The sequence below is a fragment of the Pleurodeles waltl genome, chromosome 7 (genome assembly GCF_031143425.1).
Source record: "Pleurodeles waltl isolate 20211129_DDA chromosome 7, aPleWal1.hap1.20221129, whole genome shotgun sequence".
Classification (NCBI taxonomy): domain Eukaryota; kingdom Metazoa; phylum Chordata; class Amphibia; order Caudata; family Salamandridae; genus Pleurodeles; species Pleurodeles waltl.
This window is the reverse complement of record NC_090446.1, coordinates 1,497,467,850-1,498,616,158: the sequence shown is the minus strand read 5'-3', so window position 1 is coordinate 1,498,616,158 and position 1,148,309 is coordinate 1,497,467,850. Positions and strand designations below refer to the sequence as shown.

The 1,148,309-nt window shown below is 46.0% G+C and overlaps 2 protein-coding genes across 3 annotated transcripts; one reads left to right on the top strand and one right to left on the bottom strand.

Annotated features, from left to right (window-relative positions):
- Positions 1 to 49,457: 49,457 nt before the first annotated feature.
- Positions 49,458 to 86,254, top strand: LOC138246575 (uncharacterized). Its single transcript, XM_069201259.1, has 3 exons — positions 49,458 to 49,585; positions 68,467 to 68,658; positions 81,437 to 86,254. Exons 2-3 carry the CDS (start codon positions 68,473 to 68,475, stop codon positions 84,398 to 84,400), a joined length of 3,150 nt encoding a protein of 1,049 aa, XP_069057360.1. The 5' UTR covers positions 49,458 to 49,585; positions 68,467 to 68,472; the 3' UTR covers positions 84,401 to 86,254.
- Positions 86,255 to 182,930: 96,676 nt separating this feature from the next.
- Positions 182,931 to 747,415, bottom strand: KCNN4 (potassium calcium-activated channel subfamily N member 4). 2 transcript variants are annotated; one of them, XM_069201258.1, is made up of 9 exons: positions 747,023 to 747,415; positions 536,308 to 536,403; positions 505,220 to 505,626; positions 422,848 to 422,983; positions 387,068 to 387,178; positions 329,007 to 329,125; positions 296,019 to 296,088; positions 258,460 to 258,627; positions 182,931 to 185,404 (listed from the first exon to the last, which is right to left on the bottom strand). In XM_069201258.1, the coding sequence occupies exons 1-8, from the start codon at positions 747,311 to 747,313 to the stop codon at positions 258,466 to 258,468; spliced, it is 1,392 nt and encodes a 463-aa protein (XP_069057359.1). In that variant the 5' UTR covers positions 747,314 to 747,415; the 3' UTR covers positions 182,931 to 185,404; positions 258,460 to 258,465. The 2 variants fall into 2 exon arrangements, with proteins under 2 accessions (XP_069057359.1, XP_069057358.1); XM_069201257.1 differs by having other exon boundaries at positions 258,464 to 258,627.
- Between the last annotated feature and the right edge of the window lie 400,894 nt (positions 747,416 to 1,148,309).

Genomic DNA, 1,148,309 nt, shown 5'->3' with positions numbered 1-1,148,309 from the left:
CCACATCCTTGGATCATCACCATCTGCCTGGGACGACTCCTGGTGGCCCCCTGCCCTGGGCAGCGCACCCAAACCAACGGACCACGCACGCAACCTGGGCTTCATCCTGGACTCCTCCCTCTCGATGACCAGACAAGTCAACGCCGTCTCTTCATCATGCTTCAACATCTTACGCGTGCTCCGAAAGATCTTCCGATGGATCCCCACCGAAACCAGGAAGACGGTCACCCAGGCACTATTCACCAGCCGACTGGACTACGGTAACACCCTCTACACCGGAACCACGATCAAACTACAAAAAAGACTCCAACGCATCCAGAACGCCTCCGCACGCCTCATCCTTGACATCCCCCGACACAGCCACATCTCCGGACACCTGAGAGACTTGCACTGGCTCCCCATCAGCAAGAGAATCACGTTCCGCCTCCTCACCCACGCACACAAGGCCCTCCACGACCTGGGCCCCAGGTACCTCAACAACCGCCTGACCTTCTACACTCCCACCCGCCAGCTACGATCGACCAGCCACGCCCTCGCCGCCGTGCCACGCATTAGAAAAGCCACCATGGGAGGAAGATCCTTCTCCTACCTGGCAGCCAAGACTTGGAACTCCCTCCCCATCCACCTCCGTCTGACCCACGACCACCTCTCCTTCAGGAAGCAACTCAAGACCTGGCTGTTTGAGCAGTAGCGGTCCCCCCTCCCCCCCAGCGCCTTGAGACCCTCCGGGTGAGTAGCGCGCTATACAAATTTTGTGATTGATTGATTGATTGATTGACAACTAACCCCTTCACTGCCAGGCCTTTTTCCCCTCCTGTGCCAAGCCTTTTTTTTGGCTATTTGGGGCAGTTCGCGCTTAGACCCTCATAACATTTTGTCCACATAAGCTACCCACGCTAAATTTGTGTCCTTTTTTTCCCAACATCCTAGGGATTCTAGAGGTACCCAGAGTTTGTGCGTTCCCCTGGCAGAGACCAAGAAATTAGCCAAAATACAGCATTTTTTTTTTTTTTAAATGGGAAAAAGGGCTACAGAAGAAAGCTTGTGGTTTTTTTCCCCCCTGAAAATGGCATCAACAAAGGGTTTGTGGTACTAAAATCACAATCTTTACAGCTTTCAGGAACAGACAGCCTTGAATCAGAAAACCACATTTTTCAACACAATTTTGGCATTTTCCTGAAACATACACAATTTTCACTATTTTTGTGCTTTCAGCCTCCTTCCAGTTAGTGCCAGAAATGGGTGTGAAACCAGTGCTGGATCCCAGACAGCTAAACATTTCTGAAACATAGGCAAAATTCTGAATTCAGTATGGGGTCATTTGTGTAGATTCTTCAAGGTTTTCCTACAGAAAGTAACAACTAAAAAAACAAATATTGAAATTGAGGTGAAAAAAAGAGCAATTTTTGTCCACGTTTTCTTCTATAACTTTTTCTAGCTATGGCAGATTTTTTAAAGCAATATACCGTTACGTCTTCTGGACTCTTCTGGTTGCAGAGATATATAGGGCTTGCAGGTTCATCAAGAACCTTAGGTAACTAGAGCCAATAAAGGAGCTGCACCTTGTAATGGGTTTTCATTGTATACCGGGTATACAGCAATTCATTTGGTGAATTATAAAGAGCGAAAAATAGGTAATAAGGAAACCTTTGTATTTTCAAAACGGGCAGAAGATAAGGTGTTGAGAAGCAGTGGTTATTTGCATATCTCTAAATTCCAGGTTCCCCATACTAGTATGTGAATTACAGGGCATTTTTCAAATAGGTGTCTTTATTACACACTGTATTATATTTGGAAGGAAAAAATGTAGAGAAAGACAAAGGGCAATAACACTTGTTCTTCTATTCTGTGTTCCTCCAAGTTTCCTCCTGATAAAAATGGTACCTCACTTCTGTGGGTAGGCCTAATGTCCGTGAGAAGAATCACAACATGGACACATACTTTTTTACATTGAAATCTGACCTGTTTTTTGGAAGTTGCAGAGCTGTGGATTTTGGCCTCTAGCTCAGCCGACACCAGGGAAACCTACCAAACCTGTGCATTTTTAAAAACTAGACACCTAGGGGAATCCAGGATGGAGTGACTTGTGGGGCTCTCACCAGGTTCTGTTACCCAGAATCTTCACAAACCTCAAAATTTGACAAAACAAAACACTTTTTCTCAGATTTCAGTGATAGAAAGTTCTGGAATCTGAGAAAAGTGATAAACTTCCTTCCACCCAGCATTCCCCAAGTTTCCCGATAAAAATGGTACCTCACTTGTGTTGGTAGGCCTAGTGTCCGCAACAGGAAACACCAAAAAATGCAACATGAGCACATCACATTTTTACATTGACAACTGACGTGTTTTTTGGAAAGTGCCTAACTGTGGATTTTGGTCTCTAGCTCAGCCGGCACCTAGGAAAATGTTGTAATCTGTCTCGAGGATCCTACGTGATGCAGGCCTCGAGACAACAGAATAGCTCAGATCTTTTTTAGGCTTAGTGGAATACTATTCTAAATTTGTGAAAAATTTTGCAAGCAAAACTGAAAATCTGAAGACTTTACTACGCAAAGGAGTGAGTTTTGTGTGGGACAAGGCGCAACAACAATCTTTTCTTTCTATAAAACAAGCTGTGTGTGGTGCTGGTATTTTTACGCCGTTCGATACTAAGAAAGATACCATCATTACTGTTGATGCCAGTGCCACGGGAATAGGCACCGTCATGTCACAAATGCATGAGTCAATTGAAAAGACAATTGCTTTTGCTTCACGGACTTTGACGACCACAGAAAGACATTATGCGGTTATTGAACGTGAGGCATTGGCTGCAGCGTGGGGTGTGGAGTACTTTCGCACATACATTTGGGGTAGTAGGATCACTCTACGCACAGATCATAAACCTTTGCTGAAGATTTTGTTGCCTGGTGGTACTGGCAAAGGTTCAGCGAGATTAGCAGACTGGCTTCACGTCTGCAGGAATATAATTATAATATTGAGTATGTTCCTGGTTGGAAGAATGCTCAGGCTGATTGCTTGTCACGTCTGGCACTTGATTGGCATATAGTTGATGAGCATGAGGTTTTGAAGAGTGAGCGCAAAGGTGCTGTTGCTTCTGTATGTGAAGTTACTCATTGGAGTGGATTTCAGCAATGGACCAGGACAATGTGCTGATGTGTGTAATTGACCTTATTAGAAAAGGTGGTAGAATAGAAAGTACTCTTCCTCCTTTGGTGCGACCATATGGCAAAGTGCTAGATGAACTTTCAGAGGTGAATGGTAAAATGGTTCTACGTGGAGACAAGATAGTTCCACCCATGGGTGTCAGATTTTTTTTTTTATATAGCTCATGAAGCGCATCTGGGGCAGACTTTTACAAAAAAAAAAGGCTCAGGATGGAGTTTTGGTGGCCAGGTATGGACAGTGATGTGGTAAGCTGGGTAGAAAGGTGTAGCGAGTGTATTCAGAGTGAAAAACGCCTTAAGGTTGGGGCACAGTTGCAGGGCGGTAGTATAAGAGATCCTGGAAGGCCACGGCACACTGTGTGTTTGGACTTTATTGGACCTTTGTCAGGGGTCGGTAGGAGCAAAAGTTTTGCGCTTGTGTTGGTTAATGTTTATTCGAAATGGTTGGTTGTCAAATTCATGGCTGAAGTTACCACCTTAGCTACCATTAGTGCATTGCGTGACATTTTCACAGAGGAAGGGTTTCCGGAGGTGTTAATCACAGACAATGGTACTCAGTTGACCTCCAGGGAAATGAGAGAATACTTGGAATCATGTGGGATCAGACATGCGCGCACTGCTTTGTATAATCCTCGTGCTAATGGTATTGTGGAGCGCGCCAATCGTATGATTAAAGGAGGGATACAATTAGCTAAAGTTAACAATTTGGATGTAGGGAGTGCCATTTCTGAACTGATCTGGGCATATCGCACCACTGAACATGTGAGTACTGGAAGGATTCCTTTCGAGGTCATGAGGGGCAGGAAACCTGTGGGTAGAATTAAGCCATCGTGGATGCAAGAGTTCATTTCTGGGTGTCAATGTCATCATCGCAAGCTTAATAACACGTTTGATTGTAAAGACAATTCTGAGCGAGTTGATGTCAGAATCAAACCAGGTGATTGGGTAAAGGTTAAATCAGGAAGAGTAAGGGGAGGTATGTCCAAATTTTTAGGGCCATTCAAGGCTCTTGAAGTGCATAAATGGCATGTTGTTCTCTCTAATGGCCAACAATGGAATAAGAGGAGGGTGGCTAAGTTTGCATCGAATTGGAGCGATGGTGAGTATGGAGAAAGTTGTACAGGTTACATGTTGATGGGGGATGGTGAGGTTGTGAAAGATCAGTTTGAAGGTCAAGTCTTGGATGCTGGTGGTGGTGATGGTTTTTCTGTGCTTGATAGTGGTGTTACGAACGAGGATACTAGGAATGCACACTCCTGGGGTGTGAGTACAAGGCCGGTCAGTCTTAGGCCTACGCGGTCTAGGAGACCACCTGTTTTTCTTAATGATTTTGTGTCTTGAGTTTCTTTTTCCTTTGTTCATTACAATTATAACTGTAATTGGTTTGTTGGTTTAATTTCTTTTATGTTTATGTTTTTACATGTTTTATTTCTCTTTGTAATATTAACGGGAAGAGATGTGTTGTAATCTGTCTTGAGGATCCTACGTGATGCAGGCTTCGAGACAACAGAATAGAATGTTAAATATGTGTGGCTTTGCGGTGTTCTCTCCGAGGCAGTTACTTGCTGACTTTGGGAGAGAGAGCACCGCGTCGGAGTTGTTCTTCAATAAAGCTTCCTTTCCATCTGTGTGGCCGTACAGAGCGTTATTGCATCATTTTGGCGACGAGTTGGCCAGCAAGATCACTCACCTGATTACAACACGTCGTGGTTGCTCAGGACTCACGCATCACGGAGTCGCGACTTCCAAGTCCTGATCGGAGGTGTGTCCGACTTCATTTCGACGATCCTGGTGTCAAGAAAGCATTTCCTTGTACTCTCCGGTATTGATATTCTATATTTCATATCTGCTTCGATTTTTTTAGAGGCTGTTTGCTAGCTGTGTTACCTAGCAACGTGGGAATGCTGTGAACGTTGTTTTCTCAAACGCTGCACGTGCTCTTTTCCTTACAACACACGTAGTTTATTTACACGCTGGTTACGTTGCAACCTCTGTATTCTGCACGTATTTCATCAACGTCCCTGCGTGGCGGCCATCTTAGGTGATGCAAGGCCAGTGAAATTAAAACCAGCTTTACTACATTTTACCCCTGTTGGTCATACTGGGTATATATCGTATACCAAGTCGGATTTGTTCTTCAATAAAGCTTCCTTTCCGTCTTTGTGGTCGTACAGAGCGTTATTACATCAGAAAACCTACCAAACCTGTGCATTTTCGAAAACTAGACACCTAGAGGAACCTAGTATGGGGTAACTTGTGGTGCTCTCACCAGGTTCTGTTACCAGAATCCTTTGCAAACCTCAAAATTTGGCCAAAAAACACTTTTTCCTCACATTTCAGTGATAGAAAGTTCTGGAATCTGAGAGGAGCCACATATTTCCTTCCATCCAGCATTCCCCCAAGTCTCCTGATAAAAATGGCACCGCACTTGTGTGGGTAGGCCTAGTAACCGTGACAGGAAATGCCCCAAAACACAACATGGGCAAATCACATTTTCCCAAAGAAAACTGACTTGTTTTTTGCAAAGTGCCTAGCTGTGGATTTTGGCCTCTAGCTCATCCAGCACATAGGAAAACCTAGCAACCTGGACATTTCTGAAAACTAGACACCTAGGGAAACCAGGATGGGGTAACCTGTGGTGCCTTCACCAGGTTCTGCTATCCAGAATCCTTAGCAAACCTCAAAATTTGGCAAAAAACACTTTTTCCTCACATTTCAGTGCTGCAAAGTTCTGGAATCTGAGGGGAGCCACAAAATTCCTTCTACCCAACATTCCCCCACATCTCATTATATAAATGATACCTCACTTGTGTGGGTAGGCCTAGTGCCCGCGACAGGAATTGCCCCAAAACACTACGTGGACACATCAAAATTATCAAATACAAAACTACCTGTATTTGCGATGGTGGGGGGGCACCTGTGTTTTTGGTCCTGGGCTCAGCAGCCATCTAGGGAAACCTACCACCCCAGACATTTCTGAAAACTAGACACCAAGTGAGTCCAGGGAGGTGTGACTTGCATGGATCCCCCAGTGTTTTCTTTCCCAGAATCCTCAGCAAACCTCAAATTTAGTTAAAAAATCACAATTTGCCCACATTTCTGTGTGGGATCACCGCACCAGTAAAAATTTCCTACCACCCAACGTTCCCCTCAGGCTCCCGATAAAAATGCTACCTCACTTGTATAGGTGGGCTAAGTGCCTGTGACAAAGAAGAGCCAAAAACATGTTGAAATTGATGGGGAAGCAAAGGGGGTCCAAAAGGGCAGTTTGAAAAAAACGTTTTTAGATTGACAAGATGGGCAGAGTTTTTATTAGTATACAGGCGAAAATGCAAGGTGGTAGGAATTTTGTGGATCCCTGCAGATTCTGGAAGGTATAATCACAAAAATGTGGGAAAAATGTGTGATTTCAAGCAAAGTTGGAGGTTTGCAGGGCATTGTGGGTAAGAAAATGGTGCGGGGTGCATGCGAAGCACCACCCTGGACTCACCCAGATGGTTAGTTTTCAGATGTGTCTAGGTCTCATAGATTTTTCTACATGACATTGTCTCAAAGTCTAAAAGGAGCCTCAACGTTCCAAGTGGGACGATTTTGAGAGTTAGACAAGCTCTCATGGCCCAAATGTAAAACTAAAGCCCAAAATAATCAAATGTCCTCTTGCTTGCCATTGGGATAAGATCTTCTAGTGTGCAGGGAGAGAGCTGAAAGAATGTTACCCCCTTCAGCTGGGGTGGGGGCATAACCATACCCATACTGGTTGGTAGCCACAACCCCACTATTTTTTTTTTATTCCCTGGCATCCCTGGTGTCTGTTGGAGTGTGACCTTTAAAATCAATATTAACATGGAATCTTGCAATATATTCTGTAATGAAGCTGCATAGAAAATGTGTTAACGTAGAAAATAATGCACACGTTTGAAATGTGCCCACGGGGAGTGGCTACCAATGTATACGAAGACTAATAAAACTTATTAATGATGAATTAATAATGCACTAATGTATGGATTTGTATTAGCATATTAAGATTAATGCATGTATTGGGGTTTTGCTAAATGATTCGCTAGGCCTTAGTTAGCGAGGGTCTGGGCCTAGCTGCCTGGTCTCATATTAAACTGTGTTTTCTAACGTGCAATGTGCTGCTTTCCTGAAGGACACAAAGTTGTACTTTTCCAGAAGCTAGATATGTGTGTGTGTAGCCGTAGTAAATTCTTTCTCATGGGACCCAACTTGCTCAAGGAGACATTCTTGTCGAATGCAACAGTGTAATTCGTAACAGGTGCAAGGCTGCCTAGACTAGGAGACGACAATGGGACTAATGACTGGAGCGTAAAGTGTAACTTTCTTACCTGACATTCCAACCAATGAAGATGTCAATTACAAGAGCCAATCAACTGCATGAGAACTGTGTTTTGTGGAAAATTCTAGTAAGGTGCGTGGAGAATTATTGGACAGAGATAATGATGCACCAAAAATGATCCAATAAGGCTAGTTCGACTGTTTTGATATAACTGCATGACCCAAAGAGAAATCAGCCGTTACTGGACATTCCACTTGAAGCTATACTTTGCCATTTTGAGACTTTGTCGTTTATTCTTCTAATACTTTGAACAATCCTCTATTCGACCTTACTTGATACTTACTTCTACTCTTTATGAGGGAAGTACCTTATTCTTAGCTATGCAATATTGAGACTTGCCCTGTCCTATCCTTGCTGATGGTGAATCGACTGATGTCCTGAGGACGAAGACTGACGCTGATTGCTGATTCGTTGGAGGGGTAACTATCCGATGAAAATTGTAATTGTCTGCTTGCCTTTTCTTTCTAGGTACCAACTGCTCTTTTGATAGAGCCCATAGTTAGATGTTTTTCAAATTTGTGTTTGCTGAATTGTTTTGCATGAAGCCCAACATGCCAATGCTAATTCGAGGTTAGTTAAGGTGTTCACTAATATCTGACGCAAATAGACAAATGACTGAATTCCTGCTTTGTTGAATCTTGTATTCTGAGACCTTGTTAAACTGCTTCTTATTAGTGATGTTTTAATGCTTGATGAATATTCTCTTGATGAATATTCTCTATGCATTGATTAATTGTGTTTTAATGATAGATCTGAAGCGCTACTAATGAGATTGATCGCTAATGAGATTAACTGAAATTACTTTAGATTGTAACCAATAAGGGAATAAATATCGTAATTAGAGTTGTGTGGTTATTCATGGCTGAAAGGTCATGGTGTGTTCGCGTTATTGATCTGTATTGAATGTTATCGACTAACTTGTTGAGTAGGTAATGCATATATTGATTGGGATATTGAAATATTGATTTGTGATGCCAGAAAGATATCTCGTTCTGGGAAGTCCCCAAACATGGTCAAAAGATTCATTGGCCTAGGCGTGTCTCTTTGTAAGTTTACTTATCAAGGTTCTGACGCGCTATCAGTTTTGGTAGCAGAGGTGATGGTTTGGCCCTTTGGGGCCCCAGGACAAAGGATTACTGTTTGATAAGATTGTTGGTTGAAAGGGTCCAAACGTCTGGTAGAAATTGATGAGCATAGTTTGGAAGTAAGTGAGGTGTATCAGGAAAACTGGGTTTTGGAAAAAATTATTCTTTTAAAACGATGCAAATTGGAGAGATGATTTGCCCCTAAGTCCCGAATGACTTTCCTGGAATCTCGGAGCTGCCGAAGTGAGTTGGGTATATTCTCGGCATTCTAGTGATAGTGTGAATGAAGTAGCGTTTGCGCTTGCACAGCTTATGCATATCTTAGGTGAATTGTGAGGTTTGTGAGAATTTTAGGCCAGGTAATGTTTTAGTAGGAGTGTGCATACTCCGCAGTATGAGAGTAGGGAAGTCGGCGAACTTCATGTGAGTGTGGCACTTTGTGCTCAAAAATTGTCCACGTGGTTGTTGGTGATGTACGGACCCTGCGTGGTCTAAGACTCCGGAGTATATTCATAAGTGTATGAGACTCTTGGTTTATGTTGTAATTTGCGTGGTTTAATAGGTTAATCGGGCGTGGTTGACGAGTCGAGTTTGAGTCAATGTGAGTGAATGAAAACTTCGATGGAGATTTGGTGAGTCCTAAAGTGCACTAGGACAACCCATTGACAAGTCGAGAGTAGAATTTGCGGGTCAAATTTTGCTTGCAAGTGCGGGATCTCAGAAGGAGAGAGTAGCGGCCGAGGCTAAGCAAAATCTCTGTAAAGTTCTGAAGCGATTGTGTTACCCATTCCTGTAGTAAACCGGCAAATTTGAGTTTTGTTAGTGCTCGCAATATATTGCATTCGTTTTGTGTGAATCAAGAGAGTGAGGAAGACAAGCCGCAAGACTTTGTCGGCCACAGTGTGTGTGAGCGTGATGTCATTGGAGCCGCGCTGGGATAGGTCGGTTAGTAAGAAGGGTTGCGCGGGGATTGGCAGCCGTCCGTGAGAGGCAATTGGTTGAGAAGGTAGGCGAAGAGAGTTCTGGGAATTTAAGTCACTTGATTCGATTGTAAACAAAATAAAAGACGCAAAATTGAAGTTTTTCAAGGCTTTAAAGAGCGGTTTGAGGGGAGATACATATATTACTGCGAGTGTAGGGGAGGTTACACCGCCAGAAGATACCCCAGCTTATGCCGTAATGGAGGAGAGGGGTGTCGCGCCATGTCTTTGGCTAAAACAATGGTGCAAAGCGACAGAGAAAGAAGGGTGCTTGGCGTTTCCGGAGCACGGAACGTTCAACATAAGGATTCTGGAAAATTTGCAGAGGGTGTTAAATGAGCTAAAGCCACCTCCGAGGCCAGTACAGTTTGAGGCGCTAGCAATTTGGGAACTGATGGCAATACGACAGCAGCAACAGAAATTTGAGAGGAGGATGAGGAATGCAGAAAGGACACTAGCGGAAGCTAGGTGGGATAGTGCACAGAGAGTTTGGAGGAGAGAAACAATAGATGGAATTAGGATGTTTCCAGCAATAGCTCAAGAAGGTGAAGACAAAGGAGGGAAAGCTACTTGTAAGACTGGCAAATGTTCTTCTAAAGACAAAGAGGCTAAGAAGCCTTGGTCAGAGATGGATGACTCAGATGATGATGAGTTCCTTAATCAGTTATTGAATGATCGACCACCGCCATATGCAATAGATGACAACAGAGCGAGTACTAGTACAGGCCCTGTAAGTTCAACTCAGAACAAGGTGAAAGCGAATCCAATACAGGTTAGCCCTACATCGACACCGGTTCCGGTGCAGAGTAGTATTAGTATGTCCACTGCTCCAGAGATGCAACCTCAGTTACAGCCACCACAGGGTCAAAGACTTTACCCCGATGTCCCAATACTAGAGACTACCACGAATTTGATGGTGCCGTCAGATCCGACGTATACGAGACCAAAGCTGATTCAGACTGATCCAACTCCACCTTTACTGCCCCAGGCACAGCAACAGATGATTCCGAATTACACTTCGGTCACAGGACCGCAGTCCGCCATGGCACCAGTAATGAACCAGAATATGGGAGTTAATGCTCCACAGGTTTTGGGAAACAGGCATCCGCCAGCCGCCATATCTTTGCCCATTACAGTTGGTCCACCAGTACCATTGTATGCACAGGCGAAGCCTAGTGTATGTGATCAGGGGATAATGACTCAAGAAATGTCAAGAGGAGGGTTCGTAGGGAGCTCTCAAGGGATGACTCCAGTGGAGCCGACATTCGAAAGGTCCAGGTCCCTGTTAGACTTCAGTCCGATTGGGGCTCCTCCAGATGCCATGAGACAATCAGGTTTGGGACTGCTGACCCCGCAGATCTCAAGTGAGAATATGCCGCAAACACCAATGGTGCAGGCTGGGAATATCTCCTTGCAAGGTTTAACTGTGCAACGACTGGTTAGACAAGTTAAAGTCGCCACAGACTACTCCTGCAGTAGCAGGGAGGTCAGAAGGAGAGGAATACCTGAATTTTGTGAGGTTGGGCACAGAGGCGAATTAACTAGTTGAAGGAAGCATGGGAGTGAACAGACTAGAAACATACATGGAAGCAGAATTGAGATATTTGTGTCCAAAAATAACCAAGGAAGTGAGCAGAGTGCACCAGAGGTTGGCAAATGTGGCAGTTAAATATGGAATAGACTTAGAAAGTACTAAACATCTGAAGAGAAGTTACAGGTTAGACTTTGAGCCTAAGGATTTTTAACACATGAGATCTACTGAAATGAAGGCACACCTTAAAGAAATACTGCAGAATGCACAAGTTTGGGGAGCCTTAGAGAAGTGGGAAGGCAGATGGGCAAAGAAAAGAGATAAGAGGAAAAGTGATTGCACAGAACAGCCAGCAAAGGCCTCACAGGATGTGGATGCGGTGAAAATGTTACCGATGAGAGAGACAGCTGGAGGGGTTCTTGTCCATGTACCGTGGACCAGAGGTGATATCCTGTCATTTACAAATGACTTTCCCAGGCTAAGGGAGAAACCAATGGAGTGGTATCAGCAGACGGACAGGTTTGTGAAGCTTGCAAAATGTCTTTGGGAAGACCTGAATACTCTCTTTGAGATCATAGTTCCAGCTGATGTGTGGCTTGAGTGCAAGAGAAGTGTGGATTGGCCGGCTGCGGAACCGGCAAGGGATAGAGTCACAGGAGCACCGTCTCCTGAGGTGATGAGATACTATTATAAGGTGATTAAGTTCTTGAAACAGAGGGTTTCGCCGCAGAATGTTGATTGGCAAAAGATTGATCGGACAGCTCAGGAACCCAAGGAGTCGATACATGCCTATTATGAGAGGTTGTTGAAAGCGTTCAAGAACTACAGCGGTACAGAGGTCGTTCAGACGAATGACATGAATCACCTTGTGTTTAGATTCGTTGAAGGGTTGAGACCTGAAATTTGTCAGATGATTAAGAATCACTTGATTTGTTGGCAAGCAAAGCCGATTGATGAGGTGTTGCAGTATGCGAAATACTGTAGTGATGAGACTGAGTTAAAGCAGAGAAAGTTGAAGGAGAAAGCGATGGTGATGCAAATTAAGGCAGCACAGTCAGGGATGCAGGGAGTTTGTCTACAACAGATGGTGCAACAGCCACAAGGAAACAGGATGTTTCAGGCGCAAGTGAGAGGCAGAGGTCGAGGAGGTTTTGTGAACAGAAGCGCAGACTTGAATACTATTGTGGTTCAAAACGATGTGCAGGGGAGGAAGAAGATGTTACCTTGTCATGCTTGCGGGGGCGTTGGACATTTGAAGCGGGAGTGCCCGATGATGGTGCAGGAGGGTGTTGTTCAACAAAGCAATGATGTCAGTGCATTTCAAAACGGGAAGGGACCAAGGTTGAGAGGTTCTAATCCGAACTTTCAGAATAACATGATTCAGATGCAGGGTCTTCAACCCATGCAGCAGGTGCAGATGCCATGTGTACAGCCGATGCAGATGCAGCAAATGCAGCAGCAGGTTCCTATGGTACTTAGACAGCAAATGCAATTGCCCTTAGCGCCAATGGAACAGCAACAGGTGATGCTTCCTCAACAGGTCACAGGTCAAAGAATTAGTCAAAGTAACGCAGTACAACAGTTTCCATTTCGTGGTGAGAATGGAATAAACTATGAATGGTCGGATGAGAGTTCAGATAGTGAGGAGTGCTGGCTTGCAGCGTCCCTAGAAGTGGATCAGAAAGGGCCCTATGTTCAGGGGAAGGTAATGGGTCACAAGGTTTCATTCTTGGTTGACACAGGAGCTACACGCTCTACAGTCAGAAGCTCGGAAGTTCCGAAATTGCCCCTTTCGGGATGTACAGTCAAGGTGGTAGGAGTGGCAAATCAACTCCTGACAAACCCGATCACAGATCCAGTCCAAGTTGCGCTTGGCACCTTTCAGGGATTGCACAGGTTTGTGGTTTGCGATTCAAGTCCTGTGTCCCTACTGGGAAGAGACTTACTATGCAAAACAAGGTGTTCAATCACCTGTTCCAATGAGGGAATTGAGGTTCAGACAAGCAGTGACGATGAAGGAGATGCGGAGCAGGTTTCAGAGCCTGAAACGGAGACCACAGATGAGGAGTATCCTCTGATTAACTTCTTCCCAATGTTTACAGTGATTGATCTGCCAGCAGATTTGCAGGGGACAGTCCAAGAGAAGGTGTGGTACTTGACAGGAAAAGAAGTAGGACTGATAAAAGGAGTAGAACCAGTCAAATTTAGTGTGAAGCCAAATGCTGTGTTTCCCCAGGTACCGCAGTACCACATGGTGCAAGATGTCCTTATAAAGGTGGCGCAGCTAATTGCAGACTTTGTGAAATGCTGCCCAGTGGTGCTGAATCCAGCTGTGATTATGTTCCAGGTTCCATGTGATGCAGAGTGGTTCACAGTGGTTGATTTGTCTCAAGCATTCTTTTCTGTGCCTCTTCACAAGGACAGCCAATTTCATTTCAGTTTCAAATTCCTGGATAAGGTTTACAATTGGTGTCGAATTCCTCAAGGGTTTTCAGAATCACCTTCCATCTTCAATCAGATACTGCAGAAAGATTTGGAGTCATTGGAATTGCCTTTTCAATCGACTCTAGTGCAGTACATTGATGATCCGTTGATCGTATCCAAAACGAGGGATGAGTGCAAGTATGATTCGATTGCCTTACTGAACCACTTGGGAAAGAGCAGGCACAAGGTGTCCCCAAAGAAATTGCAATATTGTAAGAAAGAGGTGAAATACTTGGGTCATCAAATTGAGAAAGCGTCGAGGAAGTTATCCAGGGAGAGGGTGACTTCCCTGTTATAGATTAATCCCCCAACGACACAGAGAGATGTTAGGATGTTTCTGGGAATGGTGGGCTACTGTCGTCAGTGGATCCCGAATTTCTCAGTGATCTCCAAGCCACTGGTGATGACTGATGGTTAAGGATGGGCCAGATGTCATAACTTTGTCAGAAAAGGAAATTAAGGCGTTTACTGAGCTGAGGGAGTGTATGTGCAGGGCTCCAGCTTTAGGTATGCCTGATTACACAAAGCCTTTTGTTCTGTTTTGTCATGAACGTGATGCATGTTCTTTGTCTGTCCTGACACAGGTCCATGGAGGTGTAATCCGACCAGTAGCATATTTTTTAGCTACTTTGGACCCAGTTGCAGCAGCCTTACCGGGTTGTCTGCGTGCAGTAGCAGCAGTTGGTCAAAGCCTTACACAGTGTGAAGGCATAGTGATGGGACATGCTTTAACAGTCATGGTCCCTCACTCAGTTGAGATCCTGTTAACCCGAACCAAAACGCAACACATGACAGATGCAAGACTGACGAAATATGAAACGATTATATTGGGGTCACCAAATGTAACGTTGAAAAGATGTACAGCGCTGAACCCGGCAACTTTGCTTCCTAATGAAAACACAGAAGTTGAAGATGTTGAAGATGTAGAACATAATTGTCTTGAGGTAACAGAAATGTGCACTAAACCTAGGCCTGATATTAAAGATACCCAATTTGAAGAAAATGACCAAATTATCTTTGTCGATGGCTCCTGTTTAAGAGACTCAGTAGGAGTGCTGAGAGCTGGATACGCTGTATGTACGATCTCTGGTATCCTGGAAGCGTCTTGGCTTGAAAGAGTGTATTCTGCTCAAGTGGCTGAATTGGTTGCTCTTACTACAGCTTGCCATGTTTCTGCCCAGCTGAGAGTGACTATCTATACTGACAGCAGGTACAGATTCGGAATTGTTCATGATTTTGGCAAACTATGGTCACAGAGGGGTTTCCTGACCTCTTCTGGTTCTCCAGTGAAAAATGGTGAAAGAATAAAGGAGTTGTTGCACGCGATTCAGTTACCTCATGAAATTGCCGTGGTGAAATGCAGTGCTCATTTGAAATCACAAGACTTTGTTTCAATGGGAAATGGATATGCAGATCAAGTCACAAGGTTTTGCGCATTGAACTGTATATCGTTTAAGGATCAGTGGGAATTGTTACCTGAAACAGAAAATGAGACATGTACAGGCTACGCATTAAGGGTGATTGACACGTTAGACAAATTGAGATTGTTGCAGGGACGTGCCAGCAAAGATGAGAAGCGTTCTTGGGTTAGGATGCAATGTGTACAAAGACCAGATGATTTGTGGGTCTCAGATGAAGGGAAAATGGTTTTGCCAAACAGTCTCCTGTCACAGTTTGCAAGGTTTTACCATGGGCAAGCACATATTGGGAGAGATGGCATGATCAGGTTGTTCAAAATTCACTGGTTTAACCCGAAGTTCAGACAAGCTGCAGAAGCGATTTGTCACAGGTGCATCATCTGTCAGCAGGCGAATGCGGGGAAAGGGACAGTGGTGAATTTGAGCCACATCGGGAGAGCAGGAGGTCCATTTAGCAGAATGCAATTGGATTTTATTGAGATGCCCGTGTGTGGAGGATTGAGATATGTGTTGGTGAATGTGTGTATCTTTAGTCACTGGATTGAAGCATACCCTACACGTAGGAATGACAGCCTCACAGTAGCGAAGCTGCTGCTTAGGGAATTGATACCACGTTTTGGGTTTCCGATCTCTTTAGAATCAGATAGGGGAAGTCACTTCAACAACGAGGTGGTTAAGCTATTATGTGCAGCATTGAACATTGAACAGAAGTTGCATTGTAGTTACCGCCCTGAAGCATCAGGACTAGTGGAGCAGATGAATGGTACCCTGAAGTCGAGAATGGCAAAAATGTGTGCAGCCACGAATTTGAAATGGTCCGATGCGTTGCCTTTGGTGCTAATGTCAAGGAGAAATACACCTAACAAGAAAACAGGACTATCTCCTCATGAAATTCTCATGGGCCGAGCTATGAGGCTGCCCGCAGTGCCTGCGAATGCTTTTGTGAATATCACGGATTATATGGTGTTGGACTACTGCAGGGGGCTGGCTGACGTGGTCCGCTCTTTTTCTCACCAGGTGGAAGCTACCACCCTGCCACCGATAAATGATCCAGGACACAATCTGAAAGCTGGTGACTGGGTTGTCATCAAGAAACACGTAAGGAAGTCGTGTTTGGAGCCAAGTTGGAAGGGGCCATATCAAGTAATACTAAAGACTACTACTGCTGCGAAGTGTGCGGGAATTCCAAACTGGATCCATGCCAAATCACACGAAAAGGGTGACGTGCCCAACTGATGAGGAAGTTGAGTTGCTGAAAGTACCAACAACAGAGAAGGAAGTCTCAGGGCCGGAGAGTGATCGAAGGGGAACTGAGACAGAAGGAGAGCCCGTTGAGGGCGGCTTAGTCACTCCAGTAAGAGACAAAGGAGAAGAGACCCAGAGGGGTGACTGTGAGCCTATCTCAACTGAGGCATCTGCAGAGCCAAGTCAGAAGGAGGTTCTCCCAGAAGCAGACGAATATGGAAATGAGCTAGAGCCCTTGATAGACCCAGAAGGCGAAGGAGTTGAGGCGGAAGAGAGTCACAGTGTACAGACTCCTACTGAGCAAATTGCAGGTTAATCAAGAGAAAACACCATGTGAAAGCTGTAAATAGTTGCTGAAGAAAGACTTTCGCTTGCTTTAACTTTGCTGAAAAAATAAGAGTTTTAACCATCCTCTGTTGGTTGTTGTTTGAACTAATAATCTTTCACCTTCTGATTCTTTACAGATCATGGCTAACACTAGGGGTGATAATAGGGGAAGTAGGCATTGTAAATGTTTGGGTGTTGGTTTGGGTGTCTGATATTCATCATAGTTGTGGTTGTGGGAATGCCATTAGTGGCTAAGAGTGGAACTAACAATGCTACAATTCCTGAGATCGCCACTGCACTAACAGCTTGGGAGAGATTTGAGCAGGATAAGAAATATTTGCATGAGGGGACTAACGCAAAAGGGGATTTATCAACTAATGTTTTCTATCGCTTGCTGAGTGAGTATGTTGACACAATGGATGCGAAAGATTGTTATTTGTGTACACAGATTCCTGTTTCGGTACAAGAGGGGGTTACCTATCATAGTCTGCCATTAACATATGGGATAAGCTGTAGTCTGTTACTAACAAGATTCTATAACCAGGAAGAGATTCAGTATTTTTATTCCAACTACGACCTTGTGTTTTCTTATGTGCCTATCATAGAGGATTTGAGTAGTGTAGCTAAGTAATATAGCATAAAGTTAGTTAAGGGATTCTTTGAGGCGACAATAACAATTAGTACATCCTATGCACACCGCAATAATTTGACATGTTTGCTTATACCTGTAGAGAAAAGCTTTTTAGACCACACAGAAGATAGAAGAGGGGCATTGAAGGGTAAATTAGAGAAAGGATTGCAGCAGCGAGCTTTTGCTAGTAGTGAGGGTTATAGTGCAATCAAGGAACAAGGGAAGTTAGCTTTAGATGCACTACACGTAGGTAAGCTTTGCATATCTAGGCCGAAGTCATATTATGATAATGTGTTTGTGGGAATGAGTGAATGTAAGCATGTGTTTTTGTTTCAGAGTAAGTGGACGTTCATGTTAAATGGACAGGATCCAGCGATCCCTGGGATCTATTTATATATGTGGACTTAATGGTTATTACCGTCTTCTAAAAGGATGGTATGGGACATGTTATTTGGGGATAGTTTTCCCAAAGATATATCAACTTGAGGATTTGAGAAGGTTTCCGAAATTGTCTGAATTACCTTGTACTAGACAAAAGAGAGAGACTGCTGCTGGTGTAGTAGGAGACATATTTGGGGTGATAATTCCTTCAGTGGGAGTTATCCTAAACTCCATAAAGATTTGAAAGTTGTCTACTATTGTGGATAACATGTTGACAAATTTCACAGGGGCTATACTCCTGATGGATAATGAACGTGATGAGGAGAGGGCTATGACTCTTCAAAGCAGGCTTGCTTTAGACATTCTTTTAGCGAAAAATGGTGGAGTTTGTAAGATGCTTAATGAGTGTCACTGCTCTGCATATATACCAGACAATATTAATGAGCTTAGAAGTATGCTTACTAACTTAACTAGAGATAGTACAGACTTGAAGGAACTGAAAGAGCCAGGTGTTTGGGAAAAGGTTGGAAAAGGACTTGCTTCGGTGGGGAGTTGGTTTAGCAGTATTTGGCCTGGGATATTGGCGAAAATAATACAGGGAATATTGATTGTTATAGCTTGCTTATTTGGTTTATGGCTGTCATGTAAAATTAGTAAAATAATAAAATTGAAAATGGCGAAAAATAATAAGAGGAAGGAAGAAAAACAAAGGGAAAAATTGTTTAGGGCAAAATCACAGGGGGAACGATTGAGAGAATAAATTGAAATGAAGGAATTCTAGAATGTAAACTGTAGGGGAAAAGTCTGTGTGATGACAAGAGTCATCAGAGGAGGGATTGTTGGAGTGTGACCTTTAAAATCAATATTAACATGGAAGCTTGCAATATATTCTGTAATGAAGCTGCATAGAAAATGTGTTAACGTAGAAAATAATGCACGCGTTTGAAATGTGCCCACGGGGAGTGGCCACCAATGTATACAAAGACTAATAAAACTTATTAATGATGAATTAATAATGCACTAATGTATGGATTTGTATTAGCATATTAAGATTAATGCATGTACTGGGGTTTTGCTAAATTAATCACTAGGCCTTAGTTAGCGAGGGTCTGGACCTAGCTGCCTGGTCTCATATTAAACTGTGTTTTGTGACGTGCAATGTGCTGCTTTCCTGAAGGACACAAAGTTGTACTTTTCCAGAAGCTAGATATGTGTGTGTGTAGCCATAGTAAATTCTTTCTCATGGGACCCAACTTGCTCAAGGAGACATTCTTTTTGAATGCAACAGTGTAATTCGTAACAGGTGCAAGGCTGCCTAGACTAGGAGAAGACAATGGGACTACTGACTGGAGCGTAAAGTGTAACTTTCTTACCTGACATTCCAACCGATGAAGACGTCAATTACAAGAGCCAATCAACTGCATAAGAACTGTGTTTTTGTGGAAAATTCTAGTACGGTGCGTGGAGAATTATTGGACAGAGATAATGATGCACCAAAAATGATCCAATAGGGAATTAAGGGCTAGTTCGACTGTTTTGATATAACTGCATGACCCGAGGAGAAATCAGACGTTACTGGACATTCCACTTGAAGCTATACTTTGCCATTTTGAGACTTTGTTGTTTATTCTTCTAATACTTTAAACAATCCTCTATTCGTCCTTACTAGATACTTACTTCTCCTCCTTATGAGGGAAGTGCCTTATTCTTAGCTATGCAATATTGAGACTTGCCCTGTCCTATCCTTGCTGATGGTGAATCGACTGATGTCCTGAGGACGATGACTGACGCTGATAGCTGATTCGTTGGAGGGGTGACTATCCGATGAAAACTGTAATTGTCTGTTTGCCTTTTCTTTCTAGGTACCAACTGCTCTTTTGATAGAGGCCATAGCTATATGTTTTTCAAATTTGTGTTTGCTGAATTGTTGTGCATGAAGCCCAACATGCTAATGCTAATTTTAGGTTAGTTAAGGTGTTCACTAATATTGACGCAAATAGACAAATTACTGAATTCCTGCTTTGTTGAATCTTGTATTCTGAGACCTTGTTAAACTGCTTCTAATTAGTGATGTTTTAATGCCTGATGACTATTCTCTATGCATTGATTAATTGTGTTTTAATGATAGATCTGAAGCGCTACTAATGAGATTGATCGCTTTGAGATTAACTGAAATGACTTTAAATTGTAACCAATAAGGAAATAAATATCCTAACACGTAATTAGAGTTGTTTGGTTAATCATGGCTGAAAGGTCATGGTGTGTTCGCATTATTGATCTTTAATGGTTGTTATCGTCTAACTTGTTGAGTAGGTAATGCATATATTGATTGGGATATTGAAATATTGATTTGTGATGCTAGAAAGATATCTTGTTCTGGGAAGTCCCCAAACGTGGTCAAAAGGTTCATCGGCCTAGGCGTGTCTCCTTGTAAGTTTACTTATCAAGGTACTGACGCGCTATCATGTCTAGTGGTTTCTGCCCCCCTGGGGGCAAATCGGCCTAATTAAAATAGGCTGATCTGCCCCCAAGGGGGCAGAAATGGCCTAAAGTAAATTTTGCCCAAGGGGCCGCTCCCTTCATGTGTTTACAAAAGTGAACCCTGGTGTCTAGTGGGCATTTCTGAAGCCCAATTGCTATGTGATCGGGCTGCAGAAATGCTCAGAAAGACATCAAAGGAAAGGAAAAGCCTTTCCTTTGATGCCTCTCCTCCATCCCCCACCCCATGATCAGAAGAGAAATGCAAGCATTTCTCTTCTGATCACACTGGAAGCAATCGCGCGCTGACGTCATCAAACAACCCTGGGGAGAGGGAGGTGGAAGCGATTCCACAGCCATTCCTGCCCATGGGAGTGGGTTGGGATGCCCACGGGGGGTGGGGAAGGAAGTGCTAGCGGTCCCCCCGTGGGCCGGGAACAGGATCGGTGCAGCCGAGGACGTAACCTTTACTTTCTACCTTTACCTACTTCATTATATCTTGCCATGCAACTCATATGCCACACCCGATTATCACTTAAACTTGCAGAATTTTTTTAACATTCCACTACTCTCAATCATTTGGAATACATGCTTTGTCCTTTTGGCACCTTCCCTACTTTCCTTACTTTCACCAAATCACCCACTTCCAACTTCTCCTCCTTAGTCCCTTTCCTTCTGTCATAGTACGTTTTTGTAGATACTCTGTGCTCTCACTATATTTTTTGTTACGGTATCTTCCGACCACTCTACCTTCCTCTCATCATCCATCCATCCTACATTGTCTTTTGTAAATGGTTCTCTACTACGCATTATTACAAAAGGACTATAACCAGTTAAAGACGGTGTCAACTAATATGCCCACCAAATTTTGTTAACTCAACTTCCCATTTTATTCCATTCTTACTTGCTATCGGAATAATTCCTTTAATAACTCGATTAAATCTTTCTACTTCTCCATTACCTGCAGGATGGTATACAGATGTATTCACATGCTTCACCCCATTCCACTTCAAATACTCTTCCACTACAGAAGCTGTAAACTGAGGGCCATTATCACTCAACAGTGTCTTGGGCAATCCTTCTCTCAAAAATGTTGCATCCAGGAACTTGACAACAGCCCCTGCATCAGCTTTTTTCTCTATATCAACTTACACCCATTTGCTAAAATAATCAATTAATACAATATTGTGTTTAGTTTCACCTGTCAAAGTTTGTACTGGACCTACAAAATCAACAACTATCAACTTCCAAACCATCTTGGGACATTCCACTAGTATCAACGCTAGTCTCAAAGTTTGAAAACTCTTGTCAGAATTTGCACAATGTTCACAATTTCTCACTCTTCTTTCTATTTCTAAATCCATTCCTGGTCACCAATATAACGCTTTCACTCTCCTCCTCTGTGTTCTCACTATTCCAAAATGTCTTTCATGACAAATACTCAACACTTTACTTCTCGTAATCTGAGGTGGCACAAAGTACGCAATACAGCACACGAGCAGCATCTTCCTTCTCTACCCTTCCTTCTCCAACTGACCCCTCTCAAACTTTCATCCCCACTTACATCACACTACCTACCTTATATATTTCATTGCTACCTCATACCTTTTATTGTTGCCAAGCAGCAACACTACAAGTTTGCAGAAAGTGCGCGCTCAGCTGTGAAACGGACTAGACACATAGCTGACAGGTTTTCAGACAGTTTATGTATCATTTCCAACGTTACTTATGAGAGACATTCAAAGATTAAATGTGTCACTTTTGCAAGTTAAACCAAGTAATAAAGTCCATGAAAAAAGATATCACAAATTACACCATTAAAAGTTAGGCGAGAGTGTTACAAATGACATGAGGCAACTAGCTGTGGGTGATGGATCACACATATTCCTTTGGTGCCATGATCTTCCCAGTTTGAACCTCTGTCACAAATCACCCCAGAACACTGGCGGCTTCCTCTCCACTGTAGAAGTGAGATGATTGGGTCAGGTTTGTGAAAAACAAGTAATCATGCTTTATTGAATTAAGAAGCCCACAACCAGGAGAAGTCCATTCAAGAACAGGATTAGGGCTAACTGACCTGTCAGAATCAACGTCTGTCTGGAAGCAGAACTAAACGCCTTTGTAAAGAATACATAAGTGGAACATGAAGAATGCAAGACACAAGCGCATCCATGATAATGAACACAAGCGTATGATCTAGAAGCTCCACGCTGGAGTCTAGATGACACTACACCCACCACTGGCCAGACTGGGCTAGTAGCCAAGTGCTGCAGGAGACCTCCTACCACAACTTCATCACCAGTAACCAGCACCACAACAGCCCGAGAAGCATCTTACTACGCGAGTGAATGATGGCTCCCACATTACATAATGATAAATGCCAATAGACCGGATTCAGGCAGGAGAATGTTGATTTTTCAAGTCCAAAACAGCTTTATTTTAGCTATCTCCCGTCTGAAATTGCAATTTCTTCATTAGAATATATTTTGTTTCAAAATCTCCCACTTCCCTGTCCTAAAATGTTGGCATGCATGAATAATATAACCCGTGGTACCATGTTCTGACACTGAAAGCCCTGCCCCTCCCTTTGCCACAATCACCTAATAACACTGGTGGCTTCCGACCTTCTCACCACTGTCCACAACTGACAAGGCTAGCAGCCAAATGCTGCAGTAGAGCTCTCATCATGACCATTACCCATCTCCCTCCCTCAGCAACCTGAGAAGCTCTTTACCACATGGGAAGCATTTCAAATGCAGTAGGCATGTGCCACCTCTGTACTTCAGTGAAGCTATCGGCAATCTATGAGGTGACTTGGAGGGCTCAGTGCCTCCTTCCCTCGCAGGCGGCCAATGAATTCAAGCACTGTAACATAGCATCGGAGGTAATCTGAGATTTTAGTGATGTGCATGATGTAAGGAGTACTAAGCAAGATGTCCAGTGCAAATTACACAACTGGCCCAAGTTATGTGAGGTGTGGAAGGTGTAGGTGGTGTAAAGGGTACGGCTGATTTGACTTATCTGAGAAGTGTGAGTGGTGCGAGTTATGTAAGTGGTGTGGATGATGCCAGCATTGAAAATCACGTAAATGATATGGTTGGTGTGAGGTAGGTGGGCATGTGGATGATGTGAGTGGTGGTGTGATGTAAACGATATTGATGGTGTGAGGTAGGTAAGTGGTGTGGATGGTGTGAGTGGTGGTGTGATGTAAATGATATGGCTGGTGTGAGGTAGGTAAGCAGTTTGGATTATGTGAGTGGTGGTGTGATGTAAATGATATGGCTGGCGTGAGGTGGGTAAGCGTGTGGATGATGGGAGTGGTGGTGTGATGTAAATTATATGGCTGGTGTGAGGTAGGTAAGCGTGTGGATGATGGGAGTGGTGGTGTGATGTAAATTATATGGCTGGTGTGAGGTAGGTAAGCGGTGTGGATGATGGGAGTGGTGGTGTGATGTAAATGATATGGCTTGTGTGAGGTCGGTAAGCGTGTGGATGATGGGAGTGGTGGTGTGATGTAAATGATATGGCTGGCGTGAGGTAGGTAAGCGTGTGGATGATGTGAGAGGTGGTGTGATGTAAATTATATGGCTGGTGTGAGGTAGGTAAGCGTGTGGATGATGTGATCGGTGGTGTGATGTAAATGATATGGCTGGTGTGAGGTAGGTAAGTGTGTGGATGATGTGAGTGGTGGTGTGATGTAAATGATATGGCTGGTGTGAGGTAGGTAAGCGGTGTGGATTATGTGAGTGGTGGTGTTATGTAAATGATATGACTGGTGTGAGGTAGGTAAGCGTGTGGATGATGTGAGTGGTGGTGTGATGTAAACGATATGGCTGGTATGAGGTAGGTAGGCGTGCGGATGAAGTTAGTGGTGGTGTGTGAGGCAGGTAAGCGGTGTGGATTATGTGAGTGGTGGTGTGATATAAATGATATAGCTGGTGTGAGGTAGGTAAACAGTGTGGATGATGTGAGTGGTGGTGTGATGTAAATGATATGGCTGGTGTGAGGTAGGTAAGCGTGTGGATGATGTGAGTGGTGGTGTGATGTAAATGATATGGCTGGTGTGAGGTAGGTAAGCGTGTGGATGATGTGAGTGTGTTGTGATGTAAATGATATGGCTGGTGTGAGGTAGGTAGGCGGTGTGGATTATGTGAGTGGTGGTGTGATGTAAATGATATGGCTGGTGTGAGGTAGGTAAGCAGTGTGGATTATGTGAGTGGTGGTGTGATGTAAATGATATGGCTGGCGTGAGGTGGGTAAGCGTGTGGATGATGGGAGTGGTGGTGTGATATAAATTATATGGCTGGTGTGAGGTAGGTAAGCGTGTGGATGATGGGAGTGGTGGTGTGATGTAAATTATATGGCTGGTGTGAGGTAGGTAAGCGGTGTGGATGATGGGAGTGGTGGTGTGATGGAAATGATATGGCTGGTGTGAGGTCGGTAAGCGTGTGGATGATGGGAGTGGTGGTGTGATGTAAATGATATGGCTGGCGTGAGGTAGATAAGCGTGTGGATGATGTGAGTGGTGGTGTGATGTAAATTATATGGCTGGTGTGAGGTAGGTAAGCGTGTGGATGATGTGATCGGTGGTGTGATGTAAATGATATGGCTGGTGTGAGGTAGGTAAGTGTGTGGATGATGTGAGTGGTGGTGTGATGTAAATGATATGGCTGGTGTGAGGTAGGTAAGCGGTGTGGATTATGTGAGTGGTGGTGTTATGTAAATGATGACTGGTGTGAGGTAGGTAAGCGTGTGGATGATGTGAGTGGTGGTGTGATGTAAACGATATGGCTGGTATGAGGTAGGTAGGCGTGCGGATGAAGTTAGTGGTGGTGTGTGAGGCAGGTAAGCGGTGTGGATTATGTGAGTGGTGGTGTGATATAAATGATATGGGTGGTGTGAGGTAGGTAAGCAGTGTGGATGATGTGAGTGGTGGTGTGATGTAAATGATATGGCTGGTGTGAGGTAGGTAAGCGTGTGGATGATGTGAGTGGTGGTGTGATGTCAACGATATGGCTGGTGTGAGGTAGGTAAGCATGTGGATGATATGAGTGGTGGTGTGATGTAAACGATATGGCTGGTGTGAGGTAGGTAAGCATGTGGATGATATGAGTGGTGGTGTGATGTAAATGATATGGGTGGTGTGAGGTAGGTAAGCGGTGTGGATGATGTGAGTGGTGGTGTGATATAAATGATATGGCTGGTGTGAGGTAGGTATGCGTGTGGATGATGTGAGTGGTGGTGTGATGTAAATGATATGGCTGGTGTGAGGTAGGTAAGCGTGTGGATGATGTGAGTGTGTTGTGATGTAAATGATATGGCTGGTGTGAGGTATGTAAATGATATGGCTGGTGTGAGGTAGGTAAGCGTGTGGATGATGTGACTGTGTTGTGATGTAAATGATATGGCTGGTGTGAGGTATGTAAATGATATGGCTGGTATGAGGTAGGTAGGCGTGCGTATGATGTTAGTGGTGGTGTGTGAGGTAGGTAAGCAGTGTGGATTATGTGAGTGGTGGTGTGATGTAAATGATATGACTGGTGTGAGGTAGGTAAGCGGTGTGGATGATGTGAGTGCTGGTGTGATGTGAATGATATGGCTGATGTGAGGTAGGTAAGCGGTGTGGATTATGTGAGTGGTGGTGTGATGTAAATGATATGACTGGTGTGAGGTAGGTAAGCGGTGTGGATAATGTGAGTGGTGGTGTGATGTAAACGATATGGCTGGTATGAGGTAGGTAGGCGTGCGGATCATGTTAGTGGTGGTGTGTGAGGTAGGTAGGCAGTGTGGATTATGTGAGTGGTGGTGTGATGTAAATGATATGGCTGGTGTGAGGTAGGTGAGCGTGTGGATGGTGTGAGTGTGGTGTGATGTAAATGATATGGCTGGTGTGAGGTAGGTAGGCAGTGTGGATTATGTGAGTGGTGGTGTGATGTAAATGATATGGCTGGTGTGAGGTAGGTAAGCGTGTGGATGGTGTGAGTGTGGTGTGATGTAAATGATATGGCTGGTGTGAGGTAGGTAAGCGGTGTGGATAATGTGAGTGGTGGTGTGATGTAAACGATATGGCTGGTATGAGGTAGGTAGGCGTGCGGATTATGTTAGTGGTGGTGTGTGAGGTAGGTAAGCAGTGTGGATTTTATGAGTGGTGGTGTGATGTAAATGATATGGCTGGTGTGAGGTAGGTAAGCGGTGTGGATTATGTGAGTGGTGGTGTGATGTAAATGATATGGCTGGTGTGAGGTAGGTGAGCGTGTGGATGGTGTGAGTGTGGTGTGATGTAAATGATATGGCTGGTGTGAGGTAGGTGAGCGTGTGGATGGTGTGAGTGTGGTGTGATGTAAATGATATGGCTGGTGTGAGGTAGGTAAGCAGTGTGGATTTTATGAGTGGTGGTGTGATGTAAATGATATGGCTGGTGTGAGGTGGGTAAGCGGTGTGGATGATGTGAGTGTGTTGTGATGTAAATGATATGGCTGGTGTGAGGTGGGTAAGCGGTGTGGATTATGTGAGTGGTGGTGTGATGTAAATGATATGGCTGGTGTGAGGTAGGTAAGCGGTGTGGATTATGTGAGTGGTGGTGTGATGTAAATGATATGGCTGGTGTGAGGTAGGTAAGCGGTGTGGATTATGTGAGTGGTGGTGTGATGTAAATGATATGGCTGGTGTGAGGTAGGTAAGCGGTGTGGATTATGTGAGTGGTGGTGTGATGTAAATGATATGGCTGGTGTGAGGTAGGTAAGCGGTGTGGATTATGTGAGTGGTGGTGTGATGTAAATGATATGGCTGGTGTGAGGTAGGTGAGCGTGTGGATGGTGTGAGTGTGGTGTGATGTAAATGATATGGCTGGTGTGAGGTAGGTGAGCGTGTGGATGGTGTGAGTGTGGTGTGATGTAAATGATATGGCTGGTGTGAGGTAGGTAAGCAGTGTGGATTTTATGAGTGGTGGTGTGATGTAAATGATATGGCTGGTGTGAGGTAGGTAAGCGGTGTGGATGATGTGAGTGTGTTGTGATGTAAATGATATGGCTGGTGTGAGGTGGGTAAGCGGTGTGGATTATGTGAGTGGTGGTGTGATGTAAATGATATGGCTGGTGTGAGGTAGGTAAGCGGTGTGGATTATGTGAGTGGTGGTGTGATGTAAATGATATGGCTGGTGTGAGGTAGGTAAGCGGTGTGGATTATGTGAGTGGTGGTGTGATGTAAATGATATGGCTGGTGTGAGGTAGGTAAGCGGTGTGGATTATGTGAGTGGTGGTGTGATGTAAATGATATGGCTGGTGTGAGGTAGGTAAGCGGTGTGGATTATGTGAGTGGTGGTGTGATGTAAATGATGTGGCTGGTGTGAGGTAGGTAGGTGGTGTGGATGGTGTGAGTGGTGGTGTGATGTCAATTATATGGCTGGTGTGAGGTAGGTAAGCGGTGTGGATTATGTGAGTGGTGGTGTGATATAAATGATATGGCTGGTGTGAGGTAGGTAAGCGTGTGGATGATGTGAGTGGTGGTGTGATGTAAATGATGTGGCTGGTGTGAGGTAGGTAAGCGTTGTGGATAATGTGAGTGGTGGTGTGATGTAAACGATATGGCTGGTATGAGGTAGGTAGGCGTGCGGATCATGTTAGTGGTGGTGTGTGAGGTAGGTGAGCGTGTGGATGATGGGAGTGGTGGTGTTATGTAAATGATATGGCTGGTGTGAGGTAGGTGAGCGTGTGGATGGTGTGAGTGGTGGTGTGATGTAAACGATATGGCTGGTGTGAGGTAGGTAAGCGGTGTGGATTATGTGAGTGTGGTGTGATGTAAATGATATGGCTGGTGTGAGGTATGTAAATGATATGGCTGGTGTGAGGTAGGTAGGCGTGCGTATGATGTTAGTGGTGGTGTGTGAGGTAGGTAAGCAGTGTGGATTATGTGAGTGGTGGTGTGATGTAAATGATGTGGCTGGTGTGAGGTAGGTGAGCGTGTGGATGGTGTGAGTGTGTTGTGATGTAAACGATATGGCTGGTGTGAGGTAGGTGAGCGTGTGGATGGTGTGAGTGGTGGTGTGATGTAAACGATATGGCTGGTGTGAGGTAGGTAAGCGGTGTGGATTATGTGAGTGTGGTGTGATGTAAATGATGTGGCTGGTGTGAGGTAGGTGAGCGTGTGGATGGTGTGAGTGTGGTGTGATGTAAATGATATGGCTGGTGTGAGGTATGTAAATGATATGGCTGGTGTGAGGTAGGTAGGCGTGCGTATGATGTTAGTGGTGGTGTGTGAGGTAGGTAAGCAGTGTGGATTATGTGAGTGGTGGTGTGATGTAAATGATGTGGCTGGTGTGAGGTAGGTGAGCGTGTGGATGGTGTGAGTGTGTTGTGATGTAAACGATATGGCTGGTGTGAGGTAGGTGAGCGTGTGGATGGTGTGAGTGGTGGTGTGATGTAAACGATATGGCTGGTGTGAGGTAGGTAAGCGGTGTGGATTATGTGAGTGGTGGTGTGATGTAAACGATATGGCTGGTGTGAGGTAGGTAAGCGTGTGGATGGTGTGGGTGTGGTGTGATGTAAACAATATGGCTGGTATGAGGTAGGTAGGCGTGCGGATTATGTTAGTGGTGGTGTGTGAGGTAGGTAAGCGGTGTGGATTATGTGAGTGGTGGTGTGATATAAATGATGTGGCTGGTGTGAGGTAGGTAGGCGGTGTGGATTATGTGAGTGGTGGTGTGATGTAAATGATGTGGCTGGTGTGAGGTAGGTAGGCGGTGTGGATTATGTGAGTGGTGGTGTGATGTAAATGATATGGCTGGTGTGAGGTAGGTAAGCGTGTGGATGATGTGAGTGTGTTGTGATGTAAATGATATGGCTGGTGTGAGGTAGGTAAGCGGTGTGGATTATGTGAGTGGTGGTGTGTGAGGTAGGTAGGCAGTGTGGATTATGTGAGTGGTGGTGTGATGTAAATGATATGGCTGGTGTGAGGTAGGTAAGCGTGTGGATGATGTGAGTGTGTTGTGATGTAAATGATGTGGCTGGTGTGAGGTAGGTAAGCGGTGTGGATTATGTGAGTGGTGGTGTGATGTAAATGATGTGGCTGGTGTGAGGTAGGAGAGCGTGTGGATGGTGTGAGTGTGGTGTGAGGTAAATGATATGGCTGGTGTGAGGTATGTAAATGATATGGCTGCACCGGGTCTCTTCATTTAAAAAGTAGTTTATTTCGTTTTTCCATATCTTTAAACATCAAGATGGGACAACGATGCTGGTCAGCTGCAGGAATTTTGTCTATAGCTAATACTTCAGTCCCAAAGTTTGAAGCACAAAAGGAAAAAAAACACATACTTTCATTTTCCGATGTTCTAAGGATTCGTTTTTTGTGATTTAAGAAATACAAGTCCTGTCATGACATTCTACTTGTAAAATGCAAATAGGCATCTGAGGCTGCTTCTAAGAAATGACAATCAATGCCAACTTTTTAGTGTTTAATCGAACTTGGAGGCATACAAGGCGGAAGTGTCCCTGATGTATTCCTGACAGTAAAAGTGAGTGACATTAAACATACAACTGGTTGTGGATGCCTCACTCCACAGGACTACCACAGCTGCATTGTCAGGATGCAAGAGACTGGTACCTCGTCTTTTCCTTCTCCAACCTCCAGTCATTGAATTAACAGTTTTTAAAATCCAAATGTGTAGTTCACAAAGACCATCTTTAAATAACTCTAGTCATGTAACCACGCCCTCCAACTAGACACACGGTTTTATTAATTTTTTATATAATGTCAATGAGGATGGGATAATGGATCACAATTCTTCACCTGCTTAAACAGAGTGTCCCAGTTGTAGATTGTTACAGTCAGGGGTGGCAGCTTGGTCCAGTGTCGACCGCTCGCCGCCTCGTTGCTGCCACCTGCCGGTCTGAACAACTCACTGTGCTGGTTCTGTCCATCAATCTGTTCATCGATCACAGGGAGTCAGACCTCGGGCTGCTCTCTTACAACTGGTGGCAGATCTGAGGCTGGGATGAGAGGGCTTGCAGCAGGCAGTGTTGTGCTTGTCAGGCCTGGTTGCGTTTTTAGTTTTTCTTTTTAGTTAAATAACTTTATTCGGTTGCATAACCATAAAAGTAAACACAATAAATACAAGTTTAAATTATAACAGTAATAAAAATTCACGACATTTCAAATCATACATCCACTTGTCAAAAGTTCATTTTGAAAGGTATTAGTCACATCTTAGGCGGCTTGGGTAAAAATTTCAGTAAACATATTGTACAAACTGTGATAAAACTCAATGCATAGATGAAAATATAGACAGGAGAAAGAGAGGCACATATCAAGCGGAAATCACTAGGTATTAGTCACTTCTTAGGCGGCTTGGGTAAAAATTTCAGTAAACATATTGTACAAACTGTGATAAAACTCAATGCATAGATCAAAATATAGACAGGAGAAAGAGAGGCACATATCAAGCGGAAATCACTAGGTCAGGCCAAGGTAAGTGGTGACAGGGGAGGACTACGTAATACCAGGGTAGCCATACCGCGTAAGCAAGTTTAAAACAATAAAGTGCATATGTGAGACTTAACGAGAAGATTGCCTGTCGCCCACTAAAAATCACACAAGAATTTTGTGTGTAGCAAATTTAAACTTAGAGCAATGCTATCAACAAAATATAAAAATACAAATAAAGACAACAACATTATAATGGTTGCGCTTTTAAATACGGTTGTGGGTGCCAGTACTGGGCACAGTGTGTCTCCAAGCCCCCGCCCCACAACAAACACATGTCTCCAGAATCCTGTGAAACAACATTCAGTTTGAGTTGGCCTGTACCCTCCATCTGTATCTCTGGTGGCTATTATTGGGCTTGATATACAAAGGTAAACTTAGACCAAAAGTCTACGTTTCAACCAAAATTCTAACTTTACTCTTAGCAAAGTTAGACTTTTGGTCTAAGGTTAGACTTTAGGTCTAAACTTAGACCAAAAGTCTAACCTTAGACCAAAAGTCTAACTTTACCAGGAGTAAAGTTAGACTTTTGGTCTAAGCTTAGACTTTGGGTCTAAGTTTACCTTTGTGAATTGGGGCCTTTATGTTTAGTAGCCAGACCACATGGTTCTGATACAGGGGCCTGGCTCAGTGCAGTGATTAAAAACACAGAGACGGCCAGCATTAGGATTGCAGAAAGAATATAACAGAAGTACAGCTATCCTTTTTTTATAAAATTGTTCATGATATCAGGGAGAGCAAGATAATTTGCACTGCCTGGAACGCTGCTTGGTTCAGTTTGCATGTCCGACTGACAGACTGGCATTAGCGAGCGAAATTGTGATTAGTGGTCAGTGTGTCACAAATATAGTACCAACAAACGTATTTAATGTTTAGAAGCATTACTTCTTTTCCAACATGCATATTCACTTTGTTCGTTTTACAAATGCAATCTTTACTACAATATTGCTGGTCTATTCTCCAGGGCAACACTGGCCACAGACTTGTTTAACGTCTAAAAACATTTTCTTTCTTTTCAACATGTAAGTTAAGCTTTTTATTAAAACAGTTAATGTGCTTGCATAACTCTGCAGTGCCTCTTCTCAGAGCTAACGCTGTAGCCAGAGAAAGCAGTTTGTGTCATACCACAGAATACAATAACAGGCCATATCATATCATAACATACTGCATAATGACAAGCAATACCATACTAGACAATGGCAGGCCATACCATATCAAATTGTACAATAATATACTATAAAATGACAGCCCATATCATATCTGTCCATACCATACAATAACAGACCATACTATATAATAACAGGCCCTACTATACTGTACAATGACAGGACATATCATATCATAACATACTGAATAATGACAAGCCATACCATACTAGACAATGGCAAGCCATACCATATCAAGTTGTACAAGAATATACTATAAAATGACAGTCCATACCATATCTGTCCATACCATACAATAACAAACCATACTATACAATAACAGGCCATACGATACTGTACAATGACAGACTACAACATACCATACCATAACAGGTTACATCATGAATATGGAGTTCCCTATAATATTGGGATTTGGAGAGTGTTTTGCAAAATATGATTTACATCTGAAATGCGAAGTGTGAGAAATGCATGAGATAATAACAAATGTTCTACTATTCTGTTTTTCTACACTTCTTTTGTTAAAAATGATGTCACAATTGTTTGAGCAAAGCCTATCACTGCCAACAAGAAAGGCCCTAATATACAACGTGGAGACATCCAGATTTTTCACTGGAATTTCAATCATTCTGGAGGTGGGTATTTGAGACCAGGGTTGGCTGCCCCCCCAGGGAAACCTACCAGACCCAGATATTTCTGAAAACTAGACACCCGGGGAGTCTGGGGTGGTTTGGCTTACTTGGATTCCACCACATTTTCTTAACCTGAATGCCCTACAAATATTAAACCAGAGGAAAAATAATAGGTTTCTGAGGGAAGGATCTGGAATTTTCCGGGATTTTAAAAAGGCATACCACCCATCTTTCCATACTTGCAACTCACTAAAGGAAATGCTCCAAAATATGACATGGAAACACCAAGATTTTTCCTAGAATTTAAATCTTTCTGGCACGTGGGCAGTAGTGGTTTGGGGGCCTACGTTCGGGTCTCACTCAACTAGACATCCATATCAACGCATTCATGATCTTAGAAAGGGTTGATCCGCAGGAAAGGTCAAAGAAAAACAATTCAAAAGCGTGCTAAAACTAATAATTTACCAAAAAGGCTCTTATTTATCTTTTTTATCATTAGATTCATTCAGGGAATGCAGTTAAAGTTATATCTGCAAAGTAGCCAGCACAAATAATACAATGCCGAATATCAATTGTATGCTTTTGGCAAAGTACGCAATCCAGCTTGTAAAGAATTCAAACAAATAACTGGGTCATCAAGAATAAGTAGCAATTGCACTGCATGAGAAAACACATATGGGCTAATTACGACGTTGGCAGTCGGAATAACCCGACTGCCAAACTCCCGATGAGGAGACTGCCACGGTGCTGGTGGGCTCCTCACCAGCCCCATTACGAGATTTCCACTGGGCTGACCGGCGGAAACCAAGCCCAGTGGAAAACGTGTGCCGGCATTGGACTTGGCTCCACGTGGAGCCGAGTACAATGCCATTTCACAGGGGCTCCCCTAGCACCCTCGGAATGCTACGCAGAAAGTGCGCATTCCGACGGTGCTGGGGAGGGGGGCCCCTGCACTGCCCACGACATTGTTGTGGGCTGTGCAGGGTCCCCATGTGACCCCCCCAGCACTTGTTCTCCACCAGCCTTTTCATGGCGGTTGAACCACAATGAAAAGGCTGGCGGAGAACATGGTTGTATTTAGAAAGATGGTGCTAACTTCAGCTCCGCCCTGGCTGATTACAATCACGACCACCGTCATCCCGTCAGGATCAGAGATCCTGGTGGAGATGGCAGAAACTGGCAGTCCCACCACCTGGGTCGTAATGTGGCGGTCAGACTGCCGCAGCGGTCCGACTGCCACCATAAGTCTGGTGGTCTTTAGACCGCCACACTCGTAATCAGACCCATAATGTGCTCAGAGAAAAAAAACACATAAATGGTAATCTTGTTGAGAAGTTCAATATCAACTTAAATAAACCAACATGGCAGTAATAATGCCAAGTAAGTTCAAGTTAAATACGCTTGCAAGCAACAGAACGCACAACCAAAAATAAGCAGATGTGCAAATATACGAGGAGATGCACCAATAATAAATGCTCTAGCAAAACTATCTGCAAATAAAAAATGCAGCAGAGTCTAACAGGGATCCGAACAAAAAGAACAAAGAGAAACATCAAATAAAACTCAACCCCTGATAATAATTTGAGCAAAACATCTTATTCAGAACGTATTGAGACAATTTAAAATGCGTCACATGCGTCAGCAAAAGAGTTAGGGAATTCAAATGTTACATTAAATTAAACCCATTGCTCCTGCTTTCCTTCTGAACGCGTGTGTTGGACCTGGCTTTTTGACAGGGTCATCCCCAAACTTTTTGCCTCCTTCCTCCTATTTTTTCTGACCTGTTGTTGTTGGCTTTTGACCTCTGGGCACTTTACCACTGCTAACCCGTGCTAAAGTGCATATGCTGACTGTGTAAACTGTACTATTGATTGGTTTATCCATGATTGGCTATTTAATTTACTTATATGTCCCTAGTAGAGTGCACTATATGTGCCTAGGGCCTGTAGATTAAATGCTACTAGTGGGCCAGCAGCACTGGTTGTGCCACCCACTTCAGTAGCCCCTTAACCTTGTCTCAGGCCTGCCATTGCAAGGCCTGTGTGTGCAGTTTCACTGCCACTTCGACTTGGCATTTAAAAGTACTTGCCAAGCCTAGAACTCCCCTTTTCTACATATAAGTCACCCCTAATGTGTGCCCTAGGTAACCCCTAGAGCAGGGTGCTGTGTGGGTATAAGGCAGGACATGTACCTGTGTAGTTATATGTCCTGGTAGTGTAAAACTCCGAAATTTGTTTTTACACTACTGTGAGGCCTGCTCCTTTCATAGGCTAACATTGGGGCTGCCCTCATACATTGTTGAAGTGGCAGCTGCTGATCTGAAAGGAGCAGGAAGATCATATTTAGTATGGCCAGAATGGTAATACAAAATCCTGCTGACTGGTGAAGTTGGATTTAATATTACTATTCTAGAAATGCCACTTTTAGAAAATGAGCATTTCTTTGCACTTTAAATCTTTCTGTGCCTTTCAATCCACGTCTGGCTATGTTTAGTTGACAGCTCCTTGTGCATTCACTCAGACACACCCCAAACACAGGGTACTCAGCCTCACTTGCATACATCTGCATTTTGAATGGGTCTTCCTGGGCTGGGACGGTGGAGGGCCTGCCCTCACACAAAGGACTGCCACACCCCTTACTGGGACCCTGGCAGACAGGATTGAACTGAAAGGGAACCTGGTGCATTTCTTAGACACTCTTTGAAGTCTCCCCCACTTCAAAGGCACAATTTAGTATAAAACAGGGCCTCTGCCCTACCTCATCAGACACTTGCTGGAGAAGAAACCTGAACCAGAACCTGCATCCTGCCAAGAAGAACTGCCTGGCTGCCTAAAGGACTCACCTGACTGCTTTCTACAAAGGACTGCTGCCTTGCTGTTGCCCTGCTGCCTTGCTTAACTCTTGTCTGGCTGTAAAAGTGCTCTCCAAGGGCTTGGATAGAGCTTGCCTCCTGTTCCCTGAACTCTCAGGACCAAAAAGACTTCTCTTTTTCATTTGGACTCTTCGTACGCCGAAAATTTCGACGCACAGCTTGCTCCGCAGCGAGAAAAACGCTGCACACCGACGCTGATCAACGCAACGCCTTCGGGGCGACCGGAACTTCGATGCGCGGCCTCGCAAGGACAACGCCTCCCGACTTCCAGAAGGGAAATCGACGCGACGCCTGCCGTGAGAGCGAAACTTTGACGCACAGCCCCGTGGAACGACGCGCAGCTGGAAAACAAGCCGGAGAATCCAGGCACAGACCCCGGGACATCTGGTAATCCCGTGACCCACAGAAAGAGACTGTCCACGCGCCGGAAAACAACGCACGACTTCCCCGCGTGAAAAATAACGACGCAAGTCCGTGTGTGCTGGGGATAAATCGTCGCACACACCATTTTTCCACGTATCTCTTCTTCTGCGGCCCTTTGCGGAGATTTTCCACTCCAAACCAGGTACTTTGTGCTTGAAAGAGACTTTGTTTCCTTTTTAAAGACATAAGACACTTTATATCACTTTTCAGTGATATCTTTACAAATTCATATTGCATCTTTGATCGTTTTGACCTGCAAATACCCAGATAAATATTATATATTTTTCTAAACACTGTGTGGTGTATTTTTGTGGTGCTATATTATGGTATTGTATGATTTATTGCACAAATGCTTTACACATTGCCTTCTAAGTTAAGCCTGACTGCTCGTGCCAAGCTACCAGAGGGTGGGCACAGGCTGATTTTGGATTGTGTGTGACTTACCCTGACTAGAGTGAGGGTTCTTGCTTGGACACAGGTTAACCTGACTGCCAAACAAAAACCCCATTTCTAACATTAGTGATCAGCGGTGAGGATAGGACTTGTGTTTGTGCAGTGACATGCAGTAGCTAAGTATTTCACTACCTACCCACAGTTGAAGGTCAACTTGATTTTTCATCTTTTTTGCTTTTGGTTCTCTGATGTCCTCCTGGATATATTATTGATATTTTGGACTTTGGATTTTGGTTTTTGCCTGTGATACCATATCAGATTGAGAATGGGTATCTACTGTGTGTCATTCTTTGTGCCTACTGAATCCCTCACTAAGGCTGACCTAAGGAGGCTTTGCAGAAAATAGGGCCTTCCTATATCAAGGAGATCTACTAAGATGGAACTGCTAGATACCTACATAACCTGGGGGGAAGAAAGATGGGCAGAGGAAGAGGCAGCAAAAAAACAAATGACTAAGTACTCCTCAAACGAGGAGGAGGACTGCTCAGATGAGGAGGAAGACTACTCAGATGAGGAAAGAGAACCAGTGAAAGATGAATGGCTCCTAGCTCAAGAGCGGCAGGTGCAACAGCTAGACGAGTTTCTTGAAAGAGCTGAGGCAGCAAGCGCCTTAGCCCTGGAAAAAGAAAGGATTGCAGCTCAAGAGCTGAGCTGTGAAGAGCTGAAACTGGAGGCCGGAAGGGCTGAGTCCAGTTCAGATGGTGGCAGCAAAATTCTTGCATCCAGTACTGCTGAAGAAGGGCACAAGCCCAGAGATGTGGTGCCCAACTTGAAGAAGGGAGTTGACACACCCCAGGCGGTTCCAGAGTATGAGGTAGTTCCTGTTATGCACAGGGTCCCTGAGAAGGATTGGGGAACTGGCACAGGGAGTCATATTCCTACTGGGGGGAGGGACACTTTACTGGCTCTAGAAGAGAGTGACAGGGAAAAGGGTTCCCCCCTGGTGAACGTCCTGGATATAGAGTGTGGAGACATCCCAGAAGAGTATGGGTTGAGTGTCAGGGACAGTCAGATACTGTCACAGCAGTCTCAGGAGGGTGATGTAGAGAGCTTTTTCAAAGCTGAGTCACTGGATGGTTGGGTGAAGGGTACTGTGGTTAATACATGTGAAGGGCAGAGTGATGTAATTGCTGGAGAGCATATGTCTGGTCCTTATTTTCCAGAGCTACGCCAACACCAGGTGGAGTGTGAGTTCTCTGACCCCAGGGAGCTTACAATGGAGGCAGACTTCTGGGTGAATACCAGAAAGTCTGAAGAGGCATTTGGGGGTGCTCCTGAAGGGAGTGGTCTAGGTGTTTCCCAACCAAGTGAGGTGGGAGAGGATTTTAGTGTCCCAGGTAGGTCCCAGGTCCTAGAGGGTTCCATGAGGGAACGTCAGGAGGGAAGCCTAGCCTGTACCGTAGGGCCACCTGTTGAGGGAAGCCCCGCAGTGTCAGAAGAACTTGGGGGGGTGACTGTAGCCAGCATCCCAACAGTTCTGGTGTCTGGCAGTACCACTCCTAGTGAGGGGGTGCAGAAGTCCAGGCAGAGGGTTGAGAGGGGGTTGCGGACCCCAGTGGAGGACCTGGAGAGTCAGGGGTCAGCTCTGAGAGCAGAGCCCCCCAGGAATGACCCAGGTGAAACCGTTTCTGGTTTGGGGGAGATCCAGACTCTGCCGGATGGGCAGAGGTCAGGGGACCTGCGCCAACCAGACTCTTGTGTGGCCCTTGGGGACGGTGTGCCCCTTGTGGGGGGTGAGTGTGCCCCCCAGAAAGTCCTGGCATGCCAGGCAATGGTTCAACCTCAGGGTGGTGACTCTGGGTTGGATAACCGGGTTCAGAGGTTAAACTCTGACCTGGTGGGGGGAAGGTGTGCCCCCCAGAAAGTCCTGGTATGCCAGGCAATGGTTCAACCTCAGGGTGGTGACTCTGGGTTGGATAACCAGGCTCAGAGGTTAAACTCAGACCTAGTGGGGGGTAGGTGTGCCCCCCAGAAAGTCCTGGTGTGCCAGGCAATTGTTCAACCTCAGGGTGATGACTCTGGGTTGGATGACCAGGTTCAGGGGTTAAACTCTGACCTGGTAGGGGGTAGGCGTGCCCCCCAAGAAGTCCTGGTGTGCCAGGCAATTGTTCAACCTCAGGGTGGTGACTCTGGGTTGGATGGCCAGGTTCAGAGGTTAAACTCTGACCTGGTGGGGGGGTCAGTGTGCCCCCCAGGAAGTCCTGGCATGCCAGGCAATTGTTCAACCTCAGGGTAGTGACTCTGAGTTGGATGGCCAGGTTCAGAGGTTAAACTCTGACATGGTGGGGGGTAGGCGTGCTCCCCAGAAAGTCCTGGTTTGCCAGGCAGTGATCCAGTCTGAGGGTACAGACCCTGGGCTGGAAGGCCAGGTTCAGGGTGTCCCCCCGGACCTGGAGGGAGGGACTACTGATAACAGTGCCCCTACCATGTTGTCTTCTGAGAAGGCCACTCCTAGTTGGAGGGTGCTGGACCCCAGAAGGGAGGGCAGGGGGAGGGAAGCCTCACCCCGGGCCCTAGTCCAACCTGAAGGTACAGACCCCAGGTGGAGGGCCAGTTGCAGGTTAACAGCCCTGCACTGGTGGAGGAATGGTGCAGGGCGGCTTCTATAAGCACCCTGACCATGTTGGACTCTGGGGGTACCGCTCCAGGAGGGAGGGTACAGAGCCCCAGAGGGGAGGACCAGGTTCAGGCTGTCATCCTTGACCTGATGGAAGGGAGAGTGGTTAAAGGGTGCCCAGCACCTGGGGCTACCGCCCCCCACTCTCCACAGCCACAGTGGTGGGAGAGCTCTGAGAGGCCTGGGCCCTGGCTCTCATCCCTGACAGCTGTCAGTAACAACTGTGGCTTGCTGTCCGGTGGACAGAGTTATCCCTGGGGAGGGGACAAGAGTCACACCCCGGGGGTAGAGTGGACAACACCACTGTGTTGGTCCTGGTGGTACTCTCCTGCTCCTGGGATACATCTGTGGGCTACGTAAGGTTAGGTGCTGCACAGATGGTACCCGCAGGTAAGGAGAAAGGTTCCCCATGGGTTGGCTTAGTGGACCCTGATAGTATGGACAGAGGGACCCAATTGGAGTCAGGAAGGCGAAGAACTGGAGCATGCCCCTGCTGTTGTGGGCCTGGGTCCTTGTTCTGTCGCCTCAAACAGGGAAGTACATCAGGATAGTGATTGTTCTCCCCTGGCTTAAGGCTGTTAGGGAGTCATGTTGGACCTGGCTTTTTGACAGGGTCATCCCCAAACTTTTTGCCTCCTTCCTCCTATTTTTTCTGACCTGTTGTTGTTGGCTTTTGACCTCTGGGCACTTTACCACTGCTAACCCGTGCTAAAGTGCATATGCTCTCTGTGTAAACTGTACTATTGATTGGTTTATCCATGATTGGCTATTTAATTTACTTATATGTCCCTAGTAGAGTGCACTATATGTGCATAGGGCCTGTAGATTAAATGCTACTAGTGGGCCTGCAGCACTGGTTGTGCCACCCACTTCAGTAGCCCCTTAACCTTGTCTCAGGCCTGCCATTGCAAGGCTTGTGTGTGCAGTTTCACTGCCACTTCGACTTGGCATTTAAAAGTACCTGCCAAGCCTAGAACTCCCCTTTTCTACATATAAGTCACCCCTAATGTGTGCTCTAGGTAACCCCTAGAGCAGGGTGCTGTGTGGGTAAAAGGCAGGACATGTACCTATGTAGTTATATGTCCTGGTAGTGTAAAACTCCTCAATTCGTTTTTATACTACTGTGAGGCCTGCTCCCTTCATAGGCTAACATTGGGGCTGCCCTCATACATTGTTGAAGTGGCAGCTGCTGATCTGAAAGGAGCAGGAAGGTCATATTTAGTATGGCCAGAATGGTAATACAAAATCCTGCTGACTGGTGAAGTCGGATTTAATATTACTATTCTAGAAATGCCACTTTTAGAAAGTGAGCATTTCTTTGCACTTAAATCTTTCTGTGCCTTTCAATCCACGTCTGGCTAGGTTTAGTTGACAGCTCCTTGTGCATTCACTCAGACACACCTCAAACACAGGGTACTCAGCCTCACTTGTATACATCTGCATTTTGAATTGGTCTTCCTGGGCTGGGAGGGTGGAGGGCCTGCCGTCACACAAAGGACTGCCACACCCCCTACTGGGATCCTGGCAGACAGGATTGAACTGAAAGGGAACCTGGTGCATTTCTTAGACACTCTTTGAAGTCACCCCCACTTCAAAGGCCAATTTAGTATAAAACAGGGCCTCTGCCCTACCTCATCAGACACTTGCTGGAGATGAAACCTGAACCAGAACCTGCATCCTGCCAGGAAGAACTGCCTGGCTGCCTAAAGGACTCACCTGACTGCTTTCTACAAAGGACTGCTGCCTTGCTGTTGCCCTGCTGCCTTGCTGAACTCTTGTCAGGCTGTAAAAGTGCTCTCCATGGGCTTTGATAGAGCTTGCCTCCTGTTCCCTGAAGTCTCACGACCAAAAAGACTTCTCTTTTTCATTTGGACTCTTCGTGCGCTGAAAATTTTGACACACAGCTTGCTCCGCGGCGAGAAAAATGCTGCACACCGCCGCTGATCGACGCAACGCCTTCGGGGCGACCAGAACTTCGACGCACGGCCTCGCAAGGACAACGCCGCCCGACTTCCAGAAGGGAAATCGACGCGACGTCTGCTGTGAGAGCGAAACTTTGACGCACAGCCCCGCGGAACGACGCGCAGCTGGAAAACAAGCCAGAGAATCCACGCACAGACCCCGGGACATCTGGTAATCCCGCGACCCACAGAAAGAGACTGTCCGCGCGCCGGAAAACGACGCACGACTTCCCCGCGTGAAAAGTAACGACGCAAGTCCGTGTGTGCTGGGGAGAAATCAACGCACACACCATTTTATCTCTTCTTCTGCGGCCCTTTGCGGAGATTTTCCACTCCAAACCAGGTACTTTGTGCTTGAAAGAGACTTTGTTTGCTTTTTAAAGATTTAAGACACTTTATATCACTTTTTAGTGATATCTTTACAAATTCATATTGCATCTTTGATCGTTTTGACCTGCAAATAACCAGATAAATATTATATATTTTTCTAAACACTGTGTGGTGTATTTTTGTGGTGCTATATTATGGTATTGTATGATTTATTGCACAAATGCTTTACACATTGCCTTCTAAGTTAAGCCTGACTGCTCGTGCCAAGCTACCAGAGGGTGGGCACAGGCTGATTTTGGATTGTGTGTGACTTACCCTGACTAGAGTGAGGGTTCTTGCTTGGACAGAGGGTAACCTGACTGCCAACCAAAAACCCCATTTCTAACAGCGTTTATTTGTTGAATACACAAACATTTATCACTAATGTCATTTTTTTCCCAGAAGAATATTGACTTTAAAATATTTTGAATTAATTCATTCCCCTGCACATCGTCACATTATTCTCCCTGCAGCGTAACATGTCAGAGGTACATAATATAAACAGGCAATGAAGACTCTCACTCCTGCCAACCCGCTGCCGAGCCCCAGCCTTGAAAAGATACATTGTGTCAGCTACGAAAAAGAAACAGAGACAAGCAGCAGCATGATTTGAATACTAGCTAATTTTATTTTTATGTCTTGCAGAGAGAGAAACTCCTGCACATTGATTTGTCTTGCCTGCCTACAGTTGCCCACTAAAAAACAAGCATTGGCAAACCCAATATGTCTGGCTTTGGCAAGAGTGCAGTGTTTTTATTTATTTTGTTTTTGCAAATACATGCACTATGCAGAAAGAAAAATGTGCAAACATATTTTAAATATATGATACGTTTAAAGGAGTGGTCAGGCAGTCCAGGGACTGCAGCGGCGGCATTTAAGTGCACTCCTTCTCAGGGGGCTGCACATGGTATCCGGTCAAACGGCTTTGCTCATTCACAGCCAGGCAGCGGATGAAGTAGACTGGCCAACTGCCCGATACAGTATACTGTGGAGAGTGGAAGGAAAACGTGACTGATTGTTTAACAGCTGGGGACCTCATCTGCCAATAATATTTAATTTTCTAAGCAGTCACGGACCCCCTGAGGAGGCTTCATGGACCCCCAGGGGTCCCCGGACACAGGTTGGGAACTACTGTGTTAGAGTGTCTATACTTGTTGCCATTCAAACCAGCTTCTTTTGTGCCTACTGATTCTGGGCAGCGGCACTGTAGTGCCCTCAGGTACCATCTGCCACTGGTATGGGGATTGGAGAGAGTGGGAAGGTAGAAGGGAGAGGGGGATGTAAAGGAGGAGAACAGGCAAAACAAGAGAAGAGGCTGGGAAGAAGAGGGGTGAAGATGAGCACATGGAGGGCTGGAGGAGAGAGGCAGAGGAGGAGTAGCTGTTAGAGTGGCAGAAACAGTGAGAGAAGATTCGAGGCTGGGAAGAGGTGAGCGCTGAAGTGTGCAGCAGGGAGGAGAGAGATGGATGTATGAGGAGCAGAATCACTGAGAAAACTAAGAGGCAGGGGCAGGGATGAGGTGAAGTGTAGAGCATGGGATGGAAAGATGGATGTAAGAGAGGCAGAAACAGGGAGAACAAATAAAAGACTAGAGATGAAAGGGTGGAGTTGGATTTAAAGGGGACAGGGCAACAACAGAAATGTTACAAAGCTGGAGAGAGAGATGAGAGGCGAAGGGTACCACATGAATGGGAGGCAGTAAAAGAGGCAGAACCAGTAGACAATTTAAGTGAAGGGGGTAGAGAGGGGGAAGAGTGGGAGGCCATAAGAAGGGCAGAATCAGTGGGGACTATAAGAGAGAGACAGAGAGATGAACTGAAGTGTAGCCCCTGAAAGAGAGAGATTGATATAGGACAGACAGAACCAGTAAGAGAAGGGACAAAGATGGGGTGTGGGAGAGATGGATGTAAATGGGGAAGAATACACAAGGTGAGGTAAGAGTCTGGGGGACATGAAAAGAAGAATAGACCATGAAGGGGCAAGGTGGATTTAAGAGGGGCAGGACCAACAAGAAAAGATAAGATGCTTCGGGGGGATGGAAGGGGAGAGATGGATGCAAATGGAGTAAAACCAAGAAAGATGTTATGAAGCTGGGGAGAGATGAGAGGCGAAGGGGGCCATACGGACAAGAGGAGTGGATATGAGGCAGAACCAGCAAGAAAACATAAGCAGAGTCGAGAGAGAAGCAATGGTGGGAGGTGAGAGCAGAACCACCAAAAGATGGTAAGAGGTTGAGGGGGGAGATGCAAGGGGAGAAGCAAATGTTCGATGGGCAGAACCAGCAAGAGAAAGTTAAAGGCCTGGCGAGAGCTAAAGAATAGATAAGAGAGATAGAGGTTAATGCAACACGGTCAGATCCAGCAAGAGAAGATACAAGTAAAGGGGAACAGGAAAAGGCATGGGTGGATTGAGGGATCAGAGCTAGCAGGAAAGATAAAAGGCTCAGTGGAGAGTTGAGAGATGAGTAGCCTGGCAGGGAAGGGAGGTGTTGATGTAAGAGGGGCAGGACTATCAAGAGAAGGCGAGAGGCTGAGTGGAAGGAAGAGATGTAAAGAGTAGAGAAAAGAGGGGAAGGATGGACCGAAGAGTGGCAGAACCAGATAGAGAAGGTAAACGGCTTGAGAAGAGTTGAGAGGTGAAGAGGAGCACATGCATGGGTGAGGTGGATGTAAGGAGGAGAAGGTAATATGCTGGGCAAGAGGTGAGGTGAAAAGTAGAGCATGGAGGTAAGAGGTGGATGTAAGTGGGCAGAATCAGCAAAATGTAAAAGGTTAAAGGAGAGGCAAAAAAACGTTTAAATCAGTGTGCGCTGCTAAGTCCACTGAGCCTTCTGCCGAAGGTTGCAATCCTCTATCTCCTTGTTTTCCATGTAAAAGAAGTGGCTTAGTTTTGAAATACGTGCGCCTTCCTTCGCAGAGGTTTGTGATCTTGAGCCATCCTCAATGTCTCTGTGGAATTTTAACCTCTATCTGTATACTCTGTTTCTCCTCTTGACTTTTTCTTTTAAATCTCTCTTCCAGCGGGACGCTTTCCTACCCTTAGCCTGATCACAGATCTCAACATCATAGCTCCTGTGCTGGCCTCCATTTGGAATATCACCTGTGTCTCATCATTGGTGACTACCAATGAAAAACACTGAAAAGCTGCGGCTGTCCCCATGCTCAAAATTAGTCTTCAGCAGGCTCAGAACATATCCAACCCCTGTCTTGAAAATCCTTCAAAAAGCAGTCAACCGCCAGCTCTCCTTCACCAAAAGAAATGTGCTCACTGACCGCGTGCTGATTGGCTTCTGATCACTCCATGAGTTAGAAGTAGCATTCCTAGCTGCGTCAGATGATTTGTGCCTGATTCTTGCTCAAGGAGGTAGAGCAACCTTAATATTACTAAACCTTAGAGCCACCGTTGACATTAGTTTGTAGACAGTTTATGGATCAACAGGTACATCCTGTAATTTAAAGTGCTTCCCTAGTGACTTACCTCTATTCTAATTGGGAAATCTGAAACAGTTCACCTACCACTTATTTCGGTTATGTACTAAACCTCTGTCTTTTGGAATTTATTGAGCCTCCACTGTTTAATTCTTATCTTTCCAAGTTAGCCTCACTCATGCAGTCCATTGTTATGCATATTGATATCCCACTCATCATTTCTCTCAGTGACTATCTGGTCTCTGCCCAAGAAAATGTTTGAACCTGCATGTTAGCAGCCTTTTCTGGGTGAAGACAAATTCATTAAACCATTGGAGACAAGTCAGGGGTTCTCATCTTATAAGGACCTTATACCATATAGTGTTCTCTTTAGTGACTGGTGGAACTGGGTCAATCGCCTACCATGGTGGAGGAAGCAAAAAAACTCTTAGATTCATTTTCCTGCATCTTCTCTCCTTTTCAGAATAAATTAGCTATGTTTCATCCGCCTGCTTTTACTACATCCATAAGCAACAAAAAGTCATCCCTTTTGTCCCCCTCAGTACCTTAAGGCTCTTGTAAGTCAATTATCTTCTCACAACTGGATTATGCAAATGCTGTCTATCTTGGGGTTCCCAGCTTTTTGCATTCAATACCCTTCAAATCATTCAGACCAGTGCTAAGCTCCTGACCTGAGATGCCACGCCATGTCTTATTATCTTTCCTGTTTCAAAAGCATTGTCCATTTGTCATTATGCACTGCATAGAAAAGTCTTGTCTTTTTTCAGCACTCCTTACATTTATCCCAGAATCCTATATATAATTATGAGGGCACATACTGAAGGCAGATCATTCTCGCTTTTCATTGTGCAAGACTGGAACTCGCTCCCTCTTGAGCTGCGGTGTAACTCCATCCTTCAGGAAAAACACTTAAAATTGGCCTTTCTCCAGGACAGTGAGGTCTACACCTCTCCTTTGGAAGTCCCTTAGTGTCAGGGTGCCCTGTTTTTTTCATCCCATTCAACAGAACAATAACTAAAGATAATGTGATTAAACTGCAGCATTTGCTGCAATGTCCCATAAAGTCCCGTGGAAAGCGGGAGGTGAGGATGCCCAAACATCTTCTAAACATACTTTGAAGTCCTAGTAGGTTGAGGCCAATGCATCTGCCACAGGATCTTTCAAAGAGCATCATTTGTCACTAACTGTCCAAGGAACTAGAACCATGCATGCCACACTACTAGTTATACTATCACACATGCCACACTTCTAGTTATACTATCATATCACGCATGCCACACTACTAGTTATACTATCACGCATGCCACACTACTAGTTATACTATCACACATGCCACACTTCTAGTTATACTATCACACATGCCACACTTCTAGTTATACTATCACACATGCCACACTACTAGTTATACTATCATATCACGCATGCCACACTACTAGTTATACTATCACGCATGCCACACTTCTAGTTATACTATCACACATGCCACACTTCTAGTTATACTATCACACATGCCACACTCCTAGTTATACTATCACACATGCCACACTTCTAGTTATACTATCACGCATGCCACACTTCTAGTTATACTATCATATCACGCATGCCACACTACTAGTTATACTATCACGCATGCCACACTACTAGTTATACTATCACGCATGCCACACTACTAGTTATACTATCACACATGCCACACTTCTAGTTATACTATCACACATGCCACACTTCTAGTTATACTATCACACATGCCACACTTCTAGTTATACTATCACACATGCCACACTACTAGTTATACTATCATATCACGCATGCCACACTACTAGTTATACTATCACGCATGCCACACTTCTAGTTATACTATCACACATGCCACACTTCTAGTTATACTATCACACATGCCACACTTCTAGTTATACTATCACACATGCCACACTTCTAGTTATACTATCACACATGCCACACTACTAGTTATACTATCACACATGCCACACTTCTAGTTATACTATCACGCATGCCACACTTCTAGTTATACTATCACACATCAAGCACTTCTAGTTAAACTATCACATGCCACACTTCTAGTTATACTATCACACATGCCACACTTCTAGTTATACTATCACACATGCCACACTTCTAGTTATACTATCACACATCAAGCACTTCTAGTTATACTATCACACATCAAGCACTTCTAGTTATACTATCACATGCCACACTTCTAGTTATACTATCACACATGCCACACTTCTAGTTATACTATCACACATGCCACACTCCTAGTTATACTATCACACATGCCACACTTCTAGTTATACTATCACGCATGCCACACTTCTAGTTATACTATCACACATGCCACACTTCTAGTTATACTATCACACATCAAGCACTTCTAGTTATACTATCACACATCATGCACTAATCTGGAAACAACTAGTGGACATCGGAGTAATTATATCAGCTTGGAGAAACATAGCTCTAGCGTTCCACCTAGTTTGGTTAATGTAATGTATTTACACTGAATAGAGATTTAAAATATATGTACCTGTTTTATCAGGATTATAAATTATATTTTATCATTTACACTGATATCCAAATTAGGAGGCAAAGTGGCTTCGAGGATGCCAGATATTTAATGGTTTATTCGTGTCACTTTGAGGTTATGTATTATGCACATTATAGGGGCTGTGCATGCTCCTATTCTGCCCAGGGCCCCACACATCCTAGAAGGGCCCTGGTACGAGGAAGTTCGGAGACTAAGCTGTGCAGTGATACCTCATACATGCGGAAGGTTACGCCTCTAGGCGCTATCCTGCTCGAGAGAGACCTCCTGCCCTGCGGAGCAGCAGCTGTTCAGCGCATCCTTAATAAATATTATTACTATCTACTGTTGGAATACTTTTCAGCAGTGCTTGGAACGGAGTAATGGAAGAGCGGGTGTTGGTTGTTGTTAGGGTGACCAGTCCTCCCGGATTTCCCCGGACAGTCCCGGTTTTTAGAGGACTGTCCGGTGTCCCGACCCCTCTCTTAATTTTAAACAAATGTCCCGATTTTCGGGACAAAGGTCATATTATTAAATAAATGTCCCGGTTTTTGGGACAAAGGTCAGATCATCTAGGGAAGTATAAGTTAAAGAGGCCTACAAAGTATGAAATAATTAAAGTATTTGATCTGTCACTGTCAGGTGACACAGTCCCCTGTCTGCTCCAAGCAGAGACAGGAGTGGGGAGCAGAGAGAGGTGGGTGGGGGCGGGTTGGGGTGAAGGGTGGGAGGTCAAGCCATAGCTAATTTTATATAGTAGTCTTGTACATGTGTGTGTATATAGGGGGGGGTGGGGTGGGTGGGTGGGTGTGTGTGTGTTAAAGTATGTAGTCCTTCTTTTATGTCTGACCTGTCCCGGTTTTTGCTCCTCAAAATCTGGTCACCCTACCCTTAATGCCTCTGTAACTGAGAAGTTCGGGTACTCTCATTACAAACGTCACAGCACTACTGATGCGTTCCGGTACGCTCCCTTTCACGTGTAAGATGGGCAGGTACTCGGTACCGGACAGTACCTGCTTGCTTATAGCACTTCTCGTCAATGAGACTGGTGGACCTTTCTAATATCACAACGGAGCCATGAGATGACTTGTTAATAGACGAGTGTTTCAGCGCGTGAGAGAGGTAGGCGACAACGCTACCTCTCATAACCAGCAACCAAAGACCTTGTTCAAATTTAATTTGAAGGAAAAGAAGACAGATATTTTGTGATAAAAACAACATGAACGCTCCAACTGAATATTTTTTGGCTTCGTTTTGCCATTTGGACCAGGGGCCCCTCAGGTTTCCGGGCCTACTATTGGTGCGGCTGGTGTAGTGGCACCGGGAATCAGAAACCCGAGGGGCCCATGGACCCCTTAGAACTGCTGCATTTTAGTACCCTACAGTCAAGTGGGCAATCGCCCGTGTTTGCACCAGGGCCCGTGTCCTTCCTGCTGCGCTGCTAACTCCCCCCCCCTCGTCCCATCGTTAGATACAGGGCGGGCTTTCAAAATCATTTCTTGCGGTGTTTGCGCCCTCTTGTATGGCAGCAGCCACGGTGACTTTAATACTGCGCCCCCAGTCTACAGCATGCTTCTCTGTTGTACCCGAGGGACGAGGGCCGTCCTACGATATATACCAGGTGTGTCTCTATGTCAGCGGCGGGATGTCTCAAGTGGGGCAGACGTCTCACTGCTATTCCAAGAATCACATATAGTTGCACATTTTTATGCTTTTAATGCGAACTTTTTTCTCTTAATGGTTTTGTTGCTGGTAATTTTGGTCATTTTGTTAAAGGTGAGATGGGGTTAGTATGTTGTATTGGACTCACGATGTACATAAGTATGACATTAAAATAGTTTTATATTCTAACACCGCCCTCACTTCCCACGTGTATTTGTCACCCAAAGACGTCTCGGAGACTTTAAATAACAATCTATTTTGCGCCTTGTGGAAGAATGGTGTGTTAATCGGTGCTGTATAGCGCCTATATGCCGTTGGTGCGGCTGCTAGGCGCTGTGGGTGGTGCACTTCGTGCTGTGCCGCTGCGGACTGCACAAGTATACATGATCTAATTCTAAGCCGCCAGATGATAAATGCCCCCTCCCTCAATGTGTGAGATTTGTCGGTCGCTGCAAATGATTCATGTGGCATGCGACCCGCTGCACGTTGCATCTGCACTGAGACAGTTCTGAAGGTAAACGGACCTGAGCGCAGCCTTTCATCTTTCCGAGGTCGATACGATAGTGGAGCCACGAAATATGACACTGACTAGAGGCCGCGCTCAAAATCCAATGCACAGCGCTGGTATTTCGGAATGGCTGCAATGCGAGGGTGGAAGTCCTGCTCCCCCAAAGGACTACACCTCCCAGAACGCTCTGCGGCGGGCTGGAGCGAGCCTATGGCAGGTGACCCTGAGGCACGCAACCTTCCCATTGGGCGCTGCCTCCGACAGGAAATCCCTGCCTTAAAGTCGGCTGCGTTGAACTACAACTCCCAGAATGCACTGGCGCCGTACGATGGCTGGCCCCTGGCGCCGCGGCTGAAGGAGGGGTCGCGTCTCTGCCTCGGGAGGGCCCTCCGCAGGTAAGGGCGAGCGCCCCAGTACCCGGGCCGGAGGTGCTGCCGGGGTGCCTGGAGACCCGAGGGGGCTGGGGGGGCTGTGCCCGCCGGTGGCCTGACCCTTGGGGTGCAGCGCACCTGTGGGAGGTAGCCCGGGGGGCACCCAAGAGGATCACTCGCCTGGACCCCCTGGCACGGACTTTGTCAGACTCCCCCTCGCACTCCTAGGTCCCGCTCACCGGACACCCCGGGGCGCCTTGTACTTACAGAGTCCCCCCACCACACACACAGACACACACCTCCTCACGCCACACTCTTTCTAACCCGCACCCCAAGACTGGATGCCACGCAGTGCTGTTGTTTGTCTCTGTGAGCTGTCACACTCCAGTGGCCTGACACATCCACACTCGCTTGAGCTTGCAGTGCGCATTCCCACTTTGAGTTCACACACACACACTTCTAACATACATTTTTTGAGCTCTGACATATATATATATATATATATATATATACACACACACACACTTCTAACATACATTTTTTGAGCTCTGACATATATATATATATATATATATATACACACACACACTTCTAACATACATTTTTTGAGCTCTGACTTACATATATATATATATACACACACACACACTTCTAACATACATTTTTTGAGCTCTGACTGACATATAGATATATATACACACACACACACACACTTTGTGACAGTCTTGCATACTTGTTGAGTTTTCTGAGTTCTGATACACACACACACACCGATTTCAATGAGTCCATATTCTCTCTCGCAAACACACAACAACCTCTTCCACACGCAGTTCCAATATTATAGCATTTGTACAGTGTTTCGTAGCGCTATGTGGCGCTCCAAAATCCATTTTCGCACTATTGCCACCTCCACGTTGGGGTGGTAGTTGGCAGAGTGGCATCTTTAAAAGGCCCCGTTTCCTCACACATCCGAGGCCTGAGGAAGGTACATTAGTTTGAGCTGGGCCGTGCAGTAAGCCCACTTCATGCCCTTCACGGACGTGCCCTAGTTGGTGCTCGTCTCGGGCCATAGTCAGACTGGCACTCTTCTCGACAGGGTGAGAAACAAAGTACTTGCTAGATTGCTACCTTGACCACGCAAGAGTGACAGTGCCCCGTGTTACCCATCTGCCCTTAACGCGCCAGGTCAGCCCAGTACTTTTCTTAAATCCCAGCAACCCATGCTCTTGGGGTCCTAGCTTCCATCTTGCTCGCTACCCATCACCTGGAGTGCGAGTGGTTCTGATGGTGCGACTCGGGGACTACTCTCACCAAAGATATGGCACTGTGGCGTGGAACATGTCCAGACTTTAACTGCAGATTTTGCAACCACAGTGCTTAATTTGTGCTTGTTATTTCCAGTGAGGAGCACCAGCACTTATTTCTGAGGGCCGGCGCTTAGTTTTCTGTCTCAAGCATTTGCTGCGAGCAAAAGACACGTGGGAAAGACGAAGGAAGAGAAAAACGAAAAAGCATCAGAAAGGGGAAAAACAGGAAGCTGCAAGAGTGAGCTGAAGGGGCAGAGAGTGGCTGTAAATGCATTAAAGAGTCCTGAGATGGCTTTTGGATTACGCTGCCTCAGTATAATGTGCTTGCACCTTTAATTGCAGCAGCCGCGTGTTTAAGAGGAGAGCTTTAGGCACCGGCAACTTTTTATTCACAAATTAAGCACTGCGCAACCACCATATTTTTATAAAGTGGTAAAGCCAGTGCCTAAAACCTTCCCATTGTCCCATGTCTAGCAGTTAAGATTGGGTGTTTTTGTCTGCCCACCTTAGTGAATTGCAAATTTTTTAGTCAGGAAGGATTCTTTGTCATGGATATTTTATAGCACTTGCTACCATAATACTGCATGTTTCTAAGCACTATCAATGTTAACAGATACAAGAAAAAGGTATAAGAAGCATATTAGGCCTAAGATTCAATTTTATTCCCATTCAGCAATCAAGTTACTTCATCTGTGTGCTTTACTCGCCAAAGGTAGCGACGGCAATCAGCGAAGGCATAACCAGGGTTGCGGTAGAGTGATAGCAACTCAGATACAGCATAACAGAGTGTGAGAAACTGGGTTCTTGGTTGTGGGGGGTGAAGCCCTACTCAAATAGCAGCCACAATCCCTGTCAAGGTGAACCACAGAAAGTCACAAAATTAACCTGTGCTTAACCCTCTGGTAGCCCTAACGCAAAATTAGTCAGGCATAACCTACAGGCAATGTGTGAAGTATTTATGCAGCACTTAAAGAGTAATAAAGTGAAAACACAACTCCAAAAAATCACATACTAAATTAGTAAAATAATTTTTAATAAATGATTGGACACCAAAATTACAAAAATCCAATCAGTAGAGCCGGAGTTATGATTTTTGTAAATTTTAGAGTGAAAAATAGCATCTAAAAGATAAAAGCGATACCGCTGACTTCTAGTCACACGAGACCGGGGCAAAGTCGAAAGTTATGGCTGACCATGATGAAGCACGGTTTGGATACACATTGTGGATTGAACCCGGTCGCCACTTACCTTCAGACGTAGAAGAAATTTTGAAGAAAAATGTCCTAGAATGTAAAGTTCAGAAGGGTAAGACAGCTGGCTGCGTTCAAGGAGGAGGCATCGTTGTCGGGGAGCCGCTGAACAAAGTCGAGGTGAACATTTCTACATTCGGACCCTCTTTTTATGGAAGTCTGAAATATCCAGCAGGATGAAGCTGTAGCTAATGAGGGGTCCACAAGGCTGGATAACCCACTTTGTGACAAGCCACTGAACAAGATTTGCTGCTGCAAAGAAGAACGTAGCGGGAGCTGCAGCAAAGTGAGGCCAACCAGCGATGTACCTCAGGAGGCTCGGCGAGTAGGTAGGTCCCGGTCTCCTCTTAGTTCTCAGAGCACTTTTTGGCTGCAAAGTTTCCAAGACACAGGGTTTGCATTTGGGTATCTGGGCACCTTTAACACCACTTCCAAGGGTCCGGGCCTGGAGGGGCACTACTCAGAGGGTCAGGACTCACTCAGACTGGGTCCAGGTACGGGTCCAAGATGGTTGGAGACTTCTTTGTCCCTGAGGCTCTTATAAGGAAGCTAGCCACCTAGCCATTGGAGTCACTGTGGAAGGATTGGGTTCAAACAGATAAGCAAGTCTCAAGCAGAAGGGCAGTAGGCACAGGGCAGGCCACAGGCAGTAGGACAGTCCTCCGAGTCCTCCCACAGGTTCAGAAGTGAACTGAAGAGTGAGTATGAGGGTCCTAGTTTTATACTTGTTGGCTGCTGGGAAGTATAAGAAACGTCTAGAGGTTTTCACCACCATAGAAGCGTTTTGAATTTCCTTCACCCCTGCCCTGGTCCCTGGATGTCTGGTGGCACAAACGGCTAGTGTAAAGTTCTTTGTGTGTGAGCTGAGGCAGTGTCTTTGAAATACAAGTGGGGATGTAGACAGCTCTGCCCCCACCATCCTGCCAGGAGGGCCCGTTCTTCCAACACCCAGAGGCTGCATGCACCAAATGGGTAGAATAAGAAAATGCCAACTTTCTAAAAGTGGCATTTTCAGAATTGACTTAAAATCTGATTTCATCATTAAAGAGGATTATAAATTAAAATTCATCAGATACCAAACATGAAGTTGCTACCTGCTCCCAATCAAACGTTAGCACTGAAGTGTAATTAGGTGACCCAATGTTATTCTATGGCGGAGGTAGGCCTTACAATTGTGAAAAACAAATTTGACAGTTTCCCACTACATGTCCAACCTTTTAAATACAACACATTCTGTCCTATGCACTGTCTGTGGCCAACTGTGGGGTGACTTACATGTATTTAAAAGGGAGGGCTTAGGCTTGGAAAAAGGTTTTTTTTTTGCCAGTTCTAAATGACAATTTAAAACCGCACACTCAGGCTGCAATGGCAGGCCTGGGACATGTATTAAAGGGCTATTTAAGTTGTTGGTACATTCAGTGCTGCAGGCCCACTAGTAGCATTTAATTTACAGGCCTTGGGTATCTATAGTACCAGTTTACTAGGGACTTACAAGTAAATTAAATGTGCCAATTGGGTGTAAGCTGATTTTTACCATGTTTGAAGGAGAGAGCACAAGCACCGGGTAGCAGTGGTAAAGTGTGCAGATTCTTAAGAGTCAACACAAAAATGGTTTCTGAAAAAAGAAGGATGAAGGTAAAAGGTTTGGGGATGACCCTGCAGAAAAGGCCAATTGTCCAACAAGGGCTGTAAACCAACAATTGTTTTATTTTATCCGAGGGGGGAGAGATCACCTAGTCTCGTAGTCCACTCACTAAAATATGGTGTTGTGGAAAAGTTATGAGTCTTGAACCAAGGAGTCATGCACTGTGGTGTTGGTACTCCTGCTTTACCAAATTTTTGTTGATAATCATATCCTGCTCATGCCTTTGCCACCTTAATTGCCATTATGTGACGGCGGTGGGCGAGCCACTGAAGGCTCGAGCTAAGCTGAAGCCAGATGCCTGGCTTTAGCTCAGGTTCTCTTAGACCCCACTATTCTCGGGCCCAAAACAAGCGGAGCATCCTTTGTGCCACCCACTAACCTCATCCCTCAAGCGTTAAACACAAAGTATAACTATTGATGTAAAACGAGCGAGGGAAAGAGCTACTCGTGTATAAGCTGAACTGCACAGTCTGACATTAGACAACTTGGGATCACTCTCTGCTTCCCCGCTCCACCAAAGTTTGTGATACTAGTGAATTGTTTTATTTCACCCTACCTCCCTTTTCTTCATTATCACACAGGAAAGCTCATTAAAATACACAAGTTCTGGATGTACACTGTACAAAACCTGTTGTGTCTGGGTTAATAAACTATAAAGTTGTTTCAAGTGTAATAATAATCCAGGCCACATGGAGGGTGCACATGACCACTGACTTTCCTCTTGGTTCACTAATGGCATTGTTGCCAGGAGGGGTAAGGAATGTTTCTAAGTTCATGTTTGAGAACAATCACCGATGATAAGTACTTCTCGGAGCAGTGATTTAATCTGATGCACTAAGATAAAATGCTTCTGCAAATTATTGAGACACTTTCCTGAATTTTGAAGAGACCATCATGTGTTTTACTTGTTTGTTGTACAGTCTTTTTTTAAATGAAGTGTTCTGAAGCATAAGTGACGCAGGACACCAGGTCGTCCTTTGACTAGAACTGCTTTAGCAGATCATTTTTACAACAAATATCTGAGATCTACTTTTCTGTTAACACGTCATAAAAAAAGCTTCGATCTACGACCTACATTTTTCCAGTAAAACAATCACACATATTGTCTTTATCACTGGCTTGTCAGCGTAACCTGCCCATTTACTGTGACCAAAAAGAGGTTGGGGTATTCACTTTACACCACCACTAATTTGCATAATGATGAGGTCACGTAATGCCTGACCCTACAGAGAAATGACAGTGAAAGCTCACCAAAGCGGCACAGGGTCCAGATCAGGGGAAGTCACCCAAAGAACACCATGAGTGACTTCTGCGCCCATCTCCCACTTCGATAAAACAGACTTTTTCATCATCTAATAAATGTGTGCGGTGTTGTCTTTTTTGCACCCCTGGCAGCAGCCGAGAGGCGCAAGTTTCAGGCCAGCTAGCATCTTTAAGAGGATTTGTGCGAACTTCCTACCCGAGGAACTGGTTTGTTCAGTTCCCAGTAAACCTGTGAGTTGTAGTGTTGCAGATGAAACTGTAGTCCAGAGCCTAGACCATCAAGGTTGGCTATGGAGATGATAACCTCGGACCGCCCAGGGACCCAGGCTTCACCCCAGGGCAGGCATGTGTGGGAACGATGTGCCACGTATGTAGCCACCAGCAGCAGCTCACCCCTCTATGGTCTCCACCAGCAGCAGCTCACCCATCTATGGTCTCCACCAGGAGCGGCTCACCCCTCTATGGTCTCCACCAGGAGCAGCTCACCCCTCTATGGTCTCCACCAGCAGCAGCTCACCCCTCTATGGTCTCCACCAGGAGCGGCTCACCCCTCTATGGTCTCCACCAGGAGCGGCTCACCCCTCTATGGTCTCCACCAGCAGCGGCTCACCCCTCTATGGTCTCCACCAGCAGCAGCTCACCCCTCTATGGTCTCCACCAGGAGCGGCTCACCCCTCTATGGTCTCCACCAGGAGCGGCTCACCCCTCTATGGTCTCCACCAGGAGCGGCTCACCCCTCTATGGTCTCCACCAGGAGCGGCTCACCCCTCTATGGTCTCCACCAGGAGCGGCTCACCCCTCTATGGTCTCCACCAGCAGCAGCTCACCCCTCTATGGTCTCCACCAGCAGCGGCTCACCCCTCTATGGTCTCCACCAGGAGCGGCTCACCCCTCTATGGTCTCCACCAGGAGCGGCTCACCCCTCTATGGTCTCCACCAGGAGCGGCTCACCCCTCTATGGTCTCCACCAGGAGCGGCTCACCCCTCTATGGTCTCCACCAGGAGCGGCTCACCCCTCTATCGTCTCCACCAGGAGCGGCTCACCCCTCTATGGTCTCCACCAGGAGCGGCTCACCCCTCTATGGTCTCCACCAGGAGCGGCTCACCCCTCTATGGTCTCCACCAGGAGCGGCTCACCCCTCTATGGTCTCCACCAGGAGCGGCTCACCCCTCTATGGTCTCCACCAGGAGCAGCTCACCCCTCTATAGTCTCCACCAGCAGCAGCTCACCCCTCTATGGTGTCCGCCAGGAGCGGCTCACCCCTCTATGGTCTCCACCAGGAGCGGCTCACCCCTCTATGGTCTCCACCAGCAGCGGCTCACCCCTCTATGGTCTCCACCAGGAGCAGCTCACCCCTCTATGGTCTCCACCAGGAGCAGCTCACCCCTCTATGGTCTCCACCAGGAGCAGCTCACCCCTCTATGGTCTCCACCAGGAGCAGCTCACCCCTCTATGGTCTCCACCAGGAGCAGCTCACCCCTCTATGGTCTCCACCAGGAGCAGCTCACCCCTCTATGGTCTCCACCAGCAGCAGCTCACCCCTCTATGGTCTCCACCAGCAGCAGCTCACTCCTCTATGGTGTCCACCAGCAGCAGCTCACCCCTCTATGGTCTCCACCAGGAGCGGCTCACCCCTCTATGGTCTCCACCAGGAGCGGCTCACCCCTCTATGGTCTCCACCAGGAGCGGCTCACCCCTCTATGGTCTCCACCAGGAGCGGCTCACCCCTCTATGGTCTCCACCAGGAGCGGCTGGCAGAGATGAAGGCCCCTGGGCTAGCAGAAATGATGTCCTGCAGACACAAGTCACGCTGGCTCCTAGTGCACCACAATGAGTCACGTGCACTGAACTCCACATACATGCAGTCAGCAGCCCCAGACATTCACTCCCTCTTGCTGAACTCTGGCCAGACCATGCATCAACCATTTGCAGGCCTTTCCTGAAGGTTCTCTGCCCGCTGTCCAGTATGGCCGACACAAGCAAGGAAGCTCTCTCACAGCTGTCTGCGATTTTGATAAGGCCAGTAAAAATAAAAAAAACAATTACAGCAAGGCTACAAATTCAGGCAGAATTGATGACCTTTCACGTGCCTTCTCGGTTAAGTTCTCCCCTCTCTCTCTCTCCTCAGCTTTCCCTTTTTCAACCTACCTTCCCTTTCTGGCCAATGGCATTGCCCCCTTCCTCTCAGCATCCTGCTCTCCCTAGAGCCACTCCCTCTTCAAGACCCCATTTCCGTTTCCTCATCACTTCGGTCTCTTTCGGTCCCCCCCCCCGGCGTGATGTACTGCTCCAGGCTAGGTTTAATTATGGGAGTTGTAGTCCTTTTGTAATAAACAAATAACACAGTAAACAATACTAAAAGTCCCAGAATTCAAAGAAAAAATCTGCACTGGACGAGCACATCACACTTTCTCACACTGCCTCTCTGCTCAGCGTGTTCTCTAACCCACCAGCCCCTTCCCTCTCCGCACACTACCTCTTTTTTCAGCCCCTCCTAGTCCCCCAGTCCATGTTTGTCATCTATTGTAGTGGTTCCCAACCTTTTGATTTCTGTGGACCCCCACTTTAACATTAATGGAACCCAGGGACCCCCACTGAATCATCATTGGAATCCGGGGACCCCCGCCTGAGTCATTACTGGAAGCTGGAGACCTAATTTGTCAATATTTGTTGATATTTTTTAATTTTCTAGGCTCTCGCGGACCCCCTGAGAAGGCTTCGCGGACCCCCAGGGGTCCCCGGACCACAGGTTGGGAACCACTCGTCTATTGGACTAAAACTAAAACAGACTTCTCAAAACGTGGGACTTGTAACACTTTCACCCGCAGTTAAATTCCTCCAGGCTCAACCTTGAGTTCAGCTCCATGGACATCCATGCTGTTTACACCACGTAATCCGAGGGCCCTAGAATCCAGACAGGATTTACAAAAAGACGAGGCACTTTCAATAATTTGAGCAATGCCAAGAAATATGTAAATTAGTGCTAGTGCATGGCGATTCTGGGAAGATATGTGCCCCACACTCAGCCCAGTTACCCCTGTGGGGCATGTATGTATGTGATATTTCTATAGCCTGAATCTAGCCACAAGGCAGGGGAGCACTCTTTCAACATGCTGGCAAACCCTAACCTCCGCCCACAGTAACCCTTCTTCAAACATTTGTCTTTTTATGACAACTTAAAGTCCGGTGACAACTGCTTTGCCAAGCCAGACCTAAAACATTGAATGACAGAGCAGTTGAAGGGGAATCTTCCCTGCATGCGTGGCTTCTCTCACACCTAGTTAGATGTTTAGGTTTCGCCTTCAGACAGCTTTTAGCTGCGAGTTTGTGAAATATCTCGTGTGGACTACACTAAAAACCTACAGTGGTCTTGGGGTGTATCTGTCCTTATTGTTGGTTGGCTTTACTATTATTCCTATTTGCTTTCTTCTTGTTTGCTGGTTTGCCTTCCTCTTCTTGTGTTTGTCCCTCCCTTGGAGCATTGCCTTGTTACCATCCTCTTGCTTGGCTGTATTGTATCCTTCCACTTCTCCCATTTGGGGAACCACTTTTTTCTCTTTCACTAAGCAGTCCATGAGAATGCATGTGTTTTCTTGCTCTCTCTCGTGTGCTGCGTCACCCCTCCCTCAGGAACCTTGCATTGCTTCTCCTTCTCCCACTGCTACCTGCTCTCCTGTCCTCTCTTTACCCCTTACAGTCCTTCAAGTAAAATGTTTTGTCTTAATTTGTTTTGGAAGGCCTCGCAGATGCCATTTGCTGCCTGGCCGCATTAAAAAATAAATAAAATAATAAATAAAATAAAAAGTGCCTTCACACGCCTCTGTCGCTCTCTCACCCTCTGTCTACTCCCTGTTGCTTGATTCCCCCCCCCCCCCACTCCATCCTGATTTCATCACTAGTCCCTATAGCAGCAGTCACGTCATCACACTTTTCTTTTTGTTTGCCCATGCTGCACAGTTTAGCAAAAAGCATTGGCAAAACCAGTAGGTCAACAAGGTGCGACATATTGGGTTTGTCAATGCTTGTTTCTTCACCAAGACACAAGGATTTACGCCTCTAGTCTACTCCATTTTTGCGCAGTACTCTTTTGTTCTTTCTTTTTCCTTTTGCATTAATTACCTTGAATAATTAGTCTCCCTCCACAGTGCGTGTTGGACATTATGGTCTACAAGCAGTACATCATGCGAAAGCCTGTGTTACATCCTTGCAGTGAGAAATAACATACAGAAATGAAATGAAAGGTAGATTTCTATAGCGCGGCTTATCACCCGTGAGGGTCTCAAGGCACTGTCCATGGGCACAGGGAGATTAAGTGATTTTCCCAGAATCACAGGACTTTGTGCCGAGGCTCAAACCCAGATCTCCATCTCCCGAGGCGGTGGCTCCGACCCCTGCGCTACATCAGCTCTCTGTGTGAGAATGAACGCCATGCAGTCATATTCCCCTTGATTTATCCCCTGTGCTGTGCATCTCACCTCTGTGTCTGGTAAAGACTACTGGCACCACGGTGTCCTCTCTTTACTCCTGAATGGGAACTGCTCCTAGGTCACTGGACTCACACTGACCTCTAGTTCTGCCTTCTCTTGTGGGTTAAAGTATTCATTGCAGTGTCCTTACGTAGTGTGTCTCTGATTCTATGAAACATCCCTTGATGTTCATTCAGTCAGTCTCATGGAAAACTTGGTTTGTTGAGCTTGCAAATTGACTCAGTGTTGCCAGGTTCAGAATAAAACTTCTCCAGTAGTTTGTCATGCTAAGGAGGCTGCAAACTTTAAAGGCTTTTTTTGGAGCATTTGACATGGTGTAGCTTGAGGCCACATTATGAGTCATTAGTGGGTGGTTCAAAGTCTGCTGTGGTGATTGGTGATGTTCTTCATAAGTATGAGGATGTAATCACTAATATCCACGTCACCCTTTAAATCTGAGGGTGCAACATTTGGAGAACTGCCTTGGACCATTGAGGTCTACCAGTCATCAGTGTCAGGTGACGTTCCCTCTTTATCACTTTGTTAGGGAGCCTCCTATCGATGCAGATCCCAGCAGTTCTTGGTTGCTTCATTTTGCACTTGACAACCCTGGTAGATACCAGTGGTGCAATCTCTGACACTTTTTGTTGACGTCCAGAGCTTTTAGTTTTGCCAGCTCTTGTTCTAGTGGCCTTACACGGAAGGGTATCTGCTACAGGGGTCTTGGCTTGATGGTCGGGTACATATGCAGTTATATTGACCTGGTCTGAAGCCACAAAGTCCTTAAAATAGGTGACCAAGCTGAGTCCTTAAGTGTTCGATTAAGCTGCTGTATGAAGGATCTGGCAGGAGAACCCCCACTGCCCGTATGAGTTGTTGATTCAGGCAAAGGATGTCAGCCTCAGATCTTCAGCAGTGGCATTGTTAAGCAGGATGCCAGATCTATTTCCAGTGATGAAGATTTTGGCTTCTCTGTTGGTGTTCTGATGGTGGCCGTGAATGTCCCTGTGGCTCTGTGCTCAGACATCCATGGACTTAGATACAGGTCTTACTGTGTATTAGTTTCAACTTGCGTTTGTTTTGTCAGAATTGAGTTTTGGCCAAGATGTTGAAAGACTCATCATTGTCAGTGAGGAGCATGTCAGATAGGCACTGGATCTGAACTGTTAATTTGGGTTGTGCTCTCCTCCCACTTACCATCTTGCCTAAGAGCTAAACACATTTGCATCCCTCTCATCTAGGCTTCCACGGACATTGATGTAGTATCCACACTGACCTTTTTGATGTTTGTTTCTTTCTCTGGTCTTCTTCTCACCGTAAAGTGTTACTTGCTTCTGATGGTGACAATGGTTTGCTTATTTATTAGACATTGTACTTCCGGTTCAGTTTTGCTGTCAGTTTGGCCAGCACCATTTTCGTTTGTTCTAACATTCTATTGGAACATTCATGCAATTTCCCTAGCACACGCATGGTATCTGTGTTCCTGTCTGGTTTGCAAAGTATCAGGTTCTACAGAATTGATGATCCGCAGCCTTGGAGAATCTGTGCTTGTACTCTTAGCAGGATCATCATCTGTGTACATGCTGGCCATTTCATGGAGCATGCGTAGAAGCAGTTACTTGTCTTGCCATCTGTTTTTTTTTTTTTTTGGCTTGGCTTAACTTGAGGCGCCCAGTCAGGGTTGAGCTGCCGGTTGAAGTGTACATCTAGGATGGGTTTTGAAATCACTTAAATACTTCTTCACCTGCGAAGTACAGGAGTATTGATTGCCTAGCTTTACCTTCTGTTTCTCCAGTCGCAGAGAAATAGGGGAACGTCCTTTGCAACGTGTCCTTAAGGACGCGGATGTTTCCCCTGCAAGCTTGCCTAAACAACACATGGCTTTTTCTGTGCCTTAACCACGCATGTGCTGAACTACGCATATGCGTGTTTCAAGCACAGAAAAAGCCATGTGATTTTCGAGAGAGGACGCAGAGGATGGGGTGAGGTAAGTGAGCCTGGGTCAGGTGTGGGGGTTGGAATAAGGGATTGTGGTGGGTGGGGGGGGGGGTGGGCAGGGTATATATATATATATATATATATATATATATATATATATTTTTTTTAGGTGCAGGGGTGAGGGTTTGGGTATTTTTTTAAATTATTTTTTAATCTTAAAAGGGATTTGGGTTGGAGTATTTTTTATTTATATTTTTTTGGGGGGCTTGGATATATTTTTTATTTAAAGCTTAGTGTGGGGGCGGGGTAGTTTATTTTTAAAGGGGCGGGGGAAGGTTTAAATAAGGGGGGAGGGAGGAGAGAAGAGGAGGAAGGATCAGGAGAGTACACGGTGAGGTAAGCGGGGTTGGGGCAGGGTTGGTGGGTAGTTTTTGCAGTGGGGGTGGATTTAGAGCTCAGGGTGAGTGGGGGTAACTTAGGTTTTAGGAGTGGGGGGGTCGGCTAGGTTTTTAGTTTTTTTTTGGCTGTGGGTGGGGGCTTGGGGTAGTTTACTATTAGGGTGGAAGGGTTTAGACCTTAGGGCAGGTGGGGGGTGTCGGGGTAGTTTAGTTTTTAATTTAGGGGCAGGGCAGTTTTGTTAAATTAATTTTTTACGGTTCAGGCTGGATGGTGGCTCGGGGTACTTTAGATTATAGGGGCTGGGGTGGGGGGTTAGGATAGTATTTTTTTTTTTTAGGGCTCAGTGCAGGTGGTAGGGTCGGGGTAGGACCTCGGCGGGTGTGTTGGGGGGGTTGCATGACAAAACCACGCATGCCGTTTTGCATGCGTTTCCCCACAATCCTTTACTAGGTTTGCTTTTCCAGTGAAATTTGTTGTAAAAGCATGCTTGATAAAGGCATGCATGGAAACAACACAGTCGTGGTTCTGACCGCTTTAAGGCATGCATTGTCCCGGCATGCATGGGTTACTCATACAACTGAGAAATAGTTATTTCACCCAAGTTCTCCAACTTGAGGCAGCAGGCACACGGTTTGCGAGTTTGCTGGATGGTGGCAGTAGGAAAGTCATTGCCACACTGCACTGCAGAGTGCTACCTGGTGCTGCCTGACCCCTTGCAGCGCTTCAGGCGCACAGGTGGGCACACCTGCCACGTTTTGTGCATCCTCTGGTCTGTTGAATAGACTGGACTGTGAGTGGGCAACCAGCGTTTCTCTGATTTACCTCCTGATCGCTGGACTGTAGCAGTCAATGGCCTCTGTTAGGAAGTAGTTTATTTTCCTCTCTGGTGCAGCTGCTCATGTGTGTTGCTAGGCCACTACGACAGGGCGTGTCTCTGCTGCTTCTTCCTCTAGCTCCTCGCCTTGATACTTTTTTGATGGCCTAACGTCATTTTTTTTTTCACAGTTTTCTTTTTCTTCTCAAGATGTTCCCCTATGAGATAATCCAAACTCCTCTACACCCATCGGCGCTACCCACATACTGCATACAACTTGACTGGTTCTCATGGTCTTACTATGACCCTCGAACTCCACACAAAGAAATCCTATTCCATAGTCCCGGATGAGCTTAATGGAGGAAACAAAAATATAGTTTGCAGGCCATTTCAAAGACTCCACCATCTTGTCTCACAATTACACCCGCTCTTTGTTATCATCTGATAATTGACATCTGCATTACCCTACTCCCTATACCTCTCGTATCTACTATTTCTTGTCTACCCCATTTCCAAACTAGCAGATGCTCAGCTCCAACTTCATTAGTCCCTCAACCCAGAATATGCACCATTCATCCTACCGTCCGAGGCGCTAACCGTGTCCTCCGTGAATGTAAGAGGTCTATCACATTTCATCAAGTGTCCGAAAATACTGCACTATGTACATATGAAGACCACAGACATTGCTTTGCTACAGGAAACCCACTTATCCAAAGCTGAAAAGAGAAGCGTAAACAGCTGGAAGCTGGCAAGACAACTACTTGCTTTAGAGTTGCAGAGGGCAAAAGGCACTCCTCATCCACGACCAAGTCAGAGGCTCCAGGCATCACGCTTGACACCCTGATGATAGAGCTCATGAATATTAAGTTATCTATTGGGAAGATGGAAACAAAAGTTGCAGAAATATTGCAGGAGGTGAATTCTATATGCTCTGACCTTGGCTTCTTTCACTCATGCTTGGATGCTCCAGAACAGAGACTGTCCGAGACAGAGAGGATGACACTGCCCCAGTGAGTGAAGATGTAACAGAATTGTAAGACTTCTTCAGGCAGAAAAATGTCAGATTCTGTGGTATTCCTTAGAAGATGGATAAGGATGATATAGTGGTCTTCATGATGACTTTCATACCTCGACCCTTAGGTGTTACATTTTCAAAACCACTGGAAATCCAAAGAACTCATTGAACCCACACCAGATTCTCAACCAAGCGAGTCTACTTTGCCACCACATGCCAGAACCGTACTGCACGCTGCTCGAAAGAATGAGGGACATTTGCTTCTCAATGACGCAGCAATACACATATCAGTAGATTTCTCCCAAGACACCAATGCAAAGAGGTGGTATTTCTTTGGTACCCACGCCTGAAGTGCTGAGACATCAAACATGGCCTTATTGATCCAGCCACAAATATCATCACCCTAGACGGCAGAACTACTGAATACAGTGACTGTGAAGAACTTGAAAAGTTCCAGGAAGCAAATGAGGACAGTCATATGGAGTTGCTCTAACTTACCCCAAACAGGAGTACCGACACAACTGCCCATAAACCTATCGCAGTCTGGCGAGTGCTCTGGTGTGCCTTCCAAGCAAGGGAACTTGTTCAGGGCAGTTGAATAACGCTCATCCAAAGGAAAAACTCCCTCCCTCTCCTCCTGGTCTCTACATCCAACAAAGATGATCAGATCCCAGAAGAGCAACCATACCTCAACGTCCCCCAGAGCAAAGGGATTCAGTGACTTTAAGATGGAACAAACACATACATACAGCAATGTCCGATCACCCAGTCAGCACATTATAGGCGGTGGTGGGAGAAAGATTCTCCAAAAGCACCTATGGACGGATCACTATACGGGCCATGAGCCACTGCAGGGCACCTGGTTGACCCGTCTGGGACTAACAACTTAAGTGGGTGGCACAGTCAGTGCTGCAGGCCCACTAGCATTTAATTTACAACCCTGTGCACAGGTAGTGCCACCTTACATGGGACTTAAAAGTAAATAAAAATGTCAATTGGGTGTAAGCCAATTCTACCATGTTTTAAGACGAGAGCACAAGCACTTTAGGGCTGCTCAGCAGTGGCAAAGTGCGCTGAGTCCTAAAATCGGCAAAAAAAAGTCAGCAAACCGGTGGGTTGAAGGCAAAAAGTTTGGGGGAAAACATGCCAAGGATGCCCGGTCTAACAGTCCCCCTCCAGTCAGTGCATGTGTGGCCAGCAGTGTGCTGTGCCACTTCATGACACCAGTCCTGTCATGCAGCAACCTTGCAGCAAGCCTAGGGGCCTTCTGGTTAGAGGTTGAGGCTGCTTTGCGTGTCCTTGATCCTCACTCTGCTAAGCAGCTAATACAATTGCTAAACCTGTCTCAGGGAAGTGTTACTGAAAGCAAGTGATCTGCCGCAGCCAAGCCCATTTTAGGATCCCATCAGCAGTGATAGGTCCCTTCTCGTGAAAGCACTCAGCTCAGGCAGGCTTGGAGCTTTGGTGCTGTAGGAAGTCTGGTCAGGAAGGGTGTGTATGGGTCATGGCCCTTGGACCCTGCATGGTGAATGTAGATGAAATGATGTCATTGGTGGATCTAAGGCAGCTGTGATTAGGGTAGTCTCTGGGCTCTATTGGATGCCTGTATGATTGCTTCATTTGAGAAGCTGTGGTGGCACTCAGTCAGCTTGATGTAGAGAAGGGTTTGCAAATGTGCAGTCTTGCAACAGTCCTGAGTGGTCAGCGGCTACAGGAGTGACACAGATGCGCATCCTTTGGCCACGCATGCCCGTCTCGGCGTACCAGGGATCACGGTTAATTGCAGAGTAGCCCGGGTTGCACCACAATACCCCAGGAGCTTTAGCAGAGAGCCACCAGTATCTGACATGCCCAAGACCTGGCTTCCCAAAGGCGTTTACTGTTATCAATGCCCACTCTCATCCCCGAGCCATAAACCAATCAGTCCACAACTAATTGCTCTCATTTTATAATGAAGGGAACTGGCAAAGGTATGAATTCTCTCGTAGGTACAGGCAAGCTAAATTAGATGCAGGAGTATGTGGTACCAGCATACAAAGCTCTTTACTAACATCTGGAGAAGCAGTTCACAGCCATGCCACCAATTGGGAGGCAGATCTACAATTATATAAACTGGAGAAGGTCTATGGACTAAGAATTATGGAGGCATCATAAAAGCAGGTTTAGCCTTTCTCACTATCAATATTCTAGACAGCTTAGTATTCACACTTCCAGAAATGTGAAGTGACATCTAAAGTTTTAGGCATGGGCTTTTAATAACCTAATTACACAAAAAGGTAACTAAATCTTTGTGTTAGCATTGCCCATTCTGCCTTTGTTTATGGTCAGCAAGATGATGAATGGAGAAAACGTCCCACAACAGTGGTCTCTTAAATATTTCTGCACTATTCTATATAGAATTATGGTAGATTTGTATGTCAATTCAAAGTGTCTCTGATGCACCAGGAACCAAGTTAATTCCCCTAGGGAATTAGTTGCCCCCCCTCCACCCCACACCCGTATCTGCTCGTTCAAAGCAATTCAATATTAAGTAACCGTTCAGAATGAAATATAAAGCACATTAGGTGTCACAATAAAAGCTGATAAGTATTATAATCAAACCATAAAGTTTTATTAGATCATTTAAAGGAATTACAGAAAGCAAAATGTAGCTAAGAATCAGTCCATTCATCAATAAAAATGCAAGAAATGAATAGGCAGAATCAAATACAATTCAGCCCGAAATGAAAGTTATGAATCGGTGGTCAGACCAACAGTGTTGCCTTCTAAAGGTCCGGGGAGAGTGAGCTGACACCCCTCTGGATGTGGCCTCTTAGGGAAATTACACAAAGAGAACCGTATATTTGCTGTGAATGTGCAAGGCTCCACGAGCCCATACCATAATATTAAAGAAAGAATGATGAGGTTTGAAGTCGTATAGATTAGCGCTTCTCAGCTGATTCACATAAGAGTTCTTGCCCTTGGCGCCCTTCAGACATCCAGTGACTTGCACACGATTCGCTACCGGAGTTGCAGAGACAGGGTCACACAATAGTCACACCGTGGCCCCATTGGAGGAGGCCTGAGACAATTATTTTGAATAATGCAGCCTGCTATGAAGCTTGGGAACAAAGCATGTTGTATATGAGAAAGAAACATCATGTTTCAAAACAGTATTTACAAAATAGGTATTGTGATCTGAGTGCACGGTGAGGAAAAGGACAGAGAGATGACTGAGGGCATAACGTGGCTTTCAAGTTTGCCATTTTGAATTTGAGGCCTAAAATTAACATATCTTAAAGTGCACAGGTCTCAACAAAATGTTTAATTTCAACTATATGTCAATCACATTATGTTAATACAGTTCTACTTTTTGTTATGAAAACCTGTTATCAAGGCTATCCTCTGGTAACTATCTGATACTCGTCGGAGAAGCTGTGCTGCATACAACTTGATGTAGAGGAGGGCTTGGAAACGTGTGGCCACCCAACAGTCCGGAGCGGTCAGCGGTTACTGGAGTGACACAAACAGCCGCTCCATCCTTTGTCTGGACATATACACTCACCTAGGCCTTTTTAAGGGACCCCCTGATTTATTTATTTTTGTAACAAACTTTTTTGCCACTTTGTATTTCATACTGTATTGGTATTGCATACTTTTGAGGATATTCCCAGTGTTCCTTTAAGCATGTGTTGTGTGTGAGTGTTTTTTTTTTGTCCAGCAAGATATGCATTGCAAGAGTATTTTTCCGAGGTCTCAATACTACACTGTCATGGTACACAGATATTCATAAAAGAGCAATATCCTTTTAAAAACAAATCAAGAAGAATTTGCTTTCTAACAACTTACCTAAAACTAGGGATGGGGAATATACACTACAAGGTAAGGGTGGGTAAGGGATCGGGTGTGGTCGTGCTCTTCTAGATAGCGATTGTAAGTCTGTAATCGCCCAGAGGGTGAAGAGAGCTGGGGATGACGCAAGGGCTTCTGATCTTTGCAGAATTGCCCGGGTTGCACTAATATCTCAGGAGATTCAGCACAGAGCTGCCATTTTCCTCACATGGCCCCCTGTAGGCTCTTTCTATTATCAATGCCCTTCCACGGATCCATCAGCCATCGGTCACTTCTCAACCAATTGCTCTCTTGTTATAATGAAGGCAACTTGTAAATGTATGAATTCTCTTAGGGGTACGGGCAAGCAGCATTAGATGCATGACTGTGTGGTACCAGCACTCAAAGCTCTTTACTTACCTTCATAGTAGCAGTTCACAGCCATGCCACTGATTGGGAGATAGATCCACAGGTGGAGAAGGGCGGAGAAGAACAATAGATACAAAGTAAAAGCAACTTTATCCCTGCTCCGTATCAGAATTGTAGGCAGCGTAGCATTCACACTTCCAGAAATGCGAACTGACTTCTGTTTTGCGCATGGCTTTTTCTATCTAACAAAAGGTAACTAAATCTTTGTGTTGCCATTGTCAGTTCTCTGAAAAGACTGGTTTAGGAGGGACTACCTTTGTTTGTGGTCATGGATCTGGGGAAGGCTTTCCAAATAGTGGTGCCTTCAATATTTCTGCTCTTTTCTATAAACAAACTATATAGAGAGCTGTGAAAGTATCCATTCCTAACAGTGCTGCAGCAGGAAAACAACAGTGTCCAACCCTCTGGATTCGTCTTTTTTTAAATTATCAGCGAATTCTGAAAATAAACATGGGTGACCCTTACGTTTTTAGTCCAGTTTTGATGCAAGTGTAAGACAGTAGTTTGGGGGCGCGTTTTGTACATTTGCTTACACTGAATTGTTGTGTTTTTTTGTTTTCTTTTCCAGGTCATCATGGAGTTCAGCGGGAACATGGAGTTTGACTGCAAGGTGGAGTTCACTGGGGAGGTGGACCTAGGTGAGGAGGTGGAACTCGGCACTGACATAGAGTCTGCCAGCGAGGTGGTGTTCCAGGAAGTTGGAGCTGAGATCGAGCTGCAGGAGAATGATGGTTGTCCAGAGGAAACTTGTGTTGTGCTGGTAGGTGTCAGTGTGCGAAAGGCTTGTAGCTACTTCTTCCTATTTTGTACACACCTTTCTGGTTGAGAGCATGCGGTCAGGTTTGCTAGACTGCTGGCACACAGTGAGTTTAAAAGATTGTCCACTACTTGAAAACTCTGATAGGGCTGGAGATGTCTTACTCTGTGCCTGGAATTTGTCAGAGGTGATTAGGTGTTGTTGTGGGCTCTTGTTCCCTCCTATTTTTGCTGCATGTCTCCACTGCCTCCCCCACAGTCGACCATCCCACCCTCATAAGAACCCTGGAGTTTCAAATGAGATTTGCCTGCAGTGTCCTTCCCTGGTTCTCTTGCCTTCCCGACCATCACTAGTTTGTTCACCTGTGGAGACCCCAAGGATTCATACGGTCTCCTGACATCTTCAACCTCTTCATGGAGGTGCTTGACAACAGACAGACAACAGCATCAAGATTCACCGATATGTGGATGGTACACAACTTTACCTGAGCCTCTTCTTCTTCTGACATCCAACTCCTCCAACACTGCCTACATTATCCAGACCTGGATGTCCAGCGCCTACCAGAAGCTCAACTCAACAAACACTGAATTCCTGTGATTTGTTGAGAAACACAAACAACAAAACAGTACAAACCTGGCTCAATGACATGAACCTTGACAGTGTCGAACCCCCACTTTCCAGGAATGCAAAGTCACTTGGATTCACGCAGGACTCCAACCTCACCCTCAAGGAGCACATTGGCAAAAAACAATAAGGGCAGTCTGGTATCCACTTTCTCTTTTAAAGATAGTGAAATAATTAGATTCCTGAAAGCAACTTCAGAACTGCTGTACTAGCACTCCTATTCTCACATCTGAATAGTGTTAATGCCCTGCTTTATGGCTTTCCAGACTCCTACACGGTCATCCCTCTTAATGACATCCTACCCGCCTCCACATGCCTCATCCAGGGTCAGACAAAATATGATCACATTACCCCCATTCTGATGGAAATTCATTGGCTCCTTTTGCTGGCCAGCACCATCTTCAAAACCAGGCTACATCATTTACAAAGCTATGATGACCAACACCCCGTTTATCTTGCGGACAGGCTCACCATCTCTGGTGGTTATTGTCACTCATGCAGCCAGGACACTACAGTAGGGTAAAAAATAAAAAAACAAATAAGCAGGCCATTTCCATTTGGGCACCCAGGGTCTGAAACAACACACCCATGTCCATCAGTACCACCCCAACTCAGCTCCAATACAGAAAAGAGTTGAATACTTACCTCATATAAGAACACTAAATCACAACATGTTAGCAGCCAACAAACCAGCTATCCCCCCTATTGCTCACTGACTTTACGGTTGTCTTTAACCCTGTCCTGCACTCCACTGCCTTTTGGCTACGTTGGAGCTGCAGGAATACCATATAGATATATACATACTACATAGTGACTCAGGTCTATATTGCTAGGTCCATGAGTATTTGACTCTAGTTTTCACAATACAAGGTCCATCAGTTTTTAACTCTAGTTTTTACAATACGTGGTACTAATATATGAAATAATTGTACAGTTGATTGGCATAACTTCACTTTCATTTGATGCTGACAGCAGTAAAAATGATAAGGGGACTCTCACCTGTGATTGTGAGGTCAGCGTAAGTTTCATCACTGAGTCTTTGGTCCGTCATGTTCCACAAGTGAGCGCCTAGTAGTCTATTGATTTGAAGTCGATTGTCTAGAGCCTTAATGCCACAACAGTAGGAATCTCCCCATCTTTACACTGATGGGCCATCTACAACATAGCACACATCTGTAGCTGACTCTTGGGGCATGCTATCACGAGTGCAGTCCGATTCAATACAATTATGCATTGCTTTTGTATCCTTTGTTTATTGTACATGCCAATAACAAACATAAAGCATATTAATGTTCATAAGGGTAACTCATTTTACTAGCTTGGACCATTTGTCCTTAGTTAGGCAAATAGTCAATATGTTTCAGCGTCAGTAGGCCCTCAGGGTCCCACACATTTGACAAGGCTACATTCATCCTACCGTATGTGAAAAATGTGTTCAGTGCACCTGTCAGTGTAAGTGTTTCCATCTGATTCTCACTACTCCAGGCGTAAGGTTGAAATCTGTGGTCTAGGTAGGTGTAGGCAACCTAACGTGTTTAGCCTTCTATTTGGGAAGTGCTAACTTAGTCATGGATTTTGTACATATACGAAAAAAAAGTAAGCCCTTGTTTGGAGCAAAGTCAGAATATATCTTGATATACATCAGTTCTGTGAAACAGTTATCAACTCAATTGGATCTTTGATACTGTTTCTTCTGAATGTGTGGACATTTTGTATAATTGTAGGAAGTTATGAAATTTGCATGGTCTCATTGAAACCTTTAGCCACACAGTTTATTTTTTCTTCTCCCCTAGCAGGTTGCATTTAGTTAAAAAGATATCTGTCTCAGAATTAAAGAAGGGGACACATTCATTGCTGAAACCAGCGGAGCCCATAACTTGTTCAAAACAATAGTTATAAAGACAGACTCCCAATCCTTCCTTACTTGAGCAAGGTGATGATGAAACATTAGTTCAAGGGTATACACTTCTAGGCACTAGGATCACTGCCTGCCAGATAACTTAGCCTAAAATAACATATCTTGGACAATTATGTAGATCTGCTGACCAAAATGCTAAGTAAAACAACTGTTATTCCAACATGGCCCATGTCTAAGCAAAAGCGCCAATCCATGCAGGGGCAAAGAGCTCCGAAGTGACCTATCTGAGCCTGATATGGATACAGTCAGTAAGTTTGTGAAGGCAGTGGTACCTCAAAGAACCGGTGGACTCCCTAGTCGTTTTTCTTATATTTGAATGAGTATTAAACATAGCAAAGATGAGAAACCTGTAGGAAGAAAAATGATCTTTCGTCATGGAAAATCGGTAATCATCAGTCAGCTCAGGCCAAAAAAAGACAAGAGCTGCAGACCGTATTGTGAAAGAAGCATCACCAAGCCTCATTCTAGCTATACTAAAATATCATACAATAAGGTAGACCATCAAAGAAAGAACTCACAGACATTTTCGTTAATGGTTTTTGACCTTGTTTATATTTTAACACCAGCACAGCCCTTGGCCTTTGAGCAGACATTCTGTATTTTCCATCTGATATGATGTTGGCCCACTAAAGTCACCATGCCACAGAAGTCTCTTCACGTGTGGATTTCTTGTGTGCAGAAACATTTCTAATATGGTTGTTATATTTACTTGAGAAACATCTACAGCTTTATCTACCCGCCCTATTCAAACCTACTGTTTTAACAGACTAATGCATCCTCTTATGGGAAAATGTGCATCCTTTTGAGTACCATATTTACAAAGTAGAAACATTGCAGTTCGTAACACATAAAGCAGATAATCTACATCATTGGATACAGGGTGCTCGCTTTGCTAATAGATGTAATTAAAAAACCATTAGGTCAGTAATTCCTTTTAATCCCTGGCATCTGTCCAGCATCCTTCAACAACTGTAGGTCTTTAGAAGTGCACCAGTGGGAGATCAGAGACCTGACTGCTGAGATTACCAGTGTAAAAACATGGATTATTAAGCGGTGTGGGTGGCTACCCCCTTCGAGGAATACTCCGAACCCTCACATCTGTTGTTCAGCTGGTATTATTCTACAGGAAAGAGCCTTACCAAGCAAAAAGAAACCGATTGCGAAAGACTGAAAATATGCAAAACTAATGCATATGTTTTTGTGTAGATTCTGCCAAATATTGCTCACACTGAACACCTGGCTTTACAACGCCATTCCCTCACTATGAGTAAGAGTTTGGTACCGGCTTTCTGGATTTATCCTGCTGTGGGTCTAAGACACAGTTAAAATCTCTGCGTGTTACAGGGTCCATGTTCTGGACCATGAGCTCCAAGAGTTTCTGCGAAAAGGAAGAATCATCCCAGTTAAGACCATAGTAATTAGTACCTTCTGACCTGCCAATATCATGCAGGGACCCTGATACATTGCAAATGTGCTCAGGGGGAAGAGTCTATAATAGTCTCAAGCCAAGATGTCATGTGAAAGATCTTCTAATCTTTGTGTGGCACATCCTGTCCCCGCTCCCTCTCCCCTTCCCCACCATCCTGCACTGATAACCTGCAGGTTCTGGAGCCAGGCTAATTATGTGATCCTCCTTGGTGTCAGCTTTTTTGAACATATTTGACTTCTTATAGTTGAATTTATCTATCTTTTTTTATAAAGCACATCACTCGTCCCCTAAGGGACATCATAGTACTCAAAATGGAGTCCATCATTATGTTCTGCATGCACCAGCACATAGATAATGTCCTTAACTCCTAAACAAAAAGAAGTGTCAAGACTGATTTGCATATGGCTGGGTCCAAACTGGAATGGCATGGGTAGCAAAAAAACGATGGATTTAGGCCCAGATCTCTTTACTGGGGGTGAATGTTTGACATTGTTCAGCATTCCGTCCATCACTTGTTCTTTTTGCACTTAACTCGTAAACAGCCAAGTCTTTAATTTCTTCTTGAACCCCAGGTGATCTTCAGTAAGACGGATATTCTCTGGTAGAATATTCCACTGAGCCGCCACCAGATAAGAAAATTAATGGCCGCCTGATCTAATTTTTTTTATTCGTTTTGTTTTGGCTAGTGCCAAATTGCGAGATCTCAGGTCAGGTATCCGAGGATAACATTCTACTCTCGCTTGTAGAATTACTTTTCCTGTAATATAAAGAGTTTTGTGTGCATGGCAAATAATTTTAAACTTTGCTCTTTGAAGCATGGGCAACCAGTGCAAAGTGGCCAGACACGAAGAGGCAGAGCAGCATTTCTTTGTTACAAATCATTTTGGCTACTGCATTCTGTATCATTTGAAGTCATGAGAACAGGTAATGTGCCATGCCTTCATACAATGAGTTGCCATAGTCCAGACTACTTGTAATGCAAGGTTGGACTATGGCTTTCCTCCAATTGACTGCTATCCAGTTGAACAATCTTCTTAAAAGTTTGAGAATGCAAAAACACTTACCACAAGGGTATTCACTTGATCTTGCATAGACAAACAATTGTTTATAAGGACTCCAAGATTATTTGCAAACCTCTTAGGCCCAGGAGCAGAGCCCAGTAGGGTTGGCCACAGTGAGGAGTCCAAATCAAATGTGCTCCATCAAAAAGTAAGATCTGCAACTTGTTGCCGGTTAATTTAAGACAATGATCTGTCATCCAATTGGCTGCCTCCAGGAGACAAATTATCAGTTTATCTCTAGTTTCAGTGTAATTTCTATGAATATCACCAACTGTGTATTATCTGCATGAGAGCAGATGTCAAATGCCCATCTTTTGACAATCTTTGCAAGGGAGGTAATGTATACATTAAAAAGTGTTGGGCTCAAAGATGAGCCTTGTGGGACTCCGCAGTTGGCTATCTGGTGATGTGACTTATAAAGGCCAAGCTGAACTGTTTGCATTCTGTTTTTTAGGAAGGAACAAAACCACTGTAAAGTTTAGAGTGGAGTCCAGTTTTGTGCAGTTTTTTGATCAGTAATCTGTGTGACACAGTATCAATAGCTGCTGAAAGATCTAGCAGTATCAGGGCCGCAGCTTTGCCCTGAACTACTACCAATCTAATGTTGTCCACCATGGGCAAAAGAGTGACTTCTGTACTGTTTTTAGCTCTGAAACCTGTTTGGGAGGAATCCAATACCTTGTTCTTCTCCAAATACATGGTCAGCTGTCCATTGGCAAATTTCTCTAAAATCTTTGACATGTAAGGAAGCGGAGAAATTCATTGATAATTAATTAGAAAGAATGGAGGCATCAATGCCAAAGGGATATCTAATGCTTGTTTGCCGGAGTCTGGATATACAGCCTCTGATAATGAGCGATTATATACCTGGGCCAGGTGTGGACTCAGTATGGGAGCTAACCGCGAATAGATAAAATGTGGACCTGGGTCCATAGGAGACCCAGATCTTACCTCTCCCATCAGATTCTCTACCTGCTCTTCTAGCATCAGGAAGGGACCCTAATTGTTCGCAGTTGATCTTGTCTATTGCAGGTTATGTTTTAAATGTAGAACATAATTTTATTTTATCACTGAAGAAATTATTAGTCTCTTCATAACTGAGAAAGACATGTTGGGTTAGCAAGCTCTTTCACTTTTCTGAAGAACTCCTTAGATGAGCCACTATTGTCCTTAATTTGTTTCACAAAATACTCTCTTCGCTTGCTTAAATACTTATTTAATTCCTTCTTATATATTTCTCTATCCGTTATGTCTTCAGATTATCCCCAACTATGCTCAAGGAATTTACACTTTCTCTTGATTATTCTTAGTTGTGGCAAATACCATTTTTCATAAGGCGATCTTCTGGTTTGAATGAGTTGTGTTCTGAGGCGCACAGAGATCCAGGGAATTTATAATGGCTAAAGATAATCTTTCTACCTGATTGGTAAATGACATCTCCTCAATGTCAATAGGAGGTCCAAAATGGTTTGTAAATGAATCTAGGTTTATGAGACTCCCAGCTCCACCTTGTCCCTTTCAGAAGGTTCAAGGAAAAATAAATCAAGGAATGGTCTGTCCAAGTTAAAGGATTGACTTTTAAGATTTTAGTAGATTTGATATTGGAGGAAAGGAGATCCACTGTATTTCCTGCTACATGTATGGGTCCAGTGACCCATTGTTTGAGTTGAAGGATATGCATATCATTCACTAATTGTCTACAGAGAGGGTCTCCTGTCTGTTCAAAATAGAAATTAAAATCTCCGATAACCAAATATTGGTCATGTTTTAGACAGAGAGAGGAAAGCTGAGCAGTTAAATTGGCGGTAAATTGCAGATTATAGACTGGTGTTCTATAAATACCCCTTCCCTCCAGAATATTAAATTTTTCCCATGTTTATAGGGATGTGGGCTGTAATTCCTGATGGGTGAAGTGGGAGGTCATAATTTGCGATGACCAAATAATGCTTAAGGACATTCTTTTAAGTGAAGACGTTGGAGCTGTGCTCAGCAGTTATGTGTTTCCCCATGGAAGAGCCTAGTATTCCGATCCCTCATCCATCTCACTTGGTTAAGTAGCCTCAGCTTCTTTTTGAGATCCATGCAGTGGGTACCCCTAAGAGGATTGGGTCATTGGCCTCCCTAGACGCCTGTGTAAGTGTGTCAGTAAGGTCACAGGCCCAGAGTTCATGGAGTGTTTGTAGAACCATAAACACTGGCTAGAATTTTACAGCCTTCCACAACTGGTTCTGTTTCCCATGCTTGATTGAACTAAGGGCCAGATGTATCAAAAGACTGGCTGCAAAAAGTGGACAGTAACATCCTACCAAATTTTTGTGACCAGTCTTCAATTTTGCAATGCAACCTATGTACCAACAGGTTATGTCGCAAAATGTCCACTTCAAAGGGGCTGCAGAACAACCAACCTAATGAGTATTTATTAGACAGGTTGCTAATTCTAACCCCCTGCTTAACTGCGGACACAGGGATGGTGGCCTCCAAAGAACAGCCGACCACCATCTCTGTGTTTGCATTCCCAAGCGGAAAATGTTTTTAAAAATGTGTGTTACTTAAAAGACCCAGTACTACTTTAAAAAATAAATAAATTAAGGTTTCCCATTTGGGAAAGCTGTGGGGAGAGAAGGGACTGGTCCCTTGTACCCCTGACTGCTCCCCCAACATTACCCAGCACTATTCACAAAGGGGAAGGTGGCCCAAGTGGTCTTTTTAAAATGTGGAGTTTGTAATCGTGAGGACGCAATTAGTTTATGCCAGCTTGAGTTTTTAGATGTTGTTTGTGGCTTGGGGAAATATCTGTGCAATATAGGAGAATTTCGTTGACTGCATGTAGTGTTATTCTTTTAATTGTGAATGACTATAAAGTATAAGGCAATTGGACAAATACATTTAAGTTTTAAAACTACTGCGAAGTTTAATTCACTCCTACATTCCAGGTGCACGAAGGCCACTCTGCCATCTTGGAATTGGTTACCATGCCACTGCTTGCATCATTCTTTCTTTCCAAAGCACAATGCCTCCCCCAAGGCTTTTCTTGCGCCCCGCTGAACGCTGCACCTGCTCGACAGGTGCCGGCATGCACGCCCTCATATACCTGTGCTGAAGGTGCCTTTCATCTGTATCTCAATAAGGATACAATGAGAATCCTCCACAGTCTGTCTAAAGGGGGCAGGTTATCTTTGGGTTGTATGACTGAACATTAAGTCACCTGTGGAGGACTGTCCTGCAGTAAATGTTCTTCCAACACCATAAGTATTGTAAAATAGAGAGGTGCTGCTTTTCAAATATTTCCCACTAAGCCCTTTTATGCACTTATTTTGATACATGTATATGGGTGGTTTACCTTCACTTTCTATTCATGACCTAGTAATGAAGGCCCAAGTGGCTTAAGGGGGTTACTTACCTCAGGGTATAACAATGTCAGTTTAACAAGTTTAAAAACAAAAAAAAATATATAAATGTTTGGGACAAGCACAAGTAAAAAAAAATAAAAAAAAAAATATATATATATATATATATATATATATATATATATATATATATATATATATATATATATAAAATATGCATAGGGCCAAGGGTAACACTAAAGGTAAAATAATGCTGCCAAGCATTGATCGACTTTAAAACATTGTTAATGAAATGGGGGTAAAGGGTTAAATTAAAAAAGTTGGGAGGGCTACTGTAATTATTAAGTTAAGATAAAATCTGGTAAAGTTAAATGACGAGACTGGATACCATGGGCCTCTCATACATTATTTTGAAGAAAATGGAAATTCTGAGATTACCATCTGAATTCGAAAATACTGCCAGTGGTTATTTGAAAAATAACTATAAAACTATATTCTGTATACTATATTCACTTTGAGAATAATAGCGCATAGTTGATAGACCTCTCCCCCCAACCCACTGGGAGTATAATAATCCCCACAAGGAGAATAATAATCCTTCACTGGGAGAATAATAATCCTCCACTCAGAGATTAGCGGCCCTCCACTCTTTAATAATCTCTGACTCAAAATAATATTCCCCAGAATACTTATCATATAATAGCAATTAGGTGATTAATCAATCAGAGAATAATAGTGTCCTGACAGAGGATAATGCTCCAACTCAGAGAATAATAATATCCGTTTGCGGAATAATCACTCAGAGAATCGTATTCACTGCACAGCCACTCGGAGAATGATCATTCGGAGACTAAAGGTCCCCACTCGCAGCCTAATGATCTCCACTGTGTGAACAATAATCTCCTTTCTGCCAATAACGCTCACCGCTGGATGAATGGTCCCTTGTATACTGATCTCCTGAAGAATAATAGTCTCCATCAGAAGAATGATAGTCCCTTTTGGATAATGATAGTCTCCGCTCTGAGAATGATAGTCTCCGCTCTGAGAATGATAGTCTCCGCTCTGAGAATGATAGTCTCCGCTCTGAGAATGATAGTCTCCGCTCTGAGAATGATAGTCCCCGCTCTGAGAATGATAGTCCCCGCTCTGAGAATGATAGTCCCCGCTCTGAGAATGCTAGTCCCCGCTCTGAGAATGCTAGTCCCCGCTCTGAGAATGCTAGTCCCCGCTCTGAGAATGCTAGTCCCCGCTCTGAGAATGCTAGTCCCCGCTCTGAGAATGCTAGTCCCCGCTCTGAGAATGCTAGTCCCCACTCTAAGAAGAATAGTCCCCACTCTAAGAAGAATAGTCCCCACTCTAAGAAGAATAGTCCCCACTCTAAGAAGAATAGTCCCCACTCTAAGAAGAATAGTCCCCACTCTAAGAAAAAAATAGTCCCCACTCTAAGAAAAGAATAGTCCCCACTCTAAGAAGAATAGTCCCCATTCTAAGAAAAAAATAGTCCCCATTCTAAGAAAAATAGTCCCCACTCTAAGAAGAATAGTCCCCACTCTAAGAAGAATAGTCCCCACTCTAAGAAGAATAGTCCCCACTCTAAGAAGAATAGTCCCCACTCTAAGAAGAATAGTCCCCACTCTAAGAAGAATAGTCCCCACTCTAAGAAGAATAGTCCCCACTCTAAGAAAAATAGTCCCCACTCTAAGAAGAATAGTCCCCACTCTAAGAAAAATAGTCCCCACTCTAAGAAGAATAGTACCCACTCCCCACTCTAAGAAGAATAGTACCCACTCTAAGAAAAGAATAGTCCCCACTCTAAGAAGAATAGTCCCCACTCTAAGAAAAAAATAGTCCCCACTCTAAGAAAAGAATAGTCCCCACTCTAAGAAGAATAGTCCCCATTCTAAGAAAAAAATAGTCCCCATTCTAAGAAAAAAATAGTCCCCACTCTAAGAAGAATAGTCCCCACTCTAAGAAGAATAGTCCCCACTCTAAGAAAAATAGTCCCCACTCTAAGAAGAATAGTCCCCACTCTAAGAAGAATAGTCCCCACTCTAAGAAAAATAGTCCCCACTCTAAGAAGAATAGTACCCACTCCCCACTCTAAGAAGAATAGTACCCACTCTAAGAAAAGAATAGTACCCACTCTAAGAAAAGAATAGTCCCCACTCTAAGAAGAATAGTACCTACTCTAAGAAGAATAGTACCTACTCTAAGAAGAATAGTCCCCACTCTAAGAAAAGAATAGTCCCCACTCTAAGAAAAGAATAGTCCCCACTCTAAGAAAAGAATAGTCCCCACTCTAAGAAAAATAGTCCCCACTCTAAGAAGAATAGTCCCCACTCTAAGAAGAATAGTCCCCACTCTAAGAAAAATAGTCCCCACTCTAAGAAGAATAGTACCCACTCTAAGAAGAATAGTACCCACTCCCCACTCTAAGAAAAGAATAGTACCCACTCTAAGAAAAGAATAGTCCCCACTCTAAGAAGAATAGTACCTACTCTAAGAAGAATAGTCCCCACTCTAAGAAAAGAATAGTCCCCACTCTAAGAAGAATAGTACCCACTCTAAGAAGAATAGTCCCCACTCTAAGAAGAATAGTGTTCCCCACTCTAAGAAAAATAGTCCCCACTCTAAGAAGAATAGTACCCACTCCCCACTCTAAGAAGAATAGTACCCACTCTAAGAAAAGAATAGTCCCCACTCTAAGAAAAGAATAGTCCCCACTCTAAGAAGAATAGTACCTACTCTAAGAAGAATAGTACCTACTCTAAGAAGAATAGTACCTACTCTAAGAAGAATAGTCCCCACTCTAAGAAAAATAGTCCCCACTCTAAGAAGAATAGTACCCACTCTAAGAAGAATAGTACCCACTCCCCACTCTAAGAAAAGAATAGTACCCACTCTAAGAAAAGAATAGTCCCCACTCTAAGAAGAATAGTACCTACTCTAAGAAGAATAGTCCCCACTCTAAGAAAAGAATAGTCCCCACTCTAAGAAGAATAGTACCCACTCTAAGAAGAATAGTCCCCACTCTAAGAAGAATAGTGTTCCCCACTCTAAGAAAAATAGTCCCCACTCTAAGAAGAATAGTACCCACTCCCCACTCTAAGAAGAATAGTACCCACTCTAAGAAAAGAATAGTCCCCACTCTAAGAAAAGAATAGTCCCCACTCTAAGAAGAATAGTACCTACTCTAAGAAGAATAGTACCTACTCTAAGAAGAATAGTACCTACTCTAAGAAGAATAGTACCTACTCTAAGAAAAAAAAGTCCCCACTCTAAGAAAAAAAAGTCCCCACTCTAAGAAAAAAAGTCCCCACTCTAAGAAGAATAGTACCCACTCCCCACTCTAAGAAGAATAGTACCCACTCTAAGAAGAATAGTACCCACTCTAAGAAGAATAGTACCCACTCTAAGAAAAGAATAGTCCCCACTCTAAGAAAAAAAAGTCCCCACTCTAAGAAAAAAAAGTCCCCACTCTAAGAAAAAAAAGTCCCCACTCTAAGAAACAAAGTCCCCACTCTAAGAATAAGAGTCCCCACACCAAGAATACTAGTGTGGAGAATAATAGTCACCGATCAGAGAATAATAGTCCACGCTCAGAGAATAATAGTCTCCACTTGGAGAACAATAGTCTCAACTTCGGAAATAATCAAAAGAATAATCACTCAGAGAATATTTACTCAGAATAATCAATCTTAATCTTGAAGTGATCGTTGGCCCTGAAAAGCTATGAGGTAGACAATTGGGGTAATCTGCATGTTTTGTTCTCCCTTTTTTAACCACTGCACAAAGGAAGTTAACTCCAGGTTGGATGGCTGCCACCTTTAGCCAGTCTGCTCAATTCTTACTCTCTGCCTTATTCCCGGTGGCCATGGGGTGATGTGACCTTCTCATGACTCTGAAAGGAGGAGGACTGGAGCTGGGAGTGTGCTCTCAGTTCTGTCTCTTAGTAGTACCACTCATGACCCATCTTAGAAACCATTGAGAAAAAGCATGAATAGTAGTTATTCTTTAACTCAGAATTCAAGTAAGTCCTATTAGCCATGGGTGGAAACATGTCCTGGTTCAAGACTTGCTACATGGATTTACTTCTACTTCCTTGTACCTGCGCTCCTTTTTTGCCTGTGTGTATGGCCCTTTTACCACTAGCATTTCTCCTAGTGGATACTTACCTCTTTACAACACACTTCTGCCTTAATGGCTTCCTTAAACACACTCTCGTGCTTGCTTTCTCAGTCATGTGCATGAGCAGTCTGCCATTCCCCCATTCACTATCTCTTGCACACGTCGTCATTAGTTACTTGATTACTCGGGCTGAGTTGCCGAGTCAAGCAGTGGTCTGCTTCCTCTTGCAGCTGCAGAGTACCTAATTAAGCTTTCTTTCTTGTTCTTTCTGTAGGAAAACAAGGAGGGCTGCCCTTCCTGGGACCTAATGCATAGCTCTGACTCCAGCTGCGATGAATCTGTGGAGACCCACGTTGTGGAGCCTGCGGTGGTGCTGAACGACGCCGAGATTCTGAAGAGGGAAGAAGTGATGAACCCTCACCTCGGGGCTCTACCTCAGAGGAAGAAGCTTGACGTGGGGCAGCAGGTCGCAAAGTTTTCCATCTCTAAGGGGCTGCGCAAGCGTCTCTGCACCTATGGAGTAGTTCTCGGTGGCAAGCCTGACCTGTGGAACAATGCCTACAAAGCTGCACTAATGGCCCTGCAGAAGAAGGGCAAGGGGAATAGAGGACGTGGCCGAGGCAGTGCAGGATCTCACTTAGCAACAGGGCCTCGAGCTTCCCGAGGTAGAAGGCCCCGCCAGCAGGACCGTGGCACCACAGCTTTCCGGACCACTAGAGGAATTGGAATGGAATGTCTTGAAGATTCAGTCTTACAAGACAGTGAGAACAATTCTAGGGAGCAGGAAAATTCATACAATGAATGGCTGTCTTCAAATCCTGGCTACCCATTGTCACATGAACAGGTAGGCCAACACAAAGAAATGGAGAATATCTCCAGCACACAGCCATTGATCTCTGACGACCCCTCATTGGAAAGGCATATGTGTCAGAAATGTGGGCAGAGTTTTCGCCGTATGTGCAATCTAGAAAAGCATGTCTGTTTGAGGGTGGCTTGGAAGAAAGCCTCACTCAGAGGTGGGCGTGGAAGACCACGGAAGGCTTTTAATATGGGTCCAGCCATCACTTCCACTAGTGGTGATAAACGTGCATCAGAAACTGGTGAAAAGCGAAGCTCTGGGACAGCGAGGAAGCGAGGTGCCTTCACTGGAGTAAGGTCGAAACTCACTCAAGCCCCTGAGCTTGAAAACAGCTGCCCATCCTCCACTAACACCCCATTGGGTGAGAGCATAGAAAGTTCAGTACCAGACACAGTTGATATGATTACCCTGGATAAAATGTGTATCCGAGCCCAGAATGAGCTCAGGCAGCTGCAGAAACACTTGCAGGTTAGAGGGATGGATCCACCCCCTTTGGCGAAAGGTTTAAATTTCACCATGCCCGTTCAGGTGGGCCGGAGAGTTCAAAATCCTCTACAAACAGCAAAAGTTAAAGATTCTCACCAACCATCACAAGGAAAGAAAAAAGTCTTAGTGGTTGAAGTGTTGGCCCCAGAAGATGCAGAGGTTGGTTCATCTCCCTCAGGTTCTGTTCAGGTGTCCCCAACTAATCGATCAAACCTCAAAGACAAAAATGTGTACAGTGTTGTCAGCCACCTGAATGGCTATGTCAGACCATGGAGTACCACTCCAGCAACTTTCATGTGTGACCACTGTGGGCGCCAGTTTATGCGTAAGTGCAACTTGGATAAGCATGTATGCTGGGATATGGATCCCAAATTCTCGGGCCTCAAAGGTGTGCTCCGGCGAGTTGCTCCAGAAACGCCCCCTGACCAGTCAATGGGGCAGACACCTAGTCCACCGTCCATCCAGGTTGATAACTCTGGAGAGGCAGATGCTGTCGGCCCAAGTGACCGAGGACACCTTGTACAGAAAATCCAACAGAACAAAATCACAGCTCCTCTGGACAAATCCAAAAGTGGTGAGAATCAAAGCCTTGCTACCGCACAAGTCCGGAGTGCTGTGAAGAGTAAATTTAAGTGTCAGCAGTGCTTCCGTACTTTTCTACGCAACTGTGACTTTGCCACACACTTAAGGTGGCATGCGAAGGAAGCAGAGCTTCTGCAACTAACAAATCAAATCCGCAAACTGCAGGAGACGATCGGGGAACCCCCACCAGGCCCCAAACCATCAGTGGACTGGCAAACTTTACAAGGTAATCCAAGCAGAGTCAGCACTAGTGGGTCAACATCAACATCCCCCTGGCTGGGGCAATCGGGAGCTATCACAGAGCATAAACGTTTCTCATGTGATGAGTGCGGGCGTGAGTTTGTGCACAAGTGCAACCTTGCCCGCCATCTCCACATGCATATGGAGACCAACTTCTTGATTACTAAAGAAGATGATGAAGGCGAAAGCTCTGATCTCTCTCTTGGTGTGTCCTCTCTTTCGGGTACTGAAATGGCTGGCCTCTTGAGCCCAGATTCCGACTTTGGAAGTGCTGACATTGCAACATACCAACAAACATGCTTCCAGGAGGAGATGGAGCCCATGCAAGAGGAAGGACAGGACGAGGAGGATGAGACAACTGCTAATTCGCAGAGCGATTTTGAAGTAGTGGTGAAGACTGAAGAGGATTATGACTTTTTTGAAGATAACCCTTACCGCCATGCTCAAGCTCAAGAGAAGGATGAAGGTTTCATGGTTGTCAAGGTACCCCGGGAAGATGGCCAGGGTAGCAAAACCGTAATGATGGACATGAAGGACTATGAAAAGTTCCATACTCCACAGACAAACCCGAGCAACGACTGGTCCTTTTCAGAGGACACAGACAGTTTGGACATGAACATAAAGATGGAGCATCCTGGGAGTGTTAGGGTGCTGTCCTACCACACAAATCCTTGGTACAGATTGATCCAAAAGTCAGCAACTGATATAACATGGCGCCTGAAGACTAAGAGGCGCTTTGGATGCAGAGACTGTGGTGCTCTTTATGGCTTAGCCTCTCAACTAAAGAGGCACCGCAGCAGGAAAAAGAGGCAGTACCGAATTCATCGCTGTGACTGTAGGAAGGTGTTCCGGGGGCAGCTGCACTTCCTGCGGCACCAGCTTCAGCATCTGGAGGCCACAGTCTTCATCTGTGCCACCTGCGGGCGGTCCCTAATGGGTCATCAGCAACTCCTCAGCCACGGATGGGTACACCCAAATGTTTCGCGATTCCAGTGCTCCTGCGGAGTCGAGTTCAGGCGCCTTCCCAGCTACCTCTGGCACACTCTGCCGAGTATACAGCGCCGCAGATGAAGAGCCCTGAGCTTTTCCGTAAGGTTGTGGAATTGAAACATATGGAATTTGCCCTTCTGTTGCACTCCATGCAGCACTTTTCCTGCCAGTGATAAAAGATGTCTGGCTTTAAACAGCTGATCTTAGTGAAGAAATAGGCAGAGATCTAATCTCATCACTTAGTTGACTGTGAAAACCAGGAGATCCGCTCTACATCTGGATCCTCACTTGACAAGCACATGTTTGTTCCTAATACCATTCCTCGGTTCGTCTAGCTGTTCACCCGGTAGCACTTGCAGACTAACTAATCCCATTGCTACAAAACTCTACAAACCAGATGTAATTTGGCTTGATTTGAAGTTGAATGCGATAAGTCCTTGAAAGTTAAATAAATTCTATGAAGTGGAAGATTTAGGCATCCCTGATCTTGCTTGGTAACGCCTCAAAGCTGAGAAGCTACGTAAATGCTCCAAGTTATGTCTCAATTCTAGTCGGTAGGGAAATCTGTATTTTTCTGCTGCCAGACATAAATGTCATGAGCATTTGAAATATTCACCCACAGTATCAGCACATGCTTCCTAAATTATCTGTTGAGACTGTGGATCACGCTACCACAAAAAAGGAGGAAATCTGGACATGTACATAGTATGAATTTTTTGTATTTGTGTTTGCATTTGGGTGCACCGCTCTTTTGGTGCCAAGTTAGGTTTGTGTTGTTGCCTTTATGCGCCATCTAAAGGACAGCGAGACATAGTACAGTGCCAAACCTATTGCGACCCCCACCCTAGAAAAGGACATCAACTAAGGAGTGTTTAAGTATAGCTGGAAATCCATTGCCACAAGGATATAACTTGCTTTGCCTGTATGTCCTGCAAATATCACCCCACTCCCTGTTTGAAAAGAAGGGTGGTTTAGGACTGGAAGGTGGCCATGGGTAACAAGAACCAGGAATGAGTGACATTAATAGCTTCACCTCATGTGAGCTTTTGAACTTATGCTTGAAAGGTGTACAGTCTGCTTGCTGTTGCACTAGGTTTATTTTTCCAATGACTAATTCTTGTGCCTTCTTATTCTCAAAAGGAGCACCAAATGTGAACTTGTGAGATTTGCCATGTAGAGCACCTCATTGGTGCATTGTGGGCAACCTGTGACTTAGTCTACCAAAGGGGCACGTTACAGATCCCCGCGAGACCACTTTATAGCGAAGCGTCCTGCAGGCGACAGAGATCCATATAGGATCTCAATTACCCTGTTTTCAGGCAAATACAGAAAAGAGCGCACCTCGGTGGAGGTGCTTGTGGATCGAGTTTAAAATTGAGATTGAGGTTCCAGGGACGGGCCTGTAACAGCAAGAGAGTTGCTAGTGAATTACATAACATCAGAAATGTTAAAAATATTGCTCTAAAGTGTCCCATATTCTAAAGTAGCAACCGTGTTATTTTGTACTTGTATGCACTGTCCTAATTGTGCTACTATATCAATTCAGGCACATCATTCTGTTAAAATATTAACTATTAATGGACCTACAAATTGATTTTGCACCTTTTTGGATAAATATTGTGGGATAGTGTACTCCCAAATTCAGCTTTACACCTAATTTGTGTTTTCTTGGGTGAGGATGGAAACGAAGAATTTGACGGCAGTCAGGGGCAGCCGTACATTTCAGTGAGGGGGTGTTGAAAGCTGTGTTTAAGTTTGGCACTTTTTTGGTTCTGTTTAAAATATTGGTTAGAAAAGACTTACAAACACTGCAGAAATCTGTTTTCACAGTGACATTTCTTGACAAATATTGAGTTAAAAAAGTTGTATTCTTATCGCAATTTTTTATTATTTGAATTTCCTTTCTTTTGTTTTGCCAAAATAAAAGGATGGGATGAGAAATGATGGCCTTAGTGTATCTATTCATAAATTAGGATTAAGTCAACTAGGTAGTTTATCAGTTTAATGCATCTGTTATATATGCAACATTACTAGCTAGCAATGACTTGGCTGTAAGCTTTGTGTACGAAGTAACTTAATTTTTTGTTGAAACTATAATTTTGGTTTCAAAGCAAAGAACAAATAGTAGATCATAAGCAGTATTAAACTATGACCCAGCAGTCATTTATGACACATAATAAAGCTATAATAAAAATGTTCACATTATATTTGGTGTATTGTAACTAGGTCTCCTAGGTTAACGCTTATTAAACAGTGTATTAGGTGTAGGCAATTTCTTTACAATGACAGGTATTAATAGTGTCATTTTAATCTACATTTGCTTTCAGGCTCATGCAAACTCTTAGTGACAGATGGTTTTCAGGCCTCCACGCCCTCGTATGCTGCATTCTCTTCCCGTTTTTACAAAGAGTTGCATAGAGGACAACACACATCTTGAGTTTGGGAATTATGAAGAAGGAACAGCACATCACTGCACTATATTAACCCATTTTGTAACCATTGAGGTCAACCATGACCCCAGGGTATCACCGCTTTGCGTTTTGCCAGCAATAACCCCATTGCCACATATCGGTGGGTTGAAGCGGATAGGTCTTTAACATAGTGCAAGGATGCCCCAACAAGAAACCTCTAATGCTTCCTCAATGTTGCCTGCGAGGGTAGCAAAGATATCCCACCAGAATGATGCAATTTCTGTAGGAAGTCTGCATCTGGATAATTTTATACATGTATCTAGTAATTTCCTAACCAGATGATTTAAGCTGGTGCATACTAGAGTCCGTGTAGAAGCTAGTAGTGAGGAAGCTTATGTCTGATATTGGTTTGTGTGTAACAGAAGCACCATGTCTCATTTTTGCTGGAGACTTGAAATCCGCGTCCCACACAGTGTAATCCTGGGGTTCTGCAGGGTGTGTTGTGAAGCTACTCTGAAGTGTGTTTCACATTCAAAAGAGTTAAGAGTTTGTGTGATCTACTGCACCTAAAATCCCACCATGTGAGAAGGTAATGAAAAAATATACCCTATCACTACCCCTTAATCACCGCCAATCTGTAAAGAGGCCATGGACAAAGGTTGGGGTTAAGGATAAAAAGCTATAGGAATAATTGTTTGATTTGGAGTTAACCACAACTTTGTTTTTTTAATTAAAACCATATATGTTCAATACTTAAAGGGGCTTTTAGCCAGCTCTTTTCATCCATTGGTCTGTTTCCATATCATGCCTCCACCCACTACAGTATACAGCAAGTGGCAGTGAGTTAGCCTACTTCAGCCACTGGCTAAGTTTACTCTGCATGACTAAATTTTGCTCTTTCATAATTCCCACATCTGCACACAAGCTAGTTCCCTTCAGTCATATGTTTTTGTTTTTACTTTGTTACTTTAGTGTCACATTTTTATTTAAAGCCTGATATGATAGCGTGATGTTTTGTACATTGAAGTTTTATCAAATCCTGCCTCCTCCTACTACTGCTGTTTTCGGGTGGACTCTGTTTATCAGACTGTTGCTATTTCACAGCATACCAGACTTTGTACATTTGGCACTTTATAAAAATGATCTTCTATGTAGAATGCACGCAATGAAGCACATTTATAACTGTACTCCTGTTGTCATGCTGGTATGTATTTTCATTGAGAAGTACAGTTATACTTGCAACCAATTTAGTTTGTACCTCCTTATTTAGATTTCTAATTTGCTTTCAGGGCTCTTGTATATCATGCTTATATAGACATTATTACTATTTGAAGCTCTGCTGTTTAATCTATCCTATCTATCTATCTATCTATCTATCTATCTATCTATCTATCTATCTATCTATCTATCTATCTATCTATCTATCTATCTATGCAACTAAATCTGCTAAATAGCTATGCAACACTATCTGTACAACCCTTTCTACCGATCTGTCTTTGTAAGCCTCTCTGTTTATCTATCTTTTCAACCCTCTCTATCTGTAATACATATTTACACAAAAACATTACAAAAAAGCATTATCAAAGGCAAGACACTGGCTGCCTACACCTAACTGAGTGTTAACCAAGACCTTTTGACTTTACTACAGTTATGTGACTATCCTTGCTACTTATAGGGGCTTTCAGCCAGGCTTCATCTATTATTCTGTTGGTGTGTCATTCACATTTTTCTTGTACCCACTCCATCATGCATCATGGGGCATTGAGTCCATTGGCTGACTTCCCTGTGAGATATGATGTGCTTCCTTTTCACAAGGAGTACATCCACATACGAAACCTTAGAAGCTTGTTTATCCACTTGGCCACTATTGTCTTTACCTACATATGGGGTTACACCCCCACATATTTCTCAGATGCAAAGAAAGTTCATTATCGCATGAACTACTTCCAGGTGTCAAGAGAGCACATCAGATTTCAGGCAGTATCATGGGGAGATTCTGGTGTGGCTCCTTAACCTATGGCAGAATATCATCAGGGATGATGAGATTCTCTGCATATCAAATTGGAGACCTCTATGTTAGCGACACTGTCTGAGGATAGAGGCCAAGGGTTCCAGTACTATAGCGGGGGCAGTGGATACTCTGAGAAGTCCCCCCCTCATGACAAAAATAGATGGCAACATAAGAGTAATGACCCTTATGCTCGCCTGTGGCTCCCAATGAAGTAACAATATCTTTGATGCCCACTTCAGTGTGAGTGAGATCGTGTGATGTCTCGTGGGTGTACAATATGTGGATTGTGGAGTGAACAATGGCAAGAGGATGTTGTGGGGATTTGTGAAAGAGGGGCAGTTGCAGTACTGGGCTGATGGATGTGAGATGCATTGCATCCTGAAGCGAGGCCCCATTCTTGTTGCTCAATTTCCTGTAAAACATTACTTGTGGAATAAATGATCCTAAGATCTTCACGTGGTTAGACCACCTGTTTGTGTTGCGTCACTGGCATGAGGAAGTCTGAAACAGGGTAGCAACAAGGCTGCTTTTATTGGTGGCACCCTTCAGCCCCTAAGTTCTAGGAACAATGCAAGACCTAAGGAAGTAAAACGAAGAATCGTGGAATAAGTAAATCATAAGAGGCACCGAGAATCCATCCTCTTTATGAAGGCTGTCAGAGCATCCATTCATAACTTTCACTTGTTTCCCAGTGTGCGCTAGCCAGTGTTTAATTTGTGCCAGTGGTTGCTAGCGCTCAGCAGCAAGACCTATTTCTGACACTCCACCTGTGTCACTATCTGACAATTTGTAAGCAGAGAACACAATACAATACAATACAATTTATAAAAATGACAATAACATTATCTTGTCCAGACCATTATTATGACTTAGGTGACATGTTAGTAGACAATAGTGGCCCTGGCATTAAGTTGCACTAGCAGGGACATCAGGTTGCACAAACTACAGTAGCCTCCTGTGAAATACATTGGACCCTGGCACTTATTATTATTTTAGTTTTTTCAAATTAAGCACTGGTGCTATCATCACAGGTTTTCCCTCTGTGAATCCATCCCATCACACATATACACAATTTTGTCTCAGATGCTCACTCATGCACACTGTTCCTGCCCCCCACACCATTGCTGACAGCCTTACTTGTGAGTCCAGAGCTCAAGACGCAATTGCACTGGTGGTCTCAGCAATTTCTTAGTCTCTTTTTGACAGCGCTTGCGCTGTCTCTTCAAGACATGTATGTACTTTGTGGGCTTACAGCCTGCCCAGAGGCTTCCAATTTGCTGGATCCATCATAGATCTCCTCTTCTTTCTCTGCATTTGTCCATGGCATGCATTTGTCATGCCTCTTGCTGTGTTTAGCCCTCCCAGAGAGCAGGGACCAAGTACGATTTAAATACACTGGTCACCATTTCAACATCTGTTCAGGAACTACTTTTTTCTTACTTGAAGAGCAATTGCCAGGATCAGTTCTGTTCTCACTTGCTCAGAGCTGCTGAATTTCTGTAAACAGACCCGTAAATCTTGTTTTGATCATTTTTCCTGTCACCGGTCTCCTGTGCTCCTGGAACTGCTGCTGAGCCAGGCTGCATTGTGTGGCTGGTTTCGTTTGTGTGTTTGTGGGTCAGTTTTATGGCCTGATGGGCCGGTTTTTACTGTTGACTCATCTGATAATAACATAAACATTGCCTGGTGCAAGTACAACTTCATAAGTCTCCCATATCTTACACAACAACTATACTGTTTGTCTCTGCAAGTTTAACATTGCCCTGACTTGCAATACGTGTCACCTTCTTTTAGCTCAAACAAAGTGATGGGAGGATGCTTGCAATAAGTCTAACCACTGGCAAATGCTAGGGGTAGCACTGTTCCTTATTTAGCTATCAGCTTTGCTATCCACTTTTAATTTGGTACTTGGTCTGTTCATCCACTCGCATTGGTGGGGCTGAGCAAGGAAACATATCATGGCAACCAGAATTCCACTCACGCCCATACTGCTGAATCAAAACAAGGCTATGCTCGATCCACTCAGTGTTAATTGATACCCTGTTCTCACATTTTGTTGCTATTCATGACACCTCAGAAAACATTTCAGAGTTGTGCCGTAAATTAGGAAACATCCATCAAAAACCAGAGTAGGGGGAGTAGTTCACTGTTCTTACTTGTAATATTTACAGAAACCAAAGGAGGGGGAACACAGCACAGCCAGTAACACAGTGCATCTGCATGTTAAACATATAATGGAGTATTTTGGCCAAGACCTGCTAGCGATGGGTACACCGACTCGTTCTTTTCATTGGCACACAGAGTTCCCCTGAAATGTTGCAGTGTTCACGTTACCGGAGCAGTGCTCTGTTGACAGCAAGCCCGGTTCTAGCAGGGGGACAGGTGGGCCAGGCCCACCCAATCATGACATTTGGCCCACCCAGTCACAGCAGAAGAGGTCACCTGTTAAGTGCTTCATCCTTGTCAACATCAGAACGTTTTGGTGTCTTTTCACTCACTTTAATTATCAGTCAGGGGTCATTGAGGAACTTCTGTAACACATGTTAAAGTGCATTGCTTGAATGATTAGTATTTTAAGTATAAACTGATAAGGGGAGAGAATACAGACTTTAGTTGATGTTTCCCTATTTTTGAACTATCTGGTCATGTTGGTAAAAAAAAAAAAAAATGCCAGGTGGGAATCTTAGCTCCTCTCTGAAGCAAACTACGTCTGTGCAGTGTGTGTTGGGGTAGAGGTGGGTGAGCCAATAAATTAACAGGGAGAGCCGAGCCAAAGGTGAGCTAAGGGTCTGGCTTGGTTCTTAAACCAAGAATCTGGCTTGGCTCTTAGAGCACCTGCATGTGCCAAGCCCCCAAAATGTTTGCTATTTAAATCATACAACAAACATCACATAAAATATGACAGTCTTTTCAAAATCCAAAGAAGTGTATTTCTTGAATACATGGAAGCTTTAATATTGATACGTCACATTATAGTGCTGCACTGAGAAGTACTTATTAAAATTGATAGTTTAAAAAAAATAAACTTAGTCATTTGCTACCCCTGTATCACACTGGGGACAGTGCCATTAGTGAACCAAGAGGCAAAACAGTTGTTACATGGAGCCTGTAAGTGGCCTAGATTATTATAGCGCTTTCATGTACAAATGTGAAGAAAAATGAGTTTTGGTGAAATAAAATATTTACCTTAGATCACACGTTTTAAGTGGGGAAGCTGCAATTTATCTAGGTTTTATGGTTTCACTTTGTACAGGCCTGCCACTAAATGGTTATCTATTAGTCACTCCCTTTTATGTTAATACATTTTTTTTTTACCTCTTTTGCGGGTTTTCGGCAGTTTTTATGTAGTGCAAACTCGACCTGGAAGTAGTGGAGTACTTTACATGAATGCTAGTTCCTTTAGACAAGGCCACATTAATTTCTTTTAGGCACTGGAAACTTGCCCAGAATTACAGGGTGTTGAGCCAACGCTGAGACTCAAACCTGGCGTGTTGAGTTCCAGAGTGGGAAGCTGCCTAAACCACCACATCCCGGGTAGATCGAGGGCGTCAGGCAGAAGATACATTAAAGCTCGGGTTGTGCTGAACAAGAGCCAGGCTTCAGGCTCAATCCTGGCTCGAGCTTTCTGGGGTCTCATTTGTAGTTGGGAGAGTGGGGACAGAGATCTACCGGTCAGTGGTGTAGCAGGCAGAGACACCAGGGTCCAGGCCTTTAAATGGCCTTCTCCACCTCAATTATGGTTTGTGTGAGGGTTCTGAGAGTATTTACGTTTTTCAATCACATACTTTAGGATGGCGCATGCATAATACTATCCAGATGGTACCACTGCATGCCTCGTTGGATGAGCAGCCACGAGGAAGAGGGAATCCTAAATGTCGCACCATTACTTTAGAATTAATGTGGAAATACAATGCCTGATAGAGTAAAGGCCTGATTCACAACGGTAAGCTTACACTTGTGTAAGTTTACTTTTTTTTGTATTTACAAACTGAAAGTTGTATTTTTACTAACAGTAATGTTATGACTCCAAAGATGCGGCAGTCGGAGTGGACAGCTATGTACATAAAAAGGTAGGACAGCTCTATCTTTTTATGTTTTGAGTCTCCACAGTCATAAGATGTCTGTTAGTAAAATTAAACTAATAGTATCTAAATACCATAAAAAGTATATTTACACAAAAGAGTAAGTTTTCCTTTGTGAATCAGGCGCTGTGTGTCTGTTTTCTGCCAGAAGCTGTTGTAAAGTAAATAGCCGTGTTATCTCAAGTAAGATATTGAGTTGGGCAGAATTTATTCTCACCATTATGCCAGAGTTACAAACGTAAGCGTTTCATATTCCGATATGTTGTTACAGTACATTGCACATTCCCAGGTTATAATCGGGGCCACTGGAATGATGTAATTGTATGACTCTGGCGTTTTCTGCAAAAAACATGTATTTGCTGTATTTGCCACATAGTCTATCATTGGCTGCATAATCTGCAGATTTAAAAAAGTGTTTCTTGCTCAAGAAAAAATGTTACTAAAAACGCTGCAACACATGTTGCAGCAAAGTTGAAGACCATCTGCAAAGGAAGACTTGTCACCTTTCAGTTGCTTATTGCTATACTTGTGTTTTAAACTTGTGCTAATGAGGTACAACAAAGGCAGAGACCGCGTTAACAAGTGTAAAAAAAAAAAAACCCAACTAATTAAAGTAGTAATTCTAGCACAAAATGTTGCCACAATATACCACCTAATTTGCCTTTTCTTGCTGCATAATTTAGCCAATCCTTCCACAGAATTTGGTCCTCCCCTTCCGCATAAATTCAGCGGCCCTGGATATAGTGATACTCTTTGTCTAACCACATCTACTTGAAATGGGACTGATGATAATTCAGTTCAATAAAGGGCCACCATGGGTTATGCAATGTTGGATGTGAGATAACTAAATAACCCATGCCAAGAACTATCAGATCGTCATCAACTGCAAACCCGATATCACAGTTTAACTCAATGCTATCGTTACCTGACGATGCTGAGGAAGATTTTCAAATGGCTCCCAGTCAACACCCAGAAAATAATCACCCACATCCATGCCATTAGCAAGCTAGACTACAAGAACACCCTCTATGCAGGGATCAACAACATCTTATCAGGATGCTGTAGGACACCCAGAATTCGGCAGCCAAATCACTCTCAATGTCCCATGACACTTATACATCTCACCTCACCGCAAGGAGCTACACTCGCTGCCCATACACAAATCAGCACATTTCAAACTCCTTACCCAAACTTTTAAGGCAATCAGATCCAGCATACCTCAACAATACTGTCTGCTTTCACAAACCTTCACATCACCTCAGCAGGACTCCTATCTGCACATATCCCATGCAAACAGAATACCAGCTCTTGTGGTTGAGCCTTCTCCTACCTCACGCCTAAAAAGTGAAATGATGTGCTGTTACACATCCAAGCCTCCTCACTTCTTGAATTCCACAAAAAGCTGAATACTTGGCTTTTTGAGTAACCATGCTAGGCCCTAGGCTTGGCTAATCTCTCACCTGCACAGTGCCAGGGTATCCTCCTTGATGAGGGTGTGCTTTACACATTAACATTACGTGACATAACCAGAGAGAAGCAAATGTATGCTATGGAGGATTCAGTTCAGATTGTTACAAAACCAAACCATGGCTGGAGTATTCGTGTAGTCTGGATAATTGCCTTTGTTTCCCATGTTGTGTGTCTGTTTGCTTTTGCACCCACATTCAAATGGGGTGGGCGAAGAGTCAAAGTGATAGCCTCATTTATGTGGGGTAACTCCCCATGCAAATGAGGGAACACCCTCTGAATATAGCGCTGACTATACATGTGTGCCAGAACTATCATTATTACAGGCGGACGCACAAGCATCCGCTTGTGTTAGGTCCCTGATGACAGGGATCTAATTCAATCTGCTTGGAATGCAGCTGCTTGTGTTGAAGCTTGGCCTGCTGGAAATTAAAGGTAAAACAACAGATGATGGACGGAATGCAGAGTACTGCTGGAAATTAAAACAGTTGGGGCTGATGAGTATAGACATCCGCTCTTACTGTCAAATAACTTTTTACATTCACGGTATGCCTGTTTGGAAGTTGATGCGATGTGAATCTAGGGCCTGTAGGCTACCTCCAGAATTGATCAAAATTGGGCCCGCATTGGCCCACTTGAATGTACCTTTGGCCCATCCCAATGAAAATTCCTGGAACCGGGCCTGGTTGACAGTGGTGTGCTGATGCTGCTTGGCTTGGTTTAATGCAGATTAACATGCGGGGCTGGGTGGTGGGTGGAGAGAGGGTGGTCGTGTTTGCAGGAATATATAGTGATGAAAATCTGTTTCAATTTGTAGATACCATGAATTGTAAGTCCAGAAAATCATCTCTGGGTGATTGCTTGGTGTGAATTCTGCTAGTAAAAGGACTCAGCAAATGTACATATATATTTTCATTTTCTATAGTGGAGCTTTACCTAAATGGCGTTAGTGCGCTTTACACATAGAAATTAAAGATTACAAAAGTAATATACTGTTGAGTTTCTAAAGTGAAAAGAGTTTAAAAAATGTGAAACCAATTGGTAGGGTTGACCTTGGGCATGGGTGACTTGGGCTGAGGTCGCCTAGATTTAGAGGGGCATATATTGAGCAGACCTAGGAAACTTTTTTTTTTTTTTTAAGTCAAAGTAGACTTCTTGTGAGCATACTAAAGGTTTTTCTAGGAAAGCACTATGCCCATTCATTACCATTAAATTTGTGGTTTGTAACTCCCATTTTCTGGCTTTTAGTTTTCTGCCTCTATTTGTTTTAGGCTACCCAGCATATCTTTGTCACTTACGTGGAGCAAACCTTGTTCATTATTGCTCCTTGTATTTTTCTCCAGTTCTGTCTTTATGTAAACTTGCCTTTAAATTGTGTTCTTCTCTTGTCAATTTGTTGTGCGTTCAAAGTCAGAGGTCAAATGGCAGACTCTGTCTTCTGAAGGAGGCTGGTGTTTACTTTTCTTTCTTTGACTACAAAGTGAAAGGATTTATGTGACACTCTTGCCTTGTACTGGGAAATATATTTTTTTCTAGCACATAACAAAATGTAAATGTCTGTAAATGGAATGTGCAGATATTTCAGAATACATCAGAATTAGGAAAACACAAATTAAGCACATTTTTTTTGTAATTTAGAAGTGTGGTATTAACAAATATTTGAATATGATCAAAACAAATGGGTACACTAGGTGATGCCATTTCCACACACTATTGTTTGTGTCCTGTATAATTTTATCAAAGTTAACAGTTGCTGAACAATGTAAACATTCACACAGATCTGTGTTTAATTCATTGGTATGGACCCAGCCATATCCACATCAGTCTCAACCCTGCTTCCCATGGGGACAGTTCAGCCTGAACTGCCAGACCAATGCCTCCCTGGACTGGAAACAAGCATCCTGAGACTGGTTTTGTGGTATCACCCCTCATCAGCTAGGCTATCTTGAATCTAGTGGTGCAGTAAGCATGGCACCCACGTCTGGGCATACCTTTCTCACCTAGGTTGACAAAGGCAATAGAACAGGTTATGGATGGAATGCTGAACAAAGCAAACATTCACTCCCAGTCTCAAAGATTTTGGTTTAATCCATTGTTTATTTTTTTTCCCCACCACGCCACCCCAGTTTGGATCCATCCATATACAAATCATTCTCAACCCTGCTTCCCATGGGCACAGTCCAGCCTGAACTGCCAGGCCAGGTCCTCCCTGGATCTGAGACCGTTTTTGGGGTATCACCTCTCATCATCCAGGCTAGCTTGAATCCAGTTGCGCAGTGAGCACAGGACCCACGTCTGGGCATACCTTTCTCACTTAGGGTAACAAAGGCAAAAAGAACATATGATGGACGGAATGCTTAAAAAAAAAAAAAAAGCAAACATTCACCCCCAGTCACAAAGATCTGGGTTTATTCCATCGTTTTTTTGCCCACCACACCACCCCAGTTTGGACCCAGCCATATGCAAATTAGTCTTGACCCTGCTCCCCATGGTTACAGTCCAGCCCGAACTGCCATGCCAGGTCCTCCCCCTTTTTTCTCGTATAATTTTATCAGTCGATTGTGTGTGCAAACGTAATGCTCATTTCCATTGAAAATGTGTTGTCTATAATGGCAGCATGGTACCACGCCATGCATACTCCACACTACTCCACTCCACAACATACTCCACTCCACAACACTGTGCTCCACCCCCACAACACTGTGCTTCATCCCCACACTCTAAGACACTCCACTCTGACATTCCACTCTACAAAATCCTACTCTACTCTACTCTGACCCTCTAATCCATGACACAACACTCCAGTCGACCCCAATCCAGTCCACTCTATTCCACTTCACACTAGGTCAGTAGGGACCAGCTTGTATTTACAATGGGGGGATGGGACGGGGGATACAATTAAAAAAAAAATAAAATAAAAAAAAAAGGCACCAATCTGTTGAAGATCTTCTCTCCTCGCGTCGTCTCTCCCAGCTCCGACGCGCGATGTCACGGAAAGCATGAAACCAGCAACAGGATTGGTCGGAGTGGGCTCCCTCAGTGCTCACTAGTGCTCTGGAGGCCTGTGTGTTCTCTAACTCAGCTGTCGCAAGACAGCTGGGTTAGAGATGTTTAAAGTGTGCATGTCAAGCTGGCTGTCGCAAAACGGCCTGCTAAAGGGACATGGGCACTTCAAACAAGTGCACAGCTCGCTGTTGCCACTCAGCAGCATTTGCCACGCCCCATCCTGACACTCGGTTTTTCTGTTATGGGGGACATTGTTTTGGCAGGGTGGCGCTCCTCCGCCCACTTGGAAGGGCCGCCCCTGCACTAGGCCACTCTGCGGCACTCTAGTCCACTCCTCTCTACTACACTCCATGTCATTCTACTCCACTCTGACACTTTACTCTGCTTTACTCTACCACGCTCCACTCTTCGGCATTCCTCTCTGTGCCACTCCACTCTACGCCATGCTCCTCTGTGCCACTAACTTTTAGCCATGCTGAACAGCAGCCTCACCGGTTTACACAAACCCAATAGCTCTTGCATAGGCAAGACATATTGGCTTTGCTAATGCTTGTTTCTACTTGTGCACCTACGTCTTCACTAGGTGGCATCTTCAGCTGCTGCAGGCCATCAATGTCAAGCATACTAAATGTATTACCAGTAACCTGAACTCAAGAAAATTCCCAAACACTTGACTTGTAGATTTTATGTTTTTAAGCTGAAATCAAAGTGAAATATCTTTCCATTAAAGCTGGATACACTCTGCTTCTTCACATCAGTGTAAAACGATGCCTTGATGAAGGATACGTATATCCGGAATGTATTGGGATTTAGCGCCACAGGAGGATTTAGCTTTAGAATTAGTCTAACCAGTAACATCCTGCAGCATTTCTTCTACTCCAGTGGGGAATTAGTTGTTACTTATATGTTGTGGTAACTAGTCATAGTTTGAGTATGGTGCTCTTAAGGTTCGCCTCAGGTGCCAGCAATGTTATTACATCTGTAACGACCAGAACAATTCTGAACTTTGCAAGAAGATGTAACTTTTGAGCAAGCACCCACAGAAGCAGTAACTACCTTTATTCCTTTAACTTGTTGTGTTAAGACTCTTAAGGCAACGGCAATTACCTTTAAAGCTTTTACCTTCTGTAACTCCAAAGGACAGTGGTTTCTACTTTCTCTATTTCTGTTTAATATTTTGAGTTGTAGAAACATATAAAGCATCCTTATACCTCCAGGAAAATAACCCACTGTAGGGAACATGTGGTATGAAATGTTTTGGACTATGAGATTCGGAGGGTGAGAAATGTACAAGCTGAAGATGACTTTACTGGAAATCCTACTTGGGCAGTGAGAGATTAAGACAGTTCAAATTATAACCTGATTTGCAAAAATGTATATAACTTGAATGCTGTTAATAAGCTTGAGTCCAAGTATGGTAAAAAAATAAATAGTCATGGAATACTTTAATCCAGAAAGCAGACGATTGGAGAAGCATTGAAGAAACTGTGTGTGGCCTTGCTTAGAACTCTTGCTGCAAACTGAGTCTGATAACATTGATTGTGACTAAGTCTAAGGGATCTAATCTTTGAGAATAAACTGTGGGGCCACTTCTGAATTGACCCTCAGTGCTGAGATTAGGGGCCTAATTTAGAAGTAGGCACACAGAGTTCACTCTGCCAGGAGGGCAGAGGACAATATCTCCACCATCCTGAGGGACCTCTGACCACCAAATTTAGAGTTGTCTGGGGGCTCTGTGGACAACTCTCTACATTGACACGAACACCTGTCATGTTAATTCCTGTAATAATAGGAAATGTTTAATCAATGGTACCATCAACCATGTCAGTCAGCCGGCTGTCAAACGTTTCAATACATTTTATTTTTAAAACAAATTTCACAAAGTGGAAGTTTGATTCTGAAAAATGAAAAAAACACTAAAGGCCTTGGGGTGTCAGATCATTTTGTGTTTTTTTTTTTTTGTTTCTGTTCCAGACAGTCAAGTTTATCCTAGCGGCGAGGGACAGGAAAGAAAGCAGACATTACACCATCCCCCCTAAACAGGGCTGTGGAATGTTCTTCCTCCCACTGCCCCTTCTCCGTCTGCCAGAAAGTATTCTGTTGATAGAGCCAATGGGGGCTTCATCAATGAAATATGCAAGGAACACCTGACTCTGACTGAGGATGGTGGATGGAGGATTTGGCGGGCAGGGTCTGCATCACATTGGCCACGCAGTAGCCTGTCCTCCAACGTCTAATTCAGGCTATAGGTCTCTACAGCGTACTGATGCCATCAGTAAAAAGGTTAGTACTGATAAAAGTAAAAGATAGCATGAATACAGTTACAGTTTTTAGAAAAAGTATCCAACGTCATGCTATAGCTGCATCAATAATAGCCACATTGGCAATTCAAAAAAATTGCTCAGCCATTGAAAAATACAGCACTGTGTTGTATGTCATAGGAAGGAACTTTAATAGGATTTTAGAATAAATATGTGACTATACCGTGGGTTTAAATCTCAAATCAGTTCTAAGCATAGAGGCAGAGGGAAAAATACTTATCGTTGATAATCTCAGAATACTCATCATATGAATATCCCCAGTGCCCCCATGGGTCCCTGCTGACTCCCCAGCTAGCACCCATTGTGGAGCTGGCGGGAGCTGGCCATTGCACTTTGTCGTGGGTGCCCCAGCACCACCTGGGCCATCCACATACACCTTTTTTTTTTTTTTTTTTTTCAGTTGGGGGCTGCAGAGGGAGCCCGAGGCCTTTGCAGCCCCAGTTGACCCCCCAGCCAGCGCCTATTCTGGAGCTGACGGTAGCATATTTGTGTTCCCTGCTCGGGAGAGTGGGGGTAGCTAATGAAGTTTACATTACACTCTCCCGGGCAGGTAACACAGCAGTGTCCTTGGGGGATGGGGTCCCCGGGACACTGCTTTGATCGGACCCCGGGGAATCCAGTCCTGTTGGTCGATCTACCACTTGAGGAGGGCGTACACCCCTCTCCCCAAGATATTATATGTGCCCCAGGGCCTGTCTAATGATCTGGTCCAGGAGTTGGGGTCCCTGGCCCTCCAGAAGGCTGTGGGTGGAGAGCCGCATGCCCCTCTCCCTAGACACCAACACAGTTCACACTCCTGACCAACCCCAAGACCCCTCCCCAACACCACCTGGCACTGTACAACCCAGAAGCAAATATTGAAAAAGAATGAGAGCCTCTGTTTTTTGTTATTTATTAAAGAAACCCCAGATTCATGATCCCATTAAAACAAAAAAAAAACATTTCTGACCCCATGGGGAGGTCCCTCAGAGACCTCGTCTCCCTCCAAACTGCCCTCCCCCACCCCCTGCAGGCCTGGGAGGGACAGGGCATCCCTACTATGTTTTCCTGTTATTTTCTTTTAGCTTTTTCTAGGACAGGGGACTGATTCACAGAGTCCTAAAATGGCTGCTGACACATCTTTGTTGATGTGGTGGTAACTAATCAGATCTTATTTTTAGATCTGGTTGCTCCACGGATCCTCCGTACATACATTTTGAACCTTAATTTCACAAAAAACTACTGAGTGCTTTTACACCAAATCACAAAAAGCACACTTTCTGGACCAAGATCTAGCTTTCTGCCAAAGTTGGTGTTATTCCATTCTGGCGTTTTGGCTGTAGCTGTGTCCAGTTTTCCTAATGAATATTGCATGGGCAAAACACAATTTAGGACCCCCCACTCCTTTTCTCGGTCCCACTTGTTAGATCACTGCAAAAAAATCCCAGGGTGGGGCTAAGGTGGATGAGACTTGTATATATATTTTTATAGGGGAAACACTGCCAAACTCTCCTTTTGTAAAATTTACTCCTAACCGTCTGTTAGCACTACCCAACCTTAAACCCTAAAATTATCCATACATCCCTTTACCACTACCCACCCCTAAACCCTAAAAATTACCGTTAACTTCCTTACTTCCTTCTACCACTACTGATCCCCAAACTCTAAAATGCTATATATTTACGTGGTGAAGGCATGTGTGAGAACGGCATGCATGGAAAAGACTGTGAGGCAAAGGATGTTGACATGTCTGCAGTTCACTCCCATGATGCATGGTTACCAGTTGGCAAGACTGCCTGAGCATCAGTTGTCGCAGGGAAAAGTTGTGCATTGGCTCAGAAAGTGTGCTAATAAAAAAAAGATCATTTGCAAATTCCAGTTCCATTGTGGCATTGCAAATGGCTATAGCTGAAACATTTGACAAAATGCACCAAAACAGGTTATTTAAATAGATATAATTAATTAGGCCTACATAGAAAGGCCAACATGTAACCGTTAACTGGGCCAACGAGAAAACAGCACATCTGAAGTTCACCCTGCAGGGGTTTGGTATGTAGAGCACCTCATCATTCATTAATCATCAACCAGCATAGATGGACTTTGTCAAAGGGCATCAGACTGCCAGGATAAAAGGCTATTGTGACCAGCAAATCAAGTGCATTTAACAGTGGCCCTCAGTCTCCACGCGTGAAGTGTAGCTTGCAGTGACTCTCCTCTTTTGCTGTGACCGGAGGACCTCCCAAAGCTGTAGACAGATCAGAGGGCAAATGCTCCTACTCAGAATCTCTGGGTGCCATACACTCTGGGCCCAGTCTGGAGTTATGAAGAGGACTTGAGCCCAGTCTATCCTGACTTCTTCAGAATCTACGGCAGGAAAGGCAGTGGTGGGAATGCATCCTGGAGGCCAGTGTAACATTGCAGTTGGAATGCATCTCCCAGTGACTTTTCACGAGGAAACTCCAGTGTGCAGCAAAGCTGACACTGCACCTTTTCACAGATGACAAACTGTTCTAATCAGGGCGTACTCTACTGGTCAAAGGTGCCCCTTGCCACTTAGGGATAGAGACTGGGCCGCCTTTAGGGCGGTGTGAGCGGTGCAGCTGCACCGGATTGGGGGTTCTGACCTCAGGGGGGCGCTGTGTTTAGCAATGACTTACGAAACTTGCGATTTAAAAGCACCTCCTGAAATGTTCCTTGTGCGTCCAGCCTCCAGGAAACAATTAAAATGTCAAGATAGCTCTTGCAATTAATGTTCCTGCTAGGGAGAGAGATGGGCGTTTTGTCTAGCAACAGCTTTAACTCGCCATAAAGTAGCGTGGAGGGTGAGTCGATTAGTAAAGCCAGCCTTTACAAGCGCTTTAAAACAAATGAATGTATGTTAAAGGGGGGCTTTGGTGAGATGAGGGGCACATTTGCTGGGTGGTAGTGAGAGAATCCGAGGAGGTGGTCATGGGCGCCAAAAAAGACTGTCGTACAGGGCGTCAGCAGCGCTTAGGCTGGCCCTGGATAGAGATGCCACTTGTGATCTGTAAGCCACTGTCTGCTGTGGCTCTCTGACAGATTGTTGACTAGCCAAAAACTGTTCTGCTGGTCCAGCCACTTCCACAAGGAAGGGACTCCTGCACAGCTCCCAGGACCCCACTTCACTTGCTGCAGCACCACATGGTGGATGTGTTGTCCTTGAGGTCTTGGACCAGCCTCCCTTTGAATGATAGTATGTAGTCTTTTAGGGCCTGATGGATCACCTGAAGCTCCAAAAGGTTGGCACCCACTGGGCACTGCCTGTTTGGGCATATTACAGCCAAGAAGGGCCTTTCAGTAGAACTCCTGTTCCACCGACACCTACTAGGTAAGATATAGTAATGTGCCTCACCCAGTACCCCATATTGCTAATCCCCATAATTAAATCCAGACCAGGATACCACAAACATTCACATAGTATCCTCACATCACACAGACCGAGCCTCATTCATATCTAACTATGCTCATTGATGCTTGCTCTACAGTACTCCAGGCACCAGATATCGCAGACCTATCATCTACCATTAGCTTGATGCTCTGTCATCACTGAAACATGGTTTACACCCATATCCTTACACATCCTACATCCCACAGGCTATATCATCCACTGTGTGGACTGTGCACATAAGAAGGAAGGGAGCCTTGTTGTGATCCCTAAGTCTTCCTGGCTCTGCACCCTAAGCAAGCAAGTGATGCTCAATTCAGTGAGCCAACCACTGATGTCACTTACCATTTTCTGCAACTCTTAATCACCACCTTCCATCTCATCTGCAGGCATCCTTGGCATAACATGAATTTCACTGATTAATTTTGGAATCTCTTCACCTCATCTATCCAACACACCCACACTACTGTCTTGGGTGACTTTAACTCCCAAAACAATATTTGCTTAAAACACGAGGTATGCTCCTAAATCTCATCAGTACACTCAACATGATACACCATGTCACCCAGCCAACACATTCGAGAGGCAACATCATGGACCTCGTCTTTTCAATATCACCAGCCACCTAACGAAAACTACACATACTCCTGAACTGGAACAAAAACCTCACCATCCAGATCTCCCTGCTTAGCATACTACCAACAAACCAAGGTCAACCAAACTTTCACATTCTTCAGACTTATCTGTCAACAACCTAACACATTAACTCATCTCACACTCTGCCAACTCCATGTCTGATATCAACACTCTTCTAAATGACTTCAGTGCTTTTTTTAAACTGTAAACAGCCAGGCTCCAACAAAAATAAACAAGTGCTGAACAAAACCTTCAGCATCCTAGAACTCTAAATACCTTGCGGACAATAATTGCTCCTTCCATAGACAAGCAAGAACATGGAAGGAAAACAAAACCACATGATACTGAATTCCCTCCACACTCATCAGCTAAAGTACTGTACCAATACCGTCAATGAAGCCACCAAGAGAAGAAAAATACTTTTCAGTGCAATCAAGCTGTGCATCAACCCCTCCCAGGCTTATCTATTCTACATTCCACAGACAAGTGCAATGCCATCAACCACTTCATCGCTGGAAAATAAGATCCAACAGCTCAACAACATCAAGGGTACTTCAAAGCTCTGTTTCTCAAATATCTTTCTGATATACTTAACTCCCTTAAATCCACTTCCTATAACTGCCTCAAAGCCACTTCCTAAGAAGATGGTCACTTTTTTAAATATGTTTTATAAATTTTTTTATATAGTAGTTGCCTTTACTTTCAATAAAATAGCTATGTATTATTACATTGTATAAGTGAGTCGAAGATATTATCTACCCATACATAGGTCAACAATATTTCTGTTCATGTAGCATGTATACATATATCAGGTAGTAAAGGCAGCAAAAGTGAGAAAAAAGAAAGGAAAAAAGTGAAAGTAACCGTGTTCTTCTATGTTACATACACTAAACCAGTATATTGAATATTAGCATGGCAATTAGTTGACAACTTGTCTAATAACAAAACATTAGTCTCCATCTAAATTATATGTTCATTAATACCAGTGGATGATTCAATCACTCAGCCACAGCTCATAATTTGTCCCATACTAGGACGGCAACTGTTGCTGTACTGTAATGGATTTACTGTGCAAAAATGTAAAATGTTCAAACATCTATCTGCATCTCCCTTAAATCTGTTCTCAGGGAGGCCCTCATCATTTTTTAGCTTCTAATTTTACAACACAAGCATCCCAACTTTGCCCTCCTTGTGTTGGTATCCCCTTCAATTTCATAATGAAGTAGTAGGCAGCCTCAGCACCTGTACATGCCAGAAGTGTTTTGAACCACTCCAGCACCTCATGAGCAGTTGATGCTTTCCAGTGCATAGCTATTTGACATTTAAATAGAATTAAAGCTAAATCAATAAATCTGTGGGTTTGTGTTCCCTTCGGATTGCGTGCTCGGATTCCCAAAATGCAGGACCCAGGTGATGAACATTGAGGACCTATCGGGTTCACCGCTGGGAATATGCATACTATTCTGTGTGGGGACAAATACGTTTGATGTAAGTAATTGAATTGTGTATATCAAAAGTGTGCATTGCGAGAGACACTCTATCTGTTGCAGCGCTTGTATCCACTGGATGTCAGTTAATAGGGAAGCCAGTACTGTATCCCATCTCGCCCGCGCCTGTGTAGCCCCGTTATTTGCTGTGCGCTGCAACGCCAGGTAAATGGTAGTGATTGCATGCCCATTGCCCCCACTTGTAAACAGAGTGTGTAGTGTTTGGGAACAAGGAAAAGCTCCCTACCCCTTTCCCCCCCTTGGAGTAATAACCATCTTCGCAGTGCATAGTATATCAAAAGATGACTGATCTTAAATTTGTCTCAGAGTTCTTAAAATGATAAAAGGACACCATCCATATATAGATCCCCTAATGTTGAGAGACCCTTTATTTTCCATAGTTCCACCACAGTTTGACAGGGCATAGCAATCAAACCTGGTGCCTGCCACAGGGGAGTTTGGGGGGAGTATAGTGGGGATGTATTGCGTCCCACGACATATTTCGGTCTACACATGCATGCTACTTCTGTCTGCACTCCACAATCTACTGTGGTTTCGGGGACACCAACAAGAAATACATCGAGGTGCCGTTGGGGAGGCTCTGGATCTGGGGTCTCTCCGAACAGTCTCTCGGAGCCCAGCCACTGCATTGGACATTGCAATTGGTCCGTTGCTTAGTATCATTAATAATTGGGTGCTCCCAATTCCCCTCCTAGCTGTGGTGTCTGTAGCACTGAGAAAGCTACTCGTCGCCGACCATCACCCCAGATCAATTCAGTTAGTATGCTAGGCACTTCTTTAAAGAAGTCCCAAGACAAGTAAAGAGGGAGAGCTGCAAAATAAGATAGGAGACGGGGTAAAACTAGCATCTTAGCTATTGCAATTCGTCTTACTGGGGACAATGGCAAGGAGGTCCAAAAGGGCAAGGATTTACGCATTCCTGTCCAGGCTTTTTTCTAATTACCCTCCCTGAGGCCATCTGGGTTATGATAGATCTGTATTTCCAGGTATTTAAAAGTGCTGTGGCACCATCTTAGGTGATAATTAGGTCACTTATCATCATCCCACATCAAAACTCTCTCCACACAAGCTTTTTTCATTCCTACTCACCAATGTGAATGTTTCCCTTACTAAAGTCATCTTTTCAGCACCTCTCAAGAGAGGCCAGATTCTCCCACTCTTAAAGATACATACATTAGACCCCTAAAGATCTTGCAAAATACTGGGCTATCATTCACCTACTGTTCATCGCCAAGATCATTGAAAAAAGTATACGCTGAACTACAAGATTACATCAGTGCTAACCATCTTCTGAATGACTATCAATACTGCTTCATATCATGTTCTATAGACAAGGCTTTCCTGACTCCATATGATGGCCTCTGCCTCTTGATGTTGCTGGACCTCTCAGCTGCCTTTGACACAGCCCTAAATGTGACTCTGTCAGTGTCCTTCAACTGCTCTTACCTTTCCAATTGCCACCAGTTTTTTCACATGGGCACCTCTATGTCTCAAAAGATTCCTAGTCCCACAGGGTTCCATATTGTCTTCTGTCATCTTCAACCTCTACATGGAGCCCCTTAGGGCTCTACTCACAGATAATTGCATCAGGATTCACCAATCTGCAGATGATTTACAACTCTACCTGAAACTCTCCTCTATTCCAAGCATCCAACGCCTCAAGCAATGCCTGTGACTCATTCACACCTGGATGTCTGGTGCCTACCTGAAGCTCAACCAAAGCTCAGTGACATGAACCTCAACAGCTTTGAACCCCGACTTTCACCAAATATCAAGTCACTTGGATTCACCTTGGCCCCAACCTCACCTGCAAGGATTACACTGCCAAAAAACAAAGGTATACCAGCCCTCTCTTCTAAAGAAAGTGAAGTTTTTCTTCCAGAAAGCGATTTCAGAATTGCTGTACAAGGCAACTAGTTGCATCAGTTACAAAGGTATCATGACCAGCATCCAGTTTATCTTACGGACAAGCTGACCATCTCTGGTTGCTCTCTGCACATCTGCAGCCAGGCCAGCATCAGGCTGGAAACTAAGAAATTTAAAAAAAGTAAAAACAAGGTAGCAGACCTCTTCTATGTACGTATCCAGGAGTACATCCACATATTCATAAGGGCAGCCCATGCTGTTCCAATTCAGTAAAACGTTGAAGACACACCTGCATAAAGAATACTACATACAGCAACAATCAAATAACTAGCTAGCTCTCATCACTCATGAACGGTATGCTTCTCCCTGGCCCTGTATATCACTCTGTTGACTTTTTGAGTAGGTATATGTGTAGGAAGTTGGCTCTGTATATACTATCTCAAAGTAAGAGATAGTGTGCACAAAGTCCAAGGGTTCCCCTTAGAGGTAAGATAGTGGTAAAATTAGATAATTCTAATGCTCTATTTTGTGGTAGTGTGGTCGAGCAGTAGGCTCATCAGAGGGTAGTGTTAAGCATTTGTTGTACACACACAGGCAATAAATGAGGAACACACACTCAAAGACTTAACTCCAGGCCAATAGTTTTTATATAGAAAAATATCTTTTCTTAATTTATTTTAGAACCACAAGATTCAGGATTTGAAGTAAATACATAAAATGCAAGGTACTTCACACAGGTAAGTTAGGAACTTTGAATTAGAGCAGTAAAATACACAGTTTTAGTTAAAATGGCAATAAGCTATTTTAAAAGTGGACACTGCAAAAATCAACAGTTCCTGGGGGAGGTAAGTAATGGTTAGTTTTTCAGGTAAGTAAGGCACCTACAAGTCCAAGTTCCTGTGCATAGGCGGCCCACCACTGGGGGTTCAAGGCAAACCCAAAGTCACTGCACCAGCAACACAAGGCTGGTCAGGTGCAGAGTTCAAAGGAGGGCCCAAAACACATAGGTGCCCATGAAGAACAGGGGTGCTCCGGTTCCAGTCTGCCAACAGGTAAGTACCTGCATCTTCGGAGGGCAGACCAGGGGGTTTTTGTAGAGCACTGGAGGGGACACAGGTAGGCACACAAGACACACCCTCAGCGGCACAGGGGCAGCCGGGTGCAGTGTGCAAAGCAGGCGTCGGGTTTTGTATAGGAATCAATGGAGGGACCCGGGGGTCACTCTAGCGGTGCAGGCAGGGCACAGGGGGGCTTCTCGGGCCAGCCACCGACTGGGCTAGGCAGAGGGTCGCCTGATGGTCACTCCTGCACTGGAGTTCGGTTCCTTCTGGTTCTGGGGACTGCGGGTGCAGTGTTTGGTCAAGGCGTCAGGTTCCTTGTTACAGGCAGTCAGGGTCAGGGAGAGCCTCTGGATTCTCTCTGCATGCGTCGCTGTGGGGGTTCAGGGGGGTCGTCTCGGGTTACTCACGAGGTCGCAGTTGCCTGGGAGTCCTCCCTGTAGTGTTGGTTCTCTGGAGCTCGAGCGGGGGGCGTGGGGTGCAGAGGGTGAAGTCTCACGCTTCCTGCGGGAAGAGTGAGTTCTTTGAAAGTTGATAGAAAGTTGCAAAAATGTTGCTGTAGGTGGACAGTGCCACTGTTCTCGTGAATTTCTTGGTCCTTCGGATTTCAGGGCAGTCCTCTGAGGCTTCAGAGGTCGCTGGTTCCTGTCGGATGGGTCACTGTGCAGTTTTCTTTGAGTCTGGAGATAGGCCGGTAGGGCTGGGGCCAAAGCAGTTGCGTCTCCGTCGTCTCTTTAGGGCTTTCAGGTCAGCAGTCCTTCTTGTTTCAGGTTGCAGGAATCTGATTTCCTGGGTTCAGGGTCACCCCTAAATACGAAATTTAGTGGTGTGTTTAGGTCAGGAGGGCAGTAGCCAATGGCTACTGTCCTGGAGGGTGGCTACACCCTCATTGTGCCTCCTCCATGAGGGGAGGGGGGCACATCCCTAATCCTATTGGGGGAATCCTCCAATCTCAAGGTGGAGTATTTCTAAAGGCAGGGGTCACCTCAGCTCAGGACACCTTAGGGGCTCTCCTGACTGGTGGGTGACTCCTCCTTGTTTTTCTCATTATCCTCTCCTGCCTTGCCGCCAAAAGTGGGGGCGGTGGCCGGAGGGGCAGGCATCTCCACTAGCTGGGATGGCCTGGGGTACTGTAACAAAAGGCATGAGCCTTTAAGGCTCACCGCCAGGTGTTACAGTTCCTGCAGGGGGAGGTGAGAAGCACCTCCACCTAGTGCAGGCTTTGTGTCTGTCCTCAGAGAGCACAAAGGCTCTCACCCAAGGGGGGCAGAAACTTGTCTTAGTGGCAGGCTGGCACTGACCAGTCAGTCCTGCACTGAAGGATTGGGTAAATTACAGGGGCCATCTTCTAAAATGCCCTCTGTGTGCATTTTGTAATAAATCTAACACTGTCATCAGTGTGGGTTTATTATTCTGAGACGTTTGATACCAAACTTCCCATTATTCAGTGTAGCCATTATGGAGCTGTGGAGTTGGTTTTGACAAACTCCCAGACCATATACTTAATATGGCCACACTGTACTTACAATGTCTAAGAATAGACTTAGACACTGTAGGGGCATATTGCTCATGCAGCTATGCCCTCACCTGTGGTATATTGCACCATGCCTTAGGGCTGTAAGGCCTGCTAGAGGGCTGACTTACCTATGCCACAGGCAGTATTTTGTGTGCATGGCATCCTGAGGGGGATGCCATGTCGACTTTGCCTTTTTCTCCCCACCAACACACACAATCTGCAATAGCAGCTTGCATGTGTTGGGTGAGGGGTCCCTTAGGGTGGCACAACACATGCTGCAGCCCTTAGGACCTTCCCTGGTCACGGGGAAGTTGGTACCACTGGTACCTTTTACAAGGGACTTATCTGTGTGCCATGGGTGTGCCAATTGTGGAAACAATGGTACATTTTTAGTGAAAGAACACTGGTGCTGGGGCCTGGTTAGCAGGGTCCCAGCACACTTCTCAGTCAAGTCAGCATCAATATCAGGCAAAAGGTGCGGGGTAACTGCCACAGGGAGCCATTTTCCTACAATATGGTATACAAATAGCACATACATATATATCAGGAATGCTTTAGGATTTTCAATAACTAATTCCTTTTCTTTGCATCCAGGAGCCACACCCTCATGCCTTGGAAGACCCCAGGAGGTGAGAATATCTTATAATGGCATTTTGCTTAAACATGCCCTTAATTACTGACTTAAATAAGGTGCTTATATTGCCAGATTCTCTTTGGGATAATGTCACAGTGACAATTACATAAATGTTCATGGTTCTATTTCCTCTATAGCTCCAATATTCACATCCTTATTCCAATGTATATGATAGTGAATGTCCAGTTGCAGTTTTTTTGCTGTGTAATATGGGAGGTAATGGGGAAGCTGCATGGAATAAATAGTGTGCCATGTTTACTAACATAAAGGACTAAACATGTCTGCACCAGCCGGATCCAATTAATAGAATATATATGATAAGGTAAACCTCTCCTTACTCTAGTGCCAGGGGTGCTGATGTGGCGGCTGTGCTCTGCTTCTATGAGCTGCAAACTGCACCACTGCCACCTTCTGTCCCTGCTGCTCAACTGGCAATAGAGCTTGTTGGGATTGAAAGGTCCCTCACCTGGTGATGGATGTCCACCAATGCCCTGACAGCCCCACCTGAAGTGACATCTGGATCCTTGTAATGCTTTTTGGCCATGCGCAAACACGGATCATGCGTGTGTGTATGACTTAGGCCTGTCTCATAGTCTGTGATCTGCTTAGACTGTGAAGGGCACCCAAAGCGTTATCCTCGGAAGGGGTAAGGGTACTGCCTTCACCCGGACTTAAGTAACACAACACAACTTTGTTGTTAATGATCAGTAGAATAAACAAGTCCGTTTTACGTGTGTCGGTAGAGTGATGCCTCCTAGCCTACAGGAGAAGTACAGTTGTATGTGTGCCTGAGAGATGATAGAGTGCAGGAAAAATAGCACATGCAGTTGCGTGTGAGTATGTGTGTGTGCCTGCGAGATGATAGAGTGCAGGAGAAATAGCACATGCAGTTGCGTGTGAGCATGTATGTGTGCCTGAGAGATGATAGGGTGCAAGAGAAATAGCACATGCAGTTGCGTGTGAGTATGTATGTGTGCCTGAGACATGATAGAGTGCAAGAGAAATAGCACATGCAGTTGCGTGTGAGTATGTGTGTGTGCCTGAGAGATGATAGAGTGCAGGAAAAATAGCACATGCAGTTGCGTGTGAGTATGTATGTGTGCCTGAGAGATGATAGGGTGCAAGAGAAATAGCACATGCAGTTGCGTGTGAGTATGTATGTGTGCCTGAGAGATGATACAGTGCAGGAAAAATAGCACATGCAGTTGCGTGTGAGTATGTATGTGTGCCTGAGAGATGACAGAGTGCAGGATAAATAGCACATGCAGTTGCGTGTGAGTATGTATGTGTGCCTGAGAGATGACAGAGTGCAGGAAAAATAGCACATGCAGTTGCGTGTGAGTATGTATGTGTGCCTGAGAGATGACAGAGTGCAGGAAAAATAGCACATGCAGTTGCGTGTGAGTATGTATGTGTGCCTGAGAGATGATATAGTGCAGGAAAAATAGCACATGAGGTTGTGTGTGTGTACATGTGCCTGAGAAATGGTGCGGTGCAGGAGAAATTCTGCGAGTGGCTGCATGTGCATGCATGGATGTACATGTGCCTGAGAAATGGTACGGTGCAGGAGACATTGTGCGAGTGGCTGCATGTGCAAGCATAGATGGACATGTGCCTGAGACATGGTACGGTGCAGGAGGAAGAGTCCAAGCAGTTGGGTGTGTGAGCGAGGATGTACGCGTGCCTGAAAGATGGTACAGTGCAGAGGAAATAGCACAAGCAATTGTGTGTGCGCTAGCATGCACATGCCATGCGGGAAGGTAAATCACATAGGAGATAGTGCATGAGCATGCTGGTATGTGTGCCCGAGAAAAGGTGTGGTACATTTTAAGGCATGCTGGAGGAGCAGGGAGAGGTGGAGTTTTCCCCCAGGCACATTTGTGGATTGCTGAGTGGGGCACATTGGAGGAAGAGCTGGAAACGTCCAAGTGGAAGCTGGACACAGGACTAGGGATTTATGGTCTGCCATTCTCCAGTGTTTGGGGTGGAGGGTAGGTGCGTGGAGAAGGGGTATCACTCTGGAGAATTAAGAACACTCGCCTGGAGCACTAGCTTCTGTCTGACCCAAGATCAGGGTGCCTTGTGAAGTGAAGAGGAGTGCTTAGAGGGAGAGAGGTCCGGTGGGGATCCTGTTGTGTGGATCCTGGGAGAGGAGTGTGAGAGCCAGGTCCAAAGGAATCTCCGCAACAATTGGCTGCCAGCCTAGTGCCAAAGGCTGTGAGCCCTTTGCCAGTTTGGGGCTGCGGTGAAAAATAAAGGTTACCGTTCTTGGTTCTATGGTGTGAGAGGTAAAGGGCTGTTGCCCTATACAGCGCTGAGACCAGAAGAGGGCCATCACCATATTCCTGCTACCCGAGACCCCATATGCCAGGTGGCTGCCACAGTGAAGAGAGAGAGGGCTGTCTCCCCTTTTGGGCTGCTGCGACCCTACCTGCGTGCCAGGAGGAAGGGGCCATACAGAAGGAAAAGGGCCTAGACCTGACCCCGTAAGCAACTAAGAAGACTCCGGGGGCTGTGACCCATGGAGAGTGAGAGTGGCAACTTCATCCCCTGCCTCTGGATCCCAGGAGAGAATTACCACATCGGAGGGGCATCAAGGATGGCGGCTGCCATGACCATAGCTTTCCACCATCTGGGCCATCTGGGCGCAGCAGAGCTGCTGAGGAGCTCTCAGGGGCTCCATGAGAGCAGGTAAGATTGACAAACGGGCTGCCGGGCCCTGGGAAACGTGCCCTGACAGGCTGACATGCTGACATGCTGTAGCACGGGGACTTGGGGATCTTACTAAGGAGCACCCATAGAACTTCTGAGACTAGATAAATACTCCTTTTCCTTCAATAAAAACCCAATGAACCAAATTGGCACATTTTTGCATTGTTTTCTTCAATGAAAACCAAATAAGCTTCTCTCCTGACCCGGTTGACACATTACCTACACCCATGTTTATTAATTGACTTGTACAATTGTGTTTCTTTTATCTGTCGGTTTAGTGTTATTACTTCATGTATCTTGTACCATTCACAATTACTTTGTTGTTTACTCTACATGCTTCTCCTGACCTTGTGCAAGAGTCAGCTTTGTTCACAGTTTTGTTTTCAAATTTTAAATGTATGTTTTAATTGTATTCCATAACATCTGCAAAGCATACAGATATTCAACTGGATTACAATTTGGAGAAAGTATCCATAATGGCGATGACAAATCTTATTCTTACCTTTAAAATCAACTCTTTTTCATTACTAGCTTCATTAAATTCATAAACATCAGACCATTTCCGAACACGTTTGGGATGCAGGAATACTTCAAAAAAGAGTAATACTAAAACAATGCCTTCTCTCCTCCACCTGGTGTCTCCTGCGAGGAAGAATCCTTTAGACTTTGGTGGATTCCTGTTCCATGGTTTATCTGACCCTGTCTCATTCATCCGATATATGTTTGGCTCAATATGGATTTGTTCCAGTGTTTACTTGATTAGTTGCAACTTCTAAACGTAAGTATTTATTTAAAAAACATCTCTACGGTGCCTCTAAACACAATGCAATCTGCATACCAGGCGTGGCCCGTCCTTTAGGGTGGAGGGGCCACGCCCCCCACCTTTTGCCCCTCATGAAGAGTGCCTGTCAGGCTGAACAAAGGTCAGCCTTACAGACACACTTCATGTTCAGGTGAGGCAGCCAGGGGCAGACATGCACGATTTGCGTAGACTCCTGGTTGCCTAAGCTGAACTTTGCTGGGCTGAGGAGGTCACAGCTCCTATGGGCGTGACCTCCGCGGCTCAGCAAAGGTGCCTTGAGGCCCTCCCCTGGGTGATTAAAAAAAGTGCCACCCATTGACTTCGACCTGGGCACTTCAGGTTTAAGCCCTGAAGCACCCAGGGTGAGTGTCAATTAGTGACACTTTGTCACAGACTGGGGTGGGGTCAGCAGTCTCACTGACCCCATCCCACTCTGTGACGAGGCTAGGACTGCTGCCTTGCCTCATTGGGTGACCCAAAGTCAGCCAAAGAGGGAAGGCAGCAGTCCCAACCCTCCTGGGACCTCTAAGGCTGAAGGTAAGTGTGTGATGTTTTAAAATGAATGTTTGGTGTGTGCCTGCATGTTTGAATTTTATGAGTGTTGTTAATGGATGTGTGTGCGTGCATGTGTGAAAGAATGAGTGTTTGTGTATGTGCTTCCCGCCCGCGCCCCTCCCTCCTAAAGCTGCGGCCCGCCACTGCTGCATACTACCCTAACAATGGACACAGTTCCATCAAAAATGTAGAAATGTATTCATGAAGACTTTTGCCTGTGTTTGATGAAAAGTACTGCTTTTTTTGACATTGGGAAGGAATTCTAGGAACACTCCTAAGAACTAGATTCCGAGGAACACACTCTTGTCTAAATATTTACCGATATGGGATGTTGCACAAATACGTTGTTTTTGATTCTGCACAAGGAAAATATATTTTGTATGGTGAATCAATTTCCTTTTGCCCTCATCAATTCTATTGAGGCAAAGGTAATTTAACAGCTAAAATAAAACCATTTTTGGCTTAAGAAATCTGGAGTCACTCACCCCGTATTCCCCCCGGATCAGCTGTGTTGGTATGTATGTCCAAACTGACTTTAGATTTGCAATTTACCCAATTGCACACATTTACTGAGGCAAGAAGGTTTGTGTCTTTTAAAGCTCCCTGTCCATCCTTCGGCTCCACAGCACTGGCAACTCCTTATTTGCTTTCACCCACAGGCACCTCAAGGTCTACAGCAGACTTCTCCAACAAGTAGCTCATGAGCTACTGATAGCTTTCAAGCCACCTGAAAGTAGTTCTTCATTGTGCATCCCACCATACGAAATTAGAAGCTTTTGCTTGGTTGAATTAATAGAGGTATCCCAAAATTGAAAATGTGCATATTTGACACAAAAATGTGTGTTATTTCAGAATTCATAAGCTGATATTTGAAGTAAATGGATTTCTAAAATGTATTTAAAGCTGATATTTGAGTGATAAATCATGCAGTGTTACTCCTACTGTTGCACTGTTGGCAGGGACTTGTGAGTATGACAGTTATGTATTACCAATTCAGAGGCATGGCAAAGTGAAAAGGCTGTTTTACATTACTACTGGCAACCCTACCTGAGTAACCAAGGTGGCAACTGCTGGTAATCTTGCACAGGGTGGTGGACACAAATGTAATCTTGTCACTATTACAACACAACATGTGTACTTGTAAAGCACACATAACCCGTAGGAATCTTGGCGCTGAATAACAGATGTTTATTGTTACCCAACTCAATGGTACTCATTTTATCGACCTCAGAATTTTGGCGGAAAGGCTGAGTGGACCCGCTGGAATTTGAACCTGTGACCATGAGGTCGTACACATGTTTCGAAAGTGGATGCCTTATTCCACAAATCCACCAGACCCAGCTAATAACATTAGTAGCTCTGGATACAATTTTATTTAAGTGCCATTCATTACAGAAAGAGTTGGAGACTCCTTGTCTACGTTAACTGTTCAGGGCCGACTTTTTTTTTTGGGGGGGGGTTTGATAAAAAGTATGGGAACACTTTTGGAAAGCTTGAAAAAGCAAGGGCGTGTCATTTCCCAAACATCCCACTCACTAAGGCCTAGGGATACTTCTTTGTGGAATAGGTAAGAGGATTCCAGACATTCCTCGAACTCTGAGAAAGAGAGCTCGTGAGGTAACACCTTGGAAAGAACGCGCAATGTGCCCTGCGCGCGCACAGTACGTTGATTATCGCCTGCGCAGTGACAAGTAGAAGCGGCACATGTGAGGCTAGCGGGCATGAGGCGCAAAGAATGGCACTTCTGTGAGGGGCTGTGTCACAGCCATGATGGAGCTTTCGCCGTCCAGTGAGCAGCAAAGGGAAGTGATGCACTGAAACTCCACGAAGTCAGGAGGTATTCTGCCTTGTCAGCACACGGACGGAACTTTGTATATTTTGGTAATGGCAGAGTGAAAATGTTAAATCTCTTTTAACCCCTTCGCAGCCAAGGACGTAACGGTTACATCTTTTGCTACGGTGCTGAGGCGCCAAGGTTGTAACTGCTAAGTCCTTGGACCGGCTCATGGGGGCAGCGCTAGCACTCCACCCATGAGCCTCGCCCCCAGGGCAGGGAAGAAAGGGGACTTGCTTCGCCTTACGCCTCTGGCCCCCGTCCCCTCTCAGTGACGTCTAATGACATCAGCATGCGATTGTGTGCTGACCTCATCAGAGGTCGCCTCCCATCGCATTGGAAGCACAGTTTCCAGTGCGATTGGAAGAGAAATGCTTTGCATTTCTCTTCTGACCGGGAGGTGGGGGCAGGCAGAGGCATGAAATGAAAGGAAAGGTCTTTCCTTTCATGTCTCTGTAAGCATTTCTATAGCCCGATCGTGAAGCGACCGGGCCGCAGAAATGGCCACTAGACACCAGGGAGTTTTATTTATTTATGCATAAGGGGAGCGACCTCTTAGGCAAGGGTTCCTCCCCAAGGGGCAATTTACAATTAGGCCTTTTCTGCCCCCCACCCCCAGGGGCAGATTGGACTATTTTAATTAGGCCCATCTGCCCCCATGGGTGGCAGAAACCGGTAGACACCAGGGATATTTTTTTTGTTAGTCAGTTTCATGCAAGGGTCGCTCCCCTTGGGGGAGCAAATTTATTTTAGGCCATTTCTGCCCCCCTTGTTGCCCCCCTGCAAAAACATGGAGTTTTCTATTTGATAATTTTGATGTGTCCACATAGTGTTTTGGGGCATTTCCTGTCCCGGGCACTAGGCCTACTGAAACAAGTGAGGTACCATTTTTATAAGGAGACTTGGGGCATTGCTGGGTGGAAAGAAATTTGTGGCTCCCCTCAGATTCCAGAACTTTGCAGCACTGAAATTTGAGGAAAAGGTGTTATTTTCTGCCAAGTTCTGTGCTTTGCAAAGAATTCTGGGTAACAGAACCTGGCGAGAGCGCCACAAATCACCTCATCCTGGGTTCCCCTAGGTGTCTAGTTATCAAAAATGTATAGGTTTGCTAGGTTTCCCTAGGTGCCAGCTGAGCTAGAAGCCAAAATGCACAGCTAGGCACTTTGCAAAAAACAGGTATTTTTTCTTTGGGAAAATGTGATGTGTCCACGTTGTGTTTTGGGGCATTTTCTGTCGCGGGCACTAAGCCTACCCATGCAAGTGAGGTACCATTTTTATCGGGAGACTTGTGGGAATGCAGAATAGAAGAACAAGTGCTATTGGCCCTTGCCTTTTTCTACATTTTTGCCTTCCAAATGCAAGACAGTGTGTAAAAAAGACATCCATCTGAGAAATGCCCTGTAATTCACATGCTAGTATGGGGACCCCGGATTTCAGTGATATGCAAATAACCATTGCTTCTCAACACCTTATCTTATGCCTATTTTGTAAATATAGAGGGTTTCTTTGATACCTGTTTTTCACTCTTTATATTTCACCAAATGAATTGCTGTATACCTGGTATACAACAAAAACCCATTGCAAGCTGCAGCTCCTTTATTGGCTCTAGGTACCTAGGACTCTTGATGAATCCACAAACACTATATATCCCAGCAACCAGAAGAGTCTAGCAGATGTAACGGTATATTGCTTTTGAAAATCTGACATGGCAGGAAAAAGTTACAGAGTAAAATGTGGAGAGAAATCGCTGTTTTTTCACCTCAATTTCAATATTTTGTATTTTAGCTGTTATTTTCTGTAGGAAAACCTTGTAGGATCTACACAAATGACCCCTTGCTGAATTCAGAATTGTGTCTACTTTTCAGAAATGTTTAGCTGTCCAGGACCAAGCATTGGTTTCACACCCATTTCTGTCACTAACTGGAAGGAGGCTAAAAGCACAAAAAATAGTAAAAATGGGGTATGTCCCAGTAAAATGCCAAAATTGTGTTGAAAAATGTGGTTTTCTGATTCAAGTCTGCCTGTTCCGGAAAGCTGAGAAGATGGATATTTTAGCACTGCATACCCTTTGTTGATGCCATTTTCAGGGAAAAAGCCACAAGCTTTCTTCTGCAGCCCTTTGTCCCATGTTTATTTTAAAAAATGAAAATGTTGCTGTATTTTGGCTAATTTCTTGGTCTCCTCCAAGGGAACCCACAAACTCTTGGTACCTATAGAATTCCTAGGATGTTGGGGAAAAAAGGATGCAAATTTGGCGTTGGTAGCTTATGTGGACAAAAAGATATGAGGGCCTAAGTGTGTACTGCTCCAAATAGCCAAAAAAAGGCCTGGCTCCTGATGGGGAAAAGGCCTGGCAGCAAAGGGGTTAAAGTAGCAGCTAGTTAAGAAACGAAAAATGTGCATTCTTCTCAGGATCGGCAAAAATATCACATATAAAACAACAGCCCTTCAAATAGACTTGTTGACATTGTGGTGCCTTTGTCGCAGTAGCGAAAGATTGTGCATGAGTGTGAGCTAAGGGCATTTAATGAAAAGGCCTGGTTCAAAGAGACAAAACATAATCAAAGGCGGCAAAAGATAATCATGTAAATACTTTGTCACTGTCCCTCCATCTTTCTTTGCCCCGTCTTTCTCTTTGTCCATTTCTCTGTCTCTGCCTATCGGTCTCTCTGTTTCTTTCTCCCTGTCTCTTTAACTGTCTCTTCTCGTTCTCTCGCTGGCTCTGCTTTTACTCTTCACTTTTTCCATTTTCAGTCTGTTGCTTTATATCTTTCTCCTAAACCAGCGCTCACATTCTTTTTCTCTCAATCCCTTTGCCACTGCCTCTCTCTTATCCTATGCCTTTATCTCTCGTCCCTCTTTTTATTACTCTTTCTGTCTTTCATGCTCTCACTTTGTTTCTCCCTTCTACAAACTCTGTCATTAGCCTTTTGAGACAGTGATGTATTAGTTGGGGTGGATTGTAGTCCACCACAAGTAATAACAGCATTATCTTTGTTAGGTCCATTAAATGATTCAGTAATTTAAACCTGAGCTCATCCCTGGTAGCTATGTCACAGATCAGTCAGGCTTAACTTAAGAAATGCATAAAGCATTTGCAAGTACCAAAACACTTAGAAAGTTAAAAACACAACACAATAAAAATCCCAATCCAATTTGTAAAGACAGAGAATATTCTTTTAACAAAATCACATCAAAATGAGAAAAAAATCCATAAGGGGAACCGGGGATTTGAATTTTTAAAACGTTGGATAAAATTAGAGCAAAAAGGGGAAAGCACCAACTGTGAGTAACTGGTTGCCCTAGAAAGGAAAGGGTAAGTTTTAAGGCTAACCACAATGGATCATGTGTCAGATCCAGAGACCAGGTTTGTCCTAGTGGGAAGCTTTACCTTCTGACTTAGTTTTAGAAGTGGAAGTCCTCAGCGGAACAAGGCAGCAGGCTGTGGGTGAGACATGTTCCTCAATGTTGGATTGTCGTTGGATGAAGTCCCAGTGAAGCTATTGACTTTTTGGTGTGAAAGCTCCAAGCTGGAGAAGTTCAAAATTGGTGCCCCTCTGAGTAATTTTAGGAGCCTGGTATGTAGTTTCTTGAGTAACTCGAGAAGTGAGGAGGAGGCTTTAATTTGCTCTGGGAGGCCATTCCATTTTTTTGGTGTGATGTATGAGAACAAAGAGCCTCCTCTGCTGCTCTTGTGATTGCGGGGGATGCGCGCGAGTGAGACTGAGCGTAGGTGTCTGCTAGGCTGGTGAAACTTTATGTGGTTGTTGAGATATACTGGGCCAGTATTGTGTAAGACATTGTATGTGTGCATGAGGAGTTTGAATTGTCTGTGTTTGTAAAAGGGGAGCAAGTGGGGTGAGATGTGGGTTCGATGTGGTAGGTCGAGTATGAGTCTTGCGGCTGTGTTGTGGATGGTCTGGGGTCTGTTTAGGGGCTGCTTAAAGATTATGGCATAGAGTGCCTTGCCATAGTTGAGCCTGCTAGTGATGAGTGCTTGTGTGATGGTACGTCTGGTGTTCTGTGGCAGCCACTTGAACATTTTTCGTGTAGGATGTGGAAGCAGGCGGCACTCACTACCTTGACTTGTGCTGTCATATTGAGCTTGTCCTCGAGGATGCTCCACGGATTTCTGGAGTGGTTTTGTCGGCCACCATGTTGCATCCCATGGGAGGTTTTGTTTCCAAACACCAGTACCTCCGTCTTGTTGGAGTTGAGCTTTAAGCAGTTGGTACTCATCCATTCTGCTACCTCTGTAATGCAGTTGGTAAAGTTGGTTCTGATGTTGGTTGTCTTGCCCTTCAGGACAAGACCAATGAGTTGTGTGTCGTTGGCATGGGAGATGATGTTGATGCCCTCGGATCACATAATGTTGGAGAGCGATGTCATGTAGACGTTGACCAGGGTGGGACTGAGGGAGGATCGCTATGCGACTACGCAGATCAGGTTCTTGGTCTCTGATGTGAAGGATGGTAGTCTGACTATTTGGTCTCTCCTTGTGAAGAAGGAATAGATCCATTTGAGTGCGGGTCCTTCGATGCCAGTCTTATGGAGTATTCTGACGAGTACATTGTGGGAGACAATGTCGAGGGCTGAGGTCAAGGAGGATGAGGGCTGCATTTTCTCCTTGGTCCAGCTGGTGTGGATGTCATTGGTGGCTGTGGTGAGTGCTGTTTTGGTGCTGTGGCTCTTTCTGAATCCTAATTGAGTGCTGTTCAATCGGCCGTGTAGTTTGAGGTGTGTTGTGAGTTACTTTTTGATGGCCTTCTCCTTTGCTTTAACTGGATACGGGAGCATGGAGGTTAGTTGGAAGTTGCCAAGTTGGTTTGGGTTGGTCGATGGCTTTTTGAGGAGGGCACTGAACGCTGCATTCTTCCAGTCTTCTGTGGCAGTTTTGATGGAGTTGCTGATGATGCAAGTCAGGGCAGTGCTGATGGTGAAGTTCCCAGGTAGGGGCATGGATCTGATGGAGCCTCTGGGTGAATGGTACGTGTGATCATTGCTGTGTCATCTCTGGTGAGGGTTGTCCATTTGGTCAGGTGGATGTCTTGGTTTGTTATGGCTATGGTGCTGTAGATGCTTGCAATTTTTATAGGAAAGAAGTTTTACAGGTCGTTGCAGAATTCTTGGGAGGGGGTGATGTTGACAGAAGCCAAAGTGCTGAAGTCTTTGACAATAAGAGAAGATCTCCTTGCAGCTGCTGGAACTCCGTTCGATGGGCTCAGCTATCGCTCTTTTATTAGTATCTCTCCATTTTGGTGGCTCTCCATTTTATTTCCAGCTGTTTGCAGTGTCATTTGGCATCTCAATGGTCCTCTCTGTACCAGCTGTCCTGCTTGTTGAATCTTCTTTGCTTGTTGGCTTTGATCGGGGAAGTCTGCACAGCTCTTGATCCGCTTGTTTAAGGTGGTGATATCTTCATTGAGGTTGTCCGTGGGTGTCAGAGTCACCAGATCCTCGGGGTCTGTGCACGTTCCCAACACGTCCACCACAAGACAGCTCCAATACTCTGATTAGAATGTCACAGAGTCTAAGAGAGTCCAAGTGGGGAAAAGGGGATTAGGTAGAGAACAGCTGGGAAGGAGACCTGTAGGAAGCAAAAAGGTTAGAACACACAATATCAAGATTATATCATACTAATCATTACTAGGCTATGACTCTAAGCATTGTCATACTAGAAATATGAATAACTTAAGCATGAACTTAAAATAACAAGGCCTCAAAAATGTTTGAATACCTGTGAGGGAATCAAGAAAGATTAATACAACATTCTAATGAACTACTCAATAAAATGTTCCACATGAATTAGAAACATCAGAATTTTCTAGAATTACGCTTTCAAATTCAAGCATAGACTTTGGCATGAGGACAAGGAAATAATCTGAATGATTTCTATAACACCATATGAATTGTACTTGAGAGACTTGTTATGCACATACAATATAAAATCTAGAATTTTAAAACACTTTAGTTTTCTTAAAATGCAGGAACATGAATTGCGCACAATACAGATTTCCACAAAGGTCTGTAACTGCCATGAAATTATTGTGCACAAGGAGTAACATGAATTAGACATGAGAAATGAATTGCGCGTCTTGCTGATTCAAAGACCACCAAGTAAATGCCATGAAATGGTAGCACACAATGAACTTCATGATTTTAACACAAGAAATGAATCGCGCATTCTGCCGATTCGAATGTCACCACGGAAATGCCATGAAATGGTAACACACACTGAATATTATGAATTAAACACAAGAAATGATTCACGCGGCTTGCTGATTCGAAGGCGACCATGTAAATGCCAAGAAATGGTAGCGCACACCGAATATCATGAACTAAGCACAAGAAATGAATCGCACGTCTTGCCGATTCGAAGGACAACATGTGAATGCCAAGAAATGGTAGCGCACACTGAATATCATGAACTAAGAACAAGAAATTAATTGCACGTCTTGCCGATTCGAAGGCCACCATGTGAATGCCAAGAAATGGTAGCGTACACTGAATATCATGAATTTAGTACATAAATGAATTGCGCGTCTCGCCGATTCGAAGGCCACCATGTGAATGCCAAGAAATGGTAGCGCACACTGAATATCATGAATTTAGTACAAGAAATGAATCGCGCATCTTGCGATTCGAAGGCCACCATGTGAATGCCAAGAAATGTAAAATACCATTAAACATCAAGCGCACATTCACACGCACAAGAGCAAAATAGTTTTTATCATGCTAATTAGGCCCAAGAACTCGAAATCCTTCGAGAACGGAATCTGGGGCCCAGCCCGACCTCTGTCTTACCACCCTGATCAAGAATCACCAAGCAAAGTGAAAGGGCGAGGCCTGGAAGATCAAAGTAGGCCCCGGAACAGGAGATCAGGAAGTTGCTGCTGCTCTGCAACGGGACCTCTGAATAGTGAGCACGTGGAGCTGGGCTGGCTCCCTTATATAGAGTCTTGGCCCAGCCCACAAACCACACCCAGGCATGCTGCAGGGAAAGCTTCTAGAAGGCCCTGGAAAGGGACCACACCCTGACACACTCTGAAAGCCTGCAGCAATACATTGCAAATGAACAGTATTTATAAGCACCTTGAACATAAGTCTTCAGGATTAAACTCTGCAATGCAAAAGGTTAAACAACAGCATATCAGCACAATGCATGAATTACGTTATCTTGAGAGTGCTGGGTTTTTGCATTCTAGTCGCCCGTAGAGCGCGCACTGCCCTGATGTTGACAGTGGGGTTGGGTTGATCAGTGCTGAGGGGGGGTTGATCCAGTCAGCTTTCTAGTTTTTGCTCCAGCTGCAGGTTGGCAGGCTGATGCTGCTGGGTGTGTTGACTTGCAGTGTGTTGATTTGGAAGTGGATGATGCTGGGTCTGTCCATGCGAGCAGTGAAGTGGCGTTGTATTTAATGCTGTTGCTAGTGGTGAAGATGGGATCCAGGATCCTGTGATGTGTGTTGGACCTGCAATGAGCTGGGTAAGTCCACTGTTGTTCATGGTTTTGAGGAATGTTGTTGAGCAGGGGTTAGTTTGAGGTCACTGAGGAGTATGTATGCTCTGGAGTCCATGTTGAAAGGGGCGATGAAGTTGGTGATGAGGCTGATGAAGGTGGCTCCCAGTCGGGGTGATTGTTAGGCGAGGGTTGCGTTCAGGGTGAGGTTCTCTGAGATTTGCAGGTTGACATGCAGATATTCCATAAATGGAGTGACGGTCTCTGTGAATGTTGAGCGCATGATAGATTCCTTGTCAATGTCTGTGAGTCTCCTGGTTTGTTAGGCTTGTCCTGTTGTGCAGTCTTGTAGCCTGCTGGGATTTCTCAACAACAGTAGGTGGCAATGTGGAATTAAGTCAGGTTTCCTTGAGGAAGAGGAGGTTGGTACATCGCTACTCAGCAGGTCCCAGATTTCTGTTGCGTGTTTGCTGAGAGATTGTGTGTTTAGTAGCAAGCATGCAAGTGAATGTTGGAGTGTGGGTTTGCTGTGGCATGTGGAGTTGATTGTGGATTTTGCTGGTGCTTGTGTGGGATGCATGGGGATGACTGTAGCAGAGCTGTCAGTAGATGCAGGTGAAGGCTCCTTCCATGGTGTGTGTTGTGGAGTGGCAGCAGCGGGTGGAGTGGCGTGCAGATCGAGTGACTGGAGGAACGCAGTGGAATATTGCTGGGGTGTGAATGGACCAGAGTTTCTGGCGCTGAGCATGTTCCAGACGCAAACAGGCCTGCCTTTGGTGCACGAGCGGCGTGTCTGTTGCATGTCTATGTTGCAGCTGCAATTAAATATGTCCTGGGAGGGGATAGGAGCACAGTGATGTTACTTCCTGTGCAAGTGGATGATGAGAGATCCAGTGATGTGACTTCCTGTGCTGATGGGTGATGGGAAAAACACACCTGAAAAAAAAGCACGATTTCCCAAAGAAACATTACTCCTCATTTTCACTGTAATCTTGATTAATCCAACCCTTGCCCCCACCCCTCAATGGCCACTGTACTCCAGCTTACTTGGTTGTGTGTCTCCGTTCTGTACCAAAACCACCTTTCCAAGGGCACAGAAGTGAAACAAAAACATTTTAATTTACTGCAGACAAAGCACCAATACCAAACGAACATCTGTAACTGTTATTGTTATTTCATATTAGAGAAGATGGGGAATATAGCAAGCAGCTGTTGGTGTCTGCTTTTTCTCTTTCTGCCAGCACTCTGCGGGTCCTCGTGCCCTCTGGGCAGCACACACACACTCAACTCAAGCTTTGGGAGCCACTTCACACCTAATCAAGGAGCCTTTCAGCTACTTGGTGACAGTGAAGGCAGAAATAAACATTTAGTTCAGGCAGACAAATCCAACTTGACTGTAAAGTTGGATTTTAAAATGCTGTTAAAATGAGTCCTTGAATGATTTCTAGCTTCTGTCAAACTGAAGTTAAAAATTATAATGTTTTGTAGTGTAACCCAGTGCTTTCCTATGGGAAGGCCAGCCTTGCCACATTGAAAAACAACTTTGGAGGTTTTTCATTGCCGGGTCATTTATAACATAAAATATCCCCTTCCTACTTTTTACATACCGTGCACTGTGACCTATGAGCATTAGGGCCTACTTTAGGGGTGACTTACAAGCATAAAAAGGAAACTTGAGGCCTAGAAAAAGATTTACTTTGCCAGGTCCTGTTGTCTGTTTTAAAACTGCGTACTCAGGCTGCAGGGTGTCGCAGAGGCCATTAAGTAGGTCCTGGGAGGGGATAGGAGTGCAGTGATGTCACTTCCTGTGCAGGTGGATGATGGGAGATCCAGTGATGTGACATCCTGTGCTGATGGAGGATGAGAAAAACACACCCTAAAACATCATCAATATCATTTTAGTGGTGGAATAATATGTGCTGTAGTCTACTTGTGACATTTAACTTAAGGCTTTGGGCACAATTTGGTACCATATACTAGGTACCTATAGTTAAGTTAAATGTGCCAATTAGGTCTATACCAATTTGACATGTTTTTAGGGGTCAGAGCACACAAGCTAGGCACTGGACAGCAGTGTCCCAGTATGCAGAGTCACAAAAGAAGTCAAAATCTAGCAAAACAATAGGGATGACGATGCAAAAAGTGTCATGTTTCTACAGGACCCCTTGCACCAAGTCTTTCCTTTCTGCTCCCATCCCTCTTCCCACTATCAAGTCAATCTTGAAGCCCTCAGACGAGTGGATGGTCAGTGGCACAGGCTTTTTGCATTTTAAAGTAGCCAGCAACGCAGACTTGGCCCCTCCTCTTTTGCAGCGAGGGGTTTTTCTAGAATGAAATGGATGTAGGAGAGACTTTGGGTGCTTTTGGCTCGAGGCAGCCTGAGGGTTTTGAGCCGCGCGATGGTCAGATATCTAGCCATGGAGTGTCCCAGGCAGGCTAGCACAATCCATGGTTCCATCCATTTCAGATAGAATGACGTACTATCTTTTAGAACTCCTACTTCGTTGTCAAGTAGTTTACTCCAATTATGACATCCTCCATAATACTGCTTATTTTATTAGCCTATATTCTGTTTAGAATATTTCCCTGTTCCTTTATTTTCATAGATGACAGATTGTCTTCTTAACTAAAAAACAATGTTTATTTACTTGTGTTCAAGTTGCATTCATTTACTGGGGTTTTGCCTGTTTGCATTGACACCCATTTCAAAGATGCTGAAAGAAACAAAACATGCGTTGTAAAATTGGCCAAACATGTTTTCAGTGTGCATGTTTTTTCTTTTTTGTGTTTTTCCTTTTCATCAAGTAGTTCAAATGGGATTGATTTCATGATGTTGGTTTCTTGCACTGTATCTATCTGTGTGCCTTAGGAGGAATCCAGCTTGAGATGCTCTCATACGTTGCAATAATCAAGGCAGTTACTGCATGCTGTGACAATTGTATTTCTATTACATTTGTACAATGGATTATTATTTAGTTTCTTTTAATAGTGAAACATAATTTCCCTTGTTTGTAGGATAAAGAGGTTTATTATTTATTAGTAATTTAGGCAGTCTCTAACATATCTTGTTTTATGTAGCACAATTTCTACCATGCTGATTGGTTTACGTCATGTATCTTTCTAGTACAGCCCACTTCATGCTGTTTTGTGAGTGGAGTTTTCCACCTCCCTGACTCTATAAAATGTGCCTTTTCAGGGATGTGGGCCAGACCTTTTCTTTGTTTCTGTGAAAGCAGATTCTGATCGTCTGTTTGATTTCGTTTATGCTTAAAGGCCTTTTGCCTTTCTTTTATTTCAGTTATCAAAGACAACAGTGCCCTTCTAGGAGGACAAAAAATAATTCACACACATCATAAGTATATCATAAAAATAACATAGGTGAACATACAAAAAACTATTTTATTCAATTACATATAAATATTAAAAGCATGTCTCAGTTTCTTTACCATAGAGAACAACCCATCTCATAATCAAAAAACCAAAGGACAAACCAAATAGTAAGAAAAAAGTGCTCGTGATGGATAGTAACCAAAGAAAGAATAACCAATATCCTAATCCTCCACAATCGCATAAAAATAATAAGAGCCGTCGGTTGGTTATCCTTTTACTGCATTGAATCAATTCCAAATCATCAAGGGATATATATCTCCGTCTTGTGTCCTTCTGTAGTACTCTATGCAGAAACCAATCCCGACTGAAATATATACGTCGACGTTTCGACCCTTCTCTATCCTGGGCCAAATCACTGCTCCATAATGGGTCTTCTTCAGGACTAACTGATGGGAGTCCCCTATAATCTCTTTTAACCCCTTCACTGATTAGGTATTCCTACTTGTCGGGCAGATGAATCTTCAATCAAAAGGAACCTCGCCTATTTATATTTGTTTAAAAAAATTTCCATAGGTACCACTCCAGAGCATTCCTTCAAATCAATCTCTACATCAATATGCGTTTCTCCTTCGGAAGCGTATCCGATTGCTATACAAACTAACCTTTGAAAGACTTTTCTTTTAACTCAACATTCTCCAGGTTAAACTGCTGATTTCTCTCTCTTGTCTGTGGGGCTGCTCCAGAGGGTGGTTCTGGCCTCTCGACCGGAGATGTTTGCACCCCAGGCCACTCAACAGATGGTGGTCTGCAATGCAAGCGGAGTCAGTAAAGTAGTTGGTGGTGAAGAAAATAACCAGCAGCCGTAGCTGCTGAACAAATTCAGAATGCACACAAGAAGCTCCCTCCTCTTAAAAGTGCGTGCTTCCAGGCCCTCGAAGAAATCTCAGAGGAAGTTACCCCCTTTCAAACACGACAAACTGAGCAATCACACGGTGCTGGAGCGACCAACTAACAAGAACGTCACCGGTAACAAGGGGATAATGATGCTTTACAAACTGAAAAAGGAGTTTCTTCCTTGCAATGAGGACACCGATGTTCAATCTAATCAATTAGATCGACTCCTGTCGTTACCTAGAGCTGGTTTACAGGACACCAACATGCAGGAGGCAGTGCCCTTGTGGGTGCCAAGGGGCACACAACAGAGGACAAAGCGCAGGGACAAGTGTCCTGCATTGAGAGCTGCTGGAATCAAGCCATTGAATGTGCAGACCAAAGGTCACCCATTATACAGGAAGTTCCCCAGGAAAAGAAACCCCCAGTAGTGGCCGATAGTGATGGCCAGGTTTACGGGGACAGAACCTGGGGAACAAGCTGGGAGAGCGCTACATTGGAACAGCAGATGACAAAGCCCCCATGGCCATTATCCCCAGAAATGTTGGTGGTGGCGGCTGATTTGTTTTAGCAGCAACCTTAATAACTCCTCTTTATGTTCAGCTCTAAACGGGAGATGTCCTGGGCAAACTTCAAAGACGGAAGCTACTGTTATTGAAGATGTGATTCACCCCTCAACGCCCACGGGCCGCAATATCAGGACGACCAGTCTTGAGAGCAGATTGCCCTCGTATTTGGGCCTCACAAAAAATTAGTTGGCAGTGAACCCTTGTAACATGCTATTATCGGATAGGCACCAGGAAATTCCAGAAGACCATTATACTGAGGAGGAAGAAATTCTAAGCATCATGGATTAGGATAATAACCAGATGTTAAACTGTAGCTTGGTATCGCCATCAATCAATCTACAGGCGGAAGAAGATTGTGGTCATGATGTAACGAGCCCTGTTTTACCAAATCCATTGGAGAGAGTGTTCAACTCCAAATCAATCTTCATTGAGCACGAGACATGTCTTGAAAAGGTCCAGACCAACAATGGTCTATTGTTTTGGGATGCCATGGATGAAGCTCCCACCACACTTAGCAAGGCATCAATAATGCACGCAGGTAAGCTGGATATACAAATAAACATCCTCCAGTCACTTGTGGAGCATATTAAGGACATTGCCAGGCGAATTGATACATTTAATGATTTAATCATTAGGACTCAACAGACTACGGACAAACCTACGGTGCCTTGCTATTGCTCTAATTTAGATAACATTCCCACCCTCTCTGTAATAATGACTGAGCCGGTTCATGAACGTAAGGTATCAACCAAGGCTAAGCCCCCTTCACCAGCACCGTTAATTGATCCATCTACTTGCTTGGTTAACTATTCAGGGTACTCTCAAAATCCAGAAAGGCAAACAGCGCAAAATGTTCTCCCGGTTCAAGTGCCTTTCTCTAGCTCCCAGTCCATGGGCCCCCGGCATTAAAAGCCGTGGGGGCACTGAAAGGACATCCTCTACTTTGTCAAGGAAAAACAAAAAGTGCCTATGGAAACTTAACAAGACTCAGAAAGGGCAGTAGAACACCTCCGAAAATGTATTAAATCTTTTCTGAGCCTCAATCAAATACTAATGATCCTTTGGGAAGGGATGGTAGTCACATCCCACAAGGCAGAAAGGATGCTAGCCTCATCCATGGGCTGAATAAAGATGTGGAAGACTGCCTGGGTCAAAGAGTTGCCGGCAATGGGCTTTCTAGGTCCTCTGACAATGTAATGGTGAACTCTCCGTCGACAGTGGAGCCGGATGCTATAGAATAATTGGGGTCTCCACTTAAAGAACCTATGCATCTTGCGATGGCATCCGAGTTATTAAACCCGATCCAATAAGGAAAAGCAAGATCTAGTGCAACACAGAAAAAACTTTAAGATCATCTAAAGAGTGCCAGACCTCGTGACATGCATACCAGGAAGAAACCTTTTTTGCTGGGCAAGGGATATAAGTAAGTCCTTTTTACCTGAACTCGCTAGATCAAGAAGCCCCAAGTTATCATTAGCTGTACCTCACAGCATTCAAGAATTCCTAAAGGATCCCAAACGAAGTCCCAAAAGTAATGGGAAGTGATTTCAAATGCCAGACCCCCAGCATCTCGTGCAATTGAGAACTTGACAGACACAAGACAGATGAGAGGTGGGCAAGCTGGTGGGGAGGGAGCTGAAAAAGAGGTCTCAGCAAGCACTCTTGGAGGGGGAAGACTCAACCCTAGTGTCACAATTGTGATAGGGAATCCTCCTGGGTGGTCGAACTTGTCTCCTTCCGTGAGTGAGATTGGCCCCGTGAGAACAAAGCGCAAGAGGGCGCCACATTAATATTACATCCAGAATATGTCGCTCAAGGCTGTGAAGATATTCTCAACCATGGACATATTTGAAAACTATTTTCTGCCTTGTCTGGTATGGACCAGATTAAATCAAAAGAGATTGAGTATATAGCTTTTGTCCCTGGAACCCACAATAATCCAAGAGAGGCTACTAAAGATCAGTTTTGCTCTTAAGAAATTCTAAGACAAATTGAGGCATACTCAAGTGTTTTGTCACAATGGGGTATTTCACTTAGTAAACCATCTCCCCCCAAATACACCTGGATTCTGGCTAAAACTTATGCTAACCCTCCATAAGAAGTCTGTCCTTCATAGCTCAAAAGGTGCTGAAGATAGAAGGTTAGAGGTCGAGCTAGTATGGGTTTTAAAGGATCTCTCCAGCAATAGAAGGTAATGTTGGATGATAAGTAATTTGCACTGAATTTCCGTCGAGTGCCAACGGACTCGCGGTTCTCCAAATTAGTCGGCCACTCAATTGCCAATATAGCAGTTTTCCTCGAGGAACATACGGGGTTTAAGGTCACTGTTGGCCAATGATGACGCACTTGAGACTATCAGTAAGAAGGAAAAAAATCTGCCTACAGGAAATTTGGCAGATATGTCCAATTGTGTGGCTAGACCATCTTGAATTCCTTGCTCCTGCTGAGGCATCTTTCACGGATGGCCATCCTTCTGGTGAGTTCTCTTTTAATTCATAAATCTTTATCAGTAAGTGGGGCTGTTTTGGCTAGTGGCCAGGGAGCCAGTATCATATTAAAATTAGTACCCATCTTTAACTATAACTCTAGGGGCTGGCTGCAGATTAACATAGGGTCAATCTACATTGAACCAAAGAAACCAAAGAAAAAATAGCTTTGACTGAAGTGGCAAATACATAAGAAGGTTAAGAGAGTCACACTTGGAGGCCATGTGTTTACTGGCTGGTGATTTTAATATGTTTCTTCTCGATACAGTCTCACCATCGATTTGGGTCAAAGAGGATGATATTGCCTGGTCAATTCCTTAAATTAAACCCAGCTCAATTAGGAAGGACGGACCGGAAAGAGATTTGCCACACTCCTTAACCAACTTGGTCTGAGAGTACTGAATAGTAGAAGCATTTTGGGCATTCCTCCTGCCCGTACTTTCAGCTCACAAACAAATTCATCTTTAATAGATTAAATTTGGGTGTCAGTCCAGCATTTTAACCATGCAAGTGGTCTCAAGGTGATTCCATAGTTTTTGAGCGACCTCGCTGTGTCAGTTTGTTCTATATCGCTAAGTATGCTAAGATGGCCTTTGGTTAAGGTAATTGGTACTCAAGATGGGGTGAGTGCCCTGCGTAGAGTTAAGTGGAGTCCCAACACTTTGGCTGAAAAGACGGAAACACTGGAGACATTTCTTACAGCCTCCCAGGTGGACTTGGTAGCTTCTCCTTTGCAGAGGCTTTTCAGCTGCCCACATAAGGTACCTCCACATAAGCGCTCATGTAGTGAACTAAGGCAGTTGATTAACCGCTTGAGACCGAGTCAGACCTTTAGCAATTCAAGCGCCTTTACGGAGGAGACAAATAAGATCTACAAAGTAAAAGCATGGACCCTGATGCAGCAGAGAAATGAAACATAGTGGGTAGAATTGCATGAGGCATAAAAGCAAAAGAACCCTAGTTAACTTTGGAGATTAGTACAGCAGAGTTTGAATGGAGCAAGTCCGAAAGTCCAGCCCTCTAAATCAGCGGTTAATTGAATGCAATATGTTTTGAATCTCTACGCCGTCAGTGGAAAGAGCTTTGGCCGCAGGGTTTGGGGTTGCGCCTTGACGTATGGTGAAAGGGGGAAAGCAAATGGATTAAAAATAATGTTTTGTGATCAGCAATGGCCTCCCTATGTCCTGCAGACACCCCTGGTCCTAATGGGTTCCCAGCTAAGCTATTCAAAGTGGCACAGGAAGCGTGGACACACCTTTTATGCCCATTATTCAATCAATGTTTTATTACAAATGACATTCCAGATAGCTGGAGAGGATCAATATTATCTTCAATACATAAAAAGGGCTCTCCTGACCAGCCAGCTAATTTTTGATTAATAGCCCTTTTTGATGTAGACAGGAAATGTTATGCAAAAGTACTCAAGTTCAGTCTTGAAGACTGGGCCACTGCTAATGCACTCATCCCCAAAACACAGTGTTAGAAATGGGGTCTTTATTTGGCATAGGTGTACACCCTTGTCCAAGTAAGGATCACAATCTTAGTCAGGGTAAGTCATACACAATCCAAATTATCCTGTGCTCACCCTCTGGTAGCTTGACACTGAGCAGTCAGGCTTAACTTAGAAGGCAATGTGTAAAGTATCTGTGCAATAAATTATAGAGTAACACAGTGAAAACACCACAAAAATATACCACACAGGTTTAGGAAAATATAGGATATTTATCTGGTTAAATTAAGGTAAAAATGATAAAGATTCAGTAAGCACAAGTTGAAATATCACTTTTGCAGGTTTAAAAAGAGTCTTAAATCTTAGAAATCAACAGTTGTCTCTTGATTACACAAAGTACATGGTTTGTGTCAAAAATAACATGCATGCAGACCGCAGAGGAGATGCGTGGAAAAATAGGGTGTGTGTCGGATTTTCCGACGCGCCACAGGCGATGCGCCATTTCTTTCCACGCTGCAAGGGGCTTTGTTTCATTTTTCGGCACGCAGTCTTGGTTCCTCACCGTGATGCGGGGATCTTTTTGGCACCGAGGGATGATGGGGGGAAATCCTGGGCGTGCCGAAAGAAGTCACAGGCATTGCGTTGATCCAGTATGACAGTGCATCAAATTTTCTGTTCCACGGCAGGTGCTGTGTGATTTTACACTCAGGGAATCAGCTGCGTTGTTCGTGTTTGGCTGTGCGTCGATCCGGTAGGGCTGTGCATCAAATTTCCAGTCACAAGGCAGGCGCTGGGTCGAATCTTTACTCAGAAAGTCAGGCTTCGTTGTTCCGGCTCGATTGTGCATCGATTTCTCGGTCGCAAAACATCTGTTCATCATTTCTGGCAGGCTGTGCGTCAATTTTCGGCGCACCAGGAGTTTCCTGAAGAGATGAAGATGTTTTGGCCCTGAGACTTCAGACAACAGGAGGCAAGCTCAATCCAAGCCCTTGGAGAGCACTTCTCAGCAAAGTCAGAGGGCAGCAGGGCAGCGGTATGTAGAGCTGTGCTTCAGAATAGACAACAGTGTTAGCATTCTTGATGATGCTAATTGGAATGTGCGGGGATGGAGCTTCTGAAGAGAGCGGTTATGCATCGCAGGAGAAGCTGTAAACTGGGGGTTACCACCTTGTATCCAACTTCCTATAAATAAAGAATATAGTAAGAATCTACAATATTCGCATAATTACTACAAATTGTGGCGACGAGGGACTCTGCGCAGAGGGCAGACTCACATGGAGTAACCCCTAACCCCTGGAAGATATGTTATTTCAAGAATCTAAAGAAACAGTCAGTTGCCAGTTGATTGTCACAGGAAGAAAAGGGGAAAAAACTGTGAGTTGTTAATCGTACTGGAATTGTGCCGTGTAACTTGTGCTTGCAACGCGGATCACTGTATTAATTTAAAAAAAAGAGAAAAGAAATGTATTGCGTGCGAACCTTGCACGCACTTGCAATTACCTGGTGCATCTATTGTCGGCAGCACGTGTGAAGTCGTGTCCTTCTATTCATTATCAGCATCGCGTGTGAATCCTTATGTGCTTCCCCATCAGCTTTACTGGACTTGTCAGCTGTGCACTTGCAGAGAACAGAGGAGCGCGTTTGTATAATTGAGGAATACTGCAGAGTATGGCCGTGTGGTGTGATCATGCTGATTGTATTACCTTGGTAACTGGAGGTAGAAAAGGGACTGAACTGGCAAAACAGCAGTAACTGGAGATAGAGAAAGGACTAAACAGGCAAAACACTAGACCAGCGGAAAAATATACTTAAAGAAAGAAAGAAGAAAGACTATGAAAATCGATGGGATTTAAAAAAGAAAACCTAAGATTATTATTTATTTTAGATAATTATTTTAGCTTACTATTTCAATTTCTTATTTTAGCATTTTATGGTAGTTTATTATATTTGATATCTTTGCAGGTACGGTGGAACAAGCCTTGATAGCACCACCTACTTTTCTACCTTTACCTGGAGAACCAGTTATTGCTTGGAAGAGATGGAAAACATTTTTTTCACATATATATTAGCTATTGGTGGAGATTAATATTGCCCTGTAAGGAAACAAGCTATTTTATTACACCATTTAGGAACGGAAGGTAGAAGAATTTATGATGATCTTCCCAAGATCTCATTAGGGATGGGAAATGGATTACCCACGAATGTGTATGAGATGTCATTGCAAATGTTAGAAAAACATTTCACACCTAAAGTAAGTACAGTGTTTGAAAGGCACAAATTATTTTCTTGTGCACAGGGACATTATGAAGATATAATGACTTATGTTGCAGCATTAAGAGGACTGGCAGTGACTTGTGATTTCCGAGAATTGAATAATTCTTAAAAAAGTGATCAGATAGTCCGATGCACGAACAATAGGAAAATAAAGGATACATTGTTATCTATTGATCCCTCGCTAGAGGAATCCATACAAATATCAAGGATTATGGAGCAAACTGAGGAGTGGAGAAAAGTGATGGACAAAGAAAAAAACTATATAAAAAATCCAGAGAAAGAAACTACAGTAGAGGTAAAAGAAATTAAGTCCGAGAAACAGATTAGGGGTGTAGGAAATGAGGGTGAAAAATGTGATGAGAGGAGAAGCATTACATGTTATAGGTGTGGGTGTCTAGGACACATTGCGTCAAGTCCGATGTGTGGGGCACGAACCATGACATGCAGATCTTGTGGAAGAAAAGGTTATATGACAAAGGTTTGCAGATGCAAAGGGAAAATGCAAAACAATAGTGTCAAAATGGTAGAGGATACGAGTGAAGATCAATGGGAAGAAATAATACTAACTGTAAATGAAATAAGATCATCTGTTCAACAGAATGGTGATGTTATAAGTAGCAAGAATCTGAAGAGGGAAAGTTCAGATAGGTTAAAGAAGCCTCATTGCAATTTTATGCTGGCAAACACATCAGTTACGGTATTAGTAGACTCTGGAAGTTTATTTACTTTGATATCCAAGGAGGCTTGTGAAAATATTCTAAAAATACAAGTTAAAAATCTACAAAAAGCTGATGTAAAAGCAGTAGTTTATGGTGGGAAGAGAATTAATATTATAGGAATGAAATGGACAGATATATTTTTTGGAAACAATGAGGTGTGTGGATCAATATGTAACTAATGAAGGGTTGAATCTTTTAGGGTGGCGTCACCAAAAATATTTAAATATTGTGCTTGACCCAAATGCTGAAAAAACAGTCATGGTTGTAGAAACCACAAATGAGAGTTGTGCGGATCAACAAAACCAATATAGAGTGGAGTGAAAAATTGACGAGTAGATTTCCAAAAGTATTTACTAAGAACCTGGTTAGATTGAAAGGATTTACGCATCAAATAAATTGAAAGAAAAGTGCTATATCTACTGTGCATAAAGTAAGACCTGTACCATTCTTGATGAGAAAATCGCTGCAGCAGAAAAGTAATAAATTATTGGAAGAAGGAATAATCAAGGCAATCGAGTCGTCTGAGTGGTTGGAGCCAATAGTTGTAGCACCAAAGGAGGGAAACAAGATTCGCCTGTGTATAGATTTGAGGGATCTCAATAAGAACATATGGGTGGATAGGCAACCTTTGCCTAATTTTGCAGAAATGTTAAGTATGATGGGGGGTGGCAAGCGCATTCTGAATCTCATCCTTTAACGTCTTTTGGCACACCTCTGGGAGTGTATCGTTATTGTAGAATGCTGTTTGGACTGGCGTCGGCTGTCTTTCAGCGAATAATGCAGAACATCTTTCAAGGAATGAACAATGTACTGTCTTTCCAGGATGGCATTATGGTAGTAGGAAAATCTGTGGCAGAGCATGATGAATTACTGGAAAATGTATTGCAGAGAATTGAACATCATGGTCTGACCATGAGGAAAGAGAAATGCCAATTGAGTAAATTACTTGGGTCATGAAATATCTGCAGAAGCGATAAAACCGAAAAGAAGTATAATAGGGGCAATTAGTGATGCTCCACAACCAAGTAATAAAGATCAATTAAGGTCGTTCCTGGGTCTAGCGGAGTATTGCTCCAAATTCGTACATGATTTTGCCACCGTTGTAGAACCTATGAGGGTGTTGTTAAAGAAAGAAGAAGTGTTCAAATGGGAATAAGCAGTCAATTGCTCATGCTCCACCGCTGGGACACTTTAATGCCAGTAGAAAGACTATTGTGCTGATTGATGTCTGTAGTGTAGGTCTTGGTGCAGTTTTGATACAGAGGGTGGATGGTGAGGAGAAGAATATTGGATTTGCGTCTCAACTGTTGCAGCCAGCAGAACAATCGTACTCTGCCATTGAAAATGAGGCATTAGCTTGTTGCTGGGGCATAAACCATTTTAAGTATTATTTATGGCGATTACCTTTTGTGCTTGGAACTGATCATAAGCCGTTATCGCAGATTTTTAAATGTGGTTGAGGCTTAGAAGGGAGTGTGACACCTCAAATTTCTAGATGGTTGATAACCATCATAGACTTCAATTTTGTTGTGGAATATGTCAGAGGAAAGAAAAATGTATATGAAGTTCCGGAGGAGGTTTGCTCACATGTGAGATGGAATCTCAAACATTTTCCATTGATGGAGAGTTTGGAGAGTTGGCTTTGTGACAAGAAGAATGTGACAATGCTGTTGCTACTGATAAGGAGAACACGGATTTGAAGAGATTCTTAAGTGGTGGTTGACAGGAGGGGACATCTGCATTGCATAGAAATTTGAGACAGTATTTAGAAGTAAAGGATTAATTGAATATTCAGGGTGAGAAGATTTTACGGCGTAACAGGATTATTCCACTTAAGCTGTTGAGGGCAAGAATAGTGAGAATTGTGCATGAAGGACATTTAGACAGGAATTTGATGGAGAGGAGAGTGTGACAATTTTACTGGTGGGCAGGAATGGACAGAGATGTAGAGTCATTAGTTAATGATTGTCAAGCTTGCAGAAATAGCGATAAAGGTAAAGTAGTCAGAGAACCACCTTTGGAGTGCATTTCCTGCAGGACCATGGGAGAAATTGGCTTTGGATTTTCTAGGTCCTGTGGATAGATTTGGTAGGAGAGATCATTTTCTCATAGTGTTTGTTGATTATCATAGCAAGTGGTTTGTGGTTAGGACAGTAGAACAAATAACAACTAGTAATGTTTTAGAATTTTTAAGAGAAGTATTTTTAGAAGAAGGAATACCAAAAGTTCTGGTTACAGATAACGGTGTGCATCTAGTCTCCACTGCCATGATGACATTTCTTACTAGTTTAGGAATCAGCCATGACAGGGTACCCTTACTCTGGCGACAAGCTAATGGTTTAGTTGAAAGGGTAAATTGAATAATTATGGAGTACATTCTATTGTCTTTTGCGAATGGATTGATGTAGAGGGATGAGTTGATCAAGATGATATGGGCATATAGAATAACCCCTCATTCAATGACAGGTGTGTCCCCTTTTATTGCCCTTAAAGGGAGGGAGACAGCTTCGAGAGGGTCTCCTAAGAAAGAGCAAGTATGGGTGAATCGTGAATGCATGAAAGCAAGAGTGGCAAATTTACAGGAGCAGAACAAATTGAGGTGTGATAGCAGGAAAGGAGTGAAGGACATATGCATGAAAAGTGGTGACTGGGTGGCGGTGAAGAAAACTGGTCATGAGAGAAAAGGTGAAAGCAAGTTTTTTCAGCCACAAAGAATAACCAAAATAAAGATTTCTGTTGTTAAACTGGATGACGGTAAAGAGTGCAGTATGGGAAATATATACAAAGTTAAAGTGCCATACAATGCATAATTAATATTGTGCTCTTTAGATATATATATATATATATACAGGGAGTGCAGAATTATTAGGCAAATGAGTATTTTGACCACATCATCCTCTTTATGCATGTTGTCTTACTCCAAGCTGTATAGGCTCGAAAGCCTACTACCAATTAAGCATATTAGGTGATGTGCATCTCTGTAATGAGAAGGGGTGTGGTCTAATGACATCAACACCCTATATCAGGTGTGCATAATTATTAGGCAACTTCCTTTCCTTTGGCAAAATGGGTCAAAAGAAGGACTTGACAGGCTCAGAAAAGTCAAAAATAGTGAGATATCTTGCAGAGGGATGCAGCACTCTTAAAATTGCAAAGCTTCTGCAGCGTGATCATCGAACAATCAAGCGTTTCATTCAAAATAGTCAACAGGGTCGCAAGAAGCGTGTGGAAAAACCAAGGCGCAAAATAACTGCCCATGAACTGAGAAAAGTCAAGCGTGCAGCTGCCACGATGCCACTTGCCACCAGTTTGGCCATATTTCAGAGCTGCAACATCACTGGAGTGCCCAACAGCACAAGGTGTGCAATACTCAGAGACATGGCCAAGGTAAGAAAGGCTGAAAGACGACCACCACTGAACAAGACACACAAGCTGAAATGTCAAGACTGGGCCAAGAAATATCTCAAGACTGATTTTTCTAAGGTTTTATGGACTGATGAAATGAGAGTGAGTCTTGATGGGCCAGATGGATGGGCCTGTGGCTGGATTGGTAAAGGGCAGAGAGCTCCAGTCCGACTCAGACGCCAGCAAGGTGGAGGTGGAGTACTGGTTTGGGCTGGTATCATCAAAGATGAGCTTGTGGGGCCTTTTCGGGTTGAGGATGGAGTCAAGCTCAACTCCCAGTCCTACAGCCAGTTCCTGGAAGACACCTTCTTCAAGCAGTGGTACAGGAAGAAGTCTGCATCCTTCAAGAAAAACATGATTTTCATGCAGGACAATGCTCCATCACACGCGTCCAAGTACTCCACAGCGTGGCTGGCAAGAAAGGGTATAAAAGAAGGAAATCTAATGATATGGCCTCCTTGTTCACCTGATCTGAACCCCATTGAGAACCTGTGGTCCATCATCAAATGTGAGATTTACAAGGAGGGAAAACAGTACACCTCTCTGAACAGTGTCTGGGAGGCTGTGGTTGCTGCTGCACGCAATGTTGATGGTGAACAGATCAAAACACTGACAGAATCCATGGATGGCAGGCTTTTGAGTGTCCTTGCAAAGAAAGGTGGCTATATTGGTCACTGATTTGTTTTTGTTTTGTTTTTGAATGTCAGAAATGTATATTTGTGAATGTTGAGATGTTATATTGGTTTCACTGGTAATAATAAATAATTGAAATGGGTATATATTTTTTTTTGTTAAGTTGCCTAATAATTATGCACAGTAATAGTCACCTGCACACACAGATATCCCCCTAACATAGCTAAAACTAAAAACAAACTAAAAACTACTTCCAAAAATATTCAGCTTTGATATTAATGAGTTTTTTGGGTTCATTGAGAACATGGTTGTTGTTCAATAATAAAATTAATCCTCAAAAATACAACTTGCCTAATAATTCTGCACTCCCTGTATATATATATATATATATATATATATATATATATATATATATATTACAAAGTTTCTATATAACTGTTTTACTTATGTTTATGTATATGTGCATAGTTCATTATTAATATTTTGATTCAGTATTATATGTACTTTAAACGTGGGATTTATTTTTAATTTTCATAGAATTTCCAAGGTTTGTTAGGGTGTGTGAAAGGGGAAGATATGTAGAGATGTGCTTGAGAATAGAGAACAGTGTTAGCATTCTTGATGATGCTAATTGGAATGTGCGGGGATAGAGATTCTGAAGAGAGCAGTTATGCACCGGCAGGAGAAGCTGTAAACTGGGGGTTACCACCTTGTATCCAACTTCTTATGAATAAAGAATATAGCAAGAATCTACAATATTCACATGATTTTCAGCATCTGCGTCTCCCTGGCTGTTGCTATCACCTTCCAGCTTCCCGTGTCCTGCATCTTCTTCTGCGGCTCTTTTCCTTTCGAACTTGGCTCCCGCGTCTTCTTCTCCGCTCGCGCCGTCGATCTTATCTTCCTCTTCTCTGCCTCCTGTCCCCCAGAAGCACTCCTCCTTGCTTCCGTCCCGCGTACTTTTCTTAGTGCCCCGAGTCAACTTGAGGAGTTGCTATGTGTCCAACCGATTCGCTCTGGTTTTCCTGCACCAACCCCATTACTGTTGCATGTTTAAGTGGGCTACATCCTGAGCTAACTGTAAGATTTCTGAAATTTTTTAAGGATGAAGGCAAAGTTTTTAATAGGACCTCTGCATTTCTTTTAACTACTTACATTTTAGACTTCTTTTATTGTTTAGGCACCTTGCACCTTTTAGGTACTTGCACTTTCATAATATCTCTGGGTAACCGAAGGTAGTGGGAATATCCAGAGTTTAGCGCGATTTAATAATGAGGGTTGTTACATTTTTTGTTCTGTCCATTTTATGTAATGAAGAGATAATATTTATTATAACTTATTTTAAGAGTGTGGTTTGAGTTTTTTCGAAAGATTAGGAGATTTTTTTAATGGAATTTCTTAGATTAAAGTGTTCGACTTAATATAGAAAATGGAAATAAGCGGTGTGATATTTTGGGTAACTATAATGTAATTATGTTTTTAAGAAATGAATTAATTATTTTGGGTTATCTGACTGATATAGTTATTACATTGAGTTTTTTTGTAGTCTAACACTAGAAATATATAAACAAGTAACTTGTGTATGTCTGTAACTATTTAAGAGGTAAATTTAGTTCACAATGTTTTTCTACATTGCTATGGTTTTAAGTAACTAAGCAAACTTTTACCTCACCTTACCTCTCATCTCGGAGGCAGATTACATATTGGTCCTGATTACTATCTCTTGACTTAAGAATTGAGTAGATTTTAATTATGCTAATTCCCTTATTTAATGGCCTCTCACAATTGGCTTTATTTGCCTACATTACTGATGCCCGATTCAAATCTAACGTCTTTTAGCTTTCTGTAATAAATCTTAATTTTGAATAAACCTTTGTGGTTTTGACTTTGAATATTGTCCAAAGAAATTTGTATTTGTTCTTGTCTTTTGAGACTCACATGACCCCCATTCTGGTCATCAGCCCTTTGATTTTTTTAGTGCAAAGCACCAACATAGCTCTCATCAAGTATTGTTAATTTCACACGGGATAGGAATGCTTACATGGCTGATTGTTATAGAAGAAAGGCGCAAGTGTGCATATGTCATTGTAAAATTCTATATTTCTACATAGAGATTTATGTGCTCCTCATTAACAGAACTGTGTGACTACATTACTGAATTACTGCATGGTGCCGCCTATTAAATACCACATTGTGCAGGCATGAATGATGCGTCAAGTATTTGGCTGAGGTTCTACTGTGGCGGCCTCTAGTGGCACTGTGTATGCAGAGGATACATGCTGGGGAACTCTAGTATGTAGTATGCAACGTAAGGTAGATATTTAGTGTTGCTGTAGGAGCGTGCCTTATGATATTACCAGTATCAAAGAGCCATTTTACAGCACAACATTGGGAAACATTATCAGTGAAAGACATGATAAAAATCTGAGAGCAAAAGAAAGAGGAGAGAAGAAAAGTATTGTAAACATTCTTGTTTTTCCCTTCCAGGACGTTTTACTTTGATATGAAATATGTATTGTTCGGATAGTCAAGAAAAGGAGAACTGTGATTCCATCAGATGCACATTTTGAACATGTTGTTTGCCTTTTCACTTCTTTCATGTACATATGATTATCAAGCTTATGGGAATATATTCATGTTATTTAATCATTTCTGCTGAATGATATAATTATTCTACATTATAACAAGTTGAGCTTATAGAAGTTTAGGGATTGAATGTTATATTTTGTTTTCTCTCAAACAGTATTGCTTAGTATTCCGAAAGAGCTGAAGGTGAATTTCATTACATTGTATTGATTTATGTTTAATTCTAAGAGTTAACATGCCTCTGATTAAGTATTATAAATGTGAACAGAGAGGTAGAGGGAGACGGGAGATCATCGTGCCAGTGCTATCAAGACAGGATGAGCTTTTTTGGCATAACTGCAGCACCTACTTTAACTGGAGGCTGTAGTGAGATGAGTGGCCTTCACTGGCTATCTGATTGGCTTTCACTGGCAGTTTAAGAGGCACACCTCCTAATTTGCTTAATTTTTCCACCTGTGCCTCTGCCAAAAGTGGGGTGAGGACAAAGGGGTCTGTCATCTCCACCATCTGGAGAGACCTGGGTCTCAGCCTTTGAAGCTAAGCTTTTGAAGCTTCCTGACGTGGAATGCCCATCCTCCCTGGGAGAGGTGATAACATCCCCCACCCAGTGTCAGGCTTTTGTCTCGGACCCTTGAGAGTGCTGGCTGCTACCTTGTGGGATGTGGGAATGGGCAGAAACACATCTATGATGGCTGAACTGGTCAGAACCAGTCAGTAAACCCACTAGTAGCTGGTAGGTTTTCATGGGGCACCTCTAAGGTGCCCTCTGGGTGCAGTTATTAATAAATCCCTCTCTGGCTTCAGTGAGGGTTTATTAGTCTGGATGTTTGATACCAAACATCTCTGTTTTCAGGGAAGCCATCATATTGCTAGGGAACTCGTAGTAAACAGTGTCCAGCACATGCATTTAAAATGGCTTCCCTGAACACTTACTGTGTCTGAGAATCGGCAGCGATGTAGCAGGGGCATATCTGCTCATTCATATATGCTCTCACATGTAACATAATACACCCTACCTTGGGGCTGTAAGGCCTGCTAGAGGGGTAACTTACATATCTTGCATGCAGTGTTTAGAGGACATAGCACACAGGCTGTGTGCCATGTTGTGTTTTCACTCTTGTCTACACCAAAATGCGCAGCCTGCAATGGCAGCCTCTCATGTGCTTGGTGAGGGGTCTCATATGGTGGCACAATTTGTGCCACAGCCCTTAGGTATTCTCCTCAGTACCCCAGGCCCTAGGTACCAGGGGTACCATTTACTAGCAGGTTTACAGTGGGTGCTAGAAGTTTTGCCAATTGGGAAAAACAACTGTGCAGTTTTGGGGGAAAGAGATCTGGCACTGGGGTCTTGGTTAGCAGAAACCCTGTGCACTTTCAGTCAAAATTACACCAGAAACCAGGCAAAAAGTCAGGGGTGACCATGTCAAAAAAGGCACTTTCCTACATGACCCCCTCCTAAATAAAAGAGGATGAAACTAACCATTCCCAGGAGAGTCTTTATCTTTTAAGTGGAAGAACCTGGAAAGGCCATCTGCATTGGCATGGTCAGTCCCAGGTCGGTGTTCCACTGAAAAGTCTATTCTCTGTAGGGAAATGGGCCACCTTGACAGTTTGGGGTATTCACCTTTTATTTGCATAAGCCCTCTGAGAGACCTGTGGACAGTTTGAACTAGGAAGTAAGAACCAAACAAGTAAGGTCTCAGCTTCTTTATGACCAAACCACAGCAAAGAGTTCCCACTCAATGGCACTCCAACCTTGCTTTCTGGAGAGTAACCTCCCGCTAATAAAAGCAACAGGTTGATCATGGCCATAATTATTGGTTTGGGATAGGATTGCTCCTATTCCATTTTCCGAGGCATCTGTCTGCACTCTGAAGTGCTTGGTGTAATCTGGAGCTTTAACAACAGGTGCTAAGCATATTGCTTCTTTCAGGGTGTCGTAGGCCTTTTGATAGCTTACTGTCCAGTCTACTTTCTTTGGCATTTTCTTAAAGGTTAGGTCTGTGAGAGGGGCCACAATGGTGCCATATCCTTCCCCAAAATTCCTGTAGTACCCAATCATGCCAAGGAATGTCCTGACTTGAGTCTGGGTTGTTGAAGATACCCAGTCCGGAATTGTTGGAGCTACCCAGTCCTGAATTGTCTGTATCTTGGCTTGTTGTGGTTGAACTTGGCCTCCAACCACAACTTGGCCCAAGTATACAACCTGGCCATCCCCTATCTGGCAGTTGCTTGCCTTGATAGTGAGGCCTACCTTTCGTAGTGCTTCAAGGACCTTTCCAAGGTGGATCAGGTGATCCTGCCAGGTAGAGCTGCATTTCATATATGCTGCACTAAAGTCTTCTAACCCAGCAAGGACTTTGTTCACCAACCGTTGGAAAGTGGCAGAGGCATTCTTCAAATTAAAGGGCGTAACAGTAAACTGATAATGCCTTTCAGGAGTGGAGAATGCTAACTTCTCTTTTGCTCCAGGGGTCAGACCTATTTGTTAGTACCCTGATGTGAGATAAAAATTACTGGGATATGTGTCTGCCCCTAGCCTGTCAATGAATTCATCAGCTCTATGAATTGGATGGGCATCTGTTTTGGTCACAGCATTGAGACCCCTATAGTCCACAAAAACCTCACTTCTATCTTTACACCCTGGGAATGAGGCTTGGGAACGAAACCACTGGGCTGGCTTAGTGACTCCAAATTCCAGCATCTTGCTGACCTCAGCTTTGATGCTCTCCTTGACGACTGTCTATAGTTTTTGTTTTTGACAGGCAAGCTATCCCCAGTGTCCACATCATGTGTACACCAGGTAGTCTGACCAGGGGTCAAGGAGAAGAGCTCAGCATACTGATGCAAGACTTGCTTTCAGTCAGTCTGCTGTTGGTCAGAGAGGGTGTCTTCTATGGAACAATCTTTTAAATTGCTGGAGAGGAGATCAGGGAGAGCTTCACTCTCAGCTTCCTGTCTCTCATCAGTGACCATGAAAATGAGCATGATCATCTCAGCTTTGTCATGATAGGGTCTAAAGTGGTTTACATGGATAACCCTTTGTTGTGCTCCTCCAGCAAGAGCCAAAGTCCACCAGGTAGGTGACTTCCCCTTTTCTTTCTAGTATAGGGTAGGGTCCACTCCATTTGTCCTGGAGGGCCCTAGGAGCCATGGGCCTTCTGCCCTGGTTGGAAGTCCAGCAGTGCAGCCTTCTGGTCATACCAGAGCTTCTGGAGCTCTTGACTGGCCTCAAGCTTTTTGAAAGCTTTTTCCATTTACTCATCCATCCTGGAACAAAGGCCAAACATAGTCCACAGTATCCTACTTTGGTTCTTTGAGAGATCTCTCCCATCCCTCTTTCACAAGACAAAGTGGTCCCCTTACAGAATGCCCAAACATAAGCTCAAAGGGGGAAAAACGTACTCCCTTCTGTGGCATTTCCCTGTAAGCGAAAAAGCAGACATGGACGTAAAACATCCAATCTCCTTCTGAGCTTTTCAGTTTTCAGGGAGTCCACCAATCACACCATTCAGTGTATTTTTGAATCTCTCAATAAGGACATTGGTTTGTGGGTGATATGAGGTAGTGAATGTATAGGTCACACCACATTATCCCACATGTGTTTTAGGTAGCCAGACATGAAGTTGGTACATCTGTCTGACACCACCTGCTTTGGAAAGCCCACGCTGGTGAATACACCAATGAGGGCCCTAGCTACTGCAGGAACAGTAGTAGTCCTGAGGGGTGAATTGCTTCAGGGTACCTGGTGGCATAATCCACTACAACCAGTATGAATCTGTTCCCTGATGCTATTGGAGGATCAATGGAACAGGCAATGTCAATCCCTACCCTTTCAAAGGGAACCCCAACCACTGGAAGTGGAATTAAGGGGGCCTTTGGATGGCCACCTGACTTGCCAGTGGCTTGACCGGTGGCACAGGAGTTACAAAACTCCTTCACCTTCTGGGACATATCTATCCAGTAAAAGTGGTTTACCAACCTATTCCATGTTTTTGCCAGGCCAAGATGCCCAGCTAGTGGGATATCATGGGCCAAAGTACGGAGCACCTCTCTAAACTGCTGGGGTACTACCACTTTCCAATGGCACCAGGTTTGAGTCTCTGGCCTCAGTGAATACAGTTCCCTCCTCCTAATAGGTCCTGTGGGAGCCACTGATATCTTTCTTTTCCTGATCGCAAGCTTGCTGTTTTAGGCCTTCAGGAGTGGGGCGGGTCCTTTGTCCCTGCACAGATCCTCTCTGGCGGGTCCCCCTGGTTCTAAGAGTTCTGCTGTGTAAGGCCCAAGCTCCTGAGGCTCAATTCCCTCTGGGAATGACAGGTCTTCTCCCTGAGGAAAGGGGACCTGGTCTGGTGTCTGATTGGAAGCTGTCTTCACATACTTTTTGCCTTTCCTTTTGGTAGGTTGGGTCATTATTTCGGACTTCAACTTTACTTTTTCACTCTTGGACTTGCTCTGTGCTCTTGTGTTTACACAAACCCATTCAGGGATACCCAGCATAGCTGCATGGGTCTATTATTGACCTCAGTCCATGCTGAGGCCTCCAGAAGGCATCACCATCTTCTTCTGGCCAGTAACCCCTCCCCATTCTAAGGATACCATTGCCGTAAAATGTACCTTAGCCAGAGATGAGGACTGTATATGTCTAATCAGTCAGATTCTGTTCTGAGGACACCAGTTGCTCAGTCACCATGGTGACACTGGCACCAGTGTCTCTCAGTGCTTCAACCTTAATCCCATTGATATGTGGCTGTTGTCTGTATCTTTCAATGTTACTGGGCCAGCAGGCCAGGGCAGCCTAATCCACTCCACCCTCTGAGACTAAGGTTGCCTCAGTAGGCTCACTGACATGGTCAGTGCTTACTTGGAATCTCATCTGGAGATTTACCACTGCATTTACTGCAGGTGCATTAGAGCCATTATTTTTGTTGGGACATGGAAGATCTCCACTTCAGTGTCCATTGACTTCGCAGTCATGGCACCAAGCCTTCCTGGGATACCAATTTGTGTCCTTGTACCCACCCTTGGGTTGGGAAGAGTCTCAGGCCCACCCTCCTGTGCAGGTGTTTGGAGGCCTTTAAAAGACTCCTTGTTTTTATCTTTTTTTGGTTACCCTCTTTCCCCCATGGGGCTTTCTGGCCTCTTTCTTGTGATCCCTCCCACTAGTGGAAGATTTAGTCACACTTGTTTTGACCCAGGGTTCTGCCTTCTTCCCCAATTATTGAGGATATATTGGACATAGGTCTATCAGGAACTAGGGTAACTTTTCCTGGACACAATTACTCAAGAGATGTTCTTGCATTACTAAATTGTAAAGCCCTTCATAATCATGCACATTGTTACCTTTTAACCAACCACCTAGTGTTTTTACTGAGAAATCCACAAAACCTACCCAGGGCTGACTCTGTTTTTGTTTTTGAGTCTCCTTTAATTTGATTCTGTACTCCTCAGGAGTAAGCCCAAAACCCTCAATCAGGGTATCCTTCATGACATCATAGGACCTTGCATCTGCCTCTCTCAGTGTCAGGAGTCTATCCTTGCACTTTCATGAGAACAGTTTCCACAGAGGAGAGCCCCAAAGCTGTTTATCACGTTTTCTGGCAACACATGCCCTCTCATAGACTGTGAACCATTTGGTGATATCATCACCTTCCTCATATTTGGTGACAATCCCTTTGGGGATTTTAGGGTCAAAGTGTTCTAGTCTGCCCCTAGTTATACAATTGCTGCCACCATTCATAAACCCATCTCTTTTCTTCCCTTCTCTATTGCCAGCATCCTGTCTTCCAGGCCAATTGTCCTAGCTAGTCTCTCTAAAAGAATCCACTCTTTAGAGAGCCTTTCTCTGGACCTTGAGGAACCTGAGCCATCCTCACTAGAGGGGGGTGTTCTAGGCACCTGGGGTACAGATTCCACTCTTTCAAGTGTTAGAGGGTGCAGTTTCTCCTCTTCACCTGAGCTGCCCTGATCTGCAGGGTCACTGGTTCCATCAGCAGGATGGACCTGCTCATACTCTGCCAGCATCTCCTGGAGCTTTCGAGAGGAAGGGTTTGAGCCTGTTTTAATTTTGTACCCTTTACAGATGGTTCTTAACTGCTTAGGAGAAACCTGGAGGTAAGGCCGAGCTCTTTATTCACACCCTTTGTGGTACTCATTTTTTTTTCTAAAGTTGGGACTTTTTTGAGCTGGGGAAAAAATCCTAACACAGTTTTTACAGTCCTAACTAAAGTAAGTTTTTAAAATATTTAAACTGTTAAGCTACAGGGACCTAAACAGGGTCTTAACAGTTACATTTAAAAAATTTGAAAAAAATACCCAATTCAATAAAATGCAATTTAACTAAAGGCAATTATTGGATTTACTTGTGTAGTCACTAACTGACCAAGTGGTATCAGCAAATGCAAAGTCGCAGATCCCACTGCTGCCACCAATGTAGGAAGCTGGCTCTCTATATGGTGCACTAAAAGGAAGTACACCATGCAGAGAGTTCAGTGGATCCCCAATTGGTTTGCAGAGGCAAAAGTATATAGGACTAATGCTCTATTTTCACTTTCTATTTAGATTGCCACAATAGAGAGAAACGGGAAGTCCGTCTTTTATGTCGATGAAGAACTGAATTTAAATACACACCCTAACGACGTTGCTTTCCTTTCGTGTACTCGCGTTCGGTAGATGTCTCGATACTCTGTCGCTATTAATAAATATAGAACAAAGGCAGTTCGACGGGATATTGTAGGAAGGTTTGCCACGACGTTTATGGCATTTTCACATATAAAAGGTAACTTTATATCTGAAAGGCGCGGTAACGCGCAATAAAGCGCCACATACTTTTTATTTTATTTTATTTAGTTAAGGGAGTGTGTCTTTTTCTTTTCAGAGGGAAGAAAGAGACACACTCAACATTAGCATCTAATAATAGACATTATCAACTTAGCATGAGTATAGTAACGGACGCAGACAATACATATTGTGAAGTTTGGTTTGAAAACGATATGGGAGAAAGTGTTTGAATCTTTCTTACTTCCATTTTATTTGTGCCTACAGATACTTTGAATCTAGTTTATAATATAAAGTTACAAACTGAGTTTTTTATATCAGGTAAAATCAATATCTTTCATTTATTTTTAGTCCAAGTAGATGGACACACTTTGGTGTTTCTGATGTTGGGTGCGTCACTCGTTGGTGCACATGGGTCTGTTTATAAATAAAATGAAATAATAATCACAAACATTAAATAAAACAAAACACTTTAGAATAGATAACCACCACATAAAAGACAATTATATATCCCTGGGTGCATAAAAAACAAGAAAATTAAGAATATTTTGGATTTATTAAGATTTTGAATATTAAATTAATTGGACACTGTACATTATTAACAGTTGAGGGAAGCCCTGATGAAGTCTATGGGGAGATGTGTATCCAGACGAAACAAGTGTTGGCTTGGCTGTAGCTGCTAAAAAGAAAGATTAAAGAAGATGATGAACATTTCAAGTGGAACTGTGGACTTTGATTTTGGTCTTTATTAATATTGCTATAGGGACTTGAGTGCTTCCATTGATATATTTAGATAGGGACATCCTTATGGCTTTCCATTTCAAGGTTGTTTAGGGGAACAACCTTGGGTAGCACCGTCCATTGGATACCTTAGATTTGATATAGTAGTGAGCGCCCCGTTCTTTTCTCAAAATCCCCTTTTCGTATCATTGCTCTATTTTGTAGTAGTGTGGGCGGGCAGTTAAGCTTATCAGAGGGTAGTGCTAAGCATTGGTTTTACTCACAGAGACAATAATTGAGACACCCACTCAAAAAATAAATCAGAGGCCAAATAAAAAAAATAACACTTCTTTTTATATATGTTTAAAATGCAAGAACTTCGCAATCAGGTAAGCACTTTTCTGATGGATACATTGACCTGAGGAGTCCTCACCTTTTGAATACTCCCAATGCGCAAGAATTCAATGGAAAAATCTCCTTTCCAGTGCTCCATGTCAACGAGGATGTCACAAGGGAATGGCTCCGCACGCAACAACGTCTGACGTCATTGGAGCTATAAGAGGTCCTCGTCGGTGTGTGCTGACGTCAGTTCCCATTTTCCACGCCATAGAGGCCAAAGGTTTTGCGACCTCTCTAGGGAGCTTTAAGCCTTGTAGAGTGTGGGGATCTTATGTCAGTTACTGACACACATGAAAATTGCCTCTAGTGCCTGAGTTCCGACCACAATGTCGGGGGATGCTCTTCTTGCCAGAGTACGAACCCGAAAGCACTAAAGGAAAGGGAGGCAAAACCGTTTTTGGCAAAGGCTAAAAAAGAGAAGCGGGACCATGAAAGATCCAGGCCTTGAGAGGAGTCGTCGTCCCATAGGTCTTTGAGGTCGCTCAAGAAGTGGTGGCACCACACACAGTTCTCATTGTTAATCTTCCAGAGATGCTAGTCCGAAGTCTTTGTCGCAGGCTTCCAACTCTCGGCTCCGTTCGACCTGGGAGGTGAGCCCACCCTATCGCCCCCACAACCGAAGTTGCCTAAGAGGTCACAGGCGTCATCTTTGGTTGAGATCTCGGCATTTCCTGTGAGTCCTGCAGTGCAGTTCTCTCCTGTTAGTCCACCAGACCAGGAGATTGAAAAGCAGGAATTAAGTCAGACGCAGCTTCAACAGGAATATCAGTTTTTTCACGGCTCCTGGGACTGATCTATCTGTTTTCTTAAATGCTATGTTTAGCATTTTCAACAGGGAAGTGACCCCGGCTGGTGCACCTGCGGGCCCCACGGGTCCCTTGGCCTTTAATCTTGGAGGCTTTGCAAGGCCGTATAGATGGGCTCCTTTCATGCCTTTTCTACCCATGGCTCCATCACCTTCAGGGATGATGGCTCCGCCGGTGTCGATACAGACATCTGATAAATCCCGTCTAGTATTGAGACATTCTACTCCGGCTCAGATTAATATCCCGCCACAAGACATCCTCAACATCGGCACACTCGCTATCAACGCTATTGAAATCTAGAAGGGAATCCTTGACGCTCCATGGAGGAGCAACATTACTTGGAGGAGCAGCAAGACCTCGAGCAAGGAGAGATTCCTTTACCTTCTTATGGTTTTGTGGTCAAAGTATTCAGATGGCTAGTGGACTGGACACTTATCTGGAGTGGGGTATGTTATCACCTGGGGGTATTCCACCTCCGGAGGTTACTTCTTATCATGGAGTAATCAGGAAGGAAGCTGAACTTTTGGACTTGCCATTGCCCACATCGGAGTTCAAATATAACATCCTGACTGAGGTTTGTACTCCTCCTCTGCTACATCTGAACCTCTGCTGCCATTTAATGAGGCTTTGTTGGAGCCAGTCCTCTATCTGTGGCGGAAACCTGTGACTACTCCAGCTGTTTAGAAAGTAATTGCCAGGAGATATAGGGCTGCGCCAGGTGACACGCAGTTTCTTAGTCAGCATCTGACACCTGAAAGTGTGGTGGTCCAGGCTTCTTGTTCTTCGAAGGCTCCTGGTTCCTTCCCTACGATTCCAGCAGATAGAGAATCAAGGCGTATGGAACAATCTGCTAAAAAGATCTTTCCCTCCTGTAGTATGGCATTGAAATCGGTAAATGCTGCATGTGTGTTGGGCAAATATATCCATGCACTGATGGATGCAGCCAAGGAGTTTGTTCCCAACCTGCTGCAGGATGTGCAGGAACATTTTAAGGAGTTGCTGTAGGATAGTCAAGCGGCGGCTAAGCAGGTCATTCAATTGGGCCTGGATAAAGCAGACTCTGTTGCCAGAGCCATGGGGACATCTGTGGTGACCAGAAGGCATGCATGGCTTAGGAGGGGTTGGGGTTCTCCCCTGATGTACAGTCCACCTTAATGGACCTCCCTTTTGATGGGTCCAGGTTGTTGGAGAGAAGGCAGACTCAGCGTTAGAAAGGTTCAAGGAGAGTAAGGCCACTGCTAAGTCATTAGGTCTTCAGACACTCTCCTGGACCTTTAGACCTTTCCCTAGGTTTAAGGGTTTTGGCCCCAGCTCCTCTTTTCGTGGGAGGCAGCAGTTCCAGGATCAGTAGTCTGCCAACCCCCTCTATAAATTCTACAGAGGTTGTGGGAGACTTAGGCAGTGTGGTGCCGTCCAGCAGCCTTCCTCCTCCTCTACTTCATCCTCTGCTGGGAACCTTTCAGGAAAGCAGCTCTATTTCTCTTCCCTTTCTACAGCATATGCTGCCCATAGAGGGGAGGTTAATTCATTTTCTCCAAGAGTGGGAGCTAATAACATTAGACACTTTGGTGCTAAGCATTCTAGGAAATGGGTATGCCCTTCCCTTTCAGGAGTTTCCTCCAACCTCCCCCCAGCACACTTTTTGTTCAGAAGATCATCTGCGGTTGCTTCAGCAGGAGGTGCAAAATCTGCTTTTAAAGGGTGCAGTGGAGTTGGTTTCGGAGCAGGAAAAGGGTCAGGGATGTTATTCAAGATATTTCTTGATCCCCAAGAAGGATGGTTGTTTGAGGCCCATCCTGGACCTGAGGATTTTGAATTGGTTCCTCAAACAGGAGAAATTCAAGATGCCGTCCCTAGCTCAGGTGCTTCTTGTGCTGAACAAGGAAGACTGGATGGTTTCTATCGACTGGATGAGTATTTTCACATCCTCATTCTGCAGTCACACAGGACATATCTCAGGTTCATGGTAGGATCACAGCACTACCAGTTTGCAGTCCTTCCTTTTGGTCTAACTTCCGCACCTCGAGTCTTCACAAAGGTGATGGAAGTGGTTGCAGAGCATCTCAGAAGGAGGGGAAAATCGGTATTTTCTCATCTGGATGATTAGGTGATCAAAGCCAAGTCTCCAGATTTGGTGCTGCATCATTTGCAGGTGGCAATCCAGGTGTTGTTCAACCTGGGCTTTTCGTTAAATGTGCCCAAGTCTCATCAGGAGCCCTCTCAGCGCCCTCCTGTTCATAGAGGCACTACCGGACACAACATTGAATCATGCCTACCCTTCTCCTCAGAGGGTTTGGGACATTCAGGCTATGATCCCCATGTTTCAAGACGGAGCAGTTGTTCCAGTCCTAAAGGCGGATCTGGAGATCAAGGGAGTTTGGTCTCCAGAGGAACAGATGTTTCACATCAATCTGTTGGAATTACGGCCAATATGTCTGGCTCTCAAGGCCTTCTTTACTTCCATTTGTGGTCAGTCAGTTCAACTATTGACATACAACACTACCGCAATATGGAACATCAACAAACAGGGAGGAGTAGGGTTGTATTTTCTCTGCAGAGAGGCTCTGCGACTCTGGTCCTGGGCTCAGGATCATCAGATTTGCATAGTAGCAAACGATTTGGCCAGAGTTCTCAATGTACATGTGCACAGTCTCAGTCAGCACTTTTCGGCCGTGGTTCTTCACATCTTTCAGTTATGGGGGATGCCTCACATAGACCTGTTTCCCACTCACGAGAACGCGCCCTACCCGTCTTTCTGCAGCCTCCAGTTTCTGATGCAGGGAGCATTGGGGGACGCATTTCAGTTGAGCTGGAGCAACTGGCTGTTTAACACATTTCCTCCCACACCCTTGATTCCTCGGGTTCTGAGGGAGATTTGCCCAGACTGGGACCAAGTCATATTAATACCTCGGACTGGCCGAGAAGGGTGTGGTACCTCCTTCACCTATCGCTGTGCCCTCCGCTCCATCTCCCTCACAGGGGAGACCTCCTCTCATTGTCGCAGGGGCAGGTTCTACATCCCCACCTTCAGATCCTGCACCTACATGCCTGGAGATTGAAGAGTGCAACCTGAATTCCTTTTCTCTTCCCCAAGAAGTGGTGGATGTTATATTATCGGCACTGCACCAAAACTGTCTATGCTGGTAGAAGGGCCAAGTTTGTTAAATGGTGTGAGGAGAGGCATGTTGATCCTTTAAAAGCTCATATGTTCAATATTTTACAATTTGCTCTCTCCTTGGCACAACAAAGTTGTGCAGTTGTGACAGTGAAGGGCTATCACTCTGCACTGTTGGCATTTATTTGTTTATCTCAGCAACCTCTTTATTTAAGTCCAATATAGTTCTAAGGTTTCTTAAGGGTTTGGCTAATAGGTTTCCTCCCACTCCATGTATAATGCCTCATTGGGATTTAAATTTAGTTTTAACGTATCTGATGGGTACCATTGCACCATTGCATAGTTGCCCATTGAGGCTCCTTATGTTTAAAACTGTTTTTCTCATAGCAATCATGTCAGCTAGGTGTGTTAGTGAGCTGCAAGGTGGGTCATTCTTTGCATTAAAAGTTGTTATGGACTGGCAAAGAAGGATCCTCCCAAGGGTATTAGGGCTCATTCGACCAGAGCTAAGTCTACGACTTCTGCTTTGGCTAGAGATGTTGTTGACATCTGCAAGGCAGCAACTTGGGCTTCCCTCCACACTTTTGCAAAGCATTACTGCTTGGACTCGGAGGTGAGGAGGGATGGCCATTTGCCTGTTCTGTGCTACAGGACTTCTTGGTATAGCCAGGCAGGCGCCCACCTCCAAATGCGGGACTGCTTTGGGATTAATTTCAAAAGGTGAGGGATCCACAGGTAGATGTATTCATCAGAAGGACAAGTTACTTACCTTCGGTAATGCATTTTCTGGTGGATGCAGTGTCTAACTGTGGATTCCTCACTGTCCAACCTGCCTCCCCGTTCCCCGTCTGGTTATGCCAAGAAGGAAATTGTTTGTACATATTATATATATATATATGTATTTCTGGCAAATTGTATGTGCAGAATGCCTGTTTATATATGTATGTATATATAAAATCTTGTATTGAGTTTGCACATTGTAGGAAGATGGCTATGTATATACTATATCAAAATGAGATATAGTGTGCACAGAGCCCTGGGGTTTCCCAGAGGCTTAGCAGAGGCTAAGGTAGATAATACTAATGCTCTCTTTTGTGGTAGTGTGGTCGAGCAGTGAGGCTTATCAGAGGGTAGTGCAAAGCATTTGTTCTACACACACAGGCAATAAGTCAAGCATGCACTCAATGACTAACTCCAGGCCAATTGTTTTTATATAGCAAAAATATATTTTGTTACTTTATTTCTACAACCACAAGATTCTGTTTTAAGGTAAGTACATTTGTGAGTAAGCAGTAAGTGTATGCATAAACACCACTTTGTTTCAATTTGGTAAGTTAAACGGTTTTCAAATAAATAGCAATAATCTGTTTTAAAAGTTGACACTGCAATTTTCAAACACAGTCCTAGGGGGAAAGAAAAGTTTGTTCAGTTTTGAAGTAAGTGCAAGACTTACAGTTCCAGTCTCCAGGAAATCCACAGGTTGAGGTTCAGGTTAACCCCAAACACCCACCACCAGCAACACGGGGCCAGCCAGGTCAAAGTGCCTGCAATATTTAAAATGGGCTCCAATGGAGACTGGGGGCACGCGGAATTGGCTCTGCCACCTGTGCCTTTTGGGGGGGGCAGACCTGGGGGTTTACGAGAGCACGGGGGCACAAGTCAGGACCAAACACACACCCTCAGTGGCACAGGGGCGGCCGGGTGCAGGGTGCAAACTTGGAGTCGGGCTCCGTGGTGCTCACAAGTAGGCTGCAGGAGAATGGTTCAGGGAAACCACAGGCTGGAAAGGGAGGAGGACTGTCTGCTGCACGTTGCTGCACCAGATGTCGGGTTCCCCAAGGCCAAAGGGCTGCGGGTGCAGGGTACCTTTTGGCGTTGGGTATCTTCGTCCGGATCCTTCACATGCAGGGGGGGTCGTCTGCATTTAGTCAGCAGGTGTTGTTGTATTGGTCAGGAGGGGTCAACCCAGGGTGGACTCTAGGTCAGAATCGCCTAGGGACCTGCGCTAGACCGGTGGGGCAACTTGGACAGGGGCCCTGGGCAACTGGTGCGGAGTGGGCAGGATTCACTGATCGGGGTGGTTCTGGAGTCCTTTGCTGCAGTTTGAGGACAGGGCCTCTGTCCTCTGGAGATCTTGGTCCTCTGGTGGGCAGGCAGTCCTCTTGTGGTTTTTGAAGAGGCCGCTGGTCCTGGCAGACGCGTCACCTTTGTGTAGCAGGGGCTTCAGAAGCTGTAGACAGGCCGTTAGGGCTGGGGCCCAATCAGTTGGTGTCTGCAGTCTTCTCTGGTGGGGGTCAAATTAGCAGTTCTTCTTCTTTCTTCTTCTTGTCTTCTTGAGGTCACTGGGAATCTGATGAGGTAGGTTCGGGGGAGCCCTTAAATCCTGGATTTTAGGGGCGTTACAGGGGTCAGAGAGCAGTAGCCAATGGCTACTGTCCCTGTGGGTGACTTCATCCTTCTGGTGTCCAGGCCCTTTTGGGAGGGGGCCACAGACCTAACCCTATTGATTCCTTTCCTCCAAACCAAGATAAAGGATTCTGTAGTGTGGGGGTCACTTCAGCTCTGGTCACCTTAGGGGTGATCGTAGTTGAAGTGGTCACTCCTCGTTTCTCCCAATTTTCCCATCGGACTTGCCACCAAAATGGGTCTTTTTCCGGTGGGGAGCTGCAGGCGTCGTCGTGTTGGCCAGGAGGGGTCCAATAGCTGGTGTGCCCTAGGGCACTGTACCAGGAGGCCTTAGCCTTTGAGGCTCACCGCCAGATATTACAGTTCTTGCAAGGAGAGGTGCGAAGCACCCCCACCCAGTGCAGGCTTTGTTTCTGGCCTCAGAGCACAGAGGCTCTCAACCCATGAGGTCAAAAACTTGTCTGGAAGTGGCAGGCTGGCACAGACTGATCGGTCCTGCTCTAGATGTTTGGCTAAAATACAGGGGTCATCTCTAAGATGCCCTCTGTGTGCATTTTTCAATAAATCCAACAGCTGCATCATTGTGGGTTTATTGAGTTTGATACAGAACTTTCCAGAGTTCAGTGAAGCCATCATGGTGCTGTGGAGTTCGTAATGACAAACTCCCAGCGCATGTACTTAATATGACACACTGCACTTACAATGTCTAAGAATGGACTTAGACACTGTGGGGGAGTATTGCTCATGCAGCTATTCCCTCACCTGTGGTATAGTGGATCCTGCCTTAGGGCTGTAAGGCCTGCTAGAGGGGTGACTTACCTATACCTCAAGCAGTTGTTTGTGGCCATGGCATCCTGAGGGGGGTGCCATGTTAACTTTGTCCTTTTCTCCCCACCAGCACACATAAGCTGCAATTTCAGTGTGCATGTGTTTGGTGAGGGGTCCCTTAGGGTGGCATAATGCATGCTGCAGCCCTTGGGGACCCCCTGGCTCCACAGAGCCCTTGGTACCATGGGTACCTTTTGCAAGGAACTTAGCTGTGTGCAAGGGGTGTGCCAATTGTGGAAGCAATGGAACAGTTTAGGGGAAGACACTGGTGCTGGGGCCTGGTTAGCAGGATCCAAGCACACTCTATGTCAAGTCAGCATCAATATCAGCCAAAAAGGGTACTTTCCCACACACACATTGTGCGTGTGATGTTGGTATCCTCCCATTCGCCTCGAAAGCACGTTAAAAAAGTCGGTCAAACTGACGTCAGCACGCCAGCGAGGACTTCTTATGGCTCCGATGATGTCAGACAGAATCGCGTGCGGAGCCGTTCCATTGTGACATCCTCGTCGACGTGGAGAGCTAGAAAAAGAAAAGTTCAGTTGAACGGTGGTGCATTGGGAGTATTCAAATGGTGAGGAATCGACAGGTATCCACCAGAAAAAGCATTACCAAAGGTAAGTAACTTGTTCTTCCAAGCATAAATACTTTTCAGATTAAACAATCAACACTCAGTGCAGCTCTTCAATGTTAACCTATGGAGGATAAGAATGTTCAGCAAACACAGGGTTAACGATGACTTACAAAGCCAGTCTCAGGGAGTTAAGGTAAGTACTGGGCACTGACCAGAATTACACCAGCAGGTCACTCCGGGCATGTAGGAGGCTGGCCTGGTTTGTAGTGGGTACCGAAAGGTATTTACACCTTATACCAGGTCCAGTTATCCCTTATTAGTGAAATGTAGACAGTGTCTAGAAGCCAGGCTCTCTAGGGGTAGTGTGGATGAGCAGCCAAGGCCTATCTAGGAGACATGCAAAGCTCATGCAATACCACTGTAGCCACACAGTACTCGCACACATGAAAGAAAATACTCAGTGTTACAAAATAAAAGTACTTTATTTTAGTGACAAAAATGCCAAAAATACCATAGAGACTATACTCCCTTGGGAGGTATGTAATAGACAAATTATATGCACTAGTATGCAGAAATAGCTGTAAAAACAGTTAGAAAACAGTGCAATTAGTGAAAATCATAATAGTTAGAAATAGGCCTAGGGGAAACACAAACTATATACTGAGAAAGTGGAATGTGAAAGTCGGTTTCCCACACAGGCAAATGTAGTGTGTAGAGGGCCGCTGGGAGTATTAGAAAATACCAAAGGCAAGTAATAGGACCCACCCCAGAGCCCAGGAAAGCAGGAGTAAATCACAGTAACTTTCCTAGAACAGACAAGAACACAAGAAAGAAGATTATGCAAGAACCAGAAGAGACTGCAAGACACCAACGATGGATTCCTGGAACTGAAGACCTGTGGAAGAAGGGGACCAAGTCCAAGAAGCACTGAAGAGTCAAGGGAGAACAGGAGCCCCTGCTAACCCGGATGAAGGTGCTAAAGAAGAACCACAGGTGAAAAACAACAGTCAGGACTGCACCCAAGAAGACAGATGTGGGTTCCTGGTTGATGCAGAAGATGTCCCACGCAGGATGTATGATTGCAGTCTGGTTTGCATCACTGGATTCCGCCAACAAGCCTTGGCACACGCAAAGCTTGCGGTTAGCGGAAAATGGCGCTTCCCGGGACCAGGAGGGACCTGGTGGACTCTACCCAGGAGGGAGAGTCAGAGGGGGCTCTCAGCAACTCAGAGAGCCCTTAGAAGACCAGGCAGCATGCACAGGAGTCCACAGCACGGGGACAAAAAAGGTGCAAAAAGAGGCCCACGCAGCACTACAACAAAGGATCCCACGCCGTGTAGAATCACACAGGAAGCTGTGCGTCGCAGGAAGGAGTGCTGGGGCCTGGTGCTGGATCGTGCACGAACAACTTCGGGGAAGGATACCAACAAGCCTTGGCAACTTCAAAACACGTGGTGCATGGGGGTACTGTCCTGCATGGGGAGGAAAGCTCTTACCTATACCAAAGTTGGACAGTTGGACGTCAGGACCACAGGACCACTGGACCACTTTAGTCCACCACCTGTGAGGCAGGATCCATGCAGCTCATCAGGAGAGGAGTCCCACTCAACCGGTTGTCATTGCAGAGAGGTGCCTGCTGAAGCAGGGGAGTGACTCCTTCACTCCAAGGGAGATTCCTTCATTCTTCTGGCGCAGGCTAAAGACAGGCTGTCCTCTCAGGATGCACGACCGGGAAACAGTTGCAATTGCTGGCAGGAGCTGAAGTCATCTTTGCTTCTTTGTTGTAGTTGTAGGGTTCCTGGAGGGTCCAGATGCAGTTTCTTTGGTAAGAAAGTGAAGTAAATGATGCAGAAGATTCCTGCTGGAGCCTTGCAATCCAAATCTGAAGAACCACCCAAGAGAGAAACCCTAAATAGGGGGATTGTTCAGCTACACAGGTAAGCATCTATCATGGGAGGTCTCTGACGTCACCTGCTGGCACTGGCCACTCAGATGCTCCCAGAGTTCGCTGCCACCTTGGAATCCAAGATGGCAAAACCCAGGGACCTTCTGGAGGAGCTCTGAGCACCACCCCTTGGGTGGTGATGGACAGGGGAGTGGTCACACCTCTTTTCTTTGTCCAGTTTCACGCCAGGGCAGGGACTGGAGGCCCCTTAACTGGTGTAGACTGGATTATGCAAGGAGGGCACCTTCTGTGCCCTTCAAAGCATTTCCGGAGGCTCTGGGAGGCTACCTCTCCCAAGCCTGTAACACCTAGTTCCACAGGGAGAGGGTGTAACACCCCTCTCCCAAAGGAAATCCTTTGTTCTGCCCTCCTGGTCTTGAGCTGCTCAAGCAACAGGAGGGCAGAAACCTGTCTGAGAGGTGGCAGCTGGGGCTGCCTGGAAAACCTCAGAAGGCTGTAATGGCAATACTGGGGTTCCTCTAAGGAGCCCCCAGAGTTCATGGAATCATACAACCAATGCTTGCAAAAGCCTTGGGGTATGATTCCAACAGGTTTGATGCCAAACATGTCCATGTTCGGAGTTACCATTATGTAGCTGGACATAGGTAGTGACCTATGTCCAGTGCACACGTAAAATGGCATCCCCGCACTCACAAAGTCTGGGAAAATGGTCCTGGAGGTCGTGGGGGTACCTCTGCTAGTGCACGGATGCTCTCCCACCCAGGTACTCTGCACCCTGCCTTCAGGGCTGGAAGGCCTGCAATAGGGGTGACTTATAAGTGACCTGGTGCAGTGTAAATGGCAGTAAAAGGATGCAGCACATTTTCACACAGGCTACAATGGCAGTTCTGTAGAAACCTTTGCATGGGCTCCCTATGGGTGGCAAAAAAAATGCTGCAGCCCATAGGGATCCCCTAGAAACCCAATGCCGTAGGTACCATATACTAGGGACTTATAATGGGTCAGTGTGCCAATTGTGGATGAAATACAGAGTTTTGGGTGAGAGAGCATAATCACTTGGGTCCTGGTTAGCAGGACAACAGGCAGAAAAAGGGGGTAACCATGCCAAGAAAGAGAGAACTTTCCTACAGGTACTGTCCCATCATCAAAGCTGTGGGAAATTACACTGGATGTCCAAGCAGATCGAACCCCAACACCTACCAAACAACGGTACTCAGAGATAGAAAGAGAAGCCATCGTGATCCCCTGGGGATGCCACTGTTTCTACACGTACCTGTATTGTCACCCTTTTACAGGCTATACAGATCACAAGCTGCTGATCCCCTTGTTCAAGGGATCCACATTCAAGTCCCCCCCACAAATCGAAAAATGGATCCTGTAGCTACAGGAATTCAGTTTCACAGTTTAATACAGACCAGGCACTTGCAATCCTGCAGACGTTTTTTTTGTTTTGAAATGTTTTATTAGAGAGTTGCAATAGTACAGAAACTGTAGAGATGTAGAACAGATTAGAATATGTCACAATGTTTTTAGTGAAAGACAAATGGGGTCAGTAACTTTTTAAACCATTGTGGAGAGGCGGTGATTAGGAAAGGGAAATAAGAAAAAGAAAAGAGAGAGAGAAAGGGATAGGGGGGAGGAGCAGAGATTGAATAACCTTGAAATGAGGGAGTTGCGCGTCTCAGCTGGTGGGTAGCATCCTAGATACTATCTTGCCAGAGGGTTCTGGATAGTCCTGTCGAATTGTTCCCCTTCATAACAACCGGGCAGTATATCTGTAGACCTAGAGTCAACGTGTGGGCTGGATCATCTGTCTTTCGGGCCAAATGCTAAATACTAAAGACCATGAGCCATAATGGGAGAGGACTGCAGGGGACTGAGGAGTCCTATATGTGAGCATTTTTATTTTTTGGCATAATTGAGGCAGGGAAGATTGCAGAGAATGCGGGGAATAACAACCATCGCCGGGGTATATCATCAGGTCATTACTTCTGGTTTGCAGGACAGGTGACCCGCATCAGAGCTGATCGAGGGCACTTGGTATTGGGGGAGAAGATGAAGGAAAGAAGAAAAAAGGAAGAAGAATAAGAAGGAAGAGAGAGAGAAGGGGGAGGGAAAGGGGTAGGACAACTGACGTACGGGAGGTGTTGATGGTAGATAGATAAGAGGACGCATTGGGCGGAGCGGGCTAGAGAAGGGTAGTATACGGTGGGTCCAGGTGAAGATAAGTGTAATGAAGCTGAAGCTCTGTATTATGCTATGTTGGAAGGGTATGGGGATACGGTGGGTGCAGGATAGAATAGTCCATTTGTTGAAGGGGGGTAGCTATGAGAAGAGGGGACTGGGTGGTGAGGGAGGGATAGGCTTCATGAGGGGAGTTGAAAATGCAAATATTAGGTTCCAGGGAAGAAGGAGATCACAGAGAGAAGAGGCATAATTTGAAGAGTCACGAATACATGGTGGGGGGGGGATAGGGGTGAAAGGGGAGCACAATGACAATGATCCAGGGCCGGAGGGCACCCAATGCCCTGTCTAGATGAAGGGGGGTTTGGGTGGTAAGAAAGGGGGGGTTGTGTGAGGGGGAGGAAGTAGGGAAGGGCTGGAAGAGGGAGGAAATGAGTGTCTGGAGGTGGGTGGCGAGGAGGTCTGATGTCCCAGCCATGGCAACAGTGACAAATGGGAACGAAGAGTGAGGGTGGTCGGTAGTGAGTGGTCTATGGTGCCCCTGTGAGGAAGGGAGTCTATACCTGATTAAATAGGGTTGCCTGGTCCTGTAGGTCATAAATGACATGTTCATATTGCTGCAATCCACTCTTTTGGGGCAGGGGGAACAGTCGACCTCCAGCGGCGGAGGATGTATTTCTTTCAGCCGCTAGCGCCGTATAGAGCAGCCTCTGTTGTGGTTGTGACGGGAGGGAGAAGTCACGTATCATGTAGGGGTATGAGAGAGGGAGAGAGCGATGACTGGAGCTAGGGTGGAACTCACCGCTTCCCACAAGGGCTGGACCAATGGACATTCACATATGACGTGGAGCAAGTCACATCAGGCCTCCGACCAGCACCAGCAGTTTCCATGTGTTAGAAGTCCTGCTCTGTGTATTTCCCAGGGGTCCAGTACCAGTCATGGATTATCTTAAAGAGACAGAATTTCCATCAGGCTTCTCGAGTACCCCTGCCTAGTGCATCTAGTACGTCTGACCAGTCTTCCATGTCATAGTCTTTCTGTAGGTGAGTCTGCCATTTAGAGCGTGGCGTTTCAAGGACGGGTTGCGAGTATAGATGTTGCGTAATTGCCTCGTAGAGGCCTGCCATTACACCTTTATGGTGACCCCATGTCTTAAGATAGGCAACTACTGGCGAAGTCTGAATCACCCAAGGGGTGGCTCCCATACTCTGTTGGAGGCAGTGCCTAATGCGTAGATAGTGCCACTCTTGCCGTGGGTGGAGATTGTACTCCTACCGTAGGTTTCCAATTAGTTTGAGTACCCCTTCTTCAGTAACCTGGGCCAGGCTATCAATAACGACCACGCTCCATTGTGGCCAGCTGAGGGTAGCACCCCCTACACACAAACTGTCATTGCCCCAGAGAGGGGCCGAAACGTGTAGAAAAGGGTGTATTCCGAGTAGGCGATGTGCTCTGCACCAGGCTGCACACATCGCCTTTAGGATCGGGTTGGCTGGGATGGTTTGAGAAGAACTGGTACAATACAGTCCGCTAAAGCCGCCTCGAAGGGAGAGCAGCAGTTTCTCCGTGATCACCCATTGTGGTTGATCTGGAAATCTGGGAAGCATGTATGCATATTGGGACAAGTGGAGGGCAAGGGTGTAGTGTTCCACCGAGGGAAGACCCAGACCTCGCAAGAGCGGTGTGCCATTATCTTAGCCAACCCCACACGAAGGGTCTGATCGCTGCATCTATTGGTCGCAGGGTTGAGAGGGGCACCTGAAGGGGTAGCATGCCCAAAACGTAGATTGATGGATAGTAGTCACAAGCTGCTTCATCACTAGCAGAAATAGAAGTAGCGAAAGAGGGCAACCCTGCCGTGTCCCTCTACGTATTGGGAAAGGGTCCAATAGAAAGCCTCCCCAGTTGACTTGCGCCATGGGGCGATCGTAGAGCAGGCAGACTTTGGAAATAAATTGGTCTCGCAGTCTGAATTTTTCAGAGTCGCAAACGGATAGTTCTGTTCAATACGATCAAACATTTTTTTTAGCTTCTAGGGACAAGGCAAGAGCTTCGTCCGGCAGATTCCTGGATTCCCAAAGAGCATGGGAAAGAGTGTGCAGGTGGTTCCTAGAGGTACGTCCTGGTACAAATCCCACTTGAGTGTGGTGAATTGTGGACAGGATAACTTTGCGCAAGTGGGCCGCCAAGACACTGGCCAGAATCTTAATATCTCAGTTCAGGAGAGATATGGGCCGATAACTGCTGCAGAGTAGGGGATTCCATCCTGGTTTTGGTATGACCGCTATCATTGCCCTATTGGACATTGCACCCAGTAAGCCCTCATGACATGCCCCTCTGAGGGCCTCGTGTACGGCGCCAACCGCCTCTTCACCGGCCCACTTATAAAATTCCACAGGAAAACCATCATCTCCTGGAGATTTATGATAAGGGAGGATGGATATGGCTTGTGCTATTTCTATCCTATTTATCTCTCCATCAAAAAGGGCGCGGCCGTCAGCAGAAAGGTGGGGCAGGCTAGTGTTATTTAAGAAGGCCTCTATTTGGGCGGAGCTAGTCACCGATTCCGGGGTATATAGACGTTGATAGAAAGCCGCAAATTCGTTAACAATTTCCTGCGGGCGGGTAAGTATCTCCCCGCTAGAGGATATGATAGCCGGGATGGCTTGGGGAGCAGCTCTCTGACTCTGAGTGGTGCCGCCAAAAGTCATCCAGCCTTCTCACCTTGCTCGTAGTGCCATTCTTGCAGGCGTTGTAATGCATATTCGGCTTGAGACGTGTATAACTCATTGAAGGCCATTCGGGCGCGCTCTAGGCGCTGGCGTGTACGGAGAGATGGATGGGTTGTGTGTAGTCGTGTGAGATGTCGTCCTCTAGTATCTTCTAACAGGTTTTTCTTTCCCTATTGGCTAGCGCCACATCCCATATCATTTGTCCTGGTAGGGTCACTTTAGCTGCAGCACAGAGAACCCTCGGAGAATCAACAGTACCGGTGTTGTCACGTATGTAGGTGGACATGTGGGCCTGCAGCTGCACTTTGCTATGGGGGGAACGGTAGGGGTGAACGGCAAAGCACCAGGGCGTGCGGCCCAGGGATGTTAGACTCGTGTCGATGGATAGGTGGTTCGAGGAGTGGTCAGAGAGGCTGCATTCCAGCATTTGGGTGTGTTGAATATGGGCCACTACACTGTGCGATACAAAGAAATAATCCAATCACGATTGGGTACCATGTGCAGACGACAGGAAAGTGTATTCCCTGTCGGTTGGGTGTGTAAGCCTCCAGTAGTCCACCAACCCAGTATCTGCCATCATGTCAGTCAATAGCCCTGTCATGGTTGCTACTAACATTGAGGGGACCAGTCCTATCTTGTACTGCATCTCTGGCCAGATTCCAATCTCCCCCATTATGTAGCGGGTTTCCCCTTTCAGCCAAGAGGCGGTTGATCTGTAAAAAAAAACAGTTGTTGGCGCATATATGGAAACTACACAAATCGAGGAGTCTCCCATCTTTAATTTGGCAAACACATATCTCCCCTCTGGGTCAGCCCATGGATTTGTGACAGATAGGGGCAGGGTCTTACGCAGCAATATCGCAACCCTGCATTTCCTTGCAACGCCACTCCCCGGCACCTGTTGAGTAGGGCAGCAACTAAAGAGTGCCTTTTCCACCCAGTAATGGTGCAGTTTACTGGATTCAACGTTGTCAAGATGTGTCTCTTGAAGAAGAGCTATATCAGCCTGTTTGGATTGGAGGTAGAAGAGTATCTTCTTTCATTTCACAAAATGCGTCAGACCATTAACGTTCCAGGATATGATCTGAAGTGGGCTGGCTGCAGTGGGGACAGAACCAGCCATGACGGAACCGGAGGGGAGGGGAGAAAGTGGGCGGAGATGAGTTATGGGTGTAGAGAGGAGGTGCGCTGGTTGGGATGGTACGGGTAGGGACAATGTGGTAAAGGGGGGCTATCGGGCATCAGGTACCCACCAGTGGCAGTGAAGAGAAGAGGCGTGAGAGGGAGCAGAAACGAGTGGAGATGGGTATGGGGGGTGGTACGAGAAAGAGAGAAGGGAGGGAATAGATGAGATAGTCACTAGGGACAATGATGATACTTAGTTGTGTGGTTAGTATCCTGCTTCTCCCATGTATCATGGTATCGTATGTAGACCTCAATACTCCTCTATTACATCAGTAGGGGTCTGATATACCAACAAAGTGGTGAGCACATCGACAAGGGGAGAGGGGAAAGGGGAGGAAGCAGAGATGTCTGAGATCAGAAAAAATAAAGCACAGCCGTAGCCTGGTTATCACATGTCTGGAACATAATAGAAAACAACACATCATACAATCAACATGCGACCAGATATTCATCCGCCCACTGATTTGATGGCGAACTCCCTGATCCTCAAACAGGTCACCGGGCTCTCAAGCGTCTCATATCATAGCTGGGAGTTCAAGTGGGAGTTGAGATGGGTTTTAGGGGGGAGCGAGACTTGTCCCTGTCTGATATCTGGGTATGGAGCGCCACTGCTTGTAGTACTTGCCCCCTGTCTTCGAGTGTTCTTGCGAGTCCCTCTAAGTCTCTGCCTCTGAGATGATATTCTGTTTTGTGACAGCTTTTTCCCTCCAGGGTGGTTGGAAGGGGTGGTGTGCTCCGAGTGTCAGTAGGTGGTTCCTTTGGTCCAGGCCATTGTAGTTGTATCCATGGGCTGGGGCAGCAGGCTATCCAGAAAGAGTCGCAGGTCCTCCGGTTCATAAAAGTCCTTGGATACGCCATTTTTGGTGATCCACATTCTTGCTGGATCAAACAAACCATATTTCACATTTAATTGGTGCAGTCTGGATCTGAGGGACAAGAATGCTTTTCGTAGGAGACAAGCAATAATCGGGCGGGCCTGAGGGCTCCATCCTGCCGTTTTGGACCCAGTTGGTGCACCCACTGATTCTGAAACTCCAATGGCGGATCAAAGGTTAAGCTAGTCAGTGTGGGTAGGACATCCCGCAAAAAGGCTTGGATGTCTGTACCTTCTATTTGTTCAGGGAATCCGAAAAAGCGGATGTTCTCCCTCCGACTCCTGTCTTCCAAGTCTATCAGCTTACTGCGTAGGTCGCAGGACCTATTGCATGGGTACGGTCCGCGGGTCTGAGGTCTAGAAGCCACTCTTCTAGTGATTCCTCATATTGCAGTGTTGAAGAAGAGATGATAGGAAGGTGAGGGGAGAGGGAAATGACCCTTTTGTCCTTCTATATGGACACCCCCAGTGACGGTTCTGGCGTGATCTATGACCTGAGGCTGTCCGGAGTAATGGTAGCGCTCGGGGGGGGGAGAGTCAGTGTCCTTTTCTCTAAATTGGGATGGCTTTGGTGATATAGCGTTGCGGGGCTCACAGGCCCTCCTAGATCATGACATTGACAGTGTCTCCCTGGATAAGGTAGGTTTCTTGGGAGAGAGGAGGGGTAGATAGATGACGCCACCGACACAGACTCTCTGGTCCCTGGCGGGGGGTTCCCTCCTTTGGACGCCTCCCCTGCCCAGGCTGCACCGTCGGGGGTCCTTCACCTGATCACAAAGTCCCTCTGGGGACAGTACGTGAGGAGGGGGACCAAGTGTTATTAGGCTCTTGCAGGATTATTTCCAGGTTGTCCCCGCTCCTAGGACCTTGCCGCCTTTAGCAGTCTGTGTCCAGGCTCCTCTAGGTTACTCAATGTCTATAGTGGCGGCGGTGTCCCCAAAGATCCTCATGCTAGGCCTTTGTCACAGCGGCCTATTGCTGCAGGTTACAATCAGTCATCCCCAGTGAGGGCAGAGAAGTGGAGGACATCTGATTCTGAGGGCAAGATATACAGTGAGGGGAAGCAGAGCGTGGTGGGGAGATTGACTACCTGACGCTATTGTCCTGATGAGTCTCCCTCTCCTCCTCCGGTCTGCCAGGCGTAGGTGTCATTGCAAGGCCTGATGAAGCTTTGGAGGAGGAAGGGGTTGAGTGAGTCCTCCTACCGGCCTTCTAGACGATGCTGGGGCAATGTCGACTCCCCCATGTATGACTGTGTCCTCCCCGTGGGGCTACAACCCGGTGCGTCTCTGTAAGGAGAGAGCCCAGCAGGGGGAGGGCAAGAGGGAAGAGAGGTTCCCGATGCGGAGTCGAAGGGCTGGGGTCCTCTCCCCCTGTGCCGCTATAGTTCTGGTGTCGGGGGGATGGGCCACCGAGGTCGGCCCTTTGGTGCTGCCGCTGCCCCCCCCACAGCCGCACTCCACTGTTACGAAGAACCACGGGCGCGTATAATATGGTAGGCCTCTCCTCCTTGGTCCTTGTCAGACGCTGTTGAACAAGTGCATGCCGCAGAGGAGACCCCCTCTCTCAATACCCCGATCGAAGTACGTTGTCAGCGGGCTCCTTGGGGCTCAGTCGGAAGGATGCACGGCCCCCGAAGTACCCCTACCCCTGCTTAGGGCCCACTACCTCAAAGAGCCCCAAGTTCAGGTGGCCATCTTCACCCGTGGCCAGACCACGCCCCCCGCAGACTTCTTATTGTGACACAATCAACCAGCCGCCCTAGCAGAAGCGAGTGAAGCCCAATACACTTAAATGTTTGTTCAGATCATTGTGGCACGATCCACACTACTCCCCATGTCCCTGCCAGACATTGTGGAGGCCACAGAGCAGGACGACTGCCTGCAGATAGCCATCAAGGCTGTCCAAACCGCAGACTGGAATATTCTACGATGTCACTACCCGCCACACCAAAGAGAAACTGATGCTACAAATCCCTACACCATGTATGACAGGAGCACTCCTTGATAGCAGAAGGGTGCCTCGTGTGAGGACCTGGTTGGCCTTCTCCAGCAGCCTCAGACATCAAAGGGTTTAGTTAGCCCACAGGGCCCACCAAGGGGTAGTAAAGACGAAAAGCTGACTCAAGTAAATCTGATTTCCTGGCCTGGATCAATGCAGGGAGAAAGCCATCAGGGACTGCCTGCCAGCCAGACAGCCAGCCAACCTGAAGGAGGGAGGCGGAGAGAAGGTGTCTTGAGGGTCTGTAGGATATCAGGCGGTGGATGATGTATGTTGGTCTGGAGTTTAGCAGGGCCCCGAATGTGTGGGTCAGGAGCTTGAACTGGCATTTTTTCTGAACAAGTAGCCAGTGGAGTTCTTTGAGGTGAGGGAGATCCATGGTGCGTCTTGCTGTGGCATTCTTGCTGGTCTGTAGTCTTTGAACTAGGCGGGCCTCGATTCCCAGGTATTGGCCAGGAAGAAGAAGCAGCAAGATGACACTGCATCGACTTGGGATCTCATGGTGAGTTTGCTATCCAGGATGATACTGAGATTCCTGATGTGCTCAGCTGCGGTTGGAGTGGGCCCCAGTTCTGTGAGCTACCTAGAGGCGTCTCACGGGGAGTTGTCACTGGCCAAGATCAAGACCTCCGTCCTTTCTATGTTGAACTTGAGGCAGTTATTCCTCAACCAATAGCCAAAGCTAGTCAGGCATTGGTGGAATTTGGTTATGGTAGCAGTGGAATTTTCTCAGAGGGACAGGATGAGTTGTGTGTCGTCGGCGTAGGATATAATGTTGATTCTATGGGATCTGACTTTGATGATGTTGAAGAGGGTGGGGTTAAGTTATGAGCCTTGAGGGACTCCACAGATGACTGGTTAGGGTTCGAAGATGAAGGGTGGACTCCTGTTCTGTCAGCGAGGAAGGATGCAATCTATCTGAGGAGGAGTCCTTGGATGCCCATGTCATGAAGCCTGGAGATCAGCATGTGATGGGAAACAATGTCGGAGGCTGCTTAGAGATTAAGGACAATAAGGGCGGCTGTCTCTCCTTTGTTGAGGAGTGCCCGGATGTTGTTTGGGGCCGCAGTCAGTGCTCTCTTGGTGCTGTGATTGCTGCCTAATACAGATTGGACATCATTCAGGAAATAATTGTGTTCGAGGTAGATGGTGAGTTGTTCATTGATGGCTTTTTGGATAACTTTAGTCAGAGAAGGGAGATGGGTCTGTAATTGCTGAGTTTGTTGGGATTCGCTGAAGGTGTCTTCAGGAGGGGTTTGATTTCTGCATGCTTACCGTCTTTTGGGAAGGTGGCAGATTCCAGTGAGATGTTGAGTAGGGTGGAAAGTTGAAGTCTGATCCTAGATTCTCCTAGGTTGAAGATTTGGTGGGGGCATGTGCCAGATGGGCTCCTGAGGGGATAGATTTCATGATGGTAATGTTGCCCTGAGTGGAGAGGTGGTACCAGGTGGTAAGCCTTGGGACGGTTGTGTCTGTGGAGGTATGGGCATTGAAAAAGTATTCAGGTTTGAGTTGGGGGCTGGAGTTTCTGTAGATTTTGGCTATTTTGTCATGGATGAAATCTGTGAGGCTGTCACATAGGTCCTGAGAGGGAGAGATGTTGCATGTCGCCATTGCGGGGCTGGTGAATTCCTTGACTGTGCAGACGAGCTCCTTCCTGTTGTTGGGGTTAGCTTTAATGCGTGATTCCAAGGCTTTTTTTCCTGTTTCACATAGTTGGAGGTGGTATAGTTTGAGTGCTGATTTACAGGCGATTCCGTCAGCTGGGTCTTTGTTGGTGCTCCACTTTCTCTCGAGGTGCTTGCAGTGGTGCTTGGCTGCCCTGAGGTCCATGGTGTACTAGCTGGCTTGCTTGGCGGATCTTCTGTGTTTCTTGTTCTTGATGAGGGCGACGATGTGAGTGCAGATAGTGATCCAAGCGTTGAAGCTTATGACCTCCTTATTCATGTTGTTGTGGTGTTTGGGCAGGTTGAGGGCGAGGGTGTTGGTCAATTCGGTATCTGAGACCTTGTTCTAGCTGCGACTAAATACCATTTTTCAGAAGCATCATTTAGTTAAACGAGTTTAATGCATGCCAGTATTTAAAAAAAAGTTAATAATGGAAAATCAGTGTAAACCATTAAGGGCAATGTGAAAAACATTTAGGTGCCCGCTTCTACTGGTGTTTTCACACCAAAATAGATAGAAAAGAAGGAAGCTCATCGAAATAAAGTATTTTATTCTCTCGAATCATAAACTTAAAGAACTGAATGCAAGGATAAGACATGCTAAATGTAGTTTAGAGCTGTCTAAGCTATTGCTAAATGATTTTAAAGCAAATGGTGGCAAAATATCGCTATTGAAAGAATGCAGCAGATTTTAAAATGACTCCTGCAAAGTATCAGTTCATGGTCCTTCCAAAACCTAAAAACACCTTCAAAAGGACGGTATTTTTCTTTGAGAAAGGTGGTGTGGAGAGGATTGGAGAAGAGTTGGTGAATACCCTTAAACATGTTTGTAGGAGTATGTAGACTCATAGGCCATTCCAATCCTGGAACTACCACTACTTAACTACTTCCTGCCCACCATGCGCAACAAGGTGGACAAATCAAAGCCATGCAACAATCCAAATGCTGATAAAATTCGGACACTAACAAGAAAGGCTTTTGAAAGAGCTCTAGCTCTGATACAATGAGGCTGCCATAATTTGTCACCTCCTTAAGTATATTTTTGAAGCATCTCATTCCTGGGACAAGTAGATATTTTTTACTATTCCACACCCTTGAGTATGTATAGGTCAGCATTAAATAACAGCAGTGTAAGTTCACAGAGACTCCCAGTTGTCTGATTTGTAAAACAAGGTTGTCTGATACTTGAAACATTCTGCAGGGACCTGAAGCTTGTAGATTCTGTGTAGACTGATAGTTTTGCTATCCGTCTTTTGAAGCAAAGCTAAGTGAGGATTAGCTTTGCTTTTACAGCAAGCATCTGTAAGGTCTGTGTAAGCTGAGAGATTGTTCAACTGTCTAAAGCTTAAATATTTGTGTTCTGAATCTCTTGCTTGAGTGATGGCTGTATTAAAGGAGGCCTGCACCTGTAAGGATTGTGAAAACTGAAATATAGTTCTCTTATAAGCTAATGCATGTAAGGTCAGTGTAAACTGGTGGAGAATTTTGGTGTCTAAACAAAAAACATGTAAAACCTGCTTAGCTTAGGCATAGCTCTTCTGTGTGATGCCCTGTAAATTCTGTTTCCTGAGCAGTCATTCTGCCCTGGGTGTTACCAAAGGTAAAATGGCGAGCACATGTGCTCCCCTTTGCCCCATTGCCATGATTGTTAAAAGCATCCTTGTTTGCTAATGAATAGTCTTTCAATGTCACTTCACAAGATATTCCTGAACACCGGGCTGCTATTGTACTATCAGTAAGGAATTTCACAGTGACATGTCTGCCAATATTCTTTTTTCTGTGTGTGTTTGTAGATAATCTGTTATCCATAACATGCATACCGCCCATCCAAACTATAACACACTCACTTTCAGCCAGACCCTGTGCCTCATCAGCCGGTGGTGACCTACCCCTAATGCGCATGCCCTTTTGCATGTCGAACTATGTATATTTTTGGTGTTCATGATCTCATAGAACCCACATAATAGGATCACAGTGAATATGCACAATACAGCATTGTTAGCATAAGGAGTTTTCCTCAGGAGATAAAAATAAAATAGAAAAAAACAAAGCAGATCAGCGGGAGAGTCTATGTTGCATTAATAATAAGGGGTGGGTAAACCTGACCTTTTACATGAACCCAACCCCTCCCTCCAAAGGATGGGGGTGGGGGGTTAATTCCCTCTACAGGCTTGTATAATGGCTAGGGGTGGTGAACACTACCCAATCCCTCCTAACACGAAAGCAAGTTAAGGCTGCACTGCAGCACCTACTGGTGACACATGGTAAGGGTGTTCTACAAAATCCCCAGTTGTGCCATACTCAAGAACAAGGGGGAGAACATGTTAGTCATTATCACAGTGCATTGCCCATATGCTTGCAGGAAGTCAAATTAACACCCCCTTACCTGACTCAATGATAAGGGATTAGATAAATGCTCACTTCTCCATGTCCTGTCGGTTGAAAATGCCCTATCTCTCTTTCTCAGGGGGGGACTGCCCACTGAACCCTCTTTACCATGTGCAAGAGTGGACAGGGTAAATTGCCTCCACTTCTGTCCGTCTAGAAGGGCGAGGTTAAATGGTCTATATAAAAAAAAAGAGAAAACCCCCAGACCAGGCTACTGACACTAAAGGAGTAAGGGCAGAAAAATGGCAACTTTCTAAAAGTGTCATTTTCAGAATTGTAATGATAAATCTGACTTAACCATTAAAAAGGGTTTATCATTACAATTTCATAGCCACCAAATATAATATAACTACCTGCTCCCAATTAGGCTATACAGCTTATTAAATGTAATAAGGGATCCCCAATGTTGTCCTATCGGTGGGGTAGGCCTCACAGTAGTGAAAAACAAATTTTGGAGTTTTTCACTACCAAGACATGTAAAACGAAACCCCTTGCAAGCGGAGGATGGTTGGGAGCCATCCTCTGCCACAGTGCTTGTGTGCGTCGGATGGCTCCCGGCTGTCCTCGTACAGGAGCCAAGGAATATCTCTGGTGCGGGCACCAGAAGGACCCACTGCTGCAAAACACAGCCTCGGGAGGTGGGGAACAACTTCCCCACTGCCTGACACTTGGTTTTTGTCTTTTAGGGAAATGATGATCAGATCCCTCTGAAAACGAAAGTGAAATGAGCCAATCAGCTCATTTCACTTTCTCTGCATCAGTGCTCGTGGGGCTATATCAGCCCTTCCCGAGCATCGATCCAGACGGGAGAGGTATCAGTGGAACGGGGAGAATCTCCCTTTTCAAATGGTACCCTCTCAAATGAAGCGCTGAGGGATCCACTCCACTAGACACCAGGGAGGGGGAGCGGCCTCTTGGGCTAGAGCCTTTGCTCCCCCTATAATGTTTTGGCAGAATTCAGTCTTTCTGCCCGCCTTGGGGAGCAGATGGGGACAACAGCCCATGATCTACCCCTGGGGGTATGGGAGGGCACTGTAAGCCCACTAGGTCACATGGGAAATTGTATTTAATTAGCATAGGGGTGGGCGCAGGCCATGATGGCCCTGTCAATGCCCGCATCCCCCCAACAAATGGGCAGAGTCTTTCTGCCCTCCCTGGGACAGATGGGTGCAATGGCCACAATCTTCTCCGCAGGGGGAGCAGAAAGCCCACTAGGACACCAGGGATTTTTTAATTTATTTAATGGAGGAGTGGGGGGCGTACCATGATGGCCCTGTCAGTGCCCTCATCGTAACAGAAAATGGGCACAGTATTTCTGCGTCCCCTGGGGGGCAGAGAGGGGCAATAACCCCGAAAGAAAGCCCACTAGGCCACCAGGCAATTTTTTTATTTAATTAATTTAGGGATTGGGGCAGGCCACGATGGCCCTGTAAATGCCCACATCCCCAAAAATGGGCACAGTCTTTGGCCCTGGGGGAAGGGGTAAGGGGGGAGCAGAAAGCCCACTAAGCACCAGGGATTTTTTTTATTTTTTATTAGTGAAGGGTTGGGGACTGCCCAGTATGGGGATGGCAATGCCCTCACCCTCAAACAAATGAGCACTGTCTTTCTGCTCCCTTTGGGGAGGGCAGATAGGGGCTATAACCCCTGATCTGCCTCCCCAGGGGGCAGAAAGCCTACTAGGCACCAGGGTATATTAGGGATAGGGGCTGCCCAGAATGGGCATGGCAATGGCCTCACCCCCCACAATCGGCAATCTTTCTGCACCCCTGCTGACTAAAGCATCTCATCCTAATGGCAAGGAAAAGGAGAATTTACTCTTTTGGGTAATGGTTTCACATATGGGCCAGCAGAGCTTGGCCAACTCCCAATATCGTCCCACTTGCAGTGGTGAGCGGCTGCACTTTTTAGGCTTGGGTAGGCTGCTACCTGGAGAAATCTACCAGACATAGTCACTTCTGAAGTGTCTGGGGAAGTCTAATGTGGTGTGCTTCAAATGCACCCCCGCCATGTTCTTACCCACAATGCACTGCAAAACTCCAACTTTGCCTGAAGTCACGCATTTTCCCCGGGTGCTGGAAGAATTGCGGAGGGGCTGCACAGTTCTGGGAAACAGAGATGGACGAAGGGCTGACGATTACGAGGACACCAGGCTTCTGCTGGTGATGTTAGCTGTGCTATGTATAGACCTTTGCTTTGCACGGACCCACATACACATGGCCAACAATCAAGTTGGATCCATCTGTTATGAACTCTGGGACACTGTTGATTCCAGTGCTATACCCAATTTAGCCTTGAGAAAGTCACGGGGAGTATTCACTCCCATGGCGAAACACGTGTTGGCTGTTTCTGTTTCTCAATAAAGATGAATTCTTCACTTCAAGGACTTCAGCGAATTTCTATTCACATATATGTCTCATGCGAATTTGACTACTGAAGTTATGGATTTAAGTATTAGAAACTACTGATCATATAGTCATTAATTTCTTTACGAGTGCCTTGGTCTCTGTATAAATAGTGTGTTGTGTCTCTTTTGACACATCATAGGAGGTAGGGGAAGATCCTCCTGGGCCGAGAGCACCGTACCTCCAATTAATATTGTTATTATTTTTATTACTTAAGAGGGGATTGTTGGGAGCGCTTTCTTTCCCTTAATGTTTTTCCCATTAGTATATTACGCATTTTCCCTAGGTCTACCCACACAAGTGAGGTACCATTTTTATCGGGAGACTTGGAGAAATGCTGGATAGAAGGAAGTTTGTGGCTGCCCACAGTTTCCATCACAGAAATGTGAGGAAAATGTGTTGTTTCCTCACAATTTGTGCGTTGCAAGGGATTCTGGGACAAAAAACATGGGGATAGCCATTCAGGTCAGTCCACCCTGGATACCCCGAGGTGTACAGTTTTAAAAAATGTACAGGTTGGCTAGCTTTCCCTGAGTGCCAACTAAGCTAGGGTCCAAAATCTAGAGCGACCCACATCAGAAAAAAAGCGTCGGTTTTCCATAGACAAATGCGCTGCATATATGTTGTATATTGGGAGGTTTCCTGTCACAGGAACTAGGTCTACCCACACAAGTAAGGTACCATTTTTATCGGGAGACTTGGGGCGAATGCCAGGTGGAAAGAAGTTTGTGGCTCCCAAGCTTCCAGAACTTTCCATCACAGAAATGTGAGGAAAATGTGTTTTTTTTAAGACACATTTTTGAGGTTTGCAAGGGATTCTGGGTAACAGAACCTGGTGGGAGCCACACACCCCATCCTGAATTTCCCTAGGTGTCTAGTTTAAAAAAATGTACAGGTGTGCTGCATTCCCTAGGTGCCAGCTGAGATAGAGCCCAAACTCCACAGCGGGGCACATTGCATCGAAAGGCTCCATTTTTAGTGAAGAAATTGTGCTGTGTCCATGTTGTGTTTTAGGGCGTTTCTTGTAGAAGGCACCAAGCCTACACACACAAGTGAGGTACTGTTTTGATCGGGAAAATTAGGGGAACACAGAATAGTAGAACAAGTGCTATTACCAATGGTCTTTCTCAGCATTTTCACTTTCCAAAAGTAAGACAGTGGTAAGAAAGAAGTAATTTTGAGAAATGACCTCTAGTTCGCATACTGGTATGGGTGTCCACAAATTCAGAGATGTGCAAATAACCACTGTTTCTACACTCCATACCTTGTGCCCAAGTTTGAATGCATACGTTTCCTTGATACCTATTATTCACTGTTTATATTTTACCAAATGAATTACTGTATACCCGGTACACAATGAAAAACTATTGTAAGGTGCAGCTCAGTGATTGGCTCTGGGTACCTAGGGTTCTTGGTGAACCTACAATCCTTACATATCCCCACAACCAGAAGAGTCCAACAGACATAACTGTATATTGCTTTTGAAAATCTGTCACAGTTAGAAGAAGTTACAGATGAAAACACAGAAATATATGGCTGTTTTTTTTCACCTCAAGTTCAATATTTTTTTTATTTCAACTGTGACTTTCTTTAGGAAAACCTTGAAGGAACTTCACAAATCCCTTGCTGAATTTAGAATTTACATTTCAGAATGTATAGCTTTCCAGGATCCACCATTGGTTTCACACCCATTTCTACCACTAACTGGAAGAAGGCTGAAAGCACAAAAATAGGGAAAATGGGCTAAGTCCTAGTAAAATGCCAAAAATGTGGTGAAAAATTTAGTTTTCTGATGCAAGTCTGTCTGTTCCTGAAAGCTGGGAAGATGGTGATTTTAGCGCTGCAAACCCTTCATTGATGTTATTTGCAGGGGAAAAAAAAAGACGCTTTCTTCTACAGCACTTTTTTCAATTTTTCCCAATAACCCCAAAATGTAGCTGTATTTTGTCTAATTTCTTGTTCCCTTCCAGGAATCCACAAATCCTGGGTATCTTTAGAATCCCCAGGATGTTAGAAAAAAGGAAGCAAATTTGGCGTGGATAGCTTATGTGGACAAAAAGTTATGGTGGCCTAACAGCGAACTACCCCAAATAGCCAAAAAAGGGATCAGCAGTTGGGGGGAAAAAGCCTAGCAGCGAAAGGGTTAAAGAGACATGTCCAGCCTTTCAATTACACAGCACCCTGCTCTATGGGCTAGCCAGGTCCTACTTAAGGGTGACACGTATGTAATAAAAAGGGAGTTTAAGGCTTGGCAATGGGGTTTTACTGCCAAGTGGACATGGCAGTTTAAAACTGCATTCAGGCTGAAGTGGCAGGCCTGGGGTGTGTTTTAAGGTACTACTTAAGAATGTGGCACTATACATGCTACAGGCCACTGGTAGCATTTAATTTACAAGCCCTTGGTATATGGTATACCTCTCTTTAAAGGACTTATACGTAAATTAAATATGTTAATTAGGGTTAGGCATATGCCCATGAAACCATGTTTTTTTCATTGAGTTTTTACGTTTTTTTATGATTAGCATGCCGTGTAACCATTTGGCTGTATGCAGCTGGAATTGTCCGCAGGGAATGACCTTTGACCAGACCCTTGCATCACCACCCTAGCACATCCTACCATGTCCTTGACCCAACCACTCTTTATTGTTTTACTTTGGTGAATAATATTGTGAAAAATTGGGACAGTGCTGCCCGTTTCCAATTTCAAAATGGCTGCTGGTTAATTCTAATTGTTTGATAAATTTGCAGTTTTACTGTCGCCAATTAGTTCTTTAGTGGATCTCCATTAATAATCAGAGGCACTGAATTGTCCTACCCACATCCTGAAATCTCAGAGCACTTTTGCTAAAGTCACATTTTGTTTAGTATTAAATTGCCTTCTATTTTGAGATCTCCCCTACAGAAGTCCTCAGAGAGGAGATAAAGGCACTGATACAGGCAGCCCCTTCTCGCCACTCAGATGCCTCTCTAGCCAGGGATTCATGCCTTTTTTGCCTTTCTACTTGGTGATGCAGACAAATCTTCTGACGGTCTCTGAGGGTGTACCTATAGAGGAAGTTGCAGTGCTGACATCCTTCATGGTCATGAAATTCAGACAAATATAGCACACAGACCTGGTGATGGTCTGTTTTGGGCAAATTTCTGCGCACTTGTGTAAAGGAGATGGTATTTTGTGCATAATAAAATATTTGTATGATTGTAACAGAAAAAAAGCTTTAGAAAATCTGAACTCGGTGCTCCAAGATCTTGTCAGCAGGAGCCAGGAAAAAGTCAACTGCCACCTAGAGGGAATGATGCGACACTGGAGGTCAGAGTGCCCTTAAAGGCACGGTGTTTTATTGTCTTTGTTACACTGATACAGCCTGTACACTTAGCCCCATATTTATACATTTTTTGCGCTGCATTTGCATCATTTTCTGATGCAAAAATGGCGCAAACTTACAAAATATAATTGTATTTTGTAAGTTTGCGACGCTCTCGCGTCGAAAAATGACGCAAATGCGGTGCAAAAAAAGTATAAATATGGGCCTTAGACTGCCCTATCATTACTTTAAAAGAAAAAGAAAAGGCTTTATGAAGGATGTTTTTAAGATGTTACTTTTCTTTCCTCTAGTGACCGTTTTAAGGCTTACTTTGATTTCTTCCATGTTTTAAAGTAATTTAATGGAATGGGCAATGTAGACTGTTTTCAGGCTGCTAAATTATAATTCTGTGTCACATGAACTTCCTGGCCTTTCCGAAGTAAGGTGAAGATACTACACAAAATATGACTTTGAGAAAAAAAGGTCCCGCGGAAGGCTGATACGTGAGTGGGACTATTCAATGCTTATCGCTGCAATGGAGGAGCCCTGGGAATGGCTCTCTATTGCTGTGGGGGGGGGGGGGTTCTACAATACTAAAATTATGACTTTGACCAAAATTTCAGTTTTCAAGATGGTGGTAAAGAAAGTCATCCACTTTAACAGCCAGTCACATTTATGAAAAAGTACATTCTGATTAATAGAAACTGAGATTTTGGATATCGTTATGAGTAGTCTAGATATAGAAAAGAATTACCCATTTGAAGCCCACTGGACACTTCTTCCAAAAACTAATATCTCAAAAACTTGTGAACAGATTTACACCAAATTATAAAAGTCATGATTCCAACTTAATGCCAGGCTTTGTTGTAGTTGCAAGCAAAAATTTCTTTGGTAGCTAATGTAGGAAAATGCATCCTTTTTGAACCTCTGCACTAACTTTTGTTGGTAGAAGGAACTGATTGAAAACTGACAGGTAGGACTATATACACTGATTGCCAAATATGGTTGCGGTCTGTCCACATGTTCCAAATTTATAGGAAAATGAAGGAGTGCCTTTTCAATGTCAAGTGCAGATGGACTCTGACCTCTAACTATACAATGGTACCATGGTAACTGCCACTATCTCTGCTTGGTGTTTTCAAGTGCATGTTTTTTGTGTGCGAAAGGTTTAATGGAATGTATGAAATATGATGTTGAAGTGCAGTTTCATTTCCGTAACAACTGCTCTGGGCAGAACCATACTTCGGCAGATACTTGATTGTATAACTAAAAAGAAAACAAAGCACGCTCACAAAGCACTGCACAACGCCGGCCAGAATACCTCAACAGACGACTCCCCTTCTACACGCCGACCCGCCAGCTTCGCTCTGCTGACCTTGCCCTCGCCACCGTTCCACGCATCCACAGAACGACCGCCGGTGGCAGATCGTTCTCCCACCTCGCTGCCAAGACCTGGCTGTTTGAGCAGTAGCAGCACCCCCGCGCCTTGAGACCCTCACGGGTGAGTAGTGCGCTTTACAAATGCTATGATTGATTGAGCAAGCGGTTCCTGAAATAATATGACATTTGTTTGCAGGCTACTGACCTCCCTTTCGCACCTCAAAACTGAAACACTTCCCTGATATCAGTCTGACTGTTGGCTAACGCAGACTTCAAGCTGTATAGCGGTGCAGCCAACCTGTGTTTTTCTGTCCGCGTATAAAGGTATTGCTACATTCAGGAGGTGTGCTCATTTTGCGACAAAGAGCCTTGGGGTTTTACAGCTGGAATAATCTGTCACAAATGTGTCAGATTGCTTGTCCAACATATTACAGGTGCATAAAAGCCTATGGCACAATCAGTGCGACTGACAGAATATCCGCCATGATCAGACAGTTTTCCATCCGCCAACTTCAAATGAGGCCCAAAGGGCCTGATTACTTGTGGGTCAGTGTTCACCGACCCGTGGGTAAACCCCTGTTTACGCACTGGTCTGATTTATAAGTTAGGAGCTGTTTATCGCATCCGATATTAGTGAAACCCAGAGCTTCAAAAAACAGAAGTGCCGGTACTCTACAATGAAAAGTATTACGTTTTTCTTGAGAAGTGCAGGTACTCTCCCTCTAAAGAACAAAAAAGTGCTGCCACTCTGTACCTGCCAATTTAAAGCACTGGTGAAAGCATTAAATACCTCAACCTTTGTTAAATTTCGGCAGGTTAAACCAGCCGAAATTGAACAGGGGAAATGTGTACAGTGTTTACCGTACCATGCGGACTTTGGTGCGTTAAATACAAAAATCAGACATCTTAGTCCCTGAGAACTTGTAATGAGCGCTATTTATCACACCCAATAAATAATGTACCGCAGGGTAGCGTTATTCATAAGGTGTGAAAACAGCACCCTCACCCGTGATCAGGCCCATCGTATCATTCATTGCAAAAAGAATGCTATATGGTGTACAAAATATTTTAGCACCCTTCTAGTATAAAGGAACATTTTCTCCTGTGGAAGAAAAGTTCTGGTTTGGAGCAGACTTGAACAGGAAGCAAAACAGGCACTGCTTAAGCCAATAGGGCTGCCTTTAATATGCGAACACCTGCAAATATCTGCATGAACAAATGCTGATTCCATGCATTAGCAAATTACAGCAAGATCCGTTGGCTTTGCTAATGCTTGATTTGTGAGTGGTTCCGTAAAACACACTATAATGCAGCAACGGATCGTTATTATTAATTTCCTAAAAACGCTTGCACTGTTACGTAATTTTTTTGTACAGCTTTTGCCGAGTTCTTTTCCAATGACGTGATAAGACATTTGGGTTGTATAGGTTCATCTCGGAAGAGATTAATTTGTTCAGGTCATACGTGCCTCCTTGTTAGGGGGACACCAACGAACATATCCCACTCCCACTTCCTGTACTTTACTGCTAATAATCATGGGAAGTGCTCATTTTCTGGCTAATATTGTGCTTTTTTAAACATTGTTTATCCTAGGGAGTGTAACTGCTTTTGTTCACAGAAATTTAGAAAAAGTGTCAAACAAGTGAACTTAATTGGTGTATGAATCATTCTGATTGAGTGACTTGTGAGGGAATGTTATAAAGTAAAACAGTGCGAACCAGGATCGGACTTGGGGCCAGATGAAGGAAGAAATGGGATTGTGACTCGCAAATTGCGAGTTGCAATCCCATATGCAGAATGGTGTCCCTGACACCTTCTGCGTATCGCAAGGGGGTCGCAAAGACCCACCTCATTAATATTAATGAGGTGGGTCGCAATTTGCGACCCCCTTGCGATTCCCTGCACTCACAGGGATGGTGGCCTGCTGGAGACAGCAGACCACCATGTCTGTGACTGCTTTTTTAATAAAGCAGTTTTTTTTTTTTTGGTATTACAGCCTGTTTTCCTTAAAGGAAAACGAGTTGCAATACACTCGAGAAAATGAAACCATTTGGTTTCATTTTTTGGGCCATTCACAAAGGGGAAGGGGTCCCATGGGGACCCCTTCCCTTTTGCGAATGGGTTAGCACCCACTACACATGGGTGCTAACTGCGAATTGCTTTGCGACCGCGTTCGCGGTCACAAAGCAATTCTGCATCGCGATGCGAATCGCAAATAGGAAGGGGAACACCCCTACCTATTTGCGAGTCGCATTCCCATTTTTGCGAGTCGGTAACCAGGTTACCGACTCGCTCAATGAGAATGTGCATCGCGATGCGCGTTTTGCATGGCGCAAACTGCGAATTTCGTAGTTTGAGCCATGCAAAATGTTTCGTACATCTGGCCCTTGGACACTAAATAGGCCTGGGTACCAAAAGAAATGTGGCGCCCCCCAGTGCTTAATTTGTGCTTGTTGTTTCCGGTGCTGAGCACCGACACTTATTTTTGAGGGCCGGGGCTTATTCTTCTGCCTCAAGCATTTGCTGCGAGCAAAAGACACACGTGGGAAAGACGGAGGAACGAAAAAGCATCATAAAGGGAGAAAATAGAGAGCTGCCAGAGTGAGCTGAAGGGGCAGGGAGTGGCTTTATATGGATTCAAGAGGCCCGAGATGGCTTCAGGATTACGCTGCCTCAGTATTCAGTGCTGGCAGATTTAATTACAGCAGCCTCGTGTTTAAGAGGAGGGCTTTGAGCACCGGCACGTTTTTATTTACAAATTAAGCACTGCGCCCCCCATTAGTGAATTAGATAGCCACAAAGAGGCAAATGTTTGCAAATTGGGGCAGTGAACATGTAGACACACTGGATTAAAATGTTTTGCAAGGTATATAAAGCTCAACAGAAAAATCAACAGTGCAAACGTGGCCACTAGAACGTAAAACAGGCTGACAGACAAAATATATGGCCACACACTGACCCTATTGAGCACCCCGCCAGACACTGCCTGATTGGACTATCGGCCAGCCCCATCCTCGTCCCAACAACCCAACAAGAAAACACATTATCCCCTGGAGCACAGCTGCCCGCCTTTCCATACATAAAAAGGCTTGTTTTAGAGCCGTTTTTGCAAATGTGAATGGCCACAGTCGTTTTTTTTAAATTCATGAACATCACAAAAACCTCCACGCTTGAAAAATTGCTGAAGGCTAGGACCGACCTCCTGATGCGAGTTAGGACCTCTGTCATAAAATGGCACCAAATGATTGTAATAAACAAGCACACATCCTTTGTGCTGTATTTACACCTAAGTCTGAAATGTGTGCAGTCTGACCTACTGAAAAACAATCATTTTCTTGAGACAGGAAAGACATTCCCATTGACAGTGTGGAAGAAAAAGACTTTATTCTGACCAGCTTTGCTGTTGGGTACTCCCCTCTTACAGATTCCATTGGCAGAACAAGAAGTGGCCTTTGTCCTGTAGCGTACCTTGATGACAGGGCAGTCCTAGGAAAATGGACGTGAGTCGAATTCTGGTCCACGAGGTACAGTTTACCCAAGAACTCTGCTCTCGGGCAGAGATGCGAACCCCTAGACAAGCATGAGATACAGCACCGCCGGCTAGATTGCGCAGTGCCTTCTAAGAGCTCAGAAATGAGCTGGCCTCAAGGTAAACTGAGATTTTGAAACAGGTCAGTGTCTCCGAAAGCTTACTAGAGTGATGCATCTGTCTGATTTAGCTGAATGCCAGCACTCCACTGTGGTCCTGCTGGTTTAAAGAGACACTGGCCGATCACAAGATCTCATTAAGTTCCTGATGGGCAGTCTACATACCTCCCCGCGTTAGAAATATGGGGCCAGATGTAGCAAAGGTTTTTACCCATTCTCTGTCTATGGGAAAAAGTGTTCGTACATATGGCCCATGAGGGAGAGTACTGTCCGTCTAGACAGGAATATTCTGTAATAAGATTGAAGAGTAGTAAAATCTCGAAGACATCATTCAGGTAATTTCTCTCTGGTTTCAGTAAAAAATTTCATAAACCCAGACTTATCATTATAACTTTGAAAGAAGAGCCTTAGAGCTTCTGTAATCACTGCAGATGCTAATATTTTGACCGGGTGGTCCCAGGTTTCTTTTGATTGAAAAGATACTCCTTTTACTTATTTACAAAGCCCAGTAGTCCCTGCACTCCCAATTGATATGTCCTGCTCCTTTTTTCATTGCAACATCATCTGGAGGTCTCTGTATTTATGTCATCCCTGAGTGGTTAGACTCCTAAGCAAATCTAGTCACTTTGGTCTTGGGGCCTCTGCAGCCTTTTGCTCTCTGTAAAATCTATACAACCATGTGGTATCACAACACAGTCGTCCTAATGTAACAATCAAACTGCAGAGTAGTCTCATCAGCTGTGTGTGAATCTACAGCAATGAGATGCAAGACCCGATAGGTTTCTTCAAGCAACAATTACCTTTGCATGGTAAGCTCCACAGACTTGCTCTTCACAGCGTCTGCAGCCTCAGGGGATATGAAGGTGTTATTTTATGTGTATATCGCACTTCCACTGTGACACTTTAAAGTGATTTCACGACATAGAATTCTTAATGTCCTAGTTAACTTGACGTTCAGGTGTTAGGCTTGTGGTCTGTTCAGGTCTTCAGTCTTTGCTGCGTCTGCATCCTCTGGTGGTCTTTTTACTGTCGAGTTAACTTGGGCAGGTGGTGTTTGCATCCTCAAGTGATTTAACCCCATTGTTTCCTTGATGTCAGTTTAACGTGGCCTTATGGTATATGGAGTGTCTTCAGTCTGGTGGTATGATACTGTGGCCTCCTTGCTGTGACCATGTGATCTTCACAACATCTAAAGTCTCTGCTGAGATGACCCTCAAACTCTTATTGTAATTGTGACCTGTTGTGCGATAGGACCCTGTAATTTTCGTATTGCCATCATCACCTTTACCTGGTAGACAATCTTGAAGTTCCTGTATTGTATGCCAATTTCATTGTTGTTTCCATAAACTAAAACCAACCTTATCCTAACGCAGCAGTCCATGTGTCCAGCCATCAATTACTAAAAATTCTTGTAGAATGAACCTCCACTTGGAAAACGTGACAATGTACTTATTTGATGTTGCCTTTGATGTGTGAACAACATTCATATTTTAAGTGAAGAGCTTTAAACCAACAGACTTCAATGGAACCACCAAGCATTTCTATAATTATCAATCACTTAGCAAACCTTTCTGTAGGAAGCTTTAGATACCTTCACCACTACCAATTGTACATTCATTGGCAACCTAGTTGACTGGTGCCTGTGGCTTACCCATGCTAGAATCTGTTAACCATGTAAAACAGTTCCTCCAAATCTTCTTACCTGGCACCACATTTAATATTTATACAACAAGCATCTCTGTAACCAAGCTTATCTAGCCTTATCCTAGCAACATCCATTGTACTCAGGTAGCTAGACCTTGCTTGGTCAGTTGTCCCTGTATCTGCTGTTATGAGGGTCATAAATAATCCTTATGAACCCACCTAGTGATGTAGTACTTCAAGGCAGTTTAGGACTACTATCACTCATAATCCTGTAGCTTACTCAAGGTTCTCCCCAAAGCCACCAATGACTATGTGTCAGTAGATGATCTACAGTGGATCATAGTATCTCCACAAATGCTCTGATTGGTCACACAGTTGTGGCGAGGAGCAAAACAAGGGCCTATAATCCTGTTATAGGAAGTAGGCTGTATAACGTAGACACTGTACTGGCTGGGAAGCATCTTCACTGTGTAGTAACACCATATTTTAAGGAAGTCTGTTTAGGCAGTTATAAGATGCTTGTCACTTTTTGATGAGAATCTGAAATAGAAAGAAACACACAAATGTCAGTCCTTGGAGAATAGAAATACTAAATCCTCCACACAGAGGTGGAGATCTGTTCACACATTGCTCATATGCAGTAGATCCCTGTTCTAACCACACGTCTTCTTTATCCAAAGATATACAGAGAAGTGAACAGTGAGAATGAAACACAGAAAGTCAGACACACACATTTGTAATCAACGTAAATAAGTTCAGAAACATTTTTTTTTAAGACCTGTTATATATTATACACTTAGGAATACTGCATATGTCACAGGGTGGCCTCAGAGTTTTAGATTTATGCATGCTTCTGTGGAAACAACTAGGACTTGAAAGCTTTTTAAAAACTAAGATTATATTTTATTGTTTGGGTTCAGAGAGGAAAGTTTGAAAACTTGGTGATTTGCAAGCAGACCAATTTGCTGCACTGTACAAGTAATACATGCCCTGCTTTCTGCTCATCATTGACAGTGAATCCCTCAATACAAACCTCTGCAGCATGAAAGCATGAGAGTTATTGCCAACATTCTCCACTCATCCTGCAACCCGTCGGAGTTCCTCCATCCCTTCTATAGTCACTTTGGAAATCGTGCTTACCAAAGGCTATTTCCTCTTTGAGGCCATCAAAGGGAGCAGTGCTCACTCTGAGCATAGCGAATCTCTTCATTCACAAATTTGAATGTAAATATGTATTTTCTGACAGTAACTTTTTTCCCAATTCCATCAGCTACTGGAAAAGATATGGCAATGACATCTTTCTAATTTGGAAAGGACCCAAACCTATGTTTAATTTATGTGGGGCAAGCAACTCCACGGATGAAATTGCGAATTTCACACTACAGGAACCCAATTAATTGTACAGTACTTTCTACCCCTTCAGTCACACACTTGATCGATAAGGGCCACGCCCCTTTTTTATGCACACTACTCCACGCGTCCCAAGCCTCGCCCTCGGCCTGCCCATCGCACTTTTTGAAGCACCCGCAAGCAGACAGTGACAGTCATGATGCACCTCCCCCTTCGATTTGAGCCATGACTTGCCCACTTATGCTTTTGGTTCTCAAGCGGGAAGACAGTAGCAGCCATGTTGCACCTCAAGCCTCGCTCTGGGCTCCGGCTTCCCCTTTGTTCCATCCCCGTGTTTCATACATCCAGTGGTTAGCGGATGGACAGGGACGGTCGGATGCTCTTCTGCAACTCCCTGTGCATGGCTTCCCCCAATGAGAAAATTCAGCAACACTCCCTTTGCCTCTCATGACCGACACCAGCTGAGGCTCGATTCCTGACACCTATATAGCTGGTTAATGACCTCCGAACGACAAACGTGCTGCAGTCAGTTTTCCCTTCACGTTCTAACACGATGCTTTGCTCCAGCAAGCGCTGTATCGGAGTGCGTCCATGAGCGCGCACACGCTCAGGGTGCACGTGCTGCTCGCCAGGTAAAATTCTGACACACTGCACCTCACCGAGGCCTCTTGTGCACGCCTCACAGTTGGCTTGCAGACAAAATATACAATGACCAAATGTGCTGATTAGTTGCAGCACAGTCCAAGAGGCTGCTGCACCATTCACCCGTAATCACCACAAGGTGATAGTCACCAAAGCGGTACCACAGGATGAAACCAGGGGTCGTAGTCCTTCCAGTATCACCGGAAATGGATCCCAGGCAAAACTTCTGCAACAGTGTCATCAGTTTACCATCCCATCCTCGTCGCCAGTTTTGGGATGATGACACACAATAAAAGTGCAAGATAAAGAAAATTTATTCTGATGCCAGTAACAACCCCTGACAAGCAGCCACCTCTTCATCAACTGCCTAATCCTCTCATTGCCAGAACCTTCTTTCCTAACGTTCTAACATTCCAGGCAGGGGCAATAATGACATATGAGCAAAGAATATAACAATATTAAGAAAATGCTATGAGATGTGACGCCTGATTGTGTTTATTCATTGCAGTACCTTTTGAGGGAACTCGATATTGGTATCTGAGTAGGGGACGACAAGATAACTTGGTTTAGGTAGGTATAAGGGAGTCCCAGTGTATGGGTAGAATGAACTAGGAATGAAATCCATAGGATAGAGCCGGAGGCTCTAGAATAGTGCGAACAGGGATAGAGACTCAAGAGCGGTGGAAACCTAGAGGACAGATGTGTGAATGAATGAGGAACAATGATGCAGCCACGCCATAACATCTGCGACCCGTAAAATGATGTAACTGGGTCTGTGCATGAGAGCGAACATCAAGAGAAAAGAGCTGTTAGTCTCACCTGTATCCTTATTTCATTTTCTACCTCACACCCTCTATGGTAATATCTGGAGTACAAGGTTGGTAGAGGCCTTAATGTTCTCCTGGTCATAAATGAGATAGTGACAGAAATGGGGTAAGAAAGTTGAAACAAACAATCCCCAGCAAGGGGACACCTGCACATGCAATGTAATCAGTATGGAAGAAGGTACCTTTGATCTATGGCACTTGGATAATCTTAGAAAAAGACTACAAGAGACCAAAAGTTAGGTAGATGCAGATCTGAGGCAAGTTCTCCTGGATTTGTGTGAGGTTTATTACGACTTATGGAACATGAAAGAGACCCAGGCAAGACTTCACCTCATCCATTTGATGTACAAGGTTAGTGCTACTACCTCTGCTGCTCCGTCTCCTCCATGTTTACTCTCCCAAACGATATCCAATAAGCATTGGCAAAGCCAGTAGGTCTCTCCTTTTGGACTTATTGGTTTTTAGCAATGTTGTACAGCACCATGCAGCACTGCAGGAAGCAAACTAAAGGACATTTGCTGTGATTGAGCCATTTTGTAGGGATGTGCACTACACGTGGGCACCTACAGCACTTCCAACGTTTTTTAAAAATTAGGAGCACAAAAGCATTTGTGTGTGTGGGCAACACAGAAGAAACGGAAGGGAGAAGGCAATGTGGGAGGGCAGTAGCATAGAGGGTGCTGGTGAAGAGGAGCAACAGGGTAGAGCGAAGCAGGGCATAGGTGAGTGAAGTAACATGGAGAGGAATAGGGAAGGAGGGCCTGGATGGGAGAAAGAAAGCAACATAGAAAATGAGAGTGGGACGGAGAAGCAATTGGTGAAAGAACAAAATGGAGCAGGAGGGGGAGAAGAACATGGATGAGAAAGCAATGAGGGAAGTACACAGGGGTGAGTGCAACAAAGATGGGCAAGGAGGAGCAGCACAGAGTGCAAGGAGAGAGAAGTGGGCACAGGAGACAGCTGGGAAACACATGCACTATCATGGAGTGCTTAACCCAAACAAAAAGAGTAGTGCTTGAAAAACAAGCAGTGGAAACCAATCAATCAAAAAATATCGCAAAGAGGCTATTCTCCATGGGAGTGACAAACACAAGATTGATAAGCTGGGACACAAATAAGTAGCAGGCAAATGAGAGACACAGTAAAGCCAAACAACGGTGAGCAATGGGCCCTCTGTGTTCTTGATAAGCCCACAATATTTCTTTTGCAGGCAGACAGCTAACTGGCTGTCTGGTAGGCCTGACCCGAAAAGAAGCACAGGTAAAGGAAATTGAGGATTTATTAGGTGTCCAGAATTTTTCAATGCCAGTGGATGCCATAGAGTTAGTACCTGGAAACAGGGTATTGCAAGCTTACCAGCTGCTGGGAGGGGTACCAAAAAAGAACAGACCTATGGGTAGAGCGAATGCTGCAAAAAAGTGAGCCAAACAACTGGTGGGAAAGTGCTAGGGGACGATGTGGAGTGTGCAAGTCATGAGGTTGATACACAACACTCCTCTCTTTCAGAACCCACTCTCACTTGGAGCCCCTCCTGACTGATGCTAGACATCAACCGGGCAGGGTGTGCAGTCTGGCTATGACCTATGACAGTCTGAGGCAGACAACTACTATTCATAGAGCATGAGGCTTTTAGAGGAATCCCCACAATCACCGGACTGCACGCTCATCTAGTGATATTTGTAGCGATAATCCTCAGGATGCCCTCTATCCCTTGAGAAAATATAGTGAGGGCCAGAGGTAGTAGGCGGAGTTACCGTTCATGTCCTTTAATCCTGTGCAGGTCTTGTCTACATCAAGAAACACCCGTCTAGTATCTGTGAAAACCCGCTGCTTTTCTGTGGGGAGCTCCGGACATTGAGGCCTATTCACAAAGGTAAATTTACAAGTCCAAGTTTACTCACAAGTAAATCTACTACAGCACCCGGTAGTAACTTAACAATTATGTTCTATTCCGAGTGTAGTTGCTCCTAGGTGCAGACTCACATGTCTCCAGCCCCCTGATAAAGCCTTCTACACCAGGATTTCCTGGCAGCCCACACCTAGGCCCATATTTATACTTTTTGACGCTAAACTGCGCTAACGCAGTTTAGCGTCAAAAAATTTAGCGCCGTCTAACGCCATTCTGAAGCGCCATGCGGGCGCCGTATTTATGGAATGGCGTTAGCCGGCGCAAGCAGACCGGCGCTGCCTGGTGTGCGTGGAAAAAAACCACGTAGACCAGGCAGCGCCGGCGTTGGGAAAAAATGACGTTAGGGCGTCTTAAAATGGGGCAAGTCAGGTTGAGGCAAAAAAATTGCCTCAACCCGATTTGCGCCATTTTTTTACGACGCCCAGACGCCATTTCATGACTCCTGTCTTAGTAAAGACAGGAGTCATGCCCCCTTGCCCAATGGCCATGCCCAGGGGACTTGTGTCCCCTGGGCATGGTCATTGGGCATAGTGGCATGTAGGGGGGCACAAATAAGGCCCCCCTATGCCACCCAAAAAAAATAAAAAAATATAAAAAATTATACTTACCTGAACTTACCTGAATGTCCCTGGGGTGGGTCCCTCCATCCTTGGGTGTCCTCCTGGGGTGGGCAGGGGTGGCAGGGGGGGTCCCTGGGGGCAGGGGAGGGCACCTGTGGGCTCATTTTGAGCCCACAGGCCCCTTAACGCCTACCCTGACCCAGGCGTTAAATAGTGGCGCAAATGCGGGGTTTTTTGACCCGCCACCTCCCGGGCGTGATTTTTGCCCGGGAGTATAAATACGACGCATTTGCGTCGCCGTCATTTTTTTAGACGGGAACGCCTTCCTTGCATCTCATTAACGCAAGGAAGGCGTTCACGGAAAAAAATGACGCTATTTGCCCATACTTTGGCGCTAGACGCGTCTAACGCCAAAGTATAAATATGGCGTTAGTTTTGCGCCGAATTTGCGTCGAAAAAAAAGACGCTAATTCGGCGCAAACGGAGTATAAATACGGGCCCTAATATATACCTTCAAAATATAAGTATTACACAATTTACATAATTACATAATTAACAATTAATTATCAATTTATTAATTATCACTTAATTAGCTTCCCACCGATACCCCTACAGATCCAACAACCCACACCACATATATAACTTAAAAAATAGAATTGTTAGATAATTGACGTAATTATTAAGTAATCAAATGTTTAATAATACATTAGTAATTAATTATTACTTAACTTCTCACTCTATACCCCTAAAAACCCAACACCCTACACCTAATATATAATGTGAACAATATAATTACAGAATTTACATAATTAATAATCAATTCAATAATTAAAAATTAATTAATTAGTTGTTAAATATTTATTAGTTAATTAACTTCCCACCCTTTACCCCTACAAATTCAGCAACCCCTACCTACTTTATAACAAAAAGTATAATAACTGCACAATTTACATAATGAATAATCAACTCAATAATTAATAAATTAATAAGTAGTTGTTAATTATACTTAATTAACTTCCCACCCTGTACCCCTACAAACCTCAGTACCCGCTACAGAACTATAAATTACTTTTATCAAATAAATTAAAAATTATAAATCACTTAAAATGACAAACTATATTTAAAAATATTGTTAACAATTATACAAACAATATTTAACATATAAAATTAATATATGAACTAAAACACGTAAAGATAACAATATTTTTTACAACTATATAGGTGCACCCTTGCTCTCCCCTGCAGTCAGGCTTGGACTAGGCCTCTGCCAGGCCTTTTTCCCAGCTCTACCCAGTCTGTGCCAAGGTCTCCTGCACAGGATCCTTGACTGCTGGCCTGCCCTCGCTGGTCCCCCGCCCCCTGCACCACCCTCCTCTTTCCGCTCCTGCCTCCCCAGCAACCCTCCCAGGACCTATTTAATGGAGGCCACTGCCCATCTTTGCCGGTCCGCATCTGGACCGTGCCCAGCACCAGGAACTGTGGATCTATGGACCCTTCTTAGGCACTCCACCATTGAGCTCCACGCCCTGAACACCCGGATGCAACAACTGCTGCCTGGCATCGCCCCGCAACACAGCAGGACCTTTCAGCTGTCGTCACCGCCGCCTCACCGCCACACCAGCTTGGAGCACCCCCCCTGGACCCATCTCCTCAACGCCAGCACCGACCAAAGCGGGCAAACTCAGCTGCATTCTTCTAAATGCTAGAGCCCTCTGCAAGCACACCACCGAAATCTGGGACTCCATCTTCTCCATCGCACCCAATGTAATATTCATCACCGAAACCTGGATCACCTCAGCATCCGCTCCAGACATCGCCATTGCAACACCCTCCAGATACACGCTGAAACATCAGGACTGCCCCAACAAACACTTAGGCAGCATCACCATCATACACCAGGAATCGATTATATCGGCACCTTGGGCTACATATCACCAAGCCCGGGGACCGGAATCAGCAATGCCATTGAAGATTTCATCACTCCTTTCACCTCAAAATCCAAACACTACATCTTCCTGGGAGGCTTCAACTTCTACCTGGAAGACCTCACCGACACCAACTCCACCAACCTTTTGGAAAGACTGGAAAACATCGGCCTCAAGCAGCTAGTCACCGACCCCATGCACATAGCAGGACACACGCTGGACCCCATTTTTTCATCCAGCAACATAATTAGATACACCCACGCCTCGGACCTCACCTGGACGGACCACTCCATAGTACACTTCACCATCACCAGACATCCCCAACCGCCACAGTGCACCCCCGCACTTCCGCAACTGGAGCAAGGTTACAATGGACCGATGCCCTCTGCGCCACTTAGCACAACTACCCCCCTCAACCAGGACCAAGCAGTTCAGAACTTTGACATCTGGATCTCCAATGCCACTGACTGAGTTGCTCCCACCATAACGGCCAAATTGCACAGACCAGCCATAGAAGCTAGCTGGTACACCGCGGAACTCAGAAGGTCAAAACACAAATGCAAACAGCTGAAGAGAAGATGGCACTCCAGCAGGAATTAAATCGACATATGAATTTAACGTCAGCCCTCAACAACTACCACCGGTAGATCAAAACAGCAAAGAGGAAGGTCCTGACCTTCCAAAACAAGACCAGCACCAACCAAATCAAGGAACTCTTCACCATTGTCAGACACTTGACCTGCCCCGCAGCCACCGAAAACTCAATCCCCGCAACACATAAGCTCTGCGACGCACTTGACGATCATTTCCACAACAAAGTGGCCACCAAATAAAAGAACTGTGATCCCCTCCGCCCTCCAGCACATCCAGCCTCCAATCAACCACCATCACCGACCACCCGCTCAATGCCTGGAAACAAGTCAACGAAGATGACACAACTGCCCTTGTAAGCACCATCCATTTCCAACATGTGCATTGTCATTAATAATCTTTGCTTTGTTGAATACTTAAAGACCTCAGTGGGCCCTTCAATCAAATTAAACATGATCTGCACGAATTACATGATCCCCATTGTGGCCCTATTGAGTGAGCTATAATTACATTACAATGAATAACAGCACAAGAAAGATTCATACTTTCAAAATCACGAGAATGATTCATTTTTTCAAAATCACCCAAATGCTTAAACACACAAAGGGCCTCATTAGGAGTTTGGCGGATGGTTTTCACCGTCCACCGAACCTCCGACAGGGAGGTTGCCGCTACTCAGGCTACCTCCCTGTCGGACCCATTAAGAGTTTACCGCTAGGTGAGGTTTCCGCCCACTGGCCTAATGGGAAACAGGCTACAACATTTTCTCCGGCTCAAAATTGAGCTAGCGGCAATCCTGTCACTGGTGCTGGGTGGAGGACCCTGTACTGCCCATGCCCAGGGCATGGGCAGTGCAGGGGCCCCCCTCCACCTGTTCTCTGCCTGCCTTTTCATGGCGGTGTTACCGCCATGAAAAGGCTGGCGGAGAACTAGGTCGTAATCCTAACATCAGCGCTGCTTGTACCTGCCCTGGCAGATTACGATCACCGCCAGACCGCCGGGATCCAAGATCCTGGCAGAGCTGTCAGTAATTAATATGGCGGTCGTACCGCCGCATTGGCGGCGGTCCAGCCCGACACGCTCATAATGCGGGTCAAAGTAGCTAATGTCAACAGCTTGAACTGCCCATCAGACACTGGCCATAGGGCTTCTGTTTACTTTAAATGCACTCGTAAACCGATTCAGCTCTGCCTGCGTTTTTTTTTAATGTTCAATAGTCAAATGTTTATGAATTAACTGTGTTTGTTTCCCCCTGCAGCCTTTCCAAGGAATAACACCTCAACATTTATGAAGTAATCTCGTATTTTCTCCGTAACTTTGGGTGAGATATTCTTCACTGTAATAAATGCCCCTTCATCCTGAATCACAAACATATCTGTGCCAGTACCTTAAATCCGATGTACACAATCTGCCAAATAATATCTTGCTTTTAAGTCCCCATCGCTAGGCATGTGGCCATGCGGTGCCCAGCTCTGATCCATGGCGTAATCTTTGGGTGTGAAAAGATGGCCAGTCACAGGGAGAAAGTTCCCGCAAGAGAGTCCTTGAACCTCAGCGTTGCATGCTCACTGTTGCATCAGCCTCCACCTCAACTCCAATCATCCAAATCCATGTACGGGTGCACGCCGACCTAAAGAATCCAACAATGTGAGTTTTTGCCAGCCTGCACCTGAACACTGGTGGTGCACGTTGAGATGCTTCCACTAGCGCCTTTCAATCAGTCAATCAGTGCTAGTAAAGCGCGGCTACTCACCCGTTAGGGTCTCGAGGCGCTTGAGGGGGGATTGCTTTTTTCCCCATTTCCCTAATAAAATGCCACAGCAGCAACCCTCGGAGTGGCGGTAATCCTTGGGTACATGTGGGGCAAAGCTATGTCTATAACTACATATTCATGTAGATCCATAAAAGACCTTAACGCAAGACCGCTTCTGCCGTTGGTCTGTTTGAATATCATTTATGCTTTCCTTCTATCTTTGACAGCATACTGCATGGGGTAATCGCTCAGTCATCATCATAGGCTCTCCTGCCCTATTTTGTGATCGCATGTGCAAATCGACATATAAATTAGTGCCCTTCAGTGTCAGGGCTGGCTGGCCTGCCTTTTAATTTTCCTTTTGTCTTCTTTTACAGCTCCCCTTTAATTAATTTGGGCCGTTTACGACTTTGGTGGTCTGACCACTGGACCGTCAAACCCGCAGGGATGAAGCCGCAGTAAAGCCGGTGGCCTCACCCCGTTGTATTATGATGTTTCCACTGGGCTGACAGGCGGAAACGTCATATTATGACAGTTTCCACCAGTGAGTCCAGCGGAAACAGTGTGGCAGCATTGGCCTGAGCTCCCTTAAGAGAGCCAAGGCCAATGCCGACGCACACCAGCACCCTCGGAATGCGCGCTGGCTGCATAGCAGATAGTTCCCATTCTGAGGTTGCTGGCAGGGGCCCCTGAACTGCCCACTAAAGAGTTGGGGGCAGTACAAGGGTCCCCTGTGGCCCCCAGCACTGGCTTTCTGCCATTCTTTCCGTTGGCAGAAAGCGAACTCATGATCAGCACAGCGGTGCTGTCCTGGGCACCCCCAAGGCTGACCATGACTTCGACCACCGCCACCACGTCTGGATCAGTGATCCTGGTGGTGGCGGCGGTCTCCTGGTGGTCTGACTGCCAGAATCATAATCTGGAGGTTTGACTGCCAGGAGTGCAGCGATCCCTCCGCCATTACGAGTTTGGAGGTCTGAAGACAGACAAAAATCAGGCCCATTGTGACTCCTCTATATATTTTTTTGTAAGAGTATATACTACAGCTCCATAGACAGTACTAACTGACTGCTTGCTAGCCTCTCGTTACACCTGCAGTGCGCCACATCCAAAGCGGCCCAGTTCCTCTGAACAAGGTAACCATTATGAAATGCTGTTTTCCACAGAGTATCATTGTTGTATCATTTCAAGATAGCCAACACTTTGGTTCTAAACTTGCCAGCCGTGGTGGAGTTAAAAAAAAGACTATTGGCAGTGCCGCTGCATGGCAGACACCCGCTGCTATGTTTAGTTTTTTTTTATTGCAAGCATATATCCCCCACATTTAGACAATAACGTTATCTTTTTTCTACTTGCAATATTTTAACTTATCCTGTTTATGTTGTTGAGTGTGTGTTGCTGTGGTTAAGTCAGAAGCTGAATGCAAGAATGAATCAGCGAATGGTTGAATGGATGTGTGAGTGCAAAGATGAATAACAGAGCGCGTTTATGATGAGTTACTGATGTCTAAATCCATCAATGCCACAAAAGGCACTTTCATTTATAGACTGTACCTATTGGCATTGCCAGTGCTTGTTGCTGTAATGTCCTGTTTTCATGTTGACACATACACACACACTCATACACACACAGATGAAAGTAACAGTGATACATGCAAAGAGTGTCAACATCTTACACTGGAGACAGTAGTTTCCACCTCACTGAAAGTAGGACATGATTTTTAAAAGCTAGCACTCTTGAGCTTGCAGCAGAAGCACAAATAATGGAAAATGTGCATTTTCAACTTAATTGATTACTTGTGCACTGGCCAACATATATAGGGAAGTAATAGTGGTATTTTTGCATGTTAAAGTATGATCAGATAAAGCGAAGCATTTATTGCTGAATTCCCAATAAAACAGTGGAGTTCTTCTGTTGAGAGGAATCTCAGAGTTTAGCCCTAGGTGTACCAGTAAGAGCTTTGCACAGCTCAGGTCCTTCAGGTTTGTTATTAAATGTGAGACCACAGTGGCCATCTTGTATTAAGTGCCTTTCTTTTTACAATGAATGGGAGTTATGGTGCTGTTTGCTGGTACACAGGCTAGGTACATAAAATAGGTATTGTTTATTTTATCAACTATTCGATTAAAAAAGGCTGTCAGGCAGCTAGAGTTGTCAGACCATACCTAAAAAGAGTTACCTCAAGTAGGCAATAGGAGGGTACAACTCATCCAATCAGAAAACTGTGACAGCAAAATGCTTGCGGCAAGATAAATACAAGAATAGGAAGGAAAGCCATCTGATCAGCGGCAAGGAAGTAAGACAGACGGCATCCAATCAAGAGCAAGGCGCTAACCCTAGCCTAACCCTAGCCACTCTCTATGCATACGTAATGTACTGGAAATAAATGGTCTGACTAGCAGAAGTTGGCTGTAGCTGGGACCTAAAAAAGCTACATTTAGACTTCTTCAACATTAGAGGAGTCTTTCTACTCATGCAGTTGCACAAAACCAACAATATGTCAAAGGTTGAGAAATGTTACTGGTAACTAATACAATTAAGAAATGTATTTTTCCATGTTTAAAATTATGCAAATGACTCAGGTGGGACTGCAGATGTTATTTCAAGGCCCTGTCTACATTGTCTCGCCTATCACCAGTCATCCAACCAGATCCGAGTAGCTCTGCCAAATAATTAATTTCAGTTTCTGTCCCATTGATTTGAAGACATCTGCTTCATTCTCGATGCCCCAGAGCCTGGCTCTTGTTACTTCAAGGTTTCTATTTTTTAATCACCAATTGGGTGACATCAGCATATGACACAATCTCTAGGCCTAAAGACCTGACAACCCTTGCTGGAGGGGCCGCATAGATATTAACGATGATGGGACTCATAGGGTTTACTGTGGCACTCCCCGTGTGTTGCTGATGGACCTAGATTAAAAAGAGTGAATGAAAACCACTTGAGATGTATCCTCTAGGAAGTCCCTCAGCCGGGCCAGGGAATGTGCATGAACCTGATGTTGAAAAGTCTTTCAATCAGAACCGCATGTGAAAACGTATCAAAAACTGCAGAAAGATCTAAGTGGAGCACAGTTTCCTTCATCGAGGATGCTCCTGACAGCATCAGTCACTGCCAAAAGAGTAGTTTCTGTGCTGCGGCTGCCCTAAAATCTGACTGTGAGGGGGTCCGGTGTGTGGTTGGTCTCTCGGTATTGATACAACTGCTTGTTGATAATGTTCTCCATAGCCTTGGTGGGGAACAGCGGCAGCAAGATCGGGTGGTAGTTGGTGAGTGGCAGAGCCAGATGTGGATTTAAAAAAAATAGGGAGCTATATGCATGTTTCCAGGCTCTTGGCATCTTATCCATTTTTAGTGAAAGATTGATATGATTGGTCAAATGTGGCACAAACGAGGACGAATAGACGAAAACAGACCTAGCATGGTCCATCAGTCGTCCCGGACTTCGCTGAGGAGATCAGATCCCGAACCTCCTCAGGAGACATTAGTGCAAACCTTCTCAGCTGACACAGTGCAGTGAGAGTACTTGTATATTTTATTAATCTTATTATGGAACAGAAGTGCGAATGATTCTTACAGTTCTGGAGAGACAGTGATCAACAGCCTGCAAGAGAGGGCTGTGTGAGATATTAGTGTATTAAAAAGCTCCTGAATCCTGCCAGCCAGGAAGCTCCTCCATGCCTCCCTTAGATACTTCTGATAAATACTTAGGAGTATTTGTAAGATATTTAAGCTTGAGATTAGATTCTCTCGAGTTTCTCGTTTCTCTCTTCTAAGCTTGTCATTGCACCATTTAGCCTTGTGTTTATGTTGTCTCGTTTTAAAAGATTTAAAATTGACCACTATATCTAGGTCATTAGTCAGAGACCTAGATACACTGAGGCAGCTGGTCTATGTCATTGATGCCTGCCAAATACTGAAACTGTCAGCAGGCCCATAGATTGACATGATTATTTTTCACTCATGGGCGAACAGTGAGTTCTTCTCAATATTGAATATATTGGAATGTTTCCTCAGCATGATTCGGAAAGTAATAAGGAAATGATCCATCCTGGTAAGTGGCATAGTTGGACCTACCTCTATGCAGGTGGTGTTACTAAATACGAGCTCCAGCATATGGCCAGCAACATTTGTGGGACCACAAAACTCTGGTGCCAATCTAACTGTTCGTGGGTCCCCTGTCAACTGAGTGACTTCACTGTCTTTTGTGTTTTCCCATCCTAGTAAAAATCCCCCACCAATGAAAGGCTGTCAGCCCCAACAATGCAGGAGGGATGCAAATCTAACAACAATAAACTAAACACTGTCTTCGAACCGGGGGGGGGCAAACGAAAGCCCCTTATCCTGGTGTTATGCAGGGGGAACTCAACTTTGTAAAGATGGCACCCAATAATAGAAACATTTAGGGAATGTATTTATACTGTGAGGATGAAAAAAGAATTGTCAGATTCTGCTAACTATTCTGGCTGTGTACATACTGTATAGAGGATTGCAGATCTAGGTAGAGCCCCCTATAGACGAATACTCCCTAAGCATAGTTGCTTACAAACAAGGTTATTTATGTTTATAAAGTAATAATACAACACATTATGCCTTCACCTTTCAAATCATATTATTAGGTTTTTCAATGAAGCGGTGCCACAAAACCACCATACACCGGTATATAACACAGTTTGTGGCCAAAAGAGGGATGGCTTATATCTGCGCGCGCTTCACAGCTTGTTGTATAAAAGTTGCCTTCACTTTTATGCTGTTTGGGAAAAAGATTTTAAAAGCAATGGCGACATCTAGTAGCAGCCTTGTTGTATTACACCCTTGTGCTGCAAAGTAACAGCTTGTGCTACCCTCGTGTGGCTAACTCCGAGGCATCTAGTTCTAGCCTCATGTATGAACAGGGATTTCTAGCAACAGTTTGTGCTACTGATTAGCACGTTAAATTCAGATCTGTTGACTTTGCCATTGCGTGTTGCACTGTTTTCAAGCAAAAACAATAGATCCAGGTCTTATGGACTAACTACAAGGGATTGCACCTTCTCTTCCCATATGTCCATAACTGCCTCTGGAGGGCTCAATTACGGTTTCGGAAATCTAGTCCAGCCATATGCAGGCATTTAAACTCGTATTTAAATAAAAGCCATCACTGATATTTGGATGAATGCAGTGATGTTTATTTATACAGCGCTAGCTTTGGAGCCGATATTATCTATTTAGACCAAGATGGAATTTGATGTTAAGGACTGTAAAAAAAGCTTCAGAGAGAGGTTGACTGCTCTCAGCTTTAGTATATTTTTATGCCGTAATTGCTTCACTTTTCAGTCATTCTCCTTGCACAGCCCATTGGTACACGTGCAACCCATCCATACATTAAGGCATTCATTACAATTACCGTGGAAGAAGGTATTTCCAGTAGTTGGCTCTTGTCAATATAGCCTTCTTTTACACCTTAATGGAATACGTACAGGCCTACTGGAGAAAGGCTAGTTTATCCCACCTAGTCTCCTGTTCACTTGCCCCACTGATCTTCTCCTGCATTACCATCAAGTTGGGTCTATTGTTTTGTACAATGAAAACACAAAATAAAACCTCCGAGTCCACAGATGTGCATTTAGGGTTGGATGGGGTTTTCATGGTTTGACATTGCTTGGCCATGGCAGTTTTTAGGATGGTTACATCATCACATTTGTGTTCCCACTAGACGTTGGTGATGGCATCACGTAGTCCTTTTGTTAACTTGCAGAAGGACCATGATGTGTAGCTTGCACTTGAGGCCCAGTTTGTGATCTTTGATGTATTTACTTTGCTGGCACCACAGCCTTTTAATGTTGATGTTCAGCTTTACTGCCTAATGGCTGGGTACCAAAGCCTGCCATAACCTAAAGCAAAGTGCTAATCACTAACCTCCCTTGCGTGTTGATTTGTTTTAGTTTGCTCTCATAAGGTGGTCGGATTTACAGCTCTTTCTGTTTGCAGAATAAATACTTCTGGGCACATTGGGATTTTTGAAGAACAACGAAAATACTGTTGCTTTGTCAAAAGTAACTACTATGGATTGTCTTTAATTTCACCAGTTTGAGTGTAAACATGATCTTTTCATCATACTTCACGTTGAAGGTGCAGCATACATCTGCTAGAGCAGTCTGTTAAACAAAGAGGCCCTTGTTGGTCTCATGGAAGACCTTTTGTATACAATTACTCGGAGTTGGCTTTGGATCCGCCTATAGCTTTTCACTGGTTGCTCTCTTGTCAATTTGTTTGCTTCTTATTGAAAGGCTTTCCTTCTTATTCTTCCACGTGCCACTCCCCTGAAACTTACACAGCTTCTATACCATCCTTCTGAATGATTAGCTTGTATCCACCCATAACTCACATCATGGAAATACCTTTTCATTGAATACTCCCTAGGAGTGATTGTTTGTTCCTTGTCCCCCCCAATATGAAGCTTCTCCTCACAGCCCCATCCCCTGCGCCCACAGTGTTCCACCTCACTTACCCCAACCGGTCCTTAAAAGCATAGCAAAAGACATATATTTTTCTGAGGTTCATTAAATGAAAGAGACGACTTTATGTGGTTGATTTAGTTTTATCCCCTGTACTGCACATGACAAATGAAACCCCGGGCACTGACGAACTAAGGCAGTATTTATCTTGCTGGGGAACAGACTGCTACACGTTTGCTCTCCAGGCTGCATCAGATCACTAAATGGCCATAGCATTTGTTTCCGTCGCGAGTCTGTGGAGAGGAAATTAAGACATGATGGCCATGAATCTCTTTTCTTTAAATTCTAACATTTCCTTATAAAAATCTTGCATGGAAAATGTTTGGAAAATAAACCATACAGTTTATAAAGATTGAATTCAATTTACAGTTTTGAAGTACTGTAAAATATGTGTTTACTTTTCCTCCTGTAATTTACCTTTTTCTTCATTTTTTTATAAAGTTTTCCAAACAAATATTGGTAGAGCAATAACTTGGCACTTACACTATAAAGGCATAACCTATAGGCTTTGCTAGTGCTTGATAATTTTTATTATTCTTATTATGATGATTGGGATTAATTATGATAATGATGATTATTATTACCATTGAAACACCTACATGTAATTAAATGAATAACCTTTCTTTTTCTTCTACGTGACTGGATTATTTGCATTTCATGCTATGGATTGTAATCAAGAAGCATAAACAATTTACTGCATCAAATATAATAAACCACTCACCTATAAGGGAAAGACTGATTTTTTATCAACAGAGTGAGTTTTTCCTTCTCGTTATAATACAATGATTTGGGAATAAAAAGTTGAGAAACTACTTTAAATAACAGACAAAAATGTGATGTCCTGGCGTATCTAAGTTACCAGACATCATCTACCTACTTACCAACCATATCCACCATGCATATTCTACCATATGTAACCTCTTATACCTACCATTCCCCCTCCCATATCTACCTTACCAAACCAGCTATACCTACCTTACTTACTTAACTTACCAAAAATACTTATTTACCATGCCTAACCTATTATATCTATCAAAACTTACCTACAGTACTTACCTACTGCTCCTACTTCCCATAGCTACATATCATACCTACCATATATAACCTACTTTACCTCCATACTGGGCATACTACACCACTGTTACCTACCATGTCTAACTTGTCATACTTAACTTGCCTATTATGCCTATACTAACAAACTTAACCTGTCATACATACCTACCAAAACTACCTACTATACCTACGTACTCACCATACCTTCTTACCTATCATACAACCCCACCATATCTTGTAACCAATCAGACACACGCACTATACCTACCATACCTACCAACAAAACCCATCTATGAAACCTGCCACACTTAACTGACCGTACCTGTCTGAACATATCTACCCTGCTAATCTACCATACCTTTCATACATACCTACCAGACCTAACTTATGAAACCTAACCTACCTACCACATCTAAATTAAGACACCTAATATACTACATATAAAACCTACATACTTACTTTACCTTACCTACAATATTTACCAACAATAAATACCTACCATCACTACCACACCTAACTACTTCCAAATCTTACAATGCCTTACCCACTAAAACGTATCTGTATTCCATGCCAAACATATATATCTACCATATCTAGCCTACTATGCCTACTCTACCATTCCTACCTTATAATACCACACCTAACATATCATCCCCACCTGCCCACCCTACCTCGCCTACCTATCATTTCCTGTATTACCATGCCTAACCAACCACGTCTATCATAACTTACCATACCTAACCTAGCCTCACCTCTGCAGGACATATATCTTGCGCCTGCGTGGTTTTGTGAAAAAAGGCAAACGTTATGACCATGAGATCTCTAGTGAGGCCTTAAGGAATTGCAGTGGGCTATAGAAAACACTTTTATTCAAATTGAAAGTCACGGCCTAAGGGGAAGTGGCAAGCACAGCTTTTGAAGGGCATGATCGTGTGAGTGTCATGATCTGGGGCCCACGCTCACCTTTGTATGCCAGGAAGGCATGGAGATGTGCTCCTCCAAACTTCAGTAGTGCTTGAGACTTCTGCTGCGGAGGAGGTTCTCAGTACACCTGGAGTGCAGGTGCCACTTCGTGTGACGTTTCGCTGCTGCAATACATGCACTGTGCAAAATATGGAATTGGAATCAAAACAAACTACATTTTCCAGAGTGCCTAGGGATCCTCTTGAGACTTGCAATGGTGGCAGCCCTCTTAGACCCGGGAATACATGTCTGCTGTGCCCCGCTAGGCAATCATGATACTTAGTTGCTGCAGCTCTAGTACTGGTGCAAGGAAACTGGACTTCATTACACATTGACCAAGAGTTTTCAAACAATTTTTTCTCAGAGAAGTATTCTGGATAACTATTAGAGACCTAGGCCCTGATTTAGAGTTTGGTGGCTTTGGAGCTGGAGGTAAGTCTTGTTCTGGGGGCCTTCCAGGACGACAAGGGTGTTTCTGAAGTTCCTTGACTGGGGCTTCCTTCTGGTCAAGTTGCAGCTCTGGGTGAGCTATTTTTGCTGTTGTACGACGTGCACTGACCAGTACCTGGGGCACTGGCACAACTCAGCCACAGGAGGGGGCAGTGCCACCAAAGTTGGCACACTTGTAGGTCTCGTCCGGGCTGCCGTTGGTGTGTCATCGGGTCCGTCTGCGACTTCCGGTTGCGGAGATATCGTCTGGTCGGTGAAGTGACCCTCACCGGTTTGCTGGTTCTTTGCAGGTTTCTTTAGTTTCTTGAGTGGTGCATCCACTCAGGAGGGAGATCTCGGGCTATTTGTGAGGCCTGGAGGTCCTCTGGGTCTTCTGAGGTCGGTCCAGTGCTCAGCTCCTCCGCAGCGGCGACTGTCGGGACTCTGGTGCAGCAAGCAGGAGTCTTGGAGCCCCTTCCGGTGCAGCAGGTCCTCTGTTCTCGTGCTGTTGGGTTCTTTGATGCTGTCTTCTTTTCTTCCTTGTGAATCTGATTTCTTGGTCTAGGGGAGCCCACTAAATACTGAATTTAGTGGCCATTTTAGGGGGCACCTGGTAGTGTCCAATGGGACACTTACACTTGGGTGGCTACACCCACTACAGTTACCACTTTCTGTTGGAAGGGTCACTACCCTAAACCTCATTCGCTATTTTCCTTCCATACAACGTGGAGGAAAATGAATTGGCGGTCCACTTCACCTGCAAGCTCCTAGAGGTGGTGCATGCTCAGTGGGAACCCTCCTCCTACCCTTTGTGTAGTTTTCCGCCTTTGCTCCCGCCAAAAGTGGGGGGTGACAAAGGGGGAAGCCATCTGCTGCTAGCAGCAGGCCTGGGGCTTGGGTTTCAAGGGCAATAGCCCTATGAAGCCCACTGCCAGGAGAGTGCACATTGCTGAGGGAGGGGGTGTTAGCTCCCCCACTCAAGAAGGACATTGTCTTACAAACCAGAGAGACATGGCTCTCCCCCAAGGTTTGTATGTTGTCTGTCTGGAGGTGGCATGCTGGATGAAACCAGTCAGCAACCATGCCAGTTAGTTTAGCTTTTGCAGGGGGCAAATCTAAGGTGTCCCCTGGATACATTTATGGATAAATCCAATGCTGGTACCATTTTGGATTTATCTTCCTAAGTTGTTTGATGCCAAACAACCCAGGGTGCAGAGTGGCCATCATGTAGCTGAGGAACTGGTATTTGACAAGTGTCCAGTACATGTAGTCAAAGTGGTTGCTCTGTTCACTTACTATGTCCCTTGTTTGGCAAGGACACAGTGGGGGCATATTGCTTATGCAACTATGCCCTCACATAGAGTATGGTGCACCCTGCCTTAGGGCTGAAAGGCCTGCCAGAGGGGTGACTCACCTATAACATATGCAGGGAAGGTACACAGGGCACACAGGGAGTGTGCCAAGTTGAATTTTTCATTTTAGGTTTGCCCAAGAACACTCAGCCTGCAATGACAGTGCTGGGTGCAGGGCCCTAGAGGGTGGCACAATCAGTGCTGCTGCCCTCAGGGGCCTACCCCTAATATCCCATGCACTGGGTCCTGGTGTACCCCTTTACTAGGGTCTTACAATGATATATAAGAGTGTATCCAATTGTGCCAAGCATCACAACAGATTTGGGGAAAGCACTCTGGCCAACTGAACCTGGTTAGCAGGGGCCCTGGGCACGACAACTTCTAGGACGCATCAACATCAGGCAAAAAGTGTGGGCTAACAATGCAAAAAGAGGGCTCCTCTCACAAATATAGTGTTAGTAAGAGATTTCCGTGCATATGAAGTGTAATAAAATACTGTAACGGCCACGGGTGTCCAGGGAGTTGGGCAGACGCATGTAAATCTACACTTCTTGCCACAAACAGATGCTTGTAGGGTTATAACACAATCCATTCGATGGCATATGTGGCTGTAGTTACACATGCTCTGCACAGACTGTAAAATCGTGCCATCCCAAAAACAGTGCCTAACCTGTAGGTGTTGCAGTTGTTTGAAAAAGAGTTGAAGCACAGCTTGTCCAACATTTGCTTGTTGGTGTGTGAAAACATCCACATAATAATGTTTAGTAAATGTGTGCGGATTTGACCATGTGGCTGCTCTGCAGATGTCAAATATTAGTATATTACCCAAAAATGCCATAGATGCACCTGTTTTACGAGTTGAGTGTGCTCTAGAAGGTATGGTTAGAGTTCTTTTAGCTTTAGTATAGCATGTTTGGATACACTTAATGATCCATCTAGATATACCTCCTTTAGATATATATAGCCTTCCCTATATGTGGAGGTGAGAAAGACACAAAGAGTTGTTTAGTTTTACAAAAGTATTTAGTTCTATCAATATAGTACATTAAGGCTTTTTTAACATCCAAGGTGCGTAGAACTCTTTCTGCAACTGAACTAGGTTGAGGAAAGAAAATGGTAACTCAACCGATTGGTTCAGATGAAAAGTGGAAACCACTTTTGGAAGAAATTCTGAGTTGGTGCGAAGGACTACCCTATACTTATGTATTTGGAAAAAAGCTTCCTCTAATGTTAATGCTTGAAGCTCACTCACACATCTTAGTGAAGTGATTGCTATCAAAAAAGATACCTTTCAAGAGAAAAACCGGTGTGGACAGTTGTGTAAAGGTACAAATGGAGGTCTGGTGAGTACAATATTAAGATTTCACATTGGTGCTGGTGGCACCCTAGGTGGGATTACCCTCTTAAGACCATCCATAAATGCATTAATAATTAGAAGTTTGAATAATGATAAATGTTGTCTGTTCTGTTGATACGCTGCTACTGCTATAAGGTGCAATCATATTGAAGTATATGCTAGCCCACAAGTTTGTAAATAGAGCAAATAGCAAACAATATTTTGAATAGTTACATTAAATGGAACAATGTGTTTGTTTTGACAATACATAACAAACCTTTTCCATTTAGTGGCCTAGCATGCTCTGGTTGTGGGTGTGCGTGCTTCCTTAAGAATGGTCATGCATTCTGGAGGTAATTGTAGGTATTCAAAGTATGACCCCAGGAGCCAAATTCAAGGTTGAGTTCTTTGGGATTTGGGTACCTGATTTCTTCATGGTTATGAGTGAGAAGGTCCGGGCATAGGGAAAGCTTCTTGTGTGGAACTACTTAAAGTTCAAGTAGTGTTGTGATCCGTGGTTGGCATGCCCAAGTAGAAGCCACCAGAATGAGGGTGAGACAGGACTGTCTGAGTTTCCTCACCACAAAGGGAAGGAGAGGGTGAGGTGGAAAACCGCATACAAATATCCCTGACCAACTCATCCGTAGAGCATTGCCCTTGGAGAGAGAGTGTGGGACCCTGGAGACGCAGTTTGGCCATTTTGAGTTCGTTTGCTTTTGCAAACAGATCTAATTGTGGAAACCCCTACTGATGGAAGTATTTCTGTAGGATTTTAGGGTGGAGCTCCCATTTGTGGACTTGTTGCTGCACCTTGCTGAGTAGATCTGGAAGACTGTTGTCAGTCCCTGAGAGGTGTTCTGCTGACAACTGAATGCGATAGTGAATGCCCAATGCCAGATTATCTGAGCTAGTCGAGACAACTGTAGAGAGTGCCCCCCCCCGTTTCTGTAAATAAAACATGGCTGTTGTATGGTCCATCTGAACTAAAACAGTTTTGCCTTGCAGATCAATCAGAAATGCTTTGACTGGTAGATGAATAGCTTGATGCTCCAAGCAATTTATATGTAAAGCTTGATGTTTGGTGTCCCACAATCCCTGTATTGAGAGTCTGTGTAGATAAGCACCCCAAACTGTCAGGGGTGCATCGGCTGTGAGAGTGATCTATAGAACAGGGTCTAGAAATGGCCACCCTTTTGTGAGATTTTTTGTGTTCCACCATTGCAGAGAGAGGTGCATGCGGCTATGTACCAACTAGATCATGTAATTGATCCTGTGCTTGAGACTATTGAGTCACCAGACACTCCTGCAGCGGACGCATGTGTAGGCGTGCATATGGCACTATTGCAATACAAGATGCCATCATTCCGAGAATTCTCTGAACTATTCATACTGGAATGTGCTGATTGGGGGTAACTCGACTCAACAGAGTTGTTATATTCTGAATCCTGCTTTGGTTTGGGTAGGCCAACCCAAAGAGTGCTTAGAACAGCTCCTAGATAGGGCTGTATCTGAGACAGTTGTAGCTGGGATTTTTGTATGTTGATGGTAAACCTTAACTGGTGAAGGAGATGAATGGTTGTCTGTTTATGCAGAAGACATTGGTGAAGTGAACTGGACTTGATAAGCCAATTGTCCAGATATGGGAAGACATGAAAGCTTTGCCTGGGTAGATGCGCTGTGACTACTGTGGGGCATTTTGTGAAAACACGAGGTGCAGTTGTTACTCCGATTGGTAGTACCTTGAACTGGTAATGCCTGCCTTGTATGACAAATCTAAGATATTGTCTGTGTGCAAGATGTATTGGGATGTGGAAATAAGCATCGGGTAGATCTAGAGGAGACATGAAGTCTCCTTGCTCTAACAGTGGTATTACATCTTGTATAGTGACCATATGAAAGTGTTCTGACAGGATGTAACAATTTAGTGGTCTGAGATCTGGAATTGGCCGACGAGAGCCATCTTTTTGGGGAATGAGAAAGTACAGAGAATATACTCCTGTTCCTTTCTGATGATTGGGAACTAACTCTATTGCTCCTTTCTGAAGGAGAACCTGCACTTCTTGATTTAACCGTTGTAAATGTTCCATAGAGAGTTTGTTCTTTCTAGGTTGTATGTTTGGAGGTGTTGTGATGAGCTCCAGCCAATAACCATGCTGGATAATATCTAACACCCACTGGTCTGTTATGGTTTGCCAATTGGAGAACAATTGTTGTAGACATCCCCCGACAGGCGTTGTGTGATCGGGAGGAATGAGAGAGAGTCATTGCTTTGGGGTGGAAGGGGTGGCACGTGTGGTGGCACCTCTTCCGCGACCCTTGGAATTGTTTCCTCTATATGATCATCTGTAAAAATCTCTAGAAGGGGATGATTAGTGTTGTTGCCTGAAAAAGGCAGAGGATTCTGAAGTTGTTTGCCTATTGCCTTGTTTGAAGGCATGTTTGAGAAAGGAGCCTCGGTTACGGGAAGTTTGAAGAGCCTCCATAGACTTTGCAACAACAGTGTCTTTTTTATTATTTTCTAGTGCTTGGTCCACCTCTGGACCAAAAAGGTGTTTGTGATGAAAAGGGGAGTTGAGAAGTGGTTGTTGTACCTCAGGTTGAAACCCTGATATACCCAACCATGTGTGACGTCATAAAAAAACACTGGAGTTTATCCCTCATCAACAGCACATCTAATAGAGTTATTAGATATTAACTTGCCCTCCTGTACAAGTTGTTGTGCTTTCTTTATAAACTCTTCTGGGAGATGTTGAAAATGATCTTCCATCTCATCTCAGTGGGCTCTTTCATATCTTGCCAACAGTCCTTGTGTGTTGGCAATTCTCCAGTGGTTGGCTGCTTGAACCCCTACCCTTTTGCCTGATGCATCAATAAGCTTAGACTCCTTGTCTGGAGGAGGTGCATTCCCAGAAGTTTGAGAATTAGCTTGTTTACGAGCATTGGAAACTACCAGAGAATCTGGAGAAATTTGTTCTCTAATGTAAGCAGGATCTGAAGGGGCTGGTTTATATTTTATATCAACCCCAGGTGTAATTATTGGAGCGCAAACAGGGTCTTTCAAAATTTTCCCTACATGCCATGTCATACCCTTTAACATGGGCAGGTAATTGAGATGCCCTATTGGTGGAAGAAAGGGTTTCAAAGAAGTCATCTTCTCTACGGTCCTTATGTAATAAGACATAGTGCTATGCAGCTTCCTTACCTACCAACTCATTGAAGGATGCAGTGTCATCTGATGGAGATGGTTTGGCTGGGTATAAATCTGGATTTGTATCCCCTGGTGGGTCAATGTCATATGTGTCTCAAGTGTCTAATGGTGGCTGCTGTGTGTCATCATCCCTCCCCTGATGTTCTATATAAGATTATGGAGAGCCTAATGGCGTTCCCTCTGTTCAATCTTCTTCTGCATGTGAGTGGTGTGGTGAATGAGGTGGAGGAGAGGGTGGTAAATGTGAAGTTATTGGACTGGTGGTGATGTCCTTTTTCTTTCTTTTCCGAGGATGTGGCTGTAGATCATTAGCTTCCTCAAATGAAGTCTGGCGTTTACAGTGAGATGGTTTTGCAACAATCCAGCCAGTATTTGGTTGAATATGGATAGTCTTTTGGTTTGGATTGAGCTTCTCCACCATAGTTTGTAAAATAGGCTCCGGAGCCGAAACATTTATTTTCGAGGGCTTGAGTTTCGGGCTGAAATGGTCGATGCTGGTGTTGTATGGATCGAAGGCACCTTAGGTGGGGTCAAGGGTGAAACTTTGGAAGCCAATTTGTGGGCAGAGTCTTTAGGCTTAGCCTTCGGTGCCGAGCCGGAAGGCAGGGCATTCTTGGCAACTGTTCAGTGCTGACCATGGCCTGATGGCAGTGGTGGACAGGTAGCCTTACTTTCGGTCGAAGCCGAATGTTTCTTTGTGGGTGTAATATGAGCCTTTGAACTCCCTGTGTGCTATGCCGATGGTACCTCTTGTGTCTGCACGCTGGTTTTGGTCTCAGACTTGGATCCAGAATCTGAAATGGATAAGGCCTCCCCTTCCGCCACAGAAGTCACCTGAAACTCTTCCTGTGGCTCGATGACCTGGAGACTGAAGATGTCTGGTATCTCCTTCAGTTCTTCTTGCTGCATTTCTTTTTGACACACGTGACAATCCCGCAGCGGTTTCTTTGATTGAAACGATTAACAGGCCTCATAGTTCTCCTCGTTGTGATAAACAAAGGTTACACACCATGTGCAAGTCTACGTGGGGATATTTGGCGTGACACCTACGACAAAAACAAAAAGGTGTCCATTCCATTAGCAGCACATTTCTCTTTGATACCGAAGGAGGAAAAAAGAGAGGCCCGACCGGGCAAGGCCTGAAAGCTGGGAACGGAGTTCGTCGACTCACCGAAGGTGGTCTGCGTCCCGAGTTTGCAGTATACAAATTAAAAGCGAGTGAAAGCAATACGGACGAGTATGGGATTCTAGGTTGGTCTGGAGAGAGCCCGAAATGGTCTCGAACCGGAGCACCAAAGAACACATCCAAACCCATTGGTGGAAAGAAAACAATCTAACAATGGAGTTGATTCCAATGAGCAGTATCACGAGAGGAGGTGTCACTTTATCTCGTGACTCTGACTACTTCTTCAAAGAAAAACAATTTTTACACATATGGACCCAACACTAGTGGGCAGAAGTATGCAAAGCATGTGTATCTACAGCCATACATGCCCTTGAACACTAGTGGGCATATTTATGGAAAGTGGTGCTGCACTGAACGCAGCACCACTTTCCCTGCGCCCCTTAGTGCCCCCCTTCCGCCATCATGTGTGTGTGGTATTTAAAATACAGCACACCATGGCGCAGGGTAGGGGGCAATAGCGTCATTCAATGTGACGCTATTGATGTACTCTGCAGGAGTAGCGCCAAACTGTTGGCACAACTCCTGCAGAGTACATAAGGGCCCATTGTAACCATTGGTGTGCCCCCTTTTTACACCTGCTCTGAGCAGTCGTTAAAAGTGCCGTTAAAAAATGGCGTAAGGAAATCTCAAAGATTTCCTTGCACCATTTTTTCGGCCCCCCTGATGGGGGAACGCCCCCTTTGCATACATTATGCCTGGCGAAGGCATAATGTAGCGCAGAGAGTTACAGAGCATGCATTGCTCCACTCAATACGGCACAGGGATTTCTGCCTCATAGGGCCACATTAACGTAAAAAATAATGACTCTAATGTGGCACAAGGTGGCACTAGGGGATTATAAATATGCCCCTAGGTTTCTAAATCACTAAAAGTATTTATAGATATAATATGTATTACAGTTCAGGTTTTTCCACACATTATTCATAAAGTTTATTAATAAGTTTCAGTTCTAGCATGTCGAAGAGCTATCAACAGCCGTAGAGAGGAGGTCATAAGGGGATTTGCACAAGGTGTATGAGCTGTTTCATTAGAAGTAGTGGACTGGAATAGCACTTACAGAATGCTAAAATAATATGTTCTTCTTGATATCAACAACTCTGCAGTGTAGTTTGAGTCTGTCAGGAAGAATACTCCTCTGCATATTGTGTCTCTGTTTTCTTCCCTTGTCCAGTTCACCTGTCCAATGATCTACTGCCGACGAGCCTAGATCATCAGTAGGTTTAGAGCGATGAGGATACTAGCGTCTCTCCTGCTGGATCTGCAATGCCAGTTTATTGCAATCCTGCAATGCTGCTGTGTCTTTAGAAATAGCACGACCTGTTGACTTTGCTAGTGCTTGGTGTTAGTTTGTGCTACTAAGGGTTTTTCAAGGTTTTCAGAGCACAAACGAAAGCCTTACCTAATTCAGACAAATGCATGCTTTTTCTTATATCATACATTAAAACAGCAATGCTTGTCTACATTTACATGTATATGTGTATGAATCTACATGAGGTTTTTTAGCATGTATATGTAAGTCATTGAAAAACACAGTGAAAATGATGCTATAATCCCAGGGCAAAATCTAAAAACTGCTTATATTTACCAGATTTGACCCATGAATGAACCATAACACATGCATGCCACGCATGTCATAATCTGACACATGACGTCACTGATGATATCTCAGATGAAATAATCTATGACATCACTGGAGACATCTGAAATGACATCTTTGTTGAATTCTTTGTTGAAGTAACAGAGATGTGCAGATGTGACATCACCAGTGACATCATCAAATATATCACTGTCATGCACTCTTATACCATAGAAAGGCCAGAAGGTAATATCCAGTGTATGTCATACAGGTAAAGAGCATTTTATCGTCTCAACTCACCAACAATGGATCATCATCAAATTTCAGAAGGAAATGCTCGACAGAGTACAGTCCTCTGGCTGATTTTCTTACAAATACTATCTCGATTCTGGATAAAAATTAATCTGGCTGATAGTCCTCCATGTTTTAAGTTTTACTCACACACTGGGGAATTTTCAGATCCCTCCAAACTCATGCACTATGTTGTTGGCCAACACACAATATGGTCTACGCTTATGGCATACATTGTTTTCACTCTGGTCCACTGTCACCCTTCCACTGATTAACTGAGACAAAAATTTGCTTAGTTTTGAGGTCTCTAAACAGTGCATGGTACTCCTGGCCATGAGCAGTGCATGGGGGTGTGAGCTTTGGTTTAACATGTCAAGTTAAATTTCATGCGCCAAATGTCGTTCAGGTTGGCGAGTGGAAAAATGTTTACAATGCTGCATTTGTCCTCTGAATTAGTCCCTCCTGCTCTGCCTGGCATTTGGTGAGTAAGGCATTGGGCTGATCTAGCTACGCACTGTCTTCTTGGGTGACCCTCAGTTTTGTAGGAATCAAAAGTCCTGATTTTGCAATGTGTTTATTAAAAGCCTTATTTGCCTTTTGAGGCTTTAATGTCATTTTTACAAGCATCTTAGGAAACACTCAATGGTACTGTCCTTAATGCAGAACATAAACCTTAAAGAACTCCAGTCCTAATCTTAATACTCAAGCCATGTGGGTGCTTCACACTCTAATTACATTCACCTAAATACCACACTTTCCTCACTGTGATTCAGGGAGGACTTCAAGCAAAATAGCTGTCACTGGGCATCACTGCCAGACAAGAACACAAGTCTTCAAACTCTTTGCATGGCATGCGTCCCATCAGTTAAAAAACATCTTCCAGTATTCCTCGCGACCATTCAAAAGCATCATCCCTCTATCATACTGAGAGAGATACACCCAGGAAGCCAGTCACAGAATGCCCCACGTAGTCCAAATAAACTTAGGGAAAGAGGAAAGAGCATATGTCTGGTTCTAATGGCCTAAAGCATGCAAACACAGTCATGCAGAAATTATATTTGCATGCATTAATACATTAAAGTCTGAAGTATTCACTTTCACAGTGTGTATGTTTTATTTATAATTTTGCTACTTTAAACAGTTTTCTAAGCTTATTTTTTTACGTACAATTCTTCAATCTTCACCTGGGATTCCATGCTGAGCCATAGATTTTCAATTGTCTTATTAGTGGGTATTGCTAGCTAAGATAACTCCCGTCTTACAAAATTGTTAGATTATCATAACCCCTTTATAGACATATATTGATGACATGTACAGGCTATGGTGACTTCTTAAAAAACATTTCACAACCAACCAACCACAAGAGAGTGGAAGGATGCAACAGTATAAATCTATGAAATGCCTATCCTGCAAAACAAAAACTTTTTGACACCTATCTGAAAATCTAGATGCCTCTATCAGAAGAATAAGGGGGTCATTCCGACCCTGGCGGTAAAATCCGCCAGGGCCGGGGACCGCGGATGCACCGCCAACAGGCTGGCGGTGCATCCCTGGGCATTCTGACCGCGGCGGCCCTGGGGAATCCTCCGCGGCGGCGCAGCTTGCTGCGCCGCCATGGGGATTCCGATCCCCTTACCGCCATCCTGTTCCTGCCGGTTTTGGCCGCCAGGAACAGGATGGCGGTAAGGGGTGTCGTGGGGCCCCCGTAACAGGGCCCAACCAAGATTTTCAGTGTCTGCCATGCAGACACTGAAAATCGCGACGGGTGCAACTGCACCCGTTGCACCCTTTCCATTCGGAGCCGGCATCCTCGTGGAAGGGGGTTTCCCGCTGGGCGGGCTGGCGGGCGGCCTTCTGGCGGTCGCCCGCCAGCCCAGCGGGAAAATCAGAATTACCGCGGCGGTCTTTTGACCGCGCAGCGGTATTCTGACGGCGGTACTTTGCTCCGCCGCCCGCCAAAGTCAGAATGACCCCCTAAGTTACTTATCTTTGGTTTCTGGTAGAGACTATCTAGCCGCGGATTCCACACCTTCGGATTACCGAAGGTAGGCGACTTATTCTCAGATGTGGGTCCTGTGCTTGCTGTATCATTGGATTCAAGCTGCACTTCACTGAAGAGGCCCAACAAAGCTGAAACTAGTATGGAGTTGGTTGTCTTCTTGTTCAGACAAGAACAAGGCCTTAAGGCTATGGGTATTTGCTCCTATTGAAGCAAGACCAAGAATGATTTGCATTTGTTGATCTCTACTTGTAATGGCAAAGTCAGCAAAAAAAAAAAAGATCAACTGTAATGTAGCCAGTATGGCTGTCAGTGACTAAGACATTTTCAACCATTCCACCCACTGTGTTTCTTAATTTAATGTAATGTCAAAATTGTGATGGATATGCCTAGACTAGCATCCCGTACTTCCTGTGCAACAGGATTCCAGCAGCACCTCACTGCATGCATGGAATACATGCATTTTCGACTACAAATCAACCGCTCCACAATCATCCCAGGCACCCTCGCTTACTGGCTCCCAGGACCACGCACCACCTTCAGTAACCTCCTCAGAGACTTCATTACTACCATCGGCGTTAGATCCAATTACTTCTTATTGCTCGGCGACCTCAACTCCATCACGATGACCTAAAGGACCCCAACACCACCACTTTGCTGGAACGTTTTGAGAACATCAGACTCACACATCTCATCATTGGCCTAACCCACAACACAGGGCACATCCTTGATCCCATCTTCACAGCCAGCAACAAGATCACCTTCAGCCACCTACCTCATCCTGCTCACGTTGACAGACCACTACCATGAAGGGAGGAGGTGGGGGCGAAGCGAGGGGAGAATCAGGGGAGAAAATAGGAGTCAAAGCAGAAAAAGCAGCAAGTCAAATGCAACAAATACAAGCACAAAAAATACTGGCAAAGAGTAACACAATGGGCAATGAAATGGCAAACCAGCCATCAACTTCGGCCCCAAGTAGAACAACATAGCAGAAGAGGACTGAAGCTACACCATCAGATCCAATCAGCCTATCCTTACAGACGACCTACAGAACGACCTATCAACAACTGGATCTCAGACTGCACCAACACCTTGGCTCCCATGAAGAAGGTCAGACATACAAGAACTCGTGCTGAAGCAGAAGATGGAGAACCAGCTGAGACACCTACATATCCATACTCAAAAGATGCCATTTGTAGGAAGTTGCCTTAACAAAGGTTAAAGCAGATAATAGTAATGCTCTCTTTGTGTGGTCAAGCACTTAGGCTTACCAGAGGGTAGTGCAAAGCATTTGTTGTACACACACAGGCAAGAAATGAGGCGCACACTCAATGACTAACTCCAGGCCTGTTGCTTTTATATAGCAAAAATATATTTTGTCACTTTATTACTAGAACCAGAAGAATGTTGCTGCAGGTAAGTACAGTTGTCAATATGTATCAGGCATATGTATCAAATGTACTTTGTTTGGTTTTTGAAGCTTAAGCGGTTTAAAAGTAAGTAACACTTTTCTATTTCAAAAGTTGACAGTGCAATGTTTCATAGGAGTCAATAGAGTCCTAGGGGGCAGAAGTGTTAGCACAGTTAACAGGTAAGTACACCATGTATGATTCCAGGCTGCAGGGGTTAGGATGTCCACAGGTAAAAGTTTAGGCTGACCTCAGAAGTGCACTGCCAGCAACACTGGGCCGGCTGGGTGCATAGGTGAAAGTTGGTGTTGGGTTTGCAGTGGAATCCTAAGAGGAATGGGGGTGCTCGGTAGAAAACAGATTTCAGGTAAGTACCCGTGGTTCCAGGACAGAGGCCTGGGGGTGTTTAGGTCAGCACCGGGGGTCCACAGGATCATACCAAACACACACCCTCAGCAGCACAGGGGCGGCTGGGTGCGGTGTGCAAACACAGGGCTGGGTGCCCAATGCTTTTCAATAGGGGAACCCAGGGATCACAAAGGATGCTGCAGGCTGGGTGCAGGGGGCCGATTCTGGGAAATCAAAAGCTGGAGAGGCAGAAGAGGCTCCCGCTTGGCGTTGCTGGACAGTCAGTCAGATTCCCAAGGCCAGGGGGCTGCAGGTGCAGGGGTCTCCTTGGGCGTTAGAAATCTTCATTGGATCCAGCCTGCAAGCGTGGACTCAAGGTTGAAATTGCCTGGGGACCTTCTCTGAACCGGTGGGCCACCTGGACTTGGGCCGTGGGCAGTAGGTGCAGAGTGGGCAGGGCTCATGGATCCCAGGCGGTTCTGGAGTCCTTTTGGAAATTTCTTCTGGACAGGGCCGCTGTCCTCTGGAGTTCTTGGTCCTCTGCTAGGCAGGCAGTCCTCTGGGGGTTTGTAAAGGTCACTGGTTCTGCAGGATGCATCGCCTTCTTGGAGCAGGGGTCTTTGAAGCTGCAGACAGGCCGGTAGGGCTGGGGCAAAGTCAGTTGTCATCTGAAGTCTTCACTGCTGGGGTCGGCTTAGCAGTCCTTGTTTCTTCTTGAGGTCACCAGGAACCTGGCGATTGAGGTTCAGGAGAGCCCCTAAATACTAGATTTAGGCGTGTTACAGGGGTCAGAGGGCAGTAGCAAATGGCTACTGTTCCCGAAGGTGGCTGCACCCTTCTGGTACCCCCTCCCTTTAGGGAGGGGGCACATTTCTAATCCTATTGGTCCCTACCCTCCAAAACAAGATGGACGATTCTGCAAGGAGGGGGTCACTTCAACTCTGGACACCTTAGTGGTGGTCCTAGCTGCAGTGGTCACTCCTCCCTGTTTTGCCCAATTTTCTCAATAGACCGGCCACCAAAAAGTGGGGCTTGGTCTGAGGGGCGGGCATCTACACTAGCTGGAGTCCCCTGGGGCACTCTAACAGGAGGCCTGAGCCTTTGAGGCTCGCTGCCAAGTGTTACGTTCCTGCACCTCCACCCAGAGCAGGATTTGTTTCTGACCCCAGAGAACACAAAGACGCTCACCTCATGGGGTCAGAAACTTGTCTGTTAGCGGCAGGCTGGCACAGACTGGTCGGTCCTGCACTAAAAAGATGGGTAGAAAACAGGGGGCATCTCTAACATGACCCCTGTATGCATTTTACAATAAATCCAACACTGGCATCGGTGTGGGTTTATTGTGCTGAAAAATTTGATACCAAACTTCCCAGGCTTCAGCAGAACCATCATGGAGGTGTGGAGTTCCAAATGACAACTTCAAAGCCCATGTACTCAATATGGACACATTGCACTCACAATGTCTAAGAATGGATTTAGACAATGTAGGGGCATATTGCTCATGCAGCTATGCCCTCACTTGTGGTATAGTGCACCCTGTCTTAGGGCTGTAAGGCCTGCTATAGGGTGGCTTACCTATGCCACAGGCAGTGGATTGTGGGCATGGCACCCTGAGATGGATGCCATGTTGGCTTTACCTTTTTCTGCCCACCAACACATACAAGCTGCAATGGCAGTGTGCATGTGTTTGGTGAGGGGTCCCTTAGGTGGCGCAATACATTCTGCAGCCCTTAGGGATCTTCCCTGGTCACAGAGCCCTTGGTACAACTGGTACCTTTTACAAGGGACTTAGCTGATTGCCACGGGTGTGCCAATTGTGGAAGAATGGTACAGTTTTGGCAAAGAACACCAGTGCAGGGCCTGGTTAGCAGGATCACAGCACACTCTGTCAGGTCAGCATCAATATCAGGCAAAACGTGGGGGTAACCATGCCAAAAGGGGCACTTTCCTACACCATGCACAGATCAAAGAAGCTAGCAAAGCTGCTGTTGTGCTCAGGGTAGAATTCTGCTCAATTCTGGCAATGAACTCTTTAACATCGTGAAAGAATTCACTAATCCAGCAGCAGCCTAAAATACAATCATCCCCTCACAGGTTGTTTGCAAGATCTTTCTTTTTTTTCCTCAACAAAATGCTCAAGATCTACACCAACTTCACACCCCAACCCACCATAGGAGACACCATCAGCCACCGACCAACCACCGGCAGGAGCACCCACCGTTTCCAAATTTAAACCCTTTCACCACAGAGGACACCACCAGAATCATGCAGACCATCTACTCAGGGATCCCCACTACTCCTTGCTCTCAGCAAATGTACTGCCAGGGAAGCACACTGATCAGGGCCAGCCTTACTACCTCCATCATGAGTGAAAACTTCCTGGATAGCTGAAAACTCGCAGAAGACACAGCTCTCCTGAAGAAACTCTCTGCCACCCTGAAAGATCTCAGCATCTACAGGCCCATCGTGCTCCTTCGTGCTCCTTCCTTTCCAGTCCAAAGTCCTGGAGAAAGAGATCAACAAGCAACTCTCTGCCCATCTTGAACGTCAGGGCTCTGCAGAAATCAGAGCATGGAAACCACATTCCTGACAGCAACAATCAACATCTGGTCCATCATGGACAGAGGAGAAACCGATGCTCTCTCCTGCTCGAGTCGTGTCAGACTTCAACAACGTCTCCTATGGCACCCTCATCTCCAGACCCAAGACTCTAGAATGCAAGGGCCCGTCCTGAGTTAGATGACTTCTTCTCCAACAGGACTCAACAAGACAGATGCTACACTTTTACAGCTGAACACAAGAAGGTAGTCTGCAGAGTCCCCCAAGGGCCCTCCCTCAGCCCAACCCTGTTTAACGTATTCATGGCACCCCTTGTCTGCATCATAGGAGCCCTGACATCAACATTGTCTCCTACGCTGATGACACTCAACTCATCCTCTTCCTCACTGACACAAGCACCACCAGAACCAATTTCACCTTGTGCTTCTCCAACATAGCGAACTGGATGCGAGAGAACTGCCTTAAACTCAACACAAACAAAACGGTGATGCATAAGGAGGAAGGAGCGAATGCTTAACACTGGAGGGGCAGAATCTGCATTACTGCTACCACAGCATCCTAGCTGAAGGAGCATAAGTGCACACTGCGGTGGTGGGCGGGAAATGTTATGTTGTTATAGGGGTGCAGAAACAGTACTGGCATGTGTGAGTGGATAAAAGGGAAATATAATATGCAATTTACTGTTTTTTTTATTGATCTCCCCTGGGAGGTGGATGGATGAAGATTGATATGTGGATTGTATTTTCTGCAAACACCTAATAAAGACTGTTTAACAAAAAAACGGTGATCCTGATTTTCGGTAACAAGAGCTCCCCCTGGGACTCCTCCTAGTGGCCACTCAACTTAGGTTCCATGCACGCCCCCACATGCCACGCCAGAACCCTTGGCATTATCCTTGATGACCACCTCACAATGAACAAACAGGTCAACGCTGCAATTGCATCCTGCTGCCTTATCTTCAGAAAGCTTTAGACAATTTTCAAATGGCTCCCCGTGCACACAAGATGAATCATCATCCAGGCCCTCATAACCAGCATCCTCAACTATGGCAACATTTTAAGAAAGAAAAAGAGGGCTTCTGAACATATTGTATGGAGGGGGGCTGATGCAGGGAGGACTAAATCAAACAAAAGAATAATAACCACCTGTTCTATAGGTTTACAGCTTGCACTATTCAAGACTTTTAATATGTATGCATTAACATTTTGGGGATCTAAAGATTGGAATATACACAGCAAGATGAAATGATCATTATTACTTAGGTTTAAAAGTTATATTTATTAGATATTGTATATAGAAAAGAAATGAAACATCCAAGTGTTTAATGTATATAGGAGATACTGCGTACTAGAATATATTAAATCAGCACCATGTACATGTATTGTGAATTTCTTCTAAGAAAACACTTGAGTCATGATGTGCACATCCCCCGCTGTGTTCCCCTATGGTTTTTAATTTGGTGTGATGTATGGTGTGAAAGTGGTAAGGTGGATGAATATTATGAGATATGAGCGAATGAAACAAGATTCTACTATTTTAGTGGATCTATGTTGGGAGAATGGTGATTAGGGAAGGAGTAGCCACGTGACTGAAATATTATCAATCTTTTTTTTTTAAAGTAGGGTGTGTAATTATGTTTATGCATAAAAAGGAAAATTATTTTGAATAATAAGATAATGTGTTTTGGTAAAATAAATTAAAAAGGAAATTAAATGTATTGGACATACTTATACTGAAGATTTGGCTCAACACTTATATATCGAAAAGTACTGAATTCTTGACCAGTGACAACTTAGTGTAACTTCTTACCTGAGGTATAAAACCCGGAACTTACTGAGAATACTAGCCTCTTTAATGACTCCTGACACTTGAATGAGGAAGACATTGTGATTCTGGGTTCCTGCCCCTCAGTGGTACAACATAACAACTTTTGTCAGAGGGGTGGATAAACTGTTCTGGCCAAGCAAACACCCAGAGCGACACACACCTTGCACAGCCTATACTTTTACTGATGAAATGAATGTGAAGAATTGAAGAATTGTGGACTCAACTGTTGGGGCACTAAACAGCCAATCATCGAAGGTGGGCATATAAACATTGATCTACAAAAAGTGACAACCTACTGTTAATTGTTAAGGGAATCTATAAATGCTTTCGAGTGCACCAAGGAGACCGGTAGCAAACCTGAACCAGAGAGGACAACCTGTGAGCGCCCTGCAAAATTCTCTAATAATCGTTATTCGACCGTATCACGCCAAGCAGAACAAGACCCCCTCAAAAGGCAAATACCTGTGGTCTACGGAAAACACTTAAAAAGTGCTTGTTCACCAAGCATTGACTGCTGGGACTGCTGAAAAGACAGAATAAAACAAGCATTAACAGTCCAATGGGCCTCGCATTTGCTATAAGCTTTTCAAATTCAATTCAAAGTGCCATGACCCCAATGAGCATGAGCGCGGAGAGACACAGGAACAAAAAGAAGTTCGCTCACAGTCAAAGGTATCGGCGATCGTGCAATTACAGAGGCAGTAACAGAACCGCCCCAAGGCGGGACAAATGAAAAGCATTTACCAATGATAAGAAAGGATTTTTGAAAGGCAAGCCCACAAACGAGTTAAAGTGATGGGCGTGCTGGGGGCGTGGTTAAGGCCCACAATTCTTACAAAAGGTCAAAGTGCTTGCGCTCGACCTAAAAAGGCATCTGTTCAATGCTTCTCAGAAATCACATCTGAGTGAGCGAAGACCTAATAGGGGAGTATTCCAAATCTTTGCTAGTGCGACCGGAAAAGCTCTGTCACCGAATTGCGGAGGCTAATGAGAGGACAAGCAGCTGAACGTAAAGATGTTGTAGGATACTAATTTTTAGGCAAAGAAACACGACAATGTTGATAAACAGCTCGATGTACAATAATATTTCCTTTGAAGACTGCCTGACCTCTCACAGGGAGCCTATGCAGCTGAGACAACTTGGACGTGATATATCTACTTCTCCACCTGTGAGTGATTACCTTGCTGCCAAATTTTGAACAAACTTAAGTTGGTGGACGAGAACCTTGGGGGAAGCCAAACATGTCCCACTGCCATAGTCCAGCCTTGACTGACTTAAGACAGCGTCTATGGTGATGTAACAATCCGGTTTAATAAATGGGAATACAGATCGTAAAATGTTCAGATACCAAAATCAGATTTTGGAAACATGATTGACCTCGGTTATTAGCCACTGATTAGCATCTAGCTAGCAAAATACCTAAATTATGGGCAAAAGCCGAAGAAGTGGGAGATTTGGTTATAGTCTCAGGCCATGCCACCCATATTGTGGGCGAGGCCTGGGAGGACACCGGGAAAGGCTGTTTGATCTGGATTTAGTTTCACATTGTTGGTCAGCATCCGCCAACGAGTGATAGACATCGTTCACATACTAGTTTCCATATTCCTTCAGCAATTTTGCAAAAGGCAAAAAATATACCCACACACACTCTCCTACGTATTTCCTTTATTTTTGCCATTTTACAATTGTTTTACCGTTTTCTCCTTGTTTTGCCACTGCTTCCGCTCAGTTGTGCTGCTGTTCCTTGGCTCTTTCACCCTTTTATGGGGGAGCGCAAAGTGCTCCGTCCCATGCTGTAATCTCTCTTTCGGTTTCTAACCACGACCCATTTCAGGTCAGTCACTTTCATTGGTTCCTGGGCTTGCCTTTTAAAATCCGCTTGCATGCCTTTTCCGGTGTTTAGTCCACATACACAGCACCGGTAAACTACTGAAACCATTCGAGGCTCAATGTTTTCAGCATGGTTTCCGGACTACTTTATCTTTTTATTTTCCACACAGCGCTATCGCGCTGGGGTTTACATAGCGCAATCACGCTTGGTTTTTCCGTTTTCAATTTCAGCGCGATCGCGCTGCATTTTACATAGCGCAATCGCGCAGTGTTTTTTTCCTTGTAATTTGTGTGGCAAGAAAAGTCCGGTTAGGAGTTTACAACGCTAATAGCTCTAACTCGAGCAAATGCGAGACCTGTTGCATTGCAAATGCTTGTTATGCTTGTTTCTGCTGTTTCCCTTTCGCTTCGTATTCTCACTCTGACCATTTATGCCTTTCCACTCATTTCTGTTACTCTTCTCACGCCCCACTTCACTCAGATCTTGCTTATTTCTGGTTTTTCACATATTTCTGCTGTTTTCTCGTTTCCCACTTTTACTCTTTTTGCTGCATATTTCTGCCATTTTCTCACTTTTCACTTTAACTCATTTCCACCTCTTTTTTAATCACTTTACTCTTTTTTTATAATTCAATACTTTAATATTTCTCTCACCTTTCCTGCATAAAACAATCCTGCATGCAATAGAGGCACCCTTGCACCAACGTGCAAGGGTGTCTGTTTTGGTGCTAGACCGCCAAAGGAGGTACAGCGTCGGGGAAACGGCAGGAATGTACCATATTGACTTAAATACGGTGCATTCCTGCCCTTTTCCCTGTCCCACTGTGCGGCGCCACAAGGTGACTTACTGTGCTGCGTCACAATCTCATTAATATGCCGCATAGTTCAGAAAGACAGCGGAAGAGAAAGACAGCAAAACGGTCTCGGAAGGAGAAAGCAGGAACCTGCAAGACCGAAAAAAGGGGTCAGGAGTGTCTGGTGCTGGATTAGAGACTACCAACCGTGGTATTAAATGAGCCAATGTTTAATTGCATCGCTGGCTCCTTACCTGCTTTCCTGCCTCCTGCTCTGTTTTGCTCTCCCAAATCCCGTGATACCTCCTAGCCCTGGCCATCACCTGCTGCTCTTCATCAAGGTGAGCGTGCCAATGGCAAACCCGTCCGTGCCAGGAATCCTGATTAACTCCCTTCCACCTTCCCCACCCTTCAATCCTCTGTGATTGCAACCCCGGGAGCTACTCACTACACTCCACGACACCGAGGGAGGATCCTGCATGTCCTGGAAGTTCTCATGCACCCTCCCACGCCCACCTCTCTCCTCTCTGGCACCGACAATACCCAACACCCCTCTTGCACACCCTGCACAGATAAAACACCAACTACTCAATGCGCCACAGTCTCATGCTGCTTCTCAACACTCGCTCACTCACCAAACACGCCACAGACATTTGGGAGCTGCTGCACGATCCCGCCTTGGACCTGCTACTACGGTGTTTGGACAAAATATCAAGTGCAGTATATCATGTGGACAAAATATTGTGTCGAGAATATTGAGGACAAAATTAGTGGGAAGTTAAGTTTCTATGGGTAAGCACTTAACTCCATGCATATGCACCTTGACAATATATATGTATCTTCAAGGTATGCATACATGGAGTTAAGAATAGTACATCTAGATTTACCTATCTGCACTTATCTTCCTAATATTTTGGTACCTCATATCTTTGGCACTCAATATTTTTTAGCATTGATAGTCTATCAGACATCCTCTACTACAATGCTACTAGAAAACCTCGGAAACCTTGGCCTTATCCAATGCATGAGGGAACTCACACACTCCACTGGTCACTTCCTGGACCCGTTCTTCACCTCCTTGGACAATATCTCAGTCGACAGGCCGATATTGATCACTTAGACTTACCACACCCACATCAGATTCAGCATCCTTGTCCTGCACTGACAAAAACTAATCACCACTGGGCCTGCCCACTGGACCAGGAACAACATCCCAGAGGAGGACTAGACCACCGGTCAGCAACTTCAACAGTTGGATTGCTGCCTGTGACAACACCCAGGCTTCCCTAAAGTGAAGCAAAGCTTCAAGATCCAGACATCGAACCAGCTGGTACATGGTCTCAGGATGATGAAACGCCACTATAAACAGCTGGAGCGCAGAAGAATGAGCGAAGATAACAAGAATAAAAACACCTTCAAACCTACCCTCAAGGTCTAACACCAACAAATACGGAACACCGAACACACCACGCTTGCAGACCATAGTGATGCCAGCACCTACACCTGCAAAGAGATCTTTACATCGTAAAACACTTGACCTCACCAGTGGTTCCCTCCAACAGTATCACCCCTCACAGGACGTCCACAACAACCTCTCAAATTCTTCTACAGCAAGGTAACCTCCATATACAGCATCTTCGATCCTGAAATGGACCTCACAGATTTCACAACTCATCACCCTGTCATGACTAAAGAGGCGGCCTTAACCTCATAGGCCGCAATCACCACAAATGAGACTGCTTCTACTATGAAGCCTATCCACTCAGGCAGCTCCTCCGGACCCCTGCCCCACCTCTCTTTTTTACCAAGGACTCCCACCCATCAGCGAAACACTAACTCCCATTCTTAATGCCTCTATATCTTCAGCTACCTTCTTGGACACATGGAAACATGCCAAGTACTCTCCCTGTTCCAGAGATTCCCCACAGATCCATCTACATTCTCCAACCACAGGCTGATATCCCTGCTACCAAACCTGACTGAAGTACTACTGGAATCTTACAAACAGCCACCTCACCGACCATCCCAGCAACCACCAGCTCCTAGACAACACACAGTGCGGCTTCAGACTCAACCACAGCACACAAACCTCCCTCATGTCAGCCACAAACAATGTCCACATGATCTTAGCCAGGCAAACCTTATTCTCCAGGAATCTCCACATTTTTTAACATGGTCTTCCATGCAATCCACACCTGGTGCATTCGCAAGATTGAAATCATCTGTAGAGTACCACAAGATTGGTCTCTCAGCCGGACACTCTTCAACGCATATATGATCACACTAATCAGTGTTATCCGCATCCATGACATGAACATCTTCTCTTATGCCGAGTTCACTAACTTCATTACTGAAGTTGCTGATTGGATGAAGACCACCTGTCTCAAACTCACCACTGACAAAGCAGTAGTTGTGATCTTCAGCAAGAACACCTTGCCATGGAATGGGACTCCACCAGGTGGTCAGCCTTCTAGGACACACACACACATCCAGCACCCATGCCAAGAACTTCGGGATCATCATTAACAGCAAGCTACACATGACCACTCAAGTGAATTCTGTTGCAGCTTCACACTCTGAAAATGCTGAGAAAAATCTCCACATGGCTCCCTAGAAACACCGCAAACCGTCACAAATGCCCTATTCACTAGCAAGTTAGAGTACAGAAGCACCCTCTACATTGGAACCAGCAAGCAACTTACCAGAAGACTAGAAACCATTCAGAAAGTGTCAGCCAGAATCACTCTCAACCCTCTCCTCCCCACACATCTCGCATCACACCACACCTCAAGGAGCTCCACTGACTTCCTATACACAAGTGTGCATATGCCAAACTTCTCAATTACTCCTTCAGAGCACTCTACAAAATTGGCACTGCTTCCCGCAACAGTCCCATCTCCTTTCACAAACCTTACAGACACCTCCGCTTAGCCGGACTCACGCACGTTCCACACATTCAAAGAACCAGATCCAGAGGTCAGGTATTCTTCTACCTGAAATGACCTACACAGGAGACCCTCTTCTTCTCTCCTTGAGTTCCACAAGAAGTTTAAGACTTGGTTCCTAGAATTGTCCCCGCACCCACCCTTGGCGATGTGAGAATCACACCTGCTACTCCCGGATGACAGTGTGCTCTACAATAACAATAGTGCCAAGAGTATCAGACCTTGCTGAATGACATGACTTAGATTGCTCATCATTGCTCTGCATCTAGGAAGAGCTATGATCTGTCTAAAGTCTTCTAAAAATGATGGTAGTCAACACAAAGCATTGCCTCTGATACCTGTGTTAGATATTCAGAATAGCATGATTGAATGATCTAAGGTATCAGATACTGCAGTCAAGCCTGCTAATTGATCCATAGCCACAATTAGACAGAGATCATCGATGGCAGAGAGCACATTCTGTGCTCCAAAAAGGCTGGAGGCTTGTGTGAAAGATGCTCAGAATAGGATTAGCTTTCACAAATTCCGAAATCTGAGTATAGTCAATCTCCAGAATTTTACAAAGAAAAGGAAGCAAAGAGATGAGTCGATACTTGCTCAGCGTTTTCAGTAAAGGTTTAACAATGACTGTTTTCTAGCTCAGAGGGACTAGTGCGTGTTCTAGGGAAGCATTAAAAGGTGTGCCAAAATTGAGGAATACTGCCTAGCAGAAGCTTTTTCACATAAGGGGAGGAGTAGGCTGGTACTGAATTGTTTTTCTAAGAAATGTTTGACCAGTAGTTAGTTTAAATTTAGCAAGCAGCTAGGACGGCGTAACTGTTATAGGGGTATTTATTAAGCAGTTGGGTTTCAATATATTTTCTGCCTCAAACTCTGACCTCATTTTATGTCTTTTTTTTATCAAAAATTGTGCTAATTTTTTACAGAGCTCTCTTGATGGCTCTGATCTTTTTATGGCAAAATGTAATCCAATGTGAATAATCTGACTTCAGAATGAGGTTGTAATTTCTTCACCATCTAGGTGCGTATTGTCTTAGTTTATCATAAGTACTGCAAAAACCATGGTTGGTGTAGTTTAGTTTTGCAAGTGTTTCCCAATGTGATTTTTAGGTGTCGCCTGCGTCAGCATGCGCTAGTGCATGCACTCTCGCTTGCGAGACGCTTGTGTTTAATAACGGGGTTGGAACACGCCTGTTGCTTGCCATTTTTTCACATCATTGTTGCTCTTCTTTGGGGCAACGCTTGGAATGCGTCACTTCCTTTTCTTTCTGTGGAGCAGGGACCAAACACAGACTAATGATGCTTGATTAGAGTCCCTCCACTGGCCATCAGCTACTTGCGCTGTGACTTGGGTACTATTTCTTGGGTACTATTTTCTTTAAAGGCTTTTCAATAAGTTGAAAATTGCGTTATATTGTAATAAAATATGAATGTTCCATCTTATGAAAGTGGTCACTGGGGGCAGGGGATGTTAAGCAGACAATCTTACTTGTTATTTCCGGTTCCTTCGGGGTGTACTTTAGAAATGTGCTTTATGCCCCATCCAGGTCCAGAATATGTTTTTCTAGATCAAGGCCAGGATGCTAAATGGTGAGCCGAGGGGCTTGTTGGGTCTGCCCTCTGCAGACCGTGTATACTCGCAGCTACGTAACATCCGTGTTTACTCCTTAAATGGTTTGCAGCCAAGAAAATGCCTTCCAAGACAAGCAGCCGGTGATGGACCGAGCCGGACTCTTGCAAGAGCGCCCAGAGTGCAATGCGGGTCCACCCGCACAATCGATATCCGTGCCCTGCTCCGAGGAGAAGCACAGTGCAGCTCGGTCTAGGTGTAACTCCATGTGCTACAGGCCGTCATTTTCAGTATCACTTAGGGGCATATTTATACTCTGTTTGTGCCGGATTTGCGTCGTTTTTTTTTACGCAAATCCGACGCAAAGCTAACTCCATATTTATACTTTGGCGTTAGACCCGTCTAGCGCCAAAGATCTTGGAGTTTGCGTCATTTTTTAGCGTGGACACCTACCTTGCGTTAATGATATGCAAGGTAGGCGTTCCCTTCTAAAAAATGACTCTAAGGCCTTATTTAAACTCCCGTGCAAAAATGACGCACGGGAGTGGGCGGGCCTTAAAAAATGACGTCCACCCGCTTTTGCGTAATTTTTTAACGCCTGGTCAGGGCAGGCGTTAAGGGACCTGTGGGCTCAGAAGGAGCCCAGAGGTGCCCTCCCATGCCCCCAGGGACGCCCCCTGCCACCCTTGCCCACCCCAGGAGGACGCCCAAGGATGGAGGGACCCATCCCAGGGAACTTAAGGTAAGTTCAGGTAAGTATTTTTTTCGTTATTTTTTTGTGGCATAGGGGGGCCTGATTTGTGCCCCCCTACATGCCACTATGCCCGATGACCATGCCCAGGGGACATAAGTCCCCTGTGCATGGCCATTGGGCAAGGGGGCATGACTCCTGTCTGTGCTAAGACAGGAGTCATTTCAATGGGGGTTGGGCATAAAAAAAAATGGCGCAAATCGGGTTGAGGCCAAAATTTTGCCTCAGACCTGACTTGCCCCATTTTTTGACGCCCAAGCTCCATTTTCCCCTACGCCGGCGCCGCCTGGTGTGAGTCATTTTTTTTGACGCACACCAGTCCGCAGCGCCGGCTAACGTCATCCAATAAATAAGGCGCCTGCATGGTGCTTTGGAATGGCGTTAGCCGGCGTTAAAATTTTTGACGCACAACTGCGTTGGCGCAGTTGTGAGTCAAAAAGTATAAATATGGCCCTTAGTAACTTAATAGCATCACATTGTCAAAGCCAGTAGTTCGCCCATAGGCAAGATTTATTGGCTTTGTCAATGCTTGTTATGTCTAGGGTATATAGAATTTAAATTATATAATAATTCAACCATGGCAGCATGTTTCATCAGATGGTTGCTGCAGCTGAGATTACGAATCACAAGCAGTCATATCTGCAATGGACGTCACTGGAAACTGTTTCCAGTTCCCGCCCATATGAGCCTCAGCAGCACATTTCATTATACAGTGTTCGGTGGGCGGAATTTCGAGCAGGGCGGTCACGTGATCGCTCCAACTTGATTAAAAGTGCTCTTTTCTCACAACTTCATTAACTAAAGAAAGTATGGGTATTGCTTTGTGTGGGGAATGTCTACTAATGAGATTTAGATTGCAGGTTTCTCCAATGCCAGCGGCTTAAATGTAAGCACATTCCAATGTTAACGAATCTCACTTGAAATGGGCAACAAGCTATTTGACATATACAGCGCCTAGTACCACACGTGTGCGTTCAAGGGGGAAGAAACACCATCTTCGGCGCTAGAAATGGCTCCAGGCAAACGCGCAGGTGGGGAGGCCCTAGCCATGTTTGCGGGAATGTTAACCCCACGTCAGATCAATGATTGGTCGAACGAGGGATTGCCGTGGAAGAGTCTGCTTAGGGCATGCCGGAGGCTGATCTCAAGTAGCGAGAAACGCCAGCAAGCAGTGCTTAATTTGTGCTTGTTGTTTCCGGGGCTGAGCACCGGCACTTATTTTTCAGGGCCGGGGGTTATTCTTCTGCCCAAAGCATTTCCTGCGAGCAAAAGACACATGGGAAAGACGGAGGAAGAGAAAAACGAAAAAGCGTCACAAAGGGAGAAAGCTGCCAGAGTGAGCTGAAGGGGCAGGGAGTGGCTTTATATGTATTAAAGAGGCCCGAGTTGACTTCAGGATTACGCCGCCTCAGTATTCCGTGTTCCCACATTTAATTGCAGCAGCTGCGTTTAAGAGGACGGCTTTGGGCACCGGCACCTTTTTAGTTACAAATTAAGCACTGCCAGCAAGGTAGGCCAATTTGTATCAATGACGGTATCAGGAGGACTTCCTACCTTTAATCGTGCACCAAGTTGGAAATCCCGGCGGAGAGTACTTTCAGGGCAAACGGGAGATTCAGTTTTATTGATTGCGTGATTATTAACATGTAAACCTACCACATGGTGACTGACAGGACGAACATTACAAGACAGAATGCGAGCAAGACCTGCCTATTGCAACACTATCGCGGCACTGTTTTTTTTACACCTTTATTTTTGCATTTAATATATCAAATAAACAAAACATTCAGTGCACATCTGCAAGTGTCTTTCTCTGTGTCTCAAATGTCAGAAAACACATTTAATTTAGAGTGTAGCAGTTCATATATCAAGTCTGTGAGCTAACACGACTATACAATTATCAGGTTCACATTTGGTAAACATAACGTTTGTATTTGGTGACCGAGCCCAACATACACTGGGACTTCTCGCTCGTCCTGGTCGGAGTCTGAGCTGCGGGGTCATTGAAATCATCCAACAGCAGTCTCCAGGTCGCCACCGCCTGCGACCCCCTATTCTAGTACATCCCTGGCCCGGGATCCCACCCACCGACCCCGATGGCCACCCTACGCTTGGCTAAAAGCAGCGCTCACTGGAGGAATGCATACATTTTTCGGCCTTTGTGCCTCTTTGCTATGCCTAATGAGCAACCCCCAGGTGTACAAGGAATATTAGTGCCTTCAGCTTCCTCAGTCCTGGAGACCTCCAAGGTCCACAAATCATGCACCTCTGCACACTGGCAAGCCAGGTGCAATAAGGAGGCATTCTACACACCACAGCACACACACCTAGCGCCCTGTTTCGGTCTCTTGTGTTAAGCTGGGAGGGAGTCTTAGAAGTTGGGTGCAAATCATTGAAATGCAATAATTTAAACCTGTTGTTACAGGAGAGAGCCCTCGCTAGACCGCAGGCGAGGTCTCAGTCCGAACCCTCGAGTGGTGCCCCCAGATCCGTTTCCCAGGCAACTGTCGCCCGATATGAGGGATGTGTCATATCACTCCTGAGGGCTTTGTAACGAGGCGCCTGCCCTCTGCCCACCTGATAAATCCCCCAGTGTCCGGGAGGGCGATGGAGTGCACCATCTCTCTTTTGCTGTATTGTCTAACTTTGCGTAACGGAGAAAGTGTCCCCGCCTCACACTGAACGTGTCCTGTGCTTCCTGAAAAGTGCTAAAGACGTACCTGGGTATAGCGCACCCACTGAAAGAGAGCCACCGCCGCCATCTGCTCATTGGCATGTCCTGCTCTATGGAGCTACAGGGTTCAGGGTTCCACAGCGCAGCTCCATGTCATAGGGGGCCCTCTGCAGTATATTCTTTATCACTCTTTCCCACATCTGTGCTGTGTGCCACCCCAGACGCGGCATCGGCTCCTCCGAATGCGCATGCGCCAGGGTTCGTCCCCAAGCGCACCGCAGCGACCGCTTTTGCCAGTTATCAGTGCCCATCAGCCGTCGGGCAGCTTGCTGCAGGGTGGCTGCGGACTAGTATAGTTGCATCACTGGGAGAGCCAACCACTCCTCCTCCGTACCGCGCTTCAGGACCCACCTGGCCACCCGCTGTGTTTTCCTGCCCACCCTAGGGAAATCATTAAACTATTAAGTTTGCGGATTTTTTTTTCTCCAAGGAGGAACAAGTTCTGGACTAGGTATAGACACCTGGGGAGGAAGACCATATTAGCAATTGCCGCCCATCCCATAACCTGCAGGGGCAATGTCCACCAGAACTCAATTGACCTGGTTAGGCCGTTCAGAACTCTATCCATCTTAAAACGGTGTACATCTATCGTGTTTGTGACCATAAGCCCCAGATGCCCAAGCCCCCACCCTCCCATCGCGGCCCAAGATTGGGTAGCTGTTCCAGTGGTACCAACACCAACCTCCCTAGTGGGAACGGCAGTCTTCTTAATATCAACACGTAAGCTGGAAATCCGACCAAAGTCCACCATGTGCCGCATCAATAGGGGCACTGGCTCTGCAGGTGACCTGATACAGATCAATGCATTGGCTGAATACAGCGAGTCAATGTGCACCTGTTCACCCATTCTTACTCCCCACGGCTCCAATTCCCTGCACAGCAGAATCGCCATAGGCTTTACCACCAGGGCGAGCAGGAGTGGCGAAAGGGGACAGCCTTGACGAGTTCTCCTCCCAACAGAAAACGCCTCCGAGACCTCCCCTGCCACTCTGATGCGGGCCATGGGATTTGTATTGAGTAGTTGCACCCAATCCCGAAAGATCAGGCCGAAGCCCATCCCTTGCAGCACCACCATGAGATAACTCCCTCTGACAGTATCAAAGGCTTCTTCACATCAATCGATGCGAGCGCCATATACTGATACATTTCTGCAGCCTCATGGAGGACACGAGTCAGTCGCCTAAGGTTGTACGCTGTGCTGCGCGCTGGCATAAAGCCACATTGGTCCTCGTGTACCAGGTCAAGTACCACTCCCTGCAGACGCTTCACCAGCAATTTACATAGGACCTTAACATCAGAGTTGCTCATAGTGAGAGGTCTGTATGAGGAAGGGTCCTCGGGGTCCCCCCATGGTTTTAGTATTAGGCATATGATGCCTTTCTGCATAGTGGGGGTCAATATCCCGGCCTTCTGCGCTTCCAGGAAGACCTCCAGGAGTTTCTCCGTTGCAGTTGTGGCATAGGTCTGAAAAAACTCAACAGGGAAACAGTCTCCCCCAGAAGATTTGGCCGTGTTTAGCTCTTGCAGAGCAATCCTCAGCTCCTCCAATGTGAGAGCTTGTCTAGGGCCTTCATCCCATCAGGTAAGAGACGCAGCAGGTCTAGCCCTGCAAGGAATGGTTCCATCGCACTTAGATGGTCATCTTCTTCTGCGCGACAAATGCCCTGAAAGTGTGCCACGAGGACCTATTGTTTATTCACCTGTTGCCAGCCTGGCTTTTGTAAATGTAGAATGGGAGGAGCTCCCTTTAAGTTCTCGGTATCCAGGCCAGGAGCCTGCCGGGCTCTTCTCCCTCCCTAAGTAAGTGCTGTCAATAAGAGGTAAGAGTGTGCTTGTCTAGGAACTCCCATAATTCCAATAGGGTACGTTGCACATGTACCGCCCCCCTGTGTGCATCCATGGATCCGGATTCTGCCTTCTGAAGGGCAGCCAGTTGTCGATTGTGGTCCCCAATATCCGCTAACAGTTGTCTCCGGACTCCGCATGTCATGCATTTGACCGCTGTCAAATGGGATACCCTCAAGGCAGTGCCCACCCGTAGCACTGCCTTGAGGGTATCCCATTTGACAGCTCTTGAGGCGTAGTACCCCAGTTGTGTTCCAGGCAAACCCGGAGTGCAGTAGCTAGTGTCTCCCTGCTTGCAGGATCCGTTAGGAACTTGGGAGGCATATACCATTGTCTGGGAGCCCGGGGGTTCCACCCCCCATTCCATCCAGAGCAGCACCGATTTTTGATCAGAAAGGAACCTTCCCAAATGGTCGACCTCCTTCAGCACCTTGGGATCCACCCCTGCTAGGAGTAAGTGGTCTAATCTACTCTACATATTGTGCATCAGGGAGCAGCACATATATTCTTTCCCCTGAGGGTGAAGAATGCACCAGCAATCCAGAAATCCCAAATTGTGTATAACCTGACCAAGCAACTCTGTCATTTGAGATCTTGTATACAAGCGCGGTGGGTACCGGTCCCTATCCTCATCCAGGATACAACTGAAGTCACCTGCCCACACTATTGAGGACCCAGCGTGTTACTCTCGAGAAGGTCCTGTATCGTCCCATAAAACTTCCCTTCATCGATGTTGGGGCCATTCATATTTAGAATGGTGATGTCCCTGCTGTACAGTTTGCCTTGAAGAAGTACTTAGTGTCACCCTACATCGGCGTCACTATATATGTGATGAAATGGGACACATGGGGCAATCCAAATCCCTCCCCCTCTAACATAGGTTGAGTAGGTTGCTGCAAAAAGCCGTCCCCTCCATTTTTACGCCAGCTTCTGGACTTTATTACCCATTAGATGTGTCTCCTGCAAACAGGTTATCTGTACTTGATTACGCCGGGGATATTAATTTACTCTGTATCATTTCTTGGAACCCTTTAGCCCTCTTAACATTCCAGGTTATATTCCTGGTACCTTTTACCATAAGAGAAAAATGATCTCTACTCCAGTCCAGACCACCCACCCCTGAAAAAGAGGGAGTGCAACACAGCCGTCCCACATGGGGGACCTTGCATCCCACACATGTACTGCAACTAAGAAACATCCCCACAGGAACTAGGGGTACAATGAAAAGCAACTGCCAAACATTCCCCACACTGAACCAATCACTGCACAAGTGAATTGTGGCATGGAAGTTTCAACCCCTTCAACTCCCCCACCCCCGACAGACAGTAGAACAATAACAAATCACATTGTGTATCTGTCACGTTTCCTGCTGTCAGGACCCACAGCCTACACCCAAAGCCCACAACCATGGGCTACCACTAGCTGTGGAAAGGCACCTCAAACCCGATCAGGAAGTAGTGCTGGACCAGGAACATAGCGTATACCAGCACAGCACACATTCAGCGTATACCAGCACAGCACACATTCAGCATAAAAACTATAATATACATAACCCTAGATGCACCCTGTGTCCAACATTCGCCACCCCTCCAAGGAGAGAGGGATGGCAGAGTGATAAGAGTAAGCAAAACAGAGGACGGCATAACAAAACACAGAATTGTGGATCAAGCAGCGGCGTCCCCCGAGTCCAGCCCAACATTCGGGCCGGCAGGCCCTCTCCAGTATCCAACTCACTGTTCGGGGAAGCCAATGCCATGGTACTATCTCCCTGGATCACAACCCTCATTGGGCTATCTCCACGAGGCTCCGATGGTTCTCCAGTCGCAGGCACCTCCTGTGATCTCCATTTCGGACTGTGAGACACCCCGGGCAGCTGCTGTCCCGGCTTGCTAGGAACCGGCCCTTTTCCTGAGCACTTTGTCCCATACCTCTAGTCATGTCCAAACATTCTCTGGGGTATCAAAGAAGTGGGACCTGCCCCCAGATAGGACCTTCAGATGGGACAGGTACAGTAGCATGTAGCGGAGACCCTCCGATCGTAACTTGGCCTTGACCTCTAAGAAGCTCTTGCATGCCCCCTGGACCTTGTTGATATAATCCAGGTAAATGGAGATCCTGTGGTTTTCAAAGTGGGCGGTGTCCATCTCCCGGGCCGCCCAGAGGGTACAATCTGTCTTTATAATTAAAAATGTGGGCTATGATAACCCATGGCGACGCCCCAATTCCGGGCGGCACCACCAACACCCGATGTGCCCTGTCAATCACAAAAAGGGGGGAGAGCCCAGTAGATTTCAGTATGTCCTGGATCCATTGTTCCACTAAACTCTCAGGGGCGCTCCACTCAGCTCGCTCCAGGAACCCCAGAAAATGAACATTATTGCGACAGGATCTTCCCACCGCATTCTCTGCCTGAGCCCCCGAGGACTCTGTCTTGGAGGCTATGGCAACCGCCTGCTTCCTCAAGATGTGGCAACCTTGGATTGGAGTTCTGCAGTGGAGCCCTCTGTGATCTGTACCTTGTCCCACACTTTCCTGAGGTCCGCATGGAGAAGATTCACCTCAAGCGCCACTGTCTCTATCTTCCCCTCAAGGGCTACCCTGGAGCTCTGTATAGCCGCAAGCAGTTCTGCTCTGGAAGGCTCTTCAGTGGGCTGCCCTGGGTCTTGATCTCCGTTATGAGTAGCCTGGTCTGTGTGTCGCTACGAGATGGGCACCAGTGTGTTATATTGTTCCATGGTGTTCCCATGTGAGGGGCTCGACTGATGTTCCTCCCCATGAGGAAAAGCCAGAAGATCTGGCAGTTTGCTGCCCACAGGCAACCTCCACCGGCGTTGCCCACCACAGGCTCAGGCCCCACAGCCAACGGGCTTCCGTGGTAGCAATGAGGCACTCCCTTTGGGGCAGAGTGCCTCACAGAAATACTCCAGTCAGTGGTAGATTGAGGCAGTCTGCATTCACAGGACACAGCACAAACAGGGAGCATACACCCCAAGGCCAGACAAGAAGAGAAAGTTCAAACAAACCCACCAGGCCCACTGGTTCTAGACCGCCTGCCAGGTATGCAGGAGTCGTGCAGTCTGGGCGACCACTTGAGGGTTCCTGCCGCAGCGTGTGGCAGCCGCAACAGGCGGCCCAGAAGTTCATAAAAACACCTGCACAATCACTCACTGGAGTAGCACCCCCAGGGGTGCGGGTGAAGGGTGGGTGTCAGCTGCCACCAAGGTAGGGCCGACGTCCCAGGTCCAGAAAGTATGCCCGAGAGCCGACGAGCAACTCCGACCATGCAGGCCTAGAGTGTGTTGCGGTGCGGCCCCCGGGCAGATCGCAGCCGCGATGCCCTTCGGGGCAGAGGAGCAGCCTCCTTCTCGCTTATTCAATCCTCTCGGCCAAGGTCCTGCCCAGCCCCTGCCGCCGTACTGCAGTCGCAGGCCATCTGCCTAAGCCAGAGGCCTCTAATAAACTCAGTATGAACCACAAGTCTCTCAGTTGGGCTCGAGCACGGCTCCAAGTCCGACACAGGCCGCATCCTTGGCACAGCATAGAGGGCTTCCCCTTGCACCGATCCTCTTCAGGCTTGTTGTGGGAAGTAAGCAATGCTATGCTGACAGAGTAAGCAGGGAAATTGTTATTTCCAGCAGGATGCCACAGGACTTTGCTGGGGCTGACGCAGAGCCCTTCAGAGGTGCGTCCTGTCAGCCATCTTGCGTGGCCACCCCCATCACTGCACTGGATAAAGTGTCTCCCCTCAGAAATTGAATATCTTGTGGTCTGGCAGAGCCTGCTTTGAAATTAAACCATCAGTCCATTAGACAGTGACCAGAAAGCTATGACACTCAGGCTCCTGTCACTGAAGTACTCCTAAAAAAGCATTTGGAGGAAATTGCAGATCTAGAATGGTAGTCAGGACATAACATAAACAAGCCTTTGAGAATTTACTTGTCATAATTTCATCAAGCTTTACAACAACCAAGAAACCCAGCATGCGCAAAACAAATACAAATAACCTTGGTTGGTCCAACGATGGATACTGTACGAAGATATGCAAAGTATCTTGAGCCCCTACATGTCAAAATGCAAGCATTCTAAGCAAGCAGCAGGGTGTGGAACTCCTGACACTCTGGACATATTGTTTGGGATCCAGGACAACATGTTTTCATTCATTTTGCCCTTGGGACAGGTAGGCCCAAACCCTTCAGCACAAACCCTTAATTGCTAATTTACAGTACCACATTGTGGAGTGAGGAGGGGAATTGTCTGCAGTTGAGGTAATAAATGTGTTCAAACTTGTATTTATGGTTCATTAATGCAAAGCCTTTAGTTTTAGGGTGAGCTCTTCACATAAATGTTGTAAGCTCAGAATGCACTACTGGCAGAGGTTCCTGCAAATAAATGTGTACACACGTTTGTAAAGTTTAACAATATGAGGCTATTTAGAACACTCCCAGAATGCTCTCTGATTAGATGCAAATATTTGCAGAGGATTTATTTTGCTTTCAAAATACAATCTTCACAAAAAATGCAACTAGGAAAAAAACGTTTTGCTAAACTACTGTGAAAGTTTAGGCACCATTTCTTTGAATCATCATTTAGCACAATGTGTTTATATATGCGGAAAGTCAGCGTAACCTGTTTCAACAAGAGTGTGAGAAACATGAAAATACGCAAGTATTGGCAAAGCCAATAGGTCGGACATTGGTGGTCAGTCTTTTCGTTTTGTCAATGTGTGTCTTGTGTTGACATTGCTTTTGTAAAAGTTTATTGCTTTTGAAGCTGCTGACTCCTCACTATTGTAAAAAAAAACATTGGCAAAAGCAAAAATATTTTTGGGGCTCAAAAAGCACACATTGCTACAGTAATTCCTGGCACTGAACAAAACTACTTTGTGTGCCGATATGCTCCTTGAGAACGAACAGATTGTGACCGTTTAGTGAAGCCAGTCGGAAGATGGATAGAGAGAGAGAATTTCAATAAAAACAAAATGTCTTGGTTAACTTCCAGACCTAATTAGATGCCCAATTCTTAAAGGAGGTCACAAAAGTGCTCCCATGGTATGTGGCTTTGTATTAGCGCAGATTTATGTATTTCATGAATTCACAAGAATTTACAGAAGTAGTCCAGGAAACTGTACTCCTAGAAAGTATTTGTGAACTGTATTTTAGCACAAGCAAATAAGCATGTGCAGATTTGCTCATGTGAAAATCTGTTGAGCGTTTAGAAGTTCACTTTTCCTCCAACCACGTTTTCCCCCTCCCAAACGTTGGAAGACGTTTTATTTGACCCTGGTCAGGAGTAAATTTCCAGCCTTTCTCAGTATGGGAAGAAATTAGAGAAGAGCTACTGAAAAGCCTTAAAACATGCAAGTTAGTCGGTTTGCACAGGTTTAAAAGGGAATTCCACTTTAGAACTAATGCTTACTGCTGCCTCCACCCTTAGTATGTAAATCTGCTGGAAGGTGGCAAAATAAGGAAATTGCTAGTAATTAAGCCCTACTACATAGTATGAGCCCTGGCGTAAACAAAGAGGCTATTATCGAAGCTCTTGTATAATGAGATTACTGCAATAATCTGCTGCCGCTCTACATGGCACTAAAGAGACAAGTCGATTTGTTTACAGGACAAGTAGATTTATGAATCAGCCTGTCCCATCGACAAGTAGATATTTCATTGAATTCCACACCCCTGGTGCAGGCATTTAAAGCCAAGAGAAAGGACTAAAAACTTCATTAAAAAGGAAGAGGAGAGGCCAAAACATGGGCCGGGATGTAGTGAAGGTAGCACAATGCGATAAGGACAGTAGGAGATTCAGGGAGCTAATGTCCTGGGGCTGTAAATTCCACCCATATGAGGCTAGGCCTGGGAGTAAATGCAGTCGATTGGCTGTGCCACTTTAGAACAGTATATGAGTGATCACCCAGTGGAGGCTGGTGATGCAGAGGCTATATAAGTACACACAAGCCAGGGAAAAAGTGGCAGAACAGTGGAAACCGTTCTTGGGGTTAGAGAGTTTACTGGCAAAGCATTAATTGGTGCAATCCACAGCCAAAAAAGTAACAAGCCCACTGGTTCAGGTGGAGCACTGGATGTCAGTTAAGCCCATGACTGTGGCAATATTCCACACTACTGGAGAGCATCAGTAAGTAAACCAATCCACAGGAGAGGCAACTGATTATATCTCAGCAAGTTACCGACTAATCTCCCTGCTAGATAACCTGGGCAAAATGTATGAAAACTGCTATTTGATTGGATAAAATACTAGTTTTACAGAGAAAAAATGCTGGCAGGAACTCAAGCTGGTTTCAGGAAAGGCCTACGCACAGTTGAACAGGCTCTGAGACAGTACCTTACATGTATAAGACTGCCCCTTCTGCAGAAAGTACCTTTTTGCCTTACCATCAGAGACTTTAAAACATTCATTGTAGTGAATCAGAAAAACAGCTTAATGCGCATATTTGAGATAGATGGAACAGTGCTTGAGCAAGTCTCATCAACGGCGGCAGCCGCAAATGTCAATGGGGGCGGGGGCGATGGCGGGTGATACAGCGAAAAAAAAAAAAAAAAAACTTTCCTGCCATTCCCGCTGCTGACTCCTGCCACCTTGCTAGTAGCTCTTCTTGTGGTATCCCAGTATTCACTGGGACACCAGCACAGGCTCCCCAGCAATCCTGGTGTTGCTTTCATGCTAAACGTAGCATGAAAGCGGTGCCAGGATTGGTCTGCTGCCCAGACACAGCCTGGGGCCTGTGTAGTTTCTCCAGCCTGGCTGTTCTACACAGCGGGAGAAACCTAAATGAGCATGTGTTTGGCCGGCCTGAAGCGGCCGGCCAAACACACATGGACACTCAGGTGCACTCTCTCCTCCTCCCCCTCCCACCTCCCAGGACCCAGCCCCTCTCTGCACTGCAGGCTGAGCTAGCAGATGAAAAATAAAACAGTAGTAAGCTACTGTTTTATTTTTCATCTCCTGGCTCTTGGCAAGGGGGCGACGTTCCTCCACCATTACGGAGATGCCGCCCGAGTCTCATGTTTTGATGACTTTGGTATAACGTTCGATTGCAAGGGAACATGGCCCAACAAAAAGAAAAAATTGTATGTATCTGTATCAAAAATGTGGGGCTGTCTTCCAATTTAAGAGCAAAATTGCGAAGACTCACTCAAATCAATCCTAGAGGTTTATAGACTGACCTTTGCAGAAACATGTGGGACAGACATACTGAAAAGCAACAGAGCTCCAAAAAACAAAAAAATCACTTTCATTACATACATAGGCACTTTCAGTTCAGTCCATTGTTTTGAAGTAGACCTGAAAAGCAATGAGGAGGACATCCAATTGAAACCAATCCTATTATGGTTAAGATTTCACATGAAATCTGCCACCAAACTTTCATGGGCCTGAGCAGGTCCACACAGAAGCGCTGGTTAAAATATATGAAAAGAACGCTAAAAAACAATAGGATGTGGTTTGTTCTGGGATGATGCGTCTAAAATGAATGTGTCCAGTGCCATGATTAGTAAAGAAATCTATTGCAAACAGAAAACACCCTAATATATCAACATGGTAAGACCATTACTGATTGCAAATATTATTGCAACCCCTTAGCCTGTCTTCCATTTTTATGAGTAGACTGACTCTCTTCATCCATTAAAAAAATGACATTACATTTTAGGCAATTAAAACGCTTCCAGATTTAAATTTTTTCCCATTTTATCCTTGAATTCCTTTCAGGCGCTGTGTTTCCAATATTCCATAGTCACGCGGAGCACAGTACGGCAGCCATCTTTAAACATGCTGCCTTTCCGTGGGAGCCTCACCAGAGTTCTGTAGAGCTGAGAGCGACTGTTCCAACCCTATGCAAGGACATTTCCTTTGTGTTTAATAATCACCCTTTTTAAAATTCCACCTTTATTAGTGTTAAGATATTCTTTCATTATCTTTCATATCTTACTTATTTATTCCCACTTTATTATTCCCTGAACAGCTTGATATTGTTGGCGGCAGTTATATCTTGCCCACTTTTGCTTCACCCATTTTGCATCACTGAGCTCTTTATCAGTAAGTTATTTTTTAATCTAATTTTTTAAGACGATTCCTCAGATGCAATAAATTAGCTCCGGTCGTGATGATGACCCCATGATTCTTCGTTTAATAACTTAATAATATGATGAAACACATTCTTTTTGCCTCTTTCTTGATGCACAAATGTGTTGCTCCTGAAAGAATGCATAGTTGAATAGAATTATTTCATACATGGAGGAACGATTTTTCTTACATTCTATGTTTAACCCAGGTTCCCTACCAAACATATTGCCCAATGCTTCTGTATGAACTTCCTTTGAATAAATGTCAGGAACGGAGGCTTTGGATTATGCTTCTCTTTCTTTACTGAATGAAAACACAGCAGCCAAAGAGTTAAAATATTAAAACTACAACTCCCATAAACATTTTTTAGTCCAGACTGCCCAATCCCAGGCAAGCCTCAGATATACGTGTCACCATAACAACGGAACTTCCTCTTTCTTTGCTGCTGCGCAGCCAAAGTTAAGTCCCGTTTTTTCCTCTAAGCTAATTTATAAGGTATTGTCATTTATTTACGGTATCGGTCTGTGGAGCGGGAGCGGGGCTGAGCAGCGCCAGAATAGGCGGCGGTTTGCATAACCACTCGCCTTTTAATATTCGACACGCGATCGGAGGCGCTTTTGCCGCCCTCCGATCGCGCGCCGCATCTAACACTGTTTGCCGGCCGCGCGGGAGAATTTCTCCTTCGGATTTCCGCGGCGCGGCTTCAGAGGAGGATTACCGGTCTCCTTGGAGACCGGGCTGGCGCTGGCTTCTGAAAGAGAGCAGTCCGCTCTCTGTTTCTAGTTTTTTGTCTCCTCGTGGCGGCGCGAGTCGGAGCTGAATTTTTCTTCAGTTCACGACTCGTGCTGATCGCGAGTGGAGATAAAAACGCGATCTGCCCCCAAAACGCCCGACGGGGCGGATAAACGGTGCAGGCTTGGCCTAGGAGGTCAGCAGGTGCTCCCTCCACTGGATTTGACCAAGTTAAGAGCTATTTTAGGCTCTTTATATAAACTGATTATCTACCTGCCGGGGTTTCCTCCCCCCTTGAACTCTGTCTGTCTCCTACTATGACTTATTTTGCTGGGGAGGAAAAATACTATCAGGAAGAGATTGAGGCTCCTGTACCTGAACAGATAGAGGAGAGATTGGTCCAGGCTCTTGGACACCATGTTCAGGACTCTGTTAACCAGGCCTTAATTAAGGCCATGAAACCTTTTACTGCTCCTTTAGTCCGATATGGACGGAGAGAATTGATGGGGCCTATACCCATGGGATCAGGGGCCAGAGAGCCTTCCCCCAGAGAGACTGGTTTGCCCGCTAAGGGTTCTTTGACTCCGCTGTCTTCAGTGGAGATTCTGGCCCAAATGGCATCAGCGGTGATCAATGACCACGAGTATAGTTCTGACCTTCAACCTCCCTCTGAAAACTTCATTTTCCCTTCGGGGACACCTAGAGAATTTTCACAGTCCTCTGATTCCCACTCAGATTCAGATATCTCTGAGCCCAAAATAGGGGGCAAGCGCAAACGGAAAGCCAAACATGCTGCAGACAAAGTTACCCCTTATGGGAACTTGCTATTTGACCCAGAGAACATTGTTCATCCCAGATCCACGGACTGGGTGCCTTGTGCTGAGGTGGCTCATTACGTGCAGGATAGGTTGCGCAAGGGCTTCGATAAAGATATTCGTAGCACTCTTCGATCGGAATGTCCCCGGCCCTCCCTGCAGGGCAAAGTGGCTGATACTCCAGAGCTGGATCCCAGTGTGGCAACTTTCTTAAAGAAGTTCACTAAAGACCCCAAAAAAGGCCTTGACCGTGCCTGGAAAGGGTGTCAGGATAAGATGCTGGATCTGTCCGGCCCCATTACTAAAATTCTGGAGTTGGCTGTTCAGTCTAAAGAGACTAACACTATTCTTGATCCTTTAACAGTAATGGAGTGGGCCCAGAGGGCCATTTGCCTCCTCGGAAACGCGAACTGCGCCATGTCTACTGAACGCAGGAAATCGTTCCTTATGCGACTTGATCCAAAATTGGCTGAACTTGCTCCCTCTGAGCCGGGCCCCTTGGCCAACGGTCTCCTTTTTGGGGAGAAATTCGTCAAAGATCTGGGCAAATATGTCTCGACGTTCACAGACCTTGACAAGGCCCAATCCTCCATGAAACGGATGTTCAAAGGGGGCCTTTTTACCAGGGCCGGACGTTACAGAGGTCGAGCGTCAGGCTGTGGTTTCCAGCAGACCTCCCCCAGTTACGCCCCCAGAGGTCAAGGATACTATCAATCCTCCGGATTCTACCCTTCCAGAGGTAGAAGAGGCCGTGGCCGCGGCTTCAGAGGACGAGGAGCCGATCGCTCTCAAGACTCCAATAACTCAGGTGAGAATTATTCATTTTTCGGAAGTAATCCTTGGGGGAAGATTGGAGCGGCATGCTCAGGCATGGGCCCGTATCTCTCAAGACTCTTGGGTCCTTCAGACAGTCACGGGCTTCAGGTTAGACTTTCACTCCAGACCGGTCCAGACTCAACCTCCCCCCCCTCTCCATTTTTCCCTAGCAGAAAACAGTTTTATAGACGCAGAAATCGACAGACTCCTCCTCAAAGAGGCAATTTCTCCCTCCCACTTAAACGCTTTTATCAGTACAATTTTTCTGGTCCCAAAGAAAGAAAAAGGTTTCCGCCTGGTGTTGAATCTGAGGGACTTCAATCAATGGATAGTATACCGTCATTTCAAGATGGAGGGTATTCACATGTTACGCGACCTACTTCAAGAGAAAGATTGGTTAGTGCGTTTAGACCTCAAAGATGCTTATCTATCGGTTCCAATTTACGCCCCGCATCGGCGCTTTCTTCAGTTCCAATGGAGGCACCAATGGTTCGAGTTCAAAGTCCTTCCCTTTGGCCTTTCATCCGCCCCGTGGTGCTTCACGAAACTTCTTCGCCCGGTGGCCCAGTTTCTTCGAGAACGAGGCGTACGCCTCATTATTTATCTCGACGATCTTTTGATCATGGCTCAATCCAGGGAGCTAGTCCTGAGGCATCTCTCGTGGACAATTCAAATCCTTCAAGACCTAGGTTTCTTAATCAACAGCGAGAAGTCTGTGATATCTCCAACACAATGTATAGAATTCTTAGGTTTTCAAGTAGATTCAGTTCTAGCGCAGCTGCGGTTACCCTTGACAAAGCGAACTGCTATCAAGAAAGAGTTACGGAAAGCCCTTGCCTCTCCGACTATATCCTTACGGATCTTAGCCCGGTTGGTGGGGCTTCTGGCCTCCTCCATCCAGGCGATCTTTCCAGGTACATTACATTACAGAGCCCTTCAACGCCTCAAGATTTTAAATTTACGCAAGGGGCTGTCCTATGCGGACCAGATTCCGCTTTCGGAGGAAGCCAAGACGGAGATCGTTTGGTGGCTGACTCATATGGAAGCGTGGAATGGCAGAGCGATTTTCGCCTCCTTACCGGAGATGGTCATAGAGTCGGATGCCAGCCGTTGGGGCTGGGGGGCTCGTTGTGGATCGGTGGAGACGGGAGGACGGTGGTCCTCGGAGGAGTTGAGACTTCATATCAATTGTCTGGAGCTCCTAGCGGGGTCCTTTGCGATCCGGTCGCTGTCCCCCATCAAAGCCAGTTGTTGCATTCTTTTGAGAATGGACAACATCTCAGCTGTGAGATATATCAATTGGCTGGGGGGAACCAGATCTCATCTTCTGGCAGAGATAGCCAGAGAGTTTTGGCACTTTTGTCTTCAGAATCAGATTCATGTGATAGCAGAGTACCTTCCGGGACGCTCCAATGTGGTAGCGGACTGGAATTCGCAATTCCTCAGGGACAACAGCGATTGGATGCTACACAGATCAATTTTTCAGAGCCTCTCAAAGAGATGGGGCCTCTGTGTGACGGATTTGTTCGCATCCCGGCTCAATGCCCAACTGCCAAACTTTTACAGTTGGAGACCGGATCCGTTGGCAATGGGAACAGACGCCTTTCTTCAAGATTGGTCACAACATCTGCTCTATGCTTTTCCCCCCTTTTCAATGATTCAGAGGGTCCTGGCTCAAGTAAAGAGACAAGTGTCCAACATCATTTTAGTGACACCTCTTTGGAAAGCTCAAGCTTGGTTTCCGGTAGCGATGTCACTAACGTGTGCATCTCCAGTGCTTCTGCCATTGTTCCCGTATCTTCTTCTGGACCCCTTGGGGGCCCCTCATCCGCTGGTGATCCAGAATCAACTGAGTCTCATGGCGTGGAGACTTTCAGGAGACGTTTGCGAGTGCCGGGAGTTTCAGGGGAAGCTTTGTTCTTTTTGTCCCAATCTTGGGCTCCTTCCACCCACAAATGATACGAAGCGTCCTGGAAGAGATGGATGGGTTGGTGCAGTGAACGGAGTATTGATCCCTTGGGGGCCCAAATTCCCATGATTGGTCATTTTCTCTCGGAGCTAGCATCGCAGGGTCTCGCTTACAGGACAGTGAATAACTTTAGGTCCGCTATTTCGGCGGGTCATCCCCATGTGGATGGTAGACCCGTGGGCGAGCATCCTTTGATATCAAAAATTCTTCGGGGTATTCGAATGGTTAATCCCCCTCAAGCTCGATATTCGGTTTTATGGGATGTTAATATTGTTCTTAATTTCCTTAAGACTTGGCCGTAAACAATTGTCGGCTAAATTAACAGTTTTGTTATGCCTTATCTCGTGCAGACGTGTTTCGGATGTTAAAGCCCTGGATTTGACAGGTAGAGTATTCACTCCTACGGGAGTGTCTTTCTCAATTTCGAAACGTACAAAAACTGCATCCAAGTGTATTTCTTACCCTATTTTTCCACATAATCAAAAATTGTGTGTAGTACAATGTTTGAAAACGTATGAGAGTTGTACGAGAGAATTTCGCAGGGATTCAGGAGGCCAACTGTTGGTTTCCTTGCAAAAGCCTTACGGACCCGTCTCGGCTGCCACTTTGGCCAGGTGGGTTAAGTGGTTGTTGGGAGAAGCAGGTATTGATACTTCTATGTTTGGGGCTCACTCCATTCGGGGAGCTATGGCTTCCAAATCATTTGGAGCGGGTTCCAGACTGGAAGACATTATGGCAGCGGCAGATTGGTCCTCGGACAATACGTTTAAGGTCTTTTACCATAAACCTATTGTTGACATAGCTTCTACAGTGGTAAATCAGCTTTAAACTAGCATAATCCGAAGCCTCCATTCCTGACATAGGATAAAAAAAATTCTAGCTATTGCGTCAAGAATTTTCAATTCTATTAAGGACACGGAGGCGAGGATTATCCCGCCCATAGGAGATTACAGGTTTGTAATGATAATTAAATGATTGTGTTCAATTGCATATTGTGACAATAATATATGTTTAATGTATTTCCCTCCCTTGACACTTTTGGATTTCCGAGAGCACTACTGGTTTGTTCTTTTTCTTTAGGAGCAGTTGCTAAAGGCGAGTGAGTGTCTTTTATCCTGGAGGTCGGTGTGCTATTACCTGGAAGTTTTTCGTTTTCATCTTCATGGTCCGCTGCGAGTTTATGATCGGAAGTTGGTTCGTCTTCGCAAAGAAAGAGGAAGTTCCGTTGTTATGGTGACACTTATAGCTGAGGCTTGCCTGGGATTGGGCAGTCTGGACTACAAATGTTTATGGGAGTTGTAGTTTTAATGTTTTAACTCTTTGGCTGCTGTGTTTTCATTCAGTAAAGAAAGAGAAGCATAATCCTCGCCTCCGTGTCCTTAATAGAATTGCAAATTCTTGACGCGATAGCTAGAAATTTCTTTATTCTGTGCACAATGGCCCGAGGCTTTGGAATGAGGGTAGAACACATTTGTGCAGAGATCTGCTGGTGAAGGAGGGCGAGTGGGTTAGTGGCAGGAGACTGAGGAGCGCAGGAGTTTGTGCACGCACTGTTTCAGGCTCTCTGGTTGGTACCTGGATCGCATGTGTTAGTGTTCTGGTTTCACTTGTTGGCCCAGTGGGATTCATGCTTTCATTGTAGACTGCCAGGTTTGGGATTCTGATGGTCTGAATGGCCCGTTCATAAGACCCTAAACATATACCCTAGACATTTTTGATAAAGACTGTCAGAAGCCTGTGTCTCCCAGCGTCAGCACTAAGGTAGGGCGGAATATTCCTTCCCGCCCGCGGAATTGGTGGATTTTGGAGACTTTGCGTTACTCTTGTAACACGGAGTTCCAGGCAAGATTCGCCAAACACCGTGTGGTGGAATTTTTTTCTCATGTGAGGCTCCAGAATGCTAAATTGGCAACCGCAAGCAAGATTTGGTGCCCCTAGCATAATTTCCAGTTGCTAAAAACACATTTGGCAAGATTTTTGTAAGGCAGGCGTTTGCAAGCATTTGTGCTCAAGTAGAAAATCTACTTGAGAAACAGCAAAATCAACTTGAGTAATTGCGCCCTCTGGTGCACCGAGTGGTGGTGTTCGTGCTGATTTTTCAGTGCAGAATGTGCTACCAGCACAAAATCACAGCGCGAGCAGCACAACATGCCCGTTTCCTCCCATTGCTGGAAATCTGCAGCATCTTGCAGAGTCTTATGTAACTCTTCGGAATTCAGTGTATTGGAATTCTGTGAGTTCAGCCCATCCGTAGTCAGTACTAAGTGCTAGCGTACATGCATCACTACTTAGAGTGATCACATAAAGCTAATTCACCACCTGGAAGGAAAATGTTAATTATCAGTTTATAATCTGTTCCTGGCATGTAGTGCTGTAGATTCACGTGCTTTGCATTATCCTGCCATGTAGTATTGGGCTCAGAGTGTTACAAGTTGTTTTTCTTCGAGAAGTCTTTCGAGTCACGGGATAGAGTGGTTCCTCCTTCTCAGTGATACCGCGCATGAGCATCAAGTTCTTGTTAGGTTGTTTTCCAGTAGGTGGGTGTGAGATAGAGTATGAGAGAAGTATAGAAAAGAATATGTCCATGCGAGTGTAAATAAATATATACAACTATATACAAATAAAAGATAACTGCAACAGCCACAAGTTTCCAGGGAGGAGGGAGGGCACATGTGAATCTACAGCACTACATGCCACGAAAAGATGTCTACTTGTAAGTAACATTTTCCGTTCCACGGCATGTGTGGCTGTAGATAAACATGATTTGCATTGACTTTAAAGCAGTCCCTCCTAGAAATGCGGTGGCTATCCTGTGGGAGTTGCATTTGTTTGGAAAAGTGTGCTTAGTACTGCCTGTCCTACACTAACATGTTGACAGGCATGTATGTCTACACAGTAGTGTTTTGTAAATGTATGCAGTGTAGACCAAGTAGCTGCTTTACATATTCCTGCTAGGGGAATGTTCCCTGAAAAAGCCAGAGTGGCACCTTTTTTCCTTGTGGAGTGTGCTCTAGGAGTAAGTGTTATTTCTCTTTTGGCTTTAGCATAACTTATCTGTATGCATTTTATGATCCACCTTGCTATGCTATTTTTTATAATGGGTTTGTCTTTGTGAGGGGCTGAAAAGCCACAAAAAGCTGTTTTGTTTTCCTGTCTCCATCTGACCCCTGCCCTCACCACATCCTCAACAAAGCAAGCTCAGTCATCGCACCCCAACTACAAAGATCATCAACAGCTCCTTCAAGTTCACCACCTTCCCGGAGAGCTGGAAACATGCCACGATCAACGCCCTCCTCAACCAACCTAAGATGGACCCAAAGGACCTCAAGAACTTCCGGCCTATCTCCTTGCTCCTCTTCCCGGCAAAAGTCGTTGAGAAGGCTGACAACAGACAACTGACCCGTTTCCTCGAGGAGAACTGCACCCTGGACCCTTCCCAATCCATATTCTGCAACAACCACAGTACCGAAACCGCCCTCATCGCCGCCACCGGTGACATCAGAACCATAGTGGACAACGGCAAAACCACGTTTGACACCGTCTGCCACCACACTCTACGCTCACGACTCGGCAATACAGGAATACGCGACAGAGCCCTGGACTGGGTCACCTCCTTCCTCACCGGCAGAACCCAGAGAGTCCGCCTCCCCCATTCCGCTTGGAGGCCACTGAAATCATCTGCGGTGTACCCTAGGGTTCATCCCTCAGCCCGACCCTCTTCAACATCTACATGGCCCGCTTGCTAACATTGCCCGATCCCACAACATCATCTCATATGCCAACGACACCCATCTGATCCTTTCCCTCACCAAGGACTCCGCCAAGATTAACCTCCACGAAGGAATGAAGGCCATCGCCGAATGGATGAACAGCAGACGCCTCAAACTCAAGAGGGAAGTCCTCATCTTCGGCTCCAACCCCTCCACATGGGATGACTCCTGGTGGCCTACCACTCTCAGAGCCGCTCCAACTCCCACCGACCACGCACGCAACCTAGGAATAATCTTGGACTCCTTATTATCTATGACTCAGCAAGTCAACGCCATCTCCTCCTCCTGCTTCAACACCCTCCGCATGCTCCGAAAGATCTACAAATGTATACCCACCGAAACCAGTGGAACATTTACCCAAGCCCTCATAAGCAGGAAACTGGACTACGGCAATACCCTCCACCCAGGAACCACGGCCAAACTGCAGAAGAGGCTGCAACGCATCCAGAACGCCTCCACACGCCTCATCCTGGACATCTACAGCCACATCACAGACCACCTGAGAAACCTGCACTGGCTCCCAGTCAACAGGAGAATCACCTTCAAACTCCTCACCCACGCTCACAAAGCACTGCACAACACCGGACCAGAATACCTCAATAGACAGCTCTCCTTCTACACCCGACCCGGCATCTCCACTCCGCCGACCTCACCCTCGCAACCGTCCCAGGCGTCCACAGAACTACAACCGGTGGTAGATCATTTTCACACCTCGCAGCCAAAACGTGGAACACTCTTCCCACCCACCTGCGCCAGACCAAAGACCTCCTTACCTTCAGGAAACTTCTCAAGTCCTTGCTGTTCGAGCAGTAGCAGCACCTTCCCTTCCCCTTCTCCCCCCACCTCCTCAGCACCTTGAGACCCTCATGGGTGAGTAGTGCGCTCTACAAATTCCTGATTGATTGATTAAAGTGTTTAGCCCTGTCAATGTAATACATGAGCGCTCTTAACATCTAAGGTGTGGAGTGCTCTTTCTGCCAATGAGTTGGGTTTTGGAAAGAAGTGTGGAAAGGGGAGTGCAAGATGCAGTCCCCCACCCAAGGATGTGAAGTTGTTAGAGGGGAGATGGAGGAACTAGGAACCCCAAGAGGTGAGTAACAGAGTGACCCCCCGCGACCAGGGGAGCAGAGGAAAGTACCTGGTCTTCCAAAGGACTAACAGGAGGACTTGGAAAAAGCACTGTACCAACACAGGGCCAGACAAGAAGAAACCAAAGGTGAATTTCAGTAAAAGAGTGTTAGACCTGACAGCCGTAGGGTGGTCATCCCCCAACTTTTTGTCTGCCTCCCTCCACTTTTCTGAAATTTTTTACTGGTTTTAGGACTGTGCACACTTTAGCACTCCTAACCAGTGCTAAAGTGCATATGCTCTCTCCCTTAAACATGGTAACAATGGTTCACCCCCAACTGGCATATTTGATTTACTTATAAGTCCGTAGTAAAGTGCACTACATCTGCCCATGGCCTGGAAATTAAATGCTACTAGTGGGCCTGCAGCACTGATTGTGGAACCCACATAAGTAGCCCCTTAAACATGTCTCAGACATGCCACTGCAAGGCCCGTGTGTGCAGTTTCACTGCCACTTTGACTTGGCAATTAAAAGTACTTGCCAACCCTTAACAAGAGGACTTAGGAAAAGGATAGTGCAAGATCAGGACCAGTCTAGTAGAAACCAAAGGTGGATTCCGGTAGAAGATGACCTGCAAAAAAAGGGGATACAGTCCAGTCCACGATGGAGCATCCAGTGGGTCAGGAGCTACTGCCCACTCTTCTGTCAATGAAGATCCGGGTCGACCAGGGAAGAAGAACAGCTGTGGAACCGGGAGCTGAGGAGGAGTCCTTGGAGCAGTACAGATGGTGTCCCACGTCGGTTTTCGGGTCGCAGTTGGTCAGTAGTGTAGAAGAACCACCAACAAACCTTGGCAAATGCAAGAGGAGCAAAAGAAGAGTTGCAAGACTGAAGAGGACCAGGAAGGTCCAGGAAACTCAACCCTTGGAGGAGAGTTCGGGGTGGCAGCAGACACAGTGAGTCGCAGTGAGGCCCAATCAGCATACCTCGAGAGGAGTCCCACGTTGCTGGATCAGCAAAGAGGAGACTGTGCTTGGCAGGATGAAGTGTTGGGGGCCAGGGCTACTCAGAGCTTGAAGATCACTTGAAGCAGGAGACAACAAGCCTTGGTAGTTGCAAGAGTCGAGGTGCACAAGGTTACTGTCCTGCAAGGAGAGGCAAGGGCTTACCGTCTCCCAAGTTGGATAGCGAGCAGAGAGGACCAAGAGGACCACTCAGACCACCATCTGTGAAGCAGGATCCACGCCGTTCCAGAGGATAGCAGATCCACGCAGCCAGACATTGTTGCTGTAGGTGCCTGCTAATGCAGGGGAGTGACTCATTCACTCCAAGGGAGATTTTTTCTTGCTTCATGGTGTAGGCTGAAGTCTCGCCGACTCCAGAGGATGCACAGCCGGGGAAATGTTACAGTTGCTGGAAGAAGCTGGAGAAACAATGTTGCAAGTCGAGGTTGTCTCGAGAGGAGCAGTCTTGTTGGTTCCTAAAGAGTCCAGTTGTGGTTCCAGTGGCCAGAAGACAAAGTAAACGATGCAGAGAAGTCCTGATAGAGTCTTGCACATTGAATCGAGGGACCCTCCCTCAAGGGAGTCCCTAAATAGCCCTAAAAGGGGGTTTGGTCACCTTGCAAGCTGACCAGGAGGGGTCTCTGGCGTCATTTACCTGACCTGGCCACTCAGATGCTCCCAGGGACCTCTGCACATCTTGGTTTCAAAATGGCAGAATAGAGTGGCCATCTGGAGGAGCTCTGGGTATTACCCTTGGCGTGGTGATGGACAGAGGAGTTGTCCTCCCCTTTCCTTTGTCTACTTTCACGCCAGAGCAGGGACCCGGGGTCCCTGGACTGGTGCAAACCAGTTTTGCAAGGAGGGCACCAACTGTGCCCTTCAAAGCAAACCAGTGGCTTGGGGAGGCTACCTCTTCCAATCCTTGTAACACCTATTTCCAAGGAAGAGGGTGATTCCTCCTTCTCCCAAAGGAAATCTTTTCTTCTGCCTTCCTCTTCGTGAGCTGGTCAAGAAGTAGGAGGGCAGAAACCTGTCTGAGGGGTGGCAGCAGCGCGGGCTGCTTAGAAAAACCTTGAAACGTGGATGGAGCAATTCTGGGGTGTCCTCTAAGGAGTCCCCAGAGTGCACAGAATCATACAACCAATACTGGCAACAGTATTGGGGTATGATTCTGACATGTTTGATACCAAACATGCCCAGGTTAGAAGTTACCATTATGTAGCTGGACACAGGTATCCAGTACACAGGTAAAAATGGCTTCCCTGTACTTACGAAGTCCAGTACAATGGAACTGGAGGTCATAGGGGCACACACAGGGACCTGCACCCTTCCCTCTGGGCTAGGAAGGCCTACCATAGGGGTGATTTACAGTGATCTGGTTCAGTGACCTGTGGTGAGAGGGTGCATGCACCTTTTCACACAGGCTGCAATGGCAGGCCTGCAGACTCATTTTCCATGGGCTCCCACGGGTGACACAATACATGCTGCAGCCCATGGGGAACCCCTGGTGTCCCAATGCCCTGGGTACCTAAGTACCATATACTAAGGATTTATAAGGGGGAACCAGCCAATTGCGGAGTGTACAAAAGTCCTAGGCAACCACATTTAGAGGGAGAAAGCACAATCACTGGGGTCCTGGTTAGCAGGAACCCAGTGAAAACTGTCTAACTGTAGTCAATCCTATTAGTTTTAACAGGAATCAGGAGTTTAGCTTAGCCTTCCGGCTTGCAGGCCTGTCCCCACGTCACCCAGTGACTTTTAACCTACTTAGCTTGCTCTGTTTTAGCCTATTTATTTAATTATGTCTTTCAAAATGGCTGTTATATTTATAATTAGTGAAATGTTTTGATTTTACGTTATCAGTGCCACTCTGTGAAGGCGTCACTATCAGCATCAAAGTTAAGTGAGACACATAGGTATTCACATCATGTCCCTTTCCCACTTATGTGTGACAGGAACATAATGTACTTTTCGAGGGAATTGTTTATATAATTACCGCCCCAAGCACGCCTCTTTATCTATTGTTTGGCAACATACCTGCGTCAGGGGTCTTACAAGGTCTGTATAAATACATCTCACGCAGACAAGGTTAGCAGAGGGATTCCTACTAGATGCTATCAACACCATCTATGCTGTACATTACCTTGATGCAGACCCAGCCTTCGCATCACCACAGAGTCTGATCTAGAGACATCATTCCAAGGTAACAAGGGGTAGGGGGCGCTTCTCATGGACACAGTACTGGCAGATTAGGTATATCACACCTAGCTCTCTTTAGGTTAGACATTAAGTTCTCCATGCTAGTTCCTTAGGGATATTTTACATTTCACGTAATTGCAAGATGGTGGGGGTCTTTGTATTCACGACTCTTGTCTTAACAATTTTGCTTCTTGCATTGATCATTATCCTAATCATTGCAGCTCATGCATTTTACAGTAGATTGGAGTCTTTTTAATAAACCAATTGAAAACTTTACTGCATCTCCTTTAACGCCAGTGTGTAACTGAGACTTATTGCCAACGTGAGAAAAGGGTAACTTCCATTCCACCACGACTCTCCTGAGATGTCGCACTCTAGAGTCCATGCATAAAAGCTGCCAGAAATCACCTTTTAATGTTTGAGTATATGGTAAGGTACTGCTTGTGAGTCGGGAGGGTTGGGCTGTCAGTTGTGACTTGTGGGATTGTCTGATATGCCTACAAACAAAAAGTGCTGTCATCAATAAACCAGCAGTCTCACCTAGGAGCAAGAGTCCAACTATGACATAAGCACACTGATAGCAGGCAAAAAGTGAGGGTAACCATGACAAAAAAACTGACGTTCCTAGACCAGGAGGAGATCTAGTGGTGCTGTAAACCATGGTCGTCATGCCCATATGGGGGCTACAAGGATCATTTTAAGAGAAGTCTGTTTGAGTTTGCGCACTAGAAATGGAATGAGTGAGAGAGGCGGAAAAGCATAAGCGAATATCTCTGACCAGTTGATCCATAGAGCATTGCCCTTGGATTGAAGGTGTGGGAACCTGAAGGTGAATTTTTAGCATTTTGAGTTTTTTACTGTGGCGAACAGGTCTATGTGAGGTGTTCCCCACTTTTAAAAGTACTTTTGAAGACTGTTGGTGGAGTTCCCATTCGTGGACCTGTTGATGCGTCCTGCTGAGCTGGTCTGCGAGGTTGTTGTCTGTCCCTGGGAGATATTCTGCTTAACGTGACTGTGGTGATGATGGGCCTACTTCCAACTTGTTTGTATCAGTTGAGACAATCAAAGAGATCGTGTCCACCCCCTTGTTTTTGTAAATAGTACACTGCTGTGATGTTGTCCATATGAACTAAGACTGATTTGTGCACTAGGTAAGGTTGGAATGGTTTCCAGGCTAGAAACACCACCTGAAGCTCTAGAAAGTTGATGAGCTTGGTCTGGAGACTGGGTTCCCATGGACCCTGTACTCAAAGGTTGTTGAGATGAGCACCCCATCCTGTGAGGGAGGCATCCGAGGTGAGAACTTTTGGGGGAACAGGGTCTTGAAAAGGTCTCCCTTTGAGTAGATTGGTGGAATTCCACCAGAGTAGAGAGATGTAAGCTGGACGGTCTTCAACACTAGATCCTGAAGATGACCCTTAGCTTGTGACCACTGACGTGAGAGACATTGTTGCAGTGCACACATATGTAGCCCAGCATGAGGTACAACGGCAATGCGTGACACCATCATGCCTAGACGATGCATTATTGATTTGACTGATTGATCCGTGCTCATACTCTGTGGTGTCCTATGGATTGGAGTCCCGAGCAGAGTAAAGATCTGGGTCGTCTGAATAATTGGATCCATGTCATATGAATCCCAGGGGTCTGTTCTTGTGGTTTCCCCTAGGTCCCCCTACAATAGACAGGTGAACACTGTGGTGTGCAGTCACCTCAAGTATGAAGAGTAGGTGACTGATGAGGGGATGGAGGAGGTGGAGATGGAGAAGGTGGTGGTGGAAGAAAAGGTACTGCATCAGAAGTAGAAGTTTTTTCTCTATGTGGCTTCCTAGGAGGAGGTGATGTTATCTAGAGTCTCCTGAAATGTGAGTTTCTTTTTTGCAGTAATTGTTGAAGAAGCAGCAATTCTTCCTGTGCCAGACTCAATATGAATTTTGCGCTGTTTAGCATCAATCATTTCCAAAATTGGTTCAATTGGAGACACTGAACTGAAAGAATGGTCAGAGACTCTTTGCTCTGGAATGGAAATGGTCTGAGTTTTTGGGCACCAACATTTTTTGTCGTTGGGAATTTTTAGATCCTGAAGGAATGGTTGTAGTAACCCCAGTTGGTGCCAAAGTAAACAGTACAGATGTTTTCGGTTCCGACGCTTTAGATGATTTCGCTCAGACCGAAGCCATGGAGGTGGAATGGGAAGAAGTAGCCACAGTTTTTCCAACTTTCGGTGCTGAGCCGCTGGGCGGGGCAACTGAACTGAGCTTCCCTGACCGACCATGGCCCGAGGGCGGTGGTGGTCCGGTGACCTCTGCTATTGGTCCTTTGGCAGTTTTTGTGGAAGGAGGATGAGGAGCAACCTTACTCACAGGTTGCGCTGCAGGTATGTCCTGTTCCTCAAGGGCGGACTGCAGGTTTGATTCCGAGGCTTTGATAGAAAATGCCTCCTCTTGTTCTGGTTGTTCCTGGGCCTGCTCCTCCCCGAAAATGTCTGGGGTATATTCCTGTACTGAGTGCACCATTTCCAACCTTCAAGCTTGTCTGTCTCTAAGTGTTTTGTTTGACCAAAATGATTGACTCGCATCTCAGGTGGCCTCGTTATGGTACGGCGAAAAACAAAGATTACACTCCTGATGGTGATCTGTGTGTGGAAATTTGACGTGGAACCGAGAGCAGAATGTAAATGTCGTCAGTTCCATTAGGTTATGATGGTCTTCCGCGCCACATGGAGATAGGCCTGAAGTTTAAAACGTTCAAAACTCGACCCGAGTTGATTGAGGAGATTGAGATTAAGGTTAGAAAACAATATCAAATCACAATACTGTTGCCCTAAAGAAAAGACTGAAAGAGAGTCTTGACCTGAAACGAGCGAATATGGAACAAGAAGAAACACGTCCGAATCCAACGGCAGAGAAAAAACAACCTAACAAAGGACTCGATATCCATGCGCAGTATCACCGAGAAGGAGGAGCCACTCAATCCCGTGACTCGAAAGTCTTCTTGAAGAAAAACAACTTGCAACACTCCAAACCTAACACTAGATGGCAGGATAATGCAAAGCATGTGTATCTACAGCCACACATGCCATCGAACATATGCTTTCCATGTGAAGAAATTAAGGGGAAAAAAAGACTGTGCAGTTGAACATTTACGCCATACCTACATTCAGTGCTTTATTTGTGCTGGCATTTAATTCTGTAAAACCTGCGCTTTTCATATGACAGACCACCACATGGTGGCGCTGTCTTTCTATTTTCAGTACTGCACATCGTTTTAGCAATTTAATATACACTTAAAACAATAATAGCAGCGCGCCAAGGCCACTGGTATTGGAGTTTTGCAGCATTATCAGGGGCAGTGGGTGGGTAAAGGTGCAGTTGGATCCTGAGGCCTTGGCACTTATTTTCGAAATTAACCACTGCCTACATCTGTAGATATTTTGCATAGTGGACATCCAGCAGGCACAGACTTGGGCCCATAATTAAACTTTTTTAGAGCCACATTTACTTTATTTTTGACGCAAAAGCGTCGCAAACTTGCAAAGATTGCGCCGCTTTTGCATAAAAAATAACGCAAATGTGGTGCTAAAAAAGTATAAATATGGGCTATGCCCATATTTATACTTTTTTAGCACCGCATTTGCGTAATTTTTTTACGCAAAAGAGGCGCAAACTTGCAAAATACAATTGTATTTTTTTAAGTTTGAGCCGTTTTTGTGTCAAAGCGCGGCGCAAATGCGGCGCTAAAAAAGTATAAATATGGGCCCTAGTGTTTAGTGGTGTACCCCACAGAAACTATAACATTCATAGAACTTGTACATTGTTTATCGATGGGCCGTAACGCATCTCCGTATTTCTCTTGCAGAACGGATTCCTGGTATAATACTGGTGAATAGCGGGTGGCGAATGGATATGTTATGTTATTTGCCTTTGCTCTTAAATCATTATAGCTCTTCAGGCCAACAGCTAGTTTTCACCAACAGCGCATGTTAGTTGCGCCAAAAGTAGTTGTTTTAGAGAAAAAAAACCTTCGCCATGTACAGCTGGTAGCAACTGGCACAAAGATACTGAACTATTCGATTCCCTGGTCAAATCCCTCAGTGTATATTGTTCCCAAAACTGACCAAATAAATGAATTTAAAACATATTTATTAAATGTGCAGTGGCCTCTGGACTGGCTAAAGCCATTTTTTCTATGAAATCCTCAAAATCTTGACCCCACCAGATGTAAGGGCACTTTTGATCCCAGCGAAATTTTTAAGTATATTCGGCTTCTTTGGGAAGTTTGATGAAACTGTTTCAGACAGAAGTCGTGATTTCGCCCGAGTGCTGGGAGCACAAAGCCTAAATTGAACAAACGAGAAAGAACAGAGCAACGTCTACGGCCTCACTTCTTTTAGTTGTTTGTTTAGCTCTATACAAATGAGTGATTTAATTTGAGAGAAACAACAGACCTTTCATTAAAAGGGTGAATGGCCAATCTGCCCAGTCTGCTACTTTGAGGGTAGGGAAAGGTGGGCTTGTTAATATGATGCCTGCGAAGACAGTAGAAATGAAAGACGGACACTTATTTCTATGGCTCTTACTCAAAATGTATTAAACATTTATTGACTGGCTGTTGAGTAAACATTCAGCAAATAAGTCAGGTTTTAAGGTCTGTTTTGGGAGTCATCGTCAGAACGCTCAATGGTTAGAAGATGGTGGCTGGAAGGGCAGAGTCAAGGGGACTTGCAAGAAAGGACAGGCCAATGGACAGAGACTCAAAATGAGGTAGTGTGACTTCGGAGGGATGAGTGACTAAGCCAGGAGGGACAGAGGCTACCACAGATGGTTTTATACCCAAGGCGGATCTCACCGCTTTTCAAAATAAAGCCACTCCTCCCAGGCATGGAACTCAAGTGTAAGCCGTCTATCCATGACCACTGTGTGCCTCTGCTATTCCACTGGTTTGGCTAACAAACTACTACACTTAAAATTAGGTCTTAAGGGCAGGGTGCAGTGTATGGTCAAGGTGGGACATTTAGTAAGTTGTTTATGGTACACCGGCATGCCCTAGTCCACTGTCGAAAGCTCTCGGGAAAGATTACAATACCTGCCTCTATTGCGCTGTCGACTCCTGGCAGGACTTCTTCTGCTGTACTGCTTCCGACATGAGGCGTGTGAGCTCATCCAGTTTCTTGTCCAGGGAATCAATCCTCTTATCCAAGTCCAAATAAGTGCAGTTCAGGTTGGCGTTCAGGTCATACATGATCATCTGCATCTGGGTAAAGAGACATAAGAAGTTCAGCCGAGACAGGCAGCGAGCACTACAGAAAACAGATAGACTGGCCATTCTATTACTCTCTGGCATGTCAAGTAACCTAGGGCTACATGTACTAAAGTTTGGTTTTGCGATTCGCAATTTGCAAGTCGCAAAACTTTATGTTGCACAGTGTCAATGACACTATTTGGGATTCTCAAGGGGGTCGCAAATGCCCTACCTCATGAATATTCAAGAGGTGGGTCGCAATTTGCGACCCCCTTGGGAATGGCCGCCCTCACAGGGATGGTGGCCTGCTGGAGACAGCAGACCACCATTTCTGTGACTGCTTTTAAATAAAGCAGTTTTCTTTTTTTTTTTAAATGCAGCCCGTTTTGCATTTCAAAAACAAAAAATGAAACATTTTTGTTTCATTTTTTCAGAGCAGGCAGTGGTCCATTGTTGATTGTAACTCACAAACTGCACACATGAATTTTGAATTTTTTGGTCTGGAACATGTCCCTAGAGACCCTAGGGGGGGGAAATAGAGAACTAGCCTTACGTAAAAAAGAGGCACTTTGGATCATGAGGTTGAGGCCTGTGGAGTCAGGTCTCAACTCCGATAGGGAATTGGAGTTCTTTTTGGGGTGACTGAAATGTGTAACATTTTTTGATTGGCATCTGTTTTGTTACTGTGGTTTCACTGTATGTATATGTACATGTTATGATATATTTTTACTGTATGCAAATGTTTCTTGTTTCACTGAGGACTTGCTACACGGTTATGAACCAAAATTCTCTAACATATTTTCCCTGTCTTTACTAGGGATATTCGTTAAATATGTCGTGGGATACTATTCATCTTTGATCTTGGGTGGCATTTTTTGGGTTTACACCTTTAGGAACATAGACTCATTATGCTATTGTTTGAACGGTTGGTGCTGTAGATTTGCTTCTCCAACACTGTTGGGCCCTCATTCTAAATACATTAGTATTCATATGTAGTTGAGCTTAGTGCACTAATGTGGTCCGAAATACTGAGCAGTTTTCTTGACTGAGAGTTTAATAATTTATTAGTTATATAGTCAATTGTTATCAGGGGACTATGAGAGGAGGCGGCCTACTACTAATGTATATAATTCTCCAGTATTGGATTTTTGGTTGGTACAATATCACTTTACAAGGTTGTCTGGTCATTTTTTATATTTATTTTTATTTTTGATTCGAACAATGGTGGAACATGGTCTGTTTTGTGTTTATACTTTTTTGGATAGTATTTTATGGATGCCCTGGTAGTGCATCGGTTTCGATTCAATAACATTGGAGATTAGTTTGTCTTTCAATTTCACGATAAGGTGCCTCAATAATCTATGGAAATGTTTGGCCAGCATCTGTTCTTAATTAATGCCTTGGGAATGCTTCAGCTCCGATTACACAGTAGTTGGGATGAGTCTGTCTTCTATTTTTATGACAGCGTTGCATGACTGTCCCGGAAGTGTATTTCACTTCCGGATTCAGCTGTGCGGGACAGTTGTAACGCGTACTCGCGGTCCGCGTTTTCTGCACACATGTCAACGCCGCTTTTTGCAACGATACTATAAACATTAGGTGAGTACCGGGGGTTATTGATCGGTTCTCTACCAGAAGAATTTGTGTAAAACCAGAGCTCTGGTTTATGTTTAGTGGTGATTCAGTGAGTGTATTTTAATTTTACAGTGAAATATAAGGATGAACCTACTATAACATCAAGTACACATTACTAGTTTTTGGATGCTGGATTTCAGGTAATTTACACGGTGGTTGGTGCAATGCACAGTGGTTAAATAATTTTATCGAATATGGTCCTCTGTCTTTTGGATATCATGGGTGTTAACCATTGACAATTTGTTGTCTTTGTTTTTTTGCTCATATGGCAGATTTGGAGTATTCATTGTGTAACAAGAAATATATACAACATTTGACCAATAACGGACAACTATCAATGGATTTTCTAGGATTGTTCTAATCATGAGGTACTATTCAGAGTCTTATTGAGATATTTGTCGACATAAGGGCAGTGGTGCATGTAATTTGAAGCGCATGTTATCACTATTTGAATTTTGGTGGAGGTTGGTAGGACACAAGATTTGAGTGTGCCTTTTTGGGGGAGCATTTTAAGGTAATTCTGTCTGGGTTCCTTTACCCCTTGGTTCTTTTACCCCTTGGCTTAATCAATATTCACGTGAATCAGCACAATAGGTCTTTTGTGCATGAGTCCTTCACATTTTGTTCTTAATTGGGGTTCTATCAAATCTATTGTGTAACTATTGGTTCGAGCATTTTGGTTCCTAATTTTATCAATATGTTTACAATTTTTAGCCCTGAAGAAGTCGCTCGGGATATTAGAAAGAATTTCCCGTGACGAAACACGTGTTGGCTGAAATTGTATTGCCACGGATGGGTTTCAAATTTCTACAGATTCTTGATGTTTTGTTGTACTAGATTGGATAATTTAAATTAGCTAAGATTGCATTACCACGGATGTTTTTCTAATTTATGCAGATCCTTATTTCATGTTTGATGAGATTGGACAATTTAAACTTGCATTAAATTGTATGTTTCTTTTTCAAGACCACTTTTTTGATTGTATGTAATGTACTTTCTTTATGAGTGGAGTGCCGCACACATTATTATCTTGTCTGTTGGGTTTTTATGAACCTCTAGGGAATGGGTGTTTTCCCTGGTGCAGGCACCCCTCGTTTCGTGCTATAACTGTATGCGATTTTGGATCCTGAGCGCCTGTTGAACCCTAACATTTCACCCCATTAGCCAGCTTACAGGCAGTGGTCCATAGGACCACTACCTGCTCTGAATTTTTTTTTTTGCTGCCATTCACAAAGGGGAAGGGGGACCCCTTCTTGTTTGCGAATGGGTTAGCACCAGTGTGACACTGATACATGGGACTGCAAGTCGCAATGAGGGGGGGGAACACCCCTTCCTAACTGCGACTCGCAATCCCTTTTTGAGATTCGGTAAACAGTTTACCGAATCGCAAAAATGGGTTGGAACATGCCAAAATGCATTTTGCACATCGCAAACGGCCAGATTCGCTGTTTGAGATGTGCAAAATGCTAGAACATGCTGCCCTTAGTCCTCTATTTACGGTTGTAGATGTTTTCAAACCTGCCTGTCCTAGAATACACTCTATCCTTTTTTTCCTCCTCATCCATCTCACTCATCTTTTTCTGCACTCCCCTTTTCCTTTTCAAACTCTTCTAACCAATTGATAGTGCTTTTCTCACATCCTTCCGTCACCATCATGCACACTGTTGTCCCTAAATCTCTTACACAGTTCTATCCCTTTTTGCACACCAACCCGTACCTCTAAAACCTCTATTCGATTATCATCCGATCTTTCTCGCACTCTTGTGTCACACCTATATCACAACATATTTTTTCTTTCCTTTCAAACACACTATCTATCTAACACAATTTGTTGTAGCATTCTGTCAACATTTCCAACCATCTTGAAAAGGAATACAAACTCACAGGTAAGTCTGGACAGATTTACCAACAGAAATCAAACCCCAGCGGCAACTGACGTTTCAGAGTACAAACTGGCTCCACATTCCATACTTGGAACTAGCACCAACGCCCTTCAACGTAACCTGTAACCCAACATACCCCTCCTCTCGTCACAAGAAAACAAATGAAAACTACCCGCAAAACATATGCAGAGCAAAGAGAAAAAACGGATAAATATTTGAAAACAATCATATATACAACCCAAAAGTGAAAGCATGGTATTGCAGAAAGCGTATACCAACAAGAACACGGAATACAAATGCAGATTTCACCAATTTACCGCAAGATGGAGATCTAGAGAGATTAAATACCCTTCACATTGCATAATCCTTAAACCTTACAGGACTTGTTTTTACTCTGCAAGAAACTCTCCTTTAATGTTTGTCATTCCGTAGATCAAACTAAATGTTCTTGCCAGCATTCACCCCCATCTTCTCACACACATATGCTGACTTGTCCCCTGGTACAACTGACACACAACTCTTAGTCTAAACTATCCCAGTCTTCAGCATGACTATATGATACTTTACTTCCTTTACCTTAATAGGTGCTTAAAGATGAGCCAAATCTTTGCAGATGTGACCTGTTTTTTTATCCTTACCCAATTACCTGCACAGACTGCCACACCTGTAGGATTTTATTCTACAGTAAAGTACTTCTTTCATACAGCAGATCTCACATCCACCACGGTCCCCACTTTCGACACATCAACAGCCTTCCTGCACATCCACTGCTAATTCAGTTTAGTTCCAGCAACCCTACCTCTTACCAAAGTGAAGGGAGACACCCTGTACTGATAGGAGTAGTCCTCATGAACCAAAGCATATCTCTGCCCACAGACTTCCAATCCAAATCCGTTACTAATACCAATTGTAGTTGATCCTTGATGTCAAGATTAATCCTCTCCATCAAACAATTACTGTGGGGATGGTATGAAGACATTCTCATGTGTTTTATATTAGTGAATTCCAGGAATTCCCTAATTTCTTAGGACACCAACTGGATGCTCTTATCAGTTACTGGCTCTTCTGGATAACTTTCCCGTACAAATACATTTCTAAAGAAACCAATGACAACACTGGAATTTACACTCACTACAAATTTCATCTCAGGCCACTTAGAAGAATAATAACTTAAAAATAGGGCACATTTTGGAGACCTGCCCAAAACACCAAAAGGTCCAGAAATGTCAAAAGCTACCTTGTGCCATTATGAGTTATTGACAAGTATGCAACCGGGGAAAGGATGTCACCTGGGATTTGCCACTGAGGACGCACTCACAACAATCCTGAATGAAATGCTCCAAAGCCAAATCAATTCCAGGCTACTAGAAATCTTCTCTCACTCTGTGCTTCATGGCACGAATCCCAGTGTGCCACTCAAGTGCCAAATTCAACACTGTATTATCCATACTCAAAGGAACTACCAACTGCCCACACCTCTGGACACTACCATCAACAACAGACAATTCCTCAGATACTCTCTTGAAGGGAATTAAGGTCTCTAGCATCTCATTATCAGGCCAGCAACTATTGACAAATTTCATAACCTTTAGTATCTCCTGCGTGCCAGCTTAAGCTTCCAACCATTCCTCTTCGGACAAAGCTCCATTCATTGTAATACCAATTTAACTCATTGCACAAACCATTTCCAAATCATTATTCACATTGTGTACAGATTAGCACACTGGCAGAGGTAACCTAGACAAACAACCATCCTGCAAGCTTCTTAGCACCAGCCACATATTCAAACTTATAATGGAACTACTGCAAACTGTTTTACCATTTGTCAATGTGAGGTGTAGCTCTACCTCCACCCCTCATACCAAACAAATCTCCCAACAGTTTATGGTCAGTTCTTAAAACAAACTCATTGCCCCACACACATTTCTTTGAATATTGACCACCCCACCACAAACCAAAAATTTCATTTTCTATGGTGGCCTCCACACCTCTCAGAGCTCTAAAAGCAAAAGCAGTGATTTCATCACCCCCATTACTTCTTCTCTGCACAAAATACAACAGACAACTCCAAATTACTCACCTAAGTGGAAATAATACACAAATCACTGGTGTCAAAAACTTTGAGAGGTCGAGCAGACATGGTTTCAGATTTGATTGGTTCAAACATTTTGTCATGGTCATAGTCCCATACATACTTAGATTTTTTTGGGGGTAGCTTCCGTAAACATGCATTTTATTCTAGCAAAATATCCCACAAACTAAGGCCCATATTTATTCTTTATGACAAAAAACTGCAAACGCAGTTTTGCGTCAATAGTATAGCGCCGGCTTTCGTCATTCAAACAGCCAGCCGGGCGCCAAATTTATGGAATCCCGCAAGCCAGTGCAAAGGGTGGGCTAACATCTGGGAAAATGACGTTAGCTGGGTGAGGGTGGCGGTATGGGGGAAGGGTGTTTTGCACCAAAAAATGTTGCTAGGCTGGTTAGAGGGAAAAAATGCCTTTAACCAGTCTAGCCTCATTTTCTGACGCAAAACCATCCAAACCACATGACTCCTCTCTCATAAAAGACAGGAGTCATGCCCACCATCCAAGTGGACAGCACAGGGGAGAAGGGTCCCCTGAGCATGGCCATTGCACCCAGTGCCATGTAGGGGGGCCCATTTCAGGGCCCCCAATGGCACTTTAAGAAGTTTTAAAATATACTTATCTATACTTACCCTCCTTACCTGGGATGGGGTCCCCCCATCCTCTGGTGTCCCGCTGGTGTGGTTGGGGGTGTTCCTGGGGTTTGGGGTGGGAACCTGTGGGCTCTTTCCATGGTGTTTGACCATAGAAATGGGTCCGCAGATCCCCAAAGACTGCCCTTACCCAGGCGTTAAATAAAGCACCATTATTTAGGCCCGCCTCCCTCCCGTGCACCATTTTTGCACAGGACGATAAATAAGGCGCTAGAGGCTTTGCGTAATTTTTGGGACGGGAACGCCTCCCTTGCATCTCATTGATGCAAGGTGGTTACACGCATCCAAAAAATGACTTTAACTCTAATATTTTGACACCAGGCGGGTCTAGAATCAAAATATAAATATGGAGTTAAGTTTGGACTGAATTAACGTAAAAAAAGACGCTAATTCAGTGCAAAGAACGTACAAATATGCCCCTTAGTGCAATACTGTATTAGGCCCTGAAAAGAATGAATCTGATCCTTTTTGATTGGTATGGGAGTTCTCTATATTGCTTTCAATATCCTGACCTTGGGTTCAACGCCCCTTCTAGACATGTGATGACCTAAATAGTCTACCCCCAATCTGGAAAAATATGACCTTCCTTAATGTAACCCCACTGGTTTTGATGATCACTAAGACTTTTCTTCACCTGCCTTCATGCTCAAAGTCATCCTTACCATACTCTAAAATATTGTTCTGGAAATAGGTGACACAAGTTGGGTTCCTGAATAAATTATTCTTAAGTCTTTGGAATACCGATAATGCTGTAGCCTCCCCAGAGGGCATGTGGATGCCACAATATGCCCCCTCAAGTGTTATGGAAGATGTAAGGTGTCTCGACATTCCGAGATAACTCTACCTTGTAGGAGGCTGCTGACAAATCCAAAGACGTAAAAAAAAAATTCCAGCTAAGTGTTGCTAACATCTCATTTATGTTAGGCAATAGTTGGCAATCAATCCATAGACTGGAACTGAGATCCGTCATATCTTCACAATCTTAGGGACATATCGACTTTGTGTGCCAAGACCAATGGATCTAGCCATTTGAATCTTCAATGGGTAATATTACTCCCATGGCACACAATCTTGCCATCTCAGATTTCAATTTACCACATTAACCCAAAGGCACCTTGTGTTCCTTATTAGCAACAGCCTGTACATGGTCATGCAAAACAATTTGATGATGAAAACCCTTCAATTATCCCAGTTCCTTTTTGGAAATCTCAGGATATTCATTTACCCAATTATTAGCCCTCATATGGCAAACATGAGTGCAGTTAATACCATACATTTCTCTCTTGACACCACTATGTCGGGGTTATTTAGGTCTAATCCAATAGGAAATTCATCCTTTTTGTTCCACTTGAACAAACTGGAACCATTTTTAACAACGTGTACAGGACCCGTGGTTGAACTGCCCTCGAATTACAAAGTGGCATCAACTTTACCAAGAACCTCTACTCTCTTACCAACACGTGCAAACACCTTAATGCAAGATATCCGAAGTTGCATGTCTCCAAACTTGCTAAAATCGTTTTCATGAATCAATGTAAAAGTAGACCCATAATCCACCATAAATGTAACCAATATGCTATTTACTGCAATTTCACAGGACAGGGGGTTCCCTTTTACGCAACCCAGTCATTGACGATACTTCAGCTATCTCACCCCTGCCACGTTCAGAAGAAGACAACATAAGAACAATCCTACTATCATCATCAGAGCTGAGATCATCCTCTATTGACTCTCTAGGAGGTACAAGGTGTTTGTCCTGAAGAGGACTTACACATATATCTGCAAAGTGTCTCTTCCTGCCACATTTCAAACATATTTGATGAACAGCACCACAAAATTTGGCATTCCTTAAGAGTGATTTACTGCCAATGTGGAAACATAACACAACGTTCCTCTGTTGACAGTAGTCTTTCCTGGATTTTCATGTTTGTAGGAAAGTACTATCTTTTTGGAGTGGCAACCCCCACTTTTTGCCTGCTGTCATTGTGTTTTGACTGTGTTCACTGAGATCCTGCTAACCAGGACCCAGTGACTGTGCTCTCTACCTCTAAATGTGGTCGCTTAGGACTTAGCACACCCCAAAATTGGCATACTAGTGCCCCTATGTAAGTCCCTAGTATATGGTACTTAGGGCATTGGGGCACCAGGGGTTCCCCCATGGGCTGCAGCATGTATTGTGCCACCCATAGGAGCCCATGCAAAATGTGTCTGCAGGCCTGCCATTGTAGCCTGTGTGAAAAGGTGCATGCACCTTTTCAACCTTAGGTCACTGCACCGGGTCACTGTAAGTCACCCCTATGGTAGGCCCTCCTATCCCAGCGGGCAGAGTGCAGGTACCTGTGGGTGAGGGCACCCCTACATAAGCAGAGGTGCCCCTACGAACTCCAGCCCCATTACCCTGGACTTCGTAAGTGCGGAGAAGCCATTTTACCCGTGTACTGGACACAGGTACTTGTGTCCAACTACATAATGGTAATTCCGAAACTGGGCATGTTTGGTATCAAACATGTCAGAATCATACCCCAATACTGTTGCCAGTATTGGTTGTATGATTCTATGCGCTCTGGGGACTCCTTAGATTTACCTCAGCATTGCTCCTATAGTCTTCAGGGGTTTTCTGGGCAGCCTGCGCTTCTGCCAACCCTCAGACAGGTTTCTGCCCTCCTGCTGCTTGACCAGCTCAGGCAGGGGAAGGCAGAACAAAGGATTTCCTGTGGGAGAGGGAGGTAAAACCCTTTCCGTTGGAAACAGGTGTTACATGGCTTGGGAGGGGTAGCCTTCCCAAGCCTGCGGTATGCTTTTAAGGGCACATTTGGTGTCCTCCTTGCATAAACCGGTTTGCACCAGTCCAGAGACCCCCGGTCCCTGCTTTGGTGCAAAACTGGACAATGGACAGGGGAGTGGCCACTCCCCTGTCCATCACCACCCCAGGGGTGGTGCCCAGGGCTCCTCCAGGTGGCCACTTGATTCTGCCATCTTGAATCCAAGGTGGGCAGAGGCCTCTGGGAGCATCTGAGGGGCCAGGTCAGGCAGGTGGCTTCACTGCCCCCTCCTGATGGGTGGTCATCCTGCTAGGTGACCAATCCCCTTTCCTGGGCTATTTAGGTTCTCCCTCTTGGGTGGGTCCTCAGATTGGACGTACAAGATTCCACCAGGACCGCAACTGGACCCTCCGGTAACCTGCAATCTGCATTTCAGTGATGACTCCGCTTTGCAACATTGTTTCTCCTGCTCCTTCCGGCAACTGCAACATTCATTGAGGGCAACAAGTCTTCAGCCTGCACAAGAAGCAAGAAGGAATCTCCCTTGGAGTGGAGTCACTCCCCTGCATCTGCAGACACCAACTGCAACTATGACCTGCTGCGTGGATCCTCTCCCTTCTGGAACTGCATGGATCCTGCATCACAGGTGGTGGTCTGGAGTGGTCCCCTTGGTCCACTTTGCCAGCTGTTCAACTTTTGAGACGTTAAGCCCTTGCATCTCTTGCAGGACACTACCCATGTGCACTGTGACGCTTGCAGCTACCAAGGCTTGTTTGTTCTTCCTTGAAGGGATCTTCAGGTTCCATGTGGCCCCAGCCCCCGGCACTCCTTCCTGCAAAGCACAGTCTACAGCCTGCTGCTCCAATGACGTGGGACTCCTCTTCAGGTGTGTTGAGTGGGCCTCACTGCTTCTCCTGTGCCTGCTGCCCGTGTGTCGACTTTGGGGGCTACCTCCTCTTCTTGTGACTCTACCAGCTGCTGAGGGTCACCTTGGACTCCCCTCTTTGGGTCGAGTCACCTGGACCTTGCTGGTCCTCTTCAGCCATGCAAAACATTCTTCTCTGACTCTTGCATTTGCCAAGGCTTGTTGGTGGTTTTCCAGCACCACTGACTGAGTGCATTACGACCGCCGATGTGGGACATCAGTTGCATCACTTCTGGAACTCCTCTTCTGCAATGCTGACTTTCTTTATCCACCGTGGACCTGGTCCTGCATCCACAGAAGGGTGGGTAGTGGCAACTGCCACAGCCGGACACTCCAACTCGAACTGGACGTGGTCCCCTTCCTTTCCAGATCCACCTTTGGTTTCTTCCAGTCTTGCCTGGGTCTTGCACAGTCCTTTTCCAAAGTCCTTCTGTTGGTTTTGAGGAAAACCAGGTACTTATCTCTTCTCTCCTGGTCACTGGGGGGCACCTTGGTACTCACCTCTTGTGGTTCCTTGTTCCTCCAGCTCCTCTCTACTGATTCCACTTTCTTGGGTGGGGAACTACCTTTCACATTCCACTTTTTTAGTATATGGTTTGGCCCTCCCCTCTGGCCCTCACTATTTGCTATTGCTTTTACCCATGCCTATTGCTCTCCATGCTATTTCCTGATTGCTAATGTGTATATAAAGTATGTCAGACTTTTCAAATTCCTCCATCTTGCTTGGAAGGAATTAGGTCACTAGAGTTTGGGTTATTCCCACTTCCCAGCGGAAGTGGTCATAACAAACGTGTAGTTACCCTAAAGGTGGTCAGCCCAATGGTTACCACCTGGCACTCCCTGTAAAGCCCTTAAATTTAGTATTTATGTGGCACCCCTGAACACTAGAACTCAGATCCTGACTACCTATGAAGAAGAAGCATAAAGAAGAGCCAACCCCGCCAAAGAAGGGGAAGACAGAGGAGCTGACCCAGTACCAGCCCTACTGGCCTGTCTGCTAACCTCACCGGACTCTGCACAAAAAGAGTCATCCTGCACCTGCAGTTTCAAGAAACTCAGGAAGCCTTCTTGCCTTCTAAAAAGACTCAGACTCCCGTGAACAGCGTACCTGTTCAGCACAAAAGTATCCAGCAAGGACTCTGCAGCCTGGAAACCTGATACCTGAAGTGACCTTTGCACCTGAGGACTTTGACCCAGTGAGAAGCCCACCAACGCTGCCAACATGGCTGCCCAGCTGTCCTAAGCCCGAGTCCACTGAGTGTCGCCCGTTCTGGACTCCAAGTCACCTGAAGCCCTTGCATGCTGGTGAGAGAAAACCCGACACCTACAGCAACCACTGCACCAGTGACTCCTGATCCCAGTTAGGTGGGTCATCTATGCCAATGAAGTACCCTGCCACCTGAGACACCCCCCCCCCCGGCTCCTGAGTGCTCCCGGATGAGAAAACCCAACACCGAAAGACACCCCTGCATCTGTCGCCCCTGTGCACAGGAGAAGAGAACTAAAGGTACACCTACATCCCGAGTATTCCAAGACTACCTACCTGTTTGTTGTCCCTGACTGGCTTTCCAGCCAGAGCCTGCAGCCTGTTTGGCACGGGGGCAATCTCCCATAGGAAACCATTGGGCACCCGATGCCTTACTACACCTCTGCGCCCGGCCGCCTCATTGCTGCAGTGTGTGACTTGTTGGTGTGGTTCTGATCAGTGCCCAGTACTAACTTAACTCCCTGAGATTGGATTTGTAAGTCATTGTTAACCCTGTGTTTGCTGAACATTGTTTTTCCTCCATAGGATAACATTGAGAGAACTTTGAAAATTGCACTGTGTCTATTTTTGAAACTGCAAAGTATTTATGCTTGAAAGGCTTCTTTCCTGATTACGTAGTTCGTGGGTTTGAAATACATATAAAAACAATTGTTATTTTTCTAAATTGGTCACAGGTTTATTATTTGAGTGTGTGTCTCATTTATTGCCTCTGTGAGTACAACAAATGCTTAGCACTACCCTATGATAAGCTTAACTGCTTGCTGACACTACCACAAATAGAGCATTGGTCCTTTCTACTTTTGCCTCTGCAATACCAGGTGGGGATCCACTGGACTCTGCACAGTGTACTTCATTTTAGTGCAATATATAGAGAGACATCTTCCTACATCCAGGAATATGAATATTCTATGGTTGTCCTTCTGGAGAGGATTCGAGTGTCGTCCCTTCTTCCGGATAGCTTTGCTTTCCTTGTAGTTGAGAATTTTTGCATCTATCAGGTGAGGAGATACTCCCAACGGGGGACGCTGGCCCAGGACCCTGTGGGCTTGCTCGATGGAAAAGAACAGAGTGAAACCACGAGGGTCTGTTAGTTCTTTCAACCAGGCCTCCAGAAAGTCCACAATATTGAGGCCCTCTTCTCTTTCCAGGAGGGCTACCACTCTGACATTACTTCACCACTCTTGCCCCTCAGCGTCCTCCGCACACTCTTTGACGGAACAGACCTGCTCCTTGATATTGTCAAGCTATTGTTGACGATCTTGGTGTGTGAGGCTGAAATTCTGCAATTGCTGTCCCAGAGTGTGTGACCCTTTTGGTAGGTTTGAGATGATCAGCACATAGAAGATTAATATCTTTGGATACAGGGACCACCTTTGCCTCCAGACGAATGGTGCAGGCCTTAATTGCCACGAGAATAGTGTCCAATTTATCCAGGCAGGGCCTGGTGTGTGGCCCAGCCAGCCGTGTATGCCAGGGGAGGCAGGGTCCCAGGTCGTTGTTTAGTGCAACCCATGGTGTCCATATATCGGGAGGTGGTGGTGTAGTGTTGAGTCACTGGAGGACCAGGCCTGCTTGCCCTTGCCACCCCAATACTTGGCTGTGGGGAAGGAGAGGGGTGATTGGGGGGAGTAAGCTGCATTGGAAGCCTGGTCAGTTCCTCATGTTGAGGGGCGGACACTAGGCTCCAGCGCAGCAGGGGCCCATAGAGCAACAATAATTTGTCCAGTTGGTAATGTGCGCCTTCCACTCGTAATATGACGGGCCCAGGTGGACACCCAAAGCAAAGCTTGGCGTGTGGGGCCATAGACTGGTTCCATGGGATCTCCAAGTGGGCTGGCAACAGGGTCTCTACTTTCTGTCAGGCCCCCAGTTGTAGACAAGGAGGGAGGACAGATGTAGGAGGCAGGCCTGGTGTGTGGTGGACACCTATGTGTTGGCACCCTAAACCAGATCAGGCAACCCCTATTAGTAAGTGTTACATTGTCTAGGAATCCAGGGCTCTCTAGTGGTAGTTGTGATAAGCAGCCAGGGCTTATCTAGGAGGAGTGTAAAGCACTTTCAATAACACACTAGTCACACCGCAACTTATCACACATGAAAGGAACCACACAGTGTTGCAGAAAATAAAGGTACTTTATTATTATAGTAACTCTGAACTAGAATATGATAGGCAATCCCCCCTTTCTGGAGGTAAGTACACACAAAATATACACAGGTAAGTACTAGGGATTAGCATAAACATTAGAAAATAGCAAGGGCCCCATGGGGGGGGGGGGTCAAACCATATACTAAAATAGTGGAATGGAAGAATAGATCCCCCACCAGAGGATATGAAGTAGTTAGCCAACGGCTGGGAGAGTATGGAATCCCAAGAGGTGAGTATCTAGAAGACCCCCAGCGACCAGGAGAGCAGAGGTAAGTTACCTGGTCGTTCCATAGCTAACATGTGGACTTAGAATTGGAACAGTGCTAGAACATGACCAGACCGGTGGAACCCAATGGTGGCGTCAGGGGGAACAGAACCTGTAGAAGAAAGGGACAGATTCCAGTCCACGCAGTAGTGTCCAGGCGGGACAGCAGGCAATGTCCATCCTTCTGTGGGTGAAGATCTGGAACAACAGTGATAGGTGAAGGCCAGCTGCGGAGTCCATGAGCTGCAGAGGCGTCCCTGAAATTGTTTAGGAGCTGTCCCTCGACAGTCACTGGATAGCAGACAGGTCAGTGGTCAGGAGGACCACAAACAAGCACAAGCAAATGCACATCAGTGCTGAAGATTTGCAGGGCTGGAGGGGACCAGCAAGATCCTGGAGACTTGACCTTTAGAGGGGTGACCCTCAGAAGACAGGAGAGCCAGCAGAATCAGTAGGAGCCCCATGAGCAACCCACTGGCAGCAGGCACAGTAAATCGCAGTGAGTCCCCACAGCACACCTAAAGAGGAGTCCCACATTGCTGAAGAAGCAGAGAGGAGACTGTCATTGCAGAGGTACAGTGGTGGAGGCCAGATGTACTTGGACCCCGAAGATCCCTTGGAGCAGGAGTCAGCAAGCCTTGGTTCCTGCAACAGTCATGGTGCACAGGGATTCTGTCCTGGAGGAAGCGGCAAGAGCTCACCATCTTCCAAGTTGGACAGAAGGAAGAAAGGACCCAGTGGACCCCTTTGAACCACCACCTGTGTTGGAGAATCTTCGCAGACTCAGAGGGCAGAAGATCTCAGCATCCGGATGCCGTTGCCTTAATGGCCTGCGGATGCAGGGGAGTGACTCCTTCACTCCAAGGAAATTCCTTTTTGCTTCTTTGGTGCAGCTGAAGTCTACAGCCTTGAAAATGTTGTAAAGAGCTGACAGGAGCAGCAGAAACAATGTGGCAGGGCAAGGTCGTATCAGTGTTGCAGTCTTGTTCAGTTCCTGGGGAGTCCAGCAGCAGTCCCAATGGCCAGGAGCAGAAGAGGTCATTGCAGAGGAGTCCTGGTGGAGTCTTGCACACCAAATCTGGGGACCCACCGCAAAGGAGTCCCTAAATAGCCCACATAGGATATTGGTCCCAGGCAGGGTGACCACTAATCAGAGGGGGTCACTGACGTCATCTGACTAACCTGACCACTCAGATACTCCCAGGGGCCTCTGCTCATCTTGGTTTCAAGATGGCAGAATGAAGTGGCCACCTGGAAGAGCTCCGGGCACCATTTCTAGGGTGGTGATGGACCGGGGAGTGGTCACTTCCCCTTCCTTTGTGGAGTTTTGCGCCACTGCAGGGACCAGGGGTCCCTGTACTGGTGCAACTGGATTATGCAAGAAGGGCAGCAAAGGTGCCCTTCAAAGCAAGCAGTTGACGTGAGGAGGCGACCCCTCCCCAGCCTTGTAACACCTATTTCCAAGGGAGAGGACGTTGAATCCCCCTCCAACAGGAAATCCTTTGTTCTGCCTTTCCCTGTTTGAGCTGGTCAAGCAGCAGGAGGGCAGAACCCTGTCTGGGAGGCTTCGGCAGCGTGGGCTGCTTGCAGATCCTGGAAGACTGGTGGAGCAATACCGGAGGGTCCTCTAACGAGCCCCCAGAGTGCATGCAATCATGCCACCAATACTGGCATCAGTATTGGGTATGATTCCGACATGTTTGATACCAAACCTAAGCTCGGAGTTAGCATTATGTAGTTGGACCCATGGCCAGTCCATAGCTAAAATGGCTTCAATGCACTTACGAAGTCCAGGGAATTGGAACTTGAGTTTGTAGGGGCACATCTGCTCTTGCAGGGGTGCCCACTCACCAATGGGCCTGCAGACACAGTTTGCATGGGCTCCCATGGGTGGTATAGTACATGCTGCAGCCCATGGAGACCCCTGGTGTACCAATGCCTTGGGTACCTATGTACCATATACTAGAGACTTACAAGTATGCCAATTGTGGGATGTAAAGAGTACGAAGGTAACCAAATTTAGAGGAGAGGCCACAATTACTGGGGGCCTGCTTAGCAGGACCCCAGTGAAAACAGTCTAAGCATACTGACAACAGACAGAAAGTGCCAAAAAGAGTGACTTTCCTACAACAGTTGTCCCAGTTAGCATTCTGGGTAGATGGGGTAAGGTGAGGCATTATCCGGCGGTCGCACCAAGGAAGATCACATGCTGCAAAAGTCTGATCTGCTGACCCAGAAAATCTGATGGTGTTCAGCTAGGCCTCCACCCATGGTGTTCGGCCACGCCCACCTTCCGCAGATAGGGGTGGCCCCAGCTCAGGCTACTTTCTGCCAGGGGTGTGGTCCTGCCAGATGGCCCGGGGCTCCCTGTTGGAGAAGGGACCCTGCTGCTGTTTCAAGCCCCTGTATTAAGCATGAAAGGAAAGGACACAGCTGCAATGTCAATGGCTGTGTGGTGATGGCCTTACGACGACCCGGTTCCAAGGGCTCCTCCACCTGTCAGCCCCCTGAGCCCATGGGTCTCCTCAGCACGGGAGGCTGAAGAAGGCGCAACCGCGATTCTGGCAGTCACACAGAGACTGGTATTGATCAACGCAGATTCTGACTTCGACAGAGACCTTGCTCCCTCAGTCGAATCCTGACCCTCATTCTCTTTAGAGTACGGTGAGGATTGGGAGGGGTCTCTGGACCCTTTGGAATACCAGCTAAAAGATTCTATGGACTGGTGGACAGACCTGGGAGAGGCCAGTGGTCTGGACAATTCCCGACACTGGCATGCTTTCTCCCCCTACTGTGGCTACAGAGGAGGGAGCGTTCTACTCAGTGGTGGTGCGGAGAGCGGCCGAGGTCCTGGGCCTCGAGTTGCCTTTGGTGGCAGTCAGGACTAACCTCCTGACAGAGGGGCTTCACTCTGGGCCTTCTACTTATAAGCCCCTTTTGCCCTTTAATGAATCCCTCACTGATGTCCTGCTGGGGATCTGGTCTAAACCTAGCACAGGGACTCCTGTGAATAGGACAATTGCCCTCCACCATAGACCAGCTCCAAATGACCCAGTGTTACTAACGCAACACCCGACCCTTGAGAGCTTGGTTATCCAAACCTCCACGTCCCTGGGCGCTTTCCCTTCCGCACCCCCAGATAGGGGATCCAAGAGACTGGAAGCTGTTTTTCTTCCTCCAGCCTGGCATTATCTTCTTTGAACACCGCTTGCCTTTTGTGCCGTTACACCCATACTTTATGGGACATATTGCGCAGGTGGAGGCCTGGGCCATTCTTACCCAAGCTGTTGCTGACGGGAGAGACGCAGTGAAGTTCACAATTCGATGTGGGCTGGATACAACCAACTCACTAAGCAGATTGGTTGCATTGACAGTGGTCTTGAGGTGCCATGCCTGTTTAAAGACGTCTGGCTTTTTCGAGGAATGTCCAATCTGCCCTTATGGACATGCCCTTTGATGGCACCCATCTCTACGGAGACAAAGCAGACTTGGCACCCTAGTCTGACAATTCTTCACCAGAGACCACTCAGAGCCAGGATTTGCCATCAGCAGACACGAACGCAGGCCATCATGTCAGACAAATAGGTTTTGTAAATAGTCCCCTTCAACTCTACCTGTTCCTCCATGCCACCATCCTACGATCAGATGACCGAGGACCACCTGCCACTTCTCGATGAAGAGATTATGGCTCTCTTGGCCAAGGGAGTCATAGAGAGGGTCCCTTTCCCAGAAGTAGGCCATGGTTGTTACTCCCGCTACTTTCTGGTGCCCAAAAACGACAAGGGCCTCCACCCTATCCTAGACCTTCGGTCCCTCAATCTCTTCCTCTGGAAGGAGAAGTTCAAAATGCTCACTGTGGCTCAGGCCGTGTCTGCCCTGGACCCATCAGTTGCTCTCTTTCATCTTAGCTGTTCTGGACACAGTGCAGTTTCGAACTTCACCTCCCAAGTGGTAAATCCATGATATTCAGGCTATGATACCAATGTTTCATACTATCTTGGATTTTGATGAGAATGACTCTGAGGCTGCTGGGCCTCATGACCTCCTGCATCCTGCTGGTAATAAATGCCAGATGGCATATGTGGGCTCTGCAGTGGGACCTGAAGTTCCAGTTGGTGTATCATCAGGGGAATCTCTCTAACATGGTCCAGATCTCAGAGGGAACTGCACAAGATCTGTAGTGGTGGCTTTTGAAACGTGATTGGGTCAGAGGCAGATCCCTCTTCTTTCCCCAACCAGATTTGACAGTAGTGACAGATGTGTTACTCCTGGAATGGGGTGGTCACATGGGAGAGGCGGAGATCAGAGGAGTCTGGTCTCAGGCAGAGTCTGGGCTCCACATCAATCTTCTGGAGCTCAGTGGGATCAGACTGGCATTGAAAGCATTCCATCCCTCTCTTAAAGGGAAAGTAGTGCAGTTTTTCACAGACAACACCATCGCCATGTGGTACTTCACGCAGGCTTCACTAAACACTATTGCCTGGATAGTCAGGTCTCTAGTGACGGGTACTTTGCCCGGTCAGTCCTACAGGACTTCCTAGTATGATATTAGTTTACAGACCCACCTCCCAGGATGGCATTACTTGTTAATCTATTCTACGATAAGGGATCTGCAACTACAAGTTTCTACCAGATGAATAGGTTACTTACCTTTGGTAACATCTGATCTGGTAGAGGCACATTCTAGTTGCAGATTCCTTACCGACCCGCCCATCTTCACTCTGCAAACTGATTTTTGTGGACAGAGACTTCCCTTTCAGGGCCCTAGTTTTGACGCACCAGTGGTCAGTGTTCTTCGTGGCTTTGCGCTTCTGGCGTAGAAAATCGTGAAACGAAACTGGCGTCAGCACGCCAGGCTGGCGTCTACATAGGTCCTGCGACGTCACATTTGGCGTGCACGACAAAGATGCCTGATGTGGAGCAGACCGACGCCTCCTCAAGGCACGCAGGGGTACTGCTCGATAAAAATCTTTGGGTCCAGACTGATGCCTGGGGGAAATTCTGAGGTAAGGTATCTGCAACTAGATTATGGGCCTCATTCTCACCCTGGCGGCCAGGGCGGAGGTCGGCGGTAGCACCGCCAACAGGCTGGCGGTGCTCCGCCGGGCATTCTGACCGCGGCGGTACAGCCGCGGCCAGAAGCGGAAAGCCGGCGGGCTACCGCCGACTTTCCGCTGCCCGTCTGAATCCTCCATGGCGGCGGAGCGCGCTCCGCCGCCATGGGGATTCAGACACCCCCTACCGCCATCCTGTTCATGGCGGCTCTCCCGCCATGAACAGGATGGCGGTAGGGGGTGCCGCGGGGCCCCTGGGGGCCCCTGCCGTGCTCATGCCAATGGCATGGGCACGGCAGGGGCCCCCGTAAGAGGGCCCCAAAAAGTATTTCAGTGTCTGCCCAGCAGACACTGAAATACGCGACGGGTGCAACTGCACCCGTCGCACCTTCCCACTCCGCCGGCTCAATTCTGAGCCGGCATCCTAGTGGGAAGGTTGATTTGCCCTGGGCTGGCGGGCGGCCTTTTGGCGGCCACCCGCCAGCCCAGGGCAAATGTCAGAATCACCGCCGCGGTGCAGTGTTCTGACGGCGGTACCTTGGCGTCCGCCAAGGTCAGAATGACCGCCTATGTCTCTACCAGATCAGGCGTTACCAAAGGTAAAGTAACTTGTTCATCTGTGAGAAATTGGGTTGTTGGTTGACTGGGGTGTGAGCCCTGGTCAAGCAACATCAACAATCCCTTGCAGGCTAAACCACAAAAAGTCACTAATTTAACCTTGGCTTAATACTGGGTAGTTTGGCACAAGAAGCAGTCAGGCTAAAGTCAGAGGCAGTGTGTTAAGTATTATGCAGTACAGAAACAGCAACACAGTGGAAACACAACACAATAAAAGTCGCAACCCATATAGAAAAATAGAGAACATTTTAATAAATTATTTGACAGCAAAACCATCAAAATCCAATTAGTAGAACCGGAGTTATAAATTTTTAAATATTTAAGTGTAAAATAGCACTTAAGAACAAAAAGTGCCAACTGGGGGCATCTGGTCGTGCTAGACCAGGGCAAAGTGAAAAGTTAAGGTTTAACGCAATGGAGCGCAGGTCGGATACACAAATTGGATTTGGCCCGGTTAGTGCTAACCTTTGGATTTAGAAATTTTTTGAAGAAAAAGTCTGTAAGAAGGTAGAAGTTCAGTGGGGCAAGGCTGCAGAAGTGTCACAGGAGAGAGCAACGTTGTTAAATAGCCAAGGGGTGAAGCAGCGGTGAAGATTTGTATCTTCCAACTTAATCATCGAGAAGGAAGTTGAAAAACTCCAGTGGGATGAAGCAGAAGTCTGCAGCTGAAGACAGTTCATGAGGTCGGATACCTCTTTTGTGAAGGGCTGCTGAAAAAGATTTGCTGCTGCAGAGAAGAACATAGAGGGAGAAGCCGTGAAGTCAATCTGACCAGCGATGCACCTAAGGCGGATAGGTGAACAGGTTGGTCCTGGATCTCAGTGCACTTTTTTTGGCAATATTTTGTCCAAGTCACTTTTGAAAACTGGTCATCTAGGCGCCTTTAACACTACAACCAAGGGTTCGGGAGTGGATGGAGGCCTCTTGGGGTTCAGGATTCACACTGACTGAATACAGTTTCGGGCTCAAGATGGTGGGAGCCTGTTATATCTCTATGACTTTAAACAGGAGACTAGCTAAACTAGCCCTTGGAGTCCCTTCTGAAGTCCTGGGTGCAGGTAGAGATGAAGCAGGACTGGCCTCTGAAGGTTCAAGCAGGCTCCAGGCAGCAAAGTAGTACTTCCAGATACAGCAGCAGTCTGACAGAGTGCACGGCAGGTCACAGCAGCAGGAAGTCCTCTGAGAATCCTTCCGCAGACCCAGTATTGAACAGAGGAGCAGGTCTGAGAGTCCTATTTTTATACCCTGGTGCCCTGCTCTTAGAAGTTGGGAGAAGTTTCCAGAAGAGTTCTCTGAACTTCCAGGAACATCCTGCTTCTCCTGCCCTGGCTCCTGCTGGCTGCACTGACCATGGTCTATTGTGTGGCAGCAGAGTTCAGCCCATTCAGATGTGAGTGGGGCTGTGCTCAGCTCCACGTCCTCCATTCTGCCAATGGAAAGGCCTTTCAGGCCTTGCTAATCCCACTATTGTATGACCATCCAGCGACCATCCAGCGTGAATCCATAAAGTCCCAAGTCTCAGTTACATCCAGAGGCTAAGGGGAGAAAAATGCCACCTTTCTAAAAGTAGAACAATTAAGGGGTTGGGCCTATATATTGTGAGTCAGGGTTGCCACCTGGAAGTACAATACAAAAAAGGAACCCTAACTCACATCAATTTTCAACATACATCTTTTGCATACTTGGTCACGTAAATGAATTGGTGTGAGCACTTTTTAAATGTATTTCTGCCATTAATATTTTCAGATAATTTTATGAATTTCTGATCAAACATTGTCATAAAAACAGGAAACGGTAAACAAAGCCCAACACTTTTAACATTTGACAATTACATATTTTTAAACCCACTTCTCTAACAGAAAGCTACTAGCCCGTTTGGTTTTGTCAACATTATAAACAAAACATTTCTACTATACTCATAATGTGAAAGGAAAACATTATTTATACCCTCTCCCAGTCCTTTAAAAAAAGAAAACAAATGTCTTATTAGTCCTGGATCCATGACTGAAACTCTAGAAGTCAGAAAGAGCACTTCATAGTAAAGATGTATACTGGGGCCAACAAAGTGTACTTCAGGGAGTGCCCTGAACGCCGAGTTTTTTTTGGGAAAAGCCAAGTCTCTAGATGTACAATTGTCGACGCGTTTCAAACCCTACATGATCTGAGTTCTCCTCAGGACCAAGAACTAGTGCACACTGTTAAACCAAGACAAACGAGGAAAGGAAAAGAAAAAGAAATAGAAAACAGAATGTTGAAAACTATTCACATCTTTGTTCACATTTAGTACTTTTTTGTGGGCAAATTCTCATATGATTTAGCCACATTTATAAACTCACATTAAAGGATAATAAGCAATGCGACCTACTTCGTTAGTGTCCTGCTGTGCCTTGTCAATTATCTTTTTTTTGTAAACTAAATCTGAAAAACATTGGAGAATGCCAGCTTTAATATTGGTAAAGCAAGTGACATCATCTAACCACTCTGTTCTGTTTAAGTTATAGAAAACTCTCTTCTTGACGAAGAATGCTCCACTCTGTGGAGAACCCGCAGACTTCTTAAGCATCACTTGCGTTTGAGATATTGAGCGGAAAGGGGTGTGTTTTTTGATTCACAGACATTCGGTGTTCAGCACCTGGTATAACAACTTTGATTCAGTGCCAGCATATGTTTCAGGAAATTACTGTGTCATGGCACCAGCTGCCCGCTTCTTATTTGATTAACCACCTACTAAAAATGCATTGACAAAGGATGGTAAAAGACGGACATAGAAACTAAGCGGGAATTAAATGTCTCGCTCTCAACATATTTTTAAAAAAGGCTGGCGCTAGCGGGCCGAATCCACATTGAATGCCTTTCGGTACTAGGTAACAGTGAAAAGGGCACTGCAGCATCTCTATTCAAGTGGGCTGGAGGCTTACGCTCAGTATCAACTACAGGCTCCTTCTGTGTTCCAAAGTAGCATTCCTATGATGGTAACAAATTCTCCCCCTTATACTCCATTAACTCGTTCAGCTGTGGGAAGGAGCTAGTGTGCGAGAGACAGGCTATGCTTGAAAGCGTTTGCATGCTTCTTCTTCAATTTGCTTACTTGACTTGAGTGGTTATGCCCATTCATACAGCAAGGTCTCTGTCTTGGTCCTACTTTTGATGTGTTTGCCAAGTAGTGGCTGCATGTTTTTGGCAAATAAATATCCAGGCTGCTTATAGCTGATTGGTCATTGCTGCAGTGCGTTTTGGATTCCTTATGTCAATGAGGTTGCCACAAAGAATGTTTTTTACCACGTGACACATACACCAAAAAAAAGAAGCTTGAAGGAACTTCCGGACGGGATATTTTTAGGTCGAGCGTAAGCGTACTACCTCTTGTATACTTTTAAGTATACTTCTTCTGTGGGCTTCAAGCTATTTCATTGGCTAGTTTCAATGTCATTTAAAAATCCTTGCTTGCTAGTGGCCAGTCATGCCTCTTTGTCCCTCCTTCTTCTCTGTGGGAGCAGGGAGCAACTACTGTATAATTATGTTTTGTCCTGTTTAGCTGGTCTGTAGAGGACTTTTTTTTTGCTTCGTTACCTGGTCGTGTCCAGGGAAGCTTTCCTTTTCATTTGCAGAGCATTCTTCCTATGAGCTTAGCTGGAAACAAGGTTATAAATCAGGCGGTTATCTTGGTCACATTTGGTCTTTATGGGCTCTTGCAGTTAGTACACTCTGCTGCTCCAGTACTGGGACCTCAGGCGCAGCTCCATCAGTGTACAGCAGTTCACACACTCCAAGCCCTCAGTCGTGCCAGTGCCAGGAACCCCACACATGCTGTCTGCCAGAGCACCGCAGTTCTTGCAGGCAGTACACTCTGCTGCTCCAGTACTAGGACCTCAGGCGCAGCTCTATCGGTGCACGCTAGTTCACACACTCCAAGCCCTCAGCTGTGCCAGTTCCAGGAACCCCACACACGCTGTCTGCCAGAGCACCTCAGTTCTCGCAATCAGTACACTCTGCTGCTCCAGTACTGGAACCTTGGGCCCAGCTCCATCAGTGCACCTCAGTTCACACACTTCAGGCCAATGTTTTCTTTCTCCGTCTTTTCTCTTTCCAGTCCTTAAAATCCACACGTTAACAGTTTCGCTCTTTCTTTCAACAGTTTTTTTCTACTCCTCTCCATTTTTTTTTATTTCCCTCTTCCTCTTGCTACCTCCTCTTTCAAACTCGCAAAAACTTGGTTATTTCTTTCCTTGTTTCGTTCCTTTCTTTTTTCTTCATCAGGGGTTCATTCTTTCACTATTTTTTTCTCTTCTCTTCATTCTTTCTTTGTCTTTTTTATTTGCTCTTTCCTTTGACTCGGTATGCATCCTTTAACTTTGTTTTTTTAGATCTTTCTTCCTTCCTTTCTCTGGTGTTTTTCTTATCTTTATCTGTCAAATCTTGTATTTCTATATATCCCTCTTTTTCCCATCTGTATGTGGAAGTCATAAGATACTTGTTGATACCCGAAGTGTCAAAGTGGTCTTCCCATCCTGTGTCTGTGGGAAATGTGTCAGTACATACATGCCCTGGTTCTTTCTCTGCTTGTTTCTCTCACCATCTCTCTTTTTTTCTAATGTTCACTTTTCTTTTTCTTTTCAAACTTTTTTCATTATTTGTTCCTCTTTATCTGTTGTTCGCTAGCTTCCTTCTCTTTTTCCTTTGCCTCACATGTTTGCTCTATTTCTACTCTTAGTTGTGTTTTCATTTTCTTGTTCTTTCTTTCCCTTCTTTCTTTTATTTCTTTGCAACCACTTCTCTTTCTTCCTTTTGTCTGTTGTATACTTTTCACTTTTCTTTATCTGCCCCATCCCCTTTCTCTCCTGAGGCCTAGTTACCAATGGAGCAACAGGTGTAGTGGCACTGGGGCCCAGTGACCTGTGGACCTCACTGAACTCTAATAACTGCTGGATTTTCCTACTGAAATTGCAGTCAACCATTTTCCTTTCGTACTTCAAGGCCCATGACACAGTTACTACGCCACTTCTACTCTCCATCTTTACTCCAGACTCCCTCTTTCCTTTCACCCTCCAATCCGTCCCAAATTATATTTTTGCTATAGTGTTTTGAGCATTACACTCTAATGCCAAAAGTTTATTTCTGATAAAGGTTTATATGACAAGTGTATAGGTTTTAATGCTCTCTCCTTATTACAATTATGACCCTATTACAGTTTGAACACTCTTGAAACGTTTGGGTGACCCACCAGCAACTCTGATGATGGGGTGGTGAAAGTGGTATTCTATTGGAATTATCGGCATGGCATATTTAAATTAGGATGGTAAATAGCAACATTATAATTTTTGCTGCATTTAGAGGAAGAAGGTAAATGGAAGTGCTCTAGTTATATGCATGGCCACTGGAATTATATGGCAGGAAAACACTCCCACACTCGGGATTATGAGCCCGCCTACCGCCATGGTGTCCGTGGCAGGCGGAATTCCTTCCCCGACACTGATACGAGTCTCCCCCGCCCTCCTCCTCCTCTGCAGAGTCCTTCACCACCCTCCCTCTCCTGCTCCCACAGATTTACACACCCACACACACATATACAATCATACACACAAACATACCCACATCCACCCACGCATGGACACACACATACCCACACACCGCAACACATACCAACATACTTTGTCGCACACATGCATTCACAACATACACGTACACTCACATTCAGTCATTCACGCAGGCATTCAACGCGACACATACCCGCATGCATGCATATCAAAACTGACACACACCCCCCACACACAACACCCTCACACACGCACACATCACCCCCGCCCCCCTCTCCTGTCGGAGAACCCGACTTACCTGCTTGCAGGGGGTCCTCCAGCAGGAGACGGGACACAGCGATGCTGTCAGCAGCAGCGTCTGCCAGCAAAACACCGCCAGGCCGTATCATTGCTCATGATACAGTCAGCGATGTTTTGCTGGCGTGGCGCTGCTGCTGAAAGCAGCGCCACCTTACCGCCGTCCGCCGCCATGACCATCAATGGTATTCCGCCAGTCTTTTGTGGCAATAGTGGCACTTTCCTACATCCAGAATCCCATGTAAAAGTCTTCCAATGTATTGAAGAAGCTTTTAAGGCTAATTACTGCATTGAACCTTCCATCTATTCAGAAACTTAAGACTCATTTATTATCTATGAATGTCTGAAATAAAAAATTCTAAAAATCCAGTTGGCTGCGACTACTAAACAAGAAAACAAAAAACATGCCCTCCGGAATTTTCTTCAGTCTTCTTTTTTGTGTGTGATCATGTCGCAAAAAAAACATTCTTTGTGACCATCTCATTGGCTTTAGGTATCCAAAGCATAATGCAGCAATGACCAATTAGCTCTAAGCAGCTAGGATATTTAATTGGCAAAAACATACAACCACCATTTGGCAGACGAATCAAAAGTAGGAGTCATGGCAGAAACCCGGCTGTATGAATGGACATAATCATACAAATCAAGTAAGCAAATATAAGAAGATTGCACGCACTTTCAAGCACAGCCGGTCTTTTTCCGACTAGCTCCTTCCCAGGGCACAGCTGAGCGAGCTAATGGAGTACAAGTGGGAGAACTGGTTACTGTTTTAGGAATGCTACTTTGTAACACAGAATGAGCCTGTAGTTGCTACTGGTCATAAGTCTCCGGCCCACTTGAATGGAGATGCCGCTGCACCTTTTTCAATTCCCTTGCTGTCACCTAATATCGAAAGGCATTCAAAGTGGCCTCCACACGCTAGTGCCAGCCTTTGTTGAGAGTGAGTCATTTAATTCCTGCTCAGTGTCTTTTTCGGTCTTTTACCATCCTTTGCCATTGCATTTTTAGTAAGCGGTTAATCAAATAAGAAGTGGGCAGCTGGGCCATGACAAAGTAATATCCTGAAACATATGTCGCCACTGAATCAAAGTTTGTTTCCAGGTACCGAACACCAAATGCCTGTGAATCAAAAAACACTCCACTTTCCGCTCAATATCTCAACTGCAAGTAATGCTTAAGAAGTCTGCAGGTTCTCCACAGAGCTGAGCCTTCTTCTTCAAGAAGCGAGTTTTTTATAGCTAACACAGAACAGAGGGGTAGATGATGTCACTTGCTTTACCAATATTAAAACTGGCATTCTCTGATGTTTTTGAGCTTTAGTTTGCAAAAAACAGACAACTGACAAGGCACAAAAGGACACTAACGAAGTAGGACACGTTGAGGATTATCCTTTAATGTGAGTTTATTAGTAGGGGTAAATCACATCAAAATTAGCCCACAAAAAAATACCAAATGTGAACAAAAATGTGAATAGTTTTCAACACTCTTTTTTCTATTTCTATTTTCTTCTTTCCTTGTTTGTTTTGGTTTAGCAGTGTCCAACAGTCCTTGGTTCTTAGGAGAACCCAGATCAAGTAGGGTTTGAAACACGTCGCCAATTGTACATCTCAAGAGTCGACTTCCCCCCCCCCAAAAAAATAGCATTTAGTGAACCCAATGGGCCCCTATATACATCTTCACTATGAAGTGCTCTTTCCGACCTCTAGAGTTTGTTTGAGTCAAGGAGCATGGACTAGTAAGATATTTGAAAGTTGGCTCCTCCAAACCGTTTGCTTTCATTTTTTTTCAAAAATAAAGAATGGGAGAGGTTATAATTTAATGTTTCCCCTTCTCACTCTGAGTATAGTATACATGTTGTTATATAATGTTGACATAACCTTATGGGCTAGTAGCTTTCTGTTAGAGAAGTAGGTTTAAATAATGTAATTGTCAAATGTTGAGCTTTATTTTCTGTTTCCTGTTTTGATGACATTTGATCAGAAATTTAAAAAATCTCAGAAAATAAGCAATAATGACAGAAATAAATTACAAAAAGTGCTCACACCAATTCATTTATGTGGTCACTTATGCAAAGTATTTATGTTGAAAATTGAGTTAGGTTTTCTTTTTGTTGTTGAAATTTCTAAAAGTGGTATTTTCTAACTTATAATGATAAATCAGACTTCTCTCCTAGGGGATTTCCATGTATAGGCATAAGCCTTGAATAGTTACCGCCCACCTGCGGGGACCCCGGAGCACTTTTTCTAATATAACTTCTTAAGTGTTCATGTTCGCCTTACTTCAGGAAGGCCTGCAAAGTCACTTAAGAATGCCAATATGCAGCCTAAAGGTAAGGCTACAGTGTCCAAAGTTCTTCATCATGTTTGTTTTAAAAGGACAAATAGCTGAGGCGCATGCATTCAAATATATGAATGAGTTGAAAATTTAGGAGAAAAAATCCTTCACAAACCTTTTTATAAAGCAAAGTAAGGATGAAGGAGTGCAGGGCAGTGTAGACCATAGGCTGCGCCTGCGCCTTAGCTATTTGTTCTTTTAAAACAAACAAGATGAAGAACTTTGGACACTGTAGCCTTTCCTTTAGGCTGCATATTGACATTCTTAAGTGACTTTGCAGGCCTTCCTGAAGTAAGGCGGACATAAACACTTAAGAAATTATATTAGTAAAAAATTCTCCGGGGTCCCCGCAGGGGGGCGGAACTATTCAACGCTTATGACTATCATGGACATACCCCTACAAGATGACTGGAATTACAGGTAAGAAACTATTCCTCTATCATTAAAGAGGGTTTATTGTTACAAGTTCGTAGATACCAAACATGATATCTCTACTAAGTCTGGTTTAGGAATGACAACTTATTAATTTTAATAAGGAATACCCAATGTTACCATATGGGAGGGGTAGTCCTCTCAGTAGTGAGAAAACATATTTAGGAGTTTTTCACTACTAGGACATGCTAAAACTAAAAAGTACATGTGTTACCTAGAACCTACCTTAGGAGTGATTTATATGTAATAAAAGGGGAATGTAAGGCTTGGTGAGGGGTTTTAAATGCCAAGTCAACATGAAAGTGGGACACTGCCTTCAGGCTGCAATGACAGGCCAGGGACAAGGTTTAATGTGCTACTTAAGTGGATGGCACAATAAGTGCTGCAGGCCCACTGGTAGCATTTACTTTACAGGCTCTGGATATACGGTATACCACTCTACAAGGGACTTACATGTAAATTAAGCATACCAATCAGGTATATGACATTCAAACCACGTTTAGGGGAGTGAACATATGCACTTTAGCATGGGTTAGCAGTGGTAAAGTGCACAGAGTCCTGAGGCCAACAGAGCAAAAATCTAGACAAGATGGAGGCACGCAGATAAAACGTTTGGGGGAAGAGCACCCTAAAGCTGACAGGTCTAACAGTATTATTATGTAAGTTGACACCTGTAAGTGAATTTAGTGCCAAAGCTGGTCTGCATTCCTAAATACATCTTATTCACAGAAAGGGGAGTCTTCTAGCAGGTGACATCAAACTGGATGTTTTAATGTAAAGCATAACCTTCTGTTTATGTGCTATTATGCAGGCACAGCAGAACGTGAAGCCTGCATGTGTTATCGCAGTATTGTCTTGTAATGTTTGTGTGCCTGGCTGATAGGGGTACTAGGGCGCTTTGTCAGGGAGAGTAAGCACTGTATACATATTGATGCCAATATAGGCATTGTAGTGTGTACTCTCACTGCAGGTTCCTGACTGGAGGGGTGCGTTGTTCCCATCTGCGTGCAGAAAGTCTCTACCCAGCTCTGTGCCAACCACGATCACTCTTCTGACTCCCCTGCCCCTTTCACTTCAAGGTTAGGTTAGTTTAGGTTTCTGAGAACATTTTTTCATTGCCTTGGTCATATGCATGGAATCCTCCTGGTCTGAAAGAGGTTGCACCTTGTCATTTTAACAAATTTGCACTGCCAAGAGGTAAAATGAGGACGCCCTGCAACGGAAGATCATTTTACATGGTCCAGCATTCTGGTCTCACTGACATACTGTGCATGGGGTCTTTGTTTTGTCCGTAAGTAGATAGTGTCATATGACAGTTCTTTGCACCACCTTTAAACCATAATCGTAGAGCACTGTGGGTTTGTGTATGCACGAGCTGGTGATCGCCAAAACGCACATGTATTTTTCATTGTAGCTTAAATAACACAACGCAGCTTAAAGATACAGGTGCCGTTTAATTGCTGGAACGGAGATAGCATTCCCCTGACTTTTTAGCATTTACTCTCCTGTTTCTGTGTTTACTTTGTAGTGTAAATAACACTAGACGGGTGAAGTATCTTCAGTGTATGCGTATAATTGAATAAGAAGGACACAAATGATCAAACATGCAAATAGACAAATAGTGGGAATGACCCCCAGTGCAAAAGCAAATGTTCTAAAAGTCTGAAACCTCCCTCAATAACTTTGCGCTATGCCAAAAAAACATTGTTTTGTGAGCTGTGTGAAGACATCTTCTGTTTGTTGCAAGTCATAAGCCTAGACAATATTTATTTTCATATAATTAACCACATAATTGCCTTATTTTTTGCATGATGGAGTTGATGATGTCTATATTGCTTGATATGCTATGCTTTTAGGTAACTGAGCGGCATGTAGCAAAGGACATACGCCCTTTGAGTCCTTCATCTGAACTCCCCTTCACTTGACGGTGGTTTGATGTTTAAATATATGCCATCGACATATTGGTAAGTCTTTTTTACTGACACCTGGCAGACAGTACCCAACTCCACATCTTATTCAGTGCTACATTGTGGTTTCTTTCCTTTATATGTCCAAGTAAGTGCTTTCTGCAGGTTTAGATGTACGTTTTTCCCGCATGGCAGGAGTTTGTCTACATATTTTTGCATAACCGAGGGTTGCATGCTATTTGCGTGGATAGGCATGTGAGTGCCTCACATAGGGAAGGTAAACACGCTATAAATGCTACAGTACAATACTCAGTCCCACTTTCAAATAATGTTCCCTTTAACAACTCCATTCCCTCATATTGGATGCTCTTTCGCTCCGCTATTTACCCAAACCCCTACATGAAAAGTTAACCTTGGCTTAAGACTGTAGATTGTTCTCTTTATTTTCTTTCTATGATAACCTCCTCATTGACATCTTTGCTTCACCTGCCTTCTCTTTCTGAGTACAGTCTACTCTAAGTCGCAATCTTGCCCACCCTCATTTCATACATCACACTAGCTCTTTGTTTGAAACCATATCTGCAAGAAAATGGGCGTACTATGTGGTAGGATTGGGGCCAAATTGTGCAATGCACTCACATTTATCTACGTGGGTCGAGTTAGTCATTTACTTAACCTTCAGCTCAACCCTTTGGTAGCTATGGCACAGACCAGCGAGACTTAGCAATGGAACAATGTGTAAAGCGTAGCGTTTAACAATACCAAACAACATATTTATATGATGTTTTAGAGTCCTTGAGGACTAAAATCCACTAGAGGGTTCAAGAGATATGAATTTGTAAAGCATTTTATGACTTTAACATCAAGCGCAAACAAGCATTGGCAAGTACAAATTTTCCAAACTTTCAAAATGTTTGTAAAAGTTCAAACACTGAGCTCCGCTAATCCGATCCAGGTTGGGCAGCAAAATCCAACAGGAAAGAGGTCTAGGAGCCTTAAGAGTAAACTCTGTGTGGTTCAGGTTGCACTGAATGTATTCCGTGACCCTTCTCTTTTACAGTTAATAGGTACTGACTGTAAATGTATGAAATTGAACAACTAAATAAACAGATTTAAACAAAAAAAAGAGTAAAACCTGGCCACCATAGAGTTTTTAAGTCCAGTTCCAAATTTACAGGACAACCACCATTGACTTCTATCGAGTGGTCCTGATGCTGAGGGATGCAGGCTTAAGGATGCTCAATGGATACTCAATGAATGCTCCAGATGCTGTGCAGCCTCCGGGGTGAAGTCCGGTCGAGTCCTTGGTCCACAGGTGAGTGGTGGGACTCTGGCCATAGATCTCGGGGTCCTACAAAATCCTCTATTCAGGGGTCAAAGGTCTGCCGATACATACCTTTAGTTCTTGCAACACAGCAGTTCTGGTGCAAACCTTTGGTGAGAGCTAGTGTATCTGGGGGTGGGCAAATCCAGTCACAACCAACACCGACGGGCTGAGCAGACTCGCATGTAACTTCAGGCTGTTTCCAAATTGTCAGTCAAAGTGCCTGGCTTCCGGTAGCTGCAACAAAGCTGTGGTGGCGACCAGGAATGCCGTTTGGGCTCTTCCAGATTTAATGTCCCCAGTGCTATTTGAGGCGCCAGACAACTAATCCTTGGACTTCCTGCTGGGATTGGGGCCTGGAATCAACTTTTTCCTGAGCCAGGCACACAGAATAGGGTCCAAACTCTACTAGCCCTAAGTGCAGCAGGTGCAGTTGCTCCGGCGTTGCGTGCACTTTAAATGGCCTTCTTCTTGTCCTTGGTCCAAATTCAATGAGTAATAAAGTCTTGGGTGCCAGGGGTGCCCATTATGTCCCAGCAAAGTGCTACGAGGGGACAACGGCATCACTAGCCAATGGGCTAGTAGGTCCCCTCCTACCTGGTGACACAGTTCCAGTGATGTGTGGCATCTGGCTATCCAGAGTTCATCTTGCACGCCACAACCAACATGGCAGAAGTTTTCCTCAAGTGTGAGGATCTTGGTAGTCGACTACTGAAGATGTGGCTACAATGGGCAGCACGCCCATGGAAAACTGGTTCTGAAACCAGTTTTCTTTTCCTTGGCCCTGGCTCTACCCTGTCTAGCTGGAACAAAGGGCTTCCTGTGTGGGAGTGTTGTCAAAGTGGCTCTTCAAAGGTAGCATTACCCTTTGATGCTTGCCTTTTGGGCTAACATCCTTTGCAGCCCATCCTGGGGCTAGGGGTCACACCTCCAGTATGGCAACGGCCTTTGTCCTCGGCCAAGGAGTCGTTCACTCGTCTCCCCAGGTGGGCAGAAACTTATTTTAGTCCATGTGACTCTGTAAATGCACTGGACTAGCTGGTTCAAAGAATGTCAACTGGAACAAAAGTGTCCAGCATTAAATTGGACATAAATATCAACAGCACCATTGAGTCACATTTTATTTGTTCCCTTTAATTTGATACCTTATGTGACATAGTTAAGTAGCCTCTCTCAGAAGTTGGACATGTTGGAGTGCCAACAGTTAACTCTGTTATTACCTTATAAGGCTACTTAACTATTCTCAGCATACAGCAACAGTTTAGGGCTTTGCTGTATAGACATATCAAAAATATGTCTGTCTTAAAAATATACAGCCCCTTGCCTTAGGTCTCCATAGGCCTGCCTTAAAAGAGATGTAGGAAGCGGGCCCGGTGAGTTAGCCCCAGATTCTGTCTCTCCCTTTCCACTGCGAGGGCCTCCCTTGCTAGGGCTATCTGTTGCTGCTGCAGTCTCAGTTTGGCCTGGTCTAAATTCAGTCTGTGGAATTCCCCATTTAGGGACTTTCCCCCCTGAGTTAGAGTGGTCTGTCTCATAGGAGGTCCTAGAGACAGGGGTTTGGACAGATGAGAATGACATATCCCTCCTCCTGGTGTTCCTTTGCACCAACCCCCTGGGAGTGAAAGTGGACATTCTAGTGTGTCCCCCCTTTACACTGCCATGAGTGCTCCCTACAGGACTGGTCTGTTCCCCAGTTTCTTTTTGACCCCCCTCAGTGTAGTCAATATCTAACCTATTTAAGACTGGGGGTCAATCTCTTCCTCCTGGTCTGCAGTGTTCTGGCTATTAGCCTGGAAGAGCAATCTTATGAAGGGAGACTTGTTGGAATTTCTCCCTGTCTTCAGCTGCTTGGAAGCACACATCTCCCTCAATTCCTGAATGGTACATCCCTCGTATGGAGAGTCTGGTGCCTGAACTGTGTTTTCCTAGAGTAGTGTGGGTGCACCTACCTACTCTAAGTAACTTGACTTCCTAAAGAGTTTAGAGAAAGGGCCGTCTAGTGATCCTAATTACTAAGTGTAGTGTACCCTGTAGACTAGTGGTGGACGTTCCTGTGGAAAGTCACCAGTGACAGAGTGGTAAGGCAATTGCAAGTGTCTTATCCCACCAGTGCCACCAATGTAGGAAGCTGGCCTGGTGTGTAGTGGACACCTTATACCAGGTTCAGGCAACCCCTATTAGTGAATGAAGACACTGACTAGGAAGACAGGGTTCTCTAGTGGTAGCTGTGGTGAGCAGCCGCGACTTATCTAGGAGGAGTGTAAAGCACTAGCAATACCACAGCAGTCACACAGTAACTTAGCACACCTGAAAGGAACCACACAGTGTCACAAACATAAAGGTACTTTATTGCAGTAACACTGAACTAGGGGCCAGATGTAGCAATATTGCAAATTGCGAGTTGCAATTTGCGAGTCCAAGCGACTCGCAAATTGCAACTCGCAATTTGCAATGCAGAACGGTGTCTCAGACACCGTCTGCGACTCGCTATGGGGTCGCAAAGACCCACCTCATTAATATTAATGAGGTGGGTCGCAAATTGCGGCCCCATAGCGACTATGGGCACTCGCAGATATGGAGGCCTGCTGTCGTCAGCAGACCTCCATGTCCGTGACTGCTTCTAAATAAAGCAGTTTTTTTTTTTCAAGTGTAGCCCGTTTTCCTTAAAGAAAAACGAGCTGCTCTTTAAAAAAAAAAAAAAAACTTTTGTTTCGGTATTTTTTCAGGGCAGGTAGCTGCCCTGAAAAAATATTTTGTGGTCCATTCACAAAGGGGAAGGGGTCCCATAGGGACCCCTTCCAATTTGCGAGTGGGTTACCATCCACTTGAAGTGGATGGTAACTGCAACTCCATTTGCGGTCGCAAATGGAATTGCATACCACTGCGAGTCGCAAATAGGAAGGGAACAGCCCTTCCTATTTGCGAGTCGGAAACGCATTTTGCGAGTCGGTCCCGACTCGCAAAATGCATTTCTGCATAGGAAACTCCGATTTGCGACTCGCAAACGGCAATTTTTGCCGTTTGCGAGTCGCAAATTGTTTCCTACATCTGGCCCTAGATTACTAGATTACTTATAGGCAGTCCCACAGCTGGAGGTAAGTGCACACTATAAATTCACAAATTCACAAAGTAATCATTAGGAATTAGCATAAAGAAACCAAACCATATACTAAAATAGTGGAGTGTGAAGTGAGTTGCCCCACCCAAGGATATGGAGTAGTTAGAAGGGAGCTGGGGGAACTCTGGACCCCAAGAGGTGAGTATCTAGGTGACCCGCCGCGACCGCAAGAGTAAGTTACCTGGTCTTCCCAGTAACTAACAAGAAGTCTTGGAAAAGGAAGATTGCAAGACCAGGACCAGTCCAGTGGAACCCAACCGTGGATTCCGGAAGAAGAGGATCTGAAAAAGAAGGGGACATAGGAGACAATATCCCTGCAAACTCCCTGTATCTAATATCTTATAGCCCATATAATCTTCGCAGCAACAGTTTACATGAACTCATACTCACTAATGGTTGCACTTACCTCTTACTGATTTAATATACCCCAAGGAAACTGGAGTAATTGTATGCAGTTTCTTCCCTGAGCACAAGACTAATGTCAATAACCAATAAAACTGTACTAGCTAACCTTGGGTTCCTGAATACCTTGCTACATGCCGCAAAGTGCTTCAATGTCATGTCAGAGCTAGTAAGCACTATAAAAATGCAAATACACTACAGAACAAAAGGAATAAAAGATGAATACAGTGGAAATATTTATACTGAAACTGGAATTACTTTCTTTTAAAAGGATACATTTGAGTGTTCGGCTGCGGATTTTGGCTGAGGGTTTTAATATGTTTTCTGTTTGTTTCAGACTTGTATTTTTGGCTGGTGCAGAGTACGAACATGGTAACTAGCTACAAGCCAGACCTATTGGCTTCGCGAATTCTTGCTTTCTTTCTAATAAGTTATTAAAGTTCCTTTGTTTTGTTTTTTAATTAGCCACAGAGTTCTTTGTATAGTTTTTATTGTTTTTTTCTTGTTTAAGACCATCATATACAAAAGAGACTTGGAAACACAGGATATTCACTTCATCTGTTTAGAAACAAAGACTTAGAGGTGCATTAACCCCAACCCCTTTCAAACTTGTGCAAAACTCTTCACTGTTCCTTTATCGAAACCAGCAGTATATTAACAGTATAGTAACATTATTCTATATTTAATGTAAGGACAGTGTAAGGTGATTGATCATTAGGTTCCGTAATGTGTGTATTGTGGGGATCAGCGAAAATAGCCCTCCAAGCCTGGAAGTCATCCTCTAGTTAGGATCACAACGAACATGTTTCATGCGGACCTCCTCTGTCACTGCCCATTCTAGGAAGTCTCGGAGTCAGTCAGCATATGCCAGAGGAGTCGCATTTATCCATTTTATGGCTACATGGCGTTTTGCTAATGTAATGCCTAACAGGACAAATTTCCTGCTAAGATTCTTACCCTTAGAGGAAGGGATCAGACCCAGTATCACTTGCCGAATCTCCAAGGGTATCCTCCACCGAGAAGCTCTATTGAGATTTTCAAGTATCCACCCGCCAATATGTAGTGAGAGCATCACAATTCCAGAACGTATGTAAAAAGTCGGCCGCAGGTCCCCGACACCTGGGGCATGTGCTGGAGCGGGTGCGGTATATTACCTGCAGGGTCTTGGGTGATAGGCAGGTTTGATGTATATAATTATACTGTGTGAGTTTAAATCTAGCGCTAGAGCTAGCTGTACGAACCCCTTCATGCGTTTGTGACCACTCTCTCTCTGACATGGGCTCAGGTAATACTCCCTCCCATCTAGCCTGAATACATAGAGGTGTTAACGGCATGTGCTCTCGCAATGGTCTATACTGGTGATATACCAGACGGCATCCTCCAACCATCTCCATCAATGTCCTAATGGTGGCAGAGATGAGCGGGCCTCGGGAATGTGGGCCAAACCCCCCTTACTGTGGCTGAGATTTTTTGATATGGTAAGAATTGGCCTGTGCTTAACTGGAAGCCCTCTACCGCGTTATTATATGTAATAAAGCATACCTCTGGGTATTACTCCCCTAGTGTGGAGCATCCCCCATCTTTCCATCTTCGGAGTGACATAGATTCTGATATCTTGCAAAAGGGTTGCAGTATCCATGGCGGCAAATTTGGTGAGTAGGGAGCTCGTCGTAATACCCTCTTTACAGCGCCCTCCCGTATTGTGGTCATCTGTCGAAATAAGTAGGATGTCTTGGGTGGGGTGGGTTGGGTTGTATTTGTGAGTCGGTCATCAATAGAGTCAGCATAGCTCCCTCTGCATGAGTGCCCTGCGAAAGGGTTTTCTTCCAGGAGACCTCTGTATCTAACCAGTAGATGGCGTGCTCTAAGTGAGCTGCCATGTAATAGAGTTCCATGCAAGGTGCGTTGGCGCCCCCTCATTTCCATGGTCTCTTTAGAGTGGACAGACTCACCCGTTTACATTTACCTGCCCATAGCAAATTGACCAATAAGCTATCAATGGTTTGGAAATAATGGCATGGAATCCTAAAGAAGTTTCCCTGGAGGATGTACAAGCACCTCGGAAGAAGCATCATCTTTGCAATGGCTAGTCTCCCCATGAGGGAAAGAGACAGGCCCCTCCAAAAGCGCACAGAGGCTCAAAGGCTCTGAATCACCCTCCCAACATTCAGTTCTAAAAAGGTCCCCTCTGTGGGTGCCAAAGAGATTAGCCACAGAGTTTATTTGTGTTACCCTTCAGCAAATTCCCTAGGATTTATCTGACTGAGCTTATGTGTACTCTCCTCATCAAACCACAAATGAGGTCATATTTTCTTTTTACTTTCAGTTATACAAATATTACTACTTCTAACCACATTTTGACCTCATAACTAGTTGTATTTCCCCGTCCTCCCCCAAGCTTGACAACTGAGTATTCTGGTTGCCTCTTTTCTGTTGCATTTGTTTTTTCTTTGCTACTTAAGTACTTCCTATGCTAGAGGTTTAAAGCTGTATGTGGGACAACAATGGAAGAGCCTTAATCATGTAGGGGTGGGTGGGCCGAACAATATAGAGATGAACCGCTGGAGCTGTGTGTGTCTTCGTAGGCATGCTTCAGAGGTGCATGAAAGTTGCCACTATAACAGTAAGTGTTCTGCATGTCATGAGAGATGTGTGCTAATGGGCCTGCGTAGGGTATTAGTATGGAATAGTAAAGATGCCGGTGGTTAGGATAATGGACTAGCAATGCCGATATGCTTCTCCCTAGATTTCCAGACGCACCTTTGAGATGTCCACCATAGCATTCGCCTTGTCCTGCAGCGTCCTCTGCTTTAACCTCTTGCGTCGGAATCTGAAAAACACAACGACCATGGTCACCCCTGAGAAACAAACGACGTGTCGCAGCAGTCTTTATGTTTATTTAGAAGTTAAAATATGAACATATGCACCTTAGCTATCATCCCTTGAAATTCAGAAGATGTTCAATACATGGAACCTTCAATCATCATGAAAAAATCAATACTGAGGCATGTGTTTGCTCCAATAATATACAACATCTTCTTGAATTTTGTCCTTTGCGGCTGATGCTTCCCTGGTGACATATGTCAGTGCTCATGAGTAGAGTGTAGAAGAGGCGGCTTACAATATGCTTGCAAAAGCCAGCATAGACTAGGAATACACACCTTTGATGTATTCCCTGCTTGTAACTCGGCAGAATCCCGCATTAGTGTGAGCTGCTCCCTGGGATTGGTGCACACTGGGATTGATTCTTCAAGCCACCTTCAATGACACTGATTTAGCGTGTCTGTGCAGTGACACACAAGGGCCAGCTATGGGAATTCGTCATGGCCCCACCCGGGTGCAGATTGTAAGGTTTTGCCTCTCTAAATAGGTACAAGCAAGTCAAGATTGATTTAGTCCTTGTGAGTACCTTCCTTACTGACGTCTTCTATACAACGCCCCATCCAGTATTTAGACTATTTATGGCAGAAGCCGCCCTTTCTAGAGAACTTGCAATTGATACTCGGTGGCCACAGGATCCCAGGGTCAGACTATTCGGAGACGTGCATTGGAGAGCACGCTGCCCTCTGAACTGCCTTGGGGGCGGGCCACTACCGTTGCTAACGATTCCCTACAGTGTGTACTTTAATGCGGTCACTCGGGCCTCTTAACGCTTGGATACCGAATAGATGCTTGGGCGTGTGCGATCAAACTGAAGTATCCTTGCTTTCAAGTTCTACTGTGACAGGTGGTTTGTGGTGTACGTCAGCAGGAGCACACGGTGCTCTCCTTCGAGTTGAGCATGCAGTGGGGGGACCTTCGAATACCTGCAGTGGGGTTCACATGTACAAAGACATTACTGACTGGATAGTTTGGGCTCCCAGGGCGGTACTACGATTCTTGCATAGGCATCAATTAGGAATTTTCCAGATTTAGATGTAAGGATACTGTGTAGTTGGAATTGCAGTTGCTGGCTGGGCTTCTTAATCTGGGCATCTTAATCTGGGCATTCAGAGTTATTCCTCCCGAATTGGGGGATAACATGTCATGTACAGGAGATAATAGCAGATCCAATATCTCAGGCTTCCCACATTCCATGAGGAATGGTCGTAGGTTGATGTGGGAACTATAAGGGACTTTTGGGGCTGCAGAGGCAAGGCAGTAGTTAGCTGCACTTGTGCTCAGAGCCACTGCAACCACTCCAGCAAATGAATTTACCAGTCAGCTTATCCTGCTGTTAAAATTGGGCTGATGTCCCCACATCCTATAAATCCAGGTGCGAAAGCATCTGGGCATTTGTGACTGGCTTTAAGTGGGATCCACCTGGGATACTGCTCCAGTGATATGTAGTTCACCCTGTAGGATTCTGCAACACCTTTCCTTGAATCAGGCTGTTTATGAAGGTTTGAAACTCCTCACATACGCCATTGCATAAGGCCTGGTTTATTAGAGCAGAGCCTGAGACTTGGTTGGTGATGGGCTTTAACCCCTTCCTCAGAAAGTTCTGGCACTCACACCAAGCCCACATTTAGTGCAAAATGTTCAGACACAGCATGGTGGTTCCAGGAAACCCTGCAGCATTTTGTGCCTCTCTTCGCTTTGAAAGATACTGATACATTATCAACATATTGGAATTAGGAGACTGAGTCAACCCTTCCATCTCCCTTCCTGCTGGAGGCCATGGGAGACCCTTTCTGATAGGCTAAGGAGGCCAGCTTTTAAGTGCTTCTCCCCATCGCTACCAGTGTCCTCATTTTGATCACCATTAATAAGTCAAACTAAAGTTTGAGCACTGCTATGAGATCCCCTGGAACCAGTTGTTGCTATTAAATTATATTTTCCACATTAAAATGGAAGAATTGAAGGGGCCTTTCTAAAAGTTGCAGCCCTCTTTCACACTGCGTGAAGTAAGAGAGTGATGCTCACAACGGACAACAAAAATGCCGTACCATATACGTGTCATAAGGCTGGAAGTTACTCTCTCCTGCTATGCCTTCTACCGGTGAAGTGGGCACTATCCTAAGATGTTTGCCTGGAAGCCATCCAACTAGGCGTCATCCACCAGTCATACAGACAACTAGAAGAATTTGACGTATAGTGTACACTGATAGAAGATGAACAACTTGATTATCTCCCTCCTGTTGAGGCCCTCAATGACCCCACTAGTAAATCCTTTTACATCCCTGCGCTCCCCTTCCCGTCCTCTTTTTCCTAACTAAAGATATAAACTAAGACAGTTACCTGGGTGCTCCTGGATGTTGATAATCTCTCTTTGACTAACCTGCTTTTGGCTGTTGCCATCAGCTGACAGTTCATTTCCCTTTCACTGTCTCCCTGACTGCATACTCTTCTCAAAGCGACAGCCTGGCACAACAAAAGCCAAGGGTTTAGGTTTTGTTAGGGGCCTTAGAACATCAGCCTGCTCGCCCAGGCACTGGTCAATGCTCTTTCTTTTGTCTACCAGTTGGCTAGATGATTTTAAGTTGAGTTCTGCGCGTTCTACGTAGTTTCTAATGGAGCCAACATACATTATGTTGTAAAGCCTAGATTTCAAAGGCTGCTAAATTCGTCTCTTTGACTTTAGAGTCTGTACCCTGAATGGGGTCTCAAAGAGATTCTTTCTTTTTATCTTGATGGATTTCAGTGACAAACTAAAGGTCTTTCTTGGTCCGGTCCTACATTATTCATTATATGGGTAGGTTTGTCCTCTACATGAATCGCTCCTGGGCAACCACGAAATTGTGCTCGCTTGAAGGGCAATTTGCTTGATGATGAACTGTTAAGGTCATTAGAAAGTGTGGTGACGGTATAGATTTAATAAACAACAGGCCTATAGAATGAACCTGTTCATAAGCAGTGGCATAGAAACACAGCTGATTGGCGGAGTAGCCTGAGGCCATGGCGAACAGAAGACGAACAACACCAGCCTGGGAACACACGGTGACGGCGTCCTCTTAAGAATCAGTGGAAAGACAGAGGGGAGGTGAAGAGCTACATAACTGCAAGGTGGTGCAAAGCTCTAAAGGGTGTGGTGACCACCTCCCTCCAAGCCATTACAAACACTGTTTCCAGTGCTGGACTTTAGTGCGATAGCCTAATGCATTCTATGTGCTGGAGTCTGGTCTTGCTTCCATTGAAATAATTAGACTAACCCATGGCTACAGATAAGTCAAATAGAAGTGTATAAAATACCGGAAATATTAATTATGTAATAGTGTTTAATGTATTTGTAAACCTGTTTGGTCAGCAGTATTATGAGAGACAATTTATTGATGATTTGAATGGTTGTATGAATTTTGCTGCAAACTCTGTAATGCTATTGAGATCTTGTAAGTTTCCAAACATTGTAAATTATATATAAAGAATGTCTTATTATTTGCATATCACATTCTGGCTTCTGCTTCCCAGACTGTTCATCCTCTAAGATTGATCGAAATTGGCAAGAAATAATGGGTTGATATGTCTGAATGGCTGCTTTAAATCTGGTTCTACAGCAGCACACCCCTTTTTCATAGGTACAAAACAATGGACGATTGACTACGTATTCATTCTAATCTGGTACTTCAATTCAATCTTTGACTTTTGTGTACTCTTATTAGATGGTAGTAATCATTATACTCTGCAAACATTATTGCAAGGTGTGTGTTCGTGGAAAGGGAAAGATTCTTATTGTAGAAGTAGAATGCCCTTGACAGCTAACAATGCAGATAGAGGAAGGGCTGCTAGAAGGATTATCTCATTTACAAATAAATGACAAGATTGCAAATGTTGAGTTACAAGACATGGGCGTTAAATGTTTGTATACCGAAGCACCGAGACAGCCCTCCTGGCAGCCACCGATGATATACGATTACTCCTAGACTGCGGCCACACCACAGCACTCATACTCCTCGACCTCTCAGCAGCATTCAACACGGTCTCCCACAGCACTCTGTGCACCAGACTCCATGGCACAGGAATCCGTGGAAGATCCCTGGAATGGATCCACTCCTTCCAATCCGGTAGGACGCAGAGGGACAGACTCCCGCCCTACACTTCCAGACCCACAGGAGTCAACTGCGAAGTACCCCAAGGATCCTCACTGAGTCCCACACTGTTCAATGTATACATGGCCCCTCTTGCTGTCATCGTCAGAAGCCACGGTATGAACAACGTGTTATATGCCGATGACACACAACTCATCATTTCCCTCACCAAAGACCTGGACATGGCCAAAAGGAACTTTCACTCAGGAATGGAAGCTGGGCCACCTGGATGAGAGAAAGCTGCCTCAAGCTCAACTCCGACAAGACTGAGCTCATCATCCTCTGAACCACCACCTCTGCTTGGGACGACTCCTGGTGGCCCACATCCCTCAGCGCCCCCCTGCACTGACCAAGCACGCCCACAACTTAGGAACCATCCTCGACTCCTCCCTATCCATGACTCGCCAGGTAAACTCTGTTGCATTCTTCTGCTGGCACACACTCCACAAACTTCGGAACATCTTCAGATGGATCCCAGCAGACGGTCGCAGGACAGTCACCCACACCTTAGTCACTAGCAAGCTCGACTACGGCAATGCCCTCTATGCCGGCACCTCAACTAGGAACATCAAAAAACTTCAACTCCTCCAGAACGCCGCTGTCAGACTCATTCTGGACCTTCCTCACCAAGAATACATCTTCCAACACCTGAGGACCCCTCACTGGCTACCGGTTGAGAAGTGAATCACCTTCAAGCTTATCACGTACAAGGCCATATACAACATAGGACCAGCCTACCTGACCCACCGCATCTCCTTCCACACCCCCGCCAGATCCCTCCGCTCCACCCTAATGGCCCTGGCCACCATCCCTCGCATCTGGAAAACCACCGGCAGAGGAAGATCTTTCACCTACACTGCAGCAAAGAGCTGTAACAACCTCCCCCTGCACCTCAGACAAAGCCTGTCACTCACCATCTTCAGGAAGAACCTCAAGACGTGGCTCTTTGGATGAGGCCCCTCCCCCACAGCGCCTTGAGAGCCTCATAGGTGAGTAGCTGCGCTTTACAAAGATTGATTGATTGAAGCAGTACTTGAAGTTGTTAAATGTTCAATGATAGCATATCAAAAGACTGAAAGATTGCCAATAGAGACACTACAATTTAGTGAAAGTAAGAAGGAGTTGTGTGATCCCCCACTTTGTCAAACTCTAAAGAGCCTCCTGAGGACCTTGCAGAAAAAGAGGAAAAGGGAGTATGAGGAATTGGGGTGTATTATATGGTGTGCTTCTTCAACTACACAGTGTAATACATTTACCAACATCTTTAGGACCAGTAGCCCCCCTTTGTCAAACACATAGGAGTCAGGCTTACACAAAGGAACGTGTTGCCAAGTGTTAAGCTTTTAAACAGCACAAAAAAATGCATGAGCCACTCAAGAAATCCAACACCAATTTATAAAAATAGATTGTATTTGTAGGTATTTTTTAAAACTAAAATGAAAAAGAGCCACTGGAAAGTTCTGGAGATGCAGAATTTACAAGGTATACTAAATTGGCACTTTTTACTTAACAAGTATTGACCTATTCAACCAACTTGGGTAAGTATCAATGTGGATTATTTGAGTTATTTTTGGCATCCAATGCTGGTGGATAGCCAGACAAGGGGACCTTCAAAGTCCTCAGAAACAGTTACCTCAAAAGTAGGATCAGTCTTTAGTGAGTTCTAGGCACTTTTATGACTTTGCTCTAGGTTCCTATGGAAGTGATGCTGATGCAAGGGATACAGGATGCTGAACATGCTCAACTTTGAGCATCAGGTCCTGGTCTTTGCATTCCCACTAATCCAAGGAATTGTTGACAAGTAAGCCTAATGGATGTTGAGTCCGGTCTAATGAAAGTTTATACTCCAGAGGCCGAAGGAATGGACCAAGAAAAGTAGTCTAATTCCTATTGAACAAGGTGGCATTAAAGCGGGCCATTCCACAACAAACCATTTCTTCAGCATAAGGGCAATAGCTAGGAAGTCAACAGAGATCAAGTGGAATTTCCTCTTATGGTGTCATGTCAGCTTCCAGGTAGCACCTGACTTGGTGAACAGAGAGATACTTTGGAATAGTTTAAAAGAGCTGAAAATCCAAAGTGAATTTCATAGGAGAAATTGGGCAAGAATAGAATTGGATCACCATGGGCCCTTATCTGAGAAAACTGCAATAAGAAATGGTCTGTGGCAAGGCTGTGTGCTGGCACCTACGCTACAGATTTGCGATCAGTCCCGTTGATGAGTGGTCATCATTTGCCATGCCTCCTTCCTGTAAATGACTTAGTGATAATGGATATTATGCAAATAGTCGTGCAGAGAAAAAATGACACATTTCGGAGGTATCGCGAACTAAAACAGTTGATAATCAATGTGGAAAAAACAAGAATAATGGTCCTTGGGTGCAAGAAGAATGAGTTTAAATGGTTCCTTGGTAACAAAGCGGTGAATGAGATCACATTCTTTAGATATCTAGATTTGCAGTTTTTCTGCCAACATATCCTGGAAAAACCAACTCAATGTGGTGCAGTCCAGTGCATTACCTACAATAGCGAGGAAACACAAATTTAAAATGGATTGTCGGGGAACTGATTCAGTACCAGTTCTAACCGCATTTAAAGCAGTGGTACAAATGAAATTGCTTTTCCGGGTAGAAATCTTATTTATGAGTGGGATCAGAATTGGGAAGGCATAGAGTGTTTTTGAATGTGCCTAAGTCTTCAAATGTTACAGGCCACGAGGATGGAGGGAAGTTTGACATCTTGGTATCAGATTTCCATGAGGTCAACATTATGATTTTAAATAAGGGGGGGGAAATAAAATTGCATGCTACTTGTAGAGAAGACATCCAAGGAATTGAGTTAAAATGGGCTGCTAGATTAAGAAAGCAACATTAATAAAACTGCAGAAAAACTCTCTCTAAGCTCTCCAATTTTAACATCTCCAGCAAAGCTTTCTAAATCAGAAATATGACTAAGAACTGAAGAAAATTCCAGAGAAAGGGATTTTAGTTATATATTACTGAAGCAGTCCAGAGAAAGGGATTTTAATTATATATTACTGAAGCAGTCCACACTACCATTGTGGGACTAATGGGGGAGTGAAATGGTCTTTGTGTTGGTCCTTGTCAGGATGAACCAACAATAAGGCATGATATTAACCTGTGCTTAACCCTCTGGTAGCTTGGCACAAAGCCGTAAGGCTTAACGTAGGAGCAGTGTGTAAAGTATTTATGCAGCACAGCAATTTAGCAAATTAGACTTTTAATAAATTACTTGACACCAAAATGACAAAAATCTAATCAGTAGAACTGAAGTTATGCTATTTCAAGGATTTCAAGTATAATGCCTGAAAACACAAAACACCACTTGTGGTTATTTGGTCATGTGAGATTAGATGAAACACACAAGTTCAAGCAGTCTGAAATGGAGCATGAGCCGGATACTGGGACCAGGTTAGTCCTTCTAAAAAAATCTACCTTCTAAAGTCTAGTGTGAAGAGTTCCATTCAAAGGGAGGAGGCCGCAAGGAGCAGGGAGAGCGTTGTGGATGGTCGTCGCTGTAGCTCAAAGAGCTGGCCGGTATTGCAGTCATCGCTGTAACGTGAACATTTTGTTTGATGCGGTGGATGGTCGTTGTTAAAGATTTGTGTTGGCAGTTACCACCATGTGTCAATGCTGTAGTGTGGGGTGCAGATCTTGTGTTGATGGTCGTCGATGGCAGTCCCTGTTGCACCAAGAGCCGGGTTCACTAGAGCTTTGTGTTGGCTGGCGGGGCAAGCAGCAAGACCTTGGCATGATCTGGCCTGTTCACAGTCACAAAAAGCCCAAAACTTCTGAATTTCTCCCTTTCTTCAAGGACGAGTTCAACTGATGCCACACCAAGTATAATGGACCTGATGGAAACCTTTTAGGGATCAGGAACTCACTCCAGCAGAAGCCAGTAGGGTTCAGGCACTTCTAGTTACAGGTCCAAGCGCCAGGTCTTCTGGGCAGATGCAGAGAGGTTTCTGGGTCCTTGTAGCTCAGAATAAAAGGTTAGTCAGCTGACCCTTGGAGTCACTTCAGCCTGAGATGAAGGGTGTAGATCCAGTCTTCCTTTCTAGCAAGCAGGATAGGCCTCAAGCAGCAGAGCAGCCAGGTATCCTCCTTCAGTAGTATCCACAGGTCCAGGAGTGTACTGAAGAGTGGTTCTGAGGGTCCCTGGTGCCCACTTTGAAATGTAAGACGCTTCTAGAGTTGCTCCCTGCATAGGTTTCTAGAATTTCCAGTCTGTCTGAGGGCACAATATGCTAGTGTGGAGTCCTTTGTGAGCTGAGCCAGTGCTCTTGAAGTTCAAATGTGGTAGGTGACAGCTTCAACGCCCCCCTTCAACTATCCTGCTAGAGATGGCCGATCCTACCATCATCCAGTCCCTCCATTGTGATGCTGTCTGCGAGGAATAGATAAAGGCCAACTGCCAACTACACCTTGTGATGTAACCCAGGAAACAGGCTGCAGGCACCACATGTTTAGGACAAGAAGATGCCAGCTTTCAAAGAGTGACACCTTCAGAACTGTGACTTAAAATTTGACAAGAGAATTTCAAATTACAATCCCTCAGACACCACACATAATTTCCTACCTGCTACCAATCAAAGGTTATCACTTATTAAATGTAATAATGTAACCCAATGTTAGCCTGTGGGAGGCAGTCCTTGCAGTAGTGAAAAACAAATTGAGAAGTTTTTGCAAAACTTAAGAGTACAATGCATCCTGCCCTGTGGGCTGTTTAGTGAAGGCTACCCTAGGGGTGACTTGTATGTATTTAAAAAAGTAAGTTTAGGCTTCACAAAAGGTTTTTTGCCATTTAAACTGCACACATGGGTGTGGCCAAGATGGCAGGTGCTTAGGGTCCCTCTGCCCCTGCCGCCGGCAGATCCAGGCAGACCACCCCTTTCAGAGGCTGAAAATGGGCTCAGCTCATTCTTATGCTGCCTGAATACCTGCCGAGGGAGGAGAGACTAGGAGTTGCAATTCCAAAGGCAGGATGCACCACAACTGATTAGCGGCGGTGCTGCCTTTCCCGAACATAAGATGGCGGACGCTGCATGAATGCAGACAGGCCCGGGCCTGCTAACCCCTCCGCGTAGCTCATCCAAGTGGGGGATCACGCATCTGATGGGCCAGAGACAGTGACCTAGATTCCTGGTGGCTCAGGGGAGGGGAACCTACCATTGCCAGTTCTGTTGGCCCCACCCAGCTGCTAGCCTCATCAAGCGGTGCCTTTGTTAACAGTATGCCGCTTTAAGCCTGGGGGTGTGGCGGCCACGCGGCAGGGCCTTGGATGGGCTGATGACCTGACCACCAAAGAAGATCTACACACACACACTCGGGAGGTAGGCCACAGCAGTGGGACCTCTGCTGTGCCTGGTCACCTGTGCACATAACGCTGCCGCCTTTAAAGAACATTGGAAGCGGCTAGGCCACGCAGCTTCTCAGCATCATCCCAGTGGCCTACAGAGCAATTACAGACCTTCACGCTACAAGGCCAGTAGCCCCCCCCCAACCTTTGCCTGAAGTACCTTGTCTGATGAGCCCTGCCACCTGCAGCGCTAGTATCTGTGGTGCCAATCTGACGGACTGGCTACTGGCCCCAGACTCCACACCAAACTCCAGAATGAACCCAGGGACCGTCCCCAGAAGTCTGGCAGAGGACAACAGCCACAAAGGGGCCAGGGGCAGTATGATATAGCGCAGCCCCTCTTCTGGACTACAGCAACTTTCCCCCATGGCTGCTGCGAGCCCCCTCAATCCCCGCATCTAGGTGACCTGATTTGCAAACCAAGGGCTGCAGATTTTGAGAGGCCGATCCAAAGGAGCATATACCAGGGGAGCAAAAATGCTGTCAGTGTGGAGGGGGCTCCTCTGGGCTAACGGGGAACCCAGCACTTAGAAGCGGCAGGGGACAACATCAACGAATGGAAGACTGAGGCCCCAGAGAAGTGTTGTGGGCCTGTGGGCGGGAAAACTAGTGAGACACCCAGTGCCGCTGAACAGGTCCAGGACACGAAGCAATACAGGACACAGCGTGGCACCAAGCCTGGATAGAGAGTAATGGCCAGTAACTGTGCGACACGCCAAATAGACACCCTCATACCCAGCGGACAGTGGGGCATGGGGAACCACCCGGACCTGCCCTCTCTGCCGTAACGGGGACCCCTCAGCTGTGACTAAGCATGGCAACCACCTGAATTAAAAAGGACCAAACTCTCAAAGAAATGCTATTGAAACCGACATGAGGTGCAGTTGGTGACCGACCTTCCCTTGCAAACCAGGACACGCAGCTAAAGGGTGATGAGACCAATGGCTCTGTGACTCGCTCCTTCCTGGAGGCACTATTTGCATCTCTCAGTGACAATCTCCAGATGGTTAAGAGGGGTCTCTCCAAAGACTTGAAGGCATTATGTAAAGATGTAGCTGAGCTCGGGGACAGTGTCTGCTCTGGAGGACCAGGAGCCAAGCTGGGACGAGCAACTTCAACATGAAATCATCCGCCTCAAGGATCAACAAATCGATTTACAAGCCCATGTGGAGGACCTCGAAAACAAATCAAGACGCAACAACCTCAGCATAATGGAAGCTCTGACTGCAGCAAAGGAAGGAAACGCGGACAGTCCTGGAGACTCTATCTGAGGATCCTGACAAATGACCCTAGGCCTGATGTATCTGAAGCTCCCATTATCGCTTTGATTGGAATTTGGGAGGGAGTGATTGCGGGGGAGGGGGTCAAAAGTGGGGGAGGGGGGGTGCCCTGATCAGTACAAGAAGATGAAGAAGATATTCTTGCCAAGGACACCTGCTCTCGAGGCACCACTGGAATGCTTGAGGCTCCGGCTGGAGCGCTTGCCTTACCAGGGACCTTATGTTTGTTGTTGTTCCGTTGGGATGTTCTTAGGGAAGGGTATTCATCACACTGCAGAGGGAAGCATCTACCTAGGAACAGGCCTTCAAAAGGAGTTGCCATAGCAGCAGGAAAGCCACCAGGAGACTATAAGACTCTGTAGATAGTGAGCCTACAGATACATTGCCGACTTACACCACACAATAAATTACAGATCCTCACTCTTCAGGTGACAGGGCTAAACAACCTAGTTAAGAGAGGGGCTATCCTATTGTGCCTGGAGCAGTCGAGGGCTGATATCTGTCTCCATCTGGAGACACACCTAGTATCGGGAGACTAGTATTGCCTTAAATCTCGCTCATTCTGGTGGAAAATAGGTGCTAAACATACTGAAATTAGAGGTTGACTGCTAACATACCACGTACAAGTCAGAGATTATGCTTTTGTCCTTGGCACCATGTATGCACGCAATAAGGGCCACAAACGCTTCCTCTGTAGATCAGTGGCAGAGATCATGACTTTGAGAGACAGAGAAGGTGTTCGATCGCATTCACTGGCCCTACCTTGCGGCGACGCTTACCCACTTGGACTTTGGGGCACGTTTCTGCACCTGGATTTTGAGTACCTATGGCCACGCAAGGGCAACGGTCTGCGTCAATGGCCAAACATCAACCCCATTCCCCATGTAGGGGGATGAGACAAGATTGCCCCTTGTTACCTTTGCTGTTCGCGTTATATACGGAGCCCTTTGCTCAGAAAGTATGCAATAACCCTAACATCCCGGGGATCTGCTTCGGAGGGGAAGATCACACCATCAGTCTATATGCGTATGACATAATAATGGCCCTCGACAATCCTCTCCATGCACTCCCAGAATTTTTAGCAGAGTTAGAAACATTCGGAGAAGCAGCAGGCTTCCGGATAAATATGCATAAGCCTCTGGCCCTTAACCTCACAGTCCCTCTCGATATGGAAACGCAGCTGTCCTGCAGATTTCCCGTACAATGGACAAAGACATTCAACCCGTAACTAGGCATACAGCCCGCTACGACAGTAGCAGACACTGCGACCCTCAATTACAGGACACTCCTTCAACAGGTCACCAAGGACCTGGCACAATGGAGACTATACAGTCTCTTTTGGCTCAGCCGAGTGGTGGCCATAAAAACTACCAAGTTCCAGCAAATCCATTTCCTCTTTTAGACCCTCCTGATCAAACCTCCTGTTAGGCTGAACAGCTCATTACAGAGGGCCTTACACCGTTTCCTTTCGGTGGATGGCCATCCTCGGATGAGTTGAAACTTGAGCCATCGACCACCAGCTGAGGGGGGCTAGGAATCCTGAACCTTCTAAACTATTATCAGGTGACACAGCTCAGTTACGTTCAGGAATGGTCACGGACGGAATCAGAGAAACACTAGCTGTTCATGGATCTCAGGTACACATCTGCGGAAGGTCCCATTCCTGAGACTGCCACAGCACACTCAGGGCTAATTCTCTTCCCCGGTTACGAGATCGGTGTTAAAAGTCTGGAAATCTGTGGTAACACGCAAGGGTCTATTGATTTTCCCTTTACCCCCTAACACCTATAAGGGGTAATACAGACTTCACACCAGGCCTTGACCATTTGGCATCCTACCTTTGGCAAAAGGCCGGCTGCCGCTCCATTGGCCATTTCTTAACAAGGGCAGTCCTATTCCTTTTGACCATCTGATGAGAGAATACACACTTCTGTAGATGGAACAATTGCGTTACATGCAGGTTTGACATTTGTTCATGCGCTCCACCATCTGAACTGGAGCAGGCGACCCCTGACAATGTTTGAGAAGTGGCTGGTTACTAAAACCAACAACAAACACCTGGTCACAAAACTATATAGCATTCTGTTACACGCCTTCCCACTACTCAAAACCTCAGGTCAAAAACACTTGGAACTCACAACTGGCAGAGAGTGATCCCTGAAGGAATGGAACAAGGTGTATTACAGAGTCCGTCAGAGAGCATGCAATACCGCTAGTATAGAGACAGCCACCAAATTTGCTATGTATTGGTATCTTACGCCCTCTCGGCTGCATACAGGTAAACCTACACGTAGTCTGACCTGCTGGCTGCACTGTGGGTTGCCTGGGACGCTGCTCTACATACTGTGGGACTGCCCTAAACTAGCCCCATTCTGGGATGCGGTCCTGACCGACACAGACAAATGTCAAGACACGCAACTGCCCCGATTTCCGGCCTACACAATTACGGGTCTCCCAAAAGCACTCATCTTCCCACTCAAGTCCTGCAAAGGCTCCTAAATCGGCCTTGTCCTGGGAGCTGCTCATCAGAATGTCCTGGCGCACTGGGGTATGGCCAAAATCCCAACGCATTTAGCTTGGCTCCACTACTTGTGGCACGTCTTGGGGATGGAGAAGCTGACTCTAGTTTTGACATCTAAAGGGGACTCCTATAGAGAGCTCTGGAGACCATACATCACTCTCCTATCCAAAGACTTGTCCTAAATATTTGTGAGTACTCTGTTTGGCGGACACGGCTTCTCCTAATTTTGCTGCAACAGTTCCTGTAATAGATAAAACTGCACACACAGGCTGCAGTGGCAGGCCTGGCTTTTGTTTGAAGCGTTACTTATTTGGGTGGCACAACAAGTGCTGCAGACCCACCTGTAGTATTTAATTTACATGCCCTCGATACCTGTAGTACCACTTTACTAGGAACGTACAAGTAAATTAAATGTTCCAGTGGAGTGTAAGCCAGTTTCACCATTCATAAGCAGAGAACACAAACACTGTTAGCAGTAATAAAGTGTGTAGAGTCCTAAGGCCAACAAAAACAAATTTAGCATAACAGGAGGCAAAACGTTTGGGTAAGCATCACCCTAAGGCTCATAAGTCTTTCCTTATATTTTCATTTGACCAAATCCTGAAACGAGGCTCACTATTTTTAAATTCAGTATTGTTTAAACCAATTTTATGCCTGACCTGAGATGGCAAGGCTAGATGAAAGTGTGGGGTTTGTAAATGTGGAATTAGAATAAAATGCACTAATATCCATATTTTATTGGTTTGTTTATTTTTATGTATGGCAAGACAGAGATTTTTAAAACTTATGATAATGAAATATGGAGCAAATAATCTATTGAAAGCAATGACGTTGTTAGATGTTTGTGTCAAAGGACATTTTTTTATTAGCAGTTAAGAATTGTGCTATTATAAAGATTAGCTTATTTGGAGATTACAGTATAATTAGTGATGCTATGCTATTTATTGGTTCGTGTTTAATGAACTACAATGTCAATAAAAGTTTGAACTGATTGTCAAAAGACATCTGAAATCAATCATTTGTGGTTGAAAGTTTCAGGAGTGGAGTTAGTGTCAGTAATGAGTTGTAGTGAGGCCGGTAACCTACCAAACAGATCTCTTTGAGCAGTAATGAGCGGAAGACAGCACAGAGCCATGGGCTCAGACAGGAAGCTTGAAGAGGGCACTTGCAATGGGCCAGCCGGTCCCTTAGAAGGAAGTGGGCGGTAGATTCACAGAGCTGAAGATAAGCGCAACCAACAGGCTCAGCCGCGCGTGAGGCAGAGGAAGAGGCCTGGGGCAAATTTTAAGCAAAGGGGTGCTGAACCTAATGGAGGTCCGTGGGCTGCGGCGGAACACGAGTGGGAGCCAATGGGAAACCCAACAGCAGCTGCTGCATGCACTCAAGGACGTACACTTTTGGGAATCTTGTACAAGATCAGGGTAACAGCAGGTGCAGTGAAACAGTAATTAGTAATGACAAGGTAGTGAAGCGGGACAAAATTGATATCTAAAAACTTGCATGCATGAATTTAAGGAGTTTATTGTTCTGTTCAACAGTTCGTAAGGTGTACCCACATGCTGAAGCGTGAAGAGCAAAACACTGCACTTCAAAGAAAGGATTAGGATTTGGAGGTCCATTTCCAAAAGACTGAAGGTTTTCCTGAATTGCATAGGGCATTGAGGAGTGACCACGTTTAGGGTACTGGGCAAGATCTGCTGCCCTTCATCAGTCAATTGTCGAAGGAGATCCTTGACTTGGATCACTCACAGGCATTAGGGGGCCTCCATTTTAAAGAGCACGTGGAATTCTCAGCAGAGTGCATTTCATTTAACATAAATAATGGATTGTACAGAAAATAGGGTCCAAATTTACATTTATCTTCGAGGAAATAACATAAAGCTTTCCCAGTAACAGATACAAAGATAATTCCACACAATTACGAATCTGCTCGGTACAACATCATTACCTATCCGTGGGGCCATCATTTCAAACTATTGTTCATCTGGTCAGTGGTAGGTTATGGGACTTAAGGGAAAGATGTTGGAAGATAGATGCTAAGGTGGATCAGTCAGGGAATCCTAAAAGTGTCCTCTCTAGGAAAACACTGAGGAGACAGCAGAGAGACATATAACCCTTGAGTACAAGCAGGAAAGGTGAAGAAGGACGTACTCTGTGCCCGAAAGAAGTTAGCTTCGCTAAGGAGGCACCCGCGGGGTATGTATGAGTGGCTAACCTACTGGACTTTATAAGGTCTCGGCACATCAGTAATAATGCAGAAGAAACTGCATGTAATTGAGAAAGTCATGCACGGGAAGCAAAATGTGGACCTTATCATTCTGGATGCCGAAAAGGCCTAGTGCCATGTTGGCTGCAGATTTCTGGAGAGAATTCTTGGGGCATTGTGGCAGGGCTTAATGTAAGGACATATATGTTGGCAGGATACAGCTTCCCTAAAGCCATTGTCAAGTTCATTGGCCTAACCTCTATTACAGTTGATATTTGGTGTGGAAAGCAAATGACTGTACTTGATTTCCCCTCTTTTTGCACTCTCAGTTCAGCCATAGGAACAAAGATGTAATTGGGGGTGGGGGGTTAGTGGGGTTGGGCGGGGGGGGGGTTAAAATAGAGCAGGATTACTTAATCTGACCATTTATGCAGACAGTGTGTTGGTTTCCATCTTACAACTTCTGTCCTTATCGTCACCTCTGATCGGAGAATTAAATAGGTACCAAAACGTGTCAGTTTTCAAATGAAGTCTTTGAACATTAGAGATTCGTAACCTGACAACCAAAATTATCCATTTTTGCTATAGGGCGAGAGGCAGGAAGAAGGTGATCCAGTCTGGCATTATGCGTTCCTTACAAAGCTGGGGAGGGTAGCAGCCATAAAAACAACCAAACTACAAAGAACTTTACGAGTAAAGTTAGACTTTTGGTCTAAGGTTAGACGTTTGGTCTAAGTTTAGACCAAAAGTCTAAACTTAAACCAAAAGTCTAACCTTACTACGAGTAAACTTAGACTTTTGGTCTAAATTTAGACTTTTGGTCTAAACTTAGACTTGTGGTCTAAGTTTACTTTTGTGAATCAGGCCCATAGTCTCTAATTGGGAAATAGCATTTATAACGCGTTTGGAACCACGCATGGTTTTACCTCACAAACTTAAACATGCATTGGTCTTTAACATGCATGTCTTTACTATGAAAAATATCACAAAACATTTGCCCTTACCACAGATGCCTTTACAACGCAAAAGTAAGTATTTTTCAGGTAAGTATATGGGCCCTCATTACGACTTCGGTGCAGAAGCCACAGGCGTCACAATACCGCTAGTACTGGCGGTATTGGTAGCTCCCTATTATGACATTTCCGCTGGGCCAGCGGACGGAAACAGCATTTCTGTCCGCTGGCCCAGCGGAAAAGTCACATCAACATTGCAGCTGCCTCATAATTGAGCCGGCGGCAATGTTGATGTGCAGCGGGTGCAGCAGCACCCGTCGTGCATTTCACTTCCCGAAATTCGGGCAGTGAAATGCGAGATGGGGTTGTGCCTGGGGGCCCCTGCACTGCCCATGGCAAGTGCATGGGCAGTGCAGGGGCCCCCAGGGGCACCCCGAGTCCCCCTTACCGCCAGGCTGGCGGTTGTGGACTCATAATTCCCAGGGCAGCGCTGCTTGCATCGCTGCCCTGGGGGTTTTTGACCACCTGGCGGAAGCCTGGCGGTCCATTGGAGGGGCTGGGGGTATGGCTGTGGCTAATGCGCCACGGTCATAATACACTGGCGGAACACCAGCAGCCTGTTGGCGGTGTTACCGCCAGTGTACCGACGGCCGCCAGGGTCGTAATGACCCCCATAGTGTTTTTTGACATAGATGTGTATCCAATCTTCTGTGTTTCACCTAAGCTGACGCAGTGGGTGCCCGCCAATTGTGGTGGTGAAACCCACATAGACATACAACACCTCCTTCACAGGTGCAGACACGTTTCAGCACTAAGCCTTTCTCAATGTTAAGACATTGAGAAAGGCTTAGCACCGAAACACGTCTGCACCCTTTTGTCAAATAATATGTTCATGATATGATGCACTACAAGTGTTCATCATTCCTGTGAATGAGGTGTTTTGTGTGTGTGTGTGTGTATATATATATATATATATATATATATATATATATATATATAGTTAGGACCATGTTTCCATAGGAAAAGCGTTTTTTGACTTGCCTATATCTTTGGTGCCGCTTGACGCGTTTGACGGATCTTCACAAAAGTTTCCCCAAAAAAGGTGTGCCGGTAATTCTTGTTAACCATGGAAAGTTTGGGGGTGATCTGTCAAGGGGGGCGCAGAGAAAAAAGGGAGGGGGTCAAAAAAGTGTGTTTCCCATGTTAATTCCCATAGGAGTTTTGAACACAACTGCAGTCCGAACCGCTGGACAGAATGACACCACATTTGGAAGAAAGCTAGATTTTGGTCCACAGATTGTCCTTTTTGTTATTTGGTGTAAATCCGTTCAGTAGTTGTTGAGAAATTTAAGGAAATCCGCATTTGTATATCTAGGGGTGCGGTTCCTCACTGATGACTTTGTGAAGAATAACAAGCTCATCCAGGGAAATGCAGAGCTCTGACTGGCTGCCAACACTTCAACCAGGAAGTGTTGGCAGCCATCTTGGGACTCACCTTCAAATGAGTCCCACAGAAAAGTTAAAGAAAAAAGAGAAAAGGGACAGGGTAGGAATAACCTTCTCCCCACGCCTTGGACAAAAAAGAATTTTGTCGCAAACTCGTGGCACCCAGCAGACAAGGTTGGGCTGCAGGGGGAAGGGGTCCCAAGGGCTGAAATCGGCCCAGGGAGGGCCCCCCTCAACCACTATTCAATGGAGGCCAGGCAAAGGGCGATGTGGCCCCCTGGGGCTGAGCTCAGCCCAGGAAGGGGGGCCACACAGCCCCCCTCCCCTATTAAGTTGAAGCCAGGCCTCAGGCGACGGGGTCCCAAGGGCCGTTCTGGCCCTGATGCTCATTTCACAGAAATTAAACCTCACCAGGAAGCACTTACAAATATAAACATAGCAGGTGCCCAGCTGAAACTCCACTTCTGTAAATTACAAATTATTCCAACTCCTAAGTTGGTGAAGGCAAAGCAAGTGTATTTTCTTGGCAATTCCATATTGAAAAACGATTTGAAATCCTTTGTGGGGGTGCATGCATCACTCAACTATTGGAAGGCAATCTCTGTGACTGTGACGAGTGGGTTCTTTCGTGTCCTATCCTGGTGTGAGCAGAGTTTATGGTTCTCCCTTTAAATTGCTACAAGTATGCAAATGTGCAAATCTCTTGGAAGCTCCGCCTGCTTGGCCCACCCTGTTCATATTAGTAGTATACACAGGTCTTCCTCATTTTGTGAGGATGATGGACAGCTTACCAAAGGCCCCCCCCAGTTCATTTGCCGCCGATTTTGGTGGCGGGTTTTTAAATCCAAGGAATATGAGGACATCTCCACGAAACAAAGTAGCACTTACATCATATAGATGACAGGAAGGACCCTGGTTTGGTGGAGATTTACATCTTTGCAGTTTAATTGGCCTATCTATAGGAGGATTCATATTATCACATATTTCTAGATAATGACGCACCAGGAAAAATCATATTGCCAAAGTGCACACAAGGTCACAGGTGGCATTTCCTTGTGCTCCATTACGCAGCTGTAGTGTAGAATACGTAGTGGACATTTACCCAAGGAGGCAGAAAGAACGCCACTTAGGTAGATATTTTGTGCTAAACTGTGGGCTCTTGTTGGATAAAAAGGCAGGTGAGGTTCCTTTGTAGACGAGTCACTCACACAGATATTGACACGCTCACACACTCACACGCCCACTCATAGATGCACTCAGACACTCATGCACCCACTCAGACATTCACACACCCACTCACATAGCTGTTTGACAGCTCTCACTTGCAGAAAGTGAAGTGTTTGCTCTGACTTGGCAAGAGCTGTCAAAGATCCCGCCAAGTGAAAGCAAACAGAAATATCTCAGGAGTGGGCACCTAGGGCGTAGCAGGAGCCAGCCCCGGGTGGTGGCGGTCCCCAGGGTCATCATTGGCTTGTCGAGGGGGGCAATGTGGCCCCCCTCTAATGTGTATTGCCCCAGGGAGGTGGTGGTCCGCGGGCCGAAATGGATTCCCCTCATTGTTCTATTTTAGCCCCTGGGATGTGGTGGTTGCCAAGCACCCCCTTCCCACAACTAAATCTTTGCCCCGGGGAGAAGGTGGTCCTCAGGGCTGGGGGGGGAGGGGCGTGCCCCATCTCCATTCATTGCTATCTTTGCCCCGGGGAGAAGGTGGTCCTCAGGGCTGGGGGGGGAGGGGCGTGCCCCATCTTCATTCATTGCTATCTTTGCCCCGGGGAGGTGGCTGTCCCTGGGGGCTTTTTGGGGGGTGGGTGCTTGTCCCCCCACATTGATTTAGTTTAAAGCCCCGGGGAGGTGGCAGTCCATGGGGCAGTGGTGGGGTTGGGTGCCCCCCCCGCATTGATTTACACCATCTCCCCGGGGACTGAAGTGAGCGTTGCATTTTAAAAACAAATCGTGAAGATTCATCAAACTGCGCCAACCACGGGTTACAGGGACATTATTGTTAGGAAATATAATAAAGAAACCTTGGAAATTCACTGGAAAAAACAAAGTTTACAGGTATGTTATAGTTAGGCTCATGTTTTACTCGTACCAAAGCAGTGAAATTAAGCTGTTATAGTTACCCTGAGCTAACTATAACTTACACCCCTGCAATGCACTGCTTATGACATTACATAGTACATAACCCATGACATGGTCAGTGACATCACCCATAACATCACTGATTACATTTCAAATGACATCACTGATGGCATAATCCACAGAATCACTCACACACCCATACAACCTCTCATAAATCCACTCAAGCACCCACAAAACCACTTACATACCCATTCACAGGCCAATACAAGTACTCACACCCACTCACTCATCCATAGAGCCACTCACACCTCCACTCACTCACTCACACACCCACTCACTCTCCAGTACAACTCACTCACCCATACAGCTACTGAGACACCCTCTCACTCATACAGCCACTCACACACCCACTCACTAACCATTACAGCCACTGACAGCCACTAACTCTCCCATACAGCTACTCACACAACCACTCACCCATACAGGCACTCACAAAGCCACTCACTCATATACCACTTACATACCCACTCACTCACTCATACAGCCACTCACTGACCCATAGAGCCACTCACAAACCTAGTCACTCTGCCATAGTTACTCACACAGCCACTCTCCTAACCAAAGAGCCATTTACACACCCACTTACTCACCAATACAACCACTTACACACCCACTCATTAACCCATACAGCTACTCACACACTCACCCTTAAAGCCATTCACACACCCACTCATTCACCAAAACAGCCACTTACAGACACACTCACACACAGATGGGCACATTCCCACAGCCACTCACCTAATATATGTTAGAAATAATATCACTCAGTAGTACAGAAAGTATACTATTTTAACTTTTATAGTAGCCGATAACACTTATCAATAGTGATATTAAATTATACTCTAAAATTCTGGCCAAATGGATGAGACAGCTATCAATAAGTTAGTGTCATCATGGCAACATGGATTTATTCCTGGGAGGGGTATGAGCGATCATATTTGCTGTGTTATAGCGCTTTTTGATGCAGCATCAGTGTTCGCGACCCCTATCGCCTTAATTCTGCAAGAGGCAGAAAAGGCATTTGATAGAGTTTCCTGGGGCTACTTATGGCAAATTATGGGCCGATATGGTATTGGACCATGTTATAGCAGGGCCCTGCAGGCCTTATATCAAGACCCTAGCGCTAGTATACATCTGTGGGGGGCAGTCAGGTATGATCAAGATTCAGAGAGGTACAAGGCATGGGTGTCCTTGCTCCCCTCTGTTGTTTGCGCTCTATATTGAACCCTTTCTTCAAAAACTGGAGCTGCCCTCTTAGATTGTCCCTATGCCAATTAATGGCTAGGACACTAAAGTTCTTACCTACGAGGACAACATTGCTATTGTCACTCCTTGTCCGGCTGAAGCGCTAGCTCAGATAGAAGGAACAGCGCAGGCCTTTGGGCAATTCCCTGCACAATCAGAGCAAGACTCAGGTCATTTGCAATCACTTTGCTGCACTCAGTGAGGATAGGGTGATGAAGGAAGCAATCTACTTAGGTGTTACTATAACAGCAGAGCTAGACCAGCTGATCGAGATGAATGTAGCACCAGTACTGAAACAGGCAGATAGAGATCTGATCAGATTAAATAACCTATACCCCTCTATTATGGGGCAGTGTCATATCATCTAGATGAATTTTTTTGCCTAAAATACTTTGGGGCTCATTATGACCCAACCGCCACGGTCACGGTTGGACCGCCGCCAAAGGGTCTGTCCGACCGTGACATTATGACTGTGGCGGAGCCACCACGGTCCAACCGCCGACACCGCCAGCCTGCAGCATGGCGGTTCAGGCGGTTGTAATCCGCCAGGGCAGCACTGCAAGCAGCGCTGCCCTGGGGATTATAAGTCTCCATCCGCCAGCCTGTCCATGGCGGTTTACACTGTCATGGAATGACTGGCGTAATGGGGGACTCTGAAGGCCCTTGGCATGGGTAGTGCAGGGGCAGCCATGCACAGCCCCGTCGCGCATTCCACTGCCCGAATTATGGGCAGTGGAATGCGCAACGGGTGCTGCTGCATCCGCTGCACCGTCGCATTGCAGCCGGCTCCAATAGGAGCCGGCTGCAATGTTAAGGCCCTGCAGTGAACTCCTAATAGTGCCGGCGGAGTTCAGGCTGCACAGGCGGCCTGATGGTGGGAAGAGTTTGGCCCTTTATCTTTTTCGGGCCATCCCTCTCGAGTTCAAGCATAGCAGGTTGCTGGCTATGAATAGAGTGGTCACACGGTTTATCTGGTCTTATTCCTAGCCTATATTACTGGGCCACTGCTCTCCAATATATGGGTCCGCTTTTTACATACCTTCTATATATGAGATTTTGCTTGAGATGGTGGCTAGAAGTAGTCTATTGCGGCAAGTTGAACGCAGTTATTTTTAAAAAGTCAGTTTTAAGATGGTTCGTGGGGCCCACAAGGTTTGGGCATCGATCTGTAAGAAACTGGTGCTGGGGAGTTATCACTATTACATTTTGATTCAGAACAAACCACCACTATCAAAGATTTTTAAGGGTTACCCTGATACGGACTGGGTGGCCCGTGCATTTGAGAGGCTGGGGGACTTCTTTTCTCGCGCCCTTGCCATACACTGCTAATTACCCCACAAATTACAGCACTCATGACATCTTTGATAACATTACTGACAATATCAATGTAATATTTGCAGTACATTTTTTTTTACAAAAAAACTGTGCACGGCAGGGGCACGAGTTATAGTTACTTTAGGGCATGTGTTATAGTTATTTGAGATGACTCTAACTGGTGAATTTCTATGTTTTTTTTCTATGGTTTTGTACGTTTAAAATGTGAGCCTAACTATAACGTCCCTGTAACATGTTTTTTTCAGTGAATTTCAGTTTTTTTAATTCTATTTCCTAACTATAACGTCCCTGTAACCTTTGATTTTTTTGGTGAATTTCTCAGTTTTTTTAACATATAGTAATTTTTATTACTATACATTAATCTAACCACTGCTACGGGAGGATGAGGTGTTTAATAGAAAGAACATTTGGCTCCTGAAGGCCAAACTCAGGTGCCCAGACCTATCCGGAGGTGCCCTCCTCTACACACCCCAAAATGTATGCCAGATGATAGTAGCCTGATGCATGCCCCACAATTTAGCCCTGAGACGGCAAATACCAGTGCTAGCTGAGTGGGCCTGTGAGTGGGTGCGTCAGTGTCAGAGTGGGTCTGTGAGTGGGTACATGAGGGTCTGAGTGGGCGAGTGAGTGTCTGAATGGGCCTGTGAGTGGGTGCGTGAGGGTCTGAGTGGGTCTGTGAGTCAGTGTCTGAGTGGGTCTGTGAATGGGTGGGTGTGTCAGTGTCTGAGTGCAACTGTGAGTGGGTACATGAGGGTCTCAGATGAACGAGTGTCTGAGTGGGTCTGTGAGCGGATGCGTGAGTGGGTGCATCATTGTCTGAGTGGGTCTGTGAGTGGGTGCTTAAGTGTCTGAGTGGGTCTGAAAGTTTGTATGGGAGTCTATGAGTGGGTCTGAAAGGGTGCATTGTGTCTAAGTGAGTCTGAAAGTGGGTGTGGGAGTCTATGAGTGGGTCTGAGTGGGTGTATGAGTGTCAGAGTGGGAGTGTGAATGAGTGCATGTATGAGTGAATGAATTAGTGTATGAATGAGTGTGAATTTTTAAAATTTTGTTTGCTTATTCGTGATTATGCTCGATTAATTACGAATATCGCACATGGTGAAGAAAAAATCATTTTAAACACATAATTTGACCCCTTATGCTACTTTTCATATGTTTTTTCAGCCCCAGGGACTCTCTCCCGTAACATAAAATGGCGGCCACAACTTTCTGTTCAGGTTGTGGCCAGCCAATTACAGCACTTTTATTTAAGCGCGCATTCGTGAAAATTTACGAATATTCTCAATATGTTTGCGAGCCCAGATAAAAAAATTGGATTTTCTTTAATTTCTCGTAAACTACTGAATGGATTTACACCAAATAAGCAGAATCATAATCTGTGTACCAAAAGCTAGCTTTCTGCCAAATTTGGGGTAAATCCGTCCAGTGGTTCAGGCTGTAGTCGTGTCTAAAAGTCCTGCAGGAATTAACATGGGAAACACAACTTTTTTAACACCCCTTTTTTATCTGCCCACGCTTTACGGATCACCCCAAAATTTTCTGTGTGCCACAAAAATTACAGGGGCACTTTTTTTGTAAAAACATTTGAGAAGATTCGTCAAATGGTGCCAAAGATATAGGCACAAGTCAAAAAACACTTTTTCTATGGAAACAGACCTGCCAGAAGAAAGTTATTTTATATAATATATTATCTAGTGGCGGTGCCATTAGGTAGTTATAGTTAGGACCATGTTTCCAAAGAAAAAGCGTTTTATGACTTGTTAATGCATTGTTATGGTAGATTCAATCAACCGTATTGCCTGCATGCAAGCTGCCAACCTCAAGGATGGAGAGCTGAGATTCAGAATATGACTCATGCTAGACAGGAAGTCTGGTCTACACCGCCTGCGATGACCAACGTAGAGGTCCGGTGGAACATACTCTTAGTGCTACAGCGACTACCAGCGATGACAATAGAAGATCTGCACTTAGCGCTAAGGAACAGCAGCCTGAGGTGACCACCACTGTGAAGCTACAGCACTGATTATCCACTATGCCTGTCAGGGTCTTGACACTACGGCGACGCCCGGCCTGCTCTTCGTGCTACAGCGACAACCATCCACAACGCTCTCTGTGCTCCTCCCAGTCTCTTCCACGACAACTATTTGCACCGGATTATGAGAAGGTAACTTTTTCAATGGGACTAACATCGTCCCTGTATCAGGCCCGCGCTCCATCACAGTCAGCCTAAACTTGTGACTTTCCTCAGTCTACCATGACCAGATAACCACAAGTGGTGCTTTGTGCTTTTGGGCGCTATAGTTACTTAAAACTTTGGACCTGCATATCTCCTATTTACTGATTGGAATTTTGGTGTTTTGGTCTTATTTATTATATTTGACTCTATTTTTCTGAGTTGGTAAGGGATTTTTTGCCTTAATACTGATGAGTGATGCATAAATAATCTGCATATTGCCTAAACCTGACTGCTTTTGTGCCAAGCTACCAGAGGGTTAAACACAGGGTAATTTAGTGAGTTTTGTGGTTCACCTTGACAAGGATTGTGGTTGTTGTCTGAGAAGGGTTTTCACTCCCTCAATCAGAACCCCACAAACTCACAGTTGTTGCTGCAGCTGAAGGATTTAGAACCTGCTAGTAGAAACATGTTCATGTGGCTTTTAGTGATGTCGATTATATTCCAACATCCTTCAATGCCTCAGCCTCTGCTTTTATTCCATGCATTTCATTGTCAGCATGGTTGCAAAAAAGGCAAGTGCCACAAAAATAAAGATTGAAGAATTTCTCTTGTGCACAAGTTTTGCACCTATAAGCCACAACCAGACCCCCTCTAGGCAAAGAGTTCTGGCTTGGTGAAGATAACCACTATAACACTTTCCTGCTGAGGAATAATCCAGTACTTGTGGCAATAAAGCATTGCTAATTGTCTTTGTTTAGGAAAAGAAAATCACTACAATGCTACATTGTATCGAAATAATTCACTTTCATTAGGCACAGTGTTGTACAGTCCTTTTCATGGAAAATACATTCTCTACATCAGTGTTTCTTAAACTCTGGATCGTAAACCACTGTTGGGTGTCCAGCCAAATTTCTGTGGATGACAAAAGTCCAAGCAATAAATAAAGATGGCTTTGAATTCTGTATTTATTTTATCAAAATTGCTCCGCTTCAAAGACAGAGCTCAAATAGCAGGCTATGTCTTCTGACAAATAGGTGTTTGGTGTTTTTTAACTCCTCTCAGCACTTTGAGAAAGAAAAGTAAAGTACATTTTGTGATAATCTTGCTGGAGTACGGGGGTATGAATTAAAAGGCTGTAGGAGGTCATTTGTTTTTAACAAAATGAAATGTAAAAACCTTCAATCAATCAATCATACAGTATTTGAGGGTATATAGGCACTTGCTGCAGGTGTCATTCGAAAAGCCAGGTTTTCAGTCCCTTACTGAAGTGGAGCAGTGATGGCGCAGTGCGGACTTGGAGGGGGAGGGCATTCCAGGTATTGGATGCTTGGTGGGAGAAGGAGCGCCCTCCTGTGCGGCAGTGGCATATGTGTGGTATTTTTACAAGTGCGAGGTGTGCAGAGTGGAGGTTCCTGTGTGGTTGGTGGAGGTGGAGCCGGTGGTTAAGGTAGGTGGATCCTAGATTGTGGAAGGCTTTGTAGGCGCGGGTCAGGAGTTTGAAAAGACATCTCTTGTGGATCTGGAGCCAGTCGAGGTTCTTCTGATGCATAGTTACGTGGGCTGTCTTGGGCCGCCTGAGGATCGGTCTGGCTGCTGCGTTCTGGATTGTTTGGAGTCACTGCAGGAGTTCGGAGGTGGGGCCCGCCTAAAGTGCATTGCCATAGTCCAGGCGGCTGGTGATGAGGGCCTACGTCACTGTCTTCCTTGTGTCCAGGGGGACCCATATGAAAATCCCGTGGAGCATGTGGAAACAGGCTGAGGAGATGGTGTTGACCTGTTGTCTCATGAAGAGTTTGCTGTCGAGGATTATGCTGAGATTCTGGCTGTGATCCCTCGGTGTCGGGGCTGGTCCGAGTTCCCCTGGCCACCAGGAATCTCTCCAGAATGTTGAGTCTCTGCGGAAGATAAGCACCTCCATTTTGTCTGTATTGAGTTTCAGGCAGTTGTCCCTCAGCCCAGTGGAAATGTTCTTCATGCAGTTGTGGAAATTTATCTTCATCTGGGAAGTCTGTTGGGAGCGAGAGGATGAGTTGTGTGTCGGCGGCGTAGGAAATGATGTTGATGTCGTGTGCTCTCACAATGTCTGCTAGCAGTGCCATGTAAATGTTAAAGACAGTTAGGCTGAGTGAGGATCCTTGGAGAATGCAACAGATGCTTGGCTTGCGAGGTGAATGGGGTGAGGTGGCCTCTCTGGGTGCGTCCGGTGAAAAAGGCTGCCATCCACCTGAATGTGTTGTGAATAATCCCAATTTGGCGTAGTTGATCGATGAGTGTGTGGTGAGAGACGGTGTCAAAGGCGGCACAGAGGTCAAGTAGGATCAGGGCGGCTGCTTTCCCTCGATCAAATAGAGCACAGATGTTGTCCGTTGCGGCGATTAGAGCTGTCTCAGTGCTGTGATTGGCTCTGAAACCTGATTGGGGTGGGTCTAGCAGGTTGTTTTTCTCCAGGTGTTCAGTGAGTTGGAGGTTGATGGCCTTCTCCAGGACTTTAGTGTGGAAAGGGAGCAAGGAGATGGGGTGGCAGTTTTGCAACTTGTTGGGGGTCTGCAGAGGGTTTCTTGAGGAGGGTTCTGATTTCGGCATGTTACAAGGCATCTGGGTAGGTGGCTGTGGTGAGCGAGGTATTGATGATGGTGGTGAGCTGTAGATGATCTTGTCTCTTCCGAGGTTGAATTCTGTGGGGGCTGGGGACGGTTGGTGCCCCCGAGTGGATGGAGGTCATGATGATGGCAGTGGTCGGTGTGCTGAGCTGTTCCCTTGCGGCGAGCAGGTGGTTGGCGATGTCTGTGGATGGGAAAATGGGGGGTTCCATTGGTTGGGGGTCGACGTTTTTGTAGATGGCATCTATCTTGTTGTGGAAGTGTTCAGCAAGGGCCTCTCAGAGTTTCCAGAGAGAAGGGTGTAGGAAGTTGTCTCTGTATATACTATACCAAAATGAGGTATGGTGTGTAGAGTCCTAGGGTTTCCCAGAAGCTTAACAGAGGCTAAAGTAGATAATACTAATGCTCTCTTTTGTAGTAGTACAAAGCCAAGAAATGAGTCACACACTCAATGACTAACTCCAGGCCAGTTGTTTTTACATAACAAAAATATATTTTGTTACTTTATTATTAGAACCAGAAGATCTTTGTTGCAGGTAAGTACAGCTGTAAATAGGTATCAAGCATATGTATCAAATGTACTTTGTTTGATGTTTGCAGATAAAGCAGTTTACAAATAAGTAACACTTTTCTATTTCAAAAGTTGACACAGTGCAATTTATAATAGAAGTCAATAGAGTCCTGAGGGTGGGGAAATGTTAGCACAGTTAGCAGGTAAGTACACAACTTACGATTCCAGTCTTCGGGGTTAGGATGTCAACAGGACAAAGTTTTTAGGCTGACCCCAAAGGTGCACCACCAGCAACACGGGCCGGCTGGGTGCAGAGGTCAAAGTTGGCATTGGGGTTTCAATGGAATCCTATGAGGCCCGGGGTGCTCAGTAGAAAGAAGATTCCAGTTAAGTACCTGCGGTTCGAGGACACAGGCCTAGAGAGTTTAGGTCAGACCAGGGAGGCCACAGGTCTACACCAAACACACACCCTGGGTAGCAATGGGATGGCCGGGTGCAGGGTGCAAACACAGAGCTGGGTGCCCAACTCTTTTCAACAGGGGGACCCCGGAGGTCACAAAAGATGCTGCAGGCTGGGTCCAGGGAGTTGGTTTGGGAAACCAAAGGTTGAATAGGCAGGAGAAGCGCCCGCTGGACGCTGCTGGACCGTCAATCGGAGGCAAGGGGCCTGAAGGTGCAGGGGGCCACTGGGGCATCAGGAATCTTCGTCAGATCTGGTTGCAGCCAGGGGGGTCCTCTGGATTCAGGCTGCATGCATTGTTGTGTTGGCCAGGAGGGGTCAACCCAGGGTGGACTCCAGGTCAAAATTGCCTGGGGACCTTTTCTGGAGCGGTGGCCAGTGGGTTCAGAGTGGGCAGGGCTTGTGGATCCGGGGCCGTCCTGGAGTTCTTTTGGAGGGTTTCTCTGGACAGGTCCGCTTTCCTCTGGAGTTCTTGGTCCTCTGCTGGGCAGGTAGTCCTCTGGGGGTTTCTAGAGGTCTCTAGTCCTGCATGATGTGTTGCCTTTTTGGAGTAGGAGTCTTGAAGCTACAGACAGGCCGGTAGGGCTAGGACCAAGTCAGTTGTCGCCTAGTCTTCACTGCTGGGGTCGGCTTTGCAAACCTTCTTTCTTCTTGAGGTTGCCAGGAATCTGATGAATAAGGTTCAGGGGTGCCCCTAAATACTAGATTTAGGGGCATTACAGGAGCCAGAGGGCAGTAACCAATGGCTACTGTCCCTAAGGGTGGCTACACCCTTCCTATGCCCACTCCCTTTGGGGAGAGGGGCATATTCCTATCCCTATTGGTCCGTCCTCCAAACCAAGATGGAGGATTCTGCAAGGAGGGGGTCACTTCAGCTCTGGACACCTTAGGGGTGATCCGAGCTGCAGTGGTCACTCCTACTTGTTTTACCTAACTTTACCGGCAGACCTGCCGCCAAACGTGGAGCCTGGTCCAGAGGGCGGGCCACTAGCTGGAGTCCCCTGGGGCACGGTAACAGGAGGCTTGAGCCTTCTTTGAGGCTCACCGCCAAGTGTTACAGTTCCTGCAGGGGGGAGGTGCAAAGCATCTCCACCCAGAGCAAGCTTTGTTTCAGACCCCAGAGAGCACAAAGGCCCTCACCCATGGGGTCAGAAACATGTCTGTTAGTGGTAGGCTGGCACAGATTGGTCAGTCCTGCACTGAAGGGTTGGGTAAAATACAGGGAGCATCTCTAAGATGCCCTCTGTGTGCATTTTACAATAAATCCAACACTGGCATCAGTGTGGGTTTATTGAGCTGAGAAGTGTGATACCAAACTTTCCAGTCTTCAGTGAAACCATCATGGAGCTGTGGAGTTCATAATAACAAACTCCCAGCCTATGTACTGAATATAGCCACCCTGCACTTTCAATGTCTAAGAATGGACTTAGACACTGTAGGGGCATATTGCTCATGCAGATATGCTCTCACCTGTGGCATAGTGCACCCTGCCTTAGGGCTGTAAGGCCTGCTAGAGGGTGGCTTACCTATGCCACAGACAGTGGTTTCTGGGCATGACACCATGAAAGGGATGCCATGTTGCCTTTATCTTTTTCTCCCCACCAACACATACAAGTTGCAATGCCAGTGTGCATGTGCTTGGCGAGGGGTCCCTTAGGGTGGCACAATACATGCTGCAGTCCTTAGGGACCCTCCCTGGTCACAGAGCCCTTGGTACCACTGAAACCTTTTACAAGGGACTCCGGCCACATGTACGAATATTAGGTTTTGAGACTCGCAAATTGTGAGTCACAAAACCTGATGTACAACAGTGTCACAGACACTGTTTGCGATTCCCAATAGGTTGCAAATTACCTACCTCATAAATATTCATGAAGTAGGTCGCAATTTGCGACCCCATTGGGAATAGCCGCCCTCACAGGGATGGTGGCCTGCTGGGGACAGCAGACCACCATGTCTGTGACTGCTTTTAAATAAAGCAGTTTTTTTTAAAATGCAGCCCGTTTTCCTTAAAGGAAATTCCAAAAACAAAAATGAAAAAAATTATTTTCATTTTTTCAGAGCAGGCAGTGGTCCTATTTTCGCTACCATTCACACAGGGGGAGGGGTCCCCTGGGGACCCCTCTCCGTTTACGAACGCGTAGCACCAATTTAAAATTGGTGCTAACTGCGATTGTTTTGTGACCGCATTCACGGTCACAAAACAATCCTACATCGCACTGCGACTCGCAATTAGGAAGGGAGCGCCTAAATAGACTTACAAATCGCAAAATAGGGTCTGTACATACCAAAATGCTTTTTTCTTGTCGCAAATGGCCCGATTCTGTGAATCGGGCCGTTTGCAACAAGAAAAAAGGTACGTACATCTGACTCTCAGTGGGGGGTAATCATGCCAAAACGGGCACTTTCCTACAGAGAGTTGGAGTTTTGGACATCTGATGGGCATGCAAATTATCTGACGATGGTGAAGAGCTCTTTGGTCTGGTTGGTAACTGATTCGATTCAGTGGGCTAGGGAGACTTTTTTGGTGGATATGATCTAGTGGTGGTTTGCGTTGAGGGCTTTTTTGATAGTGGATTGGTCAGAGGGGTTCTTACTGGTGCGCCATCTTCTCTCTAGTTGTTGGCAGTTGCGTTTTGCCTTCCTAAGATCTAAGGTGTACCAGCTGGCTTGCTTGGTGGTATTGCAGATCTTGGCTTTTTTGACTGGGGCTTTCTGATCGGCTGCTCTGGTTATCCAGTTGTTGCAGTTCTGTACAGCCTGATCCACACTGGTTTTGTCATCAGGTTGTGTGGTGCTGAGGGAGTTGGTCCAGAGCTGATGTGTGACCTTGGACCAGCCACCTGAGGGGGCGTTGTGGTTGTTCGGGGCAGGGCGGTGGGTTGCGGTGATGGTGAAGTGTATGATGGAGTGGTCCGACCAGGTGAATCCCAAGGTGTGGCTGTACCTGACTTTTGTTGCTAGAGATGAAGATTGGGTTCAATGTGTGTCCTACTTTGTGTGGTGGGTCTGTAACCATCTGCTTGAGGACAATGTTGTGTAGTCGTGCTAGGCCTTTAATGGAGTTGGTGCCAGTGGTGTCATTGCAATGGAAAATGAGGTCTTGCAGGAAAATGCAGTGTTTGGATTCAATGGCGAGCGGGGTGATGAATTCCGCGATGTTGTTGCTGAGGTCAGTCCTCGGGTCCAGTGGTCTGTATGCAACAGCGCCTTTCATTATGGTGTTGTCATTGGTGTGGAGTTGGAAATTCATGTGTTCCATGATCAGCGAGATTATGTTTTTGTTGACAGTACAGGTGATGAATTCCTTGTGTATGATGGCACTGCCCCCTCCGTGTCTGTTAGTGCGGTCATGATGTTTCATTTTGGAGCCTGGGGTGTGGCTGTGGCAAAGTCTGGGGCTGATGCCGGGGTGAGACAGGTTTCTTTGATGAAGGCAATGTTGAGGGTGGAGATGGTGTTCCAGACTTCGGTTGCATGTTTGCAGAAAGATCTGGCATTTATCAGGAGGCATCTGAGTCGTTCCGGGGCTATTTTGTTGAGTGCTGGTGCCAGGGTGTTGGTGGCGGATGTAGCTGGGATTGAGGAGCATCAACAGTGGATGCAGGAGAAAGGGCCTTTTGTGTGAGGCGGTGATGCAAGGTGGCAATTGATGTTGTGTCCTGGGTTGAGTGTGAAGAGCTCTGCAGATAGATACTTCCGGGGGGATGAGTTGGGCCAAGTTTCCTGGAACTGGGCACGGTCCAGGTGCAGAGGAGCTTCCTTTGACTCACCTGCTGTGTATGCCCTACATATATAATATAGTCTTGGAGGTGGAAGGGGCTGGTAGGGGAGGTACTGGTAGTTTCATATTTTGCTGCCATTCTTGCACTTGTGTTGTTGGTTTTAGTGTTTTGTAATATTTCTTTTACTAGCTCTTTGTTGGCTTTTTGTTGCTTAGTGGCTTCCTTTTAGATCATTGGGCATTATTTTGGCTCTCGGTCTTCCCGCTCCCCCGCCTTTCTCCTGCCACCCTCCCTCCCGCCTCCCCTCCCGCCTTCTACTACACAATGCTATAGTGACATTACCCACCTCATGTAGATTAAAGCTGGGTGGATCACAAAAGTTTGTTGTTTTGAAAGTTAGGTTGTGGTTCTAAAATATTTTGGAAGGACTGCTCTACAGCTTTTATCTGTATGCCTTTGAATTATTTTCCACCCTTTGGCACTATACTCTACTGGTTCTCTTTGCCGTGGATGACACAATCAAAACAGTTGGTCATTTCAGAGGAGCATCTGCTACCTTGATGTAGTAGGAAGTGGAGTTGGAAATGTTAGTACAGTTGGATATTTTGGTGCTGGATTCAAGCACTCCTTCTCCAGCTGATGGATATAATCTGCTTCACAACATGATACATTTGGTGCCTGTGGACGTGGTCTGGCTTTGGATTAGGGGCGCGCCGGAGTGAGGTGCAAATAAAGGTCATTGTGTATAGTACATTCAGATATACTCACGTGTGAATAGCTCTTAGTAGGTACCGCTGGTGCTGTCTCACACTTGCTGGTTCCTTCCTCTTGGCATGTTTGTGTACGAGCCAGGCTTCACGCAGAACATTGGCCGCAGCACATTTAATCTGTTGATTAAACATATAGGAAGAGTAGTTGGTTAACATGATTGCTGTGTTTTTTTCTAGATTTTCCAGTCCTTTACATCCAAAAAACTGGGGCCCTACTCCATAGTGTGTGCTAAACCTCCTACAGGGACAACAAGTGCAAGCATCTTTTTGTATAACCCTCACCCACAAGGGTTGCCACTTGGTGGCATGCTTCATCATAGGGTTATTCCCGTTCCACTGTGGAACAGGCGTGCTGGTACCTGTGAGATACACAGGAGCACTGGACGGTATACACCAAATGGTAAATAGGAGGTGGAGGGGTTTTATTGTGAATTAAACATACCTGCGGGGTAGGGAAGCTATGCTTTATTCCATCCTCCAGACGATATGATTAAAAAGGCAAGAATTGTAGAAAGTGTGTGTGATTTTAATGACCCTTCTTTCTACATGGTCTACATGTTTCAAGCCACCCTTCCCTGTGGCTTTCATCAGGACCAAAGGATTACTCTCCCTGATCCACTCCTAGTTAGACTATCCAATAACAGCAAAGTGTTGCGACTTCACACAGCCTGCATGCGCAAATACACTTTTCACCTACTTGGTACTACATTCTGTGATACCTGTAACATATAAGGAGAGAATTAGGCTTCCATGTTATTTGGCACAATCATAAGAAACAGAACGCTTCACACCACCAGTATGTTAGGCATCAAGAAACATAAGATAGATTTGGTGATAGAATCCGTCTGATGTAGTGATTAAAAGGAAATTTGGTGAGTAATACCCACTGGAAGGATGTGGTAAACCCAAGGTGTAAGATAGAAGGAAGAGCCCCTCCTTGATCTGTTCATGTTATAGCGCCCCTCAGCAGAACGCTTGTATATGTGCCCAGGTATTTATACCGTGAACCGGCCCCACAGGATATTATCATTCAGGCCTACGTTCTGTGTATTGAGTTTAAAAACCCATTGTTGTTCCTTTTAAAAAAATATTTTTTCGCAATTGGATGTCTTATATATCAAGGACCACCCACTGGTAATCCGTTACAGTGTATTTCTTTTCCATGTAGTGGGTGAACATCTTTGTGGTTGTTCAGCAACACCCAGGGTCCTGCGGTGTTCCCCTATTGTGTTTTTTACTTTGTGAATGGTCGTCCCACTCCCATCACTTTCCTGAACACCTGAAGGACACTGGTGAGACCACCAGGCAGATGAACCATAACTATTCAATTCTTTGTCAACTCTATAGGAACAATAATCTGTAAGCGCTCAATAATTTCCTTAAATCATAATCCAAGTCAATGTAAATCATTGTAATCTCCTATTTAAGATTATGGAACTTAATATAATAAACGTTTTTGTCTGACTATAAACACCTTCCTAGTCACATGCAGACTAAACTACCTGCTAACTGTAAAACAGTGGTTTATTAGGTGAGGTGGATAGCTGTCCACAACAAGTAATAAAGTCAGTATTTTGCGATGTCCAGTCAAAGGTTCAGTAATTTATACCTGAGCACAGCCCCTGGTAGCTGTAGCACAGAGAAGACTGCCCATACTTAGAGAAAAATAGTAAAGCATTTAAAGGTATCCAAACAGTTAAAACCTTGAAAACAAAACACAATAAAAACTCCACTCTGATTTCCAGAACTAGAGTAACATTTAATAAACCAAATTACTCCAAGATAACAAAATGAATTGTTAAAATCTAAGTGAATAAAGCGTCAAAATATGTAAAGTGCCAGAGGTGGTCAGTGGTCACAGTAGACTTGGATCTAGGTGCAATTTGAGGCCAACCATGATGGAGCGCAGTTCGGACACACCAAGCAGATTAGGCTCGCTAGGGACTGGATGTAGGGAAGTTTGAAAACAAATCTACGTCCCAGACTGAAAAGAAATTGCTTTTGTTCTAAAGAAAAACTCATCTCTGCATGTGCCAACCTTAATTCATTTTCCTTCATTTAATTAATTTAATTTGGTATTCTTTAATAAAAGCCATAGATGTACAATTATGTATCAAGCAAATAAGTATGTCCATAAGTAAAGAAGTAGTGAAAGATGTGTCTTACACAATAAAATAACCGTCTCAAAGTTTGGACCCAGGTTCATAATAGTCAATAAAAGCAATTGTGAGTGCTAAAAGCATATTTAAATCAAGTTAAAACTGCCAAACAAACTGCAACACAAATGTCACTAGATTGCAGCTGTTGTAGGAAAGCTAGGGCTGGCCTACAGTTGCTAAGGCTTTGCATCTGATAGAGTCTTCTAGTTGCAGATTCTTTACCTTAGAATTTCCCCAGGCATCAGACTGGATTTGGAAGATTTTTGGTGAGCAGTGCCCCTCTGGGCCAGTAGGTGGAACTGTTCGGCTCTGTGTGCACTGTTGGTGGCATCTGCAGCACCTATATGAGCACTACTTAGGCGCACCAACGTCAGTTCTTTTCTTTCCTTGCCAGCCAGCGCTGATCTAGAGAACAGCTACCCTGTCAGTCATTTTTTGACTGAATTTTTTCAACGTTTTTTCAAGTCTGTTTTTGAGGTTTTCCTCCTGGTGTGGCAGGGATGTCATCAAATAAGGCCGGCTTTAGGCTCTGTGTCACCTGTCATCGACTGATGTCAGTGACTGACTCGCACTTTTTATGCTTTTGGTGTCTTGATCGCAACCACGACCCCAAGTCGTGCTCTGACTGCTGCGCCATGAGTCAGAAGGCCTTGCTGGTGTGCTCCCTCAAGCTTCTGGGGGCTGCTTGGTGTGCGATGCCGTGATGTTTGAGGCCCCAGTCTAGAGGAAGAGCCCGGGAGTGGTCATGAAGTCTGAGATCCTCATCGCACTCCAAGTCATTGGGCCACTCGGGTAAGGCTAGTCACAAGAAGAAGTTGAAGAGATCTTTGACATCACTGTGTCTGTTGGCCAACAAGGATGCGTCATTCATCAAGGCTTTGTTCCGATGTAGAATCTGTGCCTGGACCAACTCTGCGCCTTCCAGACTTCCCGGGTGCAAGAGTGACCCCCGCCCAACTGAAGGAATTCTATGAGGCCACCCACTTCATTTTTGTGCGGGCCAACCCCTCCAATGTGCCTTCATGCCTGGAGGATCAGCAGGGGCCCCTTCTGTTTTTTGTTGGCTGTTTCAGCCTGTGCTCCAGTCAAGCCACGAAGATCTTTTTCTGGATCTGAACCGGCACAGGTTGTGCCACCTTGATCTTCCCCAATGCCGGTCCCGATGCCGATGCTCCCGGTGCCCACTGGCGGCACCGCACATACTCAAATCCCTGACTCTGATATGGACCTGCAGGAGCGTCAATTGACGTTGCTTTTGGTGCTGTTTGGGGCCAATCATTCCAGGTCGGAGCCTGAGCCTATTCCTATGTGCTAGGACTTGGAGAATAATGGGAGGATTCGCTGGCCCCTGAAGAATACCAGCCCTATCAAAAATCTAATATGGACTGGTGTGAGGAACTCGGTGAAGCTAGTGGATTAGATACTTCTCTAGTTACTGGTATGCTTTCTCCCCCTACAATGGCTATGGAGGATGGAGCGTCAGTCGCTATGGTGGTGCGGATGGCAGCCAAGGTCCTTGATCTTCAGTTGGCCATGGAGGTCAAGACTAATGTCTTGACAAACTCTCCCCCTCAAAACCCCTACTGTTCAATAAAGCCCTCAATGTCTGGGGACATTGTCCAAACCCAACACAGGGGTTTCTGTAGATAGGACGATTACCCATTGCCACCAACTCACAGGACCCAAACTTCCTCACCCAACACCCTACCCCAGAGAGCTTGGTGGTCCAAGCTGCTACATCCCATGTAAATCCTGGTGCATTCCCTACCTCACCCCCGGAGAGGGAATCCAAGAGAGTGCAAGCTTTGGGGAAGAAGATGGCATTGCAGTCTGTGAGCACTGAATGCCCTTAAGACCGCTACTGCCACGTGCTGTGGGACACTGTTGCACAGGTGCTGTCAACAGTCCTTGATGGGGCCTGTGTCGTGCTCGTTCAGGCTGTTGCCAACAGGAGAGAGGCAGCAAAATTCATTTTACGTTGTGTACTCAACAAGACTGATTCACTGGATAGAGTGGCTTCATCTATGGTGGCCATGAGGCACCATACCTGGTTGATGACAACTGGCTTTTCGAGGGATGTCCAATCATCTCTGATGGACATGCCCTTTGACGGCTCCCATCTCTTTGGAGACAAGGAGAATTCATTGCCAGAGTGCTTTAAGGACAGTTGGGCTACAACCAGGTCCTTTCCTTGGCCCCACATCACCTACAATCATTGTTACACTCCTTTCGTGGGTATAGAAGGGGCTTCCAGCTGCGCCAGTACCCTCCAAGCCTCTGTGTCGCACACGCTTCCAAGCCTCTGCATGACCAAGAGCACGGTACTCACAGATCAGGATTTACCATCATCTGCCCCACTGGCAATCCATAACATCAGATGAGTGGGTTTTGCAGATCGTCCAAAAGGGCTACTCCCTCCCCTTTGTGACCACCTCTTCCCCCATGGCACCATCTTACGACAGGCTGATGGAGGATCATCTGTCTCTTCTTCAAGAAGTCACAGTTCTCTTGGCCAAGGGAGCCATAGAGAGGGTGCTGATGCCAGAAGTGGGTCGTAGGTGCTATTCCTGCTACTTTCCTGTGCCAAAAAAGGACAGAAGCCTTTGTCCTATCCTAAAACTATGGCCCCTAAACTATTTCCTCAAGGAGAAGTTCAAAATACTCATGTTAGCTCAGGCACCGTCTGCCCTAGACCCAGAAGGCTTGATGGTAGCACTGGACTTGAAGGACGCATACCTCCACATTCCCGTCCTTCCTGCCCACAGGTGTTACCTGCAGTTCACGGTAGATCACAAACACTTTCAGTTTGTCATTCTCCATTTTGGCCTTACCAGCGCCTCTGGGGTGCTCACAAAGGTGATGGCAATGGTTTCAAGTCATCTGTGGATATCAGGGGTGCCAGTCTACTACTATCTCAATGACTGGCTGATGAAGACAGGCTCACCCAAGGCTGACGTCTCTCACCTCCAGACTACAAAAGACTTCCGCATTCAGCGGGATTTATATAAACATACCAAAGTCACACCTGACTCCTCTCAGATGCTCCCTTTTGTCAGAGGTATTGTAGACACAGTGCAATTTCAGGCGTACCCTCCCAAACAGTGAGTTCAGGATATTCAGGCTATGATACAGATGTTTCAGCCTCTATCCTGGATTTCGATGAGACAGACCCTGAGGCTGTTGAGATTCATGGCCTTCTGCATCCTGCTGGTAACACATGCCTGCTGGCATATGCAGGCTTTGCAGTGGGACCTGAAGTTCCGATGGGCACAGCATCAGAGGAATCGCTCCGACATGGTCCAGATCTTGGAAAGAACTATGAAAGATCTGCAGTATTAGCTAACGCACAGTGATTGACTCAGGGGCACATCCCTCTTCCTTCCCCAACCAGATCTCACAGTAGTGACAGATGCATTACTTCTAGGAGGGGGCGGCCATGTGGGCCAGGTGGGGATCATTGGATTCTGGTCTCCAGTGGAATCCGAACTCCACATCAACCTACTGGAGCGTTGAGCAATCTGACAGGCATTAAAAGCTTTTCTACCCTCCATCAAGGCTAGTGCAGGTATTCATGGACAAAACCACTGCCATCTGGGGAGGGGTCTTGGACCCTTTGTCAAGAGACTTTGCATCTTTGGACATGGCTGGAACATCAGGGCATATCCCTGGTGGGTCTTTGCATGCCAGGACAAACAAACTCAGCCTAAGATGCCTAGCGGATCACAAATGGCGTCTCCAACTGGAGGTGGCGCAAGTCCTCTTTCAGCAGTGTGGAGCACCTCATTCGAGAACACGTAATATGAGCAGTTTGGCGCACTGGAGTTGCAAGGGCAGTCTCGCTCAGAGATGCTTTCTGTCTCGAGTGGAGCTCAGGCCTTCTGTACTCCTTTCCGCCCATACCTCTCAAGACGATAAGGAATGACTGGGCCAAAGTCATTCCTGTGGCTCAGGACTGGGCATGAAAAGTCTGTTATCCAGAGCTACTGAGCATAGCCATCGCTCCTCGGATCAGGCTGTCTTTTCGGGAGGACCATCTGGCGCAGCAGCAGGGTTCTCCACCCAAACCTGTCCAGTCTCCGCCTTCTTGCGTGGAAATTAAGCAGTGACAGTTGACAGATTTCGACGTTCTTTCCAAAGTCTGTGATGTCAACTTGGTAGCTAGGCGCCCCTCCATCAAAACGGTATACACCTGCCATTGGAGAAAAATGTTTTTCTGCACACAATGCCACAAGCTGATCCCCTTTCTGCTCCCCCTTTCTAAGGTTCTCCTTTTTGTTTTTTCTCTTGCCCTGCTCTGGGCTCGCTCAAGTGCTACCTCTCTGCTATCTTTTCTTTCCTGTGGCTGCCTGACCAGCCATCCCTCTTTACGTCCTCTACTGGAAATAGGTTTCTCAAAGTTCTTGTATATCCCTTTTCTCCTTCACATTTATCATGCCCCAGTGGGACTTTAATCTTGTGCTAACTTTTTTGATGTGTGTTTCCTTTGAGTCTCTCCATAAATGTACCCTCAGGCTCCATACAATCAAACTAGCCTTCCTCAAGGCGATTACATATGCCTGGAGAGTGAGTGAGCTCCAGGCCTTGTCATCCAAGCCTCCTTACCTCACCATCTACCATGACAAACTGGTTCTTCAAATAAGAAGATTCCTTTCTTCAAAAGTGGTCACTCCATTTCACGTATGCCAATCCATCACCTTCACTACTTTTTACATTCCTCCTCATCCTTCTAAAGAAGAGGAGTGACTCCACCCTCTGGACCCAAAAAAACCATTGTTGTTTTACCTTGATTGAACAAAAGAGTTCCAAGTGAACGGCCAACCCTTCGTGGGGCATGTGGGAAAGAAGAAGGGAAGGGCTGTGCAGAAGAGGAACTTCTCAAGATGGGTCATACTCTGCATTAAGATCTGTTACATATTGACCACAAAGCAGCCTCCTGAGGCTTGCAAGCTCTGTCCACCAGAGCTGCATGCCTTAGCTCACAGAATTTCGGTCCTGGATACAATGTGGGGTTTTTTGCACACGTTTACAAAGCACTATTGCCTGAACAGTCAGGTCCGCAGGGATGTGCATTTTACATGTTCAGTCCTGCAGGACTTCCTCGAGTGACATTTGTCCCCAGACCTAGAGTATTTTTTTATATAGTTTCCTTGCCAGCTTAACCTGCACCTTGTCCTTCAGAGTAGACTTAAGTGCTCTTTGCAAATTATGATGCGCTACACTACATGTTTTATCAAACCAACTGTAAACTTGATTACCTGGCTTGCCATTTTTTGTGACTAATAACTTCGACACCTTTGCACAAAGTGAAATAAACTCAGACATAATTAGTTTAGGATCAGCATCTAAGGACAGGCAAATGGAAATTGCCAGCTCCTCGCCCTGTGTCAGGTCACACAAAAGTTGCCTACAATTTACTTTCTTACATTTCAATTTCATACCAAAATTGGATGTAAAAATCAATTCACCCTCAGCTCTTCCTTGGGCTTTTTCAAGTTCCACCTTTAATCTCAACTCAAGTGAACTATGGTCACTCATGCAGTTGCTCACAATTGTGAAATCCCCCATTAGTGAACTAGATCATTCGTAACTATGATAAAATCAATGGAGCAAGGCTTGCCATGTTCATGGAAAGTGGGAAGTAATGAACAAGGTTTGAAACAAAGATCTGAAAAAAAAAACAAATAATGACTTGTAAGGATCTTATTTAAAACATCCCCATAAGGGGTGTTCATGAAATGTGTAATTAAATCCCCATTTGGGACGGTTAACCCACACACTGGGGTATGACTGAATTTACAGAGCTTTAAATTAAAATCCCCCGCCCAGATGAGAGAAATTTGGGATTTATTTGGAAAGTCAGTACACAGTTTGCAAAAAGTAGCACGGGACAAATGCTCTTCCCATGCACACATAATTCCTCTTAGGCCTAGGGCAGACCTTAGAGACGGACCGCTGTTCCGTAGGGGACCACCCCCTACTCCCAGCTTGTCTTTCTTGAATCTCCTTTCTCTTCCTTTTGGGCAGAGGAGAATTAGCAATCCCTGCACCTTTGTCAATGACTTCCAGCTGGGGATCCCTACTAACGCTAGGATTTTGTACGGTGGAGGCATTACAAAGCGGATCCACTGAGGTCCTCACAACCTTGGGGGGGAGCTACCCCCTGTGATGTACATGGCTGTTCTTCATTTGCTACTCATGCAGGTAAGGAAAACAGTGACTGGCGTTGAACTTTATCTATGCGTTCCTCCACCAGACCTAATTCTGTGTTAAGTGCCCCCATTACAAATGGAATCAAATTGTATTCCCACAAAAACAAATGAAGAGACCAGGCTTAGCTCAATGTTATTGAAAAACAGGGAGTGGCATTTACTCTTAGGAGGTCCTGAAAACATTAAAGCCTTGGAACGGTTGACTTTTAAGCCTAAGTTTGCCACCAAAACGAGGGGCCGCTCCTCAAGTGAATAATCACTAAAACAGGCCAGATTATACCACGTATTATCCATCAGAAGCAGTGAGCTGTTAGAAGATGACTGTGAGGAGTTTCGGGGTGTTATCTCAAACAACGGCATGGCTGACAGGGCAGGACGGTCGAAGTAGGCTTTCAGCCTCTAGTGTTTGAGGAGGCAGAGGCTGGGAAGGTGCCATGACTCCTGCCTGTTCAAAATGATGGCAGCGAAGGATACAGCATGTCGGAGTACCAGTGTGGCGAGAGTAGTGAGCGAAAGTCAGGAGAATTGTACAAGGAGGAAGAAGGTGGGGGCATGGTCAGCAGCCCAACATGGCAGCCGCAAGCTAGTGGAGCTCCGGACCCCAAGCTTCCCTCCCTCCACATCTGACACGATCCACCACAGTCCTCATCCCTCTTTTCCACTCTTAAAAACCTGGGAGTGACACACGACCCAGGGATGCCCTCGAGTCATCGATCTGCTGACTCTGGAGGCGGCGACGGGCACCTGACAGTGGTGGCTCATTGCGGTGTACTTGGGAGTAGTCCGGAGGCCGTGTGGTGTACGAGTCACAAGGGCAGCCCCCAGGGTCATTGCATGGCGGAGCTGTGGCGATGCACTCACCTTTAACCTGAGAAGGGCCACGGAGCTGAAAATTGAAGAGGCCTCGGATGCCCCGGCTGCGGGAGCGATCTGGAGCTGTGGCTCGCGAAGGGTGGCTGGTGCCAGCTGTGCCCTGGATGCGGGGGCCCTCCTGGCCTGTAGCAGATCATCCCTGTATTGCTGGATACTTACAGACTCAACACTCAAGGTGAGCATTTGGGGGGTGTGCCCGGCACTAGCAATCTGTGTGCTCCTCCTCCCTCGCCACACCAACACTCCCCAAGTCCCCGTGCTACGGCACATTGTTTACAAAATGCGATGCAGCTTGCGCTCGAAGAGGGGCTGTTTAATCTGGGCCCTCCCAGAGAGCGGGCCTCAGCAGGAGGTGTAGCGCCGCAGAGGGAAAGCAGCCCTGGAGACTTGGAACTGACTGAGGCGGAGATGCACCCCAGGACTTGCAAAACCTGCATGTAGACATCAGCCCCGTGGTGGTGAGTGGCTTGAATGTGCTGGAGGTCCACAACAGCTGCCCTCCTGGTGTGGCAAAAAGAGGTGTGTGCACCGACCGGGCCCGGAACAGCCCCTCAGAAGATACATCTACTGAGGTTGCCGTGTCCCGGGCTCAGCGTTTACCGCAGAGAGGTGGTGGGCTAGGCCTCGAAGAAAGGGCACTCTGATTTGGTGGCCACCACCTGATATTGCGGGCGGAAAAGACGCCAAAAAAACACAAGAGAGTAAAATGGACAGATATGCGATCCCAGCGTGTGCACAGAAGGAGGGCATAGTCACCCGGTGAGAATCGACCGGCAAAGGTGATGAAGCACCAAAGCCAACTCTTGGAGAAATCATGGCTGCAATCTGAATTATACAGGGCACCCTTGAACCTAAAGTGGACTCAGTGGTGGCAGAGATGTCACTACTTCGTGCTGAGGTCGATAAAGAAAAGGACCGCCTAAGACACACAAATCTCTGACACAACTGCAGCGTTTCAAAAGCAAGTAAGCCATCTGCAAACAGACAATAGCAACATGCAGGCGTGACTGGAAGATTTGGAAGGCAGGTTCAGGTGCAACAACATCTGTCTGGTGGGGGTGCCTGAACGCATGGAGGAGCCCTGCACCAACTTCTTAGTAGAGGACTTCATAATGAACGTCTTAAAACATAAAGATCTTTTCAAAAACTTCTGTTGAGCGGGCCCACAGGGTGCCCATGACTGCCCATAGACTCCCCAGATCATCATCGCACAAATATTTAACCACAGGGACAGAGACGCTGTACTTCAGGCAGCACGTCGCAAGCAAGGCTTGAAAATTGAAAATGCTACAGTCAACCTTTACCCAGACTTTACCTTCAGGGTCCAGCAACTGGGCTGCAGCTTCCTAGCGGTCAAAAAGGTCAAATAGAACATTCAATATATGATGCTTTTCCTCGCCAGGCTGCGAGTGATCTCTGAGGGGAAAACATGGCACTTTGACACTCCAGAAGCAGCCTAGGAATGGCGCCCTCCTCCGGGTGGCAAGGGTAGCGGAGCCACCCGGCCACTGAGGGGAGTCTTGAACGAAGGGACAGATGAAAAGCGACCGGTCCGAAAAGATGGAGGAGGGGCACGCAAGCAGATCAATCACCCCCAGTTGGAAGTTAACTATAATGTTTTTTATGGATGAAGGGCACCTTGAAAGTTGGGGAAGGGCAGGTAGTTTGGAACCCGCCATGAAGGGTTCCAGGGAGGGGAGGAAATGTTCTTGACAAAGGTAAGTTCAGGTTTGAGTAACAGTGCAGTGATAGCAAATTAGTTGGTTGCCAATCCTGGGGCCTCTTCACTTTGGGCGATTCATGCTGCAACCCCACACACAGGGTAGTGCCCTGACACCGGTCCCCCAAACATGATTAAAAATCCTGTCATGGAATGTAAATGGTCTGGGCGACAAAATCAAATGGGGGATGGTATTGCAATCGATTAAAAGATACAATCTATAGTACTCTTACAGGAGATCAATCTCCATGGCCAAAGGGGGATACACAATGATAGCACATGCAAGGTACATGACTGACTCCAGGGGTGTGGGGATCCTGCTCAAAAACTCGGTTGCATTTATCCCCCTGAAAACTTGGACCGACCCCTGGGGAAATGTGTGGCCCAGTCAGGAACTTGGGTGGGTGGGGGTGGGAGGGAGGGGGGGCAAGTATCCCCATTGACCTATGTTTGATTTATGTCCCACCCCGCCACCAACGTCTCATGCTGCTGGGGCTGGGAGACCTCCTATTGCACTTGCCTGACAGGGTATTAGTTATGGGGGGAGACTTCAATGCTACTTTGTCTGCAGAGCTCGATAGGCACACACAGGCCGACATGTGCACTGGGACTCTACACTGGCCACCTTCGTCGAGGCGATGGGCCTTGTGGACATTTGGCGCCTCCACCACCCGTGGGAGCGACAATACACACCACAGTCTCTCTAGACTAGGGTACATACTCAATCAAACTACCAACATGACTCAAGTAGCGGATATACGTCACTTAGCAAAGGGGATATCCGATCACTACTTGGTGAGGTTAGAGCTATGGGGACGGTCAACTGGTCCTTCAGGACTTAGACCGGTTAGCACCTGGCACTTCACAGACAAATCACTCATACAGGAGCTGGAAACAGCCACGGTCTCCTATTTGGAGGTGAGTAAGGGATTGCTAAACCCACAGTTAAACACTATGGGGAGCATACAAATCAGTGATTAGAGGGCAGGCCTACTCCCTCATTGCAGGGGGGAAGAAAAAACGGCAAGAACAACTCATAACCCTAGAGACAGATACATTGGCCCTGGAGCGAATGAACCTATGAGAAATGAACGCAGAACGAGTTCACTCCCTTATACTTAAACAAAAGGAATACAGGGCCTTAGCAGAAGAAAGGGTGAAAACAAGCCACATACTGACTCAGAGGCACCTCTATGTCATTGGCAACAAATCAGGAAAGATGCCGGCTTGGTTAGAGAGACGCAATCAAACACAGGGTAGGGTAATGCAGATCACAGATGAGCGTGGTGACACCAGATCAGACCCGGAGGGAATAGCTGAAATATTTGCAACATATACGAACATGTCTGTGCCACTAAAACACACTGCACTGCCTCGGACATTCTGGGTTTTTTAACTGACATCAACCTCCCCAACTCACAGAAGAGCAAAAACAAATCCTGGAAGCAGATATGAAATAGGCCAAGCACTATGCTCCCTCAACTCCAGCAAAGCAATAGGCCCTAATGGTCTACCCATTGAGCTGTACAAATGCCTAGCGAGTCACCTAACAGCCCACATACTGGACATGTGGTCTGAGGTACGATCTGTAGGTTAACTCCTAGAGAACCAGAGACAGGCAAAAAAGTGGTACTCCACAAGGCAGGGAAACCCCCAGACAAATGTAGCTCCTACCGGCCCATAGCCCTCCTTAACGTGGAGATAAAGCTCCTAGCTAAGCTTCTGGCCAATCGCCTACACCAAGTGATAACATCCTTGGTGCACCCAGATCAATCCAGCTCCGTGCAAAATAGAGGGACAAGGCTGAACCTTTGCAGACTCCACGGGGTCTAGGGATAGTGTGAAATCCATTCTGGTGATGTCCATGGACGCCTCAATGGCGTTCGACACATTAGAGTGGAACTATCTGTTCGGAGTGCTAGAACAAATGCGTTTTGGACCAAACTTCATGGGCTGGCTGCGCTTGTTATAAAGGAAGCCCATGGCTCAAGTTAAGGTGAATGGGACAACTTTTCGTGCTTTTCACCTCCACAGGGGGACACAGCAGGGGTGACCACTCACCGAGCTGATCTTTGTCCTGGCCCTAGATCCTTTAGCAATGTGGGTCCGACAGGGCCAACTGGTACGAGGTATTCACAGGGGGGAACATTAAGAAGAGCGTATCTCCCTATATGCCGATGATATCCTGTTCTATGTTACCGATCCCGACATGACCATTACTCAGCTCACACAGATCCTACATATTTTTGGACAACACTCAGGATACACCATCAATTGGGAGAAGTCTGTTATACACCCTATGGGCCCTATGCCCGCCCTTTCTAGGGGCCTACCAATGCCCATTGCTACAGGAAGCTTCAAATACTTGAAGATCCATGTCACCTCAGACCCCCATCCTTTCCACCAATATAATCTGAGTCCTCTGCTGGACTGCTTTGCGACAGATGCACAGTATTCAAGGGGTTTGCTGCTCTCCCTACTAGGCAGAGCAGCACTGTTTAGGATGTTGACATTTCCCAGGTTGCGGTATGCCCTCCAAAACACTCCATATCTGATACCCGATCAATTTTTCTGGAAGATGGACTCTCTAATCCAACTACTCCTATGGAATACAAACCCACCTTGCATAGCTCTTTCAAAACTGTTGGGGGATTGGTCTTCCGGATATAAATTAATACCACTGGGCCACACAATTAGCTGTGGTCAGCGACTGAGCGTTCGACGCCTGGGACGACCCAGCGTACAGACTGGAGAGATTCTTGTTTGGAAACAGGGGCTGCCAAGGGGTACTCTACAAATCAGCCACTACTGACACGGACATGTCTCAAACCCTGATGGTGGCATGGGTGTGGAGGGCGACTACAGATTTCTTTAAGTGGAAAGGGAAACCAACAGAGATGACCCACCTCTGGTCCAGTGATATTCTGAGAGAGGTGGGGAATCTAAGAGGGTTCACAAAATGGAGTCACATTGGCATAGATACATTGGGGGACGTCTGGAAAGGGGACTTAATGCTGAGTCTTGCCGACCTACATGCCCAATACGACCTGGCACCCACGGAACCCTTTAAATATCTCCAACTTCGTCACGTGCTACAGGCACACATCCCCAAACAAATGCTTATTGAGTAATCCTCTGCGCTGGAGGACCTGGTCCACACAGAGCCCCTACCAAAAAAGAACAATTTCGCTCATATATAAAAAACGTATCAACAACTCGCCCGACACCCTCACTACTTTAAGATCCATATGGGAGACTGATGTTAGGGTCTTCGACGAAGGGGAATGAAAAGAGGCCCCTGGGGCCTTCAAAGAAGTGGCAATCAATGCAGGGTTTCCGCCTTATACACCTAAGCATTTTACATCACTCCTACAACCCCCGCAGCACCATGCATGCCATGGGCCGCAGTCCAACAGACCTATGCCTTAAAGACTGTGGGGAGAGGGGCACATTCTTTCATATCCTGTGGGCCTGGCGGCGGTACAGCCTTATTGGTTGGCAATACAGAAACTCATGGGAGAGGCGTGGGAGTGGGGATATCGAGCTCGGCCAAAACATTTATTCTGCATGGATGGGGTGAAGACCCACTCATGAAATATAACAAATTATGGGTTTTCTTGGGATTGTCAGTAGCAAAACGGAATATAGCACGCCTATGGTGGGGTGCGTGTGACGCACCAACTGTAACGGGGTGGTGGCATGGCATGGGCTGATGCATGCTTGCTGAGGAATTCATCTGTTGAATCAGGAAAGATGACCAACCCCTCGCCAACAACAATAAGTATATAACCAAGGCCACCATTAAGGTCTCCACGCTGACTGCCATAACTTATCCAATCAAAGCTAATAGGTTGGAGAAACCATGGCAGAATGAAGGAACCATTAACCTCAGCAAACTTCAAGGAAATAAAGTAATTCATACTAGTTCAAGTTAGCCCAATCTGTCACAGAAAAGGTCTATTGATAAGGGGTACTCAACTTGTTATCCCAAAAGCACTGCAAAATGGTGGTTGTAGAACTCACACTTAGCCCTAACCAAAGCATCTTCTGTATCAAAAAACTGTGGTTCCTGTTTCTCAATGAGTTGGTGAAAGAAATGCTTGGTTCATGAATGTCAAAGCTTGAATAAGCAATGTGCAATGCGGCATGCAGATATGCCGCTGGTACCATAAGGTATCTTGTCTCACTCATTTATGTCTTTTGGCCAATTGCTACAGGACAGTATCTACCTGTGTCATCGATGAATGATCCACATTTCCGGAGGTAGTGACATTGATAGATGATGTGATCCCTGCTTTCAACAAAATGACATAATAGAGCCTATAAGATCTGTCAGTGGTCCAAAGCTCAACCGCAATGAGTTCCAGATGTCTATTTCATACATTTTGTAGCCTCAGGCCAATGGTATTGAGGGATATTTCATGGCTGCTCTGAAAAAAGCCATGCACGTTATCAAGCAGGTTTCTTGGGTGCTCTCCCAGACACTGTTAATTTGTTGTGTTAGTAATTCTTATGAAGTGCACTAGCAGCCTGAAAGCTCTTGCTGGTGCTAGCAAGCAAAGATAATAGAGGTACATCTCTGAAAGCTTATTGTTGAAATTACAGATTTTTCTAAGGTTTCTTAAAACTAAACTGATTTACATGTGAAGAGGTAGAGTACTCCAGTCTCTAGCTGCTTGCAACCTAAATGAGCACATCTGGCTTTCTTTCTCATATTGAGGAATAATGAGTATAGCAGTTTGCGACGATCCTGAAGTAGATATAGCAGATTTTCTTTATCATATTTAAACATTAAAAGCTGGACAATGGGCCCGATTCACAAAGGCAAACTTGGGGCGGAAGCTTCGCACTCGGGTGGAATCTCCGCACTTGGGTGGAGATCCACCCCAAGTGCGGAGATTCCACTCCGGGTGAGGAGAGTACATTCCAGATGCGGAAATTACACTCTGTGTGCATAGTGGAATCTCGGCACTCAGGGCAGAGATTCTGCCTGGAGTGCGGAGATTCTGCCCCGAGTGTGGACACAAAGATACCAAAGATACTACTCGCAACTTACCTTTGTGAATACCTAAAAGTCGTAAACTTAGGTTTTTGGTCTAAACTTTGTTTTCCTAATGAGACTTTCTTAGCCCACGTGTTAACCCAGAAATCTCACGCATTCTGGGTGAGATTCCTGACTGTAGCAACTGGGGTGGGTGGAGGATTCAACTGCAATGGCCTTCAGCTACCTAATCAGTCATCATTTGAGTATTCAAGGAGGAGTAGCTTCAGGTTTTGTACATTTAGCTTCAAAGCATATTCATCCAAAGGGCAACTGTGGAAAGGCATCCTTACATTTCTCTCTGGTGTGTCCCAGAGGATCATCTAATCAAATTATTAATTTTGCATTGTGTTCATAGGTAATGTAGATAAAACTGTCTGACGATCAAATGAGCTAGTGAAAGGACATAGCTATTAATGTGGAACTTAATGATGAGCCTTGAAAGACCCCTTGTTTCAATAGTTTAGAGGCTGAATAGATAAGTTTAGAAGTCAAATAGAAAAACAGAGATGATAACTGTTTGGGTGCTATCTTGTAAATACAATGTTAGCCAATATAAGACTGTGTTCCTATTTACAATTTCATAGTAGTGTGCCAGAAAGATATAATGAGAGATGAAATCGAAGTCCAAAAGAAGTTGTAGGAAAGTACACTCTTTTTAAAATGGTTACCCCCACTTTTTGCCTGCTATCAGTTTGCTTTGACTGTTTTCACTGGGATCCTGTTAACCAGGACCCCAGTGATTGTGCTCTCTCCCTCTACATTTGGTTGCTTAGGACGTTGCACACTGCAAAATTGGCATACTGGTGCCCCCATGTAAGTCCCTGGTATATGGTACTTAGGTACCCAGGGCATTGGGGCACCAGGTGTTCCCCATGGGCTGCAGCATATTGTGCCACCCATGGGAGCCCATTAAAAATGTGCCTGCAGGCCTGCCATTGCAGCCAGTGTGAAAAGGTGCATGCACCCTTTCACTACAGGTCACTGCACCAGGTCACTGTAAGTCACACCTATGGTAGGCCCTGTGTGGGGTTTTCTGGGCAGCCCACACTGCTGCCACCCCTCAAACAGGTTTCTGCCCTCCTGCTGCTTGACCAGCTCAAGCATGGGAAGGCAGAACAAAGGATTTTATGGGAGAGGGAAATAGCAACCTCTACCTTGGATATAGGTGTTACATGGCTTGAGAGGGGTGCCCTCCCCAAGACACTGGTATGCTTTAAAAGACACATTTGGGCCCTCTTGGCATAAACTGGTTTGCACCAGTCCAGGGACCCCCGGTCCCTACTCTGGCGCCAAGCTGGACAAAGGAAAGGGAAGTGACCACTCCCCTGTCCATCACCACCCTCTGGGTGGTGCCCAGAGCTCCTCCAGGTGGCCACTTGATTCTGCCACCTTGAATCCAAGGTGGGTAGAGGCCCCAGGGAGCATCTGAGTGGCCAGGTCAAGTAGGTAACATCACAGCCCCCTCATGAAAGGTGGTCATCCTGCTAGGTGACCAATTCCCCTTCCTGGGCTTTTTAGGGTCTCCCTCTTAGGTTGTTGTGTAGCCATTTTAGTTATAGCTCCATGCACCTTGTTTTAACACACTAGGCCGCTGTGCACTTTAACCTAGATATATTTTATTCAGCTTCACTTTATTATTATTACAATAACAATTTTTACGGTCTTGTTTTATTTGCATCTATCTAACTGTTTTTGCCTAAGCCACCACTCTGTTCTCAAACAAGACATTCTTGATCACTCTGTGCTTCATTCAAGGCTGCAGTTCCGTACATTGCCGGTGAACGTGGTAGAAGTTTAGTCTCCGACATTCGTAGAAAATACACATCCTTACGTAGGGACATTTTCTCCAAACATCAGCTGTGTTATTATATAAACACTTCCTTGTCCTTTACACATTAGAGGGAGATTCCAGCCAGGGGACCACGACTGTATGCTGATTGCTGAATGCTTCACTACAGATGCTAATGCAGACCACAGGCCTTTGCTCAGGTATGGGGGTAGATGTTTTCCTGGGGGAACCTGAAAGGCAGAATTAGAGCTTAAAATGCTGTGCTCAAATTACAACCTAGATAGGAAATAATTCATTGATCATAGTGACAATATGATAGCATTGTTTTTGTGCTTCACTCTTCTTGTCACCATTTTAATACTGTCATGTTTTGTCATCCTGGTTATTGCAGCTCACGCTTTGTTATCTAAGATGCAGTCGTTTTTATTAAACTCATTATTGAAACTTATACTGCTTCTGTTTGTCATTTATTTATATATAAGACTAAGTTTAAATGAGAGAACCGGATGTGACCTGAGTGAGGACGACTTCCCTGAGAAGCCTAGTATGTCATGAGCTCGGCTGCCCAATCACCACTATCCTTTGGTAGAGATGAGGCACTGCTAGCTAGCTGGAGCAAAACCCGGATTAGAGAGACAGGTGTCACCCGCAGTGGGTTGGACTCAGTCTCCCACACCGCGGGTGATTCTGCTGCTCAAAATCCAGTCGTCTCATTAGAATAACGAGAGCCTACGCAACAGGGTGGGTCCTCAGGTTTGACGTGCAAGATTCCAGCAGGACTGATCTGCATTGTTTACTTCATCTTCTGCCCACTGGAACCACAATTGGACTCTACAGGAACCAACAATCTGAAATTCCAGCGATGACTCTGCTTTGCAACATTGTTTCTTCGGCTCCTTCCAGCAACTACAACATTTCCCCACTGCGCATTCTCTGAGGTCGACGAGACTCCAGTCTGCTCCAAGAAGTAAGAAGGAATCTCCCTTGGAGTGAAGGAGTCACTCCCCTGCACCTGCAGGCACCAACTGCAACGACAACTGGCTGCTTGGATCTGTTCTCCTCCAGAACTACGTGGATCTTGCATCATAGGTGGTGGTCTGGAGTGGTCCTTTTGGTCCTCTCTGCCAGCTGTTTGCTCCTCCTCCAAGGGATCTTCAGGCTTCATGTAGCCCCGGCCCCCAGCACTTCTTCCTGCCAAACACAGTCTTCTCTCTGCTGCTCCAGTGACCTGGGATTCATCTTCAGGTGTGCTGAGTGGGCCTCACTGCGACTGCTATGCCTCATGCCAGTGGGTTGTCTATGGAGCGTGCTTCCTCTTCTTGTGACTCTCCCGACTGCCGAGGGTCACCCTGGACTCCCCTCCTTGGGTCCAGGCCCCTGGGCCTTTCTGGTTCTCTTAAGCATTGCTACACTTTTTTTTTTCTTCTGCTGCATTTGCCAAGGCTTGTTGGTGGTCTTCGTGCACCACTGACCCAATGCAACCCGAGAGCCTTGTGGGACACCAACTGCATCACTACAGGGACTCCTCTTCAGCTCCAGTGCTGCACAGTTGGTCTTCTTCATCCCCTGTCGACCTGGTCCTGCGTCCACAGAAGGGTGGTAAGTGGCCCCTACTACAACTGGACACTCCATCATGAACTGGACTTGGTCCCCTTCCTTTGCAGGTCCTCTTCTGCCAAAATCCACCTTGGGGTTGTTTCAGTCTTGTTTGGGTCTTGCACAGTCCTTTTCCAAAGACCTCCTATTGGGTTTGGGGGAAACCAGATACTTAACTCTGCTCTCCTGGTCGCTGGGGGTCACTCTGGTACTCGCCTCTTGGGGTTCCTATTTCCTTCAGCTCCCCTCTACCGATTCCACATCCTTGGGTGGGGGACTGTATCTCCCATTCCACTTATTATTGTGTGGTTTGGCCCTCCCCTATTACTTTGACAATGCTTGTTGCTTTTTATGCTCTTTACTTATTGTTATTGTGTATATACTGTGTGTGTTCACGTACCTCCGGTTGGGGGCGGCTGCCTAATAGTATTTTAGTATTTGTGTTACCAAAATAAAGTACAGTTATTTTTATAACACTGTATGGTTCTTTTATGTGTGATAGCAGTGCTTAATATGTGTTGTTGTTTCCGGTGCGGGCACCAGCACTTATTTTTGAGGGACAGGACTTATTTTTCTGCCTCAAGCATTTACTGCGAGCAACAGACACATATGGGAAAGAGAGAGGAAGAGAAAAACGAAAAAGCGTCACAAAGCAGAAAGCTGCGAGAGTGAGCTGAAAGGGCAAGGAGTGGCTGTAAATGGATTCAAGAGGCCTGAGATCACTTCAGGATTACGCTGCCTCAGTATTCAGTGTTAGCACATTTGCAGCAGCCACGTGTTTAAGAGAAATGCTTTGGGCACCGGCACGTTTTTATTTACAAATTAAGCACTGTGTGATAGTGCTGTGTGACTATACTGGTATTGCATAAGCATTGCATGTCTCCTAGATAAGACTTGGCTGCTCAACCACATCTACCTCCAGAGAGCCCTGACTTTCTAGACACTGCCTACACTTCACTAATAGGGGATATCTGGAAATGGTGTAAGATGATAACACCATAGGTGCTCACCACACACCAGGCCAGCTTCCTACAGAGGTCAAGTAATATTAGTACAGCTCTCCATTCTTCATTCAATATCCTGCGTGGTTCATCCACCACAGTAACCAAAACTGATTCTCTGATAGTAGTTGGAAGAAAGGCACATGAGCTGAGTCAAGTATTGGATTTTTGTTCCACAAAGGTAGTAATGGCCTTGTCAATGCTAAGGCGCTAAATTGCAATCTAGATACAGCTGCTCATAGCACTACTGGTAGGCCACCTGAAATATCCTTTGGGAGGAACATATCTTACATTCCACAAAATACAGTGCCTGCCTGCACTGTCATCACAGGATGACATATATGAGGATCAACAGTAGAAGAAGAAGGTGAAAACATACTCTCACAAGGGAAGGCGAGTTCAGGTGGGTCAATGGCTCTTCCAAGGGTTCTGCACACATATCCTTCCGCTGTTCCGTTCCTGAACTTCTTTCTGGTCACCCTTGCACCAGTGCCAGACCACCTGAAACACTACATCTGTCGCCAAAATCTGGACGGCGATGTGGTAGTGGCTTTACTGCTTGACAGCACCCTTGGGAGCATGCAAGAGCCATGCCTACAGTGAGTTCATTCAGTAGACGTGCAAACTCTGAACTCCCTAGTTGTACAATAACGATGTGTTATCAGAAACCAGGTTGTGTCAGTATTTACCATCGCACTAGGTTAGTGCAGTCTTCATGTAGATGTTGTACATTAAACCATGTCATGCTTTGCATGTAGAACAGCATAATAAATTCCATTCTCATCTGTAGGAGAAAACTCTCTCTCCTGTGTTCAGTCACAGAGTGACTAGTTGGCAGATGCTGGTCTATTGTTCCCCCTCTTCCATCCCACTCTTTCAGACTAGAATGTTCATGGTTGTAGATGCTTGAAAGGTTTGGGGTGTGGTGTTGTTTTTTTGTGGCTGGGGCAAAGCAAATGTATGGTGGCTGGCTTGACCACATAACACAAATTAAACTTTATCCAGCTCTACCATCTGTCGCTAACCAGGGGGCTGGTAGCTCTGTGAGGTCCTGGCAAGCAGTGCTCAGGGCTGGTCCTCCAAGTGACTCTGGAGGGCTGCCTGCTTTCAGCAGATGATAATACTGGCTCTCTACCAGGGCACTTCTGGTGAAAGGGTTCCCTGCAATGTCTTACGATGAATGACCTAGTGACAGCTCCTTCCTGCTAGAAGCACAATTACTTCCTCCAGGAAGGTTCACCAAGTGCACTTTTCCCAGTTATAAACAAGCCTCGCTGGTGAGTGATGGAGAAGACTGCTGGGATCTCATTTCCACCTCCGGATCCTTTTCAGGCGCTCAGTATGAATGCATGAAGTCACAACACATGTCATTACCACTGGGAACTGGCGACAAGCACGTTTTAGAAGGCTGGGATGGCAGCACAGCAACGGGAAAGAATGGACCATATTGTCAGTGTTCTTGGATAGGATTTTGACCATCCGTACTATACTATGTTAATGGAAAGGCCAGATGAATTCATGAATATGGAATATTCCTCAGTGAAGCTGTAGGAGGAAAGGCGGACTTTCCATTCATACCAATACAATACTTCTATGACAAAATACAGCAGCCCTGGTTAAAGTGATATAGCTATGATTCCTCCATCATTCACATTCCTGGTATTACACCTTCTACCTTCACTTCCAAGGAACTGTACCTCCTTCAGCACTCTCCGCCATAGTACAATACATCCTTCTAACACCCCCTTCCAAGGTACTAATACTCCTTAGACTCCTACTTCTAAGGCACAACACCTACTTTTACCCTCACTTCAGAGTTTCTATGCTTATCACTTCCACTTAACCTTCATGGTAACCACATCTTGTCCTAATTTGCCTTTAAAGTGCTACACATCTTCCTCTTCACCACTCAGCTCCAAAGTATCACATATCTTTCTAACCTCTTTAAATGTCTCCTTCTACTCACTGATTCCAAATGCTACTCACATCCTTAGTATTACACACACCTTACTCCCACTTTAAGGCACATTCTTCTATTGTCTCTGTCAAAGAACTATGCCACGCTTATCCCCCCATCACTAACCTCAGTGCAGTTACAACTGTTTCAGTGTCTGCTTCTGCAGAACTACACCTCAGTGACCATGAAGATCACTAGTGATACATATCTTTCCACCCTGGGGCCTGCCACCCCCCAGAGCTGGCTCCTGCTATGGGCCGGGGTGCCCATCCCCAGAACATAGCTGTTTGCTCTGAAGGAAGCTTTTGACAGCTCCCACAAAGTCAGAGAAAACACTTCACTTTCTGCAAGTGAGAGATATCTAACAGTTCTGCACGGAACGGAAATATGCATGTGGTGAAAGAGATGCATGTGGTGAAAGAGATGAAAACACTGCTCCCACAAGTAGGGAGATGCTATTTAAAGCAGCTCCCTGCTTCTGGGAGCAAGCCAGCTCCCACAGGACGTGGGGAGTTGGCTAGGACAGCAGGGGCTTCCAGGATCCCCCCACCATCCTGTCACTTTTACTCTCTTTTTCTCTTCCAGGGATGGAAGAGAGAGAAAGATTTTTATTACAATGGTCTCTCCAAACAATGACTTAAAAGAGTCAGACTAGCAAGTTGTTTGGTAAGAATGTTCTAGTTACGTTTGGATGCAGAGTTGAACAGTCACTCCTGGCCTGATGGTCAAGGTCTTGTGCTGTCACTCAGTAGGCTGAAGGTTTAAATCCTATTATCGTTTGGCAATGTGTCTGTTTACTTTTCTAGTGTTTTCACTGTGAAACATTCCTAGTGATGGAACATTGATGTCTTTTTCCCCCTCAAAATCTGTGGGTTGAATGTAATAGCGAAGTTTGGACACTATACAGTAAGGAGTCATCTCTGGCCTAGTGGTTAATGTTTCAGACAAGTACACTAAAGGTTAAGGGTTCTACTCTAAGTGAGTCTGTGTTTTTTCCTATTTTAGTTTCTTTTCAACTATAAATATTTAAGTTACATACTGCAAGATGACCTCATTCTTTTTAACTGACAGTAAAATTTTTCTTTTCATAGCATGTAAGCAGCGTCAGGATTGGTCTGAGTGGCAGTCACTGCAGCTCAGACACAAGCCTGGGGTCTGTGCTGTTTCTCCAGCCCACCTGTGTATACAGCCGGGTTGTAGAAACCTAAGTGCGCATGTAACAGCCGGCCAAACCCACTTGCACACTTAGTGCACTCTCCCACCTCCCTGTGGCACAGCCCCACCCTTCCCTGCACCTGCTGGCTGAGCCAGCAAATGAAAAATGAAAAATAAAACAATAGCAAGCTATTGTTTTATTTTTGATCTGCTGGCTCATCCAGGGAGGGCAGCACCCCTCCGCCACTACGGAGGAGCCGTCCCTGATATCAAGTAACTAAAACTTGTGCCCAATATGTGTTTGTGTATATATATATATATATATATATATATATATACATATATATATATATATATATATATATATATGGAAAATATCACTTACCCAGTGTACATCTGTTCGTGGCATGTAGTGCTGCATATTCACATGCTGTGCATTTCTCGCTATCTAGTGTTGGGCTTGGAGTGTTACAAGTTGTTTTTCTTCGAAGAATTCTTTTTTCGAGTCACGGGATCAAGTGACTCCTCCTCTCGGTGATAGTGCGCATGGGCATTGACTCCTTTGTTAGATTGTTTTCCCGCAGGAAGGTGAAGTAAGGAGTAGAGAATTGTGTATGTACAACTATAGATATATAAAAAGTAAATAAGATGTCCATGCAAATGTATATACATATGTACAAATAAGTACTACAACTACAGGCTCCCAGGGAGGAGGGAGGGCGCATGTGAATCTGCAGCACTACATGCCACGAACAGATGTACCCTGGGTAAGTGACATTTTTCATTCGATGGCATGTGTAGCTGCAGATGCTGTGCATAGATTAAAAAGCACTTCTCCTCCCAAGTAAGCAGTGGTTAGCCCGTAGGAGTTGAAGTAGTTTGAAATAGTTTTTTTAGCACCGCTTGTCCAACATTGGCTTGTTGTCTAGATAACACATCCACACAGTAATGCTTGGTGAATGTACGTGGTGTCGACCATGTGGCTGCTTTGCATATATCTGCCATTGGTATGTTTCCTAAGAATGCCATGGAGGCACTTTTTTTCCTAGGGGAATGTGCTTTTGGAGTTATTAATAGCTGCCTTTTTGCTTTGAGGTAGCATGTTTGATTACATTTTACAATCCATTTTGCTAATCCTTGTTTTGAAATGGGATTACCTTTATGAGGTTGTTGGAAAGCAACAAAAAGTTGTTTAGTTTTCCTAAAGTCCTTTGTTCTATCTACATAATACATTAGAGCTCTTTTGAGATCAAGAGTGTTGAGAGCTCTTTCAGCAGTAGAGTCTGGCTGTGGAAAGAAGACTGGCAATTCCACTGACTGATTAATGTGAAAAGGTGAAACCACTCTAGGCAAAAAATTTGGATTTGTTCTAAGTACTACTTTGTGTTTGTGTACTTGGAAGAAAGGTTCTTCTAGAGTAAATGCCTGAATTTCACTTACTCTTCTCAAGGAAATAATTGCTTCCAAGAAAGCAACCTTCCGTGTTAGAAATTGAATAGCGCAAGAGTGCATGGGTTCGAATGGGGGACCCATAAGTCTTGTGAGTACAATATTAAGATTCCATGCAGGAGCTGGTGGAACTCTAGGTGGAATAATGCGTTTGAGCACTTCCATAAATGCTTTTATGACAGGAACTCTAAACAGAGAGGTATGTTGTTTGTTTTGTGGGTAGGGTGATTTGGCTGTTAGATGAATTTTAATAGAGGAATAGGCAACATTTTGCTTTCTGTAAATAAAGCAAATAACACACAATATCCTGTACCGATGCTTTAAGTGGGTCTATATTTTTAGGTTGACAGTAGTATACAAACCATTTCCATTTATTTGCATAGCCTGTCTGGTTGTTGGTTTACATGCCTGTTTTAGAATGTCCATGCATTCTAATGGAAGCTGTAGGTATCCAAATTCTATGACCTCGGGAGCCAAATCATCAAGTTGAGCACACTGGGATTGGGATGCCTGATTTGACCGCTGTTCTGACTTAACAGGTCTGGTCTGTTTGGAAGCTTGTGATGTAGTACTACTGACAGATCTAGCAGTGTTGTGTACCAGTTTTGGCGTGCCCATGTGGGAGCTATGAGTATCATGGTGAGGGAAGTGTGACACATTTTGTTGACCAGAAACTGAATTAACGGGAGAGGGGGAAAATAGTAAGTAAATATCCCTGACCAGTTGATCCATAGAGCACTGCCCATGGACTGAGGGTGTGGGTATCTGGATGCAAAGTTTTGGCATTTTGCGTTTTCGCTTGTTGCGAAAAGGTTTATGTTACGGTGTTCCCCACATTTGAAAGTAATATTGAATTACTTGTGGTTGAATCTCCCATTCGTGTATTTGTTGCTGCTTCCTGCTTGGAAGATCCGCTAGCTGGTTGTGTATCCCTGGGATGTATTCCACTAGCAGGTGAATGAGATTGTGAATTGCCTATTTCCATATTGTTTGAGCTAGAAGGGACAATTGGGATGACTGTGTCCCCCCCTGTTTTTTCAGATAATACATTGTTGTGATGTTGCCTGTTCTTATTAAGTCTATTTTGTGTATGATCGGTGGTTGAAATGCCTTGATGGCTAAGAACACCGCTAATAATTCATAATGGTTTATGTGATAAGTTTTTTGTATTGAGTCCCATTCCCCTTGTATCATTAGATTGTTGAGATGGGCTCCCCAACCTGTCATTGACGCATCTGTTGTGATTATGGTCTGTGGCACAGGGTCATGAAATGGCCGCCATTTTGTTAAGTTGTTGTGATTCCACCATTGCAGAGATTTGTAAGTTTGGCGGTCTAACAACACTATGGGCTACATGTACGTACGTTTTGCGATTTGCAAATTGGTTGCAGTGCTATTTGCTACCGTGCAAAAAGCGAAATGGTATGTTCCAATGCCGTTTCAGAGTCCCAAATAGAGATGCAACCAATTACCGAATCACAAAAATTTGCGACTCGTGATTGCGACTCGCAATTAAGAAATCACAATTTGCGACTCGCAAACCGCATGTACAAGGCAGTCGCAAATTGCGAATAGTCGCAAAAAGTCAGTTTTGCACACCGAGATTAGCACTGATTCCAAACAGGTGGTAACCAGAACCAAAGTATAAAAGCAGACCCAGAAGGCATCTGGGTTACTCAAAATGGCTGCACTTTACATGATTGCATGGAGGAGGCGAGTCCAGGCTGCCCAGCAGAGGAGGAGAAGGCAGAGAAAGGAGAGGATATACAGAACCAGGCAGACCATATATCAACAAACTGAGGAGGAAATATATGACAAATACAGACTGAGCAGCGCAGTTATCTTAGAGATTATTGAACTGCTGAAACCTCAGCTATAACACCAGACCTTGCGCAGATGCACCATCCCCACACATGTGCAAGTGCTCTGCTCACTGCACCTCTTGGCATCGGGTAGCTACCAGGCGGTGATTGCAGTTGCTTGTGGGGTGTCCCAAAGTGCCCTGTGATGATTTTTTGGACGGTTCTTAGATGCCTCTCTCACACACATGTCCGGATACATATACCTACCCAGGAATGAGGAGGAAATATACAACACCAAATTGGACTTCTACAGAATTGCAAACTTTCCCCATGTAATAGGGTGTGTGGACGGGACACATATACCCATTTGCCCACCTGCAAATCTGGAATATGTGTTCCGCAATAGGAAATGTACTCACTCACTCAACATCCAGGTGGTATGTATGCCCATAATGTCATAACTGATATAGAGGCAAAATTTCCAGGGCGCACACATGATGCATACATCTTCAGGCACAGTGAGATACACCAACGCCTAGAACATGGGGAGTTTGGTGAAGGATATTTATTAGGTACTGTGGAGTACACACCGATGTCATAAATACATGTCACTGCATAACAGTGTGAAGCCATGCTCATATCTGCTGTTTTGTTCCTCAGGTGACAGTGCATATGCTCTGAGGCCATGGATACTCACCACATATCTAACACCTGCCAATCAGAATGAGAGGCGCTACAACACTGGACATTGGTGAACCAGAACCGTCAATGAGAGGACCTCTGGCATGTTAAGGTCACGTTTTCAATGCCTGCACAAAAGTGGAGGTGCACTCCAGTATGCCCCTGAGACTGCATGCAAGATTGTGGCGACATGTGCCATCCTACACAACATAGCAACCAGACGTGAGCTACTTCTCACCCTAGATGACACAGATTCGAAGGATGAGGAGTGAAAGCCACCACAATGACAGCCTGGGGATGGTAGCATCGCACTGGAGGGCAGACGGAGACGGACCACATTGCAACTCACTACTTTGGCAGGTACGTGGCAACCGTTACAGCACTCACAGATGTAAGATACACATAGCCAGGGTGTGCAAAAAACATTTCCTTTAATGTGAGGAGTGCATTATTGAAATGTTGGCGTTTAGCTAGCAGTAAAGAAGTAAAATGGAACAAAGTCTGACACATTAATATCATGTGCCTCAGGCTAAACCCATGTAGACAACATCCCACACCCTCCTACTCCTACGTCCACCATGGCCCATGCCTGGTTGGTCCCCTGATGTCTGGCGGGCACTGCTACTACGCAGGATGCAGGCATCTGAGGCAGAAACACTGCTTACGCTTGAGATGTCCTCACTGTCCTGAGGGGTGTCACCAATACCTCTTGCTGCCTGGGAGGTATGTATGAAGTCAACTGCAGCACTGATGCGCCCTAGTCCCTTTGCCACATCTCTGGCAAAATGGCCTAGTTTCACCTGTAGCGTGACAGTGCGCCTTGACAGGCAGGTAATTGTGGTGGCTAGGCGGCCAATGGACTGACTGAGCTGGTCCAAACGTGCAGCAGTGTTGCGCTCTCTGCGCCTTGCATGGGCCCGATCCGCAACTATTTCCCCACACAGGTCATTGATGGCGCTGGTGAGGTTTACCATGTTGGTGTTCATGTTGGAAAATTGTGATTCAACATTGGCAAATCCCTGTGTGAGGGTCTGTTGCACTCTGTGCAGGTTCCAGTTCATCATCCGCATTTGTTTATTTTGCAGGCAGTGACTGCTCAGTAGGGATGCCTCTAGTCCAAGGAATTGCTCAGTTGGGACATCCTCCTCACCTGCATCCTGTGTTCGACGACGCCGTCCATGCCCAGACCCAGCTATTCGCAGTGGCCGACACACACCCATCTGTGACCCCGGTGTCAGGTTTCCTGCCTCAGTGTCCACATCTGTCTTTTCAGTGGTCTCACGTGCATGGTGGACAATCGGTGTGGTACTGTACTCCCATGCAGATATGCTGACTGCCTTGTCTGCTGTCATGGTGGCATCATCATCTCCCTCCACACTAGGGTCATTGGTGGATACTTGAGGGAGACCTGTGGGACACAGGGGATACACTGTCAGTGCCTCTCTGATGTGTGGCGTATCAAAATAAATATTCCTAAACAGTTGGACTACTGTACTACATTGCCCATAATGCACTGTCCTTGAGGTTGCAATATAGGCATGGAACAAATTTGGATGATGCCCGCTTTTGTGGACTGTGGTTGTGTGCATGGTGCCTTGAATGGTGTAAATAAGTGAGATTTGCTACTTACTTTTGGAGGTTCCAGGTGCTGAACTGTCCAGGTCCCCAATTCCTACAACAGCCTCTGGCTCCAGAGTGGTCTCCACCATGCTCTCTATAGCTGTAGGAGGTGGTTCTGTGGATGGTCCGCCACCTGTTCCGTGCGCCTCCCTCATCCGCTCTGCAACCCTTTCTTTGGTTCTAGACCAGGGGTCGTACCACCTTTTGCGAACCTCCTCGATGGTGCGATGGCTGACTCCTATCCTATCGCATTGATCTTGCTCTGTATGTCCAGCCAAATCTTCTTTTTATGTGTGTCAGGGACATTCATTGCTGCCTTGCCAAACAGGACCTCATGGTGCAGGCAAGCACTCCTTAGTCACTACCTCCAACTCCTTATCAGTGAATTTGAGCTTTCTATTCCTCCCTGCAGTGGTTGCCTCCTTAGTTTGATTTGCCATGGCTGCAGTTGCTCCTCTCAGCTGGGTGTGCCTCTGCTGTCAGTGCTGGCTAGACTCCTCCCAGTTCCATGGGGGGTACTTCCTGGTTCTGATGTCATCAACCAGGACCAGGAAGTGTGTTTTCTCTTTTCTTTTGCACCCGTTCGCTAATTGCGACACAGTCAGAATTTGCAACTCTGTGACACACCCATGTGCAATTTTGGAAATCGCAATTTGCGATTTCGCAAATTGCAATGCGACTCAGCACCTAATCGCAAATGGAATCACGATTTTTTCTTACATCCCGTTTTGCGAGTCGAAAAAATCTATTCGCATTGAGTCACTATTTCCGACTCGCAATTTTTAAGCTTCATACATGTAGCCCCTGATCCTGTAGCTGACCCTGTGCCTGAGACCATTGTTGCGAGAGACATTGTTGCAGTAGTCTCATGTTTAGCCGCACATTTGGTACTATCGCTATGCATGATGCCATCATTCCAAATAGTTTCATGACGAATCTTACTGTGTAAGTTTGATTGACTTGGATTTGTGATATGAGGTAGTGAAAGGCTTGTATCCGTTGTGGATTTGGGTAGGCTAATGCTGATTGAGTATTCAGAATTGCGCCTATATAAGGTTGAATTTGTGGTGGCGGAAGATGAGATTTCTGGTAAATGATTGGGAACCCTAATGTGTGTAGTGTATCTATTGTGTTTTGTGTGTGTTGTTGGCATCTTAGAATGGTGCTGGATTTTATTAACCAAATGTCTAGATAAGGGAAGACATGTATGTGCTGTCTTTTGAGGTATGCCACTACTACAGCTAGACATTTCGTGAATACTCTTAGTACTATTTTTACTCCAAAGAGTAGTACCTTGAATTGGTAGTGCTTGCCTGAAATTACAAACCTTAAATACTTTTGGTGAGCTGGATGTATGGAATGTGGAAGTAAGCGTCTTTTAGATCTAGCGCTGTCATGTAATCTTGTTTTTGTAGTAGGGGAATGACATCCTGTAGAGTGATCATGTGAAAATGTTCTGACAGGATATAAAGATTTAGAGGTCTGAGATCGAGAATGGGTCAGAGAGTACCATCCTTCCTTGGTATAAGGAGGTATAGGGAGTATACTCCTGTTCCTTGCTGTGAGATGGGAACTTTTTCTATTGCCTCCTTGAATAATAGAGATTGTACCTCTTGTGTTAGTGGAATTTTGTGTTCTGGAGAGAGTCTGTGAGAACGAGGTGGAATATTTGATGGAGTGGAGTAGAGCTCTAGGCAACAACCATTGTGGATAATGGAGAGTACCCATTGATCTGTGGTTATGTTTTGCCAGTGAGAATGGAATTGTTGCAGTCTTCCTCCTACAGGAGACGTATAGGATTGTGGGATGTTTGGGAAGTCATTGTTTAGGTGTGGAAGTACCCTTTGAGGCTGCAAATTTTTCTCTGGCCCTGAAGTTTTGTCCTCTGTAAGAGCCTCTAAATGACCCCGTTGGGTAGTACTGCTGTCCTTGCTTTGGATGGGAGCTAGAAGCCTCTTCCGTTCTGGGTTTTAAAACCTCCTCTAAATTGCGGTTTCCGAAAGGAACCCCGGAATGGTGTGGTATAAAGGGCTCCCCTGGCTTTTGCTGTTTCAGGGTCTTTTTTGCGTTTCTGTATGGTTGTGTCCACCTCTGGTCCAAAAAGTTGCTGTTTGTTAGACAGCATATTAAGGCCCGCCTGTTGTATCTCCGGTTTAAAACCTCAGGACCTCAACCATGCATGTCGCCTTAATTGTGATGCTGGTATTAATTCCTCTATCTGCAGTGTCAGCTGCATCTAGAGCAGACCCAATCTGATTATTTGCTATGGCCTGACCCTCTTCCACAATTGGCTGTGCTTGCTTTTGGTGTTCCTTAGGTAGGAATTGCAAGAATTCTTGCATCTCATCCCAATGTGCCCTGTCATATCTTGCTAACCGGGCCTGGGAATTGTCAATACGCCATTGGTTGGCTGCTTGTGTTGCCACCCTTTTCCCAGCAGCATCAGATTTTCAGCTTTCTTTGTCAGGGGGCAGGGAATCCCCAGAAGACTGACTATTGGCACGCTTTCTGGCTGCACTGACCACAATAGAATCTGGTGGTAATTATGGTGTGATGTAAATTGGGTCTGTTGGTGCAGGCTTATATTTTTTGTCAATCCTCGGTGTTAGAACCCTAGCTTTAACTGGTTCATTAAATATTTCTTCTGCATGCTTAAGCATATCAGGAAGCATTGGTAAACACTGGTATTGCTTATGAGTTGAGGATAGTGTATTAACAAGGAAATCCTCTTCTAAAGGTTCTGCATGCATTTGTACACCATGGTATGCAGCTGCCCTGGATATTACTTGGTGACAAGCTGTACTATCCTCTGGTGGGGATGGTCTAGTAGGGTAGAGATCCAGATCTTTAGATGGTATAGGATCCGAATCATACATGTCCTATGGGTCTACAGGGTAACTGGAATCACCCCTATGTTTTTCTTGTGAAAAAGTGTGACAGTGTGATAGTGAAGGTGGTGGTGGTGGAGTGAGAGGTTGTGGTGAAAAAGAAAGTTGGGTTGAATGTGGTGGAGAAAGCTGAAGAGGTTTCGGCTTTTCCTTCTGCTTGAAAATTTTTGCCAGTGGTGGGGCAGTATCAAGAGTTGCTAACTTTCTTTTAGTCTGTGGAGGCGGAGAAGTAATAATTTTTCCAGTCTCTTTCTGGATTTGGATTCTTCTCTGCTTGCTGTCTATAACCTTTCAAAATAGGTTGAATGTCCGAGTCCTCCATTTGATGCCCAGAGGTATTTTTTTTGTCCTTGTTCAATGACTGTTTTGGGCACCTGCCTCATCCGAGCCGAAAGCCCTGTCTCCTCTGTATAAGATGATGTCTCGGGTCCGAAGCTGTTGGCCGAGGTTTCGGCTCCGAAGCATAGCGTACTCTTTTCGGATCCATGATGCTGGGCGTCGGCTTGGTTCGGAGGTTGAGGCTTGTGATTTTCAGCTCAACCCCGACACTGAAGCAGGCGTGGTAACCTGCTGATTGAGTGTTTTGGCCTTTTTCGGCACCGAATTCATGGGTCAGTGGACGATTAATTTTTTCCGGTTAGAACCATGGCTTGACAGCAGTGATGCACCCAAGGCCTTGTCTGATATTTCAAAAGCTGTTGCTGGGGCAGGTGTACTCACGTACTGCGCCGCTGCTATTGGCTGGGTGTCGTCATCTGAACCCTGCTCGGATTCGGAGTATGGGATCGAAACTGCCATTTGTGCCTGCTCCTCTTCGAGGGTGTCGGTGGTGGACTTTGTGTGCTTGGACGTCATCTCCAGTCTTCGTGCCCTTCAATCGCGTAGTATTTTCTTCGAATGAAAAGAATTACACGCCTCACAGCTTTCTTATCGATGTTCCGGAGAAAGAAAGAGATTACAGACCAAGTGCTAGTCGGTATAAGGATATTTTGCGTAGCACCAAGGACAGAATCGGAATGGAGTCCGATCCATCAGGCTATAACGCAGTAGGCCCAAACAGGCCCAAGGAGGGTGTGAGCACCGAAAGGGTGTTTCCTTGATCCCAATGGTACTATCAGATCAAGTGCAAAGAAACCGTGTTTAAAACAATACCGACGGTATGAAAAAAGTTTGAGAGAATATAGAGTTTCTGAATCGAAAGTCCCGGAGCGAGAGGGAACACGTCCGAACCCGACGGCGAAAAGAAAACAATCTAACAAGGGAGTTAATGGCCATGCGTACTCGAACTGAGAGGAGGAGTCACTCGATCCTGTGACTCGGAAAAAGACTTCTTAGAAGAAAAACATCTTTCACGAAGGAGTTTAAACAACCTCCAGATGCTACCCTGTATATTTAAAAGACAAAACTGGATGGACAGAATGTAATAACAGCAATCTGAAATACAAACAAAAACTTCCCTTCAAACAACCAAACTCATATCATCTATTTCTTCAACTAAATTTCTAAAGATAAATTCATAGTGAAAAAAGTGGACACAGAATTCATCTGTTTTTTTAGATATTATTCAGCCTAATAAGGGTAATATCTTCAAAAAAGATTTTCAAATGTCAAGACTCCTTTTAATATTCCAAAAAGAAGTCAATATAGGAAGTTATTACCACACTCTCTAATTAAAGTGTGAAACTGAATGGACATACCTCAATTACAGCAGGCTGAAGTTGAAAGAATAAAATTCATCCTAAAATAAATCCCCTTTTGTTTCCCCCTACAATACTTCTACATCCAAAATGAGGAAAACACTACTGTTTTGTCTTTTGTGTAGATGGATCATCAGCAGTATAGACATCATTTGGCCTTCCAAGGATGATGTTTTCAAAACAATTTCTAAAATAGATGAGTACTTCACATTAATTTCTGATACTGTACCAGATGTAATCATTAAAGAACAATTTTAAATCTGCTTGTTTACATCACTGTAGTGAGTACAGAGAATGTGTATAATTAATGAATTTTAATAAGCGCAAGGCATAGTATCACTTATTTGTAGTGATCTACTGTGCAGCTTTGTTTTTTTTTTACAATCCATTGGTTGTTTTCCCCCCACTGTTCCAAGATTATGTTTTATACAGACCATTGTTTATAGATGAAGCAGTATAAAAGCTAAGAACAGTAAAAAAATTATATTTTTAATACATTGTAATTCACTGTTAGAGTATAAGCAATGACTACTTTATATTTGTATTACAGTGAAAAATTAAATACTAACTCTATGTTTTCTTCTTTTTCAGTAGCGACTGAAGTTCACCAAAATTAGGTGTTTCAAAACAGTTCTTCAAGAAGAGACATATTCTTGACAGATATGATAGACAGTGTTTTTAAATATAAACTGTTCTTGCTATTTCTTTCACTTAGATTATTTTGTTTATTATTTTGTTTATTTCCTAAGCAAACTTTCACCGTAATTAACCTATTTTCAGGAAGTCCTAAAAAAAACTTAAAATAAGTTAATTACCAATCAAGCAGTTGCTCATACAGACACTAACACAACCATTCACTCACCCATACATGTGCATATACAGTCAGTCACTAACCCATACATGCACACTTGCACTCACTCAATCACCCATACACTACTCACATATTCACTAACTCAAACAGACACTCTTGCAGTCCGTCACTCACCAATACCTGCACTCATGCACTCACTCACCCATACATGCACTCATAGTCAGTCAGTCACCCATTTGTGCAGATACACTCACTTACTCCATAGACCCCTCATGCACTTAGTCACTTACCCATACATACAGTCATGCTTTTAGTCAGTCAGAGAGCACTCACACACTTCCCATACATGCATGCATGCATTCAATCACACATCCATACATCCACTCCACTCACTGCCAGATATACAACCAGTTATACACTCAGACACTCATAGATGAATTCATGAACTCAATCAACCATACATACACTCATGCACTTACTCAATTCCCCAACATGCTGTAATACACTCAGTCACTCACCCATTCATGCACAAGCACTCAGTCACTTACTCATACATGCACTCATATGTACACTCACTTGCCCGTACACCGTGCATGCATTTACCTACTCTCCCATACATACACTCAAGCATTTAGGGGGTCATTCCGACCCTGGCAGTCATGGACCGCCAGGGCCGGGGACCGCGGGAGCACCGCCAACAGGCTGGCGGTGCTCCCTTGGGCATTCTGACTGCGGCAGTACAGCCGCGGTCAGAAACGGAAAACCGGCGGTGTACTGCTGGTTTCCCGCTGCCCTCAGGAATCCGCCATGGGGATTCCGACCCCCTTACCGCCATCCTGTTCCTGGCGGTCTTGGCCGCCAGGAACAGGATGGCGGTAAGGGGTGTCGTGGGGCCCCTGGGGGCCCCTGCAGTGCCCATGCCAATGGCATGGGCACTGCAGGGGCCCCCATAACTGGGCCCCACAAAGATTTTCTGTGTCTGCCATGCAGACACTGAAAATCGCGACGGGTGCAACTGCACCCGTCGCACCCTTCCCACTCCTCCGGCTCCATTCGGAGCCGGCATCCTCGTGGGAAGGGGTTTCACGCTGGGCGGGCGGGCGGCCTTCTGGCGGTCGCCTGCCCGCCCAGCGGGAAACTCAGAATAACCGCGGCGGTCTTCTGACCGCGCAGCGGTATTCTGGTGGCTCCCGCCAGGCCAGCGGTTACCGCGGCCGGCGGGAGTCAGAATGACCCCCATAGTCAGTAAGCAATACAGCTTTCACACAATTCCCATACTTTAACTTATGCGTTCAATCACTTATCTATACATCAACTCATGCACTCAGTCATCCATACACACACTCATACACTCAGATTATCACCCATACACCACTCTTGCACTCATTCATGCATCTATACATGCACTCATTTACTCACTCAATCACATATACACTACTTATGCACTCACTCACATATTACTTTTACTCTCACTCACCCATATATGCAGTCATACACTAATACAGCACTTGTACACTAAGTCCCATATTTATACTTTTTTTGCGCCGCATTTGCGTCATTTTTTTACGCAAAGGCAGCGCTAACTTACAAAATACAATTGTATTTTCTAAGTTTCCACTGCTTTTGCAACAAAAAGTGACGCAAATGCGGAGCAAAAAAAGTACAAATACGGGCCTAAGTGACTAAGCCACACATAAGTCACGCACTCACTTACTGGGAGACACAACACTCATACACTCATTCACACATACACACTGTTGTACTCACTCACCTATACAAGCACTCGTGCACTCAGTCGATCACCAATACATGACTCATGCACTCAGTCACTCACCCATACATACACTGATGCACTCACTTATTTGGTCATACCTGCACTGAAAAAAGGCTGCACAGTTCCAAAGGAAATGAATCAATATAGATCACCCCTAATCCAGCGGAGATCTAAAAAGCTCCCTGTGGATAACCTATATTAGGAACAAGAATACTCACTCACCAATTGGTGACATGCTTCATCATTGGGCTTTGCTCCTCGTCAGACCGGCACTGTAATGTCTGACGGGCCCCTCATGGGGGCTCTTTCCCGGAGATCTTTTGAAGAGAATTGCTCTAGGTGAATGCAATAGTGAGGGATTGGTGAGATGGACTGATAAAATTGACTAAAAGAACCCTATATGGAAGTATTTTATTGAAAACATGGGTCCCTGTCAAGATTAAAAAACAAAATGGGTAAGAGGAAGAAAGGATAATGTCTATCTTACCCTACTCTCAATGTAGTATCTAATGTCGGAACCTTCTAATTTAGGGATCAAGTAAGTGACGATTCACTTGACGATCTAATTCGGATCACACTATGAGAAAGGCGCTTCTTGGTGGCAAGCCTTCAAGAATCTCTCATCCAGGCTAACATTCCTGTCTGCTATCCCCGAATACATAACCACAACAGATGCTTCTCTAGAAGGCTAAGGAGCCCATCTTCATGAGCTCTCTATAAGTGGCAAATAGAGTCTCTTGCTATTCCAGACGCACATAAGCTTCCTAGAGCATTTTTTCTAGCCCTTTAGTCCTTCCTACCAAGAATACAAGGGTCATCCATATTAATACAGACAGACAACACCACCAGCATGCACTACTTCAATAAGCGGGGAGGTACCAGGTCTTGCATTCTGCCCCTGGAGGCATAAAGAATATGGAAATGGGTTCTGCTATACCCGATATCCATGAAAGTAGAACATCTGCCAGGTGTAAGCAACAATCTAGAAGACAACTTGAGCAGAACCAGTCAGTCCTGTTATGAATGGGACCTCAATCAACCAATTTTCAACATCATATTCCAACAATGGGGCAAACCAAACTTGGATCTTTTCGCCGCCCAGGAAAATTGAAAATGCAGTGAAGTTTCTTACAAGTAAGTTCACATTACTGTTGGCTCTCACTTCGGCTAGAATAGTCAGTGAAATTCAGGCTTTCACAACACAAGAGCCTTTTCTACGGTTCACTGATCAGTCAATCAATCAGTATTTGTAAAGCGCAACTACTCACCCGCGAGGGTCTCAAGGAACTGGTGGGGAGGGGCCTCATCTGAAGAGCCACGTCTCGAGGTTCTTCCTGAAGATGGTGAGCAATGGGCTTTGTCTGAGGTGCAGCGGGAGGTTACTCCAGCTCTTTGCTGCAGTGTAGGCGAAAGATTGTCCTCCGGCTGTGGTTTTGCAGATGTGAGGGATGGTGGCCAAGGCCATTTGGGCAGAGTGGAGGGATCTGGCGGGTCTGTGGAAGGAGATGCGGTGGTTCAGGTAGGCTGGTCCTGCGTTGTGTATGGCCTTGTGGGTGAGAAGCTTGAAGGTGATTCGCTTCTCGGATGATAGCCAGTGGAGGGTCCTCAGGTGTTGGGAGATGTGTTCTTGGCGAGGGAGGTCCAGAATGGGTTTGGTGGCGGCGTTCTGGTTGAGTTTAAGTTTTTTGATGGTCCTAGTTGAGGTGCCGGCGTAGAGGGCTTGCTAGTACCTAAGGCGTGGGTGACTCTGTGGGATCCATCGGAAGATCTTCCTAAGTTTGCGGAGTGTGTGCCAGCAGGAGGAGGTGACAGAGTTTACCTGGCAGGTCATGGATAAGGAGGAGTTGAGGATGATTCCTAAGTTGTGGGCATGCTGAATTAGTGCGAGGGGGGGGCCGCTGAGGGATGTGGGCCATCAGGAGTCGTCCCAAGCTGAAGTGGCATTTCCGGAGATGACTGATGACTATGTGCTTCTCGGAATGAATCCAAGGTTCATTTCCAAGGTTCTATCTCAACTTCATCTCAACAAACATATCATATTTCTTACTTTTTTCCAAATCCCACTTCACCAGCTGAAAGGTCTCTTCATGCTCTAGACATCAAATGATGTCTTACATTTTATTTGCAACGTACTAAACAAATTCGGAAGACTCCCAACTGTTAGTGTTGTATGGTCAATCCAAACAAGGTGCTTCAGTCACAATAGCAACTATGGCAAGGTGGATTTCTGCTACCATCCAGTTTTACAATTCAAAAGCTGGCAAAACACTTACAGGTAAGACTAAGGCACACTCCATAAGGGCAGTGTCCACTTCGGCTGTTCTGTTTGCAGGCAATCCGTTGGAAAAGATATGCTGTGTTGCAACGTGGAAGAGCACCCATACTTTCACGCAGCACTACTGCCATGCATTGACGCACCGCAGTGATGTAGCTGTAGGACAGGTGGTGTTACATTACTTCTTCCAATAAGGTGAGCCTCTGTTCATAGAGGTGTTTTATTGTTTTTAAATATAAATAATTATTATGTTGCTGTGTAATACTTGATTGCTTTATTAAATACATAGTAATGTACTTTAGGTGTGTAGATATCTATTAAGTTGTCACCCATCATCTTCAAAGGATAATTACATTGCTGCAATGTTTAACTACAATAACTGCTTGCTATTCTGATTCAAGCATGTGAATCTATGAAAGATCCAATACTTGCTAAGAAAATGAGTTACTTACCTGTCACTATGATTCTCCAGTAGTGGTATCTTTCATAGATTCACATGCAAACCACCCTCCTCCCCAGGGAGGCTCCCCTTATATATACATATAGATCATTTTTTTCACACTTGTGCTTGAAAATCTGAGGGGCTCAGCCTCTCTTGGGAGTGGTCTACACGGTGCTGTTGCTTTATTGATTATAGTTCAAGTTTGGTCCTTTTTTTAAAAAGTGACTATTCATTGCCATGGTAGCCTATGGTAGTGACACTTACTGCTTTTTTATAGTACTGTGAGACTCAAACTTTGACGACGGGGAATGATTCAAGCATGTGAATCTATGAAAGATACCAATGCTGGAGGAGGTTAGTTATAGGTGAGTAACTTATTTTCTTTGAAAAATATAGTCAAAATTAACAACTTCCCTATGAATTCTGTTCATATTTTAAATGTTAATAACACCCAGCTGGTAAACAATAAGGTAAATGTATGGAAGGATCTAGAATAGAATGTTCTGCAGATGATTTGAGTTGATACTGTAGGAAAGTCACTCTTTTTGGTATGGTTACCCTCACTTTTGCCTATTTATCAGTGTGTTTAGACTGTTTTTCACCGGGATCCTGCTAACCAGGACACCAGTAATTGTGCTCTCTCCTCTAAATTTGATTGCTCTGGTACCCTTTACACCCCAGTTGCCACACTGGTGTACCCCTGTAAGTCCCTAGTATATGGTACTTAGGTACCCAGAGCATTGGTACACCAAGGTTCCTCCATGGGCTGCAGCAAGTACTACTAGAGTCCATGCACCCTTTCACTGCTTGTCACTGCACCAGGTCACTGTAAGTCACCCCTATGGTAGGCCTTCTTAGCCCAGAGGTAGGGTGCAGGTTCCTGTGTGTGAGGGCACCCATGCATGAGCAGAGGTGCCCCTACGAACTCCAGTTCCAATGCACTGGGCTTCGTAAGTGCGGGGAAGCAATTTTACCCGTGTACTGGTCACTCACTACCTGTGGATCAGCTACATAAGGGTAACTCCGAACCTAGGCATGTTTGGTATCACACGTCGGAATCATACCCCTATACTAATGCCAGTATTGGTGGCATGAATCCATGCACTCTGGGTGTTCCTTAGAATTCTTGCAGGGTTTGCAGGCACCCCAAGCTGCTGCAGCCCCTCAGACAGGTTTCTGCCCTCCTGCTGCTTGACCAACTCAAGCAGGGGAAAGCAGGGAAAGGCAGAACAAAGGGTTTCCTGTGGGTGAGGGTGGCAACACCCTCTCCCTTAGAAATAGGTGTTACAAGGCTGGGGGGGTAGCTTCCATGCGCCGGCGTGCTTTGAAAGGCACTTTTGGTGCTCTCCTTGCATAATCCGGTTTGCACCAGTCCAGGGACACCTGGTCCTTGTTCTCGCACAAAACCACACAAAGGAAGGGGGAGTGACCACTCGCATGTCCATCACCACCCCAGGGGTGCTGCCCAGAGCTCCTCTAGGTGGCCACTTGATATTGCCATCTTGGAAGCAGAGTGTGCAGAGAGGCCCCTTGGAGCATCTAGTTGGTGAGGACAGGTATCTGGCGTCAGTGACCCCCTCTGATAGGTGGTCACCCTGAGGAGTGACCAAGCCCCATGTCAGGGCTATTTAGGGTCTTCCTTGTGGGTGGGTCCCCAGATTCGACGTGCAAGACTCCCCCAGGACTCTTCTGCATTGACCTCTTCTGCTCCTGGCCACCGGAACCGCTGCTGGACTTCACAGGAACCAAACAAGCCTGCAACTCCTGAGACGACCTCGCATTGCAACATTGTTTCTTCGGCTGCTTCCAGTAACTGCAACATTTCCACGTCTGTGCATCCTCTGGGCTCTGCAAGTCTTCAGCTGCAACAAAGAAGCAATAAGGAATCTCCCTTGGAGTAAAGGAGTTACTCCCCTTTATCCGCAGGCATCTAAGGCAATGACGACCGGCTGCTGGGATCTTCTGTAATCCAGCTTCTGGAAGAATTTCCAACACAGGTGGTGATTCTGAGTGGTCCTCTTGGTCCTCTCTACCTCCTGTTCAACTTGGGAGACGGTGAGCCCTTGACTTTCCTGGCATGACAATACCCCTTTGCATAGCGACTCTTGCAGCAACCAAGGCTTGATGACTCCTGAATCAAGGGATCTTCAGGCTCCTAGTTGCCCTGGCCTCCAGCACTTCATCCTTGCAAGGACAGTCTCTCCTCTGCTGCTTCAGCAACGTGGGACTCCTCTCTAGGTGTGCTGACTAGGCCTCACTGCAACTTACTGTGCCTGCTGCCAGTGGGTTACCTGTGGGGGGTGCGACTGCTTCTGCTGGCTCTTCCAAATGTTGAGGGTCAGACCGGACCCTGCCCACAAAGGTCGAGTCCCCTGGACCTTGCTCGTCCTCTTCTTCTCTGCAAATCCTTTTCTGCCCAGATTTGTATTTGCCAAGGCTTGTTGGTGGTCCTCCTGACCACTGCCCATTTACAACCCGGCCACCGATGTGGGACATCATCTGCGTGACTCCATGTACTTCTTTGCAGCTCCTGGGCTCCACAGCTGATCTTCCCTAGCCGACCCAGATCTTCATCCACAGAAGTGTGGGTAGTGGCTCATGCCCCACCTGGACTCTTCTGTGTGGACTGGACTCTGTCCCCTTCTTTTGCTGGTCCCCTTCTTCTGAAATCCACCGTTGGTTTCCACTGACTGGTCCTTGTCGTTCAATCTTCCTTTTCCATGTCCCTTTGTTTGTCTTTGGGAAGATAAGGTAACTTATTTCTGCACTCCTGGTCGCTGGGGGTCTCCTAGGTACTCGCCTCTTGGGGTCCTGAGTTATCCCAGCACCCTTCTAACTACTCCATATTCTTGGGTGCAGGACCTCACTTCGCATCCCACTATTTTAGTATATGGTTTGGCCCCCTTGTAGGACCCTAGCTATTTTCTAACATTCCTTGCAAATGCTTGTTGTTTTTCCATGCTAATTGTTTTTCCATGCTAATTCCTAATACTTACTGTGTGTGTGTATGTATATATATATACATATATATATATATAGTGTGTACTTACCTCCAGTTGGGTAACTGCCTATAGGTAATCTAGTTAAGTGCCCTTGTAATAAAGTACCTTTATTACCTTTATTTTTGTAACATTGTGTGGTTCCTTTCATGTGTGACAAGTTGCTGTGTGACTGCTATGATATTGCAGCAGGTACTTTACCATCCTCCTAGATAAGTCTTTGCTGCTCACCACAGCTACCACTAGAGATCCCTGGCTTCCTCGACACTGTCTCACTAACTAAGAGGGTTTGCCTGTACCTGGTATGAGGTGCAAACACCATAGGTGTCCACACAAACATGGCCAGTTTCCTACAGATACAATAGCGATTGCTATAGTAAGGATGATTCACGGAATGTAAAGTACTGCTGAAAAAATGCTTTTGACAGATGAAAGTGTGACAAACGTCTCATAGGTTTACTGGCATGTTGTAACATAGCAAAGATGGTTCTATTATCAAAGGTCTTATACCTCTTAGTAGGGCTGTCCACCTGGATGTCTCCCTGCCAGTCCACGCAGCATTCTGGATGCTGAGTTTGAATGTTTTGGAAAGGGATATATAAAGACCTGCTGAATGCATAAAGGAGCATGGATGTTGCACAAATTAAAATGTTACTTTTTTGGGAAGATGAATGGTGACGATGATGCCAGAAGAAGAACAGTGACCTTTCATGTTTAATCACTTTTGGAGTAAAGAAAGCCAGTTTTTTGTTATGTTATCCTTGAAGCACGTATTTTAAATGGGATTGGGTTAAGACATTGTCAGTTTTACCTGTGGAAGTACTCTATAAAGTTGTAGAATCACAAAAAAAAAAATACTCAGTATGCAACAGGCGTATCTGTAGAGCACACATTCATCCACAGGTTTATCTCAATGCTACTGACAGGTAACAGGCTTTGTTACCCAACCCAATGGCACTTATTTGATTGACCACAGAATGATGAAAGACTGAGGTGCCCTACCAGGATTCAAAACTGTGCTCTCCGTAAAAGGACAGCCCTTCTTTCCCTGAGACTTTCAAAGACTTAGGCCATCCGCCTAGCATTGATTGTCACTGAGCAATAAATAACAGTGTCATAAGGACTCGTGCAAAGTAACAAGACTGCTGGATTTGGGGGAGCAGTTCCTCTGCGTTGTAGGCAACTGAGTCACTCCTACACCAGATGGCAGCAGTTGGCCCAACCCTCACGACTCACTAGTAGTACCTCACCAAAACCCAACCAGTGAAGGTGATTTGTGGCAGCCTTGCTTGGACTCTGAAAACCCCTCAGGGAAATTGTGGTGGAAACAAGTCATACCATTTTCTCTCCACATACAAATCTCTTACACACACGCACACACACACACACACAGGCAAGAAAAGAGATACAGGACAGTTTTCAGTACATTTATTGAACATACTGCAATCTATGATAAAATGCCTGAGCTGCAATGATTAGGATAATGAGAAGTAACAGAATTAGGATTGTGAAAATCAGAGCTGTGAATATAAACAACCCCAACATATTTGTAATCATGTGAATACACAATTCCTGTCTTAAAAAGCCCAATTTCTAGACCCTAAATGAGAGTATGACGATGTAAGCCAAATCTGTCCGTACAGTGTCCATGAGAAGCACACCCCACTCCTATTACCTCGGTACAAGCTCAGCCCACCAGCCTCCAGATCGGGATCCGTGGAGAAACACCACCCTCAGTTAAACCAACTCTATCCAGGGTTCAAAAGAAGTATTGCCCCTCCCGGAGCAAGATCCCGCTTTCCTCCGCACAGATCCTACACCGCACTCTGTGATTGTATCAGCGGTAAAGAAGCAACATGCCACTACTCGCACTTCTATAGTGCCTCCTGATAAGGAGAGTCAGAAGTTAGTCTCCATGGGTCGAAAAATGCGCAGAAGGGCAGCAACCACCATGAAAGCAACCAGCGCCACTGCTCTTCTAGGCACATAAGACAAGACACTTTGGGAATCAGTGCACCAGTTTGTGGAACATCTTCCTAGAGATAAGAGGGAAAATGGAAATCCTAAATGAAGGATTAATGGTATTTAATCAAATTATTAGTGCGGCAGCAGATTCTTCACTACTAGCGGTGCATGAGTACTGCCACGGTGTCACTCTTAGAAGGCACTGTTTGCTCTGTCTTACATCCCTCAAGCCAGAATCGCAGCAGAGGATATTAAATCTTCCATTCTCTGGTACCACTCTCTTTGGAAGCCATACAGATGATGAAATGGCACAGATGAAAGCAGAAATGGCCATTCTAAAGGCAGTCGGCTTAGCGAGATCCAGGACAAGAGAAAATCTTTCTGACCCTACTAATGCCTCTTCTATTCCCAGGGGATTCTGACGCCCATCAAAGTCGTAATTAGTCCCTCAGTCTGGATTGCCTGCCTGCAGGAATCTCATCGTCCAGACACTTCTCTTCACTGTCAAAAGCTATCCAGACGCACCCTCAAGACCAATGAAAAAATAAGGCTTCATGGACTTTAGGAGAGAGGAACATTATCAAGAGGCCGTCTCTTGTCCACAGACCCGCCCAGAAGAAGATCTGAGGAGAAACATCATAAAACACGCTCTCAATAGAAGTCGAAAGGTATGGTATTGAGAAAAAGGTTTGCCATTGATGTCGAAGACACCATCAAAAGTGGGGTCGGCTCACAGGGCAACTTCGGAGCACACCTAACGTGCGATATCTAGAGCCACACTGCCAGCAAGGAGACACGATTTGTAAATGTTGAGACATTAACCAATGCAGGCCTTCGTGTAAACTTACAAAAGTCTATATATATATATATATATATATATATATATATATTACCTACTGGGGGTCACCAGTAGGTAGTTATAGTTAGGACCATGTTTCCATAGGAAAAATGTTTTGACTTGCCTATATCTTTGGCACCGTTAGACAAATCTTTATCAAATTCTCCCCCAAAAAAGTGGCCCAGTAATTCTTGTTGCACAAAGAAAGTTTCGCGGTGATCCGTCAAGCGAGTGCTGAGAAAAAGGGAGGCTCCCATGTTAATTCCCATAGAACCTTTGAACATGACTACAGCCCAAACCATTGCACAGAATTACACCTTTGGCAGAAAGCTAGCTTTCGGTACGCAGATTGTGCTTTCACTTATTTAGTGTAAATCTGTTCAGTAGTTTTTGAGAATTAAAGGGAAAATACATTTGGTTATCTCTGGTCACAATGACTTTGCAAATAATGACAAGCTCGTGCAGGGAAATGCAGACTTCTGATTGGCTGCCAACACTTAAACCAGAAAGTGTTGGCAAATAACTTGGGACTTGGCTTCAGCCGAGTCCCAACAAAAAAAGGAAAAAAAGGAAAAGAGAACAGGGTAGGTACACCTTGACCCCTAGCTCTGGTGTTGGAGTCCCAGAGAAACCCCGGCACAGCAAAAAAGCACTTTTTGAAAAAAAAGTTGCTGCAAAAATGTGAAAACATCCCAAGAACGAGCTCCTGCGCTTGGTTTTTTAAAGCCTAAGGGTGGGCCAGGTCCCGAGGGCATGTAAAAAAATAAAGAGAGGGGAGCATGGCCCCCCCCCCTTGGCTTATTGTTGCTCTGGGGACCACCACCTCCTCAGGGCTTCACCCCCCCCCCCCCCCTTCAGCCACGGGAACTGCCACCTTCCCAGGGCTTTAATGGAATATGATACAGCAGGCACTTTGCCCCCACAACCCTGTGGACCACCAGCTCCACGGGCTTAATGAAATGTGATGTGGGGGGGCTGTGCAGCCCCAGGGAACGCCACCTCGCCTGGGCCTTCATGAAATGTAATGCGGGGGCCGCGCATCCTTCAGGTTTCCTCCGCGGTCCTGTCACTCTCTCTCTCTCTTCCATCCCATAAGGAGATGGAAGGGAGAAAGAGAGCGATTGCCATTGCACATGGTCTCTTCATGCAATGACTTCACTGAGCACCCACTCACAGACACACTTAGACAACTAAGCACCCACTCAGACTGTCACACACCCATTCACAGACCCAGTGACACCCTCATGCACCCACTCACAGACCCGCGCACACACTGACGCACCCACTAAAACACTGATGTACGCATTCTCTCACCCAGACAATCTGACAGACACTCTCACCCCCAGAAACACCTTCTGACACCTATTCTCACACCAAGAGAGGCTGCGGACAACTCCCGCCGTGTACGGCCAGAGTGCAATGCGCAGCATGGGGTTGGGTGGCTAGGAAGGTTGGCCGCAGGGTCTGGCGGCAGGCCAGGTCTTGAGGGCAACCTTCTGTGCACATGGGTTTAAGCCATGCATGGTGTAAGGTTGGGTGCTTATAGGGGGTTGACGGTGGCCAACTGCCGCTGCCTTGTTATAGTTACCTTAGAGCATGAGTTATAGTTACTTGAAAGAACTCTAACTATAACTGCTTAATTTCTATGGTTTTGTACAAGTAAATTTATAACCTAACAATAACGTCCCTGTAACCTTTGTTTTTTTTCAGTGAATATATATATATATATATATATATATATATATATATATATATATATATATATATTAATATGTTTTATTTAGAAAGTGCTCTGCGGTCCCCACTCATGGTCTTGACTATTTAATGCTTATGACTTTGATGAGGATTCTCCCTGGAACAGAACTAGGATGACGGGTAAGCAATTTTGACTTCTAGGGGAACATCTTTAAAAAGGTTAGGGCCAAGAAATGGAACATCTAAGAAGATGATTATCCTGTTGTCAGAGGAGGAAATGACAAATATATTTTTAAATGAAGAGGAATAGTGGAGAGTGGAGGACCTGGATTTGAGAAAAATTAAAGTTAGAAATGAATAGTGGTGGGGTGTATGCATTAGGGTTATGGGAGACGTTAAAGACTGATGTAGAAAGGGGCCGGGCCGCCAAAGAGCTCTCAGCAATCCAGCTGTGTGGGACTTACTGGCAGTAATAGGAGGGCTTCTTGTCCCCCACCAACCCATAGCAGCCAAGGGAACTTCATCCCTCAACCAGCAGTGGGCCAGGACGTGTGTCTGCAGAGTGGTTGAGAAAGGGGGTGGGGCTTCCGGTGAGGTCTCAGCAATACGCTGTGTGGGAGTTACTGGTGGAAGCAGGAGGAGTTTTTGTCCCCCAACTACCCTTAGCAGCCAAGGGGACTTCATCTCCCAACTAGTAGTGCACCAGGAGGTGTGTTTGTAGAGTGGTGGAGAAAGGGAGCGGGCCTCCGATAAGCTCTCAGCAGTACTGCTGTGTGGGGCTTACTGATGGTAACAGGAGGGGTTCTTGGCCCCCAACAACCCTCAGCAGGTAAGGGTACTTCATCCCCCAACAAATAGTGAGCCAAATAGTGAGCCAGGAGGTGCTTTTGCAGAGTGGTGGAGAAAGGGGGCAGAGCCTCCAACGGGCTCTCAGCAATACCACTGTGGGCTTTACTGGTGGTAACACGTGGGGTTTTGACCCCCAACGACCCTCAGCAGCCAAGGGACCTCATCCCCCCAATGAGTAGTGCGCCAGGAGGCGTATTTGCTGAGTGGTGGAGAAAGGGACAAGCCTCCAATGAACTCTTAGCAATACCGTTGAGTGGGACTTACTGATGGTAACAGAAGGGGTTCTTGGCCCCCCAGCAACCATCAGTAACTAAATGGACTTCATCCCCCAAAGAATAGTGCGCCAGGAGGTGCATTTGCAGAGTGGTGGAGAAAGGGGGCAGGGCCTCCAAAAAGCTCTCAGTTAGAGGTGTCTTCTATTCCTCTTTAGCTATGAATGAAAAGAAAATGCTTTTTTGCACTGTTGGGGTCCGAGGGGGACCCCACGACCAAGGCTAGGGTATTCATACTTTGCCCCCTTTTGTCTTTTTTCCGTTGGGACTCGGCAGAAGCGCAGTCCGAAAATGGCTGCTAACACTTCCTGGTTTAAGTTTTGGCAGCTAAAGAGAGCTCCAGAATCCATGCCCCTAGATATCTATATTTCTTTTCCCTTTAATATGTTGAAAACTACTGAACAGATTTACATCAAATAACAAAAAGTGTGCTGTCTGGACCATGAGCTACCTTTCTGCCTAATTTTGCCAGCGGTTCGGTCCCCCTGTAGTCGGGTTCAGAATCCCTATGGATTTAACATTTTGTGACCCTCCTTCCCTTTTTTCTTAGCCCCCGCTTGACAGATAGCCCTAAAACTTTTCATGCACAACAGGACCTTAGAGGGCACTTTAAAAAAAAACGTTTGTGAAGATTTGTCAACAATACCAAAGATATAAACAAGTCAAAAACGCTTTTCCTATGGAAACTAGGCCCTAACTATAACTACCTTCTGGCGACCACCATAAAATGTTCTTATACAAAAGTCAGAATTCATTTGTTTTTTGCAAATAACTTTGGCTTTGTCTGCTGAATCTTCATAAAACATTCCACAAAACAAAGTTCAGCTCAGACAAGCAGGGGCTGAGAAAAAGGTGAGTCTGTTGCACTGCTTATGACCTCATATATTACATCACAGATAACATGTGAAATCTATGAAGTTATAGTTAAGTCAGTTACGTTTAACTGTTGAATTTCATTGTTCTTTTGGGCTTAAAACTAGTTTTTTTTTGTTATTAGAAGAGCTACATAAAACTTTACTTTAACCGGTACTGTGCATCGGAGTGGCGGGAGCCGTCCAACGCCACAGTGCTTGTGTGCGTTGGATGATTCCCAGCTGTCTGCGTCCACGGCACTGGAAATCCCTCTGGCGCGGGTACAACAGGGATTTCATTTACAAAGAAACAGCCTCAGGTGCTGGGGCAGAGCTTCCATAGCTCCAGGCTCTGTTTCTTTGTTTCCAGTGAAATGCTGATCGGCTCATTTCACTTTCTCTGCATCAGTGCTCGCGGGACTATCTCAGCCCCCCGAAAATGGAGGCAGATGGGAGAGGTATCGTTGGAAAGGGTAAAATCTCCTCCTTCCAATGGTACCCCTTCTTAGTGGATTCCTGCTTGGAAATCGTCACTGGAAGGCGATCCCTAAGCAGGAATCCACCATTAGACACCTGGGAGTGGGGAGCGGCTGCTTGGGCAAAGACTTTTGTTCCACCCTCAACTTATTTTAGAGAATTCAGTCTTTCTGCCTGCCCACCCCCATCCCCAGGGTAGCAGATGATGGCAAAAGCACACTAGGTGCCATAACTTATTTTTTAGCTACTGTGAAGGGATGGAGGCTGGCCTGCGAAACACTCGGAAGAACGAGTCCGGAACCACGAGGTTGTGAAAAACAAAAGCAAAACAACGCCTTCGTTTTCCATGACTTCCTGGTTTTGGTACCTTAACCACGCATGTCTGAACAACGTGCATGCGTGGTTAAGGTACAGAAGAAGGGAGTTAGAGTGGACGCTGTGAAGGAGGAGGTAAGTTGTGCTGGGACTGGGGCTGATGTTGGGGGGGGCTCGGGTGATTAGGGTGTTTAGGTTTTAGGGGCGGGGTGGGGATTCGAGGTATTTTTAGTTTTTGGGATGGGGTGGAGGCGGGGGTGATTAGGGTTTGGGAGAGGGGGTCAGGGTTTAGGTTTAAGGGGTGGGGTGTAAGCATGCTGGGTCGTGCATGCTGATTGCTAATGCCTTTACCAGGAATGCATTTACAATGGTAAAATCGTTGTAAATGCATTAGTGATAAAGGCATTAGTGGTTAGAACGAGGTCATTGTTCTGACCTCGTTGTTGATCAATGGGTGGTTTAAGCACCCGTGGTTCCGAGATATAACCGGCTGGCCAAAATGGAAATTCCAATGCCCCCACCACATTTTAATCAATGGGCACAGTCATTACCCCCCGGGGGGCAGATAGGTATTATTACCCTCTATCTGCCCCGGGAGGGTAGAAAGCCCACTAGACACCAGGGACTGTTTTTTTTCCTTTTTATATAAAAGAGGAGTGGGGCTGCCCACAATGGGCATGGTCATGCCCCCACCCAAAACAAATAGGGCTAAAATCTTTCTGCCCTCCCTCAAGGCAGATTGTGCAATAGTCCCCGATCAGCCTCCCCAACCCACCCAGCCCTCTGTGGGAGCAGAAAGCCCACTAGGCACCAGGGATTTCTTTTTAGAAAAGGCTGGGGGCTGCCCAGAATGGGCATGGCAATGCCCCCGCCCCCTCAGAAAATGGGCACAGTCTTTCTGCCTCCCTTTGGGGCAGATGGGGTAATTACCCCTGATCTGCACCCTGGGAGGCAGAAAGCCCACTAAACACCAGGGAATATTTTTTTATTTAAAAGAGAGGTGGGGGCAGCCCACCACCATCGGGATGGTTATGCCCCCATCCCAACTGAAGGGGCAACAGTCTTTCTCAATGACAAGCAAGAGGACATTTGACTCTTTTGGTTGTTGATTTTACATATGGCCCAGGAGAGCTGGGCTAGCTCCTAATATCGTCCCACTTGCAATGGTGAACGCCTACACTTTTTGGGCTTGGGAATGCTGCTGTCTGAAAAACCTATCAGACTCAGACACTTCTGAAAACTAGACATCTGGGGGAGTCCAGGGTGGTGTGCTTTACATGCACCCTGCACCAATGCCTTACCCACAATGCACTGCAAACCTCCAACTTTGCCTGAAGTCACACATTTTCCCTACATTTAAGTGAAGGAAACTTCCATAATCAGCAGGAAGCCACAAAACTCCTACCACCAGATGTTCACCTTTCTTCTGGAAGGCTTGCAGAGTCACTTAATGAAATAAATACTATGCAGCCTATAGGAAAAGCCTACAGTGGCCCAATGTTCATCTTGTAGTTAAAAAAGGGGCCAGGAGAACTGTATATACATATAAAACCATGATGTTTCTGTAAACAATATAACTCTCCTTCACAAAGACTTTTATAGAGATGAAGGAGAGCAGGACATTGTAGCCCCATAAGCTGTCATTATAAGAGTTACAAATAGAGGCTGTACCTTTAAGAACCCATCATGAAGGTGACAGTTGCTTCAGTTCTTTTTTCCAGGTCCTTCTGAGAGGACCTTGGAGCACTGAACCCGGCCTTTTTAGGCTGTTCCTCTTCAGCATTCACCTGTGAATTTTTGTGACAACTACTTTATTCAATGTTTTCATCTCTTCCTTGCATTTTCTGCATTTTTCTCACAGGGATTTGTGGTATTTTGTCATTGAAAATGCCATCTTTATTTGACAAATGCCCTGCATATGAGAGAGAGAAAGCCAAAACAAACCATCAGGACGTCTGTATTATTTGTCTTGCAGCAAGTCATGTTCCTGAAGATTGTCAACACAGCAGGACGTTTTCCAGGCAAACCCTAAGAGAAAGGGAGCAGATTCACCTTCAAGGCATGGAAGACTGGCCTAGGCAGCAGATGCAGTCTGAAGGTGGGTTTTCAGAGCGAGGAGAGGGTCAGTCCTCTATCAGGGCTCTGTCATCTACCTCTGGTGGACGTGGAAGATCCAAAAAGAGGTTTCCAGCCCAAAAACAACATCATTCCCTGTCGACATCAAACGCATTGACATCAAGACAAGGTACGGCACCAACTTGCTCACCACGAAGGGCTGGATCGACGTTGAGAAAGAGAAGGAAAACGATGTTGAGACAGGGTAGGTCAACGTTGAAAATTCACACATTGTTGACACACAGGTGAAGACTGATGTCGAGGAGTGGGTCAAGGTCTACACACACAGACTTGTTGACGTCTAGGAGTGGTTCAATGTTGAGGAGGCAACAGGGATCAATGTCAAGGAGCTCCTCAATGTCGAGACATCACAGGAGGTCGATGTTGAGGAGCAGACTGATGTTGAAGACACGTCGGAGGAAGAGGAAATCCATTTCTTTAGTGGCTGTCCTAGACAAGTGGTTTTTTTCTTGTCATCTCCTGGTTTGAGAGCAGAGTCCATGGTTGTTCCATTTAACAGCTGCTGATTATGCAAAGATACCAAGTCACCTACAAGGTCCGTCTGTTTGGCCCCGACCCTTCTATGTTAGTAGTATGCAACGTCTTCCCTCAATTTTCCATGCTGATGGATAGCGCCAATTTAGTATAGTGACCTAAGCGTGTTTCCCGCTGATTTTAATGGTGGGTTCTTGATGTAAAGGAATATGAGGACACCGCCACCAAACAAAGAAGCACTTCATCCATATAATTAAGAGGAAGTACCCTTGTTTGGTGGTTCAACTCTTTATCTATAGTCTTGTTGTCTTTGCTATAGGAGGATTCATTTTGTCACTGATTTCTGTACGAAGTCGCTCAAGGACTCATCACATTGCCAACATTTCCTATACACAGGGTCACTGAAGACATTACCCTGGGGTCCTTTATGAGCTGTAGCACAGAGTATGCACTAGACATTCACCCATCAAGGTAACACTCACTAGTAAACCAATATAAAGTACTCCAGTTGGGTACTCCATTATTTAACTTTCAGGCCTGGGAATGAGGTACCCGGGGTCTAATTAGGCTCTGGGAGGGAGGCCGTGCGCCCGTCACCCTTTATTAATTACTGTCCTAGGAGATGGTGTCCCCAGGGCCTGATAAGACTCAGGGTGGGTGGACACATGTCCCACCCTCTTATTATTAACTTTGTCCCCGGGTAAGGGGTACTCGTGACCCAACATGGCTCCGGGAGGGGAGCAGGGCATACACCCCCTCCCGTTTTATTCACATTTGGTGAGAAAGGAGAGGGGACATCCCCTCCCTTTATTAATTACTTGGCCACGGGGAATAAGGTCCCTAGGGCTTCAGAATGCTCAGGGAGGGGGACTGCATGCCCCCTCCCGTTTTTATTGGATCTGGCCCTGGGGGTGGGGTCCCGGGCCAATTTAGCATTATGGAGAGTGCTGCACACCTCCTCCCCTTAGTAGATATGTTTTGGCACAAATAGATGGGATTCCCAGGGCACAAAGGCCAACCCTTGGCTGCGCATGCCAAAGGCTGAAAGCGGCGTGTGGTTGACAGCCTTCTGGCAGTAAATAAGTGATGTAATATGTGCGGTTGTAAGTATTGCATGGAGGGTGCACAAGTTATAGTTAGCTCTGCTAAGTATAACTGGTGAGTTTCTGTGGTATTTTGTGGTGTTGACCTAGTCACCTAACTATAATGTAATTTTCTTCGGTGAATATATATATATATATATATATATATATATATATATATACATATATATATATATATGTGTGTGTGTGTGTGGTGATGATATAGTTAGGAATTGTAGTAATTTAATTTCTTTAATTAAAAACAAACCTTAGAAATTCCTTGAAAAAAAAGTTTTAAAGCACTCTATATATAGGTGAAAATATTAGTTAAAACCTACTATTTTAACCTAAAAACACTGAAATTCACCATTTATAGTTGTCTCATGTAAATATAGCTCATTCCCTAAAGTAACTATAACTTGCGCCACTGCATGCACAGTACTGTTATCAATTATTCCATTTCAGATGTGATTATGTGTGATATGAATGCAGTCATTGAACATGTGTGACGTGATATCTGAGGGTACAAGCAGTGCACTGGACGAACACTAAAAAAGGAATATTGCCAGTTCATGTGGAGGTCTGAGGGTACAGCTTCCACACCAAGACATCACACAGGGAGTGCATAACGGTATCTTATAGTGAGTACAAGTGTGTATTGTAAGCTGAAAGAAATCAGAAAAGCTTGTTAAAAATGGATGGACTTAGATACCTGTACTATTTCAGAGTAGAAACATTGGAGGGGGGAGAATCTGCATCTGCAAATATGGTTTGAAAATGACCCATTCAGATTGGTGGTCAAGTACACCCAGGGCCACAAATCCAACTAGTTGTCTCTTTTATTAATATCTTATTGGTAGCTCGTGCAGCATGCACTGTTGCATGACCAAATGGTCACTAAATAGTGGCCTAAGTAAGTCTTCTTTGTCATAGTTCCCCAATAGTACATGGTTTGTTCTTTAGTAAACAGATTTATGTTTCAATGGTGTATCTGTAGTTTAGGGCACAAATGTTGTGCCTACCTGAACAGTCACAGGTCTTGCCTACCTGAACAGCCGCTTATAGTTACACCAACCCACCGGGCACCTCGCTCAGCCAACCGTGCATACGCAAAAGCAGAGCAGGAGGCAGTGCTTCCTCATCTGTCGCACCTAAAGTGTGGAACGACCTCCCACACCACATTAAAGCTTAACCATCACCGCTTAAATTCTGCATGTCGTTTAAGCCCTGGCTCTTCGAGACTAGCACCCCACACCGGGACACCCTTACAGAGGATAAGCATCACACACCAGCTAAGCACCAGGATACTTTTACAGATGATAAGCACCACACACCAGCTAAGCACCAGGACACCCTTACAGATGATAAGCACCACACACCAGCTAAGCACCAGGACACCCTTACAGATAATAAGCACCACATACAAGCTAAGCACCAGGACACCCTTACAGATGATAAGCACCACACACCAGCTAGACACCAGGACACCCTTACAGATGATAAGCACCACACACCAGCTAAGCACCAGGACACCCTTACAGATGATAAGCACCACACACCAGCTAAGCACCAGGACACCCTTACAGATAATAAGCACCACATACAAGCTAAGCACCAGGACACCCTTACAGATGATAAGCACCACACACCAGCTAAGCACCAGGTCCCCCTTAAAGATGAGAAGCACCACACACCAGCTAAGCACCAGGACACCCTTACTGATGATTAGCTATAAAAGTCCCCATAACATAACAATAAAAGAACACGTGTTGTTTCCTAGCAGGGCTCCACAGTCATGATATACAAAAAATAGTATCTGTTTTATTGAGAGATTTTACTATCATAGAAAGCTCTTGGGTTGAATAACTTTCTTTTTTGCCAGATCAAAGGCGGATGGATTGTGCCTCTAGTCACTGGCTATACCAAATGGGGACTGGTTGATGTTTTGGGATGCATTCTATGTTACCATCCTAAGGACACCAAAAACATTTAGTCAACAGATAGGACAGACAGAACAGACAGATTCCAAATGGCAAAATACCATTGCGATGGCATAAAAATGATAGGAGTGTGGTGATTGCCTATTCCATATTGTAGGAAAGTACCATCTTGCCTGGCATGTTACCCCCATTTTTCACTGTATATATGTTGTTTTAGTTGTATGTGTCACTGGGACCCTGGTAACCCAGGGCCCCAGTGCTCATAAGTGTGCCTGTATGTGTTACCTGTGTAGTGACTAACTGTCTCACTGAGGCTCTGCTAATCAGAACCTCAGTGGTTATGCTCTCTCATTGCTTTCCAAATTGTCACTGACAGGCTAGTGACCATTTTTACCAATTTACATTGGCTTACTGGAACACCCTTATAATCCCCTAGTATATGGTACTGAGGTACCCAGGGTATTGGGGTTCCAGGAGATCCCTATGGGCTGCAGCATTTATTTTGCCACCCATAGGGAGCTCTGACAATTCTTACACAGGCCTGCCACTGCAGCCTGAGTGAAATAACGTCCACGTTATTTCACAGCCATTTTACACTGCACTTAAGTAACTTATAAGTCACCTATATGTCTAACCTTTACCTGGTAAAGGTTAGGTGCAAAGTTACTTAGTGTGAGGGCACCCTGGCACTAGCCAAGGTGCCCCCACATTGTTCAGAGCCAATTCACTGAACTTTGTGAGTGCGGGGACACCATTACACGCGTGCACTACATATAGGTCACTACCTATATGTAGCTTCACCATGGTAACTCCGAATATGGCCATGTAACATGTCTATGATCATGGAATTGCCCCCTCTATGCCATCCTGGCATTGTTGGTACAATTCCATGATCCCAGTGGTCTGTAGCACAGACCCTGGTACTGCCAGACTGCCCTTCCTGGGGTTTCTCTGCAGCTGCTGCTGCTGCCAACCCCTCAGACAGGCATCTGCCCTCCTGGGGTCCAGCCAGGCCTGGCCCAGGATGGCAGAACAAAGAACTTCCTCTGAGAGAGGGTGTGACACCCTCTCCCTTTGGAAAATGGTGTGAAGGCAGGGGAGGAGTAGCCTCCCCCAGCCTCTGGAAATGCTTTGTTGGGCACAGAGGTGCCCAATTCTGCATAAGCCAGTCTACACCGGTTCAGGGACCCCTTAGCCCCTGCTCTGGCGCGAAACTGGACAAAGGAAAGGGGAGTGACCACTCCCCTGACCTGCACCTCCCCTGGGAGGTGTCCAGAGCTCCTCCAGTGTGCTCCAGACCTCTGCCATCTTGGAAACAGAGGTGCTGCTGGCACACTGGACTGCTCTGAGTGGCCAGTGCCACCAGGTGACGTCAGAGACTCCTTGTGATAGGCTCCTTCAGGTGTTAGTAGCCTTTCCTCTCTCCTAGGTAGCCAAACCCTCTTTTCTGGCTATTTAGGGTCTCTGTCTCTGGGGAAACTTTAGATAACGAATGCATGAGCTCAGCCGAGTTCCTCTGCATCTCCCTCTTCACCTTCTGATAAGGAATCGACCGCTGACCGCGCCGGAAGCCTGCAAACCTGCAACATAGTAGCAAAGACGACTACTGCAACTCTGTAACGCTGATCCTGCCGCCTTCTCGACTGTTTTCCTGCTTGTGCATGCTGTGGGGGTAGTCTGCCTCCTCTCTGCACCAGAAGCTCCGAAGAAATCTCCCGTGGGTCGACGGAATCTTCCCCCTGCAACCGCAGGCACCAAAAAGCTGCATCTCCGGTCCCTTGGGTCTCCTCTCAGCACGACGAGCGAGGTCCCTCGAATCCAGCGACACCGTCCAAGTGACCCCCGCAGTCCAGTGACTCTTCAGCCCAAGTTTGGTGGAGGTAAGTCCTTGCCTCACCTCGCTGGGCTGCACTGCTGGGAACCGCGACTTTGCAAGCTTCTCCGGCCCCTGTGCACTTCCGGCGGAAATCCTTCGTGCACAGCCAAGCCTGGGTCCACGGCACTCTAACCTGCATTGCACGACTTTCTAAGTTGGTCTCCGGCGACGTGGGACTCCTTTGTGCAACTTCGGCGAGCACCGTTTCACGCATCCTCGTAGTGCCTGTTTCTGGCACTTCTCCGGGTGCTACCTGCTTCAGTGAGGGCTCCTTGTCTTGCTCGACGTCCCCTCTCTCTGCAGGTCCAATTTGCGACCTCCTGGTCCCTCCTGGGCCCCAGCAGCGTCCAAAAACGCCAAACGCACGATTTGCGTGTAGCAAGGCTTGTTGGCGTCCATCCGGCGGGAAAACACTTCTGCACGACTCTCCAAGGCGTGGGGGATCCATCCTCCAAAGGGGAAGTCTCTAGCCCTTGTCGTTCCTGCAGTATTCACAGTTCTTCAGCCTAGTAAGAGCTTCTTTGCACCAACCGCTGGCATTTCTTGGGCATCTGCCCATCTCCGAGTTGCTTGTGACTTTTGGACTTGGTCCCCTTGTTCCACAGGTACCCTCAGTCAGGAATCCATCGTTGTTGCATTGCTGATTTGTGTTTTCCTTGCATTTTCCCTCTAACACGACTATTTTGTCCTTAGGGGAACTTTGGTGCACTTTGCACTCACTTTTCAGGGTCTTGGGGAGGGTTATTTTTCTAACTCTCACTATTTTCTAATAGTCCCAGCGACCCTCTACAAGGTCACATAGGTTTGGGGTCCATTCGTGGTTCACATTCCACTTTTGGAGTATATGGTTTGTGTTGCCCCTATCCCTATGTTTCCCCATTGCATCCTATTGTAACTATACATTGTTTGCACTGTTTTCTAAGACTATACTGCATATTTTTGCTATTGTGTATATATATCTTGTGTATATTTCCTATCCTCTCACTGAGGGTACACTCTAAGATACATTGGCATATTGTCATAAAAATAAAGTACCTTTATTTTTAGTATAACTGTGTATTGTGTTTTCTTATGATATTGTGCATATGACACTAAGTGGTACTGTAGTAGCTTCACACGTCTCCTAGTTCAGCCTAAGCTGCTCTGCTAAGCTACCATTATCTATCAGCCTAAGCTGCTAGACACCCTATACACTAATAAGGGATAACTGGGCCTGGTGCAAGGTGCAAGTACCCCTTGGTACTCACTACAAGCCAGTCCAGCCTCTTACACATATTCACACTGTTGGTACTGCTGAAAGTATAAAGCTATTTATGTCATAGACATCAGGCTACTGCTATATTCCTACCTGTTTCATATAGTGTATGTCCAGCATGAAGTTGTGCACATGTTTCTCCGCCTTTGTAAACTCCAGCTTGTTAGCAGCCACAGCTACCAGCAGAGCTGTGCATCCTACTCCCTGAAAAACAAGAGCATAGCAGGATAAGATGCTGGGTACTTGTCTGTCAGAGTTAGTGGCTTTACATGCAAAAGAATATGACTTTAAAACTGGCTTTATGTTAAAATACAAATTCATGATAATGAAATACATAATGACACGTCTATAATGAGGGTACAGGGAGAATTTTATTTTGAAGAAAAACAGTATCAGAAGTTTTGAATATAGCAATGCAGCATTAATTAAAAATAAAAGGGTTATAAACAGAGTTACATTTATGATGAGAGGTGGTGTTAGAGTCATATCAATGATGGATTCTTCTTCTCCGAGGTCGTGAGGGTTGTGGCACCTTATGTGGGAATTGGGGTTATTTGGGCAGGGGAATTTAATTGCATCCAAACTTGGACAATGGGTAAATCTCCCCCGCACGAAGGCCTTGCGCCCCGCATGGTGCAGGCATTAGGAGCATCTCTTGGATGTCTGGGGACACCATCACTAGGGGAAGAGGATGTAGTCATTCACCGGTGCATGATGTATACAGTTTGTTTGACAATCTTTTGGGGAGACAGGATGATACATATGTATAAAATTTCAGTCTACCTAAACCATTATCTCTCTGACCTTTCACCATTACATCTTACTTTGCACTTATGATGGACCAGGCCTAATATCCCACTGTGGAGACTGCGAACCGGCTTGCTGACGGACAAAGCTGTTATCACCCACATTAGGGAGTGCGAGGCACAGTTATTCTGAGAGAACAAGGGGTCTACTGACAGCAGGAGAGTGGGGTAGGAAGTGTAAAAAGTGGATCTGAGGGGGAGTGCAGGACCCACGTTTTTAGGATTAAGAGACAACTGGAGAAAGAGTTAACTGAATTGGAGCAAGGTTAGGCACAACTAGGGAACTGACCTGAAGCCGGGCTCAAGGGGCCCCCACTGCTTGTGTAGGTCATCAGACGAGTGAATGACAAATGATCCAGACTAGATAAATGTATGCACACACATTATGGAAATAGACTTCTACGATGGCAATAAGCCTGGCACATTATTGTCATGTTTTTTAATAGAGAGAAGCTCCACACACATACTGTCCCTAAATGGGGGAAGGTGGGGTTTGGACCCAATAGCTAGAGACCAAATAAACGATTCTTGCAGCCCTACCTACAGGAGAGATTTGTCCAAACCAGCAAGATGCCGGACTGCACCTTACAGCAGTTCTTTAATAGGATAGAGATGTAACAACTAACAGCCGGGCAGCGGCACAGCCTGGATAGCCTACTGGATTTTGAGGAATTTAAGGAGGCACTCTCGGAAATGGGATATAGAAACGGATGGTCTTCCGGCGGAAGTGTATCAGGTCCCAGCTGCCATTCGTCTGGAGACCCTGGAGAAAGGTGACCTCCCTCCAAATATGAGGGAAGCTGTCATGGTCTTGATACCTACAGAGGGCAGGGAACCTGCTTTTTTCACCACTTATAGACCGCTGTCCATGCTTAACATGAATGTCAAGTTGCTATGTAAGATCTTGGCAACTAGACTGCTGCAGGTTGTCCTTGCGCTGGTCCGCCCAAACCAGAAGGGTTTCAACCCGGGGTAGGAGCATGATGTATAACTTCAGGCGGTCGTCTCATATCATGCACATGGTTGTGGGGTCGGGGGACTACCTGGCATTGGCGACCCTAGAACGCACCTTGGATACTGTTGTTTAGCACAACATATGGGTGACTTTACACTGCATGGGCTTTGCCCTGTGGTTCATTGAGTGGGTTAAGTTATTGTATACTGAGCTGGTGGCCAGAGTGTGGAGCTGGATGCCAACTCTGATACCAGGGAATGGGCAGAGGACCTAGGCAAGAATGCCCTCTGTCTCCGGTCGGGTCTGTGTTTGTGGTCAAGCCACTGGGCTTCCATCTCCACGCGGCCTTCAGGCTGTGGGGTATCCAAACACAAACCACGTAGTGTTGATGTACATGGATAACACATTAGTGTATTTGAAGGATCCAGAACAGTTGGTGCTCCTCCTACTAGATGTGATACAGGATTTTAGGGAGGTGTCAGGATTATTATAAATCCACACTATTTTCTTTGGACAGATTGAGTTGGGAAGGTGCCACCATATCAGAGGATCTCGGTCACAGCGGTGAAAGACATAAGATCTGATATGTTTGGTAACCAGATGCCAAGAGACTCACTGACCTAAATGTAGGGAGAGTAGGTTGATAGATGGCTTGTAGCAGTCAGTTAACTTGTGGAAAACGTTTCTCTTGTCTATGATGGGGACAGTAGCCCTAACAAAAATGGTGTTCCTGCTGAAATGCTTGTATGTGTTGCAAAATCTAATGTGGTCGGTGCCAGCATCGATGTTGGCCTGCTGGACAGGTTACTGACCACTCTAGTGTGGGTGGGTAAAACAAGCCATATGGGCCTGGCTACTTTGAAGCTTCTGTGGGTAGACAGCGTGTCGGGGTTGACGGATTTGTCTCTTTATTATGCTGCAAAGCAGTTGCAGTCTGCAGTGAACTGGTTTGATGAGGGTCATACTGGTGAAAGATCGCCGTTGCTGCCATGAAGTGCCCCTACAAGTTTGCCAAAATATTCCTAACGGCCGAGGGACTTCCCATTCCTGATTCAGCAGCTGGCCACAGTATGGTGTAAAGGGGGTTATTACAACTTTGAAGGAGGTGTTAATCTGTCCCAAAAGTGACGGTAAAGTGACGGATATACCACCAGCCGTATTACGAGTTCCATAGGATATAATAGACTTGTAATACAGATGGTGGTATATCCGTCACTTTACCGTCACTTTTGGGACGGATTAACACCTCCTCCAAAGTTGTAATAACCCCCAAAGTGTCTGTAAAGTACTGCATAGCTCCCCCTTTTTGAAGGACCTGCCTCTGTGGGCCCTGAGACCAATCTACAACATACATAAAGATATTTCCTATGCAGCGTGGCAGAGGGCTGTGAAACTGTTGGGTTATACCTCAACATCTGCTTCATATCATTCACCCAGGGACAGGAGCTGTTCGGAGTGGGTCCGGGACAATATTTGCATTATGCTAGGATAGCACATACCGTGTGCGGGATCTGGTCCACATTTCCTGAAGAACCACAGCAATGTGTCTAAGGGCAACAATTGTTGGCATTTGCCAGCTGGAGATGGTTGATTACACACTTGTATGGTACCTTGATGGACAGGGGAGGGAGATCTGACTGGACCCAGGAGTGATGGGACATGGACTGCCCGACGACTGCAGATTGAAAAAATGCCTGGGTACAAGTAAAACATGTATCGCCCAATGCACACTTTAAGCTCATACAATTCCACTTCCTACTTAGAACATAGATGACTCACCATTAGCTCACTAAGATATATCCTGCAATGCAAAGGGCTTGCGAACGCTGTGGTCTATTGCTGGTAGACTTCCTCTACATGACGTGGGGATGCCCGCAAATCGTGGGTTTCTGGGAGGACGTAATAACAGTCCTGGCCAAGATTACTGGACTGGAACTGAAGGACTCCTTTAAATTGAGTCTTTTGGCCATAGCTCCAATGCTGACACAGCTGAAAATGAAGGCTTCGATGGTCACATTGGGTGTGGTTCTCGCGAGACGCCAGATAGCCATACACTAAGTGGAACCGATTGCTAAGTTAAGTGCCCCCCCCGGTGGCGGGCACTCATGAGGGGATCTCACGGGGTGGTGTGGAGGGAGTGATCGAGTGGATGCAGGGACTCAGGGGGATTGGGAACCCAGAGATAATTGTTGTTGGTCTTTCAACTTTGTGTGACTCTGACACCTCTGGTTGTCTATGTTAAAATTATTTTAAAAAAACATATTTAAAAAAACACAAAAGCCTGCCACATTCAGTAGACTCATACACATGGATAGTATGTGAAGAGGTATGATACCTAAGCAACGTTAAGTAGTAAATGGGATAACTTATAGCATCCCAGATTGAGAACCCTGTTCACACCTACTCTTATAAATTAACCCACCAGGTGCTCTAGCCATTGCTGTTGAACACTTTCTCTTCCAGGGCATCCTCATCAATAGTCATAAGCACTGAATATTTCTGCCCACGTGCGATGACCCCAGTTATATATATAACAAAATTATATATATATATATATATATATATATATATATATATATATAACACAAAAATGGCACCCACATTTATATATAAACATGTATGTACATACATCTATGCAGCCTATATTAAAGGCTAAAAATGCCTAATTTACATGAAACATTTATTTAATAAATATACCACCAGACTCCCACCACATTTCTGAAAGTCAAAAAAGGAAGAGCGAAGAGAGCAAACATACAGTCTTTATTGAAAAGAAAACTCCAAGAAAATGCACAGCCATTGTTAGCCAATAGGCTGCATTAAAGCACAATCAAAGAATACTGCCATGGTGCCTTTAATACCTCCAGGACCTTCTGTATCCCATCATGCACCAGAGGTGAGAGTGAGGTGACAGTTAGGTCAGTTCTTTTTTCCTGCCCCTTCAATGAGGATCCTGAAGTATTGAACTTTCTTTTTCTGACTTTGTTTTCCAGAAAATGATCACTTAAAAGTCTTTCTCACATTTTCACTTGTTGTCTTTTGACATTTAGCGTGAGAACAGATATTTCTCTGACAGGAATCTTTTACTTTTCCTGTAAATAAATGACATTTCTTTTTGTCAAGTGCCCTGCTGTGGCAAAATGAAAGTACAGACTGAACCCACTCAGTCGGCATCATCTGTCTACCTGACACCCATCTACCTGAGACTATGAAAGATAGACAAAAGATTTGTCTCCATGGCCTACAAGAGAGAGAAAAGGCAACAGGAACATCCATGTCCACCTCTCTTCATAAACAGGTCTCCAGGGACAGAAGCACAGAAACAACTGAAAAACAATGTGCAAGATCCACTCCGAGCAATAGGAAAATTCCTATCTGTTCCCAGTCGGCGTAGGGATCGATGGCAAGAGTGACTGCACACTCCTCGTCTTCATCGCATCAATGATGTCAAACAACGTTAAGAGACTCTGCACCAGAAGGTCCTCCTTCAATGGCGACACACAGGACGTTGAGGGACACAGCATCAAAAGAAGTTCCACATCATTGCCGACATGTAGATCAGAGAAGTCTCTATTGAAGGTTCCTTACAAATTGGCATCGAGCCAGCACCGTCGTGCTGAGACTTCGTTGAGGGCGGTTCAGAGCCATCAACGTAAAGGCAACTTCCGATGACAAAGACCATATCGACGATTACACGTCACCTGTCTTCGATGTCAAGTCAGCCTTCAATGGCTCTGTCAACGGCAATCGGATGCGTTCGATGTCGAGAAATACATCCTCTACTCTATCTCCGTCTGTGGCATCCAGACAACATCCAACATCAATACATGAGTTTCACACTCTGCCGATGACAACACAACATCGTTCGACATCAAAGCATCATTTACCGCCAAGGACCTCAGCATCTACAAGGCCCCAGTCGACGTCAATACCTCTTTAATCGACGTAGAGGCATGGTTCACCTGCAGCTAAACCACAAGACAAGAACACAGACCATCACTTGCAATGTCAGGAGCTTCTTCTCACTCATCTGAAAGGGGACTGTTGTCTCCTGTTCATCTGCCGTCACAATTGCTTCAAAGTCTTTGGCAGAGTCCGGTCACACTGAGTCCAGACTCGTAGTATTCACAGATGTATTCACTTATACGGTCTCCCCCAAGGACACTGTCACCACCTCCTGAAGCTGAGTTCACTGTGCGTCAGACAGCTCCTGAATCTCCAGTACACTCCAAGGTACCTAGAGCGGCCAGCACTCCCTAGTCACGGACAAGGAGTAGGTCACAACATAGATCTAGAGCAAGATCACCCTTTCCTACCCAGAGATCTCATCGTTCTAGATCATGCCATTGTGCGCACAGATCTCCTTCCTGGTCTTCTACAACGAGATCGTGAATAAGAGATTACTCGCATACTCTAATGGACACTCCTCCAGCGAGAGTATCTCCGGTGAATGATATGAACACCTGTAATGAGCTAATAAGTTAAATATTGACATTCCTGTACCCACGACATCTTCTTCAGTCATTTTGAGACTTTACACCATCGGTTCTCTTCAATGCAGCTCCTCCCTCTGGTTCCAGATCTCCTCCAACCAGTAATGAACATTTCATTTTCCTCACTCCAGCATCTATGCAAGCAGCTTCAGCAAGAATGTTAAAGAAATACAAGGTCCCAGATCAGGACCCTTTGTTTCTAAGAGCTGACTCTCCACCGGACTCAGTTATCTTAGCTGCTGCCAAGAAGACACACTTCATTGCTTCTTCATCATCTTTACCCTCAGATAAAGAAAGTAAACAGATGGACCCTTTTGGGAGAAAGTTGTGCGGCACATCAGCCTCATTCATGAAAGTCTCCAGTGCATCTGCACTGCTGGGTAGATATGATAGGTCTCTCTGGGATTCACTCTCCAGATTTGCAGAAAAACTACTCAGAGAGGATAGACAGGATTTCCAAGAGATCCTGCAAGAAGGAGGCCTAGTAGCTAATCAAATAATTAGCGCAACTGTGGATGGCTCAGATCTAGCGGCCCACGGATACGCCCATTGAATATGTGCCAGATGTTCATCATGGCTTCATCTGACAGGCCTCAACCTGAGGCACAACAACGTATCATGAACCTTTCGTTCACAAGCAACTCCTTATTTGGATCTCGCACAGACGATGAGATGGCCAAAATGAAAACAGAGCTGGACATGCTCAAGGCTGTAGGTCTAGACAAACACAAAGACTTCCCCAGAAGGTACAGACCGTACAACAGGTCCCCTTGCCATCAGAGGACCAACAACAACAACGTCAAGTCAGATCCCAATACCTATCTAGCCAACTGAGGGAACAAGGAGATAACAGACAACCTCCATCTGCTTCCAAAACATCAGGCAAGCAATGAGATGTAGTTTCCCCCATTTCTGTCATCCACTCTGGTAGAGGGAAGTATCATCAATCATCTCAATGAGTGGCCTTCCATAACCAAAGACAACTGGGCCTTAAATATTGTAGAAAATGGTTATTCACTATGCTTCAAATCTCATCCTCCATCAGTTCCACCGTCAAAAGCATCTTGCCATCAACAGATTCTCCTACAAGATGAAGGCTTCACACTACAATGAGGTCCCATCCTTTCATAGGGGATTGTTATTTCCTTGTGAAAAGAAAATTTCACCACAAAGATTTCAGACTACTTCTATACCTAAGGCTTCTAAACATGTGGGAGAATGACTACTTCACTCCAAGGGAGATTCCTTCTTTCGTCTTGGAAGCAGACTGAGTCCTTGAGACCCTGGAGGGTGCACAGTCAAGGATGGTGCAGAAATCTTGCAGGAACTGGAGAAACAATGTTGCAGTGGGAGCCCTCCCAACTGCATACAGTCTTGCTTCAGTTCCAAAAGCAGATCAGAAGTGGCTCCGGAGACCAGGAGCAGAAGATGTCTTACAGAGAGTTCCTTGAAGAGCCTTGCTCAACAAATCTGAGGACTCAACCTCGGGGGAGCCCTTAAGTACCCCAAAAAGGGGATTGGTCACTCTCTATAGTGCCCCATTTATCAGAGGGGGTCAAGTATATCCTCTACCTGGCCTAACCAGTCAGATGCTCCCAGGGGCCTCTGCCCACCTTGTTTCCAAGAATGCAGAATCAACCGGCCACCTGGCAGAGCTCTGTGCACCTCTCTAGGGGAGGGGATAGACAGGGGGGTGGTCACTCACTTGTCCTTTGTGTGGTTTCGTGCCAGAGCGGGAACCGGGGGTTCCTGAACTGGTGCAAATCAGAGTATGCAAGGAGAGCATCAAATGTGCCCTTTAAAGCAGTCTGGAGGTGCTCAGAGGCCACCCCACCCCAGCCCAGAGACACCTATTTCAAAGGGTGAGGTGGTCAAACCTCTCTCTTGCAGGAAATCCTTTGTTCTGCCTTTTCCTGCTCTAGTTAGGCTCATCTGCAGGAGGGCAGAACGTTGTCTGGGATCGACAGCAGCATCGGCTAGGAGACAGACCCCATAAGGTTGCACAGGCAGAACTGGGGGATCCTCTAAGGAACCCCCAAAATACATGGGATCATGCAATTAGTAATAGAATCTGTGTAGTTGCATGATTCCACATGTTTGATACCAAACCGCCCTAGGTTCGGAGAAACCATTATGTAGCTGGACCACTCATGTTGAGCAGTGTCCCCTAGATACCTTGAGATGGCTTCCCCGCACTTATAAAGCCCAGGGTATGGAGTCTGCGGTTTGTAGGGGTACCCTGCTCATGCTGGAGTACCCTCATACTTAGGGACATGCATACTGCCCTTGGGCTGAAGGGCCTACCAGAGGGGTGACTTACAGTGTCCACGTGTAGTGACCGTGATATAAGGCAAGTCTTATATCTGAAGTGAAAGGTGCATACACCATTTTGTGCAGGCTGCAACGTCAGGCCTGCATACACAGTTTGCATGGGCTCCCATTGGTGGCATAATTTTTGCTGTAGCTGATGAGAGGGCCCTGGTGTACCAATGATCTGGGTACCTAAGTACCATATAATAGGGACTTACATGGGTGCACCACTATGCCAATTGTGGGGTGTAAAAGTTTACCAGCAACCAAATTTACAGGAGAGAACACAGACACCGGGGTCCTGATTAGCAGAATCCCAGTGTACTACATTCTAAACACACTGCCCACAGGCAAAAAGTGGGGGTAACTATGTCAGAAAGATGCTACTTTCTAACACTCACTTCCTATGTTCTTTCCTAATCCATCCACGCCGGCGGAAATAGCTTTGCAGTCTTTAGATCTGAAAAGAGCACTGACGTTTTATCTGGATTAGACAAAAGACATCAGACAGTCTGATCATTTGTTTGTGAATTATGGTCCTATGAGAACAGGATTCAATGCCGCTAAAGAAACCATTTCCAAATGGATAGTTTCTTGCATTGTGTTCACTTTCCAGTTGGCCAACAAGCAATTGACTGCCAGGCCCAAAGCCCACTCTACAAGGGCCAAGGCGGCAACAGCAGCCCTACTAAAACATTTCCCCATCACCAAAATCTGCAAAGCTGCTACTTGGAGATTGATGCATACTTTCACAAGGCATTACTCTCTATATTTAGATAACAAGACAGGCCCCCAAGGAGGGCAGGCCTCCTTTAGAAAACTCTTTAAATAAACAAGTCAACTGCTTTTGCTTGTTCATGCTTCATCCGCAGGGGTTTGGGATGGGCTTGCTACTCTGTTCAGTGCTTATGACTATTGATAAGGATCCTCTGGAATCAATCAATCAATCAATCAATTCAATTTGTAAAGCGCGCTACATACCCGTGAGGGTTTCAAGGCGCTGGGGGGGGGGATGCTGCTACTGCTCGAAGAGCCAAGTCTTGAGTAGTTTTCTGAAGGAAAGAAGGTCCTGGGTCTGTCGTAGATCCGGCGGAAGGGTGTTCCAGGTTTTGGCGGCGAGGTACCAGAATGATTTGCAGCTGGAAGATTTGCATCAGATGCGGGGGTCCGAGGCGAGGGCGAGGTTAGTGGAGCGGAGATGCCAGGTGGGAGTGTAGAAGCTGAGTCTATTGTTCAGGTATGATGGTCCGGTGTTGTGGAGTGCCTTGTTTGCGTGGGTGAGGAGCTTGAAGGTGATCCTCTTGTTGATGGGGAGCCAGTGAAGGTCTCTTAGGTGGGGGTGATGTGGCAGTGGCGAGGTATGTTGAGGAAGAGTCGGGCGGAGGTGTTTTGGATGCGTTGGAGGAGTTTGAATGAGATACCGGTGTAGAGGGCGTTGCCGTAGTCGAGTCTGCTGCTGACGAGGGCCTGGATTACTGTTTTTCTTGTTTCTGTTGGGATCCATTTGTAAACTCTGCGAAGCATGCGGAGAGTGTTGTAGCAGGAGGAGGAGATGGCGCTGACCTGCTTTGACATGGAGAGTGAGGAGTCGAGGGTGAAGCCGAGGTTTCGTGTGCTGTCGGTGGGGGACCCAGCGTGGACGGCCACCATGAGTTGTCCCAGGCAGAGGGGGTGCGCCCAAGGATGAGGACCTCTGTTTTGTCCGAGTTCAGTTTTAGCCGGCTGTCTCTCATGCAGTTGGCAATTACTTTTAGTCCCTCGTGGAGGTTGGTTTTGGCGGTGTGCGGGTCCTTGGTGAGGGAGAGGATGAGTTGGGTGTCATCGGCGTAAGAGATGATGTTGAGGTTGTGCTGACGGGCCACTTGTGCGAGGGGGCCCATGTTGATGTTGAACAGCGTCGGGCTGAGGGATGAGCCCTGGGGTATGCCGCAGATGATGTTGAAGGCTTTGGATTGGTACAGGGGGAGGCGGACTCTTTGGGTTCTGCCGGCGAGGAAGGATGCGGTCTATTCGAGGGCCTGGTCCTGGATTCCTGCTGCGTGGAGGCCGGATTCTAGGGTGTGGTCACATACGGTGTCAAAGGCGGCTGATAGGCATAGGAGGATGAGGGCTGATGTTTCTCCATGGAAGAGAAGGATACGTTACTTACCTGGAATCCTAGTTCTCTTCCAGGGGAATCCTCATCATAGTAATAAGCAACCCACCCACCTCCCCGGATGAAGTTATCATACAGCAGTTTATACATGGTGGTGTTCAGTTCCTGCATATCACCGTGAAAAAAGTACTGACCTAACTGTCACCTCATTCTCACCTCTGGTGCATGATGGGATACAGGAGGAACTCGAGGTATTAAAGGCATGGTGCCAGTATTCTTTGATTGTGCTTTAATGCAGCCTATTGGCTAACAATGTCTGTGCATTTTCTTGCAGTTTTCTCTTCAATAAAACTGTATGTTTGCAGTCTTTGCTCTTCCCTTCCTGACTTTCAGAAGTATATTTATTTAAGTATATTTATTAAAGAAAAACTCATGTAAATTAGGTATTTTAGCCTTAAATATAGGCTGCATAGATGTACGTACAAACATGAATATATATTATTAGATTATATATATATATATACATATATATATACATATATATATATATATATATATATATATATATATATATATATATAATATTATATTATATATATATATAAGCAATTTTTATCCTTCACACATATATGTATCTATACAATAAAATAAATATATTTAATATGTGCTCTGCGGTCGTCGCACGCTTGCGGGTGGGAATATTCAGTGCGTTTGATTTTTTACTTTGATGAGGATTCCCCTGCAAGAGAACTAGGATTACTGGTAAGTAACTAATCCTTTTTCTTTAGTGGACCATATGACACGGCTATAGGAAAATATTATAAGATTGTTTTAAGAGTTCTGTTATGATTACCTTTAGGAAAGTAGCTTATCAAGCATTGAGAAACCTTATGCATTCAACCCTTTAGACTAATACCTGTAGAAAAGTTCCATGAATTTAATATGTGAGTACCCTCTGGGTTCAGAGTTGTGCTTTCATGTGACGAGTCCTGATAGCGAAGGCTTAGGATGAGAGTAGTTGTTGACCTCCTATAGAGTTGGCATTGGATTGGAGACCTCACTTATTGATGACGGCTTTATTGGTTACTAGCTGGACACTGATACAAGCTTTCATCTACTGTCAGCTGAAACTTGGTGACTGACCTGGAGGTGTTACTGGGTTGATCTCTCCTGGGCTGGCTTACTGTTGTCCCACATTCTGTTACTCTGTACCTACGTAAGTGGTCCTGTGTAATTATCTAAATGAATCTTGGGCAAGGGAGAAAGCAAGCAATCAGAATTATCCTTTGACTTGAGGAGGGCCAACAAAATGACAGACAGGGCTGTGGTTAGGCTGGAGAGTGACCCAGGAAAAGAAGTCCCTGACAGCATGGAAGCAGATGTTAACACTTTTCTGTTGGATATGCTCAGAAGCTTCAGAATAATTGATGATAAAATTTACATGCTTATTACGTAGTCAGACCATAAGAAGGAGTGCCATGGTAAGCATGCTAAACTCACTCACTTGACAGATTGCAGTGTTTCGCTCTGGGCAATGTGTAGGTGCTGGAATGACTCTTTTTTTGTCCATGCCATTCATACCACATTGTGGTGAAATGCTTCTTCTATGATTTTGGATTTGTAGGCAGCCAACCGATTAGACACTCAAGTTTTGAGGTGCTGGTTAGTGGATTCCAGTGTTGGACCCTCAATCTAGCGGCTGTTAATCTGTGAGTACATGGGATGCATTTATGGGCCATTGTGGGACTTGCTGGTGCTGATGGACCCTGCTTGCGTGTAACACAATTTAGTTTATGTTACACTTTTCTGTGCTTTTACAGCATCTTTTCTTACTTTTGTAGGCATCTTTTGATTATAAGACATGTTGATGTTTGTTGAAGGTTGGGGTGTAAAGCATTCAAGGGCGGAAGTAATTGTTTGGGAGACAAGATAGAGGCAATATAAGAGACAATTGATGCATAGGGTACAGGACAGTGATCTTGATGTAGGTTGGCACAAGGTGAACGCTCATATGCTGGGACAGTAATTGTTAATTGCTGAAGGACATGAGCATAAAGCTGCTTGCCCTTGTGTTACACATGCTTTGTTGGACTGTAAGGTAGCTAAGGAACCCAAGGAGGATGTTAATGTACGTGATCATGAACATACATGATGATGCTGTGGCATTTCAGCAGGTGACACACCTGACTTAAAAAGAGAATAACTTTGAAAAAGGATGAAGGGCGAGGCTTGGCTGCCTTTGGTGGCGGAAGCAACAGTTTGAGCTCCTGGCGGCCTCCTTTCAAATATTCAACACACATTGGCAAAGCCAATAGGTCTCACCTATGCAAGAGTTATTGGCTTTGGCAATGTCTTTTAGACATTATGTACACCAGTGTGGCTGTTGTTCATCATGGCTAAAAGTTAGTGGCATGGAGTGGGGTGGGTGGGGTAGACTGGATTGGTGTAGACTGGGGTAGAGTGAAATGGGGTACATTGGGGTGGAGTGGGGTAAATTGGCACAGAGTGGAGTGGGAGTAAAGTGGGGTAGAATGGAGGTAGGTGGATTGCAGGAGTAGGGTAGATTGAAATGAGGGTGTTGTGTAGATTAGCATGGCAGAATGGAGTGGGGTAGATTTAATTGTGGTAGATTGGGGCAGTGAGGTGGAATGGGGTAGATTGGAGTGGAGTAGATATAAGCAGGGTAAATAGGGGTATATTGAGTTAGAGTGGAGTGGGATATATTGGGCTAGGTTGGAGTGTGCTAGGTTGAGGAAGAGTTACGTGGGGTGCACTGGGTAGACAAGTGGAGTCAGGTAGACTGGAGTGGGGTAGATTGGAGCTGGGTAGATTGGACAGATTATTGTAGGGTAGAATGGAATGGAGTTGGGATAGATTGGTGTAGTTTGGAGTGAGGTAGATTTGAGCAGAGTGGAGTTGGGTACTTTGGAGAAGTGGGGTGGATTGGAGTGGTGCTGGGTTGATTGGGATAGGGTAGACTGGAGCGTGGAGTAGTGGGTAGTTTAGGGTAGAGTGGGGTAGACTGGAGTAGGGGGGCGGGGTAGATTGAAATGGGGTAGAGTGTGGTAGATTGGAGTAGGGGAGCGGGGTAGATTGAATTGGGGTAGACTGGGATGAAGTGGGACAGATTGGGGTGGAGTGGAATATTTTGGGGTAAACTGGAATGGAGTGAGGTAGGCTGGGGAAGAGTGGAGTGAGTGGATATTGGTAGGTTGGAGTAGGGTAGATAGGCATGGAGTGTAATAGATTGGAATGTGGACTGATTAGATTGGAGTGAGATTGATTGTAGTGGGTTATTTGGAGTGGGTGGATTATGGTAGGGTAGATTTGAGTGAAGTGGGGTGGACTGGATTGGGGTACATAGGAGTGGGGTAGTTTGGAATGGAATAGATTCCAGTGGAGTGGGTTAGATTGGAGTGGAGTAAACTGGAGTGTAGTTGGATAGAGTGGGGTGGGGTGGGGTGGGGTAGATCGGGATAGGTGAGATTGGAGTGGGGAGGATTGGGTTAGGGGAGATTGGAGTAGGGTAGTTTGGTGTGGAGTGGGTTATGATAGATTTGAGTGGGATGGAGTGGGGTCTGTCGGACTGGAGTACGGTAGTTCTGGGTGGCATGTGGTAGTTTAGAGTGAAGTGGAGTGAGGCAGGTTGGATAGAGTGGAATAAGGTGTGGCACATTCCAGGTAGAGTAGAGTGTGGTCGATTTGGTGGATTGTAGTGGGTAGATTGGAGTGGGGTACACTGGAGTGGGCAGATTGCATAGGGTGGACTGGAGTAGGGTAGTTTGGTGTGAAGTGGGGTATGATAGATTTGAGTGGGATGAAGTGGGCTAGATTGCACTGGAGTAGGGTAGATCTGGGTGGCATGTTGTAGATTAGAGTGAAGTGGAGTGAGGCAGGTTGGATAGAGTTGAATAAGGTGAGGCACATTTGGGTAGAGTGGAGTGTGGTAGATTTGGTGGATTGTAGTGGGTAGATTGGAGTGGGGTAGGTTAGGTAGCATACAGTGGGGTAGACTGAAGTAAAGTTGGGTGGAGTAGCATTGGATAGAGTGGAGTGGGGTAGGTTACGTGGATTAGAGTAGGGTGGATTGGAATGGAGTGGGGTAGATCGTAGAGGGATGATTGGATTGTATGATGAAAGAGGCATGATTGGAGTGGGATAGAGTGGAGTGGGGTAGACTGGATTGGAGTGGGGTAGAGTGGGGCGGGGTAGACTGGAGTAGGGTAGAGTGGGGCGGGGTAGACTGGAGTAGGGTAGAGTGGAGTGGGGTAGACTGGATTGGAGTGGGGTAGAGTGGGGCAGGGTAGACTGGAGTAGGGTAGAGTGGGACAGGGTAGATTTAAGTGGGGTGGGTTAGATTGGAGTGGGGTGGAGTGGGTTAGATTGGAGCGGGGTAGATTGGATGAAATGGAGTGGGGCGGAATTGGGTAGAGAGGAGTGTGGTATAATGGAGTGGGGTAGATTAGAGTGGAGTGGAGTGGGGTAGATTGGGTTGAATGGAGTGTGGTAGAGTGGAGTGGGGTAGATTGTGGTAGATTTGAGTGGGGTAGATTTTGGTAGATTGGAGTCGGGTAGATTGTGGCAGATTGGAGAGCAGTAGATTGTGGTGGAATGGGGTATATTGGAGTGGAGTGGAGTGGGGTGGATTAGAGTGGAGCGGAGATGGATAGATTGCAGTGGAGACTGGAGTGGCGGGGGTAAATTGCAAAGGAGTTGAGTACAGTGGATTGGGGTTGATTTGAGTGGAGTCGGGTAGACTGGAGTGGGTTCGATTGGGGTACATTGAAGTGGGGTAGATTGGGGTAGACTGTAGTGGGGTAAACTGGGGTAAATTGGAACAGAATGGGGTAGATTTGAGTGGAGGGGCAGCAGATTAGAGTTGGGTAGGGTAGACTGGGGAACGGTGGAGAACGGAGTAGAAAGGGATAGATTTGAGTAGTGTGTCGTAAATTGGATTGTAATGAGTTGGATTAGAGTAGAATTATGTTTTTATATAATTTGTCCATTGGACAACATAGTACCTGCCATGAGATAAGTAGGATGTTAGATTTGGAAGGATATCTAAATTGCAGATTAACTATAGCAAGGCAGTTATTTCCTGTGACATGAAACATGATGGGGCCTACCTTAGACTGGCCAGGACAGTAGAGGGAGGACCGAGTGCACTATCTAGGCATTAAGATGCTTCAGACATTGGGATAATTATGGGCATGTGGTTTCTAGAATACATGAAGCTGGGACTACACGGGTATCACTGCCGCTGTCAGTGGCTGTTAGAGTGGCACTAATCAAGGCGGTACTGCTCTTCAAGTTATTAAATGGTTGTGTTAGTATCCCGATAGCCTGGAGTAGGTTCTTCTTTTAGAATCTGCTTACATTGTTTATAAAAATATTATGTGTGGGTAATACACTGATATTACCATACAGCGGATTGTCTTCTCCAGATGTGGAGCTATATTTCTGGATGGCACACGCACAGTATGCATTTCACAGGCTTAATGGAGATTCCCCATTAGAGTATGTTGCAGTGGAGACAAAGCCCTAAAACTAGGACAGTGTGTCGAAATCACTTGGTGGGCTGTAGAGTCTCAAAAACACTAAAAGCCATCCATACCATGTGCTATACATGTGGTTTTTGATAGCAAGCCAAACAGAAAAGGCTGTTTTAAGGTAAGACAATTCCCGTGTTTGAGGGAAAGCAGAGGAAGATGAGGGAGAAGGGGAGCGGAAGTCAAAAAGTGCCATGGTCATACAAGGAAAATTGATGTAAGAGAAGTGTGTCAAATTGAGTTGGAAAAGAGTAATGGCCTCACTCCTAAATCAGAATCTATCACAAAAGGTAGGTAAGTAAATCCACCTTTCCGGTGCGTAGTGAACATACTAAAAGTATACAGGATGGAGAGTATAAATTGTGAGGGTGTTAGTACTTAGATTGGTAGTAGACTGGCTCCGAGCATGATAGCTGCTTCTCCCCTTTGCAACACTCAATTTAAGGACTGTAAAGACTGTCATTTGGATAGGAGTGCAGTGGCAATGCACTCCTATCCAAGTGGCAACCAAATTGTATCCTGGTGGCCATTGGATTATAGTGTTAGAATACCTTTTTGATATGCACATTAGTGTTCGTGGGTACCACAACAGTCTCAATCAACCCAAGCAGGTCACAAGCAACTATCAAAATCATTTTAACAAATGTGGCCTGAGGCCAGAGGAACCACACACGTCTGCAGGCTCTGCAGGCTCAATGAAATGTCTAGAACCTACTCTTTATATATTGACTCTCATAGGGCAGTGAGGTGATCCATTATGGCTTGCCCGAGGAGAGTGATGTGGTGGTGGTGTTGTGTAGTGATGTCTCTAATAGAGGAAGGACTTGAAAGAATGAGTAAGGAGCTCCACAAAGCTCAGCCACCATGGTCAGGGAAGAGTACAAGCAGCTCATAGGGCTAACCACTGTTGAATTCCAGGTTGCCCAGGGCATCTCTTCTCCCAGTGACATGCATTTTCCCTACTATGTGGTTCACTGGCACTGTTTCCTTTGACTACAGACATTGTTCCAAGTCAGCAGTGTGTCCTCAGTTTAAGGACCACAGCCACAACTCAGAGAAACCCGAAAATGAGTATGCCAGTCACGCCTACTCTCCTTACCGGTATCCATCACTGCCATGAAAAGGCTCCAACCACAACTGCTGGAGTCAGGTAACTGCTTGAGAACTCCATCGCTGCAATGTACGCCCTTCAGAGTATACCAAAAGCACAACTGTCTGACTTCGCTGTACTGTCTGGTCACTTTATATTGGTATACTGCTAGTCAGTCAATTTCTACTGCCAATATATACACTGTGCATATTGTGTTCTGTATATTGAGATAGAACCAGGCCACCCAATATATTATATGTGTACAAATGTACCTTACTGAAAGCTCATGTATTACAATTTACTATGCTACAGAATGTTTTGAAGTGTGTAAAGTTTTGTAGGTTTTATAAAGCCTGGACATTTCAGTTGTACTGTGTCAGTCATGCCATTTAATATGTAATAAGTGATGTGATATGTGAGGTCATAAGCAGTGCACCTCAGTGTGAAAGTTATAGTTAGCTTGGTAAAATATAACTGGTTAATTATAGTGTTTCAAAAATAACCTTTTTTATTTTATTACAGAGCCTAACTATAATATCACTTTAAACTTTGTTGTATTTATTGGTAAAACATATATGTGTGTGTGCATGTGTGTGTAGTCTGAAGATTAATATAGTATTCTAAGATACCAACAAACATGCAGTTACAAAAATCAACAAAGGTACGGGGAATCAAGAAATCGCAAATGAGAAAAAATATGTTCAAAGATATATCCATATCAGAGCAAGGAGGTCGAGACCAAGAGTAAGTTCTGCTACCTCTTGGTGAAAGAGAGCTCCTAGGTAAAGTGTGTTTACTCCTTTGAGAGATCTGTGTGGAAGAGTGCTTCCACAATTGTAATGAGACCTACAGGTAGTCTTTGAAGATTTTGTTGGTGGTAACTGTTCCAATGGTCTTTATGGAATCTACAACGGATACTACAAGGGGATCATAGGAGTAATGTGCCGATAGGGTGTAGTGTGTAGCTACCCAGGCCGGGTCTCCTGACGCTAATAGCAACAACACCAGCCAAAATACATTAATGAACTTTAGGTTACTGGACTTTAGAAAAGAGGGCTTTTAAGGAGTTTTCTGAAGCTAGCTTCCAACTGTTGAAATCTAAGGTCGGACCGAGACCATTCCACAGTTTCGGGACAAGGAATGCAAAGGAACGACCACCACTTCTTGCTCTGCTGACCTTAGGTACCATCAGAAGCCCTTGCTTCCCGGATCGAAAAGGCCTCCTTGGGACATAGGGGGGAATTAGTTTACGGATGATAGGTTGGCTTCTCCTCCGTATGATCCGATGGGATAGGCAGAGGATCTTAAAATTAATTATTTTCTGGACCGGCAGCCAGTGCAGAGCTGCTAGGGCTAGACTGATTGATGTTTGGGGATTTTATAAAAGATTATGGCTATGCCGTTCTGTACTACTTGAAGTCTTTTGATACCATATTTTGGGCTCCCTATGGAAAGGAAGTTTCCATAATCTAGCTGTAAACTGATTAATTCCTTCACAACCACTCTCCTAGTAGCTAGTGGCAGCATATGTAGGAACTCTCTGAGAGTTCTCAGAATACCAAACAGGATCCCACCTTCAGCCTTCTGTTTCCATAGTACGTTTGTCATCAAATCCAGAAGGCCAGGCTTTATACTGCCTGGGCTTAGGACTTTCTCCTAGGTGTTCTGGCAATGACAAATCTGCCCACCTGCAACATTCCGCCCCCAAGAAAATAATGAAAGTAGGGACTTAAAATAAACGTCCTTAGGAAATAATTTTAAACATAAATAAAATTAGTTAAAATAGTTGGAAATATAGATAAATGTACATTAATATAAATATATAGCAAGTATATCATTAATATTTAATTACGAAACAATTTAATAAAATCTGAATATAAAATGAATGCAAAAGTACATTTTATTAAAAATAAATACATTTTAATGAATTCTATAAATCACTTTTAATAATTATTATTGATCATTATTTCTCTTTCTTAGGTTCTAAGTACTTCAACAAAATAGTGCATCTTGTTGACCTAATTGTGGCCCACAGGAGCCACCCTTAAAGTAAAATCTCTTCTTTTGGTATCTGATTTGATATGTTGTATACCATGAAATTTGATTTGGGTGTTGTAGATTTCTCATGCACTTGAGAAAATGAGAAGATCCCTTGTATCATTGTATTAACAGCTTAGAGATGTTCACTTAATGGTAATGTTTATTTATGATCTTATAGACAGCACCACCAAAAGTATTATAAGTATTATAATTAGCTGTCATCGAGCTTTGTTTCCACTAGTCACTATTTTTTCCATTGGCAAATCTTAGCATTTCCCGCCTAGGGCTTCTTAGTTTCCTTCTGCTTTTGCTAAGATACCTTCGTAGTATCATCGCTGATTACATCTATCCTCAAAATGTGTCAATTTAGCCTCATGTTTCCAATCATGACTTCAGTAACACCTTCAAGAGGTCACCTCACCAAGCTGAATAGCATTCATTTGGAATAGCAGGAGTGCATTATTTGCACGTAACACAGAGTTGTAAGCTATATGTTTTCTGAAGAGGAGCCTCTAAGAAATTGGGTTCAGTTTCAAAATACTTTATTTGGTTACCATACCCATCAAAGTATAAGATAAAAACATTGTAAACAATAATGTATGTTCCATAAAACATGAAAGCACTAAAATAAGATTGGAAATAAAGTTGGTTTAAAAATACAAGCACCTGTGGACAGACACTCTAGAAGCCCCAAAAGTGAAATGATTGTTAAAAAAACAACAGTTACAAAATCAGCAGTTTCCTTGCGTAATTGTTAAAATGGGACACGCTAAAAGGTGCAATGTCAGGGGGGAATACACACACACCAACAGCAGAGCCATTCCCAGTCATGTGACACAGGATACTGGCAGAAGGCACAAATGGTTAAGAAAAGATAATTTTCTAAAAGTGGCATTTTCAAAACTGTGACTTAAAACCCGACTTTATCATTAAGGATGATTTTAAATTACAATTCATTTGAGTCTATACAGTATATCTCTATCTGTCCCCAATCCAAAATTAGCACTTGATGTAATAAAATAACCCAGATTTAGTCTAGTTTAGTTTCAGAGAAATCGGCCTTACCTTAGTAAAATGATTTTAGGATTTGTTTACTACCAGCACACGTAAAAATAAGCACACATGTCCTACATTTTAAACACAATGCACTCTGCCCTATGAACCTTTAGGGCCTACCTTTTGGGTGAATTATATGTAATAAAAGGAGGGATTTGCCCTGGCAAAAAGTTTATTTTGCCAGGCTGAAATAACAAGTTCAAACTGCACACTGACTACAGTGGCAGGTCTGTGACATGTTTTAAAAGGGCTACTGTAGTGGGTGGCCCATTAGTAGCAGTTAATGTACAGTCCCTGAGCACATGTAGTATCATCCACTAGGGACCCACAAGCAAATTAGCACTAAGCCAATTTTACCACATTTGACAGAGAAGGTAAAAGCACTTTAGTTCTAAAAGCCAACGGAAACAGTTTCAACAAAGGAAGGGAATGAAGGCGAAAGGTTTGGGGTGACTGTAGGAAGCTGGCCTGGTTTGTAGTGGGTACCCATGGCACTTACCCCTCATAGCAGGTCCAGTTATCCCTTGTTAGTATAGTGTAGTCAGTCTAGAAGCCAGGCTCTCTAGGGGTAGCTCTAGCTGAGCAGCCAAGGCCTAACTAGGAGGCATGCAAAGATCATGCAATACCACTGTAGTCACACAGTACTCACATACATGAAAGAAACTACTCAGTGTTACAAAAATAAAGGTACTTTATTTTGGTGACACAAATACCAAAAATACCATAGAGGCTATACTCCCTTAGGAGGTAAGTAATGCACAAATTATATACACTAGTATGCAAAAACAGGTGTACAGAAAACATAGAAAACAGTGCAAATAGTAAAAATCACAATAGTTAGAAAAGGGCCTGGTGGAACACAAACCATATACTAAGAAAGTGGAATGTGAATGTCAGTTTCCCACCTAGGCAAGGGTAGTGTGTAGAGGGGCACTGGGAGTATTAGAAAACATTAAAGGTAAGTAATGGAACCCTCCCCGGAGCCCAGGAAAGCAGGAGTAAATCACAGTAACTTTCCTAGAACACACAAGAACACGAGAAAAAAGATAATGCAAGAACTAGAGGAGACTGCAAGACACCAACAGTGGATTCCTGGTACTGAAGTCCTGTGGAAGAAGAGGACCAAGTCCAAGAAGCACAAAAGAGTCCAAGGAGAACAGGAGCCCCTGCTAACTCGGATGAAGGTGCAAAAGAAGAACCACCGGTGAAGAAGAACAGTCAGTACTGCACCAAAGAAGACAGGTGCGGGTTCCTGGTTGGTGCAGATGATGTCCCACGCCGGATGGAAGATTGCAGTCGGGTTTGTGTCACTGGATTCCACCAACAAGCCTTGGCACACGCAAAGCTCACAGTTAGTGGAAAATGGCACTGCCCGGGACCCGGAAGGACCTGGTGGTGGAGTCAGAGGGGGCTCTCAGAAACTCAGGGAGCCCACAGAAGACCAGGCAGCGCACACAGGAGTCCCAAGGCACGCGGACAAAGAAGGTGCAAAAGGAGGCCAACACAGCGCTACAACAAAGGATCCCAAGCCGCTGGAGAACCACTCAGGAAGCTGTGCATCGCAGGATAGAGTGCTGGGGGCCGGAGCTGCATGGTGTATGAAGAACTTTGTGGAAGGATGCCAACAAGCCTTGGCAACTGCAAAACACGGGGTGCACGGGGTACTGTCTTGCGTGGGGAGGAAAGCTCTTACCTCCACTAAAGTTGGACAGTAGGACGTCGGGACCACTTCAATCCACCACCCGTGATGCAGGATCCACGCAACTCGTCAGGAGAGGGGCCCCACGCAGCTGGTCGTCATTGCAGAGAGGTGCTTGCTGAAGTAGGGGAGTGACTCCTTCACTCCAAGGGATATTCCTTTGTTCTTCTAGTGCAGGCTGAAGACAAACTATCCTCTGAGGATGCATGACCGGGAAACAGTTGCAGTTGCTGGCAGGAGCTGAAGATACAATGTTGCAAAAGTCGTCTTTGCTTCTTTGTTGCAGTTTGTACAGTTCGTGGAGTCCAGATGCAGTTTCTTTAGTGAGAAGTTGAGGTAAAGGATGCAGAGGATTCCTGCTGGAGTCTTGCAATCCGAATCTGAAGAACCACCCATGAGAGAGACCCTACTTAGCCCTAGAAGGCGGATTGGTCAGCTAAAGAGGTAAGCACCTATCAGGGGAGGGCTCTGACGTCACCTGCTGGCACTAGCCACTCTGATGCTCCCAAAGTTCCTTGCCAACTTGGAATCCAAGATGGCAAAACCTGGGGACCCTCTGGAGGAGCCCTGAGCACCACCCCTGGGGTGGTGATGGACAGGGGAGTGGTCACTCCCCTTTCCTTTGTCCAGTTTCACGCCAGAGCAGGGACTGGGGGTCCATGATCTGGTGTAGACTGGATTATGCAAGGAGGGCACCAAATGTGCCCTTCAAAGCATTACCAGTGGTTTGGGGAGGCTACCCCTCCCAAGCCTGTAACACCTATTTCCAAAGAGAGAGGGTGTAACACCCCTCTCCCAAAGGAGATCCTTTGTTCTGCCTTCCTGGGCTCGAGCTGCTCAAGCAACAGGAGGCTGCCTGGAAAACCTCAGAAGGCTGGAATGGGAATACTGGGGGTCCTCTAAGGAGCCCCCAGAGTGCATGAAATCATACAATCAATGGTTGCAAAGGCACTGGGGTATGATTCCAACATGTTTGATACCAAACATGACTATGTTCGGAGTTACCATTATGTAGCTGGACATAGGTAGAGACCTATGTCCAGTACACGCGTAAAATGGCATCCCGCACTCACGAAGTCCAGGAAAATGGTCCTGGAGGTCGTGGGGGCACCTCTGCTAGTGCAGGGGTGCCCTCCCACACAGGTACTCTGCACCCTGCCCTCAGGGATGGAGGGCTTGCTATAGGGGTTACTTATAAGAGACCTGGTGCAGTGTAAATGGCAGTGAAAGGGTGCATGCACCTTTTCACACAGGCTGCAATGGCAGTCCTGTATAATCCTTTGCATGGGCTCCCTACGGGTGGCAAAAGATATGCTGCAGCCCATAAGGATTCCCTGGGACCCCAATCCCTTGGGTACCTAAGTACCATATACTAGGGGCTTATGAGTGGGAACCAGTATGCCAATTGTGGGTAAAATACTGGGTTACCAGCATGCAATAACCCAGAAAGAGAGCATAACTACTGGGGTCCTGATTAGCAGGATCCCAGTAGACACAGTCAAACACACTGACAAACAGGCCAAAAGTGGGGGTAACCAAGCTAGAAAGAGGCTACTTTCCTACAGTGACCAAGTAGAGGGCCAGCTCCAACAGTGCCTTTCTGTTTTATTGTTCTGGATTTAATATTCAAAATTTAGAAATTGGATGGTACTTCCTTTGTAGTTCGTTGTGAACCTGACAGTATAATCATTTTCATTATGATGTGTGAATTATCGCTCCATATCTGAAGTGCCAGATGCCAATCATGTGATTAATAAAATTTCCTCATAAACATCTATGCTGAGTGAGGTCACTAAACTATCAAACCTAGGCATGCCCAGACTTCTGCTCTTAAATGTATGTCTTCTTTTTGTCATGGGTTGAGAATGCTTGTGCGTGCCATGCCACAGTGGTTACAGTGGTTACATTGGTTACACCACAAAATACGGTTGATCTCCACATTCTAGTGTCCCTGCTAGAGGATGGGTGGCTCCACTCCTCAGTCTTGCAAGTGGCCGTCCACTGGCACAAACGGGAGTAGGGTTCGATAAGGATTTATCTTACCATACTTACTTTGAGACCATAGGTTTTACTCCTTTAAACCCCAGTTGAATAAGTCTTGCATTAACACACTTTGGACCTGATTAGAGTTTGGCAGATGGGATAGTCATTCACAAACGTGGCAGATATACCCTCTGCCACATTACAAGTACATAATATCCTATAACACTTTATAACATAAGGGACGGGAAATCTGTCACATTTTTGACAAAGTATCCCATCTGCCAATCTCTAAATCAGGCCCTTTGTTTGAATGAAGTATAGTTGTTTCCTACATCAGTCCCTGCTCTTCCAAGTAGAGCTATTAGTTGCATTTCAAGTCCTTCATAGATCAGAACCCAATTCTCAAAGGGACATGTTTTCCTCCAGGGTGATGATTTATGAAGAGGAATGTACATGGTGTTTGTTTTAAGCCTGTCACTGGTTACAGACCAGTGAAGCTGTACAATAGTAAAAGAACGTCTGGTAGAGCACAAGCCAACCAAGTGAGTTAAAAAAACACAAAGCGGGCAGGTTGGCAGGCCTGAGTCTCAGTCTTCTTGCTATTGCAACTCCTTTTCTGGCAATAGAAATAGAAAATAACATCAGTCGCTGTGCTGCCTTTTCAACTGTTTCGTGTTTTGGAGCCAATGAAGGTATTCGTCGGCACCTCACGGCCAACCTGTTATTTCACACTGCACTCATTACCAATGGGTTGAATGTGGGTAAGGTACTCAGTTTTGCCTCATAAATGCCATTATTTCTGAGTGGGGTGTTACAGAGTTTTGTAAATGTCCTCATAAGATGATTTTTCACTTGGAAATGAGGAATTGGTATTTTAAACACTGAATGCTTCACGTCTTGCCTTTTATCTAGCCTTTTCTCCCAATACGTTTCGGCACGTTTGAAATGTGAAATCTAACAGCCTTCTTTTGGAGATAAGCTTGTTTATTATGGTGCCACAGAGGGCTTATGAAAGTTGTACTTCGGTGATGATATATTTTGGGGTGGGGATTCTGAGAGGAAGTAAAGTTCTTTTAATTGCCATTCTGTGTAGGGATCCTTGTAGGATAACGGAGCCTGGTTGCCTTTTTGCTGTATGCATAAAATAAACTGTTTAGATACCCCAGGCAGATTTTCTAGTGCTTGCTGTAGATTTTCTTAATTGGAATTGCAATATACATTGTTCTACTTTTAGCTTATTTATCATTTTTTGAGACTTTTTTTGTGGTTGCAAAATACCCTGGCCTGATCTACGTACTCTTAGAATTGAGATTTCCAAATTGCTGTTTGGTAATCGCTTTCGTAATGTATGAAAGTTTTCTTTTTAAATTAGGGATTCCTAGTGGGTTGCTAATATTGACCTACCTCGTGTATGTATGTATGTATGTATATATATATATATATATATATATATATATATTGCCACTAGGTAGTTATAGTTAAGACCTAGTTTCTATAGAAAAAGCATTTTTCGTTTTGCTATTAACTTTGGTGCTGCTTGAGAAATCTTCACAAAATGATCAAAACGTATACTTTCCTGAGTTCAGTTTCTGTCGTGAAAGTTTCGAGGTGATCTGTCAAGCAGGGACCGAGAAAAAATGGATGGTCCCAAACACGTTTTCCCCATGAATCTTTCCATAGGACCTTTAAAACATGCCTACAGCCCGAACCACTAAATGGAATTTCACCGAAGGTAGATTTTGTTGCGTAGATCACGCGTTTTGTGATTTGGTATGAATCCGTTCAGTAGTTTAGGAGAAATTTAGGGGCAAAAAATATAGATATATATGGGGGCGTGGATCCTGCGCGGGCGGAACCGCAGATCCACATGCCATAGGAGGAATCTGATTGGCTGCCTGCAACCTGAGAAAAAAGTTGCAGCCACCATTTTCTTTTGTCAGTAAACGGTCCCCGGGGCTGAAATGTAGGGGGCAATTGAGTTGAGGGGGGTCAGGGTGGGGGTTCCCTGACCCCCATGATGGTGATATAGTTGTGGTGATGGGACAAATAATGGCTAGGAAATACAGATCCGCAGATCCAGTCACTGGGCTCAGCAGGACCCCAGGTGTGAATCCGCGACTGGATCCGCAGAGCTCGGGAAACATAACAATAAGACAGACTACACTCTAGCAGAGTGTAGGAAAGTACCATCTTGCATGGCATGTTACCCCCATTTTTCACTGTATATACGTTGTTTTAGTTGTATGTGTCATCCAGGGCCCCAGTGCTCATAAGTGTGCCTGAATGTGTTACCTGTGTAGTGACTAACTGTCTCACTGAGGCTCTGCTAACTCAGTGGTTATGCTCTCTCATTTCTTTCAAATTGTCACTAACAGGCTAGTGACCAATTTTACCAATTTACATTGGCTTACTGGAACACCCTTATAATTCCCTAGTATATGGTACTGAGGTACCCAGGGTATTGGGGTTCCAGGAGATCCCTATGGGCTGCAGCATTTCTTTTACCACCCATAGGGAGCTCTGACAATTCTTACACAGGCCTGCCACTGCAGCCTGAGTGAAATAACGTCCACGTTATTTCACAGCCATTTTACACAGCACTTAAGTAACTTATAAGTCACCTATATGTCTAACCTTTACCTGGTAAAGGTTAGGTGCAAAGTTACTTAGTGTGAGGGCACCCTGGCACTAGCCAAGGTGCCCCCACATTGTTCAGGGCCAATTCCCCGGACTTTGTGAGTGCGGGGACACCATTACACGCGTGCACTACATATAGGACACTACCTATATGTAGCTTCACAATGGTAACTCCGAATATGGCCATGTAACATGTCTATGATCATGGAATTGCCCCCTCTATGCCATCCTGGCATGGTTGGCACAATCCCATGATCCCAGTGGTCTGTAGCACAGACCCTGGTACTGCCAAACTGCCTTTCCTGGGGTTTCACTGCAGCTGCTGCTGCTGCCAACCCTTCAGACAGGTTTCTGCCCTCCTGGGGTCAAGCCAGGCTTGTCCCAGGATGGCAGAACAAAGGACTTCCTCTGAGAGAGGGTGTTACACCCTCTCCCTTTGGAAAATGGTGTGAAGGCAGGGGAGGAGTAGCCTCCCCCAGCCTCTGGAAATGCTTTCATGGGCACATTTGGTGCCCATTTCTGCATAAGCCAGTCTACACCGGTTCAGGGACCCCTTAGCCCTGCTCTGGCGCGAAACTGGACAAAGGAAAGGGGAGTGACCACTCCCCTGACCTGCACCTCCCCTGGGAGGTGTCCAGAGCTCCTTCAGTGTGCTCCAGACGTCTGCCATCTTGGAAACAGAGGTGCTGCTGGCACACTGGACTGCTCTGAGTGGCCAGTGCCACCAGGTGACGTCAGAGACTCCTTCTGATAGGCTCCTTCAGGTGTTGCTAGCCTATCCTCTCTCCTAGGTAGCCAAAACCTCTTTTCTGGATATTTAGGGTCTCTGTCTCTGGGGATTCCTTAGATAACGAATGCACGAGCTCATCCGAGTTCCTCTGCATCTCTCTCTTCACCTTCTGCCAAGGAATCGACTGCTGACTGCGCCGGAAGCCTGCAAAACTGCAACAAAGTAGCTAAGACGACTACTGCAACTCTGTAACGCTGATCCTGCCGCCTTCTCGACTGTTTTCCTGGTGGTGCATGCTGTGGGGGTAGTCTGCCTCCTCTCTGCACTAGAAGCTCCGAAGAAATCTCCCGTGGGTCGACGGAATCTTCCCCCTGCAACCGCAGGCACCAAAAAGCTGCATTACCGGTCCCCTGGGTCTCCTCTCAGCACGACGAGCGAGGTCCCTTGAATCCAGCAACTGTGTCCAAGTGACCCCCACAGTCCAGTGACTCTTCAGTCCAAGTTTGGTGGAGGTAAGTCCTTGCCTCCCCACGCCAGACTGCATTGCTGGGAACCGCGACTTTTGCAGCTACTCCGGCCTCTGTGCACTTCCGGCGGAAATCCTTTGTGCACAGCCAAGCCTGGGTCCACAGCACTCTAACCTGCATTGCACGACTTTCTAAGTTGGTCTCCGGCGACTCCTTTGTGCAACTTTGGGCAAGCACCGTTTCACGCATCCTCGTAGTGCCTGTTTCTGGCACTTCTCTGGGTGCTGCCTGCTGCTGAGAGGGCTCCTTGTCTTGCACGACGTCCCCTCTGTCTCCTGACGCAATTTGCGACATCCTGGTCCCTCCTGGGCCACAGCAGCATCCAAAAACACTAACTGCACGATTTGCAGCTAGCAAGGCTTGTTGGCAGTCTTTCGGCGGGAAAACACTTCTGCACGACTCTCCACGGCGTGTGGGATCCGTCCTCCAAAGGGGAAGTCTCTAGCACTTGTCGTTCCTGCAGAAACCTAAGCTTCTACAGTCCAGTAGCAGCTTCTTTGCACCCACAGCTGGCATTTCCTGGGCATCTGCCCATCTCCGACTTGCTTGTGACTTTTGGACTTGGTCCCCTTGTTCAACAGGTACCCTCGACTGGAAATCCATCGTTGTTGCATTGCTGGTTTGTGTCTTTCCTGCAGAATTCCCCTATCACGACTTCTATGTCCTTTGGGGAACTTTAGTGCACTTTGCACTCACTTTTCAGGGTCTTGGGGTGGGCTATTTTTCTAACCCTTACTATTTTCTAATAGTCCCAGCGACCCTCTACAAGGTCACATAGGTTTGGGGTCAATTCGTGGTTCGCATTCCACTTTTGGAGTATATGGTTTGTGTTGCCCCTATCCCTATGTGTCCCCATTGCATCCTATTGTAACTATACATTGTTTGCACTGTTTTCTAAGACTATACTGCATATTTTTGGTATTGTGTACATATATCTCGTGTATATTTGCTATCCTCATACTGAGGGTACACTCTGAGATACTTTGGCATATTGTCATAAAAATAAAGTACCTTTATTTTTAGTATAACTGTGTATTGTGTTTTCTTATGATATTGTGCAAGTGACACTAGTGGTACTGTAGGAGCTTCACTCGTCTCCTAGTTCAGCCTAAGCTGCTCTGCTAAGCTACCATTATCTATCAGCCTATGCTGCTAGACACCCTATACACTAATAAGGGATAACTGGGCCTAGTGCAAGGTGCAAGTACCCCTTGGTACTCACTACAAGCCAGTCCAGCCTCCTACACAGAGACACTCTCACATTCAGTATTACACACAGAGAGACACTCACACCCAGTCTGACATGCAGGCAGACACTGTCAAACGCACTCTCACACCTACAGAGATGCTATTACATGCACTGTCACATCTACACAGACATCCGGACACTCACTCTGACACTCAGAGAGACGCTCTCACACCCACCCTCATATCCAGGCAGATACTGTCACATTACCTCTCATACCCAAACAGAGACTGTTATGCTCAGTCTTACAATAACACAGACACTCTCATATGTAGTGTCCAACTCAGAGACACACTCTGACACTCACCCTCTCACCCAGACAGCTACTCTCACACCCAGTCTGACATGCAGGCAGTCACTGTCACAGCCATTCTCACTATTAGAGAGATGTGTTATATCCACTGTCGCATCTACACAGACACTCTCACACTTAGAGAGACACTCTCACACCCACCTTTGCATCCAGGTTGACACTGTCACACTTCCTCTCACAACCAGATAGAGACTCTCACAAATACTCTCACAATAACGTAGACACTCTCACATGTACTGTCAAATCCAGAGACACATTCTGACAATCACTCTCACACCCAGAAAGCTATCCTTACACTAACATTTTCAATTAATGATGAGGAGAGCATGATCTCAAACTTCCTGCTTGCCTTTGTGCATCTGAGAATGCAACAGATTTTGGTGATTTACTACAACTTACACCTGTGAAAGGACAACCTATATTATTTAAGACTCTATCATATTAAGAAAGTCATAGTCCTTTAGGAAGCATTTCTGCCAAATTTGGTGTAATTCCATCCAGTGGTTCGAGCTGTAGACGTGTTGACAGATCCTATGGGAATTAGCATGGGAAACGCAATGTTTTGTTGAGCCCCCTTTTTCTCAGCCCACCGCTTCACAGATTACCCCAAATGTTTGCATGCGCACCAGGAATCACTGTGTTGCAGGAGAGGGCCCTCCCCTGCCCAAAAACAGCGTACATATATTTATAATTCTGTCACGTGTCACAAAATAACATATGGCTCCTTCTCACCACATCTTCCCTGTGTGTTGCCTATTCAATCCTCTGCCCCAAGTGTACTCAACCACACCGCATCCCCTTTATTCTTCCTCCTCTCTAGTCATTTCTGATGCATCCCCATCACCGGCTTGTACTCCTGCTTCCAGGTCCCCTGCTTCCTCCTCAATCCTTTGAAAGGCTTCCAGCAACCCGCAATCCATGTCCTCTCCAACCTTGTCACAGCTTCTGAACATCCAGATGTGCTGTTCCTCTGCCACGCCTCATTCTAATGTGTCCCGGGCACCACAGTGCCACTGAAGGAACTCTTTGTCCAAGCCACCCTATTGCCACCCTTCTTTTGGATAGCACCAGTACCAAGTGTAGAAACTTCCAACTCATCGCCACATTTTGTAGCTTCTGTACAAACCCAGAGGGCATCCTTTGGGTGTCTCCTCAGTCACAACACCAGCCACCCTCTCCACTCTCTCCCTCACCATCATCCAATATTCACAAACCGTCAGACTCGAGAAGGCCACTTGAAGAAAGAACACCGCCTCTGCTCCACATCGCAAGAAGTCCACCATCCTGCCCATATACATTCTGCTCAATTTAATCAGTGTCAGATAAGGGCGGTGCAAATCAATAAACTGTATTAACTTGAACCTGGCATTATAGGACACCTGTCAGGTAGTGTGCAGGCCTCCTTCCATTCTTTCTCAGTCAAATCCCCTTCCAGGTCTTCTCGCCAGGCCCACCTAGCCGGTTTGTCCCGCCCAACTGAGTCCCTATTGAGTGCCAGTAGAACAAGGACACCGAACGCTGTACATCGCCCTGTGCCAACAACAGGTCTGTCTGATCCCCTGGGGCCGCAGGGAACCCCATCCAGATCTCCTGGGACATTCCAGCAATATTGGCAAATTGCATAAATTGGCCAGGTTCCACTGAGAATTCCCAAATGTAATAAACCGACCGTTTGGGCACAAATCTCTCAGATTCTTCCATCCCCCTGCTCTCCATCTGGCCACCAACAAAGGCTGTACTTGAACTGCACCAATGACCAGATGCACAGCTCTCTCACAAAGGGAGGTCGCTAAAGGACCCTGGTAATCACTGTCTCCCATGTATCCCGCAGGTGTAGCACAAGGTTGTGGAAGTGAGTCAGCATCCTGGCCCCTCTCACTAATAAATCCACTAAGGGTGTACTCCAATGGGTACCTCTCAACAGTCTCTGATCCCAGTTATCTTCCACCGTGACCCAACGAGCTGCGTGTTGTAACTTTGATGCATAGTAATATAACTCAAGGTCTCGTAAATTCATGCCCCTCCCTCAAGATTCAGCTTGAGCATTGGCAGAGCTATCTTTTCCTGCCAAGACCATGAAGACCAACAGACTATCTAGTGTTTTGAATATGCTGCCTGGTATTGTGTGCAGTCAATTCTGTATAATATACAAACATCTTGGAGGGAAAACCATTTTTGGAACTCCTATCCTGCCTGCCACAGAGAGCTGCAGCGTATTCCAAAATGTGACTGACTTCTTCAGCCCCTCCAACATCTTCGCTAAGTTATGGCGATATTCGCCTTCCACCGCTCGTGCTACCAATACTGAAAGGTCTGAGGCTCCCAACTGAGCCCCACCTGGGGCAACCCCAGCTCAGGCACCGCACATAGTTCCCCCAGTGGGAGCAGCAGTGTCTTGCCTCTGTTCATCTTTAGTCCTGCCACTGCCCCCACATTCTTCCAGTCTATCAAATCTGTTCATTAGGATCTTTTTCACCTCTTTTTTTTTAAACGTGGGTAGATGGGTTTGATCGAACCTCGGGTGGTAGGGAATTCCAAATCCTTGGAGCTGATCCTGAAAAGGGGCGTGTGTCGGTTTTTCACTTTCTGAATCTAGGGGTTCTAGCCTGAGAGAGTTTTCACTTCTGAGGGAGTGGCTGCCTCCTGAGATTCTAATCTTTCTTGCCAGGTATCTGGGTTCATCATAATGTAAAGTTTTATGCGTGTCCACGTTCAACATTGTTAGGGGTCTCTATGCAGCCGGATTCAACTAGTCCCCAACTTGCTTCAGGACCATGAACACCACCCCTTCCTGCAATGTGTGAGGCAACACACCACTGCACCTAGCCTCCCCCATATACCTCCAGCAGAGGTAACTGCATTGCGTAGACCAGATCAAATGTGACAGGGAACCCATCCTGCCTTGGCGTCTTCCCTTTATTCATCTTCCCAAGTGCTCCCCTCATTTCCTCCAGTGTGATCTCTGCATCCAGTTCCTCCCATATTGCCATCGGGAGCATAGGGAAATCCACCCTCTCCAAATACTCAACCAGCACATCATGCCCCAGAACCCTCTCCGAGTCATATAGCCTTCGAGATGGTCCATTGGCACCCTGGTATTTGATTCTTGTGTATTTGCCAGTGGTCTGCCAGGCCTTCCCGGGGACATGGTAGGGAGTCTTTGATCCTCCCTTTTCAACAGCCACTCTTATAATCTTCTGGGTCTTTCACCCTCACTATGTAGTCGCTGTCTATACTCTTTCTGGGAGTTTGTCCAATCCATCCCAGCCTTCCCTAATTGCATGCCTGGTCATTGTGACCTCTACCTCCAGCTCTGGATCCTGTGCCTCATGTCCCTGCTCTTCAGTCTCCGCTCAAGTGTTTTCAGTTCCTCATTCAACTGCTGTCTGATACCGTACACCCTACTCAGGCATTCCCCTCTCTTGACCACCTTTATCGCTTCCCACTCATTCACTCTACTGTCCATCGAGCCGCAGTTACCGTTCATATACTTCATCAGAGCTGCACCCAGCGTCTCTCGGCATGCCGCCTCAATAATGGCATTCAAAGGCAGCCACATCGGCCCGCACCGCTCTCCCATTCATCAACTACAATTTCACAGGTGAGTGGTCAGATAAATAATGGCCTAGGTACTCAGCCCTGTGCACCGAACAGGCTACATCCTCAGTACCCAGCACTCTATCCAGCCTACTGCAAGTACCATTCGTCAATGAGTGACAAGAGTATTCCCTGGCCATTGGATGCATTTCTCTCCAGATATCAACACATCCCACAATCTACATTACCGCAATTCCACCATAGCTGTTTTCGTCATATGCCTTGGTGGCTTCCGATCCAGCTCTCCATCTACTACACTGTTAAAATCTCCCAACCATAACAACCTAGTAATTATAGTGCTGTCAACAGGTCCTGAATTTCAGGTAAAACTCTCTATCGTCATTGTTAGGTGCACACACATTCAAAATGCAGAGGGCCATACCGCCCAGTGCCCCCTGCACCAATATATATCTGCTGCATGGGTCAGCTTCTGAATATTGCATCTTAAATGGAACACAAGGCACCACTCACACTGACACCCCTCGTCCATGGGATGAGTGCATTGACAAGTACAGCTTCGTTTTAAACTTACTGACTTCCTCTTCTACTAAATCGGTGTACACCAATCCCCTGCCTGCGTCAGTAGGACATCACCCTGTGCCCCTCAACATACCCTCCCCTTGGCATTCCAGGTGACTATCTTATATCTTGGTGGTGTATCATGTGTCCCTAGTCAGACCCGGCTCACCCCTCCCCCACCCTCTGCGTGCCGTGCTACTCCCTTGTCATACCAGTGAATCTTATAAAGACTATGGTCCTGATTCAGAGTTCGGTGGACGCGGTTCATCTGTCACAATCATGACGGATATCCCGTCTGCCGTATTATGATCCGATTACATCCTATGGGAATCGTAATATGCCGGACAGGATATCAGTCACGTTTGTGGTAGAGTAACCAGTCACACATATATGCCATTGGATGCAGATCTTACCGTATCTCTTCACTCTAATTTGAGAGAGATTTTGGGCCAGATGTATCAAAGATTTTTGCGATCAGCCCGTTTGCGATTGCAAAAATGCGTTTTGGTATGTAACAAGTCCAATTTGCGATTCTGTAACTTCTTACTGAATCGCAAATTGGATTTGCGCCTACATACCGATTCGGTATAAGGAAGGGGCGTGTCAAGGCCATCCCTTCCTAATACTGAATTGCAGAGGTATGTTAGATTGTTTAGTGACCGTGAATGCAGTCGCAAAACAATCGCAGTTACCACCTACGTCAAGTAGGTGGTAACACTTTTGCAAAGGGGAAGGGGTTCCTAAGGGACCTCTTCCCCTTTGTGAATGCATGCGCAAATGTTTTTTTAAGAGCAGGCAGTGGTCCCACGGACAACTGCCTACTCTTAAAAAATGGAAAAAATTGCTTTAATGAAAAGCAATCACAGACATGGTGGTCTGCTGAGCCCAGCAGGCCACCATCCCTGTGATTGTAGCCATTCACAATGGTTCGCAAATTGCGACCTACCTCATGAATATTGATGAGGTAGGTCCATTTACGAGCCCTTGCGAATCGCAGTATGAAACTCCTGGAGTTTCATACATTTCAACAGCGATTACTTAATTGCGATTTGTTAATCACAGAGCAGGCCCATGAATGAGTGATAGTGATGGGCGTACAGTGGGCGTGGTTAAAAGCCCAGATACATACCAACATGTTGGAGAAAGCAGCGCTTACGCACTGCTATGCTCAACCTAAAAATGAAGGTAAAGGCCTGGCAACACACACAGGCTGTAATGACAGGCCTGGGGCATGTTTAAATGGGTTACTTAAGGGGGTGGTAATTAAGTGGGTGGCACACTCAGTGCCGCGGGCCCACTAGTAGCATTTACTTTACATCCAGTATCACTTTACTAGGAGCTTACAAGTGCTGACGGGTGTAAGCCAATTTCACCATGGTTCAGGGACAGAGCACACACACTTTAGCACTAGTTAGCAGTGGTGAAGTGTGCTGAGTTATAAAAGCCAACGAAAACGGGTTTAGAAAACAGGAGGGTGAAAACAAGAAGTCTAGAGATGACATAACAGAAAGAGTCAAGTTCAACAGCATTTTCGACTTTATTACACACTTTCAGATCATTCAAGTGCTTGTGATGCTCAAAAATATTTATATATATGCTAAATTTTCAGAAAAAGGTGCCGATTAGAACAGTTAAAAGCCCAAGCTGCCAGGCATGCACACGCCAATTAGTACCATTAAAAAGCTTGAGCAACCACTGATAAGGGCATTTCTTTTTGCGCTAGAATCTATATTTCGTTTTCTCTTGCAGCAACACTTAATATATGTAGAATTCAGGGTCTCACCAGTCTGTCTATTATCCTGCTGTAAAAGGGGCAAGTGAAAAGGGAGTGATGGATGTTAAGCAGGCTAGTGTATAATAAAGCATTCATTCATATAATGTTTGAAATGCAGCTTTAATAGGCTGACATTCGGAAACTGGTCCAATTACCATGGCACTGGTGTAATGGTGGCTATATCTGATGAGGAAGGAGAAATAAAAGTTAAGATCCATTTGAGTAACTTTAACCAATGGAAGGACACAAAGTTGACACAGGGTCTGAGTGTAAAGAGTGAAAACAGCTTCTAATGTTACTTTAAGATGTCTTCTCTAACATGTTTTCAAAAACAGGGAACTCGTGCTCCAGATCTGCAGATCAAGATTTCCTTGGTGAGCTAGTTTCAGGTGGTTAGCAGTCATCAACAAGGTAATGCCTATTGGGAATTTCAAGATTCTTCTTCATAACTTACCATGACCCCTGTGCAGAGGCAGACGATCCTCCCGCAGATGGTGCTAGGCACGGCATCCCCATATCCGATGGTGAGGAAGGTGATGGGGATGAGCCACATGGCATCAGTCAGGTGCTCAGTATCATTGAAGGTCTGCCTGTGAGAAGACAACATATGGCAACATGTCAGAAGGAACAGCTTTGGATCACAATACATTAAAACTGTATTTATCTTCTGAGACAAATGTTTCTGGCAATTGAAAATTGATCTCCAGAATATCAATAATAGTAATAACCTGTTTTTTATATTTTTCATTCAATTGTTTTTGCAATTTCTAAGTGTTGTAACTAACAAGTGTTAATCTTGCTTGATTTAAGAACACTCACTCAATTTCTGACTCCGGAAGGATGTGTGCCCCCCTCTGATCCCTATGGTGCCTAGAGTAATAAGCAAAATAAAGTAAGAACAATGCCCTGTCACTCTGATAGCTCCACAATGGCCCAGACAATACTGGTACACAGAGCTACTTCTCCACTCAGAATGTCACATTCCTCTCAAACCTATATCAACCTTATTGACAGTGCCCGATGGTCGGCTGTTACATCGGAATCAGAAGTCACTAAATTTGTCAGCCTTCCTACGGAACACAATCGCCTAAACATCTCTGAAGACTCTAGAGCGATACTGCTAAAGCCAGAAAAGACTCTTCAAATAAGAATTACAAAGCCAAATGGAAACTCATATTTGTTTGGTGCTCTATCTAGAGTTTCCATCCAATCTCATCACCATTTGGACAAGTTTTCCCATATCTGCTTCAACTGGGACGTTCAGGTCTATTCCATTCCTTCACCAAGGTCCATGTGGCAGCAACTTCTCAATCAACAACAGCTAATAACTCTTCTTTATGGTCACACAGAAATAGAAAGGAGTTTATTATGCAACTTTAAGGACATTTCCTCCAATGAGAAAATCTATGATTCTATGGCACATGAACAATGTTTTAGTGCAGCTAATAAAACAACCTTTTGAGCCTATTCATAAGGCGGACTTAAGTAACAGCCATCCTACTAGCTCTCACATTAACAAGACGTGATTTACGTGCCTTTACTATGAAAGAACCGTATTCACAGCTTAGGGATTGGCTCTTTCATAGTTTCTAAGGGTTCCATCAGATTTTCACGTAAATGGATCAGTGGTGCTTGAGTCGTTTTCCAAAGATCCTAATGATACTGTAGAAAGAATGCTCCATACTATGGGTGTACATTGCTGCCTCACATTTTATATTAATGGAACTCAGAATTTTAGAAAGTCTGATTAACTGTCAGTTGCATGTGGTCCCCAGAGAAGAGGGTATACTATTTAAAAACAGACAGCAGCAAGATCGGTTTCTGCAACCATAGTCTTCTGCCACCTGAAAGCAGGACATCTCTTACAAGGAACCGTAAAGGCTAATTCCATAAGGTCAATGGATTATTTGTGGGTGTCCCTCTGTCGCAGCTTTACAGAGCTGCTACATGGCAGAACATCCATATTTTCACTCGCTACTACTGTCTCAGTCCTACAGTTTACAATCACGCTGCAGCGGGACAAGCGGGTCTTCTGCATTTCTTTGAGGTGACACATTTAAAAAAGAGTTAAATGTCTTGCCCAACACCATCCAACCACTGCTCAATGTATTTAATCTAAACAATGTTTTTTGTCCTTTATAATATTTACATATGAATATAACTTGGACTTACTGCTTTCTTCTCTAATTCAGCATGTTAGCCTATGAAAGATGCAATTAGTGAATACAAGTAACTTACATGTAGATCGTGATTCCCCAGTATTGGTATTTTTCATAGATTCACATGTGACCCACGAGCCTCCTTGGTACGGGCTCATTTCATATACAATCTAATGCACACTCCTAAATAAGAAATCTGAGATATGATGGCCCTTGAAGGGAGGAGTGACGAGCCTCCTTGAATCTGATTGGCTGAAGTTTGGTTCTTTCCAAATGATGTTAATAGGATTGCAGACTATTTAAGGCAAGTGTTGGTAATGATACTGTGATACTCTAGCCTTGAATATGGGGATGATTCAAGCATTTGAATCAATAAAGGATACTAATACGGGAGAACCACAGTCTATAGGTAAGTAACTTGTTTCAGCTGTACTTTGATGGGCAGACATACACATGGTACAGGTTCACCAAAACCTCAGTTCAAACCAAATAAGGTAATCCACAGAGAGGAAGTAAAATAACTCCAAAAGAGACACAATGGGAAATCTAACTCCTGCCCTGGATATCCATACGGACGACAAGCCAGGACTTATCACCATGGTGATTCTATAGAATTAGGGAGTGTTATCAATTTATTTTGAAGCCACCATATAGGTTCCAGTCTCCTGATGACCTCTATTCCCGATATACAGCCACATAACAAACAATTAGTCAGATATTCTGTGCAGGGAAAGAGCAACTGAAGTGGTTATCAGAGAACAAAGGGCTACTTCATGACATGGTGCTGCCACTCCTAAACAGCATGGCTGCCAGAACCTCCAGCAATGTTTAGCCACAACATCCGCTGATGAATACATTCAGGTTGGGCTCTCAATAGTCATTTAACTACATTTGATCAGGTATATAAGTAAGAATCTCAGACAGAGTGTAATAAACTGTGAATGAGTGAAAGTATCATCTAACGATATTTATAAAAGTATTATATGCCTATGGTTGAGGATGATTAGCTTACATCCTTTGTGAGGGATGCACCTTGAGGAGAAGTTATAGTTGAGGCACTTTCTCAAATAGTTTCAATAACATTCTGAGGCAAATACACATCTTAAACGAGCCCCTGGTTTATATATGAATCAAACAGTTCCACCTGTCATTCCTTTAAGAAGGAACCACATGTTCAGGCCCAACATCCACTAAAGCCTGAACACAACAAGATGAAAAGCCATATCAGTGTTAACAGCATGGAATTCTAACATGGACATCACTCTTGTGCCTGTGGCCATGCAGGATAGTACCGGTCTTGGGAGTTCATTTTAGCACCTTGCTTGGGCACACGTATTCTCCAGTATTGGGGTATCTTACATAGATTCACATGCTTGAATCACTCCTCGTCTGCAAAGTTGGAGTTTCACTGTATCATAGTAAGCAGTATATCTCAGCATAATAGGGTGTATAGGGAATGCAAGAGTCAGTCAAAATAGCCTAATATGTCCTTTTTTATAAATGACCTTTTTTTAAAAAAAGGACCAAAGTTGAACAACAACAGGTGATAGCACCCCTCGCCCAAAAGAGGCATCTTAATGTAGATTTTCACCACACATCATATATGAGCGAGTCTCTGAGCTCTGCTCAGTTTTCCAGATTTGGTGATTTCCAAATTGCTATCTATTTCTCTGTTCCAATTATGTCTGAACTGGTTAAGAAAGGACTCTTCAGACCATGTGCCACAAGTAGTAAGAAAAGGCTCCATTATGGAGACCCTTACAAAGAATGTATATATTGCCTTCATCCACCCCACAAGGAGAGAGACTGCAGGATATGCAGAACCTTTTCTACAAAAACCCTCAAAGACCGTGAGGGAAGACTTTTTTTTTATGGTTTCAGAAACTTAAGACCAAGGCTGTTGTAGTTTCTGAGGAGGAAAGTAGTGAGTGTTCCATCTCCTCACAGACTTCCAGAAAGAGAGAAAGGTCTCACCATGACTCCCCCCATCAATGCAAAAAAGTCATGAAAAAGATCTATGGAAGGCTCCTCCCACGAGGAAAAACAAAAAAGGGCTTCCTCAGACACTAAATCTGAGCCCTCAACTCCATCTACAGTCCTTCTTTTGAAACAAAAATCTTTATCTAAACTTCTCAAAGAAGCCCAATGTTGATTTCACCAATGTCATCGATCCCATCTTCGACGACACTGACAACTGTTTCCGCATCGTTGAAGACTACCTCATCAACAACAACCACCACACTGTTGATGAACTCCATTGCACGATAGTGATGTCGACGAAGACTGTGCCAAAACCTTTGACGGCCGCGTCAGTGTCACTGCCACCATCATCGATGACACTGTCGATGATGCAGTCATTGGAAAAATCCTTGTCATCATTATCGTTAGCAAAGTCCAAACACAAGAGACCATCAACATTACTGTTATCCACACTGTTGGCGCGGTCGTCGACGACAGTTTTACCATCTCCTCAAAGTATTCATCCTGAATTCACACCATCAACGATCAAGGGATGTCTGGTGCATCCCCTCTGAATTGCATGTTAAATATCAGGATGAAGAGGAAGAACAAGATTATTATGAGCCTGTTTACCAAAGTCATCACTACGTGAAGCAGTATCATCATTACGCTACTCCTCTACCACCACCCGGCACAGTCCAGGATCCCGCTACCTCATTATAAGACCTACAGAGAATACTTACACACTATTACAAGTGTTTCCCAACACCAGTTAACGCACAACAATCTACCTCCACCACCTACCCCAAGAATGTCTCTGCAATTCCACATTGCCAGGCCTCCTCGAGAACATCATTCCTCAGCAGATAATGAAGCTGCTGATGATGATGGAGATACAGAAGAAGGCAAAATAACAGACAATCGCACCATCACCAATAGATGGAACGATTACCTAATTTCTCCATCTTCTCCTCCAGCACCACAACCAGTGGATTCTCCCGCAGTTGTCCCGCTAATGGAGAGAGCGGCCAAAGGTTTCCAACTGCCCATCACTACTAAACAGACAGATTCTTTTCTATACGATTTCAAGGATCAGTCCAGAAAGACAGTCAAAGCAAAACCGACTGTAGACTATATATGGGAGGAAGGAGTAAAAATCATGGAAACACAAGCGACTGTCACTGCCGTACTTCCTAGAATAGATAAGAAATACAAAGTGCCAGAGGACTCCTCTGCTTGTTTGACTGGACATCCAAGACCTGATTCAGTCATTTCTCAGATGGCACACGCAGGTCTAAAAATCCTCCCACCCCAATCACTTCTCTGCATGACAAGGAGGGCAGGCGGCTAGATTCACATTCATTTCAGGTACAACCGTCCGGGACGCAAACTCTCTGGCCATCCTCAGGCAATATGAATGCCAAATGTGGTCAGACACTGCCACATATCTCGATTTCCTGCCAGATGACAAGAAAACCGAAGCTACTTACATTTCATAGGAAGGCGAAAAAGCGACATCTGAAGTTATCGACTGAGCAATGGATATTGCATCCATGGGCTTCTGCCAGTTGTCGAGACTTGCTGTACTTTCACGCTAAGGATGGCTTAAGGCCATGTCGTTCTGCATAGAAGTGCAAACCAAAATTCTTGATATGCCCTTTGATGGTGATTCCTTATTTGGGAAGCACGTCGATGACGCTCTGTAGACCACAGAAATAACTGGATCCTTCTAAACTCTCCAGTTCTGTAAGACCCCTTTTTGCGGCGTACATGGCCACGGATCTTACTCGTACCGTGAAGCATACCAGAGATACCAACCACAATCTTACCAGCAGCCCTTTCGGCCCACATTTCAACATCATCAACCCTATCGACCACCACCATCGGCAGCCTACTCCAAACAGCCAAGAAGGAGACAGCCGGCTTCCGCCAGAGATACCACTAGGAGCAGAGACAACTTCAGTGTAAAGGCTATGCTTCCTACTCATCCGTTGGTGGGTGTTACATCAATGGAGCAAAATAACTACAACCAAATGGGTCCTAGATCTTGTCGAGCATGCCCATACTCTGGAGTTCACTCAAATTCCACCTTAGACTTCACCTCCCTGCTCACCTTCATCTTCTTTGTAAGGAGGTTTTGGGCATGGTGTCAAAAGGGGCCATAGAACAGATCATGCATTCTCAAAATGGAAAGGGATTTTACTCCCTTTTTTCCTTGTGAGGAGGAAATCAAGGGAGTAGCTTCCCATTCTCGACCTCAAGAAACTCACCAAGTACCTGAAAAAACAATCTTTCCGTATGATTTACCTCCAGGAAACTCTCCCGCTTCTTAACCATGGAGATTTTCTTACTAGCCTCAACCTCCAGGATGCCTATTTCCATGTTCCCATGCATTTCAGCCATCACAAATTCCTTAGGTTTACGGTAGCTGGTACTCATTACCAGTTCAAAGACCTTCCATTTGATCTCTGATCCGCTCCCCAGATAGTTACGACATGTCTTGCCCTAGTGGCAGCCCATCTGCGACAACAAGGCATTCAGGTTTTCCCTTCCCTCGACGACTAGTTGATAAAGGCTTCAACTGTCCAACACGAGTTGAGGGATACTGCCAAGTGTCTTCATCTCTTTCAAAGTCTGGGGCTCACATTCTATTTCCAGAGGTCTCTCCTTTCACCTTCGACAATGATAACCTTTCTGGGAGCAACTCTAGACACATTACTTGTAGACAAACAGCAGAAACTCTCCATTCTCTCGTAGGGGATTTCCAAGTATGGTCATAAGCACTGGATAGTCACGCCCACATGCGGAGACCCAAGAGCACTTCTTCAAAATGTCTTCTTAAGTGGGAGTTTTTGCCTTTCTTCAGGAAAGCCAGCAGAGTCACTTAAGTGGACAGATAATGCAGCCTATTTACATAGGCTACGCTGGCTGAACTCTCCATCTCAAATCAAAGAAAAAAGCCTGCATATTAAAATCTGAGAGCAATTTGTCAAAAGAACGGATCTCCTTCACAAACTTCTTTTGCATGATAGAGATGAGGAGAGGAGGACAAAGAAGCCCCCTATTCTGCTATTATATGGCTAAAACAGGAACTGTGCATTTAAGAACTCAGGGCTCCCAAGTATCTCATCATGCACAGCGGTTGCTTCAGTTCTTTTTTCCAGCTCCTGCAGAAAGGACCCTGGAGTATTGAGTTCAACCATTTGTTTGTTTTGTTTTCCAAAAAATGTACTTCTGTGACAACCCTTTCATTCCACCTCTTTGGTCTTTTCCCACATTTTTCCGCCATCTTCTGGCAGAAAACAGTTTTTTATTATAAATAATCATTGTCGACGTTGACATGCATCCAATCTAGATAAAAACAGACTTTGATATCGAGACGTTAACATCGGTCACCCTCCGTAAGTACATTAACGTTGAGGGAACGAAGAAGGTTGACGTCTATCACCATTTTCGACTCTTCATGCTTACAGGAAGAGTGCTGGATGAGTAGGAGAATCTACAGATCTTCAGAGTCGGGTTACTCGTGCACCTAGTCTCCATCAAGGGAACTGCCAGCTGACGTTCCTCCAATGCCATCTACGCTTCCTCCTCCTCAACCAATTCTTCCTCTTCCTACAGCACCGAGAACGCCTTCGCCATCAAGGTACTCAGTGATCCCCTGATAGAGGTCACATTCTAGACACCATTCACGCCACCGTTCCAGACATCAGCACCGGAGTTCAAGGTGTACACTTTCAACTTCGAGACAATGTAGATATTGCCTTAGAAGCTTGGGATCCCTCTTCCTCAGAAATAGGGAGATCTTCTCCAACTCTTACAGATTCTCCCCCTCAACACGTCTCACCAGTGGATGACATCTCAACTTTTCAGGATGTGTTATTACGAGGTGAAAATAAGTAGAACATTCCAATGTCTACACCTGCCCAGACAACATTAGTAATTTCCGAGACCTTGCAGCAAAGATCAGCCGCACGTCCATTGCTACCCTTGGTTCCAGGCCTCTTAGTGCCAGCAGTGGACTTCTTCCTAACACCATCATCAATCAAGCCTGCACCAAGAAGGCTCCAGAAATAAATATTGTCCTCCAGATTAGGATCCGGCTTTTCTACGCACTGACCTTTCTCCAGACTCTGTTGTGGCAGTGGCCACAAGAAAACAACATGCCACATCCCCCTCATCCACAGTTCCATCAAAGCGAGCTGAAAGCTAGACTATGTTGGGCGAAAAGTCTGCAATACAGCAGCAACCACAATAAAGGCGGCAAGCGCCACTGTCTTACTAGGAAGGTATGACAGAGCCCTCTGGGAATCACTACAACATTTCTCTCAATTTCTCCCCAGAGATAAAAGAGAAGACTCTAGGTGAAGGCCTGAAAACCCAACCAAATCATTAGTGCAGCGTCAGACTTCTCTCTCTTGGCGGCACACGAATACTGCCATGGGGTCTCTCTTCGAAGACATTCCTGGCTCAGACTCACCTCTCCGAAACCAGAATCTCAACAGCGGATACATAATTTGCCATTTTCAGTTACTACTCTCTTTGCCTCACACACGGACAATAAAACAACAAGGATGAAAGCTGAGCTAGAGACATTAAAAGCTGTTGGCTTAGAGAAGCCAAAAGACTTGAAGATCTTTAACGCCTTTCCAACGCTCTTTCTCTTCACAGAGGGTTCAAGTCACTCGTTGGTATCAGGATCGCCAACAGTCGGGTACACAATCCCAGCAGTACCAACGATCCTACCAAGCATACAATAGGAGACAACCTAGAGGAAGGTCAAACCAACAACCTTCTCAAGTAAGCAAACAACCTAAAGGATCAAAAGCTTGAATCATCTCTTCCCCCTCTTTTGTTACCCACTCCGATAGGGAGAAGCATTCAACATTACTAGGAAGAGTGGCAAAACATCACGCAAGATGCCTGGGTTCTGAATATTGTTTGCAATGGTTCCTGTCTCAGATTCACTCGTCCCCCGCCATCAATCCCTCTGTAGTATTCAAGATTCAACATTTCACAATTGCAAGCGGAGTGTGTCCTTCGGAGGACAGACGCTTATAAATCCGTTGGAAATCTCAAGCTCTCGTGTATCCTCTCTCCTCTGCTTGATGGCCTCCTGTATATTTCTCACACCGAATGCCCATCTTCACATGAGACCATTACAGGAATGCCTCAAACACCAATGGGACCAGTCGATATGCAATTGGGACAACAGGATTCGGCTTTCCCATCAAGCAAAATTGTCACTGAAATGGTGGCACTCTACAGCCAATATCCTGCGAGGAACACCATTCCATCAGGACATTACTCTTCAAACGATAGTCATGGAAGCCTCTCTCCTAGGATGGGGAGCCCAGATGGGCCACCTACAAATTCAGGGGAAGTGGTTACAGAGAGAGTCGACATATCACATCAATCTGTTAGAGCTGCACGCAGTTCATTTAGCACTGAAAGGGTTCCTTCCATTGTTCACCTCCAACTCCCTGCTTGTTCAGATGGACAATACAACAGCCTTGTACTAACTCAACAAATAGGGAGGGACAAGGTCTAGGCCCTCATCTCATGAAGCCCAGATGACCTGGAAATAGCGTCTGGCCAGGGGTTTGTCCATAACTACAGCTCACCTTCCAGGAGAACAAAATAACCAAGCCGATTCTCCTAGCAGACTCATCCACGAAAACCACAAGTGGGTCTTAAACGGCATTGTTGTTCGAGACATCTTTCAGTGGTGGGGAACTCCGTCCTTCGATTTGTTCACCACTGGAGAAAACACCAAATGCCAAAACTTCGCATTAAGGTACTTCCAACCAGGGACAGTGGGGAATGCTCTAAGGATCAATTGGTCCAACAAATTTCTCTACGCTTTGCCACCAATTCCCCTAATTCCGGCAGTCCTCATCAAGCTATCCCAGTCGAGAGCTAAGATGATACTCATAGCTCCGGAGTGGCCAAGGCAATGGTGGTTCACAGACTTCCTGCACTGGTCCATCCATTCACATCTCAAGCTGCCATGCAGACCAGATGTACTGTCGAAATTCGGAGGCCAGGTGGTGCATCCCAATCTTTCCTCTTTCAGTTTGGCAGCATGGCTCCTGAACTAGTGCAGTATGGTCATCTAAATCTTCCACAAGACTGTATGGACATTCTTAAAGAAGCAAAGCAACCTTTCACACAATCTGCCTATGCTTTCAAATGGAAAAGATTCTGCATATAGTGTTTATCTAAAAACAAAGACCCTACCACCTGCCAATAAGATGTCATTCTTCCATATCTACTCAATTTGACACTATCTGGTCTGCAGTTCTCTTCTATAAAAGTCCACCTGACAGCTCTTACCTCTGACAGAAAATCTCCTTCACAGACCTCTTTTTCAAAACCCCGGTCATCAAGGATTTCTTAGAGGGTTTGAAAAAGGACTTTCCTCCCATTAGGTGTCCTTCTCCTCCATGGGAGCTAAATGTAGTCCTCTCATGCAAGAGCCCTTCGAACCCATACATAAGTCCTCTCTCCAACACTTATCTTGGAAAACCACTTTCCTGGTAGCCATTACATCTGCCCGCAGAGTTAGTGAAATTCAGGCTCTTTGCTCACATGAACCATACACCGTATTTCATTCTAGCAAAGTAGTCATGAAAACTCATCCAAAATTCCTACCAAAAGTAATTTCAGATTTCCATGTCAACCAAACCATATCTTTGCCCACATTTTTTCAGAATCCTTCCACTCCAGGAGACAGATCTCTCCATTCACTGGATGAAAAACGTGTTCTCAAATTTTACATTGACAAAAACACAAAGCATTCACAAATCGGACCAATTGTTTATGAACTATGATCCTCTCCGCACAGGCTTAGCCATCTCTAAGCAATCCATTTCGCGATGGATAGTATTGTGTATTCTATTATGCTATCAAGATGCTAGCAAAACACTTCCTACTAGACCAAAAGCACACTCTACTAGAGGAAAAGCAGCTACTGCTGCTTTACTGTGCAATATTCCTATCCTAGAGATTTGCAAAGCTGCAACCTGGAAGTCAGTTCACTCATTAATTAAACACTATTGCCTAGATTCCGACGCTCGAGCAGACGCTCAAGTAGGGCAGGCTTCCCTCAGAAATGTATTCGTTTTACATTTTTCCAATTCACCCTGTGTCGCTTCTCCCCCTCTCCATAGGGAGGGGCTTGCTATTCTATTCAGTGCTTATGACTATACCTGGAAATCCCCTACAATAGAAGGAACGGTTTCTTACCTGTAACTCCAGTTCTCTCGTAGGGGAATATACACGATAAGTCATACGCAACCCTCCCTCCTCCATAGGAGAATACACTGTACACTTTCTAACATCACTTTCAAAGTAACTGAAGCAACTGCCACCAGCTATGCATGATGGGATACTGTTGGGCTCAGAGTTCTTAAAAGCACAGTATCCTTTTGTAGCCATATAACAGCAGCCTGTGGCGCTACTCTGTCCTCCTCTCCTCATCTCTATCATTCAAAAGGAATTTTTGAGGGAGATCCAGTCTCTTGACAAGTTGCTCTCAAATTATAATGTGCTGGCTTTTTTTCTTTGATTTGAGATGGAGAGTTCAGCCAGTGTAGCCTGTGTAAATAGACTGCATTATCTGTCCACTTTTAAGTGACTTTGCAGGCCTTCCCGAAGAAAGGCAATGTTTGTTAGGATGGTGAGGGCCCAGCAAATCCCACAACAATGATGTTTTGACACACATTGACAAAATCAAAAGGTTGATCACCAATGTCAGACCTATTGGCTTTGCCAATCCTTGTTTATTTTCATGTTTCCCACTATATTGTTGAAACTGGCTACACAATGTTTCCATTAAGAATATGTTTGGAAATAATAGCATGCATCAACACATTTTACTAAATGATTCTTCAAAGCAATGGTAGCTAAAATTTCACAATAGTTTGGCATAACATTTTTCCTAGGTGCATTTTTAATGAGCATTTCATCTGCTTTGACTCAACACCATGTGATGCTCGGCAAATCACTTAACCTCCCCCCTCCCCACAACATGCCTACAATCCAGCAGCTTGAGACCCTCATGGGTGATTTGCACACTTTACAAATCCTGGATTTTATTTATGCAGAACGCTGCCTAGACAGGCAGGAATGTATCAAACCAAGGATCAAGCAAAGTCAATATGATCTTCTTATGGGCCCTGATCTGATGCATTCCTGTTGTGTTGTGAGCGCAAGGCCCCGCCCCACAAGTGGGATACCGTTGTTATCAGGAGAGGTGTGGGAATGTTTGGTGGGAGGAATTTTTGGATCCCTTCAGCTTCTTGGGCTTTCACACAATTGTGAGAAAAAATACATGTTTTAGCCAAATGTTGAGATGTTTGGGCCATTGAGGGTAAGGAAAGGTACTTTGGATTCACACAAGTAATACCACCCTTGACTCCCCTGGGTGTCTAGTTTTCCAAAATCCCTGGATTTAGTAGGTTTCCTTGGGTGTAGCAGAGCCTACGCCCGAATTCCACAGCTACCCACATCACCAAATCGGGTCACTTTTATCCTGAAATTTGTATGTCTCCACATTACTTTTTAAGGTATTTCATGTCATGAGCACAAGGCCAAGCCACACGAGTTACCATTATTATCATGAGATGTGTGGAAATACAGGATAATAGAACATTTGTTATTGCCAATTGGATGCCACTCCAATTTTGGTTCCAGATTTAATTCAGTGTGTAAGAAAGAACAAATTTTGCAAAATTGCCTTCTGAAACACATGATAATATTTGTAACCCAAAATTCTGAGGTGTACAAATAGTCACTTCTTGAATGCAGTATCTTGTACACAAGTAAAAAATACATGGGTTTCCTTCATATCCATTTTCATTAGATTGTACCATTTGACTTGCTCAATGGGTAATACACATTGAAAAATCATTATAGGATGCAGGTCAGTTGTTAGCTCTGAAGATCACGTGTTTTTGGACAACCAACATACACTATGTATTCCTGCAACCAGACGGGTCTGACGGATTCAATTGTATGTTGATTTTGGAAACCAACTGTTGCTATTTAATCTGCTTGCCATTATTTTATATATTAGAAAAATGCAAAAACTGTGGTTGCAAAATCTGCGCTGCTTTTTCATGAAAGCTGGGAAGATGGTGACCAAAGCACAGGAAACCATTTGTTGATGACATTCTTGTTTTAAAAAAGAATATACTTTCTGGCACAGCACTTGTTCCCATTTTTCCAAATAGAACCCAAACGTTTGTTAGATTTTGGCTATTTTTATTTTTTCAGTTCCCTTTAGGAAAATCCGCAAACCCTCTGTAATTTTAGAATGCCCAAGATGTGAGGAAAATAACTTTTGTGGAAAAAAGTTATTCTAGGGGGAAAATGGTTAGTAGTCAAGTGGTTAAGGCACTTGATAACATCTGGCACCAAAATGTTTGGAATTTACCTCACTAAACTCTGCATATCCAGTAAGTAGTGAGCCCCTTTCCCCCATTAAATTACGGCATGTTTGACTTGTCAATGTTTAATGGATGGTGTGAACCATATGCAAGCACAGTAATTATTTGGTGTGATAAACATCGCACCACTTTTAATTGTTAATCTTGGAACATACAAACCAGTGTTTGGATAGTGTACACAATCAGGCGTTTGTGCAGATATCGTAATTTAATTGCCCTCCTATAATCCCTCCATAAGAAAGTTGAGTTTTGGCAATATCAACAGGTGACCCCACAGCGCTACAAATTATACAGAAGAATAAAGCTATATTTGATTCAGATGTTCTGTCCAGGCTGGTGTGCACACAAAGCACAAATATTCTGCACTCTAAGCCTTGCAGACGCACACTCAACCATTGGGGGATTCTAGGGCATAAGCCGCAGGGACCTAAATATGCCCTTTTAGCTTTAATCTTATCAGATTGCGCCTTTCCTTTTGCCTGCTAGGGTATGATCAGTGTCTTCTCCAGAAGTGTTTTTGTTGAGGGTCACACGGGAAACCAAGAAAGAATTGCTTGGTGCACCTATTATGTATGGGTAGTCATGAAGTGTTTGTACACGCACATGCATATTTATAGATATATATATATATATATATACATGAATACTGCCTTCTGAAGGGTTCAATTGATTTTTGGCTGAGTTTGATTGACTATTAGCCTTCAGTTCTTTCTCAACTAACATTCTGATTATGTTGGAGGGAGGCGTTAATAGATATTGATGGTTTGTGAGTATAAATCTATCTATCTATCTATCTATCTATCTATCTATCTATCTATCTATCTATCTATCTATCTATCTATCTATCTATCTATCTATCTAGCTCTATATATATATATATATATATACATATATACACACATGACAGTATACAACAAGCTACACATGGCTGGCGTTTGCATTCCTAAAAGAGTTGGAGAACCAGAACCACCTCAAAAACTACCCACACTTTCCTCAATGGAGTTGAGTAAGGGGTCCCACTCCTAGCATAGTCACTTCACTGATTTCCCTTTGCCACTTTTAAATCCACTCTGCTGGCATGGGAATGTTTCCTGCATGGTATACCAGTATGTACTCCTACCCTGAGTGCCCAACTTCGTGTGTATCTGGTATCCTCAATTTTATTTTTGACCGTGATGTCATGCAAAGGCCTAGACCTGTCCTCGACAGTCTGAGGTCTTTGGTTTGTCCTGTCACCTGGAGGAGTGTAATTGCATGCTCTCAGAGTAGACAAGAGAACTACTATCTGTGTCTCGAGTTTAGCACGAGGTCAATCATATAGTTGAGCCGTCCGTTATATCTGTGGACTACAGTCCGTTCTAGTGTGAAGTTCCACTACTGTGTGAAACCCCAGAACTTTGTTCTGGTGTCCTGTGTGTATGTCGAGTGCGTGTGCATGCAGCACATGTGCAATAGTAGGACTCTGTCTTTATGACTCTGAGTACTGAAATTAGTGGGTTACATTTTGAATGCCCCTGGTTTACCATGACACAAGATGGAAGATAAGGACAGCATCCTTAGAAAGTCCAGTGTCCTGCCTGCATTCCTGTGGCTGAAGGGTGGATAATCATGCACTGACGTGATGAGGTTGGAGACAGGGCTAACTTTAGAAGTTAAAGTGAAATTATTAACAATGGCTGCTCATTAGTTCAACCTGAGAACTACCATCTGGCGGATGCCCGAGTCAAAGGGTAGGGCTGCATTTTTTGTTGTCTAAGGTGAAGACGTTTCTAGGTCAGGGCTGCTCTTTTTCCCTGATAACTACTTCCGAGATGCCAATGACTGCCAGGAGCAGAAACCTCATGGTTTATTGTGCCCATGATGTGGTGCCTCAAGCTTAGAGACAGTCCCAGTGCTACCTGGTCCGAGAAACATCACTTTGGACACAGACTGAGTCTGGAAAGCAGTCTTAGAAGGATACTTGAAAGAAGACTTCCACACACCAGTTCCAATGTATGAGACAGTGGATCCCCACCCAGTGCTTAAAAAATTTGTTTAAGGGTGGGACCCACACCACCCAACATGCTGCAAGTTCTGGTTCCAAGTTTGTCATGATCAATGAAGGTTGTGCTCTGTAGATCACTTCATGGACTGCTCTGTTTCCAGGGCTGGTGTCTTCCTGATAGCCAGCCTCCCAGAGATGATGATCTACTTGATGCCAAGAAACGTGCCTGCCTGCTAAGAAAGGGAAGGAGTCTGCCTGGCCCTGCAAGAGTAGAAACTGTCCAGGAGAAGAAGCCCAGTGGGTTTCTGACACGATGAACACCCAGTTAAGCAGAGCACCTGAGACAGTAAATGCAAGTGACATCCATGATGCAGAGGATCTCAATGTCTATATACATCCGCTGATCGGCTTACACCAGCTGCATCTACCCTGCCCTGTGTCTCAGCCCAGGTTGTGGCTGTATCTCCCTTGCCATGTACCTTGTTGTGTGTATCGGAACAGGTTGTGCTGGATCTACACTGCTGTGCCTATTGGCCTAGGTTGGGGGCTGTATCTGCCATACAAAGTGTGCTGGCCAGGGTCAGGCTATAGACTACAAGAGTGAATCAGCCATGGGCAGGGCCACAACTGCTGTCATCCCAGAAATGCACTAAAAGCACCTTAACTGTGGTGCAAGAGTCCGCCAAACAACGCCAAACCTTCTGGGGCAATTGCACTGAGAGATGATGTGAGCTGAGTGTCAATTTCTTGAGGTCCACTGCTGAAGCTGCACGTGATAATGGGCTCCAGCTGCAGTGGGACTGAGCTATCGAGCTTAGGCTGAAGGAAGAGCAGAGGACTAAGGATTGATATCTTACTACAACAACACTGGAGGTAAGAATTTGAGTAAACAGAGACTGATTTCATTTTTGACTTGTGGAGAAATGTAATGTGCCCAAACCTTATTCATTCTTATACCATGGTTTTGATAGGCGACAGATCCAATGAGAGTCAGCCAAGTGGGAGAGACAGGGTGGTAAGGGATGTTGCGCCCACAAGAAAATCACGATCCAGAGTAAGACCCTGCATGCTGGATTGAACTGTGTAGCATTGGGTACCACTGTTTGATTATTGAGTTCTGAGCTTGTGTCCCCATAATACACTGAGAAGTCTGTGACTGCTGGCCCTCACTAACCTAAGAGTCAAGCTTTAAAAGGGTTATACTTGGCCCTGTTTGCAAAGCCGTAGTAGGACTGATTCGGAAAAGGTGGTGGGATGAATGCTCGCAAACTGTCTGACCACTGTCAGTCTTTCAGGGTAGCATTCAAGCCCATTGTTTTTATGCCACTTCAGATTAGACCAAGCCATATGCAAATCTGCCTTGGTCCTACTCTAGTAAGAACAGTCCAGCTTGAACTGCTAAACCATGTCCTCTCTGAACCGAAACACAAGCAACCCGAGACCGGTTTCAGCTATTTGGGCCTCTCCAGTCAAGAGAAGCTTGGTTCCAGTGGCACAGTAAGCATGGAACCCCCATTTCTGCATACCCTTGGACACATAGGGCATTACTTTAAACACACAAAAGGTGGTGCCGTGAGTGTGACAAGTATGCCAAAATGTGGGTGCCGTGTTCACTGTGCCATACTACTCTAGCTACTCCTTAATGAAATGGCCCGAATAGGCTGAAACCAGTCTGGGGTTGCTTGTGTTTCTGACTGGACTGTTTCCATTGAAACAGGAATAAAACTGATGTACATGTGGCTGGCTCCTGCCTGCGGGACAAAAGAACAGTGGACTGGGACATCGCCTTCAGAAAACTGAGTGACTAGTGGCTGAGAAAAATTCCAACATGGGCTGTTCTTAATGAAGACACTCTCATTTGTAGTTTTACAGCATGCCTTAGGGCATGAGCTCAGAAGCACACTATTTATGACTTCTCTTGACTTAACACTTGCAGTCCACCCCTCTATTGCCAGTTGAAGATCCTCACATAATCAAGGTGGTGTGCTGTGGGCTATCTCTACCTCTCCCTGCATTTCATTACTCTATTTGTTGCATCCGTGGGATAGTTTGAAATAATATATGACACTTTCCCTGAATTAATTTAATATTCTGTATAAGTATCATTGAAAAATCTATAAAACGCCTGTCCTTCAGTGTTATGTAGCTCCATTACAATACACAGCTTTTGTGACTTAATAAAATTCCTCCTGCTGAAGGTTGCATCCTGGCTTTGTGTATCTTTTAACATTACAAATGCCTGGTAAATTAAATGATATTTCACTTTTCCATGCTCCTCGTAGAGCTTCAGATGGTCCCTTTTATGCAAACATGACCCTATGGCTATTGCATTTTTAATATATCATGGAAAAATATAGTTATTTTAACACAGAGAAATGTTCCTTCAAATTCAGCAGCAAATTTTTTTGACCTTCAAACTGTCCACTCTGCAGCTGAGGTTATCCTGCAACTGAATGCACAAAGTACGCATCCCATGTTGTGGATTTACACTGGTGTCTTCGCCACCACTCAACCAACAAGCGTTGCTTCAACTTCAAAGAACACTAGGCAAGGTCCCTCCATATTTTTCACAGGGTCTTCTGCACTATTCCAAGTGTTCTTGGCTTCTTCACTTCACATCTTTTCTCTAGATTGTTCCCTGTCTTCATTCTGTGTGTTTTACTTCTATTTGCTATTGCCAACATATCCGTGATTTTCCTGCCATTTTGCAAAGTATATTTTGTATTGAGTGATGTATAACAAAGGCCTATAGTATGTGCAAACCTGGAGTGGGTGAGAGACACTGCATACTAACCTGCTGAGTTTCTGGCAGGGCTGATTGTTAATCATGACATGATCCATTTTGAGGCAGGTGTTATGAGACACCTGTCCATTTTATTGGACAAATACATTCAGACATTGATGCTGAATCATGCAAGGGGTGGAGCCAGAGTTGGAGAGCGGGGATCGGAAGAGGTGGAGGCGAGGCGAAGAGTCCGCAGATAGGACCACAGCCTGACATGAGGTTTGTGGAATTTAGGGCCAGATGTAGGAAACACTTTGCGAGTCGCAAACGGCAAAATCTGCCGTTTGCGATTCGCAAATGGGTGTTTCCTTTGCAGAAATGCATTTTGCAAGTCGTTACCGACTCGCAAAATGCATTTCCGAATCGCAAATAGGAAGGGGTGTTCCCTTCCTATTTGCGAGTCGCAGTGGTATGCAACTCCATTTGCGACCGCGTATGGAGTCGCAGTTACCATCCACTTCAAGTGGATGGTAACCCACTCGCAAATTGGAAGGGGTCCCCATGGGACCCCTTCCAGTTTGAGACTGGACCCCAAAATATTTTTTCAGGGCAGGGAGTGGTCCAAGGGACCACTCCCTGCCCTGAAAAAACCAAAACAAAAGGTTTCGGATTTTTTTTAAATGCAGCTCGTTTTCCCTTAGGGAAAACGGGCTACATTTCAAAAAAAAAAAATGCTTTATTGAAAAGGCAGGTCGCTAACATGGAGGCCTGCTGACGTCAGCAGGCCTCCATGTTAGCGAGTGCCTATACTCGCAATGGGGCCGCAATTTGCGACCCACCTCATGAATATTCATGAGGTGGGTCATTGCGACCCCATTGCGAGTTGCAGACGGTGTCTGAGACACCGTACTGCATAGCAATTTGCGACTTGCAAATTGCGAGTCGCAGGGACTCGCAATTTGCAAGTCGCAAATTGCTCTCTTCCTACATCTGGCCCTTAGTCACATGGTTTTGGTTGGGTCCCCATGTCACAGAAGCGGCCTGGTTAGGACCAGGTGCAGCTTGTGATTAGGTCTGGCCCCCCACCCCCTTGCTTACTACACTGTCATATTGCTACTTTTGCCATCCTGGAGTATTGGCACATCATTTGAAGTGATCCCTTCCAACAGATGATCTATAAGATGCTACCAAACCCCCCAGGAGACATTTAGGGGCTATATAGAACCTCATTATATGGTGTACCAGCATCGTTTTCAATCTTGCTATACAACATATAAGGGAAAAGCGGTGACCTCCTGAGAGGGTGAAGCGGCGCCTTTTGCATGCTCGTGCCCCCGATCCCCAAGTCCCCCTGAAACCCTGGTGCAAGTAGGTGAGCAAGGAGGGGTTCTTCGGAGCCAAATCAAGGATCATTCATCCCCCCCAGCGTGCTTGTGCCCCTCTGCCCGGGGATTTCAGGAGTAAGAAAGAAAAAGCGGCCAAGAATAAGCTTAAGCAAGGACACACTGTCAAATACCACCCACCCCCACAGAATGAGATCTGGTAAATTAAGAGGCAAAGCATCAGCCTCTAGCAAGAGAAAAAGAGAACCAGCAATAAGAGAAATGACATTGAAGAGAAGAGCAAAAAGTACAAATGTTAAGCATCCCACTTTGGACAACTCAAACTTGGATAATGTTGGAGACGCTGAAAACATTTTACAGAGCAGAGACACTCTGGAAGCATGGAAAGGATTGGGAGCCCAATTCAACAGCCTAAAATGCCCTAGATAATAGACTTTTTGCAGACATTAAGAGAACAAGGTGGTAAGATATAATTCACTGAAAAGCATCCCCTATGTGTAGTCAGCCCCCGACGTGACCCTTCAGAGTCCTTTTGGTCTGTCCACACCGCTTTTGAGTGAAAGAAGTAAGGAGGCCACAGAGGAAATCTTAACCCGAGTTCCTCTTTCACCAATAATTTTAACAATATAAAAACAAATTCTCTATAGCTGGTCTTCCAAGGGCGAACCTTCTGAGCTGGAACAAGACACCACAGTGTCAGGAGGCCAAGGACCCTTAGAGCCCCAGCCTTCCTCTATGATACAGTTTGCCCATCAGTATAAGCCAGACATCGGGATCGATGCCTAGAATATGCTAAAGAGACCCAAGTCCAGGTTTTACTCCTTTCCACAGGTCAAAGTTAGTAACGCAACGGAGGTGGACCCCCTCAACCCGCATGAAAAAGGCAGAAGGTCTGAATTAGGGACTCAGCCCCAAACAAGGGTGGATGACATAGCAATCCTTGTTGGAGAGGTACCAATTGCAAAGGGGGAAGGTAGATGATTTCAATATGGATCTGCAATCCGCAAACAGTCCAATCAGTATCTGGATAGCAATCACAAATTCAATACAAGCTACAGTAACTGCCCTCAAACACCACGCAAACAAAATGGATACCCAGAGGGATTTATTTAACACAATGGCTGTCTTCATTTCTGGAATTGACCACAAATTTGGAAACTAAACTCCCTGAAAGCGAGAGCCCAAACAACCCACCTCAATGATTTTGGGATATGATCATGTAAGGAGGTAGTTGATAGACTGAATCAACTGCTGGCAATCTTGGCAAGAATCATGGGAGAAGTCAGAACCGGATCCACCCCAGAGGGCGCCAAGGTAAAGACATTAATAGCCACCTCAACAGATGAAAGTTTAGACAGCATTCAATCAACCAAGGAGGAGGGACAGATCAGAAGATCAGATCCCACAGAGGCAAAGGCAAGAATAGGCACAAGAGACCTGCAAGGGGGAAGATGCTACCTCACATAGGGAAATGATACTCGTGCAGAGTCCAACTGTAAATGAAAGCCTTACCCCATCACAAATGACTAAGAGGGAGCGGAAGCGTGCAAGGAAGGGCAGAAACAAAGCCTGCCATGGATACATAGCTACAACAAATGCAGTTGTACCTGTAACATATGAAGACAAGAAGGCCAAGGCACAGAGCATGCCAGGAGACAGCCTTAGGCTAAGTGAATTGTCGCCCAAAACTAATCAGCTCGGTGTTGAGCCTATATCGCATGTTGTGCCTCATTAGCCGAGGTGAAGGCCGGCTCTACTGACACCGCCCGGGCCGCTGTTAGACTGGACGACCTGCCACGGGTACATAATGGTAGTCATGAAAGGAGCAGTCAGGCCAGAGGCCTCAAGGAAAAAGTGACCCAAACCTCAGCTCTAATTGAATTGGCCCTCATAGGAATGCAGTCGCAGTCAGCCATGAATCGGATCATAGAAGTAGACCGAGGCATTCCTGGTGGGCAAGCAGAAACAGCTGCCCATAGTACAGTGGTGGGCAGGGACCACCCTGGACCTGGTAATAGCCCAATCGAATCTAATGGAATGACCACTTGTCATATATGAACCAGTGATTATAATTTTCAACCCCTAATCCATAACGAGTGGGGAGGGCGCCCATTATGGATACCTGAATTTAAATCAAGGGGCCCACAGGATGTACTTAACCGTACAAGTATTTTAAGAATAATAAAAGCATTATCGGGTCTACACCATGTAGTGCCGGAGGACATTCTGTTTATAAAGTTCCTACCTGCAAGAGTGAGACAGCATTCAGGTTACAACCTTTGTGTCTTTTGCAACCACGGATCTCCCCGCCCAGGTTTTAGAAAAGAAAAAGCTGCTGAAGGCTTGGGGCATAGATGTAATAAACTATAAAGGAGACAGACATCCTCACCTGTTATTAGAAAAGCAGTACTCTGAAAGGAATACAGGTTTGACCGTGTCCGTCTTAAGAGGGGCAAGCAGGGGCCACCAAAAAGGAACACCTGGACAGGCCACTGTTACAATTCAAATAACCAGAGGAGAGGGGCACTCTGAGCAGCGAAAAATTATAACAAAGTGCGAGCCTCAAAACAGCTGGAGCTGGATGTCTACAGCTCTTTTTCAGGCAAAAAACCTGCAAACAGTGATTAGCAGTCCAGACGATTATATCTGATCAGGATGGGCTAACTATCTGCTCCTGGAACATAGGTGGCCTAAAGGCGAAAATTGAAGTTCCTGTAGTTGTTCTGTACTTGGATGCATTTGACATAATAATGATTCAGGAGACCTGGGCCCAGGTTAGCATTCCACTCATTGGATATGAAGAATTTAGTAAGCCTGCTGAGAAAGGTAGCACCTTTGGAAGGGCAAAAGGCGGCCTGGCGATTTAGATTAATACCAACCTGTTGATCAAGATCACTGAACATGACACAAACAAATCGTGTCTTTTGGCTCAACGTTTGGACGGTTCCGTCGAGCATACATAGGAGTCTCTGGTTCTTATGTATGTGTACATTAACCCCAAGAGGAAGGCTGCAACAGCAGACAAGCTTCCCTCACTTTTTCTGCATCTAAAAACACATACCCTCCCCCATACTGGCTAGTCTCGTGAGATTTTAATCTCAATTTATTTCGCCAGGCAAAGTAGGAGCACACAGTCATACAAGAGCACCTTCCAGTTCAAAATATGCCACACTATGGGCCTGATTACAACCTTGGCGGACGGGATACTGCGTCCCATACGTGATGGTTATCCCGCCCGCCGTTTACAAGTTCCATAGGATGTAATGGAACTTGTAATACGGCGGATGGGATAGCCGTCACGTTTGTGACGGAGTATCTCGTCCACCAAGGTCGTAATCAGGCCCTATGAATGGAAAGATAGGATAGGAGAGGAATTAAAAAAGGCGTGCAAGCTACTCCACCTGTTCGCCCTGAATGGTCGGAAGCCAGGAGACATTCCACCAGTTTGGACAAGAGCACTAGGCAAATTCTTGGATTATACATCGGTAAACTTCCCATATGTAACCAAGTGCATGACTATAGAGTTGCATTCCGTGAAGAGAGTGATCACCTCCCGCAGATAATCATGGTAGAACAATTGTGTGCAAATAGGAGACCGTAACAGCACTACAGGGAGAGATTCACACCGAAAACCTGAAGTGCATGAAGTGGAGCTCACCTTAGTCAAAGACCTGGCGCAGGAGCAGTGACTAGCCTGGAGAGTATGACTGCAGGATGATTGAATCTGTCAACCATTTTGAAAGTATTCAAACTAATAAATATTCATCCCGCCTCTAGAATGAATAAGGGAGCCCATCTCGGGCGCAATAATAGCATAGCAATGCCACGATCTGTCTGCCTGAGAAGAGACACTGCTGCCAGGCTTCTCTGACATCTATGCCTAACCCAGAGAAGGAGACTTTGCAAAAAGAATCTGCATATGGAGAGAAAATTTATAAAAAGGGAGATATGGTCTTGTAAAAAAAACTAAACAGGAAGTATTGTGGGTGCAATTGCTGCACGCCTCAAAGGAAACTTCTGGAAGCAAATTTAAGTGAAGGTGACTGGGTTGAACACCTGAAGTCTCACTTTAAGCGAAGTTCTTATGATGTAACAACTACGGATCAGTCTCTGAGGAGAAATTGGGTCACAGAGGGGCCAGATAGACTGTTCTATTCTGATACATTGGTTAAAAACAAGCTTGGGGACGGTATTCACCTGTCAAGGGAAGTGAAAACAACAACCGATCCAGGGGTGTGGAATTTATTGAAATATCTACTTGTCCATGGAACATGTTGCTTCTTAAATCTACTTGTCCTGTAAAAAAATCTACTTGTCCCATTGCTGCCATGTAGTGCGGTGACATATTATGGCAGCAATCTCATTATGTAGGAGCTCTGATAATAGCCTCTCTGATCACGCCAAGGCTACTACTATAGTAGGGCTTGAAAACGTGCAATTTCCATCCCTACTATAGCAATTTCCTTCTTTCCGCAGATCTACATACTAAGGCTGGAGGAAGCAGTAAGCTATAGTTCCAGGGCTGGAATGCTGCTGAGTCTGTAAACGTATTAACTTGTATGTTTTAAGGATTTTCACCAGCTCTTCTCTAATCTTTTTCCATAATGAGAAAGGTTGGAACTGTACTCCTGACAATGGCAGAAGTAGATGTTCTTCCAGGGAGGGGGAAAAAAAGCGGTTGGAGGGAAAGTGAACTTGTAAATGCTCAGTAGATTTTCACATGAGCAAATCTATGCATGCATAATTGGGTCTGGCGTTAACAAAGACATTTTGTTTTTAGTGATCACATTCTGCTCTTCCACAAGGAGCATATAGGCGCACAAAGTAGTTTTGTTCAGTGCCAGGAACTATTATGGCAATCAGTAACATAACAAAACTGGAGGGGACCCTCTGCAAAGAACATGGAGCGTCCCCCGCCAGACTCACTCAGGGCAGGTGCTGACAATGTTTGTTACAATGGTGAAGGTTTGGTAACTCCCACAACAATAAAGTGTTACAAAAACCATGTCAAAACAAGACATGCATTGACAAAACCAAAAGACTCACAAAAAATGTTGATCGGTTGGCTTTGCCAATGATTGTTTATTTTTATGCTTCCCATAATCGTGTTGATTTTCCATTAGGAATCTTTTTTGGAAATACTAACATGCATCAACACATTTCACTAAATGACGCTTCAAAGAAATAGCACCTAAAATTTCATAGTAGTAAAACTTTTTTTTTCCTACTTGCATTTTTTTCTGAACATTTTATTTTGAAAGCAAAGAATCATCACTTGTGCTTACAAGCTTCTGCAAATATTTGCATCTATTTAGAGAGCATTCTGGGAGCATAATACATGTTTGTACACTTTTTTTTTTAGTAGAACCACTGTCAGTAGTGCAGTGTAACCTTAAAGTTTATTTACAGTGCCCCACCCTAATAATGAATGTTTTTCATTAATGAACCATAAATACAAGTTTTAACACCATTAACTTATAGATGAACATATTACCTCAATTGCAGACAGTTCTCTTCTCTGTAAAATGGCAGGCAAAGGGTTTGTACTGCAGGGGGTTGGACCTACTTGTCCCAAGGACAAAATAGACATTAAAACTTGTTGCCCTTGAAACTAAACAACATGTCCCGGGCATCAGGTAAAAAGAATTCCACATCCCTGCAATCCGAAACAAGGCTGTGTTTTAGCACCACTTCTCTTCAACTTATATATCGCTAACCTCGCTCTAGAATTGAATGCTCAGACAGCTCATGTACCTGCCCTTATCGCCATATTTCAAATCAGCGTAAGTGGTCCTTCAATGAAAACATGATTGATGAAACATCCACTTACGTATATTTAGGGGTCAAGACAGACGCAAGAGGTTCGTACATACCCCAAAGAGATGTGATAAAATTAAAAGTGCAGGCACTTAATCATGCTTTTATAACACTAGCAAGATCTATTCTGGGACACAACCTTAAACCACTGGCATCAGTAATGAAGGCTACATTATTACCCAGTCCCTACTAAGGTTTAGAAATAATGACAGGCGCAGAGACCAGCCTCCTTGATAAAATAATGATAAAATGATATAAACAAGTAATCCGTCTACCTAGATCAGCATCGCCCGCATAAGTCAGACTAGAATTCTCATTAATAAAGCAAACAGTTGCTAGGCCTGCTGTTTTTATAAAATGCTGCTATAAACTCCGGCTAGCCACCAAAGGCACATTGGCAAACCTAGTGTGGCCAAAAAGTACCAGGAAAATAGTATTGAGATACTTAAGCTGGGTGACTTGTGGAACCTTAACCCATCTGCTCAAGCCTTTGGGAGAGCAGTAAATAAGTCTAATAAATTGCAAAGTTTGACATATGATAAAGACAAGGTGTCAAAGCGGTTGCATGGATGGTTGGTACTAAAATTGTATGAGGATCAAAAAGAGTCACCCCTGCTGGAAACCACCTATGACCTGAAGATAAAACAGAGATTGTTGTCCATAAAACGTGGTGAAATCCCAACCTTAGACTTCCTTCCAAAGTGGAGGGAGGATGGCCATAGAGGGGACCAGAAATGCCACTTATGCCACTAGGCAGGGAAGTCATTGCAGATTGTAATTTGCATTTGTCCAGCCCTGGCCTCACAGAGAAGAGGCCTGCTGAAAAAAATAATTTAACGCATGAGGTATTCAGTCCTGTAGACCAGCTATAATTGAGTCATTAGACACAAGGAACACAATGTTCAACATTAGGCTGGTACAGTTCTTGGAAGCTGTTAAATAGCGTATTAAGGTATAACTACAGCCCAGGCAGAGATCAGGAAGAATAATGAAGAAGGCACTTGATAGGAATAGACTGGAACATACTCTCATTCAGTGGGTAGCTAGTCCCTGTGATCTTCTGTTCCACTTCCATTTTACCAGCCGGGTTTAAACATTTTTCGGATAAAACACCACTGTTCCTAAAAAATGAATATTGTATAGGCATTTGCTAGAGTAATATATCACAATTCTAAAATGTCCTAAAATGCACTCATACTTCGGCGCATTGCTAGGGTCTGCGAAATCCTGTCCTGCCTTATCCCGCCAGGCTTTCTCTTTTTTAGGTTTTTAGTCCGGATAAACATTTTCTTTGACTAAGCATTGTCAGCTTGGCATGTTTTGTGTCAACCTGCATTTCATATAAGTCATTGTCAGTTTTTAATTATCATGCACTTTTCACTATTTGCACTTTCTTTCTAACCATACTTATGATGTATGTTTTATTTTTTGTATTTGTATATTTTAAATGGTATGCTGCTCATGACGTTTTTGGTTTTTATTAATTAGTAAACTAATATTACTACTACCTGTCCATTTTCTCTGCGCTGTAGACTGGTGGGAAAGGTACCAGGTGTGGTCAAAACCCAGATGTTGGTACACAAACTGGAAGTCTTTGGAACCAAAACATTAAAACGTTTTATACAGACAAAATCTTGAGAATTTTTTTAGAACCCAAGTTATACTGAAATACAAATACCGTGCTATCATAATATAATTTTACTATCCTAAATCTGTAGCAGGGGTGTGGAATTTAATAAAATATCTACTTGTCCAAGGGACAGGTTGCTTCTTAAATCTACTTGTCCTGTAAAAAATCTACTTGGTCCTTTGGCACCATGTAGTGCAGCGACACATTATGGTAGCAATCTCATAATGTAAGGTAATAGCCCCTGTGATTATGCCAAAGCTACTACTATAGTAGGGCTTGAATACTTGCAATCTTAATCCCCACTATAGCAATTTATTTATTTTGCCACCTTTCCGCAGAGCTACATGCTGGGGCTGGAGGAAGCAGTAAGCAATAGTTCCATGGCTGAAATGCAGTGAGTCTGCAAACCTACTAACTTTCATGTTTTAAGAATTTTCGCCATCTCTTCTCTTTTTCTCATAATGGGAAAGGTTGAAAATGTACTCCTGTCAATGGCAGAAGTCCTCCAGGGTTGGGAAAAAAGTGGTTAAAGGGAAAGTGAACTTGCAAACGCTCAATAGATTTTCAGATGAGCAAATATACGCATGCATATTTGCTCATGCTAAAATACAGTTCACAAATATTTTGTAGGAGTACGATTTCCTGATCTACTTCTGTAAGATCTTGTGAATTCATGAAAGGCACCAATTCAAAGACAAATACCATGGGTGCACTTTTGTGACTTTCTTTAAGAATTGAGTCCCTAATTAGGTATGGCATTAACAAAGACATTTTGTTTTTATTAAACTTCTATTTCTCTCTCTATCGGCTGGCTTTACTGTGAGTGATCGCATTCTGCTCTTCGAAAAGGAGCATATTGGCACATACAGTTGCGTTCAGTGCCAGGAACTACTATGGCAATTGATGGCGTAACAAAACTGGAGGTGGTCCCCCTGCAAAGAACATGGAGGGGGATCCCCTCACCACCCCCCAAACTCCCTCATCGCAGGTGCTGTGCTGAATGGGCACCCTGAAGGGGAGATGCAGGGCCTTTGTTAGGACACTGGTAGCAATGTGTGCTTTTTGAGACCCAAAAACGTTTTTTTTGCTTTTTGCCAATGTTTGTTACAATGGTTAGGGCCTGGCAGCTCCCATAACAATAAAAAGTTACAAAAGCCATGTCATGTCAAAACAAGACACGCATTTACAAAACCAAAAGACTCAAAAATGTTGGGTCGGTTGGCTTTGCCAGTGCTTGATTATTCTCATGCTTCCCATAATCTCATTGAAAATGGTTACACTGGTTTTTCATTAGGAATATTTTTTTAGAAATACTAGCATGCATCAACAAATACATTTTACTAAATGACGCTTCAAAGAAATTGCACCTAAACTTTTATAGTAGCAAAACTGTTTTTCTGAACTCTTGCTTACAAGCTTCTGCAAACATTTGCATCTAATAAGAGAGTATTCTGGGAGCATTATACGTAGCCTCATGTTGTTAAACTTTTCAAACATGTATGTACACTTTTTTTTTTTTAACTGGAACCACTGTCAGTAGTGCAGTGTGACCATAAAACGTTTATTTACAAAGTGCACCCTAATAATGAAGTCTTTTCATTAATGAACCATAAATACAAGTTCGAACAGCATTAACATATGGACTCATATTACTTCAATTGCAGACAGTTCACTTCACTGTAAACTGGCCACTGAAGGGTTTGTGCTGCAGGGGGTAGGGCCTACTTGTCCTAAGGACAAAATAAACTTGACAACTTGTTGCCCTTGACCTCAAACAATATGTCCTGGGCATCAGACAATAGGCATTCCACATCCCTGTGTAGTTGCCTTTTTCTTTTTGATAGCTAATAACTATTGAACTTTTTGAAGAATAGCACAAAGCACCCCAGAATATGTCTACACACATCTAATTATGATCATGAAAACACTGGTGCATTGTGGTTATTTGGGGCATGTATAAAGTTGGAGTATTAGTTGAAGGGAGTGAGAACCCACCTCAAATCTCAAATAATAATCACAATTCTTCTCAGGGGGAACCGCAAAAGTCACTAAGTAAACTTGTGATTAACCTTCTGGTAGCTTGGCACAAAAAACAGTCAAACTTAACTTAGAGGCAATGTGTAAAGTATTTATGAAGTACTCAAACAGTAATAAAGTTACAATACCACACAAGAGAAGTACCAAGCCCATTTAGACAAATAAAGTGAATTTTAATAAATAAAATACCAACACACAATAATTCCAATCAGTAGAACCTGAGCTATACCTTTAAAAGTAAAAAGGTAAAATGTAAAAATAGTGCCAAAAGGCGCGAAGCGCCAACTGCGGGTATCTGGTCACACTGGACTGGTCACAAATTCAAGCTCAGCACAGTGGAGCGTGGGCAGGATACAGGGCCAGGTTCTGCATGCTGTAAGTTTTACCTTCTGACTCTGCAAAACTCCTCGTTAGATTTGGAGAGTCTCTCTGTCAGGAACGGCACAGCGCCGTTTTGTGGGTTCTGCGTTACTCTGCATTGATTCTGATGAGGCTTCCAGTCAGGCAGGGAGAAGTGCATTGTAACTCCAATAAAGGGTCCAGAACCATGAGGACAGCACTTGGGGGTTAGGACTCACTCCCACAGAGGCTAGAAGACAGTACCAGTGCAGGTCAAGGTAAGTCAGATCAGCTAGAAGCAAGAAAAGCCTCTGGAAGCTTGTTGTGTCCCTGTAGATCCAACAGGAGGTCAGCTAGCTGACCCCTAGAAACACTTCGGGGGTCCTAGATTCAAGGTAAGCAGGTCCCGTCTTCCTTCCGGATTTTCAGACAGTGGAGCAGTCCTTCTTCTGATCGTCACAGGTACAGGAGTGTTCTGATTTTAGGTTCTGGAGTGCCACTTTTATAGCCAGTGCCAGCCTGCGAGTGGCTGGCATCCCTTTGTCTAATTTCCCTTTGCCCTGGGTTTGGCTCCAGCTTGGCTATTGGCTTGGGAGAGGATGTGGCGTAACGGCCTGAGCTGCCAACTTCAGACCCGGGGGAACCAGGTTTGAGTCTCGGCATCAGCTCAACATCCTGTGATTCTGGGCAAATCACTTAGGCCCATATTTATACTTTTTGACGCAAAACTGCGCTAACGCAGTTTTGCGTCAAAAAAATTAGCGCTGGCTAACGCCATTCTGAAGCGCCATGCGGGCGCCGTATTTATTGAATTACGTTAGCCGGCGTTAGCCGCCGGCGCCGTCTGGTGTGCGTTAAAAAAAACGACGTACACCAGGCAGCGCCGGCGTAGGGGGATATGGGGCTTGGGCGTCAAGAAATGGGGCAAGTCAGGTTGAGGCAATTTTTTCGCCTCAACCCGATTTGCGCCATTTTTTTTCACTCCCAACCCCCATAGAAATGACTCCTGTCTTAGCAAAGACAGGAGTCATGCCCCCTTGCCCAATGGCCATGCCCAGGGGACTTCTGTCCCCTGGGCATGGTCATTGGGCATAGTGGCATGTAGGGGGGCACAAATCAGGCCCCCCTATGCCACAAAAAAATAAAAATAAAACACTTACCTGAACTTACCTTAATGTCCCTGGGATGGGTCCCGCCAGCCTTGGGTGTCCTCCTGGGGTGGGCATGGGTGACAGGGGGTGTCCCTGGGGGCATGGGGGGGCACCTCTGGGCTCCTTCAGAGCCCACAGGTCCCTTAACGCCTGCCTTTTGCAGGCGCTAAAAAACGGTGCAAAAGCGGGCGTACGTCATTTTTTTTGACCCGCCCACTCCCGGGCGTGATTTTTGCCCGTGAGTATAAATCCCACGCACATGCCTCGGAGTCGATTTTTTAGACCGGAACGCCTACGTTGTATATAATTAACGCAAAGTAGGTGTCCACGCTAAAAAATGATGCTAACTCCATGGACTTTGGCGCTAGACGCGTCTAACGCCAAAGTATAAATATGGAGTTAGTTTTGCGTCGAAATTGCGTCAAAAAAAACGACGCAATTTCGCCGCAAACGGAGTATAAATATGCCCCTTAATCTCCCTTGCCTACAATTCAGAGCCTTGAGGCCCCAGGTGTAAGCTGCATTCGCCAGTGACAAGGTAGGATTTTTCTGAAGTCAGGATGCACTGTGCACACCTCCCAGGCTACCCTTTATAGAGCACTCAGGGGAGGAGCACAGCTCCTCCCCAGCCATACTGTCAGTGTGATCCTCACCTCTCTTCACCCAGGTCCTTTGTCCACTCTTTGGGAGCAGTACACAGTGCACCACAGGAGGGACATTAGCAGTCAGGTGACCATAGACACTGGCAGGAAAGCACATTTGTTTTAGGCAGGAGAATACAAACTTTCTTAAAGTGGCATTTTCAAAAAAGTAATTTAAAATATGATTTATACATCAGGTTGGATTTTAAATCAATGTGTTCCTGAATCATTGTTATGCCTAGTCCCAAAGTTAAGTTATGCATCTTAAGGACAAATAATATAAGCCTGTTCTTTTCTCTAAGAGAACCAGCCTTGTCGCAGTGAAAAATGTCTTTGGAAGTTTTTCACTGTCAGGACATGTAAAACTTAAGTAATCATATCCTACATTTTACATACCATGCACCCTGGCCTTTGGACACTTAGGCCTTACACTGGGTATGACTTATAAGTATTAAAAAGGAAAGTTTAGGCCTGGCAAAGGATTTATTTTGCCAGGTGGCAGTTTAAATTTGGACTACAGGCTGCAAAGGCAAGCCTGAGACATGATCTTTAGATCTAGTTTAGCGAGTGGAACATTGAGTGCTGCATCCCACTTGTAGTATTTAATGTACTGGAAGGGAGAGGACAATCGTATTACCACTGGTTAGAAGGGGCACAGAGTTCTAATGACAGCAAATTGGGTCCAGCTACGGATGACAATAATCGGGAGGGTCATTTCCAACATGGCAAAATGTATTATGGTTGTGGGAGTTTTCAAAATATGTTCCTGGATAAAATTCCCATAGAAAGTTTAGCTAAACTCTACAACAAACATTGCTCAATCATTCAATGAGATAGTATAGCTTAAAACAGTCCAATGATTTTCTTAAATATTTGCATCTGAATGTTCCACATTGGTAGCTGAGTTTGCGAACTGTCATATTTTGAATCAGACCTTGGAATCTGATTGGCTCATATGAGCTGATCATTTTATCTTTGAACATATTTTCCTGGTTTGCAAATCACAAGCTGGTTTGGAAATCTTGTTGTGAACCAAAAATCTGTGTAATCATTGTGAAGACCACTTGTGCACTCTTCACCTCAGGGGAGATCGGAGTAATATCACAGAAATACAGAAAATTCACCTATTTTGCACAACGCAATAGGCAATTTTGCTTAACCTGCAGGGTATTGGGCCAGGGTTAGTTGACTGTGCCTATAGTCCATTGGCATGGCTGGTGCTGGGTCAGGCCATGTTCAGCAGGAATTGGAGGTTGACCCAAAGTTTAGCTGAAGGTGGAGCTTAGCATGGACAGATGCCTATGTACAGGCCAGTGGATATGAATGATGCCCACACCCTGTGCTAAATGACAGGTTTCCAGTCTTTAACTTAGATCCTTCACCAGTATTGCTGGGGTGGCTGGTGGGCACAAGACATGCTAAAAGAGGGTATGGTAAATCTTAAACCCCCAAGTAATTCAGTGCCAAAAGCTATTATTGGGTCATATGTGTATCTACTGTTAACAAATGAAGACGTTATAAAACACATAAATTACCTGAAAAATCTTCAATGAACTCCTCAGGTGCTAAGGAAGTGCTGGCCATGTCCGCAGAATGACCTCTGAAAGTGTCTTAGAACTTAGTCCTCAGAATCCCTATAAGTAGAGGGAGTCAACCTATAATCCCCAATATTTGGCTGCTGCTGTAAGGTTTAAAATGGCAATATGTATATCATTCTAGCTAACATCATCACAATGAAACTGAAAGCAGCAGAAGCTGTTAGGCTCAAGATCCTTTTAGTTACTTTCATGGTCAGAGGCAGAGATGAGCCTTCAAGCACTGATTACAATAGAAGAGTACCTTGGGGCCGAGAAAAATGCCTGATACTCTACCTAGTAGGTTCCTGGTCAGGATCACCAGTAGACACCAGGGATTTGTTTTTACTGTGTATTAAAATACGGCTGCACCACTCTGCGCAACAGGGTCTGGCGGTCTTTCTGACTCTCCAGGAATGGAGTTGGGGATTTATACCTCATCAGCCCATCCCAGGGCAGCAGAAAGCACTGCTAGACACCAGTGATTTTGGCAGGGCCACACCCCTCCATCCAGAGACACCAACAATTGTTCAGCCCCTCTTGGGGGGGAGGTGAGGTGGGCAACGTGGAGCATATACTCCTAATTTGAAGGATCAGAGCTGGACTGTACCATCAGACAAAATGTATTACTTTTTTAAGTAAGAATGAGGTCAAGTATTTGGGGCTGCGGTTGACCGGCAACAAAGGGACACCAAGAACACTAGACATTTCTTACCCTTGCAAATACAGGTTGTGGCCTGTATAGATCCCAACACGCTTTTTTAACCAGAATGCCCTGCAAGCATTAACACCATTCCTAGTAACATTTCTATGAGGTTTCATACTGGAAGAAAACAGTGTTTGTACCCGTGGTCTGCTGACACTCCGCAAACCCCAAAGGCCTCAGACGTTTTAGACAACTGGCAGCCCAGAGAATCCAGAACGGGGTGCACTGGGTGGATTTCTGCACACTTTCTTACCCTGAATGGCCTACAAACGTCAAGGTATGGGCGAATACCTGCAAATGCCAACACTAAACCTAAGGAAACCGCAAATTCCTCACATTTTACAAATAGGGGAATGTTGCATAATGTGGGCCCAAGATTGTCCGTTTCCTAGCATCGCCAAGAGATACAGGCTTTTTTGACCACTTGAGACCCAGTGGAATTCAGGGTCATGTAACCTGCATTGAACCCTCCATGTTTTCATTGGAAAGATATAATGAAAACGTCACCACTATTCCAACAAAAGCAGAACTTCCTCTCTTGTTCCACGGTGAAAGGTACAGCATATAAAGTTAGTGATGTCTTGTACCCATGAAACTTCAAAATCTCCAGGACTTCTGACCTCTATAGACTGGGATGAATACACAGTGTTGTGGTTTGTGTGGACCCCATTACATTTCCTACCAAGAATGCTCCAGGAATTTTAAGGTATGGATGAAAATCTCACATTTATGTCACTCAGACCTCCATAATTACTAGCCAAATGCAAAAGTCCTACTTTCCTGCACTTCCACATTTCTCCTGATAAAAATGTGATTTGTGAATGGTCCTATCACAAGTGATAGAAATGGACCACAACTTTGACCACGTGAGAAAGACATCAACATTACATTGACTTCACACTGTCACAGTTTTGGCCAATTCCTGTCGGTGCAGTAGTCCCACCCCCAAATGTGGGGTGACTTTTAGTATGGAGAAGAGTGAAAATATAGATGGTATGACTTTTACCACTGATTGGAAGTTTCATAGTTTACTGTCACATAAATGTGAGGACTTTGTTTTCCCACCCTTACGTTGAGTTTTGCAAGGCTTTCTGAGTAAGTGAAGCGATCCATGCAACACCATCCTGGAGCCCCTCAATCTATAGTTTTCAAAACTTCCTGTGGTTGGTAGGGTTCCATAGGTCCCAGCTGCCCTGAGGGCCAATTGCAGTGATCCCCAATGGAAACTGAATATTTTTTTACTGTAGCTTTGACATTTGCCAAATGTTCTGCGTAAGAAAGGGTGGTGAGATCCATGTAAGCCATCGGAATACAGAGTGGTATACCCTGGATTCTTCTAGTTCTCTTGCTTTAAAAATGACAAGTGCCCCGTCCATTTAGTCCACCAGAATTTTTCACTTTTGATCACACATTTTTTTCATCTTTTCAATGGGTGAGTCACACAACATGAGTCTCACTCAGAGTAATTTCACAGTAATTGGACTGAATGAGTTTACCGCCGCTGTCTGTCTTTTAAGACAAGACTGCTGTGGCGCAGCTAGGGTAAGGGGCCCTGGGATGGTTACATGTGAACATGTGTGCAAGCAGGTGTGTGCACATGTATGGGCTGCGTGTGTGAGACTACTGTCATGCTCAGCCCAATAATTGAACACAGAAGGGACTCTGCAAGGGCAGGTGCTGATCTGGAATAGGCTTTACATTACTGGAGGGCATTCATAAATAGGTCAGTAGGGTTTACTGGAAAATCTGTAGCGCTTTCACTGTATAATACATTCAAGTGCTTTGTTGCTTATTGACAACTATTATTGCTTAAAATTCATATGCCTATAATAATGAATGCACTTTGATACCATTGGTCCTACTGCTGACTCCTAACATGATTTTTATTCCATTAAGGAGCGGACCCCTACACAAAGCCAACAGGCTTGCCCTATATCTTAATGTGGTGAACCCTTGATAAAGCCAGTAGGCCTGCTTTATAGATTTTTAAGTGGTGACACTGTGACAAAGTCAATAGATGTGCCTTATTTGAAATGACATGCACTTATATTGTGAGGTTTCATCCCGTATAATTGTTGGTATTGCGATTATGAGGTTCATGAACAACTAGGGGTCAAATATGATTTGAGGGTGTTCTCAAAGGTGTTTCCACTTACCTTATGTTTGCAATTTAATATGTAATATTTAATAGTGTCTGTAATAAATGCACTTTTCCTTTTTTTTTAAAACACTGACTAGACAATAATGTATTGAGTGTTCTTGTTATGTGACAGTGAATGGAGATTTTTAGCTCACACCACGTCCTTTTAGTAGGCCTTGGACTGCTTTGCTTTGCTACCCTGAGAGTCAAGTACTACAAGGGGGGCTTGGTTCCCATCAGAGAGACAACAGCGGACCTCTTATTTGTGCAGGACTCACATCTCCACAACTAGAAACTCAATTTTTTACAGGCAGCTCTAATAGCCTTTGGCAGAGACACTTTTAAGACCTGTTCATGGTCACATTTTCAGGCCTTTTTTGTTTTGGCCAATAAGTCCACCGAACCACATAGGGTGCCATTTTTATCAGGAGAAAAGTAAGAACTCTGCATAGTAATACTTTAGCCTTTACCCGTGAATTCCTGAACTTTCTGTCACAGAAAAGTTAGAAACTCTGTTTCCTATTTGTAGGGCGTTCTGGTTAAGAAAATGTTGTAAGATCCAATCAAGCCATACTAACATGCTATCTCTCCTAAGTCACGTTTTCAACAATATATATTGCCAGTAGATTACCCTGGGTGACCTCTGACCCTAGGCCAAAACACCACAGCTACTAATATCCCGAAAATGTATTAAGTGTGTTATCATTCTTACTGGGAAAGTATGAGAACACTGTGTGATAGGACTTTTATAATTCCTCGCAGATTCAGAAGCTTTCTGTCACACAAATATGAAGATATTCTACATTCTGAATCAGGGTTTGACCTTTGCAGGGCATTCTGCCGAGCAAAAAGTGCTGATTACCACACAAGCCAACACCGCCCTGGGCTTCCTCACTAGTTTACAGAAATATCTGGTGTTGTTAGGTTTCCTTGGGTTCAGTTGATGTAGAACCGAAAAACGTCAGGGAACACCACCCCAAAAGGCTAATCTATCCAAACAACCTTCACATTATCACACTTTAGGCTTTTTGTGTCCCATGAACATTCTATATAATTTAAGCTTCCAAGAGTAAGTCTAACTCCACAAAAACACTCTCTGAAAGAAATTCCCCAGCATTCTGGGTAATACAAAATTCAGAATGGTACATAAAACTTGTCCCTGAGCTCAAATTCTTGGTACATTTAAAAAATGCGTAGCTTTCCTTCAATTACCAAACTTTACTCTTAGTAGTTATTTTTTTACTATAAAGTGATGCATTGCCAGTTTCACAACGAAAACCCATGATATGCGTCTAGGTTCATAACTCCGATATTGAATGTTTCTTGACAACTGACAAACACTTTATATCTCTGTAACTAGAAAAGCCTGGTGCTCGTTACAGTATGTTACCTTCATATATCAGTCTTCAGTGCAGAAACTTACAAATGAAAAACTTGCTGCCTATTTATCATTCTCGCTCAAACTCATTGCATTTCATTGATTAGCTTCTTCAGAAAAAGCCTGAGCGACCGACAGAAATGACACCTTGCCGAGTTCAGAATACCTTCCAGCTTTCTTGGTTCTCCCATGGGCTTCGCATCTCCTCGCCCCAAGACACACACATAAATTGTAAAGTAGGTAAAAACAAAAAAATAGAAATTAATGACCGGCCTTAGAATAGAAAATTGAAAATACTATTATAAAAAATGTCTGTCTGCATCTGAAAACTGGAACGACAGCAATCTTAGCACAGCAGGCCGTCGAAAACAAAATGCGTACATTTTGCAATAGTTTAGCTACTTTCCCAAGATGAATCACAAACCATGTCTACATTTATACTTCCTAACAATTGGGAAAAAGAATATAGATTTGGTCTCTTTATCTTCTGTGGAAAACAGTTAGGAAGGCTTCTGCGCAAAGTGAATGAAATGTTACAATAAAAACGGGCTCAGTACTAGGGAGAAAACGTTGCAGCCAGGTGGTTGAAGAAACAATAAGGTTACAATCCAAAATATAAATTATAGAGTTCTGGTTATCTAAACGATCGTGAAACCAACAAAACACTGCCCAAGACCTCACTCACGCCATCGCACACAACATATGACATCATCAACTACTTCAGTGATGCATAATCACAAGAGTCACGGCCTGCAAAGGACATGTGAAGTTCCACTGAGCCAGCAAATGCCCTCAGACAACCATATAGAGCAACGGCTGCAGTTCTAAAAGATGTCCTTGCACTTACCTTTGCTATTCTTTAATGGATCATGCCCCAAAAAACCTGTATTACATTTATTATCATAGTTCAATTAACATGAGGCAGCAGTGAAGGTGCCAGTGCCCATAGCTCTCCTCTGAAACACGCGACTGTTGAAATTAAAGGTGCGAACAAGGAATACTGACGCAGTGTAATCCTGAAGCCATCTCTGACCTCTTCAATCTATTTACAGACATTTCTTGCCCCTTCAGCTCACTCTTGCAGCTTTCTGCTGTCTCTCTTTGTGACGCTTTTTCGTTTTTATCTTCCTCGGTCTTTCCCAAATGTGTCTTTTGCTCGCAGTAAATGCTTCAGGCAGAAAAATAAGACCCGGCTCTCAAAAATAAGTGCAGGTGCTCCGCACCGGAACCAGCAAGCACAAATTAAGCACTCTGAGACAGTTAAATACTACTCGCGTTTATTTTCAACACATATATAATTTTACGAGCACATTGTCACTTTTTTCACACCTAAATACATTGTTTTTTGCTTTTAGAAGAAAAAGTCCAATAAATTAGGAACATATTTGCAAGAAAAAAACACGCAAATTTAGCTGAAACCTTCCTTTTCAGGAAAATTCTTGGTTACCGTAATGTAATGGCGAGTGTGCCATGTGCCTGTTAGGTAATTGTCGTACGTGAGTTAACGTACGAGACGAGTGGGGACAGTTTTGGTCCTTCCTTTATGTCGGATCGCCTCCTGACGTCGCGACCAATCCGGATCGAGGATGGTCGTGACGTCAGGGGGCGGGGCTAATGCGGAGGAGAGCGGAGCGCGAAGACGCGACCGGCTCGTGTTCTTGCCGGCTCCTCGTGGGCCTTATTGTTTGTGGCATGAGAAATAAAGAATGAATCAAACGCAACGCAGCTGCCTCGAATCTTTCATTCTTGCCACTACAAATGGCGACGAGGTTCACAACTTCTGACAAGGCCCACGAGTGTAGCTCACCATGCCTGATGTTTCCTGATGTCAGTAGGGCGCGCTGATATTTCCTCGCCGATTACCACGTGCACTGCCCCGGTGAGCTGATGCGGGGGAGCTCCAGGCGATTGATTGTGACGACTCCTGCCACGTGGGGGCCAGACAGTAGGCCCGTGCCCCGGGTTCCCTGTCCACGTGCGTACACCTCATTGGAAGTGGCCGGCGTACTGGTGGTTCCCGCCTATCCGGCGTGCTGGGATATCCCTCTGCGTCGCCTAGGAGCCATTCAATAGTTGCTGCTGCACCTGCATCACGTGGTCTCTCCGGGTGTGGTGCCCGCTTTCCGGCTATGTCGCAGACAGGTCATATTTGTGTGCCTCCTCTCTTCCTGGACTCTCCCGGTAAGCCGTGCATGAAATGGAAGGGATGGCTGCGCGCATTCGAGAATTATATCGTCTCCATTGATGGTAAGGGGTACAGCCCCGAGCGGAAAAAGTCACTGCTATTCGGACTGTTGGGGAAGGCTGGCCAGGAGGTTTTTGATAGCTTGCCGGTTTATGTGAATCCTCCCGGGGCTACAGCTCCTCTGAATGAATACCAGGAGGCCGTTAAACGACTTGAGCTGCAGTATGCTGAGGAGTGTAACATCATGGTGGGGCGCTATAAATTCGCACTGCGGAAACAGGAGGAAGGAGAGACTATCGAAGAGTATATTGCGTGCCTACGAGTTTTGGCCCAAGATTGTGAATTTGCGGAGATGACTGATACGAACATAAGAGACCAGGTGGTGTTCTACTGCCATTCAAAGAAAGTGCAGGAACGTTTGCTTTCATGCAGGAACCCTTCACTAAAGGAAGTGATGGCCATCGCAAAGGCAGTGGAACGCTCCATGGTGTCTTCTAAGGAGCTGGCGAGCACTAGTCAGGCTTCAAATGTGTTCTATGTGCAGGACAGACATAAACATGCGCCCAAGACTCCAGACAGGGCGGCGAGCGATAGAGGGGGAGGCAGGAGGCCGCTCGCTTGTTTTAGATGTGGGTCAAGGGACCACTTAGCGGACAGCAGGACCTGCCCTGCCTTGTACAAAAGCTGTTCTAAATGCAGGAAGATGGGCCACTTTGCGGCAGTGTGTAAAGCCAAGAAATACAATACGGGCATGAAAGTGAGCTCGGTGAGCGAGAGTGACATGGATGCTGATGCGGACATCGTGTTGTCCATTGATGATGAGGACGGTAGAGTGAAGGGGCCTATTGGCTCCGTCATGATTGGTGCGGTAGAATTGCCATTTACGGCTGATTCTGGTTCCCCCCTTACCCTGATCTCTGATAGGACATTTGATTTGAAATGGCAGGATGTACGACTGCATGAGACGGATGTTAATCCAAAGGCCTTCGGGGAACATGACATAGTGATGAGGGGGTACTTCTGGGACTCCCTCACCTTTCGAGGGCGCACAGTGAGAACAAAGATATATGTGGCTGAAAAAGGGAGGAGCCTTGTGGGGTGGAAGGACCTGGCGAAGCTGGGTGTGATGCTAGTCCCTGGGGCAGAAGATCCCATAGTTCTGAGGGATGATTGGGTCAATTACGTGCAGCCTGAGGATTTGCATGAAGGATTGGCTGAAGTTCTCGAAGAACTTGATTCCGTTTTTGAAAACAAGGTAGGGTGTGTAAGAGGATTTGTGCATGCCATACGGTTGAAAGAGGGTGCCATACCAATTAAGCACAAGGTCAGAACGATTCCTCTTTCTGTAAGGGGGGAGCTGAAGGCTGTTCTCGATAGGCTGAAAATGGAAGGAGTAATAGAGGAAGCAGGTGCATCAGAGTGGGTGTCCGCAATCGTGGTGTCCAAGAAGAAGAGGACAGGGGACATTCGGTTGTGTGTAGACCTGCGATCCTTGAACAGAAATATCTTGGTGAACTGCCATCCTCTACCCAACATTCAGGAGATACTATCTTCCACATCAGGATCAAGGTTTTTCACCCTGATAGACCTGAAGTCCGCATACCACCAGGTATGTCTCACGGAAGACTCCAAGGAATTGACCACCTTCATTACCCCGTTTGGAGCATACAGATACGTCGGTCTTCCGTTCGGCCTTGCATCGGCCTCGGGCGTCTTCCAAAAGCTGATGGACCTTCTCTTCTGCGATATGAAGGGGGTCGAAGCCTTCCAGGACGACATTCTGATACACACGGAAGATGAGGAGGGGCACCTGGAACTGCTAGGCAGAGTGCTGGAGGTGCTACAAAAAAGGGGGATGACGGTCTCCTAGGACAAATGCAAGTTCATGGAAGGGAAGATAGAGTACTTAGGGCACGAGCTTACTCCAAATGGCATCGCGCCTAAAGATGATTTAGTGAGGGCCATACGAGATGCTCTATGCCCAGGAGACAAAGACGCCTTGCGATCGTTCCTGGGGCTTAGCGAATACTATTCCAAGTTCATGCAAGGATACGCGACCACCGTGGAGCCTCTAAGGAAACTGCTGCGGAAGAACGAAAAATACACGTGGACGCAGGAACAAAGCGCTGCCTTTGAAGCCGTCAAGCAGGCAATCGCTGCGGCTCCAATATTACAGCCGTACAACAAGGATCTCCGGAACGTAATCACGGTTGACGCTAGTGCCAAGGGTATCGGTGCAGTGTTTTGTCAATTCCAAGGGAAGAAGGAGAACACAGTCGCATTCATATCCCGGTCATTGAACGAAGCAGAGAAACACTATAGCACCATCGAGCGGGAGACGCTCGCGTGCGTCTGGGCTGTGGAGAAACTGAGGAACTATCTGTGGGGCAGGGAGTTCGAACTGGTCACTGACCACAAACCCCTGATATACATGATGGACGGTGAAGGACGTGGCAATGGCAAAGCCAGCTCGAGGCTCCTACGTCTACTATCCAAGTTGCAAGAATATCACTTCGTCATCAGACACATCAAGGGTGGCCTCAACTGCAGGGCGGATTGCCTATCACGCATACCGGTCACGGGTGAGGAGGACGGTTCCCTGGATGACACGGAATGCGTGGTGGCAATGGTTGACGCAACAGCCATGTGCGTGGGATCCATATCGGAGGAAGAGTGGTTGACGGCCCAGAAGAAGGACACGACTATTCGAAAGGTAATGGACCACATGACGGCTCATTGGCCCCCGGTCCGGAACTTGCACGGAGCACTCAGGAGTTTTCAACAGGTTAGCTCTGAACTCACCATTGAGGGCGGTTTTGTGAAGAGACACGAGCTGTTTGTACCTCCGGAAAGTTTGAGACACAAGCTAATCAGGATTGCCCATAAGGGTCACCCGGGCAGTACCGCTACAAAAAATCTCCTCAAGCAGTACTACTGGTGGCCAGGGATGTGCAGCGACGTCAGCAGCTTCATTGATCGGTGCGGACCATGCTTAAGGGCCGACAAGCACTGGAAGACGGCAAAAGGGGAGCTGCAGTTGGTGGACATTCCTGCTGGTCCATGGAACAAGATTGCCATTGATTTCGCGGGCCCATTTACCCTGTTACCAGACGATTGTAGACATCTCATCGTCCTCACGGATTACTTCTCCAAATGGATTCACTACAAGTTCGTCAGGGAAGTTACCACTGAACGAGTGATCAAGGCGTTGACGAAAATTTTCGCGATTGAGGGGCAGCAGAAGATTATGGTGTCTGACAATGGCACCCAGCTAGTGTCCAGGCAGATGACGGATTTTCTGTCCAGGTTAGGGATCAAGCAGGAGAAGACCCCGCTGTACAGTCCGAAGAGCAACGGGCAGGTTGAGCGGATGAATAGGTTCCTCAAAGAGGGCGTGCAACAGGCAGTCGCCTCCAACATGGATGTGAAAGCGTTTCTGGCGGACAAGGTGCACACTTTTCATAACACGCCCAGTGAAGTTACGGGACATACTCCGTTCTACTTGATGAGAGGGAGAAGATGCATGAGTGAACTTACCCCCAAACTCAATAAATGGTATGACATGAGGGAGGAAATTGAGGTGGCATCTGATGAGAGTTTGAGAGTCAAAGGAAGAATAATGGCTAAACAGGAAAGCAACAAGAGGTATGCTGACATGGTGAACAGAGCTAAAACTAAAAATATAGTGCAGGGGGATTGGGTATTGGTGAAGAAACCTAACAAGGTGATGAAAGGAGAGTCTGTGTTTCAAAACCCTGTACGTGTGCAAGGAGTGACAAGAGGGGCAGTCTGTTTGGAAGGAGGGGGATGGCGAAGCAAGGACGACATCGTCAGGCTCAAGGCTGGTCAAGAGGAAATCATCATGAGAGGTAGTCGAGTATGTAGGGCCGAGAGCACGGACGATGTGGATGAGTGGCAAAGTCACGAAGCCAGGGATGTAGTTACTGGTGATGAGGAGTGTGTGAATACGCCCCCCATGCGAGGGCGAATCGGACATGGAAGTACAGAGCGGTGTGAGAAAGCATGGCGCGGCTTGGTGGATGCCGAAGGACAGAATGGTAGCAGGCCCGAATCTGCGAAGAATGACAGTCGCAATGTAATGAGTTCAGGCCTAGAAGATGCATGCGCCGTCAAGGTGGGTTTGCCCCAGTATATTACTTCGAGCAGGCCAACGAGGCATGTACGAGCTCCTAAGAGGTTCGAAGATTTTGTTATGAGATGAAGTTCCATAAGTTATTCTTGTTCTGTTAAAAGGGGAGATGTCGTACGTGAGTTAACGTACGAGACGAGTGGGGACAGTTTTGGTCCTTCCTTTATGTCGGATCGCCTCCTGACGTCGCGACCAATCCGGATCGGGGATGGTCGTGATGTCAGGGGGCGGGGCTAATGCGGAGGAGAGTGGAGCGCGAAGACGCGACCGGCTCGTGTTCTTGCCGGCTCCTCGTGGGCCTTATTGTTTGTGGCATGAGAAATAAAGAATGAATCAAACGCAACGCAGCTGCCTCGAATCTTTCATTCTTGCCACTACAGTAATGTCCTCTTGGCAGGCGGAGGAGGGCACCGCGCCAGTCTCCGGCCGAACAATCGTCAAAGACGGATTCTAATGCCCCGTGTGTTAATCCCTGAAGTCCTTGTTTCAGACAGGGACTCGCCTTCCCTAGTGAGTCTGCGCAATGTCTCACCGTCAAAGCAGCTAACAGCCTTTTGGACGGAGCCCCTTGCAAACGAAGGAAACATTTACCTAGCGGTGTTCCTGTGCCACACGGTGCAGGCTGGATTACATATCCCAGTACGAGTAATGGGGGGGGGGGGGCACTGCACACCTCTGATGTGGAGCCGCAGCAGTTTGGCAGATGGTGGCCGGTTACTCAGTAGGCTGTGTGATTTGTTGGAGTAGGGTGGGATTGTAGTGTGGCCTATACGGGACGGGTTTTTTATTTTGTGCGTCATGCCCAGAGTTGTGTTCTTATCGTGCCCTATGTAACTGTGTGTGCATATGGAGTTAAAAGGAAGTTGAGTGGATTCTAGGGGCGTTAAGCTTGCTAAAGCACTACTGTGGCTGGTGCGGGTTGCACGTGTGCCGAGTGTGCGAAGTGTTTTGATGTTATATTTACACGTTATGAGCAGTGAGAGGTAGTCGTGCATGTAGTTTTGCCTCCAGTCGTTGTGGGGAGATCTGGGACTTGGATGTGTATGATCCCGAGTGCGTCCCATAGTGTGGGCCCAAAATATGCACGATACAGGGGTGATATTGTGCAAGGTTGCTTTTTTTAACATGCACACCGCTCACTGCCAAAAGACCCCTCCTACTCCCCCGCTCTACTTAACCCTTCCAGTGAAGTTGTCCAGGGCAGGACCCACTGGGGAATACACTGAAGGGGGGTCTGACCTTCTCCCCCTGTCGGTGTGGTGGGTGATGGTGTTGCCCACCGCTGACGACATTACATCCCTCCCCCTTTTAAAGGAAACAAAGACTTAGGCGAACGTTACCTAATCCATAACATAACAGCACACAGTATCGCAAGGCAGATAGCATGGTCGGTAACCGAGGCACAGTCCCATACCACCACAGAGCCTCCCCCTCAGGAAACACCACCACAGCACCCACCCAGCGAGCCCATCCCTCTGTCGCCAGGACACGTCAATCAGCAGTGTGTCCACCTCTACAGGGACCCCAGGACACCCCACAAACACAGGACGATCAGGAACCTGCGGTCAGTGGCAGTGGGCATACGGTTCAGGGGACGGAGGCAAAGGACGCCAGGGAAGATGGGAGGACTGCTGTGCGACAGTCGGAGGACAGGCCCAGGGAATAAACTCTCCAGTAGGCACTCACCAACATCCTTGGAGCCTACCACCATTCCCAGGAGATGATGGACCCGATACTGGACAAGTTGCAGGAGACCCAGCGGCTGCAGGAGGGGCAGTACCTGGGGATCAGGGAGGACTTGAAGGACATCAACACCACCCTGGTCTCCATTGCAGGGGTGCTGGCAGACATGGCCAACACCATGAGGGAGGCAGTGGCACACCAACGGGCCCCTGACACTAGCCAAGCCGATGAACAGCCTTCCACCCCGCTGCCGCTAGTGGACAGGAGGCCCCACCACACGAACAACAGGCCACCAGCACCCCACCCCCTGCAGAAGGAGAACCACCCCACAAACGGTCCCTGCGATCCAGGCAGAAGCCAGAGACTATTGCCAAGACCCCCGCCAGGAAATAAGACTCTCCTGATTGTCATCCTTGTGTACCACCGTGTCACCCTGTCCACATTGAACTGCCATTGTTCCACTTCCTATGCCCCCCTGGACAATGCACCTGTGATACAAATAGACTGGACTCTATCCTTGACATTCCTCCATCATCACCCCAACCCATTGCACATCCCCCTCTAATCATTAGCACTTAAATAAACACAATTTGAATAAATACAAGTATGGAGTCTGTCAACTAATTTAACCATGTATTGGTTTAATAGGCTGTAAACACTGCAATATAACTGCACAGTAATGTATACATAGGAATGACCTGTAGTTGGCTGCAGTCAACACACCAGGAGCGATAGTGGGGCACAAATATCTGAAAATAGAGATGCCAAAGCGTACAGTGAGTGGCCATGGAAGTGGGAAAATCAGCCTGCCTGTGACAATGTCAAACACAAAACTGTCAATGTAAAGTGAAATTACGGTGTCGTACCTGTGTGTCATTGGAAGTACTGCCGTATTATTGAATATCTGCTGTCCTCATCCTCATCCTCTGCCTCCTCATCTTCACCGTCCACAGGGTCCACTGCTGCCACACGCCCATCTCCAGCCTCATACTCCTGCAGAAAAGGCACCTGGCGACGTAATTCAAGTTGTGCAACATACAGCATGCCACAATGATCTGGCACACCTTCTTGGGTGAGTAGTACAGGGATCTACCTGTTAGATGGAGGCAACAAAACCTAGCCTTCAGGAGGCCGAATGTCCTTTCTATAATTATTCTTGTTCGTCCATGTGCCTCATTGTAACATTCCTCTGCCCTTGTCCTGGGATTCCTCACAGGGGTCAGTAGCCATGAGAGGTTGGGGTAACCAGAGTCACCTGCAAATATCGAGGGACAACTATTAAGACACACACTAACCCTTAGGGCCCACACCATACCCACACACCAACATCCACTGGGTGGGAACCAGGGCTCACCTATTAGCCACACCCGGTGCCTCTGGAGTTGAGCCATCACATATGGGATGCTGCTATTCCTCAGGATAAAGGCATCATGCACAGACCCAGGATACCTTGCATTGACATGGGAGACATACTGGTCCGCCAGGCACACTATCTGCACATTCGTCGAATGAAAGCTCTTTCGATTTCTGAACACCTGTTCATTTCTCCGGGGGGGAAGGGAACAAATGCAATATGTGTACCATCAATAGCCCCAATGATGTTGGGGATATGTCCCCTTGCATAGAAATCAGCTTTCACTGTGGCCAAATCATCCACCTGGGGGAAAACAATGTAGCTGCACATGTGTTTAATCAGGGCAGACAACACTCTGGTCAGCACTATTGAGAACATTGGCTGATACATTCCTGCTGCCAAGCCCACTGTCACTTGGATGGAGCCAGTTGCCAGGAAATGGAGCACAGATAGCACTTGCACAAGAGGGGGGATCCCGGTGGGGTGACGGATTGCAGATATCAGGTCAAGTTCCGATTGGGAACACAGCTCTGTGATTGTGGCCCTTTCCAGTCTATAGGTGAGGATAATGTGCCTGTCCTCCATTGTTGGCAAGTCCACCGGAGGCCTGTACACGGGGGGGGTGTCTCATCTCCTATTCATCCGCAGCCGTTGCAATCTAGGGGGCAAACGGTGAGCCTCTGGTGAGTATTCCATATTTACAAACACTACACTGCATTGCATGTTGTGACTGTAACAGTATATTGTTGGATAGGCCCAAATGGTGCCAATGTGTACTGTGACACAGTTAGGTGCCATGGCCTGCCCCCCCCCCCCTTAAATGGCGTCCTCCTGTCCTGTATGGAGGGACAGGTGGAAATGAGGTAATTCCACTGACGTTGTGTGCCGTTGTGGGAGGCGGTAGAGAACCGCCACGCAGCTCCTCATTGGATACCATTGGGCCCCATGGGTTACAGTGGCCAATGGTGATGTACGCCGACGGTGACGGTATGCACCGCCGCGGACGTGACCGCCATTTTCAATCTGTTCACTCACTTGCTACCTGACCTTCAACAGGAGAGGACCTACACTGCAAGTGCTGCTGTGACCTGTGTCTGTGACCGACCATGGCTAGTGTCACTGGGGAAAGGCCCCCTGCCTTCACCGCTGTGGAGTTGGAGAGAATGGTGAATGGGGTCCTACACTAGTACAGAATGCTGTATGGGCCTCCAGACCAACAGGTGAGTACACTATGTGCATGATGAATGGGGCATGAATGCATGGAGTGCTGTGTGTGAGGGCCTCGTGTAGGGAGGAGGTTGGTGGAAGGGCCCTGGGCAGCGTACTGCATGTATGGTGGGCAATGTCTGTGCGTAAGGGGATAAGAGGGCTATGGTGGGCCATGATTGTAACAGGCAGGACGGTCTGTCTGATACCATTTCCTATGTGTATTTCTCTGCAGGTCAGCGCCCATCAACAAAAGGGTATATGGCATGCCATCGCCAAGGACGTGCAGACCCTGGTGGTCTACAGCAGGCGGATCACCCACTTTCGCAAACGGTGGGAGGACCTGAGACGCTGGGCACAGAAGATGGTGGAGGCCCAGCTGGGGATGACCTCCCAACGAGGGAGGGGTGCCTGTCGAACCCTGACCCCCTGATGGCCCGCATAGTGGCGGTGGCCTATCCGGAGATGGATGGGCGCTTGGGGGCATCACAGCAGCCACAAGGGGGTGAGTACAGTGCCCTAAAATACTACTTGTGCGTGGTGGGGTGGAATCCAGGGGAGGGATGTGGGCCCTACCTCCAACCAAGCTAGTAGGCCTCCACTACTGGGCAGGTGTCTGTGGGTCTCAGGTATGCTGCATTTGGGGTTAGGTATCCCTGTCCATGGGCAGCTGGCTAGCATTGTGCATTGCCTAGTGTGTAGGGCTGTTCCCTGTGTGTGTGTATCATGCATGCCAACAGTGGTGTTGTTGCCGCTATTGACCAAGGGTATGCTTTGTCTCTACCCTCCCTTTTTGTTTTGTCACTCTGTCCTTTTGTGCATTAGCATCATCTGGCGGAGGAGCAGAGGCACCGGCGACGGGGAGAGCTGCATCCAATCAATCAATCAAAGAGACTTATAGAGCGCGCTACTCACCCGTGAGGGTCTCAAGGCACTGGGGGGGGGGGGGGGGGTGGCGGGGGAGGGATGGGAGATCACTGTTCGAAAGCCAGGTTTTAAGGCTCTTCCTGAAGAGTAGGAGGTCCTGGGTCTTGCGGAGGTGGGTGGGGAGGGAGTTCCAGGCTTTGGGGGCAAGATAGGAGAAAGATCTGCCTCCGGTGGTGGTGTGTTTGATGCGAGGAACTGTGGCAAGAGAGAGGTCGGCGGAGGAGGTGGCGTGTGGGAGTGTGGAAGGTCACTCTTTCGTTAAGGTAGGTAGGGCCGGTGTTGTGGAGGGATTTGTGAGCGTGAATGAGGATCTTGAAGGTGATCCTTTTGTCTATGGGGAGCCAGTGGAGGGATTTGAGGTGTGGTGAGATATGTGTTCATGGCGGGGGAGGTCGAGGATGAGGCGTGCTGCTGAGTTCTGGATACGCTGAAGTTTGCGCTTGAGTTTGAGTGTGGTGCCGGCGTAGAGGGCGTTGCAGTAGTCTAGCCTGCTGCTGATGAGTGCGTGGGTGACTGTTTTTCTGGTCTCTGTGGGGATCCATTTGAATGTTTTTTCAGTGTGCGGAGTGTGTTAAAAAGGTGAGGGCGTTGATTTGTTGGGCCATTGAGAGGGAGGGGTCCAGGATGATGCCGAGGTTGCGTGCGTGGTTTGCGGGGGTGGGTGCGGGCCTAACGTGGTGGGCCACCATGAGGGGTTCCAAGTGTTTTTGCGTGGTCCAAAAATGATTATCTCGGTTTTGTTGGAGTTGAGTTTAAGGTGGTTGGCTGTCATCCAGGCAGCGGTGTCAAGGAGTGCAGCGTGTAGGTTGGTTTTGGTGGTGGTGGGGTTGCGGGTGAGGGAGAAGATGAGTTGAGAGGATGGTGATGCTGTGAGGTGTGAGGATGTTAGCTAGTGGCTCCATGTAGATGTTGAAGAGTGTGGGACTGAAGGAGGAGCCTTGTGGGACTCCGCAGGTGATTTTGGTGTCAGGGGATTGGAAGGGTGGAAGGCGGACTTTTTGGGTTCTGTCAGTGAGGAAGGAGGTGAGCCAGTCCAGGGCTTTGTGGCGGATCCCGGCATCATGAAGTCGTGTGCGGAGTGTGTGGTGGCAGACAGTGTCAAAGGCTGCGGAGAGGGCCAGGAGTATGAGTGCAACGGTCTCGCCCATGTCAACTCTGGATCTGATTTCGTCAGTGCATGCAATGAGAGCGGTTTCCGTGCTGTGGTTTTTGCAGAACCCGGATTGGGAGGGGTTGAGTGTGTGGTTTGCCTCGAGGAAGTGGGATAGGCGGGAGTTGACTAGTTTTTCCGTGACCTTGGCTGGGAAAGGGAGGAGGGAGATGGGGCGGTAGTTGGAGAGGTCGTCTGGGTCGGCTTTGGTTTTTTTAGGAGAGCGATGACTTCCGCGTGTTTCCAGGGTTCTGGGAAGGTGGCGGTTTCGAATGAGCTGTTGATAATGGCTCTGAGGGCGATGGTGGGGCTGGCCTTGCTATATATTCGGTGGGGGCATGGGTCGGAGGGGGAGCCAGAGTGAATGGAGTTCATTGTCTTTTCGGTTTCTTCGTCGGTGGTGGGGGCCCAGGTGGTGAGTAGGTTGGGGGGGGTGTGTGGTGAGTTTGTGTTGGGTGGGTGGAGGTTGCGTGTGGAGGGTGTGTGTAGTATGAAGCTGTTATGTATGTCCAGGATTTTGCGGTGAAAATGATGTGAGAGGGAGTTGCAGAGGGTTTGTGTGTGCGTGGGGTCTAGGTTGCTGGTTTTAGGTTTGGAGAGCTCTTTGATGATGGTAAAGAGTGCTTTGCTGCTTTGGGAGTTGTTGTCAATGCGTTCCTTGTAGTGTGCTCTTTTGGTGGTGCGTATGAGTTAGTGGTGGATGCGTCTGGTGGTTTTGAGGGCGGAGAAGTTTGTGGTGGAGGGTTCTTGTCTCCACGTTTTCCCTGCTTTGCGGCATTTGCGTTTGGATTCATGTAGTTCAGTGGTGAACCATGGGGCGTTCTTGATATTGCGGGTGGTGATGTTTTTTCTGTGGGGCGCGAGAGCGTTTGCACACGTGGTGATCCATTTGTTAAGGTTGTGTGCGGCTGTGTTGGGGTCGGTGGTGTTGGGGGGGGGTTGTGTCAGTTGGGAGTTCAGGCGCGCTGTGGGGATTTTGTCCCGCATGCGGTAGGGGGTGGTGTGTTGGTGGTGGTGTGTGGGTGGTTTGTTGTAGGAGAAGTGGACGCAATGGTGGTCCGTCCATTGGAGTTTGGTGGTGTGGGTGTAGGTGACGTGTTGGCTTGAGGTGAAAATTGCATCTAGTGTGTGTCCAGCGGAGTGGGTGGGGGCTGTGACCAGTTGTTTGAGTCCCAGGTTGGTGAGGTTGTCCTGGAGGGTGGAGGAGTTGTGGTCGTGAGGGTTTTCCAGGTCGAAGTTGAAGTCGCCGAGGAGTATGTAGTCTGTGGAGGTGAGAGCGTGCGTGCTGATGGTGTCAGCGATGGTGTCACAGAAGGGGGGGCGTGGTCCTGGGGGTCTGTATATGAGTGTGCCTCGGAGGGTGGTGGTGTTGTTGATGTGGATGAGGAAGTGCATGTGTTCTGCGTTGTTGAGGGTGTCGAGGGTGTTGGTGGTGACCTTGATGGTGTCTCTGTGAAGGATGGCGCCCCCAACAGGGCCAAGGAGGCCGAATCCACTGACGGTGAGGGCACCAGTGGGACGGAGGGCGAGGGGAGCACCACAGCAGAGACTGGTGTGGACAGTTCTGACAGTGATACCTCCTTCGATGGAAGCTCTCTGGTGGTGGCGGCACATCTGTGCCCACCCCAAATACAGGTACAGCCGCCACCCCCGTACCAGCACTGCCCTCCTAGCTGCCCCTCAGCGTGTTTCCCGTGCCCGCTCACCCAGGAGGGTGGGCATCTCCTTCGCCCCAGGCACCTCAGGCCCTGCCCCAGTTAGCCCTGCTGCCCCGAGTGAGGAGGTTATTGACCTCCTGCGATCCATCTCTGTTCGGCAGTCAACCATTGTGAATGCCATCCAGGGGCTGGCAGCCCATTTGCAACAAACAAACACATTCCTGGAGGGCAATTACTCCGGCATGGCAGCCCAACAGCGATCAATCCAGGCTCTGGCCTCCTCCCTGATGGCAGCCATTGTCCCTGTTTCTAGCCTCCCCCCTCCAACCTCCTCTGCCCAATCCCATTCCCCTCTACCCCAACTTATCCCAAGCACACAGGCAGACCAGCATGCACCCAGGACAACACACAGGAGTGGTTCAGGCAAACACAAGCACCACGCATCATCACACAGGCACTCACACAAACACCATCCAGATGCAGACATACCAACATCCACTGCCTCCACTGTGCCCCCCTCCTCCTCCTCGTCCACCTCCCTCCCAGTAGCATCTACACTCACACCTGCATGCACTACATCCTCATCCACTCCCACCATCACCATCCCGCCTATCACTACACGCCCTTCACTGGCAGTTACCACCCCCACATCAATGCACACGTCCCCTGTGTCCTCTCCCACTGTGTCTGTGCCCCCTCTTCCTAAAGTACACAAACGCAAGCACTCAGACACCCAACAGCCATCCACCTCACAACAGCATCCAGCCCATGCACCTGCACCCAAACACAGCAGACAGACACCTCCTACAACAACTTCCTCTTCCTCCACTCCAAAACCTTCACCCTCTTCCTGCTCTAATGTCCCTAAGAAGCTATTCCTCTCCACCATTGACCTCTTCCCTACCACTCCCTTCCGTCCTTCACGTTGGGCCAGGGTGGTCAGAACCCAGGCGAGCACCTCAGCCACCCAGTCCACGGCCACAGTTGTGTCGACAGCTACTGCAGGTGGGAGAGGATCCCGGGAACCAGGCAGCAACACTGGTAGGGTGCCTGCATCAGGTGCATCAAGGAAGGGCAAGGAGGCACCACCAGCTGCGACTAGGAAGGGAAGGAGGCCCCACCAGCTGCGAGTAGGAAAGGCAAGGAGGCACCACCAGCTGCGACTAGGAAGGGCAAGGAGGCGCGACCAGCTGCAGGAGTGAAGGGCAAGGGGCAATCCCCGGCTGCTGACAGGAAGGGCCAGGGGCCTGCATTAGCAGGCAGGAAGGACAGGAGGCCTGGTGCTGGGACTCATTCGGAGCCCCCACCACCAACCATGGTGGTTCAGGCGTCCGAGGCTGCAGGGGTTTGTCTGGTGCCTCCCCCCACCACTGCTAGCACCGCCACCAGCACCACTGCCAGCAGCAGCAGCCCCAGTGGGCATCCGTCCAAGGCTGCAGGGGAAGGGCTGGAGCCTCCCCCCACCACTGCCAGCACCACTACCAGCACCACTGCCAGCAGCAGCAGCCCCAGTGGGCAGCCATCCGAGGCTGCAGGGGATGGGCTGGAGCCTCCCCCCACCACTGCTAGCACCGCCACCAGCTCCACCACTGCCACCACTGAGCAGCCGAAACCGCCGGCGGCGGACAGTGTGTAGTCCTTCCTCCATGGGCTGTTGTGCGCCCTGGCCCCTGCAAATCCTGTGGGTCTGACACCCAGGTGAGAGACTGTGACCTTACACTCCCCAAGATCTGCATCACAGGGAACAAAGCCCCCTCCAGAACCAGTGGAAGAAGCCATCCACTCACCCCATCCTTCCCAGGATGAAGCACACTGGGCTCAAGGACCCCTCCAGAACCAGTGGAGAAGCCGTCCACTCACCCCATCCTTCCCAGTATGAAGCACACTGGGCACAAGGCCCACTCCAGAACCAGTGGAGAAGCCATCCACTCACCCCATCCTCCAGAACCAGTGGAAGAAGCCACCCACTAGAGAGACTGTGGCCTTGCACTCCCCCGGACCAAGCAGTGGGCAAACCACCCACTAGAGAGACAGTGGCCTTGCACTCCCCAGGACCAAGCAGTGGGCAAACCACCCATTAGAGAGACTGTGGCCTTGCACTCCCCAGGACCAAGCAGGGGGCAAACCACTCACCTGAGAGACTGTGGCCTTGCACTCCCCAGGACCAAGCAGTGAGCAAACCACCCGCTTGAGAGACTGTGGCCTTGCACTCCCCAGGACATCGCACAGGGCATGTAGCCCCCTCCAGGACCAGTGGTGTTGTGCCATCTTCCGGCTGAGGTGCCCCCCCATTCCTCATCCCCCTGAGGTGCCTGTGTATTTTCTACCTGATGCCCCTGCAGTGTTCTCTCCGTGTTGTTGCAGGAGTGAGGTGGGGCCTTGGCCTATGTGTTGGGGCCCTGTGACTCACAGACATTGAGGAATGGGCAGTGTCCCTCCATTTGTAAATATGAAAATACATTTGTATTTTGATGCACTTATTCATGTTATTTAATTGTATTACACTCACTTTAATCAATTCCTTTTGTCCTTGCACTATTCCTGAGAGGTACGGGGTGTATATATTTTATTACTGCATCTGGTTGTGTGTATGGTGTTGGGGGAGGGGGTGTTGCGTGTTGCGTGTGTGTGACACTCTCTTTTTCCTCCCCCCCTCCCTTGTGTGCTAGGCGGCAGTACTCATTGTGGTCGTCTCCGCCGGCGTTGGTGTTCGTAATGCAGGAAAAGGTAGGCGAGCATGGGAAATATGTGCAACTCGGGCTCCATGGCGTCGTGGTTGTTCCCTAAGTCTCCAGAGGTGAGTCCTTTGACTTCTGTGTTCTGTTTCTGCCGTGCTTTTGATGTCGTTGGTACCGCCCCGGAAAAGGTGGCGGATAGGTATGTCATAATAGTGTGGGCAGTGCATTGTCTTCCGCCTGGCTGTTGGCGGTTACCGCCGTGGTGCTTGTTGCTATCGCCGTGGTGGTCAGTGTGTTAAAGTGCCTGTCTGTCTGAGCAGTTTCCGCCGTGGTCATAATTCCATTTTTGTTACCGCCAGCCTGTTGGTGGTATTACTGCCGCTTTATCACCGACCGCCAGGTGTGTAATGAGGGCCTTAGTCTTTGCGTGGTCTGACAGCCTAGGAAGAACTCAGACCCTTCATGCAACACATATATTTTGGTGGTCGCGCTGGCAGCTTTGTGGGAGACGTTCGTCGTAAGTACGCTGGCAATCTATAGCTGCTTGGTGTTCCAAAAAGCACAGACTTGCCCTTTGGTTGGTCGAAAGCTGGGGGTTCTGGCAGGTGTCTGTATACCATAGTGGCCATGAGATTGAAGGACGCCCGTGTGTCGACCAGAGCTGATAAGGGATGTCTGTTTAGTTTTACCTGGCACGTGGGCAGTTTCCGTTGATAGGTGCTGGCCGAGCTCAGTCTTTATCACATAGACTGTTTCCAGATCATCGTCCATGTCGTCATCTGAGGATGTGGTGGAGGGGGCAGGGATTGCTCTTACTGGCTTTTTGAAGCCAGATGGTCCTTCTCAGGGTGCCGAGCGGCATACCTTTGTGAAATGGTTTACCTTCCCACAAGCGCTGCACGTCTTACCCCTTTGCGGGGCTTTCTTCTGTATGTGATAAGGGGCCTCCGCACCATCCGCAGGGACGGTTCTCCTGTTTTGGCCTGAGACATTCGCCTTTGTGTTTAGTGGGCTCCCTGAGGACGGCATTGACTGGTTCAATCTTGACTATGGGGGCTGGCGCTTGCTTTATATGTGCCGCTCGTGCTTTCGACAACTCAGTGATAGGATCCCTCATGCTCATGTTGGGCTGTTGGAGGATTCGCTTGCGTAGCTAGGAGGATGCGCACCCCTGGATGAATTGAGCCCTCACCTCATCCTCTTCATTCAGCAGTGTGCAGGTGCTGGCCAGTTTCCTCAGTCTGGTGTAGAAGACGTCCATGGATTAATCCAGCTTTTGGCGGGCTTGTCTGAGCAGGAACCTTTCGTATTCAGGATTGGCAAAGGGCTCTAAGTGTGCTGTGATGGTATCTCTCAGCGTGGCGTACGTGTGTGGTGTTGTTTCAACAATGGCTTTGGTGATTTTGGGTGAAGGAGTAGTGGGCGTCTCCTTCCTTCTGTCACCCCAATGGCCTGGAAATAGGTCTTGAGGTGTTCAACCCGGGCTTTCCATCACGCGGCTTGGGTGTGTGGCTTACAGCAAAAGTTTCTATGGCTGGTATGCTGGCCATTCCGGAGGGTGTTGGTTAGCCTGGTATGGTGCGGATGGGGTTAAATATTGCACGATACTCAGTGTCCACTTATAGCAGTGCCTAGGTGTGGTGAGAGTAGGCAGTGCCTAGGTGTGGTGAGAGTAGGCCTTTTATTTCAGTCACACATATATTAGATATATATTATTTTTTTTTTTGTCCCGGTGAATCTGCTGATGAGAGAGTGCAGAGTTGGTTTCTCACCTCGGAGGCACCATATGGGGAAAACGATACTGGATTGAGTGACGGGCTGTGTACTGGTCGCTGACTAGAGCCCTTGGAATGCGGGCGGCAGGTGGAGGAGTCCCATGTGGTAGAGGCCGTAGGTCGTTGCGTGCTCCCTGCGCTCATCGACAGCTGATTCGCCGGAGTCTGCAGGGCAGGAGAGAATCAGCTGGCGAGCAGGTAAGGAGCGTGTGGGGGTGCGCGGCCCCGCCCCCCTCGTCACCAGTGTAGTGTGGGCCCAAAATATGCACAACACAGGGGTGATATTGAGTGAGGTTGCTTTATTTAACATTCACATTGCTCACTGCCAAAAGACCCCGCCTACTCCCCGCTCTGCTTTTTAACCCTTCCAGTGACGTCGTCCAGGGCCGGACCCACCGGGGAATACACTGAAGTGGGGTCTGTCCTTTTCCCCCTGTCGACTTGGTGGGTGATGGTGTTGCCCACCGCTGACAACACTAGACGTCCTTCATGTAGAGTGGAATCATCAGCGTGAGTGGCAGTCTAAAGGGAAGATTTTTATTTTGTGGGTATCTTTAGGTTGTTTGAAATAAGGTTCCACACATTGGGTAGCTGGATCATGGAATGATGAACATGTGAAATGGTGGGGTTCATAGCTGTTTGTATGTGTGAATGTCAAAGCTTGTCAGGACGAATGTATAGGTGTAGTAGGATAGATACATGCATGCATGGGTGGCACATATATGAATTTGTGTGGATATATGGAGGAGTGGTTCCATGGACCTTGTAGATGGATGTGGTTGGATTAGTGTGTAGACGGGTATGTGGGTGGACTGATGCATGTGTTTGTATGGGTGGGTAGTTGGAGTATGCACCCTGCAAAGTGTTTTCTTCAACAATATTGTAATTTATAAAATAAAAGTACACTCAATGATCTTCACAATATTGGTGAAGATTAAACAAAACATAACAGGATAATACGTTAGAAAAGACAGGAGGCAAGCCCACAACCCAATGGCCAGCACAGGGGACCAGTGTCCCCTGGGCATGGCCAATGCACCCTGTGCCAGGCAGGGGGCCCCAAATTGGGTCCCCGATGACACTTTAATAAAAAAAATAAAAAAAAGACTTACCCTACTTACCTGGGATGGGGTCCCCCATCCTCCGGTGTCCCTCTTGTGTGGGTGGGGGTGTTCCTGGGGCTTGGACCCACTCCATGGTGTTTAACCATGTAAATGGGTACACAGGTCCCTTAACGCTTGGTCTGACCCAGGTGTTAAATAATGGTGCAAAGCAAGCTTTGCAACATTATTTAGCCCCTCCTCCCACTCGTGCGTCATTTTAGCACGGGGGGAATAAATATGGGGCTATGGGGTTAGCATCATTTCAGCATGGGTTCATGTATCTAAGAAATGGTGCAAACTCCAATATTTTGACGTTAGATGGGTCCTAGATCAAAATATAAATATGGAGTTAGTTTTGCGCCAAATTTGCATAAGTAAATGCCACAAATGTGGCGCAAATGGGGTATAAATATGCCTCCACGTTCCCAGGTTGAACAATCAGAACGCAATGCCCTTGTTTTATTTTTCTGTGCTCAAAGGAGACAACTCTTTCACTCTAAACAAACTAAATAAGTTGTTCTGCACCTCTGCCACAGTACGATTAGGATTGTGTTTTATTATATAAACAGCATCCATGCTCAGACAGGCTTCTGGACACATAATACCAAGGTATGATGGTTAGACCATCCCAACAGGTCTGACAGAGGGTACTCCCACTATGCACTCTTTTGTGTATAGGTAGTAGTGACAGATAGGAGTAATATTAGTAACAATTAACATGGATGAATTGTTTGTATTTTTCAGCATTGTAATAATGCTTATTATAATGTTGTATCTCATCTTCCTAATAATCACAGCTCATGTTATTATTGCAAGAATAATATCTCTTCAATAAATATCTGAACATTTATTTTTGTATATTTTCTTGTTGATACCTTGGACATGCAAAAGTAACTAACAAAGAGGTTAGATCTGTTTTCATTAATTCTTTAGGAATCAGAATGGTCATGTTCGAGGTTGCCAATAACTTCTATTTCTCTGAAAGGTTAGGGGCTTAGATCTGGTACTGTGAGCTAGCCCAATAAACCAACATTTACTGATGATTTCAGTAGGTGATGTCTCTGTATTGTAAAGTTTTTGTTTACATAATACACAGTACTACCAAACTTGTAGGAACCATATAACAAGGCACCACCAACAGTCTTGGTTTGGTACCTGTTTAATGGGTGTCCTGAGTAGTTTTTTTGCATGTGCTCAAGGCTCCTTTATCACTGCTATATGGAGACGTCTTTGGTGATAAGGAATTATCCTCTTCAGCTTAATAGAAAGCACGTATTTATGTCTGTAGGTTGTTAAATCATGAACGTCTAAAAAAGGATTCCCATAGACACAGACTGTGTAAAACCCTTTGCTACATCTGGCCCATAGTGTTTCCTTTCTTTTAATTCCTTTAGTTAAAAATGGTGCAACCAGTGACTATTCCTGTTAATTACAGACAGGCTGTGAGTGCACGCTTACTTGCACATGGGCTTGCCAGTGGCAGCAGAAATGTTACCTTTGTGTTTAAGGCACATAAAGCTTACAGATGTGAAGTTTTTTCATTCCTTAGTTACTTTTCCCACAGTAGGCGCCACCTTGCGCAAATTTCACACATACACTGAGTCTGCAGTTCCGGCTGCATATAGACCTTATGCATTTTTAGAAATACCATTAACTTACCAGTAGCATTAAAATTGCTTCCAAGGCACCCTCCCACATACACCTCAAAATGTCAGACAGGGTCCTCTGATTAATGAGGGGGCAACTTGGCCAGCCTTGGCAGGATATAGACCATATCCAAATGCATGAGGACTAAGCGTGATACACTAAGGGCCAGATGTAGCAAGCAGTTTGCACGTCGCAAACAGCGAATTTCGCTGTTTGCGACGTGCAAAAAGCACTTTACAATGCACAAACCTCGTTTTGCTATTCAGTAACCTGGTTACCGAATCGCAAAACGGGTTTGCGAGTCGCAATTAGGAAGCGGTGTTCCCTTCCTAATTGCGAGTGGCAGTGCAATGCAGGATTGGTTTGTGACCGCGAACGCGGTCGCAAACCAATCGCATTTTGCACCCGTTGTGAATGGCACTGTAAACATTTTATCAGAGCATGCAGTGGTCATATTTTTTGTTTTTGTAATGCATCTCACTTTCCATTACCAAAAAAAAAAACTGCTTTATTAAAAAGCAGTCATAGACATGGTGGTCTGATGTCCGCAGCAGGCCACCATCCCTGTGAGGGCCGTCATTCGCAAGGGGGTCGCAAATCGCGACCCACCTCATGATTATTCATGAGGTGGGCCTTTGCGACCCCCTTGCGAGTCGCAGATGGTGTCAGGGGCACCATCCAACATTCAGAATTGCGACTCGCAAATTGCGAGTCGCTCTGACTCTCAATTTGCGGGTCGCAATTCTGAATTTTGCTACATTTGGCCCTTACTCTTTTAAACCATATGGTTAGACGGTATCAACATCTGATGCAGTTCGTTATGCATACATTAACTACTGCCCCAGCAAGGAGTCTTCAAGCGGGCCAGCCACAGTTAGCTGTGCCTATTAGCCCAGCTATTATTAATGCCATTATGGGTCAGATACCTACCAAACGGGATGAAATCAGCTTGAATCAATGTGTTTGAGGTATGGGTAGCTGTAGATACACATGCTGTGCATATTCCTGCCATCCAGTGTTGGGCTTGGAAGCGTGCAGGATGTTTTTCTTCGGACAAAATCTTTTACATCACGAGGTACTGTGACTCCTCCTTTTGCTGGTAATGCAGGGATGTGGAATTCCTATCGCCAGACACCTGGGACATAATTTTTGGGTTTAAGGGCAACACATTTTCATGTTTATTTTGTCCTTGGGAAAAGTAGGCCCAATCCGCTGCAGCACAAACCCTTTGGCTGCTAGTTTATAGAGAAAGAAACTGTCTGCAGTTGAGGTAACATGTGTAGCCATATATTAATGCTGTTGTATTTATTGTTCATTAATGAAAAGCCTTCATTATTAGGGTGAGCGCTGTAAATAAACTCTTTAAGGTCACACTGCACTACTGACAGTGGTTCCAGTAAAAAAAAAAGGTGTAAACAAATGTTTGAAAAGTTTAACAAAATGAGGCTAAGTATAATGCTCCCAGAATGCTATCTGATTAGATGCAAATGTTTGCAGAAGCTTGTAAGCAAGAATGATGATCCTTTGCTTTCAAAATAAAATGTTGAGAAACAATTGCAAGTAGGAAAAAATACTTTTCACTACTATGCACTTTTAGGTGCTATTTCTTTCAAGCGTCATTTAGTCAAATGTGTTGACGCATGCTAGTATTTCCCAAAAATATCCCTAATGGAAAATCACTGTAACCATTTTTAACAAGATTATGGGAAGCATGAAAATAAACAAGTACCGGCAAAGCCAACCGATCTGACATTTTTAAGTCTTTTGGTTTTGTCAATGAGTGTTTTGTTCTGACATGGCTTTTGTGACACTTTATTGTTGTGGGAACTACCAGGCCCTCATCATTGTAATAAACATATTGATAGTGGTTAGTAAGACCCTATCACTGGCAATAAGACCACTAACCAAATATAGTTTCAGTAAAGGTCTCAGTAAATTAGCCCCTTGCTCAACCCTTGGTAGCGGTAACCGAGCAGGCAGGCCTAACTTAGGAGATAAGAGTGTAAAGCATTCAAAAACAGGAAATAGGTGAAACACAACACACAATAAAAAAAATCCCACAACAATTTAAAGAAATAGGTTATATTTGTATGAGCAAATAGACACCAAAACAACAAAAATCCAGTGTAGGGAACCTAAGATATAAATTTATAAAGAATAAACATTTTCTAGTGCTTAGAAAAACAAATTGCTAACTTTACCAAAATTCTCCAAACTTCAGGAGGTGTTTCCTGAAGTCCTCCTTGCAGGTACTAAGGGATCAAAACACAAATCCAATGGTCTAAATTCACCTGGATGGTCCTTGGAACTGGTGATATGAATTTTTAAAGAATAAACACTTAGAAATACAAAGTGCCAGCTTTGCCAAACTTCTCCAAACTTTAGGAGGTGCTTCTTGAAGTCCTCCTTGCAGGTATACATGGTCCAAAACGCAATACAAGGGTCTGGAACCTCCTGGATAGCCCTTGGAATGTTGGACCCCAATTCCCACAATGCATCCAGCCAAATCCTTAAAAGTCCACTGGATGCACTCTAGGCTGGGGACCCTTGCTGGAAATGATGCAGGTGAAGCTCTTTTAGCCTGTAGCTGCAGGGAGTCCACTCCTGAGTCCTTCTTGAAGAAAGGCACCGTCCCCAAGGCTGTAGTACCAGATTGTGCAGCAGGCACAGTTCTTTCAGAAATACAGGCCAAGGGTGAAGATCCAGTTTCCAGCAAGGCAGTCCTTCTTCCTCCTGTAGTTTCAGGCAGCAGATCTGAGAGGCTATGCACCTCTCACATATGTATTCCCAGCTCCTGGGCATCAGGAAGGGGGGTACCCCTAACTAATAGAATACAGAGTGACACCCAGATGCTTATCCACTTCCTCCAAAGTGTGTCATATTCCTTAGCTCTCCTTCTCCTAACATCTGCAAATTCCTTCCTTATGTCTGGTATCTGGCTGAGGGCTCAGGAAGGGGATCTGGCATTCTGTGCCTTTCCTGCTCTCCTTTGAGGCTTGATGTTGTATTACCCCTCCATTTGCTCTGGCATTCCTGTGTAACCCCAGAGCTCCCCTTCACCAGATAGCCTCTACACTGGACACCACTTATCACCTAATCAAAGCAGCTCGCCTAATCCTGTTAGTACTGCCCAATCAGAGGGGACCTTTAGAAGGCTGGATTTTGGCTTACAGAAAGTAAAGCCTCACAACTTATTTTTATGTACAAGTTGTGATAAATTCACCAATGTCAAATTGCTGGATTTATCAAAACAAATCTTTTAAGTCCTTGGATGACTTTTCCACCCTTTGCCTTACTACATTTACAATAAAATACAACATTGCAATGCCTATGGAGCCTAGTATCTACAATGGAGGAATAATGAAATGATCAGTTTTTCCCTCACCAGGGTTTATAAAACATATTTTACAAGGCCCCTGCCTATAGTTACATGACTCCCCACCCCTGGGAGGCCTAGGGGAGACCCTGGGGGGGGGTTACCTAATATGTGAAAACAAGGTAGATCATCACACTTAAAATGCCCATAGCACTAAAGTCGAATTGGGACACCATTTCCATTTAAATACAGTCTGCATAGTCAGGCTGCATTTAAAAATGTCAGAATACCTCCAGCACTGCTCACATGCAAAAGGCAGCAATTCTGCTGGGCCTCTACTTTCATGCCCTATTATGCACTATGGTCTTATAGGTGGTTTGCACCCCCTTGCTATATTATTTACTAGGGACTTATAGGGGCTGTCATGCAAATGGTAAGAATTTAATGTTTGAAGTCAGGCTGCAAGGCAGGCCTAAATTTAAAAGGACAGAAAGCACAGAGCAGTGCATACATGCAAGTGCAGAAATTCTGCTGGGCATCTAATCTCCTTGCCCTATTATATACTAGGGACTTATAGGCATATTTTACCCCCTTGCCCTATTATATACTATGGACTTACAGGATCTGTCAGGCCAATTGAAAGGGTACTCTAATACAAAGTGTACTTTATTACCTATGTCTGTTTTAACATAGCACTGGCCCGTGTCTGGCTAACAGAGCCCAGGGCACAGTCAGAGTCAGTTACCATCAGCACCAGTCAGCAACAAAAAAATGTGGTGAACAGGGCAAAAAGATGACTTTGCGACAGTGCCAATATGCCCCTTGTGGGAGAGCAGAATGTGATCACTCACAGTAAGGGCAGCCGATAGATAGAGAAAGAAATAGAAGTATAATAAAAACAAAATGTCTTTGTTAACGCCAGACCTAATTAGGGACCCAATTCTTAAAGAAAGTCACAAAAGTGCACTCATGGTAAATGTCTTTGAATTAGTGGCTTTCATTAATTCACAAGAACTTACAGAAGTAGACCAGGAAATCGTACTCGTAGAAAATATTTGTGAACTGTATTTTAGCACGAGCAAATATGCATGTGTAGATTTGTTCATGTGAAAATCTTTTGAGCGTTTACAAGTTCACTTTCCCTCCAACCATTTTTTTCCCAACCATGGAAGAATTTTCACTTCTGTCATTGTCAGGAGTAAATTTCCAACCTTTCTCAGTATGGGAAAAGATTAGAGAAGAGCTGGTGAAAGTCCTTTAAACATGGAAGTTAGTAGGTTTGCAGACTCAAAGGCATTCAGCCCTGGAACTATTGCTTACTGCTTTCGCCAGCCCTAGTATGGAAAGGTGGCAAGATAAGGTAATTGCTATAGTAGGGATTAAAATTGCAATTATTCAAGCCCTACTATAGCAGTAGTCCTGGCATAATCAGAGAGGCTATTACCAGAGCTCCTACATAATAAGATTGCTGCCATAATGTGTCGCCGCACTATGTGGCACCAAAGGGACAAGTAGATTTTCTTACAGGACAAGTAGATTTAAGATGCAACCTGTCCCATGGACAAGTAGATATTTTATTAAATTCCACCCCCTGTAATGTGCATGCTCTTCCACTCTATTGTTTTCTTCCACTGTTGTGTTCGGACGGATTCTCTTGTGATCTGGTTCGATATCATTGTGCTGCCCTCTTCTCGGTTCATACCAGCTTACCATCGGTATTGTTATAGATCGCGGTCTTCTCTCTCTCTTCCGTTCGGTTTGACGACTTCAGATTTCTCGGGGCAACTTTCCATCTTCTGCTGCCCTGAGTGGGTCTTTGTCTGGGGCCTTACTTTGCTCCTTAAGCATGCACCCCCACCATCATGTCCACTTGTTGATGGAATGGACGCCTTTTCGTTTCTGCCCTCGGTGTAATGCTAAATACCCTTGCACCAGTCTCCACCGGGTCTGCAATCTCTCACTGTCTCCTGAACACAAACGAGGCTAGCTGCGAGGCTTGTTGCTCCTCCAGGCCGAAGAAGACTTTACCTGACCGTTGGGCCCCATGTCTCAAAATGCCTCAAAGGAGCACAGACTACACACCGGACCTATTCGTCTCTGATGACAATGACATCCAGGAACAACATCATGCACAGGTGTCGGCTGCGGACAAAGAGACCTTCTCCCTCGACGACAGCTGCAGCTGAGAACTAGAAATGCAAGATCTGCCTCCAGCTCAACCAGCTGTGAGTACTTTGCCCCCACGACCTCAACATCATCCCAAGTAGACCACCACAATGGGTTGCCTACCAGACCATGAACGCTCAAAGCAGACTGCCAGGCCACCACTGCCTTCGGCCATGGTCAGCACCAACTTTCGTCTTCGGAAACTCCCAGCCATAGCTGGGTGCCGAAGAAAAAACAAGCTGACTCCTGTGAAGCTGTGTTGAGATTCTGAGCCAAAATCTGTGGCGACAAAGCACAGGTCATTGTCAGCACCGACACCTGCTCCATCAGAGCTGAGATCCTCAAAGCTGTAAACAATGGCTGCGCTCTGCACAATACCTATCACTGATAAAGAGTCTGCTCTGCCACACCCTGAATATATGTCCAAAAAATATCAAGCGTTCCCTAATGATTCACTCTACATAAGAGGTCAACTCCCACCAGTCTCTTTAGTAGTAGCAACCACAAACAAAAGAGCCCACTGTCTCAGACTTCTGGTGACGGCCCCCACCAGATAGTGAGAGTAAGAGAACAGATGCTGCAGGAAAGAGGGTGGCTGCACAATCAGCAAATCACTGGCATATAGCCAACTGTATTGGCCTTCTCTCGAGGTACGATCAAGCCTACTGGTACGAGATGGAGAAACTCCTCCACTACCTCCCAGATGAAACACAAAAAAAGAGGCTGCCAAATAGCCTCTGAACAAAACGTAACATCCAACATGTTGAGCCCTCAACGCTGCTGACACGCAGCAAACTCAAGCATCTTACTGCGCAGGCATGCCTGGCTTCAAGTCTCTGGTTTTAAACCAGAAGTCCAGCAGCATCTACTTGTTCTTCCATTTGATGGGGAACATTGGATTGGCCCTCAAGTAGTTGGAAAAAATAAAAAAAGATACACAGACAGCAAAAGCCATGGGAGCACTGCAGACACCTTCCCGTCGTGGCTCCTTTCAGCAACCATCCTACTGTGGTCCAAAACAACCTCTCCTGAAACCTCCACTTCATACCAGCGGCCACAAGCTCAAACCACCTCACCTGTAGGCTACTACTGAGGCTCATATAGGGGTAACAACTCCAAAGACAAAGGTGGATTCACCAAACCATCCCCCACCACTACAAAGCTCTGACTTACTTCTCATTCCCTTTGATCACACGACTTACCTCGCATTCCCTCCGATCAAACTATACCTGTCGGGGTCATCTACAAGGGTTCTTTCCTGCCGGGGGCAACATCACCACCGACCCGTGGGTGATGGATATTATCAAGAAAGGGGACTGTCTGGAGCTCACTACCACACCTCCTACCATTCCACTTCACAGACGCAGACTGTCCACACAATATCAAATGTTGCTCAGGAAAGAGGTACAAGCACCCCCTCAAAAAAAGAGCTACAGAACCTGTTCCTCTCAACCAACAGGATACTGGAATCTATTTGCTTTACTTCCTTATTCGAAAAAAGGACAGATCCCTGAGACCAATACTGGAACTCAGACCCCTGAACAATAACACTTTCAGAGCACTTTCGCACGACGTCAACCCATTATTACAACATGGTGACTTCATGGCTTCACTCGATCTCAAGGACACCTACTTTCATATTCCTACTCACCCAACCCATCACAGGTATCTTAGGTTTGCAATAAACAGCCAGCATTACCAGATCAAAGTGCTCCCCTTTGGGGTCACTACCGCATTGTTAGCCTTCACCAAATGTCCCATGATTGGAGCCATTCATCTACACAGACAGGGCATACATGTCTTTCCATATCTAACGACTGTCTCATCAAAAGTGCAACTCGTCAAAAATGTTAACAACACACTCAGGTCACCGTAATCATACTTCACAAACTAGGATTCACAATCAGCACCTTAAAATCCCACCCTCAACCCTCTCAACTCAGAACTAGGAATAGCATACCCAAATACCACCAGGATGCAATCATTCCAGTCACTCACTCCCCAATTTCAAATAGGTCAACCGGTGACAGGACAGTTATGCGCCTCCTAGATATTTATGGTTTCATGTATCACCATAGTACCTCATCCCAGAATAATCATGCATCCGTTGCAGGAGAGTTTAGCGCACCAATGGACTCAAGCGAAGGGTCAATTGGAAGATCTAGTGTTGGTCAGCCATCAAGCTTGCCACTCTCTGCAATGGTATAACACCAGCAACCTACTAAAATGACCCTTTTTCCTAGACTCAATTCTACAGAGGACCATAACAACCGATGCCTCCTTCACAGAATGGGGAGCGCATTTGCAACATCTAACTCTTTAGGACCATTTGGCACCAAGTCAGCAAATTCTCCACATAAATCACCTAGAGCTATTAGCTGTTCACCTAGTGCTGAAAGTCTTCCTTCCTCACCTCATTGGCAAGGTAGTCTTAATCAAAACAGACAACGTGACAGCCACGTACTATCTCAAGAAGCAAGTGGGCACCAAATTCCCCCTGTTCTCTCAGCTAGACCAGACCATTTGAAGGTGGGCCCTCCGACACAACGTTCACCTATTAGCGGAGCACCTACTGGGAATGCACATACCAGATCAGGCACAATGGATTAAACCGTTGTACAATTTAATTTGTCCTGATTTTTCATCAAGACATCAGTGAAGGATTTCCTTCACATCCTTTGTATTATGCTTCTCTAAAGATTCAGTTTTGTCTAAACATTGTCTATTATTTATAACCCTCAATATCCATAAGGAACCCAGGCAGCCTTGTAAGCTGGGACATTACCTATTACATATAGAGAGGAGCGTCATCATTTAAGCTTTCTTCACAATCAACCAACACACATTGGGATATGTGAATCAAGATATTCTTTGGTGGAATCTATCATCCATCCTCCTCCAAGAAAGAATATGATGATTGGAAAGGTCTGCATTCAAAAGGAATAAATGCCAAGGAACCTACACCAAAACATTGAGGCTAGGTACTGTAGGTCCTTCAGATCAATTTTGGATGCCCCTGGCCTGGCCTAGCACAAGATGAAAGGTGAAGTCTATGCTCCCACACAGTGAATTTAAGTTGTCTACAATCCTGTAGCTGGAGAGAGGTGATCCAGATACTGAAATGAGGAGGAAGGAGACATGACTGCCATTAGACATTGTACATGACCTTTCATAGCAAGAAGCTTCTGATTAGTGTTCCTAAACACTACTGATATATGATGGTAAAGGTGAGGGGTAGTATTGCAGACTATTGTGAAAGGTGATGACATTTCTAGGTGCGGTCTACCCTTTTGTCAGTTCCTGATTACTCCTTCATCGTGCTACTAACAATCAGGTGCAGAAAGCTTACTTCTCTTTGTGTCTCTTTTGTGGGTGCTGCAGGTTCGAAACAGCCCCAGAACTACCTCCTTAAAAAGCAGCACTGTGCTCAAAGGTTGTGTCTGGAGAGCAGTATGAGAACACTTGAAGGAAGAACAATTCCAAACCAGTACCACAGTTTGGGACAGTGGATCCACTTCCAGTCTATGAGACGTCTATGAAAGTGGGACCCAAGCCACCTCAATTTGCTCCTGTTCAGATTCCTTTATGACCAAAGAAGGGAGTGCTCTGCAGAGTGCTCAAAAGATTACTGTGCCACCAGAGGTGGTGACTGCCTGGAAGGCAGATCCCCAGAGGCAAGAGGCATTACCTGAAGTCAGCACTTTCTATTGGATATGCCCTTAAGCAACTAGACGCATGACTGCTTGCTGAGGAGGGATGTCTACATGGCCTTGCAGGATGACAGACTGTCCAGGAGGAACGATGCCCTGTGCATCCCTGTTGTATGTGGGATGTTAAGTAAAAGCTGTCTGTACAAAGTCAACCAAGGAGGACCTGTGTGTCCTGTGATCAGCCCTTGGTATCATCCTGGTTCCTTGCAGGAACTGCAACACTGTGTCCATGCTCATTGTTGGCTCATTTAGGTAAAACTGTGTAATTGCCATATACCCTGATGTGGGCTGCAACCGTGATTGTCATAGGCCCGGGTGAGAGTTGCAACTGTATAGGCTCAGATGAGGTCTGCAAACGTTTCACTGCTGTGGGTGTAAAGGAGAGCGTGACTGCTGTCAGTGCCCCCAGCCTAACCCAGGCTGCCTCTGTCCGCGGCTCAGGTGGCGCTGCATCACCACATATGAAGACCACAACGGCTGGGCCCCCACCTTCACCAGCAGCGGCCCACATGCTTCAGTTCCACAGACTAAGGCTGGGTGACATCCTGAGTGACAGGGCCCATGCCCGCCTCCCAGTGCACTCGTAAGTTAGCCATTGCCCCTGGAGGACATGCAAGGAGGACACTGCTGATAACAGAATGTGAACAACAACCATAAACATGCATCCATCTCTAGAATGGGGTAATACTAAAAAGGCGAAGCATGCATTTGACTGTGGACATAATACTCCACCAGAGCTTGATTTGTGCTAACTCCTGACTTCAGCCAAGAAGGGGCAGGAGCCAGACCTAGGGAAGCAAACTGCGAGGGAGTAGCAGAGGGAGAGGGATGGATGAAGGGCCTGGAGAGAGTCACACTCAGGGATGCTGACTTGGATGATCATTGTGTCTGTTGGTTGATTTTTTGCCTGCTGAGCTTGTGCACTCCTCATGCTAACAACCTGTGACTGATTGCCCTTTCTACCCTGAGAGTCATGTGTTGAAGGGGTTGTACTTGGCCCAGTTTGTAACGAAATAATAAGATAGTCCATGGGACATCAGTGGCAAATAACTTCCACTGCCACAGTTGAAACCCAGTAGCCCCTGCCTTCCACTGGTCCCAGGATCACCAAAGCCTTTACTGCTCCGCTATCGCAGTAAAGTCTGTGAACTTTGCAAAATGGGCTGCACATTTGTTGCTCCTGCTCATGTTTTTTTCTATAATCAGTCCTTCATATTGTGGCCCTGGATACAGAACTCTGAGAGTTACCCAGCTCTAAATAGGGTGGAGTGACCACCACAGTAACCTGGTAGTCCAGATGCAACAATAAGTCAAGTGTTTCCATTGATGGAGCCAGCTGACATTTCTCTGATGGAAACCTAGTGGATCCCACTCCTCTAAATGAGGCGAAGGAACCATGAGTTTGGTGGGAACCACGAAGCAATTAATTAAATAAGGCCTTCTAGCCTGAAAGGTATTTTTCTCAGATAGGAGAGAAATCCTGAATGGAAATCCTTTGGGAACTTTCATCCAGCTAGGGTTGTGTGTGGTATGTTGATAACAGTTTGGGTTAAAGTGAAGAAATCATTGATGCTAATTTAATGGTCCTCTCCTAAGGCCTGATGTAGATCGGAGATCAACAGCTAGATGTAAACAACAAGGCGCCTGATGCGTAGAAGCGCCTACTCCACAGAAGAGTTGTGGTCAGGAGGTGAAAATGTGCAGGGTTGAAGAGACGCTCATCCTTCTAATATTTTCTAGTTATTTCCACAGAGCTGAACTGATTGTCATTTATCAGAAATCTGAGAGTTGTCAATATGATCACACAATTATAGTTAGACCCTCACTAATTTCAGGTTTATTGTCAAAGGCATTTAATAAATAAGGCATTTAAGATGAGTTTGATGAATGATTTTGGACGATGATATCCTGATGTCAGGACAAACACTTTGTACTCTGAATTAGTTGAATAAATAGAATACTGTACACACAATTCTCCAGAGTGGACAGTAATTCTTATTAATGAATACATATTTATACAATAGATGTTTTGAAAAATCTACTTCTGAATGAATCAGCTAGAAGTAGCTGACAGAGTGGAGGCACTAATGTGAATATAGACAAAAGCAGTATGAAAAATGGGTTGTCATTTGGTTATGAGTTATGACTCACACCTCATCATTTATTTATAATATCCCGTATTATTGTAAAATGTCTCAAGGTGATTTAACTTTGGGAAACTAAGGCGTGAGGACCCTTCTCCTTCTCATCACTGGTAAAGCATCATAGGTATATTTGAAGGATAGGCCCTTCCACTGTTTTTCATATGGATGCATCCTAGAGAGTGTAAGGAGCAGCTTTGTGCTTCTTGGTGGAGACTTTAGTTGTGGCTTAATTTAATATTACCATACAACAGAACAGTGTTTTTACTTGAAACCTTGTCAAGTCGATGATCCCTTCATCTCCAAGATTTTTGAACTGTGGAATCATTTTCCGAATACTTGGGTATGAATTTAGAGCAGATTTAAAAACTAATGAAAAATAACCATCATGCATTTGGTAGTACTAATCTATGTTGCTCCATCCTTACATGTCATAAAAGTCATGTAGAACTCAGGTGGGAGGGTTGGTAATTCATGGTTAGAAGCAACATCATTGCATGACAAAGGCCCGTAAGGGGTTTGCTTGCATGAGGAGGGATACTCTTGTTTGGGGGCTTCCATACTTGACAAAGTAACATAATTTCTGTTTAAGAGATATTCCTGGCAGTGTTCCACCAAAGTGGAACAGGTGGCTTAATGGTATTAGCTGCCAACTTTGAAACTGGGAAGCCAGGTTCAAGTCCTGGCATTGGCCCAACATCCTGTGATTCTGAGCAAATTGCCTAATATGCCTGTGCAAGAAAACAAAATTATAAAAAAGGGAATCTGACCTTATGTAATGTAATCTGTAATCTGTTGCTCATATAAAGAAGTCCAATACCCTTTGCCAAGTTTGTGTGATTAAATAAAAAGTAGGTAATCCTCAAGATTGGTGAGAGAGGGACAGATATAAATAAAATTCATGGCCTGTCTAAGAACATCATTTTCCTCCCTCATTTATTTCTGTCTCTGGCTCATAGAATTTCCCCTTGCCATTGTCCATCTCCCTGACTGCGCCTTTCACCAGTCATAACAAGTCAGAGTGCACCAATACCAGGTTGCACATCACCTTTGATAGCAGGAGTTCACAATTCTTTGTGAGAAAAAAAACCATAGCTTTGAATGCCAATGATGTACCTCCCAGGTACTAAGATGGGCAAAATTCATATATATTTAACTAGAACATTTTCTGCCCATAATATGGAGGGTGAACTTGCTTTAGAGTTGGACAGTATCTCATGTGCCATCCTACATCATGTCGAAACAGGCATACTGCATTCAATTTTGACTCAGTAACAGCTGTTTCTAATGGATATTCCTACCTAGAGAGCCCTCACTTGTAGAACACCTCCAGGTGTCAGACTGGATCTGGAAAACTTCAACACTTTCACATTGCCAGTAAGGGGCATTAACTTTGGGCAATGCTGTAAGAGATGTCAAGTGACATCCCCAAAGACATATAGCACCCACTCTGGCGCAAAAACATCAGATCCCTTTTTCAGTGCCTTCAACGGGGATCTGGAGCTAAGCGCTTACTTTTGCAGTGCCATGCCTCCCCTGAGAAATCATGGTATACACCTGGTACGTGCTGCGAGGGGCAGATTTCAATAATGCCCCCCACTATCCGCCTCTGGTGCCTTGGTTCGGACCATGAGTCTTAGACATGCAAAGCCTGTCGCAGTATTCACCCAAAGGCCGTAAAAAGCGGGAAGCAAAGCTCTTTATGACCAGGGATAAACAACAGAGTTTGCAACATTCAAGGCCTCACTCAAGGTCACCTTCCTCAGACTCTTCTGGGGGAAAAGAAAGAAGCACAAAAAGACACCAAAGTTAAGTGACCTCAGCATCCTTCCACTCCCACAGGCCCTTTGTCCTCGGAGCCGAAGCTGTTTGACCTAGAGCTAGTTCCTCCTGGGAATGGCTCTGCTCCGGTGACTCCACTGGACCCGGCTCCACATCGACCTCAATCTACCGCAGCACCTCAACACTTCATTCCAGATCCCGGGGCCCTTGTACCCCTAACATAGGAGGACATGAGGAGTTATTTTTAAGAGGTGGGTAGAGCGCCTCCCGTCACATTATCAAATCTGGTCTGGACACAGTGGAGTCTGTGGCTGTGGTCACTTCCATCACAGGCGGGGTGCTTGGCTCCGAACTTTTAATTTTTCTCCTAACTTCCAAGCCAGTCTGATGGACCTACCTTTCTATGGGACACAGGTGCTTGGAGAGGAAGCTGAATCAGCTCTAACAGTTCAAAACCAGTAAAACTACAGCCTGCTCCCTAGTCTACAGCCACCACCCTTACAAGCTTATAGCCGGTGTCACCATTTTTGTGGCCTCTTTGGGGGGGTCTCATTTCGCCAGTGACAGAATTACCAGACAATTGCTTTCCAGAGTTTTACAGTACATGTTAAGGGTGGAACAGTGAGCCTAGGAGCCATGGGATGCTGAAGGACCAGTCTAGTGTGCCTGATAAACAGCTTTAGACCTCTGATTGTGAGAAGACATTCTCTGGAGGCTTTTTGGAGGTGACCAAGAGCCAGTTGGGATCTTTGAACACCTTTGAAGGTGAGACTGGCGGTGTTCATGGATTAACTGAAGTATCTGCAGCACAAGCATTTGAAAGGGTAACAAAAATAATTTTAGGTTTTGCCTGCACAGCACTTGCGCTTTGCTTGTGAAATCTATTTTTTTAAATATATTTTAGAAGGGGCTTAATCCTCCCTTCACTTCTTATTTGTCAGTGTTCTTGCCACTTTGCTTTTCCTCCTTTTCTATTGGTTGTAGCGTTTTATTTCCTGTTCTTTCTCTTATCAGTATTCCGAGGCTAGGGTGACCAGACGTCCCGGATTTCCCCAGACAGTCCCGGTTTTTAGAGGACTATCCCAGTGTCCCAACGCTTCTCTTAATTTTAAACAAATGCCCAGGTTTTTGGGACAAAGGTCAGATAATTAAATTAATGTGCTGGTTTCTGGGACAACGGTCAGATCATGTAGGGAAGCATAAGAAAAGTATGAAAAAATAAAGTAATTTATCTGTTACTGTGAGGCAACACAGTCCACTGTCTGCCCCCAGCAGAGAGATGGAGTGGGGAGCAGAGAGAGGTGGGTGGGGGCAGGTTGAGGGTGAAGAGTGGGAGGTCAAGCCATAGCTAATTTTATATATGGAGTCTTGTAAATGTGTGCGTGTGTATGTGTGTGTATGTGTGTGTGTATGTGTATATATATATATATATATATATATATATATATATATACACACAAACATATGTATAGGCACACATTCACAGAGCTACGTAAAAAAACAAAAAAAAACGGGACAGGCCAGATATAAAAGTGAGAGTAAAGTCTTTAGTCCTTCTTTTATGTCTGACCTGTCCCGGTTTTTGCTCCTCAAAATCTGGTCACCCTACCGGAGGCCCAAGTACTCATTCTCAGGCGCCTCAGTGGGTGGAATTTTTTTTCTTATGTTGAGGCTGCAAAGCGTTTACTGTTTACCGATACTTATCTTCCCCTGTCTGCATGCATTTAAAGCGTGCTTGTCAACACGCCTTTTAACTAATTTACACATTCTTTCTACAATGTAGCATTTTACGCATGCTTGTCAACACACCTTTCAACTAATTTTCACATTCTTTCTACAAAGTATTTTAAAACATGTTTTTGCGGCAGCACGCATTTTATGCGTGTTTTTTGGCCGCATGCAGTATAAGGTCTTACTTTTTTCGGGCTCCAAATTAATGTAGTTCTAAGAAAAAAACCAATACCAAAACTAAGAGCCGCGTCGTCCAAAGAAACAAGTCTTATAATGTCTTTCGGGTTCGGCGTCTTTATGTTGTTTAAAAATTAAGCATATTGTTAAATAGTTTAAAACATATTTATTGGATTTGCAACGTTATAGTGTTGTTTCTACCAGGTCGTGTTTTAAAATTGTATTTTATTTGTATTTAATTAAATGCAGTGAGGGGTGCTTTTGGAAACTTTCGCACATAAATGTCTAAATGCCATTAAACGCCACAAATGTTAGTAATCTGCATGGTAACAATCTTTACAACTACGCTAATTCACGATTGATTTTTGTCACAAAGGGCCTGCTAACTCAGCTTTAGCCATCCCAGCTGAGGTGGTGTGGCCCTTGGAGGCGGGGGTACTTTAGTGTCCCACTCCCACCACCCCCTCCTTCCTCTAGCTACACTACTGGTGAGGGCCACCTCGCGTGAATTGTGCTGTTTAGAACCTTTATCTACAAATGTTGGAGTGCCTTTAAAAAAAATACATATGCTGCTTACAAGAACAATAACAATCTTCACATCTAGGCTAATTCTTTCTTTTATTTGGCATAGATGTCTGTTTTCTAAACAAAGCTTCAAAGGATTTACCTGTGATGTTGTGTGGGAATTTACCTGTGATGTTGTGCAGGGATTTACCTGTGATGCTGTGGGGGAATTTACCTGTGATGTTGTGCAGGGATTCACTGGGGGATTTAACTGTGATATTGTGTGGGGATTTATCTGTGATGTTGTGCGGGGATTTACTTGGGGATTTACCTGTGATGTTGTGCGGGGATTTACCTGTGATGTTGTGCTGGAATTTACCTGTGATGTTGTGCGGGAATTTACCTGTGATGTTGTGCAGGGATTTACCTATGATGTTGTGCGGGAAGTGCGGGGATTTACCTGTGATTTTGTGCGGGAATTTACCTGTGATGTTGTGTGGGAATTTACCTGTGATGTTGTGCAGGGATTTACCTGTGATGCTGTGGGGGAATTTACCTGTGATGTTGTGCAGGGATTCACCGGAGGATTTAACTGTGATATTGTGCGGGGATTTACCTGTGATGTTGTGCGGGAATTTACCTGTGATATTGTGCGGGGATTTACCGGGGGATTTAACTGTGTTGTTGTGCGGGGATTTACCTGTGATGTTGTGCGGGGATTTACTGGGGGATTTACCTGTGATGTTGTGTGGGGATTTACCTGTGATGTTGTGCAGGGATTTACCTATGATGTTGTGCGGGAAGTGCAGGGATTTACCTGTGATTTTGCGCGGGAATTTACCTGTGATGTTGTGCTGGAATTTACCTGTGATGTTGTGCGGGAATTTACCTGTGATGTTGTGCAGGGATTTACCTATGATGTTGTGCGGGGATTTACCTGTGATGTTGTGCTGGAATTTACCTGTGATTTTGTGCGGGAATTTACCTGTGATGTTGTGCAGGGATTTACCTATGATGTTGTGCGGGAAGTGCGGGGATTTACCTGTGATTTTGTGCGGGAATTTACCTGTGATGTTGTGTGGGAATTTACCTGTGATGTTGTGCAGGGATTTACCTGTGATGCTGTGGGGGAATTTACCTGTGATGTTGTGCAGGGATTCACCGGGGGATTTAACTGTGATATTGTGCGGGGATTTACCTGTGATGTTGTGCGGGAATTTACCTGTGATATTGTGCGGGGATTTACCGGGGGATTTAACTGTGTTGTTGTGCGGGGATTTACCTGTGATGTTGTGCGGGGATTTACTGGGGGATTTACCTGTGATGTTGTGCGGGGATTTACCTGTGATGTTGTGCAGGGATTTACCTATGATGTTGTGCGGGAAGTGCAGGGATTTACCTGTGATTTTGCGCGGGAATTTACCTGTGATGTTGTGTGGGAATTTACCTGTGATGTTGTGCAGGGATTTACCTGTGATGCTGTGGGGGAATTTACCTGTGATGTTGTGCAGGGATTCACCGGGGGATTTAACTGTGATGTTGTGCGGGGATTTACCTGTGATGTTGTGCTGGAATTTACCTGTGATGTTGTGCGGGAATTTACCTGTGATGTTGTGCAGGGATTTACCTATGATGTTGTGCGGGAAGTGCAGGGATTTACCTGTGATTTTGCGCGGGAATTTACCTGTCATGTTGTGTGGGAATTTACCTGTGATGTTGTGCAGGGATTTACCTGTGATGCTGTGGGGGAATTTACCTGTGATGTTGTGCAGGGATTCACCGGGGGATTTAACTGTGATATTGTGCGGGGATTTACCTGTGATGTTGTGCGGGGATTTACTTGGGGATTTACCTGTGATGTTGTGCGGGGATTTACCTGTGATGTTGTGCTGGAATTTACCTGTGATGTTGTGCGGGAATTTACCTGTGATGTTGTGCAGGGATTTACCTATGATGTTGTGCGGGAAGTGCGGGGATTTACCTGTGATTTTGTGCGGGAATTTACCTGTGATGTTGTGTGGGAATTTACCTGTGATGTTGTGCAGGGATTTACCTGTGATGCTGTGGGGGAATTTACCTGTGATGTTGTGCAGGGATTCACCGGGGGATTTAACTGTGATATTGTGCGGGGATTTACCTGTGATGTTGTGCGGGAATTTACCTGTGATATTGTGCGGGGATTTACCGGGGGATTTAACTGTGTTGTTGTGCGGGGATTTACCTGTGATGTTGTGCGGGGATTTACTGGGGGATTTACCTGTGATGTTGTGCGGGGATTTACCTGTGATGTTGTGCAGGGATTTACCTATGATGTTGTGCGGGAAGTGCAGGGATTTACCTGTGATTTTGCGCGGGAATTTACCTGTGATGTTGTGTGGGAATTTACCTGTGATGTTGTGCAGGGATTTACCTGTGATGCTGTGGGGGAATTTACCTGTGATGTTGTGCAGGGATTCACCGGGGGATTTAACTGTGATATTGTGCGGGGATTTACCTGTGATGTTGTGCGGGGATTTACTTGGGGATTTACCTGTGATGTTGTGCGGGGATTTACCTGTGATGTTGTGCTGGAATTTACCTGTGATGTTGTGCGGGAATTTACCTGTGATGTTGTGCAGGGATTTACCTATGATGTTGTGCGGGAAGTGCGGGGATTTACCTGTGATTTTGTGCAGGAATTTACCTGTGATGTTGTGTGGGAATTTACCTGTGATGTTGTGCAGGGATTTACCTGTGATGCTGTGGGGGAATTTACCTGTGATGTTGTGCAGGGATTCACCGGGGGATTTAACTGTGATATTGTGCGGGGATTTACCTGTGATGTTGTGCGGGAATTTACCTGTGATATTTTGCGGGGATTTACCGGGGGATTTAACTGTGTTGTTGTGCGGGGATTTACCTGTGATGTCGTGTGGGGATTTACGAGGGGATTTACCTGTGATGTCGTGTGGGGATTTACCAGGGGATTTACCTGTGATGTTGTGAGGGGATTTACCTGTAATGTTGTGCAGGGATTAAAATGTTTCTGCAGTTGGCTTAAATGGCAATTGTGTATGTAAAAGCCTTAGGCTATGTTTAACATGTTTGTACTTTCTAATACGCTTTCACCTTCTATTTTTTCTAAAACAAAAAGGATCTGGCAAGGAGTCTGCAGTCCCAGAAGAAGGTTGCCTGCTTTGTACTTTGGTTAAGAAAGGCGAGAGCTAGGCTGTATAAAGGAGGACATTAGCCTAAGGTTGTTAAGGTTAGCGTGTGTGTGTTTTTTCCACGTAAACATGGTGCTATTTGCACGATTTTAACGTCTGTGAAGCTTTGTACAGAGACACTGATTTTTTTTCCTAAATTGCTTATTTTTGTGTGGTAAATCGCTAGTTACATTTTTTGGAGGCGGAGGGCTTATTGAACAGTATAATTTACTGTAGGATAGTGAAATAATTTTACTAATATTTTAGCGAACAGCTCAAAAGGCTAGGTTTCCTTTAAACAAGCAAAACGTCATCTAAAGACAACTAATGCGACATTAATGACGCATGCTATGTTCTTTAGCACTCCAAAACAGCTTCGTCAGCATGCAGCGCTGGACTGTTGACATATATTATCAATAGATTGCAACTTTTGGAGTATTTCTTCTTCTAATGCTATTGCACCGAAAACCGACCTGAATTTGTACTGTATTATGGGAGGCTCTTGCCTGTCTCACACATCGTCGTTTGAAAACCAAACACTACAAAAGCGCAAATGCTTTTGCTAAAAACAGGCGAGTTTCACTGGTTTTATGCTTTATTTGACTGCGTGAATGTGTGAAGGGGTGGCGGGTTAGTTTGGGTGGATTGGTGGTGTGTGATTACAGTGTGTAAGTTTCAAAGAGTGCTTTTTTATTTGTCTAATATAGTGTCTTTCTTAAAAAACAAGTCATGACAATAGAACAGAGTTTCAGTAACTTATATTGCACAACTATTCACCAAGCTACATGGTACAACAAAAACAGTTTATTATTATTCACAAAGGCAAAATCTAATGCATTTACCAGTGCTTGTTCCCCGTGTCAGTGCCTCTGAGGGCCACCGATCAGTAATTCATTTTCAGATTTAGAAGGGCATCAGAGAGGCTAAAACATATAACCTGCCTTTTCACCAGGCCTGGGTCTGTGCTGACAATGGATATTTGATAGTAAACAAACATTGTTTAAAGTCTATGGGGGTCATTATGACCCTGGCGGAAGGTGCAGAAGCGGCGGTAAGACCGCCAACAGGCTGGCGTCTTACTTTGTGGAATTATGACCATGGCGGTTACCACCATGCTCATCCGCCGGTTCTCCGTTCTGCCCGCCGGGCCGGAGACCTGGGTCTCCAGTCCGGCGGCCGTCACTATACTGCCGGCGGTATTTGGACCCGGCTGACCACCATGGATTTCATGCGGTTTGAAACCACCACGAAATCCATGGCGGTAAGCACTATCAGTGCCAGGGAATTCCTTCCCTGGCATTGATAGGGGTCTCCCCCACCCCCCACCCCCACCCTGACTCCCTCCCCTACACCCCCCACCACCCCTGCCACCCCCCAAAGGTGGCAGGGCCCCCCTCCCCAACCCGACCCCCAACATCACATAACTCACACACACACGCACACACACCGACATACATGCCAGCATACACACACAGTCATACACACACCCACATACAAACATACACGCACACATCCATACAGACATACCCACAGACATACACGCACTCATTCCCAAAACATGCAACACCCCTGCAAGCATACACGCACTAACACACCCCCTCTACATACACAGACGCACACCCCCATGAACTCACACAACACACAACACCCCCACCCCCTCCCCCCTCCCCTAACGGACAATCGACTTACCTGTTCCGTCGATCCTGCGGGAGGGGACGGGAGCTATGGGGGCTGCTCCGCCGACACCGCCAACAGAACACCGCCAACCTCCACTTCCCCGGCGCCCGCCAGTATGGCTGTTGGCGGCTCTCCGTCGGAAAAAGGACGGAGAGCAGCCAACAGTCATAATACGCCGAGCGGCAAACCGCCACTACTGGCGGACTTCCGCATGGCGGTCCCTCGGCGGTCTTGTAAAAAGACCGCTGAGGTTGTAATGACCACCTATATCTGTACTGGGCTAGATTGAAGCCCAGGCTGCTTTAAGTTCATCTTGCCACCTACATCACTGTATAGAAAGTCTACTGTCCAAAAGTATTTACCAACCCAAAGCTGCCCAGCAGCTCCAGAATGACTCCTTCTGATGTATGTTTATGATTATTCATTATATACACAATATCCTGCCTAAACCCTCCTAAACTCCCAAATACATCCCTTTTAAGAGTGAGTCTGCCCCTTCTCCTGCCCACTCCCTTGTTGCCCCCCACCATTTACTACAAAACCATATGTGGGTGTGTGCAAAGGCTCCTCTGGAGAGGGGGATGTAGTCCACACACATAAAAATAGGTAAAACATACCCTTTGTAGTACTACAAGACATACTACAGAATGGAGTTTGTGAATCAGGCCATTTGTGCTTAACTGAAAAGCAATGCAGGATCTTCTCTGCATACTTTAACCACACACACACACACACACGTGAAGTGTGGTTCAATGGTTAGAGCGGCAGACCCTGATGCACAATGGCCCCAACAGCGCTGGGATGCCTGGCTTCACCTTGGAGGTTGCCCAGGAGTGGGCACCTCACAGGGAAAAACCAGGAGGGGTTCCACAGCGGAATACGTACAGAGCCTTGAGACCCTAACTGGTGAGTAGTGCGCTATACAAGTATGAAGTTTACACAAACACACACATTCTCGTTTTGTCGTTTTTCAGCTGAGTGTGGATGGCACTGTGCTAATCCTATGTTTAAAGACAAACAGACATCTGAAGTAAGCAGTTTCAGAGTGTCCCTGGTATTGTAGGGTGCTCCAGAGCTGCTCTCTGCCTAAACTTGGGAAATACCCAGACTTCCCTGCTTCCTTTTTTTGCATAATTTATGTGGCACTCTAGGCATGAAAGGGTATTGCCTTGACTTTTCTTGCTTGCTCCTTTGTGTCTGGACAAAGCTGTAGTTCATTTAAGAGCCCTAACTAGAGCACAACACATGTCAGGGGTTGCTTTTAGTAATTCCAGGTTGGCTTGGTTGGTATTTTACCAATTCAAAGCTGTAATACTGTGCCGGGAGTGGTAAATGGCTATAGTCATTTTCCAGCTCAGCCTGGATGGAACAGTGCTAATCCTATGCTTAAATACTTTGCTGTAATAATGGCAAAATACTTTTGATGTTCTAGCTCAGCGTGGATGGCAATGTGCCAATCATATGCTTCTCTGCTAGAAAAACAGACATTTTAGATGAGCAATTACAGAGTGACACTGGTGTTGTAGGGTGCTTCTTATAAAAGAGCTACTCTGCTTGGTGGAGTCTGGTTTATCTCTTTTATTCATTCTCCTTCCCCGTCTCTACTTCTGATGACCATATTTCTGTATATGTGGTCACTAGTGTGCATGGCGAGAGATGGAAAAGAACATTGCTTCAGAAGGCTGTAGTGCACAAGATTAGTGCAACTTCCATCGTGACACAAATTCTCAGACCTCCTTTTTATCTCATCTCATCACAGCCACACTTCAATTTTGCAGACAACTCAAGCATGAAAACAATAAGAGACAGCCTCCTCAAGCTCTTTGACACACTCAACGTGGTACAGCATGTCACCTAATCAATAGACTCAAGGGGCTACATCCTGGACCTAATTTCCTCAATGTCACCAGCCATTCAGCGTAAACCTCCCATACATATAGGCCACTGCAGCGTCCCCATCACCCTGCTCAGTGACCAACCAACAAATCGAGTCAATACAAAAGTGAACAACAAATCTTCAGACCCTTTAGAAAATCTAAAGCTCAAATGTATCGCTCGCTGACCCAGCTTCATGTCTGATGTTAACACCCATCTCAACTATTACAGTGCATTTCTGGAAAACCACATAAACATCTCTGGCTAAAACACAAATGTGCAAACCTAATACTTTAGCACCCTGGTAGTACAAAGATCATGACGACAACAAATGCTCCACTGCTAGACATGAAAGAAAATAGAGGAATAACAGAACCCCTGGCAGCCTTATGCTACTGAAGTCCCTGTGCAACTCATCACATCAGCCAAACCCATGCATATACCATCATCATCAATGAAGCTTCCAACAGCAGTACAACACTCTTCAAAACATTCAAGCGCTGCATCAAGCCCCTGCCTGACCCTCCTATCCCACACCGTACTGACAAATGAAATGCCATGAACCACTTCTTAAATGAAAAAACACTGAAGACCCAACAGTACATGGATGACACCAAGCCTGCTTCTTGTCTTAGACCCATTAAATCTCATAGCATCCTGTAATGGGTGTTTTTCAAAGTCATATCTGTTGCTGATCTCACAACATCCTGAACTCTCTGAAAGCCATCTCTTATGAAGGTGGTGTCCCCTCGTCATTCAGCAAAGCTCTCTCCGGAGATGACCTTGCATCCGCATTCACCATTGTCAGTCTCTCTCCCCTTCACTTAAGGCATCTTCTTACAAGCTTTTGAGACAGGCCACATCCTCCTACTTCTTAAAAAATTCACACAAGACCCCGAGGACCTAGCCAACTAGCAGTCCTTCTCTTCCTTGGAAAAAATGTTGAAAAAGCAGTCTACGCTAAACTCTAAGATAACATCAACGCCAATAATCTCCAGCATGAAACCAATCTGGCTTCACATCGCACAGACACAGCGTAAATGACACCCTCCAGGCCATTGCCTCCTGATAATGCTGGACCTCTCTGCTGCCTTAGACACTGCTGATCATGCAATCCTCTTCCAAGCCTCAATGGGACTCACTAGCAAAATCTTTCACTGGTTCTTCCTCCTTCCTACTCAATAGATACCAGTTCTTTCACGTTGGCACGTCCAGGTCACAGATGATTCCTATCACCAGCCGCGTCACCAAGGGTTGCATCCCGTTAACATCATGAACAAATAAAAATCAAATACAGCTGATAGAGAATCATAGCTGTCACTCTTAATGCATTTGAAATATGCAGTGTGTACTATCAAATTAACATGAAAAGGCAGATCTAGCAATTTTCATGCTTTTCAAACCCACATTGCAATATTTAGCACCCAATGTACAACCTTTCATTCAGTGGCCTTTCCATTGGTCTTTTCAGCCAAGCGTTATTTTGCCTCCCTCCACTCACTGCCATCACTTTCAACTTTATGTCCCATTGTAACTGTCACAATTTGTATCTCCTCAGCTAGTGATAATTCTGCAAAATTTGTATCTCCTCAGCTAGTGACCATTCTGTGTTGTAGATCATATTCAGGGCCACAGTTTTAAAGACCACAATATGCCTTTTTGGTAATGTAAGGCCAGGTGATACCATTCAAAAGCTCATGCATTGTCGTGGTGAAGTAACAGTCCCCACAGCTTTTGGAGATGCCCACAACCTGCATGCACTTCAACTATGGGAAACCTCTATGTCATATAAAAGAAGTTGGTCATCTTCACCCTGCTTTGTGTACATCTCCCATCATGCCTGGGCTATATATTACAAAATTACTACTGTCATACAATATATAAGGTGCAGTTATTTGAATTATGTATGGTAAAATCTAGGAATACCTGTTTCCTTTTTAGGTCTTGTCTATTAACAGCTTTTCAGAAGGTTGGAAGTGCCATATTATTTTCACCTTTTGACAAACCTTACCTCTCACAGACAGAAAGTGTCCAGGATGCGATCACCCAGAGTCCCACGGTCAGGATGAGCAGGAGGCGGCCGGGATAGGTGTTCATAAGTATCTTTAGAACAAACTGGTACTGGAATTTGATCTTGTTGAGGGAGCCAATGCTGCGGTATGAAGCATCCACGAGCACACGACTGTACAGGAGGATTGTTCTGGGGAGCAAGTAGATGCGCAGAAACATCAGAATGGAGAGAATGGTGTCCATGTCTGAGAGGAACCTGATACTGGTGGGGCTCTCCTGGATTTCACAGTCACTGCCAGCTGGGAAGGGGTGGATCAGACAGACCAGAAGCTCCAGCAGAATCCAGCCGATCTTCTTGGTATTGACTGCAATCTGCCAGTCTTCCAATGAGTTATCATTCATAAACAGCTGAGTGGAGAACACATGAGAAGAAAAATTAGACTATGTTTCATCCTGTAAGTTTTCGGTACACATGTTTTATGGTTTCTAGAACTGCTCTTCTGGCTTATGGCATCACAGTATGCTATGGTAGCCTAGGCCGTACACAATGGAAGCTTGCTTAATCTATTTATCATAAGATCACATTATGAACTACTATGCTGACACTGATCGGTAGGACACATTATTTAGCCATACTTCATGAATTCCCATTGTGAACTACGAGACTGGCCACTGATCAGTAAGAAACGTGGTTTACCTATTCTTTTTCAACAACAAGGGGGCGGGTGGAATGCTTGAAATAATTTCAGCCACTGGCAATCGCTCACGGCTGCATCCCAGTCCACAGGTTTTCACTTACCATGCTACCTCAGTTTGGACCCAACTATTTGCAAATTATTCTTGGCCCTGCTCCAGTAGGAACAGTCCAGCCCACACTGCTAGGCCAGGTCATCCCTGAGCTGGAACAAAAGGAATCCAAGAGCAGTTGTGTCCTGGTTAGGGCTTTAGTTGGTATAGCTTGGTTCTAGTGCATAGTGACCACCGGATCCCTGTCTTGGCATACCAGTTGAATTTGGGGCTTCACTGCAACAACAACATGGTTATTGATGGAATGCTTGAATTAATCTCAGCCACTGGCAAACAGTCAGGCTGTACCTGAGTCCATCGTTTTTTGCCCACTATGCCACCTCAGTTTGGACCCAGCTGCATGCAAACCGATCTTGACCAAGCTGCAGTAGGAACAGTCCAACCCGAATTGCAGGCCAAGCTGCACCCCACTGAAGACCCCCAAAACAGTCTTGGGTTCCTCCGGGAGGTCTTGGGTTGCTCTTGGGTGGGCTCAGAGAGGATCTAGCCTAGCAGTCCGGGCTGGGCTGTTCCTATTGGAGCAGGGTCAAGACTAACTTGCATATTGCAGGGTCCAAATTCAGGTGGCATGATGTGCAAAATAACAATGGACTGGGATGCAGACCGAGTAATTACCAGTGTCCGAGATTAATTGAAGCATTCCATCCATGACTTTTTTGTATACTTCAGTGTGATGCCCTAAGTGGGGTGAGTATGCCTAGAGGTGGGTCCTGTGCATACTGTGGGCCTCACTAACAAGGGCTGTGTGCCGGCCCATATTTACAAGGCCATGCAAAGCCACCTTGCATGGCTTTTCATGGCCTTGTAAATATGGACCCCTTTCACTCATAACTCTGCCTGGAATGGGCGTTCCATGGGTGTTGCTGTGGGTGTTCCCAAGCAACACCCAGGGAACCTGATGAAGTCTGTTGCATTCCTGGATTTACAAATCTGGGAATGCGTCAGATTCCTACACCATCTAGGGGGTGGCGTTAAAGTGGTGCAATGGAGAGAAATAAAATTATTTATCCCTGTTTTTTTCCTTTTTCTACGTGTGCTGCAGAATGAAAGAGAAAAATACCATTACTGATTGTTTATGTGCAGGAAGGTGGCCCTTCCGGCAAATAAGCAATCATCCCTGCAACGCAGGCACCCTTGCATGATGGTGCAAGAATGCCTGCATTGGCACTAGGCAGCAGTTTCTACTCCAGTGCTGAGGAAAGTACAGGGATGCGTTGTATTTCTGTAAATACATCGCATCCCTGCACTTTCAACATGACGCACCGCGCGGCAGCAACCTGGCTTGCAGTGATACGCTGCGTCATTTCCTCGTAAATGAGGCCCTGTATCTCTGGAACCAAACTATACCCAACTGATGAACCATAGTAAAGGAGAACCTGGTCTTAGGTTTCTTGTGTACTGGTTCAGGGAGGACCTGGCTTAAAAAAAGTATCTTACACATCAGCATGGATTGTGCACTATTTTGTCTCTAAGACATATGCATGTGTAACTGTGTCTATTGCTTTGCAAAGGTTTTGTTGAGGGTAGTTGAGGCATAAGTGAGTTGAAACTTTGGGGCAGATTTACAAAACAGTCACCCAGCGCAGCGCAGCAAAGAAAATCCTGCGCTACATGACAGGGAGGCAGCAGGAGAGTGCCATATCTACAAAGATATGGTACTGTCCGCCCCTCTGTCCAGCATTGGTGTGGATTACAGTTGCCGTGCGTCACGTACACTCATTCGTGCCATAGTGCAGGACTGTGTGCGTGAGTCTAGCATAGGTTTTGTACTGGAAGGGTACCCTTCCAGTATAAAATACTATGCTTAGACACACTTTCAAACTGTTCCTACTTTGTATGCGTCTGCACAGTGCAGCGCACATGCACATTTGGAAAAGAAAGGAGAAATGAAAACATTTCTCCTTTTAACGCCTGCTTTCAAATGGCATTACCTTTTGGTGCAAAACCTTGTCTACTACTGTTTGTAGATGCGGTTTTGCGTAAAAATGCATGGGTGGTTGCATGGGAACGCCTATGTACCACCTATGTAGTGCCCCCTTGGTGCTAAGTACTTTGTGTTACTTTTAGGGTACTTTTCAGCGCGAAACAAGTTGTGCACAGAAAAGTAATTTAGGAAAAGAAAATTGTGCTGGTTAGCGTCACTTTTGTGACGCTAACCCAGTACAAAATGTTTGTCAATCTTCCACTTCTTTCTCTCAGGTAAATGAGGTGGACAAACTTGCAGTAATCAGAATACATTTAGGCCCAGATTCTCAAAGTTGTCCCGCAGGGCAGTGCAGCAGCCGAAAAAGCTGTGCTGCGATACGTGACAAGGAGAGAGCAGGAGAACGCCATATTCACATAGATATTGCACTCTTCTCCCCTCTCCCTAGCGCCAGCACTGATTTCAGCTGCTGTGCACCACGCACACACCTTAGCACTGTAGTGCTAGGATGTATGCCTGAGTCTACCATAGGTTTACAAAATGCTATGCCTAGACAAGTGGAAATGCTTTTTCTACTTTGTATGGGTGCTGTACAGTGCAGCACACATGAAAAGTCGGAAAAGCAGTGAGAAATAAAAAACATTTCTCCATTTAGCTCCTGCTTTTCAAAGGTGTTAATTTTTGGCACTAAACCCTTTCTTCTGATGTTTCAGAACAGGGTTTAGCATCAAAAGCATGGGTGGTAGCACGGGTACACCCATGTACACCCATGTAATGCCCCCTCGAAGCAAAGTAATGCGAAGCAGCGTTTCACGCTGCTTTGGTTTCTTTGTCACACAAACCAACGCAAATACCAATTTGTGTTGCTTTGTGAATGCCAAAAAATGTTTTTCCTCGGTTAAGCGTTACAAAAGCAGTGCTAAACTGAAGTTAAACCTTTGAGAATCTGTGTCTTAGGGGTCTATTTACTAAGTTTTAGATCCTTGTTTGCATCACAAAGGTGACACAAAACGGCACCAAGGGCCAGATGTAGGAAACGTTTAGCGACTCGCAAACGGCAAACATTGCCGTTTGCGAGTCGCTAAACGCGTTTCCCAATGCAGAAATGCATATTGCGAGTCGGTACCGACTCGCAATATGCATTTCAGAATCGCAAATAGGAAGGGGTGTTCCCTTCCTATTTGCGAGTCTGAGTGGTATGCAATACCATTTGCGACCGCGTACGCGGTCGCAAATGGTGTCGCAGTTACCATCCACTTCAAGTGGATGGTAACCCACTCGCAAATTGGAAGGGGTCCCCACGGGACCCCTTCCACTTTGTGAATGGACCCACAAATATTTTTTCAGGGTAGGTAGTGGTCCAAGGGACCACTACCTGCCCTGAAAAAAAAACCGAAACGAAAGGTTTCGTTTTTTTTTAAAGAGCAGCTCGTTTTCCTTTAAGGAAAACGGGCTACACTTAAAAAAAAAAAAACTGCTTTATTGAAAGCAGTCACGAACATGGAGGTCTGCTGACGACAGCAGGCTTCCATGTTTGCGAGTGCCTATACTCGCTATGGGGCCGCAATTTGCGACCCACCTCATGAATATTGATGAGGTGGGTCATTGCGACCCCATAGCGAGTTGCAGTCGGTGTCTGAGACACCGTACTGCATACCAATTTGCGAGTTGCAAATTGCGAGTCGCATGGACTCGCACTTTGCAACTCGCAAATTATTTATTTGCTACATCTGGCCCCAAATCATTTTTCACTAGTTTACTTTCCAGCGCTAAACTTGTTCAGTGCTGGAAATTCACCCGAAAGTAGCACATAGCGTTGCTTTCCATCAGTTAGCGCCAAGGGGGCATATCATGGCCCTGATTCTGAAAGGTGTCATGCAGGACAGTGCAGCAGCCAGAAAAGCTGTGTTGTGCTGTGTTACGAGGAGAGAGCAGGAGAGCGCCATATTCACAGAAATAAGGCTCTCTTCTTCCCTCTCCCTAGCGCCGGCGCTGATTTTAGCTACCGTGCGCCACACACACACCTTAGCGCCATAGTGCTAGGGTATGTGTGTGAGTCTAGCATAGGTTTTGTACAGGAAGGGCACCCCTCCTGTACAAAATGCTATGCCTAGATGAGTGGATGCTTTTCCTACTTTGTATGTGTGCTGTACAGTGCAGCACACATGCAAAGTCGGAAAAGAAGGGAGAAATAAAAAAGCATTTCTATGTTTAGCGATTGCTTTTCAAAGGTGTTAATTTTTGGCGCTAAGCCCTTTCTTCTGATGTTTAGGAATAGGGTTTAGCATCAAAATACATGGGTGGTTGCACAGGTATGCCCATGTACCATCTATGTAATGCCCCCTTTGTGCTGCTTTGCGTTACTTTGCTACACAAACCAACGCAAATACCTATTTGCGTAGGTTTGTGAATGCCAAAAATATTTAGCATCTGTTTAGCATCATAAAAGCAATGCTAAACTGACCCTAAACCTTTGAGAATCTGGGGCCATGAGTGGTGCATGGGCGTTCCCATGAACTACCCAAGGTTTCTGACACTAAGCCATATTTACTTAACAAAGTAGACAAGGTTTAGCGTCAGAAAAAAGCGACCATTTCAGATAGGCACTATGAAGGAGAAATGCCTTTTTTCTCCTTTATTTTCCGACTTTGCATGTGTGCTGCATTGTACAGCTCACCTACAAAGTGGGAAAATGTTTAAAGTTAGTCTAAGCATAGTATTTTGTACTGGAAGGCTACCCTTCCAGTACAAATCCTAAGCTAGACTTACGCAGATACCCTTGCACTATGATGCAAAGTTGTGTGCGTGGCGCACAGCAGCTAATTTCAGTGCCGGCGCTAGGGAGAGGAGAGCGCCATATTTCTGTAAAAATGGCACTCTTCTGCTCTCTCCTTTTCACGCAACACAGCACAGCATTTTTGGCTGCTGTGCTGCGTTGCGTGAGATTTTGGTAAATCTGCCCATTAGTTGCCCTGCAATTGCGTTCTGGCGTGAAAGCGTCTGCATTGGTCAGGGCTAGACTAAAGAAATCATGTCAATCGCAATCTGGGATATTTTAGGTCAGTCTTGACGCCATAGGTACCGAATTCCTGTATGTGTGTGGTGCTTACAGAGTGCAGGTCTAGCACCGACCAGCGGAGCACGCCAGATAAAGTGGACGCCTGACTCACAGCTGTCTCCACTGTGCAAATTTAGGACAAAACTGAGTGACATAACACAGGGCCTCGCAGATCCCATCTACAGTACTAGGGCTCTGTCTAACTACAGGAACCTCCTGTGTGCACGAGATAAAGAGGGAACGACTTGTGGTGCAGATAATACAAGCCAGGGTTTAATATCTGTGCTGCTCCGGGCCTCCTCCACACAGGTGGGGTCGCAGTCTGCCTGTGCCATGCACTCACCACAAAGAGGGGTTGTTCGGGAAGAGAAGCGGTGTGATACTCTTGTGGTGGCTTGCAGCCCGCGTGACACACTCACAGTTTAAATGTACCGCCACCAGGAACCTTCTTTGCTGTATGTAAAAACGACATTTCTCTTTTTGCATTTAGTAATCTCTGAGCATATTGAGAATCCGGACAGTTTATACAGCAAATTATTATTTGCACAGTGGCATCTGTTTGCTACTGCAATCTACTCCCCCTTTCTATGTAATGTTTCACGTGGTACAACTCACACCGCCTCAGGCGTATGCGTTAGTAACAAGATCCACCCCTTCTCATGTCACCATGTAGAGTGGTATTTAGGCAATATTGGGTTTAAAATGTAGGAGTGATATATTGTTAGTTCTTTAGGGGATAATTACATAAGATAGCAGTTCATTGGTTATCAAGGTTGTTCACCAGTCACCAGTAAATTATTTTACAGTTGTAGTAGTCATGGCAGTCAGTTTTTAGAAAACCTTGTACATTTTGATGACGAGATTGTAAAAGCAGTCTCGTCAGCCGCGAGGACACAGTAGGGCACACTGCTAGTAAGTGCAGGGGCAGCTCCTTCTCAATGGCGAAGGAGCAGCACCCCTATGGCTGAGCCAGCAGCAGAAAAATAAAATGATCACTATTGTTTTTATTTCCTCTCATGGAACAGTCAGCATGTAAAGGGAGGGGCTTGGCCACAGGTGAGGGGAGAGGGGAATAGGAGTACAGTGCACCTTAGTGCGCATGTGTGCTTGGCCAGCAGTCTCAGACCGGCCAAACACACATGGGCACTTTGATTTCTCCAGCCCAGCTGTGTTGAACAGCCGGGCTGGAGAAACTGCACAGGCCCCAGGGTTGTGTCTGAGCGGCAGTCCAGGCCGCTCATACCATTCCTAATGCTGCTTTCATGCTAGCTTTATCATGAAAGTAGCACCAGGATTGCTGGGGAGCCTGTGCTGGTGTCCCAGTGAATGCTGGTACACCACATCGAGGGAAGAGGAGTGACGAGCGAGGCGGAGGGAGGCAGCGGCATTGTGGTGAGAGGTAAGTTTATTATTTATTTATTATTTTCGACCCCCCCCCCTCCGTCTCTGCCCCCGCCCCTCCCCTTGAGATTTGCGGTGGCCGCCACTGAGTAAGCATCATGTCCCCTTTCCAGTTTGTGTATCAAAAAGAGCAGCTAGTTGCAAGGTAGATGCTACCAACTAGAAATAAAGGATATAATGTGGAAAAATCTCCTAGACCATCAAGGAATGAGGCGAGGATGCGGGCACTCGTTTACATAGGCAGTGTCTTGCTTGCACTGTGCTACCAAGTGAGCAGCAGTATTGCTTGAAGTTGTGCTGCCTATTGCAGATGCAGGGTATGTGGCAGTGATCAGCCACATAACAAAATACTGTGCAGTGTGAAAAGTGGCAACTTTCTGTAAAGTGAAAACTGCACACATCTTAAAAGTCGAACGAGTAGAGACCAAAGAGCATGAACAATGAGACAGGGACTTCTCTAGTCAGAATTATTGTTGAGATCATGTAGCCTCAGATATCAATGGGCAGGAGTGTTGTTCTAAGCAAAGTTACAGAGAGAACAAGGGACAATCCTTCCAGATCCCTCAGCCTCAAACATCATATGGAAAAAGACAGGTGGGAAAAGTTATCTGACCTCCGAAGTAGGGAGTCTTGGGATGGCAAATTGAGATTTTGCTTTTATTTGGCAATGTTAAATATAAGTATTTTTAGTGAAGACACATGCTACTCTGAACAGAATGAAATTATATTGAAATTATATTGAAGGTAGTCTGTGTACAACATTTCAGAAAACTTGATTTCGAGATGGCTCATAACCATTGTTGGATCTGGGCCTTTTTGCAGGGTTAGCTCCAAACCTTTTGTCTTCTTCCTCCTTTTTTTCTCACCCGTTATTTTTGGCTTTTAGACTCTGGGCACATTACTGCTGCTAATCAGTGCTAAAATGCATATGCTCTCTGTCTAAATTGTATTGCTGATTGGTTTATCCATGATTGGCATATCCGATTTACTAGTAAGTCCCTAATATAGTGTACTGCATGGGTCCAGTGCCTGTAAATCAGATGCTACTGGTGGGCCTGCAACACAAATTGAGCCACCTACTCAGTAGCCCCTTAACCATAGCTCAGGCCTGCCATTGCAGTTTCTGTGTGTGCAGGTTTAAACTGCCATGTTGACCTGGGAAATGCACCAATTTTCTAGGCCCAAACCTTTCCTTTTATTACATGTACATTACTCCTAGAGTAGGCCCAATGCAGCCCCATGGGCAGGGTGCAGTGTATTTAAAAGGTAGGACATGTACTGGTGTGTTTTACATGTCCTAATAGTGAAACACTGATAAATTTGTGTTTTCACTATTGCAAGACCTATCTCTCCCATAGGGTAACATGGGGATTGCCTTGAAAAATCTTTAAAGTATAATTCCCCATTGGGAGCAGATAGAGATAGGGAGTTTGGGGTCTCTGAACTCACAATTTAAAAATACATCTTTTGGTGAAGTTGGTTTTTGAACTGAGTTTCAAAATGCTGCTTCTAAAAAGTGGGTATTTTCTTGCTTAACCATTCTGTGCCTCTGCCTGTTTGCTGAATACAACACGTCTGGGTCAGGATGACAGTTGGGCTGTTTGTGCATTCACTCTATACAGTCACACATAGGGAACTGAGGTGTGCCCTGCATATCCTGATGTCCCACCACCAGGCTAATGGTTCATCCCAAGCTAGAGTGGTTGGAGGAGCTGACACTTGCACCTGAATAGGGCTGTGGTTATCATCACTCAGAGCAGTCTCCAACCCCCTGGAGTGTGTCTGGGGCGAGGGGAGGAAAAAGCAGGGTCTTGTGCACTACAAAGGCTTCTCTTTGAAGTTTGCCTACTTAGAAGACAGAAATGGGTATAGGTACTGGGCCTCTGACACCACATAATTAGAATACTTCTGGACTGAGGACAATCTGCCAGAAAGAAGAGCTGGATGCTGTAGGAAGGACTGCCATCTGCCTGTTGCTTTGTTGTGCTGGCCTACTCCTTGCTGATTCTGTCCTGGGAGTGAAAGGACTGGACTTGGCTTTCTACATCCTGTTTTCCAAGGTTCTCCAAGGGCTTGAACTGAACGTGCCTCCTGTTAAGAAGTCTCAGGGCCACCAAAGACTTCACCTGCCAGCACCTGGGCTCTCTTGCTGAGTGTTTGGACTTGCCAAGTGGTGCCAAATCCAGTTCCTGGGCCCTTGGAAGTGAGCTCTGGTGCAACCAAGAAGAAACTAAGCACATCGACTCCAGAGCGACTTTGGAACAGGCGCCGCTGTCTGACTCTGCGCCGCTGCCTGCACCAGAGCTGTGGTCCCTACTGAGTGCAACAACCACAACCTGCAGCACAGGCCCGATGCTGCTGCAGCGCCTCTGACGTCCTGCCACAGTGTGAGTCCTGAGTGCTGTGTCACCGACGTCCGTGACAGCTGACTCTGCCGCAGCACCTGTGGTCCTGTGGTGTGATCGTGACACCGCAAAATCAACCCCTTGCATCTTGACCTGCTCGATTCATCGACTCCGCCTTGTCATAAGGAACTGACGCCTCACCCCCAACGCCGCATCACCTCCCCTACACCCGTAAGGAACCAACACATCACCTCCCCTGCCTAGCAGTAAGAACCTGTCACCTCATGTCCCTGGTAGCAGTAAGAAACCAACGCTCCAGCTACGCCTCACCTCCCCGACTCCATGCAATGTTTTTGTTTTCTCATCGTTTTCCAAGGTACTGTACCCGGGTTCCTTGCACCATTGTCAAGATGCTGTGATAGCCCCCGTTTGAGTTATTGTGTTTCTAAGAACTATACTACAATTTAATATTTGAAAGTTTGTATCTTTACTTGTGTATGTTGGATTTTTTTTCGTTTTGGTCTTGCTTTTCTCAGAAAAAAATTGGCTATTTTTCTAAACTGGTGTGGAGTACTTCTGAGGTGTTTTCACTGTGTTAGTGTGTGGGCATGTATAGCTCGCGCTGCGAGGACCGGTTCAGTCCTCATAGCGTTGGTAAACACCAAAAGTTCAAGACAAACACTATGCTTGTGAGGACTGGTGCGTTATGAGGACATGTCCCTGTAGTGTGTTTAAGTAGTTTCGAGCGACTGTATCAATAAACTAAAAGTGCAGTTATATTTGCTTCGGTCCGCTTTATAACCTTCCCTACTATCAAAGAGCACGTGGAGTTAGAATAGTAAATACACACTTCATTACGGTCAATGGCCGGTCCTCATAAATATAGTTATGACATGTTGTGCGTGTGTGTGCGTGCGTGTACAAATTATTTACACATTGCCTCTGAGATAAGCCTGTCTGCTTGACGCAAGCTACCGCTGGGGTGAGCAGGAATTATCTTACCTGTGTGACTCCGTTACTCTGACTACAGTGAGGGCCCCTACTTGGTCAGGGTGCAAACTACTGCCAACTAGAGACCCCATTTCTAACAACCATCTACAACTGTGTAATACAATCAAAGCATTAACAGCATTAGTAAACATGGAAGTAATACACCAAGGTACAAGATTCATTTTGGCTTGGCATTAACAGTCTCAGATGTTCAACACATGGTTTAAAATTTATCGGAGAAGCAAAATAATGTGATGTATTTCTAAAAAGGCATTTTGGTACTTGGGTGCTATAAAATAAACACAAATGGCATTAGAAAAGGTACCAGTAATATTGTTAAGATCAGATTTGATATTTGTAAAGAAAAGTGGAGATTCAGTGAACAAGAAATTGAATATCTGGGACACAGAATTGTAGATGACGATCATTAAGAGGATTTAGTGACAGCTATAAAATCTACACTGATAAAGATAAGCTGAGCTCTTACACGGTTCTTGAGCAGCACTATGTGAAATTTGTGAGGCATTTTCAACACTGTGCTTGACACTTTGCTTTTTGAGAAAAAAAGTCAGCATCATTGTAGCAAAACAGGTTATGATTCCTATCGTTTTGTGGTCCCCATTCTTTTACAGTTCCAGCTTTCAATCACCTGGTCCTTAGATCATAACAACTACTCGCCTCAGTGCAGCTGTACATCTTATTTCCTGTATCTTTAGACCCCTGTACTCTGGTCGGCTTAGGACCAACACTGCATATGAGTCGTATGGCACCATTTTCGTCTGCATATTGTAATTTCTCCCTATTCTTTAGGAGATTTTTATATCATACAAATAGTACGAGTGAGCTGTTGTAACTGATTAAACAAGCAGAGATGGATCCCTCAAAATTCCATTTGTCATCTGGTCATTCAGCTGTGAAAATGGGCTCTGCAGATCAGTATGCCCTCTGTTGCCTAATATTTGAGGGGAAACAGAAGTAGACGCTAAGGGCCAGATGTAGCAAAGGGTTTTTCCCATTCTGTGTCAATGGGAAAATGTGTTCGTACATATGGCCCTAAATTCTAAGTAAATGGCAGATTAGGTCAATCTATACTTCAGATGGTTTTTAAACTGTTGGACTTCCACAAATAGATCCTTTTCCCATGGAGACCAGCTCTCAGTGTCAGAATTTATCTTCTGTTTAGGAGCAAGGAGAGAGATTTCTAGGTATGGGCTCCTAGATTAACTGTACCATTACGTTTATGCTTTTCTGCCAGTCTTTAATTCATCAGTCTATTAGATGTAGGGAGATGGTCCTTAGCCTCATCATATTGAGCTCTAAGACCCTTTGTCTTGCAAAAACGTCCTTGGAATTTCCTACGCACCTGTTCTCCTATTTTGGCAATGGAGCTGATTCATCATCATTCCCCAGCATCGACGAACCTGAGGCCCTTTTCCCCAACATGTAGTTTGTGGGCATTAGGACACATAGGCAGTCAATACATGTCTGCTCTCTGGAAGATTGTTTTAAAGTTTTCCTTAGTAGTCTTAAATCTGGCGTTCTTTGGTCCATTGATTGGTCAGTAATATCCTCTTCTGGAGCCAGGTGTATGATGTGGCAAAAATAAGAGATGCTATGTTGAAATTAATCTTATCTGAGTCTTCCTGTCAACTATAGTCAATGTGAAGCCTCATCAACCATGCAGTGTCTCCTACTATATGGAGGCCACCATTTGTGTCAGTCCTAAAGCAGACACACAGCCCTCTCCTAGCCCAAAATGCCAAACTTAACACTGTTGTGAATTCCCTTATTCCCTTGTTTTTTAACCGTTACATCTAAGCATTTTCATTAGCATACAGCTATACTAACATTTTCCACTTCTTGCTAAGCCTTCAGCTACAGGCCTTTCCATTGAGCTTCTAACACTACTTTGTGTATGAAACATATATTATGGAGCACTTCCTCTTGGCTTGCAATAGAACGTCTTCTATATGCAAAGGCTTGAATGCAACATTTTCAGCACCAAGAACCCTTAACGGTAATGGCAAACCTGTAATCTCAGTCATCCATTGTTACAACAAAGGCTAGGGTCTGGCTCCTAAGACTTGAGCTAGCCTTGACAAAACCGACACGGAACAGAAAAAGAAAGGGATATTATTATGTATGAACACCTCCCTCTCCTTACGTGCAAGTACAACTTGCAAAATTGGAAGAATCTACACACATATGCTGGGTTTTTATCTCCATGAGATGATGAGAAATTCTTGTTTTTGCGTTTAAAAGTAAGGAGGCTACTATTCAGCAGCTGCTGATAGACATGACAGTGATGGTGCAACTGTTGTTAGTTTCTCCATCAATCGATTAGATTTAAAAAAAATCTAGGATAAAAACTATGGCAGCTAAGCCTTGATTCTATCCAAACAGAATTCCTAATAAGCCATCACACATTTAAAGGTTTTAAAAGAAGTCAAACTAAAAAAAGGAATCAGTCTTTCTGTAACAAGAAACACAAATTACACAGATGAACAGCAAACTGTATGCCTAAAATGCATCCAAGCAGACTCATTGACATCTTTTGAACTGCGGATATCTTACCCATCTCCACCAAAGAGAAAGCGCTGCCAGGGTGATGTAGACAGTAGTCAAGACATCTGGGTGCAATGAATCTTCCTTCAAGCTCAACATTATTTTTGACAGAGTGTAACAGTACATTGCAAGATCTACAAACTTCCCCTCCTAGGTGCCTAATACATCCTATCTACCAAGGTGTGCCTCAGAATGTTTTACTTTTTTGGGCCCACTGTTTTTGTTGGGATATTTTCTGTCTTTCATGGTATGATGCTGCTCAACCTGGAAGATGTTCTATGTGGAATGTTAGGGGTTTAATCCTGTATATTTTTGACTGTAGAGATGAGTTGGAACAGGAGGCCGAGCAGGAAGGTAACCTGCTTCTGGTGGGGAATCTAGATATACACTGATCAACATTTGTACTGTGATAATTTATAAAGGTGCTACCTACATGAACACCAGAGCCCAGCTTCTTTATACATTGTTGTGGTTTTGTACAACAATAGTGTCAACAATTGTGGCCGTGTGAGGATGGTGCGCACTTCCAGAGTATTTGATGGTATTGGATATCTAGAGTTCTCAATGAAACAGTCTTATTTGGAGAAGGGGAGTGCTCAAATGGTTATACACCCAGCCACAAGGTGTGTACGCTGTTACCTAGACAAGGTCACAGTCCATATATGAAAAGAAAGAAACCACGGCACATCGTAAGCTCAGGGTGAAATCCATTTATTCTTTGATGATGTCTCAGGACAAAAATCCTCTGATTTCATGAAACACATTTGGTAGGTGATTTGAGAGCACAAAACACCTTTCATGTTTGTGGAGAAACAGCCGACACGTGTTTCGTCATCATTGACTTTTTCAAGGCTTTTGAATATAAAGATAATGGTTGTATTTAGACGGACTCCAATATTCAAAGAATATGAGAACAAATATAAATTGTAGCATGGATGTAATCAGAGTCCAGAGACCATGGTAAGTCTTCCAATCGTCCGAGTAGCTGTCGGTGTCTGGCGTCGCTGGTGTCAATGATGACGAAACACGTGTCGGCTGTTTTTCCACAAACATGAAAGGTGTTTTATGCTCCCAAATCACCTACCAAATGTGTTTCATGAAATCAGAGGATTTTTGTCCTGAGACATCATCAAAGAATAAATGGATTTCACCCTGAGCTTACGATGTGCCGTGGTTTCTTTCTTTTCATTGTTGTGGTTTTCATGATACTTTGGTCTCAGACCATACCATACCTCAGCCACAATATCTTTGCTGAATCCATTCATACACAGTGCAGAACCTGTTAACTGCCTATCCTGACAATTTCACATTTCACACAGAGGATACCTGGGAGAGTCAAAATAAAGAACTGTGCACTAAGCTGACTGCAAATGTTTATGGATCAGGAACTTCTGCCTTGCTATACATTTATTACGTTATTGTGGCCTCCCATACAAAATATGCCCTTTGGCAGTGTGTAATGCGCCTGTGCCTCCAGCTCAGATTCTCCTAAAATATACTAAGTCCTAAATAATTTATTGGAACAGGTGGCAGCCAATGAAATGAATTTCAGATGCTTTATAGATTTATTTGGCCAAAACCCCCAAATATGAGATTTGAAGTCAGTGATCTCAATCTGATTAAAAAGGTAATGGGATGTATGCATTCAGGAAGAAAACTCCAAATAGAGTGTAGACCCACTTCCCTTTTTCACAATAGAGGGGATGAATGGGAGATGATTTTTGTGCCTTGCACACAAGAGGAGACTGCTGTGCGCTTTGTCTTCATAAACCACCCAGGGCAAACTGGTGTTCCTCCAAGAGTCTGTAGTTTCTTTGAATTGCCTGATCATTGCTCAGCTGAACAGAGAGAAGTATTTATCTCTAAGAAAAACTTCTACCACCTTGGTTGAAACAGACTTCAGTGGCTATATGACAAGCCTCCTAGACTTTGTCGGACATTGTTTTGCTGTGAAAAAGGGAGAAGGAAATACACTGGCGGAAAATTAGTGTTGTTTCAGGCTTTACAATTACATATTTCTCTTTTTTTGAGGATATCTTATCTTTGCCATTGCCATCATTTCAAATGTTCCTTATTTCTGAATCAGTTAACCAATGGTCTTTATTTTGTGGGATCTACTTATTAATTACTTTTCTTTTTGATACATCTTAATGTGGACATTCAATTTTCTTTCACCGTATTGTTGGTCTATTTCATAGTTAAACCATATAATTAACACATAATTTTCGAAGAATTACTGCTCAAGTCAAGCTTAACTGAAGATCAAGCAAAGAACACCTTTATGGAAATTTGTTAAGATAAGTTTGTACCTCTCTCTGTTCAAGCAGCGTGAGTCTCAGTCAAAGCTCACATCACAAATGCGACCCTTGCTCTCACAGCACTAAGAAAAACTTGTTGGATAAAATAAGCTGAGCATACCCTTCCATTCCATGATGGGAAGGACTGTGTTGACTGGCGGGGGCTCCGATGACCCTGACTGTCAACTTTGGTAAATAGGTGATCAAGCAGGACCCGATGTGCACAGGTACATACGCCTGTAAAGTGTGCAAACCTCCTCATGACGGCAGCTCGTATCCCAAATGAAGATTTAAGAGTCGATACTGTAAGGGTATTATAATACCAATGGTTAGCCAGGATTTTCCTGATTTAAATGTGGCGGTGTAACAAAGGGTGTTAGCGTGTCTCTCCGCAGTGGAATAGTGGTGCACCTGGGAATCCCATGGGGAAGGGACTACAAAGGATGATCTGACCTTTTATGTGGGGTATTACATTTTTCTTCAGTGATCACAAGGTTAGGGAAGTCAGTCTTCTCTAAACATCTTACTATTCGCCCTGATTAAGGAGCATTCATTTCTCCAATCCCTCTTCAACATGTGGATGGTCAAATCAGCAACCTTTAGGACAGCAGTAATTTACCAGCAATGGAGTCCCTGAGGTTTTACATGATTTGGAGCCCCAAGCCCATACTGGGCATGCAATACCGAAGCGGGTTTCTGACAGTGACATCATTTCACAAATTGACCCCAGTCCATCGTCTGGAGGTAAGCCAGTTGGTCGGCTGGATGGCATGAGTACATCTCCAAGATGCTATGTCTGTGGAAAGCATACAAAACGATAGAGTTTTATTAATAATGCAACCTTTACCTACAGCACATGCGACAGAGTTGGATGTTCCAGTGCATATCGCTCAAGAGAATCACATTTCTGCAAAACAGTACGTTCTGGAAAACTGTAGGAAAGGGTATAAAGGTTTTCATAGCTCTCTTTTTTTTAAAGGTTCATGAGTTGTAAAAGCCTCTTAAGACTGAAAAGTCCCCCAGACCGGTATTATTGAGTTTCACATGCGAGGTTTGCCTTGTTAGAACTGTCTTTAAGCCAAACGATGCCTTCACATGCATTGATCCTCAGGTTCTGGGCCAAGAGTAAGGAGATTCCCAAAAATATGGTTTTGTTTGAGTTGCCAACAATTTCAAAAATGCTCCTTGCTTCTTAAGGGTTAGCTACTCTAGATTGTACAGAACGGGTTAAGTTTGGTCATGCTTCCTGTTCCATTGGCCAGCCGGTCATCTTGATTAAGTGTACATGAAGGGACATAGCTGCAATTTGGGAATTTCTATGAGCACCGAGTTTCCACAGTCCAATCTCGACAGTGTGGTCAAGGTTTTCAAACACACATTGTCTAGCAGTTCTTTTCACATGTGTACAGAGGAAGGGGAATAGCTCTCTAGCATTTTAGTCTATAATCCGAGCCCCAACGTACACACGCATGTGTTTATTATGTAATCATCCCCAGAGAAACATTCAGACCAGTTTCATGTGTTCCTGGATTACATCAGTTAGCATATCAGTCAACAATCACCCCTTTTTAGGGTCGAGACTGCGCTAGTATGCGCTTGCGCATGCATATCGCTTGCGAGATGTTGTAGTAGTTAGAAAAGGGCTCGGAGCCCCGTCCATGTCATGTTAGTGTCTTTCACTGGTTCGTGGGCTTGCCTTTTAAAATCTGCTTGCTTTCATTAGTGGAAGGCATGCATACGTTATGCCTTTTCCGGTGGTTAGCCCTCCTCGAGCGCAGCGACCAAGTACTGAAAACATACTAGGCTTGTTGTTTTCCATCCGGTTTGTGGACTACTTTTTCTCTTTTTCGCAGCGCAATCTCGCTTGGCAGAAGTTGAGCGCTTTGCATGACATCGAGCCTGTTACATAGTTAATTGCACTTTTGCCAGTTATGTAGATAATTGCACTTTTACCGATAGATTGCACTACAAGTAAACTGTAGCAGCGCGATCGCGCTCTTTTTTTCCATTTAATGAGGAAAGAAAAGTCCGGTTGGGAGTTTACAACTGCTAATAGTTCTAACTCGGAGAAATGCGAGACCCGTTGCATTGCAAATGCTTGTTCTACTTGGATATCCAATTCCTTGGCTGGATGATACATCTGATGCCATTGCAACTTTTTTTTAAATAATTGTAGTTTACACAAAAACTCTGTGAGCCATCTCTCTGCAAAGGTCACATGCTGGATTTAGGGCCAGATGTAGGAAAAAAGCAATTTGCGACTTGCAAATTGCGAGTCCCTGCGACTCGCAATTTGCAAGTCGCAAATTGCTATGCAGTACGGTGTCTCAGACACCGACTGCAACTCGCAATGGGGTCGCAATGACCCACCTCATGAATATTCATGAGGTGGGTCGCAAATTGCGGCCCCATTGCGAGTATAGGCACTCGCTAACATGGAGGCCTGCTGATGTCAGCAGACCTCCATGTTAGCGACCTGCTTTTAAATAAAGCAGTTTTTTTTTTTTGAAGTGTAGCCCGTTTTCCCTAAGGGAAAACGAGCTGCACTTCAAAAAAAACCGAAACCTTTAGTTTCGGTTTTTTTTTTCAGGGCAGGGAGTGGTCCCTTGGACCACTCCCTGCCCTGAAAAAATATTTTGGGCTCCAGTCACAAACTGGAAGGGGTCCCATGGGGACCCCTTCCAATTTGCGATTGGGTTACCATCCACTTGAAGTGGATGGTAACTGCGATGCCATTTGCGACCGCTTATGCGGTCGCAAATGGTATTGCATCCCAATGCGACTCGCAAATAGGAAGGGAACACCCCTTCCTATTTGCGAGTCTGAAATGCATTTTGCGAGTCGGTAACGACTCGCAAAATGCATTTCTGCATTGGGATACGCGTTTTGCGACTCGCAAACGGCAAATTTTGCTGTTTGCGAGTCGCAAAACGTTTGCTACATCTGGCCCTTAGTGCTCTAAAAACATTAATGTCTCTGTGGGGGAGGGGGAGGATCCCCTGTGATTTGGTCGGATGACTGGCCTAGTATCTACCTACTGCATGATTTTTCTCATCTCTGCCCCTCGAAATTGTTGGTTCTTACATATGTAGTCACAGGATTAGAATGCAGAATTGAGAGTATTATCTTTTGAAGGAAGGAGAACAGTTGTTTCTTAGCCTCATTCCTGGCATTTGGGCAATGCACAATGTTGTCCTGCAACAGAATGAATACGTAACAAGTGTAGGAGAAAGAGCCACTCTGCACAGGTTTACAGGAGTGTCAAAAATTACCGCTGAAGTCTGTAAATGTCTTCACATTGAAAAGTTGTTCAAGGCATCTGGCTCAAGTGATAAAAGTGTTGTGTTTTCTATGTATGTTAGTAGGTGGGATTTCTAGAACACAAACCTTGACAACAGGCAGTGGAGCCCTGTTGCGGGTCAAAGACAAGCATAAAGCCAGTGTGTGGTAGGAGAGGTATTGTGTTTTTGGACTATTAATGGATTGTGATGCAGTGTTCTTTAAAGATCTGTGCCTTCAACACAACTAAATTGTAGTACCATTGAGGTGGTCCCGATGGATTTAGTGATGGTGTTCCAGATTCTGGAAGTATAGATGAAAAAGGCCTGCTGCCCTGTTTTTCTAAGTTTGACACTTTTTGGGGCCTTCTTAGGGATTAAGAGTTGGGCGGATGGGTACTTTATCTTAAACATGACGGATATCCTGTCCACCTTATGACAAGTGCATTGCAACATAATGCACTTGTAATAAGGCAAACCAGATACTCATCATGTTTATGATAGGGTACCGGTTCACCAAACTCTTATTCCCCGTTAGTCTGCAGACTGATGGTGTCCCTACTGCTAGTGTGCAGAGACCCACAGGAGATGGTGAGCTTCTCTGCAAAATAAACGGGTTGTGATTCCTTTATATATGATGCAGATGGTATTGAAGATGGTGCCTGCGTTCTATCAGGTCGGGGGTGATGTGATCATATTCCTGCAAGCCCTGGATGAGACGTGCTGTGGCGTTTAGTATGGCTGTAATGGATGTCAGTATAGTCTAAGAGGCTATGGAGCAGTGTGTTGCCACCATCCATATGGCAGAGTATGAGGCTTTGAATTGCAGTTTTGAAGCCACTTTTTGGAAGAAACAGTTTCAGCTTCTTTAGAAGAGACGGCTAGTAGCAGGCCATCCTTGTTTTTTAATAAAGTGTTCCTTGGCGGTGAGGGTGATATCCAGGGTGCATCCAAGCAACTTGGCATTCACTGAAAACTAGAGTTTGAAGTTGTCAAGGTTCATGTCCTTGAGCCAGGTTTGTATTTTTTCTTGTGCACTATTCTTGGCAGATAACAGGAATTCTATCTTGGTTGGGTTAAGATTCAAGTAGACTCTGGACATCTAGGTCTGGATGATGTACAGGCAGTATTTGAAGTGTTGGATGTCTGAAGCAGAGGATACTTTCAAATGCGGTTGTGTATCACTGGCATATTGGTAAATCTTGATGTTGTTATCTATGAATAATGCACCAAGTAGCTCCATAGAGGCGTTGAAGGGGACAGGGCAGTAAAGAACCCTGAGGAACTCCCAGGTGATAGGGTTTGTTTGAGACCTGGAGGTCCCTATATGAAAAAATCGGTGGTGGCTGAAAAAGTAAGAGGAGTAAAAGACATTGCCAGGGATTCCCATTCAATACTTCAATGTAGGTGGAATGGTTAACTATGTTGAAGGCAGCTGAAAAGTCCAGCAATAGCAGGAAAAAGGGGTACTTTGATCTGTGGTCTGGTGGCTATCATCTACAATGTGTAAGTGTGTGGCCATCCACGCTGCAGTGTGATCTGAAGCCATATTGGCAGTCATGCAGGGGATGGGTAGCATTAATGTTATCTTGGAGTTCATCACAGACTGTTTTTAATAATCTTACCAATGAATGGTAGGTGAGTGATGTGCTGGTAGTTGGACAGGTCATCATGATCTAGTGTACATTTTGTTTAAGACTGAGAGGATCTGGCCTGTCTTGGGAGCTTCTTAGAAGGTGGCTTGAGTAAGGGAGGCATTGACAATGGTGAGTAGCAGTGAGAGTGTCCCCATAGAGAGTTTTGATGACGCACAAAGGTGACACATCATCTTCATAAGAAGTGGGTGCAAAGGAGTATATCTGTGAGATCCTCTATAGAAAGGGCTTTGAATGAGCTAAAGTGTGGATTTGCTATAGACTGGAGGAGCCAAGAATGACGAGGAATTGGTCTTGCAGGTGGGTTTGAATGTGACTATGAGACCCTACTGTGGTGTGGATGTGAATATGCAGGCTGATTTAGGATTTCCTTTCACAGTGATTTAGCAAATGGACAAAAATTATGATATCATGTTTAGGAAGTCCAGTGTTAGACCACTAGTGTAAGGAGGGAGGCCAAAAGATGTATTGGGGAATTTTGACACTCTGGCGATGTTCAAGGGAAATACTCCGCCTGCTACTGTTTATGTGGCTAAGAATGGATCATGTTTGTTGTAGTGGCTACAACAAAAGAACGTGGAAATAATCTTAGAACTCCAACAATCCTAAACACGTTCTTCTAAGGAAAGAATGTTTGAATGTATGCTTGTTGGAACACTAAAGTATACAGAGAAGTGATGAATGGAATGCTTGAATTAACCTCCGCTACTATTAATTACTCGGGCTGCCTCCCAGTCTTTAATTATTGTGCACACCATGCCACCTCAGCTTGGGCCCAGCCATATGCAAATCAGTCTGTACCTTCCTCCAGTGGACACAGTCCAGCCCAAACTGCTAGGCCAGGTCCTCCTTGAACCAGAACACAAGCAACCCAGGATTGGTTTTGGCCTTGTTAGGGATCATCAGCCAGGTATAGATTTGTTTCAGTGACAAAGTGTATATGGGACCCGCGTCTGGGCATACCTGTCCCATTTAGGATGACACACTAAAGTGTAAGAAAATAGTGATGGATGGAATGCTTGAATTCATCTCAGCCACTAGTAATTGTTCTGGGCTTCTTCCAAGCCCATCATTATTTTGCACACCATGCCACTTCAGTTTGGCCCCAACCGTATGGAACTCAAACTTGACCCTGCTCCAATGGGAATAGCCCAGTCTGAACTGCCAGGCAGGTTGCTTCTTGGAACAATCTCATTGGAAGCACAGTTTTCCTGAGATGTTCACTGAAAAGCAGGGTAACTTAAAGGGCTTCAAGCATTAGATTCCACTAAAATCTGGAATTACCCCTCTAATTCATACAGTCAGAAGGGTGCTGAGTGCTGTAAGACTAGAATTAAGGAAAGCAATTGGAAAATGATGTGTCCAAAGTACTATAGAGCCCAAAGAAGGTTTGGAATGGTTGTCCAGAGTAGTGTTGGACTATAATGTGGATGTGGGTAGATGTGCAGGAAGTTAATGCCAGGATTTGGGTGGATAGGCACCTCATGCACAGCATTAAAAAAACATGAGAACATGAAAAAATTAGAAAGTTAAGGACTTAGGGCCAGATGTAGCAAAGTGTTTGCGCCTCGCAAACGGCGAAAATCGCCGTTTGCGAGGCGCAAAAGCCACTTTGCTATTCAGAAATGCATTTTGCGAGTCGGCTCCGACTCGCAAAATGCATTTCCGACTCGCAAATAGGAAGGGGTGTTCCCTTCCTATTTGCGACTCGCAGTGGGATGCAATTCCATTTGCGACCGCGTATGCGGTCGCAAATGGACTCGCAGTTACCATCCACTTCAAGTGGATGGTAACCCACTCGCAAATTGGAAGGGGTCCCCATGGGACCCCTTCCACTTTGTGAATGGACCCAAAAATATTTTTTCAGGGCAGGGAGTGGTCCAAGGGACCACTCCCTGCCCTGAAAAAATACCGAAACTAAAGGTTTCGTTTTTTTTTTTAAGTGCAGCTCGTTTTCCTTTAAGGAAAACGGGCTACACTTAAAAAAATAAAACTGCTTTATTTAAAGCAGTCACGAACACGGAGGTCTGCTGACTACAGCAGGCCTCCATGTTTGCGAGTGCCTATACTCGCAATGGGGCCGCAATTTGCGACCCACCTCATGAATATTGATGAGGTGGGTCATTGCGACCCCATTGCGAGTCTCAGTCGGTGTCTGAGACACCGTACTGCATAGCAAATTGCGACTTGCAATTTGCGAGTCAGATGGACTCGCAAATTGCAAGTCGCAATTTTGCATTTTGCTACATCTGGCCCTTAATTTGTAGTACTTTCGCACTATGGAAATGGCGTTTATAAATACTGAAAGGGTTGTATGTTTCTATGGCAATCTTTTGATCTATGCTGAAGATAAGATTATGCATCATAGAAAACTAACACAAGTGTTATCCAGAGAAACCCAACACAAGTTTTATTCATACTGGAAGAGAAAGGAATTATGTAAATAGTAGAAAACTTCAAATTGTTGGTGGCCAGTTTAGATTATCGAGGTTATAAACATCAAGCCCGAGGAGTAGAGTCTAAGAGGAATCTTGTTCCTGCTACTGTATAAACTCTCATGCTAAAATGCATAAAGCAATTACAATAGTTTAAAGTTCTGTACATACTTTATTCAGTGCTCAGAAGAGGCTCATTCCATGTGCAAATTACTTACTAAAAGATAATAGTTAGTATGAAATGAGAGAGGAAAGACTGAATTCACATATTAAAAGGAGATATGGCAAAGGCTGTATTGCTCAAACATTTTGACACGCATGACTCTAGCATATTGTTGACTGATGCTGGGGAAGCGATGTTGCTGCAGCACAGGAATTGTAAGGAACTGGGTTGTTGGACAACTGGGGTGTGAGCCTTGGCCAAGCAGTAACCACAATGTTTGTCAGATTGAGGCAAAAACCAACCCTAAATTGACCTGTTCTTAACTGTCTGGTAGCTTGGACAGTGAATTGAGGCTTAACTTAGAGGCAATGTGTAAAGTATTTGTGCTACACAGTAATAAAGTGAAAAATACCACACAAAAAATCCTTCACCAAGTTATTAAAATAGAGTTGTTTTTAATAAATGAAACAAGACCAAAATATCAAACATCCAGTCAGTAGAACTGGAGATATGCTATTTTAAAGATTTTAGTGAAAATAGTGCCACAAAGCGCAAAGCTCCAACTGTGAGGATCTGGTCTGCCGGACCAGGACGAAGTCATAAGTTCAGGCCAACCATGATGGTACACAGGCTGGCTTCAGGGACACAGTTAGGTCTGCTGAACAAAGTACATTATATCCTGATTTGCGGAGCGTTGTGAGGATCCGCGCCGACGATGTGTTGTACAGCCGAAGCGATGTGTCGGTTCTGAGATGATGCGACGTTGCAATGCAAGGTCCTGCATCATCGTCGAGGGTCCCACTGACAAGGGTTTGTGATGCAAATTCTGGTATTGAGGATTTATCATGCAGTCAAGGTGATTTACAAGTTCCGAGGAGCTGTGAGGCTGCAATGAGGAGTCCAGCGTTGCTGTCAACAGTGCCGTCGACACGAGATAGGGGGCCTGTGCTGATGATGCGTCATGCAGCAGTGGTGCCAAAGGGGCTGTGGAGGCGATGCTGGTCTTTTTAACGGGTTCAATCCACACTGCAGCGGCGATGTGTTGGCTTTGCTCGTGGTTGCGCTGCACAACAGAGGAGATGTGTCAGTTCCGTTTGATCCACAGAGGCTGGTAGAGCACCTGAGGCCCACATCCAAGGGTCCAGGCCTGGCCTGGCATCACTTAGCACGATTGACTCGGAGTCCAGTTGATGGGTTCAGGTTTGTTGGAGCCTTTTGGCCCTGAGGGTCAAGCCAAGAGGCCAGCCAACTAGCTCTTGGAGTCACTTTGGTGATCATGGGTTTAACAGATGCAGGTCCAGTCCTTCTCACCCAGGCAAGAGGGCAGCATACAGCAGGTCAGCATAGCAGGGCAGCAGTCCTTTACAGATGCAGTCTATCAGAGTGGCAGTCCTTCCAGCAGCACTGCAGTCCTTCTTCCTGGCAGTGTATCCACAGGTTCAAATGCATACTGAAGAGGTGGTGTCCAGTATTTATACCAACTGTACCTTTGAAGCAGGGAGAGGCATCTAGAGGCATGCCTTTGAAGTGCACAGGTGCCCTGCCTTCCTGGTCCTGTCTCCTTATTAACTAAAGGGGGTATGCAGCCCTTTATGTGGGGGCACGACACAGCCTATTCAAGCATAAGTGGGTCTCTGCCCAGCTTCTCCCTCCCATCCTGCCAGTGATGGCCCTAAGCTCCCTGTTGTGTGTGGCTATCTGGGAGGGGCACACAAAGCTCAGCTGTCAACTACACCCAGTTATATGTCCCAGAGACAGGCTGCAGGCACCAAATGGTTAAGGCAGGGATGCCAGTTTAGTTTCTAAAAGTGGCATATTCAAAATTGTAATTTAAAATCTGGATTCACCATATGTTAGGATTTTTCATAACAGTTCCAAAGACACCAAACATGAACTGGTTATTTATTCCATTTGGAAATTACAGCTTATTATATGTAATAAGGTAACTCCAATGCTACCCTAGAGGAGAGGTAGGCCTTGCAGTAGTGAAAAACAAATGTAAGATTTTTTCACTACAAGGACATGTAAGTACATGTCCAACTTATTAAATACATTGCACCATGCCCCCTGTCCAGGGCCTACCATAGGAGTGACATATGTATTAAAAAGGAAGGGTTGGGCCTGGAAAAAGGTTTATTTTGCCGGGTCGAAATGGCAGTTTAAAACTGCACAGGCAGGCTTCAAAGGCAGGCCTGAGACATGTCTAAAGTGCCACTTAAATGGGTGGCTCAATCAGTGCTACAGGCCTACTAGCAGTATTTAATTTACAGGCCCTGGGCACAGATAGTGTAACTTTACTAGTACATACAAGTGAATTAAATGTGCCAGTTGGGTGTAAGCCAACCTTACCATGTTTTAAGGAGAGGGCACAAACATGTGCAGCCTGCATCTTGGGTCACAGGACTAGGGGCCAGATGTACGTAAAAAGCAATTTGCGACTTGCAAATTGCGAGTCCCTGCGACTCGCAATTTACAAGTCGCAAATTGCTATGCAGTACGGTGTCTCAGACACCGACTGCAACTCGCAATGGGGTCGCAATGACCCACCTCATTAATATTAATGAGGTGGGTCGCAAATTGCGGCCCCATTGCGAGTATAGGCACTCGCTAACATGGAGGCCTGCTGACGTCAGCCGGCCTCCATGTTAGCGACCTGCTGTTCAATAAAGCAGGTTTTTTTTTTTTGAAGTGTAGCCCGTTTTCCCTAAGGGAAAACGAGCTGCACTCCAAAAAAAACCGAAACCTTTAGTTTCGGATTTTTCAGGGCAGGGAGTGGTCCCTTGGACCACTCCCTGCCCTGAAAAAATAATATGGGGTCCAGTCACAAAGGGGAAGGGGTCCCATGGGGACCCCTTCCCGTTTGCGAGTGGGTTACCATCCACTTCAAGTGGATGGTAACTGCGACTCCATTTGCGACCGCGTACGCGGTCGCAAATGGAGTTGCATACCACTCCGACTCGCAAATAGGAAGGGAACACCCCTTCCTATTTGCAACTCTGAAATGCATTTTGCGAGTCGGTCTCGACTCGCAAAATGCATTTCTGCATAGCAAACTCAGGTTTGCGAGTCGCAAACCATTTGCTACATCTGGCCCTAGGTGTAGCTGGCAGTTAGTTACAGGCTGCTAGTGAGACTAAGGAGGAATGGGTGTTGGCAGCATGGACCATCTATGACTTGATGATGGGTAGAAGCTGTCATCTATCACACTACACTTGCACATCATAAAGCCTCTACCTGAGTATAGTTACAAAGGGTGTATCACTAGTGTTTTGTGATCCCAGACAGGTGGGAACCAGGGTAGGGAGGTAGGAAATTCCAAGAACCTCTGGCCGTAGAAACCTCCAGAACCTTCTCCTATTTCAAAGTGGGCACCAGGTATAAATAATGGACCCTTAGGCCCAACTCTTTAGTACGCCTCTAGACCCAGGGAAGGCTCAGAAGGACTGCTGTGCTGTTCTGCATAAAGGACTGCCACTTTGTTGCCCTTGCCCTGCTGCCTGAGCGAAAAGGACTGGACCTGCATCCTGTAACCTGGACCACCAGAGGGACCCCAAGGTCTAGTTAGCTGGCCTCCTGATCAGAACCTCAGGAAGAGAAAAGGCTCCAATCACCTGGACTCTGTGTGCTGTGAGTCGTACCCCCCAAGAGATGCCACCCCAGTCCTGAACCTTTGCAAGTGGGCCTCAATGTTCTCTTTCAGCTCTGCTAGTGTACTACTGTGAGCAGAACTGACACAGTGTGACTCATCTCCTCAAATTGGAACTGACACTGTTCGACACACCCTAGACTTAGGATCTCACATCGCAGCCCACAGTTTCTTCGGAACTGCTGCTGCGCGTCCCATCCTCGAAGCGAGATTTCGCAATGCTCCACAAACCAGGATTTAAGGTACTTTATTCAGCAGGCCCTACTTGGTCCCTGTATCAGACCTGTGCTCCATTGTGCTCCATTGTGGTCAGCCTGAACTTGAGACTTTGTCCCGGTCCGGCACAACTGGATTCCCACAGTTGGCAGTTTGTGCTTACAGACACTATTTTAACTCAAACCTTTAAAATTGTATATCTTCACTAATTGGATTTTTCTCGTTTTTGATCTCAAATAATTTAGCATATTTTACTCTCTTTTCCTAAATTTGTGTGGAATTTTTATTTTGTGTGTTTCCACTTTATTACTGTTTGAAGTGCTGCATAAATACTTTAGACATTGCCTCTTAGTTAAGCCGGACTGCTTTTGTGCCACGCTACCAGAGGGTTAAGCACAGGTTAATTTGGGATTGCTTGTCACTTAACTCTGACAGGAATTGTGGTTTCTACTTGAATAGGGTTTCACCCTCCCACCCACACACACAACCAGTAACACTATTTCCTACATAGGTGGTAACGGTGAAATCTGAACTTGTGTTTGTGAAATGCCACACAGTGATTTTGTGTAACACAAAAAATTCTAGATAAATTGAGACCATTTCAAGTCTCTTTACAAATCTCTTTGATAGGCTCTTTTAATTTATCACATTCATCCTCATTTTACCTGACTCTGCCTGTGATCTTGCCTGCAAGGATGCTGTTTGAACTGGCCAACATGGATGTCTACACTGTGGCTGAGCCCAAGGAGTTCAGCAAGGAGAGTCAAGAGAAGTACCAGGAAACTGGAACTCCGTAAGGCATGAGGGTCTGGACGGAGGGTCACCATGTACTGGCAACAGCAGAGGACCAGGATGATGATGAAGATGTCGATGTGTAAGGAAAGGCTCTGGACACAGCACCCAGAAGGGGATATAACATCCCCACAGGAGTGCTACCCCCTCCTATGCCAGGGAGCAGTATACCTTCCTACGGCCTGTCACCAGAAGAGCTGTAGGACAAGAAGACTGCGAGGGAGCTCAATCTGCAGTTGGCCAAGCTCAAGTTGGAGGCAGAGGAGAGAAAGGCCGAGGTACAAAGGGCCTTAAGTGAAAAGAAACTAGCCATGGAAGAAACACTTGCTTTTGAGTTACTGGCTCATGAAAGGTGCCTCAGAGAGCTGGACATCAGAGCCAGGCAGGCCAGGTCCAGCAATGCTGCTGGCAGCTTACCAGCAGTGCTGCCTGGAGACTGAATGGTCCACATTCCAAAAGATGTGGTGCCTAACTTTGTAGTGGGAAATGACATCAACAAGTGGTTTGAAGCCTATGAGGTTGCTCTGGAGATGAATAGGGGCCCTGAGGAGGGTTGGTGGGGGGGGGGTCAGTCTCTGGAAGCACATACCTAGTAAAGGGAAAGACACACTGCTCGCCCTCGATAACTGGACAGGATGAAGTATCCCCCCATTAAGGACACCCTTGTCAGGAAGTATAGCCTCATCCCAGAAAAGTGCAGATGTTCAGGGACAGCCAGAGGCTGCCCTATCAGCCCTGGGTGGATTGTGTGTTTTCCCTTTGCAAGGCACTGGATGGTTGGGTGAAGGGCAGTGAAGTAAAAGATGACCAGGCGTTGTACAATTTGGGGGCAAGAAAGCACTTGCTCAGTCTTTGTTTTGCAGAGCTGTGCCAACATCTGGTTGATAGTAAGCTCACTGGGCCCAGGGAGCTTGATAAGGAGGCAGACCTCTAGCTCAGCACAAGGGTTAACAAGAAGGTACCTGGGAGTGACTCTAAGAAGGGTTGTTCAGGTTCTCCCAGCAGAGGGAGGGGGAGGTCAAGGAAGACACAGACAAGTCCCAGAATAGGGGGGAGGGCTCCCATACCCCTTCTGAGAAACTGGGAGGAGGTTCTGGTGGGCGGTGTCAAGGCACTCAATTTACAATGCCAGTGCTTTAATTGTTACTCACATCCACATATTTACCACCCACTGCTGCAAACTCTGCGGGGTGGCCAATGTGGCCATAGGGGTAAATAGTCCAGAGGTCATAGACAATGCCATGATCTCTTTGAGCATGGATATAGACCCAGAAGATGATCCTATGATCCCTGATGGTGGAATTTGTCACTTCTACCTGGTGAAGGTGAATGGGATCTCTATCACTGCTTTGAGGGACACTGGGGCTAGCCACACCATGGTAGTGGAAAGGCTGGTCATTATACAAGGCTTCTCATCCACTGTAAGAACATAACGGGGGCTTAGCACCCTGGACTCGCTGAAGAGGTGGGTCAGTGCTTGTTTGCTCTAATTACCTAATCACCCCATTTTCAGTGCCATGCTGACTGGGAGTTTCTGTCCTCATCCACACATACATGAGGGGCCATGGCAGGGGGCTGCACACTTCAGTGGGCATGGACCTCTCTCCAGTGACTGCTGGCATCTCCTGACAAGGCATATTATGCTAATCATCTTCGGGGGCTAAATGGGCCTCGTCCTGGGCATAAGGATGTGCGTGCTGAATGGGTTTTGGGCCCAACATTCAAGTACGTCAAGATGCACAACGTGATCCCGGAAAGCCATAGGCCTTGAGGGGGGAAACTGGAGAATTAGAGAATCATTTCACAAATATCTGTTTTCCAAGGATATATGCATATTCACATGGACCACCTTTCCAGAACCAATGGGAGACAATTATTACCTACAGGCTTTACAGTAGTAGCTTAATGCAGGCACTCTGTGATAAGAGGTCAGTGTTGTACACTACATGGTTGGTAAAGAGATCAGTACCGTGACTAGAGAATGGCAGTAGATTCATAATTCCTAACAAAGAGATATACCTAGAGACGCTTGCAAGAGGGGTGGCAATACCTGATGCCCACCTCCGCCCTCCGAGCTTCTCATTGCCTGGGCTTATTTTGATCAACAAGCTGACTGGCTGTTGAGTTGCAAGTAGCCACCATGAAGGCAACTGAAGCGTACTGCCTGCCACCTAAAATGCTTTAGCATGCGCTAGTTAAGTTGGTAGGCAGGAGGAATACCACAAAAGCAGTACTTGCTGCCAAATCAGTAGGGCTGGAAAGTATGAATCCTTCATGGCCATTCTGTCTCTGAAGATATTCCGGAGAGTAACTTATCATTACATCAAAGGCAGTTAATAGGTCCTCAGTGGAAAAGTGGTTATTCATTTTCCTCTTCAGGAGTCTCTTTTATAGCAAGCTCACAAACACAATATATCATGGGGATGGTTAGATGAAGACATGACCCTCCATTCCAGCTATGGAAAGCTCAAGGGCCTCAAGTCCATTATCCCTTTTCTCTAGGGAACATTCTTCATATACTCTGAGCTGACTATGCCATTTTGCTTGTAAGTATGATGCAGAACTGATGATTGCTATGGTGTTCAACTCCTAGGTTTCTCCTCACATTTACCTCTTTATAACAGAGAATAACTCATACGTATCTCCAGTTGGTTTCTCTGCAGCGAGTGAGTAATTCATTACTTTATCCTGAATTGTTCAGGCAATTTCCTCTTATTTGTCTCCCCTCTTGTCCATATTGCCAGAGACCAAGCTGTTCTAAAGTCAAATAACTGAAGTATAAATGTGGTGGTCTCGTTTTGTCCTCATCAATCTTGGCCTTGACTGTCTTCACTTGCCTCACAATGTCACCCTTTTTCATATATTCTAGGATTATCTTGTTACGGCTGCATCCCTTTCTCAACCTACTCGTATCCCTACCACTTAGCAGTGGAACCATAAACTGCTTCCATAGATGCCATAATAACAGCCTTGCATGCTCGCATACATGGCAGGCAGATCCCCATCCCAGCATTATGCATGCACTACCTAGTTCACATGCACACACACACATCGGAAACCACACATATTTCGAATGTCCAAGACCCTCATTAATACATCACCCAACACAAATTCAAAGGTCCAGTCTATTAGCTTTGGTGCAGCTTGTTTTCCTACTACTCAAAAATACATTCCCCTCTTTCTTTCTTTGTTTTTTACTTTATTTCTTTCTTCCCTGTGCTCAAATACTTATTTTTTTATTCAACCTCACCCCCTCCCCAAAAAGAACCTAGACTTGTGCATCCATATTCCTGTAAGACGATACAAACCTACACCTGTGAATAAAGACTCTTTCAAAACACCAACCTGGAATCATCGCTTTTCTCTTCGCCTCTGGACTCATAATACTTGGGCTATACTTTCGTCCCAGAAACGCTGATGGACTCTTACCTCTCTGTGTGCCTTGGTCTACCTGCATCCATACACATGCTCAACTATGCATATGCCACAAGTGGATCAGTATTTGTGGTCCACTTACCTGCATCTCCTTGGTGTGGAAGGCGACAATGAGGAGCAGGAGCAGCCCTGTAGTGAGGCTAATGGCACACCTCATAATGAAGAAATACACATACCACTGTGGAACAAAAAAGAAGAAGCCTAGTGTTAGAAGGCAGACTATGTCTTCTATTTCAAAAGCCAGTCCTCTAGACAAAGCAATGGGAGATCTGTGAGAGTCATGGAAAGGGGTAGCAGGAGTGTGGTAACTGGAACACAACTTGTTTTAGGGTACTTTTAGCAGGAGCTCTCTGTGTACTCCAGAGGATCATTTTTAAAGTAACACTTCAGCCAGGCATTCAGAGAGTACTTCTTTTGAGCTCCACCGCCTGCCTTTTTTAACATCAACCACTGTAGAGAAAAGACTGGTATCCCTGAACTTCTGATGAAATTGAATCCCACTCTCTCCATGTATGCATATATGTATGTATTTGGTATGTGTATCATGCAAACCTAGCCGAAAGGCAGCGGAGGACTGTAAAGGGTCAAAGGCGATAGCACAGTCAATGAGTGATTTTTTGGAGGGGTTGAGTGACTCTGACAGTGGAGATGGTCTGCTACTTCATCTTGATGTAGATGACAGGATCAAACCCCACCAGACCTTGTAAGCTGAGGGAAGGATAAAAAAATGCCTCTGCCTGGTACACCAGTGTGTAAATAGACCTATATTTTAAACTGCATTCCTGGTACTGAGGAGGCCCAGCACAGGTAGGCTGATTGAGTACAGATAATATAAGTATATTCATATAATAGGTCTGTTCATTCCCATGCGGATAGCCAGGTCACCCACAACATACAGTACTCGCATCAAGATCAACATGTTTATGTCAGTCACACCCAATGCTAGTCACCACACACAGCTTCTGGGTATATATGACTGGAGAACCTCTATCTTGCCATGTGTACGCAGTAGATTCTCTTACCTTTCACAGGGTGAGAGCAAATAGGCAGATTAGCAATGACTATTACCAAGAGAGGATGAAAGTAATCAACCCTCTTTTGTGCCTGTTGGGATCACCCATATAATCAGCATACCAATAACTCTTGTGTCGGATCCTTCTTATATGTCTTCCTCTGTGCAATATCTAGCCAGTCTCAACCTCCTGATACCAATAGTGTAGTTTAATCTATGTTGAGTCTCACTCACTGGTGTGGTGGCCCTCACGGTGACCTATGCTTTGCCCACTTACAGCTCAGAGGTAATCAAGGCAGCCTCTTGATGAAACCTAGGGCCAGATGTAGGAAGCCGTTTGCATGGTGCAAACTGCGAAAATCGCAGTTTGCACCATGCAAACAGCCTAATGCGATGCTCATTAACAATTTGCGAGTCGTAGGGGTGTTCCCTTCCTATTTGCGACTCGCATCGCAATGCAGAATTGCTTTGTGACCGATTCGCGGTCGCAAAGCAATTCGCAGTTACCACCAGTGTCACACTGGTGGTAACTCATTCGCAAAAGGGACCCCTTCCCCTTTGTGAATGTGGGCAAAAAGGTTTTTTCAGAGCAGGCAGTGGTCCAGTGGACCACTGCCTACACTGAAAAAACAAAACCAAATGGTTTCGTAATTTTTTTCATTTTGCGACTCGTTTTCCTTTAAGGAAAACGGGCTGCAAAATGAAAAAAAAACCTCCTTTATTGACAAAGCAGTCACAGACATGGAGGTCTGCTGACTTCAGCAGGTCACCATCCCTGTGAGTGCAGGGACTTGCTATGGGGCCGCAAAATGCGACCCATCTCATTAATATTAATGAGGTGGGTCTTTGCGACCCCATAGCGAGTCGCAGACGGTGTCTGAGACACCGTTCTGCATCCAAATTTGCGATTCGGAAATTGCGAGTCGCACCGACTCGCAATTTCCGAATCGCAAATTCGGACCTTGCTACATGTGGCCCCTATTGTAGAGTGAGGTCCCCAGCGAGAGACATGATACTAGCATGCACCCCAGGGATTACCCATAGTGCTGGCTTCTGTGCTCCAGTGGCACAACACCGTTTTCAACAACAACTAACTGACTTCCTGCAGGAGCTTTGCACTCAATATTATTGCAACCCTACGTCTGCAGGCACACATCTTATTGAAACAACACGGCCTGCCCATGCATACCACATATCCTCCCTTCTTGGACGCATCAACTTTGCTGAGAAACCTATAGTAATACCACAGTTGTGAACGTGTACACAGCAAGAGTCTCACTGTCTGATGACATTTACTCTCCTGTACCCCCTGAGCGTTCTTTGGTTCCTCAGACTTGGAGCTCAAACACAGATGCACATACAGATGAATGCGCACACACACATGCACATTTAAACAGGTGTCCCAGTCTACCTTAATTCCTAAACACATATTTGCATGACTAGGCACCATGGCAACAGAAACCCAGTCACCAAGTAAACTTAGTACAAGTCATGTTAGAGCAAACCACTAGTTCGGCATTGTAGGCTTTTCATTGATAGTCACAAATGCGGAATAATTCCCTTTGCGCGAATTCCAAAATACCTTTTAAAATATAGGCCTTCATTAGAACATTGGAAGGTAAATCCCGCATACCGCCACGGCGACGGCCTCCAAAAGACCATCGCCGTGGTTACCTACCATCCACCATATTATGACTGTAGCCGAAATTACGCCAGAAGGCTGTCAGAATTCCAGCTATGGTCCAGGCGGCGGATGGCGGTAAGGTGGCGCTGCTGCCAGCAGCAGCGCCTCGCCTGGAGAACGCCTCCGACCGTATCATGACTCATGATACAACCTGGCGGACGCTGCTGCTGGCAGCAGCGCCGCGCCCTGTCTCCTGCCAGAGGACCCCCTGCAAGCAGGTAAGTCAGGTTCTCCAACCGGGGAGGGGGTGGGGGGTGTTTTGTGTGTGTGTGTGTGGGGGTGATTGTTTTTGTATGCGTGCATGTGGGTGTGAGGCATGTGTAATTCGTGTGTGCATGAATGGGTGTGAATGTACGTGTATGTTGTGTCGTGTGAATGTGTGTGTGCTTTTATGTATGTTAGAGTGTGTTGCGGTGTGTGTGTATGAATGTATGCATGCGTGGGTGGATTTGGGTATGCGTGTGTGTGTGAGTGTGTACGTCTGCGCGTGTAGGTATGTATATGTCGGGGGATTTGGGAGGGAGAGGGATTTGGGGAGGGGGAGGGAGTCGGGGGAGACCCCTATCAGTGACAGGGAAGGAATTCCCTGGCACTGATAGTGCCTACCACCATGGTTTTCGTGGTGGTAAGACTGCCAAGAAAACCATGGCAGTAGGTGGGGTCATAATTTCCGAGGGTGGGATTGTGACGGCCGCCGGGCTGGAGACCGCAGTCTCCAGCCCGGCGGCTGTTACCGCCCTGGTGGAAGGAGTGGTACATTAATGTCATATTTTAAGGAAAGGTACCGCCAGCCTGTTGGCAGTACCTTTCTCCAAAATAGCGTTGTACGCCAGGGTCATAATGAGGCCAATAGTCTTTAATATAATTAACTTTGTTGAATGTTCTAAATTCAATTTAATTCCATATGGAACTCCAAAGATGCCATTTTCTTTTTGAATGCTGGTAAATATTTATGAAAATGATTAACGTCTTGAGTTTACATCAGCTGATATGGAAAGGAGCCACCATTTAACTTGTAAAACACAAATAGGAAAAGCATTGTGATCAGCATACATTGAGAGAGGAGAAAATGAGACGGTCCATTTAGGAACCTAGAAAGAACCCCTACACACAACGCCTTGTGCTAGCAGTTGCCTGTGAGAGTCTGTTCTTGTTTCCTGCTCCTTCGGACAGGATCTCTGTACACCCTAGGTGGTTTCACCTCTAAGATAAAGAACTTTTTCTAGTGAAAACGATTTTCAGTCCATTTTTACACATCACATTATCATCACTACTGATGAGTAAACATGTTACTCCAATATTGGAACTTTCATAGATTCACATGCTTGAATCCTTCCCTGTCGTCGAGATGGGAGTCCCCGGTGTTATACAAAAGCAATGCTCTAATGTATATATACATTACAGGCATTAGGCCTTCAAATGAGTAACTTATCACCATCAATTTGTAAAAAGGGACCAATCTCCAGAATCCACCAATCTGGTTACACCACCCTCTAGAACACTCCTGTGAGAAACTGCATTCCCTCATATTTTCCGAGCATTAGTGCTAATGGGAATACCGAAGGTGAGCTCCTCAGGGGAGGTGGGTGGGTCTCATGTGAATCTATGAAAGTTTCCAATACTTGAGAACTACAGTTACAGGTAAGTAACATATTTCTTACTCCAGTACTGGAACTTTCATAGATTCACATGCTTGAATCAGAATAGCAAGCGGTAACTAGCACATTTTCTGTAGTTAGCTATGCAAGCATTCTAGCATGATAAAAGAGCATGAGCATTCTTAAGTCATGTTTGGCTTTAAATATGATAACAGAAGAATTGCAAAATCATTGAAAGTTGCCAGTACTGGAGAACTACAGTTATAGCTAAGTAACTTACTTCGTCTTCCATACATCCAACATATACTTTCTGCCGGAATGCCATATGTTTTTACCAACTATCCTTCTTGTGGAAGGAAGAAGGCAAATTCTGATGCACACAAAGTCTGTGTGGTATGCCTGCCACAATCTCATCAGGCAAAAGGATATGACTTTTGTAGTAAAATGTTGCAAAGGATTCTTAAAGAGAGAGAAGACATTAGATTAAGAGGTTTGATGCAGGATATTATTGGCAGAAGAAGAGAAAAAGAAAACAAGAAGATTAGAAACATCTGCCTCTCATCCTTGCTCTATAAACTTTTGTCGATCCAGTAAAAAGTCCCACGGAGGGAGATCTATAGATAAAAAATTGCTTTCAAGACATCGTCAGTGACATCACTGTCATTGACACTAATCACTGACATTGAGACCAGCTGCTTTGCTGTCGAGGGGTTCAGTCCTCACATGGTCCGCCTCGAAAGAGGGATCAACGTCAGCACATCACAGTCGCAGCTCGCCGCCAAAACTGGCTTTGAGACGATTAGCATCCCTGTTGATGTCAACACCAAAGATCACAATGGCACTATCTTGTTCACAGCTGGCGAGCACTAGATCGACATCAGCATTATCACATGCAACGTCGAAAAGACATAAATCACCATCACAGCCTCAGTCATCAGCAAAAAGGGCCTGTATGACATTGAATCCTTTTCCCTGGATGTTGAGAATCTTTCAAGTGGTACTATCTTCTTCTTCTTCTGAGTGGTCTAAATCGCCTTCCGCCCATTCCACAGTATCTCTAGCATGCTGTGACCCAGTTACTCAAATTCATGAACCTCTTCGTCCGTTGAGAACAGTAATACCTACAGAGTATCCCTTGTCTACACACTTGGATCCCTTAGTTCTCTCATAGAGGATCTCTATTGATAGTCATAAGCACTGAATAGTGCTGCCACCAAGCGGGGACCCCGGAGCATTTCTCCACAATATCTTGTCTTAAGAGTAATGTTCGTCTTTCTTCGTTAAGGCCTGAAAAGTCACTTAAGAGAGAAAATTATTGGGCAGCCTATAGTAGTAGTCTACAGTGGCCCAATTAAAGTAAAAAAGGGGGACAGGAGAATTATACATGAACATAATGTCATGATATGTTGGTAAAACAGCATAGTTAACTTTCACGAACCCTTTTATGCAGGAGTAGAAAGATGAAGTAAAACAGGACAGTGTAGGCCCATTAGCTGTCCTTATTTGAGTTAAAATAAGAGACTCTGCCTTTAAGGACCCAGAGACCACCAGTATCCCATCATGTTCAGCAGGTGGTAGTTACTTCAACCCTTTTTGAGGGGGTGGTAGCATGTATGTATGGGATCTCTGTACCTCTGTCCATTCCACAAGGGAGGAGGAGGGTTGCTTACGACTTCAATGGAGATTCCCCTATGGGAGAACTGGAGTTAGAAGTAAGAAACTGTTCCTTCTCATATAGGAGATCTCCATTGATAGTCATAAGCACTGACTAGAGTAGCAAGCCCTCCCTACTAAAAGCAGTGAAAAAGACAGAGGAATGAGATGGATAGCCCAATTTAAGCAAACTAATTTCTGAGCAAGGCCTGTCCTTCATTAGCATCTGCTCTATCATCCGAGTCTAGGGAGTAGTGATTGGTGAATGTGTTAACAGATCTCCACGTGGCTGCTTTACAAATATCCTCTATGGGGATATTCCTCATTAAAGCCACAGTAGCCTCTGTACCTCTAGTGGAGTGAGCTTTAATTCTACCTGTTAGTGTCTTGTTAGCTTTTTGATAGCACAACAAGATACAGGAAACTATCTATCGGGAGATGGACTGTTTGGGTGTGGCTAACCCTGCATGGACTGGCCCACAGTTGATAAACAGTTGGCTTGAGCTGTGGATGCCACGTGCCTTATCAATGTAGAATTTCAAAACTCTCCTCACATCTAGGGAATGCCGAGACCTCTCATCTGGAGTAGAGGGAGGAAATGCATAGACTACGCAATCAGGGTACCAAAACCACACTCAATGGGCAATGCCCCTTTTGATTAGCTGGTCTACTTCATTTGTCTATGCCTTTTCATCAAATACCACTAGTTAGTCACAAATGAAAGATATTCAAACCTGAAAATGATTCTTTTAGTACCAGACTGGCCGAGACAGCAGTGGTACATGGACCTTGTTCAACTATCCATGACACACCACAAACATTTTCCAGTAAGACCAAATCTCTTATACAAAATTCAAGGTCAAATTTTGCATTCTCCTCTTAAAAATTTGCAGTATGACTCTTGAAATCACACCATATGGTCACTTTAATTTACCAACTGAATGTATGAACATTCTCAAGGGATCAAAGCACCCTTCCACAAGATCATCCCATACTTTTAAATTGAAACAAATGTGTATCCGGTATCAAAACAACTGGCAAAATCCTGTTACTGGTCAAGAAAATATCATTCTTCCATATTGTTTCACTTAGCAAATCCAAACTACAATTCTCATCAATAAAGGTTCACCTAGCAACCATTGTTGCATACATTAAATCCGAAGAAGAAGAAGAGACCACAACAGCCATCTTTTTTCAAAATATTTGTAACAAATGATTTTCTTCAAGGACTTTAGAAAGTTTCGCTCCAATTAAATGACCTTCACCTTCATGGGAACTAGACCTTGTGCTTTCGCAACTGAAGGCGAAACCTTTTGAACTAATTCATAAAGCAACCTTACAACATCTGTCATGGAAGACTGCTGTTTCATTAGCAATTACCTCTGTATGAGAGTTAGTGAACTGCAGACTCTCTCAGCAACAGAACCTTTTATTGTTTTTCATCATTATAGAGTAGTATTACGTACTCAGCCCTCTTTTTTTTTAACAAAGCTAGTATCTGATTTTCTCATTAATCAATTGATATCATTGCTCACATTTTTCCTAACCCTTCCAAGGCACCAGAAAGATATCTACATTCCCATAATAGTAAAAGGGTTCTCTGATTTTATTTAGCCAAGTCATAAAATGTCAGAAAAAAATTCATCAACTCTTTATACACTCTGATACCTTATGTCAAGGGTTAGGAACTTCAAGACAAACCATTGCAAGATGGATTGTTTCATGTATCTCCTTATGCTACCAAATTGTCAACAAACCACAGCGTGCCTAAGACATATTCCTTTTCTGGAAATTACTACTTTTACGAGAGACTACGGTTTAGACATAGATATGCAAGCTAAAGCAAGACTTGGTCAAGATAAACTTTAAAACTTTTAGAGTAAATCTCTTACCACTCTTTGGCAACAAAGCCTATTCTCTGAATTGCTTCCCTAATTAAATATGTTTTCTTATATCAGATAAGTAAACAGCCATGAAATTCATTTATCTTTAGCTTGCTACTCAATTCAGCATTTATGACTATCGTGATGATCTTATGATGCAGAAGGCCTGTGGTCCTAATTCTGTGTCGTAGGAATCTTCATTGAAGTCCTAAACAACCCACTGTCCGCTCTGGTTGTCTCTTCATAGAATTTATATTATCTATAAAAAAAGAACTGAGTCTCCCAGGCAACTGCCAGTGCAAGGCATTGTGGGTAGAGGTTCCTTCAAGGTACTTACAGGGGCAGTCTCTTTTCTCCACTCCCAATTTAACCCTCCCAAACTGCAGTTTCTCTTCATGCTTTATATGCTAAAAGGTAGTTTGTTTCCATGGCAGAAGATGTAAACTCAAGAAGTTAATAATTTTCATCAATATTTACCAGCATTCAGAAAGAAAATGGCATCTCTGATAGTCTTAGTCTAACATTGAATTCCCATGGGAAATTAACTTGGATTTAGAACATTCTACAAAGTTAACCACTAAGGACTACATTTCTAAAGGTGTTGCGGGTCCTGCACAAGGTGAGGAGGATTGTTCATGGTTTATGACTTGAAAGAAAATTCCTACCTTGCAGGAGTACGACCACAGGCATGTACCTTTGCCTACTCTTTGCACTATGGTTGTATGCTGCAGCCTTTCAGGACCAGGCCCTGATGCTTTCATCATGGGAACATATATCAGGACAAACATGCAGCCTCACTGGCTCTGTCAGGTTAAATGCCACTCAGCCACGCAACCTGAGCCACACTACCACGGGAAAGCCCATCTTCCAAGCCTCGGTGATGTGTGTATGACCATTAAAAGCTTTTCGAAAGTAAAGCTGTCTTCATCAAGTGGATACCCTGTGCACCCCGAAACACAGCACCCTCCACTGAATCTAAAAGAAAATTGTAAAATGGTTGCACGAGTCTTGGCAAGGAATGCATGTTCTGCTGAAAATAAACATGGTTTCAAATTGAAAGCAATTCTAACTTAAAAGCAATGTTTGCTGTATTTTTATAAGTACATAGGCAGTCAGCCAAAGTAAACCTATTACAGTACGTGTTTGAAACACCGCGGATGCAGAAAGCAGAAATAGGTGCCCTTATGCTCTCATTTTGAGTAGGGCACAAACAAGAGTGTGCACCTGAAACAGGTTTCCGAATTAAATGATAAGTGCACAAAAACGAGGGGCTTAAGCCAAAAAGAACTACAGTTAGTAAAGCCTGGTGCAAGCCATATAGGTAAACCTCAGAAATGTTGGCAAGAAAAATCGGTAGTAGTGGTACACTAATCGCACCTCCTACACAGATACAATTTGTAGGAATGGCATTGTGAACATGCAAGTATAAGTTGGGGTTCACTTTCTATAACGTACCCTACTACCCACGGTATGGTAAACAAATGAACCCACTGGGTGCACCCTGCACAATGAGAAACAGAAAGATACCAAAGCACTCCTTAGAGAAGTCCAACAAATTAAGTCCACAAAGTAGGGTGTGTAGATAATCCAATCAAAAGGGGATTTATTTCTCTTCGTGTATATAGAATTGAATGATCTTCAAGAAAATATTTCATCACAACAAAAGCTGACATGAGCTTCGTGGCGAACAGTGATATGAGATAAGAAGTCGCTCAATTGATAATGATCACCGATCATTATGTTTGGTACGTCAAAAAATAGCCTAAACAGGTTTAGACGTGATGCACCTTCAATCAACATAAACACTGGAGTAACAACCTCTCCGCCAAGTTAGGGAAAGTCAATAGGGGACCTATAGGGAGTCCATGGTAAGCTCCCATCGCTATAAACAAATGTTGGCGTAATGCATAAGTACAGAGTCCAGTTCATCAGCCCCAACATATAATAAAAGTACAGTTCACCCGGAAGTCTGGGGCTTGGTAGTGAGGAGTCCGTAGTAAGCTCCTATCGGTTGTGCTGTAGGCTCCTACAGCGCACTCACAAGTAGAGCAAAAGCCGTATTTCGTACATATACCTGTGTCCCTAGTTCTGCATCGTAGGAATCTTCATTGAAGTCCTAAATGCTGAATAATTCTGTGCTGCTTGGCAGGACCCTGAACACCTCTAAAAATAGAGTCCTTAATATAATTAACTATGTAGAATGTTCTAAATCAAGGTTAATTCTAATGGAACTTAAATATTAGACTGTCAGGGAGTGCTTGGGTATCTTTCTGTTTCCCATAGATATTTTAGGCTTGTTCTCCTTGGAACCGAAGAATATAAATGGAGTTGTGGTGCCATCTCTGGTTCCAAGATCAGACACTTACAGTGGCGCATTACTTGCACACCTACTAATTACCATACACTGTGTTATAGCAAAGTACAAGTTACAGTATCTTCTGAAATGAAAATATAGTGGAAAAATCCAGAAGCTGCTTTATCCCATCACGCTAGAGCCAGTCAGGGAGCTTCTTTTTAGGTGTGGCTCAACAGTGCGGCCGCCGCTAGGCCTTATTTGATCAATCTGAAAAAGAGCTTTCATGGGTACTATAGAAGGGCTTTAGCTCTGCCCATATGGTGATGTGCATGTTTTGATTGGTCATAAATGATGTGTTTCTGCAGATTTTTTTTTTGCCTTCTTTGTTGATAGGAATAATTGGTTTGTTTATCCAGCTGCCTAAGCCATCAGCAGTATGGCTACTTAGAGAACTCTTATTAACACCCATAAAGCATCTAGCTTACAGTAGGGTGGAACTTATCCTATCGCGGGCCAAAGCATCGCACTATAATGCTAGGCTAGAAACATGTAGTGATGATCGTTGATAAAATGTTAGGATGGATGAAAGCCCTCTCCATGTAGGAAAGCAGATGCAATTATAACAGGAAAGAAACTTATGTGTGATGCTATTCCACATTTCGGAATCCCAAAATCATAGTACTCAGACAGTGGCTCACATTTTTAGCTCAGTTGTTTAAATATATTCTTAAGTGTCTAGGGAATTCTCAGCCTGCACACTCCTTATCATCCCCTATCTTCAGGTAGTGTGGAGAAGACGAATGGACAGATCAAGAACAAACTGGCAAAAATATGTCAAGAAACAGGACTCAAATGGCCAGATGCTCTTCTTGTGGTGTTAATGAACATCAGACTCAATAGGAAGCATGGGCTAACTTCCTAGAGCATCTCAGACTGCCATATGTTTCTCTCATGGGAGGTGAGAAGGTCTTGTTGCAGTATTGCCAAGTAATGCAAAGATCTTTGACCAAATATCATGGTTTTACTAAAAGTGCCCATCCTCTCTTTCCTGCAGTCCCTGTCCACAATCTGTAGCTAAATGACTGGGTCTGTGTTAGAGATTTCAGACGGAAGGACTGCCTTGAGCAAAGGTGGAGCGCACACTGGCAAGTCCTACTCACTTTCTGCTGTCAAGGTGGATGCACACCCAACCTGGATTCATCTCACTCACATTAAAAGGAGCCAGACACCACCAGATGCTGGTGAGTGAAACACGGACAACAAAATCTCAAAGAAAGGTGGTGGTCTGCACCTGCCAAAAACTAGAATGAAGAAAAACCATAGAGCAGGTCTGGGTAACCACCTTATAAACAGGCGAAAAAGAATCCATAGGGCAGGTCCAGGAAGCTGCCTCAGAAAAAGATTACGTTGGACCAGGACGGGAATCAGACAATGGCGGACCAGGATGAGAGGCAGAGGACAACAAATTAGTTGCAAATTGACTTCCCCGCTACTCGGTGTAGTGAGACTGAACATTGCATAGGCCTTTCCAAGAACTGAATTTTCATATGTTATAATATTTAGTGCAGTACCACGGTTAAACAGAAATGAGTTGGCAGGCATGTGTTGCTCAAATAAGTTTGGCATTTGTCAGTGGGCACCGTTATTGCAGAGACCCCCATTGCATTTCTTGACCAAGGTTCATGAGCAGCTTTCTAAGACTTTGAATCTTGAGAACTTCTGGACTTCTAGATATTTGTCAAGGCATTCAGGGGACCTTATAGGGCTGTATGCTACTCCGGTGGAGAAAGGAGAGGATGTGGAAGAGGATGTGTGCCGTGTACCTGACATGAAGTGAGGGTTAGTTGAGTGGCAGCCCTGTTACACCCTCATGGCCAGTGTTCAGGACTAGAAGGAATTGACCTTCTTCCCTGGGAAAACACTACACAGGACAATTTCCCATTGTGCTTTTGCAGCGTTCCTGGGTACCCAATCATAGTGTCTTGGGTGACTTGGAGGAGGATAAGTGTCTTAACTGGCTAGAGTTTGATATCATTACAGGGAACTGGGACCTAAGAGGGAGGAAGCTGAAGGGCAGAGATTGGACCCTTGTGACTGAACCACACCTCATGGAACACCTCACATTCAAGATACATGTCACATCCAGCTTCTCCCCTGGGGCAGGAACCCTCATGGACAGACCACCTGGACCCTGCACCAATTTTGCCAGCAATATCACAGACTTGGTCGCACCACTCATCATCAAAGCCAGCACCTTCAGCCTCCTCCCAGACCTTATTTTTCACCTAGAAGACCATACCACCCCAAAGTATAAAGCCTTTCTAGAAAACCTTGTAAACCTTGGCCTCACCAAGCAGGTTACTGAATCCACTCAGACCACATATTTATTGAACCTGATTTTATCCTCAATCAGCAACATCACAGTCCACAAACCAGCAACTTTGACCTGAATAGACCAAGCCCTCGTTGGTTCCGGTATACACATCCAGCACTATCACAGAGCTACCACCACAGGAACTGCCCGGCGGGGCTAGAAAAGCATCACAGCAGAGGAGGGGCTTCCACCCTCTCTGAGCATCTCCTCAAGCCTGTGACTTGCTGAAAGCCATCAAAATCCTCAACAGCTAGATCACCGCATACACTGCCCCCTTGACTCCCCTCAAGCACAGTCCAAAGGCAAGCTCCTGACCAAAGACCAGCCGGTACTGAGGCTGAAGAAACGCCGCCACAAGCAACTGGAGCACAAATGGAGAACAAGTCAAGACACCACAATTAAGACACCTTCAAATCAGCCTTAAGACGCTACCACGAGCAGGGATAGAATATATCATTTTTATGCTGTTTTAGGAGCTGTAGTATTTTGCTTTGCCGACTGTAATTATGTATGTACTTGGAATTTTGTGACAGTACGCCTAATGATTGCCTTGTGGCAAAGCTCACTCTCAGTACGGTAGACTTGTGGGGGTTATTGTGATAAGCCATTGGTAACAGATGTGGGCCTGATTGGTGTGCAGGGAAACATTAGGCCAGAGGCCATAAAGATGGCTTATTTATTATGTAAAGTTGTTAGAAAGGCAGTGGGCCTGGCTTGTTTTGTGAAAAACATTTGTGAAAGCCAAGAGGCTTCCAACATCAATTGTTATTAATCTATTCTAGAGGCTGTAGGCAGGTATTTTGTTACATGTAATATCACAGATTATCATTGTAGGCAAGGGTTTTGGTGTTCTTCGCCCACTCCAAAAAACCCTCTTTCACTGCGACAATTTTTCTTAGGCTCTATTGAGAGGTTCTCTATCGTATTGCCAATTATAATTTTGTACTTAATTGTAGTTTTATAACTCTGTGAATGATGGTTACCAGTTTATGGGTACTTCAGTAGACGTGTGTTGGATGTGGTGCCAATACAATGATAAAGACTACAGGCCTTATTATTTAACTGGGAAAAGTTATGTCAGATTCCTTATGTGTGATCTGTTTATGAAGAAAAACTATGACAAAACTAAAAGACCTGGCTTCTTGTGATCAGCATGTGTTACACACAGTGGGCTTTTAAGGGTGCATTGTTATTACGTTAAAACTTACTGTGATAGTCAAGGGTTTGGGTGTTAGTGACCCACCAAAGCAAACCATAGGGATAGGCGATATGGACTACAATAATCCTTATTAGACTATATTAATAAGGATTTTATACTATTTTGATATTTGTGATTTTATTACGGTATACATGATGGCTGCTTTGTTGGAAGGCTTCTGACCATACAGTAGGTCTGAGCTGGTGATAGTGACAAGCTAATGATAAAGGGTATAGGTATGTTTGTTTATAATGTAAAATTATATAAAATCAATCAATAAATCAAGATTTATAAAGTGCTGCAAATCACCCCTGACGGTCTCATGGCACTGGAGTTGCTTGCTGCTTTGCAGTGCTCTGTTGATTCGAACAGCCATATCTTGAGTCCTTTTCTGAATTCCCGGAGCAATGCTGCGTTCCTGAGGTGCAGGGGGAAGATCGTTCCAGGCTTTGGCCTCCAGGTGAGAGGAGCTGCTTCTAATGTTGGATGGGCGGGTCTACGGGTTGTCTGTGGGGAAAAGGAGGGCAGATCGCAGGTGTCTGGGCGCTTGGTAGAAGGTCATTCGTTTGTTGATGTATGCTGATCCTTCGTTGTGCAGGGCTTTATATGCATAGGTCAGCATCTTGAACTGGCATCTCTTCTGGTTTGGGAGCCAGTGGAGCTTTTTGTGGTGTGGGATGATGTGAGTCTGTCTAGGGAGGTCAAGGATGAGTCTTGCTGCTGAGTTTTGTATTGTCTGTAGTCTCTTCGGGAGGCGTACAGTGATTCCTATGTAAAGAGTGTTACCGTAGTCCAGCCAGCTGGTGACGAGGGCTTGATTGACGGTCCTTCTGAAAAAAGGCAGTAAGCCTGACATTGATTGTGCAAAGCATAAACCATTAAGCACCTATGGATGGATTATTGCTATCCTGTATTATTAAAGATTATAGATGGGTATTTTGTTACATAGAATCTCACAGATTACCGTAGTATGCAAGGGTTTTGGTGTTTGCTACCTGTTTGACAAACCATGGGTATAGAAGATGTGCACTGTGAGGATGCTTGCTATGCTCTCTTAAGAGAATTTTTACTTTGCCACCTGTAGTTTTGTATACTGTTGTAATTTCATGATTGTTTGCCTGATGGCTGCCTTGGGAGAACGCTTTAGCTCAATATAGGAGGCCTGATTTGATTTAAATCACAAACAGCTATATGCCTCCTTAGGTCACATCTCAAATACATTTCAGATGACATATGCCTGATCTGTTTATTAATAAAAGTTATGATAAAAGCAGTAGGCCTGACATATTGATTGCCAAAAGCACATGTGGGCATTTGTTAAAACCAATAGACGTTCCAGGGTGGACTGTTATTTCTCTCTATGTGTCAACAAATAAAGTCAGGAATTGTGTTACAGGAACTCTCAAATGCTACCTTTGTAGGGAAGACTTTTGGTATTGGTTACCCCTCTGACAAACCCTAGGGGTAGAAGATCTGCACAGTAATCATTCTTGACCGCCTTAACTGTCCGGGACGGTCTTCTAGTAAAAAAACATTACTTTTGGTCCGTTCTCTATTTCCATTGCTCTGTCTGAGTGCCATTTACATTCTGCTTTCATCAATGACAGCGTAATGCATGAGGTAATGTTTCTGACCACTTCAAACAATGGCTTTCTTGGCCTACGAATTATGCCATTTTATGATCACATGTGGTCATTAACCGGAAAATAGGCATGTTTCAGTGTTACGGCTGGTTGGAAAATCCTTTGGTTTCTATTTTCTCCTTTTGTAGTGTTCCCTTTTCATTTCTTTACCTTTTTATTTTACTTTTTTCTTAGGAGGATACTACAGTTCTACAGGTAGTGCTAAAGGGCTGCTTGCTGCTGCACATTTCATCTGCAGTCTGCCGCACTTCACATAGCCCTTTCTCTAAACCAGGAGAACATTATGCAATTTTTTTTCAAATGAACAGTGTGCCCTTTTTATGGGCGAGCACAAAGTGCTCAGTCCATTCAGTAATCTCTCTTTGGGCTTGAAACCACGCCCATGCCACGTCAGTCACTTACATTGGTTTGTGGGCTTGCATTTTAAAATCAGCTTGCTTCATGTGTGAAAGGGATGCATACGTCATGCCTTTTCCGGTGTTTAGCCCACCTACAAAGCACCGGTAAACTACTGAAAACATACGAGGCTCAATGTTTTCAGCATGGTTTCCGGACTACTTTATCTGTTTATTTTACACGCAGCGTGATCGTGCTGGGGTTTACATAGCACGATCGCGCTGTTTTTTTTTGCTTGACAACGCTAATAGCTCTAACTCGAGCAAATGCGAGACCCGTTGCATTGAAAATGCTTGTTTCATATGTCCTTGGGGTTCAAACCTTGTGGGCCGGTGGCAGGCAGATGTCTGTGACAGATCCTCATACTATTTGTATGTAGTGCCTCAGGGAGCACCACAACTCCAAAGATTGCGGCTCCTGCTTCCTGTCTTCGGCCAAATGTGTTGCGGAAACGGCACATGAGGATCCTGGTGCGCAGTTGGTGTAGTCCCTGTGTCGTTGTAGGTCTCATTCAAGTTTCCAAGAGTGATTACGAGACCGATCTATGAGCCGTTCTCATGAGCGAGTGGCACCCTCAGCATCATAGAAAACAACACCGAAACGCAAGCAGTTGAAGTCACAGCACCCCCTGACATTGATGTGTATGTCCTGTGTTTCCGATGCCCTCTACAAGCCTTCGGCTGAGGAGTTGGAGCAAGAGTCCACCCTGTGCCTCCCTTCTTTCCATGGAGCCGGGGTAACCCTAGCCCAGATGTGGGATTACTACAGTTCCCTTCATGCCATCTTTGGGCCCATACCTCCCTCTGGTGTGCTTTCAAGCCCCAAGGAGGTGTGAGGTGTCCTACCTGAAACCACAACGGCGGGTTAATCCTCAACTTCAGTTAGGCCCTCCGGATCCCTACTTGGATCCGTGCTGGCGCCGGTGCACAGCCCCTTGGGGTTCCCACCTGCAAAGCCAGAGTTCAATCAGGTGATGCTGACAGCGATGTTGATAGCGCTGATCGACGCTTAGCCCATCACCCTCTCAGCCACGGTATTGATGCTGGACAGTGTCAGGTGCGGCGAAAGTGGTACTGTCCATCTCAGACACGTTCCCTCCTCTTTCTTAACAGTCCCTTGTAGTTTTTTCTACGGGGGAGCAGACTTTTGGAGGTGAAGGAGAGGAACTGGGGTTTATGCACCCTTTGGATGAGACTGATCGGTATCCTCTAGAGGGTATTTGGCTAACAGAACTGGGTGAAGCTAGTACCTCAAGTCTTCGCCTGCTTCAGCAACCAAGCCTTGCTACCGAGGTGAGCTCCTCCTTTGCTAAGGTGCCGGAGAGGGCAGCTGCAGTCATAGACTTGCAACTTCATTCTGTGGAGGTGACCACTGACCCCTTTATAAAAGTACTTTACCAGGGTCAAACAGAGATAGAGCCTGTGCTCCCCTATTGTGAGGCACTGTATGATCTTTTATTAAGGGCCTTGGCTAAGCCCGCTGTGGGGCCCCTGTGGATTGGTACATAGTCCATAAACACTGGCCCGCTCCCGGGGACCCAGCCTGTCTCTTCCAGCACTCAACTTCAAAATGTTTTGCGGTGCAGGCTGCTATGGCCTCCTCTGACCCCATCATCCTCCCTAATGTTATTTTGGATAGGGAGTCCAGATGGCTGGAAACGTGTGGAAGAAGCACTTTCTCGTCATGTAGCTCAGCTTTGCGGTCAATAAACACTGCATGTGTTCTAGGCCTCTTTTGCCATGCATTGTGGGTTTTTGTGGTGCACCTGCTGCTTTTGCTTTTGGAAGAGACCCGGATCTAACTCGCTCAGACGCTCCAGGATGGGCGAGAGGCAGATAAGCTTGCAATAAAATGTGGCATGGATACCACGGACTCAGTAGGTCAAGCCCTGGCTCATTCGGTAGCCCTGCGACATTGTGCTTGGCTATGCCGCTCTGTTTTTTCGAAGGCTGTCAATACCAGCTCGGAGGGCATGCCTTTCGATGGCGCCTCCCTGTTCGGCCGACATGCCGATTCTGCATTGCAACACTTTAGGGACAGTCAGGTGACAGATCTTAAATATGCCTATTACTGTATCCATAGCTCCCCATTTTCTTGGGTAGTAAAAGGGTTGCTCAACTTTGATTCTTCTTACAGACAAATCCATACCAGAGTGGAGTCAAATAATTCCTGTTGAGTTTTGCTTCATTTGCAATTCCACATTCTAGTGGCACTCAGTATGGCGTTGTTGCCTTGTGCAGGTATTTTCTTTATTAAGGTGTGTCAGTGGCAGAATTTCGCTTCTGCTACCTGGGAGGCATTTTCCTTGTGACTCAAGGTGGGTTTAACACCTGATGGAACAGGGTTTTTTTCTTTTTGTCTGAAGACGGGCTATACGCCCAAGAGATAGTTGCCTGTATGGTATGTTTCCTGCTATGTGTAAACCATTTTCTATATGCTTTGTATATAAATAAAGGCATTACTAGGTAGATTATGGTACTTTAGTATCCCTTATAGGGAGCTTACAATAATCACTCTCTGTGACCCTTTGTACATTGTTCACTGCTATGCCCAAGTGCCTTGCGCCTCCACCATGTACAGTTATTTGATCAATAATTTTACTGCAGATGTTACAGTGACATTATCAATGATGTTATTAAAAATGTCATGAGTTATGTAATTTGTGGGGTAATTAGCAGTGCATGGCCAGGGCGTGAGTTATAGTTACCTTGGGCACGAGTTATAGTTACTTTAGTTAACTCTAACTACAACAGGTGAATTTCTATGGTTTGGTACGCTTAAAATGTGAGCCTAACTATAACGTCCCTGCCACCTTTGTTTTTTTAAGTGAATTTCTATGGTTTTTTTTTAATTCTAATTCCTAACTATAACATCCCTGTAACCTTTGTTTTTTTAAGTGAATTTCTGTGTTTTTTTAATGTAAAGTAATTTTCATTACAATACGTTAATCCTACCACTGCCATGCACAGCCTTCAGCCACGTTAGACCCTACAGTCAAGCTCCTAACCACCCAACCCCACGCTGCACATGGCCCCTTGGCTGCGCGCGGCGGAAGCTGGCAGCGCCCTGTCTCTCTGGGTATGAGAATAGTGTAGGAAGCTGGCCTAGTGTGTGGTGAGCACCTATGGTGTTATCACCGTTTAACAGGTCTAGGTATCCCCTGTTAGTGAGGTGTAAGCAGTGTCTAGGAAGGCAGGGCTCTCTAGAGGTAGCTGTGGATGAGCAGCCAAGACTTATCTAGGAGGCATGCAAGGCTTATGCAATACCACTATAGACACACAGCAGTTACACACATTAAAGACCACACAGTTATAGTAACACAAATACTAAAATAATGTATAGGCAATCCCCCAGAACTTTGGAAAAGAACTATGCAGACCCAACCAAGACTAGAAGAACCCAAAGGTGGATCCTGACAGAAGAGGACCTACAAAGGAAGGGCACCAAGTCCAGTTCGAGATATAGGGGGTCATTACAACCCTGGCGGATGGCGGAGAACCGGCGGTAAGACCGCCAACAGGCTAGCGGTTTTACCTTGGTGTATTATGACCATGGCGGTAACCGCCATGGTCATCCGCCGGTTCTCCGTCCCACCCGCCGGGCTGGAGACCTGGGTCTCCAGCCCGGCGGGTGTCAGTATACCACCGGCGGTATTTGGACCTGGCTTACCGCCGTGGATTTCCAGCTGTTTCACCCGCCATGAAATCCATGGCGGTAAGCACTATCAGTGCCAGGGAATTCCTTCCCTGGCACTGATAGGGGTCTCCCACACCCCCCACCCCGACTCCCTCCCCTACACCCCCCACCACCCCTGCCACCCCCCAAAGGTGGCAGGGCCCCCCTCCCCACCCCGACCCCCAACATAACATTACTCACACACACCCGACACGCATGCAGGCACCACCAACACACACACGCACACACCCCAACATACATGCCTACATCCACACACACAGTCAGACACGCACACCCACATTCAAACATACACGCACACATCCATACAGACATACCCACAGACATACACGCACTCATTCCCATACACACAACACCCCCCGCAGGCATACACGCACTCACACACCCCCTCTACATACACAGACGCACACCCCCATGCACGCACACAACACACAACACCCCCCCACCCCCTCCCCTAACGGACGATCGACTTACCTGGTCCGTCGATCCTCCGGGAGGGGACGGGAGCCATGGGGGCAGCTCCGCCCACACCACACCGCCAACAGAACACCGCCACGGCGAATCACAGGACGTGATTCGCTGGGTGGTGTTCTGTTGGCGTGGCGGTGGAGGTGGAGCAACCTCCACTTCCCCGCCGCCCGCAAGTATGGCTGTTGGCGGCTCTCCGTCGGAATAACGACGGAGAGCAGCCAACAGTCATAATACGCGGAGCGGCAAATCGCCTGCACAGGCGGTCTTCCGCACGGCGGTCCCTCGGCGGTCTTGCAAAAAGATCGCCGAGGTCGTAATGACCCCCATAGTGTCTGGTTGTGGCAGGAGCCACTACCCACCCTTCTGTTGATGCAGGACTAGGTCGACTGTGGTCGAAGAAGGTCAGCAGTGCAGCACAGGAGCCGAAGAGGAGTCCCAGAAATGATACAATTGATGACCCACATCAGCGGTTGAGATGCAGTCGGTCAGTGGTGCTGGAACACCACAAACTAGCCTTGCCATATTCAAGAGATGCAGAAGAAGGTTTGCAAGGCTGAAGAGAACCACCAAGGTCCAGGGGACTCATCCCAAGGAGGGGAGTCCGGGGCGGCCCTCAGCAGCTAAGAGAGTCACAAGAAGAGGAGGCAGACCCCACAGGAAACCCACTGGCAGCATGCACCGGAGTCTCAGTGAGGCCCACTCAGCACACCTGAAGAGGAGTCCCACGTCACTGGGGCAGCAGGCAGGAGACTGTGCTTTGCAGGAGGGAGTGCTGGGGACCGGGGCTACACGGAGCCTGAAGATCCCTTAGAGGAGAAACAAACAAGCCGTGGTAGCCGCAAGAGTTGCTGTGCACAGTGGCAGTGGCGTAGCGTGGGTTGTCAGCACCCGGGGCAAGGCAAGTAATTTGCGCCCCCTAACCCGGGGCAAGGCAAGTAATTTGCACCCCCTAACCCGTGGATTTTAGCACTCGAGTCTCTTCCAAGATGTTGCGCCCGGTGCAGCCGGCCCCCCCTGCACCCCCCACGCTACGCCACTGCACAGTGGTACTGTCCAACAAGGAGAAGCAAGTGCTTACCGTCTCCTAGGTTGGAAAGCTTGTAGAGAGGACCAAGGGACCATTGCAGCCTACCACCTGTGATGCAGGATCCACGTAGCTCCAGAGGAAAGAAGATCCACGCAGCCAGTCGTCATTGCAGTTGGTGCCTGCGGATGCAGGGGAGTGACTTCTTCACTCCAAGGGAGATTCCTTCTTGCAGGTTGAAGACTCGCTGCCCTCAGAGGATGCACAGCCAGGAAAATGTTGCAGTTGTTAGAAGGAGCTGAAGGAACAATGTTGCAGAGCGGAGTTGGTTCCTGCGGGGTCCAGTTGCAGTCCTAATGGCCAGAAGATGAAGTCAACAATGGAAAGGAGTTCTGCTGGAATCTTGCACGTTGAATCTGAGGACCCACCCAAGAGGGAGACCCTAAACAGCCCAGAAAAGGGGACTGGTCACCTAGCAGGGTGATCACCTATCAGGAGGGGGCTATGACATCACCTACCTGACCTGGCCACTCAGATGCTCCCAGTAGCCTCTGCCCACCTCGGATTCAAGATGGCAGAATCAAGTCGCCACCTGGAGGAGCTCTCGGCACCACCCCTAGGGTGGTGATGGACAGGGGAGTGTTCACTGCCTTCCTCTGCCTGAGCTGGTCAAGCAGAAGGAAGGCAGAAACCTGTCTGAGGGGTGGCAGCAGAGCAGGCTGCCCGAAAAAAAACCAGAAGACTGGTATGAGCAACGCTGGGGTCCACTAAAGAGCACCCGGACTGCATGTAATTATACAACCAATACTGGCAACAATATTGGGGTATGATTCCGACATGTTTGATACCAAACATGCCAAGGTTCAGAGTTACCATTATGTAGCTGGACCCTGTGTCCAGTTCACGGGTAAAATGGCTTCCCCGCACTTACAAAATCCAGTGTAATGGAGCTGGAGTTCGTAGGGGCACCTCTGCTCGTGCAGAGGTGCACTCACACACAGTTATCTACACCCTGCCCTCTGTGCTAGGAGGGCTTACCATAGGGGTGACTTAGAGTGACCTGGTGCAGTGACCTGTAGTGAAAAGATGCATGGCAGGCCTGCAGACACATTTTGCATGGGCTCCCATGGGCGGCATAATACATGATGAAGCCCATGGGGAACCCCTGGTGCCCCAATGCCCTGGGTACCTAAGTACCATATACTAGGGACTTATATGGGGGCACCAGTATGCCAACCGTGGGGTGTGCAAAGTCTTAAGAAACAAAATTTAGAGGGATAGAGCACAATCACTGGGGTCCTGGTTAGCAGGATCCCAGTGAAAACAGTTAAAACACACAGACAGCGGGCAAAATAGTGAGGGTTACTATGCCAAAAAGAGGGTACTTTCCTACAAATACGTGTGATATCTGGGGTGAGAGTGGCACTGAGAGTGTCAGTCTGAGTGTGAGAATTGGCGCATCAATGTCTTAGTGGGTGCGTAAGTTTCTGTGTGAGTCTATGAGTGGGTGCGTGAGGGTTTCAGTGGGCCTGTGAGTTGGTGTGTGAGGGTCTGAGTGGGTCTGTGGGTGGGTGTGTGAATGAGTGGGTCTGTGAGTGGGTGCATGAGGGTCTGAGTGGGGCTGTGAGTTGGTGCACGAGGGTCTGAGTGGGTCTGCGGGTGGGTGCATGAGTGTCTGAGTGGGTGTGAGTGGGTGCGTAAGGTCTGAGTGGCTGTGGGAGTGGGTGAAAAAAAGAACCAGAGAAATTGAGAGAGAGCGAAAGAGAGGGAGGGAGATACAGAGTTCTTTAGGCTTTGGTGAATGATATACTTAGAATGAGATATTTCAGGACCGAACCAGCTCAGCTACCCACTAAGTTCATGCGGGGGACGGTTAATTAGTCTCGCACTCAGGGCTGCTCATCAGACCATTCTTTCCTAATGGGCACAGATAAACTCCCAACACACCTCATGTGGCTCCACAAACTATGGCATCTCCTAGGGATGGAGAAACATATCTTTGGGCTGACTGCTCGGGGGATTGTACAAGACACTATGGGAACCGTTCCTCACCATGCTCTCCAAAGAATTTCGGGAATTAACTTGCCTGAGGTATCTGCATACTCTCAGACTCACAGTGCCCTAATTGCCCACATAAAATAACCACACCAGATCAAAAGCTGTTCCCGGACATGTACCGACTATTCACACAAGATTCTCACTGGAGTACTCCTGAAAGGGGGAGGGATAGCAAAGAAGGGGGAGGGATAGGAGAGAGGGGGTAGTTGGGTGCTAAGCTCATAGTTCCCACAGCAGAAAGTGTATACTGGTTGCTTTCTCTACCGGCTATCGGATGAGGGTGGGTGTATGTGAGCGAAAACTAATAAACAGAGCTGAACCATAAGCGCTGGATCAAACACAAATTGCAATTTGGTAACGCATTATTGAATCACAGTTTGTGTTTTGTACATATGTAAAAGCATTTTTTAATTCATAAACAGCCCAATCAGGCTGTTTTCGACCGCAAAAATGGTTGGTACATATGGCCCCAAGTTACTTACCTTTGGTAGCACCTTATCTGGTAGAGACACTATCTAGCCGCAAATTCCTTAGTGACCCTTCCAACTTATCTGATTCTGCCTGATTTTCTGTCTAACAAAGGTTCCTGTAGGTCCTTAGTATCTGCATTCTGGTCCATCAGCCTTCTGTCATGACTATGTGCTTGTGGTGTGGAAAAGGAACGAAAATAAACTGATGCAGGCACTCTGTGGTGGCACATATATAGGCAGTGCACGTCACTTCCGAACTGTTGGATACACAAGGAACTCTTCAGTGCTTAAAAAACTGCTGCACCGCTACAAAACCGGCCCATAGTAACAAAAGCTCTCTCCCACCCATGCAGCCCCCCGTGATGATGCCCAGTCCGGCCATGACGCTTGGCTTCTCGCCTCTGGTGGGAGACTGACCGGACCGGATCTGTGGAGCTGTGCTATATTTGTGGGAGAGTTTGTCCATTTGATCAGTTGCGTGACAGTTGTGTGATAACCCACCTACCCAAGAGACCCGTGATTCCTTTTTTGTGCAAATAATGAGTGAAATACCTTGCCATCTCTAAATAGACAGCGGCGGACCCTTCACTTAATGTTGATTCACTCCCTAAGTTATTGTAATAAACAGTTCGTGCACTTTGCACTTGTTTGCTGCCCTCAGAACGAGATTACTCCACTATCTGACCAACATCGGAGCATGTCCTGATGGAGAGCGGTCCAGCCCAGTTTCTCTCCTCGCCTTCAGAAATTCACAACGAGCCAACACTTTTGGGTGGCGGCGCTCTGGGGCTGAACCCCAGCCTGTCAAAAACAAGTCTACATTCCAGTTATGTGACTACGATAATGGCTGTGGGGTAAAAAGAAAAGAGGTCGGGTCACTGACCTGCACTTTGGAGTTCAAGGTTTTCACAAAGAATGTGTATGCCTATAATTATTTTTTTAGAAAATTGCTGATTTTTCTGAAAACTTAACTGAGTTTTCTTGTTCATTAGCGCAACGAAGCCACTCCCATCTAATAATCCGCGTTGTCGTTGCTCCCCGGAGGTACGTGTTGTCCCAAATCCAACAAGTCCCCTATCTGTACCACCTAAAGATCCGGGGACTTTGGCTGGCAGGTGCGACCGGATCCCACAGGTGAAGATTAGCTACCTAGGAACTGACTGAGTGCTCAGCAATGTCTGTCAGTGTTTGCATAGCCGTGGCTTATTTTCAGGCACAATGACACATTGTTTGCACAGCGTACTGCTTGGACCTTTCCCAGACGAGAGACAGTAAGATTTATCTCATAGGAGATAAGGTCGGAGGGAGAGATAACATACAGAAGAAATCAGATACTGTGAGGAAAGTGAAGGCAGATGTGTAACAATTTATTGGCCATCTTCAGTGCACAGGAACCCTTCAGATTCACCTTTAAATATCACGAAGGCTCTGTTGCAGGGAATTAGGGCACCTGTACCCTTATCATTGGCCTCTCATCACAAGTCACTCTCAGTCTCTCAGCGAGTGGAGCAAGTTAGCAGTGACAGGCTCCCCTGTATGCTCCCCTTGGAGAGGGGCTAAAGGAAGGCTCCCTGGATCAGCAGTGGACAGAGAACCCTGCAGGTTTCTGAATCCACTCCTTGTGGCCCACAGGACCCTCTCAAACCCAACGACCATTAGGAAATGTGTGCCTTCGGGCTAAACAGCTGTTTGGCAGCCATCGTGGCAGCCCCTTATCTGGCCCCCCTGCCCCCTTGCCCCCAGACTCTCCTCCCCAGGGCTTCAGGTCGGCACATCCCCTTCAAAGGGCTGTATTTAGGGCCTAAGGCCAAAGAGAAATTAAATTATCTGATGAGTGTCTCGTATCCTTTGCAAACCCTTAAGACTGCCCTCCGCTCCACCGGTATCCAAGGACAGGCCCTGGACTGGATCACTTCTTTCCTGTCTAACCGCTCCCAAAGAGTCTACCTCCCTCCGTTCCGCTCAGACCCCACCGAGATCATCTGCGGCGTCCCACAAAGCTCCTCGCTCAGCCCGACTCTCTTCAATGTCTACATGAGCCCCCTCGCCGACATCGTACGCAAACACAGCATCATCATCACCTCCTACGCCGACGACACTCAGCTGATACTTTCCCTCACCAAGGACCCCACCAGCGCCAAGACCAACCTGCAAGATGGAATGAAAGACGTCACAGAATAGATGAAACTCAGCCGTCTGAAACGGAACTAAGACAAAACGGAAGTCCTCATCCTCGGAAACACCCCGTCTGCCTGGGACAACTCTTGGTGGCCCACGGCCCTTGGCACCGCACCAACCCCCTCAGACCATGCACGCAACCTCGGATTCATCCTGGACCCACTTCTCACCATGACCAAACAAGTCAATGCTGTATCATCTGCCTGCTTCCTCACTCTCCGCATGCTCCGAAAGATCTTCCGCTGGATCCCCGCCGACACCAGAAAAACTGTGACCCACGCCCTCGTCACAAGCCGCCTGGACTACGGAAACACCCTATACGTAGGAACCACCACAAAACTCCAAAAACGTCTTCAGCGAATACAAAACGCCTCCGCCCGCCTCATCCTCGACATACCCCGCAACAGCCACATCTCCGCCCACCTGAGACACCTGCACTGGCTTCCCGTCAACAAAAGGATCACCTTCCGGCTCCTCACCCACGCTCACAAAGCCCTCCACAACAAGGGACCCGAATACCTCAACCGTCACCTCAGTTTCTACACACCCACTCGTCAACTTCGCTCCGCCAACCTCGCACTCGCCGCCGTCCCTCGCATCTGCCGCACTACGGCAGGTGGGAAATCCTTCTCCTACCTGGCGGCCAAGACATGGAACTCCCTCCCCGCCAACCTCAGGACCACCCAGGACCACCTTGCATTCCGGAGGCAGCTCAAAACCTGGCTCTTCGAGCAGCAGTAACCCCCCTCCCCTAGCGCCTTGAGACCCTCAAGGGTGAGTAGTGCGCTTTATAAATGTTTTTGATTTGATTTGATTTGATTTGAGAAGGTGTATTTCACCGGCCCGTCCAAGGAAAAGTCTAACATCAAATGCATCCCTTTTTCATATTCCCAAATTGATATTTCATATTGTTATTGCACACACTTTAATGTTTTGCACATATGATTGAGTAAGGAAGCCTCTTTCCATGTGGATATTCTGATGTTTACAGCCCAGACTGGTCCTTTTCCCATGTTAATGACCGAGGCACTCTCATTGTCTGAATGATCCCTACTTGGTTGATGTGACCCATTGCTTTTGTCGACCAAGGATATTCCTGGCCACTGGATTACGCACTGACGGGATATTTAACAGCTCCCTCTCTCTGAAAAGCTCAGAACCCCAAATCCCCTCTCCAACTGACCTACACCATCTGTACTGAGATGATGGGACATGGAGATTATTCTATTCTGCGTATGTTTTATGATCAGATACTTCTACTGAATTCCTCTATACTGGGTATTTGCTTTGCTGAAATTATTGTGTTATGTATGGTTCTGTCCTGGGCAGATCCTGTACTGAGATGGTACTGCGCCGACATAATTACGTGGTGGGGAGATGTGATACTTTTATTCTTTATGGAGATGAGGTTACAATTTCAGGGAATATAAATTGCCTTTGCCTCGGCCAGGGCTGTAGATGGTAGATGTCATTAAACCTGTCATTCATTTTTTACTTGGAAATTTCGATATCACAGACATAATCCAAGAGAAAGTTAGAGCACTTCGCACTTTAACGGAAAAGAATGTAATTCGATAAACAGATTTGAGTTTCCAACGGTTAGGAACCATGGAAATAAATTACATGCATTTGGCATGTTCTAGGACCTGATAAGATTTGAAGTGGGGGGAGTACTGCGTGTGGTAGTGCTAATGCTGGTGGTGGTAATAAAAGTATGATGGTGTTGGTTGAAGTAATGGTGGGGTTAGTGGTGGTGATGGTGTTGGTAATGACTGTTGTAATAAAGGGTGTGATCATGGTGGTTGGGTGATGGTGGCAATGTTCTACTGATGGTAGTGGTTGTAACTGTGGTAATGGTGGTAAGGGTTATAGTAATGGTGGTAGTGGTAGGCACTACAGTTTAAGCTCTCGAAAGGTTATGAATTAGAACTTTATATTGTTTTGATAAATATAACAATTTAGGGTGGCTGCTGGGTTTACTAAGTGAACTGCTTGGAAAGCAGGTCAGGGCTGCTAGGCACTTGGACCTGAAACAAAACTACGTGGCTAGCGAGTAGATGAGCTACACGGAGGTCAGCACTGAAAGGAGATAAGAGGTCCAACAAGCATACCAGAGGACGGGGCAGCTGCTTTCTTAGGGCTTTGGCCACACCCTTCCAACTTTCTGCATCATTGTATGTATTGCTCTCCTTGACACAGATTTTTAATGGAGCACTTTTCAAATTAGTGTTAAAGATGGCAATACAATGTCTGACCCTTGCTTCAGTGAGAGCCAGGCAGTCGCAAGCTATTTACAGGCAAGTGCGCATGTGTTTGGCTTCATGTACGCAATTTAAGCAAGCTAAGGGCTTACCTGCATCTAGCCCAGGCCTGCAGTTTAAAGGGTCTTCAGGGACCACCCCTTGATAACGCACAGGAGTGTCACTTTTTTAAGGCACCCTAGGACGCTTTAGGCTTAAGCCCTATACTGCTCAGGTGGTATGCCAATCATGCTACTTCTGTGATATAAGCTGTCTCACTACGCATGATCAAGCTGTCAATGAGCTTATATTGTTTTAAATGCTGAAGGAACTGCATCTCTAAATCATTTACTGCCCTGTCGATGTATCCGCCACCCTAAAGTATGCTTTCTCAGACCTTGTTCCACAACTCCATACTTCCTAAACTAACCTCACCATCCTTGGTGACTTCAGTACTTGATTAGGCATGCTGTTTGCTGTTTATGTATCTTCATTCATCAAGTGGAAACTCTAGTTCTCTGAAGCAGACCAGCCCCAAGTGAAGAACTATGACCTAACCCTGTTCGAGCACCGAGCCCTTAGCCATGTGACCTGTGCCCTACCAACAGGTAAGCAATTTTGCTAGGCTATTCCCCCCCAAAGAGTCCTCCTGGCATTGCTCATGAGCAGATTGCCTTAAGAGGTGCACATTCATACTGCAGGTTCCCGACTGATGCCAGATTCTTGCAAGTACTTGGTGGGGGGTGGGAGCTGAAACGGAAGCTTATCTGGTACCTCCCTTCCAGAACCTTGCTAGCTTCTTCGGCCTACAACGTGACAATTCCCAAATTTAAGGAAGTTCATTGGGGTGGTAAAAGCTTCGTCCATTGCACAGCCAAATAACGGAACCCTCCTCCACTTCATTTGAAGAAATTCATATGCCTTCTCTTATTTACAAAAGCCTTGAAGGCATGGCTCTTTAATCAACAGCTCTTCCTTTCTTTCTGTTAGTACTTTGGTAATTAAATGCCTCATTTCTCTGCTTCTCTTCTTCTGTTGCTTGCATCGCCCACATTGATATCACAATATCAATGTGGGGTCTCTCTGAGAAGCTGCTGACCTTTTGGTCTGTATGCTGCTGCCTTAGCACGTGAGTATGTCGCCTCGACACAAGACCTCCCTGGTTCATTCCTGCTGCCTCACCTGTAGTCCTTGGGCTACTTGGACGGATTAAGTGTCTGAATATTGCTAGTATTACTATTTTGTAGTATTACTTTATTGTTCACTTGGTTGGCTAACTTTTGCTACTTTCGCATTTGCTTATTTGTTTCCTTAGCATTTTAGCTTTTGGCTCCAGTTTTTCCCTTCGTCGTAATCCCCTGGACCCCCAAAACCCATGGCTCCTGCTGTTTTTTAGGGTCGAGACTGCGTCGCATGCGTTTCGCTTGCAAGACACTTTAGGAGTTAGAAAAGGGCTCGGAGCCCCGTCCATGTCACATCAGTGGCCTTTCATTGGTTCGTCGGTTTGCCTGTTAGAATCTGCTTGCTTTCATTAGTGTAAGGCATGCATACGTCATGCCTTTTCTGGTGGTTAGCCCTCCTCGAGCACAGCTACCAAGTACTGAAAACATGTGAGGCTCACTGTTTACCTTCCAGTTTGTGGACTGCTTTTTATCTTTGTTCGCAGCGCGATCTCGCTTGGCAAAAGTCGAGCGCTTTCCATGACTTCTAACCTGTTGCATAGTTAATTGTACTTCTGCCGGTTCCGTAGATAACTGCACTTTTACCGGTAGGTTTCACTACGAGTGAACTGTAGCAGCGTGATTGTGGTCTTTTTTTTCCATTTAATGTGGCAAAAAAAGTCCGGTTGGGCGTTTACAACTGCTAATAGCTGTAACTCGGAGAAATGCGAGACCCGTTGCATTGCAAATGCTTGTTTTTCCTGCCTGCTTTTCCTGCCTGCTGTTTAGCACACCCAGCCCACCTGCCTCTCTGCCCGCCCTTCCCTCTTCCCTGCCCCACTTACGGAGGCTGCATCTGACTCTCTGAGTAGTTGCTGAGTCTTGGTCTATGTGCCGCTTCTCCACTGCCTCTGCCTTAGCGCGTAAGTCTGCTGCCTTGCCCTCGACACAAGACCTCCGTGGTTCGGTCCTGATCCTCACACAAAGTGCTTGGGCTACTTGGGTGGATTATCTTAATATTGCCAGCATTGCTCTTTTGTAGTATTACTTTATTGCTCACCTGGTTGGCTTACTTTTTCTTTTGCTTATTTGTTTGCTTAGCGTCTTGGCTCCATTTTTTTGCTTTCTTTGTTGCTCCCCAACTGCTCCTGCCATTTGTTTCCCACCTGCTGTTTCCCGCTCCCAGCCCCTCCTGCTTCCCTGCCAACTGCTTCCTCCTCTCTGCACTACTTATGTAGGTCACTGCGTGGTCTCTTTGAGTAGCTGCTGATCTCTTGGTCTCTGCGTCGCTCCCCTGCTGCCCCTGCCTTAGTGATCCACCAGGAACCCTTCAGTCAGAGCCACCTACAAAGTAGCCCCCAGCAACTACCACCAGCAAATCAAGGAAGCAAAGAGAGCAGCCATAATGGCCCACATTGACTCAACTGCCTACCGCACAAGAGAACTATTCACAATAGTCTAAGAATACTCCAACCCGACAGCAACAGAGAACCCTTTCCACCCTTCCCAAGAACTCTGCAACACCCTCTCAGATTATTTTCACAGCAAGATCGCCACCATCTACAACAATTTCGACCCCCAACCCACAATCTTCAACCTGAACTCTCTTGACCCCCCCAGCTCTCGCCCTCCCAGTCCACACCAACAGAACAATCACCACGTGGACACTGCTCACCACACAATCCACTTCGACCATCATGTCATCCATCCACTTCACAGCACCCACGGGCCCATGCCCCCACTACCTGTTTAAACTCGGAATCAACCACATCAGCACAGAACTCACCAGCATCCTGAAACCTCCATCAGCTTGCCAGTTTTTCCGGACAAATGGAAACATGCAGAAATTAGAGCCCTCCTAAAGAAACCCTTTGCTGTCCCCAGAGAACTAAAAAATGTCATCCATCCACTTCACAGCACCCACGGGCCCATGCCCCCACTACCTGTTTAAACTCGGAATCAACCACATCAGCACAGAACTCACCAGCATCCTGAAACCTCCATCAGCTTGCCAGTTTTTCCGGACAAATGGAAACATGCAGAAATTAGACACCTCCTAAAGAAACCCTCTGCTGTCCCCAGAGAACTAAAAAATTACTAACCCATCTCTATGCTTCCCTACCCTGCCAAAGTACTGGAGAAGGCCATCAATCAACAGCTCACCGAGTACTTGGAAGAAAACAACCCACTCAACATTTCCCAATCAGAATTTTGCAGCAACCACAGCACTGAGACTGCACTCATCACTGCCATGCGTGACATCAGAACACTACTCGTTCGCGGGAAAACCGCTGTCCTGATCCTCCTCGACCTATCAGCTGCATTTGACACTGCCTCCCACCACATCCTCATCAACAGACTCCACGGCATCACCACTCAGAGCATCCAGCTGCCTCCCTTCAACTCTGCACCCAAGAACATCATATGTGGCATACCCCAAGGATTATCCCTCAGCCCCACTTTGTTCTACACCTACATGACCCCCCTGGAGCTGCTGAGGACTCCTATCCAAGACCTGCTTTGGGGGTTGGTGGCCTCCTTGCATAAGCCAGTCTACACCAGTTTAGGGAACCCCCAATCCCTGCTCTGGCGCGAAACAGGACAGAGGAAAGGGTAGTGACCACTCCCCTGTCCATCACCACCCCAGGGGTGGTGCCCAGAGCTCCAGTGTGTCTCAGACCTCTGCCATCTTGCTTCCAGTGGTGTGAGGGCACCTTGGAGGCCTCTGAGTGGCCAGTGCCAGCAGGTGACATCAGAGACCCCACCTGATAGGTGCATACCTGTCTAGGTGGCCAATCCTCCTCTGAGGGCTATTTAGGGTCTCTCCAGTGGGCTTTTCCTCAGATTATGACTTGCAAGAATTCATCAGGGTTCCTCTGCACTTCTCTCTTTGACTTCTGCCAAGGATCGACCGCTGACTGCTCCAGGACGCCTGCAAAACTGCAACAAAGTAGCCAGAAGACTACCAGTGACATTGTAGCACCTAATCCTGCCAGCTTTCTCGACTATTTCCTGGTGGTGCATGCTCTGGGGGCTGCCTGCCTTCACCCTGCACTGGAAGCCACAAAGAAATCTCCTGTGGATCGACGGAATCTTCCCCCTGCTTCAGCAGGCACCAAACTTCAGCGTCACCGGTACTCTGGGTCCCCTCTCATCCTGACGAGCATGGCCCCTGGAACACAGGTGGTGGTTCCAAGTGACCCAGACTGTCCAGTAGTACAACTGTCCACACATGAAGGAGGTAAGTCCTTGCCTTCCCTCTCCAGACAGTAATCCTGTGCACCGCGTGATCTACAGCTACAAGGGCTTCTGTGCACATTTCCAAGAAATCCTGCATGCATGCTGAGCCTAGGTCCCCAGCACTCTGTCCTGCAATGCTCAGCTCCTGGAGTTGATCTCTGGTGTCGTGGGACCTCTCTTGCAGTGTTGAGACGACTGCCGTGTTCAGACTTCTTGAACCCATGTTCAAGGACTTCTGCGGGTGCTTCCTTCTTGTGTGTGGGCTTTCTATGTTGCTGAGGGCCCCCTCTGTCTCCTCTCCCAAGTGGCGACATCCTGGTCCTTCCTGGGCCTGGGGAGCACCCTTTTTTCTCCAACCGCGACTCTTGCAGCTAGCAAGGCTTGTTTGTGGTATTTTACCAAGGAAACAACTCTTCATCCTCCAGCACGCCGTGGGGCATCTTTTGCATGAAGAAGAACTTCCTACCTCCTTTCGTTGTTGCAAAACCTGCAGCTTCTTCCAACCAGAGGCAGCCATTTTGCACCCTTATCCGGGGTTTAGTGGGCTCCTGCCCCCCCCCGGACACTTTAGTGACTCTTGGACTTGGTCCCCTTCCTTTGCAGGTCTTCAGGTCCAGGAATCCATCTTCAGTGCTTTGCAGTCTGTTGTGGTCCTTGCAAAATCCTTTATCACGACATTAGTGTGTTTCTGGGGAAATAGTAGTCCTTTACTCCTACTTTCCAGGGTATTGGGGTGGAGTCTCCTTTACACCCTTAGTGTTTTCTTACACTCCAAGCGACCCTCTACACACTACACTTGCTTAGGGGTCCATTCGTGGTTCGCATTCCACTTTCTTAGTATATGGTTTGTGTTGCCCCAGGCCTATTACATCCTATTAAGTTCTACAGTGTTTGCACTATTTTCTGACTGTTTTACTTACCTGATTTGGTTAGTTGTGTATATTTTGTGTATGTTACTTACCTCCTAAGGGAGTATATCCTCAGATATTTTTGGCACATTGTCACTAAAATTAAGTACCTTTATTTTTAGTAACTATGAGTATTGTCTTTCTTATGATATAGTACCTATATGATATAAGTGGTATTACATGAGCTTTGCATGTCTCCTAGCTCAGCCTTGGCTGCTCTGCTATAGCTACCTCTATCAGCCTAAGCTTCTAGAACACTACTTCTATACTAATAAGGGATAACTGGACCTGGCATAAGGTGTAAGTACCATTGGTACCCACTACAAGCCAGGCCAGCCTCCTACAGATAGGTATTGCATGTTTTCAGGAGACACATCTCGCAGATCAGGAAGCAAGCAAAATAGCTAATAAATGGAGGTGTTAGGTATACTATGCCAACTACTCTTCCTATTCCTGTGGGTTACTGGTATGGTTTGCCCTAGGAATACCGTCTACACTGACATACACGGAAGCTGATGTTGAGGGCTGAAATATACTTCTGCAAGGCAGATGTGGCCTTTGTGAACTTGTATTGGCTGAATGTAGAAGACGGACTATTTTATGGTAAAATCAGAGATGTTGTATCTGCGGTGGCGGACATCAATTTATTCTGGGTGGGAGGTTTTAATTGTATTACTGATGGAGAATTAGATCATCATCGTCCACGATAGAATACCAAGCTAAGGATGACGGCAGAACTACAGGAGGCAGTGATCCAGCTGGGATTGAGAGACATATGGAGGGAGGTCCATCCCGGGCAGAAGGAATACACATGCCATCAGCCTACTTACTATTTTGAAAAAATGGGGCAACCCAGTACCCTGGGACCTGGGTGAGTGAATAATATAACAAAAAATGTTTTGGTCCCTCTGGGGAAAGGATATGAATTATTCTATTTGAATGGATTCACGGTGCTGCTGAACTACCAGCCAAAGCATTTAACCTGATTAAATCAGGGCTGCAGATCCTTAACTTTAACATAGGACCACGCCAACAAGTTTTATAAAAGGACTTTGAACATTTAGCTCTTTTTCATGGAACCATCTAAGAACTTCCTGAAGCCATTAGATGGCAAAGTAAAAAAGTGGTATTTTTAACAACACACCAGGGCTACATGAGATGGAAGGCGAATTGGTATAGTTTTATTGTTAACACGACTAGGATGGGTCTGAGTACAATCAAATTGGTTCTGCTTCCTATTTCAATGTTCTGTCCTGATGATGACCCACCTGAATTAATTTCTTTGATTGGGGTTGAAACGTAGACATTGAATTAGAAAATGTGGATTGACTTTTGAGAAATTCAGCAGGCCCACAGTACTTTTGGTTATAGGTGCTTATTAGAGACCTTGTACTTTTAAACATAGTTTGGTTTTAGATTTCATGTAAATAGCACTGCAACACTCATACTAACACATTATGCACTCACACTGCGCTGTTATACAGGAACACCTCAATTACTTTACTTTAAATTGTTGAATTTAAGTTTCTAATAAATGTGAAATATTACTCAAAAACCTCATCAGTATAGTAAGTTCTTTATGGTACAACCACTGTTGTGGAGGTTAATTCATATCCTTCTCCCAGAGGGACCAAAACATTTTTTGTTATATTATTAACCTACTTACAGCACATATAGTAGATTGAACCATATTTTACTATCGGAACATATGGCCAAGGGGACCCTGGGGGTGGTACACCTCTCCTGTTATTTATCGGACCACGCACCAGTAGCATGCTCATTTGCTTGGGGGGTGGGCACTAGGTCATCCAATGCTTGGGGATTCCCTACCAACATACTACCAAGCCCACACAGGCAGGAATCGGTGGCGGAAGCACTGACACATTACTTTGCAGAAAACTGGCTGGGCACGCATACCCGCGCTACTGAATGGGAGGCAATGATGGCGGTCCTTAGGGGGTCACTGTGTGGGCCTCACATGCTGGGTGCTCAAAGCCCTATATTCTGATCTCCTGCAGAAGGAGGAAGCACTGGCGGCATTCCAGAGGCTCCCACCGGAAGACAGACTGGGGAGGAATTAGCAGGCCAGTCTACAGCGGCAAGTACTGTTGGTGAGGGAGTGACTTGAACATTACACCTTGAAGTCATACTGCCAGTTACTACACAAAGAGGGAGATTGCTTGGCCGTCTACTTGCCTAGATATTACACCGGGAGACACAACGCTCCCCTATCATGCACCTTAGAACCCCTATGGGGGCTAATGCAAATACACTAATCATAGTACAAACACTTAGTGATCACCTGGAGCAGGTGCATTCCAGGCCCAGAAGGTGGAATCAGGACAGGATGACGGAGTTTCTAGCGAGCCTCACCTTACTGCAGCTGGGGGAACTGGCAGCACAGACCTTAGATGCTGCCCTTATGTTGGAAGAATTAGACTGGCTCTTACAATGCTGCCTGAGGGGTAGTCCCCAGGTACAGATGGCTTACGTCTGAGTTCTATCACGCCTATAAGACAGACATTAGTCAAAGCTTGTTGGAGGTGAATCTAGAGTGTAAGGCAAGTTGAATTCTCCCCCCAACCATGAGAGAGAATATTGTATCACTATGATATTGAAACCAGGCTCGGATCCCTCCGACCCATCCTCCAACTGGCCTCTAACAATGATCAACACAGACACAAAGATCCTCTGTAAATTGCTGGTCCTCCGTTTGCGGCCAATGATTATGCGATTGATACACGTGGACCAGTGTGGGCTCATACCTGGCAGGAGCACCACCAAGAACTTGAGATGATTAATGCATGAAACAGCAGACTCTCCGGGGAAGGTGGTAGTGGTATCCATAGATATAGCTAAGGTCTTTGACACTGTAGACTGGCAATACCTCATGGGAGATGTTGGAGGCGTTGGAGATTGACCACTGAACCTACTGCCAGAGTCAGGATGGGCTGTCTTTGCTCAATGCCTTGGACAATGGGCAGAGGGACACGACAGGGGTGTCTACTGTCACCCTTACTTTTTGCGCTGGCTTTGGAACCCCTGGTGGTCCAAATCAGGCAGAAACTGATGAGATGGGGAGTTCCTATGGGAAAACACTGTAAAGGTGATGCTGCGGAGAGTGCCATTCGCCAGGGACTTTAAATACTGAGACTTGCCCGGTTTCCGCAACGCAACGCACTCTTGCTGATGCAGTTGATACAACAGCATGGAGAGAAGAGGGATGTGACACATTGGGAGAACTGTACCCCACAGATAACTTTATATCCTTTGAGGCTGCACAAGACATGTTTGCCCAGGGGAAGGGTCAATTTCTGCTGCACACTAGTGTAGCTAACATAACCAAAGGGATCTGGCCCAGCTAACCAGGTGTCCCCCCCAACTACATTACTACTCCGAGCCCTGCTGGAGCTCGGAGGAGCAAGACATTTGGGGGCATGTTTATAAAACCCTAGCACCACCCTGCGCCTAATTTGCGGCACTGAGTTTGAAGGTGGCATTTCCCACGCGCCATATTTACAAAGTGGTGCAATGCTTGCATTGCGCCACTTTGTAAACCCTTGCGCCACATTATTAGCTCATTTTAACTATCCGCATCAAACCTATGTTACGCCAGTCCTACTTCATAAGATGGACCCCAGGAAGCTGAAAGGGTGCCATTGATGCCACAAACGTACTGCAATCTTTATACACCTGGCTTGGTATTGCCCACTAGTTAAAACATTCTGGGGGACAGTGGTACAACACCTAGGGGACACTTGTGGGACACAGCTAGAGCAGGACCCGATGGATGGACAACTGGAAGATATAAAATTGCAGAGGAGAAGAAAGATGAAGTATAAATTTGCCCAGTTGTATCTACTCTTGGCAAAATGCAGGTTAGCTATCACTTGGCTGGGTCAATTAGGATCAAGTGTTGAACATTGGAAGAGGGATGTGATGGAATGGGTCTTGGTGGAGGAGGTTTGTCTTAGATGAGTTAGGACCGATGATAAAGCTGAGGAGGACACAAAGGTCTGGGGGACATTATTAACTAACTTCGAGGGAGGGGACAGCCAAATGTTGGATGATACAACTGAGGAGGAGACATAAGTGGGATCAAGAGGTGCACTGGTATCTTACTATGAAGGGCGTGGGATAAGCCTTAGAGACATAAGAATGAGCATTGCAAAATGTGTATGGTCCAAAACGTGGAGATACCAGTACGATACATGTCGATTGATTGACTGTAGCGGTGATCTTGGTGGTTTTATTGTTGATGTTCTGCTTGTTAAACCCCGAGTCTATATCTGATGTATGATTAAGAAAAATACCATAAAAACAGATTTGGGGAAAAAAGGGACTACATTTCACGGCACTTCCCAAGTTAATGCCAGGGATGCTTATTTGAGGGTCATGCAGAAATTGCCTAGTAACTTTGGTCTAAGACTGTGCCAGTTTAGTACACAAGGGCTCAGGCAAGGCATCTGTTTTCAGATGCAGTTGAAACATAATCAGCACATCGTCCGGCCAGAGGTAACAGGAGAAATGCAAGGATATTAGAATAGTTAGAAAAAATAACATTTAAAATATGGCCCGCTGTCACTTAGCTTGTTAAGTAATTGCACTTAAGCTTGTTAAGTAATTGAACCAAGTTAAGTGAATTCATGGCCTCAAGAAAAGATGTTGCAAGGGCATATGCAAGATTGTGTAAGTGAATATATAAAATCTCCTATGAGTAAGAAATTGGAGCATTTGTGTATATAGTGAGCCGAGGTGTCTGCTACACCTTTGATAAAGTTGGGAGTGTACTCATGATGGGAGGAAAATAAAAGTACGTGTCAAAGCGTAGGTGCGATCAGTTTTTAATGTGAGGGGTAAAGTTTCAGCTTCCGGGAGGTTGATGTCTTTTAGCACAGTGCAGCGGGCGTTAGAGGTGCAGAATTTTAGATCACGGCCTGCGAGTTATGGGTGGTCTCGGTGGACAACTGAGTAGCCTTTGGGAACTCCCATGGCAATAGCTGTCTGTGCAGAGCCATGAATCCCTGTTACAGTAAGAAACTGGATTTTAAAGTTTCATAAAATCAAACATTTCTAAACAATCCCTTGGCATGATCTGACATTCCTAAGAGAGCAGCGGATCTTTGGGGTATCTAGGATACGGTTAGTGGGTGCCTTAGTTGCAGAGCTCTGTTGACAGAACTTGCAATAGACGGGACCTAACTTGCAAAGAGTTGCAATTGACGTGCCTGGCACTTGCCTCGAGGCGCCAAGCGGAAGCTTCTTCCAGGAGCGTGCGGTGCCCTCTTTATCAGTAACAAGCAGTTGTTAATTATTACACTGATTTTGCCTCCATTTGATGTAAAGACGGGTAACTGGCACTAACTTTGTCAGACTTGTCGCTGTTGACTTTGACTCATAATTGATCGACCTGTCTGCACCCTCCCCACACCTTCCCCCGCACTTCCCAGCACTGAAGAGATGTAGCTCATTGTGGTGCATGTGGTGTCAAGGAAGCGCATTCCTTGCTGGTATCTCATCGAAAGAATATCATGTTTTACCACAGTGCTCTGTTAAAGAAGGTGCGCTCCTAAACGGAAGAAGAGAGCCCATCTCACCTGGCCAAGCTCACACAGAGTCGCAGACCATATCAGTGAAGCCCATGCATGACACATGTGTACTGCGTGTCCACATGAGCCAGAGGGAACCTGAGAGCACAGTCCCGAGAGCTGGAAAATGCCCCCGTTACCGGAAACACACTGGAAACTGACACACATTTCACAGATCCGGTCCAGAGTGTCAGGAGTCTTATTATAAAAAATAATATTCGAGTTATTTAGGGCCATATGTACGAACACATTTTCCCATTGACACAGAATGGGAAAAACCCTTTGCTACATCTGGCCCTTAATGTCTGCAAATTGCAAAAACAAGTTTTCAGACCAAACCCAACAGTATAGGGATATGGTATGAGGTGTTCTTTTAAAGCTCTTTTACCCTGAGGCATCTTGGCGCTGAATAGAAACAAATCTGTCAGGACAACGAGTAAATAACAGTTCTCAGAACATGAAAAACAAGAACCAGATTTTGACCCCTTTCCTAAATTGGAAGGAAATGACTGTCCGCAGCTTTTAAGTGAGAAGGGAGGTCCCAGTACCTGGCAGGAACCAGCGAGACGGGACTGGCTCCCATCAACTCCGTCTAACTCTTGGCACCTGCCCATCCTCGCTCTCCGACGACCCGAGCCACCCTCTCAGAGAGCACCATTTAAACATGCCTCTGATTGACAGCACACACCCATCTCTACAATGACGTTGTGGCACTGGGCCCTTAAGAGACAGTGATGGTGTCATTGATGGGGCCCCCCGGAGTGACAGCCTAGCTCCCTGTCAGAGACGAGTGGGTGGTTCTGGCCTGTACTACCCAAAGGACAACCACCTCGTAGATGGAAAGCAGAGCAGACCGAGACCCCCCAGTAACCGAAGTGACCCACAGCAGCGTCACTACGAACAGGTAAGTGCCTAGAAGCCCCAAGCAGGTGTCTGCAGGAGCTTCTCCAAAGCATGGTGACACGGTGGGAACTGCCTCGCTTCTACCCACGGGGACTGGATTGAAGCACCAACACCTACACTGATCCCAGGACACGTGTTTCTTTATCCCCCCTCATATTCTTTCTATTCATGGCCATTATGGTGCCATCCTTTTTTCGCAGTTGTACTATTATTGTTTGTTATTATTATTAATATTATTATTTGCGCTGCTGTTATTGCACTTGTTTCTCGGGAAGCGGGGCTCGGCTTGGGTGTTTCTCTAGCATGCCCCGCTCAGTGGTTTAACAGGACAGTCAGGGTAGAGCTCACGCATCCGGTCACGCGAGGTGGGCCTGTCACGCGTCAGCATGTTCTGGACCCCTCTGGTTCACTGGCAGCCTCCTGCTGGTTACTTTGCCCGGGGAGGTTTCTCTGACCCGTAGACGCGTGGCTGGGGTTGTGCCCCCCGCCTGGGACAGCACGGTACCCCCGGCAGAGTCTGTCCAGCAGGGGCCACGTCCACAGGGACCGGCCCTTGACAGGGGACTTGTGCTCCCTCTGAAGGGTTCTCGGTGCGGACGGTGCAGTCCCACCTCTTACAGAATTACAGGACGCCCACCTTCCTTAAGAGCAGTAAATAATCCGTTTTTTATAGTCCTTTTGTAGTTCTTAATTCATCTGTGGCATCGGGCCATTTCATTGCTTTCATGGAGTGTTGTGAGGTCATTTACTTCCTTCCTTAGTTTAGTTCTTTTTGAGCTGAGATGGTGGCTAATGAACATTGACTGCACGAAGTAGAAGAATTGCCCGTGTGGTATAATACAGTGACATGCAATGCATCAGCTTTTGAGACTGTAAAACGCGTCCTCTCAAATGAGGTTCAAACCCCCCTCACTTACTCAGGGACTCCGGGGTAACTGCGGACCAGCACAGACAACTGCGGATCATGTCCTTGTCCAAATGTTATCAAGAACTCTAAAATGCATTTGTTTGGTGGTGATGAAGCATCGTCCGCCTACAAGGGCAACTCACGAGCAACACTGAAAGCAGCAGAGACTGCCTGAAGCTGTACACGGTCCAGCGCTTAGAAGACTGCTCCTACTCTGGAAACAGTAGTAACATTTGGTAAGTGTTGGTTAGACAGACGAGAGGACGCGCGCTCTACAAAGACGCCTTCTTTACACACACAAACCTGCAGGGGCGATCGTTTGCACGTCAGGTGTTTGTGCCATCACATCAGTTTGTGGACAACGTTTCATTTGAGAACACGTTACACAACTGCCTTAACGAGAGGCCGGGTACTGAAATGAAGTTTAAAACAAGCATTGGCAAAGGCGATTTTTCTGGCTTTTGAGATATAATGGATGTGTTTTTTTACTCTTAACACTTTTCTGTCTGTGCTTATGTGGCGGGAAGTGTAGTGTTACATGTATTCAGCCCTTCCTACGTATGTGGGGCTCTGAAGGGAATACACATTGATTGTGTGTGGGGAGAGAGGTGTCATGGTGTGACATATTGCATTGTACTCTCACTTCGTTATAATGGCATATATATTTATAATTTTAACTGGTTAAAATGAAACATCAAAATTAAAAGAAAAATGGGGAGGTATTCCACGTAGTACTCGACGTGTCGCTTCCTTACTGGCGCTGGCGGGTGTAAGGTACCACTGTATCTTCTACCCTGAACTTACTCCAGCCCCTGGAGTCTCTGCAAGGCACTACTCCATCAGCAAACAGCTCTTCCCAGACCTCACTAGTGTGAGGCACAAAGAGAGAAAGCATCTCACAGTCCCAGATCATTACAATATCCGCGCCCCAGGCGGACTGTTCTACTGAGCTGGGCAGACACGTGGTGGGTGGCACGGCTTCTACTTATTGTAACTCTGCGGCACACACAGGTACCTCAAGGGTGAACATACAGCGTACTGTAAAAATGTGGACACCATTTTGGAAATGGAGCAGTTCCCCATTCAGAGTAAAAAATACAATATAATGCAGTATGTTCAGGGGTGGCTCCTCGATATGGGCAGAGGAGCGTCACCCCCTCGCCAGCAGCCACGGCTGCGAATCCTTTCACAAGGAAGGGATAATAGGGATAATAAACTGTGTTTATTATCCCTTCCTTGTGAAAGGGGCGGGGCCGCGGGGGTGACGAGCAGAGGGGAGTGCACTGTGCACGCTCCTAACTGCGCCATCGCCAGGCGGCCAAACATTCATGCGCAGTAGGCTGTCTCCAGAGAGAGCCTGCACATACTCACCAGTCTTCCATAAGCTTGGAAGCAAGATTGATAATTCTCTGCTTTCAAAAATAAAATATTCACTAAAAAAACATACAACTAGGAGAAAAATGTTTGGCTAAATTCCAGTGAAAACGTAGGTACCATTTCTTTGATGCATAATTTAATAGAATGTGTTGATGCATGCTAGTATTTCCTAAAAATATTCGTAATGAAAAATCACTGTAATCAGTTTCATCAAGACAATGAGAAACATGACAATGAAGAAGCATTGGCAAAGCCAATAGATCTGGCATTGGTGGTCAGTCATTTGGTTTTGTCAATGTGTGTCTTGTTTTGACATGGCTTTTGTAAAACATAATTTTTGTGTGAGCGTCCAGGCCCTCACAGGTGTAACAAACATTGGCAAAAAGCAAAAATATTTTTGGGTCTCAAAAAGCACATATTGCCACAGTAGTTCCTGGCACTCAATAAAACTAATTTGTGTGCCGATATGCTCCTTGGGAAAAAGCAGATCGCTAACACTCACAGTGAAGACAACCGAAGGATGGAGAGAGAGCTAACAGTTTAATAAAAGCAAAAGATCTTGATTAACGCCAGACCTTTTCAGAGACCCAATTCTTAAAGAAAGTCACAAAAGTGCACCCAGTGTAGATGTCTTTGCATTAGTGAAGATTTACATATTTCATGAATTCACAAGCATTTACACAAGTAGACCAGGAAATTGTACTCCTAGAAAATATTTGTGAACTGTATTTTAGCACAAGCAAATATGCATGTGTAGAGTTGCTCATGCGAAAATCTGTTGAGTGTTTACAAATTCACTTTCCCTGCAAGCACTTTTTATTTCCAACCCTGGAAGAAATTTTACTTCTGCCTTTGTCAGGAGTAAATTTCCAACCTCTCTCAGTATGGGAAAAGGTTAGGGAAGAGCTGGTAAAAACCCTTGAAACATGCAAGTTAAAAGGTCTGCACAAACTCTAAATGGCATTTTAACCCTGGAACTATTGGTTACCGCTACCTCCAGCCATAGTCTGTAGACTTGCAGAAAGGTGGCAAAATAAGGGAATTGATAGAATTCAAACCCTGCTATAGTATGACCCATGGCATGATCAGAGAGGCTCTTATTAGGGCTCTTACATAATGATATTGCTGCCATAATTTGTCGCAACACTACATGGCACCGGAGGGACAAGTAGATTTTTTAACTGGACAAGCAGATTTATGAAGCAGCTTGCCACACGGCCAAGGAGATATATTATTAAATTCCATACCCCTGTCAAGACTACAAATTTATTTGAGAAAACAACTAGTAATACAAAAATATATTTTAAAAAATGTCTTCAGCATTCACATCTCACTGTTTCCCATATAGTTTGTCAACTCCCCAACCTCTACATGCTTTTGGACGGTTAAAACTTCACTTAAGTGCAGAGTTCCGTCTCCAGATTCAGGGCCTGATTTAGAGTTTGACGGACAGGTTACTCAGTCATAAACCTGAAAACTAACCCGTCCACCGTAAAACGATGTCCATAAGATATGATTCTCATACTTACCAGTAATCTTCATTCCTCCGAATACCATATTTCTCATACCGATACTTACTTAAATGAGATGTTCCACCTCTCCCCAGGCCCACGTGCCCTAGTCAGAACCAATCAAAAAGCTCAATGCTAACACCCCACCCCGTGCTAATCTCCAGTCACCTTCCACCAACTTGGTGATAAAAGGGTGTGGAGCCCAGAAAACCTCCTGTACGTCCCCTAGCCGAAGAACGAGGGGGGTCAGGATGTGATCCGATAAGGAACGGGAGGGCAGGATGTAAGTACTGGTACAAGAAATAGGGTATTCAGAGTAATGAAGGTTACTGGTAAGTAATGGAATCATTACCTCCTCAAACCCATTTCTCGTCCCAATATATACTTACATGAGGATATACCAAACCAAAAACAGAGCAACCTGAAGCCCCCAAAGAAGAATGCCAGCAGCTCCTTGTCACTGCAGGAACAAGTTTATTGCAAACCAGAAAGGGCATCAAACAGGTGCCCAAGTCACTCATGTAGACACAGCAGCCAGAACACTAGACCCAAAGGCCAAGAAATCACTCAGATCCAACTTGTAATGTGTAGCAAATGTAGAAGAATAAGCCCAAGTGCCCTCCCGACGAATGTCCAAAATGGAAACACCCAGTGCCTCCGCCCAGGAAACTGCCACCCCCCTGGTGGCCCACCCTTAGACACCACCCAGCAGATATGCATGTTGTGATTCATAGACAGGGGAAATCAAGGACAAGATCCACCGACTTAAAGTGGGCATAGAAGCCCTGAAACCATGACAAAAAACACCAAAGTTCCCAAACAACTTTTCACACTGACAAAAGTCCATGGTGCAAGACAAATATATCTTCACAGCCCATAACACATCCAAATTGTGTAAGGCTTCCTTCTCAGCAGTAGAAGGCTTTGGAAAGAAAGAGGGCAAAGTTATCTCCTGATGCTGGTGAAAAGAAGAAAACATTTGGGAAGGAACCCAGGCCCCAACCGGAGGATAAGCCTGTCAGAGAACACCTGTAAATTAGGAGACCTAAAAGAAAAATAACCCAACTCACCCAACCTCCTTGCAGAAGTAATGGAGACCAGGCAAACACCTTCAAGGAAAGGAAGCTCAAACTCACACTTTCCAGGGGCTCAAAAAGAGGAGATTGTAACAACCCAGTATGAGGCTTGAGCGAAGAAAACCCCTTAAGAAGGCGTGAACCCAAAGAAAGCAGTTCAGGCACACCAAACGGAGAGCAAATTGCCCTATAGCAGCCCATTGCACCCTCAAAGTAGAAGCCACCAATCTTTTCTGGAAGCCCTCCTGCAAAAACTGAAGGACCCACGGTGATGGACAAGAGGATCCAGAGATCTGTCCTTGCACCACTTCACAAAAAGACCAATGATGACCATATGTTTTCCTAGTAGATCCCCTCCTAGAGTGTTGGATGGATAGAGCCACAGGCGAGGACATACCCTGCAACATCAAACCGCTCCTTTCAAGAGCTATACCGTCAGACACATCCGCCGGCAAGTGACTGGAGAAACAATGGGAGTCCGAAGTAGGCATGGGCTGAACGGGAGGAACCATTCTAGTGCTGGTTACATCAGCCTCAGCAGACGAAACCAACCCATCTGGGGCAACCAGAATGAGACACACTCCCCACTCTTAAGTCTGGCCTAAAGTTTGGAAATGAGAGGAAATGGAGGAAAGGCATACAGAAGTAAGGGGCAGGGCTGGAAAGAGCATCCACCCCCTCATACCCTGGTTCTGGGGACCTGCAAAAAAATCTGGGAAGCAGGGAATTCTCTGCTGAGGCAAACATGTCGACCTGTGGAGTGCTGAAGCGCTGGCATAGTTGGGCAAAACTACAAGGACCCAAACAAAATTCAAAGGAAGAAGGAAAAGCTTGGTTGAGCCTGTCGGCTTGGATATTGTCCTTCCCCTGAATATATGTGGCAGACAAGGATAGACGATAAGACTCAGCCCAACTCACTACCTGGAAGGCCAGGGAGGCCAGAGACCAAGTCCCTGTGCCTGACTGCTTGTTGATGTAGGACTTGGCTACAGTATTGTTCGTCCTCACCAGAACCACCCGATGGGAGATCAAGGGAGAAAAATAGAGCAGAGCCAGAAAAATTGCCTTCAACTCCCTCCAGTTCGCAGAGAGCCCGCTCTCCTGAGGAGACCACCCCCCTGAATTGAAAGCTGCCCGCACCCCAACCTGCTGGCATCTTTGGTAGGAACTCAGAGAGGTGGGAGGCAAGAGGGACTCGGACCAAATTCTCAGGATCCAGCAACCACTGCATCAACTGGCAGATGTATGGAGAAACAGGCACCAGGAATTCCAGCAGATGAATGCCCGGGTTACAATGCGAAAGTAGATGACGTACCAGAGGCCCAGATGAAGCTGTGCCCAAGCGATGACAAACATGCAGGCTGCCTGAAAGAAAAAAGGAATACAACTAAGTGGCCATACCAGAAAGCAGCAGGAATCATCAAAGAGCAGTACTAAATATATACCATGTGACCCTGCAGCCGCCACCAGTCCCGAGCAGTCGCCATATCGCCAGGCTCAGGGACAGCAACAGATCACAGCAACACCTGCGCCCTGTCTGGAGGAAGACTGACTATGCCCATAGCCGTCTGGAAATGAGCCCGATGAATTGCAGATCCTGGGTGGGGGTAAGATGCGACTTCTCCCAATTCAGAAGAAGGCCAAAATCTTCCACTGTCTGGCACACAAGCACAATCTGGAACTACAGAATAGACAACACCGGATAATGTAGAAGCCAGTCGTCCAAGTAGGGATGAATCATCACCCCGACCATGAAGTTAAGCCACCAGTGGAGCCACGACATTGGTGAACACCCTAGGAGAGGTCACAAGACAGAAGGGAAGGACCCTGAACTACCAGTGGATGCCGCCCACATAAAAGCCAAGAAACCGTTGATGATACTGAGAAATGAAAATGTGAAGATATGTATCCTTCAAGTACAAGGAGGCTTGCCATTTGTCTGGGCGGGTGAAAGGGATGATACGTTGTAGAGTGTCCATCTTGAAATGAGGCTTCTTCAGGAAGACATTCAGACGCTTCAGATTGAACATAGTCTGACCTTTCCTGCAGTCTTCAGGACCAGGAAGACTGGAGAGTAGAAACTTCTCCCCTGCTGATCTGGCGGAACTGGTACCACACCCCATTACTGGACGAGGGCCGCAATCTCCTGAGCAAGAACTGGAAGGTTTGAGGACGTTGAGAGAGACTCCACTGGGCTTGACTAGGGAGGATAGCTGTCAAAATCGAGGGAGTAGCCTTCCGATATGATCCGCAACATGGATCTGAAACATGTTTTTGCCAAGCTGGAACAAAAAAGTAAATATGGCCTCCCATCAGACGGGCGGAACAGTCAGGAACGCTTGCCTCCTTTGGGTGAGTTTGGAGGATGAGGTTTGGAGAACGGGTGAGCAGGGAACGAGGAAGACTGCTTGGGCTTCCACTGAAAACCACCTGAGAGACCCCAAGAGTGCTTCTTATGTGGCACTTTCCGGGAGGAGTCAGCTTGTTCATGAAAATGGAAAAGCTGGGCATGCTTCTGATTCTTGAAAGCCTAGTGAAGCATTGCCTCATAGATCATCCCCAAACAGACGGCTACAAGTGAAAGGCATATGCAACAAATGCAACTTTTGAGCTGATTCCACCTTCCAGTCTCTCAAAAAAACATGGCCGCGAGCTGAAACTGAAGAAGCCATGGCAGAAGCTGCAGCCTTCAAAACATCACAGGAAACAACCGCCAAAAAGTTTCCATATCATCATATAGAGAGGAACACTCAACCCCATTCCTGGATTGCCATAGTCAAAGGCTGAAAGTCCTTTACTAGGGATTGAGAAGTATTCACTGCATAAATAGCAGCACAAAGAGCCAGATTTAAACCAGAAAAGCATTTCTTTAAGGAAGCCTCCACCTGTGGATCAACAAAATCAAAAATGGGAACCTCCTCGGACAAAATAGAAGGATGAATGCAAAAAGAACAAGTGATGGGCAGAATGCTGAACAATGTCAAACATTCACCCCCAGTACATAGATCTGGGCCTAAAACTACAGTTTTTTGGCTGCCCATGCCATTCCAGTTTGGACCCAGCCATATGCAAATCAGTCTTGACCCTGTTCCCCATGGGAACAATCCAGTCTGAACTTCCAGGTCAGGTCTTCCCTGGACTGGAAACAAGCATCCTGGAACCGGTTTCGGGGTTTCACCCCTCATCAGCCAGGCTAGCTTGAATCCAGTGGCATGGGAAGCACAGGACCCATGTCTGGGCATACCCTTCCCACTTAGGGCGACAAAAGCAAAAAGAACAAGTGATGGACGGAATGCTGAACAATGTCAAACATTCACCCCCAGTACAGAGATCTGGGCCTAAATCCATCATTTTTTTGCTGCCCATGCCATTCCAGTTTGGACTCAGCCATATGCAAATCAGTCTTGACCCTGTTCCCCATGGGAACAGTCCAGGCCAAACTGCCAGGCCAGGTCTTCCCTGGACTGGAAACAAGCATCCTGGGACCGGTTTCGGGGTTTCACCCCCCTCATCAGCCAGGCTAGCTTGAATCTACCCTTCCCACTTAGGGTGACAAACGTGGGTCCCTTGCTCACTGGGGTCACAACTGATTTGCATATGGCTGGGTCTAAACTGGGGTGACATGGTGAGCAAAAGAACGATGGATTAAACCCAGATCTGTGACTGGGGGTGAGTGTTTGCATTGTTCAGCACTCCGTCCATCATCGTTTTGTTTTGCTAAAGTTGCCCTAAGTGGGAAGGGTATGCCCAGACGTGGGTCCCTTCTCACTGTGCCACTGGATTCAAGCTAGCCTGGCTGATGAAGGGTGAAACCCTGAAACCGGTCCCAGGATGCTTGTTTCCGGGCCAGTGAGAACCTGGCTTGGCGGTTTGGGCTGGACTGTTCTTATGAGGAACAGGGTCAAGACTGATTTGCATATGGCTGGGTCCAAACTGGGGTGGCATGGTGAGCAAAAGAACGATGGATTAAACCCAGATCTGTGACTGGGGGTGAGTGTTTGCATTGTTCAGCACTCTGCTAAAGTTGCCCTAAGTGGGAAGGGTATGCCCAGACGTGGGTCCCTTGCTCACTGTGCTACTGGATTCAAGCTAGCCTGGCTGATGAAGGGTGAAACTCTGAAACCGGTCCCAGGATGCTTGTTTCCGGTCCAGGGAGGACTTGGCTTGGCAGTTTGGGCTGGACTGTTCCCATGAGGAACAGGGTCAAGACTGATTTGCATATGGCTGGGTCCAAACTGGGGTGGCATGGTGAGCAAAAGAATGATGGATTAAACCCAGGTCTGTGACTGGGGGTGAGTGTTTGCATTGTTCGGCACTCCGTCCATCATCCTTTTGTTTTGCTAAAGTTGCCCTAAGTGGGAAGGGTATGCCCAGACGTGGGTCCCTTGCTCACTGTGCCACTGGATTCAAGCTAGCCTGGCTGATGAAGGGTGAATCCTGAAACTGGTCCCAGGATGCTTGTTTCCGGTCCAGGGAGGACCTGGCTTGGCAGTTTGGGCTGGACTGTTCCCATGAGGAACAGGGTCAAGACTGATTTGCATATGGCTGAGTCCAAACTGGGGTGGCATGGTGAGCAAAAGAACAATGGATTAAACCCAGGTCTATGACTGGGGGTGAGTGTTTGCATTGTTCAGCACTCCATCCATCATCTTTTTGTTTTGCTAAAATAGAAGGATGACCAGCCAAGTGGGAAAGCAGGGGACCACTTTTCAGTGAAGATGGAAACTCAACATCACTTTGGCTAGAAGATAAAGGTGATTCAAAGACTTAGGTAGATACACCTTCCTAGGATCTTTCCATTCACAAAGAGGATCTATCACCTCCTTGTTGACAGCCAAGCAAGTAGGAGGGCGAGAAAGAAGCTGATGACAAAATTCTGGGAGGTCATTCTCCATAGGGATATTTAGATTGTCACCCAGATACCTGAAGAGGGCCAAAATATGTAACTTCTGAAGGAATTAGGACGTGGGCATAGTCTCAGGCACGGGAGACTCATCCTCCTCATCATACTCTGGAGAAGGCCACAAAGAAAAAGAGGAGGAGGAGGTAGATACCACCAAAGAAAAAACAGAAGGCCTGGGAGAAGAGGCAGAGTAATGAGATCCCTCATTATCTTTTACCTCTGAAACGCCTCCGAGAGGGAAGACAGCAGGAGCTGGAACTGGCCATCAGAAATTCCAGATCCCTGAGAGAACGACCCGTGGAGATCCACCTCATGCCTGTGCTTCTTCCTTCAGGCCACAAACCCACCACCACCCCCAGAGTGTCAGGAAAGTAAAAATCCAGTGTAGACCTTCTGTGACAAGAGGGCGCCAAAATGCATCACAGCCCTGAAAGATCGAACGCAGTGACAGTTAGCGCCACTCGTCGGGAACCGATACCCAATGCACCACACACATGAACCCGCATGCACGTGGTGTATAAAAATGAAATGCGAAAGAAAATGGAGCTCTGAGGCACTGCGTGTACCTGCAAAGAAGTGCGTGGTGTCAAAAAACGAAATACAGAGGAAAACGGAAACCGTGGGCACCACACGCACATGCAGAGAAGCATGCGGGTGAAGAAGCTCAACCTGCCCAAAGCAGCCATGTCCCTCGGCCACCCAATTGAAAATGGAGGGCGATAGTGTCTAGGTGAAGTTATACACTGGAAAATGCACCACACAGACTGTCGCAGATGGCCTGTATCCAATGTAAATCATCCCCAATGCTCACATCATTGCTGCCTAACACAGCTAGTAACTAGGAGGGCCCAGCCAACCAATATACTAGAGGAGACAGGCAGGAACAGTACCCCAGGCACAGTGCCCAGCACAGCACCTATGACCAGAGAGACAACAAAAAAGGGGGAGACAAGAACCCATCCCCAAGAAGCCCAGCCTCCCAGGACTTACCTAGTGGAAAAGACTCACAGATTAGGTGGACCTCAGATCAGACAAAGAAAACAGGGGGTTTTCTGGGCTCCATACCCTTTTATCACCGAGTTGGTGGAAGGTGATTGGAGATTAGGAGGGGGGTTTAGCATTGAGCCTTTTGATTGGTTCTGGCATGTGGGCCTGGGTATAGGTGGAACACTTCATGTAAGTATGTACTGGGACAAGAAGTGGGGTTGAGGAGGTAATGGACTAGTAATATGGTGGACAGGAAATCCGTCATGTTTGTGAATGAGTAACCCCATCTGCCAAACTCTAGATCAGTCACTCCCCCTAAAACACTAGGATGACAAAGGTTGGTTGTTCCTTCAACCCTAAGTTCTCAGAAGAAGAAAATACAGTTTTCAATACTGCTAATGGGCTACATCAGTGGTTTCCAACCTGTTGTCTGGTGACCCCTGGGGGTCCGTGAAGCCTCCTCAGGGGGTCCGCGACTGCTTAGAAAATTAAATAATATTATCAGATTATGTCCACAGCTTTCAATAATGACTTAGTAGGGGGTCCCTGGATTTCTAATTACTCAGTGGGCATGCCCGGGTTCCAGTAAGGATAAAATGGGGGCCCACAAAAGTCAAAAGGTTGGGAACCACTGGGCTACATGAAGAATTTCTTTCTATTCCTTTACCTCTCTTAAACAACAGCTTCGTAACAAGCACTGCGGAATGTCTTTACTGATTACTTGAATTCACCTGCAAACCAATCCCACCTGGGGACTTCCAGTGACAGGGTGAGTCCCCCCGATCAGGCAGGAGGCAGTGTAGATGGCACACATAATAAATTATCGCTTGATGCCGCGCGTTCATATAAATACAAAGGGACTTGCCAAAATATATCACTTTCGCAGTTTTATAACAAGGGCACACTTCCTAAACTACTGAAAAAACGTCCACTACATTTTATTGGCACAGTATCCATCCCGTCATTTGGAAATAACCAGCCTTTAACACAAGCTCTCTGTGAATCGGGAGGAAATACAAGAATCTCCTCTAGAAGCCGCAGTCACGAGTCATCTTTTCCACAAGGCTGTTTCCTTCACTCGGTCTCTACAGAGACGTGTTTCTGTTATTATTTCCGTCTCATTGTAAATGAAATCCTGGGCGTGTTGATAGGTAAAATTCAAAATATACACAGAAGTTATTCGTCACTGTCAGCAGGGAGGCACTCTGGTTAGTTTCTGCTGTGGTTTGATTTCGAAGATGTCAATATAACATCAGGTTGTTTAAGTCATGAAATTGTCAAATGTCAGGTTCGCATTCTGACATAAGGTAACTCGAGTGATATCACAGTAGGATATGGGGTTTCTGAAGTGATGACCGCAATCGAATGTCAGTTTTGTAGGTGGACATAGTCTGCCGCCAGGTCTATGCAGTAATGTCATAGTCTGCCATCAGTTTTTTGCAGTGATATCAATTTCTGACATCAGGTTCTTGTGGCAACGTCACAGTTTGATATCAGGTTACTTGAGTGATGTCACAGTATGATATGACGTTTCTGAAGTAACGCTACAGTCCAGCAACAGTTTTCTGGGTGATGTCAGAGTCTGGTCTAATACTTTAGCATGGTTTCAGATTCTGTTGTAATGTCACAGTCTGAAGTCAGGTCCATGCAGAGATGTACAGCTCGAAGTGTCAAGTCCCTAGCGAGATCCTACAGTCTGACCTCATGCACTTTCGGTGACTTCAAAGTCCATGACCACGAAACACTCCACATAGCTACAGGCAAGGTGTGTTCTTCACAAACTGATAGTTGATGTTTTCAGAGAAGCGGGTGTACAGGAAGCTTACAGGAAGCTAATCATTTCAAAATGACAGCTGTGCAATTATGAGACCTCCTGAAATGCTCAGTACATAGTAAAACAAATATAAGGCACAACAATAAATGTAAAATGTCTCAAAAAAAATATAATAGTTAGAATCAGTATACAATGTACCAAAAAGAAAGAACATGGGCCTCACTGAAAACAAGACAGCATGGACAACAAGCATTTGCAATGCAATAGGTCTTGCATTTTCTTGAGTTAGAGCTATGGCATTGTAAATTCATAACTGGACTTTTCTCGCCACATAAATTGGTCAACCTCGCTCCTTAATGTCGTCTTTTTCTGCCATATAATTCCAGTGGCCCAGCATTTAACTAAAGCACTTCCATTTACCTTCTTACTCTATTTTGAAACAGAGACAATTATCACATAAACCTTTATCAGAAAGGGGCGTGGCCTAGATGGCGACCGGAGCAGCAGCTTAATTCGGAGCTCCGCGCTCGGCCTGCTAAATGTCCTGCTTCGAGATGGCTACTGCATCACTCCAGCTGCTCGCAATTGTCTCAGCTCTCCCTGGCCAACTCGAGACCCAGCGGGTCACTAGAGGGGGCAACGCGAAGTGAGGGCTGAGCTGTGCGTGCGTCGGCTGTTTAGCTGGGCCCAGGGGATCCTTTTTCAGCGGTGTGCATCGGCCTGCGTCAGCTCCTCACAGTTTTCTCTGGCCGGCTCGGACCCGGCGGCCCACTGCAGTGGGGGCCACTGGGTGGGTGCGGAGCCGAGGGACCATCGGCTGTGGAGCCGGGCCCAGGGACATCCTCGTGGTGAGGCCTGTCGGATCTCCAGCTCGACGAGGGAGGAAACGCGAGGACGCCCTGTCTGGGAGGTGAGGAGCTGTGGGGCACCCCGGGAATAGCGGGACACGTTGTGCTCAGACCAGTTCTTGGTCCTGTAGTCTGATTTGGGGCAACTACGGTCCGGGGGGGCCCAGTGACATCACCAACAATGCTGCGTTCACTGGTGCACCGGTGGGGGGTGGACCTGAGTCACATGGCACTGATCTGCCCTGAGCTTGCACAGACTGATTATGGTAATGCCACCTCCATTGCAGTATTGATGTGTGCAAGCTGAATAGCGCCAACTGGCATAGCCCAGGGGTCATGTGGAGATCATTGTCCACTACCTATGACGCATGTCTGAACCAGCCTGGTGCCAGCAGCCCACCTCTTTGAGCCACAAGGTGGCGTGTATGACGGCAGGACCGCAGGTACCTTTGACGCTGGTGCAGTGGCTGAGCACGCCTCGCTCCCTAGAGCGTCTATCATACGCCCTGTGGATACTGACTCTAGTCTGTCAGTCTGTGAGTCGTCTGCTGGGGGGACCCCTATAACAGGAGGCCAAATGGGCAAACTGAAAACACCCAGGACGACCACTGCAGTGATGACTACCCCAAATACTCTGCCTGCAGTGTCAGACAGGACATCTTATGCCCTGGAACAGATGGACGCCACCCTTCATAATCATACTTCTCAATTTGAAAAAGTTTTACTGGCCATCTTAGACACTAAAATTTCCCTAGAAACAAAAATGTATGCTGTAACACAAGATGTTAACTTACTACTTGCAGACCACCGCAAATTGTCCGAAAGAGTTGGCGAAACAGAGGCTGATGTAGCAGCAATTCGCCCAACAATCCAGGACCTGCAGGACCACATGAGACGGTTGAGTACCAAGGTGACATCATTACAACGAAGAGAGGAGGATGCAGAAGGGAGATCAAGGCGCAACAATATCTGTTTAGTGGGGTTTCTGGAACGAGTGGAAGGCCCCAACATGGAACTGTTCTTGGAACAGTGGCTCACTGAGACGGTCTTGCTGGACAGAGTACCGAAATACTTTTTAGTGGAGCGGGGTCATAGAGTGCGCGGCAGACTGTCCCCACAAGGGGCTCACCCACGACCTTTGATTGCTTGCCTTCTTAATTATCGGGACAGAGACCTGGTGCTCCAACTGTTCAGTGCACATAGGCCATGGAAATTGGAAGATGCAAACATTACTGCCTATCCAACCTTCATGGCAGAGGTTAAAAAAAAGCGCAGCTCCTTCTTTCTGGTGAAACGTCTTTGTGAACATAACCTCAAGCATGCCCTATTGTATCCAGCAAAACTGTGAGTGCAGGATGGTGCAAAAACTCATATGTTAATGTCCATGCCAAGGGCTTGGCCCAACCGCCACACAAGGCGGACACCAAGGAGCAATGGTCGAACCCCAGGAAGAAACTCCAAAGTCATACAGGGCTGAGGGCTAAACCCACGCCAGCACAGGTTGTCGAGAAAGGATCCCCAGTTCACGTCTTATCCATTCGCAACACTTAAGGAGTCCCCGGACTCGGATCCTGAACGGGGAGATCGCAGTGATTCTGAGAATTCTAACCATGGGCCGTCACGTACTCCTCGCTCAGCTGATGACATTTGAGGCCAAAACCCCTTGTTAAAAAGTCCAACAATCCCTGGAGACTACCTGTTCAGTCTCATGGAAGAAAAGTTTACTAAATGGAACCCCAGGGTTCCAGCACCGAAACAGCTTGTGAAGGAACATCGGTCCTCCCACAGGTTGACGGACGTCTACATCTGTTTTGCTACTTTAACATCCAGACTATCTTAATGTGGTGGCCCTATAGACTGCCACGTGTTTCTTCTTTTTCCTTTTTTCTTTCTTTTGTGGTCCGCACATGTAAATTGGGCTACGTAAAGAAGCATGGAGTTGCTGCAGGGTCCAGTCTATCATCCAGTGAGCCAAGCGCTCGAGCCAACACACAAGGCACTCACCCCCTGTGAACTATTCCATATGGACCAGTTGAGCCTTATGCCCAATCTCAGGTTACGTTGTTATAGCTTAGTGTTGTTCGTAAAGTGTTGCCTTGGTCCCGTTAGGTCAAATTGGGTCCTTATTTCAGTATGTTCTTTTAATGGATTTGTTATTGCCACCAGTCAGTGCTTGTGAGTTGAGAGCGGGGAGGATCAGAGGATGCATGAGTAGAAGCAACATATCACACAGGGTGCAAATAAACCTTATCAGAATAGAAACGGGGAGGGTGAGAGTGAACCTAGGGCAGCTTTGGACTCCTTTATATGTAGGGCTACACAAACGCAATCTTTTATAACGCGCTATAATGTGATTACATGGAACGTGCGGGGTATGGCAACACCACTCAAGAGACATCGTATCCATACATATTTAAAGCGCCATCAGGTACATATAGCTATGATACAGGAAACACGCTTATCAGAGGCCACCCTTGGGAAGCTGCGCTCCAGCTGGAAGGGGCAAGTATTCAGCACAGCGACATCATCCTTTGCATGAGGTGTGGTATTATGGGTCACACCTGGTGTGCCCTTCGTGGCAGACCGCACACAAATAGACTCTAATGGTTGGTACATTGTAACTGAAGGCCATCTAGATGGGACAACTTTAACACTCGTAGGAATATATGCACCCAATACTAACCAGGGGAGCTTTTTGAACACATTGACAGCTGGTTTGGTTCGGGACCCAGCTGGGGACAGTTTGTGGGGTGGCGACTTTAATTGTGCACCCGATATTGTATTAGATTGTTCCCTTCCCCGTCTGCCGAGCGCACCAAGTAGGCACACCTCCTTCGAGTTTGCAGCCTGGAGATCAGAAAGCAGACTATACAATTTATGGTGACAGGGGCACCCAGCGGAGTGCGAATAATCCTTTTATTCTCCGGTCCACGACCTGCACAATAGAATAGACTTGATGTTGGCACCAGCGGCCATGATCCAAAGGGTGCACAGTTCTGAATACCTGGCTCGAACCATGTCTGATCATTGCCCCTTAAGGGTGGTTATGTGGTGGGGCCGTCCGATCACAAAAAATACCGACTTGGCGCCTGCGAGCAGAAACACTATCAGACCCCCCTTTTCGTGGGGAGCAAACTGTATGCATATCCACATGTTTTGCACAGAACAATAATACAACATCTCACCGTGCTATTGAATGGGATGCACACAAAGTAGTGGTACGTGGCCATTACATGGCTGCTTCTCTGGGTGTTCGACAGGTACTGCTCTGGGAGGTGGCTACAGTGGAGGCTAAAATGCGAGATGCAGAGGTGGCTGTAGCCAATGGGGAAGACGCACCCTGAGATTCTTCGTGCAATACGAACTAACTATAGGGAAGCCGATGCCAGGCTAGGCAAATATGACTACAGGCACTACATGACAAGACAGTACGCTGAGGGTGATAGATAGGGCTGCTTATTGGTGTGACTGGCCTGGGACACCCCACAGCAATCTCCCATTGGGGCAATCAGACTAGACTCAGGCACAGTAGTTAATACAGTATAAATACTGCCTTTTACTCCTACTATCGTTCATTGTACGTGGCCACCCCTGCCCCTCTACCTGGGCAAATGGCCGCCTTTCTGGACACGCTAACTCTTCAGCGCCTACAGCCGGATCAAACCACTGCACTGGATATTCCCATTAGTATAGAGGAGATCCGCACTGCTTTAACCCAAATGGCCCATAATAAGGCTCCGGGCACGGACTGTCTACCCGTCGAATACTATGCAGCACATGCAAACCACCTTTTGCAGCCCATGCTTACCATGTTCAATGAGGCACATACAGTGGGTCAACTACCGGAGTCATTACGTGAGGCCCTCATATTAGTCCTTCCAAAGGCTGGCCACGATCCCCTAGACGTGCGCTCGTATCGCCCGCTCTCCCTACTAAACACAGACTGCAAAGTTCTGGGGAAAATACTGGCTAACAGACTCCTCCCCTTCCTTACTTGATACATGAGGACCAGTCTGGATTTATCCCCGGACTGAGCACCTTCCTGAATATCAGGAGACTACTTTGTTTCCTCCATAGCACCACAGAGACAAATCACCGCAGTGTGGCTGTGTCCCTGGATCCTGAAAAAGTGTTCAATACCCTAAATTGGGACTTTCTTACCACAACATTATGCAAAAGGAGCTTTGTACCAGGGTATACATCCTGGATCACTACCTTATACTCTAACCCAACGGCTCGAGTTAAGACAGCGCAAATCATTTCAGACAGACTTTCCATACACAACGGCACCAGAGAGGGATGTCCGCTCTCCCCTCTATTGTTCGCAATAGTGATGGAGCTCCTGGATGCCAGAGTGTGTCAGAATGCACATCTGTAGGGTATATCGGAACTTTATATGCATCACATCATTTCCCTATACGTGGACGATGCCTTAATATATTTATGAGACCACACCATCTCCGTACCAGGGGTTATGTCCCTATTGGACTCCTTTGCCGAAATCTCAGGGTTGCAAGTCAATTGGACCAAGTACTGCATATTCCTATTATCACCTGTTCCCTTGGATATGCAGCCATCCCTCCCGGGCTATTATCTGCAATGGTGCCACACCACCTTTAGATACTTAGGAATACAAGTGTATCACTCCATTAAAGACCTGAGAGAGGGCAACATTGATTGAGCTATCCGTTCCATACGAGGATCGCTCCCATTCTGGGGCTCACTCCCATTATCACCCATGGGCAGAGTGGCCATAGCTAAAATGCTGATTCTTCCTAGATTATTATATTACTTTGCAGCGCTGCCAATTATCCTCCGTCGATCGTTCTTTAAATCTCTGCAGAGCTTATTTACTGATTTGCTGTGGGGAAAGGACAGACGCCGCGTGGCATTGACTACGACGCAATGCTCACAGGACACTGGTGGCCTCTGTATGACTAATTTTGAACTCTAGTACGCTGCCACACAATTGCAATGGCTGCTCCGCTGGATGGGGGAACATATCACGGTGGAACAAATTGTAATATCCAGTTCTCTGACCCAGATTCCAATATGCACATGGTTGTCTGATAGGACACAGCCCCGTTTTCGAGGCAACATCCTGCTGGATGAGGCCAAAACATGCTGGCAGAGATACATTTACAGCAGACACCCCAACATACCATACTCACAGCTGATACCAATCTCACACTTACCTAAGGCTCGGGTCATGCTTGAACCACAATATGGTTCAGTGGCGGGTGGGAGATCCTTATTCAGCAGACACGCTACTAACGTTTGATTAATTGAGGGACAATACGGGCCTACATGTGGGCGCTTTTCTGACCTACTGTACAATAAGATACCTGCTGCAGGATACTTGGGATATGGGAGACGAGGAACCACAGATATCCCAGATACCCACACTGATGCTATCAATAACTGACACCAAAAAAGTGATATCTAGGCTGTATAATACCCTGTTAGTTGCGGCCTGCCCGAGCTTGGAGGCCGCTCGCGCTCACTGGGACGAAGTACTCACTACCCACTATCCCCTAGTCACAGAAGTCCTGGGCAGCAGCACCTTCTACTGTTAAACGCATCTCACGCAACCCTAGGTTCCGCTACACCCAATTCAATTATTTACATCAATCCTATCTCTCCTCGTCTCAAATTAAGCACGTTTCCCATGCTGGAACCTGCATGTCCTCGATGTGCAGCACCAGAAGCAAATTTTTGCCACATGGTACGGGACTGTCCACCGTTGATAGCAGCCTGGCGACACATTATTGAGTCTACGGCCGACATAACTAACTACGCTTTAGTACTAAACCCAGAGTCCTGTTTATTAGGTTTAGCCAGCAAGCTAAAGGCGACAAACAGCTCCACAGATTTATTGGTCTAGCATTTATAACATTCAAACGCCTTATAGCCACACACTGGAAGGCGCCACACACTCCAAGCCACATCAAATGGCTACAGGACTTTTTGCAGTGGTTTCATGTGGATGCACGGACGCTACGCCTACTGCATGCTAGGGGCTTAACAGGAGGTGGCTGCGAAGTGTGGGACTTTTTCATTGTAAATATAGAAGCAAAAAATGGCACACGACCCCGATGAACACATAAGCACATTTAAATTACCTCCTGGAAACGTCATGTCACCTGGGTGGCCAGGCACTCATGTGCCCCGACTGGAGCTCCCCCATTATCCATTACTAATAGTGCGAACCGCTGAAAAGGACCCACATTGACATGATGTTGGCGGAATTGCCCCCTAGGAATCACTAGAAAAACAGTGCTCTCCCCTGCCTCACCCCCTTCCAATGAATGGCGACCCCTGCAACTTACGGTATACAGTTGATGTATACCTTACCCTCTTCCTGGACGTGCGGTCATGTATACTAGCAACAGTTCACTGTTTCCGATAACCCCTCTTGGTGCAATATTATTGGCATAGTGGCACAGTTTAAGTGTTGTGATCGCTGTATACTTTATCTCATCATTGTTTACTATTGTATCTCAATGCATGGTTGAACTAAACCTAATAAAGAGATTAAAAAAAAAACCTTTATCAGAAATAAATGTTTGACATTAAGAGTGTAATGATCAAAACACCATAACAAAAATATCATTTTGGACGGATTGGAGGGTGAAAGGAAAGAGGGAGCCTGGAGTAAAAACGGAGAGGAGAAGTGACGTAGTAACGGTGTCATGGGCCTTGAAGTACAAAAGGAAAATGGTCGAAAAATAGAGCAGTAATTAGAGTTGAGTGAGGTCTGTAGGTCTCTGGGCCCCGGTGCCACTGCACCTCATGCTCCATTGATAAGTAGGCCGTAGGAGAGAAAGCGGCGGGGCAGAAAAAGAGAATCAAAAGGAATACAAAAGACAAAAGGAAGAAAGAGAAGGGGTCCCAAAAAATAAATCAAAGAAGGGAAAGAAAGAACAAGAAAATGAAAACACAGCTAAGAGAAGAAATAGAGCAAACGTGAGACAAAGGGAAAAAGGGAAGGAAGCTAGCGAATGAATGATAAGGAGGAAAATATAATGAAAGAAATGTGAAAAGACAGAGAAAAATCAACATTGGCGAAAAAAAGAGAAAATGGTGAGAGAACCAAGCAGCGAAAGAACCAGGGCATGTATGTACTGACATTTCCCACAGATACAAAATGGGAAAACCATTTTGACACTTTGGGTTCCGACAAGTAACTTGTGGCTTCCACATACAGAGAGGAAAAAGAGGTATTTATAGTAAAACGTGAATTAACAGATAAAGATAAGAAAAACACCAGAGAAGGGAAGAAAGAAAGATCTAAAAAAAAATGAAAGGATGCATACAAAGTCAGAGGAAAGAGCAAAGAAAAAAGAATGAAGGGAAGAGAAAAAAATTGTGAAAGAATGAAAACCTGAAGAAGAAAAAAAGGGAGGAACGAAACGAGGAAAGAAATAACAAAGTTTTTGCAAGTTTGAAAGAAGAGGTAGGAAGAAGAAGAGGGAAATAAAAAAGGAAGAGGAGTAGAAAACAGTTGAAAGAAAGAGCAAAACTGCTAACATGTGGATTCTAAAAGCAGGAAAAAGTGAAGTGGGGGAGAAAGAAAACATTAAGAGTAAACAGAGTGAGATAGGTGAAACAGACCCTCCCAAACAAAGATGGCAGCTAAGAACAGATTTAATTGGCTCCCCCATGTTCGCAAACATAACAGCAGGGGACACTGCAGAACAGCTGAAGGTGCATTAGCAAAGCTCTATGTGAACCCTGATACTGTAATATTGGGGCTCTTCAGATCAGGATTGGGGGTAAAGACAGAGCTGTGTCCTGGCCCAGTGCTGGAATAACAGAAAGGCAGCGGGTGAGGAATGAGAAATGGAACGTCGTGTAATTCCTCTTATTGGAATAATGGGGCACTGCAGGTTTGGGTTGAGGTGCACTGACAGAGTTGTATGTAGGCTGCAGTACTGGAATCATAACGGGCACACAAGGTCAGAAATGAGGTATGTTAAAGCAGCTATGTATAGAACCCAGTATTGGCGCGCTACTGTTGCCGAGTGTTAGCCTGGAGGTGCCATGGTGAAGCTGCGAGGGGGCCAGCATGAGAGTGGCTTTGCCTCTGAACCACAAAAGCAATAAGGGGCTTGTGTGAGCCTCAGTAATGAGAAGAGACATACACTGAATGTTAGAATTGATGGATTCTAGCAGAGCTGTGCTGGTTCCCATTGGATGTTAGACTTGAGGTGCACTGGCTGAGCTGTGTTTTGCTCATTTGAGTCCAGTATTGGCTTGGCAGTGGGACTGAATACTAGAATTGAGCTGCTGTAGTGGAACTGTATGTGGCGGGGTCCCAGTATAGGAAAGGAGGTGACCTTGCCGTGGTGGAGCTGAGGTGCACTGATGGAGCTGCGCCTTAAGTTCCAGTACTGGAACAGCAGAGTGTACTGAATGTAGGAACTGGGTAATCTGGCAGACAGCGTGTGTGGGGTTCTGGCATGGGTACGGCTGAGGGGCTTGGAGTGCATGAACTGAGGTGCACTGATGGAGCTGCCCCAGGCCCCACTACTGGAACAGCAGTGTAGACTGACTGTAAGAACTGAGATGCTCTGGCAGACAGCATGTGTGGGGTTCAGGCACAACTGAGGGGCTTGGAGTGTGTGAACTGAGGTGCACTGATGGAATGCGCCCGAGGTCCCAGTACTGGAACAGCAGTGTGTACTGACTGTAAGAACTGAGGTGCTCTGGCAGACAGCATGTGTGGGGTTCTGGCACAACTGAGGGGCCTGGAGTGCGTGAACTGAGGTGCACTGATGGAGCTGCGCCCGAGGTCCCAGTACTGAAATAGCAGTGTGTACTGACTGTAAGAACTGAGGTGCTCTGGCAGACAGCATGTGTGGGGTTCTGGCACAACTGAGGGGCTTGGAGTGTGTGAACTGAGGCACACTAATGGAGCTGCGCCCGAGGTCCCAGTACTGGACCAGCAGTGTGTACTGACTGTAAGAACTGAGGTGCTCTGGCAGACAGCATGTGTGGGGTTCTGGCACAACTGAGGGGCCTGGAGTGCGTGAACTGAGGTGCACTGATGGAACTGCGCCTGAGGTCCCAGTACTGGAACAGCAGTGTGTACTGACTGTAAGAAATGAGGTGCTGCTGCAGACAGCGTGTGTGGGGTTCTGGCAGGGGCACAGCTGAGGGGCTTGGAGTGTGTGAAATGAGGTGCACTGATGGAGCTGCGCCCGAGGTCCCAGTACTGAAACAGCAGTGTGTACTGACTGTAAGAACTGAGGTGCTCTGGCAGACAGCATGTGTGGGGTTCTGGCACAACTGAGGGGCTTGGAGTGTGTGAACTGAGGCGCACTAATGGAGCTGCGCCCGAGGTCCCAGTACTGGAACAGCAGTGTGTACTGACTGTAAGAACTGAGGTGCTCTGGCAGACAGCATGTGTGGGGTTCTGGCACAACTGAGGGGCTTGGAGTGTGTGAACTGAGGCGTAGTGATGGAACTGCGCCCAAGGTCCCAGTACTGGAACAGCAGTGTGTTCTGACTGTAAGAACTGAGGTGCTCTGGCAGACCGCATGTGTAGGGTTCTGGCATGGGCATGGCTGAGGGGCTTGGAGTGTGTGAACTGAAGGGGACTGATGGAGCTGCTCCCAAGGTCCCAGTACTGGAACAGTAGTGTGTACTGACTGTAAGAACTGAGGTGCAGACAGCATGTGTGGGGTTCTGGCATGGGCATGGCTGAGGGGCTTGGAGTGTGTGAACTGAGGTGCACTGATGGAGCTGTGTCCGAGGTCCCAGTACTGGAACAGCAGTGTGTACTGACTGTAAGAACTGAGGTGCTGCTGCAGACAGCATGTGTGGGGTTCAGGCACAACTGAGGGGCTTGGAGTGTGTGAACTGAGGCGTACTGATGGAACTGCGCCCAAGGTCCCAGTACTGGAACAGCAGTGTGTTCTGACTGTAAGAACTGAGGTGCTCTGGCAGACCGTGTGTGTAGGGTTCTGGCATGGGCATGGCTGAGGGGCTTGGAGTGTGTGAACTGAAGGGGACTGATGGAGCTGCTCCCAAGGTCCCAGTACTGGAACAGTAGTGCGTACTGACTGTAAGAACTGAGGTGCAGACAGCATGTGTGTGGTTCTGGCATGGGCATGGCTGAGGGGCTTGGAGTGTGTGAACTGAGGTGCACTGATGGAGCTGTGTCCGAGGTCCCAGTACTGGAGCAGCAGACTGTACTGACTGCAAGAACTGAGGTGCTTTGGCAGACAGCATGGTGGGGTTCTGGCAGTGGCACAGCTGAGGGCTTGGAGTGTGTGAACTGAGGTGCACTGATGGAGCTACAAGTGGGATCCCAGTATGGAGCAGAAGTTGGCACTGTCTCTAAGGATTGCAGAGCCCTGGTAGAGCTGGGTGCCTAGGCTATAAGCAATTACAAGCGATCCTCCTCCCTGGGAATGACAGGCAGGCACACTTGGTAAAGAAAATCCAAGCCAAGGAAGTGGGGATCCAGGCAGCTGAGAGAGGGTGCAGAGGGCCCACAAAGACGAAACGTGACCACGATAACAGCCTGATTTATGGCCTTGTTTACAGCTAAGCTCAGAGCAAGAAAGCTCTGCAAATTAAAAGGGAAGCTTCCCTGGACAGGAGCTGCAAAGAAATAAAAAAGAAGTCCCCTACAGACCAGATAAACAGGACAAAGCTTAATCATACAGTAGTTGGTTCCTGCTCCCACACAGAAGAAGGAGGGACAAAGAGGCATGACTGACCACCAGCAAGCAAAGATTTTCAAATGACACTGAAACAAACAAATTAATTGACTGGAAGCCCACAGAAGAAGTATACTTAAAATTATACAAGATGTCGTACGCTTACACTCAACCTAAAAATGAATATGATATCCAGTGTTAAACTTGCTGAAGTGACTGATGTGTTAAGAGGAATATGACATATTGAAATCCTTATGATGCTCTGAAATTAATATAACCTGAAATGAAATTAATATAGCATGTTAAAATAAATACACTGTATTCCGAAATTAATATTATGCATGTTGCAAAGAATATGGCACTCCTTCAGCTGGACATTACACTTATTGGTGGTGGTAGTGATACAATATTATGCAGCATGAGAATTGGGCACAGAGACAGTTTATGACTAGTAATCAGCTTTATGAAGCAGAATAGTCAAATGGTTTCAACTGGTAATAAGACTCAGCCGAATTACAAGTTGTCTGGATTTAAAAGTCTTATTACAGCTTTAAGCTTTAGCTGCCTGCCACAGCATGTGGAATATTACGGCAATTGACAAAATACACCAATAAATAACATTTCAAATCCAAATACACACAAATTGCTATGCGCACAAATACAGTGGCATAAAAAAGCTGAAAACCACAAAAACTCTTGGCATTTAGAGAGCAACTAGGAATCTACAAATGCGTAGGTGCCATTCTAGACTATTGAAAATCCAGACCAGACTAGTCATCACCTCACCTCACACTCACGGACTATAAAGGAGGAAGCACATATCAACCATTTATTCATGTTGATGCAATCCAAATCCAAATCCATCTACACCTTTAGTGGCAGAAACAGGATGACACCTCATATGGAGAACGTGGCCCGACTCATCAAGAGATGCTTAAACCCTCTGAACATATCTATAGTCTTGATCCCAACAACATATTGGCTGGACATTGAGAGCATCTAGCTCGTTCTACCTGCCTTTGGGAGTGCACTGGATCAAAATTTAGGCATTTGGACTGCCACCTCTCTCAAGCAACTACTGGTTGTGCTGCCCTTTCTTGCCATTCCAGGATTTTAGACACTAGTGGGCTGGCTATGGCCCTTCAGCAGTTTGAAAGCCCTGATGTAGGGCTCAAAAACCTTTTTCCAGATTCATGTCCCAGTGCACTGTTTTCCCTTGAGACCCCAAAACAGAAAATGTTGTGTAGGCTATGCATTATGAAGTTGGGGGATTCTAATATGTCATTGGGTTGTTGAGTTGTTAAACTGAACCCATGTGTCACAACATCTCCATTACCTTTCAACCAGCAGGTGGTGTGTAATGCGGAGGTGGTCATTTCCCATTGCTGTGTCCATTTTCATGGATCTACTCAGAACTTAAAGTTCCAGAGAACATGACAACTGGGTAAGAAATGCACACACTCTACCCTCACACATGATATATCCTAGGTGTGAAATATTATCTTGACAGGAAATGTGTGAACAAATGTCATGGTAAGCTCTCCCTGGGCAAATCTTTGTTCCTGAATCACCACCTGTCCTTGGGCCATTTATTGGCTTGGGTTTCCTTGACGGCTGCTGCTAAGTATATCACCATGTGCCATTTGGCCCTGTCTACCTCCATAAAGTAGACCCTGTGCCACACTGCAGCCCTGATGTCCAGCCTCTGCTGTATTTTGTGCCTAAGTGCTGATCTGGCCTCTCAATGCTATACGTCTTCCATGTCACCAAGGCTACCATGTATGTCTGGCACTGCTATCAGGGCAGCTGCAATGGCTCTAGAAATATATCATAAGACACAGAGTCCTACCAGTATGGGCTTCAAGTTCCCCATGATACATTCTAATTCCTTATAACGCAGCAGCACACATGGGTAATTCTATGTTGCTTCTCCATGCCGGTTAAGGCAAAATGACAACTTGCGGCCACCCTGCTCTGCCTTTTTGGCAGAAGGCATTCTGTGCTGAGCAGTAGGTGGCAGACAACAGCTCTTGTCCTGGCTTACGCATGTGTACAGCACCTCTGTTCATACACCACTTGTCAGAGGGGGCTGCAGCCTTGTCGGCTTTTGCTGCCCGGGCAGGTCTGTCTTACCAGTTGGGTGCGGGCTTGTGGGTAAGATGGGGATGAGTTTCAGGGATAATTTTATGACTGTGCAGGCATGCATTGTTTGCATGGATTAGGCCTTTTGTTCCTGGTTGATCCTATTCTAACATGGATGCTAGCATATAATAGAGCTGGATAAACCACTGAAATCTGGTGTCTGTTTCTGATCATAAGGCATTTTGCTCCTGTTTCTTGTTTAGGCCTATATAAGGAGAGGATGCCAGCTTCTTCCTGCATCGCAACAAAGTTGAGTGTTTTCCGACGATTTCAACACCCCAGCTTATTTCTACAATGTTATCAATTGGCAAAATTCTTTTCATAACAAAATTCCTGACGTATATACCTCATTTCCTATTGAGATACAAAATGCTAAGGGTCTACCAATATCTGAGTCTCTAAAGGCCACTAGTCCTCACCTGAATATTTTCAATCAGGTTCATTTTATTTGCCCAACTTTAGTTGATCATCTCAATCTTTCGGTCTCCTCCGTAAAGGTTCCCCAGTCCTTGAAACATGTGGTTGAGATATCTTTGTTGAAAAAGCCATCTTTATACTATGCTCATTTGTACAATGATCACCTCATCTGCCTTCTCCCGCTTATTGCATACATCTTTGTAAAAACACACCAACCAGCAACTGTCTGGTTACCTCAAATCACCCAACGCATTGCATTCCTCACAGTGGGGCTCCCCCCCTTCACAGCACTAAGTCTGCCCTCCCCGCAGACATGGAAGCACTTAGATGTACCCTCGATATAGGTGGCTCAGTGGCATGCATCCCATTGAACATGAGCGCAGCTCTTGACACACTGCCCCATCATTTGTTTCTTGGGGCACTTATGGACTTAGTGACTTGTAACAAGGCTTGAGAGCGGTTTAGATCCTTACTGGAGCTCTGTGTCTCTTAGGTGGCCACAAAACCCTTTTCATCCATGTCTCTGCTCATTCTTTTAGCTTCTCTCAGTGATTTTCATTGAGACCGACGCTTTTCAACTTATATATCAACCCTCTGGCAAACATTGTGGAATCATTTGTGGCACATCGGATGGGTTTCAACTGTCTGAAGCTAAACAACAGTACAACCAAAACCATGGTAGCTGTCCCAGTGTCTGGTGTTCTCAATGGTGGCATAATGTCTTGGGTTCTCTCCCAGCCCCCAAATTAGCTGGGGAGAATCTGGGCACCTGATTAGATTGCAACTCAACGTTAGACCACTGGATAAGAGCTGTGTCCGCGTGCTGCTGTCTGAAGAAAATACTATGAGCCCTTCTGACTTCCACCCAAAAAACAATATTTTAGGCCATTATAACATTGTGCCTGGACTATGGCAGCATTTTATATCTGGCCATTATGCAGGCATGTTTAAAGAAACTTCAAATAATCCAAAACGTGACAGTGTCTCTCCTTGGCCACATTCCCAAGCACAAACCCATATCTTCCCACCTCCAGGATTTACATAGGCTGCAGCTGGACAAACACATAAAATTTGAAACCCTCTGCTTCCTATATTAGCCTTCGCCAAGACTGGTCCACACTATCTGAGGAGTCTCATTCAGCCTTACTATTAGCCGAGGATCTTAAGGATGCAGCTGGCTCATGTCCCCAGGTTCAATTGATATAGGGTCAGGGGGCATTCCTTCAGTTGTTTGGCACCCAAGCTTTGGAACTCCTTACCACAATATCTATGCCAAAACCCAAACAAAGGGATTTTTCAAAAATAGCATAAGACCTGGCTCTTCTAATCATGCAGACCCTGTTTGTAGCTTTCTGTCGTAGCTGAACTGGTGAGCGCTGGGAAGTCATGTTCAGGTCACCTACGTGCTTTATAAATCTCAATAACATAACATAAAACATGCCAGTCCCTTCAGTGAATGTCACATTTTTTTCAATGCATGTCATATACATTTCACTGCTTGCCAAATTCTTTTCAGTGAGGCCTTTATTCATTTCAGTATGATATTGCTAATTTAGGGAATTATTGCTCTGTTGTTGTTTCTTGACGTCACTTGAGATTCTATTCTGGAACAGAATCTCAAGTAAGCGTTAGGACTGTTGCTAGAGGTCTTCTTCTGGGCGGGATGCACTTACCTGCTTTGGTAAAAAAGAAAAAGCTCCTGTTTCATCCTTGTTGTGTCTAATCATTCCACTGGCCACGAATTTCATGGACACACCACCGCCAAGGAGGAGAGATGTATACAGAGTTGGAGAGCGGCCGACAAGCGAAAAGCTGCATAGCTGAGCATGCTGGAAAAACAACATCTAAGAAGTCTCAGCGGAGTCCCAGCACGTCTGCCTGGAGGGTTCTATAATCGATTCGTCTGGAAGGGGTCACTTGCTGGGCATGTGGTGATTCCTTTTATTTCCATTTGTGGAAGGATCTGCGCAATTAGTGCATGAGAAAGTCCATGCAAGCTCTCTCGTGGAGTTCTTATAGCGAGGGGCATGCGCATTGAGGGAGCACAGTACAGCCTCGTGCTAGAAGATTAGTTCAGTTGCCTAAGAATACTGGATCTTCAGCTATGGATACTGCTAAAGGATTAACCCTTTTTACTGCACTTGTACTAAAGGATCAGCACTATGTTTCATGTTTATCTGGTTGCCAAGCAACACCTGTTCTTCAGCAACACGCCACAGAATGAATCTTTTTCTGCGCAGATCAGTGCTACTGTAAGGGGTTTAATGCTTGTTTGGTTGCCTGAGAGCGCCTCTTCTCCAGCAACAATTTTTTTAATTAACCCTTTCGTCTATTGCAGTTTAGGTTTTGCTTGCATGGCGCGGGATTGTGTGCTGTGCTTGCAAGCTTTTGTTAACAAAAAAAGAAAAATCTAAAAAGTGGCTTAGAATCTGCCCCTTAATTACCTGAACTTATTCCAACGTTTCTCTGATATACCGGCTTCTGATTGAACAGCACATCATCTGCTTTGACCTCCTGCTCTGCTGTGTGATCGATGCCATTGTCTGCAGTCTGGACAAAGTGCAGCTTCCAGTCACTGCAAGTGGCTACTGACCATTGTCCTTACGCTAGCTATTCAAAGTTTTGCAGGTACTTTTTGTTATTACGACCAACACTCCATAGGTTGCATTAATTTTCTAGACACCGGGACACCTGTCTCTCCTTTCACCTTCGTTGTTTGCCCTACCCCTTCTCACCCTACATTCTCTTGCTGCCCCCCTTCTCTGTTGTTTGTCACGAAGCCAAGTCTAAAAAACCTTCAGCCCTCCATTTACAAGGGTTGTCACACTACTTATAAGGGTGGTCGAGAACATGTCGCAGTGATAACCACCTGTTGGAAATGGCCCTTTTTGCAGGGTTATCCCCAAACTTTTTGCCTTCTTCCTCCTATTTTTTCAGGTCTGTTTGTGCTGGTTTATTGTCTCTGCGCACTTTACCACTGCTAATCAGTGCTAAAGTGTAACTGCTCCCTATAGAAATTGTACTGTTGATTGATTTATCCATGATTGGCATATTTGATTTACTGGTAAGTCCCTAGTAAAGTGCACTAGAGGTGCCCAGGGCCTGTAAATCAAATGCTACTAGTGGGCCTGCAGCACTAGTTGCGCCACCCACATAAACAGCTCTGTAATCATGTCTCAGACCTGCCACTGCAGTGTCTGTGTATGCAGTTTTGACTGTAACTTCGACTAAACCTTCCCTTTTCTTACATGTAAGGCACCCCTAAGGTAGGCCCTAGGTAGCCCCAAGGGCAGGGTGCAGTGTACGGTTAAGGTAGGACATATAGTAAAGTGTTTTATATGTCCTGACAGTGAAATATTGCTAAATTCGTTTTTCACTGTTGCAAGGCCTGTCCCTCTCATAGGTTAACATGGGGGCTACTTTTAAATCTGATTAAAGTGTAGATTCCCTTTGGGAGCGGATGGACATGTGGAGTTTTGGGTCTCTGAGCTCACAATTTAAAAATACATCTTTTAGTAAAGTTGATTTTAAGATTGTGCGTTTGAAAATGCCACTTTTAGAAAGTGAGCATTTTCTTGCTTAATCCATTCTGTGACTCTGCCTGTTTGTTGATTCCCTGTCTGGGTCAGTTTAACAGTTGGGCTGTTCACACCTCTCCTCTAGACAGTGACACGAAGGGGGCTGGGGTGTAGCCTGCATATCTTGATTAGCCATCTGTGCTGGAGGGGAGGGGAGGAGTGGTCACTCACACCTGAAAGGACTGTGCCTGCCCTCACACAATGCCGTCTCCGACCCCCTGGTGAGTGTCTGGGGCCTGGCCTGGACAAGGAAGGATCTTGCAAACACTTGAGACTTTGTTTTGAAGTTTGCAAACTTCAACGGCAGAACTGGGTATAAGAAGCAGACCCAAAACCCCAGACTTTTAGAATCTTTCTGGAATCAAGAGGAACCTCTGCCCAGGAGAAGAGCTGAAGGAGGAGTACTGTCCCTTTGCTGTGTTGCTTTGCTGGACTTGCCTGCAGTTGCTGCTTCTGCCTGAAAAGAGTGCAAAGGGTGAACTTTGCTGTGTGTCCTGCTTGAGAAAATTCTCCAAGGGCTTGGAGTAGAGCTTGTCTCCTGTTGGAAGTCTCAGGGACACCAAAGACTTCAGTTTCCTCGACCTGCAGCACTTGGAACTGTGTGTTTTGTGCTGTTCAAGAGAAGAAACGACTGCGAAGCCGGCAATGACGCCGCTGGCCTGCACCATGACCTGCCGATGCCACACGGAGTTGCATTGCCCCGCTTTGCACCGCGACCCTGGTCCTACCGAGGCCGTCATCGGACGACTTCACCGAGCCGCTGCTCGCACCGCGACCTGTGGGCCCCACACTCCGGCATCGCCTGCTCACACCGCAGCCTGGGCATCCCCAACGACGACGCTCCTGCTGACACCGGCGCCGCTGCCTGCACCGTGGCCTGTGGACACCGCTCGTGAGGTACACGAAGCACCGTCCCATCCTGCACCCCAGTCCCGGTCCACCAATGCCAGCACCATCGACTACTGTGCCGTCCCCAGGCATCCTGCCTGCACCGTGGCCTGTGGACACCGCTCGTGAGGGTCACGAAGCACCGTCCCGTCCCGCACCGCTGGCTTGGGCCTACCAATGACAGCGCTTCAGAAACGACTACGCCGCTGCCTGCACAGTGACCTGTGGACACCGCACGTCGCAACGCCCCGCTTCACACCGCAGCCCTGGTCTCACCAACGCCTCTGGACGCCATCACCGAGCCGCTGCCTGCACCGTGACCTGTGGCACCGCACGTCGCATCGTCCCAATTCGCACCGCAGCCCCGACGGCATCCACGCCAGCGCACCTGACTTCATCAGCCTGGAGTTCGATCTACAACGCGTGTGACCTCAAGGGCCCAACGACTCCTGCACCGACTCCGGACCCGACACCGCAACGTCAGTGACGCCGCCTCTGGAGCTCACCGCGAGGATCACAACGCCCTGCAAATCCAAGGTACTGTTTGCGGATCTTCCCGACACCATAGCTGGCCCGCAACGCCGCGGCCGGCCTGAACTGTTGGTTTTGTTGATCACAACGCCGTGATTCCTCCAGGTGGAGCTATCGACTTCAAAGAACTGTAGTTTTGAGTAAATCTTGCATAATTCATTTTTCTTTTACTGTATGTTGGATTCTTATTGTATATGGTCTTGTTTTACATAGATAAATATTGGCTATTTTTCTAAAACTGGTGTGGTGTCCTTTTGTAGTGTTTTCACTTATTACTGTGTGTTAAGTTCAAATGCTTTACACATTGCTTCTGAGATAAGTCTGACTGCTCGTGCCAAGCTATTAAGGGGGTGAGCAGGGGTTATCTGAGCGGGTATCTCCCTTATCCTGACTTGAGTGAGGGTCCCTACTTGGACAGGGTGCAAACCGACTGCCAACTAGAGACCCCATTTCTAACACCACCGTTTTGGAGAGAGCCCTTTGCTCCATTAGTTGTCTCGGGAGCTCACGGGCCAACATTACATATATTTACTTATTTACCGTGGTAAAGGACCACACAGCTCTTAATTTGTAAATAAAAATGTGCCGGTGCCCAAAGTCCTCCTCTTAAACACGCGGCTGCTTCAAAGAAATCTGAGAACACGGAATACTGAGGCGGCGTAATCCTGAAGCCATCTCGGGCCTCTTTAATCTATTTACAGCCACTCACTGCCCCTTCGGCTCACTCTTGCAGCTTTCTACTTTATCTCATTGTGACACTTTTTCGTTTTTCTTTTCCTCGTCTTTCCCATATGTGTCTTTTGCTCGCAGTAAATGCTTGAGTCAAAAAAAGAATTGCCGGTGTTCAGCACCGGGAACAACAACCACAAATTAAGCACTGGGACCGCATTATGAAGACCTCATAGGGACGATTTTACAGAAAACGTTACGGGGAAGACCGTTTACAGAGGGCACCACCGGCCCTGCACCAGACTGTGGCATTCCCTGCAGCAGTGACGTCATGTGCTACAGGCCTAGTACATTCTGGCTGTTGTAGCCTTGGTATCATTCAAGCGTTATTAGACTGACACATACATTAGCCATTATGTGTACTTTAAGAGCCCATGGCTGAAAACAGGGCCCTCGAGGACACAGACAGAGAGGGCCACCCTGCAGCAGCAGAATCAAACAGTAATGTCTTTTTATCAACAGTGAGTTTACCTACAGTAATCAGACGCGCGAGTGCCGATCACGTGACATGTGAAAAACATGAGGCAGGTGCACCCAGAAGAAGAGAGAAATGGAGAAGTGATACCTATTGAGCGGTTGTTTTGTTAATTCAAGCAGTCATGTGCTACAGGCCTAGTGCCCTGGGCAGATTACTTAGTCGTTAGAAAGGATTACATGATTCAATCAGTTCAGCGAATGAATGTAAGTATTAGAACAAACAAATGCACCACATACAGTAAATGAAAGATATGATCTCTGCCACCTCCGCTAGATGAGTGACATGTCACGGTTGACACCGCACAGCAAAATTCCTTTACATCAACGCGCTTCATTGTCCAAGCCCTGCAATGGAAGCACTTCTCAGCTGGGCAGACCTCACTGCTCCACCTATGGATTACCCTGAGCAAGTTTATGGCAGTTCTTTCAACCAATGGCTGCTGAGTTTGTGCTGATAACAGTCAATGATAAAGTGGGGCTGATTATCTGACTCCTTCCACACTTTTTTCTTTGCAGATACTGTAGCTTTGACAGACAGACACATGCACACACATACATGCAGACGTGCACACACGCGCATGCTAACGTGAATCCCTGTAGAAGCCATGACATGACCTTGAGAGGTCACAGTGTAAGCACTCCACATGCGCACAAATAACTGGGATTGGCAAAGTCAATAGGTTTTGCCTATGCGAAATCTATTGGCTTTGTCAATGTTTTATTTCACATGGCTTAAAGTAAAATTTACAAAGGCACTATGATGTGGCCAACATTAACAGCTCATAGTGCTTTTTTTGTTTAATTTAACCCATGTTGCACAGCAGTTCAACTTCTGTGTAACATGTAAAATAAACATTGACAAAGCCTGTAGATTTCCCATAATCTTTGCCAATGCTTGGTTTTATATGTGAGCCCCTCAGTGAAGGGGTTGTTTGAAGTGCTATCAATAACCTTCATATTTGCTTTAAAGTGACCACATAAGTGACCACATAAGGGCAATATCATGGAAATTTTGTCAGCTCCTGTTATGTTCTTGCTTACCCCTGGGGAACCAGTTGTGCTATGGGAAGACTGGAAGGAGGGTTTTGAAGCAGACGTACAAACAATAGGTGGTGACATTTTTACTACTGCAAGAAAGTTAGCCTTGCTCAAGCATTGTTTAGGTGCTGAAAGAAGGAGAGTGTTGAACTACCTACCACCCATTTCTGAGGCAGAGGATGACGGAGATGAAGAATTAGACGAATATGATGCTACTTTGAGACAAATGACTTGGAATTTCGGAGAAAAAAAAATTGGAGGAGAGGTTCAAGTTTCTTAACAGAAGTCAATACTGGAGAGTCTGTGGAGATCTATGTCGCTAGCCTAAAATCTCTTGCAGCCACGTCCAGTTATAAGAACTTCCTGGGTGAAATTCTGAGGGACCAATTTGTACTAAAGGTCAACAACAAGACAGTACAGGAGAAACTGTCAAATACTCAAGATTTGCAGAAGTTTGCAGAGTTGTCTGTGGTGGATGAGGTGTTGTTGAGAGGGGAATCACTAGTTGTGCTTCTGAGACTAGTAGAAGTAATTTTGATACTTGCACATGAAGGACATGTTGGTATGAGTGCCACCAAAAGACGTACCTCAGCTCCATATTGGTGGCCAGGACCTGACCGGAATGTTGAACATAACATCAGAGAGTGTGTACTTTGCACTTGGAGTGATAAATCGCAGAAGTTGGTGAAATATGCCCCAGTGGTCTCAGATAAATCTGATGGTGCGTGGATTTTACAGGACCATTGTATGTTTTGGGAAAATGTCCCCAGTTTGCCATTGTGGTAGTGGACTATTGCACTCGCTGGACAGAAGTTAAATTTACTGATCATATTACCATTTGGTGGAATTCTTTAGTGAATTGTGTGACACAGAGGGGGTACCAGAAGTCATTGCTGCAGCCAATGGAGTTCAGTTTATGTCTGAGGTTATGAAGGATGTTTTGGGAAGGTATGGGATTGAGCATGTATGATCTTCTTTGTACTATCCCCAAAGTAATGGTTTCATGGAAAGGTGGAATAGAACACTTAAAGAGGGAATACAGCTGGCTTTTGGTAGTGGAATGGAAGCCTTAATTGTGGAGAAGGTCAGCAAGTACACGTTGAAGCTTAGTAATGGAAATATTTGGAATAGAAAGAAAATTATAAGAGTTCCGGATTGTCTGAATGAAGGGCATTGGTTACAGAATGATCATGCAAGTACGGAGGAGCAACATAGAGTACTTCGTGGTCAAAGGCAGATTAAGTTGCCAGCAAAATTTGTTGATTATATGCTATGTTAGATTTAATAAAAGTTGTACGTGTTGAATTGTAAGTGACTAGAAAATTTATGTTCTTATACTAAATTTGTAAGTTATATGCATTGTATTTTGCTTAAGGAACGGAGGTGTGTTGTGTCTTAATGTCACTTGAGATTCTTTTCTAGAACGGAATCTCAAGTAAGCATTAGGACAGCTGCTGGAGGTCTTCTCCTAGGCGAGATACACTTACCCGCTTTTGTGATAAAGCTCCTGTTTCATCCATGCAGCGTCTGATCATTTCACCCATCTCCCTTCTCCTGCATATTGCAGAAAGCTTGGAAAAATACATCAACCAGCAACTGGCTAGTTACCTCGAATCACACAAACTATTTTTATTTCTCACAGTCAGTATATATATATATATATCAAGGTAACTAGACAGTTGCTGGTTGATGTATTTTTCCTAGCTTTCTGCAACTGCTTTCTGCAACTGCCACTAGGAGATATATTTTATGTGTATATATATATATATATATATATATATATATATATATATATATATATATATATATATATATATATATATATATATATATATGACAAAGGAAACAATGAAGGAGATATATAAGAAGTATAATGATGAATTGTCTGACTGGTATGATAAGTGTCTCATTTCATGGTATGAACTTTGATTCTTAAGGATCGATCAACCAAGGACTCCGGTGCTATATTTGATACCTAAAATACATAAGGGCAGAGACAATCCAACTGGTTATCCTATCATCTCTATGACTGGCAGTGCTTTTGAGAATACCACTAGATATGTTGATCATTTTCTACAAGATTTTGTCATTGCATTGCCATCTTATGTTCAGGATACAAGTGGAGGAGGGTGGCCTGGTGTGTAGGGGGTACCAGGTCCAATTATTCCTTATTAGTATAGTGTAGGCAGTGTCTAGAAGCCAGGCTCCCTAGAGGTAGCTGTGGATGAGCAGCCAAGGCTTATCTAGGAGACATGCAAAGCTCATGCAATACCACTGTAGTCACACTTAGTACTTACACACATGAAAGAAAACACTCAGTGCTACAAAAATAAAGGTACTTTATTTTGGTGACACAAACACCATAGACACTATACTGCCTTAGGAGGTAAGTAATACACAAATTATATACACTAGTATGCAGAAATAGGCATAAAAACTGTTAGAAAACAGTGCAATTAGTGAAAATCACAATAGTTAGAAATGTGCCTAGGGGGAGCACAGGCCATATACTAAGAAAGTGGAATGCGAAAGTCGGTCCCCCACCTAGACAAGTGTAGTGTGTAGAGGGGGAGCTGGGAGTACTAGAAAAGCCCAGAGGTAAGTACCACAACCCACCCCAGCAACCAGGATAACAGGAGTAAATCACAGTAAGTTTCCCAGATCACACACAGAAATGAGAAGAATTATGCAAAACCCAGAAGAGACTGCAAGACACAAACAGTGGATTCCTGGACAAGACGACCAGTGGAAGAAGGGGACCAAGTCCAAGAAGCACATAAAAGTGCAAAAGGTGAACCACTGGTGAAGAAGAACAGTCAGCACTGCACCCAAGAAGATGAAGTGGGGTTCCTGGAGGGTGCAAGTGATGTCCCACGCCAGATGGAGGATTGCAGTCGGGTTTGCGTCGTTGGAGTCCCCCAACAAGCTTTGGTACACTTAAATCTCGCGGTTAGCGGAAAATGCCACTGCGGGGACCAGGAAGGACCAGGTGGACTCTACACATGAGGGGGAGTCAGAGGGGACCCTCAGTGACACAGAAAGCCCACAGAAGACCAGGCAGCGCACACAGGAGTCCCAAAGCACGGGGACAACAAGAAAGTTGCAGGAGAGGCCCATGCAGAACTACGACAAAAGCTCCTACACCGCCAGAGAACCACTCAGGAAGCTGTGCGTCGCAGGGCACAGTGCTGGGGGCCAGAGCTTCAAGATGCACGAAGATCTTGGAGGAAGGATGCCAACAAGCCTTGGCAGCTGCAAAAGATTCGGTGCACAGGGGTACTCTCTTGCGTGGGAAGGCAAGGTTTTACCTCCACCAAAGATGGACAGCTGGAAGAAAGGACTGTCAGGACCACTTCAGTCCACCACCTGTGATGCAGGATCCTCACAGCTTAGCAGGAGAGGGGATCCATGCAGCCGGTCGTTGTTGCAGTTGGTGCCTGCAGAAGGAGGGGAGTGATTTCTTAATCCTAAAGGAGATTACTTCTTCCTTCTGATGCAGGCTGAAGACGGGCTGTCCTCAAAGGATGCACGACCGGAGAAATGTTGCTGTTGCTGGAAGGAGCTAGAGGTACAATGTTGCAGGAGGCGTCTTGCTTCTTTGTTGCAGCTTGTAGGTTCCTGAAGAGTCCAGATGCAGTTGAAGTGGAGGATGCAGAGGATTCCTGCTGCAGTCTTGCAATCCGAATCTGAGGAACCATCCAAAGGAGAGACCCTAAATAGCCCTGAAAGGGGGATTGGTCACCCAACCAGGTAAGTACCTATCAGGTGAGGGCTCTGACGTCACCTGCTGGCACTGGCCACTCAGATGCTCCCAGAGTTCCCTGCCTACCTTGAATCCAATATGGCAAACCCCAGGTAACCTCTGGAGGAGCTCTGAGCACCACCCCTGGGGTGGTGATGGACAGGGGAGTGGTCACTCCCCTTTCCTTTGTCCAGTTTCGTGCCAGAGCAGAGACTGGGGGTCCCTGAACCGGTGTAGACTGGTTTATGTAAGAAGGGCACAAAATGTGCCCTTCAAAGCTTTGCCAGTGGCTTGGGAAGGCTACCCCTCCCAAGCCTGTAACACCTATTAACAAAAGGAGAGGGTGTAACACCCCTCTCCCAAAGGAACTCGTTTGTTCTCCCTTCCTGGGCTCGAGCTTTTCAAGCAACAGGAGGGCAGAAATCTGTCTGTGAGGTGTCAGCAGCTTGGGCTGCCTGGAAACCCTCTGAAGGCTGTAACGGCAATACTGGGGGTCCTCTAAGGAGCCCTCAGAGTGCATGGAATCATACAACCAATGCTTGCAAAAGCCTTGGGGTATGATTCCAACATGTTTGATACCAAACAAGCCTATGTCCGGAGTTACCATTATGTAGCTGGACATGAGTAGAGACCAATAGAAGTGGCAAAACTATATACCAGTATTCAGCATAACAATGGTATAAAGGCTGTAAAATATTTTTCTGGGGTCTAGACCATTACGTTTGTGGAAGCACACTCAAATGCTAGAAGCCTCCAGAGTGCCCTCACACCTCTGGATCCAAGGTGGCAGAGGTCTGGGACATACTGGAGGAGCTCTGGGCACCACCCCTGAGGGGGTGATGGACAGGGGAGTGGTCACTCCCCTTTCCTTTGTCCAGTTCCGCACCAGAGCAGGGACTGGGGGTTCCCTAAACCGGTGTAGACTGGCATATGCAAGCAGGGCACCATCTGTGCCCTTCAAAGCATTTCCAAAGGCTGTGAGAGACTACCCCTCCCCAGCCTTTAACACCTATTTCCAAAGAGAAAAGGTGTAACACCCTGCTCTCAGAGGAAATGCTTTGTTCTGCCTTCCTGGGAATGGGCTGCCCAGACCCCAGGAGGGCAGAACCCTGTCTGTGGGATGGCAGCAGCAGTAGCTGCAGAGAAAACCCCAGAGAGCTGGTTTGGCAGTACCGGGGGTCCGCAGTGGAGCCCCCAGGATGCATGGAATTGGATCCCCAATACCAGATTTGGCATGGGGGGACAATTCCATGATCTTAAACATGTTACATGGCCATATTCAGAGTTACCATTGTGAAGCTACATATAGGTATTGCCCTATATGTAGTGCACATGTGTAATGGTTTCCCCGCACTCACAAAGTGAGAAATGGCCCTGAACTATGTGGGGGCACCTTTGCTAGTGCAAAGGTGCCCTCACACTTAGGCGGTCATTCCAACCGCGGCGGGCGGCGGTAGCCGCCCGCCTGGCGGGAACCGCCGAATGACCGCACCGCGGTCAAAAGACCGCGGCGGCCATTCTGGCTCTCCCGCTGGGCCGGCGGGCGACCGCCAAAAGGCCCCCGCCGGCCCAGCGGGAAAGACCCAGCAACGATGAAGCCGGCTCCGAATGGAGCCGGCAGAGTTGCTGGGGTGCGACGGGTGCAGTGGCACCCGTCGCGATTTTCAGTGTCTGCAAAGCAGACACTGAAAATCATTATGGGGCCCTGTTAGGGGGCCCCTGCACTGCCTATGCCAGTGGCATGGGCAGTGCAGGGGCCCCCAGGGGCCCCACGACACCCGTTCCCGCCATCCTGTTCCTGGCGGTAAAAACCGCCAGTAACGGGATGGCGGGAAGGGGGTCGGAATCCCCATGGCGGCGCTGCAAACAGCGCCGCCATGGAGGATTCCCTGGGCCAGGGGAAAACGGGCGGGAAACCGCTGGTTCCCCTTTTCTGACCGCGGCGGTAGAATGGCCCAGGAAGCACCGAAGCTTCCGCGGTCGTTGGCCCTGGCGGTCGGTGACCGCCAGGGTCAGAATGACCCCCTTAGTAACTTTGCACCTAACCTTCAGCAAGTGAAGGTTAGACATATAGGTGACTTATAAATTACTTAAGTGCAGTGAAAATGGCTGTGAAATAATATGTGCGTTATTTCACTCAGGCTGCAGTGGCAGTCCTGTGTAAAGGTTTGTCTGAGCTCCCTATGGGTCGCAAAAGAAATGCTGCAGCCCGTAGGGATCTCCTGGAACCCTAATACCCTGGGTACCTATACATGGGTCTGGGGTCCAGGTGCTGCCCTTTGGCAGACACACATCCTCTACTGGGGACGTTTTATAGACGATTGTATAATGTTATGGACAGGGGGTGCCAGTCTTTTAATGGATTTTGTGGATTTTCTTAACTCAAATGATATGAATGTTAAATTTACGTGTAAATATAGTATGACCAGTATAGAATTTCTGGATGTAGAATTGTACATAAAAAATGGTCATATTGAGAGTAAACTGTTTCGAAAATCTACTGCCTGCAACTCAATATTACATGCGGAAAGTGCACATCCTAAATACCAAATTGAGTCAATTCCCTACGGAGAGATGGTTAGAGCACGGAGAAATTGTAGTGATGAGGGTGAATTTGAAAAGTGCATTGAAGAAATGGGTAATCGTTTCAGAAACAGAGGTTATAATGATGAGGTCATTATCAAAGCACAAAACAGAATAAGACGGGTTCCGCGTCAGGCAACATTGATATCAAAAAATAAAGGCACTCAGAGGCAAAAGGAAGAGAAAGTGAGACTAATTACAGATTTTACAGATAGTACAAGGATTTTGAAGAAATATATCACCAAACACTGGCACATTTTACTTAGAGATGAAATACTGACAGAATTTCTAACTAACAAACCCATATTTACATTCCGAAGGGAGAGGTCATTGAAAGAGATTCTGAGTCCTAGTTTCCCCAGAACTGTTTCAAAGACTAATTGGCTGCAAATACAGAAAGTGGGATTTTACAAATGTGGAGGTTGTGGACTCTGTAGATGGGCCTGTCATGGGCGTAAGGAATTTTGTAATCTATTGGGTGAAACATTTCCTATTAGGTCATATATGGACTGTAATACCTCCTTTGTAGTATATATTTTGGTCTGCAAATGTAAAAGATATTATGTTGGCAGTACAATCCGATCGTTAAAAATCAGGATTGGAGAACATGCTAGAGCTTTGGCTCAGCAGGATGTTAGATATCCAGTGGTAGCGCATATGATCAATTGTAAATCACAAAATACAAGAATCGGCTTCACTTTTTTTGGTTGCGAACAAATATTAAGAGATCAGAGAGGTGGGAATAGAGAGTTAACACTACGCAGAAGAGAAGCAATGTGGATAATGCAGTTAAGGGCAGTAGAAGACGGATTGAATACTGATAGGGAATTAGAGTATTTTTTGGGAGATTGAACATATTAATTTACATAAATTTGAGAGTAATCTAGAAGTAGCTCTGGGAAGTGTTTTATTAGATTGTGAAGTAAAAAATTCTCTGAGGATATGTAATATGTGATGTTGTTACTATAAGAATGGCCTTTAATTAATACCAGAAAGTACAAGGTATTCTGTTATAACAGAGGAAGATTGTAATTATGATTGTATTTATATTAATGTATGACGAATATTTTACAATAGATTATTTTGTTGAAGGTATGTGGGATGAGTTTGTTATAACATTTGTCCTTTTTTCTCTGCTTTCACTTACTCTTTGATTTTATTTTTATTTTTATTATTAGTTTTATTTTCATAAAATTTCTCTAATATATAGTTTATATATTTTTTATATTTAGTGTTATGCAATTAAATATGATTTTTTCCCGGCGTTGGATTCTTGAATAATTTACTTCCTTTTTTCATACTAACTCTACTAACTACCGTTAGTTGTCACATACAAAATAAACAGACAGAAATAAATGAGTTTATTTATTAAATAATATGGGTGGAGTTATGGATATATATTGTGATCAATATCGATATTTATTGGCTTTTTCCTTTGTATTGAGGCTTAATAACTTATCAGGGTTTTGGTTGAAATTACATGAGTGTGTAGCAGCAGTCCTACTTTTGTGTTGATCAATGTGGAAGGGAAGTAGTCCTTCCTTGATGTTATTGATGGAAGAACCCTTGTAATAGGGGTCTATGAACACGCCGTAAACGGCGTCTACGTAGGGGATAGTTTGAAATTAGACGAGCTGCTCTATGCGTGTCACAGCGTCTATGCGGTCGTAGATACAGACATGCGAGGAGAAGAATTACGGGGAGGTCGGCAGGCAGGCCACGTTCCCTGGGGCAACCGGTTGGAGATTGGAGAAGAGGTACGGATAATTAGGATAATTTCAACTGTGGGGAGTCTAATGTGTTCGGTATTACGAATTATGCACAGATCATTTTTATGGTGAGATCTGGCAGGAGGTTATATAACTTGAACAAGTTTATTGGAGTAGACTTGTAGTACTATCGGGGGAACGGTAATATGTGGAAAGTGAATGAAGATTTGTACACATCCTTTTTCACACAGGCTACTCCTTTTGGAATTATGTACGAGGCAAATGAAAGATGACCTATAGAACTTTCCAGATGACAGGGGAGTCAACTGGTTGATACACTTAGGGGGTCATTCTGACCCCGGTGGTCTCAGACCGCCGGGGCCAGGGTCGGCGGGAGCACCGCTGACAGACCGGCGGTGCCCCGCAGGGCATTCTGACCGCGGCGGTTCGGCCGCGGTCAGACTAGGAAAACCGGCGGTCTCCCGCCGGTTTTCCGCTGCCCTACAGAACCTACCGCCATCCTGTTCGATGGCGGTAGGGGGTGCCGCGGGGCCCCTGGGGGCCCCTGCAGTGCCCATGCCAATGGCATGGGCACTGCAGGGGCCCCCGTAAGAGGGCCCCACTTTGTATTTCAGTGTCTGCTTTGCAGACACTGAAATACGCGACGGGTGCCACTGCACCCGTCGCACCTTCCCACTACGCCGGCTCAATTCTGAGCCGGCGTCCTCGTGGGAAGGTTGATTTGCCCTGGGCTGGCGGGCGGCCTTTTGGCGGTCGGCCGCCATCCCAGGGCAAATCCCAAAATACCCTCAGCGGTCTTTCGACCGCGGAGCGGTATTTTGGTGGGGGAAGTCTGGCAGGCGGCCTCCGCCGCCCGCCGGACTTAGAATCACCCCCTTAATGTGCATATACTGGTGGCAAGTTGGAAGGTATTTTATTAAGATATATAGATATTTATCATTGGTGTTTTTCTTGAGGTGACCATTGGCTTATATAGGTAGACGTATTGTCTATTTATTTTGTGACAAATAAGGGTATGTTTATATAAGGATAACGTCTTTTTCTTTGGTTCTTAAATTAACTTTTTTATACAGGGTTGCACACTGTTTCTCTTGTACTCTGGTGACACTATGGTTGGGTATGCATGTTGAGGCAGTCACTCTGTGGTGGTCTGTTTAAATTAAATTAAAACCTAAATGAGTTGGGGGCTGATTTGGATATTGACACTTCTTCACCATTTTGAATCACTCTTGGTTACAGGTTTTTATGCTGGTACTAGCTATTGATTCATCCATAAATAAATTTATTCAAGTCAAATAGAGTTTAAATAATGTGTTTGTGATGACTCTTGGGTTCCAGATTATTATACTATAAGGAGCAACTATATCCCAGCCCTGAGGAAGTCAAATGACGAAACACGTGTTGGCTGAGAGATTGTTTCAAGTAACTTGGACAATTTTTGATTCCAATGTGGATTCTTATTCAAATCGGAGGTGAAAATGAATTTCATAGGAACATCAGTTTTGAATTAAATGGACTTTGGAAACTAATATAACAACCTCAGTGTATGAAGCGCACTAGGAATTATATGGACTGATATAATTGGGACTTGTGAAATATATTAAGGATTGATGGTTTAATTGGATGATGTAAACAATAGGAAATTCAAACTAAGAATTTACTAAGATGTAAATATTAAATAATTATAGATTATAGCTAGTGGTTGTTTTGATATATTCGAAGAATCATGTATATGTGATATAATTTGATTTTTTATTCTAATTAATTGTACTTTAGAACAACGGGTGCCACAATTATTTTTTTACCATATACTAGGGAATTATAAGGGTGTTCCAGTATGCCAATTGAAATTGGTAAAAGTGGTCACTAGCCTGTAGTGACAAATTTAAAGGCAGAGAGAGCATGAGCACTGAGGTTCTGATTAGCAGAGCCTCAGTGACACAGTTAGGCACTACACAGGTATACACATTCAGTCCACAAACTATGAGCACTGGGGTCCTGGCTAGCAGGGTCCGAGTGAGACAGATAAAACGCACTGACATATACTCACAAACAGGCCAAAAGTGGTGGTAACAATGCTAGAAAGAGGCTACCTTCTCACACCGCCTCCCAAACCCCATGGACTGCTTCCTCTCTGGGGCTAATCTTTCATCAAATGCAGGGGAGCTGCACCCCCCCTCCACCCCACAGCCCTGAGGACTGACACCTTCCTGAGGCTACAATAAAAGAATGAAGGGGGTCGGTTGGGGACCCCGGATTCCCAGGACCACCACCTCCCCAGGATGCAACAAAATAATGAAGGAGGTCTGTTGCAGGTGCCTGGAGCCGCAGAGACTGCCACCTCCTGGAAGCCATTGAAATTATAAGTTTGGGGGGTTGCGTGGCCCCCGGCAGCCCCAAAGACTGCTACCTCCCCAGGGTCATTGTAATTATGAGTGCGGGGTGCCCTATGCCCAGTTCCCCTGGAGCCCCGGGGACTGTCACCCTCCCTAGGGCAAACATACAATTGTGTGTGTGGGATGGCTGGGCCCCGGGGGATCAGGCCCCCAGGACAGAAATCAGCATGGCGGTGGCAAAATTTATAGTTTCCTTAGTGCACGAGTTATAGTTACTTGAAATAACTCTAACAGGTGAATTTCTATGGTTCTGTGGGTTAAAAATGTGACCCTAACTCTAATGTCCCTGTAACTTATGTTTTTTTTAAATGAACACACACATATAAATATATATATATATATATATATATATATATATATATATATATATATATATATATGCAAACAAATGTCTTCTTTATTTAAGGAAAGCCAGGACACCTCCAAGGTGCTGTCAATTCGAATAAGGTTTTATTGGGTAGAAATAAGTCTCCCCTCTGACGCGTTTCGGCCGTAGCCTTGATCACGGCTATGGCCGAAACGCGTCGGAGGAGAGGCTTATTTCTACCCAATAAACCCTTATTCGAATTGACAGCACTTTGGAGGTGTCCTGGCTTTCCTTAAATAAAGAGGATTTTTTTTGCGTATTTATGGGATTTCTAGAGCCCAGCTGGGACTGCTGTGTCATTACTTCCGCATTCCGGACTTTGTTCTGAATATATATGTATATATAATATGTTGCATTCAAGTTAAAATATAGGTTGTTGTTTTACTACATAGTATTAATTCTGTTATATGTCATACTTCTTTTGTAACATTATATTCATTATGGTATATGTTCTATTTATTTATTTATATTTATTTTGCTATGTCCGGTGCATTTAAGGAAGTGGTATGTTTGTACAGCTGCATTTTCAATACGACCTGCTCCCCATAGGGATCGACTTCTGGGGATTCTAGCTATCAACTTTTCTAGATAACGAAAAATAGCACTGAAATGCCTAATTTAATCTCAGGATTGGCTCCTACTGGCTTCTTGACCTTAAGTTATCCGTGATTTAGACATGCACTAACAAGGCACCAGTTGCGGCTTGTGGATGTTAAAGGGGGCGGGCAATGTGGCGCACGCAGGTGGGGGGTTTAGGTGGGTGGCGGTCCTCTGCCGGCTGAAGGCAGGCACAGGCTCCTAGCCTGCCCTGGAGCCAATCCTGACATGGCTCAAAGCAGCATCAGGATTGGCCAAGGCGCTCCCAGACAGACTGGGAGCCTGTGCAGGCTCTCTCCAGCTCAGCAACACTGTTGCTGGGCTGGAGAGAGTCCTGTGCGCATGTGTATTTGGCCGGCCGGAAACACACATGCACTCTCAGGGGGAGTGCTGAGCACTCCCCAAGCACTCCCCCTCACAACATGTCACCCCCTTGGCCCCGCCCCTTTACAAGGAAACGATAACAAACCCTGTTTGGTATAGTTTCCTTGTAAAGGTTTTGCAGCTGTCGCTGCTGGCGGGGGGCGATGCTCCTCTGCCCTCATGGAGGAGCTGCCCCTGCAAGTCATGTCCTAGAAGAGCATTAGTTAATTGTATTCATTTTATTTTAGTTACATTTTCTAGTTGTTTGGTACGAACCTGGCCCCGAGATGCAGAAAGCATCTGTCCACGTATTTATTCACACATTTTAGTATAAATGACATGGATGACAGAAGATTGTCAGGGAGACAGATTTAACATTTCAATCGGAATGGCTTTCAGTATTTCTTTTATAAGTAGCCCATTAGCTGTTGAGTAAAATGCACGTGCTAACTACACCTGCTACTAGTATATGAGTTTGCTGCAAGCGCATCACTTTCAAAGGGGCCCTCTTAGCTGCTGCCGGCACCTTACCACTTGAGTACCACTTTGATTGCTAGTGTTCGAAGTTGTTCTGCAACACTCAAAGCAGATGCAAACGTTTTTTAGCCATTTTGAGGTTTGTGGCAATTATGAGTTAAATGCTAATTGATCTAGTTCTGTTGTTTTGCTTATATCTTGTGCTAAAACAAGAAAAACTTAGTAATAGACAGTGGCTTGGAATATACTGTTTTTACCATGGCACATTTGCCCTACTTAAATTGGCAACACGAAGTCGGAAATTGCTTTCAATTCAAGAGGATTTCCCAAAGATTGTTTTCAAGTCCTCGATGCAGTCGAGCGAGCATGGTCCATTATCCACTCTAGAGGTTCTTGCACTTAACTCATCTGATTCCCTGATTTGTAGCCTCTAAGAGTGAATTTAAGCTCTGCTGACGTTTTCTTGGCTGTTGGATTTGGTCTAAAGGACTTTTAAATTCCTTACAAAGAGTCTAAAACCTCAGATTCAGCTCTCGATTAACTCTTGTGTTATAAAATACGTGATATTTTTACAGCATATGGATGTTGATGTTGTTACTTGTTAGGAGTGGAGTGGGATTCTGGAGAGCTGAGTCCCATGTTATTGTACATAAGCTGCATTTAATAATTGTATAATATTTTGTGGTTAACAAGTGGATCAACGGAGAGCTGGTGCTACTGGAATGATGTTTCTTTGTGGATTCAGATCTTGGCAGGCCAAACAAACTGGGCCTTCTGTTCTCAGGCTATTCACGAGCTAGGATCCATTCCAGAAAGGAAACCAGTAAGTGGTTCTTGGGGCCCCAGAGGCGCACAGCTGACTGCAAACATCATTCCTCTTCCTTAGTGAGGTAGGTGGGAACATCAACATGTGCACGGCCACACCAGCATGTTGGAAAGTCTCCTTGACTTCCTTTTATGACGTAAAGGACAGAACAGTAGCGGGGTAATTTAGTACTAGAGGTACAAACAGGTGTAAAGCAATACTTGTGCTGTAACTCACGTCTTGTATCAGCACCTTAATGCAAAGGCGAGTGTTGCTGGTCTCGGCTGTGACTTTACCCCTAATTATGAGCTCCGTTGTAAGTGTTTGAAAACAATGGACCAGATGTATCAAGAATCCACTTTGCGATTCTCAAATAGCGATTTTTAAGAAATCGCTATTTCAGAGTCGCAAAATAGTATGTATCATATTTGCGATTCGGTAATAGCAATTTCTTAAAAATCGCGAATGCTATTACCGAATCGCAAATAGCGATTCTGACCCCATTTGCAAACTTTTTGCGTTTCCCAAATTGAGAATTCCTAACTAGAATTCGCAATTTCGGAAATGCAAACTCCAAGGTGCTGGGGCTAAGGCCCCCTCTGCTGCACCCCAAAAAATTATTTTAGGACATGTAAGGTGCACACATGCCAAAGGGGCATGAGTGCGTTACATGTCCATTTTAAAAATGCATTTTTAAAATTTGCACATGGTTACTACCAAATTGTATTTGGTGGTAATTGCGATTCCTTAATGCCCAATTCGCATTAAGGAAAAGCTTGATATATGTGCTTAAGAAATCGCAAATAAGGATTCCTTATTTACAATTTCTTATTTAGAGAATCGCAATTTGTGATTCTCTAAACGGGGTCGTAATTTTAAGGAATCGCTATTTTAGCGATTCCTTAAAATTGCACAGCGAATGCCTTTCAATTATACTGAAAGGCATTTTTGCATTCGCAAACGGCCGTTCACACCGGTTGCTAATGCAAACAGCTTTGATACATCTGGCCCAATATGAGTAAATTGATTTTGTACCTGCTCAGCTCGAGTTGTTATCCCTTGTTCGCAAGCTACAGGTGCTTACCACGCCACATAGTGATGGTAAACTGCCTGTGAAAGATTTGGAGTAAGTGCAATTGGCAATCAACTAGCTGATAATGGGAGAAGTGCTAGAATGCACACGTGTTCAGTTTATCCTATGTCCTTGTGAGTGTTCAAGCACTTTAAATACGGCAGGATGTTGTTAAATGATTGTGGAAAAGGAGCAATTAGCAATTGTGTGCTACTACACAAGCCCACTAGCAGCACAACAGCCGTTCATGGGCTCTGTGCATGCTTCGTGATGTGCTGTAGAATTCAGATCTCAGATAGGTGGATTTTTAAGTGAAAGACAGAGGGAATGTCCTTTGTCCATGCCGAACTTGAGGGTTTGGAATAATTTACTTGAAGAAATGAGACTGATCATGAATCATTCCATCTTTATGAAAGGTGTGAACACTATGTTATGGGACAGAGTACTTTGACCTCCAAAATAACCCTGCCTAAGCTCTTCCCTCCTCTACTGCATCTAGCTCACTCCAAACCTCAGTTTACTACTATGATCTCCCAAACAACCCTACTACATTCTCCCTCATTTATCTCACCTTTGACCCATCCAAACCCAATTCTGCTGCTATGATCTTCCTAACCCCTTTCCACAGACTCTTCCCTCCTCCATCTCTCCTTTACTCATCCCAAGCCTCATCATATAACTATAAATTCCCAATTAACACTTCTGGATTCTTCCCTCCTCTATTCCTCCATTACTCTAGTCAATCCAACTAACAACTCACATATCCTCTGCTCAAATTAACTCATACTTATACTAATACTGTACTCATGTTTCCCTGTACTAATCCACCACTAATTCCTCTTGGGTTCCGAAGTAGTGTGCTACTTGCCGAAAAGCACTTTGACGCCTTGTCAGGGGTAGTAAGCACTATATAAATACAATTACAATCACAATAGTAATGTATTGTTCATACTCCTACATTGCAGTTTTATGGGAGTTTATCCCTGCTATAAAATAGCTATTAGAATAAATGTATTACATGTGGGAATAACCAATAATATAAGCTATTCTTTGTAAGCAGATGGACAGACCTTTGTCACGAATGAAAGGCTTGAGCAGGCCCAACAAAAGTGTACAACATCTAGATGCCCATTGGCTAAGGCAGTGCTTATTTTGTGCTGGTGGTTTCCGGTGCTCGGCACGGCACGTAATTATAACACCGGCGCTTGTGACAGTCTGACACATGGTGGTGCTGTCTGTCTAATTTAGAGATATACATTAAAAATGAATATTTCCTGTCACCCAAGCTATTCTTGTAGCTTTGGGGTCCTTGAAAAGTCTAAATGGCCTCACTTGTAGGACTTTGATGGTTAGTAGTTGTCTTAGCAGTGTCATTGGCAGCACTGGCAGGGGAAATGGGTGGTCCAAGCTACATTAGCCTCCTGACGAGGGCCCTGGCACTTATTTTGTTACAAATTAAGCACTGGGATAAGGACAGGAAGGCCTTCGTTCACAAGCAGGTCTTGAGAACAGCCATGTTCATGCCTTGCAATGGAAGTTAGTTCCAGCACTTGATTAGTGCAGTGGTTATATGTAATGTGCTAGTCCACTTTATTGTCCACATGTTCCTTAAGTGTTTTATACCTAGTCTGTAGTAGATTATTTTGTTCACTGTAAACCCAGAGCTTCTGAGTGCCTCAGTGTTTTGTAGTCAGAAAAGTTATTTACTATATATTGTTATGGAGTCATTTCCCGAGAGGTATAATTTTGTGCACTAGTGTTATTTGCCTCAAAAAATCCTCATGCTGCAGCCTGGATCAAATGAAGAAGAGGCACCTCTGACACTTGTGTCATTTGAGTAAAAGAAAAATAGCTATTTGAATATCAGACAAGTAGGAGGGGTCACCTTCTGCAGACAAAGTGGCATGAAAGTTGTTGATCATTCAGCAGGGTAAGTAGAAGACACTGGGATTCACAACAGCACTGGTAATGGGTAAAGTAAGATTGAAAGGCCACCAGGTTTTTGTCAGGTGAGCACTAGAAGAGCTAACCAGTACACGCACACACACACACACACACACACGCGCTCTGAGATCACCTACATGGGTTTGTGACAAATTCCCAGCCCAGGAAAAGCAGGACATCCGGGAACCGAGAAACTTGGCGTCTTCTAGGAAGCACAAGAAGTTCATGCACACTACCTGGTCCTCCTGGCTTTCTGCCAGAGTCAATTAGTGCAGATACAAACTATGTGCTGGCGTTTCAGACTGCCTTGACACTTGTGCAAACATAGGCAAGCAACTGCTGTGCACTTTGATAAACTGAATATTATGTAAAAAATTAACACAGTTATCATTGTGATATCATTGGTTGAGCCTATACGGTGCCAAGTTATTTCTGTTTCTTTCTAAACAGCCTCTGTCGTAGCAAAATAGCTGCAAAACGGGTTTCCAGCATAATCACTAACAGCCTTCCTCTTCTTGTGAAGCCCTGTGATGTTGTTAGTCATCCGTCAATAGTTCCAACTTAGGTATTCTATTTGTTGTAGATTCTTCTCTTTGTGTTAGTTAAATATGTCTAATGATATGGTATATAATTTAATGTTTCTAAATTCTGTCTTGGTCACTCGGTTTGTGGAGAGGTTGGTGTTGGACGCCTGGGCTGTGTCGTATAAACTAAGGTCCAAATGTATCAAAGGGTTTTACCCATTCTGTGTCAACGGGAAAATGTGTTCGTACATATGGCCCTAAATTCTGAAGAGTAAGCTATGCGATGACCACTCACTACAAGCTCTCCGTCCTGTCCAAACATGAATTATCCAAATGGTTGCCCTTCGTGTAAGTCACCAGTTAGAGTTTTGTGTCGAACCATCTAATAGCCCTTCTCTTCATTCAGAAGACGACTAATTAAATAATTTCATCATTTTCTTTCAAGTTCTGATACCCCATCAGAGGTCATGTACAGTTACAAATATGACAATTTTTTTGCCAGGGGGATTGCGTTTCCTGACCTGCATCTTTTGCCAAAATGCTGCTGAGCTGCTCATACCTCCTTTGTTTTGCGATGCACCTAACTAAACCATATGGCCTTTAGGTATTACCACTGCAATTTATTAGTACAAGTTTAGAAGAGATGTGATATATTTATGTATGAATGGAGGCAGTTCTGCCAGTAACGCCACACAAAGTATGATGGTGGAATGTTAGACTACAAGTGGTGGAAGGGTTACTAGACTGGTGTTAAAAAAAAGATCAAATCACTAAAGTAACAACAGAGGTCTTAAGAGGAAACCACTGAGCAGTGTAACTCTTTTCTCTCGCCTGCACGTGTGCATGCATGTTTGCGTGTATGCATGTATGTACGTATGTTTGTGGTATTTGTATAGCTCATGCCTAGCCAGATGGCAGCAGAGTGCTGTACAGTGTTACAGGTCAATAAGCGTTTGGAAATGGAACTGGGCTCTGCGAGTAGAAGTGGACTGTTACTGCATCATGGTGTAACATTCTTTAAATAAGAGCATCTTCATTTCTTTCCTTAACTGGACTGGTCCTGATGGATGTAGGATTGTTGTTCCAGAGAAGAAATTTTGCCAAATTTGTTTTCTTTTTTGCATTTCTTTGTCTCAGGTGTGAAGATCTACTGGTATTGGGCACGTTGAGAAGTACTGAATATGGTGTGCTTGTCAGCTAGATATGCAGGAGTGCTAGTCGCGATGGCTTTGGAAATGATGCACCTGGTTTTGAAGATTGTGCGAGCTGGACAGGGGGGCCATTGCAGTGCCACCAGTAAGGGGGAGGGTATTGTCAAATTTCTTCAGGATGGATGGGATGTGCTACAGCATGCAGAAAGACCTTAAAAGTGGGAGACGTAGCATCTGGGAAACCATGGAGCAGAATATGTCCACAATCTAGATATAAGAGTACGAGGGCTTGAATAGCAGGCCTGAAGGGATTCTATACAAAAGAGAGATGGGACCAAGTCATCTTGATTTCCTTGCAATGGGTTCCTTAAGGGTGAGGATGCTGTCCAGGGTGAATATAATTGTCTTCCCATTGAGTGAAAGTCGAGTTTTGCGTCCATCCAGGTCAATAATATTGAGCCTGTTTTTGACCTTTATTTCTAAATACCAGGAATTCTATCTATGGAGTTGGACTTCATATAGATATTGGAAATCCAGGTCTGGAGGATATATTGGCAGTGTTTCAGAAACAGGATGCTCGCAATGAGGAGACTTAAATGTAAAGTTGTGTATCATCGGCATATTGGTGAATATTGATGCTGTTAACAGTGAATAGAGCCCTATAGGGCTCCCTATAAAGGCTGAAAATGAGGACAGATAAAACAGACTCCCGGGAGACTCTGCAGGTTATAAAGATATTCTGAGACTTGGAGGTGCCCATGTGAAGCCAATATGAACCGAACTAGTTAGATAGGCAGGAAGAAAACAAGTGAAGTACATTGCCAATAAATTCAATTTGAATATTCAGAGTGTGATGAAAGTGAGATGATCAACTGTGTTGAAGGAACTGAGAGTTTCAGGAATGTGTGTAAGCAAGAGTCTTTGTCTGTGGTCAGGAGGGCATCATCTATGATTTATAAGGTAGCGATGACCCTACTGCAGCAATATCCAAAGACAGATTGGTGGTTATCGAGGTGATAGGTAGTTATTATGATTTTAGAATGAAGGTTAGGATTTGTTTTGTTGATCTTGCGGGTAGTGACGGGCTGGCAATTGATGAGGTTATCATGGTGCTAATGTGTTTTTTTTCAGGAGTGGGATGATCTGCCCTGCCTTGAGAGCTTTTAGTAAGATGCTTTTAATGTGGGAGGTGTTGACAATGGTGAGAAGTGGTGAGGGAGCTTCTCCAGAGAGTGTTTTGATGAAGTACGAAGGTAAGACATCACCTTCATAAGAGCTGGCTTTGAGGGAGTTCAGTATGTCAGCAAGATATACAAGAGATAAGGTTTTGAAGGATAATCCTTGAGGGTTGATATGAAAAGGGGTGTGACTACGAGGAGCATTAGACGATGTTGTTGATGGTTGGAGACCTATGAACAGGGCATTTATCAGCATTACACTGCTATCTTGGGAAGTTACCCGCCACAAACGTGACAAATATCCAGTCTGCCGTATTACAAGTTTCATAGGCTATGATGAAATTGTAATATGGCGGACGGGATATCCGTCCCATTTGTGAAGGAGTAACCACCTCTGTCAAACTCTAAATCACGCCGTTAGTCAGTATAATCACAATCAATAAGAAAATCCCAATGCCTTTGTAAATGCATTCACATTTGTTAAACCATGCCTACAGGGTTTAACATTGTTGAAACATAAACTTAAGGTCTCTACACAACGGGAGAAAAAATGACATTCCTCTCACCTCATAGACTATCAAACATTACTGCTTTATATTTTTTATGACTCTCTTTGCCTGGCACATAGGATTAGACACTCACAGGGTCTTCACAGAAGCTAAACTCCTGGGAGTGGTTTCAAGTAACTTCCTACCTGGTTCTCCTTTCTGAGAGGCCTATGTGAAAGTTTCTTCCTGATGCTGCCGTTACATTTCAACCAACTTGGCTGTTTTCAGTGGGTGCCAAGGCGCGTCACAGGCACCAGTATCACAGTATGCAAATACTGTGCTCCACCGTGGCATGCCGTATCCTTAAGGGGTGCGGTGACCGCTATCCTGCTGCTGTACTACTATGTGTGGATGTGGAATTTCTATAGTGCAAAAGAAGCCAAAAGGCAGCAGAGTGCTGTACAGGGTCAAATCCAAATATAAAATTAATGAGAGATAAGAGGTTTCGCTGGGTTATGGACTATTAATACATTGTAATGTAGTGTTCTTTAAAAATGTACATCTTCAACTCTTTCATAAATTGGAGCAGCACTGGGTTGGTCCTGATTGATAGCTGGATGTTGTTCCAGATCCTTAGTGCTTAGCGGAAGATGCGTGATGCTTCGTGTTTTCCTTTTATAGACCTCCTAGCAGGAGTCTGATGGTGTCCTGGCTGCAGGTATGCCGGTACCCACCAGAGATGATGTGCTTGCTCGCAGGATACAGCTGGTTTTGAAGATGGTGTGGACTGGCATCAGGAACCTTTGGATTATCATCAGGATGAGGGTAATATTGTATATGTCCTTTCTCTTCTGGGTATTCCCCTTTTTGATTTGCAAGTGCTAATCAATCAAGAATGAAAAACTGTGATTAACAGAATACCTATGAGTGACAGAATACACTTTTAGTTTAAGTATTTGCTCAGCATGTTTTGTAACATGATAATCTAGGTGACTGAAATATATTTGCAGTACTTAATCTGAATGCTGACTGTTCTTTTTTAAACTATTTGTTACTGTTTCTAAAGTTTCTAGAAGGTTGATAACTATGTCTCATTTATTGTTGTGTTTTAAAAGGAAATGGTTTCATAGAATAAAAATAAGTAAAAGGTCATCAGGCCACTCTCTGTTAATTGTTTACTCCGTACTGTTTTAACAGTTGTGAAATAATCTTATAAAAGCTGAGCACTGAGGGCCAGATGTAGCAAAGGGTTTTTCCCATTCTGTGTCAATGGGGAAATGGGTCTGTACATATGGCCCTAAGAGTGTAACCTCCACACCAGGCAACAATGAGACAGGTCTTGCAGAACTGTACCACACATTGTGATTGAAGGTTACTGGGGAGGAGGCACAGGGCCTTCGTCTGCTGTGCTTATCGAGCCCAGCTGTCTTTATGAGACAAGAATAGCAGGCTTTGCTATCAACTAAACACAATCCTTATTATTCAAACATGTATGCAGGTGTGAACTATCTCCAAAATGCAAAATAAGTTTTTATTTTCTGCCATGCTAAAATTACATTAATGCTTAAAAGTAGCACAGTGGAGGTTTACTTCTCTTTATTTCTTCTAGAATGTGAGTGACTTGATGTAGCTAACAAACCAACATGTTAATGTGTACTGTTGTGACCCTGTTTTTCCTTACTATTGGCTTTGTACCGTGCGTTGGTGTTGTGTTGTTAAAATCAATATAAAGTTGTTTTTTTAAAGGAAGTAGCAGAATAAATGTAGTATTGGTATAAAAGTATACAGTAATTATGTTGGAGTTTTCTCTTTTATTGATGCTTTTGGTAAAGGTCGCTGCTGCTATTCTATTTGTCTTATTGTATTTACAGTTCATTTTGTGTGCACTAGAATGGGGTTTTAATTGTAAAATGAATCTTTGAAATGCATTCCTCATTTTCTAGTGCTCTTGAGAGTATTATTCTTTAATGAAAGAGGGTTTGGGGTTTTACTAATTATCCTTGTAAATTCTCATGGGATTGATCATTACAGAAAATCATCTAACTCATACATTGCTCAGTGGGTTCAGAGGTTGTTACATTTCAATTGGTTTTCTGTCTTAGGCTGGCACACTAACTGAGTCCTTGGTGCCAGGAGGCTTTGAAAACCGAAACATATCAATGTTATGTTATGTAATGTTATGTTATATTGGATTTGTATAGCACATGGCTGCCCTGAGGCTTCCCAGCTCTTGCAATAGCGAACTTTATCAATTTGGCGTAAAGCGAAGGTGTTAGAACAGCCAGGTCTTTAACAGACGACGGAATGCCGAAGGGAAATAGGCAGGGAATTCCAGAGCTTAGCACTGAGGAAGGCCAAAGACCTTCCTCACCATTTGACTTTTTTTTATAGAAGGTATGACTGCTAGTGCTGATGAGGAAGATCTAAGGTATCTAGTTGGCTCATAAAAAGAAGATAAGGAGTGTAGAAGCGGAGGGCCCTTATCATACAGGGATCTGTGGATATAGCAGAGCGTCTTAAACTTTATTCGTTGCTCAATGGGAAGCCAGTGAAGAGAGGCTAGGGCTGATTTATGTCTGGGCAAGTTGTAAAGAAGGCGGGCCGCCGTGTTCTGGAGCACCTGTAATTTTTTTAAAACATATTTTGGAGATCCCAGAAACAGGGCATTTCCATAGCCTGTCCGTGCGGTAATAAGAGCTTCTACTATGAGCCTTTTGGCAGTGAATGGGAGAACTTTAAAGACTTTCCTAAGAAGTCTGAAAATTCCAACGCAGCTAGCGGATATTTTATTTGCCTGATTATCCATAGAAAGCCAAGGGTCAAACCATACACCCAAGCTCTTGATGTGATTCTTAGGAGATGGAAAATCTTCTAAGAGATCCGAGATTGGGGTTACTTGAGAGGAGAGTGAATGATAACCCATGATCAGTACCTCAGTTTTTTCTCCATTCAGCTTGAGTTTGCACTCCGTCATCCAGTTGGATACTGCCCGTAAGCAAGGGGCAAGCTGAGATTTAAAGGAGTCATGAGCGGAGGAGAAAGAAACTATAAGCTGAGTGTCGTCGACACAGGACACTATCGATAGACCAAAGGGTTCAACTATTCTAGCCAATGGGCTCATATAGACATTAAAAAGTGTGGGGCTCAGTGAAGACCCCTGCGGTACTCCCCAGAGGCTCTTGAAATTCTCTGAAAAAAAGGAGCGATCGAGAACCTGAAAGGTTCTACCTTCTAGGAATTGAGTGAACCATTTAAGGGCTTTTCCAATGATTCCAATTTCCCTTAGTCTATGTAGTAGAATGCCATGTTCCACGGTGTCGAAGGCTGCGCTTAGGTCCAGCATCATAATTGCGGAAGCCATACCCTTGTCCATTCGTTTCCTGACTTCTTCAGTCATCTTTACCAAGGCTGATTCAGTGCTATGGGAGGGCCTAAAACTCATCTGAGAGGGATGAAGAATGTGATTTTCCTCCAGAAACTTAGAAAGATGGGTATTTACATGTTTCTCAAGAATTTTAACAACAGTAGGTAGCATAGAGATAGGTCTGTAATTATTCAACACCGATGGATCCAGGTTAGGTTTCTTAAGTAAAGGCTTTACTATTGCATGCTTCAATGAGGTGCACTGTTTAGGATGTCTTAAGAGGTGCCAGTGTGAAATCTGGGAGGCCACGGAGCATGTCCTTACCACAATCCAGATGCAAGAGTACAAAGGCTTGAACGGCAGTTCTGAATTCACTTTCTGAAGAAACAATTTCACTTTCCTTAGTAGAGTGATCTGTCTTTGTCTTTTTTGAGGGTGAGGTTGGTGTGCCGGGTGCATCCAAGGGACTTGACATTCAGAAAAGGTTTGAGTTCAAAACCATCAAGGTTAATTTCAGTGAGCCAGATTTGTACTGTTTCTTGCTTTATGGTTGTTTAATTACCAGGCTGCACTGCAGCTCTTTCTTGCAGAATGGCCAGGCTAGCTTCTCCTACCTACTTCTTTTCTGGATCCTGGGTGGCAGGAGAGGACTTCAGCAGTTGTGATAACACATGCGGTGCAAAGGGGAGGCAGGGTAGGAGATGGATATTTAGAAAAGCATGTGACATGGTTAAGATGTACTAAAGCATACCACTTCAGGGGCCTTTATCTCATGCTCCGCTGTTTGTAGTCAGCTGCTACTAGGCCACCACACCCTGGACTAAACTTCATAGTGCAACAACTTCAAAAGACTATGGGCCTGATTTTGAGTTTGATGGAGGGGTTACTCCATTACAAATGTGATGGATATCCCATCCGCCGTATTACAAGTTCCATAAGCTATAATGAAATTGTAATATGGTGGACGGGATATCCATCACGTTTGTGACGGAGTAACCCGTCTGAAAAATTCTAAATCAGGCCATATATCTTGGGTCTGCACTCATCAGACTGCAACAGTGATTTCTGCATTGTCTAGCTCCTAACGTCAAGCCTCAGTATCACCTCCCAAGGGCCTCCTGAACCCAGACTTGGTTGATCTTGTTGCGCAGCTGGGTTCACCCATATAAGACAGTGGCGCCTACAGGGCCACACTCCCAGCATCCCTTTCACATAGGTATGACCTCTTCTCCCAATGCAAATGCAGCTGATCAGGCAGGTGAGAACTCAAGGTTCCTTGCACAGTGATATGTCACCAGGCAGTTGGGATGATGACTCTAAAAATCAGGCTCTCCTCTGGGATATGCAGTTCGTTAATCTCTTTAGTTTATCAGGCATGTCTTCCTCTAGGTAGACAACAGCTCTCATTGCTAGTGTCTTGTTCATTGTTAGAACCCCTTCTAGAGTGCCATGGGGCAAGCAAGAGTTACTGGGCCCAACCATGGGTGTTGAGGTCTTTTACTTCCGATGTCCGGGGGCCCGACCTACTATTGTCCATGGACAACTGGGCCCTATACACCTTCAGCACTTGACTCTCAATGGTAGTGCTGGTCAAGCAATCCAAGGTTCTCAAGAGGGAGAGGTAGGTATAGGGGGGTAAACATAGGCTCCCAACTCAAAATACAGTCAATAGCAGCAATAAATTAGTGTCAATGTCAAATACTTTCTTTTGTGACAAAAGGAGTATTTACATCTAAAGACAAAGGGAAATACAGCATATTCAAACAATACATACACTGTCCTCTGAGGTCAGGGATCCAGTTTTTAATAGGCAGGTCAATCAGTCCCACTTCCGTCTCACTAGCCGTAGTGGTTGTGCCCCACCTGGGTTCCGAGTATCTCACAAAAGTCAAAAGTGTTTAAGCCCTGTGTGGCGGAACAAGTTCCGACCGGGCCTTCCGGCCCTGCAATAAGTCTTACCTGCACAGATGCCATGCTCTGAGTCTCCACGGGGAGGAGCAGCAGCTGTTGTTTGTGAGTAGCACTCACAGCTCTGTAGGGGCAGCAGCTGGGCATACTCTGCGGTTCCTCCAGCAAGAAGATACGTTCCTTAGATTTTCCCCTGAGATGGGGGTGTAATGAAGGGGAGTTGATCTGATTCCAATCTTCAGTCGGGGATCGGGCCTGCATGGGTCACCATGGCAGCCTTTTCTCACGATGGCTTGAAGCAGATTATAGTCTTTGTCCTTCACAATGTCCCCACCTAGCATATGGGGGTGCCAACTTTTCTCTGCACATGGGTTACCGCTTGATCAGTACAACAGTGATGCTGACGATGACTAACTTCACAGCCCCTCCTCTGGTATAAAGAGTCACTGACTTAAACTTGCACGTGTGCAACAACTCTATTGGTGCAGCAGTTGTTTCCTCACACCTCCCTACAAGGATCAACTCGCCAGGATACTCCACTGGATCTAACATCCTCCAGCACTCTCCTCTTCATCACAGGGCACACTGGTCTTGACAAGCAGGCAGACACTGGTGATCCAGGCTCCAGAGGCTGGGGGACGTGGATGTCCCTAGGTGATGTAACTTTACTCACCTAGAAGACTGGCAAGCCTTAGCCTCCAGTCCTGGTTACAGGCAGAAGTCTTGCAGAGCTTCTCCTCGCACAGCCTAACTGGCTGCTTGACTGTACTCGCTAGCCACACTGCACCTTCTCCATACACTGCTTGTAGCTTTTGATATTAGATCACTTTTTGCATGTTAAATGATAGCAATCATAATAGGACTCATGACATATCTGATGAACACTCCGGATGGTAGAATGCTGAGTTATAATGTCCTGTGGCTAGCGAGTTTACAACGCTGTGTACAGAAGTGTCCGAGTTATAGCACGTTTCAGATGGAGCACAAATTATAACTGTAATGTTAGATCTGGCATCCTTGGTGTGGTTTTCCCCCTAACTTTTTTGCCTTCAAACCTCCTGTTTTGCTGACTTTGTTTTTGCTGGCCTTAGGCCTTTGTGCACTTTACACTGTAAACCAGCGCTAAAGTGATTGGTCTCTCTCCTTAAAACCTGGTAGAATTGGCTTATACCCAACTGCCATATTACTTGTAAGCCCCCAGTAAAGTGGCACTACTGGTGCCCAGGGCCTGTAAATTAAATGCGACAAGTGGGCCTGCAGCACTGACAGTGCACCCATCTACTGCAACCTGTGTGTGCCTCTGTGTGCAGTTTTAAACTACCATTTCAATCTGACAAAAGAAACCTTTTGCCAGGCCCAAACTTTCCTTTTTAATACATATAAGTCACTCGTAAGGTAGACCCTGGACAGCCCAGAGGGCATGGTGCAGTGTATTTAAAAGGTAGGGCAGGTGCTTTTATGTTTTACATAGCCTGGTAGTGAAATACCCTTATATTTGCTTTTCACTATTGCAATGCATACCTCTCCCATAGACTAACACTGGAGTTACATTATTACACTGATAAGCTCTAAATTCTAAATGGGAACAGGTACCCAGTACATGTTTGGGGTCTTGGGGATTGTACTGAATTGTACTACAATTTTGAATCTGCCACTTTTATAAAGTTGATATTTTCCTGCCTTAGCCATTTTGTGCCTGTAGCCTTTCTCAGTGTCATATGACTGGGTGTAGCTGACAGCTGGGTTTTGTGTGTTCCTCCTAGACAGCCACACACAACAGGGTGCTTAGGTGTGGCTGGAATGGCCATTACTGGCAGGATAGAAGGGTGGAGCTGGGCACAGCCGAACTTACACTTAAATAAGCTGACCTGCTTCTACACAAAGGGCTCATACCCCCAGTAGTTAGTCTGGAGCCAAGGCAGGGAAGGCAGGAAACCAGTGCACTTCGAAGGGAAACCTCTGGAAGCTTCTCAACCTTTAAAGGAGATACCTGGTATTAATATTGGTTCTCATGCACCAAATCTTCAGTACACTTCTGGACCTTTGAAGACTCTGCCAGGAAAAAACACTGCTGTTCTGCTGAAAAGACTGCCACGCTGCTGGACCGCTGACCTGCTGGGCTACTGCCTTGCTGGACTGCTGCCTTGCTGTATTGCTGCCCTGCTGCCCTCCTGACTGAATTGGAGGGGCCGGACCTGCAACTAAACAAGGGCTCCAAGAGTAACTCCAAGGGCTACTCTTCTGGCCTTCTTTTCAGAGCCACTGGGACACCGCAGGCTCACAACCACCTGAACCAGCAGCCAGATCCAGCTGTAGTAGGCCCCTGACCCCCAAGCGGTGCTCATGAGGTCCTGGACCCTGGGTGTGGCCTAAGTGGAGCTGAATTGAAGTTTTTGGGCTCTTTGTAACTGCAAACGGGCCTGTTGGTGCCAAAACCGTGTCACTTGCACTGCCTGCCAATGCAAAGTTCCGTTAACCCGACTCATCGCACTACAGCATCAACAGCTTGTGGGAGCATTGCCGTGAAGCACGGCCTCGACTAGTCATGATGACAACAGGGTCTTCACATTACAGGTACAACCACCTGTGATACTTCCCTACTCCTCATGGCCCCCTCCTCCGCGAACAGGTCTCTTTAAGCAGGACTGAGAAGGTAGCTTTTCAGCTGGACTAACCTGGTCCCATCCCATACCCCATTGTGGTCAGCCTATACTTGTGGCTTTCTCGACCAGATAGCCACTAGTATTGCTTTGGGCCTTTTGGCACTATTTTCACTAAAATCTGGAAAATTCCAATACTCCAGTTCTACTGATTGTATTTATGTCATTTTGGTCTTGATTTTTTTATTCGATGTTCCTCCATTTTTTTTCTAAATTGGTGTGGAATTTTTCTTGTGTTGTGTTTTCACTTAATAATATTTGAAATGCTGCATACATACTTTACACTTTGCCTCTAAATTAAGCCTAACTGCTCTGGGCCAAGATACCAGAGGGTTTAGCACAGGTTAATTTGGGGTTTGTTAGTGCCGCATCCTGACAAGGATTGTTGCTTCCCGCTCTAGCACAGTTTCACCCCCCTCAACCAATAATCAAATGTCTCACATGTAAGTTACAACTATACCTTTAGAATTTGCACGTTTTGTGTAGTTTAAGTTGGTGTTATGGAAATAATACATTGTTTTGCTAACTATGACTAAGATTAACCCGTTAAGTGCACGCGTCGGCCACTAGCCAACGTCTGCACTACCTCCCTGGTGCGGGTCACGACCAGTGACCGACACCAGGGAGGGGGTTTGAAAATCCTCGGGTGCATCGCACCCGAGGATTTGTAATTTTTTTTTTTAAACCCCTGGGAGACATGGAAGCTCTTCTGTGTCTCCCCCCGCCCCCCACCTGCCCCTTTTGCTGACGTCACAGTGTTGTATTCCCCATCGGAGCAGGAATCGGCCATAGGGCCGCTTCCTGCTCCGATGGGGAAAATGGCCCCAAACGGCCTTCCCCACGTTCGGGAAGGCCTCGTATGAAAGGGGAGACTCTCCCCATTCATACAAGGCCTTCCTGAACGCGTTTCCTGGCCATTCATGGCCAGGAAACGCCACTAGACACTAGGGATTTCACTTGGGGGGGTTGTCCCCCCTCGGAAAATGGGCGCCCCCCCCGAACCCCTCCATCCCCGGGGCCATACTTTTTTATTTCAAGGTTGGTGCCCCCTGGGGGGGGGCACCATCGAGTGCGATTGCGCCAACCCCAGGGGCAATTTCTTTTTTTTTTAAATATAGAAATTGACAGGGGGTCGCCCATGGGCAGGGCGACGCCCTGTGGGGGCAATACTTTTTTTTAGTAGTTGTAGGGTTTTCCATGGGGGCCATTGTGGCCCCCAAGGAAACCCTCCAACTACCAAAAAAAATACAGATCTATATATATGTACATATTGATATATCTATAGATAAATATATATATATATATATATATATATATTTATATATATATATATATATATATATATATATATATATATATATATATATATATTTATCTATAGATATATCAATCCATGTAGATAGATATATCTATCTACATGGATATATCTATAGATAGATCTATATATATATATAGATCATTTTTGTCAGTGCATGTGTGGTTTCCCTGGGGACTGCGATCGCCCCCCAGGAAAACCAGACCCACATATAAAAGTGATCTATATATAATAATCTATATATATATATATATATATATATATATAATAATATATATATATCTCATATATGTGTATATATATTTATATTTGCCACCAGTTGTCTTGCAGTTGCAGCTTGCGTCTTCAAAGCAGTGCACATACTTCAACTGACGCATTTCAACTGTAGCTTTTAGGCAGCAATAAAAAAGTTAAGTAAGTCTTCTGATTATGTTTCTGCTACAAAAGGATCAGACTTTTGTCTAGTGGCAGTTTTAGTGCCACAAAGAAGCGCAGAAGGTTTATATTCCTATTGCAAAGAGCAAATCTGTATTTTATGTAAATAGCTCAGTACATTAGTAAAGTCAGCCACTACCTGCGCTATAATACAAATGAAATGTATGTGCGGGGTGGCTATGGAGAGATGAAGAGCACGTTTGCTGGGTGATAATGAGGGAATCCGAGGAGGACATGGGAGTGGGAGCACCAATAATGATTGTTAGACTGGGCGCAGGAGATGCTAAAAACTGTGACGAATGGTATGTGACAAGGTGTTTGAGTGTCTTGAAAGAACGTGCTGATTGAGGGAAGAAGCACAGGTAAGGTGGCCTCTACTGTTGCACGTATCACACACACACACCAGCAATTTTGTGACTGTCTATGTAAGCTAATGTTTTAGAGCAACAGTTTAGCCAATAGAAGAGATGGCATCTTGATGGATGACTGCTGCTGACTTCACTCGGGTTATAGAGGACAGCTCTGACATAGGATCATAGACTGAGACAGCAGATACTGAGACAGCATCTGAGGTATAGGACAATGGCGCAGACTCTGGGAGTGATTTTTCAGTCGGAGGAGTCCCATTTGATAACTCCTCTTCCAGTACATTATGAGGGAGGTGATGAGGACAGTACTGCTGTCCCTTCGCAAGCAGTCTTTGCAACTGGGTAATAGTGGGTTAGCCCAACCCAGAGAGCAGGTGAATGCGGCGGCAAGCAGAGAGAGAGAGAGTGTGCTCTCTTGGGAGCTCCCCAATTTAGTTCAGCCCCAAATTCCACCGCCCAAATCGTATTGTGGAGACATCAAAATTATCTATCGCAAAACAAACTGGTTTTGTAAGGCAGGCACCTGTGTTTTTGGTCCTGGGTTCGGCGGCCATATAGAGAAACACACTAAACCCAAACATTTCTGGAAACTAGACGTCCGGGGAGTCCACAGAGGTGTGACTTGTGTGGATTCCCCAAAGTTTTCTTACCCAGAATACTCTGCAAAGCTGAAATGTTGAATAAAAACTCTATTTTTCTTGCATTTCTGTCACACAAACTACAGGAATATGCTGCGATCCACAAAATTCCTACCACCCAGTGATTCCTCACCTGTCCTGATAAAAACACTACCCCACTTGAGTGCCTATACCTAGTGCCTGCGTAAGGAATGGATCACCCCAGGGTCAACAGTTGCCTCATGAAAGTACCAACATTGACCGTTGTGTGATCTATTCCTGTCGCTGGCACTAGGCCTACTCACACAAGTTAGGTACCATTTTTATCGGGAGACTTGGAGGAATGCTGGGTGGAAGGACAAATTTGGCTCCTCTCAGATTCCAGAACTTTCTATCACCAAAATGTGAGGAAAAGGTGTTTTTTTTCCAAATATTGAGGTTAGCAAAGGATTCTGGGTAACAGAACCTGACCAGAGCCTCACAAGTCACCCCATCCTGGATTCCCCTAGGTGTCTAGTTTTTAAAAATGCACAGGTTTGGTAGGTTTCCCTAGGTGCCAGCTGAGCTAGAGGCCAAAATCCACAGCTAGGCACTTTGCAAAAAACAGCTCTGTTTTCGTTATGAAAATGTGATGTGTCCACGTTGTGTTTTGGGACATTTCCTGTCGCGGGCGCTAGGCCTACCCACACAAGTGAGGTATCATTTTGATCAGGAGACATGGGGGAACGCTGGCTCCTCTCAGATTCCAGAAGTTTCTGTCACCGAAATGTGAGGGAAAAGTGTTTTTTTGGCCACATTTTGAGGTTTGCAAAGGATTCTGGGTAACAGAACCTGATCAGAGCCCCACAAGTCACCCCATCTTGGATTCCCCTACGTGTCTAGTTTAAAAAAATTTGCAGGTTTGGTAGGTTTCCCTAGGTGCCGGCTGAGCTAGAGGCCAAAATCTACAGCTAGGCACATTTGCAACAAACACATCAGATTTCAATGTAAAAATGTGATGTGTCCATGTTGCCTTTCCTGTCGCAAGCATTGGGCCTACCCACGCAAGTGAGGTTCCATTTGTATCGGGAGACTTGGGGGAACACAGAATAGCACAACAAGTGTTATTGTCCATTGTCCATTGTCTTTCTCTACATTTTTTCCTTCCAAATGTAAGACAGTGTGTAAAAAAGACATCTATTTGAGAAATGGCCTGTAGTTCACATGCTAGTATGGGCACCCCGGAATTCAGAGATGTGCAAATAACCACTGCTGCTCAATACCTTATCTTATGCTCATTTTGGAAATACAAAGGTTTTCTTGATACCTATTTTTCACTCTTTATATTTCAGCGAATGAATTGCTGTATACCCGGTATAGAATGAAACCCCATTGCAAGGTGCAGCTTATTTATTGGCTCTGGGTACCTAGGGATCTTGATGAACCTACAAGCCCTATATATCCCCGCAACCAGAGGAGTCCAGCAGACGTAACGGTATATTGCTGACATTGCAGGAAAAAGTTACAGAATAAAACGCTGAGAAAAATGGCTGTTTTTTTCAGCTCAATTTCAATATTTTTTTTATTTCAGCTGTTATTTTCTGTAGGAAAACCTTGTAGGATCTACACAAATGACCCCTTGCTGAATTCAGAATTTTGTCTACTTTTCAGAAATACTTAGCTTCCCGGGATCCAGTGTTGGTTTCACACCCATTCCTGTCACTAACTGTAAGGAGGATGAAAGCACCAAAAATAGTAAAAATGAAGTATGTCCCAGTAAAATGCCAAAATTGTGTTGAAAAATGTAGTTTTCTGATTCAACTCTGCCTGTTCCTGAAAGCTGGCAAGATGGTGATTTTAGCACCGCAAACCCTTTGTTGGTGCCATTTTCAGGGAAAAAACCACAAGCCATCTTCGGCAGCCCTTTTTTCCAATTTTTTTGAAAAAAACAAAATGTTAGGTGTATTTCGGCTAATTTCTTGGTCTCCTCCAGTGAAACCCAGAAACTCTGGGTACCTTTAGAATCCCTAGGATGTTGGAAAAAAAGGACGCGAATTTGGCGTGGATAGCTTATGTGGACAAAAAGTTATGAAGGCCTAAGCGCGAACTACCCCAAATAGCCAAAAAAGGGCTCAGCACGGGGGGGTCAGGGGGGAAGGGCCAGCAGCTAGGAGGTTAAACCTTTGTTTTTTTCATAGCATTTGTATATTTTTCTAATTCCTGAAAAACGTTTTCTAACATAATACACAGTAAATCCATTATTGTTTTCAGAACAGACATATAGAAATATATCTGTTTTATGTAGAAATATATATAGATGGAGCTGAGGGGTATAATTTTAATTTCTATGTTATTTCCTTCAGTAACAAAGCTCTATTGCTTTCCAGTGGTCAGCACAGTCTCTATGGTTGTTGATGATAGCTAGTAATGTTGGTCTGTGTTTATAGCCCAGTTAGGGCTACTTTCTAACAGTTACCGGAGTGTCTATGGTTGTTGGTGGTATTTAGTAATATTGGGCTGTGTTTATAGCCCACTTGCTGTTCGTAACTAATGATATAATGCTTCACTTCTTAACGGTATATCTTCCCAAATATGTTTATGTTAAAAACAAAGCAAAGGCAGTTGTAAGAGCCACCCTATATGTATGTTGCTTTTGTGGTGTATATATGTATTTTCTTATTTTATAAGTGCTACAGTGCTTCCTGGATACTTTGACAATAGTACTGCTGTACTTAGTGGTTGTTAAGCAGCCTTTCATTGGCCTTGAACACTGTCCATTGTAGGGAACAGGTAGTTTACACCCCTTTCCATCATTTCCTTTGAATGAGTGGAGAAGGGTGTACTCTTTTACACAAGAAAAATCTTGTGTTTGAAGACCACTTTTTGCGGTACTCCAATAGCTGAGCAGCACGATTCTGTCCTGCTTGAGGAGGATGAAAATGAGGTGGAGCACAGGATGCAAGAGAAGGAACAGGAGGTGGAGCTTAAAAAGCTATTGTGTGGAAGTTTTTCTCCTTGCCGGCTGGAGAGAAAAGGGTCCAAGCCAAAGTGGTAACCTGCAAGCAGGTAATATCACCAAGCAACATCAGAGGTGTGGAATTCCTATGGGCGGACTTCCAGGACATATTGTCTGGGGTCAACATCACGTTTTCATGTTTATTTTGTTCTTGGGACAAGAAGGCCCAATCTCCTGCAGCACAAACTCTGCTGCCAGTTTACAGGATGTAGGAAAGTACCCTTTTTCTTGGCATGGTTACCTCCATTTTCTGCCTGTTGTCAGTGTGTTTGACTGTGTTCACTGGGATCCTGCTAACCAGGACCCCAGTGATTATGCTATCTCCCTTTAAACTTAGTTACTTGAACCACATACACCCCACATTTGGCATACGGGTGCCCTCATGTAAGTCCCTAGTAAATGGTACCCAGGGTATTGGAGTACCAAGGGTTCCCCATAGGCTGCAGCATGTATTATGCAACCCATAGGGAGCCCATGTAAAATGTGTCTGCATACCTGCCATTGCAGCCTGCATGAAAAGGTGCAAGCACCTTTTCACTACAGGTCACTACAACAGGTCAGTGTAAGTCACCCCTATGGTAGGCCCTCGTAACCCAGAGTGCAGGGTGCAAGTACCACTAGCACTAGCAGAGGTGCCCCATGAACTCCAGTTCCATTTTCCTGGACGTCGTGAGTCCGGGGACGCCGCTTTATGCGTGTGTTGGACATAGGTCACTACTTATGTCCAGCTACATAATGGTAACTCCGAACCTAGGAATGTTTTGTAGCAAACATATCGGAATCATACCCCAATACTCTTGCTAGCATTGGAAGTATGATTCCATGCACTCTGGGGGCTCCTTCCCCATCATTGTTCCTACCAGCCTTCTTGGGTTTTCCGGGCAGCCCAAGCTGCTGCCACCCCTCAGACAGGTTTCTCCCGTCCTGCTGCTTGATCTGCCCAAGCCCAGGAAGGCAGAACAAAGGATTTCCTTTGGGAGAGGGGGTAACACCCTCTCCCTTTGGAAATAGGTGTTACAAGGCTTGGGAGGGGTAGCCTCCCCAAGCCACTGGTATGCTTTGAAGGGCACATTTGGTGCCCTTCAAGCATAAACTAGTCTTCACCGGTTCAGGGACCTCCAGCCCCTGCTGTGGCGCGAAACTGGACAGTGGAAAGGGGAGTGACCACTCCCCTGTCCAACACTACAGCAGAGGTGGTGTCAGAGTTTCTCCAGAGGGTCCCTGGGTTCTGCCATCTTGAATCCAATGTGGGAAGGGGCCTCTGGGAGCATCTGAGTGGCCAGGTCAGGCAAGTAACATCATAGCCCCCTCCTAAAAGGTGGTCACCTGGCTAGGTGACCAATTCCCCTTTCAGGGCTATTTATGGTCTTTCTCCTGGGTGGGTCCTCAGATTCGGCATGCAAGATTCCAGCAGGACTCCTCTGCAACTTCTATTTCGACTTCTGGACACTGGAACTGCGACTGGACCCTCCAATCGCATCCACAACGAAGACTCTGCTTGCAACATTGTTTCCACGGCTCCTACCAGCTTCTTCAACATTTCCCCGGCTGTGCATCCTCTGAGGAGGGCAAGTCTTCAGTCTGCACGAGAAGGAAGAAGGAATCTCCACTGGGGTGACCTCCCTGCATCTGCAGGCACCAACTGCAATGACAACCGGCTACGTGGATCCTGCATCACGGGTGGTGGTCCAGAGTGGTCCTGTTGGTCCTCTCTGCCAGCTGTCCAACTTTGGTGGAGGTAAGCCTTTTCCTTCCCACGCAGGACAATAACCCCATGCACCGTGCCTCTTGCAGCTACCAAGGCTTGTTGGCATCTCCTCCAAGGGATCTTCAGGCGCCGTGTAACCTCAGCCTCCAGCACTCCTTCCTGCGAAGCACAGCCCTCTGTGTACTCCTCCTGGGGCATGGGACCCATCTCCAGTTGTGCTGCGTGAGCTCCTCTGCGACTCGTGTTTGCTCGTCCAGTGGGTGTCCTATGGGGGCTGCCTTTTCTTTAGTGGACTCTCTGCCTTGCTGAGGGTCCACCTAGGACTCCCCCATGGGTTGAGTCCTCCTTGACCTTGCTGGTCCCTGGCAGCCCCACTTTTGCTTGGGACGTCAACTGCATCGTCCAGGAACTTGTCACCTGCTCCAGGGCTGAATTCGTCTTCGTCCTACCATCGACCAACTCCTGCAACCGCAGGTGGGTGGGTAGTGGCTCCTGCCCCCACCGGACACTTTTGTAACTTGGGAACTTGGTCCCCTTCTTTCACATGTCTTCCTCTTTAAGACGCCACTGCTGGTTTCATGCAGTCTTTTCCGGGTGTTGCATTATCTTCTTTTTTTTCCTTTTGGGTGGTTTGGGAAAAAGCCAGCAACTTACTCCCTTCTTCCTGGTCACTGGGGCGTAGTGTAGTACTTACCTTTGGGGTTTGGTAGTTCCCCAGCTCCCCTATACACATTCCACTTACCTAGGTGGGGGTCCTGCATTGGCATTCCATTTTATTAGTATATGGTTTGGACTCCCCCTAGGGTCACTATTGTCTACTGCTATTTGCACTGTTTTCTAACTTTTTATACCTATTACTGATTACTAGTGTGTACATATCTAGTGTGTTACTTACCTCCTATTGGAGGGTTGTCTCTCTAGCACTTGTTGGTAATTGTGTCACTAAAATAAAGTACCTTTATTTTTGTGCCACTGAGGGCCTCAGTACGACCCTGGCGGTCAAGAGACGCCAGGGCCGCAGTGGAGGTTGGACCACCGCCATTATGACTGTGGTCGAGCCGCCATGATCGGACTGCCAACACCACCAGGTTGCCACCAGCCAACAGCCTGGTGGTCTTGGCAGTCTCAATCCAAGCAGCGCTGCCCTGGGGATTACGAGTCCCCTTTCTGCCAGCCTTTGCAGGGCGGTAGCCCAGCCATCAAGGGCTGGTGGAAAGGGGGTGCCGGGGGCCCCTGCAATGCCCTTGCACTTGGCATGTGCCCCCAAGGACAGTCCCGTCACGCTTTCCACTGCCCGAATTGCGGGCAGTGGAAAGCGTGGTGGGTGCTGCTCACCTGCCGCACTGACACGTTGCCGCCGGCTCGATAAGGCAATGTTAAGGCGGGCGGCCCTGCAGTGAACTCATAACAGAGCTGGCGGTGTTCTGCCCACACTTGCGGTCAGGTGGTGGTACGAGTTTGGTGGGCGGCGGAGGCAATGAGGGCCTGAGTGTTTTCTTTCATGTGTGTAAGTGCTGTGACTACAGTGGTATTGCATGAGCTTTGCATGTCTCCTAGATAAGGCTTGGCTGCTCATTCACAGCTACCTCTAGAGAGCCTGGCTTCTAGACACTGCCTAAACTACACTTATAGGGGATACCTGATATAAGGTGTAAGTACCTTAGGTACCCACCACACACCAAGCCAGCTTCCTACACGGTACCACATTATGGATCAGAGAACAACTTTGTCTATAGCTCAGGTAATATTTGTGTCCCTAAGTTAATGGTGATTGAAGCTATATTTATGGTTCGTGAATGCAAAGCCTTTATTTTTTAGGTTGATCACTCTAAGGAAATGCTGTTATCTTGAACTGCTCTGCTGACAGTGGGTCCAGTAAAAAAATGTGTACTCACATTTACAAAGTTTAACAATATAAGGCTACGTATAATGCTCCCTACATAACATAACATAACATAACATAACATAACATAACATAACATAACATAACATAACACGTGTATTTGTAAACCACACATAACCCGTAGCTATCTAGGCACTGAATAACAGATGTTTATTGTTACCCAACTCACTGGTACTCATACATGCTCTATGATTAGATGCAAATATCTGCAGAAGCTTGAAAGCAAGATTAATAAATCTTTGCTTACAAAATAAAATGTTCACAATAAAATGCAGCTAGGAAAAAAAGTTTTGTTAAACTACTGTGAAATTTTAGGTACCATTTCTTTAAAGCATCATCTAGTAAAATGTGGGTGATGCATTCTAGTATTCCCAAACAAATATTCATAATGGAAGATCAGTGCAACCAGTTTCAACAAGATTATGGGAAATATGAAAATTAACAATCACTGGCAAAGCCAATAGGTCTGACATTGGTGGTCAGCGTTTTGCTTTTGTCAATGTATGTCTTGTTTTGACATGATTTTTGTATAACATTATGGTTGTGGGCGCTGCCAGCCCCTCGCCATTATAACAAACATTAGCAAAAAGTCATAATGTTTTTTGGTCTCAAAAAGCTCACATTGCCACAGTACTTACTCCCTTGGACTGAACAAAATACTTTATGTGCCAATATGCTCCTTGTGAAAGAGAATAATGGTGTCACTCACAGTGAAGCCAGCCTATTGACAGATAGCAAGAGAGAAAGACAGAATTGTAATAAAAATAAAAGGTTTTGGCTACCACAAGACCAAATTAGTGGCCCGATTCTTAGATAGAGTCAAAAAGTGTACCCATGGTCTATGTCCTTGCATTAGTGCAGAGTTATGGTTTTCATGGATTCACAATAATATACAGAAGTAGGCCAGGAAATTCCTACAGAATATGTGTGAACTGCATCTAGTAAATGCCTGTGAACTGCAGATATGCATGTGTAGATTTGCTCATGCACAAATCAGCTGAGCGTTTACAAGGTCACTTTTCCTCAAACTACTTTTTTCTCAATCCTGGAAGAAGTTTTACTTTTGCCATTGCCATTGCCAGGAGTAAATCTTCAACCTTTCTCATCATAGGTTAGAAAGATAGGAAAGATTAGAGAAGAGATGGTGAAATCCTCCCCACAAAGTGCAAGATAGGTTTACGCAGACTTCCAACCCTGAAACTATTGCTTACCTAATCCTCTACCCCCAGTATATAGATCTGTGGAAAGGTGGCAAAATAAGGGAATTGCTAAAATTAAAACCCTACTATAGTATGAGCCCTGGCATAATCAGAGAGGCTATTATCACAGCTCTTATATAATGAGAGTGCTGCCATAATGTTTCACCGCAGTGCGTGGCACCAAAGGGACAAGTGGATTTTTTTTACAGGACATGTAGATATATAAAGCAACTTGTCCCATGGACAAGTAGATATTTTGTTAAATTCCACACCCCTGATCATCAAGCAGTACTCTTGTGTGAATGACAGGAATGATAAAAAATCTGCACGTGATCCATTCAACCAGGATAGCACGGGCTGAAAGAAGGCATGAGGAGTTGGAAGAGGCCGCAGCACCAACATTGACAAGACCTTCAACTTCTTCGGCATTGGCAGGACCTCCAGCACCACTTGCTGCATTTGTTCCTCCAGCACCACCTTGAGGCAGAATCTAAAGATTGTAGAGTAGTATGGCAATCCTGCAAAATACCATCTCCTGTGTCATACTAAGATAGTTACAGGCAAGAGAGATCTCACCATACACAGGGAGATTGTCATAGCTCACCAGTATCCTCCCCAGCATCCCTTTATGTGGGCCTTTGTGTCCCTCAAATATAATGTAAAGAATATTTTGTTGGTTGGTCATGTTGACATCTAGGGAAAAAAACTTCCAGAAAAAAGAAATTTTAAAAAAAGAAAAAAGTTATTTTGAGAACTAACCAAATATCTAAAAACATAAAGAGCTTGTACCAATACTAACCAATTTTTTTCCTAGAATCAGAAATACAGCACTGTTTTTAATATAGAGATAGAAGGGTAAGGTGAGTTAAACACTTGCCTTATTGTGGCTTCATTGTACATGCTAAGTTTATAATACACTATTACACTGACATCTGATTGTATGGTGTAGAAAGGAATGTCGTACAGTGGAGTGTCGTTGAGTAGAGTGCCGTCGAGTGGAGTGGTGTGGAGTACACAGGAGGAGAGGGCTGGAGAGTGGAGTGTTGTGCAGCAGTGATCCGTACAATGTGGTAGAGTGGACAGTGTTATACAGTGGAGTAGAGTGGTGTAGATAGCAATAGGGTGCTGTAAAGTTGTATAGAGTGGAGTAGAGTGTCATAGAGTGGCACAGATTGGAGTATACTATCGTAGAGGGACACAGAGCAAAGTAGTTTAATATAGACTTTTGTACAGTGGAGGAGAGTATCGTAGAATGGTGTACAGTTGAGTAGAATATCATGGAGTGGTATAGAGTGGAGCAGAGTGCTGCAATGAAGAGGAGAGTATAGTGGAGTCATGTATCATAGAGTGGAGTAGAGTAGAGTGGCATAGATGAGAGTGGTATGTCATAGAGTAGAGTGGAGTGGCGTTTTGTAGAGTGGAGCGGAATGGGATACAGTGGTGGCATAAAGTGGAGTAGAATTTTGTAGAGTGGAGGAATATACAATGTTGTACAGTGGAGCAGAGTAGCATAGTCTGGAGTGGAGTGTGATAGTGTGGTATACAGTGGAGTAGAGTGTATTAGAGTGTCATAGGGTCAAGTACAGTATTGTATAGTGGTGTAGAATGAAGTGGCATACAATAGAGTGTAGTATAGTAGAGTGGAGTGGTGTGTCATGGAGTAGAGTGGAGTGCCATAGAGTAGCGAGTCATAGAGTAGAGTGGCATCACATATAGTGGAGTTTCATGTCGTAGAGTGGAGCAGCGTGGAGTGTCATAGAGTGGAATGGTGTGGACTGTCGTAGATGGGAGTGACATGTCATAGAGTGGAGTGGACTTCAGTACAGTGGAGTGTCGTAGAGTGGCGTGTCGTAGAGTGGAGTGGCATCTTAAAGTGGATTGACATCTTGTAGAGTGGATCGCAGTGGCTGGTCATACATTATCACAGAGTGGTGTAGAGTGGAGGGTCACAGAGTGCAGTAGAGTGTTGTACAGTAGAGTGGCCTAGAGTGGAGTGGCATAACATAGAGTAGAGTGGACTGTTGTAGAGTGGCATGCCATAGAGTGGCGTGTCGTAGAGTTGAGTGTCGTAATGTTGTAGAGTGGAGTGTCGTAGAGTCGAGTGAAGTGTTGTGGAGTATACTCTCATACAGTAGAGTGGAGTGGCATAGAGTGGCGTGGCATGGAGAGGCATATTATAGAGTCGAGTGGCATCTCGTAGAGTGCAGTAGCATCTCATTCACTATTGTAGAGTGGCACAGAGTGTAGTAGACTGTTGTACAATGGAGTGGCCTAGAGTGGAGTGGTGTGGCGCAGAGCAGAGTGGACTGGCGTAGAGTGGAGTGACGTGTTGTACAATAGAGTGGAGAGGCATGTCAGACAGTGGTGTGTCGTAAAGTGTCTTATAGTAGAGGGGCATGGAGTGAGTTGGCGTACAGTGGAGTTTTGTGTCGTAGAGTGTTGTGTCGTAGAGTGTCATAAAGTGGAGTGCCGTATCATAGAATGGAGTGGCGTCTCGTGGAGTGGTGTGGATTATCATAAAGTGGAGTGGCGTATCACAGAGTGGAGTTGTATGTCTTTGAGTAGAGTGGTATGTCGTATAGTGGAGTGGTGTGTTGTAGAGTAGAGTGACGTGGATTGTCATAGAGAGTGGAGTGTCGTAGAGTGGAGTCATGTGACGTACAATGGAGTGTCATAGAGTGAAGTGCAGTTGACAAGAGTGTAGTGGCGTGTTGTACAGTGGACTGGTGTGTCACACAGTGGAGTGGTGTGCCGTAAAGTGGTGGTGTGGAGGGTCTTACAGTGAAGAGGCGTTGAATAATGGAGTTCAGTGGTGTGTCGTACAGTGTTGTAGAGTGGAACAGAGTGACGTACAGTGGAGTGGGATAAAGTACAGTAGTGCTGTAGAGTGGAGTGGGGTAGAGCAAGTAGTATGTCATAGAGTGCAGTGGCCTATCATACAGTGCAGTGGCGTATCATACAGTGGTGTGTCGTACAGTGTCATACAGATTGGTAGAGTGGGACAGCATACAGTGGAATAGAATGTTGTGGAGTGGAGTGTTGTAGAGTGGAGTGCGGTGTTGTAGAGTGGAGACGCATGTCATAGAGTGGAGCGGCACGTCGTAGAGTGGAGTAGCGCGTCATAGAGTGGAGCGGCGCGTCACAGAGTGGAGCGGCATGTCATGGAGTAGAGTATCATAGAAAAGAGAAGAGTGCTGCAGAGTGGAGTGTCATAGAGTGGCGTGGCCTGTTGTAGAGTGGAGTGGAGTATTGTACTCTGGAGTGGTATGTCGTAGAGTGCAGTGACTTGTCATACAGTGGAGTAAAAAGACAGCCCCCTGGTTTAACGAGGAGCTTAAGGTGCTCCATAAGCACTGTAAGAAATGGAAAGAGATCGGAGGTGTCAATACCTGCTTAGTGATAAATCGCTTTACAAGAAGGCTTTAAATACCTATCATTGAGTAATCAAGAAAGCTCAGTTTGACTTTTTTACAGGTCAGATAGACACTTCCCAAAACAAACTTGAGAGGTATTCAAAATTGTTAAAAAGTTCACTCACCCTGACGCCCTACATCAGCCTTTATCACCGTCTCTGAGAATATGTATCCAACTCTCCAACTTCTTTGATTCTAAATTCCAAGCCATTGTGGATTCCCTACATCTCTCAAATGCTGTCCTTATGTGGATTTGTGACCACACAGCTCTGAAGATGTCGACAGAGGCCCCTCGTGGCCAGCTACAACAGGAATTTGACCCCATACCTTTAGAGGAGTCTCCTCATGACTTGAGAGCCTGCAGACCTGGGATGCCGGATGACCCTTTCCCTCCTCATGTTCTTTCTGCCAACTGGGTGGCTATCAACCCCGCTCTAAATCAGCTCCTAAATCAGTCAATACGATTGGTTACAGTGCCCAGTAGCTGGAAGAAGGCCAAGCTGATTTCTCTTTTAGGTGGGCAAGACCGGCCTTGCCAGCTTTCATCCTATCTCTCTGCTTCCAGCCTTCACCAGGATATTAGAGAAGCTCATAAATAAACAGCTCTCGGCCTTCTCATAGCACAAGTTACTTCACCCTCCTAGTTGGGCTTTCGCCCAAGCTTCAGCACCCAGACTACACTGCTGTAGGTGGCAGACATGATCAGGCTAGCTATGGATCAGGGAGAGCAGGTGGCAATGATTCTCCTTGATCTATCCGTGGATTTTGACACAGTCTTGCATTCGATAGATCTGCAACCTATAGCCGTCTATGGCTTAGCCTTGGCATGGCTTCGCTCCTTTCTGACTGACAGGTCCCAATCAGTCTAGATGGCCCAAATTGTCTTTGATCCTAAACCTCTGGGTTATGGGGTTCCTCATGGGTTTGCACTAAGCCTGATATTGTTCAATGTGTATAGAATCCATTTGGTGCCCCAATAGAATCTTTTGGAGTACTGATAGTATCCTATGCAGATGATACACGACTGCTCCGCACTCGCAACAGAAACACATCCAACACAATGAGTAATTTCAAGGCTTGCTTGATAACTGTGTTTCAGTGGATGCATGACATCGGCCTTCAATGCAACACCAGCAAGACAGAAATTCTGCTCTTTGGGGTACCCCTAACCCAGCTGGGACAATGGCCGTTGGTCCGAGACTGTCAGCCCGCCATCTCCCTCTGCCACTGTAGAGCACAATCCCGGGGAAAAATGTGATATCACTGCTTCTTTTGCCCCCACAGGTGACGGGGGTAGTTGGCACCTGTTTTGGCTTACTAAAAATGTTTAACAGGTTTCTCTCTCTCCTCCCCCTTCCGCAGCAAAAAACTGTGATCCAGGCCCTGATCACTTCAAGGTAGGACTATGCCATCTTACTTACTGGGGCCTACCTGCCTACCTCCTGAATAGATTAAAGTTGGTGCAGAATACTGCAGCCAGGCTTCTGCTACGCCTCCCCAGGAGAGTCCACATCCAACCGGGTCTAAAAGAAATGCATTAGTTGCCCATCAAAGAACATGTGAGGTTCAAAGATCTCGTTCTGACGCACAGAGCTTTCTACCACAAAGGCTTTCAGTACCTGTCTAACATATTCACCCCATACCAACAAGCCAATTCTCTCCTGTCCTCTAACTCCTTGCTGGTAGTAAGGTTCAGAATTCAGAAGAAAAAAGTGGGGTGGTACCTCCTTCTTCTATCTAGCCGCCAGGGAGTGGAATGCCCACTCAGCTCAGCTTCGTGCCACTGGGGATATTCAGACCTTTAAGAGACTCCTCAAGACCTGGCTCTTTAGGTCTGCTTTCTAACATCTCTGTCAATTGGGGATCAGACTCTGCTACCTAGCACCAGGACACTCACTGTGTAGCTTTTGTACTTTACAAATCTTAGGGCCATGTCATACAGTGGAGTGTTGTAGAGTATTCTAGAGGGGAGTGGAGTGTTTTACACAGGAGTGGCATGTCTTGGTTTCTCCAGAGCAGGACATACGTCGGGTGTATTACCAAGTAATGTATTGTCAGTACCCTGGCGGCGCGCGGGCGCAACCGCTCCCTTTTTGCTTCCACAGCTACCCTTTCTGTGAAGCCGCGACCCCTTTGCGGCAAAAGTCACCTGCCAAGACGGTTGGGTCATTGGTGGCTCCACTGCTCTCATCATGAACCATGGACATCAGTGCAAACTATTAGGAAATGAGAGAGGACTTCATTTCCCAGCTTTCCCGGTGACAGCCATTTTGGGTGTGGTCAGGCTATAAATACCTGCCACACCCCTCTAACCGACGCTTCCTATTCAGAATCCCTTCGTGGAGCTGGTGTCCTCCCTCGCTGCTACTGGGCCTGTTTCGGTTTCCCTTTTCCTTTGCGAGCGGACGGCTCGCGGCGGTGAGAGATTTCCTTTTATGGGCATTCCTGCCCTCTTGGTGAACTCCGTGTTCGGAGTCTTTGTTTTGTTTGCAACGGACCGAGTGTGTTGCTTAGCAACATCTTTCCCTCGGCCGTCTTTCTCCCTTGATACAAAATAACCATTTCTCCGTGTCATTTTCATTTAAATCCTCTACGTAATTGTTTGTACATTTCTTTGCTTAGTAACAGTGTTATTTCTTTGCGCTGTGAATGCGCTATTTTAAACCACAATGTTATAATAGTTTGCATGTTATTTCTTGACAAAGAGAAAGTGACATTGTGTTTTTTTGTTTCATACTTTCATTGTGGGGACTCGTGTTGAGTGCGTGTTATTGAGGAATTCTAGTTTCAGTTCATGTTAGGTGTTTCTGAACCAAGCAGGTTCTATTTAGAGAGATCCTTATTTAAGTATAGAGCTCCTGTTATATGAGATAAGTTGTCCTGCGACATTTCTTGAATCTCTGGTGTAAGAGTGGTGCAGAGTTTGCATCGGTCCACAATTTCTTTAGAGGGATTTTGGTTCTTCTGTTGGCATTTGAGATTAGTAAGAACATTTGCAAGGGAGTGATTCATTGTTGCATAGTTATTTACTGTATTACTGTATATTCTGCATTAACCTCTTCCTTTTCAGATCTCCCTCCTGGCTGTTCCTTTCCGATTACCCCTTCCCCCAGCCAGGCCCCTCCAAAGTTCCGCGCCATAACGGCATCTGACTTGGTGTTGCCTGGAGGTGGGCCCATTATCAGCATCGTGCAGATCACGAGAACTTGGACCTCCTGACAGAATAGGAAGCCCACAAGTTTTATCTTCTCTTGATCTGCACGATAGCTGGCGAGATGACTACCTTAGACACAGTGATGCAGGCATTAACGCAAGTACAAAAGGAGTTACAGGACTCAAGGAACAACACTGCAGCTCTAGTCACAAAAGTCACACAACTACAAGCCAAGGTGGAGGGTCCTGGAGGCACACCTTTGCCACGTCTGCCTCCATCTCCTACCAATGTTTCTGTCACTGTCGCTACGCATATTCCTCTAGCCGCTCCTGAAAGGTTTTCTGGAGATGCCAACAAAGTCCAGATATTCCTTAACCAAGTGGAGCTACATTTAACTTGTCGTCCGGCTGCATTCCCGGACCCACAGTCCAGAATTGCCTTTCTGATTTCCTATCTATCTGGTGATGCCGCCAATTGGGCAGTTCCCCTGGTACGACAAGATAGTCCTTTGCTTTAGAACTGGCATCGGTTTGTAGACGAATTTGAGAAGGTTTTTGACCGACGAGCCGTTACCATGTCTGCCGACAAAGAACTTTTGGAACTACGGCAAGGTAACAAAGACCTTATTTCCTATCTTTCGCAATTCAGTCGCTTGGTGGTTGAAACAGCTTGACCTGAGGAGAAGAGAGCCGCACTTTTTTATCAAGGCCTTAGGGAGGAATTGAAGGACGTCCTGGCTCAAATCGACCCCCAACCTAAAACATTATACGGATCTGATAAATCTAACCTTAAGACTTGATCATAGACTCACTGAGAGAAAAGGAGATAAGAAACGTTCAGATCGTGGTACTTGGCGCCAAGATAAATACCGTCCCTCTCTTTCCTCCACCTCCTCGGATACCGTTAGCGAACCCATGGAAATTGGTACACTTCGTCAACCTTTAACCAAAGAAGAAAAAGAGCAAAGACGTTGCAAAGGCCTATGCTTATATTGTGGGAAGAAGGGACATTTCGTAAGAGATTGTTCAGTCAAACCCAAAAACAAAACAGATTCTCTCACTAGCACCAAAAGAGAGGTAGCCTCTCTGAAAAGTCTTGAGGAAAACTAACAAACCCAAGAGATGGGGAAGGGAATCACTTGGGTGTCCTTACGATGCCTTCCGTACATTCATGCTCAGATCAACATATTAGACATTTCCGTATTCCAATACTGCTTTTGATTTTGGACAAGTGGCAAGAGGCTTTTGCCCTAATAAACTCAGGGGCCACTGGTAATTTTGTAGATTCCCAAACTGCGCGGCCGATTACAACTCGCATGCCAAAAGAAGATAATACCCGAAAGTGTACAGGCGGTGGATGGCAGTGAACTAGCTGGGGTCCGATCACCACCAACACTTCCCCAATTCAAATGGCATGTCGCAATCCAGATGGCCATCGGCATTTAGAACAATTACAGTTTGATGTAATAAGAGCCCCACAGTACGGTTTTATTTTCGGTATTCCTTGGCTAAAATTACATAATCCACACATAGACTGGAAAAAGAACACTTTGAACTTTTCATCATCTCACTGTTCTAAAACTTGTCTTTCTACCGAACAGCCTATTCAACTGGTAGCTACGGCTTCAGAAAAAGCAATAACATTACCCTCTCAATATGCCACATATGCAGATGTATTCAGTGAGTAGGCAGCAAGTGCGCTACCGCCCCATCGGCCATACGATTGTCAAATCTATTTGATGCCAGGATCTGTGATCCCTAATTGTAGAATTTACGCCCTTTCAGAAAAAGAAAATCAATATCTACGGGAATATCTTGATCAATGTTTGGCAAACAAACTGATCAGACCATCACGTTCCCCAGCAGCTTCCCCCCTGTTCTTCGTCTCCAAGGCCAATGGTGAATTGAGACCCTGCATCGACTATAGAGCCCTGAATAAAATTACTATAAAAACAAATACCCTTTGCCATTTATTACCATACTATTGGACCAAGTTAAAAATGCCGTCATTTATACCAAACTTGACCTCCGAGGGGCGTATCACTTGGTCCGTATACGAGAAGGAGATGAATGGAAAACAGCCTTCAAAATCCGCTATGGCCTGTTTGAGTATCAAGTAATGCTCTTTGGTCTCTGTAACGCTCCCGCTGCATTCCAGTATTTCCTCAATGGTGCTTCAAGAGAATATCTAGATCTGTTCGTCATTGTCTATATTGATGACATTCTTATTTATTCTAGTACAAAAGAACTCCATGAAGAACATGTAAAGAAGGTACTCTTAACTCTGCGAAAACACCACTTATATTGTAAACTTAGTAAGTGTGAGTTTCATACTGAAGAAGTGGAGTTTCTGGGCGTCACTTTAACACCTAACGGTATGCAAATGACCGACCGTAAAATCCAGGCCGTCATCGATTGGCCCACACCCAAGTCCGTTCAAGATGTCCAGTGTTTCTTGGGTTTCGCCAATTTCTACCGGCCCTTCATCGACCATTTTTCCCAAAAGGTGGCCCCCATTACGAAACTGTTCCGCAAAAATACCCCTTTTCATTGGTCATCACAAACTGAAGAGGCCTTTCGGATGTTAAAACAAGCCTTTACCACTGCCCCTGTATTGGCTCATCCACAGATCTCGGACCCTTTCATTGTAGAGGCGGACGCCTCCGATGTGGCAATCGGGGCCATTCTTTCGCAACGACACCCTAATTCAGGACAATTACATCCTGTTACCTATATGTCCAAAAAACTCAACACAGCAGTACAAAATTACACCATCGCAGAGAAAGAACTGTTGGCAATCCGTGAAGCATTTAAGGAATGGAGACATTATTTACCTGGAACAGCCCACAGAATCACCGTCTATTCTGACCACAGGAACTTACAGTTCATGAGTTCAGCCAGGGTGTTAACCCCCGACAGTTACAATGGATGTTATTCTTCACCAAATTCGACTTTGTTGTCACCTTCAGACTAGGCAGTGATAACAGGAAGGCTGATGCTTTAACCAGACAGGACTCTACTTTAGTGCACGAGAAACCCCAACCAATGCCGATCATTACCCCTTCCAAAGTTATATGCTTAATAGCTGCAGACAAATTTCTTGATTCAATTCATACCCACTTCCACGTCACGGAGTGGCCAACTTGGCTTCAAAAAGGCACTGGTTATTACATACAACAGGGACTGCCTTTTTATAATTCTAAAATCTTCTTACCCACCAAAAAATTAAGGCACACAGCATTCCAATGGTTACACACGCATCCAGTAGCAGGCCACCCAGGACCTAAAAAAACCCTGGAACTCATGAAAAGATACATTTGGTGGCCCACTTTTACCAAGGACATTAAACAAATGGCAGAATTATGTGAGATTTGTGCCCGTTGTAAGAGCTCACACGTCAAACCAAAGGGGCTGTTACTACCTTTACCGACTCCTGAGCACCCAGGGGAACATATCTCAATGGACTTGATTTCGGGTCTCCCTGAGGTCGATCATGTAAACACAGTGTTAGTAGTCATAGACAGTCTCACTAAGTATGCTCACTTTATCGCCTGCAAAGGACTTCCTACATCCAGTGCCTTAGTTAATCTCATTCTCCAAAATACTGTGCGTCTCCATGGTCTCCCAAAGGTCACACTGTCCGACAGAGGATCTCAGTTCTCCGCGCACTTTTGGCGGAAATGGTGCCAAGCATTGCACATTGACTCTAACCTGTCCACAAGTTACCACCCCCAAACTGCTGGACAGACCGAAAGATTGAACCAGACTTTAAAACAGTACCTACGCTGTTATGCAGCTGAAGATCCCTCCTCTTGGCCAACGCTCCTCTGGCTCGCCGAGTTAGCATACAATAATTCTTGTCATTCTTCGACCAAAGCCACCCCATTCTATGGTCGTTATGGTCAACACCCACATGTCTTGCCTGTTGTCATACGAAACTCCACACAAGAAATGCCCGCAGTACAGGGGATGTTATCACATTTAAAAGAGGTCCACTTACGGCTCCAACAAAATCTCCAGCAGGCTAAAGCAATATACAAACTACAGTATGACAATAAACATCAACCCGGCCCAGAATGCAAAGTAAAAGACATGGACTGGCTGTCCACAAAATATTTGGCATTCAAGGATAAGAATGCTTTCCATCCTAAATTCATAGGGCCCTATGAAATCCTCCAACGTCTCAACCCAGTAACATACAAATTGAAGTTACCCCCGTCCTTGCGGATCCATCCTGTTTTCAACACCTCGTTACTTAAGCCTGCAATTGCAAAGTGTACACCACGTCTACCCCCAACTCTTGTTCAATGTCAATGGGAATACGAGGTACGGTCCATTCGGGATTCTTGTTTTCGTGGCAACTCCTTATGGTACTTGGTAGCCTGGAAAGGCTACAGTTCTGAAGAGGATTCTTGGGAACCTGCTTTGCAGGTCCATGCCCCACAGCTGATATGACAATTTCATCTCTGCTATCCCGACAAACCGGGTCCTCGTCCGCGCTCGGTGAGGGGTGTACTGTCAGAAACCCGGCGGCGCGGGGCGCAACCGCTCCCTTTTTGCTTCCACAGGTACCCTTTGCGGCAAAAGTCACCTGCCAAGATGGTTGGGTCATTGGTGGCTCCACTGCTCCCATCATGAACCATGGACATCAGTGCAAACTATCAGGAAATGAGAGAGGACTTCATTTCCCAGCTTTCCTGGTGACAGCCATTTTGGGAGTGGTCAGGCTATAAATACCTGCCACACCCCTCTAACCGACGCTTCCTATTCAGAATCCCTTCGTGGAGCTGGTGTCATCCCTCGCTGCTGACTGGGCCTGTTTCGGTTTCCCTTTTCCTTTGCGAGCGGACGGCTCGCGGCGGTGAGAGATTTCCTTTTATGGGCATTCCTGCCCTCTTGGTGAACTCCGTGTTCGGAGTCTTTGTTTTGTTTGCAACGGACCGAGTGTGTTGCTTAGCAACATCTTTCCCTCGGCCGTCTTTCTCCCTTGATACAAAATAACAATTTCTCTGTGTCATTTTCATTGACATCCTCTACGTAATTGTTTGTACATTTCTTTGCTTAGTAACAGTGTTATTTCTTCGCGCTGTGAACGCGCTATTTTAAAACACAATGTTAGTATAGTTTGCATGTTATTTCTTGACAAAGAGAAAGTGACATTGTGTTTTTTCGTTTCATACTTTCACTGTGGGGACTCGTGTTGAGTGAGCTCATTAAGAAGAAAGGACTACATAATAGTTTCGCGCTGAGTGCGTGTTATTGAGGAATTCTAGTTTCAGTTCATGTTAGGTGTTTCTGAACCAAGCAGGTTCTATTTAGAGAGATCCTTATTTAAGTATTGAGCTCCTGTTATATGAGATAAGTTGTCCTGCGACATTTCTTGAATCTCTGGTGTAAGAGTGGTATAGAGTTTGCATCTTTCCACAATTTCTTTAGAGGGATTTTGGTTCTTCTTTTGGCATTTGAGATTAGTAAGATCATTTGCAAGGGAGTGATTCATTGTTGCATAGTTATTTACTGTATTACTGTATATTCTGCATTAACCTCTTCCTTTTCAGATCTCCCTCCTGGCTGTTCCTTTCCGATTACCCCTTTCCCCAGCCGGGCCCCTCCAAAGTTCAGCGCCATAATGGCATCTGACTTGGTGTTGCCTGGAGGTGGGCCCATTATCAGCATCGTGCAGATCCCGAGAACTTGGACCTCCTGACATATATGCAGACATCAGAGCCAAACTCTATCCCATGGCAATGGTGTGTTTGGAATGAGCAGGTGTGACAGGCCGTAAGAAGGTAGTTGCGTCGCTTGCACTGCCAGTAGAGTGTCCACTGGGAAATGATCTTGAAGCGTCTGACTGGTCAGGGATGGAGAGAACAGTCCATGCAAGGACGCTGAAAGTCCCTGAGTGGGAGTCTATGTCGCAGACTGCACAGAGGGGAAATGCTGGACACTTGGACCTTGGAACAATGGGACAAGCCTCCAATGACAAGAGAAAGGGCACAGAGTCTGGTGAGCCAACCCAAAGAACACCAGAGATGCAGGAGGAACATAACCCTGAGGGGGAGGATCTGCCCTCAGAAGTAGGGATTCCACCTCTGCAAGACCTGTCCAACTTGGCAGAATTGCAGGGAGCTGGTGGACCCTGCAGAGAGGCCTTGTATCAGGGGCAGAGAGAGTGTCCCACTCTTGAGGGCCTGAGGCAGACTGCCTCAAGGCAAGAGCAGGGTGATGTTAGTGGATTTCACAAAATCTACTGGAAGGATAGAGTTCTCTACTCTTAGGCCAGATATCTCAAAGAGGGGGCAACAAGAAGGTTGGTAGACCCCCAGAAGTACAGAAACTTCCTCCTGACTTTAAGCCATGTCATCCCCTTGGCAGGACATTTGGTTCAGAATAGGACATAGAATAGCTTGGCTAACTATTTCTATTGGCACAACGTGTGTGCCAAAGTGAAGGAATTCTATAGCACTTGTGCAACCTGTCAGGACAGTGGCAAGACAGGGGGCAACCCAAAGGCTCCCTTGATACCACTGCCAGTGGTTGGGACTCCCTTTGTCTGGGTGGGGGTGGACATTGTTGGTCCTCTAGACCCACCCACTGCTTCAGGGAGCAGATATATTCCTGCTTCAGGGAGCAGATATATCTTAGTGGTAGTGGACCATGCCATCAGGTATCCTGAGGCCATACTCCTCAGAATAGTAACTGCTCCTTCAGTGGCTAGGGTCCTACTTGGTGTGTTCACCAGAGTGGGTTTCCCAAAGTAGGTGGTGTAAGATAGAGTCTCCATTTTTTTGTTGGCCTACCTGGAAAGGTTCAACAAGACGCTAAAGGGCATGATTATGAGTTTGTCTTACAAACTCAGGAGGTGATGGGATGTTCTCCTCACATGCCTGCTGTTTGCATACAGGAAGGTCCCACAGAAAGGGGTTGATTTAGGTCCTTTGCGTTTCTGTTGAGGTACACTGCAAGAGGCTCATTGTGCCTGGTGAGAGAGTCTTGGGAAAAGCCTCTCAAGGAAGCCAAAGACAATGTGTTGACTATGTACTAGGCCTGAAATCTCACATGGCGGAGTACATGTAAAAAGCATGCAGAAAACTGGAGGCCAGCCAAGAGCTCCTGAAGCTCTGGTATGACCAAAGGTTACCATACATGAGTACACTCCAGGACAATTGGTCTGAATGTTGGAGCCTGTGGCTCCCAGAGCCCTCCATGACAAGCAGACTGGGCCCTATCCAATCTTAGAAAAGAGGGTGAGGTTACCTACTTGGTAGTCCTGTTCACCCCTAGAAGCCCCCATGGGGTTCCAAATGTGAACAGATTGAAACCCTACCAAAACAGGGCAGACATGACCATGCTGATGGTCACTGATGAAGGAGGAGAAGAGGAAACGGAACAACTGCCTGACTTCTTTTTAAGCAATGTGCAAGGTGGGTCTGTGGAGGGAGTTATACTCTCACCCAAGTTGACAGACCAGCAGCACAAAGACTGCAAGCAGGTGATGGAAAAGTTTGCAAGTCTGTTCTCCTTGACCCCAGGTATCACCGATTGGTGTGTACATGGTATTGACACTGGTGACTGCCTACCAGGTTGTCTGACAAGTTCAGAACCAGCATTAAAGCGAAAGTAGCTAGGATGCTGGAGTTGGGGGTTGTTAAGCCCTCTGACAGTCCATGAGCCAACCCAGTGGTGCTGGTACCCAAATCTATCCTTAAGGGGGGGAGAAGGAGTTAATGTTCTGTGTGGACTACAGAGGATTGAATGCAGTCACCAAGACTGATGCTCACCCTGTACCTAGAGCTGATGAGCTCATTGATACGTTAGGGGCTTCAAAGTACCTGAGTACATTTGACTTGATCTCAGGCTACTGGCAGATTGCCCTCAGCAAAGGAGAGGTCAGTATTCTCCACAGCTGAGGGTTACTTTCAGTTCAAAGGTGATGCCATTTGGTTTAAAGAATGCCCCTGCCAGCTTCCAAAGGTTGTTGAACAGGGTACTGTCTGGGTTGAAAGCCTTCAGTGTGACTACCATGGCTACTATGAATTGTGGCTACTATGGCTACGATGAACTACAGAGGAAGATGTTTTTATGAACATTTATAAATAAAAAGAATGTGTTTCACCAAGAAGTAAGTTTTGAGTCGTCCATAATTTTGGAATCAGACTGTGTTGAACTTTTTATCATGTTATGGAACCTATTTGAGTGCTGAGCCTTATGTGGACATTAATGCACTTAAGTGTGCACTGCTGTGTGGCCTGCTGTCAATTTAAAAGTCAGCCCTACTTTCCAGGCTGCTTTTAGAATAAAATGATATGCAAATGCAATACACAATAATACCACAACTCTCACAGCACTCAGTTACAATTGGTGTAATCAATTTCAAACCAAGTAAATCTCAGTCCATTGTTGACTTATTAGTCGTTGAATACCAATATCTTCTTGTAAAGTTGATCTATATTAGCCGGTCGTGTTAGATGAATCAATCTTTGCTTTATTCAAGTTGTACAGAATCAGTCAGATATACCAGAACTGCCAACCCTGCACAAATGTATTAAACATGATATCATGTGGAAGAACATGACACCCTCAATGGACAGTCTATTCCATCTCCACCGAAGATAGAGTGTTTAAAAATAAATTTAGAATTAATGTGTATAAAAAAGGAAGCCAAGATTCACCACATAGTAGTGCTTCAACAGATATCATCATAGAACCCAAAGTTCTATGGTGCCCAATGCATAAAGAAAAGAAGATATCGCAGTGTATAGATAAACCATGAAATCAAACAATGTGTCAATGTTTCAACTACAAAGTAAAACCTACCAATGATGGTATGTAAAGATGAATGCCACCTCATGGGCATAAGGATATAAAAAACCTGTAACTGTAAAAAAGGCTAAATCAATAAATCACCAAACTGAAGCTTGATGAAAACTATCAAACAAATGAAAAATACTGAGATCCAAATACCTGTGATAAGTAATTCTAAATCCTCAACACGAGCGTCTTTTTGTGAGCTAAGCATAGGTCGGATTGAGAAAAATTTCAAGTAGGGAATGGATATCAGTTTAGCTATAAGTTGCCAGAAGCCAGTTAAATCCTGTACAAAGAAAGAAAGATCTTTCATTAATGCCCAAAACAACTCTAATGATATTGGCATGTAAAATCTTAAAGTGGTAAGGTCAAACCGCACAGATAAACTTGCGTTTGAAGTAATGCATCCCAAGTACCGGATTAGAATCAATAAAACTAAAAAACAGACAAAAAAGGATCATGGAACATCTAGGTATATACGATGTACCAACAATATCGCACAAAAAAGTATCATATACTCCGAGAAACAAGTCACTCCAAGCCCCCCACAGCTCCCCGTGCGGGACAGCAATGCTGACTTAAGAAGCCTTAGACCATTACGGGTTGAGTTTTGACTTGTTGCTATTGACGAATTTACTGCACATGTATGAGGGGGGAGGGGCTTTTAACCACTAGAAAGCACATTTTTTAATTTAATCTTTAAAAATTCATATCTCCGGTTCCCTGCATTGGATGTTAGTCATTTCGGTGTCATTTTAATCATAAAAATATTTCATATTGTTGACAAATGGTGTTTGATTTTTAATGTGTTTTGTGTCTTACTTATTTAATGTATTGATGTTTTTAAATGCTTTACACACCTGTCTCCTAAGTTACGCCTAAGTTCATACTCAAGCTACAAAGGGGTCAGCAAGGATACATTTTTTGAGAACCTGACTTGACCTTATGTGTGATTGTGGCTTTGTTGTTAGTTGTAGGTACTTACCTGTCAGAAATAAGACTGTGCGCGGTCCAGGACCCGCCCGAACCTCTGCTGCGTGTATTTGCAGCACTTTATGCACACCACTTGTCATCCCCTCTTGTTCCAGAAGTGATCCTCAGCGTCACCTGCCCTGTGGTAAAGCTCATGTAGCTGCAGGGTCAGGACATTGGTGGACAAGATGCACTTATCAGTGCTATCCTATGAAGGGGCTACAATTCCCATGATTTTAGAGGCAGCAGTAATTTGGGGTGTGGCAGGCATATAAAGCCCAGCCACACCCAAGCACGTTGCTCACTATTTTGAAGACTTCGATGCAGTCAGACCTCGTGGGGGTTTCCTCTGAAGAAGAGCAGAATTCCTGCAATGGCAGTAACTCGGAGTATCCAGTTTCCATGGTGAATTCAGATACGAGTAGGTCGTACTCGTAGCGGTAAGGTCTTGATGAGCCCAATCTAGAGGGGAGTTGTTTCTTCCAAAGGTAAAGTGCCCCTTAGCGTAACGAGCAAAGTGTTTTCAGGCTGCACTGGAAAAGCGCCCTGGGCACGACATTCAAAGCGCTTCAGTTCACAGGAGTAAAGCACACTTGGCACGACATTTAAAGCGCTTCAGTTTACAGGAAGTAAAGCGCCCTTGGCACAGTTTTCAAAGCGCTTCAGTTCACAGGAGTAAAGCACACTTGGCACGACATTCAAAGCGCTTCAGTTCACAGGAGAAAAGCGCCCTTGACACAACATTCAAAGCGCTTCAGTTCACAGGAAGTAAAACGCCCTTGGCACAGCAATCAAAGCGCTTCAGTTCACAGGAGTAAAGCGCCCTTGGCACAACATTCAAAGTGCTTCAGTTCACAGGAAGTAGAGCGCCATTGGCACAGCAATCAAAGCGCTTCAGTTCACAGGAGTAAAGCGTCCTTGGCACAGCATTCACAGCGCTTCAGTTCAAAGGAGTAAAGCGCCCTTGGCACAGCATTCAAAGCGCTTCAGTTCACAGGAGTAAAGCGCCCTTGACACAGTAATCAAAGCGCTTCAGTTCACATGGGTAAAGCGCCCTTGGTCCAATAATCAAGGCGCTTCAGTTTACATGAGTAAAACTTTCAGGCCTAGGTGGCAAATGTGAAAACATTTTAAAGATAAGCAAATCATAGTTTCATTGTTTTTGGAAGCATAATATGTGAGATACATATTTAATTCTTTGATGATATGTTAGATATATATTTAAGTCTTTGCGAATTTCTAGGCTGAGACCAAACGTTTTATGTTTATTAATGCATAGTAGTTGCATGATTGATGTTCAGAGTATGTTCATGGTCCAAGGCTCTTGCCTTCTCAAGGTTCAGAGATCTCAGTTTGTTCTTATTCCATGATTAGAGAAGGGCCACGCCCAGTTTTGTCTAAGGCTCATGACATTCTGAATTATCATGATTTTACTAATTGTTCTTGTTCCCTGATTCAGAGAAGGGCCACGCCCAGTTTTTTTGCCTAAAGCTCATGCCATCCTGAGGTATCATGATTTCACTTATTGTTCTTATTCCGGGCCACGCCCAGTTTTTTTGCCTAAAGCTCATGCCATCCTGAGGTATCATGATTCTACAAATTGTTCTTGTTCCATGATTTACAGAAGGGCCACGCCCTATCTATAAGGGTCTCAACGCTTGCATTTACGGAGACGCCTTTGTCTATTCCATAAGGGTCTCAACACTTGCATCCATGGAGACGCCTTTGTCTATTCCATAAGGGTCTCAACACTTTAATCCATGGAGACGCCTTTGTCTATTCCATAAGGGTCTCAACACTTGCACTCACAGAGATGCCTTTGTCTAAGTGTATAATTGCATGTTGATGTTGTTATGAACAAGTATATACATACATGCTTACCCATTTTCTTTTCAGATCTCTCTCCCTGCAGTTCCCTATCCTAATTTCCCTTCCCCCGCTTGGCTTCATCAATACTCAGTGTTATAATAACTTTCTGAGTTGTTGACGCCGGGAGGTGGGCCATTTGTTCTACGGCGTGCAGATCCAGAGGAAAGGACACTGTGACATTACCTACTAATCCACTTTTCAACAGGAGAGACACAGAGTGGAGTGGAGTGGGATATCATAGAGTAGAATGGTGTGTGGTGAGTGGAGTGGTGTGTGTAGATATGGAGATTATGAGGTATAATGTTCAATCTCTCTGGGATGTCTTTGAAGAAGAAATACAGCTGTCTTGCTTTCCAACAGTCAGCAAAGTCTTGGTGGTTGTTAGTGTTATTTTTTAGCATTGGGTGTTTATAGCCCACTATGTGTTAATAACCAATCACACAATGCTTACTTCTTACGTGCATTTCTTATCTATTTTTCTATTGGTTTTTATTGTCATGTGACCAAAAATGGATGTTTCAAATGCCTTTCTAAGTTCTAGTACTTGTAAAACGTCATTGCTACAGACTAGTTTATTTTCTTACCTCATTTTGGATTTTGGCAGCAGTGTGCTACATTAGTAGTCAAAATTGTATTTAAGCCAATCATTGTTTTCCTTTCAAAATTAAGTTAATGATATTGTGTACTTTGCTACAGGTCAATCATCTAACCCTGTGTGTGTCTGTATACATATAACCTACTGGCGGTTGACAGTAGGTAGTTCTAATTAGGACCTAGTTTCTATAAGAAAAGCATTTTTTGTTTTGCTAACATCTTTGGCGCCGTTTCATGAATCTTCATGAAATATTCCAAGAAAATATGATGCTCACTTCAGCATCTGTCTGGAAAGTTTTGGGGTAATCCATAGGTATTTTGAAAGCGATAGCTCCCAAACTAATGGAGGGAATTACACCAAATTTGTCAGAAAGGGAGCTCTTGGTCCAGAAAGAGCCCTTTTTGTTATTTGGTGTAAATCTGTTCAGTAGTTTCTGATAAATTAAAGAAAATCCAAATTTGTATATATAGAAACTCTGGGAACCCTCCCGATCTCGAGCTCGGATTATATATATATATATATATATATATATATATGTGTATACAGAGTTATATATATCTTATAAATTGACAGGAGCTCGCAGTAGAATGTTGAGTTCTGAAGGGAATCAGCTGTGTGAAGATGGAGCAGTAGAGATGGAAATAAAGATTAACGCTTGAAGAGGTAATACGCATCTTCATTATAGCACTGGCAATGAGTTGAAGTGTGTAAGGGGGCACTTTTATCTCTACCCCTTTCAAGTTACTCCATTGGTTTCCTATGTTTGGAATTCTCTTCAATAGAAGGTACTGTACCATTGTGGATTTATATTTTCATTTACATCTGCTTAAGCGAACATCATTTACAATTGACAATTTCGCGGACAGGCACAGCAGATTGATACCGCCTGTCAGCACTGGAGTGATACAGCCCCATAGCTTATTTTCCATTTAAATTGACAGGTCACGTCTCCATAAGCTAACCTCTTTTACAAATGGCAATTTCCGCTGACAGGCACAGCAGATTTATACTGCCTGTCAGCATTGGAGTGAATTCAATATTTATTGAGTTAAATATATCAGCTTTAGATTTTGTTGTCATTGCAGTTTGACTGCATTTTACTAATAGTGATTCCAGTGGTTTAATTTGATATACCATTTTCTTATATTTTCATATTCATCATGATCACTAGTTTTACCGGAAGGTGATCAGGATGAATATGCGGTCACATACATTAAATTGGAAAAGCAATTCGGAGATAGAATTAATATTGTATTAGAGCGTCACAAATTCTTCTGTCGCACTATAGATTCTCTCATATGTGATCAATTAGTAAGTTGTACTAATAATACAAAAATACAAGAAAAGTTATTACAGAAACAATCAGATTTACAAGAAGCTATTGAGATTGCGAAATCTATTGAACATACTGCTATTTGTTTACAGAAAATCAGATGCCCACTCTCTTTTGAACAAGTGTCTGAAATTAGAGAGGGCAAAGCAGATGAGAATGTGCTCAAAATAAAGATTAATGACAAATTACATCCAAAAAACATGAGTTCAAATGTGAATTTAAAGTGCTATAGTTGTGGAAGCAACAATCATCTTGCTAATTCGAATTTTTGCCAAGCCCGAACAGCCACATGTAGAAAATGCAATAAAAAACATCACTTTACAAGGGCACGCAGGTATTTTTTTGCAAAACTGACAAACCGGCTGACTGTAAGAAAAATTAAGAGAACCCTCAAGAAGTTAAGAGGATCATTTTACAAGTAAAAAAATAGGAAGTTCTTTCCACTCAATATCCTGAATGTACAATATACATTGATAATAATCCTATCAAAGTATTTGCTGACTCATATTCTCCTTTCACCTTCATAAATGCTTCAGATTTTAATAAAATGATAGGTAAGGATGCAAGGAATTTACTTAATCCTGGCATTAAGCATAAGGGATATAATAAAGACCCCATTCCTCTCAAAGGGATGTTTAAGTCCCTCATATCATTCAAAAAACGTACCACAGTAGGGAAAATATATGTAGTAGAAGAAGGATCCAATTTATTGGGTTGGCAGCACCAGAAAGAGCTAGGAATTAATTTGGATCCTAACAATCCAGAACAAGTGATGGTTATCAATCTACCCAACTCTGGGGAACAAATTTATCAGGAATTGCCAGAGGTTTTCAATGAGGATTTAGGGTTAGTAAGAGATTTCCAACACAAAATCAAATTGAAACCTAACTCTAGATCCGTGGTACGCAAAACTAGACCAATAGCCCCATTTAATGAAAGAAGCTCTGGAAAAGGAATTTAACAGATTAGAATCTATGGGAATTATACAACCCATTGAATGCTCAGAAAGGCTAGCCCCCATCGGTATCGCAAACCAAAACCATTGCAATGACATCAGAGTTTGTATTGACCTACGAGACTTAAACAAAAGCATATGGATTGAAAGACATCCTCTGCCCAGAATTCATGAGATGTTAAGCACTATGGGTGAAGCTGTGTATTTCTCTGTTATTTATCTAATGCATACCACCAGGTTGAACTACATTCTGAATCCAAATGGCTAACTACCTTTACCACCCCCTTAGGTTCATTTATGTTTAACAGAATGCCTTTTGGTTTGGCGTCTGCCACTGTGGTTTTTCAAAAAATCATGCAGTGCATTTTATGTGACGCTCCCAAAACTCTATGCTTCCAGGATGATATTCTCATTTATGGAGCCACAGTTGAGAAACACAACATAAATCTAAAAGCCGTGCTAAACAAATTAAAAGCAGCAGGGCTCACATTAAAAAAAGAAAAGTGTCAAATTGGAGTGAGTACGCTGGAGTATTTGGGGCACACCAGTTCTAAAGATGGATTTAAACCAAAAGTATGCCTAGTGGAAGCTGTTAGAAAAGAGAATGCGCCCAAGAATAAAGAGGAACTCAAGTCATTTTTGGGTCTCTCTGAATTCATGGCAAAATATGTCAAGAACTTCTCTGATCTCACATACAACCTAAGAGATTCACTAAAAGGTCACATTCCCTATAAATTGACTGAAAACTATGACGTTGCCTTCCAGAATGTAAAACAGGCCATATTAGCAGCACCATACCTATGCAATTTTGCTCACAAAAGAAAAACTATCCTTACTACGGATGCAAGCAAGAAGGGATTAGGTGCGACCTTATCCCAGATCATAGAAGGTACGGAAAGGATTGTGGCTTATGCATCCAGGGCCCTTCATAAAGCAGAATCTAATTACTCAGTAGTAGAAAGAGAAGCACTAGCTTGCTTTTGGGAAATTAAGCACTTCAAATTCTTTCTAGGGGTCATACAGTTTGACATTCGTATTGACCACAAACCATTAGTATGCATGTTTTCCACAAAAGGGTCTTACAATAGCACTCCAACGATCGCCAGATGGATCCTGGGACTAGAAAGTTTTTGTTTTACAGTAGAATATGTCCCTGGCAATGAAAATACGGCTGCTGACTTCTTATCTAGAGCTCCATTATATATAAAAGAAGACTAATAATAATACCTTCAGTAAACTTAAGAAATAAAATCATGGAGCTTGCCCACGAGGGTCATTTGGGCAGAAGCATGACTAAGGGGCACATGTATGTACCATTTTTCCTGTCGCAAACGGCCTGATTCTCATAACCGGACCGTTTAAAACAGGAAAAAAAAAATTGGTATGTACAGACCCTATTTTGCGATTCGATAATCTATTTACCGAATCGCTAAATAGGTTTGCGAGTCGCAATTAGGAAGGGGCGTTCCATTCCTAATTGCAAGTTTCAGCGCGATGTAGCATTGTTTTGTGACCGTGAATGCTTTTCACAAAACAATCGCAGTTAGCACCTGTTTCAAACTGGTGCTAATCTATTTGCAAACGGGAAGGGGTCCCCACTGTTGTACATCCGGTTTTGCGACTCGCAGTTTGAGAGTCGCAAAACCGGATCTTTGTACATGTGGCCCTATATCTTGTGTTAGGGAACAGTATTGGTTCCCTAATATGGATTCAATGATAGTAACCCAGGTCAAGGATTGCTCTATTTGCGCAAACAGTGACAAATTAAGTATAATTCGTAAAGTCTCTATTTCTCCGGTGTCCATTCCAGATAAGCCTTGGGAAAAGTTAGCTCTGGATATAATTGGACCAGTTAATATGGCAGGAGTGGTAAAACGCTATGCATTTGTATTAGTTGATTACCATTCACATTGAATTACTACAAGAATGGTTAATCAAATTACTACTGAGTCACTCATCAATTTTCTAAAAGACATATTTTCAACTGAAGGTATACCTGCTACCATAGTCACTGATAATGGCGTTCAATTAACATCATCAGCAATGAAAGATTTTCTCACACACCTCAACATTATTCACCTTACTGTGGCTTTATATTGTCCACGGGCTAATGGTCTAGTTGAAAGAATTAACCGTATGATCAAGGGATGTGTTCAGCTGGCCAGCATAAATCCTTTAGATGTAGAGCAGAGTTCTGCAAAGTTGGTCCTGGAGAGCCAGGTCCATGCCAGATTTTTAGCATATCCACATTTAGAAAAGAGATGTTTCAAAAATCTACATTTTTCTAAATGTGGCTATGCTAAAAATCTGGCATTGACCCGGCTCTCCAGGAACGACCTTGCAGAACCCTGAAGTAGAGAATGCGATTTGAGACATGTTATGGGCTTACCACACTTCTCCAAAATTCCATTAATAAAATATCTCCATTCTCAGCATTAAAACGCAGAAAACCCAGTATAAAGTTTTTTCCCACTTGGTTAGGAGGAGGGGACAAGACTGTGCATACCTTCCCCTATAAAAAAGACAAAGGGCCATATGTACGAACACATTTTCCCATAGACACAGAATGAGCAAAACTGCTTGCTACATCTGGCCCAAAATCTCTTTACACCAGAATAAATACAAAAAGTATTATGACTTCAAACATGGCACAAAACAGCAAATGTGGAAAGTGGGAGTTTGGGTGTATGTTGAAAAACCTAAGGGAAAGATGAAAACAGGTACGAAATATATGGGACCTATATGTATTGCTAAGGTCAAACATAATGTGGTTGTCATCGACAATGGCCAATGCTGGATTATGGATAAGCTCGTCAAACATGAACCACCTTCTAGCCTCAATAGAAAAAACACCTGTGAAACCCATTGGAGAAGGGAGGACATATCAGATCAAAGTATTGGAGAAGACTATTTAAAAAGGACAAGTGAAAGACAAATCCAGGCTCCTGTTTGGCATAAGGTCTATGATTTTAACATGTAATCCTCTGGAGCGTTTTTGTAAAATCTGTCTTACGTAAAATCTTGTGGGATGTTATTCCTTCCCCCCGATTGGCTAGATAACCATGATGTTATTTTGCTCTAATAGTTTTTCACCTCATGAATGAGTATTACTTGTTGGATTATTGAATTTACATTCGTTTTTTGGTAGTTCAACATAAGGTCATAACAACTGTAATTGTATTGTTTATTAGGGAAGATGTGATGTAATATACCAATAGTAACACGTTTTATTAATCAATAGAAGCTTGTTATGTATTTATATATTTTATAGTTTAATAACCAGTAGCAGGATATATACATAACAGTAGTATGTTCCAACTCCCCACTCCCTTTAGAGTTAGTACATTCCAGGAGTTGACTGGAGCTCGCAGTAGAATGTTGAGTTCCGAAGGGAATCAGCTGTGTGAAGATGGAGCAGCAGAGATGGAAATAAAGATTAACGCTTGAAGAGGTACAACATGTCATCATTATAACAATTACCATAAGAAACTAAGGGCCAGATGTAGCAAATGGATTTTCCCATTTTGTGTCAATGGGAAAATGTGTTCGTACATATGGCCCTAAGTTTTTGGTTTGCAACAACTTGCTGCCATTTGCCGAATCTTCACAAAACGTTTAAAAAAAAGTTTTTCAACCTCAGCGCCTTTCTCCTTTCTGGAAAGTTCTGGAATGATCTGTTTAGCGGGGGCCGTGAAAAAAGGGAGGCACTCAAAACGTAAAATCTGCATTCATTTTTCCTAATGAAACGTCGCTGTAACCTAATCGATTGGAATGTCACTAAATCGATTCTGGGTTTAGTGTCTTACAAATGATCAGTTCGTGTTTTTTTGCGTATTAGGAAGGGCTGCGTTTTTCAACATTTTTTCATGAACCCGTTGCTTTCTAGGGCACTTAAAACCAAATCTGTAATTGTATTGTGCTATATGGATGGTTTGCAGTGAAAATGTTAATAATGTCAAAGGGGGAGCAGAGCAATAAAAAGCAGGTCTAGGATCTATTTGTATGACCCTGTGTTGTGCCAAGATACTTAGGCAAAGAAGGTAGATATTCTTGGTGAGTCAGTCAGTGATCCCGGAATATTAAATTACAGATAGATAAGTCTGCATTGAAGGAGGCAGCCCAGGATTCGGAATTTATTTCCCATTTTATCTTAACAGCATCACCACGAGCTTCTCTTTGTAATGACAATGGCAATTCAGGCATTTCGGATGAATTTTCCATATGGTTTATCTGGAAGGCTCTAAGACAAAGAGGAAACGGACATGGTATCTTATCTCCAGAGGTCTATATTTTACATATTTTGCATTAACGTTTTATATACCAGATAATAATGTGACCTCTCTCATTGCTAACCACTCTATGTTTGCATTCACACTATGTATATGGAGATGTGTTTTTGCTTATTGCACGATTTAATGCCTGTGTTGTTTTTTGCAAACCTTTCCGTTATCTTGGGGGGGGGGAGTGATTGTTAGGGTCGAGCACGCAAACTCTCTAGCCTGTTGTAATCTCTCTGTGGGCTTTTAACCACACCTACTCTTGCTATTCGTTGTTTGTTGTGCTTGTTTTAAATGCTTCATTTTTAATGGTGCATTTTGTGAAATGTCCCTCCTTTGTGTGCTGAGTTCCCTCCCCAAGCGTGTTAACTAAGTGTACTTTTCTGTTGGCCATCACACTACGTCAGGCTTCCTCCTGTTACAGGTTGTGATGGCCCCTCCTCCGCTTTGCCTTTCATCCCAGCTGTGATCCTTTCTAGACATTCACGCAGGGAGCCAATAACGCTCATTCTCATGGTGGCAGTGGCGCTTTGAATCGGCTTGTTTTGTTTTTGCTTTTACCCTATGCTGGTGTTTGTAAGGTTGTTAAAGGAGAGGGGATGGCACATTTGTGACGTAACAAGTGCTCACCCCGGGGACTCGCTAACCTGCTCCTGCCTCGCAGGGGTGTTTGGTGCCCCCCCACATAATAATGGCCGGAGGTGGTAGCACCCGAGGTCACACGGTGGTATGGAATAAAGGGTTGCGAGGAGCACAGGAGTGGGATAATATCTGCTATCCTGTCGCACTGACCGCAACATAGGCAGTCAGCGGAGTGTGTCTCATCATTGGGCTGACACCCAGCGCTTGCATGCACACAGCCCCCTAAAACACCACAAACTGGCGACTAAGGCGAGTGGACCCCCGCTAGACGCACACCCCGCACCAAAAAGAAAATGACATGCTGTCAGCGGTACAGGCCTCGCGCTAGACACACGCGACACGCAGTCAGCTTCACCACTCCCCGCTGCCCAGGCCAGCCACGTGTGGGGAGATCCAGGGCACCGTGCAGAGAGTCCCCCCTCAGGCTGGAGGGAAGAAGAACGAGACCACACCTGAGCTGCTGCAGCAACTGCCCTGCCTTGCAGCCACAGACAAGTAAGAACCACTCTGCTCTGCATCCTCAAACACCACCCTACCTGAGAGTGCCGGAAAGAGGCTTCACTACTGTGTGCGAAGGAGGGCATCCTCTTCACAATCAGCACAAAACAGCAGTCCCACTACAGTCCTGCCCTATGCAGGCACCCCAGGAAGGGCAAACTAATCAAAGCTGTCACATGACGGCCGAGCCCACGTACAACGCTGCCAGATGACACATGGCGACCCATGGCTCCATAACACTGAATCTCCTGACGCCTGGAGAATAATAACAGTGCACACGGAGGGGACAAAAGTGCAAAACTGAATGCCGCAACACGTGTAGCTGCGAAAACCAGAGAAAATGGCGAACATTCCCCCTATGGACCTCTTCATCATGGATGTCACCCCGTCCATGCAAGCATCTAGATGGAGAGACTGGGTAGAATGTGTAACCCTCTACTTTGACGCCATGCAAATAGCGGATGAGAGAAAACGCGCCATGATTCTTCACTTAGGACGAAAAGAGCTGCATTCCATATCTAAAACACTACCGGAGGCATCCCCCAAAACACATGCAACCCTAGTGACGGCACTCAATGGGTACTTTGCACCACTGGTTAATAAGGACTACGAACGGTTCATATTCCGACAAGCCAGACAGTAGGAAGCCGAATCCCTGGATGTCTTCTGCACTAGACTCCAAGAGTTAGCCAACACATGTGAGTTCGCAGATGAAGGAGATGAATTTCGGAGCCAGGTTATCCAAGGGTGCACGTCCCCAAAACTCAGAGAGCTCATCCTAGAAGAACCGTGGAAACCATTGGTGGACATACTCACACTGGGGAGAAACAAAGAGCTATCAAAGGCTCGAGCCTCTCATATGGAAGCACCCCTGAGTAAGCCCATGAAGACTAAACCTGTCAATGCAGTTGTGTCTACGAACCCCCTTAAGAAATCATCAAGACAAGAAACCAACCTCAAAACATGCAGATTCTGTGGTGGCCACACTCACCGCCCTGCTGCTTGCCCGGTGAGTGGAAAGAACAATCAGTTTGCAAAGGTCTGCCATTCCCACAAACAAGAACTCACTCCAGGAGCATCAACACACTAGCAGACCTCCACAGTGACATGCACGATGACGATGAAGAAGCTGAACACGCGGTCCATGCCGTTTTCACTGTGGGGAGGCCATGCAAATCCAACACCGCCCTCCTCAATGTCAGATACGCATTGGCACCTAGCCAGTACTAGCTACTGTGGACACTGGAGCATCTATTAACTTACTATCCAGAGAGATCTACCGACAACTACAACCATCACCACGACTACAGGACACACAAGTCAGAGTCTTTGCCTACGGACAATGCCGACCATTGGCCAACCGAGGAAAACTCCATACCCTCATCTCCCACGGAAAGGAGGCATGCAACTCTGTGGTTTACGTCACCGAAGAAGACAAAGGTACGTTGCTGGAATGCAAGACAGCGGAAGTCCTTAAGATAGTAACCTTTGCTTTTGGGGTACATCAGGAAGGTGCGGCCCACATTGTGGATGAATCCCCAGAGGTTTTCCAAGGAATCGGCTGTCTGAAGGGGAGAGAAGTAATGTTGCACATAGATCAGACAGTCAAACCGGTTGCTCTGAGAGACCGGAGAATCGTGTTTCACCTCAGGCCTCAAGTAGAGCGAGAGCTGGAAAAACCAGAAGCAGATAGTATGATCGAGAAGGTATCCGGACCCACACCGTGGGTGTCCCCAAATTGTAGCAGCGAAGAAGCCACAACAACCAGGAGAGGTCCGCTTCTGTGTGGATATGAGACTGCCCAATTTGGCAATCAGGCGGGAGCGCCATCTCACCCCAACGGTGGATGGTCTATTGGCTGAACTAAATGGAGCATGCTGGTTCTCCAAGGTTGACTTCCGGTCAGGATATCACCAAATCAAGATACATCACCACTTTTTTGACCCACGTGGGGCTCCGGCGATATCACCAGCTGAACTTTGGCATCTCCAGTGCCGCCGAAGTTTTCCAGAACACAATCTGAGAGATTCTCAGTGGCCTCCCCGTGGTGATAAATGTCAGTGACGACATTCTACTGTATGCCAAGTCAATACCTGACCACAATAGTCGCCTCAGAGGACTACTCCAGAGAATCTGAGACTCAAGGCTCACCCTTCACCGGGATAAATGCAAGTTCCTTCCTCAGAAAATCAGTTTCTTTGGCTACACGTTTTTGTCAGAGGGAATCGCTGCTGACCCTGAAAAAGTTAACGCAATCAAGGAAGTCACTTCCCCCACAATTGTGTCAGAGATCCACAGCTCTCTCTGGATGGTGAACTACTGTGGCCGATTCATCCTGGAACTCACCACACTGACACAACCGCTGAGGGAGCTACTGACATTGTCCACCCGTGGCACTGGGGAGAAGCCCAGGAACAGGCCTTTCAAGCGACCAAAGAAACACTTTTTGCAGATACCACCCTACTCTACTACGACCCCTGGACGGAGACCAATATTGCCGTTGATGCCGGCCCAAAAGGCAGTGGCCCCAGTAGGAGAATGGGCCCCAGTGGACTTCACCAGCAGGTCCCTAACAGATATGGAGCAGCGGTACTCTCAGATAGAGAAGGAAGCCATCGCTATCCACTGGGAGTGCCGGTACTTTCACTTGTATGTCTATGGCCGGCCATTTGTAGTCACCATTGATCATAAACCCCTCATTCCGCTGTTTCGAGGGACGCATCAAAACCGTCCACGAGAATTGAGGAGTGGATGTTGCAGTTTGCAAGACTATGATTGCCAGGTAGATTATCAGCATGGATCCACCAACCCGGTGAATTATCTATCTAGACATCCCTGAGCTGCCACCCCGAGGGAAGGAGATGCAGCATGAAAGACAGAAGAATATGTCCGGTACGTGGTAGACCGGTGGCGACCCAGGCCCACTTCCGTGGACCAAGTCAAGCAAGCCACCGCCCAAGATGAGTGTCTCCAACAGGTATTAGAAGCAATACAGACCAACCAGTGGCACCAATTTAAAGGCAAATGGAGCCAGAAGTCCCTAGAAGCCAGAAGAGTCATGGAGAGCCTGTTTCATATGCGTCACAAGCTAGTGGCTGAACCTGACAGATGCCTCCTCAGAGGACATCGACTTGTCATCCTCGCCTGCCTCCAGGACCAAGTGATCCAACTTGCCCACATGGGGCATCAAGGGTTAGTGAAGACCAAGAGCAGGCTGCGCACTAAAGTGTGATTTCCCCTCATGGATGAACAAGTAGAGATGGTGGTGAAGTCCTGTCCATGGTGCCAAGTCACTGGTGCCCCATCCACCCCAGCACCCATCATCACGAAGGTGGGACCGAGTCAACGCTGGGTCTGTGCTAGTCATGATTTCGGCAGCCTGCCAGATGGCAGGTACACAATGGTCATCATCAATGTCTATTCCAAGAACGGGAAGTAGAAATCCTCTCAACGCAAGGAGCTCACAAGGTAATCCCCAAGCTCGAAAAGGTAATGGCCACCTACGGCCTGCTAAAAAAATACACACTGACAACGGACCCCCGTTCCAGAGCCAAAAAATGACAGAGTATTTCAAGTCATGGAATATCACTCACAAACGCATCACCCTGAGGTGGCCCCAAGCAAATGGGGAAGCAGAGCGATTTATGAGAACTTTGAATAAGATAGTCCGAATAGCCCATGCCAATTGCCAGCCCTACGACTGGGCCATCTACTCATTTTTGCGTGAATGCCGCCAAACCCCTCACTCCACCATAGTGGAAGCCCTAGGTCATATCATGATGGTGAGGGTGATTCAAGATTCCTTTCAACACCATCCAGAGTGGGCCCCGGCTCCCCTTGAAGACTCGCGGGTCTTTGCAAAACGCCACCAATCAAATACTCATGCCAGCCAATGCTGCTGAGAGTGGTCGTCGACTCTCCACGTAGGATATCAGGTGCTCCTCAAAGATCACAAAACACCTAGATGCACAGTTCCACAAAAAGGTAAAGAACACTTAACCCATTGAGGGGACAAGAAAAAAGAAAAAAGGAAAAACAGGTCCCTGTGATTATCAATATTTTGGAATAAGAGCCCTCACTCACCAATTGGTGACATGCTTCATCATCGGGCTTTGCTCCTCATCGGGCCGGCGCTGCAATGCCCGACGGGCCCCTCAAGGGGGCTCTTTGCTGGAGATCTTTTGCTGAAGATATATGCCGGTGAGTGAATGCAATTATGTGGGGATTGGTAAAGAAGCTGTTAAAAATTACAAGAGGGAAAAATCTAAATGAAACAATTTATTGACAAAAAATAGAATAATGTCTACTCTACCCTATTATATACAATGTCTAGTGACCGCAATCCCTATTCTCTGGGAATGTGGTTAAGGCAGGATCAGTCATCCCTATACTGCCTTCAAGTGGGTCAACATGTTTCTCGCTCAAGTAGTCAATCAAGATCTAGTGCGATTCATCAGGACCTTAAATCACCTACCTAATCCTCACTCCACTAAGGAACTAAATTAATTAAGTGATACAGGAACCCTCCTCACATTAAAGGATGGGCCCCATAGGGATGTCGGAGAGCTTCAATGGTCCAGTCATTAACAGACATTTCTTTACGGATGTATCGGTCTAATGCACCTACCCCAGCTCCGCACTCCCTGAAACACTAAAGATCGTCACCCTGTGCATTAAGACACTCCCCACTGAGCTGCTTTTAGGACATGCTTTTATGTACACTGATAAACCGCTGCAAATAACACTCTACGAGGCATGCATTAGTCTGGACAGCAAATGTTTTACTGGCCTTGTTTGGGGAAGAACAGCACATTTTAACCCCTGATTTCCCCCCCCAGACTCCTCCCACTAGGACCTGTCCCACCCGGGGGAGGGTGGCATTATCAAAAATAAGCATGGAAGACTGCGCTGTTTGCTGGGATTTGGGGGTCCCCGTGATTATCCTGACAACTATTTTTTTTTAAAGATGTTTTTGGTCTATTGCAGGGTCCCTGTGGGACACCACCACTAGATTTACACCACATCACAAAAAGGGCTCTTTCTGGGCCAAGAGCTAGCTTTCTGCCATATTCAGTATAATTCTGCCCAGTGGTTCGGGCGGCAGTCATGTCTAAAATCCCTATTGGAAATTGCTTTGGGAAAATGCATTTTGGGACCGTTTTGTGTTGTTCTTCGCCAATTCACAAAGAACCTGTGTGTTGCAAGTTGAGAAATATAAGCAAATATATATACGTAAATATATGTGACGTATATATATATATATATATATATATATATATATATATATATAATATATACGTAAATATATGTGACGTGTATATATATATATATATATATGTTTATATTTCTCAACTTGCAACATGTATAAATATATATATATATATATATATATATATATATATATATATATATATATATATATATATGATAAAGGTTTCAGATAGTTTCAGAAGAGGGCCAATATCACTAAACTAAATAGGCGGTTATGTTGTGAGACTGAATTGTCACCTTTAAAAGAAGTGACGGCTCATCCTCCCTTGTGCTGTCTTCTCATCAGGAAGCTCCAAGGCCAATGTATTGACACATGACTAGCAGCATCCAAGAAGCATCACATGTACAGATCACGTGCACACTGACACACCAGCAACCAGTGTGGCGTGTTCAGAAACACTTGTGCATTAAGATCACCTCTGAATGTCTAGTTTGCTCATCTAGTGTGCAAAGACCAGCACTTCTGCGCTTTTATATTATTTTGAAGTGGTGAAGTTAGGCTTGAATTGTCAACTATTGCTTCCCCTGTTGCTCTCAGGTGAAGAAAAATACTATTTATTTGAACTATTCAATGATTTGGAACCAGAAGTAAATACAGTATCTCATATTGCTTGGAACCTCTTCTCTCCAGCCTGTACATACTGCAACCAAGTAGATTTTGAGACTGTATACTGTATATTGTTTACACTGGTAGTCATGTGTGAGCAAGCTGTACAAGGCATAACCATAAACCCACTAAAGGAATTCCTGTCAGCACCCGTTGAATCTATTTTTAAGCAGAAGTAATGGAAAGCTTATGTTTATAAACTACTTGGATGCTATAGAATATAGATGGAACAGAACTTATCTGACAGAAGGAAGACAAAGATTTTGTTATATTCATTGGGCCAGGAATGTTTATGTATATATTACTATGTACCAAAACATGGGATGGAAATGCATTTTATAAAACTATTAAAAGCTTGTATAATTATTTCACACCAAACGTTTGTATAGCCTGTTACAGATGTTTTTACTTGCAAGCAAGAAAAACAAAATCTATAAATGAATATGGTAATGCTTTACAACTATTAGCTTTGGATTGCAGGTTTGGAAATCTGGAGAAAGAGCTGATATGAGATCAAGTGGTAATGCATGCTGCCAATCAAAGCATGCTGCCAACCAGAGCATACAAGAAAGTCTTTGGGTTAACAGTGATTCTGAACTAAAAGATATAGTGACATTGTTAGGAAACCAGAATTGTCTGCCAGTGTGCCGAAGCTGTCGAAACGGAAACAAATCTTAAAGCGGTGGGTGATGTAGTAGGAAAGGTTAATATGGTAAAAAAGTAATTAAACAAATTTGACCCGCCCGTGTCTTCTCTAGCATCAAACTCAAAACAAATGAATGAAAAAATTCCAAGATGTTACAGGTGTTATCCTACTGGCCATTTGATTTTTAACAAAATGAAGCATGCCCTCGGGCAGAAATGTAAATTGTAGTTGTGTTATAGGACATTTTTCAAACGTTTGCAAAAAGAGGAAATCTAAAGTGAAGTACATAGAAAATGATGATGTATAATCAGTATATGGTGAAGAGCATGTAGCAATGTGGAAAGAAGATGTTCTTAGTGTAAAGAAACTTGTCACTCTCAATTTTAGTGACATAAATAGAAAAAAACATACCAGTTTGCTTCATGACTATAGGTGTTGAAGGCACAGAAATACCATAGCTGATTTGGAGCTCCACAATTTGTAAAGAAGATTGACGATAAACTACTTGATCCAGATATCAAATCAGAAGGGTACAGCGGAAGAACACTGAGATGGTCATTAATGGTCAGATTCAAAAACAGTCAGGCTGTTGGGAAGTTATGTTTTTCAATGAACGGTCCTGTACTGGGTTAGACAAATCAAGTTATCTCCACATAATACTGGATCCCAGTAGCGATGAGAAAGTTCTTATTGTCGACCATGGAGAAGCACTTGCAAATGAACTATTAACGAAATTCCCTTCTGTAATCAATGGGATGGTAGGTTAGCTAAAGGGGTTTGAACATAAAGTAATACTGAAAGAAAGTGCTTTGCCTAAAGTTCATCGGGTAAGAAATATTCACATATTGTGATGTTACTTGGGGATGTAGTTTCCAATGAACAGAACAAATTGGTGTACCACAATAACACTGAATCTGTGGAAGCGTCGGGCTACATTTCACCACTAGTGGCGGTGAAGAAGTCCAAAGGCAAAATTAGACTGAGTGTTGACATTCACTATCACAAAGAAAACATATCAGTTGGTAAATTTCCACACTTACACACCAATGAAATGCTTGTCTTAAAGGGAATCAAGTGGTTTTCTACATTGGATGTATCTGCTGCATATGACCAAGACAGACTGAAGGATGACTGCTGAAGATTTACCACTTTTGTCACAACATAATTTTTTTCAGCTCAAGAGGATACCATTTAGACTGGCTTCGGCTACTACAGTTTTGTAGCAACTAATATTTCAAAAGATCAGAAAACTTTAAAAAGTCATGTTTTTCCAAGACAATATTCATGTTATGAGAAAACCCAAGGATAAGCGTGCCAAGAAAGTATACAGAGTTTTAGGAATTTTAGAAAGAAACGGCATAATGGGTAAATATTCTAAATGTTCATTTGCTGAAAAAATATGGTGACTTCTTTGGAGCATGAGGTCAGTGTGTATGACATAAAACCTAAGGTAAGATTGGTTGAAGCTATTGCTCCTGTACCAGCACCTACAAACAAATGAGAGATTAAATAATTTTTAGTGTTGGCAGAGTTTTATTCCAAGTTTTAAGTTTGTAAACTTTTTTTTTTAAACAAGCATGCAACATAAGGCACCTCTTAAAAAAGAAGGGTATATTTTGCTGGGATGGAAGATATGGGGGCATTATACATTCACCATTCTTTCAGGGTTTTGATTCCCAAGATAGTAGTATCTTGACCACAGATGCTAATGTAAAAGGGATTGGTGGTGTGCCTCTACAGTGTGAAAGTAATGGAATGGTGTGATAGTGTACGCTTCAAGCTCACCATCACCGACTCAAGAAAAATATTCAGTCATCGAGTGTGAAGCACTGGCCTATCAGTAGGCTATGGAATCATTCATGTCGTTTAATTGAGGGGAGACCATTTGTTTTGACAAAATTGCTTACTACAGAAGTAATGATTAACACTTTTATTCACTTGCAAGCACATATATATAGGGTGATTTCTGTTTCTGAAAAACAAAATGTGATTGCAGGTTTTCTTTATAGGGTGCCACTGCAGTTGGAAGAGTGTGACGTGAATGTGTGCAATAAGTACCAGGTTGCCTTGGCTTTTGATCAAAGTATTCCTGCAATTGAGAAAAAGCAATGGGTAAATGAATGATAAAATAATACAATTTTGAAAGGTAAGGTCCCATGTAAAAAATGGGTTGGCCCAGGAAGAGTAAAATTGCGTCAGAGTTTCAACCTTTTTGGGAGGTCAAGGATGAGTTGTCAGAAGAAGATGATTTGTGGGTACGATGTGAGAACATTGTGGCACTAAAGAGTATAAGTAAACGGATTACCAAACAGTGGCATGATGGGCATTTCGGCATAGTCATAACTAAACAAGATATTAAAAAAATTCCATTGATTCGCAGATTGAAAGTACGGTAAAGAATTGTGGAAAAAGCGTGAGTGCTGGCAAACTCTTAAAGACCTTAAAACCTAAAATGGGTGTTGAAGTTGCATCTGTGAACCGTTGTAAAGGGTGGCTCTGGATAACATGTGTTATGGTTGATTTGTTTTCCAGGTGACTAGTTTAAAGGGTGATAGAAAAAATAGATACAGAGAGAGTTTTGGAGTTTATGGATGATACTTTTTGTGAAGAAGAAGTGCTGGAGGTGCTGGCAAGTGATAATGGGGTACAATTTTTATCTACCAAAGCGAAGAGGTAGTTTAAGAAGTTGGGAATTGTGCATAGGATCACCTTCTTTGTATAATCCCGGTGGTAATTGTTCTGTGGAACATTGTAATAGAGTACTCAATTGGGACATTTAATTAACAGTGAGAAGTAATCTAAATTAAGAAATGCAAAATAGGAAACCTTTATGGGCTTACAGAACAACATTAAGTAAAGCCACTGGTGTGGTGCCTTTTAAAGTGATGCAATGAAGGTTTCCAAAATCCAAGCAATGTTCGGGTGGCTTTTCAAAACTAGTGAAGGGGATTGGTCTGTTAAAGGGGTGAAGAGATATTGAATTGTTTGTTGAACAATGGGTGAAGGTTAAGAAATGGGCGACGTTCCTAAGTGTGACAGTGTGTTTTAGGATCCTAAGAAAATTGTAAAAGTGTTATGCAGTGAATACAGTAAAACTATTGAACGGTAAGGTTAGGCATATGATAAGAGTGGCTTAGTGTGCAGCGCCACCTAGTAGAGGTGAAGGTCGGGTGGTTGACAGTGATTTTAGTTGGATGGAAAAAGAGGAAAGAGTTTCTGATGCTATGTCAGAAGTGAGAAGGAGTTCAGAGGGTGAAAATGTGACACAGGAAATGATGTACAGGGTGCAAGGAGTAGGGTAGAAGGAATAAGGAACAATGGTCTGCTGAGTGAATTTGGTAAGGTGGTCAGACCAAAAAAGAAGGTAACCTAGTTAAGTGGCTTAAAGAGCATCAGTATGAGAATACATTTTAGGTATTCCATTAATGTTTATCATGTATTGTAGTGTATATTGTTTTGTTAAAAAAAATGATGTTTTTTTATTAGAGAACTTATTGTAAAGAAATTGTTATTTTTTATTATTAAGCTTAGCAAGTTAGTATTCTAGTATAAATGATTGTGTTTGTATTTTACTGTCATTTTCTGTTGTTTTAGGAAGGAGCAATGCTGTGTTATTTGATATTTACATGGGGTATGTAATGGACTGTTATTGTTGTTGAATAAAGACCTAAGAAGATATTGATATAGAGAGTTTCATTACAGTACAGCTTCCTCAGTACTACTACTCATCATGGAAGCAGGGCCATGGGCCACCGAGACCACCTGCATGACATTTTGTTACCCACAACCAGGCTGCCAGCCAAGCAATTATCCTTAATTATAACATCATGATCCTTAATAGTATTCTACAGTGTCTTACCAGGAGAAAAAAACATCCTTCTATTGATAGGTGTATAGAAACAGGTTGTAAGTTGAATGAACATCTAGAATGCAGTACCCAAACTGGTCCGAGTGGGCTTACACAGAAACGCAGGTAGGTGTGCCAATCTCAATAGGAGGTGGGATAACCGAAATCTCTCAGAAACTTGTCAGAGGAGATATGTTATGATTTAGGCGAATCACTGTCAGAAATAACAGGGAATGTACAGGGACCTTTGTTTATGGAAAACCCTAATCATGTAGTTCATAAAGATGAAAAGGACAAAAAGAGAGGGAGAAAACAAAATGCACTAATAGGACAAATTTTGCCAAAGGTGGTTGTATATAGTTGAAAATCAGACCCTCCCCACCCCTCATAAGCAGTGCACTACATCCTTATGAAGTAATTATTCCAACTAGTACCCTGGTTGAAACACTGGGAGCTTTTCAGCCAATCGGAATGCTTGCTGGCTCCAGTTACCGCAACAGGCCCACCAAGCGAGCCTTCTTTGCTGAGGGCTATGGGCAAGCGCTGAGGACAACAGAGTGCGCAGTGGGAGCAGGAGCTGCCCTTCATCTGAAAGGATGAAAAAAGTCTCCAGACCCCTGTGGTGCTTCTTCAGCCTCTTCCTCTTACAAGGTCATTTCACACATGGATGTTCAGGATCCGTCCCTTGCTGAGGAAAGTCCAATCAGCCAAAAAAAAAAAAAAATAGAAAACAGAGTTTATTGGGGTTTTTTTGCTTTTTTTTGGTTGATTAGGTTTACCTCTTAGCTCATTATGTACTTTTTCAGTAAATTAATTAAAGCTGCATCAAACCGGCAGGTGAGGACAGTATGAAATGGTTGAGCGGGGATGTGGTGGGCAGTGGCAGGAACTAGGAAGTAGATGTGTTAGGGTAACACATGGCACGAGAGCAGAATACTCCAGGGAAAGGGCAATAGTTGCTTAGGTTGCCACTGCAGACCATGCTGAATGTGTTACAAGAGGTTCAGGGACCCCTCTGTGGCAACGAGGGCAGTGGACAGACGTGAACGCATTCTTCAATGCCCCACCTAGGTAGCTGATTGAAAAAAGATTTACAAACATCTCTTTCTGCATCATTGGATTCTCCCTGCTAGGCATGGACAGTCCTGGGCCTGCCCAAGCGCGGGACCCTGGAACACTTCTTTCACATTTTTTTATATGCAGAAAGTTACAGAAATATAAATCCGACACCAACCTAAACTGCAGCATTTATTGTAGAAATGTGCCATATAATACACGATAAGACAAAAAAAACTGCTTTAACTGCAAAGATATTTGAAGGGAAAGGTGCCTGTTATTTTAAAAATGCATCAGCTGCGAACAATATGCACTGTAGCTTTAAGAGATCCAGCACCTTCCACTACCCAATATGCACTGTAGCTTTAAGAGATCTAGCACCTTCCACTACCCAATATGCACTGCAGCTTTAAGAGATCCAGCACCTTCCACTACCCAATATGCACTGTAGTAGCAGTGTGCCTCAGAGAGGCTCAGTTGTTCTTTTTGATCTAGTGTAAAACATTCCACACAGGAGATGAGTTATATAACACTGTGCCACATTTACAAGCACATAGACACATGACACAAAACATACTGTCCTGGAATGTCAGGGGACTTGCAGGGTATGTCATACTGTATCTGGTGTATCAATACTTGCGCAGACGCAAAATACAGGAAACCCACCTCACTGCCCCAGATCTTGAAACTATGCGTAGGCGCTGTAAAGGCACACTGGTGGGGACCACTTATTCCAGATACGCTAGAGGGGTTCTCATATGGGTGGCACCGGGAATGCCACTAATAGTGCTGCACTCCAAGACCGACCCAGAACGGAGATACACAATGCTGGAGGGGAACCTAGATGGTTTTCCAATATCGATGGTCTCTGTATACGCCCCCAACTCCAATCAGGTCATATTTTTGCAGTCACTTACCCCGACACTGATGTATACTATACTGCCACCATTTTATTGGGGGGGAGGATTTTATTAGAGTGTCCCGAGCTCGGACTGGGACCACTCGCACCCCCCAATGCCAGGTGCCCAATACACAGCCCTTACGCACCACCTTAGGCAATTGGCGTCCCACTCCCAGGTCCCAGATGCTTGGCGTAGTCTACATCACAGTGCTAGAGAATACTCCTTTTATTCTGGATTACATGGCTTGCACACTAGAATTTATCTTTTTTACTGCAGTTCAGAGGCGCTCGCAAAAAGTGGTAGCGTTGAATACCTTGGGTGCACCTTATCTGACCACTGCCCTTTACAACTTCAACTAATATGGGGCCGTGGGCACCCTAGTATACCCACATGGAGACTCCTCGTGACAGACCTGCTGGACGCTGTTTTCCATGACACCATACTAGGCCACATCACTACATACTTTGAGATAAATGAGGGCACGGCCTCTAACACTGCTATCAAACCAGCCCTCCATGGTCATGCAACTGAGACAGAATATGGTTCCAAGTTGGTATTGTGCCGGGAGCTACTGACTTTAGAAACTGACATACGGAGATATGAGCAGATGCTACTGGAAGATCGGGAAGCGGTTGCCCCATTGGCGCGGACACGGCACGCCTACAGCATGGCACTGGACCAGTTAGGCAAACCAGACTGTAGAGAATATCAGATGAAGAAACATGTGGAGGGCGACAAGGCAAGTAAGCTTTCAGCCTACCTTATAAGATCAGACTGCCCCGGGTCCCTATCTCTGATATACGTGGTGAGACGGGCCAACTGGCCAACACACAAGAGTCCATAAAAATAGCCTTTCGCTCTTACTATACCAAACTATACACATCCTGAGGCCGACAACCGCTGACCACATCGGGTACACCGTCCCCTTACCACGATTGTAGGCATCCCAGAGCACAGACCTTGAGGCACCCTTTCTAGAATCTGAAATTTCAGATACAATTAAGCAAATGGCGCACCAAAAAACTCCTGGGACGGATGGCTGGCGGACTGAATTTTAGTCCAACTATCAATCGCAGCTCACTTCCCAGTTGCTGTAGATATATAATTCTTCTTATGCTACGGGGACACTACCTGCCTCTGTGGTCTTACCAAAACCAGACAGAGATCCCCAGTTGCTGAGGTCTTACTGGCCCCTCTCCATACTAAACTCGGACTAGAGGATCCTTGGGAAGGTGCTGGCTAATCATCTGATTCCCATAGTACAATGCATAATTCATTCTGACCAAAACGGGTTCATACCTGGCAGGTGATAGAGCGTTCCGTCCTAATAAATTACCTGTATTTGGACGCTCTTGGGTCGATTAATCTTTTGACCAAGTGGGGCTCTCTTCACCCGAGATTAGTCAGTTTAATCAAATCAATAATCAATAACGAAGGGGCGTGGCCACGGAGCTGAGCATGGCGCACGCTTAACCGCTCGGCTCCGGAGGGGCCGACTTCAAACGTATGCCTAGACGCGCTGGGGCGGGTGGTGTCGCGCTCAAAGTGGAGCGTAACGACTGCTGAAGACGTGGGGAGACGGTGGCGGCGCGGCTTGGCCCCCGGGGTGAGCGCCTGGGTTCTCGGGGCCGATCGGGACTGCGGAGCGGCTGCGGCCTGGCTGACGGGCGAGGCCGCCCCGCGCTGAATTGAGGTGCCGCTGGCTCGGTGCGAAGGAGGAGGTGAGCGGCGATTGCGGGTGGGGCCACTGGCGAGGGGCCGTTGCCCCGGGGGTGGCCCCCTGCGGATTCGTGTGACCCGGCGGGGATCGTGCCCGGGGGCCTGCTGGCGGACTGCGGCCGCGGTCCTGGGACGTGCGGCGTGCCGCGCAGGGCGCGGAGGCTGTGTGCGGGCCCGCCCCGAGGTGTGAGGAGCAGATCGGAGTGCCGAGTGGGGACGCCGGACGGGGTGTAGTCGGCCTCCCACCCGGGAGGCGGGGCCTGGTGCTTCCCGGCTGCGGGGGCACGGACGGTGAGGAGACAAGGGGACAAGAGGCGCCCCGAGGAGGACTGATAGGGAGCCCGCTTCTCCTGTGCCCTCTGGGGGCCGTACGACTGCGGTGCCGGTGGTCGTTGCCCGGGTGCCCCCTGAATGATGGCGGGGGGGCCCCCTGCGCCCAGGACGGTTCAAGTTGGACACTGATCGCCCGTCGCGGGGTGTGGCGGCGAGGGTCCGCCCCGTGCTGATTGCTGTTATCACCCGAAATTTGAGACTGCGCACCATTGTTGCCCGGGGTGGGGGTCCCTCCTGGCTGCTGGGGACGGCGCGGCCTTGGGGGCCTGCCGCGGCTGCCCCTCCCGCGCAGGGCGACGCGGTCTTGGGGGAGGCACCACCCCCGGCCTGGTCCAAACCACCCTGTTTCCGACTGCGCCGCTGGTGAGGACGCTCGGCGGAGACGAGCTACACGGCGACATCGAGGATCCTGGGCGCACCTGCTTACTGTGGCCCAACGAGCTGGGGATGACTGGCATGGTGTCGGAGACTCCTCCTGGAGCGACCAGAACCTGAGATCTTGACGGCAACAGATTGGGTGAACGGGCAGGCCAACATCAGGCAGTATAATTACCTGCACAGCGCGCCGGTCTCGTTGAGACGCCCTCCTCTGCATATTCAATGCCCTCCAAGGGCAGACACAAGAACAAAGCCATGGAACCCATGACACTGATACCAATGGCGGACAACGAGCTGACCACACAGAGCCAGTCACAAACCAAGGTTCAGGACACCCTGGACAAGATACTGGGTGCCATTGAAGACACCAAATCCACTCTACAGCGTGACATTAATCAGGTGGCGATAGAGGTGGGGCTATTGAGAGCCGACCACCACAAATTGGCCGACAGAGTAAAGGAAGCAGAAGCAACACTAGAGGAAGTTGTCCCAAAACAAGCAGAAGTATCAGCGGAGGTGACCTCTCTGGCAGACAGAGTGGCGAAGCTCGAACGGCGAGCTGAGGACGCAGAGGGCAGAAACAGGAGAAACAATATTCGCGTGGTGGGTCTCCCTGAGGGGGTCGAGGGGACTAACATGGTGGAGTTTCTGGAGAAATGGCTAAGTACGGTTGTGGCACCAGGATGCCTGACCCCCTTTTATTAATTGGAACGTGCACACCGGGTGCCGGCTAGACCGCTTGCTCCTGGCAGACCGCCCCGGGCTGTAATTGCTAAACTCCTGCACTATAGAGACAGAGACATCCTCCTGCAGAAAGCCAGGGAATTGGGTCCGTTTAAAGTGGCCAATGGCGAAGCAACACTGTTCCCTGACTTCACCTTGGAGGTCCAAAACAAGCGTGCCTCCTTCCTGGCAGTTAAAAGAACTTTACGAGAAGAAGGGATACAGTACTCATTGCTCTATCCAGCAAGACTACGAGTGATTGTGGAGGGGAAGACCACTTTCCTCCAGACTCCGGAGGAGGCATGGGAGTGGCTTGAGAGTTCGGGGTCGGGCCCGGCGCGGCCTGCGTCGGGGGGCCGCGGTGGGGGAGGGTCCCGGCGGGCCCTGAGAGGGAGAAGGCAGGGGGCGGCCGACGGCTAGCACCCACGCAGGCACAAAGGGAGACTGGAAAGAGAGAAGCCCTAAAAGCGGCAGCCAAGATGGGAGTGGAATCGTCTCCGCCGGCGGTCTCTGAAGAGGAATCAGAAGACATAGTGGTGTCCTCGCCCGAGGGCTCTGGGGGATCGACTAGTGCACCGGAGGTAACCCCACAAACGGCTGATGAACTGATCTAAACAGAACCCGCACCGGCGCTGAAAGGCGAGTCAAGATAAGCAGTACGGTGGCCCCTCCGGACCTGGCCGCCCCCCGGACCTGTTTCTCGCCTGTCAACCCTGACCGGCGAGTATTGACTTGATGTGTTTGTGTGATTTGCAGAGTTGTAGGACTTATTGGGCAGCCTACAGTTTTGGAGGCGCCCTGGGGAAGGGGAGTTGGTTTTTTTTGTTATTAGTTATACCGGCTATATGTGCGATGTGGGCTGATCATAATGAAGGTGCAAGCTTCTGGGGGGCTTGGCCGGGGCCGGGGGCGTGTAGACTCCATGTACAACGGGTTCTAAGAATACGATGGGGGGCTACAACACTATGACCTGGAACGTTAGGGGGATGGGCACTCCGAGTAAGCGACATAGAATTCTTTCCTTTTTAAAAAGAAGAGGGGTGCATATAGCTATGCTACAGGAGACTCACCTCGCGCCCGGAGAGGGAGAGAAATTACGGAGGAGATGGAGGGGTCAGGTATTTGCCACAGAATATTCAGCTTACGCAAGAGGAACCCTAATTTGGATTAGAGCGGGAGTTCCATTTGTGCTAGATTCCTCCAACATAGACAGGGAGGGAAGATTTGTCATTCTAGAAGGGAAACTACGGGGGCTCCAGTTGACCCTGAGTTGTATATATGCCCCCAACCAGGAACAAGCATTATTCATGACGGGCCTGTCTGGGCATCTCACTCCTCAATGCACGGGGGAAGTACTAATAGGAGGAGACTTTAACGCAGTGCTTGATACCGACCTAGATAGGTCTAACCCCCCACTGCAGGGAGCAACATCAATTAAAGCAGCAAAAAAACTAGCAGAGTGGCTGGACGCCTGGGGGCTGGTGGATGCTTGGCGGCTACAACACCCTGTTGCCAGGGATTATTCGTTTTACTCGGGCCTCCACCAGGTACATACTAGAATCAACAGAATAGTTTGCACAGCAGGGCTGGCCCGAAGTATGACCCACGCGGAGTACCTTGCCCGCACAATATCTGATCATAATCCTCTATTGATGACATTGAATGTATCTCGGGACAGACCTCCTATACCGGCATGGAGAATGCTTCCGTCGGCCTTGGAGGACCAGGCGTACAGGGAGGGGTTACAAAGCTACTTAGAGGAACACATAGAGGATAACCGGGGATCTACTTCCTCCAGAGGCATAGAGTGGGAGACACTCAAGGTGGGGACGCGGGGTCATTGTCTGGGTCAGTCAGTGGGGATAAAACGTACACTTGAGAGAGAATTAAACGCACTGGAGAAGGTCATCCACGAGGGGGAGTTGAGACAGGGCCCCACAAGACAAGCGGATGAAGAGTACGAGAGTGCGCGTAGGGAGCACTCCCGAATAGAAGAGCGTCTTAGATGCCACAGTGTGCAAAGATACTTGGTATCCATGCAATCAGAGGAGGGGAGATCCGGTAGACTTTTGGCATGGCTAGTGCGCCCGAATGGTGATAGTGGTCCTATTGCAAGTGTATTGGACAGGGGTGGGGCACGCAGAATTAGCCCAGAATCCATTAACGACGCATTCAAAGATTATTATACGTACTTGTATAGGAAGCCCACAGACTTGGAGGTGGGGATCCTTGATGGTTTCCTAACTCGGATGTCTTTGCCGGCTTTGAGCCCGGAGGACGGGGCCGGCCTGGGGGGTCCAGTGACTGCAGAAGAGATAAACGAAGCAATCACGCAGCTGGCTCCTGGGAAGACCCCGGGCACAGATGGTCTTCCGATGGATTTTTATAAAAAGTATAAATCCTTATTAACTCCCAGACTGAAGGAAATGTATATGGAGGCGGTAAAGAATGGGGTGCTCCCTTCCACGCTCCGTGAGGCATTGGTTGTGCCGCTCCCAAAAACAAATATTAGTGATCCATCGGTAACAGAATTTAGACCACTATCAATGCTAAATAGCGACTTTAAGATCTTGAGTAAGATACTAGCTAATCGGTTACTGCCCCTTATGCCGACCCTGGTGCACCCTGACCAGAACGGTTATATTCCCGGTCGCAGCACCTCCTTGAATCTTAGGCGGATTTTCTCTATAATGCATATGCCTGATGAGGCGAAGCCACCAGCCGGGACCTTGCTAGCTGTGGACTTTGAAAAGGCCTTCGACTCGATCAGATGGGATTACTTGAGGGCGACAATGTTAAAAATGGGCCTGGGTGGTGGCTGGGTTGCCTGGGTGGACCTGTTATATTCGTCCCCATTAGCAAGGGTCAAGACGGGTAGGACAGTCTCAGCTGCTTACCCAGTGTATCGGGGAACTAGACATGGATGCCCCCTGTCTCCATTGTTGTTCGCTTTGGCGATGGAACCCTTAGCGGCGTGGGTGCGAGGTGAAGGAGCGGGCAGAGGGATTCGGTGGGGACCAGTGGATCACATTATCTCGCTATATGCAGACGACATTTTGTTATACCTCAGAGACGGGGCGAGTGGACTCCCCTGGGCCCTGAACGTACTTGAGGAATTTGGTTTAGTATCAGGATTAAGACTTAACCGTAATAAAACATATGTGTTCCCCTTGACGTCTGGATATGGTCGCCCCATAGCGTGCCCGGTGGACCTGAAATGGGCTCCGCGTACATTTAGATACTTGGGGATCCAGATCTACCATGGTATGGCTGACCTAAGAGAGGGTAACCTAGGTGGAGCGCTTCGTTCGCTGAGATCATCAGTAGCGTTCTGGCGCTCTTTAAAATTCAGCATCCATCAGGATTATAGCACCTGAAAACTTTGTCAACATGTTATCCACTATAGTAGACAACTTTCTTATTTTGATGGAATTCAACACAACTCCCAATGAAGGAATCATGGCTCCAAATATATCTCCTACCACAGCAGCTGCAGTCTCTCTTTTCTGGATACGATGAGATCCAGACGTCTTTGGAATCACCGATAGGTCATCCAGTTGATAAACCTTTGGGAACACTATACCCAAATAACATCTCCCCCACCATCCCTTTGGAAGACGATAATAGGCATTATGCCCACAAATGTAATATACACCAGGTATGACAGGGTCAAGTCCGTTCAGCATGAATGTCCATTTGGCCTTAAAGATAAACGTATGTTTACATTCACTCGCTCCCACGAAAATGTTATCATAATAAGATTCACCACGATATATACAAAATTTCCCTACATGCCAAGCGTCTAAAGCTATTTTTCCTTGTGTTTTTATTGCGGCAAAAGCATAATTATCTACTGAAGTCCTCTTACTTAGCTCTTTTTCTAATTTCGCATTCATTTGTGCCCTTCTATCATCTGTGCGATCTAAAAAGCTTATTTCTACTGCAGAGAGCGAGCAGGTAAGGTTTTCCCTATGAGCGTGAGCTGTTTCAAAAGGTTGCATTGGCTCGAAAAATTCCCTCATTATTTTAGCATCCCAATCTTTAGCAATCTGGCTTAGTTGCGTTATTATAGGAACATATGCAAAGGTAACATCATAATTTGAATAAAAATACTGTATGTTAGTTTGACCATAAAATCTAGAAGTTACTAAACTACATGTAATCCCATATGTAAGAGGCATGTGGTGATAAGTCACCCCTTCCGTTACCGATGTCGGTATCTGTGTACACACATAACAATCTTTCGCATCCATAGTCTCAACATATTCTGTTAGTAGGCGATAGAAAACATTATACGAAAGTTCCTTCTTATCATGCAAGTGTCTCTCATCTAATTCTAGTCTTTTCAATGCGGTTAGTTCAGTGACAGTAACAGGAGCAGAAGTAGAAGCATCAATTTTCTCATTCTCACCCTTACCACGCGTTGCAAGCACTATTGCCATTATTATTATTACACATGCAGTTATCAAGCCTATACACGCATATTTACAATATTTCACTCTACTGTTTTGTGTAGCGTACTTAGTCATGATCTGTATAGAATCAGAGAGCTAGAAGCACTTATAAAGAAACGATTTAGCAATTAGTTACAAAGCTGAACGAGCGCAATGTTCACACAGTTTTCTTCAGGAGCCCAGTCACTTATCGGTTAGCAGCATTTGTCTCAATTCGGCAATAACTCAGTCTTTTATCAGTTAGCAACGTTGTCTCAAATCGGGTTTAAGAGTCAATCAGGTTATCAAAGTCTTTTCAAGTTAGCAAATGTCTCATCCGGTTTAGCAATGTCTCAGCTGGTTGTATCACGTTAGATTATAGCAAGCAATGTCATTTATCACCCTTTCAATCAATAGTGTCCATAAAACTTTTCTTTTCTATTGGTATCTCTTCTTCTTCGTTCTCGAGGCTAAGAGATACAAATTCGTCGGTCCAATCGTCATTGACTACATATGCCCATTCTGGACCGGAATATCTCCTGTTTGGTATCCTTTTCCTTTTCAATTTTGCATCTCTCTTCGATTCTGCCTCACTGGTACTTTCCTCTTTGGCCAAGTCTTTTTCTTCACTTGATGTTGGTACCACGACAGACACTTCCTTTCTTTTCTCTTTCACTCTTGGCCCTTCACTGTCGTTCAACGTTTCTCTAGTTCTTAGTTTTACTGGTGATATACTTGGTCTTCTCTTTGCACTGTGTCCACTTGATGGACCTGCGATCTCTTCTGAGGAAGTTTGAACAGTTTCGTTCTGTTCTGCCTTGTCCCCTCCTTCTGGGGAGTCAATCAGGTTTTCCTTTTCTTTTTCTGTACCGTCTGCTTCTGGGAAAGCCCTCCTCTGATCAGGCTCTCCTGTTTCTTCACCTCTTTCGAGCCCTTTGTCACCGTTACTTTCTTCATGCTCTTTGTTACCTTCAGCTGCTTCAGGCTCTTTGTTACCTTCAGCTGCTTCGTCGCTGTCTGAGGTTTCTCCTTGGTCTTCCCCAAGTGAATCGGTTGTTTCGTCCTCAGAGAATATTTCTCTCTCTTCTATTTCTGCCTGTTCGCTTCTAGTTCTGTTTTGCTCTGTCTCAGCGCTCAGCACTTTGTTATCAGGTACTGGCAGTTTCAGCGCTTCAACTTCCTCATCTGTGGGACACAACACCTTCTTTGTATGACTGGCGTGAATCCAGTTGGGAACTCCCGCACACTTCACAGCTGTAGTGGTCGTCAGGATCACTTGGAAAGGGCCTTTCCAACGGGGTTCCAGACACGACTTCCTCACGTGCTTCTTTATCACGACCCAGTCACCTGCTTTCAGTGTGTGTCCTGGACCTTGGATCGGTGACAAGGTGGTTGCTTCCACCTGGTGAGAGAAAGAGCGAACCACGTCAGCCAGACCTTTGCAGTAGTCTAACACCATATCATCTGTAATATTCAAAAGCGCGTTTGCGGGAACTGCAGGAAGTCTCATGGCCCTGCCCATGAGAATTTCGTGCGGGGACAATCCAGTCTTTCTGTCAGGGGTGTTTCTCATTGACATTAAGACCAAAGGCAATGCGTCAGGCCATTTCAAATTTGTCGATGCACATATTTTCGCCATTCTTGATTTCAGTGTACCATTCATCTGTTCCACCAGTCCTGAGGCTTCAGGGCGATAGCTACAATGCAGTTTTTGCTCAATGTTCAGCGCTGCGCAAAGTAACTTTATCACCTCGTTATTGAAGTGACTTCCTCTATCTGATTCTAAAGAGATCGGGAATCCGAAACGTGGTATCAACTCCCTCAACAATAGTTTTGCAACTGTAAGGCTGTCATTTCTACGTGTGGGGTATGCTTCAATCCAGTGACTAAAAATGCACACAATCACCAACACATACTTCAGACCTCCATGCACAGGCATCTCAATAAAGTCCATCTGCATTCTGCTGAACGGGCCACCCGCCCTGCCAATGTGGCTCACGTTCACAACCGTTCCCTTTCCTGGGTTCATCTGCTGACAAATGACACAACGATGGCAAACTGCTTCTGCAACTTGACGGAATCTGGGGTTAAACCAATCAGTTTTGAACAATCTTATCATGGCATCTCTCCCTAGGTGAGCCTGCCCATGATAGAACCGCGCTAGCTGCGATAAGAGACTATTTGGTAAAACAAATTTTCCTTCATTTGAAACCCATAACTCATCTGGTCTCCTTGTACATTGTGACTTAATCCAGGAAACTCTTTCATCCTCCCGGACGCTATTCTGTAATGCTTTTAGTTCATCCATTGTATCCACGACCTTCAAGGCAAATGCTTCAGCTGGTTCGAGTTCTGGTTCACTTATCAAATTCCATTAATCCCTGAGCAATATACAGTTCAAGGCACAAAATCTTGCGACTTGATCCGCATATGCATTTCCCAGGGAAACATAGTCCTGTCCTTTTGTATGAGCACTACACTTTACCACTGCAATTTCGGCTGGCATCTGAATGGCGTGTAACAATTCCCTTATTCTCTCCCCGTTTTTCACTGGGGACCCTGAAGAGGTCAGGAAACCTCTCTGTGACCATAGTTGCCCAAAGTCGTGCACAATTCCAAACCCGTACTGACTGTCAGTGTAAATGGTAACCTTCATCAATGTAGACAGTTGGCATGCTCTTGTAAGGGCTACAAGCTCTACTACTTGTGCGGAATAGACTCCTTGGAGCCAGGACGCTTCCAAGACACCTGTTACAGTACATACAGCATATCCTGCTTTCAAAATTCCCAACCCATCTCTTAGACATGAACCATCAACAAAAATAATATGGTCATTTTCATCAAGCTTAGTATCCCTAATATCAGGTCGGGGTTTTGTGCAAAATTCAGTCACCTGAAGGCAGTCGTGCTCGACGTCTTCAGCGTTCTCAATTTCAGCATTTTCACCGGGAAGCAAGGTTGCTGGATTCAACGTAGTGCACCTTTTCAGCTGCACATTCGGTGAGCCCAGAATTATTGTTTCATACCTTGTGAGTCTTGCTCCAGTCATGTGTTGCGTTCGGGAGCGGGTCAAAAGTATCTCAACTGAGTGAGGGACCATGACTGTTAATGGGTGTCCCATCACTATTCCTTCACTCTGAGTGAGGCTGATACCAACTGCTGCTACGGCGCGCAAACACCCTGGCAGTGCTGCTGCGACCGGATCCAAAGTAGCTGAAAAATACGCTACTGGTCTGTTTATGCCACCATGGGCTTGGGTCAAGACAGACAAAGAACATGCATTACGTTCATGACAAAACAATGTGAAAGGCTTTGTGTATTCAGGCATACCTAAAGCTGGAGCCCTGCACATGCATTCTTTCAATTCAATAAAAGCATCCATCTCATCTCCTTTCAGCTCAATTTCATCCAAGGCATCCTTCTGGGTCAGTTTCAGTAAAGGCTTTGCTAGAGTTGAAAAGTTGGGAATCCACTGGCGACAGTAGCTCACCATCCCCAAAAACTTCCTCACCTCCCTCCTCGTCTTTGGTGGACTCATTTGAAGTACACTTGTTATTCTTTCCTTCATTATTCTCCGTGACCCTTTCTCTATTTGATGACCCAAGTATTTTACTTTCTTCTGACAGAACTGCAACTTTGAAGGAGACACCTTGTGTCCATTCCTTCCCAAATGGTTCAGTAGAGCAATGGTGTCGGCTGTGCAGCCACTTTCTGTCTTAGATGCAATCAGTAAGTCATCGATGTACTGTACTAGGGTTGACTCGAAAGGCAATTCTAACGCTTCCAAGTCTTTCTTTAGAATCTGATTGAAAATTGACGGTGACTCCGAAAACCCTTGAGGAATTCGACACCAACTGTAAACTCTGTCTAAGAATTTGAAACAAAAGAGAAATTGGCTGTCCTCATGAAGAGGCACCGAAAAGAATGCTTGTGACAAGTCAATGACTGAGAACCACTCGGCCTCGCAAGGGACTTGAAACATTATCACAGCTGGATTCGGTACTACAGGGCAGCATTTAATTATGATGTCATTTATTTTCCTCAAGTCCTGCACGATTCGGACCTTTCCACTCGGCTTTATTAGTCCCATGATTGGTGAATTACATGGACTGCTTAACACTTCTTTCAGTACTCCCTGTTTTACAAACTCGTCAATGAGTTGGGCGACTTTCATGATGGTGTCTTGTGCCATGTGGTATTGTGGGGTCTGGGGAAAGGTTACATTGGGTTTTACGGTCACTTTCACTGGTTCCACTCCTTTCACCAATCCCACCTCTTTTCCTGTCATATCCCACACATCCTTTCCGACTGTTTCCCGTAATTCAGCTGGAATATCTTCTTCAGTTATCATCGGAAAAAGGTTAATCAGAGGATATTCTTCATCGACAGTTTCCATCTCATCCCCTTCTACACTGTCCTCTTCTTCCCCATCACTGCTCGTCTGAATTCTAATTCCATTGTTCGAACACATAATCGAACATCCCAATTTGCACAATAGGTCTCTCCCTAACAGTGCTATCGGGCTTGAGTCACATACCACAAAATTATGTGACCCTTGATAGTTACCAATTCTGACTTGTACTGGATCTGTGATTGGGTTCGTCAGGTGCCTGTTTGCTACTCCCACTACTTGAACTGTTCTCCCTGAGAGTGGCAAATTTGGTACTTCAATGCTCCTAACAGTTGAACGTGTGGCTCCTGTGTCAACCAAGAATGAAACACGATGACCCATAACTCTTCCCTCCACATATGGACCCTTTTGATCAACTTCCAAGGATGCTGCAAGCACACAATTTCCCTCCTCATCTGAACTTTCACTCTCCCATACATTGTTTATTCCATTCTCACTGTGTAATGGGAACTGTTGTACGGTGCCATTTGTATTCATCACCTGACCCGAGACCTGTGGAGGAACCATCACTTGCTGCTGACTCACTGGTGCCAAAGGTATTTGCATTTGCTGATTAGGTACCATGGGAAACTGCTGTTGCATTGGCTGCATTTGCGTCATCTGCATACAGGGCATCTGCATCTGCTGCGGCTGCATGGGCTGTAATCCCTGCAGCTGATTTATGGTCTGAAAATTTGGGTTTGGACCTCTCATTTTCGGTCCCCTCATTGTCTGGAATGCATTGACATCATTGTTTTGCTGACCAACACCTGCACCTTCCTGCATCACCATCGGGCACTCGCGTTTCCAATGTCCGACGATTCCGCGCACGTGACACGGCATCACCCTTTTCATTGCCTGCACACCATTCGGAATTGCAACAGTGTTCAAATCCGGACCATTACTCCCAAAGCCTCCTCTGCCTCTCGCCTGTGGCTGAAACACCATATTTCCCTGCGGCTGCGGCTGCGGCTGCGGCTGCGGTATCTGCTGTTGGAACCCTTGCAACCCTTGCAGACCTGTCTGAGCTGCTTTAAGTTGCATCACCATCACTTTCTCTTTCAACCTTTTCTGTTTCACTTCAATTTCATCGCTACAGTATTTCGCATAATTCAACACCTCATCAATAGGTTTCGACTGCCAACAAATCAAATGCGTCTTTATCATCTGACTTATCTCTGGTCTCAGCCCTTCCACAAATCTAAACACAAAATGAACCATGTCCTTCGCCTCTATTGTTTCCGTGCCACTGTAGTTCTGGAACGCCTTCAACAACCTCTCATAGTAACCATGAATCGACTCTTTAGCCTCTTGGGCAGTTCGATCAATCTTCTGCCAATCCACATCTTTCGCGGCAACCTTCGTCTTCAAATGCTCAATCACCTTATAGTACAAGCTCATTACCATAGGTGATGGTGCACCCGTATCCCTGTCTCTCTCTGGTTCACTTGTCGGCCAACCTACAGCCCTTTTGCAGTCTTCCGACAAATCTGCCGGAACCACAATCTCAAAGAGGGTGTTCAGGTCTTCCCAAAGACATTTTGCAAGCTTCACAAACCTATCAGTCTGTTGATACCATTCAATCGGTTTCTCTCTCAGTTTGGGAAAATCATCCGTAAAAGACTGAATGTCGCTTCTGTGCCACGGTACCTGTATTAATTTTCCCCCTGCTGTCTCCCTCATTGGTAACATGGTTATTGCATCACTACTCTGTGGTCTTTTCTCCTTATGCTCTGGGACACTGTCTTTCCTCTTTTCCTTTTTCTTTGCCCATCTGCTTTCCCATTTGTCTAAGCACCTCCACACTTGTGCACTCTGCAGCAATTCTCTAAGGTGCGTTTTCATGCCTGCTGACCTCATGTGTTCAAAGTCTGTGGTCCCGAAATCCAATCTATAGCTCCTGCTCAAGTGTTTTGTCTTGTCTATCTCAACCCCGTTTTTGTCAGCTATTTCTTGCAACCTTCTATGTACCTTGTTCACTTCTCTCGTAATCCTAGGACATAGATACCTCAGCTCTTCTTCCGAGTAGGACTCTAACCTATTCAAACCCATAGTCCCTTCCACCAATTCTTCTGCTTCCATGTTCAACCTGACCTTATTCAGATAGTCTTCTCCCTTCCCACTGGCTGAGCTTTGTGTGGAATTCAGACTGTTGAACCACTGTGTCAGCTGTTGCGCATTCAACCCCATCAGTGTAGCATTCACATCGACTGCCATTGATGGTTGCGGCAACTTTTCAGTGTTCGATGATAGCGGTATCATCAGTGGGGGACTCGACCTCACCACTGTTGACTGAGCACATATGGGACTAAACTCCATCAAGGACCCAGATCCAGTTGGCGGAGCCGCTATCGGAGTTGTCTCTGGAGTGTTTTCTATGCACCTCCTTTCCATCCCATTCTGCACCATTGATCCTTGACCGCTCATACCTGAGTTAGGCTGAATGTACAAAGGTACCGGTGGACCTACAGTAATGGGTAGGGATATCGCATCTGGGTTCTGTCCATTCCCCAGGTTCTGAGGCATGTTCATTCCCACACTATGGGTCATCATTGCCGGCATGCCCGTCTGACTCCCCGTCATCTGAGCATGTGCGGTCCCCTCCCCCGTATCTGCTTTTGAGACATCAAAAGCTGGGTTGATTCAGCTTGTGCCAATGTTGGGTTGCGACCATTCTGTACTCCCATTACGGTTGGATCTAGAATCATTCCCGTACTGTTGTCACTGCTGTAGTACCTTGGGACCTGCGGCTGATAATTTTCTGCTGTTTTCAATATAGGCACATCTGGATATATTCTCCTAACCTGCGGTATCTGCGGGGTGAACAGTAAACTCGGGTCCTTAGATCCCGATGGCGTTTCTGAACTCGGAGTTTCATTATTCTGTACCGGTGCCGGAGGGGCAGAACTGGTACTTGGACCTTGTTCACTCTCTGCATAAGGTGGTGGACGGTCGTTCAGCAATTGCATGATGAACTCCTCATCCTCTGACTCGTCTTCTCTCCTTAACTTTTCCTCGTCCTCTCTATCTTTGGAACACCTCCTGTTTGTCTTACAGGTAGCTTTCTTGCCTGTCGCCTCTTCTTCCTTAGCAATTGCGGGAAACAATTTTATCCCCTGCAATATATCTGACCTCCACACCTTCTGTGCATTATCCCACCTAGCGTCCGCTAGTGTCTTTTCTACCTTTCTTATCCTGGTCTCAAACTTCTTTTGCTGTTGCTGTCTAGCCATTAGTTCCCAAATCGCTAGAGGCTCAAACTGTGCTGGCCTTGGAGGTACCTTCATGTCGTACATCGCGAATCTCAAATTCTCTAGGATCCTTATATTGAATGTCCCATGGATCGGGAACGCTATGCTCCCATGTCTCTCTGTCAGCTTGTGCCATTGCTTTAGCCAAAGGCACGGAGCTACCCCCCTTTCCTCCATTACAATGTAAGCTGGTGTACCTTCGGGTGGCGTCTCCTCTCCTACGCTCGCTTTAATGTAAGACTCCCCCTTCATCGCACTCTTTAATGCTTTAAAACATTTCATTTTCTCGTCTTTTATTTCACAAAGTTTGTAATCAATAAGTGACTTTAATTCCCGGAATACTCTTCGCTTGCCTTTCCCCTTCCAATCGAGCCCCACGGACTGCGTCCAATCCGTGCGCGGCCCTTCTTTGCAACCAACCTATCCCAGCGCGGCTCCTAGTGACGTCACACTCACACACACTGCGGCTGACAAAGCCTCGCGGCTTGTCCTCCTTCACTCCGCTCCTCTCGTAACAACTTCTGGCATGTATCGCGAGCAACCAAATAATAATAAAACAGATCTGTCGGTTTACTACAGGAAGGGTAACACAATCGCTTCAGGACCTTAGGGATTTTTCACTAGCCTCGGCAGTTATTCCATCTTTCTCAGTCCCCACTTTCGCAAGCAAATCCTGACCCGCAGACTCTGCTCTCAACTTGTCAATGATCTATTCTAGTGCACTTAGAATTTGTCAAAGCCCGAAGTCGAAGTTTTCTTTCACTCCCTTAACACACGTACCGACTCGTTGACCACGCCCGGTCAACCTATTAAACCGACCAGACCACAACATAAAACAAGTGTCTCATACACTTTTCAACATACTCCGGAGTCTCTTGACCTCGCAGGGCCCGTCTCAACAACAACAACCACGTGGACCTTTTTCTGCACAAAGCGCCACATGCACATGAAGTTCGACGACTTCCCTACTCTCACACTCGGAGTCGCACCTCCGCTATTCTCTAAAATCCTCGCAACCTTTTCAAACAATCTGCGGCAATAAGCTGTGCAAGCGCAAAACCCTGACTTCACTCATACCGTCACTAGTACCGCCAACGCCGATTTCACACCTCCATTCTCTCCATTCGCAAGCTCTGAGATCCCGGGAAAGTCGCGGGGGACTTAGGGCATCATCATTCTCTCAATCTGTTTTACCCAAGAAAAATCTAATTCAACACCATATACCTCTCGAGTGGGGTCTCAAAGAGCGCAACCGTTACCTCTCGAGCGGGGTCCCAAAGGGCGAAACCGTTACCTCTCGAGTGGGGTCCCAAAGGGCGAAACCGTTACCTCTCGAGTGGGGTCCCAAAGGGCGAAACCGTCCTCTGCTACCATCTACTGATAGAGCGTTCCGTCCTAATAAAATACCTGTATTTGGACGCTCTTGGGTCGATGAATCTTTTGACGAAGTGGGGCTCTCTTCACCCGAGATTAGTCAGTTTAATCAAATCAATAATCAATAACGAACATAAGCAATGCCCTGATCAACATAACACTTCACAATTAATCCAGAAAACATTTCGGCGAACCATGACCTTTCGGCCATGAATAACCACACCAGTTCATTCAAAGTTAATGAATTTATTTCCCTATATTAACAAAGCTAGCACGATATAAATGTGTCTCAACACCAAATGATATATGTAAATGAACATTAATAGCTGTCCATAACGGCGAAAAGATGCAATCTATGCAGCATTTGAATAACAATGCATTCGATAATAGCAACGCAAACCACTAAAACTATAATCTGTAATGGGCTAATTGCACACATTAGTCAGCATAACAAGGTCTCAAATTGCATCGTGCAAAAAATGAATCCTCATCTAACCTCAAATTAGCATCTGCATGTGGGACTTCATGCAAAAAAACAATTTAGCAACATTGATTTGGAAAACTCCTAACTAGGGCTCTTATCAAAAATCAGCAGTTGGTTACCTAAAAAGAAACACAATGCAATTGTACATTTTCCTTTCATATTTACCAAATTCAATCAGCATTCAAGGAAGTCTTCGTCTCACAGGTACCGGTTTCGATCAGCATGGGACGGGGGCAAAGGGGGCAGGGTGGACGGGGCAATTGCCTCACAGCGGCAAGATAAAAGGACAAAATTACTACTTTATGCAAAGGGGCAGATCAAAGTTAAAGTCTCTAGAGCGAGAATTACTTAAAGTCTCTTTCTCTCGATTAGAGAAAGCATCAAAGTCTCATTCAAAATGGCGTCGAACATCAATTGGCATCGTAGAAGATGGCAAAATGACGAGGTCGGTAAGATGGCCATAATGGCTGCAATGGGCAATAATGTCCTCAATGGGTGCAGTGAGTAATGGCCGCTTTCTTCTTGTGCACCAGGTTTAAATAATCAACAGTTCAAATCCAGTAGGGTCTTCCATTGGAGGGTTCATGGGTTGGCTTCAAATTGTCCAATCAAAAACAACAATTTACAAGCTTCTACCTAGGCCTACATTATCCTTGGAGTCGGGAACGTAAGTTGCAACATATTTTACCAATTAACTCACTTTCAGAGCTTCCATTGTCTGCACCTGCAGATTGACCTTGGAGCACAGAAGAAGATGCCAGGCTGGCACGAAACCTTAAAGATAAGCATGTGAACCGATCTCACTGGAAAAGTACAGCTTCAAGCAGGAATACACGTTTTATTAGCACATTAGAAAAACACGAGCATCTAAACCGTGAGACAAGGCAACTAGGCCGAAGCCTCCACTAAAGTTATGCTAAGTTAAAACATTTCAAACAAGCAAATCATGGCACACGTTTACGGTTATGTCAGATTAGTACAATTCTAATACATCACGTTATATAAAGCACGCTTATAAATGTTGGCGAACTACTCTGAGGGCACATTTGTCCCCGTACAATCTTTATTAGTTCGGTTAAAGTCACACTTGATTATTGCGGCACTACGTTTATGTGCTAATAAATGTAAAACCTTCGTTTCTGCGTCATCACAGGACAACATTCATAAACCTGCGACGCCTGTTCATGTTGATGGATTGGGCGAGATCCACAAGTGCAAGCCCCTGGGTAGCAGCATTAGATATAGAAAAGGGGTTCAACAACCTGGAGTGGGAATACGTGCAAGAAGCCCTCACAAGAATGGGAATCGGTCCCCGATTTCTGAAATGGATTGCCTTGCTATACAAGACTCCACTAGCATGGGTGAACACCTGAAACATTATCTCTTACCCATTCAGTATCGAATGTGGCACTCGCCAGAGCTGCCCCCTGTTTTTTGCACTGGCAATGGAGCCCCTTGTGTGTGTCCTTTGAGCATGGGCACCGGAGTGGCGTATCCGGGCTGTGGATAGCTGACATATAATCTCACTATATGCCAGCAACGCCTTGGTGTATCTTCTAGATGATGCCACGGCACTATGCCATTAATGGACTTCCTTCGACAGTTTGGAGGAGTATGAGGACTGAAGGTGAACTGGGAGAAATCCCACCAGTTCCCCCTTACGGCCTTGCTGGAGGAACAGCGGAAAAGACTCCTGCTTACCCTGCTCTTATGGGTGCATGACTCCATTAAACACTTAGGCATTAGACTCTATCACCCCAAGAAGAACCTGATAGATGGAAATTTGGGCAGAGCTTTTGTGGGGGTGCGATAATCCCTTTCGTACTAGACACCCACCCCCCCCCCCCACCCTGTAGACAAGATTGACCTCTCCAAGATGTTGGTAGTCCCCAGGTGCCCATACTTCTTTTCCACCATCCCCGCCCTATTGCCCCACAGGCTGTTGGCTGACATGCATTCCCAGGTGATTGCGTTGATATGAGGCAAGGGTATACGATGGATGGGCCACTCTAAACTATACACCCCGCTGGAGCGAGGGGGATGGCCGCCCCAAATTATGAATATTATTATGCTGCTACCCATGCGATGGCTGGCTTTCCAGAATCTGACCATATTATGGAGGTAGGGAGGTGGCTGGGCAGGATGACACCTGCCACAAGTGCTGTGATCGCTTTTAAGGCCCAGAGCAGAGGAACCCGTGGAGGGCAACAAAGTTTTAATGGGGGTCACCAAGATGTGCTGGACCACATACACTCTCATGAAACATTCCTGTCCCCCATACGCACCAGGGCTATCCCTCCGGGCAATGCCAGGTTGCTCGGAACTGCACTTGTGCCCATACTCGATATCGTGGACAGAAGCAAGCATCACCGATTGGAGTGACCTCTTTAGAGATAAGATGTTATGCACATTTGAGAGTCTAGTAGACGATTATTGCATACCACCAGGATACTTTCTAGTTTATGCTATGCTCATGCGATACTTAAATCAGTTTTGGCACAAAACGCACAACGAACCAGAGACATTGTTTTTTCTTCAGGTGCTGTTGACGTACGGAGGGGCATGAAGAGCGGTTACTAACCTTTACAATTCCTTAGGTGCGTACAGAGAGCCTCCCCTTCACACACAGATCTTATTGGTATGCCACTCTCAACATAACACTCACGGACAAGCAATAGACGCAGTGCATAACAGTACTAAAAAAAAATCTCTACAAATGTCAGACTGAAATACATACAGTTCAGCTATCTACACCACACCTATCTCACTCCAGAGTGACCTAGGGACTGCAGATACACACCCGTGATGCCAAACATATGTGGCGGAATTCAAATATATGGTCTGGACCTGCCCTCACCTCAACTCTTACTAGACAGACATAACAGGGTTCCTTACCGAGATTGTGTGCTTCCGGATCAGCAAGGAGGGATTACACTGCCTACTAGGGGTCACTGCCTGCACCGCAGAATGTAAACCTACCAACAAACTCCTTGACCTGACGCTAGTCTTGTGGAAGCGTCAACTGGCGATGTGCTGGAATTCTGCTATTGTCCCATCCACCCACTGGTGGTTATTAGATTTACGCTCCAGATTACTGGTTAAAGGTGCTCACCGCCGGTCAGACCTCCAGACTGATAGGGGTACCAGGCGAGGGTGGAAATAAAGTCCAACACCAGACCACCCTGATGGATACCACGCCACCCCCCTTCATGCACAAAGATAAGCAGACGATTACCTCGCTTACACCCATAGCCAGGGCTCTCATCCAACACAACAGCGTAATAGAAATTATTGCATTGAACGACCGCACATTCATACCTTCGACCCATGGCCTATAAATGAGATTAGCTCCTGATTTACTGGTCACCCCCACTCCCGACCCTTACATCCAATTGCTTTTCACCAGACATCCCACATGGGTCTACAACCACATACCACAATTTAGTTTATGTTATATCTATTAATAATATTGGTGCTGTAGGAGTTTATGAACTGCACTGGTGCTGTAGGAGTTTGTGAACTGCTACATGACACTGGTTATGCCGTCTAAGTACAAAGGCTAAGCCGATCTTGACCATGTTACCTGCATGTACTGAGTGCCATATATGTCTCAACTTGCAAAAGTATGCATATGTATATAACTCCTGCTCGCTGACTTAATACGGTTGATAACTTGTACTTGCATAACCACCTCTTTATAAACCAATAAAGATATATTTAAAAAAGAAAGGATCATGGTTAATGAAAATTTGGGTTGCTTTTCTAATAGGTTTAATTTTATCTAAATAGAACTTTAAGACTTCTCTTTTTGAAACTAGAGAATGACGAGGCCTCTCTGCTGGGGAAAATGGGTTGGGAAAGAAAACAGGAAGAAAATGTGTCTGATTTACACGGCATGCTGAGACAACTCTGGGAAGAAAAGAGTTTTTTTTATAGAAAGATTTTATTCACATTTGCATGTGAGTGCCAAAACATTTGCACTGTACATTAATATTGTCACAACCAGTTGATCTACATCCTCTCTTACGACACAATACAACAAACAGATAGACTGTCTGAAAATGTTTAGTATAAGTAGACAGGAATGTACTGAGTTTCAAGACCATAGTAGTTTCACCATTTCTTCCAAACATGTTCATATTATTAGCATACCTAAGCCTACCAGTATCCTATCTCCATGGGGCCCACTCATGTGGTAAAGAAAGCACAGCAGAGCAACCTTTGGGCTCACCTCAAGTTGTGAGCCTGTGATAGTAGAAAGAGTATTAATAATAGTGTTCCAATAGGCCTGTATCACAGGGCATTTCCGAACAACTTGGAAGAAGTTTCTCATTGGGTCCTTGCACCTATGACATGTAGGCGAACCAGTGATGTCCTCCACATTTGGTGAGTTGATAGATATGCCTGATGCAAGTACTTGAATTGCATGAAGAGGAGTGTTGCAGAAATTGCTAATGTTCAGTGAACCATACAGGCATCTCTCCAGTCAGCCTTATCCAACTTTCCCATCCAGGTCTCCCATTTGGCCTTTAGTGCATCTAAGGACGTGGACAAGTGCATAACCAGGGATTTATAGATTTGCAAGACCCTGCCTTTAACCAAGGAGCCTGTAAGGATCTTATTCTCTAAGGAGCTGTACTCTGGGGTGTCCTTTAACATTTCTTGTTATGGTTGCAGGGCAGAGTTGCAAATAACGTTAGAAAAGTGTGTCCGGCATTTGGAATTTTTGCTTGAAGTTCTTGGATGGATTTCATCTGGCCCCCACCCCAGATGCCGCCTACTCCTGAGACATCTATAGAGTCCCAGCCCCGGAACCTCTCCAATGATGATGCTTGAGATAGCCAGGCCCCCTCCCAAAGTGTGGTTTTCCATGCTTTAAATGCCATCTGGGCTACCTCCGGAAGCTCAGGTGGGATGGGGTCCCTGTAAAAGATGTGCATGACATTATCTAGTCATAGAAGGACCACTTCGCCCCTGCAGACAGGGTCATCGTATCTCCCGTGCAGCCAGTCATTAATGGGAAGGAGTTGTGTCGCCCAATAATATGAGTGTATATCGGTAATGGCAAGACCACCGTCGTACACTGTAAGAGCACATTTCCCAAATGCCACTTTAGGAGGCCACCCTGCCCATATGAAACCAGAATTTTGGAATCTGTATAGGGTAGTTTTAGAGGATATAGAGGAGCCTTGGAACAACCATAATTGTAAATAATGCAATCCTACCCATGGTGTTCAGTGGGAGGGAATTTCATCACGCAAGGTCCTTGTGTATCCGTCGGATCATGAGGCCAAGACTGAGAGTCCAGTTCAAGTTAGGTTCCCAGGATATATGTACCCCAAGGTATAGGAAGCTGATTCTCTGAATCAGGATTTGGGATTGCCATGCTACATCCTGCTGATTGCCTTTCAGGGAGACCAGAAAGGACTTACCCCAGTTGACTTGCAGGCCCGATGCGTCCCCAAAGATCCCCGAGATTTGTAGGCATCTGGGACCCATCTCGGCTGGGCAGGACATAACGAGCAGGACGTTGTCTTTGTATAAAGCTATGTGGTCATCTGTGGCCAGACCCCAATCAAAGCCCCACACTTGAGCATTGCACTGGATCCACACCACTAGCAGCTTGATGCCCAGGGTGAATAAGAGGGGTGAGAGAGGGCATCCCTGTCTGGTGCCTCTCCCCAGGGTAAAGGCATCAGATAACACTCCCTCCGTTCACTTGGACCCTAGCCCGTAGGTCTCGCATACAGACCTTTAATCAAGGCGTAAAACCAGGGTCCTAAGCCCAGTCCAGTGAGCAGCTCTGTGAGGTAAGATCAGTCGAGTGTAAAATGTAAATGTAAATTTCACATTTGTATAGCACACTAGTCACCTGTTAGGGTCTCAAGGCACTGTACACATACCATTGTGGAACCCCTCCTGGCTTTTCCCTGTGAGGCACCCACTCCTGGGCAACCCCCACAGTGAAGCCAGGTATTTAAGCACTGTCAGGGATGTTGTGGAGATTAAGCAAGCTATTGACCAGAGTTACAGAGTGGGACCCACTAATTAGATTAGGCATCTAAGGTGAGAATTATCAGGTCCAAGGGAATTGAGCCCAAGACCCACCAAGGCAGGAATTGAACCTTGGTCTCAGGCCAGATCCTTGCATCAGGGTCTGCCGCTCTAACCACTGTGCCACACTTCTCCACCGTGTGTGTGTTAAAGGCTATTTCAAAGTCTATTAAGAGGAGGGCTGCAGGGCCGGCCAGTGTTTTGATACAGGAAAGAGCAAGATGCTCACTTCAGATGCAGTGTCTGGTGCTTCAGTGAGTGGACTAGGGAGTGCATGACAGGCAGAAGCTGATTTTCCAGAAGTCTGTAATGGCCCGGAGTAAGGGGCGGATGGCCTCTGGTCTGGTGACCAGAGCGGTCTGGCACTGGCATGTAGGTACTCTCCACGGTAATCCCTTTGGAGTGAGTGTGACTACAAGGGAATACCCCTCCCCCGGCGCTACCCAGACCAGAGGCCATCCGCCCCTTACTCCGGGCCATTACAGACCTACCACACCATGAACCACCTGTTCAGGTAGGCTCTTTATGATTCACTTTGAGCACTTCACTTATTGTTAGTGCTCCGGGATCCTAGACCCTGACGAATGCCCCTGACCTACCAGCACTTTGAGAGGGCAGAAACATGTTGGTCATACGTATTCCTTTTTAGACTCTAAGAGACATTATTCTCCAGTGAGCCTCCTCCCCTGTTCTTAATCTTACCAAAATGCACCCCCATTAAAATTTAACTAGTAGCAATTGGTGACATGTATGGTAATTTTATCTCCACCTCATCTGGATCCCTGTAATTTATCCAGCCAGTTTAATTTCAGCACTCCCTCTGGTTCTTTTAACCAAGAGGTTGAGTCCGCCCAAGTAGTACCATCTTACTTAGGTGGGGCTAGGTGGTCAAATGATGAAGAAAGACACTATTATGTGTGTGAGACCACCTAGTCCATAAGGGAACTCCCCCCTCCCCCCCTAGGACAACACAGTTTTTCGTTCCTGGGACACTCTTCACTCATGCTTTCTCCATCTCGTACTTCAAGGCGACCTAATTGATACCGCTAATTGAGGGAACACTGGTCCAGTTCCACCCTCAACCCCTACTACCCCACACCCTTAGTGGTTATATAGATTTCTCTTGGGAGGTGGTGTGGGATAGCAACACTCCCAGTACTCTCCTTTCGTGTTTCATAGACCCCACATTTTGCCTGGTATCTGATTTGATTACAACTGAAAGTGCACCGGGTTCCTGCTAACCAGGTCCCCAGTGCCAGATCTCTTTTCCAAAATTGTACTGTTGTTTCACTAATTTGCACAACCTTTAGCACCCTCTGTAAGTCCCTATTAAATGTTACCCCTGGAACCCAGGGCCTGAGGTACTACAGAAGGACCACAGCATGAATACTCTAAGGGACCCCTGACCAACCATGCACAGTTCTGCCATCCCGGGCTCTGTGTTTTGGAGCAGGCAAAAGTGAAAACACAACCTATCACATCTTTCACCCCTGTATGCCAGATACCCTACCACTGCATGTGATGTAAGTCACCCCTACAGAAGGCCTTCCAGCACTAAGGTAGGGTGCATTATATCACATGTGAGGACATATCGGCAGGAGCAGATATGCCTCTGCTATGTCTTTGTCGATTCTTAGATTTAGTAAGTGCACAGAGAAGCCATTTGAAATGCATGTGCTGGACACTGGTCAATAAGAGTTCCCCATCTACATGCTGGCTTCTCTGAACATAGGAATGTCATACTAACTCACTGATTTGAGTGATTGAATTGTTAATACACACACCAAAAGGGCACCTTATAGGTGCCCCTGAAAAACCTACAGACTACTAGTGTGTTGACTGACTGGTCTCAACCAGTCCAGCCTCCACAGACATGTTTCTGACCTCCTGAGGTGATGGCCAGTGCTCTCAGAGACTAGAACAAAGCCTGCTCTGGGTGGGGGAACACCTCCTCCATGCAGGACATGCATTCCAGGGCGGGGAGCCTCAAAGACCTAGCCACCTTTGCGATGCAACCCAGGACTCTCCAGACGGTGGAGGTGTCCTGACCTCACTTCTTGGCAGCAAGACAGGCATGAAAATTAATAAGATTAGGAAGTGTGCCACAACATGCCAGTCACAACTCTAAGATGAACTAGCTGATGTGGACATCACTCCTTCAAATTCCACCATCTTGGTTTACAAGGAATTAGCATTCTAGGGTCAGGGTTATGCCCACTTCCCAGCGGAAGTGGTCATATAGAGAGTGTAGTCACCCTAAGGGTAAGCAAACCATTGCCTGCTACCTCTGCAATGCCCCTAAATTGAGTATTTATGTGTCATCCGGAACCCAAGAACTCAGATTTGACGGATCAAAAGAAGAAGGACAAAGAAGAGTACTTGCCTGGCTTTGCAACAGAGTGACTTGTCCTGCAAGTTGGAGAACTATCAAAGCCTCAGGCAGCCTGCCAGCACCTCAAAAATTGTTGCGAGGCTTCCTTGGAGTATAGGAGCTACTTCCTTGCATCCTGCAGGCACTGACAAGCTGAGTTGGGTCCACAGCCTTGCAGCTCTTCGGCACCGCAGACGACCAAGAGAAGGTACTTGGGCTTTGGAGGACCAGGACTGTCTCCCCACCAAGTGAGAAGATACCAAGATCAACCGAAGCCATGCGGCACCAACTCCCGGGGTATCGAACACCCTGCACCAAACACCAACAGTGAGAGTCCAGTCCAGATTCTCACTGCACCAAGAACAAGCCGCCATCGAGGGAAGTCTGCACCACTGATACCGACTTTGTGAGTGGCCTAGTAGTCATGATTTTTCCCCCGCCAGCTCTAGGCCCCTAACCTCGAGGAGGACCTTTGAGCAACAGCCCAGCCACCCTAACCACTCTGCACCTGAGCCACCTGGCCCGGGTACCAAAGAACTGGCTATGCCCCCTTGCTCTAAGGCCCCTTGCGACACAAGCCCCATGTTTGGGAGCTCTCAGACATGTCCCCAAGTACCCCTGTGCAGCCTGTTTGCAGCTGTCCCCCCTTCACCGTAACGCACCCAGCTACAACTTCACCAGCATCCTGCTACCAGTAAAATCTAGAAAATGACCAAAGAACTGCTGGAAGTACTTAGTACCTTGGGCCCACTACAACTTTAAACCCTGAAGGTGAACCCCTGAAATCGACTGTACTTATCTTTATGCATCACTGACTTTTTCTCCATTAGGATTGCTTTGTGCATCAAGGCGCACAGATTTGATTACTTTACTTACCTGTAAAACTTTATATCAAAACAGTACTTACTCTTTAACAAAGCTCTTGGTTTCAAAACATATATAAAAAAAGAATTATTTTTCTAAAGTGGTCTCTGATTTATTCTTTAAGTGTGTGTCTCATTTATCGCCTCTGTGAGTACAACAAATGCTTAGCACTGCCCTCTGATAAGCCTAACTACTCGCCCACACTACCACAGAAGAGAGAGTTAGTATTATTTACATTTGGCTCTGTAAACCAATTGGGGATTCACTGGACTCTTTGGACAGTCTACTTCTTTTTAGTGCACCACATAGAGAGCCAGCTTCCTGAAAGGGACACTTTAGAATCGTGGATAGGATGCAAGGCGTCTGCCCTGGGGCTCCGTCCACAGTTGCTCTGGGGCCCCCAATGGGGGCTCTATGATTGTCCATTTTGGCCTGGCCAGTTGGTCCCTTGTCACAGCTCATGGTGCCATCTCTGGGGTCAGGTGCGGGTCCGATGTCCATTGGAGCACTGAAGCACTGCGTGGTGTAGTTGAGATAGAGCGTGTATCCCTTGTGGGGGCTGTATACACTTTGCGACGGGTGGGGTAACCTGACCTGCTTGCATCAGACAGAACCAGAGGCAGAGGAAAGGTCCCCTTGCCAGCACTAGCAGTTAGACCTGCCCCAGACCCAGAGGACAAGACACTTGCCTTGTGGGTTTTGCAGCCCCCTGCCGCCCCAGCCGCTACAACACCCATGAGGCCTACCTTGTGCTTCTCGGGCCTCTGAGAGCACAGGCCACCTCCCGTCGGTCCTGGAGCTAGAGCGCCCAAGACCACGCCCCCGGCAGGAGAGGAATCATCGCTGTGCCTCAGGGTCCAGCAGCATTTCAGCAGGTAAGCATCTTCGGGGATGGGCATGCTGTGTGCTTCCTCTGCAGCACAAGCTGAGGGGAGAGAGCTCAGCCTCAGACCACTATTAATTGCAGCGTGTGCCTTCGACTGCCGTTGTCAGCGCGGCCCAGGTGCACCGATATGCCTCCCAAAAGGGCATCAATTACATTCAGGAGAGGGCAAGGTGGTCAAATCTACATCGCCACCTTTCGTGGGCACGCCAGCACCCCAGAAGGCAGTGAAGAGAGAGCACCAGTACAGTGAGCCTAGAAGAGTATGCCCAACATCTTGGCCTTCCAGGCCAAGCCCCCCGAACAGTGTGCTTTTAAGACTACCTTGTTGTGATGGAAATTCCAGTAGGGTTCAGTGGCTGACAAGGCTTGTAATTCACTGACTCTCCTGGCAGAAGTAATTGCTACTTAAAAGGATACTTTCCAAGAACGATGCTGCAATGTAGCTTGGTGAATTAGATCAAATGGTGAAGAAGGTGGAGGTTTACAGAGATTTAGAAACATTTTACTGATTAAAAGAAATCCTTTCTAAATAATGGAACCACTGATATGGAATGCATCAGCAGCCTTAAGAGTAGAGGAAAGGGTTGTTAAACTAAAACTAGCCCCAGAACAATGGTTGGCCTTCTAAACTGGCTAGAAGAAGCTACCAAGCATTTGGTTGCAGTCTCACATGAGACGTCTTAAGGACACCCAAAAGAAGCTGAAATACAAATTAGCTGTATTAGGGACAGAATTCAAGTTTATACCCCCAATTCATTGCCGCCTCCATAGCTTGCTGACGAAATGACTAAGAACACCCCAGAGGAAGCTGAAGAGAGGGATGATGATTTATTACTGTGAGTTTTCTGATTCCAGCAGGGATGCCTGAGGGGATCCATTGGTTGCACCAGGAAATGGTGCCGTGCCAACCAACTGACAGGCAGAGATGGGGAGTAAGCAGGGGCGGAGCAATTAGGAGAGCAAGTGGATGCAGTGTGGAAAGCAACTGCATTACTGACAATAGTGCAGCAAGCACAAGAGATAGACACAAGGCTGATACAGTGACACTCCATTTACAACCATTGAGTGATCTTGATTGATGCCTCACTGTTCCAAAACACATGGTCAGAATAGTCACTCAGAATAGTCTGAGACCGACTGTTGAGAGAAGGGCTCGGGACTGGAAACATGTGCCCCAACCTTATATACCAGCCCAGTCCCTAAGGGGTGACTGCAACGATTCTAATGACCTCTGTCTTCCAGGTCCAGTGTGATGGTTTTTAACCATTGTGATCACTGCAACAGTATCCAGGTCACTGGGAGCCATGTTTCTTACTCTCCCTTTGATCTCTTGAATATCCCGCATCCCAGCCCATCATTTTTGACAATCATGGCACTTAAAACAGGAATCAGCCATATGCAAATCAGCTTTTGTCCTGCTTCTACGGGAACGGTCCAGCCTGAACTGGCCAGGACCCTTCTGAACCAGAACATAAGCAATACAAGACCAGTTTCGATCAACCTACCTGTTTATAATGATTTAAAACATTTGTTTTCACTTTATCTACGGGATCTTCCTGAATATCGTGCAAGAGTGCGTTCCTTCCCAGCCAACTTGGAGGGATGCTTTCTCCCTATGCTTGTATACACAGGTGACACTGTCTTGTTTTAGTAAACCCCTCTTCCCCAAAGACAGTTAAAAAATGTGAATTACTATGGAACATAGAACTAAAAATCTTTCAGAAGATGAACATCTGAAGGGTTCCGTCTTGGATTCTGAACTAAACAAAAGTAATCCCTTCTGAAATATCCCTGTATTGGAATGAGAATATGTTCACATCTGTTCTGGCATGGCCATGAGCATTAGCTTGGGTCTTCTTTGCTTTTTCAGCTCTACAGGGATGCCAACAATTGAGGCACTTTTGAACGTTTTTGTTACTAAGATACCATATACCTCATTATATGAGCTATAATAATAATGTGTTAAAATATGCCATGTGAAATGTGTTCTTAGATCTGAAACATGAGAATATTGAGAATGGTGTGGTTCAGACTGGAAGCTTATTATGGCTGGTCTTTGCTACAGATATTTGCTGAATTAATAAACAGAGTATTTATCCATAAATTGGCCTGAGTCATTACTTTTTCTAGACATGCCGCTCCAGCTTGCAGTAATAGACTCGTTTATGCGCGTGCTGGCCAGCCGGTTCAGCTCGCGCCTCCAAACACCCCGCTACAACTTGCGGTAATTGACTTGTCCACCTGCGTGCTTGTGACGTGCCACACGTGGGACCCCCACTGCAGACAATGCGGCTGTTTTCACACCGAGTTAAACTTGCTCTTGCGCATGAATGTCATTCATGCTTAAAACGCGCTCCCTTGATTTATTCAGGTGGAAACAGATTATATTTTATTAATAATTTGCACTGCGGTAAATACTGTATTGATGATTGACCAGCTGATGTTATGTGGCATCTCTTATAGGTAAACTTGTACCGCCGTTTATTTAAGCACACTGCAGTCACGTTCAGAAAATGTCTTTGTCGTTATTTGGTGCTTTAAAAAGTCAGTATTTCAGTTGTTGTGCAGATGAAAACAATCATTTCACGACCTCCACATTACATTTTCTCCAAAATGTAATTCAGAAAGAGTTCATTCACGTCGAATGGTTCTCAGTCGGGGTTCAGCATCTCTGACTTCTTCACGCCACACTGAGTGGTGAACCAGTCTCCTTTTCTCAAAACTTCTCACAAATCAAATGCTGGTTTTCTTTCGAGGTCAGCGGGCTGCGCCATGGGTCCCTCGTTCATGTGTCTTTAAGAAAAGTGTCTGTAGGTTGTCTGTTGCAATAGACACTGGTGGGGCACAAACACTTATGTTTCCTCTGTTTGCTGATCAGTATTTCATTTTGCTTCATCAGTTCAAAATGCTTAATCACCAATTGACCTTCTCTTCACGTTCCTCCTCACGGATAGGTTTGTTTTCCAGTCGTTGCCAGTGGTTCAAGTGAAGATACCTCTCTGTAGACACGAACCCAGGTAGCCAGTTAAGTAGATTAGTATGTAGATCTATTTAGTTAAAGTCTCTTAGGTTACAAGTTACAAGTAGTTAAGTAAATCCGTAAATGCTCCACCAGAACCAGCATCCTGTTGCTCAGCCTACTCTCTCCATTCAAGCACTCATCAACATTCCATTACATCACACGCACAGGCTGAGCAGCAGGAAATCAATAAACATTATTATTATTTTTTAACACACTATGGGGGTCATTTCAACCTCAGCGGTCTTTTCACAAGACCGCCAGTGGTGGCGGTTTTCCGCTCGGCGAATTATGACTGCTGGCAGCCCTCCGTCCTTTTCAGGACGGAGAGCCGCCAGCAGCCATACTGGCGGTCGGCGGGGAAGTGGAGGTTGCTCCACCTCCACCACCCCGTCAACAGAACACCGCCCACCGAATCACGTTACATGATTCGGCGTGGCGGTGTTCTGTTGATGGGGTGCTGGCGGCGGAGCAGCCCCCATGGATCCCATCCCCTCTTGGAGGATCAACGGACCAGGTAAGTTGATCGTCCGTTAGGGGAGGGGAGTGGGGGGTGTTGTGTGTTGTGTGCATGCATGGGGTGTGCGTGTGAGTATGAAGAGGGAGTGTGTGAGTTTGTGTATTCATGCAGTGGGTGTAGTGTGTTTGGAAATGTGTGCGTGTCTGCCTGTATGTATGTCTGTATGGATGTGTGCGTGCGTGTATGTCTGAATGTGGGTGTGCGTGTATGACTGTGTGTGTGTCTGTTGGCATGTTTGTTCGTGTGTGTGCGGGTATGTGTGTTGGTGGTGTCTGCATGCGTGTCAGGTGTGTGTCTTTGTAGTGATGTCGGGGGTAGGGGTGGGGAGGGGGGTCCTGCCACCTTTAGGGGATGGCAGGGGGGTGGGGGGTGTCGGGGAAGGACACGGGGTGGAGGGTGGGGGAGACCCCTATCAGTGCCAGGGAAGGGATTCCCTGGCACTGATAGTGCTTCCCGCCATGGATTTCATGGTGGTTCCCAACCCCATGAAATCCATGGCGGTCAGCCAGGTCATGATTCCGCCGGCGGTCTTGTGATGGCCGCCGGGCTGGAGACCCAAGTCTCCAGCCCATCGGTCGTCTCTGCCCTGGCGGTCGGTTCGGAGAAGTGGCGGATGACCATGGCGGTAACCTCCATGGTCATGATTCCAATTTTTTTACCACCAGCCTGTTGGGGGTAAAACCGCCACTTCTCCGCCAACCGCCAGGGTCGTAATGAGGGCCATATATTTGTGGGTACCTCAGCATTATCTTTCCACACTATCACTATGATGTCTAGAATATGATAATCTTCACACAAGAGCATCAAACAATACAACGCTTCCTTTTACCATACCTGCCTTTACCCCACTGACATTACAGTGTGACCTTTACTTTGAGTTGTAATACCATTACCGATTGCAGTGGTATTTACATATATTAATTAATCTTTGTATGCATGTGTGTGTGTGTGTATATATATATATATATATATATATGTATATATATATATATATATATATAATATATATTTATATAGATAGATACATATAGATGGATAAGTATAGTTCACTGATATTTCACTGAAAAATCCAAACGTTAAAGTAATGTTAAAGTTAGATAAAGATTTCACTGACAATATAACATTTTAAAATAATACTAAAATTCACCAGTTATAGTTTCATAGTTATCGCTAGTATCTAAAACTTGTGCTCTAACATAAAAGTAACTCACGCCCGCCATGCGCAGTTTTGTCATCAATGACAAAAATGTTATTAATGATGTTATAGAACATCATAAGTAATGTAATATGTGGGGTAATTAGCTGTGCATAGAGAGGGTGTAAATTATAGTGTTACTTTAGGACATGAGCTAAATTTACTATAGATAAATATAACTAGTGAATTAGTTACGTTGTCACTGAAATTTTCACCTAAGCAGTTATTTTAACTTTTGTTTTTTTTCAGTGAATTTCTATGGGTTTTTTTCAACATAAAGTTTGTTTTAATGTTTTAATGAATTTCCATGATTCTTTTTTCACTGTAAAGCCAACGCCATGCCATATATATTGGGATCGTAATACGGCGGGACGGGACTTTTGTGACACTGTGTTTCCATCTGACGAGATCTAAATCAGGCCTTCTATCTCTTGGGACTTGAATATTGCTTTAACCACACACAATCTCTTGAACACCATTATATTCACACATTCTTTGGGGAGACCTAAGCATCCCTGTAATTACCCTCTGTCTCTTTGACAGTGGAACATGACTATAACCATACATTATTTTTGTGGGGATTGGACATCACTTTAATAACAAATTATCTTTGTGGTTACTTGAACATAATTAGACTAACACGCTACATGTGTGGCAGATTTAAAAATTGTCTTTAAACAATATCTCAGTGGGGACTTGAAAGAAATTGTATTTACACACTATCTCAGTAGAGACTTGATTACAGTAATCTTCAAACACTACCTCTGTGGGACTTGAACATTCTTATGACTATACACTATGTTTGTGGGGACCTGAAGATCTCTATACCCACACACAATCTCTTGGGGGGGCACTTTAACATCACATTAGTCGCACACTATCATTGTGGGCGCATGAACATGATTACCTTCACACTATCTCTCCCTGAGCACTTGAATTTTCCTATAATCACACACTACTTCTTTTGTAATGTGAACAGCCGTATACTTACCCACTATCTGTGTGGAGACTTGAACATTGTCTTTACACCCTATTTCAGTGGGGTTTCAAACAAGATTATCTTTACACACTTTTTGGGGACTTGAACAATAACCCCTCACTATCTCTTTGGGGACCTGAACATGGCTATAATAATATACTATCTTTGTTAGGACTTGAACACCATTATAATAGCACACTATTTTTATAGGGACCTGAGCACGATTACCTTAACACATCATTTCTGTGAGGGCTATAACATTCCTATAAACACACACCATATAGGTTGAACATGCCTGTGTGCCTAGGCTCACACACTATCTCTGTCTGGATTTCAGCATGATTATCTTCACATACTTTTTGTGTGGGACTTGAACATTTCTCTACACACTTTCTCTGTGGGAATATAAACATCATAATAATAATAATAATATTAATACACTATGGGCCTGATTCTAACTTTGGAGGACGGTGTTAAACCGTCCCAAAAGTGGCGGATATACCACCTACCGTATTACGAGTTCCATAGGATATAATGGACTCGTAATACGGTAGGTGGTATATCCGCCACTTTTGGGACGGTTTAACACCGTCCTCCAAAGTTAGAATCAGGCCCTATGTTTGTGGGGACTTGAACACCGGTATCTTCACACATTATCAGTGTGGAGGCTTTACACTATTTCAGTGGGGCCTTGAACAAGATTATGGGGGTCATTCCAACTTCGGCGGGCGGCGGAGGCCGCCTGCCAAAGTTCCGCCGCCAGAAGACCGCACCGCGGTCAAATGACCGCGACGGTCATTCTGACATTCCCGCTGGGCGGGCGGGCGACCGCCAAAAGGCCGCCCTCCCGCCCAGCGGGAATGACCCAGCAACGATGAAGCCGGCTCCGAATGGAGCCGGCGGAGTTGCTGGGGTGCGACGGGTGCAGTGGCACCCGTCGCGATTTTCAGTGTCTGCTAAGCAGACACTGAAAATCATTATGGGGCCATGTTAGGGGGTCCCTGCACTGCCCATGCCAGTGGCATGGGCAGTGCAGGGGCCCCCAGGGGCCCCACGACACCCGTTCCCGCCATCCTGTTCCTGGAGGTAAGAACCGCCAGGAACAGGATGGCGGGAAGGGGGTCGGAATCCCCATGGCGGCGCTGCTTGCAGCGCCGCCATGGAGGATTCCTATGGCCAGGGGAAAACCGGCGGGAAACCGCCGGTTTCCCTTTTCTGACCGCGGCTTTACCGCCGCGGTCAGAATTGGCCAGGAAGCACCGCCAGCCTGTTGGCGGTGCTTCCGCGGTCGTTGGCCCTGGCGGTCCATGACCGCCAGGGTCAAAATGACCCCCTATGTTTGCATTCTCTTTGGAATCCTGAACATCCCAATAAGCACACGCTGTCTCTGTGGGGGATGTGAACATTGCTATAATCACACCCTATCTTTGCGGGGACTTGAATATCACTATAATAACACTATCTTTGTGGGGCCTAGAACATCGTTGTAACAACACACCATCTCTGTGGGGACCTGAACATCTCTGTAATTACACACACTCTCTGTTTGGACTTAAACATCATTATCTTCACACTCTCTCAGTAAGGACTTGTGCATTGTCTTTACACACTATTTCAGTGGGAAGTTAACCACAATCATCTTCACACGCTATCTCTGTAGGGACTGAACGTCTCAATAATCACACACTATCTATTTGGGGACTTGGACATGATTGCCTTCACTACAATCTCTGAGGAGACTACAACACTCCCATAATCATACACTATCTCTGCAGGAACATGAATATAATTATCTTCACACTGTACCTCTGTGGGTAAGTTTGTCACATCTTTTCATAGTATCTCTGCAGAGACCATAGCTCTACTTTGATTACATACCACCTTTGTGGGCATCGTCGCACATCATCCCAGTGCAGTGACCTCATACCACCCTGCGGGCATCATGACACACAATTCCTATGCAGACCTTAACATTACATGCATTTCTTGGGAGATGTGGTCCAAATGCTACATTGACAAAAATGTAAGGAAATTGTCAAACTCTGGGTACATGTTTTTGTTTTAAGAGTCTGAGCACCAAGCAATGAGTTAAGTACAGTTTTAAGTACCTTTCTGTAATCATGATATATATTTCCTGACACATTATTAGCATAATCCATATTTTGTGTACACCTGGAATATGTGTGTTATCCTGAAATACACACGTTATAGTTATGCAAAACTTCCTCTGATCATCCAGTGTCTTAAAGTTATTTCATTTCACCAACACACTGCAAATAAGACTTTACTATAAAAGCAAAGTGAAACCAGGCAAGGGAAGTGAATGAGATAAGGATCTAACAGCTTTTAAGCGCACTGAAGTAAAGCAATAACAAAGACGCATTTAATGAGGCAGAAAGGAAATGCTGCCGTGTGTTGGTGAAATGAAATAACTTTAAGACACTGTTTGAACAAAAAGAAAAATACTGTATATGTCTATTGAGCACCTTGAAAATACGATGATGATACTGCTAAGGAGACGCAGCAGTATATTTTGGAGAATGAACAAGTGGCAATAGCAACATTGAGAATAATGATAATGATATGAAGAGTGTATTTTAAAAAATGAGGAACAAACACTGCGCAAGAAAAGTTAATTATATGCACTCAATTTTAATGCGTGATTTACGATAAAATTACAAAGTGACGCTATGACTTTAAGGCCACAACATAAATGGGTGGTTGGTTTTACCACGTGATTAATTTTAAACTTGAGAACCATGTACCTATGAATAAGACTGCTGCTAACAGCTGAAACGCATCAGGAAAGAAAGAACATTGTTTTTCTGAAATGTGAGTGGTGAATAAAGTGCCTCTTTCAACTGTGAACTATGGCGTACGGCGCATTTCTCTGAGAGGGGAATATTGTTGGACATATATATATATATATATATATATACACACACACACACAATAATAATAATTAGGAATTAGCACAAGAAACAACAAGCAATGGTAAGAATTAGTGAAAAATAGTGAGGGCCCTAGGGGAGGACCAAACCATATACTAAAATAGTGGAATACGAAGTGAAGTCCCCCACCCAAGGTTATGGAGTAGTTAGAGGGAAGCTGGAAGAAATTAGGCCCCCAAGAGCTGTGTACCTAAGTGACCCCCAGCAACCAGGAGAGCAGAGGTAAGTACCTAGTCTTCGCAAGGACTAACAAGAGGAATTAGAAAATGGATTGTGCAAGAACAGGACCAGACCAGAGGAACCCAAAGGTGGATTTTGGAAGAAGAGGACCTTCAAAAGAAGGGGACAGAGTCCAGTCCATGATGGAGTGTCCAATCGAGGCAGGAGCTACTATCCAACCTTCTGTGGATGAAGACACACTGATAGTAGGCAAAAAGTGTGGGTAACCATGCCGAAAAGAGGGTACTTTCCTACAGGGGTAGACAAATACACCTATTACGGAGCCCATCTAATGGTCCTGCCATCTATTCTGACAGTGACACCTCGATAATAACAGAGTGATTCAATCAGCAGTCAGGGATCTTATTCCTTTACACATGCATATTTCCTTTACAGGTAATCTAGCAGTGGGCGGAGCTAGCTGCCGTGCTGTAAGCAGCGCACGTTATGGGCTCTACACCGGCCCACAAATCCCCAGCCCTTTCCAGCTGTTGCACCCAGTGCCGGACAACGACCTGATCACTCCCAGACTGCTGGTGCTGCGTTGCTGGTGGCGAGTGCAGGAGTGGGGGCTCCTGATTGACGGGGTCCCAGGGAGGTTGAGTTCGAGCGCGTCCTCTGCACATACAAAATGGAGGTTCCGAAGTCAAGCAGAGACTGGGGAGCTTACCTGTGCTGAGCCTGAGTTGGGCAGCGACTGCACAATAGGATCTGCTGTAGCACTCTTGCTGGTGGTTTCAGCAGGCAGGTTTCTTCCCCCACCCCCTTTCCCCATCATCAAAGTGATTGTCCTGACGATGAGGGCCTGGACTGCTCCTCGTAGCCCCCCCGACCTTGTGGGTGGGGCCTCCTTGGTGGCTTACACTTGGCAGGGGCGTGCCAAGGCATGGGAGACCCACCATGCCATTTGGACCATTTCGAGCGCCCCCAGGCTGCAAAGTGAAGAGGGCTGGGGGGTGCTTCCCAAGTCCCTGTGCTTCTGGGTGGCTGGTTGGGGACCACGCAGGCCGTAGGGACATTGACCCACGGGACTTGTGGTTATTCAGCTTTCCTCTGCTGCTGGTCTCTGGGGGAGGTGCCGGGCCAACCTACGACAACTCTCTGCTCCACGCAGCCCCCCACGTTGTCGGTGCTTTGGAGGACGAGTACCCCTGAGGAGTATTATCCCCTGCCCAAAGAGTTACCTGCTACCTGACTTTCATTAACTACTACTGCCTTGGATGGGCCCAGCAGCTGGTGTACTGCATCCCCCTCCTACTTTGGTCATTGGATGCTTCTGCGATGCTCTGGATGGAGCCTGGGGACCTCTTTGGCCGGGAATGCCCCCCGCTGCCTGCGGAGACCCTTCGGGTCCCCTGTATCATTTGTTGAGCAGTGGTTTCACTCTCATTTTAATTTCTGAAAGTGGTCTTGGTTCCCTCTGACAGCACTGCGCCCCTACCTTGCCACTACCATGGTTGTGGCAGACAGCAGTGCTCCTCCTGGCATTATTGCAGCTGATTTTACATATTGACCTTGGGGAGATTCTCGCTGCCCCTTATTAACCCTGGGCATGGATCGCACCCAGCTATTCAAGGATGATGCCCTGATGACCACTCCCCAGGAGGGAATCAAGAAGGATTCTGGGGGTGAGGACACCTCCCAAATTGACAACTCTATAACTTGCTAGCCGTGATCAATACAACCAGGGAGCGTTTCGAGGGGAAGATTAACTCTACATCCTGTTCGCTAGGACTCTAAGAAAGTAACGGGGATGGTGTCTGCCTTGGAGGTGTCAGTCCAAGCTTTAGCACCCGGGGCCCAAACAACGGAACTCCGCCTCACGGAGTTACAGGTGCATACTCGGTGACTGATTGCTAGGCTGGACGACCAGGAAGAGATGGCCTGCCTGTAAAACATATGGGTCACTGGGTTGCTGGAGAGAGTAGAGAGTGATTCCTTGCTTCATTTTCTGGAGGACTGGTTCCAGGAGGTAGAGGCCCCAGAGGGTATGTCTAAGTTCTATGCCCTGGACCGGGTGCACATTGTCCCTGCTTTCCCTTCTAAGCTGAGGGCCCCACTACCCCTGGTGGTAGCTTGCCATTTCCACAATAGGAACTTCCTCCTTCAGCAGGCCTGCAACCATAGCCCCTTTTGGGGTGGAGGACGGCAAGGTCTCGCTATAACCTGACTTTACACTTCACGTGCAAACCCAGCACACTTTGTTCATCACAGTTAAGAGGAGGCTCAGTGAGCTTCGGTTGCCCTATTCCCTGCTTTTCCCAGCCCTCTTGTGAGTGTGGGTGGAGGAAAAGACTCACTTCTTCCTGGATTCTGCTGCAGCATAGGACTGGCTGGAAAGCCACGACAAGGGGACAGTGTGCTTGGAGCCTGAGGCCCCTCACCGGCTAGCACACCGGTGGTGCTGGACTCGCAATGTCAGGGTGTGAACCGGCTTACAAAACAGCAGGCTTCTAAGGAACCGACGAGGGTGGTGGAGATATCGGCTTCCCTGAGATTGGGTGGGAGCTCATCACATCCTGAGAGGCGATCCCCCAGGGGGTACACTTCGAGCTTGGTGAGTTCCACAATACCAACACTAGAGAACACCCTCCGGATAACGGCAGAAGGCATTATTTGATCCTTTTTAGTGAGGTGTTTGCCTCGTTGGTGGGGCTGTGATGTGGTGGCTACATTGTATCCTTAGTTTCCTTGACTTTACCCTACTGCATACTGTTTGACTATCCGACTGGCTGGGCTCGCTCCCCTATTGAGTACTCCAACACAGACTTGGTTGCCCCTAGTTGATGAGCTATAGTTTGTAGGCTCCTTGCCTCACTTTGTTTGGACAGGATGTACACATATCACAGTTCAGGAGCGGCATTGCATGAGTTTTCTTGTTTTTTTCAATTATTTTTATTGTTAGGCTTGTTGGTGATGCATTGTGGCAGGAATGGTTGTACGAGTGCTCATCTGACAGGCTGATTGATTCCGGTTGATTATCTGGAAAGTGCTGGGCCTGTCCATGCCCTCTAAGTGGTATAATGTTCTGGCTTATTTAAAACGGAGGAGGGCGCAGATAGCGTTCCTTCAGGAGACACATCTGTCAGATTCTGAGAGCAGAATGCTCATTAAGAGATGTGGGGGCAACTGTACTGCACTGCTAACTCACCGTTTGCCATGGGATCCCTTTTCTGGATCAGGCACAGGTGACCTTCCAGTTACCTATGGCAGTTATTGACCCTGAGGGCAGGTATGTGCAAGTGCTGGGATGTTTGAATGGCAAGGATGTTGCCTTGCTTAATGTTATACCCCAAATACCGACCAACCTTCATTCCTGAATAGCCTGACACTCCTTCTGCCAGCAATGCTGTCCTATACATGTATAGTGGGAGGGAATTTCAATTGTTTCTCAGACGTAACTCTAGACAGAGTCCCTCCCCCGTTGCACTTGGCACTTGCGCATAAATTTTGCGGTCACTGTTTCTACTCGGTTGCAGCATTGGGGCTTGGAAGATTGCTGGATAGTGTGGAACACTGTCATCTGGGCTCATTCCTATCACTCTGGTTTGGATGATTTGGAGGTACGGTTGGATAGGGTGCTGTGTGTGATGCGGCATATAAGAGAGGGTGGATGCGTAGTACATAGCAGAGACTAATTCAGACCACTGCCCCTTACTATGTACTATCCCTACTTGCCGGATGGATTCAGCCCTGCTTGAGGACCCAGTATTTCTAATCGCACTCACTCGGTGAGCAGATTACTGATTTTTTGCTTGACAACATGGGTCATTGTTGATAGGTGTAGAATGGGAGGCCTTCAAGGTGGTTGTGTGCAGTTACTGCACCTCCAATAAGATAGAGGTGCGCACCCAGCTGTACTAGGACATTGGATGGCAGGAGCTGGTCCTAAATGGGCTCCCCTGGAGGTTGATGGAGATGCTTGAGGGCAGACAGCGGGTAGTTGCTGAGCGGGAGAAATTGTTTGTGATGGAACACCTGCAACAGTATGATTACGTTTGCAAGGGCTTACACAGAGCAGATAAGTCAGGGAGCATGCTAGTCCGGCTCCTTCAGGAAGAGGTGAGGGGGGAAACTATCCTTCATGTTAAAGACTGCGGGCCAAAACATGTTCATGCAGGAGGACATTATTGGGGTGTTCCTGCACTGCAACCGTGCACTGTACCCAGTTGGTGCATGGGTTAATGAGTAGGACTCCTCTCTACTGGTTCTGGATCCAGCCATGACTGAGCAACAGAGCACTGACATTACTGTGCAACGCGTTTGGTTTCGGGCAGGGGTGTGGAATTTCTATGGCCCAACTTCTAGGACATATTATCTGGGGTCAAGGAGAACACGTTTTCATGTTTATTTAGTTCTTGGGACAAGCAGGCCCAACTGCATGCAGCATAAACCCTTTGGCTGCCAGTTTACAGTACCACATTATGGATCAGAGAACAGCGTTGTCTGCAGTTAAGATAATATGTGTTCATAAGTTTATGCTGTCGAACCTGTATTTCTGAGGGATACATCTACCTATGGATCCCTCACACTTTGAATAATCCCAATGCGCCAGCATTCAATGGAAATGTTTTCTTTCTAGCTCTCCACGTCGATGAGGACGTCACAATGGAACAGCTCTGCATGTGACTCCATCTGACGTCATCAGAGCGATAAGAAGTCCTTGCCAGCATGCTGATGTCAGTTCCCTTTTTTCCGCGCCTTCAACGCTAACGGTTGTTTATACATCTCAAGGTGTTACCCTGTACCAAAGGAGCTTCTTTTCCAAGTTTTCTTTGTATTAGAATGTATCTGCTGAAGAAGTCAGGCTTTAATCCTGGTAGAGAGTGTGGAGGTCCTATGTTAGTTACTGACCCGCATGAAAATTGCCTCTGGTGCCTGAGTTCCAACCACAATGTCGGAGGATGCTCTTTTTGTCAGAGTATAAATCCGAAGGCACTGAAGGAAAGGGAGGCAAAACTGTTCCTGGCAAAGGCTAAAAAAGAGAAGCGGGACTGTCGAAGATCCAGGCTGAGAGAGGAGTCGTCGTCCCACAGGTCTTCGTGGTCGCATAAAAAGCATCGTCATCACAGATCTCGCCGTCCTTCTTCCTGAGATGCTAGCCTGAGGTATTTGTCGCCGGCTTCCAAATCTCTACGCCGTTCGACCTGGGAGATGAGTCACACCTTATCACTTCCACAAAGTCGCCTGAGATGTCACTGGCATCGTCTTTGGTTGAGATCTCGGCATCCCCTGTGAGTCCTGCAGCGTAGTTCTCTCCTGTTACTCAACCAGACCAGGAGATTGAAGAGCAGGAATCAAGTCAGGCCCAGACTCAACAGGAATATCTGTTTTTTCTGGCTCCTGGGACGGATCCATCCATTTTCTTAAATGCTATGTTTAGCATTTTCAACAAGGCAATGACTCCCACTGGTGTGCTTTGCGACCCCCACTGGTCCTTTGGCCTTTAATCTTGGAGGCTTCTCAGCGCCGTATAAACAGGCTCCTTTCATGTCTTTTCTTCCCACAGCTTCATCACCTTCGGGGATGACGGTGCTGCTGGCACTGAGAGCGACGTCGGATAAATCTCATCCAGCATTGAGTAATTCTACGCCTTTTTGGAGTAACATCTCGACGCCGGCTCTGGCTTCACTGGTGCCACAAGAGACATCCTTGACATCAGCACACTCGCTATCCACGCTGCGGCTGGAGTCTACATCAAGATCTAGAAGGGAAGCCTTGAGGATCTTGGAGGAACAACAATACTGGGAAGAGCAGCAAGACCTTGAGGAAGGAGAGATTCCTTTACCTTATCAGGGCTTTGAAGTATTCCGGTGGCTAGAGAACTGAACACTTCACCGGAGTGGGAGTTGTTATCACCTGGGGGTATTCCACCTCCAGAGGTTACTAGTTATCATGGAGTAATCAGGAAGGCAGCTGAACTTTTGGATTTGCCCTTACCCACATCGGAGTTGAAGTCTAAAATCCTGATTGAGGTTCTTCTCTTCTCCTCTGCTACACTGGAACACCTGCTGCCATTTAATGAGGCTTTGTCGGAGCCAGTCCTCTATCTGTGGTGGAAACCTGTGTCTATTCCTGCTGTTTCGAATGTAATTGCTAGGAGATATAGGGCTGTACCAGGTGACCCGCAGTTTCTTAGTCAGTTTCTTAGTTAGCACCCGACACCTGAAAGTCTGGTGGTCTAGGCTTCTTGTTCTTCAAAGTCTGCTCCTGGTTCCTTACCTACTACTCCGGCAGATAAGGAATCAAAGTGTATGGAACAATCTGCTAAGAAGATCTTTTCATCATGTAGCATGGCATTAAAATCGGTAAATGCTACATGTGTGCTGGGCAGATATATCCAAGCACTAATGGACTCGGCCAAGGAGGTTGTTCTCAAACTGCTGCAGGATGTGCAGGAACATTTTAACAAGTTGCTGCAGGATAGTCAAGCAGCAGCTTAGCAGGTCATTCAGTCAAGCCTAGATACAGCAGACTCTGTTGCCAGAGCTATGGGGACAGCTGGTCAACAGTCTGCCAACCCCCTCTATAAACCCTACAGAGGTCATGGGAGACTTAGGCACTGTGGTGCCATTCAACAGCCTTCCTTCTCCTCCAGGTCATCCTCCACTGGGAACCTTTCAGGAAAACAGCTGTAGTTCTCGTCCCTTTTGTCAGCATGTGTTGCCTGTAGGGGGAGGTTAATTTATTTTCTCCAAGAGTAGGAGTCGATAACAGAATCTTGGGTGTTAAGCACTGTAGGAAATGGGTATGTCCTTCCCTTTTGGGAGTTCCCCCCTCTCTTCCCTCCCCAGCATGATTTTTGTTCAAAAGATTTGTTGTTGCTTCAGCAGGAGGTGCGAAATCTGCTTTTAAAGAGTGCAGTGGAGTTGGTTATGGAGCAGGAAAAGGTTCAGGGATGTTATTCAAGATATTTCCTGATTCCCAAGAAAGATGGTCCTTTGAGGCCCATCCTGGAACTGAGGATTTTGTATTTGTTACTCAAAGAGGAGAAATTCAAGAGACTGACCCTAGCCCAGGTGCTTCTTCCGCTGGACAAGGAAGACTGGATGGTTTCTGTCAACATGCGGGATGCGTATTTTCACATCCCTATTCTGCAGTCACACAGGAAATATCTCCGGTTCATGGTAGGTACACATCACTATCAGTTTGCGGTCCTTCCTTTTGGTCTTACTTTCGCACCCCTGAGTCTTCACAAAGGTGATGGCAGTGGTTGCAGCACATCTCAGAAGGAGGGGAATATCTGCATTTCCTTACCTGGACGATTGGTTGATCAAAGCCAAGTTAAGGAAAGTATCCTCTTTTTGACATGGATACCCCCAATTTTTGCCTGCTGTCAGTGTGTTTTGATTGTGTTTACTGGGATCCGGCTTACCAGGACCTCAGTGACTGTGCTGTCTCCCTCTAAATTTGGTTGCTCCTGACATACTACACTGCACAATTGGCATACTCGTGCCCCTGTGTAAGTCCCTAGTATATGGTACCTAGGTACCCAGGGCATTGGGGCACCAGGGGTTCCCCATGGGCTGCAGCATGTATTATGCCACCCATGGGAGCCCATGCAAAACCTGTCTGCAGGCCTGCCAATGCAGTCTGCGTGAAAAGGTGCATGGACCCTTTCAGTACAGGTCACTGCACCAGGTTACTGCAAGTCACCCCTATAGCAGGCACTCCTAGCCCAGAGGGCAGGGTGCAAGTACCTTTATGTGAGGGCACCCCTGCATCAGCAGAGGTGCCCCAACGAACTCCAGATCCATTTTCCTGGGCTTTATAAGTGCGGGAAAGCCATTTTACCCCTGTACTGGGCACAGGTCACTACCTATGTCCAGCTACATAAAGGTAATTCCAAACCTAGGCATTATTGGTATCAAACATGTTGGAATCATACCCCAATACGGCTATCAGTATTGGTTGTATGATTCCATGCACTCTGGGGGCTCCTTAGAGGACCCCCAGCATTGCTCCTACCAGTCTTCTGGGGTTTTTCGGGCAGCCCATGCTGCTGCCACCCCACAGACAGGTTTCTACCCTCCTGCCGATTAGCCTGATCAAGCAGAGGAAGGCAGGACAAAGGATTTCCTTTGGGAGAGGGCGGCAACACCTCTCAATTTGGAAATAGGTCACACGTGGCTTTGGAGGGGTAGCCTCCCCAAACCACCGGCATGCTTTGAAGGGCACATTTGGGGCCCTCCTTGCATAAACCAGTTTGCACCAGTCCAGGTACCCCCGTTCCCTGCTCTGGAGCGAAACTGGAGAATGGAAAGGAGAGTAACCACTCCCCTGTCCATCACCACCCGAGGGTTGGAGCTCAGAGTTCCTCCAGGTGGCCACTTGATTTTGCCATCTTGAATCCAAGGTGGGCAGAGGCCGCTGGGAGCATCTGAGTGGCCAGGTCAGGAAGGTGACACCACAGCCCCCTCCTGATAGGTGGTCACCCTGCTAGGTGACCAATCCCATTCCTGGGCTATTTAGGGTCTCCCTCCAGGGTGGGTCTTCAGATTCAACGTGCAAGATTCCAGCAGGACTTATCTGCATCGTTTACTTCATCTTCTGGCCATCAGGACTGCAACTGGACACTCCAGGAACCAACAATCTGGAACTCCATCGACGATTCTGCTTTGCAGCATTGTTTCTCCAGCTCCTTCCAGCAACTGCAACATTTCCCTGGCTGTGCATCCTTTGAGGGTGATGAGTCTTCACCCTCCACAAGAAGCAAGAAGAAATCTCCCTTGGAGTAAATGAGTCACTCCCCTGCATCTGCAGGCACCAACTACAATGACGTCTGGCTGCTTCGATATTCTCTCCTGCAAAACTGCGTGGATCCCGCAACACAGGTGGTGGTCTGGAGTTGTCCCCTCAGCCCTCTCTGCCAGCTGTCCAACTTGGGAGACGGTGAGCCCTTGCCTCTCCTTGCAGGACGGTACCCCTGTGCACTGCAACTCTTGCAGCTACCAAGGCTTGGTGGCTCTTCTTCCAAAGGATGTTTAGGCTCCGTTTAGCTCCAGCCTCAAGCACTCTTCCCTGCAAAGCACAGTCTCCTGCCTGCTGCTCCAGCGAGGTGGGACTCCTCTTCAGGGCGCTGAGAGGGCCTCACTGCGACTCCTGTGCCTACTGCCTGTGAGTTGACTATCGGGGCTGCACCCTCGACTTCTGACTCTGTTCATTGCTGAGGGTCACCTGGAACTCCCCAGGAAGGTCCAGGGGGACTCAACCCAGGGAGGGGAGTCCCAAGTGACTCCCCTCCCTGGGTTGAGTCCCCCTGGACCTTCCTGGTCCCCGGCAGCTATGCAACTCTTTATCCCTAACTCTTGCCTTTTCCAAGGCTTGTTAGTGGTTTTTCCACACTACTGACCGACTGCAACTCTTCTTCAGTCATGGGACATTGGCTGCATCACTTCTAGGACTCCTCTCCGGCTCCAGGGGGGCATAGTTGACTCTTTGTCTTCACCATCGATTTGGTCCTGGAACTACAGAAGGTTGGGTAGTGGCTTCTGCCCCAACCATACACTCCAACTCGAACTGGACTTGAATCCTTCATTTGCAGGTCTTCTTCTGTCAGGATCTAACTTTGGTTTCTTCCAGTCTTGCTTGGGTCTTGCACAGTCCTTTTCCACAGTTTACCTGTGGGTTTGGGGAAAAAACAGGTACTTACCTCTTCCCTCCTGGTCGCTGGAGAGCACCCTGGTACTTACCTTTTGGGGTTCCTAGTTCCTCCAGCTCCCCTCTATAGATTCCACTTCCTTGGGTGGGGGACTGACTTTTGCATTCCACTTACTTAGTATATGGTTTGGTCTCCCCCTAGGGTCTCCATTTTATTCTGCTATTTCACTGTTTTCTATTGTTTTCAAAGCAAATTCCTGACTTCTAATGTGTATATAATAGTGTGTTTACTCACCTTTTAGTGGGGTATTGCCTATACAGTATTTTACTATTTGTGTTACCATAATAAAGTGCATTTATTTTTGTAACGCTCTGTGGTTCTTTCATGTGTATAAGTGCTGTGTGACTATAATGGTATTGTATAAGCTTTACATGTCTCCTAGATAAGTCTTGACTGCTCATCCATAGTTACCTCTAGAGAGCCCTGGCTTCTTGGACACTGCCTACACCTCACTAATAAGGGATACCTGGACCTGGTATAAGGTGATAACACCATAGGTGCTCACCACACACCAGGCCAGCTTCCTACACCAAGTCTCCAGAGTTGGTGCTGCATTGTCGTTAAAAGTGCCCAAGTCTCACCTGGAGCCCTCTCAGCACATCCTGTTCATAGGGGCAGTACTGGATACAGCATTGAATCATGCTTACCCTCCTCCTCAGATGAACTGGGACATTCAGGCTAAGAGTCCGATGTTTGAGGTTGGAGCGGTTGTTCCAGTCCTAAAAGTCCTACGCCTGCTCGTACTGTTTGCTTCCTGTATTCTGTTGGTCACTCACGCACGTTGGCACATAATGGCTCTCCAGCGGTACCTCCGCAAGCACTGGTTTCAACACAACAGAAATCTCAAGGAGTCAATAACAGTCTCCAGAGACACTGCAGTGGATCTTTGATGGTCGAGTGTGAACGGAAACCTATCACAAGGGAGACTCTTTTATCTACTACCTCTGGTGACCACAATTATTACAGATGCTTCCACTCTAGGGTAGGGAGCACATCTGGGGGATCTGGAAATCAAGGGAGTTTGGACTCTGGAGGAACAGATGTTTCACATCAATCTGTTGGAATTACAAATGATACGTCTGGCTGTCAAGGCCTTCCTTCCATTTGCGGTAAGTCGGTTAAAATCTTGACAGATAACACAACTGCGATATGGTACATCAACAAACAGGGAGGAGTAGGGTTGTATCTTCTCTGCAGAGAGGCTCTACGGCTCTGGTCCTGGGCTCATGACCATCGGATTTGCATAGTAGCAAACCATTTGGCCGGATTCTCAACATACATGGGGACAATCTCAGCCGGCACTTTTCAGCTGACCACGAGTAGCAACTCCATCTGGAGGTGGTTTTTCACATCTTCCAGTTATGGGGGACACCTCAGATAGACCTGTTTGCCACTCACGAGCACGCGCACTGCCCGTCTTTCTGCAGCCTCCAGTTTCTGATGCAGGGAACATTGGGGGACGTGTTTCAGTTGAGCTGGAGCAACCAGCTGCTTTACTCGTTTCCTCTCATACCCTTGATTCCTTGGGTTCTGAGGAAGATTCACCAATCCGGGCACAAGTCATATTAATAGCCCCGGATTGGCCAAGAAGGGTTTGGTACACAGACCTTCTTCATCCCTCGCTGTGCACTCCGCTCAGTTTCCTTCACAAGGCAGACCTCCTCTCTCAGTCACAGAGGCAGGTTCTACACCCCCACCTCCAGAGCCTGCACCTTCATGCCTGGAGATTAAAAGGGCCAATCTGAATTCCTTTTCTCTCCCCCAGAAGTGGTGGATGTTATATGATCGACGAGGCGACACTCCACCAAAACTGGTATGCTGGTGGATGGGCCAAGTTTGTAAAATGGTGTGAGGACAGGCATGTTGATCCTTTAAAGGCCCATTTGTCCAATGTTTTAAAATTTTCTCTCTCCTTGGCACAACAGGATTGCGCAGTTGCGACAGTGAAGGGTTATCTGTCTGCACTGTCTGCATTTATTTGTTAACCTGACCAAACCTCTTTATTTATGTCCTCTTAGTTCTAAGGTTTCTTAAGGGTTTGACTAATAGGATTCCTCCCATTCCATTTATAATGTCTCAGTGGGATTTACATTTTGGTTTTAACATATCTGAAGGGTAGACCGTTTGAACCATTGCATAGTTACTTGTTGGGGCTCTTTACTTTTAAAACTGTTTTTCTCATAATAATCACGCTGGCTGAGTTAGTGAGCTGCAAGCTCCAAGTGTAAAACCCCCATTTACCATTTTCCATGCCAATAAGGTGGTTTTGAGAATCAGGGATGCTTTCCTGCCAAATGTGGTGACTCTATTCATTTGGGGCAGTCCATCACCCTTCCGTCCTTTAATCCTGCTCCTCCCCATCCCTCTAAGGAGGAGGAAAGGTGGATCCAAAGAGAGCATTGAGCTTCTACGTGGATAGGACGATAGAGTATAGAATGGATGATCAGCTCTTCGTTGGCTACGTGGGCAAGATGAAGGGGAAGGCCATGCACAAAAGAACGCTATCAAAGTGGGTCATTCTATGCATTAAAATTTGTTATGCACTGGCAAAGAAGGATCCTCCCCAGGGTATGAGAGCTCATTCGCCCAGAGCTAAGTCTACTGCTTCTTTTGCTAGAGGTGTACCTGTTGTTGACATCTGTAAGGCAGCAACTTGGGCTTCCCTCCACACTTTTGCAAAACATTACTGCTTATAATGGGAAGTGAGGAGGGACGGGCATTTTGCCCATTCTGTGCTGCAGGACTTATTGGTATAGCCAGACAGGCACCCATCTCCGAGTACAGGACTGCTTTGGGATTCTTTTCAAAATATGAGGAACCACAGGTAGATGTATCCATCAGAAGAACAAGTTACTTACCTTTTGTAACGCTTTTTCTGGTGGAGACAGTATCTACCTGTGGATTCCTCACTATCCCACCTGCCTCCATGTTGCCTGTCTGGTTATGCCAAGAACAAAAGTATGCCTATATATTATATATGTATTTCTGGCAAGTGGTACATACAGAATGTGTGTTTATATATGGATGTATATATAAATTCTTGTATTGAGTTTGCGCTTGTTGTGCTTGTTATGTTGGTGTTCACATGTTTGCCTCACAGACACGGTAAAAAAGTGGGTGAAACTGATGTTAGCATGCCGGCGAGGACTTCTTAAGACTCTGATGACGTCAGACGGAGTCATGTGCCGAGCCGTTCCACTGTGACATCCTCATCAATGTGGAGAGCTAAAAAGAAACAAATTCCATTGAATACTGGTGCATTGGGATTATTCAAAATGTGAGGAAGATACTGTATACTCCAGAAAAAGCATTACAGAAGGTAAGTAACTTGTGCTTATGGTTCGTGAATGCAAAGCCTTTAATATTGGGATGCGCGCTCTAAGGAATTGCTGTTAGCTCGCACTGCACTGCTTTCAGTGGTTCCAGTATAAAATTGTATACTCACATTTACAAAGTTTAACAATATGAGGCTACGTATAACACTCCCAGGATGCTCTCTGATTCGATGCTAATATTTGCAGAAGCTTGAAAGCAAGATTGATGAGTCTTTTGCTTTCAACATAAAATGTTAACAAAAAAATGCAACTAGGAAAAAAGGGTTTTGTTAAACTACTGATAGATCTGACATTGGTAGTCAGGTTTTTGGTTTTGTCAATGCATGTCTTGTTTTGACATGGTTTTTATAAAACGTTATGGTTGTGAGACCTGCCAGGCCCTCGCCGTTATAATAAACATTGTCAAAAACTCATAATGTTTTTTTGTCTCAAAAAGCATACATTGCCACAGTAATCCCACGCACTGAACAAAACTACTTTGCGTGCCAATATAGTCCTTGTGTGCTGTCACTCACAGTGAAGCCAACCTATAGACAGAAAGAGAAAGAGACAGAATTGTAATAAAAATAAAAGGTCTTGGCTACCCAAGACCTAATTATTGGCCCAATTCTTAAATAAAGTCAAAAAGTGCACCCATGGCCTATGTCCTTGCATTAGTGTAGATTTATGTTTTTCACAAATTCACAAAAATTTATAGAAGTAGGCCAGGAAATCGTACTCCTAGAAAATGTGTGAATTGCTTTTTAGCAAATGCAGATACGCATGTGTATATTTGCTCATGTGAAAATCAGTTGAACGTTTACAAGTTCACTTTTCCTCAAACCACTTTTTTACCAACCTTGGAAGAAATGTTACTTCTGCCCCTTGTAAGAAGTAAAATGTCAGCCTTTCTCAGTTTGGGGAAAGATTAGAGAAGAGCTGATGAACCCCCCTATAAAGTGAAAGATAGTAGGTTTACACAGACTCAAAAGTGTATTCTAACCCTGAAACTATAGCTTACCGCTGCCTCCAGCCATAGTATAAAGAGCTGTGGAAAGGTGGCAAAATAAGGGAATTGCTAGAATTAAAATCTACTATAGTATGAGCCCTGGCATAATCAGAGACACTATTATCGCAGCTCTCATAAAAAGAGAGTGTTGCCATAATGTGTTGCTGCACTACTTGGCACTAAGGAGACAAGTGGATTTTTTTTACAGGACAAGTAGATTTATGAAGCTACTTGTCCTATGGACAAGTAGATAATATATTAAATTCAACACCCCTGGGGGGCGGGGGCAATCAAGGTGATGGCCCAGGGTAAGGTCCTGGGTTCGCCAGGTTGTCCATAGAATTCTATTCTACTTACTCTTCTTCCATTGCCCCTAAGTTATTGGAAGTTTTAAACAAAGTGCGATAGCTAGGATTGTTTCCACCCTCTCTGGGTGAGACCACAATTGTGTCTCTACCGAAGAAAGACAAGGATCTGCTGTTTGTGGACTCCTACTGCCCCCCTTCTGTGATAAATGCATATTATAAAACCCTGGTGAACAGGATCTTGCCCCATGTGGGCAACTTGATTAATTCTGATCAGACAGGTTTTTGTACCCACCCGTAGTACCCTGCCTAATATTAGCCAGCTGAATCCCATACTGGGAATTCAGGAAACTCTCACCGGATGCCCTGGCACTGTCTTTTGATATTCAGAAAGCATTTGATTCCCTGTGCTGGGAGTTTTTATATGATACCTTAGTTAGGATGGGGTTTGGAGTCACATTTGTTATATGAACTATGATATTGTATACTCAGCAGATGGCAAGAGTCTGGAATGGGTCGCTTATATCAGCAGCATGCACAGTGGAGCGAGGCACTCAACAGGGCTGCCCCCGTATCCTCTGTTATTTTAGCTGGCTCAAGAGCCATTCTCAATGACGGTTCCACAAAGTGGACACTATCAGGAATTGCAGGTATCTGAAGATCATTTATGTATCTTGTTTTATGCAGATGACATAGTGCTGTATATGCAGGGTGGGCTTCCAGACCTGAAGGGTGCATTGGTGGTCTTGTTGGCATTCAGGCATCTGTCTGGCCTGGAGGTTAACTGGCATAAGTCATGTGCCTACCCACTGTGACCTGGCTCAGAGGAGGACCACACTTTCACTGCCATGCTAGGACTTTGTGAGGAACATGCCTCCATTTGTTACCTTGAAGTTGACATTTATAGATCACTGAGGTTGCTCTTTGAGGGTAACTTTGCTCGGTTTATGCCTCCCTTACGGCAGTTGGTCTCTTTTTCTGCTGTGGCTCCTTTATTTATTTGCAGTCTTGCAGGGCAAGTTCCCCAGGGGGTATTTTTGGATGTTGGATAGCATCCATATTATGTTATGTTTGGCACAGAAGTCTGCAATTATTAACCGGACAGCAGACGCTTGCCTTTTTTCTGGTTTGTTTCTGAAGGACTGTTTACTTGTAAATTGCAATAAAAAATTTTTTTTTTAAATACAGGTTATGCAGGCCCATAAATTCCTCCCTGAAGTGCTTTGATACCCTGATTTAATTCCAAGCTTGCCATCTAAAGGCAGTCTCTCATCCGTCTTGGGTTTCAAGATAATAGTAACCTTTGAGATCTGAGCAACTCCTGAACATATGTACTATGTCCACACTAGGACGGCGACGTCTGGGACAACAATGTGGCACCTTTGGGAAGATCCTGTACAGCCTCCTAGGTGTCATATACACCCTGTATAGTATCTAATACTGTATGAACTAAAATTGAGCATTTCTGAAAACATTCAAGGATATTTGAGAGTACTCTTTGGAAGCGAGTTCCGACTCAATATCTCTTTCCCATGCTCCTTTATAGGGGAGATATCTACCTTAGATTGTGTAATTAAGCTTTGATACAACAGTGTTATAGCTCTCCTAGAATCCCCATGTGTAAACACGCTTTGCAGCATGTCATGGGGGCTGTCTCCTTACCTCCCTGTTTCCAAGTGGATACCAAGTATCTCAGCAATGACACGAATAGTAGGAATTGACTCACTGAGAATTGTGTACTTTGTCACAACTCCTCAAAAATAATGAGCTTATGATTAACGCACACATCTCCCAGTGGGGTAACCCCAGCTTCCTCCCAATAAGCTTTCCCGGCAGTTGATCCTACATTAATCAATTGTGGATGTATCAATAAGGGGCTCTCTGAGGCACATGCTTCTTTTGTGTTAGTCCAAATAAAGCACTGTATCCAACAGTACCAAGCCGTCTCCAAGAACCTGAGGGTACTCTGGTGGTCATTATGACCCTGGCGGTCTTTGACCGCCAGGGCAAAAACGACGGGAGCACCGCCAACAGGCTGGCGGTGCCTCCTGCCGTATTTGGACCGTGGCGCTACGCACCGCCGGGGCTGGCGGTATCCCGCCACTTTAGCCCCGGCGGTGATAATCCACCAGGGCAGCGCTGCCCTGGGGATTATGACTCTCCTACCGCCAGCCTGTTTCTGGCGGTTTGCACCGCCAGGAAGAGGCTGCCGGTAAGGGGACTCAGGGGGCCCCTGGGGGCCCCTGCACTGCCCATGCACTTGGCATGGGCAGTGCAGGGGCCCCCAGGCAGAGCCCCGTCGCGCATTTCACTGCTCGAATTTCGGGCAGTGAAATGCGCGACGGGTGCTACTGCACCCACTGCACATCAGCATTGCCGCCGGCTCTATTACGAGCCGGCGGCAATGTTGATGTGACTTTTCCGCTGGGCCAGCGGAAAAGTCATAATAGGGAGCCAGCCACACCGCCAGCACTGACGGTATTCTGGCTCCCGCTACCTCGGCGGTCTGCAAGGCAGACCGCCGAGGTTGTAATGGCCCCCTTTGTCTCCCAGCCCTCGGATATATTACCTGCACTGATTGCCTTGCAGCAGATAACATCTTGCTGAGTTTTCCCCCAGAATGTTTCATGGTGCATGATAAACTTGAATCCCTAGGTACCTAGGTCCCCAGGGACCATTTCAGTGGCAGGTCAGGAGTAGCCACTTCTCCCGTAGGCTCCATAGGTCTCCGATGGAGCAACCAGGATTTCTGATATTTGGTTTTAGTCCAAACATAACTTAAAATCTCTCTGTGTTAATGGACCACCAGCAGGTCTACAGTTGGATTTATTAAATGTATTAACACATCAGGATATAGCAAAAGCAAATCTGTGTAGCTGTGTAGGGTCACCCCTCTTTCTCGCTCTTCCCACCTAATGGTAGCCGCCGTAGGATCAATAGCCATTGTGATACCAACGGAAACACGGGGCATCCCTGTCTTGTCCTCTTTACCACCTCGCATGCATCAGACACAAATCCATAGACCTTCCAACTAAAATTTGAAAAATCACTTTGTGAGTAAGGGGCGGGGCCTTGGATGGGACGAGGCCTCATGCCGAGAAGTACCTAAAAGGCAGTTTTGCCCCAGCCCTGACCCAAACCACCTCCTCCAAAGAAAAAGAAGAAAAGCTTGCTGAGGCTGGTGCCAATGACTTGGGGTGTTTTCACACCCCTTAATGGATGTCATAAGTTAATAGCCTATGAAAACAACCCGGAAATCCACTGTTTATGTGATTTTCAGCTTGTTTTCCATGCCACTGTGTGATATCAGCTCCTCACCAGGTGACCATGTGCAGGGAACCCATATTGTGTGTCACACGTTGGCACCGTGTGAGTTAGCAGGTCTGAACCCACCATTAGATCCTGGCCATATCCTTGTCGTTGGCTTGAAATATGTTAGCATAACTCACTTTCTTAACCTGGCTCCGGATCTCGCCTCTTCGAGCATCAGTTGCAACGAACTCCAAATCAACGTATCATATGCCATTTCCATATCAACTTCTGTGACAGCTGAATATGCTCCACCCAGCAGTGGATTTTCCACCAAATGATAAAGCATTCTAAGCCTCTAATGTTAGGGGATGGGTTTCTCCCCATCATGAATCCCGACTGCTAAGGATGAATGAGTCCCAGCAACAATAGAGCTTATATACTTGCCAATAGCTTGTCAAAAATGTCATAATCTAGACTTAACATGGATAAATGTTGATTTAAACCCATCACAATGGTGTCCCTCCCTGGCTACAAACAAAATGTTATTATTACCATGTTCAAAGAGGAGGGAAGCTCTCCCCTGGCCTTAGAATCTAGGTACATCTCCAAAAAGTTTTGAAATTAGTATTACCCTTCGCCAAACCCGCAGAAGCTTTTTGGGAGAACTCCAGCAAACCTTATGCCTGATAAATTCCGAGCCTCTGTTACAAAGACATTTGTGAGCAAGACAGACAACCTTAACATGGTCCTGTTTCTAACAGGAAGCCAGTTAAGATGAGATAATTCCTTGGAGCTTGACAGATGCTTAAGGATATTAAGTATAAGGTATGCAGCTGTGTTTTTACCTGCAATATATTCAATGATTGCTGGTTAATCCCCAAATAGAGGGAATTGCAGTAGTCTGAGTGGGAGGAAATCATAGCCACCACCACTGTCTTGAGTGAGCCCAGGTGAAGAAAAAGAAAACAGCTCTTTAGTATCATAAGATTATTAACACTGGAACAAGAAACCTGTCTTTTCCACTTTCCAACTTCCTACATACAGTTGTGGAAGTCTCTAGCAGTAGACTGGATTTCATTGCTGATTGTGATAAAGATTTGAGTGGCATCTGCATATGACAGAATGGAGTTTGAAAGGCCTATTCAAAGATGCCAGAGGGGAGACATACAAATCCAAAAGTGTGGGGCTTAATGAAGATCCATGTGGAACATCACAAGGTAAAGAAAACGGTTTAGAGACAAATTGGTTACAGACCACCGCTTGTGTCCTATCCAGCATAGAAACTGGAGTAAAGGCACGTGAATGTTCCAACAGAGCACAAGACTAATGCCAATAACCCACAAAATATAACACTAACCCTGGTACCTGGAGCAACGTGCTGCCCAGCCTAAAGGCACAACAATATCTCATCCGGGGTACTAAGTGCTGTATAATGCAATTATAATACAATATATAACATGCTAAAAATAACACCATAACGCTCAGCAGTCAGACAGTTGATTGTAGTTTATACAGGCTGCTTTATAATTCCCTTTTACCCCTTGAAACTCTTACACTCCCCAAAAACAAAACTGCTAAGGGCCCTATCCATCACCTATTATTGTACCAGTCCACAGCGATAAACCACCCATCACCAACTGAACAGGCACGGTATAACTAAAGAAATCTGCCATATACCAATGGCCAATGGGTGACTCTAATTAATTCCAACTCGGCAAGTCCCGACTAGCAACATACTATGGCCTTTTCTTGGCATCTCATAATGACAGTCAGATTTAGGATGATATTAATAAACCTCACTTCAGCAGATGTCTCCACCACTCCTCCCTTTAATCTATGCCTTCTCAGGACCATAAACTTTAAATACAACATCTCTGAATAGACATCCAACACAGTGCTAAGCGCTGCATCCCATGACAAGATAACCGTACCTTGGGGTCCTTATGCTCAACATGGAAAACCTTCCCACACAGGATCAACACAAAGACAACACACTTACAGACAAATAACCTACCGGGTGTAGCGTGCTATCCATGTAGGCAAGCCCTTTAACATGCCACATACGTGTAGTAAGCCCTATATAAATGTGAAATACCATACAATAACCGATAGTCTTGTTTTTAGATGTTTCCAAAACAGAGTATCACTGCTGATGCAATGCAAATTGCCAGGAAGTAGCTTTCTCTCCTTAACGCCAAAAACAGAGAAAGAGCCGCACCCAGATCTAGTGTGATTTAACCTGGACATATGTGCCAGCAAGGCATCAGATGATCTGTGAGTTCTGATAGGCCTGTAGTGTAGGGTATGATCTGAAAGATATTCGAGCACAGACCTGTAAAACGCATGACGGACGAAAAGAATCAATCAATCAATGGATTTGTAAAGCACGGCTTATCGCCCCTGGGGGTATCGAGGTGCTTTGGGAGGATTTTTGTGTGTCAGTGGCTACTCCTCAGACAGCCATGTATTTGGCTTTTTTCTGAAGTCGATGAGGGTGTGCGATGTGCGCAGGTGGAAGTGGGGGGTCGTCCCAGGACTTGGTGGCGAGGTAGGACAAGGAGTGACCTCCGCTGCGGCAGATTCTCAGAACCGAGAGCGAGGAGGCACCCTGGTAGCCTGGTGGAAGGAGGGTCTGTGGTTGATAAGCTTGGGTACGATCTTGTGGAGGGCTTTGTATGCGATGGTGAGGACCTTGAATTTGCACCTCTTGTGCACCTGCACCCAGTGTAGCTCTCTGAGGTGGGGTGATGTGGGCCCTTCTGGGGAGGCGTAGGACGACTGCGGCTGCATTCTGAATGTTCTGGAGGCGGTGGAGGAGCTCGGCGGGGAGTCCGACGTAGAGGGCGTTTCTGTAGTCAAAGAAGAGCACTAAACAGGATATTGCTTTTTTCACAAGTAGCCAATAAAGGGATTTAAGGTAGTGTCGATTTGGGGATTTTTTAAATGACCTGACCCGCAGCATTATGAACTACCTATGGCCTGCTGATCAACCTATCTTAAAGGCCAAGGAAGAGAATGTTGACAACAAAGTCCAGCCTCATTATGACGAAGGCACCTGCCACGGTTTTACGTGATGATGTAGGCAGTACGTCCAAGTATTATTTCTTAAGGATTACAGCAACGCTATACACTTGCCAACCACCTACATTACATGAGGCCTAAAAGAAGGCTCACAACCCAGTTTTACTCCCAGATTTCTGACCACTGTAATGGGTTGTGGTGGGGAAGGAAGGGATTCATGCCAACAGTTTGTAAACCAATTCTCTTTGTTCTAAACAAAAAATAAGATCTCTGTTTTATTCGAATTGCAATACGTGTAACTCGCTTTTATACCCTCAAACCCCCGGATAAACTCCGTGCAGCCCTCAGACAGCCTGGCTTTCGAACAACAGAGAGAACCAGCTGAAGGAAAGAGGACCTTAAAGCAAAAAGACTCGATAAGGCCAGCTAGAGGGGGGATAAAGACGTTGAACAGGGTCGGCTCTGCGAACCCCCAAAAGTAATCCAGAGTGCGGCAGCAGTGCCGAGATGAGCAGGGTATTTAAAAAATGTAAAACCATTCCCTGCAGGCCGCGCCTCCCCAGAACCGGTTAAAATGGTTAATAGGCACCTCTCATCCCAGTGAAAAATTCTCGCATTCCTTCTCCTAGGCAGTAAAGCGTGGAGTACCCGAGAGCATCGATCATGGTGCGCCTTGACGACTGTATTGTCACCTGCTCAAGGGCCCCATTAATATTCACAGACACTTGGCAAAGGTCGCCGAATCTGTAGAGAATGCTCCTGAACCTGTAGAACGGGCCTGGGCTGCCCTTCAAAGGGCCCCCGGTGTACGCGAAGGGCAAGGTTAAGGTCAAGCGCATTGTCCACGGAGCTCACTGGGTGAAAGTGAAGGTACCCGCTTCTTGGCGCCCTCGCCCACTACATAACCAGGGATCCACCACATTCACTGCTGACTCACATCATCACTCAGCGGTCCCTCCAGCTGCTGAAAACCAGAAGCCGGGCCTTTGCAGTTCACAGCCTCAGGCTATGGAACCCAACCCTAACCTGAAAGCCGAAAAAACGAGATGGTTCGCTGCAGTGCTTAATTTGTAAATAAAAACGTGCCGGTGCCCACAGCACTCCTCTTAAAAACGCGGCTGCTGCATTTAAATGTACGAGCGCGGAATACTGAGGCAGCGTAATCCTGAAGCCATCTCGGGCCTCTTCAGTCCATTTTAAGCCACTCCTTGCCCCTTCAGATCACTCTTGCAGCTTTTTGCTTTCTACCCTTTCTGACGCGTTTTCGTCTTTCCCATATGTGTCTTTTGCTCGCAGCAAATGCTTGAGGCAGAGGAATAAGCTCCAACCCTCAAAAATAAGTGCCGGTGCTCAGCACCGGAAACAATAAACACAAATTAAGCCTTGGTTCGCTGCAGGAAACAGACCCTTCAAAGCTTCCTATAGCATGGTGTTCAGGCATTAAGTGGTGACAACTAAGGAACATCGAACAAGGTTCTACGTCACCATTTGAAATCTTAAAAAGGCCCTTCTGGTGACTAAACTTTGCTAAACGTTCAATGGACACGCACCACGCTTCATACATTTCACACAAAAAAATCTAATGAAAATAGAGCCAAGTCTAGGAAGTGATGGTGAAATATGCGGCACGCATGAGTTCTTTATGCAAATCCAAACATGCATTCACGATTATCAAGTGATGGCGAAGAGACAACCATATACGGTAAGATTACTGAATCATGCGACAAATTGAAACATGCAGGTCGGAATACTGACAGCTGTTCAAATCTAAAGGCACATCAAGAAATACTGAATGAAAGGGTGAATCCCAGTAGGCATGATGGTGGCAAATCCTGGCATATTATGGGCTGTGGGCACAGTGGTGAACACTAGAGCTCTGCTTGCACTGGCAAAGTGGTTGTAATCACTGATGAACTGAAGACAGACTTGCAGATTACAGGCACTGCCCCAATCTTAAAATGTTCACCTACAAATAATGTATTTCAGGTGTGTTTGTCTAATTGTTTCGGTGGAGGCAAGGAGGGATTACAGCACCCAGAATGTATTAGGCTATCTCAGCTAAGTACACGCTGCAAGCACAAACACGCTTGTAATGACACGGGTGCAGGTGCTCATACCCGCTGGCTAATGCTTGCAATGGCTTAAAGGCGGTATTTCTTTATGTATTGGCATTTTTTTGTATTGTATGGCACCATCATAGCTGCTGAGTCCTCAGCCTCTAGGAGTGGTTTAATCTGCTATTGACACATGTGCTGACTTATCCATTTATGCACTCATCTATTCACTCAGGCATCCACTTGTGTACTCACCTATTTATTCATCCACTCACCCATTAAATATGCACTCACTCATTCATGCAGTCACTCACTTATCCCTCCAACTAACTGTTGACTCTCACGCAAACCCCTCCACACAACCAACAAACTCAGTCATTGAAGGAGTTTCAGTCGTAAAATAACCAAATAAATGGGTTTTTGACAATTATCGTGTACAAAGTTTTCACACAGTGCTGACGCCATTCTGCCCTAGTGTTAAAATGTGTATATTATGCAATGAAATGGACCCTGTTTTGCACGTGTATGAGTGTGCGCCGTCTGACCCGCAAGGGGAGTCAGGTGACAAGGGCTGCATAATGCAGAAACGGTGAGTGGGTACAAACGGAGAAAGACTGGCCGTGAAATAAAAAGGAATTCATGGCAATAGAAAACAGTCAAAAAAGGAACGAAAAAGAAAGAATGGACAAACGAAGTAAGGTGCAGTGACGCACGAAAAGTGAGAAAGACAGAAGAACATTTATATAAGAACGCTATTTGAAAGAAAGGGCGAATGAACAAAAGAAGGGAGCTTGGGAAGAAAGCCGGAAAAGAAAGAAAAAGAAACACAGAAATTAAAGTTGAAATGTAAATAAGAACGGGACAAGAAATACGCCAAAGGGAGAGTGAAGGGAGTTAAAAAGGGAGAAAACTTAGGGGAAGACGGAAAGAAGCAAGTGAAGGGAGGAAGAATAGAAAGGGAGCAAAAAGAAATAAAACATGAAAAGTGATTTGGTAATAAGGGAGGGCGAAAAAGGAAACGTGAAAAAAGAAAGAAATTAAGAGGAAAAATGTGCATACGAGGAAAATGACGTGAAGAAAAGAATAGCAAAGCAAAGGCTATAAGAGGGCCAGAGGGAAAGATTAAATGGGTTAGGCTGAGACAGAAACTGAAGCTCTGGACAACTGCTACAATTTAAGCGTCCCCCTTAACAGGTTTGGATTTTGGCAGGTCTGCTCAGTCTTTCATCCTCCCGAAGGTGATAAAATGAGTATCGGTTCAGTTCGGCAGCATCAACCAGCGCCCAGTAACGCCAGCCCCTTGTGGCGAGCGTGCACTTTACAGATACCCCTGCTATGTTCCTCAGTGTCCTGTTACCAGTGTGGCGCTTTTGGAAGTCCTAGACTACGTTTAAGGTGCCGGGCATGGGGCTGATACTAGGTGGTCAGTCAGATCAGCTCCAATGATTCCCTGAGTCCTCTTTGCTACGTTCCACATGTGCCTTTCTGTGAAGCGCGCGCATAAGTAAAGCGCCTTAAAGCTAGCGAACAGGTGGCTGCCGCGGAGCGCCTAGGAACGTCATCCAGAGCATGTGTGCGCTGCAGGACAGACACTAGTTCACGCTTTCTGTCGCGGTCATTATGTTCAGCAAATCTGGGAAAACCTACAAAGTCTAGTTGTGACTATATCGCATTTAGGTTCAGGCCCGGGCGCACTGAACCGCCTCCAGGCGCCTTGTCGGTCCTTGTATAAAATGTGATATTTCAATTTCGAAAGACAGGGGAGTAAAGTGCGCCGCTCACCTGGCAGTGCCCGAACCACAGCAGCTCGGTGTGCAGTACCATAAGCAAGATGCCCAGCAGCGCCAGCACCAGGCTGCAGGCGGCCAGCGACTTCTTCTCCTCCACCAGCGCCTGGCGCCGGCGCAACTTGCGCAGGTTGTCGTTGGGCGCGCCATGGCGCTGCGCGTTGCTGCCGGGGCGCAGGATGGTCACCTCAGTGGCCTCGCCTTTGGCCTGCATCTCCGTGTGCGCTGCCTTGGCCCGGGCAGCAGGAAGGCATGTTGTAAACACGGGCCAGCCCCCTCGGCCCATGTGCGTGCCACCCCCTCCAGATCACCGGCAGGCCGGGGGAGCGGAAGTCCCGACTTCCTTGGCAGGGAGGATGCCAAGCTTGCGCTCGCCGGCACTGCGCGCCGCGCCCTCCTTCACTCTTTCTGTTTTTAATAGTTTACAGCTAACTTCTTATCTGAACACTGCGAAGATCATGCCGGACGGGATCAGGTTTCAGACCAAGAGACATGGCTCACCGACTTCTTTTCAGACCGTTTGGGCTTTTCTCATTCTTTATCGACGCAGACGCGCGTGATGTTAGTTTAAGGCCACTTTTTCGTGTCTGTCAAGATAGCCTCCTTACAGAGGAGTCAGACAGTTTAACTAAGGAGAGGCACCGCCTAAATTGGATTGCACATGCCCGGCTTGATAGATATTTACAGGCAGTGGAATTATGAGCCAAAGGAGGACAGAAATATGCGGCTGAACTGTATGAATTATGTGGCAAGCAAGGGCATTTATGTGAATTGGGGGGTGCAGTCTGCATACCGCAATAGACAGGTTAGGCTGTGGATTCTGTGTCGTTATCCAGCACTTTTCACAGGTCAACACAATAAGAAACACATCCAATATCTAATTCTATACAAAGTGTGTGATAACGCGTCCCAACTTTTGGGTTCACAAATTACTCGGTAAGGCTCGTTTCACAGTCCAAAATATGTATTTATTATACGACGACCCCGTTCCGGCTGCCTCTGTCTCCAACCCCCTTCCTTCTCCACGACCCCGCATTCCAGAATCTCGTCGCCTGGAGAGAGTTGGAACCCAGTTTACATTCCACAATACAACACATCCCCAATCCTATAACATATTTGAGAACACTTACTAACTATATTTTATTTTAAACCTAAGTAATACCACATATCTAAACCTAATGCTAACATACTTTCCATATCTTAAACCTAATGCTAAAATATTCCTTATACATGTCATTATAATATCAATTACATACACTACTATCCACATACAAAATCTTTAAGTAATCTCAACGGCTCCTTCACTCTGACACTCGATCTCCTGTACACCTTTCTCTCCTTCTCCACCTGTACTCCATCTTCCTCTTCCCTGTCATCCATCTGTATCCCATTCCCTTTCACTTCCTTGAATGGGATAAACTCATTCGCACTTTTCTTCCTTTGTAGCCAAACATTTACTTCCACTTCCGAACACCCCACAATCCTTCTTGCATTCCACAGGTTACCATCTGACAGCTTAACACAGTTTCCTTTTACATCTAACACCCTCTTCGGCTCCGATAACTTGGATTCTCCTTTTTTTGTCGCACCACCTACCATTACTCTCACCCATTCGCCCTTCTCATGTATTTTTTGTTTCCTTATGATCTTACTGTTATGTCTCGATTCATATTGTTGTTGATACGTCTTTACCCTTTTTCTGACCTGCTCATGATTAACCACCATTTCTTTATGACTTCCCATCCATGCCGGTACTGCCATTGTGCATGGCTTCCTTCCCTTCAACAATAAAAATGGAGCTTCGCCTGTCACACTATGAGGTGTTGTTCTGTAATTCCATAGCATATCCCTAATCTGAGACTTCCACCAGACGTTTTTGTACAACGCCAGCTGCAGACTTTCTCCCAACACTCGATTAAATCTCTCGATCATGCCATTACCTCTCGGGTGGTATACTGGTGTCCTACAATGTTTAATTCCCCATCTCTTGAGAAAACTCATAAATTCACCCGAAGTGAACTGTGGTCCATTGTCGCTGACCATTTCGCCTGGACACCCTTCCCTTCTAAATATTTCTTCACAAAATGGAATTAGATTACTTGCCTTCACTTCCCTCATAAATGCCACCTCAGGCCACTTATAATAATAGTCCATCATGACTATTGCAAACCTCTCCTGACAACCCAAACATTGAAACGGCCCACAGATATCAATAGCCACCCGCTCCCATGCTCTCTCCGGTATTCTTTGTGAACTAATCTTCGTTTCCAACAACACATGTGACTTGTCACTGTACGTGCACTCAATGCTATTCCTTACACATCTTCCACGTATTTGTCCATACCCGGTGTAATATGTATATGTAATTTCTTCTTGTATGTTTTCACTCACGCGCGTGGCTTCAATGGAACGTTTGTTTCATTGGCTTACCCTCTGGGTTCTGGAGTGCGGTGGGCTCGAGTCCGAGTGAGCCGTTATTCCAGACTTTGGACGGAGAGGCAACTACGTGCGTGGGTCCTTTTTTACGATGAAAGAAATGCACCAACTTATTTTGATACCCCGGTTTCGTTTGTTTCCAAGTGTCCTGCTACATATTTGGTACCAGGAGTGGTGTTCGCCCCCCCAAAAAAAAACGGGACCCATCGGGAAGTTGCTGCCTTTTGGTGTCCGGTGTTCCGGCGTCTTTTCATCTTTGGTGAAAAAAGGGAAATCTCCAAGAAGAGACTTGCAAAGCTATTGGCTACGCTGGAAGGTGTGAGTAGGAGGGGCACATTATTTTCTTTATTTGGACAGGCCTTACGCTTTACGTTACTGTGAAGGCCATGGTTACTATGGTGATGCAATCCTCGTGCTCTACACGCGTCATGCGGAGAAGTTTTTAAAGTTACCTTGGTGGCCGTTTACTCACGACTCACCGCGCTACGCAGGAATGTTTTGTTGTTGCCATTGGTAACGGATTTCTCGTGATACTTTAAAGACGTAGCTTTGTTTAAGCTGGAGCTGCTAGCGTCTTTTTGGAAAACGGATTCTTCGTGTTGGTGCACGCACCCCTACGTGGTTCTTCAGGCTTTGCCTTGGCAACTGTGTTCTATTATTTTATATTACATTGTTATATATACATTTGTTTAATTTTTATTCAAATTTATAATGGCATCCAATCAAAATATTGTACAACCACCAGTATTTCTACAGAAAGCAGGTAAACCTGTCATTAAATGGGCTGAATGGATCCGCATTTTTGAAAACTATCTGGCAGCCATTGATGCTGTGGATTTTTCTCCTAACAGAAAGAAGGCTTTATTATTTAACCATCTTGGAATTGCAGCTCAAAGAATATTTGATAATCTACCTGCTATTTCATCTCCTGCTGCAGGCGACGCATTATGGAACTGCTATATTGAAGCGAAAGAACGTATGGCAAAACATTATTCTGGAGACTCTGATGTACTACTAGAAAGGTTTAATTTTGCCATGCGCAAACAAATGAGTGATGAATCAATTGAGGAGTATATCGCTAATCTGAGAGTCTTAGCCGCTAAATGTGAATTTGGTGCAAATATTGATATTTATATTAGGGATCAGTTTGTGTTTCATTGTTTTCACAAAAAGATTCAAGAAAGACTTCTGTCATGTTATAATCCAACCTTGGATAAAGTGTTGGTTTTGGCCAAAGGGATTGAAAGGTCCATAAATACTTCCAAAGTTTTAGCTAGTCAGAACAGCACTGTTGATCTTATTAGTGACAAAGAGGATGTTTGTGCCATTCATAATAAACTGACCAATCAGGCAAAGACTAAAGGGGTTAAGTACTCAAAACTGTGTTTCCGTTGTGGCCCAAAATTTCAAATTGGTAATGACACTTCGTGTCCGGCACATGGCAAAAAATGGAATAATTGTCGAAAAGTGGGGCATTTTCAAGCTGTGTGCCAGTCACAACCCTTAAATAGAGGCTCTTGTAGTAAGGTTAAGATCAACAGTGTTGATGTTGATGAAGAAATTGCTCAGTCTTCTAATAAATTTTCTAATATGTTATTAACCATTGACTTTCTGGTTGGTCAGGGTGAGAAAACTGAGAAAGTTATTAAAGGGGCTGTGTGTGATGTAGTGATTCGTTCTCAAACCATTCCTGTTTTGGCTGATTCAGGAGCCCCCAATACGATCTTGGCAGATCACTCGTTTTTTAACTTGTGGAGAGGTTCTATCGACTTACAATATCCTGATGTTGCTCCTAAAGCATTTGGGGAACAAGACATTAACCTTTTGGGTTATTTTGTGTCCGATCTACAATGTCTGGGTAGATCCATTGTAACGAAAGTTTATGTTGCTGTCAAAGGGCGTAACATTGTGGGCTGGAAGGATTTAGCACGTTTGGGAATAATATTGCGTCCTGGCCATGATGTTCCTGTGATTTTAGGGGATTTACCTGATTTATTACTATCAGACTCGGTAGCCAATGTATGCATATCTAAAGACACTACGCAAAGCATTATTGATTTGTTTCCAGAAGTTTTCAAAGACCAAATTGGGAAAGTTCTGGGCTATGAGCATAGTATTAAACTCAAGAAAGGTGCAACTCCCGTTGTGCATAAGGTGAGACCCATACCCCTGAGTGTAAGAGCAGATTTGAAATCCTTATTACATAAGCATCAATCTCAAGGGATAATCACTCCTGCAGATGCCTCAGAATGGGTATCACCCATTGTAATTACCAAGAAACAAAACGGCGAGTTGAGACTATGTGTTGACTTGAGATCGGTTAACCAAAACATTGTCATAGATAGTCATCCTCTTCCACGTATTCAAGAAATGATTACGAGTCTGGGTACATCCAAAGTATTTTCAACCTTAGACCTTCACTCTGCGTACCACCAAATTCCGTTGAGTGAAGTTTCTCAAGAAATAACCACTTTTGTAACTCTGTTTGGAGTATTCAAATATTTACGCTTGCCTTTTGGTCTGGCTTCAGCAGCAAGCGTTTTTCAAAAGTTGATGGACGATCTATTTGCTGACTTGCCTCAGGTCTTGGCTTTCCAAGACGACATTTTGATATACACAGTGTCAGAGAAAGAACATCTAGAAATTAAAAAAAAGGTTTTAAGTATCCTTAGGGAAAAGGGCATGACAGTAAAGCCTGGGAAGTGTAAATTGTTTGTCAATGAGGTAGAATATCTTGGTCATGTCATTTCTGGTGAGGGAATCAGACCTAAATTTAGCAATGTGGATGCGGTTAGAAAGGCATGTCCACCCTCTGACAAAGATGCGTTAAAATCCTTCTTGGGGCTTTGTGAATATTATGCTAGATTTGTTCCGGGGTATGCCATGGAAGTGCAACCTCTTAGATCATTACTTAAAAAAGGAACTAAATTTGAATGGACAAATTATTTAAATTCTACATTCGATAGGGTTAAGGATTTAGTTATCAATGCTCTTGCATTACAACCCTTTGATCCTGAGGGTAATCCGTTTGTCATGGTAGACGCCAGTTTAATTGGAATTGGAGCTGTGTTTGGCCAGTGGGTGAATGGCGGTGAAAATACTGTTGCTTTTGCGTCTAGGATGTTATCGGAGGCGGAGAAACATTACAGCACCATCGAAAGAGAGGCCCTAGCTTGTGTGTGGGCAGTTGAGAAATTTAGAACCTATATTTGGGGCAATAGGTGTGAGGTGTTCACAGGTCATAAACCTTTAGTTCATTTGTTGAATGGTAATCGTCTGGGTAAGGCATTGGCACGATTAGTTCGTATTCTATCCAAGTTGCAAGAATAAAACCTGGTACTGAAATATGTGCAAGGAGGCATGAACTTTTGTTCAGATTGTTTGTCTCGTTTGCCTTTACCCTATGAAGCCTCAGTGGAAATTGATGCAGAGAAAGAATGTGTGGTAGCCCTGTTGGACATTTTGGCTGTGTCTAACAATCATGTTTCAGAGCAAGAATGGGTGTCTGCTATGTCCTCTGACTCTATTTTGTCTAAGTTAGTAGGATTTTTGAAGACCAAATGGCCAGCGGAGAGAAGTCTGTCAGGGGAACTTAGAGCTTTTTATCATGTGTCTAATGAGCTCACAGTTGAAAACGGTATTTGTCTGAGGGGTGATCTCATTGTTCCTCCCACCAATATTAGGGACAAGATAATTAAACTAGCTCACGAGGGTCATTTGGGTATTTCTGCTACCTCCAGAAATATTAAAATGTCTTATTGGTGGCCAAGTTTAGATAAGCAAGTTACCTTTTTTATCAACAGGTGCCCTGAGGGGCCTGTCAACACAATTGTTACGGACAATGGTTCACATTTTTTGTCTAAAATTTTTTCTGATTTTTTGACTTTACATGACATCAAACATCTCAGAGTGGCACTTTACAATCCTTCAGCGAATGGATTAATAGAAAGGGTCAATCGGATTCTTAAGGAAGGAATTCAAAGAGCCTTAGCATCAAACGTTGATGTTGCAGAATTTCTGCAAGAGAACATTTGGGCATACCTATCTACTCCCCATTCAACTACAGGTTGTTCTCCATTCAAGTTGCTGAGGGGAAGGGATCCCAGAACCAAACTCGTGCCAAGGTGGATGTTTCATGTTTTAAGTGATATTGACAAAAAATCTCAGTTGGGGGTTAATAACACCATGAGAAGTACTGTTTTTGATAAACAACTTAAGCAGAAACGTAATTTTGATCACAGGTTCACTACTAAAATAGTTGAATTAAAGGTCAATGATTGGGTTTTACTTAAAAAACCTTTTAGAGTAAGGAAAGGAGAATCTAGATATTATTTTCCATCTAAAGTTCTCAAAGTTACCAGAGCTTCTGTATTTTTAGATGGACGAGGTTGGTGGAGCAGAAGTTGTGTAATTCCTATTAATTCTGAGCAACTCAAGATTTTCAGGTACATGTCTCATTTAAAGGAAGAGGAAGGTTCAATGTTATCAACAGATTTGCAAGAAATTGCATGTGAGTGGTCTTTGAAATTTTATAATTTAAATTCTGGTCACATGAATGATTCTGAGGTTCAAGGTTATGTTCCTGATCATCAGTCTAGTGCTAATGGTTCAGATCTGGATGGTAATGATGGTGACAAAAACATTGATGATGCTAATTCAAAATGCGTTACAACTAGAAGTTTGAGACAAATTAACTTACCTGTTAAATTTTGAGATTTTATTCTGTCTTAATGTTTTTTTTTTTTCTAATTTATTATAAGGGAGGGAGATGTTGTAATATGTATATGTAATTTCTTCTTGTATGTTTTCACTCACGCGTGTGGCTTCAATGGAACGTTTGTTTCATTGGCTTACCCTCTGGGTTCTGGAGTGCGGTGGGTCGAGTCCGAGTGAGCCGTTATTCCAGACTTTGGACGGAGAGGCAGCTACGTGCGTGGGTCCCTTTTTACGATGAAATAAACGCACCAACTTATTTTGAGGCTCCGGTTTCGTTTGTTTCCAAGTGTCCTGCTACACCCAGCCACCAGTAATCCGCACAAACCTTTCTTTTCATAGCAGACATGCCCCCATGTCCTTCATGCATCAACATTAACACTCTCTCTCTCTCAAACTTTTCCGGTACCACCAATCTGTCTCCTCTCCTCAGCACCCCATCCATGACTGACAACTCCTCCCATACCTGCTTAAATTCATTCATATCAACATCTATATGTTTTCTCTCCCTTTCTCCCATCATCGGTAGTGCTTTTACAATCTTGCTTAGCAACACATCCTCCCGAACAGCAGTTATCCATTCTTCTTGACTTATAGCCCTCCAAGTTTCTGAGATGTCTGCCACCACCCATTCGTCTTCAACAATTTAATCCTCTTCATCCACAGGTAGTCTTGACATACAATCTGCGTTAATATTTTTTATGCCCGGTACATATCTCATCTTAAATGTATATTCCTGTAATCTATACATCCACTTTGCCACTCTTGGGGTTGCTTTTCCAGCCCCCTTGGTAGTGAACATGTCTATTAAAGGTCTGTGATCCGTCCTTAATTCAAATTCCATGCCCCACACATATGTCCGGAAATGCTGTACACTCCACCAGCACGCCAATGCCTCTTTTTCCACCGTCGAATATGTTAGCTCGGCTCCTTTCAATGTTCGTGACGCAAATGCTACAACTCTTTCTTTTCCTTCATGTCTTTGCAACAGCGCCGCTCCCAAACCGTAACTGCTAGCATCCGCTACAATTATCGTCTCATCCTCTGGATCAAATGGTTTAAGTGTGATGGCTTGAACTATGGCTTCCTTAATTACATCAAATGCCTCCTGACACTCCTTGGGCCACTTAAAATGGCATCCCTTCTTCATCAAGTTCCTTAACATGTGTACCTTTTCCGCAAAATGCTCTACAAACTTTGTATAATATTCAGCTAGACCCAAGAATGATCTCAGCTGCTCCTTATTTTGTGGTGTCGGAGCTTTTGCTATAGCCTCCATCAATTTCTGCTTAGGTTTTACGCCCTGATGATTCAACGTATGTCCAAGATATTCCACTTCTTCCATGCCGAATTTGCACTTGTTCTTGCTTATAGTAAGTCCTGCTTCCTGTAATTTCGTTAATACCTCTGCCAGTATATTATCATGTGCCTGTTCATTCTCTCCCCATACCAACACATCATCCTGGAATACCAACATGTTCTGCACATTATTTAGTATTCCTTGCATCACTCTTTGGAATACTGCCGAGGCAGATGCCAGGCCAAAAGGCATCCTAACAATTTGGAATGCTCCATCGGTTGTGATGAAGGATGCCAAGTGTCGTGATTCTTCCATCAAACACACCTGGTGGTACGCACTCGATAAATCCAGCGTAGTGAAATATTTCCCTCCTCTCACGCTGGCCAACATCTCATTTATTCTTGGCAGTGGAAACCGATCAATTAAAATATTGTCATTCAGATCCCTCAAGTCCACGCACATGCGGATCCTACCATCAGGTTTCCTTGCTATTACTATCGGACTTAGCCATTCAGACGCTTCTATCGGTTCGATTATACCCTCCTCACACAACCTTCGAAGTTCTTCCTTTAATTTATTTCTTAGTGATATTGGTACCACTCGTGCCTTATGTACTTTCGGTACTGCATCTTTTTTCAAAAGGATTTGGTGTTCAAACTCCTTAAGACAACCCAGTGTGTCCTTAACCTTGTTTCAATATGTAGATTCACCAATACTCCTGGTTCGTCTGCAGATTCACTAGTTTTAGAATACTTCCTGGTTCCTATTTTTATTTTCGTCCGTCTACGTTCTCGCGTCACCATCAATGCTGTCTCCGCCAGTCCAGGGTCGTCGCACAGCAGGTTAAACTCATCCTCGTCGCTACTTTTGGGTTCACAAATTACTCGGTAAGGCTCATTTCACAGTCCAAAATATATATTTATTATACGACGACCCTGTTCCGGCTGCCTCTGTCTCCAACCGCCTTCCTTCTCCACGACCCCGCATTCCCGAATCCCGTTGCCTGGAGACAGTCGGAACCCAGCTTACATTCCACAATACAACACCAACCTTGATAATTTACCTTACACGGGGACTTGTTTTAGGCCAACTAATCTTTTGACCCTGTGTGGAGACTTCCCAGGACGAGATATCTGTTTAACATTGCAATTAATAGATCAATAACCTCATCAATATTCGCAACAACTAATCAATCAAACTAATCAATAATGTAATAAGAATCGAACACACCTTGACCTTGCGGTCATGAATAACCACACAAATCTAGTAAGAGTTAGGATATTTATTCCCTATTAGTTACACTCTAATAGCATATTTATTAGTTTCAATATCAGTAAGCACATCACAACCATTACAAAATGGCAACTCGAGTAAAACTTTAGCAGAGCATAGATCATGAACATTAACACAAACACGACGTTAACATGAATCAACTTTAGCAGAGTATCATTAGCACGTTATTCAACAAAGCAAGAATTCAGTCATTTGTCTATTTGCATCCAGTTTTAGTGAACTCCTCAACTAACCTCGAATTAGCATCAGCATGTTGGGCTTCATGCAAAACAATTTAGCAACACTAATTTAGAAAAACATCTAACTATGGCCTCTATCAAAAGAGCAGTTGGTACCTAGAAAGAAAAGGCAGACAATTACAATTAATCATCAGATAGTTACCCATCCAAATGGGTCAGCATACAACGTCAGTCTTCGTCCTCAGGACATCAATCGATTCGCCATCAGCCAGGGTAGAACAGCTAAGTCTCAGCAGGGCATAGCAAGAATTAACTCTTCCCTCATAAGGAGGAGAAGAAAGTATCAGGAAAGGAAGAAGGTGAGGATGGTTTAAAGTATCAAACAGCTAAAGACAAAGGCGGTCATTGCAACATTGGCGGTAAAAGCCGCTTACCGCCGCGCAGAAGACCGCCAACCCACCGCCGCGGCCGCGGAATTCCGCCACAGCTATTATGACCCACATCTTGAATCCCACAAAATTCCGACACCCACACAAGTCCGCCACACCAAAGGTCAGTGATAAACTGGCGAAAACAAAACCTCCACCGTCACGCCAACAGAAATACGCCCACACTATCACGACCCACGAATCCATGCGGCGGTCTTTCAACCGCGGTATTTCATTGGCGGTACACACCGCCGTGCTCAAAATACACTCACTTCTACAAAACCCGGCCACATTGGACAATTCCAAATACACACACCTGATACACATACACACACCATTCCCACACACCCATTACAATATAAAACACACACCCACATCACCCACAAACCCCTACGACCACTATTACAGAGAGAAGGCCAGAGAGAGACACCACCATCCACAAACTAGCATCCACAGGCACACAACACCATCACCCACACAACTTCCACGCACAAAACACCACACACCACTACATATCACCAAACTTATCACCACACACACCACCCCACACATCACCTACACCACCCGCATGGCCATGGCCTCCTCCTCCAGGTTTTCGGAGGAGGAGCTCAGGGTCATGGTGAAGGAAATCGTCCGGGTAGAGCCACAGCTATTTGGAGCACAGGTGCAGCACACCTCAATTGCAAGGAAGATGGAGCTATGGCGAAGAATAGTCGACAGGGTCAACGCAGTGGGACAACACCCAAGAAATCGGGAGGACATAAGGAAGAGGTGGAACGACCTACGGGGGAAGGTGCGTTCCGTGGTCTCAAGACACCACCAGGCGGTTCAGCAGACTGGCGGCGGACCCCCACCTCTTCACCCACAACTAACAACATGGGAGGAGCAGGTCTTGGTGATTCTGCATCCTGAGGGCCTCGCAGGAGTCGGTGGAGGAATGGACTCCGGTAAGTCAAACCTTTAACTACCATATCCCCCACCCTACCTGCATGCTATCACATACCCCCACCCTCGCCCCCACCCCTATCACTCCAACTCCTCACAAATGTACCAATATCACAAACCACACATCCCAACATCAAGCCCTGCATGCAACACCAATGCATGGACACCCATCACTAAAGCATGCCCACTGCACATACCCATACACCCCCCTAAACCATCATCACACAAGCCCCCACACAGGAATGCCAGCACAGGGGTACACGGTCACCCACCCATTGCACACCATGACACACACAGATGCAATAATCATGCTTTTCCACCCCTGCAGGACCACTACCCAACATCACCAGACAGGAGGGTCCAGACATCTCCACTCCACCCACAGAAGAGGCCCACAGTGAGGACAGCACCTCTGTCCACCTGGATCTAGATGACCAGCCCGGACCATCGTGGGCCTCGGGACAGTCGGTTCCCCTGACACAGGCACAGGCCACCACAGACCTTTCCCCCTCTGGTAACACCAGCACAGTACCCACCCAGCAGGCCCATACCTCTGTCCTCAGGACATGTCAATCAGCTGTGTGTCCACCACTACAGGGAACCCAGGATAACCCACCGCCCCAACAACAACAGGGACCTGGGGGCAGTGGCAGTGGGCACACGGTCCAGGGGACGGAGGCCCAGGAACACAGGGGAACTGGGAGGGCTGCTGTGCGACAGGGGGCGGACAGGCCAAGGGAACCCACTCTCCACGAGGCCCTCTCCTCCATCATGGGAGCATTCCACCACTCCCAGGAGACGATGGCAACGGTCCTGGCCAAGTTTCAGGAGACCCAGCGCATGCAGGAGGAACAGTATTTGGGGTTCAGGGAGGAACTCAGAACCATCAGCTCCGCCCTGGGCACCATCGTAAGGGTGCTGAAGGAAATACTCAACACCAGGAGGGACACTGTGGCACTATAAGGGGGCCCTGACACTAGCATGGACGATGAACTGCCCTCCACCTCCGCTAGTGGACAGGAGGCACTGCCACAGGACCACCACACCAGCACCCCACCCCCTGCAGAGGGAGAACCACCCCGCAAACGGTCCCTGAGATCCAGAACAAGACAGAGCACGATGCCAAGACCCCCACCAAGAAATTAGACCACCCTGATTGTCATCCCACTGTCCCACTTTGTCACCCTGTCCATATTGAAACTGCCCCAGCTCCACTTCCTATGCCCATATGGGCAATGCACCTGTGAGACTAATAGACTGGAATCTGCCATGGACACTCCTCCGCCATCACCCCTCACCATTTAACTTCCCCCTCCAATATTTTGTATTTAAATAAACACACCTAACGCACCAAAAGATCTGGAGTCTGTCTGTGATTTCGAAATAGTGTATTTGAAATTACAGTGACAAAATTTACAGGAAATAGTAATGTCAACATACCTATGTCACACAGCTCTAGTCCATGAGGAATCTAAGCAGATGACACACGTTGGGACCCACACCTGTGAAATCGTAAGGGAAAGTGACAACTCAGTGACCATACACTGGGTGAAGTCGACAGACAGGATAGAGGTAGAAGTGTAAAAGTACATGTAGTAGGCAGGAATTAAATCTTACCTGTGTTTCACTGGAAATATTGCTGGATAACTGAGTCCCTGTTGTCCATGTCTTCTTCCTCTGCTTCCTCCTCATCACTGTCCACAGGCTCCACAGCTGCCACAACACCGCCATCTGGACCATCCTCCTGTAGAAAAGGCACCTGTCGTCGCAAAGCCAAATTATGAAGCATACAGCAGGCCACGATGATCTGGCACACCTTCTTTGGTGAGTAGAAAAGGGATCCACCTGTCATATGGAGGCACCGGAACCTGGCCTTCAGGAGGCCAAAGGTCCGCTCGATCACCCTCCTAGTTCGCCCATGGGCATCATTGTAGCGTTCCTCTGCCCTTGTCCTGGGATTCCTCACTGGGGTCAGTAGCCATGACAGGTTGGGGTAACCAGAGTCACCTAATAGCCACACACGGTGCATCTGGAGTTGACCCATCAAATAAGGGATGCTGCTATTCCGCATGATGTATGCGTCATGCACTGAGCCAGGGAACATGGCATTCACATGGGAGATGTACTGGTCGGCCAAACATACCATCTGTACATTCATAGAATGATAACTCTTCCGGTTCCTGTACACCTGTTCACTCCTGCGGGGGGTACCAATGCCACATGTGTCCTATCAATGGCACCTATGATGTTGGGGATATGTCCAAGGGCATAGAAGTCACCTTTCACTGTAGGCAAATCCTCCACCTGAGGGAAAACGATGTAGCTCTGCATGTGTTTCAGCAGGGCAGACAACACTCTGGACAATACGTTGGAAAACATAGGCTGGGACATCCCTGATGCCATGGCCACAGTTGTTTGAAATGACCCACTTGCAAGGAAATGGAGCACTGATAGCACCTGCACTTGAGGGGGGATTCCTGTGGGATGGCGGATTGCTGACATCAGGTCAGGCTCCATCTGTGTACACAGTTCCTGGATTGTGGCACGGTCAGACCTGTAGGTGATAATCACATTTCTTTCCTCCATTGTCGACAGGTCCACCAGCGGTCGGTACACCGGAGGATTCTGCCATCTCCTCACATGTCCCAGCGACGGTGCCTATGAAGGACAACAGCGAGCACAGAGTCAAACAACTCAGAGGTATGTACCCACAGTCTACACAGAACACCATTCATACACAAAATCTGGCCTGTATGTGTGTAAAGACTAGGCCTAGGTATGTGTGACCCAGTTGGTAATTAGGCCATGTGGGCCCCTGAAATGGCAGCTGCATGACTTGTAAAGTGGGACAATGGGATGTGAGGTAACTGCGCTGGCGTTGTACACTGTCGCGGTAGGCGGTCGAAGACCGCAGCGCAATGCTGCATTGGTTAACATTGGACCGCCATTTTCTATCTGTTGAATCACTCGATACCTGATCTTCGACAGGAGAGGACCTACACTGCAAGTGCTGCTGTGACCTCGGTCTGGAAGAGACAATGGCTCGTGCGTCTGGGGAAAGGGCCCCTGCCTTCACATCGGAGGAGTTGGAGAAGCTCGTCGATGGGGTCCTCCCCCAGTACACGCTACTCTACGGTCCTCCAGACCACCAGGTAAGTACACAGGGAGCATGCTGTATGGGCTATGCCTGTGTGGAGAGGGCTGGTTGTAAGAAGGAAGGGGGCAGAGTTCTAAGTGCATGAAAGACGGTGGGTGCATGTGCCACATGGCAAGGGTAGGGATGGGGGCCACTCACTTTGACGGCGCAGTGGGTAATGACTTCTCTTCTTTCCCTGTACATTTCATGTAGGTCAGCGCCCACCAGAAGAAGGGTATTTGGCGTGCCGTCGCCAAGGACGTCCGGACCCTGGGGGTCCACCACAGACGGAGCACCCACTGCCGGAAAAGATGGGAGGACATTCGCCGCTGGTGCAAGAAGACGGCGGAGGCTCAGCTGGGGATGGCCTCCCAACGTGGGAGGGGTGCCCGTCGAACCATGACCCCCCTGATGTTCCGGATCCTGGCCGTGGCCTACCTGGACTTGGATGGGCGCTTGAGGGCATCACAGCAGACACAAGGGGGTGAGTACACTCTCATTCAGCTGACTTTGCGCGCAGTGGAGGGGTCTGGGTGGGGGAGGAGGGTTGTGGGTTTCCCTGGGCCAGGGCGAGTTCTGTAGGCTAGGCCCCTTCGTAAGGCATGGCCCTGTGGCCCCCCACCCCACCTCTGTAGAGTGCCAAGTACAGCTATTCATGCACCTGTGTCATCTAGGTGTGCAGATGTCGTCCATAGTCTTGTAGGCCATTTCCCAGGAATTGCACTGTAGAGCCCAACAGCGCGACGTAGTGCAGGGGGCTGCTGTGTCTGTCTTGTCCGCCAATGGTAGCAGTAAGCCATGCACTCAACATGTCTTTCTTCTGTCCCCTCCCCCCTTTTTTTGCGGTCTCCCTGTTCTTGTGTGCATTAGCACATCAGGCAGAGGAGCAGTGGCACCGGAGCATGAGGGAGCTGCATCCCACATGGCCATGGAGGGCCACACTACGGACTCTGAATACACCAGTGGGACGGAGGGCGAGGGGAGCACCACGGCGGTGACAGGAGCTGAAACCAGCGACACGGACTCGTCCTCCGATGGGAGCTCCCTTGTGGTGGCAGCAACATCTGTGCACCCACTACTACAGGTACAGCCGCCACCCCCCCTACCAGCACCGCCCTCCCAGCAGCCCCTCAGCCTTCGCCCGTGCCCGCTCACCCAGGAGGGTGGGCATCACCTTCGCCCCAGGCACCTCAGCCCCTGACCCTGTCACCTCTGCTGCCCTCAGTGAGGAGGCCATTGACCTCCTCAGGTCCCTCACTGTTGGGCAGTCTACCATTTTGAATTCCATCCAGGGTGTAGAAAGGGAGTTGCAACAAACCAATGCATTCCTGGAGGGCATTCATTCTGGTCAGGCTGCCCTTCATCGAACCTTTCAAACTCTGGCCTCAGCACTGATGGCAGCCATTGTCCCTGTGTCTAGCCTCCCCCCTCCAACTTCCTCCACCCAGACCCAATCCCCTGTACCTCAGCCTATCCCAAGCACACCATCAGACCAGCCTGCACACACCTCACCACACAAGGGAAGCTCAGGCCAACATAAGCACCACACATCCCACAGGCACTCATGCAAGCATCACACACATACAGACACACCAACATCCACTGCCTTCACTCTGTCCCCCTCCTCCTCGTCTCCCTCCTCCCTCCCAGTCTCGTCTACACTCATACCTGCATGCACTACCACTACAGCCACTACATCCCGCACCAGCACACCCACCACCACACCCCGCTCACGTGCAGTCACCACCCCCACTACCGTTCACACGTCCCCTGTGTCCTCTCCCAGTGTGTCTGTGACGCCCCCTCCCAAGATACACAAACACAGGCACACAACCACCCAACATACATACACCTCACAACAGCCTCCAGCGCATGCACCTGCACCCAAAGCCACAAAACTTACACCTCCTACAACCACCACCTCTTCCTCCACTCCCAAACCCCCTCCAGCTACCCGTCCCAGTGTCTCCAAACAACTTTTCCTGTCCACCCTTAACCTATTTCCCACCACTCCCCGTCCAACTCATAGGTCCCGAACTAGCACCTCAGCCACAAAATCAATGGGATCAGTGGTGCCTGTTGTCACAGGTATGTGGAGTGCACCGGCCACCATGACAGCCAGTGTGGCACGGAGCCACAGCACAGCCAGTCCCCCCCCCTGTGAAGCACCAGAAGTTGGCCAGTGCCCAGCGGGAGTGGGGAAGACTCCAGCCACCCAAGCCGCTCACAGGGGTCCCGGGGGGAGTGTGGACTCAGAGAAGACTGCAATCATCCCCGCTGGCCAGGAGGCCACCGCCAGCCCCATCGTCGCTTCCCAGGAGGCCACCGCCAGCCCCATCGTCGCTACCCAGGAGGCCATCGCCAGCCACAGCCCAGCTGCCCAGGAGGCCACCGCCAGCCACAGCCCAGCTGCCCAGGAGGGCCCCGCCAGCCACAGCCCAGCTGCCCAGGAGGGCCCCGCCAGCCATAGCTCAGCTGCCCAGGAGGGCCTGCCAGCCACGGCCCAGCTGCCCAGGAGGACCCCACCAGCTACAGCCCAGCTGCCCAGGAGGGCCCCGCCAGCCACAGTCCAGCTGACCAATGAAGGACTGCCAGCCCCAGCCCAGCTGGCCAATGAAGGACCGCCAAGTCAAGCACTGCTGAACAGGGCAAGGACCGCCAAGTCAAGCACCGCTGAACAGGGCAAGGACCACAAAGTCAAGCACTGCTGAACAGGGCAAGCACCGCTGAACAGGGCAAGGACCGCCAAGTCAAGCACCGCTGAACAGGGCAAGGACCGCCAAGTCAAGCACCGCTGAACAGGGCAAGGACCGCTGAACAGGGCAAGGACCGCCAAGTCAAGCACCGCTAGCCCATGAGTGGCAGGGGCACTGACGCAACAGGGACCGTCATGGGGTGAGTGATGCACTCTGGGCACCAGTCCCCCTCCAGAACCAGTGGAGACATGCATCCACTACCTCTGTCCTGCACAGGATGAAGCACTCTGGGCACCAGCCCCCTCCAGAACCAGTGGAGACATGCATCCACTACCTCTGTCCTGCACAGGATGAAGCACACTGGGCACCAGTCCCCCTCCAGAACCAGGGGAGACATGCATCCACTACCTCTCTCCTGCACAGGATGACGCACTCTGGGCACCAGTCCCCCTCCAGAACCAGTGGACACTGTTATCCACTTGAGAGACTGTGGCTTTGCACTCCCCAGGATGCAGCAGTGGGCAGACCACCCACTGGAAAGACTTGAGAGACTGTGGCTTTGCACTCCCCAGGATGCAGCAGTGGGCAAACCACCCACTGGAGAGACTTGAGAGACTGTGGCTTTGCACTCCCCAGGATTGAACAGTGGGCAAAACGCCCACTGTAGAGACTTGAGAGACTGTGGCTTTGCACTCCCCAGGATGCAGCAGTGGGCAAACCACCCACTGGAGAGACTTGAGAGACTGTGGCTTTGCACTCCCCAGGATTGAACAGTGGGCAACCCACCCACTGTAGAAACTTGAGAGACTGTGGCTTTGCACTCCCCAGGATGCAGCAGTGGGCAAACCACCCACTGGAGAGACTTGAGAGACTGTGGCTTTGCACTCCCAAGGATGCAGCAGTGGGCAAACCACCCACTGGAGAGACTTGAGAGACTGTGGCTTTGCACTCCCCAGCATACATCAATGGGCATGGAGGCCCCTCGTGGATCTGGCGTCGTGCACTCATCCGGCTGAGGTGCCCCCCCTTCCTTTCCCCCTGAGGTGCCTGTTGTATTTCTATCTGATGCCCCAGCAGTGTTCTCTCTGTTTTGATCTGGTATCGTGTGTGGGCCTCGCCCATGCATTTTGGGCCCAGTGGTCCACGGACTATGAATGGTGCAATACCTGGACTACTAATCGTGGTGTATATTTTGTTAATAGTGTATATATATATATATATTTTTGCATACTGAATTTTGATATATTACAATGGTTACACTCATTTCCTTTTGTCTTTGCATTCTTCCGGGGGGTTGGGGGTGTAACTGTGATGTATAGATATGCATTGGTGTGTGTGTTGTAGTGGGTGTGGGTGGGGGGGTGGGGGTGTTGCGTGTGTGTGTCCCTGTTTTTTGCCACCCCCCCTCCCCTGTGTCATAGGTGCAGTACTCACCGTGGTCTTCGCCGCCGGCGTTGGTGCTCCTGGTACAGGAGCAGGAAGACTATCGCAGGAAAAATATGGAGTTCCGGCTCCGTGGTGTCCTCCTTCCTCGTGGAGTGGGTAGAGGTGAGCGTTTTTCATTCGAAATGCCTGTTTCCGCCATGTTTTTATCCGCGGTGAATCCGCCCCGGAAAAGGTGGCGGATTGGCCTGTCATAATAGTGTGGGCGGTACATTGTCCTCCGCGTGTCTGTTGGCGGTGACCGCCGAGCTGTTTGTTTGTACCGCCGTGGCGGTCTGAGTGTTAAAGTGGCTGTCTTTGTTGGCGGTTTCCGCCACGGTCGTAATTGCAAAATGTTTACCGCTGGCCTGTTGGCGGTCTTACCACCGCTTTAACACCGTCCGACAGGGTTGTAATGACCCCCAAAGTCTCTCAGAGTAGCAAGAATAATGGCAAGTAATGGCATCAGAGTGGCAAGGAAGAATGGCTCGGTAATGTCTGATTTCTTCTTGTGTCACGCCGTTATATCAAATCTGTCGAATAAGTCTCTAATTTCTCATTGGGAAATATTTGGTGCATCGTTATCTCTGTCCAATGATCCATCACATACCTTACTAGAATTTTCACCTAAGACAGTTCTCACGTAGTTTATTGGCTCTTGTGATTGACGTCTTCATCGGGTAGAATATCAGGTAAGAAAAGTTACACGTGTCGCTCCAATCAGTAGTTCCATTGTCTTCCCTAGTCCACGCGACCTTGCACCTGTCGCAAATTACACTGTTGCATTCGGCAAGAATGTCTCCTTGAGCAAGTCGGGTCCCATGAGAAAGAATTTACTACAGCTACACACATATCTCTAGCTTCTGAAAAAGTACAGCTTAGTTTCCTTCAGGAAAACAGCACATTGCACGTTAGAAAAACACAGTTTAATATGAGACCAGGCAGTTAGGCCCAGACCCTTGCTAACTAAGGCCTAGTGATTAATTTAGCAAAATCTTAATACATAACTCTTAATGCTAATCCAAATCATACATTAGTACATTGTTAACACATTATTAGTCAGTTTCGTTAATCATCGTATACATTGGTGGCCACTCCCCGTGAGCACATTTCAAACGCGTGCATTAGTACTTTTTTAACACATTTTCTATATGGCTTCATTATACATTATTTTGCAAGCATTTCATGTTAATATTAATTTCAAAGGTTACACTTTAACAATCCCTCCTCTGATGACTCTTGTCATCGCACAAACCCTTTACTTTTCACAATTTCATTTTTCAAAATTCCCTCATCTCAATTTCTTCTCTTGACTTTGCCTTTCCATATTTTGCTCTGAACATCTTCTCCCTTTTCTTTTCTTCCCTCCTCTTATAATTTTCCGCCATTTTCAATTTAATTCTTTTGCTAATTTTGCATGACAACCATAATCCAAATAAGCAAGCCAGAACAATCAATATTCCCTGTATTATTTTTGCCAATATCCCATGCCAAATATTACTAAACCAGCTTCCCAATTTAGCAAATCCCTTGCCAACCTTTTCCCAAACACCTGGTTCTTTCAGTTCCTTCAAATCTGTACTATCTCTTGTTAGGTTAGTAAGCATACTTCTAATCTCATTACTATTATCAGGTATGTAGGCACAACAATGTAGCTCATTAAGCATCTTACAAACTCTGCCATTTTTCACTAAAAGAATGTCTAAAGCAAGCCTGTTTTGAAGAGTCATAGCCCTCTCTGCAGCAAGTTCAGTATCCATCAGGAGTATAGCTCCTGTGAAATTCGTCAGCATGTTATCCTCAATAGTAGACAACTTTCTAATCTTTATCGAATTCAAGATAACTCCCACTGAAGGAATTATCGCCCCAAATATGTCTCCTACTACACCAGCAGTAGTCTCTCTCCTTTGTCTAGTACGATGTAATTCAGACAATTTCGGAAACTTCTTCAAATCCTCTAACTGATATATCTTTGGGAAAACTATCCCCAAATAATATGTCCCATACCATCCCTTTGGAAGACGGTAATAAGCATTAAGTCCACATATATAATAGATCCCAGGGATCGCTGGATCCTGTCCATTTAACATGAACGTCCATTTACTCTGAAACAAAAACACATGCTTACAATCACTTGTTCCCACAAACACATTGTCATAATATGACTTAGGTCGCGTTATGCAAAGCTTACCTACGTGTGGTGCATCTAAAGCTAATTTCCCCTGCTCTCTAACTGCACTATAACTCTCACTACTAATAAAAGATCACTGTTGCAAGCCGTTCTCCAATTTCCCCTTCAAAGCCCTTCTTCTATCTTCCGTGTGATCTAAAAAGCTTTTCTCTACAGGTGTAAGCAAACATGTCAAGTTATTACGGTGTGCATATGATGTACTAATCGTCAATATCGCTTCAAAGAACCCCTTAACTAATTTTATGCTATAGTATTTAGCTACACAATTCAAATCCTCTATGATAGGCACATAAGAAAACACAAGATCGTGGTTTGAATAAAAGTACTGGTTATAGAATCGTGTTAGTGACAGAGTACAGATTATCCCATAAGTTAAAGGTAAACTATGATAAGTAACTCCCTCTTTCACTGAAACAGGAATCTGTGTACACACATAACAAGCTTTCACATCCATAGTATCAACATACTCACTCAGCAAGCGATAGAAAACATTAGTAGATAGTTCCCCTTTTTTGTTAGTTCCCTCATGCAAATATTTCATGTCCTGCTCAAACCTCTCCCAGGCTGTAAGTGTAGCGGCGGTCTCAGGAATTGTAGCATTGTTAGTCTCACTCTTATCCACCAATGGCATTCCACAATCAGATCTATAATGAATAACACACATACAACACCTAAAGCAATACCCAAGCATTTACAACGCCTACTTCCTCTATTGTCGTTTCTAGTGTTAGCCATGATCTGTAAAGAATCAGAAAGTGAAGTAATATTAGTTCAAACAACAACCAACAGAGGATGGTTGAAACTTATTATGATATTTCTTTTCAGCAAAGCTAAGCAAAGTCTTTGATTAGCAAGTAGTTACAGCTTCCCTCATTCACTCGCAGGATCCTTGTCAATTCAGGTTAGCAGCTCGTCAAAACCAGTTCTCAAAAGTCAATTCAGGTTAACAGTGTCACATACGGTAATTTATCAGTCTCTTTTCCTTCTCAGGTTTCTTTAATTCAATTTTTCACAGCAACACAGTCTCTTTCTCTGGCCAACTCAGGTACCAAAGTACTGACCTGGAAGTTCTCGACCAAAACAGAACGCCAAGAACTCTTGTTGCCATTCAGCTGACGTTGCATATGCCCATTCGGGTCCTGTGTATCTTCTATTTGCTATTCTTTTTCTTTTCAACTTGCGATCACCCTGCAACTCTCCTTTGCTCAGATCTTCTTTCCTTGTTGTATCAACTTCTTCCTCTTTTGTATCTTCAACAACCACCTTTCCTTTTGTCACTTGAAATTCTGGCCTCTCAACATCTCTCTGGTCTTTGATCTTCCTTGTGGCAACTCATTGCCCTCCTCTTGTTCTATGGTGTTTTCTCTTGACGGACCTGCAATTTGCTCAGGAGGAGTCTGTACATTCTGACTCTCTTCCACCTCAACTCCTTTGCCTTCTGGGTCTGTCAGGGGCTCAATTTCAATACCGCATCCGATTGCTTCTGGGAAGGACCTCTCTCTGGGTTGGACCTCCTGGCGCCTCAGTTGAGATAGGCTCACCGTCACCCCTCTTGGTCTCTTTTGTTGTTTGAGTGACCAAGCCGTCCTCAACAGGCTCTCCTTCTGTCTCAGTTCCCCTTTGATTACTCTCCGGCCCTGAGACTTCCTTTTCTGCTGTTGTTACTTTCTACAACTCAATTTCCTCATCAGTTGGGCATGTCACATTTTTCGTGTGACTGGCATGGATCCAGTTTGAATTCCTGCACATTTCACAGCAGTAGTAGCCGTCAGTATTACTTGATATGGCCCCTTCCAACGTGGCTCCAAACACAACTTCCTCACGTGTTTCTTGACAACAACCCAATCACCAGCTTTCAGGTTGTGACCTGGATCATTTATCGGTGGCAGTGTGGTTGCTTCCAACTGGTGAGAGAAAGAGCGGACCACATCAGCCAGACCCTTGCAGTAGTCCAACACTATATCATCCGTGATATTCACAAGAGCATTTGCAGGCACTGCGGGCAATCTCATAGCTCGACCCATGAGAATTTCATGTTTTCTTGTTGGGTGTATTTCTCATTGACATTAACACCAAAGGCAATGCATCAGGCCATTTCAAATTTGTAGCTGCACACATTTTTGCCATTCTCGACTTCAGGGTACCATTCATCTGCTCCACTAATCCTGAGGCTTCAGGGCGGTAACTACAATGCAGCTTCTTTTCAATGTTCAATGCTGCCCACAATAGCTTAACCACCTCATTGTTGAAGTGACTTCCTCTGTCTGATTCTAAAGAGATCGGAAACCCGAAACGTGGTATCAATTCCCTAAGCAGCAGCTTCGCTACTGTGAGGCTGTCATTTCTACGTGTGGGGTATGCTTCAATCCAGTGACTAAAGATGCACACAATCACCAACACGTATCTCAAACCGCCACACACAGGCATCTCAATAAAATCCAATTGCATTCTGCTAAATGGACTTCCTGCTCTCCCAATGTGGCTCAAATTCACCACTGTCCCTTTCCCCGCATTCATCTGTTGACAGATGATGCACCTGTGACAAATCACTTCTGTGGCTTGTCTGAATTTTGGGTTAAACCAGTCAATTTTGAACAACCTGATCATGGCATCTCTCCCAATATGTGCTTGCCCATGATAAAACCCTGCAAACTGTGACAAAAGACTTTTCGGCAGAACCATTTTCCCCTCATCTGATACCCACAAATCATCTGGTCTTTGTACACATTGCATCCTAACCCAGGAACGTTTCTCATCTTTGCTGGCACGTCCCTGCAACAATTTCAATTCTTCTAACGTGTCAACCACCCTCAAAGCGTAACCTGTAGATGTCTCATTTTCTGTTTCAGGTAACAATTTCCACTGATCTTTAAACGATATACAGTTCAATGCACAAAACCTTGTGACTTGATCCGCATATCCATTTTCCATTGAAACAAAGTCTTGTGATTTCACATGAGCGCTGCATTTCACCACGGCAATTTCATGAGGTAACTGAATCGCGTGCAACAACTCCTTAATTCTTTCACCATTTTTCACTGGAGAACCAGAAGAGGTCAGGAAACCTGTCTGCGACCTAGCTGGCCAAAGTCATGGACAATTCCTAATCCGTAGCTGCTGTCAGTATAGATAGTTACCTTCAATTCGGCAGCAGCATGGCAAGCTCTGGTAAGAGCAACCAATTCAGCCACTTGAGCAGAGTATATTCTTTCAAGCCATGATGCTTCTAGGATACCAGAGATCGTACATACAGCGTATCCAGCTCTCAGCACTCCTACTGAGTCTCTTAAACATGAGCCATCAACAAATATAATGTAGTTATTTTCTTCCAATTGGGTGTCTTTAATGTCAGGTCTCGGTTTGGTGCACATTTCTGTTACCTCAAGACAATCATGTTCTACATCATCAGCATCCTCAACTTCTGTATTCTCATTTGGAAGCAAAGTTGCCGGGTTCAGCACTCTACATCTTTTTAACGTTACATTTGGTGACCCCAATAGAATTGTTTCATATTTCGTCAGTCTTGCATTTGTCATGTGCTGTGTTTTGGTACGGGTTAACAAAATTTCAACTGAGTGTGGGACCATTACTGTTAAAGGATGTCCCATCACTATGCCTTCACATTGTGTAAGGCTTTGACCAACTGCTGCTACCGCACGCAGAGAACCCGGTTGTGGTATGGGCCTTCCTGCTAGTAATGATGAAACACACACACGCTTCACTTGCTGGTAAAGAGGAAAAACTGCGTCAGAGCAGCCCGTCTTTATTTATAGCTTCTTTCTGCGCTCTGCCCGGACACGCTGGACATGATACAAAGTATAGGAGAGTCCGGATGGCTCTCCAGACGGCTCTCTACATCCCTCCCATGTTTTGCTCCACACAGAAGGGACGTGTTTGCATATGCGGATAATCAACACCTAAACAACGGACCCCAAGACTGGAGTGTGAAAGAAAAGGTAAAGAAAAGAGAAAAGAAATGAAAACCAGAAAAGTTTACTTAATCGTGCAAATGTCAATCTGGCGCAAACCCAACCATCTGTCTGTAAACATCTCAGCTCTCCAGATCTCAGGAAACGTCCTCCTGTAGCCACCACCTGACACCACCGGGATCCAGCCTCTGAATGGTGACACTGTACTACAGTTCAGGATTGATCAGCTTTACAGACAAAATCTCACAGCTGAATGTTGGGTGCTGGGTTGGGAGGTAAACAATACTTAGCGCTTCGAGCGAGCAATCCTCCCCGTCCAGGATCACTAACCGGCAGGTCCACCACAGTAGGTACCGGCCTTGGAGCACTCACAGCTTCTTCATTTCCGCTCGGCGAGACACCAGTCGCGTCCTCCACGTCTCCTGCTTCTTCAGAGAGGGCCAGACCTCCCGCTTTGCGGGAATTCAACACGTTCCTCGTGACCCTCTGTCTACCTCGGGCAGCCGTTATCATTGTACCATGAATGCCGATGACTTCCCACACCTCAGGTTTGAACGGTGTTCTGAACTTTCCTCCTGCCCAACGATTTTTCACTACCACCCGGTCACCTTCCTGAAACTCACGATGCCTTGTTCGCCATTTTTCATTGGCTTTCTGATTATTAACTTCTCGACGCCTCTGAGTAGCTTTCACGCCTAATACAGGTGGCTTCCAGTGAGGACCAGTCGGAATACAGTCTCGTAGTGAGACTTTGAACATCAAAGCTGCTGGAGCACACCCAGTGGTACTATGGGGTGTCTGGCGGTAGGCACTCAGGAACTGCTGTAGACAGTGCTCCTCCTCTTCTCTTTGTTCCACACCTATCCTCAGGGCTCGATTAAAAGTCTGCATGAATCTTTCAACATCGCCATTTGCCTGAGGCCAATACAGCATGATCTTGTGGTGGCGTATGGCCAAACCATCAAGGAAAGAGCGAAATTCTTGTCCCTGAAACGGTGGCCCATTGTCTGTCCTGACCTCATCAGGGAGCCCAAATAACGCAAATGTCTTTTGAAGCACTGGCCGCACATTTTCAAACGCAGTAGAGGATATTAATTCGACCACAGGAAATTTGGTATAGGAGTCTATCAGGATGACTGTCATCCACCCATCAGGGAAACTCCCAAAGTCCATGCTTACTTTTGCCCATGGCTTTAGACTGGCAGGCTCAGTAATGATTGGGCAGCTGGGCGGTTCCCCAGCGGTGATAATACAGGAGTGACACTTTCCCACTATGTCATCAACTTGGCAGTCCATGATAGGGAACCACACCTTGGCACGCAATCGAGCCTTTGTTTTTGCAGCACCTTGGTGCCCCTGGTGTGCTAACTCTATCACTCTAGTCTACAAGCACTGAGGGAGTACGATCCTCCTTCCCCTCAGGACCAGTCCTTCACTGCCAGTAGATAGCTCATCACGCGCCTTCCACATTCCTTGCATCGCCAATTTGTTTTCTGGGTTCGATAGCTTTGTATTTTCTAGGAAGTGCTTCCATTTCCTGTGAGCTAACGCCTCCTTAACCTGTTTCAGTACCTCATCTTCCTTAGTGGCATTCACAATGTCTGCTATGAGAAGAGCATTGGGACATGCAGATTGTACAACCATACTAACAAAAACGTCTGTGCTCTCTTCATCTTGTTCTTTATAGGCATCAAGTGTTTTCGGGGACGGGTGACGAGATAAGTAATCCGCCTGGTTGTTTATCCCTGGTCGATAAATGACGGTGAACCAGTAAGGTTGAAGCAGGACAGTCCACCGTTCAATTCGAGGAGGTGCCAAATGTAGGCTTCCTGCAAACAGTGACACCAAGGGTTTATGATCAGTCACCACTTGGAATTCATGCCCGTAGAGATATAAATGAAAGTGCATGCAGGCCCATTGAATCGCCAAGGCTTCCCGCTCGATCTGAGCGTACCGTGTTTCAACTGCTGACAGCGCCCTGCTGGCATATGCAACCGGAATCCACTCCTGATGCCTTTGTTCCTGGAGAAGAACGGCTCTCAGCCCCACAGGGCTCGCGTCTACCATCACTTCCATCCGCTTGAGAGGGTTAAAGTCAGCCATGGTTGACTTGTCCAGCAGTGCTGCTTTGATGTCCGCAAACACCTTGTTAGCTGCCGGGCTCCACTCCCAGCGATGTTGTCCTTTAGTGAGCTGCCGAAGAGGCTCTGCCATTGTGGCGAGCTGAGGTATGAATCTTTCACAATACGTTGCCATTCCCAAGAAACTCCACTGCTTTGATGTCCGCAAACGCCTTGTTAGCTGCCGGGCTCCACTCCCAGCGATGTTGTCCTTTAGAAAGGTGCCGAAGAGGCTCTGCCATTGTGGCGAGCTGAGGTATGAATCTTCCACAATACGTTGCCATTCCCAAGAAACTCTGTACCTCCGTGGGACTTTGTGGAATTGGGGCTTGACGAATGGCCTCGGCCTTGCGTGGCTCTACTTGTAAACCATCTTTCGAAAAAATATAACCAAAAAATTCTACAGATATTTGATAGAACGCACACTTCTTCTTGTGAAGCGTCAGCCCCGCTTCCGACAGCCTTTGCAACGTAGCCCTCAGATGGCGATGGTGCTCATCTCTTGTCTTGGAATGTATTAAGATATCATCACTTAAATTGATCATACCCGGCAGCCCTGACAAAGTCACTCTGAAAGCATTCTGGAACACTTCGGCCGCAGAGGATACTCCGAAGCTTAGTCTCCGGTATCGTTGGAGTCACACATGTGTTCAGAAAGTGGTGATGTTTCTGCTATCAGGTTCCAGCTCCAGCTGGTGGTACCCAGCGTTGAGATCCAGTTTTAAAAACCACTGCGCATCGTTCAAGTCTGCTATAATGTCATCCATCGTGGGCGTTATGTGTCTCTTCCTCCGGATGGCTTTATTGGGTATGCGCATGTCAACACAGAGGCGAATTGCCCCGGGCTGCTTGGGCTTCGGTGCTATCACCAAAGGCGAAACCCAAGCCGTCGGCCCTTCTACCTTTTCTATGACTCCCTGCTCCTCGAGCAACTGCAGCTCCTTTTCCACTGCTGGTCGCAGATGAAACGGCACACGGCGATGTCTCAGAGCGACCGGAGCAACACTTGGGTCTATGTGGAGTTTGATACGTTTCCCTTTCAACCATCCCAACCCCTCAAAGATTTGTGGAAATTCACTGATGAGGCGTTCGACGTGAGAGTCATATACTTGGCGGGCAAAGAACACTAGCTCCAAATCCTCTGCAGTATGACATCCCAACAGGGTGCCTTGATCCCCTGTTACCACATAAAACCTTCCTTGTGTCGAATGCTCTCCGCTGGTTACGGACACCTCCACCGTGCCTTTCAGAGGAAGGGGCTCCCGTCCTCCATAGTTGTATATCTTGGTGGTCGTTGGGGTGAGGGACGGTGTAGGAGTTAACTGTTGGAATAGGGTCTCATCCATTACATTGACTGACGCCCCGTGTCACTAAGTACTAAGGCTAGCGTGCCGTTGACTTGTACGTTACTCATGGGAGGGGGACACTTCTTTTGTTGCCTCCCACCAGTGAATGAGATCACAAAGATGTCCTCCTCCTTGTCTTCCTCAAAGACGGGTGTTCCAGATGCTGCATTTTCCCTCAACCCTTCATTCTCTTAGGTTACACTTCTCGCCTTGACATCCTTTCCCTTTTGGTCTCCTTGCTTGTTCCTTCCAGACCTACACACCTTTGCGAAATGATTGCCTTTGCCGCAGCGATTGCAAGATTTTCCCTTTGCCGGGCACCCCATTGTTGATTTGTGTTCATACCCGCAGCTCCCACAAACACGTTCACCGGGTCTAAAGGGGTTTGGTCTGCGCCCTGGTGTTTGGCGTGCCTGAATGGCATCTACTTGCTCTTCTTTTACCTGGGCTGGGCGTACGGATGAAGCTGCTGACAACGACTGTCCTCGCACCGCTGCCATGGCATCTGCCCGGACCGCTGATAGTTCATGCGAGCGTGCAAGGATTTCATCGAGGGAGATACCTTGCTGGCGTAGAATGAGTTTTCCTAGAGCATTAGACCGGCACCCATGGATAATCTGGGCTCTGATCTCTTCCTGCTGGTTGAGTCCTACGCACGAGCTTGCTAGCTTTCTCAGTCTCACGTAAAACATGTCCATTGACTCAACCTCCATTTCTTGCGCCTGTTGAAGTTTGAAGCGCTCATAGTCTGAGTTCAGTTGGGGGTCAAAGTGCTTATTGAGAGCTGTTACAGCCGCATCAAAATCAGATTTATCACCGGTGTCTGGGAGTGAATCAAACAATTCTTGCAACTCATCTCCACCCATCAGCAACATGAGTGACCTGCGCAGCGCTCCATCCGTTTCCCTTGTGGCACAGAAATAGTTGTCAAGGTGATTTAACCATAGGTGCCATCTTGGCACCGCTGCCCCGGATCAATCAGTTGGCTGAACGAGGGTAGCACTGTGACTGAGGAGTGAACACTGTTTTTTGGATGCGCGGGGAGCTGGTGATTTTCTTGTGGTGGCGCACTCATGTTGTCCCTCTCTGTACGTACTATCTGGTTGGTTGCAGCACTTGTGTGGATCTATTTATTAATGCCTCTTTTTTTCAGTGTTTTCTTTCCTCTTCTTTTCTGGACACTCCTGGGTTGTTATTATGTTTTTTTTCCAGTGCACCTTCTTTTTTTTTGTATTGTTGCCTTGCGTGTATTTATAGTCTTTGCTTTGCTTTTTTTTTTTCTCTCTCTCTCTCTCTCTGGCCCTATACACTGTAGCCCTTCCTTTCAGGGCACCACTCTGTGTGTCGTTTTTCTTTTTTTTTTCTTGATTTCTTGTAACCCTATTCTTTTTTTTTCTATTGCCCCGTGGAGGGACACACCTCTCCACCGCAGTTCACTTCGCTCCCTGGGCCTCTGCCTGCCGGGAGCGCGAGCAGCGCTTCTTGTTTCCATTGCTTGGCAACAGTCACCTGCGTCTCCGGGCAATCGCCTCCTGCCGCGTGGTGTTTCTCCACCAGCGCCACAGGGCGGGGCTCGCGGAGCGGGGCTCACCTTTCTGGCCCAGAGGGCCTCCTTCTCCACACAGCACACCGGCCGGGGGGCCCGTCACAAACGGCCTGAACACCTCGCCTCCTCCGTCGTCGTGTCAAAACCGCATCTCGAGGACCACTGCAACACGGACCGGACACTCAATTATATGACTTAGGTATGTCACCTCTTTCTGACAGTATTGCAGCTTCTTTGGAGACACTTTGGCCCTCATTACAACCCTGGCGGTCGGTGTTAAAGCAGCGGTAACACCGCCAACAGGTGACGGTAAAAAAAATTGAATCACGACCATGGCGGACACCGCCAATATAGACAGCCACTTTAACACTCTGACCGCCACGGCAGTACAAACAAACAGCATGGCGGTCACCGCCAACAGACAGGCGGAAGACAATGTACCACCCACACTATTATGAGAGGCCAATCCGCCACCTTTTCCGGGGCGGATTCAACGCGAACAAAAACATGGCGGAAACAGGACTTCGAAGGGAAAACACTCACCTCTACACAACCCACGAGGAACCAGGACGCCATGGAGCCAGAGCTCCGAATCCTCCCTGCAATAGTATTCTTGCTCCTCTACCAGGAGCACGAAAGACGGTGGCGGCGACCACAGTGAGTACTGCATCTACAACACAGGGGAGTGGGGAGGGAAAAGAGAGTGACACACACGCAACACGCAACACCCCCACCCCCACCCTCACCCACAACAACACACACACCAATAGATGCTGCAACAATAGATTTACATCCCCCAACCCCCCCTTGAACAATGCAATGACAAAAGGAAATGATTGTAACGATTGTAATCAATAAAAGTCCATTAGTCAAAACTTTAAATACAGTATAAACAATTTTGTACACCAACTATACAAGTCCGGATAGTGCACCATTCAAAGTCCGTGGACCACTGGGCCCAAAATGCCTGGGCGAGGCCCACACTCGATACCAGACTGCACCGGAGAGAACACTGCTGGGGCATCAGATCGAAATGAAACAGGCACCTCAGGGGGAAGGGAAGGGGGGCACCTCAGCCGGATGAGTGCACGAAGCCAGCTCCACGAGGGGGCTCCATGCCCATTTATGTATCCTGGGGAGTGCAAAGCCACAGTCTCTCAAGTCTCTCCAGTGGGTGGTTTGCCCACTGCTTTATCCTGGGGAGTGCAAAGCCACAGACTCTCAAGTCTCTCCAGTGGGTGGTTTGCCCACTGCTTTATCCTGGGGAGTGCAAAGCCACAGTCTCTCAAGTCTTTTCAGTGGGTGGGTTGCCCACTGCTTTATTCTGGGGAGTGCAAAGCCACAGTCTCTCAAGTCTCTGCAGTGGGTGGTTTGCCCTCTGCTTTATCCTGGGGAGTGCAAAGCCACAGTCTCTCAAGTCTTTTCAGTGGGTGGGTTTCCCACTGCTTTATCCTGGGGAGTGCAAAGCCACAGTCTCTCAAGTCTTTTCCGTGGGTGGGTTGCCTACTGCTTTATCCTGGGGAGTGCAAAGCCACAGTCTCTCAAGTCTTTTCAGTGGGTGGGTTGCCCACTGCTTTATCCTGGGGAGTGCAAAGCCACAGTCTCTCAAGTGGATGCCTTTCTCCACTGGTTCTGGAGAGGGCTTTGTGCCCAGAGTGCTTCATCCTGCCAATGACTGAGGTAGTGGATGCCTTTCTCCACTGGTACTGGAGGGGGCTTTGTGCCCAGAGTGCTTCATCCTGCCAAGGACTGAGGTAGTGGATGTATCTCTCCACTGGTTCTGGAGGGGGCTTTGTGCCCAGAGTGCTTCATCCTGCCAAGGACTGAGGTAGTGGATGTGATACTCCACTGGTTCTGGAGGGGGCTTTGTGCCCAGAGTGCTTCATCCTGCCAAGGACCGAGGTAGTGGATGCCTTTCTCCACTGGTTCTGGAGGGGGCTTTGTGCCCAGAGTGCTTCATCCTGCCAAGGACTGAGGTAGTGGATGTGACACTCCACTGACGGTGGTGCAACATGCAAGCTGACCAGGCTCCTGGAACTGACCACCAGCCTCGTACGACTGACCACTGGGGATGGCAGCCGTGTCTGCAGTGGTGCCACTGGCTCAGGATGTTGCGGGGCCGCTGGCGGTGCTGGCGGCGGTGTCAGTAGCGGCGGTGCTGGCAGCAGTGTCAGTAGCGGCGGTGCTTGCGGTGGACTCTGTGGCATCGGTGCTGGCGGCGGGCTTTGTGGGATCGGTGCAGGCGGCGGGCTCTGTGGCATCGTGCTGGCGGCGGGCTCTGTGGAAACGGTGCTGGTGGCGGGCTCACTGACTGCGGTGCTGGTGGTGGCCTCACTGACTGCGGTGCTGGTGGTGGGCTCACTGACTGCGGTGCTGGTGGTGGGCTCACAGACTGCGGTGCTGGTGAAGGGCTCAGTGTCTGCGGTGCTGGCAGCGGTGCTGGTGGTGGGCTCACTGACTGCGGTGCTGGTGGCGGGCTCACTGACTGCGGTGCTGGCGGCGGTGCTGGTGGCAGCGGTGCAGGTGGCAGTCTTGTCCGCCGTGCAGGTTGGCATCGACGTGGACCTGCCTTTGATTTTTTGGCCCTTCCCCACCTTGGATGGTGGTGCAGCTGTCTTCCCACTTTCCACTTTTGTTTTGCCTGAGCCCTTGGTGGCAGGTCTTTTCACCTTCTCCCTCCGGGATGTGGGCAACATTTTCTGTTTTGGAGGTGGGGGAATGTCCTTGCCCTCGCTCCTTGGGACACTGGCAGCCCTGTTGCTTGGCGCACTCCAGAATCCCGCTATTGCTGGCACCGGTGATGTGGTGGCTGAGGTGCTGGGTTGGGACCTGGAAAGCCTGGCCCTAGAGGACGGACGGGGGGAGAGGTGTAGGGAAGAGGTCAACATTTGATAGGAAAAGCTTTTTAGACACACTGGGACAGGTAGATGGAGGGGGTTTGGGAGTGGAGGAAGAGGTAGTGGATGTAGGAGGTGTACGTTTGCTGACTTTGGGTGAAGGTGCATGGGCTGGAGGTGGATGGCTGTTGGGTGGGTGTGTGACTGCGTTTGTGTAGTTTGGGAGGAGGGCTCACAGACACACTAGGAGAGGACACGGGATGTGTGAATGATAGTGGGGGTGGTGAGAGCACGTGAGCGGTGTGTGGTGATGGGCGAGCTGGTGATGGAGGTAGTGGCTGATGATGTAGTGCATGCAGGTGTGAGTGGAGACGAGACAGGGAGGGAGACGTGGAGGAGGTGGACACAGTGGAGGCAGTGGATGTTGGTATGTCTGCATGGGTATGGTGCTTGTGTGAGTGCCTGTGGGATGTGTGGTGCTTATGTTTGCCTGAGCCTTGTGTGTTGAGGTGTGTGCATGATGGTCTGATGGTGTGCTTGGGATAGGCTGAGGTACAGGGGATTGGATCTGGGTGAAGGAGGTTGGAGGGGGAGGCTGGACATAGGGACAATGGCTGCCATCAATGCTGAGGCCAGAGTCTGAAATGCTCGCTGTTGGGATGCCTGGCCAGAATGAATGCCCTCCAGGTATGCATTTGTTTGTTGCAATTGCCTCTCTACACCCTGGATGGCATTCACAATGGTAGACTGCCCAACAGTGAGGAATCTCAGGAGGTCAAGAGCCTCCTCGCTGAGGGCAGCAAATGACTGACTGGGGTAGGGGCTGAGGTGCCTGGGGCGAAGGAGATGCCCACCATCCTGGGTGAGCGGCCACGGGACACACGCTGAGGAGCTGCTGGGAGGGCGGTGCTGGTAGGAGGGGTGGCGGCTGTACCTGTAGATGCGGTGGGCACAGAGGGGCCCGTCACCGCAAGGGAGCTCCCATCAGAGGAGGAGTCGGTGTCGCTGGTCTCTGCTCCTGTCCCCGCCGTGGAGCTCCTCTCGCCCTCCATCCCACTGGTGACTTCAGACTCCATTGTCTCACCATCCAGGGCCATGTGGGATGCAGCTCCCTCCTGCTCCGGTGGCACTGCTCCTCCGCCTGATGATGCTAATGCACACAAGAACAGGGAGACCACAAAAAGGGGGAGGGGGAGAAAGAAGAAAGACATGTTCAGTGCATGCAATACCGCTACAGTTGGCGGACACTACAGACACAGCAGCCCTCTGCACTACGCCATGCACTTAGAGTTCCCTAATTAATCACAGGGACATGGGGTACAAGGCCTATGCCCGATTGCTGCACACATGGAAGTCACAGCAGCCTGACTAGGTGTAAATGGCTCTTCCACTGGTGGGGTTGGGGTGCCACATAGCCTGCCTCACAAAGGGTCCTTGCCTACAAAGCTCGACCTGGCCTAGGGTAACCCACTGCCCACCTCCCCCACCCAGACACCTCGTAATGCATGCAGAGTCAGATGGATGTGACTGTACTCACCCCCTTGTGGCGGCTGTGATGCCCTCAAGCGCCCATCCAACTCCGGATACGCCACTGCCAGGATTCAGAACATCAGGGGGGTCATGGTGCAACGGGTACCCCTCCCACGTTGGGAGGCCATCCCCAGCTGGGCCTCCACCGTCTTCTTGCTCCAGCGGCGAATGTCCTCCCATCTTTTCCAGCAGTGGGTGCTCCGTCTGTGGTGGACCCCCAGGGTCCGGACGTCCTTGGCGATGGCACGCCAAATATCCTTCTTCTGGTGGGTGCTGGCCTAGAGGAATAGTACATGGGAAAAGGAAAAACTTTAACCATCCGGACCGCCACAGTCATTGGCCCACGTTCCCACCCTTGCCCTGACGCACATACACTCACCGTCCGCTCATGCAGGCCTCAGCCCCCCGTATCTTCCATCCACACCACTCCAAACAGGCATTGCCCACACAGCATGCTCACAGTGTACTCACCTGTTTGTCTGGAGGACCGTAGAGTAGCGTGTACTGGGGGAGGACCCCATTCACTAACTTCTCCAACTCCTCCAAAGTGAAGACAGGGGCCCTTTCCCCAGACACATGAGCCATCGTCGCTTCCAGACACAGGTCACAGCAGCACTTGCAGTGTAGGTCCTCTCCTGTCGAAGGTCAGGTATAAAGTGAGTGAACAGAAAGAAAATGGCGGTCACGTCTGCGGCGGTGCATACCGTCACCTCTGGCGTACATCGTCATTGGCTCCTTGGACCAATAGGGCCCAATGTTAACCAATGCAGGATTGTGCCACGTTCTTCGACCGCCTACCGCGACGGTGTACAACGCCAGCGCAGTTACCTCATATCCCCTTGTCCCACATTACAGGTCAGGCAGCCGTCATTTCGGGTGGCCACATGGCATTATTTTTAAATGCGTCACACATATCTAGGCCTTGCATACACACAGTGACAGGCACAGAGCGGATTGACAAATGTGTGCAATAAATTCTTTTTTTACTACCTCAGTGTTGGCTGACTCTGTGCTCGCTGTTCTCGTCCATAGGGCACGCCCGCTGGGGCAGGTGAGGAGATAGCGGCATCCTCCGGTGTACAGACCGCTGGTGGACCTGTCGACAATGGAAGACAGACACATCATTATCACTTACAGACTTGATCGTGCAACAATCCTGGAACTGTGTGCCCAGTTGGAGCCAGACCTGATTTCAGCTATCCACCATCCCACAGGAATCCCCCATCTAGTGCAGGTCCTGCCAGTACTCCATTTCCTGGCAAGTGGGTCTTTTCAAACAACAGTGGCCATTGCATCAGGGATGTCCCAGCCTATGGTCTCAAACGTGTTGTCCAGAGTGTTGTCTGCCCTACTGAAACATGCTCAGCTACATCGTTTTCCCTCAGGTGGAGGATTTGCCCACAGTGAAAGGTTACTTCTATGACCTGGGACATATCCCCAACTATATAGGTGCCATTGATGGGACAAATGTGGCCTTGGTACCCCCCCCGCAGGAGTGAACAGGTGTACAGAAACAGGAAGAACTACCATTCAATGAATGTGCAGATGGTGTGTTTGGCCGACCAGTACATCTCCCATGTGAACGCCAAGTTTCCTGGCTCAATGCATGACGCTTACATTTTGAGGAATAGCAGCATCCCTTATGTGATGTGAATAGTTGTCTGGGTCTGGGGTTGTCCCTAAGGGTTAGTGTGTTTCTAACAGATGTCCCTCGACATTTGCAGGTGACTCTGGGTACCCCAACCTGTCATGGCTACTGGCCCCAGTGCGAAATCCCAGGACAAGGGCAGAGGAACGCTACAATGAGGCACATGGGTGAACTAGGAGAGTGATAGAAAGGACCTTCGGCCTCCTGAAGGCCAGGTTCAGGTGCCTCCATATGACAGGTGGTTCTCTCTACTACTCACCAAAGAAGGTGTGCCAGATCATCGTGGCCTGTTGTATGCTGCACAACCTGGCTTTGCGATGGCAGGTGCCTTTTCTTCAGGAGGATGGTCCAGAAGGAGGTCTTGTGGCAGCTGTGGAGCCTGTGGAAGGTGAAGAAGAGGAGGCAGAAGAAGAGGATATCGACAACAGAAACAACGTGATCCAGCAATACTTCCAGTGAGACACAGGTAGGAAGACACCACTGCCTCCTACATCTCATACAATTGTTAGACCTATCATATGTCTGTCACTTTCACCCAGTGTATGGACCATGACCTGTCACTTTGCCTTTCCATTTCACAGATGTGGGTCCTACTGTGTGACCTCTGGTGATGTTGAGTCACCACTGCCTTCAGGCCATGGTCTGCATCGAACAGCTGTACCGGAAAATACCCATTTCTGCCTTGGTGCCAAAATGAAGCAGAAGATGCATGCTCCCGAACCGAGTACCCCACCATCGGAGTTTAGCCGACCATCAATGCCCAAAGAACTAACGCCAAAACATTGGTCCAGCTCAGCACTAAAGTTGATAACTTTAGACCTGGATTACTTGGCATTAAATCCCTCAGTACCCAAAGCTGTGTCAGATCCGAAATCATACTCCTTGCCCAAACAAACAGCTAGATCTGAACCTATGGCGCCATTCCTTTAATGGCTCCAACAGGAGACAGACTCGACAATGGCACCTTGTCACCCATCTGGACATTGTCCATTTTTTAACAAGACCCCCACTGCTGCACAGACATCCAAAAGACAATCACTTTTTGAGGAGGCTGTGGACATTTTTATACCGACAAAGCATAGGACTGGACTAGCCCTGTGCACCCCACTCCACCACAACCTATTGCACCTCCTTCACCATCTACATCAGAACCACATTCCTCAGAGGAGTCCATACATTCCTTTGGAGCGGAAGAACATGAGGGAGACCAGTACTCCATCCCACCTCATGAAGATCCAAGGGACACATAAATCATATTGAACCACCCACAGATACAGATCCTCTCCCCCAGATGACACAACTTCCTACCATGATGCCATAACTAAAGCAGTCACATACCATAAGGTCGAGCTCCACACCAAACCTTAGAGATAATTGTTTATTTGAACCTCTCTTCTCTAGCCAACGATCAGCCTACTGATGCTTCAGGGTATGCTCAGACACATTCCCCACATCTTCAAAGAACCACTCAAGGACTGTGTCATAACTCCAAAAGTTGATAAAAAGTACAAGGCATCTCCAGCCAATCCCACACTATAGCGAGAAAAAGGGCAAACTCATTTGGTGAGGCTCCAACTCCAGACAAGGAAAGTAGGAAGATAGACGCAGCAAGGAGAGGTGGGCTGGCCACTCTGCCAGTCACTGGATAGTTGCCAACTTCTTTGGCCTCCTCTCCCGCTATGATAGAGCTAAATGGGATGAGATGGAGGGGCTTCTCCAACATCTCCCAGATGAGTACAAAAAGAGGGTTTATAAGACGGCCTCTGATGGCAAATTAATTGCCAACACCATGTGCTCCGCCCTAGATGCAGTTGACACAGCAGTAAGGGGCATTAAATCCAGCGTGCACCTCAGACATTGTGCCTTGCTCAGGGTATCAGGCTTCAAACCTGAAGTGCAAAAGAACATATGGGCACTTCCATTTGATGGAGGATACTTGTTTGGCCCTGTTGGAGGCGGCACATTCTGGTTGGCTGAGGTGAGGGCCTAGCCAGGCAGAACCTACTATTCCGATCAGGGATGGGTGATTACACTCATTGTATAATCTGCGCCCACCGTTGGCTAGCTTGGCACAGAGCAGTCAGGTTTATCACAGGGGCAATGTGTAAAGCATTGGCACAGCACTACCACTCAACAAGTACACTGAGTGTCACAAAAGAGCCTTTACACGAAGTGTATGTAAATAAAGTTTGTAGTCAACACACACATTAATTAACACAACATGAACATCATGTAAATCTGGGCATCAACCACATTTAGAAATATGAAGACAGCAACTCCGAAGACGGAAGGGCCCTAGAACCACTAGTGTCCTGTATAGATGCCTGTTGTTATAGAAGAGGGGACTTAACCAGAGGACAGAGGCCCACGTCCTCTAAGTCAAAATAGTATACAAAACAGGTGAAGTCCCACTTTAAAAGTTATTGGTTTTATTATTATGCCAAACAAGGTAGTCCCAGTTATACAGTCAGTTACTGGTTAGAAAAACATGATGTATAGTCCAAGGTCCAAACATTTTGTAATCGCCAAGGAACACGGAGAATCAGCCAACACGTGTTTCGCCCCCTCTGGCAATATATTTGCCGGGTCTTTCTCAAGGCTGGAAATAAACAAAAGTAACAAGTTGCAGTTCAAAATTGTACCTATAGAGAGGATGAGATGTCATTAAGACATCATCAAGAGAGTGAGCTAGAATAAGGGTGCCCGTGCATAGGTCATTAAAAGTGTGCTCAGTCCAGATATAGAGTAGTTAGAACCAAATATTGAATAAAAAGGAAGATATGTGGGTACTAAATGGTGACTGTGATCAAACCCTGTTATATGGAAATTCCAAAAGAGTAAAGCAGCAATCAGTGGCATTACAAGTATGTTCTCAAACGTGAAATTATGGTGGAGAAATGAACGGTGGGAAGTGGATCGAAAAGAGTCCATAATTATCTCCTAGGATCCCAAGAAAAGAAAAGAAAAAAGGAAAATATAGGTTGTCAAATAGTGGTTATCCCCTAGGTGAACTTGTGCTCAGAATTGAAAGATATAAGTGCTCGGGTGCTAAACAAAGTAAAACAAATGCAAATAAACATACCGCACGCGAAAGAGCAGACATGTATTGGTTATAAACTAGAATAGTTCTTTTCTGTAAAGTAACAAACAATCTATCTATTGGAACATTCATGGTTTAACAAACATATGTTGTACATTTTATATTCAAATGCTAAAATAGCCTGATTTGTTCAAGAGTGTTAAAACACCAGTTACATAGATTGAGTTACACTTTTTTATATGGCATAAAATAGAAACACTGTATGATTTAGAATGCAGGAAGAGCATGACACTATTCAAAGTGAAAAAATATAACTAGTAGTACTATGCCCAACTTTGTTACTACGACATTAGCAGTATGTACACGTGAGGAAAAAAAATTGTTTTCTTCAGAGCACCCTCATGCGATGAAACAACATTGGCAGCACAAGACCCACCCTAGCGATCACCCCAATTCAATGTCAAACAGTAATAGGATGCATGCCGGTTCCCAACGATAGTAGCAACGTGTACATACAGAGAATCTCAGCACTTTAAAAATAGCTCTTCAGCGTAGGCTGTAAAGGTAGACTTGAATGTCATCCGTAATAGTAAACCATGTGCACGGCAACCCGCCGTGTGGTATAGTCAATCCCAGGCAATCACTCCCACACACTCGCTCCGCACCGCTATCCGGTGCCACGGATATCAGGCAGGCTAGTATAATGGCCTTGCACACTCTCGTTTCCAGCACCCTAAAGTGGTGCTCTGACATTCGGCAGGTGAGTTGTCAATGAGTTTGCAAATCTCTCTTGGACCCATACCTTCCACCGACCTCCTACTAATTCCTGCCCCCAAGAGCTAGAGATGAAGTAACCTTTCCCTGAAACTAGGCCGCTTGCGGCCCGTGGTTACACTTATTCAGGATCTCGGGGAAAAGGTGGAGGGGGAGAAAGAGAAAATGGCTGATCAGGCAACAGTCGAGAAATGGATGTTTGGTTCACAACTCAGAAAGTTAACTCAGGGGTCTCCACACTGGTGCTCCGGCGTGGGCCCGGTCTGCACAGCATGGGGTGAGGGTCACCTTGGGACACATGCTATTCACCCTGGCGTCTAGCCAAGCCAGACACTCCAATCCACAAATAATTACCAATTCTGTGCCCCCCAGGAACTGAGGCACCACATCTGGGGCACAATGACTTAGGCCGCCCAAGGAGTCCTGATTGCACACAAAGAGTAACCAAATCCACACCTCGCGAAAAGGAAGCACAACATCAGGTGTGCGATGATTTGAGTTGCACCAGACGACTCCAATCACCCTTGAAGAGTTACCAATTCCGTCCCTTCCTCGTATGTGCACAGTGTCTGATGTGTGATGACCTGAGTTGCACCAGACGATTCCGATCCCACATGAAAAGTGACCAATGCAGTGCCTCCTTGGAATGAGGTACAACGTCTGGTGCGTGATGACTTGAGTCTCACCAGACAATTCCACTCGCACCCGTACATTATCAATGCAGTGCCTCCCTGGAATGAGGCACAACGGCCGATGCATGATGATTTGAGTCACACCAGACAATTCCGAACACATGATTAGTTCCAATCCCATACCTCCCTGGAATGAGGCACAATGTCTGGTGAGCGATGACTTGAGCTGTATCAGACAATCCGGTCACACACAAAGAGATGCCAGTTCAGCGGTGCCACACAAGGTAGAATGCAGCTCTGCTCCTGGAACGATCCCACCTCAGAGGGTCACAACCAGTGACACGGACACCGCACACAATGAGCATGCAGTCCAGTGTCGCACAAGAGAAATGGGGCAAGCGTGGCATAAGTGGGCCACGCGGGGTCCTTCAATCAGTGAATCCTCTCACTGCCAACCAGAAGCATATGCGTGTTTTGACCCCACGATGAAGGGCCACACTCCTTGAATGTGGACAGTACTTTGAAGGCTCCGCACCAGGCAAATCCAGTCCCCACGCACAACACTTAGTTCTGCTCTCACACTGCTGCCACTCGGTGGAATCCAGCAGATGACATAGACGCATAGATGGGCACTGCTCTCCAGATGACAAAGGTAGAAGGCCCCTCACAGGAGGTCTTTGATGTCCCTGAGACCTCCACAAAGAACAGGGGACAAGCCAACAAGCCCTTGGAGAGTACACTTCAGAGCAACACATTGCAGCAACCAGTTTGCCTAGGACAGCCACGATGGAGGAAGGGTGCACGGTCCCTTCCAAGGGCAGTAAATACTCCTGTGCACAACAGATTCCTCTGGCAGTGTCTCCATCTCGCGTTCCTGCAAGTGTTTCTCTGAGTTGCTGAAGTGTGGTACCCCTAGTTATACTGAAGTGTGCCTTTAAAGTTTAGGGTGGTTCAAAGGGCTCCCCTTTGAACCACAGATGTCTGCCATACATATCAGTTCTATCTGCCATGAGGCAGTGGAATGCAGTTCTTCATCTTTAGTGGGGCCATGATCTGGCTCTGAGAGGCCAAGTGTCAAAACCTCGCCCTCCAATCTATCCAGCCAGGCCCTCAAACGTCAGGAGTCTGTCGATCCAGTTGCCCACATTTTATAGCTGTGGCTGGGGAATGCACAGATGTTTTTTCCCTCAGCCTCCATAGGAATGAAGCTGAATTAAAAAGGCACACAAAAGGAGTTTTAGAACATAGAAATGCCCACTTACTAGAAGTGGCATTTTCAAGGCATTACTTATAAAGACACCTTCACCATTGGAAAGGGTTTGTCATTATGAATCCAATGATAGTAAACATTATGAGGCTGCTCCACTGCAATCCACTATTGCTGCTAGGATTAATTGTACATTTTTCTCCATATTAACCTATGGGCAAAGCAGCTCTCAATGGCAGTGAAAACACACACTCCCTGGGCCCATGTGCCCTGCTACACACACAAGCCTGCAGGGGCAGGCTGGACACAAGTTTTAAGAACATCACAAAAGTGCAAGTGCGCCCATACAGGCCTGCTGTGACAGGCTCAGTATAAAAGTGAAAACCTCACTGTGCAGATGTGCACATACTAGCCCAGTATATATTTGAAAACACCAGTGTGCAAAGATGCAGATACTGGCAAGCTGTGCCAGGCTCAGTATATTTATGAAAACACTCTTGTGCAAATGTGCACATGTTGGCAAAGCTACGCCAGGCTTAGTATGTATGAAACCACTGTTGTGCAAATGTGCACATGCTGGTAAGCAATGCCAAGCTCAGTATATATATATGAAAAAACCACTGTGTAAATGTGCACATCCTGGCAAGCTGGGCCAGGCTCAGTATATATATGAGAACATGTAGGAAGGTAGCCTCTTTCTAGCTTGGTTACCCCCACTTTTGGCCTGTTTGTCAGTGTGTTGACTGTGTCTACTGGGATCCTGCTAACCAGCAACCCAGTAGTTATGCTTTCTCCCTTAAATTTTGTATTTGGTTACTGTTAACACAGTATTTCACCCATAAATGGCATACTGGTGCCCCCTTATAAGTCCCTAGTATATGGTACCTAGGTACCCAGGGCATTGGGAGTTCCAGGGGCTCCCTATGGGCTGCAGCATATATTTTGCCACCCATAGGGAGCCCATGCAAAGGCTTCTGAGGACTGCCATTGCAGCTTGGGTGCACTCTGGGGTCTCCTTAGAGGACTCCCAGTATTGCCATTTCAGCCTGCTGAGGTTTACCAGGCAGCCCCAGCTGCTGCCACCTCACAGACAAGTTTCTTCCCTCCTGTTGCTTGAAAAGCTTGAGCCTAGGAAGGCAGAACAAAGGATTTCCTTTGGGAGAGGGATGTTACACCCTCTCCCTTTGGAAATAGGAGTTACAGGCTTGGGAGGGGTAGCCTCCTCAAGCTACTGGAAATGCTTTGAAGGCCACATTTTATGCCCTCCTTCCATAAACCAGTCTACACCGGCTCAGGGACTGCCAGTCCCTGCTCTGGCTCAAAACTGGACAAGGAAAGAGGAGTGACCACTCGCCTTCCATCACCACCCCATAGGTGGTGCTCAGAGCTCCTCCAGAGGGCCCCTGGGTTTTTGCCATCTTGGATTCAAGGTTGGGTTGGCAGGGAACTCTGGGAGCATCTGAGTGGCCAGTGTCAGCAGGAGCCCTCCCCTGATAGATACTTACCTGGTTAGGTGACCAATCGCCCTTTCAGGGCTATTTAGGGTCTCTCCTTTGGTTGGTTCCTCAGATTCGGATTGCAAGACTCCAGCAGGAATCCTCTGCATCCTCCACTTTGACTTTTCACTAAAGAAACTGCATCTGGACCCTCTAGGAACTCTACAAGCTGGATCAAAGATGCAAGACGACTTCTACAACATTGTATCTCCGACTCCTGCCAGCAACTGTTTCTCAGTCGTGCATCCTCTGAAGACAGCCCGTCTTCAGCCGGCATCAGAAAAGTGAAGGAATCTTCCTTGGGGTGAAGGAATCACTCCCCTGCTTCTGCAGACACCAACTGCATTGACGACCGGCTGCGTGGATCCCCTCTCCTGCTGAGCTGCGTGGATCCTACATCACAGGTGGTGGACTGAAGTGGTCCTGACGGTCCACTCTTCCAGCTGTCTCACTATGGTGGAGGTAAGACCTTCAATCAATCAGGAATTTATAAAGCGCACTACTCACCCCTGAGGGTCTCAAGGTGCTGAGGAAGATGGGGGTGATGGTGCTGCTACTGCTCGAACAGCCAGGTCTTGAGAAGTTTCCTGAAGGTAAGGAGGTATTTGGTCTGGAACAAGTGGGTGGGAAGAGTGTTCCACGTTTTGGCAGCGAGATGCGAGAATGATCTACCGCCCTTTATACTTCTGCCGGCGCATTGGACAGTTGCAGGGCGAGGTCGGCGGAGCGGAGATGACGGGTCGGGTATAGAAGGAAAATCATCTGTTGAGGTATTCTGGTTTGGTGTTGGGCAGTGCTTTGTGAATGTGGGTGAGGAGTTTGAAGGTGATTCTCTTGTTGACTGGGAGCCAGTGCAGGTTTTTTAGGTGGTCTGTGATGTGGTAGTGGCGTGGGATGTCCAGGATGAGGCGTGCAGAGGTGTTCTGGATGCGTTGCAGTCTCTTCTGGAGTTTGGCCATGGTTCCTGCGTAGAAGGCATTGCCTTAGTCCAGTTTGCTGCTTACAAGGGCTTGGGTGACTGTTCTTCTGGTTTTGGTGGGTATCCATTTGTAGATCTTTTGGAGCATGCGGAGGGTGTTGAAGCAGGAGGAGATGATGGCGTTGAATTGCTGGATCATGGATATTGAGGGGTCCAAGATGAATCCTAGGTTGCATGTGTGGTCGGTGGGAGTCGGAGCGGTTCCGAGAGTGGCAGGCCACCAGGAGTCATCCCATGTGGAGGGGGTGGAGCCGAAGATGAGGAATTCCGTCTTGTCGGAATTGAGTTTGAGGCAGCTGCTCTTCATCCATTCGGCGATGGCCTTCATTCCTTCGTGGAGGTTGGCCTTGGGGAAGTCCTTGGTGAAGGAGAGGATCAGCTTGGTGTCGTCGGTGTATGAGATGATGTTGAGATTGTGGGATCGGGTGATGTTAGCGAGAGGGGCCATGTAGACGTTGAAGAGGGTCGAGCTGAGGGACGAACCCTGGGGTACGCCACAGATGACTTCGGTGGCCTCAGAGCAGAATGGGGGGAGGTGGACTCTCTGGGTTCTGCCGGTGAGAAAGGAGGTGACCCAGTCCAGGGCTCTGTTGCGGATTCCAGCATTGCTGAGGTGTGAACGTAGGGTGTGGTGGCAGACACTGTTGAATGTGGCCGAGAGGTCCAGGAGAATGAGGGCCATGGTTTCGCCGCTGTCCAGTATGGTTCTGATGTCGTTGGTAGCGGAGATGAGGGTGGTTTTGGTGCTGTGATTGCGTCGGAATCCGGATTGGGAAGGGTCCAGGGTACGGTTCTCCTCGAGGAAGCAGGTTATTGTCTGTTGACAGCCTTCTCTATGACTTTTGCCGGTAAGGGGAGCAGGGGGATAGGCCGGAAGTTCTTGAGGTCCTTTGGTTCCACCTTGGGTTTTTTGAGGAGGGCGTTGATCTCAGCGTGTTTCTAGCACTCCAGGAAGGGGGCGGACTCGAAGGAGGTGTTGATGATCTTCCGTAGTTGGGGTGCGATGACGGAGCTTGCTTTGTTGAGGATGTGGTGAGGGCAGGGGTCAGATGGAGAGCCGGTGTGGATGGTGTTCATAATTTCGATTGTGTCGTTGTCATTGACGTGGGTCCAGGAGAGCAGGAGGTTGGCCAGAGGTGAATCTGTGGTGTTGGTGGTTGCCGGGGGGTCTGGGTGCTGAAGCTGTCGTGGATGTCTGCAATCTTGTGGTGGAAGTATGAGGCTAGGGAGTCACAGAGGTCTTGGGCGGCAGGATGCCGTTGGCGTTGAAGCTGGGGTTGGAGAGTTCCTTCACTACGTTGAAGAGCTCCTTGTGGCTGTGTGCGGTGTTGTTGATTCGCTTTTTGAAGGCGGTTCTCTTGACGGCTTGGATGAGTTGGTGGTGTCTGAGGATGGTGTTTTTGAAGGCTGTGAGGTTGTCCAGAGTCTGATCTTGGCACCACATTCTTTCGACTCTTCGGCAGCTTTACTTAGATTCGTGGAGGTCGGAGGAAACCAGAAAGCCTTTCTGTCAGTGCGTCTGTTGGAGGGATTCTTGATTGGGGCGAGTGTATTGGCACAGGTGTTGACCCATTGCCTGAAGTTGCAGGCAGCTGCATCAGTGCCGGTGGAGTCAGTGGGTGGGTTCTGGGAGAGGGTCACAATAAGTTGGTCTTCGGTGACCTTTTTCCAACTGCGGTGGGGGATCCGTTGTGGGTAGATGTGTGTTGTGGCTTTCTTAAAGGAGAAGTGGATGCAGCAGCGGTCTGTCCAGTGGAGTTTGGTGGTGTGGCTGAAAGAGACGTGATTGCTGGTGGAGAAAATAGGGTCGAGTGGGTGCCCTACAGAGTGCGTTGGTGTTGTGACGAGCTGTTTGAGGCCGAGGTTGGAGAGGTTGTCGAGCAGGGTGATGGTGTTTTTGTCGTTGGTGTTCTCGAGGTGGAAGTTTAAGTCCCCGAGGAGCATGTAGTCAGTGGATGCAAGAGCGTGCATGCTGATGATGTTGGTAATGGAGTCGCTGAACTGCTGTTGTGGGCCGGGGGGCCCGTAGACGAGGGCTCCTCGGATGGTGGTGTTTGGGTCAGTGTGGATTTGGAAGTGCAAGTGTTCGGCAGTGCTGAGGGTGTCTTCAGTGTTGGTCATGATCCTGAGGGTGTTCTTGTGATGATGGCGCTGCCTCCTCCTGGTTTGTTGGAGAAGTCCCTGCGGGTGATCTTATAGTGGTCTGGGATGGCTATGGCGATGTCAGGCGCTGAGGAGGGGTTCATCCAGGTCTCATTCAGGAAGGCAATGTCTGGGGAGGCTGATCTTGCCTCCCCACGCAAGACAGTACCCCCTTGCACCGCTTCTTTTGCAGCTGCCAAGGCTTGTTGGCATCCTTCCTCCAAGTCCTTCATACATCTTGTAGTGCCGGTCCCCAGCACTCTGTCCTCCGACGCACAGCTTCCTGAGTGGTTCTCCAGTGGCATGGGAGCCCTTGTCGTAGTGCTGTATGGGCCTCTTGTGCAACTTTCTTGTCCCTGTGCTTTGGCACTCCTGAGTGTGCTGCCTGGTCTTCTGTGATCTCTCTGAGTTGCTGAGGGCCCCCTCTGGATCCCACTCCTGGGTAGAGTCCACCTGGACCTTCCTTGTCCCAGGCAACGCCATATACCGCTAACCGCGAGCTTTGCGTGTGCCAAGGCTTGTTGGCGGACTCCGACGACACAAGCCCAACTGCAATCCTCCATCTGGCATGGGACATCACTTTCACCCTCCAGGAACCCGACTTCATCTTCTTGGGTGCAGTGCTGACTTTTCTTCTTCACCGGTCGTTTTCACTTTGCACCTTAATCCGGGTTATCAGGGGCTCCTGCTCTTCCTGGACTCTTTTGTGCTTCTTGGACTTGGTCCCCTTCTTCCACAGGTCTTCTTGTCAAGGAATCCACTGTTGGTGTCTTGCAGTCTCTTCTGAGTTTTGCATAATTCTTCTTCTCATTTCTGTGTGGGTTCTGGGGAAGTTACTGTGATTTACTCCTGCTTTCCTGGTCACTGGGTTGGGTTCTGGTACTTACCTTTGGGTCTTTCTAGTACTCCCAGCTCCCCTCTACACACTACACTTGCCTAGGTGGGAGACGGACTTTCCCATTCCACTTTCTTAGTATATGGTTTGTGCTCTCCCTAGGCCCATTTCTAACTATTGTGATTTTCACTACTTGCACTGTTTTCTAACCGTTTTTATGCCTATTTCTGCATACTAGTGTATATAATGTGTGCATTACTTACCTCCTAAGGGAGTATAGTCTCTATGGCATTTTTGGTATTTGTGTCACCAAAATAAAGTACCTTTATTTTTGTAACACTGAGTATTTGTTTTCATGTGTGTTAGTATTGGATGACTACAGTAGTATTGCATGAGCTTTGCATGTCTCTTAGATAAGCCTTGGCTGCTCATCCACAGCTACCTCTAGAGAGCCTGGTTTCTAGACACTGCCTACATTACACTAATGAGGGCTAACTTGATCTGGTATAAGGTGTAAGTACCATAGGTACCCACTACACACCAGGCCAACCTCCTACAGAACACCATTATGCAAGTGTGCACATACTGGTAGGTACCACTTTCTAACATAAGTAGGAAGAGCGTGCACACTTACACACTATACTTATCCAGGGCCGTAAGGTCAGACTAAGAGGCTCAGCAAAACCTCAGGGAAGAGCTGACCTCCTAGGTAGGGAAGCCCACGTGGGGGTTCTCTCCCACCAGGGCATGGGACACCCTTGTGTACCTGGTCTGCCTTCTGCCTACCACCTGCTCCACCCTCCCGGGGGGTGCTTTAGAGGTAGGTGGGGGGATGCCACCCTGAGCGCAGGTGTGTAGGAAAGTACCATCTTGCCTAGCATGTTACCCCCATTTTTCACTGTATATATGTTGTTTTAGTCTATGTGTCACTGGGACCCTGCCAGGCAGGACCCCAGTGCTCATACGTATGTGCCCTGTATGTGTTCCCTGTGTGATGCTTAACTGTCTCACTGAGGCTCTGCTAACCAGAACCTCAGTGGTTATGCTCTCTCTGCTTTCCAAATTTGTCACTAACAGGCTAGTGACTAAATTTACCAATTCACATTGGCATACTGGTACACCCATATAATTCCCTTGTATATGGTACTGAGATACCCAGGGTATTGGGGTTCCAGGAGATCCCTATGGGCTGCAGCATTTATTTTGCCACCCATAGGGAGCTCCGACAATTCTTACACAGGCCTGCCACTGCAGCCTGCGTGAAATAACGTCCACGTTATTTCACAGCCATTTACCACTGCACATAAGTAACTTATAAGGCACCTATATGTCTAACCTACACCTGGTGAAGTTTGGGTGCTAAGTTACTTAATGTGTGGGCACACTGGCACTAGCCAAGGTGTCCCCACATTGTTTAGGGCAATTTCCCCGGACTTTGTGAGTGCGGGGACACCACTACATGCGTGGTCTATACAGTACATAAGTGACTACCTATGTATAGCGTCACAATGGTAACTCCGAACATGGCCATGTAACATGTCTAAGATCATGGAATTGTCACCCCAATACCATATTGGGGGGCAATTCCATGATCCCCCGGGTCTCTAGCACAGAACCCGGGTACTGCCAAACTGCCTTTTTGGGTTTTCCACTGCAGCTGGGCACCCCTCAGACAGGTTTCTGCCCCCCTGGGGTCCAGGCAGTCCTAGCCCAGGAAGGCAGAACAAAGGATTTCCTCTGAGAGAGGGCGTTACACCCTCTCCCTTTGGAAATAGGTGTGAAGGGCTGGGGAGGAGTAGCCTCCCCCAGCCTCTGGAAAAGCTTTGATGGGCACAGATGGTGCCCATCTCTGCATACGCCAGTCTACACCGGTTCAGGGATCCCCCAGCCCTGCTCTGGCACTAAACTGGACAAAGGAAAGGGGAGTGACCACTCCCCTGACCAGTACATCCCAGGGGAGGTGCCCAGAGCTCCTCCAGTGTGTCCCAGACCTCTGCCATCTTGGGAACCGAGGTGTTGGGGGCACACTGGACTGCTCTGAGTGGCCAGTGCCAGCAGGTGATGTCAGAGACTCCTGGGGTAGCCTGCCTTCACCCTGCACCAGAAGCTCTGAAGAAATCTCCCGTGGGTTGACGGAATCTTCCCCCTGTTAATGCAGGCACCAAAAGACTGCAACACTGGTCCTCTGGGTCCCATCTCATCCCGACGAGCGTGCTCCCTGGAGCACAGCAACTCTGTCCAAGTTACTCCCACAGTCCAGTGACTCTTCAGTCCAAGTTTGGTGGAGGTAAGTCCTTGCATCCCCACGCTAGACTGCAAAGCTGTGTACCGCATGATTTGCAGCTGCTCCGGCTCCTGTGCACTCTTCCAGGATTTCCTTCATGCACAGCCAAGCCTGGGTCCCCAGCACTCCATCCTGCAGTGCACAACCTTCTGAGATGTCCTCCGGCGTCATGGGACTCCCTTTTGTGACTTTGCGTGGACTCCGGTTCACTTTTCTTCTAAGTGCCTGTTGGGGTACTTCTGCGGGTGCTGCCTGCTTTTGTGAGGGCTCTCTGAGTTGCTGAGCGCCCTCCTCCTCCAAAAGGCGACATCCTGGTCCCTCCTGGGCCACAGCAGCACCCAAAAACCTCTACCGCAACCCTTGCAGCTAGCAAGGCTTGTTTGCGGTCTTTTTGCATGCTTCATCGCGACGTGGGACATCCGTCTTCCAAAGGAGAAGTCCCTAGTCCTCTTCTTTCTTGCAGAACTCCAAGCTTCTTCCAACCGGTGGCAGCTTCCTTGCACCTTCAGCTGGCATTTCCTGGGCTCCTGCCCCCTCTCGACACTGTCGCGACTATTGGTCCCCTTGTATTACAGGTACTCAGGTCCGGAAATCCGTCGTCAGTGCATTGCTGGTGTTTGTTCTTCCTGAAGAATCTCCCTATCACGACTTCTGTGCTCTCTGGAGGGGTAGTAGGGGTACTTTACTCCTACTTTTCAGGGTCTTGGGGTGGGGTATTTTTCTAACCCTCACTGTTTTCTTACAGTCCCAGCGACCCTCTACAAGCTCACATAGGTCTGGGGTCCATTCGTGGTTCGCATTCCACTTTTGGAGTATATGGTTTGTGTTGCCCCTATACCTATGTGCTCCTATTGCAATCTATTGTAATTCTACACTGTTTGCATTACTTTTCTTGTTATTACTTACCTAATTTTGGTTGGTGTACATATAACTTGTGTATATAACTTATCTTCTTACTGAGGATACTCACTGAGATACTTTTTGCATATTATCATAAAAATAAACTACCTTTATTTTTAGTAACTCTGTGTATTGTGTTTTCTTATGATATTGTGCATATGATATAAGTGGTATAGTAGGAGCTTTACATGTCTCCTAGTTCAGCCTAAGCTGCTTTGCCATAGCTACCCTCTATCAGCCTAAGCTGCTAGAAACACCTCTTCTACACTAATAAGGGATAACTGGACCTGGCACAAGGTGAAAGTACCTCTGGTACCCACTACAAGCCAGGCCAGCCTCCTACATTGGTTGTGCAGTGTTGGGATAAGTACTTGTAACTACTTACCACTTTGTCATTGTGTACTTTTCAGTTCAGTGTATGTACACTTAACCAAAAAGTTTTGCTTTTCTCCTCTAAAACTTTTTACAAAGTTCTGAAAAGTTTCCTAAAACTTCTAAAAGTTTTCTAAAAGTTAGAAAAAGTTTTTTTCTCTGTTCTTTAAAAAGTTCTGAAACTTTTTCTTCCTTCTCACTATCTCTAAACCTTTTGCTATCATGTCTGTGGTAGATTCAGCTCTCAAAACTGTCAATACAACTTATGACAATTTGAATTACAAGAGCCTAAGGAGTCTCTGCTTAGATAGAGGTTTAGCAGAGGGGAAGGGCACATTTGTCCGAGGAGGTGGCAGCTGTCACAAGGCCAGGAGCCCTTTAAATTCAATCTCGCGCTCCCGCCCTGCGGGAAGCGCGCATTTGTCCGAGGAGGCGGCGGCTGTCACAAGGGCAGGAGCCCTTTAAATTCAATCTCGCGCTCCCGCCCCGCGGGATGTGCGCGGGCGGTGCCCGGGCGAAGCCCGGGCCAAGGGTGGGCCCGTCCTGCGCCCGTCAGCGCCTGGCAGAGGCTGGGCCACCCCCCTGACATCTTCCCTGCAATTATTGGTTCGGGCACCTAAGCCTTAACAGGTACTTTTTACTCTTTTTTTATTTATTTTTTATTTTTTGTAGCAGGGTTTTAATTTTGCCTTTTTGATGACTCTGTAAATCAGCCATTCAGCACTGTGGGGGGTCATTTTTTTGGCTAATTTCTGCTACAGGTATATAGTGTTTATTTTACTTAGCCTTATCACTTTTATCAGTGAGGAACACTGTATTTTTAGCACAATTACTTTCCTTCTTTCTGGTAGGATCATATAATTAGCGAGAATGGGTAAAAGGAAGCAATCCAGCTTAAAAGATACCACCTCCCAGAAAGATCACTCAACAATATTAAAATTAATTTCAGGAGCCATGGGGGAAATTGATAAACAGATTACTAATGTTGAGGAAAGGATTTTAACTCAATCTTCGGATCCTCCCCACTTCCCCCCACCACCAAAATTGACTAGTTTTTCGGTAACTGGACCTCAAATTAGAGGTAAGAATGGATGTATCCAAGATATAACTGATTTTATTTCAGATGACGGTGACCATCCACCCTCTCCCAAACATTTAAGGAAACCCAAATTAGTTAGCAAGGACAAAGCCTCCAGTCAAGAGCCACTTGATAAGATTAGACGAGGTAATCCTGGATCCTCACTCATTGAATCTACTCAACATGCACATATCGTCTGCGAGAATACAAAACTTGGTCATAGGAATGCACAACCCATAGTGAATATGGAAATTAATCCCTTAGAGACTATTAACTCCTTGGAACACCTAGTCAAGGCCTTTTTTGACCAAATGATTGAACGCTTAACACAATTGGAGGAAAACGTGGAGACAATGTTTATTTAATGAAGGCTCAGTTTGCAAGTGTAACAGCCGTCACTACCCAACATTGTGACGATCTAGATCCAAACAGTAACCCATTACCAGTGCATAAACAGCCACCACATACGCATCAGCCCATCCAAAGACATGTAGATTCATGCCCTCCAGTAGTTAGTATCAGTAGTCCCCCACATCAAAAAGCACGGCTAAACAGAGGGGAAACATTGACCAGCCTGAAATTCTCCCGAGATTCTTCTCCAACATCAAGAGATATATTAGATCTGCCACCAGCGGCAACTCCCTATGTGATAGTCCTTGCAAATGTCCCCACCCTTTCTGGGGACCATAGGGAATCATGGACAGCGTTGAGGAATAAATCCTTGAACTGGATTGGAACCCGTATGAAATCTGGCATGACAGAAATTCTCTTTGATGATATTAAAATGGTTAGGAGGGTAAAATGGGTGGGAAAGAGCCAGAAGTTATTTAGGGGTGACTGTGTGGTACTCTCTTTTAAATCTCCGAAACTGGTCGAAGACATTCTGAGCTACATAAGCCCGCGGCAGATTATGGACTATGGCACTATATTGTTGCCTTTGGGTTTCTTCTATACGCACAACATTGACCAGGTCTACCCTGGTCCTAATTCTGAGAAACAAACAACTAGGTTGGAAAGATATTACTCAATCCCAACCAAAAATAGATTTCATGCTCTTTCTTTGGAAGGCGTTGATTGACTATCATTTGATCAGGAAGTGGGTGGGCCTATGACTATTACGCTAATCCCAGTTTCTGATCCACTAAAGGGTGGGCATGGTTTGGTGGAGAGCAATGGAGATGAACAGACGGAGATGGATGTTAAACTGAGTCAACTTGTCAATAACGAAGCGCCAATAAGCGGATTGTCCATCCAATTAAAAGACATAGGCGGTCATTCTGACCACGGCGGGCGGCGGTCGCCGCCCGCCATGCGGTCACCGTCAAATGGCCGCTCCGCGGTCAGGAGACCGCGGATGCCATTCTGGCTTTCCCGCTGGGCTGGCGGGCGACCGCCAAAAGGCCGCCCGCCGGCCCAGCGGGAAAGCCCCTGCAACATAGAAGCCGGCTCCGAATGGAGCCGGCGGTGATGCAGGGGTGCGACGGGTGCAGTAGCACCCGTCGCGATTTTCACTGTCTGCAAAGCAGAAAGTGAAAATCTTCATGGGGCCCTGTTAGGGGGCCCCTGCACTGCCCATGCCAGTGGCATGGGCAGTGCAGGGGCCCCCAGGGGCCCCACGACACCCGTTCCCGCCATCCTGGTTCTGGCGGTGTAAACCGCCAGAAACAGGCTGGCGGGAAGGGGGTCGGAATCCCCATGGCGGCGCTGCAAGCAGCGCCGCCATGGAGGATTCCCTGGGCCAGGGGAAAACCGGCGGGAAACCGCCGGTTCCCCTTTTCTGACCGCGGCTTTACCGCCGCGGTCAGAATGGCCCTGGAAGCACCGCCAGCCTGTTGGCGGTGCTTCCGTGGTCCCTGACCGCCAGGGGTCGGAATGACCCCCATAGTAACCAAACAGTCTTCCGCGGGGCAAGGGACTAAAACTCGGGGAGAGGACGCCTCATTTTTATTTTGGAATGTGGCGGGCCTGCGCTCGAAAAGTAAGAATGAAGACTGGTTAGAATATATTTGATCCTTTTCCTGGGTGAGCTTACAAGAGACTTGGTCCGTGCACCCTATCCACATAAATGGTTTTAGGACATTTCATACCCCCGCCGTTCCTTGCTCACGGGGCAGGGCAAAAGGTGGGTTGTGTACTTTCATCTCTAACAAGTTCAATTTAATCAAGGATGTTAGATTAATTTCTAATTTATTTTATCAACTGATCACATGTGAACTAAAAATCATCGCACAAATGGTGATCATTAACTTTTATAATAATGTTCCTCAAGAAAGTTTTTTTTCTGTTCTCAAGCTGTTCCAGGAAGATCTGGACCGAGCATGCAACTCAGCGCACAAAGAAACTTTTATTGTGTGGGGGGGGACTTTAATACACACTTGTGTCCTCAATCCGTGGAAAAATTTAGTTTTTTTGGCACGGGTGGAGATGATGAGTCATACCATTTTATACATAATCATTATGGTAATTTGTTGAATGAAACGTTGTTTAAATTTGATCTCCTTTTGTGCAATAGTTTAAATCATTGTAAACCACAGTTAAAACCAACATTCAATGGCAGACATGCTAACACAATAATTGATTTTATACTATTATCGAATAATTTTACTTCTTATGTGTCTGTATACAAAATTCAAGATGCTTTGTCCAGTGATCATTACCCTCAAAGCTTAAGCATTGCACTCCCACAAGCCATCACCAAACATAAGGAACCAATGGAGAAGGTAGAGAATATAGAATTGGGAACAAGAAATGGTTACACTATCCGCTGGTCACAGCTTGAGCCTACGCAGTTCATGAAACAATTAATGAGCAAACTCTCTAAAGAGTTTGAAATTTGTCTTTCAGACAATATTTGCCTGCAGGCTTGCATTAACGCTTTCATTGCAATAACTACCGGAATTAAAAACTCCCTCACAGTTAGCTTTGGTAAATCTAGACCTTATTTAGGCATAAGATGGTTTGACAGTGAATGTACTCAAGCCTATAAAAATCTCATTCAGTGCTTACATAGACAAAATCCTGACAAACATGGCATCAGCCTTCGGAGGAAGGAGTATAAAAAGGCTATAAAAACAAGAAAACTGAATTTAAAAAACGAGGCTTGGCATTCTCTTCATTAAGCAAGCCTTCAGAATGACAACGTTAAATTTTGGAAAACTGTAAACTCTCCTTTTCTGTGTGATGGAACGTTACCATCAATCGAAATAGCCATTACTGAAGAGGATTGGGTTTCTTTTTTCTCTAGTATATATTCCGCTAAAGATTTGGTCTTGGAACCAAACCGGCTGAGACCAGTTTCCCAATCTATTTTTCCACCATTTAGCCTAAAAGAGGTTACAGACGCAATTAACGCTAGTAAAAGCGGGAAAGCCCCAGGCCCAGATGGAGTCCCAATTGATATCTATAAGTCAAACGTTTCACTTTGGGGCCCACTATTAACTCAAGTTTTACGTGCCTGCTGTGCCACAGTCTTTACACCGGCCTGGGCCGAGTCCATCATTGTTCCTATCTTCAAAAAGCGAGATCGTCAAAATCCTGCATGCTACCGCCCAATCTCTCTGCTTGATACTCTTGCAAAGATTGCTGGACGAATTGTTTTAAACAGGCTACGAGATTGGACGGAAGAAAACAATATCCTTTCGGACTTGCAATATGGCTTTAGAGCTGGGATAGGGACTACAGAGCAGGCTCTGAACTTAGATATTATACTCTGTAAATATGTGAGGGTCAAGGCCGGAGCCTTATACCTAGTGTTTGTCGACCTGACTTCAGCATTTGACTGCGTGGTCCATAGTAAATTATGGCCTATTTTATTGAACATGGGGGTAGACCTAACTATTGTTCACTTTATTAGGGAACTATACGCTGGAGCTAAAGCCAAGGTGCGTTATGGGCTTCAGGGTAAATGCACCTCAGCCTTTCCCATTGAACGGGGGATACGGCAAGGCTGTGTACTAGTGCCACTACTGTTTGCTTTATATATTAATAAATTAGAGGGGGTATTATCTGATCCTTGCAGTGACCTCCCACAAGTTGGTTCTCGAAAGATCCCAGCACTCCTGTACGCGGATGACGCCGTTTTGATGGCCCGCACCACAATAGCATTGCAGAGGCTACTTACAACCTTTGATAAGTATATGGAAGCCTTAGGTCTCAGAATCAACCATTCTAAAACCTTATTGATGACATGTGGTAGAAATTCTATAAAGAAACCTCAGATCATGCTAAAAGGTACGAAACTAGATGATACAGGAACCTTTTCATACTTAGGCATTACGTTTGATAATGAAGGGACATGGTCACAAGCCATAAAATTGAGGAAGCTGTCATTCATTAAAACTATCATGGCTGTAAAAAACATTTCGAAAAAGGTTGGTAGAGTGACCGCCAAGGATATGATGATATTGTTCAATGCAAAATGTGTTTCTGTTGCATTGTATGGGGCAGGACTCTGGGGATATGGGAACTGCAACAACCTACAGCTAGTTGAAAACGTTTTTTTAAAGTTTATTTTAAGCGCTCCAAAATCTACCCCCACACTGGCATGCCATATGGAATTGGGGGTATCATACCTTATAGATTTAATTTGTATCCAACCAATCCTATTATGGCATAAAGTATGGACTTCTGATTCCGTTAGGCTGAACAGGGCCATCATAGAAGATGCATTGGCATTATCTTATCTGTTGAAAATTCCATGGCTAAATTATATAAAGATTTTTTTCATAGAGCTGGGCTATCCTGAGTTCTATTCCACCCCGGCAAAACTGGAAACAATTTCCAGGAAGGAACTGAAAAATATCTGTCTTACTCACCTGGCCGATTTAAGATGGGCCACTGAGGCAAAGAAACCCAGCGTAATGAGGAATTTGATGTTGCAACAATCAGATGGCATGGAATCATATTTGAGTAACGTACTAAACCCAAGGCATCGGTTCGTCCTTACGCGTCTAAGATTAGAGATTTTCCATCGTCTTGTTAGCTTCCCGTGTACTAATGATTGGACCCCTGTCTTGGTAAAATGTCCTTGTGACTTAGGCCCGTATTTATACTTTTTTTAGCGCCGCATTTGCGCCGCTTTTTGACGCAAAACGGCGCAAACCTACAAAATACAATGGCATTTTGCAAGTTTGCGCCGTTTTTGCGTCAAAAAACGACACAAATGCGGCGCAAAAAAAGTATAAATACGGGCCTTAGTGTCTGAGCAAAGCACAATACACATTCTCTTTTCCTGTAAATTCTATGCAGACTTAAAGAAAGCGTTTGTGATCCCATTTTTAAAATCAATGCATTTTAAACAATGTCGCCCTGCCTTCAATTACCTCCTGCCCCTACCATCAATTATGACTCGTAATGGAATAGCTTTATTTTTATGTGCAGTGACGAAGGCTAGACCACATTATCAGATAACCTAGATAGGGTTTTCTTATTTGTACACATTTTAAATGTATTTCATTAATGATAATAGCTTTTGTTTTAAAACATACTTTTATACTGATTGTATCTGTCATGTTTTTGAACTGTGGTTTTTATGAGAGGTTATTTAATTCCTTGCAACGTGATCTCGCTACATGGTCCTTTCAGGTACGGTCTGACTTACTTGTGTTCTCATATTATTTTAAATATTGAGTGATGTTTTTAATATGAATTATCTGCTTTTATGATTGTTGTATTCAATCGAATAAAGTATTTTTTGATGATGATGATGGTGACAGAGGTTTAGTTATAGGAAAGAACCCTACAAAAGAGTTTCTGTTTAATATGCTTATTGTAAATGATGAGTCCCAAGCAGGCCCATCAGATGAGGGGTTAATAGAAGCTTCCCAGTCTGACTCAGAGGAGCACCTTGAGGAAGGTGGGGAGGGTTCTGAGCAGGGTCTGCCCCTTAGCGGGACACCTAGTAATGTTGGTAGTAATGGAGGTCCCCATCTCAGTAGGGCAGCCTTTATTCCTAGAGGCCAAGTCACTTAGGGACAGATCCCCTTCTGTAGTTTCCAACTTGTCTTCTGTGTCAAAGCTTTCCCAACCCACCCACCCTGAGGATAACTTGTTAGAAAGGGAACTCAAAAAGATGAGAGCCTGGCTAAGGAATGTTTTGCCCAGCCGTAAGGGAAACTTGTAGATTTTATAAACTTGAAGGTCATGAAACCTGTATATGTGCAAAGGTAAGAATAAAGAGTTTAGAAGAAACAAAGACTAAGGGCCAGATGTAGCAAAGGGTTTTACCCATTCTGTGTCTATGGGAAAATGTGTTCGCACATATGGCCCTATGTTGTTTATATTGGAAATATGAAATGTAGGAGTAATGAAAAAGGATGCTCCTTTTTGTACAATAAAAATGAAAGGCCAGGATATTCCAATAATGGCAGATTCAGGGACTAGACAAGATGATAAATTAACCAGGTTTTTGAATGTTCACTCAGGAGCTCTGGATGGCACACTGGTGGGGGTATAGCTATAAGCAAATGTATGTAGTGCGTTATTTTCAGACTGTTTTAGATTTCAAATAAACCTCTATTAATGCTAAAGTTTATGTTTGTAAGTAAACAAGGGCTGTGTGTTCTAGGATGACCAGAACGAAGAAAAACGATTATAATTCTAAATCCCAATCACCCTAAAGAGGTGTTAGGTTACAGTGATCTGGTGACTGAGGTTTGTGTTGATGAAACTGCTGAACAACGGTACTTGGGGCCAGATGTAGAAAGCCTTTTGCACGTCGCAAACTGCGAAAAACGCAGTTTGCGACGTGCAAAAGGCCTAACGCGATGCACAACCTCAAATTGCTAGTCGGTACCGACTCGCAATTTGAGGCTGCGACTCGCAAATAGGAAGGGGTGTTCCCTTTCTACTTGCAACCTCATCGCCATGCTGAGTTGCTTTGTGACCGCGAATGCGGTCGCAAACCAACTCGCAGTTACCACCCACTTGAAGTGGGTGGTAACTCATTTGCAAAAGGAAAGGGGTCCCCATGGGACCCCTTTCCCTTTGTGAATAACGGAAAAAATGTTTTTTCATAGCAGGCAGTGGTCCTATGGACCACTGCCTGCTCTGAAAAAACCGAAACCAAATGGTTTCGGAAGTTTTTCTTTTTGCAACTCGTTTTCCTTTAAGGAAAACGGGCTGCAAAAAGAAAAAAAAAACTGCTTTATTAAAAAAGCAGTAACAGACATGGAGGTCTGCTGTCTCCAGCAGGCCACCATCCCTGTGAGTGCAGGGACTCGCTATGGGGTCGCAAAATGCAACCCACCTCATTAATATTCATGAGGTGGTTCTTTTCGACCCCATAGTGAGTCGAAGAAGGTGTTTGAGACACCATTCTGCATGCACTTTTGCGAGTTGCAATTTGCGAGTCAGTATGACTCGCAAATTGCAAGTCGCAAAATTTTACCTACCTACATCTGGCCCTAAATGTTTCCAAAGGTATATTCATCAAGCTTAGATTTACTTAAAGGTTTTAAAGAGATTGAAGCATCCGAATATTGCAATGAGTGTGTAGGTGGATGACCACCCATTACACAATATTGGAAACATCTTAGCTTTGATCATGGATGCCAAGGTGCTCACAAAACTAGATCTTATTGCTACACATCAACATATGGCTGTCCACGAAATGTGTTCATAAAATCAGAATATGCATAGACATGCAAAATAATGTAGTGTGGTTTAATTTCTACCTCTGCAATATTTTAATATTCCTCAACAGATAATGCATACATTATTTACAGGTATAGAAAGTAGTGTACATTATTTTGGAAAGTCTAGAAAAGAAACTAATGATACACCATACACAGTTCCTACAATTCTGGAAAACAGTGGGTTGACAATCACAAATGTAAGTATGAGGTTGATTATTTGGGGCATTATACATCTACTGAGATGGTGTAGCACCGAAGAAAGCACAAGACGTTTGTATAGTGTAGTGAGTGGATGAAATCATTTCTGGTTCTAAAGAGGGCAATAGTAATAGCTGTGAGTTCTTTTGCCACTGTGGAAAAGTCCATCATTTTGACTGATGCCAGCAATGTGGAAATGGAGACAGTAGTGCCACAAGAGCATGAAAAAATAAACTTTGACTGTGGCAGAAGCTTCCAAACTCTTGAGGGGAGCTGAGTGTAATTACTCAATGTTAAAGACTGAAACTATAGCACATAGAGTAACCCTTAGAGTTTCCAAATGGCAGTACAGACCAGAAGAGGTTTACTTACATGTTCATTGTATTGCAGGAGCCAGAATTGTCTTAGCAGACAGGTTTTCAAGGCTCCCGGTAGCTGAATCTGTGAAGACTAGATTGAAGGTAGTGTTTTGTCTATATGCGTGGTACCTGATAGTCACATTTTGGAGGAAGAATAGAAACTAGCTGTTTCCAATGATTTCGTCCTTTACAAATTGTTGAAATTAATTTGTTCTGGTTGGCAGAATAAGAAGTAATTAAATTAGGTGTATTGTCTTTTTAATGTAGCACCAGGGTTAGCTGTCAGGAGAGTGTAGTTTTAATAAAAGAACTATGCGGCTGCAGCACTGAGTATGCAGAAGAAAATGGTAAATTTGGCCATCCTGGAGTGGGTTCTAGGACAAGGAAAAGAAGAAGCACTTTCTGTTGGCCTAACCTGGATAGAAATGTAGAGTATAAAAGCCGGCCATGTTTGGAATGTACCAAACCTAAAAAGTTATATCAGCAACCATGGGAAAAGTTATCCACACCATGTGGGATGTGGGGAAAGAGTGGCATTGGACATTACAGGTCCAATATGTATTTCAGGCAGTCCCAAGTACTTCATTGTATTTGTGAGAAATTGGGTGACTGTAGGAAAATGGCCCTTTTTGACATGGCCACCCCCACTTGTTGCCTGGTATTCGATGCAGTTTTGACAGAAAGTGCACTCTGTTTCCTGCTGTCCTCGTCCCCAGTGCCAGATCTCTTTCCTAAACTGTACAATTGTTCCACAATTGACAATACCTTTGTCACCCCTGTAAGTCCCTAGTAAATGGTGCCCCAGGTGCCTAGGGCATGGATACCAAAAAGGGTCCCTAAGGGCCGCAGCATATAATATGCCACTCTCTAGGGCCCCTCGTCTAGCCCATGCAGACTGCCATTGCAGGCTGCATGTCTTTGTGCACTTAAAAGTGAAAACACAACATGGTACACAGCCTGTGTCATGCCCACTGGCACTGCATGCAATATATGTAAGTCACCCCTACAGCAGGCCTTCCAGCCCTAATGCAGTGTACATTATGTCACCCGTGGACATATCTGCAAGGGCAGATATGTCCCTGCTATGTCTTTGTTGATTCTTAGACATAGTAGAGATTTTAAGTACATGTGCTGGACACTGGTCAATACGAATTCCCTAGCTACATGATGGCTTCACTGAAACCAGGGATTTTTGGTATCAAACATCTTGTATTAATAAACCCTCACTGATTCCAGTGAGGGTTTATTAATACATTCACCCCAAGGGCACCTTAGAGGTGCCCCCTAAAATACCTACCAACAGTTAGCAAGCAGACAGACTGTTCTTCACCAGCCTGCCACAACAGACATGTTTCTGACCCCCAGGGTGACAGCCTCCGCTCTCGGGCAGTCAGGAACAAAGCCTACTCTGGCAGGGGTGTTACACACCCCTTCCAACAGGATGACCAGCAATTTACCATACAAAGGGGGGGGCTTCAAAAAGCCCACTGCCTTTGGTATGCGAATCTGGCGTACCCAAGAGGTGAGAGGATGCTGACCTCCCTAATCAGGGCACATTTGTCGTCCGTACGGGTGGGAAAATCAGTAGTCATAGGGGCATGTCCACCTTCATGCCAGTTCCACCCCTAAGGTGAGCAACCTGATGTGGACACGGAACTTGAATGTCTGCCACCTTTGTGATGGCAGAACTAGGGAATATGGGACAGAGTAATGCCCACTTCCCACAGGAGGTGGTCATATAGGAGGCATAGTGACCCTAGGTGGAAGTAACCCATTGCCTACTACCTTACCCTCCCCTAACTCCCACCATACCCAGTATTTAGGTGAGCCCCTGGCACCAGCATATCATATCCTGCCGACCTGAAATAAGAAGGACATTGAAGAGACTCAAAAGCAGGAACAGAAGACCAGCAACTGACTTGGCAGCAACGCTGCCAGCCTGCCTGCTGTCCTCGACAAATGCGCCAAAGACGCCTCATCCTGCAGCTGCTACTGCCTCCAAAAGCATGGGAGGGCTTCCAACTTTCACCCAAGACCCATGAACTCCCGTAAAATAGCAGAGATACTCTCCTGCATGTTGCAGGCACCCCAAAAAGAACTGAGAGGACTTGAGTCTGCCACAAACCTGACACCGGACAGCACCACTGCACTTGTGCCCAATAGCCCAAATTGAAATGGGCCAACCGTGCCAGGTGGTCCCCAGACCTTCCAGGGACAAAGCATGGCTGGGGTTTGCCAACTCTGGACTTCCTGATGGTGCATGCAGCCTCTTTCTAAAGAGAGGGCCCCGGTGACCAAGACTCAACACCTCAGGACACCTTTGCACCCAGCCGCCCCGGACCGAGGAGAAGAGGACCAAAGGTGTCTCCACATCTCCAATCCTCTTGAGATCTGAGTCCACATGTTGATTCCACCAGACTGGACCGCCATTCCCATTCTGCAGCATCTTTCTGCAGCCCCCCTCTACTGTGACCGCCTCCGGTGACAGAAACCCGGTGCCTCAGGACACCTATGTACACAGCCACCCTGGCCCCTTAAAAGAGGACCAAAGGAGTCCCCACATCCCCGAGCTTCGCAAGACCTGAACCTCCTTAGTGGTTTAGCCGTACTGGCCCTCCAGCATCTTTCTGACCAGACCTATCCCCATTGACTTCAATGGGATTCCTGACGCTGAACTGCACCTCTGCACCTGGCGCCCCCAGTGCCACCCAAGGTGACCAGTTTATGCAGCCTAGGACCCTGCCCTTTATTAAGTCTGGAAGATTGGTCCTGTAAGTCGCTTTTGGATATCTGTTTGCAGTACATGTTTCTCCTCCATAAGTTCACATTGCTGCTTCAGAAAATTGCACTGTGTCGACTTTTCAAACCTGGAAGAATTTATTTTACAAAACATACCTGATTGTGAGGATTTCGGTGCCTGATATTATATAAAGATACATGTTATTTTTATAAATTGGTGTGGATCTTCTTATTGAGTCATGTGTGTCATTTATTGACTGTGTACCTATAGCAAATGTCTAACATTCCTCTCTGAAAAGCCTAAGGCTGCTCTACCACTCTGTCCCCTAGAGAGCACCTTGGGATTGCTAAAGCAAGCCCATGTCCACTTATAAGAGAATACCTGGACTGTTTGCACAGTATACCTCATTTTGGTATACTATATAATGAGCCAGCTTCCTAAGTTACTGGTTGGGGGGACTTGAAACTCTACTCAAGCAGCAGTCGCAGTCACAGTCATTGGCAGTGTGAGGCGCAATCAAACCCCAAATTAACCTTTGCTCAATCCTGTAGTAGCTTGACATAGACTTAACCTAGAGGCAATATGTAAAGTCTTCATGCAACACTTCAAACAGTAATCAAGTTATAACACAACACAAGAAAATTCGCACACCAATTTAGAATAAATGGAGCAGAATTTAATAAATAACCAACACCTAAATTACAAAAATCCAATCAGAAGCTGGAGACATGCATTTTTAAAGATTTAAAGGAAAATAGCACCAAAAAGCCCAAAGCACCACTTGTGGCTATCTGGTTGTGCATGACCAGGAGAAAGTCACAATTTCAGACTGACAACAATAGTCATTGGTGTAGTGTGAAGACCAGGCCTGGCGTCACAGATGATCTCACTCTAACACAAAGACCCTGTTGTTGTCGCGAACAGTCAGGCCGGAGCTTCGTAATGGCACTCCCTGTGAGCGGTCTAAGCTGTAGTGCGAAAGGTTGGGTTGTCAGAACTTCACATTGGTGGGCAGGGTGAGCAACAAGGTTTGGCACCAACAGGCCCATTCTCAATTCAGCTACACTGAGGCCACTGAGACCACATCAAGGGCCAGAACTGAGGGGCACCACTTGGGGGTCAGGTGCTTGCTCCAGCTGGATCTGGGTACTGGTTCAGGTGGTTGGGAGTCTGTTATGCCCCCGTGGCTCTAAACAGGAGGCCAGCAGACTAGCCCATGGAGTCAATCTGGTAGTCCTGGGTTCAGGTGCAGGCCCAATCCCTTTTTCAGGCAGAGAGGTAACAGGGGAGCAATCCAGCAATGAGGCAGTACAGCAAGGCAGTAGTCCAGCAGCGCAGCAGTCCACCAGAGTGGCAGTCCTTTCAGCAGCACAGCAGTCCTTCTTCCTGGCAGAGTCTTCACTAGTTCTAGAAGTGTACTGGAGAGTTTGTTTCTGAGGTCCAGTATTTATACCCGGTACCTCCTTTGAAGTGGGAGAAGCTTCTAGATGTTGCCCTTTGAAGTGCATATGTTTCCTGCCCCACTGCAGTAGTTCTGGACTAACTACATGGGGTATACACCTCTTTGTGTGAAGGCAGGATAAACCCTATTTAGGTGTAAGTAGGATTTGCCCAGCTCCACCGTCCCATCTTGCCTGTGATGGTCCACCCAGGCATGTCTTAGCCCTCTATTGTATGTGGCTGTCTAGGAGGAATACACAAAGCCCAACTGTCAGCTACGCCCGTCATGTGACCCAGAAACAGGCTGCAGGCACTAACCGGTTAAGGCAGGAAAATGCCAACCTTCTAACAGTAGTTACCATAAGAGAGGATTTTTCATCACAATTCTAAAGACACCAAACATAAACTCATTACCTGTTCCTATTTGGAAGTTACAGCATATTAAATGTAATAAGGTAGCTCCAATATTATCTTATGGGAGAACTAGGCTTTGCAGTAGTGAAAAAGAGTTTTCCACTACCAGGACATGTAGAACTTAAAAGTACATGTCCATCTTTTTAAATGCACTTCACTCTGCCCTCTGGGCTGCCTGGGGCCTACCCTAGGGCTAGCTTATATGTAATAAAAAGGAATGTTTAGGGCTAGCAAAAGATTTATTTTGTCAGGTCAAAATCGAAGAGTAAAACTGCACACACAGGCTGCAATGGCAGACCTGAGACATGTTTAAAGGGCTGCATACATGGGTGACACATACACTGCTGCAGGCCCACTAGTAGCATTTAAGCTACAGGCCCTGGGTACATGCAGTGCCACTTTACTACGGATTTACAAATAAATTAAAGATGCCAATTGGATAGAAGCCAATTATACCGGATTTTAAGGCGGAGCACAAGCACTTTAGCACTGGTTAGCAGTGGTGAAGTGTGCATTCCTAAAGCCAGCAGAAACAAAGTCAGCAAAATAGGAAGGCTGAAGGCAAAACGTTAGGGGGAAATCACGCCAAGGATGTCAGGTCTAATAGTATTGATTGATCATCATTGATCATTATTGTTAGTGGCCTGAAGTCAAAATATTGCAGGATGAAATGTGTTGTGTTGAACTGTTATAAATTTCCTGGAGGAGGTTTTTTGTAAAGAAGGTTTTCCTTCTACTACTGTTACAGATAATGGTATGCAGCATTCTTTATCAGAGATTAAATAATTTCTCATCAACAATGCCATTCAAGATGTTCGTACTTCATTATAGTACACTCAAAGCAATGGCTTTGCAGAGAAGTAGATAAAGTTCCTGAAAGAAGGTGTAGAGTTGACAGTGGCTAATAGGAGATGTTATGCAGAGGCTATTAGAGAAATATTGTGGGGTATCGCACTACACCTTGGAGCGATGGTGACAAGTTACTGTTTGAAAACTGATGGGTAGAATTTTGACGTGCAATCTTAACCAGACTTGGACGTTGGCATTACATGATGTTATTAAGCTGGAGGATGGTTGAAGTTTTTACAGTGTGGTAATTCATTTTGCCAAAATGACCAGATTCAATCACAGAACGAGAAGCCAATGATCTAAAAATAGAGTAAGGGAAATTCAGGTGAGCAATTCGGTCAGAGTAAGGAAAGACAGAAAGGTGAGGTCCGGTGTGCAGAGGTTTTCAGGATCATTGAAATTGATTAAAGTTGGGAGCTACGTAGTAGCGTTGTCTCGTGGTAATGTTTGAGATATGGGTAAAATCATGAAAGTTCCTTATTATGATAAAGGATTCTGAAAGGGATGACAGAAGCAAGGAAGGTTGCAGTCATATGTGAAGACTTCCAATTTGGTGGAAAAACTATAATCTAGAGCCCTAAGTAAGAGAAGTATAATGATTTAATAAAATAATTACAAAGTTGTAATATTTTTTTCTGTTCAACTTACATTGATCCATGCTATCTCGTGGTGACACTAAACACATCATATCTTATTGTTTAGGAGTATTCAGTGACAATTCTTGTGGTGTACATTTTTACTTTATTTTATGTTCCTGTTTTATCCATGGATTGTCAAGTGTGGTATATAAAGGCGTTTGTTCTGTAGTTATACTTTAATGTAATTTCTTATGTTATCTGTTAATATTTACAGAGAGGAATGTGTGAAATTCGAATAGAATTATAGAAGCCTTTGATAGGAGGGTTTCATAACAATTTTCCATTGGGTGACAGTCACTGCAGGCCCCTCCCCTTTAAGCTGCTTGTTCCCTGTGCTGCAATAAAGAACTCATTCTTTATTTGGCGTTTGTGGGGAAGACTTATTGTGCAACAGCGTTCTGTAGAGGGTAAGCATGCGATTGCTTCAAAATGTGAGTAATATACAATAGCTAATGTACAGAGCCAAATAAAACAACATTGACGGTGGGGATCCAAACTGTAAACAATAAACAAAACAATATAACAATAATGTGGCTGAACACTAGTCTTAGAGAATGCAAACTTTCAGGATCAAAATCATTTGGACCTGAACCCATGCCCTTAGGGTTCGAGGAGATGTTGAAATAGCAAGTCTTGTTTATGACGTGATTGCTGACGGTCATTTCTCACTCCAGTATGGATTGCGGGAAAATGGAAACATTTTCTCCGGGAACCTATAATTGTAGAGTGGGGACAGTGGTAGAAAGAGGATGGGAACGTCATAAGGGGTGGAGTCATGAGGGTTGTCGCCTTGAGGGGCAGAGTCCAGAATAATCACCCTATACATCAAGGAACAATGGGCTACTTATGCCTGACCGCCATTTTTAATTAGACACAAACTGAATGTAAGTTAGTTAATAGGGATGTATACACTTGCTCAAGGAGCTATGTATATCCGGCAGGTTTGAAGCAAGGCCGTAGAGCATGCACCCGCGGCACCCGTGCTAGGGGGTGGGACCCCGGGAGCCCTGTTTTGGCAGAGGCCTTAAACCGTGCCATTTCATAACGCGCCCGGGAAAGCCTCTCGGCTTTTCCGAGCAGAAAGAAACAGAATTACAAAACTTTTAAGTAAATATCGCAGGAAGACAGAGGCCCAGCGAAGGTGCATGACGTCGGCGTCACACAGGGCACTTCAGCCCCAGCAGTGCAAAGGAGGAGGGGCTCCAACCCTTAATGAGGGCTCTTAACCCTACAGGGGGCCCCCATCGAGCCCAAGCCGAATGAATATCTGTCCGGTCGGGGACACTCTGGGCCCCACATTACATTCTGACGGGGGCCTCAACATTTTTCGTCACACCACTGCTTGGAGGGTATAATACTGGCAGGATAACTCTGGCGGTCGATATATTTGGTGAAAAAAACTCTGTGGTACTCCCTGGTCACAAATTGTAACCAAATAATCTTGCAGGATTATTGTTCCCGCTGCACAGGTTTTAAGTATAGCCATATATTTTTATTTTGTGTAAAATAGCTCTATGGATTACATTTTTTGTTGACGCGAACATTGTGCATACTGTGACCTCGAATTACAGTCATGTCCTTGGTTCAGACAGCTCCATGTAACCTGCTAAAAATAAACTCGAAAATTTGCTAATTTAAACCAATCTTAATTATTCTATGCTTGGTTAAAATGCGTTCAGATAAGTAGTAATACATGTCAGTTTGTATTCTGTGCTGTAAAACGGTTATTAGCAGAATGAAACACATGGACAGACATACCTAGCATTTCTGCAGAGCGTATATACAACAACACATCGTACATAGACCCAGGGCCTGAGAAAATCAACATCACTTTTACAAGTCTGTGTCTCTCCCAACAACACGGATGTATCTTTGTTTCATCTGATGGACAACTGCATGTAATAATGCTGGATTGTGAGGTTCCTTTTAGTTGTGCTTATTAGGCTGAAGCCTATCAGTCAGCACAGCTGTCTGGTTGCGAAAAGACTTCTTGGAGATATTCGGAAAGCTTCCCTGGAAATGCATTTCGCCCATTGCTTACCAGTGGATTTGTGGTCTGTAACTCTCTTATGCCTACTTTGTATTTGCTGGCTTTAATTGTTTTACGCTGTCCAGCATGTCTTTGTCCCTCCCGTAGAGAACAGCCTATTTACCACCTCTCTGACTTGCTCCTTGTATTCTCCGGCAATTTATCGCTTTCTGTAAACCGGTCTTTACATTTTGTTCTCCTCTTGTGACATTTGCTGTGTATTTAAATACAGAGGTCAAATGTCAGGCTCTGTCTTCCAAGAGAGGTTGGTGTTTACTTTTCTTCCTTTGACTTCAAAGTCAAAGGATTTATGTGACAGTCTTGCTGAATACTGGGGGTGAGAAAGGAAACTTTTTTTCTAGCACACAACAAAACGTAAACTTCGGTAAATGAACTGTGCAAATATTTTAGAGTATATCAGATCTACGAAAGCACAAATGAAGCACATTTCTTTCGAATTCTGAAGTGCAGTGGAAATACGCTCAAAACAAATCAATACATTGTGTGATGTCATTTCCACAAATTATCATTAGTGTGTCGTATAGTGTTATCAGTAAAACTGTATGTGCAAATGAAAATGTGAAAATGTTCAACTGAAAATGTGTTGTCTGTAATGGCAGTGCGCCCCACACTATGCATACTCCATTTTACACCACTCTTATTTTAAACCACTCCACTCTGTGCCACTTCACTCCACTCACGCCACTTCACTCCATGACACCATACGCCACTCCACTCAATGTCACTCTATGACACTTCACTCTACAACATGAAGTGACACACCACTCCACTCTGTCTCAGTCCACTCTACGACACTCCACTCTATGACACTCTACTCCAAGACACAACACTCCACTCTATTCCACTCTACTCCACTCTATAGCGTTCTGTGCCACTTCACTCTAGGCCAATCTACTCTGCTCTATGACACTCCACGACACTCTACGCCATTCCATTCTATGAGACTTCACTCTATGACAGTCCACTCTATGACACTAGACGCTATGACACCCTACTCAATGACACACTATGCCAGTCTGTGACACTCCACTCTGTGACACTCCACGCCACTTCTCCACTCAAAGCCACTCCAAGCTAAGTCACTCAATTACATTTTACTCCGCTCTGTGCTACACCCCTCTACGATACTCCACTCTACACCTCTCCACTCTATGCCCCTCCACTCTATGATACTCCTCTATACTCCACTCTACACCACACTACCCCACTCTACTCTATGACACTCTACTCCACTCTATGCCAGTGGTGGCCAGCAGCTTTAGGAGGGAGGGGGGCGGGCGGGATACACACACACACACTCATTCTTTCACACGCACGCACGCACATCCATTAACAACACTCATACCATTCAAACATGCACGCACGCACCAGACATTCATTTTAAAAGATCGCACACACTCATTCTTTCACACACACACGCACGCACATCCATTAACAACACTCATAACACTCAAACATGCAGTCGCGCACCAAACATTCAATTTAAAACATCACACACATACATACACACACACACACACTTCAGCCTCCAGGTCCCAGGAGGGTTGGGACTGACCTTAGGTCAGCCAATGAGGGAAGGCAGCAGTCCCAGCCTCGTCACAGAGTGGGATGGGGTCAGTGAGACTGCTGACCCCACCCCACTCTGTGACGAAGTGTCACTGATTGACACTCGCCCTGGGCTCTTCAGGGCTTAAACTTGAAGCGCCCAGGGAGAGTGTCAATTGGTGACGCTTTCCTCGTCACCCAGGGGAGGGCTTCGAGGTACCTTTGCTGAGCCGAGGAGGTCACGCCCATAGGAGCTGTGACCTCCTCAGCCCAGCAAAGTTCAGCTCAGGCAGCCAGGAGTCTGCGCAAATCGCACATGTCTGCTCCTGGCTGCCTGAGCTGAACATTGAGAGTGTCTGTCAGGCTGATCTTTGTTCAGCCTGACAGACACTCTTCATGAGGGGCAAAAGGTGGGGGGGCATGGCCCCTCTGCCCTAAAGGACGGGCCGCCACTGCTCTATGCCACTCTACTCTAGGACACTCTGAAGGAGGCTGGCTCAGTATGTGGTGTACTATAAGTGAGGCACCCTGCACTGAGTCCAGGCAACCCTTACTAATAGTGTTAGAGGTTTATAATAACCAAAGCTCTCAAAGAGTAGCTGTGGAGAGCAACTAAGGCTTATCAGAGAGGGTGTAAAGCAATTGCAATATCCACAAAGTCAGTCAATGATTTACACACAAGAAAGAACCACACCAAGTGTAAGAAAAATTAAGTATTATTTCTTAACACATAGACACTAAACTAACTGGTTTACCTCCTAACCAGAGATATGAACACACATAATTACACTTCAAAGCAGGTACAAGCATATAATAACATGGATCCCTATGGGGGCCAAACCATATACTAAAGAAATGGGTAAATAAAAGCACAGCTAACCAAGTCTAACACACAAGAATCATAAGGACTGGGGAAGTACTAAAACACCAGAGGTAAGTAGCAGGTGTTCCCCAGGAGCCCGTGTGCAGACCTAGAGCTGGATGTCCCATAGGATAACATGGGGTAAGTTGTGGTTAGGAAAAGGTTCGAAACAGACTCTTACCAGAGGACCCCGAGGAAACCCGTTGGAACAAGGAAGGATTAAGAGTGCCCCCACCCATGGATACCCAGAGAAGTGGAGTACCTACACCAGGGAGCCCAGGTGCATAGGGGTGAAGTTGTGTCAGAAACCCCCTGTTGAAGTCATAGGGACCTTGGCTGTCCAGCTGCTACAGTGCCCTGTGGAGAAGATTGGTGGAATCTAGGCATGGATATCACACAAGAAGCACCTGTGAAAGAGGGGAAAGAGTCCAGACCACCCAGGGACTCCCAGGGGGTGCAGGAGGGCAATGCCCACCCTTCTCGTGGATGCTTCTCTGTTTGACGGTTGTCGTGAAGATGAGGCTGCGGCGTGCAAGCGATACAGAAGGATCACAGGAGTCATCCACAAGCTGTCCCAGCTGAATGTCGAATGCATAGGGGTCAGTGGTCAGCAGTATCACCAACAAGCCTTGGCAAATGCAAAAGGAGTGTTTGCACAAAGACTTGCAGTAGTTGGGCCCAGCAAGGTCTAAGGGACTCAACCTTTACAGGTAAGTCAGGACCGGCCCTCAGCAGTGAGAAGAGCCAGCAGGAATCAACAAAGACCCCAGGAGGACATGCAACAAACACAGGGAGTTGCAAGGAAGCCTCGGCAGCACAAAGAAGATGGATGCCCATGTTGCAAGAGTTACAGGGAGGACATCAGTCTTGGAACTGTGTGATGCTTGAGGCTGGAGCTTCTTGGGGCTAGGTGGTCTTCAAGTTGAAGAGCCAACAAGCCTTGGTGACAACAACAGAGGCGGTGCACATAGGTTCCATCCCAGTAGCTCCAACGAGGGACCACGTCTTCCCAGTTGCAAAGAAGACAGGTCAAACCTCTAGAGAACCACAGAACTCCCACCTGTGTTGCAGAGCCCTGAGGAGTCCGTGGGACCGCAGGATCCACAAACCGGTCACAGACGTCAAGGGCCTGCGGTTGCAGGGGAGTGACCCCTTCACTCTAAGGAAGATTCCTTCTGGATGTCCTTAGTGCAGGCAGAGTTCTTGTGACTTTGGAGGTTGCACTTGTACGGAAGTTGCAGAGTCATTGTAATGCTTGGGCACAAAGGTGCTGTAGGAGCCCTCCTACCACTTGCAGTCTTGTCATGGTTCCCAACAAAGTCGAGCAGCAGAATCCGGTGTCCAGGTGGCAGAAGGAGTCGTGAAGATGAATCTGACGTCCCACCCTCAGGGGAGACCTTGAATAACCCAGGAAGGAGTTTGGGCAACTACTGTGGTGACCCACCTATCGAGGGGGTCAGGGATGCTACTCAACTGGACTGACCAGTCAGCTTCTTCCAGGGGCCTCTGCTCATCCTGTTTCCAAGATGACAGAATCAAGTGATCACCTGGCAGAGCTTCGGGCACCCCCTAAGGGAGGAACTGGATGTGGGGGGGGGGGGGGGAGGGGGAACTCCTCTGTCCTTTGTGTGTTTTGCACCAGAACAGGAGCCTGGGAGCTCCTGCACTGGAGAGAGCTTGTTTTGTGAGAAGGGCACCAAATGTGCCCTTCAAAGAAGTCCTATCCCAGAGACATTTATTTCTAAAGGAGAAGGGATAACAACTCTCCTCTAAAGGAAATCCTTTGTTCTGTCTTCTCCTGTCCGAGTTAAGCTCAGCTTCAGGGGGGCAGAACAGTGTCTGGGGTTGGCGGCAGCACTGGTTGGACGCAGATGATGCAAGACTGAACAGGCAGACAAGGGGGATCCTCTAAGGGACCCCCAAAGTACATGGTATTATGCAACTAACACTGGAACCAGTGGAGTTGCATGATTCCAACATGTTTGATGCCAAACGTGCCTAGGTTTGGGGAAACTATTACATAGTTGAACATCTCGTATTGACCAGTGTCCATAGAATTGTTTTCCTGCACTTACAAAGCCCAGAAAATGGAGTCTGGAGGTTGTAGGGATACCTCCATTCGTGCAGGGGTACACTCAAACTTAGAACCATGCACTGTGCTCTCAGGCTGAAGGGCCTACCTTAGGGTGACTTATAGGGCACTCTTTGCAACTCCACTCCACTCTGTGTCCCTCCACTGTACACCTCTCAGCTCTACAATTTTTTACTCCACTCTGTACCATTCCACGCCTCTCCATGCAACCAAACTCTTACTCTACAACACTTTACTCCACTCTACAACACTTTACTCTGCGCTACTTCACTCTATGACACTCTACTCCACTCAGGGCCACTCCAATATATGGCCCCACTCTGACACTCTGCTCCACTCTGTGCTGCTTCATAACACTCTACTTCACTCTACGTCACTCCGTTCTCCCATACTCCACTCCAGCCCACACAATTCCCTCTATGCCACTTCACTGCAATCTGTGGAACTCCACACTACTCAATGCCACACTACTCCACTCTTCTCAACTCTACACCACTCTACTTTACATTACTCTATGTCACTCCACTCTACGCCACTCTGTGCTACTTCACTCTATGACAATCTACTCCACTCTTCACCATACCACTCTACAGCACTCTACTCCACTTTATTCCCCTTCACTTTGCGCCCCTCCACTCTACACTACTCTAGTCCACTCCATGACACTCCACTCAATAAAACTCCACTCCACGACAATCCATTACACTCAACTCTACAACACTACTCTAGTCTTTCTACTCCACTCTATGCCACTCCACTCCATGCCACTTTACTGTATGCTACTAACCTTTAGCCATGCTGAACAGCAACAGCACTGCTGTACTACATAGTCAAAACACATTGGCAAGCAAATAGCTTCTGCATAGGATAGACATATTGGTTTTCCCAATGCTTGTTTTTGTTGACTTCCAGAGGCTCTCAGCCAGAACACCACCTAGATACAAAAAGAATCTGATTGACCTGAAGCGAGGCACATGCTGTAAAACCTACTGGACAGAAAAATAAAATTAGTGAAGCACATTGAATGTAAGCAGACGCCACTGCTTGGGTCCAAGTATCGGAACATCATCTGGGACACAACTGGGATTATTTAATGGGGCTAGTTCCTGTATCCAAGTACTTCCTGTAGGGTTCCAAACACTGCACCTTAAAAAGACAGGCAAATTAACTGGGATTCTCTGAACCTTGGGGCCCAGATTTCACACCTAGATTTTAAAAGTCTCTAGTCCCACAGGATTATTCCTATATTTGGAACGGTTTACCGACTTCTTTTGAATTCTGGATCCTGGAGCACATATTCCAGAGAATCTACAAAATGTACTTCATTCTATAAGGTTCACATATTCTAATTGTCCATCAGGTGAAAAAATCTGCATGCATAAATAATATGCAAATACACATTAGTGCATATTTTTATTTTTTTCTCAATGGGATACATGCTTCCTTGTGTTCCTTCATCTGCACTCCTGTTATCTACAAGCAGTATTTGGGTTCTGCCTGTCATGCCCTCCCGAGCCTGGGAGCACAAACAAGAAAAGGCCCATACGGAGCTCATAGTTAAGGTCTTTATTCATCAGCGTATACAACATTCAACTTACTTCTCATTATCCCATAACCGTTAATGACTACACCTTAACACCTCCCGGAATTATTGCGTAATCCCTTCATTGAGCCTGCCCCGGGCCATGGAGTCCTAATTCTCACAGCCCTAAGACACTATACTGCCCTGTACGCACCCTGGAAATGCAATCACCACTACAATTCACTGGATCAAATGAATGTGCTTTTCTACAGTATGAACTTCCAGTTTGTGCTGGTTCATCTGTGTTTGCAAGGTGCTCCCCACAAAAACAATCCTATTCATCATTAAATTGAGAAAGTGTCAATTCCATATCACAGACAGAAGTACAATTCCACAAATACTGAATTTTTAACCATCAATATGGAATTTCCTTTTGAAAGTGCAGTTTAGTTTTTGAACCGCTGATAAGCAGGAAAGGGTTAACACTCACTTGAAGTTTCTGCCTGCTTTGCAGTTTCAGAGTGCAGTACCCTACTGTCTTGCATACTAGCAAACTATGTCCCGACTGGGAATCAGGAAGGATGTGCATTGGAATCCTAGTGCTTAGTAGGTATGTGGGTCTGGGAGACTTGTGTGTAGTGAGGCAGATCAGAATGGAGTTACTTTGGGAGAGCTGTGTGTATGCGTCAGTATAGTAGCAGGCGATTTTAAGTTTTGGATTCCAAGATTACAAACATCTACAGCAACTTCACACACTAACCCAACTCCAGAGAACTAGTTGCTGGCCTACCCACCACCAATCAAGATGACCACTCGACCAAATGGACAATCCTTATGAGAAACTAAACTGCAGCAATCATGCGGACTCAGGGGCCCCAGTGGACCCATGCCCCCACCACATCTACACCCTGGGAACACCACCCGTTAGCACCACCCTGACCCATATCATCAACAGCTCCATCATGTCTGCCATTTTCCTAATGAATGGAAACTTGCAGCAATCAACGCCCTCCTCAAGAAGCCCATACCTGGTCTGAATCTACTGAGCAATATCCGACCCATCTCTCTGCTTCCCTAGCCAGCCAAAGTGATTGAAAAGACGTTCAACAAGCAACTCACAACCCTCCTCAAACTTGACCATATTCTAGACAACACTCAAACAGGATTCAGAAAGAACTACAGCAGTGAAATAGCACTCATTGCAGCCACTGAGGACATTCAGATCACCCTGGACTGAGGAGAAACAGAAGCCCTCATCCTGTCGCCCTCTCTGTGACATTCGACACTGTCTCCCAATGAAACCTCATCAGAAGACTCCTCAAGATTGGCGTACAAGGATCCTCTCTTAAATGGATCTGTTCTTTCCTCATTGGAAGAACCCAAAGGGTAAGGCTGCCACCCTTCACATCAGATGCCAAGAAATGAATATGCACAGTCCCACAGGGATCGTCCCTCGGCTTCATTCTTTTCAACACATACACAACACCACTCACCAACAGCATCCGATCACAGGACATCACCGTCATCTCCTATGCCGATGGACCCCAGCTCATCCTCTCCCTGGTGAACAAAACCATTGTCACAATGAACTTCACTACCTGCATGACCTTGGAAACCAGCAGGATGTAAATCAGCTGCCTGAAGTAATGGTGTTCAACAAGACTTCCCCATGAGACTCCACCTGGTGGCCATTTCAGCTAGGACCAATACCCACAGACCACGCAAGAAATCCAGGGTTCATCCTAGACGACAAGCTCAACATGATGACACAAGCCAATGAAATGTGCACCTCCTGCTTCCATACTCTGCATATGCTTTAAAGAATCTTCAAATTGTTGCCTTAGAACACCAGGCGGACCGTCACACAAGCACTCATCACCAGCAGGCTGGTCTACTGCAATACTCTCTACTCTGGAATCTCCAAACAACTCCTATACAGACTCCAGGCCATCCAGAACACCGCTGCAGGATTCATACTTGACCTCCCACGTCGCACCCACATCACACTGCACCTCAGGAAGCTTCACCGGCTCCACATTCACATTGCCAATCCAAACTTGTCACGCGCACATACAAAGCCCTACACAATAGAGGACCAGAATACCCTAACATCTGCTTACACTTTCATCAACCCACCAGACACCTGTGCTGTACTTCACCCTGACCCGCACACATGCCCTGCATCCACAAATGCAAAACTAGAGGTTGCTCGTTCTCTTATATCACGCCGAAGACATGGCACGACATCCCTTTACACATCAGAACCTCCTTGTCACTTCTTGAGTCCCGCAAAAAGCTAAAGACCTGGCTCTTCGTATACATTGGGGTCTTCAAACCTAAACACCTGCCCAAGCACCTGGATACTGATCTGGTGATTATTGCCCTATGCACATCAATATAAGATAACATTGTGCACCAAGGTGTGCGTCTCCCTAAATCCTGCAATACCAGGTGGTGATTCGGGTGAGGACAGAGGTGTTTTGACAGAGCTGTAGGTTGGAATAGCAGGGGATGATGCAGGCCAAAATGAGGTGTCTCGCCCGAGCCCTTCTGCTAGGAGCAGCGGCTGACATTGGTGGAGCTGCAGGGAGCCCCGGGCGCTGTAAGAACAAACCCTGCTGAAGGTCAACAGTGGCCACGTGTGCGTTATCTGTTGTGCACCCTCCCGGGGTCCTGCGCAGGGCGCTGACTGCAGATAGCAGGCAGATGAGACACACTGCCTAGGCCTGATCCGAGCCCCGCCTTCTGTTCATGCTGTCCTTCTAGTGCACAGAGTGTAATCAGAGGCGCTTTAACGCACGGGCAAAGTGGGTTCTGGCCCGGGGTCCCAGCCCTTCAGGGTGCCCTCTAATAGAGCCAGTGCCTTGATGACCTTCAATAATTATTAAACGGATTGTTTTAAATACTATTTTCCCTCAATTTATTTTTAGTGTGAGTGATGTGTGAGAGTCTGTTACAGACATTTTACTGGGAAAATTTGTGTTTGTGTTTAACGCAACATCCACAAAAGTATTTTTAGATCAAAACAGGACTTCACATATGAGAAATGGGAGGGTGTCACAGATATTATTTACAGCAATATTAGTGAGCTGCTACTGAGTAACAATTTTGAAAACACACCTCACTAAAATTGAATATTAGATGTAACAATTTTAGAATCTGGACTAGCGTGCCTGTGACCTGTCAGTGACCTGTCCAAAGAGGGCATGAAAAAGCTGAAATTGGATCTTAAACTCAAATCTGTTTCAAACAGGGGACTCCAAAGTGCGTTTGGCCCCGGGTGCCCAAAATCCTAAAGATGTCCCTGGGTGTAATCACTGGGCGCCCTGTCAAGTGGGGCCCTCCTGCGTGCCCACGGGACCGCTGCTAACGCGTCAAGAGGTGGGGCCTCTTTAAACACTAGCTGGAAAAATGTGCCCCTGCTCTGTATTGTGCAGAGAACTGTTCATGTGAGCTGCGTGGAAATAGATAAAGGTTAGGAACTGCCAGTTAGCGTTCGACACATTCTAGTACTTCAGCGTCTCAAGGCGCTCTACTGGCGACAGAGTGAATCTTTTAGGAGAGGGTATGTTACCCAGTCATGCCAGGGCGGTGCTCAGATATGACAGAACGCACCTCTTTGTGCCAGGCCGTTCCTCAGATCTACCTGGGCAGTGCTCGGTGTGGGGGGGGGTCTACTCTGATAATATGCGGGGTGATGCTCAGTATCCGAGGATGCTGCCGACACATGCTGGATGAGGGTGTCTGGCCCGGGCACTGTGGTGCTGCTAAGACCTGCCGGAGCAGCGCTCGGACGGGGACAGTGTGCGGAGTCGCGCGCTAGCATGCTGACCACCGTACCGACGTGTAGGGCAGATGCTGGTCAGATTGCAAGTGTACTGTGCATACCATAAGTCTTTTATGAGGCATTTCACACCACGGTTTGTGTTCACTCTAATGTGTTGTGATTAGTTCAGCATGCAGTGGTGTGCCATTTTTTAGGGGCGAGCGCAAAGCGCTCCGTCCCCTGTAGTTGTCTCTCTTTGGGCTTCCAACCACACCCATGTCAGGTCAGTCACTTTCATTCGTTCGTGGGCTTGCCTTTTAAAACCCACTTGCTTTCATTTGTGAAAGGCATGCATATGTCATGCCTTTTCCGTGTTTAGCCTACCAACACAGCACCGGTAAACTACTGAAAACATAAGAGGCTCGATGTTTTCAGCATGGTTTCCGGACTACTTTATCTGTTTATTTTCCAAGCAGCGCAATTGCGCTGGGGTTTACATAGCGCAATTGTGCTCGGTTTTTCCGTTTTCAATTTCATCAGGATCGTGCTGCATTTTACATAGTGTGATCGCACTGCGTTTTTTTTTCTTTTAATTTGTGTAGCAAGAAAAGTCCGGTTAGGAGTTTACAATGCTAATAGCTTTAACTGGAGAAAATGCGAGACCCGTTGCATTGAAAATGCTTGTTTACCTTGGAAAGATGAAAAGGGGAGCTGACGTACCTGAAATGTAATCATGTTGCCTGTAGATTACACTGCATATCAGCATTGAGTGTCCAACTCACTGAGCCATCAGGATAGATTTGATATGCAAGGTGTCGCTCCAATATGCCAGATGCTTGTCAAACACGGCAAGGTGCTGGTCAGGTGTAACAGGCTTTTTCTCAAACTGTTGCAAATGTTACTCACAATGTCAAGGCGCTACTCAAATATGCCAGACTACTGATCAATTTGTGGAAGAAAGATGGCCACTGATGAGCGGCCAGGGTGCGTGGGCTAGTGCAGTGTTGCAGAGTCGGGTGCCATGGCTGCTGGGCATGGTCCTGACTGCCAAACAACAGCAACAGTTGTGCTTTCTCTCCGTAGGACACAAGACGGCGGCACATATTCCATGCACAAACTCTGCCCATCAGTTTCGAACGCATCGTTTGTGTATACTGTCTGAATTGCTGCATTTCACCACTGTCATAGTTGCACACCGGCTAGTAGAGCTGCATTTTTTTTTCCTTCTTTGTTGCTTGGGCCACCGATACCCTCCATTTTGACAGACTTGCTCAGTCCACGTCCTCCCCTTGAGCACGCCCAACCAAGTGAAGCCTTCATTTCCCCTTTCTTCTAAATTGAAACCTGTGGTTTACAAGCATTTGTGATGGGCAACTCGGCGGTCTTTGAGGTGCTGCACTTCAGCATGGGCAACTAGGTTTGCGCCCCTTATAAACCCTTTGTGCCACATCATGCATAGTGCAGGCATTAAAATGAGGCTCCCATTGATTTCAATGGGCCTCTTAACACTACATTGGATTAGCAGCATTTTTTTTTTACGCTAATCCAGTAGAGCCTTACAATAGCATAAAAAATGACGCTATTGCCCCTAACATGCGCTATAGTGCGCCGTATTGTAAATAAGGCGCTAGCATGTTGGTATTAGGGGGCACAAAGGGGGCAGCAAGAAAAGCGGTGGATCACTAGTGATGCACCACCTTCTTGTAAATATGGCCCTTAATGTTCCCACTCAATTCACAATATAGTCTTACATTTTGAAACACGTGCTAGGTAATATTGTGCTTTTAGCGTTGACGTTTCAGTGCAGTTTTTGCGCACTAGTGCACTAGAGCAATGCGCAGTAACACCAGGCCCCCCATTAGGAGTACCTTTATTTGACACCAAAATGTATATTAATGTGGAATACATGTGCACTTCTTCACTGCTTACACATTCTGTTTTTTGGCCTATTTCTATGTAGTTCATCTGCTAATGCGCTTTTCATTTATTAGAGCCATCAATGATTACAGAATCTCTATAGGTCGATTAAGGAATTTTTTTTTTCCCTAACAAAATATTACTTGTACTTCATAAAATTAGTCCGGGGTAAGTCCGCTTCCTATTCTCCTATTGTTAGGGCTTTCCAGGGTGTGCACTAGTAGCTGTGCCTTACCCCACTCCCCTCTTCCTACTCCAGGAAAGTAATTGTTGGGTTAAATCGGTCCTGACTGAGGACTGGGACTTGTAAAATGGGTGATAGCTCGAAAACTAAAAGACAAACTTAAGAACTATTCGAAGGTGATGAGTTTCAAAATGAACTGGTACCCGGGTTTCTAATGTGCAGTTATTGGATGGGTTCATTGACAACAAATGTTTCTGGTCTCGTTTAATGGTTTGAGACTTGAGGAGTAGCTGGACAAATTAAAGTTGTTGCCAGTGAACCCCATTTGATATTTCAGGGTGTGGCTAAGTATGTGATTGACGGTAGATGCATTTTGGTAGGCTTTCCGTTGTTTTATTCAATTGTCATGTGCAACACTATACAACTTGCATTTTCTGTTTCTTATTATTTTATAAATGGAGTGGAAAAGAAGCAGTGCTCAATTCTTCAGCGAGAAGACCAAGCTGGCCTCTTCTCCTCACATCCGTACTCCAACCCTATGTACTCCTCTCCCTTGCTGCATTCCCAGTTAACTGGACACAACAGGAAATGTCCCATGAAGCTTTGTATGTGCAATACAGTAAATCTTATGGTACCACGTCATCAGTCAGTCGTGAACAAAATGTAGCACTTCATATAGATCTAAGTGCGCACAAAAAGGTCTTGGGCAAGGGCGCAGGGCACCAGCAACCACCAGCACAAATTAAGCACAGGTCCTAATAACCTTTCCTCTATGAACTCTTAAATGAAGCATATATATCTGTCCCACAGGAATCCTAATATATACTTTCCCTAATGTTCATCTAGGCATGTTCTAGTCTTTGTATAGGGGCCCACTAGGATAAAAACGTGCAAAGTCTATAGGTTCAAGTGCATGATCAGAATGAACCCTTCTCACATGGGGTTAGCCTTGCAAGCACGTGTTTGGGTAGGGTTCTCAAAATGGTGGACCGTAACTCATCCCATCATCCCAGATATTATTGTATTACTATTTTATGCTAAGGTACCTCACTTCATTAAAATCTTGACAAGTGTATGTGCTTGTGTGTGTTGGTGCGTCAAGGTATTTCACCCCATCAGTCTTAGTTCTTTTGATGGCTTTGATTGATGAACGTGAAAACGAATGAAGAAATACAACGAGGATGAATACAAGTGAAGAATTCATAATAATTATGTTTTCCTATTTTTTATTAGGTTGACCGTAATGGAAATCCAATAATAAAGAATGTAAAGTATGGCATCAACCATAACTCCAAGACTTACCCTTGCAATAAGGTTAACCACACTGCTGACAATCACACATACCCTGGCCCATATGTTATTATTTTCATTGCAAACCTCATACAGTATTTGGCATAAGGCATTTAGGATATTACATAAAGTCATTGTACACCTGGACCACCCACCCACCACGCCAACCCAATGCAACAATGAGCCAGCAAACCCATATCTTGCCAATTAGTGCAGGTAGGTCCTTTCTTTGGCACAAAGCCAATGTCCCTCTCCTGGAAGTATAAAAAGTCCCCTCCATAAGCTGGGACGTTCAAGAGCATCGCCGATATACTGGCTAGGTACTCCAGATTTATCTCACTTTCGGGCGCTGTCATACACAGCGCGTGCGGCGATCTCCACAATCTGGATGTGTTGCGTCTATCCACAATCATTCCTACTTTACAGGAGGACAACAGTTGATATTGCACTGCTGTCTCCGTCCAGATCCCAAGGATACACAATTTCTACCCAGGGGCTGACAAGCACAGCTACTTCTTCTCCCATTAACCTTCTATTCTCGGGCATTTCCAAAGGATGTGAATAAAAGTGCCCACTTGCCCAAATCCCCTAAGACAGTTGTTCCCAACCTGTGATCCGACGACCCCTGGGGGGTCCATGAAGTCTCCTCAGGTGGTCCGTGATGGCTTGGAAAATCGAATTATATTAACAGATTAGGTCCCCAGCGTTGAGAAATGACTCAGTCGGAGTGGTCCTCGGTTTCCAATAATGTTTCAGCGGAGGTCCCCGAGTTCCACTAATGGTAAAGTGGGGGTCCACAGAAGTCAAAAGGTTGGAACCACTGCTCTAAGGCACTCATCCATTGCTGCTCAGCCATATATAACCATCTGGGTCCTTGAGAAGTAAACTCTATGTTATATCTTCTATAGCACAAGTCTAAAGCCAGCTCTAATAGCAACCTCCCTTGGTCCCTGCAGTGCCCCATTCCACTCCTCGCTGGAAAGGCCTTCCAAATCTCGGGTCCAGTTATCCCTCAGACACTGTAGTGAATTGGGGGCATTGTGCAGTATCTTTTTTATAGATGAGCGAGAGCATCTTCCTCTGGAGGGGCTCAGCCCATCCCCTGATATCCTGAGGGTTGAAATCTTAGGGCCTGATTACAACTTTGGCGGAGGGGGTTAATCCGTCCCAAATGTGATGGATATCCCGCCCACCGATTTACCAGTTCCATAGGATATAATGGACTCGTAATACGGGGGCGGGATATCCGTCACAATTAGGGCGGATTGACCCCCTCTGCCAAAGTTGTAATCAGGCCCTTAGTGTGTTTTGGCACATCTATATGTAGGGTGTATTGGAGATGCAGGTAATGGAACACCTCCTCCTCTGGCACCTCATAATATTTCTTGAGCTCTGCAAAGCTCTTAATGGCCGTAGTCCCCCAGACATTCCCCAATTTACAGATCCTGATAATGTCCCATCCTCCAAACCCCTTAATTTTGCCTCTTTCCCGCAGCTGCTGAGAATCCCAGAGTGGGGTTTCTCTTGTCAGCTCAGTTGCCAACCAAGTAGATTTAACATTTTGTCCCATGTCTGCAGGATCACCGTCATGTATGACGACCAGGTCTGTCGTTAACTTCTGATATATACAGCAGCTGGATACGCACGATGACCTATCCAGCGCCTGCTATGACTGACAGAGGACTCTGTCGTTGGGGAATAAGCCCAGTCATTAACAACCGCGACCTGGGCTCCCCAGTAATATTTCCAGATTCTGGGAGGGCCATATCTCCATCATACACTCCCCCTATCAATTTGGAGACTGCAGTTCTCGATACACCATCATTCCAAAGTAGTCGGCGGATCTCACTCACCACTTTACAGAAAACCCTTTCCGGGGTGGCATACTGAGTATTCTGCAGGATATTAGGCATGGCCGCCCTGACTAACATGGAGAGAGAGAGGAATCTCTAGCAACTGGCACTATCCCTCAACCTCTCTAGACTGGGGTATAAATTGTGTTTTAAGAATAATTCTATTTGTAATTCTTACCCTAACTTTAATTTTAACTCTCATCTCATTTTAGTTGCTAACAGAATTTTATGAGATGGATAAATAGAAAAAATAAAGTTTAATTTATGTGAAAGCGCTTTTTAATACCAAGGGGTAAGCAGCAAATTGTTGCCTGACTCTGCAAAAATAAATATATCTATTTAAAAGAAGGACTACCCAGAGGGTGAGAGGACAACCACAGAGTATGTGAAGAAGCAAGTTTGAGGAGAAGCAATGAGGATCAGTGGGGGATAAAATGACAATAAAGATAGGTAGGACGAGGAGGGGAAAGCAGCACACGAGGGAGAGCAGCAAACACGGTTGGGGAGAAGCGCATGAGGGAGCGAGCAACACGGGATGCGGGAGAACACTGATGGGGAGAACACAAGAAAAAGAGAGGGAGAGACAGTGAGCAGCACATGAGGCAGAGAGTGGAAAACCACATGCACTCTCATGGAGTGGTTTACCAAAAAGCAAAACAAATAGTAATTCCCTAACTTTAATAAAGCCGGGCAAGAGTACAAGTCAGCCATTTTAAAGGATGGCAAAAAGGGTGTGCTCAGAGAGAGAGGCAAACTCAGCAAAAGAAAGACACATCATCGAAAAGAAAGAAAGCAAATGAGATTGACTATAAAGCTAACCAATCATAAGCAATGGGTGGGCTGTAAGCCCACTACACGTTCTTTATAAGTCTACAGTAGGTCTTTCAGAACCAGACTGGTGTCACTCAATCTGCTAGCTTCGATATTCAGGGGCTGTACCTGCTTGTTGATTGTCCTATGATGCCAACTCAAGGCCATCCACTACATACATTCTATCACATCCTTTCCTGCTATGTTCTTGTCTTTCAGAGAAAGATATATATATCTGCTGGTTGATGTGACTATGAACATGCCTGAGCTTACCAAGGTAAAGAAATGTGCACGGACTTATGCTGGACATACTCAGAATGAAGCAGGTAAGCACGAAGTGACTCCCTATCCGGCTGGATATAGCTTCCGGATTTTGACAAGGCTAGATTTAGGTTTTAGGACTTGAGCAATACCATCTGATTTTCTTGGTCGCTCACGCCTCTCCTGTAGAGTGGAAGTAGACATCTACCAGCTTAGTCTGGGCAAGGTGAGTACCATTCTCCTCTAGAGCCAAAAGAGACTAGTGCCACCTGGATGGCACCTCATTTCTGTGCAAGGTGAGCACCACCCGCCACTAGAGTCATAATAGACTTCTACTACCTCCAAGGGCCTCACCTGCATGGTATCTCAGTTAGGTAATAGGCGAGTATTATCCTCTCCTAGAGCCAAAACAATTTCTAAAAACAGCGTGGCACTTCAAATCGGGGTTAGGGTGGTAACACCCTCCTCTATAAAAAATGGGCATGCCGCTGGCAGTACTACTACTACTACTACTACTACATCCTGTACAGCAACCTTAGCTCTATGGTAGGCGACCCCATCCAGCCTCTAGAGTCACAAGAGATTTCCCACTTTCAAACCACCCACCTCAGTTCTAGGATATGTGAGTGCCAGTCTACTCTAGAGCTAAAAGAGGCAAGTCATGTGAACGGCACCACTAACTTTAGAATCAAAATTAAAGGTGATGTTTTGTTATGTTATGCAGATTTGTATAGCGCTCTAATCACCCATGAGGATATCCAGTATCTTCTCAGGTGGGTAGGTGGTGGTCTCCAGATGGTTTATTAAAAAAGGCAGGTGTTTAGCTTCTTGCAGAACTCAAAAAGTGATGATGGGGCTCTGATGTGCTGTGGTAGGTCATTTTGTGTTTTGAGGGAGAGGTATGTGAAGGCACAATCTACTGCTCTGGTTTTGTGTGTACGGGGTAGGTATGCAATTGAGTGTTCGGCTGAGCAAAGGTGTCCGTGGAGCTGGTGGGAGTGTTTGTGGCTGTTGAGCTACGCAGGGCCTATGCTGTGTTGTGCTTTGTATTTGTGTTTGTAAGGGGTTTAAATCAAGTGCATTTGTGTATGTGTAGCCAGTGGAGTTTCCTGAGGTGTGGTGTGATGTGGGTGCAATGTGGTAGGCTGAGGATGAGCCTGGCCTATGTATTCTGAGCATTTTGGAGTTTGTTTGTGTGCTGTTTGGTGACTTCAGCTTATAGTAAGTTGTAGTAGTCAGGTCTGCTGGTTATGAGGGCCTGTGTGACTGGGTTCCTGGTGTTATCTGGTAGGCACTTGAATTTTGTTTTACAGCATCTTCCGGATAGGGAAGTAGGTTGTGGCAACAGAGTTGACCTGGGTCGTCATGTTGAGCTTATTTTCTAAGATGATTCCTAAGTTTCTTTCTTGGGTGGTGGGGTGGGTGCTGGTCCTAGGTCTGTTGACCACCAGGTGCAATCTCAGAGCGAGGTCTTCTTTCTGAAGATCATATTTTCGTTCTTATCGGAGGTCAGATTAGCTTAGTTGGACTTTGCAGTCATACAGGTGGAGACGTTTTTTCTTGCCCTTGGCGTCTTGTCTATGGGTACAGTATCAGTTGTGTGTCATCTACATAGGTAAATATGTAAATGCTGTGTTTTCTGATGATATTGGCAAGTGGTGTCATGTAGATGTTGAAAAGGGTCAGGCTTAGTGAAGATTCTTGGGGGACTCCTAGATGAGGTTCCTGGCTTCTGAAGTCTAAGGTTGCATGTAGAATCTCTGTTGATTTCCAGTTAGGAAGGAGCATATCCAGATGAGGGTAGGTCCCTGGATGCCATTCTTGTGCAGTGTTTTTCTAGCAGAGTGGAGCGTGAGACTGAGTCAAAAGTTGCAGAGAGATTGAGCAGAATTAGCACCACTGTTTCCCCTCGGTTGAGGATCATCCTGATATCATCTGCTCCTGTGATGAGAGCTGTCTCAGTACTGTGATTAGGTCTGAAGCTTGATCGAGTGGTGGCTAGAAGTTGTTGTTCATCGAGTTAGCCCGTGAGCCACTTGTTGATTGCTTTTTCTATGACCTTGGCTGAGTCCGGTAAGCGGGAGATCCAGCTGTAGTTTGCTATCTGGGCAAGGCCTAACAAGTGTTTCTTTCGGAGTGTGTGGACTGCTGCATGTTTCCAGGCTTCCAGGAACGTGGCAGTGGTGATGGAGGTGGTTAGGATGCAGATGAGTGTTTCGATGATCATTTTGTAGATGTGGTGGGGGCACAGGTCTGCCAGGACCCCAGACTATATGTGTAGGGAGCTGGGTTCGGGTTGCAGTAACCCCCCTCTCACTTTTTGCCTGGGTTTTAGAGGCAACTTTGACTAAGGTGCATTGGGCTCCATCTAACCAGATCCCCAGGGCCAGTGTTCCTTCCCTAGAGCAAGCACCTGGTCTTCTATTTTAAAAACATGTGCTGGACACTGGTCACTATGAGTTTCCCAGCTACATGATGGCTTCTCTGAACCCAGGGATGTTTCCAGGAATGTTTGGTATCAAACATCTCAGATTAATAAACCCTCACTGATTCCAGTGAGGGTTTTATTAATAAATGCACCCAGAGGGCACCTTAGAGGTGCATCTGAAAGCCTACCAGCTACTAGTGTGTTGACTGACTGGTCCTGACCAGTTCAGCCACCTTAGATACGTTTCTGCTCCCCCCCACCCCACAAGGTGAGAACCAGTGCTCCCAAGCCTTCACTGGGTAGGGGTGTTAGCACCTCACCCAGTCAGGATGGACCTTCCAGGGCAGAAGCTTCAAAGGCCTAGCCACCTTTGTCATGGAAACCAGATCTCCACAGATGGCGGAGATGACTGACCCCACTTTTGGCAGCAGAACAGGTGGGAAAATTAGGCAGATTAGGAGGTGTGCCCACTTCATGCCAGTCCCACCCCTAAGGTGGACGAGCTGAAGTGGACACCACTTTTTAAATACCTCCATCTTTATTTGGAAGGAATTAGGCCACTAGGGGGTAAGGTTATGTCTACTTCCCAGCGGAGGAGGTCGAAGAAATGATTAGTCACCCTAAAGGTGGTCAGTCCATTGGCTACCACCTGGCACTCCCTGTAATGCCCCTAAATTTAGTATTTAGGAGGCATTCCATATCCCTAGAGCTCAGACCCATGCTGACCTAAAGAAGAAGGACACTCCAGAGACACAAAAGGCAAGAACGGAAGATCCGTGACAGACTCGGCGACAACCCGGCCAGCCTGTCTGTGGACTTTGACAATTGCAAGAAAGACGACTCGTCCTCCAGCTGCTGGAACTTCCAAAAGTCTAGGAAAACTGCCAGACTTTAGCCCAGCCCATGGAACTCCTGTGGAGTAGTAGAGTTGCTCCCCTGCATCCTTGCAGGCACTGAAAATCCACTGAAGAGGACATCGCTGGACAGCACCACTGCACCTGAGTCTCATAGCCCACATCGAACCTGGTTCCTAGCATCTCCAGCAGCAAAGTCCATCGGGTTTTCCCACTGCAACCTTCACACTGACGTCTGCAGCCTCTTTTTGCAGGCCCCCTCTCAACTGCGACCGCCTCCTGTGACAGTAACCCAGACCAATGTTCCCTCTAAGGTGTGCGTGCAGGCGTGCACGCACCCTTCCCTCCCCCACCGCACCGCACAGGCCCCCTTTGTCAAGCTCACACGTTTTTGCAACGTCACGTCACTGCCTGCATCATGCGAGAGAGAGTATGTTAGCGCTGCGTTTAAAAAATAGAAACAGCGCAAAAACAGGGTCACTCTTCGCAGCCGAGCAGGATGAAAAACGACAGTGCAGCTACCCGAGGACAGCTCACTGCACAAAGGGAGCACCCGATTAAAGCAGGTACGTGTATTTAGAGGGCCTCGGGGGCACAGCAGGCATCTGCTCAATCTGTGAAAGAAAAACGTGCTGACAAATCATGCGAGGCACAACAGCGTTTAATTTGCTTCACATAGTACGAATGGTTAATTGCGGGTTGAGGAGAAATCATTTGACTGTAACTGCAGTTACCCTTGAGCTAAAAAGGACCAGAAGCCCGCTGTGAACTGGGAGCTGTACTTGAGAAGGGGTTCTCATCTTGTGCAGAAATTGCTTTCTAACAGTGCTTAAATTGTTAATAAAAAGGTGCCGGTGACCAAACCCTCCTCTTAAACATGCGGCTGCTGCAATTAAATGTGTGAACACGGAATACTGACGCGGCGTAATCCTGAAGCCATCTCGGGCCTCTTTAATCCATATAAAGCCCCTCCCTGCCCCTTCAGCTCACTCTAGCACCTTTCTACTTTCTCCCTGTGTGACGCTTTTTCGTTTTTTCCCTTCCTCCGTCTGTCCCATATGTGTCTTTTGCTCGCAGCAAATGCTAGAGGCAGAAGAATAAGTCCCGGCCCTCAAAAATAAGTGCCGGTGCACAGCACTGGAAACAACAGGCACAACTTAAGCACTGCTTTCTAACTGTGAAGGCATATAACACTCAGATAGGTACACTCACAAGGCACTTGTGGCCTTTTCTTGTCAAAGAAATTCCCACTTGTTCCATGGCAATGTCTTAGAGGAGGGTACTGGAGGAACACTGTGCCAGTAAGAACAAGATGATAGAGTACAGTATCAAGGGTGCCATGATGCAATCAGGGAACGTAGAACTCCCGCCCCCTGCTAAGTGACAACAGACAGCAATAATTGTGGTGCAGTGAACCTGTAGTGCTACCGAACCTGCTGCACAAATGACAAAAGAATATCCGACTGTGAAATCATACTCTGTGGACCACCCGGAGTTATCTGCTTTAAAATAGACTAGAACTTTAGAAATCATTATGTACTTTGTATAGGTGTGAGTTCATAGTTAGTATTACCAACAAGTCCTCTGACTTTCATTCTAAACTGCCCCACAGGTAGAAGTGTGTTGTCAATTTTATTGGAATTTTAATTTGGAGATAACTGCTTTATTATAATTCTCCCTGCTAGCATTTAGAAGATATTAGTTGCCAGTTTTTGCAGGGGCTACAGCACCCTGTTTTTAGTTGTTCAGTCTCATCTAGAATGAGGCCTAGAAGGAGAGGAGGGGTGCAAAATGACTAAACGAAATTGTGCTGGCATGACATCAATCTGTATAGACTGCTAAAGTAGCCAGCTGAGTGACCCTTCCCCACCACACGCAACGTGACACATTGCCAGGACTCTATGCCAAGAGACTGATGGAACACTAAAGGCCAGTCCTTCTAGGCTTGTACTAGCCAGGATGGAGCAGGAGTATATGATAGGTTTTGACTCACGTTAATCCAAAACTTGTGGCTACTTGCAAATGTCTCCGTTCACTCTGGGCTCACACAGTAGAGCCTACTAAAGGTTAGTTAAAATGGGTATAGACCCTCGGAATGCAAGGTCGTCATAGCACAATCTGTTTCCTGTTCTGTGAAAGCAATTTATAGCAGGATAAGTCTCCCAGACATCCTAACAAAAGACTAGCACATAGCTGGGGATTTCTAGATGAGAGATGGCTGTAGGACTTTGCACACTTTATCACTGCTAACCAGTGCTTAAGCGTTTGTGCTCTCTCCTTAAAACATGGTGAAATTGGCTTATACCCAACTGGCACACTTAATTACTTACAAGTAGGGCTCCCAGTTATATGGTATTTATTTTTTTAACATTTACATCTGTATTCATCCATTCTTGTTTTTGGCCATCTTATTGGTATTTATCCATATTTATTTTGTGTTTTGAGAATAAATGGAGTCATAAAACAGTATATTTCTATATATATTTAAGTGATAAACATGCCTTCATACTTTGACGCCTGCCACATTTTAGCAAACTAAGCTTTAAGATATAGCAAAAACTACGCCCACAGGTCAAGGGCAATGCAAGGGCAAAATGAATACTCTATAGAAAAGTCTTTGTATCATCATGTCTCTAACTCCACCCAGTAGCCACGCCCCCTTGCTCAATTTAATTAAGCAACCACTTCATGTAATTGTTATTTGGAGGATGGACTGCAGAAGTAGAGTAATGTGAATTTAACCTTTTTTACACTGGTTTCATGGGGGACAATTTGTTCAGAATGACACCGGATTTGTGTTTTTAACCTTCTACCGCCCACGCACATTCAATTTGGAAGCAATGTTTAGCGTAATAGCATTATTTACTACAGTGTTTTATATCACATTGTTGTGTGTCTCATCAATGCAAAAATAGAAGGTGGTGTGTTATTGTGGGTATGTAACTGAAGGCAGTCTCACTCACGTCAGAGCTTTACGGATGTAGAAGAGGAACTTAGCACACATCAGTTGATGCAGAACTAACTCAGCATCAAATTGTTATTAGCATTTGCTGTACATAATTGCCAGAACCTAAATGAGTAAACATTGGAAAAAAAGCAATAGGTCTTACCTATGAAATGTATTGGATTTGTAATTTTTTTCAATCCAGGTGGATGTGCATGTGCTTATGTGGCGCGGAGGCCTTCTTGTTAGAATTTTTCTTAAAATGAAACACAAACCATTCAAAGATGCCCCACACTCATGCATGACAGACACATGTTAGACCTGACAGCCCTAGGGTGGTCATCCCACAACTTTTTGCCTGCCTCTCTCCACCTGTTTGACACTGTTGTGCTGGTTTTAGGACTCTGCGCACAGTACCACTGCTAACCAGTGCTAAAGTTCATATGCTCTCTCCCTTAATCATGGTATCTTTCGTTCGTTCCCAATTGGCATATTTGATTTACCTATAAGTCCCTAGTGAAGTGCACTCCATGTGCCCAGGGCCTGTAAATTAATAAAGTAAAAGGCAGGACTCTGTTTGTGCCGAATTAGCGTTTTTACGCTAATTCGTCAGAAACTTAACTCCACAGCACATTTTATGAAATCCTCTAACTTTGCAGTCAGAGCAGAAAATTAACCATTAATCTCCAGGATAAAGTAAGCAGCAAATTGTAAGAAGACATAAGCTGGCACTGGGCTTCTCTCGTTGAACCCACAGCAAATGTGACAAGACAACAACAAGACTTAAAGACACCTTTCTTGCTCATTCACTGTCTGAATGAACAGAACACTTTTTTTTGTCAGCTTGCCAGAACGGCACAGTAGGCCTAAAAATGGCTCACCCTTAAAAAACTGATTAGTCATAGCGAGTGGGCGAGCAGATAACTTGAGGCCTATAAAGGCTGCATCGTCAAAGGTCTAACGTGTGATGTAGGTTTCCAAACGGATAATAATATGGAACCAGAGTTCATCTAAACTGAAACCTCAGGTAACTACTCAATTGCCCTGGAACTGTCATGCATAATGTTTTTGTAACTTCTATAACCTATGCTATATATCTTCTTTCCAATTACAACCGGTCAACATTTGGATTTGAACGGCCAGTTGTGAGTACCAAGGAAGACCAGGTAATTCTGTAGACGTTCCAGGTGGGATTAAGAGTCTCTACATAAATCACATTCATGATCCACACCTTTGCTTCTATTACAGGTTTGTCGGACCGAGCAAGTTATAGATTTGAATGGACCGACATGTGTAGAAGCATAAGGACCAGGCAATTATTTGGTAGGTACCCCATCTGGGTCACCTGGCACATTATAATATGGGAACATGCTGAAACCAACTGTTAACCATCTTTTCTTTTGCTGCAGGCATCTCAGACAGTACTGGTCATAGATGAGGACAGGCAGACCGGAGTAGCAGCAGAAAGAGTAGGTTATTATTTGCTAGTTTTTCCTTATGGTGCAACTGAGACATTGAAACGTTCAGGTGCTTTAATCATTTTTTCCTCTTTTACAGGCATCTTAGACCCTGCTACACAAATTTGAACAGGCACACATGAGTAGAAGCAGAATGACAAGGTAATAATGTAGCAGATTTTCATTGTGGTGCACCTAGTACAGTGGAATATGACAACCTACTTTAACCACCTTACCCACCTTTTCTTCTGTTGCAGGCATCTCCGACAGCACTACTCATATATTACAAAAAGGCGCATGTGAGTAGAAGCAGAAAGAAAAGGTAATTATTTGGTAGATTTCACTTGTGATGCACCTAGTACATTATAAAATGACAACATTCTTCAACCCTTTTTTTGTTCTTTTGCAGGCTTCTTAGACAGTGCTAACATTGGTTAGAAAAGGCAGACGTGACTACAAGCAGAAAGACCAGGTGATTATTTAGTCGTTTTTCCTTGTAGTACATCTGAAACATTGGAACATAAGCATGTGCTGGAACCATTTTTTTCTTTTATTGCAGACATCTTAGTGTTACATCTACAGGCAGGTGTGAGATCAAACAGAAAGGCCCAGGTAATTACCTGGTACATTTTCCAAGAGATAGCTCAGTCTTGTCTGGTAGATTGCATTCAATAGCATAAAAACCAACTTTCAATAATGTTCCTCACTTTAAATAATGTCCCTCTTTTTTTTTGCAGGCATTGCGGCACAGTAGGCTCAGACTGATTGCCACCAAAATGTTCAAGCGCAAAGCTGTGACTTCTGCAGAGAGCAGTGCTTCACCACAAAGGAAGAAATGCTGTCTTGTGTTCAAAGAAGAATGGCTCAAAGAAATTGTGGAGACTGAGACACTGAAGTCACGGAGCAAGGTTCGTGTACAACTGGGAGAGCTATTTCTATACAATCCAGAAGTAGGCCTGATTTGCAAAGTATGTGCAGAAGCAAAGATCGCAGCGGCCTTTTCTACTGGGAAGAAATGGAGTGATGGCTGGAAGCTGGACTACTTGAAACACCATCTATGTAGCAAAGTTCATGAATCTGCTTTGGTGACACTGAGAAATAAAAGTGCAGCTGCCAGGCTGGGTTTTGGAGTGTGCCCCATGCTGACGGAAACCGCCAGTGACAGAGCAAACAGACTAGAAGTGGTTGAACGGCAAAGATCCCTGGCTGAGGAGATAAAGATTCTCATCAACAATGTGTTGGTAGCAGTCAAAATGAACAGGTCAATTTTATCTGTTCAAGACATCCATGACCACGTCACATTGTATGTGAAGATACCAGACAGCTGGATGAGCAAGAGCTATGCCTTTGAGTTTTTGGAGGCAATCAACAGCATGATACGCTCTGACTTCATGGCAGAACTTCGCAGTGCTCGGTATCACACATTGCTAATTGATGAGAGCACAGATATTTCAGTTACAAAAATGCTCATCCTCTACTTCAAATTCTGATCCGTAACATCAACAGAGCACAAAACAGTGTCTGGGGGAATTGTAACTCTGAGTACATGCAATGCAAAGGCTATCACTATAGCTGTAAAAGACTTATACACTGCCAATAAACTGGATCTTATGAAAATGGCCATGTTCACATCAGATGGTGCATCAGTGATACTGGGAAAGGACAATGGTGTTGCTACCCGCCTCACACAATCCATTCCCCATCTAGTTGAGCAGCACTGTGTTGCGCACAGAGAAGATTTGGGAGAAGATGATGTCTGGAAAAAAGTGCAGATGATCAGGGAAATGGAAACATTTCTGAGGACTGTCTACACTGTGTTCTCCCGCTCACCTTTAAGGAAGTCCAAGCTGGATGAAATTGCTTTGGTCACTGAATGTGAAGCGGTCTCCTTTCGGCCACTCAATGAGGTGCAGTGGCTTTCAAGGCATTTTGCTGTTGGTGCACTCTCGTGTAATTATGAGGTTGCTCTCAAATACTTTGATCATGAAAGAGTTGAGGAGAATGACCCAATTGCTAAATATTGCTACACAAAACTGTCTGACTCAAACTACCATATTTCCTTTGCAGCACTAAAATGACATTCTGGGTGAACTTGCATCTTTGTGCAAGTTGTTTCAGAAAAGCTCTTTGAACACTGTTGAAGCTGTACAATATGCAAGAGCAAAAATTACGCAAATAAAGGGACAGTACTTGGGCGACACTGCCTTTTGGAGCAACATAGTAAGAGATCTGATGGCTTTGTGCAGAGAGGACCGAGAGTATGATAGTGAGCCGATGTTATCTTTCATTAAACTTCTTTGTGAGCACATGGAAAGAAGGTTCCCAGAAGATGAATTGAAGGAATGGACAAGCTTTGATTTCCATAAAGTAACAACACAATCACAGTTTGATTTTGGGACTGAGAATGTACAAAGGCTTGTTGAAAAGTATAAGAAGGTCTTGGTCCTGGGTGATTGTGACACCCCTGATGATGTTGTTCACCAGTACAGAGATTATAAGTATGTGGTGGCAGCGCATATAAAAAACAGATTGTTTAGGACCTTTCAAGACATGGTGAATTTCACTCTGCAGAATGCTGTACAGTATAGTGTTGTATCTCAGCTTGTTGATGTCTGTGCAACTTTCCAGGCTTCAAGTGCAGACTGCAAATGAGGATACAGCCTCATGAACTCAATCAAGTCCAAATTAAGAAACAGGCTAGAGGAGAGTCACCTATATATGCTGATGAGGACAAAGGCTTACCTCCCAAATGGGAAAGTTGACTCTGTCCGAGTTTATCAGTCCTGAAAGAATGGCAAGGACCAGTAATTCCAGCTTTCTCACAAGCAATTAGGAACCCTCTGTAAAGGGTAAAAACTTAAAACAGGCTCAAACTCTACCTTTGTAAAGGTCTAGGAGCTGTTTTCAGAGTATGAGCAGGCCTTTCATACTTATGGAGGCACTGACCCTGCAGATCAGGGCAGCTCAAGTGAAGGGGAGGATCTGGACCCTTCTCCACTTGAAAGAGTAGAACCTGCACCCCAAAAAAAAACAAAGTTCCTAGAGCACCCTCTCTAGTGAGGACGAATCAGGTTCCTCAAAGTCCGGAGAGGAACTCTCTGAAGAGGAGACCTCTTAAAGAGACTAGCTCGAAGAATTGCTCTGGAGGACAGGATACTGGCCATAGAAGGGGAAAGAGCAGAGATGGGTTTAGCACCCATGAATGGTGGCAGCAACTTAATATCTAGGGAGAGAGTAGGGCACTCACCCTGACCCCAAATCCCCAAAGGTATTGTCCCCAAATTTGAGAATATGTTCACCAGAGAGTATATTCACCAGAGAAGAAGAATGACAGTTGATATTCCATGATCAAGGACCAAAACCACACCTCTAAGAACTGCGTCAGCAATCCCTCTCCAGCGTGCTTAGGGAAACCCACAAATCTGAGGTTGGTTCGCCAGGCCTGGTTATCTGTGTCTTCAGCTCTGGCATCCAGAAACTTGAAGGATGGTGTCAAGGCTGCAGTTTTTTGCTGCATCATTTGCAAGGTGTTTTCTACCATTTTTAAATGTTCCTCAGCTTCAGCTATTCTAACTACAGCTTGTTGCAGATCCTGTCGCAGCAGCAAGACCTCTGTCTGATTAAAGCGTTTCTGCACCTCAAGGGCCACTTTTGAGAAGGTGATTGTCTGCAGGATAGTCTTGGTCTTGGCTGACAGTGTGGGCTCCTCTAAGGTGGCTAAACTGTGGCCCACCACCGACTGGCCAATTCCCACCCTGGTTGAGTATGTTTGTTGAGGGTCTCTTGTTTGAAAGCCTGGGGATGCTTTTCTCTCAAAATATCTGTTTGTCCATGCTGGAGGGAGAAGCTTTTCTCAGTTGGGCCCTCAGGGCAGAGGGACAACGATATGGGGGAGGGACATCTGACTCATTAAACCCCAGTCGGGCAGCACGATCATTCAGCGGCTGATATGCCTGCCCTCTTTGGGCTGTCCACTCCAGCCTTCTCCTTCTACTTCTCTGCAGAGCCAAGACCTAGTGGATTCCACAAAGGGTTCCCTGGCCACTATGGCTCAGGTCAAAAGGTGATGGGAGCCACACGATCCCCTAGTTCTCCTCACTGCCCCCCTCAGGAAGCACCCTCGCTGTTGAGCCCGCTTCCACACCAACTCCACCTCAGCATGTGTGCCTGTTCAGGCTGGGACTCCCACTATTCCTGGGGCAATGCAGCCCTCCTCCTTGATCCTGGTTGACTTCAGAGGACGCAGAGGCCAGTATTCACATCATCAGGCACCTGGTGCTAGAAGTAACAGGACCCTGCTCGCTTCAGCTGTCAACTCCAGCTCCCCCACAGCCATCAGGCCTCTGGGGCACCACAAGTGATTCCCCGGGCTCTGCAGTTGGTGGTGTCAACGACACTCGTGGGGGGGGCAGCCGTACCCTCGATCCAAAGTGCCAGGGTATGGGGAACAGGATCTATCCTTTTCTACTCCCTCAATGAGGCAGGAGGGCAGGATTATGTAGGATTACTGCAGGACTGCAGCAAATCTCCCTTATTGTGCGTATGCCATTTCTGACTGTTCGCCATGCCCCAATCTGTCTACTGTTGACCTCTCTGTCCCATCTTTCACTTTCTCTGACCTGTTTGTGCCGCTTTCTTCTCCCTCGCCCACTCTTTGTGACTTCTGTGCCATTTTTCATCTCTTGCTTTGTGATCTTTCAGTGAACTTTCCCTCACCCTCTTGTTACCTTTTGTGCTGTTTTTCATCTCACTTTTCCTCTTGCTGTGAAGTGTTGTTATTTTATCATTCTCTCACTGTTTTGTGAAGTTTGTGCTGCTTCTTTTCCACCCTTTGTATCCTGTCAGTGCTCTGCTCCTCTGCTTTGTTTTGTGTGCAAGTTCCCTGCGTCCCTGTGTGCTACCGCCTGTGCCTCGTTCCCATCCACTCTGTGCACCTTTTCTCCTCCCTTGTTTCTTACCTGATCCTCGCAACTCTTGCTCCACCCCACTTTCCTCCAGACTGCACTCCTCCCAGTCCTACTTCCCACCCCTGCACGGATGGGCAGCAGATGCCAGTGAGTATGCCGCTGCCATGTCAAAGGTGTGCCAAAGGCAAGCCCATCTGCACCTGTACCACGCCCAGCACCACATAACCTGTCCCCAGCAATACACAGCAACGCTCCTCCAGATTTTCAATCTGGGACAGCAGTCTCCACACTGCTGATGCACCACGCCACAGAAAGACCCTGTCTCATTCAGCCACTTCTGCTTCACATGCAGGAGCACACCCGTCACAGACATACTACCTACACTCACATGGGCAACACCCAATGCACAACCCACTCCCTCTAGCAAACACCAACTCCAAGAAACACTGACACGCATGCTCCTCAACCCCTGCTCGCTAAGCAAGAACACCACATAAATTTGGGGTTTACTGAACAATGACGTCCCAGACCTCCTCTTTCTGATGGAGGTATAGCTGGCCTTAGCGTCAGCTGCTGAGATCACTGTGGGCATCCCAATCGGATACAAGATACTGCAAAACAAGATCGCCAACAGAAACCTGGACAAGGAATCGTTATCATTTTCAAGGAAACCATCAACTGTACCAGCTCCTCAGAGATAAAGACCACCTGTCTGGAGGACCTGCAGTTGAAACTACGAATATCAGCCAATTTCCCTCTGAATAGTACTGGTGGAGCATTTTTCAAATGCTCTAATTCGAGGCCAATGAACATTTTGATCTGTGCATTCGGGCACACCAAGGTAATTAGGGCAAGTTCCATCAACAATGGCTAAACAGTGTGTAGAAAGCTGGCTTTCTCTATGGTTCACTAAAAAGAAGTACACTGTGCAGAGAGTCCAGTGGATTCCCAGTTGGCTTGCAGAGGCAAAATTAGATAGGACTAATGCTCTATTTTGTAGTTGTGTGGGGGAACAGTTAGGCTTATCATTTCAAGCCTAACTGTTCGCCTTTGTTAAGCATTTGTTGTATTCACAGAGGCAATAAATGAGACACACACTCAAAGAATAAATCCGAGACCGATTTAGAAAAATAACACTTCTTTTTTATATATACTTTAAACCCAAGAACTTCGTTGTAAGGTACTTATGTTTTCAAGCATAAATACTTTTTAGTTTAAAAAAAATCGACAGTGCAATTTCAGAGATCTTCAATGTTAATCTATGGGAGGAAAAAACTGTCAGCAAACAAGCACTAATTGACGACTCACAGGACCAGTCTTGTGGACTTAAGGTAAATACTGGGCAAGGGACAGGACCACACCAACAGGTCACTCTGGGCAGCACTGGGGTGGCCAGGTGCAGAGGTGCAGTATGCGTTGGGTGCACAATGTATTTCAATAGGGAGTGGTCTCTGGTGATTTAGGTTGCAGGCTCTGGCTGGGGAGCCAGTCAGTGGCAACCAACAGGTAGGTCACAAACGTGGGGTGCTCAGGGATGTAGGTAGTCCTTTGGTCCTCTTCTCCAAGGCCCAGAGGTGACAGATGCAGGGGTGTCCTTTGGCGACAGGTTTCCTTATCCTGCCGCCCTTGCCGTTGGGGGCACCTGTGGTCTAAGGCTGCAGGCGTCATCAGGGAGTCCAGGAGGGGTGAAACCACAGTGGACTCATGCTCAGGAGAGCCAGGGGACGTTGTTGACACTAGGGGTCCACTTTAACTCAAGCCGGAGGCGACAGGTACAGTGGTTGCTTCAGGTGCTGGGTTCTCTCACTGTAGTAGCTGCAGGAGAGGGGGCCTGCGTGCAAAGGCTGCAGGTGACTTCCAGGTGTCCAGCTGGGAGACCTTGCTGGCACCGGAGGTCCACAGCCACTTGGGTCAGTGACGGCAGGTGCAGGGTGATTTCAGATGTCGGGTCTTTGTGGTTCCGGAGGCTGCAGAGTCCATTCTTTGGAGCTGCTTGGAGGGCAGGTCCGCTGCTCACAGGAGACTTGAGGCTATGTTGAAGGCCGGCAGTCCTCCCAGCTGCAGGATGGGGTATCTTTTGGTGCAGAGTCCATTGAGGAGTGCGGCCAGGCCAGCGGGGTTGGTAGCAGGTCAGATGTTCCCTCTCCTCTTCTGCGGGTGCATCTCTCCTTTGTTATTTTGTTCATAGGTTGTCAGAATCTGAGTTCTAGAGTTCAGGGGTGCCACCTAAATACTCAATTTAGGGAGGTTACAGGGAGTGCAGGTTGTAGCCAAAGGCTGACCAACCTATGGGTGACTACACCCTTTTCATGACCACTTCCGCTGGGATGTGAGTATAACCCTAACCTTAGTGGCCTAAGTCCTTCCAAACAAAGATGGAGGAATTTAAAAAGTGGTGTCCACTTCAGCTCATCCACTTTAGGGGTGGGACTGGCATGAAGTGGGCACATTCCTAATCTGCCTAATTTTCCTGCCTGTGCTGCTACCAAAAGTGGGGTTGGGACAGGGGGGTTGGTCATCTCTGCCATCTGCAGAGACCTGGATCGCATTACAAAGGTGGCTAGGCTTTTGAAGCTCCCTGCCCTGATGTCTAGTGGGCTCTGATCAGCTTCGCTAGACCCGTGTGAACTGTGCCGCTTTCGCCAAATCTGTAAGTGTTTTTACTTTTCAGCGCCTTGCCTCCTTGCGCTCTTGCCCCCATTTGTGCCCCCTCTGATTGCTGTATTCCGCTTGTACTTTGTGCCATTTACCGTATTTGTGACTGTTTTGACTTGTGCTTTATTTCTCACTGTTGTGCCTTTTTCAGCCTGGTTTTCGCCCCTTAGGCGCTCCCCCTTGCCGCTTCCCCTGCTGCTGCCTCCCTGCGGCCCGCCCCCCTCGCGCCCCCATTCGCCGCTCCCTCCCACCTCCCAGCTGCTCCTCCCTCCCCCCTCCCTTCTTAATGGCTGGCGCTGCGCGTCGAGGGTGAGCGACCTCTGACCTGTTTTTGGTCTAGAGCTCGCCCCCAACATCCGCAGCACCACCTTGCTGTCTCGTGTCCCTGACCCCCGCCCACGCTGCTGCTAGCGTGTTCGAGGCCCTCCTCCACCCGCAGGCATCCTCCTGCGCCTCATCCCTGGTGTCTAGTGGGCTCTGATCAGCTTCGCTAGACCCGTGTGAACTGTGCCGCTTTCGCCGTATCTGTAAGTGTTTTTACTTTTCAGCGCCTTGTCTCCTTGCGCTCTTGCCCCCATTTGTGCCCCCTCTGATTGCTGTATTCCGCTTGTACTTTGTGCCATTTACCGTATTTGTGACTGTTTTGACTTGTGCTTTATTTCTCACTGTTGTGCCTTTTTCAGCCTGGTTTTCGCCCCTTAGGCGCTCCCCCTTGCCGCTTCCCCTGCCGCTGCCTCCCTGCGGCCCCGCCCCCCTTGCGCCCCCATTCGCCGCTCCCTCCCGCCTCCCAGCTGCTCCTCCCTCCCCCCTCCCTTCTTAATGGCTGGCGCTGCGTGTCGAGGGTGAGCGACCTCTGACCTGTTTTTGGTCTAGAGCTCGCCCCCCACGTCCGCAGCACCACTTTGCTGTCTCATGTCCCTGACCCCCGCCCACGCTGCTGCTAGCGTGTTCGAGGCCCTCCTCCACCCGCAGGCATCCTCCTGCACCTCATCCCTGGTGTCTAGTGGGCTCTGATCAGCTTCGCTAGACCCGTGTGAACTGTGCCGCTTTTGCCGTATCTGTAAGTGTTTTTACTTTTCAGCGCCTTGCCTCCTTGGGTTCTTGCCCCCATTTGTGCCCCCTCTGATTGCTGTATTCCGCTTGTACTTTGTGCCATTTACCGTATTTGTGACTGTTTTGACTTGAGCTTTATTTCTCATTGTTGTGCCATTTTCAGCCTGGTTTTCGCCCCTTAGGCGCTCCCCCTTGCCGCTTCCCCTGCCGCTGCCCCCCTGCGGCCCGCCCCCCTGGCGCCCCCATTCGCCGCTCCCTCCCGCCTCCCAGCTGCTCCTCCCTCCCCCCTCCCCCCTCCCTTCTTAATGGCTGGCGCTGCGCGTCGAGGGTGAGCGACCTCTGACCTGTTTTTGGTCGAGAGCTCGCCCCCCACGTCCGCAGCACCACCTTGCTGTCTCGTGTCCCTGACCCCCGCCCACGCTGCTGCTAGCGTGTTCGAGGCCCTCCTCCACCCGCAGGCATCCTCCTGCGCCTCATCCCTGATGTCTAGTGGGCTCTGATCAGCTTCGCTAGACCCGTGGGAACTGTGCTGCTTTCGCCGTATCTGTAAGTGTTTTTACTTTTCAGCGCCTTACCTCCTTGCGCTCTTGCCCCCATTTGAGCCCCTCTGATTGCTGTATTCCGCTTGTACATTGTGCCATTTACCATATTTGTGACTGTTTTGACTTGTGCTTTATTTCTCACTGTTGTGCCTTTTTCAGCATGGTTTTCGCCCCTTAGGCGCTCCCCCTTGCCGCTTCCCCTGCTGCTGCCTCCCTGCGGCCCCGCCCCCCTCGCGCCCCTATTCGCCGCTCCCTCCCGCCTCCCGCCTCCCAGCTGCTTCTCCCTCCCCCTCCCTCCTTAATGGCAAGCGCTACGCATCGAGGGTGAGCGACCTCTGACCTGTTTTTGGTCTAGAGCTCGCCCCCCACGTCCACAGCACCACCTTGCTGTCTCGTGTCCCTGACCCCCGCCCACGCTGCTGCTAGCGTGTTCGAGGCCCTCCTCCACCCGCAGGCATCCTCCTGCGCCTCATCCTTGGTGTCTAGTGGGCTCTGATCAGCTTCGCTAGACCCGTGTGAACTGTGCCGCTTTCGCCGTATCTGTAAGTGTTTTTACTTTTCAGCGCCTTGCCTCCTTGCGCTCTTGCCCCCATTTGTGCCCCCTCTGATTGCTGTATTCCGCTTGTACTTTGTGCCATTTACCGTATTTGTGACTGTTTTGACTTGTGCTTTATTTCTCACTGTTGTGCCTTTTTCAGCCTGGTTTTCGCCCCTTAGGCTCTCCCCCTTGCCGCTTCCCCTGCCGCTGCCCCCCTGCGGCCCGCCCCCCTCGCGTCCCCGTTCGCCGCTCCCTCCCGCCTCCCAGCTGCTCCTCCCTCCCCCTCCCTTCTTAATGGCTGGCGCTGCGCGTCGAGGGTGAGCGACCTCTGACCTGTTTTTGGTCTAGAGCTCGCCCCCCACGTCCGCATCTCCACCTTGCTGTCTCGTGTCCCTGACCCCCGCCCACGCTGCTGCTAGCGTGTTCGAGGCCCTCCTCCACCCGCAGGCATCCTCCTGCGCCTCATCCCTGGTGTCTAGTGGGCTCTGATCAGCTTCGCTAGACCCATGTGAACTGTGCCGCTTTCGCCATATCTGTAAGTGTTTTTACTTTTCAGCGCATTGACTCCTTGCGCTCTTGCCCCCATTTGTGCCCCCTCTGATTGCTGTATTCTGCTTGTACTTTGTGCCATTTACTGTATTTGTGACTGTTTTGACTTGTGCTTTATTTTTCACTGTTGTGCCTTTTTCAGCCTGGTTTTCGCCCCTTAGGCGCTCCCCCTTGCCGCTTCCCCTGCCGCTGCCTCCCTGTGGCCCCGCCCCCCTCGCGCCCCCATTCGCCGCTCCCTCCCGCCTCCCAGCTGCTCCTCCCTCCCCCCTCCCTTCTTAATGGCTGGCGCTACGCGTCGAGGGTGAGCGACCTCTGACCTGTTTTTGGTTTAGAGCTCGCCCCCCACGTCCGCAGCACCACCTTGCTGTCTCGTGTCCCTGACCCCCGCCCACGCTGCTGCTAGCGTGTTCGAGGCCCTCCTCCACCCGCAGGCATCCTCCTGCGCCTCATCCCTGGTGTCTAGTGGGCTCTGATCAGCTTCGCTAGACCCGTGTGAACTGTGCCACTTTCGCCGTATCTGTAAGTGTTTTTACTTTTCAGCGCCTTGCCTCCTTGCGCTCTTGCCCCCATTTGTGCCCCCTCTGATTGCTGTATTCCGCTTGTACTTTGTGCCATTTACCGTATTTGTGACTGTTTTGACTTGTGCTTTATTTCTCACTGTTGTGCCTTTTTCAGCCTGGTTTTCGCCCTTTAGGCGCTCCCCCTTTCCGCTTCCCCTGCCGCTGCCTCCCTGCGGCCCTGCCCCCCTCGTGCCCCCATTCGCCGCTCCCTCCCGCCTCCCGCCTCCCAGCTGCTCCTCCCTCCCCCTCCCTTCCTAATGGCTGGCGCTGCGCGTCGAGGGTGAGCGACCTCTGACCTGTTTTTGGTCTAGAGCTCGCCCCCCACGTCCGCAGCACCACCTTGCTGTCTCGTGTCCCTGACCCCCGCCCACGCTGCTGCTAGCGTGTTCGAGGCCCTCCTCCACCCGCAGGCATCCTCCTTCGCCTCTTCCCTGGTGTCTAGTGGGCTCTGATCAGCTTCGCTAGACCCGTGTGAACTGTGCCGCTTTCGCCGTATCTGTAAGTGGTTTTACTTTTCAGCGCCTTGCCTCCTTGCGCTCTTGCCCCCATTTGTGCCCCCTCTGATTGCTGTATTCCGCTTGTACTTTGTGCCATTTACCGTATTTGTGACTGTTTTGACTTGTGCTTTATTTCTCACTGTTGTGCCTTTTTCAGCTTGGTTTTCACCCCTTAGGCGCTCCCCCTTGGCGCTTCCCCTGCCGCTGCCTCCCTGCGGCCCCGCCCCCCTCGCGCCCCCATTCACCGCTCCCTCCCACCTCCCAGCTGCTCCTCCATCCCCCCTCCCTTCTTAATGGCTGGCGCTGCGCGTCGAGGGTGGGCGACCTCTGACCTGTTTTTGGTCTAGAGCTCACCCCCCACGTCCGCAGCACCACCTTGCTGTCTCGTGTCCCTGACCCCCACCCACGCTGCTGCTAGCGTGTTAGAGGCCCTCCTCCACCCGCAGGCATCCTCCTGCGCCTCATCCCTGGTGTCTAGTGGGCTCTGATCAGCTTCGCTAGACCCGTGTGAACTGTGCTGCTTTCGCCGTATCTGTAAGTGTTTTGACTTTTCAGCGCCTTGCCGCCTTGCGCTCTTGCCCCCATTTGTGCCCCCTCTGATTGCTGTATTCCGCTTGTACTTTGTGCCATTTACCGTATTTGTGACTGTTTTGACTTGTGCTTTATTTCTCACTGTTGTGCCTTTTTCAGCCTGGTTTTCGCCCCTTAGGCGCTCCCCCTTGCCGCTTCCCCTGCCGCTGCCTCCCTGCGGCCCTGCCCCCCTCGCGCCCCCATTCGCCGCTCCCTCCCGCCTCCCAGCTGCTCCTCCCTCCCTTCTTAATGGCTGGTGCTGCGTGTCGTGGGTGAGCGACCTCTAACCTGTTTTTGGTCTGGAGCTCGCCCCCCACGTCCGCAGCACCACCTTGCTGTCTCGTGTCCCTGGCCCCCGCCCACGCTGCTGCTAGCGTGTTCGAGGCCCTCCTCCACCCGCAGGCATCCTCCTGCGCCTCATCCCTGGTGTCTAGTGGGCTCTGATCAGCTTCGCTAGACCTGTGTGAACTGTGCCGCTTTCGCCGTATCTGTAAGTGTTTTTACTTTTCAGCGCCTTGCCTCCTTGCGCTCTTGCCCCCATTTGTGACCCCTCTGATTGCTGTATTCCGCTTGTACTTTGTGCCATTTACCGTATTTGTGACTGTTTTGACTTGTGCTTTATTTCTCACTGTTGTGCCTTTTTCAGCCTGGTTTTCGCCCCTTAGGCGCTCCCCCTTGGCGCTTCCCCTGCCGCTGCCTCCCTGCGCCCCGCCCCCCTCGCGCCCCCACTCGCCGCTCCCTCCCGCCTCCCAGCTGCTCCTCCCTCCCCCCTCCCTTCTTCATGGCTGGCGCTACGCGTCGAGGGTGAGCGACCTCTGACCTGTTTTTGGTCTAGAGCTCGCCCCCCACGTCCGCAGCACCACCTTGCTGTCTCGTGTCCCTGACCCCCGCCCCCACGCTGCTGCTAGCGTGTTCGAGGCCCTCCTCCACCCGCAGGCATCCTCCTGCGCCTCATCCCTAGTGTCTAGTGGGCTCTGATCAGCTTCGCTAGACCCGTGTGAACTGTGCTGCTTTCGCCGTATCTGTAAGTGTTTTGACTTTTCAGCGCCTTGCCTCCTTGCGCTCTTGCCCCCATTTGTGCCCCCTCTGATTGCTGTATTCCGCTTGTACTTTGTGCCATTTACCGTATTTGTGACTGTTTTGACTTGTGCTTTATTTCTCACTGTTGTGCCTTTTTCAGCCTGGTTTTCACCCCTTAGGCGCTCCCCCTTGCCGCTTCCCCTGCCGCTGCCTCCCTGCGGCCCTGCCCCCCTTGCGCCCCCATTCGCCGCTCCCTCCCGCCTCCCGCCTCGCAGCTGCTTCTCCCTCCCCCCTCCCTTCTTAATGGCTGGCGCTGCGCGTCGAGGGTGAGCGACCTCTGACCTGTTTTTGGTCTAGAGCTCGCCCCCCACGTTCGCAGCACCACCTTGCTGTCTCGTGTCCCTGACCCCCACCCACGCTGCTGCTAGCGTGTTCGAGGCCCTCCTCCACCCGCAGGCATCCTCCTGCGCCTCATCCCTGGTGTCTAGTGGGCTCTAATCAGCTTTGCTAGACCCGTGTGAACTGTGCCGCTTTCGCCGTATCTGTAAGTGTTTTTACTTTTCAGCGCCTTGCCTCCTTGCGCTCTTGCCCCCATTTGTGCCCCCTCTGATTGCTGTATTCCGCTTGTACTTTGTGCCATTTACCGTATTTGTGACTGTTTTGACTTGTGCTTTATTTCTCACTGTTGTGCCTTTTTCAGCCTGGTTTTCGCCCCTTAGGCGCTCCCCCTTGCCGCTTCCCCTGCCGCTGCCTCCCTGCGGCCCGCACCCCTCGTGCCCCCATTCGCCGCTCCCTCCCGCCTCCCGCCTCCCAGCTGCTCCTCCCTCCCCCCTCCCCCCTCCCTTCTAACGGCTGGCGCTTGGCGACCGTGCAGCGGGCGCGCCACTGGCGCGCCAGAGGCGCTCCAGAGGCAAGCCCGTCTGCGCCCGTCCCTGCCTGGACCACGCCCATCGCCACCCCCCCTGGTCCGCACGTCCCCCGCACCACCAGACTTCGATACTCGCCCAGCGAGCTCTTCGCCCTCAACCCTGGTTCCTCCACAGCCTGCTTCCAGGCCACTCCGAAGCACACCAAAGGACCCTTCTCCTGCCGAGCCTGCAACTTCACCTGCAACAGAACAAGGAAGCCAGCAACAACCAACACCAACCACCTCCACTGCATACTCCTCAACACACGCTCCGCATGAAAGCACGCCATCGAGCTCTGGGACCTGCTCGACACCACCGCCCCAGACGTAGCCTTTCTGACCGAAACGTGGTGGAACGACTCCTCAGCCCCTGACATCGCCATAGCCATCCCTGACGGCTACAAGATCACCAGAAGTGATCGCCCCAACGGAATCGGAGGAGGAATAGCCATCGCCCACAAATCCACCCTCCAAATCCACACCCACACGGACGACACCCTGAAGACAGCTGAACACCTGCACTTCCGGATCCACACTGACCCCAACACCACCCTCAGGGGAACGCTCATCTACCGACCCCCAGGACTACGAGCCCCCTTCAGCGACACCATCGCCGACATCACGAGCACCCACGCCCTCGCCTCTACGGACTACATCCTCCTTGGAGACCTCAACTTCCACCTGGAGAACAACAACGACGCCAACACCGCATCGCTGACCGACAACCTCTCCAACCTCGGACTCAGTCAACTGGTCAACACACCCACCCACATCGCCGGCCACACGCTCGATCCTATCTTCTCAGCAAGCAACCACGTCACCTTCAGCCACACCACCGAACTCCACTGGACCGACCACCACTGCGTCCACTTCACATTCAAGAAACACACCGAACACCACCGCACCCCACTACCTCCTCACCGCCGCTGGAGCAAAATCACCAAAGACCAACTGACCAGCACCCTCGCCCAGAACCCACCTACCGACCCCACCGACCCAGACACCGCCGCCATCAACCTCCGACGGTGGATCCACGACTGCGCCAACACCCTCGCACCACTCAAGAGACCCACCGTCAACCAAGAAAAGAAAAATGCCGCCTGGTTCACAGACTAACTCATCACCTCCAAACGCACCTGCCAGAAACTAAGGAAGAAATGGCTCCTCGAACGCACACCTACCAGCCTGACAACCCACAAGGAAGCCACCTGCAAACACCACCAACTAATCCGACTCGCCAAACACTCCCACTTCACAGAACGCCTAAACAACAACGCACACGACAGCAAAGAACCCTTCTGCATCGTGAAAGAGCTCTCCAACCCCAGCGCCAACGTCAACGACATCCCACCATCCCAAGAACTCTGCGACGCCCTGTCCACCTTCTTCCATCAGAAGATCGCCGACATCCACAACAGCCTCAACACCACGCCTCCGCCAGACCCCACCCCCGACAACTCCTCCTGCACCAACCGCCTTACCGCCTGGACCCAGGTAGACGACGCCGAAACTTGCAAGATCATGAACTCCATCCACTCAGGATCCCCTTCAGACCCATGCCCACACCACGTATACAACAAAGCCGACTCTACCATTGCACCCCAACTTCGAAAGGTCATCAACTTATCCTTCTATACCGCGACCTTCCCGGACAGCTGGAAGCACGCTGAAATCCACGCCCTCCTCAAGAAACCCAAGGCAGACCCCAACGACCTCAAAAACTTCTGCATGATCTCCCTCCTCCCCTTCCCGGCGAAGGTCATCGAGAAGATCGTCAACGCGCAGCTCACCCACCACCTCGAGGACAACTCCATCCTGGACCCCTCCCAGTCCGGCTTCAGACGCAACCACAGCACCGAGACTGCTCTCCTCGCCGCCACAGATGACATCAGACAACAAATGGACTACGGCGAAACATCTACCCTATCCTCCTGGACCTTTCCGCAGCCTTCGACACAGTTTGCCACCGCACCCTACTTACACGCCTCCACAAAGCCGGAATACAAGACAAAGCCCTCAACTGGATCTCCTCTTTTCTCTCCGGCAGAACCCAGAGAGTCCGACTCTCACCCTTCCGCTCCGAAGCCACCAACATCATCTGCGGCGTACCCCAAGGCTCCTCTCTAAGCCCGACGCTGTTCAACGTCTACATGGCCCCCCTCGCACAACTGGCCCGTCAGCACAACCTCAACATTCTCTCTTACGCCGACGACACCCAGCTCATCCTCTCCCTCACTAAAGACCCACCCACCGCCAAAGCCAACCTCCACGAAGGACTGAATTCCATTGCCGAATGGATGAGAAACAGCCGCCTGAAGTTGAACTCCGACAAGACGGAAATCCTCATCCTCGGACGCACCCCATCGGCCTGGGACGACTCCTGGTGGCCCACTGCACTGGGACCCGCTCCTAAGCCAGCCAACCACGCACGCAACCTTGGCTTCATCCTCGACTCCGCCCTCACCATGTCCAAGCAGGTCAACGCAGTTTCCTCCTCCTGCTACAACACCCTCCGCATGCTCCGTAGAGTCTACAAATGGATCCCGACGGAAACTAGAAAAACGGTGACCCAGGCCCTCGTCAGCAGTAGACTAGACTACAGCAACGCACTCTACACAGGCATCCCAGCAAAGGACATCCGACGACTTCAACGCATCCAAAACGCCTCCGCCCGACTGGTCCTCGAGGTACCCTGCCGATGCCACATCTCCCACCACCTGAAAGACCTCCACTGGCTCCCCGTGGACAAGAGGATCACCTTCAAGCTCCTCCCCCACGCTCACAAGGCACTCTACAACGCCGGGCCCGCCTACCTGAACAACAGAATCAACTTCTACGTCCCCTCCCGCCAACTCCGCTCTGCCAACCTCTCCCTCACCATCGTTCCCCGCTTTCAACGCAAGACCTCCAGCGGCAGATCCTTCTCCTACCTCGCCGCCAAGACCTGGAACACCCTACCCACCCCCCTGCGGCAGACCCAAGACCTTCTCACCTTCAGGAGACTCCTCAAGACCTGGCTCTTTGACCAATAGCAGCTCCCCCCCCGCCTCAGCGCCTTGAAACCCTAACGGGTACGTAGCGCGCTTTATAAATGTCATGATTGATTGATTGATTGATTGGTGTTGGTTTGTAGCTGGAAGTTGAGGTGTTCTATGAGAGGAGAGGGGTCGTCGTCAGTGGCAATGCATTGGATGGTTTCCTTGATGATGATGCCTCCACCATGTTTGTTGGTGCAGTCTTCATTGTGTAGCTGTCGCATGTGACGGTGGCTATGTCGGGGTTCAAGGAGTGGTTGAGACACTTTTCGGTGATGAAAGCTACATCAGGGGTGAGGAAGCAGATGGTAAAAGTAACATGCGCCATAACAAAAGGGACTCCCGAGCTAAATACAATAAAAATCTGTTCTTGCGATAATAATGGCCTAGCTAACAAGATCAAAAGAGGGGTGATGTCCCAATATATTCGTAGGCACGCACCTGACTTGGTCCTATTGCAAGAAACCCATCTTCTGGGCATGCAGGGTAAATGTCTGCAGAGGGGATCTTACCTATTCCCTGGCACATGCAGAGTTTACCATAGGCTCCAGAGGGATGGCAATTCTTGTGAGGGAACACCCTCTGTTTTTGCCCAACACACGTTGGGCTGAGCTGAACGGTTGGTATGTGGGAGTCCTGGGTACCTAAGGATGATGATCCTCAGCACTTATCCACCCCACAACTTCAAACAGCATGTCCTAGTCAGTATAGGACCCATGATTCTGGAGGTGGATATAGACATAAACATTTTAAGAGGTGACTTCAATTATGTAATGGACAGGGACTTAGACTGGACTGCCCTTAATAGAGGCAACCCCTTCAGCGACCACTACCCTGGCACAAAATTGCACATGCACTAGGCCTCATCAACCTATGGATAACTAAACACCCCTTCAGCAAACAATATTCCTTCTTCCTGGGGGTGCATCGCTCATTCTCATAGTTAGACTATGTATTATGTCCCAACCAGTCAAGTGGAAGTGGAACACCTGGTTGGGGTATATGAGAACATTCCCTCCTCAAACTCACATTTGGGTAGAGCGGAGAGCATGCCAATCGTGCAGTGTGGGGACTCAATGCCTTAGACTCAAGAGACAGTGTTAGATTTTGAGTTTTTGGTTGGAAGGGGGTGAGAACCCTTCTCAAGTAACAATCACGATCCCTGTCCGGGTGAACCACAAAAGACAATAAATTAACCTGTGCTTAACCCTCTGGTAACGTAGCGCAAAAGCAGTCAGGCTTAACTTAGAGGTAATGTGTAAAGTATTTATGCAGCATTGAAACAGAAATAAAGTGAAAACACAACACAAGAAATCCCCCACCAATTTAGCAAAACATAGTAAAACTTAGTACATGATTTGACACCAAAACAACAAAAATCCAATCAATAGAACCGAAGTTATAATTTTTTTACGTTTTTCATAAAAATTAGCGCCTAAAAGATCGAAGCGCCAACCGCTGACATCTAGCCACGTGAGACCAAGGCAAAGTCGAAAATTGTGGCTAGGATAGAGTGTATTTTAGATATACAAGGTCGATTGGGCCCTGTCTCGCTTTCCTTTTCAGACATAGAAGAACTTTATTTTTAAAACAACACAGACACAATAAAATCCCATGCCACATTATGGAAAGCTTACACAACTGTTGTCAGAGGCAGGGCACATTAACTTAGTGGTGGCAGCCAAGTGACATAGAGAACAAAGGCTAGTGATGTTAGAATGGGAAATTAAAGACCAAGAGATGCGCCAACAGAAGAAGAGCTCTGTGGCTGCCTTGCGAAGGCTGGAAGTACTAAGGGCAGAATACAGACTTGCAGAGAATAAAGTGGCTAACAGGTAGTACTTAACACTGCAATGATGAGTATATCATGTAGGGGATAAGTCAGGGTGAGTCTTGACGTGGCTAAGCAAGGGAAAAGAAGTGGATAGATGGATGGAAGAATTCCAGTTTGAGAACGGTCAGAACATTGTCTTCAATACAACTGTACAACAACAATTTGCGGAGTACTATTGCACTTTATAAGCATAAAGGCTGTCATGCCCGAACCACACCTACGAGAATTTCTCGACAAATTAGGCCTTCCATTCTTTAACCCTGATGACCACGTATGAATGAAGAAAGAGTTTTTCTTGGAGGAGCTCACGGACGCCCTGAAAATTAGACCAAAGGGCAAAACATCAGGGACCAATGGATTCCAAATGGAGCTGTACAAAGGGCTGTCTCCTATAGTGGGAACCCCACTGCTAAACTTGTTTAAGGAGACAAGGGAGTGAGGGGAGCTCCCACCTGACCTGCGACCTGTGTCATGCCACTATAATGGTGATTTCCAAGCCAGTAGGCCCAGGAACATATGGTTTACAGGCCCATCTCCCTCCTCACCATAGAGTGAAAATTGCTGGACAAAATGATGGTGGCACAACTGGTAAAGATAATTAGCACGTTAATACACAACAACCACACAGGGTTCATGCCGGGTAGGGTGACATGGCTAGATTGACAAGATGGGCCCCACACAGGTCTGACTAGCAAAACTGTCACTAGATGCGGAAACATCTTTTGACTTGATTAACTGGTGGTATCCACAACAGACACTATGAGCATGTGGTTTCTGTCTCAGTTTTTGCAATTGGGTGGCCCTGCTTTTAGGAGCTGGAAGGGCTAAGAGAGAATTGCCCACTTTTCATTTGAGAGGGGTACCAGGCAAGCATTCCTTCTCCCCCCTCCTCTTTGCAGTGTGCTTAGAACCACTGGTGTACTGGGCAAGGAAACTGGTTGACGTGACAGGTTTCCAGAGGGTGAAGGGCAACCAGAAAAAATCCAACTGCATCTAGACGATGTCTTGCTTTATCTCACAAATACAGAGATGTTCATTCCCACAGTCTAGTCCATTTTTTGGGCCTCTCAAAGGTATTTGGGATATAGGAGAACATGGGAAAAATCTGTACTGTATGCACTGGGCGCATGGGAAGGGCTATCATAATCTTCAAGTTACAAGAGATAGTTTTAAGTATCTAGGAATTGACATAATCCCTAACACATCTACTTTTGTGGAATGTAGAAGTAGCTCTTAGAGAGTATCAAGCTAATGTACAGAGATGGAGGAGACTTCCTCTGTTCTTGCAATGAAGAGCAGGAATATTTAAAATGGTCATGCGGCCCAAATTACTCTATGAACTGCAAAACACCCCGTTCATTATCGCAGATACACACTTTGACAAGGTCAACAATACCTCCAGGACCTTACTTTAGTTTGAAGGTTTACCTTGAACCCTGCTATAAAGTCCTGGCAGACATCAGGGCATACTGGCGGGCGTCCCAATTACAGACCATCAACGAACTGTGATTTGCCCTGAGAGATGACCTGACGATCAGGCTTGAGGGAATTCATATGGACAGTAATAAGTACATACACTACTTACACAGTGACCACCAAAGGAGGTCCTTCCTGTGGCTGATTATGGAAATCCTGTACTCCTGGGATAACATTGCTAGATACTTGGGGTGCGGGGGTGTGGGTGGGTAGAGTTAACAAAACACACACAGTCGTGGATGAAGGACACACAATGGGAGACCAAGAAACTAACAGGCTTCTGAGGTTGGGATGCTATAGCATTTTAATGATTAGGGAACTAGTGGACGCAGAGGAGATTAAGGGCCTGGGATTTAGATCTTGGCTGGTCTGGTCCCGCCGTAACTTTTCCGTTCGTTTATCCGTTCATCTACTAGGCAGTTCACCTGCTCAATTTAGATGCTGGTGGGTCTATGGACGATAATCTGTCCAAGTCCTGGAGTCTCCGCCAAAGGTTTCCACCTGCGTCGACAGAATCATAGTCAAAAGTGGCTGCTCGCAGTGAGTGCATCCAATATTTTTGCCGGGCCAATTACAATGTGCCTTCCTGTTGACATAACTGTGGCAGGTAAACCTCCACACCTGAGTTGGTGGTTTACAGTGGATGTAAGGTTGAGACTTACCCTTTTTTCTGTTTTTCACATCCCTTGCCGCCATGAACCCGATTGCCCAAGTCCTTTCTATGCTGCTGCTACTTGGCCACAAAGCAAATCAACCAGATTTGTCTCTAGAATCAAAGAATTGAAGGTCAGTTTCTTTTTTACTTGTCTTTTGAATTGTCTGTTTACATTTGCTCTGGACTCGTGCATGTTTACATTTCTCTTACAAGCAATGTTTTTCTAATGAATAATGCATATGTGTGTAATGTTGTCATTTAAGACATTTAAAGAAAATCACTTGTATTTAATTTTTTTTTTTTAATTTGATACAAGCTTCCATCATGATAATGGACACGTACACAAAATTTGACATTTATTTGTCAAAATGTATAATGTGTTCACACAGTTGTTTATTTTTCGTAAACTATCAAGTTTTAAACATATGTATTGCAGATTTTTTGAATAATTTTAAATATATGATTCAATAATTGCACTACACAAGGTAAAATGTAAAAATAAATATAAAATCAATGTTAGTTTCATTGATTTATCTAACATTTATTCTTTTCTAGTGCATTTTCTGTATTTTTATTTTTTATTTTTAAAGTGTAATGCATATTTGATTATTTTTCATTTATTACGTCTGCTAGAAATGGGGTCTTTGGTTGGCAGTCAGGTTACCCCTGTCCGTGCAAGGACCTTCTCTCTAGTCAGGGTAAGTCACACATAATCCAAATGATCATGTGCCCATCTTCTGGCAGCTTGGCACTGAGCAGTCAGGCTTAACTGAGAAGGCAATGTATAAAGTATTTGTGCAATAAATCATGCAATAACAGTATAAACACCACAAAAATACACCACACAGGTTTAGAAAAATATAGAATATTTATCTGGATAAAATAAGGTCAAAACTATCAAGATTTGATAAGTACACGATGAAATATTACTTTAGAGAATGATAAAAAGAGTGTTAAGTTCTTAAAAACAATAAGTGTCTCTTGCAAGCACAAAGTACCTGGTTTGCATCTAAGTTATCCGCAAAGGACCGCAGAGGTGGTGATGCATGGAAAACGGGGAGGTGTGCATTGGTTTCTCCGAGCGCACACAGACAATGCGTTGATATTTTTCACGCAGCCAGGGCCTGGGTTGCAGGGTATTTGGATGCCCCGGGGACGATGCTGAGAAATCCTGGGTGTGCAGGACGAAGTCACAGGAGCTGCATCGATCCGGTGGGCGATGAAGGGAAATTTGTGTTGCACAGCAGGCGCTGCATCGATTCTTCTAGCAGGAAGTAGGGCTGCGTCGTCCGGCTTGGCTATGCGTCAATCGACTGGTCGCAACGCTGGCGCTGCGTCGATCTCCACTCGCGGAGCCGGGCTGCATCGTTACATTTCAGTGTGCAGTGATTTTCTCACCACGATGCAGGCTGTGCGTCGTTTCCGGCAGGCTATGCGTTGAAATTTCACTGCACAAGGAGTTTCTTGCAGAGATGAAGTCTTTTTGGCTCTGAGACTTCAGAAAACAGGAAGCAAGCTGAATCCAAGCCCTTGGAAAGCACTTCTTAGCAGAGCGAAAGGGCATTAAGGCAGCAGGGCAACAGCAAGGCAGCAGTCCTTTTCAGCAAAGCAGTCAGCTGAGTCCTTTGGGCAGCCAGGCAGCTTCTTTTGGCAGATTGCAGGTTCTGGTTCAGAGTTTCTTCACCAGTGGTATCTTGTCCAGAAGTGTCTGAGTTGGTAGGGTCAGAGGCCCAATGCCAATGTGCCTTTGACATGGGGGAGACTTCAAAGAGTGGCTTAGAAGTGCACAAGGTCCCCCTTCAGTTCCATCCTGTCTGCCAGGGTCCCAGTAGGGGATGTAACAGACCACTGTGTGAGGGCAGGCCACTGTCCTTTGACATGTAGGTGTCAGGCCCTCCACACTCCTAGCTCAGGAAGACATATTCAGTATGCAGATGTGTGCAGGTGTGACTGCGCATCCTCTGTTTGGGGTTGTCTGAGTGAAATGCACAAGGGAGCTGTCAACTAACCCAGCCAGACATGGATTGTAAGGCCCAGAAGGATTTAAGTGCAGAGAAATGCTCACTTTCTAAAAGTGGCATTTCTAAAATAGTAATATTAAATCCAACTTCACCAGTCAGCAGGATTTTGTATTACCATTCTGGCCATACTAAATGTGACCTTGTTACTCCTTTCAGATCAGAATCTACCACTCAAACAGTATATGAGGGTAGCCCTAATGTTAGCCTATGAAATGAGCAGGCCTCACAGCAGTGTAAAACGAACTTAGGAGTTTTACACTACCAGGACATGTAAACTACACAGGTACATGTCCTGCACTTTCCCTACATAGCACCCTACCCTATGGGTTACCTAGGGCCTACCTTAGGGGAGACTTATATGTAGAAAAAGGCGAGTTTAAGGCTTGGCAAGTACTTTTAATTGCCCAGTCGAATAGGCAATGAAACTGCACACACAGGCCTTTCAATGGCAGGCCTGAGACATGGTTAGGGGGCTACTTATGTGGGTGGCACACTCAGTGCTGCAGGCCCACTAGTAGTATTTAATCTACAGGCCCTGGGCACATGTAGTGCACTATATAAGTTCTCAATAACATAAGTTTATTCCTTCCTCTTCACCACTATCATCTTAATTTGGCATTCTATATCCTCAGTAGCACATCATGGTTTCCTTTCTCTGCAATGTATGGGATGTTCAGTTGCAGGGCTATGTTATGTAACATGCAGCATGCCATGGTGATTTTTCACAACTTATAGGGTGAGTAGAGGAGGGCTCCACCAGTCTTACCCAGACATCGAAATCTGGCCTGTTAGAGCACAAAAGCCCGCTCCACTGGCCTCCGTGTTCTTCCATGGACCTAATTGAAACAGACTTCCCCTGGCATTGTTTGATTCCTCAGTGGTGCTAGCAATGGTCGGTTAGTATAAGACGAGTCTCCTATATGAAAAAAAAAAAAAAAAATTGACAAAAAAAGGAATACTAGTTTTGATAATTTAACTTGAAATTAACTGAAAAGAAATATTGACAGATTGTAATTACCAAGAAGCCAGGCCCTCTCAGGTCCAAGTTGGGACATTTGCAGAGACATAGTGCGTAGTACAAAGGAATCATGTGGTGATCCTGGAAAACACGCACACATGCTTGTGTTGTGCAAATCTGGTAAGGACACAACTTGCACATTGATTGAAAGGAAGTTTTGGTACAACACTACAGTAAATATGAACACAAATTGATTCTTATTCTTATTTTTGAAAATAATAAAATTAGATTTTTTTCCTTGTACACCCATTGTAGAAAGGGATTTAGATTAAAATTTTGTAACTTAAGTTCACTGTTCACTATTCATAACAGCAAATTAGAACCATTCAGAAATGTAAAACAGTTCCTGGAGAGAACTGAAAATTGTTAAGAAACATGATCAAAAATAAATTAAGAGCAATAATAGGAAATTACAAAACTGTGACCAAATGGTTTCTGAAGATGTGTTCTACCTGCAGAAGATAAAGACAAAACTAAACCAAAATTTAAAAGCATTGAAGCAGGTGAAATATAAAAATTTAGAAAATGTTTTGAGAAAACCTCCATGATCACTTATATTTACACAGATAAAATAAAAAAAATACTGTTCATGTCTTTACAGCATCTTCTAGAGCAGACGAAGGAGATATTGACCAAGAAGATGGGGAAGCAGATGGCCACTGTGTTTTGGGTGGTGAAACATCAGACAACAATAAACGCAGCGGCATGCAGGGTGAGGGGTCTGGAACAGAGGCCACCATATCGTCATTTTCATTGGGGGCCTCCACAAGTGACCAGTACCTAGTGGTGGTGGACCCTACCAAAACTGTAATAACCTCATCCTTGTCCACCACCCAGAAACACATCTCCACTCTCCCTCTTGCTCCTCCCCCAGTTGGCAAAACCCTAACCCTTAAAAAAGACTAGGGTCACTCTTGCCACAGGCAGCTCATCTCTTGCCCCTGTCACCCCAGCGCACTGAGTAAGAAGGCTATTGACCTATGATGCACCATTTCATGTAATACAGACTCCGATAGTGAATGGCGCAAAACCTCTGAATTGCAACTAATGGTTTCATTTCTGGATGCCATTCACAGTTAAATTTCTGGCATGCAGAGATTGCTTGCCAAAATAACAGCCTCCTCATTCACCGCAACCTCCCAACCAGGCCAATCTTCTGCCCTAACTCAGGTCCCTTCCTCAGCTCAAATCCAAACTTTCACCCCAATCCCAAGCACAGTCACTACTTTGCAGGCATCCACTCTAACAGACACAAGCAGCACAATCACACACACACACAAACACACAAAGAGACACACAAACAACATACGCAGACCATTGAAGGAAGATCTCAAAACCAAGATGGTCTAAAAATTATACCACATGATCATCAATATTAATTTAGACAGACTCCAGAAACTCCGGGCAACCTGGGAAAGGGATGCAGGGTTAACAAAAGATAATGATTGGGTGGCTGTTCTAATGCACCCCTAGAGAGCTGGCCATTAAGTCCAGACTAAGGCTTGTGCAACTTAAGATCCTTCACAGAATATAATACACTAGAAGCTGGCTACCTAAAATGGGAAAGATCCAGAGCCCCATGTGTCCTAGATGCAAGGTAGCTGAATGCACTTTTCTATCCACACTCTGTAAGTGTCCTACCAAGATAGCTTACTGGGCCACGGGTGTGAAGGAATTGGAAAGAGTGCTAAATGCTGCTACCCCAACGACACAGCAGTAAATACTAATAGGCATCCATTGTGAGGTGGACCTCACCAGGGCCAACCTACTGTTTTGCATCCTAGATTTCATAATGGAAAAAGGGACATAGCCAAAAGGTGGGGTTTACTACAATCAAAAGACAGTGGACCTTGGGCATGGACATGTGCATGAAAGCAGAACGAGTGGTTTTCACCTGCTGGGGTTGCCAAAGGAAGTTTGAGAATGTCTGGGGGACGTGGAGGGAGCACTATGGCTTGAATTGGTAAGGGCAGTAGACATAAGATCCAGAACTAAGAACATTGTATGCTATGAGGATAAAATGAGCCGGGTAACAGAAGTTCTGGTGGGAGCCATCCCGCAGATTGAGGTGGAGGAAGAAGGAGCAAAGGGACGGGTTTAGGTCTGCTACAGTGGGACTGAGATAATTTGCTAACTGATGTAAGATGTAACTGCTACTGACTGGCAAAAGCATTGCAGAAATCAACAGTTTGTAAAAAAGGAGAGAGATGAAACTGCACAAAGAGATGACAGAAGATCACAAAGAGACAGGAAAAATGGCAGAAAGAGGCCACAGAGACAAGAAAATGGCAAATCACAAAGAGTGAGTGAGAGACAGAGCAAGAGACAGCAAGAAAGAGAGAAGCGAGGTGGGTGTCTCGTGGTGCTATAGCCAGGTCCTAAAGGGCCTTGACCGGTCAGAGGATTAGTCACAGGTAAGTCCAGAGGGCCTGCCTGGAGTAAGCACACTCATCTATTAGAGCTGGAAGACGCTTCACGTATCTGCAAGTGTTCTGTCTGTTTTACCTCTTGGTTAAATTCCTCGTTTTCCTTTGGGCACCCCTCATTGTCCTTGGCACTGTAACTTAGAATATGAAATTAGTGACTAAATGTACAGCCCCATCCACTCTAGATCTGACATTATTGCAATGCTTGACCTATAAAAGATTTTGGTGATAAAAATAATTCTGTAATGGAAACAGGTTATGTTAGGTTGTCATATATACAGTGCCTTGAGAGTAAACATCAGGTTACATGCTCTAGTGTACAAATGAGCCAGATCACGCAATGAACCATAAAGCTATTTACAAAAGATCACACCATCTGCTAGTGGAGAACTGAGAGACAACTCAGGTACCTTCAGAGGAATTTTTCTTAACCACTCACTGTACAAGCTGCCAATTAGACAATGAAGATGAAGACGAGTGCCTCAACGTAGCCTGACTGTCAATATCAATCAGTCAAACAGTGCTTGTAAAGTGTGTTTTATCACCCCTGAGGGCATCCAGGCTCTGGGCTGAGGGATTCACTTGAAAAGCCAGGTCTTGAGTTTCTTTCCGAAGTCTGTCAGTGAGGGTGATATTCGGCGTTCCAGGAGTTGGCAGCAAAGTGGGAGAATGAGCACCCTCCTGAGTGGCGAATGCAAGGAGTCTGTGCGAGAATGAGGTGGGCAGAGCGTGGGTTTCTGGATGGTTTGTAGAAGTGCAGTTGGTGGTTCAAGAATGGCGGTCCTTCGTCATGGAGGGCTTTGTAGGCATGGCTGAGTAGCTTGAACTGACATCTCTTCTGGATTGGGAGCCAGTGGAGGTTTCTCAGGTGCTGGGTGATATGGGTCCTCTTGGGCGGGTGGAGGATCAGTCTGGCTGCTGCTTTCTGTATTGACTGGAGTCTACTTGTGGGTTCGCTGTAGGTGCCTGCATAGAGTCCGTTGCCGTAGTGGAGACAACTGGTGATGAGGGCCTGCGTCACTGTTTTTCTGGTGCTGATTTGGAGCCATTGAAGATTCTGCAGAGAATGCAGAGAGCGTGGAAGCAGGCTGAGGAGACGGCGTTGACCTGTTGTTTCATGGAGAGTTCACTGTCCACGATGTTACTGAGGTTCCGGGTATGGTCTTTTGGTGTGGGGGTGGGTCTGAGTTCCGATGGCCACCAAGTGTCGTTCCAGGGGAGGTGGGGCTGCTCAAAATAAGCACTTCGTTTTGTCCATGTTGAGCTTCAAGCATTTGTCTTTCATCCATGTGGCAATTTTTGGTCAGGTGGTGGCCTGAACACTTTAGGCATTGCTCCATTTGTGAGATTTCTGTGGTAATATAGAACAAAAGACATAGATTCTGTTTGTCCATGATGAGAGTGTCGGAACCCATGGCTACCTTCTAGTTGAAGGGCCTGTTGTACGGCCTTTGATTTCCTTAGAGTATCAGAACCCATGCTCTCCTGAGGTTATCAGAACCAATAGGATGCCTTCTAAAGGGAGGTTCTCTTTAGATGGTCTTTGGTTTCCTGAGGGTATCAGAGCTCTAGGGGCACTTTGTGTGGAATGCCCTCTTTTTGAGTTTTTTTGATCTCTTGAGATAATACTACAAGGTCCTTTTTATGTTGCATCTGATCTCCTTTCGCCTTTGACTTCAGCTTCCAGTGGAACACCCTCTCTCAATGTATGGCTGGGATCTCTCCTTACCTGTATAAGAATTGATGTAACACCTTGAAGTAGAAGGACTTCTCTCCATGTGGCAGGACTCTCTGGTCCCTTGCTATATAGTAAGGTGCATCACACCTACAAAGTGCCCTCTAGTGGGAGATTCTCTATCTGTGGTAGAATCTCTTTGATTCTCATTTTTTAAAATCAATGGAACACACTATAGTGGAAGGTCCTCTCTCTGGCAGGAGAGCTCTGTTCTACTGGGGGTAGCAGAACCCATTGACACTTTCTAGTGGGAGGGTTTGTGTCACATATATTAGACCAGCACTATGGTTGGACTTATTATCAATTCAAAGGGTTTGTCTATTACATTTCTTATTTTTTTCTAATTGTGTTTGTCAGGTAACAGAAGTACTTTCAACTGAAGGTGTGTTTTCCTACTCACAGCATGTTTTAAGGCTAACATTTTAAACATTACCTATGCTCAGGCCTTCCCCATGTAACCTACATGCCTAGGTAGCCCAATAGAATGAACTGCAGCTCATATGGCATTTCAGGGGTATACAGATGCGTCTCCATAGAAAGTTATTAGTTTGGTTATTTATGGATTTGCTCTCGGAGAGTATGATAATATGGAAGCCAATATAATACCAATTGTGAAACTAAGTAGTAAAGCCAGTGAGATTCATCGGTTATAGTTATCTCAAGTAACTATAACATTTGCCCAAAAATAAGTATAACTCGTACTGCAGGTTTATGGTATGCTCTCCTAGGGTCATGGATTCAGTGATCCAGGTGACTTACTGAAATGTTTTTAAATGTTGTCAATGTTGTTAAATGTTGTGCTGTTAGCCCTGTAGACCCCCCCCTAACATTTAAAAAAAAGTTTGATTAGGCACCTTCTAAGGGCACAATCGGCATTAAATAATAAAAAAGCCCTTGAACTCCAAAGTTTATTTTTTCTGGAGGAGGCATTTGGTCCTCCCTCCCTTGGCCACAAAAAGGCTCCAGGGACCTTATTACCACAGGGCTGAAGTTTATTTTGTGAGGAGGCTGTGTGCAGCTAAAAGCTGCACGCCCCTACCCTTTAATTATATGTTGTAGCCCCATGGGATGGGTCTTGTAAAAAACAAAATTCATTTTTTGGCCTCAGATCTCCCCATCAGGCCTGGGGATTTTTTTTATTGTTGTTTCAAGACAGGGAACTGAGCCCTTGAGTCTAAAATTGGCTGCCACCACATCTTTGATCATATATTTAGATCTTGTGGATCAATTAATCAGTCAATTTGTCGAGTGCGAGGGTATACATGCGCAAGCAGGGTCCGAGGGACTCATTTGAATAGCCAGGTCTTTTTGGAATTCTGGTAGAGAAGGGGAGGTCCGAAGCTGAAGGAGGAGGCTGTTCCATGTTTTTGCTGCAAGATAGGAGAAGGAGCGACCTCTGCTTGTGCTTCTGTTGATGCAGGAAGTGTGAGTGAGCGAGAGGGAGATCAAGCATAGTTGTCTGGAAGGTTATTGGAAGTTCAGTCAGTGGTTTATGTAGGCCGGTCAGAGGTTGGTCAGGTCCTTGTATGCATGGATTAGTAGCTTGAACTAGCACTTCTTCTGAACTGGGAGTCAGCGGAGTCCCTTTAGAGGGAGGTGATGTGGGTCCACCAGGGGAGGTCAAGGACAATTCTGGCAGCAGTGTTCTGATTGGTCTGTAGTCTCTGGAGGTAGTGTGTGGCGGTTGCTGAGTAGAGGGTATTGCCGTAGTCCAGCCTTCTGGTAATGAGGGCTTGAGTGATGGTGCATCTAGTGTTTAGGGGCCATTTGAAGATCTTTTGTAGTATCTGGAGAGTAAAAAAGTAGTCAGAGGAGACTGCTTGATCTGAGACTTCAATGTAAGCTTGCTGTAAAGGATGATACCAAGGTTTCTGGTGTGCTTTGATGGGGGAGGGTGCTGGTCCTAGTTCAGTGGGCCACCAGGAAGCATTCCAGTGTGAGTTGTAGTTGTTGAAGATCAATACTTTTGTTTTAACAGTGTCGAGCTTTAGGAAGTTGTTTCTCATCCAGTCGGCGACGCTTGTCATGCATCTGTGGAAGCTGGTTCTCATGATAGTGGGATCTTTGGAAAGGGAGAGGATGAGTTGAGTGTTGTTGCGTATGATATGATGTTGAGACTGTGGGATCTGATGATGCAGACCAGAGATGTCTTTTAGGTGTGGAAGAGGGTGGGCTGAGGGATGAGCTCTGAGGGACATTGCAGATGATTTCCTTGGGGAATGAGCTGATCCATCACAGAGCGTCCCCTTGGATGCCAATGTTGTATAGACAGTGCTGAATGCTGCTGAGAGGTCGAGGAGGATCATGGCCACTGTCTCTCCTTGGTCAAGTAGGGCTGCTTGAAATTTGTTGTTGGCTGCAGTCAGTGCAGTCTCTTTGCTGTGATTGCTGTAGAATCCGGAGTGGAAGGAGTTGAGAAGTTGGTTATGCTGTAGATATTTGGCCAGTTGTTTGTTAATGGCTTTTTCCAGGACCTTGGCTGGAAAAGGGAGTAAGGAGATGTGCTGGAAGGTCTTGAGTTTGCTGGGGCCGGACGGCAGCTTCTTGAGCAGGGGTTTCACCTCATTGTGTTCCCAGTGTTATGGGAAGGTGGCCTTGGTTATTGAGGTGTTGAGCAGAGAGGCAAGTTTGTGGCTTATTCTGATGCTTCCAAGGTTGAAGCTGTGGTGTGGGCAGGGGTCTTTCAAGGCCTCTGAGTGAATGGAGTTCATGATGGCGGCAGTTTCTTGGGAGGTGAGCAGTCTCCATGTGGCCAGTTGGTGGTTGGTGCTAATTACAGTGTTGGTTTGTCGGTTGAGGAAGTCTGTATGCTTGGTTTGGGGTTTGAAGGTTGTGTCAATGGTAGATATCTTGTTGTGGAAGAAATTGGTGAGGTTATCACAGAGCTCCTAGAAGGGGGTGATGCTGATCTCTGTGGCTGCAGGGATTGGTGAACTCCCTGACTGTCCGGCGTCTCACTTGATCTGCGCTATTATTGCCTGGTCCCTTTAAGATGCTTGAGTGCGTAGCCCTTTAGGCTGCACCCCGAACCACTGCTTATCATTCAGGAATTCACGCCACCTTCTGCTTACCTGCATCCTTACGTCCAGTGTCCTCTGTGGTGCTGCAGGCTTTCTCTCAATGGTTCCTGTTCTGCTCCGTTCTTTGTCCTCGTTCCAGCTCTCCTCTTTTTAGCGGTCCTCTCATTGAATAGTGGGTCTGGTGTCTCTTAGTTACCGTCCGACAAGTCCTGCAAGAAAAGAAGATATACATATCTGATGTGACTCTTGCGAAAAGAAGCCCTGGCTCCTGGAACTACATAAGGGCAAAAGAGAGACTTGTTATAGTAGTTATGAATAAAACAATCATGGCTGAGCGTTAATTGGATGTATTTCGTTTCCTTAGTAAACCTGGCCATTATATTGGTTGGTAACTTGCCTGACTCAGCTTCCTGAGCATTATACAAGAAGTATTGTTATGTTCCCTGGAAGAAGTGTTTCTCTCCACTTGCATCAAATTATTTGGGCTAGGTTTAGAGTGTTTGAGCTTATATTTACCTATATGTACAATCCAGATGTTTCGTAGAGGGATTTACATTGAAATTCTTGTATTTGCAGATGCAATCATCAGGAGCTGGGTGGTTTCACAGCAATCTAGCAGAAGGGAGGAAGGGACAATAGGCAATCCACAAATGCATTGCAGATTAATAGGTGCTCACATAATAGTTAATTGGGCATTAATCCTGGTGCTTACCTTTTAGAAGCTGAGAAGAAAACAAGGCAGCTCAGAAGTCCTCCAGTGGCAGTACAGTTTCCATCACCTTACCCCTTCATCCCGGGAGGTCAAGCCGGATCATCATTTCTTGAGCCGCTTGGCCTGCAGGGAAGTTTGGAACTTTTTGCATGTCCATTTCTCTCCTGCAGAAAAAAGTAGGATCCTGACACGGATGATGTTGAGGAGTTCGTGGTTGGAGTGGACTAAATGCGAGCTTCAAGAACATCTCCTTTACTCTACCTCAGTAGCAGGTGGTAGCAGTTTAGGGTGGTCTTAAAGGAGGTTCTGTTGTTGTTGTCCTTGCTTGTGTGCCATCTTTGTGTTGTCTGCAGATGAGTTTTATCACTCTGAGTTCTCCGGTGTACCAGTTGGCCTGCTTTGTGGAACTTCTGTGGCTGTTGTCTTTTATGGGGCGATCTTGTATGTATGATCCATGAGTTGAAGGTCTTTGCAGTCTGGTCAAGGAAAGTGGCAGTTTCGGGTTTGGAGCTATTAAAGGCATCAGTCCTTTGGGTTCTCAATCCGTGGAGGGTCTATGCTCCAATATGTACATAAATTGTTAACCCTTTCTTTTGGAAAGTTTTGTGAAGATTTGTCAAATGACTCCAAAGTTATAAGCAAGTCAAAAAATCAATTTCCTATGGAATCGTGGTCCTAACTTTAACTAGCAAGTGCCACTGACTGACAAGTATATATAATCACTATGGAGCTATACATATGTAAGGTACTAAGATTTTAAATTATATTCTCTGATAAAAACAAAGGTGACAGTGGAGTTATACAATAGGCCTTCCAATAATAAAACACTACTTTTACATCCTTCTCTTACCTCGATAACTGGTTGCTGAAGGCAGACCTGTTGCAAACAGTCTTGAACCACCTCCAGATGTCATCCAACCTGTTGATATTGTTGGGATTTCCCATCAATGTGCCAAAGCCATACCTGACTCATTCCCAGAGGCTCCCTTTCATTGGAGCCATTCTGGACATAAGCCTTTCTGCCACCTCAGAGGGTCGAGGACATTTGGGCTGTGATCCTTTGGTTCAACCTTAGACCTGGGTCTCAATGAGAGCGGATCTCAAGCTTCTTAGCCTTCTACATCCTGCTGTTGGACTGCTGCAGGTGGCACATGTGGACTGTGCAGTGGGATTTTAAATCTCAGTGGGCTCAGCACCAAGGCATCTGGAGGTCAGCCAGGAGAGGTGGAGATCAGAGGACTCTAGTCTTTGGTGGAAGCCTGTCTCCATATCAACTTGATGGAACTGTGCACAGTGTGCTTGGTACTGAAAGGGTTCCTCCCATCGATTCAGTGGGAACTGGTGCATTTTCTGACAGACAACACTACAGCAATATGGAACTATGAAAAACCGAGCGGAGTGGGGATCACGTGTCCTGTGCCAGAAGGATTTATATCTTTGGAGATAGCTGAATGGTCAGGGCATCTTCCTGTCATTCAACACCTGGCAGGATCTTTGAACGCCAGGGTAAACTCAGCCGACATTGCCTAGTAGATCATGAATGGTGGCTGCGCTCAAACATGGCACAGGGCATCTTCCAGCAAAGGAGAAAACTGTGGATTGATCATTTTGCCACCACAGACCAAAAGCACTGTCAACGTTTATGCGCTTTGGAATTCCCAAGACAGCTCTCACTCTGACACACTCCTTGATTAGATTGGCTCTCAGGACTCCTGTACTCCTTCCCACTTCTACTTCTCTTGCTCAGAGTTCTGAAGAAGATCAGGAAAGACCAAGCTTGATGGTATTGTCATACCATGAGACTGGAAGTTCATACAACAGCTACTGTGGTAAGAAGGAGAAGAGAAGAGAATGGCTAGCCTGGTGGCTCCAGTTTGGATGAGGAGAGTGTGGTACCCATAACTTCTGGACATGAGCATCTGTCCTCCAATCCAGATGCTTCTTTGAGATGACCCCTTGTCACAGCAGCAGGGCAAGGTTCAGCACCCCAGGCATGCACAACCTCCACCTTCATTTGTGGAACTTAAGCAGTGACATTTGATGGGATTTCAACTTCCTCCCTAATTCATAGGTGTCATCTTGGCAACCAGATGTCCCTCTATTAAAACAGTTTATGCAGGACTCTGGGAGACGTTTGTTGTCTGATGTTCCTCCTAAAATATCTAACAGTTGTCTGACATACTGTTGTTTTCTCTTTTGTGAGCCAATCAAAGGTTTGCTGTGCCAATAGTTAAAGATTACCTATTGGCCCTTTCAGCATTTCTACATTTAAATAGCCATCCATCTTTATTCAGATTCCCATGATGCTGACCCATATATTCCTGCCAACACCATTTGTGATGCCTCAGTGGGACCTTAATTTGGTTCTCACTTTCCTCATGTGTGCCCCGCTTGAAGCTATGCATAGCTGTTCTGTGTGTCTCCTTATGCTGAAGATGACATGCCTCAATGCTATTGTATCACCTTGCTGCATGAGTAAAAACAGGCACTGCCTGTCCAGCAGCCATACACTACCTTCTTACCAGACAAACATTTCCCTAGGACAATAGCAGCATTATTTCCAAAGGCTGTAATGCCTTTCCACATCAGGATATCTGTCACCTGCCAGCTTTTACCACCCCCTCCTCATCCATCTAAAGAGGAAGAAAGATTTCATCACCTTGACCCAAGGAAAGCCCTATGCTTTCACTTTGATTGCGACAAAGAATATTGAGTGTTCAGTCGGTTCTTTGTATGGTTCTCTGGAGCAGACAAAGAGAAAGCTGTTCAGTGTCTAGATGATCAAGGTCTGTTAATGAGTGGCTAAGAAAGAGATTCCAGAATGTCGACATGCTCATTTTACCAGGGCAAAGTCTGCTACCACTGTACTGGTGTGTGGTGTACCAATCTTGGACATTTGCCAAGCTGGTATGTGGGTATCACTCCACATGTTCACAAAGCACTAATGTCTGGATTACCAAGTCTGGCTAGAGGGGCATTTTGCCCATTATTTCCAACAGGATTTGCTGGTTTGAGCCATTCCACAGACTGACCATCTATGGAGGTATTTCTTTGGCATCTATTCACAAAGTAAGGAATCTGTACTTAGAATTCTCCATCAGAAGACCACGTTAATTTACCTTGCAATCTAGAGGTCCGCATGCTGCCAGAATCTGATTATTAAAGGCTGTGCATCCTACGGCGTAGATAGATATCAGAAGGAAACTGACTTACACGTGCAAAGGTGGCAGCTATGTAGGGGCTTTGACATCATATCCGTTGCAGGACGAAACTGTCTGAAATGGCACAATGCCACTAAATGATGTGAGGAAATTGCTGAGCAAATTCTTCAGATCTAGTCTGGTGCCCAGGGTTATACTGTACACAAGGTGAGGAATCTGCGGTTATATAGATTATCTACCAGAAAGAGTATTACAGAAGGTCAGTTACTTGTTAGTTAGGTACACAAATATACAGAAGAAAGCTTAAAGTGACATTATAGATAGGTATATTAATAAGAGCTTAGCGTATGTTAAAAAAAACCTTGAGATTAACGGAAACAAAGAAAGGGTAAAGTGATGTAATAGTTAGGTGTTGAAATACAGTAAAAACTAATGGTTTAAACCAAAACACCTCTGAAGTTCACAGTAATAGTTTACTGAGCTAACTATAACCTGTGCCCCTTCCATGCTCTGACAGTGACTTCATATATCACATCACTCATGACATGTTAAATGACATAATTGATGGCATCACTGAATACATCTCGAACTGCATTGTTCATGAAATCAGTGATAACACCAAAGTCATCTGCAACATAGGTTGATAGCATGGTCATAGCATAAGCCCTGGAAACAACTGTAGTAGTGCATTTTAAAAGTCATATGGTGCACCGTTTACAAATCACTAAAGTTTGAGGTGGAATAAGAATTCCATGTTAAACAAGGTAAAAGCTGAGGGCACCTGATGTGTTTTGCAAAGGCATGGTTGAAATCTGGCCGTGGCTTAAAGCCAAATCCTGTTCTAAAAAAATTGGGGTGGAAGGATAAAGCTGCTGTTGACAATATATTATCAACCATTGGAAATCTAGGCCCATGCTAAACAGTTATAATACAGTGACATAGACAAATTCTATAAGCTCTGCATGTTAATTTCACGGTATTGTACTTTATTGAATAATGTAGAATGTAGGGGTGTCCTACTTCAGGTGATTTATCTCACACTGGTGTTATATGCATGGCTGTAAGGTTATATGCCTTTATGCTTATCATAGGAACGTGTGTAGTTTACTAAACTACGGAGCATTTTCCATAGGGCTTGGCAGAAGATGTCTTCACAGTGGCTAGTGTATACCTGCCATCCTCTTGACTTAAAATTGTTGGTCATGTGAAGTCTTGAAGAGGGTGAATGGAAAATTGTCCTACGATGTAGTGTGTTGAATCACCTCCAATTCACAAATTCCAAGATGTCACAATGATTGTATGATGTTATCAGTTATGTCAACAGCGATGACATCAATGATGCCATTAAAGGTGTCATGAGAGATGCAGTACATGTAGTTATTAGCAGTGCATGGCAAAGGCACACGTTATAGTTAATTTAGTAAACTTTAACTGGTGACTTTGAGAGTTTCTTTGGTTTTTAAACATTAGTTTTTACCTTATTTCAACACCCAACTGTAATGCCACTTTACCCTTTGGTTTGTTTTTCAATAAGTATATATGGTCCTGGAAAAGTTTAAAAATAAAAAAGGGGGAGCAAGGGAGCAGGATAGAATACTCAGATCCCCAGGCATTGTGAGGGCAGTCCAAAGGGACCCCTAAAGGTCAAAATAAAACAAGAATTGGGCCATGGATACCATGATATTCTCACAGGACCAAGGGTAAGTCTGTGAGGTACAGCGGGAGTACCTCTGGAGCTGCTGTACAAACTTCCATCCTATGATACCAAAGTAGCGTGCAAGCTACCCTGGGGAAGCTTGCATAGTACTGTGGTACTTAAAGGCTGGAAGCTTGTACAACGGGTACTGTGGGAAGAAGAAGAAGGAGAAAGAAAATGTGGGTTAGGTGCCAATGGGGAGGTTGGGAGCATGGTCTGGCCAGAGATCATCCCCCCGCTCTGTGCGATCTTCAGGCTTTAGCCAGTTGAATGCACACATTGCTGTTGGGCGCCTGCAGCCAATCCCTTGCTGTGCACGGACGAAGGGGGATGGCTGTTTGTGGATGTTTCTATGCTGTGTTGCATATAGCCCTACAAGGTCAGTTATCACACACACCGCTGACACGAGTGAACTTAGTTCAGTGCACCAATGCTTGAATGTGAAAGACAGGTTTTTGTAGCCCTGCAGAGCCCCACCCAATACATAGCTGAGGTAACTTCAGTACTTTTGGGTTACAGACAGTCTCTAAAAAGGGATCTAGGGACACTGTGGTAAACAGAAACATTTGTTTTCATTCTTCTCAATACCATACACAGGCTGTGCTAAGAAAAAGATACATTGACTAAAAAGTGTGTTTATTTTAAGAGGTGTGCCCAGTTGCTAAGCACATCTAAAATAACCACATAGAATACAATTAAAACATCACAAATTCATGTTGCTAACTACAAAATAAAATTAACATTTCTACCATAGTTAAGTCATTATCTAAAAACCTAACAACCTAAAACCTTCTTCTGCGCGCTAGACTGGGAGATCATGGAGTAGAATCAATTATGTCTAGAATTTCTGAGGGAGAAAGTAAGCACTGCATACCTGTTTACAGCACAGTGTTGTAATTATCAGGAGTCCAGGCAGTCATCAACCCTGCGAAAGGCGAACATGTGTTGCTTCACTATCAGCGCCTTTCAGGATTGAAATCAGCTTCCAGTAGACAGTGCAATACAGCAGCATCTCCGGCAGGCAGGATCTTTTCTGGCAGCATGTTGCTCGCAATAACCTGGGACGAAGGCGAAGGACCTCCCCTGACAAGAGGTCAAGTGACAGTCCTACTATATAATATTTTATCTAAGATGGAATTTCCAACATCGCCTTAGGAATGTTTCATTTAACCAATGAGCATCAAGATGCTAGTCTAAGATGCATTGTGTTATACAAATAAGGTGAAAAAACAAACAATTCAGGGTACTTTGTTTTGGCTGTTGTTCTTGTTGGCCTTAAAATTGAGATAACAAGGAAATAGTTCAAGAGTGAAGTCACATCAGGTATCCTATTGATGTCTAGATCAGAGTGACTTGACCCTTTTACAGGTTCTTGGAAAGACAAGGACAGATGACATCTGTGTCAAAGGCAGACGTGTTAATGATTCTGAAAAAAATACAGAAAGTGGATCCTGAGCTTTCTTAAAAGGATTCAGGCCTTATAATATTTACGTCATCCTTGGCTTTTACATCTGAATTGTGATGTCATAAGAGTGGAGAGGTATATGGTGATTTAACTAACTCATAGGAAAATCCCTGCTCTCAGAGTATGAAATTATATAAACTTCTACGCCCAAAGTGACCTCCTAATGTATGTTTTATACATATATATATATATATATATCTATATATATATTATATATATATATATATATATAAAGGGAGTGCAGAATTATTAGGCAAATGAGTATTTTGACCACATCATCCTCTTTATGCATGTTGTCTTACTCCAAGCTGTATAGGCTCGAAAGCCTACTACCAATTAAGCATATTAGGTGATGTGCATCTCTGTAATGAGAAGGGGTGTGGTCTAATGACATCAACACCCTATATCAGGTGTGCATAATTATTAGGCAACTTCCTTTCCTTTGGCAAAATGGGTCAAAAGAAGGACTTGACAGGCTCAGAAAAGTAAAAAATAGTGAGATATCTTGCAGAGGGATGCAGCATTCTTAAAATTGCAAAGCTTCTGAAGCGTGATCATCGAACAATCAAGCGTTTCATTCAAAATTGTCAACAGGGTCGCAAGAAGCGTGTGGAAAAACCAAGGCGCAAAATAACTGCCCATGAACTGAGAAAAGTCAAGCGTGCAGCTGCCACAATGCCACTTGCCACCAGTTTGGCCATATTTCAGAGCTGCAACATCACTGGAGTGCCCAAAAGCACAAGGTGTGCAATACTCAGAGACATGGCCAAGGTAAGAAAGGCTGAAAGACGACCACCACTGAACAAGACACACAAGCTGAAACGTCAAGACTGGGCCAAGAAATATCTCAAGACTGATTTTTCTAAGGTTTTATGGACTGATGAAATGAGAGTGAGTCTTGATGGGCCAGATGGATGGGCCCGTGGCTGGATTGGTAAAGGGCAGAGAGCTCCAGTCCGACTCAGACGCCAGCAAGGTGGAGGTGGAGTACTGGTTTGGGCTGGTATCATCAAAGATGAGCTTGTGGGGCCTTTTCGGGTTGAGGATGGAGTCAAGCTCAACTCCCAGTCCTACTGCCAGTTCCTGGAAGACACCTTCTTCAAGCAGTGGTACAGGAAGAAGTCTGCATCCTTCAAGAAAAACATGATTTTCATGCAGGACAATGCTCCATCACACGCGTCCAAGTACTCCACAGCGTGGCTGGCAAGAAAGGATATAAAAGAAGGAAATCTAATGACATGGCCTCCTTGTTCACCTGATCTGAACCCCATTGAGAACCTGTGGTCCATCATCAAATGTGAGATTTACAAGGAGGGAAAACAGTACACCTCTCTGAACAGTGTCTGGGAGGCTGTGGTTGCTGCTGCACGCAATGTTGATGGTGAACAGATCAAAACACTGACAGAATCCATGGATGGCAGGCTTTTGAGTGTCCTTGCAAAGAAAGGTGGCTATATTGGTCACTGATTTGTTTTTGTTTTGTTTTTGAATGTCAGAAATGTATATTTGTGAATGTTGAGATGTTATATTGGTTTCACTGGTAATAATAAATAATTGAAATGGGTATATATATTTTTTTGTTAAGTTGCCTAATAATTATGCACAGTGATAGTCACCTGCACACACAGATATCCCCCTAACATAGCTAAAACTAAAAACAAACTAAAAACTACTTCCAAAAATATTCAGCTTTGATATTAATGAGTTTTTTGGGTTCATTGAGAACATGGTTGTTGTTCAATAATAAAATTAATCCTCAAAAATACAACTTGCCTAATAATTCTGCACTCCCTGTATATATATATATAAAGCACATACTTTTTTAAATATACTAAGAATAAATGCAATAAGCTTGTACATGAATTCATTCCTTTGATCCTTGCATGTTTCAAGCAATAAAACATTAAACGTTAGGATATAAAAAAGCACTGTAAAATGACATTATCATAAGAACATTATGTCAGTTAAGAGGGGTGCATGTTAGCGATTAACCAGACCAGACATGATAATGAATATGCCAATTAAAAAAATAATGCAGCTTTTAGAAAAGAAAAAGGAAAAACGAAAATAATCCTTTTTCAGCTTTGCGACACAGTCTCTGTGCTTGAATTGTAAGTTTGTGAGTTGCTTTCAATCCTTGCCCGAGGACATGCTGAAGTGATCAGGTTTACAAACATCATAGAGGGGTCATTGCGAAATCCAGTTAATGAATGCTTGCACATTATGGGCCATATTTATACTTTTTGACGCAAAACTGCGCTATCGCAGTTTTGCGCCAAAAAGATTAGCGCCGGCTAACGCCACTCTGAAGCGCCATGCGGGCGCCGTATTTATTGAGTGGCGTTAGCCGGCGCTAGCAGACCGGCGCTGCCTGGTGTGCGTGGAAAAAAACCAAAATGCTAGACGCGTCTAACGCCAAAGTATAAATATGGAGTGAGATTTGCGTCGAATTTGCGTCGAAAAAAACGACGCAAATTTGGCGCAAACGGAGTATAAATATGCCCCTATGTGGGCCAGCAAATGGCTGCAATTCCAAAGCATTCGGCATTAGTGAGAGTACTGCACTTGGAGACTCAAACATTAACAGCGAGCCAAGCCAGTCATCAAGGAACTCGTCAAACAGTGTCACTGGTGTACGGGATCCATCATAGTTCACATTTTGTCCTAGGCACGAACGCATTGCTCGTCATGGTCTCTGGTGTGAGTACAATGGTTGCAGCAACATTTCAACATCTAGGAAAGACACTGGAGGTTGCTCTAGGTCTAGATTCAAGATGATTACAGTTGAAGAGTTAATGCACCAGAACACTGGTTTCACTTGGATACTGTCCATTTCGCAACAGGTTAGCATTTAGCTCTCGCTAAATTTGGAAAGCCAAGCAGGATCCAGATAACGTACTAGGGTCTCTCTGCATCTTCCATGTTATTGATTTCCTCATTGGATCAGGAAAAAGATGACAATCAATACCACAGTCAATGAGCTGGAGAACAAAGACTGAAAATAATGGTACCAGTCCAAAATCTGCTTTAAATCCAATTACCAGACCAGATCCAATGTTCTTGAAAAGATGCACAATACCAGTTGTTGTCAATAAATAAAAAATTGTACATACGTTATCAGCAAGTGGGTGGGATATTTCATCTTTAACAGCCTCTGAATCTCTGATGCAGTTCTGGTTGTCTGCATGTTGTATGTTTCTACTGCGGAAGTCAAAGGGATTCCTTTTGTAATAATATTCTGCATGATTTGCTAATTTTGTCAAAAAGCATGCCTCTCATGTCAATACTGGACCACGGTGCATTATTGATTACAGGATAAGGCGGTGGGTACAAGGTCCTTTCACAACACTGTATTGTTTTAGAAACTGTAACCAGGTGAGTTGGTCTGCTTTCAAGTTGAAGCAAGTAACATTTGTTACCACTAAATAGGAGCCATTGTACAGTAGATCATGGGGTGCGGGGATAGATGTAGCAGGAGTGACTGATAAAATGCAACTTAACCCTGGCGTAAAGGCTACACATTCCATGCAAGGAAATGGTATCACACAGAAGGGAGTGTCTTCATGGGTTTCTACAGCAAGATGTACTAATTAACACAGGGTCATCTTCATTCAAGCACATGTAAGAAAAAGGTAACTTTCTCGAATGGAACTGATGTCTTTGTGCATTATCTCGTACCAGCCTAATAATATATATTACCGAAAAGGGTGCTTCTTCCACTTGTTTGATACTCAACGGCACATATGTAAACTTTCTTTTAGCCATTGTTGTCTATGTTAAGGTGAAATTATAAGGTTAAAAAATAGCTGCTTTGTTTAAAAGTTGCCAGGGCACAAAGCCAGATCTGAGTGTTTGGAAAACCCAATTTATTTGTATAATATCTCTTACCCAAGCCTGGCAGTGTTGTAACAGACTCAAAGCTCCTTTAAGGAGGTCTAAGGCTGAGGACAGACTGTGATTTAATGACTACACTGTCTTAGAAAGCATAGTTGCGCCACTGTTGATAACTTTAAAACATTTTTGTAGGTTTTCCGGATCTATTTGCTTCATTTTTTCTGCAGTTTTTTTTCTGAGTATTTGATCCATTCAGTGTAAATGGTATATATTACTATTGCTATGAATTGTTTGTTCCTAGTATGATGTTGTCTCAGGAGAAAGTCAGAAAAATCCATGTTTCCCTTGATGGACGATAAGTGTTTTTTCACAGCCAGAATACTAGAGTGTGCTAACCAGCATAGGCAGGTTTTGTCCACACTAGTAGTAAATACTACAGGTGTTTGTGTGTTGTATCATGGACCAGCTCAATTAGCTTTAGGACCAGGGGAGTTGGAAACAAAACAACCCACGCAGGTATTGAAATCCTAGGGCCATAAAGCTAAACCTTCAGGAAGGAACTAGGTAGTATTATTTCATCAGAGCCAGAAATGTTCATTTGTGATGGCCAATAATAAACAAATTAACTTTTGGTATAGAAAGCTTTTTTTAAATCTTTCTTAGTACCATATCCTAGACAGGTAGTCTGCTGGATGGTTTTGTTCAAGAAAATAATTTCTTTGGTGTAATGCATGCCCAGAAGAAGCCGTCTTTGTTTTGAATTGGCCAACATTGTGTTCCCCAAATGCTTTCCTCATGACCATTTCCTTTCTAATACTCATAGCCTTGAATGGGCTGGTTCTGACTGAAATCCTATGAATAGATCAGCTTGCTGGTTGTGATCCGATTCTTTAGGAGTCGTCGATTTTGTGAAAAAAAGAAAGCTGTGGGATGTGACCTGTTGTCACGCTGGGAGTAAGGAAATTTGGGTGACTATTAGGAGGTGGAGCTTCAGTTTCACAATGTTTCCATTGTGTGTAGTTGTATATTTCTCTAGAATTTGCTCGCTGTATGTATGTTATAGCGTGCATAGTTATGATAACAATACATTTCTTTGTAACTGACCAATTTCAAATACGGATCGTCATTGTTCAAAGAGGCATATGCCTGTACGTCAGACGTCATTTGTTTTACCCTCTCTGTATCTCAGTCATCTAAAACAGAACCAGGAATTATTGCACCGTAAATTGAAAGTTAAATGAAATAAGGTGATTGCAATATCTCAGTAGGTCCCATTATCTGATAGGAAACCTTTTCCCAAGCTCTGCCCTCAGGCACAGGATCAGCTCTGATGTTTGCTTCACAGAGATTTCTTTGAGCTCTGTGGGATGAAAGATGGACTGTAGTTCATGAACCACTAGTTGTGCAATTGTTCTTTCTGGAACCTGGTGTGCACTAAGTAACAGTAGCACAGTGATCATTGTTGCCAGCCACATATGATGAGTAAAACTCTCCTAGAGTTGTCCAGACATTGGAACAAGGTGGAACTGAGCATCTGTCATGAAAACAATGATAGGCAAGAAGCAGTTTCTAGCACAGTGTGACTTTGGAGTGTGACCAAAAGTCCTCCGTGCAGAGTTTAGAGTCATTCTTGTATATAGTTGTTTCTTGAAAAGGCATCATTTTGATTGATGTGGGCTCAGGCTGTACTTCATAATAAATGAACATTGACATTGACAACTGTATTGATGGCAGCATTAGATTCATCTGTGAAATTCAATGATCTGTGTAGCATTGGAGAAGGAGTATGCTCAAATAACCCCAGCTGGGATCTCATGCTATTGATGTTCTTGCTCTCATTAAGGAGTATGGAGAGGCTGAGGTTCTACTCTGAATTTGTCATGGTATCTGTGATGGTCTGCTGTAGATTATCGGCCACATAGTGCTTTTTCATGTGGTTGATGGACACCTGTCTGGTTATCCTTGAACCAGGCAATGGAGGCAGAATGACAGTTCCTTTGCCTTTTATTTGAAGGACTGCAACAGGTGATCTGTATGATGGTTGAAGTCAAGTCAAGTTAAACATACTTATATAGCGCAGCTAATCACCCTGAGGAGTCCCTTCCTGAAGTGGTTCAGTGAGGGTGTGGTGCGGAGGTGGAGGCCAGTTCATTCCAGGCCTTGGCAGCGAGGTAGGTGAAGAAACGTCCTACGAAGCAGCTGCGAAAGATGCAAGGTATCTGGGCGAGGGTGGTGTGTGCAGAGCAAAGGTTTCTGGTCGGTAGGTGGAAGGTCAAGTGTGGTTCAGGTAGGCTGGGCCTTCACCTTTGAGGGCTCTGTAGGTGTGGGAGAAGAGCTTGAAGTGGCATCCTTTCTGGACGAGGAGCCAGAGGAGGTCTTTTAGGTGCTGAGTGATGTGGCAGGTTGAGGATCAGTCTGGCTGCTGCATGCTGGGTAGCCTGGAGCCTTTGCATGAGTTTGGTGATGGTGCCGGTTTAGAGAGCGTTGTCATAGTCAAGTCAGCTTGTGATGAGGGCTTGTTTTACAGTTTTACTGGTGTTGGTGGGGAGCCATCTGAAAATTTTCCAGAGCGGATAATATGGAAGCAGGCTGCGGAGATGGCATTGACCTGTTGTTTCATGGAGAGTTCACTATCCAGGATGATACCGAGGTTGCAGGTGTGTTCCTTTGGCATGAGGTTTGGTCTGAGCTGTGTTGGCCACCAGGAGTCATTCCAGAGGGTGGTGTGTCTGCCGAAGATCAGCACTTCTGTTTTGTGTGTAATGAGTTTCAGGCAGTTGTCTTCCATCCAGGTCAGAACGCTCGTCATGCAGTTGTGGAAGTTGATCTTTGCAGATGTGGGGTCCTCTGAGAGGGAGAGGATGAGCTGTGTGTCGTCGGCGTAGGAGACGATGTTGATGTCGTGGGATTTGACAATGTGTGCGAGAGGAGCTATGTAGATGTTGAAGAGGGTGGAACTGAGTGATGACCCTTGGGGTACTCCACATACAGGGGGTCATTCCAATGTTGGCGGGCGGCGGAGGCCGCCCGCCAGAATTCCCCCCTCCGAAATACCGCGCCGCGGTCAAAAGACCGCGGCGGGTATTACAAGTTTTCCCCTGGGCTGGCGGGCGGTTGCTGAAAAACCGCCCGCCAGCCCAGGGGAAAACGACCTTCCCACGAGGATGCCGGCTCGTAATCGAGCCGGCGGAGTGGGAAGGTGCGACGGGTGCAGTGGCACCCGTCGCGTATTTCAGTGTCTGCAAGGCAGACACTGAATTACTTTGCGGGGCCCTCTTATGGGGGCCCCTGCCGTGCCCATGCCATTGGCATGGGCACGGCAGGGGCCCCCAGGGGCCCCGCGACCCCCCCCTACCGCCATCCTGTTCATGGCGGCTTTCCTGCCATGAACAGGATGGCGGTAGGGGGGGTCGGAATCCTCATGGCTGCGGAGCGCGCTCCGCAGCCATGGAGGATTCACACGAGCAGCGGAAAGTCGGCGGGAGGCCGCTGACTTTCCGCTTCTGACCGCGGCTGAACCGCCGCGGTCAGAATGCTCGTTGGAGCACCGCCAGCCTGTTGGCGGTGCTCCCGTGGTCGGTGGCCCTGGCGGCCACCGGCCGCCAGGGTCAGAATGACCCTCACAGTGTGTTTGGGTTGTGAAGAGAAGGGGGGTAGGTGGACTTTCTGGGTGTGTCCCAGAAGGAAGGATGCCATACATCTGAGCACAACGTCGGTGATTCCAATCTGGCATAGTATGTTGATGAGTGTGTGGCGGGAGATAGTATAAAAAGCTGCGGAGAGTTCCAGGATGATGAGGGCAGCTGACTCTCCTCTGTCAATAAGAACTCGGATGTTGTTATTTGCGGCAATAAGGGCTGTCTCGGTGCTATGATTGGCTCTGAAGCCCGATTGGGAATGGTCCAGAAGTTTGTTTCTTTCCAGATGCTTGGTGAGTTGGCGGTTCATGGTTTTTTCTAGGACTTTGGCGGGGAACAGGAGGAGGGAGATGTGGCAGTAGTTCAGAAGCTCGCTGTTGTCAGCCAACGGTTTCTTGAGGAGAGGTCTCACCTCTGTGTGTTTCCATGCATTGGGAAAGGTGGCTGTAGTTATGGAGGAGTTAAGGATGACGGTGAGCTGGTGGCTGATCTCGGTGCTTCCGAGGTTGAAGAGCTGAAGGGGGCAAGGATAGGTGGGTGCTCCTAAGTGGAAGGAGTTAATCAGGGAGGTCATTTCCAGTGTGCTTAGTTGTTCCCATATGGTGAGCAGGTGGTTGGTGGTAGCAGTTGATGGGTTGCTGAGGAGGTCGAACGGTTGAGGATCGAAGTTCGAGTTCTGTGTGGCTGACAGGCAGATTAATTCACTGATGAAGGTGAATAGTGCCTTGGCTTGGTGTGAGTTGTTCTCGATCTGGAGAGTCAGGGCCTCCTGTTTTTCAGCTTTGAGCTGGCGGCGGTGGTCCTTGAGGGCTGCCGTGTAGATGGCAGGGGTCACCATGAATATGAATGGATTCAATGGTAATTTCTGCTGGTTTGCCAGCTTCTTTCCAGCTTTTTGCATTCACGTTTTGCTGTGCTGAGTTCAGGTGTATACCAGCTGGCTCCTCTGGTGGATCTATGTGTCTTGTCTGGCTTGGTGGGGGTGACTTGAATGGCTGCGTTGGTGATCCAGACATTGAAATTCTCTACTATTTGGTCCAGGTTGGTGGGCTGGGCTGGCCAGTGCTGACGGCATTTGTCCATTGCTGCTGATTTACCTTGGTCCAGCTACGGTATGGGGAGCTGGTTGGTTGGGGGTGGTGCACGGAGGGCCGATGAGAGAGAAGTGGACGACGGTGTGGTCTGTCCATGTGAGTTCTGATGAGTGGCTGTATCTGATTCTGCTGCTTGACGTGAATATAGGGTCTAGAGTGTGTCTTGCTTTGTGTGTAGAGTCGGTGACTATTTGCTTTAGGCCAATGTGTCTCGTATTTCCAGGAGGTCGGTGGTGTTAGGGTCTGAGGAGTTTTCCAGGTGGAAGTTGAGGCCATCCAGGAAGATGTAGTGTTCTGACTCGACAGCAAGCGGGTGATGAATTTGGCGATGGCATCACTGAGGCCGGTTCTTGGTGTTGGCATCAGCGTAGAGCTGGAAAGTTATGTGTTCCATAACCAGTGTGGAGTCGTTGTTGGTAATGGTGCACATGATTGATTCCTTTTGAATGATGGCAATGCCCCCTCCCCGTCTGTTGGTGCGGTCTCAGTGCTTCATCTTGTAGCTGCTAGAGGTTGCAGTGGCGATGTCTGGGGCAGATGCGAGGATGAGTCAGGTCTCCGTGATAAAGGTCACGTCCGGGGCAATGGTAGAGAGGGTGTCCCTGATTTCTGTGCTGTGTTTGCTGAGTGATCTGGCGTTGATCGGGAGGCAGTTGAGTTGGACCAGTGTGGTTTCTATGTCTGGGGCTGGAGCGGTGTTTTTCGCTATGGTGAAAGGTCTTTCTGTGGAGCGCGGTGATGTGAGGCAGCAACTGTTTTGTGCCGGGCCAGGGCACGGAGTTCTTCAGCGGAATACCTACAAGAGTGCGGGGAGCCAGAGTTCCTGGCGCTGGGCTTAGGCTGGGCTCGGACAGGTGCAGATGGGCTTGCCTTTGGTGCAACGGCGGCCCACCTGCAACATGCATCAGCTGCCTGATGCGGCATCCATGGAGTAGCCCTGAGAGGTGGGCGAGTCTGTCTGAGAGGCAGGAGGGCTGGGGCTTGGGTGGCGGGAAAGACAGTGCAGGGGATACACACTCGACAAAACAGACCAACAAGGGAAAAACAGAAAAACGAACTCAAGCAATCTAAGTTCCTTCAAGTACTAAATATTATCAGGCAATAAATCAATAAAAACAGTCACACCTCAAAAGGAAACTCATACAAGCCCAGTAAATTTGCAAGCTAAAAGCAATGGTTCTTCAGGAAGGAGCACCAGGGCGCAAACGGGGGTGCAAGGTTAGCAGAAGGACCGAGATGGTGCCTCTGAACTACCGGGAAAACTACAGTGGGGGAATGGCGAACACGACCAAGAGGTCGAGGGCTACTCGCTGGAGCCGTGCTGTGGCCTCCATGAAGTAGCCCTGGGAGGTGGGCGGGACTGTCCTGGAGGTGGGAGGGCAGGGGCTTGGGCAATGTGAAAGACAGCCCAGGGAAGACACGCTTGGCAAAACAGGCTAACAAGGGAAAACAGAAAAACTCGCTCAGGCAATCTAAGTACTATCAAGTACTAAATACTATCAGGCAATCAATCAATAAAGCATTCACACCTCAAAAGGAAACTTGTACAAGCCCAGTAAAGTTAGCAGCTAAAAACAATGGATATATAGGAAGGAGTACCAGGGAATGAACTGGGGTGCAGAGGTAGCCGGCGGGCCGAGACAGTGCCTCTGTACTAACAGGAAAACTGGAGCGGGAGCAGTGCACTCATGACCAGGAGGTTCAGGGCTACTCACTGGAGCCACGCTGTGGCCTTCATGAAGTAGCCCTGGGAGGTGGGCGGGGCTGTCTGGCAGGCAGAAAGGCAGGGGCTTGGAATGCGGGAAAGACATTGGCAGATCTGGTGGAATTCTTTGGTCTGTCGCTTGTATCCTATGCAGACGATACACAGTAATGTCTTTCTCCACAAACCCTGAATTGGAGAGGCATTCTCTAGCTTCCTGCCTACAGGCCGTTTCCGGCTGAATGAAGAATAGCATGCTCCAACTCAATGGAGATAAAACTGAACTAATGATTCTGGGCCAATATCCTAGCCCCGGTACTAATCTTCTCCCTTCCAGTGTCATTGAGGAGCTGCCGCCCCCCAAGGAATACATAAAAAGTCTGGGAGTCTGGTTGGATCTCCTACTTACACTTGATCATCAGGCGAAGAAACTCTGCCACTTGCTATGGTTTGCTGAGATTATTAAGGAAGGACCTGAGACTACTTCCTCCACTGGCTAAAAGGCTTATCGTTCAAGCGATTATACTGTCCGGCCTAGATTATGGCAACAGCCTATTCCTTGGTTCACCTAAATATGTGACAAGGAAATTGCAGGTAGTCCAGAATGCGGCAGCGTGCCTCCTATTAGATATCCCTAGACGTGCCTCAGCAAAACCAGCCCTACATCACTGCACTGGCTCCCAGTGGAACAACGTATTAAATTCACATCTCTGTGTGTGATCGACAGATCACTACATAATAGAGGTCCACCTCTACTAAGGACCTTGGCAACATTTTACAAGCCTACGAGAGACCTTAGGTCAGCAACCTCTGCCCTTGCAACTATCCCTAAATTCAAAATGCCAGATGGGGTGGCTCCACGATGACTTACTTGGGCTCAAAACTGTGGAACTCCCTACCTTTTAGGATTACATTAATCAGCCAGGAATTAGATTTCCGTAAAGCACTAAAGACCTGGTTGTTTTAGAGACTCTTTCACCCCTGCCTAGTCCCTGGTTTTGGTTTCAGCACTGGGAGGCCTCTCGGTAGCCATGCGCTATATAAATCCGGTTAACATAACATAACATAACATTGTGGAGGAGACACGCATGACAAAACAGGCCGATAAGGGAAAAACAGAAAAACTTACTCAGGCAATCTAAGTACTATCAAGTACTAAATACTAGCAGGCAATCAATCAATAAAAGCAGTCACACCTCAAAAGGAAACTTGTACAAGCCCAGCAAAATTAATAGCCAAAAAAAATTAATCACCAGGGTGCTCACTGGGATGAAGGGGTAGCAGGAGGACCGAGGCGGTGCCTCTGTACTATCAGCAAAACTGCAGCAGGGGTGCGGCAAACACGACCAGGAGTTCAAGGGCTACTCTAAATTTTTCTGTGCGTCTGTTATGGTGTGCTGTATAGAATCGACCATTTAGTGCTTTTTCACATGGTTGATGGACACCAGTCAGTTTTTCCTTGAACAAAACAAAGGAGTCAGAAAGACAGTTATTTCGCCTTTTACTCCAAGGTCTGTAACAGATGGTCTGCAGGATGGTTCAAAAGCTTGCTTTTTATGGATCTTTTCAATACTTTAGAGATCCACCCATCAGCAATGGTTACGGCCTCCTCTTTGCTGGTGATAGCTTTAGAATGGTTCACATCAGACAGCTTATCGCTGACCTCTTGGATAATCTGTAAGACATCCAAATGTTTTTCCAGGTCAAACGTTTCTTCGTCTGTCACCTTCCCAAGAATATTTAGGCTACACACATACACAGGAATGCCTGAGAGGAATAAATTATGGGATGTAATGCTGTGCTGGGCATAGGCAAGAACCACATATGTTGTGTGTATGTGTGTCTGCATGAAATACAACACATGGAGGGTGCAGAGTTGTGCAGAGCCCACAGAGTGAGTGTGTTTTTGCTGGCAGTGCATGTGTTTTGAAATAGCACAACGGGTTAAATATAGAAAAGCTTTAGTGCTGAACAATACGCACAGACTGAGTATGTATGCTTAATGTATGTGTACATGCAAGGGTACAATGCATGGATGTACTAGTGCTGAACAGAAAGTGTGCAGTGAATGTATACTGAGTAAGTGTGCCTGCAATGCTACATTATATAGAGGACCCTGAGTCCTATTTTGGGAAGCCCAGGCCTGCCTGGTAAAGACATGGGCGGAGAGGAAACCCAGACAGATTTGTGTATTGCTGCATTCCTGTGAGCTGGGTGGGGACACCATAATCACCATGAATCTTTGATTCAGTGATAAAATCACAGGGATGGGATCTCAGGAAGGGAGATGGGTCTGATAAGAGAATTGTAAAGTGAAGGACTATGGGTCTGGTATTAACCCTTTGATGCACATATCACTGTTGCTGACATCCAGGTGTAAACTCTGGTCAATCCCCGGAAATATGTATTGGACAATCAGCTTTGGGGCCATGCCTGCTGTGGTAGACCTCTTTCATGAAAGAAGATGGAAAGGAGAAGTTCCCATTTCAAAAAAAGCAGAACCTCAATATAAAACCTCAAGACCCAGACCATAAATTACATTTGTGTTTGGAAACGGTCTATATGAAGGGGAGGTTGAGTCCCCAAAAAATGTGTCATCTGCCAAGCGGCCAGATAAGCTGTGTGGGACTGGGAAGGTTTGCAAGACTTCTGCCTGTGACTAGGACTGGGGCCAAGGCCTGATAGTCTCCCTGCTGTGGAGGGGATATGACCCAGGGAAACCAAGACCACCTGCACTGGAGCACCAGCACCTTCCTGTTTGCCAAGACCAGTGTGCCCTGTGGGGAAAAGGAGAACTTTGGAGAGAGCAAGGTCTAGTGGGGAACCCCACCTTGAGGACTCACTGTGTAATTGTGCAGTCGCTCGTCTGTGGGATTGCTTTCAGTGACCCCAGTATGCCAAGAGAGGGCCGTCATAGACTAACATGTGTGTTGAGCACTGTGCAGAGCTGACTATACACATATTGCAGTGCTAAGGTGACCCTGTATGCCATAGGGGGCCACCAGTAAATTATAATTTCCAGGAGTGCCAAGACTTGTGACTTTCTGGGTCGAGGCACTGTGACTTGAATCACCACGTACCGTGAAAGCCCCTTACGCCAAGAGGGGCTGCGGTAGTAACGTTGCCAACAGATTCAAACCAGCAGACAAAGAAGAGTCTGAGGCTACCACTTGCAAATTGGACCCGGGCTGCTAGGGAACTGCATGATTCACCGCAGAGGACTGCATTGATGACACCATAGATGATGTTACATCCTCACTGACTCAAGTGGGGAGCTAAATAAAGGATTACCCACTTCTGTTGAACAAACTCCACTTCCCACTTCTTTGTGAGCAGGGAGCTGCTCTGACATCCGAGATACCTATGGCAGTGCCACTCTGGAGATGAAGCCGCTGGGTGCTACTGTGAGGGATTTCAAGCAGCCTGACCTTTCCAAACTGAGCAGGACTCGCGGTTGTGCATTTGTGTGTGTTGAAGGCGCCCACTGTGCCGCTGAACTCTTATGTGCTGCAAGAACATGTCAGACAATAACTGGGCTATTGGGCCCCGGGGGAATCCGCTGCAAATGGCGGCCTATAGTTTGCATTCCCTGATGCAGCCACTAGTGAATAGGGAATAACCTATGAGCATATTACACAAAGAAGGGTGGGACAGGGATTTGCCTGATAACTGCTAGAGCCCCTGACCTCACAGGGGATTGTGTTGCTTCTGTATGTCAGAATTCTTTGCATGTGTAGAATTAGAAATAAAATACTACTTTTTCTTATAAATGCAAGTATTTGGCTGGACATTTATTTATTGTTCGTACTGTCTCCAGTTTGAGTTATGAGTCATGTTCACTGACTTGTACCTACACCCGTCCCCCAAGGGAGCCTTGACTGCCTAAACACAGATACCATTGAAAGGCAAGTGCAGAAGATATACTTAGAAATTTGCGTGGGATGCCTAGTAGGTAAGGCCCCTGGCCATCAGGAGTAAAAGGCCTCAACTACCACGGTTGGCCCCAGTAGCCCGGTGTGCCCTGAAGCCCTCTAAAAGAGGTCCTGACAGTATTCCTGTAAGCTTTGGAGGCAAACGCATGAATGTTATCCGAGTGAAATAAATGTACTGCCTCCATTGCTACCAGACTCTGCAAATCCTTTACGACTTCTTAAGCACTTGCATTTCTCTGTGGCCACTTCCATAGGAATCTAGAACATGAATCAGTAGCTACCAAATATACATTTATATTGGTTAACAGAATTTATTAGGACAAAATGGTCTGAATAAATTACCCTGAACAGGATGTTGGAGACCGTAGGGGGAGTTGGTAATGTTTTTTTTATCAGTAGATAGTTTGATCTGTTGACAAATGTCACATTTTCTGACATAGGACCGGATACAGATATTGACGGAGCAGTTCTTGGTGACAGTGATGACGGATATCCCGTCCGCTGAAATCTAAATCCCATTATATCCAAATGGATTTAGATTTCGGCAGATGGGATATCCATCACCCTTGTGAGCGAGTAGCCCCTCCACAATACCTAAATCTGGGCCTTAGTTTCTAATCTGTTTATATAAATAAGGCCACCAGTAGCCTTGCTGTAACATTGATACGGTTGCATTAGCCCCAGCATGGACAGATGTCAATCCCTCATGAGCTTCCCTGATTGAATCTAATCTGGACAGCTTGTTAGGTATTATCCTATCTCCCACTATTGGTAGAGTGACTACAGGAGTGTGGTCTGAATTAAGGGTGTAAGAACATTTAGGAGGAAAGCCTGCAGGAGGCTTTCTGCTTTGTTTGGTGGTATAAATGGCAGTTAAAAGTTCTGTGTCAGTCTTTATTTGAGAACTTTGAGTAGGTTGCTACTCTAACAGTGTGAATTGCAGCTTTGGCAGCTAGGTCAGCCCCACAGTTCCCTTAGGCAAGAAAAGCAACACATTGGTGGCCCAATGTGTGCCTCACATAGACCAACTGAAACATCTTGTAAGGCAGCTATCCTTCCCCAGAGTTGTTTATCCTTAATAGATTTCCCCTTTGAATCCTTGAATTCATTCAAGTTCCAATGTTGTGAGTCAGCATTGTATCCTTGTATGCAGAATGATGAAACTCACACTGTAAGTGTAGGAACTGATGGATCTGCCTTTTGTAATGTGAGTAACAGGACATGAACTATCGCAATAGGGGCCACCATGAATATGAATGGATTCAAGTGGAATGGACTCAAAGAATTAGAATACCTACGAAATGGGGAATAACCTTTCAATCATCAAGCTTGACAAACCTACGGCAATAGGTGCTCCAAACTCCCTGTTGGAGGAACCATGATTACTTCAGATGTTTCTGTAATTACGTAATAACAGTTCAAGTGTGTGTGTGTCATGAAGAAACTACTGAAGCGTTCATTCAGGCCCCACATTAGGCACCAATGTTGCGTAAACAGTCTCTGGCTCAGGTCTACAAGGTTTGTTTTCACACCCACCAGTGACATGAGTGAACTTAGTTCAATGCACCAATACTTCAATGAGAAAGACCCCTCTCCATACATAGTTGAAGTGGCACCAGTGCTTTTGGGTTACTTAAGGTCCCTCAAAAGGGATCCAGAGACACCAGTGTAATAAGAAACAAATCTTTATTGTTTGTCTCAAATCAAGCGGGACGAAGAAAAAGATGGCATAACTAAAAAGCATGTTTATTTCAACAGAGGCACCCTGTTGCTCAACACATTCAAAATAACCACAACGAACATGATTAGAACAGCACAAATGAATGTTGCGAATAACGAGAATAAAATGAACATTTCTACCACGAAAACCTCCTACTATGTCCTAGGCAAGGAGAGCATTGAGTAGAATAACTTATGTTTACATTTTCTTTGGGAGAATGTGTGCACTGAATACCTTTGTACAGCAAATTGCTGTAATTATCGGGAGTCGAGGAGGCTGTGTTCCATACAAACGGCAAACATGCGTCCCATCAGCATCAGCTCCTCCTGGACTAGGGCTCAAAATCAACTGTCAGTAGAAAGAGTGATATGGCAGCATCTTTGCCAGATAAGATCTTTTCCAGCAGTATCTTGCTCACAATAATCTGGAGTGAAGGACCTCTCCTGTCAAGTGGTCAAGTGGCAAATAATTTGTGCTATATCTTATTTAAGATGGAATTTCCAACATCATCTTTGGAATGTTTGATATAACCAATGAGCATTAAAGTGCTAGTTTAAGACACATTCTTTTAAACAAATAAGGTAACAATGTGACAATTCAGACAACATTGTTTTGGCTATTATTCTTATTTGACCTTGAAAATGAGAGGAAAAGGCACTTATTCCAGACTCATGTCACATCAGGTGTCTCGATGATGTCTATATCAGAGTGACTTGACACTTGCACAGGTTCTTGGAAATATAAGGATCGATGATATGTGTGTCAAAGGCAGACATTTTAATAATTCTGCGGAAAATACATAAAATGGACCCTCAGACTATTTAAATTGGAGTTGTGCTTTATAATCTTTTCATCAGTTGGGTGCCTGTCCAGAGGCGAGGCCCTGTGGCTAACCCCCACTGTGCCCAGCCAAAGGCTGTGAACAGCAGGTGATTGGCTGGCAGTGGCATCCCCACCCCAGCTGCAAAAGAGGTTGGTCTTAGCACTGGAAGGGATTAGAACAGAGACTGGCTGCACGCTAACACCAACCCCCCACTCTGCACATGCCTGAGGTTGGCAGACATCTATACATTTGGCAGGCAGAGGTTCAGAATGGCAGAGATAATGCCCTCTGCCATTCTGATGGAGTGAACTGTGTCTGCCAATCTCCATATTCGCCCATACTAAAAGAGTTAAATGTAATTAATAAAGGTGATTCTAAGAATATACATGTTTAATATTTTAAAACTTCAGAAGCTTCCTCATGCCAGATGTTCAAAATGAGTGTTTTGCCAGTACCTCTCTGTGGCACAAGTTGCAAGCAAGGTACACAGTGAGCACGAATCAGCCCACACGGAGACTTCACTGCCATTCACGTTTATCACATATTTCAGTGGGTGGTATGTTTCCTTAATATCACCTACAACATATTCTGAACCACGAGCTACAGTTTCACTCACAAAAACATCCACCCTCTTATCATCAGACAGGTGTTTGTCTTCATCAACTTATTAGCACATCTCTGACTGCATTAACATATTGTTTCCTCCCACCCTGTGCTTCAAATTTGCACACTCTGGAGAATTTGGCTACTGCCTTACATTTTGTAACATTTAGCTTTAGGAACAGTACAAGAATCAGATTCTACCATATGTTTATACTCCCACATGCGTAACATGCATGTTTCTCCCTTGCAACTGTGCTTTTACAAGCATTTTGGAACTGGGCCCCTTCTGTATTTTGTGCATCACATATACGTCATCTGAATCATTTTTATTTTTGCTGGCCCTTGTTAAACTCCTTCACATACCTAGATGTGTTCTCCTTATGACATGATATTGTTGTAGTTGGACTCTCGCTTCTAAGCGAGACTGTTGGTTTAGGGATGACAGCTCTTTAGTCTGTAGGCGACTAAGTCACTCCTACAACAAGTCACAACTGTCGGCCCAACCATCCCAGCTCACAAGCAGTACTTCACCAAAAACCTGAACAGTAAAAGGTGATTTCTGGCAGCCTTCCGCATGGACTCTAGATTGCAACATCTTAGGGGGAGCTGTGGTGGAACGGAAGTTATCCTTTTCTCATGTTAGTAATAAGTCTCAGTCACACACAGGCAATGAAAGAGATGCAGGAGGCTTTTCAATAGGTTGAATTGAAAAGACTGCAATATATGGTAAAATGCATGAACTGCAATGATTAGGATAACGAACAGTAAAAGAAGCATGATTGTGAAGATGAGAGTTGTGAATACAAAAGCTCCCACCATCTTGCAATAAACATGAGATGTAAAATTGCTAGTGAAGAGAACCTAATCTCTACTCTAGTGAAAGCTAGGTATGCTAAACCTAATCTGCTAGTACCATGTCCATGAGAAGCGCCCCCAACCCTTGTTACCTTGGTCAGACTCCGTGGTGACACAAAGGCTGAGTTCTGCAGCAAGATGTTATGTAGTGTCGACGGCATCTGGAAGGAATCCCTCTAATGTCCTTGTCTGCAAGAGATGTATTTATACAGATCATGTTGGACCCCTGACATAGGTATGTTGCCAAACAACTAATAAGGAGGCAGACTTGTGGCAGCAAATATATAAACAATCCCCCAAAAATGTACATTAAGTTCCTGTCACACGTAAGTGAGAAAGGGACATGGTGTTAATACCTATGTACATCACTTGATCATGACACTGATAATGCAAATCAAAACATTTCCATAACTATAAACAATGGAAGCCATCTTAAAAGAAATAATAAAATAAATGGACTAAAACAGAGCAAGCTAAGTAGATTGAAAGTCACTAGGTTACAGGGGCACAGGTCTGCAAGCCAAAGGACTAAGCTAACCTCCTCCCGAGTCCCAATAAAAACTAAAGTGGATTCACCACACTTTATTAGTAGTTTTTCAAGAGAAGGATCTTTCAATACTCATAATTTCTCTTGGATAGTTATATTATTTGCCCTATTGATTAATTGGTCTCCGATGATTTCGTCATATAGATCTTTGAATTTACACAACATTGCCAGGATTCTGAGAACAGAAACATATCACTCTACACTTTCCCATGGTAACTGAGCACAGGAAAAAAAAATGTGCGTTTCTACAGCAGTACTCATTTTTTGCCAAAATACTCTTCCAAGCCTCTAATAGCATCCATATATTCATCGTCAGGCACTAAATTTGTGTCTGACACAACATCTCCATCTCCTTCTTGATTTATTGGAATAGGCAAAGTCTTCAGTAACTTTCTTCCCTCAACCTTCAAATTATGTTTCACTGCCAATTTGCATTTGGCAACAAACACATCCCCACCCACTGCCTCCAAGTAAGTCTCAAACAACTCCCTTCAGTCCCTCCAATCAATAAATGGAAGACCAGGATTTTGCAGAAACTTAGGGGGTGCTGAAAGTGATTGTACATCCATAACTGAACACCTTAGAAATAATAAATTAAAACAAAGAAAGTAGTCACTTCTGTCCAAACGACCAAAAAAACAAATTGAAATAAATAAAGTAGTCACAGTTATCAAAGCAGGGAACTCAGTCAATCTATGTACACTCAGTCCAATGCACGAGTATCACACAGTTCTCCACAGTATACTGTTTCCAGTCCCCTCTCTGCTCCCGTATAGGCTTTGCAGAGTAGGAACTACCTGTAAACAGTTCCGGTGGGCGGGGTAATTCACAAAAGAAACTTCCTGGTGGCACATCATATCAAGGAGTAGTACACTTCCCAAACAGCAAGCATTGGGAGCCACGGGTATACAGCCTCATTATGAGGCTGGCGGTCACAAGATCACCAGCCTCGTGGTGGCAGTCAGACCGCCGTGGCTGTGACGGCCCAACCACCACATTACAAGTTTGGCAATCTGACCGGCTGCTGTCTCTGCCAGGGTCCATGATCCCAACGGGGTGATGGCGGTCTTGGTTGTAATCGGCCAGGGCGGCGCTGAACCCAGCACTGCCCTGCTGATTACAATCTTGTTCTCTGCCAGCCTTTTCATGGCGGTTTCCCCACAGTGAAAAGCCTGGCGGAGAACAAGTGCAGGGTCACACAGGGAGGCACTGCCCATGCCCCTGCCCATCACCATCAGAATGCACACTGCCTGCTTTGCAGACAGTGCACATTCCGAGGGTGCTGGTCGGTGCCCTCTGTGCTACAATATAGCACTCGGCTCCTATAAGGGAGCCGAGTGCAATCTCTTAGCACTATTCCCACTGGCCAGACTGGCAGAAATGCTCTATTTGAAGGTTTCTGCTAGTCAGCCAGGTCAGGCTGGTGGAAACCTTGTAATACACTTACCTTTTAGCACTGGGAGGCCTTTGGGTAGCCATGCGCTTTACAAAGTATCTAAACTAAACTAATAGGGTGGGGGAGACGCCACTGCTATGGCGATGGCGTCCTCCCCTCGAGTTTGGCGGTCCTGCGTTGGGACTGACAAACTCGTAATGAGCCCCTTAATGTGTGATGCTTAAGTCGCACCCCACTCCTCAGTGCCTCGTTAGGAAGAGAGGTGAGCTGTGCCGACAAGTCGACCACTCAACCACTGCGCACTCAAAGACACATGCGTGAGGGAGCAAGTCTGGCTAGCGCTGACTCCGATGCGAGCGCACAACACAAATGGACTCCCCCTTGATTAGTATTTTTCGTTACCATACCGCTCAGCTATCATAGTCCTCCTGCTGAAACTTCATTGCTCCTTGGGCCAAAATATAGTAGAAATGTGGGCAGCATCAGACAGAAAGCGAAAATTCAGGCTTACACTGTAGTTCATCGTGCAACCACAGATAAGGAAGAATTACCCTCTGGGTTCCTTTTCGCAAACTGTAAATCATTGATGATGCACAGTAGCCTAGGACATCTCTCTGCCTGCCTGTTGTTGAGCAGGCAACCATTGCCCTATACCAAGGATGTGTAACAAGTAACTCTCAGGGGTTAGAGATCACAGGCTTACTGTAGCAAAGACATGATCCCATCGCAGATGGATACATCTACTTGTCTATTCTTCACCTTTCGAATACCCCCAATGTGCCAGAATTCAACTGGATTTTTTTCTCTCTAGCTCTCCACTTCGACAAGGATGTCACAATGGACGCAATTCTGTCTGACATCATCGGAGCCATAAGTCCTTGCCGGTGTGCTGACCTCAGTTCCCTTTTTTCTGCACTTTCGAGGGGTAATGTTTTTTTCCAACCCCTCCGTGTGGTTACACTGTTTCTAGGGAATTTCCTTGTCTTGGTCAATGTCTCTGCCTAAGAAATCAGGTTTAAAGCCTTGTTGAGAGTGCAGAGGTCAGATGTTGGTTACGGACCCACACGAAGATTGCCTTTTGTGCTTAAGTTCAGGTCACAATGTCGGGGGCTGCACTTCGTGTCAAAGCATGGATCCAAAGGCTCTGAAGGAAAGGGAGGTGAAGTTATTCTTGGCGAAAGCTAAAAAGGACAGGCAAGGCCGTCATAGATCCCAGCCTCGAGCAGAGTCGGCATCTCATCCATCTTTGAGGTCACACAAGAAGAGACAACGCCATAGTTTGCGGTGTCGTTCATCCCGAGAAGCCAGTCCTCAGCCCCTGTCTCCAGCTTCGAAGTCCTGGCATCAATCGACTTGGGAAGCGAGTCCTACTCTGTCTCCACTTCCTCTGAAGTCACCTGAAGCTTCCCCAGTGCCACCTTTGGTGGAGATCCCGGCGTCATCTGCGTCTCTGATAGCGCAATTCTCTCCTGTTACACCTCTGGATCAGGAGACACAAGAGCAGGCAGCAGGTCATGTTCAGCCTCCCCAGCAGGAGCAAGAATATCCGACCTTTCCAACTACAGGAACAGACCGAACAAATAGTTTAATGCTATGTATAGCATTTTCAATACAGCAATGACTCCCTCTGGTGCGCCGGCTGGCTATACGGGCCCATTGTCTTCCTCCCAGGGAGGTTTCCCGGCGCCATATAGACAGGTGCTGTTCCTGCCTTTTTTGCCTATGGCTCCGTATCCCTGGTCTGTGACAGCGCAGAGGAAGACACCTTTGCTGTCTGATATTTGGGATTTGTCTGCACCAGTACCAAGATCACATCTGGCTCTCTACTCCTGCTTGACAGTTTTGGGGTCTAAGGGACCCATGCCAACATCGACTTTGCCTGTGATGCAACCAATCCTCGATGCCAGTATATTTCCTTCCGACGCCGCTGCTGGAGTCGAGCTTAAGATCAAGAAGGGAAGCCTTGAGGCACTTGAAGGCGGTGCCAGGAGATCCTGCATTTTTGAGCCAGCATCCAATGCCGGAAAGCTTGGTGGTCCAGGTTTCTTGCTCTTCTAAATCAGCCCCTGTTCTTTTCCCAGGACTCCAGCTGACAGAAAATTTAAATAGATGGAGGAATCTGCAAAAAAGATTTTTTCTTCAGGAAGCAAGGCATTGAAATCTGTGAATGCCACTTGTTTGTTGGACAGATACATCCATACGTTGATGAATTCAGCCAGGGGCGTCATCCCCAAGTTGCCAAAGGATGTTTAGGGCCATTTTGCAGAGCTCTTGAATGATAGGTGGCAGCAAAACAAGTAATACAATCAGGCCTTGATACAGCGGATTCAGTTGCCACGGCCATTGGGACTTCGATTGCCTGTAGGCGACATGCCTGGTTGAGGGCTCGGGGTTCTGCCCGGTTGTACAATCCACATTAATGGATCTACTCTTTGATTGACCCAGGTTGTTGGGACCCAAAGCAGATTTGGCCTTAGAGAGATTTAAGGAGAGCAACACCACCGCAAAATCCTTGGGTCTTCAGTCACTCTCCACGACCTACAGACCTCATGTAGGTTTAGGGGATTTGGCAAGGGTTCCTCCTTTTGAGGGAGGCAGCACTTCCAGCAATAGCAGTCAGCCAACCCTCTCTACAGATGCTACAGAGGTCATGGGAGTTAAACAATATGGTGCAGCCCACCAGCCTTCTTCTGCCTCTTTTTCTTCCTCCTCTACTAATCTTTCAGGGAAGCAGTCCTACTTCCCCTATCTTATGCAGGCATTCTTTACCTGTGGGAGGGAAGTTGAATCATTTTCTACAAGAATGGGAGTCTATAACAACTGACAGTTGGGTGTTAAACATTGGAGAAAATGTGTATGCCCTTCTCTTCTGAGAGTTCCCTCTTCCTTTCCTCACCAGCAAAGTTTTTGTTCAAAAGAAAATCAACTGCTACTACAGCAGGAGGTGCAAAATATGCTTTTTAAGGGTGCAGTGGAGTTTGTTCCGGAATTGGTTTCTCAAACAGGAAAAATTCAAAATGCTGACCCTACCACAGGTGCTTTTTTGCACTAGACAAAGAAGACTGGATGGTTTCCATAGACTTGCAGGATGCATATTTTCATATTCCGATTCTGCAGTCTCACAGGAAGTATCTCTGGTTCACAATAGGGTTGCAACACTACCAGTTTGCAGTCCTTTCATTTGGTCTTACTTCTGTACCTCAAGTCTTCACGAAGGTGTTGGCAGTGGTCTCTGCACATCTTAGGCTGTGGGATATTCCCTTATGCGGATGACTGGTTGCTCAAAGCCAAATCTCCGGAGTTGGTGCAGCATCACATTTGACAGTTCAGTTGTTGTTTAATCTGGGTTTTTCCATCAACGTATCCAAATCTCACCTGGAGCCCTCTGAGCGCACCCTGTTCTCAGGGGCAGTACTGGACACCACGGTCCAGTCCATGCCTACCCTCCTCCTCAGAGGATTCAAGAAATGTTTCAGAATGGAGCTCTCGTTTCATTCCTAAAGGTCTTATACATCCTGGTTCTGGGGTCACTCATGCATGCGGCATAAGAGGGCCCTCCAGTGGTGCCTCCGCAAGCAGTGGTTTCAACACAACGGAGATCTCAAGGAGTCAATAAGAATCTCCAGGAGCACTGCAGTGGATCTTCAATGGTGGGCTTTGGACGGCAACCTAACACAAGGGAGAATGTTTTGCCTACCACCTCCGGTGACCACAGTTATAACGGATGCTCCACTCTAGGGTGGGGAGCACATCTGGGGCATCTGGAGATCAAGGGTCTTTGGTCTCTGGAAGAACAGATATTTCACATCAATCTGTTGGAATTACGAGAGATACATCTAGCTCTCAAGGCCTTCCTCCCTTCTATTCACGGTCAGTCTGTACAAGTCTTGACAGATAACATCACTGCAATGTGGTGCATCAACAAACAGGGAGGAGTAGGGTCACATCTGATCTACGACTCTGGTCCTGGGCTCAGAACCATCGGATTTGCATAGTAGCAAATCATTTGGCAGGAGTTCTCAGAATACGTGTGGACAGTCTCAGCTGGCACTTTTTAGCTGACCACGAGTGGCGACTGCATTCGTAGGTTGTTCTTCACTTCTTCCAGTTATCAGCAATGCCTCAGATAGACCTATTTGTCACTTTCGAGAATGTGCACTGCCCAGTATTCTGCAGCCTCCAGTATCCGATGCAGGGAGTGCTAGGGGATGCGTGTCAGATGGACCGGAGCAGCTAGTTGTTTTACGTGTTTCCCCCTATACCTTTGATTCCTCGGGTTCTGAGGAAAATTCGCCCACTGCGCAGGCCTCTCTGCCAAGAGCGCACGGTGTTCGTAACGTCGCAGTGCCTGCATCACACATCGCTGCCTCACGTGAGAGAGTGAAAACAGTACGTCAGCGCTATGTTTAAAAAAAGAAACATCGCAAAAACACGGTCACTCTCTTCGCGGCAGAGCAGGATGGCAGTGCAGCAACCCAAGGCGAACCCCCTGCACATGGAGAGCACCAAATGAAAGCAGGTAAATGTGCTTAGAGGGTATCTTCTCTGCTCTCCTTTCATTTTCTTCACTCTCTGTCTCTCATTCTTCTTCATCTCTCCACCTTTCTTTACCTCTGCTCTCCTATTTCTCTCCATCATTACCTTCTCCTCCACCTCTCACTCTCTCCCTTTCTCATCCGATTATTTTTTCCATCATCTCTCATTCTCTCCCTCATCTTGCTCCCATTTTCTTCTCCTCTTCTCCTTTTTTCAATCGCCCTCCTTCTCTCTCTCTCTCTGTCGCTGCCTCTACCTGGAAAAGTCTTCTCGTGAGATTCCTATTATCATCCAGTTTTACCTGGATCCTGGTGTCCGAATTTAGTGCTGGAATGGCTTTTAATAATCCATGGTAAAATCTCTACAGCTTCAGTTTATACCAGAGCCTTTCTGTCAAAAAAGTCCTGAAGTTGATGGAGCAGGCATATACTTCTGGCAGTGAGGATGTCACATGCTTCTTTATTAGCATTGAGAGTGTTATGATGGTATCAACAGAGCTGTGTCTGCTCCTAAACCATGTTTGAAACCATGATATGAGGTTTTTATCAATTGTTTATTTGGGGAGGTCATTTAAAAGTAAAGAGGTGTACAGTTTTTCATCACTGTCAAATAGAGTAGTCATCCTATCGTTGGAAGGGATGGCTCTTTATCCCTTCTTGTGTAGTAGACAGAGTATAGATCTTGTCCTTAAAGTTGGCAGCAAATTTGTAGAGTAACAGGCCTTGAATAATGGATGGAGCCAGGAGGTCCAGTAATCTTCACCTGGCTTATATAATGAGACAGGGAGACTACTGAGTCCTAGAGCACCATCAGAACTTATTTGACTCATGCTTGATATTAGAGATTTTGTTGTACACCATTGTGCTGATGAAAACTTAGGGTTCTAGATTTAGATGTAACGGAATTGGACTCTTCATAGGATCTGCTTTGACAGTATAAACATATGGCATGATGTTCCCATTCAATTGCAGGATTATTATTTCTAGGTTTGTTTGAGCTGATTTGGCCATGGAATTTATGTAAAAAGAACAGAAGATGTACGGAATGCTGAACAATGCAAACATTCCCGCTCAGTCACAGATCTAATTTTAATCCATAGTTTTTTTGTTCACCACACTACCCCAGTTTGGACCCAGCCGTGTGCAAATCATTCTTGACCCTGTCCAGCCCGATCTGCCAGGCCGAGACCTGGGTCTCGTGCTCATTGCACCACTGGATTCAAGCTAGCCTGGCTGTTGAGGGGTGATACCCCAAAACTGGTCCAATGGTGCTTGATCCCGGTCCACGGAGAACATGGCCTGTCAGTTCAGGCTGGACTGTTCCCATGAGGAACAGGGTCAAGACCAATGTTCCCAGTAAAGTGCGCGCGCTGTCGCGTGCACCCTCCTTCCCCCATCGCTCAGGCCTCTCTGCCAAGCGTGCACATTGTTCGTCACGCCGCTGCCTGCATCACCTGTGTGTCAGAGAAGAGCATAATTCATCTGTCTCAGTCTAGTCAGATTATCTGATCCTGAAAATAACCCAAACTTGTCAGAGCTCATGTTGGTTCTGTGATGAGGCTATAATGCTGAGAAATACGAGAAAGCGTCCTGGTAGAGCAGAAAATACCTTGAAAACAGAGACCTTAAGAAGCCATTTCTGGAGGGGCTCCACCCTGTGCATCAGGTGCTACTGTCATTCTTCTACATGCATTTTGTAAAAGGTTTTACAAAATCTATCCACCAAACAGCTGCAGTATTTAAAACTGCACAGTGTTCTGTTATTTTACTGACTTCTCTAAATTCACTTAAGTTAAATGGTCTCCCCAAAGCCCTCTAGTTAACCACTACCGTCAGGCCATGCCAAAGTGAGGCAACCCCACTCTGGTTTTGTGTCAAACACAAGCACAGTAAAGAATGGCACATGCCAATGCCTGCTATTGTTTCAAATGATTGGATGTAATGTGACTAGTACTGGCACATTGGTCAGAAAATACTTTAACTTTGGAAGAAAAATAGGTATACCACTTGCCAAGGTGCAGAAAGTGTTACCCACAAAACTCGTCACCAACCAAAGATTGTGTCCCCTCGACAGTGCTGATGCGTAGGGGAAGAAAAACACAATCTGAGAATATAGCCTGAAACTCCCTCTTCAAATGTAAGGTAGAAGAGATGGATGGTGTAGTCTGGGCTGACACTGCCAAGGAAAGGAATGACTACCAAAAAAAGACTGAGGAACTCGCACATCTTCAAGACTACAATCTCCGAGAAGAGGATTTTCAATAGGGGGGAAGATAAGTGGTGATACATGGTCACACAGACCATCAATTTGTTGCCCTCCGTTGCTCTCAATTCAATCATGTACTAGCAGAGCTTGGGCAGTGGCTGCTGCCTTCAGCTGGCGGACCAGCTCTACGACTCTGCATGCATGCATCCTTCCTCACCCTTCCTCCTGACTCACAAGCTCTTTGTATCCTCAAGACTTGAGCAGGCCATGCACACCACCAGAATCGTACACAACAGCACATCAACAGGACCTGCATACCAACTCCCATCTTGCACCCTGAGAAATAATCCCTGGTGAACCACAGCAAGAAAGGAGAAGGACTGCACTTTTAACTCAAACCTAGTCCCATGTCTACATTAAGGGTGACCTTGCAAATACTCTTGTGTATGCAGGGAACCGTCTGGGCAGTGCTCCAACTCAGGGCTCATGCATGAGGCCCTCCAAAGGCCTCGCCACAGAGAATACCCTGGATTTCCAAAAATCAAATGCTATCTGTAACATTTTCATCAGAATAGCTGATGGATGATTGATTTATCTGGAAACTACTCATCCAGCAGTTTCTCACTTGGATGAAAAACAGCTACATCATTTTAGCTGTGAAAAACTGGAATTTTGACAGGAATTCAATTGTGTTTACTGGAAATTCATTAAAGGTCCAGCTAGGAGCGCTCAAGGCTAGATCAATATCTGCCTGCCCTGCTACCGAACACACAGCATTCTTGCTTGCTTCATCTGTTTTATCCTCCATTATTATATTATTCGATTCTTCGAGACAGCTTATCTGTCTCACCAGCATCATATTAAAACTATATATATATCTATATATATATAGATATATAGATATATATGTATATATATATATTTATATACACACACACACACACACATACACAAATACATATATATATACACACACACACACATACATATATATATTTACATATATATGTATACACACACACATATATACAGACACACTTAGGCTTTCTTCAACCCTCTTCACATACTGGACAGCTCAAGCATTTTACTTGTGCTCATCTGCCTAAAAGGTAGTTAACACGCCAAGACTGGTGGGGCCCTCTCTGGTTTCCTCATGTGCTTTTTTTTACAAAGATGTGCACACCAAATTTAGACAGCAACATTTTTATCACTTTTAAATTATTAATATCTATTGCATAATGCTTACAAACAAATATAAATAAACTGCAGGCTTGCCAAGGTCAGACCTACTGGATTTGTCAATGTTCTTTCCACTGTGCATTCCCCTGTATCTCATGGCCCCTACACTTTGAAGTTGCTTTGAAATTGAGCCTTTTCTCTAAGTAGCCACAAATTGTTTTACAGTGGCCATTGACAGTAAACAGTGAGCCTGCAGCAGAAATGAGGGCTCTGACACGCTGACCTGTCACCAACCCATAGAGCTAGCAGAACAGGCCAGAAGCCTCCAAAACGTGAAGCAAAGCCATGACCAGCAGCACATGAAGCTCACACAGACCTATGCGGTGCATCTCAAACTTGACTATTACTGTGAACCTTGCACAAAGGTCTACCATTGCACTTCAAAGCTTCATTCTAGTACTGCAGCCACATCACAACAGCTCTACCAGTGCATCTCAACCCAGATCCGCAGCGCCCCCTGCTGCTGTGGTATTGAGAATCCTCACACATCTATGCCAGTGAACCCAACATCTGACATGATAGGTCCAGGAATCTTCCAGCCTAGTGGCCAGCACACACTACTCTAACAATACACCCAGGCTGTTCCTTTGACTGGTATTTCAGCCAGTGCTGAGCTCGGCTGGTGATGTTCAGGGTCTGCAGAGGGAGCGTTCCCCTGTTAGGGGGGCCGTAAAAATGACGCAAAGAAATCTAACAGATTTCTTTGCGTCATTTGTTTCAGGAGTTTTAATGCCTGCTCAGAGAAGGCATTAAATGGACTCTCTCATTGGTTTCAATGGGCCTCTGGAACCAGAGTTCATCTAAACTGAAACCCCACGTAACTATTCAATTGCTCTGGAACTGTCATGCATAATGTTTTTGTAACTCCTATAACCTATGCTAAATATCTTCTTTCCAATTACAGACAGTCAGCATTTGGATTTGTACAGGCAGGCGTGAGTACCAAGGAAGAACAGGTACTTCTGTAGATGTTCCACGTGGGATTAAGGGTCTTTAGATAAATCACGTTCATGATCCACACCTCTGCTTCTATTACAGGTTTGTCAGACAGAGCAAGTTATGGATTTGAATGGGCCGACATGCGTAGAAGCATAAGGACCAGGTAATTATTTGGTAGGTCCCCCATTTGGGTCACCTGGCACATTATAAAATGACAACATGCTGTAACCAACTGTTAACCATCTTTTCTTTTGTTGCAGTTATTTGAGACAGTACAGGTCATAGAGGAGGACGGGCAGACCGGAATAGCAGCAGAAAGAGCAGGTTATTTTTTGCTAGTTTTTCCTTCTGGTGAATATGAGACATTGAAATGATCAGGTGCTTCAATCAATTTTTCCTCTTTTACAGGCATCTTAGACCCTGATACACATAAATTTGGACAGGCACACATGAGTAGAAGGAGAAAGACAAGGTTTTGCAGATTTCCATTGTAGTGCACCTAGTACAGGGACTATGACAACCTACTTTAATCACCTTTTCTTCTCTTGCAGGCATCTCTGACACCATTACTCATCGATCACAAAAGGCACATGTGGCACAAGTGAGTAGAAGCAGAAAGACAAGGTAATTATTTGGTAGATTTCACTTGTGATGCACCCAGTACATTATCATATAACAACATTCTTCAACCCCTTTTTATGTTCTTTTGCAGGCTTCTTAGACACTGCTAATCATAGATTAGAAATCTAGGGAGAAGTGACTACAAGCAGGCAGAACAGGTGATTATTTAGTAGTTTTTCCTTGCAGCACATCTGAAACATTGGAACATAAGCATGTGCTGTAACCATTTTTTTCTTCTATTGTAGACATCGCAGACAGTGTTACATCTACAGGCATGTGTAAGAACAAACAGAAAGGCCCAGGTAATTACTTGCTACATTTTCCAAGAGGTAGCTCAGAATTGTCTGGTAGACTGCATTCAATAGCAGAAAAAACAACTTTAAATAATGTTCCTCACTTTAGATAATGTCCCTTTTTTTTCAGGCATTGCGGCACAGTAGGCTCAGACTGATTGCCACCAAAATGTTCAAGCGCAAGGCTGTGACTTCTGCAGAGAACAGTGCTTCACCACAAAGGAGGAAATGCTGCCTTGTGTTCAAAGAAGAATGGCTGAAAAAAATTGTGGAGACTAAGACACAGAAGTCGAGAAGCAAGGTTTGCGAACAACTGGGAGCGCTATTTCTATACAATCCAGAAGTAGGCCTGATTTGCAAAGTATGTGCAGAAGCAAAGATTGCGGGGGACTTTTCTACTGGGAAGAAATGGAGTGATGGCTGGAAGCTGGACTACTTGAAACGCCATCTATGTAGCAAAGTTCATGAATCTGCTTTGGTTACCCTCAGAAATAAAAGTGCAGCTGCCAGGCTGGGTTTTGGAGTGCGCACCATGCTGACGGAAACCGCCAGTGACAGAGCAAACAGACTAGGGGGGTCATTCTGACTCCCGCCGGGCGCGGTCACCGCGCGCCCGGCGGGAGCCGCCAAAATACCGTACCGCGGTCAGAAGACCGCAGCGGCTATTTTGAGTTTTCCCCTGGGCTGGCGGGCGGCCTTCAAAAGGCCGCCCGCCAGCCCAGGGGAAAACGACCTTCCCACCATGAAGCCGGCTCGTAATCGAGCCGGCGGAGTGGGAAGGTGCGACGGGTGCTACTGCACCCGTCGCGTATTTCACTGTCTGCTATGCTATACAAGCGGGCCCTCTTACGGGGGCCCCTGCAGTGCCCATGCCATTGGCATTGGCATGGGCACTGCAGGGGCCCCGCGAACCGCCAGGAACAGGATGGCGGTAGGGGGTGTCAGAATTTGGAGGATTCTGACGGGCAGCGGAAAACCGTCGGGAGACCGCCGGTTTTCCTGCACTGACCGCGGCCAAAGCGCCGCGGTCAGAATGCCCTGCGGGGCACCGCCGGTCTGTCGGCGGTGCTCCCGCCGACCCTGGCCCCGGCGGTCTGAGACCGCCGGGGTCAGAATGACCCCCTAGAAGTGGTTGAACGGCAAAGATCTCTGCCTGAGGAGATAAAGGTTCTCATCAACCATGTGTTCCTAGCAGTCAAAATGAACACTTCAATGTTATCTGTTCAAGACATCCATGACCGCGTCACATTGTATGTGAAGATACCAGAGAGCAGGCGGAGCAAGAACTATGCCTTTGAGTTTTTGGAGGCAATCAACAGCGTGATATGCTCTGACTTCATGGTAGAGCTGCGCAGTGCTAGGTATCACACATATATAATTGATGAGAGCACAGATATTTCACTTACAAAATTGCTCATCCTCTACTTCGAATTCTGATCTGTAACATCAACAGAGCACAAAACAGTATTTGGGGGAATTGTAACTCTCAGTACATGCAATGCGGAGGCTATCAGTATAGCTGTAAAAGACTTATACACTGCCAATAAGCTGGACCTTATGAAAATGGTCATGTTTACATCAGATGGTGCATCAGTGATGCTGGGAAAGGACAATGGTGTTGCTACCTGCCTCAAACAATCCATTCCCCATCTAGTTGAGCAGCACTGTGTTGCGAAGAGAGAAGATTTGGGAGTTGATGATGCCTGGAAAAAAGTGCAGGGGATCAGGGAAATGGAAACATTACTGAGGGCTGTCTACACTGTGTTCTCCTGCTCACATGTAAGGAAGTCCAAGCTGAATGAAATTGCTTTGGTCACTGAATGTGAAGCAGTCTCCTTTCGGCCACTCAATGAAGTGCGGTGGCTTTCAAGGCATTTTGCTGCTGGTGCACTCTTGCGTAATTATGAGGTTGCTCTCAAATACTTTGATCATGAAAGAGTTGAGGAGAATGACCCAATTGCTAAATATTGCTACAAAAAACTAGCTGACGTCAACTACCATATTTCCTTTGCAGCACTGAATGACATTCTGGGTGAACTTGCATCTTAGTGCAAGTTGTTTCAGAAAAGCTCTTTGAACACTGTTGAAGCTGTACAATATGCAAGAGCACAAATTGGTCAAATAAAGGAACAGTACTTGGGTGACACTGTCTTTTGGAGCAACACAGTAAGAGATCTGATGGCTTTGAACAGAGAGGACCAAGAGTATGATAGTGAGCCGATGTTATCTTTCATTAAACTTCTTTGTGAGCACACGGAAAGAAGGGCCCAGAAGATGAATTCAAGGAATGGACAAGCTTTGATTTCCATGCAGTAACAACACAATCACAGTTTGATTTTGGGACTGAGAATGTACAAAGACTTGCTGAAAAGTATAAGAAGGTCTTGGTCCTGGGTGATGGTGACACCCCTGATGATGTTGTTCAGCAAGGCAGAGATTATAAATATTTGGTGGCAGAACATATAAAAATCAGATTGTTTAGGAACTTTCAAGACATGGTGAATTTCACTCTGCGAAATGCTGCACAGTATAGTGTTGTATCTCAGCTTGTTGATGTTTGTGCAACTTTCCAGGCTTCAAGTGCAGACTGTGAACGAGGATTCAGCCTCATGAATGCAATCAAGTCAAATTAAGAAACAGACTCAAGGAGAGTCACCTAGTAATGCTGATGAGGACAAAGGCCTACCTCTCAAATGGGAAGTTTGACTTAGGCCGAGTTTATGAGCACTGGAAGAATGGCAAGGACCGGCGAGAGAAACAAACATGTCACACATCTAATGTTGACACCTGACGTCTAAACTCTGATGTGGCTCCTCCTACAGTCCATGTGTGGCTTTGGTGAGAACATTTCTCAGCCTGTCTCTTAGTAGGGGCCTCATGGCATTTATCAGTAGTGTGTTCATCAAATTGTAAATGTTAACTAATTGTACAACTTGCTCTATATGATGTGCATGGCCGTCTGTAGCACACTGAGAGTATTCATTAAAGTTTCATAATGGTTCAACCTCCTAATTTCTGTTTTCTCTAACTGGGGTGTAGGTGGCACTCAACAGGTCGTGTCCTGGGGGGTGCCACCAGGTCACAAAACCGCTTTAATGTCCTATTACATGGAGCAATGTTTATACAAATATCAGTTTTTTGCTTTAGTGGTAAAACAAAGCTATGGGAGGCAAATGTCAAAGATCTTGGTAGTTATGCGCTCGCGTGAATGGTCAATTTCTTGGCGCACGTATCCCTGGCTGCAGTGCACAGAGGCCTTACACTGCTGCACACAGTGGAAAAAAAATAGAGGGACTTGATTATGAGCCCCAGATTGGCCAAGACGGGTGCGGCTCACACTCCTCCTTCAGCACCAAAACTATCTATGCTGGTAGATGGGCCAAGTTTGTCAAATGGTGTGAAGAACGACATGTTAATCCTTTAAAGGCCCTCTTATCCAATGTTTTTAAATGTGCTCTTTCTTTAGCAGAACAAGGTTGTGCAGTTGCGACAGTGAAGGGCTATTTGTCTGCACTGTCGTCATGTATTTGTTTGCCTGACCAACCATCATTGTTTAAGACCCCTGTAGTTTTAAGGTTTCCTAATGGTTTGACTAATATGTATCCCCTACTCTTTCATCATGCCTCAGTGGGATTTAAATTTGGTTTTAACATACCTGATGGGTACAACGTTTGAGCATTTACATAGTTGCCCGTTGAGGCTCCTTCCGATAAAGACTGTTTTTTAGTGGCGATCGTGGCTGCTAGACGTGTCAGCGAGCTGCAAGCTCTGAGTGTAAAACCCCCGTTTGCCACTTTTCATGCCATCAAGGTGGTTCTGAGAACCAGGGTGGCTTTCCTGCCGAAGGTAGTGACTCCTTTTCTTTTAGGGCAGTCCATCACCCTTCTGACCTTTTACCCTCATCCCCATCCCTCTAAAGAGGAGGAAAGGCTGTATTGTCAGGATCCAAAGAGAGCATTGAGCTTCTACCTGGACAGGATTAAAAAAATTAGAACAATCAGCTGTTCATCAGCTAAGTAGGCAAGATGAAGGGCAAAGCCGTACACAAAAGAACATTGTCAAGGTGGGTCATCATTTGCATCAAAATATGTTATGCTTTGGCAAAGAAAGAACCTCCAGAGGGTATAAGAGCTCATGCGACCAGAGCTAAGTCTGCTACATCGGCCTTAGCTAGAGGTGTTCCTGTTGTAGATATTTGCAAGGCCACGACTTGGGCTTCCCTCGACACTTTTGTGAAGCATTACTGCTGGACTCAGAAGTGCCTGTTCTGTTTTGTAGGACTTCTTGGTATAGGCTGACAGGCACCACTTCCGAGTGTGGGACTGCTTTGGGACTCTATCCATCAGACGAACAAGTTACTTACCTTTGGTAACGCTTTTTCTGGTGGATACAGTATCTACCTATTGATTCCTCACAGACCCACCTGGCTCCCTGTTTCCAGCCTGGATATACCAAGAAGGAAATTGTTTATATATATTGTATATACAGAAAATTATATGTACAGAATGTATGTTTATATATAAATACATATAGGCCCTCATTACAACCCTGGCGGTCAGTGTTAAAGCGGCAGTAATACCGGCAACAGGCAGACGGTAAAATAAATGGGATCACGACCAAGGCGGAAACCGCCAACACAGACAGACACTTTAACACACCAACCGCCACGGTGGTAGCAACAAACACTGCGGCGTTCACCACCAATAGACAGGCGGAAGACAATGTACCGCCCACCCCATTACAACCCGCCAATCCGCTAGCTTTTCCGGGGCGGTACCACACCACCAAAGGCACAGCGGAACAGTGTTTGGAAGGGAGACCACTCACCTCTCGACACTCAACGAAGAATCAGGACACCATGAAGCCTGAGTTACAGGTCCTGCCCATGTTGGTCTACCTCCTCCTCCACCAGGAATATCAAAGGCGATGACCACGGTGAGTACTGCACCTAGCACACGGGTGGGGGAGGAAAAAGAGAGTGACACACACATGCAACACGCAACACCCCCACCCTCACCCACAACACCATACACACAAACACATGCATCAACATTACATTTACACCCCGTAACGCCCTGGAAGAACACATGGACAAAAGGAATAGAGTCCAATCAGTGATATATTAGAAATGGGCAGATATATGTAACAAATATAAAAAACTTATTTACAAATATTTACAATGTGTACATAAGGCCGTACATTGTCCATTCAGAATGTCTGTGGGCCACTGGACCAAAAACATTAGGTCAAGCCCACACTTGACTCCTGTCTCAATATGGAGAGAACACTGCAGGGGCATCAAGTCCTAAACACACAGGCACCTCAGGGGGTTTAGGAAGGGGGGGTCACCTCAGCCGGAAGATGGAAGAATGCCACTGCTCCTCGAGGGGGCTCCATGCCCACTGCGATGTCTTGGGGAGTACAAAGCCACAGTCTCTCAAGTCTCTCAAGTCTCTCAAGTGGGTGGTTTGCCCACTGCTTAGTCCAGGGGAGTGCTAAGCCACAGTCTCACAAGTGGGTGGTTTGCCCACTGCTTGGTCCTGGGGAGTGCAAAGCTACAGTCTCTCAAGTGGGTGGGTTACCCACTGCTTGGTCCTGGGGAGTGCAAAGCCACAGTCTCTCAAGTGGGTGGTTTGCCCACTGCTTGGTCCTGGGGAGTGCAAAGCCCCAGTCTCTCATGTGGGTGGTTTGGCCACTGCTTGGTCCTGGGGAGTGCAAAGCGACAGTCTCTCAAGTGGATGGCTTCTCCACTGGTTCTGGAGGGGGCTTTGTGCCTAGTGTGCTTCATCCTGCCAAGGAAAGGGTGAGCGTATGCATATCTCCACTGGTTCTGGAGGGGGCCTTGTGCCCAGTGTGCTTCATCCTGCCAAGGAAAGGGTGAGTGGATGGCTTCTTCCACTGGTTCTGGAGGGGGGCATTGTGTCCAGTGATGCAGCACTTGCGGTGTGGCAGTTCACATTCCCTCACCTGTGTGTCTGAGGCACGAGATTTGCAGGGACCAGGTAGCGTGATTTTCTATGGAGGCAGGGCCAGACTCCATCCTGCGGCAAATAAGGCTGCAAACTGGTGGTAGTGCCGGTGCTGGTGGGGGTGCTGCCAGTGGTGGTTGGAGGCTCCAGCCTTATTCCTGCAGCCTCGGACGGACGCACACTGGGTCTGCTGCTGCTGGTAGTGGTGCTACTGTCAGCGGTACAGGTGGCGGTGCTTGCGGTGGTGCTTGCGGCGGAGATGCTGGCGATGCTGGCCCTGGTGCAGGTGCCGGTGCTGCCAATGGTGGAGGGAGGCACCAGCCCTTCTCCTGCAGCCTCGGACGGCTGCCTACTGGGGATGCTGCTGCTGACAGTAGTGGTGGCAGCGCAGTGCAGGTGGCGGTGCTTGGGGCGGGGATGCTGGTGGTGCTGGCCGCGGTGCAGGTGTCAGTGCTGTTGATTCTGATGGGGGCCATCAGGCCCTCACCTGCAGGCTCCAATGCCTGAAGTGCCTTGCCTTGGCTTTTCTGCCCCTTCCTCACCTTGGCAGATGGTGTTGGGACCTTGGCTCTGGCAACTGCAGTTTTGTAGGAGGCCTTGCTGGGTGGGTCGTGCTCCTTGTCCTTACTGCATGCTGTCCCCTTCTTCACCTTGGCAGGTGGCGGAATGGTTTGGTCCTTTGCAGGGGCCGGTGGCACACTGGCTGGCCTGACGGGTGCCCCCTTTGGGCCTCTGGGAGTTGCAGGTACCACAGCGGACGCCGATTTGGTGGCTGAGGTGCTGGCCTGGGTTCTGGACACCCTGGCCCGAGGGGAAGGAAGGGGGTGGGGGAGGGGTGGGAACAGGTCAATGTTTGCGAGGAAAAGGTTTTTAGATATACCGGTGCGGGAAGATGGAGAGGGTTTGGGAGTGGAGGAAGACGGAGTGGTTGTAGGAGGTTTCTGTCTGCTGAGTTTAGGTGAAGGTGCATGGGCTGGATGCTGTTATGAGGTGGATGGCTGTTGGGTGGGTGGGTGCTTTTGTTGGTGTACTTTGGGAGGAGGGGTCACAGACACACTGGGAGAGGACACAGGGGACGTGTGCATGGTTGTCGGGGTAGTGACTGCTCGTGAGGGGTGTGTTGTGATGGGCGTGCTGGTGATGGAGGTAGTGGATGAAGATGTAGTGCATGCAGGTGTGAGTGGAGATGCTACTGGGAGGGAGGTGGATGAAGAGGAGGAGGGGGGCACAGTGTAGGCAGTGGATGTTGGTGTGTTTGCATGGGGATGGCGCTTGTGTGAGTGCCTGTGAGATGAAGTGTGGTGCTTATGTTTGCCTGAGCCACTTTTGTGTGGCTTTTTGGGTGAATGCTGGTCTGAAGGTGTGCTTGGGATAGGCTGGGGTTGAGGGGATTGGGTCTGGGTAGAGGAAGTTGGAGGGGGGAGGCTAGACACAGGGACAAGGGCTGCCATCAGTGCGGAGGCCAGAGCCTGAAATGCTCTCTGTTTGACCACCATGCCAGAGTGAATACCCTCCAGGTATGCATTTGTTTGTTGCAAATGCCTCTCGACACCCTGGATGGCATTCAGTATGGTTGACTGCCCAACAGTTAGGGATCTCAGGAGGTCAATAGCCTCCTCACTGAGGGCAGCAGGGCTGACTGGGGCAGGGCCTGAGGTGCCTGGGGCGAAGGGGATGCCCACCCTCCAAGGTGAGCGGGCATGGGAAACACGCTGAGGGGCTGCTGGGAGGGCGGTGCTGGTAGGGGGGGTGGTGGCTGTACCTGTTGTTGGGGTGGGCACAGATGTGTCTGCCACCGCCAGGGAGCCTCCATCGGAGGAGGAGTCGCTGTCTGTGGTCTCCCGTCCTGTCCCCGTTGTGGTGCTCCTCTCGCCCTCTGTCTCACTGGTGCCCTCACCGTCGGTGGATTCGGCCTCCAGGCCCATATGGAATGAAGCTCCCTCCGTCGCTGGTGCCTCTGCTCCTCCACCAGATGATGCTAATGCACAGAAGGACAAGGTGACAAAACAAAAAGGGGGGGGGAGAGACAGAGGATACACATGGTCAATGCCAGCAACACCACTAATGTTGGCGTACACAACACACAGGGAGCAGCCCTATGCACTAGGCCTTGCCCAACCATTTACTAAGACAGTCACCAGCTCATGGGGTACAATGCCTAACGCCATCATCTGCACAACTGAAACCCACAGGACCCTGCCCAGTAGTACATGCCCACTAACACTATTGAGGTAGGAGTTCACCAGAGCCTGCCCAACAAGGGACCTTACTTTTCATGTTCGCCCTGGCCTAGGGGCACCCACAGCCCACATCCCCCACCCAGGTACCTCCTAATGTGTACAAAGGTCAGGTTTCAGATTCTGTACTCACCCCCTCATGGCTGCTGTGATGCCTTCAAGCGCCCATCCAACTCTGGATAGGCCACCGCCAGGATGCGGAACCTCAGGGGGTTCATGGCGCGATGGGCACCCCTTCCTCGTTGGGAGGCCAGCCCCAGCTAGGCCTCCGCCATCTTCTTTGCCCAGCGGCGCAGGTCCTCCCACCTCTTGCGGCAGTGGGTGCTCTGGCTGTCAAATACCCCCAGGGCCCGCACCTCCTTGGCGATGGCACTCCAAATACCCTTTTTCTGGTGGGCGCTGACCTGCAGGGAAAAGACAGCAGAAAAGGGAATTAGTCACCCGTCCAGACCGTCAGGCACATTGCTCACCAGATCCCATCCATCGCCTGACGCACATACTTTGGCCACCTTACATGCTGCACTCTGGCCAGGACGCCCCTGCCCCTCCCCCTACATGTGGCTTACACACACAACAATCCCTACATTCATGGCCCACGCATCATGCACACAGTGTACTCACCTGTTTGTCTGGAGGACCGTAGAGTAACTTGTACTGGGGTAGGACGTCATCCACTAGTTTCTCCAACCCCTCTGCAGTGAAGGCAGGGGCCGTTTCCCCAGGCACATGTGCCATGGTCGGTTCCAGACACAGGTCACAGCAGCACTTGCAGTGTAGGTCCTCTCCTGTTGAAGGTCAGGTAGCAAGTGAGCGATTAGATAGAAAATGGTGGTGACATCCGCAGCGGTGCATACCGTCACCGCCGGCGTACATCACCATTGGCTCCTGGAACCCATAGGGCCCAATGACAACCAATGCGATTTTGTGCGGCAGTCATTAACCGCCTACCGCGACAGTGCACAAAGCCAGCGCAATTACCTTATTTCTACTTGTCCCTCCTCACAGGTCAGACAGCTGACATTTCAGGGGGGCACAGGGCATGGCACCTAACTGAGTCACAGCAGACATTGGCACATCAACAAACTCTCAATTTCACAAACTTTTTCTGTAAAGTGAACAAATCATCATTAGTGCAATAGATGTGTGAATATGACTCTCTGCTCACCGTTCTCTTCCATAGGCCTCAACCGATGTGGCAGAATATGAGATGGCGGCATCCTCCGGTGTACAGAACCCTGGTGGACCTTGCGACAATGGAGGACAGACACATTATCATTACCTACAGACTTGATTGTGCCACAATCCAAGAACTGTGTGCCCAATTGGAGCCAGACCTGATGTCAGCTATCCGCCAGCCCACAGGTATCCCCCCTCTAGTGCAGGTCCTGTCAGTGCTCCATTTCCTGGCAAGTAGTTCCTTCCAAACAACAGTGGCCATGGCATCAGGGATGTCTCAGCCAAAGTTCTCTAACGTGTTGACCAGAGTGTTGTCTGCCCTGCTGAAACACATGCACAGCTACATCGTGTTCCCCCAGGTGGAGGATTTGGCCACAGTGAAGGCTGATTTGTATGCCCTGGGACATATCCCCAACATCATTGGTGCCATTGATGGTACACATGTGGCATTTGTTACCCCCCCCCCCTGGAGAAATGAACAAGTTTACAGGAATAGAAAAAGCTATCACATGATGAATGTGCAGATGGTGGGTTTGGCGGACCAGTACATCTCCAATGTGAATGCCAAATATCCTGGCTCTGTGCATGACGCCTTTATCTTGAGGAATAGCAGCATCCCATATGTGATGGGCCAACTTCAGAGGCACTGGGTGTGGCTAATACGTGAGCCAAAGGTCCACACACACTATAAGTAGGTGTCTGGGTATGGGGTTGTCCCTAAGGGTTAGTGTGTGTCTAACAGTTGTCCCTCAATATTTGCAGGTGACTCTGGTTACCCCAACCTCTCATGGCTACTGACCCCAGTGAGGAATGCCAGGACAAGGGTAGAGGAACATTACAATGAGACTCATGGGCGTACAAGGAGGATTATAGAAAGGACCTTCGGCCTCCTGAAGGCCAGGTTCCGGTGCCTACATCTGACAGGTGGTCCCTGTACTACTCACCCAAGAAGGTGTGCCAGATCATCGTTGCATGTTGCGTGTTGCACAACCTGGCCTTGAGACGCCAGGTGCCTTTTCTGCAGGAGGATGTGCCTGGAGATCATCTTGTGGCAGTGGTGGAGCCTGTGGACAGTGTGGAAGAGGAGACAGAGGAAGAAGATGTTGCAACAGAACCAATATTATTCAGCAGTACTTCCAGTGACCCACAGGGAAGACACTGTAACTTCACTTAACATTTCATTTATCTGTTGGACATTGTACAAGGCAGCCTGTTTCCCTATGTCTATGGCCACTGACTGTACCCTTTGGCACCTCAATTTTCAGATCTCCGTGCCCCACTCTGGCTCCTGCTATGTGTACTGCTGCCCACCAAAAGTCATCCGAAGGTATATTTCACTGTAATTTTGAGTTGCTATGCTTTGATAATGTTGTACTAATACATTTGTGAATCATTTGACAGACTCCAGATTTGTATTTGTTCCAAGGGTGTTTATTTAGGTGCTCATAAGTAGAGGGGGTTGTTCAAGGGGCTGGGCTGATGGTGGAGGACAGTTCAGGTAGAGTCCAGTCTCTTGGTATCACAGGTGCATTGTCCAATGGGGCATAGGAAGGGGAGTAATGGCAGTTCAAGGTGGACAGGGTGATAGTGTGGGACACAAGGGTGACAATCAGGAGAGTCTTATTTCCTGGTGGGGGACTTGGCAATGTTCTCTGGCTTCTGCCTGGCTCGCAGGGACCGTTTGCGGGATGGTTCTCCTTCTGCAGGGGGTGGGGTGCTGGTGGCCTGTTGGTCCAGTGGAGGGGCCTCCTGTCCACTGGTGCCGGCGGAGCAGGAAGGCTGTTCCTTGGTTTGGCTAGTGTCAGGCACCCATTTTTGTGCCACTGTCTCCCTCATGGTCTTGCCCATATCAGCCAGCACCCCTCCAATGGTGACCAGAATGGTGTAGATTTTTGTTAGGTCCTCCCTGATCCCCAGGTACTGTCCCTCCTGCAACCGCTGGGTCTCCTGCAGCTTGGCCAGTATCTGGGCCATGGTCTCCTGGGAATGGTGGTATGCTCCCAGGATGTTGGAGAGTGCCTTGTGGAGAGTGGGTTCCCTGGGCCTGTCCCCCTGTCAAACAGCAGTCCTCCCAGCTTCCCTGTTGTCCTGTGCCTCTGTCCCCTGAACCGTGTGCCCACTGCCACTGACCCCAGGTCCCTGATCATCCTGTGTTTGTGGGGTTGCCAGGGGTCCCTGAATTGGTGGACACACTACTGGTTGACGTGTCCTTGGGACAGTAGCACGGGCCCGCTGGGTGGGTGCTGTGCTGGTGTTTCCTGAGGGGGAGGCTCTGTGGTGGGTTGGGACTGTGGCAGGGAAACTGACTGTCCAGAGGTCCCGGATGGGCCAGGTTGGTCATCGTGATCCAGATGTGCAGAGCTGCTGTCGTCACTGTGGGCCACTTCGGGGGGGACTGGATGTAGCTGGCACCTCGTCTTCGGTGACGTTGAGTATGGGTCCTGTGGGGATGCAAATGCAGTGTTAGTGTATCTGCGTGTGCCATCTTGTGCATGGGTGTGTTTCCCTGTATGATTGTGATTTCCCTGCCAGCTTGGCCTTGTGTGAGTGGTGATTTTGTGGGCTGGGTGAGTCTCTCTACTGGGCATGCTGTGGTGATGGGAGTCCATGCAGGTCTGTGATGGGTGTCCATGCATTGGTGTGGCATGCAGGGCGTGGTTTTGGGATGGGTGGGTTGTGTTAGTGGGGTATATGTGAGGTGGTGGAGTGATGGGGGTGAGGGTAGGGGTAGGAGTTTGTGATGGCATGCAGGTAGGGTGGGGGGGATAAAGTAGTTAAGATTTGACTTACCAGAGTCCAGTCCACCTGCTACTCCTGCAAGGCTCTCAGGATGCATGATAACCAAGACTTGCTCCTCCCATGTTGTTAGTTGTGGGGGAGGAGGTGGGGGTCCACCGCCAGTCCTCTGTACTGCTACCTGGTGTCTTGCAACCACAGAACGCAACTTCCCCCGTAGGTCGTTCCACCTCCTCTTCCTGATGTCATCCCTTGTTCTTGGGTGCTGTCCGACGGCGTTGACCCTGTCCACGATTCTGCGCCATAGCTCCATCTTCCTTGCAATGGACGTCTGCTGCACCTGTGATCCGAATAGCTGTGGCTCTACCCGGATGATTTCCTCCACCATGACCCTTAGCTCCTCCTCAGAAAACCTGGGGTGTCTTTGGGGTGCCATGGATGTGGTGGGAATGATATGTGTGAGGATGTGTGGGGTGATGTGTGGGGTGATGTGTTGGGGTGTATGCTGTGATGTGCGTGGATTGTGTATGGGTGATGGTGTTCTGTGCCTCTGAATGATTGGGTGCTCCTGGCTTGTCTCTCTCTGCTTGCTATTGTTTTTTTTGCTGTAAGGGGTTGTAGGTAATGTGTATGTGTGTTTTATAGTGGTGTAGGTGTGGTGTGTTTATGTGTGTCAGGTGTGCGTAGTTTGAATTGTCCAATGTGGTGAAGTTTTGTAAGTGTGGTTGTAATTTGAGCGCAGCGGTGTGTACCGTCAATGATTTACCATGTTTGAAAGACCGCTGCGGTGATTCGTGGGTCATGATACTGTGGGCTTATTCCTGTTGGCATAACGGTGTGGGTTTTGCTATCGCCAGTTTATCACTGACCTTTGGTGTGGCGGACTTGTGTGGGGGTCTATATTGTGGCGGTATTCTCAGTGTGGGTCATAATACCTGTGACGGAATACCGCCGCGGGCACGGTATGTTGGCGGCCGTCAGCACGGCAGTAGGCGGCATTTACCGCCACGGTTGTAATGAGGACCATAATTCTTTACGTTGAGTTTGCACATACCGTGTTTGTGATGTTGATGTTCACCCGTTCACCTCAAAGGCACAAAAAAAAGTGGGTGAAACTGACGTCTGCACGTCGGCGAGGACTTGTTATCACTCCGATGAAGTCAGACAAGTCACATGCGGAGCCATTCCATTGTGACATCTTTGTTGACTTGGAAAGATAGAGAGAAAAACATTTGATTGAATACTGGAGCATTTGGTGTATTCCAAAGGTGAGGAAACCACAGGTAAATAATGTATCCGCTAGAAAAAGCGTTACCGAAGATAAGTAACTTGTTCATTAATCTTTATTGCAGCTTTTCATTTACAGCCATCCAACCCCTGGCAGGCAGTCCACTTTTTCAAGGTTCTGGAACATTCCGCCTTTCCACGGAACTCTGCCATCACATAACTGTTCAGTCGAAACAGAACAAAATATAACAAAAACCGAGATATTGCTTACTTGCGCTGTGTGGAAAGCTGTGAGGTAAACATTTAAAAAAATTACCTCTTCTGAGTAAACTCATCTTTTTAAAAAAAGAATCCGGGTCCTACAGGACCCTGCAAAGAAAGTAAAGGCCCCATAGGAATAATGCAGCACTCTACATGGGTTCTGCAGGAGCACTATGGAACCTTAAAAACAAAAATGAGAGCAGCCATCTGATTGACAACTCAAGGAACACTACTCAAAAAATAAGCTTGCAGATTATTGAAATAATATATGAAACTTCATGAATATCATTTGCCATTGTTTTTTGACAAGGGCATCTGGAAAACATTACAATCCAGATCTATTATGGCAACAAATCAAATTGGGGAGTACCAGACATGAACCAGTGCAGGCACCTGGCCTGACTTAAAATCAGCACCCCAAGATGAGGATACAACATCCGCAGCGCTGCCATCCGCTAGGCCAGAGAAAGAGTTAGTTATGTGGAAGTTTTTTACCCTTCCACCAGGGCAAAAGAAAAACCTTACCTGAAATGTTAAATGCATATTTTGCAATCAAGTACTTCAACACAGCCATCCTGGGTACTGCTCCATGGGTACTTCTGGAATGTGGAAGCCCCTAAAATTGATACACTTCATTGCAATTTCCAGGCCGAGTTTAAGCGAATATCCAAGAGGTAGAAACAGGACCTGCTGATGTACCTAAATGACAACAGGACCAAGAAGATTACAGTATGTTATGACACACTGAAAGGACTATCACAAGATGGTCTCTTCAGGCGAGGCCAGCGAGAGACACGTTGTGGTGAATCCATTTTAGTTCCCCACTGGGCAAAGGGGTTAGCGTAGCCATCGGCTTGCAGGGCTGTTGCCCTTTTTGCCTAGTAACATTTTACCAACTTAGCATGCTCTGTCTTATTCTGTTTATCTTATTATTTCTTTTAGCATTTCGCAGCTGCCTACATTTTATAAGAATGTTTTTCTTTTCAGTGCCATTCTTAGAAGGTGTTATTATCAGTGGTGCATGTAGGTTTTACCATCTTGTTTCTTTCTCACTTACGTGTGACAGGAACAAACTGTGCACTTGTTAGGCATTGTTTATATAATGGCCAACACAATTCTGCATACACTATCAGTTGTTTAGGTACATACCTGTGTCAGGCGTCCTACATGAGACGCATAAATACACCTCACATGGACAAGGTCATTAGAGGGGTTCCTTCCAGATGCCATCTATGCTGTATGTCACCTTGCTGCATAATTCAGCCTTTGTGTCTCCACGTAGTCTGACCTAGAGACCTCATTCCAAGGTAAGAAGGGTTGGGGGCACTTCTCATGGTCATGGTACTGCCAGATTAGGGTTTATCACACACAGCTCTCATTAATGTAGAGATTAGAGGTAGAGAATTTAATATCTTATATTTATTGCAATATGGTAGGGGTTTTCATATTCACAACTCTCATCTTCACGATTTTGCTTTTATTATTGCTCATTATCCTGATCAGTGCAATTCATGCATTTTATTGTAGATTGCAGTCTTTTCATTAAATATTTTTAAAATTCTCCTGCATCTCCTTCATTGCCTGTGTGTGACTGAGACTTATTGCTAACAAGAGAAAACGGTAACTTACGTTCCACCACGACTGCCCTGAGAACTGGTGTTCCTTCTCTGCACCCAGCATTCAAAATGGCTAATGCCATAGACATTCCAGAAAATGTCAGACATGCATTAACACAACATCTAGTAGCCCATGGCTTAACAGATGAGGGGGGGGATGTCATATTTATCGTGGAAGCTCATGAAGCTTACCAAACAGAAACATTTTATTAATGGGTCACCTTTCCTGAAGAAGACACTACAACATACATGTTTCACACACATCAAATAGTGAATGTACCACAGCGTTACCAGACTTACCAGTATCTAGAAATACCGCTTTCTTATCAAGAACACCAAAACTGATTTAATGGTGCCCTACCACATGTATAACAACCCGTGAGATTAGGTCCGTTAAGTAATGACAGACCAACGTGGTCCATGTTTGCCAGATATGGTGTTTGTCTGTTGTTGTCGATGATGACCAAGGACATCACGTTGAAAAGGTTGACTGGGTACGGTGTGTCCTGCTTGGGCTGATCAGTCCGGAAAGCTCTGCCGCACTTCGGGCCCAAGTTGTCTACTGGGTTGGTTGGCAAAGAGTTGCTATGAATTTGCGCCGCTCACGCTTCTTCTGCTCCTCTGCAATCCTTCTGTGCTCGTGGTAGGTAATGCCTTTGCTGATACAGCTTCGCCAGGTGGGGCGGTCTTGCGCTAGGATTTCCTAGGAGTCCAGGTCAATGCCAAAGCACTTCAGAGAGACTTTCAGTGTGTCCTTGAAGTGCTTTTTCTGTCCACCTTGTGTGCATCTGCCTTCCGCCAGTTCACCATAGCAGTCTCTTGGGGAGATGCATGTCTGGCATACAAGGTGGCCTGCCCACCTGACTTGTGCTCTCCTCTGCAGGGTGTAAATACTTGGCAGACCAGCTTGAGAAAGGATAGCTGTGTCTGGAACTTTGTCCTGCCAGGTAATTTTCAGCAGCCTTCTTAAGCAGTTCTGCAGAAGTGATTCAACTTTTTAGCATGGTGCTCATACACAGTTCATGTCTCACAGGCATTCAGTTGTGTGGGCAGTATAACTGCCTTATACATCTTCAGCTTTGTGGACAGTTTGATTCCTCTCCTCTCCCACACTAACTCCTGCAACCGTCCAAATGGAGAGCTTGCCTTGGCGATACGTGTGTCTACCCCATTGGCAATGTTCACTGATCTGGAGAGTGTGCTGCTGAGGTATGTAAACTTGTCAACAGCCTTCAGGATTTCTCCTGCAGCGGTGATAGTTTGTTCTGTATATGTCTTCTGCAGTGCAGGCTGATGCAAGATCTCAGTTTTCTTGGTACTGATTGTGAGGCCGAAGTTTCTGCAGGCAATGGAAAAACGTTTCATGCTCTGCTGCATCTGGGCCTCTGTGGCAGTGCTGAGTGCACAGTCATCTGCGAACAGGAAATCGCACACAGAGTTCTCTTGAAACTTTGTCTTAGTCTGTAGCCTCTATAGGTTGAAGAGCCTGCTATCAGTCCTATATCTAATCTTGATGCTGGTTTCTTCGTCATCGCAGAAGGCATCGGACAGCATGACCAAAAACATCACCCTGAACAGTGTGGGTGCCTGTGCACAGCCTTGGCATGACTCTGTTGGTGACTAGGAAAGCACTAGAAGAGTCTCCATCGTCCAGTACTTGAGCAAGCATGCTGTCGTGGAACTGGCGCACCATACTGATTAATTTTCCTGGACAGCCAAACTTCTCTGTGATCTGCCATAGCCCCTCACGACTGACAGTGTCAAAGCTTTTGTCAGGTTCACAAACGTTGAATAAAAGTCCCTGTTTTGTTCCTGGCACTTCTCCTCCAGTTGACCTGCTGCAAATATCATGTCCACTGTCCCTCGGCCCTCTCTGAAGCTGCACTAACTCTCTGACAGGTGCCCATCTTCCATGTGTTGAGTGAGGAGGTTGAGGAGGACTCTGGCAAGGATTTTGCCAGCAATGACCAGGAGAGAGATTCCTCTATGGTTGTCACAAGAATGCCTGTTTTCCTTTCTCTTGTAGAGATGGACGATAGAGGTATCCTTGAGCTCCTGAGGGATAACGTCCTGTTGCCACATAGTCTGAAAGAGCTCGTTGAGCTTCTGTAACAAGACTGGTCCCTCTGCCTTGTAAATTTCAGTTGAGATGGAGTCAGAGCCAGGTGCTTTACCATTGGAGAGAAGCTTAATTGCTTCCTTAAACTCTGATTCCTTTAGAGGTTTTGCCAGGGAGGTGTTGATGGTGACTTGCGGCGTGTGGTCAATGGCTTCAGCATTGATAGAGGAGGCCTGTTCAGGACAATGTTGAAGTGCTCAGCTCATCTTTTCAGGATGGCGTTCTTGTCAGTGAGTAGGGTTGACCCGTCTGCACTAAGCAGTGGTAATGTTCCAGAGGACTTTATCATGTAGATGGACTTCAGGGCATCGTAGAAATGCTTGGAGTTGTTGCTGTTAGCATACTTCTGGATCTCATCTGCCTTTCCGCTGAGCCAGGAGTCTTGCATCTCTGTGAGCTTTGCTTGGTCCTTGCTTTTGATGGAGTTGTAGGCTGCCTTCTTGGAGGCAGATCTAGTGTCTTGCTGGAGGAATCTGAAGGCTTCACGCTTCTCATCCAGGAGCTTCTGAATGTCTTCATCATTGTCATCTAACCTGTCCTGGTATTTGCGTGTGTTCTGGTCCAAGTGAGCGATAGCAGTGTTGTAGACCACATCTCTAAAAGCTGCCCAGTCCTCTTCTGCATCATTTGTGTCAAAGCTGAGTTGGTCAAGCTTACTGTCAAGGTCCTCCCTGAGGTTCTGACGCAGAGTGCCTTTCTAACTTACTGACATTCAGACGCCTATTGGTCTTTTTCCCCTGTGGGCGCCACCTGTGCTGGATGTGCATGTTGAGTTTTGAGAGGATGAGTCTGTGGTCTGTTCAGCAGTGTACACTGCACATGGCCTTAGTCACTCTAACATCCTGCCTTTCCCTTCTCATTACTATGATGTAATTAATGAGATGCCAGTGCTTGCTGCGTCGGTGCACCCAGGAAATCTTGTTACAATTGGGCAGGTGGAAGACTGTGTTTGTGATCAACAGGTTATGAGCTGTGCAGGTCTTCAAAAGTAGATGACCATTGATATTGCTTTTGCCAGCTCCATTCCTCCTAGTAACTCCCTCCCATGTCTGGTAGTCTGCCCCAACTCTGGCATTGAAGTCGCCTAAGAGGACAAGTTTGTCCTCCTTGGGCACAAATGCTATGGGGGACTCCAAGTCTTTATAAAACATGTGATTGATCTTTTCTGGGTTTGTCATGGTGGGGGCCTATGCACTGATGAATGTGGTGTGGCGCTTTCCTCTGAGGGGGAGCCGCAGAGACATGAGTCAGTCGTTGAATCCTTTTGGGAGGCTGGCTAATTTGCTCATCAGATTAGATCTGATGGAGAATTCCACTCCTGCTTCACAACGCATAATCACCACATCCTGGCATACAGGCAATGCAAATAGCTGACGGATGCGCACTTTATAATGAGCTAGTAGCACTTTACAGATGACTGGTAAAATTCACTATGCGGACCTTGAATACCTTCCCAGCACAGGCTGCACCAGCTTGTCACCAATTGGCCATTACTGGGGTTAACCCACAACCAGTACATTCTATTGTGGGCAAGGTGCCCACAGAACTTGAGAAGATTCTGTTCTGGATGGCACAAAAAACTAACCTGCTGAAAGCAGTGTTTCCCCATACGGGACCCCACGATAAACATAGAATTCTCACAATGTGCTTGCCATTCAGAATGGTTCCCTCAGTGGATGACTACACCACATGGGGTTCAGTCTTCGCTGTAATTTACACTACCATGCATGGCACCCTAACACTTGCCAACTTACCGGAAGTGTTAAAACAAATTCAGAATGATCATGGGGCTGCTCCAGCCCTGGATTTGGGGATGAAACTGATTAAGCAACTTCGACACAGTCTCCTCAATATTAGTCAGTAACATTGAAGGAGGAGCAGTACCGTTGGCTATATGCCAGCGGCTCCGGAAGATTCCAGAGTTGGAACAGGAAGGTCAACTACTGAAAATATTTTCCAAAACCTATACTAGTATAGGACGGGATATTTTGGGAGTCAAGCTGAAGAAGCCTGAAATTCAGAGTACAACCCCTACGGACTGCACAAGAGGGTTCTAAAAAACGCTGGAATAAACAAAAACAAAATTAATACAGACAAAGTCATAGAGCAGACTCTCTGCATCCGGAGAACTGTGAAAAGGAGATATAATCTCAGAAGTAGAGAAACTTTAACAACTGCTGACAGATATACTGATACACTCCCCTCTCGTTCCTTTCAGGACACTCCGGATAGACGGAATGAGAAAGTGGGCCGGTCAGAGAAACGCACTGACTTTGTGAAACAGAAGAAAGACTTACAGCATTCCTCAGATAAGAAGGAGGATAAATGTCCACAACAAAAAGAAAAAGGTGGCAGCAACTTGAGAACATTGCTGAGGAACAAAACGTGGGCAGTGACCCTTCTGGACAGCACAGCAGATGTCACGCTATGTCCCCAGAGTCTGATAGATCCTCTGGATGTAACAACAACTAACGACTTCATTGTAATTGAAACTGCAGACAGGGACGTCTCACCACCGACAGGATTTATGATTTAAATATCCAAATTGAGGGAAACATAGAAAGCACTATTAGTGTAATATTTTGGGAAGAACTTAATTGTGATATCCTATTGGCAGAGAAAGATTGGCCACCTGGAATTGTCTGCAAGCTCCCACGTGGAGAAGATGTCATTTTGCATTCCTTCTCAGATCTTGTACCAGAGGCGGTAAAAGAAGCTTACGCTGTCAAATGAGCTTTGGAGCAGGCACCAGTGCTACACCAGAATCATGTAGGGTGGGATAAAGATTCCCTCCACCATGTCATACCAATTAGATCCACACCTCAGCCCCAATATCCTGTTAAACATGAGGCTAAGGCTCCAGTGAGAGAGATCCTCACTCAGCTTGAGTACCAGGGAGTAATAGAGCCATGTCTCTCCAATGAATAATTCATTATTCCCTGTTCTAAAACCAGACCATTCATATAGAATAGTCTTAGATGACAGATGCCTAAACAACTGCACACACATCTGCAATACAAAATGCACACAGCACTAATTAACAAAATAGGTGGTCATTATGACATTGGCGGTGACTGTTAAAGTGCTGGCAATACCGCCAACAAGCTGGTGGTAATTACCACCAAATTATGACCATGGCGGTGAGAATTCCCATCAGTCACACCATCCGCCAGGGCGTTAACACCACGCACCATGGCAGTAGCCACCAACAGCCAGGCGGAAGACAAGGTACCGCCCACCATATCATGACACTGCAATCTGCCACGATTTCCGGGGCAGTACCAAAGCCATCAAAAGCCTGGGGGAAACACATCACAGAAGATGAAAGACTCACCAACAGAGACAGAGAAGATCAATGCCGCCATGGAACCAGAATTGCAAGTCTTCCCGATGCTCTTCTACGCCATGCTCCACCTGGAACACCAACGCCGACGAAGACGATGACGGTGATTACAGCCGCCTAGCACACAAAGGAGGGAGGGAGGAAAAGGAGAGTGACACACACATGCACAATACACACCATTTACCCACACACCATACACACAACCAGCTGCAGACGAAAAGCAGTGGCACAGGAGACACGTCATAATAATGCAAGGACTACAGTAAGGCAGTACTTAGAATGTATTGAATTGGAACAGCCACCATATGAACCAATTGGATAACAAAGAGATATGTACAATTGTCTAGAAAGGGCCAATGCCCAGTCCAAAGTACAAAGGGCCCACATGGCTACAGGGCACAGTCCAAGGCCCAACTTGTTTCCTGACAACATCCGCACAGAACTGTGCAGGGGCATCATTTTGGAAGTGGGCAGGCACCTCAGGGGGAAAGGGGGTTTGGGGACCCCAGCTGAAGTCGGGAACTTGCCCACTGGTTCTGGAGGGGGCTCCATGTCCATTATCCTTTGCTGGGGAGTGCAAGGTCACAGTCTCTCAGGTGTGGTATTTGCCCACTGGTTCTGGAGGGGGCTCCATGCCCATTATTCATTGCTGGGGAGTGCAAGGTCACAGTCTCTCAGGTGGGGAACTTGCCCACTGGTTCTTGAGGAGGCTCCCTGTGCAGCAGTCCCTGGAGGGCGGCCTACATGCCCTCTGCTGGAGGTGAGGTGAGAGTTGCATTGTCTCAGCTGGAGATGAGGACTCCGTGACCACGGGTGGTGGTGGTGTTGGTACCCTGCCAGCCTCTGCTGGAGGTGAGGGCTGATATGTCTCAGCTGCGGAAGGTGCCTTCTGGGGAGCCTCTCCAGGAGATGAGGGCTGCTGTGTCTCAGCTGGGGAAGGTGCATCCTGGGCAGCCTCTGCTGGAGGCGAGGGCTGCTGTGTCTCAGCAGGGGATGAGGACCCCGGGGCAACTGGTGGTGGTGGTATATGTGCCCTGCGAGCCTCTGCAGGAGGTGAGGGCTGCTGTGTCTCAGCAGGGGAAGGGGCCTCCTGGGCAGCCTCTGTTGGAGGCGAGGGCTGCTGTGTCTCAGCTGGAGGTGAGGGATTCTTCCCTTTCCTGGCTGGAGGTGAGGGCTTCTTCCCTTTACTGGCTGGTGGAGTGGGATCCTTCCCCTTCCTGGCTGGTGGAGTGGGATCCTTCCCTTTCCTGGCTGGTGGAGTGGGATCCTTCACTGCCTTGCCTCCATGACTAGTAGGTGCCTCCACTGTCCCCGTGGACTGTTTGGCTGAGGTGCTGGGCTGGGTCGTTGGGACCCTGCTCTCACGGGCAGGACGGGGGGACGGTGAGGGAAGAGGACAAGTTGGGCATGGAAAAGCTTCTTAGGTATGATAGGGCGGGATGAGGGAGGAGGGATGGGAGTGGAGGTTGAGGGAGTGGTATTTGGAGGTGTACATCTGCTGGACTTGGGTGCAGGTGCATGGGCAACATGCTGATGTGAGGTGGATGGCTATTGGGTGTCTGAGTGTCTGGGTTTGTGTCCTTTAGGATGGGGGACAGACAGGGTGGGAGAGGACACAGAGGACACGTGGATGGATTTTGTGGAGGTGTCTGCTAGTGAGGTGTGCATGCTGCTCGGTGTGGTGATGCTGGTGGTGGATGTTGAAGCAGTGCATGCAGGTATGAGTGTGGATGTGACTGTGAGGGAGCTAGAGGAGGAGGAGGGGGAGACAGTGGAGTGCTTGTGGCCTGAAGTGTGTTGCCTGTGTTTGTCTGTGTCATTCTTGTCTGATGTTTTCTGTGAATTCTTGTCTGTATGTGTGCATGGGATGGGTTAGGGTCGAGGAGGCTGGGACTGGGAAGTGGTAGTTGGAGGGGGGACTGTAGGAACAGGGACAATGACTGCCATCATAGAGGAGGCCAGAGCCTGAATCGATCTCTGTTGGGCCGCCAATCCACTGCAGATGCCCTCCAGAAATGCACTGCATTGCTGCATCTGGGATACCAGCCCCTGGATGGCATTCACAATGGTTGACTGCACTACAGAGATGTATCTCAGGAGGTCAATAGCCTCCTCACTCAGGCAGCAGGGCTCACTGGGGCAGGGCCTGAGGTGCCTGGGGCGAAGGAGATGCCCAGCCTCCTGGGTGAGCGGGCACAGGCAACTCGCTGAGGGGCCACTGGGAGGGCGGTGCTGGTACGGGGGATGGCAGCTGTACCTGCAGCTGGGGTGGTCACAGAGGTGTCCGCCACCACCAGTGAGCTCCCATTGGAGGAGGAATCAGAATCTGTGTTGTCACCTCCTGTCTCTGCCGTGGTGCTACCCTCGCCCTCCGTCCCACTGGTTCTCTCGGCGTCGGTGGACTCTGCCTCCGGGGTCCTGTGGGATGCAGCTCCCACTGTCGCGGACGCCCCTGTTCCTCCACCAAATGATGCTAATGCACACATGAACAGGATGACAGAAGGAGAAAAGGGGGAGGGAGAGAAAGGGAGTACTGGGTCGATTACAGCACCAACACCACGGCTGGCATACACAGTACCATCCCACACAGGGATCAGGATTGGGCACTATGCATTGCACTGGCATTCAATTGGCTAGATGCCACAGCAAGAGTGCCAAACACCGCCAACTGCACCCCTCCTGGGAGCCACTAAGCCCTGTCTGACATGGAATGCAACCTAGCTAGGTCACCTGGATTTGCTATATACCTATTACCCTTGAGCTAGAACACGCTACAATGTCTGACCTGGCACCCACCACCCAGATCCCATGCCACCTACCAATTATTGTTGTAACCCCCACTGTACTCACCCTCTTGTGGCTGCTCTGATGCCCTCAAGCGCCCATCCAGATCTGGGTAGTCCTCCATCATCGGGGGGGTCAGGTTCTGACGGGCACCCCTTCCTCGTTGGGAGGCCATCCCCAGCTGGGCCTCCACGGTCTTCCATGACCACTGTCTCAGGTCCTCCCACCTTTTCTGACAGTGAGGGGTACGCCTGCTGTAGACTCCTAGAATCCGCACGTCTTTGGCGATGGCACACCACAATCCCTTCTTTTGATGGGCGCTGACTTGCATCCACTAGTCGCTCCAACTTCATTGAAGTGAAGGCAGGGGCACTTTCCCCGGTCACACAGGCCATGGTAGATTCCAGACACAGGTCACAGCAGCACACGCAGTGTAGGTGTTATCCTGTGGAAAGTCAGGAATCAAGCAAGGATTTAGATAGAAAATGGCGGTCACGTCTGCGTCGGTGTACACCGTCACTGCCGGTGCTGATCTCCACTGGCCACTGTACTCCAGAGAGCCCCATATTAACCAATGAGGAATTGCATGGCAGTGCAAGACCGTCTTCAGCCATGACGCCCAACATTGGCGGAGATACCACACTGTCCCTACCTGTCCCTAGATACAAGACAGGCGGTCCCCATTTCATGGTGGTGGACAATGATCAGATTATCCATAACTGTATCTTTGCCTAGAATTGCACATACATTGCCATTCCCACTGTCCCATCACATTAATGCTGTATGTACACTGAGGTGGTGGTTCCATAGTTCAAATTGTGACAGCCTACTCACTGTTGTGTCTCTTAGATACCTACCGCTGCGGATGAATAGGAGGAGGAGACAACCCTGTGTACAGACCCCTTGTGGACTTTACTACACTGGAGGACAGGCACATTATACTCACCTATAGACTGGACAGGGCCACAATCACAGAGCTATGTGTCCAATTGGAGCCTGACCTGATATCAGCTCTCTGTCATCCCACTGGGATCCCCCACATGGCCACAATCACAGAGCTGTGTGTCCAATTGGAGCCTGCCCTGATATCAGCTCTCCGTCATCCCACTGGGATCCCCCCTCTTGTGCACGTGCCCCATTTCCTGGCAACTGGTTCTTTCCAAGTGACAGTGGGCTTGGCAGCAGGAATGTCACAGCCAATGTTTTAAATAGTGCTGGCAAGGGTATTGTCTGCCTTGGTGAAACACATGTGTAGCTACATTGCTTTCCCCAAGGTGGAAGATTTGGCAACTTTGAATGCAGGATTCTATGCAATAGGGCATATCCCCAATATTATTGGTGTTGATTGACTGTACACATATTGAGTTTGTCCCCCCTGGCTGAATGAACCGGTGTTCAGGAATCGGAAGAGTTTCCACTCAATGCGTACAAATGGTGTGCCTGGTGAACCAGTGCATCTCCCACATCACTGCCAAGTATCCTGGGTCAGTGCATGATGCCTTTGTCCTGAGAAATAGCAGCATACCAAATGTGATGGCCCAACTACAGAGGCACAGGGTGTGGCTCATAGGTGAGCCAGAGTCCCCACCCGCTGTGTTTCAGTGTATGCCTTCAGGTGTTATCCCCGTAGCATTGTGTAAGGCTAATATTTGTACCTCAGTACTTGCAGGTGACCCTGGCTACCCAAACCTATTGTGGCTCCTGACTCCTGTGAGGAATGCCAGGGCAGGGGCTGAGAACCGTTATAATGAGACACACGGGTCGAACCAGAAAAATAATCGAAAGGAACTTCGGGCTCCTGAAGGCCAGGTTCAGTTGCTTCCATGTCACAAGTGGATTACTGATTGATGTGTCTTGGGGACAGAGGTGTGGGGACGCTGGGTGGGTGCTGTGGTGTTGGATACTGAAGGGGGAGGCTCTGTGGTTGACTGGGAGTGGGATGGGGTGACCAACTGTCCAGTGGTCCCTGATGGGCGAGGTTGTTGATCCAGATCTAGAAGTCCAGAGTTAGTGTCATCACTGGGGGCATCTTCTGTTGGGGGACTGGATAGTCGTGGCACCTCCTCTCCGCTGACACTGGCTGGGGCACCTGAGGGATGTAAGTGATGTATTATTCTTCATGCCTGTGACATATTGTACATCGCCAGCTCCCCCTCTATCTTTGTTGCCCTGCCACCTTTGATTTTGTGTATGGTGATGTATTGTGGGATTGTTAGTTCCCCTATGCTGTGCATGCTGTGGTGATGGGTGTCCATGCAGGGCTGAGAGGGCTGTCCATGCATTGGTATAGCATGCACGGCTTGCCATTGGGGTTAGTCAAATGTGTAGGTGCAGTGCATGGGATGGAGTGGAGTGATGGGAGTGAGGGTGTGAAATGGCATGCAGGTATGGGGATGATAAGTAGTACGTATTCACATGCCAGTGTCCAGTCCTCCGGCTACTCCAGTGAGTCCCCCAGGATGCAGTAATACCAAGACTTGTTCCTCCCATGCTGTGAGCTGTGGGGGATGACGTGGGTGTCCACCGCCAGTCCTCTGGATGGTGAGTTGGTGCCTTGCTGCCACGGAACATACTTTCCCCCATAGGTCGTTCCACCTCTTCCTGATGTCGTCCCTTGTCTTGGATGCTGTCCCACGGCGTTCACCCTGTCCACGATTCTCCGCCATAGCTCCATCTTCCTGGCAATGGATATTTGCTGTACCTGTGCTCCAAACAGCTGTGGCTCTACACTGACAATTTCCTCCACCATGACCCTTAACTCCTCATCAGTGAAATGGGGTTGCCTTAGTGGGGACATGGGTGTTGTGTGGTGTGTGTTGGTGTGAGGGTGTTGAGTAATGTGGTGGGGTCTGTGATGTGGGGTGCGTGAGGGATATATGGGTGTATATGGTGTGTGTGTCTAGATGGCTCAGTGGTTGGTGTGTACCACCAATGGTTTAGTGCCATTGAATGTCTGCCGTGGTGATTCGTGGGTCATGATCTAGTGGGCGTTGTTTTGTTGGCGTAACAGAGTGTGTGTGTCACAATATGTGGAAGGGATATTCGCCACCGCAGCAGTATGTTGGTGGCCATCACCATGGCGGTAAGCAGGATTTACCGCCAATGTCATGATGAGGGCCATAGTGTGTAAAAAATACAAATCAACCTTGGATATTTCCAATGTTTTTTTTCTGCCAAAACTTGGTGCATGAAAGCCAGGACCTGAGTGCATTCTGATTTGGCTCACAAAAAAGTTTTTGACGTTTACCACAGGGCTGTAAGAACAGGCCAGGGTTGTTTTCTGCCTGTGTAACATCAATATTGCATGATGTTGATCCTGAGGCATTGTCCTATGTGGATGACATCTGTCTCACAGATGACACCCTCAACATTCATCTTGCCAGGGTTGATCGGATCTTCTTAGGATATACCACCTTAGGCTACAAATTCAATTTTAAGAAGGCTAAAATAGCCTTTCTCAGTGTATTGTTCCTCAGACACAAGCATCAGATGAAGGCAAGAGCCTGTCCCCGCACTTTCTAGAGAAATGCACTCAGCTTTAACCACCAAATACCATTAAGAAACTGCAGTCATTACTTGGTTTCTTTAACTTTGACAGAACCTACATTCCAGGTTATGCACAACGCATGAAAGCACTCTGATTTAATTTGACCAGATTTTTTAAGCAAACACTGGCCAGCAGAACACACATGCATTCATAGAGAAATGCAGCAAGACATGTTAGAAACAAAACACTTAAACACACGTAACAACAAAACTAATTTGGTCATCTGAATATTTGCTGGTTCCATTGGGTTCACCTATGTCACCTTTAATGAGGGGAGCACAGAACCCATAGGATAGAAATCACATTTGTACTCAAACGCAGAACAACATTTTGCACATACAGAAAAAATTCTGACTGCCATAGAGATGGCTGTCATTAAGAAGAGGTTACTTGCCAAGGGAAACGCATTATTGACGTTACCCCTGTGCCAGCCTAAGAGGCTGTAACCAAGGAAAGCGTTCCCAACACTAAAGCATTACATCAATGTTGGATTCAATGGGCAACCTCCCTTACTGCCACTGATGTTGAATACATCTTTGACCCAAAACTTCAAACACAAGAATTTGTCCAGTACGAACAAGAGTATCCTGCACTTACTAAAGTCTTGCCACTTGACAGATACCAAACTATCATTTACACTGATGGTTCAGCACAACCAGCAGAAGGTAGAAAACATCAATACTCAGCCGCTTGTGCAGCTGTGAGCGGAGTGAGGAAGGATGGTGTATTCCACTCTGAAAAGACCTACACGCAGACCCTGGGGGACTGCACCACACAGTTGGCTGAGCTTAAAGCTCTTATCTTGGCACTAGAAAATATGGATCCAGAACAGCTCACATTGATTGTGTGTGATTCGTACTACTGTGTTCAGTCCTACAATGATTATCTTAATCATTGGTGTGTAAACGGGCTCAGAGACTCCAAAGAGAACACCATAAAATGCAGAACTCTGTGGGGGAGGGCAGCTGATCTTAAGGACAGACTACCAGATGCTCATGTAGTACATACACTGGGCCCTCAATGTGTAGGAGTACATGATGTAAAAAATACTTTGGCTGATGAAGCTGCCAAATCCACAGTAGATATGGCTTCTGTTGGTGCAGTGACTCATTCTCATACCAGATTGTATAATGAGATTCAGGCTGCCGTGAAAGCTTCGGCTGAGGGCAAGCATGTTCTAAAAGCATACCATGAAAAATATTCCTACCATATTAGTGCACAGAATGCTGCCTTTGTGGCAATTCCTTGGGTGGGAGATCGAGTGATCCCCAACCAAGATCAGAGATTAGATTTAATCAAATCAGCACATGACGGGGTTGCCTCTGCTCATGCTGGTGTAGCAGCCACAATATCACTCTTACAGAAACTCTTCTGGTGGCTGGGTCTATACAAACAGACCAAGCAATATGTCCTTTGCTGTGATATTTGCCAGCAAGTAAAGGGCTCCAACATCAAACCCCCATCACAGACATCCCTCTTAGTGTCTAATCGGCCACTATAATGTGTACCTGCATCATTGAGGTCTCTTACAATCTGATGGTGCATACAAATACATCTTAGTCGCTGTAGATTCTTGTTCAAGATTCCTGTCGGTATGACCACAGCTGTCGGCTGACTCTCAAACTGTTATTAAAGACTTGCTGGTCTTTATTGGTACATATGCGATTGCAGCATTCCACTTGGACCCTAAAGGCCCTGCATTTGCCTTTAGGGCATTCAGGGACACCATGAGGACGATGGGTGTTGAACTCCATTAGTCTTCCCCATATCATCCTGAGGGTAATTCTGTTGTGGAGTGGAAGAATCATAATCTAAAGCAGTCCTTAACAGCTAAAGTATTAGGTTCAGGCCATAGTTGGCTTCATCACCTATATGGGGTCCAGAGAGCACTGAATAATCTGCCAAGACGTTCCTTGTGAGCACTCCTTATGAGGTCCTCTTGAGATACCTATGTATGTCCCTGATCTAGATGGCCTTGGTATGGTGGCGGCAGACACACTATTTGACATAAATGGACGTCTCACTATCTTGCAGGAGCTTCAACAACTTTGTGATAACAATTCATCCGCTAGTGCCGCTTCCTACGGAATAAGGGATTTACCTACAACATCCACAGACTGAATTTCTAAAGTTGGGGATCTGGTTCGTGAGAAGATTGCTATGAAAAAGGAATTTATTTTGTCCATCCTATAGAGTACCAGTTAAGGTCCTGGGAATTCAAGGCTCCAGAACTATCATTCTAACACTGCTGCCAGGTTCCAAAGGGAACATATTTGTCACCATTGACAACATCAAATTGGACCATGTGGCTGATCCTGCACAGTAAACCCCAAGGTCCCTTGGGTAGTTCCTGGTTCCCTCTCATTCCCCAACAGGATATACCTCGTCAAAGAAGAAACAACAACACTTCTGGATATACCAGCATGTACAACCATGCTATAATGCTCAAGCATGGGGAGGGTGGGAAATGAGCTTTGCTGATTCCTGTCACCACCTCACCGACAAGAACTGTCCAAGATATCGCTGTTTATTACTCCAATGCAACACAAACTGACAACACTGTTTACTGTGAATCTCCACAAGAAGTGGATCCATCCACCAGCGCTGCTCCAGCTACTGTGTTTGCACAGACTGCTTCTGGTTAATTAATCGCTCTTGATGACTTTTCTTCATCATCATCTACATCTTCAACTACAACTGTTTCAAAGACATGTAAGCTGTACCTATGGCTTAAAAATAACTATCTGGTCTATCCACAGTATTATCGGTGGATACTACTGACATTGTTTGCCTTTCTGTTATGGATCGGTTTTGTGACTGTTTTCTTTCTCTTGATAAGTGTTCATTATCTTCCTGAACATTCTGCTGTTAAACCAGTGGATGAAGTTTTAACACATATCTCTCCTCACTTAAGGTCCGAAGATGAACATTTCAGCAGTACCAATACCTTATGGGATTGTTTGGGATAAAGTGCCATTTGATATATATGGGCCTCCCAAGGTTATCCAAATTTCATATTTATTTAAGATTTCAATGACTGATGTTATTACACATGGTGTTTCTGATGACTAAGATGTTAAAACAGTTGATTCTATGCTTGCTGAGCTGCGGGATTACACTGTGTTTAAAAGTGATGATGTGTCTATGAACACAGCAAATTATGGGGAAATGTTCTGTTATCATCATTGGGGACATTACTTTCTGCACCGAGCTATTAGACCTTGATCAGCATTTAATTTCACACAATGGGAATATTGTTCAACTCCACTTGTAGGGAGACCCAAAACATATGTAGATATATTTGCATATTTCTCCTGGCATGACACAAAAAATGCAGAGTCATATTATTTAAAATTTCCACCTTCTAAAATGAGGAACATTTTGCTAACCAACACCAAATTAATCTATTCATATTCCTTTGTTTCCCGGCTTGTTGTTGAATGTTATGAACACTGGAAGAACTATACTGATGTGAAAAGTTAATGGGGAGCACACGATTGGTAAATTCAGGGTAGGGAAGCTTTGTTTAGAGCGTACCTTATTCCTGTACAAATTATATTTTTTAAATGACACAGTTCAACAAACATCCTGCTTAGGGTTAGCAAAAACAAAAAAAACGAATGTGCCCAGTATCCCCATACCAGCTGAATTAATCAATTGGCAGAAATACTCACTGAAGAAGAACTGAATGCTTGGGTCCAGAATGGTACATTTAATTCCACACTTTCAAGTCCCGGCAGGTGGGTATTGTGTCCGATAGACACAAATGGGTGTCAGGCACATTTTCCTAATTCCTTAGGCGGTTTCAAGATAAGCCGGCCAGACCCTCGCTGTGTCTCAGGCCAACACTCTGGTGCAGTTACTAATACAGTGTGGCAAAACTGTGCCAACAATGGTTATGCACAAACACCTTAGCAGCAGTTAAGAAGCATCTTACTCTCCTATCAGAGAAAGTAGACTTACCGGATTTCTTGCTAGGTCCAAGGAATCCCCGCTCTAAATGTTTCCTTTATGTCATATACAAAGAGATCTGGAAGCTTTCTCAAATGGAAGTGGCTGCATATTTAAGGTAGATAGATAAGGAAAATATGGAAAAGGCTTTAGCTGTTGTTGGTAATGGCATGAACACTCTGTCCAACAGAATATATGCACTTAATAATATTGTGTCATCTGCGATCAACATAATTCAGAACGGCATGTCCCTTTTACAACATGGGCAAAGTCAAATGCGCTCCATCATGCAGTTGATTTGGGCATTGCACATTCAGAAAAATGGCGGCGTCCCTTGGAAATACATAAACAGTAGTGAATTGTGCTGCTTTTAATTTGTCCAGGGAACAACAGATAATGGCTAGAAAGGAAGCAAGTCATACCATGCTTAACATTGAAAAGTTAGAAAAGCTGCCTTTCACTGTAGCAGAGACCCCATCAACAGTATGGTTAGTACATGGCATTATAAGTCTGCCAATTTCCACCTTTCGTTTCACAAAATGTTTAAAAAACAATTCTGTGGGCAGATATGAGCGGCTAGGAGATAGCTATATTAAGAAAGAGTGGGAGTTGCCTTTCGTGTTCAGATGTATGAACAGAGGTCTTTCTGAGCGGTTGCGAATTGGAGACTACTGTTAGTGTTCAATGATTGGCAAACAGGTGTCCCTTCCTTGCTTTTGCAGTGAGGAGGTTGCGAGCCTGGCATACTTTCTGAAGAGTACACCTGCCCCTTTAATTCATCCAGCACTTCATAAATTTTTTATTAGAATTTATGTGGTTCTAAATGATCAGAGTTGCTGAAGAATGAAGCCTGGAATTGTCTCTGCAATTTCAGTCTCTAAAATGGTAACTTGTTGTTGCCATGTTTTAACCCCTCCACCCCCACAAAAGCGATAAGAGTAGCAGAAATGTGGCCTCACATTGATACTACTAATGTAAATTTTGGCAAGCTGAGCAGACTGAAGGTGCTACTGTTTCAAAAACAAGTGGCATTGACATCAGCCAAGGAGTACAATCTCCAGATAGTGAGATCATCAGCTGAGATACAATTTTTATTAAATACCAACTTCCCCAAGCACTTTGGAGAGCTGGTCTGTAGAGTATTCAATGCCTCAAGCACTGCAGGGATTGTACAATTTTTATGGCTGTCGGGTATGGGTTTATTTCCACCTTCCAGACCGTCTTCAGAGTCAATCCTTCAGCTGTTTATTCACTCGACTGTGTTTGGCGAATTTCCTATAACTTTGGCACTGATTGGTGGAATTCTGCTACTGCTATTCCTAATAGGCAGTGGTTGTGCTTTGTCAGCTAAGTGGAGTGATGGAGCTTCCACCATCCCAGCTGTGTCATGACCGCATGATGCAGTACTTTGGCGCTCCGCTGCTGGAAGAGTTGGAGCATGATTGATCATTGTCATTTAGCCTAGACCTATAGTGCGTGCAGGCTGTCTTTCATTGTACCTGGTGCCTCTTCGAAGGTACACTGTTGATGTGTCTTGATGTTCAGCCAGTGCCTCCTGTTAATAGGGAACTGTTAATGTTCCCAATGAGGGTTCTTTCACGGTTATGCCCTATGAGACTGAGGTTGATTTGTGAGGTTACTTATGAGTCACTGCTTGTGAACTACTTGGCTTCAGCGACATCTGACAAGATGGTGCTGCCTATGCGTGTGATCTTGTGTCTGAGGCTTCTGCACACTTCTGCTCCATGGATACTTCTGCCAATCCTGTGATCCATTTGACATCTGCTAATGTGAAGTCCTTCCTGGATGCACCCTCATTTTATGGCTTTGGAGACTTTTTACAAGCTCATGCCTATTGTTGAAAAAAGTGACCATTGGCCTTTTTCTAATCACTCAAAGTGATACCTAATTGCCTTATTAATTCGGCTCATGTTTGGCCTGCCTTGCTTGTCATGATTGACATAATGGGTCTCATTACGAGGATGGCGGTCTTGAGACTGCCAGCCTCGCGGTGGTGGTCAGGACCGTCGTTGCTGTGGCTGTCCGACCACCACATTAAGACCCTAGTGTTCAGACCGCCAGGGTACCTCATCTCTGCCAGGATCAGTGATCCTGACGGGCTGATGGTGGCGCAGGTCAGAGTCAGCCAGGGTGGTGCTGTATGCAGCACTGCCCTGGTGTTTATGATCTGGTTCTCCATCAGCCATTTCATGGCGGCTTTACCACAGGTGGGCCCCTGCATTACACATGCAGTTGGCATGGGCAGTGCAAGGGTCCTCCTGCCCAGCACCGTCACAAAGGGCAGACAGTGAAAATTGCATGGGTGCTTGTGCACCCTACAGGCGACAGCATTGCCGCCGGCTTGATTACGAGCCGGAAACAATGCTGCCGCCACTTTCCCACTAGGCTGACTGGTGGAAACTTTGGTTTCCGCCAGTCAGCCTACCGGGAAAGTCTTAATGAGTCAGACGGAGAGGTAGCCAGGGTGGCACCCTCCTCCCTGTTAGAAGATTGGCGGATGGGTCGTCCCGTTCAGCAAACTCCTAATTAGGCCCTATATCTCTTTTATATGTTTTTAGCTTAGATTTTTAACTAGGTGTTATATTTTTAATTCAGAGCATTTTTAGATTTGGACTCATGCACCCTCACTAGTGAGTTAGCGCCTTGTTTTGGCAATGGGGAAGGCATGGTGAATCCATTTTAGTTCTCCACTGGGCACAGGAACTAGCTGAGCCATCAGCTTGCAGGCCCTTTTTACCTAGTAACCTTTTACCTACTTGCATGCTGTTTTATTTCATTTATTTTCTTTTTTCTTTTAGCTTTTCGCAGCTGCCCACATTTTATAAGAAATGTTTTGCTTTTGCCTATTTGTGCCGCTCTGAAAAGGCGTCATTATCAGTGGTGCATGTAGGTATTGTCATCATGTCCCTTTCACACTTACATTTAACAGAAACATACTGCACACTTGTTAAGCATTGTTTATGTAATTGCCGACACAACTCTGCATACACTATCAGTTGTTTATGTGCTTCTACTGTTTATATATATATATATATATATATATATACATATATATATATATATATATATATATACAGTATATATGTTATTATTTTTTGAGAATACATAATTCAAAGTAATTTTTAGTGAATTAGATTTTTTTATTAAATTTGTATTAGTCATTTTTAGTGTTGTAGAGGATTCCTGGGTTTGTGGGGGGTACGGCTGAAAGTTAATTAGGTAAAACTCAATTATGAATTATTTCATACATTTTTATTTAATTATATGTTTGACATCATGTGAAATATGTAATACTGCTTTAATTTTGTTATATGTTATTTGCAGGCTGATAGATTTGTGAGTGTATAGTGTGGGAGGTTAAGTAATAATTCATTAACAATTAATTATTATTTTTTAATTAATTATTTTAATTATTTTTGATTATGTAATTTATGGAATACTTGTTTATTTTACTTATGTTTTAGTTGTGGGCAGCTAGTTTTGAACCAGACTAGGGTGGGAAGTTAATTAAGTGCTCCTTAAGAATTTATTATTTATAGTTAGTTAATTGTTTTTATTGAGTTTTAATTATGTAAAATATGGAATATTGATTTATTTTCCTAATCTTTTAGTTGATGAATTCTAGGTTTGTGGAGGTATTGGGTGGTGTGTTTATTAAGTAATATTTAATTAACTTTTAATTATTATTTGCATATTAATTATTAATTGAATTTTAAAAATGTAAATTATGGAATACTTATTTATTTTAAATGTGCTTTAGTTGCGGGCATGTAGGTTTGTACGGGTTTAGGGTGGGAAGTTAATTAAATAATAATTAATCAACAATAAATAATAAATTGTTATTTATTTATTTGATTTTACATATGTAAATCATGGAATGCTTATTTTTAGTTATATCTTAGGTGTGGGTTGCTAGTTTTGCAAGGGTATAGCTTAGAGAGTTAAGAAATGAATAATTGAATCACAATTTATTAATTGAATAGTTATTTTGCAAATTAATTTTAATAGATAGTTCCATACATTTCCATGATTTTTACATCAAAGTTTAATATTTTTCTACATTCATGGGGTTGCTCATACATATAGTATTTTTGAACTGAAGTACTTTCCCTACTCTTGCTTTAGACTGCAGTATGAATAGTAAAATCAACCACTCCAAAGTGCAACAGTTTTCTTTCTGTTCTGCTGTATGGGGTGGGAATAGTAAATTCTACCCCTCTGAAGTCCAACACTTTTCTTACTGTTGTACTGTTTGGACTGGAAATAGCAAACTTAATGGCGCTGAAGTCCAACACTTTCCCTACTTTTGTTTAGACTGGAGCAGAATAGTAGATTTCACCCTCCTGAAATCCAACGCTTTTCCTACTGTTGCTTAGGCTGGAGTGGAACTGTATGTTTAATAATATTCCTAGACTCCAAAGTTATATTTTTTGTTTTTGTTTTTAAATAGCTTTCAATGTTCATAGTATTTTTAGTAAATGTAAATTTTTTAGAGTTTTACATTTTTTATATTTTATTTATCGTCTGCATAAATATTTTATTATTGAATTGTTTAGACATATATATATATATATATATATAAATGTATTAAAATATTTGTTTTACATTAACTTATTTTTATTACATTGAATACATATATATTCATTGTAATAATTGTAATATGTTTATTTATATTCATTGTAATAAATCTAATGAAAATATAATGTAATGTAAAACAAATATCTTTAATATTTATGATGCACTATATATACATATACACACATATCTATCTATCTATCTATCTATCTATCTATCTATCTATATAGATATATATTCACTGAAAAAAAACATAGATTACTTGCACATTATAGTTAAGTTCAGAATTTACTCGTACAAACCACAGAATTTCAGCAGTTATAGTTAGAGTTTTTTCAAGTAACTAAAACCTGTGCCCTAAGTTAACTATAACTTGCGCCCTTGCCTGATAGGCCAGGTCCCAGGGGCATCATAGAGGAGGGGACCCCCTCCTTGGGCTCTATTAAGCCCCAGGGACTGTCACCTCCTCGGGGTGAATGTCCAAATAAGAGCGGGAGCTGTGGCCCCCACAGGGACAACCACCTCCTCGGACCTATACATTTCATTACTGTGGGGGGGCTGTGCACCCCCACGCCCCAGGGACTACCTCCCCCCCCCGGGCAACACTTTATTTGGAGTAGGGGGCCGTGCTGTCTGCCTGCACCCCAGGGACCACCACCCCCAGGGCAAAAAGCAATTTATTTGGGTGCGAGTTATACTTACCTTAGGGCATGAGTTACAGTTAATTGAGATAACTATAACTAGCGAATTTCTATGGTTTTGTATGTTTAAAATGTGAGCCTAACTATAACGTCCCTGTAACCTTTGTTTTGTTATATATCGCCGCCCGGTAGATATAGTTAGGATCATGTTTACATAGGTAATGTCTTTTTTGTGTTGCTAATACAGCCCAAACTGCTAAAGGGGTGTATTCCAAATTCGGTATAAAGCTAGATCCTAGTCCAGAAAGAGTGCTTTTTGTGATTTGGTGTAAATCTGTTAATGAATGCTCAAGAAACTTTGCCTATCTGGGGATGCGGATTCTCTGCTAATCTGACAAATCTGCTGTGATCTGATTGGCTGCTACCATCTCAACCAGGAAGTGGTGGCAGCCATCTTAGGACTCAAAACTCAGTCCCGAGTCCTGAAAAATGCCAAAAGGACATATGGAGCAAGTCTTCACCATGCACTGCAAACTACCCATATATTACATCACTCTTGATATCTTCTATGACATTATTGATAATATCACTGCAACATTTGCAATTAAATTATTGATGAGAAAACTGTGCATGGCAAGTGTGTTGATTACAGTTACCCTATGGCACAAGTTATAGTTACTTGAGATAACTATAACTATGACTGATGGATTTCTGTGGTTTTTAGAGTTTAAAATGTTAATTTGTTACTGAACATTTCACCTAACTATAAAGTTACTTTAACCTTCGTTTTTTTTCAGTGAATAAATAGATAGATAGATTCACAGTAATACATTTAAAATAAAAAGTAATGTAGTGCAAAATAAATGTTTTTTAGTACTTATTTTTTTTTCTCGATTTATTACTGATATATATATATCTATACATTTATATATATATATATATTTTATAGTACTAAATGTAAAACATCAAAAAATAATACGTAAAATAAATTGTTTGATTATGATACTCTATATATATATATATATATATATATGTGTATATATATATATATTTATATTTTGGCCCAGCCGGGTCTTTGACATAGCCATACAGTGGTTTGTGAAAGTGCCCAATGAACCTTTAAAACTCCTATAACATAATTGAAATAGAAAACATACTTAGTACAATAATGTGAGTGAAACACATGCAAAACTTTATTTTTGCAATTCACATGTTAACCAGACACAATAGCAAAGTAAACCTCATTATTAGCAGAACAAACATGATAAATTTCAACATGTCAGAAAGCCAAAATGACTCAATGAAACAGGAAAATTCCTCTATGAGGATATTTTTGATACAAAAATGAAACATGTCAACAAGATTACATTTATTACATTAACTCATAAACCAGCCTAGTGGCTTCAAAAATGTGTCTGCATGAAAATGACCAGTGCTAATTTTTCATGTTACTGGTTAAATTGTTATTATTAGTCTGGTTTTCTTACAACCCATTTGTTATTGCAAATCAAACAATACATACAGTTTCTAGCCAAGTGGCTTATTATGGCGTACAACCCATTAATATTTTTAAATCAAGCAATACATACAGTTTCTAGCCAAGTGGCTTAATATGGCCTACCAACAACCATAATCGAAACATGTCATCCTTCCCCTCAACATTCCCCAGGTGCACACCCCAACCATAACAATTAGAAAAATGGGTCAACAAAATGAAACAAAATGGATAAACCAAAACTCTCTCAAAATGGACTATAGTGGGAATACATATATGCAAGGCAGATTAAACAGGCCCAACATATGTAAAGAACCTCTATCTCACAGAACCAAAAATATTAACCAATATGCACATGTAACTCTTCATCCAGATTGAGGCCTCCGGTGTGTTTGCTGTTGAGTAACATAATGCACTTTGACTCCAGCTTTCTCATGGTCTTCTCTCTAACCCTTCCACATACATTCAGGGGGACCCTGTCAATTACAAAAATGAAATTTGTTCAGTACTGGATCCATGCTTTTCCTGCCAGTGGTGGGCAACTGCAAAGGCAGCTTTTTCTGCAGGCAGACCACACAAATCAACACATAATGGCATGTTTAAAAAGGTGAGATCTATCACAATACTTCATGTATACCACAGCCAATTGCCAATGGCTGTCAGTGTGCAGAGTTTAGGGCCATAGAGGGTCATTAGCTGGCTTCAGTACACCACTACAACAATCCCACATGTGGCCACAGATGTATAGGCAGATACAGAAAGGGGACAAGTATGGGGACGAACCAGCAAACAGCATGCAGCGACACCTCCTGTTGTCATGATACCATGGCATCTAATGATTGGATTTACCTGGTGGTGGCTGTCATGACACCTCAGCTAACTATGCGCATCAATCACAAGGTGGCTATGGGAACACTCATTGCACACTCTCCACAATGTCTCAGGACTCTAAACCTGTCCCTTCACCTGGGTATGTGCCCAGGAATTTAACAATTTAGCACACTGATAGGACCTACAAGACTGATGAGAGGGAGCTAGGAGTTCCATCAGGTGAGAATGCAGAAATGCCAAGTGAGGATGACAGTGATGAGACTGAGGGTAAAGACATGTGGGCAGATGTCATCATTCAGTACTTCACCTGAGTGTAAGTATGTGATGTTCTGTGATTTCACTGACTCTTTGGGTTACTGTAAGGATCAGGAGTGGTTGAGAAGGGTCTCTGTGTGACTATCAGACAGGACATTTAATGCTATGCAGTATACAGCTCAGGTTTCTCAGGTTTTCTGGCCAGTTTAGACGTGGAGTTGTGACTCCCATGAGGAGTGCCTTCATTTGGGGCAGTCAAGATACACAATCCAAGAAACAACATTTGGAACACACTTTTCTATCTCATGTAAGCATTTACCTGCCTAAACTCCTGGTTTACCACTTTTCCATTCCAGGTCTCTTCACAATGCCATCCTCATGTGGACATTTCTGAGTTGTGTCAATGGCAGGTGGCTTTGGCTGGTCTGACGTGAAGTGGACATGGATTGATCCAGGTACAGTGTTACATTTGTTGGGGTGTATGAGTCCCATGCCCAGGGTGCCAGGACAGTGGGATTGCAGAGATCTGTGCATCACAATGAACCTGCTTGCCATGGTATGTGAGTCCAGTGGTGTCATGTGTGTGATCATGTGTCTTTGACACGTCATCCTGTGCAATCCATTTCCTTAACCTTCACACTGTATTGACAATGATCATGTTTGACTAGTATGTAGCTGGAATTGTTTTCCCTCATTGCAGGCCACAGTGCATGTGTGTCAGCACTGACATGGGTGAGTAAAGTGCCTACAGATGCCTGACCATTGAAAGTAGAAGGTTCTCTCACTATGGACTGTTGTACTGTCCTCCATCTGTGTTAGGGGGTATATTGATTTGGTATGCATGGTATTGGTATATGATAAGGGTCAAGCTGATGACAATTTTCAACAATCTGCTAGCCTATTCTGAGGGACACAGTCTGACATGTCCCTTACTTCAGTGGTCAGGGGGACGTTACTTACTGACACCTAGGCAGAAGCAAAGAAATGTGTAGACACACTTGACTATCACAGTCTTAACATTTGGGAAGCCTATGTGCTGCACAGTGTAATGAAAAAGAGTTTGATGACTCTCCACTTGTGTCATTGTGTTTGCAGTGATCCTCAGCATGACACTACCTCTGACATGTCCCTCCTCACATTTTCTTCTTATGAGTTAATCATGAGGATGAAATTAATTTCACATGCAACAACTCACATTAATGAAAAACTGACTATAATACATAGTTTATTAGTTGTGTTTATTTTCATGTGCACAGGAGGTTAGGATGAATGTGATTAAAAAAATTATGTTCCAACAGTGAAGGGATCAGTCATGGTGGATGTTATCATGAGAGTAGCTGCCACAACATTTGAAGTCCCAAGTCCAGTGTCCTACTATTCTGGAAAATTGAAAAGGGGTTGTAGAAAAGTCAAGAGGGTGCATCTGAGGCACACAAAGGGAATCTATCAGTTAAAGGTTACTTACTGGCAGTGGTTGTTGTCTTGCCATCTGCGTCGTCTGGTAGTTTGGGTGGACGTCCGCGCTTGCAGGGAGTTCTTCAGCTACAGAGGCAGGGGTGTCTGAGGCAGGTCTGTTTCCTTGCAAGGCCTCCATTCCACTGGCAGCCACAGATGTTGAAGGGGCTGGTGTAACTTGGCCAATGGAACGGGTGTGGTGTTCTGGATGTTCCCTTCTCAGGGTGATGCTGAAGTCTCTCAGTGGATGGGAGACCATGTGGGCATTGTGGGCCTCCCACCGTTGCATGACATCCTGGTGGTTGCTGCTTGATCTCCCCAGCGTGGCAAGTACCTGATCCATCACGCCTTGGGATTGTTGGTAGGCTCCCAAAGCTTGAGAGATGGTGTCCTGGCCAGAACTATCCCTAGAAGCCTCATGCCGCTGGCCCGCACCATCCCTCCCATGCACCCCACACCCATGGGTCTGCACCCTTGGCACAGTTTGCCCACTGTCACTGGCACCAGGTCCATCATTGCCAGCGTTTTCAAGCTGTGACTCTGGTACCTGGACTGGGGGCACATCATGTTTGTTACTGTCCTTGGGACACATGTTTAGGGGCAACAGGTTGCCTGAGATGTAGATGCAACCGGGCTGGGAGGAGTCGATGTGGGCAGGGTGAGGCTGACAGTTGTCGCTGACCAGGTCTCGCAGATGGACCAGAACCGTTCTCAACATCCACACATCCAGTAGTGCTCTTCTCACTAGGGGCTTCATCCAGGGGGGAAGTGGCAGTCTTGGGAGTGCTTTCCGTGGCCCCAGTGGCTGGCAAACCTGTTGAAGATGAGATAAAGACACTTACAGGTTATATTGTGACATGTAGCACACATTTTTACAGGTAGGTATGCTATGAGCCATATACAGATAGGCTTTGCTTGATTCCCTTATGTGACAGTGACACCTGCTTTCAATAATATAGTTCTGACATTTGTGGTCCAGACCTTTCCTTTTTAAGTCACCTTGCTACAGGATGTCTGAGTATCTTGGCACTTAGATGTTTGTTCATAGACTCACATCTTGGCAGCAGTGGAGCATGATATGCTTCAGGGTACCTCCCAGTTAGCAACATTTCATTGTTGAGTTAACAGACAGCTGCAACATGTTATATGGACACTGACCTGGCATCAGATTTGGACAAACCATTCTACCTGGATATATGTGGCAGAGTACACCACGTATAGCACACTGCATATATGTGAGATCTGCCCCAGGTGAGTACAGTTCTCTAGGTGATGGGAGGTAGAAGGGATAGATTAGCAGAGGACACAGTTGTAGCTGTATGTAAAGAGTACACCAGTGGCAGCTAACCTTAAGCATTCCTGTTAATAGTTGTTCTATGCCAACAGACTATACAATTGTTATCCCCCAGGTGAGAACAGTTCTCTAGGTGATGGGAGGTAAAAGGGACAGATTAGCAGAGGACACAATTGTAGCTGTTTGTTAGTGGTATTGTAGTAGCCGATGTCCCTAGCATTGCTGTCATCCCCACAGACTATACAGTTGTGAACCATTCAGGTGAGTATACGCCATTGTTTAGTATACATGCAAGGCTATTTTCAATATGGTACATTGTTCTGGTTTTAGTAATAGAACAATGCCTGCTGGAAGTTGTAGTGCTGTCAGTCCTTGTGCTACACACACCACACACAGATACTGTGCTTCTAGGTGAGTTAACTTCACATGTGATATACCAGACAGGGGTATTCGTACATTTGGATAAAGTGGTGGTGAGTGGTGTGACAGTGAACGTGGCAAAAGGTGATCAGTGAGCATGCACAACAATACATTTTAGAGACATTATTGGTATTGTGGCTTACCCGACTCAGCTCCTCCAGGTATTCCTGTCAAGCCCTCAGGATGCAAAATGGCCAAGACCTTCTCCTCCCATGATGTGAACTGTGGAGGAGGAGGTTGCGGAACAGCACGAAATGTTGGGCTAGTAACTTGACGATGGGGCAAAGACGAGCACTTGAGACACTGAGGAATGCGACATCCTTTGTCATTAAGCCTGCTGACAAAGGGGGAAATGTGGTGCTGTGGGATGTTGATAAGTATAAGCAGGAGGCGAGGAAACAGCTGGAATTATCACAATGTTATGAGGCGTCAACTGTAATGGCATATAAGTCCTCTATTAAAACCTATCATTCCATGCTTCTGGATTGGTGTGATCAAGGTTTATTGAGCAGGGATGAATTTGAATTTTTGATGGTGAAAAAACCAATTGCACCATGTTTTTATATGTTGCCTAAGATTCATAAGGATAAGAATAATCCACCAGGAAGACCAATAGTGTCAGCAAGAGGCAGTCTTCTAGAGAATACATCTATTTATTTTGATCATTTTTTATGCCCATATGTTTTGAGCCTTACCTCATATTGTAGAGATAGCATGGATTTTATTACCAAGATTCAGGACATCCCTTGGAAGCAAAGTTACATTATGACAACTGTAGATGTGGTATCCCTATATACCAGTATTAACCATGATTTAGGGATCAAGGCATGTGAGTATTTTTTCAGAGATAAGCCTTTAAAGATGTATGAACATACAAAAATGTTATCAGAAATGTTGCAATTTTGTCTGAAAAATAACTTTTTTCTGTATGATGACAAATGGTTTAGGCAGATTACTGGGACTGTGATGGGGAGTTGCTTAGCTCCAAGTTTTGCATGCCTTTTTATGGGCTGGTGGGAAACCCAACATGTGATGACAGAAGAGAATGATAGGCGGATGGAATATCTGATATTTTGGACAAGATTTATTGATGACATTTTCATCATATGGGATGGGCCGGAGGACGTCTTACTGGATTTTGTAGAGGGGTTACAGAGGAATGAGTTTGATTTTAAGTTTACGTACAAAATGGACAGACAGATGATGGAGTTTTTGGATGTTCTAGTTGTTATAGAGGGAGATAAAGTTCAGACAAGTTTATACAGAAAGAGCACAGCAGGCACTAGCATTTTACATGCTAGGAGTGCCCATCCCACTAGACTTAAATGGAGCATACCCTATGGGGAACTGCTAAGAGCAAGAAGGAATTGCAGTACGGATAGAAGATTTGAGAAAGAACAAAGTGACATGGTTGCTCGGTTTAGAGCCAGAGACTATCCCTGTAGAGTTATCAAGGATGCTTGTAGGAAAGTAGCAAACATCAATCGAGAAAGCATCCTGATTCCAAAAAAGCGAGAAAATGATGAGAAAGTGATAAGATGTATAACTACTTTTAATGCTGGTTCTAAAGCAGTGATTAATATTTTAGACAAAATTGGCATTTAATTAAAACAGACAGAGTTATAGGTTCGATAATGGGCCCGTATCCAAGGATCACGTATAGGAAGAGTAGATCTTTACGGGATATTCTGGTACATAGCTATACAAATAAAAATGAGAATTTTGGATTTATGAAACAGACAGGCTTTTATAAATGTATGAGATGTAAGGCATGTAAATATAGTAAAAATTGTAAAACTTATATGTTGCCTACAGGGGAAGAGAAGAAAATTGTCAACTTCATAAATTGCAATTCGGATTACACTGTTTATATCATAAAATGTCCATGTAATCTTTGGTATGTGGGCAGCACAATTTTTCCTTTAAAAAAACGGATATTGGAACATTGGCGGGCGATCGAGAATAATGATGCCAATTATCCTATAGCACGACACTGCAGACAAACTCATGATGGGAGAGTTGATGATATGTTATTCTTTGGAATTGACAGGGCTGTGTTGTCCCCACCAGGAGGAGACAGGGAACGGATTTTGAGGAAAATGGAATCGGAATATATTATCAGACCTAACAGCAGAGCCCCATGGGGGTTGAACCAGGATGAAGAATTGTATGTACATGTGGGTTAATAGTATATATACGAGGACCAGGCGTTGGATAAATCGATTAGCTGACACCAGCATCTCAAATTGATAAATATATTGTAATGATTTTTGTTATTATTCTTGTAACCTTGGAAGTAGTTGATTAATGCATTATAATGAGTAATAAGGTTTGTGAGTATTATGAGGATGAAAAAGACTAGGAAATGAATTGAGTATTTAAGGTGTTAATATGATTGGATGAAGAGCGATATATGTATAGATATTTAGTGATTTGATGAAATAGTGGGGTTATTGAGAGATAAATTATGTTTGAAAAATGAACTAAGAATCAAGAAGAGAAGATGCTTAAATTTGATTTTTGGATTTTTGAACTGTAGGATTTTTTCTATGTCTAGCGGTAAACAGGATATAACATTGAGGGGGGGGGGGTGCAGCTTGTATTATTTTTTCATTTGTAACAAGGTGGGCTATGAAGAAGACCGATCTGGTTGAAACGCGTTGCCCAGAGCCTTAGTGGTTTTTCAGTTCGTATGACTGGCATGGAATAAAATGAACATTGTGCAGTAAGCCTGGAGTGCCGGTGTCTTTTTCATCAATGTGGATTGAAAGGGAATTTCTGGATGTTGATGGAGCCTGCATCCGGAGCCGTAAACCGGACCCTTTGGTGGTAGAAGTCAGGTGCTGCAGGACCTATATATATATATATATATATATATATATATATATATATACACTCAGTAATAAATCTAAAAAATAAAAACATAATATGTAAAATAAATAGTTTTAATTATGCTAATATATATATATATATATATATATATATATATGACCTAGTGGCGGTTGTCTCTTGGTAGTTATAGGTAGGGCCCCGTTTCTATACATAAAGCATCTTTTTACTTACCTATCTCTTTGGCACCGTTTAATGAATCTTCACAAAACTTTCCCCCAAAAAATTGCCAGTACCATCAGCTGCTGCCCTGGAAAGTTTTGGGGTGATCCATCCAAGTGGGGGCCGAGAAAAAAGGGGGGCCCCAAAACACATTTTCCCCATTCATTTTTCCATAGAGATTTTGAACAACGATACCGCTGGGTGCAATTACACCATATTTGGCAGCTAGGTAGGTCCTGGTCCAGAAAGATAGTTTTTTTGTTTGGTGTTATTCTGTTCAATAGTTTTTGAGAAATTAAGGGGTAAAGAAATTTGTATATCTAGACACGTGAAGGATTCATGACCCCCTAACGATCTCGTGCTGAGATCTGATAGGCTGATAGCACTTCAACAACAGAAGCTGTTGAGGTGTTGTCAGCTATCTTGGGACTCGGCTGAAGCTGAGTCCAAAACTAAAAGTAAAAAATAAAAAAAACACAAAAGAGGTCGGGGTACTAACACCCTGACCCCTTAGCTCTGGTGGTGGGGTCGCAAAGAGCCCCCCCACCCCCCGGGCTAAAAAGCATTTTTTTTCATTTACGAGTGGAGACATGGTGGATCCGCTAATCCGCTTGTAAAATAAAAATAAAAACAAAGCACGGTCTCCCACGCTTCGTTAGTTTAATGCCCCTGGGTGGGCCAAGTCGCAGGGACTCTTTTTTAAAAAAAAAAAGCGGGGGCCTTCTGGCCCCCTCCCACTGCCTTGGGGACCACTGCTTCCCCAGGGCTTTATTGTAATATGAAGGGGAGCAGCATCTGGCCCACCAACATCACACCCGTCAACATCTGTCCCGGGGACCTCCACCCCCCCGGGCAACACTGTAGTTGGAGTGGGGCCCCCGGGACCACCAACTCCCTGGGGCGATCTTGCAGGGAGTGGCCTGTGCCCCCGTTGCCCTAGGGACCAACCCCCTGAGGCAACACGTTATTTTTTTGTGGGGCCACATGGCCCCCGCAGCCCAGGGACCACCACCCCCCCCCCCCCGGGAAATGTGTACAAAAAGAAAGGGGGTCCCTATTGGACCCCCGTTCCCCAGGGACCACCACCTCCCTGGGGCTATGTAAGCGTTGGAGGGGGGACGAAATGATGAAATGCTTCAGTAAGGTTACTGAAGCACTGGCACTGCGGGTGAAGCCTTAAGTACCAGGTTGCCCGTAAGGGCATTGTATTAAAAAAATACAAAATAAAAAAGTAAGGACCCTCCCACATAGCCCGTAAAGGGCTTTATAATAATATAAATAAGAGTAGGACCCGTGGGAGAGCCTTTGAGGACTTCCCCCATCATCCCTACTTTTTTTCCTTTTTTTTTTTAAATACAAAGCTCACAAAGGGCTAAATAAAGGAAAAAAAGAAAACTTCCATTGCTCAGTGTGAAGACCTTCAAAATGAGCTAGGGGGATTCGAGTTCAACTGGACTAATTTCCTTATTTTTTTATAATACAAAAATTATACATTTTTAAATATATGAAATAAATTTTTTGTTAAATCCAACAAAAATATCTCATTCTAAGTATGTGAGATATTAAAGCCTAAGAAAACTTTCTCTTTCTATCTCACTTTCTTTCTCCCTTTCTGTCTCTCTTTCATCCAGATTGAGGCCTCCGGGGTGTTTGCTGTTGAGTCACATAATGTACCTTGAGTCCAACTTTCTCATGGTCTTCTCTCTATCCCTCCCTCACGTACATTCGGTGGTTCCTGTCAATTCCAAAAATGAAATTTGATCAGTACTGGATCCATGCTTTTTTTGCCAGTGGTGGGCTACAGGATAACTGAAATCCTTGTTCCTCTCTGGCCATAAGTGTTCCAACATTCTTTTCTTTACTAGGAATATTGTACTCCCAACATACTGCAAACCACAAATGCAAACCAAAACATATACTACAAAATCACTGTTACAATTGATAAAATGTTTGATTCTGACCTGTCTACCTGTAGGTAGTGCATATGTTTTTCTGTTGTTGCTGCTTGCACAGGCCTTGCATTACCCACATTTGTGGAACCCTTGCTGTTCTCTCAGCCAAGACTTCATATCTCCCTGGTTCACAAGGAGGCTGTGCACTAGACTGTCTTTCAAAGATCTACTAATTTCCCAAAAATCGGATCTGCCCTCACCAACTGCCAATGTCTATTCAATAGTCAACTGATCCTGTCAGAATCACTGTTGTCTGTAGATCTGACTTGATCAGTGTACTTGCTTTGCTGTTTCAAAACCAGCAGGCTCTTTCTGGGCTCTTGGGCCACTCTGTTTATTGCAATTTTGATCACCCTCTTAAGGTAACCCCTTGCCAGAAGCCTTCCAACCATGTGTGTTTGTTCCTGTTCAGAAGATTCCCGAATGCTGCAGTTGCCTTTGGCCTGCATCAATTCTCCCTATGGTATGCTCCACTCCAACTTAGGGGGATTACTACAGGTGTGTAAAACACCATTCCCTGCTGTACTTTTCCTATAGAGACTCGTTTGTATTGAATCCCCTTCTACTCTAACCAAGCCATTAGATTTAAAAAAAATGGCTCTTGTATGTAAACTTTACATTGAGGTTATTGTAAGCAATAGTTGTCAGAAAAACATCAAGGATCTTCTGAGACCCGTCCAAAAATATGAATAAATCATCTACATAACACGTCCAAAACAACAGATGTTAATTTTTTTTATCGGACCATGACTCAGTATGTCTACATTTAGACATAATGGAACCCTTTTGCCAACGATATGGCTCTGTCATGAATGAAATTGCATTAGAGGGTGTGGTGGTCAGAGAGCACATACAACCACTTTTATTAGGAAAATGACAATGAGGAAGTCACTTTTAGAATACTGTGGGATGCTGCAAAAGCAATCATCTGTGTGGACCTCATAGCCCATATGACAGCTTTTGAACAGCAAGGACAGCAGAAAGTAAGGGACTTAGAAGATGAACTATGCAGGTTAGAGACCCAGCAAAAACATAACCCCTCCTTCCGTGTACAATGTAGCCTGTGTAAGGCATGAGGCAGACCAGATGAGGGATGCAGCCAAGAAATTGTTGTTCATCCAATAACGGTACTATAAAAAAGGGGATAAAACAGATTGCTTATTGGCTTTTAAACTTCATCAGTCCCATATATGAAACAATATCTATAAAATGAATGACATGGACAGAATTTCCCATAGTACCATGGCCAACATACTTATATGTTTCACAGAATATTACAAATCTTTTTTGACAGGCGAAGACCTGTTTCCCAAAATGCAAGAAGCTTATCTTCCCTAGAAGAGGAAACCACAGTTGAGGAGTTTCGGGTGACCTATTTCCCAAAATGCAAGAAGCGTCTCTTCCCTAGAAGAGGAAACCACAGTTGAGGAGGCACTCAGATTCCAGGGCATACAGCCCCAGGCCCAGATGGCTTCCTGACATCCTTCTATAAAGACTTTGTGGACATCCTAGCAGAATCACTGATGAAATCATTCAGTGAGAACCTGACTCGTAGCATGGTCTCAGACATGATGCCGGGACTACAAATAACACTTCTGAATCCAGATAAGAACCCTACCAAATGCCAATCATAGTGACCCATAGCGCTCCTCAACACTGATGTGAAAATGTTCACCTTGATTCTGGTACTCATTCTCCACATAGTGTGGTCTGCAATCATCTCCCCTAATAAGCCAGATTTGTTTGCAATTGCCAGTTTCCACACAGTGTGGTCTGCAGTCATCTCCCCCCAACAGGCCAAATTCGTTTGCAATTGCCATACTGGCGACAATATCAGATTGGCAGTTTCACTGATAGAATTAGCAGAATGCACTCGCACTCCAATGACTCTCCTATCACTGGATGCTGAGAAGGTCTTCAATGCTCTTAACTGTCCTTTCATTATTAAAATATTTCATAAAAGCCCCTTTGGCCCCAAATGAAAAATTTTATTCTTTCAAATCATTAGTGTCCAGTAACAAAGATCAAGGTTAATGGAGAAAGCTCTGAGAAACTATCACAAGGGGCACCTGACAAGGATGCCCCGTTTTCTCATTTATTTTCTCACTCACCATGAAGCCATTTGTTCATGGGGTGCAAAAAGGCCCACACATAAAAGGCCTTACTTAAAAGGCCTTATTGTGGGGTCAAGGGAACATAAATTGGCTTTATATGTTAATGATGTACTTTGCTTCTTTACGGACCTGGAGTACTCTGTTCAAGCCCTAAAACATGAACTAGATAGCTTTGCAGCAAGCTGCTGGCATTATTGTAAATTATTCCAAATCCTGCGGCATGGAGGTCTCAGCTAATCTCAACACCTCATAGATACCCCTAAAACATAATGGGTTTGCTTGAACCCCAGGCAAATTTAGTACCATGGTGTCCACCTTCCCAACTCTATACCAGAACAATATTCCTTCAATGTTACGAGTGTAATATATAAGACTTGTAGAGATGAGGCAGGCTAAAAATTTCCTGGTTCGGCTGAATGACAACAGTAAAGATTAACTTCTTCTCAAATGCTCACCACTACACAGATTCTAAAATCCACTAGGGTTCAAATCACATGCAAAACTTTAGCCACCAAGTTTCCCTCCCCTAAGTCACCAATAATTAATTATCCTGACTATCCCTCCAGTCACATATGATCCACTCTTTCATCTCTGTATTAATAGATCACCCTCAACTCCGGGTAAGCTGCTGTACGATAATGTCCTCAAATCTTGAGAGGGAATCCAAGAAGAGTTCAATTTAGGCTGAAGAGACAGTTATGGACTAACACAGCTCCAACACTGCGCGGGGCCTACGGACATACAGAAAAGGCCTGCCATGTGAGAATACCCTTAGAAACTAATTTGCATGACAAACTCCGCCTAAAAGGCATCACATGGTTACAGAGAGTGATCTCAGATCTAGGTCCTAAAGTTACCCATAGTTATGTTTACTTATGGGAATGGATTTGGGCTGAGAGATAGGAGATGATATAAGGTGGAACGCATGGCAGAGTGCAATTAAGTCCTTGATATGCATGGTTCATAAAGAGAATCCATACATACTTCACACATGCTAGCACTTGACCCCAACAAGACTCCACATAATGTTTGGAAGCCCAGACACCTGTTGGAAAAATTGCAGAGATAGGGGCACACTTCATCATATGTGGTGGCCCTGCCTGTGATACAAAACTTCTGGATGGAAATCCTTTCCCAGATCAGATTGATTATGCAACTCACCCTAGCAATGGACCAACTCATGATTCTATTTGGGTGTATGGGGGAGTACAGTGAGTACCCATTAACCAAAACAAAGGCAAACATATTACTAATCTACTGTTAACAGCTAGGCTGGCATTAGCCCAATTTTGTACACAACCCACAGCGCCAGCTCTTCATGTATGGTGGGGAAAGCTATGGTCCATTTATGCCTTTGAATAGTTAACTGCAATTGCCCAAGACAGAATGGAAATAATTGTGGCCGTAAGGCTTCTCTTTAAGACATTTATGAAGTGTGAAAGGAAAGATGACTATGACCTAGGAGAGTTCAGGAACTCATGCGCAAAGCAGGCTTACATGGGATGACTTCGAACTCAGACCATTAGATCTCAGCTGAGCTAATGGAGCAAAGAAGCATGCGACAGATATGTGAGATATTTCTTGAAAACGTGATATTCATATAGCCAAATGTATGATAAGTGTGTACTGTGCTTTTCTTTTTCTTTTTCTTTCCCTTTTGTTACTCTTGTTTTGCAACACAAAATGAAAAATAAAGTTGTTTTTGAAAAAGGCAGCATCATAACTATTTGCACAAAAAAGAAGTAAAAAAGTACCAGAAATATTCAGATAATAAAGAAATTAAAAAATGTAAACTAAAAAAAGAAAAGTTTGACATTGTTAAAAAAATCCAAAAAAAAGAAAAAGAAAATTACAAGAGAGGTAAAAAAATTAAATACCAAAATTGGATGTCCACAGGCAAGGACTTGCATAAAACCGCCTCTTCACACAGCTAAGTGTGCTGTGTAGAAGGAATAGGCTTGATTGCCTCTTAAGGATTATACAAAATCGGAAGCTTGAACTACGCTCAGTGTGCCAAGCGCAGTGCACAACAATGTAGGTTGTGGAACATGGTATTTGCCTGCCCTATAACACTTTAACACATACCAAAATTTAAATCTGATTTTAAAAAAACAGAAACCCACTAAAAAATCAAATGTTAACGTGAAATTATAGTTATAATTGAGAAAGGATCCTAGCATATGTTAAAAAAACACAGAAATTGACTGGAAAAAAAAAGGTTAACGTGACGTTATAGTTAGGTGTTGAAATAAGACTAGGCGGACAGGCAGGTAAGGGGACCAAAACGGGGCGCTTCAGGTGGTACCTTCCCATGGAGGATGAGGTGGGCCAATGTGGGCCCCCAAAACGTTTGGGATTCAGGGGAGTACTGTGTCCCATGCATGATGTGGTGCATGGGCACAGTCCACCAGGCGTGTCGACAGGTAAGAATGCATGGCTGGCTGTAGCTCCATTATACTGCCCCCTGCCTCCCCCCACCAGTCACACCAGCCCCGTGGGGACCTTGTAATCCGGTGGTCTTGGGACCATCAGACTGGCAACATTCGAAAGACTGGCGGTCCCACCATGGTAGTGACATCCCGTCCAAGCATATTACAATGTCTCCACCTGTTTGTCTGGTAGGAACAGTGCTGCGATAATGGTCTCGGCTCCTTTATCATTGCACCCCAGCACTCTTGGAATGAGCACTGCCTGCAAAGCAGACAGTGCGCATTCCGATGATGCTAGGCAGAGGGGGCATACCATGAGCAGTGCAGGGTCTCCCCTGTGGCCCCCTGTGGCCCCCTGTACTGACTTTCCACCAGCCTTTCCATGGTGGGGTCCCTGCCATTGAAAGGCTGGCGGAAAGTAGGGTTGTAATAAGCAGGTGGTGCTGAGTTCAGCGCCACCATGGCTGGTGAAAACTCCGGCCGCCGTCAACCCGTCTGGAACTACATTCCCGGTGGAGACGGCGGTACGCTAGCAGGTCTGCCTGCCAGGCTTATAATGTGACGGTCGAAATGCCACAGTAGAGGTGGTCCGACCGTCACTGCGAGTCTCGCAGTCCTTGAACCGCCAGCCTCGTAATCAGGCCCTTTAAGTCTAAAAAACAGAAAACCACTGACTGGCGTATAGCCAGTTATAGTTCAGTGAGCTAACTATAATTTGTGCCCTGTAATATACTGCTTATGACCTCACACATGACATCACTCATGATATGTTAATTGACATTATTGATGATATCACTGAAGACATCTCAACTGGTATCATCTGTGATTTTGCTGTTCACCTTACTCCATAAGCTCTCATAAGCCAAGCGCGCCCACTTCACAGAACGCCTCAACAACAACGCCCACGACTGCAAAGAACTCTTCTGCATCGTGAAGGAGCTCTCAAACCCTAACGCCAACGTCAACGACGTCCCTCCCTCCCAGAAACTCTGCGATGATCTCTCCACCTTCTTCCACCAGAAAATCGCAGCCATCCACGACAGCTTCAACACCGCACCTCCGCCAGACCCCACCCCCGACGACTCCTCCCACGCCTGCCGCCTCACCACCTGGACCCAAGTAGAGGACGCCGAAACCCTAACAACCATGAATTCTATCCACTCAGGCTCTCCCACGGACCCGTGCCCACATCACGTATTCAACAAAGCCGACGCCACCATCGCCCCCAAACTCCGCAAGATCATCAACCTCTCCTTCAACTCCGCCACCTTCCCAGACAGCTGGAAGCACGCAGAAATCCAACCCCTCCTCAAGAAACCCAAGGCTGACCCCAACGATCTCAAAAACTTCCGACCGATCTCTCTCCTCCCTTTTCCAGCGAAAGTCATGGAGAAGATCGTCAACGCACAGCTCGCCCACTTCCTAGAAGTCAACTCCATCCTAGACCCCTCACAATCTGGATTCAGACGAAACCACAGCACTGAGACCGCACTCCTCGCCGCCACAGATGACATCAGACAACAAATGGACAACAGCGAAACCTCAGCCCTCATCCTCCTCGACCTATCTGCCGCTTTTGACACAGTCTGCCACCGCACCCTGCTAACCCGTCTCCACGAAGCCGGCATCCAAGACAAAGCCCTCAACTGGATCTCATCCTTCCTCTCCGACAGAACCCAGAGAGTCCGACTCTCACCCTTCCGCTCCAAAGCCACCAACCTCATCTGCGGCGTCCCCCAAGGATCCTCTCTTAGCCCAACGTTGTTCAACGTATACATGGCCCCCCTCGCACGACTGGCCCGTCAACACAACCTCAGCATCATCTCCTACGCCGACGACACCCAGCTCGTCCTCTCCCTGACCAAAGATCCGCTCACCGCCAAAACCAACCTCCACGAGGGACTAAAATCCATCGCCGAGTGGATGAGCAACAGCCGCCTGAAGCTCAACTCCGACAAGACGGAAGTCCTCATCCTCGGACGCACCCCCTCGGCCTGGAACGACTCCTGGTGGCCCACCGCCCTTGGACCCCCACCCACCCCAGCCAGCCACGCACGAAACCTCGGCGTTATCCTCGACTCTGCTCTCACCATGTCCAAACAGATCAACGCTGTCTCCTCTTCTTGTTTCAACACCCTCCGCATGCTCCGCAGGATCTTCAAGTGGATTCCAACAGAAACCAGGAAGACGGTGACTCAAGCCCTCGTCAGTAGCAGACTTGACTACGGCAACGCACTCTACACAGGCATCCCAACGAAAGACATCAAACGACTCCAACGCATCCAGAACGCATCCGCCCGCCTGATCCTCGACATACCCCGCCGATGTCACATCTCCCCCCACCTGAAGGACCTCCACTGGCTCCCTGTGGAAAAAAGGATCACCTTCAAACTCCTCATCCACGCACACAAGGCACTACACAACACCGGACCCACCTACCTGAACACCAGACTCAACTTCTACGTCCCCACACGTCAACTCCGCTCGGCCAACCTAGCCCTCGCCATCGTCCCCCGAATCCAGCGCAAGACCTCTGGCGGCAGATCCTTCTCCTTCCTCGCCGCCAAGACCTGGAACTCTCTCCCCACCTCACTACGCCAGACCCAGGACCTCCTCACCTTCAGGAGACTCCTCAAGACATGGCTCTTCGAACGCTAGCAGCACCCCCCCCCCCCACCCCCCCCCCCAGCGCCTCGAAACCCTGTCGGGTACATAGCGCGCTTTATAAATTCTTGATTGATTGATTGATTGATTGATAGAATAAAAAAAATTGTTGCTAGTAAAGAGCCTTTAGTCATATACATCATAGACTTACTAAGTGTATATGTATGGATGAATAGAATGGAAATAGTATAAGCCCTTGAGACAAGTGTGACTGTGCATGTTGAATTATGTGGTACACTGTTTATTAATAGTGAAGTGCAGTCTTCCATGTTGAACAAGGTAAAGACTGAGCGCACATGATATCGGTTGAAGAAGTTTAAAGTATGTTGTGGTTTAACTTCAAAGCCTGTTGCAAAAAAATAATGAGAAAAGCCAAAGCTTCTCTTGATATTAGATTATCCGCCAGTGGATGTCTCAGTACATGCCCATGTTTAATAATTGTAAAACACTGCCATAGACACATACTATATAACAAGGTTGATTACAAATTGCAGATTTTTAATTCCAGGATTACACTAAAGATGTTGAGGCATTGCAGATAGCTGAATACAATAGAGTGTACAAACAAGGGCCTCTGATTCTCCGAGTGGGCTTTTTTCCCATAAATCATTTCGGTCCAGTGGGACCCAGGATCTGATTTAACATGTCATTAGTGATGCAATATGTGAGGTCATAAGCAGTTCCTCAAGTTATAGTTAGCTCAGTAAACTATAATTGATGAATTTCAGTGTTTGTTTGTTTTTTAATGTTAGTTTTTACCTTATTTGAACATTTAACTAACTTAAACCTTTTTTTTCAGCACATTTCTAGTTTTTTTTTATTGTAAGCTAAAATCTGAGTACAATACCCAGCTATAACTTCACTTTAAGCTAAACAAAAAATACTGAAAAGTGTTTCAAGTAACTAAACCTTACATCCCTACCATGCACAGTATTGCACAGTGTTGTCATCAATTATGTGACATCAGATGTCATCATCTGATTTTATCAGTGATTTTATAGTACACCATGAATGATGTAGCATCCAAGGTTATAAACGGTGCATGGTAAGGGCACAAGTTTGAGTTACTTGAAAGAACTATAATAGTGAACATCGGTATTTTCTTTAGTTTATAAAGTGACTTTTAAACTGATATTTTCACCAAACTACACCATCACTTAAACCTGTATTTTTTTCACTAAATTTCTGAGGTTTTTTTAAATTACAAAGAAAGATATTATTACCATACTTAAATAGTATGTCAGTGTTGCAACTTGGAGTTACCTGTAGGGACTTGCTTGAAGCCAGGCCCTGCACCCAACCCCCAAAAGGCAGCCAACACCTCACTCACGACCCTCCCCACTTAGTTTTTAGAATGGTTTTACGATCCACAGACTATTGCGGGAGCCAGTGTGGCCCCTTTGCTCCTGTGGGGCTCTTCTGGGAGCAGGGTATTCCTGTTGGCTCCCTCAGAAGTTCTGCAGGATCACAGCAAGCCAGACACAAATATATAATTTTGTAATTGGCCCTGGGTAGGTCTCTGTCTCTCTCTCTCTCTCTCTCTCTCTCTCTCAGACCTCTCTCTAGGTCCAGGGGTCAGGGTACCCCTGCCAAGCCCCCTTATACCTCATTTTTTTTCATTTTCAGGATACGGAAACCAAGTACCTGTGTCCTGAAATGGAGGCTGCAAAATTTCCCCTCATGTTGTAGCCAACCTGTCAGAGTAAGAGTTCCTGTGGTACTTGCAGGAAATTCTTGCTCCAGCAGGAACGAGGCAGACAACAGGAAAAGAGGCGCTCCCAGCCATCATATTCCTTTATTACCTATAGTTGCATGCTTGCTAGACCCCAGCTAACCCAACCGTCCAATAAGCCATAATTTTGCACCTTAATTTCTCAAAAACTACTGAGCAGATTTACACCATATCACAAAAAGCATGCTTTTTGGGTGAAGATCTAGCTTTCTGACAAATTTGGGGTAATTACATTCAGCCGTTTGGACTGTAGTGCTGTTCAAAAATCCCTATGGAAACTGCACTGGGAAATTGCATTTTGGGAACCCCTTTTTTCTCAGCTTGACAGATCATCCTAAATCTTTTCAAGGAAGGAGCTGAGGTGGATGAACATTTTTTCAGAATGATTCATCAAATGGTTCCAAAGTTATTAGCAAACCAAAACTGCTGTTCCTATGCTAACTAGGCCCTATAACTATAACTATAACTACACAGCTGAGTGTAACATGCTATAAATTACCATTGTTGAGAGAGGAGAGGGGCCAGGGCTAAAGAGAGGCAAAGCCTGAAGTGAGTCATGATGGCCCTCCCCTTTCTCAACATTGGCATTATATTATTATACTTGGTGCAATCTGTTTCTATGGATTACACTATGGTATTTTTCATATATACCTGTTTTAATAAAAGTTATTTAACCAAAACTAGGAGTTACATTTGTGTAATATAGTAAATTCAGATTAAAGAGATCTCCTTACTATTAAAAGAGTCGTTTGTCAGGTAATTGTTACATGCAGTATATTCAATCTTAGAGGCAGTAAAAAGTGTTTTTCAGTGTCTGGAAAAACATGAGTTTTAAATATCTAAGAACATAAATATCAGAAAAACATTGCTATTTAAAAATATAGGGCTAAGGAATATTGTTGTCATGAGTTTTGTTTTAATAATAAATAATATTGTTTTGAAGAATCATTGTTTTTAATATTGCTTAGCATTATAAAAAATAGTTTTTATAATTATACTGTGTTTTAGTATATATATTAGTTTTAGTGTTGTTTTATAAAATATGGTTCGTGATTTTAAGTAACTTATTATTTGTTTTTTAAATATTAGTAGCCTATAGTGTTGTAGTTGGTTGTTCAGTTTGTAGGGGGATAGTTTGATGTTTTATTTAAAATAGATATCATTTTAATGGTAAATCGTTTTTTATTGTTAATTATTTTAATTGATTATTAATTTTAAGTGTTATATTATGTTTTTAGTTTAACATTGTAAATTTTATTTTAGTGCTTGGTTGTGGGCTTTTAGGGATATAAAGTGGGAAATTTATTAAATTAGAAATAATTAAAAACTGTTGTTATTTAGTTTTTTTGCTAATTATGTTATTGCCTGTTAATTATGTTACTAGTTTAATATTGATTTATTTGAGGTAGGGTTGCTGGGTTTCCAGGAGAACATGGTGGGAAGTTAAACAATTAACATAAATGTGTGTGTTCATAGAAATAAATATGTATTTATAGCATTAAATAATGACTGGAATGTGTTTACATCATATTACTTTTACATATTATAATATATAACATTTACTACTTTAAACTGTATATACAGTAAAACAATAAAATGTTGCCTGTTTTGGGGCCATATTATGTCCCACAATATTTTACCCATTTCCATTATGAGTGTGGGAACAAAATATTGTGGTAAACAATAATGTTGCCACAATATTATTGTCAAGTATATTTTTGCCACAGTATTGTGCCATTGAGCCTGGTTTCTCCGGTGTCAGTTTTGCTGCACTGTGGCAACAGACGTCAATGTGACCTTTGCACTGTGGTAATGGAACAGTCGCCATGTCCCTTTGATCGGTCCGGCTGAGTCGCGTTTGCTGGTGAAGGAGTGATTACCCTCAGGCGCGCGGCACAAACAACGCCTTCTATTCTGCAGAGATACGTTATCAGTGACCGCCACCTTCTATACAATACTCTGTTCTGCTTCTGAATGGCACAGCACATTTTCTCCAAGGGCAACGTTTGTCAGAGCCACTGAGACGTTTCACTAGGTTTAGGCTTCCTTCTCCGAACAGTAGGATTGATCATCATCTTGTGTTCTCCATGACGTGCGAAAACAAGCCCTTCGCTGTGTTTCAGGCCCAAGATGCCGACGGCCACATCTGCAGGGCGGTCTCCTAGACGGAATCCCCCGTCTCTTAAGGCAGCTTTACAGCAAGCACGGCCGGTTTAGGGAGGTGCGAGCGGTCCGGCCGCACCGGGTGCTGCCCGGGTTTTGGAGGGGGCGGGCGCTGACCTCAGGGGGGGCGTCGTGTTTAGCAATGACTTAAGAAACTTGCGATTTAAAAGCACCTGCTGGAAAGTTCCTCGTGCCTTCATGAAGCAATTGGAATGTCAAGATAACTCTTGTGATTAATGTTCCTACTAGGGAAAGAGATGGATGGGAGTTTTGTCTAGGCAGCTCTGACTCCCATGAAGTAGCACAGAGGGCTAATATGTGTGCTGCAAAGAACAGAACTGTATTTTATGTGGACAGTTGAGTAGATTGGTAAAGCCAGCCTTTACAAGCGCTTTAAAACAAATGAATGTATATGTGAAAGAGGGGTGTTGTGGGTGTGTGTGAAAAGATGAGTGGCACTTTGCGGGGGGAGGGGGGGGGGGTAGTGTGGGAATCCCACGAGGTGTCATGGGGTGGGCGCCAAAACAGACTGTCACACGAGTCGCCACCAACGCCAAAGCCGGCCCTGACAACAAGCAATGGCAAAGCCAACATGTTGGACTGATAAGCCTACAGTTCCTTTCCGAAGACATGCAATGTGCTAAAAACAAATGGCAAAATCTAACAATAAAGCAGTGTCACAGCAGCCCTGCCACCCCAGCCCTCCTTTTCGGAGACAGTGCGAACGGGATCAGAGAAATGCCATGGAAGAGGGCTGATCCCTCGCTCCAGATTGTATGTTACAGTGCAACGTGAAGGCGGGTAAACACCTAAGAACTGAAAGAGGCCGCCCGAGAGCTCCCTTTCTCATGTACTGAGAAAAACGTTTTAAAAAGTAAAAGAATGGAAAGGTGGGCAATCTACAGAGAGGGAGGGTGCAGGACACAATGAATGGAAACTGAGGCTTCGCCTTTAAGGACTCGTAGTCCTTTCCAGGTCCTGGTGAGCTCGGCCTTAAAGCCTTTTTATCTTTTGAAAACCCTTCCAAACCTTTCTAAAATCATTTCACTCGACGGTTATTGGCCTTTAGAGTGTTTTGCCAAAGTATCCTCCCAGGAATTGCTTATATTAGTTCAAAAAAGCCTTTGATTTTTGTGAAATGCTACACCTGTGGCAGGAAAAACTCTCAGTCTGACCCTCCTGTGGATCGCCAGGTTGTCTCAGGATCATCGCCCTGAAGACTGAACTCCTTCAGAAAAGGCCGATCTGCTGTCTGCAAACCTTCACAGAGAGGGGGATATAAAAACAACAGACACGCCACGGAGCAGACACGCCCGAGAGAAGAGACAGCATCCTCTTTCAGTGTAAGGATGGGCTTGGTGGAGACATACCTCAGGTGTACCTCCGAGCATTCACCCTCTCTCCACCCGGACATCATTGGATGCATCCTCTGGAGGCCAACCACTGCTTGTCGGAGGAAAGGCAGCGTGGCCCAATCTTTCATTGTCAAAGACTGCAACGACGCTGAGGACTTACTCTGCATTAGTTGGCATCAAGCACATTTATGTCAAGCAGATGCATATTTTGAATGAACAACTTACAAAGCTGAATAGGAGACGGCTCATTCCAATTTCTGATTAGGCGTACTTAAGGGCCCATTTGCCAACTTCCACCTTGACCTCTCTTGGCTATTCCTGCTCAAAGGGAACATACCCTTTGTAAGTGGAGCAGCTAAAGCAAATATTTCAATGCCTGCGCCCGCATCTCATGTGTCAGTTACCGGTGAAACCTAGCTTCATCCGTCGGCATCTAGACCTCTTCACCCATTGGTACCTGATCTTCTTGAATTGGCAGCACATGTGTTTTTTCTCATCTTCCTCTGCCAAAGTAGCGGCTGCTAGACTTTTAAAGAAATATGGCCCTCATTGTGTCATTGGCGGTAAAAACCGCCTACCGCTGCAGTGACTGCCACCAAAATACCGTCACCACGGCTACCATTCGTCCGCCATACTATGATCACTGCTGGACTTCCGCCACAAGAAGGGCGGAAATCCGGCAGTGATCATACTGGTGGACAGTGGTAAGCTGGCGCTGCTACCACCAGCACCGCGACACCAGTTGAACGCTGCCAGCCATATCATGACTTGTGATACGGCCTGGTGGTGTTCTGCTGGCAGGCGGTGCTGGCGATAGCAGCGCCCCATCACGTTCGCTGCCGGAAGACCTCCTAGGACAAGGTAAGTTGGGTTTCCGACAGGGCAGGTGTGTGAGGGGGGTGTTGTGTGTGTGTGTGTGTGTGTGTGTGTGTGTGTGGTTGTGTGCATGAATGTGTGAGTGTGTGTGAATGCGTCTGTGTGTGTAGTGTTTTTTGAGTGGGTGTATGCATGTGAGTGAATGCGTGTAAGAATGGTGAAGTGTGAGAAGGTAGCCTCTTTCTAGCCTTGTTACCCCCACTTTTGGCCTGTTTGTGAGTGTATGTCAGGGTGTTTGTCACTGTTTTCACTGTCTCACTGGGATCCTGATAGCCAGGCCTCAGTGCTCATAGTGAAAACACTATGTTTTCAGTATGGTTGTTATGTGTCACTGGGATCCTGCTAGTCAGGACCCCAGTGCTCATAGGTTTGTGGCCTATATGTATGTGTCACTGGGACCCTGTCACACAGGGCCCCAGTGCTCATAGGTGTGCATGTATATGTTCCCTGTGTGGTGCCTAACTGTCTCACTGAGGCTCTGCTAACCAGAACCTCAGTGGTTATGCTCTCTCATTACTTTCAAATTGTCACTAACAGGCTAGTGACCAATTTTACCAATTTACATTGGCTTACTGGAACACCCTTATAATTCCCTAGTATATGGTACTAAGGTACCCAGGGTATTGGGGTTCCAGGAGATCCCTATGGGCTGCAGCATTTCTTTTGCCACCCATAGGGAGCTCTGACAATTCTTACACAGGCCTGCCACTGCAGCCTGAGTGAAATAACGTCCACGTTATTTCACAGCCATTTTACACTGCACTTAAGTAACTTATAAGTCACCTATATGTCTAACCTTTACCTGGTAAAGGTTAGGTGCAAAGTTACTTAGTGTGTGGGCACCCTGGCACTAGCCAAGGTGCCCCCACATTGTTCAGAGCCAATTCACTGAACTTTGTGAGTGCGGGGACACCATTACACGCGTGCACTACATATAGGTCACTACCTATATGTAGCTTCACAATGGTAACTCCGAATATGGCCATGTAACATGTCTATGATCATGGAATTGCCCCCTCTATGCCATCCTGGCATAGTTGGCACAATCCCATGATCCCAGTGGTCTGTAGCACAGACCCTGGTACTGCCAAACTGCCCTTCCTGGGGTTTCACTGCAGCTGCTGCTGCTGCCAACCCCTCAGACAGGCAGCTGCCCTCCTGGGGTCCAGCCAGGCCTGGCCCAGGATGGCAGAACAAAGAACTTCCTCTGAGAGAGGGTGTGACACCCTCTCCCTTTGGAAAATGGTGTGAAGGCAGGGGAGGAGTAGCCTCCCCCAGCCTCTGGAAATGCTTTGTTGGGCACAGAGGTGCCCAATTCTGCATAAGCCAGTCTACACCGGTTCAGGGACCCCTTAGCCCCTGCTCTGGCGCGAAACTGGACAAAGGAAAGGGGAGTGACCACTCCCCTGACCTGCACCTCCCCTGGGAGGTGTCCAGAGCTCCTCCAGTGTGCTCCAGACCTCTGCCATCTTGGAAACAGAGGTGCTGCTGGCACACTGGACTGCTCTGAGTGGCCAGTGCCACCAGGTGACGTCAGAGACTCCTGCTGATAGGCTCCTTCAGGTGTTAGTAGCCTTTCCTCTCTCCTAGGTAGCCAAACCCTCTTTTCTGGCTATTTAGGGTCTCTGTCTCTGGGGAAACTTTAGATAACAAATGCATGAGCTCAGCCGAGTTCCTCTGCATCTCCCTCTTCACCTTCTGATAAGGAATCGACCGCTGACCGCGCTGGAAGCCTGCAAACCTGCAACATAGTAGCAAAGACGACTACTGCAACTCTGTAACGCTGATCCTGCCGCCTTCTCGACTGTTTTCCTGCTTGTGCATACTGTGGGGGTAGTCTGCCTCCTCTCTGCACCAGAAGCTCCGAAGAAATCTCCCGTGGGTCGACGGAATCTTCCCCCTGCAACCGCAGGCACCAAAAAGCTGCATTACCGGTCCCTTGGGTCTCCTCTCAGCACGACGAGCGAGGTCCCTCGAATCCAGCGACACCGTCCAAGTGACCCCCACAGTCCAGTGACTCTTCAGCCCAAGTTGGGTGGAGGTAAGTCCTTGCCTCACCTCGCTGGGCTGCATTGCTGGGAACCGCGACTTTGCAAGCTACTCCAGCCCCTGTGCACTTCCGGCGGAAATCCTTCGTGCACAGCCAAGCCTGGGTCCACGGCACTCTAACCTGCATTGCACGACTTTCTAAGTTGGTCTCCGGCGACGTGGGACTCCTTTGTGCAACTTCGGCGAGCACCGTTTCACGCATCCTCGTAGTGCCTGTTTCTGGCACTTCTCCGGGTGCTACCTGCTTCAGTGAGGGCTCTTTGTCTTGCTCGACGTCCCCTCTCTCTGCAGGTCCAATTTGCGACCTCCTGGTCCCTCCTGGGCCCCAGCAGCGTCCAAAAACGCCAAACGCACGATTTGCGTGTAGCAAGGCTTGTTGGCGTCCATCCGGCGGGAAAACACTTCTGCACGACTCTCCAAGGCGTGGGGGATCCATCCTCCAAAGGGGAAGTCTCTAGCCCTTGTCGTTCCTGCAGTATTTACAGTTCTTCAGCCTAGTAAGAGCTTCTTTGCACCAACCGCTGGCATTTCTTGGGCATCTGCCCATCTCCGAGTTACTTGTGACTTTTGGACTTGGTCCCCTTGTTCCACAGGTACCCTCAGTCAGGAATCCATCGTTGTTGCATTGCTGATTTGTGTTTTCCTTGCATTTTCCCTCTAACACGACTATTTTGTCCTTAGGGGAACTTTGGTGCACTTTGCACTCACTTTTCAGGGTCTTGGGGAGGGTTATTTTTCTAACTCTCACTATTTTCTAATAGTCCCAGCGACCCTCTACAAGGTCACATAGGTTTGGGGTCCATTCGTGGTTCACATTCCACTTTTGGAGTATATGGTTTGTGTTGCCCCTATCCCTATGTTTCCCCATTGCATCCTATTGTAACTATACATTGTTTGCACTGTTTTCTAAGACTATACTGCATATTTTTGCTATTGTGTATATATATCTTGTGTATATTTCCTATCCTCTCACTGAGGGTACACTCTAAGATACTTTGGCATATTGTCATAAAAATAAAGTACCTTTATTTTTAGTATAACTGTGTATTGTGTTTTCTTATGATATTGTGCATATGACACTAAGTGGTACTGTAGTAGCTTCACACGTCTCCTAGTTCAGCCTAAGCTGCTCTGCTAAGCTACCATTATCTATCAGCCTAAGCTGCTAGACACCCTATACACTAATAAGGGATAACTGGGCCTGGTGCAAGGTGCAAGTACCCCTTGGTACTCACTACAAGCCAGTCCAGCCTCCTACATTGGTTGTGCAGTGGTGGGATAAGTGCTTGAGACTACTTACCACTCTTGTCATTGTACTTTTCATAAGAGAAAAATATACAAAACAAGGTCAGTGTATATACACATAGCCAAAAAGTTTTGCATTTCCTCTTTTCACTCTTTTTTAAGTGCTGAAAAGTACTTCTAAACTTTCAAAAAGTTCTTAAAAGTTTAAAAAGTTTTTTCTGTCTTTCCAAAAAGTTCTGAAAACTTTTTTCTCTTTTTCTTTCACTTTAACTCTCTCTAAAAAATGTCTGGCACAGGCAAAAATTTTGAACTGTCCAAACTTGCATATGATCACCTTAGCTGGAAAGGAGCAAGGAGTCTCTGCATAGAGAGAGGTTTGAGTGTAGGGAAGAATCCTTCCTTAGAACTGTTAATTAATATGCTTAGAGTACAGGATAAGGCCATGAGTGCCAAATCTGGTGAAAAAGTAGCTAATGGTTCTCAATCTGATCCAGGGACTCCCCCAGGAAAAGGTTCAGGAAAGAAACTTCTCAGCCTGCCCATTACTAGACAGTCTAGCATAGTTGGTACAGAGGTTGAATCACACCATACTGATGGTGTGCTCTCACATTATACTGGTAGCCAAGCTGTTAGGGTGCCCTCTGTAAGGGACAGGTCTCCTTCTGTTCATTCCCATCATACCTCTGTATCTAGAAATGTCCCTCCCACCCACCCTGATGACAGATTGTTAGAAAGGGAGCTCAATAGATTGAGAGTGGAACAAACCAGACTGAAGCTCAAGAAGCAACAGCTGGATTTGGATAGACAGTCTTTAGAATTAGAGAAGGAAAGACAGAAGTTGGGTTTAGATACCCATGGTGGCAGCAGCAGTATTCCCCATAGTCATCCTGCAAAAGGGCATGATTCCAGGAATCTGCACAAGATAGTTCCCCCTTATAAGGAGGGGGATGACATTAACAAGTGGTTTGCTGCACTTGAGAGGGCCTGTGCTGTACAGGATGTCCCTCAAAAGCAGTGGGCTGCTATCCTATGGCTATCATTTAGTGGAAAAGGTAGGGATAGGCTCCTTACTGTAAAAGAAAATGATGCCAATAATTTCCAAGTTCTTAAGAATGCACTCCTGGATGGTTATGGCTTAACCACTGAACAGTACAGGATAAAGTTCAGAGAGACCAAAAAGGAGTCTTCACAAGACTGGGTTGATTTCATTGACCATTCAATGAAGGCCTTGGAGGGGTGGTTACATGGCAGTAAAGTTACTGATTATGAAAGCCTGTATAACACAATCCTGAGAGAGCATATACTTAATAATTGTGTGTCTGATTTGTTGCACCAGTACCTGGTAGACTCTGATCTGACCTCTCCCCAAGAATTGGGAAAGAAGGCAGACAAATGGGTCAGAACAAGGGTGAACAGAAAAGTTCATACAGGGGGTGACAAAGATGGCAATAAGAAGAAAGATGGCGAAAAATCTCAAGATAAGCATGGGGATAAGGGTAAAACCAAAGATCCCACTTCAAATCTTAAACACTCTTCAGAGGGTGGGGATAAAACAAATTCTTCCTCTTCTTCCCAACCTGCACACATTAAAAAGCCTTGGTGCTTTGTGTGTAAAAACAGAGGCCATAGGCCAGGGGATAAGTCCTGTCCAGGTAAACCCCCTGAGCCTACCACCACTAATACATCAAGCTCTAGTGCCCCTAGCAGTAGTGGTACTAGTGGTGGGACTGCTGGCAACAGTCAAGCAAAGGGTGTAGTTGGGTTCACTTATGGGTCCATAGTGGAAACTGATGTCATCAGTCCCAAGACAGTTTCTGTCACACCTAGTGGCATTGGCCTTGCCACACTGGCTGCTTGTCCCCTTACAATGGATAAGTAGAGGCAGACAGTTTCAATAAATGGTGTTGAGGCCTTGGCCTACAGGGACACAGGTGCCAGTTTCACTTTGGTGACTGAAAACCTAGTGCCTCCTGAACAACACATCATTGGACAACAGTATAAGATTATTGATGTCCATAACTCCACTAAGTTTCTTCCCTTAGCTATAATTCAGTTTAGTTGGGGTGGAGTTACTGGCCCTAAGCAGGTGGTGGTATCACCTAGCTTACCTGTAGACTGTCTCTTAGGTAATGACCTAGAGGCCTCAGTTTGGGCTGATGTAGAGTTTTATGCCCATGCAGCCATGCTGGGCATCCCTGAGGAATTGTTCCCTCTCATTTCAAGTGAAATGAAAAAGCAAAGGAGAGAAGGCCTGAAAACTCAGGATCCCTCTCCATCAACAGGTAAAAAGGGTATCACAGTATCCCCTAACCACCCTACCATTCAGGATACTATTCCTGTGGTGGGAGAAACCTCTCCTGGGGTGGCACCTGTTCCAAGGGAATCATCAGCTAGCAAAGCTGGACTCCCTGAGGTGGAAGTACCTCTCTGTGGGATAACTAACATTGGTGAGAAAAAGAGCACCATTTTAGTTAACATGGAGCATCCCTCCAACCCTCCCAGAGAAACTTTAGTGCAGAAACTCTGCACTGCCTCACAACACTTAGGACAGCATCCCTGCCCTAGTGTGGAGCTGATAGGACAGCATCCCTGCCCTGCTCCAACTCAAGAGAAACAGCATCCCTGTTCTCTCTTCCAGCCAGATGGACAAAGTTTTTGCCCAGCTATGGCTTTTCTGAGACAGCATCCCTGTCTGGCATTTCCATCACTACAAATAGGTTCAGTGGACAATTCCCACTGCTCTAAACTAAAACTTACTGATAGAAACTCTGAAAATACATCTTCACATTGTTGCTTAGCTAAAAAACTTCAAACAGGGTGGTTTACATCCCCACAGGGAAGTAACCATATAGTGGATGATAAAGGGAGTAACCAGTCTATTGCAGAGCTACTCTCTACTTATCACCACTTAGACAATAAAGTCTCAACTGGCCAAGGTTAGCCTTATTGTCCTTCGTTTGGGGGGGGATTGTGTGAGAAGGTAGCCTCTTTCTAGCCTTGTTACCCCCACTTTTGGCCTGTTTGTGAGTGTATGTCAGGGTGTTTGTCACTGTTTTCACTGTCTCACTGGGATCCTGATAGCCAGGCCTCAGTGCTCATAGTGAAAACACTATGTTTTCAGTATGGTTGTTATGTGTCACTGGGATCCTGCTAGTCAGGACCCCAGTGCTCATAGGTTTGTGGCCTATATGTATGTGTCACTGGGACCCTGTCACACAGGGCCCCAGTGCTCATAGGTGTGCATGTATATGTTCCCTGTGTGGTGCCTAACTGTCTCACTGAGGCTCTGCTAACCAGAACCTCAGTGGTTATGCTCTCTCATTACTTTCAAATTGTCACTAACAGGCTAGTGACCAATTTTACCAATTTACATTGGCTTACTGGAACACCCTTATAATTCCCTAGTATATGGTACTAAGGTACCCAGGGTATTGGGGTTCCAGGAGATCCCTATGGGCTGCAGCATTTCTTTTGCCACCCATAGGGAGCTCTGACAATTCTTACACAGGCCTGCCACTGCAGCCTGAGTGAAATAACGTCCACGTTATTTCACAGCCATTTTACACTGCACTTAAGTAACTTATAAGTCACCTATATGTCTAACCTTTACCTGGTAAAGGTTAGGTGCAAAGTTACTTAGTGTGTGGGCACCCTGGCACTAGCCAAGGTGCCCCCACATTGTTCAGAGCCAATTCACTGAACTTTGTGAGTGCGGGGACACCATTACACGCGTGCACTACATATAGGTCACTACCTATATGTAGCTTCACAATGGTAACTCCGAATATGGCCATGTAACATGTCTATGATCATGGAATTGCCCCCTCTATGCCATCCTGGCATAGTTGGCACAATCCCATGATCCCAGTGGTCTGTAGCACAGACCCTGGTACTGCCAAACTGCCCTTCCTGGGGTTTCACTGCAGCTGCTGCTGCTGCCAACCCCTCAGACAGGCAGCTGCCCTCCTGGGGTCCAGCCAGGCCTGGCCCAGGATGGCAGAACAAAGAACTTCCTCTGAGAGAGGGTGTGACACCCTCTCCCTTTGGAAAATGGTGTGAAGGCAGGGGAGGAGTAGCCTCCCCCAGCCTCTGGAAATGCTTTGTTGGGCACAGAGGTGCCCAATTCTGCATAAGCCAGTCTACACCGGTTCAGGGACCCCTTAGCCCCTGCTCTGGCGCGAAACTGGACAAAGGAAAGGGGAGTGACCACTCCCCTGACCTGCACCTCCCCTGGGAGGTGTCCAGAGCTCCTCCAGTGTGCTCCAGACCTCTGCCATCTTGGAAACAGAGGTGCTGCTGGCACACTGGACTGCTCTGAGTGGCCAGTGCCACCAGGTGACGTCAGAGACTCCTGCTGATAGGCTCCTTCAGGTGTTAGTAGCCTTTCCTCTCTCCTAGGTAGCCAAACCCTCTTTTCTGGCTATTTAGGGTCTCTGTCTCTGGGGAAACTTTAGATAACGAATGCATGAGCTCAGCCGAGTTCCTCTGCATCTCCCTCTTCACCTTCTGATAAGGAATCGACCGCTGACCGCGCTGGAAGCCTGCAAACCTGCAACATAGTAGCAAAGACGACTACTGCAACTCTGTAACGCTGATCCTGCCGCCTTCTCGACTGTTTTCCTGCTTGTGCATGCTGTGGGGGTAGTCTGCCTCCTCTCTGCACCAGAAGCTCCGAAGAAATCTCCCGTGGGTCGACGGAATCTTCCCCCTGCAACCGCAGGCACCAAAAAGCTGCATTACCGGTCCCTTGGGTCTCCTCTCAGCACGACGAGCGAGGTCCCTCGAATCCAGCGACACCGTCCAAGTGACCCCCACAGTCCAGTGACTCTTCAGCCCAAGTTTGGTGGAGGTAAGTCCTTGCCTCACCTCGCTGGGCTGCACTGCTGGGAACCGCGACTTTGCAAGCTACTCCGGCCCCTGTGCACTTCCGGCGGAAATCCTTCGTGCACAGCCAAGCCTGGGTCCACGGCACTCTAACCTGCATTGCACGACTTTCTAAGTTGGTCTCCGGCGACGTGGGACTCCTTTGTGCAACTTCGGCGAGCACCGTTTCACGCATCCTCGTAGTGCCTGTTTCTGGCACTTCTCCGGGTGCTACCTGCTTCAGTGAGGGCTCTTTGTCTTGCTCGACGTCCCCTCTCTCTGCAGGTCCAATTTGCGACCTCCTGGTCCCTCCTGGGCCCCAGCAGCGTCCAAAAACGCCAAACGCACGATTTGCGTGTAGCAAGGCTTGTTGGCGTCCATCCGGCAAGAAAGCACTTCTGCACAACTCTCCAAGGCGTGGGGGATCCATCCTCCAAAGGGGAAGTCTCTAGCCCTTGTCGTTCCTGCAGTATTCACAGTTCTTCAGCCTAGTAAGAGCTTCTTTGCACCAACCGCTGGCATTTCTTGGGCATCTGCCCATCTCCGAGTTACTTGTGACTTTTGGACTTGGTCCCCTTGTTCCACAGGTACCCTCAGTCAGGAATCCATCGTTGTTGCATTGCTGATTTGTGTTTTCCTTGCATTTTCCCTCTAACACGACTATTTTGTCCTTAGGGGAACTTTGGTGCACTTTGCACTCACTTTTCAGGGTCTTGGGGAGGGTTATTTTTCTAACTCTCACTATTTTCTAATAGTCCCAGCGACCCTCTACAAGGTCACATAGGTTTGGGGTCCATTCGTGGTTCACATTCCACTTTTGGAGTATATGGTTTGTGTTGCCCCTATCCCTATGTTTCCCCATTGCATCCTATTGTAACTATACATTGTTTGCACTGTTTTCTAAGACTATACTGCATATTTTTGCTATTGTGTATATATATCTTGTGTATATTTCCTATCCTCTCACTGAGGGTACACTCTAAGATACTTTGGCATATTGTCATAAAAATAAAGTACCTTTATTTTTAGTATAACTGTGTATTGTGTTTTCTTATGATATTGTGCATATGACACTAAGTGGTACTGTAGTAGCTTCACACGTCTCCTAGTTCAGCCTAAGCTGCTCTGCTAAGCTACCATTATCTATCAGCCTAAGCTGCTAGACACCCTATACACTAATAAGGGATAACTGGGCCTGGTGCAAGGTGCAAGTACCCCTTGGTACTCACTACAAGCCAGTCCAGCCTCCTACATGAAGTGAGTGCGTGTCTGCATGTCAGTGTGAATGTGTGTAAGATTGTGTGCGAGCATGACTGGAAATATGGGTGAATGTATGCGTGTATGCCAGTGTGAGTGACTGGGTGTATGCGTGGTGCGAGTCTGTGGGTGTGTGCGTGTATGGGGGGTGTAAGAGGATCGGAGGGGGTTGGGGGAAGTGAGAGGATTGGAAGGGGGGAGTTTGGATGCAGGAGGAGTGGGGGTCGTCAGGTGGGTATTGAGGGGGGTGGGGGAGCCACCTACCGGTGTTAGGGAAGGAGGTCCCTGTCACCGGTAGGGCCTACCGCCTTAGTTTTTGTGACATTGCTAATGCCACGAAAACCATGGTGGTAGGCAAGCTCAGAGTGCCGCCGGCGGTACTATGCTGGCTGCCTGGCTGGAGATTGATATTGCCTGCCCGGCGGCTGATACCGCCATGGCGGTATGAGTGGAGAAGTGTAGAGTTGGCTGCAGCCAACCCGCCATTCTCATAATGTGACAGTATGTACCGCCAGCCTGTTGGCGGTACCGCCGCCACATTAACACTCACCGCCGGGGTCATAATGACCCCCTATGTGTCCAGATAAAGACCTTCTCTTCCTTTGAGTATACCCAGACTCAGTAATTGTGTCAGTAGCTGGGAAACACCATTCAACAGCACCATCATCCACAGTCCTTCAGATAAGGAGGGAATGCTCTTGTGTTCTGTTAGCAGCAATATGTGAGGAACCTCTGCAACTGCTAGCATTTCTACCTTGCTAAGCAGGTATGATTACTGTAAGAGGATAGGCAAGATTTCCAGGAAGTAAAGAATGAGTGTATGGTGTTTTCGAACTTGGTTATTAGCCCTGCAGTTCACTTCTGTTGTGTAGCAGCTCATGGCTACAGTCGCTGTTTAGGCTTGAAATGCACTTCTTGGCTTCAGTTAACCAGCGTGAAACATGAGGCAAAACAGCAAAATGCACCACATCAAAATAGAGATGGAGACACTGAAGATAGTCAGCCTTGAAAAAAGAGAGAATGCACATTACAGATCTTTTGACAGGCATTTCTAGTCTGGGATACATCAAACCCTTAGTTGCACCAGCAACAGCACCAGCAGCAAAGACAATGTTGCCTCTAATGGAAGCATGCTAAAGGGAGAAAATGGCCATCAAACTCCAGCGGCGGCAGGGAATCCTCCAGTGAAGCAGTGACTCATCACTCCTCTATTCTGTATTCTCCGTTAGTCACACCGGTGGAGGGAAATATCACAAATCATCTAGAAGAGTGGCACAAAATAACAAGAGAAAGATGGGTACTGAAAATTAAGAATGGATATTCTCCCAGGCTCTGGTCTCCTCCTTCAGATATTTCTCCAAAAAGATCCTCCTAATTCCATTGAGAAAAAAGTCAACTGAAAGTAAATATCTCATCTTTGCCTATTATTTGAACGTCTCTCTGCTGTTGAGGTTTTGATATCTTTTGTATGTAATAAGTTGGCCAAGTGACCGACTGGTCCCCCGAAGGAGCAACCCAGGGTTTCTGAAGTCAAGCAATCACATTTTACCTCAACAGGCCATGCAAATAAGATGAGTGATGTGGACACAGTAATATTGACGAAGCTGGTGAAGGGGTTGGTTTTGCTTAACCTCTGTTGCTCTCTGTGAAGCACCCTACCCCTTCCCATCCATCTGAATCATCTTTGCCAATAAAAGGTCCAGAAATGATGGCTGGGGGTCCATTGGCAGACACAGGGTTGAAACCTTGCCAGTCTTCTTTTACCATGATCAACTTGATGTCCATATGTGGTTCTTCTCGCCTATTAGACCTGTCATCTTTTGGCGTTTTGTGCACAATCATTTTGGCTTCTGACCTCCTGTTTTGATCCTGTGCTGATTTTTGTTTTTGTTGGCTTTAGGACTCTGGGAACTTTACCACTGCTGACCAGTGGTAAAGTGCAAGTGCTCTCTGTGTAAATTGAATTGTTAACTGGTTTATCTATGATTGGCATATTTGATTTACTAGTAAAGTTCCTATTACAGTGCACAGTATGTGTCCAGCGCCTGTAAATCAAATGCTACGTGTGGGCCTGCAGCACTGGTTGTGCCACCCACATGAGTAGCCCTGTAAACATGTCTCAGACCTTCCACTGCAGTGTTGGTGTGGGCAGTTTTAACTGACAGGCCCAAATCTTCCATTTTACTACATGTAAGTCACCCCTAAGGTAGGCCCAAGGCAGCCGCATCGGCAGGGTGCAGAGTATTTTAAAGGTAGGGCATGTAGGGGTGTGTTTTACATGTCCTGATAAAGAAATAGGTCTAGACTTGTTTTTCACTATCCCAGGCCTATCTCTCCCATAGGTTAACATGGGAATTGCCTTGAAATATCTTTCAAGTGTAATTTCCCATTGGGAACAGACAGAAATATGGAGTTTGGGGTCTACGAACTCACAATTTAAAGATACATATTTGATGAAGTTGGTTTTAAAATTGTAAGTTTGAAAACAACACTTTTAGAAAGTTGGCATTTTCTTGCTTAACTATTTTGTGCCTCTGCCTGGCTGTGGAATACATGTCTGGGTCAGGATAACACCTGTTTGTTTGGGCTGTGAATTCACTTTTAACAGTCACGCAAAGGGAGCTGAGGTGTGCCCTACATATTCAGGGCTTGAGTGGTGGGAGGAGATGAATATTGCACCTGAATAGGAATGTACCTGTCCTTACACAAAGCAGTCTCCAACCCCCTGGAGAGTGTCTGGGCCTAGATCTTGGGCACTTCAAGGACTTTCCTTTGAAGTTTGCTACTTCAAAGGCAGAAATGAATATAAGTATTGGGGCTCTGAGACCACAACTTCGGAACACTTCTGGACTGAGGACATTCTGCCAGGAAGAATAGCTGTATGCTACAGAAGGAACTGCCACTCTGACTGTTGCTTTGTTGTGCTGGCCTGCTGCTTCTGTCCTGGGAGTGAAAGGCCTGGATATTGCCTTCTATATCTTGTTTTCCAAGGTTCTCCAATGGCTTGAACTGAGCCTTCCGCCTGTTAGGAAGTCTCAGGGGCATCACAGGCTTCATCTTGCAGTGCCTGGACTCTTCTGCTGAGAGTCCTGACTTGCCAAGTGTTGCCAAATCCAGTCCATGGAACCTTAGAAGTGGTAACTGGTGTCCTGAGGAGGAAAATCCACATATCGGATCGCCGCAGATGAAAATCAATGCATCACCTGGTTTGCAGCAGAAGAATAGAATCGACACAGTGCCTGCCTTATGGAGGAAGGATCGATGCAGGGCTCATAGGAATGACATAGCGCCTGTTCCACCCCAGCTCTATCATCACTGTGTGTCTGTGTTGGAAAGTGGATTATTGGTAAGGGCAGGTAAGTACCAACACTTAGCAATAGGCCATTAGTCCCCACTAGGCCCAGTTAAGTGTCAATAAATTAATTCCAGCTCAACCCACGGTAGCTTGGCAACGTGCAGTTAGGCTTATCTTAGGAGACAGGTATATAAAGCATTTAAAAATCACAAACAGTAAATAAGTAAAACACAAAACACAATAAAAATCCAACACCAATTTTATCTTTAAAATGACAAAAATCCAATAAAGGGATTTGGTGATATACATTTTTAAAGATTTGGGACCTCAGTCTGAACTGCCGGTAGACCACCATTGCAGTCTGACCACCGCCCGCCCTATAAAGAGTTCACCGCAGGGCCTTAACATTGATGCCGGCTTGTAATTGAGCCGGCGCCAATGTGGAGGTGCAGCGGGTGTAGCAGCATCTGTTGCGCTTTCCACTGCCTGTAATTCGGGCAGTGGAAAGCGCAACAGCTGTTGCATGGTGGGGCTACCGTCACGCAAAGGCTGGCAGAAAGGGGACTTGTAATCCCCAGGGCAGGGCTGCAAGCAGCGCTACCCTGGAGGATTACAATCGCCGAAACCGACAGGCTGTTGCCTGGCGACAACCTGGCAGTGCCGGTGGTCCGACCATGGCGCTTTCGCCACAATCGTAATGTCGCGGTCGGACTGCCGTTTTGGAGGCGGTCTGGCCGCGACTGTGACCCTGGCGGTCTGGTAACTGCCAGGGTTATCGCAAGGCCCTTAATGTTTTTCAGCATATAGAAACTAAAAGTGCCAGTCTAGACATCTGGTCGCACTCGATCAGTGCAAAGTCAAAATTTTAGGCCGACTGCGATGGAGCCCTGCTCAGCTACAGTGAGCCAGAGGCCTTGATCAAAGTTTTACCTTTGGACTTAGGGCCTCATTATCAGTTTGGCGGTGTGACTGTTAGACTGCCATGGTGGCGGCCGCCAAAAGACCACCATGTTGGCGGTCATACAGACGCCGTATTATGAGTTACACTAACAGGATCTTCAAAACCCAGCCAAAAACCAACACCATCAGCATTCTGGAAGGTAGGAAAGACGCATTCTCACCACCAGCACCGCCAGCCAGTCAAACAACCACCAAACAACTATTACAACTTACAAATCACAATAGTGGTTCTTTCATGACGGACAACCACTGGCGGTGCGAACCGTGGAGGTCGGTGGTCACCTCAGTATAACACAACTCCACATTGGATTGTTTCAAAATCCATACAGCTGACACACATCCACACACCTGCCACACCTACAAACTGCACTATCAAACACACCCCTTCACACACCACAATCCTGTGCATTGACAATGTCACTCATAGAAGGCAGAGATGAAAAACAGAGACACACAGTACCATAGATTAGGCCCCCTCCACACTTCACATAGCACTCATCCCATACCTGCACAACACACCTACCACACAAAATAGTACCTCTATACATCAGACACCAACTGTTACCCCTTCACAACACAGCACCCACACCTCATCATGTTTTTTAACTTTTCCGTGTTGTCGACCACCACCATGTCACCACAGAAACATCCCCATTTCACTGACGACAAGTTAAGGATCCTGGAGGACAAAATTATCAGAGAAGAGCCACACTTATTTGGAGCCCAAGTCCAACAAAATTCTATTGCTTCGAAAATTGAAATGTGGCAAAGAATAGTCAACAGGGTGAATTCTGTAGGCAGCTATTCATGCACAAGGGAGGATATAAGGAAGACATGGAACGACCTCAGGGGGAAGGTGCGTTCCATGGCCGCCAGGCACCAGCTGGTGTTCACCAAGACTGGCGGTGGTCCCCCCACCTCCACCCCCAATGTTCACATCATGGGAGGAGAAGGTCTTGGACATCCTGCATCCTGAGGTTTGACAGGAATACCTGGGGGTGTCGAGTTGGGTAAGTCACAACACAAAATATTGTCACCCAAATGTATTGGTATGCATGCTCACTGATCACCTTTTACCACCTTAACAGCCAACCCACTCTCCACCCCTGTGTCCAACTGTCTGAATACCCCTGTTTGGCATCTCACATGTGAACTTAAGTCACCTAGGGGCACAGTATCTGTAACTGACCTCCCACTTCCTGAAGTAGCATGTGGGTGCATGTGTATGTGCATAGGTGCACACATGTAAAAGGTTGCATGTTGTGTGCACAACATGTGACTCCCTTGTATGTTGTCATGGCAATTTGGGCCTTTATGTAGCCTGGCTGTGTCCTGTGGGGACCATATGCAGCTTGAGGTTATCAGGCTCTATGGATGTGTGTATGCAATGTTTGCTATTTTGTGTAGCTGTCACCTGCCAGATTTCATCATAAGGAATATTGTATTCCTCGTCAATGCCATGTGAATTTTTCATGTCACACAAAACACACTGCTATTGTACCTGGTCAGTGCAGGGGCTATGCTGGTGGTTGTGATGGGTACCCTTGTGGGGAGCGTTTGCAGTAATGTCCGCCTATCCAATGTCTTCTATGTGCCACAGGTGTCACGACTCACGTGCTGCTGGCGCCTGGAAACCGCAGATCTAGTGGCGTAGGTCTTGAGGGTTTGGCTTTGGCCCAGAAAGGGGCGACTCTTTCTAGTAGTATTATTGTTTGGCCTTTAGAGTGTTTTGCCAAAGTATCCTCCCAGGAATTGCTTATATTAGTTCAAAAAAGCCTTTGATTTTTGTGAAATGCTACACCTGTGGCAGGAAAAACTCTCAGTCTGACCCTCCTGTGGATCGCCAGGTTGTCTCAGGATCATCGCCCTGAAGACTGAACTCCTTCAGAAAAGGCCGATCTGCTGTCTGCAAACCTTCACAGAGAGGGGGATATAAAAACAGCAGACACGCCACGGAGCAGACACGCCCGAGAGAAGAGACAGCATCCTCTTTTAGTGTAAGGATGGGCTTGGTGGAGACATACCTCAGGTGTACCTCCGAGCATTCACCCTCTCTCCACCCGGACATCATTGGATGCATCCTCTGGAGGCCAACCACTGCTTGTCGGAGGAAAGGCAGCGTGGCCCAATCTTTCATTGTCAAAGACTGCAACGACGCTGAGGACTTACTCTGCATTAGTTGGCATCAAGCACATTTATGTCAAGCAGATGCATATTTTGAATGAACAACTTACAAAGCTGAATAGGAGACGGCTCATTCCAATTTCTGATTAGGCGTACTTAAGGGCCCATTTGCCAACTTCCACCTTGACCTCTCTTGGCTATTCCTGCTCAAAGGGGACATACCCTTTGTAAGTGGAGCAGCTAAAGCAAATATTTCAATGCCTGCGCCCGCATCTCATGTGTCAGTTACCGGTGAAACCTAGCTTCATCCGTCTACATCTCGACCTCTTCACCCATTGGTACCTGATCTTCTTGAATTGGCAGCACATGTGTTTTTTCTCATCTTCCTCTGCCAAAGTAGCGGCTGCTAGACTTTTAAAGAAATATGGCCCTCATTGTGTCATTGGCGGTAAAAACCGCCTACCGCCGCAGTGACTGCCACCAAAATACCGTCACCGCGGCTACCATCCGTCCGCCATACTATGATCACTGCCGGACTTCCGCCACAAGAAGGGCGGAAATCCGGCAGTGATCATACTGGTGGACAGTGGTAAGCTGGCGCTGCTACCACCAGCACCGCGACACCAGTTGAACGCTGCCAGCCATATCATGACTTGTGATACGGCCTGGTGGTGTTCTGCTGGCAGGCGGTGCTGGCGATAGCAGCGCCCCATCACGTTCGCTGCCGGAAGACCTCCTAGGACAAGGTAAGTTGGGTTTCCGACAGGGCAGGTGTGTGAGGGGGGTGTTGTGTGTGTGTGTGTGTGTGTGTGTGTGGTTGTGTGCATGAATGTGTGAGTGTGTGTGAATGCGTCTGTGTGTGTAGTGTTTTTTGAGTGGGTGTATGCATGTGAGTGAATGCGTGTAAGAATGGTGAAGTGAGTGCGTGTCTGCATGTCAGTGTGAATGTGTGTAAGATTGTGTGCGAGCATGACTGGAAATATGGGTGTATGTATGCGTGTATGCCAGTGTGAGTGACTGGGTGTATGCGTGGTGCGAGTCTGTGGGTGTGTGCGTGTATGGGGGGTGTAAGAGGATCGGATGGGGTTGGGGGAAGTGAGAGGATTGGAAGGGGGGAGTTTGGATGCAGGAGGAGTGGGGGTCGTCAGGTGGGTATTGAGGGGGGTGGGGGAGCCACCTACCGGTGATAGGGAAGGAGGTCCCTGTCACCGGTAGGGCCTACCGCCTTAGTTTTTGTGACATTGCTAATGCCACGAAAACCATGGTGGTAGGCAAGCTCAGAGTGCCGCCGGCGGTACTATGCTGGTTGCCTGGCTGGAGATTGATATTGCCTGCCCGGCGGCTGATACCGCCATGGCGGTATGAGTGGAGAAGTGTAGAGTTGGCTGCAGCCAACCCGCCATTCTCATAATGTGACAGTATGTACCGCCAGCCTGTTGGCGGTACCGCCGCCACATTAACACTCACCGCCGGGGTCATAATGACCCCCTATGTGTCCAGATAAAGACCTTCTCTTCCTTTGAGTATACCCAGACTCAGTAATTGTGTCAGTAGCTGGGAAACACCATTCAACAGCACCATCATCCACAGTCCTTCAGATAAGGAGAGAATGCTCTTGTGTTCTGTTAGCAGCAATATGTGAGGAACCTCTGCAACTGCTAGCATTTCTACCTTGCTAAGCAGGTATGATTACTGTAAGAGGATAGGCAAGATTTCCAGGAAGTAAAGAATGAGTGTATGGTGTTTTCGAACTTGGTTATTAGCCCTGCAGTTCACTTCTGTTGTGTAGCAGCTCATGGCTACAGTCGCTGTTTAGGCTTGAAATGCACTTCTTGGCTTCAGTTAACCAGCGTGAAACATGAGGCAAAACAGCAAAATGCACCACATCAAAATAGAGATGGAGACACTGAAGATAGTCAGCCTTGAAAAAAGAGAGAATGCACATTACAGATCTTTTGACAGGCATTTCTAGTCTGGGATACATCAAACCCTTAGTTGCACCAGCAACAGCACCAGCAGCAAAGACAATGTTGCCTCTAATGGAAGCATGCTAAAGGGAGAAAATGGCCATCAAACTCCAGCGGCGGCAGGGAATCCTCCAGTGAAGCAGTATTCTCCGTTAGTCACACCGGTGGAGGGAAATATCACAAATCATCTAGAAGAGTGGCACAAAATAACAAGAGAAAGATGGGTACTGAAAATTAAGAATGGATATTCTCCCAGGCTCTGGTCTCCTCCTTCAGATATTTCTCCAAAAAGATCCTCCTAATTCCATTGAGAAAAAAGTCAACTGAAAGTAAATATCTCATCTTTGCCTATTATTTGAACGTCTCTCTGCTGTTGAGGTTTTGATATCTTTTGTATGTAATAAGTTGGCCAAGTGACCGACTGGTCCCCCGAAGGAGCAACCCAGGGTTTCTGAAGTCAAGCAATCACATTTTACCTCAACAGGCCATGCAAATAAGATGAGTGATGTGGACACAGTAATATTGACGAAGCTGGTGAAGGGGTTGGTTTTGCTTAACCTCTGTTGCTCTCTGTGAAGCACCCTACCCCTTCCCATCCATCTGAATCATCTTTGCCAATAAAAGGTCCAGAAATGATGGCTGGGGGTCCATTGGCAGACACAGGGTTGAAACCTTGCCAGTCTTCTTTTACCATGATCAACTTGATGTCCATATGTGGTTCTTCTCGCCTATTAGACCTGTCATCTTTTGGCGTTTTGTGCACAATCATTTTGGCTTCTGACCTCCTGTTTTGATCCTGTGCTGATTTTTGTTTTTGTTGGCTTTAGGACTCTGGGAACTTTACCACTGCTGACCAGTGGTAAAGTGCAAGTGCTCTCTGTGTAAATTGAATTGTTAACTGGTTTATCTATGATTGGCATATTTGATTTACTAGTAAAGTTCCTATTACAGTGCACAGTATGTGTCCAGCGCCTGTAAATCAAATGCTACGTGTGGGCCTGCAGCACTGGTTGTGCCACCCACACGAGTAGCCCTGTAAACATGTCTCAGACCTTCCACTGCAGTGTTGGTGTGGGCAGTTTTAACTGACAGGCCCAAATCTTCCATTTTACTACATGTAAGTCACCCCTAAGGTAGGCCCAAGGCAGCCGCATCGGCAGGGTGCAGTGTATTTTAAAGGTAGGGCATGTAGGGGTGTGTTTTACATGTCCTGATAATGAAATAGGTCTAGACTTGTTTTTCACTATCCCAGGCCTATCTCTCCCATAGGTTAACATGGGAATTGCCTTGAAATATCTTTCAAGTGTAATTTCCCATTGGGAACAGACAGAAATATGGAGTTTGGGGTCTACGAACTCACAATTTAAAGATACATATTTGATGAAGTTGGTTTTAAAATTGTAAGTTTGAAAACAACACTTTTAGAAAGTTGGCATTTTCTTGCTTAACTATTTTGTGCCTCTGCCTGGCTGTGGAATACATGTCTGGGTCAGGATAACACCTGTTTGTTTGGGCTGTGAATTCACTTTTAACAGTCACGCAAAGGGAGCTGAGGTGTGCCCTACATATTCAGGGCTTGAGTGGTGGGAGGAGATGACTATTGCACCTGAATAGGAATGTACCTGTCCTTACACAAAGCAGTCTCCAACCCCCTGGAGAGTGTCTGGGCCTAGATCTTGGGCACTTCAAGGACTTTCCTTTGAAGTTTGCTACTTCAAAGGCAGAAATGAATATAAGTATTGGGGCTCTGAGACCACAACTTCGGAACACTTCTGGACTGAGGACATTCTGCCAGGAAGAATAGCTGTATGCTACAGAAGGAACTGCCACTCTGACTGTTGCTTTGTTGTGCTGGCCTGCTGCTTCTGTCCTGGGAGTGAAAGGCCTGGATATTGCCTTCTATATCTTGTTTTCCAAGGTTCTCCAATGGCTTGAACTGAGCCTTCCGCCTGTTAGGAAGTCTCAGGGGCATCACAGGCTTCATCTTGCAGTGCCTGGACTCTTCTGCTGAGAGTCCTGACTTGCCAAGTGTTGCCAAATCCAGTCCATGGAACCTTAGAAGTGGTAACTGGTGTCCTGAGGAGGAAAATCCACATATCGGATCGCCGCAGATGAAAATCAATGCATCACCTGGTTTGCAGCAGAAGAATAGAATCGACACAGTGCCTGCCTTATGGAGGAAGGATCGATGCAGGGCTCATAGGAATGACATAGCGCCTGTTCCACCCCAGCTCTATCATCACTGTGTGTCTGTGTTGGAAAGTGGATTATTGGTAAGGGCAGGTAAGTACCAACACTTAGCAATAGGCCATTAGTCCCCACTAGGCCCAGTTAAGTGTCAATAAATTAATTCCAGCTCAACCCTCGGTAACTTGGCAACGTGCAGTTAGGCTTATCTTAGGAGACAGGTATATAAAGCATTTAAAAATCACAAACAGTAAATAAGTAAAACACAAAACACAATAAAAATCCAACACCAATTTTATCTTTAAAATGACAAAAATCCAATAAAGGGATTTGGTGATATACATTTTTAAAGATTTAGGACCTCAGTCTGAACTGCCGGTAGACCGCCATTGCAGTCTGACCACCGCCCGCCCTATAAAGAGTTCACCGCAGGGCCTTAACATTGATGCCGGCTTGTAATTGAGCCGGCGCCAATGTGGAGGTGCAGCGGGTGTAGCAGCATCTGTTGCGCTTTCCACTGCCTGTAATTCGGGCAGTGGAAAGCGCAACAGCTGTTGCATGGTGGGGCTACCGTCACGCAAAGGCTGGCAGAAAGGGGACTTGTAATCCCCAGGGCAGGGCTGCAAGCAGCGCTACCATGGAGGATTACAATCGCCGAAACCGACAGGCTGTTGCCTGGCGACAACCTGGCAGTGCCGGTGGTCCGACCATGGCGCTTTCGCCACAATCGTAATGTCGCGGTCGGACTGCCGTTTTGGAGGCGGTCTGGCCGCGACTGTGACCCTGGCGGTCTGGTAACTGCCAGGGTTATCGCAAGGCCCTTAATGTTTTTCAGCATATAGAAACTAAAAGTGCCAGTCTAGACATCTGGTCGCACTCGATCAGTGCAAAGTCAAAATTTTAGGCCGACTGCGATGGAGCCCTGCTCAGCTACAGTGAGCCAGAGGCCTTGATCAAAGTTTTACCTTTGGACTTAGGGCCTCATTATCAGTTTGGCGGTGTGACTGTTAGACTGCCATGGTGGCGGCCGCCAAAAGACCACCATGTTGGCGGTCATACAGACGCCGTATTATGAGTTACACTAACAGGATCTTCAAAACCCAGCCAAAAACCAACACCATCAGCATTCTGGAAGGTAGGAAAGACGCATTCCCACCACCAGCACCGCCAGCCAGTCAAACAACCACCAAACAACTATTACAACTTACAAATCACAATAGTGGTTCTTTCATGACGGACAACCACTGGCGGTGCGAACCGTGGAGGTCGGTGGTCACCTCAGTATAACACAACTCCACATTGGATTGTTTCAAAATCCATACAGCTGACACACATCCACACACCTGCCACACCTACAAACTGCACTATGAAACACACCCCTTCACACACCACAATCCTGTGCATTGACAATGTCACTCATAGAAGGCAGAGATGAAAAACAGAGACACACAGTACCATAGATTAGGCCCCCTCCACACTTCACATAGCACTCATCCCATACCTGCACAACACACCTACCACACAAAATAGTACCTCTATACATCAGACACCAACTGTTACCCCCTCACAACACAGCACCCACACCTCATCATGTTTTTTAACTTTTCCGTGTTGTCGACCACCACCATGTCACCACAGAAACATCCCCATTTCACTGACGACAAGTTAAGGATCATGGAGGACAAAATTATCAGAGAAGAGCCACACTTATTTGGAGCCCAAGTCCAACAAAATTCTATTGCTTCGAAAATTGAAATGTGGCAAAGAATAGTCAACAGGGTGAATTCTGTAGGCAGCTATTCATGCACAAGGGAGGATATAAGGAAGACATGGAACGACCTCAGGGGGAAGGTGCGTTCCATGGCCGCCAGGCACCAGCTGGTGTTCACCAAGACTGGCGGTGGTCCCCCCACCTCCACCCCCAATGTTCACATCATGGGAGGAGAAGGTCTTGGACATCCTGCATCCTGAGGTTTGACAGGAATACCTGGGGGTGTCGAGTTGGGTAAGTCACAACACAAAATATTGTCACCCAAATGTATTGGTATGCATGCTCACTGATCACCTTTTACCACCTTAACAGCCAACCCACTCTCCACCCCTGTGTCCAACTGTCTTAATACCCCTGTTTGGCATCTCACATGTGAACTTAAGTCACCTAGGGGCACAGTATCTGTAACTGACCTCCCACTTCCTGAAGTAGCATGTGGGTGCATGTGTATGTGCATAGGTGCACACATGTAAAAGGTTGCATGTTGTGTGCACAACATGTGACTCCCTTGTATGTTGTCATGGCAATTTGGGCCTTTATGTAGCCTGGCTGTGTCCTGTGGGGACCATATGCAGCTTGAGGTTATCAGGCTCTATGGATGTGTGTATGCAATGTTTGCTATTTTGTGTAGCTGTCACCTGCCAGATTTCATCATAAGGAATATTGTATTCCTCGTCAATGCCATGTGAATTTTTCATGTCACACAAAACACACTGCTATTGTACCTGGTCAGTGCAGGGGCTATGCTGGTGGTTGTGATGGGTACCCTTGTGGGGAGTGTTTGCAGTAATGTCCGCCTATCCAATGTCTTCTATGTGCCACAGGTGGACAGAATGGGCAAGACAGTTTGTCATTGGTGTGTTGGACTGACTTGTAGTTAACTCTGCCTGTTCTTGTGTGGCACTTGTATACATGATATACAATCTTGTCTTTTGCATCCAAGCAGGTCAACGCCCATAAGAAGAAGGGGATTTGGCATGCCATCGCCAAGAAGTTGCAGACCCTGGGGGTCCACAGCCGGTGGAGCGCCTACTGTCGGAAGAGGTTGGAAGACCAGAGACTCTGGGCCTGAATGATTGCAGAGGCCCAGCTGGGGCTGTCCTCCCAAAGAGGGTGGAGTGCCGGTCAGACCATGACCCCCTTAATGGTCTGCATTTTGGTGGTGGTCTACCCTGAGTTGGATGGGCGTTTGAGGGCAGCACAGCAGCCACAAGGGGGTAAGTACATACTAAATACATGTTTGCCCCTTTAACAGGTGATTGAGTGAGGGACAGGATGTTAGCTCTGACAGTGTGGTAAGTGTAATGTGTCACAGATCTTCTGTGGTCACATTGATGTTCATGAGTCATGTATTGGCAACAGGTGTGCACAATCATTTTGTTTTGAGACATAATACTCCACTATTGGGGGCCCTCAGTCCTATAGCACAGAATGGAGCACATATGACAGTATTTTTAGGGTTCCATTGATCTCCTTTTACTACCCTGGTGAGTGTTAGTTCCCACCACAGATCACTCCTCCCTAATGCTATGGTAGAAAGGTGGGTTGGTTCTTACTCTATGTCCTCTGCTATGTATCAGGGTTAATGTCTATATGTGAATTGAAGTCAGGTAGGGGCAAGTCATCTCCAGTGTTTAATGATTTCTGATGTGACACAGGATTATGTGATGCCGTGGTGTCCATCAGACATGTCACATGACATACATAGCTAACATCTTCACAAGCTTTGCAAGGTACTTTGCCTTGGTAAGTGAGGAATCTACTATGGTGTGTGTGATGTCCCATCAGAGTTGGCAATATGCATTTTGGTTACTAGTGTGCCTGTGCTACTTTTTCATAGAGACACATATGTTGGTATCATATGTAAGAAATTGATTGCCATGTTGATGTCCTGATGGCAGACACTTGACATATAGCTTGTCCATGGTATACTCGTGTAGATATGATACATTTGGAAATAGGTGTCCACTCACAGCAAAGGCCCAGACAGTACTGTGTCAACTTCATGTGTAAGTTTGAAGACAAATTCCATGGTTCACTGTTGGGTATTATCATGTGTACTTCCTATTGATATGACAAATGAGGCCAGGGTGTTTGGAAACTTCCTGTTGACAAGAAACATATGCGGTGCAGTTGTGGTAGTTCTTAAACACCTGTGTGTAGGTTGGTCAGGGTGACCTGACTGTTGGCTTGCATCATGGTTAATGTACCAGTTATGTTAGCATCACTTATGCTTTTCCTCTAGGAACCAGACAGATGCCAGGCTTACCATGTCTGATATGTGGGTAGTGATTTTGCTTCTCATTCTGTGACAGAATGGTTTACTCATGTTGATGTTAGCAAGGTATGTTTCCCTCCTTCCTGTACAGCACAGTAGTCTATTTGATACATACACAATACAGTAAACTGCTAATTGTGTGTGGGACATTGGTGTGAGCTTACTTGGTCCTTACATGAGCATTATTGTTTGTCTTCTGGAGAAATGTTTCATACATTGCTTGGACCTGGGTCCATTATAACTCTTGCTACGTCACAGTTGGTGTATGTGTGTGTGACATGTGTGCTACCTCCTTGATCAACATGTGCCATGTTGATATGTCATATGATGGTATGTGTCCATTGAGATTTAGTTGAATCTATGTCACGTGATGTAGGTATTGTTTGTTTGAACCAGGCCTGCCTGCCTTCACTTGGCGACATATGTTATTGCCTCAGGGTGATGTATTTGTGTAGTAAGGATTGGGTCTGTATAATTGTTAAGCTACCTTAGAATGAGAATCCAATTGCTTGTCTTCTGGCTGGCTATGTTGTTGTGATTAGGGCACCCGCATTAAGTGGAATAGTCACTTAGTCATCATATGGTCAGTGTGATTTATCCACTTCATTTATGGTATTGTAGGTTTCCATTATCTTGCTTTGTGTTGTTACATGATGTTGGACCTTTCCTGGAACTTCCTGCAGAGGTCAGTGGACATGATGGTATGTGATTTCTGTCTGATTTGTAATGGAAGTGTTATCATGTGTATGTGATGACCCTACTTCACCATGTATTTTCAGCATCAGCACCGGCAGGCAAAGGAGACGGGGCACAGCTGAGTGGGGAAGCTTCTGGCCACAGGATCTCCAGTCACAACATCACAGACACCGATTAAACCAGTGTCCCAGAGGGCGAGGGGAGTGCCACTGGGAGACCGGATCTGCAACATCTTCATTTGAGTCTTCCTCTATTGGCCACTCCCTAGTGGTGGCGGACCCATCGGAAACCACTCCTGTGCCATCTCTGTTCGCCACCCCAAGTTCCATCACCACCCTCCCTGTAGCTCCCCACCCAGTTGGCTGGTCCCGCTCATCCAAGAGGATCATAACCGCTGGGAGGTCATTGCCAAGGATACAATCTAAGGGGAGATCAGCACTGATCACTACCCTGTAGGAAAGTAACCTCTTTCTAGCTTGGGTACCCCCACCTTTTGCCTGTTTGTCAGTGTGCTTGACTGTGTTCACTGGGATCCTGCTAATCAGGACCCCAGTGCCTGTGCTCTCTCCTCTACATTTGGTTGCTGGTAACTTTTTATCCCAACAATCGGCATACTGGTCCCCCCATGTAAGTCCCTAGTATATGGTACCTAGGTACCCAGGGTATTGGGCTTCCAGGGGATCCCTATGGGCTGTAGCAGTTATTCTGCCACCCATAGGGAGCCCATGAAAAGGGTTCTGCAAGCCTGCTATTGCAGCCTGCGTGAAATGGGTGGATGCACCCATTTTCACTACAGGTCACTACACCAGGTCACTATAAGTCACCCCTATGGTAGGCCCTTTCAGCCCAGAGGGCAGGGTGCAGGTACCTATGTGTAAGGGCACCCCTGCAAACGCAGAGGTGCCCCCACAAACCCCAGATCCATTTTCCTGGACTTTGTGAGTGCAAGGAAACCAATTTACGGGTGTACTGGACACAGGTCACTACCTATGTCCAGCTACAGAGAGATAACTCAGAACCTGGGCATGTTTGGTATCAAACATGTCGGAATCATACCCCAATACTGTTGCAAGTATTGTAAGTATGATTCCATTCACTCTGAGTGCTCATTAGAGGTCCCCCAGCATTGCTACCACCAATCTTGCAGGGTTTTTTTTTGGCAGCCCAGCTGCTGCCATCCCTCAGACAGGTTTCTGCCCTCCTGCTGCTTGATCTGATCAAGCCCAAGAAGGCAGAACAAAGGATTTCCTTTGGGAGAGGGAGGTAACACCCTCTCCCTTTGGAAATAGGTGTGACTGGCTTGGGAAGGGTAGCCTCCCCAAGCCTTTGGCTTTGCTTTGAAGGGCACATTTGGTGCCCTCCATGCATAAGCCAGTTCACCCCTGTTCAGGGACCCCCCAGTCCCTGCTCTGGCACGAAACTTGACAATGGAAAGGGGAGTGACCACTCCCTTGTCCATCACCACCCCTGGGTGGTGCCCAGAGCTCCTCCAGAAGGTCCCTTGGTTCTGCCATCTTGTTTCCCAGGTTGGCAGGGAACTCTGTGAGCATCTGAGGGGCCAGGCCAGGCAGGTGACATCAGAGCCCCCGCCTGATAGATGCTTAGCTGGTTAGGTGATCAATCCCTCTTTCAGGGCTATTTAGGGTCTCTCTCTTGGGTGGGTCCTCAGATTCGGCTTGCAAGATTCCGCAGGACTCCTTTGCAACCTCAGCTTCGACTTCTGGCCTCCAGAACTGCGACTGGAACCTCCAGGACCTGACAAATTGCCTCTGCAACATTGTTTCCAGGGCTCCTGCCAGCTTTGCAACACTTTCCTCGCTGCATATCCTCCGAAGACTGCATCTTTTCAGCCTGCACAAGAACAAGAAGGAAGCTCCCTTAGAGTGAAGGAGTCACTCCCCTGCAACTGCAGGCACCTACAACAAGCGACGACCAGCTGTGTGGATCCCTTCTCCTGCTGAGCTGTGTGGATACTGCATCACAGCAGCACCTCTTTTCCAATAACCGCAAGTTTGCCTTTGCCAAGGCTTGTTGGTGGAATTCCTGCACTGACACCCGTCTGCAATCTTCCTTCCAGCGTGGGGCTTCATCTGCATCCATCAGGAACTCTTCTCTGGCTCCAGGGCTGCAGTGCTGATCTGTTCTTCATCACCGACTACCAACTCCTGCATCCACAGCTGGGTGGGTAGTAGCTCATACTCCTCCTTGACTCCACTGTGACTCTTGAACTTTGTCCCCTCTCTCCACAGGTCTTCTTTCTTCAGGAATTCACCGCTGGTTTTCTTGCAGTCTTCTATGGGTGTCTTCTTTTTCTTCTTTTCCTCCTTTCGGGTGGTTTGGGGAAAATCTAGTGTTTTACTCCTGCATTCCTGGTCGCTGGGGGGTACTGTGTTACTTACCTTTGTGGTTTTCTGATACCCCTAGCTCCCCTCTACACATTTTACTTACCTGGGTGGGGGTACCTTGCTAACATTCCATTTTTTAGTATATGGTTTATGCTCCCCCTAGGGTCACTATTTGATTATTGCTATTTGCACTGTTTTCTAACCTTTTCTATGCCTATTTCTGATTGCTAGTGTATATATTTAGTGTATTACTTACCTCCTAAGGGTGGGTTACCTGTGTAGTATTATGTGGTGATTTGTTCCAAAAATAAAGTACCTTTATTTTTGTACAACTGAGTGTTTTCTTTCATGTGTGTAAGTGCTGTGTGACTACAGTGGTATTACATAAGCTTTGCATGTCTCCTAGATAAGCCTTGGCTGCTAATCCACAGGTACCTCTAGAGAGCCTGGCTTCTAGACGCTGCCTACACCTCATTAAGAGGGGATACCTGGACCTGGTAAAAGGTGTAAGTACCGTAGGTACCCACCACACGCCACACACTACACACCACACACTGCACTCCCTCTCTAGGGGCACTATGGCTACAGGTTTGGTGGTGACCTCAACTGTGGCTACCCTGATTCTCCTTGTATCCCCTGGGACAAACATGTCTGGGGACACCAACCGGTCACTCACCATGGTGTGACTGGCACATGTGCCTCTCAGCCCAGTGGTAGGATCCCATTCACCAGAATGGGATGAACGTGCTCACTCCCACCCTCAGGGTTCACCAGCTCACCATCTGAACCTGTCTCCCAGTCCAATGCTATGAGGACCTCATCATCTGAGGAGTCCTTATCTATGGCTACACTGGACAGCCCAGTGCTAATCACCTTCTTGAAACAGGTTGCATCTCCCCTGAAGTGACCTGTCTGCTGACAGTCAAAGTAGGCCTTGTTGTCCAAAAGCTTTTTTAACCCTGGGTCTCCCTGCCTCTGCTTGTCTGCTTGGGAGTGGGATTTACTCCCCCCTCTTAGGATTCTGGGGAACGGATGGAGTCTCTGTAATGGGCTTACCACCTCCCTCTTTAGGTTTTTGGGACCTGACCCCCCCTTCTTGGAGTCTCTCCTGTGCGACTTGACAACATCTCTGGTTCTCAACCACTCCTCAGCTGCTTCCCTCAGCTCTCTGGGTTTGGTCAGCTTAGAGTCCACTAGATGCTGGCATAACCTCTCTGAGATACAATTGGTCAAGATGTACTCCTTCATGATCAAATTGTATAGCCCCTCATAAGTAGTTAATTTGTTACCCTGTATTCAGCCCTCTAGCGCCTTAGCTGACGTGTCCACAATGTCAACTCAATATTGGGTATTGTCCTTCTTGGTGTTCCTAAACTTCTTCCTATATTGCTCAGGGGTGATACAAAACTTCTGGATGAGGCACTTCTTCCTATTGGGATAGGACTCTGTCTCATCCTCCCCTAGGGTCAAGAGCCTATCCCTTCCAGATACCAGAATCAACTCCAATAGGAGTGAACCCCAGTACTGTGGTTAACCCTCCTCATCCTGAGAGCCCTCTCAAAGGCTGTCAGCCACTTGTCTATGTCATTCCCCTCTTGATAAATAGGAGCAGGAATAGGACCACCACCCCTGGACACCTCCATTTCTTCTTCGTTGCCACCATCTCTTTGTTCAATCCTTGCCCACTTCTTCTTCTCTAGGGCCAACTTCTCTGCCTCCAAACCTATGAGGGCTACCTGGGCCTCAAGTTCCCTTTCCCTTAGGACCAGTTCTGCTTCTTCTTGGACTGATACCACAGACCCTCCCTTCCCACTAGCTCTGGATGGGGCCCTAACCACTGAAGTAATGGACAGGTGATCATCCTCCTTCTCCTTCTGGACGTTAAAGAGGACATCTTCCCCCTCTCTCCTATCTCTGAAGCTTTCTCTGACTCCACCTGCACTACATAGACTTCAAGGGACTGAATCATCAAACTCCTCCTAAGGTTGTTAGCAGCAGGCAATCCCTCCTATATACAGAACCCTGCCAGGTTGTCGCCAATTTAGAAAAATAAAAAATTAAGTAATAAAAAAATTAGTTCAAACTTGAAAAATCAAAAAATACTTTTGCTCTAGGTCAATTTAGACGATTTTTAATTAAGTTCACTGAAAACTGTATTGTGATATTAAACATGAGTACTGAATCCCACCACTGTGAACCAAAAATGATGGAAAGTGGATTATTAATAAGAGCAGGTAAGTACCTACACTTAGCAATAGGCCACTAACCCACCTCTAGGCCCAATTAGGTCTAAATAAATGAATGCCCGCTCAACCCTTGGTAACTTGACAATGAGCAGTAAGACTTAATTTAGGAGACAAGTGTGTAACGCATTTAAAAATCACAAAATAAAAAATAAATAAAACTCAAAACAAAATAAAAATACAACACCAATTTATGAAAATAGATTATATTTTTATCTTTACAATTACACAAAAACTGCAAAAATCCAATAAAGGGAAATTATGACCATGGCGGTGATATCTCCGATAGATAACCAATGTACCACACCAACCGCCAGGGCGCAAACAACAGCCACCACCAACAGTCAGGCGAAAGTCAAAGTTCCACCCACCATATTAAGACCCTGCAAACCGCCACCTTTTCCGGGGCGGTACCAACGGCACCAAAAGCCTGGCGGAAGCCTGGTGGAAACAGAGCACAGAAGTGAAAGGACTCACCATTGGAGACACAGGGAGGAACCACGCCACCATGGAACCCAAACTGCAAGTTTTCCCGATGATCTTCTACGGGTCCGCACCTCCTTGGCGATGGCACGCCATATTCCCTTCTTTTGATGGGCGCTGACCTGCAGAGGCAATACAGACAGGAGAATACCATTAGACAAACAGTCCAGCCTTTCACACAAATGGCCCACCATACCCGTTTGCATCACCATTGGCACACAAATAGCCCAGTGCTCAACATGTACACTGGCAAGAGAACATCCACCCACCCCCCTTACACAATGCCTTCACACACAACTCCATGCATTCATGCCACATGCATCGTGCCCACAGTGTACTCACCTGTTGGTCTGAAGGCCCATACAGTAGTCCGTACTTGGGTAGGACCCCATCCACCAGTCGCTCCAACTCCTCCAAAGAGAAGGCAGGGGCCCTTTCCCTGGTTACATGGGACATGGTAGGTTCCAGACACAGGTTACAGCAGGACATGCTGTGTAGGTCCTCCTATGGAAGGTCAGGAAACAAGTGAGGAATGTGAAATAAAATGGCAGTCACGTCCGTAGGGGTGCATACCGTCACAGGCGGCGTAGATCCCCATTGGCCACTGTACCCCACAGGGCCCAATATAAACCAATGAGGAATTGCACGGCAGTTCACGACCGCCTACCGCTACGGCGCACAACGTCGCCAGCATTGCCTCACTTCCACCTGTCCCTCCACACAGGACAGGCGGTTGCCATTTCAGGGAGGGTGAACAGGCCTATCGATTATTCCTGCGTCACAGGATAGATAGGCACATACTTTTAAATTATACTGTCCCAAAACATGATTGCATGATGTGGGCACATACTTTTAAATTATACTGTCCCAAAACAGGATTGCATGATGTGGACTGCTGTTGTGGTATAGTTGTTCAAAATGTGACAGCCTTCTCAATCTTGTGTCCCGTAGATACCTACCACTGCGGATGAATAGGAGATGGAGACATACCCCTGTGTACAGACCCCTGGTGGACTTGGCTACACTAGAGGACAGGCACAATATACCCACCTATAGACTGGACAGGGCCACAATCACAGAGCTGTGTGCCCAGTTGGAACCTGACCTGATCTCAGCTATCCGTCATCCGACTGGGATCCCCCCTCTTGTGCACGTTCTATCAGTGCTCCATTTCCTGGCAACTGGTTCTTTCCAAGTGACAGTGGGCTTGGCAGCAGCCAATGTTTTCAATGGTGCTGGCAAGAGTCTTGTCTGTCCTGATAAAAACACTTGTGCAGCTACATTGCTTTCCCCCAGGAGGAGGATTTGGCCACTGTGAAGGCAGAGTTTTATGCAATGGGACATATCCCCAATATAATTGGGGCGATTGATGGAACACATATTGCATTTGTCCCCTCTACCCCCCTGGCAAAATGAACAGGTGTTCAGGAATCGTAAGAGTTTCCACTCCATGAATGTGCAGTTGGTGTGCATGGCGGACCAGTACATCTCCCACGTCAATGCTAAGTATCCTGGGTTGGTGCATGATGCCTTTGTCCTAAGGAATAGCAGCATCCCAAATGTGATGTCCCAACTACAGAGGAACAGGGTGTGGCTAATAGGTGAGCCTTGGTCCCCACCCAGTATATGTTGGTGTATGCCTATACTGTTGGCAAAATAGGATAGTGTGTGGCTAAATATTGTCCCTCAATATTTGCAGGTGACTCTGGTTACCCAAACCTATCATGGCTGCTGATCCCTGTGAGGAATACCAGGATAAGGGCAGAACAACGTTAGAATGAGGAACATGGATGAACCAGAAGGATCATTGAGAGGACCTTCGGCCTCCTGAAGGCCAAGTTCAGGTGCCTCCATCTGACAGGTGGATCCCTGTGCTACTCAACCACAAAACTCTGCCAGATAGTAATGGCATACTGCATGTTGCACAACCTGGCCATCAGGAGGAGGAGGAGGAGACTGGAGATGCCCCTGTGGCAGCATTGGACCCTGAGGACAATGAGGATGAGGAGGATGAGGATGTGGACAGCAGAACTTTGGTGATATGTCAGTACTTCCAATAACACACAGGTGAGACAGTGCAACTTCACATTTCTATGACTATTGGTGTATTCTGTGTGGCATTGGCATGCTGGCATTACCCACTTATTCCCCCTACTTACTGTTACCTATGGATATTCATTTTACGGATGTTGGTGATATAACAGCATTGTCCTGATGTGATCACAATAGCCAGCAAAGGTCATTCATTCTATGCTCATACTATTGACAGTTCATTTGCAATGGCTGTAGCTGTTTTAATCAATACAAATTTGCAATACATGAAATACTAGGTTATCGTTGTGCTGAAATATAGAGGGGAAAGTGCAATGGAATGGGATGATGATAGAGGAAAGTCCTGGGTATTGTTCCAGTCTGTTTGTAGCACGTGTGCAGTGCCAATGGGGACATGGGAAGGGGAGCAATGACAGTTCTAGGTGGACAAGGTGACTGAGTGGGACACAAGGGGGACAGCCAGGAGACTCTCATTTCCTGGCAGTGGTCTTGGCAAGTGTCTCTGGCTTCTGTCTGGTTCGCAGGGAAGGTTTGCATGGTGGTTCACCTTCTGCAGGGGGAGGGATGCTGGTGGCCTGTGGGTCCTGTGGCGGGCCTCATGGCCACTAGCCACAACAGAAGTGGAGGGCTGTTCAGATGACTGGCTAGTGGTAGGGGCCCGCCGGTGTGCTGTTGCCTCCCTCATGATGTTGGCCATGTCTGCCAGCACCCCTGCTATGGAGATCAGGGTGGTGTTGATGGCCTACAAGTCCTCCCTAATCCCCTGATACTGTCCCTCCTGCAGCCGCCTGTTCTCCTGCACTCTGTCTAGGATCTGGCCCATTGTGTCCTGGGACTGTTGGTAGGCTCCCAGGATCTCGGTGAGTGCCTCCTGGAGAGTCGGTTCCCTGGTCCTTTCCTCCCCCTGGTGCACAGCAGTCCTCCCAGTGTCCCTGTTGGCCTGTGCCTCTGTCCCCTGAACGGTGTGCCCACTGCCACTGACCCCAGGCCCTGATTATCTTGTGGGCGAGGTGTGGCCTAAGGTCCCTGTTTAGGTGGGCACACTGCTGATTGACGTGTCCTAGGGACAGAGGTGTGGGTATGCTGGGTCGGTGCTGTGGTGTTCATTTCTGATGGAGGAGGATCTATGGTGCTCTGTGAGTGGGCTTGAGTAACTGGCTGTTCAGTGGTCCCTGATGGCCCAGGTAGGTCATCCAGATCCAGAAGTCAAGAGTTACTGTTATCACTGGGGCCTTCTTCTGTTGGGGGACTGGATTGTGGTTGTACCTCCTCTCCAGTGACACTGGCTGTGGTACCTGTGGGGATGTAAATGATGTATTATGCTTCAGGTGTATGACATTTGTACTTCTGTAGCTTCCCCTCTATCGTTGTTGTTACCCTGCCAGCTTTTGCTTGTGTATGGTGATGCATTGTGGGAATGTTGGTTTCCCTATGCTGTGCATGCTTTAGTGATGAATATCCATGCAGGGCTGGGAGTGGTGTCCATGCATTGGTACAGCATGCAGGGTCTGGCCTTGGGATTAGTGAGATATGTTGGTGGAGGGTGTGGGATGTGCTGGAGTGATGGGAGTGAGGGTGAGGGTGTGTGATGGCATTCACGTATAGGGGTGATAATTGTTAAAAGTTGACTTACCAGTGTCCAGTCCTCCGCCAACTCCGACGAGTCCCTCAGGATGCAGTACTGCCAGTACCTGTTCCTCCAATGCTGTGAGCCGTGGGGGAGGAGGTGGGGTCCACCGCCAGTCCTCTGTATGGTGAGCAGGTGTCTTGCTGCTATGGAATGTACCTTCCCCCGTAGGTAATTCCACCTCTTTCTGATGTCGTCCCTTGTTCTTGGATGCTGTCCCACAGCGTTGCCCTTGCCAACAATTCTCCACCATAGCTCTATCTTCCTTGCTATAGATATTTGCTGTACCTGTGCTCCAAAGAGCTGTGGCTCTACCCTGACAATTTCCTCCACCATGACCCTTAATTCCTCCTCAGTGAAACAGGGGTGTCTTTGTGGTGCCATGGGTGTTGTGTGATGTGTGTTGGTGAGGGTGTGTTGGGTAATGTAGTGGGGTGTGTGATGTGGAGTGCATGAGGGGTTTATGGGTGTATGTGGTGTGTGTGTCTAGTTGTCTCTGTGCTCTTCTTCTCAGTCTCCTCGTGGCAATTGGTGTTCGTAAGGGGTTGTGGGTAATGTGGGTGTGTGTTTTATAGTGGTGTGGGTGTGGTGTGTGTATGTGTGTGTATTTGGTATTGTCCAATGTAGTGTTGTTTTGTATGTGGGTGTCCATTCTGAGCGTGGCAGTGTGTACCGCCAAAGGTTCACCGTCGGTGAATGTCCGCCGGGGTGATTCGTGGGTCACAATGTGATGGGCGTTGTTCTGGTGGCATAATGGTGTGGGTTTTGGGACCACCACTTTATCACAGACCTTCGGTCTGGCGGATTTGTGTATGTGGATTTATTCTGTCGGATTGGTGTGTGTGTGTCATAATATGGCGAACGAATACTCGCCAGCGTGGCGGTAAGTTGGCGGCTGTCAGCGTGGCGGTAAGCAGGATTTACCGCCAATGTCATAATGAGGGCCTAAATATTTTTAGCGCATAGACACTAAAAACGCTAATCTGGACATCTGGTCACACTCAACAGGGGCAAAAGCAAAATTTAAGGCTGACCATACTGGATCCCTGCTCAGCTACAGAGAGCAGTAGGCCTCAGTCAAAGTTTTACCTTCTTACTTAGTCTTTTTTTCAGGACGAGTTTCTTCACCGGGATGAAGTTGCACGTCAGATCCGACTTGCCTGGAGCACTCTTCGGATACGCGTTGCAGGAGAACTTGGTGAAGAATTATACCTTGGGACTTAGATGATTTTTCATGACTGATATCTTCGTCCAGGATGAACTTGAAATTGAAGCCGGCCTCCCTTGAGCCCTCCTCAGATACGCTGTGCAAGAAGACTTGGTCAACTTTTTATGTTCGGGCTTTGTCAATTTTTTGGAGCTTTTTCTCTTCGACGTCGGATGACCCTCTGCAGCAAGCCGATTTTGAGTCGACATTGCCGAATTGCCTTTTCGCGAGCCCCCGGTGGAATCCTAGAAGTCTGGGGCTCCAGAGCTTTTCAACAGGATGAACCTGCAAGTCAGGCCGGGTCGTGGTTGATGTAAGCCGACTTGACTCACGACGTCAGGTCAGTCCACTTAGGGAGCTTTTTTCCAAATCCAAAAATGACCACTGGTCAGCTGGTCAGTTTGTTCAGTGCTTGATGCAGGGGACTCTGGTCAGCTATTTTCTACCTGTTGCAAACAGAGAGTCCCTTCTTGAAGCAGTTGAAGACAGGCAAAGTCCTTTTAGTGGTGAAGTCCAAGTGTGCAGCTGGTGCAGTTCTTCAGAGTGCAGTGTCAGGTGCAGGTCAGGGGGTTCAACAGGGCAGTCCTTCTTCTTTGTCTTGTTTCTTCTAGGGATCTGAGTTGGGGGTGCAACTCTGTCAATTATATCCTTCCTCCTGGGGTGGAAAGCAGGGTGGGCTTCTTGACCAATCACATGCAGGTAACCACCCTCTTGAGTGACCACTTCCTGGGAAGTGTGGCAAAAATCATTCCCAGAGAGCAACATTCTCTAAAAATCCAAGATGGCAAAACTTCAATCTTAGAGGTTAGGTATGGCTGAGCCTACCCACTGGTGTGGCTAAGTTTCCCTTGGCACACCCCTTTCTAGCCTTATCTTAATCTAATTAGGTGGGCACCTGGCTGTCTGGTTTTGCAGGAAATGGGGGTGATCCACTTCCTGGCCGAAATGTCCTTCCCTCCTGGCTGCTCTCCCCCACCCCGTTTCACCATCTGCTGAGGCAGTTCTCCTCCCTCAGGCATTTCCTTTGTGTTCAGCCAAGGCCACTTCACACCTCATCAAGGCAGCCTGGCCAGGATGCCAGAGGCTTGTCAATCAGAGAAGGGTACTTTAGTGCTGAAACTGGCAACGTTCAGGTAGGGTTCTAAAACTCTTTCCTAGAGTTAGTTATATTAAGTTCAACAATGGCAAGTTGCGGGTTTATTATAATGATACGTTTTATACCAAACTTGAAACATCTAGCTCCTTTTGTGACCTTATTAATTAAAAATAAAGTCTCCCCATGTTAACCTATGGAGTCCATTCACTGCATTAGGGGAAATGAATTTAGCTATTTTTCCCTCACCAGGGCATATACAAATCTTTCATAAAGCCCCTGCTTATGGTTACACTGCACCCAACCCTGGAGGCACCTAGGGCACACATTAAGGTAAGGCAGTTTAGGATTATGGAAGTACTTTTAATTTCAATTTTTAATTTGGGGTTAACTTTAATTTAAAAGCAGCCAGCAAGGCAGGCCTTCCTTAAAAATGGCGTGGGGCACCACAGCAGTGCACCTATGGTTGCACTAACTATGCTGAAATCCCTAAACCTACATGCCCTACCATAAACTAGGGACTTATAGGTAGGCTGATACAGCCAATTATAATTAGCCTAATTTGCATAATCCATTTGATACAGAGCACTGAGGGTGTGTTTTGTGTGCCTGTTTATGTCCCCCCCCCCCCAGTGCTCCACAAAACCCCCCTGGTCTGCTCCCCGAGGACGCTGGTACTTACCTGCCAGCAGACCGGAACCGGAGCACCCCGTTCTCCATAGGCGCCTATGTGTTTTGGGCCCTCCTTGGACCTCTGCACCTGACCGGCACTGTGTTGCTGGTGCTGTGACTTTGGGGTTGCCTTGAACCCCCAACAGTGGGCTGCCTATGCCCAGGAGACTGGCTGTGTAAGTGCTTTACTTACCTGAGAAACTTAACAAAACTTACTTCCCCCAGGAACTGTTGATTTTTGCAGTGTCCACTTTTAAAATAGCTTATTGCCATTTTAACATAAACTGTGTACTACTGTTTTAAATCAAAGTTCCCTACTTACCTGTGTGAAGTACCTTGCATTTTATGTACTTACCTCAAATCTTGAATCTTGTGGTTCTAAAATAAAGAAAATATATGTTTCTATATAATAACTATTGGCCTGGAGTTAAGTCTTTGAGTATGTGTTCCTCATTTATTGTCTGTGTGTGTGTACAACAAATGCTTAACACTACCCTCTGATAAGCCTCATGCTCGACCACACTACCACAAAATAGAGCATTAGAATGATCTAATTTTGCCACTATCAACCTCTAAGGGGAACCTTTGGACTCTGTGCACACTATCTCTCACTTTGAGATAGTATATACAGAGCCAACTTCCTACAGGGAGACTCAGCCAAGACTCAGCCAACAGAAGAAGGAGGGGAGGCAAGGATAAAAGTAATGAGTTCTCAAAAGGGTCCCTAACCAGTTCTCAAGGTAAAGATTCCTAACCCTTGTTGAGAAGAAACGTTGGTTCCCTTCAGGAAAGCCTGCAGGGAAGGAACCCTTGAGGTGTGTCACCTGGGCCTAGGAAGGGCATTTCAGGGGGAGTACCAAGTGTTCCAAGCAGGCACAACCCCCGGTGGGCAGACACTAGGTGTGGTGAGTGTAGCTCTTGGGGTGGAGTTGGCTCTAGTTAGTGGTGGGGAGCCAGCTGAGTTAACCCTAGTCACCCGGGGGTGAGGGTGCCATAGAAACCTCATGCCTCACAACAGTAAGAAGTACAGGCAGTGGGTGACCATCTATGAGAGGCAAGTGGAGGCTGTGAGACACAGAAGCCAGTATGCCAACTGTACACTGTCATCTGGTGTCTCAAGAGCAAGTAATCTAAAAGATTGTAGCAATTGACAACAGTGAGTACAAATGCTTGGTAGCTCAGGCTCCCTTTGAATGGCGGGGCTATCTCAGGTTCCCTGAGAGTAGCTGTGAGTCCATTTATACCTGTTGACTGTCTGCTAGGGAACAAACTGGAGCATACTGCCTGGAAGGAGGTGGAGCTCAGGTCACAGTTGCAGATGTTAGGATTGCCAGAGTGGGTGTGCATGTCCAAACAGTCCATGGCTGCCGGAGCGGGTGATCAGAAGGACCTGGAGCCTGAAACAGTGGTCCAGATGCGTGCCAGGAGGAAGAGGGGCAAGGAGCACGGGAAACCCACTCCTGAGATACCCAAGGAGGCTTAGTCTGAGGGGACCTGCCAGGTGAGTGGCAAATCTGGGAAGATGTGCAAGGCTCCTCTTCAACTGTTTTCTGTTGTGAGCCCCCCTTTTGAGCAGGTGGGCATTGACATTGTGGGGCCTCTGGATCCCAAGACAGCCGTGGACCACAGGTTTATCCTGGTCTTGGTGGACCAGGCCATCCTGTATCAGGAAGATATCCCTCTGAGTCCACTGACTGCACCCACAGTGGCCAGGGCACTTATGGGGATTTTTACCCATGTGGGTTTCCCCAAAGAGGTGTTATTGGACCGGGATACCAATTTCATGTCATTGTACATGAAATCCATGTGGAAGGCATTTGGTGTTACCTACAAGTTTACCACACCTTACCATCCCCAAAGTAATGGGTTGGATGAAAGGTTCAACCGTTCCCAGAAGGGCATGATTATGGGTCTCTCAGAACCTGTGAGGCGTAAGTGGGACGTCCTGTTACCATACCTGTTGTTTGCCTATAGGGAGGTACGGCAAAATGGGTTTGGCTTCAGACCTTTTGAACTTCTATATAGGCTCCCTGGAAAAGGGCCTCTCAGTTTGGTGAAGGGGAGCTGGGAGCAAGCTCCCAAGAAGCCACCCCACCATGTACTCAGTTATATTCTGGCATTCAGGAACCAGACAGCACCCTTCCGAAAACTTGAAAAAGTGATTCTGGAGGCTAGCTAGGAGGACATGAAACGTTGGTATGACCAGAATACCACTATGGTTGAGTTTCAGCCTGGCCAGAAGGTGAGGCTAATGGCCCCGGTGGAGCCCCATGCTTTCTAAGACTGTTGCTCTGGGCCATTTGAGGTGAAGGAGCCCAAGAATAATGCTACCTACCTAATGGACATGCAGACTCCTTGGAACCCCTTGAGGGTCCTACACATGAACTGCCTCAAGCCACATTTTTAGAGATCTGAGTTGACCAGGCTCTTGGTCACAGATGATGGGGTGGAAGAGGAGAGTGAGCCTCTCCCATACCTTCTGTCTAACAAAGAGCAGGATGGGTCAGTAGAGGGCGTGAACCTTTCCCCTAGTCTGACTCTAGAATAGCAGAGGGACTGTCACCAGTTGCTGGGACAGTTTGCCTTCTCACTCACCGCTTGGAGTCACCCAGTGGTGTACTCATGACATTGATGCTGGGGATAGCCTACCTGTTAAGCACAAGTCTTCCAGGGTGACTGAGATAAACATCATCAAGGAGGAAGTCTCTAAGATGCTGGAGTTAGGGGTGATTGAGCACTCCAACAGTCCTTCGTCCAGCCCAGTGGATCTGGTCCTTAAGGCTGCTCCACCCAGTGTCACACCTGAACTAAGGCTCTGTGTTGACTACCGGGGGCTCAATGACATCACTAAGCCTGACAAACACCCCATCCCCTAAGCTAACAAACTCCTTGACAGGTTAGGAGCTGCCAAGTTCCTCAGCATGTTTGATCTAACTTCTGGGTACTGCCAGATTGCCTTAACCGAGGGGGCCAAAGAGAGGTCAGCATTCTCAACACCAGAGGGCCATTACCAGTTCCATGTTATGCCCTACGGGTTGAAGAATGCACCTGCTACCTTCTAGAGGCTGGTCAACCAGTTCCCAGTTGGGTTGGAGAACTTCAGTGCTGCCTACCTGGATGACATTGCTGTCTTTAGCCCTAGTTGGGAGGGCCACTTGTACCACCTCCACGAAGTGTTGAGGGATCTGCAGAATGCAGGCCTCACTATCAAGGTCAGTAGGTGTCAGATGGGTCAGGGGTCTGTGGTGTACTTGGGGGACCAGGTAAGGAGTGGCACCCCTACAAGCCAAGATTGACACTATTCTGGCTTTGGCACCCCCCCAAACCACAGATAGAGGCAAGACCCTTTTTAGGTCTCACCGGGTACTACAGGAGATTTGTCAAGGGATATGGCACCAGCATAAGCTGTGGTCTGGGCGCTGAAGAAGCTAAGACCCTACTTGTTTGGGACTCACTTCCTTGTTCAGACAGAACACAGGCCCTTCAGATGGGTAATGCAAATGAGGGGTGAGAATCCTAAACTGTTGAGGTGGTCTGTCTTCCTACAGGGAATCGATTTTACAGACCATCAGCAGAGGCGTTACAGAACACGCCATTGCTGATGTTCTGTCCAGGTTCTTCCGCCTTAGTTATGAGAACTCCCATGAGGTTGGGTAGTTCTCCCCACTTTCATTTGGGGGGGCACCTGTTAGACCTGCCAGCTCTTGGCGTGGTTTCCCCTATCTTTTTGGCTTCTGACCTCCTGTTTTGATCCTGTGCTGAATTTAGTTTCTGTTGACTTTAGGACTCTGGGCACTTTACTACTGCTGACCAGTACTAAAGTGCAAGTGCCCTCTGTCTAAATTGTATTGGTAAATAGTTTACTAGTAAGTTCCTAGTACAATGCTCAGTGTGTGCCCAGGGCCTATACATCGAATGCTACTAGTGGGCCTACAACACTGATTGTGCCACCCACATGAGTAGCCCTGTAAACACATCTCAGACCTGTAACTGCTGTGTCTGTGGTGGTAGTTGTAACTGCCAGTTCGACCTGGCAAGTGCACCCACTTGCCAGGCCCAAACCTTCCCTTTTACTTCATGTAAATCACCCCTAAGCTAGACCCAAGGTAGCCCCATGGGCAGGGTGCAGTATATTTAAAAGGTAGGATATGTACTGGTGTGTTTTACATGTCCTGATAGTGAAATACCGCTAAATTAGTTTTTCACTATTGCAAGGCCAATCTCTCCCATAGGTTAACATGGGGATTGCCTGAACTCACAATTTAAAAATACATCTTTTGGTGAAGTTGGTTTATAAATTGTTTAAGTTTGAAAATGCAACTTTTAGAAAGTGGGCATTTACTTCTTAATCATTCTGTGCCTCTGCCTGGCTATGGAATACACGTTTGGGTCAGGATGACAGTTGGGCTGTTTGTGAATTCACTCTAGAAAGTCACACAAGGGGAGCTGAGGTGTGCCCTGCATATCCTCATGGGTCTTCCTGGGCTGGGGGGGGGGGAGGAGGAATTGACACTTGCACCTGAATAGGGCTGTGCTTGTCCTTACACAAAGGAGTCTCCACCCCCCTGGAGTATGTCTGGGGCGAGGGCAGGAAAGGCAGGGTATTGTGCACTACAAGGACTTTTCTTTAAGGATAAGGTGGTCCAGAGAACCCCCATACCCCACAACACTAAGGGCCTAATTACGAGTTTTGCAGTCCGAGGACCGTTCTCTTGGCAGTCCAGCCACCAACAGGATGGCGGAGAAGACTGACAAATTATGACATTGAAGGTGATGCATACAGAATCCCACCAAAACACCTCTGGTATCACCAGTGCGGTCAGACCACTGCAGTCGATTAGAGCCACCATCAGTCCGACAGAGACCATGTTTCCGACTGACTCAATACGAGGTTGCACACCGCCAACATAACGGCCGCGGTTGGACCACCACAGAACACCAGGTAGAAACGAACAGAATAAAAGAAGACACTCACTTCCAGGAAGCCATACTTGTCCGGAGATGCCAAGGAACCACTACCAGATGTCATCCCGCTGCTCCTGCTCACCGAAAGACAACAGGACCACTGCCAACAAGGAAGACAACAACAGTAAGTACACACACTCACCTGTTACATTTGTAAAATGTATGAATTTCAACTGTTACATAACATACCATAAGGAGGGGGTAGGGGGGCTATACTCACACATAACAGTACAGTGACACACACACACACACACACACACACACATACAGCAACAAACACACCCACACATACACAGCACACACACTGCAGCCAGCACACACACACACCACGCGACAAGAACACACACTGATGCACGGCAACACAGCACAGGGCCAGCCCCACAGATTCACATACAACAAACAAACTCGTAACAACAGCACCACAACCGCACAAATATGTACACACGTCAAGCACTCACAACCGACATTGCCTAGGAACTTTACACACACATACACTGCAATATACAACCATCTGTAATGAAACACACACAATTACACCATCATACAGCCAAGCAATCGAAATACACATCACACCCACAGTACACCAAACCTATTATGCCATTGCACAATACACGCAGACTCAAACAGGCCACACATACAAAGCCACACAGCACAACAGCAAACACATGTCAACACTAACACAACACACCACCATGACAACAACAAATAAGCTACATACACATGCCCATCACACAAAATACACATAATCCTTGGGGGATAAAAGCACTGCACACAACCTCACAGACTGCTCAGACAACACAGAAGCATCAGGCAGCACACACACACACACACACATACTGCCACACAACCAATGTCAGCCAGGTATAACTCAAACCTAGGAAAGGAAATGCAGGACAAAGATGGAACTTCAAAGCCAACAACTGGTTGATTTAACCTTTATGTGGAATAATTTTATAAAAAGACAATGTCCAAGGCAATAGGCTTTGGAGGGGGGGTTTTGGCTTGGGACGGGGGGGTAGGCTTGGGCTTGGGGAGCGGGCGGATCTATTTGGGAGGGGTGGACCTCTTCTTGGTGGGGCATGGGTGCTAGCAGGGTGGTAGGGGAGAATTTGGAGGTGGAAGTGATGGACTTGGGGAAGGAAACAGACCTTTCAGAGGTGTCACAGTGGAGGGAGGAGTAGGCAAAAGATCAAACTCAGCAAGGAAAGTTTTCTTGGACACATGGGGATGCTCATCTGAAGGGGGTTTGGGTGTGGAGGGTGAGGGAGTGGTTGTATGATGTGTCGTATGGATGCTTTGGGTGCATGTGTGAGGGAGGTGTGCTCGTGGGTGGTGGGTGTCTGTTGGGTGGGTGAGTGTGGGTGTTTATGTTACTTGGGCTGAGGGAGGGTGGAAGTGCTGGGGGATGCAGTGGTGGGTGGGTGGCTGTCTGTTGGGGTGGTGACTGCAGGTATGAAGGATGTACAACATATAGGTGTGTCAGTGGTTGTGGTGTCTGTGGGTGTGGTGACTGGGGTGGATGTCTGAGGGTCTGCTGGGGTGCTGTCTGTGGGTAGGATAGATGTGGTGGCTGTATCAGTGAATGTTGCTCTACTGTCTGCAGGTGTGCCAGGTGTTGTGTCTGTGATGCTGACGGTGGTGGGGGTGTCAGGGCAGGTTGTGACTTTTGATGTGTCTGCAGGTGCATGTTGTCTGTGTGTGTGCCAGTGGTGTGTCTTGTGGTGCTTTTGTTTGTCTGCGCTACCCTTGGATGTTGAGGTGGATGCATATCTGTCTGTTTGTGTGCTTTGGCTGGGTTTGGGAAGGGCGGATTGGGACTGGGAAGAGGAAGGTGGATGGTAGACAAACGGTGACTGGCTGCCATCAGTGTGGAGGCCAGAGCCTGAACTTATCTATGTAGGCCAGCCAGTGCACGATGAATGTTATGTTATGTTATAATTGCTTATATAGCGCTTGAACTGCCCGGGGGCCTCGTAGCGCTTATACTGCAACGCAGAATCGCCATTGTCCATAACCGCATAAGAAATCACACTCTAAATAACCAGGTTTTGAGGGCCTTCCTGAAGGAAATCTCGAGAACTTAATCTAGTATTATGAGGAAGACTATTCCAGAGTATAGCACCTTGATAGGACAGAGACCTTCCTCCCCATCTTGCTCTTTTCACTGTTGGAACTGTGACTAGCATGGCTGAGGAGGCTCTAAGAAGTCTGCCTGGTGCATAGAAAGAGGCCAATGTTCTGAGCATTTCAGGACCTTGATTGTATAAAGCTCTATGAATATGGCATAATGCCTTGAATTGAATCGTCTTAGCTACTGGGAGCCAATGTAGAGAGGAAATTCCCGTCCATATGGATTGTTGCTTGGGTATTTTTAAAAGCACTCGTACAGCTGCATTTTGTACCCTCTATTGTCTTTGTATTACGTATCTCGGTGAACCATTAAATAGAGCATTACCATAATCAAGGTGAGATTCTATCAAGGTCTGAACAACCAGTCTTCTGGCGAGAAAAGGCAAAATTTACAGAACCTTCCTCAGGGTCCTGAGCAAGGCAAAAGAAGTTCCAGCTACTCTGTTGGCATGTTGCGACATTGAGAGTTGGGGGTCCAACCACACTCCAAGACTTTTTATAAGGTCTTTAGGGGGTGGGAGAGTGGCCACTCCTGTTGTTATAGTTGAATTTGCCAGGGAGTTTCTTGGTTGCCCAAAAAACATGACCTCAGTTTTTCCATCATTGAACTTCAATTTACTTTCCGCCATCCAGGCAGCAACTGCTTGTAAGCAGAGTCCTAGTGCTGTCCCAAGATCCGGTTGCGTATTGGAGAAGGAGACAATAAGTTGAGTATCATCTGCATATGATATTAAATTCAGGCCAAATAACTGAACAATCTCCGCTAATGGCAGCATATAGATATTAAATAGCAGAGGGCTCAGTGCAGAGCCCTGTGGATCTCCACAACTGCCCATGATAAGTTTAGATGTACATGATCTGTCTAGTACCTGGAAGGATCTTCCATAAATAAATGAAAAGATCCAATCTAAGGCTACTCCAGAGATTCCAATCCCCTGCATTCTATTTTTTAGAATGTTTAGGTCTACCGTGTCAAATGCCGCGCTCTGATCTAGGAGGATAATGGCTGTTTCAATCCCTTATCCATCCTTTTTTTTGCTTCCTCCGTAATAGCGATCAGTGCAGTCTCTGTCCCATGCAATGGCCTAAAACCCATCTGTGTGGGGTGTAAGATCTTTCTTTCTTCCGAAAGAACAGAGAGCTGAGCCTGTATATGCTTTTCTGCTAATTTAGCCATTATCGGTAGCAGTGAAATCGGCCGGTAGTTCAACAACTTTGGATCCAGGTTAGGTTTTTTTAAAAGAGGCTTAACAATGGCCTGCTTCCACAGGTCTGGCACTACTCCAGAGAATAGTGAAACATTAATAAGGTTTACAATTACCGAACCTAACACTGGCACTCCCATGAGGAGAGTCTGAGGTGTTGCCGGGTCCAAAGGAGAACCTGATTTAATGGATCTCAGTAATTTTGTTACACTGTTCATACTAATAGGAGTGAAGTTCGCTAGAATTATCTCTTCCCCTCTTGCATGGGTGGGCACGACAAACCGGGTGGGGAGCTACAGGGAGGGCGGTGATAGAATGAAGGGTGGCAGGCAGAGATGATACTGGGGTGGCCTCTCATGGGTCTGCCACCACTAGGGAGTGGCCACTAGAGGAGGATTCTGAAGAAGATGTACTGCATCGGGTCTCCCCCATGGCACTCCCCTCGCCCTTAAAGCCACTGGATCCCTTGCTTTCACACTAGCCATACCATTACAAGGTGAAGTCGTCACATTATACTCGTTCCCTATCCACAACAACATTGCCAAGCAAAAATTAAGCAATAGTTTAGGAAAGTGAAATTGCTTAACACTGATCAAACACACATACAAATATTTTAACCTGATGTCATGAACCAGGCTATGACACTTGTCGTAAAGTAAAGGCAAGCAAGACTGGTGTACACAAACCAAACCCATTTCATTTCACATACTCATAACCATACAAAATGGACATATGTATACCTGTAAGACCTTACATTGCCATATATCACAAGTTAAGGTAAAGGAGTCAGAACACGTCACACACACATGCACCAATAATGATGTATCAAGGATGGAAAACACATTGTAGACCAAGTCACCTAGGTCATTGTTCTTCAGACAACTAACATCATCAGTCAAGTAAAGGCAAGTTGACTCTGACCTATGTCTTACATACAACCACAAGATGTCAAACAGAGTGCACCAGAAATATGGACAACTAAACTGTGCTACACGATGACAATCAGACCTGCCTAATCATGCAATTAGTCCTTCTTTGGCCACTGACTGAGTGGGTACATCACTACACACACATCAGACATGCCAAGCCTTACATCTCTCTGTGGAGGATTCTGTGGGCCAAAGCACATGTGTTGCAAACATGACAGGTACACCTACCGTGATGCTAGCCCCAAGCCCAGATACACTTACGTTTCTACTTGCATTTGTATGTGAACTACCACATGAGCACCACATAGGTATCAATGCCAACATTAGGCTCCCAAACAGACAGGACTCATTTGCCAAACCCTCCATAGCAAATGCAAGTATAAATAACAATTTGCGATGTTCAATCTTCCCTGAACCTTTCAAATTATACATGATTTTGATACATATCTGTCAAGTATATACCTGTGAATAGGCTTCCATTGCCTGTGTGTAATGCCTACAATAGTATGCCCAAGGACAATGCTGTGTGTCCACTTTCCTAGCTTCTGATATCAATATATATATGTCCATACAAATGTTGGCACACATCAATGGTATCCAACATGCATGTTGTCTACTCTGATGAGGCATCACAAATGTCGATGTACATCCCTCACTTACCAAGGGGGAATACCTTGTAACAGGTGTGAAGCTGTTAACCATGTATGTCATGTGACATGTCAGATGGATCAAAGCCTCACATGAAGCTCTTACGTATCAGAAAGCATTAGACAACTAGTGATGAATAGTAAATGTCTGACTCTATGTTGCACATAAACAGGAATATTGAGGCACTGCAGAGGACAGAGTTCAATGACCTACACACCTTACCACCATTATAGTGGGAGGATCTACCTGTTGGTGGGTATCCATAATCACCAAATTTGAAAATGCAGTATACTGGTACACATATGACAGTCATATGTGCACCATTATATGCTATTGTAATGAGGGAAAAACATAGTTGAGTAACATGCCTCTAAATACATTTATATGTGTGCACATGTGTGCCATAGATGGCTATGGTACATGAGGGTGTACACAGGAAATCTGTGACACTGCACTCACCACATTGTCAGAGCCAACATTCAGTTCCCTCACTCAATCACCTGGTAAAGGGACAAACATGAGTAAGTTCTGTACTTACCTCCTTGTGGCTGCTGTGCTGCCTTCAAACACCCATCCAACTCAGGGTAGGCCACTGCCAAAATGCAGGCCATTAGGGGGGTCATCATCTGACGGGCACCCCGTCCTCATTGGGAGGTCATCCCCAGCTGGGCCTCTGCTGTCTTCCGGGCCCAGGGTCTTAAGTCCTCCCACCTCTTCCGACAGTGGGCGCTCTGCCGACTGTGGACCCGGGTCCACACTTTCTTGGCAATGGCATGCCAAATCCCCTTTTTCTGATGGGTGTTGACCTGTATGAATGACATAGATAAAAAAGTATGTCATGTCCACATGTCCCATACTACAACAGGCAGGGTTATACCTAGTTGGTACAACTAGTCAAACACAGACTGTCATTAACTTCCCCTCCACTGATAGATGAGCATATGCAGTCAGGTTAGATGTGAGGTGGAAACAAGCAGGCAACATGTATCTCCAGCACTAGCTGTCATGTCATCACATATGACCAGACAGCAAACACATTTGCAAATATGCTATTTCAGGAGGAGTCTGGTATACCAACTCCACTAACCTTGTGCAACAGTTTCAAGGTGGGTCAGGGAACATACATCAAACACTCTCCATAATGTCTCAGTTAAAATCTGTCACCAAATGTAAGTACATGACCAGGTACTCATCCCATTCTATCACAACTTTGGCACCCTATAGACATTAAGCACACATTGAGAAATGTTGCCCATCAACCTTTACTTAGTTCCACAAAGTATAGTTAGGCTCATGAAATATTTGTGCACATGGGGCACTTACCTGCTCCTCTGGTGCACCATAGTGCTGTCCATTCAGGGGTAGGCCCTCTTCCACCAGCTTTTCAAGCTCATCGGATGAGAAGGCAGGGGCCCTATCCCCTGTGGGACGTGTCATGATTGCTCCCAGAGGCAGTACACAGCAGCTCAAGTCGTGGAGGTCTTGCTGGCAGCAGTTTCAGGAGTCAAGTGAGAGATGAGTATGAATTGGCAGTCACGTCCGCCGTCTAAGACACTGTCACTCTCGGCAGACATTGCTATTGGCCCAAGACCGCCAAAGGCAGCAATGTGTTCCAATGGCAATATCTACCACTGTAGTATTCGCCTAGCGCCATGACGAATTCCGCCGTCGGATGTAACTCATATCCTAATGTTCATTATAGTAGGTCAGGCAGCTGCCATTTTATGGTCCTTAGATGGTCGGAAAAGTCCTAATGAAGACACGTCACGAGGTCAGAAACATATGTACACCATAGTTTTCAATACTGGCTTTGAGCTACCATGTATTTAAAATCCAATTTAAAATAGATGTTGTAAGATACATATGTGAGTCACGTATCATTAATGGCATACTCTGCACGCTCATGGCAATTGGATAGATGGTATTAGTGTCTATCATATGTGAAACATGATATGATTGTCATTATCATTGAGACTTTCAGTGACATGCGTAGCCATTTACTAGGCATAATTGAGGTGAGGGAATGACATTGCAGCAATAGGACAGATTTTACCTAGGTATGTCCTATGTACCATGCTTAAGAATTTCATATGGCATGTCCACGCATCATGTGTGACATATGTGCCTTCACACTTACAATGGACAATGACTGATCGACATGCCTTCTTTTATTCCTTCATCTACTTACCCTGGAATGAGAAGGGTCAGACAACCTCTAGTATACCGTCCACTAGCAGACCTGCAGACTATGGAGGATCGACATGTCATCCTACCGCCTGGATGGGAAGACAATCATGGATCTGTGCCGTCAGTTGGAGCCATATCTGATGACTGCCATTCGCCATCCAAATAGCATTCCACCCATTGTACAAGTCATGTCAATGCTACATTTTCTAGCCACAGGGTCCTTTCAGAATACAGTAGCCTTACCTGCAGGCACATCCCATGTTCAGTCTGGTCTTGAAGGATGTACTCTCAGCATTGTTAAAACACTTTGACAGCTACACCAGATTTCCAGAACGTGAGGATTTGGCCCATGTAATGGCAGATTTGTTTGCTTTGGCACACATCCCTCATGCGGTGGGAGCCATTGATGGTATCGATGTAGCATTGGTTCCCCCAAATGGCAATGAACGGGTGTATAGGAACAGGAAGAACTCACACTTCATTAATGAGCAAGTAGTCTGTTTGGCGGACCTCTACATTTCCCAATTATGTGCCAAGTACCCTGGTTCAATTCATGATGCCTTCATCATTCAGAACAGCATGATGACACAACAGTACACAAAGAGGTCCTGGATGGTTTGTAAGTGATATATGTGATGTGTGTCCATTTCTTATGTCTACTGACAAATGTAAGGATGTGAAAGATTTAAGTTTGCGCACTTGTAACGATTCCTTACAGGGGATTCTGGCTACGCAAACCGTCCCTAGTTGTTGACACTAGTGAGGTATCCAAACACGGCAGGCGAAGATTACTTCAATGAGGCCCATGGAAGGACAAGGCATGTCTTGGAGCGGACTTTTGTGCTCCTAAAGGCTAGATTTCATTCCATTGATAAGTCTGGTAGAACCCTCCTCTACTCATTCACCTAAGTGTGTCAAATCATTGCTGCCTGCTGCATGCTCCACAACCTTGCTCTGAGATGGCAAATCTCATATACACCAGCTGAGGGGGAGCCAGCAGTTCCTGCAGGTGAGAATGCATAATTGCCAAGTAAGGAAGACAGTGTTGAGGATGAAGGTGGAGATAGCCGGGCAGATCTCATAAACCAGTACTTCAACCTGTAGGTATGTGTTTTACTGTTACATACTTTACTCAGTGGGCTATTGGTGCTCTTAGAGATGTCTGAGAATGGTCTTTGTATGACCATCAGGCACCTCATTAGTTGCTTAGCAGTATATAGCTCAGGTGTGCATGCAAAATTGTTTTTGAAGTTGTGATTATTGTGATGAACTCCTTTGTTAATGTTTGTCACACTGCACAATCAGTGTCACTATTGTATTTGAGACATGTCTTCATAGGTCTCCCTTACAATTAACTGCATATAACTTTTGCATCACATTTGTACTTTGCAAATTTCTTCACAAAGTCCTCCTCATTTGGTAAATTCTGAATTGTGTCACAGACAGGTGGGACTTGCAGGTATGGCATGTTTGGTGAACATGGATTGACCCAGGTACTGTATGTCATCATATTGGTGGTGTATGAGTTTCATGTCCAGACTGTCAGGACAAGGGGATGGTAGTGTACTGTTCCACACATTTGACCTGTGTGCAATGTTATCTGGATCCAAAGGTGTCCAATGTGTGATCTTGTGTATCTGGCATGTCATCCTTTGCCATCCATAACCTCTACCTTCTCATTGGTTTGATGTAGATGATATTTAACTTGTATGTAGCTGTCAATGTGTAACCTTATTGCAGGCCACTGTGCATGTGTGTTATGACTCACATAGGTGAATAGCGTGCCTACTGATACCTGACCATGGTAAGTGGAAGGGTCAATGACAATGACCTCTGTCTGTATCATGGGGTATGCTTTTTAGAGTGGTATTGTATGGGAATGAGATATGACTTTAGCTGATGACTAATAGAACCAATCTGTTTGCCTATTTGTACAGACAAAGACTTACATTTCCCTAACTTCATTTGTCTGTGGGGTGCTTGTTATTCACACCTATGCTGAAGCTTTAAATTGTGAAGCTCTACTCCACTGAATGATATTGTCAACCTACGTGCAGGAAAGAGCAATAAATGGGATTAGGAGGGTGTCCATGTATATAAATGTACATATTTCAGAACTTGAATCAACAGTACATGTGAGATAGGACTTAACATATTTGGTCGGTATGTGAATATCATGTGTAAGCAATGAATTTCACAGTTACCTGTTCGCAATAGCTGAAAAATTACTCAAACATGATATGTGGTTTAGTAGTGTTTATTTACAAGTGCTCATGGATAGTTGAGGAATGGGATCTAATCATTAAGTGCACACAGTGAAGGGTTTACACATGGTGACTGGAATCATCAGGGTAGCTGCAGCAACATTTAGAGTCTCAAGTCCAGTGTCCTTGTTCCATTGAAAAATGGAGAGTGTTTGTAACACAGTCAACAGGGTATATCTGTGACACACAAGGGGAACCAGTTATTAGAGGATCACTTCTTGGCAGTGGTTGAAGTCTTGGCATCTCCTCATCCTGGATGTTTTGGTGGATGTCCACTATTTTTTGGGGGGTGGATCTTCGCTGCAGAGGCAGCGGTGTCTGAGGCATTTCCTTCCCCTTACAGAGCCTCCATTCCACTGACTGCCACAGATGTAGAAGGGCCTGATGTTAGATGGTCAATGGAAGTGGTCTCCTGTTGAGGACATAACCTCCTCAGGGTAGTACTAATGTCTCTCAGCACCCCTGCTAGGTAGGCCATGTTGGCATTGTGGGATTCCCACTTTTGCATGACTCCCTGTCCTTCTGCAGCTGCTTAATCTCCCCCATCATGAAGAGTACTTGGCCCATCACCCCTTGGGACTGTTGGAAGTCTCCCAAGACATGGGAGATAGTGCCTTGGCCAGTTGGATCCATAGGAGCCTCAATCTGCTGCCCTACACCATCCCTACCACCGTACCCTCATGTACCTATGCCCTTGGCACAGTTTGCCCACTCAACTGGAGCCAGGTCCTTCATTGTCAGGGTTGTCTTGTGCTGACTCTGGTACCTGTACTGGGGGGCACATGATGGTATTAACTGTCCTTGGAACACAGGTTTGGGGAAGAACGGTTGCTTGAGTTGTAGATGCAAAAGGACTGAGAGGGGTTGATGTAGGCAGGATGAGGCTGACAGTTGTAGACTGACCAGGTGTCCCAGATGGGCCCAAGTAGTCCTCAATGTCCTCACATTCAGGGGGTTGTCCTCACTGAGGGCTTCATCCAGGGAGGAAGTGGCTTTCTCAGGTGTCCTCTCCCTGTTCACAGTGGATAGGTGACCTGTTGTGGAAGTGGAACAGACAGTTACAGATGTAATGCAACATGTGGCATCAAACTCTGACAGGTAGAAATGCTTTGAGCCATGTACAGAAAGGCTTAGCTAGATTCCCTGATATGACAGTGACACCTGCTTTCAAATCTGGGGTAGAGCTATATGGGATACAGAGAAATCCTATGACAAACACCTTGCCTCAGGATATCAGATTAGTTTGACAGTTGGATGTCTATTGATAGACTCATATCTTGCCTGCTGTGTAGCTTAATATTGCCCATGTTAGCTCCCAGTTTGCAATAGTTCAGTGTTGAGACACCAGACAGCTGCAGAATGTGAAGTGGAAACTGACCTGTACATCAGCTTAGGGGTAACCAATCTACCTGGCAATATATATCAGGTTACACCTAGTACAGCACACTGCAGAGCTGTGTGTTCCTCCCAGGTGAGTTGCTTTCAATAGGTGTTGGGAGCTAAAAGGGCCATTTTAGCACTGGACATAGCTGTAGCTGTGTGTTGGTGGTACTGTGCTGGCAGATGCCCAAGGCATTGCTGTCACTGCCATAGATAGTGATATTGCGGATCATTTGGGTGGGTTTAGTCGATTGTGTAGTTGACATGCAAGGTTATTTTCATTTTGGTACACTGTTCTGGTTTTCTTAACGGTACAACAGTGCCTGCTGAAAGCTGCAGTGCTGTCAGTCCCTGTACTACCAAAGCCATTCACAGACACTGTGCTCCCACATGAGCTTAGTTGACATGTGGTATGCCCGAGAGAGGTATTTAGACAGTTGGACACAAGGGTGGTGAGTATGTTGGTTGCTAAGACGTCACAAGGTGATCAGTGAGCATACAAGACAGAACTTTAGGATGACATTTTCAGTATTGTGACTTACCCGACTCCACTCCCCCAGGTGTGCCTGTCAAGGCCTCAGGATGCAGAATGTCCAAGACCTTCTCCACCGATGATGTGAACGTTGGGGGAGGAGACGGGGGGCAACTGTCAGACTTGAGGACCGCCAGCTGGTGCCCGGAGGCCATGGAACATACCTCGTCCCTAAGGTCGTTCCACCTCTTCCTGATGTCCTCCCTTGTGCATGGATAGCTGCCTACACAGAATTTATCCTGTTTACTATAGTTTGTCACATCTCCATTTTCTTGAAAATCAAGGTTTGTTGGACTTGTGCTCCAAATAGGTGTGGCTCTACCCTTATGATTTTGTCCACCCTGACCCTCAAATCATCGTCTGTGAATTGTGGATGTTTTTGTAAGGAAAGGTTGTGGTGGACAAAACGTCTGTGTAACTCATAATACAGCGGTCTGTATGACCACCAACATGGCGGTCTTTTTGGCAGCCACCACCACGGCGGTCTTACCATCAGACCACCAAACTCGTAATGAGGCCCTAAGACTTTCCTTTGAACTTTGCCTACTTCAGAGGCAGAAATGAGTATAAGTATTGGGTTTCTGAGATCACAACTTCAGAACACTTCCGGACAGAGGACATTCTGCCAGGAAGAAGAGCTAGACCCTGTAGGAGGAACTGACACTCTGCCTGTTGCTTTGTTGTGCTGGCCTGCTGCTTGCTGCTTCTGTCCTGGGAGTGAAAGGACTATACTTTGCTTTCTACATCCTGCTTTCCAAGGTTCTCCAAGGGCATGAACTGAGCTTGCCTCCTGTTAAGAAGTCTCAGGGACATCAAAGACTTCATCTACCAGTGCCTGGGCTCTTCTGCTGAAAGTCCTGACTTGCCAAGTGGTGCCAACTCCAGTTCCTAGGCCCTTGAAAGTGAAAACGGGTGTCCTGAGGAAGAAAATCCACATATTGGATTGCCGTGGCTGAAAATGGATGCATCACTTGGCTTGCGGCAGAAGAATTGACGCAGCGCCTGCCTTGCGGCTCAAGAATTGATGTAGCGTCTGCCTTTTGGTGGAAGGATCGATGCAGCGCCTGTAGGACAAACGCAGCGCCTTTTCCACTGTGGCTCTATCATCACTGTGCGTCTGATTTTCCCACACAACGTCCCTGGGCATCATTTTCGCATCGACCCCGCAAACCTCAAGGAACCGAGGCTGCATGACAGGAAACCGATGCATAATTTATGCTGCGGGGAGAGAACTGATGCATCACCTCCCCTGCCAGTAAGGAACTGAATCATAACCTCTCCTGCGAGGAGAGAATCGATATATCCCCTCCCTTGTCCGTAACGAACTAACGCATCACCTCCTCTGTGCAATAAGGAACCAACACATTGCTTTGTTTTCCGGTGCCTCGCCGAGTCTGTGCCCCGCATCGTCTTTGTTTTTGACGCATCCCAGGTACTGTGTGTTTAAAAGAGACAACCATTGATTCCTCTGGATTAAGACTCTTTGCAACTTTGTAAAAGTGACATCTTTGCTTGTGTATGTTGCATTTCTGTTGTCTTCGTCAGATACATTTTGGCTATCTTTCTAAACTGGTGTGGAGGACTTTTGTGGTGTTTTCACTGTGTTACTGTGTGTGTGTACAAATACTTAACACAGTGCCTCTGAGATAAGCCTGACTGCTTGTGTCAAGCTACCTAGGGGGTGAACAGGAGTTTTCTAAGCTGTGTGACTCCCTTACCCTGACTAGAGTGAGGGTCCCTACTTGGACAGGATGAAACTACAGACCCCATTTCTAACATCGCCAATGTTCCTACCCTTGCAGATGGGGTGCAGGAAGGTTTCTTGGACCTTAAAACCAAGACAATACATTGGTTTCACAGACATGTTGGTCCTCCATGCAACCTTTACAAGGAAGTCATTTTTGTGTGAAGGGTGGGGGGGATTGGGCCATTGCCTCATTGCCTGCAGGGGGACTGTATCATAAATATTTTCAGACTAATTGTGGCTGAGGAAATACTTTCTCAGGCAAGATTTGGTTTATCAGAGACTGGACCAATAAAGATGCTCCCTATCGGGTACTTCTACAGATATACAGCATTTTCCCCCAGTACAGGGAGAGGCAACTGGCACTCAGCGTATAGATCTCACAACTTGGATTGTTTCTTTTGAGATAATAAGTATGCTGCTCTTGCAAGCACGAAAGATATTGATTTACTTGATAGCATTGATATATCCACTTGTTTTTCTAGTAAGGTTGATTCTGAGGGGGGATATGGAGGTTGCCACAGAACTACACTACCCACTTTCTCCTAAATCAGCCAACCCTGTTCAAAGTGTCTCTACATTGCCTGTCTATCCTTTGACGGGCTGTAGTTGCCCCACCCCATCAGTGATTTTCAATACCGAGGATATCCTGGTCCCGTGTTCCGGCTTGAGTGAGCATGCGTCATCATTGCGTACCTTTATTAGAATTTATGTTTTATCACTTAAATTCCTTAGTTGGAGCATTGCGGGTGTTAACTCTAAACTAAGTAATGATGATTGGGCTTCGTTATTGAGGGGTGCGATATTGTTTTTCTTCAGGAGGCATGGTCATGAGCTATTCCTCTGGATGGGTATGTCTCTTACAATCTCCCTGCTTCTCCATCTGACCTCAGACGAGCGAAGGGTGGCTTGGTTTAACTGGGCTCTGGTTATAGAATCACCCCATTGTTCTTGGGTGAGGTGTTTATGCAAGTCTTTGAGGTAAGGTGGGCTCATAGATCTGTGGTTTACATGATACATTTTTATAATAGTGATTTTTCTGCCAAGGATAATAGAATATCAGGCAGGTTGTGTTTTTCACTTTGATGACCGGGTAGTTAAACAATTGATTCATCTAGCCCATTTAATCTAATTCTAGCAGGTGATTTAGTTGTAAAGATAGGTATCCTGCTGCCTTTCAACTCTTCAACTTTTGGACCTGACCAGGAGGTAGTTGACTATAAGAATGGTAATGTGATGGCCTCCCAGAGGGCACTTCTTGCCCACTCTTTTGCTGTCTCGTTATTTGGTTAAGGCTATCCAAGCCCACGCCTCGGCTGCTATCCCTATGTTTACAGGGTGACGGGGACGCTCAGTAATTGACTAAATTTTTACTTCTAGGAGTTTGTGGCACTTGTTACCTGATAGGAGGGTGATCCCTTTTTACATAGTGACCATAAACCCTTAGTCCTTTCCATTGGTCTTGGCAATAAGGCATTTAGTAAAAATGCACTTATTTGCCCCTGGTCATTAAAGATGGAGGTCTGCGTGTAGCAGAGTGATGACCCACTTAGTCAGTGAGCGCACTTGGCTTATTTCGGGCTGCTTGTTGGCGACCCTGGAGCCCTTTATTATTCTCACTAATTTCAATACTCTTAATGCCTACATAACAAGTATGTAAGCCTTCCCATACCACCATGGGGAAGGAGAAGTCTTGGTTTGACAGAGCATATGAAGTTGCTAGTGACAAATTACACCTTGCACTGAAATCTGATCCAAGGAATCAGGGGCTTATTAGCGTTTGTAGGAAGGAATGCAAACATGCTGTAAAAACAAGAAAGGTTGAGTTGCAGGTTGAAAAGCAAGATAACTTAGTGTTATCCTGTCAAGTTAGGGAAATCCAAGCATTTTGGAAGTCAGTCAGTGCTGCCCTTGTTGTGGTGGGTCCCTCTGATACGGTAACTACCCACATCAGTCCTGATTCATGAGTTAAGCATTTCAGTAATATTTATCTAATGCCAGCTGTAATGCAGAACAGCTGCTTGATGTCCACTTGCCATTGGGCATTACTTTCATGGAGGTTAAGGTTCTTACCGCTATCTGAAATAACCGGCCAATAAGGCCTCTGGCCCAGATGGGGTCCTTATGGACTTGATCGAGGCAAATCTGGAATTTTGGGGTCCTTTGCTTACAGATGTTTTTAATTCTGCGTGTAAGGTTGGGATTCCTGAATCTTGGTGGAAATTGGTGATTGTTCCAGTCTTTATGAAAGATGACCTGGATGACCCTGCGTGCTACCGACCTATTTCCCTCCTTGACTCAGTTACAAAAATCATTGGGCATGTTGTCTTGGACAGCCTGTTGGATTGGATTTCTAGTAATAACATTATCTCCCCGGTACAATATGGGTTTAGAAAAGGCCTAGGAACCACTTAGGAGTGTTTAAACCTTGATCTACTAATTGCTAAGTATAAGGTTGCCAAGGTCTCCTCCCTTCAACTGGCATTTATGGATCTAGCTAGCACATTTTACTGTGTAAATCAGTCAAAATTGTGGATTATTTTAATATCCCTGGGGGGTAGAGACTGATCTTGTCGCCTTCTTACAGCATCTCCATTGGGATCTGAATTCTGCTGTGAGATTTGGCAACAATGAGTGCACCTCAACTTTCTCTGTTAAACGCGGGGAACGTCAGGGGTGTGTGCATGCCCTGCTTCAATTTTTATTCTACATCAACAAGCTTAAGTAAGTTTTAGGAAACTGATTGCCAATTGTGAGCAACTGGCCAATGCCTGCTCTACTTTATGCGGACAATGCTGTGCTATTGGCCAGGACTGCCAACAGCTTAAAACAGGTGATTACTTTCTTTGTCAACTTTATGGAGAAGCTGGACCTGCGGACTAATCTCTCCAATATAATGATATGTGGGCCTTAGAATACCAAAACACCCCTCACTTGTCTAAGTTGTGAATCCTTGCCAGAGTCAGCCAGTTCCATTATTTGGGGGTAAAGTTTGACAAGGCTTGCTCTTGGATACCATGTGTTGCAAGTAGTGTCAGTCGTTATTCTTGTGCAGTTGGGAACATTTTTTCTTTGGCTTCCACCCTGGGGGAAAGCCCATTATCCCTATTCTTGAAATGTATAGGAGGAAGTGCGTGCCCACCCTGGTTTATGGCTCAGGGGTCGGGGATACAGGAATACCGCAAGTGCTCAAGCAGAAGAGAATAGAGTTTGTTGACGGTTGCTGGGTGTTCCTTCTCGCTCCTCTTTTACTATGGTGCTCCATCTGGCTAAACGAAGAGGCTGATGTAAATCATCTTATCATCTATGATTGACGCATGTGTCATCATGGCTCCAGAATTCCCTGGGATAGGTATATCAGGGATATCATCATGACCTTAGGTTGCCCTCATTTTTATGATAACCCCAGATTACAAAGAGGGACAAAGGGTGGCTAAAGGATTGTTTTCTAGCCTACAGATAGGACCACCGAGAAAGGGAGGAGCTAATGAAACCATCCATTAGAGATGCTTGCCTTGTTCAAACAGTGGATGCTGTAGCTCCCTACCTGGGACTTTTTCAGAGTTCCTGGGAACGGCTGCTACTAACGTGGCTTCGAACTGGCTTGATGAGATGGTTGTTGAGTTTCCCACAGGGTCAGTTTGCACCCACTGGTATCTTATTGTGCCCCTGTGATGGAACTTCTCCCCAGTTGTTGCACTTTGTGTTTTTCTGCAAGTTTTATGTCACCATGAGTAGACAGTACTTGATCCCACTGCTACTAAATCAAACGATGTAGACTTGCGCTGAGTTTTCTCCAGCAGCTAGAGTGTCATCGGGTCTGTAAAGTGGTCAGTTCCTCCTCAACAAATGTTGTATGGTTGTGAACATCAATGTTATTTTAGTAATGTTGGCTACTGGGGTGAATATTTAATTAGTATTCTTTAACTTGAATTTCCAGATGAATTTCCAGTTTTTTCTTTTTCTTTTTTCTACAATTGTTGGCATTCTCATATTGCAACCTGATGTACTTTAGAATATGTTTCCATGTTTAATGTTTTATTCCTTCTTATCATTGTTACTGTTCATTGTATTTTACGATCTGTTCTTTCATGATCCATTCTTATGTGACTGAATGAAGTAAAGTTGAATTGAACTTTGATAAATTTCTACTTAAGTGCACCTTGAGTCATACAACTTCAATGCACCACGTTAATGCTAATACATCGGAACACACATTGTAAATGTCGTTGATTGCATTTTATTGTCACTTCTTTATCACATAATGACACAGCCAAGTTATGCTCTTTCACATACTTAAGCGGTAAGATACAATCATAAAAATAAGAGCACATTAAGCATAGTTCGATGAATATTTTTGTAGCGACCACGTACGACTTGCAAACTGAATGACTGTCTCTGCAATATTTATTCCTCAAGTAGGCGGAAGGGCTGGTTCCGGCTAAATTAGGTGTGGCCGTGATGCGTTATTCTACGATTTACTTCTCCGTTGTTACGCAGCAGTTGGAAGTGTTTGGACTATATTCGTGCCTGGCAGAGAGAGATTATTTTGACTGGCGTGGTACCAATTTGCAAATTTAGGCGGACATCCGCAGATGCAATCTGGTGACAGTCAGAAACCTGACTTCAGGGGGGAGTCTGGGGTATTAAACCCCCCCAGCCTAATCAAAGTGTTTTCTGTTAAATAGTTGGGTACAGGTGCTTTCCATCAGGTATGGGAAGGTGTCTGTACACAATCAGTGGTTTTCAGTTTTTACTACTAGCATCTGGGCATTTAGTGAAGGACAGAGAACTTAGGACTTGCGCAGAGGCATTTCACACTATGCCAAAGCTGCAAATGCCACAGTGAATATACCTACTACATACCACAGTCTGCATCCCCCCCGTATAGAGTTAGTGGTGAGTTAGGTATGGGTGTACCAGTCTCTATGAGCCCTGATTGTGATAACATGCATTTGCAATGCAATAGGTCTTGCATTTTCTTGAGTTAGAGCTATTAGTATTGTAAATTCATAACTAGACGTTTCTAGCCTTATAAATTAGTCAACCCTGCCTCATAATATTAATTGTTTCCTGCCATAGAATTCCAGTGGCCCAGCATTTATCTAAAGCACTCCTACTTACCTTCCTCCTCTATCTTAAAACATATGCAATTATCATATAAACCTTTATCAGAAGTAAACTTTTGGCATTAAGAGTGTAATGCTCAAAACACCATTACAAAAATATAATTTGGGACGGATTGGAGGGTGAAAGGAAAGAGGAATTCGGGAATAAAGATGGAGAGGACAAGTGGTGTGGTAACGGTGTCATGGACGCTGGAGGAAGAAAGGAAAATGGTTGACTGGAATTTCAGTAGGAAAATACAGCAGTAATTAGAGTTGAGTGAGGTCCGTAGGTCTCTGGGTCCCGGTGCTATTTGCAACTGTGGCTCCACTGATATCTTGGCCTCAGAAAGCAGATGGGGAAAAAAGAGAAGCGAAAGGAATACAACAGACAAAAGGAAGAAAGAGTCGCAAAGAAATAAAAGAAAGAAGAGAAAGAAAGAACGAGAAAATTGAAACACAACTAAGGAGAAATAGAGCAAACGTGTGAGACAAAAGAAAAAAGCGAAGGAAGCTAGCGAACAAAAGATAAAGCGGAAAAAATAATGGAAGAAGTGTGAAAAAAAAGAGAAAAATGAACATAAGAGGAAAAAAGAGAGATGGTGAGAGAAACAAGCAGTGAAAGAACCAGGGCATGTGAGTACTGGCACATTTCCCACAGACACAGAATGGGAAAACCACTCTGACACTTCGGGTCCTGATAAGTAACTTGTGGCTTCCACATACAGATGGGAGAAAGAGGGATTTATAGTAAAACGTTGCTAGAAATAGGGTCTCTAGTTGGCAGAGGTATACACCCTTGTCCAAGTAGGGACCACAGTCCTAGTCAGGGTAAGTCACATATAATCCAAACTATCCTGTCCGCACCCTCTGGTAGTTTGGCACTGAGCAGTCAGGCTTAACTTAGAAGGCAATGTGTAAAGTATTTGTGCAATGAATCATACAATAACACAGTGAAAACACCTCAAAAATACACCACACAGGTTTAGAAAAAATAGATAATATTTATCTGAATAAAGTAAGGTCAAAATGGTAAAGATTCAATAAGCACAAATTGAAATATCACTTTTGCAAGTTTAAAAACTTAAATCTTAGAATTCAACAGTTGTCTCTTGAATACACAAAGTACCTGGTTTGCGTGAAAAAATAACATGTATGGAGACCGGTGAGGAGGAGATGAGTGGAAAAATAAGGTGTGCGTCGGATTCTCCAATGCGGCACAGACGTTGCATTGCTTCTTTCCATATTGCAAGGGGGTTGCATAATTTTTCGGCGCACCGTCTTGGTTCCTCACTGAGATGCGGGGATCTTTTTGACACCCAGAGACGATGCAGGGAAATCCTGGGCACGCTGGAAGAAGTCACAGGCTCCCCCCCCACAGCAATCACCTGGCCCCCCCACCCTCCTAGAATCACAGCGCCCCGCCAACCTCCAACCCCACACCCCTCCATGCAATCATGCACGCATACATGCACGACGCATGCACCCATGCACCACCACTTCAATACAGGCATTCACTCACACTCATCCATATACGCATTCACTCACACATGCTCACACACATACACACTGACATGCAGACACGCACTCACTAACATTCATACATGCATTCACTCACATGCATACAACCATGCATACACCACAACACTCACAGACGCATACACACACACACACATTCATACACAAAAGCAGACACCACACACTTACACAAACCCCCTCCTTCCCCCCTCCGAGGGACACCCGACTTACCTTGTCCGGCGAGGAGGTAATCCGGCAGGGAACAGGAAGGGGCGCTGCTACTGCCAGCAACACCCCGCCAGCAGGACACTGCGAGGCCATTTGAATGGCCACAATACGGCTTGCAGCGTCCTTCTGGTGGGGCGGTGCAGGTGGTAGCACCGCCCAGGCGCCTTGTCCGCCAGCATGGCTACTGCCGGATGTCCTCCCTAATTGTGGCGGGAATCCGTCAGTGTCCATATTATGATGGGCAGAAGACCGCCAGCCCTGGCAGTCTTTTAACGCCCATGGCATCGGCAGTCTTGTGAAAAGACCGCCGATTTCATAAAGAAAGCCTAAGTCTGTTTGGCCCTGAAACTTCAGAAAAGAGGAGGCAAGCTCAGTCCAAGCCCTTGGTGAGCACTTCTCAGCAAAGTCAGAGGCCAGCAGGGCAGCATGGCAACAGCAGGGCAACAGCAGGGCAGCAGTCCTTCTCAGCAAAGGAGTACAGATGAGTCATTTGGGCAGCCATGCAGTTCCTCTTGACAGGTTGCAGGTTCAGGTCCAGAAGTGTCTGTGCTGGTGGGGTCAGAGACCCAGTTAATATACCCAAAAATGCCTTTGAAGTGGGGGAGACTTCAAAGAGTGGTTTTGAAGTGCACAAGTTCCTCTTTCAGTAAGCCCTGTCTACCAGGGTCCATGGAGTGGGTTTGGTAGTCCATTGTGTGAGGGCAGGCCACTCGCCTTTGAAATGTAGGTGTCAGGCCCTCCACCGTTCCAGCCCAGGAAGACCCGTTCAATATGCAGATGATTGCAGGGTGACTGAGTGTCCTGTGTTTGTGGTTGTCTGGGTGAAATGTACAAGGGCGCTGTTAACTGGCCCAGCCCAGACGTTGATTGGAGACAGGCTGTAAGGCACAGATGGTTTTTAAGTGCAGAGAAATGCTCACTTTCTAAAAGTGGCATTTCTAAAATAGTAATATAAAATCCAACCTCACAAATAAGCAGGATTTTCTATCTCCACCTGGCCATACTAACTATGACCTGGTTACCCCTTTCTCGTCAGAATCTACCACTCAAAAAGTATATGAGGATAGCCCTAATGTTAGCCTATGAAAGGAGCAGGCCTCACAGTAGTGGAAAACAAATTTAGAAGTGTTTCACTACCAGGACATATAAAACACCTGGGTACATGTTCCGCCTTTTACCTACATTGCACCCTGCCCTATGGGTTACCTAGGGCCCACCGTAGGGGTGACTTATATATAGAAAAAGGGGAGTTTAAGGCTTGGCAAATACTTTTAAATGCCAAGTTGAAGTGGCAGTGAAATTCCACACACAGGCCTTGCAATGGCAGGCCTGAGACATGGTTAAGGGGCTACCTATGTGGGTGGCACAATCAGTGCTACAGGCCCACTAGTAGCATTTAATTTACAGGCCCTGGGCACATGTAGTGCACTTTACCAGGGACTTACAAGTAAATTAAATCTGCCAATTGGGTATGGGCCAATGTTACCATGTTTTTTGAGAGGGAGAGAACACATGAACTTTAGCACTGGTTAGCAGTGGTAAAGTGTCTTTATTCCTAAAGCCAGCAAAAATTAGGTCAGAAAAAGAAGAGGAGGAAGGCAAAATGTTTGACGTGACCCTTCAGAGAGGCCATTTCCAACAAACGTGAATTGACAGATAAGCACAAGAGAAAGGAAGAAAGAAAGAGAAAAAAAGAGAAAAAGAATAAACCCCTGATGAAGAAAAAAGAGAGAAACGACTCAAGGAAATAAATAACCAAGTTTTTGCAAGTTTGAAACAGGAGGTAGCAAGAGGTAGAGGGGGACAAAAAAATGGAAGAGGAGTAGAAATAAACAGTTGAAAGAAAGAGCGAACTGTTAAGGTGTGGATTTTAAGAGCTTGAAAGAGAAAAACGGGGGAGAAAGAAAACATTGAGAGTAAACCGAGTAAAGGAATGAACGGAGTGGGATAGGTGAAACAGACCCTCCCAAATAAAAATGGCAGCTAAGAATAGATTTAATTGGCTCCCCCACATCCTCAAACAGAAGTCAGAGAGTGGAACTGCAGGGGGCACTGCAGGACAGTAGGTGGTGCATTAGCACAGTTGTATGTGAACCCCAATACAGCAATATTGGGGCACTTCAGATCAGGATTGGGTGTATAGATACAGCTGTGTCCAGTGCTGGAATAACAGAAAGGCAGTGGGTGAGGAATGAGAAACTGAGCTCCATGTAATTCCTGGTAATGGAATAACGGACCCTGCAGGTTAGGGTTGAGGTGCACTGACTGAGTTGTATGTGGGCTACAGTAGTGGAATTGTAACGGGCACACAAGGTCAGAAGTGAGGTATGTTAATGGAGCTATGTGTGGAACCTAGTATTGGAATGCCAGTGTTGCCAAGTGTTAGCCTGTAGGTGCTCTGGTAAAGCTGCAAGTGGGGCCTAGCACAGGAGTGGCATTGCCTCTGAACCACAGAAGCGAGGAGTCCTGAAGGGTGTGTGTGTGAGCCTTAGTACATTGAATGTTAGAACTGATGGATTCTAGCGGAGATTGGTGGTTCCTATCAACAGTGGCATTGGATGTTGGACTTGAGGTGCACTGGCTGAGCTGTGTTTTGCTCTTTTGGGTCCAGTATTGGCTTGGCGGTAGGACTGAATATTAGAATTGAGCTGCTGTAATGGAACTGTATGTGAGTGGCGTCCCAGTATAGGAGAGGAAGTGATCTCTCCGGGGTAGAACTGAGGTGCACTGAAGGAGCTGCGCCCAAGGCCCCCGTACTGGAGCAGCAGAGTGTACTGAGTGGAAGAACTGAGGTGCTCTGGCAGACATCGTGTTTGGGGTTCTTTGCACAGGCATGACTGAGGGCTTGGAGTGAACTGAGGTGCACTGATGGAGCTGCACACGAGGTTCCAGTACTGGAACAGAAGTGTGTACTGATTGCAAGATGTGAGGTAGGCACACCTGGTAAAGAAAATCCAAGCCAAGGAAGGGGAGGAGTCAGGCAGCTGAGAGAGGTTGCAGAGAGCCCACAAAGACCAAATGTGATCAAGATAACAGCCTGATTTATAGCTTTGTTTACAGCTAAGGTCAGAGCAAGAATGCTCTGCAAAGAAAAAGGGAAGCTTCACAGGGCAGGAGCAGGAAACACAGTAAAAAGAAAGTCCCCTACAGACCAGATAAACAGGACAAAGCATAATTATACTGTAGTTGGTCCCTGCTCTCACACAGAAGAAGGAGGGACAAAGAGGCATTATTGACCACTAGCAAGCAAGGATTTTTAAGTGGCACTGAAACAAACAAATGAAATGGCTGGAAGCCCACAGAAAAAGTATACTTAAAAGTATACAAGAGGTCGTACGCTGACGCTCGACCTAAAAATTACAGTTAATAGCATCAGTGAGGAAGATTGATGCATTTCGCAAAGGGCAGGATAGATACAGACATCTAAGCACAGGACTGCCCAATAAAGGTGCATCATTGTACCAAGGACACTGGAACTAACCGACCTGGCATCGGGAGGCGGGGTGTATTTTCAGCATGGCGACGATTGGGCTGTAGCTGCTGTTTGACTCTGCATAACCGGTTTCTAATTTTATACTTTAAAGTTACCGGATGGCTGCTTCCCCCTTAACATGTTTCCACACAGAAGCCAGCCATTTAGAAGGGGTCAACTGATTACCTTGCAGTTGCTGAGTACACTATGGAGGCAAAAAACACACTGACCATTCCGTGTCAACATGTGCAATATAACAGGTCAACGCAACATTGCCTGTAACGTACGTTGTACTAGCCCACGCCAGAATAAAAGGGTCAAAGCATTTCAAGTTGATTTGAGGAAGGAGACATTCAGGGGCCACACGTGCTGCATAATCCATCCACTGCATAGCTTGTTTCTAGTTTGAACTTGCTCAATGGATGCCTATTGCACGGGCAAGCAATAGCAGGTGACTTGTAGGGGGAAGGGCACGACTAGACCCAAATATTGGGAGGGCCTGACACCCCAAACACTGGAGGCAAGCCTGATTCAGCTTCTGGCTTAAAATAGTTTGTGGGTGATCTCATTATTGTTTTTGCAGTTTTATATAGCGCAAACCCACCTAAAGGCATTAGAGTGCTTTGCATGAATACCAGTTATGTTACACAAAGTCACACTCATTTTTTGTAGGCATGGAGAGACTGTGGTTTGTTCAGAATCACATAATGTTGAGCGATGCAAAGACTCAAGTCTTGTTTCCCAGTTCCAAAGTTGGCTGCTCTGGCCTTAATGCCACAGCTCCTACTTTTTATAGTTACTGTAGTAATAATGTGTTTAGCGATCATTTTATGGCCAATACATGGCCTCCAACAAATTGAGGATTATGCCTTTCATTCAAGGAATTTTAGCATAACAAATGGTAAATGTATTTTCTACACATTAAATGGGTTTAGCTAGTGTAATGTGGCGTTTCTGGTTGTAATTTTAGTTTCAAGAAAAAATAGTGACTAATGATGACACTTAATACTTCTTAGTCTGCTAGCGCAATCCCTGATTTCTCTTAATTGTCTCTATAATAGTCCACTTTGGCTTACAGCCCCCCACCCCTCAAAAACTGCATCTTGCAGCTCTGCCACCATCAGTTTTCATGTGAAAATGCTCACAGGCAACATATCACAGGAAAGTTGCTTTTCTTCATTGTTATTTCTTTTCCATTATAGTTTTTAAGAGCACCATGAGATAATTCAGTTCAAGGTGCACACTCTACAAAATCCTTTCTTATATATGGTTTAACAGACCATAATGTTGCTCCAGGTATTATAATAATAAAGGCCTTATATAGGAGGAATAAGACATCTGACTTGCCTCTTTGGTAAATAATAAAAATGTCATCAAAGCAGAAGATGAAAAAATATGATAGCCATGCAGTGTTGTAATTCCACAATGTACAATAAAGAAACTGGTTTCAATCCAAGCTTCACAGCTTGACAAAACTATGTGACCTGAGGCTATTCATTTTCTTCTCTGTGTCTCCTTCTCCATAAGCATAACACTCGAGAGCACCTTGAAAGAAATCAGTTCAGAGTTCAATTCTATGTTGCTTAGTAGACAATAATGTTGTTCACTATATAACAGCAAAGGTTTATACAAAAGGCACAAGACAGCTGGCTTTGCTCTTGGGTCAATAACATTGTCCCTTTGGAAGGGGTGTTGTTAAATCTAATGGAGGCCACTCAGTGCAGTGAAGTAATCTAGCATGCTTAAATGAAACAATCGAAAATATTCATTTTTATTTCAAAAATGTGTCTCTCTGTCATAAACAAAGTGACAGTAAGCCAGCAACACTTGTAGCAGGCAGGGAAGGGAGTCAGAAGCATGAAGCACAGATGAGAACTATTCTCCTCTCTGGCACTGTTCTACTGTGGATAATCATGACCCTGCTACCACTCCCTTCTGGAACTGTCTGGCAGTGAGGCGTGAGATCCTTCGGTGTTGGGTGTAAGGCCTGCGCAGATGAGCTGCTACCACCGCCATCGCCTTGGTGAACACCTGAGGGGCACTGGTGAGACAGAAGGGGAGCACTGTAAACTGAAAGTGCTTGTGGCCCACCTTGAGCCGCAGTAGAGCCTGTGGGCGGGAAGGATGGGGATGTGAAAATACGCATCCTGCAAGTCTAACGCTACCATCCAGTGTCCTTGGTCTAGGGCAGACAAGATCTGAGCAAGAGTGAGCATCTTGAATTTCTTCTTTTTTGAGGAAGAGATTGACGTCCCTTAAATCCTAGATAGGACGAAGACCCTTGTTCTTTTTTGGAATCAGAAAGTATTGGGAATAACAACCACTGCCTACTTCTGACATCGGGACCCTTTCTATGGCTCCCTTTGCCAAGAAATGGTGGCTGACCTGTGGGTGGCATGGTACCACACCACTTCCAAAGCCTTGAATGGGGCGAAAGGCAGACTGCTGATGAGCAGGCACCGAGAGGCCCAAGGATCTGGCTGTTTCTCCAAAAAGGCATGAGCCATTGAAGGGCATGTTCATCAGGTTTGCCTGGACATCCCCCAAAAAGCCAGACGTATGAAGCCCGACAGTGATGTCACAAACGGGTCCAACGACGCTGACAAAGCCACACAGAGCCAAACGACGCATGCAGATCTGAACGAAACCAACCGACGACGCGCGCAGCGTGTTGCTCAACAAAAAAATTCCAGATTTTAAGCTGACGACAGAGAATTCAAAGGTAAGGAATATGCAGCTACAAAGTCTCTATTGGTTGCAAAAATGTAAACTAGTAATTGATGTAGGGTTAACTTGGCCTGGATAAGAAGAACTGGCAAGTTTAGAATTACAAGCAGAAACAAAACTGCCAATGATGAAAACTTACTATTGAGCCCTCAGGAAACACTTAAAAAAAACATTTCCTTAACTACTGTGCCAAAGATGCAGAAAGAAGATCTATGAGCAAAACGTTGATTTTGGGCCTCCCTGAACAAGCTGTGAAGCCAAGCAATGAGCTGTTTTAGAAAGAGTAACATAGCACAACAGTTGTAACCAATGTCCTACCAAATTCTTCTCAGTTGAACGGACACACAGGATCTGGGTAACACCAGTCATACCTGTAATTGCTAAATTGTTAAACTATGGCGACAGTGACGTTAACCTGCGAAAATGTGTGAGGCTCAAGGTGGGCCACGAGCACTTTCAGTTTACTGTGCTCCCCTTCAGTCTCACCAGTGCCCCTCGGGTGTTCACCAAGGTGATGGCGGTGGTAGCAGCTCATCTGCGCAGGCCATACACCCAACACCCAAGGATCTCATGTCTCACTACCAGACAGTACCAGGACGGAGTGGTCTCATGATTATCCACAGTAGAACAGTGCCAGAGAGGAGAACGGTTCTCATCTGTGCCTCATGCTTCCGAGGGATTTAGGGGATTTCAGTCTTCCCCTACCTGGACAACTGGCTGTTAACCTACACCCCAGGCTCTTGTCAACCACCTTCAAATGATGGAGAACCTCCTGCATTCACTGGGGTTCACTTTAAAAATGCCAAAGTCACCCTGACTTCCTCTCAGAAGCTCTCTTTCATCTGAGCCATTTTGGATACAGTGCAGTTTTGGGATTATCCTCCCGAGCAGCGAGTCCAGGATATTCAAGTTATGATACCGATGTTTCGGCCTCTATCCTGGATTTCGTTGAGACAGACTCTGAGGCTGTTGGGACTCATGGCCTCCTGCATCCTGTTAGTCAAGCATGCCAGATGGCATATGAGGGCTCTGCAGTAGGACATGAAGTTCCAGTGGGGGCAGCATCAGGGAAATCTTACCGACACGGTTCAGATCTCAGAGGGAACTGCAAAAGACCTGCAGTGGTGGTGTGGGTCAGACGCAGACTTCTCTCCCTTTCCCCGCCAGATCTCACAGTAGTGGCAGATGCATCACTTCTGGAATGGTGCGGCCATCTGTGAGAGGTGGAAATTAGAGGTCTCTGGTCTTCATATCAACTTACTGGAGCTCCGGGCGATCTGACTGACAGTGAAAACATTTCTTCCTGTTGTAAAAGGGAAAATAGTGCAGATGTTCACGGACAACACCACTGCAATGTGGTACTGCAACAAGCAGGGTGGTGTGGGGTCATGGACCCTTTGTCAAGAGGCTCTGAGTCTCTGGACATGGCTGGAACAGCAGGACGTAACCCTGGTGGTTCAACACCTGGCAGGTTCTATGAACGCTAGGGTGGACAAACTCAGCCGTCGGTGCCTAGCGGATCACAAATGGTATCTCCACCTGGAGGTGATGCAAAGACTGTTCCAGCAGTGGGGAAAGCCTTGGTTAGATCTTTTCGCCTCCGCAGAGAATGCACAGTGTTGGCAGTATTGTGCTAGAGTTTCCAAGGTGGCAATCGCTCTGCAACGCCTTTCGTTGCAAGTGGAGTTCAGGTCTCCTGTACACTTTTCTACCCATACCACTTCTGCCCAGAGTTCTCAAGAAGATCAAGAACGACCGGGCCCAAGTAATCCTAGTGTCTCCAGATTGGGCACGGAGAGTCTGGTATCCTGAGCTTCTGAAAATGAGCATTGATCCTCCAATCAGGTTGCCCCTTCAAGAGGATCTTCTGTCGCAGCAGCAGGGGAAGGTTCTTGACCCAAACCTGTCAACTCTGTGTCTACATTTGATTGAGCAGTGACAGTTGATGTATTTTGACCTTCCTCACGAAGTCTGTAAAGTTTTTCTGGCAGCCAGGCGTCCCTCCACTAAAACTGTACATGCCTGCTGTTGGAAATGCTTCGCATATTATTCTACAGAAAGGTCTATTGATCTTCTTTCTGCTTCTCTTTCTGATATCCTTCTCTTTATACTATTTCTTGCTCAACAGGGTTCTGCTTTGGGTACCCTCAAGGGCTATCTTTCTGCCTTATTGGCATTCCTTCGGCTGCCTGATCAGCCTTTACTTTTCAAATCTCCCATTGTACATAGATTCCTCTAAGGGCTTGTAGATATGTTTCTCCCTATACCCTTTGTTCTACCCCAATGGAACTTAAATCTGGTCCTCACATTTCTTATGTGTGCTTCCTTCGAGCCCTTGCACAACTGTCCCCTCCGGTGGCTGCTCACCATCAAGACAGCCTTCTTAGTGGCAATAAAATAAGCCAGGAGGGTGAGTGAGAAGCAAGCTCTGTCATCAAAGCCACCATATGTCACTATCTATGCAGACAAGGTGATACTCAGAACTCGTGCCTCTTTCCTCCCCAAGGTGGTAACCCCATTTCATCTGGGTCAGAACATCACCCTGCCCACCTTCTTTGCTCCACCGCATCCCTCTAAAGAAGAGGAGCGACTCCACCGATTGGACCCAAAAAGAGCACTATCATTCTACCTTGACAGCACAAAAGTGTTCCGGGTGGATGACCAAATCTTTGTGGGGTACCTGGGAGCAAAGAAGGGTCGGGCAGTGCAGAAATGTATCATTTTGCACTGGGTCGTTCTCTGCATTGAGATCTGCTACGCATTGGCCAGAAAGCAGCTCCCTGAGGGCTCATTCTACCAGGGGCAAAGCTGCTACCACTGCGCTAGCTCGGGGCGTACCAGTCCTGGATATCTGTCAGGCAGGAACGTGGGCATCCTTGCACACGTTTGCAAAACATTACTGCATGGACAATCAGGTCCGGAGGGACGGACACTTTGCCCGTTCGGTCCTACAGGACTTTTTAGTGTAAAGGAGATTATACATAGCCCACTGCCAGAAGGTTATGGCTTCGGTATCTATTCAAAGGTAAGGAATCTGCAGCTAGAAGTCTTTATCAGATGAACAAGTTACTTACCTTCGGTAACGCATTATCTGGTAGAGACTCTATCAAGCTGAAGATTCCCTACACCCACCAATGCCTCCCCGCTCTGTGGATATGTCTAGTAGGGTTAGGGTTTATCCCTTTCAGGGCCCTAGTTTTGCACAGACAAACTGTTGGTTCTATCCATGACTCTGCGCTTTTGGCGTGAACGTTTGCGGGTAAAAGAACCGACGTACACATGTTGAGGTGGTGCCTTTGTAGGCGATCCTGACATCACAGACAGCTCCAACGTTGCTGAGGATGCCACGAGGACCCGTACGACGCACATGGATCTGAACGATGCCACCCAACGGCACATGCAGGGTAGTGCTCAGCAAAAAATTCCGGATTTGAAGCTGACGCCAGGGAATTCAAAGGTAAGGAATCTGCGGTTAGATAGAGTCTCTACCAGATAATGCGTTACCGAAGGGAAGTAACTTGTTCTTCTAGTCTTGCACGATTATCCATTGTTCCAGCAAATGTGGCTCAATCTGTCAGCAGTGTCCGTAACTGCAGGGCCCTCTTTGGCAACAATCTTTGAGGTTACAGTCATATTTGATTGGCTGTGAAAATCTCCTGGTAGAGAAGGTACTGGGTTGCAATATCTGGGATTTTCCATCTTTTTTGGATCTCCTTGTGTCTGATCTATGTAGATGTTCATGGGTGATTTATCTCCTTTAGCCTCCTTTGGTATCTGAATCGTGCTGTCAGTTTGTGCTATTTAGCATTCATGGGGACATGCTAGTGCCCACTATTGCTATATATTAGGCTACCCAGACTTGACTACTGCTATGTCAAATGTCCAGCTTCTGCAGTAACATATGTGACTATCATTTAGAAGACGCAGAATGTACTAGGTTGCATTATAATGTGTCAGTGTAGTGATACAGCAGTCTCGGTTACAGTATCAGAATCTCACTTTCTCTGCAGCGTTTTGTTTGCAAAGTGATGACCCGTCTACTCATAGTTGCAGGAAGAACTCCCTTTCCTCTTTTTTGTTTACAATGAGATTCTCACCACTGACAAGGATGTGTCTCAAGCAAGAGTCTAGAAGAGTATTCCCCTTGCCTCGCTCTACCAAGCCTCTTTCCTTCTCATGCTGGGTCTGTCCCTCTTATATCCACATCTCGTCTCCCCTCTTCTCCATCTGCCACTCTCCTTCCAACAGCTTCTCTTTTCTTGCTGATTCTGCCACACTTACATCTACCTCCCTCTCTCTCCCTTTCTCTCCTTTTATTTGTTTCCTTGTTATAGACTCACCTATATCCACTGCTCCCATCGATGCCCTACTCTTTAACTATCACCTCTCCCAAGCCTCTCATCTTATGTCACTGGTTCCGCCCATCATGCACTAGAGGTAGGCGAGCCACTGAAAGCTCGAGCCAGACTCAGCACTGAAGCCTGGCTCCGCTCAAGGTCCTGTTGGACCCTTCAGCCCATGTGAAGATGAGCTTTCGTGCGACTTCTGTCGGTCTTCCTCCACCCCAGATGTGGTATTACTGTTAGAGCGGCTGACTGTGAAACTGGGAAACCAGTTTTGATTCTCAGCGTTGGTTCAGCATCCTGGAATTCTATGTAAATATAGAATTCTGGGTAAATCACATAATCTCTCTGTGCATACAAACAATGCATGCTCCCCAATACCTTTGGGTTGAGTTTGCGCTATTTTTAAAAAACTGCAGAAAAATGCGCTAAGAGGTAAAAACAAAGCTTAAACATAAGGAAAGGCAAATAGATACTTGTAAATTGTAAAGTGAAACCAGAAGCCATGGATAAATTGTGGCTTCCCTGCTTAAATTATGTGATCTTAGACAAATATTTTTTTTTCGCCAGAACTCTTTTTCTTTCATTTTTTGTGTCTAAAAGCACTTTCAAATAGAAGTTCAGACTGCCAGTTGTACAAAACTATCACATTTAACAGGTACTTTTCTACAAGATTCCATTGCGCCATTTCTAGCACCATTTTAATGCCTGTTGAAAGCAGGTGTTAAAATGAGACTCCCATTGATTTCAATGGGCCTCTTAACACTACACTGGATTAGCTTCATTTTTTTTTTACTCTAATCCAGTCTAGCATTACAATAGCATAAAAAAATGACGCTACTGCCCCTAACATGCGCCAGGGTGTGCCGTATTGTAAATACGGCTCTACCATGGTGGCGTCAGGGGTCTGAAGCGCTTTCAGCCTGATGGCCGTTGCGCACCTGGATGGGGTCGATGGATCACCTTCTAGTTACTGAATGTGGTACTTGGGTAGTACGCTAACAAGGCAGCTGAAGCCTTGGCAAGACAGAACTGACGCACTGGACGGCAAATAATTAAGCAATAATGCCACAAAGGTGGTTGCATTATGCTGCAGGGCTGTTCATTCTGGTATACTCTATGTGCACTGGGGAACAGAACCTATAGGGAAAAATATATTTTGAACTGCCAGGCTCATTGACCTTCCATCAGCGATCCTACATGGCTGCATATGGGGGGACTGATCGGCTTAGGGGATTCTGACCTGAAGATAGCAGCTGTTGTTCTTCAGTTTTACAAATGGGTTGGAGGAGGACAGGGACTTGTCCCAAATGCGCCAGGGGAAGTGTGTAATAGGGTTAACACGGGTGTAATGAATTCAACTCAGATATTCCCCTCCCTTTCTCCGGGGTGCAGGAGTGTGTGTGGGGGGTAAGCAAGCGATTCCCCCCTACGCATCTGTCAATGGGTGGGTGAGGTGGGGGGGGGCATGGGCTTAATTGCCAGGGGTAGCTCCTCCGCAATGGCAGAGGAGCGTCGTTCAACTGGCTAAGAGTTAGCAGCAGAAAAATAAAACAATACTTCAGTATAGTTTTATTTTTCTGCTGCTGGCTCAGCCAGCATGTGAAGGGCGGGGCGGGGTTGGGCCTCGGGAGGTTGGAGGGGGTATTAGGAAATGCGCATGTGTGTTTGGATGGCCTAAGACGGCTGACCAAACATACATGTGTACTTAGGTGTCTCCAGCCTGGCTGTATACACAGCCGGGCTGGAGAAACTGCACAGGCCCCATAGTTGTGTCTGAGCAGCAGACCGAGCCACTTAGACCAATCCTGACGCTGCTTTCATGTGCTAGCTTTAGCATGAAAGCAGCACCAGGATTGCTGGGGAGCCTGTTCTGGTGTCCCAGTGAATGTTGGTACACCAGAACAGTAAAGGAGGACGAGCGAGGCTGCAGGAGAGGACGGCAGCGGCAAACGGTAAAGTCTTTATTTCTTTTTTAACATTTCTTTGTTCACCCGTGCCCCCCCACCCCTCCCCTTGATATTTGAATGAAACATTATTCACTATTAGTGTAATAAAAATTGAGAGATAACAAAGGAGCCCTAGCCGACGTCCATTTTCTTTTTTTAATTAAACTAATAGTGAATAATGGTTCATTTATCACTGTTAGTGTAAAAAAACATGGCATACAATCAGCTGAAATATGACCTTCCCTAACACCTGGGGTAAGTGAAAATAAATGCGTTTAAGTATATGTTGTGTGTGTGCTTGCAAGTGAGTGAGTGTTTACATGAGAGAGAGTCTGCGTATGTGTGAATGTGTTTATACGTAAGCATGTGTGTGTGTGTGAGAGTGAAACTGAAGATCAAAGGGCATGTGAGGTCACTTCCGCTACACCTGGCACTGTGCTGAATTGACGTTCTTAGGAGACGCACTCCTCTGTTCTGCCTGGTGTGGTTGCTGTGGGTTTTTTGCCCTCGATGAGGCCGTTTATTCAGGCATGCCAAGTGGGCGGATGCACATAGGAAGGGTGACATTCTTGAGTTGTGCATGGCGCAGAAAGGTCTTACTTAGCCTGAGAGATCTGCACCGCGGACTTCCTTTGATCCGGGGTCATGGCACGACCTTAGTGGAAGGGAGTTCTAAGCCACGTCACTCTTCAGAGGTCCAGGCGGAGCCTTAACATATCGATTCACAAGTCCACCAAGCTATGGGTTGGGAGTGCTTCAGGCAGGGCCTCATTAACTTCAAATCCCAGGCTACTGTACAGGCGATGGGGGGTCACTTATCTGGGTTCAACAAAGAGAAGGCCAGGATGGGGCCAGTGCAGGGCGGACACGGTACTTGCAGCCCAGGGCTCCACCTCACCAGATGGTCCAACACACATTTTCCCAAAGGATGAAGGAGCCGGAGAGCGACCCAATCAGTGCTCCGATATTGCATTGAATCTCTCTGTGGCTAACCAATCAGGCCTCTTTCCCCAGCTGGCCCCTGCCGCTTCCACTCGCTCTTAGGCACCATTTTAGTATCAGCCCGTCTCCATCCTGGGGACTTTAAACTGGGCTACAGGCTTTTTTTTCTCCTCACAGTTCAAAATATGCATCTGCTGCCTTGCGGGTCGAGTTGGTTTCCCCACAAGGAAGGAGCCAGAAAATAAAAATACTCCCCAGCTTTGGTGGCACCAAGCACTGTGATGCAAGTAAGCCCAAGCCTCCATAGAAGAACTCGCTTTCCGCTTCTATCCAAGCATCTATCAATCATCATTTCACCCTTCATCTAACTGCTGATATCCACCATTCTGTCATCCATTCAGTTTTTTTATCCACTATTCAATCTTTCACCATTCCACCCACCCGCCATTCCATCCATCTACCCATGCGCTCACACATTCATCATCTATGCCTGCATCCATCCACCCATACATCCATGTTTTGATTTACCCATCCTTCAATAACACCTTTCAGCCATCAGTTGCTCATTTTGTCCATCTGTTCATCCATCCATCACCCATTCATCCTCCCAGATTTCTGTTTACTCTGCCATCTTTTCACCCACCTGTCCATCCTCTCAGATTTCCATTTAGTTTGCCATCCACCCATCCATTATCCACCCATCCCTCCATCTCAGATTACCATTTACCCTGCTATCCTTTAATCCACCCATCTGCACATCCCTTCACTCATTTATCCACCCACCCAGCCACCAATCCTCTCACCCACTCATCCAGACATCTTTTCACACACTCATCCACCCATCCTTTCACAACACTCATCCATCCTTTCACCCATTCATCCATCCACCCTTTCACACACCCATCCTTTCATGCACACATCCTTTCACCCACTCACCCATCCTTTCACACACCCATCCATCCTTTCACCCATTCATCCATCCTTTCACACACCCATCCTTTTGCCCATTCATACATGCATCATTTAACACACCCATCCTTCCTTTCACCCATTCATCCATTCTTTCACACACCCATCCTTTCATGCACCCATCCTTTCACACACCCATCCATCCTTTCAGCCATTCATCCACCCATCCTTTCACACACCCATCCATCCTTTCACCCATTCATCCATCCATCCTTTCACACACCCATCCATCCTTTCACCCATTCATCCCTCCATCCTTTCACACACCCATCCATCCTTTCACCCATTCACCCCTCCATCCTTTCACCCATTCACCCCTCCATCCTTTCACACACCCATCCATCCTTTCACCCATTCATCCGTCCTTTCACGCACCCATCCTTCCACCCATTAAACCACACATACTTTCACTCACTTATCTATCCATCCTTTCACCCGCTTATGCATCCACGTGTCCATCTTTCTCTCCCTTTTCTAGCAACGCACTCTTCTTTCTTACTTTTAGTTAATTATGATCTCTTATCTGCCAAGCTGAAGATAAGAGGCCCATGAAAAAACACCCCCGCTGAAGCCGCTTAAGCTGGATTGGGTAGAAGGGGGGGTCACCTTACCTTGTAAAAAAAAAAGTATTATGACCACAGAAAAATCTAAAAGCGATTTATTTTTTATTTTTTGAGAAAAAAAGTTCAGGATTACTTACATTCAACTAGGAAGTTTCAAAACGTTGTACCTCAATATTTTTGAGGGGCAGAAAGAAATCTGTTACCGTGGAGGGAAGGGAGTCAGTGTGACAGCTGGCCAAGGTGTGATGGCTTATAGGTTCAATGCCAGAAAGGCGTCAAAACCTCAAAAAATATAAGCAAATAAGTTAAAGTCTGCTTTATTGTGGTGCCAGGATGAGCTTTCTCTGAAGTATACTTAACTGGAAGATGCCCAGTTACCTTACTTCAGTGTCTTCTTTAGTAGTAAGTTACACCCACCACGCTGGAGAATGGCACGTATTTCACAGTGAAGGGACCAGGGGCCCTTCCCTTGGGCCTCAAAGCTCAAACTGGAACTCTCATAAATCCCACTGACTTCTCTGGCTTCTGATTTGGTTCAGAATTGAAAACGCAGTCCGAGGGGCATCGCCTGGAACTTCACCTATTTACTTTATCGGTTTAATCGCAAAATTGTAGGCATGGACGTCCATGAAAAGTTGAATAACTTCTAAAATATATGGTAAGACATTTTACGAATTTTAATAAAGACAAAGTTTACCGAAGTTCCTGTCCTTCCTGAGGGCGGAAGGGAATGGCTGCAGGGGCTGGAGTAGAACTCCACGAGCAAGCTCTTACATCCCAATTTTGATATCATGGTACGAAAGGGAGCCATGTGTGGCCCTTCTCAGGCACCCGTGCATTTTCCCACCGCACCCTGCTTGCCCATGCCCTCTGAGCTGTACCTGGAGCAGGCCTAACCTTCCTTCCAGTCCCAAAGTAGGGCCCTCAACATGCAGCCGGTATTTTTGCTTAAGCTGTAGCTCAGTGGTTCCCAACCTTTTGACTTCTGTGGACCCCCACTTTATTGTTTCTGGAACCCTGGGACCCGCACTGAATCATTATTGGAATCCGGAAACCCCCACTGAGTCATTACTGAAAGCTGGGGACCTAATCTGTTAATATTATTTAATTTTCTAAGCAGTTGCGGACCCCCTGAGGAGGCTTCGCGGACCCCCAGGGGTCCCCAGACCACAGGTTGGGAACCTCTGTTGTAGCTGAAGCCAGCCCTTCCAAACAAGATGGCACTCTAGGGGCGGAACACAACCTACGACTCTGGAACTTGTCCTCACCTTCCCTGACTCGCCCGCTGTCTGGAAGCCAGCAGCATTTGGCACCTCACCCAAGCCTTCCTGCCACTGTGTGCGAAACCCTCACCTCCTGGACACCAGACAAGCACAATACAATTCCTTTCTTCTCACGTGACTCGGGGTGACTGAGATGCACTGATGTGGCTTTCCAACATCCTGGTATCTGTGGAAACCTACTGAACGTTGTTGCAACTGGATATGGGCCACAGTGGGAACTTTCCACCGCTTCCTTGTAGCGGCAGGTGAAAGGCACGATGTGTTTAGTCTTTAATGTCAGGCCATCTGTGTCCAAGCTGCTCATCTGTGCCAGTAACCCATCCTATACTCACCTGGGACCGTGCATTTCAGCTGTGCCTGTTCTAGCAGTGCAGTCTCAAGGACTTTGGGGGGCCATACTTTAGGGGCTCCTGTTCGGAAAAGCTTTGTATTTTAAAGCTATTTTCAGATAATTCTAACCCATGATACCAATTAATCTTAGATAATGCAGTAAACGTTGAGATGAAAGAATAGACATGTGAGATAGAGAGAAACTTCACTTTCCCACTGGCCTCTTGGAAGTTGTGGTCCCAGGGCAATTGCCCCATTTGCACATGCCTTACAATTCTCTCTGTTCTAGTGCGCCTTGCCAGTGCCCTTCATCTGTTCCAGCACACCTCAGTCGAGCTCTTGCAGTTCACATGTTCTAGTGCCCCTCAACTGCACCATAATGTTCAACCCTCACCTGAGAATGTACTTTCCATCCACACCAATCTCCTGTTCTCATACCCTTCAGTGGCACCTTAACTTGGACCAGTAACCTTAGTCTGTACATGCCAACTATGCCAGTCACATGTTCTTATCCCTGACAACTGCACCATAACTTGGAACCTTCCCCAGAAACTGCATATCCCAATCATGCCAATCACCTGTTCTCATTCCCTTTAGGAGCTCCATAACTTGTATCACTCACCTGAGACTACACAACCCAACCATGCCAATCACTTGTTCTCGTTCATAGGTTCACATGTTTGAAGCTTTCCTGTCGTCGACGTGGGAGTCCCACGGTATCACTTTAAGAGCAGTGCAATATACACTAATATGGTACAATGCAACGGATAGCCACTGCAATAGCCTATCCACATCCTTTCGTAAAAAAGAAGCAAAACTAGGTCAAAACCAATCAGATGACAGCACCCTGTAGAAGAGAGGCTGCGTTCCTCAGATTTTCGACTGCACGTTATGTGAGGGTGTCTCCCTGAGCTCTGCTCAGTGTTTCTTCACATTTCTGATATCTTTATCCATTTCTCACCATGTCAGACTATTCTAAGAAAGCACTCTTCAGGTCATGTGGATCTTGTGGTAAGGAGAGACTTCACCAGGAGGATCCTCATAAGTACTGTATATATTGCTTGTACCCACAGCATAAGGTCAGAGATGGTAAAATGTGTAGGACCTTTTCAACCAAAACTCTAAAAGACAGAGAGGGTTAGTTGGTTACAGAGACTCACAACTAAATCTGAGGTCATCTCTGAAGATGAAGACACTGCTAGCTCTCACACCTCTTCTGAAAAGCACACGAGAGAGAGATCACTAGAGTCTCCTGAGGATCATAAAAAGGCTGATAAGAAAACGTGCTATGATACTCACAAATCTCCTTACGAAAAAGAGAAATCTTCATCTAGCTCTTCATCGTCAATGTTATCAAAATCTCCATCAAAGAAGAATTTGCACCATTGACGGTTGCAAAAACCTCCACTCCGTCGACAGATTCCTCAGACACCAGCTAAAACCTTGTGAGCGAAACCTTCATCGAGGAAGCATCCACCGTAGTTGAAACATCCACCATCAACAAAACATCCGTTGTCGATGAAACATACACCGTTGATGACGCCTCCACCGTCGATGACACCTCCACCGTCGATGGCGCCTCCACCGTCGACGGCACCTCCACCGTCGATGATGCTTCCACCGTTGACAACCCCTCCACCATTGAGGGCATCTCTATCATCGACGACCTCTCTACGGTCAACGACGGCATCATCGTCTACGATTACATTGTCGACATTCACTACACCGTCGATGACCACTACATCGTTGATGACGACACAAAAACCATCAGCAATGACAGCACAGACAACCTCATCATTGCACCAAATTATTCTATCGTCGACGGAATGCTTCTCGTCGATGCCTCCATCATTTAGAATGAAAAGACCCCCAAGCTTGCAAGTTACTCCTCTTTTTCAAGCATCATCATCCAGACATTTTTACCAAGATCCTTTGCAGATATCATCATTTCCTCCTACCAATTTTGTGGAAGAATCTGACGATGATGATGGTTTATTTGACCCAGCACACAGCCCATCACAGCTGAATGTCAAATATTGAGAGAATGATGATGACGAATTTGACCAATACGGCACCCAAGAGCTCCACACGCACCGTGCAGCTGCCATGACCCAGCAATATATAGAACCCACTCAGGAATCCATGGTTCAGTTTCCTGTGGCATTAGTAGAAGACATATATGCCATGTTATCAGCTTACCATACACATTTTCCAACACTTGGGGATCGCAACCACCTCCTCATCCAACCACGCCACCTCCTATATTTCCTTCAACGCCAAGGGTTGTTACACCCTCACACGTAGCCACCAATGCAAGATCTGCCTTCAACTGATGATGAAACAGACGAGGGTGAAATTCAGGACACCAGACCCTCTAGCAATGAATAGGAAAAATACATAATTCCGACACCTTCTCCTCTACCTGCGTAACCAGCAGACTCGCCACTAGAGGATATAGGTGGTTTTCATGCCCTGATGGAAAGGGCTGCGACTAGGCTTCACCTTCCTATGGCGGCCAAGCAGTGTGACTGCTTTGTTTACGATTTTAAAGACCAGTCAGAACGGTGAAAGCGATCCCAATAATCCACAGGCGATGCACCAGCATGTTTGTTGAGACATCCAAAGCCAGACTCAGTGATCACCCAGGCTACACAGAGGAGAACAAAGAATCCTTCCATGCTTACCACTTCCCCTCCTCACAAGGAGGGTAGAAGACTAGATAATATAGGCAAGAGATTCATGACCATCTCTAGAACTACGTTGTGAGCAGCCAATGCCTTAGCAATACTGGGGAGGTATGACCGCCAGATGTCGCACCATATCTAGGCTTTCTGCCAGGCAATAGAAAACAGGAGGCATGGAAAATCTTAGTAGAAGGAGAAAGAGCAGCTTCCGAAATCATTGACTCACCAATGGACATTGCTTCCCATGTGTTTCATCAGCTGGCTGGTGCAGCCGTCCTTAGATGCCAAGGTTGGCTTAAGGTGACCATTTTCCATCCAGAGACACAAAGTAAGATTCTGGACATGCCTTTTGACGGTTGTAGAAAAGTACCCTCTTTTTGGCATGGTTACCCCCACTTTTTGCCAGCAATCAGTATGCTTAGACCGATTTCACTGGGATCCTGCTAACCAGGTCCCCAATGATTGTGCTCTCTCCCTCCAAATTTGGTTACCTTGGACCTTTGTGCACTTCACAGTTAGCATACTGGTGTCCCCTTATAAGTCCCTAGTATATGGTACTTAGGTACGCAGGGAATTGGGACACCAGGGATCCCCCATGAGCTGCATCATGTATTATGCCACCCATGGGTGCCACAAAATGTGTCTGCAGGCCTGCCACTGCAGCCTGTGTGAAAAGGTGCATGCACCCTTTCACCACAGGTCACTACACCAGGTCATTGTAAGTCACCACTATGGTAGGCCCTTCCAGCCCAAAGGGCAGGGTGCAGGTGCCTGTGTGTGAGGGAACCCCTGCATGAGCAGAGGTGCCCCTTCAGTTCCAATGCACTGGACTTCATAAGTGCGGGGATGCCATTTTACCCCTGTACTGGGCACAGGTCACTACTTATGTCCAGCTACAAAATGGTAACTCCAAACCTGGGCATGTTTGGTGTCAAACATGTCAAAATCATACCCCAATACTATTGCCAGTATTGGTTGCATGATTCCATGCACTCTGGGGGACCCTTAGAGGACCCCCCAGTATTGCTCCTACTAGCCTTCCAGGGCTTGCGGCTAGCCCACGCTGCTGCAGCCCCTCAGACAGGTTTCTGCCCTCCTGCTGCTTGACCAGCTCAGGCAGGGGAAGGCAGAACAAAGGATTTCCTGTGGGAGAGGTGAGGCAACTCCATCTCCCTTAGAAATAGGTGTTACAAGGCTTGGGAAGGGTAGCCTCCCCAGGCCACCGGGTTGCTTTGAAGGGCACATTTGGTGCCCTCCTTGCATAAACCTGTTAGCACCAGCTCAGGGACCCCTGGCCCTGCTCTGACACGAAACTGGACAAAGGAAAGGGGAAGTGACCACTCCTCTGTCCTTCACCACCCCAGGGGTGGTGTCCATAGCTCCTCCAGGTGGCCACTCGATTCTGTCATCTTGAAACCAAGATGTGGAGAGGCCACTGGGAGCATCTGAGTGGCCAGGTCAGGCAGGCGACGTTGTAAACCCCTCCTGATAGATGGTCACAATGCAAGGTGACCAAACCCCCTTTAGGGCTATTTAGGGACTCCCTTGCTGGTGGATCCCCAGATTCGATGTGCAAGACTCCAACAGGACTCCTCTGCATCATTTACTTCTACTTCCGGCCACTGGAACTGCAACTGGATTCTTTAGGAACTGGCAAGACTGCAACTACCGAGCCAACTTTGCCTTGCAATATTGTTTCTCTGGCTCCTTCCAGCAACTGCACCATTTTCCCAGCTGTGCATCCTGAGGGGTCGGCGAGACTTCAGCGTGCACCAAAAAGCAAGACTGAATCTCCCTTGGAGTAAAGGAGTCACTCCCCTGCATCTGCAGGCACCTACAGCAACAACGTCTGGCTGTGTGGATCTGTTCTCGTCTGGAAACGCGTGGATCCTGCATCACAGTTGGTGGTCTGGAGTACTCCTCTCTGCCCGCTTTCTAACTTGGAAGACAGTGAGCCCTTGCCTCTCCTTGCATGACAGTTCCTCGGTGCACCGCAACTCTTGCAGCAGCTAAGGCTTGTTGACTCCTGTTCCAAGGGATCTTCAAGCTCCGAGAAGCCCGGCCTCCAGCACCTAATTCTGCCTAGAACAGTCTCCTTTCTTCTGCTCCAGAGACATGGGACTCCTCTTCAGGTGTGCTGATTGGGACTCACTGCGTTTTACTGTGCCTACTGACAGTGGGTTGCCTGTGGGGGCTGCAACTTTTTCTGCTGGCTCTCCCGACTGCTGAGGGTCCGCCTCGACTCCACTCCAAGAGTCGAGTACCCTCGACCTTGCTGGTCCTCTTCAGCCTTGCAACTTTTCTTTTGCTCCTTCTTTCATTTGCCAAAGCTTGTTGGTGGTTCTCCTAAACCACTGACCATCTGCAACCCGATGATTGATGTTGGACACCATCTGCACCAGTCCAATGACTCCTCTTCAGCTCCTGGGCTTCTTAGCTTAGCTTTGAGACCCGCACGGGTGAGTAGCGCGCTTTATAAATGTTAATGATTTGATTTGATTTGATTTAGCTGGTCTTCTTCCCCCGTCGACCTGGATCTTCATCCACAGAAGGGTGGGTAGTGGCTCCTGCCCCCACTGGACACTCCATCGTGGACTGGATCAAACATTGTTTGGATATTTTTCTTAGCTTACAATATATCTAAACTGTGTCTTTGCTGGGAGATGAACACACAACTGCTGTGTTTCACAATGCTTCTCTTGGACAGAGTGAATGAAGGAGCTATGTGAAACTAGATCAGGAGGCAGGGATTGGAGGATGAAGGACTAGGAACAGCCCTAGTTTCTCCCCTTCCATATACCACCTCCTGATTGGTGAAGTGAAAGGACGCGTGGGAGAAGCTAAGTGGCTCCTTCTGCCTTTGTTCTCTCTTCCCTCACTTCCACCAACAGGTAGGTGTATTGAGCTGGTTAGCATTAACAGGGAGAAGCAGGGTGCAGTAGCAACTACCGTTTGCCCTTCTGATAGCCCTGCCTGGCTGGTCCTTGGGGGGTCTATGGAATGTCTCCAAGGCTCATCTTTTATGTTAGTGTAGTAACTAGTAATTTCACACACATATTAATAAGGCAGCCAAGAAGTGAGCACAAGACCGCCTCAATTGGAAGTAGGTCAATACTCAAAAGGGGTTAGGCACCGGTAAACTACTATCACGCATTTTCAGTATGAAGAAGGATTTGGCCCCCATCGATTGGGATTTTTTTTTTAAAGAAAAACATCCGTCAAGTGCAAGGAAAACCCTTTCAACTATTTGACATATATACATCATGAGAGTCCTATCTTCACTTTTCAATGCAAATGCATTTGCCAGTAGGGTAGTGAAGGGGTGAAAGGATCTTGATATCAACTCCTGGCCTAGTTTTCATGACATTGGCTGGAGTGTGATCTAATTCTGGAACCATTGGATTGGACTCCTCTGTTTAAGCACTTTATGTGATACAACTTCTGTTCCCACTTTCTACCACCTGTCAACCTAAAGGGCACCTAGTGTGAATTGGCACCCTCTTCCATAGACCTGAGGCTATTAGGCTTTCAAGCTATTAAGTGTAAATTAAAGTGTCATATTGTGTGTTAGGTTTCTAAACCCACACACATCCAGAAATATGCCTTAAGCAAGTGATCCTACCACTCTAAGGGAGTGAAATGCTAAAGAGTATACTTGGTCATTTAGTTTGAGCACAACAGAACTTCGACCCCCAAGACGCATTGGTAAATGACAATAACTATTACAGCAATTGTCCTATAATCTCTGACTTCCATAGCACCGTAGGAGAAGGCTCCTCTAGAATAGAAGATTAGAACCATCCTCAACGATGCTTCAAACAAACTTTGTCGTCCCTGCGATGGCACCTATTCCTACATAGAATAGGCATGCAGTGTTTTATTGCATATTATAAATCTATAATTCACCCCTTCTTCAACTTGACTGGATGAATGCCACACAACAGTGTTACGCCTGTCAGGCCTCTCTGAATTAAACAATTCATTATTTGTTTACTGTGTTGCAATGATGTCCCGGATGAAGTGAATATCTTGCATGTAATAGGAGCCTCATCCAAGTGCCTCTTCCAAGTGCCCAACATTGACATGAGCTGTAGAATGGGATTCATTTCCTCATTTGTTCCGGGTAATTTGGTACAAACGGTGATGCAGAAAGCTCAAATGATTTCTTGTTTGATGTCCACCAAATTGGCTGACAAGAAATCACAATCAACAAAAGTCAATTTACAACAGCCCAGCTTTCATGAAACATACAATTTCAAATAGTACACGTTCTCTTTTCGTCTCAGATAATTTATCAAATATACTTTCATAATGGAGAATGATTTAATACAGGCTTAAATACTTTCGACAAATGCCCACACCTTAGTGTAGTCATAGGCAAGTACACTGTAGTCGAAAAGCGATCTCTATATTTGTCTTGTGTGTACCTCACAGCAGTTTTTGACTGTGTTGCGCATTCTAAACTATGGTCCATCACGAGTGACCTGGGAGTGGAGCAGGGCATAATATCCCTCATAAGACAAACCTGTAAGGAGGCTTCTACTTTTGTTCACTTTGGCAACAGAGAATGCACTGCAGCCTTTCCATTAAAAGGGGAGTACAGCTAGGATGCGTCCGGTCCCTGTTTTTATTTTCTGTATCTTTTAACAAGGTTGAGCCGTTTTTAAAGATGGGTGCAAAGGAAGCCCCCTCTATTGGGGTACGTCCCCTCCCCATTTTATTGTACACAGATGATGCGGTTGTGTTAGCCAAAACATGGTTAGGGCTCCAACTTTTAGACGATTTTATTGTTAATATGACTGAGTTCGACTTGAAGGTAAATGAGAGTAACATGTTTACAATGAACTCTGGGGCAAGACAGGCTAACAAACCCCCCATGTTATTCAATAATACCAAGGTATTGGTGGCCACATCCTTTTCTTATTTCGGAATCCTATTTGATGACAAATATAAGTGGAAACAGGAAAGAACTCTATGACATTCTATTAATGGCTTGCAAGTTTCTTTTTTAAAAGTTGGGTTAGATTTCCGTTATTTATTCCAGTAAATATGAGGTAATTGCAACCCATAGGGCATGATTAATGTCAAGATCCTACAACAAGTACAAAATAACTTTCCGGAAAACCTATTGACTGTCCCACAAAGTTGCGCCTGAGCCATCTGCCATGCCGAATTGGGCATCCTTTATATAGAACATAGAATTAAATCATCTCCCCGTTACTGTGGTATTCCATCTGAGTAAGGAAGGAGACCACACTTAATAAGTTAGTATGGGAAGCTAGCCTGGTGTGTGGTGGGTACCTAAGGTACTTACACCTTATACCAGGTCCGGATATCCCCTCTTAGTGAAGTGTAGACAGTGTCTAGAAGCTCTCTAGAGGTAGCTGTGGATGAGCTGCCAAGGCTTATCTAGGAGACATAGCACTGTAGCCACACAGCACTTACACACATGAAAGAAAACAGGTACTTTATTTTTGGAACACACTACCACAAATTACTAGAAGGGCAACCCTCTAATAGGAGGTAAGTAATACACTAAATTTATACACTAGTAATCAGAAATAGGCATAAAAAAGGTTAGAAAACAGTGCAAAAAGCAAAAACCAATAGTGACCCTAGGGGGAGCACAAACCATATAGTAAATAAAATGGAATGCGTACACAGGAGCCCAACCTAGGTAAGTAGAATGCGTAGAGGGGAGCTGGGAGTACTAGAAAACCACAGAGGTAAGTAACACAGTACCCCCCCCCAGCAACCAGGAAAGCAGGAGTAAATCACTGGATTTTCCCAAAACCACCCAAAAGGATGAAAATAAGAAAATGAAGACACCCAGACAAGACTGCAGAAAAACCAGTGGTGGATTCCTGTAGAAAGAAGACCTGTGGAGAGAGGGGACTAAGGGCCAGACGTAGGTAGCAATGGTTTTGCGACTCACAAATTGTGAGTCGGTGCGACTTGCAATTTGCGAGTCGCAAAACCATATGCAGAATGGTGTCCCTGACACCTTCTGCGAATCGCAAGGGGGTCGCAAAGACCCACTTCATTAATATTAATGAGGTGGGTAACAATTTGTGACCCCCTTGCGATTCCCTACACTCACAGGGATGGTGGCCTGCTGGAGACAGCAGACCACCATGTCTGTGACTCCTTTTTTAATAAAGCAGTTTTTTTTTTTTGGTATTGCAGCCCGTTTTCCTTAAAGGAATACGAGTTGCAATACACTCGTGAAAATGAAACCATTTGGTTTCATTTTTTCAGAGTAGGCAGTGGTCCATTGGACCCTAGGTGGTTCCTACACCTGGCCCTAAGTCCAAGAGTCACAGTGGAGTCCAGGAGGAGTAGGAGCTACTACCCAGCCAGCTGCACTTGCAGGAGTTAGTCAAGGGGGATGAAGAACAGGTAAGCACTTTGGACTTGGAGCCGGAGAAGAGTTCCTGATGGATGCAGATGATGTCCCACGCTGGGGTGAAGATTGCAGATGGGTGTCGGTGCAGGAATCCCACCAATAAGCCTTGGCAAAGGCAAACTCGCGGTTAGTGGAAAAGCAGTGCTGCCAGGGACCAGCAAGGCGCAGGAGGACTCAACCCAAGACTCAACCCAAGAGTGGGAGTCAAAGGGAACCCTCAGCATCGCAGGGAGCCCACAGGAGCAGAGGCAGCACCCCAGGAGTCCCACAGGACAGGGACACAGGAGTCACAGAAGAAGCCCACACAGCACTACAAAAGAGGATCTCATGCCGCCGGAGAACCACTGGGAGGCTGTGCTTTGCAGTTTTCTGGGGGCTGGAGCTACACGTCACATGAAGATCTCTTGCAGCTGCCAAGGTTTGTTTGCATCTCCTACAAGCCTTGGCAGCTGCAAGAGACACGGTACACGGGGGTACTGTCCTGGGAAGGCAAAGGCTTACCTCCACCAAAGTAAGAGGACTACTCTGGACCACCACCCGTGATGCAGGATCCACGCACCTCATAATGAGGGGAGATCCACGCAGCCAGTCGTCGCTTGCTGTTGGTGCCTCCTTCTTCTTCTTGTGCAAGCTGAAGAGTTGCTGTCTTCTGAGGATGCACGGCCAGGGAAATGTTGCAAAGCAGGTAGGAGACGTGGAAACAAAGTTGCAGAAGAGTCTTCTTCGTTGAATGCAACGTTGTCGGTTCCTGGAGGGTCCAGTTGCAGTTTCAGCGGCCAGAAGTCGAAGTGGAGAAATCTTAGCCAAATCTAAAGACCCACCCAAAAGAGAGACTCTAAATAGCCCTGAAAGGGGGATTGGTCACCTAACCAGGTAAGCACCTATCAGGAAGGGGCTCTGATGTCACCTGCCCGGCCTGGCCACTCAGATGCTTCCATAGTTCCCTGCCAACCTTGGAAACAAGATGGCAGAAACTAGGGACCCTATGGAGAAGCTCTGAGCACCACTCCTGGGGTGGTGATGAACAGGGGAGTGGTCACTCCCCTTTCCATTGTCCATTTTCGTGCCAGAGCAGGGACTGGTTTATACATGGAGGGCACCAAATGTGCCCTTCAAAGCAAACTAGTGGCTTAGGGAGACTACCTCTCACAAGCCAGTCACACATATTTCGAAAGGGAGAGGGTGTTACTGCCTCTCCCAAAGGAAATCCTTTGTTCTGCCTTCCTGTGCTTGATCAGATGAAGCAGCAGGAGAACATAAACTTGTCTGAAGGGTGGCAGCAGCTGGGCTGCGTGTAAAACCCTGTAAGACTGCTGGTAGCAACCATGGGGGTCCTCTAAGGAGCCCTCAGAGTGCATGGAATCATACTTCCAATACTTGCAACAGTATTGGGGTATGCTTCTGACATGATACCAAAGATGCCCAGGTTTGGAGTTACCATTATGTGACTGGACATAGGTAGTGACCTATGTCCAGTACATGCGTAATATGGTGTCCCCGCACTCACAAAGTCCAGGAAAAGGGATACAGAGTTTGTCGGGGCACCTCTGCTATTACAGGGGTGCCCTCACACACAGGTACCTGCACCCTGCCCTCTGGGCTGAGAGGGCCTGCCATAGGGGTAACTTACAGTGACCTGGTGCTGTGACCTGTAGTGAAAACGGGTGCATGCACCCGTTTCACGCCGGCTGAAGGACAGACCTGCAGAGCCCTTTGCATGGGCTCCCTATGGGTGGCAGTATAACTGCTGCAGCCCATAGGGACCCGCTGGAACCCCAATTCCCTGGGTACCTAGGTACCATATACTAGGGACTTATATGGAGGGACCAGTATGCAAATTGTGGGGAGAAAAAGGTACAATTTACAGGAGAGAGCAAAACTACTGGGGCCCTGGCTGAACATGGGGGTAACCATGCCAAGAAAGAGGGTACTTTCCTACAGTTAGTTATGAAGAATTGCCCCCGACTCCAATCTGCCGTAGATATCCTGTGGTTTGCATATGTGAAAACAGCCTGTGAGATGATTGGTCATCTGGGTTTATGTCCCATTCCTGAGTCGTGCAACCTTATAGATGAAGGTAACTTAAAGCAACAATTTTATGATAAGGCCTTGTTGGGCACAGCTTATTCAGACAACCAAAAATCCACGGTGCGCTGTTACAATGTGTTTCACACACATATGAAGGACTTCAGCAGTATCTTTACCCTAAATAGACAGCTGCGATTTGTCCTTACTAGGTTTGCATTTTAATCTATTATCATTGCTGGTTGAGTTCCCTGCTTACTGTTGCCCTTTACCGAATCTGAGCCCCTGTTCCTGTGGTGGTAGCTCTGTTCAGCCGAACTTGGTTTTTGCTCCTCTTATCAAATGCCCAGAAGAAAGTTCTTTTTGCCAATTTTCCAAGATTTTACATTTTCCAAATAGACTGGTCTTACTATTTTTATGGGCGAGTGCAAAGCGCTCAGTCCATAAAGTAATCGCTCTTTGGGCTTCAAACCACGCCCAGGTCACATCAGTCTCTTTCATTGGTTCCCGGGCTTGCTCTTTAAAATCTGCTTGCTTTCATTTGTGAAAGGCATGCATATGTCATCCCTTTTCCGGTGTTTAGCCTGCCTACACAGCACCGGTAAACTACTAGAAACATACGAGGCTCGATGTTTTGAGCCTGGTTTCAGGACTACTTTATCTGTTAATTTTCCCCATTGCGCGATTGCGCTGGGGTTTACATAGCGCAAATTCGCTCCGTTTTTTCGTTTTCAATTTCAGCGCGATCGCGCTGTATTTTACATAGCGCGATCGCGGTGTGTTTTTTTCTTTTAATTTGTGTGGCAAGAGAAGTTAGGTTAGGAGTTTACAACGCAAATAGCTCCAACTCGAGCAAGTGCGAGCCCCGTTGCATTGAAAATGCTTGTTGTTACATAGCGCTTTGGTTTGCTGCTGGGTTGCTTTTTTTATCTGGCAAATACTAAAATTAAGGAAAAATGCAACATCGTGATTTTTCTGTATTCTGTATAGATGTATGTCAGTTTTATGATGGATTATATTTATTTAGCAAGTTTTTACTTAATCGTTTATGCTTCAGAAATGCGGTGAATAAAGATATTTTTGACTTGACTTGAATACGACATTCTAGCAGCTTTATTGTGATTGATGACTGGACTATTCATAGCCGTTTTTGCTCACAAAGCTTTGTTCACTTTTTATAGTTGTGTAATTTCAGCACAATTTACCCCCTCAAAGTCATACATCAGAATGTGTTTCTAAAAGTATAAAAATTAAGCTCTTCTAAAATGATGCATTGGTCAAAGGAAACACATAAACTCAAAAACATTATCTAGATGTCAAGAACAACTAGGCCCTTTCTGAACAAGTTTCATAATGTGGTTGAATGGCATATTTGATTTTAAGATGACATCTTTGCCTTACTAGAGACATTTATTCAACCGGATTGTCTTGTTACTTTCACAATCTGTAGAGTGACCACCGTCAGATACGTGTAGAGACTTCACCATTGCTTTTATCAGCACTCCCTCCCATGCCGTCTGTTATCTCACATGACCCACAAGAGGGCGTAGTATTCTTCCTTGTATGGCTGCCCTTTATCTTCTTCCTACTTCTTAGTTTTGAAGACCAAACCCATCCAAAACAGCAGACTCAACAGGCATGAGGCCTTTTCTTTTAAAATGGACAACATAGACGTACCTAACTTTGACACTACTTAAACTAGAAGACAGTTTGACTCCTAGCTACACATCGCAGGGCATAGCACCTTCCCCACCAATACCCTATAACATGGGATTAGAAATAACATGTATCCCCAATCTGTTTGATCCACGGATTATAGTGCAGCCATGATTGGAACATTACATAACTCTGTGGTAGGGTCCAATCAATGGTGCGATTGCTGAGATATATTTTTGGAATGTTGCCAATTTACAATCCCCTGAATCCCTCCATAAAATTGCCCATCAAACTAAAGTGAGCAACAAGTCATGTCTCATGATCTGTATACCTCAAGGCACAGCAACGTCTGGTGGAATTCAGTTGTCAAGTTTGGAAATGTATAGGTAAGTGTTAGACTTGGCCCTTTTTGCAGGGTTATCCCCAATATTTTTGCCTCCTTCCTCCTATTTTTTCAGAGCTGTTTTGTTGGCTTTAGGACTCTGGGCACTTTACTACTGCTAACCAGTGCTAAAGTGCATATGCTCTCTGTGGAAATTGTATTGTTAATTGGTTTATTCCTAATTGGTGTATTTCATTTAGTAATACGTCCCTACTAAAGTGCACTAAAGTTGTTTAGGGCCTGTAAATCAAATGATATTAGTAGGCCTGCAGCACTGGTTGTGCCACCCACATTAGTAGCCCTGTAAACATGACTCAGACCTGCCACTGCAGTGTCTCTGTGTGCAGTTTTAACCTACCAGTTCGACTTGGCAAGTGTACCCACTTGCCAGGCATATACCTTCCATTTTAAACATGTAAGGCACCCCTAAGGTAGGCCTTAGGTAGCCCCATGGGCAGGGTACGCTGTATGTTTAAGGTAGGACATATACTAATGTGTTTTATATGTCCTAACAGTGAAGTACTGCCAAATTTGGTTTTCACTATGCAAGGCCTATCTCATAAGTTTACATGGGGACATCCTTTAAATATTATTAAAGTGCAGATTCCCTTTGGGAACAGATAGAAATATGGGGGTTAGGGTCTCTGAATTCAAAATTTAAAAATACATCTTTTGGTAAAGGTGTTTAGATTGTGTGGTTGAAAATGGCACTTTTAGAAAGTAGACATTTTCTAGCTTAAACCATTCTGTGACTCTGCCTGTTTGTGGATTCCCTGTCTGGGTCAGTTTGACAAATGGGCTGTTTGCACCTCTCCTCTAGACAGTGACACAAAGGGAGTTGGGGTTTAGCTTGTATATCCTGATGAGCCATCTGGGCTGGAGGGGAAGGGAGAATGGGTCACTTACATCTGAATGGGCTGTGCCTGCCCTCCCGCAATGCAGTTTCCAACCCCCTGGTGTGTGTCTGGGGCCTAGCCTGGGCAAGGCAGGATCTTACAAACAAGAGAGACTTTCCTTTGAAGTTTGCCTACTTGAAAGGGAGAAAGGGGTATAAGTAGTGGACACAAAACCCCGGAAAATTAGATCACTTCTGGAATCAAGAGGAACCTCTGCCAAGGAGAAGAGCTGAAGAGCTGAGGAGTAGTGCTGCCCCTGCCTGCGACTGTGCTTTGTTGGGCTAGCCTGCAGTTGCAGCTTCTGCCTGTGAAAGGGGACAAAGACTGGACTTTGTTCTGCATTCCTGCTTGAGAAGAATCTCTAAGGACTTCAACTGAGCTTGCCTCCTGTTGTTGAAGTCTTAGGGCCATCAAAGACTTCCTCTGCCAGCACCTGGACTCTCTGTTGAGACTCCTGTCCTGCCAAGTGGTGCTCTATCCAGTCCCTGGGCCCTTGAAAGGCGAAGTTGGCAGACACAAACTGAAAATTCACACACAGAACGGCGTGCAGGGAAATTTTCAACGCACCTTCCGCAATGCGGCTGATAAGCGATGCGCCGCCGGTTTCGCGGCTAAAATCGACACTCCACCTGCATCGCAGCTGGGAGATCAATGCATCGCGACAGGAGAAAATAGACGCAACACCTGCTAATGGAGGCTGATAATGACGCAAACCCCATGCAGCGCGGATTTCTGATACCGTGCAACCGGACTTCCCATACACCATGTCTGGGCGTCAAAGTCAACGAGACGAGCCAAGCGAGAATCCGAGGTGCCCCGTCCGGAAATCGCCACATCACTCTCTTGCCAGGGAGAAAAACTATGCATTGCCGACCCGACTGGGGAAGGGAATGACGCACGGCCTCACTTGCGAGTAAGGAATCGATTCATTGCTACCCTTTTCCAATGCATGCTTGCCCGTGCTGCTTTATTTTTTATGCTAACCAGGTACTTTATGTAACAACAGCATTCTCACTGTATTCTACGGATTAAGACTCTTATTCTTTTGAAAATTCATATAATGACTTGTGTATGTTGGATTTTTGTTGTTTTGGTCTTGTTTGATTAAGATAAATATTACCTATTTTTCTAAACTGGTGTGGTGTCCATCTTGTAATGTTTTCACTGTATTACTGTGTGTGTTAGTACAAATAATGTACACATTGCTTCTGAAGTTAAGCCTACCTGCTCGTGCTAAGCTACCAAGGGGGTGAGCAGGGGTTAATTGAGGTTGATTTTCCTTTACCCTGACTAGAGTGAGGGTCCTTGCTTGGACGGGGTAACCTGATTGCCAACCAAAGACCCCTGTTTTAACAGTAAGCAAATATCTTATCTGACCTCTTTGTTTGCTGCTCTCCCGACATGGGCTACTACAGTGGTTCTTAATCTTTTGACTTCTGTGGAGCCCCATGTAGTCATTACTGGAACCCTGGGCCCCCCACCCAATGATGATTGGAATCCAGGGACCCCAATTTAATCATTACTGGAAGCTGGAGACCCCGGTCTAAGCACTTTCGATTATTTGAACTGCAAAACAATACACACAAATAGACGCATTTGTAAACAAATACACAAATAAAAATAAAAATTAATTTTCTTCACAAATAATTTTTATTTTTTATTTTATTTTAGTGGGAAGGGTGGGGCTTTTCTAAACTGATGCACTTGTTCTGCTTGCACTAATTTAACTTTTAGCCTCAAAGCTCAAATTCCTTAACAATTACAGAACGTTTTAACGTTATACATTTTACATTTTGCTTCTTTATTTGTATACAGTTTATTACTATGTTAATATTATTTAATTTTCTAAGCAGTCGCGGACCACCTGAGTTGGCTTCACAGACCCTCAGGGGTGCCTGGCCCACAGGTTAAGAGCCACAGAGCTAAAATGTAGAAACTTTCTTTGTGGTACCTATATGACCTAAATATATTTTACTGTCTAAAGACTACTCTGTCGAAACCCATGGACCTGATTCTTCATGCTGAGCAGCTGAAAACCTTATACACTTCTCACAGAATTTGCAGGTTTGATCACTTAACTGCACCACTTTATAAGAACACAAGTTTTCAAACTTGTTCTCCCGTTGGCTGGTGGTACCTGATGACATTCTTAAAAAAGAACTTAAGTCATTTGATGATCTAAATAGTAACTTTTGTTTCATGCATTTGATGATCTAAATGGTAACTTTTGTTCCATGTCTCACAGCACGGACAGCACTGACAATAGTAATAGACAACAAGAGGAATCCTGGCACAACTTTATACACGCTACTATGTTCACCGTTGTTGACTTACTTTGAGGAATAAAAGTAGGACAAATGTGTTTTCTCCAGTCTCTTTAGCATCTTAATCTCTAAACCTTTCTCCAAACTTATGCAAGAAGACACAAAGCTTTTTTGCCAATTACAGCTGTCTTGTGAGTGTAAGAATGACAGGTGGTCTTCTCTTTTGATACCGCCTCACAGACTCAAATCTCACTATTAAAAAATCTTGCTTAGGTGGTACAGTTTTTATTCAGATTTTAGAAAACTTGCATCTATCTAGACGTCTCAAGGAGCAGCTATACAGAACCAACATTTGACTTTAAGCATGTGATTATGTGTCATACTCAATACCTACGGGCTCACATCTAGACTTGATACAATTCCAACCTGATTCAAGATTGACAAACAGCATGTGATGTTTTACAACCAATGAGGACCCTCTACAATTTTGAGTTTTATATTAGTGACTGCCTTAAAGACTTTTGGGGGTACTATGATGTTACTGAAAGTTAGACCCGCGTCCTTGGTGTGGGTTCCCCCATATTTTTGTTTTCAGACCTCCTTGTTTTGCTGACTTCATTGTTGCTGGACCTAGGATGCTCTACACCTTACCAATGCCAAACAGTATTAAAGTGCTTGTGCTCCTTCCCTAACACATGGTCAAATTTGCATACACTAAGTTGACATATATTCAATTTACCTATAACTCCCTAGTAAAGTGCACCACATGTACGAAGGGCCTGTATACTATTAGTGGGCCTGCACACTGATTGTGCCAGCCATTTAAGTAGCCCTTTCAACATTTCTCAGGCCTGCCTTTGCAGAGCCTGTGTGAGTAGTTTTGAGCTGCCACTTAGACCTGGCAAAATAAACCTTTTGCCAGGCCAAAACCTTCCTTTTTAATACATCTATCACCCCAGGGTAGGCGCTGGACAGCCCAGAGGGCAGGGTGCAATGTATTTAAAAAGTAGGGCATTTACTTTTTAGTTTTACATATCCTGGTGGTGAAAAACTCTTATCTTTCCTTTTCACTACAGCAAGGCCTATCTCTCTCACAGGTTGACATTGGAATTGCCTTATTACACTTTATAAGAGTAATTTCTAAATGGGAAGAGACAAAGGTCCTCATTGTGACATTGGCAGGAAAAAACGAATACCACTGCGGTGACTGCCGCCAACGTACCGGCGCGGAGGCGAACATCCGTCTGCCAGATTATGAAACATGCACAAAACCGACAGAAATCAGCCACAGCCACCAATCTGCCAGACCCACTGAACATGATAAACTGTCGGTACAACCACCCATACTGTTACGCCACCAAAACAAAGCCCTCCAAATAATGACCCACCAATCATCACAGCGGACATTCACCGGAGGTAAACCATTGGCGGTGCACACCGCTGCGGCGGATGTGGCCAATCAAAAACAAAACAAGACAACAGTGGCCAGAACCATAAACCCACACGTGACACAAATACACACACCCCACACACCCACCAGCAGCACTATGAAACACCCCCCCACATAACCCACAATCCTTTGCAAACATGAGAAGACCGCTACACTTTGCCATGCCAATCCCAAAGAGAACTGCACACATATCACAACTACCCATTCATCCGTCACACACCACACACCCCACACCCCACTACTTCACACATCAGCCTCTGCACAACACACTCCTCACAGCACCCATGTCCCCACAAAGTTGCGGGTCATGGTGGAGGAAATAGTCATGGTAGAGCCACAGCTGTTTGGAGCAAAGGTACAGCAGATCTCCATTGCCAGGAAGATGGAGCTATGGCGGAAAATCGTAGACAGGATGAATGCCGTGGGACAACATCCACGCACAAGGGATGACATTAGGAAGAGGTGGAAGGACCTACGGAGGAAGGTGGGTTCCATTGCAACAAGGCACCAGCTCGCCATCAAGAGGACTTGCGGTGGACTCCCACCTCCTTCTCCCCACAGCTGACAGCATGGGAAGAGCAAGTCTTGGCAATACTGCATCCTGAGGGCATCACTGGAGTAGACGGAGGACTGGACACTGGTGAGTCAACATTTACTACCTATCACCCCCCCAAACCTGCATGCTACCACGACCCCTCACCCTGACTCCCATCACCCGACTCCATCCCACACAGTGCACCACCACAATTACCAAACCTAAATGCCAAGCCCTGCATGCCATACCCACTGCAAGCACATCACTTCCAGCTCTGTATGCACACCCACCACCAATGGATACACAGAATGGAGAACTAACAATCCCACAATCCATCACCATACACAACCAAAGTTGGGAGGACAACTGCAATAACAGTGGTAAAGCAAGTAATGCTGAATATGTCACTGACATGTAGCATAATACATCACTTACATCCCCACAGGTGCCCCAGCCAATGTCAGCAGCGAGGAGGTGCCACAGCTGCCCAGTCCCTCACAAGAAGATGCCCCCAGTGATGAAAGCAACTCAGGAGCTCTGGATCTGGAATTACTCGCTGGCCCACCTAGGACCACTGGTCAGTCGGATACCCCATCACACAGCCAGTCCACCACAGAGCCACCCCCGAATCTAACACCACAGCAGCCAGCCCACGCCCTACACATCTTTCCCCAGGACAAGTCAATCAGTAGTGTTCCCACCTGTACAGGGACCAGAGTCCACACCACACAGGCAAGACAATGAGGGTCCTGGTGTCAGTGGGAGTGGGCACACCGTTCAAGGGACACAGGCACAAGGGGCCTCGGACACTCAGAGGACAGCTGTGTGCCGGGGGAGGACAGGCCCTGGGAACCGACTTCCCAGGAGGCACTTACAAATGTCCTGGGGGCATACCAACAATCCCAGGACAGGATGGGTCAGGTGATCACCATCATGCAGGAGACCCAGCAGCTGCAGGGGGTACACCACTAGGAGGTCATGCAGCAGTTGCAGGGCCTAAATGCCAACATGGCCTCCATTGTAGGGGTGCTGGGTGACATGGGCAACACCATGCAGGAGTACAGAGCACACCAGCGGGCCACTTCCACTAGCCGCTCCACCGAGCAGCCCTGCACATCTGGAGCTAGTGGACAGGAGGCCCTGCCACAGGACCCGCAGGCCACCAGCACCCCACTCACTGCAGAAGGTGAACCACCCCGCAAACGTTCCCTGTGACCCAGAAAGACACCAGAGAAAGTTGCCAAGTCCAAGACCACCACCAGAAAATAAGCCCCTCCTGAATGTCTCCCTTGTGTTCCACGTGTGTCACCTTGTCCACTTTGAACTGCCATTTCTCCCCTTCCTATGGCCCCTTGGACACTGGACCTTTGCTACAAACAGACTGGCCAACTACACTGGACTATTCCCAACCATCACCCCACCCAATTGCACTTTGCATTGTATACCCCATTTTTAAATAAACTCTCTTGGACACAACTTGAGTAATAGTGCTTTATCTGAAGGCAATGTACAATGTATTGTACTGTATTGAACTGCATGATCCCGAGCCAATGTCCAGTAATATGTAGATCCATACTGCCTATATATCTCAGCTATCTGTAGACATCACAGCATTACACTGTTGTAACCACCCCAACATCTGAAATAAGGGAAGGCATAGGTGACAGTCAGTTGGGATGCAAAGTTAGAGGCTACCATTATGCTACAACCACATAGCACAACACTTAAATGGAGAAATGTATAGTTCAACAGTCTTACCTGAGTGTCATTGGAAGTACTGCAGTATCATATGTGTCCTGTTGTCCACATCCTCCTCCTCTTACTCCTCCTCACTGTCCTCAGTGTCCACTGCTGCCTCAGGTGCATTGTCACCCCTCTCCTCCTGCAGATAGGGCACATGGCGTCTGAGGGCCAACCTGTGCAACATGCAGCACACAACAACAACCTTGCAGACCTTCTCAGGTGAGTAGCATAGTGATCCACCTGTCAGATGGAGGCACCTGAACCTGGCCTTCAGGAGACTGAAGTTCCTTTCAACAATCCTCATGGTACGCCCATGAGCATCATTGTACCTATTCTCAGCCCCTGTTCTCGGATTCCTAACAGGGGTCAGGAGCCAGGACAGGTTTGGGTAGCTGGAGTCACCTGGAAGACGTAAGGGACACACATTAGGCTTGCACAATGGCATGGGGTATGACTCCTGAAGGCATACACACACGTACATTGGGTGGGGACTCAGGCTCACCTATAAGCCACACTCTGTGCCTCTGTAGTTGTGCCATCAGCTGTGGGACGCTGCTATTCCTCAGTGCAAAGGCATCATGCACTGACTCAGGATACTTGGTAGTGACGTGGGAGATGTACTGGTCAGGAACACACACCATCTGGACATTGAGTGAGTGGAAACTCTTCCTATGCCTGTACACTGGTTCATTGGCCCAGTGAGGGACTAAGACAATATGAATCCCATCAATGGCCCCAATCACATGTGGTATGTGTCCCATTGCACAGAATCCAGCCTTCACAGAGGGCAATTGATCTACCTGGGGGAATGTGATGTAGCTGCACATGTGTTTGAGCAAGGCTGCCAAAATCCTTGCAAGCACAATAGAGAACATTGGATGCGCCATTCCTGCAGCCAAGCCCACTGTCACCTGGAAAGAGCTGGTTGAAAGGAAATGGAACACTGATAGTACCTGCTCAAGAGGGGGTATTACTGTGGTGCAACGGATAGCAGGTATCAGATCAGGCTCCAGTTGTGCAGACAGCTGTGTGATTGTGGCCCTGTCCAGACAATAAGTTAATATGATGTACCTGTCCTCCAGTGTAGCCAAGTCCACAAGGGGTCTGTACATGGGTGCATGCCTCCTCCTCCCGTTCATCTGCAGTGCTTGGTACCTATGTGAACCAAAAGTAAGAAGGGAGTTGACAACAGGAACAAAGTAAACACAACATCAGTGTACACAGAACATGTTTGTATGTTGGACACTGGAATTGTCTAGGTGTGTACATTTGACACCAATGATGCACGATTAAATCTGTACATGTGTACTAGCAGTAGAAAATGGCAACCGCCTGTCCTGTATGCAGGGACAGGTGGAAGTGACCTCACTCCACCAGCGTTAGGCATCATGGCGGGAGGCGCTCTGCAATGCCGTGCAATTCCTCATTGGCTAACGAGGCTCTATGAAGTACAGGCACCAATGATGATTAACGCCGGCGTTGACGGTGTTTACTGCCGCGGACATGACCGCCATTTTCTGTCTATCACTTCACTTGATTCCTGACTTTCCACAGGCCTACATCTCCACTGCATGTGGTGCTGTGACCTATCGGGAACCAGCCAGGGCCCGTGCTACAGGGGAAAGGGCCTCAGCCTTCACATCGTCCTACCTCTGTATGGGCAGTTGTAGGGGCCTCCAGGCCAACAAGTGGGTACATCATTGGTACGTTGCATGCGACATGACTGCATGTAGATGTGTGTGTGTGTGCTGGCAGTGTTTCATTTGGGGTGGTATGACAGATGGCAGTGTTTATGCAGAGGTACGGGTCATGTGTGTGCCTGATGAGGGGCAATTGAGTATGTAGGCCATATGTGTGACAGGGTGGAATGTCTGGTTCATGGTGTACCTCTGTTTGTGTTTCCTCTGCAAGTGAGCGCCCATCAGAAGAAGGGGTTGTGGCATGCCATCGCCAAGGACGTGCGAACCCTGGGGTCCATAGCTGGCGGAGCACCCACTGCAGGAAATGGTGGGAGGAACAGAGACGCTGGGCCCGAAAGACTGCTGAGGCCCAGCTGGGGATGGCCTCCCAACAAGGGAGGGTGCCCGTCGGAACCTGACCCCTCTGATGGCCTGCATACTGGCGGTGGCCTACCCAGAGCTGGATGGGCGCTTGAGGGCATCACAGCAGCCACAAGGGGGTGAGTACAGTGTGTGTGACAACCATCTTTGTTGCCCGGCATGGGATTTGGGTGCAGGGTTCATCAGTGGATGCCCCAATATGCCAGCTTAGACATTGCTGCGTGGTCCAGTTTAGGTATTGTAGGTGTAATGCATATTTCTGATAGCTAGGTGGCTGGCTTTCTATGTCAGACAGGGCTTTGTTGGTCCCAGTTGGTGTGCAGATGGCAGTGTTTGGCTCCTACCTGCTGTGGTACCTAGGCAATGGTATGCCAGTGTGGTCCATACTGCCCATTCTTAGTCTCAGTGTGTGATAGTGATGTCTATACCATCTGTGCTGTTGGTGCTGTGATTGACCCTGTGCTCCCTTTCTTCCCCCCTCCTTTTGTCATCCTGTCTATGTGTGCATTAGCATCATCTGGCAAAGGAGCGGGGGCACCAGCGAGTGAGGGAGCTGCAGCCCATGGGACCCAGGAGGCAGAGTCCACCGACACCGGGGGACCAGTGGGATGGATGGCGAGGGGAACACCACGGGGAGGGGGCAGGAGCTGATACAACTGACTCTGATTCCTCCTCTGATGTAAGCTCTCTGGTGGTGGTGGACCCTCTGGGACCACCCCAGATACAGTCTCTACCGCCACCCCCTATACCAGTACTGCCCTCCCAGTAGTCCCCCACGAAGTTGCCTGTGTCCGCTCACTCAGGAGGGTTGGCATCTCCTTTGCCCCAGGCACCTCATGCCCTGCCCCAGTCAGCCTTGCTGCCCTCAGTGAGGAGGGTAATGACATCCTGAGATCCATCTCTGTAGTGCAGTCAACCATAGTGAATGCCATCCAGGGGCATCCCAGATGCAGCAGTGCAATGGCTTCCTGAAGGGCATTCACGGCGGCTTGACGGCCCTACAGAGATCATTTCAGGCTTTGGCCTCTTCTTTAATGGCAGGTAGTTTCTTCCGTCCCCCCTCCAACTACCACTTCCTAGTCCCAGTCTCCTCTCCCCAAAGCCATCCCACGCACACACTCTGACAAGCATGCACACAAAACATCACACAAGACTCGCACAGACAAACAGAGGCAGCACACTTCAGTCCACAAGCACTCACACAGCATCGGGAAGACTTCCAGTTCTGGTTCCATGGTGGCTGCGGGCTCCTCTGTGTCCCTGCAGGTGAGTGTCTCCTTTGATATGATGTGTTTCCGCCTGGCTTTTGGTGGCATTGCTAACGCCTCGGAAATCCTGGCGGTCTGCTATCTCATAATATGGTGGGCGGATCCTTGTCTTTCGCCTGCCTGTAGGTGGCTACCGTGGTGTTCAGTGGTCGTACCGCACTGGTGGTTGGGGTGGTACATTGGCTGTCTTTGGGAGGGATCACCGCCATGGTCATTAGATGGCAGTCAGCTGACCGACAATGTCATAATGAGGGCCAAAGTCTTCAAGTTTGGTATCTCTAACATCTCTATTTAAAATCCTAACTTATGGTGAAGTCATATTTCAAATTGCAGTTCTGAAAATTATACTTTTAGAAGGTTGGAGTTTTCTTGCCCTAGCTATTTGGTGTCTGTCTCTGGTCACATGACTGGGTGAAGCTGGACTTTGTGTATTCCTCAGGGACAGCCACATTCAATAGGAGCTTAGCTGTGACTTGATGGGCCATCCTGGGCAGGATGGGAGGAAGGACCTGGACTCGGCCTGTGTCCTGTCCCCACACAAAGGGCTACATACCCCTGTAGTTAGTCTGGAGCCAGAGCAGAGAGGGCAGGACATGCAGGACATTGTTGCACTTCAAAGGCATGTATTTGAAGTCTCCCCCACATCAGAGGCACCACTGGGTATAAGAAATGGGCCTAACTACACTTGTGAACCTGTGGATACCCTGCCAGGAAGGACTACTTTGCTGCTGAAGGTCTGGCACTCTGCAGGACTGCACTTTGCAGGACTCCCACCTTGTTGTGCTAACCTGTTGCCTGCTGCCATCTTGCTGGGAGTGTGTGGTCCTGCATCTCTGCAGCCCGGAACCCAGAGTGACTCTAAGTGCTAGTTTGCTGGCCTCCTGATCCGAAGTCTCAGGGACATAAAAGACTTCCAACCACCCTGCTTCTGCACCTTGACACTGCCATCTGTGAGTCTACCACCTTTGAAAGTGGGCCTACGGTGTTTCTCAGTGGAACCGATGGATCTTCTTTGCACCCCCAAGCAGAACCAATGCATCTCCTCGGCTGAGCAGTGCATCCTCGAGCAGAACCAACGCATTGCTGCATTGATTTGACCCAGTGCAGAAGACTTGCATGGCCGCTGCATTCCATATTTTGGTTTTGACACCTCGCCTTCAGAACTGCCACTGTCCTGTACTTCCCTGAAGCAGGTGCTCGCATCCCTCATTGACTGCAGCCTCGACGGCTACACCAAAACATCATATCACAGCTTCACCGCTCACCAGAACCGGTGCAGCATCTATGCTGAGCAACACATCCCTGACACCAGTCTTTGCATTGCGAACTCCATCGATAGGATTCTAGATGTTGGCACAACAGGACCTTGCACATCAGTCTCTCCACATCTCAGAATCAACACATCACATTGGCTATGTGACACATCTTTGACTTCGATCCACAAAACACTGCAACCAGGATTACTGTACTATGTTCAGCGGGCCTTAAAGAGTCCCTGTAGCTGGCCAGTACTAAATGGTGGTCGCCCTGAATTTTGACTTTATCCTGGTCCAGCACAACCAGATATCCCCAGTTGATGCTTTTTGCTTTAAATCGCTATACTACTGTTTATTCTTTAGAAATTCAGAACTCAAGTTTTACTGATTGGAGTTCTGTTTCTTTGGTCCTGTTTTAATGATTACATTCCATTCTATTTTTGTAACCTGGTTTAGGATCCTTTTTGTGTGGTGTTTTCACTGTTTTACTTTTTGAAGAGTGGCACATATACTTTACACATTGCCTTCAAGTTAAGCCTGACTGCGCTGTGCCAAGCTACCATAGGGTGAGCACAGGTTATTTTGGGGTTTGCATGTGCCTTACACTGACAAGAAGTGTAGTTGCTACTTGACCAGGGATCACACCCAAGTCAACCAACAACCCAAGTTCTCACATGAACAATTGGCTACTACAATTACAGCAAGCCTTTATGTATGAATCATAAGGTAATCCGAACCATTTAATTCGACCCATATATTCACTATGTTTCCTTATAATCAATGTCAGTCAACATGAGATCTAGCTGTTGTTTTCCTTGTTTTTCATTGCAAACATTGGTGCAGTAGCTGTGATAGCACCTATAGTGAATGTTTCTATCTATAGTTGTGACTGATCTTGGAACAGATTTTGGTAAAGATCCTAAGTTTAAGGGTAAGAAATGTCCATGAAATTGTTCACACAACCAGAATTGATGTAGGAATTCAAATGAACTGACTTATTACCTAAAATAGTTAACCATACAGGTAGGTGTTTCTCCTGGTGACACCCAATGTTTGCCATGAAGTGGGGGAAACAGTTTTGTTGTCACCCTTGGGCACATGGCCTCTATCAGTGCAGAGCTCATTCGTTTTTCTGGCCTACATTAGAGGACACAGCTACCTGAGGTGAGATGATCTTTCCTCTAGGTTTCGTAGGGGATTTCTTAACAAATTGACCTACCTTGCCACATTTCAGGCAGAGGCTCTGCATATTTCTAGGAATTTTCATTGTGTTGTTCGGGAGTGCTAATGGTATGTGGTTTGGTGTTGTTACTTTAATGGGCTTCAAAGAGGCACTGGTTGAAGCACAGCTCTGAGTCGTGGTATGGAATTCCAAGGCAATAGCTGCCTGAAAGGTGTTTGACCTCAGTGGGCAACACATCTTTTTGCATAGAGGTTACGCAAGCTTTCAGCCTATACAATTATTAAGACAAGAAGTCATAATTTCCTCTTTTAAGGCACAGTTGTCAGCCTGTAAGGCTGTCAGTATCGTGACCAATTCAGTTATTCTAGATTCATATTGCTCAAACTCAGTGATATCATGTGTCAGTTCTTCTGTCAAGACTAAAACTTATACTCTAACCTGCTATCCCAAGTCTGTGTGAGAGTGATGTTGATCCTCTACTCCCTTGATCTGATGATAGCCCGGTGGTACGTCATGAAGGCTAACAACAGTGAGTAGGGGAAAAAGTAATATAGAAATAGAGACTGAAGACTAGACTAGTGACTACATCCTTTTGTTTATCAGCAAAGTAGATGATTGTTGGCCATCAGGCCAGGTCTCTTTCCCCTCACAACAAAAGTGACCTTAACTTACATTCACTTGTCCAGCACTAACCGTGGGGTATGCTGTTAAACCACACTGCTATTGCTAGTACACCTGGGCGTACTTGCCTGAAGTAGGTACATTATCTGCAAAGCTAATTTTTGTTCTGTTACAGATTGAATATAAAACTACATAGATTGGTTCAACAGGCATCCGGCAAACCAGTATTATTAAACCATTTGTTAGTACCTCAGATACACGTCCACTATATTCCCAGTATTTACACTTCAAGAGTTCGGGGTTTCGGGTGGGACGTGTAACCACCAAAAACTAGTAACCTGATTACTATTCACAAACTGCACTTTTAACATTACTACAGCCACAAAGGGACCCAAAACAGTAGTAAATTACCCCAGGTCACAGCTGAAGTAAGTCCAGCATCCCTTATGGACAACCAATGGTATTGCAATACCCTCCCATAGAAAATAATGGAGGTAGGGCCTGCAAATAGAACTCCATAAAAATATTGTTAAATTACGTTTCATAGTTACATAGTTAGAAATATAAGGACATTACAAAATAATTTAATAATACCAAAAGTATATAAATAACATTTATCTTTTATGAAGTATGTTAGCAACCTATTTTGTATTTATAAATAATGAAAGTGAAAAGGCATGTCCATGGAAGCTACCATTGCCAGATACCGCTTCTCACCTGATGTGATCTTGGACATGGTTGCTGAGATGGTGCAGGAGCTGGATTCACCTACAGCCTGCTCTCGGGCTATCCTAGTCTATGTCAAAATATTGGGTGCACTCCATTTCATGGCCTCTGGATCTTTCCAGAGGGTCTCTCCTGACATTCATAGAATCTCACATGCAAGACAGTCTTGATGCCTGCATCAGGTACTGAGATGCAGAAAGGTGCATCAGTTTATCTCCATGTCTCAGCTACTGTCGGAAAAGCAAAGTGTGGCAAGGGAATTTTATGTCTTTCCCCACTTTCGTTGTGTAATAGGTGCTATTGACTATACCCTTATGGCACTTCAGCCACCTCACTGCGCAACACAACCTTTCTGCAACAGAGACAACTGACATTCCATCAAGGTGTACCCTGTCTACAATGTTAGGGGCTGCTTCACTGATGTATACACTGCCTTTCCTGGAAGCATGCATGACAGCTACATTTTCCAACAGTCACCCCTTGCATATCGTTTGGTTGCTGGGGATTTTGGTGAGAGGCTTATTGGTAAGTGACAACACCTCATACTGGGCCTACATTTGCATCTGAGGGTAGCATCTCAAAGTAAATCAATAATCATCACAATTCATCACACAGACATTGCCCTGACACACCCTGCATGTAGGTAGGCATGATGTAGTACAATTAAAATAGAAGCCCCTTTGTTTAAAATAAACTATTGTCTTTTTTGCAGATGATGCGGGGAGACTCCCCCTCCCCATCGCCTCACATTATACATACATCCAACTTCAGTATCTCCGCAGAGGTTCTACGTGGGCCATTATGGAACACACTTTTCGGGTGCTTAAATTGTGATTCAGATGTCTTGATGGAATTAGGGGGGAGGTTCTGATGTAATCTCTGCACTCGCTGGTGTGTAAGGTTGTTGTAGCCTGTGGTGTGAAGCATAATATCGCCATCTGATGGGGCATACATATAAATCTTGACCATAATCTATGCCCTCATCGCGGTACTTGGGGTGCAGTAGAAAACAGAGGTCAGGGCATGCAGGTGTGGTATTGACTGGTTAACTCATTTTTCTCTTGAGGTGCTAGTTTAGTTACTGCATTTATATGGTTGGACAGTCTCTAGTGTCTAGTCAATAATGAATCAATAATGAAAAGTGGATGAATAATTCACAGTCAATAGATTCCATCGTGAGGCAACTCTCTTTACTTTGCATAATCCCATCAACTAACATGGTATGCTTAAATTTAAAAACGCTTGACTGTTCAGTTTCTCAAACATTGCAACACTTATCAATAGCAACACCCAACCACAATATCTCATGTACTACATTCATGTTTTATGGCAAGCATACTGAAATCCTAACTTAACACATATATATTAGGTACACAATCACATTTTAAGTTATTGTAGTGCATGATGTGTGTCTCCCTCCCGCACGAGGAGCCTGCACCCCATAAGTGGAGGAGACTCCACACTCAGGACAGAGAGTCCACACTTAAGGCAGAAATTTCTGTCTACCTGAACAAACAAGAAATTACATACAGGAAGAGGAAGTGAGCCATGTTGTTTTCATTCTGAACCATCCTCTCCTCCAAGCACCATCCTAATCCACCCTGCTGCTCCTTTGAGAAATCTTGCCCTAACATGGTTAAGTAACTTGACCGAAAAATTCCCCAATTCTGAGAGAGTGAATTGTCCATCATCACTGAGGGGGGTCATTGATAAGTGTCCTCAGCTTTATGGGGTTCTGATACACAATTGGGCAATGCAGCACAAGGCCAAATCTTGCAGGACATCGTTATGCATACCACTGCTGTGGTTGTCCACACCTGACAGGGAAAGTGTGTTGCAAGCGTTGGGGGGAGCTTTATTGAGGGGCCCGAATAAACTCCAGAAAGTTTTGGGTTTATTCTTTCAGCCACATAGACAGCACCCCAGCATGACACCACTGTACTGGGGATACTGAGGGCTGCCTGGCTGACCCTCCATGGCCATCTGAAAGAGTGAGCAGTAGACATATGGAGAGCGTAAGCAGTATTTGGCAGTTAGCTGTATGTGTTTTTGAGACTTCTGTCCTGTCTGAGCTTTGTCATAACCTTACATGTTCTCTTTAACGTGTTCTGAAAGTTAAACTTTACTAACATGCATATTGCTTTTTTCTATGGCATGACTACTGATCTGATCTGATTATGGAAATGCTTTAAAAATATTCAGAAAACCCGGCAACGTAAAAGTAAAAGCACAGTTAATACATAATAATTCTGTAACATTTTCGTTTTGCCAATTGTACTTTATGTGATGCTGACATTGTGTACCTTTATCTCACTTCCTAACCATCAAATGTTTGCCAAGTTTTATCTTTAAAGTTCACACAAATAGTGAATCTTTTGTGAAACGTTTGATGTTCAAAAATGTAGATCAGTTCGAGCTCCTTTAAAATGCTTTGTTGCCCGGGTGAAAAATGTCTCCTTTCAGATATCCAAAGTGTGGAACCTGTTAAAAACCCACCTTTCCAATAGGTTACATTGATTTCTGACATGCCAACACTTTCCCATCATTTGAAAGGCTGATTCCACAGCTATTCAGTGAATTTTCAATGTTAACAATTTATAATTACCAGAACATGAGCACGAAAGACAATGAGACATTTGTTAAAGTCTCCTGATTGACAGCATTTGTAGAATGAGAACAATATTCCCTTTTATCTAAAATTATACTGCTATGCATTACTGACCCAATGAATTAACAAAGTCTCCCTTTTTTCACATTCCTTTTCAACAGGCCAAACACCATCACAGCAGAACCTGGGACAAGAAGACAGATTATAAGCTCCAAAGCAGGCATGAAGACTCTACTCAACTAGTGAGGAGGAGGACAAAACCTCCACCGGGGTTAATGTGTCCACCTGGAAGCTAACAAGATCTGTCTCTCAGAGGCTCCCGGTGGAGGCTGATCAGTCACCCGAAGAGGGGCAGTGAATGTGGATACAAGCATTCAGCGTGGAGAAGTTCTTGTGTCTCCTCTTAGCTTTCAGCAAAACCAGCCTGCGGTGTCTCAAAAGCAGATCTCCACACCATCTTGGCCCACACTCAGACCCTCTTTACCTTATTAGAACCCCATTCCATTGGAGTCTCCAGCTGCATCCCCTGCCCATGCATCACCTCCTTGTTCCAGTGCCTGCCCAGAAGACGCTGAGTTGAAGGACACTCCTGTCCCCTACATACAACACCACTCCTGTCCTGCCCAGTCACTTTCCCTGGAATATGTGTCAGTTGGTCTCAAGGAGACCCTAATGCCAAATGTAGAGGTTCAAGGAGATCTCTCTCCGAATATCTGGAACTTAGTTGGGAGGCCCAGATGCTCTGAAAGACTTTCTACAAACTTTGTGAGGCATCATGACTTTATTGACAGCCCTTATTATCTGTGTTTCCTGTTTCCCCTAATACCCTTCTGTTTCATTCTCCCCATGGAGTGTCTGGTCCCTCCACAGTCAGCCATGTTACATCCGCATCAGAGAAGGATGTACATATCATGGTTAAAACAAAGAGTGAACATGGCCAGTGACTTTTGCCCCCAAGTCAGGAAACTGAATCGGAAAACACCCTCTGGCTTGTGGGACCTGCTTTATTATAAATTTGGACAGTCCACTCTTGTGTTTGGACCCTTTATGGACTATGGACTTTTTAGTTCCCCCTTTGTTTATAGACTGATTCCCTTAATGCTTCTTGACATGTTTTTTATTTGCCCAGCCTCCTTCAAGTTTCCCCTCTTAATGAAGGCTACATTTTAATTGATTTGTCTACTTCCTAATGACAGTTTTTCACTTTCCAAATATACATGATTTTCGGTTTCAAAATTATTTTTGAGATATCTGCATGAAAATATTTCAAACTAAAACAAAAAAGTCTTTCTTGGATTTATAAATCCTATTTGTTGTGCAAAATAGAAGATGCTTTATGTATCACAGTGGAGGTTTTAAATGATTTACACGTTCAAAATCAACAAAGAAGATAACATACATAATACTATCCTATGTGATAAATACAACGTCAAATGTTCAACACAGATGAGAGGGTGTAGGAGGCTGGACTGGCTTGTAGTGAGTACCAAGGGGTACTTGCACCTTGCACCAGGCCCAGTTATCCCTTATTAGTGTATAGGGTGTCTAGCAGCTTAGGCTGATAGATAATGGTAGCTTAGCAGAGCAGCTTAGGCTGAACTAGGAGACGTGTGAAGCTACTACAGTACCACTTAGTGTCATATGCACAATATCATAAGAAAACACAATACACAGTTATACTAAAAATAAAGGTACTTTATTTTTATGACAATATGCCAAAGTATCTTAGAGTGTACCCTCAGTGAGAGGATAGGAAATATACACAAGATATATATACACAATAGCAAAAATATGCAGTATAGTCTTAGAAAACAGTGCAAACAATGTATAGTTACAATAGGATGCAATGGGGAAACATAAGGATAGGGGCAACACAAACCATATACTCCAAAAGTGGAATGTGAACCACGAATGGACCCCAAACCTATGTGACCTTGTAGAGGGTCGCTGGGACTATTAGACAATAGTGAGAGTTAGCAAAATAACCCTCCCCAAGACCCTGAAAAGTGAGTGCAAAGTGCACTAAAGTTCCCCTAAGGACAAAATAGTCGTGTTAGAGGGAAAATGCAAGGAAAACACAAATCAGCAATGCAACAACGATGGATTCCTGACTGAGGGTACCTGTGGAACAAGGGGACCAAGTCCAAAAGTCACAAGCAACTCGGAGATGGGCAGATGCCCAAGAAATGCCAGCGGTTGGTGCAAAGAAGCTCTTACTAGGCTGAAGAACTGTGAATACTGCAGGAACGACAAGGGCTAGAGACTTCCCCTTTGGAGGATGGATCCCCCACGCCTTGGAGAGTCGTGCAGAAGTGTTTTCCCGCCGGATGGACGCCAACAAGCCTTGCTACACGCAAATCGTGCGTTTGGCGTTTTTGGACGCTGCTGGGGCCCAGGAGGGACCAGGAGGTCGCAAATTGGACCTGCTGAGAGAGGGGACGTCGAGCAAGACAAGGAGCCCTCACTGAAGCAGGTAGCACCCGGAGAAGTGCCAGAAACAGGCACTACGAGGATGCGTGAAACGGTGCTCGCCGAAGTTGCACAAAGGAGTCCCACGTCGCCGGAGACCAACTTAGAAAGTCGTGCAATGCAGGTTAGAGTGCCGTGGACCCAGGCTTGGCTGTGCACGAAGGATTTCCGCCGGAAGTGCACAGGGGCCGGAGTAGCTTGCAAAGTCGCGGTTCCCAGCAATGCAGCCCAGCGAGGTGAGGCAAGGACTTACCTCCACCAAACTTGGGCTGAAGAGTCACTGGACTGTGGGGGTCACTTGGACGGTGTCGCTGGATTCGAGGGACCTCGCTCGTCGTGCTGAGAGGAGACCCAAGGGACCGGTAATGCAGCTTTTTGGTGCCTGCGGTTGCAGGGGGAAGATTCCGTCGACCCACGGGAGATTTCTTCGGAGCTTCTGGTGCAGAGAGGAGGCAGACTACCCCCACAGCATGCACAAGCAGGAAAACAGTCGAGAAGGCGGCAGGATCAGCGTTACAGAGTTGCAGTAGTCGTCTTTGCTACTATGTTGCAGGTTTGCAGGCTTCCAGCGCGGTCAGCGGTCGATTCCTTATCAGAAGGTGAAGAGAGAGATGCAGAGGAACTCGGCTGAGCTCATGCATTCGTTATCTAAAGTTTCCCCAGAGACAGAGACCCTAAATAGCCAGAAAAGAGGGTTTGGCTACCTAGGAGAGAGGAAAGGCTACTAACACCTGAAGGAGCCTATCAGCAGGAGTCTCTGACGTCACCTGGTGGCACTGGCCACTCAGAGCAGTCCAGTGTGCCAGCAGCACCTCTGTTTCCAAGATGGCAGAGGTCTGGAGCACACTGGAGGAGCTCTGGACACCTCCCAGGGGAGGTGCAGGTCAGGGGAGTGGTCACTCCCCTTTCCTTTGTCCAGTTTCGCGCCAGAGCAGGGGCTAAGGGGTCCCTGAACCGGTGTAGACTGGCTTATGCAGAATTGGGCACCTCTGTGCCCAACAAAGCATTTCCAGAGGCTGGGGGAGGCTACTCCTCCCCTGCCTTCACACCATTTTCCAAAGGGAGAGGGTGTCACACCCTCTCTCAGAGGAAGTTCTTTGTTCTGCCATCCTGGGCCAGGCCTGGCTGGACCCCAGGAGGGCAGCTGCCTGTCTGAGGGGTTGGCAGCAGCAGCAGCTGCAGTGAAACCCCAGGAAGGGCAGTTTGGCAGTACCAGGGTCTGTGCTACAGACCACTGGGATCATGGAATTGTACCAACAATGCCAGGATGGCATAGAGGGGGCAATTCCATGATCATAGACATGTTACATGGCCATATTCGGAGTTACCATGGTGAAGCTACATATAGGTAGTGACCTATATGTAGTGCACGCGTGTAATGGTGTCCCCGCACTCACAGAGTTCAGGGAATTGGCTCTGAACAATGTGGGGGCACCTTGGCTAGTGCCAGGGTGCCCTCACACTAAGTAACTTTGCACCCAACCTTTACCAGGTAAAGGTTAGACATATAGGTGACTTATAAGTTACTTAAGTGCAGTGTAAAATGGCTGTGAAATAACGTGGACGTTATTTCACTCAGGCTGCAGTGGCAGGCATGTGTAAGAATTGTCAGAGCTCCCTATGGGTGGCAAAAGAAATGCTGCAGCCCATAGGGATCTCCTGGAACCCCAATACCCTGGATACCTTAGTACCATATACTAGGGAATTATAAGGATGTTCCAGTAAGCCAATGTAAATTGGTAAAAATGGTCACTAGCCTGTTAGTGACAATTTAAAAGTAATGAGAGAGCATAACCACTGAGGTTCTGGTTAGCAGAGCCTCAGTGAGACAGTTAGGCACCACACAGGGAACATATACATGCACACCTATGAGCACTGGGGCCCTGTGTGACAGGGTCCCAGTGACACATACATATAGGCCACAAACCTATGAGCACTGGGGTCCTGACCAGCAGGATCCCAGTGACACATAACAACCATACTGAAAACATAGTGTTTTCACTATGAGCACTGAGGCCTGGCTATCAGGATCCCAGTGAGACAGTGAAAACAGTGACAAACACCCTGACATACACTCACAAACAGGCCAAAAGTGGGGGTAACAAGGCTAGAAAGAGGCTACCTTCTCACACAACCCCCCCCCAAACGAAGGACAATAAGGCTAACCTTGGCCAGTTGAGACTTTATTGTCTAAGTGGTGATAAGTAGAGAGTAGCTCTGCAATAGACTGGTTACTCCCTTTATCATCCACTATATGGTTACTTCCCTGTGGGGATGTAAACCACCCTGTTTGAAGTTTTTTAGCTAAGCAACAATGTGAAGATGTATTTTCAGAGTTTCTATCAGTAAGTTTTAGTTTAGAGCAGTGGGAATTGTCCACTGAACCTATTTGTAGTGATGGAAATGCCAGACAGGGATGCTGTCTCAGAAAAGCCATAGCTGGGCAAAAACTTTGTCCATCTGGCTGGAAGAGAGAACAGGGATGCTGTTTCTCTTGAGTTGGAGCAGGGCAGGGATGCTGTCCTATGAGCTCCACACTAGGGCAGGGATGCTGTCCTAAGTGTTGTGAGGTAGTGCAGGGTTTCTGCACTAAAGTTTCTCTGGGAGGGTTGGAGGGATGCTCCATGTTAACTAAAATGGTGCTCTTTTTCTCACCAATGTTAGTTATCCCACAGAGAGGTACTTCCACCTCAGGGAGTCCAGCTTTGCCAGCTGATGATTCCCTTGGAACAGGTGCCACCCCAGGAGAGGTTTCTCCCACCACAGGAATAGTATCCTGAATGGTAGGGTGGTTAGGGGATACTGTGATACCCTTTTTACCTGTTGATGGAGAGGGATCCTGAGTTTTCGGGCCTTCTCTCCTTTGCTTTTTCATTTCACTTGAAATGAGAGGGAACAATTCCTCAGGGATGCCCAGCATTGCTGCATGGGCATAAAACTCTACATCAGCCCAACCTGAGGCCTCTAGGTCATTACCTAAGAGACAGTCTACAGGTAAGCTAGGTGATACCACCACCTGCTTAGGGCCAGTAACTCCACCCCAACTAAACTGAATTATAGCTAAGGGAAGAAACTTAGTGGAGTTATGGACATCAATAATCTTATACTGTTGTCCAATGATGTGTTGTTCAGGAGGCACTAGGTTTTCAGTCACCAAAGTGAAACTGGCACCTGTGTCCCTGTAGGCCAAGGCCTCAACACCATTTATTGAAACTGTCTGCCTGTACTTATCCATTGTAAGGGGACAAGCAGCCAGTGTGGCAAGGCCAATGCCACTAGGTGTGACAGAAACTGTCTTGGGACTGATGACATCAGTTTCCACTATGGACCCATAAGTGAACCCAACTACACCCTTTGCTTGACTGTTGCCAGCAGTCCCACCACTAGTACCACTACTTCTAGGGGCACTAGAGCTTGATGTATTAGTGGTGGTAGGCTCAGGGGGTTTACCTGGACAGGACTTATCCCCTGGCCTATGGCCTCTATTTTTACACACAAAGCACCAAGGCTTTTTAATGTGTGCAGGTTGGGAAGAAGAGGAAGAATTTGTTTTATCCCCACCCTCTGAAGAGTGTTTAAGATTTGAAGTGGGATCTTTGGTTTTACCCTTATCCCCATGCTTATCTTGAGATTTTTCACCATCTTTCTTCTTATTGCCATCTTTGTCACCCCCTGTATGAACTTTTCTGTTCACCCTTGTTCTGACCCATTTGTCTGCCTTCTTTCCCAATTCTTGGGGAGAGGTCAGATCAGAGTCTACCAGGTACTGGTGCAACAAATCAGACACACAATTATTAAGTATATGCTCTCTCAGGATTGTGTTATACAGGCTTTCATAATCAGTAACTTTACTGCCATGTAACCACCCCTCCAAGGCCTTCACTGAATGGTCAATGAAATCAACCCAGTCTTGTGAAGACTCCTTTTTGGTCTCTCTGAACTTTATCCTGTACTGTTCAGTGGTTAAGCCATAACCATCCAGGAGTGCATTCTTAAGAACTTGGAAATTATTGGCATCATTTTCTTTCACTGTAAGGAGCCTATCCCTACCTTTTCCACTAAATGACAGCCATAGGATAGCAGCCCACTGCTTTTGAGGGACATCCTGTACAGCACAGGCCCTCTCAAGTGCAGCAAACCACTTGTTAATGTCATCCCCCTCCTTATAAGGGGGAACTATCTTGTGCAGATTCCTGGAATCATGCTCTTTTGCAGGATGACTATGGGGAATACTGCTGCTGCCACCATGGGTATCTAAACCCAACTTCTGTCTTTCCCTCTCTATTTCTAAAGACTGTCTATCCAAATCCAGCTGTTGCTTCTTGAGCTTCAGTCTGGTTTGTTCCACTCTCAATCTATTGAGCTCCCTTTCTAACAATCTGTCATCAGGGTGGGTGGGAGGGACATTTCTAGATACAGAGGTATGATGGGAATGAACAGAAGGAGACCTGTCCCTTACAAGGGGCACCCTAACAGCTTGGCTACCAGTATAATGTGAGAGCACATCATCAGTATGATGTGATTCAACCTCTGTACCAACTATGCTAGACTGTCTAGTAATGGGCAGGCTGAGAAGTTTCTTTCCTGAACCTTTTCCTGGGGGAGTCCCTGGATCAGACTGAGAACCATTAGCTACTTTTTCTACAGATTGGGCACTTATGGCCTTATCCTGTACTCTAAGCATATTAATTAACAGTTCTAAGGAAGGATTCTTCCCTACACTCAAACCTCTCTCTATGCAGAGACTCCTTGCTCCTTTCCAGCTAAGGTGATCATATGCAAGTTTGGACAGTTCAACTTTTTGGCCTGTGCCAGACATTTTTAGAGAGAGTTAAAGTGATAGACAAAGTAAAAAAGTTTTCAGAACTTTTTGGAAAGACAGAAAAAAACTTTTTAAACTTTTAAGAACTTTTTGAAAGTTTAGAAGTACTTTTCAGCACTTAGAAAAGAGTGAAAAGAGGAAATGCAAAACTTTTTGGCTATGTGTATATACACTGACCTTGTTTTGTATATTTTTCTCTTATGAAAAGTACAATGACAAGAGTGGTAAGTAGTCTCAAAGCAATTATCCCACCACTGCACAACCAATGTAGGAGGCTGGACTGGCTTGTAGTGAGTACCAAGGGGTACTTGCACCTTGCACCAGGCCCAGTTATCCCTTATTAGTGTATAGGGTGTCTAGCAGCTTAGGCTGATAGATAATGGTAGCTTAGCAGAGCAGCTTAGGCTGAACTAGGAGACGTGTGAAGCTACTACAGTACCACTTAGTGTCATATGCACAATATCATAAGAAAACACAATACACAGTTATACTAAAAATAAAGGTACTTTATTTTTATGACAATATGCCAAAGTATCTTAGAGTGTACCCTCAGTGAGAGGATAGGAAATATACACAAGATATATATACACAATAGCAAAAATATGCAGTATAGTCTTAGAAAACAGTGCAAACAATGTATAGTTACAATAGGATGCAATGGGGAAACATAGGGATAGGGGCAACACAAACCATATACTCCAAAAGTGGAATGTGAACCACGAATGGACCCCAAACCTATGTGACCTTGTAGAGGGTCGCTGGGACTATTAGACAATAGTGAGAGTTAGCAAAATAACCCTCCCCAAGACCCTGAAAAGTGAGTGCAAAGTGCACTAAAGTTCCCCTAAGGACAAAATAGTCGTGTTAGAGGGAAAATGCAAGGAAAACACAAATCAGCAATGCAACAACGATGGATTCCTGACTGAGGGTACCTGTGGAACAAGGGGACCAAGTCCAAAAGTCACAAGCAACTCGGAGATGGGCAGATGCCCAAGAAATGCCAGCGGTTGGTGCAAAGAAGCTCTTACTAGGCTGAAGAACTGTGAATACTGCAGGAACGACAAGGGCTAGAGACTTCCCCTTTGGAGGATGGATCCCCCACGCCTTGGAGAGTCGTGCAGAAGTGTTTTCCCGCCGGATGGACGCCAACAAGCCTTGCTACACGCAAATCGTGCGTTTGGCGTTTTTGGACGCTGCTGGGGCCCAGGAGGGACCAGGAGGTCGCAAATTGGACCTGCAGAGAGAGGGGACGTCGAGCAAGACAAGGAGCCCTCACTGAAGCAGGTAGCACCCGGAGAAGTGCCAGAAACAGGCACTACGAGGATGCGTGAAACGGTGCTCGCCGAAGTTGCACAAAGGAGTCCCACGTCGCCGGAGACCAACTTAGAAAGTCGTGCAATGCAGGTTAGAGTGCCGTGGACCCAGGCTTGGCTGTGCACGAAGGATTTCCGCCGGAAGTGCACAGGGGCCGGAGTAGCTTGCAAAGTCGCGGTTCCCAGCAATGCAGCCCAGCGAGGTGAGGCAAGGACTTACCTCCACCAAACTTGGGCTGAAGAGTCACTGGACTGTGGGGGTCACTTGGACGGTGTCGCTGGATTCGAGGGACCTCGCTCGTCGTGCTGAGAGGAGACCCAAGGGACCGGTAATGCAGCTTTTTGGTGCAGGGGGAAGATTCCGTCGACCCACGGGAGATTTCTTCGGAGCTTCTGGTGCAGAGAGGAGGCAGACTACCCCCACAGCATGCACAAGCAGGAAAACAGTCGAGAAGGCGGCAGGATCAGCGTTACAGAGTTGCAGTAGTCGTCTTTGCTACTATGTTGCAGGTTTGCAGGCTTCCAGCGCGGTCAGCGGTCGATTCCTTATCAGAAGGTGAAGAGAGAGATGCAGAGGAACTCGGCTGAGCTCATGCATTCGTTATCTAAAGTTTCCCCAGAGACAGAGACCCTAAATAGCCAGAAAAGAGGGTTTGGCTACCTAGGAGAGAGGAAAGGCTACTAACACCTGAAGGAGCCTATCAGCAGGAGTCTCTGACGTCACCTGGTGGCACTGGCCACTCAGAGCAGTCCAGTGTGCCAGCAGCACCTCTGTTTCCAAGATGGCAGAGGTCTGGAGCACACTGGAGGAGCTCTGGACACCTCCCAGGGGAGGTGCAGGTCAGGGGAGTGGTCACTCCCCTTTCCTTTGTCCAGTTTCGCGCCAGAGCAGGGGCTAAGGGGTCCCTGAACCGGTGTAGACTGGCTTATGCAGAATTGGGCACCTCTGTGCCCAACAAAGCATTTCCAGAGGCTGGGGGAGGCTACTCCTCCCCTGCCTTCACACCATTTTCCAAAGGGAGAGGGTGTCACACCCTCTCTCAGAGGAAGTTCTTTGTTCTGCCATCCTGGGCCAGGCCTGGCTGGACCCCAGGAGGGCAGCTGCCTGTCTGAGGGGTTGGCAGCAGCAGCAGCTGCAGTGAAACCCCAGGAAGGGCAGTTTGGCAGTACCAGGGTCTGTGCTACAGACCACTGGGATCATGGAATTGTACCAACAATGCCAGGATGGCATAGAGGGGGCAATTCCATGATCATAGACATGTTACATGGCCATATTCGGAGTTACCATGGTGAAGCTACATATAGGTAGTGACCTATATGTAGTGCACGCGTGTAATGGTGTCCCCGCACTCACAGAGTTCAGGGAATTGGCTCTGAACAATGTGGGGGCACCTTGGCTAGTGCCAGGGTGCCCTCACACTAAGTAACTTTGCACCCAACCTTTACCAGGTAAAGGTTAGACATATAGGTGACTTATAAGTTACTTAAGTGCAGTGTAAAATGGCTGTGAAATAACGTGGACGTTATTTCACTCAGGCTGCAGTGGCAGGCCTGTGTAAGAATTGTCAGAGCTCCCTATGGGTGGCAAAAGAAATGCTGCAGCCCATAGGGATCTCCTGGAACCCCAATACCCTGGATACCTTAGTACCATATACTAGGGAATTATAAGGGTGTTCCAGTAAGCCAATGTAAATTGGTAAAAATGGTCACTAGCCTGTTAGTGACAATTTAAAAGTAATGAGAGAGCATAACCACTGAGGTTCTGGTTAGCAGAGCCTCAGTGAGACAGTTAGGCACCACACAGGGAACATATACATGCACACCTATGAGCACTGGGGCCCTGTGTGACAGGGTCCCAGTGACACATACATATAGGCCACAAACCTATGAGCACTGGGGTCCTGACCAGCAGGATCCCAGTGACACATAACAACCATACTGAAAACATAGTGTTTTCACTATGAGCACTGAGGCCTGGCTATCAGGATCCCAGTGAGACAGTGAAAACAGTGACAAACACCCTGACATACACTCACAAACAGGCCAAAAGTGGGGGTAACAAGGCTAGAAAGAGGCTACCTTCTCACAGAGGGTGACACAGGTTGTGTGTAAACAGTGTACATATTTTTATTAAGGAAAAATTATGACAGTGAATGTGTTCGATATACAAGGAGAACACATTTATTATGAGGGTTTTCTCTGAGTACCCCACAGATGTAATACTGGTGCTTGGAATGTTTGAAACTATGCTTGTATTCTGGTTGGTTGTGTGGGTGGTGCAGATAATGCAGATGTATGTATAATCTCCTGCATGTGTTGGCCGTGAAGAATGACACTGCCATTTTTTGCCTATTGCTTTACTCATTTTCATGGCTAAGGCTTGGTGGTTTGACCTCTATTCCCTAAAAGGCCTAAGATGTTCTTGGTGCATCTTTGCTATGTCAGGGCAACATTTCATATCATTATCAAGGCATGGGTTTGCCTGCTAATTGTCTGAGAGAGTACTTTAAGGAAGTCAGTGGTCTCAAGGAGAATAGCACCCACTGCATGATTGTCCAACCACAAATAACTTTGTTGCTGGAAAAATTGATCCTCCCAGTCACTGGCATTAGCCCATGTCTACTCCCTCTGTAAGCATGGCCCTCTAACATGGTCAGCAGGAAGTTATGGAGACGGGGGTGTGAGACTCATGAATGGGGGATACATTCTCTTCACCAGCGATGTACTGTCCCCCAGATTAATGAGAGAAAATCAAAGATGCACCTTTGTGGAAGACTGTAGGAGATTGTAAAGGCAGACCTGTGATTTTGGGGCTGTGTGTCTGTGACAGGTGTGTAGGCAGAAGTAGCTTAGTTGATGGCCTGGGATTGGCAGTCCTCAGAAGGGATTTAGGAGGAACACTGATAACTGGCCATGAAGTGGTCTTCTTGAAGATTTTATGGTTTGGAGCAACAATGCCCTCCTCACAGTCCAGATGCTTCTTCTGCTCGACCAGCTCCTGTTCCTCCTCTTCTAGGTGAGCAGTGCTGGCCAAGGATATTGTAGCTTAGTGCATGATTGGATTCTGTCCTCAGGTTGCCCATTGTCCTCTGCTTGTCGGTGGCTCAGCCTCAGCATCATCGTTTGTCTCAATGTCCCCAGTTCCTAGAAGATTTCAACAGATGAAGTAAATTAAATCGAGTTTTGTGTCGAATTGTCAACACAGTAATTTAATAAACATTGATCTGCAAATAAAGAATAAAGTTAGTACTATATGAGTTCAGTTAAAAAATATATTTATTCAAGTCACAAGCTCTTAAACTAAAGCACAGCATTGCATAATACCCCCTAAATTAATTCAGATCTAAAACTGTGATTATGCCTCAATACAAAATCATATATACACTGTCAGCAAACAACATCATAAATACACAGTTAAGGTACAAGCTCTTTAAAATCATTAAGAATCTCACCAACATCATAAATACACAATCGAGGTACCATATGAACCTAAGTCAAAATATGGTATTCAGGGTCGATCTATGGTTGAGAATATTATATCTCAACAACTTGAACTCACCAGGTCCAGCCACAGAGATGACTTTTTTGTAGATGCCCCATAAGGTCAGCTGCTGAACATGGGTCCTTGTAGTTGGTGTTTCCTAGGTATTTCCACATTCAGCAGCTTTAGAGATTGGATGTGGGTTCAATTGATATTGTTGGCCTATATAAATATAAATACTATGAAATAATCTATTACATATTCCATAGACATTTGTGAATATTGTACATATACAAACATATTTTCGATAAACACAAATTACAACAAGTTTCATAGGCAGGCACTGAAAACCTTAACAAACCATAAAAGTTAACCACAATATTTCCTCGTCCGCGTGGTGTGGCACTACTAGGAACAGAAGTCAGTGTTGTGGTGGGGGGGGAGGGGCGCATGGACAACAACACATGGCCTTAAGATATAAAAATATAAAAGTAATAGTATATAATAGAGTACCTGTATACTTCAGAAGCTTAGATTTGAGTACATTTAAACGACATGGCAAAACACATATTGGCATTTCTATTTTCGATTAAGAAAACAACTTGAGAACAATCCTCTATAGTTTGGTAACCGTCTTGTTAGCAATGACATACGTGTCAGTGTAGGTGGTTTGCATTGCAAGAAATGCCCTATTTGTTGCCCCGCTGCAGTTATAATGACTTCTGCCCCATCTGAAGCAACTAATTCACTCTATGAAAGAATAGTAAAATGAATACAATTGAATGAATTTTTCAGGCTTGTGTTACAGGGTTTCAAAGAAACACCAGCACTGCCTCAACTAGTCGCATATGGACCTGGGAAACCTGGCAGCTATGGAGAGTAGGGGTTTGAGGTTATAATCGTAGCTGGCAACACTTTACTGTTGTCCTAAAGTGGCAGCCCATATCGCCGGTGGGGTGCATTATGGAGAGACATCCTTCTCAAGGGGATTGAGACGGAGGCGGGCTCCAGTTGGTTCTCCAGAAAGAACTTCAGCCAGCTGAATTGTGGAGAATTTCTCTTTCACTGGCCTCTCAACTTGATTTTTTTATGTCTCCCTCGGTACTGACCTCCTTCTCCAATGCAGTTTATGACCTTCAGATGTAAGGCTGTTTTCTAGGTCCACTAAGGGAGAATAGAGGTGGCCCATGTAATTGCCTGCGGTATTTAAACACAAATTTTACTACAAGGACTGTCTCTCTGAAGAGGAAAAAACAGATCCTGTGGTACAAGCAGTATTTATGTGGTTGTAAGGGAATGTGTGCCAGGTGTGCCTTATTTCTGTCAGGTGTATATAATATCTCTTTTCAGTGCCATGAGGAAGTCTTCTTGGGGGGTCTTCTTGTCTCTGCCAGGTTAATGTCTCCATCCCATGTGTGGAGATTCTGCAGAGATCAACTATTCACTCCTGTGTGGACATCCCACCAGACACAAAGTACATTACATGTACTAACTATTTAGTGCTAAATTACAATTATCTCTTAGGGGATCTCTATTGATAATCATAAGCTCTGAATAGTCTCCCGTATGAGCGGGGATCCCAGAGCACTTCTTTAAAATATATAGTTTGCTTTACTTCAGGAAGACCAAGTCTAGGACATAATTTTGTTAAAAAGCATTTAAAACGCATTTTGTAGCCTATAAGGACGCTATATTTGCTGATTACTTTGACTTTTATTTAAAAAAGGCCAATCATCATTAGTAAAATAGGAAAGAATTCCAGGAACTGAGTATTTGTTTATTGTAAGTATCCAACACAAAAGGATGATGGATGGAGTGCTGAAACGTTTCAAACACTCACCTGAGTCACAGATCTGGGTTTAATCTACTGTTCTTTTGCTCACCATTCCACCTCAGTTTGGACCCAGCCATATGTAAATCAGTCTGGGCCCTGCTCTCCAAGGGAACAGTCCAGCCCGAACTGCCAGGCCAGGTCTGCCCTTGACTAGAAACAAGCATCCAGGGACTAATTTCGGGGTATCACCCCTCATCAACAAGGCTACCTTGAATCCAGTGGCACAGTGAGTAAGGGACCCACATCTGGGCATACCCTGGCCACTTAGGGTAACATTAACAACACAAAAGGATGATGGACTGAGTGTTGAAACTTTTCAAACACTCGCCCCCAGTCACAGATCTGGGTTAAATCCATTGTTCTTTTGCTCACCATGCCACCTCAGTTTGTGTTGCTCAAGCTTTAATCTCACTAACTCTGTGTGTTGTTGTATTGACAACTAGGAAAACAGTTGATCAAGAAAGTTGTTGCAATGAGGCATTATGAATAGGTTTGAAAGGGAGTGCATGTGATGTGAAGGTACTACATTCAATGCCCAAGGAGGGAAAGGGTGGCATATTGGGTTGCAGTGATCCTAAGGTTCCTGGCCAGCAACCAATTTCATATGGTTAGGGGTTTCAGTGATAAGGCTCTAGACTTTGTTCCTCCTTGCTTGTTCAGATAAATAGTACATTGTTGTTGTGTTGTCTTTCTGAACAAGGATGGATTCTGTCTTGAAGAATGGTAGGATAGACTTCAGGACCAAATGAACAGCTCTTAGTTCCAGAAGGTTGATATGATGTCATTTCCTCTCTGTACCACGTTCCCTGAGTGTAATGGTGATCCATGTGCACTCCCCAACCTAACAGAGAGGCATTGTCCGCTAATGTGTGAGAGGGAACATTCTGATGGAAAAGCATCCCTTGTAGGAGAGTTTTAAGTTGACACCTCTATTTGAGGAATTACCTCGCTTCGAAGGAAAGTGTGATCTTGTCTTCCTAGTTTACTGATTACTCCACTGGTCCTCTAGGCACTCTTAGTGGTCTCATGTGGAGGCAGACATTTTTGCATCAGAAATATATATGATGCAGCTGAGTCTATAAGATCTGACACTTTCCACACCGTTGGCTGAAAGACTTTCATGAGAGATCCACATTTCAGAAATATGGCTAAAAGTCTCTTGTCCGAGGGAAACACTTTTGCCTTTATGGTATAGTTGCTCCTAAGTAGCGAAAAAGACTGAACTGAATGACTAAACTGACTGACTGACAAAGAGTTAAGACAGTGATTTGATAATAATGTTGTGTTTGTTGTCATGTTGACCCTTCTATAAGTCAGTACTCTATATACAGACAGACGAATATTGAGTTTCCTGATTTGTGTGACGACCACTGCCATGCACATCGAAAAAGATCTGATGGCTGATTGGAGGCCAAAAGGAAGTACTTTGTACTGGTAGTGATCATGACCTACTGAAAAGCACAGGAATTTACAGTGTTTTCTGGCTATCAAAATAGGAAACTACACATCCTAAAGATTTATGGAACAGAGCTAGCCTCCTTGATGGCTTTGAGGATAAATTTGATGTAAAACTAGTTGTCTTTATTATTATCTCTTTATCCATTTGTTTGTGACTTTCAGACGTACTATGGGTCTGAATTCATTTTTCGGACCTTTCTTTTTAACCAGGCATTTTTGCTGTTGACCAAGTTCACCACCTGTCTTCCTCTCCTTGCAACTAGCACTTTTGTTGGTTTCCTCCACTTCCTTTCTTTTTGATCTCTCTTCATCGTCAGTATTTGGAGGTGCTCACATTTTGGGAACTCCAGCTTTCGTCTCTTATGGTCATTCTGCCACCCATCTTCAGTTTCAGAAGTCAGATTCCTGCAGGCTCTATATTGCAATCCTATCTGCTGCCTTTTCATTGCTATTGCTACTATGGAAACTGGTGTGTTTAACATCTGTCTGCTAGAACAGTGGTTCCCAACCTGTGGTCCGGGGACCCCTTGGGTTCGCAAAGCCTCCTCAGGGGGTCCGCGAATGCTTCGAAAATTAAATCATAATAACAGATGATGTTCCCAACTTTCAGTAATGACTCAGTGGGTGTCCCTGGATTCCAATAATGATTCAGTGGGGGTCCCCGTGTTCCAGTATTGATAAAGTGGGGGTCCACAGAATTCAAAAGGTTGGGAACCACTGTGCTAGAACATTTATGAAATCATTATTGCGCTATGACCTTTTGCACCTTTGTATAGAGTTCTAGTGAATGTGCCCATATTTACATATGTGTGATTATCCTACTGAGTAAAGGAGACATTATTCAGTGATCAACCCAAAGAAAAGAGAAGCTGTGGCTCTCCCTGACCCTTCCCCTATTTTCTACCGTCTGCTGCATCTACTGCTTGCACTCCCATGGCATCAAGACAGGGGTATAGGGAAGGTACAAAGTAACATCAGGCTTTGGGGATAAGTGAACCTTCAACAGTTTGCAAGTTCCAACATGGATACCAGTGGGCTTCTTTTGCAGTCAATCACACAAGCCATAAATAATATCCAAGCTGAGCTTGAAACTACATGATAGAAAAGAGCTTTCTTGATGTTTTATGTGACTCAGATAACCTCATCTTCTGAGGGTCTAATTTCTTCACTTTCATATCTAAACAAGGATGCCATGTTCTGGACCACATTGATAATTTTAACCACAGTACATGGCTTTGTATTGCCTAGTTTAAGGCCATTTTGGCACAATCAGGGCAAGCTGACTTTCCTCATTTGAATGTGAACTGCCAGTGCATGCCTTTTTAAATTATGTTTGTTGCTGCACAGCTAAGATGAGAGGCTCTGGGCTGATTGCACATGTTCATGTGTGCCCGTGTGTGTATGAGCTGCTATACTGGTATACCAATATCTGCGCACAGATAGTCTGTCTCAGATGGGACCTTTAATAAATGGTTAATGGGGGTTGAGGAGTTCTAATTTAATTGGGCATTCAAAAAAGAAATGTTCCTGATTAGTTTTTGAATATAGCATAAGCCTTTTGTACTTCACTAAAAGTCTGTAATACTGAACTGTATTTGCAATTCATGGGAAAGCTGTACCAAAGTATAGTTTCGCATTCGCTGGGCCTAGAGAGGAGTTCAACATGGGCTTTCCTAGGTAAACCAGGGCTGCAAGTGGAAATATAACATTACTGTAATCCCATGTACATTCCTTCGTGTACTTTAAGTTTGGTCATATAGGTAACTTAGAGGCAATGTGTAAAGTATTTATGCAGTACCAAAACAGCAATAAAGTCAAAACACAACACAAGAAAAATCCCAAACTAATTTAGAAAAATAGTATACATTTTTGATAAATAAAATGACACCAAAATGAAAAAATCCAGTAAGGGAAACTGGTGTTTTGGATTTTTAAAGTTTAATTGTGGAAATAGTGCCAAAAAGTGCTAAACACCCACTGCAGCCATCTGATTGCGCTTGACTAGTACCTAGGCGCAAGTTAAGGCTAACCGCGGTGGAGTGCGGGTCAGACAGAGAAACAAGGTTCAACCCGGCTGGAAGTTTTATCTTCAGACTTAGGGCCTAATTACGAGTTTGGCGGTCGCAGAGTGGGTCGGACCGCTGCACTCCTGGCGGTCCGACTGCCAGATTACGGCCCACCACCATGGATTCTGACGGGTTTGCAGCGGTCAGAGTCGTAGTCAGCCACAGCAGCCTAAGTTCAGCACTGCTGTGCTGATCACGAGTCCACTTTCCACCAGCCTTTTCCTGGCGGGGTCCCCGCCATGAAAAGGTTGGCAGAAAGGCAGTGTTGGGGGCCACAGGGCAGTCCAGGGGCCCCCATGCCCAGTACCCTCAGAATCCACACTGTCTGCTCCGGTAGACTATTCACAATCCGAGGGTGCGGGGGGCACCCTCTGTGCTCCTAGAAGAGCCGAAGCTAATGCCCCCACACTGTTTCCACTGGGCTTCCCGGTGGAAATCTCCTACTTTGGAGGTCAGCCCAGTGGAAACATCATAATTGGCCTGGGGGACAGACTTCCAGCTCTGATGCTGGCTTCGCACCATGGATGTGGCGGGCAGACGGTCGCCCCTCCCAAACTCGTAATCAGGCCCTTAGCCTCTGAAGTAGAAGTCAAAAATCTTCTGTGGGGCAAAGCAGCAGACTTGGCCATCTAGGCCTGCTGGACGAGGCCTCAGTGAAGCCATTGACGTTCGATGGGAAAGCTGAGGGATAGAAATTTGAATTTTTTCCTAGAGAAGGCCCCTTGCCGGCCAGATACTTCTAGTGCCTCTTACAGCTGAAGATTTATTCTTTAAGGACTTAGAGCCTGATTTAGATCTTGGCACAATTGGTCCTGCTGTTGTTTTTCCATCTGAAAAACCGTCCGCCTACTACTTCTCTATTTAGATGCTTGGCAGACCCACAGACAATAGTCTGTCAGTGACCCACCGTCTCCGCCAGAATTTTACACCCGCGTCAACTGAGTCATAAGCAAAAGCGGCTGACGGCAGGATTACAACCACTTTTACTGTGAGGCCAATCACAATGTGTGCTCCAGTCGATGTAACTCTGGAGGCTCCCCATGGAGGCCAGAAGCCACTTAGACACCAAAGATTGGTGTGTGTGCATGTGTATATTGTTTGGGGGGGCAGGCCCTTGGGCAAGGGTCGCTCCCCATGGGGGCGCATTACTGTTGGCCATATCTGCCCCCCTTGGGGTCAGATCGGCCTATTTTTGGAAGGCCCATCTGCCACCAAGGGGGACAGAAAGCCCACCAGAGACCAGGGAACATTATAAATAAAAAAAAGAGGGTGGGGGTATGACCATCCCCCTACCCCAAATAAATGGGGCCAAAGTTGTTATGCCTACCGTTGGGCAGGTGGGGCAATTACCCCAGATCCACTCTGGGGGGAGGAGGGGTGTAGGAGGTGGGGGCAGAAAGTGTACTACGTGCCAGGGAATAAAAAAAAAAAAATAGTGGGGTGTTGGCTACCAACCACTACTGGCGGGGCTAAAAGTCTTTCACCTCTTTCCCTGCACACTAAAACATCTTATCCCATGGCAAGCAAGAGGACATTTGATTAGGGTTGATTGGGTTTTGGTTTTACAAGCTTATCTAACTCTCAAAATCGTCCCACTTGGAATAGTGAGGGCTGCACTTTTTGGACTTTCGGACGCTGCTATGAAGAGGAATATACAAGACCTAGACACAACTGAAAACGAAACATCTGGGTGAGTCCAGGGTGGTGTGCTTCACATGCATCCTGCACCATTTTCTTACCCAGAATGCCCTGAAAACCTCCAACTTTGCTGGAAATCACACATTTTTCCCACATTTTTGTGATGGGACCTTCTGGAATCTGCAGGAATCCACAAAATGTCTACCACCCAGCACTGTCACATCTATACCAATTAAAATTGTGCCCCACTTATCAGCTTAAAAATGTTTTTTTTCAAATTGCCCTTTTGTAATCGCTTTGGTTCTCCCTCAATTTTGACATTTTTTGGCTCTTCCCTGTCACAGGCACTTGACCCACCTACACAAGTGAGGTATCATTTTTACCAGGAGACTGAGGGGAAGGTTGGGTGGTAGGAAATTTGTCCTGGTGCGGTGATCCCACACAGAAATATGGGAAACGTGATTTTTTTTGGCTAATGCATGCTGAGAATTCTGGGTAAGAAAACACTGGGAGATCCACGCAAGTCACACCTCCTTGGACTCCCTCGGGTGTCTAGTTTTCAGAAATGTTTGGGTTTGATAGGTTTTCCTATATAGCTGCCGAGCCCAGGACCAAAAACGCAGGTGCCCCAATACAAAAACAGATAGTTTTGAATTTGATAATTTTGATGTGTCCACATAGTGTTTTGGGGCATTCCCTTTCGCATGCAGTAGGCCTACCCACACAAGTGAGGTACCATTTTTATTGGGAGACTTGGGGAAATGCTGGGTAGAAGGAAATTTGTGTCTCCTCTCAGATTCCAGAACTTTCTGTCACCGAAATGTGAGGAAAAAGTGTTTTTTGCCAAATGTTGAGATTTGCAAAGGATTCTGGGTAACAGAACCTTGTGAGAGCCCCACAAGTCACCCCATCTTGGATTCCCCTAGGTGTCTAGTTTTCAAAAATGCACAGGTTTGGTAGGTTTCCTTAAGTGCTGGCTGAGCTAGAGGCCAAAATCCACAGCTAGGCACTTTGCAAAAAACAGGTCTGTTTTCTTTGGGAAAATGTGATGTGTCTATGTTGTATTTTGAGGCATTTCCTGCTGCGGGCACTAGGCCTACCCACACAAGTGAGGTACCATTTTTATCGGGAGACTTGGGGGAATGCTGGGTAGAAGGAAATTTGTGGCTCCTCTCAGATTCCAGAACTTTCTGTCACCGAAATGTGAGGAAAAAATGTTTTTTTTTTCTCCAAATTTTGAGGTTTGCAAAGGATTTCGGGTAACAGAACCTAGGACCAGATGTAGCACGCCGTTTGCAAGGCGCAAACTGCGAAAAACACAGTTTGCGCCATGCAAGCGGCCTCACGCGATGCCCATTGCCAAATTGCGAGTCGGTACTGACTCGCAATTTGGGAATGCGACTCGCAAATAGGAAGAGGTGTTCCCTTCCTATTTGCGACTTGCATCGCAATTCAGAGTTGCTTTGTGACCACGAATGCGGTCGCAAACCAACTCGCAGTTACCACCAGTGTCACACTGGTGGTAACTCATTTGTAAAAGGGACTTCCCCTTTGTGAATGTCGACAAAAATATTTTTTCAGAGCAGGCAGTGGTCCTACGGACCACTGCCTACTCTGAAAAAAAACGAAAGCAAATGGTTTCGTTTTTTTTTCATTTTGCAACTCATTTTCCTTTAAGGAAAACGGGCTGCAAAATAAAAAAAAAACTGCTTTATTTAAAAAGCAGTCACAGACATGGAGGTCTGCTGACTACAGCAGGCCACCATCCCTGTGAGTGCAGGGACTCGCTATGGGGTCGCAAAATGCGACCCACCTCATGAATATTGATGAGGTGGGTCTTTGCGACCCCATAGCGAGTCGCAGAAGGTGTCTGAGACACCATTCTGCAACCGATTTTGCGACTTGCAAATTGCGAGTCGCTCAGACACGCAATTTGCAAGTCGCAAAATCGGATTATGCTACATCTGGCCCCTAGTGAGAGCCTCACAAGTCACCCCATTCTGAATTCCCCTAGGTGTCTAGTTTTAAAAAATGCACAGGTTTGGCAGGTTTCCAGAGGTGCCAGCTGAGCTAGAGGCTGAAATCCACAGCTAGGCACTTTCCAAAAAACACGTCAGATTTCAATGGAAAAATGTGATGTGTCCATGTTTCGTTTCCTGTTGCGGGTGAGAGAGCGTAGCTTATATAATCTATATTAACATGAAATGTTTATGTACTAATGTGTAATAATGCTGCATAGAAACCGTATTAATGTACTTTACTAAAACGTGCACTTGAAATGTGCCCACGGGGAGTGGCCGCTAATATATACGGGGACTAATAAAACGGACTAATAATGTTGAAATGTTATGTTATGATATGATTTTACCCTAATAATAATAATAAATATATGTAAAGGTTTTGCTAATAAATCATTTGTTTTTAGTTAGCATGAGTCGAGGCCTAGCTGCCTGGCTCTCATATTAAATGTGTTTTTCTAACGTGCAGTGTGCTGACTTACTGAAGGACATGAACTCTTGTTTCTTCTCCAAACTAGAAGCTGAATGTAACTGTAGTAGATCCGTTCTCATGAAATTCGACTTGCTTGTAGAAACATTTTAGCTGAATGTAACACTGTAGACCAGTCGTAGGTACAAGGTCGCCTGAACCGGTACAGACAATGGAGCCACTGACCGAAGATGTGCAAAGGACCACAAGACTATGAAATCATACCGGACGTTCCACCTGCTATATAAAATACGTGAGAACTGTAATGGGGTGACAAATTCAATGCGCTAATGTGAAGTTAATTGGTTAAAGATAGTGGGGTGCAACCCCTTGTCCAACCAAATTTTAGGGGAATGTACAACAGAAAGGGGATAAAAACCCTTGACACCAGGAAGTAAATTAGAACTAGGAAGTAAGAGACTAGGAGAGGGGGAGATGCTGATGCGATTTGCTATGATCCAGACACTTTGTCACTTTGCTTAGTGACTTGCTTATTTTACTTAGAACCATCCTTGCCCTTAGATTGCCCGTTTACACTTTACCTCCTTATGAGGGAAGTGCCCCCTTTTACCCAATTGCTGAATTCCTGATGACGAATCAACTGATGTCCTGAGGACGAAGACCGAACGTGAGTGCTGACCCCAAATGGAGGGTAACTATATGACAATGAAATTGTGATTATCTGTTTGCTTTTCCTTTCTAGGTACCAACTGCTTCTTTTGACAGAGACCATAGTTAGATGTTTTCCAAATTGGTGTTACTAAATTGTTTTGCATGAAGCCCAACATGCCAATGCTAATTAGAGGTTAGTTGAGAGGGGTTCACTAAACTGACGCAAATAGACAAATGACCGAATCTATGTTTTGTTGAATAACGTGATGATGATACTCTGCTAGAATAACCTCTGCTGTCACCGTGTTATATTCTAATGTTCGTGATTTTTGCTTTGATGAAATCTTATCAGAGTTGCCATATTGTGACTATGCTAATGTGTTTCTTGGTTTTGAGACTAATAAACTTACTAGTAGAATTGTAATCAATAGGGAATAAATATCACACAATTCATATTATTCTGGTGTGGTTATTCATGACTGAAAGGTCATGGTGTTTCTGAGTTTCATTAAATGTCATTTGACTAAGGTAAATTGCATTGTTATAATAAATATTGATGACGTTATTGACATATTGATTGACATGCTGATTAGCTATCTCGTCCTAAGGTGTCTTCAATCAGGGTCAAAAGATTCATTGGCCTAAGACGAGTCCCAAAGTGAGTAAATTAATCATAAAGGGACGCGTTAACACGGGCATTAGGCCTACCCATGCAAGTGAGGTACCATTTTTATCGGGAGACTTACAGGAACACAGAATAGAAGAACAAGTGTTATTGCCCCTTGTCTTTCGCTACATTTTTTCCTTCCAAATCTAAGTCAATGTGTAAAAAAGATATTTATTTGAGAAATGCCCTGTAATTCACATGCTAGTATGGGGACCCCAGAATTCAGAGACGTGCAAATAACCACTGCTTCTCAACACCTTATCTTGTGCCCATTTTGGAAATACAAAGGTTTCCTTGATACCTATTTTTCATTCTTCATATTTCAGCAAATGAATTGCTGTGTACCCGGTATACAATGAAATGAGCTGCACCTTGCACCTACTTAGGGGTTACGTTTGACCAGCATTGTAGTTGGACCCCATGTCTTGCACATCGCTGTATGTGGTTCAATCAATCTTGTGGGGCCCTTTTTAGATTTGCTTGGATGGTTGGGAGTAAACCTGTCTTGCTGCTATTGCAGATAGAGACACAGACGTGTTTACCTGTTTTACTGCATGGTGCAGAAATCTGGGGGGTTTCTAAATACAAGGCTATTCAGTGTGAAGAAAACCGCTTCTGCAGGAATTTATTGGAGGGGGGGTCCTGCTAGTTCGAGTTTGTTTATGCAAGAGGAGCTGGGCTTGGATTTTGCAGATTATGCTAAAATTGCCCCTATGATGCTGGGGATTACAGTATGGAGTGGGGAGTGTACTGCATTTAATAGGGAGGCTATCGACGACTGCCTTGGGTGCGAGCTAGGCCTTAAATTCCCATGGCTTGATTATATTAGATCTATAGCTTTGTCGCTGGGGTGTCCTGAATTATTTTATAACCTGGATTTGCTAAAACGGACAAAGAGAAAGCTTGTGAAGGAGTTATATCTTCAGCAAACGAGAGAGATTAGAGAAACCTGACATTGGGTAGTCTTTCTGCTAGGGCTTTGTTGTTTTTTAAACACTAGTCCCGGCCCCTTATCTTTCTTTTGTCAGAAATCCATGGGAGAGGCTCCTCCTTATCAAGTGTAGATTTAGGTTCTGTCCGATATAGCCTGTGTTTTCCCCCCAGGAAATATGAGCCGTCCTCGATCAAGGTCTGTGCTTGTGACAGTGTTTCGCCCCAGACCTTAGTACACCTGGTACTGTTTTGTAGTCACTATGATCCACCTAGAAGAAGGTTTCTGCTGCCTGTTCTTAAAGCTAAAAGCAATATCGACCCACTTTTATATACTTACAAATTATGAATGAACCTATTGTTGCCATGGCGGTTTCCGGTTTTTTTAAGAGTGCACTTTACTGGAATAAGAGTATAAACTTTATTGTCTGAGGTTTTATTTTTATTTTAATATTTTTCATTTATTTTAGTTTGATGGCTGTTTTAAAATTTGTATGCCAATGTGCCTTTGGTATTGATGAGATTTGTTAAGCTTGTGGTTTTTACTTAATTATATGCTTTGTAAATGTTTGTTATGATGTTGTGCTTTTATGATTCTTTTTATAATCGAAATAAAGATTTTCAAAAAATGTATACATATATTTATATCTATATATATCTATCTATCTATCTATATACATATATATATTTATATGTGCATGTGCATATATGGAAGAAAAGAGCGACAGTGCAACATCACATTGCTATATTGTCTTCCAGATGCAAAACAAGACATTATGATAGTTGTAGTCATTTAAATTTCACAGAACTAACACTTGGCAAAATGTAAGTTGAACATTTCTAGTAAAACATATTTAGTGAAGATGTGCACACATTTGCTAAATAATAACATTTGTGAATTATGTGGATAGATGAAGAAACACTTGCAAGCAGCATCCCTTCATGATATCATACATGGAGTTTTGAACCTGCTATCTTAACTAGAACAACATACCTTCAAACAAACAAATGCAAGAAATGATCAATGAAGAACAACACACATATTGACCAGTAGTAAAAGGAGAGATAGTACCATAATGCTACTCATTTGATGAGAACAAATGATTTGTGATTTTTAAAATGTTTTACAAAGGTGCAAGACACATTATCAACACCTAAAGTACGGGCAAAACACTACATTTATGTTTAGTGAGACAGCGAAATGTGTCTCCACTCCACCAGGGATTCTAGTCAAGTCTTCCGGATGTAGGACCTGCAAGGCCTTCAGGAAAAAAAAAGTTGCAATGGGGAGCTGGGAGAACCACCACCAGTCCTCTGGGCCTCCAGGCGACGTGTGGAGGCCACGGAATGCACAAGTAAAGCCTGACTTCTGTCTGGCAAATTCTGGCAAATTCGGTGTTGTGCAGTGGAATGGCAAAGGATCACAATCTAGAATGGAGTGTTTTATGCAGGTGTCCACAATTGGCCAAGAGACATCAGATGGTTGCTGCTAGGATGCATCCAATAGCCACAGACATAGCATGATGTTGATGGGGTCCTGCGATGGACTCCCTCCATCAGGGATCCATCACTAGTACAATGCAAGCACAACGGGGAAATCTAAATATGGTCGGCGTAATCCTGCCACCCTGATGACAATGGAGAATTGTTAGCCAGCATAGGAGTCTGCCGCGTCAGCAGCGGGAAACCTCTTATGCGACAGTCCACACTCTGTCGACGCAGACATAGGTTCAGCTGCCATACATCTAAATATATACGGCAGTCAGAACTCCATCAACTTGACGGAGGGACGGCGGCACTTCCATCAAGATCTAAATCGGGCCCTTTGTTATTTTTTTGGAGCTTGGATTCTTCCGGCGGGGCAAGTTGGCAGGCTGTAGCTGAAGAGGGCTCCACGAGGCCGGATACCTTCTCTGTAAGGTCTTGCTGGTTCACATTTGCGGCTGCGGATAAGCTCTGAACTGGGGCAACTTGAATCTGTGGAACAGGAGCACCTTCTTTGGATTGGCTTCCAGTTGCCACAGGTCTTTGGAGTCAAAACAATTTCTACATCCCATGTGTTAAAATAAGGTGGAGTACCTTTTGATGCCAGCCAAGGGTCCTGGACTGTTCCACTGAGATTCCACTCACCTGAAAAACAGGGGTCCTGTGGGAGCAAAGAGAGTCCACAATCCCCCTGAGGTAAATACTCACGATGCACCACAGGTGCTATGGTTGACCTCCCATGTTAGCGGTTACCCTCCTGGTGAAGACGGGTTTGGAGTTGGAAGTAAAGGGTACATTCACTTATGTCTGCAGAAACATCTGACTCCTCTCTGGGCTAGACATTCTCAGTCTCAGGGGACTGGGCCTCTTGTCTGCTAGATTACTCTGTTAATTCACTGTATGGGTGCAAGTATTAACCATTTTCTTCTTATACTTATTACGTGCAGATCCCACCAACTCCGACAAATCCTTAGTTGTGCCAATAGAATGTCTTACCAATATTTTTTTGCAGGTAGGTAAGGGTGCCTCCTTTTTAGCATACAGATTATGAGCATTAGAGTTTTTTGTGAAATAATCCTCCGGTTTAGCAGCATAGGATCATGAAAGCCTGACTCAAAGATTTGGCACATAACACCAGTGTCCAGGGTTCACTACACCCTTAGGTCCTTGAGCCTTGGTCAGAAGTTCCACATCTTAGTTGTTTATCAAACGTTTTCTTTGAATGCTTAGTGAGGAGGGTCAGTTTCCTGGCCTTATTTGCAGTTCTGGACGCAGTTGAGTTGTGTTTTTTGGTGTAGTATTATTTCCTTCCTTTTCTTTGCATGCAGGGAGTTGGTGTCAAGAGGGCGGAATCAAGCAGAGCAGTTCGTCTGGTGGAGGGTGGCCCCTAGAGCTATAAGACCTAATTCAGCTAAAGACAGTTTGCTGCTGGAGACTGGAGAAGGTAAGCTCCCTGAGGACTGGGACTGGAAAACTTCCAACCAGCTAAGGTAAAAGCAAAGCAAAGGATATAGAGATGTGCACAGCATTGTTACTACCGCTCCAAATATGGCCGCCAGATTGCAAATCTCGCAAGGTTTTGAGGCAAATGTGAGTCACACTAGAAAACAGAGGGTGGACAGGGAGGTGGCATTAATATCAAGGGACAGCTGCCACAAAGAATGGCACATTATTATGGAAGATGCTATGGGGGAGTGGAGGGAAGGGTTGGGGGTCAATTTTGACTACTGTTAAGATGAAGTGAGCTGGGGCGGGGGGACTGGCCCAGGGGAAAAGAGGGTGCAGGAGGCATGAGTCATGACAAGAACCTTAAGGGCAGTACTTGGGGATCAAGGCTCGCTCTAGCAGAGACCAGCAGTAAGGCCCAGAGCAGATCCAGTTGGTACTGATCAGTTGGAAAGTTGCAGGAAAGGAAGTGGATTGCACAGTGGGGGCTGCAGACCACTTGTGACATTTAACTGGCATGCCCTCGTACAGTTTGAATGACATGATAGGTCTTTACAGTTCTCAAAATGGCCAGGAGGCCATGGGCCTAGTAGTCAAAGAGGTAAATTTGTCTTGATGGCCATGGGATGCTGCTGCAAAAGACTCTGGCCCATGGAGAAGTACAAGGAGTACAGACAAACGAACAGGTCATCCTGGGTGTGAGGAGCTAGTACGCAGGAGGGCAAGCCCTGAGCTCTACCTCATTGTAGGGAGAGAAGCTGAAAAACAGCTATCTAGAAAACATCAAACGTTTATAAGCCAGGAGGAAAATACGGACACTCCTATTGGCCAGAGGATACCACCACCACTGATTCAGATGGGAGATTCTCAATTTTTTAAGCCAAAAATGTTTTTACTTTAGGTGTCTCCTGCCTGAAATTTCCTTTGCTGCAATATTAGCTGTGCATGGTGTCCTCTGCCCTGGACTACATACGTTCTCTAGGGAGAAGCAGGGCCCTGGGGAGAAGATCTGTGCGGCGAGCTCATGTCACGTTTTCCCCTTTTTGGAACTTTATAGTCTCTGAGGAGTGTCCAGCATCGGAGACAAACCAAAGCACGGGTGTGCAGTGCTTCCATTTACCTGTGGCCCCTGAGAGACGCCAGCCTTTTGGGACTGTGTGGATTGCCTGTGCACTCTGTAGTAGAACTCCCAAAAAAGGCAAGGGCACGCAATGATCGGTTCAGCTGTGCTGGATGCCTGGTGAGTGGCACTGGTGCACTGGGCACAAGAAGAGCGGCACAGCTGTTCTAGGTATAAAATGAGCTGCCCATGGCCACGTTGGGCACACAATAAATGGGAATGTGATGCACTGGGCGCAACTCCTGCCCCTTTTCTGGCAACTTCTGTAGGCAGTTTCTTTTTATGGGTGCAACTCGAGGATCCTTCCTCTCATCATCCAGGCGGGTCCCTCTGGCAGGCAGCTCCTTCTAGGTTATTTTCTGGGCAGACCCTTATGAAGGATCACCTCCAAGATCCATCTCTTTACATCAGCAGTCATCTCTTCCTAGGCAGAACTTCAGCAGCAAGTTACAGATTCCTATGATGATGTCCCTGACCTGCTGAGGACCTGTCAGTCATACCCCAGTCCTGGATCACAAACGTTTCTCCCATTGGCCCTTCCTAGTCAGCGAGAAGTGGAATATTGAATGGAAGTTCCAGCCCCTTCTTATACTGTCTTTCCAGGAGCAGTTTGCTGAATCCTGGCATCAGTCCTGGAATTAGTTTTAGGCTGTTACACTATTTGATGTATTGGTAGTATATGTCAAAGAAAACTGCCTCTCGTTTATGTTGAGTCTGTAAACAGTTTATTGCAAAAAAGATAATAATCTGTGAATCACAGAGAACACACAAATGGGCATCAACTAACTTGCAAAATAGACAAAAGATTCCATAGAAAAATCAAGGTGCAGATTCCTACTTTATTATAGGTGCATAGCCAAGCTCCTGAGAGCTAGTAGATGGCCTTAACAAATAAGAAGAATGCGAATAAATCTGACAAACCAAGCTGGTTTGCAAAGTCTACATCTTGAGTGCCAAGGTGCGACTCACCTCAGAGATGGGCATTTCCGGTAAGTAGCATTAGCATGAGCAGAAAAAGCCATGACATACATGGATCACGATAGCCAAGAATCAAGTTTATTAATTTCACATATGCAAATTAGGTGACTTTGCCATGGGCAAGCTCTCACCTACATAGCATTAGATCAAACTGGATTTAGATCAGGTCGCTCTATTGGTGATAACATCACAGCTTTTAAATTACTAGTGAACAAAACATTAAAAAGGCACCTGTCATTATATGTGTGTTATATTGACTACTCACAAGCTTTTGATCTTTGTTATCTTTTTTTAATAGCACTGCATGATAAATCCTGGATGCAAATTAAGCTTGCAAGAGGAGTACTGTCGTGAAGAATACGTGCTGCAAACGGCCTGAAATATGGGTGTGTCTTAGCACCGTTGTTATTTTACTTATATAGGGCCGACCTATCCCAGTTTTTGGAGCATTTGGATGGCCTTGCCTCTAAATTAGGTAATAAGCCCATCAGCTACCTATCTATGCAGGCAATTTTGTACTTCTTTCATTAACCCCTAGAGCATTACAGACCCAATTGTTGGGGCCATGTTAGTTCAATCAGTCAAATAATCTGCAGGTCAACTGTGATAAAACCAAAATAATGTCTTTTGGATGAAAAACAGTATAATCAGGCTTTGCACTTAAGGGTTATCCTCTAGAAGAAGTGACACATAATTATCGTGGCATAACTATTGACATGAAGTTTACTGGGCAAACCATTGAGCCAATAACCAAATAAAAGCTCAATTCATTATACAATCCCTGAAAAAAAATGTATACTATGGAAGTCAAGCAATCTCTCGTGAAATTACAGCTCTCATTAGCAAGCTAATTCCGACCCTTTTGCATGCATCCATGGTTTTCAATGAGAAAATTATAGCCAAGTTGGACAAATTATATATTAACAAAATTAATATTACTTGGCCTTCGCCCTTCATCCCCTCATTGTAAGATATGGCCGGAGTTTGCTTTAACTTCATTAGCCCTAAAACAGACTGGTGCTGTCATAAATTATATATATACGTTGAAATATTATATATATATATATATATAATGAATTACAATCATTAAGTGATTACAATTCGACACTGAGGCCCTCGTTATGAACATGGTGGTCTGGACCGTCATGCCGGCGGTGGCCACCAGGCAGTATTCGACGTCAAGACACACTTCACCTGTGCCCTCACATTCAATGTCAAGGCATCACTTGACATTGAGACATGGATGTTCACGTTCTCTGCCGATAACAACACAACGTCGTTCGACGTCGAGACACCACTCACCGGTGAGGACTTCTTCACCTACTAGACCTCTATTGACGTCAGTAACCCAAACTACGACCAGGCATGATTCACCTGCAGCCAAAACTATATGAAGTAGGTCTTCTCTGGCATCCTCAAGAGCTTCCTCCCATTCAGCTACAGGAGGACAGTTATCTCCTGTATCTGTGTAATCTGTCACCAAGATGGCTCGAAAGCGTTCGTAAGGGCTCGGACCGATGCAGCCCGGACTCACAAGATTCACAAATGTATTCACCAACAAGGTCTCCCCGAAGGACACCGCCTGGTCGTACAACAACACCTTGTTCTACAGTTAATTTTGGACTACAAAGAAAAGATAGGGCTCCTCGGTCACACACAAGGACCAGACATGGCAATAATCTAGAGCAAGATCACTATCTCCAAACAGGAAATCTCAGAGCTCTTGATCACATCATTGAAGACACAGATCACCTTCCTGGTCTTCCACTACTATGTCGTCAATAAAAAAAACGATTTGCCCACTCTGATAGACACACACACACAGCGAGAGAGTCCCCGGTGGATGACATTAACACCTTTAATGACATGTTGGTCAGAGGAGCTCATAAATTAAATATTGACATCCTTGAGCCCACAACATTGGCGTCTGTAATTTTTGAAATGCTACTCCATTAGTCCTTTTTGAGACAGCTCCTCCCTCGGGTTCCAGGACTCCTGCAACCAGTAATGGACACTTTCCTCACCTCAGCATCTTTACATGCAGCTCCAACAAGAATCCTGAAGAAATATAAGGCCCCAGATAAAGACCCATCTTTTCTCAGAACCGATCCTCCACTGGACTCAGTCTTCCTAGCTGCCACCAGGAAGACTCATTCAGTTGTTTCCTCATTGATGGTACCACCAGATAATCAAAGCAAACAGCTGGACTCGTTGGGGAGGAAAATGTGCAGAACTTCAGCTTCCTCCACAAAGGTATCTAGCTCATCTGCGCTTTTAGGGAGATCTGATAGATCTCTCTGGGATTCCCTATCCAGATTTGTCAAAAAAACCACTCAGGGAGGATAGGCAGGATTTCCAAGAAATCCTACAGGAAGTAGACCTTATATCCAATCAAATAATGAGTGCAGCTGCAGACGACTCAGATCTAGCCGCATATGGATATGCCCATGGAATATGTGCCTGATGTTCATCTTGGCTCCGCTTGACAGGCTTCAAGCTGGAGGCACAGCACTGAATTATATACTCCCATTTCCAGGCAACTCTTTATTTGGGTCTCGCACGGATGATGAGGTGGCCAAAATGAAGGCTGAGCTCAACACACTTAAGGCTGTAGGTCTGGATAACCGTAAAGAATACCGCAGAAGATACTGTCCTTACGATAGGTGCCCATACCATCAGAGGGTTCAAACCACTCACTGTGTCCCAAGACAGCAATAAAGATAAGGGAGACCCTTATATCAATCTCATAAACCAACAAGGGAATGAGAAGCAGTCAGACATAATCCATCTACGTCCAAAACACCAGGAAAACAATGAGAAATCGCTTCCCCCAATTCTGTCATCCACTCGGATAGGGGAAGTATCACCAATCTTGTAGGCGAGTGGCGCTCCATAACCAAAAACAGATGGGTTCTAAATATTGTAGAAAATTGGTATTCTCTACGCTTCAAATCTCCACTCCCATCAGCCCAACCATCAAAAACGTCTTGTCATCAATAACTCCTCCTACAAAACAAAGTTGTCACATTGCTTCGAAAAAGAGCTATCAAAGAGGTCCCATCCTCTCAAAAGGGAAGGGGGGTGTACTCATGTTACTTCATTGTGCAGAAAAAACGTCCATACAGAGACTTCAGACCCATTCTAGACCTAAGACATCTCAACAAATACATTTGCAAGGAAAAATTCAGAATGCTTGGCCTCCATCAGATTTACCCCCAGCTCCATCAGGGGGACTGAATTTGTTCAATCGATCTGCAGGATGCCTACTTACACATCCAAGTAGCACAGAAACACCAGAAATTTCTGGCCTTCAAGTCAACCTTGAAAAGTCCATACAGAATCCAACCCAGAGGAGCAATATTGGATACAAACCTCACAAAAGTGTATCCTTTGGAGGAGAGACTATTGTCAATAGTGTAGAAGTGTCACAACATCCTTCACACTCTGCAACCAATGACCAGACAAATAGCCTCACTCCTGCGCTCCATGGCCTCCTGCATTTTCATTGTTCCCAATGCCAGATTACACATTAGACCACTCCAGGAGAATCTGGAGGATCAAAGGAGTCAATTAGCAGACAAGTGGGATGACAGATTGACTCTGTCACCAGAGGTAAGGCCCTCACAACTGTGGTGGACTCATCAACAGCATCTGTTAATAGGAGTCCCTTTTCATCAGGACATTTCTGTAGGAAGCTGGCTCTGTATATACTATACCAAACTGAGTTATAGTGTGCACAGAGTCCAGGGAATACCCAGAGGTTTAGCAGAGGCTAAAGTAGAAAATACTATAGCTCATTTTTGTGGTAGTTTAGTCGAGCAGTAAGGCTTATCAGAGGGTAGTGCAAAGCATTTGTTGTACACACACAGTCAAGAAATGAGACACACACTGAAAGACTAACTCCAGGCCAATTGTTTTTATATAGCAAAAATATATTTTGTTACTTTATTACTACTTTGTTGCAGGTAAGTACAGTTGTAAGCAAGTATCAAACATATGTATCAAATGTACTTTGTTTGGATTTTGCAGATAAAGCAAATAAGTAAGTAAGTAACACTTTTCAATAATAAAAGTTGACACTGCAATTTTCCCTATAAGTCCATAGAGTCCTGGGGGAGGAGTGTTAGCACAGAAAACAGGAAAGTACACGACTTACGTTTCCAGCCTTACGGGGTTAGGATGTCCCCAGGTCAAAGTTCAAGTTGACCCCAAAAGTGCACCACGAAAAACATGGGTCGGCTGGGTGCAGGGGTCAAAGTTGGCGTTGAGTTTGCAAGGGAGTCCTATGAGGACTGGGGGGGAGGGACTTAGTAAAAAAGAGATTGCAGGTAAGTACCCACAGTTTCAGGACACAGGCCAGGGGGGTTTAGGTAAGCACCGGGAGAGGCCACAGGTCAACACCAAACACACATCCTCAGCAGCACAGGGGCGGCTGGGTGCAGGGTGCAAACACAGCGTTGGGCTCCCAGTCCTTTTGAATGAGGGAACCCCACGGGTCACAAAGATGCTGCAGGCTGGGTCCAGGGGGCCGGTTCCGGGAAACCAAAGGCTGGATAGGCAAGACATGCACCCGCTAGCTGTTACTGGGCCGTGATCGGATTCCCCAACACCAGAAGGCTGAGGATGCAGGGGTACCTTTAGGTGTTGGGAATCTTCGTTGGATCCGGTCACGGTCAGGGGGAGCCTCTGGATTCAGGCTGCAGGCATCATTGTGTTGGCCAGGAGGGTCAACACAGGATTGACTCGAGGTCGGAATGTCCTGGGGACCCCCTCTGGACTGGTGGGCCACCTGGACTCGGGCTGTTGTGTGCAGAGTGGACAGGGCTTGAGGATCCGGTGCAGTTCTGGTGTCCTTTTGGTGATTTCATCTGGATAGGGCCGCTGTCCTCTGGAGTTCTTGGTCCTCTGGTGGGTGGGCAGTCCTCTGAGGGTTTGTAGAGGTTGCTGGTCCTGTAGGATGCGTCACCTTTTTGTAGCAGGGGGTTTTGAAGCTGCAGAAAGGCTGGTAGGGCAGTTGTCATCTGGAGTCTTCACTGCTGGCGTCGGCTTAGTAGTCCTTCTTCTTTCTTCTTAGGTCTCCAGGAACCTGGTGAGTAAGGTTCAGGGGTGCCCCTAAATACTGGATTTAGGGGCTTTACATGGATCAGAGGGCAGCAGCCAATGGCTTTGGGGAGGGAGGTACGTTCCTATCTCTATTGGTCTCTCTCCTCCAAACCAAGATGGAGGATTCTGCACGGAGGGGGTCTCTTCAGCTTTGGACACCTTAGTGGAGGTTGCAGCTGAAGTGGTCACTCCTTCTTGTTTTTCCTAATTTTTCTGCTATGCCTGCTGCCAAAAGTGGGGCTTGGTCTGGGGGCGGGCATCTCTACTAGCTGTAACAGAAGGCCTGAACCTTTGAGGCTCACCGCCAAGTGTTACAGTTCCTGTAGGGGGAGGTTTGAAGCACCTCCACCCAGAGCAGGCTTTGTTTCTGACCCCAGAGAGCACAAAGGCCCTCACCCCATGGGGTCAGAAACTTGTCTGCTAGTGGCAGGCAGGCACACAATGGTCAGATCTGCACTAAAGTGTTAGGTTTGCAATAAATCCAACACTGGCATTGGTGTATGTTTACTGTGCAGAGGAGTTTGATACCAAACTTCCCAGTCTTCAGTGAAGTCATCATGGGGATGTGAAGTTTGTAATGACAGACTCCCAGCACATGTACTTAATATGGCCACAAGGCATTTACAATGTCTAAAAATGGTCTTAAGCCCTGTAGGGACATATTGCTCATGCAGCTATGCCCTCACCTATGGTATAGTGAACCCTGCCTTAGGGCTGTAAGGCCTGCTAGAGGGGTGACTTACCTATGGTACATGCAGTGGTTTGCGGGCATAGCACCCTGAGAGGGATGCCATGTCGACTTTACCTTTTCCTCCCAACCATCACACACAATCTGTAATGGCAGTGTGCATGTGTTTGGTGAGGGGTCCCTTAGGGCAGCACAATACATGATGCAGCACAATACATGCTGCCGCCCTTAGGGACCCTCCCAGGTCACAGAGCCCTTGGTACCACTGGTACCTTTTACAAAAGACTTGTGTGCCAGGGGTGTGACAAATTGTGGAAACAATGGTACAGTTTAGAGAAAAAAACACTGGTGCTGAGGCCTGGTTAGCAGGATCCCAGCACACACTCAGTCAAGTTAGCAGTAGATATCAGGTAAACAGTGTGTGGGGGGTACTGCAAACAAGGGGCCAGTTTTTTTACAATTCCTACACAAACTCTTGTAATGGATTCATCTCTTCAGGGTAGGGAACTTACATTGGCTCCCTCCAAAACTCACGACTTGTGGTCGGATAAAGAGCAGCAATACCGTATCAACTTGTAAGAGCTGCGGGCAGTTCATCTAGCCCTCAAGTCCTTTTACCCATCCATACAGGACAGCTCTCTCCTGGTCCAAACAGACAACACAACCACAATGTACTATCTGAACAAGCAGTGGGGCACTCGATTTCGCCCCATATCTCAGAAAGCACAGACCATCAGGTATTGGCTAATAGCAAGAACGTTTTCAGTCACAACTATTCACCTCCCAGATGTCCAGAACCCACAAGCGGACTCCCTCAGCCAAAGCTTTTCTGACTCGCATGACTGGGTTCTTCACAACGAGGTTGTGCAAGACATTTTTCAAGAATGGGGTATCTTCAAATAGACCTATTTGCCAACAAAAACAACAAAATATTTTGTTTGTCCCAGCTACCAAGGACAAAGGGGAACGCACTATTGGTAGATTGGCCAGGGACATTTCTATATGCTTTTCCACCAGTGCCCCTGTTTCCCACAGTCATCAACAGAGCCAGAACCTGTGGGCAGGTTGCTTATGACTTTGATGAGGATTCCCCAGAAGAGAACTATGAATACAGGTAAGTAACTTATCCTTCTTTTGTTTGCTGTTTCTTCAGATGCTGGAGGCACTGTTCACGTTAAAGAATTGCCCTACTTTGAATTTGCAGTGGGAGTATACACACCGAGACAGGTAGGCGCCAAGCTGCCTGAGGCACAGCCAGACCAGACCTATCTTTTATTTACCTTCCCAGATTCAACTTGTATAAGAGGTTTAAGCAGGCATACAGACTCTTTCTATGTGGCTATAATGCATCTAAAGCCCAGTTTTAGCTAACTTAGAAGATTTTTTAACTTTCTTTCCAACAAAAAGTATTTTTTCTGTAACCGAATTCTGCAAATTCACAGAATTGCAGGATTTTTTTCCATTACCAGATGTGCTTTCAAAATTTTGCGAGAAAACGGCTCCGAAAAGCAAAAAATTTCTGTTGAATGTGCTCCCACCAGAAGGAGGTTCGACAGGAAATCTGACAATTAATAGAGGAGTTTCAGTTCTGCTGAACTTTCAATAACCACCTTAGCTTTGTCTATCAATACTTTGTTTCAGCTACCCTCTCTCAGCATATATGCATATGTGAGGTGGCAATATTTCTTTTGCATCTGGTGTAAGGGTATTCAAAGTTGGGACTTTGCTTCCACGCGCATAGAGAAGTTTTTTTTTTTTTAAATACTACAGGCCAGATGTACAAAGCCATTTTGGATTTCTCCGAATTGCTATTTCAGACCGTTATGAAATGCAAAAATGGGCTTTTCAGATGTACTAAGCCCTTTAGGGAATCTCAAATTACGATTTCTACCCAGTGGAAATCCCTATTCGGGATCCTCTGAACAGGAAATCGCAAATAGGGACTACCTATTTGCTATTCCTATTCAGATGTACAAAACATTTTCTAAATGTGAATTGGGCATAGAGGAAATGCAATTACATTGACTTCAAGTCAATGGTAACCATGTGCAGTTAAAAAAAAAGCACCCCAAGATGCACCACTATTTTTGGAGTGCATTTCAGGAGGCATAGGGGGTGCTTTTGCCCATAGTCATCCTTGGTTTTGTATTTTCAAAACAAAAACTTTCTAATAGGAAATAGCTATTTGGAAAGTACAAAACTGGCCCATTTTCACAAAATTTTTAAGAATCGTTATTAGGAAATCTGTATCTTAGTAAAGAGCATTTTGCATTTCCTAAATAGCGATTTCTATAAAGTCTATTGCATCTACATACATCTGGCTCCACGTATTTTATTAATTTGGCAAAACTGAAAGCATATTGAAAGTGAAGGATCTTGCAAACAATAAGGTGCTCATTCTGAATTTGGCGGTCTTGAGACCGGGGTGGCCATCCAACCGCCGTGGTAGTGGCAGCGGCCGAAGCACCACAGTAATATCACCGCCACGTTGGAGACGGCCTCCAGCTTGGCGGTCCCGGCAGTTGTAATCCACCAGGGCAGCTCTGCTAGCAGCGCTGCCCGTCGGATTATGAGTTCCATTCCGCCAGGCTTTCGATGGCGGTTCACACAGCACTTGGCATGGGAAGTGCAGGGGCCCCCATGCACAGCCCTGTCGCGCACATCACTGCCCGAATTACGGGCAGTGAAATGCACAACAGGTGCTGCTGCACCCACTGCACTGCCACATTGACGACTGATCGATTCCGAGCCGGTGTCAAAGTTAACACTGTTTCTGCCCACCAGCCCTGGAAGTCGTAATACGGCCAGCAGAGTCCTGACGGCACCAGCGGTCAAGTGGCGGGTTGAGTTTGGCAAGCAGCCTCCGCCGCCTGCCAAACTCGGAATGAGCACCTCGATGTTCAAGGGGAAAAACCTGGTTATGCCTATCTTTGGTGGGAAAAATCTCCAGAAAAAATGGTTTTAGCACTAAAAATCTCTCTTGCTGAAAGGTGGGATACTTTGCTTTCTGGCAAAGGGGTACAAACTTCACAAACTGCACAACTTGATGAATATATGATTTTCATGGAGCTCAGCATGCAGAAAGAATAAATCTCACAGTCCTGATCAGATGCAGCATTTCAAGGAATACCAGAAAAGCTGAATATTGCATTTAAGATTTGACAGGCTGTACTCCATCTGGACATTACCTCCACCATTCTGACTCACTACAGTCTGTCAGATTTAGAAATGACCGCCAGACCAGTAGTTATCTCTGTACATTGAAAGGTACTGCTGTCACATGGTTTCTTTCATTGTACACCTGGGGAGTTTTCTTCTAGATTGTGTGGGACACTATTTATTTTTCTGTCCCGCACCACCCGTTTTTCCTGGCAGTGACTGACAGAAACAAAATGACATTACACCAAAGACATTGGGCCATCGGTGGGAGCTTTCTGTTGATGGAGCCAATGGGGACTCCATTGGTGGAAACTTAGGATATGTTGAACCTCTAAATGAGGCAAGTGTACCTAGGGTTAGGCAGACAGGGCAGTCTGTCATATTTAAGAGGAGTCGTCTGTCCACCAAACTCTAAATCAGGCCTTTATTATTTGGGGCGAGCAAATAAGATATGGAAAGATTGGGGAGTTAGAGTAAACACTGTATAGTGGTGCGCATCAGTGATCCCTGTTAGGTCTGCATTGTAAAAGAAATGGTAATGGTAATTTTTGAATTTAGAGGCCTGATAAGAGAACAGGACGCCAAAGGTCCCTGCTGTATACATATACCCATGCATGTCAACAGACCCGTTTCAGGTAGGAGACTCACCATTTGTTTAACCGAAAATTGCTTTATTTCAGCAGTCACCCACCTGAAATTGGCTCTGCTTTCATGTTGTGAAAATACATTTCCCTGATTTTTTTCAAGAACTCCTTCCTTCCAATTTCAAAACGTTGCCATGTGTGACATATCTGTCTACATTAGGTGGGAGGATCTGCCTTAAATGAGGGTGTGCAAGACCAGCACTACTGTTACTTCAGAGTAACTTCAGAGTTTTAGAGAGAAGGGGGGTTGACTGGAATAGCACAAGCAGTTCTAAGAAGTGTAAACCAGTGTATATTGAAGCCAGTTGGAGTGACACAACTAGCAGGGATGTGGAATTCCTATCGCCCGACGCCCGGGACATCTTGTTTGGGGTCAAGGGCAACAAGTTTTTATGTTTACTTTGTCCTTGGGACAAGTAGGCCCACCCTCTGCAGCACAAACCCTTTGGCTGCCTGTTTACAGAGAGTGGAACTCTCTGCAGTTGAGGTAATGTGTTATCAATAGATAATGCTGTTCGAACTTGTATTTATGGTTCATTATTTGAAAGCCTTGATTATTAGGGTAAGTGCTGTAAATAAATGTTTTAAGGTCACACTTCACTACTGACGTTGGTTCCAGTACAAAAAAAACCAGCTGTGTATACACATGTTCGAAAACTTTAGGCTATGAGGCTAAGTATAATGCTCCCAGAATGCTCTCTGATTAGATGCAAATGAAGTGTCATTTAGTAAAATGTGTTGATGCATGCTAGTATTTCCCAAAAATATTTCTAATGGAAAATCAGTGTAACAATTTCCAACACGAATATGGGAAGCATGAAAATAAACAAACACTGACAAAGCCAACTGATCTGACATATTTTTATAAGTCTTTTAGTTTCATCAATGCGTGTCTTGTTTTGACATGGCTTTTGTAACACTTTATTGTTGTGGGAGCTACCAGGCCCTCAACATTGTAACAAACACTGCCAAAAAAAAAACCCAATTTTTTTGAACTCTAAAAGCACATGTTGCCACCAGTGGCATAACAAAGGCCCCGCAGCCGCCCTCCAGGGGGCCCCTTTAGCACAGCACCTGCCCTGAGTGAGTCTGGAGAGGGGGCTCCTCCTTGTTCTTTGCAAAGGGGCAACCTCCAGTTTCGTTACGTCACTGATTGCCACTGTAGTTCCTGACACTGAACAAAACTACTTTGTGTGCCAATATGCTCCTTGTGGAAGAGCAGAATGCAATCACTCACAGTAAAGCCAGCCAAAAGAGAGAGAAATAGAAATTTTTATTAAACAAAATGTCTTTGTTAACACCAGACCTAATTAGGGACCAAGACCCACATGTAGGTAGCTTTTTGCATGTCACAAACAGCGACTTTCGCTGTTTGCGACGTGCAAAAAGCACATTGCGATGCACAAACCCAGTTTTGCGATTCAGTAACCTGGTTACCGAATCGCAAAATGGGTTTGCGAGTCGCAATTAGGAAGGGGTGTTCCCTTCCTAATTGCGACTCGCAGTGCAATGTAGGATTGATTTGTGACCGCGAACGCGGGCGCAAACCAATCGCAGTTTGCACCCATTTCAAATGGGTGCTAACACTTTCGCAAAAGGGAAGGGGTCCCCATGGGACCCCTTCCCCATTGTGAATGTCACTGTAAACATTTTTTCAGAGCAGGCAGTGGTCCTGCGGACCACTGCCTGCTCTGAAAAAATGAAACAAAAACGTTTCATTTTTCGTTTTTGTAATGCATCTCGTTTTCCTTTAAGGAAGCAGTCACAGACATGGTGGTCTGCTGTCTCCAGCAGGCCACCATCCCTGTGAGGGCCGCTATTCGCAAGGGGGTCGTAAATTGCGACCCACCTCATGATTATTCACTAGGTGGGCATTTGCGAAGCCCTTGCGAATCACAGATGGTGTCAGGGACACCATCCTACATTCGGATTTGCGACTCGCAATTTGCGGGTCGCAAATCTGAACCTACCTACATGTGGCCCCAAATTCTTAAAGAAAGTCACAAAAGTGCACCCATGGTATATGTCGTACCCCTATAAAATATTTGTGAACTGTATTTTAGCATGGGTAAATACGCATGTGTAGATTTGCTCATGTGAAAATCTATTGAGCATCTGCAAGTTAATTTTCCCTCCGGCCACTTTCTTCCCAAACCTGGAAGAAGTTCTAATTCTGCCATTGTCCGGAGTAAATGTCCAACCTTTCTTATTATGGGAAAATATTAGAGAGAAGCTGGTGAAAATCTTTAAAACGTGCAGGTTAGTAGGTTTGCAGACTCAAAGGCATTCCAGCCCTGGAACTATTGCTTACTGCTTCCTCCAGCCCCAGTATGCAGATCTGCAGAAAGGTGGCAAAATAAGGAAATTGCTACAGTAGGGATTGAAACTGCAAGTATTCAAGCCCTATTATGGTAGTAGCCCTGGCATAATCAGAGAGGCTATTATCAGAGCTCTTACATAATGAGATTGCTGCCATAATTTGTCGCCACACTACATGGCACCAAAGGGACAAGTAGATCTTTTTACAGGACAAGTAGATTTGAGAAGCAACCTGTCCCCTGGACAAGTAGATATTTTAATAAATTCCACACCCCTGACTAGTCACAATGCTCAGGTCACTGGGCACCACCTTACTCATTAAGCAGTGATGCCAGAGTCAGTTGCCTCTGGGCAGCAGTCAGTGACAGAATAGGGCCACTGATGAACTGCTGACTTTCAGAACAGAGAAAGAAGACTGGTCAGTCAGTGGGGGCACTGCAGGCTGGGGTTCAGCACCAGAGGAGAGTTGGGCTGGCAGCTTCTTTTCCTACCATGGGCTTAGTAGTTGTTAATTTATTTGTTGTTTTCACAGTGGAATAGGTTCTCCTAATAGGCGAAGCTCGGCTGAAACCAAGCTAAGAATTTTAGGAGTTAATTGACCTACTCAAATATGAGAGATGTCTCTTACTAAAGTCTCTTTGTTTTGTATAATCAAAGTTAAAGGGAAGGTGTCACAATCAGATCCAGACCATCACAGAGCATTTTATATCTAAGAAGAAATCAGTCTTTAAAAACATGTATGCCTATTCTAATCCTTGGATGACAACCTACAACCCCGACTAGTAGATTGCTTCTTCTCTTTCTGCTAAGGTTGGTGGAAAGCTAGCAGCAGTGTCTGGTATTGTTTCATTATCTCTGTCCCCTTATCTCTTCACCGAGTCAGACCACTTGACCGTCTTACTCCAACATAACTCTAGTCTCCTACTGTAATTACGGGTGAAACTCAGACTGTATCCCTGAACCCTCCCTTGGGTACCCAAGTCATACGTTTCATGATCACAAAACACGTGATATAGACTTGCAATCACATGCAAGATCCACTGAGTCCCAGGTCACAAGATGTGATATAGACTAACTAGATACTGCCCTCAAGTCATGTTTACCCAAGAACAATTTCACCTTTCAACTTGACGTAATAGACACTAGGAGATAGATGAACAGACTTGAGATGATAGGTATCCTTCAGTTAGGAGATAGTTTTCTGAAACTGGGATTTTATCAATTCCCCCAAGCCTGCATAATCACTCTTAAATCTCAATGATCAGTTTACATCAATCAATCAATCAATCAGGCACTTATAAAGTGTGGCTTATCAACTATTGGGTCTCAAGGCATTGTTGTGGGCGTGCCGCTCACCCGAAGAGCCAGATCTTACCTCAACTGCTTCAGCGAGGGGGTGTGTCTGAGGATGAGTGGGAGCGTGTTCCATGTCCGGGCTGCGAGGTAAGAGAAGGATCTGCCTCCAGCTGTGCTCTTCCTGATTCTGGAGATGGCGGCGAGGGCAAGTTGGGAGGATCAGAGCTTCCTGGTGGGGGTGCAGAAAGTCCGGCGGTGGTTGAGATAGGCTGGTCTGATGTTGTGCAGTGCCTTGTAGGTGTGTGTTAGTAGCTTGTAAGTGATGACTTTGTCTATCAGGATCCAGTGCTGGTCTCTGAGGTGGGCGGTGATGTGACTGTGGCAGGGGATGTCCAGGATGAGTTTGGCTGCTGCATTCTGAATTCTCTGTAGTCTTGTTTGAAGCTTCTTTGTGATGCCAGCATAGAGTATGTTGCCATAGTCCAGTTTGCTGCTGACAAGCGCGTGGGTGATCGTCCTTCTTGTCTCAGTGGGGATCCACTTGAATATCTTCCAAAGGAGGCATAGGGTGTGAAAGCATGACAATGAGACAAGGTTGACTTGACGGCTCATGGTAAGCGTGGAGTCCAGGATAATGCTCAGGTTGCGTGCATGGTCAGTGGGGGCGTTTCCTGGGGCAGTTTGCAACTAGGAGTTGTCCCAGATGGAGGAGTTGGAGCTGAGTACGAGGATCTCTGTCTTGTCTGCGCTGAGTTTGAGGCAGCTGGTTGCCATTTAGGCAGTGACTGCTTTCATTCCATTGTGGAAATTTCTCTTGGCTGTTGATGGGTCGTCGGTCAAGAAGAGGATCTGTTGGGTATCGACGTGGAGACGATGCTTAGGTCGTACTCTCTGACGATTTTAGTGAGCGGGCCATGTAGATGTTGAAGAGGGTCGGGCTTAGTGAGGACCCCTGTGGTACTCCTCAGCATGTTTCTTTGGGTGCTGAGGTAAACGGCGGGAGTCTGACATTCTGGGATGTTCCGGTAAGGAAGGATCAAATCCATTCCAGTGCTTTACTGCAGATGCCGGCGTCGTAGAGTCCAGTGCAGAAGGTGGAGTGGAAGACTGTGTCAAATGTGGCGGAGAGGTTGAGGAGGATGAGGGTGGACGTGTTTACGTGTTTCAGTATGGTGCATCAGTGGCTGCGAGGAGGCCCGGTGCTGTGGTTGCCCCTGAATCCGGACTGGGAGAGGTCTAGGATCTGGTTTGCTTCGAAGAACTCTGTGAGTTACATGTTCAGTTACCTTGGCTGGGAAGGGGAGCAGAGAGATGTGTCTCCAATTCTTCAACTCCCTTGGGTCTGCAGAAGATTTCTTTAGAAGTGGGTTGATCTTTGCATGTTTCCAGTCAGATGGGAAGATGGAAGTCTCAATGGAATGGTTGATAGTCCGGCAGAACTCTGGTGCAATGGTGGTGCTAGCAAATTGAAAATGTGATGTGTGCAAGGGTCTGAGGGTATCCCTGAGTGGATGGAGTTCATGAGTTTCCGGTAGTCTTCTGCGGGGATCGGGGCCCACTGGCTCAGGATCTGGTGTGGCATGGGATCCGTGGTGGTGCTGGTGTGTGGTGGGGCGGACTTTGGTTCTTGAATTCTTCGTATATATCCTGTATTTTCCAGTGAAAAAAGGTTGCAAGGTTGTCGCAGAGGCTTGAGAGGGGGGATGTCTGAGTTGTCCTTTCCAGGGTTTGTGACTTCCTTGACTATAGTGAAGAGCTCCTTGCTGTTGTGTGCCTTGATGTTGATGCGTTCTTTAATGGCAGTTTCTTGGAGGCTCTGATGAGCTGGTGGTATGTGGTGACTGCATTTTTGTAGGCTGTAGTGGTCTATAGTTGTTGTTTCTCAATTTTCATTCCAGTCGTCTGCAGGTGCATTTAGATTCTTGGAGTTCTGTAGTGAACCAGCGTGGTTTCTTATGGTGCTGGTTCCCGGTGGGTTTTCTGAAGGGGCTATGCTGTTACCGCATTCTGTGGTGTGCATGGTGCGTGCTGAGTTGTTTGTGTGTGCGGCGTCTAGTGGGGGGTGGTGCCTGAGTGCGTAGGTGAGCTGCACTTCGGTGACTGTGCCCCAGTTTCTGCCAGGGTGACATGGAGCGTGGTGGCATGTGGTGGTTTTCGTGAAAGGGAAATGGACGCATCGGTGGACGGTCCAATGGTGTTTGGAGGTGTGAGAGATGGTGATGTAGTTTTCTGCCGAGAAGACGGGGTCGAGAGTGTGACCTGTTGAGAGAGTGGAGAGGTTGACTAATTACTTGAGACCGAGGGTTGCAAAGTGGTCTAAGAGGGTTGTGGTGTTTGGGTCGTCATGGTTATCGAGGTGAAAGTTGATATGGCTGAGTAGGATGTAGCTGAGGTCAGCGATGACTTTGCTGAACTGGGGCCAGGGCCCGGGCAGTCTGCAGACGAATATGCGAGGTGTATGAGTCAGTCTGAATCTGCAAGTGCAGGTGTTCAAGGGTGGTTGGCTGGTTCGGTGTCTCGCACAGGCAGAGGGTGTTCCTGTATGCTATGGTGGTGCCTCCTCCTGGTCAATTGATTTGGTCTTTGTGGACGATTCTGTGGCAGTCAGGAATAGTGGCGGCAATGTCTGGGGCTGAGGTGGGGGTGATCCAGTTCTCTGTGAGGAAGGCGATGTCAGGGGCAATCGAGTCGAGGAGATCCCAAACATGGCTTGCTTCACATGCTAATTGTACTCTGTTGAGATAAGAATGTCCCTTTGAAGGTACACAGCCATGTACCCTTGCCCTGACTGATCCAACTGCATGTAATGGTACACAGCCATGTACCCTTGCCCTGACTGACCCAGCTGCATGTAATGGTATTCTGACTTTCTGTGGCTCAACTCACATGCTAATCCAGTTTGTGTGCTGATGCCTAGGTACACCAATCATACTCTCTGATAGGGGACTACTGTCCATGACCTTAATGACTGGCTGTTGAAGGCAGGCTCGCCATAGGCAACAATCAATTGCCTCCAGACTATGGCAAACCTGCTAACGTAATGGTGGTTCACTTCCACTAGTCATACCTGACCCCTTCCCAGAAGCTCCTCTTCATCAAAGCCATTTTTAATAAGGTTCAGGTTACAGCTGTCCCCTGGAAAGGAGAGTCCAGGACATTCAGGCTATGATACTGATGTTTCTACCTATGTCCTGGATCTCAGTGAGAATGAGTTTGAGGCTGCTGGGACTGATGACCTCCTGCTGGTCATGTACGCCAAATGGTATTTATGGGTCCTGCAATGGGACCTGAAGTCCGAACGGGCACATCACCAGGGGTATCTCGCTGATCTGGTCCAGATTTTGGTGAGACTACAAAAGATCTGCTGTGGTGGCTCCAGGACAGTAATTGGGTCAATGGCAGATCATTCTCCTTACTCCACCCAGTGCTCATTGATGTGACAAAAGCATTGCTTCTGGGTTGGAGAAGCTAGCTGGGAGAGGTAGAGATCATAGACATCTGGTCTCCGGTGGAGGCCTGGCTCTATATCAGCCTTGTGGAGCTAAGAGCAATCTGTTTGGTATTGAAAGCCTTCCTCTCCTACATCAAAGGGAATCTGGTGCAGATATTCATGGTCAACACTGGTTGAGGATTCTGTGCCAGGAGGCTTTGTGCCTCTGGATTTAGCTAGACTACAAAGGAATTTTTCTAGTGGCACACCGTCTGGTGGGTTACCTGAACGCCAGAGCAGACAAACCAAGATGTTGACACATTTCAGATCACAAATAGCAGTCTTTTTCATGAATGGGGAGAGTCCTGACTCAATCTTTTCGCCTCTGCCAAGAATGCTTAATTTCTGACCCTGTGGTCAGCTTCGCATTTAGTAGGAAATGTTGTAATTGAATCTCATATTGATGTCTAGTCTCTTCAAGTGGGCACAATGACTCCGCATTGTACATGTCGCCCATTGTAGGGATTCCTCCATCAATTCAGCCTGCCGTTTCACCTTTGTAACTAACTAACTGTCTTAAGCCTTGAAGTGCCCATAGAGGAGTGTGTTCCTCAAATGATATCTTCTTTACCACCAGTGTAGCAGTTGCATCATCAACATAATTATATAAAGGGTTTCATTAACCAAGCAAGGGTCATATGACATACCGCACCTCCACTACATTTACCCCACTAGGCTTGGGTCCTGTCCTAAATGTAGAGTGGCAGGAGCGAACTTTGTTCAAATGATATGGTGCTGTCCGAAAGAGACAGAATTCTGGATCAAGAACCTAGGTCTCTTAAAGACAGTGACAGGATGGGACGTTTCATTATCTATTAAAAGCTGCTTGCTGGGTCTCTTACCAGATGGCCCCAATAAAAAAATCACTAGACAATTCTGGGTCTTGTAGTAATGACGGGGCGCATTGCCATACACTGGCTAAGCCCTCATCCCTCGACTGAGACATTTGGGAGGGAGGATCTATTGGAGTGGGCAAATGCGGAGGAGGTACACTTGAAGAAAACTAGGACCAATGATAAATCCTGTAGGAAAATACCCTCTTTCTTGGCATGGTTACCCCCTTTTCTGCCTGATGTCAGTGTGGTTGATTGTGCTCACTGGGATCCTGCTAACCAGGAACCCCAGTGATTATGCTCTCTCTCCCAAAACTCTGTATTTCGTCCCACAACTGGCATACTGGTACACCCATGTAAACCCCTAGTATATGGTACCGAGGGCATTGGGGTTCCAGGGGATCCCTATGGGCTGCTGGAAGTTATTCTGCCACCCATAGGTAGCCCATGCAAAGGGCTCTTCAGGACTGCCATTGCAGACTGCGTGAACCAGGTGCATGCACCTGTTTTTACTATTGGTCACTACAAGTCACCTCTATGGTAGGTCCTCTCAACACAGAGGGCAGGGTGCACGTACCTGTGTGTAAGGGCACCCCTACATTAGTAGAGGTACCCCCACAAGCTCCAGACCCACTTTTCTGGACTTTGTGGGTGCGGGATGCCATTTTACACGTGTACTGGACATAGGTCACTACCTATGTCCAGCTACATAATGGTAACTCCGAACCCAGGTATGTTTAGTATCAAACATGTTGGAATTGTACGTAAATACTTTTGCAAGTATTGGTTGTATGATTCCATGCACTCTGGGGGCTCCTTAGATCCCAGCATTGCTCCTACAGGCTTCTGAGGTTTTCCAGGCAGCCCAAGTTGCTGCCACCTCAGAGACAGGTTTTTACCCTCCTGTTGCTTGAGCTGCTCAAGTCCAGGAAGGCAGAACAAAGGATTTCCTTTGGGAGAGGGGTGTTACACCCTCTCCCTTTGGAAATAAGTGTTACATGGCCTGGGAGGGGTAGCTTCCCCAAGCCACTGGTATGCTTTGAAAGGCACATTTGGTGCCCTCTGTGCATAAACCAGTTTACACCAGTTCAGGGACCTCCAGTCCCTGCTCTGGCATGTAACTGGACAATGGAAAGGGGAATGACCACTCCTCTGTCCATCACCACCACAGGGGTAGTGCCTAGAGCTCTTCCAGAGGGTCCCTGGGTTCTGCCATCGTGAATCCAAGGTTGGCAAGGAACTCTGGGAGCATCTGAGTGGCCAGGCCAGGCAGTAGATGTCACAGGCCCCTCCTGATAGGTGGTCACCGAGCTAGGTGATCAATCCCCCTTTCAGGGCTATTTAGGGTCTCTCTTTTGGGTGGTTGTTCAGATCCGGCTTGCAAAATTTCAGCAGGATTCCTTTGCATCCCTTACTTCAACTTCTGACTAAAGAAACTGCATCTGGACTCTCCAGGACCCGACAATCTACAACAAAGAAGAAGACTTCACCTGCAACATTGTTTCTCTGGCTCCTTCCAGCTTCCGCAACATTTCCCTGGTTATGCATCCTCTGAGGACTTCAGTCTGCACAAGAAAGAACAAGGAATCTCCCTTGGAGTGAAGGAGTCACTCCACTGTATCTCCAGGCACCAACAGCATCGTCTACCAGCTGTGTGGGTCTCCTCTCCTGCTGAGCTGTGTGGATCCTGCAACACGGGTGGTAGTTGCAAGTGGTCCAGATGGTCCTCTCTACCAGCTATCCAACTTTGGTGGAGATAAGCCCTTGCCTTCCCACTCAGGACAGTACCCCCGTACACAGCGTCCTTTGCAGCTGCCAAGGCTTGTTGACACTCCTTCCGAGGGGTCTTCAGTCTTCATTTAGCTCTAGCCCCCAGCACTCCTTCCTGTGATGCACAGCTCCCTTAGTGACTCTCCTGCAGCATGGGACTCCTTTTCGTAGTGCTGCATGGGCTCCATGTGCACCTTCTGTGTCCCTGCCCTGTGGGACTCCTGTGTGTGCTGCTGTGCTTCTGTGGGCTCTCTGCAATGCTGAGGGCCCACTCTGACTCCCCCTCCTGGGTTGAGTCCTCCTGGACCTTGCTTGTCCCCAGCAGCACTACATTCCACCAACAGCGAGTTTTGCCTGTGCTAAGGCTTGTTGGTAGAATTTGGACACGCAAACCCAACTGCAATCTTCCTTCCAGCGTGGGACATCACCTGCATCCTCCAGGAACTTGACTCCAACTCCAGGGCTGCAGTGCTGACCCTTCTTCCTCACTGTCGACCAACGCCTGCAATCCTCAGCTTGGTGGGTAGCGGTTCCTGTCCCCACTCGACTCTGCTGTGTCTTCTGGACTTGGTCCCCTCTTTCCGCAGGTCTCTCTCTTCAGGAATCCACTGTTGGTTTCTTGCAGTCATCTCTGGGTTTTGCAATTCTCTTCTTTTCTTCTAAGTGGGTGTTCTGGGGAAAATCTAGTAATTTACTCCTTCTTTCCTGGTTGCTGGGGGGTGTTGTGGTACTTACCTTTGTGCTTTCCTGGTACCCACAGCGACCCTCTACACACTTCACTTACCTGGGTGGGGGTAACACTCTTGCATTCCATTTTGTTAGTATATGGTTTGTGCTCCCCCTAAGTCCACTATTCTCTATTGTGTTTTACACTATTTGCACTGTTTTCTAACTTTCCTTAGGCCTATTTCTGACAACTAATATATATATATCTTGTGTATTACTTACTTCCTAAGGGAGTATTGCCTCTATAGTATTTTTGGTGTTGTGTTACCATAATAAAGTACCTTTATTTTTGTAACACTGAGGGTATTCTTTCATGTGTGTAAGTGCTGTGTGACTCCAGTGGTATTGCATGAGCTTTGCATGTCTCCTAGATAAGCCTTGGCTGCTCATCCGCAGCTAGCTCTAGGGACCCTGGCTTCTGGACACTGATTACACTACACTAATAGGGGATACCTGGACCTGGTATAAGGTGTAAGTACCATAGATACCCTCCGGGCACCAGGCCCGCTTCCTACAAAGCCTAAGAGGTATTGCTGGCTTGGGCGGCCATGACTCATACATTTCTACACAGTACATCTCCGAGCCAAGATGTCACAACACGGTTGACACCCAACAGAGATTAATCTCAAGGTGCTACACATCTCTCCCTTCCTCCCTCAGGCCTCAAAATACACAGATAAACGATTACATTGGGTGCCTTACAGGTCTGTCTGCCAGGGTCCCAGTAGGAGGCCACTAGCCTTCGAAATGTTAAGTGTCAGGCTCTCCACCCTTCCAGCCCAGGAGGACCCATTCAGTATGCAGATGAGTGCAGGTGGGACTGTTTGTCCTGTGTTTGTGGTTGTCTGGGGGAAATGCACAAGGGAGCTGTCAACCAGCCCAACCCAGATGTTGATTGGAGACAGGATTTAAGGCACAGATGGATTTTAAGTGCAGAGAAATGCTCACTTTCTAAAAGTAGCATTTCTAAAATAGTAATATAAAATCCAACCTCACCAATAAACAGGATTTGTTATTATCATTCTGGCCATAGTAAATATGACCTATTTACCCCTTTCTGATCGGAATCTACCACTAAAACAGTATATGAGGGTAGTCCTAATGCTAGCCTATGAAAAGAGCAGGCCTCACAGTAGTGGAAAATGTATTTAGGAGTTTTCCACTACCAGAATATACAAAAACACACAGGTATATGTCCTGTCTTTTACCTACATAGCACCCTGCCCTATGGGTTACTTATGGCCTACCTTAGGGGTGATGCATATATAGACAAAAAGGGAGTTTTAGGCTTGGCAAGTACATTTAAATGCCAAGTCGAAGTGGCAGTGAAACTGCACACACAGACCTTGCAATGCCAGGCCTGAGACATGGTTAAGGGGCTACTTATGTGGGTGGCACAACCAGTGCTGCAGGCCTACTAGTAGCATTTAATATACAGGCCCTAGGCACATGCAGTGCACTTCACTAGGAACTTACAAGTAAACCAAATATGCCATGTTTAAGGGAGAGAGCCTATGCACTTTAGTACTGGTTAGCAGTGGTAAAGTGCGCAGAGTTCTAAAACCAGCAAAAACGGTGTCAGAAAAGTGGAGGGAGGCAGGCAAAAAGTTGGGGGATGACCACCTTAAGGCTTTCAGGTCTAACAATATATATATATTTAAGTCACATATTACATTACCAAAGAGTAAAGTGTGTGTTCTTGCAGCCAGAAAGAGTCCTTTGTGACAACTGCTCCCCTGGCCATGTGCTTGAAAGCAAAATAAAAAAGTAGTCCCAAATAGTGGCTAAAAACATGGATGCTGCAGTCCTTGATCTATAGTTGGCCGGTGCTCTCAGGGAGGGTTAAACACCGGAAAAGACATGACCTATGCATGCCCTTCACAAATAGGGATGCTGCAAAATGAAGCGACGATGGTGGCAGCAAATGGGGAGGTTGTGGGCAGACTGAAGCCCACGATGTAGACAAAGCAGTCGCAGTTTGAGACTCGCATGCACGTCTAGAGCCGAGACCTAAAAAAAAAGCTATGAGTGTTGCATACTTAAGTGTTACTGTTGCTCCTTTTTAGGTGTAAGCGAACTGCCTGTTGTATACTTTAGTATACTTATACTTCTCATGGGCTTCAAGTGATTTGATTTGTTAGTTTCAGTGTCATTTAAAAATCCTTGCTTGCTAGTGGTCAGCCATGGCTATTTGTCCCTCCTTTTTTCTCTTTGAGAGTAGTGACCATCTACTGTATAATTACGTTTGTTCTTTGTGGGACTTTTTTTTGTCCCTTCCAGTTCGTGTTAGGTGAAGCTTCCCTTTTCATTTGTGGAGCATTCTTGCTCTCAGCTTAGTCTTGCCAGCGCTGTTTCAGGAAACAGGGCTGTAAATGAGCCGGTTATCTTGGTTACATTTGCTTGGCCATCTCTGGCCATCTGTTGCCTCCTTGCTCGCACACCCTCCCTCCCATCATTGCTGCCGTTCTTCCTGCACTGCTGCTTGGTTTTCTTTTTTTGCCTTTCTAACCTCAAGAAGAGCACAGGCATCCATCAAAGCAGCCTGCTGGTGGCACACTTGTGACGTATGTGTCTGTGAGAATTCATGCATGGTCTACACATTTATTTCTCAGTCACAGTTTATCAAATTGCATTCCAGTTTCAAAGGCCTAAATGTAGCATAGTGCTTCCATCTCAGGGGGTTTGGGTGTATCTATGAGGACTGGTTTTTGTTCAAAGGATGTAGATGTGGCTGACACGGAAAGAAAACGTGGGTACAAGTGATTAACAGCCAGAGGACCGCCATTGTTTTCATACAAAGGCCCTCATTACAACCCTGGCGGTAAATGACACCTGCTGCCGTGCTGACGGCGCCAACATAACGTGACCGTGGCAGTATTCCGCCACGGGTATTATGACCCACACAGAGAATATCGCCACTATACAGACACCCACACAAGTCTGCCAGCCCAAAGGTCAGTGATAAACTGGCGATAGCAAAACCCACACTGTTACGCCAACAGGAATACACCCACAGTATCACGACCCACGAATCACCACTGCGGTCTTTCAACTGCAGTAAACCATTGGCAGTACATACTGCTGCGCTCAAAATACACACACACACTTACAAAACACCACCACATTGGACAATTCAAAATACACACACCTGACACATATACACACACCACACCCACACACCACTATAAAACATGCACACACATTACCCACAACCCTGTACGACTGGAAATTATTGCCAGCAGAGAGAGACAGCAAGAGCACACACCCAACCAGAGCCACAGAACACCATCACCCATACACCATTCAAGCACATCACAACATACACCCCAAGACATCACCCCACACATCAACCACAACACATCCTTGGCACCCCAAAGACACCCCAGGTTTTCTGAGGAGGAGCTAACGGTCATGGTGGAGGAAATCATCCGGGTATAGCCACAGCTATTTGGATCACAGGTGCAGCAGACGTCCATTGCAAGGAAGATGGAGCTATGGCAGAGAATAGTGGACAGGGTCAATGCCGTGGGACAATTCCCAAGAACCAGGGATGACATCAGGAGGAGGTAGAACGACCTACAGGGGAAGGTGTGTTCCGTGGTAGCAAGCCACCAGGTAGCAGTACAGAGAACTGGTGGTAGACCCCCATCTCCTCCCCCACAACTAACAACATGGGAGGTGCAAGTCTTGGCAATAATGCATCCTGAGGGCCTGGCAGGAGTAGCAGGAGGACTGGACTCTGGTAAGTCAACTCTATAGCATTATCACCCCAATACCTGCATGCCATCACATTCCCCTACCCCTACCCTCATCCCCATCACCTCACATACACCCCACCATCACAACCCACCCATCCCAGTAATCAGCACTGCATGCACCACCAATGCATGGACACCACTCACAGCCCTGCATGGACACCCATCACCACAGCATGCCCAATAGAGAGACTCACCCAGTCCACAAAATCACCACCCACACAAGGCCAAGCTGACAGGGAAATCACAATCATACAGGGAAACACACCCATGCACAAGATGGCATGCGCAGACACATTAACAATGCATTTGCATTCCCACAGGACCCATACTCCACGTCACCGGAGAGGAGGTGCCAGCCACATCCAGTCCCCCACCTGAAGTCGCCCACAGTGACGACAGCAGCTTTGCACGCCTGCATCAGGATGACCAACCTGGCCCATCAGGGAACTCTGGACAGTCGGGTCCCCTGACAGAGTCCCAACCCACCACAGAGCCTCTCCCCTCAGGAAACACCACCACAGCACCCACCCAGCGTGACACGTCAATCAGTAGTGTGTCCACCACTACGGGGACCCCAGGCAACCCCACAAACACAGGACGATCAGGGACCTGGGGTCAGTGGCAGTGGGCACATGGTTCAGGGGACAGAAGCACAGGACAACAGGGAAGCTGAGAGGACTGCTGTGCGACAAGGGGGGGACAGGCCCAGGGAACCCACTCTCCACGAGGCACTCTCAAACATCCTGGGAGCATACCACCATTCCCAGGATACAATGGGCCAGATACTGGCCAAGTTGCAGGAGACCCAGCGGCTGCAGGAGGGACAGTACCTGGGGATCAGGGAGGACTTGAAGTCCATTAATACCACCCTGGTCACCATTGCAGGGGTGCTGGCTGACAAGGCCAACACCATGAGGGAGGCAGTGGCACAACAACAGGCCCCTGACACTAGCCACACCAATGAACAGCCCTCCACCTCTGCCGGCGCTAGTGGACAGGAGGCCCCGCCACAGGACCAACAGGCCACCAGCACCCCACCCCTGCAGAAGGAGAACCACCCCGCAAACATTCCCTGCGATCCAGGCACAAGCAGAGAACATTGCCAAGACCCCGACAGGAAATAAGACTCTCCTGATTGTCACCCTTCTGTCCCACTATGTCACCCTGTCCACCTTCAACTGCCATTACTCTCCTTCCTATGCCCCATTGGACAATGCACCTGTGATACCAAGAGACTGGACTCTACCATGCACTTTCCTCCACCATCACCTCAGCCCCTTGCACATCCCCCTTTACTCATGAGCACCTAAATAAACACCCTTTGAACAAATACCAATCTGGAGTCTGTCAAATGATTCACAAATGTATTAGTACATCATTATAAAGCATTGCTACTCAAATGTACAGTGAAATATACTTTAGGATGACCTTTGGTGGGCAGCAGTACTCATAGCATGAGCCAGAGTGAGGCACAGAGATCTGAAAATAGAGATTTTAAAGGGAACAGTCAGTGGCCTTAGACATAGGGAAAGAGGCTGCCTTGTTCAATGTTCAACAGATAACTGAAATGTAAAGTGAAGTTACAGTGTCTTACCTGTGTGTCACTGGAAGTACTGCTGTATAATATTGGTTCTGTTGTCCACATCTTCTTCCTCTGCCTCCTCTTCCTCACTGTCCACAGGCTCCACCTCTGCCAGAAGACCATCTCCAGCCACATCCTCCTGCTGAAAAGGCACCTGGCGTCTCAAGGCCAGGTTGTGCAAGATGCAACATGCAACGATGATCTGGCACACCTTCTTGGGTGAGTAGTACAGGGAGCCACCTGTCAGAAGGAGGCACCGGAACCTGGCCTTCAGGAGGCCGAAGGTCCTTTCTTTAATCCTCCTTGTACGCCCATGTGCCTCCTTGTAACATTCCTCTGCCCTTTTACGGGCATTCCTCACTGGGGTCAGTAGCCATAAGAGGTTGGGGTAACCAGAGTCACCTGCAAATATTGAGGGATACCTGTTAGCCACACACTCACCCTTAGGGATAATCCCATACCCATACACCAATTCATACTGGGTGGGGACCTTTGGCTCACCTATTAGCCACACCCGGTGCCTCTGGAGTTGGCCCATCACATATGGGATGCTGCTGTTCCTCAAGATAAAGGTGTCATGCACAGAGCCAGGATATTTGGCATTCACATGAGAGATGTACTGGTTAGCCAAACACACCATCTGCACATTCATAGAGTGATAGCTTTTTCTATTCCTGAACACCTGTTCATTTTTGCAGGGGGTGGGGGCAGGACAAATGCTACATGTGTACCATCAATGGCACCAATGATGTTGGGGATATGTCCCAGGGCATAAAAGTCAGCTTTCACTGTGGCCAAATCATCCACCTGGGGGAACACGATGTAGCTGCGCATGTGATTCAGCAGGGCAGACAACACTCTTGTCAACACATTAGAGAACATTGGCTGAGACATCCCTGATGCCATGGCCACTGTCGCTTGGAAGGAACCACTTGCCAGGAAATGGAGCACTAACAGGACCTGCCCTAGAGAGGGGATTCCTGTGGGCTGGCAGATAGCTGACATCAGGTCTGGCTCCAATTGGGCACACAGTTCTTGGATTGTGGCACAATCAAGTCTGTAGGTCAGGATAATGTGTCTGTCCTCCATAGTCGCAAGGTCCACCAGGGGTCTGTCTGTACACTGGAGGATGCCGCCATCTCATGATCTGCCTCAGCGGTTGACGCCTATGGAAGAGAACGGTGAGCAGAGGGTCATATTCACACATCTTTTGCACTATTGCTGATTTGTTTACTTTATAGAAACAGTATGTGAACTTGAGAGTCAGTGGATGTGCCAATGTCTGCTGTGACGCAGTTAGGTGCCATGCCCTGTGCCCCCCTGAAGAGGCGACTGCCTGACCTGTGAGGAGGGACAAGTGGAAATGAGGTAATTGCGCTGACGTTATGCGCCGTCGCAGTAGGTGGTTGATGACCGTCGCGCAACTTCGCATTGGTTATCATTGGGCCCTATGGGTTCCAGGAGCCAATGGCCATGTACGCCGGTGGTGACAGTTAGCACTGCCGCAGACGTGACCGCCATTTTCTATCTATTTACTCACTTGCTACCTGACCTTCAACAGGAGAGGACCTACACTGCAGGTGCTGCTGTGACCTGTGTCTGGAAGCGACAATGGCTCGAGTGTCTGGGGCAAGGGGCCCTGCCTTCACCGCGGAGGAGTTGGAGAAACTGGTGGATGGGGTCCTACCCCAGTACACGGTACTCTACAGTCCTCCAGACAAACAGGTGAGTACACTGCGAGCATGATGTGTGGGCAATGAATGTATGGATTGCTGTGTGTGTATACCACATGTAGGGGGGAGGGTGCAGAGGGGTCCTCTCTTGAGTGCAGCATGTAAGGTGGTCAATGTATGTGCGTCAGGGGATGAGTGGGATCTGGTGGGCAATGAGTCTGACGGTCCGGACAGGTGAATAATTCCCTTTTCTGCTGTCTTTTCCCTCCAGGTCAGCACCCACTAGAAAAAGGGTATTTGGCGTGCCATCGCCAAGGAGGTGCGGACCCTGGTGGTCTTTGACAGGCAGAGCACCCACTGCTGCAAGAGATGGGAGGACCTGCACTGCTGGGCAAAAGAAGATGGTGGAGGCCCAGCTGGGGCTGGTCTCCCAACAAGGAAGGGGTGCCCGTCGCACCATGACCCCCCTCATGTTCCGCATCCTGGCGGTGGCCTATCCGGAGTTGGATGGGCGCTTGAAGGCATCACAGCAGCCAAGAGGGGGTGAGTACAGAATCTGAAACCTGACTTTGCACGCGTTAGAGGTACCTAGGTGGGGGATGTGGGCTGTGGATGCCCCTAGGCCAGGGCCAACATGACAGGGTAGGTCCCTTGTTTGGCAAGCTCTAGAGCACTCCTACCCCAATAGTGTAAGTGGGCACCTACTACTGGGCAGGGTCCAGTGGGTTTCTGGTGTGCAGATGATGGGGTTAGGCATTGTACCCCATGGGCTGGTGACTGTCTAAATAAATGGATGGGCATGGCCTAGTGCATAGGGCTGCTCCCTATGTGTTGTGTACACCAAAGGTAGTGGTGTTGCTGGCATTGACCAAGTGTTTCCTCTGTGTCTTCCCCTCCCTTTTTGTTTTGTCACCCTGTCCTTGTGTGCATTAGCATCATCTGGCAGAGGAGCAGAGGCACCGTCAACTGGAGGCCGAATCCACCGACGGTGAGGGCACCAGTGGGACGGAGGGCGAGGGGAGCACCACGACGGGGGACAGGAGGGGAGACCACAGACAGCGACTCATCCTCCGATGGAAACTCCCTGGCGGTGGCAGACACCTCTGTAACCACCCCAACAACAGGTACAGCCGCCACCCCCATACCAGCACCGCCCTCCCAGCAGCCCCTCAACGTGTTTCCCGTGCCCACTCACCCAGGAGGGTGGGCATCTCCTTCACCCCAGGCACCTCAGGCCCTGCCCCAGTTAGCCCTGCTGCCCTCAGTGAGGAGGCTATTGACCTCCTGAGATCCCTCTCTGTTGGGCAGTCAACCATACTGGATGCCATCCAGGGCATCGAGAGGCATTTGCAACAAACAAATGCATACCTGGAGGGCATTCACTCTGGCCAAACAGAGAGCATTTCAGGCTCTGGCCTCAGCACTGATGGCAGCCCTTGTCCCAGTGTCAAGCCTCTCCCCTCCAACTTCCTCTACCCAGACCCAATCCCCTCAACCCCAGCCTATCCCAAGCACACCTTCAGACCAGCATTCACCCAAATCACCACACAAAAGTGGCTCAGGCAAACATAAGCACCACCCTTCATCTCACAGGCGCTCACACAAGCACCATACCCAGGCAAACACACCAACATCCACAGCCTCCACTGTGTCCCCCTTTTCGTCCACCTCCCTCCCATTAGCGTCTCCACTTACACCTGCATGCACTACATCTTCATCCACCAAATCCTTCACCAGCACGCCCATCACAGCACACCCCTTACGAGCAGTCACCAACCCCACAACCCTGCCCACGTCCCGTGTCCTCTCCAAGTGTGTCTGTGACCCCTCCTCCCGAAGTACACAAACGCAAGCACCCACTCACCCAACACCCATCCACCTCTCAACAGCCAAACTCAGCAGACAGACACCTCCCACAACCACTCCCTCTTCCTCAAATCCCAAACCCTCTCCATCTTCCCGTCCCAGTGTGTCCAAAAATAATTTCCTGGCAAACACTGACCTCTTCCCTCCCCCTTACCCCCGTCCTTCCCCTCGGGCCAGGGTGTCCAGAACCCAGGCCAGCACCTCAGCCACCAAGTCGGCATCTGCTGTGGTACCTGCAACTCCTGAGGATCAAAGGGGGCACCCGTCAGGCCAGCCAGTGTGCCACCGACCCCTTCAAAGGACCAGACCATTCCGCCACCTGCCAAGGTGAAGAAGGGGACAGCATGCAGCAAGGGCAAAGAGCATGATCCACCCAGCAAGGCCTCCTCCAAAACTCCAGCTGCCAGAGCCAAGGTCCCAGCAGCATCTGCCAAGGTGAGGAAGGGGCAGAAAAGCCAAGCCAAGGCATGCCAGGCCTCGGAGGCCCCAGGTGAGGGCCTGGTGGCCACCATCAGAACCGACAGCCACTCCACCTGTACCGCGGCCAGCACCGTCATTATCCCTGCCGCAAACACCGCCACCTGACCTGCCGCTGCCACCACTACTATCAGCAGCAGCATCCCCAGTGGGCAGCTGTCCGAGGCTGCAGGAGACAAGCTGGTGCCTCCCTCCACCACTGGCAGCACCGACACCTGCACCGCAGCCAGCACCGCCACCTCCTCTGCCGCTGCCACCACTACTATCAGCAGCAGCATCCCCAGTGGGCAGCCATCCAAGGCTGCAGGAGACTAGCTGGTGCCTCCTTCCACCACTGGCAGCACTGGCACCGGCACCTGCACCGCGGCCAGCACCACCAGCATCCCCACTGCAAGCACCGCCACCTGCACCGGCACTACCAGCAGTTTGCAGCCTTAGTCACTGCAGGATGGAGTCAGGGCCTGCCTCCATGGACTATCATGCTACCTGGTCACTGCAAATCCCGTGCCTCAGACACCCAGGTGAGGTACTGTGAACTGCCACACACCAAGTGCTGCATCACTGGGCACAAAGCCCCCTCCAGAACCAGTGGAGATATGTATCCACTCACCCTATCCTTGGCAGGATGAAGCAGACTGGGCACAAAGCCCCCTTAAGAACCAGTGGAGATATGCATCCACTCACCCATTCCTTGGCAGGATGAAGCAGACTGGGCACACAGCCCCCTCCAGAACCAGTGGAAGAAGGCATCCACTGACCCACTCCTTGGCAGGATGAAGCACACTGGGTACATAGGCCCCTCCAGAACCAGTGGAGAAGCCATCCACTTGAGAGACTGTGGCCTTGCACTCCCCAGGACCAAGCAGTGGGCAAACCACCCACTTGAGAGACTGTGGCATTGCACTCCCCAGCACCAAGCAGTGGGCAAACCACCCACTTGAGAGACTGTGGCTATGCACTCCCCAGGACCAAGCAGTGGGCAAACCACCCACTTGAGAGACTGTGGCCTTGCACTCCCCAGGAGCAAGCAGTAGGCAAACCACCCACTTGAGAGACTGTGGCCTTGCACTCCCCAGGACCAAGCTGTGGGCAGACCACCCACTTGAGAGACTGTGGCTTTGCACTTCCCAGGAGCAAGCAGTGGGCAACCCACCCACTTGCGAGACTGTGGCTTTGAACTCCACAGGACCAGGCAGTGGGCAAACCACCCAATTGAGAGACTTTAAAGATGGTGGCTTTGCACTCCCCAGGACCAGGCAGTGGGCAAACCACCCACTTGAGAGACTGTGGCTTGCACTCCCCAGGACATCACTGTGGGCATGGAGCCCTCTCAAGGAGCAGTGGCGTTATTCCATCTTCCAGCTGAGGTGCCCCCCCCTTCCCCATCCCCCTGAGGTGCTTGTGTGTTAACGACCTGATGCCCCTGCAGTGTTCTCTCCGTATTGAGGCAAGAGTCAAGTGTGGGCTTGGCCCATGATTTTTGGCCCAGTGGCCCACGGACATTTGCAAAGGACACTGTACGGCCTTCTGTACATATTGTATATTTTTGTAAATACTGTTTTTATATTCAATACGTATATCTGCTTATTTCTAACATATCACTGTTTGACTCTATTCCTTTTGTCCTTGCATTCTTCCAGAGGTTACGGGGTGTACTTGTAATGTTGTTGCATGTGTTTGTGTGTATGGTGTTGTGGGTGAGAGTGGGGGTGTTGCATGTTGCGTGTATGTGTCACTCTCTTTTTCCTTCCCTCCTCCCCTGTGTGCTAGGTGCAGTACTCACCGTGCTCGTCACCACCGCCTTTGATATTCCTCGTGTATGAGAAGATACACCAGCATGGGCAGGACCTGTAGTTCGGGCTCCATGGTGTCCTGGTTCCTCGTTGAGTGTCGAGAGGTGAATGGTTTCCCTTCCAAGTCCTGTTTCCGCCGTGCTTTTGATGGCGTTGGTACCACCCCGGAAAAGCTGGAGGATGGGCGTGTTGTAATGGGGTGGGTGGTACATTGTCTTCCACCTGTCGGTTGGCGGTGACCGCCGCAGTGTATGTTGCTACCGCCGTGGCGGTCAGAGTGTTAAAGTGTCTGTCTGTGTTGGCGGTTTCCACCATGGTCATGATCCCATTTTTTTACCGCCGGCCTGTTGGTGGTGTTACTGCCGCTTTAACACCAACCGCCAGGGTTATAATGAGCGCCAAAGTCTGCAAAGAAAAAATTGGGAAGGCCTCCTCTACACTGACAGCAGAGGAGAGGGTCAGATAAATCTGTAACCTCACCGCATACCAGACTGCTTTATCGTCAAAGAGAGACGTTAATGCGGATGTAGCCAGAAATTATTTTTTATAAGGTTCTGTCAACATGCGCAACAGGATTTTAAGTAATGATAATGCAATACAGTAGATTAAAAAAAGAGATACAACTTCTAATACGGTTCTCGACTGTCACTTCCTTGAATAATTCACTCTTTGCTATAGATTAGAAAAAGAGCTAACACTTCTACTTAAGTTCTCAATTGTCACTTCCTTGAATAACCCACTCTCTGTTGTTGAGCGCCCAGACACAGTTTATCCTAAGTCTGTATGAAAAATATTATGTACATATTCAAACTATTACATTATACTTCTACTTTGAATATAAATTAATTTGGTACTGTAAATGGAATCTGTAACCTGGCTCCAAATATCATGCATAGTTTTTGCTTTTTTCTGCTTTTACATTAACCTTTGTATCCGAGACCCAGATGAGGCATATATCCTTGTATGAAGGCTAGTTCACTGTCCTTTAATTTATACTGTATTATTTATTGTGTAATTTTGCAATTTCTAATTCTATAACAATTTTCCTCTTACACTTCGGTTTCCAATTTGTAGAGCTCTGACACCCAGCAAATATAGTACACACTATAAAACTGGAAATATATTAACACGGCGTGGCACTATAAAGTATGAACTTGTCACAGCGTTTTCAGTGGCTAAGATAACTTCTGCACTGTGCAGTAGCAGAGGCACTAAACAATGACAATTATAAACATCGACAAACCTACCAAATGTGTTTGAAATACCCCAAATCATGTCTAAACACAGCATCAAATGCAGCCACTCTCTGTGACAGCCACACATAATTGTGATAATACAAATGTAATGGCAGGTCCAAGACACGTCAAGGAAAGTGGTCAATTGTGCTTCACTGTACTCCACACAAAGTTGCAAAATGTACTTTTACACTATATACAAGGCAGAAATGACATACATGCACAGTATGTCTGGAATTATATGGCACGAAAAGACCAAATTATGAGGCAGGGTTGACCAATTTATGTGGTAAGAATGAAGATTACCGGTAAGTGATTAGAGCATGTTCTATGGTCTGTTACCAAAGATCCCAGGTGTGTCTCCATCCGACATCAGTTTCCACCTTAGAATTTCAGGATTTTGCACATGTTGGGCGGACAGCACTTGCATCAGCGCGACATCCTACACATCCAGTCCTAAAGAATCAAGCAAGAGACCTTGGTGTGCTGAAACAGAAAACAAGGCCGCCACACGAAAACCTTTTAAGTCCTAGGAAAGCCCAGACAGTAAATATGAAGTCTCTGGGGCGCAATTAAAGATCACACAACAGTCCTTGTCTCAAACTTCAGTTCTGTTTATTGTTTCCTCTTTAGCACCAGCTAAGAAACGCGTTTAGTCTGACAATGTTCAGCCACAACTGAACACACACTGAAGAGAGACGTATCAACAGGGGTCCCCACTATAGTCTAGTGATTTCACTACAAGATTGATGTTTGACACACCGACCCAAATGAGGGAACGTATGGCATCCCAGACGCTTTGTTTAAGCCTATGGTGATCGAATGGGTGAACATTTTGTGCCCTCTTGTCCAATGTGTGTGTTATAAACAGTAGTATACCGGACAGCTGGAGACGCTCTTTGTTGGTACCCATCCATAAAAAGGGTGAAATAGAGTACCACAGAATTTTCACCTAATCACACCACTAGATGTTGAGGGAATGATCTATGTAAAATTGCAACGCAAAGGACTGATGCATGATCCTTGATTGTGCCCACAGAGACTTCAAATTTAGAATTTCAGGATGTAGCTCCTGTGGACTGGTTCCAGCTAAAAAGCTTTCAGGTCCAGTTTCAGCTAGCAGGGTTTGGAAGCAGACCGCTATCCTCCACGACTGGGTGAAGCTCCCACAAACGGGTTCCAGCTCAGAGGTTCTGCATTCTGCTTCCATGAGCTAGCTCCAGCTCAGAAAGCCTAAATCCAGATCAGAGGCACTGGTTCCTAATCAGAGTCTGAAATCATCTCCGATGGTCTGTTTTCATTTCAGATGGTCTCGATATAACCCTGATGGTTTCAGCTCCGACTTCTAGCTGTAACTCTGAGGACTGGCTCTACCTTAGAGAAACTGACTTCTGCCCCAGTAGGCTGGATGCAGCTGGATAGCCTGGCTTTCATATTTAGCAGATTGATTCCAGTTTCAAAGGCCTAAATGTAGCGTAGTGCTTCCATCTCAGAGGGTTTGGGTGTATCTATGAGGACTTTTTTTTGTTCAAAGGATGTGGATGTGGCTGACAAGGACTGTCTCTCACTCAAGGGATGTAGATGTTACTCCGAGTGTCTGGCTCAAGCTCTGATGGGTGGCTTTCAGCTCTGAGTGTCTGAGTATTAACATGGTGACATGCATGCAGCAGATAGATACAACTCCTAGGGCATGAAAGCAGCATGGATGACTCTTCTAGATGCAGGTGTAAGACTAGGGAATGGGACAAATGGATGCAGCTTAGATGGACTGGGCGCACAACATGGATCCATCTGTGAATGCTGCTCTATACAGGTAAACCCTGTCTACTAGAACATCTTAACCCAGTACCAGGTGAGCTCCAAGGGTCAAGGATGCAACCCTGAGGATGTTATTGTAAGTCTGAGGGTCTGAATACGACACTTAGGCCTGGGAGCAGTTCAGAAGGTCTGCATACAGCTCTGATGATTTTAGTACAACTCCTAGTGCCTGGACATAGGTCTTAGGACCTGGATACACTTAAGACGTTCTTCATACAGATCTTAGGGTCTGGATACACCTCTAGGGGTAGAATGGAGCTCTTAGGTCACAGATTAAAGGTGGAGAAGCCAGCAAATTTTCAAACCCCAGCTAGGCTTCTGGCTTGATGGTGGGGCAGAGCAAGAGCCGAGCCATCAAAAGATTCAGCATAAAAATAGTACAGCAAATAGCATGACAAAATATGATAGAAACTCATCAACGTGAAAAGAGTATTTTTTGCAACATTTCTAGGGGCAGATTTATACTTTTTGCCGCAAACCTCCGTTAGCGCAGGTTTGCCCCAAAAAAGTATAGCGCTGGCTAGTGCCATTCCTAGACACCGGCTGGGCGCCATATTTAAGGTATGGTGCTAGCCGGCGCTAAGGTCCTGTTAGCGTCCTTTGAAAGGACGCAAACAGGGCCTGGGAGGCGTAGGCGGGGCCAGGGATTGTGCGCCAAATTATGGAGCTTCACTGTTTAGTGGCCAAAAAATTGCCTCTAAGCAGTGTAGCACCATTTTCTGGCGCACAAGCCCCATGGACATGGCTCCTGTCTTAGTAAAGACAGGAGCCATGCCCACCACCCCAATGGCCATGCATGGCCACTGGGGCTAACTCTGTACAGGGGGCCCCAAGTCAGGGTCCCCAAGTGGCGTTGGATAGAGAAAAAAAAATACCTACCCGGACTTACCTTCAGATGGTTCCCCCATCCGTGGGTGACCTCCTGGTGTGGGTAAGGGTGGGTGGGGGTGTCCCTGGGGACAGGGAAGGGCACCTGTGGGCAATTTCCATGGTCTCCTACCTTGTAAATCTGCCTCCTAGTCCCCTTACGCCTGCCCATACCCAGGCATTAAATAATGGTGCCAAGCAGGCTTAGTGACATTATTTAAGGCCCTCCTCCTTCTATGCGTGATTTTTGCACAGGAGGATAGATAAGGCGCTAGGGCCTTTGAGGCATTTTTTTTTGCCTGGGAACTCCTACCTTGCATCTCATTGACGCAAGGCAGTTTTCCGCAGGCAAAAAATGACAATAACTCCAATATTTTGGCGCTAGACATGTCTAGTGCCAAAATATAAATATGGAGTCAAGTTTGCGCCGGATTTGCGTAAAAAAAAAAAATGACGCAAATCCGGTGCAAACAGATTATAAATATAGGCCTTAGTGTCTCAACTAAGTACAGAAGATTATGCCGCTACATTGACGGACATATAGTGAAAATAATAATCATTAAACATGATGCCCTTATGACCACCCATGTTTATCTGTTATGTTCACTGTCTATATTGCCAATATTGTTGGTAAATGTAAGGCAAGATTATGTTCTATTAAACCATGTAGAAGGGAGGTTTCTGTATAGTGAAGACCCTCGACTGATTACTTTCGTGCTCTAAAACTGATCGGACTAGGAGAAGGAGGCGGGGACGCTTAAGTTCCCTGGTTACACACTGTGCCATCAGGCCACTGGAGGGTCATGTCATTCTCTCTTACTTTCAACATCAAAGAATAATACTTTGTGTTCTGTTCTTTCAGGAATTAGTGTTAGCACAATGCGTTCAATAAACATATTTATCCAACCTTAAATCAGCCTGACACTAAATATATATAAACTTAAGTGTAAGGAAAGGCAATAAATCCTTTCTTTAGGTTTGGGCTCGACACAGGTTTAGTTATCCGCTCCATGTATTAAGTTAAAAAACAAACATTAATACAAACTACATAAATATATACATACTCAGAGGGGCTGTGGGACAGGCCTTTTTATTCGTTTGTCTGTTCAACTATCATTCACATTATGCTCTCGTATAAAAAGAGCAGAAATGTCCAGTACTGGTCTCAGATCTGACTATTTGAATGCTTCTGTATGCCAATTAAATAGACAAATGGGGCAGAAACTTCTAGCCAGTGTGCCAAGATTTTTCTAACAGAATCTGGAGTCACCACACCAGTGGCAACCAAGAAACTCTTTTGTGCTCCATGTGTTATCCACCAAAATACTCTCCTGCCAGGTTGGGGACCAGAGCCTAGGAAACGTTGACAAGACAGGACAGCCAGGAGTGCTGGTCTAGAACCTGCTGTGAGGGAGAAAGCTGACCAGGTGCTCGTGAGGGATGGGGGAAAGGAGAAGGGTGCGGAGCGGTCATTGACGGTGCCTTCACATGGGGAAGACAGAGCTCAGAAGGAGAAGGTCATGAAGGAAATGAGGCTGGACAAGTTGGAGAAACCAACTGCTAACTAGGGAAACACCTGCGCCACTGTGCAAGTGTGAGGCCCACAGATTCCAATGTGACCCCCAAGTGAGAGAAGAACTATATACCCCTGTACAGGGCACAGAAGAACTTATATCCAGTTCAGTTCTGATGCAGAATTAAGCACCAAGAAACCATGCGGTGTGAAATAAAACGCAGGCCACGATCTGCTGTCCCCACAAAGAAGGACCACAAGTACACAAGGAAAACCACATTGACCAAGAGGCTTGCATGCAGAACTAAGTACTCGCCAGAACTGTGAGGAATGGGCATCTCGCGTGTTTTGGATAGTGGGTTTTGTGTTTAGGACCAAGTCCGGGGCTCCAGCCTCCTGGGGGCATTGCCCGATTGCCTGCTGGCCAGTCCGACCATGCAGAGCCTCCTCGACTGGTGCTGTTGCTGCCTCCACACACCTCATATCAGCACTAAAGATTCTGCTTGCACAGCAGTTGGCAGGGCCCTCGCTCATCATGCTCGCTCTTCTCGCTCAGTGGGCCATGCAGTGCACACCACTTCTTGCAGCACGCCTGCCTACAAAATGCAATAGCGATAGGCTCTAAATGACACAACTGAGCCCAGCAACCCTTTACTGGGAACCCGAAACCCCAGGAACCACTTAGTGCCCTGGGAACCCGAAACCCCAGCAACATCTTAGTGCCCTGGGACCCTAAAAAAGGTTCTAAAGAAAGCAGAGGCAGTGCCAGCACCAGTCAAGGACACTGCAGTGGAGTTATAGCACAATGTATCTTGCAGCCTCAAATCAAGTCATTTGTAAAGTGTCTGCTACTCAACTGAGTGCGTCGGCGTTAATAGGTAAGTGAAACAAAAACCTACGGGGGAAATTTAAACACTCCATTAAAAAGCCAAGTTTTCAAATGGCATTTAAAAGATGGAGATCCTTAATGGCTTGGAGATACAGGGGCAAAGAGTTCCAACCTCTGGTAGCCATAGCTGAGACGGAGGAATCACCCCATCTTTTCTTCTCGGTCTTGGGCAAGACTATCAGTAGTGCCTCCAAAGAGTGCGAAGTTCTGGCAGACTGGTAATGCGGGAGCCTCTTAAACAAATGAATAGGTTCCAGTCCATAGAAAGCTTTGTGGGCTAACATCAGTCCCTTGAATTTCACTCTTGCCTTAACAGGTAGCCAGTGCAATTTCATTACAGTACCAGAGACTACCATTATGCATGAATCTTTTAATGCTACTCCCACAGCAGCACTTGAAAGTACATTACATCATAAAGGAATACAGTCTAGAATGAATCCAAAGCAACATATAAAAAGTCCATGCATAGAACAATCACCCTCTTTTGAATGCAGCTCATTTTCAAGATAAGTAGCACCTTATATATCTTCTTAAGCTATGTGGTTTTGATCCTTTATTAGTACACTTTAATTTTGTTTGCTTAGCATTATCTGTTAACATGCTAATCCCTCGTTTCCAATTTATGGAAATTTACCTTTTCCTATTCATTTATTTTCTTTCATTTTCGCATTCTGTTTGAGCGATAACAATAGCAGGGCTTCCTTACCTAAGAAACCCAATTCAATTCACGACTGTGACTAGAATAACTAAAAAGCGTCATAAAGGGAGAAAGTAGAAAGTTGCAGGATGAGCTGAAGGGGCAGGGGTGGCCATAAATGGATTGATGAGGCCCCAGATGGCTTCAGGATTACGCTGCTTATTCCGTGCTGGCAGATTTCATTACAGTAGCCTCGTGTTTAAGAGAAGGGCTGCGAGCACCGGCACCTCTAAATTTACAAATTAAGCACTGGTCATACCTGCCCGCCGGCTACAGTTTTTTCAAGTAAAAGCTCTTTGCATCCAGACGCTCACTTTGCCGCAGGTACTCGACCTGCCTGCTTTGCTGCAGGGGCTCTCAGTTTTAGGATAAGAGCTTTACATCCACCATGCTGGAGGACCTCTCTGCGGCCTGCTTCGCCGCAGGCGTTCTTTACGTTCACAGTGCCGCAGGTCCTCTCTATGGCCTGCTGTGCCGCGGTGGCACTCTGCGGCCGACTGTGCCGTGGGAAACACGGCAACCTGGTGACCGAAGTGGGCTCACCATAACTTGGTGTGCCTCTGCCTTTGGCAATTCCAGTCAGACACCATCGTGGCCCGCTGTGCCATCAAACCTGCCTCTCGCTGACGCGTAGTCTCGCGAGACTTGACGCCATGTTGCTTTGGGCTTAAAGCCCTTAATTCTTATACCTCCCAGCACAAGCGCACTAAGTAAGGCTACATGCGTCAAACTTGACAGTTGATGGTTGCAGTTTTTTCTTTGTACAGCTGATCTGTCGCTCTACCTGTCAGTAAGGCTGCCAGTAGTATTGCTCGTTATAATGTTTTATGGTTGATACTAGATTATTATAGTTTTAGTATTTTTTAACCAAAAACGAAATACCATTTACAATGTCAAACAGCGTAGATTCCAGAGGGTAAGTGTTAGAAATGGGGTCTTGGGTTGGCAGTCAGGTTACCCCCTGTCCTAGCAAGGACCCTCACTCTAGTCAGGATAAAGGAGAATCACCCTTGGTTAACCCCTTCCCACCCCCTTGGTAGCTTGGCACAAGCAAGCAGGCTTAACTTCAGAAGCAATGTGTAAAGTATTTGTACCAACACACACAGTACTTCAGTGAAAACGCTACAAAATGACACAACACAGGTTTAGAAAAATAGGAAATATTGAATCTAAATACAAAACAAGACCAGATCAACAAAGATCCAACATACACAAGTCAAGATATGAATTTTCAAAAGAATAAGAGTCTTAATCCTTAGAAAACAGTGAGAATGCTGTTATTTCACAAAAGTACCTGGTTAGCATCAAAATAAAGCAGCACAGGCGAGTGTGTGTCGAAAAAGGGCCAGCGATGCGTCGATTTCTCACTCGCAAGCGAGACTGTAAGCCGTTCCTCCTCCGGTCTGGTCACGTGCATTGTTTCGTGCATTGTTTCTTCTCTCCCGCAAGGGAGCAATGCGTCAATCTGGACAGGCACCTTGGGTCAGCGCAGGCTTTGTGTTAATTTTCCTCGCCCAACGATGTTGTGTTTAAAATCCGGTCACACGGTATCACAAAACTGTGTTGGGTGGGGTTTGTGTCATTATCAGCTTCCATTAGTGGGTGTTGCGCGTCGTTTCTCCAGCAGCGTTGCGTCGATCTTCTAGGTGCGATGCTGATGGAGTGTTGATTTCACCCGCGAAGCCAGTAGCGCGTCATTTATCAGCCACGTCACGGAAGGTGCCTCGAAAACTTCCCTGTACGGCGGTCTTTGGGTGGATTTTTAGTTCTTGTCTGCCAACGTCACTTTCAAGGGCCCAGGATCTGGATATGGTACCACTTGGCAGGGTAGGAGTCTCAGCAGAGAGTCCAGGTGATGGCAGGGGAAGTCTTTGATGGCCCTGAGACTTCAACAACGGGACGCAAGCTCAGTTCAAGCCCTTGGAGATTCTTCTCAAGCAGGAATGCACAAGAAAGTCCAGTCTTTGTCCCCTTGCACAGGCAGAAGCAGCAACTGCAGGATAGCCTAACAAAGTGCAGTCACAGGCAGGAGCAGCACTTCTCCTCAGCTCTTCAGCTCTTCTCCTTGGCAGAGGTTCCTCTGGATTCCAGAAGTGATCTAATTTTCAGGGGTTTTGGGTGCTCTTTTTTATACCCCTTTCTGCCTTTGAAGTAGGTTTACTTCAAAGATAAGTCTCTGTTTTTTTCAAGATCCTGCCTTGCCCAGGCCAGGCCCCAGACACACACTGGGGAGTTGGAGACAGCATTGTGTGAGGGCAGGCACAGCCCTTTCAGGTGTGACCACTCCTCCCCTCCCCTCAGCACAGATTACTCATCAGGATATGCAGGCAACACCCCAGCTCCCTTTGTGTCACTGTCTAGAGGAGATGTGCAAACATCCCAGCTGTCAAACTGACCCAGACAGGAAATCCACAAACTAGCAGAGTCACAGGATGATTGATGATTTCTGCATGAGTAGCCAGAATCTGAGGAGGTCATAGATCCTCGGGAGAAACCAATTTACAGGCTTTAAGGGCTTGCATTGAGTCTTCTAAGGAACAGGAGGAAAACTCCAACAGAGTGCACATGGGAGGGCTGAGCAAACAAGGGATGGTCTCCCTCCCAATTAGATACTTTATTATTGTTGACTGTTCAATGTCCGCTGAACCTGTATTAGTCGGTGACTCCACAAAATTACAGAGCTTGTTCTAAAAAAATCAAACAGTTGAGAACAGAAATTTGGTAATACTTCTTCAGAGAGCGGACGGGTTTGTACATTTTGTAATTTTAAAAAACACTCTAGGTTCATTATTAGATCTCAAGATTTCACTGTCCAGATAATTTGCTTGCACTTTTTTTATACCTCTATGGTAAGAGGAAAGCTCTTTCTTATAGCGCTCCTTATCCACTGGTCGATAATCTGCCTTGGGTCTTCCTTGTGCCCAGCACAGAATCCATACCCCTTATGGTCTTTGTGAGTTTTGAATACAAGCCTTTCGGTTGATACGGTTCCCCTCCTTTACTCTTTTTCACAAGGACTGTGGACTGCTGTAGGAAAGTACCATCTTGCCTGGCATGTTACCCACATTTTTACTTGTGTGTTTTTGTTTGTTTTTGCCTGTCTCACTGGGATCCTGCTAGCAAGGACGCCAGTACTCATAGTTTGTGGTGTGAATGTGTTCCCTGTGAGGTGCCTAACTGTGTCACTGAGGCTCTGCTAACCAGAACCTCAGTGCTTACGCTCTCTCTGTCTTTAAAATTGTCACTGCAGGCTAGTGACCATTTTTTCCAAATTCTGATTGGCATACTGGAACACCCTTATAATGCCCTAGTATATGGTACCTGGGTACCCAGGGTATTGGGGTTCCAGGAGATCCATATGGGCTGCAGCATTTCTTTTGCCACACATAGGGAGCTCAGACAATTCTTACACACGACTGCCACTGCAGCCAGAGTGAAATAATGCCCACGTTAATTCACAGCCATTTTTCACTGCACTTAAATAACTTATAAGTCACCTATATGTCTAACCCTCACTTAGTGAAGGTTAGGTGCAAAGTTATTAAGTGTGAGGGCACCCTGGCACTAGCCAAGGTGCCCCCACATTGTTTAGGGCAATTTCCCCGGACTTTGTGAGTGCGGGGCCATCATTACACATGTGCACTACATATAGGTCAATACCTATATGTAGCTTCACAATGGTAACTCAGAACATGGCCATGTAACATGTCTAAGATCATGGAAATGTCCCCCTATGCCAAATCTGGTATTGGGGTGCCAATCCCATGCATCCCCGGGGCTCCAGCATGGACCCGGGTACTGCCAAATTAGCTGTCTGGGGTATTCACTGCAGTTACCGCTGCTGCCAACCCACAGACAGGCTTCTGCCCTCCTGGGGTCGGGGCAGCCCAGTCCCAGGAAGACAGAACAAAGGATTTCCTCTGAGAGAGTGTGTTACACCTCATCTTGACGAGCATGGTCCCTGGAACACAGGAACTGGATCCAAGTGACCCCGACAGTCCAGAGGTCCTTCTGTCCAAATTTGGTGGAGGTAAGTCCTTGCCTGCCCACGCCAGACAGTAATCCTGTGTACTGCGTGAACTGCAGCTGCTAGGGCTTCCGTGTACTTTTGCAAGGAATCATTTGTACACAGCATAGCCCAGGTCCCCAGCACTCCGTCCTGCATTGCTCAACTCGCTGAGTTGACCACCAGCTTTGTGGGACCCTCCTTTGTAGTGTTGAGACAACTGCAGTGCTCAGATTTCTTGAGCCCCTGTTCAAGTGCTTCTGTGGGTGCTGCCTGCTTCTGCATGGGCTCTCTGTGCTGCTGATCGCCCCCTTTGTCTCCTCCTCCAAGGGGCGACCCCCTGGTCCTTCATGGGCCCAGGCAGCACCCATTTTCTTCAACTGCAACTTTTGCAACTAGCAAGGCTTGTTTGCAATCTTTCTGCGTGGAAACAACTCTGCATCCTCCAGCACGCTGTGGGACATCTTCTGTGCACAGGAGAAATTCCTGGGACCTTCCGTTGTTGCAGAATCTTCAGCTTCTTCCACCTGGAGGCAGTCATTTTGCACCTTCCTTCTGGGCTTTAGTGGGCTCCTGTCCCCCCCCCCCCCGGACACTTGCGTGACTCTTGGAATGGTCCCATTCCTTTACAGGTCCTCAGGTCCAGGAATCCGTCTTCAGTGCTTTGCAGTCAGTTGTTGTCTTTGCAGAATCTCCTATCACGACTTTAGTGTGTTTCTGGGGAAGTAGGGTCACTTTACTCCTACTTATCAGGGCCTTGGGGTGGGGTATCTTGGACACCCTTAGTGTTTTCTTACACTCCCAGCGACTCTCTACACACTACACTAAGCCTGGGGTCCCTAAGTGGTTTGCATTCCACTTTCTTAGTATATGGTTTGTGTTGCCCCTAGGCCTATTGCATCCTATTGTATTCTACAGTGTTTGCACTACTTTTCTAACTGTTTACTTACCAGATTTTATTTTGTGTGTATATTTTGTGTATTTTACTTACCTCTTAAGGGAGTATATCCTCTGAGATATTTTTGGCACATTGTCACTAAAATAAAGTACCTTTATTTTTAGTAACTCTGAGTATTGTGATTCTTATGGTATAGTGCTATATGAAATAAGTGGTATAGTAGGAGCTTTGCATGTCTCCTAGTTCAGCCTAAGCTGCTCTGCTATAGCTACCTCTATCAGCCTAAGCTGCTACAACACTACTAATCTACTAATAAGGGATACCTGGAACTGGCACAAGGTGTAAGTACCACCAGGTACCCACTATAAGCCAGGCCAGCCTCCCACAACTGCTGTCGAGTCTTTAGCGCCACATAGTTTCTTGGCTCTTAGTTCTGCAGCTCCCTGCAGTTTGCCAGGCATATTGACTTTGCAGACCTGGCTACATTAATGTGATTTGCCGCCTTGAGTTGACAAACACAGCACTATAAGGTGTGGCTCAATCCCTCAAAGACTAGTTAAATAACTAGCTAAAAATAGAGCTTGGACTCCCCACAAAGTTACCCTGCAGGTTAGAGATCTTCAGAAAGAACCTGTTCCTGCCGCTGGGTGTGAACTTCAGTTTCATGCTTTTGTGGTTGCACTCACCTCTCTTGAGTTTTAGCAGTTCTGAGTTCAAACAATGCAACAAGGAGCAAGAGGGACAGTGTAGGCCAGCTCTGAGGTGCAGGATTTAAGTCGTAGGCTGTGTGCATTTGGGTAATTTTACGCAGCACCTGTACAAGGCCCCAGTAACCTACATACAGGTCTCAGGAAATAGATGGTGTCTTGATGGGCTTCAAGTATCTATGGGAATGTTTACACAGGTCTATTCACAGCTGTCAGGACCTCTGTGCTGCGCTCAGGCTACTGCTATGCTGCTGGCGGCATCTGAATACTAGGTATGCAAGCACCTGAACTCTGAATCTGGAAACAGCTGTTAGGGCCTGCATGCTACTCCGAGGCTTGGATAGCCTCCATCTGAGGTCCCTCATGCAGCTCAGAAGGTTGAGATACAGCTCGAAAGCAGTTCTGAGTGCCTGGATGAAGCTCTGATGCCCTGTGTGCAACTCTAGTGGGTTTGCATGCTGAACTTGGAGGTGTGAGGCTCCTGATACAGCATACACAACTCTGGGCGCATTTAGCTTATAGGATTCAATGAAACTTTCCATTGTGTCCCTCTCAACAAATATTACTTAACCACTAATGCTTTCCGCTGCCATAGCAGGAGGCATGGAAACCAGGCAACGGATAAGCCCTGCCTTCTTGGCACTTGATAAGGTTCCCATGATAATACTTGCTTTGTTCTGCTCCTAGAAGTTGCAGATCTGCCAGCAGGTATGTATAGGAGGCACCGGGCCAGCACCCAGTAGCTTCCGAGATCAACCGCCTGTGAAATAAACCACAAACGCTATTTCCTGGACGCCAGGTGATCACAACACCTCCGCGCAAACCACTATCCTTGCTGCCATCTAAGCAGTGAACTTCAGGGTGTGAAACTGAAACATTACAAAGAAAATAGTCCTATAGCCATGGGTCTTTCCATTCTCTTTACTCTTCCGCTTCTACCTGGTTCTTTTAACTTCTCCTACAAGCAGACTATCATTTTGCCTCCGCTCAATAAGCCCTCTCTTGATCACACAGTGCTCTCTAATTTCTCACTTTTCTCCTTTTTTTCCAGACCTCTGGAGCACAATGTGCATCATCATGTTTCAGATTCTTATTCTCTGCTTCCTCCCCTGCAGTCTGATTTCTGGGCACTGCATTCAACCAAGGGGGTGCATTTTACCTTATTAAATCACCTTCTGTCTGCTTCCCTTCCCAAAATTCTCTTCTCGTCTTTTACCTCC

Coding starts and splice junctions, on each gene's coding strand:
- LOC138246575 (XM_069201259.1), top strand. CDS start 68,473: ATGGAGTTCAGCGGGAACATGGAGTTTGACTGCAAGGTGGAGTTCACT. Junction 68,659..81,436: donor AGGAAACTTGTGTTGTGCTG/GTAGGTGTCAGT, acceptor TTCTTTCTGTAG/GAAAACAAGGAGGGCTGCCC.
- KCNN4 (XM_069201258.1), bottom strand. CDS start 747,313: ATGGGCCGAGGGGGCTGGCCCGTGTTTACAACATGCCTTCCTGCTGCC. Junction 505,627..536,307: donor TCCACACCAAGGAGATGCAG/GTAAGTGGACCA, acceptor TTCTCCACTCAG/CTGTTTATGAATGATAACTC. Junction 329,126..387,067: donor ACATACACTATATGAAACAG/GTAGGAATATAG, acceptor TTTAATCAACAG/ATTAAATGTGCTGCGGCCAA.